The 1,153,433-nt window shown below is 43.8% G+C and overlaps 5 protein-coding genes and 2 long non-coding RNA genes across 11 annotated transcripts in view; 2 read left to right on the forward strand and 5 right to left on the reverse strand.

Annotated features, from left to right (window-relative positions):
• The window catches only part of ABI2 (abl interactor 2), a 304,672-nt gene extending 260,453 nt beyond the window's left edge, over positions 1-44,219 (reverse strand). For all 4 annotated transcript variants that reach the window (XR_003942794.1, XM_030209247.1, XM_030209246.1 and 1 more), the window contains exon 1: positions 44,059-44,219. Coding sequence is in view for 3 of the 4 variants with exons in the window: in XM_030209247.1 (XP_030065107.1) it covers positions 44,059-44,175 (117 nt within the window). In the remaining variant the exon portion in view is untranslated. The remainder of the gene's footprint in view (positions 1-44,058) is intronic.
• Positions 44,220-180,450: 136,231 nt separating this feature from the next.
• LOC115474674 (cytochrome P450 20A1) lies at positions 180,451-271,096 on the reverse strand. The gene is made up of 14 exons (XM_030210272.1): positions 271,055-271,096; positions 270,820-271,024; positions 260,728-260,777; positions 260,468-260,634; positions 258,648-258,793; positions 251,297-251,464; positions 242,483-242,561; positions 241,683-241,798; positions 235,960-236,014; positions 223,496-223,616; positions 208,864-208,975; positions 206,203-206,267; positions 188,328-188,417; positions 180,451-180,786 (listed from the first exon to the last, which is right to left on the reverse strand). Exons 2-14 carry the CDS (start codon positions 270,889-270,891, stop codon positions 180,636-180,638), a joined length of 1,392 nt encoding a protein of 463 aa, XP_030066132.1. The 5' UTR covers positions 270,892-271,024; positions 271,055-271,096; the 3' UTR covers positions 180,451-180,635.
• Positions 271,097-271,836: 740 nt separating this feature from the next.
• On the forward strand, positions 271,837-366,597 carry LOC115474553 (alpha-aspartyl dipeptidase-like). 2 transcript variants are annotated; one of them, XM_030210062.1, is made up of 8 exons: positions 271,842-272,342; positions 292,084-292,172; positions 300,885-300,959; positions 311,476-311,555; positions 336,255-336,428; positions 350,407-350,466; positions 365,895-365,977; positions 366,421-366,597. In XM_030210062.1, exons 1-8 carry the CDS (start codon positions 272,242-272,244, stop codon positions 366,482-366,484), a joined length of 726 nt encoding a protein of 241 aa, XP_030065922.1. In that variant the 5' UTR covers positions 271,842-272,241; the 3' UTR covers positions 366,485-366,597. The 2 variants fall into 2 exon arrangements, with proteins under 2 accessions (XP_030065923.1, XP_030065922.1); XM_030210063.1 differs by lacking the exons at positions 365,895-365,977; positions 366,421-366,597 and adding an exon at positions 358,525-358,603 and having other exon boundaries at positions 271,837-272,342.
• An 8,645-nt stretch (positions 366,598-375,242) lies between these two features.
• On the forward strand, positions 375,243-391,955 carry LOC115473774. The gene is made up of 3 exons (XR_003942746.1): positions 375,243-375,324; positions 390,078-390,083; positions 391,945-391,955. It is a non-coding gene; the product is annotated as an uncharacterized LOC115473774 (long non-coding RNA).
• On the reverse strand, positions 375,321-878,148 carry NBEAL1 (neurobeachin like 1). The gene is given in 57 exon segments (XM_030208867.1): positions 375,321-376,295; positions 399,634-399,769; positions 403,676-403,824; positions 422,868-423,029; positions 429,809-429,925; positions 430,776-430,870; positions 436,578-436,750; positions 440,478-440,587; positions 442,503-442,592; positions 443,239-443,349; positions 450,865-450,962; positions 451,463-451,580; positions 460,677-460,786; positions 478,055-478,185; positions 497,411-497,545; positions 516,666-516,790; positions 529,580-529,675; positions 549,373-549,474; positions 560,248-560,381; positions 564,556-564,612; positions 564,615-564,703; positions 570,588-570,714; positions 576,873-576,997; positions 579,523-579,680; positions 588,450-588,494; positions 588,497-588,604; positions 588,915-589,220; positions 593,422-593,550; positions 612,151-612,304; positions 614,259-614,434; positions 630,041-630,625; positions 631,931-632,019; positions 637,727-637,886; positions 646,808-646,966; positions 653,035-653,188; positions 658,650-658,752; positions 659,588-659,747; positions 666,358-666,491; positions 667,091-667,259; positions 685,076-685,165; positions 692,524-692,609; positions 699,513-699,816; positions 707,321-707,440; positions 729,574-729,706; positions 736,489-737,069; positions 737,392-737,490; positions 737,784-737,867; positions 749,930-750,036; positions 755,070-755,376; positions 756,902-756,987; positions 760,594-760,676; positions 785,074-785,201; positions 794,062-794,143; positions 813,160-813,321; positions 816,694-816,785; positions 877,277-877,728; positions 877,916-878,148. Coding segments are annotated over 56 exon segments (8,064 nt in total). The 5' UTR covers positions 877,328-877,728; positions 877,916-878,148; the 3' UTR covers positions 375,321-376,205.
• A 149,082-nt stretch (positions 878,149-1,027,230) lies between these two features.
• Positions 1,027,231-1,060,954, reverse strand: LOC115475092 (cyclic nucleotide-binding domain-containing protein 2-like). The gene is made up of 6 exons (XM_030210831.1): positions 1,060,757-1,060,954; positions 1,059,032-1,059,129; positions 1,054,629-1,054,704; positions 1,050,124-1,050,287; positions 1,032,277-1,032,433; positions 1,027,231-1,027,386 (listed from the first exon to the last, which is right to left on the reverse strand). Exons 1-6 carry the CDS (start codon positions 1,060,952-1,060,954, stop codon positions 1,027,231-1,027,233), a joined length of 849 nt encoding a protein of 282 aa, XP_030066691.1.
• Positions 1,060,955-1,135,899: 74,945 nt separating this feature from the next.
• The window catches only part of LOC115473978, a 19,820-nt gene continuing 2,286 nt past the window's right edge, over positions 1,135,900-1,153,433 (reverse strand). The window contains exons 2-3 of the long non-coding RNA XR_003942791.1: positions 1,147,052-1,147,058; positions 1,135,900-1,135,909 (exon numbers count right to left, since the gene is read on the reverse strand). This is a non-coding gene — a long non-coding RNA (uncharacterized LOC115473978). The remainder of the gene's footprint in view (positions 1,135,910-1,147,051; positions 1,147,059-1,153,433) is intronic.

Genomic DNA, 1,153,433 nt, shown 5'->3' on the forward strand with positions numbered 1-1,153,433 from the left:
CAAGCTGATCAATCCATAGACTGGTGGGATGTACCGAAGCAGTACTCACCCAGGGCGGGACATAGAAATCCCCGAACTCAACACTGAAGCTCCACACCGGGCCTCCGCCCGTGCCGCCACAGTCAAGCGGTAATGCTTGGAGAATGTATGGGCCGATGCCCAAGTTGCCGCCTTGCATATCTCTTCCAAGGAGACGGACCCGGCCTCTGCCATCGAGGCCGCCTGAGCTCTAGTGGAGTGAGCCTTCAGCTGGATAGGCGGCACCTTCCCCGCGGCCACATAAGCCGCGGCAATGACTTCCTTGACCCATCTTGCCACTGGAGGCTTAGCAGCCTGCAGACCCTTACGAGGACCTGCCAACAGGACAAACAGATGATCCGATTTCCGGAAATCATTGGTCACTTCCAAGTATCTGATGATGACTCGTCTCACATCCAGATATTTAAGAGCAGAGTACTCCTCTGGGTAGTCCTCCCTACGAAAGGAAGGGAGACAGAGCTGCTGATTCACATGGAAGCGAGAAACAATCTTGGGCAGGAAGGAAGGCACTGTGCGAATAGTCACTCCTGCCTCAGTGAACTGCAGAAAAGACTCTCGACATGAGAGTGCCTGGAGCTCGGAAACTCTTCTGGCTGAAGGATAGCCACCAAAAAGACTGCTTTCAACGTCAGGTCTTTCAGAGATGCCCTCAACAAGGGTTCAAAAGGCGGCTTCTGTAATGCTCTGAGCACCAGGTTAAAATTCCACGCAGGCACCATTGAGTGCAGAGGAGGGCGCAGGTGCTTAACTCCCTTGAGAAAACGCACCACATCTGGCTATGAAGCCAGGGAAGCACCCTTCAGGCGGTCCCTGAAGCAAGCCAGGGCCGCTACCTGGACTTAAAGGGAACTGAGCGACAGGCCTTTCTCCAGACCTTCTTGCGGGAATGCCAACACTGAAGAAATTGGAGCAGTGAATGAAGAAAATGAGCCTGCTTCGCCACGCTGCAAAGGTACGCCAAACCCTGGCGTAAGCAGTAAAAGTAGAGCGCTTCCTCGCTCTCAGCATAGTGGCGATGACCTTGTCTGAGAAGTCCTTCTTCCTCAGACGCTGCCGCTCAATAGCCAGGCCGTAAGCCCAAAGGGGGAGGGATCCTCCATCACCACGGGACCCTGATGTAACAGACCCTGCTCCACTGGCAGCCCCACCAGGATTATCCAGCCCGGATGCTTTGCCAATCGGTCTAGCACCCTGCCCAACATGGGCCAGGGCGGGAACACATAGAGAAGCTCTTGTGTTGGCCACTGTTAGAGGAGAGCATCGACTCCCAGAGATCGAGGGTCCCGTCCTCTGCTGAAAAAACGCGGCACTTGGCAACTGGCCGATGACGCCAATAGATCTAGGCTCGGCTGGCCCCAGCGCTTCGTGATATCCAAGAACGCCTGAGCCGATAACTGCCACTCTCCGGGATCCAAGGTATGGCAACTGAGAAAGTCCGCCTTGACATTCATGACTCCGGCAATGTGGGCTGCTGACAGCTGCTCCAGGCTTGCTACCGCCCACTGGCATAGATTCACGGCTGCCTTGGCTAGAGGGGCGCTCTTGGTACCTCCCTGGCGGTTGACATAGACCACAGCCGTGGCATTGTCCAAAAGGACCCGTACTGGCTTCAACGCCAGTACCGGGATGAACTCCAAAAACGCCAACCGAATGGCTCTGAGTTCCAGGAGGTTGATAGACCACTTTGCCTCTGCAGGAGACCAGAGCCCCTGCGCTGTCCTTCCCAAGAAGAGGGCTCCCCAGCCCGACAAAGAGGCGTCCGTCGTGACGACAATCAACTCCGGGGTCACCAGAGGCATTCCTGCAGACAACTTGTCTGTCTGCGTCCACCAGCTCAGCGCCTTGCGCACTGCTGGGTCCAAGGGAAGGCGCACAGCATAATCCTCCGACATCGGAGTCCAGCGCAGCAGCAGAGATTGTCGAAGTGGTCTCATATGAGCCCTGGCCCAGGGCACTACATCCATCGTGGCCGACATAGAGCCCAACAGCTGCACATAGTCCCAAGTCCGAATAGGAGAGGCTACTAGGAACTAGTCCACCTGAGCCTGAAGCTTGACAATCCAATTGTCTGGCAGGAACACTCTGCCCACTTGGGTGTCGAATCGAACTCCCAGATGCTCCAGGGACTGAGTCGGGCGCAGCTGGCTTTTCTCCCAGTTGATGATCCACCTCAGGGAGCTCGAAAGAGCAACCACCCGGTTCACAGCTTTGCCGCACTCTGCATAAGAGGGGCTTGGATCAACCAGTCGTCCAGATAAGAATGGACTTGAACTCCTTCCTTCCACAGGAAGGCCGCGATGACCACCATTACTTTGGAGAAGGTCCGCGGAGCAGTAGCCAACCCGAACGGGAGGGCTCTGAACTGGAAGTGTCGACCAGTACTGCAAAACGCAAAAAGCGTTGATGAGGAGGCCAGATGGGAATATGCAAGTACGCGTCCTTGAAGTCCAAGGATGCCAGGAACTCTCCTGCCTTCACTGCCGCTATAACAGAGCGGAGGGTCTCCATGCGAAAGTGCCGAACTTTCAAGGCCCAATGGACCCCTTGAGGTCGAGGATAGGCCGTACAGAACCTCCTTTCTTTGGAATCACAAAGAAAAAGGAGTAACGTCCCTTGCCAGGCTGATTCTCTGGCACCGGAACGACCGCCCCCAGGCGGAACAGATTGTCCAAGGTCTGCTGCACTGCCACAGCTTTGACCGGAGACTTGCAGGGAGAGAGTACAAACCCGTCTTTTAAGGGTCGGCAGAACTCTAGCTTGTAGCCGTCTCTGATGACTTCCAGCACTCAAGCGTCTGAAGTTATTGTGGTCCACTCGCCCATAAACGAGGACAGCCATCCTCCAATCTGCACTGAGGCGTGGACCAAGGCCCCGTCATTGGGTACGAGACCCTGGGGGAGGACCGGAGGGAGCACCTCCGGGACGGCGGTCTCTGCGAAAGGAATGCTGCTTGGGGGAGAAGTTCCTCTTGAAGGAAGAGAGGGCAGAGGAGCCCGACCTGCCCGGGCGGTACCGATGGGCTTCCTGAGCCCGTCCTCTGGAGGTACCAGGGCGAGTACTAGCCCGAGCCCTGACCTCTGGTAACTTCTTGCCCTTAGACGTGCCGAGATCGGTCACGATTTTGTCCAGCTCGACCCCAAAGAGCAGCTTGCCTTTAAAAGGCAATCTAGCCAGGCGGGATTTAGAGGCATGGTCAGCAGACCAATGTTTCAGCCAAAGCCACCGCCGCGCAGAGATTGTCTGAGCCATGCCTTTAGCTGAGGCTCTCAAGACATCATACAGCAAGTCTGCCAAATAGGCTAAGCCCGATTCCAGGGCCGGCCAAACAGCCCTCAAGGAATGATCCGAGGGGGAAGCCCGCTGCACCATAGTCAGGCACGCCCTGGCCACATAGGAGCCGCAAACTGAGGCCTGCAAACTTAAAGCAGCCGCCTCAAAGGACGACCTTAAGGCCGCCTCCAATCCTCTGTCTTGGGCGTCCTTTAGGGCCGTGCCACCTTCCACTGGTAACGCCGTTTTCTTAGTCACCGCAGTGATTAAAGAATCCACGGTAGGCCACAGAAAGGCCTCACGTTCACCTTCAGGCAAAGGATAGCGGCGGGACATAGCCCTAGCCACTTTAAGGCTCGCTTCCGGGACATCCCATTGAGCCGAAATTAAGGAGTGCATGGCATCATGCATGTGGAAGGTTCTAGGCGGGCGCTTCGTCCCCAGCATAATGGCAGAGCCAACAGGGGCTGAGGGAGAGACGTCCTCCGGAGAGGAAATCTTCAAAATGCCCATGGCCTGCACTAACAGGTTGGGCAAACCTCTGAGCTAAAGAGCCGCTGCAGAGGGGTCATCCGCTCCATCCGAGCGGGGATCCGTCTCCTCCAAGGAATCCGCAAAGGACCGTTGGGAGACCTCAGACACGCTGCCCTCATCTACATCGGAGGAGACAAAGTCCTCCAAGGCCTGGGAATCAACCCGAGGGCGTTTACCTCTGGGAACCTCAACCTCTTTACCAGACGAGGGAGCAGGGGCAGCGTTTTGCATGAGGAAAGCCTGATGCAGCAGCAAAACAAACACGGGGGAGAAACCCCCCAGACTGTGCACTTCCGCAGCCTGGGCAACAGCCCTAGACGCACCCTCAACCGGCGCTCGCAAGAGCGGGGGAGAGACATGCTGCGCATCCAAAATGGCGTCCGGCGCGACACTCCGCGAAGGAGCCGCGCGGGAAGAACGGCGCTTAACTTTAGCCGCTTTGTGCCGTCGCCCAAATTAAGGGCGTTCATGGCATTAATGTCTCCAACCTCAAGGGCGGCCCACGAAGAAGCCGTCCGAGCCGCGTGGCCGGCCAAGATGGCGGAGGCGAGAAGCGGGGGATGGGCGTTTATGGCGGGAAAAACCGCCACGCCGGAGGAAGGACCGGGACATTCATCGGTCACGAAACTGTCACCCAACAAGGGCGAATCAGGCTGTAAGACCCCCGCATCCCCTCTAGAAGCGCTCAAGCGATCCGGGGAGCGACCCGCCCTCGCCCTCCGACGCCATATGCCACGAGGAGAAGAATCGGGGAACCCCCTGCCCGCTATAAAAAGGTAAAAATTACCTGCTGTCCGCTCCGAGCTGTAACGACCTGGTGTCCCAGTGAGTAGCTGCAATGAACGTTTAAATAAACGTCGAAGTAAACGCCTTTAAGGACGTTTAAAAATTTTTTTTTTTTTTTTTTTTAAACGGAGCCAGCGGGAGGGGGGAGAAAAGGAGGGACCTGGCACCACCAGGTTTGCACTTGCTCAAAAGAGCCCTCAACCCCAGGCACTCAACAAAACCTAAAAATTAGGCTTGGAGGCCTAGCCAGAGCTGCTGCTGTGTGTGACCACCACCTGCTGAGATAGAGAACATACTGAGGAGTTTCCGGCAGCACATGACCACATATAGGGAGGCAAAAGTTTGCTCTCTATCTCCACCTGCTGGTAGATGGACACAACCCACCAGTCTATGGATTGATCAGCTTGATGATATGGAAACATTGTTTCATATGTTCTTGGGTTGACTATCAGATCTAACCACCCAGTTAAGCATGATCTACAAAAGATTCTTTGTACCTCTCATCATCTCTCTACAATGCAGAGAAATGGAATTAAATGAATTATGACTCCACTGACATGCATAAAACTGCATTCTCATTATTTTAATAAGGCTGTATTTCTGAAGTAGGCTGTGAAAACTAAAGCTGTTTATTGCTGTTCTGCATGTTTTAGATTCTTTAATTTGTAGTTTATCAATTTGTATTTCTTATCTTTTTATTCTTTAATTTAGGGCTGCATGTTGCTTAAAATTTGTAATCACAATTAATTGTGTAATTAAAAAGTATGTTATTTCATTTTTTTTCCCTACTGCAGCTCCTTCTGACTGAACAATGGAGGGTTATGGAGCTGCAGTGGGGGGGGGGGGGGGGGGGGGCAAACAAACATACCTTCAATTAAAATTAAAGTTTTAATCGAAAAGCAGCTCTACATTTATATTTTTATATGTATGTGTTGGTCCAAAACACAATTTGCACTTTTTGGGATATGCGGAGCAGTATTTAACGGGGATGTCCAATTCAGTACATCACAAATGGGCATCCATTTCTCATGTATTTTAGAACAGGATACAGCCTGTCCTAAAATATATGTGAAATGAACATCCAGCATGAACATCCATTTTACAAACCGAAAAGTCCAAAATAATGGATGTGGGATAACAAGGGACATAGAACTCTGAGTGGCAGCATAGAACATCCATCTTATAAAATGGCCACACAGACATCTATGCAAAGCAGGAGGTAGCCTAATGATTAAAGCAGTGAACTTAATGTACACCACTTCAATAGCCTTTAGGCTTGCAGGTGTCAAATACTCAGGTACGGTAATTTTTCATCCCTGGAGGGCTCGCAATTTAAAAAAAATAAAAAAGCTGAAGTGGTATTTGAACCTGGGTCCTTTGGTTCTCAGTTTACTGTACTAACCATTTGACTACTCCTCATGCTGCTCAATTAAGAATGTTCATAGTACCTGAAGCTGTCATACAGCCTGGTATCCCTTGCCAGTTTCACAATGGGTGAGAGGAAGGAGGACAGCAAACACTGGGGATTTAAAGAAGTGCCCATGCCTTAATCCCTCCAGTGGACAGCTGCTCAATCAGACCACTTCTCTGTAACCTGGACATGTCAAGTTCCCCATCTAAATATGGATGCCAATCTATTTAGACATGGATATCCCTTCCCCTTCTGTGATCGGAGTTGGATGTCCATATTTTGTCCACTCCCTAGCCCCACCAAAACACGTCCAAACCATGTCCCCTTGCCATTTGTTTGCAGAATTTGGTTATCATGGATGAATCATAAGGCTATTTTTAGGCTGAAAGGGACACAGAAAGTTACTGTTATATATCGATTGCTTATATGTTGTGTACTTATAACAATACAAATGTTTGAAATTAAAAAAACAAAACAAAATAACCAGTAGAAGTTTACTCGCATTATCTGAAGGTTGATCCATTTACATTACCACCATTTTCTGTCCGAGTTTGTTTCTTTGTTGTTGGATTATAAAGTTAATACTTGTTCAACAACACTGGAATATCAGGAGGGCTGTTAGATGATACAGAGATACTATATGTCAGAGGTTAAACAAGCAAAGTGAGCTTGTTAGGATGACTGTTCAACACAGAAACCCTTTTTGATCATTATGTAAGAGGACCTCTCAAAATGGGTCTTCAGTTCCCTCTGTCAATGACCTTGCTACACTTTTGTGGAAAAGATTGAGCAATTTACAGTCCCTGCAGACATATTCAGGATCTTGTGATGTGGTGATTGTTAGAGGAACGAGGAAGGGACTTGATATGCTGCTCTTCTGTGGTACTATCAAAAGAGATTACATATTATATACAGATATATTTTCTAGGGGGCTCACAATCTAAGATGGGGGGAAGGGGGTTGTTTGTTTGTACCTGGGGTAATGGAGGGTTAAATGACTTGCCCAGGGTCACAAGGAGCTGAAGTGGGAAATGAACCCTGTTCCTCTGGTTCTCAGGGCACTGCACTAACCATTAGGCCCCTCTTCTTCTCTGCCTCCTTCTCACCTACTCTCCAAAGGTCCAGCATCGTGTGTGGGTCAGCATATCTGACCGACTCTCTGCTTTTCTCCCTCCATCACACTCTCAGCAGGTCTGGCATGTCTACACCCCCCCCCCCCCTTCCAGTCCTGTAAACCTGCTTGCCTTCACTGGTAATTAATGCAGATGGACTTAAGCCAACCCAGGGGCTTTTCCTGTGTGTCATCTCCCACCTCCTCCAATGGCAACTTTCTGTGAGCAGGCCATAGTGAAAGGAAGGCCTCAGAGCTAGAAGGCTGAGTGCGTTAATTGCCAGTGAAGACCAGCGGGGAAGAGAAAAATTCCAGACCCACAGAAAGTTTGTGGGTGGGAGGGAATGAAAAGGGTGGAGACATAAATATGGATCTGTAGATTTTTTTTTTGGGGGGGGGGAGTTGGGCTACAATAGATGCCAGGCTTGAACTGGAGGAAAACATTTATGGGGGGGGGGGGGTTAGGGGAGACTGTGTGAGATGCTGGCTCCAGGGTGGCACAGACATGGAAAAGAGATGATAGAAATGGATCCCCTGGGACCAGTAAGCATTGGATTCATCACAGAAGGCACATACGGGTTTGACATCTCCATGATGACGGGAGCACAATGGCACCAGGAGAAGCGCTCTCCCTACGTTGAAGAGGTGCTGGTGCTCAAGTCTCCCGGCAGCTTCGCAGGCTGCCACTCTTCTAGCTTAATCAAACTCAGATATAAAGTATCACATACTATGTGAAATGAGTTTATCTTGTTGGGCAGACTGGATGGACCATACAGGACTTTTTTTTTTTAATGTTGCACAAAAGAACAGAGCTGAAATAATATATATATATATATATATACACACACACTTTAAAAACAGAAAAAGGGAAGAAAATAGTGGAATATTAAATAAGAATAGGAGAGTGAAGGGCTCAAAAGCTTCCACCTGCTGGAGACTGAGAATACTGATCTTATTATAGCTAGCCATGGCTCTTTTCTCACAAGAGTCAGAATTCTCAGTCTCCTCCTGCTGGAAGGAGTGCACAACCTATCAGAATCTTCTTGGGCCTGTCCATATTTAGTTATGCTGCTGTAATCCACCTCGAACCTTTAAGGTATGGGTAGAATATAAGTATTTGTACTTTTGTCTACATTATTTCTATGTTTAGTTTGTAGTTACTTATTCTGAACTTGGTGAACATCTGTGCTCTGTGTGCATGAAAGAGACCAGGTTGTTAGCACTGAATGTATATAGGATCAATCTGTACTAATCCAGTTTGTTTGGTTTTTCAATAGGTGTATTGCTGTTCTTGTCCACTGCAATGGAGCTTCCTTTTCCTAGGTACGCACTAATGTAACTCCTGGAAGTTAGTGCTATTTGGTAAGGAGAATTGCTCTATAGGTCCTGTTTTGTATTGCATCACAATGGGAAAATTAGGTTCTTACCGTGATAATTTTCTTTCCTTTAGTCATAGCAGATGCAGCCATTACAGATGGGTTGTGTCCATCAACCAGCAGAGAGAGATAGAGAGCACACTTTTTTCAGTGCCTCATACCAGCTTGCTCCACTGCCTCTCTTCAGTATTTGAAGCTTCCAAAGCAGTATGGCAAACCGCAATGGGAATAACATGAGCTTTCCTCACAGCGAACGATGGATGTCCCTACAACAAAGGGCATTAACTCAGAATGGAGGGAATGAAACATCCTCCCGGAGGGCATAAACTCATCCTCCACTGAGACATAACTGGAGAGAATAAACTCATCCTCCCGGAGGGAATCATGAAACTGGAGGGAATTAAGTCATCCTCCTTTAATTGAACAAGAATCCTGAAGACTGTTTTCCGACTTTCTCCCAAGGACGGAACCTCCAGGAAACATGAACAGAACCTGAAATAGATTTACAGCAGATAGCATCAGACAGGGAGGAATCATGGCTGCATCTGCTATGACTAAAGGAAAGAAAATTATCACGGTAAGAACCTAATTTTCCCTTCCTTGTCATCAAGCAAATGCAGCCATTACAGATGGGATGTATCAAAGCAATCCATAGATAGGGTGGGAACAAGCCACACCAAGCGCCAGCACTTGCACTCCAAAATGTGCGTCCCTCCTGGCAGCCACATCCAGCCTGCAATGTCGGGCAAAAGAGAGCTTAGAAGCCCATGTTGCTGCACTACAAATCTCTTGAAGAAAGAGTGCTCCAGTTTCAACCCAAGAAGAGGAAATTCCTCTAGTGGAATGCGCCTTAAAGGCATCAGGCGGAGGCCGGCCGGCAAGCAAATAAGCTGAAAAGACAGATTCTTTAAGCCAGCGGGCAATAGTGGCTTTAGACGCTGGAGACCCTCTGCGAGGACCTGATAGCAAAACAAACAGATGATCAGAGGTCCTGAAAGAGTTAGTAACTCACAGATACCGCAGCAGAGTCCTGCGCACGTCCAACAGGTGCAATTGCCCAAAAGATTCTGGAAACTCCTCCTCGACAAAGGAGGGCAAGAAAATAGGTTGGTTTAGGTGAAACGCTGAAACCACCTTAGGCAAGAAGAAAGGCACGGTCCGAACCGTGACCCCGGACTCTGAAAACTGCAGAAAAGGGTCTCTACAGGACAGCGCCTGGAGCTCTGACACCCGTCTCGCCGAAGTAATGGCCACTAAAAAGATGGCCTTCAGTGTCAAATGTTTCTCTGAAGCACGCCGAAGCGGTTCAAAGGGAGCACCCTGAAGGGCCTTCAGCACTAGCCCCAGGTTCCAAGCTGGACAAGGTGCACACACGGGAGGACGGAGCCAAAGCACCCCTCTACGAAACCGTGCCACATCCGGATGAGTAGCTAAAGACACGCCTTCAACCTTGCCACGCAGGGAGGCCAACGCTGCCACTTGCACCCGCAGGGAATTATAGGCCAAGCCTTTTTGTACACCATCCTGCAAAAAGTCCAGAATCGGCGAGACAGGAAACCGCAGGGGTGTGATCTCTCTGGAAGCACACCAGACTTCAAACTGGCTCCAAATCCTGGCATAAGCCACGGAAGTGGAACGCATGCGGGCTTGCAGGAGAGTGGTAATTACTTTATTGGAATAGCCTCTCTCAATTGCGCCCTCTCAATCGCCAGGCCATAAGACCAAATCGGCCGGCGTCCTCCATGGTCACCAGACCCTGTGACAACAGGTTGGGAACCAGAGGTAAATGAAGGGGATCCTCTATGAGCATCTGTCGGAGGTCCGCATAACAAGGCCTCCTGGGCCAATCCGGGGCGACGAGAACCACTTCTCCTGGATGCAGCCGAATCCGCAGGAGCACTCGCCCTATCAAGGGCGACGGAGGGAACACATACAGTAGGCCCGGAGGCCAGGGTTGAGCCAAGGCATCCAACCCCGCCGAGCGAGGATCTCTCCATCTGCTGAAGAAGCACGGGACTTTGGCATTGGTGCTTGTCGCCATCAGATCCATCACGGGCTTGCCCCACTTGGCACATATCTGCAGGAATACTTCGTCTGCAAGTTCCCACTCCGCTGGATCGATCTGATGCCTGCTTAGATAATCGGCTTGCACGTTGCTCTGACCTGCAATGTGAGCTGCTGACAGAAACTGTAGATGCAGCTCGGCCCAGTGGCAAATTTGTTCGGCCTGCGTGGCTAGAGCTCTGCACCGAGTGCCGCCTTGTCGATTTATGTAGGCCACTGCTGTCGTGTTGTCCGACATCACTCTGACAGCCAATCCTTCCAGGGTCACTTGAAAGGCCAGAAGCGCCTGAAACACCGCTTTCAACTCTAGGCGGTTGATGGACCTCTCCGACTCCTCGGGTGTCCATAGACCCTGGGCACCCCTTGCAATGTGCGCCCCAGCCTTTCAGGCTGGCATCTGTCACTACTAGGCACCAATCAGGGAGCGCCAGCGGCATTCCTCGCCGCAGCATGCTGTCTGAGAGCCACCACTCCATGCTGATTCGGGCCGCAGGGAGCCAAGAGAGTCTGCATTGATAATCCTGAGATACTGGAGACCATCTTTGGAGTAGAGCATACTGTAGAGGTCTCAGGTGCGCTCTCGCCCAGGGCACCAGTTCCATGGTGGCCGTCATCGATCCAAGCAGCTGGACAATGTCCCAAGCTCGCGGGCGGGGCATCCTCAGGAGCAGACGGACCTGATTCTGAAGCTTGCACCGCCTTTGCTCGGGTAGGTACACATACCCCGAGGCTGTGTCGAACCTGGCCCCCAAATATTCTAGAGACTGCGAGGGGTCAGGTGACTTTTGGCCAAATTGACGACCCAGCCCAGAGACTGAAGTACTGAGACCACTCTGGCTGTTACATGCTGACTCTCTGCAGCAGAGTTTGCTCGAATGAGCCAGTCGTCCAGGTACGGGTGAACCCGAATACCCTCTCGCCTTAGAAAGGCAGCTACTACCACCATAACCTTCGAAAAGGTGCGGGGAGCTGTGGCGAGGCCAAAAGGCAAGGCCCGGAACTGGAAATGCTTTCCCATCACTGTAAACCTCAAAAACTTCTGGTGCGGGGGCCAACTTGGTATGTGCAAGTAAGCTTCTTTCAGGTCCAGAGACGTGAGAAACTCTCCTGGCTGTACCGCCGCAATGACGGAGCGCAGGGTTTCCATGTGAAAACGCCGCACTCTCAGGGACTTGTTTAATTCTTTTAAGTACAGAATAGGGCGAAAAGCCCCTCCTTTTCGCGGCACCACAAAGTAGATGGAGTAGCAGCCGCAGCCGTATTCAGCGGGAGGTACCGGGGACACGGCCCCTATCTGAATCAGACCTTGCAAAGTCTCCTCTACCGCCGCCCGTTTGGCGGCAGAACCACATCAGGACTCCACAAACACGTCTCTTACAGGGGCGTCGAATTCTATTCTGTAACCGTCTCTGATCAGGTCCCAGACCCACTGATCTGAGGAAATGTTGGCCCACTCCTCGGCAAAGAGGGAAAGACGTCCTCCGATGACAGGACTCGAGGAGAGGGCCGGTGCACCATCATTGAGAGGGTCGCCCCTGAACTCCAGGCCTTGAGCCAGTGGCTGTGGAACGTTTGTCCGAGCGAAAGGAGTTCCTCTGCTGAAAACAGGCACTAGAAGTGAACCCAGCAGAACGCACCGGGCAGTACCTTTGAGCTTCACGGAAGCGAGGTCTGTAAGAGGAGTGGACCGCCGCAACCTTAGAGGAAGGCCGAGGCCTATCTTCGGGCAAGTGCTGGGGTTTAGCCTCTCCAAGGCCCTTCACAATATTCTCCAACTCCTCACCAAACAGGAGAAGGCCTTGAAAGGGCAACTTCACCAACCTTTGCTTAGAGGCCATGTCCGCCGCCCAATGCCGTAGCCAAAGAAGACGGCGAGCCGCCACTGCTACTGCCATGTGTTTAGCCGAAGCTCTGACAATATCATAAAGGGCGTCAGCAAGAAAGGACAAGGCCGACTCCATCCGCGGAGCCACATCTGAAAAGGGCTCCACTCCATCACCGGGCTGTTCCACTGCCTGTTGCAACCAAGCCAGGCAGGCTCTAGCAGCATAACAACTGCATGCAGACGCCCGAATAGTGAGACCTGCAATTTCAAATGACCGTTTAAGTGCTGATTCCAGTCTACGGTCTTGAATATCCTTCAGGGCAACACCTCCTTCAACAGGGAGGGTAGTTCTCTTTGTCACAGCTGTGACTAGGGCATCCACTTTAGGCATAGCAAAGCGAGCCATATGCTCCTCACTCAGAGGGTATAATTGCCCCATAGCCCTGGAATCTTCAAAGGTCCCTCGACGTCAGCCCACTGAGCTGAAATAAGCTCTTGGATGGAGTCATGCAAAGGAAAGGCTCGAGCAGGCTTTTTGGTACTAGCCATCCTAGGATTCACAGAGGAGGCTGTGCCACTGGCAGGGTCCTCAATAGAGAGAGCCTGCAGGGCATCAGAAATAAGCGCTGGCAGCTCATCACGGTGGATAATTCTCACCGCGGAGGGATCATCCAGATCCTGAGTCACTTCTGCACCAGACTCTGGCTCCTCAGACCATGAAGGCCTGCCAGAGTCCTCCGAATCCTCGCAGCCCGAGCACGGGGGGGGGGGGGGGGGGGATGGAGGTGCAGCACTCTCTGAAGGGGAATGAGCCCTTCTGCGCTTCATATTCTGCCAATTATCAGGGAATAACGCCTCAGAGGGCATACCCAGGCTAGAATCCACCGGGGGGGGGGGGGGCATTAGAAGAGGCCCCTGCAGGGCTTTGTGGGAGAGCTCTTTTAAACATGTATGCTTTATGCATTAATAAGACAAAATCAGGGGAGAAAAACTCACCCTGGGCACCTGGATCTCTGCCGGGGCTAGTAGCTCTCATATCAGCCTCACTCCGAGGCCTCCCCCCGGGCTCAGGACTCTCCGTCTCAGCGGAGGTCGCGCCATGTGGTAAATTCAAAATGGCACCCGCTGCCAGCTCAGAGCGCGAAGAATCGTCGCTCGCCATGCTCGGGCCGGCTCTAACGTCTGTACAGCACGATTTACAGAGCCTCGCTGCTGATCTGCGCTTGCCACACTTGGAACAGCGCTTTACTGTCTCCGCAGCCATCGCCGAAATCAGCGGTAAAATTCAAAATGGCGGTTCGCACCAAAATCGCCCCGATCGCGGGCCCACCCCGGAGGAGTCAGAAAACACTCTTACCTCACTGCTCCAGTCCCACAGAAAAAGGCAAGGAAAAACCTCTGTTCCAGCGTCTAAGCGCCAAAGCACAATGCAACTTTTTTTTTTTTTTTTTTTTTTTTAACGCTGTGAGGAAAGCAGAGGTAAATAGAACTCCGGAGGCTCAGGTGAGTGGGAAAGGCAGGGAAAGGGCGAACCTATGTGCCTGCATCCACTGTTGGTGGGGAAGGACAGGGAAAGCTAAGCAATGTGTCCACATCCACGGAGGTATGGGTAAGGCAGGGAAAGGGCGAACCTATGTGCCTTTAAAGTGAAGCTGCTATAGCCTCCAACACCCCTGCTAACAACTGGCAAAAGCACAGGAGCAACCTCCAGGCAGATTTTAGATGGAGCTCGAAGAAGCTGAAGCCACTCTGCTAGGGGAGATAGAGAATACTGAAGAGAGGCAGTGAAGCAAGCTGGTATGAGGCACTGAAAAAAGTGTGCTCTCTATCTCCCTCTGCTGGTTGATGGACACAACCCATCTGTAATGGCTGCATCTGCTTGATGACAAGGAAATGTGGGATACTGGATTTTGGATTTTAATTTAGATCAGTCCTTTCTCATCAGTAGCACAAGGCAAGTTACATTCAGGTACCGTTGTTATTGTTGTGTCTCAGGAAGGCATACAAACTAAAGGGCCCTTTTACTAAAAGCACAGCATGTGCTAACAGGCATTAGCACACACTGAATGCTGCGTATCCTACTTTATACCTACGGGTCATCTGGCACTTACATACAGATGATCAGAAGCAAACGCCGGCACTAGAGGCTATTAGCGCCATACTAGCACCTGTGTTTGCTACCGCCCCATGATCAGAGTCCCCGAGCATGTGAAACAACGCACTTGTGGGCTCGGAACGCAACTAGTATGCAAATACATGCAAAACAGAGCTCTTAGCGCAAATAGCATGCAAATGCATGCTAAAATTATTCATCTCTAATGATCAGCGATCAGCACACCAAATATTGGCTTGCTGACCGCGGCAAACCCTATGCCAGCTCCGAGCTGACGTTAGGGTTTGCAGACCACTGGGGAGGAATGGTGAGCCCTGTCCAGTATGCATTTGCATGCTAGCAGGTCCCCATTCCCCCCCAATGAAGCAACCTCCCCAACCCCTGTGTTAGACAGGTCTGGGCTTTTGACAGCCTAGACCTGTCAAACAAGTGCGGGAGGGTTGTGCCTGAGCGCATGTTCAGGCACAATCCTCCCGAACCTTTACCCCATGATTAGAGATAATTGCGTGCTTAAATTTGTATGTCATTATCTCTGATCATAACACTCCACGCTGTTCCAGCGCTGTTTTTAGAGCGCTGTTTGGAACAGTGCGGGGCTTTTGATCATCTGCTTGTTAGCGAACATTAATGTACTCTAGTGCACACCAAGCTTTAGTACATAGAAAAATGTAGGCAGATAAAGGCCATACGGCCTATACAGTTTGCCCATCCATGGCATCTAAGATTGTACCCGAGACAGTGGAGGGTTCTGACTTGCACAAGATCTCAAGGAATGGAAGTGGGATTTGAACCCCCACTTCCCTGGTTCTCAGCCTGCTGCTCTAAACATTAAGTACAACTAACAGAGATAATTCATAACAGTAAACCAAAGGCCAGCAGATTGAAAGCCTAGGATGGGCCATCTGACAACCTAGCAAAAAAACTGATAAAGCAAATGTGACATGCTGAACAAAAAGGTACCAAAAGTGGGGGTCCAAGAAACAGAGATAAAGGCTACAAAAATTTGAAAGAGCAACTTTCATTTTTTAACGTTTTGTGTACTATTTATTTATTACATTTGTACCCTGCGCTTTCCCACTCAAAGCAGGTTCAATGTGGCTTACATAGTAATTGGGATTACAAAGTACTGGTGGAGAGAAATAAGTTGAGTATTATCGGAGTAATAAAAGAAATAAGAATGAAGAAATGCAGGGATGAAGGGAGTAGGAGAAGTATGAGCAAGGGTAAGTGAGCAATTGGAGGAGTAGATGAGGCGGAGGGGGATGGACAAGAGTGAAGGGAGTAGGAGAGGTGTGAGTAAGGGTAGGTGAGCATTTGGGGAGGGGTCGATGAGGCGAAAGGGGATAGAACAAGGGATAAGCAGGGGAAAATGTAGTGGGAGATGCAGTCTAGGTCATTGTCATTGTCTCCTGGATATGTGATGAATAGATGGGTTTGTGGGAATTAATCTGGATCGTTTGGGTAGGCTTGCCTGAACAGATGGGTTTTTAGTGATTTCCGAAAGGGCAGATGGTCACTAAGTGATCGGATTGGTTTGGGGAGGGCATTCCAGAGTTGGCTGCCTAAGGAGGATAACTTGGATCCATAATAGGTTTTGAACTTGAGTCCTTTGCAATTGGGGTAGTGTAGGTTGAGGTAAGTTCGTGAGGTTGTAGACATGTTCCTGGTGGGGAGGTCGATCAGGTTGAGCATATAGCCTGGAGATTCACCGTGGATAATCTTGTGGATTAGTGTGTGGACTTTGAAATTGATTCGTTCTTTGATAGGGAGCCAATTAAGTTTTTTTCGAAGAGGTGTTGCACTTTCAAATCGTGGTTTGCCAAAAATGAGTCTAGCTACTGTATTTTGGGCAGTCTGAAGTTTTTTCAGGATGTGGTTCTTGCAGCCTAAGAAAATACTGTTGCAGTAGTCGGCGTGGGTAAGTACTGTGGATTGCACCAAGTTCCGGAATGTTTTCAGGGGGAAATATGGTTTTACGCGTTTCAGTATCCACATCATGTTGAACATTTTCTTTGTAGTGGATTTTGCGTGATCTTCGAGCGGGAGATGGTTACTATACTATAGGTTCAATAGAATGGGACTGTGCAATTTCTTTCACAGCTTTAATGAATCTCATGTTCTACAGCCTAAAAACTGCAGGTTCCTAAAGTGGGTTTAATTACTTTATTAATAAACATTTTCCATTTTTTAAGATGTAATTTGTCCAGACTTGAGGGTGAAATGTTACAGAATTCTGCAATTGATATCCTTCTATCATAAGAATAGCCATACTGAGTCAGACCAATGGTCCATCTAGCCCAGAAACCTGCTTTTAACAGTGGCCAATCCAGGTCACAAGTACCTAGCAGATACCCAAATAGTAGCAACATTCTATGCTATCAACCCCAAGGCAAACAGTGGCTTCCCCCCACATCTCTCTCAATAACAGACTATAGAGTTTTCCTAGAAGAACTTGTCCGAACCTTTTTTAAACCCAGATATACTAACTGCTGTTACTACATCCTCTGCCAGTGAGTTCCACAGCTTAGTTATTTTTTGAGTGAAAAAAGATTTCCTCCTATTTGATTTAAAAGTATTTCCATTTAAATTTATTGAGTGTCCCTGGTCTTTGTAATTTTGAAATAATGACAAATCGAATCACTTTTACCTGTTCTACAGCACTCAGGATTTTGTAGATCTCAATCATTTCCCCCCTCAGCTGTCTCTTTTCTGAGCTGAAGAGCCCTAACCTCTTTAGCCTTTCCTCATTTGAGAGGCATTCCATCCCCTTTATCATTTTGGTCTTCTTTGAACCTTTTCTAATTCTGCTATATCTTTTTTGAGATACAGTGACCAGAATTGAATGCAATATTCAAGGTGAGGTCGCACCATGGAGCGATACAGAGGCATTATAATATTCTTGGTCTTATTTACCATCCCTTACCTAATATCTTGTGGTATAAATAAATCACATACACCACTTCTGGTACCTTTTCGCTCAGCGGGTCACAAATCATTCTATGGTAACCACAGGACTTCTGTTACAGTGTGCTAACTACCAGTGTTCACATGGCCAATTGGAAGATACTGGACCAGGGAGCAAGGACTGACTGGCAGCCAAGTATTAAAGTACCTGCATATATTTCTAGAAAACTAAAAAGACTCTTCCATTTAATATGCTGCATTATTTTGGTGTGAATTATTTTGATTTTGGCACATTTCCCTGGAATGCATTCAGTGTGCATATTACCATGAGAAACAGAGGTACCAGAGACACAGTGAATCAAAGATACTTACCTGAAGCAGGTATTCTAGGTCAGTTCCCACTTACCAATTCCCATCTGGACAATTCCCACCTAGGACAACTCTACTGAACAAATTCCCAACATACAGGAAATACAATTCTCACCCATAACCAAAAAAAATAAAATACAAAACACACTAGGATAAATAATCTCCCTCCATTTCCTTTTCCACATCACAGCCTTGCAAATTTCTTCAGTGGAGGCCGACCTCAAGTGGGCTACCAACGCAACCATGACTCTATGAGCCATGACATGACCCTCCAAGGTCAGCCCAGCCTGGGCATAAGTGAAGGAAGTGCAATCTGCCAGCCAAATTGAAATGGTGTGTTTCCCAATGACGACCTCTATCCTGTTGGGATCAAAAGAAACAAAAAGCTGGGTGGACTGTCTATGGGACTTTATCCGCTCCATGTAGTAGGCCAGTACTCTCTTGCAATCCAAGGTGTGCAAGCTGCTCTCCCCAGGATAGGCATAGCGTTGAGGAAAGAATGTTGGCAAGACAATTAACTGGTTCAGATGGAACTCTGACACCACCTTTGGCATGAAAACGAAGAGCCGGCAGGCGCGCGGCACCCCCCCTCCCCCAGCGGCGTGCACCCCGAGGAGGAGGTTCTTTCACCGAGGGGGGGCGTCGCGCTGTTCCGGGGGGCGCTGCACCCGGGGGGCGGGGCACATCGGCGATCCGCCCTGGGTGTCAGCCCCCCTAGGAACGCCACTGCTGTATCCAACCCGCAGAAAAAAACTGGGGTTGACCAACAAGGTGAAACAGTGCCCAACAGGCAAAGGTGAAAATATGCTCCATAGTCAGAGACTGAACTGTGCTCAAGGGACAGAAAAGAAGCTGCGCTCATCAGGCAGAATAGGATCCGTGCTCAACGAGAACAAATGGATTTGCACTCAAAACACACAAACTGAGCCACACACCACGGGCAGAGAAAGAGTTGCACACCTCTGGCAAAGATAGAAATGCACTGAACAAGCAGCGTAACAGACAGAGGATGAGCAGTGCCCCACTGAAAGTGCTGGATGTTAGAGGTACCTGCAGAACTGAAGCTGCGGTAGCGATGGAATTGTGTATATAACGCAGACAAGGAGCTGCTTTCCACAAGCAAACAAGGAGCTGCGCTCCTGACGCCAGCAAGGAGCAGCGCTCCACACGTCGACAAGGAGCTACGCTTCCTACGCAAACAAGAAGCTGTGTAGCACCTGCAGTCACAGAGCTGTGCTCCACTTCACCCAATTTGCAGAGAAGAGCTGCGTTCCACAGGCAGACACAGAGCTGTGTTCTACATGCAAATACAGGACTGTGCTCCACGCTGAGACCTGCAGAGAAAGAACTACACTCAACATGATCGAATGGAGCTGCATTCAACATGCAGAGATGAAAGGTTGCAGAATAAGTAGCGAACTTCACTTCACTCAACATGCCATGATAGAGCTGTCCTCAACATACAGCGATGGAGCTAAAGCCAACCTGGAACTGTGGAACTGTGCCCAAAATGCAGCAATGGAGCCGTGCCCAACATGGAACAGAGGAACTGCATGGAATAATGAAGCTGCGCTCAACATGCAGCGATGGAGCTGTGCTCAGCAAGCAAAATGCATAGATGGAGTCCTGGGGAACAGCCAGAGAAGAAGGTGCTGCCAGGAGGCCAACAGAAAAGGAGCACAACTTGTGGAAATGCAGACCTGGCACTGCACTCCCCTGGCCTAGAGGGACTAAAACTACAAGAAGAAAAAGCCCCATGCCCCAAGAGACACTCTCGGCCCTGAAGTGGTCTCTGAGCCACAATGACCGCCCTCCTAGGCAACCGATATGGAGCAGCAGTCAACGTAGAGAAAGAACTCCCGCCAAGAGGGAGGTAAGCATCATGGAGCTGGAATTCTCAGACCATAGGGAGCAAAATGCAGCCGTAAGGCAGTGAGGAAGAAACAACTCTTGCTAGGCCAGCAACAAAGAGGAAGCTGGCCACTAACACCAAAGTGAAGAAAAACCAGCTAAGGGAGATTCAAACTCCAGACCTAGAACAGATCCACTTCCCTGCAGAAAAGTAGAGAAAGCGCACAGCTAAGAGGTGATAATCCAGATGCACAGCAATAGATCTGCTCAGCAGGAAAGAACTGCATCCCTTACAGAAAAAGGAAGGAGTGCCAAATGTGCCAGGAGAGAGGCGCCTGAAACTAGAAAAGGCAAAATCCACCTGTGTGCCAGGCTAAAACTCCCGCCTGAAAGCAAGGGAAGCAAGGAAGAGCTGTGGCAAACTAGTCCTAAAAAGGCACACTCCCGTAAAGAGACACTGAACTGAGTCCAAGCAAAAGACTGGCAAGAATGGCGCTCCCGAGGGTACTCAAAAGAGGGATTTGAGCTAGCAGTTGCACAACAAGGGCAACTCGGACCCCCACCAGAAGGAAAGTACCATGCAGACAAACCAGAGCACACAGGAGGGATCCACGGGGCAGAGAGAACCAGAACCTCCCTACAGAAAGGAGGAAAAACTGCTTCCAAAACAAGAATCAAATAACAGGGGCGTCTCAAGCAAGATGCCAGAAGCAGCAGAGACCAGACGGTCTGGAAAAGAACTGACCAACAGCCGCATAAGGATAACAGGAATGAAAAAAATAGCCCTGGACTAAAAAGACTTAGCCTGCAGCCAAATGTAGCCAGCGAGAGACTTCCCCCACTTTGGAAATGGCAGACTAAGACCTCCGAAACGCAAAGGTACAAGTTCCAGCAACAGGGCCGCCCTCTGAACCACAGCCATCTAGGACCATGAAGAGGAAACAAAACAACAACTGAGTTTTGTGATCCGCTGGTAGATGGACACAACCCATTAGTCTGAACCGGTCTGGTATAGATGGCAAGCAATAACACATTACAAACTAATCAGGCATAAACCTTTTAAGACAAGCATCTACTTTGTTAGATGCCTTGTGTAGGTCAAGAGGTGGGTAAATATACACAAGATGTAGTAAATGTGGTCATTTTGAACTACTGAAAAGAAAAGGCATGAGCTAAATCCAAAAATTCCCTTGAGAATTACATTTTCCAAGACAACAAATATTCAGTCTGGGCACAGCCAAAATTCTTCTTTAGGAATGACAGCATTAAGCCTTTGGCAGAATGACATTACCTTTCCGAAGTAAATGTCATCTTAATAGCCTTTAGCACAGAAGACCTAGCAGAAACTTCTTCTTGAACTTAAATATTCTTTTTATAAACAAATAAAAATCAGTGTAAAATGGTAAGAAATGTACAAGTCACACCACAGATTAATACTTCAGCAAGTTTTTCAGTAATCTTGAAGGTGAACTGAAATTAGCATACTAAAGGCTCAAAAAAACATTTTCATACTTTTAAGAACAAGTCACGAGTGAATATTTATATTATAAAAAGAAAGGAGCAATCTCAAACTTACTAACAAAAATAAAACGAATGCTACATACCTGTAGAAGGTATTCTCCGAGGACAGCAGGCTGATTGTTCTCACTGATGGGTGACGTCCGCGGCAGCCCCTCCAATCGGAATCTTCACTAGCAAAAGCCTTTGCTAGCCCTCGCGCGCCGATGCGCACCGCGCATGCGCGGCCGTCTTCCCGCCCGAAACCGGCTTGAGCCGGCCAGTCTCATGTGTAGCAAGACAAAGACAAGGGAAGACTCAACTCCAAAGGGGAGGCGGGCGGGTTTGTGAGAACAATCAGCCTGCTGTCCTCGGAGAATACCTTCTACAGGTATGTAGCATTCGCTTTCTCCGAGGACAAGCAGGCTGCTTGTTCTCACTGATGGGGTATCCCTAGCCCCCAGGCTCACTCAAAACAACAAACATGGTCAATTGGGCCTCGCAACGGCGAGGACATAACTGAGATTGACCTAAAAAATTTACCAACTAACTGAGAGTAGAGCCTGGAACAGAACAAACAGGGCCCTCGGGGGGTGGAGTTGGATCCTAAAGCCCAAACAGGTTCTGAAGAACTGACTGCCCGAACCGACTGTCGCGTCGGGTATCCTGCTGCAGGCAGTAATGAGATGTGAATGTGTGGACAGATGACCACGTCGCAGCTTTGCAAATTTCTTCAATAGAGGCTGCCTTCAGGTGGGCTACCGACGCAGCCATGGCTCTAACATTATGAGCCGTGACATGACCCTCAAGAGCCAGCCCCGCCTGGGCGTAAGTGAAGGAAATGCAATCTGCTAGCCAATTGGATATGGTGCGTTTCCCTACAGCCACTCCCCTCCTGTTGGGATCAAAAGAAACAAACAATTGGGCGGACTGTCTGTTGGGCTGTGTCCGCTCCAGATAGAAGGCCAATGCTCTCTTGCAGTCCAATGTGTGCAGCTGACGTTCAGCAGGGCAGGAATGAGGACGGGGAAAGAATGTTGGCAAGACAATTGACTGGTTCAGATGGTACTCCGACACAACCTTTGGCAGGAACTTAGGGTGAGTGCGGAGGACTACTCTGTTATGATGAAATTTGGTGTAAGGAGCCTGGGCTACCAGGGCCTGAAGCTCACTGACTCTACGAGCTGAAGTAACTGCCACCAAGAAAATGACCTTCCAGGTCAAGTACTTCAGATGGCAGGAGTTCAGTGGCTCAAAAGGAGGTTTCATCAGCTGGGTGAGAACGACATTGAGATCCCATGACACTGTAGGAGGCTTGACAGGGGGCTTTGACAAAAGCAAACCTCTCATGAAGCGAACAACTAAAGGCTGTCCTGAGATCGGCTTACCTTCCACATGGTAATGGTATGCACTGATTGCACTAAGATGAACTCTTACAGAGTTGGTCTTGAGACCAGACTCAGACAAGTGCAGAAGGTATTCAAGCAGGGTCTGTGTAGGACAAGAGCGAGGATCTAGGGCCTTGCTGTCACACCAGACGGCAAACCTCCGCCATAGAAAGAAGTAACTCCTCTTAGTGGAATCTTTCCTGGAAGCAAGCAAGATGCGGGAGACACCCTCTGACAGACCCAAAGAGGCAAAGTCTACGCTCTCAACATCCAGGCCGTGAGAGCCAGGGACCGGAGGTTGGGATGCAGAAGCGCCCCTTCGTCCTGCGTGATGAGGGTCGGAAAACACTCCAATCTCCAGGGTTCTTCGGAGGACAACTCCAGAAGAAGAGGGAACCAGATCTGACGCGGCCAAAAAGGAGCAATCAGAATCATGGTGCCTCGGTCTTGCTTGAGTTTCAACAAAGTCTTCCCCACCAGAGGAATGGGAGGATAAGCATACAGCAGACCCTCCCCCCAATCCAGGAGGAAGGCATCCGATGCCAGTCTGCCGAGGGCCTGAAGCCTGGAACAGAACTGAGGGACTTTGTGGTTGGCTCGAGATGCGAAAAGATCCACCAAGGGGGTGCCCCACGCTTGGAAGATCTGGCGCACCACTCAGGGAGTTGAGCGACCACTCGTGAGGTTGCATAATCCTGCTCAGTCTGTCGGCCAGACTGTTGTTTACGCCTGCCAGATATGTGGCTTGGAGCACCATGCAGTGCCGGCGAGCCCAGAGCCACATGCTGACGGCTTCCTGACACAGGGGGCGAGATCCGGTGCCCCCCTGCTTGTTGACGTAGTACATGGCAACCTGGTTGTCTGTCTGAATTTGGATAATTTGGTGGGACAGCCGATCTCTGAAAGCCTTCAGAGCGTTCCAGATCGCTCGTAACTCCAGAAGATTGATCTGTAGATCGCGTTCCTGGAGGGACCAGCTTCCTTGGGTGTGAAGCCCATCGACATGAGCTCCCCATCCCAGGAGAGACGCATCCGTGGTCAGCACTTTTTGTGGCAGAGGAATTTGGAAGGGACGTCCCAGAGTCAAATTGGACCAAATCGTCCACCAATACAGGGATTCGAGAAAACTCGTGGACAGGTGGATCACGTCTTCTAGATCCCCAGCAGCCTGAAACCACTGGGAAGCTAGGGTCCATTGAGCAGATCTCATGTGAAGGCGGGCCATGGGAGTCACATGAACTGTGGAGGCCATGTGGCCCAGCAATCTCAACATCTGCCGAGCTGTGATCTGCTGGGACGCTCGCACCCGCGAGACGAGGGACAACAAGTTGTTGGCTCTCGCCTCTGGGAGATAGGCGCGAGCCGTCCGAGAATCCAGCAGAGCTCCTATGAATTCGAGTCTCTGCGTCGGGAGAAGATGGGACTTTGGGTAATTTATCACAAACCCCAGTAGCTCCAGGAGGCGAATAGTCATCTGCATGGACTGCAGGGCTCCTGCCTCGGACGTGTTCTTCACCAGCCAATCGTCGAGATATGGGAACACGTGCACCCACAGCCTGCGAAGTGCTGCTGCTACTACAGCCAAGCACTTTGTGAACACCCTGGGCGCAGAGGCGAGCCCAAAGGGTAGCACACAGTACTGGAAGTGACGTGTGACCAGCTGAAATCGCAGATACTGTCTGTGAGCTGGCAGTATCGGGATGTGTGTGTAGGCATCCTTCAAGTCCAGAGAGCATAGCCAGTCGTTTTCCTGAATCATGGGAAGTAGGGTGCCCAGGGAAAGCATCCTGAACTTTTCTTTGACCAGATATTTGTTCAGGGCCCTTAGGTCTAGGATGGGACGCATCCCCCCTGTTTTCTTTTCCACAAGGAAGTACCTGGAATAGAATCCCAGCCCTTCTTGCCCTGATGGCACGGGCTCGACCGCATTGGCGCTGAGAAGGGCGGAGAGTTCCTCTGCAAGTACCTGCTTGTGCTGGAAGCTGTAAGACTGAGCTCCCGGTGGACAATTTGGAGGTTTCGAGGTCAAATTGAGGGTGTATCCTTGCCGGACTATTTGGAGAACCCACTGATCGGAGGTTATGAGAGGCCACCTTTGGTGAAAAGCTTTCAACCTCCCTCCGACTGGCAGGTCGCCCGGCACTGACACTTGGATGTCGGCTATGCTCTGCTGGAGCCAGTCAAAAGCTCGTCCCTTGCTTTTGCTGGGGAGCCGAGGGGCCTTGCTGAGGCGCACGCTGCTGACGAGAGCGAGCGCGCTGGGGCTTAGCCTGGGCCGCAGGCTGTCAAGAAGGAGGATTGTACCTACGCTTGCCAGAAGAGTAGGGAACAGTCTTCCTTCCCCCAAAAAATCTTCTACCTGTAGAGGTAGAGGCTGAAGGCTGCCGGCGGGAGAACTTGTCGAATGCGGTGTCCCGCTGGTGGAGCTGCTCTACCACCTGTTCGACTTTCTCTCCAAAAATGTTATCCGCACGGCAAGGCGAGTCCGCAATCCGCTGCTGGATTCTATTCTCCAGGTCGGAGGCACGCAGCCATGAGAGCCTGCGCATCACCACACCTTGAGCAGCGGCCCTGGACGCAACATCAAAGGTGTCATACACCCCTCTGGCCAGGAATTTTCTGCACGCCTTCAGCTGCCTGACCACCTCCTGAAATGGCTTGGCTTGCTCAGGGGGGAGCGCATCAACCAAGCCCGCCAACTGCCGTACATTGTTCCGCATGTGTATGCTCGTGTAGAGCTGGTAAGACTGAATTTTGGCCACGAGCATAGAAGAATGGTAGGCCTTCCTCTCAAAGGAGTCTAAGGTTCTAGAGTCCTTGCCCGGGGGCGCCGAAGCATGCTCCCTAGAACTCTTAGCCTTCTTTAGGGCCAGATCCACAACTCCAGAATCATGAGGCAACTGGGTGCGCATCAGATCTGGGTCCCCATGGATCCGGTACTGGGACTCGATCTTCTTGGGGATGTGGGGATTAGTTAAAGGCTTGGTCCAGTTCCCAAGCAATGTCTTTTTTAGGACATGGTGCAAGGGAACAGTGGACGCTTCCTTAGGTGGAGAAGGATAGTCCAGGAGCTCAAACATTTCAGCCCTGGGCTCGTCCTCCACAACCACCGGGAAGAGGATGGCCGTAGACATCTCCCGGACAAAGGAAGCGAAAGACAGACTCTCGGGAGGAGAAAGCTGTCTTTCAGGAGAGGGAGTGGGATCGGAAGGAAGACCCTCAGACTCCTCGTCAGAGAAATATCTGGGGTCCTCTTCCTCTTCCCACGAGGCCTCACCCTCGGTGTCAGACACAAGTTCACGGACCTGTGTCTGCAACCGTGCCCGACTCGACTCCGTGGAGCCACGTCCATGATGGGGGCGTCGAGAGGTAGACTCCCTCGCCCGCATCGGCGAAGCTCCCTCCGCCGACGTAGTCGGGGAGCCTTCCTGGGAGGCGACAGCAGCCGGCACCGCACGCGGCACCGACGCCGGAGACCTCACCTCGGGCGATGGGCCAGCCGGCACCACGCTCGACGGTACCGGTGGCGCAAGCACCGCCGGTACCGGAGGGGTAGGGCGCAACAGCTCTCCCAGAATCTCTGGGAGGACGGCCCGGAGGCTCTCGTTCAGAGCGGCTGCAGAGAAAGGCATGGAGGTCGATGCAGGCGTCGACGTCAGAACCTGTTCCGGGCGTGGAGGCTGTTCCGGGCTGTCCAGAGTGGAGCGCATCGACACCTCCTGAACAGAGGGTGAGCGGTCCTCTCGGCGCCGATGCCTGCTGGGTGCCTACTCCTTCGGCGACCCAGAGCTCTCGGTACCGACATGGGAAGGGGACCGGTGACGATGCTTCTTCAACTTCTTGGGACGAAGCATGTCACCGGAGCTTCCCGGTACCGACGAGGAGGACGTAGAATCCAGCCGTCGCTTCCTCGGGGCCGAGACCGAAGAGGGTCGGTCTCGGGGGGGCTGTACCGCAGGAGCCCTCAGGGTAGGGGGAGACCCACCCGAAGGCTCACCGCCACCAGCAGGGGAATGGACAGCCCTCACCTGCACTCCAGACGAAGCACCACCGTCCGACGACATCAGCAGACGAGGTCCCGGTACCACCGACGTCGATGCAGCTATCCGATGTCTCGGCGCCGATGCAGAGGGCCGATGCCTCGATGCACTGGCCGCCGAGATTGAAGGTCTGGACGCTGAAGACGTCGATGCACTCGATACCCCCGGTGCCGATGCCGACGAAGAGCCCGAGAACAAAATGTTCCACTGGGCTAACCTCGCTACCTGAGTCCATCTTTGCAAAAGGGAACACAGACTACAGGCCTGAGGGCGGTGCCCAGCCCCCAGACACTGAAGACACGACGCGTGCCTGTCAGTGAGCGAGATTACCCGGGCGCACTGGGTGCACTTCTTGAAGCCGCTGGAAGGCTTCGATGTCATGGGCGGAAAAATCACGCCGGCGAAATCGAAAGACGAAATGACGAAATTTGGCACAGAAAAAAGGGAAATTTCGACCGGGGCCTAAGTAAGGCCTACCCCGACGACGAAAGAAAACTTAACGGGGCGAAAAAACTCGAAGTAGAGGAAGGAAAAACCGAAAGTGGCTAGTCCAAATGATTTCTGGATTTCTCACAGAAAAATGTCGAAAAACGACGCGCGAGGTCGACTTTCCGGGGCACGAACGGTAAAACACAACCGTACCGAGCGCGAAGAAAAGAAGACTGGCCGGCTCAAGCCGGTTTCGGGCGGGAAGACGGCCGCGCATGCGCGGTGCACATCGGCGCGCGAGGGCTAGCAAAGGCTTTTGCTAGTGAAGATTCCGATTGGAGGGGCTGCCGCGGACGTCACCCATCAGTGAGAACAAGCAGCCTGCTTGTCCTCGGAGAAAAATATTTTACGTGTCATGATGCTTCATTTCACAAAACAAAGTTGTATATATATAACCAATTAGAAACAGAGGAACATGCAGTTCCCAAGAACAAACTTCCAGATACACTGGAAATGACTGTACTCTACAGAGAGCTGAAGGAGACATCCATCAAGATAGGGTACATGAAGTGTGTACAGCTCTGGTACAGACTTGATATAGAAAAGTTTAATACCTTAAACAAGATAAACGACATTGGATTGAGCAAGGAGACAACATGCAGCCATGAAATAGTATGAATAGTGCAACAATCCTCCAAAACTTGCCAACCTATTCATGAGAACTCATATATAAAGAATTTGTAGTCAAAACAGGAGTTCTATCAGATTAACTGATATTGTGAAAAACTTGAGATATTGGTGTTGGGTAACTGTTTATGTCTCTCCACAATCAATATTTCTCGTACACAGTAGTATCAAAGAATAAATTACAAAAAAAAAAGGGTTCTAACTACAAGGATATACAAAAATTGATAAAAAGTAGGAAAATACCATAGAACTGAGGGGGAAAAGTTACTTCTGAATGTAAAGCTCATTTTATACATGGAAACCACATGGAAAAGGGAAAATTAGGTTCTTACCTTGGTAATTTTCTTTCCTTTAGTCATAGCAGATGAAGCCATTACGTAGGGGTTATGTCCATCAACCAGCAGGGGAGATAGAGAGCACTCAAACTTTCACAGTGCCCTCTTGGCCAGCTAGCTCCACTGCCTCTTCAGTATTTGAAGCTTCCAAAGCAGTATGGCAAACCGCAATGGGAATCACAAGAGCTTTCCTCACAGCGAACGATGGCCCATCACAAGGGCATGAACTCATAAAGGAGGGAATGCACATCCTCCTGGAGGGAATAAACTCATCCTCCTTATTGTATAAGTGGAGGGGAACACACCCGCCTCCTGGAGGGAATCACACATCCTCCCAACACACTGGAGGGAATGAACTCATCCTCCTATTTATAGAACTGGAGGGGAACACACGCGCCTCCTGGAGAGAATCAACTCATCCTCCTATTTATAGAACTGGAGGGGAACACACGCGCCTCCTGGAGAGAATCAACACATCCTCCAAAAAAAACATGCTGGAGGGAATGAACACATCCTCCTAAATTTAAACTGAACATGAATCCTGAAGATTGTTTTCCAACTTTCTCCCAAGGAAGGAACTTCAGGAAATTAGAACAGAACCTGAAAAACAGATTCACAGCATACAGACAATCATACAGGGAGGGCTCATGGCTTCATCTGCTATGACTAAAGGAAAGAAAATTACCAAGCTAAGAACCTAATTTTCCCTTCCTTGTCATCAAGCAGATGAAGCCATTACGTATGGGATGTAACAAAGCAATCCCTAGATAGGGTGGGAACAAGCCACACCACGCGCTAGCACTTGTGCACCAAAACGCGCATCCCTCCTGGCAGCCACATCCAGCCTGTAATGTCGGGCAAAGGAGAGCTTAGAAGCCCATGTTGCTGCACTGCATATCTCTTGAAGAGAGAGTGCTCCAGTTTCAGCCCAAGAGGAAGAAATCGCTCTAGTAGAATGCGCCTTAAAGGCTACAGGCGGAACCCTGCCGGCCAGCAGATAAGCTGAAAAGATAGTTTCTTTGAGCCAGCGGGCAATAGTGGCTTTAGACGCTGGAGACCCTCTGCGAGAACCAGATAGCAAAACAAACAGATGATCAGAAGTCCTGAAAGAGTTAGTAACTCGCAGATACTGCAGCAGAGTCCAAAAGGTGCAGCTGCCCAAAAGATTCTAGAAACTCTTCCTCTGAAAAAGAGGGCAAGAAAATAGGCTGGTTTAAGTGAAAGGCTGAAACCACCTTAGGCATAAAGGAAGGCACGGTCCGAACCGTGACTCCGGACTCTGAAAATTGCAGAAATGGGTCTCTACAGGACAGCGCCTGGAGCTCTGACACCCGTCTCGCCGAGGTAATGGCCACCAGAAAAACGGCCTTCAGTGTCAAGTCTTTCTCCGATGCTCGCCGAAGCGGCTCAAAAGGAGATGCCTGCAGGGTTTTCAAAACTAGCCCCAGGTTCCAAGCTGGACAGGGTGCTCGCACTGGAGGTCGGAGCCGAAGCACCCCTCTAAGAAACTGTGCCACATCTGGGTGAGCAGCCAAAGACATGCCTTCCACCTTACCACGAAGGGAGGCCAACGCTGCCACCTGCACCCGCAGGGAATTATAGGCCAAGCCTTTTTGTACACCTTCCTGCAAAAAGTCCAGAATCGGCGAGACAGGAGCCCGCATTGGAACAATGGCTCTGGAAGCACACCAAGACTCAAACAGGCACCAAATCCTGGCATAAGCCACGGAAGTGGACCGCTTGCAGGCTTGCAGGAGAGTGGAAATAACTTTATTGGAATAACCTTTATCCCTCAATTGCGCCCTCTCAATAGCCATGCCGTAAGACCAAAGCGGCCGGCGTCCTCCATGGCTACCGGTCCCTGAGTCAACAGGTTCGGTACCAGAGGTAACGGCAGAGGAGCCTCCAGGAGCATCTGTCGGAGGTCTGCATACCAAGGTCTCCTTGGCCAATCCGGGGCGATGAGGACCACTTCTCCTGGGTGCAGCCGAATCCGCAAGAGCAGGCGCCCTATCAAGGGCCATGGGGGAAACACATAAAGTAGACCTGGAGGCCAGGGTTGAGCCAAGGCATCCAACCCCGCCGAGCGAGGATCTCTCCGTCTGCTGAAGAAGCACGGGACTTTGGTATTGGCACTTGTCGCCATTAGATCCATCACGGGCTTGCCCCATTTGGCACAGATCTGCAGGAATACTTCGTCTGCCAGATTCCATTCTGCTGGATCGATCTGATGCCTGCTCAGATAATCGGCCTGCACATTGCTCTGACCTGCAATATGAGCTGCCGACAGACACTGAAGATGCAGCTCGGCCCAGTGGCAAATCAGTTCGGCCTGCGCGGCTAGTGCTCTGCACCTTGTTCCGCCTTGTCGATTTATATAGGCCACCGTTGTCGTGTTGTCAGACATCACTCTGACAGCCAATCCTTCCAGGGTCACTTGAAAGGCTAGAAGCACCTGAAACACCGCTTTCAACTCTAGGCGGTTGATGGACCACTCCGACTCCTCGGGTGTCCATAGACCCTGGGCATGCTTCCCCTTGCAGTGTGCGCCCCAGCCCTTCAGGCTGGCATCTGTTACCACTAGGCACCAAATGGAGAGCGTCAGCGGCATTCCTCGCCGCAGCATGCTGTCCGAGAGCCACCACTCCATGCTGAGACGGGCCGCAGGGAGCCAAGTAAGTCTGCATTGGTAATCCTAAGAAATAGGAGACCATCTCTGGAGTAGGGAATGCTGTAGAGGTCTCAGGTGCGCTCTCGCCCAGGGTACCACTTCCATCGTGGCTGTCATCGATCCCAGCAGCTGGACAATGTCCCAAGCTCGCGGGCGGGGCATCCTCAGGAGCAGACGGACCTGATTCTGAAGCTTGCACCGCCTTAGCTCGGGTAGGAACACATAGCCCGAGACTGTGTCGAACCTGGCCCCCAAAAACTCTAGAGATTGTGAAGGGGACAGGTGACTTTTGGCCATATTGACGACCCAGCCTAGAGATTGCAGTACTGAGACCACTCTGGCTGTAGCTTGTAAGCTCACTGTTGCAGAGTCTGCTCTGATGAGCCAGTCGTCTAGGTACGGGTGAACCCTGATACCTTCTCGCCTGAGAAAAGCAGCTACTACCACCATTACCTTCGAAAAGGTTCGGGGAGCTGTGGCGAGGCCAAAAGGCAAGGCCCTGAACTGGAAATGTTTTCCCAACACCGCAAACCTCAGAAACTTCTGGTGCGGGGGCCAAATCGGTATGTGCAAGTAAGCTTCTTTCAGGTCTAGAGACGTGAGAAACTCTCCTGGCTGAACCGCCACAATGACGGAGCGCAGGGATTCCATGTGGAAATGCCGCACTCTCAGGGACTTGTTCACTTCTTTTAAGTCCAGAATAGGGCGAAAAGACCCACCTTTTCGCGGCACCACAAAGTAGATGGAGTATCGGCCACAGCCTTGCTCGGCGGGAGGCACCGGGGTCACTGCCCCTAACTGAATCAGACCTCCACCGCCGCCCGTTTGACGGCAGAACCGCATCGGGACTCCACAAACACGTCTCTTACTGGGGCATTGAATTCTATTCTGTATCCATCTCTGATCAGGTCCAGAACCCACTGATCTGAGGAAATCTTGGCCCACTCCTCGACAAAGAGGGAAAGCCGTCCTCCGATGACAGGCATCGAGGAGAGGGCCAGCGCACCATCATTGAGAGGGTCGCCCCTGAACTCCTGGTCTTGAGCCACCAGCTGCGGAACGCTTGTCCGAGCGAAAGGAGTTCCTCTGCTGACCACGGGCACGTGAAGTGAACCCAGCAGAACGCCCCGGGCGGTACCTTCTAGCTTCACGGAAGCGAGGTCTGTACGAGGAGTGGACCGCCTGGCCCTTAGAGGGAGGCCTCTGCCTATCTTCGGGCAAGCGCTGGGTTTTGGATCACCCAGGCCTTTCACAATTTTCTCTAACTCCTCACCAAATAGGAGAAGTCCTTGAAAAGGCAACTTCACCAACCTTTGCTTAGAGGCCATGTCCGCTGCCCAGTGTCGTAGCCACAGACGACGGTGAGCCGCCACTGCTACTGCCATTTGTTTAGCCGAAGCTCTGACAAGGTCATAAAGGGCATCAGCCAGAAAGGACAAGGCCACCTCCATCCGCGGAGCCACATCCAAGAAGGGCTCCGCTCCATCTCCGGGCTGAGCCACTGCCTGTTGCAGCCAAGCTAGGCAGGCTCTCACAGCATAACAGCTGCATGCAGACGCCCGAACAGTGAGGCCTGCAATTTCAAAGGACCGTTTCAACGCTGTTTCCAGCCTACGGTCTTGAACATCCTTCAGGGCAACACCTCCTTCAACAGGGAGGGTAGTTCTCTTTGTCACCGCAGTGACTAGGGCATCCACTGTAGGCATTTGAAAACGAGCCATATGTCCCTCACGCAGAGGGTATAACTGCCCCATAGCCCTGGAAACTCTCAAAGGTCCCTCGGGGTCAGCCCACTGAGCCGAAATAAGCTCTAGGATGGAGTCATGCAAAGGGAAGGCCCGAGCAGCTTTCTTGGTACTAGCCATCCTGGGATTACCCGAGGAGGCCATGCCACTGTCAGGATCTTCAATCGAGAGGGCCTGCAGGGTATCTGAAATAAGCGCTGGCAGCTCACCACGGTGGAAAATCCTCACCGCGGAGGGATCATCCAGATCCTGTGGTAAATCCGCACCTGACTCTGGTTCCTCAGACCAAGAACGTCTGTCAGAGTTCTCCGAATCCTCACACCCCGACCACGGGGGGGGGAAAAGGTGCACCACAATCTGAAGGGGAATTAACCCTTCTGCGCTTATCTTTAGGCCAAGCATCCGGGAAAAAAGCCTCACTGGGCAGTCCCAGGCCAGAATCCATCGGGGGGGGGGGGGGGGGCAATCAGAGGAGCCTCAGGCGACCCTTGAGGAAGGGCTCTTTTCATCATGTATGCTTTATGCAGCAAAAGCACAAAATCCGGGGAGAAAATCTCACCCTGGGCACCCAAATCCTGTCCGGTGCTAGTCACTCCTGAAATAACCTCATCTCGAGGTGCCCCACCCGGCTCAGGTCTCTCCGTGTCCACGGAGGCCGCGCCATGCGGTGTAAGCAAAATGGCGCCCGCTGCCAGCTCAGAGCGGGAAGAAACATCGCTCGCCATGCTCGGACCGGCTCCTACTCCAATACAGCACGATTTACAGAGCCCTGCTGCTGATTTGTGCTTGCCACAAGTGGAACAGCGCTTTACATTGTCCGCAGCCATCGCCGAAAAACGGCGGTAAAATCCAAAATGGCGGTTTCGCACCAAAATCGCCCCGATCGCGGGCCCACCCCGGAGGAGTTGGAAAACACTCTTACCTCAAAGGATCTAGTGTACAACTACGATCCTGCTGAAAATCAGGTCAAAAACCTCTGTTCCAGCGTCTCTGTGTTTAAAAACACGACGCGACTTTTTTTTTATTTTTTTTTTAAGCTGTGAGGAAAGCAGAGGTATTGAAGACTCCGGAGGCTCAGATAAGTGGGAAAGGCAGGGAAAGGGCGAACCTATATGCCTGCATCCACTGTTGGTGGGTAAGGACAGGGAAAACAAGGCAATATGTCCACATCCACAGAGGTATGGGTAAGGCAGGGAAAGGGCTAACCTATGTGCCTTTAAAGTGAAGCTGCTATAGCCTCCAACACCCCGGTTAACAACTGGCAAGCCAGGAACCACCTCCCGGCAGATTTTTCTGGAGCTCGAACAAGCTGCAGCCACCCTGCTAAGGGAGATAGAGAATACTGAAGAGGCAGTGGAGCTAGCTGGCCAAGAGGGCACTGTGAAAGTTTGAGTGCTCTCTATCTCCCCTGCTGGTTGATGGACATAACCCATACGTAATGGCTTCATCTGCTTGATGACAAGGAAATAATGTTTTAATTGAAAATATTCAAACACGTGCCCCTGTGGGATGTCATATAGTTTTTGTAGTTTCTCGTATGTGTGCATTTTACCCTCCACTGTGACTACATGAGCTATGTATACCATTCCTTTCTTTGCCCAGTTGCTAAAAATGCTCTGTCCCTGTCCTGAGGGAAACCCTGGGTTGTTACATATGGAAAGCCAAGGAGAGATGGCTGCGGAAAAGTGATGTTTTTTTGCATATCCAGCGCCAGGAGGCCCGGAGAGATTGCAATAACGGATGTCTCCCGGAAGGCCTGTGACAGTAGCTTGCCTCCGGAATGTAAAAGATGACTAAAGTGGACGTCTGGGAAGATAATCGTTTCTATTGCCGTTAGAGAAAAATCTGAAGAACCCCGGTACCAATCGTTTATATGGCGCATTGCGCATGCTATTGTGAGGGATCTAATATTTAGTAAGCCCATTCCTCCTCCATCTCGGGGAGACGCTACAATATCCAAAGGTAGTCTTGGCTTTTTGCCCCGCCATAGGTATGTCTGTAGGAGTTTCGCTAAGATCTTTTCTTCTCTACCTTTTAAATATAGGGGGAGTTGTTGAAACACATATAGCCACTTTGGGGCAAGAATCATGTTAAATAGGGCTATCCGTCCCCAAATCGTCAATGGGAGATCCCCCCCACAGCGCTAGCTTACTTCTTGTCAATTCCAAAAGCAGGGTGACATTGACCTTATACAATGATACTAAGTCTTTAGTTAGATAAATCACTAAATATTTTATTTCCGATTCCACCCATCGTAAGGGAAATGACCCTTTCCATAGGGGTTTTATTTTGTCGTCCAGTGCCATGGCACAAGACTTGTGAAACAGTGTATTTATTTAGTTTTAGTGTAGAAAAATGAGCACAAAATACAGTTTAAAATTGCTGTTTTAACAGCTATAATAATTTTTTAAGCTGTTTAAGTGATAGTCAATTGTTATTTCATGATATTTATATCTACATATGGGAAGCTTTCGAAACAAATTAAAAAGCTGTCCAATAAGTTAAAACAAAAATCTTTTGTCCTCCGCCTTTTAAGGCACTGCCTATCCAACTGAAATAGCTTTAAGACTTGTTACAGATGGACCAAGAATAAAGAACGACAATGTGGATGTAGCAGCTCATAAGTTTGCTTGGTTTGAGTGTACTAGAGATGACGGCTGCGCAGGGGAGTGGAAACAGAGAGAGATTAACCAAATTGGCTTCCTTGCTTACTGTGGACTAGAGAGGCTCACTTCCACTCCTGTCTATTAAATCTCCTTGGACACTCCAAGTAATCCTAAAGTAATTCAGCCACTATGGCTTCCACTATTTTTGTTACTGTTGTCAAATTGGCAAACTGGCAGTAGTTACTACACTCATGTCTAAGTTAGAATTCTTTAGCAGTGGGGCCAAATTAAGTTTCCCCCTCTATTCTGAAAAGGTTCCTGTTTATAATTATTGATTCACTAGTAAAAAAAGCCCCGTTTCTGATGCAAATGAAACGGGGGCTAGCAATGTTTTCTTCTGTGTGCATGTGGGAGTGTGTGTGTCCCTGCCCTCTGGCCTCTCTCTCCTCCCCACCTCTGAGTCCTTCACTGTTACAGAGCCAGCGATTTGATTTTGTGCTCTGCTGTTTTCCTTCACTGACTGTGTTACAGAGAGGGCGGGGCAGACACTCATAGGGAAACCGGATATCTCGCCCCCTTCACACTTCCGGCTGGAGGCTTCATAGAACATTGGTGTTGCCTTTTATATAGAGAGATCATATGAGTTAACCATCTAACCAAAGAATCAGGCAGGTCTTTAAATAACCATGCTGAACGTGCATCAAGTAGAAAATTGCCCCTGCCAAATCTTTTTATATATTCTTGCATTTGAAGATTAGTAACTGGAAGAAAAGAATCCCAATAATGATCACCAGGGACACCTTCAACTTCTACTCCTTGTTTAAAAATTAATTCATCAATCTCGTGCTGCTGGATCACAGGAATTTTATCTATAATCTTTGAAATTTTACCCTGGAAAACGATGCAAAATCTTGAGCTCTAACATCTATATCTGGTTGTTTAAACGGCAAAGTTGTCAAATATTTAACCAATCTAAAACAATTCTTTAGAGGATTGTGAAGCTTCAGCAATCCTAGCTGTATAGTACTTCCTCTCAGCTGATTCCAATTGTTCTTTATAATATCTCATGACTCTCCACTCCTCTAATATCTGCACTTTTAACCACTTTCTCTCCAGCTGTCTACAATTCCTTAGAACTTACTGCACTTTAGTAAAAGGGCCTAGAGCCCTGCTTTAAGCAGAAATGGAAAGCAAAACTGCCCCAACAGCCCCTACTCCCCGGCCAAAAAGAGCATGCTCACGGACCCATCCTGGGCCTACCTTGTAGTTGGTGTGTAGTGGACTCAGGAGTGTTCTCACTAACCCCTGTGAATGGAGGCCTCCAAGTCAAAATGGCTTGCGAGATTGCCGCCAGAGGTCCCTGAAGCCATTTGACTTGGAGGCAGTCACGCGGATGGGGACAATCCTGCATCCACTACTCACCGACGACAAGGTAGGCCCAAGAGTAGGCTGCTGCCAGGTGGGTGGGCAGCCTCAAGAAGGGCTCTTTTTGGTCAGGGGCAGGATGAGTCAGGATGAAGTGGGGGCTGCACACAGTTTCAGTTCCAGCTGAAAAAGGAATTTGGACCTGTTTCGGCACCAAAATGGACTTAAGATTTTAATAAACTCTTCCAATCTCCCACACCTACAGAACAACCTTTAAAAAATGGGGGTAGCTATTTTAATAGCATCTGATTGAGTAATGCTATATTGTTGGCTGTGGCAGTTAGATTCTCTGACCAACTCCGGGCTATATTATTGTGGCGAAATAATCCTTGCACTGTTTCCTGATTCGTGGCCTATGTGGTCTAACTGAGAGCTATAATTCTTTTCCTAGTATTCTTTTTTTTTTTTTTGGATAAATGTTCATAGGGCTGTATTTCCAATATCCATGTGTTTATCTGAACGGAATGTATAAATTTCTAATGAAAAAAGGAAGACATAGTAGAACACAACTAGCTACCGAACAGAATGCTATCGGAAGCACACAGCATTTCACACACAAAGCTCAAAATAAAGGATTTGAGTCTCTTTAATCATGGGGCATATCCAACAGTGCAAGGTTCTATAGCAACCTATGTTATATAAAACCATCCATTTGTTTAATGGACAATAGAAGAAAGTGATGGGGGTTCTCCGGTTCTCCCTCCTCCTCTGTGCATGCATATTTGCTTATGATTAACAGTGGATCATACCAGAGAACACTTCCCTTTGATGAAAACTATCTTCCTGTACCATGCTTCTCTGCTCCAGCATTTAACCAGAGGCAACCCTGTGTAACTTCTGAGATTTCAAGGTTCCAGCAAACCCAACTGCCCTACATTCTGATTAGAGGGCATGACTACAGAATACATACAAACATACAACACTGAATAAGGGACAATCTACTTGACAAGAGCTCTTGTTAGTCACCACAAAAATAGCACCACATGCCTTAAAGATTACTCATCTGTGGTACATATTAAACAAAAATGCTGGGCAAATAAACTAATATACAGTAAAATTAGATAAAACTCACTGCACTGAATCATACTCATCAAGAACACTATGACACCCCAGAGTAGTGGACAACAGATTAGAATGGTCTAATGTTTGGCAGTTAAAATGTAATGCAAAATAAGTGAAGAATGATGCATATGGAGTGTAGAAACCCAAAAAAGGGTCATATTTGCAAGGGGCTGAGAGGCTGATAAGCAAAGAAAGGGAGAAGAACCTTAAGGTGATAGTGTCAGAGGACAATGTGACAAGGTGGTGGCTATAGCCAAAAGGATGCTAGGCACATAGAGAGGCATATCCAGAAGATGAAAAGCCTTTGTACAAGTCATTGGTGAGCCTCATCTGGAGTATTGTGATCAATTTTGGAGGCTGTATCTCGCCAAGGACATCAAGAAACTTGAGGCAGTTCAGAAGATGGCGATAAAAATGATAAGGGGCTCATGCCAAAAGACATATGACAAGAGACTTGAAAACCTCAATATGTATACACTAAAGGAAAGAAGATGGTATTAATATGCAACCTTATCTTTTTCAGAGTCAAGGAAGTGGTAGAACTAGAGGCCATGAGTTGAGGTTATAAGTTGGAAGACTTAGAAGCAATGTCAGGAAATACTTTTTCCACAGAAAGAGTGGCAGATGCCTGGAATGCCCTCCCAGGGGAAGTTGTTGAAGACAAAAAACTGTGATGGCACACAGAGGAACACTACATAGAAAAAAAGATGGAATCCAATTAAAGTAAAACTTAAATGACCTCAAAACTGGAGTGAGCTTTGATGGCAGATTTAGAGGTTGGGAAATAGGACCAGTGCCAGGCAATCTATAGTCTGTGCCCCAAAATTGACAGGGAGAGATAGATATGGAGGGGCATTTTCGATATGATGGCTTAGTCCAACTTTGGACACTTTGCTCAAAACGTCCAAAAAGCGAATATAGCGATTTTCAAAACAGCAAAACATCTATCTTTTTTCAAAAATGGATACTTGCTAGATGTTTTTGTGCTCTGTGCTTTAGTCTTTTTGATCCATTTAAAAAATAAAAAAAAAAAGTCAAAGTGAAAAACACACAAAATCAAGCCATTGGGAAGTAGAAGGAGCCAGTATTCTTAGTAGACTGGCAACACAAACATCCCAGCAGAGCAGGGGGCACCCTAAGGGGCACTGCAGTGGGCTTCACATAAAAGCTCCCATGTACACATCTCACCGTTACCCCCTTATATTGTATGGGGAGCCTTCCAAAACCCTACTGAACCCAACTATACACCACTATAATAGCCCTTGTGGCTGCAGATGTTAACCTATATGTAGGTACAGTAGGTTTTTGATGCGTTTCGGGGAGCTGACACTTTCCACCACAAGAGTAAGAGTGGATTATGGGCCTGGGTCCCTTTATCCACAGTGCACTGCATTGAGCACTAGGCTACTCCAGGGACCTCCTTACTACTCTAATACAACTGGCCATAACATCTAAAGCTGTCAGAGGCTGGTATGTACTGTTTCTTTCATATCTCTGGGGGGTGGGAGGGGTTCAGTGACCACTGGAGGAGTAAGGGGGGGGTCATTCCTTTATTCCTCCAGTGGTCATCTGGTCATTTAGGGCAATTTTTTTATGGCTTAGCTATTAAAACAGGTCTAGCTCAAAACGTCTGAGTTTTAGTCCTGGTCATTTTTGTATTGTTCCTTTATAACAGAAAAATGTCCAAGTGTTAGGAACGTCCTAATCCCGCCCCCAACATGCCCCCTTGTGATATGAGCACACTGCAAACAAAATGCAGATAAGTGTCTCCAAAATAGGTTTTAAAAATAGCGATTTGTATGTTTTGGCAAGCAAAATGTCCAAATGCTGCTTTATGCCACTTTTTAAACATTTTTCTTTTTCGTAAATGAGTCCCTAAGTATACCCGTGTTAAATCATGAAGAAGTGGAACCTGTGCAGAATGCCATACTCAACTCTAGCCACTTTGTTGGACAGACTGGATGGACCGTGTAGATCTATCTGCAGACATTTACTATGTTAGTATGTCTAAGATTTAAGACTACTGTTAGGATCAATTTTGAGGGTAATTAATTCTATATTACAAGAGCTAAAAACCTGCTTGCAGATTTGTCCCCAAACCTTTAATAAAGATGTATTCCATGTTTACAATTAGATTTTTAAACCAAATTAAGCAGATTCTAGGTCTGATCTGGTGGCTCAGTACCAGGATTGATTCTCAGGCCAGCTGAGACTAGTAATCTAACAGTGCAGAAACAGCCTTCAGTGTCTTGGAGGGAAGGGGCATGGAATAAAAAGGGGGGGGGGGCAGGTAAAGAAAAGGAATTTCAGCCATTACTTTTTGGCAATATCCACTGGCCGCTGTTACACAGAGCAATAAGACATGGACTATATCAAGACCCACTACTTCAAAAGCTGGGATCAAACAGAGAAAAATCAGGAGCAAAAACTCTCAATGTTCATCCTACCTCACTTGGATTACTGTAACATTCTATTTCTTGGTAATATGTGTCAATATCAGAAAAAAACTGCAAATCATACAGAATACAGCTGCAAGACCAATATACAGAATGAATAGATATACCTAGTGTTTCAATCTAAACAAACTGTACTAGATTCCACAGCAGAAAGACCCAGGTTCAAAGCTGCTTGTTTAGGGGGTCTTTTACTAAAGATTAGCTCGAGTTATCTGCAGCAGGGCCCACTGGAATAAAATGGGGGCCTGCTGCAAATAACTCGAGCTAATCTTTAGTAAAAAACCCCTTAGTTTTTCAAATCTTACAGGGCTTCACCTCTGAACTGCTAAGACTACTTTGCTATATCTGGTCCAGTCTAACAGACTGAAAGCATCACCATTTCAAAAGACAATTCGAAATCAGAAGATTTTCAGCTCTCTATTCCCCATACTTGGAGTCAAAACATGGAACTTTCTACCTATTCTCATCAGAACAGAAAACAGCTACCTCAACTTCAGGAAGAGGCTAAAGACCTTTCTCTTACCAAAGACTGCTATATAATAATCCAACAGGACTTCTACTTCCTAGTATCATCTATTATCTTTTCCTTTAATGTTTTTAGTCTCATGCATTACACCAATGGTCTCTAATGTTTCTCATACCTCACACTAACACTACCTGCTTTTGTCTCACCTAGAATAAAAACCGAACTGAACCCTGCAAAGGGGATATTAGTGGTATACAAGAATTGAATTGAAAAGTAGTTGTATACTGAAGATTTGTGGAGCCACAGCCAAACAGAGGATAGTTCAGACTAAGCTGGAGGAAACCACTGGACCAAACACACTAATTTCTTGTTCTTACTCAAGGTACCTTCACAAGAAACCTTTAAGGTGGGACCCTCATATGAACTATCTAAGCAGCCAGCAAATATTTGCAAAACTATATACAATGTGTAAACAATAGCAAATGGTATGAAATATTAGTCCAACGTAATCTTTATGGTTTTAAACATATATGCATTTTCAACAAGGAGAATTTCAAGTTAACCCTTAGCATCATACCCTAAATTCATCAATGCAGGGAGAAGAAAAAGGGCAAATAAGCAAGATACATTGCCTCGCCTTCCTTTCCCATGTCAATATGGTTATGTTCCTCACTCCTTGTTTCTTTCAAAAATCATTCTTTAATGAATTAAAAATAACCTTCACTACATATTGTGAAACATTTGCTCGAAACCTCACCAATTATGTAGGTCATTCAGTTTAATCTCAGGGGGGTTTTTTTGTATTATTTTTATTAACATTAAAATCCAATAACCATTCCAACTGCTATATAATGAGGATTGTTTTAATACAATAATCCCCCCTGCCCAAAGATAAAACAGACTCTGGACTCGGTGGGGGTTCCTTACACCAAATCCGGATACCACAACAGTCTCACCACATTACAGTGGCAAAAACAAAGTAGTTTATCACTCAACTTCTGGCTCTATGTGGCATCGCCAACAAAACTGGTTCCCACACTTTCTGATATTTAAGCCTCTTGGTGGATGGGACCATTCCACCCTGTGATGTTCCAATACCATCATTTCCTACAAAAGAGTCCAACACTGTGTGGATGAAGGTAACAACAAAGGGGTCCTTTTACTAACGGACATTAGTGTACACTAAGTGCCACATGGCCATAGGTTATAAACTAGGACACGCGACATTTAGCATGCGCTAATATCCATTAGCTCTAAGCTTTGGTAAAAGGGCCCCTTACTTTCTTCTCCAAAAGAAACACATGACATTTGTTTTTCCAAAATTGTCCAATCAGCAAATAGAAAAAGTTGCAGGAGAGATGGAGTCTAATTTTCAAAAAGCACTGAATATGATGCCCTACCCCCTTCTGGATGAGGAAATAAGCACACAACAAAGATCCTGCAGGTGGCTTGATAAGACCATGCAAGAATTATACTGTGATCGGCACTCCAAAGCCCCTATGCAACAGTTATACTTTGATCTCTTCTCCAAAGCCCCTAGTCCACCCCTCTGCCCATTTCCTTAAATCTGAGGGAGATAAATCTGCCCCCAAAATCTTAAAAGCCCTAAACACTTTGTAACCCTGATTCCTGCATCACTAAAAGAAAAACCTCTTCCATCTAGTTCATTGCCTTAATCTGAGGGTTTAAAATATTTAAAAAAAAAAAAAAGTTACTACAATTAACCTAATTACATACAGCGAACAGAGCAGATGAAAACTGTACAGCTTTACTAAATAATTTCTCAAATTCTTTTACCTTACTATAAAAATAAAACACAAGCACATATAATACATCTTTCAATCCCTGTTAAAGGATGTATTTATCCCAGAACCTATTCCCATAGGTGCCTAGAATTTGTCACCTAAAGTTAAGAAAAGCAAACAAATAATGGAAACAAAAAACACCCACCATGCAATTAAAATAAGCAAAACAAAAGGGGGAAAAAAAGTCTCTGGATCCTGAATGTTTGACTGGAACTTTTTTCTAAACATATTTTCATCCCTGTGCTATATAACAAAGATGCTTATGCTTCATAACACCAAACAATCTTGATCTACAAAAAGCACAATTTTGAAAGCTAATATTTATTTTAAGCACTTATATACTCTTTTCCGTGATTGGATTTGCTTGTCATATTTTTAGAAAGGCCTCACTTAAGTTTTTTCTGATGCCGCCTTAATATTGTTCAATTGTGAATCAATGGTCTTTTCTCTCTCTCATTACCAAATATCTGATGGACTTTAAAGAGAAAAACAACTTAAAAGCAGCGCAAGTGTGATTAGCATAAGAACTTCTGAACACTGCTTGTAGTGTGTTATCACCACTGCATGATTCTTTCCATATATATTGCTGGAATTTCATTTAGGTACAATGATTCTGCTCCAAGAGCAAAGCACACACATTTCACAAAAATCTCATGCCTGCAAGCACAGTAATGGATTGCCTGCACTGAAAGCCTTCAGAATCACCCACCTACAATAATCATCATCTCACAGTTTAGTAAAACCACCTCATTCTACATGATTTGGCTGCTCTCACCCCCTTATCCTTCCAGATTTCAATCAAAAAATTGGATCTCGAAACTATCAGCACTCTCACAAGCCATCCAAATGCAATAACAGAAAGAACATACAAAAAGAACAATTATATTGATAGTACAAACCTAATTCAATATTCAACCAAAATTTCACGGGAGCATTCTGCGTTGACCTGTTTTTCCTCTAAGGCAAAGGAGTAGCAGCAGGGTGTCCCAAGTCCCACTGCAAAATTTAACAAAGTCACAAGGAAAGTGGTATAATAGAACTCAAATGTGCGATAATTCATGGACACATCCCTCAGCAATCTGAGCAGTATTTAATTGATTAATTAAACCAAGGAGGAAAAACAGCATTCCAAACTCAAACCATGCATATCTGTGCATATCTAGCTGGACCAATATTTCACGAACTTCACATTTGAAGTTTTTTTAAAGCATTAAAATCTGTTTTTACAGAAATCGATAAATACACTATTACGTCTGACAAATGCTTTACAAACCATACCGTATTCACCTGCTACCGAATTTTAAAAGTCCACATGCCACTAATTCATGCAATAAGAAATCTACGCTGGCTTTCCCCCTTCCTTACCATACACAAAAAGAAGCTGTTTTTCAACTCCGAACACCGTTTAGTATTAGAAATCCTTCACTTCACGCAGCGAGAAAATAACCAAGGAATAACCTATACCATGTGCAAAACAGTTCCAGAATTATTAATAACAGACTCTTCACCTCATTTGATTCAGCAGAATAGAACAGAAAGGGGGAAAGCCCATCTCGTCCGGTGAGCGAAGCATGGATTCGCGGATTATATTTGTTACTTGCAAACTTATGAGCATTACATATTCCAACACCCCCGTGAATCACATCTTGCCCCATTCCCTTGCACAGCCTGGCTCGGCTCGCACCCGAGCGGATACCCGCTCCCTTTCCATCCTCTCCAAGCAGCGCTCGCATCTCTACACCGGGGGGGAGGGGGGGCTTGCAAGGGGCCCAAAGGCCGCAACCTCTTCCCACCTGGATGTAGTTGTTCTCGCAGTAGTCGGCCACCCTCTCTAGGTTCGTGAAGCTGTCGAGCAAGGCCCGCCGCCCGCCCGGAATCTCCTCCTCTAGCAGCATCTGCAGCTCCGCCATCTTCACATCCTTAAACCGCTACTGCGGCGCGAGCGAGGGCGAGAGCGCCGAGCGAAGGGAATGAGGAGGAGGCGGGACCGGGAAAGCGCGCGGGGACGCGATTGCCGAGTGAAGGGAAAGAGAGGAGGAGGCGGGGCCGGGAAAGCACACAGGGGCACGAGCGCTGAGGCGGAGGAGAACGCGCAGGTGGGCGTCACGGAGAGAGCCAATCAGAACGCCAAAGCTGAGACGAGACAACCAACGCAGGAGCGCGCGTGCGCGCGCTTTATTGAGAAAGCCTTACAAAAAAATAAATAAATAAAAGTCCGCTCTCTTCCGGCGTAACTAAGCAACAGGAGGCAGAGGCGGAACCTCTGGATGTGTGAAGTAATGAGTCCGAGCTCTTCTCTTTGGAACTCTGCAGCTATGGTCCCTGTAAATCACGAGAGACAGGCGGCAGCGGCGGCTTAGCATCATTATCATGCGTGACCTGTTTCATAGCCGGCAGCCCGACTCTGCATTGCTGAGTTCGGGAAGGGGGGAGGAGTCAAATAAATAAATAAAATTGCAAGAATCGGGTTCTCCCTCTTCTAAAATAATGTGATCTGAAAACCATTTGGTGCATTTCAGCTAGTCGGGAGTTGTCGAACAGTAGCAGCGTATACATTTTAGAAAGTGTACGATTAATATATTAATATTGTCAAAAGTTTGATACTCAGATAGCTAAATTGAACATCTATTTTTTATTGCCATTTGCCAAAATAATTTTTCCCATATATTGTTCTTTGGATGACTGCTTTTTTAAGTCTCTTCTCATTCCTTTTCTTGGCTTGTTCTCCTATCAGCTGTCTTTCTCCCCCTTTCCTTGTCTCCGAATTACTGTTCTTTCTTTCATCTCATTTCTGTCGTTTTTGAGCGTGTTCAAGTCAAGCAATAGTGACTGTTAGGGAGGCTCCATCTGTGTCAATTTATCTGTCCATATAGGCACAAAGACACATCAAAACACTCACAAATGCATATGGGTTTACAGATACATTAATAACAGGAAAGGAAATGGAAATGCAACATGTCACAGTATATGTGCACGTTCAACTTTTCTACCCATGAAGCCACCCCTCCTACTTACAGTATTTAACAGCCAACCCCTTTCCAGGGCTCTAGGGAGGGGCATGAAATCTCCTCTAGAAGGTGGGGAGGAGGCAGACAGAGATAGAAAGTAAGGCCATCCTGGGGGAGAGGATGACTAGAATTTGACACCTAAAGTTCAGAAAAGCAAACAAATAACGGAAACAAAAAAAAAACACCTAATGCAATTCAAATAAGCAAAATATAACAAAAAGAACAAAAAAGGTCTCTGGATCATGAGGCAAAGATAGTTTAGGAGAGCGAATGGAATAGAGAGAAGGGGAGTCTTGGACAGGAGGCATCCAAGGCAAGGACTGAGGGAGTCCAAGGGAAGAAAAAAAAAAAGACACATTGGAGGGGGGAGGAGGGGATAAGGAGAGAGTATGGGGCAAAAAGAGAGGAAGGAATAATAAAACAGTAAGGCAGTGGTGAGACACTCACAGGGAAGAATGTGGATTGGCTTTTGATTTGATTACCTGCCTTTCAGAGTTTAAGCTCAAGGCAAGTTTTGTAACAAGTTTAATTTATTTATTTTGATTTAGCTTACACATTTTTTTTCAGTGGTACCTCAAGTTGAATTGCATTCAGGTGCACTAGATATTTCCCTGTTCCCAGAGGTCTTGACATTCAATTTTTGTACCTGGGCAATATAGAGTTGCCCAACATTACAGGGAGCAGCAGGGGAACTTAAACTGGGATTCCTCCTGTGTAGCCTGGTACTCTAATCACTAGGTTACTCCTCCACTCCACAGTAGTTAATTCCCTGTCCCAAAGGGCTTACAATCTAAGGGACCTGCTTAATATGCTTTTTTCCCTTCCTCTTCCTTACAATTGAAGGTTTGAAAATATTTTTTGAAGATCAATATTTACCAGAGGTTGGCATCTTCAGAAATACTGTGTCCAAAGCAATACCCCAGTTGCTCCACACTAGGTCTGACCTGATTTTTAGTGCATGATTGTACTTTTGCATATTTCCTGAGTTGGTGATTTTGTTTTCTTGCTTTTTTGTATTGTGTATTTGTTTTAAGGTTATTGTGTTTTATGTATTTATTATGTCAATATTATCTTTGTCATTTGGCATGACATTCATATTTTAAGTAAATTAAATAATGATGTGACATTGAAGAGAGAGAATATATCTAACATAGGCAAAAGACAGCAAGCGAGAGAGAGAAGAAAAGAACAACAAGGAATAGACAAGTTGAAAGCAAAGGAAATAGTATAAAAATACACATGCTGAGGGGAAAGAGACAGCAGTAGAAAACAACTATTTTGAAATTGAAATATTATATTACATGATGTTTTGAAAGATTCATTTATATAGAGCAGTGTTTTTCAACCAGTGTGTCCCCAAGATGTGGGAGTTGTGTCACAAAAAAATTAGTATAGACAGCAAGCCTGTGCTTTCCTTAATAGCCATCTGTGTCTGCAAGCTGGGGAGAGCAGAGATCCTGAGAGTCAGGTTCCTGAATTCCCTATAAATAGTCCCTTATTTCTGCTTCCTGACTACCCTCAATAATAACTGGAAATATTGCAGATCTGTTGTCCACAAGCTTTGCTTGCTGCATAGTTTCCGAGTTGCGTATTTGCAGGATTATATTGCTTCACGTTAACTATCAGTAGACAAATTTTGTGTTACTGAGGTGAAACCAGAATTTGAATATTTATTAGGATTTATTTACTACCTTTTTGAAGGAATTTACTCAAGGTGGTGTACATTAGGAATAAATCAAACATAAACAATAGACAATTACAGCAGTAAAAATATTCAAATAGCAATACTAAGTATGGCATGGAGGGGCATAATCGAACGGGGCACCCAAGTTTTCCTGAGGACGTCCTCGCAGGACGTCCCCGCATAGGGGCGTGGAAACCCATATTATCGAAACAAGATGGGCATCCATCTTTCATTTCGATAATACGGTCGGAGATGCCCAAATCTCAACATTTAGTTCGACCTTAGAGATGGTCGTCCTTAGAAATGGTCGTCCCCGATTTTCTGCCATAATGGAAACTAAGGGCGCCCATCTCAGAAACGACCAAATCCAAGCCATTCGGTCATGGGAGGAGCCAGGATTCCTAGTGCACTGGTCCCCCTGACATGCCAGGACACCAACTGGGCACCCTAGGGGGCACTGCAGTGGACTTCAGAAATTGCTCCCAGGTGCATAGCTCCCTTACCTTGTATGCTGAGCCCCCCAACCCTCCCCCAAAACCCACTCCCCACAACTGTACACCACTACCAAAGCCCTAAGGGGTGAAGAGGGCACCTACATGTGGGTACAGTGGGTTTCTGGTGGGTTTTGAAGGGCTCACATTTACCACCACAAGTGTAACAGGTAGGGAAGGGGATGGGCCTGGGTCTGCCTGCCTAAGATGCACTGCAGTACCCACTAAAACTGCTCCAGGTACCTGCATACTGCTGTCATGGAGCTGGGTAGGACATTTGAGGCTGGCAGAGAGGCTGGCAAAAAAATATTTTAAAAGTTGTTTTTTAGGGTGGGAGGGGGTTGGTGACCACTGGGGAGTAAGGGGAGGTCATCCCTGATTCCCTACGGTGGTCATCTGGTCAGTTTGGGCACCTTTTTGAGGCTTGGTCGTAACAAAAAATGGACCAAGTAAAGTCGCCCAAAGGCTCGTCAGGGATGCCCTTCTTTTTTCCATTATCGGTCGAGGATGCCCATGTGTTAGGCATGACCCAGTCCCGCCTTTGCTATGCTTCCGACACGCCCCTGTGAACTTTGGTCGTCCCCGTGATGAAAGCAGTTGAGGACGCCCAAAATCAGCTTTTGATTATGCCAATTTGGGTGACCCTGGGAGAAGGACCCCCATCTCCCGATTTGTGTCGAAAGATGGGTGCCCTTCTCTTTCGAAAATAAGCCTGTTACTGAACTCTGATATGGAGCTACCACCGGCCCAATGCAGGTGCTGGCGGTAGTTCCGGCCCTAGCAAGTGCCATTTCCCACGCTAGGAAAATAGGACACTATTTTCTAGCGCAGCAGTTACCCAGCATTAATTGGACAGCACTGTGTGCTACCCAGGGGCGTAGCCAGCCTTCCGTGGGGGAGGGGTCCAGAGCCCGGGGGGAGGGGGCACATTTTAGCCCTCCCCCCGGCACCGCCCCCCCGGCGCCGACATTGCCGCCCCCCCTCCCGCCGCAAACCCGCTGCCGCTGCAGCCTACCTTTACTTTTGCTGGCGGGGGATCCCACTCCCCGCCAACCGACTTCTTCTTCTCAGTCGCTTCCTGCTCTTCAATTTGTTTGCTGACGTCCTGCACGTACAATTACGTGCAGGACGTCAGCAAACAAATTGAAGAGCAGGAAGGACTGAGAAGACGTCGGCTGGCGGGGAGTGGGATCCCCCGCCAGCAAAAGTAAAGGTAGGCGGCGGCGGGGGCGGGTTCGCCGGGAGGGGGGTCCTGGGGTGAATCTGCGGGGGCCCCGGCCCCCTCAGGCCCCACGTAGCTACGCCACTGGTGCTACCCAGTTACCGCTAGGTTAGTGCAGGAGAGCAATCTTACTGCATGGTCATGGCTATTTTCAGCCTTTTTTACCTGCTGCAGTAAAAAGAGCAGCAGTGTGCAGCAAAAACAGCCCCTGACACTAGCGCAGGGCGGGTCCTTTTTACCGCAGCATATTAAAAGGATACAATAATGTCCGATTATGCATTTTTTCAGGATCATTTTTGGAGAGTTAGTGTGGGATAGTCATGATCGTCGAGTTTAATTATTACATACCTAGGGGAACCTAAGGTCTGAAAGATTATTGAGGGAGGCATAAGGTTTGCCTAGGGCGCCTAATTCCCTTATACCAGCCCTGGCTGCCACAACTTCAATATCAATCCAATGTATTTAATTCCCTACATTATTCCCCCATGCAGGGAAATTATTTTTTACTGATAGTATGGCAAATTTTTAAGGACACACAAAAAATTCAAGTAGTGGATCGATCAACACTTCAAACAAACTCCAGGATATGGAATGTAACATAGTAAATCCACACACATTACATTTATTATATCTTTTTACTTAATATTTAAAAAAAAAAAAAGGTGGAAAAAGACCTCAGTTAACTGTGACTGTCTTTCCTAAATAAAGAGCAAACAAACCTGCAATTAGGTAGACATTTGTGATTTATACAGAGCCCACAGTTTTCTATCATTGGTCTTAAAAAATCTCCACAATTTTTAATTCAAAATATAAACATAAATTCTTCTCAAAGCTTCTCAACAAGGATGAATATATACAGTACATGGGAAAAGTCACTTAACTTGACAGCATGAATGGTCCCAACAGGGACCCGTTTCACCTCGTAGGCTTCCTCAGGGAAATTAACTCTCTGCCAGCAATTTGTACTACAAAAAAACAAAATATACTTAATAAACTTAAACTGAAGTAAAAAATAAAATGAAAAGCAAAAAACATGGTGCTTACAGGACACTTTTCAAAGCAATATAATATACATATTGGATCCAAGTAAACTTACATGATATCCACCTGCTGTCACCTACGGGCAGATTATAACGTGCTATGGGCCCTGTTTACTAAGCCGCACTGTAGGCATGCAAACCTTTTAGTGCATGCTAAAAATTAGCTCACACTAATGATAGAGACACCCATAGGAATATAATGGGTGTCTCTATCGTTAACCCGCACTAAAATGTTTGTGTGCCTACAGCATGGCTTAGTTAACAGGGCCCTAAGAATAAAATGGCGCTTTGAAGCTTTTACGTTTAAAAGGACACCAGCGCTTGCGCAAAGATGTTCTCTGCTGTCACAAAACCAAAAAAAAGGCTTCATAATTTTTAATGATTTTTAAGGACAGCATTTTTTTTACAATCACACATTCAACATAATGTGAAACTATGCAAAAATACCACACAGCTACAAGCCATCTTACCTCTACTTTCCAGATTATTTTTCTTTTACATCAAGCATCTTCCCTGTAGACCTGTTTTATCATTTATTGTTTATTAAAATTTACTATAACACTTTTGTTGCATACAAATTAAAGTGGTTTACAAATAAAATAATAATGAAAACAAGAAATCAGAAAAGAACGCCATTTTAAAAATAAGAAAGACCAAGGGCCCTGTTTACTGAGCTGCACTGTAGGCACGCAACGACAGAGACACCTATTATATTTCTATGGGTGTCTCTAGCATTAGCACATGCTAATTTTTAGTGTGCGCTAAAAAGTTTGTTCGCCTACAGCACAGCCTCTTGTCGGCAGCTCATATTGCAGGTCAGAGCAATGTGCAGGCCGATTATCTGAGCAGGCATCAGATCGATCCAGCAGAATGGAATCTGGCAGACGAAGTATTCCTGCAGATCTGTGCCAAATGGGGCAAGCCCGTGATGGATCTAATGGCGACAAGTGCCAATACCAAAGTCCCGTGCTTCTTCAGCAGACGGAGAGATCCTCGCTCGGCGGGGTTGGATGCCTTGGCTCAACCCTGGCCTCCAGGTCTACTTTATGTGTTTCCCCCATGGCCCTTGATAGAGCGCCTGCTCTTGCGGATTCGGCTGCACCCAGGAGAAGTGGTCCTCATCGCCCCGGATTGGCCAAGGAGACCTTGGTATGCAGACCTCCGACAGATGCTCCTGGAGGCTCCTCTGCCGTTACCTCTGGTACCGAACCTGTTGACTCAGGGACCGGTAGCCATGGAGGACGCCGGCCGCTTTGGTCTTACGGCATGGCTATTGAGAGGGCGCAATTGAGGGATAAAGGTTATTCCAATAAAGTTATTTCCACTCTCCTGCAAGCCCGCAAGCGGTCCACTTCCGTGGCTTATGCCAGGATTTGGTGCCTGTTTGAGTCTTGGTGTGCTTCCAGAGCCATTGTTCCAATGCGGGCTCCTGTCTCGCCGATTCTGGACTTTTTGCAGGAAGGTGTACAAAAAGGCTTGGCCTATAATTCCCTGCGGGTGCAGGTGGCAGCTTTGGCCTCCCTTCGTGGTAAGGTGGAAGGCATGTCTTTGGCTGCTCACCCAGATGTGGCACAGTTTCTTAGAGGGGTGCTTCGGCTCCGACCTCCAGTGCGAGCACCCTGTCCAGCTTGGAACCTGGGGCTAGTTTTGAAAACCCTGCAGGCATCTCCTTTTGAGCCGCTTCGGCGAGCATCGGAGAAAGACTTGACACTGAAGGCCGTTTTTCTGGTGGCCATTACCTCGGCGAGACGGGTGTCAGAGCTCCAGGCGCTGTCCTGTAGAGACCCATTTCTGCAATTTTCAGAGTCCGGAGTCACGGTTCGGACCGTGCCTTCCTTTATGCCTAAGGTGGTTTCAGCCTTTCACTTAAACCAGCCTATTTTCTTGCCCTCTTTTTCAGAGGAAGAGTTTCTAGAATCTTTTGGGCAGCTGCACCTTTGGACTCTGCTGCAGTATCTGCGAGTTACTAACTCTTTCAGGACTTCTGATCATCTGTTTGTTTTGCTATCTGGTTCTCGCAGAGGGTCTCCAGCGTCTAAAGCCACTATTGCCCGCTGGCTCAAAGAAACTATCTTTTCAGCTTATCTGCTGGCCGGCAGGGTTCCGCCTGTAGCCTTTAAGGCGCATTCTACTAGAGCGATTTCTTCCTCTTGGGCTGAAACTGGAGCACTCTCTCTTCAAGAGATATGCAGTGCAGCAACATGGGCTTCTAAGCTCTCCTTTGCCCGACATTACAGGCTGGATGTGGCTGCCAGGAGGGATGCGCGTTTTGGTGCACAAGTGCTAGCGCGTGGTGTGGCTTGTTCCCACCCTATCTAGGGATTGCTTTGTTACATCCCATACGTAATGGCTTCATCTGCTTGATGACAAGGAAGGGAAAATTAGGTTCTTAGCTTGGTAATTTTCTTTCCTTTAGTCATAGCAGATGAAGCCATGAGCCCTCCCTGTATGATTGTCTGTATGCTGTGAATCTGTTTTTCAGGTTCTGTTCTAATTTCCTGAAGTTCCTTCCTTGGGAGAAAGTTGGAAAACAATCTTCAGGATTCATGTTCAGTTTAAATTTAGGAGGATGTGTTCATTCCCTCCAGCATGTTTTTTTTGGAGGATGTGTTGATTCTCTCCAGGAGGCGCGTGTGTTCCCCTCCAGTTCTATAAATAGGAGGATGAGTTGATTCTCTCCAGGAGGCGCGTGTGTTCCCCTCCAGTTCTATAAATAGGAGGATGAGTTCATTCCCTCCAGTGTGTTGGGAGGATGTGTGATTCCCTCCAGGAGGCGGGTGTGTTCCCCTCCACTTATACAATAAGGAGGATGAGTTTATTCCCTCCAGGAGGATGTGCATTCCCTCCTTTATGAGTTCATGCCCTTGTGATGGGCCATCGTTCGCTGTGAGGAAAGCTCTTGTGATTCCCATTGCGGTTTGCCATACTGCTTTGGAAGCTTCAAATACTGAAGAGGCAGTGGAGCTAGCTGGCCAAGAGGGCACTGTGAAAGTTTGAGTGCTCTCTATCTCCCCTGCTGGTTGATGGACATAACCCCTACGTAATGGCTTCATCTGCTATGACTAAAGGAAAGAAAATTACCAAGGTAAGAACCTAATTTTCCCTTTTCCATGTGGTTTCCATGTATAAAATGAGCTTTACATTCAGAAGTAACTTTTCCCCCTCAGTTCTATGGTATTTTCCTACTTTTTATCAATTTTTGTATATCCTTGTAGTTAGAACCCTTTTTTTTTTGTAATTTATTCTTTGATACTACTGTGTACGAGAAATATTGATTGTGGAGAGACATAAACAGTTACCCAACACCAATATCTCAAGTTTTTCACAATATCAGTTAATCTGATAGAACTCCTGTTTTGACTACAAATTCTTTATATATGAGTTCTCATGAATAGGTTGGCAAGTTTTGGAGGATTGTTGCACTATTCATACTATTTCATGGCTGCAGGTGAATTTTCTGCTCCTTAGTGCCCAAGGGAATGCCCGCAATGGTGGCAGTTGCCCACAGCTTAATGGCAAAGGGCTCCAACATAAGGACAGAAAGAAGTGGAGACAACTGGCATCCCTGTTGGGTGCCCCTATGTAGGGGAAATAGATCAGTAAGCGCCCCATTCAATAGAAGTTGGGCTTCAGAAGCCTTGTTCAAAACTCTGAGCCTCTGTAGAAAATCCCCTCCAATCCCGTACTGACCCAACACACAATGTATATATTCCCAGTTTACCAGGTCAAATGGGGTTTTTTGGCATCCAGGCTGACCAGTGCCAACTGCACCCTAACACCGGTCAAAAGCCAAAGTACCTAGAGAGCCTGACTATGTTAGTGGACGCATAAAGTCCCAGGAACAAGGCCGGTCTGGTCCTCATGCGCTACCCAAGGGAGAACCAAGTTCAGCCTGGACGCCAAAACTGAGGTGAGGAGTTTAAGCATAGGCGGTCGGTGGCCCAACTGTTTGGGGAGGCTAAAGGGGGCGGGGTTAGGGATGGAGCCAGGGGCGGAGCTTATATCCACAATTCACAACACACAGAAAAAAAATAAGTAAAAATAAAATAGTCACAATTAATACCTTTTATTAAATTTAGATATTAGATATGTATCATATGTCAAAGAATAAAGTGGTTGCTCAAAGCATATACTAACCACAATCGCTCAACTGTAAAACACTATGCACAAATTTGTGCAAAAACACACTCAGAACCTTACTGTACCATTACACTAGGCAGACCCTAATACACCAATATACCACCCATACGGAAAATGCAGACCGTCAACAATATGAAACAAGGGATCATAATATTATAATTCTCATGTAGAGCCACAAAACATCCTTTTAGGGTGGATAGTGTTCACAATGAGCTCCTTTTATTAACGACTATATGTAGATCCTTCAAGAGGTAGTGTGTCATGATTTAGGCTCTAAAACCCCATCTGATGTTTTGGTGCCACCTCAGTAAGGCCAACACACAATTTCTCCACTGCAAAACACTATACACAAACTTGTGCAAAAACACACTCATAACCTTACCAAACCATAAGAGCACTAATTCCAAGGACAGGACAAGCTACAACCTTATGTGTGGAAAGGCAGCACTGTAATTACACCGGGCTCTAAAAAAACAGTACACAACCTAGTGAAAGAAACAACAAAAAAAAGGGCTGCAAATACTACACACTAGCAGAATACTGCACCTTGATTACACATGAAAAAACACAGGACACAACAGATATGAAGGCAAAACTGGAAAGTTACCTCAAGAAGTCAGACTCAGCATGCAGCAATACTAGAAAAATTGAAACACATGCAAAATATCACAGATGCACATTTCCATTCCAGTTAATAAATTCTGAATAAAATACTTTTTTCTACCTTTGTCATCTGATCATTTAGTTTTTCTATTCGCTTTGGTCCCAGTGTCTTCTTTCCATTTGATATTTTTTCTCTCAACATGTCCACCATCCTCCTGTGTCCTTATGCGTCCTGACTACCATCTGTAGCCCTGTCCCTATCCTTTATCCAGTTTCAGCATCTGCCCTCAAAGTGTTCTGATCCAGCCCTTAAATTCAGCAATTTCCCCTCCATCCATATTCAGCATTTCTCCCTCCACTCCATCCATGTGCTTGTACTTCCTGTCTTCCCTCCCCTCCATCCATGCCCAGCATTTCTGCTCTCTCCCTTCCACTCCATCCGTGTGCATCTCCTTCCTTTGTCTTTCCTTCCCTCCATCCTTGTCCAACATTTCTTCTCTCTTCCCTGCCCTCCACTTCATCCATGTCCAGATTTCTCCTCTCTTCCCTCCCCTCCATCCATCCATGTCCAGCACCTTCGCTCTTTCTCTCCTACCCTTCCATCCAGTGTCATCCCTCTTTCTCTCTCCATCCTTCTACCCATTACCCTCTTCCAATCCTTCCGTCCATTGTCTCCCTCTATCTCCCCTTCCTTTTAAACAGTTCTCTCTCACGACCCTTTTCCATTCAGCATGTCCTCTCTCTCCCCATCCTTGCAGTGTCTTTCCTCTTTCCCTCCCTACCCTTCCGTCCAGTGTCTTCCCTTTTTCTGCTCCCTCCTTCCAGCATTTTCCCTCTTTCTTTCTCCCTCCTTTCATTCAGCATTTCTCCGTCTGACAGCTAGGGTCTCCCCCAGTTTCTCCCCAGCAGCTCTTCTCTCTCTCTCTCTCTCTCTCTCTTGCCCATGTCCCCTCTTTCTCTCCCCATCTTTCCACTCATCCGTCTCTCTCTGTACCCCTTTGAGATAGATTGCTATATCAAAATGCCATTATCTAAATATGCACAGAAAGACAAATTCCTTTGAAATCACCAAAGGTCAGGTCCCCTCTTTAGTTGTTACTGGGATTTAAATATATTCAGCACGACAGCACCTCAGTATGAAGCATTCGCAAGCGGGTTGAATAGCGGAGCACAGGAAGGAGCATCGTGTCTTGCCATCCTCTGTACTAGTTTAGCTCTGTAGTAACTTAAGCCAGGGCTCACGGATACAGGGAAGACCAAAAAACAATTTTTTTTTCCTTCTCAGCACACTTGGTTAGGGCTCATTTTTGTGTGGTCACCTCTGTTTGCACTTCACCTCCAGGCCTCTTTACAGTCAAGAACAAAGAAGCGCGGGGCCGCAGCAGCCTTCAGGCATGCGCTGTCGGCTCTGCCGGTCCTCTGCTCCCGACGGGAAATTGACGTCATTGGGGCAGAGGACGGCAGAGTCGACAGCGCATGCCTGAAGGCTGCTGCGGCGCTGCTCCGCACTTCTTTTTGTTCACAGAACAGGTGGTTGTTCACAGAAGCGGCGGCAGCCGCCGCTGCTCAACAGAAGCAGCGGCAGAATCCAGCAGGACGGGTCCGGGAGTCTTTGCTTATCGCCGGTGGAAGACAGAGGCAGGCGGGGAAGGTCACAGCTGGGCTGGGGAGGCTTAGCCTCCCCAAGCCTCTTATACGGGGCACCTATGAGTTTAAGGTCATGGTTAATCAAAGAAATAAGGTGGTAGGAACTCACCAACTTCGAATCCCTGCAAGGCTTGGAGAGGAGAACCACATGGGCCCTATTCTGATACCACCCCATTTCCCCCCAAGCAAGGAATTATGTACACAAGATGCAGAGGGAGTCCGCTACTAAATCAGCCATGCGTTTATAAAATTCACTACCAAAGTCATCTGGTCCCAGTGCGTAGCTGGCTTCAAGCATTTGATGGCCTGTTGAATTGGGATTGATATTCAAAGCAATGTAACCAGCCAGAAACGGCTCCTGACCAATTAAATTGCTTGTTCAGGCACTAAAAATGTCCAGTCAGTGCCCAACATGAAATCAACTATTTTGGGGGTGTTCCGGGTGTGGCGTCAGCACTTGGCCAGTTAAGTGCCGATATTCAGCACTTAATCAACCAAGGTGACTGCATAAAGAGGACCCATTAAAAGTCAGTTCTATTTTTGTTGAGTTTACCATAACCAGTTAAGGGGCCCTAAAGGGTTGTCACACGACAAATCGTTAACTACCGCCAGCCTAAAGCTGCCGCTGGTGGAAGTTCCGCCCCCAGCATGCGGCATTTCCGGTGTGACTGGAAATGTTTGTTAATTTTTACCACCAGGTTAGCGCAGGAACCCTTACCACCACCTCAATGGGTAGTGGTAAGGGCTCCCCCTGAAATGGCCACGTGGCAAGTACGTACTTACCACGCAACCATTTAATTTTTCTTTACTTTTACCCGCTGTGGTAAAATGGGCTTCAGTGCGTGACAAAACCAGGTGCTACCACAGGGCCCCTTTTACCACAGCTTAGTAAAGAGACCCCTAAATACGTAATACTGTTTTCGATGGCTCCATATACTTGGAAATTCAATGCAGGAGCCTGGATATGACCTGGCATTGAATTTCAGGGGATAATGCTGGCAAAACACTGACTACTGGATTCTATATATCGCACATAGCATTCCGCGCCAATTCTATAACAACACACGTAACTTAATTGGCTTAACAAACCAATCAGCGTTGTTAATAGCACTTAACAAGCAATAATGAGCACTAATTGTCAATAATAAGAATTCCTGTGCATAAATCGCTAAGCATATGCTGTAACTCACTGCGCCTACATTCTAATGCGCATATCCAAAAAGGGGTGTAGTTATAGGTGGGGAAATGGGAGTTTAGTGGACTTTCCCAAATTTACACACGTTGTTATAGAATATAGCCCAGTCCACATAAATCTAAGCACAAGGATTTAAGCCACATTTTCGTTGGTGTAAATGAATGTGCGTAGTTTTAGGTGCTGGGAAATCAAGTAAGCGTATTCTATATACCATGCCTAAATCTTATAAAATACGCTTAGGCAAAAATGATCTCTGCACGGATTTTCCAGACGCCATATATAGAATCTCCTCCTGACTGCCATCAGCCGAATACTGGGCCCTACATTTTCAGACTTGGTGACAATGCTTTGCCCCTTTAATTCCTTCATCAGAGCAATGTTTGCTAATTAATACTGTTGATTTGATATATTAACAGATGTGCATTTCTCCATGGCTATACTACTACGAACATGACCACTAATGATGCCTGGCTCCATAATGATATTGTATCACTATAAATATCTCATTAGTGTGACTTCCCAGTTAACTAGGAAAAAATGGTGTTTTTATTAATGCCATCATCTCACAATTATATTATGTATGTAGTACTTATTATTTCTGATCAAACTCTGTATTATGTGCACATATTCATTTTTCCATGGCTTTGTGCTGAAATGATTTCTACTATTGTTATGAACATTAATAAAAGCATAGGCTGTATCCATGACAAAATTGTTATTAATAGTTACATGATGAGGCTATCCTGCCAAAACTGATTCCTAAGGGAATGCAGGCCCAGGACAAATCAGTCAATGCAAGATCCCTCCTCTCTACTCATGGATTTCTCTTCTATCCCTCTTTTCTCCAGCATGACTCTATCCCACTGATCTCACCTCCCTCCGCCCTGTAATCCTTACCCATATCTGCCTCCAGCTTTGCCAGCTTCAATTTAGAGTCTGAATGTTCGGATCCAGCAGGGCCTATTAAACTACAGGATCCCATGCATTTAGATGTCAGATTACAAACAGAAAAGGAGAAAGCAGACACTGTTAAGAAGTACAGCTCTCCTCCTGTTGTTGAGGCAGGATTTTGCTGAGTGGGGGAAAGTGAGAGGAGTTAGGGAGATGGTCCTAAAGGATAGTATTGCATGGGTCCTGAGCAGTGGCGTAGCTACGTGGGGCCTGAGGGGGCCTGGGCCCCCATAGATTTGGCCCTGGCCCCCCTACCGATGCTCCCCTTGAACTCCCCCTCCCGCCACCAACCCTCCCCCGCCATCGCTGCCCGCCCCGCCGCTGCATCAGATATCTTGTTTGCTGGCGGGGGTCCCCAAACCCCGCCAGCCAAAGAGAGTCTTCTTCAGCGCCGGGGTAGCGCCTCTGTTCAACGAAGTTCCTGGTGCGATCAGCTGTTTCTGACGCCTTACGTCCTGCACCGTGCATCTGCCCCGTGCAGGACATAAGGCGTCAGAAACAGCTGATCGCACCAGGAACTTCGTTGAATGAAGGCGCTACTCCAGCACTGAAGAAGACTCTCTTCAGTTGGCAGGGTTTGGGGACCCCTGCCAGCAAACAAGGTATCTGATGCGGCGGCGGGGCGGGCGGCGACGGCGGGGGAGGGTTGGTGGCGGGAGGGGGGTTCAAGGGGATTGTCGGCAGGCCGGCAGGAGGGTCCAATGTGGCAGCGGCGGCGGTTCTGGGGGGGCGGCGGCTAAACAGTGCTCCCCACCTCGGGCTCTGGCCCCCCCTCCCGGCGAGGTCTGGCTACGCCCCTCCTGAGACAATCACCCTAATTCACCCTACCCTACAGACAGCCCTGCATAGTGTTATTAACATTGGTACTGATAATGAATATGTATTAATAGGCATATTCTACTACCATGAAAATCAGCATCAATGTGATCGTTTTGCTACTCAATTTTTATGTCTCAGTGCTGATATCACATTATTATGAACATCAGCATTTTTATTGGTTTTCCTCCGTGGCAATACCTCACTAATGTGACAATGACATATTTAGTAATTATCTTCATGGCGGTATTCTGTCACTAAGGACATGAACATCAACATGTTGACAGTCTGTTAATAGAAACACAGAAAAACGATGACAGATAAGACCCACTGTGTCTTGCCAGTTTACTTGTTTTTGCAATGCTATAGGCTTCTTAGTTGATTGTTTTTCTTACACTTCACAATACAGCATCCTCTGTGCTTAACTTCTATATGTTCCTTCCCTTCTTCCTTAATTTTAATAATGCCACAGTTGTACTTCCTCCTGTCACAATCTAAAGAAAAGTGTTCCCCTCCCCACTCTCACTTTACCATATTAGTCATTTTTTCTTCAGATGCACGAAAATCTCCAGAAACATCTGTCTTCGTTAAGATCCTTGATAAAAGTTACAGAGCTGAAAATAGTGAGGGGAATTGCATGCAAATGAGCTGCTCACAAAAACAGCGAGCAGCTCGTGGGGGGTGGGTGGAAGTCATTTGGTAAGCTGCGCATACACAGAACAGCCAATTGCTAAGCATGACTGCTGTACGCATGCTCAGAACAGTGTGTGCTACCATGGCCTTCATACACGCACACAAGCTGCGTGTATGAAAGATGTGGATAGCTATTTTTTTTCCAAACTTTTTAGATGCAAAGCCGCCACAAATGGGGCCAGAGGGAAAGGGATTATTTTTAATTTTTAAGCATTTTTCCAGTGTGAAGTTGGCCAAGGGTGGCTGGGGAGTGCTTGCGCTGCACACAGCCCCAAGCTGCTGTCTTTCACTGTTGGGAGGATGTGGAAGCTTGGCCGGTCCTGTCCCAAAGTATGGCTAAGGTCTCCTGTGGCCCTCTGCAAGGTCTGCCAGCAGCCCTGCCCAGGACAGCTAAGAGGATCCTGGCTCCCAAGATGTGTTATCCCACCACCTGCATGAAGAACTGCCTGCTATGGCTGCTGTAGACCACCCGTATCATTTTCCCAGCTAAATGTAGGTGGGCCTTTCTGTGCATTGCATTTATGAGCAATGCACAGTACAGGAGTGTGGTAGCCATGTTAGTCCACTCTTAAGGTTATCAATAGAAATCAAACAAAATAAAACATGGAAAAGAAAAGAACGTAAGACCTTTGAAGTCAGAATGATTGAATATTTTAACACCCAACAGAAAGGACTTAACAAGGATCTGGGGTTCCTAGCCCATTATAAACCATAAAGCTGTATGTCTCTGTTGATCACCCTCCCCTCACCTATCCACACCCATCCTGTTAGAATATCAATGATATGCTTTGATGTCCCCATGCATACTTCCTACCCACCCCCCTCCTCCCACCCTGTCAGACTGTCATAGTAATGCTTGAATGTTTTCACTTATATACACTGTCAGCTAGCACATTTGCTTATTTCCGATCTGAGGAAGAAGGGCAACCTTCGAAAGCTAATCAAGAAATGTATTAAGTTATGTCCAATAAAAAGGTATCATCTTATTTTCTTTTCCATGTTTTATTTTGTTTGATTTCTATTGATAACCTTAAGAGTGGACTAACACGGCTACCACACTCCTCTACTGTGCATTGCTCATAAATGGCTGTACATCACTCGGAATGTACATTTGAATACTGATCAGCTCATTAGCATTTTTTAGCTTGCAATTTTCGTTGGCTGCCACCACAAATGGTAAAAAGCCTGCAGAGCTCCTTTGTGCATTGCCCGCTGAATACCGAGCTCGCTGAACTGGCTGGAACTGGTTAAAAGAAGCACGTTGCTGGCCTGGTAAGTTTTGTGCATCTCCCCTTCAATGCCTGGATAAGACAATGGTGCAGGGCAGAGGAGTTGAGATTTGATAGGACCTGGGCAATGTTTGGTAACAGACAATTCGGAGATAACACAAAAGTAAACAAAAAATACACTGCAAACTTATAAGTGTGAATGTCTAGTTTGAGCTTTCATTTTGAATTATTTGTAAATCGATTGCAATTATATAATTATACAAACAACAAACAAATTCCCAATATATTTTACTGTTTTTGGGTCCTATATCCTAAAATGCAAGGCAACTTCACCAAAGTGTAATTGTGCATGAAAAATTTTATTTATTTTATTTATTTGTTACATTTGTACCCCACATTTTCCCACCTATTTGCCACTATGTGGCTTACATAGTACCGTAAAGGCGTTCACAAATGCCTGGAAATGGGAGTGCGGATCAAGATGGCAGCACATTAGACTCGCCAAGAGCTCTCTCTGAGACCTGCTGTGTATTTCGCGTTTTTCCTCTGCTTTACTAAACAAGACATGCCCCATACAAAGCGGAAAGGCACTGTGAAGGTCGTTACTCCGTCGACCAGAACGTCATCGCCGACACAGCAGAGTATCGAAAGGTTCACGACGAGGAACCTCACCCCATTGAACGTCGGAGTGATTCCCGCGGTTGTCCCGGTGTTAGGAGAAGCCGAGACCTTGGGATTAGACATAACAGTCTCACCTCCGTCTCTCAATCCACCGCCGTGCCCTGCTGACCTCGATACACTAGCAAGTTCTTCCATTCCTGGAGAGGAAGCAGGAAGTTCTTTGAATCGGGGTCTAGTGGACGAGGAGTCAGCAGGAGGTCGGAGAACTTTGGATTTTCTGGCTGGGCGTGAAATGCCAAAGATTGATTCCACGATGGTGACGCTGGAAGCTATTTGGAGCACACTCCAGCGTTTGGATCGGACTGTGACAGATTCTGCTAATCAAACAACAACTCTAGTGAGTACTATAAGAGACTTTTCTACAGCCTTTTCTACTATGAAGAAGTTAAAAATATAAAAGAAAGCTCAATCTCTCTGATCAAAGACAATGTAATTTTACATCGGAAAATGGAACAATTTGAAAATTATAATCGAAGGTTAAACCTCAGATTACTGAACTTTCCTCGATTGCCTGTATACACTCCACAGGAAGTATTTAAGCGTTACTTAATTGAAAATTGAAAATTTTCCCTGGAGTCTATTCCTCCTTTAAATAAAATTTATTACTTACCTAGTAAGAAAAAAGAAGAGAAATTACAGGCTCAACTTCCTCAAAAACAGGGAGAACTGAATGTCTCAGAATTATTGGAGATGTCTTTGACCACAACATCTGCGAGACAAACTTTGTTGGTTTCTTTCATATTTGAGCAGGACATGGAAGCGGTGAGAAGAGCGGCTCTTAGGAATCTACAAACACTTTTCTATGGAGAGAAAATTTGGGTATTCCCAGATGTGACTAAGCAAACCCAGGAAAGGAGGAAAGCCTTCCTGGCATTAAGAAAAGAAACAATAGCCTTAGGAGCATCATTTAATTTAAATTACCCCTGTCCTGGTAGCTGCCATGGACCATGGCCTTTTATAGTTCCAGTGGAGAAAATATCTACCAGTGCTGCTGAGAGAGGGGTGGGGGGACAACATTTCAAGGGGGCCCAGTGCCGGGGTCTGTCTCTCTCCTGCTCCTGGGTATGGGACCCGGGGAGCTTTTACTAAGCTGCAGTAAAAAGTGGCCTATGCTAGTGTGGGCATGTGAAATTTGTGTGAGCTGGGCCATTTTTTACCACAGCAGGTAAAAAGGTCTTTTATTAAATAGGGCAGTAAACGACCGTGCGCTAATATTAAAAGCGTGCAGCTATTTACTGCCTGAGCCCTCACCTCCACCTATTTACTTGGTAGTAAGGGCTCATGCGTTACTCATGCAGTAATCAGGCAGTGTGCAGCAATGTGGCCACGCTGCCGATTACATCCGGAAATGCCCCCTTGGTAGAAAATAGACAATTATTTTCTACCACAAGAAATTGCATTCACCAACTTCTGAATGACTGCCAGGCGCCTGTGCTACCCTGGCGATAGGGTTAGTTTGGCATGTGCTACCCACGCAGTAGCCCTACCATGGCTTAGTAAAAGGGCACCTGAGGATTTTTCCTCCATTTGTGGCTTGCACTGTTTCCACAGCTATATTATATTTTATTAGTGAGGTGTTTTTGATTTCTTGGAAAGTACATGTGCACTGCTGCAGGTATTGTGTAGTGTCAGCAGATCCTGTTCTAAAATACCACCAACTGAGCATTTCTCGACCTGGACATCTCAGTTCCAATTTCTGCATTTGGTATAAAACTGGGCTCCATATATTCCAAATAATGGAATGGCAACCTTTATTGTTGTGCCATTAAATAAAATGGTGCACCAGATGGTAGCAGTATCCTCCCAGATAAGTTAGTATTATGTTTACTAAATGGAAATTTTCTATAATTTCAATTTAAATTATACAGGAATACACAGACACAAACAATGGGGCATTTATTTAGGGGTTCTTTTAAAATGTTGGGGTAGAAAGCAGGGGCATAGGTATGTGGGGCCACGGGGGCATGGGCCCCTGTAGATTTAGCCCTGGCACCCCCTCCCACCGCCAACCCTCCCCTGCCGCCGTCGGGTACCTTTGCTGGTGGGGGTCCCCAACCCCTGCCAGCTGAAGTCTTGTTCTCCAGCGCCGCCACATTGCTGATCTGCAAGGGCAGGCTTCTGTTTCTGTGAGTCTGATGTCCTGTGCAGACAATTCGGAGATAACACAAAAGTAAACAAAAAATACACTGCAAACTTATAAGTGTGAATGTCTAGTTTGAGCTTTCATTTTGAATTATTTGTAAATCGATTGCAATTATATAATTATACAAACAACAAACAAATTCCCAATATATTTTACTGTTTTTGGGTCCTATATCCTAAAATGCAAGGCAACTTCACCAAAGTGTAATTGTGCATGAAAAATTTTATTTATTTTATTTATTTGTTACATTTGTACCCCACATTTTCCCACCTATTTGCCACTATGTGGCTTACATAGTACCGTAAAGGCGTTCACAAATGCCTGGAAATGGGAGTGCGGATCAAGATGGCAGCACATTAGACTCGCCAAGAGCTCTCTCTGAGACCTGCTGTGTATTTCGCGTTTTTCCTCTGCTTTACTAAACAAGACATGCCCCATACAAAGCGGAAAGGCACTGTGAAGGTCGTTACTCCGTCGACCAGAACGTCATCGCCGACACAGCAGAGTATCGAAAGGTTCACGACGAGGAACCTCACCCCATTGAACGTCGGAGTGATTCCCGCGGTTGTCCCGGTGTTAGGAGAAGCCGAGACCTTGGGATTAGACATAACAGTCTCACCTCCGTCTCTCAATCCACCGCCGTGCCCTGCTGACCTCGATACACTAGCAAGTTCTTCCATTCCTGGAGAGGAAGCAGGAAGTTCTTTGAATCGGGGTCTAGTGGACGAGGAGTCAGCAGGAGGTCGGAGAACTTTGGATTTTCTGGCTGGGCGTGAAATGCCAAAGATTGATTCCACGATGGTGACGCTGGAAGCTATTTGGAGCACACTCCAGCGTTTGGATCGGACTGTGACAGATTCTGCTAATCAAACAACAACTCTAGTGAGTACTATAAGAGACTTTTCTACAGCCTTTTCTACTATGAAGAAGTTAAAAATATAAAAGAAAGCTCAATCTCTCTGATCAAAGACAATGTAATTTTACATCGGAAAATGGAACAATTTGAAAATTATAATCGAAGGTTAAACCTCAGATTACTGAACTTTCCTCGATTGCCTGTATACACTCCACAGGAAGTATTTAAGCGTTACTTAATTGAAAATTGAAAATTTTCCCTGGAGTCTATTCCTCCTTTAAATAAAATTTATTACTTACCTAGTAAGAAAAAAGAAGAGAAATTACAGGCTCAACTTCCTCAAAAACAGGGAGAACTGAATGTCTCAGAATTATTGGAGATGTCTTTGACCACAACATCTGCGAGACAAACTTTGTTGGTTTCTTTCATATTTGAGCAGGACATGGAAGCGGTGAGAAGAGCGGCTCTTAGGAATCTACAAACACTTTTCTATGGAGAGAAAATTTGGGTATTCCCAGATGTGACTAAGCAAACCCAGGAAAGGAGGAAAGCCTTCCTGGCATTAAGAAAAGAAACAATAGCCTTAGGAGCATCATTTAATTTAAATTACCCCTGTCCTGGTAGCTGCCATGGACCATGGCCTTTTATAGTTCCAGTGGAGAAAATATCTACCAGTGCTGCTGAGAGAGGGGTGGGGGGACAACATTTCAAGGGGGCCCAGTGCCGGGGTCTGTCTCTCTCCTGCTCCTGGGTATGGGACCCGGGGAGCTTTTACTAAGCTGCAGTAAAAAGTGGCCTATGCTAGTGTGGGCATGTGAAATTTGTGTGAGCTGGGCCATTTTTTACCACAGCAGGTAAAAAGGTCTTTTATTAAATAGGGCAGTAAACGACCGTGCGCTAATATTAAAAGCGTGCAGCTATTTACTGCCTGAGCCCTCACCTCCACCTATTTACTTGGTAGTAAGGGCTCATGCGTTACTCATGCAGTAATCAGGCAGTGTGCAGCAATGTGGCCACGCTGCCGATTACATCCGGAAATGCCCCCTTGGTAGAAAATAGACAATTATTTTCTACCACAAGAAATTGCATTCACCAACTTCTGAATGACTGCCAGGCGCCTGTGCTACCCTGGCGATAGGGTTAGTTTGGCATGTGCTACCCACGCAGTAGCCCTACCATGGCTTAGTAAAAGGGCACCTGAGGATTTTTCCTCCATTTGTGGCTTGCACTGTTTCCACAGCTATATTATATTTTATTAGTGAGGTGTTTTTGATTTCTTGGAAAGTACATGTGCACTGCTGCAGGTATTGTGTAGTGTCAGCAGATCCTGTTCTAAAATACCACCAACTGAGCATTTCTCGACCTGGACATCTCAGTTCCAATTTCTGCATTTGGTATAAAACTGGGCTCCATATATTCCAAATAATGGAATGGCAACCTTTATTGTTGTGCCATTAAATAAAATGGTGCACCAGATGGTAGCAGTATCCTCCCAGATAAGTTAGTATTATGTTTACTAAATGGAAATTTTCTATAATTTCAATTTAAATTATACAGGAATACACAGACACAAACAATGGGGCATTTATTTAGGGGTTCTTTTAAAATGTTGGGGTAGAAAGCAGGGGCATAGGTATGTGGGGCCACGGGGGCATGGGCCCCTGTAGATTTAGCCCTGGCACCCCCTCCCACCGCCAACCCTCCCCTGCCGCCGTCGGGTACCTTTGCTGGTGGGGGTCCCCAACCCCTGCCAGCTGAAGTCTTGTTCTCCAGCGCCGCCACATTGCTGATCTGCAAGGGCAGGCTTCTGTTTCTGTGAGTCTGATGTCCTGTGCAGGACGTCAGACTCACAGAAACAGAAGCCTGCCCTTGCAGATCAGCAACTCGGCCGCGCCAGAGAAGAGGACTTCGGCTGGTGGGAGTTGGGGACTCCTGCTAGCAAAGGTACTCGGCGGTGGGGGAGGGTTGGCGGCAGCGGGAAGGGGGGGCGAAAGGGTTGGCGCCGGGAGGGGTCAAAGGTGGTGGTGGCAGCGGGGGAGGGTAAAAAATGGCGGGGGGCTCGGTGGCGCTGGGCAGGGGGCTAAAATGTGCCCTCACCTCGGGCTCTGGACCCCCCTCCCGCCGAAGTTTGGCTACGGCCCTGGTAGAAAGTGGCCTTTGTGTGTCCCTACTTGGGTCTTTCCTGCACGCTAAGACCATTTTTACCACTGCTGGAAAAAGGCTGATTTCCCATTTTCTGAATTAATGGCCAAGTGCTAATGTTGCTATTAGCATGTGGCTATTACCAAAAATTTGTGTGTGAGCCCTTACTGCCACCTATTTTATAATTAGTAAGGGCTCAGATGCTAATCCTGCACCAATCAGATAGCATGGGGCAAAATAGATGAGCTAACTAGCACGGAAACACCCACTCTCTGACCCCAGACATGCCCCTTCCTATATGAAATGTAAAAAAAAAAATTTTAGCGCATGTTTTCATGTGCATATTCGGAATCCTTTTATTTAAGGGTTGGTGTGCACCAATCCGGAACTACCGCAGGAGCCCGGCAGTAGTTCCCACCCCCAGCGTGCGCCAATTTTGATTTTTGTAGCGCCAGAACTTAACCAGCAGTAATTGGGCAGTGCCATGCACTGCCTGGTTACAGCCAGGTTAGCACAGGAGCCCTTTCCACCACCTGAATGGGTGGCGGTAAGGGCTCCCCCTGAAATGGCCATGCAGTAAGTGGGTCACCTACTGCACTGCTATTTCTTTTTATTTTTTTAAAGACAGCCTTTTACCCGCTGCGGTACAAGGGGGTCTCAGTGCGATTTAACGACTTTGAATGACACAAAGTTATTCAAAGTCGTTAAATCGAGGAAGGATTGTGAAAAATTACAAGAGGACCTTACGAGACTGGAAGACTGGGCGTCTAAATGGCAGATGACGTTTAATGTGAGCAAGTGAAAAGTGATGCATGTGGGAAAGAGGAACCCGAATTATAGCCACGTCATGCAAGGTTCCACATTAGGAGTCACGGACCAAGAAAGGGATCTGGGTGTCGTCGTTGATGATACATTGAAACCTTCTGCTCAGTGTACTGCTGCGGCTAAGAAAGCAAATAGAATGTTAGGTATTATTAGGAAAGAAATGGAAAACAAAAATGAGGATGTTATAATGCCTTTGTATCGCTCCATGGTGCGACTGCACCTCAAATATTGTGTTCAATTCTGGTCGCCGCATCTCAAAAAAGATATAGTGGAATTAGAAAAGGTGCAGAGAAGGGCAATGAAAATGATAAAGGGGATTGGATGACTTCCCTATGAGGAAAAGCTAAAGCGGCTAGGGCTCTTCAGCTTGGAGAAAAGGCGGCTAAGGGGAGTTATGATAGAGGTCTATAAAATAATGAGTGGAGTTGAACGGGTAGATGTGAAGTGTCTGTTCACGCTTTCCAAAAATACTAGGACTAGGGGGCATGCGATGAAGCTACAATGTAGTATATTTAAAACGAATCGGAGAAACTTTTTCTTCACTCAACGTGTAATTAAACTCTGGAATTCATTGCCAGAGAATGTGGTAAAGGCAGTTAGCTTAGTGGAGTTTAAAAAAGGATTGGACGGCTTCCTAAAGGAATAGTCCATAGACCATTATTAAATGGGGAAAATCCATTATTTCTGGGCTAAGCAGTATAAAATGTTTTGTACATTTTTCGGATCTTGCCAGGTATTTGTGACCTGGATTGGCCACTGTTGGAAACAGACTGGCTCAATTTGTCCTCTTTTTACTGGAGTCATATGGTAACCCTACAGCAGGCCCCCTTTTACCTCAGCTTAGTAAAAGGACCCCTCACTGCAGGAGGCCTCAGTGCATCCTGTGGTAAGCTCTTTTAAGCTGTGGTAAACACCCGCTAGTGCTTACAGCACTTTAGTAGAAGGATCCCTTAATGAGGTGGGAATACAATCTTTTTACTCCCCCCATTTAGGATATATTTTTATCTCAAATATTACACAGAATTAATTTTCATTGACTATAATTCTGAAACACAAGAGCAAACCTTGGTCTTTTGCTATAGCAAGGAGTGCACTTCACTCAGCAGAAGGAGCAGCAGCAGTGAAACAAAACACCATGTGAGTCTCCTCCTCCACATTCTCCCCAGGACTCAGCATTATTTATTATGGAGCGCCATTAACTCTTTTTATTGTCTACTGCATGCCTCCTACATGAACAGCTAAATGAGTCACTTTGCCTCTTTTTTTTTTTTTTTTTTTGTATTTTTATGGTGAGTACGCTCAGTTGACAGTTCACCTGACAATATGAAAATCTGAGATCTGGTTTCAATAATGGGAGAAAGAAAAACAAAAAAACACATTACTCTCCAGAAATTGTTTTCACTCCAAAAAATGGATCTTAAAGACAAATTGTTCCTTTTTGAAGTAGGCATGTACTTGCCTCCGCTTTTCACTTTATTGTGAAAGAATTCCAGTCTATACAAATGCTGAATCATCATGTTATTTCTTTGTACTCTGAACCTGAAATCCTAAAGAAAGGTAGTTGGTAGTTCTTTCTTAAATAGGTTAGCATTGTTAAGAACGTGTTGCAGTGTACTTTTCAGGCTACTGAGCCTTGGTTAGAATGATTGGGGACACACACTGCCAAGTTATCATCTGGCTAATCGGGGCAGAAACTTAACTCAAAAAGACTTCCACCGGAGCCTCTAGATCACGTGATAAGATGGCGGCACGTTAGATCGTGGCTTGTAAACTCCCGAACTTTGTTTGTCAAAAAGAAAACTCTTACCTCGCTGAAATGCCTCACACTAAATGGAAAGGGTTGGTCAGGGGTGTTGCCTCGACGCCCAGACCCCCCGTTGGGCAACGAACAATGGAGAGATACGCCACAATCTCATCTACTCCGATATCCGGGGGCACTCCCGCTGCTTCTCTGGGAGGAGACCAAGAGAGCCTGGGACTTGATGTTACTCTATCTCCCCCGGAACTTGAGCCACCACCCCAGCCCGAAGGACGCTGCTTTCAAAGGGGTTCCCTGGGACCGGAATTGGTTGAGTAAGGGCCCTTGAATCGAGGCGTGGAAGCGGTGAAGACCGACGGAGAGAAGAGAGTTCTCTCTCCTCTTGATCCGAGAGTTCAGGGTATCAAACCTGGGGAGGTGACGCTGGAGAGTATTTGGGAAACTCTCCAGCGTTTGGACCTATCAGTAGCCAATTCCACAAAAGAAGTTTCAACTCTTGTAAGTAAAATGGATGTACTAACTAGTAGCGTGGAAAATATAAAACAAGATTTCCAACAGCAAGTAGCGGAGTTAAAACAAGAAGTGAAAACTTTGCAAGAATTCAAGTTAACAACAGTTAAAGATAGGTTATTTACCCACCGAAAAATAGAACAGATTGAAAATTTTCACCGTAGATTAACATTGCGTTTCTTAAATTTCCCAAAGTCCGCGGAGGTTAGTCCACTTGACGCATTCAAGAAATATTTATCTGAAATTTTGCATTATACTCCAGAAATGTTTCCTCCAATAGCCAAGATTTACTATATACAGCCAAAGAAATCAGACAATTTACAATCTGATTCTGAGATAACTACATTACCAACTCAAAACAAAGATATTCTTAATTTGACTGATCTTCTAGAGACCTCTATGACTGCAGATTCGGAAAGATGGACTTTATTAGTATTCTTTGTGTTTGAGCAGGACTTGGAAGTGCTTAAACGATTATATTTCAGAAATGCAAATGTACTTTTCCTAGGTAAGAAGGTATGGATGTTCCCAGACGTAACTAAATCTACACAGGAGAGAATGAAAGCTTTTCTTTCTCTTAGGGCTGAAACTTAACCTTGGGGGCATTCTTTTACCTTAATTATCCTTGTAAATGTGTGGTTAAGTACCTAGGGATAAAATATGTATTTTTCCAACCTGAACATCTTAGTGAATTTGTTAAAATTAAGAAATTGACTGCTGGTTAGCACCAATGCTGAGATAATATTTAGAATGGATTGATGTGTGCTAAGCTATATAGTGCTTTGTTTTGTTTTTCCTTTTAAAGACTTCTCCTGTTAAATTTCCTTTTTCACGTGATCTTAGTTATTGTGGTCTAACAAGGATAATATAATTATTTTGAAGTTACTTTATTGTATAAAAATATGGTTCCGAATTACCTGTGCAAGTTTGTATATGGCTTGTAAATAATTCTAAAAGCATAATAAAGAAAAAAAAAAGATTTCCACCGAATAAAAATGTCTTATGCACAAATGTAGTTCTGCATAAGGCAAGGGACAAACTTAATGCATTCCCCTATCATTCTGGAAGGGGCAGAAAGATATAAGGGGATGGATTCAGTAAATGCCGCTCAAAGGGGCCTTTTTACTAAGCTGCAGTAGGGCTGACCTGTGCTAAATCATTCCTAATGCTGAGGTAGCACTGGCACGCGGCAGTAGTTCCAAAGTTGGCGTAAACTGTTTCCCACGGTAGAAAATAATTTTCCATTTTCTACCGCAGGGGTCTCCAGGTGGTAATCGGCAGTATGATCACATTGCCGTGTGCTGCCTGATTACCGCATGAGTAGTGTGTGAGCCCTTACTGCCAAGTAAATAGGTGGTGGTAAGGGCTCAGGCAGTAAATAGCCGCACGCTACTTTTAATATTAGAGTATGGCCATTTATTGCTCCATTTAAAAAATGTCTTTTTTTTACCCGCCGCAGTAACAAATGGCCCAGCGTGCTCCAATTTCACGCATCCAAACTAGTGCAGGCCACTTAGTAAAAGGGCCCCAAAATTCTGCACAAAAAATTGGAGCTGAATGGTATTCTACAACAGGCATTCCGGGATGGGTGTCCTTTATAGGATAGTGCAGTGGTTCCCAACATAGCCGCCGAGAGGGGGGGGGGGGCAGGGGGGACAAAATTCTCCGGGCCCGGCGCCGCAGTCCCACCCGCTCTCCGTTGTCGACCGTCTGCCACTGGGCTGGGCCCTCTGCATTGAAATCACAGCGCCTCTCACTGCCGTGTGAAAGCGCTGCAGGCAGCAGGGCAGCAGATTGCCTCCCTTCGTGCCTCCTTCCCGCCCTGTGTCCAGCCCTCGTCTGACTTAACTTCCGCGAGGGCGGGACACAAGGAGGGAAGGAGGGCCAAAGAGAGGCGATCTGCTGCCCTGCTGCCTGCAGCGCTTTCACACGGAGGTGAGAGGCGTTGTGATTTCAATGCAGGGGGCCCGGCCCGGTGGCGGATGGAGGGGGCGGACGGAGGGGGGAGCAGCGACAGCAACCTCGGGGGGGGGGGGGGTAGGGGGGGACCCCAGGGGCGGCCATGCTCGGGGCCCGGTCCTGGTTCCCAAACTGTGAGCTGCAGCGCCCTGGTGCGCCGCAGTGAACTCTCAGGGGTGCCACGGCACATCGCTCAATATTTTCCCCTCCTGCAGGTCCGGCATCTGCTGCTTCCTGCTTTTTCGCCCGCTACCACTGCAGTGCTTGCAGGTTACATTTTCAGGCCGTCTGCGATTCATAGAGGCACTGCAGGGACTTCCCTCTGCGGCGTCCGGCCCTCACAACAGGAAGTTGCATTAGACTGGTAAGGCCCCGGAGTGCATGTGTGAATCGCGGATGGCCTGAAAATGTAAGCTGCAAGCACTGCAGCGGCGGCGGGGGAAAGAGAAGGAAGCAGCAGCAATCCAGGACCTGCAGGAAGGAAGGTAGTGATTGATGTGGGATTTGAGGAAGGCAGAGGACTGCAGGGAAAGAGAGACCTATGGGGGGGCGGGGTGCCACGGAGACCCATGTGGCCGGGGGGTGCCACGGAGACCCATGTGGCCGGGGGGGGGGGGGGCCGCAAACTGAAAAAGTTTGGGAACTCTTGGAATAGTGCTCAACTTTGGGAGTTGTATCAACTGAAACCAGGTATACATTCCGGCATGCATTTTGAGTGCGGAGCCACACTATTCTATAACACTGCATGTATCTGATGGGAATGACCCTGACCCACTCATGTCCCTCCTCTCGTTACACCAATTTGTAGATCAATGTAGAAAAATTTAGGGGCCGATAATCAAAACTCCAGTGCTATTCTGAATAGCATCATAAAAAATATCACTGGAACAGCGCAGAACAAACAACGCCCTAATGCTCAAAACTATGAGATGCAAATATAGACGCACTCATAGCTTTGAACATTAGGGATTTCAGTGGGAGGATTTTGCTTGGCGTGTGCACAGAAGAGTTCAGTGGTAAGCTCAGCTCCTGTGCGTTTGCGCGTGGTAAAACCCAAATGTGAAGCGCACATTGGCGCCTGTTTTCTGCAGCCTAAATATAAGTGTTTTTCATTTTTTTTCTGGATGCTTATATTTAGATGCAAGTAACAGATGCCAATGGGTGCTTTGGCTTTTTTTTTTTTTAAGCGTGGCCGCTTTATATTTAAACGCAGGACAAGAATGCCAAGGTGTGCTTCATGTTTGGGTCTGCTCTTTCTCACAACCAGTGCTCAAGGGCTTGCACTGGCTTCCTTCTGCTTCCAAAAGCAATCAAAACTGATAGATTTTGCAGAAAGAAGCATGAGAAACATGGGAAATCCTCTCTTCCAACACCCTAATGCCTGCTCAGATTGGGCGCTCTTTTTGGATCATTGGGGAGGAATATAAAATGACCTCATTTAAATGAGCTTGGCTACATTTGCATGCTATCTGTGCTAAGGCCTGGCCTGCTGTTGCTTGCTGTGCTAGACCCCTCTGATCATTCTGCACTGGTAAATGCAGGTGCTAGAACGGTACTAATGGCCTCTAGTGCCCATGTTTATGTTTGATCATCAGGGCTTTAGGCGTTTTCATACAGATTTGCCATTTCTGCCTCATTTTGGCGCATTGCATCCATCAGAACACTTTTCCGTGCTGAGTTATGCTAGGCACCATCTAGTCGATATTCAGCCTGCGGGAGGCAGGCTGGCTAAGTCCCGTGATCTGTACTGAGCCAGCATATTGAATGCCGGGCCATTTCCAGTGACCGACATTGAATATCCATTTTCTTTTTCATAGGTCAGCTTAAACTTAACTGTCCAAGTTAATATTCAGCACTGGCCGGTTAAGCTTATAGTAGCAAAAGATAGGATGCTATTTAGGCAGTCTGATTTTGCTAAACTTAGCCGGTGAAGCACAATATTCACAGCTAGCCGGTTACATCACTCAAAATAGCTGGTTAGCTGCTATGCTCTAAGCGTTAATATTCAGCAGTGGTGTAGCCAAGGGTGGGCCCAGGCCCACTCACTTTGGGCTCAGACCTACCCAGTAGCAGCACACCTATGATGTAGCCGGCAGGGATCCCCAAGCCCCAACAACCAAAAACACCCAACAACTGTCCCTCCTGCATACCTTGTAAATAGCAGATCTTTGCCTGCAGTGAGCAGTGACTGATACATACTGCTCATACCGGCCCCACAGTCTTCCCTCTGATGTATTCCTGTCTATGCAGAAACAGGAAGTTGCATCAGAGGGAAGGCTGTGGGGCCAACATGAGCAGTATGTATTAGTTGCTGCTTGCTGCCGGTGAAAATCTGCTATTTAAAAGGTATGCGGGGGAGGGGGGATGTTTGAGAGACCATATGGCATGCAAGCAAGAGAGGGAGAGACCAAATCACTTGTGGGACAGGGCAGAGTTCTTGTGCCCACCTATCTTGGGCCCAGGCCCACCCAAAATTGGGTGTCTGGCTATGCCCCTGATATTCAGCAGAGATAACCAGCTGTCTCACACTGAATATTTGTACTTAGCTGGCTAAGTGCTATTTAACCGGCCAGGAGCCGTTCCTGGCTGGTTAAATAGTCCTGAATATTGACCAGTATGACTTTTCATGGGGTTTTTTTTAAATGCTGTTAATAGTTCACACTCTTTCAAAAGACTGTGTGCTATGTTCAAAAAGGGCACACTTTTTCACCAATAGTGCGTCCATTCAAACCATTGTATAGGCACAAACGATTGTGCATGGGTGAGTCACTGCACATACTTGGATAGTGCATACAAGTTGGCACTGGTGTGCCTAAATGTGGGCATAAACAGTTATGCCATGTCTATGGCAGGTGTAACTGTTGGTGCCTATATGTGGCATGTAATTTGCACTATTCTTTAAGTTATATGTGTAACTGGGAGACTTACTCATGGTCCACCTATGTGTACGTCCTCACAAACCTGCAGGCTAAACAACTTGTGTGCATAAGTTATAGAATAGCACCTAGCACTTACACACATAAGTGTGCAATGGGGTGAATTGTATATATGGCACCAAAAAAACCCTATTCTATAAGCCTCGCTTAAAGCTAGGCGCGGTTTATAGAATAGCGCTTATGCCCGGGAATTGCGCCTAACTTTAGACATGGCCATTTGCACCACCTAAAACATTGTATAAATGTATGAGTGCACTCCACCTTTATTCTATAACAACACGTGTAAATGTTAGGAACATCCCCGTTCCACCCATGATCTTCCCATGTCTGCGCCCCCTTTTTCCAACTCACGCGTAAAATGTAGGTGCAGATCCCACGCCTAAATTTATATGTACAGATGTCAATTAAATTTAATTAGTACCCATAATTAGTTGTTAACAAGCTAATTATCGGAGTTAAATTGCATGTGCAAATTGGGGGCATGTCCTCATTTGTTTGCGCAACTTTTAGGGACTTTTATAGAATTAGGGGGATTATACACACATATGTGCTAGTATTCTATAACTTACATATGCAATCAATGCTCAACTTTAGATGCCAAGTTATAGAATGAAGGGGTATATGTTTATTTAATATTCTGCTTTTCTTCAGGTAGAACCATGTCAATGTAAAAAGCAAAACGTCATAATATAAAATAAAGGAGAAGTGGAGAGGACTATTATGCTCCCTAGTGGCTTACCCACCACATATCCTTGAGAGAAGAGGTGCATTTTCAGAATGGCTTTAAATTTTACTTAAGTTGGCTTGAGATGGAGGTAGGTCAGAAGAGCATCTTAGGATGCATACCATGTGGTCCAGGCGATTTACTTCTCTTTAATTTGTCTCAGTACGTCTTCCAGATTCACTGAGATTTCTCTCAGTTCCTCCACATCATCACCCTTGAAAACCATTTCTGGTACAGGTAGATCTCTTACATCATCTTCCGTAAAGACCGAAGAAAAGAATTAATTCAATCTCTCCGCAATGGCCTTGACCTGCCTGAGTACCCCTTTTGCTTCTTCATGATCTAATGGTCCCATGGATCATTAAATAAAAATAAATCTAAATAAAAAATTCCCTTACAGGTTTTCTGCTTCTGACGTGCTTGCAAAAGTAGTTAGTGTGAATTTTTGCCTCTGCAGCAAGTTTCTCTTCATATTCTCTTTTAACCTTCTTTATCAATGCTTTGCATCTAACTTGCCCGCTCTTATGTTACTTCTTATGCATAAGGATTCCATGCTGCTATCTGTTTCATGTAGAATGTTTATTTTGTTGGACTCAATTCCCTCTTTAACATATAGTACATCCCAGTGGCGTAGCTACAGGTGGGCCTGGGTGGGCCAGGGCCCACCCACTTTGGACTCAGGCCCACCCAAAATTGTGACACTTGTTGTGGCTGGTGGGGATCCCCAAACCTTGCCAGCTGAAAGTTTTCTCTCCTTGGGGAGCCAGCGCTCTTCCAAATGTCAGCCAGCAGCACTTGCCTTGAGCTGACACAGACTGGCCCTTCTGCACATGCAAAAGCACTGAGCATGCACGGCCTGCCAGCAGCAGCATCAATTCGAGGCAAGTGCTGCCGGCTGGCCGTTTGGAAGAGTACTGGCTGCTTGAGGAGGAGGAGGAAATCTTCAGCTGACAGGGTTTGGGGATCCCCGCCAGCTGAAGTATTTAATATTTGGGGTTTTTGGGCAGGGAGGGGTGGAGAGAGGAGCAAATCAGAGGGGGACCGGGGGGAGGGGGTGAATTCCATGCCCGCCCACCTTGGGCTCTGGCCCACCCAAAATTGGTCATCTAGCTACACCCCTGGTGCAACCCCTCCTCCAATTTGATCCACTCTATTATTGTGCATAAGAACCAGTGTACTTTTTCTAGCGAAAAAGATTCTGGTACTCAAATGACAGGCCAGCCTTCAGGGGTGGGGTGATCACTGAGGGACCTACCCCACAATAGCCAGGCCCCCTGCAACTAGTCACAGAATCTATGACAAGGCAGAATTGGTGTGTAGGGCCTGAGCTCTTTCATTAAAACTTGGGGACCATGGGTCAATTTTAGAAGACAATGGAAAAGGTGCTGGTACTCAGTACCCCCAAGTACCCCCTCAAAAAAAGCCCTGATTTTTATTTTTATTTAAGGACACCTGATCTACTACGGTCTCTTTTGCAACCTCACTATCAGGATACCCTATCTTCCCTGTTTTGGTGATATGTTTGAAAGATACCTTATCCCGAACCATGCACTTTTGAACGACTGTCGGCCTCCCCCCCCCCCCCCCCCCCCGTTTCTAGTTTAAAAGTTGCTTTATCTCCTTTTTAAATGCCGATGCCAGCAGCCTGGTCCCACCCTGGTTAAGGTGGAGCCCATCCTTTCAGAATAGGCATCCCCTTCCCCAGAATGTTGTCCAGTTCCTAACAAATCTAAAACCCTCCTCCCTGCACCATCGTCTCATCCACGCATTGAGACTCCGGAGCTCTGCCTGTCTCTTGGGCCCTGCGCGTGGAACGGGTAGCATTTCAGAAAATGCTACCCTAGAGGTTCTGGATTTCAGCTTTCTACCTAAGAGCTTTAATTTGGCTTCCAGAACCTCTCTCCCTAAATTAGATCCTGCAGTGCCTGCTAGAGTCTATCTGTTAATGCTGTGGTACAAAGTTTATAAAACTAAGGGGAAAAGACTATGGAGATTAGTTGATAAATGTGCTTTTTTAAATTTTTATTTTGCCTATCACTAACCTACAATTCCTCCTTTAAACCCCAAAATTTAAGCTCCCAAAGCACAAAGCAAAATAGTGTTCACTTACCAGAGAAATGTCCTCTTCTGTCAGAACTTCTCAGAATTGTGATATAATTTGTACCCTGTTATCACAGTGTCCCATTCATTTTTCTCTTTTCATCAGGTCTCTGAGGCCTATTATATCTATCTCTTCATGTAATACTATCCAGCTTATTTTCGAAAGAGAAAAACGCCCATATTTCGACCCAAATCAGGAGATGGGCGTCTTTCTCCCATGTGCGATCAAATCGGTATAATCGAAAGCCGATTTTGGTCGTCTTCAACTGCACTCTGTCGCAGGAACAAACAAAGTTGACGGGGGCATGTCGGAGGCCTGGTGAAGGCGGGATTGGGGCGTGGTTATCAGCCGAGGAGAGATGGGCGTCTTTAGCTGATAATCGAAACAAGAAGGGCGTTTTGGACGAGAATTTGGTCCGCTTTATTTGGACCCTTTTTTTTCAGGTCCAAGTCCCAAAAAAGTGCCCCAACTGACCAGATGACCACCGGAGGGAATCAGGGATCACCTCCCCTGACTCCCCCAGTGGTCACTAACCCCCTCCCACCAAAAAAAAAACCCCACTTTAAAAACTTTTTTTTTCCAGCCTCTATGCCAGCCTCAAAAGCCGTACCCACCTCCATGACAGCAGAATGTGTTCTATCCTGTGACAGCCTTTCCCTGGTTCTGATGTGGCTCTCGGGTGAATGTGACACCCTATTATGCGCACTGCAGCGTCACATCAGCAATGCATTGTGGTGGGTGTAGGGTATTGGGCTCCGTGATTCTAGTAGCTTGTGTTAAATACTCACGATGTTGGTAGTTGGTAGGCTCTACTCCCATGGTGCTTTTCCCCCTGCTTACTGGGTCAGAGTGTGCCCTGTTTTGTTTCCGGTAGTCCATGAGGTAGTGGCCATTTTTGTCAGCCAGTTTTAGATCCCTTTCGTGTGTTAGCCATGTTACAGAACTTAGTTCTTCCCTTGGATGTTGCTGTAAGAGGGCATTGTACAGCATTCTGCCAGCTCTGACCTACTGCTAATCTCAGTACCAGGAAGACTCTTTGCCAGTGGGGCACAACCTGTGATCTGCAGTTAACTGTGAGTAAACGTGCTTATTCAAATAAAGGACTTTTTCAAAGAGATTAATCTTCAGGTGTCAACTGGTGTGCCAAGGATATACAGCAGCAGCAAGAAGTCCTAGAGGCCTGCGTGTATGCAGGTCCCTGGAGCACATTTAGTGGGTACCGCAGTGCACTTCAGGCAGGCGGACCCAGGCCCATCCCCCCTACCTGTAACACTTGTGCTGGTAAATGGGAGGCCTCCAAAACCCACTGTACCCACATGTAGGTGCCCCATTCACCCCTAAGAGCTATGGTAGTGTTGTACATTTGTGGGTAGTGGGTTTTGGGGGAGGGGGGTTGGGGGCTCAGCACGCGTGGTAAAGGAGCTATGCATGTGGGAGCGTTTTCTGAAGTCCACCGCACTGACCTCTAGGGTGTCCAGTTGGTGTCCTGGCATGTCAGGGGGGCGAGTGTACTACGAATCCTGGCCCCTCCCACGACCAAATGGCTTGGATTAGGACTTTTCTGAGCTGGGCGTTTTTATTTTCCATTATCGCTAAAAAAAACAAACGCCCAGCTCACAAACGACTAAATCCATGGCATTTTGGTCTGTACAAACCGTATTTTCGAAACGAAAGATGGACGCCCATTTTTTTCGAAAATACAGTCTGTCCCACTCTTTCACGTACCCGTTCTCGAACATAGACACCCATGGAGATGGGCGTTTGCGTTCGATTATGCCCCTCCACGTACTCCAACTCTCCCATCTTATTTTTTAAGGGGCCTCTTTACTACGCTGCATAAGGGCCTACGCGCATACAGCACACACCAAATCGGCACTACCGCCGAAGCTGGTGCGTGCCGAGTCCTGCGGTAGAAAATGCCCGGCGGTAAAGAGCAGTTGGCGTGCGTTACATGCTTACCGCGCGGGTAGCGTGTGAGACCTTACAGCTAGGTCAATAGGTGGCGGTAATGTCTCAGGCCAAAAATGGATGTACACTGGTTTCAATTTTAGCGCACGTCCATTTTCCAGCCCCTTAAAAAAGGGCCCTTTTCCCTAAATGCAGGAAAAAATGGCCCAGCGCGCACCCAAAAATCACACTCACACTACTGCAGTCCACGTTTTACTGTGGCTTCGTAAAGGGACTCCTAAGCTTCTAACATTTGTATACAGACACTTCATATTGTGTTTTTCCCTTGCAAATGCAAGCTGCTTAGACGTTAACAGGGATAATGTGCATCTTTTACTGTGCTCTCCCCTTAAACACTCCTGGCATTTTTTCACCATTGTTCAAACCTCATTATTGGAATTCCCTATATGTCCTATTTCAATAGTATCATTCAAAGATACTCCACAATGAACCATGCGCTCCTGGGCGACAGTCAGCTTCCCCCCCCCCCCCCCATTTTAGTTTAAAATTTGCCCTATCAATTGAGGATCAAGATGGCGTCCGTGTGAGGGAGCGTAGCTTGCAGTCTCCCGAACACCAGACTCTGCTCCAGAAGCGTTAGCTTTCCTTCACTCAAAATATGGTGAAAAGAAAGGGGAAAGTCGGGGCAAAAGCCGCTGCTAGCCCTGGCGGTTCTTTAACGCTCCGGCAGCCGACCCTGGAAAGTTTTGGCCTCCAAGCTTCAGGGGCCCAGGTCCCTGCCCTGGTTGGATCCCCGGACCAGCTAGGGGATCTTAGCACGGAGGCGGCGTCTTTAAGTCCGCCATACCAGACTGCCCCGCCGAGACCAAGCGGAGAATCGGGAGCGATGGGAGAACCCCAAGCGGAGGGTTTGGAGGTTAGCGGCGGCCCTGTCGAGCACTCGACCCCGGAAGGAATGACATCAGGTCGTAGGGCGGGACGTACTGATCCTTCGCCCTCCCCTATCCAGGAGGCTCCGCAGATTGGACTCGACGGGAGGCCTAGACCGGCAGTCGTTGCTCTTGAGACCCTCTGGGATGCAATCTAGACCCTTAATTCGTCGCTACTTCAGACAACCAATTCCTTCAAATCTGAATTAAAGGATTTAAAAACATCTTATCAAACCCTGGAAGCGAAAGTCAAGCAGCAGGAGGAAAAATGTGAGTTGAACTTGCTTGAAATTAGAAAGCTACAGACAGTTGTAAGTAATATAGTAACAGAAAAAGAACTGACTCAAAGGAAACTTGAATTTATGGACAATCAACTCAGGCGTAATAACCTGAGATTTTTGAATTTTCCGAAGTCTCCTTTGATATCACCTTTGGAGATGTTGAGAAAATATTTCCTCGAAATACTTCAAATTCCTAAAGAAGCTTTACCTCCAATTATAAAGGCTTACTATATTACAGGAATTAAAACTACTCAAGTCGCAGCTTCTGACTTAAACTTGACACAATTTTTGGAATCTTCCTTAGAAACAATTACGGAACGCACAACTCTTCTTGCTTCCTTTGCTTTTGAATCCGATAGAAACCATATTTTCAGACTATACTTTAAATTTATCTTAGCCCAATTTCTGGGTTCGAAGATACAAATTTTTCCAGATCTTAGTAAATCTACTCAAAGAAGGAGAAGAGAATTTCTGGGACTTCGGTCCCGGGTTCTCTCTCTGGGCGGTACATACAAGTTGAAATTTGCCTGTAGATGTATTATTTCCTTGGAAAATGTATATTTTGTATTCTTTGAACCAGAAAAATTGAGACAATTTATAATTTCCAGAGAAAGTGGTGGTGAATTGGTTATGGATGCCCCGGTAGGAAGCTGAAACCGCAGGCAGGGAATGGACTCTACCCTCAACAATTGTTTGTTTAAAAGATTTTCCGCAAAAAATTGCCTTGTGTCTTGATCAAAATAATGTGGACTAAGTAACAATATCATTACATATTTGTTTTTTCTTTTAATGGACAAGGATTTGTCATATATAATTTCCTGTATTTCCTACATTTATTATATGTAAATGTATATTTTGAAAATTGATAAATAAATAAATAAATAAAAAAAATTGCCCTATCTCCTTTTTCAATGTTAGTGCCAGCAGAATCTTCAAAAGCGTAGCTGATGATGAGTTACATGGCTTTCTTTAAACATGGATTCCTGTGGAAATGAAGCTGACAAGATAGGTCAGAAGCATTCAGGCACGAAATGGCCTAGAGTTGTGCTTGTTATATTCTTAAACTTTGTTAATAAAGAGGTTTGGCAAGCAGCACATAGGAAATCCCAATACACAGGGCAGAAAGGTGCTGTTTTTCCAGGATTGCTCTGCTAGAGTTGTATTGCTTTACGATTTTCACTGCTCTTCCCAGCTTGGCTGAGGGTTTTGCATAATGGAGTAGCTGAACAATTGGCACTGGCCACTGAAGGGTGGGAGCTTCTGAATCATTTGGAGGCCTGTAGTGGAAGCGAGCAATGAGCAAGTTAATACAGACTAAGCCAGACATATTTTTCACAGTTGTTTCTGATTATCTATGTGCTGATGTGTTTGGTATATTTGGGGCCTTACTGCATCATGCTGTCCCTTTCTAGTGCTTGGTGTGGAGGAGACCTACATGGAAGGGGTAAATTCAAGAAAGAACGCCTAAAGTTAGGTGCCCCGATAGAACGCACTAAGGATGAATTCTATAACAGCAATTACTGTAATGCGTAATTGTCATTTTACTAGCATAAGTGTCCATTTACACACATCACATTAGGCGCAAGCACTTACACCAGTTCAATGGCTGGCATAAGTGCACACACCTAACTGATGCCAGTTATGTGTCAGTGATAGTATTCTAGAATCCGTGTGTGCTCACTCTGTGCATGCTCCTGACCTGCCCATGCCCCTCCCATATCCACCCCCCCTAGAAATGGCACCTGACAGAGTTTGTGCATGCATGTAACCACTAATTGTGCCAATTAGCATGAATTAAGGCCATTTATGGACTATTATTACTCATTAACATCAATCAACTCATATGTGCATAAGTATTGCCACACTGGGACAGACCAAAGGTCCATCAAGCCCAGCATCCTGTTTCCACCATGGCCAATCCAGGTCACAAATACTTGGCAAGATCCCCAAACAGTTCAATTTTTATGCCGCTTATCCCAGAAATAAGCAGTGGATAATGGTCTATGGACTTGTCCTTTAGGAAGCCATCCAGACCTTTTTTAAACCCAGCTAAGCTAACCGCCTTTACTACATTCTAGTGGCAACGAATTCCAGAGTTTAATTACACGTTGAGTGAAGAAACATTTTCTCCAATTCATATTAAATTTACTACTTTGTAGCTTCATCGCATGTCCCCTAGTCCTAGTATTTTTGGAAAGAGTAAACAAATGATTCATGTCTACCACTCATTATTTTATAGACCACTATCATATCTCCCCTCAGCCGTCTTTTCTTCAAGCTGAAGTGCCCTAGATGTTTCAGCCTTTCCTCATAGGGAAGTCATCCCATCCCCTTTATCATTTTCGTCGCCCTTCTCTGTACCTTTTCTAATTCCACTATATCTTTTTTGAGGTGTGGTGACCAGAATTGAACACAATATTCGAGGTGCAGTCACACCATGGACCGATACAAAGGCATTATAATGTCCTCACTTTTGTTTTCCACTTCTTTCCTAATAATACCTAATGTTCTATTTGCTTTCTTAGCCACCACAGCACACTGAGCAGAGGGTTTCAACGTATCATCAACAACAACGCCAAGATCCCTTTCTTGGTTGGTGACTCCTAATGTGAAACCTTCCATTACATAGCTATAGTTTGGGTTCCTCTTTCCCACATGCATCACTTTGCACTTGCTCACATTAAACGTCATCTGCCATTTGGATGCTCAGTCTCCCAGTCTTGTAAGGTCCTCTTGCAATTTTTTACAATCTTCTCACGATTTAACAACTTTGAATAACTTTGTGTCGTCAGCAAATTTAATTACCTCACTAGATACTCCCATCTCTCGATCATTTATAAATATGTTAAAATGCAGCGGTCCTAGCACAGACCCCTGGGGAACCCCACTATCTACCCTTCTCCTCATTATTAAATTAATTGTACAAATGCAGGACACTTTAAGAAGCTGTAAAAGACTCAAGGCGGGTCCTCTTACAAAGGCACAGTAGTGTTTTTAGCATGCACTAAACGCTAGAGACACTCATAGGAATAGGGTGTTTCTAACGTTTAGCGCATGTATTTTTAGCATGCACTAAAAACGCTAGCGCACCTTTGTAAAAGGCCCACTCACTTTTTCATTCAGGCTTTTTAAGATGATGTAGTCAGAGTCCAGCAGCTAATCTTTGAGGGGTTGTGTAAGACAGTGAAGTAATTGTCATCTGTATGCTTGTTTTTTTTATTATGTATGTTATGTTGTTAGCTGCTTAGGTTTAAGTGGGGTATAAGTTTTATAAATAAATAAATATAAAAATGCAAGTAGCCAGGCAACTGATGTTGCTGCTCCCCAAATTTTGACGCTGTAGGTGGATACCTAGTCCACCTAGTGGCAGGGCTGGCCCTCTAACTTTATACAGATAAGTTATCCATAGAAAGTTATAAGGGCACTGTCCTGCTGAAACATTACCTCAGTATATTCTACCATATGCAGCCCCTATACTCACAATTAATTTTATCAAACACAATCTCTGTCTGATTCTACTTAACACAATTGTATACATAAACCCCTTTTGTAAACTTTATATACTCACATGTGTGAGCTGTGTTCTGTCCCGATACAAATTTTCAACACAAGATTTGATCTATGCTGGAGAATACAAGCATTTGTCTTAATCTTTGTTAATGAGAATTTTGCAGGGTATAACAGGTTGAAAATAATTCCACTACAGTAGGAGTCACTTCTCTTCTTGATATAATCTGTACTGAAAATTTGCAAAAGAGGAAAGGCCTACTCTCATTACATTCCACAATTTGTGTAACTGAAAAACACTGTAGTGCAATATGAACATCCACACAGCTTTCTTTAATAATGTTATATTAAAAGATAAATTAGACTTCAGATCCCCGGTTCTGTTATAGCTTTTTTTTAAGCTATAACAGAACCGGGGATCTGAAGTCTAATTTATCTTTTAATATAACATTATTAAAGAAAGCTGTGTGGACGTTCATATTGCACTACAGTGTCATTAAAGTATTAAATTGAAGAGAATGTGCACAAAACAAGGTGTAACTGAAAAACAGCAAAAACAGACACCTTGGTTAAGGATCTTTGCAATTACTGATCTTGCATTATTCATATTCTCTTTCAAGTCTTCCAGTCTGTGAACGTTCTCAAACTTAATCAGCAATGATTCTGTAGGGCGAAGCCACTTTATCAGGAAAGTCATAGTTCACAGAGACAAATCAGCTCCAATCTCTCACTGTCTCTGATTACCCAAAAATGTAGATGTTATTGTGGTGGTGTCTCTTGGTGGACTGTTGCATGGGTATTTCCAGTAAGTACAGATTGTAAAGGTGGAGACTTCTTACCTTCTGTTGGTTGCCTGGGGGGGGGGGGGGGGGGGGGGGGGGGGGGGGGGGGGGGGGGGGGGGGGGGGGGGGGGGGGGGGTGGGGGGGGGGGAGGGGTTGCGTGCTTCAAAGCCCCACTTCTTTGCATGTATTGCAACAGGTTGTCGAGAATCTAGTATTAAGTTCTAATTTTGTAGGCACTCACCCCAAAAGATACACTGAATGTCCACTCCAGCTGGTTATATAGGTACATAAGAACATAAGTATTGCCACACTGTGACAAGACCAAAGGCCCATCAAACACCAGCAGCCTGTTTGCCAACGGTGGCCAATCCAGGTCACAAATACCTGGCAAGATCCCAAAAAAGCTCAATACATTTTATGCTGCTTATCCCAGAAATAAGCAGTGGATTTTCCCCAAGTCAATTTAATAATGTCTATGGACTTTTCCTTTAGGAAGCCATCCAGACCCTTTTTAAACCCCGCTAAACTAACTGCCCTTACCACATTCTCTGGCAACGAATTCCAGAGTTTAATTACACGTTGAGTGAAGAAAACTTTCCTCCAATTCGTACACATATACTTTACTGGGAGATCATTAATGAGTATAATTGATGCATAAGCATTGGGTTACTTCCTCTTCTTATATATGCTCCTCTAACTTTGGGACTTTTACATCTCATAACCCGTAAAATCCTTTGTAAGGACTTCTCTCCTTTTTTCACACCAAGAAGCTGCCAAGACACCTTTTCACACTACACTTTCTCTCTTCTGGGTTGGTCTCTGCATTGGCTTCCTTTCGCTACTCAGGTAAGTTTAAAAGAGGTACTTTTGTTCAAAACATTACTACTTTCACATCCTTTACTGTTGGTGATACGGCTTAAGATTTACTCTCCTATTCTGCAAGTGTGTTCGCAGGATCATCAACTATTAGAAATCCTTTCACTGCATCTTGCAAATTGACTCAAACCAGTGGTGTGCTGGAGCAGGCTCGCACGGGCTCGTGAGAGCCGTTGTTAAGTTTGAAGATTTTGGGAGCCGGTTGTTAACGTAGGCCCTCCATGGCTACTTTAACCACTGGCTCCCAAAATGTGGGCTCGGGCCCCCACCTCAATTCTCTTTTACTTTGCTGGTGGGGATGCTGAGCTTCGCCAGCCAAGTGAATAGACTGCTGCTGCTCCCTGCTCCTTATTTCCAGCTCTGAGCAGCAGGCTGGGACTTCTCCTGCATGTGCAAGAAAGTCCCAGCTTGCTGCTCAAAGCCAGAAACAAGCAGTGGGTGTGGTGCAGTCCATAGCATGCCTATATGAGTGGAGAGAGAGGGGCATGCGTTTCCCCCCAGTCCACCCATGCCCCCCCCCCAAATTGCAGGGCTGGCTATGCGCAGAGAGAGAGAGAGAGAGAGCCTGTTGTTAAAAATTTACCAGCACACCCCTGACTCAATATTGGGCCCTAGAATCTGGAACTCCACAATAGTGAAGTTAAAGACAGTTGCGAATGTGAAACACTTTCAAAGGCATCTGAGAAATTTTTCTAGCCCTTACCCCTGCCTGCTGCCAACAGTACCCCCTAATGCATACCCAAAAGGATAAGTCATAGTCCTAGTGGCCGATTACCTCAGGCAGTACTTTGGAAGCTAGAGCGGGGTAAAGCAGAGAACATGCCAGAATTTCCAGGAAAATCTGGGGATGGATTTTGTAATAAGGAGAATCACAAAGAGAGGCATAATTGAAAGGGGCACCCAAGTTTTCCTGAGGACGTCCTTGCAGGACGTCCCAGCGAAGGGGCGGGGAACCCCGTATTATTGAAACAAGATGAGTGTCCATCTTTCGTTTCGATAATACAGTTGGGGACACCCAAATCTTGACATTTAGGTCATCCCTAGAGATGGTCATCCTTAGACTTGGTTGTTTCTGATTTTCCGCGATAATGGAAACTAAGGACGACCATCTCAGAAACGACCAAATGCAAGCCCTTTGGTTGTGGGATGAGCCAGCATTTGTAGTGCACGGGTCCCCCTGACATGCCAGGACACCAACTGGGCACCCTAGGGGGCACTGCAGTGGACTTCAGAAAAAGCTCCCAGGTACATAGCTCCCTTACCTTGTGTGTTGAGCCCCCCACCCCAAAAAACACTCCCCACAACTGTACACCACTATCATAGCCCTTATGGGTGAAGGGGGGCACCTAGATGTGGGTACAGTGGGTTTGTGGTGGGTTTTGAAGGGCTCACATTTACCACCACAAGTGTATCAGGTAGGGGGGATGGGCCTGGGTCCGCCTACCTGAAGTGCACTGCACCCACTAAAACTGCTCCAGGGGACCTGCATACTGCTGTCATGGAGCTGGGCATGATATTTGAGGCTGGCATAGAGGCTGGCAATTTTTTTGAGGGTGGGAGGGGGTTAATGACCACTGGAGGAGTAAGGGGAGGTCATCCCTGATTCCCTCCAGTGGTCATCTGGTCAGTATGGGCACCTTTTTGTGGCTTGGTCATAAGAAAAAAAGGACCAGGTAAAGTTGTCCAAGACGCCCTTTTTTTTCCATTATGGGTCAAGGATGCCCATGTGTTAGGCACGCCCAAGTCCTACACTCGCTATGCCTCCAACACGCCCCTGGAAACTTTGGTCGGCCCCGTGACGGAAAGCAGTTGGGGACTCCCAAAATCGGATTTCCATTATACCGATTCGTGTGACCTTTGAGAAGAATGCCCATCTTGCGATTTGTGTCGAAAGATGGGCGTCCTTCTCTTTTGAAAATAAGCCTGAAAGTGTTACAAGATTCTCAAAGAAGACTCAGGTTAAATAAAAATGTGCAAAAAGTATTAAGTGTGAAATAGTCAATTCAGTAAAACTATTAACATTGAACAGATTGATATCTGTTGGAATATTTACAAATTGTATGTCAAATGTAAGACAGGGTGACCCTATAGTACTGGATCCAGTTTTATAGCCTTCTTAGAATCTTTAACAGTCAACCAAAAATTCTTTGCCTTTAAACCTGTTTCTGTCTCTCAAGTTCTTACAGAAACCCAATAAGGTATTACTGAGCTCAGTTTAAGTTTGTTTACTTTTTTAATTTACTTTGTTACTATGTTATGTTACTTTTGTAAAAATAAATAAATTAATTAATTGTCCATACAGGCTCTGGGATCCCAACTTGTCAATTTGTCTTCCAGCTCTCTTATCTTCTTTTGTTCATCTGTCTTGCCACAACAGCTTTTTCTTTTCTTTTCTTTTTTTTTCATTTATATTATATGCTACAAAAATAACATTACAGTAAAATTAGAACAAAATCATGAAAATTTATCACACACATCAATAAAAAGGAAGTATCGCCCAGCTACTGCAGCAGCACGGTGGTAGTTCCCATCCCCAGCATGCCGTCATATCCGTCGCTACAAAAAATATTTTAATTTTTGTAGTGCCAGTGTGTACCCAGTGGTAATTGGGCAGTGCTGCGCGCTGCCCGGTTACTGCCAGGTTAGCATAGGAGCCCTTACTGCCACCTCAATGGGTGGCAGTAAGGGCTCCCCCCCCCCCCCCCATGAAATGGCCACGCAGCAATGCTTCAGTTGCTGCACAGCCATTTCCTGAAGAAAATAAAGACCTACCTTTTACCCGCTGTGGTAAAAGGGGGCTTCAGCATGCATCAAAAACACAAGCTGACGCCAGCGCAGGCCCCCTTTTGATGGAGGTTGGTAAAAGGGGCCCTAAGATCAAGAAAAATAAAAGAATTGTTTTCTTGTGACCAGGCACTTACAAGAGAATTTAAGAAACAAGGTTCTCCCGAAGAAAAGCTCTCCTTCTGAACTGGGTAGACCTGGCCAAATCAGGAAATATAGAAATTGTTTGACCACAAAAAGGAATCGCCTTTAAAAAAAAAAAAGATTTAAGAATTATCATCTTTTGTTCAGGAGAAGCTAAGGTAATTAACAGAGAGGCCCTTTTTGAGATATTATCTTGAGAAGATTCCAAGAAGTTAGAGAGAGCCAAACTGTCCGGTGAAACTAAATTGACCACCCCCTCTTCATTATTCTGAGATCTCACCTTCCTAGACAGATAATAAAAGTTCCTCACCCGTTGTAAAACATCTTTGACATACTTTTTAAATAATTCAAGGGAGAAAGAAAATGAGTAGTAGGAAAGTTCAAGTTTCTCAAATTACATGACCTGGCACTATTTTCTGAAGTCTCCATTTGTAAAGGAATCAAACTGTCTTTAAATGTTGCTGCTAAAGCAGAATGGAATTGAGCAATCTAAGAGTTGAGCTTTTCTATACCTTTCTTCAACTTGGAAATCTCCAAATCTTGATCCATAAATTTAGAAGCAGTTTCCTCAGTGAACTTACTAAACTTAGCAAGATTATCCTGCAAATTCTTGTCCATCCTGGAAACTACTTCAAACACATCCTTTAAAGTGACCTCCGATTGTCCAACTGAGATCAATGTAGCTGACATTTTATCATAAACAAAAGGCACCGCTATGGCCACCACCTTGTCACACTGTTTTGTTGTCTTCAGATTCTCAGATACTATCACCTCAAGGTCCCGCTCCCTGTCTGTGCATATCAGCCTCTCACATCCTAGCACATATGGCTCCCTTGAATTTCTACTCGCCAAGTGAATCACTCTGCACTTCTTTACATTGAATTTTAACTGCCAAACATTAGACCATTCGTCTAACTTTTGCAGATCCTTTTTCATATTTTCCACTCCCTCTGGGATGTCCACTCTGTTACAAATGTTAGTATCATCTACAAAAAGGCAAACCCTACCTTCTAACCCTTCGGTCTTAATTTTTCTGCCTAGGATGCATTCATTCTTAACTACTACACTACTTTCCTGGCTTACTGCCTTGGTCACCATCCTAGTGCCTGCCCTATTCTCAGCCTAAACTATAACCAGCTTCTGCTTCTGTTTCTCAGATTGGGTTATGGAAAGGCTTAGCCTACTCAAGCTTCTTATACCAGTCACCTATGGGCTGTGGTTTCAAACTAGGTGTAATTTTTGCCACTTTGCTCCTAATATTTTACAAAGACTTAGAGGTGTTTAAGTGTTTTTATAAAATAGCTAATAGTTGGTGCCTTCTTATTCTCTTAACCTATGTGATCAGTTATAAAATTACCCCTAAAAGCCTAAATTGTAGAAGTGGTTTAGATGATTTTGGGGTTGTAGCCTTTCTGTTTGAAAGATCTGGTCTAGATTTTGAGGTGTTTAACTCTATCTCTTGGGTCAGTGCATATATGATTGGAATTGCTTGACTGTGTATAATGGACTTATTTGTATATGAAGGGTGGAAGCTGGAATAGTGGAGGTAGTTACATCTGTCAGTTTCCTGTATATAGATATTTGTATATAGCCATTGTTGATAGAAACTGTGGTGTCCGGAAAGTTAACTTGTTTTGGAGAGTAGTCAATTTTCTGATTGAAGGATGGAATGCATTAAAAGAATTGTGAAATTGTTCGAGAGTCTTTACTCCATTGTTTGAGAGTCTCTTCTCCCTCAGTCCATATCATAAAAATGTCATCAATATACTGGTAATATTCAAAGGATTTAATCTGATGTATATTAAAAAATATCTGTTCCAGCTCCATCATAAAGAAGTTGGCATATTGTGGTGCCATCCTGGTGCCCATAGCAGTGTCCATGAGCTGTAGATAGCTGTCATTATTGAACCTGAATTAGTAGCAGATTAGGTTAGATTTATTTACTATATATACTGCTTGGCACAACTAAGGTATTAAAACAGTTTACAATAATAACACATAGTTAAAATATTACCATAAAAATCATATTGCATATTGCCATGCACCATCCAACTGTCAACTTAACTATGGAATATGGCAGTAGTGAAACATCAACTATAACTCTGCTTAAAAATCCAAGCTTTGTAATAGCTTTTGGAGTGTATTGGTGGTCCAGTAGAAATGCCTATAGAAATCTGTCACATGCAGTTATGCTATCTGCATGGGGGAATGTTGCTGAGTAGTGACTCTACATCCACTATGACCAGGAGAGTTCCAGGTGGTAGCTGCTTGATTTTTTAAAATTTGTTCAAAGGTCTGTGGTGTCTTGCATGAAGCTATTTGTGTTGTATACTAGGGGGGGTTATGAATTCCTTCTGTAAGTCCAGATATTTCCTCAGTGAATGTGCCAGTTCCAGCAATGATCAGTCTGCCAAGCCACACGGCCAAGCCACACGATGCCATCATATATGCTGTCACCCAAGAGACAGAGATAAACACTTCAAAATCCTGACTGAATCTTTCAAACAAAAAGGCTACAACCCCAAAACAAACTCCAGAAAAATTGCCCCTTCATTTAAAACACTCAGGGAAAATCAACTGCAATACAAAGAAAATAAAACCTCAGAGATAGTCCCCTTTATACTGACATATAATCCAGAGCTGAAAGAACTGAGAAAAAATCATAAAACCACTACCCTAGGAAGATTAATTACTAAAAGATATTCCAAGCTCCACCAGTGCTGGCCTTACAACAACCACCAAATCTGAAGCAAAAAATCAGCCAAAACCAAGCTCCCAATGGAAGCTCAAAAAGAACAGAATGGCACAAATCCTTGGAATATACCAAGTTGCAGATTGTGTCAGCACATATCACAGGACCCTACAGTTACTCACATGAGAAAAATATTCAACATAAGGGGATCCTACTCATGTTCTTCCTCAAATATAGTATATTTTATTCAATGCAGAGAATGTGAAGGAGTGCTATGTTGCAAAGATGGGCTAGATGCAAAAGACAAGAATCAACTCATAGAGGCAGACCATCATACATTGGCCCCTCTGTGAATCATGGAGAGAAAGCAGATCCTCAAGTATGAAGAAATGCAGTCTGAGGCCAATAAAATATAGCAGAAAGATTTCTCATCATTTTGGGTGCCACTGGGTTGATTAACAAGAATTTCTGAGTATACTTGGATAAGTTGTTATACATATTACTTCTTATATCTTATGAACTCCAGCGGGAAGCTCTCTTTGGTACAATGCAAGTACTATGATGAATGATACCAATAAATTTGAGAAAATTAGATCATACTCTATATACCCTGGCTTAGGAACAAGATTTATTACTATCACCATCCCCCAGATTCTATATAGGCCGCCCAAATTTGAATGTGGATCCCAGATCCATATGCAAACTAATTAGTTAATAAGCCTGTGAAAGAGTCTATAGGATGCTGCCACTTCCTTAAGAACACTCCCTCCCCCTCCGAAGGGACACCACCTTGTAGTGGTGGAGGGGCTTCTGTGTTTCAACAACTCAGAGGGCTATGCTGAAGGTTTACCCATATCAGACAGGCCTCTGAGGAGAAACCAGACAAAGAGTGTCCCAAACTGGGAGAGTGGTAAGATGGTGACCTGAAGTTTGTATGCCCAGCGGCCCAACTGCCCTCTGAAGTTTTGTCTTCTTTATGTAAATTCCCTCTCTGCAATTGCACTTTTCTTAACTGAGAGGAAGGGAACAACCGGCGGAGAGGAAGGGAACAACCGGCGGTCAGCTGCTGATGGCCAGTGTTTTGTCCCCTGAACAGCAAGTGTGGGACTGCTGCGCATCGAACTGCCCACAGATGAAAGGGTTGGCGAGTCCTTTGATTAGTGCCGGCGAAGGAGCGTCGATGCTCTTGGACCTGGAAAAACAACTCCATCGCTCCCAAATTATTCAACCACCATGTCCAAAGGAGTGAAGGAGTGAGTTAGAGGCATATGCTGAAACGGAGGGCTTTTACAGCAGAACCTAAGTGGCGGAACCACTCCTAAACACCTCAAGAGAAATCATCTTGGAGTTTTTGGCTTCCGTGGAGGTTACATTGAATGCCATCTGGAAGGCGTTTCGGGCCCTGACGGCGGTAGTAAATAACTGTTTCAGATATAATCTTATTGGAGAGTTACCTAGACAGTTTGACTGAACCCTTTGAGAGTGAAAAATTTATATAATAAATGAAGTTCTACACAAGCTAGAAGTGGTTATGATCCTGAAAATGATAATGGACCAGAAACTTTGAATGATAAGGTGGATGTTATTGTGGATGATTAATATCGAGATTATTGTTTTTCCCAGAGTTCCAGGTATGACTCCTAAAGTTTTCCTCAGAAATATTTCCTTAATTATTACTTCGAAAGGAGTGAAGCCTGTGAAAACTGGGATTGCTTTAATCAGTGGAGTTTGAATTAGAGACTTAAGTATATGTATTGTTAAATAATTTCTGGTTTTTAAAAGAGAGAGAATGTAATCAGATGTATTATTTCTAACTAAAATCTGGACAATAAGTATGTTCTCAATGAAATGAATTGACTATACACCGTACTTGGTCTTGAAGAAGCCAACCAGATGATCAATGTGGAATAATGAATTAGATTAATATCTGGGGATAATCAGGTTAATACCATGTTTTCTTTTTTCTGTTTACTGTTTAATTGATCTCCTTGTCTTATCTCATTCTCCCTATTTTTCTTCACTTTGTGGTCTAAGAAAGAGAAAGATTGTATATAATCCATATATCTAGTTGGGATTGTTTTCTTCTTATCTTGTATTAATGTGCAGTCATCTCTGTATTACTGTTTGCAAGTGACCCTTGTAAAATGAAAAATTATAAATAAATGATTTAAAAAAGAACACTCCCTCACTCCCAGAGCAGAGCTGCCAAGTCTCCTGCATTCAGCGGGAGACTTCCATTTTGGCAGGTCATCTTCCGTACTCCCGCTAAAGCGGGAAAGTCTCCCGCTGAGATGACCCTCCGCTGCCTCCGCCTCTGCCGCCTCCACCACATCTCTGTGAGCAGCCTCAGCAAAAGAAGAAAATGAAGCGCGGGGCCGCAGCAGCCTTCAGGCATGCGCTGTTGGCTCTGCCATCCTCTGCCCCCACTGACGTCAATTTCCTGTTCTGGGGGCAGAGGACCGGCAGACCGACAGCACATGCCTGAAGGCTGCTGCAACCTCGCACTTCATTTTCTTCTTTTTCTGAGGCTGCTCACAGTGGCAGCGTATAGAAGGGATGCAGCTGAGCTCCCTGGCTGATCACAGGAGTTAGCAGCCGTTTGGGTGCCTGGGGAACTAAGGTACAGGGAAACAAAAAATACTGGGGTGGAGGAGAATAGAAAAAAAGATTTTGTTTGGAAGGGGAGGAGGAAGATAGTGTGTCAGTGTGTATGTTGCATGGAGGGGGGGAGAAAAATCAAAGATGTTGGATGGGGACAGAAAAAGGGGAGACACTGGATGAAAGGAGGAAGAGAGAGGAGATGGATGAAAGGAGGGAGACACTGGACAGAATGTGGAGAGCGAGGGGAGATGTTGGATAGAAGGGAGAGAGAGAGAAAGGGGACATATTGGATGGAGGTGAGAGGGAAGAAGCTGGATAGAAAGAAAGAAGAGTGGGGATGCTAGATAGAAGAGGGGTACAAAGAGAGAGAGATGAATGGAAAGATGGTGGGAGAAAGAGGGGACATGGAAATGGGCAAGGAAGAGACAAGCTGTTGGGGAGAAGAGAGAGACCCTGGTTATTCAGATGGAGAGAGAAAGAGGAGAAATGCTGGATGAAAGGAGGGAGAGAAAGAGGAAAAATGCTAGAAATAGGGGACAGAAAGAGGGAAGACGTTGGATGGAAGAGTAGGAGAGAATGAGGGAACGTGCTGGATGGAAGGATAGGGAGAGAGATGCTGGATAGAAGGATGCAGAGAGAAAGAGGTGGGGAGACACTAGAAGGATGGGAAGAGAAACAGGGGAGATGCTGGATGGAAAGGGGTAGAGGATAGAGTTAGTGAAAGACTGGAGAATAATTGTAAGGGGCATGGGGAGAACAAAAGTGAAGAAAAGATGAAAAGCCATAGATAAAGTAAAAAGAGGGAAATTAAAGAATGGATAGTACAAATTAATTAAATCTGGAGAGAGAGAGAGAGGCAGAAAAATAAATTGAAGAAAACATAGAAAAAGGAGAGAAAAATGACAAATGGACAGGGAACCCTGGCAAGACAGTTAAGAGAAGACGAAGGAAAGCAGAATCAAGAGACTGGGACCAACACAATTAGAACAAATAAATGGCCAGACAACAAAGGAACAGAAAATAATCTTATTTTTAATTTAGGATAAAGTAATGTGGTAGTTGTGTTAGTTAAGGTTAATAAATGCAAATAAAACATAAAATAGAAAATAAGGTGATACCTTCACTGATTTAAAAAAAGTTTTGATTAGCCTTTAGAGACCAGCACTTCCTTCCTCAGGTCAGGAGATGATACCATAACAGCATTCTACTGTCCTGACCTGACCTGAGGCAGGAGGTTTTGGCCTCTGATAACTAATTGAAAAGGGTATTAGGCTATTAAATAAAATATTTTCTGAAATGCTGTGGGATTGAGGTGTGCTAGGGGTGGAGTCATATTTAGTGGGTGGAGCCAAGGCAGTGGGGTGGGGCTGGTCATGTACTAAAATCTCCCTCTCAAAAATTGGGACCCCTTGGCAGCTCTGCCAGAGCCAACTTAAAACTAACAGCCCTGCCAAGGGGGGAAGTTTTCACAGGACAAGTAGAGTCAGGAGAGAATGGTCCAGGACGTATAAAAGCTAGCAGCACAGCCAGGTTAAGGAGGCCGAGAGGGAAGCAGCAAAGGCACACTGCATATTCATCCACCACATATCTGAACTGCAACCGCTAGGTAGGCAAAGTTCAATTTGAAACCTAGAAGAACTGTATGCTAGAATGTTTTTGACTAGGGATAGTAGTGTATGCCATGACTTGCAGGAGCAGGACCAAGGAAGGACTTTGTTTACATCTAAGGACTAGTTTATGTTATGTTATGTTCTCCCTGGTCTATGAAGTTAACAGGACCCCTCCCCCCAATACCTAGAACTTTTAATAAAGTATTATTTTTGACTGGGCTTTGGGCCTGCCCTTGCCCTCATTCACTTTACCACACAGCCATTATCAATAATTAGTGTTAATTGGCACTCATTTGGATTTATGTGCAGATCTGCCCCATGCCCTATTCTATAAAATGTGCACCTAAATTTTATAGCATGCAACTCAAAAGGGGGTGTGGCCATGGGAGGGGCATGGGCAGGTCAGGGGCATTCCCATAAATTAGCCACAATGATATAGAATAGGGTTATTTATACACCCAATTGCCATTAGTTGTGCACCATTTACACCAGGTTTCAGCAGGTGTAAGTGCAGTGCCCACAGTTAGGTGTGAGATCCATGCTAAGCTAGGATTCTGTAAAAGAGGCTTCATGCAGAGCCCCTTTTGCAGAATACTAGTTTAATGAGGATCTTCTCAGTGCCATGCTTTGAGTACCATTTTTAGAATTCCCCCATAAAACTACTCCATTTGGAGACATTGTCTTTGAGACAAACCAGGGGGGGTGGAGGGGGGGAAATCTTCCCAGGCAACAGTTTAATGGGACAGTCATAGGCCCGGTGAGGCGGAAGGATGTCTGCCTGTTTAGAGAAAACATCTGCATACTCCTGATAGGCCCAAGATAGGGTCTTCCCAGCTTCCAGCTTATTAACGATCATTGACATGGGGAGCGTAATGGAGCTCAAGCACCATTTGCGATAGGGCTGACCCCATGCTGCTATCTGACCCTGATCCCAGTCAATCTGGGGGTTGTGCTGTTGTAACCACGAGAGGCCCAGAATGATGGAGTTTATGGCTATCTGTAGAACATACAGCTTTATAGCCTCCCTATGTAACACTTCAATTCGGAGACTGAGTGGGAATGTTTTAGTCTTGATGATCCCCTGAATGTACCTATAGACCGAGGACATAGGGATGGGTCGAGGCAGGATTTGTTTAGGAATGTGATAATGACGGACCAGGGCCTCATCAATGAAGTCGCTTCCTGCTGCGGAATCTATGAACGCTTGTCAGGTTCTCAGGTTCAGAGCCCGCGGGGCCGGGCTCTGGAGCAAACGTGAGCCCTTGGGCTGCTGCCGAGGAGTGACAGCAGCAGGCAAAACCCACCAACCAACACTGGGCAAGCACACCGGCAGGGACTGCAGGCACTGCCCAGCGAACCGGAACACACGGACTGGAATTCCCCGGACTGGAGGACACAGGATTGGAACACTGGACTGCAATCCCCCGGACTGGAGGACACAGGACTGGAACACACACCGGACCAGAACACACTGGACTGGAGCACACAGGACTGGTCCGTACAGCTTCACCTGCGCTTGGCCACTACCCCCCCCCCCCCCCCAAGGGTTGAGCCCTTGGGTTCGAGTGGCCGGCAGGACTTACCGGATACCGGATGACACAGGGAACAGGACTGGAAACAGAAGAGACAGCAGTGCTCCAAGGAACTGGACTAACCAGGGCACTCCTAGGCATAAACTAACAAAAGGACTTCCTAAGCCCTATACTAACAAGCTAAACACAAAACTAACAAGCTTCCTAAGCACTACTCTAGCAAGCTAGATACAAAACTAACAAGGTGCTTCCTAAGCACTACCCTAGCAAGCTAGACACAAAACTAACAAGGTGCTTCCTAAGCCCTACTCTAGCAAGCTAGATACAAAACTAACAAGGTGCTTCCTAAGCCCTACTCTAGCAAGCTAGACACAAACTATCAAGGTGTTTCCAAAACCAAGAGGGAAAAGCAGGGGAACCACAAGGGAAAAGCAGGAAAGCTAAACACAACTCAAAGTACACACTGCACAACCACTAACCTGGACCTTTAGCAAAAGCAAGCAGGGAACCTAGACACAAAGTCAGAAGTGCACACTGCACCACCCTACCTAAAGCCAACGCCACCGTTGCAAAAGGCCCTGAAGGAAAGAACAGCCCTCCCAGATGATGTCACACTCCCTAGACCTAGGCATACAGCACACTGAAACCCAGAGAGGCCCAGCCCACACCAATGCAGCACCGTGAAGCACTTGAAGCCAGTACACCCAAAGAGAGGTAGAGCTAACTCAGTCCACACACACAGCTATAGTAAAGTGAAACAATTAGAGTCATGCTGCTGGAAGCTGCCGGCACAGAGAGAGAGAGCCAGCTCAGAAAGGACAGACAAAAGAAACAGAAGCCAGCTAAGCTGACCACCAGGAAAAAGGTAAGTTTGAGAGGGGTTATGACCACAATCATAACAACGCTTTAGTGAAGAACTTGGGTTCCAGATCAGTTGTGTCTGGAACCAATAACTGGGTATGGGGAGTTCATTGAGAAGGTTCTAGTCCTGCCTCCTGCATTCCTGCCTTTGCCTCAGAGACAGGGTTTGCCTTCTGTAGATCTCCTGGCCTTGAGTACATTTTTACTCCCCAGGCATAATTCCAGGCAAGAAAAACTCTGGCTACTAAATAAGTATTAGACATAATAAATGTTTATTCAAATTGTCAAAGAAGCCAATCAGTAATTATTGAAATAGTAACAAATAAACTCCCAATACAGTATATTTGTAGCAAATAAAAACAGAGTTTTCCCTGGGAGCTGTCAATATGTCCACCTCCTAGTGGACATACTGAGGCTCTCCATCCTCAGTTCTGTTTCCTCTTAAATACTTTTTGCTTCCTTTCTTCATTATCTTAATTATAATTACCCTTCCTACCTAATGAATATGCATCTTTCCAGAATATTCTGTTTCATGTTATGAGTCATCCATCAAATTCTATCATTTATTCTCTTATTATATTGGCAGTTAGGGCCTCTCATGCATATAAACATAAGTTTTCATTTGATATGAGGTGACCTATGTCCTTGGTATGCACAGTCATCATACTAGCCCCTTCCACCCCCCCCCTGTTCAGCTTACAGTTTTACCCATACCCACTTACTTCTCCTTCTGATTGTTTATCTGGATACAGAAGGTGTCCTTAGTCATAGGAGTCTCTGGCTCAGTTGCTGACCAGCAACTTATCACAAGTTAGCATAGGTCAAATGTCAAAGCACAAATTTCTACAACCTTAGAAAAGTAGTTACCAGAAAAAATGCTGTTTTGCAATTCTAGATCTGCTCCCAGCTCAAGAAAAGCAAACTAGCAATATTAGAAATATGTATGGTTTGCACCTTTTCATGGCCTTTATGATATACACTCCCCAGCCAGAACTAGACTTGTGGGTTTCCTGGCTTCTTAAGGCAGTGGTGGGCATAGTGCCCTTTCTTACTGCAGTACAAGCACAAATCCTGTTCCCGTCGCCGCTGTTTCTCTTGGTCTAATAGCCCCAGCCGATCTACCTGCATAGGTTCCCCATTGCTGGCAGGAGAAGCAGACTGCGAAGGGGGAAGTGCAAGTTTATTCTGGAATGCAGAAGCCAACCAAAAAGGCCTGTGACCAGCCTGGCACTCTACGGCTTGCTCACAAAAGTGGGTATCCACTTGTGTGCATAGCAGAATTAGATCAAGATTCGAAGGGAGCTCACACCTGGCCAGTTTGTCCTTAATCTGGGACCATTCTACCTCAGCTAGGGTCCAGAACCAAATGGCGTGATTTGGATGTCCAAGTTGTGATTTGGATGTCCTTGCAAAATGGCGAAATCCAGGGGTGGGAAAACCCGTACTTTCGAAACAAGATAGACTTCCATCTTTCATTTCGAAAATACCGTCAGGGACGTCCAAATCCTTAAATTTGGACATCCCTAGAGTTGGTCGTCCCTAGACATGGACATTTCTGACTTTTGGCGATTTTCGAAACCAAAGACGTCCTTGTCAAAAACGGCCAAATGCAAGTCATTTGGTTGTGGGAGGAGCCAGCATTTCTAGTGCACTGGTGCCCCTGACATGCCAGGATAGCAACCGGGCACCCTAGGGGGCACTGCAGTGGACTTCATAAATTGCTCCCAAGAACATAGCTCCCTTACCTTGTGTGCTGAGCCCCCCAAAACCCAATACCCACAACTGTACACCACTACCATAGCCCTTACGGGTGAAGGGGGGCACCTATATATGGGTACAGTGGGTTTGTGGTGGGTTTTGGAGAGCTCGCTGTTTCCTCCACAAATGTAATAGGTAGGGGGTTATGGGCCTGGGTCCGCCTGTCTGAAGTGCACTGCAGTACCCACTAAAACTGCTCCAGGGACCTGCATGCGCTGTCATGGATCTGAGTATGACATCTGAGGCTCACATACAGGCTGGCACGACATATTAAAGATGTTTTTGAGGGTGGGAGGGGGTTAGTGACCACTGGGGGAGTAACGGGAGGTCATCCCTGATTCTCTCCAGTGGTCATCTGATCATTTCAGGCACCTTTTTGTGCCTTAGTCGTAAGAAAAACAGGTTTGGGTGAAAACGTCCCAAGTGTTCGTCAGGAACGTCCTTGTTTTTTTCGATTATGGGTCAAGGACGTCCAAGTGTTAGGCACGCCCAAGTCCCGCCTTTACTATGCCTCCGACACGCCCCCTTGAACTTTGGCCGTCCTTGCAACGGAGTGCAGTTGGAGAAGTCCTAAATAAGGTTTTGATTATACCGATTTGGACGTCCCTGGCCCTGCCCCTATTGACAAGAGTTTTTACATTTTTTTTTTTTTTTTTTTACAAAATTTTATTTATGAAAACATTTCTCAACCACTCGCCTCCACCTACCCTCCTCTCCTCCTTCCTGTACACATTAATTGATTTGATTTGCTTACTTTATTTCTTGTCTATTAGATTGTAAGCTCTTTGAGCAGGGGCTGTCTTTCTTCTATGTTTGTGCAGCGCTGCGTACGCCTTGTAGCGCTATAGAAATGCTAAATATTTATATCGAAAGATGGATGTCCTTCTCTTTTGAAAATGAGCCCAATAGTCACCTAGGGGCTAGGACCCCTGTCATAAATTCAGTAGCTCTATGGCTGTGGAGGTAGCTTTGCCAGGTTCCTTGAAAATTCTACGAAACTGGACAAGAAACTTGGCCAGGTTGTTTAGTATAGGCTCATTCCTCTCCCAAATAGGGGAGATCCAGGCGAGAGCAGGGCCAGTAAGGAAGGAAATGAGATAGGGCATTTTGGCCTTATCAGAAATGAAATCTCTTGCTTGTAATTCGAATATGATTTGACATTGGTGCAAGAACTCCCAGCAGGTCTTTGGATTCCCATCGAAGCAAGGAGGTGAGGTGACATAGATCCGCACACCACTGGAACAACAGTTTTGTGACAGGAGGTGAGGCTGCAGCTAAAGCTTGGATGTTGTCTATCTGATAAGTCAACGTTTGCATGGTCCCGGATAGTTGTAGCTAGAGTGCAAGCTGCTGCAGAAGCTGCAGAGCAGGTGACTGTCAAGCTCATGGCCTTCACAAGCTGTTGTGATCCTGGGTGGTAAGCCCTAGGACTGTAGCCAGATAGGTCACCTCTGGAGTTAAAGGAAAAGAGGCAAGACACGAGCATGGTCCAGCAGGAAGCTAGGAGACAAGGCTGAAGCTTGGCAAGGCAGGGATCAGGAGACAAGCATGCTTGGCAAGCAGGAACCAGGAGACAAGCATATTTGGCAAGCAGGAACCAGTTGCAAAGGCAATCAAGGTGAAGCTGGGCTTGCATAAAAGCGCTCATACCCATGATATCACTTGGCCGTCTCCTCGCCACTAGCCCTATAATAATTGGGCTGCGGCGTGTGTGCATGTGTATGCATGGCTGTGGTCATAGAAGGACACTGTCCCAGAAGCCGCTCCAAAAGTAAGTGTGACAGGGTTGGGACTGGCGTCACAGCAGCATCATGACAAGTGGATAAAAGACATATATCCCACTGTAATGCAGTGGAGAAACCAAATGCATGAGCTTCTTACTATGGAAAGACTTTTTGTGGAGTCTCAATGCCTGAGGGAAAAAACCTCTTAAGATATGTACACTGTATTTGCACACTTTAGCTGTTTGAGTGTGTCATGAAATGCCTAGCCACCCACCTGCCACTTAGAGGGTCTGTCTCCAGCACAGCTCAGGTCCAACTGTACCTGCTGCTTGTGTTCTACACTAGCACCCTCCTCCTACCGAATGGGTCTCAACCACCTCTGGGCGAGTCTCCTGCTCTTAAGATGTTCCCCAGTGATTTCTAGGTGGTCCCACAGTTCCCAGAAAGCACTCATAGACCCAACACACAAACCACCAGGATTCTTAGTCAGTCCAGACAAGCAGAGGCAATAAACTAAAAAAGTTTATTGTCATGAAAAATATTGAACAGTGAACCATAAAAACAGATGGAACGAGAGGAAGTGACGTCACGGAGACAAATGGCCGCCTAGAAGATTAGCTCCGACACTCACCTACCTCAAATCAGCTTTAGTCGTGCTCATAACACTCTGAACTCGGCAGCGATACAGTGTAATCGCGGGGCAAACCACACGGATCAAAATGAGCAAACTCCCTTCGTCGCAGCTGCGAGGGAACGAGGGTACGGCGAAGAGACGGACGGCGAGGAGTCTCTCGCGCCCCGTTTCCCCGACGATGTCCGACTCTGATTCGGCTGCCTCCCACGTGGCATCGCGCCGTCCCGCGCCAAAAAATAGCCCGTCTAAAGAACTAACTCGCTGTTTAGAAGCACTCCGAGAGGAAATAAAAGCGTCCAAGGTGGAAATATTGGAGCATGTGGATGCCATCAGTTTGGACCTAAAGGAGTTAGGAGGGCGAGTCGAAACTTTAGAAGAACGCGTGGACGAGCAGGAGGAACAACATGGCGCACTGGGAATGCAGATTTCTCAGCTGCAGGAACAAGTGGAGGACTACAAGTATAAACTTGACGATTTGGAAAACAGGGGAAGAAGGCACAATTTGAGATTCCGTGGGGTCCCAGAAGAAGAAGGTAATGCGGAAAATGTCCAAGTTATGGTGCGTGCCTTATGTGAAAAGATAATGGGGGAGATCTGGGACCCAGCAGAGGCGACCATGGATCGAGCACACAGAGTGCAGGGTACCCGAGCGGACAATAAACCAAGAGATATCCTGGTTCGCTTTTCATCCTATGCATATAAAGAAATGATTCTGCAGAAAGCAAGGCGGCTTCCAGCCCTGGTTTTTAAGGATGCACAGATTGCGGTTTTTCAGGATCTCTCACTATTTACCTTGACACAGAGGCGTGCGATGAAGCCGGTGATTGAGATCCTGAACAAGGAAAAGATTGCCTACAGATGGGCCTTTCCATTTGCCATTTGCTATGAAATTAAGGGAAAGCAATGGAGAAGCCGGAAAGTGGCAGATGCCTGGAGGAATCTATACGAGATGGGCCTGACTGCAGTCGAGGCGGTACCTACAGTGGTGGCTCCTATGACCAAGGCACGTCTACAGAAGTGGAAGAGGGTCCCGCAGAAAAAGAAAACATCAAGTACCAAGATGTGACTGTATAAATAAGACTGTGTTGCTGGATTTCATATTTTTCTCTTTCATTGCAGGGTTGCAAGTATTGACTTGGAAATACTAAGCAGATTATACTTTAACGAAGAGATGGGGGCGACTGGTAAATGTGAAATAGAGAGGGAGGGTTATGTGTTGAAAAAGTGGGGAGAAGTCTGGGGGGTATTTGTTTTGGGGGTTGCGTTTCTCTAATATCCCAAGAGGTGCTTAAGGGTGCTACTTGGTGGACGAGAATGAGGGAGGCAGAGAGGGAGGGAAGGGAGGGGGTGGGGAATCAATCAATAAGAGCGGGGTTATTACAATTCCTACACACCTTCTCGCGAATATATGGTCCAATTTGTGAATCCTAAATGACAGATTATAAATTCTTAAGTTATAATATAAAGGGGCTAAATTCTCCATACAAAAGACATGCCCTACTGCGGGAGTTGAGCCTAGTAAAACCACATGTTGTTTTTCTCCAAGAAACTCATCTTTTACGGAGACATGAGGGGTTACTGGTCTCTAAGCAATACCCAACGGTGGCTTGTGCCTCTGATACCACAGGGGTTAAAAAAAGAGGGGTAGCTATTTTGTTTCATAAGGAAGTCAATGTACAAATATTACATCAGAGAAGGGATAAGGAGGGGAGATTTTTATTCGTGCATGTAATGTTGGAGCGGGAGGAGTTTACATTGGTGTGTGTATATGCACCCAATGAGAAGCAGGAGCGCTTTTTCATCCGGCTTCAAAGGGAGCTGCAGACTTTTGTCAGGGGTAGAGTGCTGGTGGCGGGAGATTTCAACGCTACCATGCAACCTGGTCTTGACAGGTCATCTCCTCCTGCTCCGACAGACTGCAAGCTCTCTCAGGCTTTAAAAAACTTTGTGCAGGAGGTGGGTCTGTATGATATGTGGAGGTTGGATAACCCAGGAGCAAGAGACTACACCTACTACTCTCAGGTGCATCTTACGTACTCCAGATTAGATTATATTTTCCTTGATAGATCATTGTCGGAGGGAGGGGGGGGCTCCTCCATAGGGAGTATAACCATCTCAGACCATGCTCCGGTCTGGGGGGTTGTCCCCTCTCTGAGGGAAGAGGCTGGAGAAAAGAGATGGACTTTTAATAACAATTTATTACAGGACCCAGAGGTTCGGGCTAGCTTCCTTCCAGTCTTACACGAATATTTTACACTCAATTGGGACTCTGGACCGCCGGTTGCCATAGTGTGGGATGCCTTTAAGGCGGTTTCAAGAGGGCATTTTATAAAGCATGCAAGTATAAAAGCCCGAGTCCACAAAACACGCTTAAAGCAATGTACGGAGCAAGTGGGTGTTTTGGAGCTCAGATACAGGACATCTGGATCTGTGTCTGACTACCGAAAGCTACAGGCCAAGAGATTGGAAATCGCAGCTATGCATGAGGCCAGTCTTAAATTTGTGCACGCACGGTTGAATCAGACTTACTATGAGTGTAGCAACAAGCCTGGAAGGTTGTTGGCCTCCAAATTAAGAAAATTAAGAGTTGACCGACACATACTGAGAATCAGGGATGCCAAGGGACACATGGTTCACAAATCAACACAGATCAGAGACCGTTTTGCTAAATACTATGAGTTGTTATACAGGGAGGATGCTGCTGTACAGACTGGGCAAATCGAGGACTATTTGGCGAATAGGAATATGCCGAAACTGTCCGACTTAAAACGGGAAGAATTAGAAGCTCCGGTGAGGGTAGACGAGGTAATTAGGGTGATTAAAGCTCTACCGACGGGTAAGGTGCCAGGTTTGGACGGTTTCACAAATGAGTTTTATAAGACATTCGTTTTTGAATTGGCTCCCTATTTGACGAAAATTATTAACTCAGTTAGAGAGGGAGCTCCTTTCCCAAAGTCTATGATGGAGGCATGGGTGGCAGTAATACCAAAGCCTGGTAAAGACAATACGGAATGTGCTTCTTATAGACCCATATCTATACTCAATACAGATATTAAGATACTGGCGAAGGTGCTGGCAAACCGCTTGGGCCTAATGCTTCCTGGCTTGGTTCATCCAGACCAGGTGGGCTTCGTAGCAAAGAGGCAGGCAATGGATAATATACGCCGCACGATAGACTTGGTGTATGCAGCTCAGACAAAACACCAGCCTTTAGTGTTGTTGGGGTTGGACGCGGAAAAGGCATTCGATCGGGTGCACTGGGGATACCTAGATAAGGTTCTGCACAGGATGGGGATAGGTCAGATTTTCAGAACATGGATCCAGGCACTATATTCCTCGCCCCGGGCGTGTGTAAGAGTGAACGGGGGAACCTCAAACTCTTTCGTCCTTGGACGAGGAACTAGACAGGGATGCCCGCTGTCCCCCCTATTATTTGATCTAGCTATGGAGCCCTTGGCGGTAGCTATTAGGGAAAATGATGACATCTCGGGGGTGAGGGTGGGATCTCATGAATACAAAATTGCCTTGTTTGCGGACGATGTGCTTCTGTCACTCACAAAGCCTTTGATTTCCCTTCCAAATTTACTGAAGGAGATAGAGGACTATACCAGGATCTCAGGCTATAAACTGAATGTTGGTAAGTCTGTGGGACTAGCGATGGATCTCTCTCAAGAAGTGAGGGACTCCCTACAAGAGACCTTTACTTTTAAGTGGACAACCAGTGCCTTAAGTTACCTCGGGGTGAAGATTCCAGGGCAATTGTCTGAGCTGTTTGCAGTTAATTATCCTGCCCTTAAGAGAGAAATACAAAGAGATTTGGACAGATGGCAGACAATGAGTTTATCCTGGTTTGGGCGCATTGCCGCGATCAAAATGAATATTTTACCACGTTTCTTATACCTGTTTCAAGTCCTCCCATTGCGACTGCCCAGGTCCTTTCTGTCGGGACTTCAGGATGTGCTCATTAGATTTGTCTGGAATCAGAGAAGACCAAGGCTGCCCCGAGCTTTTCTGTATAGGTCCAAAAGGCAGGGAGGGTTAGGAGTGCCAAACCTGTTCTGGTACTACACTGCAGCACAGGCGAGAGCGGCGGTAGATTGGTTTAGAAAAGAGGATTTCAAATTGTGGGTTACTTTAGAACAAGAACTGACGGGTTCCAGGTCCCTTGGCCATTTGATGTGGATGTTAAACAAACATAGAGGTCGGGTAGATAGGTTCCCACCAACGGTTCAGACCACATTTTATTACTGGGACTTAATGTTCCCAGAACGGCAGCCCCCAGTATCTGGCTTGGCCCCAATAGTGGACAATCCCTTGTTCGAACCCGGTATTGGCAATAACACTTTTTGCAGATGGGCAGAGGCGGGATTGGACATGATGGGACAGGTACATACAGGAGAAAATCTTACAACCTTTGACACATTGAGGGATGATTTTGGGCTTAGGCCTAGTGATCATTTTGCTTACTTACAGTTGGCTCATTTTTTGAAAGGAGCAACGTATAGAGCTTCTATGCGACGCGAGGTACACCCGCTGGAGGAGGCATGTGTAGCTCTGAAGGGCACGCGTGGACTGATTTCCTACCTCTATAGGTACCAGGGGGCGAGTGCCAAACCTTCGGTTTTACATAGGAGAAGATGGGAACAGGAGCTACAGTTCACCCTATCAGATACAAATTGGCAGTTTCTAGAAAAAAAGACACTGGGATCTTCTTTAGCAGTGACAATACAAGAAAACGCTGTCAAGGTGTTTTACCGATGGTATCTGACACCGGTACGGTTACACCACATGTATACTAACGTGTCGGGGGAGTGCTGGAGGAATTGTGGGGTGCAGGGAACTATGGGTCACATTTGGTGGTCATGCCGAAAGGCACAGGCATACTGGAGAGGGGTACAAAACCGCTTGCAAGTCTGGGTGGGGCGAGCTGTGCAGTGGCATCCCCTTGTTTTTGTATTAGGACAGAGGCCGGAGGGCTGTACACAGGATCAGTGGCTATTGATTAGAGATTCACTGCATGCGGCTCGCTTGAACCTAGCATACCACTGGAAGTCCCCAAAAGTCCCCTCACTGGTACGATGGATAACAAAATTGCATTATATATGTGAGATGGAGAGATTGACTGCAGAAAAGCGAAAAACTAAGACTAAATGGGCAAGGATTTGGGAACCATTCTTGAAAGGAAATTTGCGATGAAGGGTGTGTATAAGTGTTAGAAGGAGGGGGGGGGAGGGGGGGAGGGAAGAGTTATTAGAAGGGAAGAAAAGCTCTTGGGGGGGGTTCATTATATGTAAAAATTGGAAAAAGTTTGAAGTGGAAATAGTTTTGAATTAAGCACTTTTGTTTGCCGATGTCTAGATATGTTCAGACTTATGGAAGTGATTTGATACAAAGTTCACAAAAGTTTCATGATGATTGTACTGGTTAACAAAATTCAATAAACACTTCTATAAATTAAAAAAAAAAAAAACAGATGGAACAAAAACAGCACATAACAACAGGATAACATAACAATATGGATCAATTATAAAACTATCTAAACATTTGTTTACTATCTAAATAGTACCTGGGAAGTTCAGGACATATAGCTGCTCACAGGTTATCAAATATAACTGTTCACAGGGCCTCAACAAAGAGATCTTTCTCTCTTTTCTCCCTGGTTAAGACTAGGGCAAAAGCCAGTACATCCTAGATGAATTGAGCTTCTGGACCAGAGTCCAGAACAACAAGTTTTAAAAGTAGCTGGCCGTATTACTGCAGGTTACCTTTTAACCAGGGGCATATCTGGACTTCGCCGGTAGGGGGGTCTAGAGCCGAGGTGAGGGGGTACATTTTAGCCCCCCCATAACATCTGCTAGTCCCTTCATAGCATTCCAACCGCCTGCAACCCCAAGCCATAAAATACAGAGATGTAGGAAAGAATGAACCCACAAAGATGCCAAAAGGGGCATACTCCTTTACTATCCACTTTCACAATGCACTGTTACCAGGGGCGTATCTGGACTCTGGCGGTAGGGGGGGCCAGAGCCAGAGAGAGGGGGCAGACTCTGAACTGGATTGAACAGTCAACTACAGCACGGCCACGGAGGCCGAAGAAGAACTTTAAAGACGTCGGGTCTGCTGGCGGGGGTTGGGGTCCCCCGCCAGCTGAAGAAATATCTTTAAAGGTGGCAAGCGGACCTCGGCTGGCGGGGGGTTGGGGTCCCCCGCCAGCAAAGGTAAACAACAGCAGCGGGGAAGGTTGACGGCGGTAGGGGGGGTCCAGGGCAAAATCTGCGGGGGCCCAGGCCCCTGTGGCCCCACGCAGATACGCCCCTGACTGTTACAGATCTCACCAAATGAAAAATAAGTGTTGTTGAGGGCTGGTGTCACTATATCACCATCTAGTTGGTAGAACTTTCCCATAGCCTAGCTCACCTAGGAAGTAAATAGAGTCCAAGCTAATTCCTAACAAGTTTTACATATGCAAACAGGTCCCCCTCCCTTTCCCTCCCCCCTCCCCACACATAGTACCTGGGTCACATTATTATGCTCAATCCTATTCTCTTGGACTTCAATTCATTCCTCCAAAACTGAGCTCTTTCTTAGGGTTCTTATTTGCACCCACCAGTTCTCAACAGTTTTCCTTTCTGCATTCACTCTGTTTTATACTTTTGTGATTCCTGCATGACCAGCCAACAAATCATTAAATTCCTCTAGAACGGACTATATTTTTGATAATGTGTTCTGTTGCTGTGGTAACAGATTTCAACATTTCTTTGGCCACTTCTTCAGGCATAATTAAACCTGACTGCTCCGAATGATTGACCATATTAAGCTTGCATGTTATTTTTATCTGTAATAACTTGGTAAGGTTTAGCACACATCTCCAGTGGCACCTTCACCAAAAACATATCAACATAGGAAGACTTCTCCCAGCACTTGGGAGTCGGGACCATTATCAGCAACCAAAAAATGAATAAATAAAAATCAGTAAACTGAGTTAGTTCAAGAGATCTATCAAAGCTCTTCTATAGTGAATCTGTTCTCATCAGGATCACCATAGGACTCTTTTGGTGCACCATTTCTAATTGAATAGCAGGACTTTATCCTCTTCTGCTATGCCCAGACAAGGCTGAATTTAGAAGGACACGTCAAGGTCCATACAAGAGGTAAGTTGAGCAAAACTGATAATATCTCTCTGACTGATGTCTGTGAGATAAACCTGAACAGGAAGGTGTATAAAAATATCTGGGAGTGGAGGAATGAACAACTATCAAGCAGAAATTGCTGAGAGAAAAAAAACATCTGTGAAGAATATTACGGGAGACTAAAACGGATATTGAAGAGTGTATTAACATCACAGAATAAGATACAGGCTATTAATCAACTAGCACTTCCTGCACTGTCATGTAGCTTTTGTATTGTAGACTGGCCTGTTAAAGTCCTTGAAAAACTAGATGTGTGAACAAGAGAAAACTTTCATGCTCACAAGACCATCTATAAGAATCAGTGTATGCCTAGACCAGGGGTGTCCAACCTCAGCCCTCATCAGGTCAGGTTTTCAGGATTTACCCAATGAATATGTATGAGATCTATTTGTAGTAGACTGATACACATATATAAAAACAAAGACATAATTTATTCAAACCAAGATAAAAGCAATACCCGACTGTTGCCTTTTTTGTTTTTCTTGAGATCTATTTGTATACAATGGAGACATCTTATGCATATTTATTGTTAATACCAAACACAGGGTAAATTCTCAATAATTAGTCACATGTATCAAAGTATCAATACTGCTTGACTAATACATTATATTTTTTTCCTTTCCTTAAATACACTACAAAAACATTACTGTGTGCATTAAAATTTACAATCCTTATTCTGAAATCAATCTAATCTATCGATAAAACACTCTCTGTCAGATGCTCTCACAATATCCTCTCCACATGACACATTTTTACAAATGCCCTTCTTCAGTGCTAATAATCAAAACAGCTGTAGCGCAATCATCAGATGTTCCAAATTAATCAAAACAGCTGTAGCGCAATCATCAGATGTTCCAAATTGGTGGCCCGTTTCACCATGCAGTTTCCAATGTTCTCCTTCCCTCAAATCAGGGACATTACATGTTGTTAAGCAATATGTTTCTTTTAACTTGCTTTTAAATTATTAGTAGTTTCTGAAGAGGACCCATTAATCCTTGAAGAAAAAACTGTGGAATATTTGGCATCTGTTCCATCAAATCATGTTAAATATCTCCTGGTTCCATAAACTATTTTGGTCCCTGTGGTATATTTGGCATCTGTTCCATCAAATCATGTTAAATATCTTCTGGTCCCATGGGACCAGAAGATATTTAACATGATTTGAAAGAACAGATGCCAAATATTCCACAGTTTTTTCTTCAAGGATTAATGGGTCCTCTTCAGAAACTACTAATAATTTAAAAGCAAGTTAAAAGAAACATATTGTTTAACAACACGTAATGTCCATGATTTGAGGGAAGGAGAACATTGGGGAAATGGGTCAGCTGTTTTGATTATTAGCACTGAACAAGGGCATCTGTAAAATGTGTCACGTGGAGAAGATATTGTGAGAGCATCTGACAGAGAGTGTTTTATTGTTAGATTAGATTGACTTCAGAATAAGGATTGTACATTTTAATGCACACAGTAATGTGGTTGTAGTACATTTAAGGAAAAGAAAAAAAATATAACATATTAGTCAAGCAGTATTGATGCATATTTATTGGGGAGATTCTGAAACCCCAACTGGATTGCGGCCTTCGAGGACCAAAGTTGGCCAACCCTGACCTACACTATGCATTCCTAGATCTGAAGGAGGAATGGGTTCTATAGAAATTGATTACACCTATCAATCTGCTATCATGTGCCTCCAGGCTTACCTAATGCTATGTTCCTGCCCCTGAAGAGGCCACTAGGCCACTAGACCATCAGGGCTTTCTAAAGTAGGCCTGGGGAGGGCCTAAGGGTCAGATGGGGAGGAAAGAGTGATCACAGGGGGTGGGAAGTGATCATGGTGGGGGAATGAGTTTTGGGTTTCAGTCTAAAATGCACAGGCACTTTCAGTCAAAACCCAAACTCAGAGTTCGGTCTGGTTTTGGTGCAGAATCTGAAAGAACTAGAAAAAGTTACTCATCTCATGGCTGACTGCAAAGTGCTGATGGCAGAAAATTTTTATATAGAAGGCACAACAAGGTGGCACATCTAATTCATTGAAAATTCTGTAAATAATTTAACATCAGTGTACAAGGAAAGCATTGGGATCATGACCCTAAGAGAATTGTGGAGAATGAAGAGGTTATTGTCACGTCTGTGGTCGTGACCACCCTCAGACTTACCTTATTTCTGGGGGTCAGCATCTATTCTGGCTTATGTCTGTTTCTGTGTTAGTCTTGTCTCTGTGTGCTGATTGCTTCACTAGACCTCACCTGTGTGGGCTATGCCTCTCTGAGGACCTAGCATCTAAGATGGCTCCCGCTTGTTTTGTGCCAGCTTCCAAGATGGCTCCTGCCTGTTCTTCCTATGTGTTCCAAGCCTCTCCTTGGTGTGAGTGTGTTCCCTGTTCCTGTCCTGCAGTAGGTGACATCATCAGTGAGAACCTTCATAAGGAAGTGCTGTGCTTGCATTCAGGGCCTTTGCATAGTAAGTAAGAGTGTTATGCCAATAGGCCATGAGGTTAGTGAGAGCACTGTTGCGCTGCTACTTAGCCTTTCTCTGGGGCTCTTGCCCATCTGCTATTTGTGTCTGTGGACTGCTAGTCCTTCCTTTGCCTTGCTCTGCATTTGGAGTCTGAAGCTTCAGCCATTTTCTCTCTGTCTGTGTTTGGAGCTGCTGAAGCTTCAGCCCTCACCTGTTATCCCTGGTTTATTCCTCTGCCTGCTGCCTGCCCAGAGACTCTGTTAGCTCCTGGTTTTTTCCTCTGCCTGCTGCCTGCCCAAAGACTCTGTTTGCTCCTGGTTTATTCTATTATCTGCTGCCTGCCCAAAGACTCTGCTAGTTCCTGGTTCTTCTTCTGTCTGCTCTGCCTAGCTTGCTTGTATATCCCGAGTCCTGTTTCTGCCAAGCTTGCTTGTATATCCTGAGTCCTGTTTCTGCCTAGCTTGCTTGTGTATCCTGAGTCCTGCTTCTGCCTAGCTAGTGTGTATATCCTGAGTGTATATCCTGAATCCTGTCTCTGCCTAGCCCTTGTGTACGTCTTGTCCCCTTGGTCTCTCTTGTGTTTCTGGTTTAGTGGCTGCATGCAGCTTTCAGTCCAAGTCTAGTATTTAGCCTACTCTCCCTCGTGTACCCCGGATCCAGGGTGGGTCCTTTGGATCTTCAGTTCCTGCCTTATCCTGCAAGTCCTGCCGGCCACCCGCACTCCAGAGCTCAACTCCGGAGAAACGGTGGTCAAGCGCAGGTGAAGTTATTCCTGTTCTGCCTTTTCTAGTTGCCTGCCTCAGTACTACTCCAGTCCAGAGTTCCAGTCCTGCTCTTCTATGTATCCAGTTCCAGGGTGGTCTTGCCTGCCGCTTCCGCTCCTCGGCAGTGGCCCAAGGGCTCACGTATTCCGGTTCTGCCTCGAGAACCTGACAGTTATGATCACCTGAGACATCCTCATTCTGAGTGACAGCTGGATGCCAGAAAACTGAATATAGTAGTAAAAGAGAAAAACATCAGAATGGCATTGATTATAGAGGTGTCGGTCCCAAGCGATAAGTGATTACTCGGTGAACCGCGTGGAGAGAGGGAAGATCCTCAAGTACCAACAAATGCAGTCTGAAACCAGTGCTGTTTAAAGTACTAGGTCAAAGTACTTAAGTAAAAGTAAAAATAAGTAATGTAAAAGTACATTGAAGAACACATTAATACATTTACTTAAGCGAAAGTTACAAAGTTATTGCCTAATATACTTTTTTTTTTAAAATTTATTCATTTCAATTAAATATCAAGCAAAGCTTGTACAGAAAAGAAAGTTATTACAATATATGTACATAGGAAAACAAATTTAAGGCGAAAAGAAAAATTAGTAATATCTTACTCAAGTCCACAATTGCGAATTCAAGATTACCAAGTGGATACTGTTATGCGAAATATTACAGGAAATAATAAACCTGATCAGACTAGTACTAACAAGGGTTTACATTATTAAGGATATATTAATCAAAAGATTGACATTGATGTTTTATTGATCTACCGCTTCAGATCTCCTAGAAACTAAAAATTCAGTAAGTTGCAATGGCTCATAAAATACATATTTCATAGATTGGTACCGAACTGTGCATTTACAAGGATAGCGAAGGAAAAAGATAGCTCCCAGCTGAAGTACCCCTGGTTTACTTAGTAGGAACTGTCTTCTACGTTTTTGGGTCTCTCTTGACACATCAGGGAAGATCCTAATTTTTAATCCCCAAAATTCTTTATCTTTATTTTTGAAGAACAGTTTCAACAGCCATATTTTGTCTGGAGATAAAACCACCGAGGCTATCAAAGTCGCAGAATTAATTATTTCAGAATCCGAAGACTCTAAAATTACAGAAACATCTAAAGGTAAATCTGAATGAAGAGGTACTTCGAGGCCTCCGGTTGGTTTCATCGGTATGTAATAAACATAGGAAAATGGAGGCATAGATTCTTCTGGAATTTCTAAGATTTCTTTTAAGTATCTTTTTAACATTTCTTTAGGGGAAACTAATTTCATCTTAGGAAAATTTAGAAAACGTAAATTATTGCTTCTCTGGCTATTTTCCAGTGATTCTATCTTCCTTCGCATGTTCATATTATCTTTAACCAATACTGTTTGTGTTTCTTGTATTTTTTCCTCTGTTTTCTTTCGTATTTCCACTTTTTCAGAAAGTTTTTTAAAGTCCGTATTAAGAGTAATCAAATTTTCTTTCAAAGTCTGTGTCTGTCCTTCCAGTGCTTGTATCTGCGGACATAGGGCCTTTCCCAGATTAGCAATCAAAGCCCATAAAGAGTCTAAGGTAACCTCCGGTGGTTTCTCCTGTAGAAAGGTGAAAGCATGCATAGTCTGTACCTTTTGAGTCTCTAAGGATTGTATTACCGACCGTAACCAGGAGGTCGCCCGAAGATGTATTCACAGAACCACAGGGGTCCGAATCCAGCGGACTCCTCGAGTCGTCGAAATGTTGTTCCTGTGCCTCTCGTTCAGCCGTCTCAGGGCGAAACACTGCCTGGGGCGGAAAAAAACGCCGTCAGTGGAGAACTCGTGGTCTGTGGTTGCGGGGGCGGTGCCCTATGGTCGGGGCTCAATGAGACTTCCAGCACTTGCACTGCCTCCGTGCTTCCACTTGCAGGGTGCAGCGACTGCATGCCGCCTTCTGACCTATTAACCCCTTCTACTCTCTGTACGAACATGTCCAAGGGTCCGGTTGTCGGGACGGGGAGCCGACCAGAGGCCATAGCAGAAGACGACTTCCCCCTTTGCTTCGGCATTGCTAAGCCGAGGACAGGATAACAGAGGTCTAGCCTGCGTCAGGTTCAAACCGCCATCTTGAATTATCGCTGCCTAATATACTTTTTGAGGAAAAAAGTAAAAGTACTGCAACTACTATGAATGCAACTATTGTAGGTTTTTTTTTAGCCCAACAGCTTTATAGCTGTACAATTCAGTCCACTTTGCTTGTAGTAAAACTAAATTTTGAAAATGACTGTCACTTACACGAGTGTGCTTATGAGTCATTAATTCAGCATAGCTAAAAAAGTGTTCAATAATTGTACTGGCAGGAAGTGGAATGTTCAGTCTGATAAAAAGTGTCTTCAAATCAGGCCAGGCTGCAATATTACTGATGTCTTCAGACTGGGTCTGCAGGTTATGATCAAGGGAATCTCTGAAACACTTGACTTCCGTATAACAAAGAATACTTTATCATCATTACTGTTATCATCTGCATTAGAACTACAGCTGTCTAATTCAGTACTTGCATCTTCATCTTTATCTTCATTATCAACATCATGCTATCCAATTACAGAGAAGGCTTTCACAAAGTTGGAATCATTGTCTGTTGCTCTAGCAATTTTTTTTTCTGGTGGCAAACTGAATATCTTCGAGAACTGATACAAGAACGTCAAATGTAAGAGAACCCTTAAGGCCAGTCAAGCAGGCTTCCTCTCTACAGACTGTGGTAGTCACCCCAATGTAAAATTTTCCATGGAATATCCAGCAGTCTGTTGTGATAGATACATGTCTTTTCACCAAGAATTCCAACCAGTTTCAGCTTCATCTCTACTTCAAAGTGACACAACTCAGTGTTCTGTTTGACTGGAGTTCAGTAACTAATTCAACAACCACAGACAACTCCACTGTTCTTATAGGCTGTATTCACTGGACAGTAACATTTAAGATGAGGTGATCCACTATTTGCATAATGAAGTCTGAAATAGCAAAATCCTGTTCCTGGTTTTGCTGTTTCATTTGCTTTACTGACGAATCATCATTTACATCTTGCTTCCACTTTTACTTGTTATGATTGTGGTCATAACCCCTCTCAAACTTACCTTTTTCCTGGTGGTATGCTTGGCTGGCTTCTGTTTCTTTTGTCTGTCCTTTCTGAGCTGGCTCTCTCTCTCTGTGCTGGCAGCTTCCAGCAGCATGGGGCTAATTGTCTCACTTTACTGCAGCTGTGGGTGTTGCCTGAATTGCTCTACCTCTCTTTGGGTGTACTGGCTTCAAGTGCTTCACGGTGCTGCATTGGTGTGGGTTGGGCCTCTATGGGTTTCAGTGTGCTCTCTGTGTTTCAGTGTGCTACCTGGGTCTAGGGAGTGTGACATCATCAGGGAGGGCCTTGATAAGGAAGTGGTGTTCTTTCCTTCAGAGCCTTTGCAACGGTGGTGTTTGCTTTAGGTCGGGAGGTGCAGTGTGCACTTCTGACTTTGTGTCTAGTTTCCCTGCTTGCTTTTGCTAAGGTCCAGGTTAGTGTTAGTGCAGTGTGCACTGGTGTCTGTGTGTTTAGCTTTCCTGCTTTTCCCTTGTGGTTCCCCTGCTTTTCCCTCTTGGTTTTGGAAGCACCTTGATAGTTTTGTGTCTAGCTTGCTAGGGTGGTGCTTAGGAAGCACCTTGTTAGTTTTGTGTTTGGCTTGTTAGTAGTGCTTAGGAAGCACCTTGTTAGCTTTGTATCTAGCTTGCCAGAGTAGTGCTTAGGAAGCACTTTGTTAGTTTTGTGTTTGGCTTGTTAGTAGTGCTTAGGAAGCACCTTGTTAGGTTGTATCTAGCTTGCCAGAGTAGTACTTAGGAAGCACCTTGCTAGTTTTGTGTCTAGCTTGCTAGGGTAGTGCTTAGGAAGCACCTTGTTATTTTTGAATCTAGCATGCTAGAGTAGTGCTTAGGAAGCTTGTTAGTTTTGTGTTTAGCTTGTTAGTATAGGGCTTAGGAAGTCCTTTTGTTAGTGTAGGCCTAGGAGTGCCCTGGTTAGTCCAGTTCCTTGGAGCACTGCTGTCTCTTCTGTTTCCAGTCCTGGTCCCTGTGTCATCCAGTATCCGGTAAGTCCTGCCGGCCACTCGAACCCAAGGGCTCAACCCTTGGGGGGGGGGGGGGTAGTGGCCAAGTGCAGGTGAAGCTGTACGGACCAGTCCAGTGTGCTCCAGTCCAGTGTTCCGGTCTGGTGTGTGTTCTAGTCTGGTGCGCTCCATTCCAGTGTGTTCTGGTCCGGTGTGTGTCCAGTCTGGTGCGCTCCAGTCCAGTGTGTTCCGGTTCAGTGTGTGTTCCAGTCCTGTGTCCTCCAGTCCGGGGGATTGCAGTCCAGTGTTCCAATCCTGTGTCCTCCAGTCCGGGGGATTCCAGTCCATGTGTTCCGGTTCACTGGGCAGTGCCTGCAGTCCCTGCTAGTGTGCTTGCCCAGTGTTGGTTGATGGGTTTTGCCTGCTGCTGTCGCTCCTCGGCAGCAGCCCAAGGGCTCATGTTTGCTCCAGAGCCCGGCCCCGCGGGTTCTGAACCTGAGAACCTGACATTACTTTTCACTTTTAACTACAACCATCAGATTTAACTGAGTAAAAGTAGTAAAATTGGTGAAATTATTACTTCAATAAAAGTAAAAATAACAAATGTTATCCTGTACTTCTTCATAAGTAAAAGTGAAAAAACATTTACTTAAGTATAGTAATTAGTTACATTTACTTAGTTACTATGCAACACTGTCTGAAACTAGGAAAATTTGGTAGAAAGATACAGAAATATTTCTCATCATTTTAGGTGCCAAAGGCTTGATTAAAAAGAACTTCCAAGTGCACCTGGATAAGTTGCTTGTACATATTACATCTTATGAACTCCAGAAAGAAGCTCTCTTTGGCACAATGCAAGTACTACAGCAAGCATTAGTAGTAAATTTGAGAGACTGAGATCATACTCCACATACCCCGGTTCAGGATTTTGTAGACCTCAATCATATCACCCCTCATCAGTATCTTTTCCAAGCTGAAGAGCCCTAACTTATTTAGCCTTTCCTCATATAAGAGGAGTTCCAACCCCTTTATCATTTTGGTCACTCTTCTTTGAAACGTCTAATTCTGCTATGTATATATTTTTAAATACAGCGACCAGAACTGAATGTAATATTCAAGGTGAGGTCGCACTATGGAGTGGTACAAATGCATTATAGTATTTTTGGTCGTATTTACCATCCATGATGTGGGTGCTGGAACGAATAAAACCATATCTCCCCCTAAAACCTTTCTGCAATTTGGTACAATCCACTGTACTTACCCACGCTGACTACTGCAACAGCATTTTCATTGGCTGTAAGGCCCAAATCCTGAAAAAACTCCAGACCGCCCAGAACACGGCAGCCAGACTCATTTTTGGTAAATCACGATTTGAAAGCTCAACACCTCTTCGTCAAAAACTCAATTGGCTCCCTGTCAATGAACGAATAAACTTCAAAGTCCAATCACTGATTCACAAGATTATCTACGGAGAATCTCCAAGCTACATGACCAACCTAATTGACCTACCAGCTAGAAAAGGATCAAAATCCTCTCGAACATATCTCAATCTACACCTTCCCAACTGCAAAGGTCTGAAGTACAAAACGTACTACGCATCCAACTTCTCCGTTATAGGCAGCCAACTCTGGAATGCCTTACCAAGACCCATTCGAACAGTTAGCGACCATCTACCCTTCCGGAAGTTGCTAAAAACTTACCTCTTCAAACAAGCCTACCCAAATGACCAGACAACCTAAGAACCCACTCTACACCACTTCTACCTCTCTTACCCCTACATCCCCTGCCCATTTCACCTATCTCAACCTATTTCCTAACAACCACATCATACCTCTACTATTGCTACACCTGTGCTCTTTCTGTGATACTATGTAATTCCATACTATGTAAGCCGCACTGAGCCTGCTACCGAGCGGGAAAGAACGGGGTATAAATACAACAAATAAATAAATAAATCCCTTTCCTAATAATTCCTACCATCCTGTTTGCTTTTTTGGCCACAGTCACACACTGGACAGAAGATTTCAGCATATTATCTACAATGAGACCTAGATCTTTTTCTTGGGTGCTGACCCCGAAGGTGGACCCTAGCATCAGGTAATGATGATTTGGATTAGTTTTCCGAATGTGCATCATTTTGCGTTTGTCTACATTAAATTTTGTGTGCCATTTGGATGCCCATATCCCACTAACTGGTATACTTGTGGTGGAAAGTGTGAGCCCTCCAAAACCCACCAAAAACCTACTGTACCCATTTAACCCTCCATTGCCCCAGGTACAACAGTAGTACAATGTGCTACTTAGATTGTGAGTCCACTAGGGATAGACATAGTACCTGTAAAATGTAACTGTATAGGTCTAAGCGGTATATAAATACCAAAAATAATAAACAAGTAAATATATATAGGTGACACCTGCAGGCATAAAGGTTATTGTAGTGTTGTTGGGTACAGTAGGTTTTGGTGGGTTTTGGAGGGCTCCCCATACAATATAAGGGGGGTAATGGTGAGATGTGTACCTTGGACCTTTTATGCGATGTCCACTGCAGCGCCCCCTAGGGTGCTCCACTGCTCTGCTGGGATCTCTTTGTGGCCAGTCTACTAAGAATGCTCCTCCTACATCCCAATGACTTAATTTTGGGCATTTTCCCCTTGGATATTTTTTTTCAAAAGTGATCACAAAAGAAAAATGCACTGAGCACAAAACGTCTAAAAACATCTAGAAAATGCCCATTTTCAAAACAAAAAAATGTTTTTCAGGTTCTAAAGTGGCCATGTTCACCACTTGATTTATGGGCGTTTTCAGCAAAACATCCAAGATGTCTATATTGAAAATGCTCCTCCACGTCACTTAGGCATGCCCTTAAAGAGAGCACTTAGGAAGAATACCGACATGTGCACACTTGCGCACATCAAAGTCGGTATTCTGTACATTTATGTGCATAACACACAAGTGAAGCTAAATGCCCCATTATAGAATTGCCTCCATAATGCTAGAGTCATGATGATGTCGACCACTCTTCTAAAGTCTACTTCCAGATTTGAAAGGCTCCTAGGGTTCATTTTTAAAATTTTGAGTTACTCTTAAAATAACATTTCTGCTCATTGGGGACGGTCTTAAGGTAGGGACAACAGGGGCGACCACATAGGGCCTTGTGCTCACAGAGGCCCTGCAGCTGGTCACGTTCCCAGCATGAATTATGCACAAGTTTATATACACTGATCTGCGTGGTACCGCAGGGATCGATACTGTCACCTATTCTGCTCAATATCTACCTCAAGCCACTAGCTGAGCTGATTCAGTCAATGGACATTTAGTTCTATACCTATGTGGATGATGTGCAGCTACTCATACCCATTGAACCTGACTTACCTACAGCCTTGAATAAACTGATTACCTGTCTAACATCAATTCAAGAATGGGCTAAATACAACAAACTTTGCCTGAACCCAAGTAAAACCAAGCTTCTCTGGGTCCCTAACACAAGTGGATACATACTTGACATCAAAATCCCTTTTGGGACATACGAACTCCCCCTCAAATCACAAGTCAGGAACCTTGGAATGCAGTTAGATTCATAAGTACATAGTATTGCCACACTGAGACAGACCAAAGGTCCATCAAGCCCAGCATCCTGTTTCTAACAGTGGCCAATCCAGGTCACAAATACCTGGAAAGATCCTGAAAAAGTTCAATACATTTTATGCTGCTTATCCCAGAAATAGCAGTGGATTTTCCCCAAGTCAATTTAATAATGATCTATGGACTTTTCCTTAGGAAGCCATCCAGACCTTTTTTAAACCTGCTAAGCTAACCGCCTTTACCACATTCTCTGACAACAAATTCCAGAGTTTAATTACACGTTGAGTGAAGAAACGTTTTCTCTGATTCATATTAAATTTACTACTTTGTAGCTTCATTGCATGCCCCCTAGTCCTAGTATTTTTGGAAAGAGTAAACAAATGATTCACGTCTACCCGTTCCACTCCACTTATTATTTTATAGACCTCTATCATATCTCCCCTCAGCTGTCTTTTCTCCAAGTTGAAGAGCCCTAGACACTTCAGCCCTTCCTCAAAGGGAATTCATCCCATCTCCTTTATCATTTTTGTCGCCCTTCTCTGTACCCTTTCTAATTCCACTATATCTTACTCTGATTCCCCAAATCCAAGCAACTTTCAAGAGCTGCTTCTACTATCTGTGACAGCTATGCTGCCTCTCTCCTTACATCAAGAAGGTAAATCTTATCCCTGTTGTGCATGCCATGAGAACATCAAGACTGGATTATTGCAATGCACTATATAGTGATCTGACTACAAAGAGCCTGCACTATCTCCAGTTGATTCAGAATGCAGCATCAAGACTCATAGGAGGTTGCAAGCAATGTGACCACATCACACCATTTTTGCAAAAACTTCATTGGCTACCAATAGAATACATGGTTAAATTTAAAACTCTATGTCTGATCTTCAAGACCCTGAAAGGAAATGGCCCTGTGTACCTGAAGAATAGGATGATCCTCCACACACTGCCAAGGACACTAAGGTCCTCTCAAGTACTATCACTAACCACACCCTCTCCAAAAGACATTACATGATATGATACCCGCAAGCAAGCCTTCTCCGGAGTAGCCCCACACTCTGGAATGCACTGCCTGAAAGGCTCTGCTTAACACAAGACTATCTCTACATCAGGAAGCAGGTGAAAGCTTGACTCTTCAACCAGGCCTTTAATGGAAGAAGTAACTAACTTGTTAGTCGCACTCACACACACAAGGAGTGACTTGGGCTGCACATACTGCAACAGAACATGTTTATCCACTCCTACCCTAGCTGAGATAATATTTAACCATCTCTCTGACCTCATGTGCAAATTTCTTTAAATCAGTCACCTTACTTTCTAACTCTTCTTACTCTCTTACCTATCTATATGTTACATCTTTGCTTTACCCCTCACTATCAATTAAAATGTTCTATTACGTATTGTGTTGACATTGTAAGTAGTATACTGTGCCATACTTTGTATTGTTATTTGAATATTTTTACTGCTGTAATAGCCTATTTCTTATGTTTGATCTATTCTTACTGTACAACGCCTTGAGTGAATTCCTTCGAAAAGGCAGTAAATAAATCCTAATAAATAAATAAGTTGCATTGCAATTGCGAACCCCTGCCCCCACCTCTCCCCACTCCTGACGCAATGTCTGCATACCTGCCGGGTTCCTCGCATCACACCCCGGCTGTAATACATGGGATTGAAGGTCAGCTGGGGATGGAATGAGTGGAATGTTTTGGCTGTAATTATGTGTTGATATTCTCTGTTATGGGAAACAGGCTGGTTGTTTAAGGGATGCCAGCACCTCTGGGAAAGGCACCTTCAGCTTGTGCAGGTCTGGGAAAGGCACCTCTGTTTCACACTATAAAAGAGGCGAGAGCACCGGACTTGCTTTAGAAGCTTGCCTGAACGTAAGGGACGCCTGGTTCAGTGATGTCCCTGCAATCTCTGAGGAAGAGCTAGTGCTTCCCTGGTGGTCTTCCCAGATGCTGACTGAATTGCAGGTGCTGTAAGTATCTTGGTGTATGTGTTCACATATGTATCACCAATAAAAGCGATATACCGCATATTGTGTCTGGTGGCTTTTGTGTTGTCATAAGCACAGCGCCCCCTAGTGTTACAATTTGGCGTAGTCGGCAGGATATCGCATTGTTGTTACGGTGATTACATTTGTGAATATATACTTGTTTTATTGTTTTATTGTTTTGTGAATATGTTGAAGAAAGGGAAGAAGAGCAAATCTCATCAGGAGGCTGTGCAGGCACAGCTTCCGCAGCTGTTTGCAATTCCTGGATGGGATAAATACCCATATCAGGCATTGGCAACAGAATGGGTGACAGATATGGGGTTGAGTGAGAATTGGGAGGTATGTTTAGGAGAGGGAATGTGTGAGGATGTGTTGAAATGTTTACAAAATGCCCCTGTGGTTAAAGGGAAAGAGTTAAGAACGGTGGGTCGGAGAGGGTGGATTTTGTTGTCGGCATATCGCCTGATGCACCAGCAGAATCTGTTATTACAACAGAAGCTGTTGGAATCACAGGCTGAGATTCTGACATTGAAAAGCGACTTGGTAATATCACAGTGTCAGGGCAAATTGATGATGGATAAGTGTACGGGGTACCAGCAAATTGCTGAGCGGGCGGCGGTGCGAGTAGCGCAGTATAAGTATCGGAAAAGGAGAGGGCGTGTGAGTAAGGTAAAGGTTGCAAAGGTGATGGCTGCTGCCACACAGAATCCTAACGGATGGGATCCTGAGACGTGGGATGGGGATATCTGGTCTTCCACACCCGAGAGTGAGTCAGGGGGTGAGGAAAGTGCTGCTCCAGAAATGAAGCCGATAATTCGGCGACGAGCACAGTTGGGTGGGGCAGCACCAGTGCGCATGGATTTAGCAGAAGACTATACGCAACAAGAAATTCTCAATATCATGCAGCAATTCCAGCAGCGTCCAAATGAATCCCTTATTGCTTGGTGTGTAAGGCTGCATGATACTGGGGCAATGGGGATACGGATGGACAATGAGGACTGTTTGAAATTTATACCTTTATCTCGAGATGCTATAATTCAAAGTGCATTTCGGGAACATAGTTTAGCAATGCCTGATGGGAATGGGTCAGAGGCTACTACTCTGATTGAGTTAGTGGGAACAGGGTGTCGTAGAAAGTACCCTTTAGAATCAGATTGGCCTGGGGATGACAAGCCTTGGTATACTTTGAAAGATTGTATCCAGCAATTAAAGGAAGAGGCAATGAAAGTGTGTATTGTCACAGGACAGATGGATACACTTACCCAAGTGCCTATGTCAGCGGCAATTAGAAACAAAGTAATTAAAGGGTCTCCTCCAATGTATAAACAAGTTATTTTGACTCTGTTGATGAATGAAACAGATAACCCGTTGGAGGGCATTATGGATAAAAATCGAGCAATTAGGAGATTTGGGGGATTGGAGTCTGAAGCTGACAGATAGGAAAAATAATGAGGGGCAGAGAATTGGGGAAGGGCCGAAGGGGCAAGGTTCAGAGGTAGAGCGAGTATCTCGTAAGGATATGTTTGCCGCTCTACTACAAGCGGGGGTGGCTCGGGAGAAAATAGATGGAATTCCCACTGGAGAGTTATGGCAGCAATATAAAAAATTAGGATTGGATAAGAGAGGGATGAAACCAGTTCGGAAAACCCGGACAGTGGGAAAAGAAAAACTTCCTTCAGCCCCACCTGTGGAGGGTCTGGACTATTCAGATTTGTATCATGAGGTCCGTACTCTCCTGCAGAGAATGACACTTCCATCTACTACTACTCTGCCCCCATCTAAAGCAGAAACCAATCCGTTTAGAGAGGATTGACTAGTACGGGGATGCAATGTAAAAATTGATCCGCGTCCCTATATTGATGTTGTAATACAATGGAGTCCGGGAAATTTTCAACAAGTACGAGCTTTGATAGATACTGGAGCAGAAGCAATGATTATAGCTGGTAACACTTCTAAATTTAAAGGACCAAAGTGTAATATTGTAGGACTAGGGGGGAAGAGTATTCCTGCAGTGGAAACACAATTGGCTATGCAAATTGGGGATTTACAGCTCCAAAAGTATGCTGTAATGATTACGCCAGTGCCAGAATATATAATTGGTATGGATATTCTGAGAGGTTTAAAACTTACTATTGATGGGGGAAGTTGGCAATTTGGAACGTCTCCCGCAGTTCCCCGGCGTTTGAAGTATATTTCCACTTATAATATTCACGCAGTATTAGTGGGAAAAATTGTTGATGAGCCTTTCACCATACCAGCCGCCACTCAATTAGTTTTTTTTTTTTTGTTACATTTGTACCCCGCGCTATCCCACTCATGGCAGGCTCAATGCGGCTTACACGGGGCAATGGAGGGTTAAGTGACTTGCCCAGAGTCACAAGGAGCTGCCTGTGCCGGGAATTGAACTCAGTTCCTCAGTTCCCCAGGACCAAAGTCCACCACCCTAACCACTAGGCCACTCCTCCACTCAAAAGCAATATCGGATTCCTGGTGGTATTGCAGAAATTACGCGAACAATACAGGAATTACAAGAGGTAGGGGTTATTGTCCCAGTTACTACCAAATGGAATAATCCAGTATGGCCAGTGAAGAAATCTGATGGATCCTGGCGGATGACAGTAGATTACCGTCAATTGAATAAGGTTACACCCCCGTTGCATGCTGCAGTCCCCGACATTGTAACTTTAATTGAGAATATACAAAATAGAAAAGGAAAATGGTATGCAGTGATAGATTTAGCAAATGCCTTCTTTACAATAGCCTTAAAAGAGGAATTTTGGGAGCAATTTGCATTTACATGGCAGGGAAGGCAGTACACTTTTACACGGTTGCCACAGGGATGGTTGAACAACCTGGTTACCTACATGGAAACAGAATGATTGGTATATTCATACTAAACTGGTTTGGGGATCACAGTTATGGCAAGAAATTAGTGAATTTTTGCAATCTACTTCTGCCTATGTCTATCATGTTGATGCACATGTTTCCCCTATAACCTCTGATCATATTTTTAATCAGACAGCAGATTCCTTAGCTACCATTCACACGAATGTCATCACTGGAACAGATGATTCTACTATTCATCGGGGTGAAGAAGAGACCAGTATTGCAAGCTGGGCACATTAAAAATGTGGACATCTCGGAGAGCAAGCCACCTATCACTGGGCGCGGCAGCGTGGGTTAGCATTGTCTCTTTCTACCATTAAAAATGTTATTGCTCACTGTCCTGTTTGTCAACATTTGACTAAACGCCCTATACCACACCCAGTCAAAGGTACACTTGCTTGAGGTAAGTTACCTGGCCAAATTTGGCAACTAGATTATATTGGCCCTTTACCAATTTCGCAGGGATGTCAATATGTCTGTGTTGCCGTGGATACTTATTCCGGATTTTTGCTAGTCCATCCTTGTCGTAGAGCTTCAGCTCAGCAGACTATTGTTCTTTTGGAATCCATATGTAGACATTATGGCGTTCCACTGCAAATTCAAAGTGATAATGGCTCTCATTTCAAAAATCATCCTGTTACTGCCTTTTGCGCCCAATTTAACATTGAATGGGTTTTCCATATTCCCTATTATCCACAAGCTGCTGGTCTTGTGGAACGTATGAACGGTCTGTTGAAAACACAGATCCGGAAATTAACTCCTACTCACACTCTTGCGCAATGGCGCAAATATTTGTACCCAGCAGTTACTATCCTCAATAATCGTCCAATAGGGGAGAGTGAAACACCATTGATGCGTATGTTGACTCCCCATCTTCAAGTCTTGCCCAGTACACATGTCACCCTGGGAGTTAAGCTCTTACATCCGAAAGCTGTTATACCGCTCCTTCATACGGTTGACGCTGTTGGTTTTGATCTTGTAGCCCTCTTTGACACTCTTTGTGCGTCCCGAGTGGTGACAAAATTTCCAACTGGGTTTGCTTTATCTCTCCCAGCTGGCCATTATGCTCAGATTGTGGCCCGTTCCAGTTGGGCTCTTCATGGCTTACTTCCTGTGGGAGGTGTCATTGACAGAGATTATCAGGGGGGAGGTCATAGTCCTTCTGATGAATCACACTGAGGAGGAGGTAATGGTGCAGGCTGGGGATAGGATGGCACAATTGTTGATAATTCCTGTCAATTCCTCCTCTTTTACTCAAATTTCTGATTTTGTGGGAGTCACTGAGCGAGGTACACAGGGGTTTGGGTCTACTGGGAGGGGTGTGGGTGGTCGAGTATGGTATCAGGACCCTGCACACCCAGGTCCTCCTCAACCTGCTGAAATTATAGCCCGAGGGGAGGACAATACTGTTACAGTAGTTCAGCCAGGACAACAGAGTTGAACGAATGTTCCTGCTGATCATTGTTATTTAAGGGAATAGGATTTATATGTGTTTCTTCATTTCTTTTTGTTTCAGGGCATACTGTTTCTCTGTTTGGGTTGGGAACTCGATGCCCGTACTCCCGGCGAGCGGGTGCTGGGAGTGACCTCGCGTGTCCACTATTGGTGGAGCAACAAAAATAACTTGACCTTACAGCAAGATAATTATACATGTCATACTGCATGTCCGGTATTGAACATAACTGCTTCCCAAGCTGTGTTTCATAAAACTGAACAGTGCTTTGTAGTTGTTTCATCCAGTTTTGTGAATGTGACTATCCATAATGCTACGTCCTGGGTTATGTGCATCCAGCCTATGGGATTCCGGGTCCAGATATGGAGACTATGGAATCGGACACGCAAAATGTAGTTCCTCCAAACTTGTAACAGCTCTATAGTAAATATTACTTTGAATCGAACTGCTGAATGGATTTTCACTAATGCTACACCAATTGCAAACCGTTTTACACCCTGGATGGACTTCTTGCATGTGTTGCTTGCTGTTAGTAATATGACTAATCCTGCTCCACTGTCACGCATTCCCACTACATGCAAAAACATGTCTATGCAGTACAGAAAGACTGTATTAACTTACAATGTTACATTTCCACACTTGCCTCGCTGTACTAGGGTACGGCGAGCATGGTATGATACTATTTTGGGGGGTGCGGGAACTGGACTGGGAATTCTGAATACGGTAGATACAGATACTCTGTTTAGTAAACTACACTATCTAGGTAAGGACTTGCATACTGAACTGAATATTTTAGCCAATTGGTTACCTGCCATTCCAGGAACAGGACAATTAATGGTGCCTGCGATAGCAGACATTAATAATTTATTAGCCCAAACTTTTAAGTTTGAAAATTATACTGACACTACTTTGACAAAAGCATTGAATTATACTTGGTGTTCATTACAGACGTTGTACGCTTTGCATCAGCGGGACAGAGTCCAGATGGCTCTACAATTGGGGATGCATACCCAGTTGCAGACCCTTTTCGCTGGATATATTCCGGTTGATGAGTGGTTGTTCCCACATTCAGAGAGTACAGTCTGTACTGATCGATTCTGTACAGGGGTTTTATCTTCATATAAGATTTTCCATACTCATATAGTATGTAAGTATTATATATCTCCAGTATTAGTGAATGTTTCTGGTATTGTAACCTTTTGGGCCCCGCATATGAATGGGGAGTATATAACTGTATATAATGAGACATATAAATTGGATATCAGCATTTTGGTGGAAAGGACAAAAGTATGTATTATATCCGGATTTATTTAATTCTGCTTTCATACAGTACAATTATACCTTCTTTAAGGAGCCAATTTTAGCTGTAAATTATAGTAAATTGACCCACATGTTGCATATATCCTCTCTTATTAATGAGTATATTCAAGGTGTGAATCACACCTTAAGAGTCATGCAAGTAGATGCTCAATTTGACAATCACACTGTTCGTATAGTGGCAGAAAATATTCGAAGTAAATTACATCATAATTGGTGGGATCCATTATTGGGACATTCTCCTAGTGCAGATGCTTTCCTAAAATGGATCACTCATCCTTTACGTGTAGTACTATTAGTTAGCATCCTGCTAGTGATTTGGAATTGTATTTTGACTTGTAAAATTTGGAAACGACCTACGGTGGTCCATAATACTATGTATACTTCTGTCTCCTCATAAGCAGAGAATATCAAGGGGTGGAATGTAATACATGGGATTGAAGGTCAGCTGGGGATGGAATGAGTGGAATGTTTTGGCTGTAATTATGTGTTGATATTCTCTGTCATGGGAAACAGGCTGGTTGTTTAAGGGATGCCAGCACCTCTGGGAAAGGCACCTTCAGCTTGTGCAGGTCTGGGAAAGGCACCTCTGTTTCACACTATAAAAGAGGCGAGAGCACCGGACTTGCTTTAGAAGCTTGCCTGAACGTAAGGGACGCCTGGTTCAGTGATGTCCCTGCAATCTCTGAGGAAGAGCTAGTGCTTCCCTGGTGGTCTTCCCAGATGCTGACTGAATTGCAGGTGCTGTAAGTATCTTGGTGTATGTGTTCACATATGTATCACCAATAAAAGCGATATACCGCATATTGTGTCTGGTGGCTTTTGTGTTGTCATAAGCACAGCGCCCCCTAGTGTTACACCGGCACAGTCACTTAAGGCTATGATGCCTGCCTGATCCTCTGATGCTGGAACTTCTGTCTGCCCTGACCCACCTTCTTCTGACGTAACGGCGGAGGGAAGTTCCAGGCAGCATCACTGTCAGCAGAACAGGCCTGAGAACGAAGAGTATGTGTGCTGCAAATTAGTGACTGCTTGGCTTGGTTCTCCTTCTGGGCTGGCCTTCTTACTGCGACTCAGTTGCAGGCAGCACAGCACAGCACAGCACAGCACAGGTTGGTGATCATGTCTCGTGTGGGTTCTAGAGTACCTGCAGCATTTGAAGGTGTAAACTCCCCACAGGAGTGCTAACTTGTCACCATGGGGCAGAGCACACATTTTGTGGACAACACACTAACCTGTGGGGGGAGGTAATATCTAAAAGGGAATTTATGTAGGCAAATACCCAGTTACACATAGAAATCCTTTTTAAATTTGCCACCTAAGAATCCAAGCAGGGATCTTTCTTTACACAAGAATTACTTTTTTTTTCACTTCCAAGAGCTGCAGGAAATTTAATGGTTGGTTACTACTACTACTACTACTACTACTATTTAGCATTTCTATAGCGCTACAAGGCATATGCAGCGCTGCACAAACATAGAAGAAAGACAGTCCCTGCTCAAAGAGCTTACAATCTAATAGACAAGAAATAAAGTAAGCAAATCAAATCAATTAATGTGTACAGGAAGGAGGAGAGGAGGGTAGGTGGAGGCGAGTGGTTGAGAAATGTTTTCATAAATAAAATTTTGTAAAAAAAAAAAAAAATGTAAAAACTCTTGTCAATACGGGCAGGGCTAGGGTTGGGGCCCCACCAAACCGGTCTGCACAGGGCCCTGAACTGCCCTGCTAAGACCGGCCCCGACTCTTGTAGCGACGCTTTCTATTGAAAAACAATCATTAGGATTTCATCTGTAACGCCCTAATGGTTAGTGCAGTGGCCTGAGAACCAGTGGAACTGGGTTTGATTCCAACTGCAGCTCCTTGTGACTCTGGGCAAGTTGCTAACTCTCCATTGCCCCAGGTACTACATAAGTACCTGTATATAATATGTAATCCGCTTTGATTGTAACCATAGAAAGGCTGTGTATCAAATGCTATCCTGTTTCCCTTATGACAACAAAGTGACCTGCTTATCTCCAGAGAACAGGAAGACAGCAGCTCACCAGTCAAACAAACCTTTTCTTCTCCCCTTCCAAATTGTTCTTCATCAGTTAAAGCTTTTATATATGGAACTGAATGCAGCCACAGCGCTGCAGTGCAGAAACTACCATGAGCGGGCAATGAAAAACTTTTATCCTTTCTGGAAATCTGACGTGGAGGTGTTTATTATCTGTGTGCCACTGAACATGTAACTAGTGAACTGCTACTTTCAGAACATCTGTCACAAGTCTGCATTTTCACTTTCTTGCACCTTGAACTATACGGATTACAGTGCTAGTCTATTGCTGTGCTATTTCTTAAGTATGGACTATCTCTGTAACAAATATGATACATGTGCTATTTGTAACCAACTAAATTCAAGCACAAGCAAACTCTTTCTGTATCAAAAGAATGCAAATTATATATTTATGATATATTTATGATTTTTGTTTTCTTAATTTTCATTGCTTTTTTTATATACTTCTTTTGAGAAAAACACATTGATCAGGCCTTATCACTGAATTAGCTGGCACGCATGACTCATGATTAACATGAAAAATGCCATTAAAAAGTGCTGCTCCTTATAAAAAAAAGAGTGTTGTCAAGGCAACTGCTGTTTAAGATGCGTATCTTTAAATCGCTGTCAATTTTAGCATTCAGAACTAATTTGCATTTCCTTAAAGACCTTTTGGATTAAATAGATTATTTTTCTAGGTTCAATTGGGTTGACTTAGAATTTTATTGTTTTCCAACATTTTTGCATCTCTGTCATGATTAATCCACTGTCTACTCTATTTGATATGTCTTCTCCATCTGTTCAAATAATTTCCATATTACTTTGTTCTCTTTTTAAACTTTCCCTATTTCCTGCCTTTTACTCAATCAGTTTCTTCACCTTCCATTTTCTGTTTTGACCATCTATGTGCCTATCATCATGTCTCTATACCTTTAGACTGTTTCTAGCTCCACTTATCTTTTCTGCTTTCTTCTGTCACACACAATATAACCCTCCACCTTTCTTCTCTTGCCTCATCAAGTCTGTTCTTCCTCTTCCCATCCCCCACTCCTCCTGCCTGACTTCTTTCTCTCCTAGTCTGGCCAGTTTCTCCCTGTTCTTTTCCACTGACCAACATTTTCTTGTGTTCATCACACTGCAGCTCTAGGCACCACATGGCTCAGCTGAGTCAAGCTGCACACTGTTGGCAATTTACTTTGTCACATGCTGGCTAAGTGTCCTAGGAAGATTAGCATGATACAGGAAACTGGGAGAGAGCATGGTAGAAATGGAAGGAAAAGAGTGAGGGGCTTGGAAAAGGGATTCTGAAGCCAAGCAGGACAGCATGTTCTCACAGATGGGTGATGTCTTCTGAGGAAGCTCAGTGTGGGAACTTCTCCACTACTTTCCTGTATCATTTAAAAGGCCACACTGCAGATGCATGTGTGACTTTCTGCCTGCCACCACTACGTGGGACTAGACAGTCTTTCTTGGTGGCTTGAGGTCTTCATTCCACTGTAGTTGGCATTACTTTTGTTTTCTTTTGGTGCCTTTGGGGGAACAGGAAGTAATTTGACGTTATTCTTCTTCCTGCCTTGCTCTGTGATCTTAGGAGGCTGATGCCAGTCTCTTTTCTTGTGCTGTGTACCTTTCCTAATCCACCTCCAAGAGGAACAGATGAGTGTTTCTCAGGCATTTCACTCACGGAGGGATTCATGTGCAGTTGTCAAAGATCTGCACTTACTGGAAATTCCTCACTCATGGGAAATAATTGCTATCCCTAATCTCTATTAGGAATGGGGATCAGCAGATTAACCAAACATGTAAGAAAAAGAGTAGACACATGCTTGTTCTATGGTTATTTTGAATTTGTATCAAATTATTTTATTGTTTTTGAAACATAGCAACTGCATGACTTTCTATGTCATCCCACTGGGTTGAATAGAAATAACCTTTGGTTCTATGAAGGAAATTCTCAAAGTTTCATATTTCTGTGCCAGTGGTTTCTTTCAACTGTCAGTCTTCATTTGGAGCCTTGGGGTGTTCATGCCATCATTAGTGCTGCTTTCACCACTGCAGGTGCTTTTAGGTCATCCCACCACTGTTGGTGCTGCTCTGCCTCTTTTTTTGGTGCCATAGGCTGTTTCTGCCACTCTTGGTGTCTTGAGATTCTGTTGATACCACTTCTGATACTGTCACGATTGTGACTGTATTCCATGCCTACACTCACCTCGCCTCCGGGTGGCCAGGCCCTATGGCTGCTGTGGACTGTCTTCTTCCTGTTTCCCAGACATGTTCCAGAGTTCATTCCAGTCCTGATGTTCCAGCACTCTAGACTTGCCCTGGTGTTTCTGCTGCCAAGCCTCACCTGTGACCTCATCTGCAATTGCCTTTATTAAGTACCTGGGAACTTTCAGACTTGCCTTTGCAACAGAGATCTTCAGATGAGCTTTCGTCTGCGAGTGCTTGTTGCAGTTCTAGCCTTGTTTGTCTGTAGCTTCAGTTTCCCTCCTGCTTGTATCTACCCTGGTTGTCTGTAGCTTCAGTTCCCCTCCTGCTTGTTATCTACCCTGGTTGTCTTTAGCTTCTGTTCCCCTCCTGCTTGTATCTACCCTGGTTGTCTTTAGCTTCAGTTCCCCTCCTGCTTGTATTTACCCTGGTTTGTCTTTAGCTTCAGTTCGCTTCCTTCTTGTGGCTGCCCTGTTTGTTTCCAGCTCTCAGTCCCACCTAGCCTGTTTCAGTATCCTGAATCCTGTTCTAGTATCTTGAATCTTGTTCCAGTATCCTGAGTCCTTTCCAGCATCCGGCTCCAGCCAAGCCAAGCCAAGTCCGTTCCAGCATCTGGCTCCATCATCTGGTTCCAGCCAAGCCAAGTCCGTTCCAGCATCTGGGTCCATCTAAGCCAAGCCTGTTCCTGCATCCACTTCCAGCCTAGCCAAGCCAAGTCTGTTCCAGCATCTGGCTCCAGCCAAGCCGTTCCAGCCAAGTCAAGTCCGTTCCAGCATCCGCTTCCAGCCTAGCCAAGCCAAGTCTGTTCCAGCATCTGGCTCCAGCTAAGCCAAGTCCGTTCCAGCATCCGGCTCAAGCCAAACCGTTCCTACATCCGGGTCCAGCCAAGTCAAGTCCATTCCAGAATTCTGTCCAGCCAAGCCTGTTTGAGAGTCCTGAATCTTGTACCAGCCTCTCTATGTTTAGTTGCTTCCTGTTGGGTGGTTCACCTGCTGCTGGTCCCCTGCAGCGGCCCAAGCGCTCACTACTCCGAATCATTCCTCACAGTTGTGACAGATACCTATCGGCAAGTTTCATAATATGGAATGGAAAACTCTACTGTTCCAGTCCTGCTTCCCCTATTGATTGGAGAGGAGGAGGAGCCTTCTGGTTAGAGATCACTCTCTGGCCAACTTTCCACAAATAACCCATTGCCTCCTTTCCAATACTCTCTTGCTTCTACCATCCCCTCACTCATAGTCCCATTTTGTGGCTCTGATCATAGCAGTGGTAGTGGCAGGAGCAGAAAAAGGAGGGATACCCCATTAAAGGCAGAATTTTGTTTAAGAGAATTCTTTGTTTCATGGGTTGCTAATATAAATTAAAGTAGGAGTATATGATAGAGATATCTAGGCTTTTATTAGAAGAGAAGTTTGAATTAATGCTAAGAAAGTTCAGTCTACTGGTAGCTCATCAACTAATGAGCTTTCACAATCAAGCCATGAGAAAACAAAAACATAAATTACTAAGGAAATATGTGTGAAGTAAAAATAGAGATGAACTTTAGCAGTGCTCCAAAGAGGAGGATACAATATTGTTTTTATATGAAGAGGAATTGCAAGGCTAAAAAGCACAGATTATGCATAGGAGGTGGCAGAAAAGGCAGGTTTTTTAAATCCCTCCTTCCCACCCTGTACTGGCCCATCTAGGCTTGTTATAAGGAAAAAGAGAAAAACAGTGGCCATGCAGTACCTTGAGCCATATGCTCCTCCTCTTCCACCCAGGGCTTTGAGTCATGCTGTGAACTGCACAGCACTACAGTGTCCCACACAGGTTAAAGTGCAACACAGAGGGTCTGGACAGCAGAGGAGAACGATCTAACATAATAACATGGAGCATAGCGGCAGATAAAGATCTGCATGGTTCCATCCAGTCAGTCCATCAGCCTGCCAGAGCTGTACCTGCCACTCTGTGCAGGTTATATTCCTTCATGATTGTCACAAAACACCTAGCCACCTGCCTGGGGCTAACCCTGAGGCCACTTAGAGGGTCTATCCCCAGCACAGCTCAGGTTCGCCTGCACCTGGGCATGTGCTCTACACTAGCACCCTTCTCCCACCAACTGTGTCCCAACTGTGTCTGGGTGAGTTTCCCGCTCTCAAGTTATCCCCTGTGATGGGTCCACACTCCCAGTGGTCCCACAGTTCCTAGAAAGCACTCACAGACCCAACACACAAACCACCAGGATTCTTAGTCAGTCCAGACAAACAGAATCAATAAACTAAAAAAGGTTTATTGTAAAAAAAATATATAAAACAGTAAACTATAAAAACAAATGGAAAATAACAGGCGAATAACAGGTAACTGAATATGGATCAACCTATTTAAACATTTTATCACTACCTGGATAGTGCCTGGGAAGTACAGGAAATATAACTGCTCACAGGGTCTCAGTAAAGAGGTCTTTCTCTCTCTACTTCTGAACTGAGGCTGGAGAAAAATCCAGTATTTCCAGATGAATTTGAGCTCTTGGGCCAATCAGAGCCCAGAACAACATTTTTTTAAAGTAACTGGCCACATCAATGCAGGTTGCTTCCTCTCTGTTTTAAACTAAAGAAGGAACAGTCATTTCTCTGTAACAGCTTTAAACATAAAACATGCACCACCTGCTGGCCAAACTAGAGAAATACACTTCATTAAATATTCTTATAATTCAAATGCTTGAAAACCCACTATTTCGCCACAGTGATTAAACTCTGGCATCTCAAACAGGGCAGTCAGCAATTCACTACAATGCCAACCACATAAAGACAGTTTATATGATGCAATCTTGAAAGAGTGCTTTTGTAGTTTGTCCACAGCATTGTCATATACATTGTCAATTCATGATTAAGCCAACAATCCAACAATGTTGCTATCAATTTTTTAGTTGTTAATTTTAATTTAAGCTTATGTTATGAATACGATTATAAAATACACATACTTGATCCTGATTCGCCCAAGATGCTGAACTGCTACTGTCCTTCTCCTTCTCCATCTAAGAAGACAAGATGGGCTGCTACAGGGTGGGAAGGAGGAAAAGAGATGCTGTTTCTGCCACTGCCCCTCCTCCATAATCAGTGGCGTAGCTAGGACTGAATTGGTCCTGGGTGAAAGAATCAAGATGAGGCTCACCTATAATACCATCACTCCCAAGGTGGTAGGGACCGAGGAGGGGAGGATGCATATTTCCTAAAGTATACGAAAAAAAATTTTTTTAACTCAGAATGTCACATATCCCACAAATAATATAATACTGGAAAATATTTATAAAATTATAATTGTGTGCTCATAAGAATTGACCAACAAGGTCAACTAAACATCCACAAGATATAATCATTACACACAAAAGATTACATAATGTGACAAATAATATTCAATGAAAAACATGCTCAAAAGCAAAAACATTTTGAAAAAATAGAAATAACGTATCTCAAATAAGACTCAAGGGTCTCGACACGGACCATGTTTCACATGACGCTGTCTCAAGGAACCAATTGTAAAGTTGTAATATATTGTGCCAGTCCCTCACTGATCAACTTCTCAAAAATAGGAGGAACACTAAGGTTTACTGGAAGTGAACATTTCCTAAATCTGACATATTACAATTAATAATTCAGAAAAAAATTCTTTTTTGTTTCTACCTTTGTGCATTGCTTTAGTCCTAGTGCCTCTCCTCTGTTTTTTTCTTAACTCTCTCCAGGATCTTCTGTTCTTTTGACATTTCTTCTCTATGTCCACCATCCATTTTTCTTATGTGTCTCTATCCGTCCTATCCAGTGTCTCCCTTCTGTGTCTGTGTCCCTGTCCCTATGCTCCCTCCAGAGCCAGCATCTATTTTGTGTTTCTGTTCCTCCTCATGTCCGGCTTCTTTACTCTCTCTTCCCTTTCTCCTGCACCACCCTGACCCCCCCACCCTGTCCCCAACCTTCTATAGTCTGATCTTTCTCTCTATCTCTATCTCCCTCCAGTTGAGCCAGTATTTCTCCCCCAGTCCAGTCTCTGCCTCTCTCTCTCTCTCTCTCTCTCTCTCTCTCTTTCTCTCTCTTTTTCCCTTTGCTCCCCCAATCCAACATCTGCTCCTCTCTTCCCTCTCTCCTATACTCTAGGTCTCTTTCTCTTCCCTCAGCCCCCCACCCAACCCCATATCCAGCATCTATCTCCCTCTCCTCCCCTTTGATGCAGGTCTCTCTCTCTCTCTTCCATCAGCCCCCCCCCCCACCCTAGGGTTACCATATTTGTAGAGACACAAAAAAGAGGACACAAAAATAAAATGCTGGTTCACCTCCAGCCCCACCCCCACCGCACAACGTCTTGCCACAGCCTGCCACACAGTCACCATGTCCCCCCCCCCCCCCGTGGGAAAGGTTAGGGATGGGAGAAGAGAGTACGGGTTTTCAGGGGGAGGGGGAAACCATGGAGATTTTGTTGTGAAGTTATGACACTGTATAGTTTGTTTTGGAGGTTCTTGCTTTATAAGATGGCAATTTGCACTTGGAGTCAAACTGCTAAACTGTTCTGCATTGACTTGTTTGAAAATTTAATAAACAATTTCAATATAGAATTATAGGTACGTACAATGAACGTGGTCCTCTGGAGTCACAGGATAGCACAACCGCTGGTGTGAGGCCAGACTTAGTGAGTGTCTTCAGTCACAGAGGTTCATGAGGTGTGATCCATTTTACCGATGCACCCCAGCTAAATAGTGCAACAGGATCCCAAACAATGTGCTTTGCCACATGTCCTCTTGAGAGCTGAGTTCAAATCAACTAGCTGTTTCATTCCTGTCAATCAAAGCAGGGCTATGGTATCTATCTTACTCCTTTGTTCTCCATGCTGTCTCCTCCCTTAACTCAGCTACTTTGTTGGAAATAGCCTTATGTTGCAGGATATTTAGAAGGGAAGGCACTTGAAAAGGCAGACCATTTGCTCTAGGGCTGTGATCCTGATGACCTTCTCTCCCCCCACCTGTTGTGAGCCAAACACATAAGCACACAGCCACCAGCCTGCTTGTAAAACAAGGGCTGGTCCAACCATGAGGCAAGACTAAGCAGTTGACTGGGGCAGCAACATCTTGGGAGCAGCAAACAGCAGCTGCTATCTAAGCAAAACAATAGGTCCTGACAGCCAAGTAAATGCAAAGACTGATCAGCACATACTTTAACCTGCAGTTTTATAGGATCTCTGTATCTCGCTTAAATTATTGTAACTTGCCTCTCACAGGTCTCCCACTTAGCCATCTCTCTCCTCTTCAATCTGTTCAAAGTTCTGCTGCATGACTTATATTCTGCCAGTGTCACTATGCTCATATTAGCCTTCTCCTCAAATCACTTCATTGGCTCCTTATCCTTTTCCGCAAACAGTTCAAACTCCTCTTATTGACTTACAAGTGCATTCACTCTGCAGCTCCTCAGTACCTCTCCACTCTTATCTCTCCCTACACTTCTCCCCAGGAACTCTGTTCACTGAGTAAATCTCTCTTATCTGTACTGGCAACTCCAGACTCTGTTCCTTTTATCGTGCTGTACCATACACTTGCAATAGACTTCCTGAGTCAGTACGTCAAGCTCCAGCTCTGGCCATCTTCAAATCTAGGCTAAAAGCCCACCTTTTTAAGGATGCTTTTAACTCCTAACTCCTATTCACTTGTTCAGTACCCATGCCTGTTTTATCATTCCTACCTTAGTAATTCCTTTATCCCTTATTTGTCCTTTGGCTTGTTTAGATCGTAAGCTTTGTAATTGTACTGGACAACACGCAATCTTCATCCATTCCGACCCTCCATTTATATGATCACTTTACAACCTTGTCTCTGTTATTAACCGACTGGGCAAGTGCCTTTGACTGTACTATGTAAGCCACATTGAACCTGCAAATAGGTGGGAAAATGTGGGATACAAATGCAATAAATAAATAAATAATGATCATGATTGTTGAGCTTAATTATCTAAATCTTGGGAGGAGGAGGAGTCTGCAGGCTGCAGGAGGGTCTGAAAGTTAATTGAAGGGTGAATGTTTGTCTAGGGCAGGGGTAGGCAAGTCCGGTCCTCGAGAGCCGCAGGCAGGTCAGGTTTTCAGGATATCCACAATGAATATGCAGGAGATAGATTTGCATACCATGGAGGCAGTGCACTCTTACAGTGTGGCACAATGGCGTGTTTCCTTCTTCTTTCAATTGCAGACTCAAGCATAGGAACCAGCTCTGTGGGTGCTTTGTGTGCTCGAGCACCCTCAATATTAAACAAACTCCTTGACTGTGTCCAGGTATGGGTAATTTCCATTGGGTTTAGCACCTAGCAAACATTTTGAAAAGTTGGCTTCTATGAACTCAAGAAAAAGGAGGTGATAGTGCCTCTGTATAAGTCTCTGGTGAGACCTAATTTAGAGAACTGTGCACAATTCTGGAAACCGCACCTTCAAAACGATTATTGGGTTCAGATTTGGAGTGTGTTCAGTTTTGGAGGCTGTAACTTGTTAAGGACGTAAAAAGACTTGAAGTGGTTCAGAGAAAAGTGATGTTGTATTGGGCATGTGCCATAAAACATACGAGGAGAGACTTGATGGCCTGAAGATGTATACCCTGGAGGAAAGGAGAGACGGGGGTGATATGATACAGACATTCAAATATTTGAAAGGTATTAATCTACAAACAAACCTTTTCCAGAAATGGGAAGGCAGTAGAACTAGAGGACATTAATTTAGGTTGCAGGGGGGCCGACTCAGGAATAACGTCAGGAAGTACTTTTTCATGGAGAGGGTGGTAGATACCTGGAATACCCTCCTGCGGGAGGTGGTGGATATGAAAACAGTAATGGAATTCAAAGATGCACAGGATAAACACAAAGAAATCCTGTATGGAAAGAGAATGGAAACTAACAAACTTAGTAATGCTTAGATGGCAACTCTAGTAATTGGGAAGCAAAGCCAGTGTCAGGAAGATTTCTGCCATCTGTGCCCTGATCGTGGCTGGACAGATTTAGATGGGCTGGAGTTGGGCTTCGATGACAGCTTCAATAGTTGGAGACCAGGGCCAGTGCTGGGCAGACTTTTACAGTCTGTGCCCTGAAAATGGCAAGGACAAATCAAAATCAATTATACCCCCCTTTTCGAATCTGCACCCAAAAAGTCTCGGAGTGCCATTGAAAGAATAGTGCTTATATGGCACCTGGAAAAAATGACGTCTAGGCGTATTCTTTAAAGTATGCCTAAACTTTATAGAATAAATTTCCATGCGGTACACAGAAAATGCCGAGTGGCTGTGTTTTACTTGAAGTAAATCCTGACGCCTAGATTAGCTCCAGATCGAGTGTATTGTATAATATCGCACATAGATTTGTAGAAACTGGCCACACCCCTTTTTAACTATGTGACTTAGAATTTAGGCCACTATAGGGCCCTTTTGCTAAAAAAATAAAAAAGTACATGTTTCAGAAAAATTCGTTTGAAAAATTTGCAAACTTAGTGGATGCTTGGAATGCCCTCCCGCGGGAGGTGGTGGAAATGAAAATGGTAACGGAATTCAAACATTCGTGGGATAAGCATAAAGGAATCCTGTGCCGAAGGAATGGATCCTCAGGAGCTTAGTCAAGATCGGGAGGCGGGGCTGGTGGTTGGGAGGCGGGGATAGTGCTGGGCAGACTTGTACAGTCTGTGCCAGAGCCGGTGGTTGGGAGGCGAGGATAGAGCTGGGCAGACTTATACGGTCTGTGCCAGAGCCAGTGATTGGGAGGCGGGGCTGGTGGTTGGGAGGCGGAGATAGTGCTGGGCAGACTTATACAGTCTGTGCCCTGAAGAGCACAGGTACAAATCAAAGTAGGGTATACACAAAAAGAAGCACATATGAGTTATCTTGTTGGGCAGACTGGATGGATCGTGCAGGTCTTTTTCTGCCGTCATCTACTATGTTACTATGTATACATATGTAGCATCGCATCACACCTTATGCTATAAGTTTATCATGTTGGACTGACTGGATGACCATACAGGCCTTTATCTGCTGTTATGTACTATGTTACTAAATTACATTTCTGCTCCTTTTTCTCCATATTCTTACTCTGCCCCATGTTCTCTTATCCTTTCATATTTTCTTGTTTCCTTTCCCGCCCTCACTGATGTGCCAAAATGTATGAATTTCCAAGCTGTCATTTTCAGCACAAGTTGCTCATGTGTTCAGATGTTCAGAATATTACTTTCTTCAACGTCTCTCTCCCCCCCCCCCCTCACATTAGTAGCAAATTTTAAAAGAAGACACCTAAAATAAAACTGGGCCACTCTGGTCATTTAGCTTGAAAGGAACTGGGAGTGCCTCAGAAACAGCAATCACAGACATTACTAGAAGAAGAAGAGAGCTTCAGCTATTGACCAGCACAGATACAGTGGTGGAAATAAGTATTTGATCCCTTGCTGATTTTGTAAGTTTGCCCACTGACAAAGACATGAGCAGCCCATAATTGAAGGGTAGGTTATTGGTAACAGTGAGAGATAGCACATCACAAATTAAATCCGGAAAATCACATTGTGGAAAGTATATGAATTTATTTGCATTCTGCAGAGGGAAATAAGTATTTGATCCCCCACCAACCAGTAAGAGATCTGGCCCCTACAGACCAGGTAGATGCTCCAAATCAACTCGTTACCTGCATGACAGACAGCTGTCGGCAATGGTCACCTGTATGAAAGACACCTGTCCACAGACTCAGTGAATCAGTCAGACTCTAACCTCTACAAAATGGCCAAGAGCAAGGAGCTGTCTAAGGATGTCAGGGACAAGATCATACATCTGCACAAGGCTGGAATGGGCTACAAAACCATCAGTAAGACGCTGGGCGAGAAGGAGACAACTGTTGGTGCCATAGTAAGAAAATGGAAGAAGTACAAAATGACTGTCAATCGACAAAGATCTGGGGCTCCACGCAAAATCTCACCTCATGGGGTATCCTTGATCATGAGGAAGGTTAGAAATCAGCCTACAACTACAAGGGGGGAACTTGTCAATGATCTCAAGGCAGCTGGGACCACTGTCACCACGAAAACCATTGGTAACACATTACGACATAACGGATTGCAATCCTGCAGTGCCCGCAAGGTCCCCCTGCTCCGGAAGGCACATGTGACGGCCCGTCTGAAGTTTGCCAGTGAACACCTGGATGATGCCGAGAGTGATTGGGAGAAGGTGCTGTGGTCAGATGAGACAAAAATTGAGCTCTTTGACATGAACTCAACTCGCCGTGTTTGGAGGAAGAGAAATGCTGCCTATGACCCAAAGAACACCGTCCCCACTGTCAAGCATGGAGGTGGAAATGTTATGTTTTGGGGGTGTTTCTCTGCTAAGGGCACAGGACTACTTCACCGCATCAATGGGAGAATGGATGGGGCCATGTACCGTACAATTCTGAGTGACAACCTCCTTCCCTCCGCCAGGGCCTTAAAAATGGGTCGTGGCTGGGTCTTCCAGCATGACAATGACCCAAAACATACAGCCAAGGCAACAAAGGAGTGGCTCAGGAAGAAGCACATTAGGGTCATGGAGTGGCCTAGCCAGTCACCAGACCTTAATCCCATTGAAAACTTATGGAGGGAGCTGAAGCTGCGAGTTGCCAAGCGACAGCCCAGAACTCTTAATGATTTAGAGATGATCTGCAAAGAGGAGTGGACCAAAATTCCTCCTGACATGTGTGCAAACCTCATCATCAACTACAGAAGACGTCTGACCGCTGTGCTTGCCAACAAGGGTTTTGCCACCAAGTATTAGGTCTTGTTTGCCAGAGGGATTAAATACTTATTTCCCTCTGCAGAATGCAAATAAATTCATATACTTTCCACAATGTGATTTTCCGGATTTAATTTGTGATGTGCTATCTCTCACTGTTACCAATAACCTACCCTTCAATTATGGGCTGCTCATGTCTTTGTCAGTGGGCAAACTTACAAAATCAGCAAGGGATCAAATACTTATTTCCACCACTGTAAGTATGGGTAGAACATTCAAGGGTCCGTTTACTAAGGCACCTACGCATGTCAATTTGGAGCTACTGTCCGGTTACCGCATGCCCCAGGCAGTAACTCCATTTTTGATGTGCGTACAAAACACGCAGTAGACATTTTCTACCACAAGGCACTAACCAGGTGGAAGCGGCAGTGTACACGCGCTGACGCTTACTACCCAGTTAGCATGTGAGACCTTACTGCCAAGTCAGCGGGTGGTGGTAAGGTCCCAGGCCAACAATGGACGCGCACTGGTTTTAATTTTGCTGCACATCCATTTTTGGCCAATGCCTTTTTTTCAGGTACGCTGAAAAATGGACCTGCGCACGTCCAAAACACGTGCCTACACCAGCGCAGGCCATTTTTCAGCGCTCCTTAGTAAAAGGCTCCCTTTCAGCAGACACACAGACTGAGCAGAAATATTCTCTCTGTTTTTCTTATTTCTGTCTTTCATATCCACATTTGCTGATGGTCCAATTCTCCTCAGATATCTGTAGCACATTGGGAAGGCAGAAAGAAGGTTTGCATAGCCAAACGGCTTCCATGCTGTCTGTGATGCTATCACACTAAGAGAACTGCAGCCAAATACTTCAAAAGAAAAAACCCCAAATTGCTAAATATACCTGCTGAGAGGACATTATGAGTCGCATGAAATGCTGAGGATCTAACTGCAGGTTTCTCGGGAAACATTTAATGAGCCAGAATCCCTGCCTTAATGAGAAACTAGACAGATAAAGGCAGGGCGATATTTATACATGTAATTTGCTCTGCTTAAGGTTCTGAAGGAGGAATTAAATTAATAGTCTGTAAGGAAGTGGACGGATAACCCTAATAAAGGCTGAATTTTTTAAAGGGAATTCTTATTTTTCATGGGTTGCAAATATAAATTACAGTAGGAGTATATGATTGAGGTATCTAGGCTTTTATTAGAAGGGAAGTTTGAACGAGTGCTAAGAAAGTTCAAACTATTGGCAGCTCATCATCTAATGAGCTTTCACAATCAAGTCATGAGAAGACAGAAGCATGAATTACCATGGAAGTATGTGACGAGTAAAAAATAGTCATGAACTTTAGCATTGCTTCAAAGAGGATGACAAAAAAAATGTTTTAATGTGAAGAGGGACTGTAAAGGGATTCGTCCCAGACTATGCACAGGAGACATTCAAGCAATAATTTGGTAAAGAATCTCTCTTTGGCACAATGCAAGTACAACAGCGAGCATTAGCAGTAAATATGAGAGATTAAAATCATACTCAACATACCCCTGGCTTTGGAGTGAGAGTCATTACTGTCATGGAATGCACAAAACAAACCTATTTAGTAACATCACCCTTCAGAGAATATAAAAAATCAGACAAAACAGGATTTTCTCTTCCTTGGAGACAAATTCTATGTGTGAGAGTTCTCTCATCTATCTGTGGGGAAATTCATTAGTCTTATGCTGCTCCAAGATGAAAATGAGAGCTTAAACCTTGCTTCCTCTTCATTTTATCAAGGGGAAAAGTTCACAAGGCCTACCTCCTCTGGGCAGCTAGCCACCTCCAAGACATATACATATCGACCACTCTCTATTCTCCTGACTACAGAGGAAAGAGAAAATGTCTCACTACCTTTTTCTGACTGAGCTTTCTAGAACATTTGAGGGGGTCTTTCCACAGTCCATTCTGGCATTTCCTATGCGAGTGAAGTTTACTCATGGAGTGTACCATTCATCTCCACATATATCTATCCTGAATTAAAGAAGGAGACAAACCTGTCTAAGCTTCATACTGCCTCAAATCTCTTCTGCAGGGAGCAGCTGCAAGCAAGAAGTTAATATTTCAGTCAATATTAAAAGCGATTTAAGTGGAAAGGAGAGTCTCCTGCCCACCTAAATTGAACTCTGCAGGCTGGTTGCAGACATTCGGTGAATCTCTTTATAAAGGCAGTTAATAAATCCCAACAAATAAATAAAATTCAGCGGCACATAACCCGGCAGTGTCAAAGGATATCCGTTCGGACCATCCATTTTTGCAGTGGGCCAGGGAGGAGCGTTCCAAGGATGAGTCAGGAAGGAGCCAGCAATATTTAGTGCGGTGCTTAGCTATGCAGGTGCTGGCACTGAATATCAGCTGGCACTTGCATAGCTTCCAGTTAGTATTTGAAGTTCCTTGATGTGCTTCCCTCTTTCTCGCCCCCTCCCCTTGTGATCAGACCCCCCAAACCCCTACCACCTTCATTTCCCCCCTCTTAAATCCTTTCCTCTCAAGATGGAACCCCCTCCCTCCCCCCAGACGTAACATCTAAATAGGCGGGGCCTGAAGGTTTTAAAACAAGAACTCCAGCGCCATTTTGACCGGCTTTGTATCGGTATCAGATGCTGTTGAAGTGAGACCAGTTGCCGTTTATATATAAGGTATGCAGAAATCAAGAGTATTTTTGTGTTAATGTTTTGTTCTCCGTGTTTCATAGACATATGCCCTTGAGAAAGCAGTTGACCGCGAAACAGGGTCCTGTCGGGCTGACAACGATACCGGAGACTTAATTAATGTCTAATAAGCTGAACTCTGGAAATGCATGAGGCCTACGAAGATTAGAACATGGCTTGCAAGTTCCAGAGACATTAAGATAAGTTGATTTTTTGCAGTATAATTAAATTTATTCCAACAGTGCCTTAATTTTTGAACAGTAGTGCACATTAAAAAAAAAAAAATATCACAGTAAGGACACGGTTATATGGACACCGATGTTTTCACTATTGGCAGATAGTGTGAACTACTGGTTGGCTGGAGGTGGTCTATGATTATACAAAGTCACAAGTACACAAGCTTGAAAGAAGTATGACATAAATATGTCTTTGTGACAGTATGAGATGCCTTCAATAATAAATATATCTCTGTTGTAGTAAATTGCTTTGCCTTTCAAACGTTGTGTATCCTAGAAATAAGCAGTGGATTTTACACAAGTCCATTTTAATAATGGGCTATGGACTTTTCCCTTAGGAAGCCATCCAAACCTTTTTTAAACCCCACTAAGCTAACTGCCTTTACCACATTCTCTGGCAAGGAATTCCAGAGTTTAATCACACGTTGAGTGAAGAAACCTTTTCTCTGATTCGTTTTAAATTTACTACTTTGTAGCTTCATTGCATGCCCCCTAGTCCTAGTATTTTTGGAAAGAGTAAACAAGCGAGTCACGTCTACCCGTTCCACCCATTATTTTATAGACCTCTATCATATCTCTCCTCAGCTTTCTTTTCTTCAAGCTGAAGAGCCCTAGTCGCTTCAGCCTTTCCCCATAGGAAAATTTTCCCGTCCCCTTTATCATTTTTGTTGCCTTTCTCTGTACATTTGCTAATTCCACTATATTTTTTTGAGATGCGGTCGCATCATGGAGCGATACAAAGGCATTATAATGTCCTCATTTTTGTTTTTCATTCCTTTCCTAATAATACCTAGCATTCTATTTGCTTTCTTAGCCACCACTGCACACTTCTTTTGCCAGCGTCTTGATTTTAATATACCTAAAAAAAATTTGACTCATGTGTTTTTGCCTCCAACGCAATCTTTTTTTCACAGTCCCTCTTTGCCTTCCTTATCAGCACTTTGCATTTGACTTGCCATTCCTTATGCTGTTTCTTATTATTTTCAGTTGGTTCCTTCTTCCATTTTCTGAAGGATTTTCTTTTAGCTCTAATAGCTTCCTTCACCTCACCTTTTAACCATGCCAGCTGTCGTTTGGTCTTGCTTCCTCCTTTCTTAATACATGAAATATTTTTGGCCTGGGCTTCCAGGATGGTATTTTGGTACAGCATCCACGCCTGATGTAAATTTTTGACCTTTGCAGCTACTCCTCTAAGTTTTTTTCCACCGTTCTTCTCATTTTATCATAGTCTCCTTTTTGAAAATTAAACGCTAATGTATTGGATTTCCTGTGTGTACTTACTCCAAAGCTAATATCAAATCCGATCATATTATGATCACTGTTATCAAGTGGCCCCAGCACCATTACCTCCCGTACCAGATCATGCGCTCCACTAAGGACTAGGTCTAGAATTTTTCCTTCTCTTGTCGGCTCCTGTACCAGCTGCTTCATAAAGCAGTCCTTGATTTCGTCAAAGAATTTTACTTCCCTAGCATGCCCTGATGTTACATTTACCCAGTCAATATCTGGATAATTGAAATCACTCATTATTATTGTGTTGCCCAGTTTGTTAGCCTCCCTAATTTATGATAACATTTCTTCATCCGTCTGTTCATCCTGACCAGGTGGACAGTAGTACACTCTTATCACTAGCCTTTTCCCCTTTACACATGGAATTTCAATTCATAGGATTCCAAGATGTGTTTGTTTTCTGCAGAATTTTCAATCTATTTGATTCAAGGCCCTCCTTAACATACAATGCTACCCCTCCACCAGTTCGATCCATCCTATCACTACGATATAATTTGTACCCCGTTATGACAGTGTCCCACTGGTTATCCTCCTTCCACCAGGTCTCAGAGATGCCTATTATATCTAATGTTTCATTCAGTGCAATATATTCTAACTCTCCCATCTTATTTCTTAGGCTTCTGCAGTGACGTTCCTAGCCTGGCTGACACCCGGGGCGGATCGCCGATGCCCCCCCCCCGGTGCAGCGCGGCCCCCCCCCTGGTGAAACTACACCCCCCTCCCGGGTGCAGCGCCCGGGTGCATTTTTACCTGCTGGGGGGGGGGGGTGCCGCGTGCCTGTTAGCTCTGAGTCCACTCGTTCCCTCCCTGTTGCTCCCTCTGCCCCAGTAACCTGTTCCGCGCAGAGAGAACAGCAGGGAGGGAACGAGTGGACTCGGAGCCAACAGGCACGTGGCACCCCCCCGGCGGCGTGCACCCGGGGTGGACCGCCCCCCCTTGGTACGCCACTGGGCTTCCGGCATTCGCGTATAGACATTTCAAACTATGTTTGTTGTTCCTATTTACATCTTGCTCAGTAGTTGACAGTGTTAATTTGCAATCTTTTGTCTGACTTTTATTTAAGGACACCTGATCTACTTTGATCTCTTTTGCAACCTCGCTATTGGGATACCCTATCTTCCCTGTTTTGGTGATATCTTTAGTAGAGAGGTGTGGTAGCCGTGTTAGTCCACTTTTAAAGGTAATCAATAGAAATAAAACAAAATAAAACATGGAAAAGAAAATAAGATGATACCTTTTTTATTGGACATAACTTAATACATTTCTTGATTAGCTTTCGAAGGTTGCCCTTCTTCGTCAGGTCGGAAATAAGAAAATGTTGGCAGATGACAGTATATATAAGTGACGTTTTATAAGGCAATTTCTTTAAATATATTTTTATAGAAACCTAGATCTTCAAGTCTTCAACAATAGCAGGTCCGAGATATTCCTTAAACTCTCCCTCTTACTCTTCAAGGTTTATACAACATTTATATGTGTTTTTCAACTTTTAGCCTCAGCGGTGCCCATTACCAAAAATATTTTCCACGGCAATCAAAATAGCACCCACCTCCTCATTGGCTTTACTCTTAATATTTATTTATTTTCATTTAAATTTGAATTTTATTGAAGCACTTATCTTTTCAATAGTTTTAACGTTTAACTGAACATAAATCAAGGATTACCACCAAGAATATTCAGGCCCCCTTAGTAAAGCATTGGATAGAAAAAAGCCATAACATAGAGGACATAAAATGGAGGGTCTGGAACACATACATCAGGGCAGTGAGGGCGGTTCATTAAATAGGCTGTTAAACTATAGGGAACAATGGTACATATATACTCTTAAAACAGTGACACCAAATGGTCTGAATGCTGAACTAGAATGGGGGTCACTTATGTAAATGTGATGTCCTGCCATCCAATGAGAACCAAGGGGAGGGAAAGAGATGTCATAATTGAGAGTATTTAAATGAAACTATTAGGACGCCGCCGCCATCTTTGCAAGGGTTAATCCCAAGAGTAAATAGCAAGGCTGGCGCTGAAGACGGCTGAGGGTAACTTTAAGATTTGTTCTGAGTTGAAAACTATAGTATTTGTCATTCTGTTTGAGGAGAAGAATGCGACTCATGCACAATGAACTGAGACAGTTTTCTTTTTAACTTATAGGGGAAGTCCTTGACACAGCCTAGTGTGTAGGCGAAACATACATGTCGGACAAGTTAAACCTCCAGTCTGACTATTGAAAAGATAAGTGCTTCAATAAAATTCAAATTTAAATGAAAGTCCTATATAATAATTCTCACCTCCAACAGGATGTGCCTGGGACCGTGCCTGCCGGAAGTGGTCTGCTAGGCAGGCATGCACTGACGTCAGTGACAGACAATTTGGCAAAGCAAAACAATCTGAGTGCTGGCCATTAGGACACAGGGTTGATAGGAGAGTTTTAAATGACTGAAGGAACTGAAAGTGTTAAACTGGAGAAGGGGGGGGGGGGAGTTGTGAACGACTGAAAGACATGCAAATTTGGGACAGGAAAACAATCTCAATGCTGGCCATTAGCACACAGGGTACATAGCAGAGTTTTAAAAGACTGAAGGAACCGAAAGTGTTGTGGGGGGGGGGGGGGGGGGGCAAGTTCTGAATGAAAGAAAGAAATGAAAATTTATGAGAGGAACACAATCTGAATGCCGGGCATTTGGACACAGGGTAGATAGGACACTTAAAAAAAAAAAATGAAGGACGTGAAAGTGTTACATCTTGGGGGAGGGGTGAGAAGGAAAGCGTGGGGTATCCGGATACTGGGCGTTAGGGCTACGGGGGTACATAGACTTTTGAAAGCCTTAAGGAACCCAAAGTGTGGGAAGGAGGAGGAAAAGGAGGGGAGGGAACGGGGTAAGGGGCATTAGGAACAGGGGAGGGGGCCCTGCCACACACTCTCATTCTCACACACACACTGTCACACAGACAGTCTCACTCTGTCACACACCCGCACATTCACTCTGGCTCTCTCTCTCTCAAACATACACACTCCCAGGAAAACCTTGCTAGCGCCCGTTTCATTCGTTCCAGAAACGGGCCTTTTTTACTAGTAAATAAATAAGAGTAAAGCCGATAAAGAGGTGAGTGCCATTTTCATTGCCATGGAAAAAAATTTTGGTAATGGGCACCGCTGAGGCTAAAAGTTGAAAAACACATATAAATGTTGTATAAACCTTGAAGAGTAAGAGGGAGAGTTTAAGGAGATATCTAGGACCTGCTATTGTTGAAGTATATATAAGTGAAATATCAAAGCACTCCAGTGACAGTCTAACAGGATAGGGGTGGATAGGTGAGAGACAGGAAGAGGGACAGGTGAGATATGCATGGAGACAGGAGGGTGACAAAGCAGTACAATTTTCAAAGCAGTACAATTTTATGGGTTATAATGGGCTAGAAAACCCAGATCTTTTTAAGTCCTGTCTGGTGGGTGTCAAAATATTTAATCATTCTGACTTCAAAGGTCTTACGTTCCTGTATTGTTTTAAAGTTCCCTTTTAGGATTCTTACCATGAAATCACTGGTACAGTGTTCTGGTTTTGTAAAGTGCTGTCCCACAGGCGTGACATCTTTATTAGTACTGGCATTTTTCATATGGTGTCTATGTAAATTAAATCTCTTCTTTAGCATCTGACTGGTTTCTCCAATGTAGCAGCCTTTGTTGCATTTTTTACACTGGAAGATGAGCACGTGAAAGATTCCTTAATATTGAATGTTTTTCCTTTGTGAATGACGGTGGGGTCCTGTGAAATGTTTTGGCATAGTTTGCAGCTGGATATATTGCAAGGATGTGTGCCATTCTTTTCTTTTTGAGACTGTGTTGGGAGCTTACTTCTAATTAGCTTGTGTTTTAAGTTGGGTGGCTGTCGGAAGGCCAGCACTGGTGGGGATGGGAATATCTCTTTCAGTAATCCATCCTCCTGGAGTAGAGGCTGCAGATCTTTTATGATTTTTCTTAATTTTTCCAGCTCTGGGTTGTATGTCACTATAAGGGTGATTCTGTCTGTGGCTTTTTTTTCTTTGTACTGTAGCAGATTTTCCCTGGGTGTTTTGAGGGAGGAGGCAATATTCTTGGAGATTATTTTGGGGTTCTAGCCTTGTTCCGAAACACGCATTTTTGAACGACTGTTGGCCTTCCACCAGGTTCTAGTTTAAAAGCTGCTCTATCTCCTTTTTAAATGCCGATGCCAGCAGCCTGGTTCCATCCTTCTGGAATAGGCTCCCCCTTGCCCAGAATGTTGCCTAGTTCCTTACCAGTCTAAAACCTTCCTCCCCGCACCATCGCCTCATCCACGCATTGAAACTCTGGAGCTCTACCTGTCTCTTGGACCCTGCGCATGGAACGAGTAGCACTTCAGAAAATGCTACCTTATAGGTTCTGGATTAGAGCTTTCTACCTAAAAGCTTAAGTTTGGCTTCCAGAACCTCTCTTCCACTGGATTGGGCCCTTCTGTTAATGCTGTGGCAGAAAATTCAAGTTTTAAAACTATGGGGAACTTTATTTTAGGACAGTTTAAGCCTTGCTACTATCCTTTTTATACTCTTGGCTATTTCTACCTTTAAAGAAAGTTTCAGTTTAAAACTATAGGGAAAAGGGATTTTATGCTATGGAAACTAGTTAATAATTTATTTATTTATTTATTTATTGCATTTGTATCCCACATTTTCCCACCTCTTTGCAGGCTCAATGTGGCTTACAATACATCATGAATAGTGGAAATATATTAGAAAATAGACATTTAGTGTTACAGAAGGATCATTGGGCAACATGATAATGAAGAAACATGATAGTAGTATAACAAGCAGATATCATAAGACAGTGCTGAATATATGTGGAGGAGTTGTGTAAGTTCACATTGGTTGATCTTTGTGGTATGCCTTGTTAAAGAGATAGGTCTTCAGCAGTTTGCGGAAGTTAATTAGTTCATCAATTGTTTTTAAGTTGTGCGGTATTGCATTCCGTAACTGTGTGCTCAAGTAGGTAAAGTTTGACGCGTGCATTAGTTTGTATTTTAGATCTTTGCAGTTAGGGAAGTGCAGATTGAGGAATGTGCGGGATGATCTTTTGGCATTCCTGGGTGGTAGGTCTATCAGGTCTGACATGTACGCTGGTGCTTCTCCGTGAATGATTTTGTGGACTAGGTAGCATATTTTGAACGTGATGCGTTCTTTAAATGGGAGCCAATGCAGTTTTTCTCATAGAGGTTTAGCACTTTCATATTTTGTTTTACCAAATATGAGTCTAGCTGCAGTGTTCTGGGCTGTTTGAAGTTTCTTGATTATTTGCTCTTTGCAGCCGGCGTAAAGTGCGTTGCAGTAGTCTTCTCTCTCTTTTATTTATTATTATTTTTCTAAGACTGAACTGGGCCCTACTGTGCCTTCTAGAGACTATCTGTTAATGGTGTGGCAGAAAATTCAAGGTTTTAAAGTATGGAGAAAAGGGTAAGGGTATGGAGACTAGCTAATAAAGTTTGCTTTCTCTTTTTTTTTTTTTATTCTAACTATGTTTATCAATATCCTACAATTTCTCTTTTAAACCCTAATCTTTAAGTTACCAAGCTCAGAATAAAATAATGTCACTTACCTACAGAGATATTCTCTTCTCTCAGAACTTCTCAGAAAGGAGCACATTCAACTAAAGAGACATGCATAAAGGGCTGATCACACATCTATTCACAACTAAACAGCAGGTAATATCTGGGTTGATTTCTACTCCAGAAGCAACGTGAGATTGAAAAACAAAAGATAAAATCAGAAGAACAATGGATAGAGATATGAGACACTGAGGGACCCTTTTACAGATGGGAGGTAAGCCCAACGCAGGCTAACTGCTCTCTCTTCTGGGACTACTGCCGGCCCAATGCGGCTGCCGGCGGAAGCCAGTGTTAAAGTCTTACAGTTCTGCCGCGATGACGATGACGACCCCAGTGTACACTCTAACAACATTCTTTCGCTTATTCTGCCTGTAGCAGCTAAAGGGGCAGTAAATTTGAAATCTTGTTGGTTGTCATGTGCCAATTGGCTTCCATATTCCGTGTGCGCGCTTTTGCAGAGTCTTCCCTGCAGAGGAGCGGTCTTAAATCATACGTGTAAGTGAATCTTGCACTTATCAGTGGTGCGCTAAACCGAAGTTTGTCCCTATAGAAATTGATGGCACCAAAAACGGGACCGAAGTACGACATGCAGTTAAACAGAGCATGCACTTATCCGACGTGCACTTAAATGGAGTGTACTGTATATATATATAAATTTTTACACATCCTTTAAAATTCGTTACCTCTTCTGAAGATGTATGCTGAAACATGGCCATGTTGGGGGAGGGGGGATTCTATATATGACGCCTAAAAAAATTGGCACTGAAATCAGTGCCCACTAAGCGTATTCTATATTCGGTGCCTAGATTTAGGTACTGATTATAGAATACACGTAGTTGATATTTCAGCGCCTAAATCTATGTGCATCCATTTATACCAATGAAAACATGGCGTAAATCCCAGTGCGTAGATTTAGGCGTACTGGGCCATATTCTATGAATGGGTGCATAAATTTTCATAACGCCCATAAAATGCCCATCTCCCCACCTACAGCCATGCACCTTTTTGCCTGCGCACGTTAGAAGTTCGGGGCACATCTTTACAGAATACGTTTAGCAACTTGTGTGCCTAAATTCTAATCCATGCCAATTATTTATTTATTTGTGACATTTATATCCCACATTATCCCAAACAAGTTTAGTGCTTGTTAAGAGCTGTTATCAGCACTCAGTAGTTTGTTAAGCTTGTTAAGTTACGTGCATTGTTTTAGAATCGGCGCAGATCTCTAGACACGCTATATAGAAACTAGGGGGTTGTGTTTTATTGTAATGAATTAGTTTATTTGTGGTTTTATAATACATTTGTATGTGAAATAATGAATACTCGTTATTCTTTACTAATTATTCAGTATTTTTCCCTTCCTGATGGGGTTCACTTTGCTGATCCCATCTTTCTGGAAAATGACCCAGCTCAGAATATGGCACATTATGGGGGTGAATATACCCTGGGATCTGGACATTTCCTACTGAATTTGAAGGTGGGTGTGCTTAAGAAGTCACAACAGATCCTGGTTAGGTACTTCTCGAACACAAGAAAACTGATGGTGGATGCATCCTGGAAGGACATGTGGGCTCCATCTAGGCTTCGCTGGTCGACCAAACTTTGGGACATAAGAAATATGGAATTTCTCACAGCTATAAGGAGAAAACAAAACTGTTTTGTAATGTGTAGGAGACTTTTCATAGAGCAGGCTAGACACTGAAAGCCAACTTATAACATAGGCTGCTAAGTAAGGGGAGGGGGAGCTAGGGCTGCAGAAGAGTGGTATTTTTTCTTGCTTCTTAAGGGGAATTTGGGTGGCGGTTGAATGGTGGAGGGGGGAAACAAGAGGAGGAAAACCTTAAAAAGTGAAGTTGAAAGTGAGAGGAACAGGGGATAAATTATGTTTATTTTGTATTGATGTGTAATGAAACACTTTATTCTAACATGTATATGTATTTCCTAAGACTTTAAGTAGAGAGGTGTGGTAGCCGTGTTAGTCCACTCTTAAAGGTTATCAATAGAAATCAAACAAAATAAAACATGGAAAAGAAAATAAGATGATACCTTTTTTATTGGACATAACTTAATACATTTCTTGATTAGCTTTCGAAGGTTGCCCTTCTTCGTCAGATTGGAAATAAGCAAATGTGTTAGCAGATAGTATATATAAGAGAAACATCAAAGCATTACTTTGACAGTCTGACAGAGTGGGAGGGTGGGGGTATGCATGGGGACATCAAAGCATTTCATTGATATTCTAACAGGATGGGTGTTGGTAGGTGAGAGGAGGGTAATAAACAGAGAAATAAACAGAGAAATACAGCTTTATGGTTTATAATGGGTTAGAAAACCCAGATCCTTATTAAGTCCTGTTTGTTGGGTCTCAAAATAGTCAATCATTCTTATTTCAAAGGTCTTACGTTCCTGTATTGTTTTAAAATTACCTTTCAGTATTCTTACTGTGAAATCACTGGTGCAGTGTTCTGGTCTTGTAAAGTGTTGGCCCACAGGGGTGGGGGCTTGATTGGCACCGGCTATTTTCATGTGATGTCTGTGCATATTGAATCTTGTCTTAAGCATCTGGCCTGTTTCTTCAATATAGCATCCTTCGTTACATTTTGCTATATAATAATAATCTTTATAACAATCTTTTAAAAATAGTGTTTCAGTTTCTGTTTCAGTACATACTTAAACATACCGATCTGTGTTTGACAAGGATAATATCTATATGCTTCTTCACCTACTGTATCTGAATGTAACTTGCCTTGAGCTACTACTGAAAATATCACCTTCTGTGACAGCCAAAACCCCTGTTAACAGATTAATATATCAGATAAAGAGCTGTGGTTTCTCCTCTCTTCCACTGCAATTCTCAATGTTCCTGTCTTTTAAGATATTTTTTTCAGATTCTTAAAACACCAGGGAAAGAAGCAGATATAAATCCAGTGATAATGCCAGATTACTAGTTACTATGGGGTCTTTCTAACAAGCCACGCTAAAAAGTGTCCGGTGCTGGTGTCAGTGCATGGGTTTTCTGCGTGCTGCGACCACTTTTAGTGCAGCAGTAAAATGGCCGCCTTGTCATATTTTTTGTAGTGGCCATGCGCCACGCCATATCTCAAAAAAATATAGTAGAATTAGAAAAGGTTCAAAGAAGAGCGACCAAAATGATAAAGTGGATGGAACTCCTCTTATATGAGGAAAGGCTACAGAGATTAGGGCTGTTCAGGTTACAAAAGAGATGGATGAGAGGAGATATGATTGAGGTCTACAAAATCCTGAGTGGTGTAGAACGAGTAGAAGTAAATCGATTTTTTACTTGTTCTTAAAAGTACAAAGACTAGGGGACACTCGAGGATGTTACATGGAAAATACTTTTAAAACAAATAGGAGGAAAAAAATGTTTCACTCAATGAATAGTTAAGTTCTGGAACTCTTTGCCAGAGGATGTGGTAACAGCGGTTAGCATATCTGGTTAGAAAAGGTTTGGATGAATTCCCGGAGGAAAAGTCCATAGTCTGCTATTGAGACAGACGTGGGAAGCAACTGCTTGCCTTGGGATTTGTAGTATGGAGTGTTGCCACAATTTTAGTTTCTGCCAGGTACTTGTGACCTGGCTTGGCTACTGTTTGGAAAACAGGATACTGGGCAAGATCTACTCCTACCCTAGCTGAGATAATATTTACTACTACTTAGCATTTCTATAGCGCTGCCAGGGTTACGCAGCGCTGTACAAGTTTAACATGGGGAAGGACCATCCCTGCTCAAAAGAGCTTACAATCTAAAGGTTACAAACTATGTAGTCAGTGTAGGTATCATGAGTGGGGAAGGTGGTTATGCGCCAAAAGCAAGGGAGAAGAGATGGTCTTTGAGTAAGGACTTGAAGATGGGCAGGGAGGGCGCATGACGTATGGGCTCGGGAAGGCTGTTCCAGGCGTATGGTGATGCGAGGCAGAAGGGGTGGAGTCTGGAGTTAGCGGTGGTGGAGAAGGGTACAGATAGGAGTGATTTGTCCTGAGAGCGGAGGTTACGGGTGGGAACATACAGGGAGAGGAGTGTAGAGAGGTACTGGGGGGCTGCAGATTGAGTGCATTTGAAGGTTAAAAGGAGAAGCTTGAACTGTATACGGTAGCGGATCGGGAGCCAGTGAAGTGACTTGAGGAGAGGGGTGATATGAGAGTATCGGTTCACGCGGTAGATAAGACGTGCGGCAGAATTTTGGACAGATTGAAGGGGGGATAGATGGTTAAGCGGGAGGCCAGTGAGAAGAAGGTTGCAATAGTCAAGATGAGAGGTGACGAGCGAGTGGACGAGGGTTCGGGTGGTCTGTTCAGAGAGGAATGGGCAAATTTTGCTAATATTATAGAGGAAGAAGCGACAGGTCTTAGCTGTCTGCTGGATATGGGCAGAGAAGGAGAGGGAGGAGTCGAACCATCTCTCTGACCACACGTGCAACTTTCTTCAATTCAATCACCTTACTTTTTAATTCTTCCTACTCTCTTACTCATCTATATGTTACAACTTTGCCTTACCCTTCTCTACCAATTATAATGTTCTAGTACATATTGTGTTGTCATTGCAAGTAGTATACCATGCCATACTTTGTATTGTTGTTCGAATATTTTTACTGCTCTAATTGCCTCCTGCTCATGTTTGATCTAGTCTTACGGGACACTGCCTTGAGTGAATTCCTTCAAAAAGGCGGTAAATAAATCCTAATAAATAAATAAGATGGACCATTGGTCTAACCCAGTAAGGCTACTCTTAAGTTCTTATGTAATTTCTCCTTTTAGCGTGTGGCCATTATCACAGGAGCCCTTACTGCCACCTATTTAGAAGGTGGTAAGAACTTCCATGCTACTCTGACGCTAATCGGGTAGTGTGCGGTAATTTGCCCACGCTACCCAATTAGCACAGACACACCTACTTTCTACCCATGGGCACACCTCCCATGCTGGAAAAAAATTTCTACTGGGATTAGCACACACAATGAGAAACTAGCATGGGTGACTCAGCACATCCTGCGGTACTGCCCTTTTACCACATGGTAGACTTGCATTAGGCCTACCACCCCTTTAAAAGAGCCCCTATATTCTATCAGTGAATTTTAAATTTTACAACTGCAACTATTTTTTTTTTGTTTTAGGATCTTTATATCCTTCCTGATGGGCTTCTCAGATCTGGTAAACTGAAGTGTGGGCATAGACAAGAATTCTTGTTGCTTTTGATTTAAGAGGACTAAGACTTGTATTATTTTTCAGTATTCATTTCTTACTTGTATTATTTTTCAGTATTCAGTTTTTTAATTACTACACTTTGGGACTCTTCCCAGGATATGATGATCAGGGCTGAAAAAATATTTTTAAAGACTTGGACACTAGTCAAAAATTTTAATAGCCATAACAATATTTTTCCTTAACTTTTTTTTGTCTGCTTTGCTTACTTTCATGGTTTGTATTTTGAAATGTTTGCTATTTTCAATATATCTGTGCATCCCTTGCTCCGGTTTCCTTTCCTGAAGGCGAGGAGTAGCCTAGTGGTTAGTGTAGTGGACCATGATCTTGGGGAATTGGGTTTGATTCCCACTGCAGCGTCCTGTGACTCTGGGCAAGTCACTTAACCCTCCATTGCCCCAGGTACAAATAAGTGCCTGCATATAATATGTAAACTGCTTTGAATGTAGTTGCAAAAACCACAGAAAGGCGGTATATCATTTCCCTTTCTTTTCTTCCTCTGTCCAGTTGCTCTTCCCACCCCCACATGGCTTGTTTCATCGAGGCAGTGGTTCCTCTCGGGTCAATGACTCCAGGGCTATTCTGAATAGCGCCATAAAAATACCACTGGAACAACGCTCTAATGCTCAAAGCTAATGAGATGCAAATAAAGGCGCGCTCATAGCATTGAGCATTAGGGAGTTCGGCAGGAGGTGTGTGTTTGGTGCATGCGCATAGTTTAGTGGAGCTCTTGTACGCATGCACCTGGCAAAACGTGAAGGTAAGGTGAAACACACATTGGCGTCTGTTTTCTGCAGTCTAAATATAAGCGTTTAAACTTTTTTTTCTGGATGTTTATATTTAGATGCAAGTAACAGATGCCAATGTGTGCTTTGGGGTTTGTTTTAAGCATGGCCGCTTTAAATTTAGACGCAGGACAAGAACGCCAATGTGTGCTTCACGTTCGGGTCTGCTGTTTCTCACAACCAGCGCTCAAGGGGTTGCATGGGCTTCCTTATGCTTTCAAAAGTAATCAAAACCAGTAGATTTTGCAGAAAGAATTATAAGAGAAGCATGAGAAATCCACTCTTCCAACATCCTAATGCCTGCTTGGACCTGGTGTTATTTTTAATAGCGATAAGGCACCTTTGTTTCAGGAGCTCTTTTCTGATCATTGGGGAGGAATACAAAATGACCTAATTTAAATGAGCTTGACTACATTTGCATGCTATCTGCGCTAAGGCAGGGAACTCTCCTTCTTTGTTGCACTAGACCTCTCTGATCATTCTGCGCTGGTAAATGTGGGCGCTAATACCATGTTTACTTTTGATCATCGGCACTCCTGAGTCTAAAACTGGGCCTGCTCTCCCTTCTCTGCTCTTAGCCTCTTCCTTCCTTTCAGCCACACTGCACTCCTCAACCCAGAGGCATCACCCGCTTCCAGCCACTGTTGTTTTTTGCATGGCCCAGTGACAGTCCCAGACCACAGGAGATCCACATGGTCCCAGGCCCTCTGCCATAGCAGTGGCCTTTCTTTCTCCAGGTCTATCCCCTCTCCCATGGCAGTAGCTGCCTGTTTTTCCAAGCCTAGTTAGTGCTGAGCATTGATTTTTAGATGCCTGGAATTTGTCCAGCCCTGATGATTATCATTATGAACTGATATTTGAATTAAATGTGCTACATTTCTATAATTGTTTGATATAATAACACACATGAAGAAAAACTGCTTTAGTACCAACTTGACAGACTAATTAAAATCTAATATTCTCAGTTTAGATATGGAGTATTTCAGAGATCTCTCCAATTTTGCAACTGGACAGGATGAGACGAGATAAAATAAAAATGCATGGCAACAATAAAGAGGCTCTTTGTTTAACAGACTCATGGGGTTAATTTAGAAGCATCTCCAGCAGTAAATAGCAGCTTTTACATATATAGATTGGCTACACATGCAAATAGTGATTTCTGAAAGCCATTATTTTACATGTGGGGATTCACATTAGATGTAGATTTTAAGTGAGTGGTGTGGGTATGGATAGGATGTGATTTCAACAGGCTGATAATCTACACTTCTATTTTACATTTCAAAAGGAGAATACACATGCAGACCTTAAAATCTGCCTTTACATCTGTCCTGCCCTCAAGGCACACATAAGTGCCAGCCTGAAGGGGCAGGTTCACAGCCTGATGGAACCTTCCAGACAGCATTAGCTTTGGTCTCTCCTCCCCCAAACCCCCAACAGCATTTATATGAACACCCTGACCCCTCTCCCATGAAGTCCACTTCCTGGCCCTCCTTCATATCCCTGGTGTCTAATAAAGGCAGCTTGACTCCCTAGCAGTACTTTTGCAAGACTACTGCTAGGGGTCAACTGCTGCCATTTTGAACTTGGTACCACTAGACACCAGAGAGATCCCTGGTAGGACCTGAAGGCAGGTCAGGATAGGGTCTTCATCAGGGGGCTGCCCATGTCTGGGGGTGGTTCAGAGTGCTGCAGGGTGAAGAAATTTTAAAAGGCTGCACATGTGGAGATTTGAGGAGAGCAGGAAGCTTTCTCCACATGCAGCTTGTTAAAATTGCTGTCCCGCTGGACATGCCAGCAGATACATGTGCACTTCTGCATGTCATTATAGAATTCAATGTTTGGCAGAGCCTTTTATAAAACCGCAGGGGATTTGTGAGTGTCCTGATCTGGATGTTTCAATTGCCATCTCAAGCTTTTATGTAAAATTGAGCTTTAAGGGAGTCTTTTACAAAGGCACGATAGCGTTTTTAGCACGCGCTAAAACCTAGAGATGTCCGTAGGAATATATGGGCGTCTCTAGAGTTTAGCACATGCTTATTTTTAGTGTGTGCTAAAAATGCTAGTGTGTGTCCTATAATTTTAGCTATAAGCTATACAGTTTTACTGCAGGTATACTGCACTATTTCCCATCCCCCATCTCTCTTTTCCTCTCAGCCACATGAAGGAATTTCTGGCTGGTCACATGCTCTGATGGTGAAAATGTTGCTAAGGCAACTCAGATACCTGATATATCCTGTTACAATATGGAGAAAAGGTATGGCAAGAACCAATTGCAAGCTTCCAGCACATATGAAAGTCCCAATTACAAGTTTCCAGCCCATATGCAGCACCTATGATTGGTCCAGGGCAGCTGCGTAGCTACCTGGGGCCATGGGGGCCTGGGCCCCGGGCCCCCATAGATTTGGTCCTGGACCCCCTGCTGACGACCCTCTCGACCCCCCTCCTGCCGCCAACCCTCCCCCGCCGTCGCCATGGCCTACCTTTGCTGGTGGGGGACCCCAACCCCCGCCAGCCAAGGTCCGCTTGCTTCCTGCAGAAGGCTTTGTTCTGTTTCTGACGTCCTGCACGTTGTATGTGCAGGACGTCAGACTCACAGAAACAGAACGAAGCCTTGCGTGGGAAGCAAGAGGACCTCGGCTGGCAGGGATTGGGGTCCCTTGCCATCAAAAGTAGGCTGTTGCAGGAATTACCACTATTGTTAGCAGAATCTGTGGTACTTCAGGAGTCAAACAGCACACACCAGAATGAGAGAGAAATCTTCTTTATTTGCCAGCAAACAAAGTAGAACATCAGCACTAAGTCTCTTCTTCTCTTTCTCAGCTCTCTGGATCTTATGGCTTCTGTCTCAGCTCCTTCTCTTCTTCTTAGCTCTCTCCTTCTCTCTTCTTATGTAAGCTGCTTCTGCTCTCAGTTATATACTATTCCTAAACCCCTCTAGCCCCCCTTACTTTCCAGATGGTAAAGAATAGATGATTACCCTGCCTTGAACTAATCACCTCTACACATATTTACTCCAACATATCAGTTACATAGGTTCGATATTTCCTAACTGACCTATGACCTGGGCCTCTCAGACTAGACATTGTGTCACCTATCTCTGTATTATTCACATAATCCCAGTCATAGCTTCATACTAACTACTAACTGGACTCTGGCATTCATTAAGGGGTCAAGAGACCAATCTTTGCTTAATGGCATACAGATATGGTTTGTTATTACTTTCAGGACCATTCCTACACTTAGCTATTCATCAAGAAACAAAGTTGACTTTTCCTGACCTTTTTCACCTAGCTAGGACTGTGGATAATTCAACCCAGATGATCTATTTAAACTTGCAGAGATATCACTTGAAAGGTCAGACAAAGTTGAATTGAAAAGATATTCTACATAGAAATAGAACTTATTAATTACACAGAATAAAACATATTCTAAAATAAACAGAAATCAAAATTCCTTATAAGACAAAATCTAACTCATCTAGAATTATTTAAAATCTACTCTATTTTCTTCTAACCAACATTAGCCTAATCTTTTTAGAACTATCTTCTAACACTGTTTGCTTGTTGATCCCTCGAGATTATCCACTATGCCCAATAGCCTCCAGATGTGGTAAATAATTACTTCTCTCTGACCTTTCTAACCTCTTAGTCTAACAAAAGCTAGACATTCTTGAGCAATTAAACCCAGATAACATTCCTCACTTGCAGGGTGAAAGGTTAAAATAGAATTAACAATTTCTCTTTGCCCAAGCTGCCTCAGGCAATGACGGCGGCAGCGGGGGAGGGTTGGCGGCGGGAGGGGGGGCAAAGTTGGTGGTGGTTGCGGCGGTGGGGGGTCAGCCAGCAATGGCAGGGGGGGGGTCGGCGATGCTAAAATGTGCCCCCTCACCTGGGCTCTGGACCCCCCTCCCACCGAAGTCTGGCTACGCCCCTGGTCCAGGGTAGAGAAGAGAACAGCCTATAAAACCATGCTGCAGACAAAGGAACTCTGAAAAACTAGGCTTGAAGAGAGAGTTTCAGATCCATCCAATGGCCTATGCTTTTCCTCAAGGGGTCTGCTTCTCCCCCCCTTGTACCTGGTAGAATCTAATTCTCTATAGCTATGAATCTTTCCTTCTTTCATTTATTCTTTCTTTTTCTGCTTTCTCTCTGTTCTGTGACCTTTGTATGAGGAACAAACTTTCTTCCTCCTTTCTCTCTTCTTTATCTAATTAGTCTAATTACTTATAATTACCAGAGGTACTGATGTTAGATTTTGTAAGTTTGTTATAACTTGAAACTGATGCTGTGATGGTGGGTGAGTCATTAAAGACAATTAATTATCTCTAATTCCTGTACAATTTTTTATATAATATTTGATAGAATTCGTAAGTGTTTTAGCGAATAGCAAACCAAATTACGCAGCCTGGTACACGTGCCTCTGTAAAAGGACCCCTAAGTGTTTGTTATATAGGTGTTGGATGGAAAGAAGGCAAAAGGAATGCAGACAAGCCAGAGAAAATGATTTGGATAAGGGCGGGTTATAAGTAATAATTCCAATCCAATCCAATCCAATCCTGGAGCAAAGGCTGCATGGGAGGCCAGATCAGGCGCAAATAGGCACTTAATGAGACACTCTGCACCTGTCCTACTTCACGTTGTACAGTGCGTTTGCAGACTAAGGAACTGATGCAGCACACTTGCTTTAGAGCTGCACACTGATGGGTTACCTCACAGTTTCCTAATGAAAGTGTAATGCCAAATTTCTGCTTGCCGATGCACAGGGACATAGCTAGGTGGGGCCACGGGGGCATGGGCCCCCACAGATTTAGCTCTGGCCCCCTCTACTTTTGACCCCCACCCCGCCGCCGACCCTCCCTGCCACTTTCGACCCCCCTCCCACTGCCACCAACCTTCCCCCACCGTTGCCGCCAGGTACCTTTGCTGGCGGGGGTCCCCAACCTCCGCCAGCCAAAGTCTTCTTCAGCGCCGGTCTCCGGCACGTTCGCTGATCTGTTTCTGTGAGTCTTGCAGGATGTCAGGACTTACAGAAACAGATCAGCGAACATGCCGGAGACCGGCGCTGAAGAAGACTTAGGCTGGCGGGGGTTGGGGATCCCCGCCAGCAAAGGTACCTGGCAGCAGCGGTGGGGAAAAATCAGCGGCAGCAGGAGGGGGGTCGAAAGTGGCAGGAAGGGTCGGTGGCTGGGGGGTCGAAAGTGGCAGGGGGTTGACGGTGGGCTAAACTGTGCCCCCCACCTCGGGCTCTGGACCTCCCTCCCACCGAGGTCTGCTACGCCCCTGCCAATGCAGTAAACACATTATATGCAAACAGGACCAGCGTTAAACTTGTGCGCCAACCTGGGACAGCACACTAGACGCGTGTGAACACATTTCTGCAGCAAGGGCTGCACATATCTGTGCAGAAAAATATATATCGGCACATATCTGCGCAGGTGCTGGAATGCTATTCTGCGCACAGTGCCAATATCAATATACAGAATAACATTCTAGCAGATGCATAGATATGTGCTGATATAATTTTTTTTTCTGCTCAGACCTGTGCCCAGCTCTGGTTGCCCATAGCGCACAGCCATAAGTTCTCAACAGACCAGCTCTTCCAACACATCTTCCCCCTGCTAAACAAGGCCCTTGTTGGCTGAAGGGACCTCGCAAACTTGACATTAAGTCTACTCACTTGAAGTCCTGCTTGAAGAAGCCACTACTTTGGGCAAGATATGTTTCTAAAAAAAAATTTTGAGCGTTATGTGGACATACGATAGTTTTGACACATTATTCTGATAAAATGCACAGATTTGTCACAAAGGTTTTTTGCCAATGACTGAAATTAGGGAAGCACAAGTGAGTACTCCATTAAGCTACTGAGGCTTTTTCCTCTGTTTGACAATGAGTATTTTGCTTAGCCTTTGCATGTATAATTATTAGTGGGGTGATATATTTAAATATGTTTTTTTTTATAATCTTAAATATAGCAAAGTAAGATCTGCTTTAGTAGATCTTCTTCTCCTACTCTTTCTCCCTCTATTCAAGGAATACCTCTTACACTCTGATGTGTCTGTTCTTTGGGCTTTCTCATTTCTAGCTTTCATACCTGAAGGCCCCAAATTGCCATAGTAGGTAGATCTTCCATGTTGGCTCCCTGCAGAATTAGATCTTTTAGTCATTGGTTATTAATTTCAGATTTTAAAACATTGTGTTCCCTGATTATCTCAAAACTTGACTAGTGCAATGCACTTTACTATGGTCTTACCCAGCTTGCTCTGAAGCATCTTCAACTTACCCAGAGCATGACAATCTAATTATTGTGAGGAGCAAAGAAAATTTACCATATTTCTCCATTACTTGATTCAGAACACTGGCTGCTGGACTAAGTTTAAGATGCTTTCACTAACCCATTGAGTCTATCTACTGAGCAATCCGCTTCTCTATCATATGGGCTCATACCATATCTTCCTTCATGCAGTATTTGCCCTTCTCAATTGTTATGTCTCAATATTCCTTTCGTTCATATTTCACGGTCTTAGCCCTTTTACTTTGGAATGTGCTTCCTCTGTAAGATATGAACCACATTTTTTGAAATTTAAAAAATGTAAGACCTTGTTTTTCAGCAGGTTTCTGAAGCATGATTGGAGTTTGTGTTGGTTCTATGTGATTGTGATGTTTGTTATTGTGCTTGTTTTAGATGTGTATATTGCATACACAGCTAAATCCCAATTTTAGAATGCTGGGATATGCAAATGGCAAGGGTGTGTTTGGGGGCAGGGCCAGAAAATAAACATGTGATTCCCAGTTCAGAAGGGGAATGCACACCTATGTCCAAAAAGATGCATCAGGATACACCTGCTTCACAGGCATCTAGGTTTCAGATATAATAAATGCTTGTTTGGTGTAGCACTGCACTGGAGGGATTCTGGAAGTTGCCCCTTTAAACGCTTAGTGTTTCTTGTCCCTTCCACCCCCACACAAAAGCGATACAGGCCAAGGATAATGGGCTATGTGACAGCATCATAAAACATAGGTATGTATGTTTCTAAAATAGCTAACATATACCGGCACGTACATGTTTAGGTTACTGTGTTGTACTCATTGATATTTAATGAAACTGCTGAGTCTGAGATCCCTGTGAGCTTTACCATTCATTAACTATGGCTGAAATACCTCAAGTTCACAGTACACCTCTGAGCTCAGAGACATTTAAACTAACCTTGTCTCCAAAGTTCTAACCCAGTGGCGTAGCTACGTGGGGCCAGGGGGGCCTGGACCCCCGTAGATTTGGCCCTGGACCCCCCTGCCGATGACCCTCTCGACCCCCCCCCCTCCCGCCACCAACCCACCATCGCCATTGCCTGCCTTTGCTGGCGGGGGACCCCAACCCCCGCCAGCTGAGGTCCTCTTCTTCTCGCAAAAGGCTTCCTTCTGTTTCTGACGTCCTGCACGTACAACATGCAGGACATCAGAAACAGAAGGAAGCCTTTTGCGAGAAGAAGAGGACCTTGGCTGGCGGGGGTTGGGGTCCCCCGCCAGCAAAGGTAGGCGACGGCGGGTTGGTGGTGGGAGAGGGGGTCAAGAGGGTCGTCGGCAGGGGGGGCAAAGTTGGGGGTGGTGGTGGGGTCGGCAATGGCAGGGGGGGGGGCTAAAATGTGCCCCCTCACCTCAGGCTCTGGACCCCCCTCCCACCGAAGACTGGCTATGCCCCTGTTATAACCTAAAGAAAGAGATGGAAACAAAGGATTTTGAGACCCAGTAACTAGACAGATGGTAAAGTATAAGTTGTTTTGTTTATTTAAATCCAATTTGGGGTATAGAAAATGAGTTAAAGCTAACAAAATTGATTCTTTTGTTGCATAAACTGACATTCAAATATTTCTTCTGGTAGAACAATTTAACTAACAATTCAAATCTCTTTAACAGGCACAGCAATACTGTTCTGAAACAACATGACTCATCAGATAAGTATTAACCAAGTGGTCTCATTTCCTTTCTTTTACTCTATAACTCTCTTTTGTAGTGTATATATTAAGAATTGATTCTTTGAGATCTGTTTTATGTTTTCCAGGTGCAGACACCCAGAATCAATCTCTAGAAAAGGTAAGTTTGACTAAACTCAGTGACTTCTCAATGTAGAGATACAGACTTATCTTTACTTTGGTCTCTCTTTGTTCTTATTTTCTTCACCTTGCTTGACCATTGGAGCTCAATTGTTTTCTTCCAGCTTTAGAACCTATTGCCTCACACTTTAAAACAAATCAATAAAAAGACTTTCTTTCTATCATCAAGAACAGCCCTAGCCAGTGGGACTTCCTAAATGAGAAAATAAATGTTAATTTTGCAACCCTAAATAATTATCTTATTTTCACTGTATACCCTAACTAAAGAACGGCACTCTTCTTTGAACACTGCAGTCACACTGCCCAACACAACTCAGTCTCCCAAAAAGGATGCAAACTGTTACACTAGCAAACCATGCATAACATACAAGCTGTTTTACTTCAGGCCCAACCTTAAGCCTTGTAGACCAGTTTCCCTTGGGACTTAACTGGGGCTAATCCACTTACTACTACTACTACTATTTAGCATTTCTATAGCGCTACAAGGCATACGCAGCGCTGCACAAACATAGAAGAAAGACAGTCCCTGCTCAAAGAGCTTACAATCTAATAGACAAAAAATAAAGTAAGCTTAAATAAACCTGTTTCACACAGTCACACAGTTGGATTCATGCCCTCAGTCTTAATTACAAAACTTTCAAACAACAAGTAATAAGAAATCAGTTTTCAGATTTTTCTTGAACAAATCCCACACCTTTCACTTCCAGCTCACTTTACCTTTACTGTGTACTTAAGCACTTGGAAAAAAACTAACTTTCAAACACTTTCTGGCTCAGAAACTGTCACATAGTCAGGGCTCTCTCACACTTGTCCTCACTCTTCGGTGCCTTCAGCCCCACTCCACACTGCCAGGCAAGCTGTTGCCAGGGCCGGTCTTAGCAAGTGCGGGGCCCTGTGCAGACCAATTTGGTGGGGCCCCATTCTAGCCCCGCCCCTGCCCTAGCCCTGCCCCCACCCCAGCTCTACCCCATTGATAAGATTATTCAATTTTTAGAAAATTTTTTATTTATGAAATTTCAAATAAAGACAAATGAGGCTAAACGTACAGAAAAACTGATTGAAATAATAAGCATAATGCTATCATGAACCCCCCCCCCCCCCGAAATTATTCAGTTCAAGTCCACTACAATTAGTAGTTCCAATTCTCATAACCCCGTGAGGTCAGAGGTGCGGACACACAATCTCTCCACTGCAAAACACTATGCACAAACTTGTGCAAAAACACACTCATAACCTTACCAAACCATAAGCACTAATTCCAAGGACAGGACGAGCTATAACCTTATGCGTGGAAAGGCAGAACTGTAATTACACCAGGCTCTAAAACAGCAATACATTACCTCGTGAAAAAAACCCCAAAAAGGGCTGCAAATACTACACGCTAGCAGGATACTGCACCTTGATCACATATGAAAAACACATGACACAACAGATATGAAGGCAAAATACTGAACTGGAAAGTTACCTCAAGAAGTCAGACTCAGCATGCAGCAATACTAGAAAAATTGAAACTTACATGCAAAATACCACAGATGCACATTTCTTAAAGCTGACATATTCCAATTAATAAATTCTGAATAAAATACTTTTTTTCTACCTTTGTTGTCTGATCATTTAGTTTTTCTATTCGCTTTGGTCCCAGTGTCTTCTGTTTATGCAGTGTCTTCTTTCCATTTGATATTTTGTCTCTCACCATGTCCACCATCCTCCTGTGTCCTTATGTGTCCTGTCTACCATCTGTAGCCCTGTTCCTATCCTTTCTCCAGTTTCAGCATCTGCCTTCAAAGTGTTCCGATCCAGCCCTTAAATTCAACAATTTTCCCTCCATCCATATCCAGCATTTTTCCTCACTCCCCTCCATCCATGTGCATCTACTTTCCTCCCCTCCCCTACATCCATGTCCAGCATTTCTCCTCTCTCCCTTCCCCTCCATCCATGTGCACCTCCTTCCTTTGTTTGTCTTTCCTTCCCTCCATTCCTGCCCAACATTTCTCCTCTCTCCCCTGCCCTCCCCTCCATGTCCAACAATTTCTCTCTCTCCCTGAGCCCTGCCCTCCCATCCATGTCCATCCTTGTCCATTGATGCTCCTCTCTCCCCTTCCCTCCTCCATCCATCCATATCCAGCAATTCTCCTCTCTCCCCTGCCCTCCCCTCCATGCCCAGCAATTTCTCCTCTCTCCCTGGGCCCTGCCCTCTATCCATGTCCATCGATGCTCATCTCTCCCCTGCCCCCCTCCATCTATCCATATCCAGCAATTCTCCTCCCTCCCCTCCATGTCCAGCAATTAATCCTCTCTCCCTGGGCCCTGTCCTCCCATCCATGTCCATCCTTGTCAATGCTCCTCTTTCCCCATTCCTCCCGCTCCCATGTCCACCTGCCCGCCCTCTTCTCTCTTCTAGTTCAACTATTTAAATTTACCTCGCTCCGCCTCCAACGTCTGCGCAGCGTCAGTGAAAGTGCTGCCTGTCTGACGTCTCTCCACCAGCCTTCCCTTCGCTCGTTCGTTCCCTCAGTGCTCTGCCTTCTTCTGACGTCATTTCCTCGAGGGCGGGACACAGAGGGAACGAACAAGCGAAGGGAAGGCTGGTGTAGAGACGTCAGACAGGCAGCACTTTCACTGATGCTGCGCAGATGTCGGAGGCAGAGCGAGGTAAATTTAAAGCGCCAGGGATGGAACTGAGGAGGCTCAGGCTGACTGAGGCGCGCCGCGCGGGGCCCCCTTAAGCACGAGGCCCTATGCGGCCGCCTCGGTCACCTCGGCCTAAGACCGGCCCTGGCTGTTGCTGAGGGAGATGGTGATTCTGATCACATCAACAGCCTCCGCTAGCCAATCAGGTCTCAGATCACAGAATGTTTTGAAACATGGACCCACTGAACTTTCCACAATCTCCATTCTGAAAGAGAAATTCTCCATAGAGAATAGAAAAGTTGAATTTTAATAAAAATACCATAAAAATTACTAAGAAATTTGTTCAAAATGTCCTACAACCTCTAATGCTGTCAAACCACACATACTGTACTTTTTTTTGTACATTTTAACACAGATTTAAAGATGCTCACACATTTTTCTTATAAATTACTCTCAAAACCCCCATAAACCAGAGACATCCACTGTAATAAAATTCTGCATCACCCCATGCACATCACCAAGCGATACTTGCTAAAAAAAAAAAAAAAAATGTAAAGCTCGGAACTGCCCGAAACCAAAACCTTCTAGTTTCACCCCCAAAATAATTTTTGCAAAAAGTTTCAAAGCACTAGCACACCTAAAGAGGTTCTCAGGAACCCACAACTACCATCAGATTCCTCCAAAAATTAACCCTTAAAACACCAGCCCATGAAAACCAAAAAACACATTTTAAAACCAAACTAAATAAAATCTTGGGCTACCAGACTCCTTATCTGGTTCACCACAGGGTCCTCACTTGACCTCTACCACCAGTCCAGGTCCTGGAGGACCCTCCGTGGTAGTAAGTAAACACAGCGATTTACTGGGTTGCCCATGGAGCCTTGCCGGGGCGCCTCTCAAATTTAGGACCTGGCTTCACTTTGGGCCTATTGCTGGCCCAGGAGTGCTACTGCGTATGTGCAAAAAATCATGCATGCTCAAAGCCCCCTCTTGCAGGCTGCCCATTCTCTCAGTGCTCCCAGCCCAGAGACAGCATAAAATGGCCAGGCAGCGCTGCGGCAGGCAGCAGGGACTTGTGGCTTCCCCCAGAGACTCCCAACTGGCACTGGAGCCACCACAGGAGACAGCACTGGCCACCAATGCCTTCTGGAAGCCGAGCCCTCCCCTCAAGAAAACCCCGGACCCCAGGCAAAAATATATTTTTAACCCACTGTTTACATTAAGACAGTTATATTTCTGAAAGGGATGACCCTGCTGCACATAACTGGTGCATAAATATCTAGTTCACCATGAGTGGCATTTTCGATATGATGTAAGTCCGACTTTGCAAAACATCCAAAATCTAAATAGGAAAGAAGGTCATTTTCGAAAAAGAAAAACATCTATCTTTTTTTTTTTTAAATACTGTTTTGTGAATTGGACATTTTTTGGTCCATTTTCGAAAAAAAAAAAAAAAAAAAAAAAGTCCAAGTGCAAAAACCCACAAAATCAAGCCATTGGGCTGTAGAAGGAGCCAGCATTTTTAGTACACTGGTCTCCCTGACATCCCAAGACAGCAATAGGGCACACTAGATGGCACTGCAGTGGTCTTCATAAAATGCTCCCAGGTACACATCTCACCATTGCTCCCTTACCTTGTCTGCTGAGCCCCCCAACCCAATATCCCCAACTGTACACCACTACCATAGCCCTTGTGGGTGAAGTGGGCAACTATATGTGGTTACAATGGGTTTCTGGTGAGTTTTGGAGAGTTCACAGTTTCCTCCACAAGTATCCTCCACAAGTATAACAGGTAGGGGGAGGTAGGAGCCTGGGTCCACCTGTCTGCAATGCACTGCACCACTATTAGACTACTCCAGAGACATGCATGCTATTCTAATGGACCTGAATATAACATCTGAGGTTGGCATAGAGGCTGGCAAGTAATATTTTTGGGGGTGGGAGGGGGTATTTTGGGGGTTAGTGACCACTGGGGGAATAAGGGGAGGTCATCTGGTTATTTAGAGCACCTTTTTGTGCCTTATTCGTTATAAAAACAGGTCTAGCTCAAAACGTCTTCGTTTTAGTCCTGGACGTTTTTGTTTTGTTCCATTATGACTGAAAAACGTCTTAGGAATGCAAATCCTGCCCTGAACACACCCCTGAAACACCCCCTTAAGATTTGGACGTACTTCTGACAGATTTCATAGAAAAACGTCTAAAAATAGGTTTTGAAAATACTAATTTGGACTTTTTGTGAGAAAAACGTCCAAATGCTGCTTTATGCCACTTTTTAGATGTATTTCTCATTTGAAAATGAGCCCACATGTATCTTAGAACAGGTTGTATATCAGCAGAACTTGCTCTAAAATACTAGCAGAACTTGAGACATCTTGACCTAGACAACTGAATTCCAATTTCTACATCCCCATGCATACCCCACCCTCCCACTCTGTCAGACTGTCAAAGTAATGCTTTGATGTTTCTCTTATATTATACTATCTGCTACCACATTTGCTTATTTCCGATCTGACGAAGAAAGGCAACCTTCGAAAGCTAATCAAGAAATGTATTAAGTTATGTCCAATAAAAAAGGTATCATCTTATTTTCTTTTCCATGTTTTATTTTGTTTGATTTCTATTGATAACCTTTAAGAGTGGACCAACACGGCTACCACACCTCTCTACATCCTTTCTAAAATGCTGCACCACATTTTTATACTCTCTTTTGTAAACTGCCCTGAACTGTAGTTGTGAAGGGTGGTCATGCATTTTTAATATATACATAAAATAATTTCTAGGAAAAAAGAAACCAGCTCACAACTTCCATCTTCATATCACCTCACTAGCATACTCTCTGACACATTTATTTGCCCTGACTCCATAAGAATCAATGTGGAAACTGAAGCAATGATATACACACATACACACAAAGCAAACAAAAAATAACTAGTCAGGAAACAAAGCACCAAACTGCAGGGAATAAGAAACAGCTAGTACATAAAACCAACATGTGTCCAAATGTTTATATATACAATTATAAATGCAGAGAAGAATTTTCAGTGAGGCTCCCCCCCCCCCCCCCCCAATTAAATTTGTTTTATTCAATATTCAACACTACAATATCATCACATATATAAACTCCAGAATGTAGAAATACGCAACAAAGTAATACAATGTGTAAGGCCCTCTGCCTGAAATACACACAACACCAAAACAGCTCAAATATTTCAGAAGCAAGCTTCCCCTCACCCCTACAGAGCTCAACTACACAAGCAGGATGCTTAGACGTTGAAAAGGTATTCAGCACACAAAGAACAATATGTATCCTATGGAGCCCATGCTCTCCGAAACTTTGTAACACAACCTCTTCTAACTGCTGTTACTTCATTTTAAGGTCAGCGGCTCTGCCCCATTTGTTGCAGAAGACCGAAGCTAAGCTATTTGATGTGCTTCTTTGGTTGGCCATTCAACACATTTTGTCTGAATGCAAAAACAGTTCTGCATTATCATTGCATACGTGGTGACAGCGGTGGACTGACAGTGATCTGGGCCCCTGGGCAGTAAAGGTCATTGGGCCCCCTCTGGCTGCTGCCCGCCATCCCTCCTACCGCTGCAGCTGTCTACCCCTTCCCGCACACTACAGTTCCCTGAACCTCAGTAGACCCTTTCTAGACCTACCTTGATGAGCCCTGGTGGTCTAGCGGCTTCTTTAGGGGCAGGGAAGAACCCCTCTCTTTCCTGCCCAGTAGCGCTATTCTGCCTGATGCCACTGTGTTCTTAAAATGTGTGCCAAGACTTCCCACAGTAGTCTCACAGGTCTCGACAGTCTCGTGAGACTGCTGCAGGGAGTCTCAGCAGCCATTTTTAAAACACGGAGGAGTGGCCTAGTGGTTAGGGTGGTGGACTTTGGTCCTGAGGAACTGAGTTCGATTCCCACTTCAGGCACAGGCAGCTCCTTGTGACTCTGGGCAAGTCACTTAACCCTCCATTGCCCCATGTAAGCCACATTGAGCCTGCCATGAGCGGGAAAGCGCAGGGTACAAATGTAACAAAAATAAAATAAAATGGCACTGGACTGAATAGTGGCAGGGGGCAGGAAAGAGTATTGTTCTTTCCTGCCCCCGCAGAGGCCACTGGGGAGAGCCCACTGAGGCTCGGGGGGGGGGGGGGGGCTGTAGTGTGTGGCAGCGGTGGGGGGAGGAGAGCTTCTGGGCCCCCTAGAGCCTTTAGGCCCTTGGGCACTGCCCGGTTGTCCGAATGGTCAGTCTGCCCTTTTGTGGTGGGCTTGAGTTTGTCTGGTGCCCAAGTATGAAGAAGTAGCAACTGTTAAAAGACGTTGTGTTCAGTTAGGCTTCTTAAATAAATAGAAGGGTTTAAAAATTACCCTCGATATAAATAAGCTGTGATTACCAGCCACTCCCGCTCCTGCATAGGATAATCTAGAACTAGAACTGATGGGAAGGACTGACATGGTTTTGACCAAATAAGGAAAGCCACACTGAGTCCAACAAAGGTCCATCATGGCTAGTATCGTGTCTCTGACAGTGGCTCAGCCTGGGTGCCGTCATATACTATGTTACAAGTACTTGACAGATCCTAAAAGTAGATCAAATGTCTGATAGCTCATATTCAGGGATAAGTGAGGTCATTCCTAAGTCTACCTGGCTAATAATTTTTTTATAGGCTCTTCCTCCAGGAACTTCTTCAAGCCTATTTTGAATCCCATTATGCTAGTCCACTGCACAGATTCCATTGCTCTCTATGACTAGTTTTCAATCTACTGGCTGTTAGCTTCATGGAGTGCCTTTTTTTTTTTAATTGTTGTTTCACTGGTTAAAGTTAAACAATTATTCCCTATTTAAAAATTCCATCCACTCATAGTTTTATAAACTTCTATCATATCCATTTTCAGTTATTTTCTTTTAAAGCTAAAAGGTCCTAACCTATTTAGCCTTATATCATAGGAACGATGTTCCATCCCATTCATTTTTGTCACTGTTGTGGTTCTGTATACCCTCTTTGAGATGGGGTGATCAGACCTGCACCCAGTACTACAGAACATGGATCTACATAGAGCAGAGGTTCTCAATCCAGTCCTTGGGACACACCTAGCCAGTCAGGTTTTCAGGATACCCACAATGAATATGAATGAGATAAATGTGCATACCATGGAGGTAGGGCATGCAAATCTGTCTCATGCATATTCATTGTGGGCATCCTGAAAACCTGACTGGCTATGTGCTCCAAGGACTGGGCTAAGAACCCCTAATATAAAGGCATAATTTTGCTTTCCATCCCTTTTAAATTAATCCCTAATACTCTATTTGTTGTTTTGCTTTTGTTTTTTTTGTAGAAACTGCAACACACTAGGCTGAAAATTTCAACAGGTAACTTACCACAATGACTCCAAGATTTTTTTCTTGAATGGTGATTTTGTATCTGTAATTGGAATTATTTTTCCTTATGTACATCACTTGGCACTGGTCCATATTAAGTGGCTTTTATAGTAAAGCGTGGTAATGTATTGCACTTACTACATGATAATTAATGTACTTACCATGTAGTAAGGGCAGAGCCTGTGTATTACGTGTTGGGGGTGTTATCAGCATGTTCTCATACAGCCATTGCACAGTAAGTGTACTGGCAGTGCAGATGCACTTGTGGTGAGAAAATATTTTTCACCCTTTGGCAAGTCAGGGTAGCACATTATTCAGATCAAATCTCTCAACTGACTCTACTATATGCTTTGGTGGTATCACAATTAGATTATTGCAATGTCACTTACTCTGGTATTCCCTCTTACCGAACCAAGCATGTGAAAGTTCAAAATACTGCTGTTAGGATTCTCTGTCAAACCAAAAAATATGATCATGTTTACATCACTACTAATCCAACATCACTACTACTACTACTTAACACTTCTAAAGCGCTACAAGGGTTACGCAGCGCTGTACAGTTTAACAAAGAAGGACAGTTCCTGCTCAACGGAGCTTACAATCTAATGGACAAAATGTGCAGTCAAACAAATTGGGGCAGTCTAGATTTCCTGAATAGAGGTATAATGGTTAGGTGCCGAAGGCGACATTGAAGAGGTGGGCTTTGAGCAAGGATTTGAAGATGGGCATGGAGGGGCTGTTCTATATAAGTCCAGTTTAAAATGCGTACACGATGTCTCCAGACAAACCCAGCGGAGACATCAAGTTTTTTTGAAATTATGTCAATGTGTTTTGCAGCTAGGAGGTATATTTTGGCTTAATTTTCCATGCAAATATGTGATTAAAATTCAGTCAGTTAAATGTTTATTTTTTTGATCCTGCACATTTAGGGCCCCGTTTACTATGATGCGTGTTTTTAGTGCACCTACACTTAGCGCGCACTAACCATGTAAGCACCTATAGGGATATTGTACATGGTTAACGTGCGTTAAAAATGTTAACGCGCCAATAACGCTGCTTAGTAAACAGGGCCCTTAGTGACTTTTTTGCACTCTAATCTGATTGTTACTCCTCCTTCCCCTCTCCTCGCTTTGGTACTTACTACATCTACTCCATAAAGTATAATTAGCTTGGATTGGGCTTTCTAATTGTTTTTTCTTTTTTTTTGGTAACAATATTTCTTTGAATTGTGCCTTGCATGCCATTAATTGTGGACTTTAGATATCATTCTCTTTTTTTGTATATTTCTTTACTTCTTTGTGAGATATGAGTAGGATTAGTTGGATTTGCATTAATTATGTACTTTGGTTTTTTTGCTTTCTTTTTCATGAGAACTTTTACTCCTTATTCATATCTTTCCTGTTCAAGAGTCTCCTTGTAAAATTTGAAAATTACTTATAAATAAAAAAATAAAGTGCTTACACGATTGTCCTTCACTCCTCAGCCAGCCTTCTGTGCTTTTGCATGATTATCACCTGTTTATCCCACCAGTCTCTCAGGCTCACTTAGGGGTCCTTTTACTAAGCCACAGTAAAAAGTGGCCTGTGGCAGTGTAGGCACATGTATTGGGTGCATGTCAGGCCACTTTTTACCGCATGTGGAAAAAAGGTTTTTTTTTTAATGGGACAGGAAAAGGGAATGCGGTAAAACTGAAACTGGCACGCGTCTAAAACTGGCCTGAGCCCTTAACACCACCCATTGATCTAGTGGTATGGGCTCATGTATTATACACGCAGCGACCAGTTGGTGCACGCCAACTGCCGATTACCGCCGGAAATGACACGCATGGGAGGAAATAAATAATCCAGGCATTATGAGCGTGTACCAAATCTAAAATTACTGCCTGGGGACGCGGTAGTCTCATATAGGCGTGTGCTGCACATGCGTAGCGCCTAACACGCCTTTGTAAAAGGGCCCCTTAGATTCTACTCGGCAATCTGCTTTTTTATTTTATTGCATCTTCCCTATGGAACACACTTTATTTTTAGGCCTCTTGTACCCCTCCCAAATTAGCATATACCAGCCATCCACAATTTGGGAGGATAAAAGAAACCAAGGCTACGTGCAGATGAGAAAGTATTTTTATTTGCTTACCAAGTACAGATACAATTAATAGTTTCTCATGAGAGATCAGTACAGTTACCTAAAGAGATATTCACTGTCTGCATCTCTGAAATACTGCTCTAATTCTGCTGCTTATATCGTTTGTTTCAGACAATGATTTACAAGACTTTTTCTGCAAATCATCCTTCTCACAGATATTATCTGGTTCCCAGCATCTGCTTTCCTAAACCTGTTTAGACCACATTCTCCCTTTTTGTTTACACTAGTTTCTTTCCCAAGGCCTGCCTTGCCCGTAAGGGTATCATAATAGACCATAAATTCCAGAGTCCTGCAGGCTCGTCAATCTCTGATAGATTCCAGAGTCATACAGACTTATCAATCTTTGGCCTTTTAACCCATTCCATAGTGCATGACTGTGCTCATAATTCTACAACTTCCACTGACCCTGCGACAAGCCCTCTTTTATCAAATTTAAAACTACACTCAAAACCTATCTTTTTCTTCAACTGTAGTCAGTAGTGAGCACCATACTGTGGCATGATACTTTGAGCTCTCTTTCTCAAATTTAAAACTACACTTTAAAAAATGTATGCTTTTCTTTAGACTTAGCCTACCACAGCTGAGTAGCAGATCACAGCATGATATCTTAGTCTATTTCTTTGTCTCTACTTTTCAAACTCTCCTTTCCTATTGTTTCATCTCTGGATGTTTGTAATGTAAACTGCTTTGCTATGTGCAACAAGAAAGGTAATATATCAAGTTTAATAAACCATAAACTATAAGTGCATCTTTGCTATTTGCAACACTTAGAGCACACTATAAGTGACCCATAACCCATTCATTTCTCGTGTCATAACAGGCTGTACAGTTAGCATGTCAATTAGCGCACACGGTCATGCCAGCATGGCAACAGTTACCCTATGCTAATTCACTCGCTCACTGCTTAGCACACTTTAATAAGAGACCTTAAATTTCAAGTAATTTAAATGCCCAGTTTTCTCACACGATCCTTGCACAATTTTTCACAATCCTCTACTATCTTAATGACTTTTGAATAATTTTGTGTCATCTACAAATTTGACTATCTCATTTGTTGTTCCTTTCTCCAGATCATTTATAAATATAGTAAACAGCACTGTTGTTAGGGGGACACTTTTGCTTGTTTTGTTTACAACCCAAAACATAGCATAGTGATTTGTATATAATACTAAAATTAAGTATAAAAACAAGAGGATAAGAGAACACACAAAAAAAGTTTTAATAACAATTTAAGAATGGACAGAGAACAGGTAAGAAAAAAAGAAAGAAAAATGGTCAACTCAATTATGTCAAAATCTGTCATACTGAACCCTCTCTTTGAATGCCTAATTAAACCACCAAACCTTCCAGACAGTTTTGAAATGGGAGTAGGGGGCTCTCAGGCAACAATAATGAAAGAAGCGAGTTCTACAAAAATTGGCTACAAAAAGCACTATAAGTTACTAGCAGACTGATTCTATTTGGAGATAAAAGACACTCTTGTTTCCTGTTCTTCAGCCATTTTCTAACCCACAATAAGGTACTATCCCTTATCCCAAGAGTTTTTCATTTCCTAAGGAGTCTCTCATGAAAGACTCTGCCAAGTGCTGTTTGAAAATCCAAATACACTATGAGGGACATTTTTGATATGACATCGCAATCCAATTTTGGACATTTGGCTGAATATGCTCAAAAATCAAGTGGCGAATATAGACATTTTTGTGATTTGAAAATAGCTATCTTTTTGTTTTGAAAATGGTCGTTTGCTAGATATTTTTGTGCTCATACTGCTAATTATTGTTTAAAGCACTACTAGACATGTGCAGTGCTGTACACTTTATATGCAGGTACTTTCACTGTCCCTAGAGGGCTCACAATGTATGTTTTTGTATCTGGGGCAATGGAGGGTTTGGCAACTGGCCCAAGGGCATAAGGAGCTGCAGTGGGAATTGAACCCAGGTTACCAGGCTCAGTGTGTTTATCTTTTTGGATCATTTTCAAACAAACAAAAAAAAGAATCAAAGGGAAAAACGCACAAAAACAAACCACTGGGATGTATGGGTGTGTGTGTGGGGGGGGGGGGGGGCAGTATTCTTAGTAGACTGGCCACACAGACATCCCAGCAGAGCAGTGGGGCACTCTAGGAGGTACTGCAGTAGACTTTATATGAAAGATCCCAGGTACACATTTCATCGTTACCCCCTTATATTGTATGGTGAACCCTCCAAAAACCTATTGTACATCACTACTAGCCCTTATAGCTACAGATGTCTCCTATGAGAGCTCACACTTTCCACCACAAGTGTAACAGATCCAGTTGGATATGGGCCTGGGTCCTGTTCTCTACAGTGCACTGCACCAACCACTAGGCTACTCCAGGGACCTGCTTGCTGCTCTAATAGGCGTGGCTATAGCATCTGAAGCTATCATAGTGACTGGTATGTATTGTTTCTTTCACATCTTTGGGGGTGGGGTGATCAGTAACCAATGGAGGAGTAAGGTGGGGGGGGGGGGGGGTCAGGCCTCAATACCTCCAGTGATTATTTGGTCATCTAGGGCACCTTTTTGTGAATCAGTTGTGATCAAAACAGGTCTAGACAAAAAGGTCTTTTAGCCCTGAAGGTTTTTACTTTGTTCCATTATTGCAGAAAAATGTCCAAGTTTTGGGAATGCTCAAATCCCACCCCCTTGTGAGTTGGATACACCGCAGAGAAAAATGTCTTAAAAATGGGCTTCAAAAATACCAATTTCGACTTTTTGGCAAAAAAATAAATAAATAAAAAAATCTATGTGCTGCTTTTTGGACATTTTTCTGTTTCGAAAATGAGCCCCTATAATCAGTCAGTTCACCTTCACCCACCTGTTTGTTTACACTTTCACAAAAATTGTAAAAAATTGGTAAGGCTACTATAGTCAGTCTGGTTTGTGAACTGAGACATTTTAAAGACTGTTTTTTTTTTTAAATTTAATACAATCCTCAGTGTTCCTGGCTTGGAAAATGTGGCCTTTTTAGCTTGGGAAAATGTGAGGGTTACTCTACTGGAACATATCATTACGAGAGACAGGTCCCTATTATCCCTCGAAGCTCTTCAATTGTGCATATGAGCCTGGTAGGGAAATACCTTTCATGTCTGCTCAAACATTTTATCTTCTCTTTACATTGGCAATTTCTCAGTCTAAGAATTGGGGCCAAACTGCGAGCTTTTATTTTTTACTGATATTTCAGAGGATGAGGTCTAAATTTCAGGTCTACATAAAGTGCTTGCTAAGTTGGATGCTGTCAAAGATATAGAAGTCAGATGTAGGTGGGAACAGGATATTGGGCAGAGCCTGGAGGACTGGGAAATGTTTAATAGGTCTTCCAGGGCTTACCTCTAACGCAGATCTCAGAGAATGCTATTTTCGCACACTACACAGGGCATATTTTACCTAAGTACAGCTATATAAATTTGATCAGACACAATCCCCTATATCTGGTAAATACTTTGAGTTCCGATAAGAATTTCTTCCACTCCTTTTGGGCTTGTCCTAAGGTTGGAGAATTTTGGACTCTATTGTCCAATACATGTCTATTCTTACTGGCAGGACTCATTTGTACTCACCTGTGACTTTGCTTTTAGATAAGGCAGGAGCTCTCAGAGGGAACTCTAGGGGTGAGACACTACTGATTCGTAAACTTTGCTTAGTGGCTTGTAAATGCATTTTGCAGTCCTGGACAATAGATGAACCGCCGGCTTATAGGCGGTGGAGGAATCAAGTCCATCAACTGCTTGTATGGAAAGTTTGGGAGGCATGCAGTTCTTTTGGATGCAAAAACAAAACAAAATGCTTCATGATGATTTTGGATAAATACATTCAGTGCATGACACCATGAGGGAGGAGCCTTATTTTGAATACTTTATAATGGCATGGCACATAATTGATGAACATGTATCTTAGGGGAGGGGATTGTTTTTTTTTTTATTTTGTTGTTGTTATTGTTCTTGAATTGTGCTATGTTTGCAATTTTTTTTTTGTTGTTTCTTAAACCTCTTTCCCTTAATTTATTTATTTTTGTTACATTTGTACCCCGCGCTTTCCCACTCATGGCAGGCTCAATGAGGCGGGCAATGGAGGGTTAAGTGACTTGCCCAGAATCACAAGGAGCTGCCTGTGCCGGGAATCAAACTCAGTTCCTCAGTTCCCCAGGACCAAAGTCCACCACCCTAACCACTAGGCTACTCCTCCACTCACAGGAGGTCATCAGAAACCAAGCTGAAGGTGGTCACTGTGATTAGCTGGGGGTTGGAGAGGGCGGGGGATTTGTGTTTCAAAATGGTGAACTTGATCTGAGGTTTTGGGTATGTTTGGCTGTATAGAGCACTGTGTTTCATGATGTACTTGAAACCTCTGTAATTTGTTCTGTTTACTGTTTGTTCCCCAATAAAAATTGCTTTTAATTTAACTAGAAGCACAGAGACTCAGGTTCACTAAGTAAACAGAACTTTCTCACTCATAAGAGAAAATTCATTTTAATATAACAAATGTAGCTCAAAGGAAAAAAAAAGAAAGTAGGTGCTATATGCACTAATTTGTAAAGAAACGCAGTCTTGTCAGGCTGTGCAATCAGTTCTGTATTAATCTGATGTTTTTTTCACAATCCATAATCTCAATGCTTTTCTGTATCTAGATTTGCTCAGGCCTCAGCTTCTCTTCGATACAGTGATCCACGCCTCCTCTTTGGGAGATGTTACAAGCTCATATCTTGTTTCCATGACTTGTCCCTCGACAGGATGGAGATGCAATTTTCTTACCAGTACACTAAGCAGAATTGTAGCTGTGGTGTATGCAAATCTGGCAAGAAAGCAGAGGAAAATTAATGTAAACAAAAGGCCGTTTTTAAGACTCGAGAACCTTTATAGTTCAGCAGCTCAATGGCACTGGGTTCCCAAAGTATCCATCTGGCGATTTACTGTTTGTCATGTCTCATAACAGACCAAGAAATAATGTAAAATGGTGATTACTCCACCAGCAAAATAAAAGCAGAATACATTTTAAAGATTTTTACCGGCATCACTACATTTCATGCTGTGAAAATCACCAGGCTTTATATGCATTTTTAAGGCATCTAATTTTCTTGCAGCTTGAAAATGGGTCCCAATAGCAAAACTGGGGAAGCACAAGTTTATAGGACTGGTAGTTCAGTTTTCTGTCTACTTAGATCGATGCTTCTCAACCAGTGTGTCAGAACACAGTTCTTTTGAAGTGCCTGGGTAGCAGCAGCTCTGGACTGAAGCTGTGGAAAAACCTGACCACTAAGCTCATGCACCACATGAATAGGCATACTGCTGTACATTTTGAACTCACTTGATGATCATAAATGGGTCAGGTAGTGATTCTGCCTGCAAGAGGCTCACTCACTGTTCACCAAGAGTTTCTGTGGCCTGTAATCCTGCCACTGTGTAAAGAATCGTGACCCTAAAGCCATGACTCTGGCATTTAACAATGTTACCTGAGTTGGTTGGTGGTCACGTGGCAGGTAGTTCCCCTTTTTTCCCCTCCCTATTTCTCTCTCCTCCCTTTTTTTTTCTCTTTACTATATGTAAATTGTAGTTCACTTTTGTATTGTTTGTTTTATGATATTTTGTAAACTGCTTCTGATTCCTGTTTTGAAAGGCAGTATATCAAGCTTTTTAACAAACATGAACATAAGTGAAGCAGGCTGTGTGACCCTGTAGCCACTTTCAAAGTATGACTCCACAACTGTTAACAGCTGAGCAAGCGAGGTAGGTAATGTGACTTCAAGGCTGCCAAAAACTAAATAAGGCAATGTGGACCCTGGTCAGTGCAACCCCATGACTCCTGACATGCAAAAGGAGCCAGTGTGGCCTCAGGTGGTGCAGAGTGAATGGAAGCTGGAGGAAGAAAAATGGGGTATGAGAGTAGGTCTGGGAAAAAAAAAAAAAAAAAAACCAGAGGAAGCTGGATGGGAGAAGCCTCAGGAGATCTTTTACTAAAGCTTAGCTTATCTGCAGCAGGGCCCATAGGAATAAAATGGGCCCTGCTGCAGATAACTTGAGCTAAGCTTTAGTAAAAGACCCCTCAGAGAGGGCACTGGAATGGAAAACACAATTTTAGTGATGAGTTTCTAATTACTATATTCTACAGGTGGATCAATGATAATTATTGTTACATTAGCTGTCATTTGTAATACTCGTACTGGTACTTTTTTGTAGAGCTAATTTTTCAAAAGGACATTGTTTTTGATGTGTTAAGATGGGTAGGAGTTGAGGTACAGCCAGTACCAGGCAGACTTTTATGGTCTGTGTCCAGTAAATAGCAAAGAAAGATCAGGATGAGCTGGAGTGGGTTTCGATGGCAACTGCACTTGTTGGGAAGTTAGGCCAATACCGGGCAGACGTCTGTGTCCTGAAAATGGCAAAGTTTCCAAGTTTATTCATGGCTTATAGCACGCCCATCAAATTAATATCTAGGTGGCTTACAATCAAATATAAAGAGGGAGGGAGAATGAACATACACGTAGGAGAGGGAGGAGACAGGAAATAACAGAAGAAAAGGAGTGGATGAACTACAATAAGTGATAGGAAAACAGGGGTGGGAGAGCACAAGAGGAAAGGAACATGTAATTCAGGCTGGCCGACAGTGAACCTGAAGCGGGACTGAGGTTAGCCACAGGCCTCAGAGAAAAGAAAAGTCTTTAGCTCAGATTTAAATTGCTGAAGGGAGGAGCATAGTTAAGGTGATGGGGCAGATTATTCCAAGGTTTTGGGCCCTGAACTGAAAAAACAGAACGCAGAATGGTAGGCGTGACTGAGAGTGTGAAAGGAAGGAACAATGCGAAAATTCTGTTGTGAGGACCTAAGCAATCTGGAGGGACAATAAGGAGCCAAGGATTCCAAGAGAAATAGGGGTTCGCCAGAAGCCTACAGCTTGTCGACTAAGAGCAATACTTTAAAGGGGATAAGGTGAGATAGGAGTAGATCTGAGGAGTGGGGTAACATGGTCAAATTTCCTGTGACTTGTAATGATTTTTATGGCTGTATTTTGAATAAATTGTAAACGGTGGAGCCCTAAGGCCTATATAGAGAGTGTTACAGTAATCCAGGCAACTGAGGACAAGTGAGTGAGTCATGGTGGCCAGGGCAGAGGAACTGAGGAGTTTTTGCATGGAATGAATCATGTATAATTTAAAAAATGAGGGGAAAGGGAAATGGGACTTGATATACCGCCTTTCTGAGGTTTTTGCAACTAAATTCAAAGCGGTTTACATATATTCGGGTACTTATTTTGTACCAGGGGCAATGGAGGGTTAAGTGACTTGCCCAGTGTCACAAGGAGCTGCGGTGGGAATTGAACTCAGTTCCCCAGGATCAAAGTCCACTGCACTAACCACTAGGCTACTCTTCCACTCCACTTAACCAATGCAGAAACTTGTGCAGAAAAAGTGAGGGAGGTGTCGATAATGACACCCAATCCCAGCGCAAGCAGTGGCTTCCCCCATGTCCATCTCAATAACAGACTATGGACTCTTCCTCCAGGAACTTGTCCAAACCTTTTTTTAAACCCAGATACAATAACCGTTGTTATCACATCCTCTGGCAATGAGTTCCAGAGTTGAATTATTCTTTGAATGAAGAAATATTGCCTCCTATTTGTTTTAAAAGTATTTGTATGTAATTTCATTGAGTGTACCCTGGTCTTTGTACTTTTTCAGAGTGAAAAATTGATTCACTTTTACCAGTTCTACTCCACTCAGGATTCTGTAGACCTCAATCATACCCCCCCCCCCCCCCTTAGCCATCTCTTTTTCTTTAGCCTTTCTTCATAAGGGAGGAGTTCCATACCCTTTATCATTTTGGTTGTACTTCTTTGAACCTTTTCTATTTCCACTATATCTTTTTTGAGACACGGCAACCAGAATTGAACGCAATACTGAAGGTGAGGTCGCACCATGGAGCAATACAGAGGCATTATAATATTCTTGGTCTTATCTTTGCATCCCTCTCCTAATAATTCCTAGCATCCTGTTTGATTTTATGGCCACCCGTCGCAGACTAGGCAGAAGATTTCAGAATATTGTCTACAATGACACCTAGATCTTTTTCTTGAGTGCTGACTCCTAAGGTGGACCCCAGCATCGGATAAGTATGATTTGGATTATTCTTCCCAGTGTGCATCAAATTTGATCTGCCATTTGGATGCCCAGTCTTCCAGTTTCTTAAGGTCTTCATGCAATTTTTCTCAATGCGCATGTGTTTTGACAACTGAATAGTTTTGTGTCATCTGCAAATGTAATCACCTCACTTATTCCGATTTCCAGATCATTTGTACTTATGTTAAATAGCACTGGTCCCAATATAGATCCCCGAGGCACTCCACTATTCACCCTCCTCCATTAAGAAAAATGGCCATTTAACCCTACCCTCTGTTTTCTGTTCAATAACCAATTCCTAAACCATAGAAGGACATTGCCGCCTATTCCATGAACTTCTTAAATTTTCTCAAAAGTCTCTCATGAGAAACTTTGTCAAAAGCTTTCTGAAAATCTAGATAAACTACATCAACTGGCTCACCTTTATCCACATGTTTATTCATGCTTTCAAAGAAATGAAGCAAATTGGTGAGGCAAGACTTCCCTTGGCTGAACCTATGCTGACTCTGTCCCATTAAAATCATGTTTGTCTATGTGTTCCATAATTTTATTCTTTATAATAGCCACTATTTTGCCCGGCACTGAAGTCAGGCTTACCAGTGAGTAATTTCTCTGACCACCCCTGGAACCCTTTTTAAAAATCTGCATTAGGTTGGCCACCCTTCAATCTTCAGGCACTACGGACAATTTTAATAACAGATTCCAGACCACTAACAGCAGATCAGCAATTTCATGTTTCAGTTCTTTCAGTACCCTGAGGTGTATGCTATCCGGTCCAGGTGATTTATCACTCTTCAACTTGTTGAGCTGGCTCAGTCATCTTCCAGGCTCACCGAGATTTCTTTCATTTCCTTTCCATCTTCAACCTTGAAAACCATTTCTGGTACATCTTCCTCCATAAAGACCGAAGCAAAGAATTCATTCAATCTCTCCATGATGGCTTTGTCCTCCTTGAGTGCCCCCTTAGTTCCTTCATGATCTAATGGTCCCACGGATTCCCTCACAAGTTTTCTTCTTCTAATGTACCTGAAAAAGGTGTTATGAGTTTTTGTCTCTGCGGCAAGGTTTTCTTCATATTAATCTTTAGCCTTCTTTATCAATGTTTTACATCTAGCCTTACAGTGCTTATGTTACTTTTATTTTCTTCATTTAGTTCCTTTTTCCATTCTTTGAAGGATGTTCTTTTGGGCTCCAATAGCCTCTTTCACTTCACCTTTTAACCATGGTGGCTGTCTTTTGTTTTTCATTTGCTTTTGATATTGAATTTATAGAACTAGCATTTTTAGAAAAATTGGTTGTAGCCTCTTAAAATTGTAATCCGCCTTCAACTGATAAGGTATTGGCGGAATATAAAACGAATGTAATGCAATGCAATTTGGAATTATGCGAGTCTTGTAGGTTTTAAATTACACAGTGCACATACAATTCAAAAAGGTTAACACAACATAACTGCAATAGTTGATATGTAGCATTTCTCTCTTCTTCTAAGTTCTATTACCTATATTATTTACAATTCTTTGTAGCCCATACAAACAAGCTATTTATAAGCCTTTGAAACCATACAACTCCCTTCTTCAGTTCTAATATCGCTGGCTAACTCTTGAATCAATTCAGCTTTCTCTGGGACCAATAGGAGTGGAGGAATAGCCCAGTTGTTAGTGCAGCAGACTTTGATCCTGGGGAACTGGGGTTCAATTCCCACTGCAGCTCCTTGTGACTCTGGGCAAGTCACTTAACCCTCCAGTACCTGTATATACTATGTAAACCGCTTTGAATGTAGCTGCAAAAACCACAGAAAGGCGGTATATCAAGTCCCATTCCCTTTCCCCTATTAAGTAGAGTATGCAAACGGTAGAGCGTGAAGAGAACTTTCAACCCCCTTTGTTCGAAAGATTCATGGTTGCAAAACTATTATCCTAGTCGATAAATTATTTCAAATTTTTCTGGTCTGTTGTGTTGTGTTTCTACAGGCCATAGCACTCTCAGTTTGAGAAACATGTACCGATATAGGAAAACCTGATGGAATAAATCAGGAGTGTGTATCCTTTATAGACAGAGGGCCGCACCAGGCTGCAACATTATGTAATATCAGAATCAGAAATGCAGACAGTGCCACAGATCTCATGTGACAAATAAGTAAAACTTTAACTAAAAATGATCAACACATATTGCTAAGTGGTTATTCTGAAAACATTTGCAAAATACGATATTTAAAAATCGTCAAAACTCTGGTTAATGATATTTTCTATGGATATTTCCTATCATATGGCAGGCTGCATAAAATTCATTGGCAGGCCAAATTGGGCGGCCACATTGGGCCCACAGGTTGACCACTCCTAGTCTTAATCCATTCATGCACCTTTGGCTCTTCTCACTTCTCCAGAATAAATCTGTTCATGTTTCATTTTGCTGTACAAAAAGGGAGGAGGAGACTGCAACATAGGATGATAGTAATGCTGGCACTGTACAGGTCAGTGTCAGTAATCAGAACTGTACACCTGAGTGAAGAGACTAGCTGCAAGGTGCGAGGGGAGAGAAAGGTGACCTGTTGCAAGAGGATGGTCATATGACAGAAGTTAGATTCTGCACTGCTTGAAATAACAGTGGAAGGAGAATATACTAGGTTTGGTTATACTTTTCTGCTTACACTACGAAATGTGAGTTCTTTTTTTTTTTTTTGTATTTACTGAGGTATCCTTATTAAAATATGGCATCACTTCATATCTGCCAAAACAATAAGTATAAAATTGCAAAGATCTCTGTCAGTTCAAAAAGCATTAACGATTATAAAGTGGTAAAAACTGGTCATAAACCAATCTCTGGACTCATGAGTCAGATGCAGCCCACAGGTCACTCTGATCCATTTTGTGGAAAGACAAAAACAGAAAAAATATCCAGTCTGCCCATCCATCCCATCTATTACCCCCTCCTGTCCCACTCTTTTTTTTTTTGTTTGTTTGTATCAATAAATTTTTAAAGAATTCCAGTATATGAAGATATATTACAAATCAAAAGAAACAAAGATAATGGGAGAGATAAAGAAGAGGAATAAAATGATATGGAAAAAAAGGGGCATTCCTAACAAGGTAAAATTGTCAGACTCATGTTTTTAGGGGTCAAATGAAGGATCAAACAGTAATAATTCTGTAGACATTTTGGCATTGGGTCCACATTTTAAAGCATTTAAGCTCTCTTGTTTTGGCACTGCGTAGTCAGAGTCTCCGTAATATAAATTTGTCTTAAGCATGTGACTCATTTATTCATTTAGGATGAGATACAATCTTTCCAGGACAAGGCAAGCGTTAGCCTAGCAGTGCTCTGACGGTGTTTAATCAGCCTTTTCTGATCTTGAGTAGTCTTGTACCGGAGTTCTGTTTAATAATTTAGAGGGTTTACAGGGATACTGCCAGTCTACTGACAAACCACCCTCCTCCCCCCAAAAAAGATTAGCAAAGCATCCCCAGAGCCAAATCTGTCTGTGTAGGAAAAGAACTAGCATAAATTCTGAGGAAAGAAACACAGTACAGACTTTAGGGGTCAATGAAGGCATTTGCTTAACTTCTTTTGGATGTCTGTATACCACTGCTGCTTTAAAACAGCAGCAATACACCGAGAGAATGTATACCTGGTTGATACAGAATGCAATTACATCAAAAGTGAGGAGGTTAAACAGGTGGTATTAAACTAAGGCTTTTTTTTCTGGTCCACTTCTTTAAAACACTAATTGGTAATTTAAAAACCAAGTTCTAGTCGGTGAATTAACTGGGCTCTCACAGAATGCTGACCAAGAGACACAGCATCACCTGCTCCCACCTCTCAACCCCCTTCATTAGGCTCAGCTGCCAAAGAGGTGCTGCTTCAACGTGTCCTAACTGCTGGCACAGCAGCAGTCAGAGAGGAAACCCTGATGTACTGTGAACTGCCACCTGGCATTTTCTCAGAGTTCAATTAATTAATTAACTAGAGCCCTGCTTTTAACTTTACCAGTCACTTTGTAAAATAGGTCTGTCATGAGGCTGCAGCAGAAAAGACTTGTGCATGCCTGGCAGAGATTTTGGAGGTAGACGCTGTCTCAGCCTGCTTAATTAGAATGGGCCATTAGAGAGCCACTGTAATAAAAGCCATTCCAGCTTCACATCAGGCTTAGCAAAAGCAAATCACATTGGATATGCTGAGAGTTCCCCAGCCTAGTTTATATACGTATCCTTGACTCTCTCCTCACCTCAGTTCAGGGCACTCCTGACTTCCTGAGAAGCCCAATATGGACAAACTTTTATAGGCCACATCATCACTGAATCTGTCTGGATCAAACCTAGAACAAATAAGGAAACAACAGATTGATCAATTTTTGTTATGATAAAAAGACTGCCCGATATTCAGCGCTATTTATCTGGCCAGGAATGGCTCCTGGACGATTAAATAACCTTAAGCCGGCTAGGCACTAATATTCAGTGCGAGATAGCTGAACATTAGCACTTGTGGCTAGCCAGTTAGTGCCAATATTCATCAGTTGACCGGCTAAGTTTAGTGACCAGATAGACCCGCATAAATAGCTGGTCTATCTTTGGCCACTATAACTTAGTTGGTTAGCAGATGAATATCAGTTTAAGCAGCTATGTTCATAGTGGTCAAACTCCCCCCCCCCCCTTAGAAATTCAATCCCTGTCGCTGGATAAGGCCTGGCATTGAATTTCTGGGTTCACTGTTGACCATGGTCTCAATATCGGCTCCTGTGTGTTCAGGGATGTAATATCTACTGAAATATATACCCTAGCCCATATCCTGAAACTGGAGCATACAGTTCTAATAGTCTTGTAATACCAGATGAAATTCACATCTTATTTTAGAAAAAGGTCTGGTAACCTCTGGTCCCATGAGCCAGATGCAGCCCACAGGTCACTCTGATCTATACCATCTACTACCCCCTCCTCTCCCTTAAGAGATTCTACGTGCGTGTCCCACTTTTTTATTTGTATCAATACATTTCTATTGCAAAACAGTATATAAGAATGCTATAAACACTTTACAACCATAGAAAACCACAGATTATAACACCACCCCGAGCTACCCTCAATCCCCGCAAAGCCCAACATGACAACCAGCTGCAGTACTGAAAGGAACTCTGCCCCTTGCAGGCCTTAATGTCTAAGGTGTACCCAGTGGTATGCTGGTAAATTTTTAACAACAGGCTCTCTCCCCAGTCCACCTCGGCACCTCCCACCCTCCCCCCCCCCCCGTCCACCACTGCGCCCCCCGTCCACCTCGGCGCCCCCCCAAAATAGCAGAGCTGGCTATAGCCGGGGGGGGGGGGGGGGGGGGGGCAATGCATTACTCTCTCCAGGAAAATAATTTAAATGATCCCAGGTTCCAATCTAATTCACGTTTAATGTGGGATAAAATGCCATAAATAAGTAAATAAATATAAACTTTTAATGTTGAGCACCTGATTCTCAAAGTGAACATATTCCAAACACTATAATGAAAATAAAATGATTTTTTTTTCTACCTTTGTTGTCTGGTGACTGTTTTTCTGATCATGCTGGCCCAGTATCCAATTCTGCTGCTATCTGTCCTCTTAACTCCATTTCCAGGGCTTCCTTTCCATTTATTTCTTTCCTCCTTTCTTCTTCATTTCTGGTCCTCAGCTTCTGCCTATTTTCTTCATCCATGTGCAGTTTTTCTCCTCTCTTCCTTTTCCCTCATCTCATCTCCTTCCTCACTCTTCTCTCCCCTCCATCCATGTCCAGCATTTCTTCTCTCTCCCCTCCTCTTCCCTGCCCTGCATGCACCCATACCCAGCGACCCTCCTCTGCCCTGCCCTGCATGCATCCAGATGTCCAGCAATGACCCTTCTCTCCCCTGCATGCACCCATGTCCAGCAGTGACCCTCCTCTCCCCTGCATGCACCCATGTCCAGCAGTGACCCTCCTTTCCCCTGCCCTGCATGCACCCAGATGTCCAGCAGTGACCCTTCTCTCCCCTGCATGCACCCATGTCCAGCAGTGACCCTCCTTTCCCCTGCCCTGCATGCACCCATACCCAGCGACCCTCCTTTGCCCTGCCCTGCATGCACCCAGATGTCCAGCAGTAACCCTTCTCTCCCCTGCATGCACCCATGTCCAGCAGTGACCCTCCTTTCCCCTGCCCTGCATGCACCCAGATGTCCAGCAGTGACCCTCCTCTCCCCTGCATGCACACATGTCCAGCAGTGTACCCTCCTCTCCCCTGCCCTGCATGCACCCATACCCAGGAACCCCCTCCATCCACCCATGCCCAGCAGCAACTCCCTTTTCCCCCCTGCCACCCCCTCCCGAGTTGTTTCGTGAATTCTTCTCCTCCCTCCCACCCTCCCTCCCGATCCGGTCCCTCACCGCCCGCTTGTTTTTTGAATTCTTCGGGGCAGGCAGTCTTGCCTGCCCGCTTCCAGCGCCAACTGTCCTCCCTTGCCGACTCGCGCTTCAAAATGGCCGCCGAGACTTCAGCCGAAGTCTCGGCGGCCATTTTTAAAGGGCGAATCGGCAAGGGAGGACAGTCAGCGCTGGAAGCAGGCAGGCAAGACTGCCTGCCCCGAAGAATTCACGAAACAAGCGGGCGGTGAGGCGGATCCGGAGGGAGGGAGGAGGGAGGGAGGAGAGCCAGAGCCGGCTCGCTATTTTCAACAACCGGCTCGCAAGCCGGAACAAAATTTAACAACCGGCTCTTGCGAGCCGGTGCGAGCTGGCTCCAGCACACCACTGGGTGTACCTCCTCTTTCTTTAAGAAAAAAAGGCTGCCTAGCTCATTCTGAGGATCTCATTCTGATCCTTTCGTTACTAACATCAAAAACTGCTTTTCATTGTGTAGATCTGGCTTTCTCTCTTCACTATATTTATGAGTGTTTCAAACACATTTCAAAAAGGAAGCTTGCTTAACATGCGTGTCAAAAACCACTGGGATCCATAAGGAGTGAACAGAATGTAGAAGCTAACCAGATACAAAGCACCTTTACTGTTCAACAAGTTCAAAGAATGCTTTTTATTATACCATGGAGATATTGCAAGTGTGCCTCTGACTGGATGCTAAGGAATACATTAACATCTGTTACATTATTTCTGTCAGGGGCAATATATCCAAATGGGTTGGTTTTGCACATTCAAATTACTACTGTAGTTAGGGATCTATAATTTTTCAAACTTCCCTCTGTAAAACCATATCAATATAAAAAGAAAATTTCAAATTACAATAAAAACATTGTTTTTATTAAAAGTCAAATTGGTGAAGGTGCTTAGAATCTACTACTCATTTCAACCACTGGTTGATATTCCAAGATCTCATTCATCACACCAGTCCAGAAACTCAGTTCAATAATTCAGTCCTTAAGCATAAGCAAGCTCAAACTTGATCAAAAACAGAGCTATGTATTTCACATGAGCACTCAGCACTTGGATGGATAGAGAACATAGTTTCAACTTTTATACCTTGTAACTAGAAGGAGGTTCACCAGATCCAGTTCTCAAGATAAGTGATCTTCCCATGCACTTTTTGATCAAGCTTGAGCTTATTTATACTTAAGGACTGAGGGGTCCTTTTACAAAGCTGCGGTAAAAAGTGGCCTGTGGTAGTGTGGGCGCATCTTTTCGGCATGCGCTGGAACATTTTTTTTTGTGGCTGGGAAAAGGCTATTTTTTAATGGGACGGGAAATGGGCCTGTGCTAATAATAAAACTAGCCTATTTATTGCCTGAGCCCTTACCACTAACCATTGACCTAGCAGTATTTATTTATTTATTTATTTAGATTTTGCTCACACCTTTTTCAGTAGTAGCTCAAGGTGAGTTACATTCAGGTACACTGGATATTTCTCTGTCCCAGGAGGGCTCACAATCTAAGTTTGTACCTGAGGGTTAAGTGACTTGCCCAAGATCACAAGGAGCAGCAGTGGGATTTGAACCGGCCACCTCTGGATTGCAAGACTGGTGGCTCTAACCACTAGGCCACTCCTCCAATAAGGCTCACGCGCTGCCAGTTACTGCTGGGAACACCTACAGCAGTAGAAAATAATTTTCTACCGTGGAATTCGGTGTGCGTCAAAATCGGAATTACCGCTGGGTGCACTCGCTATCCCAGCGGTAGTGCCGATTGGGCGGGCGCTACCCACGCATTAGCCCTCCCGCACCTTTGTAAAAGAGCCTCTGAATTATTGACCTGAATTTCTGGATTGGTGTGATGATTGTTAATGTTTATGGCACTCCTGGACAAGGGGGGGGGGGGGGGGGGAGGAACCAACAATTCTAAGAAATCATGTAACTTTAATCATTAAGATATAATCTGTAAGTTTCTTAGTCACATATTTGTATAGATATCTTTACAAGAAAATAAAAATTTGTATTAAAAAAAAAAAGATATGCCACCTTGTGACTTTCTATATAAATTTTCTGCCATCAGCATTTCACAATCAGCTACACGATTAGTAACTATTTCCAGCTTCTTTTTTTTTTTTAAACACAAAAACTACTGATGCCAGCTTTTTCTATACTTGCTGTGAACCATCTTGTATATAATCCACTGTCCCGGGCTACAACTATCGATCTGTCATTCTTAGATTTCAGTTCTCCTTTCCTTGACCATTCATGTGTCCAGGCTTGATCCATGTAAGGTTCTACTTTATATTTCCCAATATATTTGTGCATTTGCCATGTGTTTTTCCTTATTTGCTGCTCTACTTCTTCAAAGAGCATTTCTCCTGCTTTGCATATTCTCTTGGTTCCATTCTTCTACCTATAGGTGGATTCTTATTCATCCTTTCTGCTTGTTGAAATTAGGCTTGCTTTTCTGAAGTAGGCTATGAAAACTGTAAGGCTGTTTATAGCTATTCTGCATGCTGTTTTAAATTCTTGAATTTGTAGTTTTTCAATGTGTATGCTGTATTTCTTTTTTTTTTTTTTTTTACTTTAAATGTTTATTTTTATTGACAAACGCAAGTGTATGCTGTATTTATTATCTTTAAGTTTTTTAGAATTACATTTTGATTACAATTTATAATCGTGTGATTAAAGGCATGTTATTTATTTATTTTCCCACTGCAGCTCCTTGTGACTCTGGGCAATGGAGGGTTACGTCACTTGGCCAGGGTCACATGCAGTTGCAGTGGGAGCACGGACCACAGAACATACTTTTTAATCGCAAGATTAAAATTTCAATTGAAATGCAGCCCTAGCTGAAATGCCTGTCCAAGTTTAATGATGGAACTACACTTGCTTTCATGCTTCAACACTTTTTGTGTACTTCTATCTGTTGATGCTGTTAAACAGGCCAAGAGGCCTATAATGGTAGATCTATATATGTATAATCTGTTTCTATTAGGCCCATTCCTCCTTCAGCTCTAGGAATGTAGTCTCAACATTTATGTCTCAGAACATAAATTCATTACTGTATCTACATCAGATATGTCCCTCAATGAATAGGAGTATCAGAATGGTGTTAAGGCACATCAGGAAGTACAAGTAGCTTCAAAACTCAAGACAAAAATTTCTATCAAAAAAGGTACTTCCCAATTCAAGTAAATACGTCTGATTACATCCTGTATCTGCAAAATAGAAAGACAGCAGCTAAAAGCCACCCTGCATCACACAAGATTATTGGCCCCATTACAATGTGCATGAAATCCAATAACTTTTTTTTATTTTTATAGTTTGTAAACTATAGCTTTTTATTTTTAGATAGGCAATGTCTCGTCTCATTGCTGACATCACTGCCATCTGGAATAGGGTGGAAGCAGAATACATAACATGCTTATGGTGTGACGTCACTAAAATCTAAGAGCAAAAAGTCAAAAATGCATGCCCACAATTCAACCACTGCTCAGCCTCGGATAGGTTCTGAAACCCTTAGGTGGTGCTACTCCACAGGGCACAATTAGGAAAGCACGGTATAATGAAGACACTATAAGGTACAGCAGTACCAAAATATCAGTAGAAAAATAAGATGGGAGAAGGGGAAAAGCATCTGAAAATGATTAATTAAATGATCATCTGAAACACAGGGGCTCATTTTCAAAACACTTAGAGACTTACAGAATTCTATAGGTTACTATGAGGCGTATTTACAAAGCACTTAGAGAGTTACAGAGTTCCATATGTTACTATGAGACGTATTTACAAAGCACTGACAGTTACAGAGTTCCACATATTACTATGAGGCATATTTACAAAGCACTTAAGAGACTTACTTAGGTTACTATGAGGTGTATTTACAAAGTACTTAGACTATCAGCATTCCATAGCTTACTATGGAACTTTGTAAGTCTAAGTGCTTTGAAAATGAGCCCCTTAGTAATTCTGTAAGTCTAAGTGCTTTGAAAATACACCTAACAGTGTTATAAGGATGCAGGGAACTGATGAGAAAAGACATAACTATTAAGCTCTGGTTCTCAGGTCTTCACCACTGCATTAGGATCACACGGAAGAATTAAAGATCTTTCAGCACTATGGAAACACCAGGCCAAACCAAAGATACCAAAAACCTCTACTTTTAGGGAGACAGATCAACTTGCAGGGACATCAATCTCTCAAGAATGGACTGTTGCTTTCAGTAATTAGGAACTAATTAAACCCTTATTGGAATTACAGTATTGAGGTGGCTTTCAGGATTTTTACAACACTGAACTTCACAAGTTGTTTGGAATATGTCTGTTTTAAAGCTGTGGCATATGGCATGAGGAGCGAGTACTGAAAGGCTCTCTGCTCTCCTCCTTTCTTTTTAATGTACATTTAAGTGGACTGCAAAAAGTGCATAGTACTTTTAAGATTGTCTACTGTGGAAAAGGACCTTCAGGATACTATCACTCCGATGACTAGGGTGCTTGATAAAATCTCCCAGTGGATGCTTTTCAATAATATAAAAATGAATCCCGACAAAACAAATATCTTATGAATGGGAGGTAAAGATGTGCAGGTACTGCAGTTTAAAATTAGACTAGCTACTGTTGAAATCTCACTTCAGACTAATATTAAAATCTTAGGAGTGATCTTAGACTCTACTTTGAGTATGGAAAATCATACTAATGAAAAAGTCAGAAAAGCTTTTGTTTTTACACCAAATCAAACTGTTTCTGGATCATTCTCAATTAAAGAACTGTATTGCAAGCAATAATCATGAATCAAATAGATTACTGCAATATTGTCTTGTTAGGAATGCCAGATTTGCAACGCCGACGAATACAAACTGTTAAAAATGCAGCAGCTAAATTGATCTTGGGGGGGCGGGGGGGGGGGGGGGGGGAAGAAGATCTACTGATCATGCCTCCCTGTTTTTGATAAGGTTATACTGACTGCTGGTAAAGGCAAGAACTGAATTTACATTACTGATGTTCATTTTTAAAATATTGCATGGATCAACCCCACATTATCTTCAAAATAAGATCTCCCCCTACTCAGCTACTAGACCGCTACATTCATCTCAAGAAGTTAAAGATACCTCCAGTTTCCACTTGAAAAAAAAAACCACTACTAGCAGATCTTTGGTAGGTAGCGGTCCTGATCTATGAAACAAATTACCACATGATATTCGAGAAATCACCTGCTACCATACATTTAGGAGAGTAGTCAAATCTTACTTATTTGCACAATATCTCACAGGTATTTAAATTAGAGATTTTATGCTATTCTTAATTCTATTGTAATCAAATGGGATCCATTCCCATTTTTATTTTAGCTGTGATCCACCTTGAGCCGTTTTCTGGTTAAGTGGAATAGAAACCATATTAGATCAGATCAGATTAGACCTTTAGGGATCAGGGGAACCCTGAAATTAAAAAAAAAAGAAAAAAAAGAGCCAAGTTGTGAAAGCCCAACGTTCATACAAACTGTCAGACTTGTGAGTTCTTGTACCAAGTAGAGCACTGCTGAGCCAGGTACTCGAGCCAGGTTCTGCTTGGCAGCTGGACAACCCCAGGCTTCACCTGCACTGACCGCCGTTCCCCAGAGGTTGAGCCCCTAGGTGCAGGCGGCCTGCAGGACGTACGGGACGGAGCTGGAAGCGGGGTGATGAATGTATCGGCCAGGCAGGCAGCATGTCAAGAGAGTAATCCAGGTACAAGCGAAAGTCAGTAGATAGGCGAGAGAGTAACTCAGGTACGGGCGAAAGTCAGTAGGCAGGCGGCAGGCAAGAGAGTAATCCAGATGTAGGCGAAAGTCAGTAGACAGGAGGCATGCAAGAGAGTAATCCAGGTACAGGCGAAAGTCAGTAGGCAGGCGGCAGGCAAGACAGTAATCCAGATGCAGGCGAAAGTCAGTAGGCAGGCGGCAGGCAGAAGGGTAATCCAGGTACAGGCAAAGTCAGCAACGAGGGACCAGTAGATAAGAAGCAGACTACAGAGTTAGAAACACCTACCAAAGTAGAAGCCAAAGCATGGAGTCCAGGGAGACCTCAGCTGATAAAGTGCTGGCGTCTGACATCAGCAGGGAGAAGGGGCACAGCCACAGGACAAGAGCAGAGGAAGGAGGAATCGAGAGACCAATAAGAGAGAAGCAAGAGAAGCCAGGCAGAGGAAGAGCAGACCCAGGTGGGTGGAAGCAAAGCAATCAAGGAGCCTGGAAGCCAGGCAGAGAGAGAACAGAAACAGGTGCATGGAAGCAAAGCAATTAAGGAGCCTGCAACCACCGCTCTCTGAACAAACCCAGAGAGGACTACACACACATGGCTCAGGCAGTGCCAGTCAAGTGTGTGTGCTGATGGGACCCCGCGCAGCCCGAGGACGCCGCTTGCGTTGAGGTAGGGGACATGACACAAACAAAGCAGAAATTAGTAGTAACCTTACATTTCTCACGGTATTGTGGGAAGAACTCCAAAGATCACTGACTATATTACCAAACACCAGATCTGAAGTTACGCTCAGACTGTTGTTAATCTTAAAGTGGCATTCAGAGCTGGAGAATACACCTGTAAGTAAAGGCCAACTGAAACTGCTACTGAAACTTATTGCCTGATTTCGGCCGAAACTGAAAACTAAAGTTTGGCTGTATGAATGTGAACTGATGAGGTCCACTGGGGATTGTCAGAGCTTGCAATTGGCAGCCCTCTGCTAATCCCACAGGAAATTGTTACTCTTCAGTCCCAGGAACTGCAAGTACAGGCTGACAACCGGGAAGGTCATTTTGAAAAAAGACTTCTCAACCAGTCTGGCACATTTAGGTTCCCAAGTCATTACAGATGTAGTTAGATATCCTCTGAGACAGTACCTTTGTGAGAACGTTAAAAAAAAATCATGATTACTGGCTTTTTATGCTTACCCAAACCGTGCACAAGTAGCAAGAAATAGTACCCTTGAGATGTTTCCCATTTTAGTTAAAGGCCAAGCATGATATAGATTCTTATAAAATAGAGTAATGGAGTCCAGACAGTTGTTTAAACACTGCGAACATAGGGTGGTGGACTTTGGTCCTGGGGAACTGAGGAACTGAGGAACTGAGTTCGATTCCCACTTCAGGCACAGGCAGCTCCTTGTGACTCTGGGCAAGTCACTTAACCCTCCATTGCCCCATGTAAGCCGCATTGAGCCTGCTATGAGTGGGAAAGCGCGGGGTACAAATGTAACAAAAAAACAAACAAAAAAAACAATTTTTTTTTTTAAAAAAGCACATTAATGTCACTGAACACAAAGACTATATGCTCTGAAACATTACAATAAAGAGCAATACATTTCTTAAATTATTTTCTAATTTATCAACTTCATTATAATATTTCCCTACTAACAGTATAAGCTTGAAGACAATCACTGAAAATTCCTCTCATAGAATCTAGCTTCTGCACAACACATTTCATTAAAACACTGTATCTTTATCATACCCAACAGAGCCTAGAAATTCTTTAGAAACACCCAAATAATATCCAAGCTAGAATATATATATAATAATTTAAATAATTAAAGACCATATTTTAACTCTAAGTAAAACAGTCTCTGCACACATGAACATCAGCTAATGAAAACTGAAACCGCCAAAGTGCTTTTACAAAGGCTGTCTTTGCACTCTATTTGGAGTGACAGCTGATGTTATATCTCCAGAGAGAGGCTAATTCCTAAGGAGTTTATCATCCTAAATTTACAAACATAAATTCCTGTTAAACTTTTGTATCGAAAGCATGTATTTGGAGCACTCCATTTATAATATAAACTACAGTATACATACACAAAAAAACAAAAAGAATGCAAAGAGTAGCCCCCCCCACCCCACCTTACAATCTCTTGTGGCATAGTCAGAGCAGGAGTGATCCCCAGTTGCTCTTGTCCATGACAGCTCTACTCTCAAAATGGCTGCTGTAACCTAAGTACATAAGCATTGCCATGCCAGGACAGACCAAGGGTCCATCAATCCCAGCACCCTGCCTCTGACAGCGGCCAAAAGAACAAACAATTTGTCCCGCCCATCCTAGAAATAGTGGATTATTCCCACGTCCATTCAATAACATTCTATGGCCTTTTCCTCCAGGAAGCCGTCCAACTCTTTTTAAAAGTCCGCTAAGTCAACCGCCATAACCACTTTTTCCGGCAACGAATTCCAGAGTCTAACTACGCGCTGAGTGAAGAAAAATGTCCTCCGATTCGTTTTAAATTTACTACACTGCAGCTTCATCGCATGCCCCCTTGTCCTAGTATTTTTGAAAAGCGTAAACAGACGCTCCACATCGACCCGTTCCATTCCACTCATTATCTTATAGACCTCTATCATATCTCCCGTCAGCCACCTTTTCTCCAAGATGAAGAGCCCCAGCCTCTTCAGCCTTTCCTCATAAGGAAGTCGTCCCATCCCCTGTATCAACTTTGTTGCCCTTCTCTGCACCTTTACTAATTCCACTATATGTTTTTTGAAGTGCGGCGACCAGAATTGAACACAATACTCAAGGTGCGGTCGCACCATGGAGCGATACAACAGCAGAATAATATCCTCATTTTTGTTTTCCATCCCTTTCCTAATAATATCCAACATTCTATTTGCTTTCCTAGCTGCAGCAGCACATTGAGCAGAAGGTTTCAAAGTATCCTCAATGATGACACCTAGATCCCTTTATTGGTCTGTGACTCCTAATGCTGAACCCTGCATGACGTAGTTATAGTTTGGGTTCCTCTTTCCCACATGCATCACTTTGCACTTGTTCACATTAAATGTCATCTGCCATTTAGACGCCCAGTCTCCCAGTCTCATAAGGTCCTCTTGTAATTTTTCACAATCTTCCCGCGATTTGACAACTTTGAATAACTTTGTGTCATCAGCAAATTTGATTACCTCACTAGTTACCCCCATCTCTAGGTCACTTATGTTAAAAAGCAGCAGCAGTCTCCAAGATTGCCACTAGAGGTCATGACAGCTATTTTGAGAGCAGAACCCTACACTCCTAGAATGCCAGGGATTGTAAGATAGGCCTGAGGGGGGTCCCTAACAATGGGCAGAGAGGAAAGGCAACTCTTGTTCAGAAAGGAGGGGGAGGCAGGGAGATAAACAGGACAAAGCACAACTTTTTGGCTTCCATCAAAAACACATAGTCAGTTTTGGCCAAAACCAAGGCTGTAGCCATTTGGCTGAAACTAAAGCCAGGCAGAAAAAGGATTTTGGGCCAGTTTCGACATTGTAACCGAAACCTTACATATAGAAGTTGGCCTCTATATGTAAGGCTGCCAGTCATGCCAAAGGCACAGGGGGATAGGAGCCTTCCTGAAACAACTCATGCTTCTAGAGAAGGTGTGTGCTCAGAACACCAACAATGTGGAAACCATCTATTTATTTATTTATTGTTCAATTATATTCCACATTTTCCCACTCATGCAGGCACAATGTGGCTTACAAAAGTTAGACAAATATACAACCAAGCAGAAACACAGTGCAGAGGAGACAGAGGATAGACGGTGGGAAAAAATAACTAGCAACAGAAAGCTGAGCAGGGTGGGGAGCAGGAGGGGGTTATCAATTTGCGGAGTAACTAGGGGTGTAGCTTTTGGTAAAGAAGTGGGTTTTCAGCAGCTTTTTGAAAAGGCTGTGGTCCATTTGTGCTTTAAGGTGCTGCGGGAGAGCGTTCCAGGATTTAGGGCACCAGTAGCAGAAGGAAGAGGTGAAAATCCTTTTGTACTTGACACCCTTACAATTTGGGAAGTGTAGATGGAGATATGTCCGTGCAGCAGGCGTGGCATTCCTGGGTGGAAGGTCGATCAATGGGAGCCAACCCATAGATGATTTTGTGGGTTAAGGAGCAGAGCTTAAAAGTGATGCGCTCCTTTACAAGTAGCCAGTGGAGCCTGAAGCGCAGAGGCTCGGCATGAGCATAACGGCGTTCTCCTAGAATCAGTCTCGCAGCAGTGTTCTGGACTGTCTGGAACTCTTTCAGTAAGGAGATCTTGCAGCCCGCATAAATTGGGAGAGAACCAGCCAGTGCACAAGGGCACGGAATAGGGCTCTGGTAAGGAGGCATCGTATGCGTCTTAGCCTCCACATAGCATGAAACATTCGTTTGGAGACCAAATGCACGTGATTATCCAACTGGAGGTGCTGGTCCAGGTGCACTCCTAAGAGTCGCAGACTGTTGGAAATTGGGAGAGAGTAGCCCTTTAGTGGCAGCATTGTGTCGGTAATCTGGGCATAGGTGGACGAGAGAACGAGACATTTAGTTTTTTCCTTGTTTAATTTAAAGCAAAAGACCTGAGCCCAATGCGAAATGGTGGAGAGGCAAGAGTCGATGCGATCAGCGATTTCCGATATGGTGGTATGGAAGGGGATGTAGATAGTAATATCGTCCGCATAGGGGTTGGAAGCTGACAAGTCAATATTATCCTGCTATACTAGAGCGTTCATCAACACTTGTATATCAATCATTTAGCTACAACACAATATGCCTACAGGTAAAGATGCAAAGACACATGTTTGATAGAGAAATACTGCTTACCGTAAATACTATGAGCTGCAGAAGGGTGGATTTTTTAAATAAAAGAGATGCAAGACAATCTTAGAAATTAGGAAAATGGATTTCTGAGCACCTCTGGCATTACTATTTCCTCTCTTGAAACTTAACTCATACTTAAATATTCTGTAAATAAGGCAGACAGCCATGTCCAAAATATGCTACCTGGAGACCACAGGAATACAATGTTCCTTTTAGCCAGCATGCAAGCTCCCAGACAACAGCTTCTCAGCATGAAAAAGAATCTGAAATGAACAATGGTGCTGGAAGTACTAGTTCAAGACTGCTTTTTCATGCACTTTCACAGTGACATGCACATACAGTCTCCACAGGGAAGCAAGAACCAAGTATTGCTATATAACAAAGCCTGCTATCCTGCAAAGGGCAGCACTAAAGGGAGATACACAAGGGATTTCCATGATGCAGAAAGAGGCTACTGGGGGAAGAGGGCAGGAGGTTGTAGGGACTTGTCAGTATTCTCTTTCATGTAAGATAAAAAGGTTAAAAAAAATCAACATTTTATAAAATACAATCCATCTATCAATGGTTAAAACTACACAAGGAGAACATGCTTTCTTTGAGAAAGGAATTAGTTATCAATCAATCAGAGACTATATCAAAGAAAGGAGACTCTGCTAAGTATTGCTGAATTACAGCTTGATAAAATAGCTCAAGTGTTTATTTCCAGCAGTTCTTAATCTTTCTTGGTTTCCGTACCCCTTTAACTGATGAATGGATCCCTCACCCCCCCCTTCCTAAATCACGTGTCCCCTAGTGACTACAGACAGCTACATATGTTTCAAAGGCTAGCCACTAACAGTGCTATCTGCCAACATGTCGCTAAAATTACAATAGTAGACAGTTTATTTATTTTTACTTCTAGCCCATTTACAACCTAAGCTGCTACCACAAAAACATACATATTAAAAACTAATACACAAACGTCAGACAGGAAGTACTGCCATATACATTCTCTATCACCATAACTCACCATCAAAATACTGCCATATACAACTCTCCATTAGTACAGTTTCTCTCAAGTAAAAAAGGCCTGAACAAAAAGCTGCGGTTTTAACATCTTCTTCAATTGGAAAATACTAGCCCTCAAGCGCAAGTAACGCATTCCACATAAGTGGTCCCGCTACTGAAAATACCGAAGCTGTTGTCACAGCATAGTGTCGCTGTGTACGTCTAGTAGCGCTTTAGAAATGATAAGTAGTAGTAGTAGTAATAACTAAATCAAAAGCTAATCGTTTAGTCAAATCAGATCTTAACACCATAAAAGGTGTAAAGCCTCGCCCAGCGCATCCCAGAATGCACTGGGCAGGGCTGGGTGCCGCCATTTTCAACGCAATGGAAGAGGAGGGAGTGTACTACCTCTCTCCTCCAACAAAGGTACGAAGGGGGGGGGGGGGGGTCAGGGAAGAAGGCTGTTAGACCACCAGGCTAGGGGGGCTTGATCTGCAGCCCACTGGGACACCAGGGCTTTTTTGGGGGGATGCAAATGGGGGGGGGGGGATAGGGGGCTGGAGATCCACCAGATCTCCAGCACCCCATGAACTTGCATTGGGGGGGGGGGGGGGGCAAAAGGACTGGAGGCCCACTAGACCTCCAGCCCCCGTGTCACTGGCTTGGCGTGGGGGGTTTGGTGGTGGCACTAGGCCACCAGGGCATTGCTGTTTGAGGTCTGGCGGTCCCATGGACCTCCAGCCCCTGTGTTTGACTGGTCTGTGAGTTTGACAGCCCGGACCTGTCAAACACTTTACCTTATGATCAGATATAATAGCGTGCATAAATTTGCATGCTATTATCTCTGATCATAGGGGCGGTAAAGACCTATACTGTTCCAGTGCTATTTTTAGAGCACTGTTTGGAACAGAATGGGGCTTTTGATCATCTGGGCATAAAGGACATGAAAGTTTGGGTGGGCCTGAGCCCAAATTGGGTGGGCCCCAGTCCACCCGTGGCTACGCCACAGACGTGAGCCCTTTCTGCCTACAAAACGGGTGGCGGTAAGTGCTCAAGCAGTCATTTTACATAATGAAACATTAGTGTATGCTCATTAATGCAAAAAAAAAAAAAGACATTTTTATGGCTGTAGTAAAATGGCCTTTAGCATGTTGAAAAGACTCATATAAGGGTGCACACTAAGGCCATTTTTTACAGCATCTTAATAAAAGGACCCTTTAGATAGTAAGCCCACCGGAGATGGGGAAATGCCTACTGTACCTGAATGTAACGTACCTTGAGCCACATCCAAATAAGCCTCAATAACAACTGCCAAAGCATTATCAAATCACATACAAAAAAAAAAAAATGGATGCGGACTGTGCAAGCTGGAGTCATTTCAACTCGAAGAGTGGAAAGAGAACTACCATGTGATTTAGATGTACTGCACAATTGATATTGTCATACTATTGCAGTTGATTTGCTTTATTTAGTGTTATGATCTTCTTCATGATTACTGCAGTAAGTGGAATATCAAATGTGATAAAAAAATAATTGATATCCCAAGTATAATAACCACAACTCCTTCTCGAGGCATGTTTCACCAGTTACTGCAGCTCTAGTACCAATAAATACATTTTACGTAAGTCAGTGTGCACTTAAACTATACAACAAAATCATTGGTCCTGTTCCCTTCCTGATCTGTATTTCATCCCTGCAGAGAGATCCGTGTTTGAAGCTTCTGAAAGCTCCTTCTGTACAGCGAATACACTCCAGCATTATGACTCTAAATGAATCAGGGAACCACTGTGCTGACGCCCCCTCAGAACATCATGCCAACAGGATTAGAGTGGTACAGATGAAGTGTGAATATAGTAGGAAAGGGAAATCAATTATGGAGACTTGTTAGGTTGACCACAGCCCATCATAAAAGGTACATATTGCGTTCCACAAGTGAACATATAAATAATATGCAAGATGTGCTTCCAAGCAGCACTTCACAGTAGCTGATGCAACTGATAAATACCTCCTCTTGGAAGCACACAGTGCATATGTGCAGACCTGCGTTTTACTCTGCTGCTTTAGTCTAGATGCAAAGCAACCAGCAGCCTTTAAAGCTTCCCCCACCCTCGGCTGTCAGTGGAACGTCAGAACACTATTGAGAATGGAAGAATTCTCTCAGTTCATGCCAACCTGCAAAACCACAGGGTACTTTTGAGAGCATCTAGCACTACTATTTTAGTAATATACACTTGTCATGGCAGATGATAATATAAATCTGTACGACTCTGAAACCAAAAAAATTTGCAGAACATGCAATAAAGACTTATAGAAATAAAAAGGGAGGAGCTGGCACGCTGTCATTATCAAGACCATGTTATATAACATATTGCAGCTTGAATTTCTCTCTGCCTATAAATGCACACTAGAACAGATCAATGCCACAATCTGCGACGCCACCTCTATGCACCATGTAAGCTAAGCCAGTCCCCAATGTCCATAAACATGTCTTTAATCATAATGTGTTGAGCACATCTCCAATGTAAATTGCTGTAAAGCTACATAGTAAATTGTGCAATGGGAAAACATGAAAAATATCAAGAAGCCACAAGCATTACCATATTCTGCTTCAGGGACCTGCACCGGAACTTCACAGAACAACAATGTCAGGCAGCAAATGTCTTTAAAAAAAGCGGTAGAAGAACCAGTACTGAAGCCTGCTGTATATAATTCTGAAAGAGTAGTGCTTCTACCGTGGTTTTTATTTTTTAAAGTCTGCTGCCTGTAACGTGCTTATGCTAATCTTGAAGCAGAGTCAATAAATGGGGAACCTCAATGGACTGGTGCTGGTCTCATCTTTGCATATGGAGCAAGTCATGGAGATAAGCGACAGCATTACACTTGTAATAATTTATGTGGCTTCTTGATATTTATACAATTTTGATATATCAAACAATTCACCTCTGAAGCATCGCGGTAATTTAAGCTGGAGATTTAAAGGCTCATTTTCAAAGCACATAGACTTACAAAGTTCCATAGGTTACAATGTAACTTTGAAAAGGAGCACCATGACATGACACCTTAATTGTGCTCAACATACTATGGGCTAGATTCTCTATAAGGTGCCGAAAAAATCCGTGTAGTTAAGGTTTCCCCCTGTGCATATTCTATAAGCAGCACCTAGATTTAGGCACGGTATGCAAAATATGCTTAGGCAAAAATTCTAGTGCCTAAAACAATGCGCGTCCACTTAGGCCAACAAAAATGTGGCCTAAATCCCCACGCGTAGATTTACGTGCACTGGGTCATATTCTGGAGTGCCCACGAAACGCCCATTTCCCAGCCCATAGCGATGCCCCTTTTGAACTGAACGCATTAGAATTTAGGCGCAGTTCATTACAGAATATGCTTATAGAGTTGTGTGTGTAAATTCTAATTATTGCCAATTAGTACTCATTATTGCTTGTTAAGTGGTGTTATCAACACTGATTAGCTTGTTAAGCCAATTAAGTTACATGCATTGTTGTAGAATATGCGTAGATTTCGGCGTTGATCTCTAGGCACGCTATATAGAATCCGGGGGTATGAGTAAAGACGTGTTTGTGGACATCGGGGATTGGCTAAGTTAAGCTATGATGTGGATTTAATGGTGCAAAGCGCTGGAGCTGCAAATTGTGGCACTAATCTGTTTTAGTGCAAATTTACAGACTGAAAGGGAAGTTCATTAGTTAGGTGCAACATAGTCTTGACACCAACCTCTTACCAGCAACCCTCTTTTTAAAATTATTGCGAGCCTTCATTGTGTTCTGCGTATTTAGGGTTTTTTTTTTTTTTTTTGGGGGGGGGGGAGTACAGATTTATATTATTGCAAATATTTGTCTTCTCTATTTGGGTCAGTTTATTTCTGAGATGGTGGAATGGATGGCATTTTAATATGGTCCACTTTTGAACACCTCTAGCTAGGCCCCAGATATTGTAAAATCAGATTTTCAATATCAAAAGAATGTTAGTCTTGTACTACCACACCAAAGTCCCTACTAAGTGCTGCCAGTCTGAATAAATGAAAGCTGCTACATATATGTTGACGTTACCAGATATGGACCAGTTTGTTCCGATACTGTAAAAGAATCCACAGAACCACAGCAAAGCACCAGCAGCAATAGTAGATGCACAAAGCAAATGGGCTTGACACATAATCTACTGTACCAAGGTCCAGATGTCGAGTACCTGTAGGCCGATGGCCAGGCTGTGCTATCCTGGAGAACTACACCAAGAGCGTAGAGCACCAGAGTCTGAAATGAAACAGTTCAATCAAACATCAGTGAGAATCAGTGAAACTACCATGAGAGAAAACAGCTTTTATCTACAGCCGTTATATCTAGAGGTTAAATAGAGAGCAGACAGAGACATGTCAACTGCACTGTATATATGAGTAATCAACCAGCATGACTGCCATCATTTTTCATACAAAGAATACTTCTGAGAAAATGGCAGATAAGCATACGAGAAAAGAAGACTGCCCTGAAAGCACAACAAAAGAACAAAGAAAAACAACTGGCAGAGACCAATGTAATTCCAACCAGGAGAAACAATTTATTGATAATACTAAAAATACATAAGATACAAAGGCTGGTAAGTCCAAAATATCAAGAAGACTAAATAGACTCGACGCAGTCCTGTATTTCGGTGTGGCGAGTGCCTGCCTCAGGAGTCAGAGATATTCCAGTCTAGTTGGCAACGGAAAATTGTTAGCCAGTGAATGGCAGTGCAGGAATATCAGCCAATAAGGCACACCATAACAAAGCTATAACACCGTCAAAATGATGAAACAACAAAGTGCAGAAATCAGATCGTTCATGTGTCAAGAAAGACCATTTATGTGTCAGAAAAGATAGCATAAGAGCTCTTATTCTGACTTCTTTGACACATAAACAATCTCATTTCTACACTTTGTTTCATCATTTTGACAGTGTTACAACTTTTATAGTTTCAGCCTTATTGGCTGAAATCCCTGTACTGCCATTCACTGGCTAACAATTTTCCATTGTCAACTAGACTAGAATATCTGACTCCTGAGGCAAGCGCTTGCCATGCTGAAACGCAGGACTGCGTAGAGTCCATTCAGTCTTCTTGATATTCTGGACTTACCAGCCTTTGTATCTTACATATTTTTAGTATTATCAATAAATTGTTTCCCCTGGTTGGAATTACATTGGTCTACCCTAATTGTTTTTCTTTGTTCTTGAGATAAGCATATGACCCATCAAACGTACCAAAGTAAACCGAGGACAAAAAAATATAGTTAAAAGTATTCAGAATGAAAACAAATTTTATACGTAAAATAAATGAGAAAAAGCTAAATAAAAGAAATCTGCTTCTACAAACCCTGTTACTCAACCAAAACCGAGAGAATGTTTTCAAATATTTAGTATCCTTTCTCCCTTCCCTCCCCCCCAATCAGCACCAAAATTCAAAATGGCACCCGAAGACTACCTAAAGGACCTCTGAAGGGATAGACTGGGTTGTGGGGGATCCAGAGCACACTGAGCAAGATGTTTTGGAAGGGACAGGAAACTAGTTTGAGGGGTTCTGTGCATTAACTTGGGCATCAGACTACGGGAGCCTAATCTTAATTTAGAAAGTTATGTCGGGGTGGGGGGGGGGGGGGGAGATCAGAGTTCTCACTGACGTTTTTATCAGCTGCTCGAGCCCAACATTACAACTTAATTCATTTTCCATATAGTTAAGTTTAGTGTTAGCTGATGAAATAATGCAAATCACTTTACTAACTGTAATTTTTGGTAACCCACTTTAATGTCAAATGGGTTGCTTTGCATGAATTTCCTGTTCTATTTTTTTGTCTTTTTTGATCTGCTTTTTTTCTTTTGATTTGCCATTTCTGTGGCAGATCTTTGCCTTTTTTTTGTTTCTGTTTGCATGAATTTGCATGCAACAAAGTTCACTAGCACCTTTTTCACATCTGTTCATATTAACGTGGCCTGATGCATTAAACTGCGCTAAGTAATGCTAGCACTCACACACATTATAGCAGTCACACAATTTTTAGCATTTGTTAATGCTCACATCGGTATTAATAAACTTTGGTAAACAGAACCTTACTGTTGTCTTGGATTACTGGACATTTCACTCATGTACAAAGGTACTCTTATTTCAAATGCCTTTATAAAACAATTCTCAAAGATTACTATAAATACTGAAAAAATAAAAAAGTGGTTTTCTAGCCAAAAGAATATGCTTTTGATTAAATAAGTTTGTATCATGATTACGTCATGATTTCACTTAAAATATCTAAAGTGAAAAATGGCCCTGAAGCAGGACGACGTTGATTGTGTTCTGAGTAAGAGAAGCAGGCCTCTTCTGTGGAAATCAGAACAGTAGAACTGGCAAAACTCATTTCAGATGAGCCAAATAAATAACAGCAAGCCAGCTTGGTGTGACTTTCTACTAAGCCAGACATATTTCTGCTAAAGGAAAAAAAAACACATTGCCAATAATCAGATATACAATCCAGGGCCTCTTTCTTTTGCTTTTTGCACTGGTAAGAACATAAATGTGACCATCTCTGGGAAAAGGTGACTAAAATCACCAGAAACAAAACATGAGGTTGTGAGGAATTCTGTTAAGAGCAAACAATTTGTAATACAAACCCTATACTCTTCCCCGAAAAAAAAAAAAAGAAGTTAGCACGTTACATTTTCAGACTGCTTATGAACTTCCTGGCATAAAAAACTGGCCATTCTCAACATTTTGGAACTACTTCTTCCATCACTTTTTCCCCCAGAGATGGTCATAAATATCTAATTTGCTACTCCTACTCGACTACCCTCTGCTGAGAGCAAAGACTTCATGCTATCTGTCATTCCTTACCTCTTTGGGGATAACATGCTGATCGATTCTACCCTCCAGCTCCTGAAGCCGGGCCGCAATCGGTGTCAGCTTTGCTGTCCGTACTGTTTCACACAACACCTGCCGACAATATCTGTAATGAACAGGTTTGTGCTTTGAAATAAAGCATCAACCAACATCAGCCTGTTGATCCTATGTTCATCTTCCACTGTTGTATCTGAAGCATGTCTTCATATGTGCATAGAAACAGTGAGGCCAATATTCAGACCGTAGGAGTTAGACTGGATAACAGATGTAGTCGGTGCTGAGCTCGGATATTCAATGCCGGGCCATTTCCAGTGACTGGCATTGAACATCTTGTTTATTTTTGGCTGGTTAAAAAATATCCCACATTTTCATGCGACCAAATATAGTTGTTAAACCAGCTTTAAAAATTGGCAGATAGCCAGTTGTATCGGGTGATATAACCAGCTATCTGCTAGCCGCTAACCGGGGATATTCAGCAGGGGACTACCGGTTATCCCCCTGCTGAATATCGGTGGATAGCTGGTTAAGCGCTATTTAACCGGTCAGCAGTTGGTCTGGCCAGTTAAACAGCGCTGACTATTGGGGGGAATGTTTATATGAGTCTACGGTGGTAGAATACCCTCCTCTCATGTGCTTAGAGGAGAGTTTCGTTGGCTGTTTAGAGGGAGAGAAGGTGTGTGCGTTTGTAATTTCAGTTCAATTCTCTTTACTGAAATATCAACTCATATAAAACCACCATTATATGGGACTGGGTGGTGTTATTGTGAGATGTTAATATTCTATTTTATTTGTGTAGTTTATTTTATTGTAAACCATTTGGGGGCAATTCTATAACTGGGTGTCACAAACTTAGCACCTAGATACAATGCACTGAGCACTAATTCTACAATGGCATCTGGGCACCCAGATTCTGTTCTTTTTTTCTTTCCATTTTTTTAATTAGTATTTGCAAAATTAACAATGAACAGCCAGATCAGAATATAGGTGTTCCTTCTACACGCTGATCATATGAAAAAATAGTACTAAAAAATGTATGTTGTGACAGAATGAACAAATAACTATGAAGTTCCGTCCCAAAACAATCCAAACCCACCCAAACTATCGAATCAAACAAACAAGTGCTCACATGGTAGTTGCTCAATAGGACACCACATTACAAATGACATTTAAGAGAGTATCAGAAACTGCTCATTAAGTATGTGCAACTTTCTTTATTTTTGTCACCTTACTTTCTAACTCCTCTTACTCACTTACCTATATATAAGTTCCATCTTTGTTTATACCCTAAACTGTCAATTAAAATGTTCTATTACATGTTGTGTTGACATTATAAGTAGTATAGCATGCCATACTTTGTATTGTTATTTGAACATTTTTACTGCTGTAACAGTCTATTGCTCATGTTTGATTTATTCTTTTTTTTTTTTAATGTTTGAATATTTTATTGAGCATCATTACAATACAACAATGTAAACGTATTCATTTTTCCCCCACATTTCCCCCCCTCCCCCCTCCCAGCTCTATTTCAACTGTCCTTATTGGGTTATGTTTGATTTATTCTTACTGTACACCGCCTTGAGTGAATTCCTTCAAAAAGGTGGTAAATAAATCCTAATAAATATATAAATAAAGATACGTGTTCTAGAGGAGAATATAGACCAATATGGTTCAATATAAGCTTAAGTCAGCATTCACAAGCCTACATTTAGGAATGCGCACGTATGCCATGTCAATAGTAGGCATAAAGGGCTAGATTCCATATATGGTGTTTGAAAAATCTGTGCAGAATAAATTTCCACCTAAGCGTCTTCTATAAGAAGCACCTAGATTTAAGTGCGGTATATAGAATATTTAGTTGATATTCCAGCGTCTAGAATTACGCGCAACTATTGACACCAAGGAAAACGTGGCATAAATAACGGCACGTAGATTTAGGCACAGAGGGCCATATTCTATAATAGTGCATGCAAATTTTGGAACACCCATGAAATGCCCATTTCCCCGCCCTTTTGGTTCCGCGAATTAGAATTTAGGTGCTGTGAATTACAGAACACGCTTAGCAAGTTGTGCACGTAAATTCTAATTATTGCCAATTAGTGCTCATTATTTCTTTGACCCTGTCTGCCCTCCCTATTCCCTTCTACTTTCTCCTCCCTTCCATCAGCAATAACTAGGATTTTTGTTCTGTTGTGTGTTAACTACTGTTAATATATGGCCTGGCTTTAAGGCTACCACTGGAATAGTGATGGCCAAAGCTATGCAGCCTAAAACAACTGAAAAAGTACTGACTAGGCAAAACAACAAGTAAATTTGACAATCTGCAAAAAGCAGGTCTGAACAATGAGTCCTGCCACAAATTGGTACAATTTTTAAATCAAATACAGCACCTGTAATGAAAGAATGATGGATCAGATGAATAAAATGGGGCTTATTAATTTTGTATAAAATGATACAGAGGTCATACAGAGTTCTTAAGATGGTGTGAAAAGTATTGCAACAGGGAGATGTGAAACTGTTATCTCAACGCTTCCCAAAACATGCTGATAAGACCGCGTGGGAAAGTATCATCTCAGAAAGTGAGAAAGATTAGGAGCAAGGTTTCTCACCATTCACTTCTATGGAGAGGTTTGTGTATAAAAGAGGGGAGATTTTGCCTTAGTTTTGTTCTCCTCCCCAACGCTTCTCTCAGACGGCAGGGCGCTGTGCAGATAAACCCAGAATCTGATGTCTGTATTTGTATCAACTTAAAGACTTGTCTTTGGGTAAGGAATAAAATGTACCTATCTATTTAAACCTATCTCTGTCTCTATTTTTATGGATTCTATCTTCTCTTTACCTAACATTTAGCCTAAGGTAGATCACATACAAGTGACACTCAGTTTTGGACAGAAAGCAGTAGTTATGGGAATTAGTTTTCAATTACGGCTCCTAATGCCACCCCCTTGTGATTGGGTGACAATGGAGGTTAGAGAAACTATACAGAACCTGATATATGAAATAAGTACCTTTAGTCCCCCGTGTGACGGAGTCAGAAAGAGGTCTATAAGAGGGGGGATTTAAACAGTGGTGAGCCCCGAACGCTGACAGTACTCGCTGACCTTCTTTATCTTCTTTTGAACGCAAGAGGGGATACTTATTTTGTGCGTTCAAATGTTCTATATTATTTTTCTATCACTTTTTTTTCTCTTTTTTCTCTCATCTTTCCACCCTGTGTTCTGTCTTAATCCCTCCTTTTCAAATCCCTGTCCCCTTGTTCTCACTATGTATTCTGTTCTTTCTTCTTCGGTCGACCTTACTTTCTTCCCCAATCCCTTTTCCTGTTCTCCTTCATCCTAACTTCTTCTGCCTACCTCTTCCTATTAGTCCCCTGGGTCTATTCCTGCTCTTTTCTTTTCTGTACAGTTTCTTTGATGTTCCCGTATCGAGGGAATTTCCTTTACTCTAGGAGAACAGCACGCTTTAAGATTGCTCTCCCTTAAAATCCTTCTGGTTTCTCTGTTCTTATAATCACTCTTCAAACCTGACAGCCCCCACCTTTTCACATCTGCTATTGCCTTCACTCTGTGTGTGCGACACATACTTTTGATCTTGTGCTGATTCCTCCTCATTCTTTCTGTTGGACTTCCTATAACTTTCTTTCCTATTCAGCTGAAAACAGTAATTACGGTGTTCAGCTTTGTAGCTGCTTACCGTCGTCCAACTGCTGTTTTCCCCTTATCTCTCTAAGTATAATCAGTTCCTTCAGTCCTCTGAACTATGCTTTCTCTCTAACCAATCAGCCCACAGCCCCCCTTCCTGTCCACACTTTTCTCGGCTCTTTTTCATAGTGCTGCATTACAACCTCTGATTTCCGCTTCTCCTTATGCCTGTGGAAAACTGTACCGGGTATACTTATGTGACAGATGTATAGTTTCTATCTTATGATTCTGTGCTATCTTTTCAGCTGTTACACACATTTCCTGGTCTTGTATGAATAACTGCGTTGTATGTCTGTGGTCCGTGTAAAATTTATAAGGGTGTGGCCCGCACGGTACCAACTGGGGTAACTTAATACCTTACATACACCTTTTTGGCTTCCTGTGCAAACCAGAAATCATTTTTTTTTATTTTTTGATTTCCTAGAAAACTTTTCTTTTTCCTTCTCAGTCCCATGTGGTGTCAGTTTTGATTCTCTTTCCGGAACAAAGCTTATTACATTACTAGTAACTGTCATATTTGATATATATACTCCTTCTTGGGCTTCGAATCTGCCTTTGTAAATCTATTTAAACTTGCCCGAAGAGGTGTAAGTTCTAAACCCCTTTTTCTCACATTTTTTGATATCCTTATCCTTATCCAGGCTCCCGAAACTGCCATTTTTTTCTGTAGCTTTTAAAGGTTTTCCCTAACAAGTGCTGTAGTTCACTATCTCAAGGACATGAGAATCTGGGAAGCTTGCCCACTTTAGCTGCCTTATCAGTCCAGCACTGCTTTGGCAGAGGAGGCTCTACAGTTCACTTTTGAAAGCTCAAAAAAGTGATTTTTTTTTTCTTTCCCCTTTTCCGTTCGTTTTTTGTCCCTGTTCTATGCTGAAGTGGTACAAGTTAAACAGTCATTTACACAGGTATTCTTTTTAACCCTCTGTCAACTGTATTGTTCCTAAAATCCGTCTAACTAACTCTCTCTCATGTCTTTCAACTCCGGTTTCCCCTCATAATTGTAAAATGACTTATCTTTTCATGCCTCATGCTGCCAAGTCCGTTATACGTGCACCTCTGAGCATGTAAGATTGTACGGATGTATTTCTGCTTTCACTTTTAAAATTATGGCACTGCATTTTAGTCTTACTCTGCATTCTCCTTTTATCAGGGCATACTTTTTTCTCCTCTTTTGTGTCATTTTATTAGGACGTTGTCCCCCACTTTCCAAAATTTTCTGCTCATATTGCTTTGACTTTTGAGCGTTTCTTTCTCTTTTATCTCATTTCCCTTAAACAATAGACCGTCTGAGACTCTAATGCTTTCTCATTCTGTCTCTGAGCCGTGATTTTAGCCCCGAGACAGGTTTTTCTTTCTTTTTGTGCTGCAAGTGACAGTTTGATAGACCACACCATGTGGTTACAAAGTTTTAAAAGGGTATCTTTCCTTCAAACATACATTACTTGACTTTCCCCTTTAAAAACCAGCTTTCTCCTTCTTTGTCCTAGTATGGTTTCCTGTGATTACATTACAATGCTTCTTAGCACATAAATCCTGTCGTAATCGTCCAGGAAGCCTTAGTCCGGAAACTAAAAATTAACCCTTACTTAGCAGAATCAAGCAATATGCTGGTAGTAATGAAATTTAGATTGCCGTTATTTTAAAGACATAGTAGAAGACATTAGAAATTTTTGCCTTAAAGGAGCTGTCGTATTAAGTGTAGAATTGACAGTTTCAGCTTTCATATGAACACATAATGATTACGGCGGTCTATCTGAGCAATTAAAGTAGCAATGTAGTTAGAATTGTTATACTTCTTCAAACATCAACTCCCTGGTTCCTTAACTCCAATATGTTTGATTAGATATATCCTGATTATTTATACCAGCATAAACTTTTTATATGAAAAATTAAACTTACGGTGTGCTGTATAGTCCTATTTTCAATAGCCGTTATGTCCAATGCTTGCAGTGAGCAGTAAACTCAAATTAACCACAAGAAGCACTCTTCCCTTCTGGTTTTTATTTTCCTTTTCCTATAACACCTACATCAACATTAAATCCTTATAATAATTTTCTGTATATATCCTTGATTTTTGGAATATGTTTTGGTTTTTCTCAAAGTCTTTACAATATTATTGCTAAATTATATTAAAAGCTGTAGTTTCCAGACGCAGATTGTACTGACTTCCTGTACTAGCCATGCTGAAACGGAATCTTTTTCACAGTACTGCCTTTGAATAAAACGATAACTTTTCACCCCCCCCTCAACTGCTGAGCCTGTGCTGTTTGTAATCATTAAGCATTGTCTCCTTGGACTGCTTGATTCAATATGTTATATACTGTAAACTTGAGGCTATATAGATTATATCCTGCTCCCGTTATAAGCTAGGGGTTATGCTATCCCCGCCCATCAACTTCTATTGTTTGCACTATCTATTTTACTGTTTGTGTTATACTGCGCTAGATGTGAGGAGATCTTAGTTTAATACAAGCCTGCTTATCTTCAGGAAACATTGATTTTTGAACAGTATTATAGATTGTCAGAATTATAAATTGTCCTCATATTTAAGTCCCATTTTAAGGACTATATTATAACGTTATCTACAAGAAATACTACACTTCCTCGCTTGCATTGTGATTTTCGTCCTGGCTTATTTTAAACACTTGTAATAATGAGCTATGTTATAACATTTCCTGATGAATATTTCCACGTCCTGAGAATGACAATCACTTTTAAATAATATGGTTCTATAATGAATTAAATTGTGTAAGTCTTTATAACAAATTTTCTATTTTTACTCGACAGCATTGTAAACCGGGATCCAACACAGACAGTTGCTAGAAATTACAGTGGTTTATTGTTACATTAAGAGCTAAAGAAGCATTTCTTTGCTTTTACCTTAATAGATATGCATATAAAATATGTTTTATCTTTCCGATTGAGAAGATAATGGCTGCGTGCCATGATAATACAGCGTTGCTTCACATCTCAAGTTATTTCCTGTTGTTTCTTTATAACCCACCCCACCTTCTCTTTCCTTCTAATGCTGCAGCTGTTCTGTTTGTCATCATTTAGACATACCATTTCAGTCACTGACTAGTATGTATGTTTTATGCCGTATCATTGGAAGTTCTTGGTGTAAGAATCACATGTTTTAATTTATTTTTTTTTTCCCTTTTACCTGTTTATCCACAAAAGCTTCCTCCTTTTCTGAGTGTATGGGTATTAATTTGTCATATTTATGGGTATTAACTTGTCATATTTACACCACGATTCTAGTGTCCTGTTTCAAAATTTATTGAATTATATGCTTCTCTTATATTTTCCTGTTTAGATGCTACTTCCAACCTATCCAGTACCCACCCCAAAAGCATTTAATATGTATTTAACTTTATTTCATTTATTCTAGGGCTATAACTCCCGACTACACATGTTATAATGTCTTTGTTAAAATACATTTTCTTGCCTTTTGTTGAAATCGGTGTTTCCTTTCACTGGCTTGTTGGCTGGAAAATATTTCGTTTTTCTCTCTATTTTTACTATCACTTCTATAGTAATTTTCAGGGGCTTTTCCCTGGGACATACTATACTTTTCTTATATACCAGTGTCACGCTATAACTATTGGGTTTGATATCGATGCCTGGGGCTTACACCCATTGGAGGTGATCCTTCAATGGATGACGGTATCGCAATTATTAGATTTTAAGCAGACTTCCATTCCATTTTCGGAGTGGCCTGCGGTTTCGGCAGTATTGCCCACCTATGAGTTACTTGTATAGATGACCGCGGGGTTAATAAAGAGACGTCTAACGACTTTCGTTGCGATTGTGTACAGGTTGACTCGGGTATTTAAAATGTTTAGAAATGGTTAGTTGTATACGCGGGAGAGCGTAACCTATAAAATTTTTATTTTACTGCGTTGTAGCGCTACGGGTTTGTAGATCATTTAAGGTTCATTGGGGTGATTATGTTGTAGCTAATCAGCGGAAACCCATTGGACCGCTGCTCCTCGACTCAGAGGACCTTATTCGCAGGTTTTTTGGGTTCTTTTTGGGAGTGTTTGCAATGTCCCTTTTTGAGGGCTCTATCATGGCGTTGGAGCCCATGGCCAATAATTACCAGTGTAGTTTTTGGCAGGCAAGTTGTAGCTGTCTTTAGAAGCACACTCTGGGGAGTAGTATTCATTAATTTGGGATAGAGTAGTATAAATATATAATAGCTGACACTACGTATTTATTTACTTTTGTACTGTCTCTCTAGGCATATTTCTGTTCACAGTTTTTGTCTTGCTTTCTCCTAATGTCACTTGCGATTAAAGCGTTGAGCTTTTCGCCAATTGGTAATTTTTATTTTGGGTCCCTATGTTGGAGTATGAATGTGTTATGTCTCTGCATGTTCTACTATCAGGATAATCATCGCATGTTTTTGTAACCTGTTAGCACATTATCATTTCTAGGTCTCCTTGTTATCCCTGAAGCGGCTTTTTGAACCACTGACCTTGTACCAGGTTCTAGATCTGGTCAATATATATTATTATTAATCTAGTTCATTTTTTTTTCCTATAGCATGTTACAGGTCTGGAGCTTATTTTTAGACCACTTGCTTACCAGGTTCCGTCATTATATTCATTATATATATTGGGTGATGTATTATAGTATATAGAAGTATCATGTCTTGTTTACTATCTATATTTTGTTTCCATACACAGCTCCCAACATAACTTTACAGTTTATTTTCTGCCTTACATTACCAATTAGGTAGGCCCAGTTTTTACTATATAATATGTACACTTTATTTTTATTTCGCAGCTGGATCCTTAAAGCCTTCAGAATCGGCTGCCGCCCTTGAGGTGCCATACAGTCCGTCCCTCATATACGTACATATACAGACTTGATGCCAAGCTCTGCTGTTCCAGGCTGGAGATTATTGCCAGGTCCTTGTTTACATTTTGTAATTTAAAATTGGGAAATTTTTACTCCAATTCCCTATACTCTATACCTTTTATATTTCTATATCTTGCAATACGTTAGAACAATTGACAATTACTGGTACTAGCTGGAATTGCGGTAAAACACCCCATATTGGGACTAATATCTGCCATAGGCAGGTTAACCGTGGTTGGGGTGACAGTAACTAAAAATATAGATTTTGGAATATACACCTGTTTTAAGGTGTCCTCTAGTGAGGTGTTTGATTTTGCGTAACTGGTATATCTGGCCCCCTTGGATATACTTATAGTAACAGATAGTAGTGATATAAGTGTTTTATAAGACTAAATTTGCCAATATTATTTGACACAACCCAGATATCGGTGTTCTATCATACCAGAGTTCTGGTACCCAATTCATTATGCTGCCTCTTGAAAGAGTGATAAATCACTTCCCAGGAGACCGCATAAACCTTATAAAGTTTTGCCAAATATGGCATTCCTGGAATAAGTTTCAGCCTGGACTCTCGTGGCCCCGTAAGGGCACCTTTAATACCAAAACTCTGCAAAGGTTATTAAACTTTATTTACACATACACACCCGATTCCACCCGTCATCTCCACTATCAGATCCTCAGTAGATGGCTATCGACTATTACTGATCACGTGATCCCAGACACTGTCGATCTGACATCGTTATTGATACCTGGTGAGGTGAATCTTAATCCACGACCTAGTAGACGGCCCCCTGCAAGAGGCGATTCACCCATTCCACATAAATTCAATGCTCCTAGAGCTAACAATCAGTGCCGGGACTGTCGCTCTCAGCCTACTCCCAGCCACCTTTGTTTCCAATTGGGACATTGCGCTATGGAATGTCCATGCTGGCACTTTGCTCATAGACAAAACCGTCAACCTCCTTCAGACTCCCCATCGCTACATGTCTCACAGAGAGACCGCAGACGACCGAATGACCTCCCCTCATTAGATAACCCACATCGCCAAGACTGTAGGAATGATTACCCTAATAATCGTGGCCGCCGGTCTCAACTTGAAAAAGGCCCACCCGGCACAAATAGACGACCTAGAAACTACCATTCTGGCTTTAGTCCTGATCGCTATCCAGATGTCCAATGTTATCACTGTTACCAATATGGACATTACGCACGTAAATGTCCACAACCACCACGGAACAGACCTAGAAATCAATTTCGCCAAAATCCTCCGGATCGCCGGTCGTTCCCTTTGTGGAACCCGGATCAACGCCGTCCGCAGTGACCTCTGATCTAAGGATCAATATTACCCACCCCATAATGACTAGGCGTTACCCCGAACCCGATTTGATTTTGTTGCTCTCAGTTACTTATACTACTCAGCTCCTCATTTAGTATCCAGAAACCATTTCTCTGTATATGTATTGGTGTGATGTTTCTGTTTCTATTACAGGTGACATGTTTTTATTTTATATTTTTCTTGGTTTCATTGCATTTGTATAATTATACCATACAAATGACCTAACTAAGTCAGCAAGTTAATTATTTGCTTTTATGCATACCTTCCCTGGGGAGTTCTTATCAACTGCAGGGATGAGCGATCCCCAGAGGATATTCATTTTATGTCTATTTTTATATATATATGTCTGAACTGACTTATTTATGCCATTTTACTTTATACGAGATCCCTTTTAAATAAAAGCTGTGTATTGCTCATTGTTAAAATGTTTTCTGCTTTAACTATTAGGCTGTATAAATTGATGTGACATTCACTTCTTTAATTTTTTTTATTAATATAAAGCCTTCATTTTTGAAATCTCTCTATGATATATGTGACATCTGAAAGCTTTTCATTATTTCCTTGTCTAAGAAAGAAGAAATATTTAATATATGGAATGAATGCGAGAAATGTTCCCTTGAACTGGCCATTTGGGGGAGCATTTTGCGCTGATCATAGATTTTATAGTATTCTTGGACTGAGAATTGGTGAAGCTTTCAGACATAAATTGGGAAAATTATACACTCCACTTTCTGATTCCTTTCTATTTAAAACAGGTTATCGCAATATGGCAACTATTACTCTTTTTATTTGTGTGCAGCGGTCCTGGAATTTATGCTTTGTGTATTTAACTAACACCTTGCTTCAACTAACTCTTGCCGCGTGGTGGATTTGTCTTGAAGCGATATGCTTCTTCCTACTTCTTTGTCTGATTGAAAAGGGTTACTTAAACTCTATGTGAAGGTCAATCACTGGTGTCTGCACTTTTGAATGTTTTTTTCAAGGAACCTTTTTCTGGCATTGCCTTCTGAATATGCCTTGCTGCAATTCAGATGTATCATATTTTGTTTTTTTATTATTAAGCCTATTTTTATCTTACACCCTTCAGGGTGCTTTTTTAATTTTTTTAATTTTTTCCATTCTCGATGCTTTGTTTCTTACCAAGCCTCTTTCCTGGCCCCCATTTATACCCACGACCCTCCTCCTAGCATTCTGACTTCTTTCAATAACTTAACCACATAAATTGCACTACTGGTCTGTTTAAGTTTTGCCTTTCCCCAGATGGAGGAGACGACTGCTAGCAAAGAAGAGCTACCCGATAATGTATCTGATCTGAAGGCTATGTTGCAGCAAAGAATCGCTAAATTAAAAGACAGATGCACAGACCCCAACATTACCTGGTGTGAGAAACGAGACATTATTCAGCGTGAGTTTCGACAGATGCATCAATTGGTCCATGAGCAAAAGAGATAGGCTCTCCACTTGCTGGAGTTACACAAAGCTTTGGCCTCTACCCTTCCTTCTGAATCATCTAGCTCGTAAGTCCTGCTGGCCTCCTGCAGCTGAGGGCTCAACCCTTGGTGAATGGTAGTCATCGTAGGTGAAGATTCCATACCATCATCTCTAAATTCTAATTGTTTTTTTAATCTTCTCTTTTGTTCCATATACTTTACCATTGTTATTTGATCATGCCTTTGTAATAATTACCAATCTGTCTTGCTATTTATGTAAATTGGCTTTTCATTATTGAACCCTTCTGGGTTCCCTTTTGCTTTTGCACCTAATTAACACTGTTTTCTCCATGTTGACATTGTCTTTCATGTCTATTCAATTCACACTACATTATGCCCACTAAGATATAGCAATGTATCATTCAAGCATACAGTTATTTTGCTTATTCCTTTGCCAGCCTCTGGCTCTTGATGGACTAATTATGATGGTGTATGCCTAGAATAAAGACATGGAAAGATCCCAGTTTGTACACCACAAGTACGTCTTCAAGATCTATCCAGGCCCAAATGATGTTAGATCCCCCAAGTTTATGGCAATAATCGTTACACCTTGCAAACTACTGGACCACAAGTCTTGGGTCCATGTGAAAGATATACGTGTTTACTCAGCCGCAGAACCAGATGTTACGAGCCTAACCATCTCAAGACCGGCAACTTCCTTCAGCAAGCCAGCCTGAAAACCCAGCCCTGTTAGATCTTCCAGATCTCCGTCCAGATTCTTCAGCGCTTCCACCGCCTCAACCATGATCGATGAAAGAGAATTTAGAACTGATACTTAATTTGAGAATTACTGTTGCTGTTTATGGACATTATAGATTCATATTATGTTTTATTTTCAATTTAGCAGTAATCCTGTCTAGATAGTGAAAAGGTTTTATTTCCTTTATTGTTCTAAATGTTTTTCCAAGAGTTTCCCCGTTATTTCCGTTTATGTAATTTAAATTGAAGTCGATATTGCTCAGATACAAGGGTAACATCAAACCCTAATACTGGCTCTGATATCATAATGTAGGTGTAAACTCTGTTAGTATCAACCTGTTATGCAATTGTTTGACTTTGGTGTAGGCTTACTTAAGCTGCATGTCTTTCTGTAGGTTTGACTAAGCTCCAAGAGGGGTAACGGATATATACAATGCTTCCCATACTTCCAGGTCATTATGCATATGTCAAGATCCATGCATGACCTTGGTTAATATAAATTTTCCTAGGATTGACCATTTTTGCTGTATGAGGCAACCTCATACTTGCTATCCACTTATTAGTGCTCATGATTGGATGCCAATGATGAGTACTAGTAAGGTCCAGGAATCCCGACCTGTTTAAGGATTCTGAATACCTACAACCTTAAACAGCCTATTAGTATGATCCACCTGAAATTGCTATTACCCACATACCTATATTTCATGGGATTTTGTAAATGAGCTCATGGATTAGTCCCATTCATAAAAACATTTCTCGCTACAGGTTTGAGTAAGTCTCAACCGAAAACTAAACAAATTGTACCAGTTGATCTTAAGACTCAGATAATTTGATGGCCTCATAGAATACCTTCTGGAACGGATGGTACCAAGGTACGTTAACCCTGGTGTCACCCTATGGGATAGGGTGAAGAGGGGAATGTTAATATATGGCCTGGCTTTAAGGCTACCACTGGAATAGTGATGGCCAAAGCTATGCAGCCTAAAACAACTGAAAAAGTACTGACTAGGCAAAACAACAAGTAAATTTGACAATCTGCAAAAAGCAGGTCTGAACAATGAGTCCTGCCACAAATTGGTACAATTTTTAAATCAAATACAGCACCTGTAATGAAAGAATGATGGATCAGATGAATAAAATGGGGCTTATTAATTTTGTATAAAATGATACAGAGGTCATACAGAGTTCTTAAGATGGTGTGAAAAGTATTGCAACAGGGAGATGTGAAACTGTTATCTCAACGCTTCCCAAAACATGCTGATAAGACCGCGTGGGAAAGTATCATCTCAGAAAGTGAGAAAGATTAGGAGCAAGGTTTCTCACCATTCACTTCTATGGAGAGGTTTGTGTATAAAAGAGGGGAGATTTTGCCTTAGTTTTGTTCTCCTCCCCAACGCTTCTCTCAGACGGCAGGGCGCTGTGCAGATAAACCCAGAATCTGATGTCTGTATTTGTATCAACTTAAAGACTTGTCTTTGGGTAAGGAATAAAATGTACCTATCTATTTAAACCTATCTCTGTCTCTATTTTTATGGATTCTATCTTCTCTTTACCTAACATTTAGCCTAAGGTAGATCACATACAAGTGACACTCAGTTTTGGACAGAAAGCAGTAGTTATGGGAATTAGTTTTCAATTACGGCTCCTAATGCCACCCCCTTGTGATTGGGTGACAATGGAGGTTAGAGAAACTATACAGAACCTGATATATGAAATAAGTACCTTTAGTCCCCCGTGTGACGGAGTCAGAAAGAGGTCTATAAGAGGGGGGATTTAAACACTACTTAGTAGCCTAGCTACAATCAATTTGTGGTATATCAAGTGTACAAGTAAATAAATACAACATATAACTTTAACAATCATGCATGTTAAGTGTAAGGATTCTATAACTTACGCGCACTCAGTGTGTAAATGTAGTCACTCATAAGATCACTCAGAGACAAAGCTGGACCCAGGGCAAACAATCTTCAGGGTCTCCCACCCCTGCCCCCCCCCCCCCCCCACCTGTAGCACTGAAGGCAAGAGATTGCTTTGCCGGCCACGGGTCCTTCTTCCTGTAGTCTCTCCTCATATGAAGTAACTTCCTATTTCCGCATAGGCAGCAAGTGATAGGAAGAAAGACCCATGGCTGGCAGAGCAGTCTTTTGATTGCTGGCACTAGGCCCTCCTTGGAGGCCTGGGAAATCTTGCCCCCCCCCCCCCCCCCCCACCTCAGCAGCCCAGGGCAAGTTCTATGAGATGTGCTGATATTACAGTGGAGGTTTGTTTACGTTTATTAAAATGTCATTGTCCCCCCTAAGTCCAAGAACGTTAAACACACAAATACAAAGTAAAACAAACTGAAATTCATAACTAAAATCAACATAAGATAATCCATCAGAAAAAGTCACAATCTGAACTCCATTAGCGTAATGAGATAACTCAAAGACCATTTGTTTATCAGAAGGCAGCATAGCCATCACAGCAAACTACAACCACAGAGAGTATGGGGAAATTGTGAAAATCAAATATTTGGCATCAGCACAAAATGCTCCCACCTGAGTTGCTCTATTTTCTCCACTGTAATTGGGCCTTTTCCCAGGACTTCATTCATTTCCTTGAAGAGTTTCTCTTGAACCTGCTCTGATGTAGTCAAGAAATACAATACCCATGTGCATACTGAAAAATAAATCAAAAGAGAAGCCCACTCAACAGAATGCCTTGCTTTCTCAGAAGAAACCATCTGTACAACTATTTTTGTAGGGAAAAAAATAAATCTAAACAGATGGAAGAATCTTGGATACTCAAGCAAGCAGGACTGGCTTAACCATTGGACCAGGTGAGGCTCTGGCAACATAACAGGCTGTGTTTGGCCAGCCCCTGATCTTCACTCTGCCATGTCCTGCCTCCTCTCATACAATTTACTGTGGGCAAGACACAGCAGAGGTTAGACCCAGAGGCTGGCTGAATGCAGCCCGTCATGCACTTTTCAGGACAACAGGGGAGTGAGAGAAGTGAGGGAGAAGTGTCAGACCAACAGGGAAAGGGACAGAGGAGGGAGAAACATAGACTGGATGGGGGGGGGGGGGGGGGGGAGAAATGCCACATCTGCGGGGGAGGGGGGGGAGGGGTGCCTCTAAGCAAGATGGCACAGGGTGCCACTATCCCTTGAGCCAGCTCTGCAAGAAAGGTCATTATTCGACACATGATGTGCTTGTACGGTGCAGCCTACTGGCACTATTTTAATTGTACAGTGCTAAGATATATTCCACCACAGCAAAAAATAAACAGGACTACCCACTTTAGCAGAGAATGTGCTTTCTTCTGTTAGTTGCTTATATATCATACCCCAATTACTCTGCAGGGCAGCGCCCAGTATTACTACAACAGGTTGTGCCCAGTTGACATTGTCCCCTTTATTCTATATATATGGCGCTGAAAAATGTGCGCAGATTGAAGATACGTGTGCACATTAATTAGCTCATGAGCCATTAACTTGCAATAAGCTGATGTTAACAATCAGTTATTGTAGTTAATTGGCAGTAATTGAAATTTACATGCACATCTTTTTGCACACAATTCTGTAACACTGGGCACTCAAATCCACAAGTGTGCAACTCAAAAGGGGGCAGGGTTGGGGTGTTCCAAAAAACTGCACACATTGTCATAGAATAGCACCATTCCCTCACCCAAATACCAAGAGTTGGACGCCAGCATTTACACTACGTTTCAGCAGACATAAATACCAGCACCCAACTTTGGGGTGTAGGAATCAGCTGTAAGTGTTATTCTATAAACGGTGCTCAACTCAGAATGCTTTATATAGAACAGTGCTCCATGTGGACTTTTCAGAGCAGTTTATAGAATTTATCCCTTTACCCATTCTGATTTTCTGACAAGAACAGCAACAATGGAGTTAGTAAAAAGGCTATTGGGAAGGGGAAATTCAAATGTGCTAAATGAGCCGCTACAAAAAGATAACAGGCTTGCCATTAAGGTAAGTAATCATGCTTTCTACTTCCTTGTTTGTAAATTCTTGCATGCCTTGGTTTGGATGGCAATAGGTGGTAGATGGGCTAAGGCTCCTAGAGGTCAGATAGGTAGATGCCAATAGAAAATAAAATGTCAGAACCTCTAAGAGTGATTTGTTAAAGTTCTGAAATGGAAGCGAACTGGTCTCAACATTGACCCTTGAGGCAATCCACTCCTTACCTAGCTTTCCTCAGTGTGATGGTAAATGGCGTTCACGCTCAAGAAAAAGATGATGAGTGAAGCTTTTCAGAAATTGGTTCTGGGACTGATTCTGTTCAATATTTGTGGGCAATACTTCGGAGGGGTTAGTACAGTAAAGTCTTGATTATCCGATGTAAATGGGACCAATCCGTTGTCAGATAAGTGAAAAGTTGGTTGATAAGGAAAACACTGCATAAACCCCTCAAACAATGCATAAACAAAGGCATAGAATTCCTGATTTTCAAAAATTGTTCTAAAACAAACATTTTTAATAGAAATAAATTCAATGACAACACCAGGGTGTCTGTCGGATATGCTGGATGGTCGGATTAGCGAAGGTCGGATAATCGAGACTACACTGTAATAATATTAGGCCTGTATTTAATATTCGTATTCGATTCAGCCCCGAATACATTATTTGTAGAAAGTGGTTTAAATACAAATAATCTGGGGCTCTACTGTGCTGTGTTCAGAAAAGTTGCCGCGTTGTTACAGAATAATGGGTCAGCGTGCCCAACTTGGGTCCCAGCATTTTCACCATGTTTCAACAGTCGTAAATCTGGCATTCAAATTTAGGATGTGGAAATCGGAGCTAAGAGCAATTCTATAAAGGGCGTGCACCCTTTATAGAATCACGCTTAGCACCAATCTTTTTCAGCACCCAATTTTGAGCATCATTTATAGAATCCGGTTCTCGATGTGCTAAGCATGTTTCGCATACACACAAATGGGGTAATTCTGTGAAGTAGTACATGTCAATATTCCACCTAAAATCTCTTCCACAACTATGCACACATCTTCAATAGCAAGTAACATAGTAAATGACAGCAGATAAAGACCTATATGGTCCATCCAGTCTACCCAAGGAAATAAACTCATTACATAAGGTATGAGGCGATACATTTGCATACCTGATCTTGATTTGTCCATGCCATTTTTAGGGCATAGACCGTAGAAGTCTGTCCGGCACTGTCCTTGTTCTAAAACTTCTGAAGTTATCATAGAAGCCCTTGAAAAGCTTCATTCCAGCCCATCCAAATTTATCCAGCCATGACAGAGTCTGGGTGGGCGCGCAATTACATGTGTAACTTATTATGTGCCTGTCTCCAGTACACAGGCACACACACCTATGCCAGTTCTATGGCTGGTGTAAAGCTAGTATTCTATAAAGGAAAACAGGCACCTATGTTCCCTTATAGAATAAGCTCCTACTAGGTGCCCATTTATAGAATCACCCCCAGAAGGAAACAAAACAATGTTTTGTTAAATAGACCCAAAGAGAATTCCTAGCATCGCTCAAAGAGGAACAATGAAAGTTGAATGAACAGCACCACTTGCAGAAAAATCAACACAGAATGTCCAGGGACAATATGGAGACATGGCAGTTATCCCTCTCAACCACTGATGAACTAAGTACTGACAGTTCTTTTTACCTCTAAGTCCTTAGTTTCCCAAACCTGTTTTGGGAACTATACAGCTGCTGGATTTCCAGGCTACCTACAATGACTGTGCTCGAGAAGTTTGCATACACTGGAAATTCTCTATGCTAATTTATCTCAAACATATTCATTGCTAAACACAACCAGGTCACTGAGAATTTACAATGATCAAATATCACTATCCCACATAATGAAATCATTGAAATTACATCTTAAAATAGTTTTTATATTAAACATTTTTATTCTATATTTAGAAAATCCTTTTAAAACATATTTGAACTTTACTAGATGTGGGTAGTTATCTTGACTGCTTTTACCACCTACAGCAATCTAATAATTAAGTCTAACATTGCAAAGTCCAATCTTTTCCTTCTGAATGAAAGACAAATATATATGTCTCTGATAAACCAGGAGTGAAGAAATAAAGAATTAAATAAACAATTTTGTTCTTGCTTGCTTTCATCATTCATATATCTTTGCGTTCCTCTTGACACTTCAATTCCCCAATTGCTAATGTTGAGCAGGCAAGAACCTTAACTGCACAGGTAGTAAGATTCCCAAATCATCATGTGGGTTCACAATCTAAGTTTTGTACTTGGGGCAGTGGAGGGTTAAATTAACCCTTTGCCTAGATGATTTGGGAACCCTACTACCTCTGCAGTTAAGGTTCTTACCTGCTCACCATCAGCAAGTGAGGAACTGAAGCGTCAAGAGCAACACAAAGATATGTGAATGATAAGAGCAAGGAAGAACAAAATTGTTTATTTAATTCTTTATTTCTTTGCTTCTGGTTTATCAGAGACATATATATTTATCTTTCATTCAGAAGGAAAAGATTGGACTTTGCAATGTTAGACATTATTGTTAGATTGCTTTAGGTGGTAATAGCAGTCAGGATGACGCCCACATTTGGTAAGGTTCAAATATGTTATAAACTGATTTTCTAAATATAGAATAAAATGTTTAATATAAAAACTATTTTAAGATGTAATTTCAATGATTTCATGATGTGGGATAAGCATATTCATTGGGAATATCCTCAAACCCCACCTGGCTGTGCAGTCCTCAAACAGAAAACTAGGAATAGGTCTGATAAGCTTAAGTAGGCACAGAGAGAGGGCTTTACTATTATCTCTACCTCGGAAATTCTCTCTCTGATGTCTTTGGCACCTTCTAAGAATAGCACATGCTAACGCTCCTTCAAGTGAAGTCCAAATTACAGTGGGTAAAATGTAGGATTATCTGAAAACTAGCCAGACAATTCATCTTCACTACTCAAGAAAGTCTGTAAGGAGCTGTCTTTGAAAGCTGACACTAAAATACATTAGGAGTGGAGGAGTAGCCTAGTGGTTAGTGCACCGGCGTGAGAACCTGTGGAACTGGATTTGATCCCTACTGCAGCTCCTTGTGAACCTGGGCAAGTCACCTCCATTGTCCCCAATATGCAAACCGCTTTGATTGCAACAACAGGAAGGTAGTATATCAAGTCCCATCTCCTTTCCCTTTCCCATTACCAGTCTCACTGGTGCCAACAGAAGAGGTACCAACTTCAGGACCACAACTGGGTCTCCTACTTTTGCTTACTGTAGTTTATTCTGCTAAAAGGTTTTGCTACCACTGAAGGAAAAGTTATTTCACGTTCCCGGAGAGTCAAAGATTGCTCAGTAAGCCACACTGAGCCTGCAAATAGGTGGGAAAATGTGGGATACAAATGCAACAAATAAATAAATAAAAGGAAATTACTGTTCCTACAATAGATCTAATAAGCCATTGGATGCAAATGATTAAGACAAATTGGACAGCTTCGGATCTAGAATACCTCTGCACTATAGGAGAGCCAATAGTTTATTTTACAGCCATATATGATGCCTCGTTGGCTTTAAAAATTAAACAAAAATTACATATGTTGATGCAATAAATTGATTCATAGTGTGTTTGGTTAGTAAGCAATTTGATATTATTGCCACATAGTGTGCACTCCTGTACCTTTTGTGGTGTGATAGTAATGGCAGGTGGGGAAATTGGAGGGGAGGCAGAGAGCAGAGAGGTTCAGGGAGGGGGGGTCCTCCTTTATTTTCTGACCTGGTCTCTAGCACAGCTAACATTGGTCCTTACTCTTGCTGTATATAGTGGGTGGGGAACCCTAGGTATCCCCAGTTGTGGAATTCATTCAAAGACAGCCACTCCCTTCTCCCAAGCTCTGCTGTTGACAGCATCCTTGAGCCACCAACAACTAAACATGCGTGGGGTGCCAGCATCAGTGGTTTAGGGATGTTGCTGCTGCCTGCCAAGTTTGGTAAAAGGGAATTCTGGCCACCTTCAGAGACAGTGTAATTTATATTGTGAGGAGGGAATAGGGCGTGACAGAGAAACTTTTGTGCCCACCCAAAACTGGCTGTCTGGCTACTTTACTGTGAATATCCCCACCCCACATGTTTATATGCAGAGGGATTTGAATGAATTCCATGGGCTCTACTGTGCTAAATCCTACTGAAATAAAAACACTCGATCTCCGAGTTCATGTTGCTTTATGTTAAAGATCAATACCCCATTATTTGTATTCGGTATTCATATTGGGCTGAATAATATTTTTCATGATTCGTATTTGGCTGAATAAAAAAATATGCTATTTGGTACAGCTCTAGTCTCTAGTGGGCTCACAATCTAAGTTTTGTACCTGGGGCAATGGAGGGTTAAATGACTTGCCCAGGGTCACAATGAGCTGAAGTGGGAATCAAGTAGAAATTAAGTCCTACATGATAATTTTCTTTCCATTATTCCTTCCCACTATTCCAGAACCTGTGAGGCTAGTTGTGTCCATCAACCAACATGTGGAGATAGGGAACTGAAAACTGAACTGAAGAATATCTCTCTTGGATTCCAGTCCAGCTCCTCAGTATTTACGTTGACAAGCAATAAGGAGAAACTCGGAATAAACTCAACAACCTTAGACAACTAGGTAACCTAACACTAACCAGATGAGTAAACATGTGTGGGTCTCTCTCATCTCTGGACAACTTGTAGAGAACAAGAGATATGAAGGAAGCACCGTGCAAGCTGACAGTATTTATTTGACCCATTACTTGGCACCAACTAAACATCTCAGAAACCTTGGGTGGACTTCTGGAATAGAAAGAAAATTATGAGGTAAGACCTAATTTCTCTTTCTATTACGTAGCTTCCCACTATTCCAGAATCCATGGGATGTTCAAAAGCAATCCCTAGAGTGGGTGGGATCCTGGCACCATTGTCCTAAGGGCTGAAGCCCCAATCCTGGCTTCCGAGCGTGCTGAAACATCCACTCTGTAGTGCTTAGCAAAGGTATGAAGTGTTGACCTTGCAAATATCTGCCAAAGACAATAAGGTAGTCTCCGCCAACGATGTTGCTATATGCCTCATAGAATGAGCCCCCAAGGCCTGAGATGCCTGCTTCCCTGCAAGCAAATAAGCTAAAGCGATATTCTTCTTCAGCTATCTAGCAATTGTGGGCTTAGAAACCATGAAGCCAAGCCTCTGTTTAACAAAAAGTACAAACAGTCTGTCTGAAACTTATTTGTGACTTCCAGATATCTAATGAGAACTTTACGCACATCGAGAAGCTTCAAGGAAGAATACTGAGCCTCTTCATTCTTTCTGTGAAAACACTGAAGCTCCACAGATTGGTTGAGATGAAATGCAGATACCAATTTTGGAAGAAAGGAAGAAACCATGTGCAGGGAGACTCCAGTCTCTGAAAAGTGAAGAAAGGGATAAGAGCCCGAAGCTCTGAAACTCTACATGCCGATGCAATAGCCACCAAGAATGCTGTCTTTAGCTTAAGATCTTTCAAGGAGGCTTCTAAAGAGCCTGAAGGACTAAATTAAGGTTTCAACCCTCCCCACAAGAATTGAACAATATCGGGGTGAGCCACAAGAGACATCTTCTGAAGTCGGCAACTGAAACAGGCCAAAGCTGCAACCTGAACATTTAGAGAACCCAATGCCAATCCTTTCTGAAGATCTGCCTGGAAAAATGCTAGGGTGTGCACCATCTGAGCAGAGAAAGGAGAAAGTTTGTGCTCAGAACACCAGCCCTTGAACGACCTCCACAACTTTGCATACACCATGGATATACAGCATTTCCAAGCCTGAAGCAAGGTAGCAATGACCGAATCAGAATAACCTTTTTGTCTCAACCAAGCCCTTTCAATGGCCAAGCCATAAGACCAAAGGGGCATGGATTTACCATGGGCACCGGAGATTGCTTTAGTAGAATGTGTACCCGTGGAAGACAAAGAAGACCCTGGTTCAGCAGTCGAATCAGGTCTGTGTACCATGGCCTCTGCAGCCAGTCTGGGGCTATGAGAATTATTCAATCCCGGTTCAATGTGATCCTTTTCGACATGTGGTCTACCATGGACCAAGGAGGATACAGTAGAAGTGTGTCTGGCCAGGGCTGCAGCAGGACATCAATCCCATTGAGCCTTTGGTATTCCTTTTCGTCATCATCAAGTCCAGGTGAAGAACCCCCATTGGGCCACTATCTGCTGAAAATCCTGGCTGGATAATTCCCATTCTCCCAGGTCTAAAGAGTACCTGCTAAGAAAGTCTGCCTCCACATTCAAGGGCCCTGTGATGTCAGCTGCCGACAAGCAGAGAGTTTTTTCCTCCGCCCAACTCATGATGGAGGCCTTGCTTGTTGATATAAGCCAACACTGTCGCATTGTCTGAGAAAAATCGGACTGGGGGCCCCCGCCACAAAGAGGCGTATTTTCAAAGCACTTAGACTTACAAAGTTCCACAGGTTACAATGTAACTTTGTAAGTCTAAGTGCTTTGAAAATGAGCCCCAAAGGGAGTGAAGTTTCATAAGGCATTCTGCACAGCCCTAAGCTCCAAGAGATTTATTGTCTACTGAGACTCCTGATCCATCCAGGTGCCCTGTGCCAGTTGGAACTTGTAATGACCTCCCTAACCCGACTTGCTGGCATCCATTGTTACCATCTCCCATTGTGTTATTGGAAAGGAAGCTCTGACGGTCAAATTCCTGGGTGACAACCACTTCATAACTCTGTCTGGCAACCAGCATTCAAGGAAGATGAAGGTCGTACTTCTGTGACACCAGAAACCAGTGGCTGAGAAGAGACTCCTGTAATAGCCGCATATGAACCCTTGACCATGGCACCACTTCCATCACTACTGTCATAGAACCCAGAACCTGGACGTAATCCCAGACCCTGTGGCCTGCCTTGACTGAGAAGACAAATTTGTTGAACCATCTTTCACCGCCTGCGCTTCGTGAGGAAGATCTTCTCCCGTGCTATGTCAAATAAAACGCCCAGACATTCCAGTGGCTGTGATAGATTTAGTCTGTTGTTCTAGAAATTGATTACCCAACCCAATGACTGCAGAAGATGGTCAACTTTGTCTGGTGCTGCCACACAATAGGATGATGCACGAATGAGCCAGCATCAAGATACGGATGATCTCTATTTCCCTGTTGTCGAAGGAAGGACACTGCCACCACTACCACTATAATCTTGGCAAACGTTCTTGAAGCAGTGGCGAGACTGAAAGACAAAGCCCTGAAACGGAAGTGACGGCCCAGCACCGCAAAAAGTAGACACCTCTGATGTGGCGATAAAATGGATACATGCAATTATGCCTATGAGATCTCCTGCTTGAACCGAGGCTATGACTGTTCTTAGTGTCTCCATGTAAAAGCGGGACACTCGAAGGTGGTAGTTTAGACCTTTGAGATCTAAGACTGGAGGAAAGGTGCCTTCCTTCTTTGGGACAATGAAGTAGATGGAATATCTACCTTGTCCCTGTTTGACCTAGGAAATGAACGATGGCCCAGAGCGCTAGCAAGGAATCTACGGTGGCCTGAATTTCGACCATCTTGGTTCCCTTTTGCTAAGGAGACTGCAAGAAAAGAGGAGTGGCCGGATGGGAGAACTTCTGACTTCTGTAAGCATATCCAGAAACCACTGGTCTGATGTGATTTTGGCCCACTCCTCCTGAAACTCCTGAAAATGTCTTCCCACCTGAGGAAAAGAAGAGTGAACCAGCCTCACATCACTGCGAAGGAGGCATTGGGTGTTCTAGCTGACAGGAGTACTTCCTGTCCACATGAAAGGAAGATTGGCGTGCCTGAAAGTGGAACTTCTGACCATATTACTGACAAGATTGAGAGCCCCTTTAAGACGGATGACCAGAGACGTACGGCTTATTCTTCGACAACCACCTGGTTTAGCTTCCTCCAGTTCTTTCGCCAAATTACTGAGATATTTTCCGAACAGCCACTTACTCCAAAAGGGCAGTTTAATTAGATGTGACTTTGACGCTGCATCCGCTGTCAATGCCACAACCAGAGATGAAGACACGCTGTGACAGTCAAAGACATACTACAGGCCGTAATCCGTAACATGTCATAAATAACATCTGCCAAATAGGCCAACCCCGCTTTCAGCTGGGCATTATGGCGCCCATCTTGTTTTGCCGACTGCTGATGCCACTTCAGGCATGTTCTTGCCATGAATGAGCTGCACACTGTTGCTTGAAGGTCCAAAGAGACCACTTCAAATTCATGCTTCAGCAAGCCTTCTAGCTTCCTGTCCTTTAGGTCTTTTAGGCCAATGCCCCCTTCCACTGATAAGGTGGCCTTCTTAGTCACCACTATAACCAGAGAACCCACCCTGGGATGCTGCGATTTATCTTTCTCCTCTGGAAATCATGGGTAGAGGCAAGCCATGGCTCTTCCCACTCTCAGTCCTATATCCGGTGACACTCATTCTGCTGTAATCAGGTCCTGAATGTCTGGATGCATCAGGAAGGCCTTATACGGACCTCTAAGCCCACTCATGATCGATGAAGATGGAACTCTTGATGCTGAACCAGAAAGCTCCTCAATGGAAAGAACTGCCAGTGCCTTAGAAATAAGAGTACTGAGCTCCTCTTTTTGAAACAACCTTGGTACTTTTGGATCATCCCCCTCCTCAGGAGGGAGCTCTCCCTCATCTAATGGCTCGTTCAGTGATGGCTTGTCTGAATAGACTGATGCCACATCAAATAAGGAGGGAGAAGCAGAGATAGCTCTGTTTGTCAGGGGGAGAGGTGAAGGGAGGAAATTAGTAAATTTGTAGGTCATCAGAAACAGGGATCTGAAGACCTCCTGATATGACTCTGCAGACTCAAGCCACACGCAAAGCTCAACTGGGACCAGCTGACCAACTGGGGACCAGGAGAAAGCATTCAACCAGAGGCAGAAAAGTGTGTCCATCAACCTGCTGGAGATGGAAGCTGGACTGGATGCCGAGAGATATGTCTCAGCTCAATTTTCAGTTTTCTATCTTCACCTGCTGGTTGATGGACACAACTAACCCCCACAGGTTCTGGAATAGTGGGAAGCTACGTAATGGAAACCCAGTTTCCCAGCTCACTGCATTAACCCATTAGGCCACCCCTCTCCTCTAAGTTTGAATTCCAGATGTCAACTTGCTCTGACCCTTTAATCATTTTTTTTCATCCATATGGTGGTAAAACAAGGCCAGAAAAGACAAAAACGGGAGAGTTCAAGAAAACCAGGCTCAAAAATAGATGAAAAGCCAAATTTATTGCACGAGACCCTACAAGGTCCGTGTTTCGGCCAACCAGGCCTTCCTCAGGGGTCTATAGATTGGCTTATATAGATATTCATATATACATCCAAAGGATTCGTTCAAATTCAGACAAATCTGCTGATGCTATCCAGGCTCATGCATCAGCCGAAAATCGAGGACAACCATCTCTAAGGTCGCCCACCTCAACATTTAGGTTAACTATCTCTAAGGTCGACCTAAATGTTGAGATTTGGGCATCCCTGACCGTATTATCGAAACGAAAGATGGACGCCCATCTTGTTTCGATAATACGGGTTTCCCCGCCCCTTTGCGGGGTCATCCTGCGAGGACGCCCTCAGGAAAACTTGGGCGCCCCATTTGATTATGCCCCTCCATATGTCCCTTTTCATGGGTTGGAGAACTGATCATCTTAGAGCTGTGATCCTATCAAGGAAAGCATCAGTGGTGATGTAGTTCAGTCAGTGGGACTCCCCTGCTTTCATCTATCCAGGTCTCTGTTATTCCCAAGATGTTGAGATGGAATTCATTGATAACATCATGAATCCTAGAAAATTTCTTGTTGGTCGACCTGGTATCCACTAGGCCTGTTTCCAAATAGTAGCCTGGTAACGATGGGGTTAACTAGGTGGTGGTAGGAAGGCAGGCAGTTCTTGAGTTTATCTGTGCCCTTCTTCTCCATCGTTAATTCCAGACTCTTGAGATGGAAAGAATGTTGTGCCAATACGCCTGGAACAGATTTCCTGGCTTGGTGAGTCATACTCCATCTCTGGTATTATTCAAATCCAGAATCCTTTTGAGGCTGCTTTTAAGTCTAAACAAACATGGCTATGAACAGGAAAATAAGAGGTTTCTATAATAATAAAAAAATCTTCCTAATTCTCTTTCTAGTCCTGTTTGCCTTGAACAGACTAAAAGCTCTACACAGCAGGGACTGTCTCTGTATGTATAGAATGCAGTATATGTTTAGAGTATTATAGAAATGTTAAGTAGTAACAGTAGTAGTAGCAAACACAAGAGAGATTGGCAGGAGGTACAGCATGTAAACAACTGCATTTTCAAATGTATGTGAAGTGTTTCATGCATTTTCCATCACTTGCAGAATTAGCATGTGCAAAATACATGCGTACCTTTATTGAATTTTGAGTACACAATTCATTTAAAGATATGTGTGTACTCAAGTGTAAGCAAGCTGGGTGGATTAGTGAAAATTACACCAATAGCAACAATACACTGCAGAGTAAGAAATATCATTGGATATTGCCACTTCTTGGATGCATAAGGCAAAGCGCATGTGATTCATTTAAGGAGTTATGGTATGGCATAACTTTATCACAGCTTTATTTAATGGAGAAATAGATCTGTGCCTTCCTAGGAGTACATGATTTTGACTGCAGTGTTAATATGTGACATTGGACTATGTCAGCATAACATAGAAGAATTCAGGAAGAAAACATAACGGCTCATTTAGATCTGGTTAAGTCTATAGAAACTGGACCCCAACATATATCTTAAGAACATATGAAGCCCATCATCCATTTAGATTAGATCATGAAAACATTTTAATGCCAGGGCATTCTCTCATCATTTTTAAAAGAGAGCGAGCTACAGCAGGGACAGAATTTATTACAACTACCCCACTGCAATCAATGGAAGGAGGAATGCAGCTCTAGCCACCACTTCTCCCTGTAAAGTTACTAAATAAACCTTCAGTTTATTTTTGTAGTTTTAGCATTTAATAGTCCTTTACTTACAATTTGCAGTTATGACACATCCTGCCAGGGAGAAGATCATACTGTCTTCCAGGATCTAGGAAACAAAATCTGGTTCAGGGGATGGGGCCAGAGAAACAGAAATTTAAACACATCTTTAGCCCTAGTGATGTCTGAGAATTTTCCCTTACCCTGAAACAATACAATTAGTATTTACAAGTGCTGATTTTTAACAAGGCAGATGGTTAAACCCAGCCATATCCAATTAAAATGGAATTTCTTACAGAGAATGTTTAAGCTTCTTTCAAAGAAATAATGTTCCAGTATCAGGAGCTTCATTACAAAATGAGGAATTTTGCTCCTGCTCCCCTCCCTTTAACCCCCTACCATGGCCTATATGTAATACTGGTAGTGGTCAGCTGGGGCCCATGATCTGGTGAATGATCATAGGCTCTGTCCTCTCCTTCTGCTGAGCTTCCTGTTGGACTGGAAATCCATGCAAAGTCCATGATGGCTCACAAGCCCTGGACTGACTGCTGCTGCCTACCAGCTTTGTATGAATGTAGGAGCAGGTGGGTGAGGGAGGGGAGGGAGACTGGAGGTCTATTTTGTTTCCATCATCATCTGGAGCCACGTGAATTTTCAAGCAGTAAAATGGGTCATACTGAATAAAGGTTTGGGAAGCACTCTACGCTATCTGAAGAAAAGACCACACAAGTGCATTTATTCTTTCACTTTCCTATGATGTAACTATGCATTCAGCTGTTCATTTAAATAACTTGCTACTGCACAGTGACTTTCCATGTGACCAGGCTGTCCTTCACTGTGACTAAAGATTTTGCTCCAAGACATGCCAGATATTACCAGGCTGCCATGCGTTCACTGTAGCAGCAAATGGTCACCATGTTGGCAAATGCATTATAATGGAGGGCATAACATATCATTTTTTGTATGCGGAACATAAAAACAAGACACTACAGTAAATAAAAATCTAAAGGGATGACAATTAGGTCTTTTAAGATTTAAATATGTCATGTCCAACTTGGAGCTGAGAACATGGACATACATGTCATTAAAAAGCACCCTACTTCTGGATTAGAGAATAAACAACAGACGAGGGTGAAGGAGGTCCAATATCCAATGCATATTTTCTCACAATCTCATTCATTCATTTAATAAGCAGATTTTTAAAATGTATTTAATGGACCTGCCTTAAATAAAAATCCCCTAGTGGTTCTTCATATTTACCATTGTAGGACTGTTCATTTACTCTTGGTACAAGTAGGAAGCATAGCTGCTTTAATTATAACTAGGGCTTCTATTCTTGCATGTAATATCAAGACAAGTTCTGGGGGTTCCACTGTGTGACCTTTTCAACACTTTAGAGTAGACAGTGATCCTGTAGGATTGGAGATGAGTGGATATGGCTCCTCTCCACCACAGCAGAAGTAAAGAGGTAGCTGGGAACCACAGACCGGTTAGTCTGACCTTAAAAGGTGAATAAATTAATGGAAATACTGCTAAAACAGAGGACTGTGCAGTTTCTGGAATCCAATACATTACAGGATGTAAGGCAGCATGGTTTTACTAGCGGTAGCTCTTCTCTGATGAATCTGATCGCTTTTTTGGACTGGGTGACCAGACAGCTGGATCTGGGGACAGTGTTGGGTATGCTGTACTTAGATCGCAGTCAGCCTTACAGATACCTCAGAAACAAACTAAGAGCTCCTGGCATGGGAACTAAAATGGCTAGGTCAGAAATGAGTTGAGTAAGAGGTGACAAGGTGGTGGTAAATGGCATTTACTTCAAGGATAGGGGTGAATGTGATGCAGTGATTGGTACTTGGTCCAGTTCTTTTCAACATTTTTTGTAAGCAGCATTGCAGAAGACTGTTAGGTAAAGTCAGGGCCGCCAAGAGACTGGGCTGGGCCCGGGGCCCCTCCCCTCCCCCCAAGGTCGCCACCGCGGCGCCTCCCTCTACTCCCCCGAGGTCGCCGCTCCTCCCTGCACCCCCCCAAGGTCGCCGTAGCTCCCCCCCTCCACTTGCCCTCCTCCGTCCACCACCGGGCCGGGCCCCCTGCATTGAAATCACACCACCTCTCACCTCCGTGTGAAAGCGCTGCAGGCAGCGGATCGCCTCCCTTCGGCCCTCCTTCCCTCCTTGTCTCACCCTTGCGGAAGTTACATCGGACAAGGGCGGGACACAGGGAGGGAAGGAGGCCCGAAGGGAGGCAATCTGCTGCCCTGCTGCCTGAAGCGCTTTTACACGGAGGTGAGAGGCGCTGTGATTTCAATGCAGGGGGCCCAGCCCGGTGGCAGACGGTCGACGATGGAGGGCAGGTGGGACTGCGGCGCCGGGCCCCTCTTGGAAGCGCGGGGAATTTTGTCCCCCCCTGCCCCCCTTCTCAGCGGCTATGGGTAAAGTTTGCCTCTTTGTGGATGATACCAAACTCTGCAACAGGGTAGACACTGTGGAAGGTGCACATAACATGAGGATAATTCTAGCAAAGCTTGATTATGGTCTGGCATATATTAACTAAGATTTAATGCTAAAGAATACAGGATCAGGAATCTGGCCTGCAAAACCCCAACGAAGCGGTACTGTCTAGGGGGTTAAGTATTTCTGTGCATGAAAGAGGAGGAGGATCTGGAGATAACCATATCAGATGATCTTAAGGTGGCCAAACTGGTAGAAAAGGTGACAACAAAAACCAGGATGCATGGGTGCTTAGAGAAAGAAAGGCCATAGGAAAAAGGAGGTGAAAATGCTTTTGTATAAGGCTCTGGTGAGACCTCATGTGGAATACTATAGGTAATTTTGGAGACTGCACCTTCAAAAGAGTCTAAACAGGATGGAGTCAGTTCAGAGGGCGCTAATAAAATGGTTAAAGTGGTCTTCAACATAAAACAGATGGGATCAGACTTAAAGATCTTAATACTTTGGAAGAAGTGCAGGAGACGGGAGATATGATAGAGATATTTAAATACTTCCATGGTATATATGAACAGGAGGTGGGCCTCTTTCAATTAAAAAATGATCTGGAACAAGGGGGCAAAGGATGAGAGTGAAAACAGACTCAGAAGTAATCTAAAGAAATGGAGTGGAAGAGTAGCCTAATGATTAATGCAGCCTGTAAACCAGGAGAACTGGGTTTGATTCCCACTGCAGCTCTTTGTGACTCTTGGCAAGTCGCTTAAACGCTCCATTGCCCCAGGTACAAAATAAGTACCTGTATATAATGTGTAAAACCTTTTTGATTGTAACCACAGAAGGGCGGAAGATCCTCTTTCTAAAGAAACATTTCTTCACGGAGAGAGTTGCAGATGAACTGAACAGCCTCCCAGTGGAGATAAGGACAATATCTGAATTCAAGAAAGCACGAGACAAAGAGGATTTCTTTGGGAGGCTGTAGAGTTTAATAGTTGGTGTGGATGGACAGACTGGATAGGCCAAATGGTCTTTTTCTTCTGCCTTTTTTCTGTGTTTCTAAATGTGGGCATTTTATTTTCCAGTTAATTAAGAGCTCTTTGCTTATATTAAAAATATTTGTGTTTACTATTGTTTTTGCTGGGTGCCATTTCCAGTGAAATCAAAAGTGTGCATCTGTGTCACTTAGGAGTTATCGGTGCAGAGGCGGCACACTAAGTGGAGGCTACAAGGCAAGCTGGAGGAAGAATGAGGGAGCACTAGAAGTGATGTTTTTCAGTTTTTATTCAATGAACATCTATTTTAGGGGCCCTTTTACTAAGGTGCATAAGCATGTAACGCATGAATTAGCACACATTAGCTGCTACCGCAGTTACCATGGTTGTTACCAAGGTGCATTTGCAGTTTGCATGTGCAAATTCATGGATTACGGCCTAGATTCTATATATCACACCTTTAAAAAAAAGGCTTAGAAAAAATATGCCTAAATTGACTCTTACTTCAAAACGTATTTGTCTACCCCCACCGGACTTGGCGATTGCCTTTACGGAAATATGTAAGCCACATTGAGCCTGCTAGTGGGTGGGAAAATGTGGAATACAAATGTTACAAATAAATAAAAATAAATAAATAGAATACACCTAAATTTTGGCGTGGTTTATAGAATACGCTCAGCATCCTTCTGCATGACTAAATTTAGTCACGGGCAGTTGCTGGGTGTAACTGCCAATGCCTAAATTAGGAACAGACTGGGTGTATTCTATAACAACACTTATAGATTATAGGAACACCCACGACCCATCCATTCCACGCCCCCTTTTCAACTATGCGACTGAATTTATGCGCATCATGTTACAGAATACGCTTAGACAGTTTTGCGTGTAAATTCTAATTAATGCCAATTATTGTCAATAATTGCTTAATTGGTAATTATTGGCACTGATAAACTAATTAAGTTGCATGTGCAAATCCAGAATACGACCGGATTTGCGCACGCCAACTTAGGTTGCACTATACAGAATCCAGGTGTAAGTGCTTTTTCTGTTGGGACGGAAACTAGTTGGGAAATGGGCAGAGAATGTGCGTGGATAGCATACAGAAGTTAGCGCAGGGTATCTACCCCATGCTGTCGGTTGCGCAATTACCCCGGATTCTATATACTGCATCCAAAGCTGTACACTCAAGATGCACGCGTAACTTTTGTTCTACCAAAGTCCTGGAATGTTCTACCAAGGTATCTAAAGGAGACTGACGATCACCAGCTATTCAAGAAATCTTTAAAAACATTTTTCTTCGAGAAAGCTTATCCTACCAATTTACGTTTAATCCCCGCCTACCTCAATTTGTCTATACCCATTTACTACTCCAACCTATTCAAGCATCCTTGTATACTCCTCCTGTACTTTCCCGTCTTTCTGACTTGTCATGTCATTACCCTCATTGCATTGTAACCTTTTGTAACATTGTAAGCCACATTGTGCTTGCTCTAGTGGGAAAATGTGGGGTATAAATGTACCACAAATAAATAAATAAACTTAATAGATCAACAAACCCTTAACTATCAATAATTGGGAGCTAACAGCCAATCATTTCAGTTAATTGGCTTTGATTAGAAGTTACACACGCATCTGGCTGTACGCTATTCTGTAAGGATCAGCACTCAACTTTTCTAGTGCGTATCTGAAAAGAGAGTGTGGCCAGGGGCATTCCAAAAAGTTGCATGCGGAATTACAGAATTTGGCTTAAGCATGCCTAACTTGGATGCCAGCCTTTACACCTGGTTTCAGCAAATCTAAGTCCAGCGCTCAAAATTCAGGCACGGGATCTGCACCTAAGCGTCATTTATAAAATCCTCTCCTCAGCGCCTCCTCAACAGGAAGAGCTAATTGCGGCCAGGTTCTACGTGAGCCAAAGCACATGTCCATGTGTTAATTGTACAGAATATGCTGGGCACATCCCCTACAATTAGCACACAGCCTTTGTGTGCAATGCACATCGATTTTTACTGTAAGGACACATTAAGTGAAAAACTTAAAGCACTTTAGTAAAAGACCACCTTAATGTTTTAGCATTGGAGCTGTTTCTATCAACGTTTTATTGGTTAAAACCTAAATTCAGAAGCCCCAGTTATAATTAAATTGCATGGAATAATGTAATTATCCTTTTTTGAGAGCAGACAGATGCCACTGCTCCAGAGAGCTGCCGAAGTTGAAATACGGTGCCTTCAGCTGTTTACTGGTCATAGCTGATCCATTTCATGCTCATTTGTCCTCTCTTTTGTCACAGTGAAATTGGATTTAAATTACTCATCTTTCCAGGGCTCTCCCAGAAATTTACCTGCTTGTCACTCAGGCTGCCCTTCAGCAGGGAGTCTATGAAGACATGTTGGTTGAAATTTCTTCCCCTCCGTTCTTTTGTGATTTTCTTTAAGACAGTTTCCATCTGCATGAGAGCTTGAAATATAAAACCAAATAAATATAAAAGCAGTCTCACAAAGAAGTCAGCTAACCAATGGCAAAAGGAATCCTCTCTACGAAATGTATAGAATCTTTTCCTCTTTGGCATTTAAGAACCAAAAAGACAGGCAGCTGGTGGATACTGCATCGTAAAATCCTTACCAGACCTGCTTAAGAGTTCAGTGACAAAGAGCATGCCTGCATGACATATAGACTCAACACTGCTCTGTGCTCGACTCCTCAGGTGGCAACCCTAGAAAACTAACAGAGGGCGGAGTGCAAGGAGGAGGAGAGGTTAATGCTCCAAGTTTTGCTCTAATGGGTAAAGAAGCAGCGGCTTACATACAGCCTGACTCCTGCAAATGAAAGAAGATTCAAATACACAGACACTTATCTTTACTGACATATGTTCGATAGTCATACTAGAAAGAGAAGCCACAGGTTTTAGAAAACAGTGTTATGATGCAGAAATACATGCTCTGTTTTCGCATTTTGTTTTGTGAAGAGGTTGGGGGGGGGGGTGAAGGGAAGAAAGACAAAAGGTAGCTGGCATAGGCTGTGGTTAAAAAAAAGTGTGGGTGTACATGTGTGCCTTTTTCCTTTCCCTCCATTCAGTGGTTTCAATGATGACACGATGTATGCACAAATATTTCATCTGCACACCACTCAAAACACACTTACCATCTTGATAAAGTTTCTTCCTGGTCACACTTTTCTCAAGTGATCCATCTAAGAAACCCTTTCCAATTTCTGACCAAATCTGTGAGGATAGATAGAAACTCCATTTACTCCTCCTAGACTTGGAAAGCAGAAACTTTGGTTATGCTGTCCACCGAGACCTATTTACAAAGCAGTATACAAAACCTGTTCTAGGGAGTCAGGGAGCAATGCTGCCATTCAGATGACAGGGGTTCAATTCCCAGGCCAGGCCTCTGTTTCCTAGGTCACCCTGGGCTAGAGATACGGTACATTCACAGTCTCCAGGGAGAAAGCCTTAGAAATGAATCATTATTCACAATTTCATTTGCACTGTTTTATCGCAAATCTTTTTTTAGGTGGAGGCATGAACAGCAGTGACTTCCTTCAAAGCTACTTGTTCTTTTTGTTCGGTTGCTCAGTACTGCTGTAACAGCAGTGTAGGTCTCTCAACACTGCCACAACCCTGGAAGCTGAGTAGTTACTCACATTTTAGAACAAACCAGCTTAGAAAGCAGGAACCAGAGCCGTGAGTCTTATTCAGATCTCTAGGATTGGCAGCACAGGGCCTGCATAACTAGACCAATACAAACATTTTCAAAGATTTGGCACTGCAAAAACACATTCATAATTTTCAACTTTAAGAGGGGAATTATGAGTTAATGGGCTTGTTGAGATACAGCAATCCAACTGGTGCAGGGCTGAGTGCACCTTTACATCTTCCCAGTCACATCACTTGGTCCTTTGGCATTCTGTAGCATGTAGGAGTGCCTTCCCCATAGCAGTAAAGATCAAGGAAGTACAACACCATAATTAAAAGTATTGACAAAGTGCTGCCATGGAGAGGCCCAGGGTTCAGAGGTTGTGTATAAAAGCTTATGGTATCAGATCCCAGTCCTATTTCCAGTTGAGCTGGCAGTATCTAGGAGGAGGATGAAATTATTGGGCAAATTCCCTCCAAGCTTTAGAGCTGTGCAGAGTTAATGGCTTACATGGCTATTTTAAGAGTACCTTTCCATTTCAACTGCATTCTTTTCACATCTCAGCAGAGCGTTGAGAGAACACGCGGGCTGATATTCAGCAAGGCAGCTGCTGGTTAAAGATACTTGGATAAATTATCCAGATATCTAAGCATATTTTCAGCCACGTTACCAGTTTACTCTGGACTGCTTCATATGCGGTCCTAAATGTAAACAGATAATTTATCCTTTTACGTTAGCAGAGCCATCTGAGAGGTCCTATTAAATAAATAAGAAGTTACCTAAATAGCTCTAAATATTGGTGCTAATTGCTTAACTTCTAGCCCCCTTCCTCCACACAAAATGGCTCCTGGCTCGCCTCCTTTTTCTAAACGCATAACTCTTGGCAGAACATGAAAATGTCCAACCAAAAGCAATGCAGTGGGCACTCCCGAAATGCAATTAATGTCAAAATTAACTGTATAAATTGTTCTGAATATTGACCTCTGTCACCAGCTCAAAGTCAGAGATGCACAGAGAGGCAATGATCTGCAAACAATCAACGCAGTAAACAACACAAAAGCAGACCAGCAAGTGTAGAAGTGTGCAATTTATTATAACCAAATACCCAACGTGGCGTTTCGCCTTAAAAGTCTGCGTCAGGGGCAGAGTTGTCAATATATATACAAATTAAAAATCACATACATAAAAAATAAACTAAATTTAAAATTAAGAAACTATACAGTCAAGAACTGCATAGATATATGTTCAGATACAAAGATGAATGAAAACCAGGAACAAATAAAAGGTTTGTTGAATAAAAATAGAAGTAGAGCAAAATTCTTTAACAGAAAATAACAAATAGTGTAACATGCAGAGAAGTTCTGAACAGCATGCATATATATGTTGTTGTTACATTTGTACCCCGCGCTTTCCCACTCATGGCAGGCTCAATGCGGCTTACATGGGGCAATGGAGGGTTAAGTGACTTGCCCAGAGTCACAAGGAGCTGCCTGTGCCTGAAGTGGGAATCGAACTCAGTTCCTCAGTTCCCCAGGACCAAAGTCCACCACCCTAACCACTAGGCCACTCCTCCAGTGATACAAAGAACTAGAATTGACATTCAAAAGGACACTTACCTAAAGGGGAATAAAAGCACACCTTCTCCAAAAGAAAAAAAATCTATCATCCAACCTAAAGATGATAAAAAACAAAAATAAGGGGGTACAAATTTAGGGCCCTGTTTACTAAGTCACGCTGTAGGTGCGCAAACCTTTTAGCGCACATTAATGCTAGAAATACCCATAGAAATATAGTGGGTGTCTCTATCGTTAGAGCGCGCGCTAAAAGGTTAGTGCACCTACAGCGCAGTGCGGCTTAGTAAACAGGGCCCTTAGAATGTTCGGTCTCATCACATTCAATCGCATTCAACCTGTGATTTAGAGGCACAAGTAAAAAAAAAAAAAAAACAACAACTTTAAATACTCAATCTTGCACTTTGTGTATTGAGCAGTAGCACTTCTCCTCCACAAACAGGGTTTGTAGAATCTGTCATGCAGTTCTTAGTGCTAGCTTATATACCTCTAGCAGAGGTCAAAGGTTGTGCTCAGTAAAACCTTTAAATTGTGTTTAAATTCTAAATGTAACAATGAAAATTGTAGAGCAAATGTAGATAAAACGTCAACCCCCCCCCCCCCCAACTATCTTATATACTCAAAAAAAGTCCCTTTTAAAATGGTATTAACTCAAATGGGATTGATTTTCAAAAATTTGTAACTTGCAAAACCAAATGTGGAATTCAACAAAGCAGTGTCTGCCCACCCAGAATCACTACTTTCTTACTGAAAAATGCCATCCAGAACACTGTAAAAATGCTAAAAAAAAAAATGCTAACAATTTTTATGTGTTCCAGCAGCCTTATTGGTTGCATTCCAGTGATGCTGATGATGTCATCGGACATAGAAAGCCAAGAAGCAAAACGCAGCTAATGCATTTCAATTAAAATCATCTTTAAACACCATAAAATCTTAACTGCATAAATGTCAGAACACATCCAAAAAAGCTAAAAGATTACCTTAAAATGAAATAAAACTTACAATAAAAGCATATGTTAATACATACAAATGAATCTATATATGCATATAAATTAAATCATAATAAAAAAATATCAAAACCCACAAAAAAGCACCAGAAAAGCTAAAAGATGACCTTATAATTAAAAAATAGACTCATAATATAATATGTTAATACAAATAAATAAATCTGTGCATATCCAAGTTTATTAAGAATTTACTATCCTGCCCAATATACAGAGACATCTAAACAGCTTACAATCTAAACAGAGAAAAGAAATAAGGCGAGTATGGTTAGGTTAAACATGACAAATGGGATAAAGGGGATGAACTACAATTCTGACAGGATAGCATAGGACAGCACATAAGGGGGAGGGGGATAAAAATCGTTCAGCTCTTCTTGGCACCAGCATAGTACTCAGGTGGCAGAGCTGTAAGAATCTGCAAACAAAGGTTTTAAGCTCCGCTTTACAATTTTCTAATGATGTCTGGTGGCGAAAAGATTGAGGCAGTTCATTCCAGTGAGCTCATAATATAAATGAGCTCATAATAAAAACACAGGTTCAGGGCTCATGATTTGCCAAAATACATGCTTATTTAGAGAGGGCAATTCTATTACAGGGTGCCTATAATTAAGTACCCAGAGGGCACTTGGTAGGAGCCTACTTTCCTTTACAGACTACTAGCCTAATCAGATATTTACGCATTTAAAAGTTAAGTGTGGCATTTACACCGGCTCTTGGTGTAACTGCTGAGATATGCGTGTATACTGACAGAATTTTATAAGCCAAAAACAAACCCTCAAGGGGAAAACAATAAATGCATTAAAGAAATATTTCCCCCAAAGCAAAAAGGGAGAGCTCTATTATAAATGTGGAAACTGGGGAATATCAGCGTGAATACACCGAGGTGAGCATTATTAATGAAATTAACCCACAATTTGGTTAATTCATGATTCACTTGGGTTAATCCAGCTTGGTTTGCAGGAGTGGCAATGGATTGCTATGCGCTTTTGAATCACAGGTCCTGAAGTGCCGCTTGAAACAGGGACTCTTTTGAACCAGAGAGTATCAACAGCGCACAGATAAGTGGGTCTATTAAGAACAGCGTTCTTGTTGCCTCCTCTGAATATTATTGCAAACTAGTAAAAAAGGCCCGTTTCTCACACAAATGAAATGGGCGCTAGCAAGGTTATCATGTAATGGCGATTATGTTTTTAAGGGAACCGTTAGGAAAAATGTTCTGTCATGATAAGTAATAATTGGGAAGGGTGTATAATGAGTAATATGCTCCAGGGGTATGAGGTACAGATTGTTTTATCTATGTTTGTTTTTGTTTTAATCTTTTTTTGTGATTTTTATTTATAATATTTTTTAAAAGATAAAGAGTACGCAGACTCCATCCATGTCCAGCATTTCTCCTCTCTTCCCTCCCCTCCATCCATGGGCATCTCCTTCCTGACTTCCTTCCCCTCCATCCATCCATGTCCAGCAACTCTTCATTCTCTCCTGCCCTCTCCTCCATCCACCCATATCCAGCAAATTTCCTCTCTCCCATGCCCTCATTCATCCATCCATGTCCAGCAATTCTCTCTCCTGCCCTCCCCTCCATCCATCCATGTCCAGCAACTCTCCATTCTCCCCTGCCCTCTCCTCCATCCATATCCAGCAAATTTGCTCTCTCCCCTGCCCCCTCCATCCATCCATGTCCAGCAATTCTCCTCTCTTCCCTGCCCTCCTCTCCTGTCCAGCGATCTCTTCTCCCCCTGCCCTCCTCTCCAATTCCAGCCATCTCTTCTCTCCCCCTGTCCTCCCATCCATGTCCGGCGATTCTCCCTGTCCTCCCTCAGCTCCCTGACAGCCCTCATTTCCGTTCCTTCCCTCCCCACCACGCGTTTAACCCTTTTACTTTCAGGTGCAGCGACGGCAGTAAAGAGGATGACACAGCTTCTCCCTTCCCTCACGTGGAGGGGCATAATCGAACGCAAACGCCTATCTCCATAGGCGTTTATCTCCGAGAACGGGTCCGTGAAGGGGCGGGCCGAACCGTATTTTTGAAAAAATGGACGTTTTTGAGCTGGGCGCTTGTTTTTTTTAGCGATAATGGAAACTAAAAATGCCCAGCTAAAAAAACGTCCTAATCCGAGCCATTTGGTTGTGGGAGGGGCCACGATTCGTAGTACACTGGCCCCTCTGATATGCCAGGACACCAACTGGGCACCCTAGGTCAGTGCGGTGAACTTCAGAAAAAGCTCCCACATGCATAGCTCCCTTACCACGGGTGCTGAGCTCCCAACCCTCCTCCCCCAAAACCCACTACCCACAAATGTACAACACTACCATAGCTCTTAGGGGTGAAGGGGGCACCTACATGTGGGTAGAGTGGGTTTTGGAGGCCTCCCATTTACCAGCACAAGTGTTACAGGTGGGGGGAGGGGGGGGGGATTGGCCTGGGGCCACCTGGCTGAAGTGCACTGCGGTACCCACTAAAAGTGCTCCAGGGACCTGCATACACGCAGGCCTCTAGGACTTGTTGCTGCTGTATAACATTGGCACACCAGTTGACACCTGAAGATTAATCTCTCCGAAAACGTCCTTTATTGGAATAACTGCGTTTACTCACAGTTAACTGCAGATCAGAGGTTGTGCCCCACTGGCAACGAGTCTCCCTGGTACTGAGATTAGCAGTAGATCAGAGCTGGCAGAATGCTGTACAAAGCCCTCTTTCAGCCACATTCAAGGTAAGAACTAAGTTCTCTAACGTGGCTAACACAGGAAAGGGAACTAAAACTGGCTTACAAAAATGGCCACTACCGCATGGACTACAACAGGAAACACAACAGGGCACACTCTGACCCAGTAGGCAGGGGGAAAAGCACCATGGGAGAAGAGCCTACCAACTACCAACATCGTGAGACTAACACAAGCTAATGAAATCACGGAGCCCAATACCCTACACCCACCACAATGCAATGCTGATGTGACCCTGTACTGCACCCGAGAGCCACATCTGACCCAGGGAAATGCTGTGACAGGATCGAACACATTCTGCTGTCATGGAGGCGGGTACGGCATTTGAGGCTGGCATACAGGCTGGAAAAAAAGTTTTAAAGTGGGGTTTTTTTCGGTGGGAGGGGGTTAGTGACCACTGGGGGAGTCCGGGGAGGTCATCCCCGATTCCCTCCAGTGGTCATCTGGGCAGTTGGGGCACTTTTTTAGGACTTGTTCGTGAGAAAAAAGGGTCCAAAAAAAGTGACCCAAAATCGCGGTCAAAACGCCTTTTTTTCCGATTATCAGTCCCGCCTCCACCACGCCCCCATCAACTTTATTCGTTTCCGCAACGGAGTGCAGTTGGAAACGCCCAAAATCGGCTTTCGATTATACCGATTTGGGCGCCTTTGCGAGAAAAACGCCCATCTCCCGATTTGGGTCGAAATATAGGCGTTTTGCTTTTTCAATTATAAGCAGGATAGTGTCCCGCCCTCGCGGAAACAGGAAATGCATCATCGCAGAAGGCGGGACACTGTGTGAGAACCTGGAGGTGAGCATGCTGTGTTGTCCTCTTCACTGCCGTTGCTGCGCCTGAAAGTAAAAGGGTTAAACACCCGCAAGGGGGGGGAGGGACGGAGAGGAGGGCTGTCAATCGGGGAGCTGAGGGCGGGAAGGAGTGGAGGGACAGTCCGAGAGCTGCCTGGCTGCAGTGCTGCTGCGCCAGGCAGCCCTGCGTTTGGGGGGGGGGGGGGGGGGCAGCAGCCAGGGGAAGGCCACGGTTAAGCCTCCCCAAGCCTCTTATACGGGGCGCTTATGACTGTCCTCCCATCCATGTCCATCAATTCTCCTCTGCCCTGCCCTTCCCTTCCTCCCTCCCCTCAATGTCCCGTGATTCTCTCCTCCTGACATCATCTCGCCTCCAGCATTCCCTTCCCCCTCATTGTTCCACCCTCTGACGTCATTACGTTTTGACGCGAGGGCGGGGCAATGAGTGGGAATAGACCCAGGCATCCAGACGTAGAATGTTGGAGAAGCAAATTATTATATAGGATTGTGTTAAAAGATTTTTTTGTGGACCACAAATGAATGAATTATATGTGCACACTATTATTATTCATTATTGATTATTTGATGAATCATTTTGATTTTGGACATTAATGTTGGTGCACTATTGTGTGGTTTTTCTGGGTCATATATGATGCTTTTAAAAGCACATGAATGATATTCAGGTTGTGGGTTAATTGTATTAATAAAGTTCATCTCAGTGTCTTCATACTGATATGCCCCAGTTTCCACATTTATAATACAGCTCCCTCTTATACATTCTATGCTTACGGGAAAATTTTTCTTTAAAGTATTTCCTTTCAAAGTTGTATCTTTGATGTTAACATGAAATGTATAATAAAAAATAATAATTAAAAAAAACTATTCTATAAGCTACTCGTGTTAAGTTTGAGCCCTGTCCATGCTTTGCATAGGCCCCCTTACAAACAGACATTATGGGACCCATGCAGGAAGCCAGGTGGTAGAGCCACTGACTCCATGGCTTCTATCGCAAGCTTTCCAGAAAAAGCTGGCTGTGGCATGCAGTATTCAATGAGCATGCAAATTACTGCTGTTAGAATTGCAGCAGTTAACACAGCTCATTGAAAAAAATGTCAGTGTGTGAACAGTGATTGCCTCACACACTTGAAAGTAGGGTGACATTTGAAACAAGCAAACTGCTGGGGAAAAACAACAACAACAAAAAAACAGCCCTCCCCCCCCAACTTGACCTCAATTAAATAAAGTAGTCCCAGGTGTCTAGTGGGGACCCCCTGCACTCCTTACCAAAAAGCCCCGGTAGCCTAGTGGGCCCCCCACCCCCCAACATTACACATCTCTGGTAGTCTAGTGGCCCCCTCCCTGATTTAGAGAAAAGAAATACCTGGTGTCTAGAGGCACCCCTGATTCCTCCCCAAGACTTCCACTGAGGTTCTTCCAGACCCTTGTACCTCAAAAGGGGCAGAAGCAATGCTCACCTACTCCTGCCTTCGTTGCCATCATCTCCAAAATGGTGGCGTCCTTCACCGTGTTAGGCCAGTCTACCATTTAAGGAAAACTACCAGGGATGTGTAATGTTGGGGCTGGAGAACACAACACTAGATTACTGGAGCTGTTTGTTTGTATTTGTGGGGAGGGGCAGGAAGGGATTGGATCAGTTCAGGAGTACGAGGGAGGGGTGCTAGACTACCAGGGAACAATGTAGAAAGCTACGGGGGGGGGCAAGGGGTTAGTTCAGAGGCTCCTCCTAACCTTTTGTACACTGCCTCAGATCTAGTGGTAAATTTCTTGTGCTGTAGACAGCAGTGCATAGGCTATTAATTTCTCTGCATTGCTGTGGATTCGCTAATAGCCTATATACTATGCATTTAAATATGCTGCGTGCTAATGTCTCCTGCATAAGTAAATATTGGCGCTAAACGTCTTTATGCAACTTGCGGCCCATAATGAGTGTGCAGATTGCTCATTAACCACCTGCTGCAGCCTGCGGTAGCTTTCTGCATGGCTATGTGGGTATTTGCAGAATAGCAGTAGGAGAATTCTGGCAGTTATGTATGGATGCATACACATACACATGTGAACACCATTATTCTAAACATTTAGTTGTCTAATAAGAATGTGAATGTCAGTACCCTTATTACAGGGCGTGCTGCCATCAACACCCACAGCTTAGATATTTGTTTCTGAGTGAGATAATGTGAATATGGAGGATGCAGCACTAAGAGAGAAACTTACCGCATCATGATTCTTGCGGAACCTGAGTACTTCCTGGTCATCCTCAAAGCTGCTGCCCATTGCGGATTGTGTGACAGACTTCATGGCAAAGCCCAGCATGTGCTGGCAGAGGGGCACATGCTGGGACTCTGGGTACGAGAGCCATTTGGAAAGCAATTCTTCTGACAGCTATGAAATGTGACGGCAGAACATCATTAATCTTGGTTTCTCTCTCTAATAATTAGTGATTAAACTTTGTAGTCAGGGCACATGAAAAATAGGCAGTATTGCTTAGCAAAGCCTGGAGTTAGTTTTAATTCTCTCTCTTTTTTTTTTTTTTTAAATTATACACCAAAACCAATAATCATACAAACATTCAACATGTAAACCAGTCCCATTGATACATTTAAAACTGCCAGCCTATTCCCCTCCACCCCCCCCCCCCAATTTCCATAAACCCTACTTTTAACTTTAGTGAAAACAATTTTATTGTGCACCAAATGCAATACAATATAAGATCAGCAATGTTAACATTTAAGTTCAATATTTTTCTCCAGTATAATTAAGAGTAGCCTAATGGTTAGTGCAGTGAGCTGAGATCCTGGGGAACAGGGTTCAATTCCCACTGCAGCTCCTTGTGACCCTATGGTAAGTCACTTAACCCTCCACTGCCCCAGGTACAAAACAGATTGTGACCCCACAAGGGACAGAGAAAGTAGCTGCATATAATTTGTGTAGTGCTGCGTACATCTAGTAGTGCTATAGTAATAAGTAGTAGTACTAGTAGTAGTGTTTCGTTTACAGCACTGCGTATGTCTAGTAGCGCTATAGAAATAAGTAGTAGAAGTATTTAGTGTACAGCACTGTATATATGTAGTGGCGCTATAGAAATAAGTAGTAGTAGTATTTAGTGTACAGCACTACGTACATCTAGTAGCACTATAAAAATGATAAGCAGTAGTAGTGATTAGAGTACAGCGCTGCATACATATAGAAATAAGTACTAGTAGTGTTTAGTGTACAGCACTGCGAACATCTACTAGCACTACACAAATAAGTAGTAGTGTTTAGTATATAGTGCTGCATACATCTAGTAGCGCTATAAAAATGATAAGTAGTAGTACTAGTAGTGTTTAGTGTGCAGCATTTAGTAGCACTATAGAAATAAGTAGTAGTAGGTGTTTAGTATACTGCACTGTGTACGTCTAGTAGTGCTATAGATATAAGTAGTAGTAGTAGTGTTTAGTGTACAGCGCTGCATACGTCTGAGTAATGCTATAGAAATAAGTAGCAGTAGTAGTGTTTAGTGTACAGCACTGTGTACGTCTAGTAATGCTAGATGATAAATAGTAGTAGTGTTTAGTGTACAACGCTGCGTATGTCTACTAGCGCTATAAAAATGATACGTAGTAGTAGTTGTGTTTAGTGTACAGTGCTGCATACGTCTAGTAACATTATGGAAATGAAAAGTAGTAGTAGTGTTTAATGTACACGTATTTGTTCTTTAAATGTGGGATACAAATGTAACAAATAAATAAAAACGGTAATGGAATTCAAAAATGCATGGGATAAACATAAAGGAATCCTGTTCAGAAGGAATGGATCCTCAGAAGCTTAGCGGAAATTGGATGGCAGCACCGGTGGTTGGGAGGCGGTGCAAGTACTGGGCAGACTTCTACGGTCTATGCCCCGAAAATGGCAAGGATAAATCAAGGTCAGGTATACATATAAAGTAGCACATATGAGTTTATCTTGTTGGGCAGACTGGATGGACTGTTTTTATATGCCATCATCTACTATGTTACTATGAGTATGTCTAGTAACGCTACAGAAAAAAGTAGAAGTAGTGTTTAGTGTACAGCGCTGAGTACGTCTAATAATGCTACAGAAATAAGTAGTAGCAGTGTTTAGTGTACAGAACTGCGTACGTCTAGTAACACTTTAGCAATAAGTAGTAGTAGTAGTGTACAGCACTGCGTACATCTAGTAGCACTATAGAAATGATAAGTAGTAGTAATAGTAGTATTTAGTGTACAGCGCTGCATACATCCAGAAACGCAATAGAAATAAGTAGTAGTGGTAGTGTTCAGTCTACAGCACTGCGTATGTCCAGAAATTCTGCAGAAATAAGTAGTAGTAGAAGTGTTTACTGTACAGCACTGCTTACGTGTAGCAACACTATAGAAATGATAAGTAGTACTAGTAGTAGTGTTTAGTGTACAGCGCTGCGTACGTGTAGTAGCGCTAGAGAAATGATAAGTAGTAGTAGTGTTTAGTGTACAGCGCTGCAAATGTCTAGTAGCACTATAAAAATGATAAGTAGTAGTGTTTAGTGTACTGTGCTGCATACGTGTAGCAACACTATAGAAATGATAAGTAGTACTAGTAGTAGTGTTTAGTGTACAGCGCTGCGTACGTGTAGTAGCGCTAGAGAAATGATAAGTAGTAGTAGTGTTTAGTGTACAGCGCTGCAAACGTCTAGTAGCACTATAAAAATAAGTAGTAGTGTTTAGTGTACTGTGCTGCATACGTGTAGCAACACTATAGAAATGATAATATTAGTAGTAGTGTTTAGTATTCAGCATTGTGTATGTGTAGTAAGGCTATAGAAATGATAAGTAGTAGTAGTGTTTAGTGTACAGCGCTGCATACGTCTAGTAGCGCTATAAAAATGATAAGTAGTAGTGTTTAGTGTACAGCGCTGCATACATCTAGTAATGCTATAGAAATGATAAATAGCAGTAGTAGTGTACAATGCTGCGTATGTCTAATAATGCTATAGAAATGATAAATAGTAGTAGTAGTGTCTATGTACTGCAAAAACAGATTTATTGAGCTGTTATAGATTAGAGATTCTTACTCACCCCCCTACAAAAATCTCTATTGTTGGTACAGACATCATAATAAAGAACTTCAAAAAGATCAACATGCAAATATCTACTCTTACAAATACAGCTGTGCATCTTAAAACAACATACACCGATACATATATTGTTTTATTTATAACATCAAACTTCCCGTACCGCCAACTATTTCTTTGTTCGGATGAAACTTTTTAGTGGTCTGACACTAACCCAAACATTTAAAACAGTCATAAAAAAGGACAATTTCGGCAGTACACACAATAGACATAGAATTCCTAACCCCTCCCCGATCCCCCTTGACCAACCTCTACCTTCCTCCCCCAAACTCCCTAAACAATGAAGAGCTTTGACTCTGATAGCCCTCCACAATAAACCCTGCTTTTAACTTCAATAAATCTTATTTATAGGAAAGGTACTGAAATGCTCAAGTGACCATTAGAATTGTTTTTCTTTTCCCATCTCTGTGGTGATTAGCAATCACAACAGGGAAGCTAAGACAGGAAACATTCTAGTCAAAATCTGCAGAGGACACTAGCTGAAGCTCTGAACTGTGCAAAATTGTTAGATTCCACTCAAGGGCTTAGGAATGAAGTTCATTACCGTCATAGAACGGATAAAACTAACCTACTTGGAGACAAAATGCTAAGGACACTCATAAGTAGGCTAGAATTTCCCATACAAGGGACTAGAATTCCAGCTCTGTATTCTGAGGTCTGAGCCAGAGCCGGATTAAGGCATAGGCAAAGTAGGCAAGTGCCTAGGGCCCAAATGTTTAGAGGAGGGGGCCTGTCAGATGCGGTCAGGATTGTCTGGATTTTTTTTTCAAGAATCAGTAGATTTATAAATTAACTGTGCAGAAGCCAGAAGGCTGGATAACGTGTGTAGACAATTTTTCAGAGTTTACTTCTCTATAAACACACCAATGCTTCCCCCTTCCAGTACAGAGACTTGTGGTAGAATCCAGCCAATGAGAAGGCTGCTTTGTCACAGGATGGAGGGGCTGAACTGCAAGGGCTATGGGGGGGGGGGGGGGGGGAAATAAAGCACTTCATAGAGCCTTGGAGAGTAGAACTAAGTGAGTGTTCAGGGGTAGGAATGTAAGGGGCATGGGGGAAATGGGTGAGGGGGATGCTGCATGCAGAGAAAGAGCTTTACATGATGATGGGATTGGGATACTAGCTGAATGAGCACATGAAGAGAAAACAGTACCAGAGCACAAGAAGAGGGTTTGTGTGTGTATATTCATGCGAATGTTTATATATTTGAAAAAGGACAGTGTGCATATGTGTGTATATATCTGAAGAGTAAGTGTGTGTCTAAATGAGAGAATGTGTGTGTGCACGTGCATGCACATACGACTACTCAGCAAGAGTGCATGTGTGTCTCTGGCAAAGCAAGTCTCATATAAATACATTTTCCTTTTGAGATTTTGGACTGAAACGCAGGATGTCCACTGGTATAAATGTACTTGTGTGCGGACTGAGTGCTGGGAAATTTTATGCCTGAGGAATTTACCCAGCTATTAAGTTACCTGGGTAAATCCCTTTGAAAACTGTCCTAATATTGCCTGCACTCCGTTTATATCCTTTTCAGAAGCCTCAAAGAACAGTAAATTAGGGGCTCATTTTCAAAGCACTTAGACTTACAAAGTTTGCCTAAACACATTTTCTTTTGCTTCTTCCATTTTGTGAAGCTTTTATCACATGTGACATTTATAAATTTAATCTCTCAGACACATCACCTACAAATTTCACACCTTGGAGCAGTCCACCCTTGGCATCTCTAGTTTGTCCTAGAGGAAACAGAGGGCAAAAATGACCGGTTGCAGTGGCGTTCCTAGGGGGGCTGACACCTGGGGCGGATCGCCAATGCGCCCCGCCCCCTGGGTGCAGCGCGACCCCCCCCCCCCGGGTGCACGCCACTGGGGGGGGGGTGACGTGCGCCTGTCCGCTTCGTTCGTTTCCGTGCTCCCTCTGCCCCAGAACAGGAAGTAACCTGTTCTGGAGCACAGGGAGCACAGAACGAACATAGCGGACAGGTGCGCGACACCCCCCCCAGCGGCGTGCACCCGGGGAGGACCGCCCCCACCGCCCCCCCCCTTGGTACGCCACTGACCGGTTGTACTTCCCCGGTTCTTTGCTCACTGCTGCAAAGCTGCCAAGTTCTAGGAAGGAGACATTTTAGCCAGTCCTGCTTTTGAATTTACATCCTAATTCGGAGTGTTGTCTGCAGTCCCTGATTATACTCATTGGAATCAGTGCTGCAGGATCCATAACACATCAGGATAGGGCTGTCAGAAATTCAGGACTCATCAATTAAAGAAGGGGGAACAATAATGAAAAATATGCTAATGTTCCTCAGAAATCATCTGCTATCAGAAAAGGGAACAAAAAAAAAACTGTGATGTGGACTTTTATTCTTTCTTTTTTTATCGTTTAAAAAAAGAGGAAAAAAAGGGGAAACAATGGGCCGGTGGCATCAGATATTAATTAACCAGTGGCCAGGCTATTAGGACTCTGATAGCGCTCAGCTATTTCAAACCCTTGAGCCTACTGTGTGACATCAATCACTTGCCAAACCGGAACCAAAATTGCTATAGATATACAAATTTTATTGTTTATTGTAGATAATTTTATTAAGACAATTTTTACATTCAATCAAAAACCCCTGTACATGTGCTCTAAGTTAACTATAGAAAAACAAAGAAATAAAAATGACATTCTCAAGGTTTGGATTGATGCCAAACCGTGAAACTGGCAACCCATAATAGAACAAGTGAATGGCGAAGTTCCGGACTGGCTAAAATCTCCTTCCTGGAACTGGGCAATTTGGCAGCTTTCCAGCTCTAACCATTAAGTCACTCCAATTGAAGCATGTAGTTGCTTAGTCCTCATGATCACTCACAAACTAATACTGTCAATACACTCACAGCTAGGCTCTGCACATTTTCCAGAGAAGCCAAATTACCCAGTTCTGGGCTGAAGATTTTGGGACAGTCCTGGATTTCTGACCACCCCATCCAGGTGCATTATGGGACACACAGCACTGATTTTATTGGGCAGGATCAAGCACTACAAATCCCACACTGCTTTGGGATGTAAGTTCCAAACCAGGACTGTCCTAAAATCTCCAGTCTAGAAATGGGTAACTTTGCATCTCTGCTACTGCTGGAGAGGTGAAATGAGAGTGGGCGAAGGCTATGAATGAAGATCTGGGATGGAGAGGAGGCAGTCAGGGAAAGTGAACTGGGTAGGGGGGGCCCACAAATGTATGTTTGCCTAGGGCCTAATACAGTATTAATCTAGCCCTGATATAAACCGCTGTTGCTGCTAAGCTGTATATCACATTTATCCACCCCTTAAGAAACCCAGAGGTCTAATTTTTACAGAGTAACCTTTAATAATGTAGAGGTACTTTTAAATTCCTTACCATCCCAGGCATGAAGCTGGCAGTTTTCCATATATCTTACTCAGGCTTCTTTTTGTGGCCCCCGGCTTCTCATAAACTTGGCCTTTTACAGTTAAATCCATTTTTACTGCCTTGCATTATTCTCTCTTCGGCACTTACTGCTCTCCCTTTCCACTCTACAGCAACAGGCTATGGGGCTCGACATGCTGGATCTAGCTAACATGGAGCAATATATATGCTGCTCCAGCAACATGAGAAGGAAGATGAAAAGCTGATGGAAGAAGGAGGGATAATGGAAATGAGGAGAGAGAGAGAGAATACAACTCACTTCAGAAGCTGGTAACAGTTCATTCATGTGAAGAGAGATGGGATAATTTCATGTTGCTAGCGAGTTGTCTTGAAGAAAGTAAATAGCCTAGGACAGATAGGAAAAATAAAAGACCCCTTCTCTCTATGACTGCAAGCAAACAGGATCTAGATTTAATTCTTCTCTGAGGATAAGCAGGACAGCACTTACCACATTAGACACAGGCCCTATTACAAGAGATGGAAATATCTTGGCTTGGTGCGACGCCAAGGCACCAAGGGTGTTTGTGTCGACTATGGTATTGTCCCAACCAAACCTGAAGGCCCATGCCTTAACTGTTTATCGATGCCGGGTGTTGCACTGAGCCAAGATACATTCCAACTCCTCCTGTAACAAGGTCTGGAGCCAACTATGGTCATGTGTGTTCTGCTATCCTCAGAGAACACCTGCTACAAGCGAGAAATGCCGCTTTTTCCTAAGACAGGTAAAATTCCCCAGATTCTAGGGTGCAAACGTAAAGAAACACTGGGCATAGACTGGTACTCTTTACAATTTCTTACACTTTTATCCACCTAAACCTTGGCAAAAGCAACCCTAACAGGGCTCTTTGCCCCCTCTATGTATAAGCCGAGGTTACTGCCAAGACTGGTTTAATGATCTCCTTCCTTTCTCACACTACATTATCCCTTCTAAAAGTATTTAACTTCGGCAGAAAACACCTTAACTGCATCTCATATATTCAAGTAATATGCCATATTTCCTCTCATGCTGTAAAATCTCCTATGAACTGTACCTTCAGAATGATGGCAAAGTTGCTCTGCAGAGCCTTATTCACTCCAGCTTCATACAGTTTTTTCCTGAGGAGGCTCTCGCTGGCATCCCCAATGGCTCCTGACTGGTATCCTAACAGTGATTTCAGCATCATTTCAAATGGATCCGCTGAAATAGGAGAGACAGGTTAACCAAGAAGGGGTGCCTACAGCTTAAAAAGGTCCTTTTGGGCTTGATGTTATAACGAGACACCAAAAGCAGGCAGACTTGCAAAGTTCCACTGGTTACTATGGGGCTCATTTTTGAAAGAGAAAAGCGTCTAAAAAGTGGCATAAAGCAGCATTTGGACAATTTCTCTCACAAAAACATCCAAGTCAGTATTTTCAAAACCAAATTTTCAGACGTTTTTCTATAGTGTTCGTCTGCAGTGTGTCCAAATCTCAATGGGGTGTGTCGGGGGCCTGTTAAGGGCGGTCCTCAGATGTTTTTCAGCCAAAATGGAACAAAACTATGACATTTTGAGCTAGAACTGTTTTTATAATGAATAAGGCACAAAAATGTGCCTTCAATGACCAGATGACTACTGGACTGACTTGGGAAACACTGTTATAAACTATACAGGTAAATCATAACTGTTCCTCCTCTGCCCAACTACACCTCTAGGAATGCCTACATGCTGCCTTGGCACATATACACCAAATTTATAGACGGCCTTTTCTATATGTACAACAGGCTTTGTACAGAGAATATCCTTTACATAACTACTGTCATTCTGTACAGTATCCCCCTCATTCTATAACAGGTCTCCTAAAGGTAGGTGCCAATTGCATACATGTTCTATAATACAGTGAAGATACTTACCTGTAGCAGGTATTCTCCGAGGACAGCAGGCCATTCATTCTCAGATTTGGGTGCCATCATCCATGTTGTCCAGTGTAGAGCTTAAACAAACTACTAGAGCTTTAACAACATGAGGTGTCCCCTCCTTACATGCGTGCCTTCCTGCTCGCCCCAAGAGCGCAAGATGATCAACACAATACTAGATCATACTACAAAAAAAAAAAAAAAGACAACTCCATGGGGAGTTGTCTCCTTTTTGTAGTATTCTATAGTATTGTAGTGATGGTCCCGCGCTGCACATGCTCTTAAAACTCTAGTAGCTTATTTAAGCTCTGCACCGAACGACGTGGATGATGTCACCCAAATCTGAGAATGAATGGCCTGCTGTCCTCAAAAAATACCTGCTACAGGTATCTTCGTTTTCTCCGAGGACAAGCAGGCCATATTCTCAAATATGGGAATCCCTAGCTATCAGGCATACTGAAAAAAAACCCACCATAGCTCAATTGGGCTTCACAATGCTGAGGACAAAATAGTAGTTAACCTGAAACTATATACAACTGGGTAAGAATGCAGCCTAGAACAGAACAGGAATTTGAACAACAGAAAGTGCTTCATAAATATTGTTGAGAAATGTATGGTCAATATACGTAGTTGCGAGTGAGTGTGGGTATGAGTAAGGAAAATTACATTGTACCAAGTATTAAAATTGTTTTGAATTGAAGTTGTGATAATAAAAATTGCAATAATATTATAGTGACTACAGTGAAATTAATGAACATGCATGAGACAGATTTGAATGCCTGTCACCCCCATATTATGCAAATCTCTTATGTATATTTATTAGGGAAATTCTGAATACCCGACTGGCTGATGATCCCCCAGGTTTGAGAAGCAATGCCCTAGGGCACCTAATAGCTTGCACCAGCCCTTGTACTACCAATTTCAAATTTCAGTTCAGCTGAATAAAAATAGCAAAACACAGAACAAAATAAAACCTACAAGTCCGGTTCGGATTAATATGCTGTTTCAGCAGCTCAACAGAACCCAAGCTGACCACGAGTCGCTGTCCAAACCAGAAAGACGCAATTGGCCCAAACCTCTCGTGCAAATTCACAAGGAACTCATGTAGGCTGCCACTGTTCACAATATCCTGAAGGTTTCCATCCCTGTGGAAAAGCAGATACATATATTTTTAAGCAGCTTATGAAACAGTACAATGAAAAACTAATTTTGTATATGGAAGTAACTTAACTACTTACCTCTCCTCCGTTGGGGTCAAGCCTGGGATGCCTGAAGCCTGTCTAGAAGCCTACAACATGAAAAAAAAATAAATGTTCTATGAAATCTGATGAGTCACACTTAAGGAGCTGGCAGTGCAGCACAGATATTAAACAACACAATTACAAACCGTTCATGGGGGGAGGGCGGAATGTCAGTTTAGCTCATGCCTTTTCAGTAGTAGCATTTACAGTAGGTATTCCCCTATCCCTAGAGGGCTTACAATATAAGGGGTCCTTTTACTAAGGTATGTTAATGGATTTAGCATGTGCTAGATGATAAGACGCCCATTATATTCCTATAGGTGCCTTATCATTTAGTGCACCTTAGTAATGATACCTAAGTTTGTACCCGGGGCAATGGAGGATTAAGGGGCCTTTTTACAAAGCTGTGGTAAAAAGTGCCCTTAGTGCAGCCTACGCAGGTCTTTCCTGTGCACCAAGGCTATTTTTACTGCTGCAGTAAGATGGCTGATTTTCCTATTTCTTCTATTAATGGCTACAAACTAATTTTTTCATTACCATGTGGTCATTAAGGATTAGCGCATGAGCCCTTACTGCCATCTATTTTGTAGGCGTGAAGGGCTCACGTGTTAATCAGCATGCTGCAATCTCTCTGCCCCACCCCCAATTTTTTTAGCATTCTGGTATAGCGCGCATATGTCAAGATTGCCACATGATGCCTGACTGCACTCCACGGTATGCCATTTTAAGCTGCAGTAAGCACCCATTAGTGCTTACTGCAGCTTTGTAAAAGGACCACTAAGTAACTTGTCCAAGATCACATGGAGCAGAAGAACACTGGCTTCCTTGATTCTGAGACTGCTGCTCTAAACATTGGGCTGTCCTTCCACTTCCTGGGCAAATCCCATGGGGGGAAGGGGGAGACGGATAGAACTACAGGAGGGGGCTGCTGGACCTGCGAGAGTGGGGAGGGGGGCTGAAAATGTGGGAGAGGTTGTGGGACACATGGGGGGCTGGAGGGAAGGGAGAGAGGTGCTGACTGGCAGGAGGGAGGGAAGGGAGAGAGGCGCTGTACCCATTGGGGGTGGGATTAGAAGGGAGTAAGGCGCTGGACCCATGGGGTGACTGGAGGGAAGGGAGTGAGGTGCTAGACCATGGGGGGGCTGGATAGAAGGGAAAAAGGCGCTGGACAAATGGAGGGGGGCTAGAGAGGATGAAGGAAGAGGGCATGAAATACTGAACACACAACGGAGGGAGGGAGGGAGGGGAGATGTTGGACACAGGGAGGTATACAGAAACAGAGGGGGAGTTGATGGACATGGAGGGGAGAATAGGGACAGGAATACAAAGCGGAGATGCTGCATGCAGATAGTATATGGACAACAGTGGCAATGCCAGACATAGGCGGGGGTATATGGGCACAGAGGGAAGATGCCAGACATGGGGGATAATAGGAACACAGAAGGGAGTTGCTGGACCGGGGGGGGGGGGGGGGGGGATAGGGACACAGAGGAGTTATGCTAGACACAGGTGGAGGGGACAGGGACAGAGTGGTGATGAATGCGGGGAGATGAAACAGAGGAGATGATGTACAGAGAAATATAGGGGACACAGAGAAGACAGATGCTGAACATGGGGAAAGATAGGTACACAGAGGTGGAAATTCTCATCAGAACCAAACCTCACACTTACAGATACAAAATGGACAGCTACACCATGGTCCGATCACTACAAAGCAAACCTCTCCCTCCACTGGAGAACAAAAAAAGACAACAAAAACAAGGAAAAAAAACCTACACTACGAGAGGCAAAATAGACCCACTAACATTCTGGCAACTATTCTATACTGACAAATGGACAACACCTACAGACTCACCCAATTTCTCCAAGAATGGGACAACAGATGCAGAACAACACTAGACAACATAGCACCACTTCAAACCAGAACCTCACATAGAAAAAAATCATCACCATGGTTTAACGAAGAATTGAAAGAACTAAAAACTCAAGTTAGAAGATCAGAAAGAGCATGGAATAAGCAAAAAGACAAACACACACTCAAAGACTGGAAACAATTACAAATAAAATACAAATACACTATCAGACAAACTAAAAGAGCGTACTACAAAACCATAATAGGACCAAATTACAAAGACACACACAAACTCTTCTCACTCGTAAACAAACTCCTAAACACTACATCGGTTACCTCTAATAATACGGACACCCCATCCGCAAACACCATTGCGAACTACTTCAATGAAAAAATTAAAAAGCTCAGACTCATGATACCTACCAACACCACTGAGTGCACAAGCATCCTTGAATGTCTAGACCCAAAACCTGGAGAATGCCCAGCAGATCGATCATGGACCAACTTCGACACAATAACGTCAGAAGAAACCTCACATTGGCTCAGTAAATACGCCAAGTCACAAAGCAAATTAGACATTTGCCCTAACAGCCTAATAAGACCTGCCCCTAAACAATTCAAAAAAGAACTCACGAATCATGTAAACCACAGACTTCAAAATGGTCTCTTTCCCATGGATAAAGGAAATATCTTACTGACTCCGCTACCAAAAGATGCTAAGAAAAGCACAATGGACCTAACCAATTATCACCCAGTAGCTTCCATTCCACTTATAACGAAAATCATGGAAGGCATAGTGACGAAACAATTTACTGAATACCTAAATAAACATTCAATCCTGCATGAGTCTCAATCAGCATTTCGATCAAATCACAGCACTGAAACAGTTCTAGTGTCCGCAATGAACTCATTTAAACAAACAATTGCAACTGGAAACAACATACTCCTCCTACAATTCGACATGTCCAGTGCCTTTGACATGTTAACCATGAAATACTATTACATATACTAGAATACTTCGGAATAGGAGGCACAGTTCTCAAATGGTTCAAAGGATTCCTGACCACAAGATCATACCAAGTAACAACCAACGCGGACAGATCACCCCCATGGTTACTTGAATTTGGAGTCCCCCAAGGATCCCCCCTCTCGCCAACCTTATTCAACCTGATGATGATACCTTTAGCCAAACTGCTAGCCAATCAAAACCTCAACCCTTACATATATGCAGATGACGTCACAATGTCGATCCGTTCGGACATGATCTAAATGAAATCACCAACGAGATCAACCAAAGCCTCCAAACAATGCACACCTGGGCAGATGCATTCCAACTAAAACTTAACGCAGAAAAAACACAATGTCTTGTACTTACCTCACAACATAACACAAAACACTTCTCCGCCATAATCACACCATATTGTTCTCTCCCTATCTCACAAAATCTGAAAATTCTTGGAATCACCATTGACCGAAACCTCACTCTGGATGCCCATGTGAAAAACACGACAAAAAAGATGTTCTACTCCATGTGGAAACTTAAAAGAGTAAAACCTTTCTTCCTGAGATACATCTTCCGCACCCTGGTACAGTCAATGGTAATAAGTCATCTGGACTACTGCAACGCACTATACGCGGGTTGCAAAGAGCAGACTATCAAAAAACTCCAGACCGCCCAGAACACTGCTGCCAGACTCATATTTGGAAAAACTAAATATGAAAGCACAAAACCCTTAAGAGAGAAGCTCCACTGGCTCCCACTTAGGGAGCGCATTCCGTTCAAGATCTGCATGATTGTACACAAAATCATTCACGCGGACACCCCAATCTACATGATAAACCTCGTGGACCTACCTCCAAGAAACGCTACAAGATCATCCCGCAAATTTCTTAACCTACACTTCCCCAGCTGTAAAGGACTAAAATACAAGCAGATGCACGCCACCACCTTCTCTTACATAAGAACACAATTGTGGAATGTATTGCCTACAGACCTAAGAACAATTGACAAAACAACTGTTTTCCGCAAATCTCTGAAGACTTATCTCTTCAACAAGGCCTACAATGAGAACCGATAGCCACACTAGTCCACCCCACCAACCCACTCAGTTAAGATAACCCACCTCCAATAATTACCCTACTTACCCCCTTCCTTCTCCTCTCTTCCCTCACTTAATTTCTACGCAACACTAAATATATCTGCTATCCTGTAATGACAATGTTTACAAAACTATGTAAGCCACATTGAGCCTGCAAATAGGTGGGATAATGTGGGATACAAATGCAATAAATAAATAAATAAAGATGGATGGTGAGCATGGCGAAAGAAGAAATGTCAAATGGGCAGGAGACCCTGCTGAGTGAGTTAAGAGAAGACAGAGGGAAACAGAAACCAGAGCCTGGGACCAACTTGATTTGTAAACTAAAATGACTAGACAACAACAGGTAGAAAAAAATAATTTGATTTTCTATTTTGTGATTAGAATGTCATATTTAAAATGTGTATCCTGCCAGAGATGGTGTTAGACATGGCTGGGGCCCCTACCAGGCCGTGTCACCTTCAGCTTCCAGCAGGCTTAGGGTTCTCATTGGCCAGGGGGCAGTTGCCCTAGTTTAACTCCCTTAACATCATCCCTGGCATGTGTCATCTTTTTATTTTGCATAGTATAGGAGGAAATGCATCTCTTTCTGTTTCTTTGGTGTTGTGCTACAACCAATGTGTGGCTTCTTGAGATTTTGGTTTAAATTTATGTTTATCATTTTTGGTCAGCTATTTGTGTTTTGTGTGTGTGACCACGGTGTTCTGTTAGCATGAATTTTCTATGTAGCATTCTGTAGTAGAGAGCTGCGAAACAGCACTAATAAAGGTTGTGTTTTGTGCTCATTTTTCTACACTGTTCTATACAATACAGTAATACATGGCCAAATTTCAGTGAGGCTATCCTATTTACTAATGGGTTCATCTTAACTGTTGTAATCTGCCTTGAGAAGCCTGGTGTTATAAAGACTGGAAGTAAAATTAAACTCTCCTTTCATTGCGGCACATGGAATCATATCTTCACTTCTTCTCTTTTGTACAAATAGATTATTCTGTTTGAGCATGTTTCAGGGACAAGTGGTTTTCATAAGTCAAAACAATAATAAATAATTCCTGCAGATCTCTTTCTTGATGGGGGGGGGGGGGGGGGAAGAGAGCAAGGTGGGGCCAAGGGCTAGGATGGAGGAGATTACTTGTGGTGGGGACGGGATGGATTTCTGTCCCCATGCAACTCTCTATTCTGTAGTAATTTGACATTCAATTTTCCGGATAATGGCGGGGATATTTGTGAGGGGGAAGGGGAGACAGGGGTAGTGTTGATCCTTGTAGTTTGTGATTTATAAAACCACAGTTGTAAAGAATTTTGTTTCTTTTTATACTTTAATAAAATCATAACTGTTCAAGGCTTGTGTGGATGGGATCAGACAGAGCTCACAGGGACGGAGCGGGAACAGCACTCATGGTGATGGGGACAAACTTTGTCCCCATATCATTCTCTAGTTTGCACAGGCTTCCTCCCACTTTCAAAACAAATGAAAACCGGCAGATTTTAAAGAGAAAATCACCAGAAATCCTCCCTTCAAACACCCCAATGCCAGCTCCGAGCTGGCATTATTTTTCCAGCATGAACTACTACTAAACATTTCTAGAGCGCTACTAGGGTTACGCAGCGCTGCACAATTTAACAAAGAGAGACAGTCCCTGCTCAAAGAGCTTACAATCTAATAGACAAGTGAACGGTCGGTCCGATAGGGGCAGTCAAATTGGGGCAGTCTGGATTCACTGAACGGTAAGGGTTAGGTGCCGAACGCAGCATTGAAGAGGTGGGCTTTAAGCAAAGACTTGAAGACGGGCAGGGAGGGGGCTTGGCGTAAGGGCTCAGGAAGGTTGTTCCAAGCATAGGGTGAACAGCAGGGTTTGCTTGTGAACTGTTCTTTGAGCATTGGGAGGGAATAACAAGTGACTCATTTACACCCATTTGACTACATTTAAATACAATTTGCAGCCATCTCTGGCACACATCCTGTTTCCTGCGCTAGAGTCCATTCAGCGATTAGTGATGGTGCTAGTCCAGCACTATTAAGCTCTAACGCCAGCATTAGGTTTTGAGCATCAGGCCCAAGGTTTGTACCTTGAGGCAATGGAAGATTACGGTGCTCATTTTCAAATGAGCCTCTAAGTGACTTGCCCAAAATCATACTGAGCATCAGTGGGATTTAAATCCTGGCTTCCCCAATTTTCAGTCCATTGCACTAGCCATTAGGGTACTCCACCACCTCATCTTTTGTGAGATGTCCTAAGCAGACACAACCACAAGCAAGGATGTTACATCTAGGGCTTGATTCACCCTGACATTCTTTTTTCCCAGTGTCCCTTGAATTTCATTATATTGTTTTCTATTCAGTTATTTATGCGAGGTACTCCCTTCACTAAATGTTCATTTGTTAACTAACTGGCAGTGTCAGCAAGTTCCAAGGACTGAACTGGCAAAGAGATCAACATTCTCCTGCAGAAGTGACCCCTTCAGAGAAAGGCCGACATCCTCTGGTAAGGTGGCGTGTAAGGAGGAAATCAAACTGCTGCCTTCTGCTGAATTCTGTGGAAACACTGTGGGCTGCTCAAGTTGAGGAGGCATAAAAGTCACTATTTTAGATTGACAGAAAAGCCGAGAAAAGATGTAGCAGTGGGTTATACCAACGAGGTGCTACCATCATTTACATAACTCAAAAAAGTCTGGCAGAAGAATATATTAGAATCAGTTTAACTCCTAACCCCTATTCACTTGTTCAGTACCCATGTCTGTTTTATCATTCCCACCTTAGTAATTCCCTTATCTCATTTCTCCTGTTTGTCTGTCCTAATTAGATTGCAAGTTCTGTCGAGCAGGGACGGTCTCTTTATGTTCAAGTGTACTGCGCTGCGTACATCTAGTTGCGCTACAGAAATGCTTAGTAGTAGTAGTAGAGGCCAACTCATCACCTCTGGTCCAACTTAATTCACTGTTTTCCCACTGCTTCCTCCTGGGGCTGGCCACATGGTTTTATTTTGGACAGGATATGCTACTGTTTTTGATTTACAAAAAGGAGGTTTTGCTTTCCTTACCCTACAAAATACTCAAGGGATGGAATATTACGCCTCAGGGAAGTCATTGTGAATACACATGCAACTCACACCGTTACTCTCCAACTATTTGCTCTCCTCTCCCCCCCCCCCCCCCCCCAAACAGGCACATATATTCTCCTCTGTGGCAATCCCCCAGCTTGCCTCCTGCTCAACTTTTTCATCCTCTCCAACCCCTTGGCACCCCTTAATCACATGTACACCCCCCACCCTAGCCTGGTGCTGAGCATCATAAGCAGAGTTGGAGAACTGTGGTGAATCGGGCTGTATCCTCTTCCTTTGCTGGCTGGTGCTGATTGCAGAATTTGAACCATAGGACTCTACAGTGCCCCACAGCGTTCAGATCTGACACAGTGCCAAAACAGCAGAGTAGTATGTGCCTTGATGCGCAGCTGCTCTCCTTCTCCTCCACTTGTGATTATCAGCATCAGGCAGAAGTAAAATAGGCCATGTGCACCCACAGAAGTTTGTGTGCAGCAGGAGGGGAGAGAGATGGGTATATATGAATGTGCCCAGAGGGGCAGGGTGGAAGGAGAGAGAGCTTGGAAAGCATGTGCAGGTGAGCAGGAAAGAAAAAAACTAGGGAGATGTTCAAGAGGGATTCAGATAAAGGGGGGGGGGGGGGGTGTATATCACAGAGTGGGTGTTTTGGGGGAGGTCATTAAGGGAGAGCTATGGTGGTGGGGGGGGGGGGTATGAGGATGGTGGTGATGGACAGAGAGCTACAGTGTGCCCAGAGGGGGAGGGGTTGGCAATTGAGAGAGCAAGCCAGGGTCCACATTAGGGGAGGGGCCAAACAGAGCAGTTGCTCTGGATCCCTATGCTACAGGGGGACCCAAGCCTGACTGAAGCTCAAGAACATAGTCTACTGGTAAGCTTTGGGGTCCCTTTCCAAATTTCTGTCCTGGACCCCAGCATGTTTAACACAAGCCCTGGAGAGAGCTATGGTGGAGTAACAGGTGGTAGTGGTGGGTGTTTAAGAGAACAATGAATATTGGGTGGGGGGAAGAGATCTGAGAGAGAACTATCGATATGTGTGTAGGGGAAGAGTAATTTCATAAAGAGAGCTGTGGAGATGTGTACTGGGAGGAAGAGAACTTTTAGAAAGAGAGTTATGGGGGCATGTGTGCTAGGGGGAAGTGTGAGAAAGAGAGCTATGGGTGTCTGATGGCGGAGAGGTTGAGAGTTATGGGGATGAGTGTCACCTGTGCTTAAGACAGAGAATGTTCAAAGTTTTTGCACAGTTTTTTTTAGTTCAAATCTTTTTTATTATTTTAAAGTAACATAATTTTAATGGTGTGTGTGTAGAATTCTCCCTAAAATAGTAATAAGAATGAGAGCCAGAGTAGACTGAAGAGCCTCCAATCCTTCTCACCATGTTGCTTCCTATACCATACTCTCATCTATCTGTATGCCTCCTTAACTCCTTATACTTTATCCCATCCCCTCTGTTTCCCTGCAACTCCCCTCCTCACTACTTCTCTATAAAACATAACCCCACTCCCTCCTTCTTCCCCTTCTCTTCCTCTCTGGTGTCAGACAGCTGCCAGCTCTGGGATGGCTTAAGAACTCCTCAATTCAGGGCCAGCCCAACCATTAGGCAAATTAAGTTGTCTGGTGTCTGGGGGCATCAACAAAGCTGCCAAGTTACCCAGTTCTGGTTTTTAAATATATATCCTAAAAGTTGTGTGGTATTTGTCCTTGATCCCACCCATTGAAATCCATGATGCAGGCCCCATTATGCATCAGCATAACGCTGCCTGAAATCTAGGGCAGTCCTAAAACCTTCATCTTAGAACAGGGTAACTTGGCAGCTCTGAATCAAGGGGCAGCTGCTGTCAAAGAAAACAATAAAGATTGTTTAAAAGTATGATGTCCAAATATATGTTTTTATAGGATTCTTCTGGGAGCCTGGGTGTTGGGATGATCAAGTTTAATTATCAAAATCTGCAGAAATGCCAATGGATACAGTTAGGTTGAAGATTTTCGGACAGCCCTGGCTTTTTGACCACCCATCCTTTTGCATTATGTGGCTTGCAGCACGGATTTCAATGGGCAGGATCAGGCACTATGAATCCCACTGCTTTAGGATGTAAGTTCAAAACTAGGACTGGTCACAGTCTTTAGCCTGGAACTGGGTAACTTGGCTTCTCTGAATATGGGAGGTGTGTGGGGGTGGGAGTGTTCTTCTAGGAGTTTAAAGTTAATTGAGGGGGCGCAACAGTGTTGCCAGGTGGGCGGTTTTTGCCCGCGGCGGGTTGCGGTTTTTTGGTTGCGGTTTTTGGGCTTCAGGGCGGTTTTTTTCGGCCGCGGGGGGCGGGGCTAGTGACGTTTTTTGGGCGGGGTTAGTGACGTTTTGGGCGGGGCTAGTGACGTGGGAGGCGGGGCCGATGACGTGGGAGGCGGGGCCGGTGACGGCGGGGGCGGGGCCGATGACGTGGGAGGCGGGGCCGGTGACGGCAGGGTTGATGACGGCGGGGGCGGGGGTGATGACGCGGGGGTGGGGGTGTCAGGGGCGGGGTTTGTGTTTGGGCGGGTTTTGGGCTGTTTTTTGGGCTGGATTGGGCTGGAAAAAAAATTTCCACCTGGCAACCCTGGGGCGCAAGGCTGAGGTTTCCCCTAGGGGTGGCTCATACTCTTGCAGTCAGTGTTGCCAGGTGGGCGGTTTTCCGCGACCCGCCGCGGGAAATTTTTGCCCGCGGCGGGTTGCGGTTTTTTGGGCTGGTTTTTGGGCTTCAGGGCGGGGTTTTTTTCGGCCGCGGGGGGCGGGGTTAGTGACGTTTTGGGCAGGGCCGATGACGTGGGAGGCGGGGCCGGTGACGGAGGGGTTGATGACGGCGGGGGTGATGACGCGGGGGTGGGGGTGTCAGGGGCGGGGTTTGTGTTTGGGCGGGTTTTGGGCTGTTTCTTGTGCGGGATTGGGTGGGAAAAAAATTTTCCACCTGGCAACCCTGCTTGCAGTGGCTCTCTGCATCAACATCAAGCAACTTTTTCACTGGGTTAACAGTGAGTTATATAACGTGGGTTGCCTTTTGCACCCCCTGTTATTTTGAGGAGTTAGCTCCCGGCACTCACTCACCGGATACAGGTACAACACGGCTCCGATCAGCAACAAGAAGAAAGTGATGGCGAAAATTACGAAGTCCAACATGTTTCCACCCTGATCTCCACCTATTTTTATCCGCTTTTCTGCGGGGAAAGTGTCACTTCTGCAATCGCATACTGGGGAAGCATGAACAGACACAGCGCACTCGCCCCTCGGCGTCCGTGTGTCAGTCTGCTCGCACACTGCCCAGCCAGCGTCGACTCGCAACCAGCCGTAGAGACCAGGGCTCCACGTCCTCTGGCGATCAACCACTCAGACAGCGATTGGTCAGCCTGCTAGCGGAGGCGTGAGTCCATGTTACAACCCAATAAGCGTGGGCACGCGCTGACGCTATGTGCCAGTCACAGGCCATAGCCGTAGAAAACCGAACTCTCCCGCGTGGGTGGCTATCCTGGAGCGGGTTACGCGATTTGATCCTGCGCGGCACCCGTGGATACAGGCCGAGCAGCGCTTTGAAAGCGTGGCAGGGAAGGAGTTTCTCGCGGCTGCGTTAAGAAAAAGAGGGGTTCTTGTTTTCCCGCCGGCATTTTGAACTGAGCCTTTCCACCTTGTGTTCTCTACTAGTTTTCCTAATTTGATATTGAATTGTGTCGCAGAAAGACTAACTGAAGAAGAGAGACAATGAAGATTAGTTATATTTTTGGTCGTGAAAAAAAAAAAGAACATTCTCTTTGCTAAATAGGAAAACAAGCCCGCTTTGACCCGTATGCCTCATGCCCCTTACTTATATCTAAGAGACTAAACTGTTTTCTCCTTCCCTGGGTTAATTGCGTGTTTATAGACCGTTCACTTGTCTATTAGATTGTAAGCTCTTTGAGCAGGGACTGTCTCTCTTTGTTAAATTGTACAGCGCTGCGTAACCCTTAGCGCTCTAGAAATGTTAAGTAGTAGTTTATACTAGCTTGAATCGTTCTCCTAAGCCAGCATGTTAGATACATAGTGTATAATTTTAGGGTGTATCTATTCTTCCCAGCTCTGTGGCATCAACTTGTCAAAATGATTGGGGTGCTGAACACAAAACACTTTACTTCTCCCTTGATCAAAATGAAGGCACTTGATTTGCTGAACATTAGGATCGGGTTGCTCACTGCCCAGAGCTGGCTGGCACCTACTATGAGCTCAGATCTCATCTGAGACTTTATCTGTTCCGGCACTCTGATTCCTTTACTCCTCCTCTTCCCAAGAGCAGCAGCTGTAAAGTACAGTGGCAGGTCCGTAGTTTGGTAGCATCGTGAAGAGGAACTTTGGTCCTCTGCGCGTTGTCAAATCTGCAAATCTCAGCACTTCTGCCACTTCTTCAGGAAAGGCTGAAGTGATTTATCTCTAGTGCTCGGTGCCTAGCCGTACTCACGTGCTCAGTTTGATTCTGGGGTTTTGAGAGAGGAGGTCACGAACATGGGGGTAAAGAGGCAGCTGCTGCTGGTTTCCAACTCTACCCTATACGAAGGGGGGTATCTGGAGCACTGTCAGGAGCAGATTCAAACGTTTTTTGGACAGTAAGTGGAGTGACTAGTTGGTATCAATCTTGGGGGGGGGGGGGGAATAATATGTGGTGCATCTGTTTTTGGCTGTATTGAAGTAACGTTTTAAAAACCACCTTTTTGAGGTTGCTTTAAAATCCCTACTTTCTGTCTTCCAGATCTTACCCTTCTCGCCTTAAGTATGTTTCTGGACAAGTTAAATGATTCCCACAGATTTAGTTGTTTTGGCTATGTGTTTTGACTGGATTTATAAGTTCAATGGGTGGGGGAAGAGGTGTACACCTGGTAGGGTTCTGGAAATATTAGTAAGGAGAACAAAAGAATCTTGCTACTTCCAATTTTCTGAGTCTCTCAAGAGGAAGAATATAATTTTTATTCAGATAACATAGTATATCATGGATGCATAAATGGAATAATTCCTGCTATAAATGAAGGCAGTAGCATTTCAGCCAACTGAGGAGAATGCTGTAAGAATCTTAACCATTATAAATGTCAGTTGAATCAGACCATGCACAAGCTGTTTCTGTCTCATTTGGAAAGTACTAATCTTGGCAAGCATGTACTACTGACGCAGTAATTGATCTGTGTATGGAGTGATATCTTATTTGAGAGCAATCCAAAGCAGAATACCCAGGTAAATTAGCTGTCTAAAATTGCCTTGGTCTTATATGCTCTCAGCTTGACGCCAAGGAAGTATTCCCAGCTGTGTATTTTTTTTTTATTTACCAATACTTGTTATCTTGCCTCACAATCCATAATATCAAGGGAGTTACAATTACAAATCAGACAAAACAATGTAGAATAATAAAAAAACATTTATTTTTCAATATAACTAACATCTTTGTAACTGTCCTTGAAAACCTCTTTCTCAGCGTTTGGGTCAGGGTTGGAATATTATGGGATCCTTTTACTAAGATTCACTACATGATAAGATGCCCATTATATTGTTATGGGCGTCTTTATCATTTAATGTGTGTTAATCATTAGCACACGCTAAATGTTAGCACACCTTCGTAAAAGGACCCCTATGTGCATAGATTGAACTTTCAGATCAACATCCTTTATTTTTCAGCAAGGTTTCGCACACACAAAGAAACAATTGTAAGGTCCCTGTAGACAGTTTTCAAAGGGATAGTAGGCGTGCACTTTCCCTTTTGAAATTTAAGGGCCCTGCTTACTAAGCCATGTTATGGCACGTTAACGTCTTTTAATGTGCATTAACTGTGTACGTGCCTACAATATGCCTGTAAGCGCCTACATGGTTAGCTTGCGCTAATTGTAGGCATATTAAAAACGCTAACATGCCTTACTAAAAACAAAGCCCTAAGCGCAGTGTGCCCATGGACTTTGCACCTAGGTAATGAGTCAGTGGAAAGGGGGTTACTGGAAATCATATTTCAGAGAAGCTGTGATCCAAGAGAGGGAAAAAGTTGATGTAACTTTAAAAAAGAGTACTTTGGGAGGTGTATGTTACGTCCCTCACCTGAGTCACGGTCTGCGCAGCCGATTCGCCGTCGAGTCTCGTCCTGCCGGCAATATCCGGCCATGCGGACTGTCGACGGCAGTCTTCTATGGTCCAGTTCCGATGGCCGGCTATGTTGCTCCGGCCGTGGGCATTGGTCCAGCTGATTGTTTGGACGGCCATCGTGCGTTGGCCAGCCAGGCCGGCCATGCGGTCTGGCGGCGTTCCAGAAGCCACACCAGTTTCCGGTGCGGGTAGCTTGCATGGCCTGGTTGCACGGGATTGGGCGCCTTTCTTGAGGATCCACCCTTTCCCTTGCAGGCACCAATCTGGAGCATTCGCAGCAGCTGTCCGTGGTTACTGCTGATGCGAGGACTGCTTAAGGCCGGCAGTTCCTTGCATACCTTGCTTCGGCTTCTATGCTTATAGAGGTTTGGTGCTCATCTCGTGTGCTCCATTGCTTGACTTGCCTATCGTTACCTGACCCTTGGACTGGACCTGATACTTCTTGCTTTGCTGCCTGCCTTGACCCTTGGACTGAACCTGGTACTTCTTGCATTGCTGCCTGCCTTGACCCTTGGACTGAACCTGGTACTTGTTGCTTGCTGCCTGCCCTGATCCCTGGACTGTATCGGCTCTCCTTGTGAGTTTTCACCCGCCTTCTAGCCTGGTCTGGGCGGCCCAACCCTGTCCAGTTCCCGAAGTCCTGGTGGCCACCTGTACCTGGGGGCTCAACACCTGTGGAACGGTGGCCGCTTCCCAGGTGAAGCTAGGGGTTGTCCGGCTGCCTGACCGAGCGCGGCGCGACTCTTGTGCCCCGACTGAGCATGGTGTGTAGAGCTCACTGCCCAAGTCACAACAGGATCATAACAGTGTAGTCCCAAAAATGCTCAGCCAGAGACCCAATTCCCTGCCCTCAACTTGCAGCCTAGGGGTTGTTATCTTATGTGTGTAATATTATATACTTTAAAATTTAGGAAATGAAATAAACCTCTCCGACTACAAAAGAAGCTTATTTCACATAGCTGGCATTGCAGAAGTACTAGTTATATTTTTCAAAATATGTTGATTTTATTTTTACTATCATTTTTGTAGTCCTGCACAGATAACACCGAAGAGACAGCCCATGCTCCTTGGAGCATACAATTTAGTCAAGAGAGACAGACAAGATAAAGAAGATGCTTCCTTACTGTATTTGGGTCTTATCGCTCTAATGTTCTAAAATGTTTTATTTCTGTATTTTGGCAACAAAAGTTGTACATATTGTTCTAGGCCATACTATGGCTTTAAACATTTTCTATGAACTCTGTTCATTTGTATCACTCTGATGCCTGCCTGGGATACTGGCGAAAAATGACATCCTGCCTTGAGTTAATTAGAGTCACAATGAGACAGTAAGGACGGGTAAGCTATCAAAAACTTCTCTGTCTGCTCAAGAATGACACAAAAATCCATACAATCTATTTTTGTTACACTGCTGTTGGTGTTTTTTTTCATTAATAATGGAATAGTAGTTTCCCACATCTTTAGCACAGGTTTCTTATCTCTTATGGATTTGGTGATTTCTTTAAATCTTATCTAAGTTTAAACTGTCTTGCTCAGCACATACAACTGCAGTGTAGGCCTTCTGCCTTTATATTATTTAAATAACCCTTAGATTATTAAGGGCTCCTTTTACTAAGCCGGGGCAAAGAGCAGCCTGTGGTAGTATGGGCACGTGTTTTTTGGCGCACACCTGGCCAGATGTTACCACGTCTGGGGAAAAAGGAAAAGGGCCTGCGGTAAAATTGAAACCTGTGTGCGCCTATTTACAGCCTGAGCCCTTAATGCTACCCACTGATCTAGCGGTAAGGTCTCACACGTGGTGACCGGTCAGCACTCGCCAACTGCCGATTAATGCCGGAAACACCTTGCGCAGTAGGAAATTAAAAATTAATTTGTTCTGACGGTATGGGCGTATGCCAAATCTGAAATTACCGTCAGGGTGTACACTAGCCTGGTTGTAGTCTCATTTTGGTGCACGCGCGTAGAGCCTACTGTGCCTTTGTAAAAGGACCTCTAAGTACTTTATGGTATCTTTTATCATTGATTGGCCAAAAATAATTAAATCAGATCAAGGTTATGAAGGATGTTATACCTACTAAAACATATGTAGAGCAATGATAAATCTTTTATTTATTAAAATTTATATTCAGTTTACATTACTCAGCACTTGAAGGGGATCCCCAAACTGATCAGTGGAGCACAATACAGGGAATGTGCGTATAGGGTGATACACCGTGCATATATGGCCCAAACGCAGTTAGCAAAACTTGGGGGGGGGGGGGTGGCATCACCGACATGCAAACGCTGCGGAAGAACAGATAATACATTCTATCATGCTTTTTGGGGGTGCAGGATAATTAGGCAATTTTGGTGGAAAACCACTAATTATATGTCGAACTTATTGGGGTGAGATGTAACAGGAACAGCAGTGCAACTACTGCTAGATAAACCTGAGTCATTTAGAGGGACAACGCTGGAAGAAACCATGCTGTTTCATAAACTTAATTTACTAACAAAGAAATGTATATTGAAATATTGGACGGCTGATACTGGGCCGGAATATTGGCACTGGTGAAATCTTGTTCATCAACTGATGATGTGGGAGGTGAAGGAAGTTAATAGATCGCTTAAAAAGAAAAACAAATTTCTTAAGACCTGGGGAGTATACATAGATACACTGTCGTAGAGGGCGAAGAGCTTGGTACTTAATTTGTTGTAGTGGACAGACGAATACATAGTGATAGTAATATCAGAACACGGCAATAAGGGGAAAAGGGGGGAGGAGGGGAGGGAGGAAGGAACAGAGAAGGAGAAGATGTAAAGAAGTAACGGAAGAAGTTGATGTATTAAAGACTGGTTGAAGTCGGTTGCTGCTGAGAAGCAGATGTTAAACTGTTGAAATGTTGGAACATTGTATTGGGGGGGGGAGGAGGGGTTATTAAAAACATGAAAAGATTGATAACTGTTGTAGTTAAACGACTCACTGGTAGCTTTAATAAGACTGAACTGATGTGTATTAAGAAAATGTACAGTGAATTATGTGTGGCAATGTCATCAATAAAAAGTTAAAACATAAAATTTATATTCAGTTTTCATATCAAACAATGCCCTAAACAGGTAAACAAATTAATATACATATTTATTATACAGATTAAACTTCAAAAAAATAAATGAAGAACAATGTAAAACCAAATTTCACTTGTACATTATTTATTTCATCACATTTATATACCAGTTTCCTGCAACACCCAAAGCAACTCATAATACCTACCCACCTGTTAATCCCACTCTCAAACAAATCTGTTTCATACAGTTTAAAATTTTTAAGTGTCTTTCTTTACCAGATCAATGCTGAACCTGCGGGTTATGTCTGTCAACAAGCAGATGGAAAGGGAGGCTAAAGACGTGGAGGGGCATAATCGAACGGCGCCGGCAAACAGCGGTCCCGAACCGTATTATCGAAAAAGATGGCCGGCCATCTTTTGTTTCGATAATACGGTTGGGGCCGGCCAAATGTCAGAGATGGCTGGGTTTGAGATGGCCGGCATCGGTTTTCGCTGATAATGGAAACCGAGGCCGGCGATCTCAAACCCGGCCAAATCCAAGGCATTTGGTCGTGGGAGGGGCCAGCATTTGTAGTGCACTGGTCCCCGTCACATACCAGGACACCAACCAGGCACCCTAGGGGGCACTGCATTGGACTTAAAAAATTGCTCCCAGATGCATACCTCCCTTACCTTGGGTGCTGAGCTCCCCCAAAACGCACTCCCCACAATTGTACACCATTACCATAGCCCTTAGGAGTGAAGGGGGCACCTACATGTGAGTTTTGGGGGGTTTTGGAGGGCTTAATATTTACCACCACAAGTGTAACAGGTAGGAGGGGGATGGGCCTGGGTCCACCTGCCTGAAGTGCACTGCACCCACTAAATACTGCTCCAGGGACCTGCATACTGCTGTCAGGGAGCTAGGTATGACATTTCAGGCTGGCAAAAAAATATATTTTTTAAAATTTTTGGGGGGTGGGAGTGGGTTGGTGACCACTGGGGGAGGAAGGGGAGGTCATCCCCGATTCCCTCCAGTGGTCATTTGTTCAGTTGGGTACCTTTTTGAAGCTTGGTCCTGAAAAAAAAAAGGACCAAGTAAAGCCGGTGAAATACTCGTCAAGGCCGGCTTTCTTTTTTCCATTTTTTGCGAAGCCAGCCATCTCAAAGCACGCCCCCGTCCCACCTTCGCTACCCTACCGAAATGCCCCCTTGAAGTTTGGCCGGCTCTGCGAAGGAAAGCAGTTGGCGCTGGCCAAAATCGGCTTTCAATTATACCGATTTGGCTGGCTTCTGTAGATCGCTGGCCATCTCCCGATTTGTGTAGTAAGATGGCTAGCGATCTCCTTCGAAAATAAGCTGGTTTTTGTGCTTTGCCCTGTGAGGGCACCATGCAGCCTTAGGTCTTCAGTAGTTCTCTATCTACAGCAGATAGTGATGGGCAGACTGGGCAGCTCCTGAACTGGTTCTGGAGGAAAGCTTGTGGGCAAATTTGAGGGTGCCCCTTTACCCCCAGATGTGTGCTTAGATTTAAGTGCCAAAATCGGGGCGGATTCTAAAACACCGCATGTAACTTAATTGGCTTAAGCTAATGAGCACTGATAACAGCACTTAAGCAATAATGAGCACTGATTAGAATTTAGGCGCACAACTTGCTAAGCATATTCTGTAATGATGTGTGCTGAACTAATGTGTGGAGGCAAAAAGGGGTGTGGTTATAGGCGGGGAAATGGGCGTTTTCATGGTTCCAAAATTTAGGCACCTAGTTATAGAATGTGGCCCAGTGTGCCTAAATCTACACGTTGCTATTTACACCATGTTTTCATTGGCATAAATGGATGCACGCAGATATCGGCAATGAACTATCAACTAACTATATATATAAAAGGCACCACCAACGTTCTAATGAAGCCTCACTTCCGTTTTGCATGGTGGTGTAGATATCCGGTTTCACGAATCACATCCACACTAGAGGGGCAGGAGTAAAGTTTCCCTACTCCTCCCCCAGCCTACAAAGCAACTCTCACTGCCCCCCCAAACGAAACACCCCAAACCCAAGCCCCTACCCCCCCTTCGCCCCCTCACACAACCCCCTACCCCAAATACCCCCCTCGCAGCATCACACAAGCCCCTCCTCCTGCCACATCAACAAACCCCCTAGGAGTGCCTCCAGAGACGACAGTCCCCCCTACACTCCCTCTCCCTCCGCCCAGCAACTTTCCCTCCAGTCCCGCCCACACATCCACCCAACAGACCTGCCGTGCCGCTCCCATCTCTGCCCGAAGCTGCAGTACCGGACCAACAAAAACAACATCAGCTCCGAACTGCTCCACTCCTGCTGACTCTGCTGCCCGGGTTCCTCCCCTCCCCCCGCTGTATCGTCAGGGCATGGCTGAGGATCTGAAAGCACAGAACACCCTTCCTCTCTGTTGCATTGCCGGACAAAGTGAGTGCAGAGAGACTCAACCGCTTCCTCCCCTTCTTCTCTCCCTCCCCTTACATTTAAAACAACACCAGGGGCTTGTAACTCTGCCTCTCTCTGCTTATTCTCTCCCTCCGCCGGAGAACTAGCATTAAACTGACCTTTTGAGTGGAAATTGGACTCACTCAAACATAGCCAGCAAGCTCCAGTCTGCTACTCTGCTGCTGACTCTGTTGCCCGGCCTGCTCCCCTCCCCCCGCTGTCTCGCCAGAGCATGGCTGAGGATCTCAGAGCACTGAACCCCCTTCCTCTCTGTTGCAGTGTCAGAGAAAATCAGTGCAGGGAAGGTCAACCGCTCCCTCCCTCCCTTTACATTTAAAGCAACACCAGGGACTTGCATCTCTGCCTCTCTCTGCTTATTCTCTACCTTCCCCGGAGAACTAGCATTAAATAGCCCTTGCGAGTGGAAATCGTAAAACTGGTGTACAGAGAAATGGGAGTTACTTGAGGCTTTTCTTGACAACAGACCTCTTCTGTATGCCCTATTTTCTAGACTGCTGCTGCTGCTGCCAGTTAGATATAAAGCGCAGGACTCAGACAGGCTTGCCACTTTCAGAAGCCAACAACACTCTTTCTACACATTCACTCTGCAGGGGAGAGGAGAATCGATGGATGGCAAAAGGAGGGGCAGGGGATAGAGGAGAATCACTGGGTAGCTGGAGGGGGGCGCAGGGGAGACAGGAGAATAGCTGGGTGGATGGAGGGGGGGCAGGGGAGAGATAACAATCACACACATTCACTCTCACAGACACACTCGCACCCAGACTCAATCTCTCACACACACGCATGCATGGTGCTGCCAACCACGCAGGGGGGGGGGGGGAGAGGCAGGGGGTCCTGAGACCACAAGGGAGGGGAGGGGAACGCAGAGGGGGAGGGGGGTCCTGAGACCTGAGAGGGGGGAGGGGGTCCTGAGGGGACAGGTATCTCTGTCACACACACACTCTCACACTATGTCTCACACTGTATCACATTCACTCTCTATGTGTCACACAGTCACACACACACTCGGTCTCACAGAGAGTCTGTGTATCGCACACATACTCTCTCACACTCTGTCTCACACACACACACAGTGCATCTGTGTGAAACACACTCTCACACTCACTGTCTCACATACTCATTCAAACAAACACACTGTCATCCTCACACACATACTCTCTCACAGACACACTCGCACCCAGACTCACTCTGTCACACACACACACTCGCACATTCACTCGCTCTCTCTCACACAGTCACTCCCACACACACTCTCACAAACATACACACTCCGAGATCAATCTTGTGCCCGTTTCATTTGTGTCAGAAACGGGCCTTATTTACTAGTATTCTATAATTGGCGCCTAAATCTATAGACCAATTATACGCTTGATTTTTTTTTAGGTGCCGTATATAGAATCTCCTCCTTAGTGGCTTCTGCTCCTATTAAAAAAAAAAGAGAGAAAAACTTTGATTGGAGCTGAAGAGACGTTTCAGAGGACTGTCTCTCTCTCCCACCCCCCTCCCCCTTCCCCAGCCTCGCCTCTCTTTCATTGCAAATTTGAAAACAAGTACATTTTTAAACGTGAGAAGGATTCTTTTCCTCCTGTCGAGTGTCAGTTTTCAGCTTTTAATAGTAAGTAGTCTCAGGGAGGGGGTTCTCTGTGCACTTGGGGGAAAAGGTTTCCCTCAGTTGGTCAACCTCAAGTGAGCTTTGGTACAACTATGTTTCTGTGAGAGCTGCTTTTGATTCCATGGTAGGCTGCATTACTGGGCTAGACTTTAGTTGTGGCTGACACACTTGAGAAGACTCTTGGATTCTAAGGCCTATGTTAGCTCCTACAGAGTGGCCCAGCACTACTCCCACTGTGGGTGCTGCTAGAGTGCTGTAGGTGAATGTGCTTCATGTCCCAGTGGGTCCTTTACTGTTCTGGCTCACGAGGAGAGCCTTGTGAGGAACAAAAAAATAATCTATTTTGTGGCAAAATGGAGATGAGTTGTTACGTGCCATTCAGAATTGTGGTTTGAAAACTGAAACCATGGGAAGGTCAGCCATGTTATCTTACTCCTTCTCTGAGGCATCCCAGAGTCAGGGAGTGGGCTCTCTGAATGTGGATTTAGGACATCAAGGAAGGTCTTTCGAGGCTGTGGAGGTCTCTGCAGATATTTTGGAGCCTCTGAGGATCAGTGGTGCCATTTGCTCTAGAGTTTCTTTGCTTCTTCATAAAGCTCTTGTTTTAAAAGATGAAGCACCAGAGATTTCCCCTTACTTCCTGGAGGAGCACTTGGGTCCTCGGTGCTGAAACAAAGGTGCTTGAGAGTGCTAGACGATTGGGACTCCTATTCTGTTATCTCAGTGAATCTCTTAGACCAGGATGGTTCTCGGGGCACTAGAACTGGCTCTGTGGTGGAGCAGCTGGAAGAAGGGAAAATTCCTGTGGAAGAGAGAGATTATCGTTCAGTACACAGAAGGAGGGCAAAGATGTGACAGACGAGATCCTTCTCCTGCAGAGTTTAGATTGGATAGCCAACCACTGCAAGAGCAATCTAGTTCCATCTCAGGATCTGGAGTATTTGGGAGTGAGATTAAGTATCAGATTTGGGATAGCTTTTCTTCCAAAACAGACGTTATTGAAGCTGTAGCCCCAAATCAATTGCTTCTGAGTCAAGTTGTGCTCTTTAACTTTAAACTTGCCATTCATTTTCCTAGATATTAGAATCTAATTTGGGTGCTTTGCACTGAAAATCAGTGAGACCAGGAGCATACATTTAGGCACCTGGCCCGAGTAGCTTTTCAAAGAAACCAATTTGGCCTGTCTCTGCAAGTTAGGAAGCTAACCCTTATTTTAATCTAGAATAGACATGGGGGGAGGAGGAGGTAACAACACGAATTACCATTAAGACAGGTTATTTTACCACAAGTTGTGCTATTTTGGCACAGTGTCTCATTGCATGTAATGGGACCCTGTGTTAAAACTGCATGACGTTTGGTAAAATAATCCATCTTAATGGTAGCCCATGTTGATAATTTTACCCCTTAGAAGCTAGTATTCAATCAAAATAGAAAATTCCTGGATGTTGGTAAGGAGGGCCTTTGTTCTATAGATGAGATAGAGAAGGCCCAAAGTACAAGGAGGGCATTTGTTCTATAGATGAGATAGAGAAGGCCCAAAGTACAAGAAACCTGCCTGAAACAAAGCACACAGAAAAAGATTTATTTGAGAGGAGCAAAGATACAGAGAGAAGACTAGAAAAAAGTAAAATTAGGCAAATAACAGAGCAGAAAGTTTGATGTTTTTCTTGACTGTAAGCTACATTGAACTTGAGCTTGTTCGGGTTAAAAATGTCATAAATAAATGATCTTGAATTGGAGCTGGAATTTAATTGAAGACCAATACATATTAATGAGAGGAGATGGGGAATGAAGATAGTAGGGATGCTGATTAAAACTGCAGTTCACAATTGTAAAGAACCTGGAGTACACAGAGGGCAGAATCAGGAAGGCAAACCAGAAAACTTTAGTAGCTGACCTTAGGGTGAGAAAGAGTTTGGAAGCATAAGAGGCAAATATCGAAAGTTTGACAGGTGTGGATTATATGTATGTACTACAACTGGAGTGAAGTGAGGAATAATGTTAAAAAATATGACAATAGAATAGTATGATTGTTCTGTTATTCCACTTGGGTGTGTAGAAGTAAAGATTAACAAAGAAGCTGAGAGTTATTTTTATTAGGCTTAATATCTTTCTGACAAGCCGTTGAGAGCTATGCTCCCTTCATCAGGTCAAAGCAAAATGAGAAGGTTAACACAAAACTAATAGAAATAGAACTAGCTCTGTGACAAGTGCTGCACATTGCCATTTGGAGGACCTGGATTTGCTTCCTAAGCCAGCTGGCAGTGTTCAAAGTGAGGAGGGAGAGAATATCAGCCATTGCTGAATGCTGACCACATGTGGGATCCCTGTTTGCTAGATTCTGCAGGGAGCTGTGGTTTGTGGCCCCTGTTCAAATACAATTTGGCTGGACCGAGTCAGAAGAGGAACATAAAAATGGAGGTGAGGGAGGTAGAAATGAGCAAGAAATATGAGAACAGAATAATAGCAAATTAATTCTGAGTCATAATTTTTATTTAAATTCATTCCTCCAGGGGATATTGAAAAGCATGGCACATTAATACATAAAGAATATTCTTCACTCTATTAACAAACTAAGGGGTCCTTTTACAAAGCTGTGGCAAAAGGGGGCCTATGCTGGCATTAGTGTGTGTTTCTGATGCGCGCTGAGGCCAACCTTTACCGCAGCAGGTAAAAGGCAGGTCTTTGTTTTTTTCAAGATATGGCCGTGAAGCAACTTGCTGCATGGCCATTTTGTGGGGGCAGCACTTACCATCACCAATTGAGGTTTGACATTCTGCTGGGCAATGTAACCTGATATGGGTCCAGCACCTTTATGTAACCGCAATTACGAAGTGCGCCCGTCTTGCAACTATATAGGTAGCATCCATTATGCTTTGCTTGTTTTGTAAGCTCAAATCAGCTATCTTGTTAAGACTCATAAGGAGCACAGCACCTCGAATAGTAGGCTAAGTTCCAGAACATGGCACAGCTTCATTATCAGACAAGGAATGCCATAATACAACTTGTTAATCTGTCTTTCAGAATATTATCTCACATTTAAAATGGTGATGCAAACAAATTAACCCCCCTGTTTACTAAAGCTTAGCTTGAGTTATCTGCTGGGCCCTGCTGCAGATAATTCGAGCTAAGCTTTAGTAAACAACCACCTAAATGAAATGAAAAATATTTCATTCTTTTTTTCTTTTATTTTGTTCCAAAAACAAAATGAAATAGGAAATATTAACATTTCTTATTTCATTACAAATAACAGAACTAGAAGTTTACAGTAGTTTGGTAGAAGACGTACTTTTATTAGATTAACGAGCATTTTTAAAAGATATTCATTTGAGACTACTTAGGTCAGAGAGCATATGGGTGTAAATAACTTGGGTGGTTAGTTTAGAAGCTGTATTCATGTTTTGGACATCTGAAAACCGGCATTTAGAAGTCCATATCCCCATTTTATAAAGCCAGGTGTATCCATATGGCAAGAGGGTGTGGTATGAGTGTGTTCTGGGCAGGACTAGCGAGGGGCCAAACGATGGACATCAGTCCGTATTTAGACCTGGTGCTTGACATGTCCAGGTTATGGAAAAGTGCTCTGATTGAGCAGTTCTCCATTGGAGAGAGTAACGGAAGTCACAGTAAGTATTTTTCGTGTCCCTGGAGGGCTCACAATTTATAAAAAATAAAAGGGAAAATAAACTTACAAAGGCTGCAGTGGAATTTGAACCAGTTCTCTGCCAGCTGCTCTAGGTTTTAACAATTTTTATTGATGATTTAACAATGTTTACATAACCAATAATATGACCAGGTAAGAAAACATCACATTTGGTTACATTCATCCATCCCTTTTATCATCAATGATTTTATCCTTTTGTCCCTCCCCCCTTTTCCCCAACCATAGCATTATATCCAATGTGTTTGCTTGCACTATGTAATATGAATATCAAGAAAGATTACATTTAAATCTGTTAATTGTACTGCACATGCAATACTTATGCTGACTTCTCCTAAATCCCCTCTCTTCCCCTCTCCCTCCCCCCTGCCAGCTGCTCTAAACATTAGCCTACTCCACAGGGAGGTCTGTGTGGCCATTTGTAATATGGACATTCCTATGCTGCTATGAAAAGATGTCCTAAGTTCATGCTGGATGTAGCCAGTACTTGGACATCATTATGTATTTTAGAACATACTGTATTCTGTATCCATGCAGATCCTGTTCTAACATACATGAAAAATAGACATCCTTTCTAAATTCTGCCTCAACATGTCATGCTGCAGAAACCTCAGAGAAAATAATTGATAGATGTTTTTATAGCCCTCTTGTGATCTTACTCCCTTATACTCTCCTTCAGTATTTTGTAACCACAGTTAACCATTTGCTTCTGTTTGTGCCTGTATATTGTGTTTTAATTATTATCTATTTGTGTGTATATTGATTTTCTTCCCCCATTATATATAAAACTTTTTGTTTACTTAGGGACCCTTTTAATAAGGCTTTTCACATGCTAAATGTTAAGCCGTAGGTTTAAAATGGCCTTTAGTAAAAGGGCCCCTTAGATTTTAACTATATGGGCAGTATATTCAAATAAAATTGAACTTGAACTTATAAGGGTGTCTAGCACTGTATTTTTTTTTTTTTTTTTGAAATTTTTTTATCTTTTATTTATCAATTTCAAAATACAATATAAGATTAGCTCCTAATCGAGAAACACAGAAAGCAACAATTTTGAGAATCAAACAGAATACTTCAACATTTAACCTGTTGCAAACTTCTAATACAAATAATCATCTCCTTATGCTTCCTTCCCTTCCCCCCTCCCTTCCTCACCCCATCCCTGTGGTGGCTAGTCCAAGTCTTTTGACTGTTCATAGAGTGTCCAAATTTTTGTGAAGGCCATCATAGAGCCTCTCCGCAATGCCGTGAGCTTCGACATTTGATATAGATACTCCACCTTTCGTAGCACCATACCAATCCCCGGTATTTCCACTTGTTTCCAGGCCCGGGCCAAAACCAGCTTTGCTGCTACAAAATATTGAATGGCCAACCTGTGTTGCCAGCTAGGTATTATTGGAGGCTTGAAGTGGAGGAGGCAGCTTTCCGCTTCACAAGTATAGGTCTTTTGAGTCACTTTATTAACCTCCTCTATCACTTTTGCCCAATAAGCTTTTACTTTTTCACAGTCCCACCAGACATGTAAAAATGTGCCCGCTTGGCCACACTCCCGCCAGCATTGCCCCGATATCCCTGGATACATTTTCTGCAGCCTGATGGGAGTGTAGTACCACCAGTATAACATTTTAAATCCATTTTCGCTCGCAGATTGTGCTGGGGATGGCTTGAGTAAGTATTTATAATTTCGTTTCCACATTGTCTGGGGATATGTGCGCTGCAATGCCGTTTCCCATCTTGCCTGGTAGAACACCTGAGGATCAGTGCGTCCCAGCAGAGCTAAATATATATGTGTTATACTACCCTTACCTCCCCCTTTACGCATCGCTATTTCCAGTGCTGTTTCCTCCAGCTCCAGTTCATCCTGCGCTCGCCTCTTAATGAAATTGCGAAGACCACAATAGTATACCAAGTCCCTCTCTACCAACCCGTATTCTGCTTGAAGCTCCTCAAAGCCCACCACTTCTCCCTCTCCCCATAATTGACCTAGAGTGCGTAGTCCCGCCTGTGCCCAAATTTGGAAGGCCTTTTCAGATTTACCTGAAGGAAATCCTCTCGCCCACCTAATTGCTGTTTGCCTATAATAATTGCGTTCCGGGAACATCGTCCTCCTAATCTGATACCAGGTCGATAAGATATGTTTCACTCCCAATGGAACCCTCCTAATTATTGGCGTCAACTCTTCCCCTGGGATCCATAGGATGTCCTCTATTTCTTTCCGACCCAACCATGCCCGTTCCCAATGCAACCATTTCTTTGTTACCCCTGGGACCCAATCTGCTAAAATTCTTAACTGTGCTGCTTGATAATATAAGTAAAAGTTGGGGACTCCCATACCTCCCTTCTCATGAGGTTGATACATCATAGTCCGTTTTACACGCGGAGGGCGTTTCTTCCAGATATATGTAAAAACTTTTCGCCTGAGTTTAACAAAAAAAGTGTTAGGAATTGGGACAGGAAGCGCCATAAAGAGATATAGTAGCTTGGGAAGTATCATCATCTTAACCGCAGAAATACGTCCCTTCCATGAGATATTAAGCCCTTCCCATCTATCGAGTTCCCTAAAAAGTTCATCTATTTTTAAGGGGAAATTAGTATGAAAGAGATCCTCTATTCTTGGTGTTATCTGTACTCCCAAATATCTGATCGAACTCTTGGCCCACACAAATGGAAATGCTGCCTGAAGGTCCGGTAGGTCGCTAGGGGGTACTGTTAGATTTAAGAAAACTGATTTTGTCAAGTTAGGCTTGAATCCTGATAGCTGCCCATAGTGCGTCAAATGTTCTATTATCCGGTTCACTGACTGTTCCGGCTGGGTAAGAGTGAGTAATATGTCATCTGCAAATAACATAATTTTATGTTCCCTCATGCCCCTCACTATCCCCTTTACTATTGTATCCCTTCTAATCTTACAGGCCAGTGGCTCCAAAGATAGAGCAAACAGGAGGGGGGATAGTGCACATCCCTGTCTAGTGCCCCGCCACAGATTAAACGTTCTCGTGTAAGACCCATTGATTTTTATTGTAGCTAATGGGGCCTGGTATAGTAACCGTAACCATTTGAGATATCTCCCTTTTATCCCTACTCGCCTGAACACTGCGAACATGAAGGTCCAATCCACCCGATCAAATGCCTTCTCGGCATCTATCGAAAGCAATACTGCGGGCGTTGGTTCATCCTCCACTTGCTGTATAATGTGTAATAAGCAACGGATATTATCGAATGTCTGGCGACCTGTTATAAATCCCGCCTGATCCCCATGTATCACACCAGGCAATTTTTCTTGTAATCTGCGAGCCAAAATTTTTGTAAATATCTTATAATCTACATTCAGTAGAGAAATTGGCCTATAGGAGCCACAAAGCTGAGGATCTTTCCCTGGTTTTAATAACAGGGTAATCGCGGCTAGTCTCCACGAGTAAGGCAGCTCACGCGCATCTTCTAGGGAGTTAAATAATTTCAACAATAGTGGCGCCAGATGTTTGATAAATAGCTTATAAAATCTTACAGTAAACCCATCTGGGCCTGGGGCCTTGCCATTTGCCATGTCCCCTATCGCCCATTTGATGTCTTCCAGCGTTATAGGAGACTCTCCTTCTTGCAGCTGGGGGACATCAATCTGTCCCAGATATTGCTCGCTTGCGGCGTCCTCAGCTGAGTGTTCCGGCTCATACAATGTAGTATAATAATTTAAGAAAGTCTCCTGTACCTCTTCTGTTTGCGTGACAAGTTCCCCAGTTGGGGTTTGAATACCCCCAATATAATTGCGTTGAACCAATTTTTTAAGTTTACATGCCAACAGCCTACTCGCCTTGTCCCCAAATTCAAAGTGTTCTTGCTGTGCACATTGCAGTTGGGCCGCTATATCTGCAATTTGGAGTTCATTAAGTTTTAATCTCAACTGCTGCATCTTTTCTAGTTCAGCTACCTCCGTAGGGTTTTCTTTATGTTTGCGCTCTAAGTTGAGGAGTTCAGTTCTAATGCCATTCTCCTCTTCTGCGCGGGTTTTGTTTATATGTGTCTTCAGTGCAATCAATTTCCCTCTGATCACTACTTTAAGCCCCTCCCATACGCTGGCTGGGTGTACCTCCCCTGTATCATTAAATTCAATGTATTCTGAAATGTATTGTTCTATTGTTGGGATATTCTTCATCTCATGTAGGAGCATCTCATCCAGCCGCCAGTATCGTGTGCCCACTCGTTTAACTCCTAATCTCACTGTCATGGTCACCGGGGAGTGGTCGGACCACGTGCGGGGTTCAATGTCTATCTCCTGAACTTTATTAGCTACTGTCACCTCCCCCAGCCAGGTATCTATTCTTGAGTAAGATTTATATTGGGAGGAGTAATATGTATAATCTTTTTCGGAGCCATGGTGTGACCGCCAGAGGTCCACCAGTCCCCACCTGGCCATAAAACCTTTGAATAATTTCCTATCGGCTTTTGCATAAGTTGCCTGTCCCGTGGAGTTATCCAGGGGAGGGTGAATAGTGAGGTTCAGGTCACCCCCTATTAATAGGTGCCCCTGCTGATAATCTTGTAGTAGTCGCTCTAAACGCTCAAGGAATGGGCCTTGTCCTTGATTGGGTGCATATACATTAAGAATAGTATATTGGATATTATATAGGGAGGCCACTATCAGGAGGAATCTACCCTCCTTATCAGGGACAGTTTTGCGGATCTGCCACGGGTGCCTGCCTGAGAACGCTGTTAGGACCCCCCTCTTTTTGGAATTCCCACTACAGGAGGAAAACAATATCATGGGATAACGTTTATGACAAACTAACTTTTCATAACTTTTTTTAAGATGTGTCTCTTGGAGCAAGACCAGGTCTGCTTGTAGGCGCAACATTTCTTTAAAGGTTAACTTACGCTTCATGGGGGAGTTGAGGCCCCTCACATTTAATGTTACACATTTGAACACCCTATCAGCCATTCATTCAGGTTATATGGCCACCACCTTATACCCTCCCTCTTCCCTCCCTCCCTTATCCCCCCTCCCCCCTTCCCCACAAACCATATGTGACATGTCCCTGTCCCCGACTGGGACATGACTTTTAGAGAAGTGACTTAGCTTCCCGATTCCAGCCTCAGCTCTCTAAATGAGTCTGTTTCTTGTTTTGCTGTCAGCATTACCACCATCAAACTTTCTTGTTTTATGACCTCCTGTGGCAAAGATATACAGCTTGTAATCCAGCATGTATTGGTTGTTCATGATTTCTTATTTGTTGTAGCCGTGAGCCCCGACGTCTGCCGTCTCAGGCGCCCTCGTCCTTGAGACACCCGCTGCCATTTCGACTTAGGTCTCTGAGGGGCCTCGGCCGGTGCTCGTGCCTGTGTCGGATCGCTTGTTGTATCTTGTCCCAGATAATCTTGGGCATCTTCTAATGTCACCACTCGACGCTGTTTTCCCGCCTGAGAGAAGACTAACGCAAAAGGATATTGCCATTTATATTTAACACCTTCTGCTCGGAGTCGCTCAGTCAGTGGCCGCAGTGCACCTCTTCGTTTCAAGGTTGTAGCTGATAGGTCTTGAAAAATCTCTATGGGAAACGTTTCCCAGGTTATCAGGCTGCTCAATCTCGCCTTATGCATGATGTCTTCTTTCATTTTAAACTCGGAGAAACACGCCACTATGTCTTTGGGTACATTGGCCCTTCGCTGACCCGTAGCCCTGTGTGCTCACTCCAGCCTGATGGTATTAGGCGCGATTGTATGTTCTGGTGTAGATAGGAGGTGGGCGGCTATTTTTTGTACTACCAGTTCGCAGTTGACAAATTCCGGCATCTCAGGCAGGCCCCGAATCCTTATGTTGGAGCGCCGACTCTTGTTCTCAAGGTCTTCCACCTTATCGGTAAGGAATCTTAGCTCAGTTTGTTGCTCGGATAAACGGTTCTCCACCACATTAAGGGAGTCTGCCTGCTCTTCTAGACCTGCTTCAGCTTCGCTAACTCTGGTGCCCAGTTCTGAGATCTCTCCACGGAGATCTGCACCTAGCTGTGCGAAGTCGCGACGCATCTCCTTAATTTCCGATTTAATATCTTGAAACCAGATTTGGAGTTGTTCCCACTTGTCTGGTGGCATCTCATTTCCCCCCTTATCTCCATTGACCTCTGGGTTCACCGGCACACGCGGCCGCGTAGCGTCTTCACCAGCATTCTGTTCTCCGGCCTGTGTGTTTTTTGCCGCCTCCCGCTGACGATACGAGAAAGCAGTCAAATCTGTAGTTTTCGGACCCGGAGTTGACATTATTGGGGTCGCGTTCGGCTCTCGCTTCACTATCGCTGGTTTAGATACGCTACCAGAACAGCTTGCTCTCCTAATATGCTCTTTGTGCGGCTGAGGTTCGGGAGCTTCTGTTTTTTTAGTCCGCCATTGCAGAGCGTGACGTCACTTCCCTCGTCTAGCACTGTATTAACTAATGTAGAGCCTAGAGGAGCATTTAAAGTTTGTGATTTTTTTTTTTTTTTTGTGGTTGTTGACTATAAAAAAGATTGAACTTAAAAGGGTGAATCTGAAATGCCTACTCAAGGTGTTCCATATCTTGTCTGTTGTGCTGTCATTATGCTTGTTTGTTATGAGGGTAACATTAAATAGCTTGACTTAGAGCCTACAGGTACCAAAGGGTGCCTTGGTGAATGGTGCCTGAAGACCATTTCTGCAATGATCAGATTTGGGAATGTGCAAAAAAACAACCCCAAGTAGTTGTGAGTGAAGTCACATGGTGCCAAGATTTATTTATTTATTTGTTGCATTTGTATCCCACATTTTCCCACCTATTTGCAGGCTCAATGTGGCTTACAATGTTCCGTCATGGCATTCGCCATTCCAGATTAAAAGATACAATTGGTATTGCATAAAGAACATGGATAACATAATAGAATTAAGCAATCAGTTATAGAAAGAAAACATTCAGAATAACAGGAAAGTGGAGATGCGATACAGATCTTATTGTGGATCATTGTGGTATGCCTTGTTGAAGAGATAAGTCTTCAGTGATTTACGAAAGTTGATTAGGTTGTAAATTGTTTTCAGGTTAAGTGGCAATGCATTCCCAGTGCTCATTCCAAATGATCTGGTAAAATAGGTGTAGGGGCTACCACGCCCTTCCCAAAATGTGATAATGTAGGGCCAATGTACAAAAACATTTGTGAACATCTCTGGGAAGACAAAGTAATGAATGCAAAATGTTGAGAATGGCCGATTTTCACATCATGGATTCAAGAGCAGTCACAGGTTTGACGTTCTATAACTTATTAAAAATGTTTTCACTAAAACCTCATTTTTTGTTTCTGGTGACTTTAGTCATGTTGTCCCAGAGATGGTCACATTTATGCCATTATAAATTATATTTTAAAAAAGCTAAAAAGAACCAAGAAGAAACAATAGTTTATAAATATTGGCTAATAAAACTGCTTTTTAATCATTTTTGTTTTGCTTTTGTTTTCAGACGAGTGAAAAAAGTTCTGTTTGTTCCCTATGCCCTTCATGACAGAGATGCTTATGCTCAGAAGGCAAGGACAAAATTTGAATCTCTGGGTAAGAGTAACAATGTTAGGAATTATATTTATTTATCTACATTATTTGCTGCCCTTCCTGTTCATGTCAAAGCGAATAACAATTAAAACACATAAAATCAAATGCAGATACTTGAATTCCTATGAATGAGGAGGGAGATTTTTGGTTTAGTTTTTATTTGCTTGAGGAAATAAAGAAAAAAAATTCTCCATTTGTATGTTGCATAGCTGACGAAAGGCCTGATTCACTAAGAAGCCAGTATTAAAAAAAAAAAAGGCTGAGTTTTTCTTGCAAAAACGTCCAAATCACTATTTTCAAAACACATTTAAGACGTTTTTCTATGCAGTGCATCCAAATCACAAGGGGGCATGTTGGGGGCAGGATTTAGGCATTCCCACAACTTGGACATTTTTCTGCCATAATGGAAAAAAGCAAAGATGTTCAGGGCTTAAAGATGGACAACTAAAGACAACACTAGACATCATTACATACAAATTCTCATCAGAACCAAATATCGCACTAACAGATATAAAATGGACAACTATACCATGGTCCGATCACTAGAAAGCTAACCTCACCCTTCACTGGTGAACAAGACAGTCACAACATAAACAAGAACAACGAACCTACACCACGAGAGGTAAAATAGACCCGCTGTCATGGTTGTGTCCCGGTTCCTGGCTTGCAGTCACCTCGGGCCCCGGGGGTTAGACCTGGGGAATGCTGCGAATTGATGGTTTACCGTTTACCGTGTTCCAGAAGATATGCTGGTCCGGTCCGGATCTTCCAGACCTCCAGATTGTTTTGGGAGTTTTTTGGAACTAAGTAGTACCCGTACCGGGTGAACTCCCTTGTGGGCTGCCTTTATTAACCACCTGGAAAGGTTTCTAGTTGCCTTGCAACAGAGGTACTCAGAGGAGTTTCCTTTGGTGGAAGTCGTTTGCAGTGCTGCTGAGTTTTTCCTGTTTTAGGTTTTGATCCTGCTTGTTTGCTGACTTATTCTTCTGACTGCTGCCTGCCCAGACCCGGCTTGTCTCCTGGCTTATTCTGCTGCCGGCTGCCTGCCCTGCTCCAGCCGGGTTCCTGGTTCCTTTAGCCTGCTGGTCCCTGCAGCTCTGCTTTCCTGCCCTGTCCGGTAAGTCCTGCCAACCGCCCGCACTCTGGGGCTCTACCCTTGAGGAACGGTGGTTAAGTACAGGTGAAGTTTGGGCTCTTCCCGGTCCAGTTGGTGTCAGCCTGAGCTGCCTGGGCGGCAGCCTTTGTCGGAGAGTTCCGGCCGAGGGTACCGGGAAGTCTGTTCTGCCTGTCCTGTGTTTGGGTGATTCTCCTGCCGCTGCCGCTCCTCGGTAGTGGCCCAAGGGCTCACTAACCTAGAAGTACTGTTAGAAGTGTGACACCCGCTAACATTTTGGCAACAATTCTATAACAATGAATGGACAGCACCAACAGACTCACCACAATTTCTTCACGAATGGGACAACAGATGCAGAATCATATTAGACAACATAGCACTACTTCAACCCAGAACCTCACATAGAAAAAAACTCAATACCATGGTTTAATGAAGAACTAAAAGAATTAAAAACACAAGTCAGAAGATTAGAACGAGCATGGAATAAGACAAAAAACGACTCTGTACTCAATGACTGGAAGCAACTACAAAGAAAATACAAATATACCATCAGACAAACTAAAAGATCATATTATAAAACTAAAATCGGACCAGACTATAAGGATACACATAAACCTTTCCAACTCGTTAAACTACTAAATACCACACTAGTCACTTCTAAAAACATAGACACCCCATCAGCAAACAATCTTGCGAATTACTTCAAAGAGAAAATCATAAAGCTACGACGCATAATACCTACCAACACAACCGATTATACAAACCTCCTCGAGTGTTTAGATCCAATACCTGGGGAATATCCAGCAGACCAATCATGGACCAACTTTGACACGCTCTCGATCGATAACATCTCACAATCGCTTGAAAGATACGCCAAGTCACAATGCAAATTAGACATCTGCCCTAGCAACCTTATAAGATCTGCCCCTCAACAACTCAAGTCAGACCTCACGAGGCATTTGAACTTCATGCTACAAAATGGTGTCTTCCCAAAGGATAAAGGAAACATTCTACTTACTCCTTTACCTAAAGACGCAAAGAAAAGTACAAATGACTTAACCAACTATCGTCCAGTAGCATCTATCCTGCTGATAACCAAACTTATGGAAGGCGTAGTGACGAAACAACTCACTACCTAAATAAATACTCAATTCTTCAGGAGTCTCAATCAGGATTTCGGTCGAATCACAGCACTGAAACAGTACTAGTGACTTTAATGAATAAATTTAAACAAACAATTGCAACTGGCAACAACATACTTCTCTTACAATTTGACATGTCCAGTGCGTTCGACATGGTTAACCACGGAATACTACTACATATCCTAGAATACTTCGGAGTTGGAGGTAACGTTCTTAATTGGTTTAGAGGATTCAGGACCACAAGATCATACCAAGTAACAGCTAACGCGGCTATAGCAGCCCCATGGACACCTGAATGTGGAGTGCCCCAAGGATCCCCCCTCTCACTAACCCTCTTCAACCTAATGATGATACCCCTAGCCAAGCTACTAGCCAATCAAAACCTTAATCCATATATATATGCAGATGATGTCACGATCTACATCCCGTTCAAACATGATCTAAAGGAAATCACCAACGATATCAACCAAAGCTTCCAAATCATTCACTCCTGGGCAGATGCATTTCAGCTGAAACTTAATGCAGAAAAAACACAATGCCTTATACTCACCTCACAACATAACACAAATAAATTCACCACCATAACCACACCACACTTTTCCCTTCCCGTATCAAACACGCTGAAAATTCTTGGAGTTACCGTTGATCGAAACCTCACACTCGAAAACCACGTGAAGAACACAACTAAGAAGATGTTCCACTCCATGTGGAAACTCAAAAGAGTAAAACCTTTCTTCCCAAGGACTGTTTTTCACAACCTGGTACAGTCAATGGTACTAAGTCACCTGGACTATTGCAACGCACTCTACGCTGGCTGTAAAGAACAGACTATCAAGAAACTTCAAACAGCCCAGAATACCGCAGCCAGACTCATATTCGGAAAAACAAAATATGAAAGTGCAAAACCCCTAAGAGAGAAACTACACTGGCTCCCACTTAAAGAACGTATCGCGTTCAAGATCTCCACGATTGTTCATAAAATCATTTACGGAGATTGCCACCCAGAAATGCTAAAAGATCTGCCTGCACATTTCTGAATCTACACTTCCCCAGCTGTAAAGGATTAAAATACAGACTAACACATGTGACCTACTTCTCCTACATGAGCACGCAGATGTGGAATACACTACCAACTAACTTGAAAACAATTAATGAATTAACTAACTTTCACAAATCTCTGAAAACCTACCTCTTCAACAAGGCCTATCATGAGAATCCATAACTTAATCACAACCCATCACCACTTCATAGTAACATAGTAGATGACTGCATAAAAAGACCTGCACGGTCCATCCAGTCTGCCCAACAAGATAAACTCATATGTGCTACTTTTTGTGTATACCTTACCTTGATTTGTACCTGTCCTTTTCAGGGCACAGTCCGTATAAGTCTGCCCAGCACTATCCCTGCCTCCCAACCACCAGCCCTGCCTCCCACCACCGGTTCTGGCACAGACCGTATAAGTCTGCCCAGCACCATCCCCGCCTCCCGCCACCGGCTCTGCCACCCAATCTCGGCTAAGCTCCTTAGGATCCATTCCTTCTGAAAAGGATTCCTTTATGTTTATCCCACGCATGTTTGAATTCCGTTACCGTTTTCATTTCCACCACCTCCCGCGGGAGGGCATTCCAAGCATCCACTACTCTCTCTGTGAAAAAATACTTCCTGACATTTTTCTTGAGTCTTCACCCTTATTCTGAATGTCTTATTTCTATAACTGTTTGCTTAATTCTTTTTGTCATCCTGATCATCATTGTAACACAAATTGTATCTTTTGCCCTGGAATGGCAATGCCAAAACAGGTCTTTGTAAACCACATTGAGCCTGCAAATAGGTGGGAAAATGTGGGATACAAGTGCAATAAATAAAAAAAATAAAAAACACAAGGAAGAGCAGTCCTCAGCACTTAACAAAAGAACACCAAAACAGCGAAGGTGCAGATTTTATTAATTGGCAAGTCGAGACTCAACACAAAGTGTGTTTCAGCTGCTAGGCCTTCATCAGGAATCTGAATCAAACCAACTGCCTACGGATAGCGCCTTCCAGGTAAATTGAAAAAAACTTATTAGTATTAATCACAAAAGCATATAGAAATAAGCCATATGCAAAAAAAAAAAGTTTGTTTGTTTGATCTGGATGTGTCCAGTAGTCCTCAGAGTGCTGTGATCTTGGTGAGTTTGTTTTCTCTTTTTTTAGATGATGTACCGTTTCAGTTGGCGTCGCATTCCCAATGCTGTTTTATAGCTTTGAGCTATTGTGATGTTTTTTTAATAAACGCTGACGTGGAGTTTGCATACAGCTTACTTCTATACGCTTTTTATGCTGCATTGGAAGTGTGATTAATACTAGTTTTTGTTGAATTGACCTGGAAGGCGCTATCCATAGTCAGTTGGTTTGATTCAGACTTCAAATGCTAAGTGCCAGAAAGGTGCCCTGTCATGAAACGCCTAGTCACTCATTTGGGGCTAACCTTGCGGCCACTTAGAGGGTCTATCCCCAGCACAGCTCAGGTCTGCCTGCACTAGGGCATGTGCTCTACACTAGCACCCTCATCCCACCGACTGGGTCCCAACCATCTCTGGACAAGTCTCCCACTCTCAAGTTATCCCCAGTGATTTCTAGGTTACTGTGGCCACACTCCCAGTGGTCCCACAATTCCTAGAAAGCACTCACAGACCCAACACGCAAACCACCAGGATTCTTAGTCCAGACAAACAGAGTCAATAAACTAAAAAAGGTTTATGGTCATAAATTATTGAGCAGTGAATTCTAAAAACAGATGGGAAATAACAGACAAATAACAGGTAACTGAATAAGGATCTATAATTATAAAACTATCTAAAGATTTTATCACTAGTTGGATAGTGCCTGGGAAGTACAGAAAATATAACTGCTCACAAGGTCTCAGTAAAACCCAGTATTTTCTGTGTCACAACTTTAAACACAAACATACACCACCTGCGGCCAAACTAGAGAAATACACATCATGAAATATTCTTATAATTCACATGCTGGAAAATTTACCATTTTGCCACATGCCCAAACTAACCAGATGACCACTAGAGAGATAAAGGTAAGAACCCCCCCCCCCCCCCCATAATCCCCCAGTTGTCATTGACCCCCTCCTAGGCCCCTAAGAGATGAAAGTGACTGTACAAACCAGGTTCTTTGATAGCTACAGATATAATGGCCATTCCTCATAGAGTAGCAAGCAGATCCCTGGAGTGGCCTAGTGGTCTCTGCAGTGGACTGTAGAGAAGGGGACCCAGGCTCATAGCCCACATTAACTGGTATACTTGTGGTGGAAAGTGTGAGTGTCCCAAAACCCACAAAATACCTACTGAACCCACATATAGGTGACACCTGCAGGCATAAGGGCTCTTGTAGTGGTGTACAGTTGGGTACACTACATTTTTTGCTATTCCTGGAGGGCTCACAATACACTATAATGGGGTACGATATGATATATACCTGGGATCCTTTATGTGAAGTTCTCTGCAGTGCTCCCTAGGCTGTCCCACAGCTCTGCTGGGATGTCTGTGTGACCAGTCTAATAAGACTGCTGGCCCCAGACATCCCAATGGCTTGTTTTCGTGCATTTTTCCCTTGGATGTTTTTTTGTTTGAAAATGGTCTTTAAAGAAAGACACACTAGCACAAAAATGTCTAAAATAGGGTAATTTTCAAACCAAAAGGATAGATGTTTTTCTGGTTCGAAAGTGAGCATGTTCGACACTGGAGTTTTTGAGTTCTTTGTTTTTTTTTTCAAAACATCCAGAATTGAATTTGGACATCATATTGAAAATGCCCCTCCACATCTTCTACCCTGCTTATTCAAAGTTTCCAGCTTCCTCTGGATAGCCAGCTCATCTTCTGTTAACACAGTACCTTTGAAAACCCGTACCTTTGAAAACTTGCTCTTGTTGATGTCCTGGTTTCTTGTACATGGGCCACCCACAATGTTCGGTATACAACCAATTGAAAAATGGCTGGAGAGGAGAAGAATACCATGATCGTAGCTGCTGTAAATGAGCAATTATTTTGTCAAATTTATTAAAATTTTAATATATCAGGAAAATACAGTAGATTGTACGTGTGTAGGAAAAAAAAGAATAGACATTTGGAATGTTAAAGACAGGAAAATAAGTAGAACCGTGAAGTAGACATATCAAGGGACATATCTAAGTTACTGAAAAGTGAAAGAATATCAGTCTCCCTGATACTGAGCCCACAGTAGTCTGGCAAAAAAAAATTTGGATATCCAGCAGCAGTGTCCAGATAGTGGCTGCTGCTGAATATCTGGACAGAGCGGTGATATAGCTTAGCCTCTTAGAACAGGTTTTTTGCTGTCCAAAAGGCTATCTGGTAATTGGTGACACTGGAAAGGTTTTATATCTGATGCTATGCTATCCCCTCAGAAAATGGAGTTTCTACTTTATCAGACTGTACATGGTGGTATAGCAAACCCCAATAAACCAAAAACTGTAACTTGCATCTCTGCTCTGTGTCTGCCATTGAACTGGCACAGCACTGTTGAATATTGCCAAGGTGGTTTCTAAAGCTATGATAGTGCCACTGAATATCTCAGCCACATTTATCTAGGTAGCCTGCACGGTTCTTCTGGTTTACAATGTTAAGGATATATCCCAGTTGCTAGCTGCCATAGAGTCTTGACATTTTGTAGAGTATTGCTCTTTATCCAGGTTTGTTTTGATTGTCTTCCTCTTTGAATCTCTACTATCCTGGGTAGATGGGTATAAGTTCCTGTACTAAATCCAAAATCCAGGCCCTTTCACCTATGGTCTTGCCACCACGATTTGTAGTGATTCTAAGTAACTACCAAAACTAGTGAGGTGGTTGCCTTAACATGTGGCCATGAGCTAGCTATGTCATTTATTTTGAAATCCGTTTATTAAATTTCAATATGTGAAAATATACATTCTAACTAATACAATCACATTGCTCATAGTACAGAAGGCTTGGTGTCATCCACTAACATATATATCATGAAGAGCCTTGGCTCTTATAGCTCTTCATTATAGTCCCCGCCTCAGAAAGTTACTGGAACCTAATTATTACCAGAGTTAAGTACTAATTAACAGAACTTCAACACTCATATAATTCTAAGATACACTTGATTGGCTACCTATGTTCTGTGGTGTTACTAAGGTCAAGACTGAAAGCAATCCTATGTCACAAACCCAAATCTGAACCTAGGCAAAGGCCATGTATCTCTCAATTCTTAGGCATGCTAAACGTGCCCAACTCCTAACATTCCTAAAGATAACTCCCCGCTGAGCTAGCTATGTCATAAGAACATAAGAATAGCCACACTGGGTCAGACCAGTGATCCATCTAACCCAGTATCCTGCTTCCAGCAGTGGCCAATCCAGGTCACAAATACCTGGCAGAAACCAAATTAGTAGCACCATTCCATGTTACCAACCTCAGGGCAAGCAGTGGCTTCCCCATGTCTGTCTCAATAACAGACTATGGACTTTTCCTCCAGGAACTTGTCCAAACCTTTTTTAAACCCAGATGTGCTAACCATGGGCGTATCTGAAAGTCGGCGGTAGCGGGGGCCGAAGCCAGAGTGAGGGGGCACATTATAGCCCCCCCTGCCGCCGCCGCCATTTCTGACCCCCCCCCTGCCGCCGTCGTTACCTTTGCTGGTGGGGGACCCCAACCCCCACCAGCTGAGGTCCACTTCCTCCTGCCGCTGCGAGGTTTTTTAAGTTCTTCATCGGGATTCGTCCTCCGTCACTCTGTGCTGCTGTTCAAAGAAGCTGCTAGCTGAATGCAGTCTCGGACTGAGTCTGACGTCGCTGCTGCACGTTGTACGTGCAGGACGTCAGACTCATGTACAACGTGCAGCAGCGACGTCAGACTCAGTCTGAAACTGCATTCAGCTAGCAGCTTCTTTGAACAGCAGCACAGAGTGACGGAGGACGAATCCCGATGAAGAACTTAAAAAACCTCGCAGCGGCAGGAGGAAGCGGACCTCGGCTGGTGGGGGTTGGGGTCCCCCACCAGCAAAGGTACCCAAGGCGGCAGTAGGGGGGTCCAGGGTGAAATCTGCGGGGGCCCAGGCCCCTGTGGCCCCACGCAGATACGCCCCTGGTGCTAACCACCATGACCACATCCTCCAGTAACGATTTCCAGAGATTAACTATTCTTTGAGTGAAAAAATATTTCCTGCTATTTGTGTTGTTTTTCCATGCAATTTCATTGAGTGTCCCCTGATCTTTGTACTTTTTGAATGAGTGAAAAATTGATTCATCTCCACCCACTCCACACTACTGTGCCCTTATGGCATAGTGGGAACCAGCATTAAATTGTTGGCATCAACTGGTTGGTTTCTGGGATATTGTAGCCTACTGATTACCACTTGGCTATCCATAGCCAGCAGCGCCTTTAGCTCCTGTGTTCCTCATTACTTGTTTTCTCCTGACTTTTTTAGGTTATGGGCTGGACAGTATCCATGAAGTCTCTGATCCAGTGGAAGCTGTAAGAAGATCTGAAGCAATATTTATAGGTAATGGTCTATCAGGTTGTTTTGGGGGCAGTTTTATAACCGGGTACCACATTTAGGCATCAAATATTAGAGGGCAGTGCACCTATTCTATAATGATACCTGCACGTAGAATAACTGTTATAGAATACTAGCATAAGTTGGCATCCATGTGCCTATGTATAGACATGCCAGTCTATGGCTGGCATAAATATTAGCTGGTGGGGAGCCGTATATGGGGAGGAGGGCATAGGATTAGCCATGTGTGCACGTTGCATCTCTCTATGTACAAGGGCCTGACTGCAGCCAGTTGGGCTGATGGTTTTGCTAAAGGAGAGGTAGAGAAAGATCCTGGATTCCCTGTAAGTTTGTTGATGGCTAGGGAAAAAGGGGATGGGGTTCACGCTGGAGGATGCAGACAGGTACAGCTCACGGGCTTCTGCCTGTAAAAGGAGGCTACAGACAGAGAATAAGGTGGGAGTCGATGGGAGATGCAGAGAGTGTGAGGTTTGCTTATCTGTAAAACTTGTATGTCTCGAAAACAGGAGAGAGGGGGTTAGAGGAAGGGGAATAGGGGGGAGGCTACTGCTTAAGTATACAGTATTTGGAAGGGGTAGTGCCGGTATTCCCTATGCTAGGGGAAAAGGGAGGGAGATGCAGGTGGAGGCTACAGACCCCCCCCCCCCCCCCCCCCCCACTGATCTCACACAGAGAACAGCGTGTTTCCTGGAAAAAAGCAAATAGATTCATGTATTTAGTTTGCTTTTGCTGAAAATAAACTGTGAGAAACCAGGGAGGCTGAGCTTCTTTTTTGAAGGGGCAGAGCTGAGATCAGTGTTGCCAGGTGGAAAATTTTTTTCCCACCCAATCCAGCGTAAAAACAGCCCAAAACCCGCCCAAACTCAAACCCCACCCCTGACACCCCCACCCCCGCCCCCGCCGTCATCAACCCCGCCCCCGCCCCCGCCGGCCCCGCCTCCCCTGTCATCGGCCCCGCCTCCCACGTCATCGGCCCGCCTCCCCCATCATCGGCCCCGCCCAAAATGTCACTAACCCCGCCCCCCACGGCCGAAAAAACCGCCCGAAAAACTGCGGAAAAGAAAAAAAAGAAGCCCAAAAAACCGCGACCCGCCGCGGGCAAAAATTTCCCGCGGCGGGTCGCGGAAAACCGCCCAATTGGGCGGGAAAACCGCCCACCTGGCAACACTGGCTGAGATTCATGTGACTGTATTATAAACAGGTTTGCTAGGGGAAAGGGGGAGGAGGCTACAGACAGAGAAAAAGGTGGGGGTTGGGGGGATGCAGAGAGTGAGAGTGAGAGATTTTTTTTTTCCTTTTGAACTGTCTCCAAGGGAGCAAAACAATACCTATAGAAAAGTATTTATTTTGCGAGTCCACTTGTTTCATTTAAGTGGCTACAAAGAAAACCAGCTCGGCTCTTACATAAGCAATCCCCTGGTATTTTTCTGTACAACTTCAGCTGTTTAGGGCATGATCTCACACAGTTGTCTCTTGAAAACAGGAGGGGGGCTAGCTCTTGCATTCTTATGTAAACTAAAAGCAAAGAGGAGAAGGAGGAGGAGGGTCCGTCTACTCTTTTTGTTTTAAAACCCAAAATGGCTGTCATTCAGTAAAAACTGTTTTAAAAGTAAGCACAAGATATTCTTTTGAAAGAATGCAAATGCCTATTTTCTTTCCTGTGAGAAAAAAAGTGAAGAAACAGCTTTAAAAGTAAGCACAAGGTATCCTTTTGAAAGAAAAAAAAATTATAAGAAAAAGAAAACAAAAATGTCTGTTTTCTTTCCTGTGAGAAAAAAAAAGTTAAGGTGTGCATTCGCAACTAAATTCCGCCGAGGCTGTAGGGGGCAGGTTTTCGACATCACTTCCCATCATCACATGACCCCATCCAAGATGGTGGCTAGTAGAAACAGGAGGTGATGTAATTCATACAGTAGTGGCTGCCATCTTGAAAAGGGGGCATGGCTATGATGTCACTTCCTATGACACTATCAAAAGGGGGGTTGGGGGTGGTGCTATGCAAAAGGGGGTTAGGTTTGGGGTAGGGCCACTCAAATAAGGCAGGGTAAAGTGCGTGGTTACACAAAAGTGGTGGGGCTTGGGCGGGGTCAAATATCCAGTTACATCATCCAAAGAGGCGGGCAGTGGGCATGGCCAGGGTGTGGCTTGGGCATGTCCTCATTCCTGAATGGCTGAAAACTCAGAAGTGGGCGTGTCACCTGTCAAAATCAATTAATTTTGACAAAAGCCTGTGAGATACAGTATTGCCATATAAACTTATTAATTTTATAAATTTGATATTCCAATACGTACCTTCCCCACTATTCCAGAACCTGTGGTATAGAGAACTGAAAACTGCGCTGAGAAATCTCTCCTGGCATCCAGTCTAGCTGCTCAGGATTTTCTATCACCAGCAGTTGGATGGACACACTTTTCAGCCTCCGGTTCCTAGTGATTTGCTTCTGGTCCAGTTGAGTCTGCAGAGTCATATTTGGACCTGTCTCTGGTGCCCCACAAATTTATTTCTTCCCTCTCTTCACTTCACCCGTTTCCTATGGTATTCTCCTTTTCAAGCACAGCAACCTAAAAAAAAAAAGAAAGGAGAAGGAAAGAGGTTTACTGGAGAGCATGGGACAGAGTATCAGTCCTGATTCTTTCATATCTGGGGTAAGACTTGTGGAGCTTTGGAGCTTCGGAGTAGCAGCTGGCAGTGGTAAATCTGACTAACGTTTGACTCAGAACCGCTTGGAAAGCTAAAAGTTCTACTTAGTACAGGGGAAGGATCCTGACTCACCCTTTGGGACTGTGTTGTGCTGCAATTGTGCCAGTCAGGGTGAATGACAACTCCCGTGGAGCAGTGTTCCCACTGTGGCTGGCGTTGGGGCATTGCAGTGCGTGCAAGCTGGGAATCCTGCAGGACATGGGGGAAATAGCCAGCTCACCCAGACATCATTCGAATCTTGCGGGGAGCGGTCTGCATGCAGCTTTCCTTTCTTGCACCATACCCAGAGTGGAACCTTAATTTAGTCCTTCGGGCTCTTCAGAAGCTTTCTTTTGAGCCACCTCAGAAGGCCTCCTTGAAAAACAGCGTTCTTGGTGGCTGTTTCATCGGCATGTAGGTTTTTGGAGCTTCGGTCTCTCCCTTTCTGCGCTTTTCGGAGGCAGGTGTCTCCCTGCAGATGGTTCCTTCCTTTCTTCTGAAAGCAGTATCAGCATTTCATCTCAACCAATCTGTGGCGCTTCCGTTCTTTCTCAGAGAGAACAAAGAGGCTCAGTATTCTTCCATGAAACTTCTCGATGTGTGTAGAGTCCTCATTAGATATCTGGAAGACACGAATGAGTTTTGCAAATTGGATAGACTGTTTGTGCTTTTTGGTAAGGAAAGACTTGGCCTCATGGCTTCCAATCCCACAATTGCTAGATGGCTGAAGGAGACTATCACATCAGCTTATTTGCTTGTAGGGAAGCAGGCTCCTTAGGCTTTGCGGGCTCATTCTATGAGGCGTAAAGCGACATCCTGGGCAGAGACTACCTTACTGTCTTCAGCAGATATTTCCAAGGCAGCAATATGGTCATAAGTACATAAGTAATGCCAAACTGGGAAAAGACCAAGGGTCCATCGAGCCCAGCATCCTGTCCACGACAGTGGCCAATCCAGGCCAAGGGCACCTGGCAAGCTTCCCAAACGTACAAACAATTCTATACATGTTATTCCTGGAATTGTGGATTTTTCCCGTCCATTTAGTAGTGGTTTATGGACTTGTCCTTTAGGAAACCGTCTAACCCCTTTTTAAACTCTGCTAAGCTAACCGCCTTCACCATGTTCTCCGGCAACGAATTCCAGAGTTTAATTACGCGTTGGGTGAAGAAAAATTTTCTCCGATTTGTTTTAAATTTACTACACTGTAGTTTCATCGCATGCCCCCTAGTCCTAGTATTTTTGGAAAGCGTGAACAGACGCTTCACATCCACCTGTTCCACTCCACTCATTATTTTATATACCTCTATCATGTCTCCCCTCAGCCGTCTCTTCAAACTGAAAAGCCCTAGCCTCCTTAGTCGACACTGCATACTTTTGCCAAGCAGTACAGGGTGGACATTGTTTCATGCTCAGATGCCAGTTTTAAGGTTTGGGGCTTCAGTCTTCAGGGTGATGCTGCCGCCGCCAAGATCTCACCTACTCTAGGGATTGCTTTTAAACATCCCACGGGTTCTGGAATAGTGGGAAGCTTTGTAATGGAAGGAGAAATTAGGTTTTACCTGATAATTTTCTTTCCATTAGTCCTTCCCACTATTCCAGAGGCCCGTCCAAGATTTCTGAGATGTTTAGTTGGTGCAAAGTAGTGGTCCAATAACGACTGTCACCTTGTATGATACTTCCTGCATATCTCTTGTTCTCTACAAATTGTTCAGAAATGAGAGAGTTCCACACATGTTTGTTTGTCTGGTTAGTGTTAGGTTAGCGACTTGTTAATGGTTGTGTTTATTCTGAGTTTTTCCTTACTGCTTGTCTACATAAACACCGAGGAGCTGGACTGAATATCAAGAGTGATATGTCTCAGTTCAGTTTTCAGTCCTCTATCTCCGCCTGCTAGTTGATGGACACAACTATCCCACAGTTTGTGGAATAGTGGGAAGGACTAATGGAAAGAAAATTATCAGGTAAGATCTAATTTCTCCATACTGTCATGTTTTGTTTAATTTCTTAATTTTGTTTTAACTGTACAACACTTTGGGATTCTTTGTGTATAAAGAATAATCTGGTATCCTGTTGCTGAAGGGCAACATGAGCTCCTAACACTTGTGTTTTCATACTACTGTAATCCTTTGTTCATCATGGATGATAACGCCAATCAATCAGCTTCCATTCATTACCCTCCTCCTATCACCTGTCAACTTGTGATCCACATTTCTTTCTTAAGATCCATTTTGCTGTTTTATGATGTTTAGTAAAATGTTTAACTTTTGATATAAGCACAATGTGTATGATATCTCTTTATATGTGGAAAACCTAATAAAAATACTTATTAAAAAAAGATCCATTTTGCTGTCATGGAAAGATATGGGCATCGCCACAACAGCATAGCTTTCTAAAAAAAAATGATTAATGGCTTGGCCTGTCTAGATATCTACATCCCTCTTTCTTGAAGTTTTTTTTCTACAGCATTCGCTTTATGAAATTGTTTTATGGGTTACCAGAGCCTGTGTTCAGTGCGTCCTTAATTAGCAGTTGGAAACTCAATTATAAATGTTTCTGTGTAAAATTCTTGGCTGGACACCCTGGTTAATACTTCAGATTTTATGAGCATTTTGCCAAATTGCTGAAACACAGTGCTTAGTAGTTTTATAGTTCTGCTAATAAGGTTCTTCTCAATGAAATATTCTTATAGCTCCAGGTAAGGTGAGAAAAGATTTCTGCAAAATGCACTGAGAACAAGTTAGAAACCATATTCTAATGATACTCATCCTGTTTCATTACCGAGCAATAAACTAAGCTCCCAGGAGCCATATTTAAGGTGTTACCTTCCTATCATCCATAAAGAGGATAATTTTATAACAGCTCAACTAGGTTGGAAGATCAAGTAGGCATCTATTTCAAAGCATAAATGTTAATGTATACACATAGGAGTGTATTTTATAAATTCTGCACGTACTTCAGATGAAGGTGCTGGAAGGGCCGGTCTTAGCAATTGCGGGGCCCTGTGCAGACCAGTTCAGTGGGGCCCCGCGCCTGCACCCCCCCCCCCCCTCCTGCACCCGCCACCATAAGCCATAATTTATCAGAGTTTAAAAGGAGGTTTAGAGCTCTTGGAACCCCACCACACCCCGTACCTTGATGTGCATCCACCATGTCTCAGTACAGAGATGTGGTAGCCGTGTTAGTCCACTTCTAAAAGCAGTCAATAGAAATAGAATAAAATAAAACATATATCCAACAATCTGAAAGTCCTTAGAGTTACATTGGATAAATACTTATCCCTTGAAGACCATGCAACATCTTGTATTGTTTTAAAGTTTCCCTTAAGTATTCTCACCATAAAGGAAACTTTAAAACAATACAGGAATGCAAGACCTTTGAAGTCAAAATGATTAAATATTTTGACACCCACCAGACAGGCCTTAAAGATCTGGGTTTTCTAGCCCATTATAACCATGAAATTTCACTGCTTTGCCACCCTCTGATCACCATGCATATCTCCCTGTCCCTCATCCTCTCAGCCCTCTCTGTTTCTCACCTAGCCTACCCCTCCCTCATCCTTTCAGACTGTCACTGAAATACTTTGATGTTTCACTTATATATGCTGTTACTTATCAAAATTTACTTATTTCTGATTTGACGAAGGGCTACCTTCAAAAGCTAATCAAAAATGTATTAAGTTAGTCCAATAAAAAAAATATCATCTTATTTTCTTTTCTATGTTTTATTTTATTCTATTTCTATTGACCATGTTTCAGTAGAGAGCGGCAGACAGCGGCATCTACTACTACTACTACTACTAACTAGCATTTCTAAAGCGCTACTAGGGTTACGCAGCGCTGTACAATTTAAACATAGGACAGTCCCTGCTCAAAGAGCTTACAATCTAAAAGACAAGAAAACAATCTAAAGACAAGTCGATTTTCATATCCTGTCAGGTGCCAAGCCCAGATCCTCCTTGCTGCTGCATACCGTCATTGCGAAAGCAGGAAGTGACATCAAAAGGGGGTGGGACGCAGCAGCGAGGAGGCTGTAGTCTCAGCAGCTGATGGGATATGGAAATCGCTGCCGCAGCCTGATGCTGTCTACTGAAATGTGGATGCACATTAAGGTACGGAGCAGGGAGGTGTTCTGAGACAGGAGGACAGACATGCCAGAGATGTGGGGCCCTTAGGAGCGCGGGGCCCTGTGCGACCGCCCCTGTCATCCATGCCTAAGACCGGCCCATCATGCTGGGGAGTCAATGTTCAACAAAATTAGTTGTCCAAAAATGAAATAACATAAACAATTACAAATCACTTGATCAAAATTAAAACATGAAAAAAGTGTCCAAAGCACCTGAGTTTAAATTTTTAATAAGTGAAATGAGAACCTTCAGTTTCAATAAACGTTATGGCACATCTAGTGTTTCCGAATGTTTCGAAGTATAGCGATTGTAGAACCTGTGAGGGTCCAACCCACAGAAGCATTTAAACTTCTTAAAATGTCATTTAACTTGTAAACTCAGGTGCTTTGGTCACTTTTTTATGTTTCAGTTTGATTAAGTGATTTGTAGTGTTTGTTAATTCATTTTTGGAGACCTAATTTTGTTGATATTTGTATGTTCTTCTGTGGATTTATAATGTTCACATCTTCCAGACTGAGAGGGAGTAATTATCAGTCAAGACATGCTGCCGAGATGTGCACACAAATTAATTGGTTAATGAGCCCTTAGCCATCAATAATTGTGTGCCAACAACCAATTATTGATGCTAATCTGTACTCATTAAAATTTGCACATGTATATAGCTGCACACTATTTTATAAGGCATGGCGTCTAACTCTACTAGCACATAACTCAAAAGGGGTGTAGCCATGGATGTATCGGGGCATTGTGAAAAGTTGTGCACATAGTTATAGGATACTGCCTCGGGGCCCTTTTACAAAGGCGCATAAGTGCTTACGTGCATCCAATGTGCACCAAATCGGCATTACCGCCCGGCTACCTCACGCCCCTGGCGGTAATTCTAAATTTGGCACACACCGAAAACATGTGGTAAATGGCAGTGGATGCACGCTTAATGTTTACCGCCCGGGTAGCACATGATACCTTACCGCTAAGTCAATGGCTGGCGGTAAGGTCTCGGGCTGAAAATGGAAGCTCGCTGGTTTTTATTTTGCCGCATGTCCATTTCTGGACCCTTAAAAAAAGGGTCCTTTTTCCAGGATGCAGTAGAAACTGGCCCGGTGCACGCCCAGAAGAGGTGCTCGCACTTCCACAGGCCACTATTTGCCACGGCTTGGTAAATGGGCCCCTCAGTGCACCTAACGTGGGCACCAGCATTTATATCGGCGTTCAACAGATTTAAGTCTGGCACCTAAAGTTAGGCATGGGAATTGGTGCTATGCGTAACTATATAAAGGGCATGCACCCTTTATAGAAAAATGCTTAGATCTAGATTCTATATATGGCGCCTGAAAAATACACAGAGAAAAAAATTTGGCCTAGGCGTATTCTCTAAAGCACACCTATATTTTATAGAATAGGTTTAAATTTCCGCATGGTATATAGAATATGCTGAGCGCCTCTCCAAGCGACCAAATGTAGTCATGGCCATTTACACCATGTTTTACTTGGTGTAAATCCCAACGCCTAAATTAGGTGCAGAGCGGATGTATTCTATAATAATGTGCATAGATTTTAGAAACGCCCATGCCCCGCCTATGGCTGCACCCTCTTTTCAATTATTAAACTTAGAAATTAGGCACACCAGGAGACGACAAGATGGCCGAATTGAGCAGATGTGTGTGTTTGAGCTCCCGACTCACCAGACTGTGAAACGAGAAGTTGGATACGTACCCTGAGCTGGTCATGGGGAAACGGAAGGGAAAACCCAAGGAGTCAGCCTCCTCGGTACCTGGGTATGTCCGCCCTCCTCGCCAAGCAATCTTGGAGCAGTTAGGGATTCAACCGTTGGCTATGCAGGCGCCTGCCTCAGAGCTTTCCGCGATGACATCAGCGGAAACAGCACGGAGGCGATCTCATTGAATCCGCCGGGGAGTACCATTCCTCCACGACCCGGAAGCAGTATGACCTCGACGGAGAAGACGGATGGAACGCCCAGAGTGGAGAAGATTCTACCGCCTTCAGGAGGCCTAGTTGGTGGTCTTTCCCCAATTGGTATTGAACAACAGGGGTTTTTGTCCACTTCTACCCTCACTCCAATGGGAGCTGCACCGGTGTTTCGGGAGGTGAAGAGACCTCATGTGGTAACATTAGACTCTATATGGGATGTTATCCAGGGTATGAACTCTCTACTCTCTCAGGTAACCAATTCCTTTACTCAAGAATTTGATAATGTGAAACAAGTTCAGAAACAGTTTACAGAGAAAATGCAAATCCAAGAAGGTCAAATGGAATCTTTAAAGATTGAACTCTCTGCTCTTCAGAATTTTGCAGGGACGGTGGTTAAAGATAGAGAGGTTCTAGTTAGGAAACTAGAATCTCTCGAAAATCAAGGGAGGAAGAACAATTTGCGGTTTATCAATTTTCTCAAATCGCCCCTAATTCCAGCTATGGAGATGATACGTAAATATTATACAGAAATACTTGGATTTTCACTAGAGGGATTTCCCGCTATCGTTCGGCTTCAATACATAACTGGAAGAAAGTCTAATCCTTTGAATCCTTCACCACAACAACCTGAGATGAACTTAACAGAGTTTTTAGAAAACTCTTTAGAACTGGTAACAGAGAGAACTACTCTTATAGTTTCCTTTGCACATGAAATGGATAAGATGAATACCTTTAAATTATATTTTCGTCATTTGAATGATAAATTTCTTGGGGAAACTGTGCGTAGATTTCCTGATTTAACCAGGGAGACTCAAGCCCGTCGGTGAGAGTTTTTGACTTTAAAAGCTAGAACCCTTGCTATAGGGGGCTCGTTTAAGTTAATATTTCCATGTCATTGTATAATATCCCTGGATTCAGCTAATTATATATTTATGGAACCCAAGAAATTGAGAGAATTTTTAATTGCCAAAGAAAGTAGTGATAGATTAACCCAGGACGCCCAACAGAGAGTGAAAGTGCTGAGTTCTCTGGCTGTGGGTGTTCCTCATGCCTCTGCCCTGTGGTTTGCTTTTTTTTTCCCTTGTGAATTTATTCAGAAATCTTTACCTTGTATCTTGTCCTTAAGTTGTGGTCTAAAAGATGTAAATTTACCTATTTATAATTGATATCATTTTTTTTCTTTTTTTTTTTTTTAATTAACATTTTATGTTATTCTCGACGATTAAATGGAAAAAGAATTAGGCGCACCATGTTATAGAATACACAGTGAGTTGTGTGCGTAAATCCTAATTAATGCCAATTAGTGCTGATAATTGCTTGTTAACATCCAATTAACAGCACTGATTAGCTAGTTAACAAATTAAGTTATGCACATTATTATGGAATACGCTTCGATTTCCACGTGGAAATTAAGGCATGATATATAGAATCCGGCAGTTTGCACATATTTTATAAAACACATGGGTGTATATGTAGAGGACTTCACACATGTTCTTTCCAAACCATGCCCCCAAGCATGCCTACACCATGAATCGTGTAAAAGTACCTACCTTTGTGTTATCATGTGTACTTTGAAACACATACCCCATGAGATAATTTTATAAAACATGTGCAAACATCTTTTATAAAATTACCCCAAAAATGTAATTTTAGTTATTGTAGTACATTGTAAAAAAAAAAAAGCTACTCTAAAGATTCTGCCAACCATCAGTAACATACTGTATATGATAAAGGGAGGGATGCAAATTCTTATCCTTTAATTCTTGCAGGCGGTGGCAACACTTTTCGACTGCTGAAAGCTCTGTATGATAATGGTCTGATTACTGAGATCAGGAAGAGAGTCTTTCAGGTAATCTACATGAAATGTTCTATTCAGATCATTTTTGTTATCCTTTAGCATAGTGGCATAGCTATGGAGGAGGGCCTGGGCCCCCAAAGTCTGCTGGTTTGGCTAGCGGGGGTCCTAGGCTCTGTCAGCAGAAGCTTGCCTGCAGTGATATTCACCACTGTGCTGCCTGCTCTGCTTCCCCCTCCCCTGTGCACATGCACAGTATATAAAAAAAAAAAGAATATATATATATATAGTTTTACCTGGTGTGTTTGGACGCTGGTCCCAAGTTGAGGGCGGACCCGATCTGGGATCGCGTTTCTGACGCAATGTGCAGGGTTCTGGGTCACTTTGAAGGTGAAGAAGGCTGGTTGGGGCTGTCGGGAAGATCCCTGGAGAAGTTGAGACCTGTAGGGCACTGGGGGTAGCTGTGCACACATGTCACCAGGGGAACATTGCACCACCAATTTAAATTAGAATTATAGTGGGAAGCATTTGCTTTACTCAGTAAGGGTCTTAAATTAAGTTGGGAATATTTTATCTTGAACTTCGAAACTGCACATGTGCAGATTCGAGCATGAATGACACATTTTTAATTAATCTTGGCCCAAAGCTTGCTGGGAAGAGAGGGGCGCTCTGGTGCAAAAGATCATGCATGTGCAGTGAGGTAACTGTAGACTTGCGCTGACACTTGCAGCTTAAATTAAATAATTTTATGTTTTTAAAAATGTTTGCAAAGTTAGGAAATTAGGATTTCAGGTCTAGAGAGCTTGCAGATGTGTACCATAAGTTCACTTGTGTCCCATTTGTATGCAAAACACTGCAGTTTTAAAGTGTTTTAATTGGGGATTTTTGGGGTCTTAAAAAAATGCTAATTTTTACATAGTTTTGATTAGGGCATTGCTCTAATCTGAGATATATAATTAAAATCAAAACTGTGTTTTTTTTCTTAATTTGTAAAGGTTATTGCTTAATATAAAACAGGGCAATGGAATGTTAGTATGGGTCTAGTGCTTGAGAGGAGTTTTCTGATTTGTTGTACTGCTCAAGAAAGGAACCTTTTAAGAAACAATTGATGGGAGAGCAAGGGACACCTTTGAAGAAACCAGAAGTGTTGCTGATGGTGTCTGAGAGCTTGTGGTGTGTAAGGGATTTTAAGGCCCTGTTTACTAAGGCGCATTAGTGTTTTTAACACGCCTACAATTAGCGCACGTGCTATCTGTGTAAGCACCTATAAGGATATTGTAGGCGCGTACACAGTTAACACATGTACATGGTTAACGCACGTTAAAAACACTAACACGCCTATAATGCAGCTTAGTAAACAGGGCCCTTAGTGAGTGAGAGCTGATGGTGAGATGTTTGAAATTCACAGAAATTTTGAGCTCTGTGGAGAGTTTAATCTTATCAGTCATATCTGATAAATTATTTCAAAGTAAGTTCAATATTGAGATAAAAGATATTATTGGGAAAAATATTTATTCGAAATTGTCTCATATAGAAAGAATTTCTGGCCAGAGGTTTTAAAAGTTTGCTCTTTATTGAACAGTATTCTGAATTCATCTCTGGCAAATGTATCAAACAAAAACCAAAATAAGGGAAATACCTCTGATTTAAAATAAGTTTGAATAAGTTTGTCTTCAAAATAAACTGAGGACATTGAGTTATTCTCAGGTGATTTATGTGAAAATTCCTGAGATCTTGGATATTAAATTTCACAACAGTTTTTCAAAGTGAACATTTTTATTAGAAGTGTGATTGAGCTGTGACTGAGTGATGTTCCACTGATGAAACTCAAGAGAAGCTGAAGAAATATCTCTTCTTTTAGTTAATGTAGTAGAAAGAGTATAATTAGTTTGAAAAAAAACTGTCAGACAGAAACATTTTTCCTTAAAGGGGAACTTTATTTTTTTTTAGCAAGTATTTCTCAGTTCAGGCATCTTGTAACAGGCAGGCATATATAGAAAGACATTCATTGCAGGGAGGCAGATTATCTCCTATTACTTTTATTTGAAGAAGAGGTTTAAGGAGAAGATCAAGGTAAAATCATCCAAGACATATGAAGCAAAGAAATCAAGAGAGCCTGAAAATAAAGATAAGTAAAGAAGAAAGCAGTCACTAAGGACTCTAGGACTTAAAAGAATAAGCACATTCACACTTACATATATGCTTACCTATACTTACCTCTGGGAAAAAATTATCAGAATTTAATTCTGATTTGAAGACAACTTGTGAAAAATATACTTACATGTTTATTACACTCTGTAAGAGAAAGGGAAAGAATTTATTTAGTAGTGAATTTTCTTGATTTGTTACCTTAAAATATTCAAAATTCTTCTTGTACTATATTCACCTAAACATTGAGTGTGGGAATATATCTGTAAAAGGAGAAAAAGAAAATTATAATTGTAACACCTGGATCCAGTAATCAGGTTTAAAGAAATTTTAATTGTCATGTACTTTTAATATTTTAACTAGTTTAAACATTTTAAAATATTTATATTTGAATAGCAAGTGCAATAAAATTACTGTTTGCACTTTATTGAAGTATCTGTTCATTCTTACCTGAGTGAAATAGTTAGTCATTGATTCTCTAAATAACTTATCACTCAATATAAATGTAAATATAAATATATCTATATAGATATGGATAGATATAGATATAAATATATATGCACAGAACATCCCAGAATAACATCCAAAAAATTTCAGGCCTCTCTAGCCTCAGCTAAGGTCAGTGTTTGACTCCAGAATAAGAAAGAGACTGGGCAAAAATGGGATTCATCAGAGAGTAGCAAGGCAGAAACCACTGATATCCAAGAGGAACATCAGTGCTTATTGCACATGTGCAAAAACACGTGATGATCCCCAAGCCTTTTGGGATAATGTTCTATGGACAGATAAGTCAAAAATGGAATTCTTTGAACAATTCAGGTTCCCTTATGTCTAGTGTAAAGCAAATACAGCATTCCACAGTCAGAGCATCATACCAACAATCAAACATGGTGCTGGTAGTATGCTTTAATTTATTTATTGCATTTGTATCCCACATTTTCCCACCTCTTTGCAGGCTCAATGTGTCTTACAATACATCATGAATAGTGGAAGTATATAAGAGAATATACATTTAGTATTACATAGGATCTTGGTTAACATGATAATGATGAAACATGATAGTAGTGTGACAAGCAAATATTATAAGACAGTTCTGGATATATGATTTTTGTAGGATGACTTTTGTATGATATATGATTTTTGTAGGATATACTTGTATGATGAATAGGTATGGAAAAACTTGTCATTATTGAAGAAACCATGAATTCTGCACTGTAACAGAAAATTTTTAAGGAGAGTGTCCAGTTATCTGTCCATGAGCTAGAACTGAAGCGTGAATAGGTTATGCAGCAAGACAATGATCCAAAGCACAAAAGCAAGTCTATATTTGAATGACTGAGGAGAAACAAAATTAAAGTTTTGAATTGACCTAGTCAAAATCCTGTTTTGAACCCAATAGAGATGCTGTGACAGGTCCTGAAATGGGCATGCACAACATCTATGAATGTGTCTGTATTAAATCAGTTCTACAAATGAGATTGGGCTAAGATTCCTCAACAGCAATGTGAAAGACTGATATCAAATTAGAGGAAGCATTTGGTTTCTGCTAAAGGTGGTACAGCCAGTTAAGTTTAGGGACAGTTACTTTTTCACGTAAAAAAAAACCTGTGCTACGTGTTAACTCAGGCTCTCTCCATCTAATATTACATTATGTTTAAAGATCAGAAACCATTCAGTGTGACACCCATGCAATAACAGAAGAAATCAGTAGGGGTTAAATACTTTTTCACATCATTGTAAATTTTTTTTTTTTTTTTAATTGACTTTAATCATTTATACAAGTTGCCAAAAAAATCATACTTGTTGAAACACAGAGAGAAATTAACATAAAGCAATCTTGAACCTAATTCGGCTCCAAAAGGTAACAATAGCACTCTTTCTTAGACCACAATATATATACAGGGAAGTGGGGGAGTGATTAGAAATAAAGAAACAAAAAGAAAATCCTCAAACAAAGGACAAAAATGTCCATTATAGTGGCTTAACATCTGATATTACCTTGTTATATCTTTATACCATTATTCCTTATTTAAGCTTTTCCTATCAACAAAAATCTGCAATTGATTAAGATCATAGAAAATATACTTATTACCCATATATTTTACCACACATTTACAGGGATAGGCTAAAAGAAATGTTGCACCCATCTCTCTCACTTTGTCCCTCAACAACAAAAACTGCCTTCTCCTCTCCTGCGTAGCTCTAGTAACATCAGGGTAGATCCATATTTTTTTACCATAGAATGGTTTCATTGAGTTCTTAAAATAGAGTCTCATCAAGGAGCTAAGATCTTGGTCAAATGTTAAGGAAACAATTAATGTTCCGCGTGTCTCCACCTCAATAATCGATTCTTCTAGAATTGCTGTTAAATTTTGAAGATCTATTTCATTTCCCACTTGTCCAGGAACCACTTTTTTTTTAGGTAACGGCAGGTAATAAACTTTATTGCAAGGAGGAATAGCTTGTGGAGATATACCTAAATTCTCCATTAGGTATTTTTTAAATAAATCTGTTGCTGTTATTCCTGGAACTATTGGGAAATTCAGTAGCCTCAAAGTGAGTCTTCTATTGTAATTTTCTAAATTTTCTATTTTTTTATGAATCAGCAGTTTATCTTTTACCAAAGAGTCCGTTGCATTTTTTACCAATTTAATCTCCTCCTGATTCAATGAAATTTTTTCCAAAGTCTCAGAGCGTACCTTTTCCAGGGAATCCGTTAATAAAGTCATCTGATTAACTATTGAAGTGGTCTCTTGTGGGGATTTATCAACAGTAGATTTTAAATCTTGAAGGACCTTCCATATTGAAACCAAAGTTATTTCCTTAGGAAAAGCTTCTTCCACGTTTTTCTCCTTACCAAAGTCAAGGGATGCACTGCCAGGCTGAGGGTTTCCCTTGGCGCCTTCAGTCTCGTCTAACCCTCCTTGCTCTCCCCTTGATTTGGCAGGGCATGGAGGTGGAATAACACCCGGGGGCGACAGCGTGATATCTAGACCCTGAATCGCCAATACTTCCGCATCAGCGTCCAATACGGGTCCCGCTCCTCCGGTCGCACAAGGTTGAGTCACCACGTAGCGCTCTAATGTTTGCTGCACTGGAGAGGAGGTTCTGGCCGCCGGCAGTTGACCTTTCGTTACCCCCTTTCTTTTCGTGTGTGGCATCTCAGGAAACAATGATTTCAGCAACCAAGCATCCAAAAGCAGTACGAGCGTTAACGTGCATGTTAGATCGCCATCTTGTCACGCCCCTCCCTCTGCAGCCCTCATCATCATTGTAAATTTGACTACAGTCAAATATTATACATGTCTCTGAGTAAGAGTGATATAAAATTCTATTTACAACTGATGCATAGCTCATGGGATTTTAAACCTCATACTTGAGTGACCACAAAACCCTTTCTCAAATATATAATTCTATCAATATTGAAATCTTTAGATGATGACTTTTATAGTTTTTATTTTAAATGGCCCCATATGTGAGACAGTTTTGGCATTTAAATGCCCTGTAATAAATGAAAGGCCTGCGTTTCTACTCAGAAGCATGTGCTCTGGGAAAACCATATGGAGTCTCACAAAGTCAGTACCTGCCAGCCATCTAAAACAATAAAGGATTAAGCAGTTGATTGATTTAGTAATTCCTCATCCATCTATGGATGACTACCCACTCACTGAAGGCAAGAAGGAAGTGATAAATCAAATTCACTGGAAGGTTAGAATTCTGGATAGTTAATAAGAAAAAAAAAAACATTTACAATAGAATAGAAGGTAGGGAAGATGTCTGGAAAGAAGAAAGGAAATGTGCAGAACAGTTCTAAGGATAAGAGATTTTAGCTTATTCAGCATCGATCCTAGGGGAAGAAATAAGTATATGTGAGCACATTTATGGTTTGATTAAATGACTTACATAGATATTCTCTAAGGTTAGTGGAACAACTGACAGTTATTTTGGAATGTATCGGTATAAAGATGGGAAGACAGATGGTTGGGTGGGTAGAAAGATTAGCTGTCTAACTCATAATGCATGAATGATCGAGAAAAATTATAGTGGAACAAAGTAGAATAGATAGAAAGGTGGACTGTGTTATTTCCCTCTCTCAAAATCAGCAGGTTACCTGAATACAAATAAGTAAAGAAATGAAAAAAGGAATTGTCTGGTAGATTACTTTTAAGTAAGTAACAAAGAGCATCTGTTTTATTCATTCTTGAGCAGGGATTTCCTAGTGTCAGTTGTAGTTATAAATCTGATTTTACATGTGCTCATATATTTTTCTGGTTTATTTAGTGGGGGTAGTTATTAAGGTGCAGTAAAAGTTGGGCTTTTACTGCACTTTAATTTACCATGGGAGTGACTAACCTGTGGTAGCTCAGTACTGAAGGTTAGTCACTCCTGTGCATATGAATAACGCTGCTTGCAATCAACATTGCAACCAGTGTTATGTACACTGTTCAGGAGCTAATTTGGCTGCTAATGTGTGGCCCAATGCTCCTATACCATTTCTTGAGCTGACCAAACTGCTGATGATCTACCCCTCCCCCCTCATCAATTATCCCCCGTCCAATGACTCTCCAATCATAACTTCCCCACCCGGACGACCCTCCCCCCCAATCAATTATCCCTGTGCCCCAAAGCCCCTTCCTTTCTCCCAAAGCCCACCCATCTTCCTGAAGGCCCTATCTGTGCTGACTTTGTAAAATCACTGGTGTCTAGTGGGGTTGGGACATGGGCAATAGAGGATCAAGCTGCAGTTTAAGGGCCTTTTGCTTAAAGGGCTGGTTGTAGTTGTGGAATTCTCCATCCCATCTTCTCTGGACCCCTGGATTGGGTGTTGCTGACCACCAATGTGAGTCTTTGGGCTCAGGGCCCACTGTCTGGTACATTATACAGGGGTGATGTTCCCCTTGTGAGGCATCTTGGAACATCAATTGACTGGAAGCAAGGGTCATTCGTTTAGCTCTTCGGCATTTCCACCTACTGCTATAGGGAAAGCCAATGTGAGTGCTGTTTGACAATTCAATGATGGTGGCGTATGTCAACAAGCAGGGCAGGACCAGGAATGTAGGTGTGGTACAGGAGGTCAGCTGGATTTGCAAGTGGGCAGAGTTCCATCTGACAGTGATCTCAGTGGCCCATATTGCAGTAAACAATGTACTGGTGGACTATGAGTAGGCATGCTCTGAATCTCAGTTGAGCCCCTCAGCTTTTCAACTTCTGGTGGATCAGTGGAGATCTTCTCTCTTCGATCTGATGGCATTCATGCCAGAATGCGAAGTATCAGTTATTCTTCTGCTGCAGGAATGAAAGGGGCTTGGCAAGGATCAATGCCCTGCCTCAGCCCTGACCGTAGTGGGAACCCTTGTATTTGTTTCCACCCTGGCCCTCAATTGGCCAGGTTCTTGGGAAGGTGGTGAAGCATTCCTTCCTGGTTGTTCTGGACTGACCTCGTCCATGGTAAGCAGATTTGATTCACTTGTCCTGTGTACTGCTGCAGCCTGTTTATGAAGACTGCTTGGAGAGTGAGTGGCTAGAGGGTGTGGCAGGAGAGTTTGTAGTGGGTCAGAGAGTGCTTGCAGTGTGGCTGTGCTGTGTGTGACCGCATTGTTTTTCAGTGGTGGGAGAGTGAGTGTCAACTTTTGTTTGTTGCTGCTGTGTTTCACCAAGTTGGTAGGGAGAAGTGAGCACTGGTATCACTGCATTGCACCTGTAGTGTGGGGAAATGGAGACACTAAATGCACAGGTGGCTTACATGTTGGAGGAAGAGGGGAGGCACTGCAGGAGGTACTCACGCCCCAGAGTTTTCAGGTCCCGTAGCAGTTTCCTAGACCTCACTGACCTGCAGTGTCTCACTAGGTACCACTTTGATAGGGCTGCCATTCAGCACCTTTGTGACCAGTTCCAACCATTCCTGCAGCCCAGGACCCATAAGAACAACCCCATCCCTGTGCACCTAAAGATCACTGCTTCTCTATCTTTTCTGGCCACTGGGAGTTTCCAGTCTGTCCTAGCTGTGAACACGGGTCTCACCCAGCCTTCCATTTCTAACTGCCTCACCCAGTTCCTTGATGCCTTCCTTACCCACACCTCTGAGTACATCACCTTCCCCACCCCCCCACCCCCCCAGGCCCTGCAGAACAACATGGCTGACTTCTACACCTTAGCTCGCTTCCCCTCGGTCATAGGCGCCACCAACTGCACACATGTCGCACTCAGACCCCCCCCCCCCCCCCCCCCCCGGGCATGAGAGGCCATTTATAGGAACAGGAAAGCATTCCACTCACTCAATATGCAGGTTGTGTGTGACGCCTAGGGGGAGATTCTAGACATGTGTACCCGATACCTAGGTTCCACCCATGACGCCTATATATTGCAGCACTCAGGAATCTTCTGCAGGTTTGACAGAGGGGAGATCACCGGCGGATGGCTCCTAGGTAAGTGCCTGATATATTGGGCAGTTATCGTCTGTGCATCTTACTAGGAACCCTAGATATAAGGCCACTTCCAACTTACTCGGCCCTATATTTGACCATATATTTGACCAGAAGAGTTTCTGAGCTACAGGCCCTCTCTTGTAGAGGTTCCATGTATCCTTTTCAGCTGACAGCTTCCATTCACATGGTGCTTCTAGTATTCAGGGAGACAGCGAAGTCAGGTTCCACCTGAAGGCTTTATATGTTGGATGCTCACAGTATGCACTATTGAAAGTGTTGAATTCCTTCTGGAAGTCTGACAAACTCTTTGTTTTGGTCCATAGGATGTGCAAGAGTGAGGCAGCCTCCTCTATTTGCATTGCATTAAGGCAACTATAGAAGTAACTTATATTCTCAGCTGCAGAGAGGTTTCAGTTGGGTTGTGGGCTCATTTGACTAGGACCCTAGCAACTTTGTGAGCGCAGGCATAAACAGTCTAGGACAGTGATGTGGTAGTCATTACATTCTTATGTGAAACGGTAAAAGATTGATGTTTAGGCCAGAGAAGGTAGTGCCTTTAGCAGAGAAGTGTTAAGAATGCCTTGTTTTTTTCTTGCCCTGAGGGATAAAGCTTTGGTACATCCCATCAGTCCTGACTGGTCTAGTGGGATGAAAAGGAAAGTTAAATTTGGCCTTGCCTGATAATTTCCTTTCCTTGAGTTTTGCTAGACCAGTCCAGGATCCACCCAGGAAGATGATGGAGGTCTTGGGAAGTTCAGAGTGAAGCTTCTTCCTCTTAGTTAATCTCTAAAGGTCTAGATCTAATCTTTTTTTTTTTTTTTTGTAGTCTGTAGAGGGTTTCACTGTTGGGATTTGGTTCCTCTTGTATATAAATTGCCCTTGTGGTTTATTGTCTTTGGCATTTGCATGCTGAAAGGTTCCAGGCTGCAGCACTCCCTGAAACAGTTCAGATTCTCTGCCGCCATCTGCTGGTTGGTCTGGACTGATCTACAGGACTCAAAAAAGGAAATGATCAGCTATGACCAAATTTCATCTTTTAAACAATTAACATTTTTTCCACCACCTGTGTGTACCTATGAGCAAAAGGGGCACCAGTCCTGGGCTCTGCAGAACTGGGAGTCTATAAGCAAAAGTAGCTTCAATGCATTAGATTGGGCCTACGATCCAGGAATTCTGAGTTGCTGTGGTTAATTATAGTCTGTCCCATCATCCACTCCCACGGCTTGCAGCAGGAGATGCATTTAAATGCACATTATCCTCTGCTGCTGCAGAGCCAGCCTTGCAAAAATTCATGAGATTTGATGGCTCATCCCATGAGATTTGTCCCACAGTAGCAGGAGATCATGTGAAGCGTGTTTCCTGCTGCCTACTGGTTGGGGTATTCTAGCTCTGGTTGGTGGCTAGAAGAGCCTGGGGTGGGAGCTTTCTGTAAAGAAGATAAGAGGAGAGGAGAGGAAAGAAAATGAGAAGAGGTCCACATTAAAGGAGAGGAGGGAGACAGAGTGGAGGGAAGGAACGGTCAAGAAGGGGGAGTCAGCATAGTTGGAGAGAGGGAAGGAAGAGGGAAGGTCATCACAGAAAGTTGAGGGAACAAGGTGGTCAGCATAGAGGGAGAGGATGAGAAAGAGGGAAGGAAGACTGGAAGTGAGTCATGGGCAAGAGAGGAGGGAGGAAGGGATAGAGAGATGAAGTCAGGGATCCGGAGGGACTGGAAAAGGGCTAAGAGGCAATGCAAAGAGACAGAAGACAGTGAAAGGGTAAGAGGCAAATGAAAGGGATAAGTCTGTGAAGGAGGTGAGATAATATAGAAATGGGACTGGGAAATAAAAGAAAGAAGCTGAGTAGGGGGTAAGAGATTGGGTGACGGGAGGGGTAGAGTGACAAATAAATGTGCAGATGATCAGAAGCCCCGTTCTGTTCCAAACAGCGCTTTAAAAATAGCGCTGCAACAGCTCGGGGCTATAACGCCCCTATGATCAAAGCTAATAGCATGCAAATTTAGGCACGCTATTAGTTGTGATCATAGGGGTGAAGAACGGGAGGATTGTGCCTGAGCATGTCATCTCATTCATCTCAGAGGAGGTTAGTTGGACGTTACAGCCACACTCATGGGAGGGTAGCTGCAATCTCAGGCCTTGATCTGGGACAGAGGTGTTATGACTTACTATTTGCCTATTAGCCACATGGAAACATTGGTACAGGTGATGTCATTGAGGTGGACATGAGGACAGAGAGTACCATTTGCGTGCAGTATTGCTTTCTAGTACATAGATTCTGTTAATGAATGTGCATGTGCACATATCACTGATAACCCTTGAATGCGGACTACAGTTAGCGCTTACATTGCTGAGGGAGCTATTACATGTTGTGCTACAGGAGGGGGGCCTGATAGCTCAGAAACAGTGGGGGGGGGGGGGGGGGGAAGCAGTTACCTTTCCAGGCTCTGTCTTATCTGTGTCAATGTTCTAATAGACACAGTCCTGGGGGGCAGGTTGTGGTGGTACATAAAAAGCCTGCGCCGGTGCCTCAGGAAGAGCTGTACTAGAAGCAGACTCTCAACCATGCTAAAGTTTGGCTCGCGTCTGAGAGCCATGTTTCTCAGTGAATAACCGTTGGAAAACGTGCATCGCCTTAAATGGACGCTCATGCGTGATGGATGTCCTTACATGCACAGTTCCATATATGGACGACCATCCCATATATGGACGGGTCAACACATGGTTGTCCTCCCCATATATGATGGGTTGGCACGTGGACGACCATGACGCATGGACGTCCATGATGTGCATGGACTGTCGTCACGAGTGCGGGGCCTTATTTGGATTAGTACTTGTTCACATTTGTGGAGCCTTCCTTATATGGATCATTATGAAAGTTGTGAACCTCTTCATATATACACAATAAAATATGTGTGTTCCTTATATTTCTCATAGTTGCATGTTCCACAAGTACAGTGCATGTAGTTGCGGACATCCAGGTATGGGAAATATAAGGAAAATTCATAGTGATAAATACAGTAACAAGGACGTGTTTCTCACAGAACTACCGGGAAATATAAGGAACATTCATAAAAGTACAGTAACAAGGACGTATTTCTCACAGAACTGCCGAAGGACGTCCCTCTTACAGGCCTGCCTTCCTTCGGCGGGCCTAATAAGATGGACATCCTTCGGCAGTTCTGTGAGAAACACGTCCTTGTTACTGTACTTTACACTTATGAATGTACCTGGATGTCCGCAACTACATGCACTTATGTACCTGGATGTCCGCAACTACATGCACTGTACTTGTGGAACAACCAGGTACATCAGAGAAGTCCAAAGTATAGTAATAAGGACGTCTTTCTCATAGAACCGGCGAAGGACGTTGATATGACAAATTGGCAAGTACAGTGCATGTTTTAGGGACGTCCTTTCGCGGTTCTGGAAGAGGGGCATCCTTTTTACTATACTTTGGCCGTCCCTGATTTGGGCATTTCGCACTGCGATAATGGAATGTCTAAGGACGTCCATACTATTTTTTCAATTATACCTACCTGATTTTGGCCGACTTCGCAAGGGCGTCCTAATTCATACTTGGACGACCTTTCAAAAATGCCCCTCCGCGTGATCTACATTAGGCTTCTTACCGCTCCCCAGTTCCTCTGTTTTTTTATACATAGCGCACAGAAGCTTAGCCAATAAATCCCCTATAAGCTTAGAATATTCTGGACCAACCCCATCGGGTCCAGGAGCTTTAGCCAATTTCAGATGCTTAAGGCCTAGTCTAATTTCCTCCTCACTAAAAGGTTTGTCTAAGGTTTCCAACTGGTCTGGGGTAAGCCTAGGTGTATCCAGCCCTTGGAAGAACTGATCCTGAGTCTCCACATCAAAAACTCATTACTTGCCAGAGCCCAAGAAACAACAAGGCAACTGATCCGCAAACTCCAACGTGGAAAACAAAACAGCAGATCAGTAATAGATATTTGAAAACTTTATTAGTAGTACCATGTACCAGAGTATTGCCTGACACAGGCCGTGTTACGCCCAGAACGGCTGCGTCAGAGGCTATTGTGCAAACTGTATTATGGAATGCTTGTACAGTGGTTGATGCTATTTGTTTTTCCAGCATTATAGAAACAGCGATACATGTGTGCCGGTGGACAACGGTCAGTCCTTTTTTGCTGTTTTTTTCAAGATTTATATGTTTTCCAAGATTGATGCGAACAAATAGCATCAACTGCTGTACAAGCATTCTGTAATATAGTTTGCACAATAGCCCCTGACGCAGCCCTTCTGGGCGAAACACGGCCTGTGTCGGGCAATACTCTGGTATATGGTACTACTAATAAAGTTTTCAAATATCTATTACCGATCTGCTGTTTTGTTTTCCACTACTTGCCAGAGCTCCATAACTGGTCCATTCTACTGACAGTCGAATGTGTGGTGTGCAAGCTAAGCATGGCCCACACTGGGAATGGAGCCAGGGCTGCCCCCTGGGGCAAGCCCCCAACATATCCAAGGCATTTAGGCCATCCAAGAATTGCTAGCTGCCTCCTTGCCAAAGAGGGTGAGTGCCTGTCCATTATGCCAAACTCTCAGTTTTGCAGGGTAAGCCAGGGCAAACTGCACTCCATGGTGGTACAAAGTAGAGCAAATAGGCGCTAGCTGTTTCCTTTGAAGTGCAATCTGGCCACTGTTGGAAACAGGATGCTGGGCTTGATGGATCTTTGGTCTTTTCCAGTATGGCAATACTAATGAGTAGTCGTTGAACAGGAGAAGCTTATGATTTTCTTAATCCAAATGGTCTGCTTTTCGGTAGACCCGCAAAATAGCCTCCTTCTGGGCCCAGTTGAGGAAGCATGCAATGGCCATGCGGGGCCTGGTGTCCATGACTCTGCACGCACCAATCCTGTGGGCCCTCTTATAGCTGACAGAAGATGCAGAGCAATCCAGGTCCAGATGCAAGGGGAGCAATGTTCTAAAGAACTTGTACAGTTCAAGATCATATACTGTCTCCAGTAGCCATACTACCCACAGGTTCTTCCTGCATGCTCTGTTTTCCTGCTCTTCCAGCCATTATGCAGCTCTGTCATCTCCTGCAAGGCTCCCAGCTAGCCTGACACACAGCCTCCGATACCCTGCACACCACCTGTGCGAGCCTGTGGGCGTGAGAATCAAATTATTTGTTCATTTCATCGACTGCCGATTGCAATTTGTTTAGGTGGCCCTCTAGCTCCGTTACAGTCCGGAAAAGTTTTTGGGCCCACTTCCTTGCCAGCATGATGCCCTCTGCCATTTTAGAACCTTTTAGCAGCACTTTACTTTGAGAGGTTTTGTGGAATTTCACGGGCATACTGCGTTCCAGCCACTCTATATGCTTTCTGCCTCCTTCCAGAGTACTTCAGTCACATCTCCTGTGGTGTTTCATATATTTAAAAAAATCCCTTTATGATAAGTTTATTTAGCAGATCATAGCAGGTCTTCTATGGAGCTCAAGCTTTCCACTGCTTGGTAGGTGGCAGGCATCACTTCACCCCTCCTCCTCCACTCGGCAATCCTGCTTTTTTATAGGCTTTGTGGTCAGTTACAGGATGAGGCTGTGTGGGGCAGGACTACATGGAACCCCTGCACTCTGTACATTGTATTGACTATAACGACAGCAACTAGAGAACTTGAGGATAGGGCTAAAGAATTGGTGGGGGGGGGGGGGGGGGGTGGTGGTTTGACCCTCCAATCAAAGGTGTTCTGTTGTCCCTGATACTGGCACTTTTTTCCCTAGAAAAAAGCACTGGCCACAATGAATATTGTGGTTGTACATTCAGCATATACTTTGTTCATTTGGGCATCTAAAATACCCAATGTACTTGAATGTAACTCACCTTGAGCTACTACTGAAAAAGGTGTGAGCAAAAGCCAAATAAATAATAATAAAACATTTTTGTGCATTCAAATTGCTTGTGCGTACACATACCTACAAATTAATGCATGTACAATTGATCTGAGCCTGCAAAAAGGTTTTAGTGTACATACAAGGCATGAATGTAAAGCAAACGTGTGGAAAACATGATGTAAACCACACAAAATTGGGAAAATGCAGAAAAAATTAAATGCCAACAAAACACCATTGGGTTGTGTATATCCCTCATGAATATACATGAACACAAATGGCATGCATTGCTGCCATTGCATGCAGATACAGCGCATGCATATTCAGTGCAGATATCTTGAAAACCAGAGTGTCTAGGGGTTCTTCTAGGACCAGATTGGAGACCCCTGCACTAGAGGGTGGAAGCTAGTCTACAATCCCACATAAAGGGGGTTTATTTGGCTTCCCTGAGATCATAGGGCCTGTTTTTAGCCTTTTTCAAACATAATTTAAAAGTATTACTTTAGTAAGTTGGTTTCATGAATAAATCCAGTTCTAGTGGGAATTGGTATACAGACTGGTAGCTTAATGGCAAATATGTGTACAGCATAGATGTTTTGCAAAAGTGCTGAAAGTACTGAAATTAGATTTTTCAGTCTGGCCATTGATTTTGACGCAATATACATACACTTAAATCTTTTACATGGTAACAGTTTTTATGAGAAGATAGATACCTTTTTCTTGTACTGCACATTATTCAGAGCCACAAAGAGCTAAATTATTTCCCTTCTGGGGAAAGACGTACTGTAATGTGCAATAAATGACCCGGTTACATAGACAGAGGGATTACAAATTTAATTAAGGAAAATCTATGAGTCTCTTTCCTCATGTAGTAAGTGTGCATTCATTTCACATTCTTAGCAACATTTATTTTAAATGTATTCTTGCACCAAGTTAGCAGGAAGCATCTAATCAGGACCTATGGAGAAGCTATTTCCTGATTTCCTATAACACTTTATGTTTAAATGGAGAAAGAAACACTTTAAATAAAACTGGGATTCTAGCCAAAAGTGTCTTGCTTGATGTACTGAATACCACTGGGAAGATTACTGACTGTAATAACAGAGGCAGTTAAACTAGCAAAATGTACAAGCGATAGAATGTGCCAGTGGTGCAGAGACCGGGCTGTATATAACAGTACTAGGGTGTCCCTTTAACCAGCCCCTCTAAATGACACGTTGATTACGATTTATAACAAATTACTATTCTACCTATAAAAGTTATTCTGTTATTATACTTCCTCTGTGTACAATCTGTATGCACAAGCTGGCATGTTTGAAAATCCAAGTGAGATTAAATGAAAATTCCACCAACAATAAGGAAAGACAACGTGGATGCAGTAGCTCATAGGTTTGCTTGCTTGTTTTGCGTGCACAGGGATCCGGCTGCGCGAGGAAGGGGAAACAGACATTACCTTTTTTTTTTTTTTTTTTTTTACAGTACCCTCCCTCTCACCCGCATACATATTCCAGACCTTCTCCATGCTCCCCCCCCCCCCCCCCCCCCCCCGAGCAGCAGGATGCCCTCCCGGCATATACCTGAAGCCACCCTGGTGGTCTAGTGGATTCTTCGGGGCAGGAAAGATCCCCAGTCTTTCCTGCCTGCTGCTGTTGACCCTCTTGCTGCTGCATCTTCTTTAAAATGGTTGCCGAGACTTCCAATAGCAGTCTTGCAAGACTTCAGTGGAAGTCTCATCAGGCCACCGCTGGAAGTCTCGGCAGCCATTTTTAAAAAGTAATGTGGCAGCAAGAGGGCCAGCGACAGCAGGCAGGAAAGACTGGGGAGGGGCAGCACTCTTCTGTTTCTTCAGTGTGAGGACGTCTTAAGGAGTTTCGGAAGTAGAGGTCCAAAACCAGATCAGAGCAGTAGGTTCTGGAAATTCTTACAGAAGGTTAAAGTTAGAGTTCTCCCGGTCGCTTCTCTCTTCTTGCAGTCTCCTTGTCAAAAGGGAACCAAAGTGATTAAGGTTCAGGCTATCGTAGATTCCTTGCTGGCGTTCCTGGCCATTGTTCTAGTTCCCCAGGCTGACCAGGGACATGGCAAATACTATCGGGCTCATTTTCAAAAGAGAAGGGCGTCCAAAAAGTGACACAAAAGGCACATGGGCATCCCCGTGAAAGAAGATCGCCCAAATCCAATAATCGAAACAGGGCCATAAGGGCGTCCTCAAGCGCAAGGACGCCCATCTATGGTCGTCCCCACAGGGGGCATGTTAGGGGCATGTTATGGGCAGCGTTACGAGATGAGCGCCCCCAGCATATAACGGCTAGTGAAATGGTTTTGCATGAGTGGGAACATGGGCGTCCTTAGTTAGATCTGAAATAAAAGCGACCAGGGTAAAGGGGAAGTCGTCTTTAGACCCATTAGCGATTTTGTGCAGTTGGAGAGTGGCGAGAGCATTGTTGGGAGAGAAAGCTGAATCGTTGTTTGGAGAGAAAGCTGAGAGTTTGTTGAGTACCTGTTACCTTTGTCTGTGTGCCGTAGTTGGAACGTTTTCACCCTCACCTGCCTCATTTGTGTTTTACTTTTATAGCTTTCCCTACCCCTTCTAGCCCCCAAACCCACACAGCACTACTCCTTCCTCTATCTCCCCCATCCTCTCTCCCTATCCCTCTCCATTCACTGTCCCCAAGTTCATATTTCATTCCCTTACCTGTTTGTAGTCTCTGTTTGTCTCTTTGTCCTGTGTACTGCTGCAGCCTGTTTGTGAAGACTGTCGTTTGCTGCTTGGAGAGTGAGTGGCTAGAGGGTGTGGCAGGAGAGTTTGTAGTGGGTCAGAGAGTGCTTGCAGTGTGGCTCTGCTGTGTGTGACCACATTGTCGGTGGTGGGAGAGTGAGTGTCAGCTTCTGTTTGTTGCTGCTGTGTTTCACCAAGTTGGTAGGGAGAGGTGAGCACTGGTGTCACTGCATTTCCTGGGGAAATGGAGACACTAAATGCACAGGTGGCTTAAATGTTAGAGGAAGAGGGGAGGCACCGCAGGAGGTACTCACACCCCAGAGTTTTCAGGTCCCGTAGCAGTTTCCTAGACCTCACTGACCTGCAGTGTCTCACTTGGAACCGTTTTGATAGGGCTGCCATTCAGCACCTTTGTGACCAGCTCCAACCCCTCCTGCAGCCCAGGACCCATAGGAACAACCCCATCCCTGTGCACCTAAAGATCACTGCTTCTCTAGCTTTTCTGGCCACTGGGAGTTTCCAGTGTGTCCTATCTGTGAACACAGGTCTCACCCAGGCTTCCATTTCTAACTGCCTCACCCAGTTCCTTGATGCCTTCCTTACCCACACCTCTGAGTACATCACCTTCCCCACCACCTCCAGGCCCTGCAGAACAACATGGCTGACTTCTACACCTTAGCTCGCTTCCCCTCGGTCATAGGCGCCATTGACTGCACACATTTCGCACTCAAACCCCCCCCCCCCCCCCGGGCACGAGAGGCCACTTATACGAACCGAAAGCATTCCACTCCATGAATGTGCAAGTTGTGTGTAATGCCCAGGGGGAGATTCTAGACGTGTGTGCCCGATACCCAGGTTCCACCCATGATGCCTATATATTGCAGCACTCAGGAATCTTCCGCAGGTTTGAGTGAGGTGAGATCACCGGTGGATGGCTCCTAGGTAAGTGCAGCATGGATCTGCCCAAACTATACCTCCTCCAACAGGCAGCCCTCAGCACTGTCTCCCTCCAGTTCACTCCACAACCCACTATTCCCCCCCACCTCCACAAGGTACCCACTCCAAACAATACACACTCATCTTTCTCATCCTGCTTCTCTCCAAAGGTGACAGAGGTTACCCACAGCGGAGTTGCCTCATGACCCCCATAGTGCACCCACAAAGAAGGTCAGAGGAGAACTACAACAGTAGACATTGGACCACCCGTGGCATCATCGAGCACACCTTCGGACTACTTAAGAATAGGTTCCGATGTCTGGACCGTTCTGGAGGGGAGCTCCTGTACAGCCCCAAAAAGATGTCAAAGATATTCCTGGCCTGCTGCATGCTACATAATTTGGCAATGCGCAGAGGACAGGCCCTCCCAGAAGAACCACAACCACCACAGCAGCAGGCCCCAGAAGAACAGGATGAGGAGCCCCCTCCACCTCCCGCCCACAGAGCAGAGCAGAGCGCACACCAGCTGGGGGTCAGAGCCAGGCAAAGACAGATCGAGACAAGTTTTGTGTGAGAGTAAGTTGACATTTATTTCTATGACATAGTATTTACACACGGTATTTACTTCCTCTCTAATCTCCGCAACAATTTCTTCTGAGGTCTCAATTCATCTGGAGTCAGCAGAATTTGGAGACAGCCTTAGCAATGTTTTCAAGCACAGCAAAGCAGTTTTAAAGTCTGGTGAAATTCCTGAAGAAGACATTTCTGTGGAACTGGATCATGCACAACAAGCCATAGGCCTAGCCTGCGGTAACCTCCCCAGGGACATTATAGTATGTTTTCACATCTTTTGAATCAAAGACAAAGGGGTTGCCAGAGTTAAATTTATGAGGCCTTTCATATGGGAGTCCTTCCACTGTATGGTCAGCAGGAGTCAACACTGAAGTGAGGACACATCTGGAACTGGATTGCGGAAGGACTGTCTGGTAAGGCCTTTTTGCAGATGATACCAATATCTGAAAGAGGGTAGACATCCCAGAAGGTGTAGATAACATCTTATGAAGCTTGAATAATGGTTTATAATTTTGGTAGCTAAGATTTAATTCTAAAAAATGCAGGGTCATTTATTTGGGTTGCAAAAACCCAAGGGAGCAATACAGTATAGAAGGATAAAGCAGTTCTGTGCTCAAAAGAAGAGCGGGACTTGGGGGTGATTATCTGATTATCTTAAGTTGGCCAAATGGGCAGAAAAGGTAACAGTAAAAGCCAAAAGGATGTTTGGGTGCATAGGGAGAGGAATGGTCAGCAGGAAAAAGGAAGTGATAGTGCCTCTGTGTAAGTCTAAAATGGTCAGTGGTCTTCATCATAGTGTATAGGGACAGATTTAAAAGATGACACTATCAGGCTTATTTTCTAAAGAGAAGGGTGCCCATCTTCCAACACAAATTGGGAGATGGGCGTCCTCTCGGGTCGCCCAAATAGGCATAATCGAAAGCCGATTTTGGGGGTCCTCAACTGCTTCCCGTCATGGGGCAAACAAAGTTCACGGGGACGTGTCGGCACCGTAGCGAAGGCGGGACTGGGGCGTGATTAAGAGATGGGCATCCTCAGCCGATAATGGAAAAAAGAAGGGCGTCCCTGACGAGCACTTGGCCGACTTTACATTTTTTCTTGCGACCAAGCCGTGAAAAGGTGCCCGAACTGACCACATGACCACCGGAGGGAATCGGGGATCATCTCCCCTTACTCCCCCAGTGGTCACCAACCCCCTCCCACCCTAAAAAAAAAAACTTTAAAAACCTTTTTTGCCAGCCTCAAATGTCATCCACAGCTCCATGACAGCAGTATGCAGGTCCCTGGAGCAGTTTTAGTGGGTGCAGTGCACTTCAGCCAGGCGGACTCAGGCCCATCCCTTCCTTACCTGTTACACTTGTGGTGGTAAATGTGAGCCCTCCAAAACCCACCCGAAACCCACTGTACCCACATGTAGGTGCCTCCCTTCACCCCTTAGGGCTATGGTAGTGGTGTACAGTTGTGGGGAGTGGGTTTTGGGGGGGCTCAGCACCCAAGGTAAGGGAGCTATGCACCTGGGAGCAATTTGTGAAGTCCACTGCAGTGCCCCCTAGGGTGCCCGGTTGGTGTCCTGGCATGTCAGGGAGACCAGTGCACTACGAATTCTGGCTCCTCCCACGACCAAAGGGCTTGGATTTGGTCGTTTTTGAGATGGGTGTCCTCGGTTTCCATTAGGGTCAACCATCTCTAAGGTCTACCTAAATGTTGAGATTTGGGCGTCTCCCACTGTATTATCGAAACGAAAGATGGACATCCATCTTGTTTCGACAATATGGGTTTCCCCACCCCTTCGCGGGGCAGTCCTGCGAGGATGCCCTCATGAAAACTTCGGCGCCCCGTTCGATTATGTCCCTCCACGTATACTTTGGAAGAAAGGCAAAAGAGGGGAGATATGATAGAGACATTTCAATACCTCCATGGCATAAATGCACAGGTGGTGAGTCTTTTTCAAACTGAAAGGAAGCTCTGGAATAAGGGGGCATATGATGAGAGTGAAAGGGGATTGACTCATGAGCAATCAAAGGAAATACTTCTTTATTGAAAGGGAGTCTTGTCGGTGGCCCTACCATGCGTGGAAAGGCTTGGAATAGGGATTGGGCTCAGGGGGAGGACTGGAATAGGGAGTAGAGGGTTTGTGAGATTAGGAGGAGGGATCAGAACTGAGGAGTTGTTATTCCATTTTTATTGATATTTATTAACCACCTTTATGTAGAGATTCACCCAAGGCAATGATGGCTGAGGAGGTGGGGGGGGGGGGATCAAACGGATCAGGAGAATGCACTGGGGGAAGATGTCAAACCAGTGGCGTAGCCAAGGGTGGGCTTGGGTGGGCCCAGGCCCACCCACTTTGAGCTCAGGCCCACCAGTAGCAGCACACCTATGATATGGCCGGCAGAGATCCCAAGCTGAAAACTCCCAACAACTGTCCCTCCTGCATACCTTATAAATAGCAGATCTTCCACCTATGCCGAAACAGGAAGCTGTATCAGTGGGAAGGCTGTGGGGCCTACATGAGTAGTGTGTATTAGTTGCTTCTCACTGAAAATCTGAAATTTAAAAGGTGTGCAGGGAAGGAGAGATATTTGAGAGATCATATGGCATGCAGGCGAGAGGAGAGACCAAATCACCTATTGGATGGGGTGGGGTTCTTCTGCCCACCCATCTTGGGCCCAGGCCCACCCAAAATTGGGTGTCTGGCTATGCCTCTGTGTCAAACTGACAGATCCCCTTATGCAGGTGTCAGCTAATATTCAGCCGGTACCTGGATAAATGTCTTATACTGTTCTTGGTCACCGCATCTCAGAAAAGATATAGTGAAATTAGAAAAGGTACAGAGAAGGGCGACAAAAATGATAAAGGGAATGGGAAAGGCTAAGCGGCTAGGGCTCTTCAGCTTGGAGAAAAGATGGCTAAGAAGAGATATGATAGAGGTTTATAAAATAATGAGTGGAGTGGAATGGGTAGACGTGAATCGTTTGTTTACTCTTTCCAAAAATACTAGGACTAGGGGGCATGTGATGAAGCTACAAAATAGTAAATTTAAAATGAATCGGAGAAAATGTTTCTTCACTCAATGTGTAACTAAACTCTGGAATTTATTGCCAGAGAATGTAGTAAAAGCAGTTAGCTTAGCGGCATTTAAAAAAAACTGGATGGCTTCCTAAAGGAAAAGTCCACAGACAATTATTAAAATGGACTTGGGGAAAATCCACTGCTTATTTCTAGGATAAGCAGCATAAAATGCATTGTACTTTTTTGGAATCTTGCCAGGTTGGGCCGCTGGACGAAAATGGTGTTAAAGGGGCGATCAAGGAGGACAAAGCCGTAGCGGAGAAATTAAATGAATTCTTTGCTTCGGTCTTCACCGAGGAGGATTTGGGGGGGACACCGGTGCCGGAAAGAATATTTGAAGCGGGGGAGTCGGAGAAACTAAACAAATTCTCTGTAACCTTGGAGGATGTAATGGGTCAGTTCAGCAAGCTGAAGAGTAGTAAATCACCGGGACCTGATGGTATTCATCCCAGAGTATTAATAGAACTAAAAAATGAACTTGCGGAGCTACTGTTAGAAATATGCAATCTGTCCCTAAAATCGAGTGTAATACCGGAAGACTGGAGGGTAGCCAATGTTACTCCGATTTTTAAGAAAGGTTCCAGAGGAGATCCGGGAAATTATAGACCGGTGAGTCTGACGTCGGTGCCGGGCAAGATGGTGGAGGCTATTATTAAGAATAAATTGCAGAGCATATACAAAAACATGGACTGATGAGACAAAGTCAGCACGGATTTAGTGAAGGGAAGTCTTGCCTCACCAATCTAATGCATTTTTTTGAGGGGGTAAGCAAACATGTGGACAATGGGGAGCCGGTTGATATTGTATATCTGGATTTTCAGAAGGCGTTTGACAAAGTGCCGCACGAAAGACTCCTGAAGAAATTGCAGAGTCATGGAATCGGAGGTAGGGTATTATTATGGATTAAGAACTGGTTGAAAGATAGGAAGCAGAGAGTAGGATTGCGTGGCCAGTATTCTCAGTGGAGGAGGGTAGTTAGTGGGGTCCCGCAGGGGTCTGTGCTGGGTCCGTTGCTTTTTAATGTATTTATAAATGACCTAGAGATGGGAATAACTAGTGAGGTAATTAAATTCGCCGATGACACAAAATTATTCAGGGTCGTCAAGTCGCAGGAGGAATGTGAACGATTACAGGAGGACCTTGCGAGACTGGGAGAATGGGCGTGCAAGTGGCAGATGAAGTTCAATGTTGACAAGTGCAAAGTGATGCATGTGGGTAAGAGGAACCCGAATTATAGCTACGTCTTGCAAGGTTCCACGTTAGGAGTTACGGATCAAGAAAGGGATCTGGGTGTCGTCGTCGATGATACGCTGAAACCTTCTGCTCAGTGTGCTGCTGCGGCTAGGAAAGCGAATAGAATGTTGGGTGTTATTAGGAAGGGTATGGAGTCCAGGTGTGCGGATGTTATAATGCCGTTGTATCGCTCCATGGTGCGACCGCACCTGGAGTATTGTGTTCAGTACTGGTCTCCGTATCTCAAAAAAGATATAGTAGAATTGGAAAAGGTACAGCGAAGGGCGACGAAAATGATAGTGGGGATGGGACGACTTTCCTATGAAGAGAGGCTGAGAAGGCTAGGGCTTTTCAGCTTGGAGAAGAGACGGCTGAGGGGAGATATGATAGAAGTGTATAAAATAATGAGTGGAATGGATCGGGTGGATGTGAAGCGACTGTTCACGCTATCCAAAAATACTAGGACTAGAGGGCATGAGTTGAAGCTACAGTGTGGTAAATTTAAAACGAATCCGAGAAAATTTTTCTTCACCCAACGTGTAATTAGACTCTGGAATTCATTGCCGGAGAACGTGGTACGGGCGGTTAGCTTGACGGAGTTTAAAAAGGGGTTAGATAGATTCCTAAAGGACAAGTCCATAGACCGCTATTAAATGGACTTGGAAAAATTCCGCATTTTTAGGTATAACTTGTCTGGAATGTTTTTACGTTTGGGGAGCGTGCCAGGTGCCCTTGACCTGGATTGGCCACTGTCGGTGACAGGATGCTGGGCTAGATGGACCTTTGGTCTTTCCCAGTATGGCACTACTTATGTACTTATGTACTTATGTACTTATGACCTGGATTGGCCACTATTAGAAACAGGATGCTGGGCTTGATGGACCTTCGGTCTGTCCCGGTATAGCAATACTTATGTACTTATATGACCCAGATAAGTGGTAGCGACTAGCTGCTTTGGATGGTCATGCCTCCACAGGTTTGGAGTAGTGGGAAACTAAGCAGTGGAAGGAGAAATTAGTTCTTACCTGATAATTTTCTTTCCATTAGACTTCTCACTATTCCAGAGGGCTACTCAAGGTTTCTGAGATGTTTACTTGGTGCAAAGTAATAGCCCAAATAACAACTGTCACTTTGCATGGTGCTTCCTGCATATTTCTTGTTCTCTACAAGTTATCCAGAGATGAGAGAAGTCCACACGTTTGCTCGTCTGGTTAGTGTTAGGTTAGTGAGTTGTTTTGTTTATTTTGAGTAGTATTCTTACTGCTTGTCTATGTAAATACTAAGGACCTGGACTGGATTCCAAGAGAGATATGTCTCAGCTCAGTTTTCAGTTCTCTATCTCCAACTGCTGGTTGATGGACACAACAATACCACAGGTTCTGGAATAGTGGAAAGGTGTACTGGAAAGATAATTATCAGGTAAGACCTAATTTCTCCATCATTAGTAGTTTGTGACTGACATAACTCTTCTGTTAGACGATTCTCTAATGTGGCTGTGCCACATGAACTTTATCTTATCGCAACATCACTTTGTATTTGTTCTCACCGAAGTCTGCAAACACCTCTCCGGAACTATGTAAGCCACATTGAGCCTACAAATAGGTGGGAAAACGTGTGATACAAATGTAACAAATAAATAAATAATCCAGTATAGTGGACTCACAAAATCTCTGAAGTGGCAAGAATGCAGGGTTCTCTTTGAAGCTGAGATTTAATCATGTTGGCAGCTAATATCACATTTTAATGTATATTACAGTGTAGCATTTTCTTTTTTTAAATCAGGATGGAATTCCTTACATGGGATCCAGTGCTGGAACTAATGTGGCTACTGTCAGCATCAACACAACCAATGACATGCCAATTGTTTACCCACCATCTCTGGAGGCTCTTGGACTAGTCCCTTTTAACATCAATCCTCACTACTTGGATCCAGATGTTAACAGCAAGCACATGGGGGTAAGTCTGAAATAACAGACTCAATGAATGTCACTGATGAAATGATTTGGAGCCAGCCTAATAATTCAGATCTTCATGCTGCACTTGTCCACACAGGAAACCCAGATTTGAAAAGGATCTTTGGGTTCTTGGTCTTTGGAGTTGCTGGGTAGAAAGCCATTACAGAGACCTTTCAAGCCTAAACCATATGGATTAAGAAGGATTGCTTTGCTATTTATTTATTTACAAAACCACATGGTGGCAGTGTCCCATGTCAAAAGGTATTGCTGTGATTCCAGTACATGGTTGAATCTCTAGATGTCGTTGTACATTGCAGCCACGAGGAATTCTGTACAGTTAAGTCATTAGGTTTCGCAGTAAAATTTACGATGAAGAAAATGAAATGCACATCTAAATCCGAAGGGATATGGATATGTTAATAGTGAGTGAGGGAAGGTTGTAGAATATACGTTGTGGAATTATTTCCAGTCCATCTGTCTGTATGTCTTTGTCTTGTTGATCTTAAGATATGCTTTTGTGTGTATGTGTGTGTGAAATCAAGAGAGAGGCTGGTTGTAAGGAGCAGTTCCCTAACTTCTATGTTTCAGTGTATCAGTGTTTGTAGGCTGTAGAAGTGTGAATTGCTTCTTCCATAGAATTGCACTGGGCCATTATTTTTTCTTTTTTCGGGGGCGGGGGGGGGGGGGGGGGGGGGGGCGGGGACAATTTCTCTGGAACCCCCTTTTTGATCTGACCCATTTTATGCCCTTTTCACTGTTTTCCCCCCAGGCCGTATTTGGTCTCATGCCATCAAATTTTCAGAGGTATTTTGTTCCTAAGCATCCTCAAACCCTTATATATAATTTCTTTACAACGATGGAAAGAATTAAAAGGGTCACAAGAAAAAGCTTCTTTGTGGGTGCAAAATAATGTTAATTATCAGCTTATACTGATAGTGTTTTGCCTGGCTGGGCTATTTTTCTAGCTGTATTGTTAACTGGCTGGTATTGCAGACGCTGTGTGAGGTTGGGTTAATTGTGGCAGAACCAGTGGGGGATGAGAGGAGGAATGGGTAAATGAAAGGAAACTTTAAGATTTCCTGTAATGTCTGCAAAGGGTTAATTTTGCAGACGTCATGACGAGAATGAACCTCACTCTTATATCAGGATATGTTGGTGATTCTCTCTCTCTTAGATTCACTGCTAGTACTTGTCTGTACTCTTGCATTGTTCCAAGAGAGCCTTCTGGAGTTCATAAGGCATAATATGCATAAGCAACATATCAAGATGCACTTGGAAATTATTTTCGATCTGGCTTATGGTGTCCAATACAATTGGAACAATTTCTGTAAATTTCTGCCAAATTTTCTTGCTCTCTTTTTGCATTTGTTGGTTATTGAAGATCTTCTTTTTCCACATGCAGTACAGAGTAGTCACATGATATATAACTTCTTTTTTTATTATTTTAAGATTTTCATGTACATACCAAAAATAACAAATAAAATATGTGCCCACAGGCTCAGTACAGCATTATAAACAGCCTCCCCTCTCCCGGCAGCATGGCAATCCAAATGTAAAACACCCATCTAGATAGTTGGCCTCACATGTGTGAGCAGGTATCCTGAACTCCAATACCTATCTTTCACATGAGCGAGCAAGCAAGCAAGTTCAATTTTCATTTTGCCGCACATAAATTTTCGGCAAAAATTTTAAAAAATGCCTTTTTTACAGGTGCGCTGAAAAATGATTCTGCGTGTGCCCAAAACCCACGCCTACACTGCCGCAGGCCATTTTTCAGCACACCTTAGTAAAAGGACCTCTCAGTGCTTTGAATGTTGTGACTTACAGAGTTTAGAAACTTAGAAATAAGGAAGTATAAGATTGTACTCACCAGGTATAAGCTAAAGGTTAGCTAAAATGACGCTCTGAGGAAACTGGAGAGTCATGGGATCGGAGGTAGGGTATTACTATGGATTAAGAGCTGGTTGAAAGATAGGAAGCAAAGAGTAGGGTTGATTGGTCAGTATTCTCAGTGGAGAAGGGTAGTTAGTGGGGTCCCGCAGGGTCTGTGTTGGGACCGCTGCTTTTTAACATATTTATAAATGACCTAGAGATGGGAATAACTAGTGAGGTAATTAAATTCGCAGATGACACAAAATTATTCAAGGTTGTCAAGTCACAGGAGGAGTGTGAAAGATTACAGGAGGACCTCGTGAGACTGGGGGATTGGGCGTGCAAGTGGCAGATGAAGTTCGGTGTTGACAAGTGCAAAGTGATGCATGTGGGTAAGAGGAACCCGAATTACAGCGTTGTCATGCAAGGTTCCGCGTTAGGAGTTACGGACCTAGAAAGGGATCTGGGAGTAATCGTTGATAAGACGTTAAAAACATCTGCCCAGTTTGCTGCGGCGGCTAGGAAAGCGCACAGAATGTTGAGTATTATTAGGAAAGGGATGGAAAACAAACACGAGGATGTTATAATGCCGTTGTATTGCTCCATGGTGCGACCGCACCTCGAGTGTTGTGTCCAATTCTGGTCGTCGCATCTCAAAAAAGATATAAAGGAATTAGAAAAGGTGCAGAGAAGGGCAACGAAAATGATAAAGGGAATGGAACGACTTCCCTATAAGGAAAGGCTGAGAAGGTTAGGGCTCTTTAGCTTGGAGAAAAGGCGGCTGAGGGGTGATATGATAGAAGTCTACAAGATAATGAGTGGAGTAGAGCGGACAGATGTGAAGTGAATGTTTACACTTTCAAACAACAACAAAACCAGGGGACACAAGATGAAGCTAGAATATGGTAGATTTAAAACAAACAGGAGAAAGTTTTTCTTTAGTCAGCGTGTAGTTAGACTCTGGAACTCGATGCCGGAGAATGTAGTGACAGCAGCTGGCCTTATGGAATTTAAAGGGGGTTTGGACAGATTTCTGAGGTAAAAGTCCATTGAAAATTATTAATTTTTTTTTTTTTTTTTTGGGGGGGGGGGGGGGGGGGGGGGGGGTTGCCGGGTTTTTGAAGCCTGGATTGACCACTGTCAGAGACAGGATGCTGGGCCTGATGGACCCTTGGTCTTTCCCAGTATGGCGGTGCTTATGTACTTTAAGAGTACTCTGTCTGAAGTACTGAATACATGTTAAAGAGTCCTAGTATAGCAGGGGTATAGAGATGGCTCTTCCAACACAAACCAAGGAGACAGGAATCTTGTCACACAGTGTTTATTGTCATAAATACATCTTGAAGACCCAGCACTGAGCTGTGTTTTGGCATACCTGCCTGCCTCAGGAGTCTAAATAATACCTGCAAAATTAAAAGGTAAAAAGGAATGGATACAAATTTATAAATGTAAAAAATACAATATATAAAGCATGAAGATTAAGAAGACAAATTTATCAAGAACACGATGTATAAAACAAGAGGATAAAAAAAAAGATAAAATATAATAGAACCATAAGTGAATATATGAGTGAGTGTCAAATCTGAATATATTTTTATTTATCAGGATTTATTTACCACCTTTTTGAAGGAATTCACTCAAGGCAGTGTACAGTAAGAATAGATCAAACATGATCAATGGAAGACTCTTACCTAGAGCCACAAACAGATAATATCAATTGTAATGCCTGTAAAATAGTGTATATTAGATAGTGCCAATGGTTAAATAATAAAAATAGATGATAAATAATGTGCAGTAGAAGTGAGAACAAAATGTATCCACTTAAAAATATATACAAGTTTGTGTACAAATCAGAAGTACAAGATATATAGCCAAAGGATAGAGAATACAAATTATTAATGATTAGTTTATACCAAGGGCAGAAAAAAAGTGCTCACTTGAACAATAGTGATTAGTAGATTATTAATTAAGAAAGGTAGACCAAATAAATGAATAAAAAATCTTGTAAAAGTACTGACCTGTAGATGTATGAATGTCTGTGACAAGTCTTCAAGATGTATTTATGACAAGATTCCTGACTCCCCGGTTTGTGTTGGAAGAACCATCCCTATACCCCCTACTCCATTAGGACTTTTTCTCTACGTTTCTGTTCCTCCACTCTGGTGGTTTCTTTACCTGAATATATATTAACCATATTAATAAAATTGTATTCTAAATGTGCAGCCTCAAGGGCACAAAGTACTGTACAATTCATATCACTGTCACTGAATGCATGAACACAAATGCAGGTAAACAATTATGGCTTCAGTCATACATCATTTTTGTCCCGTTCTGATTAAGCAGGCTTTGGACTGATTTAGTCATAATCAGTCAAGTATAAGACAATTGGAACTCACCTATCTAATAACAGAACAGCAAGCAACTATCACTGTTTTAATCACCAAGTCTTCTGCAGGTGCTTGAATGGAATTAAATGCCATGGGATTCTAAAATATGTCCTGTTGTTTATTTATTTGAGACTTGATCTACCGCCTTTGACTGCCAGGCAGAGCAAGGCTGTTTACAAAAATAAGAACAAAAAACATAAGGCAAAGAAAAGAACTACAATATTGTGACAGGAAAGATAAGCAAGCAAACAAGCAGGGATAAGTATTTCATTAAAAGTAGACATAAGATTTCTCTCTCTCGAGCAACAATACCTTGCAAACCATCCCAATCAACCAGAATAGGCTTGCTGAAATAACCAGATCTTTAGCATGGCCTTAAATTTCTTTATACTTAGTTCACTACATAAAGGTAAAGGCATAGAATTCCAAAGAGAAGGGCATGCAAAAAAGAATGCACAGCAATGAGTTGTCTCCAGTTGTGCAAAACGGGGCCCTTGTAAAGTCATACCTTGATCATTTATAGAGCGTAACATTTGAGGTGATGAATGTGGGATAGTCAAAGAGGCCAGGCATAAAGGTGTACTTTGTCTGAAAGCCTTGAAACCTAATAATAGAGCTTCAAACTAGATATGATACTGAATAAGCAGCCAATAATGTTCTTGTAAAGGAGGCATAATATGATCAAATTTACGTAAGTGGCAAAGTAAACGGATAGCTGTGTTTTGAAGTAAGCAGAAGTTTAGTAATCCTTAAGTAGATGATGTTACAATAATCCATGAAAGTCATAAAAAGGGACAAAATAAGTGAATGGAATGTATTATGATCTCAGTTGACGCAGCAGAAAGAATTGGGATTTGCACAGAGCAGCAACCTATGGTTCGAAGGAGAGAGCAGAGTCTTCAAGGACCCCTAAGTACCCGAAACTAGGAACTAGAGAAATATGGGTACCAAATAGTAGAATTGGACCAATAGGGGGCAGTATAATGGCCAGTTAGCCAGCAGACAACTGTTTTGTTGCTATTTAGTACAAGGCATGGTTACCATATGACTCCAGAAAAAGGAGGACAGATTGAGCCAGTCTGGGTTTTACTTCCATTGCTTTCAATGGAAGCAAAACCCAGACTGGATCAATATGTCCTCCTTTCTCTGGAGCCATATGGTAACCCTAGTACAAGGCCATTGTTCAACAGCATGTAAGCTTTGTTGAAGAGGTAACAAATTCATGGGGCAGGGGCGTATCTGAGGTTCAGCAGTAGGGGGGGCAAGGGCTAGAGTGAGGGGGCACATTATAGCCCCCCACCGGCCGCCGCCGCCCCCCACCGCCGTCAACCCTCCCCCACCTACCGCCGTCAACCCTCCCCCGCCTACTGCGGGCGCCGTCACCTACCCCCGCCGAGGTCCGCTTCCTCCTGCCGGTGCCTTTAAAAATATTACTTCAGCTGGCGGGGGACCCCAACCCCTGCCAGCCCAGCCGCGGTCTTGTTTTAAGTTCTTCCTCGTGCTGTTGAAAGCTGCCGCCTGCATCCCTTCCAGTTTCGGATGGAGTCTGACATCGCAGCACGTTGACGTCCTGCACGTACAACGTGCTGCGACGTCAGACTCCGTCCGAAACTGGAAGGGATGCAAGCTGCAGCTTTCAACAGCACGAGGAAGAAGAACTTAAACAAGACCTCGGCTGGGCTGGTGGGAGTTGGGGTCCCCCGCCAGCTGAAGTAATATTTTTAAAGGCACCGGCAGGAGGAAGCGGACCTCGACGGCGGTAGGGGGTCCAGGGCGAAATCTGCGGGGGCCCAGGCCCCTGTGGCCCCATGCAGATACACCCCTGGGTTGTAGGGTCAACTTTAAACAGTAAAAGAATATCATATGCATAGAAATGAAAGGAGATACATGATTCTTGAAAAAGTGTTGCAAGTGGGCTGACAAAAATATTAAAATTAAGGGGTGAAAGAATGGACCCTTGTGGGACACCGCATGCTAGAGATTTAACCGAAGAGGTGGACTGATTGCTAGTGACATGAAAAGAACGACCTGTGAAGAAAGACTGGAACCACTGAAAAACGGAGCCAGAGATCCCTAGTGATGAAAGATGTGAGAACAATAAAGAATAATCCACTAGGTCGAAAGCCACAGAAAGGTCAAGAGAGACAGCTAAAGTGAAATAATGATTATCAAGGTTAGACCGTGCTTCACTTAGAACACATGCTAGAATTGTTTCTGTATTGCAGGCAATCCTAAGGCCCGATTGATGGGGATGCAATACTAAGGTCTTTTCAACAAACTGACTTAGTTGCAGAAATACAACCTTCTTAACTATCTTGAAAAGAAAGCAGAGGTTGGAAACTAGTCTATAATTAGCAGGTAAAGAGGGGTCCAAACTGGGCTTTTTCAAAATGGGTCTTACTGATGCTATTTTCCAGTCAGAAGAACCTACACCATGTGTTAGACTAGAATTTACAATAGATAACAGACGAGAAAAAAAAGACACAAATTTGGCAATTTTATACAAGCTCAGGGACATGGGTCCAGTGAGCAGGAGGTGGTTCTCATAGAAGTTAATACTTTACCCAAAGAAAATTGTGTTTGTAATTGAAATGTGTCTCACTGTAATCTTAAACCAGGGATTTACCATTGTTCGCTAAAGTTAGTTTGCATTTGATGTCAGGCAGAAGGAGGAGCAGGCAAAGTGTCACGAAGTTGTTGAATCTTATCATTAAAGAAATCAGACTATGAATTTGAAGAGGGAAGGTTAACATAGTTTTGGGTAGCCGAGTCTTTATTTTATTTGTTACATTTGTATCCCACATTTTCCCACCTATTTGCAGGCTCGATGTGGCTTACATAGTATCGTGAAGGTGTTCGCCAACTCCGGTTGAGAAATAAATACATAGTGATGTTATAGTCTAATAGGTTCATAGTTACAGACGCAATTAGGAATAGTAGAGAAAGAGAGATACATATGTTCGTTAAGAGGTTTGGTTATGTTGTGTTGCAGGGTTTCAGGCTCTTAAGTTGGGTCAGAGGGGTATGCCTTTTCGAACAGGTAGGTCTTTAGTGATTTCCGGAAATTAAGATGGTCATATGTTGTTTTCACAGCTTTTGGTAGTGCATTCCACAATTGTGTACTTATGTAGGAGAAGCTGGATGCATAGCTTGATTTATATTTGAGTCCTTTGCAATTTGGGTAGTGGAGATTTAAGTATGTTCATGTAGATCTGACTGCATTTCTGGTTGGGAGGTCTATGAGGTTTGTCATGTATCCCAGGGCTTCGCCATAGATAATTTTATGGACCAAGGTACAGATTTTGAAAGCTATGTGTTCTTTGACTGAGAGCCAGTGTAGTTTTTCTCGGAGGGGTTTGGCGCTTTCGAATCGTGTTTTTCCAAATACGAGTCTGGCTGCTGTGTTTTGAGCGGTCTGAAGTTTCTTTAATAGTTGCTCTTTGCATCCCACATAGATTCCGTTGCAGTAGTCAACGTGGCTTAGTACCATTGATTGTATCAGGTTGCGGAAAGTACCCCTTGGGAAGAATTGTTTCAGGCGTTTGAGTTTCCACATTGAGTGGAACATTTTCTTTGTTGTAGAGTTCATTGGCTCTCGAGTGTGAGGTTACGGTCGATTGTGACCCCGAGAATTTTCAGGCTGTCTGATATAGGGAGGGTGTGATCTGGGGTGTTTTAAGTTTGTGGGTTTGTTCATGTTGTGTTGGGGTGAGAGGATGAGGTAGTGTGTTTTTTCTGTGTTGAGTTTTAATTGGAAAGCATTTGCCCAAGAATTCATAGTGTTTAGGCCGAGCGTGATTTCTTTGGTGATTTCTGTCAGGTCATGTTTGAAAGGGATGAATATAGTGACGTCGTCTGCATAGATGAATGGGTTGAGGCCTTGGGTGGCTAAGGATTTTGCTAGTGGGGTCATCATAAGGTTGAAGAGGATAGTGGTGATCCTTGCGATACTCCGCAGTCTGCTTTCCATGGAGATGATATGTTAGAGTTTGATTTCACTTGGTATGTTCTGGTAGTTAGGAAACCTTTGATCCAGTTACATATATTTCCATCAATCTCGAAGTAGTCTAGGAGCCTTAATAGTATATTATGGTTTACAATGTCGAATGCACTAGACATGTCGAATTGGAGAAGTATGCTTTTGCCTGTTGCTATTTCCAGCTTGAATTTGGCTAGGAGAGTGGTAAGTACTGTTTCGGTGCTATGGAGGGGGCGAAATCCAGATTGTGATTCATGTAATATTGAGAATTTATTTATGTAATACGTGAGTTGTTTGGTTACCATACTTTCCATCAGTTTGACTGCTAGTGGGATGGATGCTACTGGGCGGTAGTTGGTAAGTTCATTTATACTTTTCTTGGTATCTTTTGGTATAGGGGTGAGTAGGATGTTGCCATTTTCCTCGGGGAAGAGACCTTGTTGGAACATGAAATTTAGGTGAGATGTGAGGTCTGTTATGAAGCGGTCGGGTGCGGATTTTATTAGGTATCTGGGGCAGGTGTTCAATTTGCAGTGAGTATTGGAGAACCTGCAGATCGCATGGGTAATTGTTTCAGCCGAGAGGAGGGCGAAGTTAGACCAGGTTTGGTCTGCTGAATATTCTCCTGGGGTTGGGTCAAGGCCATTGATGAAGTTTTCAATATTGGTAGTGTTATGAGGAGTGAGTTGCGTAGTTTTACGATTTTTTCATTGAAGTATTTGGCAAGACTGTCTGCCGTTGGGATGTCTGTATTGGTTGTAGTGACTAAGGTAGTGTCTAGTAATTTGTGTACGAGTTGGTATAGTTTTTCGAGTCTTTGTAATCTGGTCCTATTTTAATTTTAAAATAGGACCTTTTGGTCTGTCTTATTGTGTACTAGTAAAAAAGGCCCGTTTCTGTGTTTTGTTTTTAACCATACAGAGTGTGTCTGTGTGTGTGTGATAGAGACTGTGTGTTTGTGTGACAGAGAGATACAGAGACTGTGTGTGTGTGGAAGTGATGTCCATGACCCCCTCCTTCCCTTGCTCTCCTTATGTCTGTGTTGCAGGCCCCGCCCGCTCTGTCCCTCTTCAGTCCTACTTGAAGACAGGGATTATTGTATTTAGCGATGGTGCCCTCCCTGCTTACCTTTCTTCGGTGTTTGTGTGCGTTGGCCAGCACAGCGTTAACTGTGGAGGGAGGGTGTTCATCGCGTGTGGGTTTTTTCTTGTATTTTTGTCGCGAATGCCAGCTGAATTGAGAAGGGAGTGTGTTCAGCACTTCACTGACGGCAGGGAGGCTTTTCAGCGCTTCACTGGCAGTACCGGTGTTCCAAGGGGGGGGGGTGTTTTCAGCGCTTCACCTGCCGGCACCGGTGTTCCGAGGGGGGAGGGTGTTTTCAGCGCTTCACCTGCCGGCACCAGTGTTCCGGGGGGGGGGGGGGGGGGGGGTGTTTTCAGCGCTTCACCTGCCGGCACCGGTGTTCCGAGGGGAGGGGGGTGTTTTCAGCGCTTCACTCACTGCTTCTTTTTTCCGCTTTTGTTTTGTTTTCTTGTCGTCCGTGGGAAGGTGAGCTGAGCGGTTTGCAGTTTGAGCTGGAGGGGGGAGGGGGTTGGGTGATGCGCTTTGGGGGGGTAGGGGCTTGGGTGATGCGCCGAGGGGGGGTGGCAGTGAGAGCTGGTTCATAGGCAGGGGGAGGAGTAAGGAAATACTCTTCCCCCTGCAGTGACATCAGCTGAGGCTTCTCCTACTCCTCCCCCTGCAGTGACGTCAGCTGAGGCTTCGGAGACCCAAGTTACGGACACAGGCAGCCAGGTTTTAGAACGTTGGAGATGAGAATTATTATATAGGATTTGTATTTCCTTTGCATTTGTTTCCAGGTGTTGAGTGTGTGATCTTCTTTTATTTTTGTCCATGCTTGTTCGAGCTTCCTGGTTAGTGTTTTTAGCTTTTTCAGTTCGTCGTTGAACCATGGTATTGAGTTATGTCTTCATGATGTTCTTGTTTGTAGGGGTGCAATTTCGTCTAGTATGCTATTGCATCTTTTGGCCCATTCTTTGAGGTAGTTTGTGGAGTCCTTCTATGCTGACCATTGGTTATTATATAACTGTTGCCAGAATGTTTTGGTGTCTATTTGGCCTCTTGTGTGCTCTTTTTCTGCCAGTTTAGGGATAGGTTTAGTTTGTAGTGATCAGTCCAAGGTGTTTCTGACCATTTGATGCCTGTTATTATTAGGTTCTGGTCTGTGGACCATTTGTGTGCGATGAGGTTGAGTGTGTGCCCTTTGACGTGGGCTGCTTGCATGTGTGGCCATTTGAGGTCACATAGGTAGAGGAATTCCTTGCATTCACGTGCATTGATAGTGTTTGAATCTTCTAGGTCAAGGTTGATGTCTCCTAGTACTAGTATATTGGAATGGGCAACACAAGTATTTGAGATGAAGTCCATTAAGTTTGATTGGTTTTCGTTCCAGTTACCTGGTGGTCTGTAGAACAAGACACAGTTCAGATGATCAAGTAGGGATTTGTTGTGGATTCTTATTGAGGCGATTTCAAGTTGGTTTGTTATTGACTCAGCAATGGATTCGGTGGTAAAATGTGATCAGTAGATTAAAGCTATGCCTCCGCCTCTCTTTTCCTTTCTAGTCTAGTGTGTGATTTTGTATCCTGGGGGGCAAAGGTCAAGGATTATGGGGTCCTTTTGATCATGGATCCAGGTTTCGGTGATGAAAATAAGATCAAGGTTTTCAGACGTGATCCAATCTGTTGTTGTTTTGTTTACAAAGGATCTGGCGTTGATGTAGCCTAGTTGGACTTTTTGGTGTGTGGCTTCTAGGTTTGGTGTTGTGTGGATTTTTTTTAGTTGTCGATTCTTAGTGAGCGTGTGGTTGTTTTGACCTTTCTTTGTGTTTTAGCCGCATTGAGCCTGCCATGAGTGAGAAAGTGCGGGGTACAAATAAAACAAAACATTTTGTTAATGTTGACCACCAGTTGGTGTTCTTCCTTTGTTTTGGTTATTGTTTGCCTGCTGCTGCTGTTCATTGACAGCAGCCCAAGAGCTCACATTGTCCCTGAGTCCATGACAGTTTGCTAAGACCCTGACACCGTGACAGTGGGAGCCCACCCATTGATCTGTGAACACAAGCCATGTGTCCAATTCTGGTCACCGCATCTCAAAAAAGATATAAAGGAATTAGAGAAGGTGCAGAGAAGGGCGACGAAAATGATAAAGGGAATGGAACAACTTCCCTATGAGGAAAGGCTGAGAAGGTTGGGGCTCTTCAGCTTGGAGAAAAGGCGGCTGAGGGGTGATATGATAGAAGTCTACAAGATAATGAGGGGATTAGAGCAGACAGATGTGAAGCATTTGTTTACACTTTCAGACAACAACAAAACCAGGGGACACAAGATGAAGCTAGAATATGGTAGATTTAAAACAAATAGGAGAAAGTTTTTCTTTACTCAGCGTGTAGTTAAGACTCTGGAACTTGTTGCCAGAGAATGTAGTGACAGCAGCTAGCCTTACGGAATTTAAAGGGGGTTTGGACAGATTCCTGAGGGAAAAGTCCATTGAACATTATTAAAAATTTTTTTTTTTTTTTTGGGGGGGGGGGGGGGGGGGTTTGCTGGGTTCTTGAAGCCTGGATTGGCTGGTGTTGGAGATGATGGACCCTTGGTCTTTTCCCAGTATGGCGGTGCTTATGTACTTATGCTCAGCGTATTTGCCTCATTCATATTATAAAATAGTTGACACCTGAAAATCATCTGCAGTCAAGTGTTTTTGTACTCATATACCCATTGCCTCTGCCTCTTTCTCTCTCATGACCCCCATCTTCTCTTCCATCAATCTTACTCATATGGATTTCCATGGTATGGTGTGCATGCTCACTGATAAACATGCACATCTATGCCAGTTTTTGCTGCCACAATAATCCTAGCCAAGGTCTGCCCCTCTCTGACACAATTTTCTGTTTGCACCTGGGCAGCTCACAGGAAAAGAGCAGAGAGCAGGAAAGCTTCAGGGCAGCTGGAGGCAGCTTGTGAGGATGGGCTGCTGTGCCGGGGCCCCTCTGAGAAGGGAAATAATTTTTTAAAGAAGACTGCAAGGTGAAGTGAGGGGAAGGGAGGGAGATGGACCATGATGGGGAGAAGGGTAAGAGATCGCGTAGCAATGCAGGTAGGGAGATTGAGGGGAGAGGGTGAGGAGAGGGGATCATCAGAGGCCGCTTCAATTTCTGACCTGGGCCCCACCATGTCTAAAACTGGCCCTGGTCCTAGCTAAATGTGTGTGGGAATAGAAGTTTGACTTCATTGGGCCGTATATGCACACCCCACAATCCTTGCTGCTAGCTGCACCTCACGCCTGGAATAGACTTCCCGAACCTGTGCGTCTGGCCCCATCTTTGCCCGTTTTCAAATCCAGGCTAAAAGCTTACCTCTTTAACGTTGCTTTTGACTCCTAATCACTGCTCACTGCCTGTACCTTTTATCCCCACCTCTTTAATTCCCTTACCTCTTAATTGTTCTGTATGTTTGTCTACCCTATTTAGATTGTGAGCTCTTTGAGCAGGGACTGTCTTTTCATGTATGGTGTACAGCGCTGCGTATGCCTTGTAGCGCTATAGAAGTGTTAAGTAGTAGTAGTAGTACAAGGAGTCCCAGCCATTTTTCTGCAGTTGAAACAGGTCTTCTTTTAGGTGGGTCATATGCACCTTGACTACTGCTGACAGTTAAACATCATTTAAGCACATTATCCCCTGGATTCTATATATGGTGCCCAAATTTGGACATGCTGCCAAGATGGGAGAGTAGGAATATGATCCTTGTCAGGAAGGGTGGGGGTCGGGATAACAATTTGAAACATGAGATAAATCTGCTTAGAAGGGATGAGGAATTGGGTGAGTCTAGCTTGCAGGAGAGGGGATCTGACCAAGGTAGGTGAGATGGAACCTATAGGAGGGAGGAATTAGTAAGTGGGGGGGGGGGGGGCAATGCTGGTCAGACCAGGAGAAAGTAGGGAATGGAGTAGGTAAGAAGTAGGGGAAGTTAAGCACCCTACCCCCAAAAAAAAATCAAACCATGTATTGGGAGAAAGAAATGAGGGAAAAGTATAAGATGAGGGGAGAAAGAAGACATTAAGCAGGGAGGAGTAGAAAAAGAAGTGGGTGTGGTCCGGGAGAAAAGAAAGAGTATGTTGTGCACAGGTTTGGTGGAGAAGAGGGACTATTGAGGACTGGCTGGGAGGGGGAGAGTGTAGGTTGTATAGATGGGCCAGGGTAGACTGGAAGGCATAGCTTGAGTGCACTGTAGATGGATTGGGAGGAGGGTGATAAGCTGGTGATAAGTTGGGGATGGAGAGGAAGAGAGACTGGCGGGACTTGTAGTACTTCCCTTAGCATTTCTTTTGTCCAGAAGCCCTCCTTGTGTGTGCACCGCCTGCTGTGCTCGACATGTAAGGACATCCTTGGCCAGTTGTATCTACAACCCATTATGCTTTAGTTTCTTTTTTATGGACTTGGTAAGTTGTGCCGAGTTGAGCACCCCTAATCCTTTTGAAAAGTTGCATCCTATGGTCTAGTTTTATTAGATTTTGTATTTTGAGGACCACTTTGAAGCATCTTTGGATTCATATGGCAGTATAGGAAACACTTTAAAATAAATACATTTCTATCCTCTGAAGTTTAATTTGTCTATTTATGAAAAAGGGTTTTTACATATAAGGATCTGATTTGTAATAACTTTTTTTGCATTCTTCAATACTAGGAGACACGTGAGCAACGAATTATTCAGTACCATGAAGAACCAGACACACCTCCGGTGCTGGTGAGTACTCCTTGCCAGTCACTATTGATCAAGACAGTAAAATAAGTATCTAGACCAGCCCTGATTTGTGGTTGAAAAGATGCTTTATTTTCAAGTGCAGCCCTATATGGGTTGCTTTGAAATCACTCAGTAGTATACATATTAACAGTTCATATGTACTAGCTATACAATACAGTTCTCTTACTTCCTGTTCTGTAATGATATTTACTGATAAATCCCAACTGTAAAGCCAAAATCAAGTGTGTTTCATACAGTGGGGGTAAAACATCAAATATATAGCAAAAATACCCAGTGCTGACCAATCTTCTTAAACAAATCATATGGCAGTAATCATCATATAATTGTATTTAACATTGTGTATATATAAATAGGATCTCAGCAATGGCGGTTCCTTTGACAAGAGCCAGCTTACTCGTGCTTTGCTCAATTCTTTCATTGGGCCAACAATTCCGTAATGAAAACTCTATTGTTTTAATTTTGCTTTTTCGTAAAATACTACCTCAAGGAAAAACTTTTGATGAGGTGTACTTAAATATGATAGCTTGTAGACTGTTTGCAGACATGCGGCATGTTTCACATAAAGCTGTGTCGGGGTTCGGTCCACTAACCACGTCTACAAGCTGTTATATTTAAGTTAAGTATACTTCATCAAATGTTGAGGTAGTATTTTAAGAAAAAGCAAAATTAAAACAATAGAGTTTTCATTAAAGAATTGTTGGACCAATGAAGCAAGAGTAGTAAGCTGGCTCTTGTCAAAGGAACTGCCATTGCTACATAAGTGCATAAGTACTGCCATACTGGGACAGACCAAAGGTCCATCAAGCCCAGCATACTGTTTCCAACAGTGGCCAATCCAGGTCACAAATACCTGGCAAGATCCCCAAAAAAGTACAAAACATTTTATGCTGCTTATTCCAGAAATAGTGGATTTTCTCCAAGTCCAATTTAATAACGGTCTGTGGACTTTTCCTTTAGGAAGCCGTCCAAACCTTTTTAAAACTCTGCTAAGCTAACCGCCTTTACCACATTTTCTGGCAACAAATTCAAGAGTTTAATTACACGTTGAGTAAAAGTTTCTCCGATTCGTTTTAAATTTACTACTTTGTAGCTTCATCGCATGCTCCCTAGTCCTAGTATTTTTGGAAAGCGTAAACAGAGGCTTCACGTCAACCTGTTCCACTCCACTCATTATTTATTTATTTTTTTTGAAAATATCTTTATTAAGGGATGGTACAGAACACTCAATAACTTGACCTTAAACAGACTCACATGATGAAGTACAAAACAGTGCTCACCCCATCAATATCAACCTATAACCAAAAGGAACAGAAAAAGAAAGGGTGCCCTACTTCATCTTGCGTACAGTATCATTACCATGTTCCATTCCCCATTTTTCCCCCCCCCCTTTTTTTTTTTCCCCTTTCCCTCCCCTCCTCCCTTCCCTGAGTGCACCCCTGCCTCTATCCAGCTTTCTTTACTGTGGCCTCAGGAGAGAACCCTCCCCTTCATACAGCTGCATATAGGTTTGCCAAAGTCCCCAATATGCCTTATGTCTGCTTGTTGGCACTAGTCCATGCTGCAACTCTACCCACGCAGCCATGTCTTTCATTAGAAAATGCCAGGCCCGGTTCGGCGGTGGCTGCGGCTTTGCCCAGAATTGCAATATGCACTTTTTGACCAGTAGAGATGCCAAGAGGACGAACCTTCCCTGCGCCTCTGACAATCCTTCCTCCCGCAGGCGCTTCATCTCTCCTAATAACAAAACCCCGAAGGACCACTCAAACGGTTTCCCTATTACTTTCTCCATTGCCTCCAAAGACTGGGTCCACAGCTCTGCCAGAGATGGGCACTCCATAAAAGCATGGACAAATGTGTCCTTTTCCCCATGGCACCTCATGCACTCTTCTTCTTCCCACAACCCCATTTCTTTCCCTCGCTGTCGCGTAATATATACCCTATGTAATATGCGGTATTGTATGTCTTGCAGTGCTGCATTGGGGGTAATCTTAGAGAGATTCTCAAATCCTCCCCAAGTCTCTCCGGAGTTATACTTTCGCCTAGTAGCATACTCCACCCTTCTGCTAATTTGGCCAATGCTGGAGCTTTTCTCTGTTCCATTATATGTTGGTACCATTGAGATAACCCATTCTGGTTCCCCGGCATTAGCAAAAACACCTGATCCAGGGTTGTAAACCGTATCTTGGATCCCGCTACTCTTGTCAACTTGTAATAGTAATCTCTCACCTGTAAAAACTGAAAAAATTGCTTATGCCCTACATTCCACGTATTCCGCACTTGTTCAAAAGTAGGGAATGTCTGACCCCCCAACTCTGTCAGCTGCCCTATATATTTGCACCCCCCATCTGTCCATATTTCAAATTGACTCCTCCCCATTCACGCTGGGAATGCTGGATTGTCTTCTAGTGAGAAAAAGGGGTACCCCCTCCCAGCCTCCCCTATTACCACCCTCCACCATTTCCACGCCTTCCCTAAAGCAGCTATAAAAGGATTCTTCCTAATACATGCCCCCCACTTCCCCTTACATCCCCCTAGTAGGGAGAACACATCTACCGGAGCGCACCAGCTCTGCCAGAACTCCGGCAACGCGTACTTAGCCAACCCCGTGTGGCACTCGTGAAGCCATCGCATTAGCGCTGCCACGTTATACAGCCTAAGGTCTGGAAGTCGTACCCCTCCCCCTTCCTACCCCGTACCAATTTTGCAAATGCTATTCTAGGGCGCTTATGATTCCAGATAAACGTTGAAATAATGCTACGGTACAGCTCCTCTTCCCTCTTTGCCACCCAAAATGGTACCATCTGCAAAGGATAAAGTAGTTTCGGAAGCACCACCATCTTAATCAGAGCTATGCGCCCTCTGAAACCCACAGGAAGGTTCTTCCAGTGGGCGCATATCTTGCGCACTGTTCCACCTTCTCTATTACATTTTTCTGTACATCCACTCATAATCTTGGCTCAGATACACCCCCAAATATCTAATCCCCATATTTGCCCATATCAAGGGGAAATTCTCCAATTGCCTACTATAACATATGCCAGACACTGCAAGAGCCTCCGATTTCTTGAAATTTATCCTAAGTCCCGCAAACATCCCAAAAGCTCTTATTAATCCCATCACTGCTGGTAACGACTCCCTCGCATTATCCAACATTAACAACATGTCATCCGCAAACAGATTGACACGGAATTCGTCGCCCCCCATGCTTATACCCTTTATGCGCCCATCCTGTCATATCTTAGCAGCTAGTGGCTCTAGTGTCAGGACAAATAGCAGGGGTGACAACGGACACCCCTGCCGTGTCCCCCTTTCAGCGTAATATTATCCGTGAGGCTCCATTAATTATCAGTTGAGCTGTCGGGTTGGCTATATAAAACACGTACCCAATCCAGGAACGCCCCCCTGACCCCATACCATTGTAAAACCCAAAAAAGATATGACCACACCACTTTATCAAACGCTTTTTCAGCGTCTAAACTGGCTATATGGCATCCCCTCGTCTACCGCCTGCCCTCTCTTAATATGCGGCAAACCTTCAGAATATTGCAGACACAAACCTACCTTTTACAACCCGACTTGGTCAGCATGTACTAACTGGGGCAAGCAGTCCCCCCAACCTATTAGCAAGCACACTAGCCCAATATCTTGAGGTCCTGATTTATCAATGAGATAGGTCTGTAAGAGCCCACTAGTTCGACATCTTCCCTGGCTTCGGCAATATAGTGATATAAGTGTGATTTAGGGTAAGGCCCCATTGTTTGAGACTCTCGGAGCTCTGCAAATAGTTTCTACTAGTGCAGGAATACAATAGTTTTGCATATCTATAGAACTCTGGCCCTAATCCGTCTGGGCCTGGTGCTTTAGCTGACTTTAGGTGTTTAATCACCCCTTGAATTCCTTCCCTGTGATGGGAGCACTCAATCTGCGCAGCTGAGTGATATCTAACCGTGGGAGCTGCAAGTTTTGAAAAAAATTCCTCACACCCTTTATCTGAAAAGGTTCCTCTATCATATAACTCCTCATAGAAGCGTGTGAACGCTCCTTTTATCTCTGCCTGTGTGGTAATATTCTCCCCCTGCGTCCCTCTTAATTTGGCAATGTATGTTTTCCCCGAGCGCTGTTTAACCAGGGATGCTAGTAATTTCCCTGTTTTATTCCCCCCACCTATGCATCCCATACTTGTACATTTTAATACTATATAGCGCTCTCTCAGTAAGCAGGCGTTGCATCTCTCTCCTGCTTTCTAAATAAGCTCGCCTGTTCCCCTCCATCGGCCGGGCAATATATCTCCGACGGGCCTCCCCCAACCTCCTGCCCATAGTAACTAGAGCCTGCTCCCTCTTCTTACGCATTGTTATTCCGTAAGCTATTATCTTCCCCTGATAACTGCTTTTTGCTGCTTCCCAGTAGATTCTAGGGCTACATCCTCCACCCTATTTTCCCTCCAGTACTCCTGCCACACCTTTACCAAATGTTCTTGAACTCTATGTTCTGGTATAGGGCTGGGTTCATACGCCATCTACCAGGCCTACTAGGAATATTCCACTCAATATCTAACCGGTTGGGGCATGGTTGAGATGTCCGCTTACTCCAATTTCCGCCCTTGCGTCCTACCCCACAGTACCCCGGTCACCAGTATATAATCTAATCTGGCATGCGCCTTATGCGGGCATGAGAAAACGTTATAATCTCTCTCTTCCTCGTGCAGTAGACGCCAGGCATCTACTAATGCTAATTCTTCACATAGGTAATTTACTCCCTTCTCTCCATGATTTTTCAACGGTTGCCTCGGTGGTTGACAATCTATGGACGGGTCACTAGTAAATTGAAGTCCCCTCCTACTAATAAGGTAATCATCTATCATCGTTAATTTTGTTTTGAAGCTGGATGAAAAAAATGGTTGGGAATATGTGTTTGGGGCATACAAGCTACAAGCGCTATTTTCTGTCCTTGCAAACTCCAGTCACTATCACCCATCTACCCTCTGGGTCTTGTTTCACCTCCTGTAAAGTAAATGCCACTGCCTTGTTTATTAACACAGCAAATCCCTCTCTGTCGGTCATTGTAAGATGCAAAATATACTTCTCCCACCCCAATCCCTGCGCAATTTAGCATGTTCTATACTGCTTAGATGGGTCTCCTGAAGCAGGGCTACATCAGCTTTTAATCTTTTTAGGTATTGCAGGATCTTCGTTCTCTTTACTGGCGAATTAATTCCTGCCACATTTAAGGTCACTATTCTTAGAGCCGCTCCCGCCATAACAGGCCCATCTTACTCTCTCCCGCAGCCAAAATCTTACCACTTATCGGGGGAGTCTCCCAGCTAAACCCCCCCGATTCTTCTTTAGCATTCCACCTATTTCCGGTCCTCATTCCAATGGTGCACCCAAATCCCTTAACGACCCTCCCCCCCTCCCTTTCCATTCCATATTCCCCCCTCCCTCCTCCCTCCTTCCCCAGTTAGCGCTGATACCCACCAGCCCTTCTTCCATGCCCTCCCCTTCTCTTTCCCCTCCCCACCCCGCTCCCGCCTTCCCTTTCCCCCTTCCCCCCCCATATATCTCTTCAAACAGACATCAAAGAAGGAGTAGAAGGAGATCTCTCCCCTTCCTTACCAGTAACCCTCCGCTCTGTGCGTCCTACCCCCCCATCAATACTTTGATATTCCATACCCTCACACATTCAACTTTCACTCCTTAAATATTTCCCCACCACTTCCATAAATTCAACTTCAACTTTTAAACAGATAAACATTGTAACATTAGAGTCCTTAACTATTTTCTTCTGCAGCTTGTCCATGAACACGATCACCTCATCTGCGCTGTAACAGCTAGCTTCTTCGCCTTTTCAGTGTTCTCTCCTTCTGCGCAACTCAATTTGGTATGGCCACTACTAAGCAGGATAATCTGCAGCTCCACATTTTGCCTCCGGTTGCAGGCTCTTTCCCATGTGCACTTTGCGCCTGCCTCTGAACATTGTCCCTGCATTCCTTCAATAGCATGTATATCCTCCTGGCAGCCGTTCTTCTTGCCCTCCTGGTGCAATTTATACTCCACTGCAGCTAGCATTGTACTTCACTCATGTTCACTGCTTGCCATTAATGTCTTTGGTTTCCTACTTACACATTGTCCATTTTTCCTGTCTTTGCTTTCTCATCCGCTTATGTTATCAAAAGGACTTTCTAAAGTTTTTCCACAAAGTTTTAAGCTCGTGATGATCCGCAAAGAACAGTGTTTATTATCATGGGTGATTCGAACCCTCGCGGGGTACAGCAGTGCAAATCGAATTCCCCTTATCAAAGAGTACCTTGCACTGCTGCCCCATCCTTCTTCTCTGTTTGGAGACCTTTGCCGAATAATCTTGGAATAGTAAGACTCTTGTACCTTCATAATCCGCCGCCCGGAGCCCTTTCTATATGCTTGCATTATTTGTTCTTTCTCAGATTAATCCAGTATTTTGCTAACACTGGCCTCGGGCGGCGGTCCGCTTCCTTTACCGCGCCTACGCGGTGCATTCGCTCCACACGAACTTGGCCTTGCAGATGTTCCAATTTAAGGTGCCCTGGGAGCCATCTAATAACAAAGTCTCTTAGATCCTGGTCTTTAACTGTCTCCGGCAGACCAATGATTCGTATATTGCTGCGTCTGCTGCGGTTCTCCAGATCATCCGTTTGTTGGGAGAGATTTTTCGCCAACTCCTCCACCTCAGCCAGTCTCCGATCAAGCGTGTCCGATCGGTCTTCTTGCCTGCCAATCCGCTCCTCTGCTTGCTGCAACTGCGTTGCTTGCCTTTCCAGACTTTCATTTATATTATCCACTGACGCCTGCAGCTTGGAAAGTCTATTGTCCAGCACTGCTGTCAGCTGTTTGGTCAGTTCCCGTATAGCTTCGTCTTGCAGTGTGACTACGGTTGCCATCGCTGCTGGGACGGATGTGGCCGAAGTGGATGCGGTCGCCATCTTAGGTGGAGAGACCTGCGTGCGTTCTCTTTGGGGCCGTGGCGTTTTCGCCGGCATAGCCCTTCACGGCCCTTCTTTTTGGCCTCAAACTCCTTCCTTCGATGCTGCCCTTCTTTCTCCGTATAGCGATCCACCTTTCACCTTAATGGGGTCGGGAATCGGGCTTTTTAAGTAGATAATTTAAGCTTCGCCGACGGAGCGAGGTGCCCGAGCGTCCTCTCAGCCCCGAAGCATCATGGGACCCCCCCCACTCATTATTTTATAGACCTCTATCATATTTCCCCTCAGCCGCCTTTTCTCCAAGCTGAAGAGCCCCAGCCGCTTTAACCTTCCCTCAAAGGGAAGTCGGTCCCATCCCCTTTATCATATTTGTCGCCCTTCTCTGCATCTTTTCTAATTCCACTATATCTTTTTTGAGATGCAGCAACCAGAATTGAACACAATATTTGAGGTGCGGTCACACTATGGAGCGATACAAAGGCATTATAACATCCTCATTTTTGTTTTCCATTCCTTTCCTAATAATACCTAACATTCTATTTGCTTTCTTAGCCACCACAGCACGCTGAGCAGAAGGTTTCAACGTATCAACAACAACACCTAGATCCCTTTCTTGGTCCGTGACTCCTAACGTGGAACCTTGCATGACGTAGCTATAATTTCTTTACTGCATGCATCACTTTGCACTTGCTCACATTAAACGTCATCTGCCATTTAGACGCCCAGTCCCCCAGTCTCGTAAGGTCCTCTTGTAATTTTTCACAATCTTCCTGCGAGTTAACTGAGGTCCTATATGTACATATAAATGCAATATTAAGTACATTTATATAATAATTACTGCCATATGATTGAATTAAGAAGATTGCGCTGGGTATTTTTTCTATATATTTGATGATGTTTACTGAGGCATATCTACAGAAGTACTTTTAATTATATCCTTAGCGCACTATGATTTAATGAGATATCTTTTATTTTAAATAATTTCCCTATCAAGTTAGAGGTGCTGCCCTTGTTACTTTCATTGCATGGGCCTGGTGCCCTCAAGAGTATATTGTATCACTCTTCCTGCATTTCATCTTCAGTTAGAACAGTCCCAGGATGACCTGATCTTTTTCACATGACTATCAACACTAGAACAATTAAAAAAAAAAGCTGCAAAGGTTAGTAGACTTAGTATTGATCAGATCATTTTTATTACTGTACTGTCTGTCTATATATCAGTGTGATTAAACCCATGGCTTCAGCTACACTGAGAATAGAAGTAGTAATTCACTTCAAGGAAGGTAATGTACAGTAATTGTGACTTTTAGCAACTCAGCTCCCTGCTAAAGTGGTTCATGGAATGAGTAAGGGTGAATATCATTATTATACTATACATCCCCCCTCTGCTTTTGACAGATTGTGATGTATGAGCCAAACAGTGCTGAATAAAATGGTGTCACTAGAGTCAGAAAGCACTGAATATTTGTACAGTCCTGTATTTATGCCATGCTTAAGCCAAACATATTTAATCAGAAACTGCCAGATAATTCAACCATAAATACAGTGTCAATGAAGAAAATCTTTCAGGGAAAGAGAGAGAAGAGAGAGAGACACACATTTTTAACTTGTCAGATAGTTACAGAATGGAGTTGAAAGTAGCAGTACTACACCTTTCATTGAATCTTAACAAGGTTTACTTATATATACCAAAGTAAACCCATTAATTTTTTTCACTCATATAATCTATAGAAACATTTTTGGCCATTCTTTCAGAAAGCAAGAAAGATTTTTGTGAAGAGTCAATTCACACCATGGATATGTTGTGAAGATAGAGGTGGTATATAAGGAATTAAACAAATAAAATATAGAGGAACACAAGAGCAGGAGCTGCAGGTAGGCCAAGATCCACTCCCTAAAGAATAGAGGAGCTAGCAGTGGAAGAAGCAGCAGGATGGTGAGGAGGCTGGGATTGACACCTGAAGAATGGAAGGGCCTGCAGTGCACTGAAGTCAGGAGTTTGGCAAGTTTCCCGCTAGTGAAGATATGGCAAACTGACCCGAAGAATGAGAAAGGAGGGACCCAGAGGCAGCCTGTGAGGGATGCATGGTCATGTGCAAAGACTCATTGTGGGGCTAAAAAGCAGGGCCTTTATGATACCCTTGGCCAAATTATTATCTAACCAAAACCTTAATCCACACATATACGCAGATGATGTAACGATCTACATTGTGTTTAAACAAGATTTAAAGGAAATTACCAACGACATTAACCAAAGTTTCCATATCATGCATTTATGGGCGGATGCTTTTCAATTGAAACTCAATGCAGAAAAAACACAATGCCTTATACTTACCTCACAACACAACACGAACAAATTTACCACCATAAACACTCCAAACCTATCCCTTCCCGTCTCAGACACCCTGAAAATTCTTGGAGTTACCATTGATCGACACCTTACACTTGAAAATCACGTGAAAAATACAACCAAGAAGATGTTCCATTTAATGTGGAAATTAAAAAGAGTAAGACCTTTCTTCCCAAGGACCATTTTTTGCAACCTAGTACAGTCAATAGTGCTTAGTCACCTAGATTACTGCAATGCACTATACGCTGGCTGTAAACAGCAAATCATCAAGAAACTTCAAACCGCTCAGAACACCACAGCCAGACTCGTATTCGGAAAAACAAAATATGAAAGCGCAAAACCCCTAAGGGAAAAGTTACACTGGCTTCCACTTAAAGAACGTATCGCGTTCAAGATTTGTACCTTAGTTCATAAAATCATTCACGGAGATGCCCCAGCCTACATGTCCGACCTGGTAGACTTACCACCCAGGAACGCTAAAAGATCATCCCGCACGTTCCTTAATCTTCACTTCCCCAGTTGCAAAGGTCTAAAATACAAACTAATGCATGTGTCAAACTTTTCTTACCTGAGTACAGAGTTAAGGAAAGCATTACCACGCAATTTAAAAACTATCTATGAACTAACTTTCGTAAATCTCTGAAGACCCACCTCTTCAATAAGGCATACTACAAAGATCAACAAGTGTAATTGTAACGCATCTCCATCCTGCCTACAATCAGAACTACTTTTTCATATATCTGCTTGCTTAATTTTCTGTTATGTTATTCACGGTCTCTATGTAACACTAACTGTCTATTTTCTAATCTATTATCCACCAAGAACAATACATTGTAAGCCACATTGAGCCTGCAAAAAGGTGGGAAAATGTGGGATACAAATGCAATAAATAAATAAAAACATGGCTGTAAATATCGCCGTTCTTAGCCTCCTAAGTGCTGTGAAAATATCGGGAAGGAGAGTAGATGCAGCCTAGAAAAAGTTTAGAGAAGTTCCGCTTTTCGGCACGCAAGCAGGAGAAAGCGGGAGCTGGTTCTGTAGGCGAGGCGGAGGAGAGCAGGAACATGGCAGCGGTGCAATCGGAGTCAGAGGAAGAAAGCGCGGGCGTGCAGGAACGTGCGCTGGGTGAGCTGGGCACGCGAGTAGCGACAGTGAAGGAATCGGTGGAGGAGATCCGTGAGGAGTTGTCTTCAGTGAAAGGAACCGGTGCTAAGCAGGCAGAGGCTCTGCAGGAGGTAAATGATCAGCTGGAAGAGCTTGAGAACCGGTCTAGGAGGAATAACCTCCGATTTAAAGGTATTCCTGAGACTGCAGAGTTTCGTGACTGTGTTAAAGTGGTGGAGGACTTTAGTAATTTTGTGATGGGGCCTGGTGGTGAGAATGAGTCCACCACGTGGCAGATACAGCCGGCTCATCGGAGTCTGGGCCCTATGAGAGAGGGCACTGCGAGATATATATATATATATATATATATATATATATATATATATATATACACACACACACACACATTTGCTCTCCCTCTTATTCTTTTCAGACTTAATTACCATTTGTACATTTCTCTAGCTTTTGCCTCAGCGGTGCTCATTGCCAAAAGATATTTTTCAATGGCAATGCTATTAGCACCCACCTCTTCATCGGCTTTTTATGAAGCTATATTCTTACTTACTATTCTTTTTCAGTATGCTTTAATCTCTTAAGTACTTATCTTTATAGGTAGTCAGACTGGGGGTTTAAACTTGTCTGACATGCATGTTTCCCCTATTCAATAGGCTGTGTCAAAGACTTCCCCTAAGAATTAAAAAGAAAAATCGTCTCAATTCATTGTGTATGAGTCGTGTTAACTCCCCGTACAGCATGACAAACATTTTGTCCTTCTATTCTTAATAAATTTTACAGTTACCCTCAGCTGTCTTCAGCGCCAGCCTTGCTATATTACTCTCGGGATTACTCCTGCAAAGATGGTGACGGCATTCTAATAAATTCATTTAAACGGTTCCTGTCATGACGTCTCTTTTCCTCCCCTTGGCTCTCATTGGATGGTAGGAGATCTCATTTACATTAATGACGCCCATTCTAATTCGGCATTTAAACCCGTTGGTACAACTGTTCTAAAAGTATATATATACCATTGCTCCCTAAAATTTAACAATTTATTTAATGAACCACCTTCACTGCCTTGTTGTATATGTTCCAACACCCTCCATCTTATATCTTCTACATTATGATTTTTCTCAATCCAATGTTCTACTAGAGGGGCCTGAGTATTCTTCGTGGTGATCCTAGATTTAATGTTCAGTTAGTCGTATCTTAATTGGTCGACTACTTCTCCCTATATATACTAAATTGCATGGACATTGTATTGCATATATAGTATTTCTGGTCTCGCAATTTGTAATCTCTCTGGCTTTCAAAATGTTTTCAATGCCTGGTACCACCCACTGGGATCCCATAATGGTAAACCTACACCACTGACATCTGTCACACATCTGGTGCTCCCCCTTGTTTTCTTTATTTCTGGGTAATGTGAACTTGTTCCCTGCCAATCTTTCTCCTATCGTTTTATTATTTATTTATTTATTTATTTATTATTATTTATTGCATTTGTATCCCACATTTTCCCACCTATTTGCAGGCTCAATGTTGCTTACAGAGTGTGGTTATGACATAATCATTTCATGATAACAGGTACAGTGCTTAATGTTTAAAGATTAGGTAAGGGAAGAAACACAGAATCATTTCATGATAACAGTTACAATTATTGATGTTTGAAGGTTAGGTAAGGGAGGATAGACGGAAGGTGTTAGGTAGGATAGAGGTGAAATTTAATAACTATGTGGATTGTTGAGGTAGTTTTGTAGGCTATGTGTTTTCTCTAGTATAGGATATCATTGGAAATTCTTGAAAGCACAGATATAGCTGAACTATATGCCAATGCATCATTATTCGTACTATCTTCTGGCTAACCTCCGTATAAGGGAGAACACATGTGAGACCCTCATATCTCTCTTTCTTACAATCATTTAACAGGAGTGGACGCTAGGCAAAACGTGCCCTTAAATAAGCTTTTTTAATAGCAGATTTTGGATACCCCCTTGCTTCAAACCTCTGTCCAAGCTCTTTGGCTCTACTTTTAAAATCACTCAGAGACGAACATACTCTTCTTATTCGTAGGAATTGACTTACTGGGAGGCTATATTTTAATTGAAATGGGTGAAATCTTCCAAACTGAAGGAGGGTATTTCGACTCACTGGCTTCCTATATAATGAAGTACTCAGATCAGTGCCCTCTTTATAAACGACCATGTCCAGAAACTCAATTGCTTCTCTACTTGCTGATTTAGTACATTTTATATTGGTATCTAAGGTGTTTAACCATTCAATAAAATCATCCAGTTCTTGTTCTGATCGTGTCCATCTTTGCAGGGGTAATCCTGAGAGTAATATAGCAAGGCTGGTGCTGAAGACAGCTGAGGGTAACTGTTTATGCAGATGATATTCAGACCCTTACCACTTTCAACCCAAATTCTCCTCACATCCCATGGTCGTCTTTTAAACATAAAACTTATTTTGTTTCCAGATTGGCTCTCCACTAACTTGATGAAATTAAATCCAGATAAATCAAGAACCTTGTTGTTTTTGAGGAAAGAGCACTTAGCTTCTACTAATCTTGCACTTACAGATGGAACACCAGTACCTTTTGTGTCTTCATTGAAAGTTTTAGGTGTGATACTTGACAACGACCCGACCTTTAAATCACATATCTTCCATCTAACAAAAAAAATGCTTTTTCGTTAATGCAAATTTGTTAGTGAAACATTTATTCAATAAAGATGTATTACAGTTATTAGTTCATTCTCTTGTACATGGTAATTTTAATTATTCCAGGGAATACACCCTACTGAGAATAGATGACCTCAATTTATCCAGAATACAGTAGTTAAACTTGTTTCTGGAGCAAGAAAGTATCACATAACCCCATTTCTTCAGGACAAATGTTGGCTAATCCCACCCAGGATTATGTTTAAAATATTACCATTAGTTCATGTGGCAGAACAGTGCGTTTTAAACCTGTGATAATTATTTTGATATTTTCCTACAATGTATTTCTCTAGTTTGGCCAGCAGGTGGTGCATGTTATGCTTAAAGCTGTTACAGAAAGCAGACCTTTCCCTCCTTAGTTAACACAGAGAAAGGGGAAGTGCCTGCAGTGATGTAACCAGTTATTTTCAAATGTTGTTGTTCTGGCTCTGATTGGCCTGGACTTTGAAGTTACCCAGGAGTTACTGGCTTTTGCTCCAGTCTTAGCCATGAAGAAAAGAGAGTAGGATCTCTTTGTTGAGGTTCTGTGTGAACAGTTATATGTCCTGATCTTCCCAGGTACTACTTACTTAGTATACAAACGTTTAGTGTTATAATTGATCAATAATTCAGTTACCTGTTATTGTTCTGCTGATTGCACTTTTTCTGTTTTACTGTTCAATTTTTCAGACAATAAACATTTTAGTTTATTGCCTCTGCTTGTCTGGATTAAGAATCCTGGTGGTTTGTGTATTGGGTCTGTGAGTGCTTCCTGGGAACTGTGGCTTCCAGTAATCTAGAAATCACTGGGGATAATTTGAGAGCGGGAGACTCACCCAGAGGCAGTTGCGACCCAGTCAGTGGGAGGAGGGTGCTAGTGTAGAGCACAAGCGGCAGGTGCAGGTGGACCTGAGCTGTGCTGAGGATAGACCCTCTAAGTAGTCACGGGTTGCCCCAGGCAGGTGGCTAGGCGTTTTATGACTGTTCACAAAACACATTACAAAGTTTTGCCATTTTTTGTCTTGATTGAAAATCCACTGTTCTTTTAGGGAGTTTTGGTCCTCTCAGCAAAATAGTCTCATATTCCCTTCTTTCGGATGTATTAGTCTCTACACAGTTCACAGCTCCATTTCTAATGTGGTGGGCCCAAACCTTTGGAATAATTTGTCCAATTATTTACAATTAGAAATGCCATTTCAAGCATTTAAAAACCCACTATTTTTCTCAAGAGATGTAGGGTAATTTGGGAGGATGGAGCCTACTAGGTTTGGAATAGACAGATATGACTTTCCAGTCTCTTTCTACTACTGTTATTTATTTTACTAACTTTCTATAACTACACTTACTTTGTTGTTATATTGTTTCAATAAATAGTAGTTTTTTTCTATTATATGTTGTATCTAATGGAAACTGCTGAGATGGTTGTCTCGATTGGCAGTATAGTATATCAAGTCTTAATACTTGAAACATAGGGCTGGCCCCTAAGAGAGGCTGATTCCCACCATTCCTGCACACTCCCACTCTAAACACCTATCCCATCGTATTACTATCTATGCAATCCCATATTCATACGCATTCGTAAGCCACTTTGAGCCTACTAATAAGTGGGAAAAGGTGGGATACAAATGTAACAAACAAATAAATAAATTTACCCCATGCACCCAACTCAGTAAAATGTGCCTTTGTGCAATGCTCAGAACACTTTTCAACTTGTTTGACTATTACACATCACTTCTGTACAATGTCTTGGACAAGCAGAAAAATTGGGATTCACATTAAACATTTTATATAAAGGGTGATGGATAAAAGGAATCGAGAGCAAAAACTGTTTCTGAATTCAAAAAATGCATGGGATATGGAAAATTCTTATTTGCAAGGAAGTGAGGATAAGGCCAGAAGAAATGTGGTTTCTCAGGTACTTCAGCAGGAAAATAAATAGGTAGACAAGATAAGCCTTCTGGTCTCTATCCATTGTGATATTTTCTGTTATAATATATGCAGCTTAAGTGTATGCTTTGAACTGTCATGCTCTATAGCCGGGCTCCTCCATTTTTAAGAAACAAAGTTTCCATGTATTACAAAATGGAAGAAAAGGGGATCTGCATGACACTGGAGGTGCAATTGGCAGAAACTGGGAAAGCTTGGTATTCCTACAGTAATGCAGAAAGACATTATGAAAATATTAAAAAGAATCCCCACAAACTAGATATGTTTGAAGTTTTTGCGAGCTTCAAGTATTACTGCTTTAATAAAATGTTTATTTTTCTTGCTGAATGAGTAATGCAGACTTTATTTTTTAAGGCTTTACGTGAAGGGTCAATGCTTCTAGTAGAAGACGACCAATCAACCTTGGTAGGATCAACAGGAGCCCGTTTGTTTTTGAGGTAGAGTATTGCAGTTAAATATGATGTTCTCAACTCTTCTGGAAAACATTGAATGATATTAGTAGCAGGTAGCTTCTGTATAACAGATTTTGTGCTACAGCGGGTGAGAGGCCCCAGATGAAGTGGAGCTGGAGGTAGTTGTTTGATGTCAACTTGCTCTAACAGTGGGGAGATTCATGTTATACACACACAAGCATTTGGTGTCCTCTGAAATTGATTAAACTTCTCCCCTACTCCCCAAAGACAGGGTGAGAATAGCAGCAGAACTCAGCTTAGATGGCTTGGCAAAATCATTTTGGGCCTTGAGCCTAGAAATAAGATAGTACCTTCAGATACTCGCATGCAATTCCAATAGCAAAAACAAAAAAAACTTACAGCTCCCCACTCCCATTTAAATTCTCTTCTTTCTAAGAGCTGTTTTGTGCTTCCTTCCCTTTATTTAGGGGTAAAACACCGATCGAATATGAGCCTGGATCAGATCTGAGTTTTCTTCTAAGTACGGCTTAAGGTTCATAATGCCTTTCAAATTGAACAGCAGTGGAATCAACTGTTAACAAACACATTAGTTGATGATGAAGAATAAAGAGTTCTCAGAAATAAATGAGATTTTCTTGTATTAATTTCTAGTCTATCTCAAATGCACATTGATTTAACCTTTGCTTGGAATACTCCACAGCTGCCCAAACAGACAAAGACACCTTACAGTATCTTATTATTTATTTATTTTTTTTATTAAGACAGGTCTGATGTTTCTTAGTCATTACACTGTCAGATGAAGATGGAGCTAGAACTAGTGGTTATAAGGAAAACCCAGTCAAAACAGGTACTAGATGTTTTACAGAGCTCTGGCACTGGGAACAGCAGCATGGATATTGAGGTGTCTAGGCATATCTGTGGTCAGTTTGTTTAATAAAACGTGGAAGGCTGCATATGTGGAATTTGCACAGTTCTTGTGGCTTTGTCTGTAAAGAAATGATCTACCATACTTAATTTTAATGGAATGATTTTATGTGATTACTAGGTCATTTGTGGATAATTTTTGTTGTTTTATGTTTGTTTTGTTATGTTTTAGAGGCCTTTTTATTAATCTTTACTTCATGTTATCTGCAGCACAGCCCACAGAAATAAAATCTATACAGAACTGTTACAGATATAAAAAGACGCTGTTCACACTATGAGGAAAAAGCAAGATATTTCATTTTATTTCAAATTTTTGATTTATTTGCAGATTTGCTTGTTTATATACAAAGCAAATAATTTTGTACAAAATAAGTGTGCATTTTGAACTGTCAGTTTACAAATCTGCAGCGCCTATGAAAGTGCAAAACAATTTTTGAAGAGTCAATTATGCTGTACAGAAACAAAACCAAACAGCAGATATACATATACTTAAACTTATAGATAAGAATTCAACAATTATTAAACCATACTTTTTTTTTTTAACCTTGGAAGCACCATTAAAGAAAAGATTTATTGCACAAAGGGCTAACTGCAACTCCATTATATCAGCTGATTTGAAAGATAAATAGTTAAATTAGAGAGAGTCACACTCATCACACCTAGGATTTCCTCAAATTCAGAAGGCATTTTTGGTATAAAAATCATTTTTTAAATCACATAATTGCACACATTATATAAATTAGAGTTCTAAGAAAAGGGTAGTTATCCGTATAAATAATGTTTAATACTATAGCTTCAGTTTATTAAATTTAGCACATACTGGCAACACATGATAGTGAATCTGCTGGTTTTGCGAGTAGAAATAACAGTTGCTAAGAAAGTTTGTGAAACCATTACAAACATTGTTAAGTTACAGTAACTTGTACTGACTGATATAGCTGCACAATTCATTGATTACAGCCCAGGATTACTCGTACCTAAAATAAATATTCTACTATACTTGATTTTATTTTACAATCAACTTTTCCATATACCCAATGAAATATGGAATCCCAATTCTAAAAATCACTGTTCACCCCAATTTAAAAGTGATCTTCCCATTTCATAATCCATTGCATATATAAGTTAAGGGAATTATACATATGTCTGGTAGCCATTGTTAAAGGCAACAAAACTGACCGCTGGTATTTCTTTAAACTGCAACAGTACAGTAAACAGAAATGGAACATGTACTTTATAAGTGTCCTCAGTGGAACTGGCATTAACTGTTAGGTCCCCTAAAAGGTATTCTTAAAATTTATGAAAAAAAGAAATGACAGCAAGAATCAAGTAATTACTGAATCACAAGAGATTTTCATCATTAATGCTAACACACACAGCAACTATGAACAAGATATGACATGTAATGGCAAATGTGTCAGGCACGCAACTCAAAATTGTTTATAAATTAAAACAGATTATTATTTTAATATAAAACCATATGAGGTGATTTAAAAAAGCACTAAGAACTTCCATACTTGCCTTTCATCAGTCAAACAAGTCCCACTTCCCATTACATGTTAGAAGTTAAATTATCCTATCAAGTCCTTGTATGGCTAATATGGCTGCCATGCTGATCCCTACAGCTCTAGATATATGATTTCTGCATCATGGGGCAGATGATCAAAACTCCGGTGCTATTCTGAATAGCGCCATAAAAATAGCGCCAGAGCAGCGCAGAAGAACACCCCCTAATGCTCAAAGCTAATGAGATGCAAATATAGGTGCACTCATAGCTTTGAGCATTAGGGAGTTTGGCAGTAAGCTCAGCTCCTGTGCGTGTGCATCTGGTAAAACCCGAACATGAAGCACACATTAGCATCTGTTTTCTGCAGCCTAAATATAAGTGTTAAAATGTTTTTTTCTGGATGCTTATATTTAGATTTAATGTATACTTTGTTTTTGTAAGCATGGCCGCTTTTAAATTTAGACGCAGGACAAGAATGCCAGTGTGCTTCACGTTTTGGTCTGCTGTTTCTCACAACCAGCACTCAAGGGCTTGCACCGGCTTCCTTCTGCTTCCAAAAGCAATCAAAGCTGGTAGATTCTGCAGAAAGACTCATGAGAGAAGCATGAGAATCGTGGGAAATCCTCTCTTCCAATACCCTAACGCCTGCTTGGACCTGGCGTTATTTTTATAGTGGTAAGGCACCTTTGTTTTGGGTGCTCTTTTCTGATCATTGGGGAGGAATACAAAATGACCTCATTTAGATGAGCTTGACTACATTTGCATGATATCTCTGCTAAGGCCTGGCACGCTCGTTGTTTGCTGTGCTAGATCCCTGTAATCATTCTGCGCTGGAAAATGCGGGCGCCAATGGCCTCTAGCACCCGCATTTACTTTTGATCATTGGCACCTATATTTGTACCATTTTCTATCTAGAATACTTTCTTTACATGTCTCTGATCAGAAAACTGATAAGGCGGCCATGGAAATATATTTACAACATTAGCAGCACATAGTCAATATGCATTGCATATCTTAAAATATGTGTAAGTTAAACAAGTCTAGACAAGGACCGTTACAAAGCCTGATTTTTCTTGGAAGAACTAATGATATAGAAGTATGACAGAAAATATGCACTTGTTCTTTCTATAACTGTAAGACAGGTAGGAAATTATGCGAGAGAATGGAGATTTAAAATTAGTAAGCTACTAGACCATGGGAAGCTTCTCTGAAAAATGGGGAAAAAAATGGTAGCATTTCCATTTTTTTCTTAAACTGGAAAATTGCAGCTTGTTTATCTCATGGTGATTTCTGTGTTTTAATATTGCTCCTAGCAGCTTGCATAATCAGACAACCGTCCTTGCTCTATCATTACTTGCCCTTGGTTCTAATACCTGCTGCTTGGGGCACTTTTCTTCAGTAGTCACACAGCTGAGCAAAATAAGAAAGTTCAATTTGTGTCAAAAACAAAATGGCCCCCTATTTCATTTTGCACATATTTATTTATATATCATCTTGTTTTAGAGATTAAAATAATTGGTAAAAAAGAAATGAATTGACATAAAGTTCTATAAGGAGACTGGAGAATATTCCTGAATATGCACATAACTTTGAAGTCTTTCTTCAGTAAGTTTATTGTTGAAAAGAGATGGGTCTTATTTTTTGATAGAGGTTAAATTATGCTCCAGAAAGTCAGATCCAACTCAGGCAAGATCTTCCTGTGAGGATTTACATTATACACACCATGAATGCATGGTGCAACATCTGTTTGAAAGACCACACATCAGTGGCGTAGCCACAGGTGGGCCTGGGTGGGCCGGGGCCCACCCACTTAGGGCTCAGGCCCACCCAACAGTAGCACATGTTTAGCAGTAGCTGATGGGGATTCCAAGCTCTACCAGCTGAAGACTTCCCCTGATGGTAATGAAAATGGTGTGCTCTACGTTACTGGCACCTGTGAATGCTCAGTTTTCAGCGCATGCCTGCTGCAGGCTGCCAAGGTGGAGAGAAACATTTTCCCACCAGCTTACATATTTTTTTTTGGGGGGGGAGGGGGAGAACACTTGGTGCTCACCCACTTCTCGCCTAGGCCCACCCAAAATCTGCTGTCTGGCTACGCCCCTGCCACACATGCTTCCCTCCATGGAAGTAAACTTGTGTTATAAAGATAATTTGAAGGATTTTTTTTTATAGTACTGTTCACTGTAGTAAAACTGGGGTGCTATTAATCCCATTGCAGAGAAAATGGAATGTCAGACGAGAAGGGAAAATGTCCCTCATGCATTTAGTTTTTCTAACAGGACTGGATCATTGCTCTGGTTTAGACAGGAACTGAGCAGGTTAGTGTCACAAGGAATGAACATCAAGGATTTACAATGTTCTTTCCCCTTTCATGATTGTCCAACAAACTAAGTCATGCACCAATAAAGAATGTCCTAGGCTTTTCAGATGAGTTTTTCTATCGTTTCTCCTTTATAGCCACAGCTGTTTCATAGCTGACTACTATGAACCCCACTGATCACATCTGCTTGATGTCTGTTTGCGTTGTCAACAGAACTAATGAAAGTAAAAGTCCTTTTGTATTAACAAACAGGTTTACTCTTGGGATTTTTTTTTTAGAATGATATAAAAATTTTAATAAAACTGCAAAACTATATTCACTAACCAGCGCAACATACTAAATGAAAATAAATATACCGCCCAATATTCAACCTGGGCAGTAAGCAGTTTCTAAACCTCTTACAGTCATGATCTGAATTAAGCCTGGATATCTGGGGTTGTGCCGAAACTTGGAAGTTATCCAGGCACCAGCTAATATTAATATGGTGCCCAGGTAGCTTGGCAGATCAAGTTAGGCCATCCTTTTTTGCTGTCCTAACTTTATCTACTTAACCAGTTAATACATGGCCCGATGATCAAAGGTAAATGCGGGTGCTAGAGGCTACTAGCGCTGAACTAGCACCTGCATTTATCTCCCCCCCCCCAATCAGCAGGCTGACAGCGCTCGAGTAAAGCAATAAACGCAGAGCTCATTTAAATTAGATTTAAATGAGCTCTGCTTGTATTCCACCACCCCTATGATCAGAGAACAGTGCTCTGCTTGTAGTGCCTTAACCCTAAGCTGTTCTCTAAAAATAAGGGCGGAATACAAGCAGATCTCATTTAAATCTAATTTAAATGAGCTCTGCGTTATTGCTTCGCTTGGGCACTGTCAGCCTGTTGATCATGGGGGGGGGGGGGGGGGTGCACTAGGCCACCAGGGCCTCTTTGGAGGGGGGTCCGGAGGTCCCACGGACCTCCAGCCCGTTTGACAAGTCAGGCTTTTGACAACTCATACCTGTCAAACAAGTGCGCTCAGGCATAATCCTCCTGCACTTTTACCCCATGATCTGAGATAATAGCGTGCTTAAATTTGCATGCTATTATCTCTGATCATAGGGGCGGGTACAGCCTCATGCTGTTCTAGCATTATTTTTAGAGCGTTGTATGGGACAGTGTGGGGCTTCTGATCATCTGCCTGACACTGAATATCACTGCTAACTGGTTAAGTGCCATCTCTACCCCAGAACTAACTGGACAGCACCACAGCAGTCAGAGGAGATATTCAGTGAGAATGCCCGCTTCAAGCCGCAGAATACCCCCTCCAAACCCACTCAGAGTGGTTTAACTGGGTAGGACCTTCCTTACCTGGCTACACCTTTTGAATGTTAGGCCTATAGTTCTTAATTTGGATTGTAAAACAAGCCCATTTTTACAAGCATAGTACAAATATACGGGTCCTTTTACTAAGCAGTGGTAAAAAGTGGCCTGCAGTAGTGCGGGCGCGTCTTTTTGGTGCTCACTGGGCCAATTTTTACTGCATCTAGGAAAAAGGGCTTTTTTTTCAATGGGCCGGGAAAAGGGCCTGCGGTAAAATTGAAACCAGCGTGTGACCATTTATGGCCTGACACCTTAACGCCACCCACTGATCTAGCAGTAAGGGCTCACGTGCTACATGTGGGGTGACAGCGTACGCCAACTGCTGATTAATGCTGAAAATGCCGTGCGCGGTAGGAAATAAAAAATTTGTCCCAGTGGTGTGGGCGCGTACCAAATCCAAAATTACCATCAGGGGGGCATGAAAGCCTGGCAGTAATTTCATTTTGATGCATGCTGCGTAGAGCCTACTGTAAAAGGGCCCCACTGTGTTACATACTATTAGAGAAAGCAAATTTGTCTAATATTACCATTTGTACTTACAACTATTACAAAGACACCAAAAAAACCCCTCCTGTTCAGTTTCAACTACTTGCCTCCTTTAAGGAAGCCTCATACTGCAATAATCCTCAAACCCCACAACAAACACACATACACAAAAAAACTAAATACCTTAATAACAACTCAAACAATCTCTTGTCCCCAAAATATACATATCACTTATATGTACACAGTATAAAAACAGAGCTCTACATTTTATACACAGTTTCTTTTCCTATTTTGAGTTTGGCCGAAATTCACATTTTCAACTCGTCTACTGGCTCTCACAGATTCATACAATAAAAATTGGTTGTCCAACATTTAAAAAAATATGCATGTTAAAAAGCAAAATGAACAATAAAACTAAAGTTAACCTAAAACTGTACTTTTAGACCATGCAAGTCAGATTTGCTAAAAAGAATTCCACTTTCCTGACAAGTTACCCGCGGAGCGAGCTTCTGTGGCAATATTGCAATGGGCTTTCCTTTTTTCCGTGAATCTGGAACATTCCTAGATTCACCCTTCCCCATCAGCAGTGTCAGTGCTTTGGCTTATATGATGTATCTGGATGTAGCAAATTAAATTCAGTACACTAAGTTCTGGCCTCTCACCAGGTAAAAATAAGTAAGCTTTTTTCATGAACATGCCACCACATCCCACTTCCAAAATCCTAGCCAACTGAGCTATCCATTCTCATCCCCAACAAAACATCAAACCAGCTTCACACATTCACAGCCTTTATTCTCGGAACTTCACGGTGCCTATCCAAGGATCAATGACAAAAGTCTCCCATACAACTCCCCTTCTCCTCCCAACCACTAGATCTTTTCATTTCAGCTTGCTGCTTAGTCACTACCAATCTCTCTGCAGGGACCTTTTGGGACAAGTTATCTCTTTTTCACAATTTTCCTGCCAACTTAACTCCCTGTAAAGTTAGTTAATAACACCATACTGTACTTGATACCATAATACTATCTAATCTTATTTTACTGGGTGAAGTATCCAGACCAGTGTAAGATATCGATTCACTTTCAATGTTCAGAAGGAAAAAAGGTGGCCTATGTGATGCATGTTCCCCCTCCTCCCTGCAGTGTGGAAGATCTAGTTTTAGTTAAAACTAGAATAGCAACTCTTATACCAAACGAAGAGAAGGAAAATGCTCTTCAGTGCGTATATGCTTATTCTGAGCCAAAGAATTCCTGCTCCATGAAAATCATGTCAGTCACATTTAAAAATGATACCCATTTCTAGAGAAACAAGGTAACTTCTAGTTAAGAAAAGTTACTGAAAGAGGCAAGCATAATCTGACAATATCATAGGACCACCCTTAAGTATCCGTAATTAAATTACGTACGTGAACTAGATGATACCCAGAAAACATTGCCATGAATTCCTCCTCCCACGCCCATCAGACCCTAACACTCACTGCTGCTGTCTCTCCTCTAGCACACTGGAACGATTTAGCCATCAATGCTGTTTGCTGGAATCGCTGATTTGCCGCTGTCTTTATTAGCCCACACTGGAGGCCAATACAGGAGTCTCTTTTCATCCCATAAGCCTCAGGAGCCAGACTTGTGCACACCTTGACAAGCTGCGCATATGTGCTGGCACACCCTACTGGTCCCAGCCAGACCCCCCCCCCCCCCCTGCAATTCTAAACATACTAAGCTCATTATTCAGTAGCACAGCTTTTCACTCAGTTTTAAACGTGTAACATTTATACGTGTAACAAAAAAGTATATACATTCAGCAGTAAAATTCAGTCACTAAATACAGTGATACATTTGAGTGCCAATGGGAAGATAGTAACTCTAAATGTAAACATCTAGCCTAAATGCTTAAAATTAAATGTGGATTTTCAAAACTGACATTTATATGGATAGTGCTGCTGAAAAGATGTATAACTTCAGATATTTATCTAAAGTTATACATCTTTTCAGCAGCACTATCCATATAAATGTCAGTTTTGAAAATCCACATTTAATTTTAAGCATTTAGGCTAGATGTTTACATTTAGAGTTACTATCTTCCCGTTGGCACTCAAATGTATCACTGTATTTAGTGACTGAATTTTACTGCTGAATGTATATACTTTTTTGTCCTTCCCTTGCCCCCCCCCCACATATTACATAATTTAGATATAAATTAGAGTACTACAAAGGTATTCTGCATTTTTGATAGTTAACGAGGCATCCTATGATTCCAGTGCAGTCCAAGCATCCTAATTTATACATATTTACTTATAATCTTCTCTGAAGTATAACATATTCAGAGAAACCAGGTGTCTCATATATTTATATTTGCTACTAGCTAAATGTTATATTTATGAAAACAAGTGCATAGAGAAAACCCAGGTTGATCTGCCTGCACAGGTAGCCCAAGATATTGCTATAATTAATATAACACATTATTTTAAAGGCCTTATCAATTTAGATAGTTTCAATCTAATTCCTCTTTCTCCTCATGAACTGAGTACCCCAATGGAACCAGGCGTAGCAATACAATTTAACTTAGTGTATAAAGCACTGGCCCTATCAGCCAGCCTTATCAATCCATTGAACAAACAAGAAGATGGGTAGCAGCAGGCTGAGAACCAGGGTAGCCAGAGTTCAACTCTTGCTTCTTCCACTAATGCTTTTTGTGACCTTGGCCAAGTTATTTCACCCTCAATTGTTTCAGGTACAAACGTAAATTGAAGCCCACTTAGGCAGGGAAATACTCACTTGTGGGTTACTGCCTTCCTGGCTGGAAATCTTAGAGTCCTATGATTAATCAAGTGAACACCATATAAATCTAGTGAGAAGCTGCACTGAAAAATACTGCACCCAGTTCAAACCAAAATGACTGGTATTCAGCCTAGTCTGTTTCCAATAAATTAGGCAGAATGCTTCAAAGAACATTAGAAAAAAAAGGAATTAAATGCTAATTTAACCTATAAATGGAATATAGTTTACAGGAAAGCAATTGGATTAGTGTGGCAAACAGACCACACATCACTAGCTACACTAGGCCTCTTTAGAACAAGACATGCTGTGAAATCACAGGTAATCTTAGACCAGGCATGCTACACATGTAAATTGTTAAGAAACCTTGGAATAAGCTTTACAAATATGAAGTTTCTCAGGGACAGTGAATGTATGTTTCTACTGAAAGTCAGGTAGTGCAACAAAAATGTTCCCTGTGCAATACATCAAGTACTTCATCATGAAAAGGCATTAATATAGCTATTAACTGAGCAATTAGTAACCAGCATGTTTACCTTGATAGCTTTTTAAAATCTCCCAAACTGCTTTTTGTTTTCTCATTCAGAGTTCGAAAAGCATTAAGCTGTTCTTTGATGTTTAAAAGCCACTCCTCAGGCTGTCTGGCGGAGTTTTGCTGCCGTTCTAGGTTCATTAGGCACACCTGAAACCCCTCACACCAACTGTGCTTTATATTTTGGCATATACAGTGTCCTACAGGGTATGTGATGTTGAGAAGCTACATTGTTTCCTGAAATGTACACCAGACAGGCAGCAGTCTTGCTGAAAAGGGTATTTCAAATTACACTGTTGGAATCAATAGCCCTGGGTGAGACGTAACAACAACAGTCAATCACTGGGGCTCCTAAGTGTTGTATTCAGTTTCTCCTGAAGAGATCTGGCTCAGACGCTTGCTAGATCCCCACAATTTCCAAGAAAGCTGACTGGGTCGCACCTGTACAGAGGAATTCGGGTGGAGGAGAAAGAGGAAAAATAGGAAATCACTAAAGGTATCCAACACATGACTATCAAAGAGTAATACATATACAATTCAAAAACAAGTCTGTAGAATACTGATAAACAAGGGTCACTACACTGCACTGAATTATAAATTGAGGTTTTTCATTTCATGAATTATTTCATGCACTTTGCCTAGAAATTTCAGCAAATCATGGCACAAAACTAGCTTCACTTCAGTTTCCCCCCCCCCCCCCCCCCCCTTGGTAGTTCTATCCTGCTCCTTTGGGCTTCCAGCTTAGAACCAGCTTCCACTGGGCTATGGCACCATTAGCTTTTATTCATCAATATCAGTTTTTTTCCCCTCCAACTTCTCATTAGTCCAGCCTTTCTAGCACCAATTCTTGACAGGGGACCAGATATCAAGCCTCTCTCCTAATCTGTATTTGTGTGACCTAAGTCTAATTATTAGGTATTGCTGCTGAGTGATAGCTTGGACTCCTCCTCAGCAGCATCCCCAGGCTTTGCTAGACAAGGGAAAAAAAGACATCACTCAGAATCAACCATAGGTCTTGCAGTAGCTCTGCTTCTGGGATCAATTGTCATACTACCTACAAAGCCACAAAAATACTTGGGTATTCTCTGAACCTGTTTTGAAATTATGGATGTATTTTTACTTTAAAAAGTGTTGAAGAAAACAGGGGCGTAGCCAGATAACAGATTTTGGATGGGCCTAGGCAAGAAGTGGGTGGGAACCAAGTATTCTCCCTCCACTACCACCAAAAAAATATCTCAGCTGGTGGGAAAAATGCTTCTTTCCACCTTGGCAGTCTGCAGCAGGCATGTGATGAAAACTGAGCATGTGCAGGTGCCGGTATCATGGAGAATAGCCTTTTCGTTACCATCAAGGGGAAGTCTTCAGTTGGTGGAGCTTGGGATCCCCACCAGCTACCACTAAATGCGTGCTACTGTTGAGTGGACCTTAGCACTAAGTGGGTGCACCCTGGCCCACCTGTGGCTACGCCAATGGAAGAAAAAGGCACCCACAGACACTTTCTGACCAAAACAATGCACATACTTTTGAAATTACATAAGTAAGTCTTAATTCTACCTCTGGAAATGCATCTGCTAAATGCAAGTAAAAATAGGGTTACTATTTTTTGTCCTTAAAAAAAAAGAGGACACTTGCCCCGCCCATACCCCACCCCATTTCACGCCCTCACCCCTTTCATGCCCTCGCCCCGCCCCTTTCCACACCTCACCCCGCCCCCTGTCACATTTTCCACTCCCCCTGGTCACCCCCTCATCTCACCTCCCTTCCCCCCGGCCCCGTCACCACCTCTCCCCTTACTCACGATCTTCCCTGGTGGTCTAGTGACTTCAGGGCAAGAAAAAGCCCCCTCTTTCCTGCCCGGTGCGCTGCTCTGCATCCTGTATGCTGCCTGTGACGGTCTCAGCGAGATTAAAAATTGCCGCCGAGAATTGACGCAGCCTCGCGAGACTTCAATTCTCGGCGGCCATTTTGAATCTCGCCGACACCATAACAGGCAGCATACAGGATGCAGAGCAGCGCGCCGGGCAGGAAAGAGGGGGCTCTTTCCTGCCCCAAAGTCACTAGACCACCAGGGAAGATCATGAGTAAGGGGAGGGGAGGTCCACCGCACGTCAGCGTCAGCCCACCCATTTGTCCAGAAATCTGGACAAATGTAAGCATTTACAGGATGAATAACTCTGCTGGGCAAAGCTACCCAATGAGCAATTCCCAGGTTCCGTTTACAGGAGTCTGGCTAAACCAACTTCCTAGCTCTGTCCAGGGGTTATATATTATAAAGGAACCTGGCTGTTCTGGGCCTACACCAGAACTTTTCTTCTGTTAGAGAGAACTGGAATAAAAGTAAAGTCACTGCTGTGAAATATATCTGGACAAATGGGCAGGCTGGCCAAAACCCATCCGGACGCCCGGACATGTCCTCAAAAAGAGGGCATGTCCGGGTAAATCCGGACGTATGGTAACCCTAGATAAAAAGTATGTGTGTTTTACCTACACATAGGATGGACAGTTTTCAATCTTTTGTTCACTGCCTAGGGTGAATCCCTTCATTATCCAAGCTGTCAGAAACTTTTATATAAGTTAGTTTATCCTGCAGGATTTTCTTACTGGGGTGCCAGATGGTGGAACTCACTACCTAAAAACCTAAGATGCATGAACTACTATTTAGGGTTCAAACATGTAAAAGCTTTTCTCTTCAGGAAAATTTACTCTGAGGACAGTAATTGAAGCTGAGGGCCCTGTTCACTATATATTCCTATGGGTGTCTCTAGCATTAGCGTGCGCTAAAAACACTAGCACTCCTATAGTGTGGCTTAGTAAACAGGGCCCTGAATGCTGTTAGCTCTGTTCCTCCTCTCTTTCAAAATATCTTGATGTAATGTTTCTATTTTAAATTTGTAAGCCACACTAAACCAAAAGCATTTTGGAAAATTGTGGGATATAAATGTTGTTGTCAATAAATGCCCATAAATAAATAGCCCAATCTGCATGCAAAACACTGTTTACTTAAGGGACTGTCTCTGGATATTATCCTCCTTTTGTCACATTATTGAATTGATTGTATTTTGTTTGACACATTATATTTAGTCTAGTTTAGTTGATCTGGAACTTACTCGGTTTTGATGTTGAAGTTACACATTTATCTGAGAAAAAAGTTCTTTTCTAAAAATAAAATAACTTAAAACTTGAACTACTAATCTGCAATAGACCATGACAAGAAGGAGCATTCACTTAAGCCTTGGTCACTGTGAATTATTTTTTGGTAATTGTAATAACTGCATAAAATTAGTATTTACTGAAAACAGTAGCTACTTGAGATGTGTATCACCTGACATCATTGTCCAGTTAGGTATAACAGTTTACCCATCTGCAGTGTTTTTTAATCATCTGGATAATATGTTTTTATATATAAGGTCTTTCAAAATCCTAGTCTAGTACCTGTATGACTTTTGTAGTGGTACAGAATTTGCTTATGAATACAAAGCATAATGATAGTGTATTACTGAAGCACTTAACACAAAGGGCACTTCCTTAGTGTCCAACCCAGACCAGTCCAGAACCTGTGAGTTATGGATGGAAAGAGAAAAACAAAGGAGTTCTGTGTGATTCACTGTGCAGCCTGGAATGCTCAGTATTTCTCTGTCCCCAGCAGAAGGACACTGGTTTAATCCTGCAGTTCTGAATGAGTTCTGGAAAAGGGCTCCTGGGCCAGTTGGAGAACTTGCACCCAGATGAGAAATGGGAAGCTTCAAAAATCATCTTTTACACACAAACACACAAAATGAAGCCAAATTTGGGGGCATCTTAGAGGAGGCTGAGAATCCTCCCCACCCATTTCTCCTTTGTTACTAATTCTCTTATTCCTGAGAAGAAAGGAGTCTTGTTACACTTGTCAGCTAGACACTGAAAGTAAGGGAATAGTTTTTATTTCCTCCATTCAGTTTCTTCTAAATTAAGTCTGGGGAGTTATTTGGGTAGCTGTTGGGCTCAATCTCTCATCACTTACGAATTCCCAAGATAGCCTGCGTATTCAGCTAAATACACTCAACTTTACAGAGACTTGGCGTTAAGAGTTCCATGCTAGGTTGTAGCATTGACAATAGTATACCTAGGTTAGCTGCCAACCGGGGCGAGTCACTGCTATGCCCCCCGGTGCTATGCCCTCTTGGTGCATCACTCCCGCTTCTCCTAGAAGAGCATCACCCACCTCCCCCTCCTCTGAAGTACATCATCCTCACCACCTGGGGGTGCAAGGAGCAGTCGCATATCTATCGCTGGTCCCCTGCCCCAGAACAGGAAGTAACATCAGAGGGGGCAGAAAATCGGCAGAGCTGACAGCCATGTGACTACTCCATGCACCCCACCCTTGGCACACTACTGAGTATCGGCCTCAGTTTATCCAACCAACATGCCTGAAGTAACATCTGGAAAACTCTTGCTTGTCGGTCCCTGCAGGACAGGCACACAGCTGTGAGAGAGTGGTGTTCTTGTTCTGGTTTCTCTGCAGCATCTGATCAAGGGGAGAGCTCTGCAATGGGGGGGGGGGGGGGTGGAGTGGGGGGGGAGGGGTACCTATTTAGATGTCACTTTCTTAGTCATGTATAAAAAAAAGCGGGGGGGAGTCTGAAGTCTCTTCCCCTCCTCTCCAACTTGTCTCCTGCTGTTTCAACAAGTCTTTAAGCTGATATAATTTCTGAGAGTTTTCCTGTGCTTCAACTGGGGTTTCATTAGTGCATGGGAGGGACCTTCCCTTGGTTTTCCACCTGCTGTCAGGGAAGCTCAGACAGTGGATGTTAAGCCACAGCACCGGAGACCCATTCCAACTAGGCTGCAGCACTGGCCTCCATTTATTTTCTAGCAAGTGCACCTGAAGTATCTGGTAGCTTCAGCAGCAAGGCAGAGCCTAGCAGATTGCTGCTACCAGTGTAGAGGCAGGCAGAGCCAGCAAGGGAGTGTATTTCGTATAGTACTATACCATCTCCACAGAATGTGGAATCAGCCCTGCAGAAAAACAGTGTGGACAAAATGGGGGTTTTCTTCTCTGCATTAATCAGACCCACAAAACGCAGGAAGACCTGCATTTTTTTCACAGAGCATATCTGGTGTTTTTCCAGTCTTGGGTTCGGTTGATGAAATTACCAGGCCAGAGGAGAATTTTCATAGTTCATCTCCAGCTGCTACTCATCTGCTCACAGCTCCAACAGGTACCTGGAAGCAGTTGAAACTCTTTTTCATAATTGGTCCTTTTTGTTTAATTTCTACAGTTCACAATGAGCAATCCTCTACTTATCAAAGTAGGTGTCTTCATGTTCTGGATGGTGAGGACTTCTTTAAGAAGATTGATGGCTGTATTTCACAGTGAAGTTCCTTTGTGATCTAGATCTGCTTCCTATCCAGAACAACTGGAAGAAGGTAACCTCCCCTACAGGAGAGATGATTTAATGGCAATCTGCAATGTCACAGTGAGGATCTTCCAACTTATCTCCAAAACACTAGATGTTTGAGTATTACAGTCACCCTGGCTCAGGACTCACTGGAATCAGTAGACCGCATTTTAGTTAATAGAAATGGTTCCTAAGCATTTTCAGATCTTTCAACTGAATATGATGCAAGACCATATTGAAGTTTTGTCTTCTACTCCCTTAGGAAAGACAGAAGCTAGAACTACAACTGGGTGCCTTGTTGATTGCTGTCTCTGAAGAGTGCAATTCCTGTGGAAGGAGGCTCGGACTTAAAGGATATGCAACATCAGATATAAGCATCTTGCTAAGGATATAAAAAGACTAGAAGCAATCCAGAAGAAGGTGACAAAAATGATATGGGGCTTGCGCCAAAAGCCGTATGAGTAAAGACTGGAAGACCTGAATATGCATAGCTCAGAGGAAGGAAGGGACAGAGGAGATATGATACAGATGCTTAAATACTAGAAAGGCATAAATATAGAAACAAATCTTTTCCAGATAAGGGGAAACAGTAAAGCTAGAGGACATGAGCTGAGGTTGCGGGGTGGTAGACTTTAGAGTAATGTCAGGAAATTCTTTTTCATGGCGAGGATGGTTAATGCCTGGAATGCCCTTGGTAGACATAAAATCAGTGACGGAATTCAAAAAGGCTTGGAATGAACATAGAAGATCTGTAATTAGAAAATGGATGGTAGTAAACACCCCCCCCCCCCCCCCCCCCCCGGCTGCCTCTGTGTGGATATGTGAGTATGCTTAGATAGCGACTTTGGCTGTGAAGAACTAAGGCCAGTGCCAGGAAGGCTTTGTAGGTCTGTGTTCTGTATATGGCAATCTAGTTTAGGATGGGCTGGAAAGGGCTTCAACAGCAACTTCAGTAGCTGGAACCGAGAACAGTGCTGGGCAGACTTTCATAGTCTGGGTCCCTTAAATGACAAGATGGATTTGGATAGGCTGGAGTGTGTTTTGACAAAACTCCAGTAGTTGGAACACAAGGACAGAGCCGGGCAGACTTCTATGGTCTATGGCCTAGAAACACCAAAGCAAGACAATGATCAAGTATATAACATCAAGTTCATTGTTGATTTAATCATGAATTGATAATGAGTGTGACTGTTGGGCAGACTGGATGGACCGTTCAGGTCATTATCTGTCATCACTTATTTCTCCATTAAGTTTTAAGTACTTTGCAGTGCTTTGATTCTAAAATTTGTAACTTTTAAGTAATTTGCAGTGCTTCTTTAATAGCTACTATAAGGCTGTGGAATACTTCTAGAAGATGAGTTGCAGGAATCTGTGGATGATTCGCTTATTCAGAAGTGTATAATGTGCATTGCAGATACCCTCTACGATTTGTTCAATGTTTCTGCAAGGACTTTCACTGTACCAGTTTCTGGGAGGAGTCCAGTGAGGCTCTGTTATGGCAAATGTTATGATTTCATTAGAGCTTCTACAATGGCCTTGCTGTACTAGGTTTAGCATGGAGCCTAGTTAGAGGACATCTACAAATACAGAGCCTATGATTCATCAGAGTTTTTGTAAGGGTTATGGCTTCACCAGCTTTTGCAAGGAGTTTAGGTAGGCTCTGTAATTGGTCAGCCATTTGCGCGCGCCTCTAAAACTCATCTTACTGGGCTGTCCTTCAAGATAAGATCCCCCATTTTCTGAACTAAGGTTTCCATGATAACACTCAAAAGCAAATTATCTTAAGATCCCCCATTTTCTGAACTAAGGTTTCCATGATAACACTCAAAAGCAAATTAAGCCACAAAAGTTAATTCAAGCAAGTATTTTAATTGAGGCTAGACAAGTTTCAATACTGTTTCAGGAGTCTCTGGGCTGAATTCTTGACCTTCAAAGAGCAATTTGATCCCTTTCAGGAGTCGGAATTTTGAAAACAACTTTATTGTCAAGTTAGGAATGGAGTTTCTTTCAATTTAGAGGCTTCACAGATGTCAAACTCAAATTAGATCCTACCTAAACCAGTCAGCATCTTCTGCCTGTAGTTATTTGCAAGTCCTGGGTTCTATTGTAGCGACCTTAGTCCTGTTCCATAGGCTTGGACTCCCATGACAATTAAAAAAAAATTAAAATCTTTCCTCAGTTATTGGTCAGCATCACCGTGAAGTCTTGAAGTGGACCTGGACCATCCCATATCCGTGTGCAATGATGTCTTCAATTTTGGAGTCTGTTGTGTAGACTCAGTCTGCACAGTGGAAACAACAGATATGAGTCTACATGGCTGGGTGTCTCACTGTCAAGATCAAGTGCCTCAAAGTACATGGTCCTTGATAGTACTGTCTTATTATTCTTCTAGAACTCAAAGAAGTTCAACTGTGCTTTGCTCTTTTTTCCCCAATAACATAGTAGCAGTTGCATACATCAATAAGCGGGTAGGCACCAAGACGGTAGTCACAGCTCAAGAAACTAATCTTTGATGACCTGGGCAGAACGTCATGTTTCCTGTGATGGGTTGCACTTGATGGGAACTAGCTTATGAGACCTTGCTCTGGTTATCGCCTGACAAAGCATTCCAGATCTAGCTCTCATGACTAGATAGAAAAGCACTAAAGTTACTCATTTTCAGACAGACTCACTAGGTCAGTCCTCGGGGAAGGCATTTCTTTCCCACTTAGGAGCAGGTTATGGAACTAGGCTGGTGAAGCCCATTACACAGGGTCCAGAGGTGTTAAAGGTTGTGGTACTGAGCCCCTCCCTCTGCACCCTCCCCTTGTCCTTGTTGAGATCTGTGCCTGCAGTTTTAAAGAAAATATTTCCTTTACTGTAAGCCTCCTCCTAGACAGCTATAATACTGTATTGGACTGGTACTGATATCCATTAAGTATAGAAAAGGGGACTGATATGCTGCAAGTTAGTTCTAGTGTGTTTTCTGCAGTCTCATTTGCCTTAACATCAGAGCATCCTTTATAAACACACCCTATATAATATGAAAGGAATGCGTAAAGGACTCTTGAAAAATAGTTGTGAAAATATGGAAGGGTTTCATTGAAGGCCCACAAGCAACTGATATGAAGTGCCCACTCTTTCAAAGTGCTATACATAAATGCTCTTTTCACATCATATAACCTTCCATATAATATCAAAATAAACATAATGTGCAAAACTTAGTGCTTAAATAAGTCCAAAACTCAGTCCCACATATACACATTTGCAAATCATCGAAAATGAATGGAAGAATGCCCATATGTTATTTAGAAACCCTTTGATATTTTCATAACTATTTTTCAGGAGTCCGTTACTCATTCCTTTCATATTTTATAGGGTGGGTTTACATAGGATTTATTAGATTTGTGATTATTGGTCATTCTTAACCTCCAAGCAGGTAGGCAATTAGGCATCAATTAGGTAAATACAAGTTCCTTTACCTCTTCTTGCTTCCAATGTGACTGGAGAAACAAAAATAGTTGGCACTTGGTGGGGAAGCTGTGCCAGTTTTCTGTGTTACCTGGTACATTTGGCCTAGTCCGAGACTACTCAGGGAAGAAGGTAGTATGCTCCCTCTTGCCAGTGTTTCTGGGAAGTATTATAGGTCATATGATGCAATTCAGGTTGGACTTCAGAAACTTAGCTGGTGCATTTTTCCATCACTCCTAGACCCACGAGTCTGGCATTCCCTGGGACTTCCTGAGCTTTCTATTTAAGGTTGGGCTTTTCTGCAGCATTCTGCACTGGCGTACCAGCTCCAAGATCCTATTTACCTTTGCAGTTGTTTAGAATAGTTTGAGGCACTGGAGCTGAGGTATATTAGGAACAAGTTGACAGCACATCAGTTGGTGGAGTTTTCTGGTAAGAAAATTTGGGATTTAAAGGCAAGGCTATCACAGATAAGGGTAACACAGTAGGATTCTTGGCTTGGTGGCTGAGGGTGGACTAAATTAGTGTGTACATATTACAGTGGAAAGGGTTACATTTCTGACCACTTCCTTGAACATGTTGGGAATGTCTTTGGACCCAATGCTTCCTTATTTGTTTCAAGGATACAAATTTTGAATACCTCCTTGAGAAAGGGGAGGACGCCATGGGTGTTCAGGCATTGAAAGAAGCAGTAGTTGCCCTTATACTGAAAGAGCAAGATCTGCGGGGAGAGGTTTGCGCAGATTACAGGCAGATTTCTAATCTGTCTATGACGGCAAAATTGTTGGACCAGTTAGTGGCTACACAAATCGCAGATTTATAGCTCAAAATTTCTTAGCTAGGTTTTTATGTAATGTGCCCCGGAGGAACGGAGTGGCTCCTTTGCTTTGGTTACCAATGTGGGAAAGATGTGTTTTTAAATTGCTTTCAATGACATTTAAGGTTATGGTTTTTTTTGTTGTTTTTGTTACATTTGTACCCCGCGCTTTCCAACTCATGGTAGGCTCAATGCGGCAGGCAATGGAGGGTTAAGTGACTTCCCCAGAGTGGTAATCGGCCACAGTTGCTGGTATCTTGATTAGCACAGTATGTGCCTATGCTTCCTTTTTAGTCCTCCTCCAGAGGTCTTTTGGTGTTTCGTAATGCAGCTGTTATGAGAAAAGAGGTATGGAGAGAAAGAGGGCATTTAGGATAAGGGCTGTGTTAGAGTGGGACAAGATGATTGATGAACTTAGGGGGGAGGATTCGGGTTTGTGGTTTAGGAAAGCAGTGAAAGTGCTGCCGTTTCCTCAGTGTTAGGATGATTGTACACCATCTTGATTAGCATTTGGGATTCCAAGGAGAGGGTATATACATTTTTATAAATAAATACATAAATTTGGTTAGTGTCTTCAGATTCTATTATGTTGACCATGGATCAGGTGACACAAGGGACTTGGTTTAGGCCCATAGTATTCTGATCCATTCTCTCTAGAATTTTTTATGGTTCGCTGAATGCTTTAGGCCTCTACCTTGTTCTTCATGAAAATAAAATGAGGATATTTTCTTCCAATGACCTTACTGCAGTGCCTTAGGTCATCAGAGAAAGACATATGAAGAGTATCTTCTTCTTATTCCGTCTGTAGCGCTCAATGCAAGATTATGAAATATTCAAGCAGATTTCTAATTTTGCAATTGCCTTCTACTTCTTTCCATGTTTTTTTGGATTTTTGAATTTCTTCTCAGCTTCTACGAAGGATCCTATCCATCTACATTATATAATCGCCTACTAATCTTGGTTTTTGGAGATGTTTGTAATGACACCCTTTATTTTGATCTTCCATTTAAGCTCTGGGTTGTTGTTTATCATTTGCAATTTACTTTCATTCTCAATCTTTTACTGAATACACATAGGTATAGGAAGCCAATGTTCCTGTCTTAAGGAGGAGTAACATGATCTTATTTTCTTCCACCAGTGTTCAATGTAACCACTATATTCTGCAAAACCCTGAAGGCAGTATATTTCCAGCTGATGTAGTCCAATAAATAAAGCATTACAATAGTCGATAGTTAAGAGGACTAGAGCACGTGTGAGAATACGAGAGCACCGGTTTTTAGAAAAGGGCAAAGGGTATGAATCTGATGAAGGCGGTAGAATCCTTTAGCAACTATTGTTGAGACATGGGCTGACAACGTAAGACCTGTATCAGTGGTAATAACTAAGATCTTGAGAGAATCTGAAACTGGTATAACGGTATCAAGAAGATGCACTTGATTCAGAGTAGGAGAGACTGGAATATGAGAGAATATCATAATCTTCGTTTTCCCTAAATTCAAGTTCATCCTATTAGACTGTATCCAGTGAAGGATCTGATGAAGTTTAGGAGCTAAAGTAGAGAGAGACAATGAGACTAAAGGATCAAAAGATATTAAGATTTGTACATCATCAGCATAAATATTCAGTATGCTTCTATATTAAAATTCCTTTACATTATCTCATTGGATTTTCAGGTAACTCCTGATCCATTTGGGAAACTGTCAGTAGAATATACTAGCTCCTGATCCAGTTGGAGAACTGTGTGCCAGTTTAGCACAGTAGCTCCTGATACAGTTGGAGAACTGTGTGTGAGCAGAGTATAATAATGCCTTCTTGGTATGGGTAATGAATGAAAGTGCCATTTGATCTGAAGGGCAAAAATGAGCTCCAGTGCTTGGTCATTTAAAATACTGGGCATTCTGAGGTTGCGCGGTGCCCTTATGGGATGAATTACACAGATCTACTTTATTTCTCTGTCTCCATCCACTGGTTGACATACATAATACACAGGTACTGGCCTGATCTGAAAGGACTAAAAGTTCAAGAAAATTATAGGTAAGACATAATTTTTCTATTTTGAGTATCAGAATTCAAATTCGTGTCCAATTATAGTTCTTAAACTTATACAGTTGATGGATGTAATATTTTAAAATTCAGCTGGAAGTAAAATGGGCAAAGTCTTGGTCCATCTAACCAAGACCTGGACTTCAAACAAGTTCATTCCCACGATTCTGGCTCCAGATGGATCCCAGGTTCATCACCCCACAGATACAGCTCGGGCTTTATGACTACTTTTCCCAAATGTACACTGCAGCTCCAATCACCCTGGCCCCTTGGCTCGCAACTATTTGGAGGACTCTGGTCTCCCCCTCCTCTTGCCTGAGGCAGAAGCCCAACTCAGTGCATCTCTCTGAGCTGTGGAGGTCCAAAAGCGATAAAAGCGCTGGCTAAAGGAACTACTCCTGGTCCTGATGGTTTTTCCAAGGAATATTATAAATTGTTTTCTCATCATCTTTGTGCACCTCTCACCACTTCTATGAGTATGCAATCTCCCAGGGTGGCCTCCCCCTATACGATAATGAGGCCTTGATTACTTTAATTCTGAAACCTGGTAAGTCTTCTGGTGAACCGGAGTTTTATCAACCCATTTCTCTATTAAAAGTAGACACTAAAATCTTAGTGCATATATTGGCTGATAGACTGGCCGCACATATCCCAGTTTTGGTGGGAGACTATCAGGTGGGATTTGTCTGGGGCCGACATTAGGGTTGAATATTCGTAACATACTCCTCTCCATAGCGCAGCCTCTGCTGCTTGATAGCCTAGACACCAAAAAGGCATCAGGTTTACTGGCCTTATTTGTTTCAGGTCCTCGGGTTTGGAGGGGTGGTTTTTGCAGGCCACACAGACGGAAGCCCTGATGGTCAATGGAGCTTGCAGGTCCTCTTTTGCGATGCAAAAAGGCACATGTCACGGTTGCTCCTTCTCCCCTTATTGTTTTTATTACACCTGAAGCCTTTGTTATACACATTCCATCTTGATCATGGGGTCTCTGGTATTACAATGCTGGGCCAGAGTGTCAAGGTGCTAGCTTTTGCGGATGATCTACACCTTACTCTCGCAATTCCTCAAGCTTCTCTGCCCAAGTTACTGAGTGCCTTGGATGAATAGTTTTATTTTTTTAAGGTTTCATTTAAATCTGCAGACATCCATGGCGCTGCTGATATAGTCCTCTATTAGGGAGGAATGAATGGGTGACTTTCCCTTTCAGTGGGCACCAGATAAACTTAAGTATTTGGGGATATCTCTCCCCCCAGATTTATGTCGCCTATATGCGCTCAACATGGGGACTTTGAGGCTCACCACGCAATGAGTCTTGCAGGGTTGGAGGGCATTGTCCATATCCTTAATTGGTAGACATGCACTTTACAATATGATCCTTGTTCCTAAATGAAATTATGTATTTCAGATACTACCACTTTTCTTACAGTACAAGGATGAACAGTTTTTGTGGAGGTCTTTATCCCTTTATTTATTTGTTGCATTTGTATCCCACGTTTTCCCACCTCTTTGCAGGCTCATGGCTTACAATACATCATAAGTAACAGAAATACATGAAAGTATACATTTAGTGATAACTGAAGGATTTTGGGTAGCATGATAATGATAAAACATGATAGTGTATTAACAAACAAACATAATAAGAAGTAATTTAAGAAATATATAAGAGTTGTATAAAAAAGTATACATTTAGTAGTAGTTGCAGGATCTTGGGTATCATGATAGTGAAAAAGCATGGTAGTGTTTTGGCAAGTAGATATTGTAGAGGTATTTATGGAGGGGCAAGCGTGTTCACCTGCCAATCTGTCAGCTCATGCTTCCACACAAGCAGGAAGCTTGGGCCTTTTCAATATTAAATTATTTGCTGTAGCCAGTTATATGCACCATCTCACTGATTGGTTCAGAGGTGCTTGTTTCTTTTCCTGTACTAGCACAGATTCACATGCTGTGATTACACCATTTTAACTATTGGCTTCAGGCACCAGTGGGTAAGGCAAGGACACCCCCATATTTTGCACCGCTATTTTCATCCCTTTGCAGGGTAGTGGTGTCTCTGCAAATTTCATGGCCTATCTGGGAAAGTGTTACCTTTGTTGCCCATAGTCGGAAATGCAGCCTTCCCTGTGGGAGAGATTTCGTCTGCTTTCTGGCGGTGGCCGACTGGAGGTATTCACTATCTCTACCATGTATTGCAGGACATGGGCCGTCTTAAGCCCCTTGAAGACTTGTGAATCCCTCAGGGTCCGTCTTTTCAGGATTGTTTTGCTAATATTCAACTGCAGCATTATCTTAGAACCTGAGGTATGGGATCATTATAATGAAATGCTTGGTTTGGATGCTCAACTTTCTATCCTCCTAAATTATTACCAAGGCTACCTGCAAGATAAATTCCTGGACAATTACTTTCTCTTGGTTAACAGATGGTCAGAGGAACTTCCCAGGGTACCACACAGTACAAAGTTAGTTTGTTTCTCCAGTGTCTACAGTCTCACTGAGAGCACCACCTTGTGGGAATTACAATATAAATTTTTATTGCAGCTGTACGTTTCTCCTCACAGGGTGTATCGAAGGACTTTGAGACCAGATGACAAGTGTCCCAAGTGCTCGACAAGTGGGGCTCACTTAGGCTATATCTTTTGGTCTTGTCCACCTATTTATGCCTTTTGGACCCAGTTGGTAGGTCATGTTTCTCAGTTCTGGAAGTGTAAATGGACTCCTTCTTCGCTTCATCTATTTGATGTTTTTTTCTGTCCAGGGACATGGCCTTCAGGTTTACGGGCTTTCTTGAAACGTTCTGTGTTGCTGGCAAAGACAACAATCTTGCAACTATGGCTCTCCCCGGAAACCCCGATGGTACCACACTGGAGTTCAGCCATGATTCTACACAGTGCCTTGGAGCGTAAGGGGATATCAGACTTATCCTCCTTGAGGGGAGACAGGTTTCTAAAAACATGGGCATCTTTTTGGAACACGTAGTCTGATTTTGAATGAGTAGGGAGAAACACATTTGCATTTGTTGGGGGAAAGGTAGTTCATATTGTTGCAATTATTCTGGCATTGTATTAGAATGATTGGTGTTTGGGTTTGTATTTGTTGCCAATAAAATAATATTTGAGAAAAAAACAATTCTGCTGGAAGTAAACAAACCTCATAAGGAAGTTTGGTGAAAAGTGTTTCATAGGATATTGGAAGTATGTAAAAAAAAATGAAAATACTTGACACTTCCCTGGGTTTGGCAAGTTGAGTGGTTTCTGGTGGGATAAATAAAATTTAGATATAATTAAGTCTTCAGCACTGTTTCCTTGATTGTCAGTCTCCTGCTGTTTTTAGGCATTTCAATATGTGCAGACAGCAGTAGAACAGTTAATAATATTGATTCCTACCCATATGAGACAGATAAACACACTCTCTTTTATCTTTGAAGAAAGAACTGATACTGCATCCCTGCTGCTATGAAATACACACAGCAACAGAGCCTTGAATTCAGTTTGAGTGGTAAGAACTCACCGAGACCCAAGATATGTCCAATCAGACAGATGCACAGGTAATTTTCACTTGGTCAGGAAATAAACTGCCTTCTCATTTTACCCAAAGGGATGTCCTTTTAATAAGGACAAAACCTTTGCTGAAAAGATACACACCCATGTATCACATTCATATTTATAAATGTGATATGTGAAAAGTAATTTATAAAGGCATGTCAAAACTGGCTGCTGAAGGGCATTTGTCACCTGAAGGCTGAGAGAGTTCCTCTGAATAATCTTCTTTTTACTTTATTCAAACAAAAATGATTGCTATCTGAATAATGTGTTTCAGTTCATCTGAAGAAAAGAAAACTGTGTAGGCATTGTGTGCTTAAGTTCTTGTCAATGATGTATTTCAAGGTAAAATTATGTATCATACCTGATAATTTTCTTTCCATTAATCATAGCTGATCAATCCATAGACTGGTGGGTTGTGTCCATCTACCAGCAGGTGGAGATAGAGAGCAAACTTTTGCCTCCCTATATGTGGTCATGTGCTGCCGGAAACTCCTCGGTATGTCGATATCAAAGCTCCATCCGCAGGACTCAGCACTTAGAGAATTACACCCACAAAGGGACACTCTGCCCAGCTCACCACCGCCGAAACGGGGGAGGGGAATTAACCCAGCTCATCCCCAGACAAGTGGGGGAGGGGAATCCGTCCAGCTCATCCCCGCGGAGCGGAGGGACACCACCCTGCCGATGCGGGGGGATCTGGCTTATCCTGCAACCGCAACCGCGGGAGGAGCTGACTGACCCTAACACCGCCGAAGCGGGAGGGGTACAAAGCTGCCCTACAGCCGCACGAAGCGGGAGGGAGTGCCGGCAGAATTTAAGTCTCAATCCAGCCCCGTAAAACGGAGGGGAGAGGAATGCAGCAGCTCACTGTAACACAAACTCGTCTCAACTCTTGAAGAATCCAAGTGAAAAACTTGAACACGAAGTCCTCCTGAAGTAACTGAAGACTAAACTTGAACCTAAAATTCAACCAGAATATAAACAGTACAGATATCTGGGAGGGGCTATGGATTGATCAGCTATGATTAATGGAAAGAAAATTATCAGGTATGATACATAATTTTACCTTCCATATCATCATGCTGATCAATCCATAGACTGGTGGGATGTACCGAAGCAGTACTCACCCAGGGCGGGACATTGAAATCCCTGACCTCAACACTGAAGCTCCAAACCGGGCCTCCGCCCGAGCAGCCACAGTCAAGCGGTAATGCTTGGAGAATGTATGGGCCGATGCCCAAGTTGCCGCCTTGCATATCTCTGCCAAGGAGACAGACCCGGCCTCTGCCATCGAGGCCGCCTGACCTCTAGTGGAGTGAGCCTTCAGCTGGATAGGCGGCACCTTCCCCGCGGCCACATAAGCCGCTGCAATGGCTTCCTTGACCCATCTTGCCACTGTAGGCTTAGCAGCCTGCAGACCCTTACGAGGACCTGCAAACAGGACAAACAGATGATCCGATTTCCGGAAATCATTGGTCACTTCCAAATATCTGATGATAACTCGTCTCACATCCAGATATTTGAGAGCAGAGAATTCCTCTGGGTAGTCCTCCCTACGAAAGGAAGGGAGACAGAGCTGCTGATTCACATGGAAGCGAGAAACAATCTTGGGCAGGAAGGAAGGCACTGTGCGAATAGTCACTCCTGCCTCAGTGAACTGCAGAAAAGGCTCTCGACATGAGAGTGCCTGGAGCTCGGAAACTCTTCTGGCTGAAGTGATAGCCACCAAAAAGACTGCTTTCAACGTCAGGTCTTTCAGAGATGCCCTAGACAAGGGTTCAAAAGGCGGCTTCTGCAAGGCTCTTAGCACCAGGTTGAGATTCCACGCAGGCACCACTGAGTGCAGAGGAGGGCGCAGGTGATTAACTCCCTTGAGAAAGCGCACCACATCTGGCTGCGAAGCCAAGGAAGCACCCTTCAGGCGGCCTCTGAAGCAAGCCAGAGCCGCTACCTGGACTTTAAGGGAACTGAGCGACAGGCCTTTCTCCAGACCTTCTTGCAGGAATGCCAACACTGAAGAAATTGGAGCAGTGAAGGGAGAAAGTGAGCCTGCTTCACACCACGCTGCAAAGGTACGCCAAACCCTGGCGTAAGCAGTAGAAGTAGAGCGCTTCCTCGCTCTCAGCATAGTGGCGATGACCTTGTCTGAGAAGCCCTTCTTTCTCAGACGCTGCCGCTCAATAGCCTGGCCGTAAGACCAAAGGGGGAGGGATCCTCCATCACCACGGGACCCTGATGTAACAGGCCCTGCTCCACTGTCAGCCGCAGAGGATTGTCGACAGAGAGCCTGATCAAGTCCGCATACCAGGGACGTCTGGGCCAGTCCGGACCCACCAGGATTATCCGGCCCGGATGCTTTGCCACCCGGTCTAGCACCCTGCCCAACATGGGCCAGGGCGGGGACACATAGAGAAGCTCTTGTGTCGGCCACTGTTGGAGAAGAGCATCTACTCCCAGGGATCGAGGGTCCTGTCCTCTGCTGAAAAAGCGCGGCACTTGGCAATTGGCCGATGACGCCATAAGATCTAGGCTCGGCTGGCCCCAGCGCTTCGTGATGTCCAAGAACGCCTGAGCAGATAGCTGCCACTCTCCGGGCTCCAAGGTATAGCGACTGAGAAAGTCCGCCTTGACATTCATGACTCCGGCAATGTGGGCCGCTGACAGCTGTTCCAGGTTCGCTTCCGCCCACTGGCATAGATTCATGGCCTCCTTGGCTAGAGGGGCGCTCTTGGTACCTCCCTGGCGGTTGACATAGGCCACAGCCGTGGCATTGTCCGACAGGACCCGTACTGGCTTCAACGCCAGTACCGGGATGAACTCCAAAAGCGCCAACCGAATGGCTCTGAGTTCCAGGAGGTTGATAGACCACTTTGCCTCTGCAGGAGACCAGAGCCCCTGCGCTGTCCTTCCCAAGCAGTGGGCTCCCCAGCCCGACAAAGAGGCGTGCGTCGTGACAACAATCCACTCCGGGGTCACCAGAGGCATTCCTGCAGACAACTTGTCTGTCTGCGTCCACCAGCTCAGCGCCTTGCGCACTGCTGGGTCCAAGGGAAGGCGCACAGCATAATCCTCCGACATCGGAGTCCAGCGCTGCAGCAGAGAGTGTTGTAGTGGTCTCATATGAGCCCTGGCCCAGGGCACTACTTCCATCGTGGCCGTCATAGAGCCCAACAGCTGCACATAGTCCCAAGCCCGAAGAGGAGAGGCTAGAAGGAACTGGTCCACCTGAGCCTGAAGCTTGACAATCCGATTGTCTGGCAGGAACACTCTGCCCACTTGGGTGTCGAATCGAAACTCCCAGATACTCCAGGGACTGAGTTGGGCGCAGCTGGCTTTTCTCCCAGTTGATGATCCACCCCAGGGAGCTCAAAAGAGCAACCACCCGGTTCACAGCTTTGCCGCACTCTGCATAAGAGGGGGCTCGGATCAACCAGTCGTCCAGATAAGGATGGACTTGTACTCCTTCCTTCTTCAGGAAGGCCGCGATGACCACCATTACTTTGGAGAAGGTCCGCGGAGCAGTAGCCAACCCGAACGGGAGGGCTCTGAACTGGAAGTGTCGGCCCAGGACTGCAAAACGCAGGAAGCGTTGATGAGGCGGCCAGATGTCCAAGGATGCCATGTACTCCCCTGCCTTCACTGCCGCTATAACAGAGCGGAGAGTCTCCATTCGAAAGTGCCGAACTTTCAAGGCCCGATTGACCCCTTTGAGGTCGAGGATAGGCCGTACAGAACCTCCTTTCTTTGGTACCACAAAGTAAATGGAGTAACGCCCCTTGCCAAGCTGATTTTCTGGCACCGGAACGACCGCACCCAGGCGGATCAGATTGTCCAAGGTCTGCTGCACTGCCACAGCTTTGACCGGAGACTTGCAGGGAGAGAGTACAAACCCGTCTCTGATGACTTCCAGCACCCAAGCGTCTGAAGTTATTGTGGTCCACTCGCCCAGAAACGAGGACAGCCGTCCTCCAATCTGCACTGGGGCGTGGACCAAGGCCCCATCATTGGGTACGAGACCCTGGGGGAGGACCGGAGGGAGCACCTCCGGGACGGCGGTCTCTGCAAAAGGAATGCTGCTTGGGGGAGAAGTTCCTCTTGAAGAAAGAGGGGGCAGAGGAGCCCGACCTGCCCGGGCGGTACCGACGGGCTTCCTGAAACCGTCCTCTGGAGGTACCGGGGCGAGTACTAGCCCGAGCCCTGACCTCTGGTAACTTCTTGCCCTTAGACGTGCCGAGATCGGTCACGATTTTGTCCAGCTCGACCCCAAAGAGCAGCTTGCCTTTAAAAGGCAACCTAGCCAGGCGGGATTTAGAGGCGTGGTCAGCAGACCAATGCTTCAGCCAAAGCCACCGCCGCGCAGAGATTGTCTGAGCCATGCCTTTAGCTGAGGCCCTCAAGACATCATACAGCAAGTCTGCCAAATAGGCTAAGCCCGATTCCAGGGCTGGCCAATCAGCCCTCAAGGAATGAACCGAGGGGGAAGCCCGCTGCACCATAGTCAGGCACGCCCTGGCCACATAGGAGCCGCAAACTGAGGCCTGCAAACTTAAAGCAGCCGCCTCAAAGGACGACCTTAAGGCCGCCTCCAATCTTCTGTCTTGGGCGTCCTTTAGGGCCGTGCCACCTTCCACCGGCAACGCCGTTTTCTTAGTCACCGCAGTGATTAAAGAATCCACGGTAGGCCACAGATAGGCCTCACGTTCACTTTCAGGCAAAGGATAGAGGCGGGACATAGCCCTAGCCACTTTAAGGCTCGCTTCCGGGACATCCCATTGAGCCGAAATTAAGGTGTGCATGGCATCATGCACGTGGAAGGTTCTAGGCGGGCGCTTCGTCCCCAGCATAATGGCAGAGCCAACAGGGGATGAGGGAGAGACGTCCTCCGGAGAGGAAATCTTCAAAATGCCCATGGCCTGCACTAACAGGTTGGGCAAATCCTCTGAGCTAAAGAGCCGCGCTGCAGAGGGGTCATCCGCTCCATCCGAGCGGGGATCCGTCTCCTCCAAGGAATCCGCAAAGGACCGTTGGGAGAACTCAGATACGCTGCCCTCATCTACATCGGAGGAGACAAAGTCCTCCAAGACCTGGGAATCAACCCGAGGGCGTTTACCTCCGGGGGCCTCAACCTCTTTACCAGACGAGGGAGCAGGGGCAGCGTTTTGCATAAGGAAGGCCTGATGCAGCAGCAAAACAAACTCGGGGGAGAAACCCCCCAGACTGTGCACTTCCGCCGCCTGGGCTCCAGCCCTAGACGCACCCTCAACCGGCGCTCGCAAGAGCGGGGGAGAGACATGCTGCGCATCCAAGATGACGTCCGGTGCGACACTCCGCGAAGGTGCCGCGCGGGAAGAACGGCGCTTAACTTTAGCCGCTTTTGTGCCGTCGCCCAAATTAAGGGCGTTCATGGCATCAATGTCTCCTACCTCAAGGGCGGTCCAAGAAGAAGCCGTCCGAGCCGCGTGGCCGGCCAAGATGGCGGAGGCGAGCAGCGGGGGATGGGCGTTTATGGCGGGAAAAACCGCCACACCGGAGGAAGGACCGGGACACTCATCGGTCACGAAACTGTCACCCAACAAGGGCGAATCAGACTTTAAGACCCCCGCATCCCCTCTAGAAGCGCCCAAGCGATCCGGGGAGCGACTCTTTGCGCCCTCGCCCTCCGACGCCATAGGCCATGTGGAGATCAATCGGGGAACCCCCTGCCCGCTATAAAAAGGTAAAAATTACCTGCTTTCCGCTCCGAGCTGTAACGACCTGGTGTCCCAGTGAGTAGCTGCAATAAACGTTTAAATAAACGTCGAAATAAACGCCTTTAAGGACATTCAAAATTTTATTTTTTTTTTTTAACGGAGCCAGCGGGAGGGGGGAGAAAAGGAGGGACCTGGCGCCACCAGGTTTGCACTTGCTCAAGAAGAGCCCTCAACCCCAGGCACTCAACAAAACCTAAAAATTAGGCTTGGAGGCCTAGCCAGAGCTGCTGCTGTGTGTGACCACCACCTGCTGAGATAGAGAACATACTGAGGAGTTTCCGGCAGCACATGACCACATATAGGGAGGCAAAAGTTTGCTCTCTATCTCCACCTGCTGGTAGATGGACACAACCCACCAGTCTATGGATTGATCAGCATGATGATATGGAAATGTAGACTTGTGTTTTACTCTCCATACAGCAAAGTTAAGAACATAAGAGTAGCCATATATTAGGTCAGACCAATGGTCCATCTAGCCCAGTATCCTGTTTTCAAAACAGTGGCCAAGCCAGGTCACAAGTACCTGGCAGAAACCCAAATCGTGGCAACACTCCATACTACAAATCCCAGGGCAAGCAGTTGCTTCCCATATCTATCTCAATAGCACACTATGGACTTTTCCTCAAGGAATTTGTCCAAACCTTTTTAAAGCCCAGATACACTAACTACTGTTACCACATCCTCCGGCAAAGTGTTCCAGAGCTTAACTATTCGTTGAGTGAAAACATATTTCCTCCTGTTTATTTTAAAAGTATTTCCATGTAACTTCGAGTGTCCCCTAGTCTTTGTACTTTTGGAAAGAGTAAAAAAATTGATTTATTTTTACTCGTTCTACACCACTCAGGATTTTGTAGACCTCAATCATATCTCCCCTCATCCATCTCTTGTCCAAGCTGAACAGCCCTAACCTCTTTAGCCTTTCCTCATATGAGAGGAGTTTCATCCCCTTTATCATTTTGGTCGCTCTTCTTTGAACCTTTTCTAATTCTGCTATATCTTCTTTGAGATATGGCAACCAGAACTGAATGCAATACTAAAGTGCAGACGCACCATGGAGTGATACAAAGGCATTATAGTATTTTCGGTCTTATTCATCATTATTATTTCCTAATAATTCCTAGCATCCTGTTTGTTTTTTTGGCTGCTGCCACACACTGAACAGAAGATTTCAGCATATTTTCTACAACACCACCCAGATCTTTTTCATGAGCACTGACCCCCAAGGTGGACCCTAGCATCAGGTAATTATCATTCAGATTATTCTTTCCAATGTGCATCACTTTGCATTTGTCCATATTAAATTTCATCTGAAATTTGGATGCCCAGTTTTCCAATTTCCTAAGGTCTTCCTGCAATATTTCACAGTCCACATGTGTTTTAACAAACTTAAATAGTTTTATATCATCTGCAAATTGTTGTTCCAATTTCCGTATCATTTATAAATATGTTAAACAGTACCAGTCCAGATCCCTGCGGCATTTCACTGTTCACACTCCTCCATTGAGAGAAATAACCACTTAAACCTACCCCCTGTTTTCTGTCCAATAACCAATTCCTAATCCACACCAGAACCTTGCCTCCTACCCATGACTCTTTAATTTTCTCAGGAGTCTCTCATGAGGAACTTTATTAAAAGCTTTCTGAAAATCTAGATACACTACATCAACTGGCTCACCTTCATCCACATGTTTATTCACACCTTCAAAGAAATGAAGCAAATTGGTGAGGCACGATTTCCTTCGGCCGAACCCTTGCTGACTCTGTCCCATTAAACCACGTTTGTCTAGGTGTTCTGTAATTTTATTCTTTATAATAGTTTCCACTATTTTGCCCGGCATCAACGTCAGGCTTACCGTCACTAAAGTTTTATTTTCCTGTGAATCTTGCCAGTTTCAAGATTATGAAAATGTATTTGGTGTGCTATGTTTAAAATAACTTAGGGCCATTACAATTATGTTGTACCGAAAAAGAAAAACTCTTCCCTTTGTTAGTGAACCCCTCAGTAGCTCTCTGTGTCATCAGAGTTTTCCATGCAACAATAACTGACCGTGTTCCTACCCTATGCCAAGCATATTATCTCTGTGTTGTGCCATACACTACTGGACAAGAAACTCCACATGGGATCTTACCAGGTTCATGGCCACTGTTAAAAACTGATACTGTGCTTCATGGACTTTTGTTATGACCCAGCAGGGCAAATGTTATGTTCTTAACCTGTTCTATGATACATACAAGTCATAGAGAGTACCTAGACAGCATTAAAAAAAAAAAAAAAATCTTGTTTCAGAAATAGTTGAGGTAGCAGCCATATTCTATTAACTGTTCCTTGTTACCTGTTTCTGGTAACTGATTTGTTACTTTTAGAAAAAAATTGTTAAATCCAGATTTTCCCTCTGTTATCTAATCTTTCTCTTACCCTTCTAGTAGCATGTCTGGTTGATATACATGCACTGTTGAAAGTCAGAATAAAAGGAGGGAATAATTTTTTGAGACTTATACTGCATGTCATTTCCTTTCAATGGCAGAGGTCATCATAGCAGAAGCAGTCATATTCCGTCCCTCCATTCCGTATACAAAACTTTATCTACCAAAATAACTGGGCACTGGTCTGAATATCGCCCAGTGCCCAGTTAACTTCCAAGTTGCCATGCTAAATCAGATATAACCCTGGCACTGAATATCCAGGGTTAATTCAGTCCATGGCTATGAGCGGCTTTAAGCCACTTACCACCACGGGCTAAATACCAGGCTCTAAATTTCTCCATCATTTCTATGCTCAAAGTTCTGGAAAGTGTGTTTTACCTCAGATGGTCTGCCAACACCAACGATAATTAATTTGCCATCTTGTAGTCCAACCAGAATATGGCTGCTTTCTTTGGTCACAGAAACACAATAGATTGGTGCTCGCATGGCTACAGTGGAAACACTGAGACTCAGGCTAGAAGAGAAAAGTTTGAAAGAAGATATGCTTAACAGTACTTCCATTTTGATATCATCCTTCTTGTGATACTATCATTACTTTTCTGTGTAAGGTAATGGATGTGGTTACAATCTCCCTTCTCTGGCATGCATGAGGGGGACAATGCTCACTTAGGGGTCCTTTTACTAAGCTGCAGTAAAAGGGGGCCTACGCTAGCTTCAGCATGTGTTTTTGACGCACACTGAGGCCCCCTTTTACCTCAGTGGGTAAAAGGCTATCTTTTTTCACAAAAAGAAATGGCCATGTGGTAACTGAACCACTTGCCAAGCAGCCATTTTTTTTTTGGTGGGGGAAGCACTTACCCCCACCCATTGAGGTGGCAGTAAGGGCTCCCACGCTAACCCGGCAGTAACACGCTGCCTGATTACTGCTGGATAAGCAACAGTGCTACAAAATTAGAAAATAGTTTTGTAGCGCGGTGATAGTTCTGGATTGGTGCACGGCAAGCCTGCTGAAGCGTGCCAACCCTTTAGTAAAATGGCCTCTTTGTATTCTCTCAAATCCCTCACCCATCAGATCTTCTCACTTTAATTTAGTAGTAGTTACCAGGCATCCATACCTTTAAAAATGTTTAAAAAGTATAAGTAAATAGAGAAATACAAGTAAGAACAAACTAATTTCACAGTGGAGTATGAGTGTGACAACATGCCCCCACACCATTCTAGTCTCCTCTGGTGTACAGTTGACCCTGAGCTATGGTTCCAGCACTGTCATATTATCTATGTTGAAACTAAGACCTGTATTTGTTACATGCACAGATGTGATTTATAGCCTCCATGCCATATATTTCTGTTGAAAGTGTTTTGCTAAACACAGTTATGTATTTCTCAACCTAATTAATCCATGATGAAGGGATCTCCTCCATATTTGCTTTTTTGGTGTCTTTCAAAAATTAGAAAGAATTGTGTTAGTTACATATAATATATTTTTATGATATGCAACTCATATATTAGCAGTGCAGAAGTTTGTTTCACTGCACTGAACAGACTATATCATATTGGTTATGTATTTATTTATTTATTAGGATTTATTTACCACCTTTTTTGAAGGAATTCACTCAAGGCGGTGTCCAGTAAGAACAGATCAACATGAGCAATAAGCAATTACAGCAGTAAAAATATTTAAAAAAACAATACAAAGTATGGCATAGTATACTACCTACAATGTAAACACAATACGTAATAGAACATTATAATTGATAGTGAAGGGTAAAGCAAAGATGTAACATACAGATAGGTAAGAAAGTAGGAAGAGTTAGAAAGTAAGGTGATTGATTTAAAGAAAGTTGCACATGTATGCAATTCTACAAAAAGCTGGCATTGAATACATAATTTACCAAGAAAATGGAGAGTCGACATAAAAAACAACGTTGTATGCAGAAGAAAATCAAAACCTGAAAATAAAAATGTCTCCCTAAAATGACTAGACGAGGTGAACACGTGAAAAATACACAAATAACCAATAGCATATATATTTAACCATCTACACATGTACGTAGGACTAAAAGGGCTGCCATGGTTCGTTAATGCTCAAAAACAAACTCCCTCACTGTGCTGGTTCACACTGTACCTGTTCTTGTTTACTAACTTCCTACTTTGTGATTAAATGTGTTTTTATTTGTTGTTGTAGTGTCTTCCTCCTCTCTTCTAATTAACTCACCAAGGTTATGGGCTCAGAGGAAAGATTGTTGAATTACCTAAAGATTTGTATAAACAAAGCTGAAAAATGCAGAAAGAATAAATCAACCTAGTTAAGAAAAAGCAGACAAAGTATAGAAGCAAGTACTATATTAGAGAATGACTAAGCAACAACTAAATACAGACTTCACAGCTCAAAGTGGAGTGGAGGAGTGGCCTAGTGGTTAAGGTGGTGGACTTTGGTCCTGGGGAACTGAGTTCGATTCCCACTTCAGGCACAGGCAGCTCCTTGTGACTCTGGGCAAGTCACTTAACCCTCCATTGCCCCATGTAAGCCGCATTGAGCCTGCCATGAGTGGGAAAGCGCGGGGTACAAATGTAAAAAAAAAAGTCAATCAGCATAAGGCAAAACAAATGGAATTCCACATCTAAATTCAAATAACTATATTAACTGAAAGTTCTGCATCAAAATAGCACTTGCTCTGCAGGAACTGCTGCCATATTTAACAGTGGAAAGGAAATGCAACCATCTCAGACAGCTACAAGCAGCAGAGAAAAAGCCACATAATTGTTTCTTAAAACAGAAAACTGAAACAATGCATATTTTATCACGTACCATGGAAAATATGGAATTGAGTTAATTAGTACAGTTTACCAGGGCTAGTGCTAGGTTTTCTGGTGCCCCCCTGCAATCTATAAATAAATCTATAAATAAACCAGTTCTCTCTCTCTACCTTTTTCCATTCAGCTTGTCCTCTCTTCCCCCCCCCCAATCCTTCCAGTGTCTCCCTCTTTCTCTCTGCATCCTTCTATCCAGTGTCTTCCCAGTTTCTCTCCCTGCCCTTCCATCCAACATCTACCCTCTCTCCCAATCTTTCCATCCAGTGTCTCTCTCTCTACCCTTTTCCATTCAGCATGTCCCCTCTCCCTCCCATCCTTCCAGTGTCTTTTGTGAGCCTTACTAGGCCTTGCCAAAAACAGGTCAAGAATTAACAGTTTCTCTCTGTACCCTTCTATCTAGCGTCTTCCTTCTTTCTGTCCCCTCCTTCCAGCATTTCCCCTCTTTCTCTCCCTCCTTTCATCCAGCATTTGATTTCTCCTCTTTCTCTCTCCGTCTGACCTGCCAGGGTTTCCCCCTTTCTCCTCATTCTTCTCCCCAGCAGCTGCTCTGCCCTTTTCCATGTCCCCTCTTTCTCTCCCCATCTTTCCACTCATCTCTCTCTGTACCCTTGTTCCATCCTGCCTCCCCACTCTTCTTTCATTTTCTCTCCATTTAGTACCTCCTGCCTCCCTCTCCACTCCTTTTCCATCTTCCTGATGAGCAGCAGCAGCAATGGTGAAAAAGAAGAAAGCAAGCGTGGGGCCATTCAAGCATGCGCTGTCGGCTCTCCCATCTTCTGCCCTCGCTGACGTCGACTTCCCGTTCCGGGGGCAGAGGACCGCAGAGATGACAGCGCATATGCCTGAAGGCTGTGCGACTCCGCTCTTGCTTTTCTTCTTTTTGCTGTGGCTTCTCATCAAGAGCAGAGGCGGTGGCAGCGGTGACAGCAGAGGCAGTGAATTCCATGGCGCATCTGCCTCAGCAGGAGACTTTCCCGCTTAGGCGGGAGATGACCCGCCAAAGCGGGAGTCTCCTGCTGAATGCAGGAGACTTGGCAGGTCTGCTATTGGACAATTTTACTAGTGTTATTTTTAGAAATGTGAAATAAAGATTTACATACTTATGCTTGTGTGTATGAGTCACAGCTTTTATGGACCTCGTATTTCCTCTATAAGTCTACCAATGTAGGAAGCATAATTCACTGAGTGTTTTAGCACAGCAGTTTGGTCCAAACAGTTGGAGCCATTTCTGATTTACTTATTTCCTTTTCTTGATTAAATATGTCACTCACTGCTGCTGTGTCTCAACTATGCCCTCTGATTAGCCCATCAAAACCAAATACAAATGGAACTTAACAAGACTGCCCTCAGAGCTCATCTTCTCAAACATTGTTACCTCAGCTTCAATCCACAGTAAAACTCTACTTTCGAGCTTATAACTTTTACACTTCCAAACTGCTCTGAACAATTGCATGATTCATGTTTACTGGAGAATAGCTGTGTTAAAGACCTCTTCTTAAATATTAGGCTGGGATATAATTATCATCTAATAAGTTACATGTACACTTAGATTATATCTGTAACTGCTGACTATTAATAGGGATTCCTTGGTAATAGAGCATATTACCTGTAAAGATCACGTATAGACAGAAATCCTTGCAGGCTGCCCATCACAATATGCTCACCATACACACACATGTCCGATATTTGTTCTTTTAGGTTCTCCGAAACCAAGTACTTCCCATTCACCGAGTATAGATGCAATGCATTCTTATTCTGTAGAGAGATTTCAGCCATGGAAAAGTACAATTTCAAAGACTAGTATTTTCAAAATATACACAATAAAAGATTAAAGTTATGTCAGCTGATATTTTCTAACTTAGTGCCAGTCTTCAGTGTAAAAACATTGAAATTTGGTCTTACCTACTCATTTCCTTTTCTTGTTTCCTGCTAGACCAGTCTAGACAAAAGGCTGTGCTCCCCAACTAGCAGGAAGAGGCATTGAATACTAACTTTCAGTGACATCATAACTAGCATAAGGATTGATAGTCCTGGAATTTGCCAGTATACTTTTGACAAAAGCAGAATTAAAGAATAAACTATTCACACATAAATCCAAAGAGAACACCCTTAAGGTGTGTGTGTGTGTGTGGGGGGGGGGGGGGGGGGGTGCGGAGGCACAATTTTGCAAGATATCTCCCCCTCCCCCCCCAATAATATTCTGGTAATCTAATCAATGAAGAACATATCACAGCAGACCATAGTCTTCTGCAGTGAGACCTGGACTGGTCTAGCATGACACAAGGAAAGGAAATTAACAGGTAAGACTACATCTCACTTTCCTTAATATCCTGCTAAACAAGTCTAGATAAGAGGGATGTACCCTAACTTTACTGCGCCAGATGAGAAGACATGGCTTCCTTCAGACTTGCTCAGCCCAAGGTGAAGTCTTCCCCAAACCAGAATATCCAATCTGTAATGCTTAATTAACAAATGCAATGAAAACAAAGTGGCCATTTTGCCTGGTGCAGACAGTTGAACTTAAGTAAGAGGCCATAGCCTGTATCACAAGAAGCCAGGCCCAACAACAATCCTGCTGCACCAATCCAGAGCTTAACCATCTACTGGAGGAAAGGAATACCAGTAAGTTCCAGGACGGCACCATACTTATAGAAGTGATGATGTCACTGAACATCTATGTTCTCTGCCTCCATCTGTTGGTTGTGGAATACAACCCACCTGTTTAAACTGGTCTAGCAGGATGGTGAGGAGCAGGATATTTGTACAGACCTGCTATTGCTAAAAATGTTATATCTTTTAGCAAGGATTCTATGCTATGTCACTACATGTGTTTAGATTCATCCAAATTGTGGATCGTATATCAATGTAACATGAAATAAATCTCACTGAACAACCTGCCAAGCCAGGGAAGAGATAACTGTAGAGATTACCTTATGATTAAGGCTTGACAGTTTAACCAGTGTGGTCTGACAATAGCAGCAGAAACTTACACAAAATCAGGAGTGGAACAAATGGAATGTTAAGACACCAAGACAGAAATGGGAAGATGGGAAGAGTGTAGTCAAGTTAAATAACAAAAATATATACACTTCAGAACTGTACTGTTAAATGATTTAGATAGTGCCAACAGCCACTAGTAACTATACAACTAAATAGGTTACGGATATCTTGCTAAGGATGTAAAAAGAATTGAAGTGGTGCAAAGAAAAGCTACGAGAATGGTATGGGATTTGCGTTACAAGACGTATGAGAGACTTGCTGACCTGAACATGTATAGCCTGGAGGAAAGGAGAAACAGGGGTGATATGATACAGACGTTCAAATATTTGAAAGGTATTAATCCGCAAATGAACCTTTTCCGGAGATGGGAAGGTGGTAGAACAAGAGGACATGAAATGAGATTGAAGGGGGCAGACTCAAGAAAAATGTCAGGAAGTATTTTTTCACGGAGAGAGTGGTGGATACTTGGAATGCCCTCCCGCGGGAGGTGGTGGAGATGAAAACAGTAACGGAATTCAAACATGCGTGGGATAAACATAAAGGAATCCTATTCAGAAGGAATGCAGGTCTGTTTCTGCAGTCATCTACTATGTTACCATATGTTACTATGTTTTTGAAAAACTTTATATTGTACAAAATAAATGGCACAAAACTTACTGGGATCAGATAAGATTGAATGTTAATCTGAATAATTATATTTCTGGATTATAAATGAAGTTTACTTCTGAGGAGTAAATTAAGCTTATGGTTTGGGTATAATTTTCTGAACTTTTTTTCCATAGACAAATGTTGTTCTACCCAAGGAAAAGGGCTTTTATAAAATTACTACAGGAATTATATGCAAATAAAGCAGGTGCAAAGAAAGTAAGAAGTTCATGCCTACTTTTGCGTGACCTGAAGTAGGCATATTCAGGGGAGGAGTCTGGGAGGAGCACAGGCAAAGTATGTGTACGTTTTAAAAAAAATGCACACACACTTCATAAGTGTATTTATTTATTTATTTGTTACATTTGTATCCCACATTTTCCCACCTATTTGCAGGCTCAATGTGGCTTACATAGTATCGGAAAGGCGTTCGCCAACTCCGGTATGAACAAATACAAAGTATATTTACAAACATTCCTAGACAGGTGTAAATGTATGTGGGTGCACTTACCCATGATTGCTGCAGAATTTGTGAGACTAGTTTTATAAACACACCTAGGTACCTATGTATTTTTATAACAGAGTCTCACAAAATCTACAAAGAAATATAGGGGCTATTTTATAGAGACTCAGGCACATAAATAGATGCTGTCACGGAAAACCTAGCCACCCACTTGGGGCTACCCCGCGACCACTTAGAGGGTCTATCCCCAGTACAGCTCAGGTCTGCCTGCACCTGCCATTCATGCTCTACACTAGCACCCTTCTCCCACTGACCAGATCACAACCACCTTTGGGCGAGTCTCCCGCTCTCAAATTATCCCCAGTGATTTCTAGGTTACTGGAAGCCACACTCTCAGTGGTCCCACAGTTTCCAGAAAGCACTCACAGACCCTACACACAAACCATCAGGATTCTTTATCAGCCCAGACAAGCAGGGCGAACAAACAAATATGTTTACTCTCAGAACTTGGACAGCACCTTTGACATGGTTAATCATGAAATACTTTTACATATACTAGAATACTTCGGAGTAGGAGGCACAGTTCTCAAATGGCTCAAAGGATTCCTGACCACAAGATCATACCAAGTAACAACGAACGCAGACAGATCACTCCCATGGACACCTGAATGTGGAGTATCCCAAGGATCCCCCCTCTCACCATCTCTATTCAACCTAATGATGACACCTCTAGCCAAACTCCTAGCCAATCAAAACCTCAACCCTTACATATATGCAGATGACATCACAATTTCCATCCCGTTCAAACATGATCTAAATGAAATCACCAACGAGATCAACCAAAGCCTCCAAATAATGCACACCTGGGCAGATGCATTCCAACTAAAACTTAACGCAGAAAAAAACACAATGTCTTGTACTTACCTCACAATATAACACAAAATGCTTCTCCACCATAATCACACCATACTGTTCTCTTCCTGTCTCACAAAACCTGAAAATTCTTGGAGTCACCATTGATCGAAACCTCACTCTTGATGCCCACGTGAAAAACACTACGAAAAAGATGTTCTACACCATGTGGAAACTCAAAAGAGTAAAACCTTTCTTCCCGAGATACATCTTCCGTACCTTGGTACAGTCAATGGTAATAAGTCATCTGGACTACTGCAACGCACTGTACGCTGGCTGCAAAGAACAGACTATTAAAAAATTCCAGACTGCCCAGAATACGGCCGCCAGACTCATATATGGAAAAACTAAATATGAAAGTGCAAAACCCTTAAGAGAGAAACTTCACTGGCTCCCACTTAAGGAACGCATTGCATTCAAGATCTGCACGATTGTACACAAAATCATTCACACAGACGCCCCAACCTATATGCTAAAACTCGTGGACCTACCTCCCAGAAACGCCACAAGATCTCGTAAATTTCTCAACCTACACTTCCCCAGCTGTAAAGGACTAAAATACAAGCTGATGCACGCCACCACCTTCTCTTACATGAGCACGCAGTTATGGAATGCATTACCCGCAGAACTGAAAACAATCGACGAAACAACTACCTTTCGCAAATCTCTGAAGACATATTTCTTCAACCAAGCCTACAATGAGAACCTACAGCCCCACTAACCCACTTCACCAACCATTCAGTTATGAAAGCCACCTTCTATAAATACCCTAATAAATCCCTTCCTTCTCTTTCGTCCCTTAATTCATCTCTACACAATACTAACAATACTTGATACACTGGAAAAACCATGTTAATAATACTATGTAAGCCACTTTGAGCTTGCAAATAGGTGGGATAAGGTGGGATACAAATGCAATAAAATAAATAAATAAATAAAGGTAAAATTATGTATCATACCTGATAATTTTCTTTCCATTAATCATAGCTGATCAATCCATAGACTGGTGGTTGTGTCCATCTACCAGCAGGTGGAGATAGAGAGCAATCCTTTTGCCTCCCTACAGGTGGTCATGTGCTGCCGGAAACTCCTCAGTATGTCGATATCAAAGCTCCATCCGCAGGACTCAGCACTTAGAGAATTATACCCACAAAGGGACACTCTGCCCAGTTCACCACCGCCGAAACGGGGAAGGGGAATCAACCCAGCTCATCCCCACACAAGTGGGGGAGGGGAATCCGTCCAGCTCATCCCCGCGGAGCGAGGGAGGGACACCACACCCGCCGATGCGGGGGGGGGGGGGGGATCTGGCTTATCCTGCAACCGCGGGAGGAGCTGACTGACCCTAACACCGCCGAAGCGGGAGGGGTACAAAGCTGCCCTACAGCCGCATGAAGCGGGAGGGAGCGCCGGCAGAATTTAGGTCTCAATCCAGCCCCGTAAAACGGAGGGGAGAGGAATGCAGCAGCTCACTGTAACACAAAATCGTCTCAACTCCTGAAGAATCCAATTGAAAAAACTTGAACACGAAGTCCTCTTGAACAGGAACTGAAGACTAAACTTGAACCTGAAATGCAACCAGAATATAAACAGTACAGATATCTGGGAGGGGCTATGGATTGATCAGCTATGATTAATGGAAAGAAAATTATCAGGTATGATACATAATTTTACCTTCCATATCATCATGCTGATCAATCCATAGACTAGTGGGATGTACCGAAGCACTACTCACCCAGGGCGGGACACAGAAATCCCTGACCGCAACACTGAAGCTCCAAACCGGGCCTCCGCCCGAGCAGCCACAGTCAAGCGGTAATGTCTGGAGAAGGTATGAGCCGATGCCCAAGTTGCCGCCCTACAAATCTCTTCCAAGAAGACGGACCCGGCCTCTGCCATCAAGGCCGCCTGTGCTCTAGTGGAGTGAGCCTTCAGCTGGATAGGCGGCACTTTCCCTGCAGCCACATAAGCCGCTGCAATGGGTTCCTTGACCCATCGTGCCACTGTAGGCTTGACAGCCTGCAGACCCTTACGAGGACCTGCGAACAGCACAAACAGATGATCCGACTTCTGGAATCATTGGTCACTTCCAAGTATCTGATGATGACCCGTCTCACATCTAGATATTTGAGAGCAGAGTACTCCTCTGGGTAGTCCTCCCTACGAAAGGAGGGTAGACAGAGCTGCTGATTCACATGGAAGCGAGGACCAATCTTGGGCAGGAAGGAGGCACTGTGCGAATAGACACTCCTGCCTCAGAGAACTGCAGAAAGGGCTCTCGACATGATAGCGCCTGGAGCTCGGAAACTCTTCTGGCTGAAGTGATAGCCACCAAAAGACTGCTTTCAACGTCAATTCTTTCAGAGATGCCCTCGACAAGGGTTCACAAGGCGGCTTCTGCAAGGCTCTTAGCACCAGATTGAGATTCCACGCAGGTACCACTGGTATTCCTTTCTCTTGAGAAAGCGCACCACATCTGGCTGCGGTGCCAGGGAAACACCCTTCAGGTGACCCCTGAAGCAAGCAAGAGCCGCTACCTGGACCTTAAGGGAACTGAGCAACAGGCCTTTTTCCAGACCTTCTTGCGGGAACGCCAACCCTGATGAAATTGGAGCAGTGAAGGGAGAAAGTGAGCCTGCCTCACACCACGATGCAAAGGTACGTCAAACCCTGGCGTAATCAGTAGAAGTAGAGCGCTTCCTCGCTCTCAGCATAGTGGCGATGACCTTGTCTGAGAAGCTCTGCTTGCTCTGACGCTGCCGCTCAATAGCCAGGCCGTAAGACCAAAGGAGGAGGGATCCTCCAACACCACGGGACCCTGATGCAACAGGCCCCGCTCCGCTGGCATCTGCAGAGGTCCGTCCACTGAGAGTCTGATCAAGTCTGCATACCAGGGACGTCTGGGCCAATCCGGACTTACCAGGATTATCCGGCCCGGATGCTTTGCCACCCGGCCTAGCACCCTGCCCAACATGGGCCAAGACGGGAACACAAAGAGGAGCTCCTGTGTCGGCCACTGTGGGAGAAGAGCATCTACTCCCAGAGATTGAGGGTCCCGTCCTCTGCTGAAAAAGCGCGGCACTTGGCAATTGGCTGATGACGCCATCAGATCTAGGCTCGGCTGGCCCCAGCGCTTCGTGATGTCCAAGAACGTCAGAGCAATATTCATGACTCTCGCAATGTGGGCCGCCAACAGCTGTTCCAGGTTTGCTTCCGCCCACAGGCACAGCTTCATGGCCTTCTTGGTTAGAGGGGCGCTCTTGGTACCTCCCCGGCGATTGACATAGGCCACAGCCATGGCATTGTCCGACAGAACCCGTACTGGCTTCAGCGCCAGGCCCGGGAGAAACTCCAAAGGCGCCAACCGAATGGCTCTGAGTTCCGGGAGGTTGATAGACCATTCTGCCTCTGCAGGGGACCAGAGCCCCTGCGCTGTCCTTCCCAAGCAGTGGGCTCCCCAGCCCCACAAGAGGCGTCCGCCGTGACGAAAACCCACTCCGAGGCTCTCAAGACATCATACAGCCAGCCTGCCAAGTAGGCCAAGCCCGATTCCAGGGCTGGCCAATCAGCCCTCAAGGAAGGATCCGAGGGGGAAGCCCGCTGCGCAAGCGTCAGGCACACCCTGGCCACATAGGAGCCACAAATTGAGGCCTGTAAACTTAAAGCAGCTGCCTCGAAGGACGCCTTTAAAGCCGCCTCCAAACTCCTGTCTTGGGCGTCCTTTAGGGCCGTGCCACCTTCCACCGGCAACGCCGTTTTCTTAGTCACCGCAGGGATTAAAGAATCCATGGTAGGCCCAAGAAAGGCCTCCCGTTCACCTTCAGGCAGAGGATAGAGGCGGGACATAGCCCTAGCCACTTTAAGGCTCGCTTCTGGGAAATACCATTGAGCCGAAATCAAGGTGTGCATTCATGCACGTGGAAGGTTCTAGGCGGGCGTTTAGTCCCCCGCATAATGGCAGAGCCAACAGAGGCTGAGGGAGAGACGTCCTCTGGAGAGGAACTCTTCAGAATGCTCATGGCCTGCACTAACAGGTTGGGCAAATCCTCTGAGCGAAAGATCCGTGCTGCAGAGGGGTCATCCGCTCCATCCGAGCGGGAATCCGTCTCCTCCAAGGAATCCCCAAAGGACCGTTGGGAGAACTCAGATACGCTGCCCTCATCTACATCAGAGGAGACCGAGTCCTCTAGGGCCTGGAAGTCCACCCGAGGGCGTTTACTTCCGGAGGCCTCAGCCCCTTGATCAGAGGGGGGAGCCGGGGCAGCGTTTATCATAAGAAAAGCCTGATGCAGCAGCAAAATGAACTCAGGGGAGAAACTCCCTAGACTGTGCACTTCTGCCTCCTGGGCCACGGCCCTAGATGCACCCTCAACCGGCACTCGCAAGAGCGGGGGAGAAACATGCTGCGCATCCAAAATGGCGTCCGGCGCGAAACTCCGAGAAGTAGCCACATGGGAAGAACGGCGCTTAACAGTGGCCGCTTTCTTGCCGTCGCCCGAATCAAGGGCGACCATATCATTAACGTCTCCCAGCTCGAGGGCGGCCCAAGAAGAAGCCGTCTGAGCAAAGTGGCCGGCCAACATGGAGTGGGCGAGCAGCGGGGGATGGGCGCTTATGGCGAGAAAAACCGCTGCATCGGAGGAAGAACCGGGACACTGACCGGACTCCAAACTGATGCCCAACAAAGGCGATTCAGGCTTTGAAAACCCCCGCATCCCCGCTAGATGCACACACGCGGTCCGGGGAGCAAATCTTCGCGCCCTCGCCCTCCGACGCCATAAGCCACGTGGGGACCGAACGGGGAACCCCCTGCCTGCTATAAAAAGGTAAAATTACCTGCTTCTCGCTCCGAGCTGTAATGAACTGGTGTCCCAGTGAGCAGCTGCAATAACTGCTGATATAAACGTTGAAATAAACGCCCTTAAAGGACGTCCAAAAAAAAAATTTTTTTTTTCTTTAACGGAGTCAGTGGGAGGGGGGAGAAAAGGAGGCACCTGGCACCACCAGGTTTGCACTTGCTCAAGAAGAGCCCTCAACCCCAGGTACTCAACAAAACCTAAGAATTAGGCTTGGAGACCTAGCCAGAGCTGCTGCTGTGTGTGATCACCACCTACTGAGATAGAGAACATACAGAGGAGTTTCCGGCAGCACATGACCACATATAGGGAGGCAAAAGGATTGCTCTCTATCTCCACCTGCTGGTAGATGGACACAACCACCAGTCTATGGATTGATCAGCATGATGATATGGAAATGTGCAATCAGCAAACAGTAACACGTAACTGAAAAAAAATGGATCAATTAGAAAACTAACTAAACATTTGTATACTGTTTTAAACAGTACCTGGGAAGATCAGGACATATAACTGTTTGTTTACTGAGCCTCGGCAAAGATAACCTGCTCTCTTTTCTTCCTGGTAAGACTGGAGGCAAGATGGCTGATATTGGGCAAGATGGCGTCTGAATAGGACATGTGTGAAACAGCTCCTCACTCAACTCCCTCTTGCTGTTTTTTTTCCCTTAAAAAAATACATTTCCATGCCCAAGAGACGGGGCAAACAGAGGGCTTACCCTGCTCCCTCTGCAAGACAGGAATTGGGACCGATGGACCGTTTCACTGTTCCCAGAGTAGAATTGACTGGGCAACAACCCTTGCTGCAGGAGGGATCGATGAGAGGAGAACCGACCTACCTGCCTGAGGGAGAGACCACTCTGAGCCCAGAGGAACGGAGTCCTCCTTCGATTCCGGCAATGCTGGCAGACCAGAGCCCTGGATTGACTAGACCCGATGAGGAGATGTCTGATCTGGGAGCAGGGGCAGACTCTGCTAGCAGAACGCCGAGTGCAGCAGTGCTGGTGGTTACTGCTAAGAATACCGAAGGAGTAGGAGTTGAATCACAGAAGAGCAAGACTGGCTCTGAGAAAGGAGCTCAGGAAGAGGTAACATTGAAATTATTTCCTAAAAAACCGAAGAAAATAACCCTAGAAAAAATTTGGGATGCTTTGGAATGTTTAGAAGATTCTTTAACCCAGAAACTATCTCCAATAGTTAAAGTTACTCAATCAAATCAAGCTAAAATAGCAGACTTGGAAAAACAGTTGGAACAATCTAAACATTTGAACAAACAATTATACTTGAAACAAATCAAATTAAAGAGAGCCAAATAACTTTAATAAAAGAAAATGTATACTTACAGAGGAAAATAGAAACTTTAGAAAATTTACAAAGGATGAAAACATTGAGACTTATAAATTTTCCTAAAGTTCCAGCAGTGGCTCCTTTAATAACATTCAAAAGATATCTTTCTGAAGTATTAAAAATTACTGAACAATTATTTCCACCTGTAGCAAGGATTTATTATTTGGCTCCCTATGTTAAGAAACCAAGTGAGCGCATAATACCATCTATGGAAACCCCATTTGAGGAGCTAAATTTGAATTTATCACAAACAATTGAAGATGAACTATGTGGAGTATAACCTGCTACATTAATTATAGACTTTGTTCTACAGCTGGATCGGGACTGGATCTTGAAAACTTTCTTTAAACATAGACATGAAGTCTTTCTGAATTGCAAAGTATTTCCTGATATTGCTAGACAAACTCAGAAAAGACGTCAGTCTTTTTTGAAATTTCGTGATCGTGTATTGTCACAGGGGGGAATTTTCTGGCTTAATTTTCCTTGCAAATGTGTTGTTAAATTTCAATCAATTAAATATGTTTTCTTTGAGAGTGATCAGTTAGCAAAATTCCTGGACTCCAGACAAGAACCAGCCGTAAACTCTCTGTGCTTCCTCCATTAGTATCTACTCCGTGATAGGATAAGTGGGAACATGTTCTATTCATTTTTTCCTATGTTAACCAATTTTTGAATTGTGCCTTGCCTATAATTGTGGACTTTAGCAGTAATTATCATTTAATAGATTTTCTTTATAAAATATTTTCTTGTATGGTATGATAATACTCCTTTTCTGTACAAGTGTATCTTGTAAAATTCATTAAAATTACAAATAAATCAAAAAAAAAAAAAAAAAAAAAAGACTGGAGGCAAAACCAATGCGCTCTAAAGGAAATGAACTCCTGGGCCAATCAGAACCCAGAACAACAAAATTTCAAAAATATACTGCTTCTTGCTTCCTATTTGTGTTAAACTAAAGATAGAACATTTATTTTTTTTTCCTGTAACAGCTCACCACCTGCTGGCCAAATAGGAGAAATACATTTCAAGACATAATGCAAGAATATATCAAACACATTTTACTGGCTTAAAACATACTGTTTCTTCACAGATGCCTAATTGGATTTCCCTCCTAGGCAACCTCTTATATAAACACACACATATATACAGTTATCTTACATAAGTTAATTTACATCTTTGTACATTTTCATATTCTGCTAAAAAATACAATTCAAAATGCATTAAAAAATAAGAGTTTACTTAACATTGATCTATACAGTTTCAGTATGAAAAAACATTACAGAAATATTTTTAAAAAATGAATAAGAAACCAAAAAGTCTTTATTGCATAAATCTGCACATTGCCAGACTCGAGGGAGTAGAAGTTCCTTTTGCAGCAACAACAGCCATGTGTCCTTTTAGGATAAGTATCTACTATGTTTGGACAATGATATGGTGCATTTTCCCCCACTCTCTTGGCAGAGTAGCTTAAGCTCTTTCTGGTTGGCTGGGGATTATTTGAGAACTGCAGTCCCTAAGGTCTGGGCTTTGACTTGACCAATTGATGACATTCATTTTGTTGCTTCTGCTTTGTGCTTAGGATCACCACCCTGCTGAAAGGTGAATTTCTTCCCACATCTATGACAGAATGGAACTACGCCTCCTCTAGGATCTGCTTGTCCTTTGCACCATCCATCTTTCTCTTGATCTTCACAAGCCTCCTCCCCCCTCCACCCCAACAACACAATGCTGCCACCATACTTTAGTATAGTGATGGTTTTAGTAGGGTGGGATACTGATTAGAATATAAGCCATATCTGTGGAGTAAAGTCAATATCTTTCCCGTCCTCAGCCAGAAATCTCTGCAGTTCTTACACAGTAATAAGAGGCGTCATGGTGACTTTCCTCAGAGATTTCCTTAACCCACAGTTACTGACTTTGGAGGGATGGCCTGACTGAGATAGTATTTTGCTAGTGCCGGATTGTTTCCATTTTATAGTGATGCACCTGACAGTGCTCCAAAGGATATTCAAACACATTGAAATTTTCTACAGCCTCTTCCCCAGTCTGTATTTTGAATAAATTCATCCTGTTCTTTTAGCAGCTCTTTTTGCATAACAGAAACAGCTTGATTCTTCATCCAGGAATATATGAATTACCAATTATGACTGGACACAGGGAGGGCTCTACTGCCAACTCCAGACTTCACGCCTTCTGTCTCGCTGCACTCTACGCCTGGAATAAACTTCCTGAGCCCCTACGTCTTGCCCCATCCTTGGCCACCTTTAAATCTAGACTGAAAGCCCACCTCTTTAACATTGCTTTTGACTCGTAACCACTTGTAACCACTCGTCTCCACCTACCCTCCTCTCCTCCTTCCTGTACACATTAATTGATTTGATTTGCTTACTTTATTTTTGTCTATTAGAGTATAAGCTCTTTGAGCAGGGACTGTCTTTCTTCTATGTTTGTGCAGCGCTGCGTACGCCTTGTAGCGCTATAGAAATGCTAAATAGTAGTAGTACTCTAGTTATAACTTATTACTGGCCTAGTTAAAAACATTTTTGGAAAAAGGGCTCATTTGGGCTTGCTATGACAAAGGGTGTGAAGCCTTATGCAATTAAGACTTTTTGAATATTTGTATAATCTTTCTTTAATAGTGAAAGTGTAGAGCACGTTGAGTATAGATCAGTGAAACGAACTTCAACTTTAAGTGCCTTTTTAATTGCATTTTTTTTTAGATAGTAGAATATAAAAAATGTACAAAAGCATAAAGACTTAAGGGTGTAGTTATCAACGTGAGCTACTGTTAAGACATGTTATTTTACTATGAACCCAGTTATTAGTGACTAGGTCTCACTGCATAAAATGGGACCCATGGTAATGGTAAAGTGTAAGTGTGTGTGTGTAAGTGTGTCCCAGTCAGTCAGGTTTTTAGGATATCCACAATGAAAATTCGTGACAGAGATCTGCATGCAGTGGAGGCTCAAAATTTGGTGCAAAAAAAAAAAAAAAAATTAGCGTCCTTTATAGAATAGGGTGTAGCGCTAGGATCTGTGCTCAACTTTGAGCAAGGGTATGATACATACCTGTAGCAGTTGTTCTCCGAGGACAGCAGGCTGATTGTTCTCACGACTGGGTGACGTCCGCGGCAGCCCCCACCAACCGGAAAGAAGCTTCGCGGGACGGTCTGCACGCAGGGCACGCCCACCGCGCATGCGCGGCCGTCTTCCCGCCCGTGCGCGACCGCTCCCGCCAGTTGAATGACTAGCAAAAAAGATGAAACACACAACTCCAAAGGGGAGGAGGGAGGGTAGGTGAGAACAATCAGCCTGCTGTCCTCGGAGAACAACTGCTACAGGTATGTATCATACCCTTTCTCCGAGGACAAGCAGGCTGCTTGTTCTCACGACTGGGGTATCCCTAGCTCTCAGGCTCACTCAAAACAAGAACCCAGGTCAATTGAACCTCGCAACGGCGAGGGTACAACAGAAATTGACCTACGAAGAACAACTAACTGAGAGTGCAGCCTGACCAGAATAAATTCGGGTCCTGGAGGGTGGAGTTGGATTTACACCCCAAACAGATTCTGCAGCACCGACTGCCCGAACCGACTGTCGCGTCGGGTATCCTGCTGGAGGCAGTAATGAGATGTGAATGTGTGGACAGATGACCACGTCGCAGCCTTGCAGATCTCTTCAATAGTGGCTGACTTCAAGTGGGCCACCGACGCTGCCATGGCTCTGACACTATGAGCCGTGACATGACCCTCAAGAGTCAGCCCAGCCTGGGCGTAAGTGAAGGAAATGCAATCTGCTAGCCAATTGGAGATGGTGCGTTTCCCGACAGCGACCCCTAGCCTGTTAGGGTCGAAAGAAATAAACAATTGGGCGGACTGTCTATTGGGCTGTGTCCGCTCCAAGTAGAAGGCCAATGCTCTCTTGCAGTCCAATGTGTGCAACTGACGTTCAGCAGGGCGGGTATGCGGCCTGGGGAAGAATGTTGGCAAGACAATTGACTGGTTAAGATGGAACTCCGACACCACCTTCGGCAGGAACTTTGGGTGGGTGCGGAGCACTACTCTGTTGTGATGAAATTTGGTATATGGAGCATGAGCTACTAGGGCTTGAAGCTCACTGACCCTACGAGCTGAAGTAACTGCCACCAAGAAAATGACCTTCCAGGTCAAGTACTTCAGATGGCAGGTATTCAGTGGCTCAAAAGGAGGTTTCATCAGCTGGGTGAGGACGACGTTGAGATCCCATGACACAGTAGGAGGCTTGATAGGGGGCTTTGACAAAAGCAAGCCTCTCATGAATCGAACGACTAAAGGCTCTCCAGAGATGGCTTTACCTTCCACACGATAATGGTAAGCACTAATCGCACTAAGGTGATTCCTTACTGAGTTGGTCTTGAGGCCAGACTCTGATAAGTGCAGAAGGTATTCAAGCAGGTTCTGTGCAGGGCAAGAACGAGGTTCTAGGGCCCTGCTCTCACACCACACGACAAACCTCCTCCACTTGAAAAAGTAACTCTTTTTAGTGGAATCCTTCCTAGAGGCAAGCAAGACCCGGGAGACACCCTCAGACAGACCCAACGCAGTGAAGTCTACGCCCTCAACATCCAGGCCGTGAGAGCCAGGGACTGAAGGTTGGGGTGCAGCAACGCTCCGTCGTTCTGCGAGATGAGAGTCGGAAAACACTCCAATCTCCACGGTTCCTCGGAGGACAACTCCAGAAGAAGAGGGAACCAGATCTGACGGGGCCAAAAAGGCGCTATCAGAATCATGGTGCCGCGGTCTTGCTTGAGCTTCAGTAAGGTCTTCCCCACCAAAGGTATGGGAGGATAAGCATACAGGAGGCCGGTCCCCCAATGGAGGAGAAAGGCATCCGACGCTAGCCTGCCGTGTGCCTGAAGTCTGGAACAGAACAGAGGCAGCTTGTGGTTGGTCTGAGAGGCGAAAAGGTCCACCGAGGGGGTGCCCCACACTCGGAAGATCTTGCGTACCACTCTGGCATGGAGCGACCACTCGTGCGGTTGCATGACTCTGCTCAGTCTGTCGGCCAGACTGTTGTTTACGCCTGCCAGGTACGTGGCTTGGAGGAGCATGCCGAACCGACACGCCCAACGCCACATCCCGACGGCCTCCTGGCACAGGGGGCGAGATCCGGTGCCCCCCTGCTTGTTGACGTAATACATTGCAACCTGATTGTCTGTCCGAATTTGGATAATTTGGCAGGACAGCCGATCTCTGAAAGCCTTCAGTGCGTTCCAGATCGCTCGGAGCTCCAGGAGGTTGATCTGCAGACCCTTTTCCTGGAGGGACCACAGACCCTGGGTGTGAAGCCCATCGACATGGGCTCCCCACCCCAGGCGAGATGCATCCGTCGTCAGCACTTTCGTGGGCTGCGGAATTTGGAATGGACGTCCCAGGGTCAAATTGGTCCGTATGGTCCACCAGAGCAGTGAAGTGCGGCAACTGGTGGAGAGGCGGATGACATCTTCTAGATTCCCGGTGGCTTGGAACCACTGGGAAGCTAGGGTCCATTGAGCAGATCTCATGTGAAGACGAGCCATGGGAGTCACATGAACTGTGGAGGCCATATGACCCAGAAGTCTCAACATCTGCCGAGCTGTGATCTGCTGAGACGCTCTGGTCTGCGAAGCCAGGGCCAAGAGATTGGTGGCCCTCGCTTCGGGAAGGTAGGCCTGAGCCGTCTGGGAATTCAGCAGCGCTCCTATGAATTCCAGAGACTGAGTTGGCTGGAGATGGGACTTTGGGTAATTTATCACAAACCCCAGCAGCTCCAGAAGTTGAATAGTGCACTGCATGGACCGGAGGGCTCCTGCCTCCGAGGTGTTCTTGACCAGCCAATCGTCGAGGTATGGGAACACGTGCACTCCCAGCTTGCGTAGGTAGGCCGCTACCACCATGAGGCATTTGGTAAACACTCGTGGGGCAGAGGCGAGCCCAAATGGCAGCACACAATACTGAAAGTGGCGTGCGCCCAGGCGGAATCTGAGATACTGTCTGTGAGCTGGCAGTATCGGTATGTGAGTATATGCGTCCTTTAAATCCAGGGAACATAGCCAATCGTTTTTCTGAATCATTGGCAGAAGGGTGCCCAAGGAAAGCATCCTGAACCTTTCTTTGACCAGGAATTTGTTCAGGCCTCTCAGGTCTAGGATGGGACGCATCCCCCCTGTTTTCTTTTCCACAAGGAAGTACCTGGAATAGAATCCCTGCCCTTCCTGCCCGGGTGGTACGGGCTCGACCGCATTGGCGCTGAGAAGGGCGGAGAGTTCCTCTGCAAGTACCTGCTTGTGATGGGAGCTGAAAGACTGAGCTCCCGGAGGACAATTTGGAGGCAGGGAGGCCAAATTCAGGGCGTATCCGCACCGCACTATTTGGAGAACCCACTGGTCGGAGGTTATGAGAGGCCACCTTGGTGAAAAAATTTTAACCTCCCCCCGACCGGCAGATCGTCCGGTACGGACACTTGTAGGGCGGCTATGTTCCCGTGGATCCAGTCAAAAGCCCGTCCCCGGCTTTTGCTGTGGAGGCGCAGGGGGCTGCTTAGGCGCACGCTGTTGACGAGAACGAGCGCGCTGGGGCTGTCCCTGTGCCTGACGAGGCCTTCGGGCCGGCTGGTTGTACCTACGCTTTGCAAAAGAATAGGGTGCAGCCTGCCGTGCCCGGGAAAAACGCCCACCCGTGGGGGCGGATGCTGAAGGCGCCCGGTGGGAGAGCTTGTCGAGAGCGGTTTCCCGCTGATGCAGTTGGTCCACCATCTGCTCGACCTTCTCACCGAAAATGTTATCCCCCCGGCAAGGGACGTCGGCCAGTCTCTGCTGGGTGCGGTTGTCCAGGTCAGAGGCGCGCAGCCATGAGAGCCTGCGCATCACTATACCTTGGGCCGCAGCACGAGATGCCACGTCACAGGTGTCAAAAATACCCCTGGACAGGAACTTTCTGCATGCCTTCAGCTGCCTGACCACCTCCTGATAAGGCCTGGACTGCTCCGGCGGGAGCTTCTCGACCAGGTCCGCCAGCTGTTGCACATTGGTCCGCATGTGGATGCTCATATAGAGCAGGTATGACTGGATGCGGGTCACGAGCATGGAGGATTGGTAGGCCTTCCTCCCAAACGAGTCCAGAGTGCGAGACTCCCGCCCCGGGGGCGCCGAGGCGGTATCCCTCGAACTCCGTGCCCTCTTGAGAGCAGAATCCACGACCGCTGAGTCATGGGGAAATTGGGGCCGCATGAGCTCTGGGTCGGAGTGGATCCTGTACTGGGACTCTGCTTTCTTGGGAATGGTGGGGTTAGTTAATGGTCGCACCCAGTTCCGAAGCAGTGTCTCCTTCAGGACATTGTGCAGCGGCACCGTGGAGGACTCTCTAGGTGGTGATGGATAGTCGAGGACCTCGAGCATCTCGGCCCTCGGCTCTTCCACAGAGACCACGGGGAAGGGAATGCTGATAGACATATCCCGCACAAAAGAGGCAAAGGAGAGACTCTCAGGAGGTGAGAGCTTCCTCTCCGGTGAAGGCGTGGGGTCCGAGGGAAGGCCCGTAGACTCCTCTGAGGAGAAATATCTAGGGTCCTCCTCTTCCCCCCACGAGTCCTCATCCTCGGTATCGGACATTAGCTCATGTAGCTGAGTCCTGTACCGGGCCCGGCTCGACGTCGAGGCACCGAGGTTCTCGGTGTCGTCGAGCGGTGGGACTCCCGCGCCGGCGGGGACGGAGCTCCCTCCATCGACGTCGACGGGGACTCCACCTGCGTGGCAGTCGAGACCGGCACCGCAAGCGGCGGCGGTGTCGACAGCCCCGGCGCCGGGCTAGAGCTCGCCGGCGCCACAGTCATCGGCGCCGAGGGCGCAAGCACCCCCGGCGCCGGCACAGCCTGGCGCATCAGCCCTTCCAGGATCCCCGGAAGGATGGCTCTGAGGCACTCGTCCAGGCCCGCTGCCGGGAAAGGCGGTGGGGCCGGTAAGGGTGTCGGTGCCGGAAGCTGCTGGGAGCCAGGAGACGGCACCGAGGTGCCGGAACCACCGACGCGTCGGTACCTCCACAACCGACGGAGACCTCTCCTCTCGACGATGACGCTTCGGCGTCGACTCCTCTTCGGGATGCACCGAGGGCGTCCGGTGACGACGCTTCTTATCCTTTTTTCGATGCACGTCACCGGCGCCGGAGGGCATGGAGGAGGAGGAGGTCGATCCCCCTCGGTCTCGAGGCACCGGGTCAGACAGGGGTCGGTCCCGTGGCTCACGAGCTGAGGGAGTGACCGGGGCCGACTGCCCACGCGGCCTCTCAACCCCACTCTCACCGGCGGACCGGCGGGCCAACGGGACCTGTTCTCCTGGGGTCGCTGCCATCGGTGCCGATGTCTCGGGCATCGATACCGGTACCGAAGAACCGGCCTTCGATACCGATGCCGTCGAGGTCGACGTCGAGGGGCCGGCGCAAGTTCCAAAAAGACGGTCCCGCAGAACTTGCCTCGCAACCTGAGTCCGTTTCCGGAGACCGAGACACAAAGCACACGACTTGAGATTGTGCTCCGGCCCGAGGCACTGGAGGCACCAAGCGTGGGTGTCGGTCTGCGAGATCGGCCGGCCGCAGCGACCACACTTTTTAAATCCACTCGGGACCTTCGAGGACATCGACGGAAAAATCGCGTCGGCGAAGTCAAAGTCGTCAATGGTGGCTAAAATCACACCACGAAAAGATAAACGACCGAGCGACCACTAGGCCGCAACGTGGCGTCCCCGCTGGAAGCGAGGGAAAAGGGGAGCGCGTGCTCCACACGCGCAGAGTTTTTCTTTTTTTTTTTTTTAACAAACAAGAAAAAGGAAAACCGAACGGTAATCCGAGCGAAGCGACGATCCGCGTAAACGCGGTCGAAAAATCCGGCGGCTGAAACAGAGAGAGTGGCAGAAGCACAACTCTCTCCAGTCGCGGAAAAAAAGGAACTGGCGGGAGCGGTCGCGCACGGGCGGGAAGACGGCCGCGCATGCGCGGTGGGCGTGCCCTGCGTGCAGACCGTCCCGCGAAGCTTCTTTCCGGTTGGTGGGGGCTGCCGCGGACGTCACCCAGTCGTGAGAACAAGCAGCCTGCTTGTCCTCGGAGAATGAGGAGTTACACCAACTGAAACCAGGTGTAAATCCTGGCGCACAAGTTGGGTGCAGATCTGCACTATTTTATAACAATGCATACATTATAAGGGAATGCACCTGTCCCTCCCATGGTCATGCCCCCTTTGGCAATCCACATAGAAACACTTAGGTGCTATTCTATAAACAGGAGCATGTGTTTTTGCATGAATCTGCCGTTTCTGCCTTGTTTTGGTGCCCTGCATCCATTACAATGCTTTCCATGCTGACAACTATATAGAATTCCCCTGTAAGTGGGCATGCCTACATTCAGGTTTGTTGTTACCAATTCACGCTAGTATTCCACACTCGAATTTACAAGCATAAATGCCATTATACAATTGGCAAACCCCCATTTATTTTTGGTGCCCAGTTATAGAACTGCTTCCATACAGATCCTCTATAGTACACAGATTCTATACTACTAAGATTTTTGACTAATACCTTGAGTGTGTTCTTTCCTTCAATACAAGTGTGGACAACAATGTGTCCATCCCCGGATACAGCCAGGTTGGGAATGGTCAGCACAAGGGAGCTTTCACAAGGGGGTCGCAAAGTTCTCATGTACTGACCCCTGCGAATTGTATGAATGATCACAGTGCCATCCTGAAAGCAATAATAAGGAAAACAAGAAGTAAGAAATGTTATCAACAGCATAATTTACATCTTTAGATAAAGTGCATAATAAGTGGGAAATCAAGGGTTAAGAATTCAGCAACATTTTCCAGATCAATTTAGTACCTCATTTCAAATACTTTTGACACTTGGTTGCTTTTGTGATGACAGGTTTAGAATAGAGCACTTTTTGAGCATTGTCCACTGCAGTCCCCGTGCAGTACAGACGCACATACCACTTTGCAAGTGTATGCACGTGTGGCATGGCATGTTGTGAGTGTCATATAAAAATAAAGGAATGGCAAGTTTTATGTTAGAAAACAGATCTTGAAATGCAATTTTAGGCCTCACTGAAAATGCGAGTAAAACATGAAAGATGTGGGGCAGAGAGAAGAAATTCTGTACCTGCAAACTAAAGCATAAAAGCTTCTCATAAAACTGCCTATAATCAGAGAGGCTGGATGCAATTTTAGCAGCATTATGCACCATTTTCATGTGTATAAAGTGTGTAAGTAGCAATTTGAGTACACACAGATTTTAAAATGGTGTGTTCTGGGCTTGGATTGGGTGGTCCCTCAAAGTATGTGTGCTTTGCATGCTTTAGAATGGCAATGCATGTACATCCCAGAAAATTTCTTCATCAGTATTTGCACATGCTTCAGGTCATGTATAACAAATCACCTCCAACATCAAAAGGTTTGGGATGATGGCACTTGGATTAAAAAATAAAAAAAGATGATAAAGTTCCCCTAGCACAAAATGTTCAAGTAAGGAGAAAAAGATAGGTGAGGACCAATACAAAACCAACACCAGAATCTTAAACTGAAGGCTATTCTTGCTTGAAAAGTTTGTCATCTAAAACATCTGACAAAGCTGAACACAGCTCAGATCTAGTAACCGGTGGTTGCCAGACCTTAAAACATCTGACAATGCTGAATGCAGCACAATGCTGAACACAGCACAGATCTAGTAAACAGTGGTTGCTAGACCTTAATACATCTGACAACGCTGATCTAATAACCAGTGGTTGCTAGACCTTAAAACATCTGACAATGCTGAACACGGCACAGGTCTAGTAGCCGGTGGTTGCTAGACTTTAAAACATCTGACAACGCTGAACACAGTGGTTGCTAGACCTTAAAACATCTGACAACCTTAAAACATCTGACAACACTGAGCGCAGCACAGGTCTAGTAACCGGTGGTTGCTAGACTTTAAAACATCTGACAACACTGAATGCAGCACAGGTCTAGCAACCTTACAGGCAAAAATTGCCTGTGTTTTGAAATTCTTGTATTGGTTTTGGATTGGTGCTGCCCTATCTTTTTCTCTGTGAGTCCTACAGATCTGCAGATTTCCAGAATCCATTACCTACGTGCCACTTACATGTTTAAATAGCAAAACCAGCATGTATTACTGTTCACTAATGTAAATCCCCTGGTGCTACTGCTCTGTTTTTTAAAATTAAACTATTCTACCTGTTGTGCATTGCACCAAATTTACGTTTCTTTTGCAGTACTATTTGTGGTGTATGACCTAGGTGAGTTATGCAAAGTTATCTTAATTGGGCCTGATATTCAAAGGCATTTACAGCGGGTATTACAATTGACCTCTACTGTCACTCATTTCACACTACGGTATCACCTAGAGATTCACTGTAATCGCCATCGGTATAACCCCACAAGTTAATTATTCTAGAAACGTTTTATATTTATGTGACCCCATCTTCAAGAGTGAATAATGTACCTTACTATACCCTATTTAATACCTCAGGTAAACTTTCACCAGAACAAAGATAAAGGCACAAATATTGAAACTAACCTCTCTGTCCTATTTCTAAAATAGGTGGGGAAAATGTCTAAAGTAAATAACTAAACAATCAAGTGTTTTATTTTTAAGATAAAATAAATTTATTACTTCTTTCTTTCTAACATCAAAATGTAATTATCTTTAACAATGTTATTTACTTGTCTTTTAGATTACCATTACACCGTTTCTGTGAGCTCTCACAGTAATTTCTATTAGATAAGTATAATATAATATACATGGTCCATGTTTCGAGACCTCCTTCAGGGTCTGGTCCTATAGAAAAATACTACAAATTAACTATTTGAAAAACTTAAAATACACATCATTTAATAATTTCCCGCTAGCTACTGCTTACCAATGCTGCCTCAGCGTTTAGTTCTAGTTATGTTTCTACTCCAAAATGAGGATTCGGACGCCAGTTAAATAACGTCATACCACCTGCCAGAAACTCTGCCCATAACAGAAGCAGACTACACCCCTCATCTGCTTAAAGTAATGATTACCAGCCTATCTCTAAATGTAATCCACTAGGATAAATAGTTTCTAACTGGCATATCCACCATTGTTCTTTTATGTTTAACAAACCTTCCATGTCACCACCCTCCCATTCCTATTCTATTTTATCTATAACTCTCCATCTTAATTCAGAGAATCAATGCAATGAGCCACAAGTGGAGCTGTCAAAACCTTACAATTTATACAAGGCTTATGCTCATTTAAGCGATTTTTCACTGCTCTACTAGTTCTACCTATATAAAGGAGATTGCAAGGACATGATATCGCACAAATGACATATTTAAAGTCACAGGTAGATCTAGTATGGGACACTAATGTTTTCTGATATTTTGTCAAAAGCCAACGTGGACCTTCAAATGTGGACTTGCACCATTGACATGTACCACATTTGTAGTGTCCTACCTCTTCATTCATCATGTCATAATCTATGCATTTATAAGAAAAACTTTCTCCTATTGTTTTACCCTTTTGATAAGCAATGAGAGGACGTTTATGAAAACACGAGTGTAACGTTAATATCTCCCAATTTATAAAGAGCAGAGATACTATCAAATGAATATGGGACATGAAGGTTGCCATTTTGGAGTAGAAACATAAGTAGAACTAAACGCTGAGGCCACATTGGTAAGCAATAGCTAGCAGGAAATTGTTAAATGATGTGTATTTTAAGATTATTAAATAGTTAATTTGTAGTATTTTTCTATAGGACCAGACCCTGAAGCAGGTCTCGAAACATGGACCATGTCGGTGTGGGTCCATCAGCATCTAACAGAACTGTTTGAGAAAGTTAATTAACGCTTTTCTAACATATGAAAAGGTAACATAAAATATTAAAAGTTTCTAGAATAATGAACTTGTTGGGTAAGACCGATGACAATTACAGTGAATCACTAGGTGACATCCTAGTGTGAAACAAGTCACTGCTGAGGACAATTGTTATAACTGCTATATGTGAGAACTGTTGGTGCAGGGCTAAGAACTGTCTGTTGTGGATTATATTGCCCCCACTTGGGGCCACTGTTAGGGAGTGGCAAACAGGGTAATTGCTCTGGGCCCCCATACCAGAGAGGGCCTCAGACCTCCCTCAAACTAAAGAAGGCACAGGCTGAAGGCCAGCTTTTGGGCCTCCTCTCTGGTTTCTGTACTGGGTCCCTGAATGTCTAACACTAGCCCTGCCCCTATCTTATGAAAACAGACTATACAACTTGATTCAAAAGCATTCATGCGTGCGCTGGCAGCTGACAAACATTTGTAAAAGTTATATGAATAGTATCAGGCTATTTAAATCCCTAAGAGCCTGAAAAGCTGTGTCAGTGGTGGGGCACTACTACTCGCTCTCTAGATAGTGATGCTGAATATCTGTAAATTAAACACTGCGGCTGGCATTTAAAAGAATGCTGACTGCTGTGTATAAATATTAGGTACTGTGTATTTTTTTTAATTATTTTTGAATAGTTATTTATAGACCACTTATTATGGATGTAATTATTTGTATATATGAAAGGCATTTTTAAATCTACAATGCAGTAGGCATCGCAAACATTAAGAACAAAATGGGGGCAATTCTATAACTTGGTGCCTTCAGTTAGGGGCGCTGATGAGTGCCAATTCTATAATGACATGTGTGTGCTAAAACGCTGCTACAGAATACTAGCATAAAACTGAACTGGCACACCTAAATTTAGGCACGATGCGGCCATTTATGCCAGGTTAATAGTAGGCGTAAATGGACAGGCCTAAGTGTGCAACTTATAGTATACGTTGCACGCACATGCTGAAGACATGCCATGCCTGTTCAATGTTCCACTCATGCAGTGCACACATGCACATAAGTAGCATTTTTTTCTATGCACTTATGTGCCTTCATAACCATCACAGTATTTTTGAATATTCAGTGGAGTAATGAAGAGTGTTTCATCCAATGTGTTTTGCAAAAATGGTATTCCTTAGAGGAATTCACGTAGCTGCTGCCTCTGGGAACTATTAAAATTTAGATTTACATTCTGATTCTATTAATGTTTATATTTATGTTTATTAGTTCTTGATATACCACTATTACTGAAAACAGGCCTAAGCGGTTTAAAATCAAATATAAGCTAATAATACAGAAGGACCTTACGAGACTGGGAGACTGGGTGGCTAAATGGCAGATGAATTTTAATGTGAGCAAGTGCAAGGTGATGCATGTGGGGAAAAAAGAACCCGAATTATAGCTTTGTCATGCAAGGTTCCACGTTAGGAGTTACGGACCAAGAAAGGGATCTGGGGGTCGTCGTCGATAATACACTGAAACCTTCTGCTCAGTGTGCTGCTGTGGCTCGGAAAGCGAATAGAATGTTGGGTATTATTAGGAAAGGTATGGAAAACAGGTGTGAGGATGTTATAATGCCGTTATATCGCTCCATGGTGCGACCGCACCTTGAGTATTGTGTTCAATTCTGGTCGCCGCATTTCAAGAAAGATATAGTGGAATTGAAAAAGGTGCAGCAAAGGGTGACTAAAATGATAGTGGGGATGGGACGACTTCCCTATGAAGAAAGACTAAGGAGGCTAGGGCTTTTCAGCTTGGAGAAGAGACGGCTGAGGGGAGACATGATAGAGGTATATAAAATAATGAGTGGAGTGGAACAGGTGGATGTGAAGCGTCTGTTCACGCTTTCCAAAATGTCTAGGACTAGGGGGCATGCGATGAAACTACAGTGTAGTAAATTTAAAACAAATTGGAGAAAACTTTTCTTCACCCAACAGGTAATTAAACTCTGGAATTCGTTGCCAGAGAATGTGGTGAAGGCGGTTAGCTTGGCAGAGTTTTAAAAAGGGTTAGACGGTTTCCTAAAGGACAAGTCCATAAACCGCTACTAAATGGACTTGGGAAAAATCCACAATTCCGGGAATAACATGTATAGAATGTTTGTACGTTTGGGAAGCTTGCCAGGTGCCCTTGGCCTGGATTGGCCACTGTCGTGGACAGGATGCTGGGCTCGATGGACCCTTGGTCTTTTCCCAGTAGGGCATTACTTATGTACTTATGTAACGCCATTTAAAACTGGAAAGGAATCATTTGCTCAGAGGCAGTAAACAATCCAACATACTAACTCATACAACGTAACACTGTTCCTAAATCAAGGACCCAAAGGTCAATTTGAAAAAATAAATTTTATTAAGGACTTAAATGTTGGAAATAACAATTCAGACCTTATAGGCGGGGGTAAATCATTCCAAAGCTTTGAGGCAAGAAAAAAGAAAGCCGAGTATCGCAGATTCAGAGTGCTTTTTTTGGGGAAGGGGACAGTAGATGACAAGAGTCCAAGGTGTGGAGAGAACGGCTGTATAAGGAATGGTTAATGAAAACAGGTAAGAACCTGTGTAAAGAGTTTTATGAACAATACAATTTAGCATGTCATTGTTTGAAAAAAAGTCAATTGAACTTTTCAGGTCTCCACTTAGCGTGCATGTAACACTAATTAAACATAGGCTTACCTTCATAATAGGTTACCATAGGAGTAAAACTGTTTTTCACCTGTAACAGGTATATTCATAGACAGCAGGACTATCAGGCCCATGAGTTAGTGGGCAATGTTGTCGAATGATGTGGGGATAGGACAGTTCCCCACCATGGCATGACTTCTGGACACAGTTCAAATCAGTCACTGCTTCCCCAGCATGGCATGACTTCTGGACACAGTTTAAATCACTCACTGCCTCCCCAGCATGACATGACTTCTGGACATAGTTCAAATCACTCACTGCTTCCCCAGCATGGCCAGGTTCCTGTACTATTTTACAGGCATCAATATCTATACCAGCTCTCAACCTAGATAAGCTAATTTACCCATGTACTTGAATAATCTACACATCAGTGAAGTCTGCCTGTGCTCTGCTCAAACTGCACCCCTGTACACACCTGCCAGCAAAGAATGTGCTACATATACCGGTCAGATTTTATAAGAGATCATTTGTGTGTGTATGAGGTCACATACATATGAAAATGAATTTATAAAATTATTCCTTTAGAATGAGCATGAAAGTTCTGGATCTTCTACACTGACTGTCTTAGAAATTTTGACCAAAATAAAATAAAAGAAGTTAGAAGAGAGAAGGCATCAGGAAAAACATGCTCATTTTCACGTCCATTTGGCAGAGCAGAAAAAACAAAACAGATACTGAGGAGACTATTGTGTGCAGGAAAGGTACCTGATGCTCAGAACTTTAAAATAGTTCTGAGCTCTGAGAGAGCTGTTCTGTTCTGGTATCACTAGATGATGTTGCCCACTCACTTGTATGCCCGATTTAGGTTTGCTTATTGATGGAAAAAAGTAATGTGCAACTTACAATTCCACCAGTCCAATATTTGGATCTGGAAAAGAGGAGAAATGAGGAAAGAAACCGGCAACACTTTTGAGGATTAATTCCAAATCATTCTTTAAGAACAAGCAGAAGCTTACCCTAGCTCCTGAAACTGCCATGTCTAGTTCCGTGCTGATGCTAACGCTGGATATCTCATCAGTATGCCCATATAGAATCTGCATAGGTTTAGATGCCATGCCCACAAATGCTCCACCCTGGTGTTTCCATGAAAGACAAAAAAAAAGATAAAATTAAAATTTAGATCCAGTATCATGCTACAATTAGTATGATTCACTCAATCTAAAAGGCACAACAGACCGATAGCAAATGTTTCCCAAGGCCTGGTGGCTTGGCAGAAACACTTCCCACCATCACTGAAACAAAAGATTCAGACTTCAGATTAGATCTCTCAATAGTGCCAAGTGGCGTCCCTGAAGATTGGTGTCATTAGGCACATGGATCTAGGCCAGAGATTTTCAATGCCATCCTTGGGACACTCCAAGCCAATCAGGTTTTTAGGATATCCACAATGAACATGCACAAAATCAGCAAACAGTGGTGGCAGTGCATGCAAATGAATTAATGTTTATTCATTGTGGATATCTTAAAAACCAGGCTGGCTTGGTGTGTGTCCCAAGGACTGGGTTGGGAATCCCTGATGTAGGTAGAGCATAAAGTGATTCTGGACCCTAGTGAAAGCAGGTGATTGACAGTTGAAACTTCCGTAGTCTGTTTCAGAGAAGCTCTCTATCCCATCCATCCTCCCAAAAAGGGTTCTACAGTCTTTAGGAAAAGGGTAAAAAAAAATAGAAGTAGGTGGTAATCTTTGGATGATTGGAGAGATCCCTAGATGAAACTGGAACCAAATCTGAAAAAGAGAGGTCAAAAAAATGTGGCCAAGGCTACAGGATATGTATCTTCTTTCTTTTGGAAAACACAGCATAAGAGACAAAGCAGATATAGCCATTCTAAAGTTATAGTAATAAATGTGCATGAAGAGCAGCACACTATATTAAACTATGTAACCGCAGCAAAATTATACAAAAATATTGCACATTAACTTACTTGCTGTACTATCTGCCAAATCATACACGTGGTATCCCTGGAGCCAGAAATTAAATGGATTCCACAGTAATCTGTGGCTAGGCAGGTCACAATGTCTATATGAAAAAAGAGAATGTTTTTCTGGTTATGACAGCATATACATACCATGGCATTTAAAGGTTACCCTCAGTTGACCCAACTATAATTGGGTAACAATGGTAGCAGTAGACCAGGTGGCACTAATCTAACGATCTGCTTTGTGCATTTTCCATCTTGGAGCTTGCAGACCGTCTGCCTTTGTGCTTTCTTGGACTAATCTATATAGGCAATAGTTGAATATCAGTGCTATCCATTATAGCTGGGCAAAACAACTTTGCTCCACCGCTGCAATAGCCAGATCGTGCTGGAATATTTAGGGGAAATTTTCAGCAGCACTACTGTGGAAATTCTATAAGTGTGTGACTCCTTTTAGGTGCCCTGATGCTGCGTGGTGACAGCCTGTTTTATAATGGCAACTGACTGCTCAGAGTCTGTTATAGAATACTAGCATAATCCAGAATGGTGCATCTTTCATTTAGGCGCATGCAGTTACACCAGCCATAGAAGTATTTGGGCACACCTAAATGCGGCAAGGGCACACATAACTTATAGTATTCTGTAAGTGATGCATGTAACTGGGAGGCATATGCATGTTGTGGATGCCCCCCCCCCCCCCATTGCATTTGTGCACTCTGCTACTTATGCATACCCTTAAAAAATAGCGCTTATGGCATTTATGTGCATAAGTGCTAATTTTTTGTGCATTTACATGTTGAGCACCTTGTTATAGAATTGCCCTTCACCTGTATAGTGTTGCTGAAAATTCATGGTTAGGGGACTTGTATATTTAGTGGCTGCTGCTAAACAAATAGCCAGTTAGTTTTAGACAGAAGTTGAAGACATGTCTGTTCCAACTGGAGTAAAATAGCAAGATATTTAGTTACAGGGGAGTGGATAGAGGTTGCACCCTTAAGATTGGAGATGGTAGGAATAACGTTTTGACCAATTCCTCTTTGATTCGTCAGCGTTTTCAGACCTTCTATCAATCTTTATACTCGGCTGATTCCACGATTCATCCAGAAGCAATTGAGGCTTTCTTATCATCCCAAGCACTTCCTTCCTTAACAGAAGCGCAATGTTGTGCTTTGGAATGCCCGGTTCATGTGGATGAAGTCACTAAAATCATTAAGGATCTTCCAACTGGGAAAGCCCCTGGACTAGGTGGTCTACCAAATGATTTTTATAAGATGTTTTGGGGGTGGGGGGCGCTTGCTCCTATAATAGTTGAGATTATTAATGAAGTTCAGAGTGGGCAGGATCTGCCTCCCTCAATGATGAAAGCTTGGATTGCGGTGATCCCAAAACCAGGTAAAGACAGGACAAAGTGTTCTTCCTATCACCCCATTTCCATTCTTAATTCTGATGTTAAAATAATAGCCAAGGTTCTACCTAATCGACTAGCAAAAGTTCTACCTGATTTAATCCACCCTGATCAGGTTGGTTTTGTTCCTCAAAGGCAGGCCAAAGATAATGTTTGTCGTATGATTAATTTGCTACGTGTAGCTAGAAAGCTCAAGATTCCCAAGTGTCTTCTTGGATTAGATGCTGAGAAGGCATTTGATCATGTTCATTGGCCTTTCATGCTTAGTGTCACGGAGCGATTTGGTCTTGGGCCGGGATTCCGGAGCTGGACTAAAGCACTCTACAAATCTCCTCGAGCCTGTGTGCGTGTTAACGGTGGAAACTCTCCTACTTTTCTCTTGTCTAGAGGTACACGTCAAGGATGCCCTCTCTTGCCAATGTTATTTGCTTTGGTTATGGAACCTCTTGCTATTGCTATACGTTCTAATCCTAATGTCTCGGGTATTATGGTGGGTGGTCGTGAATATAAACTGGCGATGTTTGTGGATGATATCCTTCTCTCTCTAACCAAACCACTACTTTTCTTGCCTAATCTAGTAAAGCTTTTAGCCGAATATTCCTCCATTTCGGGTTTTAAACTCAATACCCGACTGACCCAAATTAAATGCCTCAACCCTGCAACACTTCACTATCAAAGATCGTATTGGACATTAACAAACCCTTCTACCTCTAACCCAACTTGACTGAATCTTATCTTTCCTATCCCACTATAACATCTTTTGTACTTATCCCCTACCGGACTTGGCGAATGCCTTTACGGTATTATGTAAGCCACATTGAGCCTGCAAATATGTGGGAAAATGTGGGACACAAATGTAACAAATAAATAAATAAATAAATATGACTAAATCAAAAGTCATGGCTCTTGGGATTTCTCGTCCGGTTTTACAATCTCTACAACAAGCCTTTTCCTTTCGCTGGGTGACCCGAAGCATTAAGTACTTGGGGAATCATCTAATTAAGAACTTTTCAGATTTATTTTCAGCTAATTACCCTCCCCTTTTTCGGGAATTATATAAAGACCTGGAGGCCTGGAGCACCTTTGAATTATCATGATTTGGCAGGATAGCCACACTGAAAATGAACGTGTTGCCACGTTTGATGTATCTATTCCAGGTTTTTCCTCTTCGTTTACCTCGTAAGTTTCTCTCGGGATTGCAGAATCATCTCCTCCATTTTATATGGTCTAACAAACGGCATCGACTCCCTAGATCACTACTTTATCGGGATCGAAAAAAGGGTGGACTGGGCGTTCACAATGTTTACTGGTACTATAAGGGTGCTCAGGTTCGGGCTGCTCTTGAATGGTTCCATGCTAGCCCTCAAAAGCCGTGGATAGGTTTGGAATAGGTTTCGGTCGGTTCTTGCCCTTTGTGTTCATTAATGAGGCTTCCACGTAGATACCATCCATTGAGCAAAGATGCGTGTCCCTCGATTCTGACAACCTTTTACTAATGGGATGGTTTATTTGCCAAGCCTGACTCAGTTTTATCCAAACTTACACCAATAACATATAATCTACTCTTTCCACCTGGCCTAAAACCAGGGACTTTTTTCCGTTGGTGCTCCCTGGGCCTTGAGACTTGTGGTCAACTTTTTGATGATGAGGCCTTCATCCCATTCGACACCTTGGCTGAAACCTATGCAATTTTTCAGAATGAGATTTTTGCTTATACTCAATTGAAACACTTCCTCTCTGCCGCTGAAATAAAGGCCAAGGTGATTCAAGAGGATTCCTTTCTTGAAGATTTGTGTGAAGACTCTAAGGGGACGAGGGGTCTTGTATCTTGTTTGTACAATTACCAACATAAGCAAATGCAGCCCCACATGCAGCATCGATTGCACTGGCATCAGGAATTGGGCGTGACGTTGGGAGATGAGGATTGGACCTTGCTCGAAAATGCCTTACAAAGGATCTCTATTTTCATTCCTTTTAAAGAAAATGCTGTAAAAGTTTTATATAGGTGGTATCTTACTCCAGCCCGTCTTCACCACATGTTCCCTATGGTATCACCGTTGTGCTGGCGGGAATGTGGGCAGAAGGGTACCATGGGCCATTTTTGGTGGTCCCGTGTGAAGGCTCGGGCTTTCTGAAAGGCAATTCAATATAGACGTCAGTGTTGGTTCTCTAAGCCCATAAAGTGGTCCCCTGAATATTACCTTTTCCCTAAGAAACCTCCAGATCTTACTAAATCACAGGCCTTATTGGTTCGTTATGCTATGTCGGATGCTAGGGTTACTCTGGCTGCTCAATGGAAATCTCCTTCTGTTCCGTCTTTGGTTAAATGGTTAAATAAGCTGTGGTACATATGTGAAATGAAGAGAGACTGGGCCATTCGTTGCCATACTCTGTCCAAGTGGGAAGCTATCTGGAATCCTTTCCTGAAACACTGTTCTTGTTGAAAGCTCGAGGTTGGGAAGGGGAGGGGGTGGGGGTGCTGTGGGTGTTTTTTTTTTTTGGGGGGTGGGGGGGGCTAATTATAAAATCCTGAGAGAAATCTTAGAAGTACATAAACATTTGTTACGCTAGGTTTGAGAGTTGAATGCATATTGTTCATGTTCTCTCTGGTTATTGGAGATTGTGTTCCTCCAGTATTGTACTGTACTTGATTAAGTAGCCGGTTGTGGCCTGTTTGCCTTTTGCTATGTCTCTCAATATTTAATAAAGACTTCTATAAAAAAAAAAAAAAAAAAAAGAAACAGTAGGTGTAGCAAGGGGCATAGGGCGGGGCAGGTGTCGGGTTTTTCTCTAAGAAGTTGGCAACCCTAGATAAGAATGACTCATAGATAAAAGGACCCTGGTTTACTGATGAGATTTTGAAGTCTGGACTTATAGACAGTATGATAGCCTGAACATAATGTAGACTTTTAGACATAGCAAATTTATCAATGATTTTGAAAACTGATTCACATCAAATTATATAGTAATTCATCCTGCAGTTCATTTTTGCTCCTAAAATTTGCCAATAATCCCATAATTTAGGCCATTTCATTTTCAAGTTTTGCCTGAACATTCTCAGGCTTGTGTTTTTTCCTCTAACTTTTATTCAAAACATTTCAAAATAATCCATCAACCTACAGCCTTGCTGGTAATTTACTGCTTGGTTTTACTGATTTCCCATCCTGATTCTAAACCTAGATACCAAAAACACAATCTCAAATAGATATGGTCAGATGACAGAATCTATCAGGCCCGTTATACAAAATTAGCTAAAATAAATCCAACAAAGTAGTTGCCTACTGATGATACTGTCAAATATTCTTTAACATTATACGGGTACCATCTCTGCTCAATTACCTTGATGAATCCTCCTTTTCTATATTCTTATATTTTTTATATTTTGCACACACTGTGACAGATTCCTACAGCACTGTCCATGTTAACTTTCTGTAACTTTTCTGCATTTAACTTTCACCAAAGAACTAACAAACATGCTTAGTTTGCTCAATATCACTGACACAGGGAAAGAAATGGCCAGCAGGAAAAAAGTGCCCTTCTATAAGCCTCTGGTGAGGCCCCATTTATAATACTGTGTGCAATTCTGGAGCCTGCATCTTCAAAAAGATATAAACAGGATGGAGTCGGTCAGGAGGGGTGGCTATAAAACTAGATAGTGGTCTCTGTCATAAAGCATATGGGGACAGACATATAGACTTCAATACATATACTCTGGAAGAAAGGCGGGAGAATGGATATGATAGAGACATATCTCCACGGCATTAATGTACAGGAGGTGAGCCTTTTTCAAATGAAGGAAAACTCTGGAATTAGAAGGCATAGGATGTAGTTAAGAGGCTATAGGCTCAGGAGTAATCTAAGGAAATACTTTTTCATGGAAAGGGTGGGGGACTCAAGGAATAGCCTCCCAGTGGAGGCAGTGAAGACAAAGACTGTGTCAATTTATGAAAGCATGAGACAGGCATGTGGTATCTCTCAGAGAGAGGCGGTGGTAGTGGATGCCGAGGATGGGCCATTTGGCCCTTATCTGCTGTCATGTTTCTATGCTTACTAGGATTTTAAATAAAGACTAATAAGTTTCTCAGAAATGAAGAGTCCTGATAACAGTAAGACCAAGAAGTACTGATTTCAACAGGGTATCCATACCCCATATTGTATATACAGTTACAAAGCATCTTAATTTCTAGTAGTCATATTGGTCCTGGCAAAAGTTGATCTTCTTAGAAGACTGTATATACGCTTTTTAAGATTGCTTACATTTCCTCCTTAGATACTATAATTTTAAAAGCATGTGCATATCAACTTTCAATAATTCTTATATTTGTCCAATTAAGCCCCTCCACCCTCGATACAGGAAAGCAGCCTGTGCTTGCTTCCTCTTGCCATTTTGTTCAATTCCTTACCCATGTGACTGATATGCTGTCCAATCAATTTGCCTTTTGGGAGAGATGTCACTCTGATACTGTTGTCCCAATGTCCTGCGCTGAACAGCAACTTTCCATCATGTGACACGACAAACAACTTTGTAGTGATATCCAAACCTGGTGTGAATGGGCCACTTACAGTACGCTGGGTTCTGCAGACAAAATTTACAGTGAATTTGGCTATATTAAAAAGATTAAAAACTTGCATCAACGATCAATTACTTTTAAATGAAGAAAACATCATCATATTTTAATCTATTGTGTCCTGCTTTTGGTCTCTTGATAGATGACCCTTGACCCCCCCCCCTTGTATACGTGAAAAAAACATGCAGATGTGTGGATTTTGTAGCACTATTCAATTTTTCACTGAGTAGGTTAAATTGTAGGACCATAACAACCTGGCCTCCACACAAAGTATGTTTCATCTAATATTCAAAAAGTAATATATTCAAAGCTGGCCAGTGAACATACAATTTCAATACCTGTATATTTTAAAAAAAACCAAAAAAATGATATGGATAGTACCAAGTTTAAAAATCTAGCTGAATGGCTCAATACTATCCATATACTGTAATATCGGGCTATGCTTGGAGAGAGCAGGTTTGAAAATTATCTGGACAGCAGCAATATTTAGTGGCAATCTGGATAAATTATCTTTTAGTTTAAGCCTGCTAAACAGCAGGTCTAAACCAAATGGATGGTGCCAGTGGTGACTGCATTATATGTGTATTCAGCATTGCTGATTATTAGGGCAGTTTTATAAATCGAGTGTCCACATTTATGCAACCCGTGCGGACATAAAAGTACAGAATACTATCACTTATGCAAGTAAGCGTACACTTCAGTGAAAGTGACAGGAGGGCAACTATTTACTGTTCTGGCACAGCACATAGATGCAAGAGGGGGTTCACATGGATGAAACATGGGTGAGAGTTACACCTATGCATGTAAGCAAAGTTACTCACCTGTAGCAAGTGTTCTCAGAGGACAGCAGAATGCTTATTCTGATGGAACTTCGTACAGTAACCATTCCCCAGCATCTTTCTAAAAGCATCTGAGAGCAACATGTGCATCTTCCTGCCTACCACCGTCATGTGGGATCAGGTCAGTCTATTTCTATAGCTTATAGAACACATTTCCAAGAGGTGGGCGGGACAGTCACAATAAGCATCCGCAGTTCTTGGTGAACCCTGCTACAGAAGAATAACTCTGCTTTCTCCAAGGACAGGCAAGATGTCATTATTCTGTCTGATGAGACTCCCTAGATATCTGGCTGTCCAAAATAGAAAGGGAAAAAAAAAGGCCAGGCAAGGCCTATTGGGGGGGAGGTAGAGTTGGATTTTGGACCCTAAATAAGTTCTGAAGAACTGTTTGACCACAATGGCTGTCAATTTGGAAGCCCTGTTCCAAACAGTAGTAAGATGTGAAATAATGGATTGCAAACCTTCTCAATGGATGCTGAACACAGGTGGGCTACTGATGCAGCCATGGACCTGACATTATGAGCCATGACATGACCTTCCAGAGACAGAATAGTAGATGCAGTTTGTAAACTAATTTGAAAGGGTGCTTTTACCGATGGCAGCCCCTACTCTATTGGGGTCAAATGAAACAAAAAACTGGCTGGACTTTCTATGGGTTTTAGACTGCTCCAGATAGAAGGCCAAAGTTATTTTACAGTCCAGAGTGTACAGTGTGCTTTTTACCTTGTTGGGCCTCAGGTTTGGGGGAAAATGTTGGTACATCAATTGATTGGTTAAGGTGGAACTCCAACACTATGTTAGGAAGGAACTTCGGATGCATGCACAAAACCACTCTGTTATGATGAAATTTTGTGTAAGATGGATTGGCTAATAAGGCCTACAGAGCTCACTGACTCTGTGGGTGAAATTGATGGACACCACAAATAAGACCTTTCAAGTCAGGTGCCTTAGGTAATAGGTGTCAAGTAGCTCAAAAGGAGCTTTCATCAGCTCGGTAAGGATAACATTCAGATCCCATGACATGATGGGGGGGGGGGGGGGGGGGGGCTTGATGGGAGGTTTTAACAAAAGCAAACCTCACATGATGTGAACAGCTACGGTATGGTGATAAGCACCAACTGCATTGAGGTGAACCTTTCCCCCCTCCTCTACCCCTGGGTTCAGAATCTCTCCCTTGCTTTTCCCTCTTTCCCTTCCCCTCCCCCTCCTCCACCCTGAGTCTAGAATCTGTCTCTTTCGTTTCCTTCTTTCCCCATTCTGTGCTTCTATCTCTTTTCCAAGCTGAAGAGCTCTTTAGCCTTTCCTCATACAGGAGGAATTCCATCCCCTCTATCATTTTGGTCGCTCTTCTTTGAACCTTTTCTAATTCTGCTATATCTTTTTTGAGATACAGCGAACAGAACTGAACGCAATACTTAAGGTGATGTTGCATCATAGAGCAATTCAGAGGCATTATAATACTTTTGGTCTTATTTTGCATCCCTTTCCTAATAATTCCTAGCATCCTGTTTGATTTTTGGCCAACTGGGCAGAAGATTTCAGTGTATTGTCTACAATGACATCTAGATCTTTTTCTTGAGTGCTGACTTCTAAGATGGACTTTAGCATCAAGTAACTATGATTAGGATTTTCTTCTCAATGTGCATCACTTTGCATTTGTCCACATTAAATTTCAGCTGCCATTTGGATGCCCAGTCTCCCAGTTTCCTAAGGTCTTCATGCAATTTTTCACAATCCACATGCATGTTGACAACTTTGAATAGTTTTGTGACATCTGCAAATTTAATCACCTCACTCATCATTCTGATTTCCTATTCCTATGCCTAGGGGAAACTAAGAAATAAACCTAATCTCTAGTACAGAAGAAACCTTTTAAAGTTCTCCCAAAGCAAATAAGATTGTCTTAAAATAGCAATGATTTTCTTGGGTGAAGGAATTTATGGTCTGTAATGCCCTGTTCAAAGAGAATAACTGCCAATAAGAAACCAAATTAAAAAAAAAAGATATAAAATATTTGGGTAACGAAATGGATAAATCTGTTCAAACACAGGTCTCCACCTGTTGTGCAACGCAACTGTATTTCATGTGTAAAGCTAAGTACTGTGGGGGCAATTCTATATGTGGGCGTCTTCATTTAGGCATCTCAATACCACACAGTGAAAGGCCATAGGCCTGGTGTAACTGCAGTCATGTAAATGTGGCAGGGACTTGCAAAACTTACAGTAGTCTGTAAGTTACATGTATAAGTGGGAGTTCCACCCACTGCCTGTCCTTGTGTATGCCACCCTTACATTTTACATGCTATGTCACTTACACCTGCCATTACTGAATAGTGCGTAGGCACCCTGCTGGTACTTTCACAGGAAAGTGTACCCTTATGCACCCAAATGCTAGTATTTTATACATTTACATGTGCAAAGGGCACATAAATGCAGATAGTCAGTTATAGATCTGTTCCTTGTATGTGCAGACTTTAAATGAGTTAGGGAAAGACGTGGCTGTTTAGATTCAGTCCCTGTTCCACAAATTGGAAATTAAACTATCAAAAGCAAAGGTTTATAAAAAGAATTACTAATAGTCCCATATTATGATTGTACTGTTATACTCTTTCAATATGGCAAAATTAAAACATGCTCTCTAGAATGGAAGAATAAACACAAACTAATTGCCTTTTTTATTCTAGCACCTTAGTTGTATATATTTTTTTAGATATTGTTAGTAAAGCCCACCTTTCTTTCTATTTGCCCTATGCACTAAACGAAAGGTATCAGGATGGACAATGTCTAATGCTGAGTGCGGATATATACCTGTGTGTAGTTTTTGTTCAAACCCAAACAAAAAAGCCTCATCAAACTAAGGGCCTGATAAACAACTGCATCTTTCCAGGTCTACTTACTTTGAATTTGTCAGAGTTTGGTCTTTAAGGAATGTAAAATAGTTGGAGATATTTTTGTCATACGGTAGCCAGCCATGGATTCCAATTATGCAGTTCTGATTTATTGTTATCTAGCAAGGACAGAAAAAGTAGCAATACTGAAGGTCAGGTTGGCAAATGACATTGCTAACTTTAGAAGAGCCAGGTGACATATGAAAGATCATTTTCGTTTGTGGACATGCATTACACACATTTTCTTTTATCATCAAAATTGGAGCAAATTTGGTGCTTCTGAAAACTAGTAATAGATTTGCAGAGCAAGGCAGTGATTTCTCAGCTCTGCAATTGCAGGTCAGTTCTGACAGCTCCTGACAACACAGTATAAGGTCTCACTTTAAAAGACACTGATAATCATGCTGGTATGACAGAGAATCATGGTGGTATGATAAAGAAATGCACATTAGTGTATGAATTATACTGTTGTATACTTATCATCCAAGTTGGATCCATAAAGAAAAGACTAATACAATGAGCTACAGTTTATCTTTCATATGCTTAATATGTAGGAATATAATAATAAGGGTGCCATACTTCGGGATAGATTTCTCAAAAGACTGATTTCATCAGTTCGTCAAGCCCATTACAATTCTACAAGGAACACAGCCTTTTTTTGTGTAGCCCCCTCTACCTGGAATTCCTTGCCTCAAAAAGTTAGACTTGAATCTGCTAATCCAAAATTCAGATCCCTATTGAAAACATACATTTTTGAGAAATCTTTCAATGTGCAGTTGGCTGCAGATGAAGCTATAGGGGTTTATTAGTGCTGCAATCTCCCTCCCTTTACATAGATTAATGTTATTTTCTCCCTTTAGGGACCCCCCCTTCCCCCCACCCACCTTGTCTGCCTAATCTCCTACTCTTTCCTTTAAACACTGGAGTTCCTTTCCTAATCACTGAGTTTTTATTGCTTTTTTTTTTTTTTTTAATTCTTACATAAGAACATAGGAACAGCCATACTGGGCCAGACCAATAGTCCATCTAGCCCAGTATCCTGTTTCCAGCAGTGGCCAATCCAGGCACAAGTACCTGGTAGAAACCCAAATAGTAGCAATATTCCATGCTACCAATCCCAGGGAAAGTAGTGGTTTTCCCCATGTCCATTTCAATAACAGACTATGGACGTTTCCTTCAGGAACTTGTCCAAACCTTTTTTTTAAACCCAGAAACGCTAACCGCCATTACTACATCCTCCAGCAACGAGATCCAGAGCTTAACTATTCATTGAGTGAAAAATATTTCCTCCAAGTATTTCCATGTAATTTAAATTGACTGACCCCTGGTCTTTGTATTTTTTAAATGAGTGAACCGTTTTGATATTATCAAAGGAAAGGTGGTATATCAAATAAAGTAAGTCATAAACTATATTAAAAAGATTAGCACATCTTAGCTCTTAAAATGAAAAGAATATTAATGTATCAAAATATGAAAATAGATTCTTATTAGAAGTAATTCCAGACATTCCAACCACTTGCCTCTGAGAAACTGCTGTGGGGTAGTTAATGAAACTGGTGGAATGTGGAATAGATAGGGAAAGATTGTGGCTGGGATGCTGGGTTGGGAGTGGGCAGGTTGGGGTGGAGGTGGGTGACAATGGGGATAGAAGATTAGAGAGGAGTTGGGTTACAATATGGGGAGGATAGGGGGTGGTGTGTGGGGTTAGGGTGGAGAGTTGATTTTGTGGGGGTGGGTTGTTTTCACTTGTGTTATTTTTTTTAATTGTGGGATTTAAATTTCAATTGTATCTTGTTTCAAGCATGTAGCGAAATGGAACTAAAAAATGTACAGAGCTTGTTAAGGCCACAGCAAAAAAAAGGAGGTAAAAACCGTCACGGAACCGTGAGATATAGAACAAAAAAAGTGAGGAGGACGAATGAGGATTGTTAAGGACCATCTTAAAAAGTAAACAAGGTGTCCTCAAAGATTACTTTTGGCTACATATATAACTTAAGATGTCAAACTTTCAAAAGAAAGGTAAGTCAAACTCACCAGTGTCTCTGGACTTCCCTGTGATATGAAAGAGCGGGACTGGTTCTTGGGGACAATTGCCTTGACGATGGGTATTTTGTCACTGATTCCCTAATTGAAAAGAGGGAGAGAAGATCTATAGTAGCAGTAACATAAAATAGTCAAATAGTCATACCCAATGATGCATTGTATTAACCATCTAATTCCATTTTCCTACAACTGATAACATTTAAAAGATAAATAGCTGCAGTTAAGCAAGGATAAGATGGCCAGTTTGGATTATTTAATATTTATTATTTGCTTTACCTGAAAAAATGCAGATGGATATCCCTCTTACCCTGTGGGGCTCATTTTCAAAGCACTTAGGCTTACAAAGTTCCATAGGTTAATATGTAAGTCTAAGTGCTTTGAAAATGCACCTCCACATCTTATTCTCTACATATTACCTCCCATATATCTGAATTGAGAGAAAGAATACCTAGCCTAATACCTCCTTCTTGTGCCTACTCCTCTCCATCAACAAATAAATACAATTTAGTCTACAGATTCTAGAAATCAATTGAATGAGAGTTTAAAACAAATGAACAAACAAACAAACAAACAAACAAACAAACAAACAAACAGTTTAAGCTATATCTGATGACCTGGGCAATACAGCAACTTTACAAGCATACTATCATTATAACTTATTATTCAATAAACTATATTTTATACCAGGCTTAAAGGTTATATAGGACTAAATATGTGCAGGTGTTACCTCTATGAAGAAGCTCTTGAGCTCAAGGAGATGCAGAAAAAGATTTGAGATGTCCGTTTTGGCTTGCCTCTGCATGATTTCATCTACAGACAACCTTACAGGATGAGGTTCCTATGTCACAGGTTTTAAAAAGACCCCCCCCCCCCCCAACAAACAAGTGTTACAAATTTTACATATGAACTGCAAATCAACAAAATACAATTCATTGACTTCACATTTTCATTCAATGCTTAAACCCACACATGCTCAATACACATTATAATCCATAACTGATAGAGGATCAAAATTGTCTTGCCCTACTTAATTTTGAAAATTCAGGTGAATTTTAGCTAGCCTCAAAAATACCTTTCATTACAAGAAGAACTATGTCTACTTTGGAACAAGTGGGGAAAGCATGTAAAGTAAGGCTCTGTTTTTTTTCTAATCCCTCTACAAATGCGCATGTATACGTATGTGTATCTGTGTTGTCTCTTACCAGGAGGGGAGAAGAGAGGGATGGTTTCAATGGATGATAACCTAAACAGTTCATTTGTTTGGAAAGAACAGTATTATAAACCTAACAGAGGTCGCTGTCAACACACTGAAGGACAGAGTTCACAGTTTAACAGAGTGTCACCAAACAAAGGCAACAGGTATTGCTGTGCTTCTCTATCAGTAGGTGGCAGTACACATATCAACCAATACCAAGCTACTCTGTTCACTGCCTAGGTGTCACTACAGCAATCATTCATACTACAGTTTAGTTACTAGGTTTCACAACAGACTTTACAACAAAGAAAATAAAATACGCATCTGATTCATTAAGATCCACTCCACCATGCATATCGGTAGTCGGCAGTTAGAGATAGAGGAGGCGGCGGCTTGATTGGGAAAGCTTGCAGATATTGTTTCATGGAATTATTTCCAACTTTTCTGTGTGTGTGTGTGTGTGTGTGGTGTGTGTATATATAAGTATATTATAGAATACCAAGATAGCTAACCAAATACAGACAGGACAGGTTCTTTTACTGTTCTGTGTCCAGTTATCCAGTTAGTGGAATAAATATCACTGCTCACCAGATAACGTCTGACTCCACCTTTGCTCTGCCCTGTACCATCCTGTCTCTATCTAGATAGCACTGGGGCGGACTAATGATAAATGTGTGTGTGTGTATTTACGCGCATTAAAAACGCTAATGCACCCATTGCACCGCTTAGTAAATATAGGCATAAGAGTCAATCAATTTTTAGGGGGTCTTTTACCAAGGTGTGCTAATATTTAATATATTCCTATGAGTGTCTCAGTGTTTGGTGGCAGCTGATTTTTAGAACAAGCTAAAAATACTAGCGCACTTTAGTAAAAGACCCCCTTAGTGCATTATTAATGACTTAAAAGTAGTAATGAAACAATTGGAAAGATGCCAAACTTTACCATGTCAAATTCACTTTTTCTATTATATTCAATTAATAAGCAAATAATAATTTTTAATTGAATTTAATTTAGAAAAACATTCATATTATGTTTGTACCTCCAAAGAAGTTTAAGTAAATTACAATATGTCACACACAAACATACTAACATAGTAGATGATGGCAGAGAAAGACCTGTACGGTCAATCCAGTCTGCCCAACAAGATTAACTCATATGTGCTACTTTATGTGTATACCTGACCTTGATTTGTATCTGCCATTTTCAGGGCACAGACCGTAGAAGTCTGCCCAGCACTAGCCCCGCCTCCCACCACCAGTGCTGCCACCCAATCTCGGCTAAGCTTCTGAGGATCCATTCCTTCTGAACAAGATTCCTTTATGTTTATCCCACGCATTTTTGAATTCCGTTACTGTTTTCATCTCCACCACCTCCCGCGGGAGAGCATTCCAAGTATCTACCACTCTCTCCGTGAAAAAATACTTCCTGACATTTTTCTTGAGTCTGCCCCCCTTCAATCTCATTTCAAGTCCTACTACCTTCCCATCTCCGGAAAAAAGGTTAATTTGCAGATTAATACCTTTCAAATATTTGAACGTCTGTATCATATCACCCCTGTTTCTCCTTTCCTCCAGGTTATACATGTTCAGGTCAGCAAGTCTCTCCTCAAACGTCTTGTAACGCAAATCCCATACCATTTTTGTAGCTTTTCTTTGCACCGCTTCAATTCTTTTTACATCCTTAGCAAGATACGACCTCCAAAACTGAACACAATACTCCAGGTGGGGCCTCACCAACGTCTTGTACAGGTGTATCAGCACCTCCTTTCTTCTGCTGGTCACACCTCTCTCTATACAGCCTAGCCATCTTCTGGCTACGGCCACCGCCTTGTCACACTGTTTCTTCGCCTTCAGATCCTCAGATACTATCACCCAAAGATCCCTCTCCACGTCTGTACATATCAGCCTCTCACCGCCTAACACTACTACTACTTAACATTTCTAAAGCGCTACTAGGGTTACGCAGCGCTGTACAATTTAACATAGAGGGACAGTCCCTGCTCAAGGAGCTTACAATCTAAGAGACAAGTGAACGGACAGTCCCGACAGGGGTGGTCAAATTGGGGCAGTCTGGATTTAGTGAATGGTAAGAGTTAGTTGCCGAATGCAGCATTGAAGAGGTGGGTTTTAAGCAAAGACTTGAAGATGGGCAGGGAGGGGGCTTGGTGTAAGGGCTCAGGAAGGTTGTTCCAAGCATAGGGTGAGGCGAGGCAGAATGAGCGGAGCCTGGAGTTGGCGGTGTTGGAGAAGGGTACAGAGAGGAGGGATTTGTCCTGTGAACGGAGGTTACGGGCAGGAACATAGGGGGAGATGAGGGAGGAGAGGTAGTGAGGGGCAGCAGACTGAATGCATTTGTAGGTAAGAAGGAGAAGCTTGAATTGAATGAGGTATCTGATTGGAAGCCAGTGAAGTGACCTGAGGACAGGGGTGATATGAGTAAATCGGTTTTGGCGGAATATGAGACGTGCCGCAGAGTTATGAACAGATTGAAGGGGGGATAGATGGCTACGTGGGAGGCCAGTGAGGAGTAAGTTGCAGTAGTCAAGGCGAGAGGTAATGAGAGCATGGATGAGAGTTCGGGTGGTGTGTTCAGAGAGGAAAGGGCGAATTTTGCTGATGTTAAACAGGAAGAAGCGTGAGGTCTTGGCAGTCTGCTGGATATGCGCAGAGAAGGAGAGGGAGGAGTCAAAGATGACTCCGAGGTTGCGGGCAGATGAGACGGGGAGGATGAGAGTGTTATCAACTGAGATAGAAAGTGGAGGAAGAGGAGACGTGGGTTTTGGTGGAAAGATGATGAGCTCGGTCTTGGACATGTTCAGTTTCAGGTGGTGGTTGGACATCCAGGCAGCAATGTCGGATAGGCAGGCTGATACCTTTGCCTGGGTCTCTGCGGTGATGTCTGGTGTGGACAGATATAGCTGGGTATCATCAGCATAGAGATGATACTGAAAACCATGAGATGAGATCAGGGCGCCCAGGGACGTCTCCCGTGGATTTCTACTCCCTAAGTGCATCACTTTGCATTTCTTCACATTGAATTTTAATTGCCAAACCTTAGACCATTCTTTTAGCTTCTGCAGGTCCTTTTTCATGTTTTCCACTCACTCCGGGGTGTCCACTCTGTTACAAATCTTTGTATCATCCGCAAAAAGGCAAACTTTACCTTCTAACCCTTCGGTAATGTCACTCACAAATATATTGAACAGAATCGGCCCTAGCACCGATCCCTGAGGCACTCCACTACTCACCTTTCCCTCATCCGAGTGAATTCTATTAACCACCACCCTCTGGCGTCTGTCCATCAACCAGTTCACCACGTCGGGTCCTATCTTCAGCCTGTCAAGTTTATTCAAGAGCCTTCTGTGGGGAACCGTGTCAAAAGCTTTGCTGAAATCTAAATAGATTACGTCTATAGCACATCCATGATTTAATTCTCCGATCACCCAGTCAAAGAATTCAATGAGATTCGTTTGGCATGATTTACCTTTGGTAAAACCATGTTGTCTCAGATCTTGCAACTTATTGGCTTCCAGGAAATTCACTATCCTTTCCTTCAGCATCGCTTCAATACTTTTCCAATAACCGAAGTGAGGCTTACCGGCGTGTAGTTTCCAGCTTCTTCCCTATCACCACTTTTGTGAAGAGGGACCACATCTGCTCTTCTCCAATCCCACGGAACCTCTCCCGCAATATCCTGGCGTGGATCCCGTCCGGTCCCATAGCTTTGTCCACCTTTAGATTTTCAAGTTGTTCATACACACTGTCTTCTGTGAACGGTGCTGTATCCACTCCATTCTCATATGTACTTTTGCCAGTCAATCGGGATCCTTCTCCAGGATTTTCTTCTGTGAAAACAGAACAAAAGTATCTGTTTAGCAAATTTGCTTTTTCTTCATCATTATCTACATAGCGGTTCGCAGCATCTTTCAGTCTCACAATTCCCTTTTTAGTCTTCCTCCTTTCACTAATATACTTGAAGAAATTTTTGTCGCCCCTCCTTACATTTCTAGCCATTTGTTCTTCCGTTTTCGCCAGACGTAGTATCTCTCTCTTGGCTTCTTTCAGTTTCATCTGGTATTTCTCTCTGTGTTCCTCTTCTTGAGTTCTTCTGTATTTCATGAACGCCAACTCTTTAGCCTTTATTTTCTCAGCCACTTGCTTGGAGAACCATATCGGTTTCCTTTTCTCTTGCTTTTATTTACTCTCCTTATATAAAGGTTTGTGGCCATAGTTATAGCTTCTTTCAGCCTGGATCACTGTCCTTCCACTTCTTGTATGTCCTCTCAGCCCATCAGCTCCTTCCTCAGGTATTCCCCATTTTACTAAAGTCAGCATGCGTGACTTTGAGTTTTGAGTGGCTGCCCTCCACTTCAGCTGTTATATCAAATCAAACTGTTTGAGGGTCACTGCTGCCCAGGTGGGCACCCACTCAGATATTTGACACACTATCCCCATTTGTGAGCACCAGATCCAGCGTCGCTCCCTCCATCGTGGGTTCCATCACCATTTGTCTGAGCAGAGCACTTTGAAAAGCATCCACGATCTCTCTACTTCTTTCCGATTTCACAGATGGAACCTTCCAATCTACATCCGGCAGATTGAAATCTCCCAGCAATAGCACCTCTCTCTTCTTTCCCAACTTTTGAATATCTGTGATCAGATCCTTATCTAGTTCCTTCGATTGTGTTGGAGGTCTGCAGACAACACCCACATGGACAGAAGTTCTATCATCTCTTTTTAAGGTGATCCATATCACTTCTTCCTTTCCCCAGGCCCCTGTCATTTCAGTCGCTGCAATATAGCAAAGATACATACCTGCAGCAGGTATTCTCCGAGGACAGTAGGCTGATTGTTCTCACATGTGGTTCGATGTCTGTGTCGGCCCAGGAATCGGCATTTTGCAAGCAAAATATTTAAAAAGTTTTGCGAGAGTCTTCTGGCGCGCATGCAGCGCGCAAGTGCAGACCAATTTCCCGCCTGTCGCGAATGCGTTCCTCAGTTAAATCAAAAGCGTAAAAAGAAACAAATCAACTCCAAAGGGGAGGTGGCAGGGTTTGTGAGAACAATCAGCCTGCTGTCCTCGGAGAATACCTGCTACAGGTATGTATCTTCGCTTTCTCCGAGGTCAAGCAGGCTGCTTGTTCTCACATGTGGGGTATCCCTAGCAACCAGGCTCACTCAAAACAATGAACATTGGTCAATTGGGCCTCGCAACGGCGAGGACATAACATAGATTGACCTGAAACCATAAACAACTAACTGAGACAGCAGCCTGGAACAGAACAAAAATGGGTCTTGGGGGGTGGAGTTGGATTCTAAAACCTGAACAGATTCTGCAGCACCGACTGCTGCATCGGGTATCCTGCTGAAGGCAGTAGTGAGATGTGAATGTGTGGACTGATGACCACGTTGCAGCTTTGCAAATCTCCTCAATGGAGGCTGACTTTAAGTGAGCCACTGATGTCACCATAGCTCTAACATTGTGAGCCGTAACATGGCTCTCCGGATCAGCCCAGCTTGGGTGTAAGTGAAGGAAATGCAATCTGCTAGCCTACTGGAGATTGTGCGTTTTCCGATGGGGTCCTGTTGGGATCAAAAGAAACAAACAACTGGGCGGACTGTCTAAAGGGCTTTGTCCGCTCCACGTAAAAGGCCAATGCACTCTTGCAGTCCAAGGTGTGCAAACTGCTTTCGCCAGGGCGGGTATGAGGACGGGGAAAGAATGTTGGCAAGACAATTGACTGGTTCAGATGGAACTCTGACACCACCTTTGGCAGGAACTTAGGGTGCGTGCGGAGGACTACTCTGTTGTGATGAAATTTGATATAAGGTGCATGTACTACTAAGGCCTGAAGCTCACTGACCCTATGAGCTGAAGTAACAGCCACCAAGAAAACGACCTTCCAGGTCAAGTACCTCAGATGGCAGGAATTCAGTGGCTCAAAAGGAGCTTTCATCAGCTGGGTGAGGACGACGTTGAGATCCCATGACACTGGTGGAGGTTTGACAGGGGGCTTCAACAAAAGGAAACCTCTCATGAAGTGAACAACTAAAGGCTGTCCAGAGATAGGCTTACCCTCTACACGGCGATGACAGGCACTAATCACACTAAGATGAACCTTTACTGAGTTGGGTTTGAGGCCAGACTGATAAGTGTAGAAAGTATTCAAGCAGGGTCCGTGTAGGACAAGAAAAAGGATCTAGGGCCTTGCTGTCACACCAGATGGAAAATCTCCTCCATTTGAAAGAATAACACTTCTTCGTGGAATCTTTTCTGGAAGCAAGCAAGACTCGGGGAGACACCCTCTGAAAGACCCAAGGAGGGTGTCCCAGTGAGTCAGCCAAGTGCTGTATCAAAAAAAGTTCTCTAGGTATGACCAGAGCAGATACAGTCTGATCAAACAATTTTCAGTTGATTTAACTCTCAAATTCCACAAACAAAACAGTTCTTACAAAGCAGATAAAGCTAATTGACTTCTTGTAAAATTAACAGAAAAATATCATAAAATCTCCTTTTCTCATCATTAAAAACTATTCCATCTGAATCAAACACTGAAGAAAAATATACTTAACTCTTAACCATGCAGAGGTGTCAGCCTTTGTTTACTTAAGTGCGCTTTTACAAAACTGTACTAAGGCTATTGTGGCAATGGCGTACAGCAAATCGGCCCTACCGCTGGGCTACTGCAGGAGCCCGGTGGTAGGGCAGATTTGCCGCATGCCATTTCCAGCACTGAAATTTTTTTTTAATTTTTTTAGCATTGGGGGCTTACATGGCAGTAATCAGGCAGGAATGTGCGATGCCTGGTTACCAAAAGGTTAGCGTGGGAGCCCTTACTACCTCCTAAATAGGAGGCGGTAAGAACTACCCCAGGAAATGGCTATGCAGCAAGTGCTTAACTTACTGAACGGTCATTTCCATTTAAACCCCCCCCCATCTTTTTACCTGCTGCAGTAAAAGGGGCCTCAGTGTGCGGCAAGCCTGCACACAGACACCACCACAGGGGTCCTTTTACCGCAGCTTTGTTAAAGAACCCCTTAGGGATCTGTTCAAACACACAATCTGACCAGGATTCTTAAACTTTTGCATACAGCTTGTATATCAAGACATTTTAGACTGCTTTAGGCAGTATCTTTAATACAATAAAGTAAGCATACCGTCAGCAGCTGGCATGGAGTTTGCCCAAAATTGTTTATTATCCCCTCCAGTGCTTTCCTTTCTTTCTCATCAGCTATGGAGTCTAGATCTACACGTCCTAAAATAAATAATGGAAGGAGGAAAAAAAAAGTCAGAACAGCATCAGAGGAAATGTATAAATTGCCATGTGTATATTCAGTATATGAAAATTACAATAAACTAGCAAAACAGTCTTTTTTTTTTTAACAAATGCTGGGATGAACTGATGGAAAGCATAATGAGGACAATCTCCTGAGCAACCGAATATCTTATTTAAAAAGATGTATATTTTTAATAAAGTTGCACTCTTGTCTATATCAGTGATTTCACACAGTCTAACTCCACACTCCTCGTACTGCAGTTCATGTGTTACAAATTCTTCTGGCATTATCAAACATGCAAATAATACCTGCAGTACGTTTCAGGTGAAATTACTAGCAAGAAAATCCTTCAGTCTGAAAATACCCATAGTCTTTTTTTCATTACATTAATGTTCTAGGTATTTCTGTTTGAGCTCCTGCAGTTTCTTTCTGCTTTGCATTATCTGCTGTTATGGCATGGTAGCCCAATGAATTGTACCTTCATAGCTGCAGTAATAGAACACGTTGAGAGCCTCCTCTGCAGCTGGTCCACTCTGCTTGTAGCCAAAAATCAGATCAATCCATTCATGGAGATGAGTGGACACATATTCAGACTCCTGGACAGATAACAAAAGCTTCTATCAGCAAGTGATAAACTATTATTGATAGGTGCCTGGTGGGAAGCAAGCTCCTTTCAGAATAAAATAATTACATATTATTCACCTGTCCCATAACGACTTTCTTATTTTAGATGCAAATTCATACCTGATGCTACCCATTTTAATACTGCAATGCCAATTAAAAATAAAAATCAATATATAAAAAAATGTCATAATAGGACACACACAAAAAACACAAAGAAGTGATCCAACCCAGCCAGCAATGTAGCTACACATACATCAACCGAAATGCTTGTATAATATGACACAAAATATTGTAAAACCACAATAAAAATATCAAAGACAAACCTTAACACTGTTTATTTACAAAACTCTGACATGGTTATATTGTGGCAGATCAGCCTACACTAGGGTATAATTTGGTGGTGGGTGACAGACAGCATAAGAAATAAAACAATAAAGAATATAGGGCCCTGTTTACTAAGCCGCATTATAGGTGCGTTAGCGTCTTTAATGTGCGTTAAGCATGTATGTGCATTAACCATGTAGGCACCTACAATATCCCTATAGAAGCCTACATGGTTAACGTGTGCTAATTGTAGGCACATTAAAAATGCTAATGCGCCTTAGAAAACAGGGCCCTTAGTACTTTAAAAAGGTCTTAAGAGTGGAAGAAGATCCATCTTTATAACATCACATGAGAATGAAGTGAATTTTTCCTGGATTGACACGGAAATTTAGACCAAATTTTATATACTCTTTGGACTCTACATTTTTACGTTTTGAGCATTTACTGCTGAACTTTGTTTTAAGTGTTCTATTTGTTCTCTTATTTGTATTTCTACTTATTTCTAAAATGATGAGTGACTGCAGGGAATAATTCCTCCTTAGAGTTAGGTGGTCCAGCATTAAGCCTGGCTCACAGAGCTCCAAAATCTAGATAGTCTTATCTAAGGATTATAGGGTATAGAAGTTGCTTCAAGGCTGCACTGTTCCGTTGCTGTTTTGAGAGAGACCTGGGCAGCTGGGTACTGTCACTGATTCCCACAGATACAGGCCAAAGTCACCTTGTGTTCACAGTAAATCTTCTCTCTTTTTTTTTTTTTTTTTAACTGACTGACTAAGAATCAGGATTTGACATTTCCAGAGTCTACCAGTAATGGAGGACCCATCCAATTCCACTGTGATCACAAAATTATCTGCTTCAGGTTACACAGCATCAAAGTTACAGCTGTGGGATGTCATCAGGTCTATGGCTTCTTCTTCAACCTCTGGGTACCACCCTGGTGAAACAGCCTCTTTCCCCACAACTAAAGGAGTCTGAGAAGCATCTAAAACTTTTAATAAATACAATTAACTGGGGTGGATCATAAGGCATTTAACAGAGCAGTATTCAGAAGATGTTTACAAGGATATTTAAAAAGAAAACAGTCACCCAGTTGGAGTACCCTAAAAAGAGAAGAAATTCTCTTCTTTTCTGAGTCTCCATGATATATCAGGAAATAGATCCCCAACATAGTTCATAAAAGGGGTCTCACGGTGCTAAAAACAGAACAGCCATTCCTAATCAGAACTAAACTCTAATGTCAGTAATAAAGATGCAGGAATCACAGAGGCCATATCTGATTTCTCCCATAAAGACATAATATCCAAGAGACTCATAGCTTGATCAGCACCCTACTGTAGCTCTTGATATTTTCTGCTTGAAGTGGACAGATAATATATTCTGGAGAAACATGCAGTAGCATTTTTTCAAACCTCTTATAAACATTTTCTCAGAGGAGACCAATGGAGCTTTATGAAAATTAATAACCCGAGGATTACAGTCCATAACCACAATTTCCAGTGCCTCAATATTGTCCTTTATAACCATATTATTGTCAACCAAAGATTTAAAGCCTGGACACTCTGAAGTTTCATTTCCAAATCCAATGCACTAGATTTTTTCTGGACTATTTTTTCTGCGTTATGTTGCATTTTCACCATGTTTCCCTGAAATTTAGAGTTTAAGTCTTAAATCTGAGTGCCTTTCATGATCCAAAATCATTAGAATCTCAACAGTGAAAGTCTTAGGCCAGACTAATGAAAACTTTTGAGGATTCCTGTGGTTCTCAACTACCGGGCAAGCTTGATTATCACTGTTGTTTCAGCACTTGCAGCCACTCTAACAGCCTGAGGCTGCCCACTCTGCATCCTCGAGCTTCTGGCTTACAGCCACCGGGACTGCCCCAAGTTGTTCTTGTGAGGTATCTCACACAGTAGTTCTTGGTCTGAACCCCACCCCTCAGGCTTCCAACACACTTGCGTCCTCCTCATGCTGTATTGTGGCCAAAGCATATGGCGGACTTCCCATCCATGATGGTGGAGGCAGATGCCCCTGCTCAAGACTGAGCAATGTCTCCATCCTAAAAAATGGCATGGACTACCTGCTCCAGTGTCAAAGCAGCCAGGATTGCCCAATTTGCTTTCGTGGATACTGGATGATGAACAGAACAGTCCATGGGACTCACATCCTGTGTTTTCTTTTAACTATTTAAAACAGCAGAGGTAAGATGCTGTTGTGGAAAGTGCTGCTGATGCCATCTCCATCATGCTTACCCACATTTTCCAGTGGGAAAACATACCCACAGAAAATGAAATGTAGATGTGTGTGGGTGCTCTTCCTCTTAGGCAATTTTCAAAGTGAGAGTATAAGCACACTTTAATTTTGGAAGCTGATGCAAAGTGCATGACTAAAAACTCCCCACAGACTTTACCTATGTGGAGGCAGCTTGAAAATTGTCCTGTATATAAGATATTTAATTAATTCCCACTACTGTTCTTGCAGTTCTGTTTCCTGTGGTGGCATCTACTTCTGTTTTTGTCCATATTCATTTTATTACTCAATTATTCTTATGTAATGTTGATTCAAGAAACATGGTCTGCAAAAGAATGTTTAAAGAAACCACTCCTGCAAATTTCCAAGTCAATCATTATAATTTCTTTAAGACTAGCATTCCAGATTGAGCAGGGATGAGAAAGTTACAAACTAAGTTGATGCCAAAGTATAACACTATGGGAATGAGAATGTAACATTGGACAAAGATGCCTATGCTAGTTTCCAAGGGACAATCTTCAGAAAGCTATTGTGTTTACTGAACTTGAAGACTGAATTTCTGGAAACTGCAAAAACAGTTGAACAAGTTGAGGAAGTGACGTCACCGTCGGGGATGGAAGCCTGAATCCAGAGCTCCGTCGGGGCAGTGAAGAAATAAGCGCTATTTCCTGGTTCCCTAACCCCCGAGATTGGTGGTTTTGAGGTGAAAGATATAGAGAAGTAATGGCGACACGAAAGCGGCTGGAAAAATTCAAGTTCGCCGCGGCACAGAAAAACGAGGCGGCGAACACGAGCCGCTCCCAGCAGAAAGCTCACAACAAAATGGCCGCCGCGGATTCTGGCTCCGAAACGGAGGATCCAACAGATCAGCTAGAAAGTGATACCGAGCTGACTAAACAAGAGGTAGCGAGGTGGTTTAAAGCCTTAAAGGCTGAAATGTCGGCGGTTCGGAAAACTATCCGGGAGGCGGTCACAGATATCCAAAAAGAGGTGAGAGAGATTGGATGACGGGTGGAGCAGGTGGAAGAAGGGCTGGAGCACGTGGAGGGAGAAATGGAGGGCCTGCGTACTGCTCTCACGATCGTGCAAGCTGAAAAAGCAAAATTGCAATTAGAGGTGGAAGATCTGGAAAATCGCTCCAGAAGGAATAATTTGAGATTCAAAGGGGTTCCGGAAACGGACCAGAATAAAGACTGTGCACAGGTGATTCGTGAAATTTGTGCTAGAATATTGGACATAAATAATGAGGGGCAGACTAATATGGAGGAGTCTGAAATAAGATTTGATCGGGTACATCGAAGTCTGGGGCCCAGGAGAGACCAGCAACCCAGGGACATTGTTGTATGCTTTAAAGACTATACTATCAAAGACAAGATCTGGAAGAAAGCCAGATCCCAGGGGGAGTTACTCTGGGAAAATAAAAAAATTCTGGTGTTTCAAGACTTAGCGCTGGGCACTCTTCAGAGGCGTAGAGAATTTAAAGACTTAACCACATATCTCCAGCAGTCTAATTTCAGATATAGATGGATCTTCCCTTTTGGCCTCCAGTTTACAGCGGAAGGTATCACCAGACGAGTGGTTACGCTGGGAGAGGCTTGGAAGGTACTTACAGAGCTGGGATATACAAATCTGCCTCCGGCAGCTTTGGAGGGGAGATCAAGTATAACAGCAAAGATAAAAAAAGAGTCATCCTGGCATAAAGTGCGCCCACGAAGAGAGAATACTTCACAGCTATCAACAGAGGAGAAAGTACCCTGAATGGACACGAGAGATACTCAGGATTTCAGTTACCTCAAAGGTTTCATGGGGTTTTGTTAAGAAAAAGATGATATGCAGTTGGGGGGATTGTTCTGGAGTTGTTACAGGATGTCTATTTATTGTTTGAAAGGGTTCTGGGAACTCAGTAAAATCTGTGAAATATGGGGGGAGGGGACCGGGAAATGTTGTTGGGGGGAAGAGGGCGATGAGCTCCGGCGGGGAGTGATTTCCTCATTACTAGCGGCTGGCGGCTAATGGCTCAGCCCAGCAGGGGGGGAGAGGGGGGGGAGGGAAGGGGATCAAGGGTCTTCACATTGGGTCATGGAATGTTAATGGTATGAACTCTCCACAGAAGAGAAATTTGATACATAGAGAATTGCAGAAACTTAAGTGGGATATTATATTATTGCAGGAAACACACATTCAGAAGAGGGATTTACACCTACTTAAACATAGGGGGTACAGCGACTGTATCTCACACTGTGATGCTAGAGGGGGCAAGGTGGGAGGATTAGTGATTTACATCCGTAGACACATCCCACTGGTCATAGAAGAAACATATAGGGATACTTTGGGAAGGTGCCTGGCGATTAGGGGTCAGCTGTATGGCAAGGAGGTGACCATAGTAAATATATACGCCCCCAACTCAGGACAAGGAGAATTTTTTTACACGGATTCATAAGGAGCTCTCCCAGTTCCAGAAAGGGGGGATGGTCCTGGGTGGGGACTTTAACACTAGCATGACATTAATGGATCATTCAAAGGGGCTGATTGATAAGTCCTCAGCACACTGTACACAGTTAAAATCACTTGTCTCTGACTTAGACTTAGTGGATGTATGGAGGCTGAGACACCCAGGCCAGCGGTCCTATACCTTCTTTTCTCATTCTCAGAATACTTACACAAGAATCGATATGGTATGGTGTAGCCGCCAGTTGTGGGATCAGGTGGTTGATTCACATGTTGGGTCCATTTCCACCTCTGACCATGCCCCCGTGGAGCTTGAGCTCAAAGGTTTGACTGAGGAAAGGCGCCAACTCTTTTGGAGATTAAACGAATTGATTCTTGGGGATAGTGGGGTACGGGATGACATTCGCCAGGTCATTCAGAATTATATGTTGGTGAATGACACTGGCGAGGTTTTGGATGGCACATTGTGGGATGCCTAAAGGCAGGTGGTGAGGGGTCACTTCATCAAATGGGGAGCCCGGAAAAAGAGGCTACGAGAGAAGAGGGAGTTGGACCTCCGGGCACGATTAGCGAAATTAGAATGTTGTCACCAAGAGGGAGGCTCTGGGATAGTCCTGAAAGAATTAAGACAGTGTAGAGCAGAATTAGAGAAATTGCAGGTGGAACACGTGGAGTTTTTACATACAAGACTCCAACAGAAGTTTTATGAATTTGGAAACAAATCTGGACGGATGTTGGCTCATCTTTTGAGGCAGAGACAAAGGAGCCACACAATAACAAAAATAAAAGGGGCGGGCGATAAGATGTACTATAGAGATGGAGAAATCAGGGATCAGTTTGAAAAATTTTATCAGAAGTTATACAGCAGTGAGAGGGGGGCAGGGGGGGAAGAAATCAGGAGGGGTTTAGGAAAGCTGCATCTCCCAAGGTTATCAAGTTTGGAACGCAATCAGTTAGAGGCCCCATTTCGTCTTGAAGAGATTCAAAGGGTGATTAAGGGTCTCCAAGGAGGGAAGGCGCCCGGCCTGGATGGGTATTCTGCTAGGTTTTATAAGACTTTTGTAGGGGAGGTGGGGCCCATGTTGTTGAGGGTTGGGAATGCATGCCTGGCTGGCCAACCATTGCCGGGGAGTATGCATGAAGCGGGGATCTCCGTGCTTTTGAAACCAGGTAGAGACCCGGCGGTATGTGCCTCCTATCGCCCCATATCACTAATAAATCTAGATATTAAGATTTTATCTAAAGTAGTTGCTGATCGGTTAGGAAAGGTCCTGCCTTCATTGATTCATACTGATCAATCAGGGTTTGTCATGGGGCGGCAGGTAGCGGATAATATTAGACGCACCTTACATGTTATGTGGGTAGCCCAACAGAGGGGGATTCCAGTGGCCCTTTTGAGTACGGACGCAGATAAAGCGTTTGACAGGGTGGACTGGCCTTATTTATGGGAAGTTCTAGAACATCTAGGGTTTGGTCAGGGTTTGATAGGATGGATACAACGACTATATGAGAAACCAGTGGCAAGAATCAAAGTAAATGGGGGGTATACATCTGTTTTCCAGATTGAACGGGGTACCAGACAGGGGTGTCCACTGTCACCGTTACTGTTCGCACTCTCGATTGAGCCCTTAGCACAGAGGGTGCGTGAATCGGTTGACATTCCAGGAATAATGATAGGTGGCTCTGAACACAAATTGGCATTATTTGCTGATGATGTCTTATTTTTTGTAAATAACCCGGGGCTGCATCTTCCTATATTGATGGCAGAACTGAAGGAGTTTGGTAGGCTCTCGGGTTTTCAGATAAACTATGATAAATCTGACATGATTGGGGTATCCATAGCACAACCTAGGATGGAGGAGCTCTCTCGAAACTTTCCTTTTAAATTAAGGAGGGATAAAATTAAATATTTAGGAGTCCAAATACCAGCTCAGATTTCTCAGATATATCAGCTAAATTATATACCGTTATTCCGGCAAATACGCAAAGACATGGAGGGTTGGACGGGAAAGTGGTTGTCATGGTGGGGCAGGATAGCATCGATTAGGATGAATGTATTGCCCAGACTTTTGTTCTTGTTTCAAACATTACCGGTAGCAATCCCTGGGAGGGAACTGAGAACCCTACAACAGGCTATAGTGAAGTTTGTTTGGGGAGGCAAGGCCCCCAGGCTTAGCAGGAAGCTGCTCTGGCGTTCGACAGAGTTGGGTGGGAGAGGGGTTCCAAACCTCGAATGGTATTACTGGGCAGCACAAATGAAACTTATATCCCTGTGGGGTCAGGAGAAATGGTCAGTGGTGGCACACATGGATCAGGAGATGGTGGAGCAGCATAGCCTGCAGTCAGTAATATGGGCACCTTCTGCTTATCCTACTATTGGCAGGCTTACTACCAATCCGTTTGTTGGGCACTTGTTGGCACTATGGGGTTCCCTTAGGACACGCTTCTGGAAAACTAGAAAAACATCTACATACGCGTATATTCAAGGGGAACCTACTTTTAGAGTGGGGTTGGGAAATCCGGTAGCAAAGAGGTGGGCTGAGAGGGGCATATTGAGGTTTCGAGATTTATTGGAAGATGGGAAAATGAGATTGTTCACAGAACTCAAGGAAGACTATGGGGTTATGGACAGGGACAGATTCTTCTACTTACAGGTCCAACATTACATTTACACACAAGGATGGTTGAGAAACGATCCAGAGGACTATGAAGTCTTAGAAAACATGTGGGGCTCACTGGGAACAATGAAGGGAGTTATATCCCGGTTATATAAATTTATAAGGGGAGGGAGTTTTGAAAAATGTTTATATATGACTAAATGGGAAAGAGATTTGGAAAAGGAATTGACAGTTCATGAATGGAAGGCCATTATCTCGGAGGTCAATAAAGCATCAACATGCGTGTTATTGAAAGAAAACGCCTTCAAGGTACTCTCGAGATGGTATTTTACCCCATATAGACTACATATGATGTTTCCAGGGGCCTCCCAGTATTGTTGGAGATGTTTAACAGATGTGGGAACTTTTTTGCATATCTGGTGGTCCTGTGGGAAATTACAAATGTATTGGCAATCTATAACGGCAAAGATAACTGCCCATACAGGCAAAAACTTTTTGTGTGAGCCTCAATGGTGCCTGCTGTGCCTGGGGAACAGACGAGGAGTCAAATGGCAAAGACGTTTGAAGAGGATGTGCTTGACAGCTGCAAAGAGTGTCATTGCTCGGTTGTGGAAACAGCAAGCGGCACCAACAGAGCAAGACTGGACTCTAAAACTTTCTCTAATTGAGGAGATGGAGAAATTAACTGATAAACGGTTGGGAATTTATAACAGGCAAGATGAACTCTGGACACATATTAGAGCAATGACCCAAGTGAGTTAGTAATAGGCGTTTGATGGGGGGGTGGGGGGGGAGGGGTAGGGGTGGGGGGGGGGGGGGAAATGAAAAATTAAAGTTTGTCAATGTTCAATTACAGATTTACAGTTGATGGACAAAAGAGAAGGTGTAAAGTGAGAGAAGTATAGAATTGTATATCAAAGAAGAAATAGTCAAATGTCTACTGTGAATTAAGGAAGTAATGTTTATTCTGTTGTTTAACAATAAAAATTATTGAAACAAAAAAAAAAAAAAAAAAAAACAGTTGAACAATTAAATTTAAAAGCCAAATCCATATATAAATTTGCTGCTCTAAGAAAATGTAACCTCTCACAAAAGTAAGGATCCCACAGAGATAAAACCCAAGAACTGGCTTGCTCACCGTGAAACAACACTCTCTTCTCCACCCCAGTTCCTATCTAATTTTAGTATTATAGGAGGTAAAGACTAACCTCTATCCTATTTTAACAGGCTACAGTATGCATCATAGATCTAAAATGAGTGAATGCAAAAGCTAAAGAGCTAGAGGCGAAAAAAAATCTTACCCAACTTTTGTATTTGATTGTGGTTGAATTTCCTTGCTAGTGAATGTGGTCTGACATAAATCATGGAAGTGAATACACCATGCATTTGTTTTCTGCTGGCAAAAGCAAGAACAAAATTCTCAGGTCTTACCAATGCTTTCCTGTGCTTATAGATGAAATCTTCAGGAGACTTAGCCCATTTGGGGAGAATAACATCATCAACTACTTCTTTGGATATCTGTAAACGTCCCAAGTCAAATTCTGTGAAATTAAATCAAGTAATAGAATTTTCAATGTTTGGTTATCAGAAACAGAAAGGGAGAATATTTCTTTTTACATTAACAGAAAAGAAAAATCAGCAAGCAATATTTAGGGCACTTTTCTAAGGGACTTCCACAGGTAAATGAAGTTCTATACGAGCAAAAAAAAAAAAAAAAGCGCCTTTTAAAAATTATCCTGGGACCTTAGTGGGGGGAAATATGTGCACTGCTGACACCATACATACTTACCCCCATGGTGAAAGAAGTGAGACTTGGGACAAAGGGGATGTTATTTTCAACATCCCATACCTACTTTTCACTCTTAACCTGCATACTTTTCACCTGAAAATGCAGCCAAATGCTTCAGTTAATGTTTTATAAATTCTTACAAACAAAACGTGAAGCTTCTAGGATTAACCTCTTGGCAGATTGGCCCTTTTACTAAGCTGCGGTAAAAAGTGGCCTGAGAAAGTATGACATGTGAAATTGGCATGCACCCTGGCCATTTGTTACTGCAGCTGGGGAAAAGGGCTTTTTTTTTTTTTAATGGGGCAGTAAATGGTTGTGTACTAAAATTAAAAGTAGCATGTAGCTATTTACTACCTGAGCCCTTACCGCCATCGACTGACCTAGCAGTAAGGGCTCATGTGTTACTCATGTGGCCGCACTGCAGATTACTGCTAGGAACACCCCCCGTGGTAGAAAATAGAAAATTATTTTCTACCACGGGAAACAGCACGTGCCAACTTCATAATTACTACCAGGTGCCTGCAATACCACTACTACTTAACATTTCTAGAGCGCTACTAGGGTTACGCAGCGCTGTACAACATAAACAAAGAAGGACGGTCCCTGCTCAAAGGAGCTTACAATCTAAAGAACGAAATGTCAAGTTGTGCAGTCTAGATTTCCTGGGTAGAGGTGTAGAGGCTAGGTGCCGAAGGCGACATTGAAGAGGTGGGCTTTAAGCAGAGATTTGAAGATGGGGAGGGAGGGGGCCTGACGTATGGGCTCGGGGAGTTTGTTCCACGCGTGGGGTGAGGCGAGGCAGAAAGGGCAGAGCCTGGAGTTGGCGGTGGTGGAGAAGGGTACTAAAAGGAGGGATTTGTCTTGAGAGCGAAGGTTATGGGTAGGAACGTAAGGGGAGATGAGGGTTGAGAGGTAAGGAGGGGCTGCAGATCGAGTACATTTGTAGGTTAGTAGCAGAAGCTTGAATTGAATGCGGTACCTGATCGGAAGCCAATGAAGTGACTTGAGGAGAGGGGTGATGTGAGTGTATCGGTTCAGGCAGAAGATAAGACGTGCAGCAGAGTTCTGAACGGACTGAAGGGGGGATAGGTGGCTAAGTGGGAGACCAGTGAGGAGTAGGTTGCAGTAGTCAAGGCGAGAGGTAACGAGAGAGTGGATGAGAGTTCGGGTGGTGTGCTCAGAGAGGAAAGGGTGGATTTTGCTAATGTTATAGAGGAAGAAGCGACAGGTCTTGGCTAACTGCTGGATGTGCGCAGAGAAGGAGAGGGAGGAGTCGAAGATGACACAGAGGTTGCGGGCAGATGAGACGGGGACGATGAGGGTGTTATCAACTGAGATAGAGAGTGGAGGTAGAGGAGAAGTGGGTTTGGGTGGGAAGACAAGAAGTTCGGTCTTGGCCATGTTCAGTTTCAGGTGGCGGTTGGACATCCAGCCAGCAATGTCGGATAAGCAGGCCGATACTTTGGCCTGGGTTTCCGCAGTGATGTCAGGTGTGGAGAGATAAAGCTGGGTGCGTCGGCATAAAGATGATACTGGAAGCCATGAGACGAGATCAGGGAGCCCAGGGAAGAGGTGTAGATAGAGAAAGAAGGGGTCCAAGGATAGAACCCTGAGGGACTCCAACAGAGAGGGGATAGGGGTGGAGGAAGAGCCATGAGAGTGTACTCTGAAGGTACGATGGGAGAGATAAGAGGAGAACCAGGAGAGGACAGCGCCCTGGAACCCAAAAGAGGACCAGTGTGTCAAGAAGTAAGTTGTGATTGACAGTGTCAAAAGCGGCGGATAGGTCTGAGGAGAATGAGGATGGAGTAATGACCTTTGGATTTGGTGAGAAACAGGTCCTTACAGACTTTGGATAATGCCGTTTCTGTCGAGTGAAGTGGGCGAAAGCCAGATTGAAGCGGCTCAAGGATGGTATATGGTATGAGAGGCCGAGGAAAATCAATGCAACGGCTGTGAACGGTGCGTTCAAGTATTTTGGAGAGGAAGGGTAGGAGGGAGATGGGGCGGTAGTTGGAGGGACACGTAGGGTCAAGTGAAGGTTTTTTGAGGAGAGGTGTGACAACAGTATGCTTGAAGGTGTCAGGGACAGTCTCGGTGGAGAGAGAGAGGTTGAGGATATGACAGATGGGAGGGGTGATAGTAGAAGAGATGGTGATAAGTAAGTTGGTGGGGATGGGGTCTGAGGAACAGGTGGTAGATTTCGAGGAGGAGAGAAGATGGGCGGTTTCCTCTTCAGTGATATCAGGAAAGGAGGAGAAGGAGGCCTGGATTGATTGGTTGAGGGAGTGGGTGATAGGAAGAAGAGGAGAAGAAGGTTTAGTGGTGAATTCGAGGTTGATCTTCTGGACCTTGTCGCGGAAGTAGTCAGCTAGTGATTGAGGAGAGAGTGAGGGGGGGGGGGGTGGGAGCGGAGGGCACTTTGAGGAGGGAGTTGAGGGTGGCGAAGAGACGACGAGGGTTAGAGCTGAGGGAGTTAGTCAAGTGAGTGTAGTAGTCCTGTTTGGCAAGGAATAGGGAGGACTGGAAGGAGGATAGCATGAATTTGTAGTGAATGAAGTCAGTATGGGTGCGAGATTTCCTCCATAGGCGTTCAGCCGATCAGGAGCAGGAGCGAAGGTAACGGGTGCAAGGGTTAAGCCAGGGCTGGGGATTAGTGCGCCTTGTGGGACGGGAAACAGATGGTGCAAGGGTGTCTAGGGTGGAGGAGAGAGTGGCATTGTACTTGGAAACAGCCTTGTCGACGAACTCGGAGGACGTGATGGACGGGAGGAGATCGGAGATACTAGCGGATAAGGTGGGGGGGGGGGGGGGGGGGGGGTTAACAGCCTGGAGATTCCTGGAGGTCGTGGTTAGTGTTGGGCGGGACTGATGGGGAGGGTGATGAAGTGTGAATGTGATCAGGTGATGGTCAGAAATGGGAAGAGTAGAGACGCAGAGATTAGAGGGCGAGCAGGTAGAGGAGAGGACGAGATCAAGACAGTGTCCAGATTTGTGAGTAGGGGTGGTGGAGCTCAGTTGGAGGTTGAAGGAGGAAGTTAGGGTGAGGAATTGAGAAGCGTATGAGTAGGTTGGGTTATCGGTGTGTATGTTGAAGTCACCAAGAATGAGGGATGGGGATGAGGGCTCCAGAAAAACGGAGAGCCAGGCATCGAAATCAGTAAGGAAGGAAGGGAGGGACTTATCAGGGGGGCGGTAGATGACTGCAACTCGGAGATGGTGCCAATTTGGTATGCTACCCACGCGTTAGCCCTACCACACTGCTTGGTAAATGGGCCCCAGAGATAGTAGTGGTTTCTCAGATGTTACAGAAAACTGTTTTAGAAGAAAGGTCCCAAATATCTGAAAGCACTACTCCTTGTAGAGGAAAAACAAATCGAGGACAAGGGAGGAAGATAAAACAATTGGGATTATACTGGATGAACTGACTTACTTATGTTTGTTTATGTTTATTAAAACATTTGCTATACCATCTTTTGAAAAGCATCAAAACCAGATAATTGATAATCTCCTTTACCAAGTCTTAAATATTTGAGAAAGAATGCTGAACTTTGACCTGAATTCTAAAAGGAAGTCATTTTGAGATTGGAACCAGTACAGGCAGGAGCGACTGAGGATTGCTCCTACCTATGCCGGATCCAATCTCAAAACGGCTGCCACTGAAAGTCCCAGAAGTCATTTTGAAAAGGTAGCCAGCCGTGCACAGGAGCAAGTGAGGATTGCCTACACCCACTAATGAAAAGGTAGGCCCATGAGGGGACTGCTATCAGGGGGTAGGGTGGGGGCTCTTTTCGGTTGGATGGGGGAGAGGGCGTGGCAGCTGTTCAGAGGAGGGGCCAGTTTTGTTTTCGGATTCGGTTGAAACCTAGCAGCCAATTTTGGTCGCAGATTTGGTTTTGGCTGAAACCAAAGATCTTGTTTTGATCAGGTTCCAAGAGCAATCTTTCTTTCCTCTGATCCAGGTCCACACTCCTCCCTTTTGTCCCTAAATAGGAATGGAGATGCAGAATAATAAGTATGATATGTCCGGGTGTCTGGGCAGTTTTCCTAAATCGGGAGGAGGGGGGGGGGGGGGGGATTGTAACCATTTGTTCGGGTTTTTAAAAAAAATATCGCTCCCAACAGTGGCATAGCCACAGGCCCACCCACTTTGGGCTCAGCAATATCCACCTACCCTCCTCCCTGGTGCAGGAGAAAGAGAAGAGAGGGAGCTATGAGGAGGGACACACAGGGGTGATAGGGACAAAGTGAAGAAACTGAACATGGAGGAGGGATAGGGACAGGACACAGAGGGAATGATGGTGGACACGGACAGAGAAGAAATGTGAAATGTCTTATTTCAAACTGCGTTTAGTGACTAAGGTGTGGCCTCTATTGCCAAGAATAGATTTTATGAAGGTACTACAAGTGATGATTCTAAGTGTTTCAGATTATTGGATGCACCCAATCGCTTCAGATAGTGATTCTGCAGTGCAGTAGTTGTACTGCATATCAAGGTTTGAAAATATCACCGCTTACTTGAAGAGATTGCAATGGCTGCCAGTGGCATATTGTGTTAAATTTAAATGGTTATTGTTGATACATTGTGTGCTTTATCAATCTTCTTCTACTTATCTACAAAGAGTGGTACATCGCAGCCATTATGGTCTGCGATGGCTTGTGATCTTTTTTTTTTTTTTTTTTTTACTTTAAATATTTGATTTTCAAATATATATCAAGAAAATAATCTTGAAATGCGGATTGTTTAGTATTTGTTGCCTGCATCCTTGCTGGATTCATTTTCTGCGCCAGAGCAAACAAACACGGAACATGCACTAAGGTGCTTTCAGATGTTTCTTGCTTGATTTTATTTGCAATGTTGTTTAAAGAACATTATTATACTCATTGTGTTTCTTTCAAGAGTACTCCTTCACACTGACCCCTGAGGCAGGCGCAGAAATGCCAAAACACAGCCCGTATCAGGTCAATTTAATAAAGGATTCTCGATTGTTCGAGGAAGACCCACTTGTGCTCTTTTTCTTATTTGCTGTCTTTGCTTATGTACTTTTGGAAACCTCTCTTCTGCTACCTTATGTTTCACAGTTTTGTTTTCATATCATTTATATGTATTTTATGTAAGTTTTATTATTCTCCATTCTGGATAAGGGAGGATTATAAATAAATAATTAAAATAAATCAAATGGAGCAGAAACCCTGGAAAGAGCAGAAGATGAATGGGACTCAAGGGTGTGCGTGTGTGCGGGGGGGGAGGGGGTGTTAAAGGAACAGAGCAGAAATTGACTGGGAGAATGTTAGGGGGAGGGGAAGTGGCAGAACAGGAATTATGGATGGGAGAGATGAAGAGGAAGTTCTGAGAGAATAGTGAGGACCTGGCAGTTGGTAAGTATGAGTGGGGATGTGTGGTTGGGTTGGGAGACTGAGTGAGGGTGTGAAATGAGGAGTAAGAGAAAGCGAATGAAGAGTGGAGAAAGGGTGAAATAAGGGGAAGGGGTTGCGTGAGGGTAGAAATGGGGTTAGAATAGAAGAATGGATTAGAGGAAAGGGAAGGAAGGAGAGACAGGGATTGCTAGAGATGGTGAAGGGATGAGAAGGTGAGTACAGAGGATGGAAATGAAAGACTAGGGAGTGGGTGAACGATGGGGGAGATAGGAGACTGGGGAAAAAGAGACAGAAGGAGCAATGAGAGAACTGGAGAGGGGACAAGAGGGAGGTGGGAAAAACTAGTAGGTAGATGAGAGGTGAAAAGGAGGAGACTAAGAAGAGGGTGTGGGGGATACCTACAGCAGGAGCGGAGGCTTCCTGTTCGGCTCCTCAGACTCCCCACCAAATTTGTCACCTAATCTGACTTACTTTTTTTGCAAGAGACAATTCTTAAAGTTTAATTATTCTCTGCTGTGCTGGTTGGCTTGAAGAAGGGATGGTTTTGAGTTGTTTTGACTTTGTATGGTGTTGAGATTGACCCACAGGGCTCTGGAGAAATCACGGGAAGTGGAAGCTAAGATGGCAGCTTTATCGACCCTGCCGAGTCCATTGGTCAGTTCCGCATGGATTAAGGAGATTGTGTGGGAGGTGCGGGCAGTGGTGGAAGCTGCGCTGGATACTAAACTGCTGCAATTACAGACAGAACTGAAGATGCTCACGATCATTTCAATAGAATGGCTCTAGTTTGATGCACAGCAGCAACATCAAGTGCGTGCGCTGGAGGATGGGGCTCAGAACACACAGAAGGAAATGGATCAGAGCTTCACCTCAGTTTTTAGCAGATGGAGCGCAAAGTGGATGATTTGGAGGGCAGAACCCGGCACCAAAATTTGCGTTTGGTGGCTCCTTGAAGAATGACGTTTTGGTGAAGACTTTAGAGAGACTTGATTCCACTACATTTGACCTCTTTTGATGTTCCATTTAAAATAGAATGGGCTCATCAGACAGGCTCTGCAACTGGCGTACTTGTGCGGCCTAGGGTGGTTGTATTTCATGTGGAGCACTTAGCACATAAGTTATAATGCAAGCCTTGCGTGGTGGACAACATTTGGAGTTTGAAAATAGGAAAGTTTTACGTTTTCAGGACTACACTGCTAAAGTGCGCAGTGCTCAGAAAGCTTTTGCTCCCCAGTGTTCTGAACTATATCTTTGAAAGATTCTGTGAGCTTTGCTTTATACAGTTCGACTTCAGATTAAGTATGATGGCAAGGCTCATTTTTTTTTACTACTGTGGAGGCAGTGCAAACTTTTCTGCAATCTGCCCCACCCAGAATGGGCACTGGAGATGCTACTTCTGTGAGCTTTAAACTTGCTAGTAGTTATACTTGTTTGGTCCCTTCTTTTTGTGCTCACTTTATTTTGTATATTTTTTCAGGGCACAGCAGAATGTGTTCTATGATCTTTTTGTCTCTTATATAGGCCTATCTTAGTTCGATCGAGATGGGTGGCTTATTATGTTATCTGGGAGGTGTGGGCTGGTTATGACAGGTGGGGGTGGGGGGGGGAATATTTTTTTGCAACTACATTCAAAGCGGTTTACAAATATTCAGGTACTTATTTTGTACCAGGGGCAATGGAGGGTTAAGTGACTTGCCCAGAGTCACAAGGAGCTGTCCAGTCCCATATTTTGGGATAGTACTAAAATTGGGGTTGGGGGAGGAGTGGAATGATGGGATAGGTTGGGGGAAGTTAGGGAGATAGGAGGATGGGGAGAAAATTGAAAATCTGTGACAGCATTCTTTGTTTTTATTTGATTGTTTTCTGGCAGTATTTGTAATTGCTGTCAATAAAATAGATTTACAACAAACATTACTCCTGTTCTATATAAATTACAAAATCTTTATTAGTGAAAACAAACCAGTGCATTAAAATAATTACCAAACAGTATCCCTGTAACTCACTCTCACTGCCATCCACACCAGACTTATACCCTGATCACATATGTAAATCCCACAAAGAACATTGAACATAAACCCTAAATTGCAGTTTCTTCAGTCTCTGTGTATCATCAGAGCACAATCTCAATAAAGATCAGTCAGTGAGCCCTAAAAAAACACAAGGGCACACAAAACCCAGTTCTTAATAATTGTAGCAGATATTGAACATTGCTGATCTTTGTATCCAACAAGTTCCCAAGTGACGGAAGAAAAAAAACTCCACTGCAATATAAAGCCACTGTTCTTATCCCTGTGATAAAAAAACCACAGAGAAACACTGGGAATTGCAGTCACACAAATCTTCTGTGATCCTCCTGCACACAGTCAAACCTTTGAATTAAAGGCAGCCAAAGAATGCTTCAGGTAAGTGGGAGGCTTCCAGGGATAGGTAAATTAAACCCACATAGTTGGCATACTCCAAAATTCCCCAATGTGAGACCGCATTTTGTAGCTCTTCCTCAGGGGGAACCACCTCTTATCACCAACGGGACTAACGTCTAGGCAGGGAATCCCAGCCCCCCCTCCAAGCTTCCAGCTTTTTTAAGGCACCGAGAAGCTGCTGGAGATGTGGCTGTGCCAGCAAGGAGAGAGTAAGGGATCCTGGGATCTCCACGCTATCCTGAAGTTTGAGTGTGAGAGTAGGATTACCATATTTGGTCCCCCCCCCCCAAAAAAAAGAGGACATATGCCCCCACCCCACCCTGTCACATATCACCCCATCCCTTTCACCCCCCCGTCACACCCACTAAGGGTGTCCTCCCCTCCCCTTACTCTACTGCCCTGGTGGTCTAGTGACCTCTTTGGGGCAGGAAAGAGCCCCCTCTTTCTTGCTTCGAGCGATGCCCTGCATCCTGTTCCCCTTGCAATGAAGTCTCACGAGGCCGCTTCAACTCTTGATGGCCATTTTGAATCGGCGCCAGGACCATCAGCACTCAGCATTGCAAGGGGTACAGGATGCAGGCCAGCGCTCCGGGCAGGAAAGAGGGGTCTCTTCCCTGCCCCGAAGAGGTCACTAGACCACCAGGGCAGTAGAGTAAGTAAGGGGAGGGGAGGATGGGATAGGACACCATTAGGCCCGCCCACCAGCCTGCCCGTTCGTCCGGAAATCCGGAAAAACGGGCAGGCTGGCAAACCCGCCCGGTTATGTCCTCAAAAAGAGGACCGAACATATGGTAACCCTAAGTGTGATTTCCCGCCCGTCGCGCGAGTGCATTCCTCAGTTAAATCAAAAGCGTAAAAAGAAACAAATCAACTCCAAAGGGGAGGTGGGCAGGTTTGTGAGAACAATTAGCCTGCTGTCCTCGGAGAATACCTGCTACAGGTATGTATCTTCGCTTTCTCCGAGGACAAGCAGGCTGCTTGTTCTCACATATGGGGTATCCCTAGCAACCAGGCTCACTCAAAACAATGAACATTGGTCAATTGGGCCTCGCAACGGCGAGGACATAACATAGATTGACCTGAAACCATAAACAACTAACTGAGACAGCAGTCTGGAACAGAACAAAAATGGGTCTTGGGGGGTGGAGTTGGATTCTAAAACCTGAACAGATTCTGCAGTACCGACTGCTGCATCGGGTATCCTGCTGAAGGCAGTAGTGAGATGTGACTGTGTGGAATGAAGACCACGATGCAGCCTTGCAAATCTCCTCAATGGAGGCTAAGTGAGCCACTGACGCCGCCATGACTCTAACATTGTGAGGCGTGACATGGCCCTCCAGAGACAGCCCAGCTTGGGCATAAGTGAAGGAAATGCAATCTGCTAGCCAACTGGCGACTCCCCTGCTGTTGGGATCAAAAGAAACAAACAACTGGGCGGACTGTCTAAAGGGCTTTGTCCGCTCCATGTAAAAGGCCAATGCTCTCTTGCAGTCCAAGATGTGTGCAAACTGCTTTCGCCAGGGCGGGTATGAGGACGGGGAAAGAATGTTGGCAAGACAATTGACAGGTTCAGATGGAACTTCGACACCACCTTTGGCAGGAACTTAGGGTGAGTGCAGAGGACAACTCTGTTGTGATGAAATTTGATATAAGGTGCATGTACTACTAAGGCCTGAAGCTCACTGACCCTACGAGCTGAAGTAACAGCCACCAAGAAAACGACCTTCCAGGTCAAGTACTTCAGATGGCAGGAATTCAGTGGTTCAAAAGGAGCTTTCATCAGTTGAGTGAGAGCGACGATGAGATCCCATGACACTGGTGGAGGTTTGACAGGGAGCTTTGACAAAAGCAAACCTCTCATGAAGCGAACAACTAAAGGCTGTCCAGAGATAGGCTTACCCTCTACACGGCGATAGGCAGGCACTAATCACACTAAGATGAACCCTTACTGAGTTGGGTTTGAGGCCAGACTCTGATAAGTGTAGAAGGTATTCAAGCAGGGTCCGTGTAGGACAAGAAAGAGGATCTAGGGCCTTGCTGTCACACCAGACGGCAAATCTCCTCCATTTGAAAGAATAACACTTCTTCGTGGAATCTTTTCTGGAAGCAAGCAAGAATCGGGAGACACCCTCTGAAAGACCCAAGGAGGCAAATTCTATGCTCTCAACATCCAGGCCGTGAGAGCCAGAGACTGGAGGTTGGGATGTAGAAGCAACCCGTCGTTCTGAGTGATGAGGGTTGGGAAACAGTCCAATCTCCATGGTTCTTCGGAGGACAACCCCAGAAGAAGAGAGAACCAAATCTGACGTGGCCAGAAGGGTGCAATCAGGATCATGGTTCCGCAGTCTTGCTTGAGTTTCAGCAAAGTCTTCCCCACTAGAGGCATGGGAGGAGACGCATACAGAAGGCCTGTCCCCCAATGTAGGAGAAAGGCATCTGACGCTAGTCCATCATGGGCCTGAAGTCTGGAACAGAACTGAGGGATGTTGTGATTGATCTGACTGGCAAAAAGATCCACCGAGGGGGTGCCCCATGCTCGGAAGACCTTGCGGACTATGCCCATGTTCAGTGACCACTCATGAGGTTGCATAATCCTGCTCAACCTGTCGACCAGACTGTTGTTTATGCCTGCCAGATAAGTGGCTTGGAGAAACATGCTGTGACGGCGAGCCCAAAGCCACATCTGGATGGCTTCCTGACACAGAGGGTGAGATCCGGTGCCCCCCTGCTTGTTGGTATAAAACATGGCAACCTGATTGTCTGTCTGAATTAAGATTACTTGTTTGGACAGCTGATCTCTGAAAGCCTTTAGAGCGTTCCAGATCACTCTTAATTCCAGGAGGTTGATCTGCAGACCTCTTTCCTGAAAGGACCAGGTTCCCTTGAGTGTGGAGCCCATCTACATGAGCACCCCACCCCAGGAGAGATGCATCCGTCGTCATCACTTTTCGTGGCTGAGGAACTTGGAATGGTCAAATTGGATCGAATCGTCCACCACTGAAGAGAATTTCTCTAGATCCCCCGCAGCTTGAAACCACTGGGAAGCTAGAGTCCACTGAGCTGATCTCATATGTAGATGTGCCATGGGCGTGACATGAACTGTGGAGGCCATGTGCCCCAGAAGTCTCAACATCTGCCAAGCCGTGACCCGCTGAGACGCTCGAGCCATGGACACCAGGGAAAGAAGGTTGTCCGCCCTTGCCGCGGGAAGATAAGCTCGAGCTGCCTGAGTGTTCAATAGCGCTCCAATTTTTGGACTGGGGTGAGATGGGCCTTGGGATAATTTATGATGAACCCCAGTAGCCCTAGCACCTGAATAGTCATTCGCATGGACTCCAGCGCACTCTCCTTCGAGGTGCTCTTCACCAGCCAATAGTCGAGATAAGGAAACACATGCACTCCCAGTCTGCTTAGTGATGCTGTGACTACAGCTAGGCATTTGGTAAACACTCTGGGCGCAGACGCCAGGCCAAAAGGTAGTACATTGTACTGAAAGTGTTGTGTTCCCAGCCGAAACAGAAGATATTTAATGTGAGCTGGAAGTATCAAGATGTGTGTGTAAGCATCCTTTAAGTCCAGAGAGCATAAGCAATCGTTTTCCTAAATCATGGGAAGAAGGGTGCCCAGGAAAACCATCCTGAACTTTTCTCGGACAAGAAATTTGTTCAGGGCCCTTAGGTCTAGGATGGGACGCTTCCCCCCTGTTTTCTTTTGCACCTTTCTACCCCTGATATCTCACCTTGCATCCAAACCAAAGTTTCAGCGTGCTTGTCTGACATTGCTGTCTGGATGTCTCAACGCCACCTGAAATTAAATATGACCAAAACCGAGCTTCTCATTTTCCCCCCCAAACCCACCTCCCCGCTCCTCCCGTTTTCTATTTCTGTTGATGGCTCTCTCATTCTCCCTGTCTCCTCAGCTCGAAACCTTGGGGGTCATCTTTGACTCTTCTCTCTCCTTCTCTGCTCATATTCAGCAGATTGCCAAGACCTGTCGTTTCTTTCTTTACAACATCCGTAAAATCCGCCCCTTTCTTTCCGAGCACTCTACCAAAACCCTCATCCATACCCTTGTCACCTCTCGTTTAGACTACTGCAATCTGCTTTTTGCTGGCCTCCCACTTAGTCACCTCTCCCCTCTCCAGTCGGTTCAAAACTCTGCTGCCCATCTCATCTTCCGCCAGGGTCGCTTTACTCATACTACCCCTCTCCTCAAGACCCTTCACTGGCTCCCTATCCGTTTTCGCATCCTGTTCAAACTTCTTCTACTAACCTATAAATGTACTCACTCTGCTGCTCCCCAGTATCTCTCCACACTCGTCCTTCCCTAAACCCCTTCCCGTGCACTCCGCTCTATGGATAAATCCTTCTTATCTGTTCCCTTCTCCACTACTGCCAACTCCAGACTTCGCGCCTTCTGTCTCGCTGCACCCTACGCCTGGAATAAACTTCCTGAGCCCCTACGTCTTGCCCCATCCTTGGCCACCTTTAAATCTAGACTGAAAGCCCACCTCTTTAACATTGCTTTTGACTCGTAACCACTTGTAACCACTCGCCTCCACCTACCCTCCTGTCTTCCTTCCCGTTCACATTAATTGATTTGATTTGCTACTTTATTTATTTTTTGTCTATTAGATTGTAAGCTCTTTGAGCAGGGACTGTCTTTCTTCTATGTTTGTGCAGCGTTGCGTATGCCTTGTAGCGCTATAGAAATGCTAAATAGTAGTAGTAGTAGAAGTACCTGGAATAGAATCCCAGCCCTTCTTCCTCTGGTGGAACGGGTTCGACCGCTTGGGCCTGTAGAAGGGCGGAGAGTTCCTCTGCAAGTACCTGCTTGTGCTGGGAGCTGTAGGACTGAGCTCCCGATGGGCAATTTGGAGGCTTGGAGTCCAGATTGAGGGTGTATCCTAACCGGATAATTTGAAGAACCCACCGGTCGGAGGTTATAAGCGGCCACACCTTTGGTGAAAAAAACATTAATCTGCCCCCAACCGGCAAGTCGTCCAGTATGGACACGTTTACTGAGGCTATGCTGAACTGAAGCCAGTCAAAAGCCCGTCCCTTGCTTTTGCTGGGGAGCCGCAGTGGCCTTTGGCGCACACTGTTGACGAGAACAAGCATGCTGGGACTGAGCCTGGGCAGGCTGCCGAGAAGCAGAAGTGTACCTACACCTAGCATAGGAATAGGGAGCACTCCTCTTCCCTCCAAAAAACCTCCTAGATGAGGAGGCAGTAGAAGAAGACACCCGGCGTGAGAGAGAATCCAAAGCATCAATGTGCTTCTTGAGCTGGTCAAGATCTACTTTCTCACCAAAAAGGTTATCCCCCCGGCAAGGAACATCCGCCATCCGCTGCTAGACCGAATCATCCAGGTCAGACACACGCAGCCATGAGAGTCTGCACATCACTACACCTTGGGCAGCGATCCTGGATGCTACATCAAAAGCATCGAACGTACCCCTGGCCAGGAATTTTCGACACACCTTCTGCTGCCTGACCACCTGGCGAAAAGGCTCGGCCTGCTCCGGAGGGAGTGCATCAACCAAGCTAGACAGTTGCCTCACCGAGTTCCAAAAGTGGATGCTCGTGAAGAGCTGTTATGTCTGGATTTTGGCAGCAAGCATAGCGGCCTGATACGCCTTCCTCCCAAAGAGTCCAAGGTTCTAGATTCTCTGCCTGGGAGCGCCAAGGCATAGTCCCTAGTGCTCTTGGCTCATTTGAGAGCAGAGTCCACCACCATGGAACTGTGAGGTAGCTGAGAACTCATCAATCCAGGTTCCCCGTGGATCCGATATTGGGATTCAGTCTTTTTCGAGATCATGGGATTAGACAGAGGGAATGATCAGTTTCGCATAAGGATTTCCTTCAGTACATTATGCAAAGGAGCCGTTGCAGCCTCTCTAGGCGGAGAAGGATAGTCCAGGACCTCGAGCATCTCAGCCCTGGGATCATCCTCAACCTCCATAGGGAAGGGAATAGCCGCAGCCATTTCCCGGACAAAGGAGGTAAAGGATAGACTCTTCGGTGGAGAAAGTCTCCTTTCTAGTAAAGGGGAAGGTTCAGAGGGAATCCCATAGGAATCGTCAGAAGAAAAGTACCTGGGATCCTCCTCCTCCTCCCACGGACGCTCATCTTCAGTATCGGACAAGACATCCCTCAGAGCAGTCTGAAACTGAGCCTGCCTTGATGCCGAGGAACGATGTCCTCGATGGAGGTGCCGAGAAGTCGACGCCTGCCTGGACTCCAGCGAAGCTTCCTCCACCAACGTCGAAGGGGAGTCGACCTGGGTGACAGGCGGCACCAAGGTCGGGGACTTCACCACAGGCAAAGGGCCAGATGCCGCTGCAGCAGATGGTATGGAAGGTGCAAGCACCGCCAACACCGAAGCAGACTGGCACAGCAATCCTTCCAGAAGCTCTGGAAGCAGGGCCCTGATGTGCTCATCGAGAGCTGCCGTTGGATAAGGCTGCGGGGTCGGTAGAGGAGCCGGTGGAAGAATTTGTCGAGGCTCGGGAGCAGGTACCGGGCTGCCAGAAGACCAACACATCGGCACCTCCTGAATAGAGGGGGAGCGATCCTCTCAGTGCCGACGCTTCTCGGGTGCTGATTCCCTCAACGCCCCGGAGCTCCCGGCACTGTGTGTCGAAGGAGAACAATGACGGGGCTTCTTTGCCTTTGCTCGACACCCATCATCGAGACTCCTTGGTACCGATGAGGAGGATGTGGAATCCTCACGCCTCCTCGGGGTCGGGTCCGACGGGGCCTGCATAACAGGAGGCCTCGAGGCAGGTGGAGATCCACTCGAAGCCTCACTGCTCCCAGCGTGAATAGGTCTTTCAGCAGCCATTACCTCTGCACCCGACGTCGATGCTTTCCACAAAGTCGATGTCAACGCTGCCGACCTCAGTACCAATGTTGAAGGACTGGACTGAGCCCCAAAAAGCTTTTCTCGTTGGGCTTTTCGAGATGCTTTGGTCCATTTCTTCATACGAAGACACAGACTACAAGTGGCTGGGCTATGGTCGGGTCCAAGGAACTGGATACACCAGACGTGGGTATCGGTACCTGAGATGGTCCGGCTGCACCGAGTACAACTTTTGAAACCACTGGGTGTCTTTGACATGGAAGGAAAAACGGTTCAGCGAAATCAAAAGACGCAATTGTGCCTGTTAGAAGAAAAACGGGCACAAAAACAAAGGAAACTTTAAAAGGGCAAAAATAAAGAAACAACGGGAAGTATTTTTTTTAAACTGTAGAATTTGTAAAAAAAGAAAAGATGGGAAAAAGCCACTAAACGAATGAAGACTCTTTCCCGGGCCTGAGAGAAGCGTCAGAAAAAACTCTACCACACCTCAACGCGGAGAAAAGAAAACTGAGGAACGCGTTTGTGCGATGGGCATGAAATCGGTGCTCACTGCACGTGCGCCAGAAGACTGGCAAAACTTTTTTTTATATTTTGCTTGCAAAATGCCGATTCCTGGGCCAACGTGGATGTTGACTCACATGCGAGAACAAGAAGCCTGCTTGTCCTCTGAGAAAATGGTGTTACTACAATGATGTCACTCACGTAAGACATCTTTATATCAATTTGGTTTCTATGGGAAGTAGACTTTAAACTACTTTACTTGCTTTGGTCTGAAGGTTATCTTCCATAGATTTAATTTTCTTCAGCATTTTCTATCTGGCTTGTTGCCACTCCACTTGAATTTTGACTCATTTTCCATTGCCTAGTAAGCACAAGGAAAACATCAGAAGCAGACAGGCAGTCCTTCAGAACAGGTGATCTGCTATATTCAAATCATACCCTTAGAAATATGAAAATCATTGTTAACATGAGCAGCCATGTAGAGCAGGTGTTGATCAAGTTTGAAGCAGGCAATGCTACTTATGGTACGGCATGTGTGGTGTGGCTGAGCAGTCTCAGCTCATGGCATGCATGTGAAAATCCTCCATCTGACTCCCTCATGCACTAAATGCAGCCCAGCCAGCAGTTGCAAGGACCCAGTAGGTCAGGAGGAGCCATCTCTCACTTGAGGTCATTTTGTTTTTTTTTCAGATCAGGACTCAATCTACGCCACGGCTGCGCATACTTCTGCTGCTGTGCTGCTCTCTCTGGCTGCCGCATGGAGGGAGGGGGCTGTAAATAAGATGGAGTGTGGGTGCAGGGAGGGGGGGCTGGATAAAAGATTTGTGATGGGGACGTACACGGAGGGGGACAGAAAAAGAAGAAATACAGCACATGGATAGAAGAGGATGGAGAGAAGAGGAGAGGGGGACATGCTGCTCATAGATGGGAGGGAAAGGAAAGGGTGACATACTGCTCATAGATTTTTTTTTTTTTTGGAAATGTACATCTTTCCTAATTGTGTATTTAGCAGAATATGGAAGAAAATGCATTTCTGTTACTCTTACCAGTATTAACACTGCTTATAGATTCTAGATTTCTTGGGGGGGGGGGGGGGTGTGGGGGGTCAAGATAACCGTGAAGCAGGGTGCAGTGTGCTGTGGTGTGGCACAGCATTTTATTTTTTGTGTCCTCTTGTCTCACAAATATGGTAACCCCAGATTTACAACTGCAAGAAAACAAATCTTCAGCAAATGCAGGCCTACACAGCTCCATGATTTCTGTTTCAGTGTCACCTCCTTTCTCCCCCACTTTGGTCTCAGATGAATCCAGAGCTCTGAGATCAAAGAAAGCTGCAGGCTGTGTGATCCATTCCAGCCTCCCCTCTCTTGTTTTTGCACCACATGTTGCCTGCTGACATGGGGGGCAGGAGGGAGCTTGTAGCTGAGCAGGAAACAATTACTCTGATTCCTTCCCCAGCCACTCTCTTCCTATTCCCTGAATGCTGTCTGGAGGGGAGCATGTTTTCTGCTGTTTGACATTTGAGGTGCTGACCAACAGAATCAGAACTGGGCCAGTAGTCTCGTGTCTCCATGCCTAGTGACGACGCCAGAAAAGGGTTAATTATTTGAAACCAAGATGGGACAAAAAGTACTAGTAAATTTTCAGTATGCTCAGCCATTGAACATTTCAAAATTTTTTGATATACTTTTATCACTGGATGTTTAACATACTTTCATTGTTGGATTTCTCTATCAACATGTTACAAGATCTGGATTATCAGCTTACTTCCTTACTACCAAGCACTCCTAGGGATGTATTTCTTCAATCTAAAAAGGGCAATGACTATTCACCAAGGTTCAGGAAAAAGTAACTTACTATTTTGGTTTTCTAAGAATTCAGGGAAATAAAAGAACTCTGGAATCAGCTCCTTCACATCATTAGGGTTATCCATGAGAGCTTGCCACGTGGCAGCAATGGAATGGAACTGTCGATCAGCACAGTCAAACCTAAACAATTAGAAAAAAAACATCATAGTAAAAATCAGATTCTTGTAACAGACATCAGAACACATCTTCAGAAAGCATAGGAATGGCACTTGCCTAGTACAGACACTTTCAAATAGCAATGCCATTTTTGTGTTTTGGTCCTTTTATCACTATGGCTGGCTTTTTTGTTTCAAGCTTTTTATTGGTTGGAATCATTGGAGCCGGCTCTGTGGGTGCTTGAGCACCCCCAATATTGGAGAGAATTCCTTGTATGTGTTCATGGAGGGGTTATTTCCATTGGGCTTAGCACCCCCAATAATTGTGAAAAGTTGGCTCCTATGGTTGGAATGGGAATGTTCTAGATGACCACAGCTACTTCATTCTTCACAATTCTGTCAACGTTGTGATTCAAGTGTGTGTGTGTGTGTGTGTATGTATATATAAATGTGTGTGGTTTGCCTCCCCAGATGGGATGTGTCCCAAGTGCTATGCTGAAGGAGCGACTCTGGGACATATGTATTGGACCTGCCCAAAGGTACGGCGATTCTGGGCAACCTTACTTCAACAGGTTTCAGCTCTGTGGAGAACTAGGTGGTCTTGTTCACCGCTCCTGCTGTTTGGGAAGCCCTGCCTACGAGCTCCAAGGCCAAAAGGTCTTATAAACTATGTACGGCGAGCTACTTTAATTGCAAAAAAGTCTATTTTAGCAGATTGGCTATCATCAGAAGGCCCATCACTCCAAAGTTGGCGAGTGCGGATGGTACAGCTGTTGTGAACTGAGAGAATGATGGTAAAAGAAGGAAATCCGCATGAGTTTGACAAATTTTGCTTGAGATGGGGCCCGTTTTTGGACTCTTTGCCCCCAAGAGCTAAAAGCTCTCTTTTGAACATATGACTGATAGAACGGCCCAGGACGTTGTCCCAATGACCAATACTTAGAGCTTTGGAAGGGGAGGTGGGGGTGGGGACCGATGATAATGTGTCGACCTGGGGGGGATCTTGGAGGGCCATCAGAGTTCGGGCCCTTTGGGGTCCGCTCTCTCGGTTGAAGTTTAGTGACATAACTGTAAAAGGGGGGGGGGGGGGGAGGGTGGGGTACAAAATGATAAAAGAATTGATGATAATGGTTGGAGGATCAAAATGTGGAAATATTTTTGTTTCTTGTGATTTGAATTTGAATGTTTCCTAAATATTCGTACTGGTTAATTTTTCAGTCATCAATAAAAATTATTGAAACGTAAATGTGTGTGGTTTTTGGGTTTTTTTTTTTAAAAGTACAGTGATGATATAGTGCAGTGGTTCCCAAACCTGTCCTAGAGGACTATCAACCATTTAGGGTTTCAGGGCATCCGTAACAAATATGTATGACACAAGTTTTCATGCAGTGGAGGCAGTGCATTTAAATCTATCTGAACCATATTCATTGAAAATATCCCGAAATCCCAAATGGCTAGATGCCCCAACCCCCAGGGCAGGGCTGAGAACCCTTATTATAATGTTTACAGTTTTTAATAGATGAATACTACCTTATCATACCTTTCTGTAGACAGGCCTTCAATAACTACATTGTCAAACCCAGCGATGAGATACATAACCATTTCCGGTTCAGTGATACAGAAACTATATTTGCCTGGTTTACTCTTTTGTGCCACGCTGGCTGTCAGCCAGCCAGCCATCTTCTCTGTAGTCCAATATCCTGTGCTGCAATTTTCAAACTCTGATCTTTAGATTTAAGTTCACCTCTTCGTAACCTTTCTTGTGTCATCTCTTGATTCCCTTGCAATTACTGAAGCAACTCTGTATTCTCTGTTGTATTTTTGCTTTAGGCAATTGTTTTTTTGTGAAGAAACAGTGTGCTTTAAGCATGTAAAATGTATTGGATTTCATATATTATGCTCTGAAGTGTATTTCTTCTGTTTTCTGACTGTTGCTTCAGTCTTTGCCAGGAAGAAAAAGAGACAGATCTCTTTGCTGAGGCTGGTGAATTATATGCCCTGATCTTCCCACGGTACTGTTTAGCCAGTATGCAAATGTTTAGTTTGTGTTATAATTGATCCATATTTCAGTTACCTGTTATTGTATGCTAATTGCACATTTTTTTGTTCATAATAAACACAATTGTTGTTCGTTCTGCCTGTCTGGACTAATAAGAATCCTGGTGGTTTGTCTGTGAGTGCTTTCAGGGAACTGAGGGACCACTGGGAGTGTGGGCCTCCAGTTAACCTAGAAATCACTGGGGATAATTTGGGAGCAGGAGACTCACTCAGAGGCGGTTGTGACCCAGTTGATGGGAGGAGGGTGCTAGTGTAGAGCACAAGCAGCAAGTGCAGGCGGACCTGAGCTGTGCTGGGGATAGACCCTCTGAGTGGTCACAGGATGACCCCAGGCAGGTGGCTAGCATTTTGTGACATTTTTTCTTCTTGTTACTCTAAGTTCTTTAAAGAGCTTTTGCTGTTGTCTAGCAAACTTTGTTGCTTCTTCGTGTGTCCTATTGAATTTTCATTAATTTCTATGATTTGTCAGAATACTTTTCCAAGTTTAAGGACTGTATGACGCCGACCAAATTTCGGTTTTCAGCACCAAAACGAGACCGAAATCCTGGTTCAGATTTCAACCAAAAAATGTCTGTGGTATTTTGGCTGAACACAAAACTCTCCGCCCACCCCCCAAAGAAAATGAGTTCCCTGCAGCCTTGCTGTCTAGTGTCCTCTTCAGGGGCAGGAAAACAATCACACTCTATCCTGCCCCACCGTCACTGCTGCTTAAATGGTTAATGAGACTTTCCACGGCAGTCCACCGGGCTGCCGTGGGAAGTCTCAGCAATCGCTTAAAGTAGCAGTGGCACTGGGGAAGAAATGAGCATAGTTCTTTCCTGCTCCTGAAGAGACCACTAGAATGCCAGGGTTTGTTAAAGTAGGGTCCACTGATGCTGGGGGGTGAGGCCATAAGGCATCAGGCGTGTGTCTTCTAATGGGGGGTGGGGCAGGCACATTTTGGTTTCAGCTTCAGTTAAGCTGAAACCAAGCCACAATTTTGGCTGCGAATTCAGTTTTGGTTGGAACCAAAACTATCGGTTTCAGTCGGCCTCTAAATAAGTACATAAGTAGTGCCATACTGGGAAAGACCAAAGGTCCATCTAGCCCAGCATCCTGTCACCGACAGTGGCCAATCCAGGTCAAGGGCACCTGGCACGCTCCCCAAACGTAAAAACATTCCAGACAAGTTATACCTAAAATGCGGAATTTTTCCAAGTCCATTTAATAGCGGTCTATGGACTTGTCCTTTAGGAATCTATCTAACCCCTTTTTAAACTCCGTCAAGCTAACCGCCCGTACCACGTTCTCCGGCAACGAATTCCAGAGTCTAATTACACGTTGGGGTGAAGAAAAATTTTCTTCCGATTCGTTTTAAATTTACCACACTGTAGCTTCAACTCAAGCCCTCTAGTCCTAGTATTTTTGGATAGCGTGAACAGTCGCTTCACATCCACCCGATCCATTCCACTCATTATTTTATACACTTCTATCATATCTCCCCTCAGCCGTCTCTTCTCCAAGCTAAAAAGCCCTAGCCTCTCAGCCTCTCTTCATAGGAAAGTCGTCCCATCCCCACTATCATTTTCGTCGCCCTTCGCTGTACCTTTTCCAATTTCTACTATATCTTTTTTGAGATACGGGAGACCAGTACTGAACACAATACTCCAGGTGCGGTCGCACCATGGAGCGATACAACGGCATTATAACATCCGCACACCTGGACTCCATACCCTTCCTAATAACACCCAACATTCTATTCGCTTTCCTAGCCGCAGCAGCACACTGAGCAGAAGGTTTCAGCGTATCATCGACGACGACACCCAGATCCCTTTCTTGATCCGTAACTCCTAACGCGGAACCCTTGCAAGACGTAGCTATAATTCGGGTTCCTCTTACCCACATGCATCACTTTGCACTTGTCAACATTGAACTTCATCTGCCACTTGCACGCCCATTCTCCCAGTCTCGCAAGGTCCTCCTGTAATCGTTCACATTCCTCCTGCGACTTGACGACCCTGAATAATTTTGTGTCATCGGCGAATTTAATTACCTCACTAGTTATTCCCATCTCTAGGTCATTTATAAATACATTAAAAAGCAACGGACCCAGCACAGACCCCTGCGGGACCCCACTAACTACCCTCCTCCACTGAGAATACTGGCCACGCAATCCTACTCTCTGCTTCCTATCTTTCAACCAGTTCTTAATCCATAATGACAGAGACCAGTTGTGTACAATTACTTTAGTACTTCAACAGAACCAAATACTGAAAAAGTGCTGATGTTAAATAGGAACAGAAGCCTATAACAGTAGCTGTATGTGTATAATCTCTCTATATATGATCTTATACTGTCTTCAGCTCTTGGGATGCACAGTCTCAACAGATGTTGGCTCTCATATATGGAGAAGAAGTTTTCTTGTTCTTGCATCCAATTTTTTTAAATCTCTATGAAGCCAGTCTTTTTCCAAGACTCTTTTTGAGAATATGGGGAATTGAAGCCAAATGGGCTGTCAAATCACTTCTCACTATCAGTTTCAGTCTTCTGTAGTAATTTTTGCTGTCTTTTCTCTCATGATTTATGCTGGATTGTTGCACTCTCTTCTACTCCTAAGTATTTTTTTTCCATATCATTTTATTGATAACATGAACATAGCACATCAAATAATGCAAACAGTACATACAATAATGTCATCAACTTTTTTTTTTTTATATTCCCTCCCCCCTCCCCCCCCCCCCTCTCCCACCCTCAACTATTCCGCTACAAGTTCTGTTAACAATTCAATATCCTACTTTCACAACGGGTTGTCAAGGTATCCCAAAACGGGAGCCAGGTTTTACAGAACTGGTCTCCCTTCCTTGAGGCTAAGTCTCCCACTTTTTTTTTTTCCAACATACAACATTGCATCATAGCACCACGCCATTGTGGTGCTTCGGGTGGGTCTGGTTGTAACCATAGTGTAATATGGTACGTTTGCCCATCAGAATTACTCTTTTCAAAAACTCTTTGAGTCTCTCTGGTGACTTGCCACCAATTTTAAAGACATCAAATAATTGTCCTGGTGTTGGCTGCCAGTGTATGTCCACATTTGTGATACTTGATGTCCAAGTTCTATCCAGAAGGGCTTTACCCTTGGGCAGTGTCCAGAACAATATGTCCCAGAGATGCCCCCCTCGTTCCACATTTTGGGCAGTCGTCTGTTGCTCTCAAAGTCGCCTTGTAGGCCCGGTGTGGTGATATATACATTCTCATGATAAATTTATAATGCATCTCCTGCCAGGTTACATTCTCCGTCACACTGTACACATTCTTTAAGCTCAGTTTTATCTGCTCTGGATCCAGTTTCCATCGGAGCTCCTGATGCCATTGCTGTGACACCTGCGTGTAGTCAGGTGTTTCCTGTAAGTCTCTTAAGTGATGATGAAAGTATTTTAGTGGTACTTTTAATTGTGCTTCTAGGCCCATCATCTCGCTCATTGATTCCCATATTTGTTGGGTGAGAGCCATGGCCGGCAACGTGCATATGTAATGTTTAAGTTGCAATATTGAAAATAGTCTTTTGTCCAAGTCCAAATTCTGTACACAGGGCCTGAAATGTTTTAATAATCCCTGTCTCCGACACCACTTGGAATAGATATTTAATGCCACATATTTCCTATTTCCTAAATAGCATAGATTGTCCTCCCTCCGGGAATGCTGAGTTACCTTTAATAGGTAATAATGGGGACACCCCACTATTCCATTTGTGTTTTTTACTCAACCATTTCCATGTTTTCCGCAAAGGGTTCAATAGAAATCCATATGAGCCCAGGTTTGGGAGTTCCCCTGGAGGGGCTTGCAGCAATAAGCAAATCCCATTGGGGCCATCAGCTGGGTTTCCACTTTCGTACAGGAGAAAAACTCTCTGGAACGAAACCAATCTGATAAGTGTCTCAGGTTGCAAGCAATTGAAATAAGTTTTAGGTCAAGCAGCCCCAGCCCTCCCTTTAGGCACGGTCTCATAAGTTTATGTAAGCCAATACGTGCGCGCTTTCCTTGCCACAAAAAGGTTGTAAGGGTTTTTTTTAGCCACCTCTCCTCCTTATATCCCAGTACAGCAGGAATCATCTGGAAGGTATATGTCCATTTGGGAAATATAAACATGTTATACATAGTGATTCTTCCCCTTAAAGACAAAGGTAAGCCCTGCCACCCCTGCAGAGCCTCCCCTGTATGTCTCATTAAGGGATCCATATTTTCCTTATATAGCTTTGTTAGATCTCTCGGTACCTTGACCCCTAGGTACTTAAGTGAGCCCTGCGCCCATTGAAAGGGAAAAGGACCCTCCCACTCCTCCTGCACCGCGTCCTGTACTGAAAGGGCCAGTGATTTTTGCAGGTTTAATTGCAATCCTGAGTAGAACCCAAATTCGTCTATGACTTCTAATAGACGTTGAACTGAGGTTTTTGGTTGAGTGAGTGTGAGAAGCATATCATCGGCAAAAGCCAGGGTCTTAATTTGTGTCCCATGAAGCGTAACTCCCTGTATGTCTGGGTCCAAAAGCATGGTACGCAACAGCGGTTCTAAATATATGAGAAATAGTAAAGGGGAAAGCGGGCATCCCTGTCTAGTACCACGTTCTACTCCGAATGGCCTAGACCTGGTACCATTTATTAGTAGTTGTGCTGTAGTGTTTTTGTACAGTGTTTTTGTAGCTTTTAAAAACCAGCCATCCAAGCCTGTATATTCAAGTACTTGGAACATATAGTCCCAATTAACTTTGTCAAATGCTTTGGCTGCATCTAGGCTAACCAATATGAGAGGGTCCCCTGTAACTTGCCCATATGCCACTGCCAATAGTGCTTTCCGTACCTGCTGAACTGCTTGACGGCCTTTTACAAACCCCACCTGGTGTTCTCCAATTAATACTGGTAAGTAACGCATCAATCTATTTGCCAGGATTCGGGATAGAATCTTTACATCGACGTTAATGAGGGAAATAGGCCTATAAGATTCTACTTGATCTTTAGGTTTGCCTGGTTTAGGTATTAGGGTGATCAACGCCTCATTTTCTCTGGGTGAAAAGGCTCCCCTGGCAATCACTGCTTCTAGGTAGTCAGTTAGTGCTCCACATAGTTGTGGCGTTAGCATTTTATAGTACTCATGAGAGAAGCCGTCCAATCCTGGCGCCGACCCTATTTGTAAATTTTTTATTACTTTGAATACTTCTTGTGTTTGCAAAGGTTTAGATAGTATTTGACTGGCTTCCTCTGGCAATCGTGGCATTTTGCATCCTCTAAGTAATCTTTAGTTAGGGGGCCTTGGACCCTATTTTGTGAGGTATACATCTGTGAAAAGTGCTCATGGAATGCATTTATTATGTCCTGTAGCTGATTGAACTTGTCTCCCCTGGCATTTTCAATCGAGGGGATAAATCGCTGGGTGGTAGTTGCCCTGGCCACTCTTGTCAATAATTTCCCAGACTTGTTCCCAAATCTTTGAAAATTCAAACGTCGCGCTATTAATTGTTTCTTTGTTTGCTCATGTATCAGGGAATTCAATGCTACTAAGGCTGCCGACATTAGGTCTCTATTAAGTATTGTGGGATTACTTAAGTATTTTCTCTTGGCCTTTATATAAGCTGATTCTAATTGTAGTATGCCGGCTGCCAGGCGTTTTTTTCCTAGCACACTGAAATGCTATTATTTCTCCCCGCATGACCGCCTTAGAGGCTTCCCAGTATATTGTAGGAGAATCACATGATAATAAGTTTGTATCTTCATACAATTGCCATTTTTCTTGCATGTGTTCTAATAATTGCTTATCTCGGTATAAGTATGCAGGAAATCTCCATTTGTTGCTTCCTCCACTACCTCCACCCATATTGATCTCCACCCATATCATGTTATGGTCCGATATTTCCATCGGGCCAATAATGGCTTGCTGGACTTTGAAGAACCAGTGTTGTGATATTAGTATGTAGTCAATTCTGGACCAGGAGGAATGTACTTTAGACTGATGTGTGTAGTCTTTTGTTGTGGGATGAAGGGTGCGCCATGGATCAATTAGTTGGAGGTGTTTGCAGAGCATTGATATCCCCTTTCCTTTACCTAACCCGGGAATGGCGGTTGACGAGGATCTATCTAGATTCGGGTCTAGCACTTGATTAAAATCTCCCGCCCATATCCAGGGAGCGTCGCTGTGTTGTAGTCCTAGTGCCATAAGGGACTGGAAAAAAGCTGAGCTATATGTGTTTGGGGCATATATTGCACAAACGTAAAACTTTTGCCCTTGGTAGTTTATTTGTAGAAGTACAAGTCGTCCCTCATTGTCTTTATGGATTAGCTTTACTGTGCAGGGTAATCCCTTACGAATAAGTATTGCTACCCCCGCTCCTCCTATTACCCGAAGAGGAGAAGTGGCTTTCCCCCCACCCAGCGCTGACATAATTTTTTGTGTTCTGAGTCAGATAACTTTGTTTCCTGTAAACATGCAATGTCTATACCTTGTCTCTTTATCTGTGTCAGAATTTTGTATCGTTTTACAGGTGATGTGACTCCTGAGACATTCCATGACAAAATCTTAAGACTAGTTCGACTGATCTTTTCTGCATTTCATTGAACTATTTTAAACATCATCAAATTATTCCTCCAGGGGCCCAGCCTCCCCCAGAGGGTATATTCAGAATGTGGGAGATTTTCCATTGTCCCAAATACTCCATTTGTGAGAACAAACATTATTAAGAACTTCTTCGCTATTTTATAACATGGCTCCACTGCTATCTCTGCCCTCCCGTCCTTGCCCACCCCCCTCCCTCCCTCCCTCCCTGTGTCTAACCCCCTTATTCCCCCCCTTTGCTCCAAGATTGGCCCCAAGATGGATAACCCCATCTAGGCAGAATCACAACGTGCCGGTTCCCCACTCACCCCCAGGCCCATCAATGCAATAATAAAACACATAAACTATGACCTCTATGTATCAAGTCTTTACAGTGCTGTTTGTCCCATCAAGACAGTTCAATCAACTGCAGAATGTGCTCCACCACCATGTGCTCAGAACTGGTTCAAGCCGGCGCTCCTGGCTTTTCAGCTCTTGATTAATATGTTGTCGTGCTAAGTGTTCTGATGTAAATGATATCCACTTCCCATTTTCCATGATTTTTAGAGTGGCAGGGTTAAAGCAACATAAACCTGGTATTTTGTTCGATCAAAGTTGTACACACCGGGGTGAAATTTCCTTCTCCTTTCTTGTATACTGGCTGAGTAATCTTGAAATATGCGAATCTTGGCACCTGCGTAGTTAAGCGAATCTCTTTTCTGGCGGAATCCCTGTAGGATTTCTTCTTTGTGGATATAGTGTGAATTTTTATAATTACCACTCTAGGTTTAGCTCCATTTAGGCGTGGTTTCCCCAGCCTATGTGCTCTTTCAATGCATAGTGGGCCTCTGCTGTCTGAGATAGCAAATTCTTTAGACATCCAACTTTCAAGCAGGGTGCCCAGATTTTTATCCGGAATTGTTTCAGGCAGTCCCACCAGCCTAAGGTTGCATCGTCTGGCTCTGTTTTCTAGCTCATCCAGCTTATCCTCTTGGGCGGCCAGGCGTTTTTTTTAGGTTGGAAAGTTCTGGTTCTTGTTGTTGCCAAGTTTCTTCGATTTCAGATACTCTCCTTTCCACCTCCGCGGTTCTACTATTGATTTCTCCCAATCGGCCTGTCCAGTTTTTCCAGCTTCCCCTCTAATGTGAGGAATCGAGGCTCTAACGCTGTGCCCACCGCCGCTACTAGCTGCGAGAGCTGTCTGGCGGTAAATTCCGCCTCGCCTCGCGGCGACGCGGCCGCCATCTTGGATTCGCCGCTCATTATCAGGATCTTTTCTTTTTCGTTTTTGGAGCTCTTCCTCGTGCTTCCAAGCGGCATGGGTACGAGAAATGGGTCCATGCACCTTCCACCACACTTTGATGGGACGAGGTTAGTATAGTTTGAGGTCAATCAATTTGTAGGGCGCCGGGAGCGAGCGGGGTCCGCGGAGCAGCAGCAAAACGTTGCTATCGCTCCAACTGCATCACGTGACTCTACTCCTAAGTATTTATTAACACTTTCCTGTTAAATTTCTTTTACATTACAGTCTCCTATAAGAAAGACATTTTCAGTTTTCCAGTGAGATAGGTTGTCTTAGCATATTTGTCCAGGCTAAACGTCATCTTGATATCATCTAAGAAACTCTTCACTGTTCAAGAGTTAAGTTAAATAATCACTGAAGTTGTACAGCTTCAGATCACTGCATATAATAGATGCAATGCTATCTGGGGGTAATTAACACCTCTGAGAATAAAAATAAATCTACAGCTTAATGAGTTGGTAAAAATAATCAGTGAATTTGTTGCAAGACAAAACAAGAGTGGTGACAGGGAATGACTCTGAAATGTTCCTTGCTGGATCTTAATGTTTGGAATGACAAATTGTACACCTTCATAATTCAGATGAGGTGCAGACTGCCATATTTTCATAGTGAACTTGATATAAATTAAAGCAATTTATTATCCAAAAGTATAGGACGCTATTGAAAGCTTTCTTATAGTCAATCCATGCTATACTAAAGTGTCAATTTTTCTTATAGCTTATCATGATGGCTTTATTGAAGATGTGAATAAACATGTAGATAAAGGTGAGGCAACTAATCTAGTATATCTGGATTTCCAGAAAGAATTTGATAAAGTAGAGAGAGACTCCTGAAGAAATGTAAAAGTTATGGGATACAAGGCAATGTCCCACTGTGGATTGGGAACCGGTTAAAAGACAGAAAACTGAGAAGGGCTATATGGTCAAATCATGAAATTTAGGTCGACCTTAGAGATGATCGTTCCGGTTTTCGGCGATAATGGAAACCAAGGACGCCCATCTCAAAAAGACCAAATCCAAGCCATTTGGTCGTGGGAGGAGCCAGCTTTTGTAGTGTACTGGTCCCCATCACATGCCAGGCCACCAACCGGGCACCCTAGGGGGCACTGCAGTGGACTTCAGAAAAAGGTTCCAGGTGCATAGCTCCCTTACCTTGGGTGCTGAGCCCCCCAAAACTCCAAACCCACAACTGTACACCACTACCATAACCCTTAGGGATGAAGGGGGGCACCTACATGTGGGTACAGTGGGTTTGTGGTGGGTTTTGGAGAGCTCACATTTACCACCACAACTGTAACAGGTAGGGGGGATGGGTCTGGGTCCGCCTGCCTGAAGTACACTGCTCCCACTACAACTGCTCCAGGTACCTGCAAACTGCTGCGATAGACCTGAGTATGGCATTTGAGGCTGGCAAAAAAGTATGTTTAAAGATTTTTTTGAGGGTGGGAGGGGGTTAGTGACCACTGGGGGAGTAAGGGGAGGTGATCCCCGATTCCCTCCGGTGGTCATCTGGTCAGTTCGGGCACCTTTTTGATGCTTGGTCATGAAAAAAAATGGACCAAATAAAGTCGCCCAAGTGTTCGTCAGGGACGCCCTTCTTTTTTTCATTATTGGCCAAGGACGCCCATCTCCTAAGCATGCCCCAGTCCTGCCTTCGCTACACTGCTGACACACCCCCGTGACCTTTGGTTGTCCCTGCAACGGAAAGCAGTTGAGGACGCCCAAAATCGGCTTTCGGTTATGCCAATTTGGGCAACCTTGTGAGAAGGATGCCCATCTCCCAATTTGTGTCGGAAGATGGGCGCCCTTGTCTTTCGAAAATTCACCTGATAGTTACACAATGCAAGGTTCCCAAGAAAAAGATCTAGGTGTCATAAATAATAAATTGAAATCCACCGCTCAGTGGATTTGGCTGCAGACAAGAAAGCATACAGAATGCTGATTTATAAGGAAAGAAATGGAGACTAAAGCAAAGAATATCATAATGCTTCTGTAATGCTCCATGAGCATGGTGTGTAATTCTGGTTACCACATCTCAAGAAAAGATAGAGCAGAATTAGAAAAGGTACAGAGACGGTTAAAGAAAATTATAGCAGTACTAGAACAATTTCCCAGTGAGGCTAAAGTGGTTGTAGTTCTTCAATTTGAAGAGACAGCAGAGAAGAAAATATTTTTTCACATAATGCATAATTAAGCTCTGAAATTTGTTACTGGAAGATGTGCCAAAAGCTGCTCACATAGTTGGGTTTTAAAAAGGTTTTCCTCCAGGAGCTTGTGCAAAGTCCATACACCATTTAATGGTGGACTTCGGGAAATCCACTGCTTATTCTTGGGACAAGAAGCATGGAATCCATCTACTTTTTGTGATCCTGCCAGGTACTTGTGATCTGGATTGGCCACTATTAGAAACAAGATACTGGGCTTTGATGGTCCTTTGCTCTGATTTAGTACGGTAAATCTTATATTCGTATTTAACATCAAATGAACTTTGGTGCCATATGCACATCTTTTGTTGCCCTTCTGTTCTATTGCTATGATATTATTAGAGTCTATGATCATACATTTTATTTGCACCTACTGCAGGGAACAGTTTATAAGCCCGATGGTAAACAAGTTATTAGTCCACTGTTTTTGGGATGTTACTCAGACCTGACTTTGAAGGAAGTATTCCTCTTATTATTATCATTTTAGTGTATATTCTGGCTGTATGAACAATTGCCTGTTTCTGATTATCTTCAAAGTATGTTGTCAGAATGCATTCCACCTGATATGTCTGTTACTTTGCTGAATCAAAGAATTCCGGGATTGGAAGGGCCCAAAGATAAATTGTTACTTTTGATGATAGCTAAGGCTCGGATGGTGACAGCATGGGGAAAAAGGGAGGCACCTACTCTTCAGAAGGTTAAAGAGAAAGTAGGATACCTTTGTATGACTGGTTCCAGACTTGCAGCCCTAAGCCTTAATATGTGGAGCTTATATAAGCAATATGGGTTTCCTATATGGAATCTCCCTAAGTGAAGGGGTGAGAGATAATAGGTTGGGGGGGAGGGGAGTGGAGGGGAGGAGGTTATGTACTACATTGTATTAAATAGTTATTACTAATTACAAATAGTTTTACAAAGTTTAGGTCAGCAGGGAATAGTTGATGATGTAGTTGGTGGGAAGGGGGAGGGCGGGACCTAGAATCTGTTGTTAGCCTAAGAAAGTGTGACAAGTCTTGTTAAGTGGGCACTGAAGAACCACACTGCTTCATGAGTTGTATCAAAGTTGTTTCAAAATAAAAAGTTATTTAAAAGAAAACCCTAAAACACTGTGGTGCCATGCTGTTATGAACATTAAAAATAGTCATGTTAAACTTTTACCTGGCAGAACTTAAATCGCTTACGGCTGCCTATCCACTGATATTCAGTGGCACTTAACCAGATACTGCTGCTGAATATCAGCATTAACTGCCCCTACACTGTCCGGTTAGTGCAGGGCAGTCTATGGGCGGAGCTTAGGTAGAGCCAGTACTTAACCAGTTAGTGGTGATATTCAGACTGCTAACCAGTTAAATAAGTAGATAAGGTTAGGACAGCAAAAAGGCTGTCCTAACTTTAGCTATAGCGCAAATCAGACACTGGTCTGAGTACTGGCTGGTACCCGGTTAACTTCCAGGTAGTGGCATCTGGGCTTTTGGTGCCCCCCCCCTCCCCCGAAGACAATTACAGTCTCAGCCTGAGCTCCCGTCCCCCCTCAACCACAACAGGCCTCCCCTTGGCCTACCTCGTATATCCCTGCTGGTCTAAAGGGTGCTATGGCAGGAGCGATGCCCACTTGCTCATCCCTGTTGCAGCTCCAGCCTCAAAATGTCCATGACCCTTACAGGCAATCTTGCTAACTGCCAATAGCTGAATACTGACCAGGAAGTCCTTTACTAGTGTGTATTGCACATTATCTGTGTCAGATAACATGTGATAATGGCGATACAGTCTGATAACTGTCAGCAAATGACTCCCTTACTAAATATGCCCCTTATTATTAAATGATCTGTTTCTTGCTGTAATGGATCCATGGATAGATCCACAAAGATCTATAGATGCATCAGGAATGTTGTCTTTTCTTGGGAGCAATCTCTCCAAACAGGTTAGTTTTGCATATAGCATGACAGTTATGAACCTCACTCCTATCTCAATCTCTCAATTATATTGATAGTGCTCAACATAGCACTTGCATCGTGCCAAAGAGAGCTTTCTTCTGAATTTCACAGGATGTAAAATGTATGGGCAACTTATCAAGGTGCTCTTGGAAGCTGCTTTTAATCAAGCCTATGGCACCCAGTAAGGTAAAATTATGTATCATACCTGATAATTTTCTTTCCATTAATCATAGCTGATCAATCCATAGACTGGTGGGTTGTGTCCATCTACCAGCAGGTGGAGATAGAGAGCAATCCTTTGCCTCCCTATATGTGGTCATGTGCTGCCGGAAACTCCTCAGTATGTCGATATCAAAGCTCCATCCGCAGGACTCAGCACTTAGAGAATTATACCCACAAAGGGACACTCTGCCCAGCTCACCACCGCCGAAACAGGGAAGGGGAATCAACCCAGCTCATCCCCACACAAGTGGGGGAGGGGAATCTGTCCAGCTCATCCCCGCGGAGCGGGGGAGGGACACCACACCCACCTCTGCGGGGGGATCTGGCTTATCCTGCGACCGCAACCGCGGGAGGAGCTGGCTGACCCTAACACCGCCGAAGCGGGAGGGATATAAGGCTGCCCTACTGCCGCACGAAGCGGGAGGGAGCGCCGGCAGAATTTAGGTCTCAATCCAGCCCCGTAAAACGGAGGGGAGAGGAGTGCAGCAGCTCACTGTAACACAAAATCGTCTCAACTCCAGAAGAATTCAATCGAAAAAACTTGACACAAAGACCTCCTGAACAGGAACTGAAGACAAAACTTGAACCTGAAATGCAACCAGAATATAAACAGTACAGATATCTGGGAGGGGCTATGGATTGATCAGCTATGATTAATGGAAAGAAAATTATCAGGTATGATACATAATTTTACCTTCCATATCATCATGCTGATCAATCCATAGACTGGTGGGATGTACCGAAGCAGTACTCACCCAGGGCGGGACACAGAAATCCCTGACCGCAACACTGAAGCTCCAAACCGGGCCTCCGCCCGAGCAGCCACAGTCTTACTTAGCGGTAATGACTGGAGAAGGTATGAGCCGATGCCCAAGTTGCCGCCTTACAAATCTCTTCCAAGGAGACGGACCCGGCCTCTGCCATCGAGGCCACCTGTGCTCTAGTGGAGTGAGCCTTCAGCTGGATAGGCGGCACCTTCCCCGCGGCCACATAAGCCGCTGCAATGGTTTCCTTGACCCATCGTGCCACCGTAGGCTTGGATACCTGCAGACCCTTACGAGGACCTGCGAACAGCACTAACAGATGATCCGACTTCCGGAAATCATTGGTCACTTCCAAGTATCTGATGACTCGTCTCACATCTAGATATTTGAGAGCAGAGTACTCCTCTGGGTAGTCCTCCCTACGAAAGGAGGGAAGACAGAGCTACTGATTCACATGGAAAAGAGAAACAATCTTGGGCAGGAAGGAAGGCACGGTGCGAATAGACACTCCTGCCTCCGTGAACTGCAGGAAGGGCTCTCGACATGATAGCGCCTGGAGCTCGGAAACTCGTCTGGCTGAAGTGATAGCCACCAAAAAGACTGCTTTCAACGTCAGGTCTTTCAGAGATGCCCTCGACAAGGGTTCAAAAGGCAGCTTCTGCAAGGCTCTTAGCACTAGATTGAGATTCCACGCAAGCACCAGCGAGCGCAGAGGAGGGCGTAGGTGATTAACTCCCTTGAGAAAGCGCACCACATCAGGCTGCGAGGCCAGGGAAGCACCCTTCAGGCGACCCCTGAGGCAAGCCAGAGCCGCTACCTGGACTTTAAGGGAACTGAGCGACAGGCCTTTCTCCAGACCTTCTTGCAGGAACGCCAACACTGAAGAAATTGGAGCAGTGAAGGGAGAAAGAGAGTCTGCCTCACACCACGATGCAAAGGTACGCCAAACCCTGGCGTAAGCAGTAGAAGTAGAGCGCTTCCTCGCTCTCAGCATAGTGGCGATGACCTTGTCTGAGAAGCCCTTCTTCCTCAGACGCTTCCGCTCAATAGCCAGGCCGTAAGACCAAAGGGAGAGGGATCCTCCATCACCACAGGACCTTGATGCAACAGGCCCCGCTCCGCTGGCAGCCGCAGAGGGACGTCCACTGAGAGCCTGATCAAGTCCGCATACCAGGGACGTCTGGGCCAGTCCGAACCCACCAGGATTATCCGGCCCGGATGCTTTGCCACCCGGCCTAGCACCCTGCCCAACATGGGCCAGGGCGGGAACATATAGAGGAGCTCCTGTGTCGGTCACTGTTGGAGAAGAGCATCTACTCCCAGAGATTGAGGGTCCCGTCCTCTGCTGAAAAAGTGCGGCACTTGGCAATTGGCCGATGACGCCATCAGATATAGGCTCGGCTGGCCCCAGCGCTTCGTGATGTCGAAGAACGCCTGCGCAGATAGCTGCCACTCTCCGGGATCCAAGGTATGGCGACTGAGAAAGTCCGCCTTGACATTAATGACTCCCGCAATGTGGGCCGCCGACAGCTATTCCAGGTTCGCTTCCGCCCACTGGCATAGATTCATGGCCTCCTTGGCTAGAGGGGCGCTCTTGGTACCTCCCTGGCGATTGACATAGGCCACAGCCGTGACATTGTCCGACAGGACCCATACTGGCTTCGCCGCCAGTACCGGGAGAAACTCCAAAAGCACCAACCGAATGGCTCTGAGTTCCAGGAGGTTGATAGGCCACTTTGCCTCTGCAGGGGACCAGAGCCCCTGCGCTGTCCTTCCCAAGCAGTGGGCTCCCCAGCCCGTCAAAGAGGCGTCCGTCGTGACGACAACCCACTCCGGGGTCAAAAGAGGCATTCCTGCAGACAGCTTGTCTGGCCTCAGCCACCAGCTCAGCGCCTTGCGCACCGTTGGATCCAAGGGAAGGCACACAGTGTAATCCTCCGACACTGGAGTCCATCGCTGCAGCAGAGAGTGCTGTAGAGGTCTCATATGGGCGCGGAAGGTTCTAGGCGGGCGCTTCGTCCCCAGCATAATGGCAGAGCCAGCAGAGGCTGAGAGAGAGACGTCCTCCGGAGAGGAAATCTTCAAAATGCTCATGGCCTGCACTAACAGGTTGGGCAAATCATCTGAGCGAAAGATCCACGCTGCAGAGGGGTCATCCGCTCCATCCGAGCGGGAATCCGTCTCCTCCAAGGAATCCCCAAAGGACCGTTGGGAGAACTCCGATACGCTGCCCTCATCTACATCAGAGGAGACAGAGTCCTCTAGGGCCTGGAAATCCACCCGAGGGCGTTTGCTTCCGGAGGTCTCAACCCCTTTATCAGACAGGGGAGCAGGGGCAGCGTTTTGCATAAGAAAAGCCTGATGCAGCAGCAAAATGAACTCAGGGGAGAAACCCCCCAGACTGTGCACTTCTGCAGCCTGGGCCACGGCCCTAGACGCACCCTCAACCGGCGCTCGCAAGAGCCGGGGAGAAACATGCTGCGCATCCAAAATGGCGTCCGGCGCGAAAGTCCGAGGAGCCGCGCGGGAAGAACAGCGCTTAACTTTTGCCGCTTTCTTGCCGTCGCCCGAATCAAGGGCGACCATAGCATTAACGTCTCCCACCTCGAGGGCGGCCCAAGAAGATGCTGTCCGAGCAGAGGGGCCGGCCAAAATAGGGGGGGGGGGGGAGGGCGAGCAGCGGGGGATGGGCGCTTATGGCGGGAAAAACCGCCGCACCGGAGGAAGAACCGGAACACTGACCGAACTCCAAACTGACGCCCAAAAAAGGCGATTCAGGCTTTGAAACCCCCGCATCCCTGCTAGACGCGCACACGCGGTCCGGGGAGCGATTCTTCGCGCCCTCGCCCTCCGACGCCATAAGCCACATGGAGACCGATCGGGGAACCCCCTGCCCGCTACAAAAAGGTAAAAATTACCTGCTTCTCGCTCCGAGCTGTAACGAACTGGTGTCCCAGTGAGCAGCTGCAATAAACGCTGATATAAACGTTGAAATAAACGCCCTTAAAGGACGTTCAAATTTTTTTTTTTTTTTTTTAACGGAGCCAGCAGGAAGGGGGAGAAAAGGAGGGACCTGGCACCACCAGGTTTGCACTTGCTCAAGAAGAGACCTCAACCCCAGGTACTCAACAAAACCTAAGAATTAGGCTTGGAGACCTAGCCAGAGCCGCTGCTGTGTGTGACCACCACCTGCTGAGATACAGAACATACTGAGGAGTTTCCAGCAGCACATGACCACATATAGGGAGGCAAAGGATTGCTCTCTATCTCCACCTGCTGGTAGATGGACACAACCCACCAGTCTATGGATTGATCAGCATGATGATATGGAAGATGAGAAATGTATTTTTCTGCCACACTGTCTTGGTTCTTGATGATCTTCTCACTTAGGGTTACCATATGGCTCCAGAAAAAGGGTGTTGTTTTATATGTGGATTGACTAATAAAGTGTGGATACACCTATCACTGATCTGCTCTTTTTTTCTTTTGTCCAGAAAATGGAGGACAAATTAAGCCAGTCTGGGTCTTACTTCCATTGCTTTCAATGGAAGTAAAATCTGGACTAGCTCAATCTATCCTTTTTTTCTGGAGCCATATGGTAACCCTAGTCTCACTCACTACAGCATTCACTGAACAATCACTTCGCACTGACATCTCTATTATCAATGCCACTCATATTTTTCTCCTTCACCACTTTGTCCGGTTTTCTTGCTTCAAGTTTTATAATGGTTTGAATGGGAATGACAGCCTCTTTATTACCCATAATTTTCATAGGGTCATGATCTCAATGCTTTTCCAGTACAGCAATGCTATAGTGTTTACAAAGTTTCCAGTGTTTGAGAAGTACCACTTTATTGTGCATTTCTATAAAGAGATTTCATCCCATTAGGGAAAAGGGGAAAGGGAAGAACTTCACTGACAGCTATTTTACAAGATAAGTAACCGTTTTGATCTCTTTCTTACAGAACACGCAGATGTGTTTTATGTTATTTTGTATAGTTCATATGAACCCCATCTGAGCTATAACCTACTGCCCCCATCTGTTTTGTTTTCATTGAAATATGGTTCCTGTAGTAATACTTTGTATTTTCCACTCTGTTGATACATTTGCCACTTGCTTTTTCTCATTTGCAGATTCTGTTGGATGTAATCTTTTTTTTTAAAGCATGCAAGCAATATTCATTATTTATCACTCAGTCATACCATACCTTCCACTTTGAAGCTGGATATGTAGTGAGGTAAAAGGTTCTACACGCATAAGATAATGCATCACTCCAGCAGCATTCGAGTAGTGTGTACCATAATGAAACTTGTCAATGATTGGGTCTTCGAAATTCTCAAACCTAATAAAAACAACAAACCTATAAAACATCTGAAATCATTAAGTTTTACAACTACTGGAAAAGTCAACTTCCTACACAGGGCAATTTGCAAAGCCATTTCTGCAGATACAATGGCAATTTACTTACAAAAATGGGCTCTTTGAAAATTGCCCACTCCATATGTAGGTAAAAGCACGTGTGGATGTTTAACCTCATTTAGCAAAACGTTCTGGAGGGCAGAGACTGCAAACTACACATGAAATGTTTGTGTTTTCCAAAATATATGCATAGCTTTGAGCAGAAAAAGTACCAGCAGAAAAAAAAGTAGACTCACAGGTCTGCTAGTACTTTTTCTGTATGAAATTTTCAAAGTGACAGGTACACACATACAGTACTTTCGGGGGCAGCGGATTGCCAAGCTCTACCCCAACCCTACCCAAGTTCCAGCCCCAGCATATCCCCTTCCCTACCATCCCATAGTCATTCTCCTCCCAATGGTGTCCAGCATCTTTCCCTACTGCTGAAGCCCTGATCATAGTGGGCAACATTTCTCTACTCCTCTTCTTCTCACCCCCCCCCCCCCCCCCACCCAATGGTGTCCAGCATGTCTTTCCTTCTCTCTCAAATTTCTCTCATCCCTTGTGATTTCTACAATCTCTCTTCTCTCCTCCTCTCCCCCTTAGTCTCCAGCACTTCTCTTCTTTCCTACCTCTCCCTCCCCCCAGGCTGAGAACAAGGGAAGAACAAATCCCACTGCTGCTTTTTTAAACAATTAGATTTTAGAAAACATTATATACAAAGAAATTAAATCTTTGGATGAAAAGTACATCAATCTCCAAAAGAGAAAAAGGAAATGAATCTTAAGAAAAAAAATATATTATCAACGTTCTTTTTTTTTTCCTGTTCAAGATTATTTAAATTTTCAGTACAATAAATTGAAGCAAATAAACAACACAACAAATTGATGCTTATATAGAGGAAAAGTTCATATAATACAATGAAACAAGGAGGAGGAGTTATGCCCTTGATAAAGTCTCATAATTTGATGAGCAAGGATTACCAATGTTCCATGTTTGCCCACAAATGTGAGAACAAGAATAGGTAATTCTACAAGAAGATAGAAAAAAATAAAAAGGGGGTGAGGGACGCTAGCAGGCTCCACAGCAGATGGTTGCCTGAAATCGATGTATCAATTATTATTGTCTTTCCCTTAGTGAAAAGTTAATTTTTAAATTTAGAAGCATACTGGGACTATGGTGCCAAACTGATTCTGTTTCTATGCAAAAATCCTTGTTGGGAAGATCTGAGGACTAGTTCTCTTAGATCATTCTCAATGAGTTGAGTGGCCTATGTGATTTGCTAGCCAACACTAAGCAGGATACCTTCGAAATTCGAGCTGAGTTGGGTTCTCTCAAAGAAGACTTCAATCAATTTAAACAGCGTCAAATTAAATCAGTCCAATAACTGATCAAGGAGTAATAATATTCTCATACTTGGCATACATACCCCAGAGTTGTGAGGGAAACGACCCAATAAAATTCTTTTGAGACTTTTTTTTACCCTCTATGCTGGGAATAAAATTCCAAAGAGACTTGGAGATTGACCAAGCACATTGGGTCCCTTCACACAACTCCACATGACAAGAACCGGCGACTGGATATAATAAAAATATGAAGATATAATCAAGTCCTGGAAATCATGCAAAAAGCTAAAGTAAGTGCATCTATTAAACATGAAGGAAGCAATATTTTATTTATTCCTGAAACGGCAAAATCATGCAAATAACTACTGCCTTATAGGCTGCAATTAAAAGACCTAGGGGCCAAATATAGCATGTTTTACCCTGCTCGATTATGTGTAACTTTAAACAATTGCACCAAAGATTTTACTAATCCTGTAATCTCACAGATTTTATCAAAGGCTTTAATCCAACTAGCATTGACAAAGGGTCTTGTACCATATCCTACTTTCTAGTTCTATGATGATTTAATTTACCTAGGTTGGAATGTTTACTAAGCCGTGCTAGTGGCTAATGTGCGGCAATGCTGACATAGCCTATTCAAAGTGAATGGGCTGTGTCAGCATTAGTGCACGGCTTAGTAAACAGGGGGTACAAAATTATACTGCTTTCATCTGCTCATTATATTTAAGGTTAAAATAACATATGTTACACTACAACTCTACTGGCCTAGATTTTGGGTTCCTACTGCAGTCTTGTTTACCCGTAGGTTTTCTTTTAAATCTCGTGATATCATACTAGTATTATTATGTTTGTGGCTACACCCTGTTTCTAATAATGTGCTTCCTCTCTACTCAGTGACTGTCAAATGCTCATTCTTACTCTTAAGGTTATACTATTGTGTGCATGCATCTCTAAAACAACCAATACATTTATGAATGGTTTTGTCCTGCCTCTCCCCTAATGTAAAAGGGATGTATTTATTTTATTTATTTATTTATTTGTGTGTCACATTTGTATCCCACATTTTCCCACCTATTTGCAGGCTCAATGTGGCTTACATAGTACCGGAGGTGCATTTATAGTCTCCGGTGTGAACAAATACAAAGTGATGCTGTGGTAATAAGAAGTTCATGTGAACAATGGAATGGTTGTGTTATGGCCACTACGTGCTTTGCTTTAGTTGTGTTGCCGAGGTCATTTAGGTTGGGTCGGTAGGATATGCCTTCTCAAACAGGTTAGTTTTTAATAATTTACGGAAGTTTAGGTGGTCGTACGTTGTTTTCACGGCTGTTGGTAATGCGTTCCACAGTTGTGTGCTGGATGTGTAAGTGGATTTGTATTTAAGACCTTTGTAGCTTGGGTAATGCAGATTTAGATATGTTCGTGTTGATTTAGATATGTTTCTGGTTGGTGGTCAATAAGGTCTGTCATGTGTCCCGGGGCGTCACCGTAAATAATTTTGTGGACCACTGCAGATTTTGAAGGCAATACATTCTTTGATTGGGAACCAATGTAGTTTTTCTCGGAGAGGTTTAGCGCTTTCAAATCGTGTTTTTCCAAATATAAGTTTGGCTGCTGTGTTTTGGGCTGTCTGAAGCTTCTTTAGGATTTGTTCTTTGCATCAATTCCACTACAGTAGTCTAAGTGGCTTACTACCATTGATTGTGTCAGATTACGAAATGTTTCCCTCGGGAAGAATGGTTTCATGTGTTTGAGTTTCCACATTGAGTGGAACATTTTCTTTGTTGTGGATTTCACTGATTTGTTGTTCATGCAAGGGACCCATTTATCAGATGAATCCACCAAATTATCCACAAGCTAGTCACATCCAGTGTTCTTTGGGAAAAAGAATGGTGTGGCATTGCTTACAAAAAAAAAAAAAAGACCAAAAATATTATTTTACATATCAACAATACACAAGGTCATGGGTCAAAGTAAAGATTAATGTTAATGGTCAAATTATAGTTGTTCTTAACATATATGATCCTAATATTGATGATGCAGAATTTTATTAGGACATAGCTATCACTAAGTTCTGATAGGTCATTTCCAGTTGTAGTAAGTGGTGATTTTAACCTCATTTTAAATCCTGATTTGGACAGAAAATCTCCTGTACCTTACAGAAAAAACCCAAAGCATGGAATCAGTTGCAAGAAATCATTAGTCAGTTAAAATTGTTGGACCCGTGCAGGCTGGGATGCACCAAAATGAAAAGGACTACATTTCTTTTCTCCTCTGCACTCTTCTTACTCAAGGTTGGATTTTTTTCCCTTATAAAAGCCATTCCCTGGTCAAGATTGTTGATTCAGCGGAAATTCATAGCATAATTGTGTCAGATCATGCGGCAATAACGATAAATCTCAAACAACTGGGCAAACAACAGAAAACCTGCTCCTGGTGATTAAATAACATATTGCTAACTGAATCAAATTTTATAAAACAGATGGACACCTCAATAACTGATTTCTTGCTTTAAATAAACCAGAAGATAAATCATGGCCCTGTTTATGGGATTCTTTTAAAGCACTTATTAGAAGTGTTATTATTTCATATTCTGCAAAAAAGGAATAAACTATTAAGAAAAGACCTACTTGAAATGGAATTATGCTTCATACTACGCTAATAAAAGTGGTCATCAACTTGCAGAATATTTAAAAATCAAAAACAAAAAGCTAATATTCCTGCTATCAAAGACTACTGAAAACTATTAACTGAAATATCACAACAATTCCAGGGGTCCTCTTACCAAGCTGCAGTAAAAGGGAACCTGTGCTAGCATTAACGTGTGTTCTTGACATGCACTGAGACCCCCTTTTACCGCAGTGGGTAAAAGGTGTCTTTTGTGCTAGAAAAGAAATGGCTATGCAGTAAGTGAACCACTTGCCATGCAGCCATTTTGGGGGCTGCACTTACCGCCACCCAGTGAGGTGGCAGTAAGGGCTCCCACACTAACCCGGTGGTAATTGGGCAGTGATTACTGCCAGATAAACAAGCACTGGTACTACAAAACTAGAAATATTTTTGTAGTGCCGGAAATGGCGTGCGCTGTGGGTGGGAACTACCACCGGACACCTGCGGTAGCCTGGTGGTAGTTCCAGATTGATGTGGGCAAGCTTTTTGCTGTGCACAAACCATTTAGTAAAAGGGCCCCCAAACCTTTTATAGTAAGCTTTATACATCAGAGCTAACTGACTTTTTTTTTTGTTACATTTGTACCCCGTGCTTTCCCATGGCAGGCTCAATGCGGCTTACATGGAGCAATGGAGGGTTAAATGACTTGCCCAGTCACAAGGAGCTGCCTGTGCCTGAAGTGGGAATTGAACTCAGTTCCCCAGGACCAAAGTCCACCACCCTAACCACTAGGCCACTCCTCCACTCCACCTTTATGGGTGATTTGCCTCAGCTAATTCTAACAGATATGGATAATGCATCCTTAACTCAATCTATAGTAAAGTAGGAGCTGGAAGCTGCAGTACAAGACAAGGCTTTAAAAAAAAAAAAAAAAGATCCCTGGCCTGGACATCATTTCCACTGAATTCTATACTCTGCCTTTAAGAAAACATTATTGCCATATCTGTTGAAATTTTATGAATATTTATTGGAAACAGGTAATGTTTCATGTTCTTTTACTGAAGCTACCATTATAGTGCTGCTCAACCCCAATAAATATCCACTAAACGTACAGAATTACGGGACTCTGTCACTGACTAATGAGGATGCAAAACGTTTTCTAAAAATTCGGACTGGTCACCTACAAAAAGTTTTACCACAAATAATTCACCTAGATCAGTCGGGCTTTATGCATGAGAGACTATCTTGTGACAATACAAGATTATTCACAAACGTTATCATACTACTACTTAGCATTTCTATAGCGCTGCTAGGGTTACGCAGCGCTGTACAAGTTTAACATGGGGAAGGACAGTCCCTGCTCAAGACAGCTTACAATCTAAAGGTTACAAACTATGTAGTCAGTGTAGGTATCATGAATGGGGAAGGTGGTTATGCTCCAAAAGCAAGGGAGAAGAGATGGGCCAACAATCCAACACAGCTAGCCTTGGCCATGGCCATGGACCTTGACACAGAAAAGGCCTTTGACTGTGTTGAGTGGCCTCTGTTTTCAAAGCTTTAAAATGGTTTGGATTTCATTCTACCTTCATCAACATGATTAAAGTATTGTCTTCGGCATTCACTCTGCAGCTACTCAGTACCTGTCCACTCTCATCTCTCCCTACATTCCTCCCCGGGAACTCCGTTCACTGGGTAAATCTTTCTTATCTGCACCCTTCTCCTCCACTGCTAACTCCAGACTCCGTTCCTTTTATCTTGTGTTTATTTACACCTTGTATAAGTGCAAACAAAGAAACTGACACCCATTATAAAGAAGAATAATCAATAATTTTTATTTTTTCAACTGTCCTCCCTTGAACAGAGGCAGTATGAGAACATCATACTGGAAGCAAAGTATACTCACAATATATGATCAGCAGTAATACAGAGATATTTTGCACTTATATAAGGTGTAAATAAACACTTGCTGCACCATTTGCCTGGAATGGACTTCCTGAGCCGGTACATCAAGCTCCATCTCTGGCCATCTTCAAATCTAGGATAAAGGCCCACCTTTTTGATGCTGCTTTTAACTCCTAACCCTTATTCACTTGTTCAGAACCCTTATTTTATCATCCTCACTTTAATATTCCCTTATCTCTTGTTTGTCCTGTTTGTCTGTCCTAATTAGATTGTAAGCTCTGTTGAGCAGGGACTGTCTCTTCATGTTCAAGTGTACAGCGCTGCGTACGTCTAGTAGCGCTTTAGAAATGATAAGTAGTAATAGTAGTAGGCTCTCACTACAAGAGTTCATATTAACAATTTATGATCCACACCTTTTCATCCAACTAGAGGCACTAGACAGGGCTGCCCTTTATTGCTTCTATTGTTTAACGTTGCTTAGGAGCCTTTATTATTAGTGATAAGAAACAATTAACATATCAAGGAAGTTACATGTGGAGAAGTGGAAGCTAAAGTTTCAGCATACACCGATGACATTTTACTATGTACTACTCCTGAATCTATACCCATTATATTAGAAGTCATCAACCAGTCATCAACCAATATGCTCTAACCTCTGGGTACAAATTAAATGAATCAAAAACTAAAATCATGCCACTTAACTCTTACATTTTTGGTGAAGCTGTCAAAAAATATAACTCTCATTAGTCGCCATCTAAGTATTTGGGCATTTGTTTTGGTCCGTCAATTGAAGAAACTTTAGAATATAATACCTCTTATATCCAGACACTGTGAAATGACTGATTGAGAGAGTTAGTCCCCTCTAAAATTATCATGGTGGGGAAGATTTGAATCAATCAAAGTGATGATTGTTTCCAAAATAAACTACACCTTAAGTCTGTTGCTTTGCTTGTTACACTCACAAACGCATCAGAAGATAGATTCTATGATGTCCAGATATCTATGGAACAACAAAATACTGTGAACTGCTCTTAAAAAATTAAAGTCTACAAAGCTGAATGGAGAAGTCAACTTTCCAAGTCTGTATGGATATCATGCGGCATTTTTGCTTAGGCAAGGCACTAGATGGATTGCAAATGATTCTTCTAACAATATACAACTTTGGCTTCTTTTTAAACAGCAATGTTATAAAAGCATCCAAACTAGATTTATTCCTTTTATGCCCAATTTCAAAATACCAGATCAAGATAAAATAGCAATTTCAATCAAAATTGTCTTCTCTGAGAGCTGGACTCTATTGTTAAAATAAAATGGTCCAAGTCAACTTTCGCTCCAATTTGGAACAATCCAAACATTAAAATTCAAGGCAGGGATAGTGCTGGGCAGACTTATACGATCTGTGCCCTGAAAATGACAGATACAAATGAAGGTAAGGTATACACAAAAAGTAGCACATATGAGTTTATCTTGTTGGGCAGACTGGATGGACCGTGCAGGTCTTTTTCTGCCGTCATCTACTATGTTACTATCCTGCTTATAATCGAACGAGACAAACGCCCAAGTTCCGACCTAAATCGGGAGATGGACGTTAATCTCACAAAAACGAGTAAATCCATATAATTGAAAGCAATGTTTCAGTGCGCCCGTGTCGCTCGTACGTGGACGTAAAAACGTCCAAATAAGAGGCGTGTCGGGGGCGTGTTAGGGGCGGTGATACGACGTGGACGGGTACAACGTATAACGAATAGCGAAAGGGCTCTGGTTGAGCGGGAAGATGGGCGTAATATGATGGACCCGAAATAAAAGCGACCAGAGCAAGGGGGAAATCGTCTTTAGACCCATTAGCGATTGTGTGTAGTTGGAGAGTGGCGATATTGTTGGTGGAAGAGCGGAAGTGGTGGTTGCAGAGAGAAAGCCGAGCGTGTTGAGTACCTGTGACCGTCGTCTGTGTGCCCTGCCTCTTTTTGTGTCTTACCCTTTGACCGTTCCTTACTCCTACTCCTTTGCTCCATCGCCCCCTTCCCCTCCCCCTATCCCTCCCCATTCACACTTCCCACGTGTGTACTCTATTCCCTGACCTCCGTTTGTCTCTGTGTTCCTGTACTGTTTGGCGAGTGAGTGGCCAGAGGGCGTGGTGGCTGGAAGTGAAAGATCTGTGTGTGTTGCTGTTTGTTTGACTACTAGTCCTAATACTTGCACTGGTGGTGGGGATATGGATGCACTTAATGCACTTGTGGCATGCATGCTACACGAAGAGGCCACCCACCGCAGGAGGTATTCACGGCCCCGAGTGTTTAGGCCCCGCACCACCTTCCTACAACTCACTGACCAGCAGTGTCTAACAAGGTTCAGGTTTGATAGGGCCACTACTCGTCAGCTGTGCGAGCAGCTGACACCCCTCCTTCAGCCCCAGACACGTAGGAATAACCCCATCCCTGCTCACCTCAAAATCACTTCCGCTCTCTCTGTCCTGGCCACTGGCAGTTTTCAATCCGTATTAGCTGCTAACACAGGCCTCACCCAGGCTTCTATTTCACACTGTCTCACCCAGTTCCTGGATGCCTTCATAACTCACACCTCACACTACATCATTTTCCCCACCACCCCCCAGGCCCTGCACAACAACATGGCCGCCTTCTATGCTGTTGCTAGATTCCCCTCGGTCATCGGTGTGATAGACTGCACACACGTAGCCCTCAGACCCCCCCGGGCACACGAAGCCACCTACAGAAATAGGAAGGCATTTCATTCTATGAACATGCAAGTTGTATGTGATGCCCAGGGGGAGATATTAGACGTGTGTGCCAGGTACCCCGGCTCCAGCCACGATGCCTACATCCTACAGCACTCGGGCATCTTCTGCAGGTTCGAGCGAGGGGAGTTCATTGGTGGATGGCTACTAGGTAAGTGCAACATGCATGTACCACCCATACTAGACCTCCTCCACTGGGCAACCCTCCGCCCTGGCTTCCTCCACCACAACCCACTATCCAAATCCCCCCGCCCCCCCTGTACCTGCTCCAAGCGATACACACTCATCTATCTCATTCTGCTTTTCTGCAAAGGTGACCGAGGCTACCCGCAGAGGACATGGCTTATGACCCCCCTGATCCACCCACAACCAGGGCCAGAAGAAACCTACAACAGGAAACATCGCAGCACCCGGGGGATCATTGAGCGCACCTTTGGTTTATTGAAAAACCGCTTCCGCTGTCTGGACCGGTCTGGAGGAGAGCTGCTCTACAGTCCAGAAAAGGTGGCCAAGATCTTTGTGGCGTGCTGCATGTTACACAATTTGGCCCAGCGCAGAGGACAGCCTCTCCCAGAGGAGCCACAGCCACCACCAGAAGAGGCCCCAGATGAGCTGGAAGAGGAGCCCCCTCCACCCCCAGCCCACAGAGCAGAGCTCAATGCCTACCAGCTTGGCGTAAGAGCAAGACAAAGACTCATTGAAACAAGTTTTAGGTGAAAGTAAGTGAACATTTATTTGTGACATTCAGTGCATATGTGTGTGTTCAACCCCACCACCACCACCACCACCCCCCTCCCACACCCACCCCCCTCCCACCAACCCTCACCCTACAGCATGTCCCATCATTTTCCCCTTCCCTTCCCCCGTCCCCTCCTACCCCTCCCACGCCCTTCCTTTGCAGCTGGTGCTGCATGGGAAGTCTCTTCACCCTCTTCTGAGCTGCTGCTCCCAGTGTCCTGCTCCCTATCCCCACGGCAGCCTGCGGCTTCGGCTGCACCGTGGAAATCGGGCCACCTTCTTGGTTCTAGAGGTCTGGCCACAGGACCCAGAATGGGAGCAGATTTGGTGGGTGCTGCAGGAGTGGGTGCGGAGGCTGAGGATCGCAATGCCCACCTCTTAGCTGGTGGTTGCTGGTGGTCAGTAGAGGAGGATGTTGATGGCAGGGGCTGCTCCAGCAGCACGGGGGCTGGAGTAGGCGCGGTGCCCTGAGGGCGCAGGTGTTGGATGCTCTGCTCCAGCCGTCTCAGTTGCTGGAGCACCTCCTGGTGGCCTTCACGTTGCGCCTGGAGGAGTTCCTGGTGTGCTCGCTGCTGTGCCTCCAGTGCTTGGCGCTGCAGCTCCAGTTTCTGCTGGCGGTACTCCTCCAAGCGCACGTTGTGGCGGAGTAGTTCGGTGGCCAGCCGCAGGAGTTGCCTCCTTTGGCCGGATGGCCTCTGGCGGGGAGCTGGGCCCTCCTCCTCCTCAACAAAGTCCTCCGGTGCTGGAGGTGCGGCCTCTGCTGGTGCAGGTGGTGGTGGTGGTGGTGGCAGAGGCTGGACAGCTGGTGCAGGTGGTGGTGGTGGCTGGACAGCTGGTGCAGGTGGTGGTGGTGGCTGGACAGCTGGTGCAGGTGGTGGTGGCAGAGGCTGGACAGCTGGTGCAGGTGGTGGTGGTGGTGGCAGAGGCTGGACAGCTGGTGCAGGTGGTGGTGGACGCAGAGGATGCATAGCTGGTGCAGGTGGTGGAGGCTGGACTGCTGGTGCTGCAGGCTGTGGAGGTTGAGGCTGGACAGATGGTGTAGGGCGTTGGCCTTGCAGGCCACTAGGGCCGGCCTCCTCCGAGTCTTCACCTGTATAGCACAAGAGTGAGGAATAGGTGCAAATAACCCACTTTTGTCTTTCAGCATTCATATACATTGGTATGTCCCCCAACCTGATGACCCAGCAAAGAGATGGTGAGGAGGAATGGAATTGACACGGGTACGAAAGAGAGAGCCCCGCAGGCAGCTGGGTAGAGGTGGTGGATGAGCAGCCAAGAGAAGGACACCACTCACAACGTTGTGCTCAAGCTGTTAGTTGTATAAATGTTAAAGTGAACAACATTGCAGCATGTGTTGTGTTACTACTGACTTGCTAAACTGCATAGAACTGCTTTATGACCCCCATTACAGGCTCCTTCAGTTGAATGCATGTGGCCCACACTCAGTAGAGCACAGAGGTCACAGGAGGAACTACGCACAGTTTGGTAATGGGAAAATAGAGGAGTAGTAGGGAAGGACGGCCCCCAAAGTTCTGCCACAGTAGTAACCTACACACACCCATAGGAGCCAACTGGAAAGTAGTATTGGGGTGCTAAGCCCAGTGACCAACCCTCCTCCCTGCACAGCTACATGATCTTTCCTCAATATTGGGGGTGCTCACACACACACACAGCACCCACCCTGTCTGCTTGCTCCTATAACACACATGGACCACTACCACTACTCAAATAGAGCTTACAATTAATTCAATAAATATGGGCACACAGGACAGGTAAGAGGAAACCCAATGACAACGGTAGGGATAGGGAGTAAGGGTAGAGAGCTAGGGAGTAGGGGTTACCAGGTCACAACAGCATCATAAAGGTGGCCTGTTAATATACATAAAGACAGCCAGAGATACTCCCCCCCCCCACCTACCTCCCTCCTCCTGCCCCCCACTCCTCACCTCCCTCCCCCTGACCCCAACACAAGTGTAGTGCAGCACAACAGATACCCCAACTGCATAATGAAACACCTACCTGAGTCCTCAGCCTGGCCCGAGGTGTCCAGGGAGCCAATCCCGTGGATGCCCTCCTGGGGTAGGAGGGAGTACACCATCAGCTCCATGGGTGTAAGGTTGGCAGTGTCATTGCCTGGGGGATTGGCCCCCGCCTTCCTGCGAACATCCCTCCTCAGCTTCCGCCACTTCCTCTTGCAGTCCTCCACGTCTCTCCCAGCATGGAAGACAGCATTCAGGCTGTCCCGTACTGCCTCCCATTCGCGCTGCTTTACTGTTGCTGCCAGCCTCTGCCCTGTGGGAGCAAACAGACTCCGGTGGCGCTGTACAATTTCTTGGACCAGGAGCTCCACCTCTGCCTCGACAAAATTACCCTTCCGGGTCGGCGGCATGCGTGGTGGCATTGTACCAATGGGGTTTTCGAAAATACGGAGTGGGCGTTTATATAGGCGCCAAGAACGCCCATTGAGACGGGGGAATAGGCGTTTCTGATATGGGCGTTTCTTTTTCAATTATACACATAATTCCTAAGCGTGCCCAGCTCAGATAGCGATTAGGAACACATGGTTTCGATTATGAGTAGATAAGTATGGGCGTCTCCACCTGCCTTCCCTTTCTTCATTGCCATTTTACCTGCCATTTCCTGCACTTAGACCTTGCCCGTTGTTCGTAATAATCATTTACAGGGTTTTACCCTCACTTATATGAAGGTATGTGTTTAGCTAAGTATGCTTGGGTACACCTGTGTATTTAGGGGGGGAGGAATACTTGTTGGCCCTCAGCCACCACGCCTTCCGTTTCCTGTCTTCCACATCCCCTGATGCTCCCTTCCTTTCTCCCATTCTCTCTGCCTGGTTGTAGCAGGCAGTGTGTGGGGGCCAAGAATTTAGTACAGTCGGCCCACATCAAGCACCCCTCGGTAAGGGTCATTTCAATCAAGGAGATGTGCAGCTAATGTTCCAGAAGATAAAAGGCGCACTACACAGTCTTGAAACAGACGTTCATGGTAAGCTCTCATTTGTCTGCCACCTCTTCTCTTTGTGCTCATAGTCAAGGAGTGTGCATTCACTGTATGTATGTAGTCTGGAGTCAGATGTTAGGTAGCTCTCGTTTCACCAGGTTCCTGTGCACTGTACTGTGGGGTTGGCAGGCTCTCAGTGGTGTGGGCCAGCTGTTGGAGGTGCTGTATTGGTTCCCGGTAGCTTCCATCTTCCTTGTTTATGTGGTGTACCCCAGTCCCCATTTATGAAGTGGCCACCCATTCTCAAGGTCCATAGGCGGGGGAAGGGAGAATGATTAATGCAATGGATGTGTATAGCACATTATGGAACACCTTCCTAAATTGCTCCATAGGTAGTAGGGTAGGGAACATGCACATTACATTGTTTTTAATCGGTAGCCTGGACAAAATGATCGAGGTGGCTACAGGTAGTCCCACTGAGGCCTATGACGTGGTGGTGAGGGAGAGGGGTGTGTGTACAGGTACCAACCCAAAGTAACTGGTGGTGGCTAAAGCCTGGTGGCTGCTGTGGTCTAGTGGTTAGAGCACCAGCCTTATAATCATAAGGTTGCTGGTTCAAATCCCACCTAAGGCAAGTCACTTCAGGGACAAAGTTTGACACAAACCCAGAATACTTGAATGTAACACACCTTGATCGACTACTGGAGAAAGTGTCATCACCCACACCTGCAAATAATGAGCACCATTTTTATTTGTGCCCTTCCCTAACACAAGTATTACATTGCACCTGTGATGAAGTAACCATCCATCTATTGGGTTTCCCATTGTTTCCCTTTTGCTCCTCAGCATTATATACCATAGCTGATGTATTCAATGTGAACATATGAGCCAGCTGTTTGTAGGTCCTTCTTGGGCCCCCCCCCCCTCACCCCACCAATGTGGCTTGTGGGTAAGGATATGTGTCCATCAGACAGCAAACACTGTGTATGTGGTACCTGGAGTTATGTGGAAGTGTGTACCTGGCAGATCACACGTGGTACACTATTAATCTCTTATTGATGGCACTCTGTATTGTGGGTCAGTATGGTGGAGGGGAGGGAGGAAGGGAGAGAGAGATGCTGGCTGGCCATTTTTATTCATGAACACAAATATCCATCCAGCCTCCCCGGCCCAACCCCCCTGCACATATGGCCATGCAGGTTGGAATGAACAGGTGGCGTTCTGTATGGCCAACATTCTCAGACATACATCACCTTCTCATTCACACAGCACATTTAATGCTATGCATATTGCTGCCTCCTTCCTCTCAACTCAACAGCACCATTTGGTGATATGTAATGCACAAGGGAGACAAACACACACACACACACTGATAGTTATATTGTAACAAAACATTTATTTCCCCCCACCCCCACCCCTACAAAATAAGCCCCAACAATGCCCTCTTCCACCCCCCACAGAACCCCCAACATTTCCCTCCCCCCACACACACAACCCCAACAATTCCCTCCCCCACCCACTCCCCACACCCCCAACAGGCCCCCCCTATTTAAATTAAGGGCGGCCACGCCCTCTTAGTAAGGCCCTCTGTAGCAGGGCAATGAGCAGCCCCAGCAGTACCCTTAGTGGGCCCTGGAGCTGCTCATTGCCCTGCCGTAGGGCTGTCACCTCCTGCAGCAGCTGTTGCTGGCCAACTATAAGCTGGTGCTGGCCATCTACCAGCTGCTGCAGGAGGCGCACTACAGTAGCCGGGCCAAAGGCTGGAGGTGGGCCAGGGGACACGGAAGATGGCCCAGGGGATGGAGGTGGGCCAGGGGACACAGAAGCTGGCCCAGGGGATGGAGGTGGGCCAGGGGACACAGAAGCTGGCCCAGGGGATGGAGGTGGGCCAGGCGATGGCGCTGCATGTGGGGAGGGAGAGGCCTGATACGGAGCTGCAGGTGGGGAGGGGTCCTCATGAATGTCCAGATCCTCATCTATGATGAGGACTCCCTCCTCCGAGTCCTCCTCCTCCTCTTCTTCCTGGTGGCCCGCCTCCTGGCCTGGCTGCTGCTCCTCCTCCTCCTCCATGTGCCCCTTCTCCTGCTCCTCCTGCTCCTCCTGCTCCTCCTCCTGGAGGTGGTGGCCCTCCTCATCGTGCCGCTCAGCTTCCTGCTGGTGGAGCCCTGTGTATGTAAAAGGAGTGTGATTGAGATCAGTGCATACACCATGGCTTGCATAGTGCAGTAGCTAGGTGGCGTGAGGCAGGGGATGGGGCAGGGTGTGGTAAGGCGTAGCCTATGCCCATGGGGAATGAGCTGCATCAGATGACATGAAACAGAACCCTGGACCCTCCTCTGACACACACCACACAGGACATGTGGCCATACCAAATTCATTGCTGACCAGCATGTTTGCATTGTGAGATGCAACGAGGGGTTGATGGGCAGTTGTTGTAGGAGTTATTGGGGGGGGGGGGGGGTGGCAGTGGGAAGGGTGTTGAGCACAATTCTTTTATGTGATTTAGGCCATAACATGCAGTAAAAGTAGGGCCTCAGGCAGCTGTACCAGGACACAGTAATCAGCCACCACAATAAGGGGAATAGTAAAGTGTGGCATATCATCTCATTCATCTCGGGGGGATGGTCGGACGTTGCAAGCACGCTCATGGGAGAACCCCTGCAACCTGCATCCTTGATCTGGGACAGATATGGTATTACTAGGTGGCTATTAGGCACATGGGAAGTGATATTGTACAACACATTTGCTTTATTCATGAATGTATGTAGTAATGTGTACAGGTGTCCTGTTTTTGAATACTTACGGCGAGCCCTGAGGTGCCTTCGCACCGCCCGGATGAGGTCGGGCCTCTCCCGCCTCACCCGGCGGAACCGCCTCCTTAGGGACTCGAGGTCCCGGTGGACTCCAAAGCGTCTGTAAGATATAAGTTTGTAGAGCAGGGGTCAGGGGTGTTGGTCCTTTTTGTCCTCTGCACACATTCATTTGCTATTCACATACCAGAGAGAGAGGGTCTACAGTGTTGGGGGGGGGCACCTCCATTGGTAGTGAATCATAGGAGCCACCTTTTTACCATTTTGGGGGGTGGAACCCCCAGTGGAGATGACCCCTCCCTCCATACATATTTGATATTGGGGGTGGGGTGGTCAAGCACCCACAGCAGCCACCGAGTTGGTTCCTATGCAGATGATGCCAGAGAGGTGGGCATGAGGCCAGACAGTACCGTTTGTATACATTACAATGTATGCTTGTTAAACTACTTTATATGTGTTATCATGACCATGTTATAAAGTATGGTATAGGTTTCATTGGTCTCATGCTTCCACTATTCGGAGGCGTTGTAACCCACTGGCTGCAAAGAGGGGTTGGAAAATGTGGCCTTCACATAACTAACGAAATTTTCACATAACACTAATAGCATAGTCACGATACTAACCTAACGAAATACATTCTTGTAGGGATGTGGGAATGGTGGTCGTTTAAATAACATACAAATTATTAGTGATTGTGCATGTTCCTATATTACTCATGATCCTTGCATGGACACTCCAGTTACTGCTGGTAACATTGATGACGGAGCTGTTATATGTGTAGGTACAGGAGGGGAGGGGGGTTGGGCCATAACCTTACCTTTGTAACCTTTCCCGGATGCGGGACCAGGCTCGCATGGCCTGCAGCCTGGGGGGCAGGTGGTGGTGCTGTATGAAGAGGTTGTGCCGGTGCCTTAGGCACAGCCTGACGAGCAGCAAACTCTCCTCCGCTCCAAAATTCGGCTCTCGCCGTTGTGCCATTTTTCCACGTGTTGGAAAAGAAGTGCCTTATATAGACGACCTTGCGTGAGGGACATCGTTTCATGCACAGCTCCATATATGGATGACCATTCCATATATGGCCCCTATCAGCACGTGGACGCCCTCGTAAGCATAGACGTCTTTGACGTGCACATGCCTGCAGGAGTGTGAAACGTGCCTTATATAGATGAGTATGACGCACCCCACCCGACCCTTTTCACATATACACAATATGCATTTACTGCATGTTCAGTAGGTGTACAGTGCATGCAGATCCGGACATTCAGATGGGCACATATGATGAAAGTATGGGTGGAGCAGCATGATATGTCTGTAGTTGACACATATATGCGTTCCTCATATATTTCCGCACCCGGATGGCATGAACAACATGTACTGTACTTGCGATACACCTTTGTACATTATTTTACACACCACGTGATTTGGTCGTTTGCACCTGCAATAATCGACCATCTTAGGGCGCCCAATTTAGTCACGCTTATGCGCTCGTCATTTGATTGTTTTCTTACAGGGATAATCGATTATCGAAAAACGCCCACACTATTTTTCCATTATACAGGTCTATTTTTGGACGTTTTCGTAAGAACGTCCTAATTCGTACTTGGACGATCTTTCCATTTTGCCCCTCCATGTATATAATAAAATTTGGGAAAAAAATAATTAGTCTAATATAAAGATATCACCTCATTTCCATTTTCTATTTATGAGGTCTTTTTACTAAGCTGTGGTAAGCGCTAGTGCATGTTTAGCATGGGACACGGTACTGTAATAAGTTCCAAATCTGCATGCTACTTACGAACTTAAAAAAATGGGGGGGGGGGGGGGGGGGGGGGGGAGGCATGTCTGGGGGAAGGAGAGTAGGCATTCCTGCATTAATCAGTTACTATGTTGTCCGCATTATTACATGCTAACTGGTTAGAATGAACCTTTACCACCTATAAAATAGGTGTTGGTAAGTGCTCCTTCGGTAATTCTTTTTAATGGCCACACACTAATGGTAATATTAGTACATGACCATTAATGAAAAAAAAAATCTGTCATTTGCTGGTTGTGGTAAAAATGGCCTTAGTGCAAAGAAAATACCAGTGTAAGGGCATGCTAAGTATATTTTTTAACTCAGCTTCATAAAAAGACCCTTATATTTATTTATTAATGTTTATTAACACAGCTACCCATTACTCTATCCTAAACAAACAAACAAAATTATTTTTCTACCTTTGTAGTCTGGTCATTTACTTTTTCTAATTTTGTTAGTCCCACTATCTGGTATCTGCTTTCCTCATCTTCTCCTTAACTCTCTTGCCAGGATTTCCTGTCCATTTGTCATTTTCCTCTCCTTCTTTTCTCTCAGCTTTGTTCAATGTATTTTTTCTGCCCAGATTTAATTCTTTCTTACTATACATTCTTCAGTTGCCCTTTTTTTTTTTTTTTTTTTTACTGTGTCTACCTACAGCTTGTCATCTTTTTCCCTTACTCTGGCTATCCTATTTCACTTCCTCTATTCCCCAGTCTCTTGATAACTCTTATCCTCTTTCTCCCCCCATCGCGCATCTGCCCTCTTTTGTCCCCTACTCCATCCAACCACTGTCCCTCCTCCCATCTTCCATCCACGTGTCCTCTCTCTCCCCCCGTCCATCCAGTGTCTGGTCCCTCTCATCCTCATCCTTCTAGTGTCTGCCCGCTCTCTCCCCCTCCATCCAGCACCTGCCCTTCCCAAATTCCATCAATCTGCCCTCTCTCTCCCCCTTTCATCCAGCATCTGTCCACTCTCCTACCTCTTCATCCATCAAGCATCTGCCCACCTCTCCCCCTTTCATCTGGTGCCTGTCCTCTTTCTCTGCCCCTTCTCCATTCCCTTCCATCCAATGGCTGACCCCCTTTTCTTCCCTCCTCCCACATCCAATGTCAGAGCCCTCTCTTCCCCCTGATACAGTGTCAGACTCCTCTCTTCCCCCTTCCTCCACCATATCCAGCATCTGACCCCTCTCTTCTCCCCCCACATCTGTCTGACCCCTCTCTTCTCTCACCCTTCCACTGGTACTACTGCTGCTTCTCCAAGGCAGCAGAAGGAAAACAAAAGCAAAATGATCACAGGGCCGCTCTGTTAACACTCACGGCTGCTGGCTCTGTCATGGAAAAGGAAGTGATGTGGGAGGGGACAGAACCAATGGCCACAAGTGTTTTGCTGTTGCTGCTGGTCTGGAAAAGCAGCAGCAGTGGGGATGGAAGCAGGGAGTGGGGTAGGCCCCCCTCGTTCTGACACCTATAAGTATTTTCACAAGTCCGTGGGTAATAAGTACTCATGCACTTTGAAACTACATGGGCAGTATGAAAATTGTATGTGGCACTTTCATAACAGGATGTCTAAAAACATTTTTAAAAAAGCACCTATTTCATGATGACAAATTAGGTGCTTACATGTCTTTATAAAATAGGCTCTCAGAACTCTGCCAAATATTATTATACAAATTTGCACCTGCTCTAAGGCAGGTGTAAATGTGTGCATTTAGTTTGTGTTTACACAGCAGTTTTATAAAGCATATGCAAACATTGAAACTCTGCTTCAGCTCCACCTAGACTATGACCCTGGGAATGCCTACATGCAGATCACAAAAAAGTAGGCACCATCTTCTCATGACTACTTTTTATAAATACATGCCTCTATGCAATTTTATAATAGCCATTTTGAGTGTGTAAAATGTGCTTTAACCAATGCTTATAAAACTACTCCCATAATGGGCAAGAATCAACTTTCTAAACCACAGTTTATCAAATTCAACATATTTTTCTTTTATTCTAATGGGCAGAAGCTTTAGAAAACATGGTTTAACAGCTTGAGAGCACGTCTATCTGTAAAGATAAAGCTCCTTTTGAATAAGGAGTGAACAAAAATAACACTTGTCTGAAACTCTAACTAGAAAGCAGATACAACTTATTAGAAAGTCATACTTTTCTTTTACAGCACTAGCATTCTTCTCATTTACCACACCAATGGGTTTAGAAAGATCTCTGAACACGGCCGGATTATTCAAGTCCAATTCTTCTGAGGTGTAATCCTGTAGAACCCAAGGAAACTGGAAAATCAAAGGTCAAAATCAGAAATGGCATTTACGTTTTTTTTTCCAAGCATAAAAATTGGATGAGGTGGCTAATGGGCTCATTTTCAAAGCACGTTGGCTTACAAAGTTCCATAAGTTACTAACCCATCTTTTTGAAAAGAAATTACAGAAAGAGCCAAAACACATAAAGTCCACACTTACTGTTCATTAATGCACCATACATCCACTTCTGAACTCTCATCCCCCGTAATCTCACATCACTCATACCTTTACTCACAGAAACATGTATACCATATGTCTTTATGCCTTAGTATTGCCCTTTAAGCTCCCATTGTCTCCTTCTAATGTTCAATGTTTGTGTTCCATTGTTGCACTCCTTAAAGACACTTCGATTGTCTCGCATAATTCTGCACAATGTAATCCATAACCAATTTGTAACAAATTGTACTTCCATCATTCATTTCTTATTGTAAGCCACACTGAACCCGCAAAAAGTTGGGAAAATGTGGGATACAAATGCAATAAATAAATAAATAAATAAGCAACTTTGTAAGTCTAAGTGCTTTGAAAATACTCCTCCAAATGACTGAAAATGTAATGCCAAAAAGGTGACAGAAGAGGGACCTCTTTCAGTTTAATTTACAGGCTTGATATTATCCAGTGTGGCTTTCATAGGCCAAGGTCTTATGTTAGTTGAATACTGAATTATAAGAAGTACCTTTTTTTTTTCTAATTGTACTTTTCTAAATTTAAAATCTGCTCCAACATCTGCTATTTTTAGAAACACCATATGTTTTCAACATTAAAAAAATGTAATTTAAAGAATCTTTATTCTGATAAGACACTGGTTAAACATGAGGCCTGCAAGCTGCCCATGTTTCACTTCCAGTTCATATCTGCTTTATTGTTTAATTAAAATAACTAAATTGGAAATCGGGTCTTTCAGAGACAAAGTGGAATAGGAGGCTCAAAATGTATTCTTCCTGTAATGGAGAAACAAATCCTCATCCAGTGCTGTAGGTTGTTTAACATCAGCTCACAGAAAATATAGTCTGAGTTTTATTGTATATTTTGACTATGTAAAATCTGTGTATGTAATCTTAGTGACCAGCAATCTCAGCAGAAAATACACAGTTACTTACCTGAAGCAGGTGTTCTAGGAGGACAGCAGGATACAAATCCTCACACCATGAGTGATGACATCTGATGGAGTCCAGGGTGGGAAATTTTCTCCAGAACAGAACTGGACTACACTAGTCATTCCAAGTTTAAGAAGAATATACCTCCTTGGGGAGATGGGAGGGTATGTGAGGATTTGTGCCCCGCTGTCTTCAGAGAACACCTGCTACAAAGTAATTCTGTTTTCCCTGAGGACAAGCAAGATATACTAATCCTCATAACATAGGACTTCCTCACTACAGGCTGCCTTTAATAGAAAAAAGGAGAGTAACACTAGTCAAAAATGGTAAAATCAGTTAGCTTAGCGGGTTTTTAAAAAGGTTTGGATAGCATCCTAAAAGAAAAGTCCATAAGCTATTATTAAAATGGACTTGGGGAAAATCCACTGCTTATTTCTAGGATAAGCAGCATAAAATGTATTGTACTGTTTTGGGATCTTGCCAGGTACTTGTAACAATGAGTATGCATGAGATAAATTTGCATACAATTGAGGCAGTGCATGCACATTTATGTCATACATGTTCATTGTGGATATTTCAAAAACCAGACTGGCTTGGAGTGTCCTGAGGACCAGGTTCAGAACCCCTGACTTAGGGTAAAGATGAATACTATAGACTGGAGCTTACTTACTCTGTGAGCTGAAGTAACCACAACCAAAAACAAAACTTTCCATTTGAGGTACTTAAGATGGGAGGCATTAAATGGCTCAAATAGAGCTTTCATCGGCAGGTTTAGAACACTACTGAGGAATCCTGTGCCGAAGGAATGGATCCTCAGGAGCTTAGTCAAGATCGGGAGGCGGGGCTGGTGGTTGGGAGGCGGGGATAGGGCTGGGCAGACTTATACGGTCTGTGCCAGAGCCGGTGGTGGGAAGCGGGACTGGTGGTTGGGAGGCGGGGATAGTGCTGGACAGACTTGTACGGTCTGTGCCAGAGCCGGTGGTTGGGAGGCAGGGCTGGTGGTGGGGAGGTGAGGATAGTGCTGGGCAGACTTATACTGTCTGTGCCTGTGCCAGAGCCTGTGGTTGGGAGGTGGGGCTGGTGGTTGGGAGGCGGGGATAGTGCGGGGCAGACTTATACGGTCTGTGCCCTGAAGAGCACAGGTACAAATCAAAGTAGGGTATACACAAAAAGCAGCAAATATGAGTTATCTTGTTGGGCAGACTGGATGGACTGTGCAGGTCTTTTTCTGCCGTCATCTACTATGTTACTATGAGGTCCCATGACACTGTAGGTGGCTTGTGGGAGACGTCACCAAAAGCAAGCCCTGCATCATGATTTTAGGGGGGGGGGGGGAGTGGAGGGCTACCTTCAAAAAGCTGCTGCTTTTGAATCCAGGAGCCTTTTGGACTCTATACAAATAGTTGACCTTTTTGTTAACAGGAGAAACAGGAAGTGAGGGTCTCCTTTCTGTGATTAGGCACTGACACAGCTTCTTTCTTTGGGTGGGTTAAGAAATTGGATTATATTTATTGTTTCTGCCCTGGGCTCCTCCTTCCTCTCTAATTTAAATAGGATGGCCTGAGCCATCTCCCCAACAAACTTGATGAACAAGTGTTCTTCCAGTGGGGACTTAAGTCTCATGTGAGATGGGGAGAGAACGGAAGAAGCCCTGAAGACCCTTCTTCAGGGAAGATCTTTGATTCATCTTCTGATTCTCGGAGTGCTCTAAATTAGACTCATAAAAATACTCCAATGGAGAAGTCTGAGTCACTGCCTATTGTGACCTTTAAGTCAAGCCTTGGGTGATGAAATAAAGACACTGAGGACCCCCAATGTGCACTGAAGCTTCCTCCTCCAATGCACTAGAGATTGACACTTGTGCAGAAAATACTAACTTAGGGCTCCCTTCATGTCCCCGGTGTCACTTCTGGTCTCAACATCAATAAGGTTGAAGAATATCACATCAAGCAAAGATGTTTTCCATCCTTTTTTCAAATATCTTCAATAAGCTACTCTTTGAAGGCTGTCATCAACAAAGCTTGGGCATCACAGTGGGGATGGCCATGCCTTCCTGAGTTTCTTGGGGTGTATCTAAATTTGGCGAACATCTAGCCAAATGTGTGATGTTTAGAGCAGACTCTAAGAGCCTTGAGAGACCGCAACTGGTACCTGGAAGCTCTGACGCAGTACTGAGTCAAATAGCAAAGGAGAGAGCTTTAGAGTAATTGAAGAGAACTGCTGAAGAACCAAGTGGCTCACTGGCAGGCAGGCAAAGATCAGTTTCTTGCTGTAATCCCTTCAATTCAATTTGCTCCTTATCAGCCTGAACAATTCACTTTAGAATAAATTTAGCAAATTATTATGGAGTTGGGATAAGCTGCGGTCCCTCTAATGAACCCTTTGATATCTAAAATTACTGAGCAGAAGACTAAGTTGCAGCTTTGTTGTTTAGATATTGTGACTTTAAAGCAATCCCCGAAGACTGTACTGTTAAAATATCCACTATTCAGATCTGGATATTTCTTTGGTTAAAGATAATAAGGGGCTCATTTTCAAAGCACTTAGACTTACAAAGTTCCATAGGTTACTATTGGGCTCATTTTCAAAAGAGAAAAACGTCCAAAAAGTGGCATAAGTCTGCATTTGGATGTGGATTCTCTGGTGGACTGGTCTAGCAATGAGCCTTTGAATCCATTCAGAAGTTAAAACAGTTGCATATAGAAAGTGTGGTAAAAGCATCATTGAGGACAGCCTCACAGTCCACCAGAGAATTCATGTTGCATTGAAACAATATATATGCCCTGAATGTGGTAAAGGCTTTAGGCAGAAGGCAGACCTCACAATACACAAGAAAATCCACAACAGAATGAAACCATTTACATGTTCTGAGTGTGGTAAAAGTTTTGGTTGGAAAAAAAGCCTCACACGGCATCAGAGAATCCACACAGGGATGAAACCATTTACATGCGCTGAGGAGGTAAAAGCTTCAGTTGCATTGGGACAGGTAATTAGGGAATGTACACTCTTGGAAAAATAGCACTCTGTTATTTAGATACCAGATGGATTTGGACGTTTTTTGTTCGAAAATGGACTGAAAAACAAAACGTCCAAATCAAAAAACATTTTTCAAAACAGTATTTTCGAAAGAAGATGGTCATTTTCAACAAAAAAAGTCTTTCTTGTTCAGAATTTGGACGTTTTGTGTAAAACGTCCAGATTTAGATGTCGTATCGAAAATGCCCCTCCAAGTAACTTTGTTAGTCTAAGTGCTTTGAATACGCTTCTAAGACTCTTACAAATAAAGTGGAGGCTCTTGAAAACGAAGACCATTCAACCAATCTGATATTGATGAATTAGGATTTGTGATATAGTATGTGATAACTCAGGTGTATGTGAAAAGATTTTTCTATTTTGAATTGTTTAGTTTCCCCATTCTTTTACTATTAGTCAGTTTAAGAAGAAACCTAATCATGATTGTGTCTTAGCTGAAATGGATGCTGCTATACCTGAAGAGTTGAATATATCGGACATTCTGGAATATTCTGGTATTGACCTAGTGACTTCTATAATGATGATCATTTCCCTTATACTAAGGTTCGATAGAGATTGGCCCTTAGGCTTATTCTTTAAGCATAGGAAAGAGTTGTTTTTAAATTGTAAGATCAGCTTTATAGCGATCCAGGCGAGCGGAGTGGACCTGATCTAGTAGATTATTTAGAAGATTCAGGTATCCCCCAATTAACGGCGGAGGTGAGGGATCGGTTGAACTCTCCTCTGAGTGCTAAAGAAATTCAGAAAGTGGTCAAAGCGTTAAAAAGGGGTTCGGCTCCGGGCCCCGATGGGTACACGGCAGAATATTATCAGTGCATGTTGCCGCAGTTGTGTGGATCCCTGGTATCCTTTTTTGAAGCCTCGGTGGAGGGAGGAGGGGTTCCACGGAACTCCAATGAGGCGTGGATTACTTTGATACCAAAACCGGGGAAGGACCCAGAACGCCCGGAATCGTACAGACCGATTTCTCTCATTAATGTAGATCTTAAAATTTTAGCTAGGGTGTTGGCGGAGAGGCTCAGTCCACACATGGCCACATTGGTAGGAGAGGGGCAGGTGGGATTTGTGAAGGGTAGGCACTCTTCTATTAATGTCCGCAAAGTTTGTATGGCTGTAGCTTATAGTCACATGTCACAAGAACCATTGCTTTTGGTGAGTCTTGACGCCGAGAAGGCGTTCGATAAAGTACGTTGGGATTACCTGTTTGGAGTTTTAGATTATGTGGGCTTGAGGGGCTGGTTTGCACGTGCGATTGCTGCGTTGTATTTTTACCCCCAGGCTGCTATACTGGTAAATGGGACCCGTTTAGCCAAGTTTCAGATATTGAGGGGAACGAGGCAGGGGTGCCCTCTTTCTCCGTTGTTGTTCCTGCTCTACCTGGAACCTTTGCTGCGCACGATTCAAAGGGACCCAGGGGTTGCGGGAGTTGAGATGCCCTCCCTCTCAGTAAAAACCTTGGCATTCGCAGACGATATCCTGCTGACTTTGACAAACCCCTATAGGTCGTTACCGGGCCTCCTGGATATTATTGGAGAATTTAGCTTCTTTTTGGGGTTTACCCTTAACTTACAGAAATCAGTGGCATTCCCAGTACAGAGCTCGATCAGAGAGAGGTGGGAAGGAGAATTCCCCCTTACTTGGTCCAAGGGGCCCTTAAAGTATCTGGGAGTACTAATCCCCGCGGATTTATCGGATTTGTATCAGGTGAATGTGGAGCCGCTTCGGCGCAGTACACAGCACACACTGCAGAGCTGGCACTCGCTCCCGTTGTCCCTCATGGGGAGAATTGCATTATACAACATGATATTGGTGCCAAAGTGGACCTATGTGCTCCAAATGGTGCCGGTGTGTCTGTCACAAAGGGATGACCAGTGGGTAACACGGCTGGTAGCAAAATTTATATGGCAGGGTAAGAAGTCGCGTATGCGAGCCACCCAGCTCTTTTTACCAAGAACGGGGGGGGGGGGGGGGGGGGGGGGGGCTGGGGCTGCTGAGTATCAGACTTTTCTCAATTGCTAGTAACATGCGTCATCTCACGGATTGGTTCCGGGGATCATCTTATTTTTCATGTACGGGAGCCGAGACGAAGTTGTTTGCCCCAGACCATTTTAGTGCCTGGTTGCATGCGAAGCAGGGGAGTCTTCGGACCCCGCCGGCTTTTGCACCAATAGTGATGCCCCTGAGGAAAGCTTGGAGGTGGGTCTGTAGGTTTTACGGTATGTCTGCAGAGTCTTCTCTGTTACTGCCAATCCAGGGTAATAGAGACTTCATGCCGGGCATCAGCTCAGAGGAATTTATTAGGTGGGGGAAAAAAAACTTACAATATTTATATCAGTTATACGATCCGGAGGGCACTCTGAGGTCTTCTGCAGAATTGCAGTTGGAGTATGGAGTTGGGGGACTAAATTTCTTTTCTATGTTCCAGTTGCGTCATTATCTGAGATCCCTGCCGGCTTCCTCTTTGACAACGCAGGCGTGGGAGCAATTGGTTACCATATTGGGATTAGATGCACAATTAAGGGTTCCACTCAAATACTATCATGCCTCATTGCGGGAACATTTGGGAGAGGTGGAATATGGTAAATTGACCACTTGCTGGAATACGGAGCTAGCGATAAACCTACCGATGGAAACGGTAAAGGTCTGTCTTTTGGGTACCAAACGACTGACGGAGAATGTGACGTTGCAAGAAACACATTATAAATTTGTACTGAGGATGTATATTTCACCCCATAGAGCACATAGGGCAGCGATGGGGACGGAGGATAGATGTAAGAAGTGCGCACAGTCCCAGCTGATCTAGGACACATGTTCTGGAGATGTCCGAGGATCCTGGGGTTTTGGCGTCAGATTAGTCAGCATGTGTCTGGGTTATGGGGGGTAGTTTGGAGACCAACCCCAGCGCAACTGTTTGAGGTGTTCAGAGTGTCACCAGTTGCTCCTCGGGGCCTTAAATGCTTCTTGAAAAAAACAGTTCTGGTCGGAAAGAAATCGATTCTTCAACGGTGGATAACCGGGGATCCGCCTACACTGCAACAGTGGAGATCTAACATGATACACCTCTGCGCATTGGAGCGTAGGGGTATAGAAGACCTATCCTCGCCACCAGGAGATAGACTTTGCCAAGTCTGGTCCCCTTTCTGGGACTCACTGACTGCAGTGGCGCGTAGTAGGATTTTGAATTCTTGAGTGCGATATAAAGTAGAGGAGTCTGGGGGGGGGGGGGGTGGGGGGAGTTGAGCTGTTCAAGAGGAAGGAAGGGAGGGGGGGGTAAGACGGGGGGGGGGGGGGGGGGAAGAAAAGAAAGAAAACTGTATTTGCACTGTTTTGTATTTGATCTTAATGAGAAGACTTCAGTGATGTATGGAGTATTCCTCCAAGGGCAGTATTGTGTTTGTTTCTCATTGCACTAATAAACATATTTAAACATAAAAAAAAAAAAATTGTAAGATCAGAATGTTTCCTGATGTTACTAAGAGACAGAAGCCATGGAGAAAGTTATTATTACCTGGTGTTCATCAGCTAGAAGCCCTTTTCTTCTTAACATTTCCCTGTAAATGCATAATTAAATGTAGATCAAAAAGTACATTTTCTTTGAATATACCCATTTAACTTTCTTTCTGGGTGCGAATTGTCAAGTGGCTCCTCTGGGTGCTGTTTGAGATGTCTGTATTAAGATTTAACCTGAGGTTAGCATGAATGCTTGCCTGTAGTTTTCTTTTTTAAGATTTAAACATTTTTTGCTAGCTAATTATCTGTGTGCTCCTTTTCTCCCTATTATTGTGAACTTTGATGCAACGAAAATTTTTCTTCATGGGATTTTCTTTAGTTTTGTTCTCATCACTGCACTTTTCTGTACAAACTGATTTGGTTATTGTTCTATATATAGTTACACACTACTATCAAAAAACATATGAATGAATGATATGCTCTACAAATACACTTTTTTTCACTATTTTAAAACTTTAAAAAAGGGAAGAAAAGACCTCAGAACCTGTCTTTTGACTCTTATGGTTATAGTCTCATCAGACGTTCACATAATCATTGGCCAAAAACCTCCATTCACCTTCCTCACTACTTTATCTAATTATTTTCTCTTTATCATGCTCTTTTTAACTTCTTTATATATCGTTTTTGCTGAAAAGCATTAATCTCAAATTAATTGGAGCATAAAGCAGTTATCTTTACAAATCCCAAGTACTTACCTTAGCAAATCCTTACGGGGTTCTCATTTCACCCTAAGGCTTCTTCAGGGAAGTTTATACTGGACTAATATTTTTCTGGCTCAATCTGCCATTGTGAAGCAGATCAAGTATAAGCACATAAATGCCCCTGAAAAAGCCTTAGGGTGAAATGGGAATCCCGTAGGGATATACAAAGATAAGTGCTTGGTGCTTTATGCTCCAATGGACATTCAATTTTGAGACATTCTTATCAGCAAAGAATATAAAGAAGTTAAAAAGAGTATGATAAAAAGAAAATGATTTAATAAAGTAGTGAGAAAAGTGAATGAAGGTTTTTGGCTAATAATTATATGAACGTCTGTTGAGACTATAACCACTTGTTATAGATAAGAGTCCAAAGACAGGTTCTGAGGTCTTGTCCTCATTTTTTAATTTTTAAAATACTGAAAAAGAAGTGTATTTGTAGAGCCTATCATTCATTCATATATTTTTTTGATGGTAGTGTGTAACTAAATATATTGATGCCCGTTTTTTTGTGATTTTGTATTCTATACTATTGTTCTATATAAACATGTCAAAAAAATACTCCAAAGGAGAGTTTCGAGGCTCTGCTTGTCTTGTTCTACTGACCCATGCTTTAGGCCTTGGAGGAGGACATCAAGACATTGAGGAGCCCCAATGCACCAAGTGAAGAGTCCTTTCCCAACCCAATGCACTGGAAATTTACACTGGTTTGGCAGACACCGACTTGGAGCCCCTTTGCGGCCTCAGTAACAAAATGTCTTCTGCAGGCAGTACAAAGGTCTTGGTGATTGGTTCAGTCACCTCCAATCTTGATATCAATGATGCTTGATATCAAAGAAGTGCTCCATCTACAATATCAATGCACAAACAAATTCTGCTCTTTGTCACATTTTACCCTTCTAACCCATGTTTGTTCATCTTAAATTACCATGACGTTTCAAGTCCCAATAGTTTATAGTGTCCTATTATTTTTTTTCAGTAAGGAAGTTCTTACCATTGTGCTCTTGGTCATCTTTTTAGCTCTTAAATTATCATGATGCTTCTTATCCAAATATTAATGTTTTGTTTATGTATTTATTGTATCCTACTTATTTCATATTTATTATGACTTTGCTGTGTGTTTATTCTGTGAGGAGTGGCCTAGTGGTTAGGGTGGTGGACTTTGGTCCTGGGGAACTGAGGAACTGAGTTTGATTCCCGGCACAGGCAGCTCCTTGTGACTCTGGGCAAGTCACTTAACCCTCCATTGTCTGCCGCATTGAGCGGGAAAGCACGGGGTACAAAATGTAAAAAAAAAAAAAAAAAAGAAGTAATTTTTTATATGTATTTATATATTTGTATTTTTATTATAGTATCACCATACAGTGGGGGAAATAAGTATTTGATCCCTTGCTGATTTTGTAAGTTTGCCCACTGACAAAGACATGAGCAGCCCATAATTGAAGGGTAGGTTATTGGTAACAGTGAGAGATAGCACATCACAAATTAAATCCGGAAAATCACATTGTGGAAAGTATATGAATTTATTGCATTCTGCAGAGGGAAATAAGTATTTAATCTCTCTGGCAAACAAGACCTAATACTTGGTGGCAAAACCCTTGTTGGCAAGCACAGCGGTCAGACGTCTTCTGTAGTTGATGATGAGGTTTGCACACATGTCAGGAGGAATTTTGGTCCACTCCTCTTTGCAGATCATCTCTAAATCATTAAGAGTTCTGGGCTGTCGCTTGGCAACTCGCATCTTCAGCTCCCTCCATAAGTTTTCAATGGGATTAAGGTCTGGTGACTGGCTAGGCCACTCCATGACCCTAATGTGCTTCTTCCTGAGCCACTCCTTTGTTGCCTTGGCTGTATGTTTTGGGTCATTGTCATGCTGGAAGACCCAGCCACGACCCATTTTTAAGGCCCTGGCGGAGGGAAGGAGGTTGTCACTCAGAATTGTACGGTACATGGCCCCATCCATTCTCCCATTGATGCGGTGAAGTAGTCCTGTGCCCTTAGCAGAGAAACACCCCCAAAACATAACATTTCCACCTCCATGCTTGACAGTGGGGACGGTGTTCTTTGGGTCATAGGCAGCATTTCTCTTCCTCCAAACACGGCGAGTTGAGTTCATGCCAAAGAGCTCAATTTTTGTCTCATCTGACCACAGCACCTTCTCCCAATCACTCTCGGCATCATCCAGGTGTTCACTGGCAAACTTCAGACGGGCCGTCACATGTGCCTTCCGGAGCAGGGGGACCTTGCGGGCACTGCAGGATTGCAATCCGTTATGTCGTAATGTGTTACCAATGGTTTTCGTGGTGACAGTGGTCCCAGCTGCCTTGAGATCATTGACAAGTTCCCCCCTTGTAGTTGTAGGCTGATTTCTAACCTTCCTCATGATCAAGGATACCCACGAGGTGAGATTTTGCGTGGAGCCCCAGATCTTTGTCGATTGACAGTCATTTTGTACTTCTTCCATTTTCTTACTATGGCACCAACAGTTGTCTCCTTCTCGCCCAGCGTCTTACTGATGGTTTTGTAGCCCATTCCAGCCTTGTGCAGGTGTATGATCTTGTCCCTGACATCCTTAGACAGCTCCTTGCTCTTGGCCATTTTGTAGAGGTTAGAGTCTGACTGATTCACTGAGTCTGTGGACAGGTGTCTTTCATACAGGTGACCATTGCCGACAGCTGTCTGTCATGCAGGTAACGAGTTGATTTGGAGCATCTACCTGGTCTGTAGGGGCCAGATCTCTTACTGGTTGGTGGGGGATCAAATACTTATTTCCCTCTGCAGAATGCAAATAAATTCATATACTTTCCACAATGTGATTTTCCGGATTTAATTTGTGATGTGCTATCTCTCACTGTTACCAATAACCTACCCTTCAATTATGGGCTGCTCATGTCTTTGTCAGTGGGCAAACTTACAAAATCAGCAAGGGATCAAATACTTATTTCCCCCACTGTAAGTATGCAGTGATCAATTTTCACAACTCTCCAAACAATGTATTTGTCAACTTATATGGTTTTATAGTGCACTTTGGGGGTCTTTTACTAAGGCGCATTAGTATCAATAAAGGAAGTTCTTCTTTGCTTGGGCATCCCATGGTTTGTTTTTGAAGAACCATTTTCCATTTCTCACTCCGTCTTCCTCTTGTGCATCTTGTGGGATTCTTATGTTCATCAACTCCTGTGGATTTTGTGCCATCCTTTTCCCAAACATATTCATAAATTGCTCTTCGAAGGCTGCCATTGACAAAGGCATGGGCACCACACTAGAAGTGGCCATGACCTCCTGAGTTACTTGGGGTGTATCCAAAGTGGGATCTCGGGTCCATGGAGGCTGGTTCATCCTCTCCAATGCCACGGAGGATGAATGGTTCTCATGTTGAGGGCATTTAGGGGACATCAGCAATCTCAGTGCTCTTGATGCTGAGCTTCAAAGAGGCACAATGTGATGCATTACAGCCTCCCCTTGATGACCAGCATTTTGATCTTTAAGCACTGATGAAAATGAGGATGAATCTTTTCTCTTCTTTGAGCTGGAATTGGATGAGGATCAACCCTGATGGCTTCATTTGACATTCAGTGTTGAGGATGATCAAGATACACCCAATGACAATGCATCCCCAGCAACAGTTGCAGCTCTGGAACACATGGAGACTAATGCTTCCAATGCAAGTGTCAATGGACCAGTTTTATCTATGCCAAAAATCTTCTTACATTGCTTTCCATGGACATAAATCCCTTTCTTTGACATTTGTGAACACAAAATACAATGAGGTAATAGGTTGAGTCCCAGGTATTATAGGCACCAATTGTGTGTATCTATAATGGATATAGTCCTGTTGCACTGGGGCACTTCTTGAAGCTGCTGGGGGCTCGCTTTTGGGACATTTCATTTGGAAAAATAGCCGCAGGTAAATCCAACGACTTAGTGATGAAAAAGTCCTTGAAAGGAAGCTTGAGATCTAAAGAAGACTACATTGAGCAGATACAAAAGAAACAACAGAAACGTCAGAACAACTGATAAACCTAACTAGGGAAGTGACCATGAAGAAATACCACATTACAGTGACAGAAGCTTACACAATTTGACTGAAAAAAAATCAAAGATAAAGGTATTGAGCTGACTGCAACTAAAAAATGTCTCTTGTCTCTTAACAGTACCATGAAAAAACATAAGACTAATGTGGTCCTGTGTAGGCGGGAGATGGTGTGCATGTGCGGCTGAACTGTTCTAGAGAAAAGTTCCTGTGTGGGGCTCCACTGAGTGACATCAGCCATGTAATGAGGATTAGTGTTATCCCCTGTCCTCCGAGAAAAGCTGAAAATCCCAGGAGCAGTCACACAGAAAACACAAGAATCATTTATATATAGATATCTGAAAGCTACTCACTAAAATGTGTCCCAGATAAAATGAGACACTTCACTTACCACAGGATATTGGGCAAGGTCATTGTACGTTCTCGCAGCTATTGTGTTCAGCTGGATGAGGTAGTCAAAGTTAGAAATCTCTCTGTTTACCCATTTCTGTTGAGAAGAAAAAAAACAACTAATAACAATGGAATAGAAGAGAATGTTTTTTTGGAAAGCGTGTCTGATTTTCTAATGAAACAGGAAGGATAGGCCAGTGAAAACTGGCAACACAGTGAACTTGCAGCCCCCTAAGTTGAAAAGCGTTTTGCCTGTCTTAGGCATAAACTACTTGGCTGCCATTACACTGAATTAACAAAGGAATCTAATAATAGAAGTGTATCTGCTTTGGAGGCAATGGGAAATGCTCACATTTTCCCAGTTTCCATTATTTTCCCAATTTTAATTTCTACCTATCAATAATATTGAACCACCCCATCCCAGTCTCTTAATAAGAACCCATATCACATACCATTGAAATCATTTGTTTCAGGAATATGAAAACCAATGCAGAAAAATAACAAACTTGGCAACTCTATATTAGAATACAATAGCATAGGAATAGAACATAAAAAAGGGTTTGTAAGAAAGAAAAAAAAACTGTCTGGACAGAGAAAGGGCAACAGGAACAAATGAATGAATGCCACTGAGACCAAGAAAGGAAGACAGAAATAGGGGACAAAACCAGAAGATAATCAGTATACAAAGGAAAAAACAAACAAACAAACAATACAGTAAGAAGCTGAAACACTAATGGCAAATTCTAATGTACTATAAAGATTAATCAAAGGCTGCTCAGGGAATGATAACAGGATTTTGATGTAGTACTTTAAGGCAGGCAAACATTATAGTGCTTTATGGAAACTTATTTACACATTCTATCTATTTTGGACAGTACAATGTGTCAGAAATGCATATAGTAAACGGTAGAATTTATGTCTCTAAATTGAGTTACAAAAACAGTAGATGAGGTTACAGAAATGGACCAACTTCTCCCTCCTTCTGAATGTCTACTATGAACTACACTCAGTAGCAGTAGTCAACATGACCTGTGAACTTTTACAGGTCCCTCTCGCCTTTGCAATCTTAACTTCCCATTAAACAGGCTACTTATGCAGAAGGTTGGGGCCTGTAAGTATGAATTGACTGAATAAGGAGGGGAAGACAAAGGGAATAAGGGGGGTAGAAGAGATCTGTTATTTTGGTATGATCATCGTTCTGGTATCCTGTAAATTTTCAAAAGTTAAACACAGTTATAAAGGTTGAGGAGCACAGCTCCAAGCTGCTCTGTTGTAGTTGCTGCCACTGCTGAGAGTGGCTATGTTTGGAAAGCAAGTTATTCAAAGTACATTTTCACTTGAATTGTCAATTTAGAAAAATCACATTTCTCTATGAACTTGTTATTCCATTTATATTTAAATTTCCTAAGAAAACTCAAGAGTTTACTGTTACAACACCCAGCCCATTCAGACTTAAACAAGATACGGGTAAATGTAAGATGTGGAGTTGGCCTGCTGCTGGATGACCACCTGCATCCCAGGATTGAATAGTTTATTCACAGCATTACTACTACTACTATTTAACATTTCTAAAGCACTACCAGGGTTGCGCAGCGCTGTACAATTAACAAAGAAGGACAGTCCCTGCTCAAAGGAGCTTACAATCTAAAGGACAAAAGTGCAGTCAATCAAGATGAGGCAGTCTAGATTTCCTGGATAGAGGTACAATGGTTAGTACCGAAAGCGACATTGAAGAGGTGGGCTTTGAGCAAGGATTTGAAGATGGGTAGGGAGAGGGCTTGGCGTATGGGCTCAGGGAGTTTATTCCAAGCATAGGGTGAGGCGAGGCAGAAAGGGTGGAGTCTGGAGTTGGCGGTGGTGGAGAAGGGTACTGAGAGGAGGGATTTGTCCTGTGAGCGAAGGTTACGGGTAGGAGCGTAAGGGGAGATGAGGGTAGAGAGGTAGTGAGGGGCTGCAGATTGACTGCATTTGTAGGTTAGTAGGAGAAGCTTGAACTGTATGCGGTATCTGATCGGAAGCCAGTGAAGTGACTTGAGGAGAGAGGGGTGATATGAGCATATCGGTCCAGGCGGAAGATAAGATGCGCAGCAGAGTTCTGAACGGATTGAAGGGGGGATAGATTGTTAAGTGGGAGGCCAGTGAGGAGTAGGTTGCAGTAGTCAAGGCGAGAGGTAATGAGAGAGTAGATGAGAGTTTGGGTGGTGTGCTCAGAGAGGAAAGGGCGAATTTTGCTGATGTTATAGAGAAAGAAGCGACAGGTCTTGGCTGTCTGCTGGATATGGGCAGAGAAGGAGAGGGAGGAGTCGAAGATGAATCTATACTCACTCAGCTTTCTTACTGCTATAAAGCGTAAAGCAAAGTTAGTCACCTGTAGCAGGTGTTCTCTGGGGGCAGGAAGCCAAATATTCTCACAGCTGGGTGACGTCATTTGACGGAGCCTGGTGTGGCACTGACTATCAAGATTAATGTAGAATTTTCAAGCAGCAATCCACTGTGCATGTGCAGATGCCTTCCTACTTGATGCACGAGTGCTGGTCCCTCAATCATGGGAATGTGAGAATACTTGGACTTCTGTCCTTGAGAACACTTAAGTACATAAGTATTGCAACACTGGGACAGACCAAAGGTGCACCAACCCCAGTATCCTGTTTCCAACAGTGGCCAATCCAGGTCAAAAATACCTGGCAAGATCCCAGAAAAGCTGAATACATTTTATGATGCTTACCCCAGAAATACGGAGAGCAAATTGACACAGCAGAAATATACTATGTATATATATGTATATATGGGACGTCTCATACAGTCACATAGACACTTGTGTGTGTCTGGCTTTTGTTGAGCCAATATAGTCGTGACATGTATAATCATTGACTGCCCCCAACCACCTATGGTGCACAAGATTTGCTTTCTGTGAAATTCCTTGTGTTCAGTTCTATATATATGTGCCTTAATATCTCATTGTGATCATATCTCTTTTTTTTAATAATTATTTTGTGTGCACTCATAGAGTTCTGAGTCTTTAAAAAACTTTTTACATTGTTTTACATTGTTGTAATCAATCAAAGCAATGTAAGTAGGACAAGTATGTATGTAACTTATCTCAATCTTCTTTGTAAGCTGCGGGTTACTATGTTGCTTTAAATCAACCATTGGTGTATCCCTCGCGCTTCACTTGTAGAGTCTTGATCAGATCTCCGAAATCAATGCCCACCCGACAGGAGCCGGTTTCGCAGTTGTTTGCTTTGTCAAGGGCGATAGGCATATATCTATTTAAAATACGGAGAACATTTGCTTAATATACAAAACTATTGCTTTTTACTGAATGTTTTACATACCGTACAAGTCTATGGCGTCTGGTCTCACTTTAGTAGTGCTTAGTATAGGCAGGATCTGATAAGAAATGGCGCTGGCGTTCAGCTTTTTGAACGTAAAAACTCCGCCTCCCAATTATGACGTGTGAGACAGCTGTGTACGCTAATTCTTAAAGGAAACAGTTCCAATGTAGAGAAGTATTGAGTCCTTGAGGTTCTAATGTGTTGAGGCGGTATATCCATCGTGTCTCTCTTTGTAAAAGTAACCTATCGATGTTTCCGCCTCGGGTATTAGGAATGATATGATCAATGAACCTACATTTTAAAGATTCACTTGAGTGTTGATTGCTGATACAGTGTTGTACTAGTGGAGCACCCAAGATGTTAGCTGCTATGCGTGATCTATGTTCTACCATTCGTGCATTTAAAGATCTTTTAGATTTGCCAATGTATATCTTTTCACAAGGACATATAATATAATATATGATGTGTGTTGTACGGCACGTAGTTAGATGTTGCAATTGGTATGATATACCGTTGTGACAAAACTGGGTGGACTCAATAGTTAAAGGGCAAGTTTTGCAGCCTTTTTGTTACATTTGGTATGGCTGCCTTGCTGTCTATTGAATACCGAACCCGTTGTGGGCAAATCTGCTGGGCTTAATATTTCACTTAGGTTACGAGACCGTGAAAAAGCTGTCTCATCCGATAGTTTACAAAAACAGGATGAGCACGCATAATATCCCAGTGCTGTTTGATGATACTGGATGCTATTTCTCCACCTTGCACATATCTCATTACAAATGTCATGACTTGATCTTCTTGAGAATCTTGTTTTGTATCTTGAAGTAATAGGTTTCTGTTGACATATTTCGCCCTAGTGTAGGCTCGCTTAAGGACCTTTTTAGGGTATCTTCTACATAGTAATTTTGAACTAAAGATATGAGTCTGTTGTCTGAAATCAGCATCTTCCGTGCATATGCGTTTAAACCGTAAGAATTGTGAAAAAGGCAGACTGTCACGAAGTGTTCTTGGGTGACAACTGCCATATTCCAAAATGGTGTTCCTGTCTGTAGATTTAGTATATACTCTGGTCTGAAAGGTACATTGGTTTAAACATACTTCTACATCTAAAAAATGTATGGTTTTATCTGATGAAGTAGCAGTAAATTTTATGCGTGGATGACAATCATTCAGCCATAATTGGAACTCACTAAGCTCTGTATTGGTGCCTGTCCATAACACAAAAATATCGTCAATATATCTGCGCCATGTAAGGATGTTATGTTTGAACGGAGAAAACAGATAACCATTTCTTTTCAAACGCATCCATGAATAGGTTCGCCATCGTAGGGGCGAAAGTAGCGCCCATCGCTACTTCCCGATGTTTGCATGTAGAATCTTGTCTCCGAATTTAAAAAAATTCTTACATAGGGCTAGCTTAAGTAAAGATAAAAGAAATCCAGTTGGTACTGCATGTGGTCTTTGTCTTTCATCTAGTACTGCACCCACTATTTCTAGAAGTTCATCTTGCGGAATCATCGTGTATAAAGACTTAATGTCTAGTGTTAACATAATACAACTGGATTGTGGTAGTTGAATATCTCGTAAAATCTGGAGAAAATGATTTGTATCTTTGATATATGAGGGGCATTGTTGTACCTTGTCTTTTAAGAAAGTATCCAGATAGATCGATAGAGGTTCTAGAAGAGAACCTCTTGAAGACATGATAGGCCTGCCCGGAGTGTTTTTGAGTTCTTATGAATTTTCGGTAATAGATACATGACAGGTATCACTGGAGTTTATTGTTTAAGAACTGATGTTCTTTAAGTGTGAGGAAGCCGTGTTCTAGGCCTTCTTGTATAATATCTTGAATGATTTGTTGTAATTGGAAGGTACAGTCATGATGTAATTCTATATAGGACATTGTGTCAGACAATTGAAGTTCTGCTTCTGTTATGTACTGAGATTTATTTTGTACTACAACAGCTCCGCCCTTATCGGCTCTCTTGATGACAATCGAGGAGTTATTCTTCAACTGTTTGAGAGCTTGGTGTTCATCTTTCGTTAAGTTGTCATGAGTATTGTAAACTCGTTTATCATAAAACTTATGTATGTCACGTAGAGCTAATTGTTTGAAAGCAGTCACTATAGGGTCTGGAGGAATTGGAGGAGACCATTGTGATTTATTGTAGACTCTAGAATGTGGGTCTTGCGAGGCGGAACCCGAAAAATAGATTTTCAATTGTAAACTCCTAATAAATTTTTCGAGGTCTACCCGAAATTGGAACGCGTCAAAGGTATTAGTTGGTACAAAGGATAAACCTCTTGCCAGCAGAGACGTCTGAGCCTCTGTTAGGGAGTTATCAGATAGATTGATAACATTGTCATCTGCTAGAATTGAGAACGAGTCCGGGGTCTGGATCTGGACTGACCTCGATATCCCCCTCGACGACCTCTTCTTCTTCCAGTTTTGTCACAACGGTATATCATACCAATTGCAACATCTAACTACGTGCCGTACAACACACATCATATATTATATTATATGTCCTTGTGAAAAGATATACATTGGCAAATCTAAAAGATCTTTAAATGCACGAATGGTAGAACATAGATCACGCATAGCAGCTAACATCTTGGGTGCTCCACTAGTACAACACTGTATCAGCAATCAACACTCAAGTGAATCTTTAAATGTATGGTCATTGATCATATCATTCCTAATACCCGAGGCGGAAACATCGATAGGTTACTTTTACAAAGAGAGACACGATGGATATACCGCCTCAACACATTAGAACCTCAAGGACTCAATACTTCTCTACATTGGAACTGTTTCCTTTAAGAATTAGCGTACACAGCTGTCTCACACATCATAATTGGGAGGCGGAGTTTTTACGTTCAAAAAGCTGAACGCCAGCGCCATTTCTTATCAGATCCTGCCTATACTAAGCACTACTAAAGTGAGACCAGACGCCATAGACTTGTACGGTATGTAAAACATTCAGTAAAAAGCAATAGTTTTGTATATTAAGCATATGTTCTCCGTATTTTAAATAGATATATGCCTATCGCCCTTGACAAAGCAAACAACTGCGAAACAGGCTCCTGTCGGGTGGGCATTGATTTCGGAGATCTGATCAAGACTCTACAAGTGAAGCGCGAGGGATACACCAATGGTTGATTTAAAGCAACATAGTAACCCGCAGCTTCCAAAGAAGATTGAGATAAGTTACATACATACTTGTCCTACTTACATTGCTTTGATTGACTACAACAATGTAAAAACAATGTAAAAAGTTTTTTAAAGACTCAGAACCCTATGAGTGCACACAAAATAATTATTAAAAAAAAGAGATATGATCACAATGAGATATTAAGGCACATATATATAGAACTGAACACAAGGAATTTCACAGAAAGCAAATCTTGTGCACCATAGGTGGCTGGGGGCAGTCAATGATTATACATTGTCACGACTATATTGGCTCAACAAAAGCCAGACACACACAAGTGTCTATGTGACTGTATGAGACGTCCCATATATACATATATGTACATAGTATATTTCTGCTGTGTCAATTTGCTCTCCTTTTTTCAATTTGTGTATGCTACAATAATATTGAGGTAGAGCTTAGCCATTTTTTCCTTTTTTGTACCCCAGAAATAAGCAGTGGATTTTCCCAAGTCAATCTAATAATGGTCTATGGACTTTCTTTAGGAAGCCGTCCAGACCCTTTTTAAACCCCGCTAAGTTAACTACCTTTACCATAATCTCTGTCAAAGAATTCTGTATATTCCTTCCTATACTAGGCCTGTAATATGGCCCTGCTAGCCCTCAGTTTTCCTAGCCTTGCTGTTCTCAGCATATTTTTAGTTTTTTCCTGCAGCTGCATGTAAGTTATTGTGCTTTGTCAGGAAATGGAAAATACATGTTACATGTCAAGGTGACACTTGGAAGGATCTGAGGCTATGCGGCCCATATATGGTAGATACAATTGAATATAACCTTGGTGGTGAAGAGAGACTGAGGACCCTCCAAAGAAGGAGTTGTTCCTGTCAGATAGGACACCAGGTGTTTTATAATATCTATTTGCTTACTACATGGTTATTTGCATGCTGTGAGAACGTTGTACTGTTAAGGAATTAGCCAACTGCCACAAAGTGTGCATGTGTATACAAGAGGAGAGGATGATACAATGTAGGAAATTGTCATATATGTATACATATAACCACTCTTAGAGAAAAGAGTCACAATTGAAAAAAGGGCGACTACAACAAAGGTTCAGCTCCTTATGAAGCGAACACGAAACAGGGGCTCGCTGTAGAGCGAACCCACGAAGAGAGCCCGTACTACAAAATAAGCGCTAAAAGTGTACTTCAAGGTAAGTGCTATAAGCAGTAATGTTATAAGTTAATTTGCTATAAGCAGTAATGTTATAAGTTAATTATTAGCCACTAAGCAACAAGAGAGGATTTTTTAGACTAATGAGGATGCCCGCTAGTAACCGCATTGGAAAACTAAAAAACCAGCGGCAAAGCGGAGCGGTAATATCTAAAACTGAGAGATCTACACCGGGAATCTGAAGTCTGTCTACCTCTTTACAATAAATAGATAGTGGGTGTTTAGTCACAGCTTGCATTTAGATACTTGATTTTGAATTCAGGTTGCAAACATAGGATATATTGAATTACATATATGTATACATACAAAAACTAACAGAATATTACAGGAAGATTCATATATAATCACAAGTTAGTTTAGGAGAAATCACATGATTTAGGAGAAATGAAACTTACAACAGTATATGTGATGGCTAAGAAAGTTTTTGCTGAGCAGTTTTGTTATTCTGTCTGTGCGTCTGGCTACTGGGTGACAACCTGCTCCAGAGAGAACAATTATTTTGTATTGGCTTAGTGTAATACAATAAAGATTCTACTGGTTGCGCCTATATCTAAGTCTGATTGCCTCTCTTATTCCAGCCTCTAGGGCTGAAGTGTTTTCCCCTCCCCAGGGGCAAGGGACAGGATTACACAATTTCAGAGTTTAATTACACGTTGAGTGAAGAAAAATTTCTCCGATTCGTATTAAATTTACTACTTTGTAGCTTCATTGCATGCCCCCTAGTCCTAGTATTTTTGGAAAGAGTAAACAAACTATTCACATCTACCCGTTCCACTCCACTCATTATTTTATAGACCTCTATCATATCTCTCCTCAGCCATCTCTTCTCCAAGCGGAAGAGCCCTAGACGCTTCAGCCTTTCCTCATAGGGAAGTCGTCCCATCCCTTTATCATTTTCGTCGCCTTTCTCTGCACCTTTTCTAATTGCACAATATCTTTTTTGAGATGCGGTGACCAGAATTGAACACAATATTCGAGGTGCAGTTGCACCATGGACCGATACAAAGGCATTATAATGTCCTCACTTTTGTTTTCCATTCCTTTCCTAATAATACCTAACATTCTATTTGCTTTCTTAGCCGCTGCAGCACACTGAGCAGAGCATATCAACATATCATCAACAACGATGCCGAGATCCCTTTCTTGGTTGGTGACTCCTAACTGGAACCTTGCATTACGTTGCTATAGTTCGGGTTCCTCTTTCCCACATGCATCACTTTGCACTTGCAAACATTAAACGTCATCTGCCATTTAGATGCCCAATCTCCCAGTCTCGTAAACTCCTTTTGTAATTTTTCACAATCCTCTCGCAATTTAGCAACTTTGAATAACTTTGTGTCCTCAGCAAATTTAATTACCTCACTAGTTACTCCCATCTCTAAATAATTTATAAATATGTTAAACAGCAGCGGTCCCCAGCACAGACCCCTGAGAAACCCCACTACCTACCCTTCTCCATTGAGAATACTGACCATTTAACCCTACTCTCTGTTTTCTATCTTTTAACCAGTTTTTAATCCACAATAAGACACTACCTCCTATCCCACAACTCTCCAATTTCCTCTGGAGTCTTTCATGAGGTATTTTGTCAAACGCCTTTTGAAAATCTAGATACACAATAACAACTGGCTCACCTTTATCTACATGTTTGTTCACCCCTTCAAAGAAATGTAGTAGATTGGAGAGGCAAGATTTCCCTTCACTAAATCCATGCTGGCTTTGTCTCATTAATCCATGCTTTCGAATATGCTCTGTAATTTTGTTCTTTATAACAGTCGCTACCATTTTGCCCAGCACCGACGTCAGGCTCACCGGTCTATAATTTCCCGGATCCCCTCTGGAACATTTTAAAAATATTGGCGTTACAAGGGCTACCCTCCAATCTTCCGGTACCACATTCGATTTTTTTTCCAATTATTTTTATTGAAGTTTTAAATTCAAATAATCATCACACAGCATACAATTATGGCAAAAACTAAATATCAACAAATGACCTCAAGAACCTCCCTCACCCTCCCTCCACCCTTCCCCGTTAGCAGTTCTTGTAATCCAACTGATGATCATCGGTCATGGGTCCATAAGTATTTCAGTCACATCAGTGGAACTATCAGCCTGGGGGCGTCTAGTTCAATTCTGGCTTGGGATCTCCATGTGACATATTCGAGCCGGTCCCATTTTTATAGAATTGTGTAATGTGTCCGGCTCGAATAGCAGTCATTTTTGACATTTGATATAAATAGTCCATTTTATATGTGACTTTTATCACTGGTGGCGGAAGGGGGCTCCTCCAGGCTGATGCCAACATGATTTTCCCCGCCACTAGCCACACCGAAGCCAAGCAGTGCACTGTCGGCTGGACTCCAACAGGACGAAAGTGCAAAAGGCAAGTCTACGCTTTGATGGGATAACGCACTCCCATGATTTAAGTTAGTATATCTAGTAATTCTGACCAGTAACCTGTATCTTGGGACAAGTCCACCATATATTAAACATATCACCCTTCTCTTTCTCAATTTATGTGCTAGAAGCCTCGAACCTTTATTCCCGAACTCAAAATATGTCTGTCTAACCCGCTGTAAATGTTCGGCTATCTCTGCCAGTTGCAGGTCCCGAAGCTCTAACTGAAGTGTGTGTATACGATGCCGAATGTGGGGTGAGCCTGGCTGCTGATTGGCCTGCTCAGTAAGAATTGATAGTTCAGCATGTATCTTCTGAGTTCGAGCCCTCACTTGCCGTCAAGTGTGTATCTGTAGTGCTATTACTTTCCCTCTAATAACTGCTTTAAGGCCTTCCTAAAATATCCCTGAGGACACCTCCCCATTGTCATTGATATTTATATATTCTTTAATGTCTGCCTCTAAGCGAGAGACCACCAAGGGGCCCGCCAGTAGCCCATCATTGAAACGCCACTGGGGAGTCGGTGGGGATAGCACATCAAGTTCCATCTCTAACGTGACGGGTGTATGATCTGACCATGTTCTGGGGTGTATTTGTATGTCCCCAATACTGGGTAATATGTTAGGGGGCCCCATTCAGAGGTCTATTCGTGATTGGGAATCATGGACATTCGAATAATAAGTATATCCCCGGGTCTGTGGGTTCATGTGTCTCCATAGATCTAATATTTGCCATTTTCCCCATAAATTTGTGTAATTGGGTCCGATCTGATTGAGAGTACCGTACCCCCCTCCCCCCCGGCCGAGTTGTCGAGCTGGGGTTGCAGAGTAAGGTTAAAATCCCCTCCCACCAACAGGGTGTCCTCTATTTGTCCGAAGAGGAGTGCTGACAGCTCTGTAAAAAAAAGCGCCCTGGTGTTCATTGGGAGCATATATATTTAATAGGGGCATCACCTCTGCCCCCACCTGCACCACCAGTAGCAGGTAGCGACCCTCCCGATCCCTTACCAAATGTTTTATCTGCCAATGGTACTTGTGGGACAGAGCGATCAAGACTCCCTTCTTTTTTTTAATCAGTGTGACTAGATGCAAAATAAATTTGTGGGAGCTTATTATAATGACAGATGCTCACTGGTAGGGAGAAGGTGCGTTTCTTGTATGAAGGATATATCCGCCTTTAGGCGTTGCATCTCTCTAAACATAAGCTAGTGTTTCGCCGGGGAGTTTAGCCCCTTTACATTAAGGGTCAGACAATTTAACGTATTCATCTTAAATGAAAAATAGGGTTCCCCACCCCTACATCCACCTCATGACCCTGGCATAAAGTCCCAAATGAACTCCCACTTCCAGTCATCATTCCTATCCCATCACTATTTCTTCTACCCCCTCCCAGTCCTTAAATCCCCCCCACCCCTTCCCAACCATTCGGCACACCTGCAAGAACAACATAGCCCTAAGAGGAAATGACCCCATCCCATTTATAGAAATGCAGTATTAACTGATATACCACCTGTACTAAGAAACATTAAGATGAGCTGATACATGAACATGCAAACATACTAGGTACATTACTGTTAAGCTCAACGCTAACAATTCCAAAGCTTAGTCACCTTTTTTTTTTTTAGAAATAGAGATCCTCCAGGCTGACTCTACGCTACTTTACTTCTTGGCTGTATCATCAGGTCTCTTTAGACGAGAGTCAGAGTGCTGGTGCTGAAGGCGACCCTTGCCTGAGATAGCCCTTTGCCAGCATGGTTTAGCCATTTTGTTGTCGCAGTTTGCCGTGTTGAGCTACCTTCTTTGGTAGTGCCCCCTTTTGGAAAGATCTCTGCCACCTCCCGGATTTGAAGTAGTTTGCCCTCCTTGTAAAATCACAACACAAAGGGGTGTCCCCATCTGTAGCGGATTCCCTCGGCGTGTAAAAATTGCGTAAAGGGTTTGAGTTCAGCTCTTCTCTTTAAAGTGGCCACTGCCAAGTCTTGGTAGCATTCTATATTATTATTATTTGTTACATTTGTATCCCACATTTTCCCACCTTTTGCAGACTCAATGTGGCTTACATATAATCGTTAACTGTGTTAGCCGATTACGGTCTGAACAAATACATGGTATGAATGAATACAAAGTGATATTGTAGTAGAATGAGGTACATGTAAGGTAGTTACATGTATGGTTGGTGCATTGGGGGGAAGTTAGAGAGGGAAGGGGGGAAGAAGAGTCAGATAATGTCTGTTATGGTCTTTGGTTACATTGTGTCGCATGTGGCTAGGTATTTTTATGTTGGGTTGGTGGGGTATGCTCTTCTGAACAGGACAGTCTTTAGTGCTGTCCGAAAATTTAGGTGGTCGAGCGTAGTTTTTACTGCTTTTGGTAATTCTTCCATAGTTGCGTGCTTAGGTAGGAAAAGCTGGTTGCATAGGTGGATTTGTATTTGAGCCTTCTGCTGCTTGGGTAGTGGAGGTTTAGGTATGATCGTGCAGATTTTGTGGTGTTTCTGGTTGGCAGGTCGATGAGGTCTGTCATGTATCCTGGTCCCTCGCTGTAAATAATTTTATAAACATCGTGCAGATTTTGAATGTGATACGGTCTTTGATTGGTAGCCAGTGCAATTTTTCTCTGAGTGGTTTGGCGCTGTCAAAACGTGTTTTTCCAAATATAAGCCTGACTGCTGTGTTTTGGGCGGTCTGAAATTTCTTTATGATTTGAGCCTTGCATCCCGCATAGATTCCATTACAGTAACCTATGTGGCTTAGTACCATGGACTGTACCAGGTTATGAAATATTCTCTTGGGAAGAATGGTTTTATGCGTTTGAGTTTCCACATTGAGAAAAACATTTTCTTTATGGTGATTTCGCTTGGGTCTCTAGTGATAGATTACGGTCGATTGTTACTCCGAGAATTTTCAGGTTGTCTGAGACAGGGAGTGTGTATCCTGGGGTGATTATGTATGTGGGTTTGTATGTATTGTATTGGGATGAGATGATGAGACAGTGTGTTTTTTCTGTATTGAGTTTTAGTTGGAATGCATTTGCCCATAAGTTCATGATGTTTAAGCTTAGTTTGATTTCGTTGGTGATTTCCGCCAGATCATGTTTGTAAGGGATGTAAAGTGTAACGTCATCAGCGTAGATGAATGGGTTAAGGCCTTGGGTGGATAGGGTCTTGGCTAGTGGAGTCATCCTGAGGTTGAAAAGGATTGGTGATAGTGATGATCCTTGTGGTACTCTGCAGCCTGGTTTCCACGGTGATGAAATGTTTGTTTTTGATTTCACTTGATATGTTCTTGTGGTTAGAAAACCCCTAATCCAGTTGAGAGTGTCACCACTGATTCCGAAGTAGTCAAGGAGTTTTAGCAGTATGTTATGGTTACCATGTCGAATGCACTTGACATGTCAAATTGGAGGAGGATACGAGTCCCACTTAAGTCTGGTATTACCAGAAAGGTATGCATTATTTTCTCTTTCAGTTTAAAAATCATTGAAGCAGGCTTTTAGGTCCCGCAGTCTATTTGCCCTCAGGGCTCCCAGGGATCGATGAGCTTGCACCAACTGAATCTCAGCGGGTTCTTTATTAATCTGTATTTCTGTGAGCAAGGCACATGCAATTTTCTGTACTACCAGCTCGCAGTCTGCATATAGGGGTGAATCTGGGAGACCGCGGAACCGCATGTTGCACCGCCGACTCCTATTTTCCAAATCCTCTACTTTGTCCCATAACTGCTGGGTTTCCTGCCGGGCCTCCTTGGCCTGTATGGCTAGAATTTGTATGGTTCAGCCTGGTCCTCTAGACGCTCTTCCGCCTCCGCTACGCGGTTGCCCAGTGCACCGATCTCTCCCCTAAAGTCCGCTCCCAGCACTGCTTTTATTTCCATCATCCACAGCGGATTTCTTGCGCGGTGTCTCTTCCTGTGCCAGGCCATCTCCCGACTCAAACAAGGGTGGTGAGGGCTGCGAAGGGCGTATTGGCTGAGGGTCGGGTAGTCGGGCCTCCGGGGTGTCGGTGCGCGAGCACATGGCTGGGCTCGAGTAGGCAAATGCTACCAGATCTATCGCGGAGGCTCGAGAGCTCATTCAAAAGTAACCCAATGCCAGAATTGCTTAATTTATTTCCAACAGATATCTCTGATTACCCCGGTTGATTGCGGTGGGTTCCCTGATTGCTCTGGGATGGTCGGAGCTCATAGCTCAAGCAGCCATCTCGGTTGGTGATGTCACTTCCTCACCACATTCGATTTTAAAGATAATTTACATATTACTAACAATAGTTCCAGTTCATTTTTCAATTCTATCAGTACTCTGGGATGAATACCTTCTGGTCCAGGAGATTTGCTACTCTTCAGTTTGTCAAATTGCCCCATTACATCCTCTAGGTTTATAGAGATTTCATTCAGTTTCTCCGACTTGTCAGCTTCAAATACCATTTCTGGCACCAGTATCACTCCCAAATCTTCCTCGGTGAAGACCGAAGCAAAGAATTCATTTAATCTCTCCACTACGGCTTTGCCTTCCCTGATCGCCCCTTTTACCCCTCGGTCATCTAGCAGTCCAACCGATTCTTTTGCCGGCTTTTTGCTTTTAATATACCGGAAAAAAAAATTCTTAATATGTGTTTTTGACTCCAATGCAATCTTTTTTTCAAATACCCTCTTTGCCTTCCTTATCAGCGTTTTGTATTTGACTTGACATTCCTTATGCTGTTCCTTATTATTTTCATTTGATTCCTTCTTCCAATTTCTGAAGGATTTTCTTTTAGCTCTAATAGCTTCCTTCACTTCACTTTTAACCATGCCAGCTGTCGTTTGCTCTTCTTCCCTCCTTTTTTAATGCACAAAATATATTTGGCCTGGGCTTCTAGGATGGTATTTTTGAACAGCATCCACGCTTGATGTAAATTTTTGACCCTCGCAGCCGCTCCTCTAAGTTTTTTTTTCACCGTTCTTCTCATTTATCATAGTCTCCTTTTTGAAAGTTAAATGCTAACGTATTGGATATCCTGTGTATACTTACTCTAAAGCTAATATCAAATCTGATCATATTATGATCACTGTTATCAAGCGGCCCCAGCACCATTACCTCCCGCACCAGATCATGCGATCCACTAAGGATTAGGTCTAGAATTTTTCCTTCTCTTGTCGGCTCCTGTACCAGCTGCTCTATAAAGCAATCCTTGATTTCGGCGAGGAATTTTACCTCCCTTGCATGCCCCGATGTTACATTTAACCAGTCAATATCGGGGTAATTGAAATCACCCATTATCGCGTTGCCCAGTTTGTTAGCCTCCCTAATTTCCAATAACATTTCTACATCCGTCTGTTCATCGTGGCCAGGCAGACAGTAGTACACTCCTATCACCATCCTTTTCCTCTTTACACATGGAATTTCAATCCATAGATATTCCAAGATGTGTTTTGTTTCCTGTAGAATTTTCAATCTATTTGATTCAAGGCCTTCCTTAACATACAATCCTACCCCTCCACGAATTCGATCCACCATATCACTACGATATAATTTGTACCCCCGGTATGACAGTGTCCCACTGGTTATCCTCCCTTCCACCAGGTCTCAGAGATTCCTATTATATTTAATTTTTCATTTAGTGCAATATATTCTAACTCTCCCATCTTATATCTTAGGCTTCTGGCATTTGCATATAGACATTTTGAACTATGTTTGTTGTTCCTATTTACATCATGCTCAGTACTTGACTGTATTAAATTGCAATCTTTTGTCTGATTTTTATTTTTATTTGACACCTGATCTACTACAGTCTCTTTTGCAACTTCACTATTGGGATACCCTATCTTCCCTGTTTGGTGATATCTTTAAAAGATATCTTATTCCAAACCATGCACTTTTGAGTGACTGTTGGCCTTCCCTCAGTCCCCCAGACTTGTTACAGGTGATTATCTTTGCTTTCTCTGAGGACAAGTAGGCCAGTTGAATTCTCCTAGCTGGGAATCCCTATCCATCAGGCTCACCAAAAACAACACTAGGATAAGAGAGACTCAAAATATCAAGGCCTCAAAGTTAATTGTTTTATTTATTTATTTATTGCATTTGTATCCTACATTATCCCACCTATTTGCAGGCTCAATGTGGCTTACATAGTTTTGTTATGACATTGTCATTCCAGAATATCAGATACAGTTAGTAGTGTACAGAGATTAAGTAGGGAAGAAAGGAAGGAAGTGATTAGGCGGGTAATTGTAGAAGTGGATTTTCATAGCTGGTTGGGTTTGGAAAGTGGATCAGTGAAGCTATTGGTTCTCGTTGTAGGCCTTGTTGAAGAAGTATGTCTTCAGAGATTTGTGAAAGTTATTTGTTTCGACAACTGATTTAAAGTCTGTGGGTAGAGCATTCCATATCTGCGTGCTCGTGTAAGAGAAGGTAGTGGCATGCATCAGCTTGTATTTTAGTCCTTTACAACTGGGGAAGTGCAAATTGAGAAATTTGCAGGATGTTCTTGTGGCGTTTCTGGGAGGTAAGTCCACTAGGTTCAGCATGTAGATCAGGGCGTCTGTGTGAATGATTTTGTGTACCATCGTACATATCTTGAACGCGATGCGTTCCTTAAGTGGGAGCCAGTGCAGTTTCTCTCTTAGGGGTTTTGCACTTTCATATTTAGTTTTTCCAAATACGAGTCTGGCGGCAGTATTCTGGGCTGTTTGGAGTTTTTTGATAGTCTGTTCTTTGCAGCCTGCATATAATGCGTTGCAGTAATCCAGATGGCTTAGATTGGGAGGCGGGGCTGATGTTTGGGTGGTGGGGCTAGTTCTGGGCAAGACTTCTACAGTCTGTGTCCTGAAAATGGCAGATACAAATCAAGGTAAGGTATACACAAGAAGTAGCACATATGAGTTTATCTTGTTGGGCAGACTAGATGGACCGTGCAGGTCTTTTTCTGCCGTCATCTACTATGTTACTATGTATATGTATGGCTTATTACCATTGACTGTACCAGGGTGTGGAAGATGTATCTCGGGAAGTATGGTTTTATTCTTTTGAGTTTCCACATGGTGTGGAACATCTTTTTCGTCGTGTTCTTCACGTGGGTGTCGAGGGTGAGGTTTCGATCAATAGTAACTCCGAGAATTTTCAGGTTTTGTGAGACTGGAAGAGAACAGTATGGTGTGATTATGGTAGAGAAGTTTTTTGTGTTATGCTGGGAGGTGAGTACAAGACATTGTGTTTTTTCTGCGTTAAGTTTTAGTTGGAATGCATCCGCCCAGGTGTGCATGATTTGGAGGCTTTGGTTGATCTCGTTGGTGATTTCATTTAGATTATGTTTGAACGAATTAACCTGAAGCTATTTAAATACTAGCTATGAAGGTGCAACCTGGAACCAAAGAAAACTAGGTCGGGTGGAGGGGTTAGAGATGGATTCTAGACACCAAACAAATTCTTAATGATTGCCTGTCCAAACTGGATGTCATGTCGGGTATCCTGCAGTAATGAGATGTGAATGTCTGGACAGATGCAAATCTCTTCTATGGAGGCTGCCCTCAAGTGGGCTATCGACATTGCCATGCCTCTGACATTATGAGCCTTCACATGACCCTTACAAGTCAGCCCAGCCTGGGCAAAAGTGAAGGAGATGCAATTTGCTAGCCAATATATATAGTGGAATTAGAAAAGGTACAGAGAAGGGCATTGAAAATCATAAAGGGCAATGAAAATCAAAGCATATGGGATGACTTCCCTATGAAGAAAGGCTAAAGTAGCTAGGGCTCTTCAGCTTGTAGAACAGATAGCTGAGGGGAGTTATGATAGAGATCAATAGAATACTGAGTGGAGTGGAATGGGTAGATGTGAATCACTGATTTATTCTTTCCAAAAATACTAGGACTAGGAGGCATGCAATGAAGCTACTATGCAAGGTCGAAAGGTTCTATGGCCTGGGGAATTCGAACAGTCATGTACCCGAAAATGATCGATGCTTCTCAGCAAAAAGAAGGGCACAGAGGCCCCAAAGGCCAAAAAATGAAAAATACTTTAAGAAATTAATAAATTGAACAAAACAAATATAGAAAATGAAGACTATGAAGAAAGATATCTTAAAAAAGAAAAGGCACCAAAAGCAAACGTTTGACATACTGAGAAAAGATTAGAAAACCAACCTCTCTGCCCCACGGAAAACGAGACTGCTGATCCTGCACTCGAGTGTCAGGAGGGAAAGAACCTGTGTACGAGTGGTGGGGGCACTGTCTCAAAGTTTTAAAGTGACAGTGCACTATGACAGTTTCTGCACTGGGCTCCATGGTTAGCACCAACCACACGTGAGAATATTATGCCTGCTTTTCTTTGGAGAACTGAACCTTTTGTTTTGTTTTGTCTTGGGAAGACTTGATCTGTGTGTCCAGTTCTGGCTGGTCATGCCCAGCCTTACCATAGTATTCTTAACTTTCCAATAACTACTGAGCATGGGCATTGAAAGGGGTGGATTTTAGGGTATATTACTGAGTAATATCGCTGGAGTCACTGTTTAGAAATCTTTTGGATGATGTTAAACCCTGTTTATCTTACACTGTAAAATTTTAATAAACATTAAAATAAAAAAATGTAACTGCAAAATAAAATTAAGATCATAAATGAACCTGATAATCAGTCAATGTGGGAGATTGTAATTTTGGAAACATCATTGGTTTTATATTTTTCACTATGATGCTTTTAATGGATTCCATCAATAGATCAAAACTGGAAACTGAGCTTCTGAGGACACTGCAGAATGTAGACTGATAGTATCACTGCAACATTTACATGCACATATTAACACCAAAAGACCCATTCCCTTACTGCTATTATAGCTGCCTATTAAAAATATAATAAGACAACCTCTTAAAAAGCAGATGCTGTTCTCAAAATTGCAGTCTCCTATGTTAAGCGATTACTATATTCATTTACAATAACATTTTCAAAACCATCATCACGCATTCCTTCCTTTGAAGCTCTTTAAACAGTTCTGTTATGTCCACAGAGCATTCATGATAGCAGGAGAACTGCTCATCACAATGTATGCTGGATGTAATTATTTAAATCAAAGTAATTGTGGAATACACCACAAAAATCCGTAAAAAACGGATCTCACCAAAGGAGATGCAAGCTGTAAAAGACTACAAGGTTGTGAGAGAACTGTAGGTGAGAAGCTTAAATACAATAAAACCCGACAAAACTAATTTCTATGTCATAAAGGATATTACTTCTTGCATAGATGCTTTAAAATTTTACAGTAACATCTTTAAGCCATCAGAATAGGGATTATTAAACTGAGTGTTTCTGTACCAAGACTTAAAGCAATAAGATAAGTAGCTAAAGATTAGAACTGTGGGCTAAGAACCAGAAAACCTGGGTTGAAATCCTGCTTCTCTGACTGATGCTCCTTGTGATCTTAAGCAAGTCACTTCATCCTCTATTGTGTCACATACATATTAGATTGTAAATCCTCATCTAAAGGGAAATGACTTGTGTACTTGTTGTAATTCACATTGAGCTTGGATTTTGAAAAGGCAAGCAATTAAATCTCAAGTCAAAAAAAATCCCCAAATAAGTATTTTTTATACCACTTAAGAAGAATAACATTGAAGTTCTTCACCCAAATACCATTCTGTTCTTTATAGACAGGGATAATTTTTAACATATACTTTTCACAACATGTTCTCAAACTAGCTAACCTGCTTCCTACCTGTGTCAGACCCGATGCTGTCAACAGCTCCTGTGGTGATCTGGCCCCGTACAGACATTGAGGGCACAGAGATAATAATCGAGCATACACGCTGTTTTTCACCTGTAACAAAAAAAATTGAAGACTTTACTAAAGAAAATCTTAGTATTAAAGATGAAGCAGCTAAGGATCTTCCTTGATTCAAATCTTACCCTAAGACGACACAGTTCGACTCATTTCTGACTGGCTGAGTGTTTGAAGAAACACAGCATTAATAACTGAAGCTTTGTTGTCCCTGGCAACTTCAGATTACATGTTTTTAGACTTCCGATTTACAGTTGATACTAAGCATGTGTTTATACATTTTTTGTTTGTCTTATTTGGCTTGCTCTGGCATGGAAATAGTTAACAGAACATGCCTATCTTACTTATTAGATGGCTTTTCTATAGAAGTTAAGGAAATGAAACAAATGTATTCAAAATCTAAAGTTGGTATGATGTAAATGAGTTGCTCCTGGATATGCTGGGTGCAAAGTGGAGGAGTGGCCTAGTGGTTAGGGTGGTGGACTTTCGTCCTGGAGAACTGAGGACAGAGGTAGCTCCTTGTGACTGGGCAAGTCACTTAACCCTCCATTGCCCCATGTAAGCCGCATTGAACCTGCCATGAGTGGGAAAGTGCGGGGTACAAATGTAACAAAAAAAAATGGCTGCTGGGACCTCCCAAGGAAGTCGCAAGGCTGCCACAGGAAGTCCCAGTAGCCATCTTGATTTATCAGTGGCAGCAGGCGGGAGCAAGTGGGCTCCGTTCCCGCCCCTGAAGAGGCCACTAGACCACCAGAGTTTGTTTAAGGTGGCATTTTTGTCAGAAACTCGAACACAGATTTCGGGTCAGTTTTGGTGCTGAATCCAAGATCAATCTTTGGTTGTCCTCTATTTAGCTTTACCTATGAGCAGAGTATCCAATTTCCCCTTGGCCCCCTTTTTCTTTTGAGAAAATCCAAGTATTAGGGGTGGACCAAAAAATCTTCACAGCCAGGTGTAAATTATAATGATCTTTATTCAGCACCACTTGTGTACCTGACCCGACATGGGGCCATGTTTTGACAGGACCCACCCGTCTGCTTCAGGGGTCTTACACTACACATAAATAAAAATACCAATTATTAATACCATATTCAGGTAAAATAAAAGAAAACATAAGACCTATACGTTACAAAAATATGGGTACCAAAAAACGAATTGGTACAATCCAAGCAAAACAAGTGGGGAAAATACGTTAACTGTGGCTACCACTGTAGATGTATAAATTATTACAAAAAGTTGGGGAAAAGACCTAAGACACCTGTGCTTCTTTTACGCTGTTGTATGATACAGCAATTACAACACAGTGCTGGCTTTGATAATGGGTCAAAAACACTCAACTTCCCTCCCTGTGTCCCGCCCTTGCGCAAGTTATGTCAGACGAGGGCGGGACACAGGGAGGGAAGGCCCGAAGGGAGGCGATCTGCAGACTGCCACTGCTGCACTTCTTTCACAAGGAGCGAAGTCGAGGTGAGACGCTATGATTTGAATTCAGGGGGGCCCGGCCCGGTAGTGGACAATGACCTGGGGGAGGGGGCTGTGGCGGCGGGGTCCCGGGGCAGCCCTGCCCCGGGCCCAGTCTCTGGGCGGCCTTGGTAGTCAGTGGAGTTTAAAGAATAGTGGGGTTACTGGTCCAATGCTTGGCTCTGAAGAACATGCGGATTGCTGAGTTTTGCAGGGTTTGGAGACGACGCAAATGAAATTGAGGAAGACCAGCATAAACAGTATTACAGTTATCCAGGCAGGAAATGATGAACGCATGAATAAGTGTGTGTAGTGAGGAAAAGTCAAGAGAGTTTCTGACAGAGCGAAGCCAACGTAGCCAGAAGTAACCGAAGAGTAGTAGGTTTGCTGAGTGGCTCTGTAATCTAACAAGCAGTTGTTTTCGAGGGATTGAGAGCTAACTTGGCCTAGTGGTTAGGGTGGTGGACTTTGGTCCTGGGGAACTGAGTTCGATTCCCACTTCAGGCACAGGCAGCTCCTTGTGACTGGGCAAGTCATTTAACCCTCCATTGCCCCATGTAAGCTGCATTGAGCCTGCCATGAGTGGGAAAGCGCAGGGTACAAATGTAACAAAAAAAAAAAACAACTTATAGGATAAGAGCCAACCAGAGAGCGATGATAAAGCAAATTGGAGAGGAGCTAGATTCACTGAAGAAGGCGATGTAGGGTACATTAAAAGGATATCATCCCTTGCCTCAATACACCTGGGTCTTTTTTTTTTTTTACTTCTAACTTCCAGGTGCTGGGACTGAACCAAGCTCCTGCAAAAAGGACAGGTTTATTCTGACCCCTAAACCCCATACTTCTCAAATTGAATGGCGTTAGGTGCTGGGACTGAACCAAGCTCCTGCAAAAAGGACAGGTTTATTCTGACCCCTAAATCCCATACTTCTCAAATTGACTGGCGTTAGGTGCTGGGACTGAACCAAGCTCCTGCAAAAAGGACAGGTTTATTCTGACCCCTAAATCCCATACTTCTCAAATTGACTGGCGTTAGGTGAGAAACCTACCTGATATTGTCTTAAATTTTTAAGGCTTGTTGCTTAATCAATTTAATTAGCACTGGGAAACCTCTCTTTCTGTCTTTTTTTCTTTCTGTTCCTGCCAAACTCTGATAGAGGGGAGGGGCATTTTACATAGCTGACACTGCTATAATTATTGGCAATATCTAGATTTATTTAAAAGGAAAGTTATTAATATCTAGGGCAGTTTTAAAAAGTAAAATAAATTGTAAAGTCCTGGATCAGACACTACCATTTTGGTCCATTCAGCTAGAGAATTCCCTTGATAGCAGCACTTAGCTGACCCATTGGGACTTATAATCCCATCCACCCCAGGGTTGTCCACTCATTTATAGACAAACCAAACCTCATTAACTTTACTCCACAGTCATACACAGGCAGTCTTGCAGGCTGATACTCCAACATAGTACACCTGTTCATACCCATTTCAACCAATCAGGATGACTTTTATTCTCTGCAATAATTGTGCTGCTTTAGTTTCAAGGCCAATCATCTGGAAACTTAAAGCTTGTCCTATCTGTCTTCAGCTATCTACTTTAAAACAAGAGCTCTATAAAGTAATGCAAGAATTAGATGCAATTAAAGCAACTTATAGGACTGTGCAGAATCATAACTTCTCACCACTGCCTCAGAGAATAAAACCACAAAGGATCAGATGGTTCACAGTAGGCTCAGGCAGAATTCGTCATGTGACACAGAAGCATCCGCCCACACAAGTGTTGCCACTACAAAATTCTTTTGCTCCACTACAGCACTGTGATGTTCCTGAAACTAAAATTGAAGCAGAAGAAAAAGAAAAAGCAAGGAAGAGGGAACAAAAAGAGGAGAAGGTACCCAAAGAGAAAAGACACTCACAAATCACTAAACCCAAAACACATACTAGGAAATGTAGTTGGAAAGCAATGACCACAATGCTCACAGTCTAAGCAATAAATTCATGACCTTCAAGCCCTGATGTTGGAGACTGACTTGGACATAGTTGCAGTCACAGAGACATGGCTCAATGGTTCCCATGAATGGGATGTAAACATACCAGGCTAATCTTTTTAGGAAGGATAGAGAGGGACGTAAAGGTGGAGGAGTAGCTCTGTATGTGAGAAATGATATCGCAGCAACTGAAATGACAGGGAAGTGGGGAAAGGAAGAAGCGATATGGATCACCTTAACAAGAGAGGATAGAACCTTGGTCCACGTGGGTGTTGTCTACAGACCCCCGACACAATTGGAGGAACTGGATAAAGATCTGATCGCTGATATTCAAAAGTTGGGGAAGAAAAGAGAGGTGCTGTTGTTGGGAGATTTTAATCTGCCTGATGTAGATTGGAAGGTTCCTTCTGCGAAATCGGAAAGAAGTAGAGAGATTGTGGATGCTTTCCAAAGTGCTCTGCTCAGACAAATGGTGACAGAACCCACAAGGGAGGGAGCGACGCTGGATCTGGTGCTCACGAATGGAGATAGTGTGTCAAATGTCCGAGTGGCTGCGCACCTGGGAAGCAGTGACCATCAAACGGTTGTTTTGATATAACGGCTCATGTGGTTAGCGGCCACTCTAAACTCAAAGTCCTGGACTTCAAGCGAACTGACTAACAAAATGGGGGAATACCTGAGGAAGGAGCTGATGGGCTGCGAGAACGCACAACATGTGGAAGGACAGTGGTCCAAGCTGAAAGAAGTAATAAACAGGGCCACAGACCTTTATGTAAGGAGAGTAAATAAAAGCAAGAGAAAAAGGAAACCAATATGGTTTTCAAAGCAAGTGGCTGAGAAAATAAAGGCTAAAGAGTTAGCATTCCAGAAATACAAAAAATCTCAAGTAGAGGAACACGGGGAGGAATACCGGATGAAACTGAAAGAAGCCAAGAGAGAGGTACGTCTGGTGAAGGTGCAAGCGGAAGAACAAACGGCTAGAAATGTACGGAGGGGAGACAAAAACTTCTTCAGGTATATTAGTGAAAGGAGAAAGACTAAAAAGGGGATTGTGAGACTAAAAGATACAGCAAAACGCTATGTAGAAAATGATGAAGAAAAAGCCAATTTGCTAAATAGATACTTTTGTTCTGTTTTCACTGAAGAAAATCCTGGGGAAGGACCGAGAGGGACTGGCAAAAGTACACCTAAGAATGAAGTGGATAGAGCACCGTTCACGGAAGAGAGTGTATATGAACAACTTGGAAAGCTAAAGGTGGACAAAGCCATGGGGCCGGACGGGATCCACCCCAGAATACTGAGGGAGCTCAGAGAGGTTCTGGCGGGTCCTCTTAAAGGTTTGTTTAATAAATCCTTGGAGACGGGAGAGGTTCCGAGGGATTGGAGAACGGCGGAGGTGGTCCCTCTTCACAAAAGTGGTGATAGGGAAGAAGCTGGAAACTACAGGCCGGTAAACCTCACTTCGGTTATTGGAAAAGTAATGGAAACCATGCTGAAGGAAAGGACAGTGAATTTCCTGGAAGCCAATAAGTTGCAAGATCCGAGACAACATGGTTTCACCAAAGGGAAATCGTGCCAAACGAATCTCATTGAATTCTTTGACTGGGTGACAGGAGAATTAAATCAAGGACATGCTATGGACGTCATCTACTTAGATTTCAGCAAGGCTTTTGACACGGTTCCCCACAGGAGACTCTTGAATAAACTAGAAGGGCTGAAGATAGGACCCGAAGTGGTGAACTGGATTGGGAACTGGTTGATGGGCAGACGCCAGAGGGTGGTGGTAAATGGAGTTCACTCGGAGGAGGGAAAGGTGAGTAGTGGAGTGCCTCAGGGATCGGTGCTGGGGCCCATTCTGTTCAATATATTTGTGAGTGACATTGCCGAAGGGTTACAAGGTAAAGTTTGCCTTTTTGCGGATGACACCAAGATTTGCAACAGAGTGGACACCCCGGAGGGAGTGGAAAACATGAAAAAAGATCTGAAGAAGCTGGAAGAATGGTCTAACAGTTGGCAAGTAAAATTCAATGCGAAGAAATGCAAAGTGATGCACTTAGGGAGTAGAAATCCAAGGGAGGCGTATGTGTTAGGTGGGGAGAGCCTGATAGACACGGACGGGGAGAGGGATCTTGGGGTAATAGTATCTGAGGACCTGAAGGCGATGAAACAGTGCGACAAGGCAGTGGATGTAGCGAGAAGGTTGCTAGGCTGTATAGAGAGAGGTGTGACCAGCAGAAAAAAGGAGGTTTAATGCCCCTGTATAAGACGTTGGTGAGGCCCCACCTGGAGTATTGTGTTCAGTTTTGGAGGCCGTATCTTGCGAAGGATGTTAAAAAAATGGAAGCGGTACAAAGAAAAGCTACGAGGATGGTATGGGAGTTGCGTTCCAAGACGTATGAAGAGAGACTTGCTGACCTGAACATGTATACTTCTGGAGGAAAGGAGGAACAGGGGTGATATGATACAGACGTTCAAATATTTGAAAGGTATTAATCCGCAAACGAATCTTTTAACGGAGATGGGAAGGCGGTAGAACGAGAGGACATGAAATGAGATTGAAGGGGGGCAGACTCAGGAAAGATGTCAGGAAGTATTTCTTCACGGAGAGGGTGGTGAACGCTTGGATGCCCTCCTGCGGGAGGTGGTGGACATGAAAACGGTACGGAATTCAAACATGCGTGGGATAGGCATAAAGGAATCCTGTGCAGAAGGAATGGATCCACAGAAGCTTAGCTGAAATTGGGTGGCGGGGGGAAGAGGGGTTGGTGGTTGAGAAGCTAGGATAGGGAGGGCAGACTTATACGGGGTCTGTGCCAGAGCCGGTGATGGGAGGCGGGACTGGTGGTTGGGAGGCGGGAAATACTGCTGGACAGACTTATACGGTCTGTGCCCTGAAAAAGACAGGTACAAATCAAGGTAAGGTATACACAAATGAGTTTATCGTGGGCAGACTAGATGGACCGTGCAGGTCTTTTTCTGCCGTCATCTACTATGTTACTATGTTTTAATGAGCTACTATTATCCTACACAGATGGCATCCTGCTTCTCTTACTAGTGACAGCATCAAACAAAGATACAACTCAGTCTGTAGCGAATGGCATGACTGCTGTTAGCACCTGGGCTCTGACCAATAAACTGAAATTGAATGCGCAAAAAAAACAAGGTCCTGTGGTTCTGAAATCATGGAATCGAGGTCCCATCATCAATATCTTTGTCCAATGGTCAAAACTTTACAGTCGAATCTGAAACCAGAGTACTAGGGGTGTTGCTTGATTTTTCACTCACCCTCTCTTCCCATATTAACCAGCTATGGAAGAAAACACTATTCAAAATGAGACAGCTACATCTAGTCAGATCATTCTTCAACTAAAAAGCCTTTGCACTAGTCCAAATGTTAGTCCTACCTCACTTGGATTACTGTAATGCTCTATTTCTTGGTACTGTCAATATCAGAAAAAAACTGCAAATCATACATAATATAGCTCCCAGACTAATATACAGATTGAATAGATATACTAGTGTTTCAACTCATCTTAACAAACTGAACTGGCTTCCCATAGCAGAATGACTCGGGGTTAAAGCTGCTTATTTAGTTTTTCAAATCTTACAGGATTTCACCCCTGAACTGCTAAGACCACTTCACTACATGGTCCACTCTTGAAAGAACAATTGATGCTAATATCACCATTTCAAAAGACAATTCAAAATCAGAAGATTTTCAGCTCTCTATTCCCTGTACTTGGAGTTAAAATATGGAACTCTCTATCTATTGCTATCAGAACAGAAAACAGCTACGTAGCTTCAGAAAGAGGCTAAAAACATTTCTCTTCCCAAAGACTGCTTTATAACAATCCATTGACTTCTACCTCCTAGTATCATCCATTTTCCTTTCCTATAATGTTTTTGGTCTCATGCATTACACCAATGGTCTCTAATTGATCTTATAACTTACACTATCAGCTTTTTTCTCACCAAGATTGTAAACTGCATTGAACCCTGGAAAGGGGTATCACAAAACGCCTAGCCACCCACCTGGGGTTACCCTGCGACCACTTAGAGGGTCTATCCCCAAGGTCCACCTGCATCTGCCACTTGTGTTCTACACTAGTACCCTCCTCCCACCGACTGGGTACAACCACCTCTGGGACAGTCTCCCACTCTCAAATTATCTCCAGTGATTTCTAGTTACTGAGTCCACACTCCCAGTGGTCCCACAGTTCCCAGAAAGCACTCACAGAACGAACACATAAACCACCAAGATTCTTTATCAGTCCAGACAGGCAGAGGCAATAAACAACTGTTTATTGTCTTAAAAATATATTGAACAATGAACAAAAATGTGCAATCAGCAAACAATAATAGGTAACTGAAATATGGATCAATTATAACACTAACTAAATATTTGTTTACTTTCTAAAAAGTACTTGGGGCGATCAGGACATATAGCTGCTCACCAGTTATCAAATATAACTGTTTTTTTTTTTTTTACAGGGCTTAAGCAAACAGCTTTCTCTCTTCTCCCCGGTTGAAACTGGGAAAAAAGTATTAAAAAAAAAAAAAGCTCCTGGGCCAATCAGAGCCCAGAACAGTCACATTTCACAAACAACCTGCTTACATCACTACAGGCATTTTCCTTTATTGGTGTGCTAGATAACAGAAACAGGTCAGTCCTCTGTAACAGTTTTAAGCATAAACTTGCACTACTTGCTGGCCAAACTAGAGAAATACACTTCTGAATTAATTTAGGCAGTTTACAGGCTTAAAACACACTGTTCTGGTCACAAGGGGATATTAGAGGTATACAAAAATTGATTTGATTTGATAAATGAAGAATCAAATGTTGAGGTTTTAGGTAAGAGTTGCAAGGTTTCTGAGGAAATATTAAACAGTGGGGGGGAGGAGGGGAGAACAGATCCTTGTGGGACGCCACAAGATAAGGAGAAATCTGAGGACTGGCCAGAGGAGGTAGACACAGAAAACTTGATTTGAAAGGAAAGATTTAAACTAAGAAAGAGTATGACTGCTTAGACCAATGGACTGAAGACGTGCGAGCAGAAGAGAGTGATCCATGAGATCAAAAGTGCATGATAAATCCAAGGAAATGTGGAGGGCAAATCTCACCTCTTTCCTGGATTGTGTACTCTAAAATCTGTTTGTCGAGGGTGCTGGACATTAACGTGCTCCACATGAGAAAGAAGTTGATCAAAAACTATTTTCTCTGTGATTTTTAAAATGATGCATAAATTAGATAGGACGGTAGTTAGTGGCGTTAAGAGGATCCAGCATGGGATTTTTTTAAAATTGGCTTGAAGACAGCCTTTTCCACAGCTGAGGAATAGCACCAGTTGAAAGACTTAGAGTGAGCAAATGAAGAAGAGGTGAAAGACCATGATGTGGGATTTTTAGCCAACTTGAAGGAATGGGATCTATTGAAGTCGTAAGAAGGGTATGTTTAATAGTGTTCCCAAGGAAAATTAGGGAAGGGATATTGAAGGAACTCCAGGAAAAGAGTGTATTGATATGTCCTGAGTCGGTAGGATAGAGCTGGGGAAAGTGATAGTACTGTGGGGCAACGACTGTTGCAACTTAGAGATTTTAGTTGAAAGTGAGTGGCCAAGGAATCGGCTGAGGGCAAGGTCCGAATGTAGTGTGTAGATCTGTAATGTGTCAAATCTGCAACTATTGAATATAGTTTCTTTGTGGGGTTAGATGCGTTATTGATAGATTTAGTGTACAAATTATTTTTGCAAGCTTAACTTAAGTGTTGTAAAGATATACAAGATTTTTGAAGGCAAGTCATGCAGCGATGATATCCTAGCTTTACAGTATAGATGTTCCAACTGGCTTAATTGGCGTCTAGTAACAGACGGTCATGACGAAACCAAGGAGATTTCCTGGTTGGAATTGGCTAGTTGCAGAGACAGTAGAGGCGGGCGAACAAGTATTGGATTAAAATTGAGAAGTAGGGTATACAGAGAGCATCTGTTTATGTAGCTGGATGCTGGACGGGAATTGGAGAGAAGAAAGTATTAACAGATGGTCTGTCCACAAGAAGGGTAGTTTAAGTACATGTGCAACTGACAGGGCGCTGGAGAATCAGCTTGCAAGAGAACAAGATCTAATGTGTGTCCTCCTGAGTTGGTGGGAACTGTTACTAGCTGAAGGAGATGGATATCGTTCAGGAAGAGAAATAAAGAGGACCTGGAGAATTGACATTGTTGACATGAATATTAAAGTCACCAACAATAGCAAGGTTTCTGTACAGAGTAAAGGCATTGGCTAATGTTTGCAGGAATGCTTGTATGGCATACATCAGAATTAAAAGAATTACTATTAGTTTGTAGTTCTCTCTTTACCAAGTGCCAAATTGTTGGTCACCTGCTCAACTGTGCTTTCTACAGTAGGACCATGACTCAGACTTGTTACCTGAATATGAAAGAGCTGAGATTAATTTGGAGAAATTGAGATGCCAACTGAAACCAATATTATTCATTGTTTATATTATTATTAGATTCTTGATATATAGCCTTTCTGTGGTACTACCAAAGCACTTTATTTTCTCTGGCCCTAGTGGTTTTTTTAGTAGAAAAAATATGCTTTTATTATGCAGGAGAGGGCACTTTATAATGTTCAATAATATGATGCTGACTTACCCTCCTTCTACAAAGCCACACTAGTAGCTGCTGTGGGGTAATGATGACACAGCCCATTGCTGTGTCGGCATTACTGTGCGGCTTTGTAAGGGGGGCATTAGTATGTTACATACTGTTGAATATTCATATTTTTATTAATCATAAAGTATGCATGTCGTATTTTATGTTAAGGATTTTCACCAAGAGCCATGAAAGATGGCTTTTAACCAATTTCATGGGGTAAAAATATTTTTTTTTTAAGTTTTTACTAAAGTCAGGAAAACCCACTTCCACCTTCCATATTCTTAGGTGAAAAAAAAAAAAGAACACTAATGTAAACTTTTGGTGTTGAAACTGCACACTTTGCAGCTAAGAAATTCTGACACTGAGTCAGTAAAAGTATGTCATTAAAATGTAAGGTGTAGGAACAAAAAAAAGAAATTCAACAACAACAAGAAAAAAAAAACTAGAGAAAATAACTGATGTTCTTCTCCAGTCAGTGATTTCTCTAAGAAACACCAAGGAACAAAGCGATGTTGTGCAAATTGATGAAAGAAAATATAATTGGATGACTTCATCATAAGCTGTCACCAAGAAAATGTTGTTTCTTTCCCACTGCATAACTAATTAACAACTGAGTTTCTTAGTAGTAGTAATCACAGTTGCAACCAGTGAATAATTTTACAGTTTATGCTGTGAACCAAGAGGAGACACTTAAGTGGACATCTTACCTCCTTCTTAAAATTCAAAAAGTAATTAGTCTGGTCAATGAGGAAGATCTCCAGAGCTGATCTCCGCAAATTGTATCGCCGCAGGTGGACCTCTCGGATTTGAGATAGAGGCCATTTGAAATCAAATCCCACTCCTAAGGAACAAAAGTAGTAATGCTACTAATGAAGTGCAATGCAAATGAAAGTAAGCCCATTATACAAACCCTCATATAATCAACATTTTGACACCTGAAAGCAAAAGTGTTGTGTTGTGCGCTTGATGCGAAACAAAGAAAATCAATATAACAAATATTATTTTTTTTTTTAACAGTGATGTAGTAAATTTGGCATGCAAGATGATCTTACAGCAGTGTACTAAAATATATGTTTCTCTCTTTTCATGTAAAAATTGGAAGTATAACACTTTTGCTTTTGGGGGATGATTTACTTATGGGGAGGATGCATGTACCTATGTAAGATTTCCAAAAAAGCACCTATTTTATACAGATATCATGGATGTTCATGTGCCTTTATATCTAAAAAAAAGGCACCTGGAATTAGCTCTAGTATTGCACAAATTGTCATACACACATTACATCTCCACCAAAAGTGGTATAAATATGTGCATATATTCTTTGTTCTATGCCTGGACACATGTATTTTATAAATTATGTATACACATCACAACGCTACTGATCATATTACATCCCCCATGAATACTTACATACTATCTCCTAATTAGCCATAAAATTTTATGAGTCATTTTCCATATATAAACAAAAGTTACATGCAGAAAGGAGGCAATTCATAATAAGAATATAAAAATAGCCATTCACAGTCAAACCAATGGTCTATCTAGCCCAATCTAGGTCACAAGTGCCTGGCAGAAACCCAAATAGTAGCAACATTCCATGCTACCAATCCCAAGGCAAGTAATGGGCTTCCCCCATGTCTATCTCAATAGCAGACTACAATAGGACACCTAGAATTAGGTGTTCAGAAGGTGCACCTCGACTAGTATAACCAGGTATCACAGTACCTAACATTTAGGCATGATCACTTATGCCAGCGGGGGCCCATGCAACTTACAGTGTTATATTAATACAGGGCAAGCCTTAGCAACTGCAGGGCCTTGTGTGGACCAGTTTGGTTATCCCCCTCCCCCACCCAAGGCTTAAGATTTCAAATAAGATGTAAGACCTGCCCAAGTGCAGTGGGAGGAACACAGAGCATCAGTGCTGAGAAGCAGAATTACTAAGGGGGAAGGAGAGAGGAAATGATGGAGAGGGAGATGGAGATGAAAAGGGAAACAAAGCCTTAACTTTTGGTCAGCAGCCAGTTGCATAGCTGTCTCAGGTTAATGCAGGACCCTATGTGGCTGCTCCTGTTGCCCCTGCTTAAGGCAGGCCCTGCATTCATAAGTAGGAAACCTGCCCACCCTATGTATGCAACCCCTTGCAAATATGCACCAAGTGGGTATTTGCAGAACAGCACTTAGGCAGCAAACTAGCATTTATGCATGTAATGCATACATAATGTTAGCATCTAGGTTATAGAATTGCCCTGAAAATATTTTATCAATTACTCGCCCCCTTCCCATGTCCTAAATACATAGGGGCTGATTTCAAAGGTCTGTATAGTTTCATCACCTATATGGATAGTGATTATTATCCATGTAATTGTGGGCTGGCTTAGGGGCAGGGCAGAGACAACTCTAAAAATTATCCAGATGGCAGTGATATGCAACCACTTTCCAGATAAGTTATCCATTTAGTCTAGGACTATTTAGCAGCAGGGAAGGCTCAATGATATCGAATGCTCTAAGCCAGTGCTTATTAATTTTTGGGCTGTGACCACATGATCACTGCCAAATAAATACAGCGTGACCCCTCCCCAGCAGTGCAGAATAACGATTGCACCTATGGGGAGCCCACCTAGGTCACAAACTCAAACACAGGTTTTGTGACCCCCATTTGGGGTCCCCAATCCACAGTATGGGAAGAGCTGTTCTAAGTGATTCTTTGGCTGTATCACTCCCCCCCCCAACCAACTGGCACAGCTTCTCATCTTATCTCCCCTCTCCCTTCTCAATGCCACTCTCTACCTCTTCCCAGGCCAGCCTGAAGATTAAAAGAAGGAAGTCTAACTCAGAGGGGATAGGCAAAGTGGTGTTTCAGCACAGGTCTGTACTTACTGGGCCTGCACAGTGCTGATGGCTGTTTAATTTTCAGGCTGGAGGGGTGAGGGCGAAGCAACAAGAAAGAAGCAGGCCTAGCGGAGAGAAGTGGGAGAAGGCTCTTCCTGCTGTTGCCCAAATTCTGACACCCTAGGGCGGATGCCTAGCTCATTTAGTGGCTTTTGGGGGGGGGGCCCTATTCTGCAGACATCAACTAAACAAATGAAAGGTTGAAAGTATGTACTAACAAGTCATTGTACTGAATATGTACACAGCACATTAGCACAGCAGCCACATAGGTGCATATATGCTAAAATTTCAACTTAGTGCTATTTTGTAAATACGCTCATATCTTAGAGGTAGGCAAAGACATAAGTGGAGTCTAGGTGCAGCATAAGTAGAGTCACACCTTAACATTTGTAACTTATAGAATACTACGAGTTATGTGCATATCACTGGACATAGGCACCCACACTTATGCCAGCTCTATGACCACACACAAATTGTAGATGCATATCTTCACTGTTATTTCTTAGACAAGGTTACCAGGCGCTCAGCTATACCCCTATAGTGATGATATGGTCACCACACTATACATACATACAGTGCTGTTACTCACATATATAATAGTGCTGAATATACAAATTAAGTTGAAATACAACATTTAACTTAATCTGGGGGTTGTGCTGGCTGAATATCAATGCTAGATTTTGAATAATTTATTGTAAAGAAAGGTATAGACTGGTTGTCAGAGCATCAGGCATATATGCTTAACCTCCCTACTGAATAATCTTAGAAACAGATTGTGAACATATAATATGGAAACTGCTTGGTTGTACCACAGAAAGGTGGTATATCAAGTCCTTGACCCTTTACCATTTCGAGACAGCAAGTAAGGTGATGGTTAAAAGCATTGGAGCAGTCATGAGTTAACCGGGGAAAGGGGGGGCTATGGCCCCTCCAGTTTGTAGTGAGGATCACCCAGTCAGTAGCACTGACCCAGGACAGCAACAGGAAAACTTGAAGCGGTTGTCAATATTTCACAATACCTTCTACCCACTCATGTTAACCTTGGGCCCACCAAAAAAACCACGTTCTGATGTCAGTGGGTAAACAGGCTCTATAATTGAGGCATCTTTTATGGCTCTGTATAGGCTATGTATAATGTAATCTATCTTAGGCTCGTTACAGAATATCAAGTTTTTATAATAAATATATATAAAATCCTCCAATATCTTGTTTCTTTTTGGCTAAATATATTTACATTTTTATTTTTCATTTACATTTTTATATTTCTAGCACTGCCTTAACACTGGAAGGTTTTCCAAGAGGACAGACAGTACGTGGCACATGTGTTTCTGGATATTGCTGGAGGTAAGCAGCACTCCCTGTGTTCCAACAGCATGAGGTTCCTTTCCCATGCTTGCAGGTTTAGCTATAAACATCCCTTACTCCATCAAGAGAATGATGAGTCAAAGATTATCACTTACCTATTTAGCAACATAATGAAAAGCTTGAACACCTAGCACTCAAATTAGACAGTAAATGAGGCACAGCACATTAACATTAACCTGTATCAGTCTCATACAAATTTTGGTTTGATTTACTAAGGAACACGAGGAAAGCTTCATTGCTAGTAGCAAGGAAAAAACAAAAGGATAATTTCTGAAAAAACAGCTAATCTCACTTTCTGTTTATTGCCACAGTGCACATTCAGTACCCATTTACAAAGCAAGATTATCACGTATCTCAGTTCCTTTCGTATTATAAGTTCAGCACAGATTGCCACATCTGACAGGTTTTAATCCCTTTTTGTTTCAAATTCTTTTTTATTTTCCTTTCCTCACATCTTTTAATGTGAATTCAAAGCATACAATAATATTCTTTTACCAGAACTCAACTGATGCTCTAAGAAATTACATTTGAAATAAGACACTGACTGCTGAACTAGAGCCACCCCAAGTCGGAATCATGTCCTGTGCAACAGATTCCCTAGCATTGCTGCCCCATCCACTGTGCTGCAGTCACTGCAGGGGAGTCAATGGATGGGGAACAATTTTTGCTCTCTTATCACCCTTGTGCCTCTGTGATCACAGTACTAGTTGCAGAGCCATTGGGACTGACCTGACAGGGGAGTATGAAAGATGGCTCACCTTCTTCTTTTTCAATGCTACCATCATAGAAGTAGATATGCTGAGTGGTGATCTCAGCTTCCCAGAGATTACATCCATTATGGTGATGAGTTCACAGTCTACAGAGAGTAACAATTTTTCCTTCTGACTTGGCTCCTCCTTTTCATTCCTGTAAACCAAAATACCCATAATCCCACAGGTTTTAGATACAAGCTTCAAGAGGATTAGGCATTAAGGAATGTTTTTGTGTGTTTCAATATAAAACACAAAAAAAATGATATCTAGCATACAAAGTCCTTACAGATCTGGTGACTATAACTGGCTACTGATTTTACTTAATACCTAGCTAGATTTTGTAGTAGCTGGTCTCAAAAAACCATGCCCTGCTTGGTCCCACATAGTGATAAAAAACTGGATAAATTTAATTTTATACTTGCTCCTGGTTATGTGGCTAGATGTAGGCTGCCACTCTGTTGATAGGGCCATATATCCAGTGGTTACTACATAACATGGGTCATTAGTATGTTTCATCTTTGACCCAAAATTGATCATAGAGGAAATGCATAAAAATGCATTTTACGCTTATTCAGCATGGAAATATTGAATACCGTATATGCTTTACAGTACCTGAGGATAATTTTGTAAACTATGTTTGCATTTATATGGCCTCTTATAAAATACAGATCAGCATAAAAAGTAAGTGCATTAGAAGGTGGCACATACTGATAGGCATGTACTGGATCGGAGTTTGGATGGAGCATGGGCAGTGTTTGCAGGTACACCTACTATAATAAACACACCTCCAACGTTCTGAAGCTGACTCCGTGGGCTTCGGTGAAGGTTCATAACATCGTAACATTCAATGAAGGGTTCGTAACACTGTAACATTTCGTAAGTCTGTCACATCTCTCTATGCTCCGCCCTCACGTCAAAACGTGATGACGTCGAGGGTGGAACAGTGAGAGTGAAGGCACCGGTGCACAGTTACGACGTCAAGGGAAAGTAGCACATGGAACTGTATGGGAAGAAGGGAGGAGAGTCAGAAGAAGGGGTCATTTTCAGTGAGTGAAGGCAACGGTGCCACAGTGACAGGCAACGGTACGCGACGTCAACAACCTATCAGAGGGACTGTATGGGACGAAGGAGAGCCTCAGGCAACAGTACGCAACGTCAGGGACCAATCCAAAAGGGACGTGTATGGGAAGAAGGGAGGAGCATCAGGAGAAGGGGTCATTTTCAGTGATTGAAGGCAACGGTGCACAGTTGCCAGGCAATGGTTACGCGACGTCGATGGATCTATCAGAGGAACTGTATGAGAAGGAGGAGCCTCAGGCAATGGTACGCGACACCCAGGGGACAATTCAGAGAGACGTGTATAGGAAGAAGGGAGGAGAGTAAGAAGAAGGGGTCATTTTCAGTGATTGAAGGCAACAGTGCACAGTTGCCAGGCACGGTATGCGACGTCGATGGACCTATCAAGAGGGAACTGTATGGGAAGAAGGGAGGAGCCTCAGGCAATGGTACGCGACGTCCAGGGACCAATCAGTGGGACGTATATGGGAAGAAGGGAGGAGCATCAGGAGAAGGGGTCATGTTCTCTGAGTGAAGTCAACGGTTGCAAAGCACATTTATCTTAACACTTCCATTTAAAACATTAATGGCAGAAAGTCATCACCTTGCTAGCGTCCGTTTCATTTCTTTGAGAAACAGGCCTTTTTTTACTAGTCTTTAATAGAAGGCAATCGAAACTGGGGTTTTCACAGTTTTGGCTGAAACCAAATGTGCAGCTGAAATCCACAGCACCCTAATTTTAGCCATAACCAAAGCTGAAACTGGGAGGCACATCCTCTCCCCCACCACCAAAAGTGGGCTGCTTATTTATATTTATAAAAAGCACCTAAGTGGGTATCTACTTACCCTCCTAATTGGGCACCCTCCTAAGAAATTACCCTCTTGAGGATAGGAGTTTCCTTCCTCTGGAATAAGGTCAAGAAAGAGGATTTTGAGAAGGGAAATGAAGGGGACAATGGCTTAGTTAGCCAGATGGGGGGTGGGAAAATACTAATATTATAATTTTTTTACTTTTATAAAACACTAGTAAAGAAGGCCCGTTTATGGAGCAAATGAAACGAGCACTAGCAAGGTTTTCCTCCCAACGCCCCCCTTCTCCCTCCCCCTTCGCCATTCTGACGCCATTACTCCGCCCCTCAGTGTGTGACGCCATTGCTCCGCCCTTGACGTCATCACGTTTGACGCGAGGGCGGGGCCCCGAGAGACTTGACGATTTTGGTGGCTTCACCACTACAAACCCTTCGAACCCCGTCTTGAAGGAAGTGACACTGACGTCAGTGTCTTCAGAACGTTGAGGGTTGTAGTTTTTATTATATAAGATTTTTTACCAAGTAATGGACTAAATATACATCATCTCTCTGGAAGGATCAGTAATGACTCAGATTCTGTTGATTATAGAAAGCACAGATATTAAAAAGCAATTAAGTGGCAATATCAACTAATTAATTTAGAAGTTTACTTTGTCCAGCATGAACAAGTTTGGCTAACTGGCTAAAAGCTGCCAATAAGAATAATCAGTTAACAGCAAACTTAGTGCTCTTAGCCATGTGAAGCTGTATTTAGGAAGACAAATCTAACCAGTTAGAGATGAATTCTGTGCAAACAGGCTAAATTTGAAATCTCGCCATGGCGCACTCTCCAATCCCTTTTTCTGCCCAGCTAAATCTATGTATAAAGTGATTTTGTATAGTCAGAGATAAGCCGCCAAGGAAGGGTGAAAGGAATTTTTTATTAGTTAAAATATGTTGTAAAAGCTGAATGCAACCAGGTAAATCTTTTGAATATTGATCTCTAACAGTCCTTTTATCAAGCTCTTTTCCCACAGACACACATAGATAAGCACCTATGTTGGGTATTATTAGGAAAGGTATAGAAAACAGGTGTGAGGATGTTATAGCCGTTATATCGCTCCATGGTGCGACCGCACCTTGAGTATTGTGTTCAATTCTGGTCGCCGCATCTTAAGAAAGATATAGTGGAATTGGAAAAGGTGCAGCGAAGGGCGACTAAAATGATAGCGGGGATGGGACAACTTCCCTATGAAGAAAGACTAAGGAGGCTAGGGCTTTTCAGCTTGGAGAAGAGACGGGTGAGGGGAGACATGATAGAGGTATATAAAATAATGAGTGGAGTGGAACAGGTGGATGCGAAGCGTCTGTTCACGCTTTCCAAAAATACTAGGACTAGGGGGCATGCGATGAAACTACAGTGTAGTAAATTTAAAACAAATCGGAAAAAATGTTTCTTCACCCAACGCATAATTAAACTCTGGAATTCGTTGCCGGAGAACGTGGTGAAGGCGGTTAGCTTGGCAGAGTTTAAAAAGAAGTTAGACAGTTTCCTAAAAGACAAGTCCATAAACTGCTACTAAATGGAAAAATCCACAATTCCGGGAATAACATGTATAGAATGTTTGTACGTTTGGGAAGCTTGCCAGGTGCCCTTGGCCTGGATTGGCCGCTGTCGTGGATAGGATGCTGGGCTCATAAGTACATAAGTAATGCCATACTGGGAAAAGACCAAGAGTCCATCGAGCCCAGCATCTTGTCCACGACAGCGGCCAATCCAGGCCAAGGGCACCTGGCAAGCTTCCCAAACGTACAAACATTCTATACATGTTATTCCTGGGATTTTGGATTTTTCCAAGTCCGTTTAGTAGCGGTTTATGGACTTTTTCGTAATCCCGCTTGGCCTTCTTTATCTGTGCCTTGCATTTGCTTTGACACTCCTTATGCTGCTTTTTGTTATTTTCAGACGGTCCTTCTTCCATTTTCTGAAGGCGTTTCTTTTAGCCCTAATAGCTTCCTTCACCTCACTTTTCAACCAGGCCGGCTGTCTTTTGGAGTTCCGTCTTTCTTTTCTAATTCGCGGAATATGTATGGCCTGGGCCTCCAGGATGGTATTTTAAACAGCGTCCACGCCTGTTGTACAGTTTTTACTCTCTCAGTTGCCCCCCCTAAGTTTTTTTTTACCGTTCTTCTCATTTTGTCATAGTCTCCTTTTTTTAAAGTTAAACGCTAACGTATTTGACTTTCTGTGTACAGTTACTTCAAGGTCGATATCAAAACTGATCATATTATGGTCACTGTTATCAAGCGGCCCCAGTACCATAACGTCCCTCACCAGATCACGCGCTCCACTAAGGACCAAGTCTAGAATTTTTCCTTCTCTCATTGGCTCCTGCACCAGTTGCTCCATAAAGCTGTCTTTGATTTCATCAAGGAATTGTATCTCTGTAGCGTGTCCCGATGTTACATTTACCCAGTCTATATTTGGATAATTGAAGTCACCCATTATTATCACATTGCCCATTTTGTTCGCGTCTCTGATTTCTTTTATCATTTCTGTGTCTACCTGCTCATCCTGGCGAGGCGGACGGTAGTACACTCCTATCACCGTTTTTTTTCCCTTTTATACATGGAATTTCAACCCACAATGATTCAAAGGTGTGATTTGTGTCCTGCTGAATTTGTAATCTATCTGAGTCAAGGCTCTCGTTAATATACAATGCAACCCCTCCACCAGTCCGGTCCACCCTATCACTACGATATACTTTGTACCCCGGTATGACAGTGTCCCACTGGTTATCCTCCTTCCACCAGGTCTCAGTAATGCCTATTATATCCAATTTTCGTTTAGTGCAATATATTCCAACTCTCCCATCTTATTTCTTAGACTCCTAGCATTTGCATATAGACATTTCAGAGTATGTTTGTTGTTCTTATTTGCATGATGCTTAGTACCTGACACTATTGATTTGACATCTTTTGTCTGATCTTTAGTTGTATTTAAGGGCACCTGGTCTACCATGGTCTGTTGTGCAACCTCACTATCCAGAAATCCTATCTTCCCTGTTTGTGAGGTATCTTTGCAAGATACCTTTTCCCGAACCATGTGCTTTTGAGCGACTGTTGGCCTTCCCCCCATTTCTAGTTTAAAAGCTGCTCTATCTCCTTTTTAAATGCCGATGCCAGCAGCCTGGTCCCACCCTGGTTAAGGTGGAGCCCATCCTTTCGGAATAGGCTCCCCCTTCCCCAGAATGTTGCCCAGTTCCTAACAAATCTAAAACCCTCCTCCCTGCACCATCGTCTCATCCACGCATTGAGACTCTGGAGCTCTGCCTGTCTCTTGGGCCCTGCACGTGGAACAGGTAGCATTTTCTGAAATGCTACCCTAGAGGATCTGGATTTGAGCTTTCTACCTAAGAGCCTAAATTTGGCTTCCAGAACCTCTCTCCCACATTTTCCTATGTCATTGGTACCTACATGTATCAAGACAGCGAACTCCTCCCCAGCACTATCTAAAATCCTATCTAGGTGACGCGTGAGGTCCGTCACCTTCGCACCAGGCAGGCAAGTCACCAGGCGATCCTCACATCCACCAGCCACCCAGCTATCTATATGCCTAATGATCGAATCACCAACTACAACAGCTGTCCTAACCTTTCCCTCCCGGGCAGCACTTGGAGACATATCCTCGGTGCGAGAGGATAGTACATCCCCTGGTGGGCAGGTCCTGGCTACAGGAGTACTTCCTACTTCACCAGGGTGATGCTCTCCTTCTAGGAGACCTCCCTCCTCCAAGGTAGCACAAGGGCTACTAGACTGGAGGTGGGACTTCTCTACAACATCCCTGTAGGTCTCCTCTATGTACCTCTCTGTCTCCCTCAGCTCCACCAAGTCTGCTACTCTAGCCTCAAGAGAACGGACCCTTGGTCTTTTCCCAGTGTGGCATTACTTATGTACCTTAATGAATCAAGCCCTAAAGTTAGGCTCAGGGTTTAATTTTTTTTAGCCATGGTTAGGAGGATAATGTGGATACATTTTGGTGAAAATTCTGAATCTTTATTTCTTGCCCTATGGGATTTTTTTCAACAAAGACTCCACACAAGTTGTTTTTCGGCTTGTCACAAAAGAGAGTTTTTTTTTAAATTCTCATTCTCACTAGGGTAAATGACCTCGTTTTCCATTTATCTTACATACATGCTTGCAGCAGATGCTGGTTCCTCTTCTGGCAGTTCAAATGCATCATCTTCCATGTCACTAATCTTCACCTGCTTTGTCACCTCTAGAAGTAGTGATTCACTTGATGGATCTGAATGTTGTATCCCTGTAAAGATTTTTTTTTTTAATTATGATTCCTTACAATGTTGCACAAACACAGTATGGTGGCTGTGTTTTGATAGTTTGTGGCATATATGTTCCCCGCTCCCTAGCACAATGATTACAGAGCTGATCACCCACACACTTTTGAATTTGGTTAGTTTTCTAGAACAAGGATCTCAGTAATATCAGCCACCAAATGTATTTGGAGTAGGTAGAAAAATGCACCACTTAAAGTGGAGTAAGTCTCTTAAAAATATAGTTTAATAATGAAGTCTACTCATTTTTAACAGTAAATATAAAATGGTTGAGGAAGATCAAAACAGATTCTAACAAGATGTCAAAAAGAAGCCCTAAATCAAGTTATTACTGCAGTAAGCAATTTTGTGAAAGAATATCTTACCTCTACATGTTTATACTGACATAACTAGAGCCTCATTTTCAAAGCACTTAGACTTACAAAGTTCCACAGGTTACTATGTAACTTTATAAGTCTAAGTGCTTTGACACTAAGCTACAAAGTAATAAATTTAAAACAAATCCGAGAAAATATTTCTTTACTCAATGTGTAATTAAACTCTAGAATTCATTGCCAGAGAATGTGGTAAAAGCAGTGAGCTTAACAGGGTTTTAAAAAAGGTTTGGCTAGCTTCCTAAAAGAAAAGTTCATAAGCCATTATTAATATGGCTCTACACTAGCACCCTCCTCCTACCGATTGGGTCACAACCACCTCTAGGCTAGTCTCCCGCTCTCAAATTATCCCCAGTGATTTCTAGGTTACTGGAGGCCACACTCCCAGTGGTCCCACAGTTCCCAGAAAGCACCCACAGACCCATCACACAAACCACCAGGAGTCTTTATCAGTATAGACAAGCAGAGTCAACAAACTGAAAATGTTTATTGTCAGAACTTGAACTGTGGACAAAAAATGTGCAATCAGCAAACAATAACAGGTAACTGAAATATGGATAAATTATAACACTAACTAAACATTTGTTTACCTTCTATAAAGTTCCTGGGAAGATCGGGATATATAACTGTTCATTAAGCATCAGTAAAGTGATCCGTCTCTCTTTTCTCCCTGGCTAAGACTGAACTCAAAGCCAGTAACTGCTAGTTAGGTTCAAACTCCAGGCCAATCAGAGCCCAGAATACATTTCAAAAATATACTACATCCTGCATCCTGTTTGTGTTAAACTAAAGAAAAGAGCATTTATTTCTCTGTAACAGCTTTACAGCATAGAAACATCACCTGCTGGCCAAATAGGAGAAATACACTTCAGGATATAATTAAAGTAGGAAAATATCCAATACATTTTACATGCATAAAACACACTATTTCTTCACATTGCTCCTTTATTGGAAGCCTGATTCCCTAGTCGTATGCCTTTAGGCTACCATTAGGAAGCTGAGGCAGACAATTTGAAACAGGGAGCCACTGGAGAAGGAGTGACTGGCTATCGCTATCTCCCCCACCCCTACTTTCCACTGGCAAAACCCACATTGAGAAAGAGAGCCTGGAAGGTGGAGAGCAAGCTTGTTGCCATCATGGACTGGCCCTTGCTGTAACAGTGAAAAAAAGAGTTTACTATGGGATCTAACTTTCATGAACTGACAGCTGCATATTCTGGTCCAAACAATAGCATTGACATCATTGTGGTTTACATTACTGACTGTAACATAACACAACAGTTTAAAGTGGGTAATGGTAACATCAAGAGCCAGAACAATCCTCTGGGAGGACAGTTAAAAAAGAGTAACAATTAAAATTATGGTTAAAAATCTAGATACAGCAAAGGTTGAGGAAGAGATAAAAATAAGACACAAGTAAAGGGAAGAACAAGCTTTTGCACAAGTCAAACAGAAGCAACAACAGCAAAGGAGACAACAAAGTCCCAAATCAAGCGGTGTGGTACAGAAATTTATTGGTGGACAACAAAGACTCAACACAAGTTGTTTTTCGGCCACAAAGCCTGAATCAGGAGTCTGTACCAACACTTTTAAATTGATTAAAAGCGATATAGAGATTAATGTCAAACTGCACAGAAAATACAGTGGAAATATTCTTCCAGATCATGCACTGAACGTGTGAATTTCTGCCATTTGTGTAGTGTTGTAAGGCAGCTCCAATGAACTGGCAGTGCATAGTTTGGACTGAGCAGAGGCAGAATTGGAATGTATGCATAGTATTTTACAAAATACATGTGTACATGCATATAGAACACATACACAAATACATTTACACCTTCTGAGGAGCCAGTGTAAATTTGTTTGAAAGAATTTCTGTGTTGCTGGGAGTCACTGTAGGAGCCTATTTTATAACGGCACATTGGTACCCTTGTTGCTAGAACAAAGTTAGGTTAAAAATAGCTTGTGCTGTTTCATTGGTAGGTCAAGGTGTTACATTCAAGAACAGCTGGTATTTCACTGTGCCCAAAGCTTACAATCTAAGAGCTTTATTTATTAACCTACACTCAGGGCCAGTGTTAGACATGCCCCCTCTCCCAATCGCCATCCATCATTACTACCACACATAAATGAATTCTTCACACATAAAACACAGACACAACTTTATCAAATAAAGAAAAAAGGATCACAAATTAGAAATATGAACACCACAACTGAACTGGGAACCCCAAAAAATTAAACTGCAACACTGGAGAAATAAAAACAGAAATGCAATTCATTTGTACTGAACACAATCAGTAGCATAACCATAAAATGGGGGGGGGGGGGGGGGGGGGTATGGGCTTAGGCCCCCAAAATTAACATCTCCCTCGCTGTGGCTGGTGGGGATCCCCAAACCTCATCAGCTGATGGCCACCTCCTCCCCTCCTTAGGTCCAGTGACCAGAACTCTTCAAGCTCTGCAGCCAGCAGAAGTATTTCAGAGCTGCTATCATCCTCCTCTTCCTCCACCCCCCCCACCCAACGGGCACCTGCTTGGCTTTCACACATACATGAAAACCGAACATGCGTGGGGGTGGTGGGAGGTGGCAGCGGGAACAAGGAGATACTGCCACCAGATGCAGAACTTGTAGATTTCTGGCTGCTGGACTGGAGGAAGTCTTTAGTTGGTGGGGCTTGGGAATTCCTGCCAGCTCAAACCCCTTCCCCTGCCAGCTCAAACCCCCTCCCTTCCCCCCAAATCAGCCATCTGGCTATACCACTGAATGCAATACAAAAACCAACTGTGATGCACATATCCTAAAGCTAACATATTCCAGTTAATAAATTCAACATAAAAACACTTTTGTCTACCTTTGTTGTCTGGATATTTTGCTTTTACATCATCTTGGTCCCAGTTTCTCTTTTCTGCTTTCTTGTCTGTCTTCTGCTAATTCTCTTTCCAGTGTCTGATGTCCATTTTTATTTTTTCCTCTCTTCTATTGTTCCATTCTCTCACTACACCTGTCTCTAACATATTGATTTTTCCCCTTTCATCTATTTCCTCATTTTTTTTTCTTTTCTGCCTCTGTCCACTCAAATTTCACCCTCTCACGCCCTCTCCTTCTAATTTTCAGTTACCTATTAATTTTTCATCTCTTCTCAATCCCTAGCTCTCCCATTTCCCATCTCACTCCTTTCACAGCCTCCTATTTCCTTCCATCTACTGCCCATTACCACGTCTCTACCTTTGTACTTATTATTCCTCTCTCAATCATCGTCTTGCCACCCCCCTTTTGAACCCTCCCACATCTTTCCACCATTTCTAGAATTTCTTCTCCCTCTTTCCACTCTTGTTGCCCAACCCCTGTCTTAATGCTGTGTCCCTTTCTCTTCACCCCTTAGTTTTTTCCTGTCCCACCTCTCTTCCATCCTGTCCCCCCATGGGTCCATCTCTCCTCCTCTATCCTCACCCCCATGGTCCACCATTATGCCCTCTCTTTCCTGTTCATCTTCTTCCCTCCCCCCTTGATGTGGCATCTCTTTCCTCCTTCAACTGTTCAGCAACTCTCCCTCCCTTCCACCTCAGACCCATTTCTCCCTCTCTCTTCCCTCCCACCCATCCCCAGGTCCAACTTCATTCTCTTTCTTCCAGACTGCCCTCCTATCCAGAATCTACTCCTTCCTCCCTACCACCTCTAGGTCTACCATCTCTCCTTTTTATTTTATTTTTATTTTTGTTACATTTGTACCCCGCGCTTTTTCCCACTCATGGCAGGCTCAATGCGGCAGGCAATGGAGGGTTAAGTGACTTGCCCAGAGTCACAAGGAGCTGCCTGTGCCAGGAATTGAACTCAGTTCCTCAGTTCCCCAGGACCAAAGTCCACCACCCTAACCACTAGGCCACTCCTCCACTTTTCTGTTCCTAACTGCGCTCCCATCCAATGTATCTCTGTCCCTCCCTTGGCACCACCCCCAGGGCCACCATTTCTCCCTTTCCCTTCCATCCAGTATCTCTACCCCCCCAGGTCCAACTTCTCTCCATTTCTCTTCCCTTCCTCCCATTGTCCACCATCTGCCTCCCTCTTTTCTGTTTCTGGGCCCATCATTTCTATCCTTTTACCTCCCACCCTTGGTCCAGCATTTCCCTCTCTCTTTGAAAACCCTCCCCACCTGGTATACTTCACAAATAGCTGCTACAGGAGGCCCTCCCGTGAGTTGTTATGTCTTCCTTTTCTCTTCACCCCTGTCCAGTTTCTCCCTCACCTTCCTGGTCTAACTTTAAAATGCATTTTGCATGGCGAGCCACATGGACTAGATTTGTGAACACTCTAAATCCGGCGTTGCAGAAGACACTACTTAAAAAGCACTAAATAGTTTATAATTTGGAGAGTTGTAATGATTGTATGAAGGGAGGGGGAGGGTATATACAGGATATTAGAATTGTACTGTTGATACTTATAGCATAAACCCATGTTTAATACAAGATGTGCCTTATGGAGATATTGCCAAAGGGGGGGAGGGGTAGAAGGGGGGGAGGGGATAGCATAGGTTTTTTTTTTTTTTTCGTACACATACAGTGTTTTTTGAACTGGTTCTCATATTATAGCTAAAGCAAAGTTAATGTTAAGGAATGCAATAGTCATATAGCGCATAGGCGGTTATAGACATAGGATAGGTTGGGAGGTGGAGGGGCAACTCCCTGAGAAGGAAAATGCATTTTAAAGTTAGACCGGGAAGGTAAAGGAGATGCCAGACAGGGGTGGAAAGAAGACATGCCAGCTCGTAGCTGATTAACCCTGTTTGCCCTCTCCCTCGTCTACACTAATGTATTGGTATGTATGATTATGATTAATGTGAGTTATATTAAATAACACAGCTTAAATTGCAATAACACATTCTAATGCTTTAACACAGGTTGGTAATTCTAGTTCTAAGTTTGTACCTAAGTCAATGGAGGGTAAAGTCATAAGGAGCATCAGCAGGATTTGAATCCTGACTTCCCTGGATCTCAGCTTGCAGCCTTCACTGCTCAGCTGCTTGTCTACTGTAAGAGGCTATGGTTTAATTTTTTTTATTTGGATTTAAGCTCAAACCTGTTTCGGTAGTAGCTCAAGGTGAGTTACGTTCAGGTACACTAGGTATTTCCCTGTCCAAGTTTGTAGCTGAAGCAATGGAGGGTTAAGTGACTTGCTCAATCACAAGGAGCTGCCGTGGGATTTCAACAAGGCAACCTTGGTTGTCAGCCCAGTGCTCTCTCTACACTCCAACTGTATGTATGGATGTGTGAAAGCATTTACGCATTCGAACTAAAAACACCAGGAGGCAATAGGCTTCATGATCTAGGACAGGAGGAAAACGGAGCAGGAGATAATATTTGGGGAAGGTAGTAGATAGATGATAAACTATACTAACAAAATAGGAAATACATACTGTAATAAATACAGCACCCATGGCTCTATTTTGTATTATTCTACTCCTAATAGTTGTCTTATGATACTGAATTAAAATGTCCAGTGAAAACATATTAGCCAAAACAGCCTAAGTCAATTAAAGAAGCCTTAACTTTGGTTTTAAAAAGCAAGAACTGCATGAACAGTTTTACAGATAAATTCATCACATAGCTCATTTGATTAAAATAACACATTTCAGCACTCAACACATCAGGGTTTGCAAGGCATTAGCACCCCTCATACTGCATTAGCATCTCCTTAGATAAAGATTATGATCTTTACATTTAGGAATAAACACTAATACTGAAGTAGCTTTAACACTTACCTAAATTATCCCTCAATGCACTAGCATCCATATGGGAGTCAAAGTTGTAATTCTGCACTAGTTTAAGCCTCATTCGAGAATAGTTTTCAACACTGGAAAGTTTCCAATGATTGGCGTTTTCTTTCCTAAAAAGGGCCAAGAAAGAAAAGTAATATCAAAAAAAGAAAAAGGTAACTAAATCTAAATAACTAATAACTACAACTGAATTCAGAGCTTTATACGCCGAGATCATCTTAGCTACACTTTGAACAAGCTAAAAAAGTAAAATGGATTTTAAAAAATACTTACATGAAAACTATTGACCAATGTGGATAAAACAGATATCCGTGATCAGCAAAGCATAAAAATTTAGTATATTTTATTTTGCTCAAACATGCAGAACGAATGCAAAAATAAGTTGCTCTGACAATTACTGGACAAAACAGTGCTCTGGGTAAGGATTACTGTTACTGGCCCCCATCTTCCATGTAAGGCTTGCAGAATCACAAACCAATTTAGAATAGTTATGTGAGGTCCACTTGCCTTGGTACCCAGAGCAACTGGTTTTCTTGTCTATCCCTTACAATGATCCTGACCCTGATCATCTTAAATTATGCTCCCACGTGAATTAAAGCTATAATATAAGAACTTTAAACTAGATCAGCACTTCCCAAACCTGTCCTGGAGGACCACCAGCCAGTGAAACTTTCAGGATATTCTATATAATAATTTGCACCACCAACATTCTACGTCTGGATGCCTGGGTTCGTAACATCCATTCCCATTCATTGCCCCGCCCTCGCATCAAAACGTAATGACGTCAGAGGATGAAACAATGAGGGGGAAGGGAATGCTGGAGGCGAGATGATGTCAGGAGGAGAGAATCGCAGGACATCGAGGGGAGGGAGGAAGGGGAGGGCAGGGCAGAGGAGAATTGATGGATATGGTTGGGATGGGAGAACAGTCATAGGCACCCCGTATAAGAGGCTTGGGGAGGCTTAGCCCAACCATGACCTTCCCCCGGCTGCTGCCCCCACCCCCCAAACGCAGGGCTGCCTGGTGCAGCAGCGCTGCAGCCAGGCAGCTCTCAGACGGTCCCTCTGCTCCTTCCCGCCCTCAGCTCCCCGATCGACAGCCCTCCTCTCCGTTTCTCCCCCCCTTGCGCGTGTTTAACCCTTTTACTTTCAGGCACAGTGACGGCAGTGAAGAGGACAACACAACGGGCTCCCCTCCAGCTTCTCCCTTCCCTCACACAGTGTCCCGCCTTCTGCGATGATGCATTTCCTGTTTCTGCGAGGGCAGGACACTGTGTGAGGGAAGAGAGAAGCTGTGTTGTCCTCTTCACTGCCGTCGCTGCGCCTGAAAGTAAAAGGGTTAAACGTGCGGGGGGGGGAGGGGGGAAGGAACAGAGAGGAGGGCTTTCAGGGAGCTGAGGGAGGGCAGGGAGAATCGCTGGACAAGGGTGGGAGGGCAGGGGGAGAGAACAGATGGCTAGAATTGGAGAGGAGGGCAGGGCAGGGGGAGAACAGATCGCTGGACATGGATGGATGGAGGGCAGGGGAGAGAGAAGAATTGCTGGACATGGATGGATGGAAGGAGCAGGGAAGAGCAAATTTGCTGGATATGGATGGATGGAGGGGGCAGGGGAGAGAGAAAATTTGCTGGATATGGGTGGATGGAGGAGAGGGCAGGGGAGAGATTTCCTGGATATGGATGGAGGGCAGGGGAGAGAGGAGAATTACTAAACATGGATGGATGAATGGAGGGGGAAGGGGAGAGAGGAAATTTGCTGGATATGGGTGGATGGAGGAGAGGGCAGGGGAGAATGGAGAGTTGCTGGACGTGGATGGGAGGGAAGTCAGGAAGGAGATACACATGGATGGAGGGGAGGGAAGAGAGGAAAATGCTGGACATGGATTGAGGGGAGGGAAGAGAGGAAAAATGCTGGACAAGGATGGAGTCTGCATACTCTTTATCTTTTAAAAAATACTATAAATAAAAATCACAAAAAAAAGGAAGATTAAAAAAAAAAAAGATAAAACAATCCGTACCTCATACCCCTGGAGTACATTACTCATACACCCTTCTCAATTATTACTTATCATGACAGAATATTTCTCCTAACGGTTCCCTTAAAAACATAATCGCCATTACATGATAACCTTGCTAGCGCCCGTTTCATTTGTGTGAGAAGCGGGCCTTTTTTTACTAGTATGTAATAAATATGCATGAGATAGAGTTGCAAGCACATCAAGATATTTTTCATTTACATTCATGGTTGTCAACCTGAAAATGTGATTGACTGGGTGTCCTCCAGGATAGGTTTGGGAGCTATATATTAGACTTGAATATTAACATTCTGATACCTTACAAGCAATCCATTTGCAATCTATCAATCAATTTGTGATCAATTAGATTTTTGAGGTGTAACAGATATTTAAATAATATTCTGTCCAGCATTCAGAATGATACCTGGTTAATTCGTCTTTCATTAGCACAGATGCCTAGTCACACCAATTGTAAATCAGTCTCACTGCATATGTAGAAACTGACCAATTCAACTGAACTAAAGTTGTTTATTCACATGAAAAATAAATTAGTACTTTAAACAGGTAGAACTAAACTACAGAACTGAGTTATCTGATTATTAGTTTAATGTAATGCTTATAACCTGTTAGCCCAGGGACCTCGTTCACAAGTCAGGTAGCGCTGGGCTGCTTTCCACTGCCTGAGAGTTGCTGTGTTCTGGCTGTTCAGCTGCTTTAGCATGCTATTGTAACGAAGGTTCTCTTGGCGTGCTCTTTGCTTAAATGGATCCACAAAGAACTCCTAAAATAAAATCACAAAAACTATTAAGGGATTTTGTTTGTTCTAGATGTTTACAAATAAACTATATCACTGGCTCGACAGTAAATAATCACAGATTGAAATACAAAATTGAAATTTCCTTAATCAGCACCATTAGTCCATAAATCATGGGAGAATCCAAATCAAAGAAAAATTTAATTACAAACCTGAAAAAATGTGGTGGTATACAATATTGCAGTAAATAACTACACTCCTAAGTTGGTAAAAGAGAACTAAGGGCCTCTTATCAAGCCACGCTAGTGGTTCCTGCGCAACAATGCCAACGGAGCCCATTCAAAAGTGAATGGGCTTTGTTGGAATTGTCGCACCGAGGACCTCTAGTGCAGCTTGATAAAGAGGCCCTAAATGCAGCAGCAGTAGGAAGCGGAACTTGAACCTCAGATAGCCATGTCTTAATAAATGTTGAGGAAACAAAAATTGACATATCTAACCCCTTAATACTAACATTTATAGGGGAAATATTTTTACTGTATTTATTTAATGAATTTATTAACTGACTTTATGAAGGGATTCACCCAAGGCGGTGTACAGTAGGCACAGTTTAACATAAAACTTACAATTTTGTTAACAGCATAACAATAGTAAAAAATGAACACATATAAACATAAGTCAATAAACTTGAAAACAGCAAATTAAAATCTAGTAACGGGATTTCCAAATATGAAAACTACTCTATCTGCAAGACACCCAGTTTCAAGTTGAGGAACTGCATTCTCCTTGTCCTTTTAACAACATCTGGGAAGATCTGAACTTGTAAGCTCATAAACAGAGATTCCTTCACCCTAAAAAAACCATTCATATAAACTAGTCTCTATCAGGGTCCAAGGCAGAACTTATTAACAAAATAGATGTGGAGACTTGTCCAGAGTTTGTCCCCTCCAAGAATGCAGTCAATTCAAGCTACTCAGAGCCAACTGAGCTGGTTGCCCCAAATCCTTCAGTTCCTTCCTCTTAGCCTAAAACAAAGGTTAAATTAGGTCTTACCTGCTAATTTATTTTCCTGGAGACCCTCCAGATGCTTGGGTTCTCTCTCGCCAACAGGTGAAGACTGAAAATTAACTATGTAGCCCTCTGACTAACCAGTATTTCACATAACAATGCAGCAAGAATGACTACCACTCCGTAAGAACTAAACTATCTACAGATAAAATGATCAAATACAGGCATCATCGACGTTTTTTTTTGGCCTTTGTTTATAGAAACTTCTGTCTCTTATATCTAAGCTCATCAACAGCTGAAATAATTACAGTACATAGACAGAGAAATTAGAAGGTTACAACCTAATTTAACCTTCCTTATAATAAGACCATAAGATATACCATACTGGGTCGACCAATGGTCCATCTAGCCTAGTGTCCTGCTTCCAGAAGTGGCCAATCCAGGTCACAAGTACCTGGCAGAAATACAATTAGTAGCACCATTCCATACTACCAATCCCAGGGCGAACAGTGGCTTCCCCCATGTCCATCTCAATAACAGACTATGGACTTTTCCTCTAGGAACCTGTCCAAACCTTTTTTAAACCCAGATACTCTAACTGCCATTACCACATCCTCTGGCAACAAGTTCCAGAGCTTAACTAATTTTTGAGTGAAAAAATATTTCCTCCTATTTGTTTTTAAAATATTTCCATGCAATTTTATTGAGTGTCCCCTGGTCTTTGCACACTTGGAATGAGTGAAAAATTGATTCACCTCACTCAGGAATTTGTAGACCTCAATCATAATCTCCCCTCAGCCGTCTCTTTTCCAAGCTGAAGAGCCCTAAACTATTTAGCCTTTCCTCATATAGGAGGAGTTCCATCCCCTTTATCATTTTGGTCACTCTTCTTTGTACCTTTTCTAATTCTGCTATATCTTTTTTTGAGATACGGTTACCAGAATTGAACACAATACTCAAGGTGGGGTCACACCATGGAGCAATTCAGAAGCATTATAATATTTTTGGTCTTATTCTGCATCCCTCTCCTAATAATTCCTAGCATCCTGTTGATTTTTTTTGGCTGCTGCTAGACACCTTTAGCTCTGATTGCCTAGGTTGCATACTGGGCAGAAGATTTTAGCATATTGTCTACAATAGCACCTAGGTCTTTTTCTTGAGTGCTGAATCCTAAAGTAGACTCTAGCAACCATGAATCGGATTATTCTTCCCAGTGTGCATCACTCTGTATTTGTCTATATTAAATTTCATCTGCCATTTGGATGCCCAGTCTTCCAGTTTCCTAAGGTCTTCCTGCAAAGTTTCAAAATCCACATGAATTCTGACAACTTTGAAGAGTTTCATTTCATCTGCAAATTAGGGTTGCTCACTGTTTAAAAACTTTTATCGCATGATCTAATCGAATAAAGTGTCCCCCTCACATTTTCACCTGTATAGTGCAAAAATAGACTGCAGATGTAAATTATTTACTAAACTGAAAATAAAATCATTTCTCTTACCTTTGATGTCCAGTGTTTTATTTTTCTAATCATCTTATTCCCTGTCTCTGGTTTCTGTTCCTGTCTGTGCTCTGAACTTTATTTTCAGAGCCTCCTCTCTGCTCACTATTTCTTTGGCTCTCCTCCTCTCTTCTTCCCCTATAACATTTTTCACACTTAACTTTCTGCCTTTTTTCTTCCTACTTATGTCTTGTTTCTAACCCTTCCCTTTCCTTCATCCATGGGTACCATCTCCTCCTCTCCTTTTGTCTCTCCTCCCCTCCGTGGGCACCATCTCCTCTGGTATCTCCACCCCTCCTACCCGTGGGCACCATCTCCTCTCTTCCCCTTCCTCTCTAGGGGCACCATCTCATCCATCTCTCTTCCCTTTCTCTCTATGGGCACCATCTCTCTTCTCTCCTCTTCCCCCTTCATGGGCAGCACCTGATCTAATTTCTTCCCTTCCTCTCCTCGGGAGCTCCTGCAGATTGTTTTCTCCAGCTGCCCTGCATTCTCTCCTAAGCCCCCCCCCCCTCCAGACAGCTTTTCCTTTTCTTTCCTACCATCCCGTGACTCTCCTCAGACTCTTCCTCCCTCCTGCATATTTTTCTCTTCTACCACTGTCCTCCTCACCCCAATGCTCCTGCAACGTGTTTTCTCCTGTCTGCCCGCCCATCCGTCCGCCGCACACCAGCAGCCTTTTCTCTGCTGCCACCATGCTCTCTGGCATCTCATCCCATCCTCACCCCTTCTGCACGTGGCACTCCAAACTTACCTTGTACACATGGCGGAAATTAACCACATGCTGCTCCGCTCCTCTCTGGTAACCGGAGCCCTCCCTCTCTAGCATCTGATTCCTGCGGCAGGAAACAGGAAGTTTCATCAGAGAAGAGAGGGACGCTGGAGAGGGAGGGCTCCAGTTACACAAAGGAGTACAGCAGTGTGTGCTTAATGCTGCCGTGTGTACAAGGCAAGTTTGGAGGGTGGCGGTCAGGCGGGATGAGATACCAGAGAGCAGGGTGGCAAGAGAGAAGAGGCTGCCGGTGTACATAGCTCCCTTACCTTGTGTGCTGAGCCCCCCAAATCCCCCCCAAAACCCACTACCCACAACTGTACACCACTACCATAGCCCTAAGGGTGAAGGGGGGGCACCTAGATGTGGGTACAGTAAGTTTGTGGTGGGTTTGGAGGGCTTACATTTACCACAAGTGTAGGGGGGGGGGTGGGCTTGGGTCCGCCTGCCTGAACTGCTCTGCACCCACTAAAACTGCTCCAGGGACCTGCATACTGCTGTGATGGACCTGAGTATGACATTTGAGGCTGGCAAAAAATATTTTTAAAAGATGTTTTTTTAGCGTGGGAGAGGGTTAGTGACCACTGGGTGGAGTGACCGAAAACAGAATGTATGTGAACTTGGGAGGAAAAACGAAGTGAGTGAAAAACTCGTCTATTTTGGTCACTCTTTTGTCAGCAAGTTTTGTTCTCACATATTAGCCTTTAGCATTGCACATCGCTGCCAGAGATACACTTTTCTAGTTTTTTTGCCAATAGATTCATCATTCCTCCCAAGTTCACATACATTATGTTTTCGGTCACTCTTTCATCAGCAAGTTTGTCCTCACATAGATAGCCTTTAGCATTGCACATTGCTGCCAGAGATAAATTTTTCTCGTTTTTTTGCGAATAAATTCATCATTTCATGTACCAGAGATGCCATTATGTCACCTTTTGTTGTTTTCCCCATTTCGTTTCCCTAGGTCCACTAACGTCACATTCTATTTAATTTTTTATTATCTATTTTTATAATTTTCTATTTATTGTCTGCAAATACTTCATTTCCATCACCGAGATGCTTATATTTTGTTCCAGACCATTATTTCTACCCTTTTCAACAAAATATTGGACAACTATATACAAACAGATAATCCTGCACCTTATAACATCAGCATATCATACGGTTTCTGTTCATACAGGTTAGTGGTTGTTTAAGCAATTTACATGGCAATATTATTCGCAAGTGCTTAAAATGTCCTACATATACAGCATCCCCATGTTTTCAATATACATTATGGCTTTGTTACCTTGGTGCTCACCTCCGTTTTCTTTCTTTACTTTTTGCACATATTATGCTTGCCTATACTTTCTGTAGAATTCACTAACACTTACTCACAGCAAGACAATCAAAAGCCCTTTGTTTCAATGCTATTCCATACATCATGTCTATGCACCGTCATCAAATTGTTCCATATTTGACGACTAAGATAGGTGCAACTATCAATGTCCCTTTCCTTTTTCCTTTCCTTTTTGTTTATTCTTTTTTCTTCCCTTATATGTATATTATGTCAGTCATATTACATTTTCCTTAATAGATACATATATTTTTATTATTCATCGAATTTTTAATTATGGTGTATTTAAATGTTGCGCTGATGTATACTCTATATTTATTGATAATTTTTGCTCTGCCATTATTCCATTTTTGACATTTCCCTTGTTTATCTATATACTGGTTGGAGTACATATATGCCCTTCATATATATGTATACGTATAAATGTGTTTTCTTGGTTTATACATTAGCATGCATACCTTTATATCATTTACCATACCACAACCATTAGCTAATTTGTTATTGATGACATCCCACACCTTTTGTTTATGTACCCTTATCACATTATTTTATATTTTACACCTAAGATAGACGCAACTCTCCAATTTTTTTTTTAAAAAACATTTTTTTTAATTATTTTTGAAAATTTTTTAAATTAATTCTTTAAATTAATTTAATTATTCATTAATTCTAAATAGTGTATCTAAATACTTTTATTTGATAAAAGTGGTAGGAGGCGGGGCTGGTGGTTGGGAGGCAGGGATAGTGCTGGGCAGACTTGTACGGTCTGTGCCCTGAGAAGACAGGTACAAATCACGCTAAGGTATACACAAAAAAGTGGCACATTTCTTGGGCAGACTGGATGGACCGTGCGGGTCTTTTCTGCCGTCATCTACTATGTTACTATGATTGTTATATCCTTTATCTATATACGGGTTATATTTGGGTATATACATTTCCTTCATATATATGTATACTAGATAAAGATTTTTGTTCTGTTTTATTTGTCAACATATCAGTATGCGTTCCAATTATTGTCATTCACTAAACCATCTTCATTACTGTAGGCCATATGATGAGATCATGTATATTGCTACGATGTATTTTTTTGTATCTTTGTTTGCCTTTACTAATCTTTTACTATACTTATTTGCTATCATTCCTGCATACATTGCCAATTTTGTTTTTAATTTTTTCCGTTCATTGTAAATTTTATGTTCTCATATGTGTATATATATTTTATTGTAGACTCCTGATGCAGGCCTAGTGGCTGAAACACAACGTTTGTGCCAAATCTTTTTACCAAATAAACATTTGTTTTAAAGTATATATCTCTCCAGTCTTTGGCATCCGTGGTCAACTTCCCACTTTTTCCTACAAACCATCTAAGCCCAGTATCCTGTTTTCCAAACAATGGTCAAGCCAGGTCACAAGTACCTGGCAGAAACCCAAATTGTGGCAACAATCCATACAGGAGAGGTATCCAGCTAAGACTCTGTCTCATGTTGGCTGGGTCTGTTTTGTCAAACAAAAGCTCTCACTCCATGACTTATGGTAGCTAACTTGATTTATATGTAGTTGCTGCTTAGTCCTACAGCTGGACTCTCTCCTTAGTTGTTTCTTCTCCAAGCTGAAGAGACCTAGTCACTTTAGCTTTCCTTATAGGGAAGTCGTCCCATACCCTTTATCATTTTCGTCACCCTTCTCTGTACCTTTACTAATTCCACAATATCTTTTTGAAATGCAGTGACCAGAACTGCACATAGTATTTGAGATGCAGTCACACCAAGGAGCAATACAAAGGCATTATAACATTCTCATTTTTGCTTTCAATTCTTTTCCTACTAATAACTAACATTCTATTTGCTACTTAGCCACTGCTGCACACTGAGTAAAGAGTTTCAAAGTATTATCAACGATGACACATAGATCCTTTTCCCGATCAGTGACTCCTAATGTGGAACCTTGCATCATGCAGCTATAGATTGAGTTCCTCTTTTCCACATGCATCACTGTGCACTTGCTCACATTAAATGTCATCTGACATTTGGATGCCCAGTCTCCCAGTCTCGTAAGGTCCTCTAGCAATTTTTCACAATCCTCTTACAATTTAACAACTTTGAATAACTTTGTGACATCAGTATATTTAATTACTTCACTAGTTATTCCCATCTCTTGATCATTTATAAATATGTTAAAAAGCAGCGGTCCCAGCACAGACCCCTGCGGAACCCCACTATCTACCCTTCTCCGTTGAGAATACTGACCACTTAACTCTACTCTCTATTTTCTATCTTGTAACCAGTTTCTAATCCACAATAGGACATTACCTCCTACCCCATGACTCTCCAATTTCCTCTGCAGTCTTTCATGACGTACTTTGTCAAACACCTTTTGAAAAACCAGATACACAATATCAACCTGCTCATCTTTATCCAGATAAACTGGATATCTGAAAATTGCTCTCACTCAATCCAGCAAAGTGTACATATGGGGCTCCATAATGCATATACTTTAGCTGGATTGAGGGGTCTGGGGGCACATTTATGGAGGCACTGGTAGAATGGATTTCCAAATTCATGTGTAGTGCTTTCCACCAAAAATCTGTCCACAAAAAAGCTAGTATAATGTCCACAGATCCTATGTAACCATAGCTTCCTTCTGAAATTGCCTATGTCCATAGTTTGTACCTAAGGGTATTTGTTGTTACTATCTATGTTTATGTGCTGAGTGGAATGAGTTTATCTTTAAAACCAGAGAAGTTACAGACTCTTTAGTGTGACTACTCAGTGATCTTCACATGTTTAAAAATGTTTGCACTGTAAAACTACCATTATTTGAAAAAAAAAAAAAAAAAGAGTAAGCACTAGCTTACTGTTAATGATGTTTCAGTCAGGTAGACATTTGTAAATAATGATTTGAATAATTTGTATTGATAATATGATAATTTACACATAGTTTCTTTAAAGCATTTCATTTCAGAACGGCAATCATGGGCAAAGTGTCAGTAACGGACAAAATGAGAATCCAGACACTGTGTGAACAAGGTTTCGGATCAAAAGCTGTTGAGAACTTTCCAAAGCAACTGAAGGCGGGTGGACACTTTGAGCATTCATAATGTCTGCAAAATTCTGACACAATCTGTTTGGGGGGGTCAAAAATGTGCCTCCTCACCTCGGGCTCTGGACCCCACTCCCACCGAAGTCTGGCTATGTGCCTGTTTTAAATGCTCCCAGGTTTCAACATAATTCATGTTGATGTGGGATATAAATGTCATAAATAAATAAATAGAAACTCTATAAATGTTGAGCACCTGATTTTTATAACAACAATATTGTCTGTTTTAGTGGTGCTTTACCAGGAGAAAAAAAATGTCTGCATGAATACAACACGTACTAGGGAGTCCCTATAATCAGTCCCTCCAAATGACACACTGACTATGATTTATAACAAATTATTACTCTACCTATGAAAATTTATTCCATTATTATACTTCCTCTGTGTACATCCGTATGCTGCACAAGCTGGCATGTTTGAAAATATAAGTGATCTTAAAAAAAATGCTAAAACAATAAAGAACGACAATGTGGATGCAGCAGCTCATAGGTTTGTTTGCTTTGTTTTGAGTGTACGCAGAACGATGACTGCACAGGGAAGAGGAAACACAGACTAATCTAAGTGGCTTCAATTTTTTTTACGTCATGCTGCCTCCTGCTCTCAATCAAACCTCCTTGGCAGCAGCATATCCTAATCTCTGCATCAGACAGTTCAGATGGGAGGGGCACAGTGAGTGGCCTGTGAAACGAAGCACAGTGGGTACACATGTGCATCTTGCCTTTGCAGACACCCAGACCCCTTCTGCTATTACACATACAGAAAGATTATTATTGTTGTTTTAAATTTTTTTTTTTTTGGGGGGGGGGGGGGGGGAGATTATCATGTAATCCAGGAACCAGAAAAGTACTACTACAACAATCACCCAATAGAGGCAACTTCACACATGCTACTGAAATACTATCACTTTAAATCACACTAAAATCTTGCTGAAAGGTGCTGCTTAAATATGAATCATATGGGAAACAGAATAAGAGTCAGCCTTTACAGAACATGCACAATCAACATCTGGTCAGAGTTGATGATGTTCATTATTGCATCTGAAACCGCCTCTAAACAAGAAATGCTGCATCAGTATCTTTAGATTTTACCTGGAATTTTGACTTGCTTTTTCCTCTCTCTCTCTCTTTCTCTTGCTTTGCATGTTTGCCATTAATGCCTCATGACACTCCTTCCAATAACGTGCCATGCGTTCATGGCTACTGCTGAATGTAATGACTTCATACTGCTTCATATACTGAACAATCTGTAGAGAAACAGACACAAAAATTTCATTTCAAGGAAATGATTCATTGTGTAGAGGGTAGATAATCAACAGAACATACAACCTTATGAGACAATCTTGGTCAGTTTGGTACACAGATTTCAAGTTAAATTGGTATAGAGCTCACTCCTACAGCCATTTCTAAGTATTCGGTCATTATAAACAAATAATAAAATTTAATAAAACTTCAGCAACACAGTATCTTCTGCCAACTAAATCAGCCACAAATTTGCTAAAACCTTCTATTTCCATGTAGAAGACAAAGAAAATAACCAAAGATAACACAGCTTACATATTTGTCAATATAAATTCGCCATTCGTCAGTACTGCAATACTCCTGGAAATCTTCAAAGAAAGATGGGCTGCCATTGGTGGAAGGCAGAGAGGGTAAGTGCAGGTTCATAAACAGAAGGTAGTAAATCTTTGATAACAAAGTTCGCACAATAGGAATTAGAAAGGAGTAGGTTTCTGTTTGTTCCTTGATGGATGTGCTAAGGATCCCTTCCAGTTTTCCCAAAAGGTAACATGCCTCTTCCTGGTCCTCTATCACCTTGGTCTGAAGAAGTGTGTTCAACTTAGCTGCAGCCATGGCACAAACCTAGGCAGAGAATATTAAAATCACAACAGATCTCGTACAAAAGTTAATTAAAATCAAGAATTAATGAGGAATATAAACATCTGCTGATTGCATTCTGATGTAACAGAGTAGCTCATACTAGTGTATATAAAGCACTGAAACTGCTCAATGTATTTTGTAATGGTTGTTGAAATGGCTGTTCCAAATGATCCCGATTGAGAGAAAGTTTTGGGCATGCCAGGTATGAAAATGCACTTAAACCTTGACAGGGATGGATTAATAATATACTGGTCCTTAGACAAACATATTTGAAGGCTTCTATCATGGGCCTCTATTTACTTCATTCCCCCTGAAGATCGACATTAATACTTTCCCTGCCTCCTCTGTACATGACTTGTTAGCTAATTTTTGGTTTGAATGCGGGAGCGTGTTCAGGTATGAATAAGAACATAAGAGCCACCAATGGTGCATCTAGCCAAGTATCCTGTATTTGAGCAAGCGTACCCCAAAGATCCAGTCCAGCCTCACTAACCTCAGGACGCTGCCATTACGGTCTGACGCTACTATTATGGACTGACATTTCTTTATCCTTACCTCTCTGCCCTGCTTATCCCTTTCCATTTATTGCACCCTGTCTATTTGTTGTTAGCAACATTGAGCCTGCCAGAAGTGGGAAATTGTGGGATATAAGCGCTGTAAAATAAATAAATAAATAAGTACCTGGCAGAAACCAGATATTTTTAACCGATTAAAAATGGAGTTCCTTTCTTTTCCTTTTAAATGTTTTGTACTATTTGTAAACAGTTCTAACATGTCTATTGAGAATGATATATCATATACCAATAAGCCATAACTGGAAACATAGATACTCATGGAGCAAGGTCTGTCTGGAGGGCAAAAGGGGGGGGGGGGACCAAAAAGCACGCTATTTATATTATTATTGAATTTCTTTATTAAGTTTCAAAATTTACAAGATAATACTTATAAATCGGAAATACAGCAAAGTAATTAGAGAAGAAGCATCATTCATCCATATCCAAAAAGGAAAAAATGTTAATCTCCACAACTATTATGCTTTCTCTAAAAAGGCAAAATAAACAAAAAAGAAGAGATAAATCGCTTTCTTAGACCACAATTGTATAGGGAGAGGAGACATCTAGTTAAAGGAGAAACGTGAAAGTAATACATTAACGTAAATGGCCTGGCTCGTATACCCCCAGCTTTATATACTATTTCTTAATACTCATCAATCACTATCTGGACAGTTTCTTACTATCTATAAACGTTTTAAGCTGACCTGGTTCAAAAAAGATGTACTTATTTCCCAGGTATTAATACAGCATTTGCATGGATAAGCCAATACAAAGGAAGCTCCCAATGCTTTAACCTCCTCTCTGTAGGCAAGAAATGCTTTTCTACAATCTTGTGTGGATCTAACCACATCTGGAAAGATCCAGATTTTATGACCACAAAATTCTTTATTTGAGTTCTTAAAGTAAAGTCTTAATAAGGCATTCATATCCTGCTCAAAGACGAATGATACCAAAAGCGTCCTTCGCATTGATACTTCTGATATAGATTCCTCTAGCAATGCTGATAAATCTTGTAAATTCAGTTCAGGTGTCTGTATCTTTTCTGTTGGATTCGCCTTAGATTGTTTAGATTCAGGTAAATAATAAATGTTATTTATCGGCGGAATTGCAGATTGAGGATAAGCCAAAACTTCCATCAAATATTTTTTCAAGAAATCAATCGGGGCAATTCCAGGTGAAACAGGAAAATTTAAAATCCGTAGATTCAGACGTCTATTATAGTTTTCAAGAGTTTCTAATTTTAAGGAAACCTTAATTTTATCTTTTATCAGAGTATCTGTTACTGCTTTCAGAGATGAGATTTCAGTTTTTTGATTAGACAAATCTATTTTAACATCCTCATGAGCTAACGTTAAAGCATCTATTTTATTTACCAGCAAAGTCATATCCTGAGAAGTTTTTGTAGCTAGAGTCATTAGTTGTTGAATGGCTGACCAAATGGATTGTAGAGTTACCACTTGTGGAACCGCTTGTTCCATGGTTGTAACGTCTGCTTCCTGGGGCAGAGTACCACCGTCTGAGGGCCTTCGGTCACCGACTTCCGGTTCCTTCGCGTCCTCAATACTCGACCGCTGGATTGCAGGACAAAGCGGTGGGTTAAAGTCCGGTAGGGATAGCGATGTCTCTACCCCTAATAGAGATGTCGCTCCTTCCACAAATCCAAATGCGGGGTCCCTCTCACCGGTTCTCGCTGGGGTGCTGGAGACATAACGCAGAAGCGTTTGCTGACCGGGGGCAGGTAATAGGGCTGACGGTAGTAAACCCTTTACCACCCCCTTCCTCTTAGTATGCGGCATATAGAGAAACGAAATAAGGCTGAACGAACAGAGTTTCAGCTCATGCTGACCGCGGGGTCTCCAGCTCGAGCCGCCATCTTGACTCCTCCCCCCTATGCTCACACGCTATTTATATAATTATAAAACTTTATGTTTATTGAGAAGCTTTGTATACCGCTACTTCTATAACAAGGTCACAGCGGTTTACAAAATAAAAACAAAAATCAGAAAACAGAAAAGACATCCAAATTCAAAACAGGAAAGACACTGTCAATCAGCATTCACAGCAATACTATGGAGCTAAGCACAAACAAAAGTCTCTGCAAACAGGGGGACCCGATGCTGGACTTTAACTAGACAAGGGAGGAACACCAAATGCAATAGTAAAGAAGTGTGTTTTGAGCAGTTTTGAAATGTGAAAAGGACAACTTAGATCTTAATAGCTGGACATGGATCTTATGGCTGGACATGGAAAAATAAGGGTGCTAAGTGCAAACTACGTAATGCAAAGTACGAATGAGAAAAACAAAAAATGTCCCAAAGAAGGAGAGAGAAGCACAACTGCGATATATATTTTTCTGTTTTTCCAATTTCTAGCCTGTTAACTCCAGCATATTATGCAAAGCAGATTTCAACAATATACTCAGTAGATAACAAAAGTTAAGTACCACATAAAAACAACTGTGATTTAAAACCAAGATCCTAATCAACAGTATGCCCTTGATACTGAGCAGTTTGGATGACAATATGGAGTAGACTGGATTAAAAATATGTCTCTGCAGGAATAACTGAGCACACTGGATGAACCAACGGTATTTTTCTGTTGTCATATACTGCATTGCTATATTAAACTGTCTGTTTTAAATTTTCTAAAATGTATAAGCATTAAGCAATGGGATTCTACAAACCTGGATTATGCCTGTTTCATACTATACATCAACCATAAAAAGCACCACTATTTTTATTACAGATCTCCAAGGTGTAGCTTGATTCACTTCTAAAATAAACCGTAATTAAACCAAAACCCACAAATCATATTTTTAAGGCTACTTAATGATCCTTTCATAAGAAAGCAAAGTACAGTCTTATGAAGATCTTCATTTTCTTTTTCAGGACCATTATATATAAAAACTGTAATGGATTTATAATATTGGTAGCACATATTTTGTAACAGACTATGAAGCAAAGTTCAGAAGCTGTTTCATTGGTGCTGGTAAGCTACTATAGAAACATAATTTCAGAGAATAAAAAGCACAAGGAATCTGACACTCCTAGTTCAGTAGTACAATTACAGATCCTGTCTCGTTTCTACATATGTTTTCTGGAATAATCTATCACATAAATGACCTATATGATCAACAGAACACAAATCAATTATGCAAATTTTGTTTCTAAATAAGAATCCAGATAATACAGAGACTTATAAGCAGACTAACAACATACAAAGCTTTTCTATATGGAAGGTTACATATGGAAGGTTACATTACAGAGGATCCAGTAGTCTCAGCAGCTCCTCAATGGCACCAAACATGGGCAAAAAGTACAAAAGAAAAATCAATACATCCAAGAAATGGGGAAAAAAATTTTAAAAAATTATTATTTACTGAAGCTTTTATCTTATTTTAGGGTGGTTACTAAAACCTTCATGAATTCTGTTCATTTTGACTGGCATTTGTCTTGACCAGTAACACTGTTTCAGTACTAGATGCATAGAAAGGATGGCAACACTAAAGATCTGAACTGTCATGTCGAGTCAGAAAGTGTAGTCAAGAGGATTAATTTGAGTAATCAAATCAAATCATTTCACCATATTACACATTCAGCATAAACAGATGCAACACACATGCAACAAACCTGTAAGTTGTTCTGTCCTATGAATCCAAGAAGTAGTCTGACCTCAACCTGCGAGAGCTGCTCCCACTCTGGACCAGCAGAGTACCACACAGACAGACTATCCATGAGGATTACTACCTCTTCTAAAAGCTATTGTAAAAGAAAAGGAGAAAGAAAAACAAAATGACAGAAATGTTATTTAAGAACTATGGGGACCTTTTACAAAAGTGCGCTGAAAAATGGCCTGTGGTAGTGCAGACGCGTGTTTTGGGTGAGCGCAGAATCATTTTTCAGTACACCTGTAAAAAATGCCTTTTTAAAATTTTTGTCAAAAATGATTGTGCGGCAAAATGAAAATTGCTGGGTGTCCTTTTTGGATCCGAGACCTTACCGCCAGCCATCGATGCGTAGTGGATGTGCATAAAAAATGAAATTACTGCAAGGGCCACGCAGTAGCCGGGCGGTAACTCAAAACTGACACACGGCGCCTACGCGGCTTAGTAAAAGGGTCCCTATATATATAAAATCTAAGGTAAAATTATGTGTCATACCTGATAATTTTCTTTCCATTAATCATAGCTGATCAATCCATAGACTGGTGGGTTGTGTCCATCTACCAGCAGGTGGAGATAGAGAGCAAACTTTTGCCTCCCTATATGTGGTCATGTGCTGCCGGAAACTCCTCAGTATGTCGATATCAAAGCTCCATCCGCAGGACTCAGCACTTAGAGAATTACACCCACGAAGGGACACTCTGCCCAGCTCACCACCGCCGAAACGGGGGAGGGGAATTAACCCAGCTCATCCCCACACAAGTGGGGGAGGGGAATCCGTCCAGCTCATCCCCGCGAAGCGGGGGAGGGACACCACACCCGCCGATGCGGGGGGATCTGGCTTATCCTGCAACCGCAACCGCGGGAGGAGCTGACTGACCCTAACACCGCCGAAGCGGGAGGGGTACAAAGCTGCCCTACAGCCGCACGAAGCGGGAGGGAGTGCCGGCAGAATTTAAATCTCAATCCAGCCCCGTAAAACGGAGGGGAGAGGAATGCAGCAGCTCACTGTAACACAAACTCGTCTCAACTCTTGAAGAATCCAAGTGAAAGAAGAACTTGAACACGAAGTCCTCCTGAAGTAACTAAAGGCTAAACTTGAACCTAAAATTCAACCAGAATATAAACAGTACAGATATCTGGGAGGGGCTATGGATTGATCAGCTATGATTAATGGAAAGAAAATTATCAGGTATGATACATAATTTTACCTTCCATATCATCAAGCTGATCAATCCATAGACTGGTGGAATGTACCGAAGCAGTACTCACCCACGGCGGGACATAGAAATCCCTGACCGCAACACTGAAGCTCCAAACCGGGCCTCCGCCCGAGCAGCCACAGTCAAGCGGTAATGCCTGTCAAAGGTATGGGCCTTCCCCGCGGCCACCTAAGCCGCTGCAATGGCTTCCTTGCCCATCTTGCCACTGTAGGCTTAGAAGCCTGCAGACCCTTACGAGGACCTGGAAACAGGACAAACAGATGATCCGATTTCCGGAAATCATTGGTCACTTCCAAGTATCTGATGATGACTCGTCTCACATCCAGAAATTGAGAGCAGAGTATTCCTCTGGGTAGACCTCCCTACGAAAGGAAGGGAGACAGAGCTGCTGAATCACATGGAAGCGAAAAACAATCTTGGGCAGGAAGGAAGGCACTGTGCGAATAGTCACTCCTGCCTCAGTGAACTGCAGAAAAAGCTCTCGACATGAGAGTGCCTGGAGCTCGGAAAATCTTCTGGCTGAAGTGATAGCCACCAAAAAGACTGCTTTCAACGTCAGGTCTTTCAGAGATGCCCTCGACAAGGGTTCAAAAGGCGGCTTCTGCAATGCTCTTAGCACCAGGTTGAGATTCCACGCAGGCACCACTGAGTGCAGAGGAGGGCGCAGGTGATTAACTCCCTTGAGAAAGCGCACCACATCTGGCTGCGAAGCCAGGGAAGCACCCTTCAGGCGGCCCCTGAAGCAAGCCAGAGCCGCTACCTGAACTTTCAGGGAACTGAGCGACAGGCCTTTGTCCAGACCTTCTTGCAGGAACGCCAACACTGAAGAAATTGGAGCAGTGAAGGGAGAAAGTGAGCCTGCTTCACACCACGCTGCAAAGATACGCCAAACTCTGGCGTAAGCAGTAGAAGTAGAGCGCTTCCTCGCTCTCAGCATAGTGGCGATAACCTTGTCTGAGAAGCCCTTCTTTCTCAGACGCTGCCGCTCAATAGCCAGGCCGTAAGACCAAAGGGGGAGGGATCCTCCATCACCACGGGACCCTGATGAAACAGGCCCTGCTCCACTAGCAGCCACAGAGGATCGCCGACTGAGAGCCTGATCAAGTCCGCATACCAGGGACGTCTGGGCCAATCCGGACCCACCAGGATTACCCTGCCGGGATGCTTTGCCACCCGGTCTAGCACCCTGCCCAACATGGGCCAGGGCGGGAACACATAGAGAAGCTCTTGTGTCGGCCACTGTTGGAGAAGAGCATCTACTCCCAGGGATCGAGGGTCCCGTCCTCTGCTGAAAAAGCGCGGCACTTGACAATTGGCCGATGACGCCATCAGATCTAGGCTCGGCTGGCCCCAGCGCTTCGTGATGCCCAAGAACGCCTGAGCAGATAGCTGCCACTCTCCGGGCTCCAAGGTATGGCGACTGAGAAAGTACGCCTTGACATTCATGACTCCGGCAATGTGGGCTGCTGACAGCTGTTCCAGGTTCGCTTCCGCCCACTGGCATAGATTCATGGCCTCCTTGGCTAGAGGGGCGCTCTTGGTACCTCCCTGGCGGTTGACATAGGCCACAGCCGTGGCATTGTCCGACAGGACCCGTACAGGCTTCAACACCAGTACCGGGATGAACTCCAACAACACCAACCGAATGGCTCTGAGTTCCAGGAGGTTGATAGACCACTTTGCCTCTGCAGGAGACCAGAGCCCCTGCGCTGTCCTTCCCAAGCAGTGGGCTCCCCAGCCCATCAAAGAGGCGTCTGTCGTGACGACAATCCACTCCGGGGTCACCAGAGGCATTCCTGCAGACAACTTGTCTGTCTGCGTCCACCAGCTCAGCGCCTTGCGCACTGCTGGGTCCAAGGGAAGGCGCACAGCATAATCCTCCGACATCGGAGTCCAGCGCAGCAGCAGAGATTGTTGTAGTGGTCTCATATGAGCCCTGGCCCAGGGCACTACTTCCATCGTGGCCGTCATAGAGCCCAACAGCTGCACGTAGTCCCAAGCCCGAAGAGGAGAGGCTACTAGGAACTAGTCCACCTGAGCCTGAAACTTGACAATCCGATTGTCTGGCAGGAACACTCTGCCCACTTGGGTGTCGAATCGAACTCCCAGATACTCCAGGGACTGAGTCGGGCGCAGCTGGCTTTACTCCCAGTTGATGATCCACCCCAGGGAGCTCAAAAGAGCAACCACCCGGTTCACAGCTTTGCCGCACTCTGCATAAGAGGGGGCTTGGATCAACCAGTCGTCCAGATAAGGATGGACTTGAACTCCTTCCTTCCTCAGGAAGGCCGCGATGACCACCATTACTTTGGAGAAGGTCCGCGGAGCAGTAGCCAACCCGAACGGGAGGGCTCTGAACTGGAAGTGTCGGCCCAGTACTGCAAAACGCAGAAAGCGTTGATGAGGAGGCCAGATGGGAATATGCAAGTACGCTTCCTTGATGTCCAAGGATGCCAGGAACTCTCCTGCCTTCACTGCCGCTATAACAGAGCGGAGGGTCTCCATGCGAAAGTGCCGAACTTTCAAGGCCCAATTGACCCCTTTGAGGTCGAGGATAGGCCGTATAGAACCTCCTTTCTTTGGTATCACAAAGAAAAAGGAGTAACATCCCTTGCCAAGCTGATTTTCTGGCACCGGAACGACCGCCCCCAGGCGGATCAGATTGTTCAAGGTCTGCTGCACTACCACAGCTTGACCGGAGACTTGCAGGGAGAGAGTACAAACCCGTCTTTTAAGGGTCGGCAGAACTCTAGCTTGTAGCCGTCTCTGATGACTTCCAGCACCCAAGCGTCTGAAGTTATTGTGGTCCACTCGCCCATAAACGAGGACAGCCGTCCTCCAATCTGCACTGGGGCGTGGACCAAGGCCCCGGTCATTGGGTATGAGACCCTGGGGGAGGACCGGAGGGAGCACCTCCGGGACGGCGGTCTCTGCGAAAGGAATGCTGCTTGGGGGAGAAGTTCCTCTTGAAGGAAGAGGGGGCAGAGGAGCCCGACCTGCCCGGGCGGTACCGACGGGCTTCCTGAAACCGTCTTCTGGAGGTACCAGGGCGAGTACTAGCCCGAACCCTGACCTCTGGTAACTTCTTGCCCTTAGACGTGCCGAGATCGGTCACGATTTTGTCCAGCTCGACCCCAAAGAGCAGCTTGCCTTTAAAAGGCAATCTAGCCAGGCGGGATTTAGAGGCATGGTCAGCAGACCAATGTTTCAGCCAAAGCCACCGCCACGCAGAGATTGTCTGAGCCATGCCTTTCGCTGAGGCCCTCAAGACTTCATACAGCAAGTCTGCCAAATACGCTAAGCCCGATTCCAGGGCCGGCCAATCAGCCCTCAAGGAAAGATCCGAGGGGAAAGCCCGCTGCACCATAGTCAGGCACGCCCTGGCCACATAGGAGCCGCAAATTGAGGCCTGCAAACTTAAAGCAGCTGCCTCAAAGAACGACCTTAAGGCCGCCTCCAATCTTCAGTCTTGGGCGTCCTTTAGGGCCGTGCCACCTTCCACCGGCAACGCCGTTTTCTTAGTCACCGCAGTGATTAAAGAATCCACGGTAGGCCACAGATAGGCCTCACGTTCACTTTCAGTCAAAGGATAGAGGCGGGACATAGCCCTAGCCACTTTAAGGCTCGCTTCCGGGACATCCCATTGAGCCGCAATTAAGGTGTGCATGGCATCATGCACGTGGAAGGTTCTAGGCGGGCGCTTCGTCCCCAGCATAATGGCAGAGCCAACAGGGGCTGAGGGAGAGACGTCCTCCGGAGAGGAAATCTTCAAAGTGTCCATGGCCTGTACCAACAGGTTGGACAAATCCTCTGAGCTAAAAAGCCGCGCTGCAGAGGGGTCATCCGCTCCATCCGAGCGGGGATCCGTCTCCTCCAAGGAATCCGCAAAGGACCGTTGGGAGACCTCAGGTACGCTGCCCTCATCTACATTGGAGGAGACAAAGTCCTCCAAGGCCTGGGAATCAACCTGAGGGCGTTTACCTCTGGGAACCTCAACCTCTTTACCAGACGAGGGAGCAGGGGCAGCGTTTTGCATAAGGAAGGCCTGATGCAGCAGCAAAACAAACTCGGGGGAGAAACCCCCCAGACTGTGTACTTCCGCAGCCTGGGCAACAGCCCTAGATGCACCCTCAACCGGCGCTCGCAAGAGCGGGGGAGAGACATGTTGCGCATCCAAAATGGCGTCCGGCGCGACACTCCGCGAAGGAGCCACGCGGGAAGAACGGCGCTTAACTTTAGCCGGTTTTGTGCCGTCGCCCAAATTAAGGGCGTTCATGGCATTAATGTCTCCAACCTCAAGGGCGGCCCAAGAAGAAGCCGTCCGAGCCGCGTGGCCGGCCAAGATGGCGGAGGCGAGGAGCGGGGGATGGGCGTTTATGGCGGGAAAAATCGCCACACCGGAGGAAGGACCGGGACATTCATCGGCCACGAAACTGTCACCCAACAAGGGCGAATCAGGCTTTAAGACCTCCGCATCCCCTCTAGAAGCGCCCAAGCGATCCGGGGAGCGACTCTTTACGCCCTCGCCCTCCGACGCCATATGCCACGTGGAGATAAATCGGGGAACCCCCTGCCCGCTATAAAAAGGTAAAAATTACCTGCTTTCCGCTCCGAGCTGTAACGACCTGGTGTCCCAGTGAGTATCTGCAATAAACGTTTACATAAACGTCGAAATAAACGCCTTTAAGGACGTTCAAAATTTTTTTTTTTTTTTTTTTTACGGAGCCAGCGGGAGGGGGGAGAAAAGGAGGGACCTGGCAACCACCAGGTTTGCACTTGCTCAAAAGAGCCCTCAACCCCAGGCACTCAACAAAACCTAAAAATTAGGCTTGGAGGCCTAGCCAGAGCTGCTGCTGTGTGTGACCACCACCTGCTGAGACAGAGAACATACTGAGGAGTTTCCGGCAGCACATGACCACATATAGGGAGGCAAAAGTTTGCTCTCTATCTCCACCTGCTGGTAGATGGACACAACCCACCAGTCTATGGATTGATCAGCTTGATGATATGGAAGACATTATTTACTTGCTCATTACAAATAATTATGTAGATTAAAAGGAAAATCCCCCTAACTTTATGCATATTCTAATTTCCACTAAATCAGTGAACTGCTTGACTGAATACTCAATACTGAGCAAGAAGTCTCAAATGTTTTTTAACGGAGTAAAAACTACATAATGAGGCATTTTTTAAATAAACAAGTTAGTTTTCAACTCAAAGACAAAGATAATAAAATGTTTTATGCATTTGAATAGATTTCTTTCTTAGGGCCCTGTTTACTAAGTTGCACTGTAAGTGCACTAACTTTTTAGCTTGTGCTAATGCTAGAGACACCCATATATTCCTATGGGCTTCCTGTTCCGGGGTAGAGGGAGCTGTAGCGAACGAGCAAAGAAGTTTAGCGAATTCAGAGCAGGCGCGTGCCGCGGCACCCCCCCCCCCCCCCAGCGGCGTGCACCCGGGGGGGGGGGGTGTCATTTCGCCGGAGGGGGGGAAGGTGTAATTTAGTGGAGGGGGGGGGCGCGCTGCACCAGGGGGGGGGGGGGTGCATCGGCGCTCCGCCCCGGGTGCCATCCAGGCAAGGAACACCACTGATGATAAATGATCTATTGTTAGCTTCCAGATGTGTTATAGCCAGGGCATGGAGATGTTCTTCCTTGCCATCTATTTCAGAATGGCTCAATAAATGTGGATGATTTACAAAAGGAAAAAAATAACATCTGAACTGAAAAATTATAAGATAAAATTTGATGAGGACTAGAATCTCTTTCTACTTAGGACAACAAGTGTGTAACTCTTGTTTTGGATTTGATTTGTGCCTTCATTTCTTTTATGTATAATCTCATTTTCAGTTGTATTTACTGCTGTAAAGTTCTTGACTTCTGAGAGTTGTACCTGTTAAAAACGGAATTAAAAAAAAAAAAGATTGGGAAGCAAAAGAAAGTCTACACCTGAATGGCTGATGAGAAATAAAATTAAAGTTTTGGGTTGGCCTAGTCAAAGCCCTGACTCGAATCGAGCAGTTCATTCATGAAAACCTATGCATGTGTGTGAATTAAAGCAGTTCTGCAAAGAAGAGTGGGTAAGATTTCTCAACAGAGATGTGAAAGACTTATCAAATTATAGGAAGCATTTGGCTGAAATTATTGATGCTAAAAGGTGGAAAAATGTTATTAAGTTTAGGGGGCAGTTACTTTTTCAATGGGTGATATGGGTATTGGGTAACTTTGGTCCTTAAATAAATGAAGTAACCTAAAAACTGTTATGTTTATTCACTTTTCCTTTGTCTAATATAGTACTACATTTTGTTTAAAGATCAGAAACCATTCCGTGTAACATATATTCAACAGGAAATCAGGAGGAAAGAAAGCGAATGCTACATACCTGTAGAAGGTATTCTCCGAGGACAGCAGGCTGATTGTTTTCACTGATGGGTGACGTCCACGGCAGCCCCCTCCAATCAGAATCTTCACTAGCAAAGGCCTTTGCTAGCCCTCGCGCGCCCATGCGCACCGCGCATGCGCGACCGTCTTCCCGCCCGAACCGGCTCGTGTTCGTCAGTCCCGTATATAGCAAGACAAAGACAAGGGAAGACACAACTCCAAAGGGGAGACGGGCGGGTATGTGAGAACAATCAGCCTGCTGTCCTCGGAGAATACCTTCTACAGGTATGTAGCATTCGCTTTCTCCGAGGACAAGCAGGCTGCTTGTTCTCACTGATGGGGTATCCCTAGCCCCCAGGTGCACTCAAAACAACAAACATGGCCATTTGGGCCTCGCAACGGCGAGGACATAACTGAGATTGACCTAACAACTTATCCAACTAACTGACAGTGTAGCCTGGAACAGAATAAACATGGGCCTAGGGGGGTGGAGTTGGATTCTAAACCCCGAACAGATTCTGAAGCACTGACTGCCCGAACCGACTGTCGCGTCGGGTGTCCTGCTGCAGGCAGTAATGAGATGTGAATGTGTGGACAGATGACCACGTCACAGCCTTGCAAATCTCTTCAATAGTGGCTGACTTCAAGTGGGCCACTGACGCAGCCATGGCTCTAACACTATGAGCCGTGACATGACCCTCAAGAGCCAGCCCAGCCTGGGCGTAAATGAAGGAAATGCAATCTGCTAGCCAATTTGAAATGGTGTGTTTCCCCACAGCCACTCCCCTCCTGTTGGGATCAAAAGAAAAACAATTGGGCGGACTGTCTGTTGGGCTGTGTCCACTCCAGATAGAAGGCCAATGCTCTTTTGCAGTCCAATGTGTGCAGCTGACGTTCAGAAGGGCAGGAATGCGGACGGGGAAAGAATGTTGGCAAGACAATTGACCGGTTCAGATGGAACTCCAACACTACCTTCGGCAAGAACTTAGGGCGAGTGCGGAGGACTACTCTATTATGATGAAATCTGGGGTAAGGGGCCTGAGCTACCAGGGCCTGAAGCTCACTGACTCTACAAGCTGAAGTAATTGCCACCAAGAAAATGACCTTCCAGGTCAAGTACTTCAGATGGCAGGAGTTCAGTGGCTCAAAAGGAGGTTTCATCAGCTGGGTGAGAATGACATTGAGATCCCATGACACTGTAGGAAGTTTGACGGGGGGCTTTGACAAAAGCAAACCTCTCATGAAGCGAACAACTAAAGGCTGTCCTGAGATCGGCTTACCTTCCACACGGTAATGGTCTGCACTGATTGCGCTAAGGTGAACCCTTACAAAGTTGGTCTTGAGACCAGACTCAGGTGCAGAAGGTATTCAAGCAGAGTCTGTGTAGGACAGGAGCGAGGATCTAAGGCCTTGCTGTCACACCAGATGGCAAACCTCCTCCATAAAAAGAAGTAACTCCTCTTAGTGGAATCTTTTCTGGAAGCAAGCAAGACACGGGAGACACCCTCCGACAGACCCAAAGAGGCAAAGTCTACGCTCTCAACATCCAGGCCGTGAGAGCCATTGACTGGAGGTTGGGATGCAGAAGCGCCCCTTCGTCCTGTGTGATGAGGGTCGGAAAACACTCCAATCTCCACGGTTCTTCGGAGGACAACTCCAGAAGGAGAGGGAACCAGATCTGACGCGGCCAAAAAGGAGCAATCAGAATCATGGTGCCTCGGTCTTTCTGGAGTTTCAACAAAGTCTTCCCCACCAGAGGTATGGGAGGATAAGCATACAGCAGGCCTTCCCCCCCAATCCAGGAGGAAGGCATCCGATGCCAGTCGGCCATGGGCCTGAAGTTTGGAACAGAACTGAGGGACCTTGTGGTTGGCTCGAGATGCAAAGAGATCTACCAAGGGGGTGCCCCATAGTTGGAAGATCCGGCGCACTACTCTGGAGTTGAGCGACCACTCGTGAGGTTGCATAATCCTGTTCAACCTGTCGGCCAGACTGTTGTTTACGCCTGCCAGATATGTGGCTTGGAGCAACATGCCGTAACGGCGAGCCCACAGCCACATGCTGACGGCTTCCTGACACAGGGGGCGAGATCCGGTGCCCCCCTGCTTGTTGATGTAATACATGGCAACCTGGTTGTCTGTCTGAATTTGGATAATTTGGTGGGACAGCCGATCTCTGAAAGCCTTCAGAGCGTTCCAGACCGCTCGTAACTCCAGGAGATTGATCTGCAGATCGCGTTCCTGGAGGGACCAGCTTCCCTGGGTATGAAGCCCATCGACATGAGCTCCCCACCCCAGGAGAGACGCATCCGTAGTCAGCACTTTTTGTGGCTGAGGAATTTGGAAACGGCGTCCCAGAGTCAAATTGGACCAAATCGTCCACCAGTACAGGGATTTGAGAAAACTCGTGGACAGGTGGATCACGTCCTCTAGATCCCCAGCAGCCTGAAACCACTGGGAAGCTAGGGTCCATTGAGCAGATCGCATGTGAAGACAAGCCATGGGAGTCACATGAACTGTGGAGGCCATGTGGCCAAGCAATCTCAACATCTGCCGAGCTGTGATCTGCTGGGACGCTCATACCCGGGAGACGAGGGACAGCAGATTGTTGGCCCTTGTCTCCGGAAGATAGGCACGAGCCGTCTGAGAATCCAGCACTGCTCCTATGAATTCGAGTCTCTGTACTGGGAGAAGATGGGACTTTGGATAATTTATCACAAACCCCAGTAGCTCCAGGAGTCGAATAGTCATCTGCATGGACTGTAGAGCTCCTGCCTCGGATGTGTTCTTCACCAGCCAATCGTCGAGATAAGGGAACACGTGCACTCCCAGCCTGCGAAGCGCTGCTGCTACTACAGCCAGGCACTTCGTGAACACTCTGGGCGCAGAGGCGAGCCCAAAGGGTAGCACACAGTACTGGAAGTGACGTGTGCCCAGCTGAAATCGCAGATACTGCCTGAGAGCTGGCAATATCGGGGTGTGCGTGTAGGCGTCCTTCAAGTCCAGAGAGCATAGCTAATCGTTTTCCTGAATCATGGGAAGAAGGGTGCCCAGGGAAAGCATCCTGAACTTTTCCTTGACCAGATATTTGTTCAGGGTCTTAGGTCTAGGGTGGGACGCATCCCCCGTTTTCTTTTCCACAAGGAAGTACCTGGAATAGAATCCCAGCCCTTCTTGCCCGGATGGCACGGGCTTGACCGCATTGGCGCTGAGAAGGGCGGAGAGTTCCTCTGCAAGTACCTGCTTGTGCTGGAAGCTGTAGGACTGAGCTCCCGGTGGGCAATTTGGAGGCTTCGAGGCCAAATTGAGGGTGTACCCTTGCCGGACTATTTGAAGAACCCAACGGTCGGAGGTTATAAGAGGCCACCTTTGGTGAAAAGCTTTCAACCTCCCACCGACCGGTAGATCGCCCGGCACGGATACGTTGATGTCGGCTATGCTCTGCTGGAGCCAGTCAAAAGCTCGTCCCCTGCTTTTGCTGGGGAGCCGTAGGGCCTTGCTGAGGCGCACGTTGCTGACGAGAGCGCGCGCGCTGGGGCTTAGCCTGGGCCGCAGGCTGGCGAGAGGGAGGATTGTACCTACGCTTAACAGAAGAGTAGGGAACAGCCCTCCTTCCCCCATAAAAACATCTACCTGAGGAGGTAGATGCTGAAGGCTGCCGGCGGGAGAATTTGTCGAAAGCGTTATCCTGCTGGTGGAGCTGTTCTACCACCTGTTCGACTTTTTCTCCAAAAATGTTGTCCGTTCGGCAAGGGGAGTCCGCAATCCGCTGCTGGATCCTATTCTCCAGGTCGGAGGCACGCAGCCATGAGAGTCTGCGCATCACCACACCTTGAGCAGCGGCCCTGGACGCAACATCAAAGATATCATATACCCCTCTGGCCAGGAATTTTCCGCACGCCTTCAGCTGCCTGACCACCTCCTGAAATGGCTTGGCTTGCTCAGGAGGGAGCTTGTCCACCAAGCCCGCCAACTGTCGCACACTGTTCCACATATGGATGCTCGTGTAGAGCTGGTAGGACTGAATCTTGGCCACGAGCATAGAGGAATGATAGGCCTTCCTCCCAAAGGAGTCTAAGGTTCTGGAGTCTTTGCCCGGGGGCGCCGAAGCATGCTCTCTAGAACTCTTAGCCTTCTTTAGGGCCAGATCCACCACACCAGAGTCGTGAGGAAACTGAGTGCGCATCAGCTCTGGGTCCCCATGGATCCGATACTGGGATTTGATCTTCTTGGGAATGTGGGGATTAGTTAATGGCTTGGTCCAGTTCGCCAGCAATGTCTTTTTTAGGACATGATGCATGGGTACTGTGGACGCTTCCTTAGGTGGAGAAGGATAGTCTAAGAGCTCAAACATTTCAGCCCTGGGCTCATCCTCCACAAACACCGGGAAGGGGATGGCCGTAGACATCTCCCGGATAAAGGCCGCGAAAGACAGACTCTCGGGAGGAGAAAGCTGCCTTTCAGGGGAGGGAGTGGGGTCAGAAGGAAGGCCATCAGACTCCTCGTCAGAGAAATGTCTGATGTCCTCCTCCTCCTCCCACGAGGCCTCACCATCGGTATCAGACACAAGTTCACGAACCTGCGTCTGAAGCCGTGCCCAACTCGACTCCGTGGAAACACGGCCATGGTAGGAGCGTCGAGAGGTGGACTCCCTCCCCAGCACCGGCGAAGCTCCCTCCGCCGACGTCGTCGGGGAGTCTGCCTGGGAGGCGGCCGTAGCCGGTACCGCAAGTGGTACCGATACCGGAGACCTCACCTCGGGCAAGGGGCCAGCCGTCGCCTCACTCGACGGTACCGGTGGCGCAAGCACCCCCGGTACCAGAGGAGAAGGGCGCAACAGCTCTCCCAGAATCTCTGGAAGAATGGCCCGGAGACTCTTGTGCAGAGCGGCTGTGGAGAAAGACTGGGAAGCCGATGCAGGCGTCGAGGTCAGAGACTGTTCCGGGCGTGGAGGCAGTTCCGGGCTGTCCAAGGGGGAGCGCATTGACACCTCCTGAACAGAGGGTGAGCAGTCCTCCCGATGCCGATGCCTACTGGGTGCCGACTGCCTCGGCGACCCAGAGCTCTCAGTACCGAAACGGGAAGGAGACCGGTGACGATGCTTCTTTTACTTCTTCAAGCGAAGCATGTCACCGGAGCTTCCCGGTACCGACGAGGACATAGAATCCAACCGTCGCTTCCTCGGGGCCGAGGCCGAAGAAGGTCGATCTCGGGGGGGCTGTACCGCAGGAGCCCTCAGGGCAGGGGGAGACCCACCCGAAGGCTCACCGCCACCAGCAGGGGAATGGACAGCCCTCACCTGCACTCCAGACGAAGCACCACCGTCCGACGACATCAGCAATAGCGGAGGTCCCGGTACCACCGACGTCGACGCAGCCTTTCGATGTCTCGGTACCGACGATGCAGGAGGTAGAAGCCTCGATGCAGTCGATGCCGATGCCGATGCCGAGGTCGAAGACTTCGATGCTGTCGACGTCGATGCACTCGATGCGTCCCATACTGTTGTTGTCGAAGAGCCCGAGAACAACGCGTTCCACTGGGCCAATCTCGCTACCGGAGTACTCTTTTTCAAAAGAGCACAAAGACTGCAGGCCTGCGGGCGGTGCCCAGCCCCCAGACACTGAAGACACGAAGCGTGCCTATCAGTGAGCGAGATTACCCGGGAGCACTGGGTGCACTTTTTGAAGCCGCTGGAAGACTTCGATGACATGGGCGGAAAAATCACGCCGGCGAAATCAAAATTCGCGATGACGAAAGGCACCAAAAAGAAGGGAGAAAAAACCCGTACCGAGGCCAAAAAGGCCGGTCCCGAAAGCAAAAGGAAACTTACGCGGGGAAAAAGCTGGAAACACGGGAAAGGGGTAAAGACCGATCGGTCTCTTTTTTCTTTTTTTTTTTAGCGAAAATCGCGAAGACGCGCGAGGTCAACTTGAGGGGCACGAAACAGCGGCAAAACACGACCGTCCCGAGCGCGGACAAAAGAAGACTGACGAACACGAGCCGGTTCGGGCGGGAAGACGGTCGCGCATGCGCGGTGCGCATGGGCGCGCGAGGGCTAGCAAAGGCCTTTGCTAGTGAAGATTCCGATTGGAGGGGGCTGCCGTGGACGTCACCCATCAGTGAGAACAAGCAGCCTGCTTGTCCTCGGAGAAAAACTTTTTACATCACTGTATGTGGATTAAGTATCTTCTGTCAAGAGTCTTGACTACATATTTCAAACTTACATTTAAAAATACATTCAAATCCCTCAATGGGGTACATAAAAAAAGTATAAAATTCTTACCATTTGCTCCTAACTGGATTATTAAAATGTTTCTGTAAGTATTATATATCCACATTTAATAAACAACCTATTATAACTGATTATTTACCTCTGTGTGCCAATATGTAATGAAACAAATCACATTACTACTAAAATCAATTTGCATCTATATGGACCCAAAATATAGGTACTAGAAGAAAGGGAAGGGTTCCACTATTGCAGTATTCTTTATTTGGGTTTTCCCAAGAAAACCATAGCTAGCATTCAATTGCTCCAAAATATAGCTTCTATAAAACAAAATTTCATACAGCTACTCCACTAATGAAATCATTGCACTGGTTACCAATAGTAGCTAGATTAGAATTTAAATGGTTATTTTACTTTTAAAATTTTGCATGGGTATAGTCCTTACTATATAACATCTTATTTGCAACTTAATACTAGGATTTGCTCCTCCTGATTAATATTAATAAAATAAAACTTCCTTATGCTTCAGCTGTCAGACTGATACCCACTTGGACAAGATTATTAGAAGAAATTGCCTTAAATATAAGAGTTTTAAATTTAGCTCTGTTTTATAATGGTGGCTGGTGACGAAGTGGTGTGACGTGATCACATCTTTTGCAAACTTCTATCAGTCATGCTGCAACATTCTGAATCAAATGGAGCTGGTGCATACCCTTTGTACTCAGAGCAATGTAGAGTGCATTACAGTAACCCAACCATACCATCATGGCATGAACCACTGTGAGAAAACCTGCATTCTCGATGTAAGGAAAGAGACAATGTGGTTGTGGAAGAAGATTGAGGTTGCTCCTAAAGCTTGCTTTGAGGGATCATTAAGTGTTGATTCTTATAACAGGAGACATCAACCTTCACCTTGAGGATACTAACCTAACAAACGTATGTGAATGCAGGGACTTCCTCCAACTATGGGAGCTTCACTGGCCAAATATGCAACCCACCCATATTAAAGGACACACACTAGACATCATTACATACAAATTCTCATCGGAACTAAATCTCACACTAACAGATACCAAATGGACAGCTATTCCATGGTCCGATCACTACAAAGCAAACCTTTCCCTTCATTGGCGAACAAAAGACTCACAACATAAACAAGAACAACTAACCTACACCACGAGAGGCAAAATAGACCTGCTAACATTCTGACAACAATTCTACAACAATGAATGGACAGCACCAACAGACTCATCCCAATTTCTTCATGAATGGGACAACAGATGCAGAATCATATTAGACAACATAGCACCACTTCAAACCAGAATCTCACATAGAAAAAACTCAATACCATGGTTTAATGAAGAACTGAAAGAACTAAAAACACAAGTCAGAAGATTAGAACGAGCATGGAATAAGAAAAAAAGACGACTCTGCATTTAATGAATGGAAGCAACTACAAAGAAAATACAAATACACCATCAGACAGACTAAAAGATCATATTATAAAACTAAAATCGGGAAAGGGCAACAAGGATATACATAAACTCTTCCAACTCATAAATAATCTACTAAATACCACGCCGGTTACTTCTAACAACATAGATACCCCATCAGCAAACAAACTTGCAAATTATTTCAAAGAGAAAATTATAAAGCTACGAACTATGATACCCAGCAACACAATTGACTATGTAAACCTCCTTGAGTGTCTAGACCCAATACATGGGGAATATCCAGCAGACCGATCATGGACCAACTTTGACTCACTATCGATCGAAAACATCTCTCAATCACTCAAAAGATACGCCAAATCGCAATGCAAATTAGACATCTGTCCTAGTAATCTTATAAGATCTGCCCCTCAACAATTCATAACAGACCTCACGAGACACCTGAACTACATGCTACAAAATGGTCTCTTCCCAAAGGATAAAGGAAATATTCTACTCACTCTGTTACCTAAAGACGCAAAGAAAAGTACAAGTGACTTAACCAACTATCGCCCAGTAGCATCTATCCCGCTGATAACCAAACTTATGGAAGGGGTAGTGACAAAACAGCTCACTAACCACCTAAATAAATACTCAATTCTGCACGAATCTCAATCAGGATTTCGATTGAACTACAGCACAGAAACAGTACTAGTAACTTTAATGAATAAATTTAAGCAAACAATAGCAACTGGCAAGAACATACTCCTCCTACAATTTGACATGTCCAGTGCCTTCGACATGGTCAACCATGGAATATTATTACACATCCTGGAATACTTTGGAATTGGAGGTAACGTTCTTAACTGGTTTAGAGGATTCCTAACAACAACTAACGCAGTGATATCAGCCCCATGGATACCTGAATGCGGAGTTCCCCAAGGATCCCCCCTCTCACCAACCCTCTTTAACCTAATGATGATACCCCTAGCTAAGCTATTAGACAATCAAAATCTCAACCCATACATATATGCAGACAATGTCACGATTTACATCCCATTTAAACATGACCTAAAGAAAATCACCAACGAAATCAACCAAAGCTTCCAAATCATGCACTCCTGGGTGGATGCATTTCAGTTAAAACTCAACGCAAAAAACACAATGTCTTATACTCACCTCACAACAAAATACAAATAAATTCACCACCATAACCACCCCAAACTTCCCTCCCCGTCTCAAACAATCTGAAAATTCTGGGAGTTACCATTGATCGAAATCTCACACTTGAAAACCACGTGAAGAATACAACTAAGAAAATGTTCCACTCCATGTGGAAACTCAAAAGAGCAAAACCTTTCTTCCCAAGGGCCATTTTTCGGAACCTGGTACAGTCAATGGTATTAAGTCACCTGGACTATTGCAATGCACTTTATGCTGGCTACAAAGAACAGACCATCAAAAAACTTGAAACAGCCCAGAATACCGCAGCCAGACTCATAAGAAAAACAAAATATAAAAGTGCAAAACCCCTAAGAAAGAAATTACACTGGCTCCCACTCAAAGAACGTATCGCGTTCAAGATCTGCATGATGGTTCATAAAATCATTTACAGAGATGCCCCGACCTACATGCTAGACCTTGTGGACCTGCCACCCAGAAATGCTAAAAGATCTTCTTGCACCTTTCTTAATCTACACTTCCCCAGCTGTAAAGGATTAAAATACAAACTAACACATGCGACCAGCTTTTCCTACATGAGTACGCAGCTGTGGAATGCACTGCCAACTCACTTGAAAACGATCAACGAACTAAGCAACTTCCGCAAATCTCTGAAAACCTCTCTCTTTAACAAGGCCTACCACGAGAACCCATAACTAACTACAACACAACATCTATCTACCTTTATTCAGAATGTATCTTTCTATAACTGCTTGACCAAATCCTCTTGTTCTCCTTGACGTCTTTGTAACACCAATTATATTCTTTACCCTGGTATGGCGATGCCATAACAGGTCTTTGTAAGCCACATTGAGCCTGCAAATAGGTGGGAAAATGTGGGACACAAGTGCAATAAATAAATAAATGTACCCAAAGGTTTCTGACCTGCAATTTAAGGGACGTTTGTAGTTCCCAAAAGGGATTATGTCAGATATGTGACTGCTTATAGTAAGGTCTCATAGGAGATCAGTTTTACTTGGGTTCTTGCAAGGATTTTTGTTTTTAGCCCATTCTTGAATTGTTGTTAAATAGGTAGTCAGTTTATTCAGGACTGTAGGTAGATCTGGGTTCAATGGGTATGAATAGCTAAATGTAATGGTGGTGATGAGGTGCTGCCAAACAATATGGACTGTTGCCTATATAAGTGTCACTGATACCTGTTTCTGCCCTCTGTTGGCTTCCTTTCTGAGTTGTTTTTGTGCATCACTTAGTCCTTTCTGAGTTGTTTTAGTGCATCACTTAGAAATAGTCACATCTCTTTAGCAGCCACTGAATTGTGTTTTATGGAACCAGACACAGCAAATAATATTAACAAGGTATCTACTATGTTTTATGGTGCTTTATGTTATTTTAGCATGACAACATACCACTGTTTACTAAGCCACACTAGTTGCTGCCATGCGCTAATGCCGACACAGCCCATTCACTTTGAATGGGCTGTGTCAGCACTGCCGCACAGCAGCTGCTAGCGTGGCTTAGTAAAACCAAGCCATCATGCAGATCTTGAACGCGATACGTTCTTTGAGTTACCACCCGGATACCATGTGGCCCTTTCGGTAATTTCATTTTTTGATATGCATCTGCTAGGCGCACCAGTTATTTTCTGGCGCGCGGGCAGTAATCATTCTACGCGCATAGACCGTTACCGTGCGAGTCCTTACCACTAGGTCAATTGCTGGCGGTAAGGTCTCAGACCCAAATGAACTCATGGCAATTTTCATTTTGCTGCACGTCCATTTTCAGCAAAAATTTTAAAAAGGCATTTTTTACAGGTGTGTGGAAAAATGGATCTGTGTGCACCCAAAACAAGTATCTACACTACTGCAGGCCATTTTTCAGCGTGCCTTTGTAAAAGGGCCCCTTAATCAATCAGGTCGTCACATATTGTTTCCATGGATTCAGAACCAAGAAAAGACTTTTAATTATGGGAAAATAAAGTTTTGATTCTATATTACTGGAGAAACAAGCATTGGCTCAGTTGACCAGTATTTTCTCATATGACAGCAGAAGAAATAGAAGCAGGATGCCACTTGCCTGCTAAAAGTTAATTGTTAGAACTTAGCGTTATCAAATACATTAACTTACTGAAACCAAAAGGCACATCTTCTTTTCTATAACTAACTACCTTCACACACAAATGTTTAGTTAATTTCACAGCTACAGGTCATTCACACACAAACTCTCGTCTTTGGAGGCTGGTGTCACCCAGTACCTTCTCAGTCCACAAACTGGAACTGACAAATCCTTCAGCCTGCAGGAAGTCCTGCACAATGTGTAGAAGCTGGACAGCATTTTCAGCGTGGCCCAGACGACCTTTCATTTCTCTGTTATCAGTTACTGCCCATTCTGGCATCTTCTCCAGCAAACTGAATAAAAACAAATTACATTTTAATTTACATATTACAGACTTTATATGTTTTTCCTACTTCCCCACAAAGTCCTCTCTGCACCCTATTACTTTCAGATTATACCAGAATATTTAACCAGATTTATAAAGTTTTGTTTGCTGATGTCCTGAAGAGTGAGGCAGCAGTCAACAATGTGACTATGAGGGGCATAATCGAACGCGAACGCCCATCTCCATGGGCGTCTATCTCCGAGAACGGGTACGTGAAGGAGCGGGACAAACCATATTTTCGAAAAAAATGGGCGTCCATCTTTTTCCCGATAATACGGTTTGTGCCCGGCAAATGCATCGGATTTGTGCGGATTTGAGCTGGGCGGTTTCGTTTTTCAGCAATAATGGAAACCAAAGGCGCCCAGCTCAAAAATGACCAAATCCAAGGCATTGGGTCATGGGAGGGGCCAGGATTCTTAGTGCACTGGTCCCCCTCACATGCCAGGACACCAACCGGGCACCCTAGGGGGCACTTGTAACAATTAAAAAAAAAGTTAACTACCTCTGAAGTCCATAGCTCCCTTCCCTTGGGTGCTGAGACCCCCAAATCCCCCCCCCAACCCACTGCCCACAACTCTACACCATTACAATAGCACTTATGGCTGAAATGGGGCACCTAGATGTGAGTACAGTGGGTTTTGGGGGCGGTTTGGAGCGCTCCCATTTACCACCACAAGTGTGACAGGTAGGGGGGGATGGGCCTGGGTATTTTGTCAGAGTTAAGCCTGAAGTCCACTGCACCCACTAACAACTGCTCCAGGGACCTGCATACTGCTGTGATGGAGCTGGGTATGACATTTGAGGCTGGCATACAGGCAGGGCTGGAAAAAAAAAGTTTTAAAGTTGTTTTTTTTGGGTGGGAGGGGGTTAGTGACCACTGGGGGAGTCAGGGGTGGTCATCTGGTCATTTAGGGCACTTTTTTGGGACTTGTTCGTGAAAAAAAAGGGTCCAAAAAAAGTGACCCAAATTCGCGCTAAAAACGCCTTTCTTTTTTCGATTATCGGCCAAGGACGCCCATCTCTCCTCTGCTGATAAACACGCCCCAGTCCCGCCTTCACCATGCCTCTGACATGCCCCCGTCAACTTTGGCCGTTTCCATGACAGATTGCAGTTGAAGATGCCCAAAATCGGCTTTCGATTATACCGATTTGGGCGCCCACGGGAGAAAGACGCCCATCTCCCGATTTGGGTGGAAATATGGGCGTCTTTCTCTTTAGAAAATAAGTCAGTATGTGGAACAAAAAATATATCTTATGCTTAGAGGAGCTATGATTGCTACAAGACTTATTTCTAGTCTGCAGTGTCACTTTATTTACTCAGATTTTTCCTATACCTTAAGCAAGAACAGTACTGCAGGAATCTCTAAAGATAAACAATGGGCAAACTGCAGTAAAAAAAAAAAGTATCACTTAATAATGTAGGAGGACCAGAGTTTCCTGTTTCTATTCATCTTTTTGTCGTATTAACATTTTAATACATTCAATATGGATCCTTATAAGCACCACAATGAAAATGACTATTCAAGAGCAATCCCAAGGATGTGGAATGCCCTCCCTTTAGAGATAAAATATCCAGAGGACTCATACTTTTCAGCACCTTTTAAAGCCTTGATTGTTTGAAGGATATACATGAAAACATGTACATAAACCCTAGTTTTACAAGAGTACTGTAGGGGTGTGTTGTCACTGTATTCTATTTCTAAGTGATGTGTTTATTTTATTTTGATATGTCGTATTTATGATAGTGCTGTTCACTTAATTATGGTCATGTTATGCTTTGTATTATTTTATGTTTATTGCTATTTTATGTTTTATTGATTTCCTGATTTGCTTTATAAGTTTTGATGAATGAAATAGCTGAATATAACTTTTAAATTAAATTAAAATTATTGCTTTCTGGATTATTTTGTACATTTACTCACTTAAGTTTGATTCTGTCCAAGGGTCGCAGCAATTCATTGGACATCCCTAGTTTGGTCAGGGCAGAAAATACTTGTCCCCTCTCAATCCAAGTGGCATCGTCAGATTTGTCCAGCCCCTTCCACATCACACAGAGCAGTATATCTGTCAGCAACTGCACCAGCTCCTCCTCACAATCCTAAAAGGAGCAAGAAAGTTTTTTTTTAATAATCTGGAATGTCAGGGTCAATTAGAAACACTGAGGCCAATATTTCAAAGATATATCCAGGTAAATTTGGGAGTTACCTAAAGATTTGGTTTTAAAAATCCATCGATCTTTCTCCTACCAACTGGAAAACGTTTGTAGGGGCATTTTGGGCAGGCCAGGGGCACAGATTCAGTTTATCTGGATTGCACTGCATATTGGCACTATCCAGCCAAATTTATCCAAATCTGCTTTATCTTTATCCAGTTAATTTTAGCCAATTATATTCAACAGCACTCTAACCAGGTAAATATCTGGTTAACGTTTCCACAAACTATACTACTTAATATTGGTCTTCTGATGAACAAAGTGGATGGCTAAACTAAAGCCAATGATTCTCAGGTTTTTAAGTTTCAGTACAACAGCAGGCCTCAAATAACAAATTACTTTAATAATAGCCTCTGGTTGCAAACAGGAGAATAGTGTAGGAATTATGTTTATATCGATCAGTTCAGTTTAGCAATTAGAAGTCATTTTATATGAATTCAGTTATTGTGTTTGATTCTTTTTTTTTGTTTCAATATTTTTATTGGATTTCAATACAGTACAAGCGATAAGCAACAACTATGCAACAGGAACCATAAATGGTTGTATAAGGCTAATAAAAAGGAAAAGAAAAGGGAAAAAAAAACACATCACATGCAAATGCCATATACATCTAAAGAACAGTGGCTAATGATATTACCTTAATCTACACCTCTCCAACTGCAAAGGTATTAAGTACAAATCCTTTTTAGGTAGCCAGCTTTGGAATGCTCTACCAAGACCTACCCGTACCATTAACAGCCTTTGGCCCTTCAGAAAAGCACTGAAGACCCATCTTTTCAAGATAGCCTACCCTAACGACCCAATTTAACCAAACCTTGTCCACATGATTCTTATTGACAATAGTTATACATTGACCATGTTTCCCATTATCCTTTTGCCATCCCATATCCATTCCTTTCCATCTTTCTACGCCTACCTCCCAACGCTCATTTCCTTCCGAACCCAATTCCTCCTATGTTTACTTACTTATCCGTTAACCCCATTAGTTTTGCGTTTACCACAAACTGTATGTTCTTCTTACGACTTTGTAATTCTTTATATTGTTACTATGTAAGCCACATAGGCAGTAGAACAAGAGGACATGAAATGAGATTGAAGGGGGGCAGACTCAAGAAAAATGTCAGGAAGTATTTTTTCACGGAAAGAGTGGTGGATACTTGGAATGCCTTCCCGCGGGAGGTGGTGGAGAGGAAAACGGTAACAGAATTCAAACATGCATGGGATAAACGTAAAGGAATCCTCCTCAGAACGAAGGGATCCCCAGAAGCTTAGCCAGCGGTGGGAGGCAGGGCTGGTGGTTGGGAGGTGGGGATAGCGCTAGGCAGACTTATACGGTCTGTTCCAGAGCTGGTGGTGGGTGGCGGGGCGGGTGGTTGGGAGGTGGGGATAGTGCTGGGCAGACTTATACGGTCTGTGCCCTGAAAAAGACAGGTACAAATCAAGGTAAGATATACACAAAAAATGGCACATGTGAGTTTATCTTGTTGGGCAGACTGGGTGGACCGTGCAGGTCTTTTTCTGCCGTCATCTACTATGTTACTATGTTACATTGAGCCTGTCATGTGTGGGAAAGAACGGGGTACAAATGTAATAAATAAATAAATAAATAAAAGAAAATAAATAAATAAATATTAAGCACAGATTGGTACAGTTTGAAAGTAAGATTCAAGTGGAGACCATTTCTCCTCATGCAAGGCAAACTGATTTTTTTGTGAGATATGTTTCGTATTTATAGGTTTGGAACAATAAATTCCACCATTTCTGATATGTGACCTGGGCCAGGGATTTCCAGTGTAAAAAAAAAAAAATCACCTTCAGAGCCAATGAAAGCATGGTATTAACAATTGTACATTCATTAGGTTTTAAACTGTTCTGGAAGCAGCGGTCTTTAAGTATCACATATTTATAAGATATTGAACCCGAAAGGTGGAATACATCTGCCAACAGGGACCAAATATCTTTCCAGTAGTTTTGAATGCATGCACAATCAAATATGAGGTGTTTAAGATTGCCTTGCTAAGACTGACAAGACCAACAAAGGTTAGACTTTGACGGGTCAATTATATGGAGTCTAAGAGGTGTCCACAATGCCCTATGCATGGGAAAGTACATAGATTGTAACGCCGATGAAGATTTGGAACATTTAAACAAGGATCTCCAAGTCAGCTCCCTTAGACTATCTGAACTAGACTCCTGAATATCTTCTTCCCAGCATTTACGTAGACCTGCGCATCTAGAGGGGGAGCTTCCTAACATCAATTTGTATATATGAGAGGCGACATGCCCTGTGTGCTGAACCCGATAACTAATGGTGACAATTTCAGGTACTTGTAGCATTTGCTGAATGTAAAGTTTACTCTTTTTAAGCATAGAGCTAAGCTGCAGCCATCGGTAGAACTGAGAGCCTGTTAATGGAAACTCCATACTCATATCTGAAAAGGATTTCCACACTTGGCTTTTAACATCAATAAAATCTTTAAGGGCCCATATTCCTATGCATTGCCATTGGGCCCAAGAGACTTGCTTATTATCAATTTTAAACCTGGGATTGTTCCAAATGGTCGTAAGTGACGTTACTGACCATGGGGTATCTAAAGAGTTGTCAAAGGGGGAAAGCAGCCTATGGGTAGTTCTGATACTTGGGTTGGAGACAACAGCATTGGGGAGACACATATCAATTAGGTATGTGTGTGATAAGGGGTCTAGAGTAGAACGCTCAAAAAAAGCCATCTGGGTAACGAGGCCGCGTTCAAAGGAGCAATCCATTCCAATCCCTGATGTAGGACGAAAGCCTTGTGGTATAGCAAAAGGTCAGGGAATTTAACGCCACCTTGCAGTTTAGACATTTTTAATTTATATAAAGCAATTCTGGGTATTTTAGAATTCCATAGAAAATTGGATAGTAACTTTTCAAGCCGCCTATAAAAGGAGCAAGGAAAGAGGAGAGGGATCATACTCAGAACGTAGGTAATTTTGGGCACTAACATCATCTTAATATTGTCCAACCTCCCCCACCAGCTAAGCTTTAAGGGAAACCACTTTGACGTAGCAGAGTCAATTTTTGCACGTATTTTGTCAAAGTTAAGCTTGATGGTGGTTGGGAGGTCTCTATCAAAATAAACACCAAGGTATTTAATGGAGGTAGCTAACCACTTAAGGGGAACATCTTGAATAGAGAAGGAAACGCAAACATCATTCAAGGGCATTAGTTCTGTTTTGTCCCAATTTATTCTATAGCCGGAAATACTTGAGAATAGGGAGATTAGACTAATAAGGAAGGGCCTTTCGCGATGGCTGCGGATTGGTGAGGTATAACAAAATATCATCTGCTTATGCGGAGAACTTGAACTCTTCCGTACCCAGAGCGATACCAGTAATGTCTGTAGATTGGTGGATACCCGTTAGCAGGGGCTCTAGGGCCAGGTTAAATAACAACGGAGAAACAGGGCAGCCTTGCCTGGAGCCCCTATGCAAAGTAAACGGGTCAGAAAATTCGTCATTAGCAACAATACGAGCTGAGGGCGATGAGCACAGTAACTGTAACATGCGGGTGAAAAATTCCAGGAAACAGAGTTCTTATTTGTATCAAAAAATTCAGTGGATTTTTGAGAAATGTGTTGGAGGAATGATGCATCCGATAGCAGAGTGGTGTTAAGTCTCCAAAGGGCTGCTTTAGACCGGGAAAGGGACCAGTCAAGATCGCAGGATACTGCTGCATGGTCAGAAATTGCTATATCATGGATCTCAGCATGGGGATCGAATCCTTGGTGCCCAAAAAATAGTCTAGTCTGGAGTATATGCAGTGAGGAACTGAGAAGAAAGAATAATCTCTGGATGTTGGATGAAGTAATCTCCAAAGATCAGCCCAACCATTGGCGCGCATGAGGTCGTTCATCGTGGTCCTAACTTTGAGCTTAGCAGGCCGACAATTGGAAGATCTGTCTAAATAGGGATCAAGAGGGAAGTTGAAATCACCTCCAACGACGGTGTTACAGACGAGAGCATTCGGGCCAGACAGATTGACTTCATGGAAAAAGTTGGGATCGTTAAAATTAGGGGGGTATTGATTAATGTAATGGGTTTGTTTTCAAGGGTTCCTTCTAATTGGGACCATCTTCCTTCATTATCATGAGTGTGAGAAACAAGCTGGAAGGGCAGGGCTTTGAGTAGAAGAGTGATTACACCATTTTTTCCTGCCTTTTGCTGGGCTAGGATAACACTGGTCAAACCATTTACCCATGAGCTTAAGACTTTCTTGTGCATCCAGATGAGTTTCTTGTAAGAAGCAGATGTCCACCTTTTTTTTCCTCAGGTAAATTATAAGTTTCTATCTTTTAATGGGACTAGAGATTCCTTTTATGTTAAGGGAAAGTATTCGCAGTAGCATCGTGAAAGCTATTGGAGGGCGTTACAAACCATGCTGTGCTGATCCAAAAAGCGTATGCATGTAAATAAAAATGGTAAACTAAGATGAAGCTCCTCAAAAAAACAGAGCAAAACCAGACAGAAATAGCTCGCGACTGCCAAAAACAAAACAAAAATAAAAAAACAAACATGCTGCATTTGGAAAGAATGGAACAGAAGAAGGCGAAGCCATTAAGGGGCACATGAGTCCTGCACGGATTGCAAGGAGAGCCTAAGCCAGCCAAACAATAACTATGGGCTACAAAACCCTTCACATAACTGCCAGATAAGAAAAACTCTGCTGAGTACTGTCAATTTGTAGAACAAGCTTTACTGTCTAATACTTTTTGCAGGTCAGCAGGATCAGTGTAGTGCTTAGTGCTGTTCCGAAGCGTTACATGCATGATGGCCAGATACAGGAGACCATACTGAGCACCCAGAGCCTTCAACTTAGGGCGCATTTGTAGAAACAGACTGCGCCTCTTAGCAGTGGCTTTACAGAGGTCAGGGACTAGCAGGAGTTTTGCCTTGCCGTAGACCACAGGAGATTTGGCTCTTACAGCACTCAGAACTGTCATCATTTGATCATGGCATCCAAATTTGACAACTACTGGGCAGGGATAATTTTTCCTGGGTACAGGGCGCATTGTAACTCGGTGTGCCGGTTCTATGTCAACAGTGAAATCAGGAGGAAGCGCCTCAATGCTCTTAAAAAGTATTTTTAAGAATAGGATTAGATAAAAGTATTTTTAAGACTAGGATTAGATCATTACCCTCAGACTGCTCAGGGATGCCCAATATCCTGATATTGTTCCGCCTTAGGCGATTTGAAAGATGCTCAATCTCCCGCTGCATCTGATCTATCTTATTTAACTTCCGTGATGTCTCCTGTTGAAAGTTGTCGTGGGCAGTCATCCTGTCCTTTAGAAATTTGTGGTGGGCATTAAACTGTGTAAGTCGGATGGAGATTTCAGTAAGCACCGCCTTAATTTCGACGGTGGAGGTGAGGTTTTGTTTCATCAGGTCACGCAGCGCTTTAATGTCTTCAGCAACCGACGCTGTGTTCTCGCTGGGCAATGGCATCTGGAGCGCGGTACCTTCAGATTTATTCCGTTTGGAGGCTGGGTGGGAAACGGAGGAGCTGTCGCTTCTGGTGGTTTTAGCTGCCATTGGTTCCGACCTTGAAACGCCAAGCAGGGTCAAGGGGGGAAAAAAAAGTCTGAAACTGGCTGTTATGGCTTTATATTACTGTGGCTGGCGAGAGGAGCAGTTCTAAGCGTCCATGCAGGTAAGAGCGCGTGCCCCCCCCCAACAAAACCTTCTCCATTGTCTGATGTCAGCTCCTGATTGTAGCATCCTGACTCAACATTTCATTGCAGTTTATTTTTTTACATTAAACAAAAAAGTAATGAGTAAGAAATTCCTCCTTATGTACTCAATATTAATCCATGCATTTTTCAGTTCCTTACTGTCACAAAATGCCTAGAGCCCACCTGGGGGTTAACCCTATGGCCACCTAAAGGGCCTATCCCAGCACTGTTCAGGTCCACTACCACCTGTGCAAGTGCTTGTGCTGTACTCTGGCATAACCTTGCTCTCACCTGCTGGGTTACTCTTGCTTCTGGGCCAGTCTCCCACCTGTAACTTAATTCCCTAGTGGTTTCTAAGTACAATAAGACCACACTACCAGGGGTCCCACAGTTCCTAGAAAGCACCCACAGACCCAAACACAAACCACCAGGATTCTTAATCACTCCAGGACAAACAGAGCTAATAAATGAATTGATTTGTTATCATAACAAGTTAGAACAATGAATGGATGAATAGGGTGTAATTAGCAGACAATAACAGGTAAACAGAAATTAAACTTATTCACTACCTGAGCAGTACCTGGAGAATTCAGGAAAATTAACTGCTCACAGTCTTTGAACAGGGCCTCACTCCCATTCTGAGACTAAAGATTTCCAGCACATTCAATCAGAGCCCAGAGCATAAACACTGAGGGGCTTCTAATCAATAGCAGTGCAGATTACTTCTCCTCAGCTTAGGTGGGAAAAAGAAACTGTCACTTCTGTAACAACTTTAGAAACAAAGGGCAGACACCATCTGCTGGCTAAACAAGGGAAATGCATATCATAAAAAATAGCTATACAATTTACACGCAGGAAAATTCCCTGTTTCGCCACACTTACCCTTCCTAAAGCTCAATCTAGATGTCAGTGCTTTAGCTTACTGGTTATAATACAGAGGTGTGAAACTTGACAGTCACTATCATTGTGTAACTTTCAGTTTATTAATCTTCGCATGCTAAAATAAAATTTACATGTTCTTGTAAGCATGTCTTCAATACAATGCTATGTATACTGAACACTGTTACAGAATCCTTTTAAAAAACATAACTCTTAAGTGAGGTTAGGAAAAATCCTAATATTCTGACTGCCAACGGAGCAGTAAATATGCTCCATAGGCTTAGGACTGCAAAAATTATAGTGTTAAACCTGTCACATTTGCTTATCTGTGGATGAATATGTATTGATTTTAGAGTTGCATGCAATTGCATTTTATGGACATTAATTTATTCTGTTTTGGTTCAATTTTATTTTTGAATTGTTTGGGGTTTTTTTTCTTATAATGTGAAGAGTTTGTAATCCACTCTGAGCTCAAGAGGGATGTGGCAAAATATAAATGCACTTGCTTTAACTCTTTCTAAGATGATAACAAATTAAGTGACTCGCATTATTATCTTGATATCAGTGAAAGAAAAATGTTGCAGTATTTAGCCTATAAATGAGAAGACACGAGGAGGAAAAGCAGGGATACTTACCTGTAGCAGGTATTCTCCGAGGACAGTAGGCCATTCATTCTCACATGCAGGTGACATCCATATTGCCCAGTGATGAACACTTGAAATAGTGTACTACAGTTTTAAGACACACGCTAGCATCCCCACCGCACATGCATGAGTGCCTACCTACCCGCTGCGAGAGCATGGGACCAGCGGTACAACAGAATAGTTATCAGGTCAGGAGACAACTTCAAGGGGAAGTGGGAGAGTATGTGAGAATGAATGGCCTGCTGGTAAAGATTAAGTACCCCTGCTTTCTCCGAGTACAAGCAGGCCATATTATCACATATGGAAATCCCTAGCTACCAGGCTCACCGAAAACAACAGTAAGACAATAGGACCTTGCAAACGGCAAGGTGAAAAATGAATTAACCTGAAACTATACACATACTATGTGATAGTGCAGTCTGGAACAAAACAAAACATGCCAGGGTGGAAGTGGGGACGTGGAGTTGGATTCTAGACCCAAACAAATGCTGCAGAACTGTCTGTTGTGATGTATAGGATAACCTCCTGGTCTCCCTGTTGTCTTTTCATAGCTTATTGCCCTGAAAATACTAAAGGGAGAAGAATTTACCTGGATAGCTGGGTGTGTGTCCCCGGGAATGATGGTAGCAGGAGAAGTGCATGCAGAATTGCCAAGAGGGCAGATTCCCCGGGTTCTAAACTCTTCCCCAGTAGTGCTTAGTGATGTCTTTCTCAGGACAGACACAGAACCCCTGGAAGAGAGAAAACCTGGCATGGCGTCAGGAAGGGAGGTGCTCTACACCTGTAGTGCTTTCCTGGAGGGAAAGGAGTCTGCCCTTAGGGACATGCCAGGACTTAGATCCAGCCTATGCTCATGACTCAGTAAGCAGCATACCCTGGGAGATAAAGTGAGACTTGAAACAGGTGGGGCCCGTTTCAAGGCACCATGGTAAAAACCCTGCTGTTATCTGAGAAGGGAACAGGAGAAGGAGTAAGTGGGCTACCCAACCCAGGGGAAGAGGACTCTAATGTTAATGCAGTGCCTGGTCAGTGAGAGAAGGGAAAAGAATTGGTGCCCTATCCTCACCGGGGAAATGCTGTTGTGGGACAGAGACTGACCTGCCTGAAGAGAGAGAGGGGGTCAGGCTCAGCCATGTGAAGGGTGCAGAGACTATTCCTGAGCAGTCCTAGCCTGTGGCTGAGAAAAAGAACTGATGTCCATTCCTCACTGGGGAAAAGCTGTTGTGGGACAGGGACTGACCTGCCTGAAGAGAAACAGGTCAGGGTCAGTCATGTGAAGGGTGCAGAGACTGTTCCTGAGCAGTCCTAGCCTGCAGCTCTGATAAAGAACCTGGTGCCTGGTCCTTACCAGGGAAAGTTATCATGTGAAAGGGACTGACCTGCCTGAAGAGAGAGAGAAGAAATCAGGGAGCAACTGCCTTAGTGAACGAAGTTTGCTCTGAGAAGGAGGGAACAGTTGCTAGTGAGGAGAATATGGGAATTTTCCCTGTACAACCCATATCCTCAGTATCAGCCTTGTGGAGGGTGCAGAGATTGCTCTTGAGGCAGTCCTAGCCAATAGCTGTGATCCGTTTGGGAAATCACTTGGTCAGAGAGAGGTTCATTAAGGGCATAGCTCTACGCTGTGTCCTAGAAATACTGGTTCAAACTTACGAGAAACTTATAAACTACTATGGATTTAAACTGCAAGCTTGGTTAAGGAAGAAAAGTGAAACCCTTCCTGTGCTGTTTTTGCATGAATTCTTTTGGGTTTGTTTTTTTTGTTTTGAATCCTAAGGCACATTTCAGAGGGACTTGTGCTGTGTTTTGGAGACTGAACTCTGCTTATGGAATCTAATTCTTTGTGCTGAATAAAAACCCTTTATATTTTGGAACCTGGTTGTGGTGTGAGTGTCTGAGCTGCAGAACTCGAAATCCCGAACCACAGCAGGATCTGTATCAGAGGGATTTTTCCTGACTTCTTCAAAAAGAAGCGTATGAGGGAGCAGACCTGGTGATACAGACCATGCCATGCTCTGGTGTGACATTACACTGTCCAAATCGACCACTGTATCGGGTATCATGTTCTAGGTAATAATGAGATGTGAATGTATGGACTTATAGAGGCTGAACGCAAATGGGCTACCACACAGCCATGGCCCTGACATTATGAGCCTTGACACGACCCTCAAGAGTCAATTCAGCTTGGATGTAAGTAAAAGAAATGCAATGTCAGCCAATTGGAGATTGTGCATTTCCCGATGGCAACCCCCATACTGTTGGGATGAAAAGAAACAAAAAGCTAGGTAGACTGTCTATAGGGCCTAGCCTGCTCCAAGTAAAAGGCCAATGCTCTTTTTCAGTCCCAGGTGTGCAGTGCGCTCTCGCCAGGATGGACATGAGGTTTGGGGGAAAAAAGGTTGGAAGAACGATTGGCTGGTTCAGATGGAATGACACCACCTTAGGCAGGAAATTAGGGTGCGTGCAAAGGAGTATTCAGTTAAGATGAGATTTAGTGTAAGGTGGATCTGCTAGCAGGGCCTAAAGCTCACTGGCCAGTGAGTTGAAGTAACAGCCTCTAAGAAAATGACTTTTCAGGTCAAGTACTTCAGATGACATGAATCCAGCAGCTTGAAAGCAGCTTTCATCAGTGGGTTTTAAGCTTGTAAAACTGTATTAACTACTTCTTGAAGTGTATTTCTCTAGTTTGGCCAGCAGGTGATATATGTTTATGTTTAAAGCAGTTACAGAGAACTGACTGTTCCCTCTTTATTTATTAATTAATTATGATTTATTTACCACCTTTTTGAAGGAATTCACTCAAGGCGGTGTTTAGTAATTAGTTAACACAGATAAGAGGTAACCTGCAGTGATGTGGCCAGCTGTTTTTTAAAACTTGTTCTGGGCTCTGATTGGCCCAGGAGCTCAAAATTCAGCTAGGATGTACTGGCTTTTTCTCCAGTCTTAGCCAGGGAAAAAAGAGAGAAGGATCTCTTTGCTGAGGCCCGGTAACAGTTATATTTGATAACCTGTGAACAGTTATATGTCCTGATCTCCCCAGGTACTAGTTAGATAGTAGTTTTATAATTGATCCATATTTCAGTTACCTGTTATTGTTTTGCTGATTGCACCTTTTCTGTTTATTGTTCTATTTTTTCCTGACAATAAACATTTTCAGTTTATTGCCTCTGCTTGTCTGGACTGATAAAGAATCCTAGTGGTATGTGTGTTGGGTCTGTGAGTGCTTTCTGGGAACTGTGGGACCACTGGGAGTGTGGCCCCTAGTAACCTAGAAATCACTGGGGATAATCTGAGAGCAGAAGACTTGCCCAGAGGCATTTGGGACCCAATCAGTGGGAGAAGGGTGCTAGTGTAGAGCACAAGTGGCAGGTGCAGGTGGACCTGAGCTGTGCTAGGGATAGACCCTCTAAGTGGCCGGGAGGGGGTGGCAGCTCAGGTGGTGGTTAGGCGTTTCATGACAACAATGTTAAGGTCCCATGACAAAGGCGGAGGTTTGATGGGGGGGGGGGGGGCTTCAACAATTGCAAACCTCTCGACGCAAACAACTTGAGGCTGTCCAGAGATAGGTTTACCCTCTATACAGTGATAGTAAGCACTAATTGCACTGAGGTGAACCCTTACAAAATTGGTCTTACCCTCACATAAGACTGCAAACCATTTGAAAGAGTAGCACTTCTTGGTGGAACCTTTCCTGGCAGCCAAGACCTTGGAGATACCCTCTGGAAGATACAAGGTAGCAAATTCTAAGCTGTCAACATCCAGGCTGTGAGGGCCAGGGACTGGAGGTTTGGATGGGGAAGAGATCCCTTGTTCTGCATTAAGAGTTGGAAAACACTCCAATCTCCAAGGTTCTTCGGAGGATAATGCCAGAAGAAAAGGAAACCAGCTCTGCCTGGGCCAATAAGGAGTAATCAGAATCAAGGTCTTTTGGTCTTGCTCGAGTTTCAGCAAAGTCTTCCTCACAAAAGGGATGGGAGGATATGCATACAGAAGACCGTTCCCCCAATGTAGGAGGAAGGCATCACACGCTAATCTGTTGTGTGCCCTGACCCTTGAACAGTACTGAGGGACTTTGTGGTTGAACAGAGTGGCAAAGAGATCCACCAAGGGTGTGCCCCACGCTCAGAAGATCTCACGGGTAACACTTGTACTGGGTGACTACTCATCTGGCTGCATGACCCTGCTCAAGTCTGTTGACCAGGGTGTTGGATTTGCCTGCCAGATACATGGCCCTGAAAAATATCCTCTATACATCCCAGTGCCACATCAAGAACAGTCTGCTGACATAGAGGGTATGATCCAGTACCCCCCCCTGCTTGCTGGTGTAATACATTGCAACTTGATTGTCCATTTTAATGAGTACAATTTGGTTGAACTATCTCTGAAAGCCTTTAGAGCATTCCAGATTGCTCATAGCTCCAGGAAGTTGAAAATCCAACTCCTGAGCTGACCAAGTACCTTGGGTTTGAAGCCCATCCACATGAGCTCCCCACCCCAGGCGGAATGCATCCTTTGTCAGCACTTTGAGGATGAGCAATTTGGAACGGAAGTCCCACAGTCAAATTGGTTCAAATTGACCATGAGAAGAGACTGAACCAAATCCTGTGTCACTTGGATGACACCAGCTAGGTTCCCAGAAGCCTGACATCACTAGGAAGCTAGAGTTCACTGGGCTGTTCTCATGTGAAGACATGTCATGAGTGAGACATGCACTGTGGAAACCATGTGGCCTAGCAACTTCAACACTGGCCAAATTGTGACCTGCTGGCAGGCCTGAACTCAAATGGCAAGTGTGACGAGTATCTGCCTTTGGCACAGGAGGTTAGGCTCGTGACTGTGGTGTGTCTAGTAGGGCTGCAAAAACTCCAACTGCTGAACTGGGAGCAGATGGGACTTGGGGTAGTATAAAACAAACCCTAGTAGCTCTAGCACCCAAATAGTTCTCTGCATGGACTCCTGAGTACCATCCTTGGATGTACTCACCAGCCAATCACCCAGGTAGGGAAACATATGGACACCCAGTCTTCATAGCAATGCTGCGACTACTGTTAGACACTTGATGAAAAACCTGGGAGCTGACGTGAGATCAAATGGCAAAATCTGAGATACTTCCTGTGGCCTGGAAGTATCGGGATGCGAGTGTAGGCATCTTTGAAGTCCAGAGAGCATAGTCAATCTTTTTCTTGAATCACTGGGAGAAGGGTGCCCAGGAAAACACTCCTGAACTTTTCTTTTACCAGGAATTTGGTCAGAGCCCTTAGGTCTAAGATAGGACACACCACCCATTTTCTTTGGCACATGGAAGTACGTGGAATAAAATCCCTTCCCTTCTTCCCCTGGTGGAACGGGCTTGACCACAAGAACCTTTAAAAGGGAAGAGTGTTCCTCTCCAAGTACTTCCTTGTGATGACAAGAGCTGAGGTGAGACGTTCCCAGCGGGCAATTTGGTGGTCTCTGCTGCCAAGACAGACTATTTGAAGAACCAACAGATCTGAATTTACAATAGGCCACCTTTCTTGGAAAAAACTTTGCCTCCCTCCTACCAGTAGGTCGTCTGGGACAGTTAATTTTACTGTGGCTATGCTCTGCTGGAGCTAGTCAAAAACTTGTCCCCTGTTTTGACTAGGGAGCTGGCTGGGCCTTGGGTGCACGTTGTTGATGAGAATGATCATACTGGGATTGAGCCTGCTGAAGCTGGCGAGAAGGAGAGTACTTATGCCTCTATGAGTAGTAAGGACCCCTCTTGCCCAAAAATCTCCTGGACGAGGAGGAGGAGGATGCAGAGGGCGCCTGACAGGACAGAGTATCAATGCTGTCAGTATATTTCTTGATAAGGTCAGCGACCTCCTCCACGTTCTCTCCAAAAAGGTTATTTCCACCCCCCCCCCCCCCCCCCCCCCCGTGGCATCCGCAAATCTCTGCTGGACTGCAGGGTCAAAGTCAGAGACATGCAGCCATGAGAGTCTGTGCATCACTATACTTTGGGCAGAGATGCAGGATAACACATCAAAGGTGTGACCAGCTGGCGAAGAGATTTGGCCTACTCTGGTGGAAATCAGACATATTGCGCACAAAGATCCATAAGTAAAGACTTGTGTAGAGCTGGTATGATTGCATGCCGGAAATGAGAAGAGGCCCAATAAATTCTCCGCCCAAAAGAATCCAGGATTTGAGCTTCTCTGTCCGGGGGTGTGAAGCATAGTCCCTGGAACTCCTGACTCTTTTGAGCGCAAATTCCACCACAGGGGAATGAGGCAGCAACCGAGGCCTGTCAAACCCTGGGAAACTTTGGATCTGACACACGTATCAATCTTTTTTTGGCAGGACAGGGATCGACAGAAGGGACTCCCAGTCCTTCACCTGAACATCCTTCAGGATCTGGTGAAGTGGGATTGTCACAGCCTCTAAGAGGCGAGTCGTAGTCCAGGACCTCGAACATCTCAGCCCTGGGCTCGTCCTCAGTGTCCAAACGAATTGGAATGGCGGCTGCCATTTCCCTTACAAAACCTGGGAAGGAAAGGCACTCAGGTGGAGATTTACTCCTTTCCTCAGGAGGGGAGGGGTCTGATGGGATCCCATAGGATTCCTCTTCTGAGAAGTACCTATGTTCCTCATCAGATGTCCAAGAGCACTCCTCATCAGTGCTTGCAAAATACTCCTCATAGGAAGGCTGAGCACAAACCTGCCTTGAGATACAAGGATGTGGTTCCTCTCTGCAGGGGCATCAAGGTGCAGGCTCCACCCTCAACTCCAGAAGCTTCCTCTACCAAAGTCGAGGGGGTGTAAGCACGGGCAGCTGTTGATGCTGGTACCTCATGTGGCACCTGGGTTGGAAGCCTCACCACAGGCTGAGGGCCTTGCAGGGCAGCAGGCACCCCATATGCCAATGCATTCTGCTGAAGGATCCACACCAAATACTCATGGAGAATGGCTCAGATGCACTTGTCAAGGGCTGTTATCGGGAAAGGCTAGGGCATCAGTTGAGAAGCAGCCTGCTGAACTGTTGGGGTTGGTGTGGGTGCAAGGTCCTGGGCTGCATGGAGACCCACACGTCAGCACCTCCACAATGGAGGGACTCCGGTGCTGACACTTCTTGGGACCAGATCCCTCGGTGCCCGAGTGCTCCCGGCACCATGTGTCAAGGGGGATTGATGCTTCTTGGCATTCGCCCAATGTCGGTCATCGATGCTCCTCAGTGCCCATGACAGCATTAAATCCCTATGTCTCCTCGGTGTTGCGTCCGATGTTGACTGGTCTCCGGGGGCCCTGCACAGCAGTCAACGTCGAGGAAGGCAAAGACCTGTCCAATGTACAACCACTCCCAGTGTCTGATAAGAGCTTAGAAGCCATAGGGACCGATGCACCCAATGCCGGTGCAAGGTTCAACGCAGATGCTGAGGGTTCACACCGGGCTACAAAATATTTTTCTCTTTGAGCCTCTCTGGCCAGCTGAGTCCTTTTCTTCATACGAAGGCAAAGAACACAGCTGGAAGGGGTATGTTCAGGCCCTAAACACTGGAGACATCAAGAATGGGTGATCCAATTGCATCAGGCACAGTGCTTAAAATCACTGGGAACCTTTGATAACATGGAAGGGAAAACCATCATGGTGAAATCAAATGACTCAATGGTGACCTTAAAAGGGGGCAAATCACTAAGAAAAAAATTATGGACAAGAGCCCTACTGGAGCTCAGGCCTAGACTATTGAGCACAGAAAAAATAAACCAAACCCACAAGAGGTAAAAAGAAAGAAGCCCCACAAGGATAAAATGAGGGACCATAGGTAAAACTCCCACTGGGAAGGCATCAAAATAACTAAGTGCATCAGACGCAGTGAGGTAGCCATGAAATAGCGCGTCTTCTCATCACAGCGGATAAGAGATTACTGGTCACGCGCTCTTGCGGAAGATGGGAAGGCACTCATGCATATATGGTGGGGACGCTAGCGCATGTCTTAAAGCTGTAGTAGGCTAGTTCAAGCATTTCGCACCAGGTGACATGGATGACATCACCCGCATATGAAAATATGACCTTCTTGTCCTCAGAGAAAACCAGAATATGGGATGACATATACAATAGCTATCAAGCAATGGAGAAAGAAGACTGAAAACATGTACATGCTGCACATATGCTGGTGTAAGAACGGGTATTGATCTATGCTGAGCTCCATTCTCCTCGTATCAACCCACTTCAAGAAGGACTTTCTAGAAGGCGTTATGTGCACAAGTGTACAGAATTGTGTGGGATTACTCACCTCTTGGTTTTCACAGTTTTCATACAGTGAAAGTTCATCACTGAAATTTGTATCACTGATAATGTTGGACTCTCTGTCAGGCTGGCTGACACAGAATGACTTTGAGTATTCATCAGATGACGGTGTACTAGGCAAGCTGGCGGGTGTTTGGTCCCCACTGTCATCAAGTTCAGAAACTGTGCTGCAAAAATCCAATCTCAAAAAAGAAGGGTCACTGGGCCAGACATCCTCCTCTTCTAACCTGAGTAGGGTCTCGCTTACAGAGGTTTTGTCATCCGTCGCCAACATATTAAAAGACTGGGTACTGGCGTCCAGGGATTTGTTATCCTCTAAACACCATGTATCACAGGACATAGTGATGCCATCACCTTTGTCTTCATCTACATTCTTAGCATAACGCTTCCGCAGCTCCTCTGCAGAAAGTCTCTTTTCATCTTCTTTTGTGGAGTCAGCGCTGCTGCCCTTAAGGCCACTTCTGATATCTGAGTTCTCCTTCAGAAACAATCGAACCAGAGTCTCCTGCCAGCAGAGCTGCTGAGAAATCTGCTGTGCTGCATCTAGCTGTGTCTGTAAAAGCTGCAGAACCTGTACAGAGTGCAAATGACAAATTAAAGTAAAAAAAATGGTCATCTCTTACACATTCAGCACAGTATGATAGAGAACTAAGATATCATATTATAATATGCTAATGAAATGAGCGCTCTAATCCACCTTTCAATGGCTGGGTAAAGGGAAACCTGTCCTGTAACTTTATAAAATAAACACCATTTCAGCTTTCCTGGTATTTGTTGGTTTTAACTTTTTCTTAAATGTACAGATTTCCCTGTACTAATATTTAAAACATAACATAAACATAAATCCAGCAAATCTCTAAAGTTCAACTATGTCCTAAACTTCCCATAAAGTGTTTCATGTGAGAATGTGCAAGACTCTGGGGCAACGGAAAGCAGGGTGCTGAAAATCATCCCAGTTGACAAAGAAATCTACTCTAACATGACAAATAAAAGGGGATAAAAACGTATTCTTTTAGCTTCAAACACTACTCTTTCCTCAGTTTCCTACTTTGCTTCATAGTCTGTTGACTGCTGGAATACAACTTGCCCAATAAAATGGTATCATCTACTATAGTTTTTTGGTGACCTTCATTCAAGGGAACTAAAATGGTAGTGATACTATGTTATTCTTGCATAAAGTAATATTATAAGTCTATCGGCAAAAAAAATATAATCCCTGGGAAGGCAATACTGAAAGCTTCCAATTTAGCTGTGAAAATGAACGTTTTGAATATCGTCCACCCTACATGTAGGAAAATGCATATGTCAGGGGTCGGCAACCCGTGGACCATCACTGAATTTTATGCAGCCCTCGAGACCATGGAAGTATACACAGAAAACATCATTGAACAGACTTTTGGAGATTTTAATTACTGTATTTTGCAAATATTTCCAGGGTTTGTGTACATTGTTTTAAGCTAAATTTCTACTTATTTATTACAGGTGCATTTCTAGTTCTTATTTATCAATCACAGGTGCACTGATTACCCCTGCTTTGTGTCAACAATGTGTACAGTTTTGTTTCAAGATTCTGAAGGCATTTACAGGATGGGATTTGCTTAAGGGATCAAACTGAGAGAAAATTGCACGCTTAAGTACCTGCACAAAAAAAAAGCAATGATTTGACCAGGCTCTTTTTTATGGGGAAGTCAAAGAAAAAGTATATGCATATTTTGTTTTTGATTACTGCAGTAAATCATGCTAGGAAAAACTATCCATGGAGTTTGCATAACTGTGAGTACCAAAAATGTAAATGACAATTGAACTATTAGTTGAATCTATCCACTATCATCCTATCACTCTATAACTTTGTCTCTGTTATTTTATATGCACTAACCTTCCGGCATACAGCCACTCGCACCGTTAAATCTGCTTTATGGGCTAAGTGCACCACAGCTACAAGGTCTTTGTAATTCACAACAGGATCTGTGGAAAGGAACATGGATTAACAAGTATATCAATAATTGCAATTCACAAGCATAAGCTTTGAAATCATCTTTCCTGTATTAACAAATTTAAAACCAGTGGTGTAGCCAGACCTTCAAGTTTTGTGGAGGCCTGAACCTAAAGCTGGTGGGCACAAAATTTTGCCCCCACCCCATCCATGCAACCCTCAACTCACAGTGTCAACTGCCAGCATTGGGGAATTTCTGGTCACTGGTGAATCTCTGCCAGCCATAGCAATGGTGCCACAATTTTGGATTGAGGGGGGGGGGGGGTCCTGAACCCGAAGTGGGCAAGAGGGAGGCTTCCCCGAGTCTCCTCTCTGGGACTACACCACTGATTTAAATATATAAAACTGTTCATCCCTACTGATTAGAATTTCCAGCAAAATGTATTCAGTGAGTAAATAAAATATCCATATCCTATGTTTGCAAAAGACTGTCGAAAGACCCTAAGTTTCTAGGGTAAGATAAAGGGTAAGGGTCATGTATTTGATATACTGCTTCTCTGTGGTACAACCAAAGTGGTTTACATATTATATACAGGTATTTTCTCTGTCTCTAGTTGGTTCACAATCTAAGTTTTACACCTGGGACAATGGAGGTGACTTGCCCAGGGTTACAAGGAGCCACAGCTGGAATTGAACCTGGTTCTCAGCCCTCTGGTTCCAACTACTGGCTACTCGTCCATTCCAAAAATATCTCGAAGAATTTTAACAGACACTAGTTTTTAGGATGACTCCTGCTCTCCGGTGTGCATATATTGCCGGCTGTATCACAACACGCATGAGTTTGATTATCCCTTTTTGGACCTGTAAAGTCATGCTCCTGAATCACCTAAAATAGTTCAGAGAACATGCACAGAATATGCGAAATACTTAACCTCAGCACAAGCTAGAGGTGAGAAGCTAATAATGTTTGTCCATACTATCACCATCATACTATCTCATGTAAATCTATGAAATACTTACATGCCTCTTTTCCACGAAAACAGAATAAAAATCATATACAAAACTCCCACTACAGTGCTCACCAATCTTTCTGTGGCCAAATCACAAAATTGTGTGGCTGTGGAAAGCGTGCGACATGCAAGCAATGCAAAATAATGATGTCCTATGAAGTAGCTGCCCAGGTCATGAACCCAAACACAAGTTTCATGACCCTATTTAGGGTCCACACTCAGTTTGGGAAGATCTGCTCTACTGTCAGAAAAAGAGTTCTTGGGAAACTATTCAGCATAATGAAATGCAGCAATAGAAAACTAACATACTGTACAAGAGAAAACAGAAAATGGAGAACTATTCGTATGTAAATGTGGACAGGACTTGAAAAGCAAATGGGGCTTCCCTGTCTAATACCCCTCTGGTGGTTTATATCATTATTAAAAATGGAGGCCCGATAATGGCTGATGAAGCACCGCAGAGTAGGGATTCTCTCTTATATCTGGTAGCACTATATAAATGATTAACAGTAGCACTCTTCAATGTATCTTCTCCTTAATTTTTAACAAATGTCCTACCCAGAAGGGTAGAACACGCTGAGTGCTTAGATGGCAAAACACAGCTTTCTTTTATACAGAACCAGCAAAACTCTATGCCCCCAATTTTAGGTGACTTTACAACAATACTATACAAATCAATTTAATACAAGAACTGTATGAAAAGTGGGAACTGGAGATTGAAATGCCCTATACAAGGGTTCTCTGCTGCCAAGAACTGCAGCAGTAGTCTCACGAGACTAATGCTGGAGGTCCTGGTAGACATTTCGACAGCAAAGCCATCGTGAGCAGGAACAACTGGGGATCACTCCGCCCCTTACCCATTAAACCACCAGCAATATGGTAGGCCTAGGGGGTGGGCCTACAGGTCGGTCCAGCAGAGGACTCCTCCTGTCCGGGTGGTAGGGGAGGAAGGGAGTGGCAAATGCTTCAAGATTTCAGTTTCCTCTGAAAATGCATTGGCCAAATACAAATTTTGGCCCAGTTTAGGTGCTGAAATCGAAACTCAGTCAGCCTCTGTTGGTGGCCCAATGCCTCCAAAGTCCCTGACTCCCCTTTCCCAAAGATTTCTCCACTCCTCTCCATTGACCCTGAGGACTCAAGTGGACACCTCCCCCAAGGCCCATCTCAAGTGTTGGGAAAACAGGGGTGATGCCCAAAATGGCAGTGCCTGATTCTAAGAGGTGAATCCCGATGCACCGCATGGGTTAAGCCTGTGAAATAAGGAAACCATTTAGTCTGCCAAACAAAGCAATAATTTCCTTATTTGGCAGAATGACTCTGTGCAGTGTTACCACTGTTTTCCAAGAAGGTGGTATGAAGGCAGAGACAAGTGGGCATCACTCCTGTCACCTGACTCTACAGGTGGGCTTGAGAGGTTCTTTGGGGGGGGGGGGCACTTGGGCTCCTACTGTATTTGTTTTGAGGTGGGAGGTGTAAGGATTCCTAATTGGCCATCAGTAGTTGTTGAATCAGGGGGTGGGGGTCTGCTGGGGCACACAAGGGCGATCAATGATACCTTTAGTAGGGGTCAGTAGTCAGGGGGTTGGAGTCCAGTGGGGCCCACTTTGGCTACCAGGGACAGGTTTTGTTAGTTTGGGGGAGGGGGTAATCAGGAGGAATTCGGAAGTGGCTGGGATTCTGGAGCCCATTGAGCTATCAGGGAACATTTTTAAAGGGTAGGTTGTAGGGGGAAGGTCCAAGAAGTTGGCCATTTTTGTTATATTGATAAAGATAAATATATCCCTTCATATTTATTTATTTATTGCATTTGTATCCCACATTTTCCCACCTTTTTGCGGGCTCAGTGTGGCTTACAATAGGATATGAATAATAGAAATACATTTGTTACAACTTGGTTATGGATTACATTGTGGAGAGTTGTGCGAGACATTCGAATATCAATTAGGAATATGACAATGGGACATCAACATAGAAACACTGGAAGGAGACAATGGGAAGCTAAAGGGCAATGTTAGACAAAGACATATGGAGGCATATTTTCAAAGCACTTAGCCTTACAAAGTTCCATAGAAACCTATGGAACTTTGTAAGGCTAAGTGCTTTGAAAATATGCCTCATGGTGTACATAGTTCCGTGAGTAAGTGTATGGTTGACTGGATTGCAGGATGAGGGATCAGAAGTGGGTGTATATTGCATTGATGAACAGTGAGTATGGAATCTATGTGTTTTGGCTCTTTCCGTAAGTTTGTTATCAGTTCGTGAGCCAATCTATCCCTGATGCAGCAAACAGCTGAACATTACTGCAGCAGTGTGTGTACTATTTTTTCTAACAGTGCACACTTTTTAATGCTGCAGTAATTGGTAAGTTATTAGTTCACTGCATTAGGAGAAAAACGTTTGCCGTGTGTTAGAAAGCTGTACATTGGAGCTTATTGCACTGTTCTAACGCAGCACTTATTGCACTTGTGCCTCTGCACATACATACAGGATCTAGTCACATGTAGGCAGCCTTCTATTCAGAAAAGACTGGACAAAAAAGGAAAAAATTAGAGGGAGATCTGAATGACTATCATTCCAAACGAAAGCTGTAGCTTCTCAATCTTGCTATGCATTTCTTGAAAGTTTCAGTGGAAAAAAAATTTTTTTCAATACTGCTCCTCAGATATTTCAAAATTTTCTAATTCCCCACTTTGCTGTAAAGTCTACAAACTTTACAGTAAGTTTAAAATGCACAAATATACCTTCCCTCTGAAACACTCACCACAGGAACATAGAGAAGATTTGTAAGTTGGTAGATTTTGCAAGGAAAATAGCATGTAGAGACCTGAAATACAATCTACAAACAATTTTCCTATCCAGATAAAAATAAGCCCTTGGGATAACTTCTCCTAAATGTGGTTAAAAAGTATGTATGCTGTGGAACATTGCTTGTATTTTTAGCTGTGCTGAAGGAAGGCAATTTCCAGATAGCCAATTCATGAATACTCTTTATCTGTGTAAATAGCTTAGAAAATTATCCTCTTTAAATTCTTTAGGCAGCTATTACACAATTCACTCATAGCTCTGCAATCCATGGGATCAATATTTAGCCAGCGATACAATTTTTTTTTTTACCCGTAGCCAGCTTATTTCTGGATATTTAATGCCAGACCATGTCCGGGCATTAGCACTGAATATCCATGTTTTTTTCGGTTGGCTATCTATCATGCGGTTAAGTGAAATATTCAGTGACATTGCATAAAGACAGGACTGACTTTTATGTTGTCCAGTTTAACCGTTAAACTAGATTACTGTAATATTATCTATGCAAGTCTACCAGCATTTTCCCAAAAGAGTCTCCAGACTGTCCAAAATGCTGTGATACAGATTCTCTCTCATGTCTGTAAATTCAGAATCACTCCTCTCATTAAACAACACAATTGGTACCCACTGTCTTCCGCATTGAACATAAAATAGTTATATTAGCCCATAAAGACTTGCATTTAGGTGTCCCCTCCTATCTTTCTTCACTTACTACTCCCTATATTCCTTCCCGCTTATTATGTTCCTCATTTGTTCACTGCCTCACTACCCCACCTTTCTACTGTTCTAGATTAGAATCAACCCACCATTCTGCCTTTGTTTTTTTTTTTATTGCCCCATCACTCTGGAACTCCCTGTTCCAATATTTTCTCTGAATAATCTTATTCTGAATTTAGAACTATAGTGAAAATGCACCTTTTTCACCCAAGCATTCCCTGCAGACACTGGGACCCAGCTGGACTACCAGGTTCTCGGTTTCTGTCTTCTTTCCTCCTTCTGTTCTATGATTCTGTATCTTTTCTATACCTGTCCTATTGATTTTGTAGTTTTTTCCAAATTGTTTTCAAATTATTTTAATTGTATACCACTTTCATTTTGCCTGAAAGGCGCTATACCAAATTTTAAATAAACTAACATACGTAGTTAAGTGCTGAATATTGGCACTTGACCGCATAAGAGCCGAATCTGTCCCTGGACCATCCAAAAAATAGCTGGCTTTGAGATGAAATTCAGCAGAACTGGTTAAGTGCCACTGAATATCAGCGGATAGCTCCAATTAAGCGATTTAACCAGTCAGGAGCTGTTTCTGGCCGATTAAAATGCTTTGAATAGTGATCCCCCAAGTTAACAAGATTCATATACTACCCTCTAACTGGATCTAAGTGGCATACATTGACTAGAATGTTCATTGTAAATCAATGTTGGGACATTCTTTTTCTCATCAAGGTTCTAAAATTTGGAATACTACTTATATTCAAGTTAGACAAATTCAATCCTATTTAAGTTTTTGAAAGGTGTTAAAAACCTAATTTTTGGCTGTTACATCTCTTCGGTATACAGAAGATTTATTAACCTGTACTCCATCTTGATTATAAATTGCTGAATAAAATAGAGTAGAATAGAACGTCACAAATGCCATCTAGTAGATACCATTCCAGATTCAATACAGTAGGAAGAATGTTATGCTGGGGTTCAATATAACAAGGTAACCCTTTAATTAAGACAATGACGTTGACCAGAGTATGCTCACAACAGATCCACATAATTACAGACCCTAAAACCAGGGAGAAGATTTGAGATATATCTGCTCGTTCAAAATGTTTGTACTTTAGGATAAAAGTCTGGGGAAAACTGTGCCAGGAAGCCAAAAGCTAAACATTTATTTCTTCAGAGAGCCAAAAAGCTAGACATTTATTTCTTACGATACCTGCGTGCAACACTTGGTTGAGAAGATTTTTGACAAATGAAATAGTAACTGGTGCTTCATTCAGGAGGAGTCCCAGTCCTGAGTAACCAACATCCCGCAGCCTGATGCGCTCCTTACTCTTCTCATAGACCTTATTGCACTTTAGCATCTGCTCTATGATCTGCCAAGATCAATGCACACTAAGTTACATACCCACAAAAAGCTCACAGCAAAACAATAAAGATGAATGACATTTCTGCTATATTTCCAATAAATCATGCTGAAACTTTTAATATTAAAAAAGGGAAAATTAGGTTCTTACCTTGGTAATTTTCTTTCCTTTAGTCATAGCAGATGAAGCCATTACGTATGGGTTGTGTCCATCAACCAGCAGGGGGAGATAGAGAGCACTCAACTTTTCACAGTGCCTCATGGCCAGCCAGCTCCACTGCCTCTTCAGTATTTGAAGCTTCCAAAGCAGTATGGCAAACCGCAATGGGAATAACATGAACTTTCCTCACAGCGAACGATGGCCCCTTAACAAGGGAATGAACTCAAAAGGAGGGAATGAACACATCCTCCTGGAGGGAATAAACTCGTCCTCCTTATTGAATAAACTCATCCTCCAAAACATAAACTGGAGGGAATGGACTCATCCTCCTTTAAGTGAACATGAATCCTGAAGTCTGTTTTCTAACTTTCTCCCAAGGAAGGAACTTCAGGAAACAAGAACAGAACCTGAAACAGATTCACAGCATACAATCATACAGGGAGGGCTCATGGCTTCATCTGCTATGACTAAAGGAAAGAAAATTACCAAGGTAAGAACCTAATTTTCCCTTCCTTGTCATCAAGTAGATGAAGCCATTACGTATGGGATGTAACAAAGCAATCCCCATATAGGGTGGGAACAGGTCACACCACGTGCTAGCACTTGTGCTCCAAAACGCGCATCCCTCCTAGCAGCCACATCCAGCCTGTAATGTCGGGCAAAAGAGAGCTTAGAAGCCCATGTTGCTGCACTGCATATCTCTTGACGAGAGAGTGCTCCAGTTTCAGCCCAAGAGGAAGAAATCGCTCTGGTAGAATGCGCCTTAAAGGCTACAGGCGGAGACCGGCCGGCAAGCAGATAAGCTGAAAAGATAGTTTCTTTGAGCCAGCGGGCAATAGTGGCTTTAGACGCTGGAGACCCTCTGCGAGGAACTGATAGCAAAACAAACAGATGATCATGGATCCTGAAAGAGATAGTAACTCGCAGATACTGCAGCAGAGTCCTGCGCACATCCAACAGGTGCAACTGCCCAAAAGATTTTGGAAACTCCTCCTTATCAAAGGAGGGCAAGAAAATAGGCTGGTTTAGGTGAAACGCTGAAACCACCTTAGGCATGAAAGAAGGCACGGTCCAAACCGTGACCCCCGGACTCTGAGAATTGCAGAAATGGGTCTCTACAGGACAGCCCCTGGAGCTCTGACACCCTTCTCGCTGAAGTAATGGCCACAAGAAAAACGGCCTTTTGTGTCAAATCTTTCTCCGATGCTCGCTGAAGCGGCTCAAAAGGAGAAGCCTGCAGGGCCTTCAAAACTAGCCCCAGGTTCCAAGCTGGACAGGGTACTCGGACGGAAGGCCGGAGCCGAAGCACCCCACTAAGAAACCGTGCCACATCTGGATGAGCAGCTAAAGACACACCTTCAACCTTACCACGAAGGGAGGCCAACACTGCCACTTGCACCCGCAGGGAATTATAGGCCAAGCCTATTTGTACACCATCCTGCAAAAAAGTTCAGAATCGGCGAGACAGGAGCCCACATGGGTGTGATCGCTTTTGAAGCACACCAAGACTCAAACTGGCGCCAAAATCCTGGCATAAGCCACGGAAGTGGAACGCTTGCGGGCCTGCAGGAGAGTGGAAAGGTTTGAATAGCCTTTGTCCCTCAATTGCGCCCTCTCAAGCGACATGCCATAAGACCAAAGCGGCAGGCGTCCTCCATGGCTACCGGGCCCTGTGACAACAGGTTCAGTACCAGAGGTAAAGGAAAGAGAGCCTCCACTAGCATCTGCCGGAGGTCCGCATACCAAGGCCTCCTGGGCCAATCCGGGGCGATGAGGACCACTTCTCCTGGGTGCAGCCAAATCCGCAGGAGCACGCGCCCTATCAAGGGCCACAGAGGGAACATATATAGTAGGCCCAGAGGCCAGGGCTGAGTCAAGGCATCCAACCCTGCCGAGCGAGGATCTCTCCGTCTGCTGAAGAAGCACGGGACTTTGGCATTTGAACTTGTCACCATAAGATCCATTATGGGCTTGCCCCATTTGGCACATATCTGCAGGAATACTTCGTCTGCTAGTTCCCACTCCGCTGGATCGATCTGATGCCTGCTTAGATAATCGGCTTGCACGTTGCTCTGACCTGCAATGTGAGCTGCCGACAGAAACTGTAGATGCAGCTCGGCCCAGAGGCAAATCTGTTTGGCCTGCGCGGCCAGTGCTCTGTACTGAGTGCCGCCTTGTCGATTTATGTAGGCCACTGCTGTCGTGTTGTCCGACATCACTCTGACAGCCAATCCTTCAAGGGTCACTTCAAAGGCCAGAAGCGCCTGAAACACCGCTTTCAACTCCAGGCGGTTGATGGACCACTCCGACTCCTCGGGTGTCCATAGACCCTAGGCATGCTTCCCCTTGCAATGTGCGCCCCAGCCCTTCAGGCTGGCATCTGTCACTACTAGACATCAATCAGGGAGCGGCATTCCTCGCCGCAGCATGCTGTCTGAGAGCCACCACTCCATGCTGAGTCGGGCCGCAGGGAGCCAAGAAAGTCTGCATTGATAATCCTGAGAAACTGGAGACCATCTTTGAAGTAGGGGGTAGGTATACAGAGCCCGAGTCTGTGTCGAACCTGGCCCCCAAATATTCTACAGATTGCGAGGGGGGTCAGGTGACTTTTGGCCATATTGACGACCCAGCCTAGAGATTAAAGTACTGAGACCACTCTGGCTGTAGCTTGATAGCTCTCTGTTACAGAGTCTGCTCTGATGAGCCAGTCGTCTAGATACGGGTGAACCCTGATACCTTCTCGTCTGAGCAAAGCAGCTACTACCACCATTACCTTCGAAAAGGTTCGGGGAGCTGTGGCGAGGCCAAAAGGCAAGGCCCGGAACTGGAAATGTTTTCCCAACACCGCAAACCTCAGAAACTTCTGGTGCGGGGGCCAAATTGGTATGTGCAAGTAAGCTTCTTTCAGGTCTAGAGTCGTAAGAAACTCTCCTGGCTGTACCGCAGCAATGACGGAGCGCAGGGTTTCCATGTGGAAATGCCGCACTCTCAGGGACTTTTGATTAATTCTTTTAAGTCCAGAAAAGGGCGAAAAGACCCACCTTTTCGCGTCACCACAAAGTACATAGAGTATCGGCTGTAGCCGTGTTCAGCGGGAGGTACCGGGGACACAGCCCCTAACTGAATCAGACCTTGCAAAGTCTCCTCTACCGCCGCCAGTTTGGCGGCAGAACCGCATCGGGACTCCACAAACACGTCTCTTACAGGGGCGTTGAATTCTATTCTGTAGCCATCTCTGATCAGATCCAGAACCCACTGATCTGAGGAAATATTGGCTCACTCCTTGGCAAAGAGGGAAAGACGTCCTCTAATGACAGGAAGCGAGGAGAGGGCCGGCGCACCATCATTGAGAGGGTCGCCCCTGAACTCCAGGCCTAGAGCCGGTGGCTGCAGCACGCTTGTCCGAGCGAAAGGAGTTCCTCTGCTGAAAAACAGGCACGAGAAGTGAACCTAGCAGAACGCCCCGGGCAGTACCTTCTAGCTTCACGGAAGCGAGGTCTATAAGTGGAGTGGACCGCCTGGCCCTTGGAGGAAGGCCTCGGCCTATCTTCGGGCAAGTGCTGGGGTTTAGGATCTCCCAGGCCTTTAACAATTTTCTCCAACTCCTCACCAAATAGGAGAAGGCCTTGAAAGGGCAACTTCACCAACCTTTGCTTAAAGGCCATGTCTGCTGCCCAATGTCGTAGCCAAATAAGACAGCGAGCCGCCACTGCTACTGCCATTTGTTTAGCCGAAGTTTTGACAATATCATAAAGGGCATCAGTCAAAAAGGACTAGGCCGACTCCAGCCTCGGAGCCACATCCGAGAAGGGCTCCGCTCCACCTCCGGGCTGTTCCACTGCCTGTTGCAACCACGCCAGGCAGGCTCTAGCAGCATAACAACTGCATGCAGACGCCCGAACAGTAAGACCTGCAATTTCAAAGGACCGTTTAAGTGCTGCTTCCAGCCTACGGTCTTGTATATCCTTCAGGGCAACTCCTCCTTCCACAGGGAGGGTAGTTCTCTTTGTCACCGCAGTGACTAGGTCATCTACTTTAGGCATTGCAAAGCGAGCCAAATGCTCCTCACGCAGAGGGTATAATTGCCCCATAGCCCTGGAAACTTTCAAAGGTCCCTCGGGGTCAGCCCACTGAGCGGAAATAAGCTCTTGGATGGAGTCATGCAAAGGAAAGGCTCGAGCAGGCTTTTTGGTACTAGCCATCCTAGGATTCACAGAGGAGGCTGTGCCTGTCAGGCTCTTCAATAGAAAGGACCTGTAGGGCATCTGAAATAAGCGCTGGCAGCTCATCACAGTGGAAAATCCTCACAGCGGAGGGATCATCCAGATCCTGTGGTAATTCTGCACCTGACTGGCTCCTCAGACCACGAAGGCCTGCCAGAACTCTCCGAATCCTCACAGCCCGACCACGGGGGGGGGGGGGGGGGGGGGAGGGGAGGAGGTGCACCACAATCTGAAGGGGAATTAGCCCTTCTACGCTTTTCTTTATGCCAATTATCAGGGAAAATAGCCTCAGCGGGCAGTCCCAGGCCACAATCCACCGGGGGGGGGGGGGGGGGGGGGGGACAATAGAAGGGGCCTCAGACGACCCTTGAGGGAGAGCTCTTTTCAGTGTGTATGCTTTATGAAATAATAACACAAAATCAGGGGAGAAAAACTCGCCCTGGGCACCTAGATCCCGTCCGGGGCTAGCCGCTCCCTGAACAGCCTCAATTCGAGGTCCCCGTCCCCCCCCCCCCCCCCGGGCTCAGGGCTCTCCGTCTCTACGGAGGCCGCGCCATGCGGAGAATTCAAAATGGCGTCCGCTGCCAGCTCTGAGCGGGAAGAATCTTCGCTCGCCATGCTCGGGCTGGCTCTTACACCTGTACAGTACGATTTACAGAGCCCCGCTTCTGATTTGCGCTTGCCACATCGGGAACAGCGCTTTACATTCTCTGCAGCCATCGCCAAAAACGGCGGGAAAATTCAAATGGCGGTTTCGCGCCAAAAACGCCCCGATCGCAGGCCCACCCCGGAGGAGGTAGAAAACATTCTTACCTCACCGGACCGAGTATCACAGCTCCGGTACCATAGAAGAATCAAAGGAAAACCTCTGTTCCATTTTTTTTTTTAACGCTGTGAGGAAAGCAGAGGTAATAAGAACTCCGGAGGCTCAGATGAGTGGGAAAGGCAGGGAAAGGCGAACCAATGTGCCTGCATCCACTGAGTGGGAAAGGATAGGGAAAAGCAAGCTAATATGTCCACATCCACTGGGGCATGAGTAAAGCAGGGAAAGGGCTAACCTATGTGCCTTCAAAGTGAAGCTGCTATAGCCTCTAACACCCCGGCTAACAACTGGCAAGCCAGGAGCCACACCCAGGCAGAGTTCTGATAGAGCTCGAAGAAGCTGCAGCCATCCTGCTTGGGGAGATAGAGAATACTGAAGAGGCAGTGGAGCTGGCTGGCCATGAGCACTGTGAAAAGTTGAGTGCTCTCTATCTCCCCCTGCTGGTTGATGGACACAACCCATAAGTAATGGCTTCATCTGCTTGATGACAAGGAAACTGTTTTTATTTTTTCATGTGCTTTCTTGGGCTTTTTTGACGAGCTTTGGCTTTAGCATTCTGATTTTGACAAGCAATCTGTTAATTATTGTCTCATATTTAACGTAACATGGAAGACAATTAGTCACTTTTTATATTCAATAGAGTGAATAGGAGAAATCACAACCATTATTTGTCTCAAAAAGGGAAGGCATATTCCTGTTACCTCAAAAGGGGGGGGGGGGGGTGAGGTGTTCAAAAAGAAGCAAGCTCATCTGAGTTTAACTAAAAGCTAGCTGACTTGAAATACTTCCTCAAAGGTACAATGTTAAAAGGATGTACAATGCTCAGCGATTTACTAATTTTAATTTAAATTTTCTTTTATTGGTGATTATCACACAATACAGTGCACAATACAACCATAAACCTCAAACAGTGACAACTTTCCAAATTATAAAGTCCAATGTTACAATCACCAAAATTTTGCATTTTGTTCCCTCCTCCATACCTTCCACTACTCAACAGCATGAGGTACTGTGCCTCTTATAACCCCCCAAGCCTCTCTACTAGAACCTCTTGTCCCACCCTTTGTCCAACTTCCTTCCCCCCAAAAGCCTGGCGCTCCTATCTTCAAAAATGTTTCATTCCTGAATGTCTTGGGCTTTCCTACATGTATGTATCTCTTCTCCTCCCCTCCTCACTATTCCTCCCTAATATTCACAAGGCTTCACACCCTCAGGGACAAAGACTGAACATAATCCTCCCACAGCAAATAGAAGATTCCCTCCGTTTTGAGGAACCATTCACTTCTTGCTGCTCCAGTACCATTACATCATGCAATTTATTTCTACAATGCCAATTAGATGGCAGATCATATTTCTAACAGGGATTTGGATTTTCTCTCCCTGTCAGGGTGGCGTGGGCCATGGCTAGGGATGTAGCATGAAGTACTCTTGCATGACTGACGCTGGTATGTGTGCTAGTACTTTCCTATTTTGACTATGGAGTTTCTTTCCATTTATCTGATGTTTCATACTATTTTGTTGTAAACTGCTATGATCTGACACATCAGTAATGGTGGTACATCAAGTATTCAATAAACAAACATACACAACACTGAAGTAAATACTTTTTCCCACCTTAACTCACTTCCCATACAAATAACAATTTATTTCCCTTTTACCCCTGTCTCTAATTTCTCCAGCAGTAATCCCAAGGGCCATAGCTTAACTGATTAATGTGGCCTAAACATTGAACAATCCCTTTTACAATAACCCTGATTTCTTGGGCAACTCCACAATGCATTTATCAAAGTATCCTATCCTTGTTCACAGGTTTGGCATTACTCTGTATACACCTGGCACTCTGTACATGAGCTTGGGAAAAGTAGGTCCTGTGTACGATATTAGCACTTTCTCAAAACTGCAATAAAAACTAATCCCGGTATTTATTCTAGGTAGGAGAGAACATTAATGGTAGTCTACTACTACTACTACTACTATTTAGCATTTCTATAGCGCTACAAGGCATATGCAGCGCTGCACAAACATAGAAGAAAGACAGTCCCTGCTCAAAGAGCTTACAATCTAATAGACGCCCCACTATTCCAGTATCTTCACCCCATTTGTAATTTAACTTTCTCCCATTTTCCAATTGTTCTGCTGCTAAAAGGGCTTTGTGCATTTTTGAAACTGAAGTTTGCCTTGGTATCTCCTCTTTGAAAAAAATCCTCATTTTCTTCCCAAATTTAGAAGAAACATCCACCCAGTTTAAGAAGCCATGTTAGTATTGAACCAGTGCATAGTAACATAGTAGATGACGGCAGATAAAGACCTGTATGGTCTATCCAGTTTGCCTAACCTAATAAACTCACAACAAAAGGTATGATGTGATACTTCATATGTATGCCTGATCTTGATTTCTCTTGCCATTTTCAGAGCACAGACCGCAGAAGTCTGCCCGGCATGGTCCTTGTTCTCCAACTTCTGAAGTAGTCATCAAAGCTCCACTCCAGCCCATCCAAATCTGTACAACAATGATGAGGGCACAGAGCATAGAAGTCTGCCCAGCACTGGCTTTGCTTCCCAATTACTAGTAGTGTCATCTAATCACTGCTAAGCTTCTTTGGATCCATTCCTTTCTTAACAGGATTCCTTTGTGTTTATCCCATACATTTTTGAATTCCGTTACCGTTACTCTCTTACCTATCTATATGTTAACTATCTCTCTGACCTCATGTGGAGCTTTCTTTAAATTAGTCACCTTATTCTCTAACTCCTCTTACTCTCTTGCCTTTCTATATGTTCCATCTTTGCTTATACCCTACACTGCCAATTAAAATTTTCTATTACATACAGTGTTGACATTGTAAGTAGTATACTATGCCATACTATGTATTATTTGAATATTTTTACTGCTGTAATTGTCTATTGCACATGTTTGATTTATTCTTACTGTATACCACCTTGAGTGAATTCCTTCAAAAAGGTGGTAAATCCTAATAAAGAAAGTTAATTAATTAATTACTTAATGCATGCATACTGTGATGTTTTACTTTATTTTCTTTTGTATGCTATTTTATAGCTCTTTTGGGTAAGGCAATTAGTTTGGTAATAAAATGATGCCATTCTACATTAATTTATGTTTCATACAGTATAGAAGGTCAAAATTCTTCAAAGGCAGAATATAACTATGTTGAAAAGCCTACAAAATAAGGCTGTTTGGTGTTGACCCAATGGGCTATATTGCTATGTGGTTTGAACTTTGGGTCTTATGTCTCTCAGGCTTGGTTGAGGTGATGGGATCATTATAAAGGTGACACACTTGACTCCAAGAAGGGAAGGCGGCTCATACTACAGTGACAGCCATCAATCATAAAGAATGCCACTGAAAAATTGTCTTGAAATGGCCCTTCAGCCCTTTGGATGGCTGAAGTCTCCCAGTACCACTCAGATATGCATGGGGGTGGGGGGGGGGGGGATGATTAAAACAAGGCTGTTCAAATTTTATAGTTTTGGAGACACAAATCCAGCCTAATATTTTGTGTTATTAGAAGACATGTGTCTACACATAAATTCTTACTTAAGCATTTCCAACTTTTATATTACATTTGTACAAGAAATGCTAAAACAGAGTTACTAAATTTGCTTATAAATTCATGTCAATTCTTTATAAACACATTAAGAAAAACAATGTACTAATAACCTCATTAATCATTAAAGAAAGAACAAGAGATGAACAGAGCTAGTACCTTAAAAACAAGTTCTTTCAGTCGGTCAGAGTGTCTCTGGTTCAGCAGCAGGGCATAAAGTGTGTCAGCATTTCCCGGTTCAAAAAGTAGCAGGAAAAGCTGGTCTCGGGTTGTGCTAGTATGCAGCAAGTTATTCAGTACATCTAAAATCCCACAAAGCTAGAAAGATAAATAAAGATGTTACATTATCCTAATAGAGGCAAAACTTAAATAAGTCTTCTCATATGGAAGAAATCTTATCCCTTCAATCAAACTACTTAGAAACTGTTCACAAGGTTTCTAATTCATTCAATGAGGCTATATTCTGGAGTTGAAAAAGTTGCCTCTTTCTTACAACCTAAAAATAATACAAAAGCATTTGAATAACCAAAATTTCCTAATCTGTCCCAACCAGAAGGGATTTCACTAAAGCTTATTTTCTATGACTAATCAGAGTTCTTGCATTGAGTAGCAGTAATGCACACAAATGAACTTCTTATTCAATAAGTTTCATGCCTAGAGATTCACAGATTTATTTTTCATTTAAAGTAAAGCACACATCACACTTCAGTGTTTACTATTTTAAAAATAAATTTTTCACAGTTACTCTTGAGCTGTTTTTATTTCCTTCTAATTTAAAGTAGCCTTCTCTAAAAATGAACGTTCTAAGTACCATCTGGATGCCAGTTAGGGTTGTCTAACCATCAAAATACCTATGTATAATGCCTCTATAAGCATGCAAGTCAAGAGCCTAGAGACCCAACTAGGTCTCCTGTGCTGTTGTGTGCAAGTTCTACTGCCAACCAAAATGACTTAGCTGTTTATGCTGCATAGGCAGGGTTGCCAAAAAAAAAAAAAAAATTCCCACACAAAACCGTCAAAAACCCGCCCAAAAACCACACACACCCCACCCCCGCCGTCATCACCCCTGCCGTCATCAACCCCGCCCCTTCCGTCATCAACCCCGCCCCTTCCATCATCACCCCGCCCACGACGTCATCGCCCCACCCAACACGTCAGCAAACCCCGCCCAAAACGTCACAAACCCCGCCTCTGATGCCAATAGCCCCACCCCCGCCGGCCGAAAAAACACCCCAAAAACCCGCACACAAAAAACAAAACGAGCCCAAAAAAACCGCAACCCGCCGCAGGCAAAAGTTTCCCGCGGCGGGTTGCGGAAAACCGCCCAATTGGGCAGGAAAACCGCCCATCTGGCAACCGTGTGCATCAGGTAGTTTGAGTTTATCTGGATAGTGCTAGCATGGGTTTCTGATAATGACAGACTATCACTACCCAAATTTACAACTGTAAACGGGGGCAAGAGAACCTTCAGCTTTATGTCCCACAATCACCACCACGATAACCCCTATCAGATCATGTAAAAATGTATCATTGGACACAACAGAACAATTTTCAAAAAGTCATTTACATGGATACTGATTTACCTGGGTAAAAGCATCTTTTGAAAACTGACCACCCTATAAGTATGCATGATTCACAATGAAAGAACGCTTATACTTTCCCTTTGAACACCAATACAAAGCCAGAGTATCCATGAAAACTGCTCCCCATACAAATGTGCCATAGCGTCTGAAAATGTGTTACTTCCGATTATTGTTTTGGGAGGAGTGGGGGTTTAGATTACCAAATCAAGAAATACACATAATTTTATATAAATATAAAGACATTTATATCACATTGGCTAAGGAGAAAAGGCAGCTGAGGGGAGATATGATAGAGGTCTATAAAATAATGAGTGGAGTTGAAAGGGTAGATGTGAAGCGTCTGTTTATGCTTTCAAAAAATACTAGGACTAGGGGGTATGCGATGAAGCTACAAAGTAGTAAATTTAAAACGAATCGGAGAAAATCTTTCTTCACTCAACGTGTAATTAAACTCTGGAATTCGTTGCCGGAGAATGTGGTAAAAGCGGTTAGCTTAGCAGAGTTTTAAAAAGGTTTGGACGGCTTCCTAAAGGAAAAGTCCACAGACCGTTATTAAATTGGACCTGGGGAAAATCCACTATTTCTGGGATAAGCAGTATAAAATGTTTAGTACTTTTTTGGGATCTTGCCAGGTATTTGTGACCTGGATTGGCCACTGTTGGAAACAGGATGCTGGGCTTGATGGACCTTTGGTCTTTCCCAGTATGGCAATATTTATGTACTTATGTAATTATGTATTTAGTCTCTGAAATGGTTGGCATACTAAAACTTCTTAAATTCCCTTGTCACCTCTGTACCACCAATACAAACTCTCTCCATTAGAAGGCATGCTGCAAAACACGCTGCAGAAAAGTCACTCAGAACCCAACAAACCTGCCAGATCAAAATAGCACTAGCTACCAGAACTTAAACAGCAACAAACTCACCCATAAAAAGGCAACAGTGTAAATATTATACTAGGCCACAGAGAACAGTTTTTCTGCTCTGTCCCTCTGCTCTGTCCAATGTGGTACTTGATTACTGCCATTCCCTCTTGAATTGTGCTTACATATTTGATATTCAACATCTGCAAATACTCCAAAATCTGGCTGTTAAATTAATTACTAATTCATGCAAATATCAAGTTTATTGGAGTTTACTATTCTGTCATACAGACATGCCATCTATGCCGCTCACAATATTCATACTAAAAAAAGAGATAGCCTTTCCCCCCTGCTAAATACTCCTACCTTCACCACTCTGAGGGACAGGGCACAAACCACTGCTGAATGTTTTGCCTTTATTTGTCATTCAATAATTTTATAATTCTACTCTCTCTATACCTGGCTATTCCTTTCCTATCAAATGTTTGTAGTTCCTTTCCATACATAACATTAAATATTTGTTCATTGTAAACCACTCAGAAAGTTCGCTCTTGAGTGGTATATCAAGATCTAAAACTTGAAACTTAGGGGTCCTTTTACTAAGCTGTGGTAAAAATGGCCCTGCACCAGTGGTGGTGGCCTTTTTTAATGTACACCAGGGCCCCTTCTACTGCACAGGGTGAAAATAGTCAAAAATAAAATGGCCGTGTAGCCATTTCAGTGGGGGGGGGGGGGGGGGGGGAGCCCTAACCAACAACCATTGAGGTGGTGGTTAGGGCTCCTACACTAACCCAGCAGTAACCAGGCAGAATGCTCCACTGCTTGATTACCACCGGGTAACCCCCGCACATATATTTTTTCAGTATTTCTGCTAGCGTTGGAAATGGCGCGTGCTGGGGGGCAGAACTACTGACAGCACTTGAATTGGGCCTGCGGTAGTTCTGGGTTGCCACACGGCAACCCTTTAGTAAAATGGTCCCTTAGAGAAATGGGTTGAAAACCAGAGAAACCAAGGATCAAATCCCCAATGATATACCTTGTGATCTTATCAACTTTTGCCTAAGACACCCACTTAGATTGTAAAATTCTGGGGCAGGGTTTTTTTTCTCCAAATTCTAAAAATTGTGTTAGCTGCCTTGAACCCATTATTAGCAATATATCTCCCACTTAGAAAACAGAACAAACCCAACTGTTTATATATTAACACTGATAACTTGCACAGAACACAAAATCTCTCAAATTCAAAATAAATGACCACAAATTATAAACAGAACTATGAAGACAAAGACTAAACTTGCCTGATCTAGTCTCACCCCTCACTGCCTATCCCCTGCAGGACAGAGACAAAAGGGAAAATAATAGAGAGTCAGATCAGTGGCACAGCTAGAAATGAATTTTTTTTTGGGGGGGGGGAGGGGGAGCACTGAGTACCTCATTTCCTCTGCCTTTTCTTGCTTTCCCTTTCTTCTGTTCCCTCATCCCCCACAAAAATTTATTTTATTTTATTTATTTGTTACATTTGTATCCCACATTTTTCCACCTATTTGTAGGCTCACTGTGGCTTACATAGTACAGGAGAGGCATTTGCCGTCACCGGTGTGAACAAATACAAAGTGATGCTGTGGTCGGAAAAGTTCCTTAAGCCCTATCAGCTGAAGAAATCTGGTGCCTACCCCTTAGTGAGCTGTTCAATATAGAGAAGCAGCATGGCAGTCAGCAGCAGCAATGTGAGCCACTGTCACCAGTGCCATAAGCATGTTAAGTACTGGTGGGCTAGAACTGCCCAATGCTGGTCTTGTGAGATCTACATCAGGAAGTGCTCCTGCAAGAATTGAACACTGTTGTAGAGTCAGCATCAGCAGCTCAAAGTGCAGCTGCTGACTGCCCTGCCGCTTCTCTGCACTTCACAGCTGACTCAAGGTGGACTTTGGACTTCTTCAGCTGGTGGGGCTCAGGGATCCCAATCAGCTACACCCAATGGTGCATCCTGCTGCCGGAGGGTCTGAGGGACAAAGTTGAGGAGTTCACCTGTGGCTATACCCTAAGGTCAGATTTTCTTTGTTCTGCTCTCTCCACTCTAGCCTTGCCTACCTCCCCCTTCTGTTTCTTGCATGCTGCTAGGAAAGGGATGAAGCAAGAAGAAGAGGGCTACTCTCTGCTCCTTGACATCTGATACTATGCCTTTGTGCTGTCTTCAAAACTGCAGCACTCTAGACAGTTTTCAACTCTGCCTAAAAAAGAACCAACCTTGAAAGTGACTTAGGAGGCACTGTCACGTTACAGACTTATTTTCACATATTTCTTGTCTACTGAAACGAACTACTCCCAGAATTATATTAGCCCAATGAAGTTTTAGTTTTAAGGGGGGGGGGGGGGGGGGGGGGGGGGGGGGGGGTTTGCGTTTTTGTCATTTGATATGCTGCACATTTAGGAACCATCACAGCGGTAGGAAGAGGCAGTTATTTTGGTTACATATATTTTTGGTATCATTCAGACATACATATGTTATTTAAAAAAGCACAAATAAATAAATAAATAAATAAGGTTGATCAACACAGACATGGATCTCTTGGGTATTGATGCAGAACAACATTTTCCATAGACAATGTCAATGGGACACACACACATGGAAGGGGAGAAACAGTATCAGGTCAAGTCATTCCAAAAGTCACGTTCAGGTTTGGAAAATGGCTGTCTATGAGACCAGGTCCAGAAAGGCTTGATTAAACAGCCAGGTTTTAAGAGCAGTCTTGAATTTCCTAAGAGATATTTCACCACCAAAACGTAAAGGAAACTGATTCTAAAGAGTCAGTGTTAAGCAGCAAAAGGCTGCATCACAGGAAGAAGCCATGGATAATATCCTAAGAGAAGAACTGAAAGTAGGTTAACAGAGAAACACAAATTTTGTGTACAGTTATTAAGGAATAATAAGGGAAAGCGCCTCAAGACCTTTCTATTTGGCAAAGCGTATGCATCACTCCTGCCAGGCATCTCTACCTTCTTGTCTGTCTTACCCCGGTGTCACATTACTCACCGCTGCTCTTTCTCTTTTACTTTACCTCGCTTTGCCTTTTCCCCATTATACTTCTAGGACATTAATTGTTTGACCCCTGACATGCTGTGTTTTTATGTAGATTGTTGTAAGCCACATTGGGCCTGCCCATGGGTGGGAAATTGTGGGATATAAATGCTGTAAATAAATAAATAAATAAATAAAACTTTGTGAGTAATGAACAGAATTCTGTAGTGAATATGTAACCAATGTTATTTGTAAAGAAGCGGTGTAACATAATTGTATTTCTGGGCATTAGATTAGTTTTACCATTGTGTTCTCTATGAGTTGTAATCTTTTAAGCAGATAAGAGTAGGAGATTGGTCAAGAGTGTGTTACAATAGTCTCATCTCTGTAAAATGCATCAAAGTCTTCAGCACATCAGGTTCAAGAAAGGGTCTAAGTTATCTTAATCTGCATAAAATGAGAAATGATTTTTGGACCAGTCAAGAGGTGTGTGGTCTGAAAAATAGGACACTATCCAACCCTACTCTGAGAGATAGGAGCTGGTCCTTAGCTCCTATAGGCATATGAATTAATAAAAGGCATGGCGGTATACCAGAATGTTTGTGATTTACTATTGGGCCAACACCTACAAACAATATTGTTTCTACTCCTCAGTAATGAAAAGTTTATACTTAAGTGTAAAATAAAAAGTCACTATTATTTATGGCACTTGAGTCAGGCAAGAACTGACTTATGCTGGTTTACTGCACTAACCATTAGTTGGAGTATTAAGAATAGTAACAATAACAAAAAAAAGATTTCCACCCCAACATTCTAATTCACATTTGAGTTGACAGATTATCTTAATGACCGAACACGGCAGCCGTTTAAATGTTCAGTACTGAAAACAAAACATGCTTATTTAACTTAAACAATCAGAACCTGCTCCTCTTCATTAATGGTTGCTATGTATCCCATGATGCTTTGTATTTCTTCCTGGGTTACTCCTTTGCTAAGGAAATACTTGATCAGCCCATACAAGGATGTTCTTATTGTCATCAGATCTTCGAGAGACAGGTCATTCTCTTCAGTATAACTTCAAACATAAAGGGGAAAAGACAATCAACCATGCAGCAGTTTATCAAATTAATTCGATATTATGCTATATTTGTATACTGTCTTCCAACTCAAAGCAGGTTCACAAAACATAAGAATTCAATTTTTGCAATCTTGCAATATATACTCAGGTGGTTGCCAACAAATATATAAGTCCTCTATCTATGTCTTTTCAGTACCACAATATGGATAGTGCTACTGAAAACTCTCCCTAAATGAAATCTGACTAACTATACCTAGAGTGGTCATATTCAGCCACTATCTATAATAGCTAAGTGGCTTAACTTAGGCCTGTGAAAAAGTTTTCCTATATTAAATTGCTTAACTGTAGGAAGAGTGGCTGAATATAGCTGCTATGTGCAATACACAAAGAGAGGCATTTCTGAAAGGATGTTAGAGTCAGAATAGGGATGTCCAAGGCAGAATGTCCCAAATGGATGTCCATCTCGCATGTATTTTCAAACTGGATACAGCCTGTTTAAAAATACATGACATGGAATATGTGACATGGACGTCCGTGCACTGGAAACATCCAGCATGAACATCCATGTTTTGCCAGTCGAATCTGAGTTTAGAGTATTGGGTGCGATTCTCAACTCTTCTTTAACCTATGGTCCACAAATTAACTAACTATGGCGGAAAATGCTCTTTAGATTAAGACAACTGATTTTATAAGATCGTATTTTGACCAGAATGCCTTTGCCTCATTAATCCAAATGTTAATTTTGTCACATTTAGATTATTATAATGTTCTTTATTTAGGACTACAGGTTAAATATCTGAGAAGCTTCAACTTAATATTTAGAATATAGTAGTATATCTTTCTGGTACTGGCTCTCAATAAGTGAATGGATTTTAATTGCATGTTTGTTTTTTTCAAATATTATATGGTTTATCCTCTGAATTATTGATAAATATAGTTTCTGTTCCTTTGTTTCGATTTTCACCATGCTTACATAGCCAATTGACACTTTCTCTGTTTTTTCTCAGTAATGTCAGGTTTCCCAGGGTGGCTAACATTATATTCTCTGTTCTTGGGGTATCTTTCTGGAATCACCTACAAAATTATCTGATTTTCAGGAAAAACTTAAAAACTTTTCCATTCAGCAGACTATGATCATTAATTGTATGAATATGTTCTGAAATCTTGAAATCTATTTTATGATTTATATCTCGTGTGTTTGATGGGATCTCTTATTTGATTAATGTTTTAAAATTTTTTACTTTTTAAAGAGATTGATACTATTGTCATAATGCTATAACTTTTAGACTGTGTATTTTTGTACACTGTATTGGACCCTTTTAGTGGAAATAGCGGTCAATAAGAATTATATTGACTGATATCGATATTTTACAAACTGAAATGTCCAAATTTTGAATGGGGGGAAAACAAGGGACAGGAATGTCTGTATAGCAGCATTCTTAGAAAATGGCCATACAGACATCCAGAAGAGCAGAGGGTCAGCCTATTGACTAGTGCAATGGACTGTAAACCAAGGGACCTAGTTTCAAATCCCACTAATTCTTTTTGTCTTGTATTGTAAATACCTACTGTACCTGAATGTACACTACTTCAATAGCCTTTAGGCTTGCAGGTATCTCACATATTTAGGTAGATGGAGGGTTCACAATTTAAAAAAAAAAAAAAAAAGGGGGTTGACAAGGATTTGAACCTGGGTCTCTTGGTTTACAGTCCCCTGTACTAACCACTAGGCTACTCCTCAGGCCTACTTTTCCTTCTCTGTTAAGAATATCCATAATACCTGAAGCTGTCATACAGCCTGGTAACCCCTTCTGGTTTCACTTTCAGGGGAGAGGGAAGGGGACAGCAGCCACTGGGGAATTAAGGAGGTGTCATGTGGACAGCTGCTCAATCAGAGCACCTTTCTGTAACCTTTACGTACCTGAAACAGGTCTAAATAAGAACATCCTTTTTAGACATGGGTATTTCTTTCCATTCTGTCGTCGCCATTTGACGTCCAGATTTCAGGCCTTCCCTAGTCACGCCCATTACACACCCCCTTGCTATTTGGATATACTGCAGGGTTGGATGACTCTATTCTGCCTTTGCAAAATCAGGATTTGGACATTTCAAGCTCACAGACGTCCTTATGCTTTGAAAATGAGCGCCAAAGCTACTATAATACTCTAAGAAGAAAAAAAAGCATAAGCCATCTCAATAGAGGAAACTTAATTACTTCAATTAAACTATTCACAAACCACTCACAAGGTCCAAAACCCATCAAAAAATAATTAAGGCCAGTTCCAACCTTAAAATAGCTAATGAACAATACAATGCTGTTGGTTAGCTGTCCAACGACTTATGTGCATTTGATTGAGATCCGATTTTCTAAGGAATGCAGTAGTGCACCATTACTGAAAAGATAAGGATAAAAAATAACTGTGCTTCTTTAAGGTACAACTACAGAGAAAATCTCACCAAACCAGACGCTGTGCTAAAGAAGAAAAGCACAATAATAGCAATACATAAGACCATAAGAGAAGCCATATTGGGTCAGACCAATAGTCCATCTAGCCCAGTATCCTGTTTCCAAACAGTGGCCAAGCCAGGTCACAAGTACCTGGCAGAAACCCAAATTGTGGCAACACTCCAAACTACAAATCCCAGGGCAAGCAGTTGCTTCCCCTGTCTGTCTCAATAGCCGACTATGGACTTTTCCTCCAGAATTTGTCCAAACCTTTTTTAAACCCAGATACGCTAACCGATGTTACCATATCCTCCGGCAAAGAGTTCCAGAGCTTAACTATTCGTTGAGTGAAAAAATATTTCCTCCTATTTGTTTTTAAAGTATTTCCATGTAACTTCCTCACGTGTTCCCTAATCTTTGTACTTTTGGAACGAGAGAAAAATAGATTTACTTCTACTCGTTCTACACCATTCAGGATTTTGTAGACCTCAATCATATCTACCCTCACCTGTCTCTTTTCCAAGCTGAAGAGCCCTAATCTCTTTAGCCCTTCCTCATACAAGAGGGGTTCCTTGGTTGCTCATCTTTGAACCTTTTCTAATTCCGCTATATCTGTTTCTCCAGGTGCGGATGCACCATGAAACGATACAAAGGCATTATAGTATTTTTTGTCTTATTCACCATCCCTTTCCTAACAATTCCTAGTATCCTGTTTGCTTTTTTGGCTGCCACAGCACACTGAGCAGAATATTTCAGCGTATTATCTACAACACCACCCAGATCTTTTTCTTGAGTGCTGACCCCCAAGGTGGACACTAGCATCAGGTAACTATGATGTGGATTATTCTTTCCAATGTGTATCACCTTGCATTTGTCCACATTAAATTTCATCTGCCATTTGGATCCCCAATATTCCAATTTCCTAAGGTCTTCCTGCAATATTTCACAGTCCGCACATGTTTAAGAACTGTGAATAGTTTTGAATCATCTGCAAATTGATCACCTCAGTCGTCGTTCTGATTTCCATATCATTTATAAATATGTTTAATAGTACCGGTTCCAGTACAGATCCTTGCGGCACTCCACTGTTCACCCTCCTCCATTGAGAAAAATGACCATTTAACCCTACCCTCTGTTTTCTGTCCAATAACCAATTCCTAATCCACACCAGAACCTTGCCTCCTATCTCATAATTCTTTCATTTTCTCAGGAGTCTCTTATGAGGGACTTTATCAAAAGCGTTCTGAAAATCTAGATATACTACATCAACAGGCTCACCTTTATCCACATATATATTCATACCTTCAAAGAAAAGAAGCAAATTGGTGAGGTAAGACTTCCTTCGGCTGAACCCATGCCGACTCTGTCCCATTAAATCACATCTGTCTACATGTTCTGTAATTTTATGCTTTATAATATTTTCCACTATTTTGCCCAGCACCAATGTCAGGCTTACTGGTCTATAATTTCCTGTATCACCCCTAGAACCCTTTTAAAAAATCGGTGTCACATTGGCCACCCTCCAATCTTCAGGTACTATGGACAATTTTAACAGGTTATATATTACTAACAGCAGATCAGCAATTTCATGCTTGAGTTCTTTGAGTATCCTTGGATGTATGCCATCTGGTCCAGGTGATTTGCTACTCTTTCATTTGTCAATTTGGCTCAGTACATCTTCACCGATATTTCTTTCAGTTCCTCCGCATCTTCACCCTTGAAAACCATTTCCGGTCAGTAGCAAGTGATTATTCTGTACTATGGGTTTTTTTCACCAAGCTGTGGGAAAAATGGCCCTGTGCTAGCGGCGGGGGCCATTTTTGCCATGTGACAGGGTCCTTTTTACCACAGAGGGTAAAAAGACCCCAGGCACACATGGCCATGCGGTCAAAGAACTCTTACCAAATGGCCATGCGACGGGCAGCCCATATCGCCACCCACTAAGGTGGCGATAAGGGCTTCCATGTTAACCCAGCAGTAACCAGGAGCGCAAGGCAATGCCAAATTACCACTGCACAAGCCATTTCCCGGGGGGGGGGGGGGGGGGGGGGGGGGGGTCGGTGCGGGACTACCGCCGGCGGCCACATTGGGCTAGCAGTAGTCTCAGAAGAGCGAGTAGTAAGTCCGAATTGGGCTTACCACTGCTCTGTAAAAGGGCCCCTATGTGTAGAGAAAGAGAAAATCCCATGGTACTGACAAAAGCAATCACAGACTAGGAAAATATTGAAGGTATAAAAATTATCCCAATTGTACTGGGTGCCACCACCTTCCTTAAAAGAATTTCCAAGTGCATCCTGAAATGTTGCCTGTGTATCTTATAGCTTATGAACTTCAGAATGTGGCTCTCTTTGGAACAATATAATTGCTGAAGCTTCATTAGTGGTGAAACTAGAAGACAGATAATCGTCAGCAAATTAGTTAATTTTGTACATACTGTGGTCAAAATGAACTGAACTATCTGGATATATTACTCCAAGAATAGCCAAAAGTCTCAACATACAACTCAAAGCACAGAAGCAGCTTTTTTTTTTTTTAATGTACTACTGATTCAATGAGGCTTTTGAAGTATGAGTGTCATATATTGATTCAGTCCTGTAGAAAAGGTAAACTTAACTTGCCAATATGTTCTCAATATGCAGTGATATTTTCAAGAAGTTAGCTCTGCCCATTGAACTAAAGATGGTTGCAGCCATTCTCTGCTTGTACTTCTAATGCTGTTAAAGAGAGTGCTGTAGTAGCACAGCCGTTTTCAACCCAGTACTCAAGGACCACCTGGCCAGTCAGGTTTTCAAGATACCCACAATGAATATGCATGAGACAGATCTGCATAAAAAGGAGGTAGTGTATGGAAATCTATCTCATGCATATTCATTGTGGGTATCCTGAAAATCCGCCTGGCCAGGTAGTGCTCGAGGACTGGATTGAAAACCACTGCTGTAAGACACCAAGAACACCACAATTACTGCCACCCTATATTTTAAGGTTGATTTTCTCCAAAGCAAGACAACCTACCCATAATGAATTCGGAGTGTGTCTAACAGGAACTGTATGCCATACTTCTTTCTGAAAAGCTTCCTGCTGTCTTTAATAATAGTGGAGACATATTGTATGTGACCTGAAATACAATTTTTTTCTCCAATTACAATAAGCAGATTATGACAAACAATGCAATAGAATTTCTGGTGTGTGTGTGTGTGTGGAAGGTGGGGGGACAGATAAGACAGCACACTAGTATTCATCTGCGAACAAGGAACATTGATGTCACGAATAACAGTTGTAATGCAAGACATTAACAGGGCCGCCGAGAGGGGGGCAGGGGGGACAAAATTCACCGGGCCTTCAAGGGGGGCCCGGAGCCACAGTCCCCTCCACCCGTCCCCCTCCATCCACAACCGAGCCGGGCCCCCCTGAATTCAAATCATAGCGCCTCACCTCGACCTCGCTCCATGTGAAAGAAGCGCAGCAGCGGCAGTCTGCAGATCGCCTCCCTTCGGGCCTTCCCTCCCTGTGTCCCACCCTCGCGCAAGTTACGTCAGACGAGGGCGGAACACAGGGAGGGAAGGCCCGAAGGGAGGCGATCTGCAGACTGCTGCTGCGCTTCTTTCACATGGAGTGAGGTCAAGATGAGGCGCTATGATTTGAATTCAGGGGGGCCCGGCCCGGTGGTGGGTGGAGGGGGGCAGCGGCGGGAGCGGGGCCCCGGGGATGGCCTTGCCCCGGGCCCGGCCCAGTCTCTCAGCGGCCCTGGACATTACCTATTCATTCATTTAAATCATAGTAATATAATAGCATAGTACACTGACCAGCACTGAGCAGTTATATGCATGGAAATTTTTATAATATTTGCTAGTTGAGTTTTCTGCCAGATCACAGCCACAATTATTAAACTTTCATGCAAAAAGTATACATTATTTTAAATGAAAAAAAGAGGTATGGTGTTTTGGCCCTACCTATTCTGAAGGGGAAATCTCCACGGCTCCAGATGCGAAAGTCAAAAAGCAAGTACTGGTACATCTGTTGTAGAAGTTGTACATTTGCCTCTACGGACACCTGCTCTATCAGTAACTGCACAGCCATTAGCACATTTACATCCATTAAATAACTTGGCACCTATAAACCAAATGAGGTTGAAGCCACTATTAAAATGTGAAGAAAAAGGATAAACATTTTTATATGTTTAAAACATGCTAAAGTAGAACAAAAGGGATAAATGGGAAAAAAAATCAGTGCTAGTGAAAACTTTACAGGAACTTTTTTTTACTCATGGGATTAACATCACTAGTCAAAGTAAAGGTTCACACAGACTTTTGATTTACTGTCCCTTTAAAAAAATGTCTGTGCCTTTTGTTTGCTACAAGTAATTTTTCCATCAGAAATACCACACAGAGCTTTGATTATACAAAACTCAGCATGTTGTTCAATACCCTACCCTCTTTCCAACCTCAAGATCACCTCCAGAGACCGCAGGTAAAAGTACATGGATTGTGGAACACTGTACATACTTTTACCCACAGATGTCAATTAATAATCTAAAGGGCCCATTTCCCAGGTCTAACCCACATCAATGTCTTTCATTGTTGCCCTCGAAAGATGTAATGCTTCTAAGACGGGCAAATAAAAAAGGCCTAAAACAAACCACAATCTTCTGGAATCTAGGATGTTTCAGAATTCATAGCATATAACTGTAATCCCCTGTATGGCACCAATAGCAACATCTCACTTACCCCCTTGTTTACTAAGCCACGCGGCAATGTCGACACAGCCATTCAAAGTGAATGGACTGTGTTGCAGTGGCGTAGCCAGACTTGACATTTTGGGTGGACACTATGTATATGAGTAGTGTTTCTTGGGATACTACAAAATAATGCCTTAGGATGCACTTGCCAATGGATTTCTAAGCAGTCTGCGCAACAGCTGCCCTGCATCAGCATAAACCACATACATACTTAACGGAAAAACTGATATTTTTAAATCTAATTACATTATCCCATATCTTAAAATTGACCAGACATAAGTCTACCACAATGGCAAACCTCTCAACACAGAAAAACCGAGACTGAGGGACTCACGCTCGTTTATCGGTGGATGATGGTGGGACGCTGCTAGAAAGTTCTGAGTTAATATCACTAGTCAGCATTTGCACCAGGCTGCATCAGATGATGCCATCTAGCTGTGAGAAAATAAATGGTCTGCTTGTCCTCGGAGAATGAAACTCAAATTCCTTGGAATAACTGCCATTTACCCTAACATGGGCCTTAAGTAAGGTGTAGAGAGCTCTCACCCACCCGATAAATTGGGCTCCCAATGCCAAACGATGCAGTACCTGGAACAAAAACACCAATTCTACCCAAACACCTTCATGGCATCCACCATAAGTTGCATAGTGGGGACCCCCATCTGCCTTTGCTTTCCAATCAAGTTAAGCAGCTGCAAAGGGTATCACTTGCCTGCCGCTTCAAAATAAATCCAGGCTAATCCTCATGGGACAGGCTAGTGATCTCAGCTTTTGGTCTCCTCTACCAAGTCCCACTTACCCCAGAAGTTCCCTTAAAATTATCTACACTGGCTTTCAACGCCATACTGAACAACACTGCCACCCCTCCCCCCCCCCCCCCCCCCCCCCCCCCCCCCCCAACACACTCAGCAATCCAAACTGTCTTTGTTGAGTTAGATCAGCTTATGTCAGTAGATAGTTTGGGAGTCATCACAAGACTTAATTTGCTAAGAGGGGCATAATCAAACGGCGCCGGCCAAATAGATCGCCGGCGATCTATGTTGGCGGCGGCGCTACAGCTGGCCGGAACCATATTATCAAAAAAGATGGCCAGCCATCTTTTTTTTTTCGATAATACGGTTTAGCCCGGCCAAATGCCGTGGAGTTCGCCGGGTTTGAGATGGCCGGGTTTGTTTTTCAGCGATAATGGAAAGTTATGTCTGCCATTTCAAACCCCGGCCAAATTCAAGGCATTTGGCCGTGGGAGGAGCCAGCATTTTTAGTGCACTGGCCCCCCTGACATGCCAGGACACCAACCAGCCACCCTAGGGATCACTGCGGTGGACTTCAGAAAAGCTCCCACATGCATAGCTCCCTTACTTTGGGAGCTGAGCCCCCCAACCCCACTACCCACAAATGTACTGCACTCACTAAAATTGCTCCAGGGACCTGAATACAGCCTCTAGGACTTATTGCTGCTGTATAACTTTGGCACACCAGTTCACACCTGAAGACTAATCTCTCTGAAAAAGTCCTTTCTTGAAATAACCACGTTTACTCACAGCTAACTGCAGATCAGAGGTTGTGCCCCACTGGCAAAGAGTCCCCTGGTACTAAGATTAGCAGTAGGTCAGAGCTGGCACAATGGTGTACAATGGCCTCTTTCAGCACCATTCAAGGTAAGAACTACGTTCTCTAACGTGGGTAACACAGGAAAGGGAACTAAAACTGGCTTACAAAAATGGCCACTACCGCATGGACTACAACAGGAAACAAAACAGGGCACACTCTGACCCAGTTAGCAGGGGGGAAAAGCACCATGGGAGTACAGCCCAGTACCCTACACCCACCACAATGCATTGCTAATGTGACTCTGCAGGGCACCTAACAGAAAAGGTGTCACCCTCACCCGAGAGCCACATCGCAACCAGGGAAAGGCTGTCGGAGGATACAACACATTCTGCTGTCTTGGAGGTGGGTACGGCATTTGAGGCTGGCATACAGGCTGGCAAAAAAGGTTTTTAGTTTTATTTTTTTAGTTTGGAAGGGGATTGGTGACCACTGGGGGAGTATGGGGAGATCATCCCCCATTCCCTCCAGTGGTCATCTGGTCAGTTGGGGCACCTTTTTGAGGCTTGGTTGTGAAAATAAAAGGACCAAGTAAAGCCGGCGAAATACTGCTTAACGCCACTTTTTTTTTCCCATTATCAGTGAAAGCCAGCCATCTGGTAGCCACGCCCATGCCCGCCCATGCTAATCTACCGACATGCCCCCTTGAACTTTCGCTGGCGAAGCGACAGGAAAGTGGCGATGCTGTCAAAAATGCCGCTTTCGATTATACCGATTTCGCCGCTTTTAAGAAATCGCCGGCCATCTCCCGATTTGTGTCGGAAGATGCCCGGCGATCACTTTCGATTATAAGCTGGTAAGTGTACTACTTTACTGGTTAAATTTCATTCTGAAATTATATTTTTCTAAGAAAAGTGTTCCTTTTTGTGAACAACATCCTATATAATAATTTGCACCTCCAACGCTCTACGTCTGGATGCCTGGGTTTGTAACACAATTCCCATTGGTCCGCCCTCGCATCGGAATGTGATTACGTCAGAGGGCGGATCAATGAGAGGGAAGGGAAACCAGCACCAGCCATCCACAGAACGTTGGAGGTGAAGATTCAATCACGGGAGAATCACCCCCCCTCCCTCCGACCCTGTCTTCTGAGTTCCAGGCCCCCCCCCCCCTCTCCTCCGAGTTCCAGGCCTGACCCCTCCCTCTCCTTCCCTCTGAGTTCCAGGCCCCCCTCTCCTCCGAGTTCCAGAACCCCACGCCTCACTCCCTCTCCCTTCCGATTAGCAGCCCGACCTGCGTTGCCCACCCTCTTCTCCCAGTCCTCCGCCCTTCCGGAAACAGGAAATGAGGGCGGGACCAGAGGCAGAGCTGAGACAGAAGGGAAGGCAGGCTGAAGCGCCGTGCCTGCTTGCCTTTTACTGCTGCCGGCGGACCCCAAGGTAAGAACTTTTAAATTCAGGCCGGCCAAAGGACAGGGAAAGGGGGGGGGGAGCTCACTTGGACTATCAGAGTACAAGTCCAGGTGGGAATGGGAAGAGGGGGGGGGGGACAAAGGGGGGAAGGAGAAGAGTGGGGGGGAGAGAGTGGGTGGAATGCTCAGAGGGTAGGGGGAAGGGGAAGGGGGGTTGATAAGCTAAAAAAGTTTGATGATAATATGTAAAGGTTTGAGTTTATGTTCTTAGCCTGATACGAAGGTGATGCGTTATGTGAATATTCATCAATAAAATGTTGAAACATAAATTCAGGCCAGCATGCAGGAAGGCGAGGGGCAGGCGGAGGACTGGGAGAAGAGGGCGGGCAACGCAGGTTGGGCTGCCACTCAGAGGGGAGAGAGAGGGAGGGAGGCACGGGGGTCTGGAACTCGGAGAAGAGAGGGGGGCATGGAACTCGGAGGGGAGGAGAGGGAGGGGGCCTGGAACTCGGAGGGGAGGAGAGGGAGGGAGGCACGGGGGTCTGGAACTCAGAGGAGAGGGGGGCATGGAACTCGGAGGGGAGGGAAGGGGAGGAGAGGGAGAGAGGGAGGGAGGCATGGGACTCGGAGGGGAGGGGAAAGGGAGGGGACCAAGCTGGAACTCGGAGGATAACCTTGCCAGCGCCCGTTTCATTTGTGTCAGAAACAGGCATGTTTTACTAGTACCAATATATTTCCCCGACACAGCCAGACAGATTCAACTTTGTAGAAAGCCCCCAGGTGTGACGGATCTTATAAGGGGGAAACTGGGCATTTATCCATCAATGGGCTTGGATTGATTCATTTTGCATTGTGGTTAACTGGAGCTCACCGCTAAGGTGTCCGTCTAGTCAGCTTACATCTCTTTCTCCTTTAAAGGGATGTTTATAAAATTGCACGACTGTACACATATGTTAAAATGCAGGTGCACGGAAAACGTGTCCACTTTTACCTAATTTGCATGTAGGTATTACTAACGGCATGGCTCGGGCAGTGTTAAGGCAGAACTGCATGTGTGTGTGTATTTTATGAGAATGCATAGCAGGTTGAGTGTGTTTTTGTATGGGCTGAAGCATTTTGTGAAGCAGCCTCTGTCCTGATGCAGTATGATTGTGAAACATGATTGTGTTAAGGGAGGATGCCTGTTTCTAAAGTTAAGTGCTCACTTTTTGTAATATTTTGGCTATTTATTAGGTGAAAGTTTTGTAAAAAAAACAATTAAAAAAAAAAGGGTGATAAACTGGACCGATGAAGACTGGAAGCTTTATGGAGACGTTTGAAGTTATTGAAATCTGATGGTCCATAAAAATAGTTTAATCCAGTTGTGCATACATCTCCAGTGATTACTATTGGGCCTAGGCTTGGTAGTCTAGGTCATAAAGGCTTTTAGGCACCTATGTTGTCTTTATAAAATAGGTGCCATTTTGGACTTCTCACAAAGGTGTCCTGTTATAAAAATCAATTACAGTATGGGAAAAAGCGTTGGTATCTCAAACCTTTAACAGAATTAAAAATCTTAGGATGCCTATATAAATCCCATGAAAGCTTGCATGTTTCCTTTTACTAGCTTATTTCAATGGTGAGCAGAGAGAACTGGAGTTTCAAAATTGGTGGAAGATCTCAACTAGACTGGTTTTCTGTTGGACAACTCCCACAGAAGAAGGAATTAGATCTCACTCAATAAGAGACTTGAGAATCATGCATTTTTCAGTCTCTTCTGGGTTATAAGAGAGCCTAAATAAATCTGCTTTGAACTACACCTCCCTGGTGACTGGTCATTGTGTCATCCTCTACTCCTGGCTTTCTTTGTGTGGATCTTCATAGAGGGTGTCTTCCTGCTTTTGCTGTGGACATTTCTTGAATCCACTGGGAACAAAGTCCATTGGGATATCTTATCTTATACTGAGATGTGCCAAGGGAGTTACACATGTGGCTGATACCAAAAAGACTAACAAGCTTAACATCTTCCAATATTGACATCTATTGACTCTCTCTTATTTCTTCTATGATTGATTCTAGTGCGGCAATCCTTTTTCGGGGAAGAAAGGCTTTTGAACACATCTCTAGCACAGCTCAAAAATTCCAATTGAGATGTCAGGATCAAGTGATATTTCAGGCAATGTTTTTACCTTTACACAAAGTTTGCCATGATTTACAAACATTTTCAATAAAACACACCCATACCTTCCCTACCCTTCTGTGACCCCAAATGTAACAGTAGCAATCCCCCTATCTGCTAACTTAACCCCATCCAACACCTCTCATAACTGTCATATCCCAAAGGCTATCAGCCATGCTATGGCTAACATGCGTGACTACCTGCTCACAGTAATTTTCTGCATTGGCCACCATGTGTTTTTTGCACTCCTTTTCATTGTCCCTTAGTTTCCTCAGGCTGTTACATTTCTCCTGAGGAAGAAATTTGGATAGACCTTTTACTTTGTTCATAATGTTTTGCACAAACTGGCTCATAAAGAGCTGGTAACAATGCAGAAAATCTTTGTTCTTCAGATGGTTCATGGTTTATGGAAGCATCTCTCCCGGGGGCACGGAGGTTCTTACCTGCCTGGCTTCTTCAAATACAATAGCAGTACAAATTGAAGCCATACCAAAAATGAAAGCACAATTTTAAAAAAAAAAAAAACTATCTTGGGCCTAATAGGGATAAAGGGTAAAATGAAAGTAGCCTAATGCAAAAGCCAGACTATAAACGTGATACTGTAGTTGAGCAAAACCGCAATCCTTGGGGGTCTGCAGAAGAAAGAGAACTAAGGTGGCCCCTATGCAATGAAACCAGTGTGTGAGGACTTGCTCAGGTATAATTCGCTACTCAAGAAAGCTCTGAAAGGATAGAGAGCTTTATTTACATATTTCTCTGCCCTGGGTTCCACTTTATGAAATCACCCACTTTTGAGTTCTATGCATCCTGCTTTTACTTGGAGAAATAAACATAACTGAATGAAGAATTCATTCAGGTTTCCACTCACCTTCTGCAACAAGGCCCCAAGGGTGGCAACTCCATGGGAGTGAATTATGTTTTCCTGGTTAATAGGATGCCTTTGAATGAAGTGTTTAACTAGCAAAATGAAAGTGGCTACAATATTCTTCTCCAGGCGAGCCTCTGCAATAAGAAAGCATATGCTCTGTCTTAAACCTTTTATAAAATGCAGCAAAGGATTAACTTCAACTGGTGACAAACTGCAAGCTGTAAAGAATGAACAAAGGCCTCTTTATTTCAGCCTTCACATTGACAAATTATATACAACCAAGCAGCACTTACTACAGAACATTTGGGACTTATATTAAAAGTATCCAAAAATGTAAATTACTCTTCCCAGAAGGATTTCACTCCAGTAGGGACAAACACTGAGCCTATGAAGAGAGCTCTTGTCTCTCCCTCGTTCTGTGAAGACTAGGTGTTTTCACTGGAAAAGACAGACATGTAAGTCCCAAACTTATTCAACTACTGTAGCAGAAATATTTTCTCACTTAAAGGGTGTTTTCCACAGCTTAACAGTAGGACACTGTACATGGAAAAGTAAAATGAAAACAAAAAACCCCCAACAATCTATGAATTACTGCTTTGTCTCTTTTGTATTGCATTTTACTTTTCACAGAACCATGATTCGATAAACTGCACTCTTATAACCTAATCTTCATTGCTTGTTTATGCACTTCACATACAAGTTAGATTTTTTTTTTTACCTTACATTTTCCTACCTGATGCCTTTGTGGAGGATACCAGCACCCAGTCTCCTTCTGCTGGGGTCAAAATTTCAGCAGCCCCAAGATCCTCTTCTAATCTATTGTGTACCTGTTCACTCTGACAGCTGATCTGCTCCAAGAGTGGGAATAGTACATTTAATCCACCTATGCAATTAATCATATCCTATTTAAAAAAAAACAAGACAAAAAACAACCCAATAAGTAGATTTATTATGTAAGCCTCTCAGGTATTATGATAATTTTATGTTCTCAGCTAATAAATTAAAAAAAAAAACATCTTAAAGAGAAATGCTATTGGAATATCTCAGAGGAGTGATTCTCAGCTAGTGTGTTAAGAGGCATAGCCAGACCTGGCATTTTGGGTGGCCCAGAGTTAACATGGATGGACACAAGGCATACAGTTGTGAGTAGTGCTCGATATCTCTCTATATAAAAAGGCACCATCAACGTTCTAAATGAAGCCTCCAGCTGGAAGTGTGAAGTGGTGTAGATATCCGGTTTCCCCACGAGTGTCTGCCCCACCCTTGCTTTCTCTGTAACACAGCTCCTGAGTCCTGACAAATATAAACAGTGAAGGAAAACACAGCAGGAATCCTGTATAATTACCAAACACTGCTCTCCGAAACTTGGAGCCCTCTCTCTGTAACACAGCACGAATCCTGACAAATACAAACAGTGAAAAACACAGCAGGAATCCTGTATAATTACCAAACACTGCTCTCCGAAACTGGGAGGGGGGAGGAAGGGGAGAGAGGGCAGAGGGGAGGGACAGCAGAGGGGAGGGGGGAGACTCTCACTCTCTCTCTGTCACACACATACTTGCACATTCACTCTCTCTCAAACGTGCACACTCTGATAAAAACCTTGCTAGCGCCCGTTTCATTTGCATCAGAAACAGGCCTTTTTTACTAGTACCAAATAATGCCTTAAGAGTGTACTTGATAACAGATTTCTAAGTAAATAATCTGCCCAACAGCTGTTTCTACATGAACAATAAACCATATACACACTTATGGCAGCTTTGGAAACACTGATTTTTAAATATAGTCGCAATATCCCACAACTTAAACTTTGCCATTATAATAGACTTGTGTCTGGTCAACATCTCAATACACATTACCTAACCCTGCAAAATTACCACCACAATGGCACATATCCTTCAACTTTGCTTTATAACAAATTTAAATGGCTTGCTAAGCTGTATTAATAAAATAAATACCTTTGAAGTCTTTTTCCATTCCTCTGGCTCTACTTCTTTCTCTCCCTTCTGATACTTCTTCTACCTCCACCCAGCTAAATTTCCTCTCCATTTCTTAGATCCCTTCCCTACCCAATCTCCAGCTCCTTATTCAGAGCTGTAAATAGGCATTTTAGTATATCTGTACCTCCTACCCAATCCCAATCACTGCTCCTTTCTCCCTCTGGATAATTTACAGGCAACACTAGGGCTCCTTGGCATTGCTGCACAGCTCCTCCGAGTATTGGGGGCTCACATGGTGGTGCGGTAGTGGAGGTCTGAGTTAGACCAATGCGTGTGGCCGTGGGGGCAGACGTCTGGTATCATAGTGAGTCAGAGGCTAGACTAGAGCCGCAATAGTGGTAGTGGAGCAGCGAAGTGACTTGCAGGCGATTGTGGGACACAGCAGAACAGTGTGGCACTGCCCAATGGAGGCCCCACCTGAGCAGAAGCAAACGAGGCAGGTAGGAGGGCTGGTGTTTGCTTTGCTGGAGTGCTGAAGCTGGTAAGGTAAAAAAAAAAAATCCCACAAGCTGCAAAGCTACCTGCTGCATGTGGCTGATCCACTGAGCTGTTCGCTAGTGCGCAAAGTAACTAGCGATTAAAAACATGTCCCTGTTTGGCCCATCAGACTGTCAACTGGGTGGGCCTAGGCCCACCTGTAGCTATGCTACGTATGTCATAAAGAACTGAGCGGTGTGTCACCAAAGGCAGCAAGCCCCTTCTCTCATTATCAACATGAGCCTGCAGGCTGGAAAGAGTGCAAGAAAGGGAGCCAAGTATCTGAAATCCAGTAACTGCTCCCTAATTCTGTTCCCACACATTCCCAGGATCACTGCTGCCACCAGACCAAGCTGAAAATGTTGTAGGTCTACTTCACCCCTTAACGCTCCCAGAAATCAGCACCACTGCATCCTGAACCTACCTTATGCTTCCACCATAATCACTGCTGCGATCAGCCTGGCCTGGAAATGCTGCATCCCAATCCCTGCCTTATGGTCATCACCACAGGGTTCTGCTCTATAGCTGTGATCACTACCTCCAAGTCTTGCCTAGAAATATGGGTTCTTCTGACTCTCCCCCTGTGGCCATGATTATTGCCATTGCTAGCTGCAGAGAAGGAAGAGACGGCCTGAGGGAATATCCCCCCTCCCACCCCAGGACTCTCATTCTGCCAATCCTGATCACTGGGTAGAGAGGGCACGTTTTAACAAGGGAACCAACAGCAGGAAGTACGTTTGAAAGGGGAAAGGGAACGAGCACACACATAAGGATAGGGGTTAAAACCAAGAGGGCATGAGAGAGAAGGTACAAAATCCAATGCAGTGGTCTTGCTACAGGAGGAGAACACTAGAGGCCAATGATTCCCCTTCAGAAAAATGGCCTTCTGGATTGAGATTAGTGGGAACTCATGGATCAGGAGGGCCCTCAGAGAACTGGGCTAGAGTGTATAGACTTTATAGTTGAATAAGGACTTGAGGATGGCAGAAATGGGCACTGACAAACTGAACAAGGATTCACGGATAAGGCGGCAGTGAGGGCAAGGCAGCTGTATTAGATGGGCAGGGGTATTTAAGACAAGGCAAAGAAAAGTGGTCTGGATGAGGTAGAGAGATGATATGAAACTAAGGATGTGGAGTCAATGAGGAAGGGGTGAAAAAAAGGAAAAGGTAACAGGTTTGTGAAGGGATGATAGAAGATGGAAACTAGAGGAGAAGGGAAAGAGGTGAAAACAGATACAGGAAATTAAGTAGGGGACTAGAGAAGAATAAAGGGCCGGAAAGAGACTGATAACATCCCAGTTAGAAAAATAAACTGCCCACAACAGTTGGGGGGAGGGGGTGGAGAGAAGAAAAGGATTTTATTTTTTTAGTTTCTAGTGATTGGAAAAATATCAGTTTTGGCAATGTGTATCGCTTGCATCTTTGTATTTTCCTTAGTACAGGATGAAAAGTATTTATTTCTCCTGTGTTGTTAATCCAGAGTAGTCAGTCTCTGAGCAGTACATTTCTAATATCTGGGCTTCATTTTGTAACTGGTGAGGGTTGGTCTGTGTTCTCTGTGTGAGGGATCCTGCTGGCATATAGCTTGTGTGTGAAATCTATAGTAGTCTGATTTGTTTGGCTTTTCCAGTAAGTAGTGTATTGGTGTTTTGTATTTGCAGTGCTTCCTTTTTAAAAGTATAGTTCTTGAAGTTTGTATCCTCAAAGTTAGTGCTGTTATGGTATGGATTTTGAGTTATTTCACAAAGTGTGTGGCAGTGGAGGGATTATATGCTGCTGTTACTGTGTTACCAGGATTTGAATATTTTTGGGGGGCACTCTGTAAAGGGAAACACCTTAGATCTACTATGTATAGATTCCAGAACAGGTTAAAACATTCTTGATGCTGATAGTAAGTTTAGGGCCCCGTTTACTAAGCCGCGCTAGAGGCGCGTTAGTGCTTTTAGCGCGCGCTGTGTAGGCACCCACAATACTCCTATGGGTGCCTACACAGCATGTGATAGTGTTTTTAGCGCATGCACAAAATTAACGCACCTTGAATGTGTTCACCCTTCAACCACATATTGAAAAACTATATGTGTAGCTTATCAGCCCAAATTAATTTTGTGAGAAAAAAAATAGCTTTATTCAAATAACGGTTTATAAACAAATGTAAATTCTGTGAAAAATAGTTTATATGTGCCTTGTATCACTTTCAAGTATAATAAAATATCTGGGCTCTTTTATCCAGCTGTAGATTACAGTGTTCAGTGTGTCATGCACATAAATATGGTGGTCTGTCAGGTGTGTCAATAACAGAAGAAAGGTTGAAACCCATGGGTATAAACACAAGTTTGGTTGACTCAAAAGAATTATTATAGTATTACAAAACCTTTCTAGGATACAGGTTCATATCTAGTTCAGGTCAGTAGGAACTTAGAAGGGCACCCTATGGTGAAATGAGATGGTGGTCTTAGTCTAGATCCAGGGGCCCATAGCAGAAGCAATCACATAAGTACATAAGTAATGCCACACTGGGAAAAGACCAAGGGTCCATCAAGCCTAGCATCCTGTCCACGACAGCAGCCAATCCAGGCCAAGGGCACCTGGCAAGCTTCCCAAACGTACAAACATTCTATACATGTTATTCCTGGAAAGCGAATGCTACATACCTGTAGAAGGTATTCTCCGAGGACAGCAGGCTGATTGTTCTCACTGATGGGTGACGTCCACGGCAGCCCCTCCAATCGGAATCTTCACTAGCAAAGTCCTTTGCTAGCCCTCGCGCGGCCGTCTTCCCGCCCGAAACCGGCTCGAGCCGGCCAGTCTCATATGTAGCAAGACAAAGACAAAGGAAGACACAACTCCAAAGGGGAGGCGGGCGGGTTTGTGAGAACAATCAGCCTGCTGTCCTCGGAGAATACCTTCTACAGGTATGTAGCATTCGCTTTCTCCGAGGACAAGCAGGCTGCTTGTTCTCACTGATGGGGTATCCCTAGCCCCCAGGCTCACTCAAAACAACAACCATGGTCAATTGGGCCTCGCAACGGCGAGGACATAACTGAGATTGACCTAAAAAATTTACCAACTAACTGAGAGTGCAGCCTGGAACAGAACAAACAGGGCCCTCGGGGGGTGGAGTTGGATCCTAAAGCCCAAACAGGTTCTGAAGAACTGACTGCCCGAACCGACTGTCGCGTCGGGTATCCTGCTGCAGGCAGTAATGAGATGTGAATGTGTGGACAGATGACCACGTCGCAGCTTTGCAAATTTCTTCAATAGAGGCTGACTTCAAGTGGGCTACCGACGCTGCCATGGCTCTAACATTATGAGCCGTGACATGACCCTCAAGAGCCAGCCTCGCCTGGGCGTAAGTGAAGGAAATGCAATCTGCTAGCCAATTGGATATGGTGCGTTTCCCCACAGCCACTCCCCTCCTATTGGGATCAAAAGAAACAAACAATTGGGTGGACTGTCTGTTGGGCTGTGTCCGCTCCAGATAGAAGGCCAATGCTCTCTTGCAGTCCAATGTGTGCAGCTGACGTTCAGCAGGGCAGGAATGAGGACGGGGAAAGAATGTTGGCAAGACAATTGACTGGTTCAGATGGAACTCCGACACAACCTTTGGCAAGAACTTAGGGTGAGTGCGGAGGACTACTCTGTTGTGATGAAATTTGGTGTAAGGGGCCTGGGCTACCAGGGCCTGAAGCTCACTGACTCTACGAGCTGAAGTAACTGCCACCAAGAAAATGACCTTCCAGGTCAAGTACTTCAGATGGCAGGAATTCAGTGGCTCAAAAGGAGGTTTCATCAGCTGGGTGAGAACGACATTGAGATCCCATGACACTGTAGGAGGCTTGACAGGGGGCTTTGACAAAAGCAAACCTCTCATGAAGCGAACAACTAAAGGCTGTCCTGAGATCGGCTTACCTTCCACATGGTAATGGTATGCACTGATTGCACTAAGGTGAACCCTTACAGAGTTGGTCTTGAGGCCAGACTCAGACAAGTGCAGAAGGTATTCAAGCAGGGTCTGTGTAGGACAAGAGCGAGGATCTAGGGCCTTGCTGTCACACCAGACGGCAAACCTCCTCCATAGAAAGAAGTAACTCCTCTTAGTGGAATCTTTCCTGGAAGCAAGCAAGATGCGGGAGACACCCTCTGACAGACCCAAGGAGGCAAAGTCTACGCTCTCAACATCCAGGCCGTGAGAGCCAGGGACCGGAGGCTGGGATGCAGAAGAGCCCCTTCGTCCTGCGTGATGAGGGTCGGAAAACACTCCAATCTCCACGGTTCTTCGGAGGATAACTCCAGAAGAAGAGGGGAACCAGATCTGACGCGGCCAAAAAGGAGCAATCAGAATCATGGTGCCTCGGTCTTGCTTGAGTTTCAGCAAAGTCTTCCCCACCAGAGGAATGGGAGGATAAGCATACAGCAGACCCTCCCCCCAATTCAGGAGGAAGGCATCCGATGCCAGTCTGCCGTGGGTCTGAAGCCTGGAACAGAACTGAGGGACTTTGTGGTTGGCTCGAGATGCAAAGAGATCCACCAAGGGGGAACCCCACGCTTGGAAGATCTGGCGCACCACTCGGGAGTTGAGCGACCACTCGTGAGGTTGCATAATCCTGCTCAATCTGTCGGCCAGACTGTTGTTTACGCCTGCCAGATATGTGGCTTGGAGCACCATGCCGTGACGGCGAGCCCAGAGCCACATGCTGACGGCTTCCTGACACAGGGGGCGAGATCCGGTGCCCCCCTGCTTGTTGACGTAGTACATGGCAACCTGGTTGTCTGTCTGAATTTGGATAATTTGGTGGGACAGCCGATCTCTGAAAGCCTTCAGAGCGTTCCAGATCGCTCGCAACTCCAGAAGATTGATCTGTAGATCGCGTTCCTGGAGGGACCAGCTTCCTTGGGTGTGAAGCCCATCGACATGAGCTCCCCACCCCAGGAGAGACGCATCCGTGGTCAGCACTTTTTGTGGCTGAGGAATTTGGAAAGGACGTCCCAGAGTCAAATTGGACCAAATCGTCCACCAATACAGGGATTTGAGAAAACTCGTGGACAGGTGGATCACGTCCTCTAGATCCCCAGCAGCCTGAAACCACTGGGAAGCTAGGGTCCATTGAGCAGATCTCATGTGAAGGCGGGCCATGGGAGTCACATGAACTGTGGAGGCCATGTGGCCCAGCAATCTCAACATCTGCCGAGCTGTGATCTGCTGCGACGCTCGTACCCGCGAGACGAGGGACAACAAGTTGCTGGCCCTCGCCTCTGGGAGGTAGGCGCGAGCCGTCTGAGAATCCAGCAGAGCTCCTATGAACTCGAGTTTCTGCACTGGAGGAGATGGGACTTGGGTAATTTATCACAAACCCCAGTAGCTCCAGGAGGCGAATAGTCATCTGCATGAACTGCAGGGCTCCTGCCTCGGATGTGTTCTTCACCAGCCAATCGTCGAGATATGGGAACACGTGCTCCCCCAGCCTGCGAAGTGCCGCTGCTACTACAGCCAAGCACTTTGTGAACACCCTGGGCGCAGAGGTGAGTCCAAAGGGTAGCACACAGTACTGGAAGTGACGTGTGCCCAGCTGAAATCGCAGATACTGTCTGTGAGCTGGCAGTATCGGGATGTGTGTATAGGCATCCTTCAAGTCCAGAGAGCATAGCCAATCGTTTTCCTGAATCATGGGAAGGAGGGTGCCCAGGGAAAGCATCCTGAACTTTTCTTTTACGAGATATTTGTTCAGGGCCCTTAGGTCTAGGATGGGACGCATCCCCCCTGTTTTTTTTTCCACAAGGAAGTACCTGGAATAGAATCCCAGCCCCTCTTGCCCGGATGGCACGGGCTCGACCGCATTGGCGCTGAGAAGGGCGGAGAGTTCCTCTGCAAGTACCTGCTTGTGCTGGAAGCTGTAAGACTGAGCTCCCGGTGGACAATTTGGAGGTTTGGAGGCCAAATTGAGGGTGTATCCTTGCCGGACTATTTGCAGAACCCACTGATCGGAGGTTATGAGAGGCCACCTTTGGTGAAAAGCTTTCAACCTCCCCCCGACCGGCAGGTCGCCCGGCACTGACACTTGGATGTCGGCTATGCTCTGCTGGAGCCAGTCAAAAGCCCGTCCCTTGCTTTTGCTGGGGAGCCGAGGGGCCTTGCTGAGTCGCACGCTGCTGACGAGAGCGAGCGCGCTGGGGCTTAGCCTGGGCCACAGGCTGTCGAGAAGGAGGATTGTACCTACGCTTGCCAGAAGAGTAGGGACCAGTCTTCCTTCCCCCGAAAAATCTTCTACCTGTAGAGGTAGATGCTGAAGGCTGCCGGCGGGAGAACTTGTCGAATGCGGTATCCCGCTGGTGGAGATGCTCTACCACCTGCTCGACCTTCTCTCCAAAAATATTGTCCGCACGGCAAGGCGAGTCCGCAATCCGCTGCTGGAGTCTATTCTCCAGGTTGGAGGCACGCAGCCATGAGAGCCTGCGCATCACCACACCTTGAGCAGCGGCCCTGGACGCAACATCAAAGGTGTCATACACCCCTCTGGCCAGGAATTTTCTGCACGCCTTCAGCTGCCTGACCACCTCCTGAAAAGGCTTGGCTTGCTCAGGGGGGAGTGCATGAACCAAGCCCGCCAACTGCCGCACATTGTTCCGCATGTGTATGCTCGTGTAGAGCTGGTAAGACTGGATTTTGGCCACGAGCATAGAAGAATGGTAGGCCTTCCTCCCAAAGGAGTCTAAGGTTCTAGAGTCTTTGCCCGGGGGCGCCGAAGCATGCTCCCTAGAACTCTTAGCCTTCTTTAGGGCCAAATCCACAACTCCAGAGTCATGAGGCAACTGGGTGCGCATCAGCTCTGGGTCCCCATGGATCCGGTACTGGGACTCGATCTTCTTGGGAATGTGGGGATTACTTAGTGGCTTGGTCCAGTTCGCAAGCAATGTCTTTTTTAGGACATGGTGCAAGGGAACAGTGGACGCTTCCTTAGGTGGAGAAGGATAGTCCAGGAGCTCAAACATTTCAGCCCTGGGCTCGTCCTCCACAACCACCGGGAAGGGGATGGCCGTAGACATCTCCCGGACAAAGGAAGCGAAAGACAAACTCTCAGGAGGAGAAAGCTGTCTTTCAGGGGAGGGAGTGGGATCAGAAGGAAGACCCTCAGACTCCTCGTCAGAGAAATATCTGGGGTCTTCCTCTTCCTCCCACGAGGCCTCACCTTCGGTGTCAGACACAAGTTCACGAACCTGTGTCTGCAACCTCGCCCGGCTCGACTCCGTGGAGCCACGTCCACGATGGGGGCATCGAGAGGTAGACTCCCTCGCCCGCATCGGCGAAGCTCCCTCCGCCGACGTAGTCGGGGAGCCCTCCTGGGAGGTGGCCGCAGTCGGCACCGCACGCGGTACCGACGTCGGGGACCTCACCCCGGGCGATGGGCCAGCCGGCGCCACGCTCGACGGTACCGGAGGCGCAAGCACCGCCGGTACCGGAGGGGTAGGGCGCAACAGCTCTCCCAGAATCTCTGGGAGAACGGCCCGGAGGCTCTCGTTCAGAGCGGCTGCAGAGAAAGGCAGAGAGGTCGATGCAGGCGTCGACGTCAGAACCTGTTCTGGGCGTGGAGGCTGTTCCGGGCTGTCCAGAGTGGAGCGCATCGACACCTTCTGAACAGAGGGTGAGCGGTCCTCTCGGTGCCGATGCCTGCTGGGTGCCGACTCCCTCGGCGACCCAGAGCTCTCGGTGCCGACGCGGGGAGGAGACCGGTGTCGATGCTTCTTCGACTTCTTCCGAAGCATGTCACCGGAGCTCCCCGGCACCGATGAGGAGGACGTAGAATCCAGCCGTCGCTTCCTCGGGGCCGAGGCCGAAGGAGGTCGATCTCGGGGGGGCTGTACCGCAGGAGCCCTCAGGGTAGGGGGAGACCCACCCGAAGGCTCACCGCCACCAGCAGGGGAATGGACAGCCCTCACCTGCACTCCAGACGATGCACCACCGTCCGACGACATCAGCAGACGAGGTCCCGGTACCACCGACGTCGATGCAGTCGCCCGATGCCTCAGCGCCGATGCAGAGACTCGATGCCTCGATGCACCCGATACACTAGCAGCCGAGGAAGAAGGTCTGGACGCTGACGACGTCGATGCACTCGATGCCCCCGGTGCCGATGCCGACGAAGAGCCCGAGAACAATCTCGCTACCTGAGTCCGCCTTTGTAACAGGGAACACAGACTACAGTTCTGAGGACGGTGCTCGGCCCCCAGACACTGAAGACACGACGAGTGCCTATCAGTGAGCGAGATTACCCGGGCGCACTGGGTGCACTTCTTGAAGCCGCTGGAAGGCTTCGATGTCATGGGCGGAAAAATCACGCCGGCGAAATCAAAATCCGAAATGACGAAAGTGAGCACCAAAACTTTGAGGGAGAAAAATCTCGACCGAGGCCGAAAAGAGGCCTACCCCGACGACGAAAGAAAACTTACCGGGGCAAAATCTGAAAAAATACGGGAAGGGGCAAACAAAACCCGAGAGGGCTTCCGGAGCACTTCCCAAACAGTTTTTGAGGATTTTCCGAAGAAAAAACACGTCGAAAAAAGGACGCGCGAGGTCGACTTTCCGGGGCTCGACACGGCGAAAACACGACCGTACCGAGTGCGGACGAAAGAAGACTGGCCGGCTCAAGCCGGTTTCGGGCGGGAAGACGGCCGCGCATGCGCGGGCGCGCGAGGGCTAGCAAAGGACTTTGCTAGTGAAGATTCCGATTGGAGGGGCTGCCGTGGACGTCACCCATCAGTGAGAACAAGCAGCCTGCTTGTCCTCGGAGAATTGATTTTTCCCAAGTCCATTTAGTACTTGTCCTTTAGGAAACAGTCTAACCCCCTTTTAAACTCTGCCAAGCTAACCGCCTTCACCACGTTCTCCGGCAACAAATTCCAGAGTTTAATTATGCATTGGGTGAAGAAGAATTTTCTCCGATTTGTTTTAAATTTACTACACTGTAGTTTCATCGCATGCCCCCTAGTCCTAGTATTTTTGGAAAGTGTGAACAGACGCTTCACACCCACCTGTTCCACTCCACTCATTATTTTATACACCTCTATCATGTCTCCCCTCAGCCGTCTCTTCTCCAAGCTGAAAAGCCCTAGCCTCCTTAGTCTTTCTTCATAGGGAAGTCGTCCCATCCCTACTATCATTTTAGTTGCCCTTCGCTGCACCTTTTCCAATTACACTATATCTTTCTTGAGATGCGAGAATTGAACACAACACTCAAGGTGCGGTCGCACCATGGAGCGATACAACGGCATTATAACATCCACACACCTGTTTTCCATACCTTTCCTAATAATACCCAACATTCTATTCGCTTTCCGAGCCGCAGCAGCACATTGAGCAGAAGGTTTCAATGTATTATCGACGACGACCCCCAGATCCCTTTCTTGGTCCGTAACTCCTAACGTGGAACCTTGCATGACGTAGCTATAATTTGGGTTCTTTTTTCCCACATGCATCACCTTGCACTTGCTCATATTAAACGTCATCTGCCATCTAGCCACCCAGTCTCCCAATCTCGCAAGGTCCTTCTGTAATTCTTCACAATCCTGTCGCGAGTTAACGACTTTGAATCACTTTGTGTCATCAGCAAATTTAATTACCTCGCTAGTTACTCCCATCTCTAAATCATTTATAAATATATTAAAAAGCAGCGGTCCTAGCACAGACCCCTGAGGAACCCCACTAACTACCCTTCTCCATTGTGAATACTGCCCATTTAACCCCACTCTCTGTTTCCTATCCTTCAACTAGTTTTTAATCCACAATAGGACTTTTCCTCCTATCCCATGACCCTCCAATTTCCTCTGTAGCCTTTCATGAGGAACCTTGTCAAACGTCTTTTGAAAATCCAGATATACAATATCAACCGGCTCCCCTTTGTCCACATGTTTGTTTACTCGTTCAAAGAATTGAAGTAAATTGGTTAGGCAAGATTTCCCCACACAAAAGTCGTGCTGACTCGGTCTCAGCAATCCATGTCCTCGGATGTGCTCTGTAATTTTGTTTTTAATAATAGCCTCTACCATTTTCTCCGACACCGACGTCAGACTCACCGGTCCAGGATCTCCCCTGGAACCTTTTTTAAAAATGGGCGTTACATTGGCCACCCTCCAATCTTCCGGTACCACGCTCAATTTTAAGGATGAATTGCATATCACTAGCAGTAGCTCCGCCAGCTCATTTTTCAGTTCTATCAGTACTCTAGGATGAATACCATCTGGTCCAGGAGATTTGCTACTCATCATTTTGCCGAACTGCCCCATTACGTCCTCCAGGTTTACCATGAAGTCAGTAAGTTTCTCCAACTCGTCCGCTTGAAATATCATTTCCGACACCGGTATCCCACCCAAATCTTCCTCGGTGAAGACCGAAGCAAAGAATTCGTTCAATCTCTCCGCTACGTCTTTGTCTTCCTTAATCGCCCCTTTTACCCCTCGGTCATCCAGCGGCCCAACCGATTCTTTTGCCGGCTTCCTGCTTTTAATACACCAAAAACATTTTTTACTATGTTTTTTTGCCTCTAATGCTATCTTTTTTTCGTAATCTCTCTTGGCCTTCTTTATCTGCGCCTTGCATTTGCTTTGACAGTACTTATGCTGCTTCGTGTTATTTTCAGACGGTTCCTTCTTCCATTTTCTGAAGGCGTTTCTTTTAGCACTAATAGCTTCCTTCACCTCACTTTTCAACCAGGTCGGCTGTCTTTTGGAGTTCCGTCTTTCTTTTCTAATTAGTGGAATATGTTTGGCCTGTTGTACAGTTTTTACCCTCTCAGTTGTCCCCCTAAGTTTTTTTTCCACCGTTCTTCTCATTTTATCATAGTCTCCTTTTTTAAAGTTAAACGCTAACGTATTTGACTTCCTGTGTATAGTTAATTCATGGTCCATATTAAAACTTATCATATTATGATCACCGTTATCAAGCGGCCCCAGTACCATAACGTCCCTCAAGTAAGTTGAGGACATGGCCTTTTAAATGGGTAGACATTAGGGGTAGTTTTTGGAAATCCCAGAGTTGGAAGAAATCTGTGATGTCTTTGGTGTGGGCATTATCTCTTTTTCTTAAGTGGAGGTTATCATCTCCAATTAGCAAGACATTTTTACAGGTTATGCATTGGACTGAGACAAAATCTTTAAATTCAGTTTGGGCATCTGTCCAGTTGCCTGGTGGTCTGTAAAAGAGGATGCAGCAAAGCTGGCCTTGCAGGGATGTGTCATGGAGTTTGATATCAGTTATTTCTAGTTGGGGGATATTGACTTAGATATTGCTTCAACTTGAAAAAAGGACTTGTATATCAACGTTATTCCCCCTCCTTTCTTCTTTTCTCTGGTCCAGTGCATGATCTTGCATCCTGGTGGACACAGATCATTGATAATTGGGTCTTCTTTAGAATGGAGCCAGGTTTTAGTGTTAAATGTCAGTCCTAGGTGATAGTCTTTGATCCAGTGTTTTATAATCTCTGCTTTGTTAATCACTGATCTCGCACTGGTATATCCGATGGGAATGGGTTGGTATGTGTTCGCATCACTGGTTGAGTGTGATCTTTTTCAGTTGATGTTGAAGTATTCTTTTGGAGGTACAGTGTTTGTTTCGGGATTGAGGTTTTAATTGAGTTGTGTATCAGAGGTGGGGCCTATGTGTGGTCGATCGTATCCGTGATGGTTGGCTTCTATTGTTAGCGAATGGTAATGTCTTGTAGTGATAAGGGATTACTGGAATTTTGTATTCATTCGTGTAGGTTAATGTGGTTGTGCTAAATATTGATATTAAAATTATGAAAGCCATATAAAAATTCCTCTATGCAGCTGCAAATGGAAAAGATGATTAATAGTAGTAGGGCACACAAAAACAATTATTTCTATAGTGCTACTAGATATATGTGGCATTGTACACAAACACATAAGAGACAGTCCCTGCTCAACAGATGGGGCCTGACTGGATATATCCGAGGGTACTCAAGAAACTCAGAGAAGTTCTGGCAGCTCTGCATGAATATAATAGTACTAGGGTGTCCCTTTAACCAGCCCCTCCAAATGACACAGATATTACCTTGATTTGTTTTACAGTATCCTCCCCTCCCCATCCCTATAACCAGCCCCTCCAGATGACACGGATATTACCTTGATTATTTTTTGTACAGTATCCTCCCCTCCCCTCCTACCCACCCACCTATTCCAGACCTCCTCCTCATTCCCCTGCCGCAGGGTGCCCTCCCAGCATGGACCTGAAACCACCCTGGTGGCCTAGTGGAGTCTTCAGAGCAGAAAAGATTCCAAGTCTTTCCTGCCTAGTGCTGGCTTTGACCCTCTTGCTGATACATCTTCTTTAAAATGGCTGCTGAGACTTTCAGTGGAAGTCTCGTGAGGCCGCCGCTGGAAGTCTCGGGAGCCATTTTTAAAGAGCAATGCTGCAATAAGGGGGGTCAGCGCCGGGGATCTTTCCTGCCCTGAAGACTGCACTAGACCACCAGGGTGGTTCGGGTATGTGCCGGGAGGGCACCCTGCGGCTCAGAGGAGGGGAGGCAAGGAGTCAGGTTGCAGCAATGGCAGGGAGCGGGAGGGAGCGCCACAGGGCCCCTGGAGGCTTGGGGCCTTGTGCAACCACTCCTATTGCCCCTGCCTAAGAGAGGCCCTGCATATCAGAACCATTCCTATTTGTTTTTGGACCCTGCATATTTAGAAAATTTTCTTTCTACTAAAAATTCTTCAGATTTATAATGCTTTTTGTGGTTATTAAGTAAGTTTAGTTTAGGGACAAAATTTATTCTGTGCCCGTTATAAATTCTTGGATTATTTCATTTTTCTTTTTGGATCTTCTGTAGTGGGATTTTTCCCTGTATTTTGCTCCTTGATGTGGGCTAGACCATATATTTTGTTTAGAAATTTTCTTTGTTATTACATTTCTATTATGCTTCTTTGTAATAGTTGTTTAAATCTTAACAAAAAAAAATAAAAAGGAAACTGCCATGATTTACAACATACAGAGATGTAAAACCTATGGAATATAAAGTTAAAGATCCACTTCAGACATTTCCCAAGTGAAGGGAACTATAGGCATAATAACAATCTTTAGACATCTCATTACAGATTTTTGATTTTGATGAAATTTTCATTCATGAATCTTTGGTTCTTGTGTCAATCGAAATTTACTATTTCCAATAATCTGAGAGTCACAGGCACACCTCTTTAATAAATTAGTTTCCTTAATATTCTTGTACAGCTGAAATACGTTACATCCAGTATTATCTATAATATCTAGAAGCCAACCAAATTTCTGTTTCGATGCCCAAACTGGCCCAAAACCCCTTTTCTGCCCAATTTCAGTCAAAAGACTATGGCCATGGTTTCAGTTTAGACTAAAGCTGACAGTGTGTTTCCAGTGGAAGCCGAAAATTTGTGCTTTGTCCTGTTTTGTCTCCCTCCCCCCCCCCCCCCCCCCACCCACCTGTAGCCCAGTCGCTCCTGCCCTTGCTGGTTATGCTCTCAAAATGGCTGCCATGACCTCTAGTGACAATCTCGCGAGACTGCCCCAAGAGGTTATAGCAGCTATTTTGAAAATAGAGCTGACATGGGCAAGAACAATTGGGAATCACTCCTATCCTGACTATATCACTAGAGTGCATGGGATTGTAGGTAGTCTTGGAGGGGGGGGGGGGGGCTACTCTTTGCATTCTTTTTCTTTCTGTAATGCAATTACAAGTAATGCAGTTATGATCTTGCATAGTAGTTTATATGGCAAATAAAGTGCTCCAAATAAATGCTTTTGATACGAAAGTTTACCAGGAATTTCAGGGTTTTTTTTTTACAAAGACGCACAACGGTTTTAGCATGTGCTAAACGCTAGAGATGCCCATAGGAATATATGGGAGTCTCTAACATTTAGAGCATTATTATTTTTAGTGCGACCTAAAAACGCTAGTGTACCTTTGTAAAAGACCTTACCCCAGTCTATAAATTTGGGATGATAAACTCCTTAGGAATTAGCCTCTCTGTGGAAATACATCATCAGTTGTCACTCCAAATATGGTGCAAAGACAGCAATTGTAAAAGCACTGAGACTTTTAGTTTCAGTTTTCATTAGCTGAGGTCTATGTGTGCACAGGCTATTTTGCTTGGAGGTAAAATACAGTTTTTCATTATTAAACTACTAGGAAAAAAGGCCTGTTTCGGACTCAAATGAAATGGGCGCTAGCAAGGTTTTCCTTGGAGCGTGTGTGTTTTACAGAGTGTGTGTGTGATAGAGAGAGTGAATGTGTGAGTGTGTGTGACAGAGAGAGGGAAACTGTGTGCGAGAGAGTGTGTGTGTATGAGAATGAGAGTGTGTGCCAGGGGCCCCCTCCCTCCCTCCCAGTTTCAGAGTCCGCCCGCCCCCCCTCTCCAAGTTCCAGGGTCCGCGCCCCCTTCCAAGTTCCAGGGTCCGCCCTCCCTCCCACCCAGTTCCAGGGTTGTTGCCCCCCCTCTCCCCCTCCCTCCCACCCAGTTTCTGGGTCCGCCTGGCCCCCCTCCAAGTTCCTGGGTCCGCCCTCCCTCCCACCCAGTTCCAGGGTCATTGCCCCCCTCTCTCCCCCTCCCTCCCAGTTTCAGGGTCACCCCCTCCCCCTCCTCCTCCAGTTTCAGGGTCCGCCTGGCCCCCTTTCTAGTTCTATGGTCGTTGCTCCCCCTCTCTCCCTCCCTCCCAGTTCCAGGGTAGTTGCACCCCCTCTTTCCCGCCCCCCCTCCAGCCACCCTGCGATGTTTAGTTGAAAAATAATGGAGCTGTGTATTTTAACCAAACGCACCTGCTATGTTGTGAAGCTGACTCCGTGGCTTCATTGAAGTGAAGAGTTGGTAAGGATCATCGGATTCGTCAGTCTGTTACCATGTCTGTTGGCCCCGCCCTCGCACCTCTGATAGGTCTGTCGCCCGACGTCAAAACGTGATGACGTCATGGACGTCAAAACGTGATGATGTTGAGGGCAGCGGACCTATCAGAGGCGTGAGGCTGGGGCCGAGAGAGATGGTTACAGATTCACGAATCAGACGAACCTTACGAACCCTTCATCAGTGAAGCCACGGAGTCAGCTTCAGAACGTTGGAGGTGCTTTTTATTATAGTAGAGACTATACATATTCTGGCTTTGATACTATTCAGGTGATTCTAAAGAATTTCCAGGCTCTGTTGGGTATGATGAAGATGCAGCGTTTTAATCAAAGTTGTGACATGCGGAAACTAGATTCTGTTAGAAAGGCACCTGAAAACTGTTTTCAAGCACAAGTACCGGTCAGCTTATAGTGTTAGTAGGGAAATGATATTACAAGGAAAGTTTATATATTAGGATATAATTTGAGAAATGTATCGCTCTTGATTGTAATTTTTCAGAGCATATAGTCCTTGCAATCAGTAACATCAATGGGCTTTTTTTTTTATTCTGGACTGTGCATCAGGCTTACCCTATTTTAGGAAGAATCTATATTATGTTTGTGTTTCATTTTATAACTAAATACAAAACAGGAAACATGCTACTTTCGCTTTCTACTTGTGCACAGTTTTGGTAAGCATAAAAAGTTGGTGATAATTACTTTTTTTTTTTAACATGTTCTCACAAAAGTCTTGTCTCAGAGGGTATTTAACAACATCTGCATCAACTTGGTAACCTAAATATGCCAAACTTGTTGTAAAGTTCTTGTTAAAATGACTCTCCCAGTTGTCAGCCTGTGCTTGCAATTCCTGAGAATGGATGGTAATAAATGATATGGGTTTAGTAGAGGGCTGCTGACTGACAGCTCTGACAAAACCCAGTAAGTTTCATTGATGATAAATCTTGGCTGAAAGTGTTTAGACAGTTTCAGTAGCAGTTTCAGTTTCAGCCAAAACTGAAAAAAAAACAAAACAAAACCCAGTTTCGGTCAGCCTCTAATAACATCCCAATTGCCACAGACTGTGCAATATCACAAAATACATTTATTTCTTTATCTGGATTTATTTATCGTCTTTTAGAAGGAATTTAAGGAATTCACTCAAGGCAGTGTACAGTAAGAACAAATCAAACATAAGTAACAGACAATTAGAGCAGTACAAATATTCAAATAACAATGCAAAGTATAGCACAGTATACTTACTTACAATGTCAACAGAATACATAATAAGACATTTTAATAGATAGCGTAGGGAATAAGCAAAGCTGGAACTACTAACGCTACATAGGACAACTTCATTAAGGTTACAGACTGAAATTAAGCAACATGATTTTACCTTAATGTCCCAGTTAACAACTTTGTGACCAGTTAATCTTCCATGCAAACAATTGGCAGACAAGTCAAGGCAAATAGGATTTCTGCAGGCCTATGAAAAAATGGAAAAGATGTGCACCTCAACATTACATTTTTCAAAAGAAATGCCTTTCGTAGGAAAACAAAAACGAGGGTTTCTTATAAATTTAGTTTGGGCATGCCTTTTTGTTGCTAATGCCAACATTCAATGTACATTACGTATCAAAGCAAAATACATCAGTGCATAAGAAAATAATATACCATTAATCAACCTATAAATAATAAATTACAGTATAATTCAATATAACAGTTACTAAATACATTAAGCATAAAAATAAATGGATATCCTGAATAAATCAATAAGTATCCAGTTACCCCAAAAATATGCTAACCCTGTCTCTAAATCTTGATTCTCCCTCCAATAACCTAAAAGTTAAAATCAATACACAATACTCTAGCATGTTCACATCATAAAAATCCATCATACATTACTTTTTTTAAATTGTGTTAATTGCATGCCCTGTCCTCACAGAGCTCTGGGCTACTCACTCATTTCTTAACATCAATTTCTTACATCAATTTCTTACATTTGCTTATTCATTTAGTTATATCAAAATTAGATTATTGCAGCTCTCTGTTATCCGGTTTGTGTCGGTATCATGTCAGGAGATTACAATTATTGCAGAACACAGCTGGGAAATTACTACATGGAGTCAAGAAATTCACTCATGTTAACCCCACTGCTCATAGAACACTGGCTTTCCATATCCTTCAGGATCTTTTTTAAGATATTTATTCTTGAACACCAAGTATTTAATACAAGTGTTCCAGCTTCTCTCTTCAAATCACTTATTCTTTATGCTCTTGTTCGATCCCTTTAATCATCACAACAGAACTTCATAATAAGAACATAAGAGTAGCCATACTGGGTCAGACCAATGGTCCATCTAGCCCAGCATTCTGTTTTCCAAACAGTGGCCAGGCCAGGTCACAAGTACCTGGCAGAAACCAAAATAGCAGCAACATTCCATGCTACCAATCATTGGGCAAGTAGTTACTGCCCCATGTCTGTCTCAATGTCTGTCTGACTATAGACTTTTCCTCCAAGAATTTGTCCAAACCTTTTTTAAACCCAGATATGCTAACCGCTACTACCACATCCTCCAGCAAAGAGTTCCAGAGCTTAACTATTAGCTGAGTGAAACAATATTTCCTCCTATTTATTTTAAAAGTATTTCCATGTAACTTCCTCGAGTAAAAAATCAATTTACTTCTACTTGTTCCACACTACTCAGGATTTTGTAAACCTCAATCATATTTCCCCTCATCCATCTCTTTTCCAAGCTGAAGAGCCCTAACCTCTTTAGCCTTTCTTCATACAAGAGGAGTTCCATCCCCTTTATCATTATGGTCGCTCTTCTTTGAACCTTTTCCAATTCCGATATATCTTTTTTGAGATACAGCGACCAGAACTGAATGCAATACTCAAGATGCAGTCACACCATGGAGCGATACAAAGGCATTACAGTATTTTCAGTCTTATTCATCATCACTTTCCTAATAATTCCTAGCATCCTATTTGCTTTTTCAGCCGCTGCCGCACACTGAGCAGAAGATTTCAGTGTATTATCTACAGCGATACCTAGATCTTTTTCTTGAGTGCTGACCCCCAAGGTGGACCCTAGCATCAGGTAACTATGATTCGGATTTTTGTTTCCAATGTGCATCACCTCATATTTGTCCACATTAAATTTCATCTGCCACTTGGATGCCCAGTCTTCCAATTTCCTAAGGTCTTCCTGCAATGTTTCAGTTTGCACATGTTTAAACAACGTTGAATAGTTTTGTATCATCTGCAAATTTAATCACCTCACTCATCATTCTTATTTCCATATCATTTATAAATACGTTAAATAGCACTTTTCCCAATACAGATTCCTGCGGCACTCCACTGTTCACCCTTCTCCATTCAGAGAAATGATCAATTAACCCTACCCTCTGTTTTCTGTCCAATAACCAATTCCTAATCCACACCAGAACCTTGCCTCCTATCTCATGACTCTTAAAGTTCCTCATGAGAGACTCCTGAGAAAATTAATCAAAAGCTTTCCGAAAATCTAGATGTATCAAGAGGCTCACCTTTATCCACATGTTTATTCATGCCTTCAAAGAAATGAAGCAAATTGGTGAGGCAAAATTTGCCTCGGCTGAACCCAGTATGACTCTGTCCCATTAAACCCTGTTTGTCTACATGTTCTGTAATTGTATTCTTTATAATAGTTTTCACTATTTTGCTGTGCACCGACGTCAGGCAGTATCAGAATTTTAGATTACCAGAGCACTCAGAAGGGTCCGATCTACCGCGGTTCCTAAGCACATGGCTCCTGAAAATCCTGTGTCTACCACCTGAAACAGTTCTCGAGTTGCAGCGTGCTCACAGATCTCCGGGGAAGATTAAGTCTAAGACACTGCGCCCTATAATTGCAAAGCTACTTCAATACTCTCAAGCTTTACTAATATTGACAACAGTAAGATTGATTCCTTCTCTGATTTTTGAAGGTAGAAGAATCAATATTGTCCCAGATCTGTTGAAAACCACTGCAAAGAAAAGAAAGCAATTTCGGCCTATGAGAGCACAACTTAAAAGAAAAAGGAGAGAGGTTTAGATTACAATATCCTGCAAGGATGATTATCACATTAAACAACACCATCCATCCAAGTCTTTGATGACCTGGAATCTTTATAATTGTTCTTGGATAAAAGGGACATGGAAGGATTCTCTTTGCCTGCTGTTCACTTCTAATATCCTGTTACACCCATCTATTGTTTTCAAAGCTGAGCTCTTAGCTCTCTGCTCTTGTTGCATTTCTTTCCTTCTACATGAGTCCAAGCTGTACTTTTTTCTCTAATATAATTGCTGGATATAATAGAATTATGATCATGTTTATGTGTTATCCCTATCTAGGATCTACACACTGTTTGAAATGGAAAATGCTTTGTGAAAGGCTCTGCACCACTTTTAATTTTTTTTTTTTACAACTTAACATTTTCTCACCATGGCTCACACTATCAAAAATGATACTAAGTTTATTTCTTGGAATATGCATGGGCTCCAACACCCAATTAAAAAAAAAATCTGTCTAGCACTTTAAAAAAAATGAAAGCACAAATCATGTTTTTGCAAGAAATGCATCTCTCAGATATGTGTCTTTTCATCAAAAATGGTAATTGGCTAGGTGACTTCTACCAGTCCCCATCCAATGGTAAAAAAAAAAGGAGGAGTTGCTATTTGATTTGATCAGAAGTTCACAGCTAATCTTCAAAAGGAAACAAGAGATGCAGAAGGAAGATGGCTTTTGTTAAATGTAGTTTTAAATGGTTTAGAATTAAACTTGCTTAATGTTTACGCCCCAAAGATGACCCTTCTTTTTTCCATACAATAGCTGAAAAACTGGCGGAATACCCTCCAGTTCCCATTATCACAGCCGGTGATTTCAATGTGCCTCTATACATGGTTAGATAGGCAATCCAAAACAAATTACCATATACCTAAAGAACACACTGCCTTACACTGTATGATAAATACATACCACCTGATTGACCCATGGAGACAATTTCACCCAAATTCCAGAGACTACACTTTTTACTAACCCTCATCACAGTTTTACAAGAATTGATTACTTTTTAATTTCTAATAATTTACTCGAACCATTTCTTCAGATATAGTTCCACTTACAATCTCAGATCATACTGCAATCTCTATTACTCTTCAACTCAATTCTACTTCCTTTAAAAAAAAAAAACTCTTAAGGAGACTTAACAGTCTATTATTAATGGATGACTGACTACTTTTTAATTTCTAATAATTTACTTGCACCAACTATTTCTTCAGATATAGCTCCACTTACAACCTCAGATCATGCTGCGATCTCTATCACACTTCAACTCAATTCGTTTACTTCCTTAAACCTTATGGAGACTTAACAGTCTATTATTAATGGATGATAATTACAAAAATAGAGTTAAAAATGCAACGGTTGATTTCTTTGCCCATAGTCAAGATCCTAACATAAGCCAAATTACCATTTGGGAAGCTTTCAAGGCCACTATAAGAGGAGAGTTCATTACCATCTCTGCACATCAAAATAAAGAAAGATATAAACACCTCACAGAATTAGAGAACAAACTAAAATTATTGGAACAATTGCATCTCCTAATCCAAAGACTCTTCAACTCCATATATCAAACCAAGTACAAATATAATAGAATATGGAGTACTAAAGCTGGCCATAAGATCTTTATTCGCAATCAGTCCCAATATGCTGAACAGAATAAATGAAGTCATATGCTTGCCAATTATCTGAAAAGAAAAAGAATTAAAAAACAGATACCTATAATTAAAAAGAAAATCCAGATATTTCTTATACTAAAACAAAAGATATACTTGAAGTTTTCCACAAGTTTTATTCGGATCTCTATCAATCAGAAACTTCATATGACCAATCTCAACTACAAATTTTTTAAATAATAATACCTCTTTCCCTTCTTGGTCAACAAAAGAGAAACAAACTTGCTTCATTCCCCTATAAAAGAACAAAAAACTCAATCCTCCATTATCCAATTAAAGTCTAGTAAAGCTCCTGGACCAGATGGTCTTCCTAGCAAATTTTATAAATTATTTAGTAAAGAACTGACTCCCAACCTCCTCACTTTATTCGAACTGGAAAATGACTCTCCATTAAAAAAAAAAAAAACAGATTTTCTGAGGCAGTTATCACTATTCTACCAAAACCCAATAAATGTCCCACACAAGTCTCCAATTATTGACCAATATCTCTACTCAATAAAGATTATAAAATATTTGCAAAAATCCTGTTTACATTCAATCATTGGCTCTGTTATTCATCCAAATCAAGTTGGGCTTATGCCAGGGAGATTAATTATCGATCATGCCTGCTTATTTCATCAGATTTCCTTGTTTGCTAAATCCCTATATCAGCCCATTATAGCACTGGCCATCGATGCTGATAAAGCATTTGATAGAGTAGAATGGAACTTCTTATTCTCTGTCCTCCATAGATTTGGAGCTCCTGATTAATTCATTAATAAAATCAAAATACTATATACTAATCCTTCTGCATGCATTATTGCAAATAACATGTTATCAAACCAAATAATTTTGAAAAAGGTACCAGACAAGGCTGTCCACTGTCACCCCTTCTATTTAACTTAGCTCTGGAATCCCTACTTATATCTGTCATAATTCTGCTATTCATGGCATCTCCATAAACATGGGGAACTCAAAGCAGTGGCCTATGCAGATGATGTCCTACTATTTTTCACAAACCCTATATAATCTATAGAAAACTTTTTAAAACTGGTAGATACTTACTCCCAATTCTCAGGCTACAAAATTAACAAACAAAAAACTGAGGTAATGCCCCTTAATGTACATGCCACTCCAACTATTAGCTTACATTTTGATTTTGTTTGGTCATCTAGTGACTTTCGTTATCTTGGATTAGATCTCTTACCAGATCTTGAATCTACTATGACATCTAATTCAAAGAAAATTATTTCAATAATCAAAGAATTACTTCTTTCATGGAGTTGTGTGAATGGATGTTTAGACAAGAACAGAAATATACACTTACTTTCAGTATATACCTTTGCACCTGCTTCAAAGCAACCACAAATGTCGTTACAAAGCACCAATGATTGAGTGCATGAGCTGAATTTTTAAGCCCATGGCAAGTTTCAAAATTACTTGAACTATAGAAGAGTGGAACATTGTTACTCAACACACATCAAAAACATCAAAAAAACATACAGTTTCTGCTATTCCAAGTGTCCCGGTGATGTAATAGGTATAAAACATATCTAGTATTATATTTTCAAGAAGGAAAAGCTTCAGAGCAACTTGTTTGGCACAAATTCATGCTAAGTCTTCAATCATCAGGAAAAACCTTCTTTATATTTAAACTAGTAAAACAGGCCCGTTTCTGACACAAATGAAACGGGTGCTAGCAAGGTTTTCCTTGGAGTGTGCATGTTTAAGAGAGAGAGAGAGAGTGTGTGTGTGAGAGAGAAAGTGTGTGTGAGAGAGAGAGAATGAGTGAGAGACAGTGTGTGTGTGTGTTTGTGTCACAGAGAGATTGTGTGTGAAAGACAGAGTGTATGTGTGTGAGAGAGAGATACAGTGTGTGAGAGATAGAGTGTGTGAGAGAGAGTGTATGTGAGAGTCAGATAGTGAGTGTCTGTGTGTGTGGGGCTCCGAGTTCCATGACCCCCTCCTTCCCTCCCTCCCTCCCTCTCCTCCCCTCCGAGTTCCAGGCCCCCCTTCCGTCCGAGGTGCAGGCCCTCCTCCCTCCCTCTCCTCCCCCCTTGCTCTTCTTCCCTTCCAAGTTCTTGCCTCCCCCCTTCCCTCTCCTCCCCAGCGTGTTCCATGCCCCCCTTTCCTCGGAGTGTGTATGTTTGAGAGAGAGTGTGTGGGTGAGGGATGGAGTGTGTATGTGAGAGAGAGAGAGTGTGTGTGTGTGTTTGTGTCACACAGAGAGAGAGAGAGAGAGAGAGTGTGTGTGTGAGTCTGTGTGTGAGAGAGAGTGTGAGAAACAGAGAGTGAGTGTGTGTGTGAGAAAGTGAAGCCTTCAAGCCTTAAAGCATTCGTGCGCTCTGTAAGGCTCCATCTCCTCAATTGAAGACACGTAGTTCCGGAACGTTGCAGGAATGCTTCAAGGCTTGAAGGCTTCACTTTCTCAGCTTCAGAACGTTGGAGGTGCGTTTTATTATATAGGATATTTAATACTTTGAAATTTTAAAATATTTTTTAACTGTCCATACTCATGCTGCACAGATCCACCCAGTGATGGCCAGCATGCTGCAGTGAAAGTTTTACTACTGTATCAGGGAACTAAACTGGATCAGGCATTGATTCCATGCTCAACTGCACAGGGGTATTCAGTTTAGTTCCCTGATGCAGCAGTAAACATTTCACTGCAACACACTGGCCATTGTTCAGTGGACCTGTACAGCATAATTATGGACAGTTAAGCTAAAAATTATTTTAAAACTTCAGTTCATTAAATGTTTAACTATAAAGACGATTTTTGCTGATGACTGAAAACTGAGCACGAATCTATGCTAAACAAGTTGCTCTGAGGCTTTTACCTTCTTGAAAATATAATACTGGACATATGTTTTATACCAGTACTGAATCACTGAACACTTGGAATAGTGGAAACTATATATTTTTGATGTGTGTTGAGTTTCAAAATTACCCTCTCACCTACTTACAATCACAACAAATTATAACCTAAAAATAAATGTATGTTTTCATGAGAAATTATCAGTTAATAAATAAACTGATGGTGATCGACAAGAATATAGGATTTAGATGTAACCCTCATATGAATGAATGATTTTTTACAATACCTTTGGAGTGTAATGAAGAAGGATTTTACTTGGAAGATCTGCCATCTCCGATTCTAGTGTTTTCCATGGACACAAAGAATTTGGACCTGAAAAACATAGATCTTATAACTTTGTGTGTGCCTCATATCAATACAGTAGAAACTGTACTGTTTTTCTTTAATCTTTGCAGCTCTGAGGGGTCAAGATTAATGTCTGTTTAATGTTTTGATCAGCTTTTCAAAATTAACATTTATGTCAAAGAGGCAAGGTCGGGCAAGATGGCTGCCAGCAAGGATGCTGCTGACTAAGCTCCATCTTTTTTTTTTTTTTATAAGTATTAACAATTTTTCAAGAAAGAAACTCTTGATATGCAAAAATCGAAGGAGATAAGCAATACATTTTCAAGAAAAAAAAATCAATTATCCACATATTTCCCCCCACTCATCTATTTCAAGTCCACAACTATTGGGGAAGACAAGGTATAATTCCATGAAATATTTGTTCCACTAATATAAGTTTGAAAAATTAAAGAGATACATTATATGCCATATCAACTATAATTATGGAGTAGACGTAGATAATGCTGCTAGTTGTTGATTGGGAGTAACAATTACCTTCGAGTCTAGAAAAGAGTTCAAATGAATTGGATCATAAAAAATATATTTAAGTGAATTAATTTTCAACACACATTTACACGGGAAATTAAGCCAAAATAAGCCGACCATCTGTAAGACCCTGGGACGAAGCTTTAGAAATAATTGACGCCTCTTTTGTGTTGTTCTGGCAATATCAGGAAATATTCTAATTTTGTTATTCATAAAGAGTTCATCTCTAAGACAAAAAAATTGTTTCAGGATCCAATCCCGATCAGGTTCCAGAACAAAAGTCACAATCAATCAAAGTTGCTGGTGTCCCCGTTTCATCTTCTTGAATTATTTGTGTTAAATTCAGTGTATCAAATGAGATCTCCGCTCCTTGTTCAGTTTGAATATTGTCTTTTTGTTTTTCTTTTTTGAATGGTGGTAAATAGTAAATCTTTGAAACAGGCGTACATGCCCGTTCAGGAATCTTCAACATTTCTAACATATTTTTTAAACGTTATCAAAGGAGCCAATGATGATATTTAAGGAAAATTAATCAACCTAAGAGTTTTGGCTCTTAGTTGATTTTCCAAATTTTCAGTCTTAACATGTAGTAATGCACTTTCCTTAATCAAGTTAATCTGTGTTTGCTGACAGGACTTTATTGTCTCAGTATTCAACTGTGTTATTTTCTCAATATTACTTACTCTTGTTTCCAAGTTTACAATCTTTTCCAATGGTAACTTTGAAGCTTGGGTCACCAGTAACAGTTTCTGGGAAAAAGAGTTTTCTAATCCCATAAAGGCCTCCCATATTGAGTCTAAGGTTATAACTGGAGGTCTTACAGGCAAAAAAGACTTACTAGGTGTTGTTAATTCAGCAAGAATTTCCCCGAACGGTTGTACTCCTCCTGTTGCATTGGAGCATGCCAGAAGATTGGCCCTCTCCATTTTCTTCTCTCCGGCATTGATTTCCAGTGCGTCCAGGCTTCCAGCCGACCCTGCCACAGGAAACACTCCCTGGTCGATGACTCTAGGGGTTTCCTGCCCCTGCTGCAGTTTCAGTGCCGGCATTGTCTGATGCCACCATTCATCGGGGCTAAACGTGATCTCTGCTTCAAGCTGGGGGAGCAGGACACCTCCCACTGCTCCCTCCAGCAGCGAGGTACCTAGCCCCAGACTTCTTCATGGCAAAGCGGTCCATCGGTCCCGTTGATCTCGCAGGTGTAGCGGTCTAATACGCTGCTTGCCCCTCCATTTCGGCATGAAATCAGGTAAAGGGTAAAAGGGTATCAATTATGGAGGAATCGGGTGAAGAGCTGCCTTACAATGTTCCCTTCAGGATGCCATCTTGTCTCTCACCGACTAAGCGCCATCTTGTTCCTTATCTTAGTGCACTTTGGAGCGCCTTACCTTGTTTCTTCAACGCCTAAATGTAAGGGACACCTCAAGTATCCTCTAGCTCATCTTCTCCTTCTCTTCGGCAGACGGAGATTCTTCAGTTTGCGTGCTAGAATGTTGCGTTGGATGCTTTCGCTGCGCAGGGCATGAAGAAAAGCCATGCGCTGGAGAGCAATACTACACTCAGCCCGGATGGCTCGGCTAATCCTCCTGCTCCTTGATATATGGTAACCCCTGAGACGCATACAGCAGCTGGACTACCATTACCGTCTTTAGCTTCCATTGGAGGGCTGGGGTTGCCCTCTACTTCGGAATTTCTGCCACCAGGAAGCCAGATATCGGTTTCGGCTGATCAGGAGGATTTCAGGATGATTCAGAGAAACGCACTGTTGTTCATTCCCTGGTTAAATCTGCTGAGGTAACTTTGGACTCCATTTGGTCAGCTCTGAATTCTATACACAAGGCATGTGCCTCGGTGCTACCTACCGTAGGTGAAAATGCAGTCAGAATTCAAAATGTAGAAGATGCTTTAAAAATCCATGAGGGGGGACTTTAGAAGATGTGACAGGCCAAGTTCAACAGTTAAAACAGACTCAAAAAGTATTTTAACGCAAGATTGTTTATTGTTTCAAAGAAAATTGGAGAACTTTGACAATTATACAAAGCAATTGAACTTGCGCTTGTTGAATTTTCCTCAGTTAATTACAATGACACCTAAGGAAGCTTTCTACAAATATCTACAAGAGGTGTTTAAATATTCCTCCGAGGGTTTCCCCCCATTACACAGAATTCACTATATATCAATTCCAAAGACGCAATCAACACTGGTTAGAGAATAATCTATGGTAGAAGTGTCATTAGATAGTTTGGATTTGACTGGCATCTTGGAAAAATCATAGGAGGTTACCATGAGAACTACCTTGTTGGTTACATTTGTTTTCAATGAAGATAAGGAAGTTTTATTACATCCTTATTTTAAGTCTAAAGATTTAAATTGTTTTGGTAGGAAAGTTTTCATATTTCCTGATGTGGCGAAGTCCACTTAATCCAGATGCAAGCAATTCCTTTCCCTTTGACAAGTGGTTGCCAAATTTCAGTTGAGATATCCATGTAAATGTGTTATATACTTTGACAATCATCAATATATATTTTATGATGTTTCTCAATTGTGGTTTTTCTTGGAAGAAAAAGGTTCTGCTACAAATAGAGACCGATTCACCTCAATAAGTCTGAGAAGCTTGCTGTTGTTTTTATAGTATTGTTTAATTTTGAATTCCTTACTACCTCAGGAATACGGACTTTTGTCTCCTTTCATTTGTGGATTACATAGAGTTAGTTTAACTTAGTTCTGTTGCCTAGATATGATTGTTTTTCCTGCATTGTTTGTTTCTCTATATTAATCCTTTATTCTTATTCAATTTACTTTGAATGTAAATTTTAAACATAAAAAAAGAGGCAAGGCGGAATTCATATGAAGACTTATAAAGTTATCAGTAGTAGAAATAATAATAATTTATCACTTGTTGACTTGAGATCATCACAGAAAGATGCAGCTGCTATATCTGAACATTTAACTTTGAAGAAAGCCGTAAAAGAACGGGGAAGTCTTTTTGTCTGTACTGAATTACAAATTAAGATGTAATAGACTCAAGTTAAATCCTGAAAAATTGAAAGGCCTACTTTTTCTAGAATTAATGATACTGTTTTGAGTTCCCCTTTGTTAACAACAGGCTATAAAATCCCAAATCAACTAGATTTGTGGGGGTAAAAATTGATCAGAGATGAACTTTTAAGGCTCATATTACCAACACAAGTTTAAAAAAATTTCTCTCTTCTCATGATTCAATAATTACATCCTATGATCACTAAAGAATCAACAGTGATTCTGGTTCATTCACTATTTATGAACAAATTGGATTATTGCAATGCAGTTTTATCCATACTCTTGATATTAAGCATTTGCAAGTAACACAGAATAGTGCTGTGAAGCTCATCATGTCTTCTAAGAATGATTATGTTACACCTCTGTCGAAGAATGAACACTAGTGATCTATTTGTGCCAGGATTGGGCTTAAAATAGTTTTATTGACCTTTAAGATTATTCAGATGAGTCATTCTTAATATTTATCACGTGTGTTTACCAGTGGCATCGCGAGGGCAGCTGACACCCGGGGTGGGTCGCCGCTGCGCACCCCCCCCCCCCCCCCCGGGTGCAGCGCGACGCACCCTCCCCCCTCCATAGCGCAACACCCCCCCACCCCCGCCCGCGAGAACATACCTGGAAGGCGGTAGAGGGGCGGGTGGGCGGGCCAATCCGCCGAGAGCACGCCGCTGGGGGGTGTCGGCGCCTCGCTGGTTCCTTGCTCTCTCTGCCCCAGAACAGGAAGTAACCTGTTCTGGGGCAGAGAGAGCAAGGAACCAGCGAGGCGCCGACACCCCCCAGCGGCGTGCACCCGGGGCGGACCGCCCCACCGCTCCCCCTTCCTACGCCACTGGTGTTTACTCCTTATATTCCATCTCATACCCTTAAGCCAAAGCCAAAGCCAACGCCGTGTAGAGACTGTCTGAGCCATACCTTTAGCCGAGGCTCTCAAGACATCATACAGCAAGTCTGCCAAATAAGCCATGCCCGATTCCAGGGCCGGCCAATCAGCCCTCAAGAAAGGATCCGCGGGGGAAGCCCGTTGTACAATCGTCATGCACGCCCTGGCCACATAGGAGCTGCAAACTGAGGCCTGCAAACTTAAAGCAGCCGCCTCGAAGGACGACCTTAAGGCCGCCTCCAATCTTCTGTCTTGGGCGTCCTTTAGGGCCGTGCCACCTTCCACCGGCAACGCCGTTTTCTTAGTCACCGCAGTGATTAAAGAATCCACGGTAGGCCAAAGAAAGGCCTCCCGTTCACTTTCAGGCAGAGGATAGAGGCGGGACATAGCCCTAGCCACTTTGAGGCTCGCTTCCGGGACATCCCATTGAGCCGAAATCAAGGTGTGCATGGCATCATGCACGTGGAAGGTTCTAGGCAGGCGCTTCGTCCCTAGCATAATGGCAGAGCCAACAGAGGCTGAGGGAGAGACGTCCTCCGGAGAGGAAATCTTCAAAATGCTCATGGCCTGCAGGTTGGGCAAATCCTCTGAGCGAAAGATCCGCGCTGCAGAGGGGTCATCCGCTCCACCCGAGCGGGAATCCGTCTCCTCTCCAAGGAATCCCCAAAGGACCGTTGGGAGAACTCCGATACGCTGCCCTCATCTACATCAGAGGAGACAGAGTCCTCTAGGGCCTGGAAGTCCACCCGAGGGCGTTTGCTTCCGGAGGCCTCAACCCCTTTATCAGACAGGGGGGCAGGGGCAGCGTTTTGCATAAGAAAAGCCTGATGCAGCAGCAAAATGAACTCAGGGGAGAAGCCCCCCGAACTGTGCACTTCTGCAGCTTGGGCCACGGCCCTAGACGCACCCTCAACCGGCACTCGCAAGAGCGGGGGAGAAACGTGCTGCGCATCCAAAAAGGCGTCCGGCGCGAAACTCTGAGGAGCCGCGCGGGAAGAACGGCGCTTAACTTTGGCTGCTTTCTTACCGTCGCCCGAATCAAGGGCGACCATAGTATTAACGTCTCCCAGCTCGAGGGCGGCCCAAGAAGAAGCCGTCCGAGCAGAGTGGCTGGCCAACATGGGCGAGCAGCGGGGGATGGGCGCTTATGGCGGGAAAAACCGCCGCACCGGAGGATGAACCGGGACACTGACTGGACTCCAAACTGATGCTTAACAAAGGCGATTCAGGTTTTGAAATCCCCGCATCCCCTCTAGACGCACCCACGCGGTCCGGGGAGCGAATCCTCGCGCCCTCGCCCTCCGACGCCATAAGCCACGTAGAGACCGAACGGGGAACCCCCTGCCCGCTCCGAGCTGTAACGAACTGGTGTCCCAGTGAGCAGCTGCAATAAATGTTGAAATAAAGGCCCTTAAGGACGTCCAAAAATTTTTTTTTTTTCCAACGGAGCCAGCGGGAGGGGGGGAGAAAAGGAGGGACCTGGCACCACCAGGTTTGCACTTGCTCAAGAATAGCCCTCAACCCCAGGTACTCAACAAAACCTAAAAATTAGGCTTGGAGACCTAGCCAGAGCTGCTGCTGTGACCACCACCTGCTGAGATAGAGAACATACTGAGGAGTTTCCGGCAGCACATTACCACGTATAGGGAGGCAAAAGGATTGCTCTCTATCTCCACCTGCTGGTAGATGGACACAACCCACCAGTCTATGGATTGATCAGCATGATGATATGGAATTCTCTGTTTCTTTATAATCAGTTCATAATGATGGCTGTAGAAGCAATGGGTCCCTAAACTAGAATAATTCTTTACAGATGAAACACAGTGTGTTGGTTCCAAGATATTTGTCTACAACAGCTGCAATGGGAAGATCATAATGCAGAAGTCATTTTTAAGTTGCATACAAAATATAAAACTATAACTAATGCTTTCAAGAATCAAATTACCTTCATCTAGCAATGACTACTTTTTGCTGCTGTGTAAGTGCATACCATATAACAACCAAACAGAAAACTGAAGAAAGGGACTCATCATATGGCAATGCTTCTCATGCAAGCCCTAAACTGGGGTAATAATAATTTGTATATTTATTATATAAGTATTTCAAACATGCTGGATTTGGATTTTGGATTTACTTATTCAAAAACTTTCAATCTAAGTTGTACCTAAGGCAATGGAAAATGACATGACTTGCTCAATGTCACAAAGTGTGTCAGTGGGAGAAGTGGAATTTGAGCCCTAGCTCCCCTGATTCCAGCCCACTGCTCTACCTACTAGGCTATTTCTCCACTCACATAAGTGTGAGCCTGAGCACTAAGTTCTACAGCTCAATCAGATTATATTTGATTTATGTTTACAGAAATATATGCCAAAAAAATCTTTCAAGATAGATTGCCAAAAATAACTTTCATATGTACTGAATATTTCTCTGAATATATGCTTGGTCATCATCAGGATACCAAATCTCTATTATTTCAAAACACTCACCTGCAAGGTACAATGCTTTCACTTGGGGGAGCTGCATGGCTTCATGGAAGACAATAACAGACCCAAGTTGACCCTCCAGTGATGTTGGAGATCCCCACTCACTATCCTGGGTTCCTGCTGAGATCAGTTTTGTGGCAAAATCAGATTTTCCAAGCAGGCCACCCCAGGTGGGTGAAGAGAGAATGCCACCAAATGATGTTCGATTTGGGGTAGCAGGAAAGGAAAAGGGTGGATCTGGGATCTGAGACGGAGGAGGAGTGGTTGTCCTCTGACCAGCTGATCCAATGCAGCAAGAAATAAAAGGCTAAAGGGAAAAAAAAAAAACTTGTGGGTCAAAAATTTAAAAAAGAAACTTGCATACACAAACAGGAGCAAGATTAATAGGAATGGAAGGAAATCTGATTTTAAAACATTTGTATTTAATTTTAAATGGCACAATCTGCTTTTACCTCATAATATCTGGTTCTAGAAGGAGTACAGGAAAGAAAGCCAGCAGATCAAAATCACAACAAAAAGATTTTATTGAAAATACTGTGTATGAACAAATCGCCCGACACAGGCCGTGTTTCGCCCACCTAGGGCTGCGTCAGGGGCTAATTTGAAACCTTAAGGGGCAATGGACACACCATTATTGAAGCTGGAATAACTGTTGCAGGACACTTGCAACAGTTTTTCCAGCTTCAATAATGGTGTGTCCATTTCTGTACGCTAGAGACTACATTGCCCCTTTACGAAGGTTTCAAATTAGCCCTTGACGCAGCCCTAGGTGGGTGAAACACGGCCTGTGTCGGGCGATTTGTTCATACACGGTATCTTCAATAAAATCTTTTTGTTGTGATATTGATCTGCTGGCTTTCTTTCCCATATTGGATTTTGCAGATCGTTTGCCTTGTTTTTTGGGACCCTCTAGAAGGAGTACAGACAGTATAATCAAACTACAGTGATCATAAAAAGGCTGCATTAAATACATTTTATCATAACATACATCCTATAAAAAAAATCAGAATAAACTTAAAACAGCCTAAATCTTTAATCTGCACACACAAAAATATCTAATTGCAAACGGAAAGCCATGCAATCTCCATCTAATTTCAACTCCCAGGGGAATGCATTCCAATGCACTGGCTCCCTGCTTATGAGTATAGAGAATCATCACATTCCTACACCAAACATATCCTTAGGTTTACAAACTAACTTGAACAAAGTTTCAAGATAAATGGCATTGCAGAATTTGGGTACACAAATGTTGGTGGGCCTTACTCTTAAGCAGGGCTGGTGCAAGGATATTAGATGTCCAGGCAACCCTTTGGCTTTACACCCTCTCCCCCATCATCAACACAGGACCCTAACGTCCCTATCCCAGAAAATTTTGATAATTAAACTAAGGAGAAATCAGATCTTGCCTGCTAATTTTCTTTCCTTTACACTCTCCAGACTGGCCCAGAAATGACTGATGGGTTGTGCACACCTACCAGTAGAGACTGAGAACTTGATTCTTATATGAGCCTATTATAGCCATGCCCAGCCTCAGTTTGAATCAGTATGTCCCTACCAAAGCAAAAGTGGAAGAGAAGAAAGAAGAACTGTATCTGTGCTCCCAACAGGACACTCAACAGCCACACAGCAAATAAATAACATCGCTGGTGTAAAGAACCATAGGTATGGTTTCATTTGCACTTGTAACTTTAACTGCAAATTCCTTATGCTTCTTTATTTTATTTCTTTTCCCAAACATGTTCAACAGAAAAAAAATATATAATGTACAGACCAAACCTTGCAGAAAAACAAACAAACTTGTTATCTCACTGCAAAGTGCAACCAACTGAAGAACTATCCGGATAGAACCCTACTAAAGTCATGGGTGGGATCTGGGCCGGTCCGGAGGGAGTAAAAGGAAAGAAAATTAGCTGGTAAGATCTGATTTCTCCTTCCTTAGCATCCTTCTGGACCGGTCCAGAAATGACCGATGGGAAGTACCAGAGCAGTACATTAAGGGCATGATCCACAAAGTCCTGCAGTAAGAACTGCTCCCCCAAAAATACTTCCTGATGGGCTTGAGCATCCAACCGGTAATGACGAACAAAAGTGTGAAGGGACAACCAAGTTGCCATCTTAAAGATGTCCAAAGGAGGAATAAGAGATCGTTCTGCCCAAGTAGAGGCTATACCCCTTGTGGAATGAGCCCAAACACCCTGAAGAACCACTTTGCCAGAAAAAAAGATAGGCAGAAGCAATGACCTTCTTAATCCACCGCCCAATAGTAGCTTTGGATGCAGCCAGACCTTTTCGACCACCCACCAACAAAACAAAGAGATAATCTTACTGGAGTGAAACTCCTGTCCTACACAAGTACTCCTGCAACACTCTGCGCATATCCAACTTCCGCAGAATCATTGTTCAACTGAGCCAACCAAAGACCCCAAAACAGGAAAACACGATGGACTGGTTCAAGTGAAAAGACGACCAGACATTTGGCAGAAAAGAGGGAACAGGACACAAAACTATCATTTCCTTGGAAAAGACTAAGAAAGGCAGTCTCTGCACGACAGTACCTGCAACTCGAGCCGAAGACACGGCAACCAGAAAAAAACGTTTTAAGCGTCGTCCTTGAGAGAGGAAGCCATCAGCGGTTCAAACAGAGGATAATCAAAGCTGAAAGAACCAAGTTCAAATCCCAAGAAGGAAAAGGAGAACGATTCAGCAGATGCAGAATATTAACCTCTCTGAGAAATCTGACTACATTGGGAAAGGATGCCGAGGACCTGCCCCTGACTCAACCCCGAACACAAGCCAGGGCCACTATTTGAGCTTTGAGAGAAACAAGAGCTAAGCCTTTGTCAAAACTGTCCTGCAAAAAATCCAAAATTTGAGCAACTGAAGCATGTAAAGGCCATATATTACAATCAGCACGTTCGGCCTCGAAAATATGCCAAACACGCACATAAGCAAGGGAAATCAAGGTTCAGCGAGATTTCAGCATAACAACGACCTTAGCAGAATACCCCCGCTTCCTTAACTGAGCTCTCTCAAGAGCCAAGCTGTAAAATAAAAACTATCCAGATTTGGCTAGAAAATCAGCCCTTGCCTCATCAGATCCTCCGAATAAGGAAGTTTCAGCAGCAAGTCCACCAGCAGCCACATCAGGTCTGCACACCATGGTCTGTGTGGCCAATCGGGAGCAACCAGAACCACGAGCCCCTTGTGGCTCTCAATACACTGAATGACCCAGCCCAACAGAGGCCATGGGGGAAACACATAGAACAAGTCCTCTGGCCAAGGCTGGATCAGAGCATCGATCCCCTCCGACTGCCAATCCCTATTTCAACTGAAAAATCATCTCATCCTGGCGTTTTGACGTGTCGCCATCAGATCTATTACTGGGAGACCCCAACGATGAACTATGCAGCCATAAGCCTCCGAACTCAGGGTCCATTCTCCTGGGTCCAGAGTCTGAGGACTGAGAAAGTCGGCCATCACATTCTGTGAGCCAGCTACATGACCTGCGGACAGATCTAGGAGGTGACAATCAGCCCAACTAATGAAAAGAGCAGTCTCCCTTGCCAACAGATGACTTCTTGTGTCACCTTGATGACCAACGTATGCCACTGCTGTAGCATTGTCGGAAAGAACTCAAACAGCTTTCCCCACAATGACAGAGAAACACCTGGAGGGCTCCATATCGCCCTTGTCTCCAACAGATTGATGATATAGGAAATTGCTGGCATCGGTCATCACGATCAACTATTGAGGAGCATCCAACGGGTCCCCACCAATTTAGGTTTGACCGGGCTAACGCTCGCAGCGGTAACCGGTGCTCCAAAGAACCCGTCTGAGGACTCCAACACGACAGCAGAGCCCTATGAAGAGGACGCATATGAGCCTTTGCCCACTAAACTACCTCTATGGATACCGGGACAAAACAACAAAGGGAGATGTCAGATCTGATCCTGTAACTGTTGAATCCGAGGCACAGAAGAAAAATGCGGCCCGAAGAGTGATCAACGAGACCCCGAGATAGTCCAGAGACTGAGTCTGAACCAACTGACTCTTGAGGGGATTGATCACCCAACCGAGGGTTTCCAAGAATTGAACAACCTTGGCTGTTACCTATAGACTCTCCTGATATGACTTTGTTCTGATCAGCCGGGTCATCCAGATAGGGATGTACTATAATGCCCTCCTTGTGCAAGACTGCTGCAACCACTAGCATACTTGGTAAAGGTCCGAGGGGCGTGGATAACCCAAAGGGCAGGGCACAGAACTGATAATACCTACCCAATACCGCAAACCGAAGGAATCTCTGGTGCTGACGGAGAATTGAAATGTGAAGATAAGCCTCAGTCAAAATCCAACGCAGTCAAAAACTCTCCTGAATGGACCGCTACAATCATCCACCGAATAGTCTCCATATGAAAAGATTGAAAACCTTGAGAATCCGATTCAGACTTTTGAGATTCAAAATAGGATGAAAGGTTTGTCTTTCTTGGGAACTACAAAATATGGATAACGCTCCGTGCCAACTCCACTTGAGGTACAGGACACACCAGCAAGAAGACTCAAAAGCTGCGCGAGGGTAACCCTGACTGCCGCTGCCTTTACCTGAGATTGACAAGGAAACTCTAAGGAAGGCATCTGGAAGAGGATGAACAAACTCTTAAAGCGTATCCTTCGCAAATAATGTCTAGAACCTACTGATCTGAGGTTATTTGGGCCCACTTCCCATAAAACGTTCGCAATCGAGCCCCTACCAGGATGAGATGGTGGATCCAGACATCATCACTGCAAAAAACTTCCCTAACCCCGAGAGCCTTGACTACTGTCCCGGGCTCCCTGATGGGTTCCCCGAAAGGGCTGAGAATGCTGGAAGAAACAAGACCTTTGTGCTCCTGCAAACCAACCAGGCTGAAATTGCCGCAAATCACACCCAACCTTTACGGCCCACTGACCAAGGATGATCCTCTGGAAACCGAGGCACCTTAGATTCTCCCAGACTCTTGACTAACTTGTCCAGCTCCTCATCAAACAACAAGGACCCTCGAAAAGGAAACTTACTGAGCTTAGACTTGGAAGCCGCATCTGCTGACCAACAACAGAGCCAGAGTGAACGTCTGGCAACCACACTAACAGCCACAGATTTAGCTGAGAGCGAATTAAGTCATACAGCATTTACGCCAAAAAGGCAGAACCCAGCTCTATCTGAGAAGCTCTGGAATCAATCAAAGAAAGGTCATCAGAAGTTCTGTCAAGAACATGTTCTGACCAACGAAACATGCCGTGGCCACCAAACCTCTACAAATGGCAGCCTGAACTGCTAAGGCGGAAATATCAAAACAATGTTTCAACAGAGACTCCATTCTATGATCGACAGGATCTTTCAACACAGTGTCACCATCCACAGGGACCGTATTCTTTTTAGTGACAGCCGAGACTACTGCATCCACTACAGGAGGCTTCAACAATGCCTTGTCCTGGTCTGGAAGAGGATACAAACGAATCACAGACTTGGCAAAACAAACGGGAGAGTCTGGACTGTCCCATTGTGCCTGAACTATGTCTCATGTCTTGATGCATAGGAAAGGCTTTACCTGACTTATGGATTCCCTACACCAACAGATCCACTGTCCATTGTACTGGCGCCACTGGCTCTTCCTCAAAATTAAGCATAGAAGAGACTAACGTGATTATCTCCTGGAGGTCCTCTTTGTGGAAAATACGGAGTACTGAGGGGTCTTCTGCTGGTAGCAAATCTTCATGAGGGGAAAAATGGTCTGCTACACCCCCAAGGTCCATGTCCTCCAAGGTATCCTCCCCTCTTCACCATGAAGAAGCTGTTCAGAATCCAAGCCATGTTCAGGAACTGTGTTCTCCTCCTCATCATCCCAAGGGCTCTTAGACAGGGAAGATGGCAGCCTTCTGGAGGACCCCGGGGTACATCGGAAGGAGAAGATGTTTGCCTCAAAAGAAAGGCTTTATACATAGCTAACACAAATTCTGGTGGAAAACCCCCCTCGGGCATTCCTCCTTGCTCACCCTGCAGCAGCTGCTGAAGTCGGGCCCAGCCTAAAGCGTGAGCCGCAGAGGCTGCTCAGAAACCACACACACCGCGAAACCAAAATGGCGGCGGGTCCTGTCAAAACAGGAACCACCGGTCTGCTGAGATTCAAATCACTCCTGGGAGGAACGACCCCGCTGTTAGCACTAGCACATGCTGAAGCTGCAGGCATGCCAGAATCAATTTGGTCCGAACCAGTCGCCAATACCGACGCCGTGCAATACTTACAAACACCAGTGGAAGACAGTCCATGGTGCTGACAAACGGAGCACTGCTTCAACTTTTCACTTATGGCTCTGTGCGCGTCCAGACTAAGAGAAGAGACAGCTGCTCCCAGCCGGCGAAAGAGCAATACCGGCAGTAACTAGGAACCAACACCGGACTCCCCGATTGGTCTCCTTTAAAAAGGTTTTTTTTGTTGTTGTTATAGTTTGCAAACAGTAAAGTAGCTCTCTCCCCTCAGCAACAGAACACCCTTCCCTTGAAGGGGCTGTTGCTATAGATTCCAAGTTAAGTACAGCTAGCCTAAGGAGGACTGCCATAGGCTGAGGGGGTGAGAGACTCGACTACCCAAGTATGGCACCCCCGAAGCACCAGAGAACCCCCACGGGCCTCAGCCTCTGTCAACAATAGTGACCCTGACGGAGCACAAATAAAGATAACAGAAAACTCCTTGTATTTCTCAAGAGAAAGAACAATTATAAAAGATAAAGGAACTACATGAAAAAAAGACTGAAGGGCTCACCACATCTACCACCTGCAGGAGACTGAGAATACTGATTCAAACTGAGGCCGGGCATGGGTATAATAGACTCATGTAAGAACCAAGTTCTCAGTCTCCACCTGATGGTAGGCATGCACAACCTATCAGTCCGGACAGATGCTAAAGAATATATGATACCCCAATACCACCCCCACAAGAACAATCCTGTAAAAACACATAAATTGGACATCATATTTTAAATATTAAACTTTGCTATACATACATGCAAGCACATATGCATTTAATGAGGACAATTCTCGAAAGTTATTCATATGAGGTAAATGACTATTTGAAATTGCTCAACCTTGCTGTGAGTAAAAGTATGGACTGATGGACCTTTGAATTAGTGCGGCTTTCAGGACCTATTGTTTATTTTGACTGCATCTGCTCTCTGCCGCCCCCTCTTCCCCCCACCAAAAAAAAGCTGCTGTCCTAGGCAGCTATCTAGTCATGTAGTCTAATAGCCAGCCCTTCCCTTAAGGCCTTTAAACACAAGAATCAGGATCAGAGAATTGGCCCTGAGCATAAGGGGGGAGCCAGTGCACAGAAGTAAGCAATAGGATTACTCTGCCCCACTTTTTACCAGCTGTAATTCCATTAGCTGCAGTACTTTGAACCATGTGCATGTGTCTATGGATATTAAAATTGCTTCTTTACTACAGTCTGTAATACATTAACATAACGGACACACTGAGGTTAGTAAATAAACCCAAGAAAAGTTGGAAAGCAACCATCTGTTGCGATTAATCCTTCAGTACACCTTGTTTGGTTGAGGAAGATACTGAAGAATGAATACAGTTATTCATTATATTCCTATCCTTCAGACCAAATAAAATCATGTATCATATCAGAAATGAAAATATACAGAAAAATATCATTAACAGTAAAAAAATGAAAAATGACATTTTATTATGATGCTCCCATTGTATTAAAATGCCTTCATAAAATAAATGAAAAACTGAGAAGAGGAATGATGCATAGGAGGATGCTTACTTCATTCATAGAGGGAAACTTGAGAGGAACAGAAATCATCTGCTGTCCATTAACATAGATATAAACAAGGCTCTGTCCGAAAGGCCTCTTCCCCGGCACATGAACAATGGCTATATGATGCTGGTTATATGTCAAAAAAACAAACAAAAAAAGAAGAAACAGTGCATGAAATTTAAAAATGTGACAAGTAAAAAACCAAGTTGCATGCTTCTAGCAGGTGTTCTCTGTGGAGAGTAGAAGTCCTCACAAATGGAGCCCAAAGGTAGGAAATCTCTCCCTTAGCTTTATTACTGTAAGAGCTTTGAGCCTGACCAGGTCTACAAAGTTGGTATACCAAACCTTCGACTTCCGCCTCTATTTTTCTATTATCTGACTCAGACTCCTACTGATGTAGGCTTTAATTTTTTTGCTCTGGATCTAAAGTACTGGTAAATATAACTTATATTTATCAGTACTTTAGATCCAGGACAAAAGTACATATCTAACCACCCCTCCCCCTCCTTTTACAAAGCCATGCTAGTGGCTGCCGGTGCAGTAATGACGACACAGTCCATTCAAAGTGAATGGGCTGTGTCGGCATTACTACGCGGTAGCTGCTAGCTTGGCTTTGTAAAAGGTGGGGGGTAAGTATAAATCATAAAATATACTATGTAATATAATGTTGTTTCTATTTTGAAGATGAAGTTGGTAGATTTTTACCAACTCTGACTCCAATTGCTTCCGACTGACTCCAACTCCACAGCCCTGAGCTTGGCTGAGCATATGTGATAGTTTTCATACACTTTCACTGAGCCTCCTCAGTTTTTTTGCAGCTTAATATGCAATACAATCCCAAAGGGAGGTGGGAACAGGGCCAGCTTCAAGACCAAGATAGAGAGGCACTGGTTAAGGGAGCCTGCCATACAGCTCACCCCTTCACAGCAGTGGGAGCAACTTGAAGGAAAGGAAAGGGGATAGGATTTGGTATGCTGCCTTTCTGTAGTTAAAATCAAAAGTGTTTATATATTACAGGTACAGGGTATGATACATACCTGTAGCAGTTGTTCTCCGAGGACAGCAGGCTGATTGTTCTCACGACTGGGGTTGACGTCCGCGGCAGCCCCCACCAACCGGAAGAAGCTTCGCGGGACGGTCGGCACGCAGGCCACGCCCACCGCGCATGCGCGGCCGCCTTCCCGCCCGTGCGCAACCGCTCCCGCCAGTTGAATGACAAGCAATAAAATATGAAACACACAACTCCAAAGGGGAGGAGGGAGGGTAGGTGAGAACAATCAGCCTGCTGTCCTCGGAGAACAACTGCTACAGGTATGTATCATACCCTTTCTCCGAGGACAAGCAGGCTGCTTGTTCTCACGACTGGGGTATCCCTAGCTCTCAGGCTCACTCAAAACAAGAACCCAGGTCAATTGAACCTCGCAACGGCGAGGGTACAACAGAAATTGACCTACGAAGAACAACTAACTGAGAGTGCAGCCTGACCAGAATAAATTCGGGTCCTGGAGGGTGGAGTTGGATTTACACCCCAAACAGATTCTGCAACACCGACTGCCCGAACCGACTGTCGCGTCGGGTATCCTGCTGGAGGCAGTAATGTGATGTGAATGTGTGGACAGATGACCACGTCGCAGCCTTGCAGATCTCTTCAATAGTGGCTGACTTCAAGTGGGCCACCGACGCTGCCATGGCTCTGACACTATGAGCCGTGACATGACCCTCAAGAGCCAGCCCAGCCTGGGCGTAAGTGAAGGAAATGCAATCTGCTAGCCAATTGGAGATGGTGCGTTTCCCGACAGCGACCCCTAGCCTGTTAGGGTCGAAAGAAATAAACAATTGGGCGGACTGTCTGTTGGGCTGTGTCCGCTCCAAGTAGAAGGCCAATGCTCTCTTGCAGTCCAATGTGTGCAACTGACGTTCAGCAGGGCGGGTATGCGGCCTGGGGAAGAATGTTGGCAAGACAATTGACTGGTTAAGATGGAACTCCGACACCACCTTCGGCAGGAACTTTGGGTGAGTGCGGAGCACTACTCTGTTGTGATGAAATTTAGTATATGGAGCATGAGCTACTAGGGCTTGAAGCTCACTGACCCTACGAGCTGAAGTAACTGCCACCAAGAAAATGACCTTCCAGGTCAAGTACTTCAGATGGCAGGTATTCAGTGGCTCAAAAGGAGGTTTCATCAGCTGGGTGAGGACGACGTTGAGATCCCATGACACAGTAGGAGGCTTGATAGGGGGCTTTGACAAAAGCAAGCCTCTCATGAATCGAACGACTAAAGGCTCTCCAGAGATGGCTTTACCTTCCACACGATAATGGTAAGCACTAATCGCACTAAGGTGATTCCTTACTGAGTTGGTCTTGAGGCCAGACTCTGATAAGTGCAGAAGGTATTCAAGCAGGTTCTGTGCAGGGCAAGAACGAGGTTCTAGGGCCTTGCTCTCACACCAAACGACAAACCTCCTCCACTTGAAAAAGTAACTCTTTTTAGTGGAATCCTTCCTAGAGGCAAGCAAGACCCGGGAGACACCCTCAGACAGACCCAACGCAGCGAAGTCTACGCCCTCAACATCCAGGCCGTGAGAGCCAGGGATTGAAGGTTGGGGTGCAGCAACGCTCCGTCGTTCTGCGAAATGAGAGTCGGAAAACACTCCAATCTCCACGGTTCTTCGGAGGACAACTCCAGAAGAAGAGGGAACCAGATCTGACGGGGCCAAAAGGGCGCTATCAGAATCATGGTGCCGCGGTCTTGCTTGAGCTTCAGTAAGGTCTTCCCCACCAAAGGTATGGGAGGATAAGCATACAGGAGGCCGGTCCCCCAATGAAGGAGAAAGGCATCTGACGCTAGCCTGCCGTGTGTCTGAAGTCTGGAACAGAACAGAGGCAGCTTGTGGTTGGTCTGAGAGGCGAAAAGATCCATCGAGGGGGTGCCCCACTCTCGGAAGATCTTGCGTACCACTCTGGAATGGAGCGACCACTCGTGCGGTTGCATGACTCTGCTCAGTCTGTCGGCCAGACTGTTGTTTACGCCTGCCAGGTACGTGGCTTGGAGAAGCATGCCGAACCGACACGCCCAACGCCACATACCGACGGCTTCCTGACACAGGGGGCGAGATCCGGTGCCCCCCTGCTTGTTGACGTAATACATTGCAACCTGATTGTCTGTCCGAATTTGGATAATTTGGCAGGACAGCCGATCTCTGAAAGCCTTCAGTGCGTTCCAGATCGCTCGGAGCTCCAGGAGGTTGATCTGCAGATCCTTTTCCTGGAGGGACCACAGACCCTGGGTGTGAAGCCCATCGACATGGGCTCCCCACCCCAGGCGAGATGCATCCGTCGTCAGCACTTTCGTGGGCTGCGGAATTTGGAATGGACGTCCCAGGGTCAAATTGGTCCGTATGGTCCACCAGAGCAGTGAAGTGCGGCAACTGGTGGAGAGGCGGATGACATCCTCTAGATTCCCGGTGGCTTGGAACCACTGGGAAGCTAGGGTCCATTGAGCAGATCTCATGTGAAGACGAGCCATGGGAGTCACATGAACTGTGGAGGCCATATGACCCAGAAGTCTCAACATCTGCCGAGCTGTGATCTGCTGAGACGCTCTGGTCTGCGAAGCCAGGGCCAAGAGATTGGTGGCCCTCGCTTCGGGAAGGTAGGCCTGAGCCGTCTGGGAATTCAGCAGCGCTCCTATGAATTCCAGAGACTGAGTTGGCTGGAGATGGGACTTTGGGTAATTTATCACAAACCCCAGCAGCTCCAGAAGTTGAATAGTGCACTGCATGGACCGGAGGGCTCCGGCCTCCGAGGTGTTCTTGACCAGCCAATCGTCGAGATATGGGAACACGTGCACTCCCAGCTTGCGTAGGTAGGCCGCTACCACCACGAGGCACTTTGTAAACACTCGTGGGGCAGAGGCGAGCCCAAAGGGCAGCACACAATACTGAAAGTGCCGTGCGCCCAGGCGGAATCTGAGATACTGTCTGTGAGCTGGCAGTATCGGGATGTGAGTGTATGCGTCCTTTAAATCCAGGGAACATAGCCAATCGTTTTTCTGAATCATTGGCAGAAGGGTGCCCAAGGAAAGCATCCTGAACTTTTCTTTGACCAGGAATTTGTTCAGGCCTCTCAGGTCTAGGATGGGACGCATCCCCCCTGTTTTCTTTTCCACAAGGAAGTACCTGGAATAGAATCCCTGCCCTTCCTGCCCGGGTGGTACGGGCTCGACCGCATTGGCGCTGAGAAGGGCGGAGAGTTCCTCTGCAAGTACCTGCTTGTGATGGGAGCTGAAAGACTGAGCTCCCGGAGGACAATTTGGAGGCAGGGAGGCCAAATTCAGGGCGTATCCGCACCGCACTATTTGGAGAACCCACTGGTCGGAGGTTATGAGAGGCCACCTTTGGTGAAAGAATTTTAACCTCCCTCCGACCGGCAGGTCGTCCGGTACGGACACTTGTAGGGCGGCTATGTTCCCATGGATCCAGTCAAAAGCCCGTCCCCGGCTTTTGCTGTGGAGGCGCAGGGGGCTGCTTAGGCGCACGCTGTTGACGGGAACGAGCGCGCTGGGGCTGTCCCTGTGCCTGACGAGGCCTTCGGGCCGGCTGGTTGTACCTACGCTTCGCAAAAGAATAGGGTGCAGCCTGCCGAGCCCGGGAAAAACGCCCGCCCGCGGGGGCGGGTGCTGAAGGCGCCCGGTGGGAGAGCTTGTCGAGAGCGGTTTCCCGCTGATGCAGTTGGTCAACCATCTGCTCGACCTTCTCGCCAAAAATATTATCCCCCCGGCAAGGGACGTCAGCCAGTCTCTGCTGGGTGCGGTTGTCCAGGTCAGAGGCGCGCAGCCATGAGAGCCTGCGCATCACTATACCTTGGGCCGCAGCACGAGATGCCACGTCACAGGTGTCAAAAATCCCCCTGGACAGGAACTTTCTGCACGCCTTCAGCTGCCTGACCACCTCCTGATAAGGCCTGGACTGCTCCGGCGGGAGCTTATCGACCAGGTCCGCCAGCTGTTGCACATTGGTCCGCATGTGGATGCTCATATAGAGCAGGTAAGATTGGATGCGGGTCACGAGCATGGAGGATTGGTAGGCCTTCCTCCCAAATGAGTCCAGAGTGCGAGACTCCCGCCCCGGGGGCGCCGAGGCGGTATCCCTCGAACTCCGTGCCCTCTTGAGAGCAGAATCCACGACCGCTGAGTCATGGGGCAACTGGGGCCGCATGAGCTCTGGGTCAGAGTGGATCCTGTACTGGGACTCTGCTTTCTTGGGAATGGTGGGGTTAGTTAGTGGTCGCACCCAGTTCCGAAGCAGCGTCTCCTTCAGGACATTGTGCAGCGGTACCGTGGAGGACTCTCTAGGTGGTGATGGATAGTCGAGGACCTCGAGCATCTCGGCCCTCGGCTCTTCCACAGAGACCACGGGAAAGGGAATGCTTATAGACATATCCCGCACAAAGGAGGCAAAGGAGAGACTCTCAGGAGGTGAGAGCTTCCTCTCCGGTGACGGCGTGGGGTCCGAGGGAAGGCCCGTAGACTCCTCTGAGGAGAAATATCTCGGGTCCTCCTCTTCCCCCCACGAGTCCTCATCCTCGGTATCGGACATTAGCTCATGTAGCTGAGTCCGGTACCGGGCCCGGCTCGACGTCGAGGCACCAAGGTCTCGGTGTCGTCGAGCGGTGGACTCCCGCGCCGGCGGGGACGGAGCTCCCTCCATCGACGTCGACGGGGACTCCACCTGCGTGGCGGTCGAGACCGGCACCGCAAGCGGCGGCGGTGTCGACAGCCCCGGCGCCGGGCTAGAGCTCGCCGGCGCCACAGTCATCGGCGCCGGGGGCGCAAGCACCCCCGACGCCGGCACAGCCTGGCGCATCAGCCCTTCCAGGATCCCCGGAAGGATGGCTCTGAGGCACTCGTCCAGGCCCGCTGCCAGGAAAGGCGGTGGGGCCGGTAAGGGTGTCGGTGCCAGAAGCTGCTGGGGGCCAGGAGACGGCACCGAGGTGCCGGAACCCCGACGCGTCGGTACCTCCACCACCGACGGAGATCTCTCCTCTCTGCGATGACGCTTCGGCGTCGACTCCTCTTCAGGGTGCACCGAGGGCTCCCGGTGACGGCGCTTCTTATCTTTTTTCCGGTGCACGTCACCGGCGCCGGAGGGCATGGAGGAGGAGGAGGTCGATCCCCCTCGGTCTCGAGGTACCGGGTCCGACAGGGTTCGGTCCCGTGGCTCACGAGTTGAGGGAGTGACCGGGGCCGACTGCCCACGCGGCCTCTCAACCCCACTCTCACCGGCGGACCGGCGGGCCAACGGGACCTGTTCTCCTGGGGTCGCTGCCATCGGTGCCGATGTCTCGGGCATCGATACCGGTACCGAAGAACCGGCCTTCGATACCGATGCCGTCGAGGTCGACGTCGAGGGGCCGGCGCAAGTTCCAAAAAGACGGTCCCGCAGAACTTGCCTCGCAACCTGAGTCCGTTTCCGGAGACCGAGACACAAAGCGCACGACTTGAGATTGTGCTCCGGCCCGAGGCACTGGAGGCACCAAGCGTGGGTGTCGGTCTGCGAGATCGGCCGGCCGCAGCGACCACACTTCTTAAATCCACTCGGGACCTTCGAGGACATCGACGGAAAAATCGCGTCGGCGAAGTCAAAGTCGGCAATGGTGGCTAAAATCACACCACGAAAAAATCAACCGACCGAGCGGCCACTAGGCCGCAACGTGGCGTCCCCGCTAGAAAGCGAGGGAAAAAGGGGAGCGCGTGCTCCACACGCGCAAAAAATTTCTTTTTTTTTTTTTTTTTTCTTTAAAACAATACAAACAAAAACCGAGGGAACCGAACGGTCCAAGCGACGATCCGCGTAAACGCGGTCGAAAATCCGGCGGCTGAACAGAGAGAGAGGCAAACGCACCACTCTCTCAGTCGCGGAAAAAAAGTAACTGGCGGGAGCGGTCGCGCACGGGCGGGAAGGCGGCCGCGCATGCGCGGTGGGCGTGGCCTGCGTGCCGACCGTCCCGCGAAGCTTCTTCCGGTTGGTGGGGGCTGCCGCGGACGTCAACCCCAGTCGTGAGAACAAGCAGCCTGCTTGTCCTCGGAGAATTATTTTGTGCCTGGGGCAATGGATGGTTAAATGACTTACTCAGAGTCACAAAGAGCTACAGTAGTTTAATAGTTTATATCATTTAATATACAACTGTTCATACAGGCCAGAGTGGTTTACAATTTAAAGTAAATAGGAAAAGAATGTCAATAAATAAAGCAAAAACCCACATACACCAGAAGGAATTGAACCCAGTCCCACTGCACTAACCATTAGGCTATTCCTCCACTCCACTTTTAAAAGGCAAAAACAGGCACTTCTTTATAAAAATGCTGCTCTGCAGAAAAGTAATCCAGTGGGGTAAGAGAGGGAATGGGATTTGGATTTAGTTCATGTCTTTTTCAGTATAATGTTGCATTTATATCCCACATTTTCCCACCTCTTTGTAGGCTCAAGGTGAGTTACACATAGGTAAACAGGTATTTTCCTGACCCCAAAGGGCCTAAATCAAAGTTTGTACCTTAGGCAATGGAGGGTCAAGTGACTTGCCTAAGATAACAAGGAATTGCTGGCTGGCTGGAACAGATGCTGAGGTCAGGGGCTGAGAATGGTACTGGATGCTATGGAACAGAGTTGGGCTGATGCTGGCACTGGAAGGGGGCTCATGCAAGGAGGGGTCTGGAGCAGGAAAGCGGCTATTTGCAGGGTTGAGGCTGAAAGGGAACTAACGCTAACAGATGTTAGGGTCAAGGTGGAAGAAATGGACAAATATTGTGGGGAAAACAAGAACATATGTAGGAGAAGGATAAGAGGCAGGGAATATGGATGGATGCTGGGGTCAGGAGAAGAAAAGGCAGGGTTAATGACTAAAGTAGATGGGTGGGTACAGGGGAAGGGAAGCAGGAAGCCAATACTGGGGTCGTGAAGTTGCAAGAAAGCAGAGACTTACTTAGGAGGAGATTCTAAGATTGGGTAGAAGACCAGATAAAGAAAGACTCTAAGATTTGCTGAGTATGGAGAGTGCATACTCGGGGTTTGAGTGTGATTATGAGCGAGGACTCAGACTGGGTAGGATGGAAGGGTGGAAACTAAGAAACTGACCAGGAATTAGGAGAGCAATGGGAATTAGGTGATTGGATGAGGGGCATAAGGAAGGCTGTGGGACTGAGTACAGAAATATTTAGTGCTGGCCAGTGAAGTTTATAGTGGCCAAAAATAGGCATGCTATTTGGGCGGCCCAATTTGGTCACCAAACTTAGTCAGCAATGCACTGAATATTTGCAGATAGCCAGTTCTATCACGCGATGTAGCCGGTAGTCGCTATGTGCTGACCGTGAATACTGAATGGGAGACAACCGGCTATCTTCCGCTGAATATTCGCAGATAGCCAATTAAGTGCTATTAAACCAGCCAGGAGCTGTTCCTGGCCGGTTAAATAGTACTGAATATCAGGGGGGACATGTTTTCCCCAAGATCCATTTAGCTCACCTTTAGTGGCCTAGGTAAGGCTCTATCAGGGCAGTTTAAAAGTATGTCTACTCAGATTGGGAAGTTATTGGCTACCATGTCTGTCCAAGAAATTGACTTGCTTAAACAATTAAGAAAGATTAGACTCGGATAAGTGGGGGAAAGGAATTTCACGGATATATGGACACCTCAGGGGGCAGAGTTTTATGAAAATGACCTATATGGAGGCATGGGAAAAGGACTTGAATCAGGATGTTTCGGAGGCAGAATGGAGGAGGGTATGCTTGGAAGTCAAGAAAGCCTCGGTGTGTGTGCTTATTAAAGAAAATGCGTATAAAGTGCTGAGCAGATGGTATTATACACCTGATAGAATTAAAAGAATGTTCCCTGAGGCTTCTGATAGCTGTTGGAGATGTGGAAGGGAGACGGGAACTTTTTTTCATATTTGGTGGGGGTGCAGTTTGATTCAACCTTATTGGAAAGAAATAACGGATAGGTTGTCTAAAGTTCTAGAAGGTACTTTTTCCATGTAATCCTAAATGGTGCCTCCTGGGGTGGGGGAACCAGAGGGGAAAAAGATGGCAACAGAGATTCAAGAGAATGGGGTTAGCCGCCGCAAAAACCACTATTGCAATGCATTGGAAAAAGTCCGCTGGGCCAACTGTAGGTAATTGGGCTGAGAAATTTAAAACTATTATAGAGTTGGAAAAATTGACTGATAAGCGTAAGGGGAGATATAATCCAGAGGCACCTGAATGGATTCATCTAACAGATATTGAGGGGGTTTAGGGGGGTTTGGGCTGTTGGGGGAATCAGTTGTTGAGGGGTTAGTGGGGGGTGGGGGAGGGGGGAAGGGTGGGGGAATAGGGGGGATAAAAGGGTTATACGCATAATGTTAAAATAAAAATTAAATTGTTGCATTGTCATGTGCTGGAGCCAATGGCTCGTTGTTATGTTTGAGATGTTATTTCAATAAAAATTCAAAGTTAAAAAAAAGAAAGAAAGAAAGATTAGACTCTTCAGACCTGAAGGTTGAGAAAATGTCTTCAGATGAAGCCTTGTTAGTTAAAGGTAACACTGCTTTGAATAGGAAAGTGGAGAACTTGGAAAATCTAAGTAAAAAAAATCTGTCTCAAACCTTCCTAAATTTGATCTGATTTCAGCAAAGGAGATGTTCAAATGTATATGGCTGATTACTTGATACTACCTTTGGATTTTTTGCCTCCTAGTACTCAGGCTATTTTTATCTTCTTGCTTCTCCTAAAGGAGAGCTTCCTAGTCAGGACCCTAAATGGGGTCACAACTTATATAGAAACACTGAAAAATGTAGGCAGATAAAGTCCATATGGCCTATCCAGTCTGACCATCCATGTCATCTACTCTCCCTATTACTCCCTTAGAGATCCTATGTACTTGTCCCAAACTCTCTTGAATTCAGATACTGTTTTTGTCTCCATCACTTGCACCAGGAGGCCATTCACCTTCATCCTATGCCCCCTCATTCCAAAGTTTCCTTTCAACTGGGATTTGCCTCCTGTGCATTTATACTACACTAGCCGTTAAGCCCGTTAAAACAGGCGAGTATTGGTATGGGGATATAGCTAAGTGCTACTCACTATTCTGTGTGTTGTTGAATATAAAGCACATAAATAATATCTCTGCTAAAATTGTGTGCAGAACCTTGAGACTTAAAAAGTAGCCCGGGTTAGTGGAGTTTTTTTGCCCAATGATAGAACCGCTGCGTGAGTTATCTCATAAAACTCTGTATAACCACGCACTAAACCACCAGTATTATACCAATGGTTTCTGAGGGCTTTTCTCCATCTTACCCAATGAGTATTGCGACCAACAGTTAATTCTGGCTGGAGCTGTTTATTTGATATTCCAAGGCCCCCTCCCCTCACCTCTGCAAGGCCCCCTGCCCTCCCTCCTTCCCTGCCAGCTCCAAGGCCCCCCTCCGTCCCTCCCAACTCCAAGGCCCCAGTCCCTCCCCCCCAGCTCCAAGGCCCTATTCCCTCCAAGCTGCAAGGGCCCCCCTCCTGTTACGTTCCTCACCTGATTCCAAGCCTGCGCGTCTGATTTGCCGGCGAGGTGCGGTCCGGCAGAGCTAGCCGGCTTTTTGATGTTTCTCCAGGATGGGTCGGTTTCAGTTTCCCAAGTCTGGCAGCCGTCATCCAGCTTAGAGCACAGGCAGTGGCCATCTTGTATAAACGAGATCAGGAAGGAACTCCATATTTGGTCTTGGGAGGATCTCCTATGGAGGTAGCCATGTTGGCTTCACCTGAGTTTGGTTTGCTCAAATTTCTTCACTATTTAAAGCACTGCCTCCAGGCCTTCATTGCTTCAGCCTCATTTGTTCTGAGGAGTTGCTGTCGGAGTCCTGTTCACTGACTTCCTTCTGTTCCTGTTTTTCCTGTGTATCAGACCTTGGCTAGTTATCTCGGATTTCGCTTGTTTGCTGCCTGCCTTGACTCTGGACTGATTTGACTATTAATTTGCCTGTTGGAGTACTGGTTCTGGACTGTGTCTGTTTCCTGCTATCCTGGTCAGTGGCTGTGCAACCCCGCCGGTTCCTGAAGTCCTGGTGGCCGCCTGCAGCTGGGGGCTCAACTCCCGGTGAACGGTGGTCGCTTCCCAGGTGAAGCTAGGGGTTGTCTGGCTGCCTGACCGATTGCGGTGTCACTCCATCTCTGCCGTGCTCAGTCGGGGCACAGGGGCTCACCACTACCAGGTCATAACACCTCCGTCCCTTCCAGCCAGCTTGAAGGCCCCCTTCTGTCCCTCCCTCCCAGCTCCAAGGCCCCCCCTCCTACTGACCTCCCATGTCCAGCATCCTCCCTCCTTCCCTGCCAGCTGCAAGGCCCTCTGTCCCTCCCAGCTCCAAGGCCCCCCTCCATCCCTCTCTCCCAGCTCCAAGGCCCCCCTCCTTCTGATACCTCCCATGTCCAGCATTTCTCCTGTCCTCCCCTCCCTCCCCCCCCCCCCAAGGTCGCCGCCGCCCCTCGCCCCCGAGGTCGCCGCTACCGGTCCCCCCCCCCCCCCCAGAGTCACCGCCACCACCCCTCCACCCGGGCCGGGCCCTCTGTTCGCCACTGAACTTACAACGCCGAAACCGCAGCAGGCAGATCAGCTAAGCTCCCATCGGCCTTCCTTCTCTGCCTGTGTCCCGCCCTGGTGTGACGTAACGTCGGCGAGGGTGGGACACAGGCAGGGAAGGAAGGCCGACAGGAGCTCAGCTGATCTGCCTGCTGCGTTTTCGGCACTGTAAGTTCAATAGCGAAGAGAGGGCCCGGGCCAGATGGAGGGGGAGGCGGCGGTGACTCCGGGTGGGGGAAGCGGTAGCGGCGACCTCGGGGGGAGCGGTAGCGACCTCGGCGGTTCCCTCCCTCCCCTTCACGCAATTTCCCTCTCTGTCCCGCCCCCGTCATCACGTATTGACGCGGGGGCGGGACAGAGAGGGAAGTCTCTACTGTGCATTTGCGGGTAAGTACGGTCACTCGCAATTTATATGTTTGATAGGTATTTAAATGTGTCTATAATATCTCCCCTCTCCTGCCTTTCTTCCAAAGTATACATATTGAGATCTTTAAGTCTGTTCCCATATATTTTATGACAAAGAGCACTGACCAGGTGCATCACTATTCTGCACCTCGGGGGGGGGGGGGGGGGGGGGAGGGTGTCACATACAATTTTATTTCACCACTAAAATGTGGTCACAAAGGGGCGCTTTTACCAATGGGCAAAAGGGGAAGCTGTCACAGGGTCCAGCCCACAGGAGAATGTCTATCAGATCTTCAGCCCCCCCCCCTCCACCTCGCCACAGCTGTGCCTCTGAAACAGGGCCTGTGATAGCAAAGAGAAGGAACCGGGCCTAGCACCATCAGCAATTTCAGTACCAACAAGCCTTCGAGCTCATATGTTCAGGACGGCTCTCCTGGTGCCACTCCTTCTGATACTTCCGTATGCATCAGAGGAGAGAAAGAGAGAGGAAGGAGGAGAATGAAAGGAAAAAAAAAGAGGATATGCACATGGATGAAGAGGAGGGGAAGGAAAGTGGCAAAATGCTGCATGTGGATATAAGGAATAGGTAAAAGTTAGATCTTCTGGATTCAAGCTATACCTACTACAATCAGGTACACAAAAGATATGGTTTTTACTTATGTGCTACTCTGGATACTTCTGCCTTGGATGCAGGGCTCTAACTTGCCCTGCTCTACCCCAGATCCTGTGGCTGCTCAGGCCATTTCTCCATACAGCGCAAACAAGAACAAAAACCCAACAGCAGAGTAGACAAAAATGGCTGAAGATCAGTGCTTCAATATGACTCGATATGGACAGTGTTTTAGTGACAGAGCCTGTGCGTCAGGAGTCTACAACTGTGACTGTCACACAGAAAATATAGGTATAGAGACAAACTAGATCTACATCATATATATAAACCTTTCTTGGTGGAAAGATTCAAAGGCAAATATCACCAGCTGTGTATCCAGCTTATCATTAACAAGTGCATCTAGTGATACTCCCACCAAACACACATGACCTTCCCTCATAAGGCTGTAAATGCAGCCTTGTAAATTTCACAGCTCCTATTAAATCATCGAACTAACTCTATCTACTATAAATTAAATATTCGCCAAATATGGCTTTCAAAAAACAAGATAAAACTCTTAGTATAAAATGTTTCCTCTATATAGTACAGAGAAAAAACATTTTGTCTAAAGCAAGTTCTTACAATTACATGTCTGTCTATCCTTTTTCAAATCATATTAATATTGTCTAAAACTAAAATAATAATTGAAGAGGTGAAATATCAGGTTGGCCAAAAAACATCTGCAACTTTTTATGATGGCAAAACAAAACTAGGCAACTTAGGGAAAAGATTACGTCTAAAAGGACAACGCTTATGTGGAAGAGGTGTTCTCTGAAGGTAGCAGTTCACCACACATAATTGGGTATATGACCAGGCAGGGGGCTGAGAGGAATGTATGTTACAGGATTCCATAACGGCTTGAATCTTTTACTAAGTATATTTATTTTATTTATTGGATTTTATGTAGGACTCCCCTGTGCTGTGGCAATCCCATAGCTGCTTTAAAAGTTCCCAACGGTCAGGTTAACAGTAGAGAAAGAACAATTCTCAAGAGGAAAAGAGTAGTTGTGTAACTGGTGAACTATTGTCTTCAGAGAACACCTGTTGAAAGGTAAGAAATTCTACATTCTTAAATGACAAGTAGATTCACCAGCCACACAGTTAGAAGATCCTAGGCTAAGGGATGTCTTCAACACAAATAAGGGAAGAACAATCAACAGGTAAAAAAAAAAAAAGTTTTAGATGGAAGGATCCTCTTTTTTTCTTTAAGCACTAAAACACTAGGGAAGACAAAAATCATAAAAATAGGCCTGAGGAAGTAAGGAATGATGCTCTACCATTGTAAAGACTGAAGAGGGTGGACAGTTATATGAATGTGTGAACTGAACTCTATGTTGTAGGCTTGTAAATCTCTTCAGTGAAAGTAAACTTCAGACTGGCAATTAATGTCACCATGGCTCTAACTTGCAGGGCCCCGACATGCCATTCTCAGGTCAACCCTGCCCAGACATAACAGAAAGAGATACAATGCACTACCCAAAAAGAAACGGTAAGCTCAACATATTGTTAGGTCTTTAATAAAAGGTTAAAAGAAACAAACTGAATGAACTTTCTAAGGGTTTGAGTCTGCTCTAGACAGAAAGTCTTGCAAGCCAAAGCGTGGAAAACTGTTTCACTGTTACTGACATATTGTCTAGAGAAAAATGCTGGTTGGATGGAAATCCAAGACTACCTTTGACAGGAATTTGGACACATGTAAAGCACCATAATATAATGAAATTTAGTATAAGGCAGATAAGTACTGGAGCTCAATGACTATCAGGCTTATTTTCGAAAGAGAAGGACGCCCATCTTTCGACACAAATCAGAAGATGGACGTCCTTCTCACAGGGTCGTTCAAATCGGTATAATCGAAAGCCGATTTTGGACATCCCCAACTGCTTTCCGTCACAGGGACGGCCAAAGTTCAAGGGGCCGTATCGAAGGCATAGCGAAGGCGGGACTTGGGCGTGCCTAACACTTGGACGTCCTCGGCCCATAATCAAACGAAACAAGGACGTCCCTGACGAACACTTGGGCGACTTTACCTGGTCGCATTTTTCTTACGACCAAGGCACAAAAAGGTGCCCAAAATGACCAGATTTCCACCGGAGAGAATTGGGGATGACCTCCCCTTACTCCCCCAGTGGTCACTAACTCCCTCCCACCCTCAAAAAATATCTTTAAAAATATTTTTTGCCAGCCTCAGATGTCATACTCAGGTCCATCACAGCAATATGCAGGTACCTGGAGCAGTTTTAGTGGGTGCAGTGCACTTCAGGCAGGCAAACCCAGGCCCATCCCCCCCACCTGTTATGTTTGTGGAGGAAACAGCGAGTCCTCCAAAACCCACAACAAACCCACTGTACCCACATCTAGGTGCCCCCCTGGCGTACAGTTGTGGGTAGTGGGTTTTGGGGGGGGTACTAAAACTAAGATGTTTTGAGCTAGACCTGTTTTAATAACAACTAAGCCACAAAAAGTGCCCTAAATGACCAGATGACCACTGAGGAAATAAAGGAATGACCTGCCCAGTGGTCACTGACCCCCTCCCACCCCACCCCACCCCCAAAGATGTAAAAGAAACAGTACATACCAGCCTCTATGACAGTCTCAGATGTTATAGCTAATCCTATTAGAGCAGCAAGAACGTCCCTGGAGACTCGAGTAGCCTAGTGGTCGGTGCAGTGCACCATAGAAAAGGGGACCCAGACCTATAATCCACACCGTTACACTTGTGATGGAATGTGTCAGCCTTCCAAAAACCTACTGCACCCACATATAGGTGACATTTGCAGATGTAAGGCTTATTGTAGTGGTGTATAGTTGGGTACAGTAAATTTTTAGAGGGTTTTGGAAGGCTCACCATACAATATAGGGGTAAAGGTGAGATATGTACCTGGCAGTATTATGTGGAGTACACTGCAGTGCACCCTAGGTGCCCCATTGCTCTGCTAGGATGTCTGTGTGGCTAGTCTACTAAGAACGTAGGCTCCGCCTACACCCCAATGGCTTGATTTTGTGTGTTTTTCACTTGGATGTTTTTTTTTTTAATGGACCAAATAGATAAACGCACAGAGAACAAAAAGATTTAGAAAACAGCCATTTTTGAAAAAAAGAGAGATGTCTTGCTGTTCTGAAAACGGCTCTATTTCCCACTTGAATTTTGGACATTTTGAGCAGAATGTCTAAAGTCTTAGACATCATATCGAAAATGCCCCTCTGTATAACCCAGGTGGCCATTTGAGTGACAGCTGATGGTTTAAGACTGATCCTTGGCAAAGCTGTAGATGCTTCCGGTTCAGAATATACACATTTTGTCAAGTCCAAGCGCTTGGAGTTCTGCTATGCAGTGAAGACTCTGCTTTGAACTTGAAGAATGGATGCTGCAAAATCAAAAGTAGAAGAAAATACTTATCTTAAGCAGGGCTTTTTTTGAGGGGGTACTTAATACCGGCACCTTTTCCATTGTCTGCTAAAACTGACCTGTGGATCCCAAGTTTTAAAGAAAAAGTTCAGGCTCTATACACAGTGGTGTTCCTGGCTTGGATGGCACCCGGGGCGGAGCGCCAATGCGCCCCCCCCCCCCCCCCCACCGCTGCTAAATTACACCTTCCCTCCCCCTCCGGCGAAATGACACCCCCCCAGGTGCACGCCACTGGGGGGGGGGGGTGCCGCGGCGCGCGCCTGCTCAGAGTTCGCTAAACTTCGCTTCAGCTCCCTCTGCCCCGGAACAGGAAGTAACCTGTTCCGGGGCAGAGGGAGCTGCAGCGAACGAGCGACGAAGTTTAGCAAACTCGGAGCAGGTGCGCGCCGCGGCACCCCCCAGCGGCATGCACCCGGGGCGGGGCGGACGGCCCCCCCCCTTGGTACGCCACTGTCTACACACCAATTCAGTCTTGTCATAGATTCTGTAACTGGTTGCAGGGGGCTGTTATGGGGTGGGTCCCTCAGTGATCACCCCACTCCTGAAGGGTGGTCTAGTATTTCAGTACCAACTCCTTTTTTTGCTAGAAAAAACGCACTGATCTTAAGAGAAAGACATCTGTTGGAGAAAAAAACAATTGGTGGAAGAATGGAGCACAGAAACTGATGAATGGCAAAAATATCACAAAATATTGATGAAAACCAAAGGAACTATGTTGAGTAATACAAGAAAATCATTTAGCCAAATGGCTATGGGGGTGAAAAAAAACCCAGGAGGCAGCCACAGACTCTGAAGTGTACAAGCAAACTGAGCTGATAAGAAAAGAACCTCAAGACTACTGCAGAGTCTGCTACAACATGGGAAGCCCCTACATGCTCTGTAAAGACTTCAAGACTTTAAATGAGGACTGTAGGAAATGTTTTGCTCAGTTCCACATGACCCCGTAGGGTAACAAGTGAACTGCCTGTTTTGAAATATATATGAAAATGTGTATTTTGATGGAAATTTTGTAAATTTGTTGAACTATAGAAAAAAAACCATATACAATATCTACAAAAATAGTATAGCAGAAAAATCTGGAAACAGTATAGTTCGCTGTCTCCCAGTTTTATTAACTGCCTAATAAGCTCTTATATAGGTCTACAGTCAAAATTCAACACATTGGACATTACTGGACTCATTTAATGAATCAGTTTACTTAGGGATAAGAATTCTTTGCTGTTCGTAGATTCCAGAATATTAAACCACACTGGATGGTCCTTTAGAGTAACAAAATTAAGCAGTGCTTTTTTTGTAGGAAAAAAGGTACCGGTACTCAATATGGGTGGGGTCACCATCTATGGGTCAACCCCCTATGGTAGCCACACCCCTTATATCAGCCGTGGCGCATATAAGCAGTATCCTTAAAAATACTATACCAGTATAGGAGCAAAAAATAACTTGTGATTTTTTTTTCATTATAAATAATTTCTATAAGCTGTTACAGCTCTAGTATACCCAGTGCAAAATAAGACAGCAGATGTAAATTCTCAAATTAGACATCTTCCAAACACTAAATGAAAATAAGATGATTTTTTTCTACCTTTGTTGTCTGGTGACTGTTTTTCTGAACATGTTGGTCCCAGTCTCTGATTCTGAGGCTCTTTATCTGATTCCTTAACTCCGTTTCCAGGGTTTCCTTTCCATTTATTTCTTTACTTTCCTCCTTCATTTCTTGCCCTACTTCCATAGGTAAAAGCTTGGTTCTCTGCGGATTTGACTGGAAGAGGTATAGAGTGGATCCAGCTTTTGCCTATCATCCATGTGCAGATTTTCTCCTCTTTTCACTTTCCCTCACCTTATCAGTATGCATGTCCTTCCTCTCTCTATCCACATCCAGCATTTTTCCTCTCTCCCCCTCCATCCATGTCCACCATTTCTCCTCTCTCCTCTCCTCCATGTTCATCTCACTTCTTCTCTCTTCCCTCCCCTCCATCCATGTCCAGCATTTCAACTCTCTCCCCTCCCCTCCATCCATTTCCAAAATTTCTCCTCTCTCCCCTAAATCCATGTGCATCTCCTCCTCTGTCTTCTCTCCCCTCCACCCATGTCCAGCATTTCTCCTCTCTCCCTCCACTCCATCCAAGTGCATCTACGTCCTCTGTCTTCCCTCCCCTCCACCCATGTCCAGTATTTCTCCTCTCTCCCTTCCCCTCCAACCGTGTGCATCTCTTTCCTTCCCTCCAACATTTCTCCTCTCTTCCCTGCCCTCCACTCCATCCATGTCCAGCATTTCTCCTCTCTCCCCTCCATCCATGTGCATCTCCTTCCTGTCTTCCCTCCACTCCATTCATGCCCAGCAACTCTGCTCTCTTCCCTGCCCTCTCTTCCCATCCATGTCCAGATTCTCCTCTGCCCTCCCATCTGTGTCCAGAGATTCTCCTCTCTCCCCTGCCCTCCATGTCCAGCGATTTTCCTCTGCCCTCCCCTCCCATCTATGTCCAGCGATTTCTCCTCTCTTCCCTCCCCTCCATGTCCAGCGATTCTCCTTTGCCCCCTATCCTCCCCCTCCAGTAACTCGCCCAAGGCCTCCACCTGCTCCCCTTTTAAGCCCCCATCGGGTTCCAGCGCCCCAGCCCCACCTGCCCGCCCTTAGCTTCCCGACAGCCCTGCTTTCTGTTCCAACCCCCCCCCCCCCCACCTTTAAATCATTTATTTTTTTTTACGTGAAGTCGCAGCGTGTTAGTGAGAGGACCAGGCTCGCCTCCTCCTGCCTTCCCTTCGTTCCCTCTCAATGTCCCGCCCTCGCGGAAACAGGAAAGCACGTCACAGGAAGGTGGGACACTGAGAGGGAATGAAGGGAAAGCAGGAAGAGGCGAGCCTGGTCCTCTCACTAACGCCAGCACTGCAATGTCACGTTAAAAAAAAGATTAAACGCGTCGAGGGCTGCAGGAACGGAAAGCAGGGCTGGGGAGCTAAGGGCGGGCCGGTGAGCCTAGGAAAAAAAGGTGCCGGTACACTGTACCGGCACAAAAAAAGCACTGAAATTAAGTATATAAAAATGCAGGCTACAGACTGAATTTTAAAAATAAAAAATATTTCACCTTCTGGTTACCTAGAGGGCCCTGTTTACTACGCAATGTTACAGGCATGTTAGCGTCTTTAACGCGTATTAACCGTGTACGCGCCGACAATATCCCTATAGGCGAGTACACGGTTAGCATGTGCTCTAACTGTATGCGCATTAAAAATGCTAATGCGCCGTAGTAAACAGGTCCCCTAATTTTTCAATTCTCCAAATTTACAGCATACACATATGCAGTTGTGTGCAAAACTTTAGGAACCCTGGTTCAAATTGGATGTATCAATGAATCCCTAAGTGAACAAAACTAAAAAAAATAAAAATGCAGCGATGAATCAATTGGGTATGCATACTTTTGCACCTACCATATTCACATTCTGAATCCGTAAAAAGCTACAAACAGTAAGTATGCATTAAAATTTGCAGGAAGATACTGTGCTTAACTTTATACCATGTAAAGGTTGTGTCCGCTTCTTTTCACTTAGGGATTCATTGAAACATGCAATTTCATCAGGTGTGCCTAAACGTTTGCATACAATTGTACATATATACAGACATGCACGAAGAGAGGACAATAAAGACAAACTTTTATTGTTTTGATATATACTTATATTGAATTTATATATACTTATATTATATAAACAATATATACTTATATTTACTTTATTGGCTCCCCTTGCTTGTATGTATGCCTACGCTCTACAGCTCATCATCCTGCTGCACTGATATCTTCTGTATCTGTGCTTTACAGCTTATCATATTGTTGCATTATTTTCTACTTCCTACAGCATGATTGATATATATTTATCTATGAGTTAGGGTTAGGGTCCACTCATTCATCTATGTGTTCTAGATACTTACACCAACTCTAATATTATTTCCCTCTCAACTGGTTTAGCAGTCATCTTTACTGATTTGGATACACTTTCCATACTTAAGTGCTAAATAATGTAATTTAGCAGGAGAGAAAATGCAAAAATTATACAAGGATGTTTAACAAATTTTAGGGCTTCCACAACAGTTATCTGCTGCTACACATCATGTTGATTGTAACCACAGAAAGGTGGCATATCAAGTCCCATCCCCTTTCCTTTGTATATATATACTTTTTTTTGTCTTTTACAGCTGTGTAATTGATAAAGTAATTTGCTTATATAAACATGACTGGAGTAGAACTGATTATCCTCCAGACTGCTAGGAAAATTCTCATCAATTTTTGGGTTCTTCCCCACTAATTCAATATTGAATGCTACCTATTGCAGGTTTGTTTCAAAGCAGTGGTTTTCAATCCAGTCCTCAAACACATCCAGTTGGATTTTTAGACTCTCTCTGTACCCCAAAGCGGGTTACAATGTAAAAATAAATAATTCAAAAACTTACATAGCAATACAAAAACATAAAACCATTAAATTTTAAAATCTAACATTTCGCTGCTAGAGGAGCCAGGTACTAACTAGAAACAACAGAGAGCACCAGAAAACAAAGTAATCCAAAAAGGAAATTCCAAAGTTGACTGGAAGTTCACCTAAACATTCGATACAAGCAATATCCATTACTGAGGGATAGTTTCCATTAGGTGCTGATAATTTAATAATCTCTTTCATCCATCAGTTTGCGATAGCTCAATATGAACAAGTATAAGGTTGTTCAAGTTAGTTCCTCTTCTTGTATTATTTGATTACAAGACTCCTGATGCAGGCCCTCTGGCCAAAACACAGCTAGTGTCGAGTTGTTAATTAAGCACCATTCAGAGACTATTGAGGATTTTATCGCATCATTGGCTTTCCTGATTCTATAGCTACCTCAGGTGAAACATGGCCATGTTGGGCATATTTTTATAAATAAACTTTAGAACCTTTTTTGGATTATTTTCTTTCCTGCTGCTATTATTTCTAGTCATAGTGGATATCCTGAAAATCTGATTGCCTAGGAGTAAACAGATGACTGGGGTGAGAACTACTTCATTAAAGACTAGAAATCCTTGCAAACACCTAATATACCCTGCAGACAAAGCAGATAGAGGTCATACCTGAAACAAGTGGTTCAAAAAAACAGCTAAAATGACGTACTAATGATCAGCATCACTGTTGTAAAGTTCCAAATCTATGCTAATTCAACCATTTTTTTTGTATTCAGTAAAACTAGTGGAACCATGCCTGTTTCCTCAACAATGAAATGGGCCCTAGGTAGGCTGTCCTGTAAGCTTTTTTTTTTCTCTCTCCCCTGCCCTCCCCTCCATGTCCAGTGATTCTCCTCTTCCCTGCCCTCCCATCCGTGTCCTGCGATTCTCTCCTCTACTGTCCTCCCATCCCATCCATGTCCATCAATTCTCCTCTGCCCTGCCCTCCCCTTCCTTCCTCCCTCCCTCCCCTTGATGTCTTACGATTCTCTCCTCCCCTCAATTTGTACCTGAACGTTCTCTGGCTGGCTGGTACTGGCTTCTGTTCCATTTGTAACATCCCTCTTGACGTCAGCTCACCTCCAGCGTTCCCTTCCCTCTCATTGTTCCGCCCTCTGATGTCATTAAGTTTTGACGCGAGGGCAGGGCAATGAGTGGGAATGGATGTTACGAACCCAGCCATCCAGACGTAGAACGTTGGAGGTGCAAATTATTATACAGGATATGAATGCATGTTACCAGACTTAACCCCAGAAATTAAGACTATTTTCATACACTATTTTCCTTGTAGTCACACTTAATAGGGCTGCAGTTCGATTAAAATTTTAATCGCGATTAAAGGTATGTTACCCCCTCACCCCACTACACACACACATACTGCAGCTCCTTGTGATTCTTGGAAAGTCACTTAACCCTCCATTGACCAGAGTTACAAGGAGCTGCAGTGGAAAACAATACCTTTAACTAAATGCAGACTTTAAAAAAATTAAAGTAATAAAAAGATAAGAAACATAAAATACAACTTGAAAAATTACAAATTAAATAATCTAAAACGGCATGCAGAATAGCTATAAACAACTTTACAGTTTTTACAGCCTACTTCAGAAAAGCAAACCTAATACAGAGAGAAAAACGTTTAATCCATTTTGTTTTCTTTTATAATAGAGGACGTGAATATTTGTAGCTGTATGAACTTTTATACACTGTTCTCTGTGAGAGCACAGAAACTGCACAAAGGTCTTACCCAAAGGGAATCACAGAAACAATGCTCTGGCAACATAACAGCTGCATATTCTTTCTTTGTGCACACTGCCACCACTAGCATACCAGAAGATGTGATGAAGGCTTCAAACCCAGTACCATTCCCTGTAAAAAAGCTATAAAAGAACGCAACACAAGTATGTTTTAGTGTTTTATATATAAAGAAAGGTTTATCAAATGGCATTAAATGTCTGAGAAATTCAGTTGCATTTTTACATATGTCCCTCACAATAAATTCTAAACAGAATAAGTTGAATCAAAATGGCCAAGTGGATTTCTTGGCTTTCAAAGTTTGGGAGGGATTTGGTGGAGACCATAGTGGCCAATTATCTCATAGGAAATGCAAGGAGGGAGAGTGGATAGCCTGAACATTGGATTTGGTGAGGTCCTCCAGAATAGATTTGGGAATATACTATTCAACTGAGAAGTTCTGAGAGACGAGGACATTTCTCTGGTAAGTGAACACTATTTTGCTTTGTGCTTTGGGAACTTAAAGACTGGGGTTTAAAGGAGGAATTGTAAGTTAGTGATAGGCAGAATAAAAATATAAAAAAAGCAAATTTTATCAACTAATCTCCATAGTCTTTTCCCCTTAGTTTTAAAAACTTTGTACCACAGCATTAACAGATAGCCGCTAGCAGGCACTGCAGGATCTAGTTTAGTCTTCCCGCTCACCCTCCCCAGCAACTGCCCACCCCTAGGACAACTCTTCATTTATAGTCAGTTATTGTAATTAGGGTAACAAGCAAGGAGTGCTCTTACAGAGTTTTAAATACATTTCATTACCATCTAAGAAGAAAACACTAAATAAATCACACAATATACTAAATAAACTAAAATAAATTATTTTATTAGGCTAATATCCTTAATACTTTAGCAATTTTTAAATTATTGAAAAACTCAAAATACTAAGATGGAGTCAGCAGTACAGCAGTGAGAAGGGTGTTATCCAGTCTTTTGCACTGAGTGCCACCTGTATGATTATCTCCCAGTTGGTGAGATGTCAAATGTGTGTGTCCGATGCAAAGAGCTCCTAGCTATCAGAGAACATGTCCGTTCTCTAGAGGCTAAAGTAGCAGACTTTGTGGAGCTGAGGGAGACAGAGAGGTACATAGAGGAGCCCTACAGGGATATTGTAGAGAAGTCTCACTTCCAGTCTGGTAGCCCCTGTGCTACCTTGGAGGAGGAAGGTCTCCTAGAAGGAGAGCATCAACCTGGTGAAGTAGGAAGTACACCTGCAGCCAGGCCTGCCCACCAGTGGATGTACTATCCTTTTGCACCAAGGATATGTCTCCAAGTGCTACCCTGGAGGGAAGGGTTAGGACAGCTGTTGTAGTTGGTGATTCGATCATTAGGCATATAGATAGATGGGTGGATGGTGGACGTTGAGGATCGCCCGGTGACTTGCCTGCCTGGTACGAAGGTGACGGACCTCATGCGTCACCAAGATAGGATTTTTGATAGTGCTGGGCAGGAGCCGGCTGTCTTGGTACATGTGGGTACCAATGACATAGGAAAACGTAGGAGAGAGGTTCTGGAAGTCAAATTTAGGCTCTTAGGTAGAAAGCATGCATGATGTAACTATAATTTGAGTTCCTCTTTCCCACATACATCATCTTGCACTTGCTCACATTAAACATTATCTGCCATTTAGACGCCCAGTCTCCCAGTCTCGTAAGGTCCTCTTGTAATTTTTCACAATCCTCCTGCAATTTAACTACTTTGAATAACTTTGTTTTGTCAGCAAATTTCATTACCTCATTAGTTACTCCCATCTCTAGATCATTTATAAATATGTTAAAAAGCAGCGGTCCCAGCACAGACCCCTGGGGAACCCCACTAACTACCCTTCTCCATTGAGAATACTGACCATTTAACCCTACTCTCTGTTTTCTCTCTTTTAACCATTTTTTAATCCACAATAGGACACTACCTCCTATCCCATGACTCTCTAATTTCCTCTGGAGTCTTTTATGAGGTACTTTGTCAAACGCCTTCTGAAAATCCAGATACAATTTCAACCGGCTCACCTTTATTCACATGTTTATTTCACCCCTTCAAAGAAATGTAATAGATTGGTAAGGCAAGATTTCCCTTCACTAAATCCAAGTTGGCTTTATCTCATTAATCCATGCTTTTGAATATGCTCTGTAATTTTGTTCTTTATAATAGTCTCTACCATTTTGCCCCGCACCGACGTCAGGCTCACCGGTGTATAATTTCCTGGATCTCCTCTGGAACCTTTTTTTAAAAATTGGTGTTACATTGACCACCCTCCAAACTTCTGGTACCACGCTCGATTTTAAGGATAAATTATGTATTACTAATAGTTCCACAAGTTCATTTTTCAGTTTTATCAGGTCCAGGAGATTTGCTACTCTTCAATTTGTCAAATTGCCCCATTACATCCTCTAGGTCTATAGAGATTTCATTCAGTTTCTCCGACTCGTCAGCTTCGAATACCATTTCTGGCACCGGTATCTCTCCCAAATCTTTCTCAGTGAAGACCAAAGAATTAATTTAATCTCAAGGCTACGGCTTTGTCTTCCCCTGATCGCCCCTTTTACCCCTCAGTCATCTAGCGGTCCAACCGATTCTTTTGCCGGCTTCCTGCTTTTAATATACCTAAAAAAAATTTTTACTATGTGTTTTTGCCTCCAACGCAATCTTTTTTGCAAAGTCCCTCTTTGCCTTCCTTATCAGCGCTTTGCATTTGACTTGACATTCCTTATGCTGTTTCTTATTATTTTCAATCGGTTCCTTCTTCCATTTTCTTATGGATTTTCTTTTAGCTCTAATAGCTTCTTCAACTCACTTTTTAACCATGCCAGCTGCTGTTTGGTCTTCTGTCCTCCTTTTTTAATATGCAGAATATATTTGGCCTGGGCTTCCAGGATGGTGTTTTTGAACAGCATCCACGCCTGATGTAAATTTTGACCCTTGCAGATGCTCCTCTAAGTTTTATTTTTCACCGTTCTTCTCATTTTATCATAGTCTCCTTTTTTAAAGTTAAACGCTAACGTATTTGATTTCCTATGTACACTTACTTCAAAGCTAATATCAAATCTGATCATATTATGATCACTGTTATCAAGCGACCCCAGCACCATTACCTCCCGCACCAGATCATGCGCTCTACTAAGGACTGGGTCTAGAATTTTTCCTTCTCTCGTCGATTCCTGTACCAGCTGCTCCATAAAGCAGTCTTTGATTTCGTCAAGGAATTTTACTTCCCTAGCATGCCCCGATGTTACATTTACCCAGTAATTTCGGGGTAATTAAAATCACCCATTATTATTGTGTTGCCCAGTTTGTTTGCTTCCCTAATTTCCTTTAACATTTCTACATCCGTCTGTTCATCCTGGCCAGGTGGACGACAGTACACTCCTATCACTATCCTTTTCCCTTTTACACATAGAATTTCAATCCATAGGGATTCCAATATGTGTTTTGTTTCCTGCAGAATTTTTAATCTATTTGATTCAAGTTTCTTCTTAACATACAATGCTACCCCTCCACCAATTCAATCCACCCTATCACTACGATATAATTTGTACCCTGTTATGACAGTGTCCCACTGGTTATCCTCATTCCACCAGGTCTCAGAGATGCCTATTATATCTAATTTTTAATTTAGTGCAATATATTCTAACTCTCCCATCTTAATTCTCAGGCTTCTGGCATTCGCATATAGACATTTCAAACTATGTTTGTTGTTCCTATTTACATCATGCTCAGTACTTGACAGTATTAATTTGCAATCTTTTGTCTGATTTTTATTTTTATTTAAGGATACCAGATCTACTACAGTCTCTTTTGCAACCTATCGGGATACCCTATCTTCCCTGTTTTGGTGGTATCTTTGAAAGATACCTTATCCCGAGCCATGCGCTTTTCAGCTACTGTCGGCCTTCCCCAAGTTTCTAGTTTAAAAGCTGCTCTATCTCCTTTTTAAATGACAATGCCAGCAGCCTGGTCCCACCCTGGTTAAGGTGAAGCCCATCCTTTCGGAATAGACTCTCCCTTTATCAATCATGTGAAATAAATAAATATACTAACAACAACTTCTAACATACATAAAATCAAAACTCTATGTAAGATGTAGCAACACCTTCTTCTCTCCTTAAAGGTCACATAGACTTAATAAAGATAGTTCTATTCCCCAAGCTTTTATACCTTATACATGTGATACCAATTTGGATTTCTAAAATGGATGAGTCTCAATTTTGACCTATCATTCAGTGTTTCATCTGAACTCCACAGCAGCATGTATCAATTACCAAAAATTATCAAAAGCTAAAACACAAGGAGGACTGGGCCTACCTGACCTACGAATTTATAACATAGCTGCCCTTATGAGGTGGATACATGAAGCCTTCTCAAGTCAAAGGAGATACTATCCTAAGGGACTGTGTTTGCATGTTGCTGCGACCCTCTGTCGGTGCCTGCCTTTGTGCATGGATAGGGATATGAAAACATATTGCAAGAATATAAGGCTCCATTGGTGGTAATCCATTTGAGAAAGGCACAGAGATGGTTTCAAATTAGGCAGGGCAAATCACCCCAGGATTCTCCTTTTCTTATAATCACACAGAACTCTGAATGTTTACCTGGACAGGGGAACATGTTAATTAACACATAGTGGGGCAAGGAGGGTACCACATTGGGGGATCTGTTTCAAGTGGAGGCTGGATCTCTTCCCATCATTTGGGCAGATATGGGTCAAGTGGGGGATACCAGGTACACATTATCTGGCATAACTACTAGAGTTTTAGCGAATAGCATATTTTACTATTTGGCCAAATACGAATAATGAAAAATATTATTTGGCTAAATATCGAATAATGGGCATTGAACTTTAACGTAACAAATAATATAAGAAGCAAAGCAAAATCAGAGATCAAGTGTTTATTTCAGTAGTATTTAGCACAGTAGAGCCCCAGATTATTCATATTTGAATTTAATTCACTAATCGGCTGAATACAAATAATGTACTCGGGGCACTATTCAGGGCAGAATCAAATATGAATATTCAGTACAGCCCTAACAGCTACAAATACATCATTATCACAGCCTTAATACTACTTGTAAGGAAGCATGGGAATATGGAACTTTGGGCAAGGACGTTTTGCAAGTTCCCCATAGAATGAACAAACTGTCCGTTTGGTACAAAATGGGAAGAGATTCTCTTGGAGATCCTCATTTAAAGTCATTAGCCAGGGACTGGTCACTTGACCTAGAAGTAAGTGTAACTCCAAAAGATATGACAACTTTTGCAAAACATTTTTGTTAATGTTAAAAATGCCTCCCGCTACAGGAAACTCAGTTCAGATTCCTCATAGATCTTACAAATCAAGGGTCAGAGGGACGAGAAGGGGATTATGGTTTGATGACGTGTATGAAATGTATCTCACCAGGAACCTTATTACATACATTTCTAGAATGTCCAAAATTATCTGCATGGAATGATATACAGCAATAATTGAGATGGAATTTCCCAACATTGCTGCTTGGGGATATGCAGGTTTTAATCGACCAAGGTTTGCAGCAAGCAGAACACAGTTTCCTTTATCAAGCCATTCTGTTGGTGGAAGATCAAATCAAAGAACAAGGGTCTGAAATTGGTAGGTGGGGAGGCAGGGAAGAGATAGAGGACAGAGGAAAGATGTGTAGATGGAAGATGTAGGACAAGAACAAAGAAAGAGAAACGGAGGATTCCTTTTGTTAATACACCTCCCCACCTGGCACCAATCCCTCTTCTTTTTCTCTCTCTCTCACAAACACACACACACACCTAGAAATTAAATGTGAACAAGTACAAAGTGATACACACTAAAGAATACCTGAAATTATAGGTATTGGAATCTAGGTTCTACATTAGGAGTTATCGCCCAAGAAAACATGTCATTGTGGACAAGAGATTAAAATCTTCTGCTCAGTGTGTGGTGGCAGCCAAAAAAAGTAAACAGAAAGTTAAGAATTATTAGGAAAGGAATAGAGAATAAAATGTTTTAAAATATCATAAATGCCTCTGTATTTGTTCACCATATCTCAAAAAAAATATATATAGAGAGAGAGAGAAGGGTGACCACAATGATTAAGGGGACAGAATGACTTTCACATGAGATAGTCTTGGAAGGTTGGGTTCTTCAGACTGGAAATAGATGGCTGAGGGAGATAACATAAGAGGTCTATAAATTCCTGAGTGGAATGGAGGGTAAACACAAATCGTTTGTTACTTTTTCAAAAAGTAAGAAACCTAGGGAACACGCCATGAAGCTACTAAATAGTATATTTAAAACAATCTGCGAAAATATTTTCTCACTCAACACATTAAGCTTCTCACTGACAGAGAATGTGGTAAAAGCAGTTAGCACAGCTGGATTCAAAAAAGGTTTGGACAAATTCCTAGGGAAAAAAGTCCATGAATTGTTATTAAGGCACACCTAGGGAAAGGTACTAATTCTCCCTAAGAGTGAATAGTATGGAATTGTCTTACTTTTTAGGATCCTGCCCGGTACTGGTCACTGTTGGAAACAGGATGCTGGGCTAGATGGACATTTGATCTCACCCAGTATGCCTAAAAGAATTTGGCCTCCTTTGCTGTGACTACATGATAGAGATAGGGGGCATGTCAGCCAATCATGTAATCTACTCACTGATTACTATCTGGTACTTTATACTGAGTATAACAAGCCTTATGGAGGCCTAGTTTTTCCTTCATAAATTCAACAGACAAGCTAAGAGAGAAAGTGAATCTTCTGATATTGGAAGAAAGATAAGACCATTATCTATCCTACTACATCCATCTGTGCATAAACTATAAACATCATCTATAAAGCCTTCAACAAACAAGTAAGGTGCGGAAAAAACAATCACTCCAGTAACCATTCCATACCTGTATAGTTGTTTTCTTTTTCCTCCCTTACTGGAGACAGAAGGTGCGAGTTGGTCCTGGTCTAGGCAGAGCCAAGTACAGAAGCTAAATGCCGAGCCGGGCCATTTCTGTATGGTGGGAACAGCTATTCCTGCCATGCTATGGGATAAATTGAAATACTGCAGGGCACTGACCAGACCCTGCTTACGTGCCATAGAAAGTACTGCCCGTGTGACAGGAATAATGTAAGGATGACTTTTCTTGGATACATCAGTTCTCAGCAACCTCATCAATTGATGTAGCTCTTCTGAGCTCACTGACTGACTGCCCAATGAACCCAAAAGGCTAATTAAGTTCTCTGCACAAGAACAATGGAGCGATAATTGAAAGTTCAATGTTTCTATAATGCGGATAACCATATTGGCATTAACACACATTGTGCGAGTCTGTCTGTTGATGCAGCAAATTCGTTTCAACCAATCAGAGATGAAGATTTGCAAGTCATATGATTGTAGCTCTGGAAGCCACTGGATAAGTAGCGATAGGGGTTGGACATTGCTAATACCCAGAATCCCAACTGAAATGTGATCACCTTCAACAGCCTGAAATTGAAAGTTAAACATATTAAAATGATGATAATAATAAACTGGTCTTACATCCCGCTAGTAGCTCACAGTTCAAAGCAGGTAACAATCAAAAGAGACCAGAAACAATCTTCTGGGAATTATAAGCTAAACGAAATGCAGAACTTCAGACAGAAAAATAACACATGTGTAATAGCTCTGCTTACTGTAAAAATCATCAGAAAATTGTTTTTACAAAGTAATATAATAAATGACAGATAAAGACCAAAATGTTGCATCCAGTCTGCCTACTTGAAATTTGTCCACTTTAAATAAATTCACATATAAATTATTTTCTTACCATATTCATAAGTTCTTCTAGCAACTTTCGGGAGGGCTGGCCCAGAGATTTTAATATTTCAAACATATGGGTATAACCAATTCGTTCCTTAAACACTTCCTAAGTTTCAAAAACAATCAATGAAAAGGAAGCTAATCAGTATAAACCTTGACAGTCTATAGTGCTGCAATAAAATCTTATGAGTGCAATGCTATTTCTAAATTACACTCATAAGATAATCAGAATGCTAGGTAATGGAGGAAAAAAATAAACCTACACTGGAATCCAAAAGGTGCCTGCATAGCTGATTCAGCTGTAGGTGACTTTATGGATTCTACTATAAGCAAGAATAAAGTATACCGCTACTACACACAAACATTCATCTGTTTGTATACACAGTTCCATGCATTTACCTTAGCAGCTGGTGATTTGTGCTTCACTGCAGTGAGAGCTTGGATGGTGGACACTGCCAAGCAGTCCAACTGCTCCTGAAACACCTAGACGGCAAGAGTGGGAAGATCAGACAAAAAAGCATGACACTTATCTTCTGCCACATCTGTTTGAAAATGAAAACACGTAATTGTCTTAACAAGCCTCAGAAGGGCTTTCTCCGGCAGAATGGATTTCAAGATGTCACAACCTACAAAAGAGTTTACTTACAAATGATTGCCAGTGATGTATTTTGAGAAAAGAAAAGAAGAGTGGCATTCTCACACACATGCTTTTTAATGGACAGTCTCAAGAGGGAGGGCAGAATGAAACTAGTTAACTGCCTTTGCCAGACAGTTTGCTTCCAATCTGTAGCAGAAGCTGGGATTAGGTTTCAAATTTCTAGTTTTCATACACAGAAAAACTAGAGGTATGAAAATATAGCTATTCTTTGACTTCTCACTTCCCTTCTACACTATAGAATCCTTTACATTGATGTTTTATTGAATTAAACATTTTCTAGGATTCAGTAGACCAAGACAGCAGAAACCTATGAGTGAAAACTAACTACAGTGTTATTTGCATCCAAACGTCAAGAAGGCAAGTCAGGATATCTAAACTGTGTGATTTTTTTCATGTACATTTTTTGAATTTATCTCTATCATCCAGTGTGCAACATCAGAGATATGCACATGTAGGCTTCTCATTATACAGTGTCAGAATACTGTTTGCAAGTATCAACTACCCTCAATACAAGAAATGCCAAACAGCACTACTCTTCCAGCAACAGCAAAGAAATACCTACAAATTAAAAATGCTTGTCACAGTGGTAAGGGGAAGGGAGTAAAATTACCAAAATTCAAGCGGAATTTGGAATAGCCAGAGACAATCATGAAGTCTGTAGCAGCCAATGATTATTATGTGTGACTATGGAAATACTAATACTTTTACTGCCTCATCACATGCTCCTCACTACCTTTCCACTTAAGATCATTCTCTAGCATGGATAGACATATATGTTAGTCTTGAATCCAAGTTTTCCATTTCTATTGATAACTTCTCTTCCTTGGCATGTCAAGAAGAGATGCCAGTGATATAAGGAATGACTCACTCCAAGAAAGATTAACAATTCTAAATTATGAATTCTTATTAATATGTTATTGGAAAAAGAACTATAGAATATAAAAACTACCCATAATATTCCAATAATCTTCAAACTGTTCTAATTAACAACAGGTGTCAAAAATACACTTAAACAGCCTTCCAAATCTGATTAAATAGGAAAACCTTGTTTAAAAAAAGACATATACATTGCCAAATATATTTACCCAATAATCAATATTTCCTCCTCCCAGATTAAGTCTGTCCATTCAATGGTGAAAAATAAATCCTGGACCCCAAAAGCAAAGCACCATGATATTAAACACAACCACACCCAGAGCTGCAGTGATGAGACAGAAGAGCAAAAAAGAAAATAAAAGAAATCATCCAGCTGGTATGTGTTATTACTGAAGAATCCTATTTCTGTACTTTACCCACCCCAGCTCAGAATTATCAAAAAGGGTAAAATTATTAAACTCACATATATTCTTCACAATGGGATCCAAGATAAGAATTATCTTTTCGCTCTAAACTAAAAGCATGGACTTTTTGTGAGCTGATTTATAATGCAAGCTATACAGAAAACTATTTTATTCTAGAACAGCACTTAGAAAATGGTTCTAGTTGCTCCATGATCAGAACATAGCCAAGCGTAGGTAAAGTACAGGAACAGTTCCTCTACAGCATCTAGACTTCAGATTAAGCAAGATGTGGGCTGCGCACTGTTTGTACCTGGTCCTCATTCATTTCTGTCAGTAATTTGTTGGCAAGGTCTTTTTCACTCTTGTCTGCCATCTTACTGTTAGCGCTTATAAAGAGCTGTTAAACGGAGACAACAACGGAGAAAAGTGCATTACAGAATCAATAAGCTGCCAGGGGTATGAAGGCTGGGCTTATGTTTCTGGGGCTACAAACAAAACTGCAGCATAGCAGTTTGCAATTGTGTCCAATTCAATTCTTAGAATTTTGTTTACATCTCTCTCCCTTTTTTACAACCAATGCCTCCAACAGACAAAGAGAAAAACAGAAACAGTAATTACTGCAATATACCCAAAGAAAAGGGTTTGTTTGTTTTTTTTCACTCACTAGCACAAGTGGACAAACATCTAACAAAAAAAAAAGTTTCTCTTTTTATAACTGGTATGCAAACCAGGGAGACAGTCTATTCTTTTGGTTCCTGAACTATAAGATTGGCATTGAAGCCATCTTTGTTTTGTATTCTCTATTCTAGGAATTTGTGCAGGCCAAAAAAAAAAAAAAACACATTAGTTTACATTTTCTCCTGAAATTGTTTCCTCAATTTTCAGGTGTTTATCCATTTTTTTTACACATTGTTTTAATGGAGGGTTAACAGCGTACGTTAAATCGATTTAGTGTGCTTTAAATTTAAGGCACACATTGAACCAACTATATACTAATTCACATCCCTGCTGTATTCATCTCAAACTTTCACCCCTTCTCCTCTCTAATTTTTGAGACAAGAAACAATTTATGTTATTCCCAACTGCCCCAGTTTTCTTGAGAGGAAAGTAAGTAAAGAATTACACAAGATGCAACATAGTTATTGGAAGCAATTAATATTTCAGCTGATGCAGACAGCTACTAGGTAGCACAAGTGCTTGCAGTTACTGTTAAGTGATATTAATTTGGATGCACTATTCAACGTTAGCAAATTTCATGCATACAGTTTAAATGCTAAGCATACAAATTGTTCACTCCAATGTGCAACAATATAAAGGGATTTCACACATTTGAGCACAGTCAGGATTACATGTTTCTGAAGTACAAGACACAACTGCTACATCATGCTGAATTCTTTTGGTTATCATCACTCTTTACTAAACTTCCTGATCATTTAAATTTGAAAGTTGACTGCTGTAGGCTTTTTTTTTAAACAAGTGTTATCAAAGTCTTCTTCAAATAATTTAGACAATAATGAAAGACACTTAAAAAAAAAACCAAATAGAATGTTTGCAATTATTCAGAAAGGAATGGACAAAAATGTTGAATATCATAATGTCTTCTGTATCAATCCACGGTGCATCCAGGCCTTGAGTAATGTGTGCAATTCTGGTCATTCCATATCTTAAATATGTAATGGAGCTAGAAATGTAAAGAAAAGAGCAACCAAAATCATAAAGGAAAAGGAACAGCTTCCTGGTCAAGAAAAGCTAAGGTTACTGCTCTTCAGCTTGGAGAAGAGGTGACCAAGAGGTGCTATAATAGAGATTTATAAGATGGAATAGTTAAACAGGCAACAATTATTTATCTTTTTGAAAGCTTTAGGGCCAGGGGACACTCAAAGGTATTAACATGCAGCAAACTGGATAAGGAAGTTTTTTTTTTTTCTGTCAGTGCACACAAAAGCTGTGGAATTTGCAACCAAAAGGATGTGGTACAGTCATCTAGCATACAATGCTGAGAAAAAGTCTGTGAACCCACTTAGATAGTTTGCATTATATAACAATTGATGCATAAAACAGTAGATCCTAATCTAAACCTTTACAAGTAAGAAAGATAACCTCATTGACAGGAGTATAGTTAGGACTATATAGGCTCCAGGCTTCCCTCTGAGACAGGTAATTTGTTAACCATTCCTCCTCCAGCTGCAGCATACTTTGAGTCTAAATGACATTCAGCCTTTTATCAACAGTCTCCTATGCAACTTAAGATTTGAATCTAAAACTGCAGACCGCCCAAAACACAGCAGTCAGGCTGATTTTCAGCAAAACACGCTTCGAAAATGTCAAACCCCTCCGAGAAAAGTTACATTGGCTCCCAATCAAAGAACGGATCATTTTCAAAATCTGCACCTTAGTCCACAAAATCATATATGGCGTAGTCCCAGGATACATGACAGACCTTATAGACTTACCAATAAGAAACAAAGTCAGATCGTAAAGATCTTACCTAAACCTACAATACCCAAATTGCAAAGGACTGAAATACAAAACAACTTACGCAGCTGGCTTCTCCTACATAAGCACACAACTATGGAATGGGCTCCCAAAAGCTGTGAAAACAATCTACGACCACTTGAACTTCAGGTAATCACTAAAAACCAACCTCTTTAAAAAGGCCTACCCCAACGACCCCACGTAACTCTCTTCACCTACCAACACAGCATGACTATGATCGAACAGGACAACATGCAATCTTCATTCATTCCGACCCTCCACTTATACTTCATACGATCACTATACAACTTTGTATTTGTTAACCACCGACTGGGCAAATGCCTTTGACAGTACTATGTAAGCCACATGTAAGATATAAGGTAGCATCTTTCACATGTGGCATCTGGCCCTATACTGGGATCGCTCAATTCTGCCTATGCTGTGGCCCACTGAATAAATAACTCAGACAAAAAAATATATATTGTGATATATTCAGTAAGTATCCTTGTGTGATGAAGTATGTGAATCCTACATTCAGTAATCGGTGGCACTTCCTTGTGTTTCCTGTAACTGTTGATCAGTATCTCACATCATACATGAGAACTTTTGGTGTATTCCTCCACACAGAATTGTTTCCATTCTGTGAAATATAAGGGCTTCCTTGCATGAACAGCTTGCTTCAGGTCACAATATTTCAATAAGAGTTAGACCAGAACTTTGACAGTCAATCGCAAACATGAAATCTCTTCTTCATTCTATAGATTCACTTGAACGTATATAGTCATTGTCTTACTACAAGACCCACTTTCAGCTCAGCTTCAGTTCACAAATGGGTGGCCCGACATATTCTTCAGAATTCCCTGCTATAATCAAAATTCATGATTCCATCAGGAACAGCAATCCTGACAGCACAAACCTTTTGACAGCCACACACCATGATACCTGCACCATGCTTGACAGACAGGATAGGCAGTATCTGGTTTTCAACATTACATTAAAAAGATCTTATAATCCACTGTCACCATTCAGGTTCAAAGTGACTAACAATAAGAGCACCTAGACAGTAACTATGAATTACATCAAAATAAAAATTATAAATTCAGTACAATAACAATTAAAAGACACCAACTAAAATGACATCAGATACCCTAACGCGTATTAGAGGCCTAATACATATGTTCTATACAAAAAGCTTTCAATAGTTTTCGAAAGCAAAGATAATCTGTAGTTCCCCTAAGAGATAAAGGAAGAGCGTTCAAGATTAGTGCTGCACGGTAGGGTAATGAATTTTGTATCAACTGATGAGATTTTACAGATTTCAGCGATGGAAATCCCAGCAGTAGTTTCTCTCTCATATTCCTCGAGGATAAACCTGACAACAGTTAGAAATAATCTGCCATATATGAAGGCAATTCTCCACATAAAAACTTATAAGCAAAAACACAAACTTTAAAATGTAACCTAGTTTCAATTAGGAGCCAATGTAACCTTATCAATAGGGAAGTTACTGAATCATGTTTAGATGCGGAACAAATCAATCTGGCTGCTGAATGTTGAACATTACAAGAGTCCAACTGTGAAAGGACTAAGGGCTGAACAATAAGTCTAAATACTTGTAAGTTCAAAATACTTTCTAACTGCTCTCAATTTTTTTCAGGAGCATAAATGAGTTCTTAATCTTATCTACTTGATTTCTCAATGAGAAAAAAAAACTGTCCACTTCCACTCTAAGGATTCAGGAAGAACTTTCCAATTTATAATTCAAATCTGATAAACGTAAATTCGGGTACATATCCTGCAAATCTGGTTTCCTGAACCAAAGAAATTTTGTCTCAGTTTTATTCAATTTCTGGGAAGATACCCAATTCTCTATTAATTCCAGACAGTGTAATAATTTCAACTGAGTATCAACTTCAGTCTTAGGGAGTAGAAGGAAAACAGTAATGTCATCAGCATAAACAAATGACTGAATATTCTTCTTTTCTAGAACTACCCCTAAAGACTGCATCAAAATGTTGAACAGGGTGGGGGAGAGAGGTGAGCCTTGAGGGATACCACAATGAGCCCTCCAGGACTTTGACAGGTATCCTCTCAGTTTGACTGTATGAGCTCTTGTCTCTAAAAAAAAGAAAAAAAACCCTGAAACCAACTGGGAGCCCTGCCTTGAATGCAGAATATATAGCAATAATTGGTGACTGGCCAACAAACGTAACATTTGTTATTGTGACTAAAAATTTCAATTTCTGACTCAACCATCCAAAAAATATTATTCCAGAAGTCTTGTGGGTTCATCCAGATGTTCTTCAGTGAACCTGAGCTGGGCAGTGACCTTACCCAATTTTCTTTCCTTTAGTCACAGCAGATGAATCCAGAGATTTGTGGATTATGACCATCTACCATCAGGTGAATATAGAGTACAAACTGAACTCTGATGGTATGCTCTTAGGTCAGTCTTTATTTCTCAAAGTACTTTATTTAACAAAGTAGAAAGAATAATTAGGAAACCATTTCTCCCTCCTCACAGAAATGAGGCATAAACCTGACAATTAGTAGAATTATGCACAGGCAACTGCAGCAAGAAACCTAAGCAGACAGACAAACTGAACTGATAGCATCAACCTCGTGAAATTTTTCCTTCCTTGTCGTCAGCAACAGACAAAATCAAGACTTGTGGGATATAGCAAAGAAGTCTGTAAGTAGGGTGGGAACCAGACACAGTTGCGGAAAGAACCGACACCCCGAAGGATGCCTCGGACTTGGCCAAAACCATCAACCGGACAAGGTCTGGAAATCGTGTGTCACAAGGACCACATAGGGGATTTTCATTGAAGATACTGGGGGCGTGTCAAGATGGCACCGTGAGCGGTTGTGTTAGCGAGCTCCAGCTTTGTTCCCTCCAAATACCAATTTCAGCACAAAATATGCCCCATACTAAACGAAAAGGGACTGTCCACGGGGTTTACCCACCTACCGGGACGTCCACGCCGGAGAGACCTGGGCTGGAATGCTTCTTCCCCGCCATCTCACGAATAAGCGGGACAGATTCCTTAGTGGGTGGTGTCGGTGAAGAGCACCCCCCCCCCCCCCGGAAGTCGAAACATCTCTCTCTCCGCCGCCAGACTCTAAGATCCCTCCGAGCTCAGCAACTGTTGCAAGTCGAGAAGGGTTTCTATCACAACCCGGAAAGGGCGATTCTGGTGTACCTTGTGGGGACTCTGACTGAGCGGTGAGATCTGCAGCTGCGAGATTAGAATCGGAGGTGAGCATAGGCAAGATTTGGCTGAAACTCCTCGAAATGGAGAAAACCTTACGACAATTATCTGATGAGGTAAAAACTCTGAGTGTGAATGTGCAAGAAGTGAAGGACTCCATAGTTATGGTTAAACACGATTTTTCCTTGAAAATAGAGGCAATACAGAAAGAAACTAAGAAAACAGATGAATTTAAGTTGGCTGTAATAAAATACAATGTTGAAATAAGAAGAAAGATCGAACAAATGGAGAATTATAATAGGAGATTAAATCTCCAATTGTTGTATTTTCCTAAACTTTTGGGGGTATCCCCATTAGAAATGTTTACAAGATTTTTGAAAGAAAATTTAAAGTTTCCTCAAGAAATAATTCCTCCATTGAATAAGATTTACTATATACCAAGTACAATGAAAAAATCAGAAGGAGAAAAATCTACAGATTTGCAAAATATTACAGCCATATTGGAACAGTCACTGGAAGACGTTTCTGAAAGTGGGACGTTGATAGTGTCATTTGTTTTCCAGCAGGACTTAAATTCAATAATGAGACTTTACTTTAAATCAACTAACCGCATGTTTGGAGGCCAAAAAATTTGGCTTTATCATAATGTAACTAAGACCACCCAGGAAAAGAGAAAAATGTTTCTATGAGGCCTAAAATATTAGATTTAGGGGGTACCTTCCTCCTTGCATATCCCTGTAAATGTGTTATAAGGTTAAATCAAATAAAAAATGTGGTTTTTATGCCTGATCAGCTAAAGACTTTCCTGGACGCAAAACAGCATTAGAGCTTTTCAATATGTGAGAAAAGGCGCCATATTCTCTTACTTGGTTATTGTTTGAAAATAATAATGTATCTTCACCAATTCCTACCCCCCCCCCCCCCCTTCGCAGTATAGGGGTCTAATGAAGCCAACTTCGATTTGTTGGAAAGAATGTATTTCCTATAATTGTAATACTATACCTTTTGGCTGTATTTCACTTAACAGTTTTATGTCTAAGTTATATAAAATCAATAAAAATTATAAATCACTTAGAAGGTACTGCCGGAGACTGAAAACAGCTGGAGCTGCTAACAGTGAAGGAGTGCCTGTAGAAACAAAAAGATATAACCATGCCATCTGCCTAGAGGACAGAGGGCACTCGAGACAAGAGCCTGACAGTATGCAGTGGGCAGCGAGGCCAGAAAGCCTAAGTAGCTTCCAAAAGGAGGGTCCCAGAACAATGGCCATGAAGAGACCACTAAAAGGTGTCAAACTGCTTCCCACTGATCAGTAGCAAAGAAACAGAAGGTTGCAACCTGCCAGATTCCCAGGGGGCATCCCACCCAGCACCAAGCCGCAAGGCTACAGCATCCCGAAGGCCAACAGTGCAATCACTTAATAATCTGAAGGGCAATTGCCCATACTGGAATGGCCCCAAAGTGGTTAAAGGCAAAGAAAGCTGCGGGGTGGAAATACCAACATATGATGAAGTCAAAGTCCGTGAATGCAAAAGGGAGCTGAAGATTGGCAATGCCGCAAGGGACCGAGAAACAGGTCAGACCACCAGAAGTCTAAAGGCTCCTGACGTCACATGGGATTGCCACCATAGGGAGGCCATGCTAGGATGACTGACATGCCCCAAAGGTGGCCGCTGTAGCAGTGCACCAGCTGCCCCCACATCAGAGAGGAGAACAAAATGGCCATGCCTCAGGAAGGAGAAAAAATAGTCTAAGTGGCATAAAGTCACAACTACCAAAACAAGGAATCCTGCAATTCACCTGAAGTAACTACAGCATAGTGCAGCAAATGCCCCTGCAAGCGCAGGCACAAGCTGAAGGCTGCCTATATATACGGGAAAAAGTAGCCCAGGCAACCATCAGATGTTGCCCCTTAGCTTGAGGTAAGAAGGAAATGCATCCCCCCCCCCCCCCCAAAACAGGACAGCCCACGCCAGTATAGCCTCAGAAAGAGAAGTGAGCTGCAGACTGAAAATGTAGCCGGGAGGAGTAGCCTGGAGAAGGCCACCAAAGAGAAGGCTGCAAGGGCAGCCAAGAAGTCAAGAGTGACCTGGAAGCAGCAATGTCCAGGCTTCCTCTGTGCAGGAATTTGCCATGTAAGAAGGCGTTGAGACCTGAAACCACAAAGGCAGACAAAAAATCTCTGCCAATCAAGGGAGCCGGAGCCGTCTGCACCACAACAGCTTGAAAGCTGTGAAGACAGAAAAGGAGAAACAGAAATCCATTACTGCAGCCTATGACCAAAATGGATCCCACCAACTGAAGAGAGAGACTGTAAAAAAAAAAAATTATTAAATTTTTAAAAAGCATGCAAAAATCATCCCCGCGCTGGCCCAATGGTGCTGACCTGAAAATACAGGCAAACCCCCACACAGGCTGCTCTAAAAGATATAGAGGTATATTTTCAAACTACTTAGACTTACAAAGTTCCATAGTAACATATGTAACTTTGTAAGGCTAAGTGCTTTGAAAATAAGCCCCATAGTGTACCGCCACATTACAAACCCAATAGATGGGAAGAATGAAAGATCATACTCACAAATTTGCCTCAGAACCCTGATTTGGAACTCAAGATTACTACTACTACTACTATTTAACATTTCTAAAGCGCTACTAGAGTTACGCAGCGCTGTACAATTTAACACAGAAAGACAATCCCTGCTCAATGAGCTTACAATCTAAAGGACAAATACACAGTTAGTTAAGTAGGGGTCATTAAATTGGGGTAGTCTAGGTTACTTGAAGGTATAGAGGTTAAGATAAGCAGATGTGAGAAATATCACTCAATTGCAAAGCTACAGTTTGTTCAAGTACCTTGCTTATAAAAATTAAATCTGAAATGGGTATTTATCAGTAATTATTATATATCAACAAATTCAAATTATGTGAATTAAATAGATGAGCCCTAAATGCTTAGAATTTGTCTTATAATCCTGTTCAGGCAGACAACCATCTCTTTGGGGGTTTTTTTGTAGGTTCTCAGAATTTTTTTTATTTTTATTATCGTGTTATGTGCGTTTTCCACTTTATAATGATAAACCAAGCTCAAAACCCTTTGGATTTTCATAGGGTAAAAGAACAAAAAACCTACGCTGGGGTTTACTAACCTACTAGCGCAGCTGGCTGAGCACCAGTGCCGACACAGTGCGGCTTAGTAAACAGACCCCCTAGTTGCTCGGATTTACTTGTTACCCATTATTTAAGCACCTGATTCTAATTAGCCAATTCACTGTGCTAAGGAAACTAGTGTTTTACTTACTATTTCACATGCTGATTCTAGGTTTGTCTTACTGTCCCTACTTTGCACGTTACTATGCCTCAAGCAACATGGTATTGTTTAATTTATACCTTTTTATTGCATAAGAAAAAAAAAACTGATTACAACTGAATAAGAGTATCATAAGGACATGAAATTTCATTGTTATACATGGGGTTCACAAACGTCTTTCTTAGGGGGTTGTTTACTAAAGCTTAGCTTGATTTATCTGCAGCAGGGCCCATAGGACTAAATGGGCCCTGCTGCAGATAACTCAAGCTAAGCTTTAGTAAATAAGATTGGACACATTATTGAAGGAAACGCCCATAAATGATTATTACCATACTAGTAAAAAAAAAGGCCCGTTTCGAAACGCAATGAAACGGGCGCAAGGGAAATTCCCACCCATCCTCCCTCCCTGCCGAGTTCCATACCCCCGTCCCTCCCTCGCAGTTCAAGGCCCCCTTCACGCCCCTCCCACCGAGTTGAACCGCCCCCCCTTGGCGTTACTGCCTGGCCCCCCCGTGGCGTGACCCTGTGGACCCCCCTCATCTGGAAAACCTCCCCCGAAGCCTCTGCGTACTTCTGTTGACGGAGGCGAACTTCTGTTCTCGGCTGCGGGGCGTTCCTTGTTGAATGAGCATCTGTTGAAGTTTCTGTTTGTGCGTCTGATGTCAGACGCACGCACAGAGACTTGGACAGATACTCCTTCATCAAGCCACACCCCGCAGGCAAGAAGAGAAGTTAGTCTCCGTCAGCAGAGGTAGGCGAAGGCTTCGGGGGAGGTCTTTCGGAGGAAAGGGTGGTGTCCAGAGGCTCGCGGCAGGGGGTCCAGGGGGCAGTAACGCGGAGGGGTTGTGTTGCAATCGGAGGGAGGGGGAGTGTGTAACTCGTTGGTAGGGGAGCGTGTTTCCCTAATCCTGCCTTTCCGTTGCGTTCCTTTCATTCACTGAAATTGTTCCGCCCTCGACGTCATCACGGTCGACGCGAGGGCGTGACAGAGAGACATGGTCAGTGGAGAGGCTTCACCACCACGAACTAACGAACCCTTCACAGAAGTGGGTGGAGCTTTGGGGCTTCATTAGAATGTTGGGGTTGCGAATTGTGTCCGGATGGGGCGTGGCTGAGGGCGGGCGTATGAGTGAGAGTGAGAGGTGCTGACAGGCTACAACAGTACAGGGCTTCAGTGTTTCCCTGCCACACAGTGAGCTTCAGAATTGGAGGTGAGAATTATTTATATAGATGAGCTTGGGAAAATCACCCCTTATCCTTTGGAGTGAGCAACAAAAAAATATATTTATTCTTTGGGATCCTAGTGGCCTAGACTGATCAGTATGGGAGATAGGATGCTGGTATCGATCTGGTCTGATCCACCATTGTATATTTTCTTTACTTGTTAAGCAATCTCTTTTTCATTGTACGTTATTCATCTTGATGCAAAACTTTCAAGTTCTAATTTCTACATTTGTACATACCTAATAACCCCTACTTTGGTTCTATTCCACAGCATCTCTTGTCCTCTGTAACTCAAAGCCTCAATGTTTTGTCAATAAACAGTGAAAGTCAAAGTGAATACAGGTGAAGTTTGGTGAAAATAATTGAAGTATTAATAATGGAATGTTTACCTTGCAATTTTGGAGAAGTCGGATGAGATGCTCAAAGCAATTGCTGTTCAGGAAAATAGCCTGGAGAACAGGTCTATCTGGGCAGTCTAACATGGCTGTGACAGTCTCTGCCAAAGTCAAATGAAAACACATGAATAAAATCACTGCATCTGTCATTTTACACTTCCTCTAAACACTAATAAACACTAAAAATAGTACATTTGTGAATGGAGACAAATGAGCATATAGAAAAATGCTAAAGGAACCACAACTGTATAGCACAGCCAGAGATCCTAGGGTTTGCCACCAATTGTCTATCATCTACAAGAGTTTGCTATCACTCATGCCAAAACACACTAAACAATGGAAAAAATAGAACTGGTAGAAAAGGAAGATTGCTAAAAAAAAAAAAAAAAACTTTTAAGGAAATGGAAAGTATGCATTGTTTTAGCTTTCTGAATTAACACAAAGTGGTATATCTAAGCAACTTAAAATAAAATAATTGGGAAAATTATAAAAGTAATTTCTATATAAGACAGAACAAATAATCATGCTGATTGTTAGTCCTGAAATCATTTCACTACAGTTTGTTAAGAAGACTACTGATAATGACCAGTGGCATAGCCACAAGGGGGCCTTGGCTCCCCAAAATTTTCACCAACACCAAGCATGTGCGCCGGGGCAGGAAAGCAGGGCAGGCAGTGAAGCACCGAGTATCGCCACAGGAAGACGTCAGCTGGTAGGGTTTGGGGACCCCCACCAGTCCAGGTATGTGAGGATTGCGGTGGGGGCAGAGCAAAATGTACCCCCCCCCCTCCACTTGGGGCTCAGGCCCTCACCCAAAAAACATCAAGGTCTTGCTAGGCCTTTAACACTGACTAGACTTAAAACTGAACTACTGTACTGGAACACATTTTCACACTGCAGATATTTTATGTTATTGCACTTTTATATATCCAAACCAGCTGTCATCAGATGTATACTTCCTCGCTTTGGGATGGCCAGGGTTCATGGGAATATTTTTATGATGTGCACAATTAGGAGCATAGGGGTTGTCAAACTAAGTCAGACCAGAGAGTCATCTAGCCCAGCATTCTGCCTCCAACAGAGGCAAGCAGAAGGTGTTCAGAGGAAGCATAAAAGAAATAGGAGTACAAATACAATTATTCATTAAGTGGTCAGAAAGTATGGGCAGAACAGAAGCCACCCAAAAGATAGCAGGCAAAGGAAAGGTACTATTAATGGCAAACTTAATGTAGACTGACAGTTGCAGAATTAACTAAAAGTAAATGGATACTAAAATCCTTACAAGAGATATTTCTCAAGCAAAGAAAATTGGACCTTGTACTGGTATATAGACAGAATTTCATATACAGTAAGGGTCACCCTAGAGTTCAGTGATAAGTGTACTGCATTGAGCAATCGAATTACTGGATCAGGACCAAAGCATACTTGAAAAAGAACTCTAGACTTCAAAAGGGCTATAAAAAGAACTTTAACAGGACTTAAAAGAAAAGAAATGAATGACTATGTTAAAGAAGACAAGCCAGTGCTAGCACAAGTAAAAGGTAAAAAAAACTACAAACAGAAATAAAGCAAAGCTGTTTATCTGTAACTACAGTCTGAAGATAGCGGAACCATCATTCACACAGATGGGTGACATTGTCAGTATCAATCTTTTACCCAGAGTTTTCCAGAAATTTCTCAGCAATGCCTCTCAGCATGTGCAATAGTTACAGCATTTCCTCTAATGTTCCACTTCCTGCGCTTCCACACCACCAGCACAGAGTGAGAATCCATGGCCCTTCTGCCTTATCTTTAGTTCTCAACACTGGCTTAAGTTGACCCCACCGTCCTGTTTTCTTCAAGGTAAAACTATGCTCCCAGTCGTGTGGATCTGGATTTTCTTTGTTGGAACTTGGTTGACTGAGGGTGTTTGTAAATGGAATCAGATCAGAGGAAAGGCGAGTATTGGAGTGCATCAGGAATCAGTACTGGGGCCGATTCTATGTAATACATTTGTGACCAACACTGCCAAAGGGTTAGAAGGAAAAGTTTGCCTTTGTGCAGATCAAATGAAGAGTTCCAATAGAGTGGACACCCTGAAGAAAGTAGAAACATAAGAAGAGATCTATAAAAAAAAAATTAGAATGGGCTAAGTTTTGGAAGTTACAATTTAATGCAAAGTGTGGAGTGGTGCACTTATGTTGCAGAAATCCAAAGGGGATGTATGAGAAACTGATGAGCACAGTTCAGGACAGGGAACTTTGAGTGAAAGTCTGAGGATCTTAAGGCAGTGAAATAATGTAACAAGGTGATGTTCACAGCCAGAAGAATGCCAGGCTGCATAAAAAGAGACATAAGCAGAAGACAGGAGGGGTTAATACTACTGTAAAAATTGCTGGCGAGGCCCTACTTGGAGTACTGTGCACAATTTTAAAGGCTGGATCTCACTAAAGATACAAAAAGACTAGAAGCAACTCAGAGGAAAACGATGAAAATGGTATGGGGTTTGCGCCAAAAGACGTAAGAGAAGAGACTCGATGAGCTGAATATATATATATAATCCCAGTGGACAAGAGGGCTAAGAGAGATATAATACAGATGTTTAAATACTTGAGGGGTATTCATATAAAAACACATATTTTCCAGAGACAGGGAAGCAGCAGAATTAGAGGACAGGAACTGAAGTTGTGTGTGTGGGGGGTGGGGGAGGGTTAATTTAAGAGTAACATAAGAAAGCACTTTTTCTACAGAGACTGTGGTAGATGCCTGGAAGGCGGTGGATAAATAAATAGTAATACAACTCAAGAATGTGTGGGTTAAACACAAAAGAGCCCTATGTTTGGAAGAGTATGGAATCAAGACAAAATGTAACAGTGCTTAAACAGCAACTCCAGTAGTTGGGAAGTAAAGCCAGTACCGGGTAGACTTCTACAGTATATGGACCGATTATGGCAAGACAGATTTGGATGGGCTAGACTAGGCTTCGAATGCTCAAGTGCCATTATAAAATAGACACCAGGAGTCAGATCTATCATCATACAAATACAGACATCGAGGATTTGGACCTGGCCCCAAAAATCCTCTCGCATTGAGCCTCTCTGGCAACCTGAGTCCTCTTCTTCATCTGAAGACAAAGGACATGGTTGGCAGGGCTATGGTCGGGCCCTAAACAACACTGAAGACACCAAGAATTGGTGTCTTTGCCAGAGATCATCTGATTGCACTGGGAACAGTGCTTAAAGCTACTGGGAACTTTAGTGGACATGGAAGGAAAAACCTCCGAAGCCAAATCCAAAGACGCGGTGGTGCCTGAAAAAAAGGGAAAGGCACCAAGAAAAACCCGACCGGAGACTAGGCCTAAATGTGACCAAAGTCACGGAAAAAGAAAAGAAGCTTAAAAACTGTGAAGAAAGAAGCTAAGAAAATATGGGATGAGAAGGGACAAAAGCCTGAGAAGGCACAGTGAAAAATCACTAAAATAAGAGCCAAAAAGGAACAAAATGAAGCTCTTCCGAACCAGGCGTGAGCAGAAACTACAGACGCAGTCATCTCCTCACCGCAGTAGAAAAAACTGCGGTAACAGTGCCCTGGTGGCAGGCAGGAAAGCACTCGCGCATGCGCGGTGGAGTGTGGCTCATGCTCCACAAAGCTCTCTAAAGCTTGTTATAAGCTCCGGACCGGGCAATGCAGTACCATGTTATCCACTTGTGATAATAAATAGACCTGCTTGTCCTCCGAGAAAATATGTTTCAGTTTGGGAAGGGCTGCTGGGGAGCACTTTTGATAAAAAAAAAAAAAAAAGAATGGGAGGGAATTTTCTATAAACTGTTAAAGGTTTCAGTGGCTAGTAACTTGATAGAGAATGGATATAAGATGTACTAATGGCATTATACACCTGTCTGCTTGCAGTGGATATTTGGGACGGATAGTGATCAGTGTTGGCATTCATATGGGGACAGACACTTTAAAGCATATTTTATGGTCTTGCCCTAAGGCTTAAAGATTTTTGAGACACTGATTTTGATCTCATCACTGCCATATTGGGAACCCAGTGCCTATGACATATGGACTGCTTGACATTAGCCCACAGAGGCTCCCAACCGGACTCCAGAAGTTTGTGGTCAGTGTGACTACAGCTAGTCATTTGGTATTGGCATTGGCCTGGAAGAAGCCTGAAGTACCATCTATTTCCCAAGTTCTTGTAAAAATCAACTCTCTCTATTGAATGTAAAAGCTTACGGCACTGAGACAGAATAGTCCTTCAGTTTGCTAAAGTTTGGGTCCTGTATGGTAAATAGAAGGAGAGAGCAGCTTGTCCCTTGCAAATACTGGATCATAATGCCCTTGTTTGTGTATGATACATTGGGTGGACCTGACACTAATGTAGGTTTTACCTGTAGGGAACGTATGGGGGGGGGGGGGGAGTATGTTGGCATGGGAAAGGTAACCTGAGATGGTAATCACTGGTGTTATTCTCAGCAGTGTACTGAAGAGTCATTGTACGCAATCTACACGTGTACTATCTTATGTGATTGTTTCATACTTTAAAGAATAAAGGAAAACAAATCAAGTGGTTTTTGTATATGCTGTAGTCAAATGCACTACTGAACAGCTCCTCTTCTTTACTATGGCTTGTTTGGCTTGCAAGAAAATTTCAATTTGACAAGGAGGGGCATTGCTACTTTATGGCATCTCTTTCTATAAAATGAACTTCAGAAAGGCAATTGTTTGTACTGCCTGATCACAACTACACTCTGATTACTGAAACAGAGAGAAACAATTGGCCTCAGGGCTTATTTGGGCAATTCTCCCTGTGGGCACCTACAGCATCCTTACAACATGTAAAAGTTATAACATCCAGAGCTAAGGCTGGTGTAGTGACAACATTCACAACCCATGGAAAAAAGGAGTCTTACATATTCTGCCTTGCAATGGCAGAAGGAAATAAACCCATTCTGGCTGATTTGTGGGCAAAACATATTTTGCTTAGGTTTCTCTGCAATGAATTTACTGCCTTTTGCCTTATACTTTTTTTTATCACTTCCTGGGCTTTCCCTTTATTTTTTCTCTCTCTTTTTTTTTTTAAAAGCAAAAAGAGAAGGTACCATTTTGCAGAACAGAATTATTTCAGGAACTGCCTAGAAGCAGCACTTACTTAACATTTGGATCTGCAGTGCTATGAATCTGCTCTCCCAGTATCTGGACTGCTTGGAGTTGGGTAAAGCCGAGTGGTCTGAATTTAACAGCTTGAAGTAGTTCTCCAATATGGTGCTTGTTTCCACTTGCCGCTGGTCTGAGCTGCTGGTCAACAGAATATGTACCACTTCTGTCAGGCACATGAGGGTTAGCTCAGCCTTCCTGCTTACTTCCTTGGGATTCCAGTCATCCCAGATATCGGAGTCTGCCAGAACACGCATTAACACTTCCACAGTGGCCGGAGATATTGCTTGAAGAGCATTTCTCTGAAATACCCCCAATACAATTATAACTTTGAGAATATTAGGGCAGAAAGGTTCAAGTAATTTGAATATCAACTTTTTAAAATGTAGGGGGTCAATATTTAAAGGATTTATGCTCCTAACTTTGGGAGTTATGTTCCTAATTGGCCTCTTAAAAAATTTATTAAAACTGAGTGCCAAAATTAATACTCAAAATTTAATTATACTCCTAAATTTAGGAGCATAAAAAGTAGGTGGCAACAAGGGTGGATATAAGGTAAGGGGGGGGAACAGGAGCTTAGCACCAATTTTCAGAACTAGGCTCATAAATTAAACTCATAAATCTAGATAAATGATTAGAAGGACTAAATTTATAAGCATAACTTTTAAGTTCCTAAATTAAGATGAATTTGCAGCTGAGTACGGGGCACAAATTCAGAAGCATAACTTAGAAGTACAAGTTTAGGAGCTCAGTGTTTTTGTTTTATATTTAAATATTAGACCCATAATTTTTACTGGGCTCTAATATATCACAAAGCAGACATAAAACATACCAATTTACAAAATTACCCATTTTATGGGCAGAGTAACTGCTCTGTATAACAACCATGGAAATCTTTTACCTGTAGATTTTACACCAGTTTTCCACATGAAAGAATGCATGTAACTTCATTTTAAAAATTACCTCAGAGAAAATACCCATACTACAGTTTATTTTTGTGGATATTTTGCATACCTTTGAAAATTCATGTATGTATACTGCAAAACCCTCATTAACCACAACCCCTCAAGGGTACATCAAGCGATGCAAATGTATGAACTCAGAAGCACTATGCACAAACAGAAGTGGGCAATTTTGCAAAAGGCCATGGAAATGGCTTAAATAAAATACACTTTCAAAGACAATATGCAGTTTTATCAATGTACATGAATAAGAGCAATCTTTCAAAACTGTACCAAGAATTATAACTTACAGGGGAATTCAGATGATTATATAAATTAAATTGGCTAGTGAATCAAAGAAGGGGGGGGGGGTGTTCTCAGCATCAACATTTACAAGTGCATAATAGACTAGCACTATACAAGTATTTTAATATTATTAGACTCAGGTTATTTTAAACCACTGACACTGCAGGTTGCTTTTAAAGTCAAAAGCCTATCAATTAAGAAAAAGAGGAAAGGCCTGGAAAATAATTTGTAAATAACTTTATCTATCTAAGCCATTTTTCAAATTGGCTTATCTAGAATACTCCTTCTCTTGCTTAATCTGATAAAATAAACTGAAAAACCTTATCAAGAAAAAAAATGGGGGGGGGGGTCTCTCTTTAAACTAGAGAGAAACTACTAAACCAGAGGCATTAGGGAAATCTTTTCTGCTTCTTTGCCAAGCAATGTCATTTTATACACACAAACTTGTTACGACTATTAGATCACTACCATACGCCTAGAACAGGGAATTAGCCTCATTCCAACCTTTGATTCTCTAAGCAAAGATCTCCAAAAATCTACCTCGAGGTCTAACTTATTTTATTTCACGTTTGCTACTTACCTGCCCACCAGCCACAATGGCTCCAAACAGATGTAACAGACAACATTTTAGACTTTCTTTGAGGTGCTCACTTTCTTGGAAACACTCTAGGAAAACAAAAAACTAAAGATGGGCTTGTGTATTTTAGACCCCAATTTAAAATACAAATTTAAATACGTAATTGTTAAAAATGCATACACTATGAATTCAAACACATAATCCTTCCATAAAGAAAAGTACAGAAGGCAAATTCTACAGCACAGACAGGAAACACAGAAGGGAACTTTTAGTTGCAGGAATAATCTGAATGTGAAGGCACAGGTTTAAAAAAAAAAAAAAAATCAGTAAATTCCCCTCAAATTAGAGCATTTCTGAAGTAAAGTAGCTGAAAGCTGCCCTAGATTGGATTATCACCTAATTTCCACAAATACTTTATCAAATTTAATTAGAATTATGTCTTCCCATCAGTTCTTGGTTCTGTTAACTCCCAAACCAGTTTACACTATGGATTGTGTATAGAGCAGAGTATCTGTTCAATGGCTGCTTTCCTGCTGTAGTCAGGGCTGGCCCTAATGCTAAGCAGACTAGGGGGCAGAATTTGAAGCAGCAGCATGTAAAGCAGTGCTTAAATGTTGTCAGCATGGTGGCAGGCCTTTAAGCAAAGGCCTGTGCTCAAGACAGAAGAGACAGGATGCACAGTCCTTTGCTTAAAGCCCCTTGTCATGCTGAGCTTTGTTTTATTCAGCTGGAGATAGGGCAGAAGTGGCGGCAGGCCTGGGGTTGGGGGGGGAGGAAGGAAGATGCTAGACTAGACTACAGGGAATGAGGAAGGGAATGAAAGGGGACAACTGCTGGCACAGAGCAAGGTGAAGGGAAAGAAGGGGAAAGGTGCAGGACATAGGCAAGTAGGAAAGAAAAGATGCTGGACTAAGGTGGGGAACAAAGGGAGAAATGCTACACACATTGCACGGGAAAACTGAAAGGAAGGTGAGAGATGCTGGACAAGGAGAATGGGGAAGAAGAGAGATGCTGAACTATGGGGTGGGGGGGAAGTGGGGAAGAGAAAGGGAAATGTTGTATAGAGGATGGGAGAAGGAAAGCTTCTGGACACCTGGCATAAAGTGGAGAAGAAATGGAGAAATGCTGGTCATAGAGCAAGAAGGGAAGGGAAGATGCTGGACACAGAGCTGGGGGGAAAGAGATGGAAGGAAAGAGAGAGGAGGAGTAAGAGGCTGAGGTAGGAAGGAGAGAGATGGGGAATGGGAGCACTAGGTTGAGGGAGATATTTAAGGACTAAATGGTGAGGAGGGGTGAAATGAGTGGTTAAAGAAAAAAAAATAAATGGAAGAAAGATGAAAGTAAAGGTTCAATGTCAGAGAGATACGGGGCAGGAAGTGAAGACCTCAGGAAGAAAAAGATAAATGGTAAATAGAAAGGAGACCCCCCCATAACATAGCTACAAAACAAAGGGAAGAGGAAACCAGAGACTGGGAAGGAGAAAATTAGAAAATAAAATGGTCAGTCAAAAAAAGATTGAAAATAAGTTTTATGTTTCTATTTAGTGATTGGAACATGTCAGTCTTTGGAATTAACATCTGCTGTTTTATAGAATCACCATACTATGGGGAATGCATTCAATTTCTTTTGGTGTCACACTACATGAAGAGTGTAGATTCTTAGTGTTTAAATTTTGTCTGCATATTTCTATTTTTAGTAATTTATTCTGTACTTGAGGGTCTACCCATGTTCAGCATGTGACCCAGACCAGACAGTCCGTGGAGTTTTTATATATGATCTGCAGTAATCCAGCTTAAATTTTCCCTGTAGGTGCACTCATGTTCTAGGGCTCACTGCAATATTTACAGTACTATCCTTTTCTTGGTAGGCTTGTTGTTGTGTGAGTTCTGGTCCTGAGTGATTTTATAGAGTTTTGGATTACAATATGCCTAGTACTGATGAGGACGTTTATGTTGCTATTACTGAGATGAAATGAGAATCAGGCATATCTTTGTATAGTGAGTTCTCTGGGGAATATCCTAGTTCTGCTCTACACCCACTGCAGAGCGAGGAGGATTTCTGTGGATACCGACTTCATGAAGGTCAAATGTGCATAATCAGTGGGAATTTTTTTTTTTTACATTAGACTCCTAGGCTATTTAATTTAACTGCTACAATTTATGCCAAGGATACCCTGCAATTGAAAAGTTCTCATTTCTTCATTACATAGCACAGGAATGTAAGTTGCATTCTTTTATCTTGGGACAATCCTCTGGTCAGTGTTCTGAGTGAGGGGGCCCTCTCTCCTGCCTTGGTCCCTAACCAGAGCTCTGAGGGGACTTTCCCATTTGGGTGCCTTGGGGGGGGTCACCATATTATCTCGTCTTAAGCAACAGATTGGGAGAAGGCACATGGTTGAAGGTTCATCTAGGGCATTAGATACCCTGGCTACACTCTTCTGTTTTTATCAGAGTCTCACAGTGATACCTTACCATTCCAGCCTCAGTTTTTGAGTACCATGTGACATCAACACGAGCAGCCAAGGTACAGGCATTCCATATCAGCACATTTTGTCAGAAAGCACAAACTGAACACTCAAAATACAGGTACGTTATCTTGAATGTCTTTTTGGTTTTGGTTTACTTCTTCTGCGCAATCTCAGAAACATAAAGCTACTGCTGTTGTACTTTGCAAGCCTACTATGCTGTGAAGCATCATCAATCATATAAAAGTTTGGAGAATGGTGTAAAAGATGATAAAGGAACTTACAATGACTGAGACACAATTTGACATGTGAAACAATAAAGGCAAGAAACACTGTATAACAATGCTCTAATGTCATATTCCATTCTAACCCATTTGGTTTGCCTCAAAATGAAAAACCTTTGTTTTTCTTTCACAACGGATGTTTCAAACAAGGGTGCAACAGTGTGTTCCTCCTTAGTTTTGAGATATTTAATTTTGTGAAGGGGAACCAATATACCATTTTTGATTTTCATAATGAATCAAGAAACTTCAAAAACAACTGTAAAACATTTATCCAAACTTGAACTTTTCAGTTGTGGCCTGGTTAAATTTTCTGTACATACAGTTGATAAAGTAAGTGTTAATTATGGAAAGCACACCAGAGTTTACCAAAAACAGAAAAGTTCAAAAAGGACATTGTTGCAACCAACTGGCTCATATTTTTCACAATGCAACAGGGCACCCTGTGGAGAACTAAGATACTGATACAGAAAATGTTCAAGGTGTATACTCATTTTGACTTTTCTACGATGAGAAGAGCAGAATTGAAAAGTTTTATGACTCTGTTGAAGTGAAGACATGCAATCTATTACCCGATGATTTTCTCTGCTTCCACCTAATGAACGATTGGTGAGGATGAATTCTCCACAATATTGTAGATTCATTTCAACAATGAGAAAATTAGCTAATCTTTATTTTCTCTCTCAGCCACACTCTGAAATTATCCATAGACTGTACTGAACCTTTCAAGACCAATTCATTTAGCTTATCTCAGTGTACAAGTTAATGACTGGAATCTCCGGAAAACTTGAAAGATTAGAGACAAGGTATTTGAGTCCACTGTGAATACCATACTGAAGCAAATTATGGCAGACACTAATGAGAAATGAGAAATCCAGGTCAGCATAAACTGTGCATCCTGAATGCAAATTCTTAAAATTAAGAAACAGAATCTGGAAAATGGTACTTACGATAAAAGAAAGGAATAAATTCCACAGTGAGGGTGGCCGGTTTATATTTCTGTCTGCTTTTTTCCACAGCACTCAAGATTCTTCTATAGGAAACCAAATCAAAATGGACAAGTCAAAAGTGCACAAACATTTAACTACCTGGGCAGAAACGTGCTGTCATTAACTTTCCAGGTACTCATACACAACTTTCACTAGTCAAGGAAATACAAACCGCATCAGAGAATGAGATTTCAGCTTGAACCTAGGCCCCACTGCCACAACATAGTAACTTGCGTCAATTAAAAGAGCAGTGAAAAAGAAAGGGAGGGGTAGTCAGGAATAAACAACCTTCAGAGAGCTCTGCTTTTTATCTTCTTTGCTGAAGGTGATCAGTCCAGTTGGCAATTCTGCCAATATTAATTTATTCCTTTCAATGCTGAGATTAGTTAAAATAAAGCAGAGTAGGTAGTGATGATACTTTCCCTAGCTTAATTAATGACATAGGATACAAGCTTGTTTAGGAATACCAATTTTATTAGGCCATAGAGATTTTAGTGGTTTTGAAAGTTTACATCAAAAATCATATTAGCCCAGAGCTTCCCAAACCTAACTTGGGGACCCCCACCCCCACCCCGCCCCAGCCAGTCAAGCTTTCAAAATATCTACAGTAAATATGAACAAAAAATTATGTTCTTACCTGACAATTTTCTTTCTTTTAGTCACAGCAGATGAATACAGAGACTTGTGGGTTGTGACCATCTACCAGCAGGTGGAGATAGTGCAATTCAGTACTCTATCTTATAGGATGGCATGCTCCTTGGTCAGTCAGTATTTCTCGTAACCAAGCAGACGGAAACAGAAGTAACATTTCTCCTTCCCCACACGGAAAAGTGATAAACCAAAACTGCAAAAACTAACCAATGACACAGGCCATCTAAAAGGAAAAAATGTAGCCACTACCACCTAAGCAAGAGAAACCGCTGGAAGAATACAGGGTGGGACCCTGGATTCATCTGCTGCGACTAAGGAAAGAAAATTATCAAGTAAGAACATAATTTTTTGTTCCTTAGTGGCAGCAGCAGATGAATCCAGAGACTTGTGGGATGTACCAAAGCAGTTCATAAATAGGGTGGGAATCTGCAACTCCTGCGGAACACCCAAAGGAAGCCCACAAGCGAGCAGAGACATCCAAAGGAAAATGAATGGAGAAAGCAGCAAGGAAGACCAAGACACCATTCTACAGGATTCTTCCATGGAAACCCAACAGGCTTTGGTTAGGAAGACATGCCAGCCTGGGAGCAGGCTTCCCAAATCCATCTGGAAAGGGAGAAGTGCTAGTACAGATGTGGACTTAAAAAAAAGCCTCTGAAGTCCAGCAAGTCAGCATGGCATTGGAGGATGCATTACCCATGGGAAGACCCAAACAAAGCCCAAAGCAACTAACAGACCAACAAGTCTCTGGTCCCTCCCAAAAAGTTTAGATGGACAAGGCATAAGGCTAGACAGGAGGCATAAACAAAGCCCAAAAGCGCCTGAGAAAGAGAGTGCGGAAACAAGCCTACCAACCCTCCAGCCGCAGGAACGTGGAGGGACCAGACAGGACCAAACCCGGCATATCGAGACCTTGCATGAAGAGAATCTGAATCTCAGAGAACACCAGGCTACCTTGGGCGATCATACCCAGCATCAGCAAAACGATGAGCTGTCGGCCCAATACCCTGCCTACAAGGGATCCACCAGACAAGACAGCCGAGCCCCACATCTGGCAGCCCAGGAGGCGGTTGGCTGTCGGACCTCTGACAGAATCCAAACCTCTTATCTCCAGCTAAAGAATGCTCAAGCAGCAGACGAGCTACAGAGAAGAAAAAACACTGAATTGCCAGCAGAAGGCAGTACTGCACCCACCAGAACAGACCGAGATGGACTCAGATTCCCAGGGGAAGGAGCTGCACAGATGAAAAGAAATCCAACACAGGCAAGAAAGCCCAAGATCAAGGCCATGTCACCCAGAATGCACACATATTCCCAGACCTGGGCGGGAAAGCAGAACCTGAAAGATGAAAACTTGGGAGCAGGAGCATGAGTAAAAAATTCCAGCCTGAAACCTATGGCAAATTCCCCGACCAGATATTTCAAGAGTTGAGTTGTAAATAACAGACTCACGGGGAAGAGAATACCCACCAAAAGGACTGAAAAAGAAAACAACGGTTACCTTGGAGAAAACTTGTGTACCCTGTAGAGGCAGAGCCTTAAACTACCAAACAGGTGATAGGATAGAACTGGTAATCCACCCTTGTGAAGGAAGTGAACACGACAATCCTGCCCTTGGAAAACAACCATGGAAAGCAAAACAGCAGAATGCCAAGGCAATAAAGGAAGTTTCCACAAGGAATGCAAAACACAGAAATCATTGTGCGAAGTCAAAGGGGTGGGGGTAACAAATCTCACCAAAATGAGAACCAGGAGGGCAGCCATACTCCTTGCCAGAGTGAACCACTACCGACTGTCATGTGCCACTGTGCAATGTGGACTCGTAGAAGTCCAATCCTATGGGTAAGCATCCCCTGTCCTGAAATTCCAAGTAAATGGAATAATCTCCCATGCCCACACACAACTGGGAGCAAACTAACTGAGCTGAAAAGCAATAATAAATGAAAGATGCCTGCAACAACTTGAAAAGCAGAAAGATATGATGGAGCCTAGAAACATAGTCCAATAGAACACTGTGGGGGAGTGTGAGAACTCCAAGTGTAACCCTGCTAGAGGAGGTCCAAGACCCATTGGCCTGAGGCAATGGAGATACACTCCTTAAGGAACCCGAAGAGGTCTAACAGGAATCTGAGAAGGGAATTGAGCCCCCATCCCTGGGACATGCAGAAGGACATAGGAGACCTGGAAACGAAGGTCCACACGGGTGGTAGCAGGAAAGCCAGCCTGGTCAAAAGACAGCTGAAATGGGACCTGGATCCACTGGCTTACTGTCCATTGCACTGAATGCCAAGCTATTCCTCAGAGCTTGTCAAAGTGGGAGCCCAGAAAGCTAGAACACCTGGGAAACAGCCCTCGGCCACAAGATCCTTAAGTGAGACTGAGATGACTCTGCAGGCTGATCTCTAGTAATCACTGAGATCAGGAGTTCCCCAAGGATGGAACCTGAGAATTCCAGATGTCCAAGAAAACCTACCACTAATGGGATAGAACGCCAAAAAGAACCAGAGGAGGCCATGTGCAGCTGTCCAATGACAAAACCAGAACTATCCTCATGATGAGGAGAGGACCAAGAATTGTATGAGGTGGAAAGTGGCAGCTGAACCCACAAAGTTACGATAACAGACATCTACTCTCATCATTAGGCATCACCTGGTGATTCTGTGCCCCTGAGCAGGTTTACATGGCCACAAACTAGCGCTAAACAGTGAGGCTGAGAGGCCAAGTCAGAAGGAGTAATCAAAAAAGGCTGCTAGCACCTTTGATCCTAACCGATGACAAGCCGCCATGGGACTTGAATCAGCAAACTCTATATCCAGGCTCACACTCTCCGCTGTGCGATAAGCAGAAAGCTATACTGCAAGCGCTAGCTGACCCATATAAAGAACAGAAGGAAAGGCTCCAAAGCCACAGGTAGAACTACGACCTGCAGCAAGTGGTGCTGGTGACCCAGTAGCAGCTGAAGCTAAAATGCAATATATAGGGTATGATACATACCTGTAGCAGTTGTTCTCCGAGGACAGCAGGCTGATTGTTCTCACGACTGGGTGACGTCCGCGGCAGCCCCCACCAACCGGAAATAAGCTTCGCGGGACGGTCAGCATGCAGGGCACGCCCACCGCGCATGCGCGGCCGTCTTCCCGCCCGTGCGCGACCGCTCCCGCCAGTTGAATGACTAGCAAAAAATATGAAACACACAACTCCAAAGGGGAGGAGGGAGGGAAGGTGAGAACAATCAGCCTGCTGTCCTCGGAGAACAACTGCTACAGGTATGTATCATACCCTTTCTCCGAGGACAAGCAGGCTGCTTGTTCTCACGACTGGGGTATCCCTAGCTCTCAGGCTCACTCAAAACAAGAACCCAGGTCAATTGAACCTCGCAACGGCGAGGGTACAACAGAAATTGACCTACGAAGAACAACTAACTGAGAGTGCAGCCTGACCAGAATAAATTCGGGTCCTGGAGGGTGGAGTTGGATTTACACCCCAAACAGATTCTGCAGCACCGACTGCCCGAACCGACTGTCGCGTCGGGTATCCTGCTGGAGGCAGTAATGAGATGTGAATGTGTGGACAGATGACCACGTCGCAGCCTTGCAGATCTCTTCAATAGTGGCTGACTTCAAGTGGGCCACTGACGCTGCCATGGCTCTGACACTATGAGCCGTGACATGACCCTCAAGAGTCAGCCCAGCCTGGGCGTAAGTGAAGGAAATGCAATCTGCTAGCCAATTAGAGATGGTGCGTTTCCCGACAGCGACCCCTAGCCTGTTAGGGTCGAAAGAAACAAACAATTGGGCGGACTGTCTGTTGGGCTGTGTCCGCTCCAAGTAGAAGGCCAATGCTCTCTTGCAGTCCAATGTGTGCAACTGACGTTCAGCAGGGCGGGTATGCGGCCTGGGGAAGAATGTTGGCAAGACAATTGACTGGTTAAGATGGAACTCCGACACCACCTTCGGCAGGAACTTTGGGTGGGTGCGGAGCACTACTCTGTTGTGATGAAATTTGGTATATGGAGCATGAGCTACTAGGGCTTGAAGCTCACTGACCCTACGAGCTGAAGTAACTGCCACCAAGAAAATGACCTTCCAGGTCAAGTACTTCAGATGGCAGGTATTCAGTGGCTCAAAAGGAGGTTTCATCAGCTGGGTGAGGACGACGTTGAGATCCCATGACACAACAGGAGGCTTGATAGGGGGCTTTGACAAAAGCAAGCCTCTCATGAATCGAACGACTAAAGGCTCTCCAGAGATGGCTTTTCCTTCCACACGATAATGGTAAGCACTAATCGCACTAAGGTGATTCCTTACTGAGTTGGTCTTGAGGCCAGACTCTGATAAGTGCAGAAGGTATTCAAGCAGGTTCTGTGCAGGGCAAGAACGAGGTTCTAGGGCCATGCTCTCACACCACACGACAAACCTCCTCCACTTGAAAAAGTAACTCTTTTTAGTGGAATCCTTCCTAGAGGCAAGCAAGACCCGGGAGACACCCTCAGACAGACCCAACGCAGTGAAGTCTACGCCCTCAACATCCAGGCCGTGAGAGCCAGAGACTGAAGGTTGGGGTGCAGCAACGCTCCGTCGTTCTGCGAAATGAGAGTCGGAAAACACTCCAATCTCCACGGTTCTTCGGAGGACAACTCCAGAAGAAGAGGGAACCAGATCTGACGGGGCCAAAAGGGCGCGATCAGAATCATGGTGCCGCGGTCTTGCTTGAGCTTCAGTAAGGTCTTCCCCACCAAAGGTATGGGAGGATAAGCATACAGGAGGCCGGTCCCCCAATGGAGGAGAAAGGCATCCGACGCTAGCCTGCCGTGTGCCTGAAGTCTGGAACAGAACAGAGGCAGCTTGTGGTTGGTCTGAGAGGCGAAAAGGTCCACCGAGGGGGTGCCCCACGCTCGGAAGATCTTGCGTACCACTCTGGCATGGAGCGACCACTCGTGCGGTTGCATGACTCTGCTCAGTCTGTCGGCCAGACTGTTGTTTACGCCTGCCAGGTACGTGGCTTGGAGGAGCATGCCGAACCGACACGCCCAACGCCACATCCCGACGGCCTCCTGGCACAGGGGGCGAGATCCGGTGCCCCCCTGCTTGTTGACGTAATACATTGCAACCTGATTGTCTGTCCGAATTTGGATAATTTGACAGGACAGCCGATCTCTGAAAGCCTTCAGTGCGTTCCAGATCGCTCGGAGCTCCAGGAGGTTGATCTGCAGATCCTTTTCCTGGAGGGACCACAGACCCTGAGTGTGGAGCCCATCGACATGGGCTCCCCACCCCAGGCGAGATGCATCCGTCGTCAGCACTTTCGTGGGCTGCGGAATTTGGAATGGGCGTCCCAGGATCAAATTGGTCCGGATGGTCCACCAGAGCAGTGAAGTGCGGCAACTGGTGGAGAGGCGGATGACATCTTCTAGATTCCCGGTGGCCTGGAACCACTGGGAAGCTAGGGTCCATTGAGCAGATCTCATGTGAAGACGAGCCATGGGAGTCACATGAACTGTGGAGGCCATATGACCCAGAAGTCTCAACATCTGCCGAGCTGTGATCTGCTGAGACGCTCTGGTCTGCGAAGCCAGGGTCAAGAGATTGGTGGCCCTCGCTTCGGGAAGGTAGGCCTGAGCTGTCTGGGAATTCAGCAGCGCTCCTATGAATTCCAGAGACTGAGTTGGCTGGAGATGGGACTTTGGGTAATTTATCACAAACCCCAGCAGCTCCAGAAGTTGGATAGTGCACTGCATGGACCGGAGGGCTCCTGCCTCCGAGGTGTTCTTGACCAGCCAATCGTCGAGATATGGGAACACGTGCACTCCCAGCTTGCGTAGATAGGCCGCTACCACCACGAGGCACTTGGTAAACACTCGTGGGGCAGAGGCGAGCCCAAAGGGCAGCACACAATACTGAAAGTGCCGTGCGCCCAGTCGGAATCTGAGATACTGCCTGTGAGCTGGCAGTATCGGGATGTGAGTGTATGCGTCCTTTAAATCCAGGGAACATAGCCAATCGTTTTTCTGAATCATTGGCAGAAGGGTGCCCAAGGAAAGCATCCTGAACTTTTCTTTGACCAGGAATTTGTTCAGGCCTCTCAGGTCTAGGATGGGACGCATCCCCCCTGTTTTCTTTTCCACAAGGAAGTACCTGGAATAGAATCCCTGCCCTTCCTGCCCGGGTGGTACGGGCTCGACCGCATTGGCGCTGAGAAGGGCGGAGAGTTCCTCTGCAAGTACCTGCTTGTGATGGGAGCTGAAAGACTGAGCTCCCGGAGGACAATTTGGAGGCAGGGATGCCAAATTCAGGGCGTATCCGCACCGCACTATTTGGAGAACCCACTGGTCGGAGGTTATGAGAGGCCACCTTTGGTGAAAAATTTTTAACCTCCCTCCGACCGGCAGATCGTCCGGTACGGACACTTGTAGGGCGGCTATGTTCCCGTGGATCCAGTCAAAAGCCCGTCCCCGGCTTTTGCTGTGGAGGCGCAGGGGGCTGCTTAGGCGCACGCTGTTGACGAGAACGAGCGCGCTGGGGCTGTCCCTGTGCCTGACGAGGCCTTCGGGCCGGCTGGTTGTACCTACGCTTTGCAAAAGAATAGGGTGCAGCCTGCCGTGCCCGGGAAAAACGCCCACCCGTGGGGGCGGGTGCTGAAGGCGCCCGGTGGGAGAGCTTGTCGAGAGCGGTTTCCCGCTGATGCAGTTGGTCCACCATCTGCTCGACCTTCTCACCGAAAATGTTATCCCCCCGGCAAGGGACGTCAGCCAGTCTCTGCTGGGTGCGGTTGTCCAGGTCAGAGGCACGCAGCCATGAGAGCCTGCGCATCACTATACCTTGGGCCGCAGCACGAGATGCCACGTCACAGGTGTCAAAAATCCCCCTGGACAGGAACTTTCTGCACGCCTTCAGCTGCCTGACCACCTCCTGATAAGGCCTGGACTGCTCCGGCGGGAGCTTATCGACCAGGTCCGCCAGCTGTTGCACATTGGTCCGCATGTGGATGCTCATATAGAGCAGGTAAGATTGGATGCGGGTCACGAGCATGGAGGATTGGTAGGCCTTCCTCCCAAATGAGTCCAGAGTGCGAGACTCCCGCCCCGGGGGCGCCGAGGCGGTATCCCTCGAACTCCGTGCCCTCTTGAGAGCAGAATCCACGACCGCTGAGTCATGGGGCAACTGGGGCCGCATGAGCTCTGGGTCAGAGTGGATCCTGTACTGGGACCCTGCTTTCTTGGGAATGGTGGGATTAGTTAGTGGTCGCACCCAGTTCCGGAGCAGCGTCTCCTTCAGGACATTGTGCAGCGGTACCGTGGAGGACTCTCTAGGTGGTGATGGATAGTCGAGGACCTCGAGCATCTCGGCCCTCGGCTCTTCCACAGAGACCACGGGAAAGGGAATGCTTATAGACATATCCCGCACAAAGGAGGCAAAGGAGAGACTCTCAGGAGGTGAGAGCTTCCTCTCCGGTGACGGCGTGGGGTCCGAGGGAAGGCCTGTAGACTCCTCGGAGGAGAAATATCTCGGGTCCTCCTCTTCCCCCCACGAGTCCTCGTCCTCGGTATCGGACATTAGCTCATGTAGCTGAGTCCGGTACCGGGCCCGGCTCGACGTCGAGGCACCAAGGTCTCGGTGTCGTCGAGCGGTGGACTCCCGCGCCGGCGGGGACGGAGCTCCCTCCATCGACGTCGACGGGGACTCCACCTGCGTGGCTGTCGAGACCGGCACCGCAAGCGGCGGCGGTGTCGACTGCCCCGGCGCCGGGCTAGAGCTCGCCGGCGCCACAGTCATCGGCGCCGAGGGCGCAAGCACCCCCGGCGCCGGCACAGCCTGGCGCATCAGCCCTTCCAGGATCCCCGGAAGGATGGCTCTGAGGCACTCGTCCAGGCCCGCTGCCGGGAAAGGCGGTGGGGCCGGTAAGGGTGTCGGTGCCGGAAGCTGCTGGGGGCCAGGAGATGGCACCGAGGTGCCGGAACCCCGACGCGTCGGTACCTCCACCACCGACGGAGATCTCTCCTCTCTGCGATGACGCTTCGGCGTCGACTCCTCTTCAGGGTGCACCGAGGGCTCCCGGTGACGGCGCTTCTTGTCTTTTTTCCGGTGCACGTCACCGGTGCCGGAGGGCATGGAGGAGGAGGAGGTCGATCCCCCTCGGTCTCGGGGTACCGGGTCCGACAGGGTTCGGTCCCGTGGCTCACGAGTTGAGGGAGTGACCGGGGCCGACTGCCCACGCGGTCTCTCTACCCCACTCTCGCCGGCGGACCGGCGGGCCGACGGGACCTGTTCTCCTGGGGTCGCTGCCATCGGTGCCGATGTCTCGGGCATCGATACCGGTACCGAAGAACCGGTCTTCGATACCGATGCCGTCGAGGTCGACGTCGAGGGGCCGGCGCAAGTTCCAAAAAGACGGTCCCGCAGAACTTGCCTCGCAACCTGAGTCCGTTTCCGGAGACCGAGACACAAAACGCACGACTTGAGATTGTGCTCCGGCCCGAGGCACTGGAGGCACCAAGCGTGGGTGTCGGTCTGCGAGATCGGCCGGCCGCAGCGACCACACTTTTTAAATCCACTCGGGACCTTCGAGGACATCGACGGAAAAATCGCGTCGGCGAAGTCAAAGTCGGCAATGGTGGCTAAAATCACACCACGAAAATTGTAACCGACCGAGCGGCCACTAGGCCGCAACGAGGCGTCCCCGCTAGAAAGCGAGGGAAAAGAAGGAGCGCGTGCTCCACACGCGCAAAATTCTTTTTTTTTTTTTTTTTTTAAAGAGAAAGAAGAAAAAGAAGAGGCCGAACAGGCCAAAAGCGACGATCCGCGTAAACGCGGTCGAAAAAATCCGGCGGCTGAAACGAGAGAGAGGGGAAAACACAACTCTCTCAGTCGCGGAAAAAAAGTAACTGGCGGGAGCGGTCGCGCACGGGCGGGAAGACGGCCGCGCATGCGCGGTGGGCGTGCCCTGCGTGCTGACCGTCCCGCGAAGCTTATTTCCGGTTGGTGGGGGCTGCCGCGGACGTCACCCAGTCGTGAGAACAAGCAGCCTGCTTGTCCTCGGAGAAACATAAGTACATAGGTATTGCCATACTGGGAAAGACCAAATGTCCATCAAGCCAGCATCCTGTTTCTAACAGTGGCCAATCCAGGTCACACATACCTGGCAAGATCCCCAAAAAGTACAAAACATTCTATACTGCTTATACCAGAATAGTGGATTTTCCCCAAGTCAATTTAATAATGGTCTATGGACTTTTTCTTTAAGGAACCCGTCCAAGCCTTTTTTTAAACTCCGCTAAGCTAACTGCCTCCTTTACCACATTCTCTGGCACTGAATTCCTGCGACCAGAGACAGAGCTCCAAACCAGATACTAGAGCTCCTGTGGAATATCCACATAGTCAACCAACACTGCAGCACAGTGTAGCTGTCTCAGGCCCACTGGCCCCGGGACTGGTAGTGGGAAGAGGTGCTACCGAAGAGGAGTCTGCCAGGTATAGAACTGGATTGGTCACCTGGAAGCAGAATACCAGCAGGGGCGTAGCCAGACCTCGCTGGGGGTGGGGGGCAGAGCCCGAGGTGGAGGGGCACTATTTAGCCGCACCCCCTCCCCGAGCCGCCGCCACCACATTGGCCCCCTCTCCCGGCCTGCCGACAACCCCCTTGAACCTCCCCTCCCGCGCCGTCGCATCAGATACCTTGTTTGCTGGCAGGGGTCCCCGAACCCCGCCAGCCGGAGAATCTTCTTCAGCGCCAGAGTAGTGCCTTCGTTCAACGAAGTTCCTGGTGTGATCAGCTGTTTCTGACGCCTTACGTCCTGCATCGAGCTACATGCACGGTACAGGACGTAAGGCGTCGAAACAGCTGATCACACCAGGAACTTCGTTGAACAAAGGCACTACTCCGGCGCTGAAAAAGACTCTCTTCGGCTGGCGGGGTTCGGGGACCCCCGCCAGCAAACAAGGTATCTGATGCGGCGGCGGGGCGGGCAGCGACAGCGGGGCGGACGGCCACGGCGGGGGAGGGTTGGTGGTCGAAGGGGGTTCAAGGGGATCGTCGGCAGGGGGGCCAGGGCCAGGGCCAAATCTACGGGGGCCCAGGCCCCCTCAGGCCCCACGTAGCTACGCGACTGAATACCAGGCTAGATGTCCCATACGCTGCCTCTGAAGGCCAATTATGCTCCCTTACAAACACTTGAGGGCCACGGGTTTCAGTATTAGCAAAAACCAGACAAACTATATAAAGAGGGAAGGTCCCACTGAACTTTATTTCTGAGAAGTTCTGAGAGGAGAGGACATTTCTCTGGTAAGTGAACACTATTTTGTTTTGTGTTTTGGGAACTGAAAGATTGGGGTTTAAAGGAGGAATTGTAGGTTAGTGATAGGCAGAATGAAAATATTAAAAAAAACAAATGTTATCAACTAATCTCCATAGTCCTTTTCCTTTAGTTTAAAACTTGAACAGTGCCTGCTAGAGGCTTTTTTGTGAGTTGTTCTTTGCAACCCGCGTAGATTCCGTTGCAGTAATCTGCGTGACTTAGGACCATTGACTGTACTAGTTTGCGAAAGGTATCTCTTGGGAAGAAAGGTTTTTATTCATTTGAGTTTCCACATTGAGTAAAACATTTTCTTTATTACGGTTTTTACTTGGCTCTCGAGGGTGAGATTGCGGTCGATTGTGATTCCAAGTATTTTTAGGCTGTCTGAGATCGGGAGTGTTTGTCCTGGGGTGTTTAAGGTTGCGGGTTTGTAAGTGTTATGTTGAGATGAGAGGATAAGGCAGTGTGTTTTTTCAGTGTTCAGTTTCAATTGAAATGAGTTTGCCCAAGAGTCCATGATGTTCAGACCATCATTAATTTCATTGGTTATTTCAGTCAGGGTATGACTGAAGGGAATGTAGATTGTAACATCATCTGCATAGATGAATGGGTTAAGGCCTCGATTGGATAAGGATTTTGCCAGTGGGATCATCATCATGTTGAAGAGTATTGGTGATAATGGCGATCCTTGAGGTACTCCACAGGTTGCTTTCCATGGTGGTGATGTGTTTGAATTTGATTTTACTTGGTATGTTCTGGTGGTTAGAAAGTCTTTAATCCATTTAAGTACGTTTCCAACAAACCCAAAGTGATCAAGGAGTCTTAGTAGTATGTTGTGGTTTACCATATCGAATGCACTCAACATGTCAAATTGAAGGAGGAGTATGCTTTTACCTGTGGCTATTTCCTGCTTGAATTTGGCCAGGAAAGTGATTAGGACAGTTTCGGTACTATGGTGGGAATGGAATCCTGATTGTGAGTTATATAGTATTGAATACTTGTTCAGGTATTCCTTTAGCTGTTTGGTCACCAGGCTCTTCGTCAGTTTTACTATTAGAGGGATAGACGCAACAGGGCGATAATTGGTGAGGTCGTTAGTTTTTTTCTTAGTGTCTTTTGGTATTGGAGTAAGTAGGATGTTACCATGTTCCTCGGCGAAAAAACCTTGTTGTAAAGTGAAGTTTAGGTGGGCTGTGAGGTCTTCAGTGAATCGGCTGGGGGCAGATTTAAGTAGATGACTGGGACATATGTCCAGTTTACGGTGGTTGTTGGCTAATCTGTGAATCGCTTCTGTGACTGATTCGGTGGTGAGTAGATTGAATGTATGCCAAATACGGTCAGCTGAGTATCCGCCCGGGATTTGGTCTAGGTCCTCAAAGAAGTTTTCAATGTTGTTGTTGTGAAGAAGGGTGCTGCGTAATTTTGTTATTTTGTCCTTGAAGTAGGTAGCCAGTTTGTCTGCGGATGGTATGTCTGTGCTGGATGTAGTGACAGGAGTGGTGTCTAGTAACTTATTTGCAAGCTGAAATAGTTTTTTAAGGTCTTTGTTATCCGGTCCTTATTTAGTCTTGTAGTATGACCTTTTGGTTTGTCTAATTGCATATTTGTATTTTCTGTGTATTTGTTTCCAAGCATTGAATGTATGTTCGTCTTTTGTTTTTTTTCTATGCTCGTTCAAATTTTCTGGATTGTGTTTTGAGTTTTTTTAATTCATCATTGAACCACGGTATCGAGTTTTGTCTTTTTGATAGTCTGGTCGTTAAGGGTGTTATTTTGTTCAGTATGCTGTTGCATCTAGCCTCCCAGTGATTGAGACAGTATAAGGAGTTGGTTCGTGTTGTCCATTTGTTGTCATATATCTGTTGCCAGAATGTTTGTGGGTCTAATTGCCCTCTCTGGTAGTGTAAGTTGTTTGTTCTGAAGTGCGATATGAGCCCATCTTTCGACATTTTAGGGATAGGTTCAGTTTATAGTGATCGGTCCAAGGTGTTTCTGACCATTTGGTATCTGTTATTGATAGGTTGTGATCTGATGACAATTTATATGATAAGACGTCCAGTGTGTGTCCCTTGTGGTGGGTAGGTTGCATGCGAGGCCATGTGAGATCCCAGGACTGTAGGAATTCTTTGCATTCGCGTGTACTGGCTGAATTGGGGTCTTCTAGGTGAAGGTTTATGTCACCTAGTATTAGTGTATTGGAGTTGTTTACACAGGTGTTTGAGATACTAGACTTAGTCCTTAGTGGTGCTCATGATCTAGTGCAGGGGGTAACGATACGAGGGCCGCTTGATAACAGTGATCATAATATGATCGGTTTTGATATTGGCATTGAAGGAAGTGAAACTAGGAAATCAAGTACGCTAGCGTTTAACTATAGAAAAGGTGATTACGACAAAATGAGAAAAATGGTGAAAAAAAGACTGAAAGGAGCAGCTCGCAGAGTAAAAAACTTGCATCAGGCGTGGATGCTGTTTAAAAACACCATCCTGGAGGTTCAGGACAAATATATTCCACGTATTAGAAAAAAGGGAAAAAAGACTAAACATCAGCCGGCGTGGCTAAACAGTAAGATAAAGGAAATCATTAGAGCCAAAAAACAATCCTTCAGAAAGTGGAGAAGAGAACCAACTGAAAGTAACAGGATAGATCATAAGGAATGCCAAGCCAAATGCAAAGCGGAGATAAGGAGGGCAAAAAAGGACTTTGAGAAGAAATTAGCGTTGGAAGCAAAAATACATAGTAAAAATTTTTTTAGATACATTAAAAGCAGGAAACCGGCCAAAGAGTCGGTTGGGCCGCTGGACGAAAATGGTGTTAAAGGGGCGATCAAGGAGGACAAAGCCGTAGCGGAGAAATTAAATGAATTCTTTGCTTCGGTCTTCACCGAGGAGGATTTGGGGGGGACACCGGTGCCGGAAAGAATATTTGAAGCGGGGGAGTCGGAGAAACTAAACAAATTCTCTGTAACCTTGGAGGATGTAATGGGTCAGTTCAGCAAGCTGAAGAGTAGTAAATCACCGGGACCTGATGGTATTCATCCCAGAGTATTAATAGAACTAAAAAATGAACTTGCGGAGCTACTGTTAGAAATATGCAATCTGTCCCTAAAATCGAGTGTAGTACCGGAAGACTGGAGGGTAGCCAATGTTACTCCGATTTTTAAGAAGGGTTCCAGAGGAGATCCGGGAAATTATAGACCGGTGAGTCTGACGTCGGTGCCGGGCAAGATGGTGGAGGCTATTATTAAGAATAAAATTGCAGAGCATATACAAAAACATGGACTGATGAGACAAAGTCAGCACGGATTTAGTGAAGGGAAGTCTTGCCTCACCAATCTAATGCATTTTTTTGAGGGGGTAAGCAAACATGTGGACAATGGGGAGCCGGTTGATATTGTATATCTGGATTTTCAGAAGGCGTTTGACAAAGTGCCGCACGAAAGACTCCTGAAGAAATTGCAGAGTCATGGAATCGGAGGTAGGGTATTATTATGGATTAAGAACTGGTTGAAAGATAGGAAGCAGAGAGTAGGATTGCGTGGCCAGTATTCTCAGTGGAGGAGGGTAGTTAGTGGGGTCCCGCAGGGGTCTGTGCTGGGTCCGTTGCTTTTTAATGTATTTATAAATGACCTAGAGATGGGAATAACTAGTGAGGTAATTAAATTCGCCGATGACACAAAATTATTCAGGGTCGTCAAGTCGCAGGAGGAATGTGAACGATTACAGGAGGACCTTGCGAGACTGGGAGAATGGGCGTGCAAGTGGCAGATGAAGTTCAATGTTGACAAGTGCAAAGTGATGCATGTGGGTAAGAGGAACCCGAATTATAGCTACGTCTTGCAAGGTTCCGCGTTAGGAGTTACGGATCAAGAAAGGGATCTGGGTGTCGTCGTCGATGATACGCTGAAACCTTCTGCTCAGTGTGCTGCTGCGGCTAGGAAAGCGAATAGAATGTTGGGTGTTATTAGGAAGGGTATGGAGTCCAGGTGTGCGGATGTTATAATGCCGTTGTATCGCTCCATGGTGCGACCGCACCTGGAGTATTGTGTTCAGTACTGGTCTCCGTATCTCAAAAAAGATATAGTAGAATTGGAAAAGGTACAGCGAAGGGCGACGAAAATGATAGTGGGGATGGGACGACTTTCCTACGAAGAGAGGCTGAGAAGGCTAGGGCTTTTCAGCTTGGAGAAGAGACGGCTGAGGGGAGATATGATAGACGTGTATAAAATAATGAGTGGAATGGATCGGGTGGATGTGAAGCGACTGTTCACGCTATCCAAAAATACTAGGACTAGAGGGCATGAGTTGAAGCTACAGTGTGGTAAATTTAAAACGAATCGGAGAAAATGTTTCTTCACCCAACGTGTAATTAGACTCTGGAATTCGTTGCCGGAGAACGTGGTACGGGCGGTTAGCTTGACGGAGTTTAAAAAGGGGTTAGATAGATTCCTAAAGGACAAGTCCATAGACCGCTATTAAATGGACTTGGAAAAATTCCGCATTTTTAGGTATAACTTGTCTGGAATGTTTTTACGTTTGGGGAGCGTGCCAGGTGCCCTTGACCTGGATTGGCCACTGTCGGTGACAGGATGCTGGGCTAGATGGACCTTTGGTCTTTCCCAGTATGGCACTACTTATGTACTTATGTACTTATGTAGATGAAATCTGTGAAGATAGGCTGGCTTTCATTCCAGTTACCGGGCGGCCTGTAAAACAGGATGCAGGTCAGTTGGTCAATCAGGGATTTGCTTTGGATTCTAAGTGAAGCAATTTCTAGTTGGGGTGTTATGGACTCGGCAGTGGTTTCGATAATGAATTGTGCTCGGTGGATTAACGCTATGCCTCTGCCTCTCTTTTCCAATCTGGTCCAGTGAGTGATTTTGTAGCCTAGGGGGCATAGTTCGAGGATGATAGGGTTCTTTTGGTTGTGGATCCATGTTTCAGTGATGAAGATAAGATCGAGGTTTTCTGAATTAATCCAGTCTAATATTGTTGTTTTGTTAACTACAGACCTAGCATTAATGTAACCCACTTGGATATTTTGGTATTGGGCTACTGGATATGATGTTGTGTGGATTCTTATGAGTTGTTGTTCGTTGGATGGTGTCTGTTTGTTCTGCTAGTTCCTTCCATTGCGTTGGTGATGAACGTAGTTGTACAATTTTCCTTTAGTTTGGTATCAGATTGGTGGAGTGTGGAGTGTTTGATCAACCTATGGTAGTTTTGGAGGATGGGTATGGTATTGTATTCTGTGAGTGGGATGGATAGTGTTAAATGGGTCAGTGTGAGGGAGTAGGTTGCTAGGAGTATTTTGATTATATTCTTTTTGGTGTCAATGTGGGACAATTGTTTGAGAGTAATGTCCTGGTCAGTCGCTCTAGTTCTGGACACCGTTTCTGTCTGTTCCTTCCTAAATGCAGCTTAGTGCTGCAGTGTAGGTATAGGTTTATATACTCACGGTTAGATGCTCAGATTCTCAGATGTACTAGAGCTCAGGGAGGCCTCAGTCCTTAGGAGTGTGAATGATGGTTGAATTTAGGAGAGATTGTTGAGTTTCGGAGGGATAGTAGTGTATTTTAGGTGTGTTGCTCCAGGATATGGCGATTCCTCATTGAGTGGAGGTCGGAAACAACAGATGGTGATCCGGGGTCATCACTGCTGGTGTGTGCTGTGTCTGGGCTCCTTTGTCCAACGGTTGAGGCGCGTCAGCGCCCTGGGATTAAAGGTCTGGCCTTGGGTGTCTCCGCTGATCTGGACCCACACTATTGGGCCACAACAGCCGCCTAGGGCGCATGCCACGAGGTATCGGTGTTGGGCCCTGGTGTCGCTTATCACTGTTAGTCAGATTCAGTAGCGAGGCTGCCCGTAGTATGGTTGTTTCATAAGGGGTCAGAACGCCGTCCGTCATGCCACCACGCTGTGCCCCCTGTTCCAGCAGCGGAGCTGCGCACCCACACTGTTGCTCCGGCTCTGCAGTGAGGCCGCTCGCCGGTTTGTGTGGCTTGTGAGAGGTCAAAGCACTGTCTGGCGCGTTGCTGTGCCTCACGTTCAAGTAGTGAGGCTCTTCGCTGGTTAGGCGGGTTGAAGGGTCAGAGCGCCATCCGCCGCACCGTCACACTGTATCTTTCATGCGTCCAACCTTCCTGGTCTAGCCGCATCCAGCTGAGCACAATATTCCCACCTCGGACTGGATCTGGCCTTATAACGCGGGGACCGCATCGCACTCCGGTGTATCCTTACGGCCGGGCCGACCACCTCTATGTCCCTGTCTCAGACTGGGTCCGGGCTAGGAGTGCGGGGGCCCTGTCTCACTCCAGTGTGTCCCTTCAGCCGGCCCGTCCACTGCTTCATTCGCCTTCAATTAGGTCTCAGCCCGGCTGCACTCACCATGGGGGCGCCTCAATCAGTCCGTATTCGTCGCCGCTCCGCTCGACCTTGTCTGGGTAAGTGGGCACCTTCGTCCTGGTGAAGGCACCGACTGCTGCTCCGTCCGACTCAGTCTGATCTGGGATCGGGTCCGTCAGGCGCCATCTTACCCCATGATAATTTCAGCATAGATGTATAATTTTGTGTCAATTGACCAAAGTAGCTCAGCCAGAGGCTTGAGGTAGATATTAAATAAAACAGTATGGATCCCCGTGGCACCCCACTGTCCAATGCCCAAGGTGATGATGCGCTGCTGCTGAACAGAACTGTTGTGTATCTGACAAATAGGATTTGAACCAAGTAAGTACTGTGCCACTGATACCTGTTTCTGCTAGTCTTGTAAGCATGATATTATGGATCCACGGTGTTGAAGGCTGCCGAGAAATTGAGCAACACTAGTATCGAAGCAGATTCCCTGTCACGGTTTCTGTGCAGATCATCAAGAAGGGACACAAGAACTGTCTCTGTTCTGAACCCAGATCTAAAGCCATTTTGACATTGGTCTGGCTAATTGCTTTCAATTAGCCAGTCATTGAGTTGACTACAGACTGTCCATTCTACAAGTTTTGCCAGGAAAGGAATGTTAGAGACAGGTCAGTAGTTTTCGAGCTTGTCCTGGGTCCAGTGAGCTCCTTTTCAGTAGGGGGCGCACCACAGCTCTTTTTAGCGTTGTTGGCAGCTTCCCTTACATAAATGAGGAGTTAACAATTTTTGTGGCCCCTTCAGTGAGGCCTGTGCTCGCTCATTTTACAACCTTATGCTAGGCAGGGATCAAGAGGGCAGGTTGCAGGCCATACACTATTCAGGATATTTTCAAGAGCTTCCTCTGTGACCTGGATGAATGAGTCCCAAATGGCTATGCATGGCGGGGAAGAGGGCGTGTTCTCTTCATTAGCTGGTAGGAGCTTTGATGGGACTGTCTGTAGGTCCTAATGGAGGCCTTTAATTTTGTTGGCAAAATAAGTGGCAAAATCACTGCTGGTTAGTTGTGAGTGGGAAGGCTGTTCTGTTGTGGTGTTTGCAGTAGGCTGTTAGGCTGTTTACTATTTTGAATAGCTGCTTGGTTGAATTTGCAGCTTGCTCTATGTGTTGAGAAAAATATTGTTTTTTTTTGGCTGTTACGGCCTGGTGGTACATTGTCATGTGTTCCTTACAGTTGCACCTGTCTTCATCTAGATGAGATTCTCTCCATTTTCTTTCAAGTTGATGTCCTTGACGCTTAAGGATCCACAGTTCTAGGGAAAGCCACAGGGAATGTTTGTTTGTGGAGCATAGGACCTTCTTTAGAGGGACTGTTTTTTCTAATGCCATTCCTAAGCATGCATTCCAGATATCAACCTGTTCTGATACTGTTATCATTTTTCATCCACATGGAGGTAGGGCAAGGCTTATTTTGCACTGTGAATCATTTTCATGAGATTCTTGTGACAACCTGCATATATACTGTTGCACAAGGGTCAAGAGTTGACAAAATCAGACTTTGGATAAAAGCCTAAATGTATAAGCATCAAACATATTTCTGATTTTTCTAAGTTTTCTCATCATAAGAAAAGACTTCTTGTTTAGTAAATTCATATGAGACTCCAATGTTAATGACCCAGATAAGATCTTAATAGTATTCTTAAATATGAAACGCTGACCACATGATTTCAAACTATTATTCCATATATCACTAGACTGACCAAAGAGTAATAACTTAGTTTTATCCCTATTAAGCCTTAAAAATTGGGTATTAATCCAGGTTTCCAAAAGTATTATTCTTTTATTTGGACTGCCGTTAGCCCTGGTGTACCAGCAACCGGAAGCAAGATCATTATATCGGCAGCATAGCTATAACACTTTAAAACCAGCTGAATTCATTATATTACCCAATGATGACATCAAGATATTAAACAATGATGGAGATAAGGGGAACCTTGTGGAACCCCGCAGCCAGCACTCCATGGCTCAGATATGTTCTTCTTAAATTTCACATTATAGGTCCTACAGGTGAGAAAACTCTCAAACCAAGACAACACATTGCCTCCAATACCGAAGCTATTTAGTACTGAATCAGTTACAACTGGTAAAACTTTCAAAGGTCCAGTGTTCTTTTAGATTGGGTTATCTCTACTTGCAATCTGTCTATTTTACCTTTGAAATAATCTGTTAATGATTGAGGAGGAGGAAACCGTTCTAAATCCTGTTGCATTCAATCTGTTGGTTTTACATGTCACTATTTGGAACAATTTCTTCTGATTTATCAATTCTTCACCCACCAATTTTGAATAAAAGATTTTCCTCTTTTTAAATCATATATTTAAAATAACTAATTGCCCTTCCTCCACTCCTCCCTCTTACCCACAACCTTATCTTTTTGCCAGGAATGCTCTAACCTCCTACATAGTTGCTTTTGTGTATTCAATTCTGTATCATACTAGGGATCATTTCTTTGCACTCTAAATTGCTTCTTAGTTTTAGAAGCAACAGTATCTAAAACCTCTTCAGACATTAAATTCCAATTATGAATAAATAAAACTTCATTATACTGAGAGCCGTGAATTCTCTGCTCTATATTGGACCAAAAAAGATCAGGGGCTATCTTACTTCTAATAGTAACTGAGGCAGAAGGTAAAGATTTTCATTTTACCTTTCCTTCCAGGTTAAAGTAAACTGAAGTAAATAATGATCAGACCAAATTACCAGCTTCAAACCTACATTACTTACTGTCCAGGAATGTAGCTGGGAAGCCGAATAGGCCAATAAAATCAAGATGATGCCCCTTCTCATGAGAGGGATAAAATTTTGGCCAACATAGGTTTAAGGATTCCAAAAAATCTAATAAATCCTTTACATTATGATTTGAGGTATCCTCTAGATGTAGACTGATATCTCCAAGAAGGAGCAGATAATCACAGCCTATATTCTGTGACAAAATATAGAATTTGTTCCTAGCCTCAAGCCATTTTAAAGGAGGGCAAAAAAACAGAATACAATGGCAAGAACCATCTAACGTGTCATCAACAATTTCTAAAACCATCACCTCCAAACCAGGTTCACACACTGATTTTAAAACTTTTACTTTAAAAAGATTTATAAATAAAAGCCACCCCTCCCTCTTTCTTTTTGCCATCTCAAAATAATTGAACTATATTATATCCAGCCGAACATAGCAACTTTATAATTGGATCTTCAGGACCAGAAAGCCATGTTTCTGTTATCATAACAGAACCAGGTTGTTGACATTTATTTATTTATTTTATTGCTTTTGTATCCCACATTTTCCCACCTATTTGCAGGCTCAGTGTGGCTTACAATACATTGTAACGATGTTAGTACAATAAGTTATTACATGATTATGGTTACATTATGAGGAGTTGAGTTAAAACAATGTCCAGGTATCGATAAGGGGGAAAGAACAATAGTGATGAGAAAAAAGGTTGGGTGTGTAAGAATTATGGGGATAAAATCTCTAATAACATCTCTCTTCTTATTAATCGATCTGGCAATAAAGTAGAAACAGGGAATAGGCAAATAAGTTTGTGGCTCCTGATACTGTCGTTTGCAGGGAATTAAAACTCTGTCTAGATATGAGCCAGATGTACTAACTTCAAGGAAAGAGCCCTTCCCTTATGTCACTCCAGGTCTCCCTCAGCCAGTGACACCAGTGACAGCTAAACGTGCTGTGTTGGCTGAAAGAGATGTCCTCGCACGTCCCAATCCCCGATTCTCCAGCGTTTTTCAGGCACATAAGAAAAACACGTCCAAGAGAAGGACGCCCATCACAAAATCTGAAGAAAAAAAACATCCAAGTGTTCGTCGGGGACATCCTTTTCTTTTTTTTTTTTTTGAGTGAAGGACGTCCAAGTGTTAGGCACTTGAAAGGACATCCCTGACGAACACTTGGATGTTTTTTTCCTTCCGATTTTTGCGATGGCCGTCCTCCTCTGCATGGGTCTCACTCACAGCAACCCCAACAAGAGGTCCAGACCTCCCGTTAGGTTTTCCATGGTGCATGGGGTCGGAAACGGTAGTGCATCGCATCACATTCACATTATAATAGTAATTAGCATTCCATTTTCGTTAGCTGCTACCGTGACAAGAAAATGGCTCGGAGAACCCTTTTGTGCATGTCCCGATTTACTACTTGCGCTAAACTGGATAGAACCAGTTTAAAAACCACGTTGCTGGCTCGTTTAGTGCATCTGGCTCCAAGTCCCTAAAATCTGTGCTAATTTTTTAAAAACTTTTCCTTTAGTGCAGAATCAGAGCAGCAGCAGGGTCATTTGAAATGAAGTACAGCACTTCACTTCATAAGTACATACATAAGTACATAAGTATTGCCATATTGGGACAGACTGACGGTCTATCAAGCCCAGTATCCTATTTCCATCAGTGGCCAATCCAGGTTACAAGTACCAGGCAAGATCCAAAAACAGTACAATACATTTTATGCTGCTTATCCTAGAAATAAGAAGTGGATTATCCCCAAGTCCATTTTAATAATTGCTTATGGACTTTTCTTTTAGGAAGCTATCCAAACCCTTTTAAAACCCCGTTAAGCTAACTGTTTTTACTACATTTTCTGGCAACGAATTCCAGAATTTAAATACACGTGGATCAGATAGCCCTGAGGGGAAGGACAGAGAGGAATTTTTGAAGGTAGTGGCAGGGTTAGGGGTGGGTTACAGAGTCCTACAGGGTTTCTTTATCCTCTCTCTCTTTTTAAACATTTCCCTTCTTATCAGTGAGTGAGCCAATCCCTGCTCATGCACTGACAAGAGGAGAGACATTTTGCCCACAATGCTGCAACTGCTGAAGATTACAATGGCGATAATGCTGAGGTATTTAAATAACTGTTCTAATAGGTTGTCACTACGTCACAGTCACCTTCACCCCAAGCAAAGTTGTATCAGTGTGGACATAGGCGGTCAGTGGCTCATTTGTTTGGGGAGGCTAAAGTGGGTGTGGCAAGGCATGGGGTCTCAGTCTATAAATATGTATCAAATACCAAAGAATAAAGTGACAAGAAAATTAAACAGTGTAACTTTCAACATACATATACAGGTCTTGGACAACTGAATTAAAGAGGACTGAAAAAAGTGTTTGTAGAAGATGCCTAAACCTCCATAGAGGCCTACAACCAGTCTGCCTCTCTTCTCTCTTACACATCCTACTTGTCCTCAGCCAACACACCTATGGAAACAATTCAACTATATTTAAAGATCCCTCAAGAGGCAGTGTCTCATAATTTCGGCTCTAAAACCCTTTCTGATGTTATGGTGTCACCTCAGTAAGGCCAACACGCAATCTATCCACTGCAAAACACTATAAACAAACTTGTTCATAAACACACTCAGAACCTTACCAAACTATAACACAGCACTAAGTCCCAGGACAGGAAGAGCTACCACCTCATGCATGAAAAGACAGCACTGTAAATATTACATCAGGCTCTAAAACACCAATACACTACCTAGCAAAAACAACAAAGCAAAACAAATTGGACTGCAATAAGATCTATACACAAATACTACACGCTAGAAGAATACTGCACCTTGGTCACACATGAAAAATATTTGAGACAACAAATATGACACAAGGGACCAGAGTTCAATAAAAGACATGAAGGCAAAAGACTGAACTGGAAACCTCAAGAAGTCAGACTCAGCATACAGCAATACTAGAGAAATTGAAACTGAAATGCAAAATATCACAGATGCACATTTCCAAAAGCTGAAACACTTCAATTAGTGAATTCTGAATAAAACATTTTTTATACCTTTGTTGTCTGTGCATTTTGTTTTTCTTTTTTTTTTTAATTTATTTTTATTAAACTTTTTAACAAACATAATTTCACATTTATGAATGATAATGCACAATTTGGAAATGAAAAATTATATAAACAAGCAACTACTATTTAAGTTTCATATAATTATCGACCACAAGAATAAGAAATCAATCCAAGATGTAAGATTAATCATATAATCTAAAGGAAATAATCATACATTGTAAATTATATTAATGAAGCGTCACGTCCCGAGTGATTTACTCCAAGGCTGTTGAACAGTGTACATATGGGATTAAACCACTACATTAACTTCTTCCCTACTAAGTAGAAATTTCTATTTGCTTTGGTCCCAGTGTCCATTTTATGCTTTTCTTTTTTTTTTTTTTCTTGTCCTTATGCTTCCTGTCCACCATCTCCCCTCTGAGGGCCTGTCCCTATCCTTCCTTCAGTTTCAGCATTTGCCCTCAAAGTGTCCCAATCCAGCACATATCCAGCAGTTTTCCCTCTATGTCTTGCCTTGGCCTGCATTTCCCCCTCTTTGGCCCTAACCCCTCCTGTGATCAGCATTACCCCTGTGTCCTTATCCCTTTCCCTCCATACCTAAAATCTCTTCACTTCCCTTTCTCTCTCCTTGCCCTTCTCTTCTTCCCACACCCCCACCCTGGAGCCAGGATGTCTCCCTCTCTTATCCCACTCCCCTCCCCCACAATTCAGTATGTCTCCTTCCTAGGTCTCCAGGGTCTTCCCCCCTTCCCCTGGGCATTCAGTCAGTCTATCTTTCTTTTGCCCCCCCCCCCCCAATCTAAGGTGGTCCAGCATCTATCCCTATCTCTCTTCCTCTCCCGTCTCTACCCTTCCCTCTCCTTTCCATTTCAACAGAGCAGCACTTAGTTCTCCCTCCCTCGCACCTGAAAGTCTAGCGTTTCTCCCCTTTTCTCCTCCCCCCCCCCCCCATGGTTCCAGAGTCTCTCCTTCCTTGTGATCAGACAGTGCTTGCTAACCTGCCTCAATTGCTGCCAGCAGGTGCACCGAAGCAACCAAAAGGAGCTGCCTGGGTGCCTCAATCTTCCCTGTGACATGTTCTGCCTCCTCTGATGCAATTTCCTGTTCCGTATAGGCAGGAGGACACATCATAGGGAAGATCGAGGCACCCAGCCAGTTCCTTTCAATCGCTGTTATATGGGGTGCCTATGAGTGTGGCTCTGTTTTATATGGGGTGGCAGAAGAAAATTACTTTGAAAAGTGACAATAAGGAGAAATTCTGACATATCATTCAAAGATAAAACAACAAAATGTTCACTTACCCTGCAACTTTCTGTCTCCAATTTCGATAAGGATCGTAGAGACTCTCACAAAAGACCAATGCATGCCTTACAAACTCTTCAATAGGGGTCTGATCTGTAACTTCTTTCTCTTTTGTTTTGCTTTTTAACTGAGAAGGAAAATAAAGAATATTAAACAGGGTAAATCCCTCCATAAAGATTAACTCCAAATTTATCTCAAAAAAAGATATAGCAGAATTGGAAAAGGTTCAAAGAAAAGTGACCAAAATGATAAAGAGAATGGAACTCCTCTCACATATGGAAAGGCTACAGAGGTTAGGGCTCTTCAGCTTGGAAAAAAGATGGCTGAGAGGAGATATGATTGAGGTCTATAAAATCCTGAGTGGTGTAGAACGAGTAAGAAGTGAATCGATTTTTTACACTTTCAAAAAGTACAAATATTAGGGGACACTCAATGAAGTTAAATGGAAATACTTTTAAAACAAATAGGAGGAAATATTTTTCTTGCTCCTCTGTTGATGCAATACAAACAGACAGTTAAGCAGCAATGTATTAATATAATTTTGTTGGCCAAACAACCTCTGCAAACACTGCTTTCAACTTCAGTAAATTTATCTTACCAAGAATGCCAAGTGTGAAACCCATCTACATGAGCTCTCCCAGCCCAGTTTGGATACATCTGTCATTAGTGCTATTTGGATACTATGGAATTTGAAGCAGGTGCCCTTTGTCAGGTTGTAATGTACTATCCACCAGGACTGAAAGTTCCCAAGCGATTTCTGACAAATGTGATATCTTGCAGCCTGTGAGTGGCCTGCGACCATTTCATGTATAAGATCCATTGAGCTTACCTCATTTTGAGCCATGCCAGGGGCATTACATGTACTGTTGAGGACTTGTGCTTCAATATTCTCAATATGTTCCATGCTGATTTCTGCTGACTTTTCAGAATGTCTTCTATCATTATGGACACTAGAGTGGAAATCATCTATTGCAGTAGAAAGGCCTTTGCCCGAGTCTTACTTATTAGAGTTCCAATGAATTCTAATTGCAGTGACAGGTTCAATTGTGATTTGTGGTAGTTACAAATCCTAGTAACTCCAGCACCCAAATGGTTGTGCACACTGATCCTTCTGGCCCATCTCAAGATGTGCTCTTTACCAGTTAATCATCCAATTAAGGAAACATGTGCACCCCCAGTCAGCATCGATATGCTACTACAAAGGTGGCCCAGACTAGAAGAGTCTGGGTAATAACACACTGCAAACTTGGCAGCATGATCCAAAGAGTTCACTGTATCAAGGTCATTGTAAAACCGGATGTAACTATGTTTTTCCAACTGCCTGCATGAGGGGTAACACAAATTCTTGCTCTACTAAAGTTCTTAGAAATAAGGCCCATCTAACCCTGTATTTATGATGACTAAGTGAGCCAAAAGGTGGAACGTGATTACTATAAATACAGAGTTAGACATCTTATTTCTAAGAACTTTAATACAGCAAGAATTTTATTACCCTGGTTGTCAAAACATGGCTGTGTTGGGTTTTATGATGACCTTGAAAAAATAAACTCTTTTGATCATACTGCCAGGTTTGGAATGTGTTATTATTACCCACAAATTTCCAGTCTGGGGCACCTTTGCACCTGCCACTTTTGTAGTTATTTTGCCTCAGTGAGCAACTACTAGATGTGCTTCTATGACTGCAAGGCATTTTGTGAATAACCGGCAGGCTGACATGAGGCGAAAAGGCTGTACACAATACCTATAGTAGTGTTTCCACATGACATATCTGAGATACACCTACACAGAAATAATCCAAGACACAGGAGACTGGCATCCTTCAAGTCCAGAGAGGGGAAAATTAGGTTCTTACCTTGGTAATTTTCTTTCCTTTAGTCATAGCAGATGAAGCCATTACGTATGGGTTATGTCCATCAACCAGCAGGGGAGATAGAGAGCACTCAAACTTTCACAGTGCCCTCTTGGCCAGCTAGCTCCACTGCCTCTTCAGTATTTGAAGCTTCCAAAGCAGTATGGCAAACCGCAATGGGAATCACAAGAGCTTTCCTCACAGCGAACGATGGCCCATCACAAGGGCATGAACTCATAAAGGAAGGAATGCACATCCTCCTGGAGGGAATAAATTCATCCTCCTTATTGTATAAGTGGAGGGGAACACACGCGCCTCCTGGAGGGAATGAACTCATCCTCCTATTTATAGAACTGGAGGGGAACACACGCGCCTCCTGGAGAGAATCAACACATCCTCCAAAAAAAAAACATGCTGGAGGGAATGAATACATCCTCCTAAATTTAAACTGAACATGAATCCTGAAGATTGTTTTCCAACTTTCTCCCAAGGAAGGAACTTCAGGAAATTAGAACAGAACCTGAAAAACAGATTCACAGCATACAGACAATCATACAGGGAGGGCTCATGGCTTCATCTGCTATGACTAAAGGAAAGAAAATTACCAAGGTAAGAACCTAATTTTCCCTTCCTTGTCATCAAGCAGATGAAGCCATTACGTATGGGATGTAACAAAGCAATCCATTACGTATGGGATGTAACAAGCCACACCACGCGCTAGCACTTGTGCACCAAAACGCGCATCCCTCCTGGCAGCCACATCCAGCCTGTAATGTCGGGCAAAGGAGAGCTTAGAAGCCCATGTTGCTGCACTGCATATCTCTTGAAGAGAGAGTGCTCCAGTTTCAGCCCAAGAGGAAGAAATCGCTCTAGTAGAATGTGCCTTAAAGGCTACAGGCGGAACCCTGCCGGCCAGCAGATAAGCTGAAAAGATAGTTTCTTTGAGCCAGCGGGCAATAGTGGCTTTAGACGCTGGAGACCCTCTGCGAGAACCGGATAGCAAAACAAACAGATGATCAGAAGTCCTGAAAGAGTTAGTAACTCGCAGATACTGCAGCAGAGTCCTGCGCACATCCAAAAGGTGCAGCTGCCCAAAAGATTCTGGAAACTCTTCCTCTGAAAAAGAGGGCAAGAAAATAGGCTGGTTTAGGTGAAAGGCTGAAACCACCTTAGGCATAAAGGAAGGCACGGTCCGAACCGTGACTCTGGACTCTGAAAATTGAAGAAATGGGTCTCTACAGGACAGCGCCTGGAGCTCTGACACCCGTCTCGCCGAGGTAATGGCCACCAGAAAAACGGCCTTCAGTGTCAAATCTTTCTCCGATGCTTGCCGAAGCGGCTCAAAAGGAGATGCCTGCAGGGTTTTCAAACCTAGCACCAGGTTCCAAGCTGGACAGGGTGCTCGCACTGGAGGTCGGAGCCGAAGCACCCCTCTAAGAAACCGTGCCACATCTGGGTGAGCAGCCAAAGACACGCCTTCCACCTTACCACGAAGGGAGGCCAACGCTGCCACCTGCACCCGCAGGGAATTATAGGCCAAGCCTTTTTGTACACCTTCCTGCAAAAAGTCCAGAATCGGCGAGACAGGAGCCCGCATTGGAGCAATGGCTCTGGAAGCACACCAAGACTCAAACAGGCACCAAATCCTGGCATAAGCCACGGAAGTGGACCGCTTGCGGGCTTGCAGGAGAGTGGAAATAACTTTATTGGAATAACCTTTATCCCTCAATTGCGCCCTCTCAATAGCCATGCCGTAAGACCAAAGCGGCCGGCGTCCTCCATGGCTACCGGTCCCTGAGTCAACAGGTTCGGTACCAGAGGTAACGGCAGAGGAGCCTCCAGGAGCATCTGTCGGAGGTCTGCATACCAAGGTCTCCTTGGCCAATCCGGGGCGATAAGGACCACTTCTCCTGAGTGCAGCCGAATCCGCAAGAGCAGGCGCCCTATCAAGGGCCATGGGGGAAACACATAAAGAAGACCCGGAGGCCAGGGTTGAGCCAAGGCATCCAACCCCGCCAAGCGAGGATCTCTCCGTCTGCTGAAGAAGCACGGGACTTTGGTATTGGCACTCGTCGTCATTAGATCCATCACGGGCTTGCCCCATTTGGCACAGATCTGCAGGAATACTTCGTCTGCCAGATTCCATTCTGCTGGATCGATCTGATGCCTGCTCAGATAATCGGCCTGCACATTGCTCTGACCTGCAATATGAGCTGCCGACAGACACTGAAGATGCAGCTCGGCCCAGTGGCAAATCAGTTCGGCCTGCGCGGCTAGTGCTCTGCACCTTGTTCCGCCTTGTCGATTTATATAGGCCACCGTTGTCGTGTTGTCCGACATCACTCTGACAGCCAATCCTTCCAGGGTCACTTGAAAGGCCAGAAGCGCCTGAAACACCGCTTTCAACTGTAGGCGGTTGATGGACCACTCCGACTCCTCGGGTGTCCATAGACCCTGGGCATGCTTCCCCTTGCAATGTGCGCCCCAGCCCTTCAGGCTGGCATCCGTTACCACTAGGCACCAAACGGGGAGCGTCAGCGGCATTCCTCGCCGCAGCATGCTATCCAAGAGCTACCGCTCCATGCTGAGTCGGGCCGCAGGGAGCCAAGTAAGTCTGCATTGGTAATCCTGAGAAATAGGAGACCATCTCCGGAGTAGGGAATACTGTAGAGGTCTCAGGTGCGCTCTCGCCCAGGGCGCCACTTCCATCGTGGCTGTCATCGATCCTAGCAGCTGGACAATATCCCAAGCTCGCGGGCGGGCATCCTTAGGAGCAGACGGACCTGATTCTGAAGCTTGCAACGCCTTAGCTCGGGTAGGAACACATAGCCCGAGACTGTGTCGAACCTGGCCCCCAAAAATTCTAGAGATTGAGAAGGGGTCAGGTGACTTTTGGCCATATTGATGACCCAGCCTAGAGATTGCAGTATTGAGACCAATCTGGCTGTAGCTTGTAAGCTCTCTGTTGCAGAGTCTGCTCTGATGAGCCAGTCGTCTAGGTACGGGTGAACCCTGATACCTTCTCGCCTGAGAAAAGCAGCTACTACCACCATTACCTTCGAAAAGGTTCGGGGAGCTGTGGCGAGGCCAAAAGGCAAGGCCCTGAACTGGAAATGTTTTCCCAACACCGCAAACCTCAGAAACTTCTGGTGCGGGGGCCAAATCGGTATGTGCAAGTAAGCTTCTTTCAGGTCTAGAGACGTGAGAAACTCTCCTGGCTGAACCGCCGCAATGACGGAGCGCAGGGATTCCATGTGAAAATGCCGCACTCTCAGGGACTTGTTCACTTCTTTTAAGTCCAGAATAGGGCGAAAGGACCCACCTTTTCGCGTCACCACAAAGTAGATGGAGTATCGGCCACAACCTTGCTCGGCGGGAGGCAGCGGGGTTACTGCCCCTAACTGAATCAGACCTTGTAAAGTCTCCTCCACCGCCACCCGCTTGACGGCAGAACCGCATCGGGACTCCACAAACACGTCTCTTACTGGGGCGTTGAATTCTATTCTGTATCCATCTCTGATCAGGTCCAGAACCCACTGATCTGAGGAAATCTTGGCCCACTCCGACAAAGAGGGAAAGCCGTCCTCCGATGACAGGCATCGAGGAGAGGGCCGGCGCACCATCATTGAGAGGGTCGCCCCTGAACTCCTGGTCTTGAGCCACCGGCTGCGGAACGCTTGTCCGAGCGAAAGGAGTTCCTCTGCTGACCACGGGCACGTGAAGTGAACCCAGCAGAACGCCCCGGGCGGTACCTTCTAGCTTCACGGAAGCGAGGTCTGTATGAGGAGTGGACCGCCTGGCCCTTAGAGGAAGGCCTCTGCCTATCTTCGGGCAAGCGCTGGGGTTTTGGATCACCCAGGCCTTTCACAATTTTCTCCAACTCCTCACCAAATAGGAGAAGTCCTTGAAAAGGCAACTTCACCAACCTTTGCTTAGAGGCCATGTCCGCTGCCCAGTGTCGTAGCCACAGACGACGGCGAGCCGCCACTGCTACTGCCATTTGTTTAGCCGAAGCTCTGACAAGGTCATAAAGGGCATCAGCCAGAAAGGACAAGGCCACCTCCATCCGCGGAGCCACATCCAAGAAGGGCTCCGCTCCATCACCGGGCTGAGCCACTGCCTGTTGCAGCCAAGCTAGGCAGGCTCTAACAGCATAACAGCTGCATGCAGACGCCCGAACAGTGAGACCTGCAATTTCAAAGGACCGTTTCAATGCTGTTTCCAGCCTACGGTCTTGAACATCCTTCAGGGCAACACCTCCTTCAACAGGGAGGGTAGTTCTCTTTGTCACCGCAGTGACTAGGGCATCCACTGTAGGCATTTGAAAACGAGCCATATGTCCCTCACGCAGAGGGTATAACTGCCCTATAGCCCTGGAAACTCTCAAAGGTCCCTCGGGATCAGCCCACTGAGCCGAAATAAGCTCTAGGATGGAGTCATGCAAAGGGAAGGCCCGAGCAGCTTTCTTGGTACTAGCCATCCTGGGATTACCCGAGGAGGCCATGCCACTGTCAGGATCTTCAATCGAGAGGGCCTGCAGGATATCTGAAATAAGCGCTGGCAGCTCATCACGGTGGAAAATCCTCACCGCGAAGGGATCATCCAGATCCTGTGGTAAATCCGCACCTGACTCTGGTTCCTCAGACCAAGAACGTCTGTCAGAGTTCTCCGAATCCTCACACCCCGACCACCTCCCGGCAGATTTTTCTGGAGCTCGAACAAGCTGCAGCCACCCTGCTAGGGGAGATAGAGAATACTGGAGAGGCAGTGGAGCTAGCTGGCCAAGAGGGCACTGTGAAAGTTTGAGTGCTCTCTATCTCCCCTGCTGGTTGATGGACATAACCCATACGTAATGGCTTCATCTGCTTGATGACAAGGAACATAAGTCATTCTATTTTGGAGAACGGGTCCTGGGGAAACCATATTGAACGTTTCTCTTACTAAAAATTGTTCTGGGCCCTTACGTATGGGATGAAGCAGAGTCCCCCATATTTTTCATTACTAGAAAATCTTTTCCCTAGTAGAAAGGATTTGGTGGCATTTGCATTTAAAAGAGAAGACAGTTCCCTAGTAAATATTTCTTGATGCTGAGAGCTTGACCGTGATGCTCTCAATGGACAATTTGATGGTGCTTCAATAAATGCAGATGGCATTCCTGATGGATATTTGTAGAACCCACTAATCAGAAGTTATAAGGGGCCAGTAGTTTGCAAAAATAAAAAAAAAAATTAGTCTCTCTTCTACCAGTAAGTCATCCAAGGACCAGTTGAACATCTCTCTGCATCAATATCGACTGTGTCAAAGTCACAGCATCACACTGAGCAACAAAGCACTCCATTCATCTGTCAAGTCTCCTCATGAACTGCTCCTCAAAGGCTGCTATTGACAAAGGCAAAGGGGAAGCAGTAGGAGTGGCTATGTCTTCCTAGTCACTTGAGGAGCATTGGAAGCCAAGTCTTGGGTCCTTGGAGGCTGTTGCATCCCATCTGATACAGAGGAGGAGGAACAGTCCTCATGTAGGGACAATTCAAGGTTAACAATGACCTCAGTGCTCTCAGTGACTCGCTCCAATGCGGTGTGATGTCAATGTATCCTAGCCTTCACCTGGTGTTTGGCATCACAAGCCCTTGGCACTGAAGTAGAGAACAAATCTTTCTTCTTCTTTGGATGGTAATCGGATGATGATTGATCCTGATGGCCTCTATCAATGTTCAAGCGTGAATGGTGCACTCTCAATACCAATGCATCCTCAGTGTCCAGTGCAGCTCTGGGACCCATGGAGACTAAGGCCTCAGATACTGAAGTCAACAAATCAGACTTCTCATTTATGCTCTCTTCTCAATCACAAAGACTTCTCTTGGACATCTGCAATTATAATTTACGATGAGAGGGATCATGGTCAGGTCTCAGGCATTGCAGGCACCAGTTACTGGTATACGTAATGAATATGATCCTGTTGCACCAGGTGCACTTCCTAAAGCTGATGGATGCTTTGCTCCAAAAAAATAGCTGCTAGTAAATCAAATGATTTCATTTTGAACACATGTGCCCTGACCAGAAACCCTAAGTACTCACAAAGCCCTACAGTGGGCAAAAAGGTACTGCACAACAGTAACACGACACGAGATCAAGGAAAAAAAATGTCATCTTGAGGTGAACCCTAGTGATGCATGTTTGACCAGCTGTACAGAAAGAGGAAGACTGAGGCTGTCCCATGCAGCAGTGGCAGATGGGAATTGGCAAACGTGCACTGTGAAGCAACTCAAAGCTTCTAGTTCATACTAACCTGGCGAAGCTTTCCTACGTGGGTGCTGCCAATGACATCTCCCATGCTGGTACCTATCACCAGAAATAGCCATTTTTTACTTCAATAAGCTACACCAGTGTTCTTCAATGCAAGACCCATGGAGAACTCTGGGGCAGCCCCCATTGTCTTTCAGATTTTTTTTCTACTACTCAGGCACAGCACAGAAAGGGAAAAAGGATGGCCGGGGGGGGGGGGGGGGGGGGGGAGTTGCATGCTTGAAAGACAAGACATTTTCTCAACAGACAAAAGAGAATGCATTTGAGGATACCCGCCCCCCTGAAGTTTGAAGGTGGGTTGGTCAACACTGTCGTGGCTCCACTTGAAAAGATATCTGGCAGCTTTCTTACAGCTCGTTAGAATCCAAAGTGGCCCCAGCTTAAATATTAATGAAGACCACTGAACTACACCAACACATAAACAGATGCCTATGGCTTTAAACAGAATATACATAAAGGAATTAAATATGAAATAAGATGATCACATACGGTTTGCACTCATAACATAGAATGTCCTCAAACTAGATTTTTTCAGATTAAGAAGAGGACCTTATAATCTCAGACTGATATGCAAAATGAGAAGGACAGACAATATTAATATAATAGATACACATATTTTTTTTATCTATCTCCTAAATTCATACCTGTGCTATTATGTTTAGTAATACTGAAAATGCTTAATATATACAATAAATCTTAATATTTTATAGACAAACCTTCTTTCCTACCACATTGCATCTTGCAAACTGCAAATTTTACATCTTCTCATTGTGAACAGAACCCCCAAAACAATATTGGAAGTTGTAGTAGAAAGGTAAATTTTCACATCACCCACCTGCTGTATATACAGTGTAGTCATAGTAATGATATGGATAATGTAGGAACAGCTCCCAATCTCCTCCACATTGGACAAATTTCTGTAAGATGAAGAACCCCAAATCAAATCAACATATTATAAACAATTTTAAACATTCAACAGGTAGATCTTTTTTTTTAATCTTTATTTATTGATATTTTAACATTTTTTACAAGTTAAACACTTGCGAAAGTAAATACAGCTCGAATAGGAACTAAATCCAGAAGGCATAATTCAGAGATAATTAAAATAAATTAGCTTCCTTAGACCACAAATACTGAGGAGGCGCAGCAGAATTTAGGGAGTCATCTAAATATTATCAGAGCAAATCACAAAAGGAAAAGGCTTACATGTGCTTATCCTCCCCTATTATCTAATATTAATCCAACAATATTACAACTTTTTCAAATCCAAGAATGCCCGTAGTTGTTCAGATGAGTAAAACATATACTTTACATCCAAATATCTTATCATACATTTACACGGATAGGCTAGAAAGAAGATACCCCCTAGGTCCAAAACCTCTTTTTTTCATGATCAAAAAAAGTTTTTTCTTCTCTCCTGAGTTGATTTTGAAACATCGGGGTATATCCAAATCCTATTCCTCCAAAAGGGGCTTTAGAGTGCTTAAAGTAAAGTCTTAGAATTGCGTTGAGATCCTGTTCAAAAACAAACATCACCAGGAGAGTGGCTCTTTCCGAACAGTTATCTAATGATTGTTCAAGAATATCTGAAATATTTTTCACATCTATGTTCACGTCTGAGCCTCTTCTATTTTCTCCCGCAGTCACTGAGTTTTTAGGCAAATAGTAAATCCTATTTATAGGAGGAAATGCTTCCTGGGGAATTTTCAAAATATCAGCAAAGTATCTTTTAAACATATCAATCGGTGGAATCCCAAGAACTTTAGAAAAATTTAATATACAAAGGTTCAAACGTCTATTATAGTTCTCTATTTGTTCAATGTTTTTATGAAGAGCCAACTTAACTGTTGTATTTTTCAACAGGTAGATCTAAAAAACACAGTAAAGATGACATACCTATGATATCAGGAAACTTACTACTACTACTACTTAACATTTCTAAAGCGCTACTAGGGTTACGCAGCGCTGTACAATTTAACATGGAAGGACAGTCCCTGCTCGAAGAGCTTACAATCTAAAAGACAAATGTACAGATAATCTGAAAGGTCAGACAGATTGGGGCAACCTATATGTTCGAAAGGTTAGGTTCCGAATGCAGCATTGAAGAGGTGAGCTTTAAGCAAGGATTTGAAGATGGGTAGGGAGGGGGCTTAGCGTAGGGATTCAGGAAGATTGTTCAAAGCATAGGGTGAGGCAAGGCAAAATGAGCGGAGCCTGGAGTTGGCAATGGTGGAGAAGGGTACTGAGAGGAGGGATTTGTCGTGTGAGCGGAAGTTACGGGCAGGAACGTAGGGGGAGATGAGGGTAGAGAGGTAGTGAGGAGCAGCAGACCGAGTGCACTTGTAAGTAAGGAGGAGAAGCTTGAATTGGATGTGGTATCTGATCGGAAGCCAGTGAAGTGACTTGAGGAGAGGGGTGATATGAGTACATCGGTTCTGGCGGAATATAAGACGTGCGGCAGAGTTCTGAATGGATTGAAGGGGGGATAGATGGCTGAGTGGGAGGCCAGTGAGGAGCAAGTTGCAGTAGTCGAGGCGAGAGGTAATGAGAGCGTGGACAAGAGTTCGGGTGGTGTGCTCAGTGAGGAAAGGGCGAATTTTGTTGATGTTGAAAAGGAAGAAGCGACAGGTTTTGGCAGTCTGCTGGATATGCGCAGAGAAGGAGAGGGAGGAGTCGAAGATGACCCCGAGGTTGCAGGCAGATGAGACGGGGAGGATGAGGGTGCCATCAACTGTCTCTCCCTTGGGGTTTTTTGCAGTTAATAGACTTTTTTTTTTGAAGGCATGAACAAACATGGGGATATCAGAATCACAGGACAACACTCCACAGTTGATATATTGTATCCAGAATGATTTTCAGAAAGCTTTTGATAAAGTCCCTCAAGATAGATTCCTAAGGACATTAAAAAGCAATGGGATAGAAGGAAATGTCCTGCTGTGGATAGAAAACAGAGAGTAGGGTTAAATGGCCAATTCTTTCAATGGAAGGTGGCAAGTAGTGGATTATCCCAGGAATTGGTACTGGGACTAGAGCTTTTTAACATATTTATTAAATGATCTAAAATGAGTACACTAAGCAAGATTATCATATTTGCAGATAAAGCGAATGCTACATACCTGTAGAAACATCCAACTATCCAAGGAAACAATATTAAAAGAAGGGCTATTACAGGGAAACTATAATACTTTTCAGAAGGAAACTAAAAGGAGAAGTTGTGATGATCAGAAGTCTGCATACGGCATAGAAACTACTTAAATATATAAAGCTACAAAAAAGAAATAGCCCAGCAAACAATTTCACTTTAAGGCAATCCTGTGCAACCACAAAAAAACATTTTTGATAAGATAAAGGAACCTCATTTGCTTACTGCTTAAGAGTAACATCAGGTGGTATATTCAAGGTCCATGATTGTATGCCCTCCACTCACCACGGTACAATCATTTCAATGGCCACCTAGATGTGCTGGAAGCACAGGCATATAGTTTAGGACAGTAGTTCTCAACCTTTTTTCAGTTGGGACACACCTGATGAATGATGCTCACATCTGTGACACACTCTATACTTGACCCTCATGAACTTTGGTCTGATACAGTATATCAGTTCTTATATATTAGGGTTTTTGTGGATGCAAAGCACGTTTACACTTATCTCTTCCCCTCCCCCAACAGGTGCAAATCATAACTAGCGCATTTTCTCCATGGAAGGTACTATACCAAAAAAAAATAAAACAAACAAAAATCTGATTCTTGTGTCATCTCAGTAATAGTGAAATAATTCTCTCCACTACCAGGCACATTGTGAACTAACAAACACAAAACCTGAAAAACCCTAACTCAACATACATCTACCACAGAAAGGCAGAACTGATTCCTTTGATTTAAACAAAAACCTTACTTCAGGCAGCACTACAAATATCACACACAAGGCCCTGGAACACTAGGCTACTACTGGTAAAACAGAAAAAGTGAGACTGCTACAGAGTTCTAAACAGAAACTACTTGCAAACAGAAACTACTTGCAAACAGAACACACACAACTCCACACACAGAACAAAGACAAACCCACACCAAATACAGAACAAGGGATCACAAATTAGAAATAGAAATATGAAGACAAAAATTGAACTTGGAACCCCAGAAGTCAAAACTAGGCATGTAGCACAACATAGGAAAAATAAAAACAGAAATTTATTTCCTCCTGTACTAAACAAAATACAAAGACATCCATGATGCACATTTCCTAAACCTAACATATTTATTTATTAGGATCTATTTACTACTACTACTTAACATTTCTAGAGCGCTACTAGGGTTACACAGCGCTGTACAATTTAACAAAGAGAGACAGTCCCTGCTCAAAGAGCTTACAATCTAATAGACAAGTGAACGGTCGGTCCGATAGGGGCAGTCAAATTGGGGCAGTCTGGATTCACTGAACAGTAAGGGTTAGGTGCCGAACGCAGCATTGAAGAGGTGGGCTTTAAGCAAAGACTTGAAGACGGGCAGGGAGGGGGCTTGGCGTAAGGGTTCAGGAAGGTTGTTCCAAGCATAGGGTGAGGCGAGGCAGAATGAGCGGAGCCTGGAGTTGGCGGTGGTGGAGAAGGGTACTGAGAGGAGGGATTTATTCTGTGAACAGAGGTTACGGGCGGGAATGTAAGGGGAGATGAGGGTAGAAAGATAGTGAGGGGCAGCAGACTGAGTGCATTTGTAGGTAAGAAGGGGAAGCTTGAATTGAATGTGGTATCTGATTGGAAGCCAGTGAAGTGACCTGAGGAGAGGGGTGATATGAGTATATCGGTTCTGGCGGAATATGAGACGTGCAGCAGAGTTCTGAACAGACTGAAGGGGGGATAGATGGCTAAGTGGGAGGCCAGTGAGGAGTAAGTTGCAGTAGTCCAGGCGAGAGGTAATGAGAGCGTGGACGAGAGTTCGGGTGGTGTGTTCAGAGAGGAAAGGACGAATTTTGCTGATGTTAAAGAGGAAGAAGCGACAGGTCTTGGCTATCTGCTGGATATGCGCAGAGAAGGAGAGAGAGGAGTCAAAGATGACTCCGAGGTTGCGGGCAGATGAGACGTGGAGGATGAGGGTGTTATCAACTGAGATAGAAAGTGGAGGAAGAGGAGAAGTGGGTTTTGGTGGAAAGACGATAAGCTCGGTCTTGGACATGTTCAGTTTCAGGTGGCGGTTGGACATCCAGGCAGCAATGTCGAATAAGCAGGCCGATACCTTTGCCTGGGTCTCCGCGGTGATGCCTGGTGTGGAGAGATACAGTTGGGTGTCATCAGCATAGAGATGATACTGGAAACCATGAGATGAGATCAGGGAGCCCAGGGAAGAGGTGTAGATTGAGAAGAGAAGGGGTCCAAGGACCGATCCCTGGGGAACACCAACAGATAAGGGGATGGGGGTGGAGGAAGGTTCATGAGAGTGAACTTTGAAGGTGCGGTGGGAGATATAGGAGGAGAACCAGGAGAGGACAGAGCCCTGGAACCCAAATGAGGACAGTGTGGCAAGAAGTAAGTCATGATTGACAGTGTCAAAAGCGGCGGATAGATCCAGGAGGATGAGGATGGAGTAGTGGCCTCTGGATTTGGCAAGGAACAGGTCATTACAGACAAGAGTGATGTTTCTGTCGAGTGAAGAGGGCGAAAACCGGATTGAAGCGGATCGAGGATGGCATGAGAGGAGAGAAAATCAAGAGAATGTGTAAAGGGGCCATAAGTATTTACCGCCTTATTGAAGGAATTCATTCAAGGCAGTGTACAGCAAGAATAAGTCAAACATAAACAATAGACAGTTACACCACTAAAAATATTCAAATAACAATACAAAGAATAACATAGTATAATGCATAGGGTATAAGCAAAGATGGAAAATATAGATAGTTAAGATAGAGCAACAGGAGTAAGAAGATAGGGAGATTAATTTAAGAAAGCTGTACCTGAGGTCAGAAAGGTGCTTAAATGTAGGAGCAGATAAACATATCCAGCTATAGTATGTGCAGCTTGTGTACTCTTTGTGAAGATCATCTAGTAGGGATGCAAGGACTGTTTCTGTTCCAAAATTTGGTCTGAATCCAGACTGACATAGATCTAGACAGTTTTTCTCTTCTAGCCAATCTCCAATTTTCAAGCTTGCCCTAGTCAAGGTTGTTCTTCAGAAAAGGACGCGCCACCGACCTTTTTAAAACTGTTGGTAGTTGCCCGTTTAACAGAGAGGAGTTCACGATTTTTGTGGTGCCTTCTATGAGACCCTTACTTGCCTGCTGCACTATCTTTGATGGGCAGGGGTCAAGGGGGCAGCTAGTTGGCAAAGGTCTCTTAGGATTTTGTTAAGGTCTTCCCCTATTATTGGGTTAAAGTCCCATATGTCTGTGTCAGGAAGGGACAGGTTTGTGCACTCCTGGTTAGCTGATTGGAGACTGCCTGTAAATCCTGGTGGAGACCTTTAATTTTGTTGGCAAAGTATGCAGCAAAATCACTGCAGTTCTGTTTTGACTGAGAAGGCTGGTTCTGTTGTGGGGGTTGCAGTAGGCTGTTTACTATGCAGAACAGGTGCTTGGTTGAATTGGTAGCCTGTTCAATGCAAATGAGAGAAATATTGTTTTTGGTTGCTATTAAGGCTTGGCAATACTTTGTCATGTATTTCCTACAGTTTAGCCTGTCCTCATCCAGGCGCAATTTACGCTATTTCCTTTCCAGTTTCCACCAGTATTAAGTACATAAGTACTGCCATACCGGGAAAAAACCAAGGGTCCATCAAGGCCAGCATCCTGTCTCCGACAGTGGCCAATCCAGGCTTCAAGAACCCGGCAACCCCCCCCCCCCCCCAAAAAAAAAACAAAAAACTTAATTCTTAATAATGTTCAATGGATTTTTCCCTCAGGAATCTGTCCAAACCCCCCTTTAAATTCCGTAAGGCCAGCTGCTGTCATCACATTTTCCAGCAACAAGTTCCAGAGTCCAACTACACACCGAGTAAAGAAAAACTTCCTCCTATTTGTTTTAAATCTATCATATTCTAGCTTCATCTTGTGTCTCCTGGTTTTGCTGTTGTTTGAAAGTGTAAACAAATGCTTCACATCTGTCCGCTCTATTCTGTTCATTATCTTGTAGACTTCTATCATATCACCCCTCAGCCGCCTTTTTTCCAAGCTGAAGAGCCCTAACCTACTCAGCCTTTCCTCATAGGGAAGTCGTTCCATTCCCTTTATCACTTTCGTCGCCCTTCTCTGCACCTTTTCTAATTCCTTTATATCTTTTTTGAGATGCGGCGACCAGAATTGGACACAAAATTCTAGATGCGGTCGCACCATGGAGCGATACAACCGCATTATAACGTCCTTGTGTTTGTTTTCCATCAATTTCCTAATAATACTCAACATTCTGTGCGCTTTCTTAGCCGCCACAGCACACTGAGCAGAAATTTTTAACGTCTTATCAACGATGACTCCCAGATCCCTTTCTAGGTCTGTGACTCCTAACGCAAAACCTTGCATGACATAGCTGTAATTCGGGTTCCTTTTAACCACATGCATCACTTTGCACTTGTCAACACTGAACTTCATCTGCCACTTGCACGCCCAATCTCCCAGTCTCACGAGGTCCTTCTGTAATCTTTCACACTCCTCCTGCGACTTGATGACCCTGAATAATTTTGTGTCATCTGCGAATTTAATTACCTCACTAGTTACTCCCATCTCTAGGTCATTTATAAATATGTTAAAAAGCAGCGGTCCCAGCACAGACCCCTGCGGGACCCCACTAACTACCCTTCTCCACTGAGAATACTGACCATTCAGTCCTACTCTGTGCTTCCTATCTTTCAACCAGTTCTTAATCCATAGCAATACCCTACCTCCGATCCCATGACTCTCCAGTTTCCTCTGGAGTCTTTCATGAAGCACTTTGTCAAACGCCTTTTGAAAATCCAAATACACAATATCCACCGGCTCCCCATTGTCTACGTTTGTTCACCCCCTCAAAAAAATGCAGTAGATTGGTGAGGCAAGACTTCCCTTCACTAAATCCGTGCTGACTTTGTCTCATCAGCCCATGTTTTTGTATGTGCTCTGTCATTTTATTCTTAATAATAACCTCTACCATTTTGCCTGGTACCGATGTCAGACTCTCCGGTCTATAATTTCCCGGATCTCCTGTGGACCCTTTTTTAAAAATCGGTGTAACAGTGGCTACCCTCCAGTCTTCCGGTACCACACTTGATTTAAGGGGCAGATTGCATATTACTAACAGCAGCTCTATAAGTTCATTTTTCAGTTCTACTAATACTCTGAGATGAATACTCTTCAATTTGCAGAACTGACCCATTACATCCTCCAAGTTTACAGAGAATTTGTTGAGTTTCTCCGACTCGCCTGCTTCAAATACGCTTTCCGGCACCGGTGTCCCTCCCAAATCCTCCTCGGTGAAGACCGAAGCAAAGAATTCATTTAATTTCTCCGCTATGACTTTGTCTTCCCTGATCGCCCCTTTAACACAATTTTCGTCCAGCGGCCCAACCGACTCTTTTGCCGGCTTCCTGCTTTTAATGTATCTAAAAAAAGGGAAAATTAGGTTCTTACCTTGGTAATTTTCTTTCCTTTAGTCATAGCAGATGAAGCCATTACGTATGGGTTATGTCCATCAACCAGCAGGGGAGATAGAGAGCACTCAAACTTTCACAGTGCCCTCTTGGCCAGCTAGCTCCACTGCCTCTTCAGTATTTGAAGCTTCCAAAGCAGTATGGCAAACCGCAATGGGAATCACAAGAGCTTTCCTCACAGCGAACGATGGCCCATCACAAGGGCATGAACTCATAAAGGAAGGAATGCACATCCTCCTGGAGGGAATAAATTCATCCTCCTTATTGTATAAGTGGAGGGGAACACACGCGCCTCCTGGAGGGAATGAACTCATCCTCCTATTTATAGAACTGGAGGGGAACACACGCGCCTCCTGGAGAGAATCAACACATCCTCCAAAAAAAAAACATGCTGGAGGGAATGAATACATCCTCCTAAATTTAAACTGAACATGAATCCTGAAGATTGTTTTCCAACTTTCTCCCAAGGAAGGAACTTCAGGAAATTAGAACAGAACCTGAAAAACAGATTCACAGCATACAGACAATCATACAGGGAGGGCTCATGGCTTCATCTGCTATGACTAAAGGAAAGAAAATTACCAAGGTAAGAACCTAATTTTCCCTTCCTTGTCATCAAGCAGATGAAGCCATTACGTATGGGATGTAACAAAGCAATCCATTACGTATGGGATGTAACAAGCCACACCACGCGCTAGCACTTGTGCACCAAAACGCGCATCCCTCCTGGCAGCCACATCCAGCCTGTAATGTCGGGCAAAGGAGAGCTTAGAAGCCCATGTTGCTGCACTGCATATCTCTTGAAGAGAGAGTGCTCCAGTTTCAGCCCAAGAGGAAGAAATCGCTCTAGTAGAATGTGCCTTAAAGGCTACAGGCGGAACCCTGCCGGCCAGCAGATAAGCTGAAAAGATAGTTTCTTTGAGCCAGCGGGCAATAGTGGCTTTAGACGCTGGAGACCCTCTGCGAGAACCGGATAGCAAAACAAACAGATGATCAGAAGTCCTGAAAGAGTTAGTAACTCGCAGATACTGCAGCAGAGTCCTGCGCACATCCAAAAGGTGCAGCTGCCCAAAAGATTCTGGAAACTCTTCCTCTGAAAAAGAGGGCAAGAAAATAGGCTGGTTTAAGTGAAAGGCTGAAACCACCTTAGGCATAAAGGAAGGCACGGTCCGAACCGTGACTCCGGACTCTGAAAATTGCAGAAATGGGTCTCTACAGGACAGCGCCTGGAGCTCTGACACCCGTCTCGCCGAGGTAATGGCCACCAGAAAAACGGCCTTCAGTGTCAAGTCTTTCTCCGATGCTCGCCGAAGCGGCTCAAAAGGAGATGCCTGCAGGGTTTTCAAAACTAGCACCAGGTTCCAAGCTGGACAGGGTGCTCGCACTGGAGGTCGGAGCCGAAGCACCCCTCTAAGAAACCGTGCCACATCTGGGTGAGCAGCCAAAGACACGCCTTCCACCTTACCACGAAGGGAGGCCAACGCTGCCACCTGCACCCGCAGGGAATTATAGGCCAAGCCTTTTTGTACACCTTCCTGCAAAAAGTCCAGAATCGGCGAGACAGGAGCCCACATTGGAACAATGGCTCTGGAAGCACACCAAGACTCAAACAACCATAACCTTTTTCCCTCAATTGCGCCCTCTCAATAGCCATGCCGTAAGACCAAAGCGGCCGGCGTCCTCCATGGCTACCGGTCCCTGAGTCAACAGGTTCGGTACCAGAGGTAACGGCAGAGGAGCCTCCAGGAGCATCTGTCGGAGGTCTGCATACCAAGGTCTCCTTGGCCAATCCGGGGCGATAAGGACCACTTCTCCTGGGTGCAGCCGAATCCGCAAGAGCAGGCGCCCTATCAAGGGCCATGGGGGAAACACATAAAGAAGACCCGGAGGCCAGGGTTGAGCCAAGGCATCCAACCCCGCCAAGCGAGGATCTCTCCGTCTGCTGAAGAAGCACGGGACTTTGGTATTGGCACTCGTCGCCATTAGATCCATCACGGGCTTGCCCCATTTGGCACAGATCTGCAGGAATACTTCGTCTGCCAGATTCCATTCTGCTGGATCGATCTGATGCCTGCTCAGATAATCGGCCTGCACATTGCTCTGACCTGCAATATGAGCTGCCGACAGACACTGAAGATGCAGCTCGGCCCGGTGGCAAATCAGTTCGGCCTGCGCGGCTAGTGCTCTGCACCTTGTTCCGCCTTGTCGATTTATATAGGCCACCGTTGTCGTGTTGTCCGACATCACTCTGACAGCCAATCCTTCCAGGGTCACTTGAAAGGCCAGAAGCGCCTGAAACACCGCTTTCAACTCTAGGCGGTTGATGGACCACTCCGACTCCTCGGGTGTCCATAGACCCTGGGCATGCTTCCTCTTGCAGTGTGCGCCACAGCCCTTCAGGCTGGTATCTGTTACCACTAGGCACCAAACGGGGAGCGTCAGCGGCATTCCTCGCCGCAGCATGCTGTCCGAGAGCCACCACTCCATGCTGAGATGGGCCGCAGGGAGCCAAGTAAGTCTGCATAGGTAATCCTGAGAAATAGGAGACCATCTCCGGAGTAGGGAATACTGTAGAGGTCTCAGGTGCGCTCTCGCCCAGGGTACCACTTCCATCGTGGCTGTCATCGATCCCAGCAGCTGGACAATGTCCCAAGCTCGCGGGCGGGGCATCCTCAGGAGCAGACGGACCTGATTCTGAAGCTTGCACCGCCTTAGCTCGGGTAGGAACACATAGCCCGAGACTGTGTCGAACCTGGCCCCCAAAAACTCTAGAGATTGTGAAGGGGACAGGTGACTTTTGGCCATATTGACGACCCAGCCTAGAGATTGCAGTACTGAGACCACTCTGGCTGTAGCTTGTAAGCTCTCTGTTGCAGAGTTTGCTCTGATGAGCCAGTCGTCTAGGTACGGGTGAACCCTGATACCTTCTCGCCTGAGAAAAGCAGCTACTACCACCATTACCTTCGAAAAGGTTCGGGGAGCTGTGGCGAGGCCAAAAGGCAAGGCCCTGAACTGGAAATGTTTTCCCAACATCGCAAACCTCAGAAACTTCTGGTGCGGGGGCCAAATCGGTATGTGCAAGTAAGCTTCTTTCAGGTCTAGAGACGTGAGAAACTCTCCTGGCTGAACCGCCGCAATGACGGAGCGCAGGGATTCCATGTGGAAATGCCGCACTCTCAGGGACTTGTTCACTTCTTTTAAGTCCAGAATAGGGCGAAAAGACCCATCCTTTTCGCGGCACCACAAAATAGATGGAGTATCGGCCGCAGCGCTGCTCGGCGGGAGGCACCGGGGTCACTGCCCCTAACTGAATCAGACCTTGTAAAGTCTCCTCCACCGCCACCTGTTTGACGGCAGAACCACATCGGGACTCCACAAACACGTCTCTTACTGGGGCGTTGAATTCTATTCTGTATCCATCTCTGATCAGGTCCAGAACCCACTGATCTGAGGAAATCTTGGCCCACTCCTCGACAAAGAGGGAAAGCCGTCCTCCGATGACAGGCATCGAGGAGAGGGCCGGCGCACCATCATTGAAAGGGTCACCCCTGAACTCCTGGTCTTGAGCCACCGGCTGCGGAATGCTTGTCCGAGCGAAAAGAGTTCCTCTGCTGACCACGGGCACGTGAAGTGAACCCAGCAGAACGCCCCGGGCGGTACCTTCTAGCTTCACGGAAGCGAGGTCTGTATGAGGAGTGGACCGCCTGGCCCTTAGAGGAAGGCCTCTGCCTATCTTCGGGCAAGCGCTGGGGTTTTGGATCACCCAGGCCTTTCACAATTTTCTCCAACTCCTCACCAAATAGGAGAAGTCCTTGAAAAGGCAACTTCACCAACCTTTGCTTAGAGGCCATGTCCGCTGCCCAGTGTCGTAGCCACAGACGACGGCGAGCCGCCACTGCTACTGCCATTTGTTTAGCCGAAGCTCTGACAAGGTCATAAAGGGCATCAGCCAGAAAGGACAAGGCCACCTCCATCCGCGGAGCCACATACAAGAAGGGCTCCGCTCCATCTCCGGGCTGAGCCACTGCCTGTTGCAGCCAAGCTAGGCAGGCTCTCACAGCATAACAGCTGCATGCAGACGCCCGAACAGTGAGACCTGCAATTTCAAAGGACCGTTTCAACGCTGTTTCCAGCCTACGGTCTTGAACATTCTTCAGGGCAACACCTCCTTCAACAGGGAGGGTAGTTCTCTTTGTCACCGCAGTGACTAGGGCATCCACTGTAGGCATTTGAAAACGAGCCATATGTCCCTCACGCAGAGGGTATAACTGCCCCATAGCCCTGGAAACTCTCAAAGGTCCCTCGGGGTCAGCCCACTGAGCCGAAACAAGCTCTAGGATGGAGTCATGCAAAGGGAAGGCCCGAGCAGCTTTCTTGGTACTAGCTATCCTGGGATTACCCGAGGAGGCCATGCCACTGTCAGGATCTTCAATCGAGAGGGCCTGCAGGGTATCTGAAATAAGCGCTGGCAGCTCATCACGGTGGAAAATCCTCACCGCGGAGGGATCATCCAGATCCTGTGGTAAATCCGCACCTGACTCTGGTTCCTCAGACCAAGAACGTCTGTCAGAGTTCTCCGAATCCTCACACCCCGACCACGGGGGGGGGGGGGGGGGGGGGGGGGGGGGGGGGGAAGGTGCACCACAATCTGAAGGGGAATTAACCCTTCTGCACTTATCTTTAGGCCAAGCATCCGGGAAAAAAGCCTCACTGGGCAGTCCCAGGCCAGAATCCATCTGGGGGGGGGGGGGGGGCAATCAGGGGAGCCTCAGGCGACCCTTGAGGAAGGGCTCTTTTCATCATGTATGCTTTATGCAGCAAAAGCACAAAATCCGGAGAGAAAATCTCACCCTGGGCACCCAAATCCTGTCCGGTGCTAGCCACTCCTGAAATAACCTCATCTCGAGGTGCCCCACCCGGCTCAGGTCTCTCCGTGTCCACGGAGGCCGCGCCATACGGTATAAGCAAAATGGCGCCCGCTGCCAGCTCAGAGTGGGAAGAAACATCGCTCGCCATGCTCGGGCCGGCTCCTACGCCAATACAGCACAATTTACAGAGCCCTGCTGCTGATTTGCGCTTGCCACAAGTGGAACAGCGCTTTACATTGTCCGCAGCCATCGCCGAAAAACGGTGGTAAAATCCAAAATGGCGGTTTCGCGCCAAAATCGCCCCGATCGCGGGCCCACCCCGGAGGAGTTGGAAAACACTCTTACCTCAATGGATCTAGTGTACAACTACGATCCTGCTGAAAATCAGGTCAAAAACCTCTGTTCCAGCGTCTCTGCGTTTAAAAACGCGACGCGACTTTTTTTTTTTTTTAAGCTGTGAGGAAAGCAGAGGTATTGAAGACTCCGGAGGCTCAGATGAGTGGGAAAGGCAGAGAAAGGGCGAACCTATATGCCTGCATCCACTGTTGGTGGGTAAGGACAGGGAAAGCAAGGCAATATGTCCACATCCACAGAGGTATGGGTAAGGCAGGGAAAGGGCTAACCTATGTGCCTTTAAAGTGAGGCTGCTATAGCCTCCAACACCCCGGTTAACAACTGGCAAGCCAGGAACCACCTCCCGGCAGAATTTTCTGGAGCTCGAACAAGCTGCAGCCACCCTGCTAAGGGAGATAGAGAATACTGAAGAGGCAGTGGAGCTAGCTGGCCAAGAGGGCATTGTGAAAGTTTGAGTGCTCTCTATCTCCCCTGCTGGTTGATGGACATAACCCATACGTAATGGCTTCATCTGCTTGATGACAAGGAATGTTTACTATGTATTTTCGTTTCTAATGCTAACTTTTTTTCAAAGTCCTTTTTGCCCTCCTTATCTCCGCTTTGCATTTGGCTTGGCATTCCTTATTGTTTGATCTTGTTACTTTCAGTTGGTTCTTTTCTCCACTTTCTGAAGGATTGTTTTTTGGCTCTAATGACTTCCTTTACCTTACTGTTTAGACACGCCGGCTGACGTTTGGTCTTTTTTCCCCTTTTTCTAATACGTGAAATATATTTGTCCTGGTGTTTTTAAACAGCATCCACGCCTGATGCAAGTTTTTTACCCTGTGAGCTGCTCCTTTCAGTCTTTTTTTTCACCAAACATATTCACAATAAAACACTTTTCTACCTTTGTTGTCCAGGTACTTTTTCCAAACATGTTGGTCCCCATTTCTTCTTTTCTGCTTTCCTGTTTTCTGAACTCTTTCCAGTGGGTATGGCCCATATGTCCTTTCTCCACTTTCCTCCAATCTTCTTCATATTCTCTCACTATATCTGTCATTTATATATTTCCTCTTTTCTGTCTCCCCTCCTCAAATTTCGCCTTCTCACTCTTCAGTCCTCCACCTATATTTCACCTATCAGTACCTATCAACTTTCCAGCACCTCCTCTCATACACTACCTCTCCCATCTCACACTCCTTTCCTGGCCTCTTATTCCCTTCTCTTTCACCCACTCCCCCATCCTCCTCTCGTTCATCTCCTTGAGAACTTACATGGCCTTTCCACATGGTTCCACCATGACAAGTTTCTCTCCTCCCTTTCCCTTTTTATATCCTTGTAGCTCAGCAACATCCTGTCCCCTCTCCCTTCCCCTCCACCCCTATTGTCCAGCAGCATCTCTATGGTCCAGCAGCTCCCTTCCCCACCACCCAAAAAGCGCAGCTTCAATGTTCAGCAGGGCAATGGCTTAGGAAACCCAACCTGTTGCCAAGAGACACAGCTACACTCAATTCTGTGTGCCTTCCCGGGCCGTGTGGTTTACCACCTACACAACACTGGAAGGAGCACGGCATCATGGCTTGTGTAGCTGCATCTCCTGTGATCCAGTATTCCTCCTCTTCTTTTATCCACTCTCTCCCTCCCCCAGCCCCCCCCCCCCCCCATGGTCCATCTCCCCCTCTGCCCAGCATCCCCCCCAATGGTCCGCCATCTTCCTCCTTGCTCCCCAGATTTCTCACCCATAATCTGGCATCTCTCCCCCTCCTCCTGCAGGTCCAGCACATTTTTGCCCTCCCCTATGGGAAGTCCAGGATCTCTCCCTTTTCTTTCCTAAACCCCCCCATCCAAAACTTCTCCCTCTTCTTCTCTCAGCCCCCCCCCTGTGAGTCCAGTAACACTCCCTCTTCCTCCCTCAAACTCCTCCATGACCATTACTACTCCTTCTGTTTTCCTCACCCCTCCCCAAGTCTAGCACTGTTCCCTCTTCTTCTCTCAACCCCCCCCCCCCCAGCAAGTCCAACACTGCTCCCTCTCCTTCCTTCAACCCCTCCCAGTCCAGCATTGCTCTCTTCTTCCCCCAACCCCTAACTGCAATGCTGCTCCCTCTCCTTCCCTCAACCCCCCCCCCCACATACAATCCAACACAGCTTCCTCTCCTTCCCTCACCACCACCTCCCCCCCCCCCAGTCCAACACAGCTTCCTCTCCTTCCCTCACCACCACCACTACCCCCCCCCCCCGAGTCCAACACTGGCGGGAAAGGGGAAATATGATAGAGACATTTAAATACCTCTGTGGCATAAAGGCACAGGAGGCAAGTCTCTGTGAATTGTAAGGAAGCTCTGGCATGAGGGGGCATCAAATGAAGGTGGAATCAGACCAACTCAGGAGTGATCTAAGGAAATACTTCTTCACAGAAAGGGTGGTGAACTAACAGACTCTCAGTGGAGATGGGGGAGACAAAGACTATCTGAATTCAAGAAACCTTGAGACCAGTACATAGGATCTCTAATGAAAATGAAAAGATTGTAGCTGGCATGGATGGGCAGACTGGATAGGACATATGTTTTTTACCTGCCTTTATTTTTCTCTGTTTCTATTCAAGGCTGTCCTTTACTGCTGCTTTTAGAATTGTTTTCAGATTAGCAAGAATGTGCCCATTAAACCAAAGCCAACATATTTAAGTAAATTCCATGAATATTCATGGTAGCCATATTAAAAGAAAAAAAATCAGACCTGCTGGCAGATCTCAAGTGATAACAAGCAACTTAAGAAAGGATTACATTGTAAAATGAAAGCTGAGCAGAACTGAGGTTGGGAGATTAATTCAATAGATACTGAAACAGGGTTGAACTACCTTTCCAAACCAACCCAGGAAACAAATCCTGCTAGACTACTGTCTTGGTTTCCTCCTCATGGCTGCCTGCTGCAACCACTCCCCTCGTTTCAGTTTCTTTGGGCCTCCCTTGTCAGTTTCACTCTTGTTGGAACCTCTCTCTCCTCCACTCAATTGCTTTCTGCCTCACCACTTTTTCCCAGGCCCTTCTGCCACTGGCCACTTCAATATCCCTCTCTTATTCCATAGCATCACTCCATCTAGCTCATCCTGTTTGGCTCTGTGCCAGGGAATGAAGCAAATAAATCTCAATGTAGCTGACTGTACATCAAGTGGCCAGTATTGTAGGAACACTGTTAATATCAAACTTCCTGTGACTGCAAACCCATTTTAGAAACCACAGACAAGTACATGAGGCCCAAGTCCTACCTCGCTATCTTATGCTGCTCCTGGTTCTTTTATAGCATCAGCTGAAATGCTGTCATCCAACACTTTTCATGGAACCCATAAAGACCTTGTTATAGCACAGGCTCAATGGGAGGCCTGAGCGGATAAGTTGTGGGGGGGGGGGGGGGGGGGGGGTTTGCCCAGCCTGGTCATGACCTCAGATGTGGATTTTGCTACCTAACTGGGGTCCCAATCCACACTATGAGAGTGCTGCTACAGACCATGTAATTCTAGTCCCTACAGTTGTTCCATCTCTCCGCAGCAGATGCTACCCATTCATCAAAGGAAACATAGCCTGGGGGGGGGGGGGGGGGGTTGGAGGAGGAAGATGATGGCTAGAACAGCTATTTAACCACCACTCACTTCTTGTTGCTCTGACCTCTGCATCCCAGACCACACTGTCTAATAAAGAACTGGCCCACTGGGAAAATTCCTAATGAGTCAGTCCAACTACTCACTGGTTTGAGTGCCTATGGACAGCACTTTGCTTGCTACATTTGCATGTACTATTTTGCCCTCGTGTTTGCTTTGACTTTTGTCTATATTCAAAATCTGTGTGATTTTTTAAATGTATTTCAACACGTTTACAAGTGTCATTCTTTCACACCTTAATCACTGCTCTATAAAAGCGATGTATTTTATGACATCCACACATTAACTTGAATTTACTACTGATACATACATAAGCATGTACTCAGCAAAGTGAAGCATTCACTCAAAAAAACAAAACAAGAGGATGACTATATTTCATATAGTTTAACATAAATACAGTAAATTACTCATTCATTTTAAGGAAGTAATTATCAATAGAAATCAAACAAAATAAAACATGGAAAAGAAAATAAGATGATACCTTTTTTTATTGGACATAACTTAATACATTTCTTGATTAGCTTTCGAAGGTTGCCCTTCTTCCTCAGTTCGGAAATAAGCAAATGTGCTAGCTGACAGTGTATATAAGTGAAAACATTCAAGCATTACTATGACAGTCTGACAGGGTGGGAGGAGGGGGGTGGGTAGGAAGTATGCATGGGGACATCAAAGCATATCATTGATATTCTAACAGGGTGGGTGTGGATAGGTGAGGGGAGGGTGATCAACAGAGACATACAGCTTTATGGTTTATAATGGGCTAGGAATCCCAGATTCTTGTTAAGTCCTTTCTGTTGGGTGTTAAAATAGTCAATCATTCTGACTTCAAAGGTCTTACGTTCTTGTATGGTTTTAAAGTTACCTTTCAGGATTCTCACTGTGAAGTCACTGGTACAGTGTCCTGGTCCTGTAAAATGTTGACCAACAGGCGTGGGAACCCTGCTGGCACCAGTATTGTTCATATGATGTCTATGTAAATTGAATCTTGTCTTAAGCATCTGGCCTATTTCTCCAATATAGCATCCTTCGTTACATTTTTTACACTGAATGATATATACCACATTGGAAGATGAGCAAGTGAAAGAACCCTTTATGTTGAATATCTTTCCTTTGTGGATGACTTTGGGGTCCTGTGAAATATTTTGGCATAGTTTGCAACTGGATAAATTACAGGGAAGTGTGCCCTTCTGTTCCTTTTCAGTCTGTGAAGGAAGTTTACTTCTGATTAGCTTGTGTTTTAAATTGGGTGGCTGTCGGAAGGCCAGTACTGGTGGGGATGGGAATATCTCTTTCAGTAATTCATCCTCCTGGAGTATAGGTTGTAGATCTCTTATGATTTTCCTCAGTTTTTCCAGCTCTGGATTGTATGTCACTACAAGCGGGATTCTGTCTGTGGATTTTTTCTTTTTGTACTGTAGCAGATTCTCCCTGGGTGTTTTGAGGGAGGAGGCAATATTCTTGGAGATTATTTTGGGGTAGTAGCCCTTCTGTTTGAAGGATTCAGTCAGGGTTTTAAGGTGTCTGTCTCTGTCCCCTGGGTCAGAGCAGATACGGTGGTATCTTGTGGCTTGGCTGTAAATGATGGATCTTTTTGTATGTGAAGGATGGAAGCTGGAGTTGTGGAGGTAGCTACATCTGTCTGTGGGTTTCTTGTATATAGATGTTTGTATACAGCCATCACTGATTGAGACCGTGGTGTCCAAAAAATTGACTTTTTCTGGGGAGTAGTCAATTTTGAATCTGATTGTAGGATGGTATGTATTGAATGCAGAATAAAATTGTTTCAGAGTTTCTTCATCCTCTGTCCAAATCATAAAAATGTCATCGATGTACCGGTAGTATTTTAGAGGTTTGGTCTGGTGTGTATTCAGAAATGTCTCTTCCAGCTCAGCCATAAAAAGGTTGGCATATTGGGGTGCTGTCCTGGTGCCCATCGCAGTGCCCATTATTTGCAGATAGATATCATTGTATCATGTAATCCTAGCCCATTATAAACCATAAAGCTGTATGTCTCTGTTGATCACCCTCCCCTCACCTATCCACACCCACCCTGTTAGAATATCAATGATATGCTTTGATATCCCCATGCATACTTCCTACCCACCCCCTCCTCCCACCCTGTCAGACTGTCATAGTAATGCTTGAATGTTTTCACTTATATACACTGTCAGCTAGCACATTTGCTTATTTCCGATCTGAGGAAGAAGGGCAACCTTCGAAAGCTAATCAAGAAATGTATTAAGTTATGTCCAATAAAAAAAGGTATCATCTTATTTTCTTTTCCATGTTTTATTTTGTTTGATTTCTATTGATAACCTTAAGAGTGGACTAACGCGGCTACCACACTCCTCTACTTAAGGAAGTAATTAGAAATTTCTGAACTGTTAATTAATAACACAGAATAAGAAAGGGAACAGGACTATCAAAATGAGAAACAAAAAAAAACAAATTGTTGAGTGCTGCAAAAATGGAAGGCACCTGCAAAGGATAATGAAGAATTTGACAAGTAGAAGTGATAGGGCCTGCTGTTCCTCTTCCAGTCCATATGCTGTTTTTTGCACACATTGTAGCAGCTGGAGCCTTAGAACCTGCAGAATGTTATCGGGAAGAAGCGATAACTCAGGAGGCATATTATCCACCCTAAGCAAAAAACAAAATACAATAGTGAAAACAGTATAAGACCTCACATGAATAACACAAAGTAGAAACTGTTTATTATTCAATATTTACATAGATTCCGATTTTGTCACAGATCTCTGCTGGTGGTCTTTAGGAAATGGGAGACATTTTACATACACAGTATCTGATGCCCCAGCAAACCTTCAGCTACTTACCCCCTTCTCTAACCCCTTCTCCCTGCTAGATGTTCAGCATCTCTCCCTTCTCAGCCTATCCCTCCTCACTCCAGATCCAGCATCTCATATCCCCTTCCTTACCCTTCCCACAACTGTGTCCAGCACCCAGAATCTCCCACCTTTCTCCTCCCCCTGCCATGCTTATGCCATTGCCACAGCCATCACCCCAACTCTTCCCATGCTGAAGCTTCAAGAGGACACAGCACTGACACCGAGTCTTTCAAGATATCAGCACTCAAGTACTGCTGCATCCTATTGCGCCCCCCCCCCCCCCCCCCACCTACAATACATGGCTTCTGTCAGAGGGGCAGCGGGACACAGCAGCAAATGAGCATAGGCCTCTGCTTAAAGGCTCTGTGCTGACATTGTGTCCTCTTACCGCTTCAGACTGGTAAGGCGGCAGCAGTGATGGCAGGAAAAGGGAGGAATATGCCTGGACATGTGACAGAGGTAGGAAAGAGGACATGCTGCACTCCTGCTGCGCCATTGTCTCCGAAAAGCTGCCACTCTAGACAGACGCCTAGTTCATCTAATGGCAGGGCTGACACAGTTTCATATCTTTTTGTTCAATATTTCCCATCTACACATCAAAACTCACCTCTCTTTTTCTCCGCTAATGGCCAGCTTCAGCGTAAAGCTGTTTCCCCATCCTTTCCAGAGACACACACCAATCTGATTTTTAGAATATCCATAATAAATAAACATTCGATATGCTTGAACACCTTTGAAAACCCAGTGTATGCAAAATCTATTTCAAGGAAATTTACCATGCTACTGCTGAAAACTAGACTGGATAGGTCCTCCAGAAAAGGAAAATATGCCTCCAGAAAAGAACAGGGAAACACTAGTCTAGAGCAAGGGTCCTCAAATGAGTACTCACAGCACACCATGCCAGTCTGGTTTTCAAGATACAGTGGTGGAAATAAGTATTTGATCCCTTGCTGATTTTGTAAGTTTGCCCACTGACAAAGACATGAGCAGCCCATAATTGAAGGGTAGGTTATTGGTAACAGTGAGAGATAGCACATCACAAATTAAATCCGGAAAATCACATTGTGGAAAGTATATGAATTTATTTGCATTCTGCAGAGGGAAATAAGTATTTGATCCCCCACCAACCAGTAAGAGATCTGGCCCCTACAGACCAGGTAGATGCTCCAAATCAACTCGTTACCTGCATGACAGACAGCTGTCGGCAATGGTCACCTGTATGAAAGACACCTGTCCACAGACTCAGTGAATCAGTCAGACTCTAACCTCTACAAAATGGCCAAGAGCAAGGAGCTGTCTAAGGATGTCAGGGACAAGATCATACACCTGCACAAGGCTGGAATGGGCTACAAAACCATCAGTAAGACGCTGGGCGAGAAGGAGACAACTGTTGGTGCCATAGTAAGAAAATGGAAGAAGTACAAAATGACTGTCAATCGACAAAGATCTGGGGCTCCACGCAAAATCTCACCTCGTGGGGTATCCTTGATCATGAGGAAGGTTAGAAATCAGCCTACAACTACAAGGGGGGAACTTGTCAATGATCTCAAGGCAGCTGGGACCACTGTCACCACGAAAACCATTGGTAACACATTACGACATAACGGATTGCAATCCTGCAGTGCCCGCAAGGTCCCCCTGCTCCGGAAGGCACATGTGACGGCCCGTCTGAAGTTTGCCAGTGAACACCTGGATGATGCCGAGTGATTGGGAGAAGGTGCTGTGGTCAGATGAGACAAAAATTGAGCTCTTTGGCATGAACTCAACTCGCCGTGTTTGGAGGAAGAGAAATGCTGCCTATGACCCAAAGAACACCGTCCCCACTGTCAAGCATGGAGGTGGAAATGTTATGTTTTGGGGGTGTTTCTCTGCTAAGGGCACAGGACTACTTCACCGCATCAATGGGAGAATGGATGGGGCCATGTACCGTACAATTCTGAGTGACAACCTCCTTCCCTCCGCCAGGGCCTTAAAAATGGGTCGTGGCTGGGTCTTCCAGCACGACAATGACCCAAAACATACAGCCAAGGCAACAAAGGAGTGGCTCAGGAAGAAGCACATTAGGGTCATGGAGTGGCCTAGCCAGTCACCAGACCTTAATCCCATTGAAAACTTATGGAGGGAGCTGAAGCTGCGAGTTGCCAAGCGACAGCCCAGAACTCTTAATGATTTAGAGATGATCTGCAAGAGGAGTGGACCAAAATTCCTCCTGACATGTGTGCAAACCTCATCATCAACTACAGAAGACGTCTGACCGCTGTGCTTGCCAACAAGGGTTTTGCCACCAAGTATTAGGTCTTGTTTGCCAGAGGGATTAAATACTTATTTCCCTCTGCAGAATGCAAATAAATTCATATACTTTCCACAATGTGATTTTCCGGATTTAATTTGTGATGTGCTATCTCTCACTGTTACCAATAACCTACCCTTCAATTATGGGCTGCTCATGTCTTTGTCAGTGGGCAAACTTACAAAATCAGCAAGGGATCAAATACTTATTTCCACCACTGTATACACAATGTATATGCATGGGATAAATTTGCATGTACTACCTCTATTGTATGCAAATCTATCTTAGGCATACTCGCTGTGGGTTGTCTGAAAACTTGACCAGCTGGGTGAGATCCAAGGACTAGGTTGAAAACCCCTGGCCTAGACAACTGAACTGCTGTGCCAGAAGGTCTCACAAGACTACCAGGCACTGTGCACATCAAATTTCCCTAGCAGAGGGAACAGATACAGTTATGAAACACTGCTCTCCTCTTATTGCTAGAAGAGCAGCACATGCCTTGGAATTGCAGTGCATAATGCCTGGAGACTGCAGAAGAGGAAGAAGAACTGCACCTGAGTAGCTTTTCATTCTTTGGTGTGGTTTTCAGAACCATAATAAAATCAGATCCCTGAATGCAAAAAATGCAATCAGCAAGTGACATGATCAGGACCCAAAAAATGGCCTAGAGGAAGAACTTGCTAAAATATTATATATTGGATTATTTATTTAAATTTCAATTAACAAATTATTCTGTTCTGGTAATATAAGCACTGGCTACAGTAGCCTGCAGCCTAATGTTGAAATGCTCTATTTACAATCAAATCTATTTTACTCTTTTGTCCTCCAATATTAAACTCCTTTCCATCAAACTTGAAAAACACACCATATCCTTACCTAGTGGGCATCTTCTCAAAGTCCACATCCAAAAATTGTTCATAACTGGAAACAAATCCATCCAACCACAATTTCAAGTAGTCTGGGTCCTTCTAAAGCAGAAAAAAAAAAGAACATAGAATCAGTTTACAATCTATATAATAGATCCCAAACGTTATGCTATGGGGGACGGGGCAAGATGAGTGTGCCATACGGAGGGTGGGAAGGGGAGGCAAAGCAAGATGAGATTGTGCCACTGGTGAGGAGATGAAAAAAAAATCAAGCTTGAGGGAGTGACATAGGGAGAGACAGAATGATAGCTAAGGAGAGGAGGAGAAAGAATAAGTGGGGGATGAGTGCCGGGGGGGGGGGGGGAGGGAGAACGAGAGGTGGGGTAACTGCTTATGGAAAAAGACTTTGGGGTAGAATTAGGGGTCTTATTGGAAGTTAAAGGGAGAGATGGAACCAGGGAGTGTGGAGCCTGAGAAGGGAAAAGACAGGAGGACTTTCAGGCCTGAAGATGGGGAAATTCTGTGCAAAAACACAGAATACAGAATTTTACAGAAGTTTAAAATACTGTGCACAAAATTTTCAAACATTTTGCGAAGAATTCACCTGGGAATAGTTTTTGTCAAGACTTTAGACACCAGGGCCAACTGTTACCATCTAAAAAGAAGAAAAATAATGCAACAAACATTTTCTTTTAGTGTGTTATTTGGGATTATTTTACACCAAAGCATCTAAGAGCTTTCCTGGATTTGAAGATGATCTCCAGCAGAACTGTGACATCAAGTAGCTAGCTGGTATTATAGTAATATGCGAGTTGTATATCAGGCTAGGTCTTTTCGACATATTTAATTTTCTTCTTTTATTGATCACCTCATCTTAATGTTTGCATTCCCCCAATTTTTTAGTAGTCTAATGAAGAGTAGAAGATTTTCCATTTTAAGTAACTCCTTATCTCTGTGTTTTCTTAGTAAATGTTTACTTGTAACAATTGTTTCAAAATAAAGAAGTAAAAAGAAATGGAAACTGTCACAAATCAGTCAAAATATATTTATTATTTTAAAAATATATATTCTACACAATCCAAAGTTCTAAGCGGATAACAAAATTAACACACACAATGCATTAAGGGCTTCTTTTACAAAGCTGAGGTAGTGATTCCTGTGTGGTGAGTAAGAGGAAGCCCATTCAACTTGGGCTTTCTCTCATTTGCTGTGCAGGAATCGCTAGCACGGCTTTGTACAAAAGCTGTAAAACACATTAAAAACAAACAACAAAATTTAAGAATGTACCATGGCCCATACATATATATGTAAGTCAGCTTACATATTCATCCCGATTCTATATAGGTTACCAAATTTTGTCCGCCAAACTGTAAGCATGATTTTGAGATGCATTCACATGATTAGATAATGTGCCAATTAACACCAATTACTGGCATTCACTGGCAATTATTTGGATTTGTCTGCACTTCTGTTCTATAAAAGTTGAGAGACAAAATTGTCATGTGCAACTGAAAAGGGGGTATGGTCATGGGAGGGGCATTCCCATAATTTAGTTGCAATGTTATAGAATTCTGGGATTGCACGACAGGAGTCCACACGGGGCACAGGAATCCATGATAAGTGCTCTTATAGAATAGTGCTTAGCGCAGATTTTTCCTGGCGCCTACTTTTCAGTGTCATCTCTCAGAGCTATACATTTCACCAAAAGCCTTACAAAATAAATACGTTTTCAATTGTTTTCTAAACGGCAAGTGTGAATCAATTTTCTATAACTCCAAGGATCAAGTATTCCATAACTTAAGGCCACCTAGAAAATAGAAGAACAGCAACCCAAAATAAGTGTTTATACTGAGGAAGGATAACCAAGAGATAGAAGATATTTCTATGATGGCTAGAACACCTAAGCAGACCTAAAAGAAGGATTTGGGATTTCTGAAAATGATCTATGACCCTCATCTGCCCCAAGATCACCAATCTTTAAAAATCGTGAAGGCCTAATGGAGGATGCACAACTTGTATTTAATGACAATCCTGGAGACAATCCAAACTGTAACTGTACAATGTTTCCAAGTACCTGCAAGTCTTACTGGTACCTGCTCATAAAATCTAAGATACACTGACCATGAATATGATCAGATTCCTGAATAACATCTCCATTACCAGGAAAGAGAAGAAGGAATGGTATATACATGGACAAAGCAGAGAACTGTTCATGTAGCTTCAATCTAAGCTAGACCTTTCTAAGAACTCAGCATTGACCACAACGACTAAGCATATTCAGATGCACCTGCATACTCTTACTGGCAAGAACCAGTTGCTTAATGACACTGTTGTTCAATAGTCTTGCCAATCCCCTACATAAACAACTTATTCTTGAGATCATATTTGAACAGCGCTAACCAAAATTTTCAACTTCATAAGGTCTTTTTGCAACTTCCTCACCATCCACTCTTAATTTAATAACTTTTAACAGGTTTTGTGTCATCTGCACTTAAGTCATTGCTCATTTTCCAGATCCCTGCTACAAAACCAACTTCCAATCCATAATATCCCAACAACATTTTCATTTCCTCTGGAAAATCCAGATACACTATGACAAATCAGTTCACCATATCCACACATTTATTAACACCTTGAAAAAATCTAATAGGTTGGTACAGCAAGACTACTCTTTGCTACATTTATGTTGACCATGAGGCATATTTTCAAAGCACTTAGCCTTCCAAAGTTCCATAGGTTTCTATGGAACTTTGGAAGGCTAAGTGCTTTGAAAATATGCCTCATCATGTCTATCAATATGACCAATAGTTTTATTTTAGGCTCTTCCCATTTTTCCCAGCACATCTATTAGGCTCTTTGGTCTGTAGTTGCCCAGACCACCTTGGAGTCTTTTTTTTTTTTTTTTTTTTTTTTTTTAATAAAAGTGTTATACTGGTCATCCGCCAATCCCCAGGGTACAGTAGCTGATTTTAATGACAGGTTACAGATTACAAGTAATATGTCTGCAATTTCATTCAGTCCTGGGAATTTGCTAAGCTTTAGTTTGTCAGTTTGCTCTGTTGCTTCTTTCCGGTTCCCCGTGACTTGCTTCAGTTGTTCTGAAACATCACCATCAAAGATGGTTTCTGGCATGTGTTATCTCACTATCAAAGGTTTCTGAGCAGAGGAGTAGCCAAGTTTTAACATCAGGGGGAGCAGGTTTTTATAAAATATGCGCCAGTTGGTATCATCTAGACAACAGTGCCTGTGGCTGTGACAGGGAATGATTAATACAGGCTCTCTCTGTTATGTCCTGCCTACAAGGAAACAGGAAGTTACATCAGGAGACAGGATGCAGAAGAGGTCCCCGTGCTGGCCAGAGCAGGCAACCTGTCTTCTTAACTACAAGTAAAAATATTCAAATTGCGACCATCACCTCAGGAACATCACACGCACTCCTTCCACTGCTAGACACTTTGTTTAAATCAGATGGACTATTGTTTATGTGGTGACTCTACAGGATGTGGAGACCACTAGTCCTGAGCATTTTTATTTTGGTTGACAAAGGCCACCAAAGGCAGCCCTTGCCCCAGAGCCTACTTTCAAATAGGGCTAGATGCTTTGTGAAATAATACAGAACCCTGCAAAATGACATCCAAAACCTATACTGAAAACTTACAACACCATAACAGCCCTAACCCACCTATGAAAAGACAGTGCTACAAATATTACACTGAGCCCCAGAGCAGTTTTTCCCTAGGTGGTCCTGGAGTAGCCCCTTGCCATTCAGGTTTTCAGGCTATCCACAATGAATTTGCATGTAATGGAGGCAGCATATGGAAATCAATTTCATGCATATTTATTGTGGATACCCTTAAAGCCTGACTAAAGGGGGTACTCCAGGACCAACTTGGGAAACACTGCCCTAGAACACCAAACTTACCACACCTTAACAGTCTGAACCCACCTATGAAAAGACAGTGCTATCCTATATAATAATTCTCACCTCCAACGTTCCATGCTTGGGACCGTGGGTCCCTGGCTGAAAGTGGTCTGCGAGGCAGACACGCAGGACGTCACTGACGTCAACACAGCTGATTGCAAGGCAAGGGGAGGAGTAGGGAAACACGCGCAGCGTGTTTCCCTACTCCTCCTACTGCCTCGGAATCAGCTGTCACCCCCCCCCCCGCGCTATGGCCCCCTCGAAACCCACCCCCTCCCGCGAACCTGTCGATCCCCCCCCCGCCGGAACGCCGAAAACTGCCGCCGCCATTGTTGTGCTACCTTCCCTTCCCTTCCCGTAGGTTGTTCAATCATCTTCTTAGAAAGTTTAACTCCGTGCGTCTGACGTCAGACGCACGGAGTTAAACTTTCTAAGATGATTGAACAACCTACGGGAAGGGAAGGGAAGGGAAGGTAGCACAACAACGGCGGTGGCGGCAGTTTTCGGCGTTCCGGGGTGGGGGATTGCCTGCCTAAGGCCTGTTTCCTTGCCTACAGAAACGGGCCTTTTTTACTAGTATATATTACACTGGGCTCTACAGCACCAATATACCTACTATTGGGAAACTGGAGCAAGCTGCACTGTTACACATTCCTACACAGACACTGCTAGCAAAATCCTTCATCTCAGTTGCACATGTAGAACATGGACAGACCCTCATCTAATACAGAATAGCGAGCCACAAAAAAAAAAAAAAACACAGACAAAAGTTGAAATAGAGACCCCCCTCCACACTGCCCAATAAAGCCAGACCCAGTGCAATACTGGTTAAAGAGAAACAGAAATGCATTTTCTTCTGTACTTTGCAAAATAAAAACAGAAAAAAAGAAAAAATGTATATTTTACAAAGCAGGTACATCTCAGTCCTTACAAAGTATTATATAAAAATAATTTTTTGTCTTTTCTACCTTTGTCCTCTGGGAATTTAATTTTCTAATTGGGTAGATCCCAGTCTTTTTTTTTTTTTTTTTTGCAGATTCCAAGAGTTCCAAATTCTTTACCAGGTTGTCCTTTCCATTTCTTCTATCTCCTCTTTTCTTCTTCCTTTCTCTACATCTGTCTGGCATCGATCTTTCATTTTTTTTCTCCACTATCAAATAGATGTGTACTTCTGTATTCTTTTTTCCTGAACAGCTGACTTAGAACATAACAGTAGCCATACTGGGTCAGACCAATGGTCCTTCTAGGCCAGTATCCTGTTTCCAACAGTGGCCAAAGCCAAGTCACAAGTACCTGCAGAAACCCAAATCATGGCAACATTCCATGCTACAAATCCCAGGGCAAGCAGTTCCTGCCACACAAATGGATTATTCTGTTTTGAGACATGTTTCAAGGACAAGTGGTTTTATAAGTCAAAATAAAAATAAATATTTTGTTTCATGCAGATTTCTTCTGTTTGAACATAACTAAACGGGCTATAAGCCCCTAATGCAGTCCATTGGTTTTCTTATATTTTGTTCTTGTGATGACTTATATATTGTGCCAAAACTGAAAACTCTTCTCTCTATCTAGTCAATAATAAAAGGAGCTCATTGTGAATACTATCCACCCTAAAAGGTTGTTTTGTGGCTGTACATGAGGAATTGTAATGTTGAATAAATAAGTGTGTGTTTGTATCCCTAGTTATGCATTCAAAGTTTATATAATTCTTTCAAGAAAGTCAGTTAATCGTTTAACTTATTAGTGAAACCTAACCACAGAGGCATAGTATGGTCGCATTTCTAATAGGGTAATACTAGGGCAGGTTATTTTGAGTTAGTCTTCAATAGATCAAACTTGCTTTCCTTCTGCCATCACCATAGAATTCAGTTATATCATGGGAGAAAGTACATAGACATGTCTGAAACATTTGACAAAGTTGAGATTAGCATATATACCAACTGGGATTTAAAAGTCTGTCCTTCAGTGATGTTGCATGTTCAGAAATCGTATCCATAAGTATAGATAGTTATTCAAATATTATCACATGCACACACCAGAACAGGCATCCATGTACACAGTGAACAACAACAACTTCTACAGAGTACATCCAAAACTTATTTTTTATTTTCTCATTTCCATCTTCCAAAATTTTAGACAGCAGGTGTAAAGATCAGCAGAACCCAAAGCACTCCAAAACAAGTCAGAAACAACGGTTTATACCTAATTGTTCAACCGCCCTCAGGAGTCACCTTTGGGTTTAAGAAGCAAAACCATGTGCATGTAAGGATTGAATGAACAATTTACCACAAAGTTTAAAGCAAATGTCCTTAATATGTAATACTTAGTAGCAATAATGAAACAATGATGGATTTTCAGTAGTAAGCAGCCTGAGCCAACAGATTTATTTCCACTCAACAGAATTAACTTTGTATAAACTTGGTGACTAATACTGTGCTGAACTAGACAATGTTGGCACATTTAGACTGACTGACTGGACAGAACTTCTGCATAAAGGACACCCTCCCCCCATTATTCCATACCTCTCTGTGATAGTAATAAAAAAAGGCATGTGCATTTTTATAATATACCACTGCAATCCACAAAACAAAAGAGCAAATTCCCACATGCCCTCTTTTTCTTTTAATGTAGGCACAGGAAAAAAAAAAAAGATTAAATGCTCCCAGGTTTCAACCTAATTAATGTTTTTCTTTTTTAATTATACTTTTAAATAGTAAGTCTGATTGTCAAGTACCTGAAAACATTTCTGCATACATGATTAGCTCTCTGCTTGCTGGAGAGAACCAAGGGGGAGCCCACTGTATCTGAAATCCGCCCAAGTTGCCATTTAAAAGGAACCAAAAATATTTACAGAAATAAAAACAAAAAAAAGCATAAACCAAACCCCCATGCCAGCAATTGGAAAGCCAGTGGGTGGTGGTGGTTCTGTGCTCCTATCTGCTTCCCTACTCCCTGTCTTTCTCCTGCCTGCAGATCTGCAAGCAACACGGGGGGGGGGGGGGGGGGGGGAGACCAGTGCCATGGAGGCGGAACCCGTTACCCGTTCCAATCCAACTCCATCCCCCCCCCCCCACACACACACACACATACACGAGCCAGCCAGAAGAGACGGTCCCTTACCCCACTACAACCAGCAGTCAGAGAAGAAAAACAGCTCACACAGCCGAGGCCAAGCGCTGAACAGCCTGCACCACATACCGCGCCTGAGCTGAGGAGGATCCTGGGTCCCGGCCCCCACAATGCTGCCTGCACTACTTGAAGCCAGGAGAAGAACGTTGTCGAGAGAGCTCAGCCGCAGCAGTCACTGCTGTAAGTTACCACAACGGCCGCTGCAGCTGAGCTCTCTCGACGACTTTCTCCTCCTGGCTTCAAGCAGTGAAGGCAGCACTGTGGGGGCGGGAAACGGGAGTGTATGGGCGTTGGCCAGCAGCAATAGTCTATTCACTTCTTCGTGCGCTGTTAGGGCAAGCACGGCAGGCAACAGCGACGATCCGATAGTTCTGCTACCATATGCAAGCAGGAAGGTGGTGGCGCATGCCCATAGGTGCCATTTTTTTTACAAATCTATTTGGGGGAGCAACAGCCACTGTTTCTGAGGGGTGTTATCTCTTTGACATTCTCTTTAATCAAGATTGAAGAAAAGAACTTTTTATTTTCTGCTATACTCTTGTCCTACTTGAGTGTCCCCTTTGCCTTTTAGTCATCTAGTGGCCCAATCAACTACCTTACAGGCTTTTTATTTCAAATATAGTTGAAAAGGTTTTTCTATGAGTTTATGCATCTATGACAAGTTTCCTTTCAAATTCTCCTTTGGCCTGAATTGTCACTGCATTACAACTCATGTACCAATACTTATGCTTTTATTGTCTTCATTTAGATCCACTTTACATATTTTGGAAAGATATCTTCTCGGCTTTAATAGCCTTTTTTACTTCATCATTTAAGCATGCAGGCAGATGTCTGCTATTCAGTCACTAACAGAAATAAAATGAATTTAACAAAAACATTTCTAATTAGCACCTGGTCACTCTTTAGGAGGAAGGATGACATTGTTTTTAGAACAGCGCTTTATGTTTAAATCTGTTATTATAAAATAGAAAAATAGTTACATTATTAGAACTTAAATAGAGCAAAGAGGAGATCTCACATAAGACATAATAATAACATGCATATTATAAGACAAAGGGCAAGCGACATAACCAAACCAATTACCAGTGTACAACAGTCCTTTAATTAAAATGGCTAATGAATGTTGTGAGACGTAGAAGTTTAAATGAGCAAGACTAACGCAACACCTTGTCTTGTCTTAACCATCATCAGTTGTGCTCATAATTACATTGCTCAAAATTGCAATTTCCCAGATTACAGGCACCTTTATAAATAGACATTATGTAATATTGCTTCTTGAACGTTTTCCTAGATATTATGCAGAAGAAAAATTAAATTAAATTAGTATTTGGAATATAAGTCAAACCTGGCAGTTCCCAGTTTGATGTTTCTCTTTGGCACATGTATTCTGATCTCAGTAATGTATGCAAGAACAAAACTACTAAGTATTGCACCTCAACAAAATATAGAATTACTGATCTAATCATTTTTGGTTGCTAGTTGCTAGAATCTTTTAAATTACAAGAAGTTTCCTTCTAAGGTTGTGTAAGTATAAACATCTGAGCATTAAGTAAAATGTGGTCAACAAGACAACAAGATAAATTCTTTAAAAATGCTTTAACGCTGTGATCTGCCTTAAATGGACTTTACACCCAAACAGGCAGAACAGAAAAGCTACATTAAAATAAAAAGGGTCCACGTGGGTAGGTACTAGGAGACAGAAATAGCAGTTTTTTGCCTTTTGCTATAAACCAATGAAAATAAACATCAAACATAATTAGAAAGATGTGAATGTAGACATTTGTCAGACTGAGAAGATATGAAATGTATACGGATTTCTGCATTAGTCACCAGGACCTTGCAATCTGAATACATTACTCCTATGAGGGACTGAACTGGTGCGCTGTTGAATGTCCTACTCTTATCTGTATCATCAAATGAATGTCAGTTGTTTCTGTAGCAAAGTATAATACTTTGTTTAGTGCAGAGTCTACATAAACAAGTGAAAGTGAAGTCCCGTATCAGCACTGAGTCAACAGAATGTTAGGAAGATGAAGGAGAGCAGTTAGTCCAATGGGGATGAAAAGAGCTAGGAAGAGCTAGGAAGAGGTGGCAAATAACTATTGACCAATTGGGATAGAGCAAGCAGAGATAAAAGAAGTGTGAGGAGCATGAGTGAAGTCAAGCTTGTGTTGCCCAATGGAGATAGTGTGGGCAGAGCTGAAGGCAAAAATAGGAGCATGAAGAGCTGTGAGCTTGTGTTCTTCATTTGGGAAGATATGGACAGTACATAACTGGGGAAAGCAACTGTACACAACACAGGACCAGAACAAACAAGGAGGACACAAATAACTATTTTGTTTTTATGTTACTACTACTACTACTATTTAGCATTTCTATAGCTCTACAAGGCATACGCAGTGCTGCACAAACAGAGAAGAAAGACAGTCCCTGCTCAAAGAGCTTACAATCTAATAGGATACTTCTTTTAATCTTCCTTGAAGAAAATGCAGCATGCTGCAACTTGCTGGCACAACTTAAGGAGGCCAACTCTCCAGTTTTTGACTGGACAGTCTCTTGTTTTGCCTTGTTTTACAGCATTTGATCACAAACTGCAACAAGCCACTGTAATATTCAGTCAAGCGTGACTTGCACATGTTTAGTCTAAAATTTATTTAAAAATTTATAGACCACCTAAATCTAGGTGGTTTCCAAGAATACATTCACAATCCAATACACATTATAGAACAAAAACAGAATATATTAGAATATATTACAACAAATTCTTCGGAATATCAACAAAGTGTTCAGAAAAACGCAGCCACAAATACCTAGTCTTCAATAATTGTTTAAACTGCACCGCACTATCACAAAGGAGAAGCTGTCCAGGAAAACCATTCCATAATAAAGTATCTGGTATTTAGTATAGGCAGCTGGTATAGATGTAGAAGAAGAAAACCTATGCAGGAGATGCTGCTTCCATCTTCTTTCTGCAAAGGTATTTTAAATTGTAAACTGCTTTAAATTTTGTGTTAAGCAGTATATCAAGTCAATAAATTAAATCAAATCAATCTACTCATTTGCTTCACGCTTCCTTTGGCTACAATTATCAATAATTTCTAGCACAGGTTGAGGGGTGACAGACTCATTTTTTATGTGGATCTGCTGCTGTACAGAATCAAGTGGTGTCTACTGTCAAGCTGCGGCCTTCCACAGTGACAATTTGAGTTAATGAGTGATAAGCCCTTGAATATCAGCAGCAACATTTAAATGGCTAGTACCAAATCTTAAATGGAAAGTACTCTAGCCCTCACTCCCCCACCTACAGAAAAGGTGGGGGAAGGGGGAGCAGGGCAATGATTAAGGGTGGAGCACTGTCAGTCAGGAAAGAGAAGCCTACCTTGTTTCCCTCTGGATCCTCACTGAGATCCAAGAACCTTCCCTTTCCTGAAGTTTCTCCTCCCAACCACAATATGGTGAAATTATGTCTTACCTGATCATTTCCTTTAATCAGATGCAACATTCTGAACATGTAGCTCGACTTGTGGGTGGTGGAACTCATCCCTCTGGCAGAGCAAGGTCTAGGCCATTGCTCCATTTATTTGCAGTCTCACCTGAGGCACCACCTCCAAAGCAGCAGACATAGAACCCAAAAATCACAAGCAGCCCCAAATCTTGGGAGTCACAAGCTCACAGAGTCTGCATTCCAGAAGTTTTGCTGCTCGCGCCTCCAGGAGGAAAACCTTCCCCCGTGCTGTGCAAACCAAACTCCGAAATACTCAAACTTGGGTCGGGAGCAAGTAACTCTTCAGACTATCACCACCCAGCCCAGCTTCTCCAGGACAGCAATGACCTGAAAAGTGGCCTTTCTGGATGCCAGCTCCGGATCAACCAATCATCTAGGTAGGGATGGATCCTGATACCCTGGCACCTCAAGCTGGTCGCCATTATCTTGGAAAAGGTGTGCGGCACCATATCCAGCCCAAAAGGCAAAGCCTGAAACTAGAAATGGCTGCCAAGCACTCAAAAGTGGAGACACCACTTGTGATGCTCCACAATGGGAATGTGCAAATAGGCCTCCATAAGGTCCAGGGACATCAAAAACTCCCTGGGATGAACCAAGGCGATCACTGACTGGAGGGTCTCCAAAAGTACTGCACACAAAGGCAAGCATTCACTCCCTTTAAGTCCAAAATGGACCGGAAGAAGGAGCCGCCCTTCTTCAGGACCATGAAATAAATGGAGTAACGACCCAGACCTTGCTCTGCCAAAAGGACCTGGTTCCATTGCCCCCCACCCCCAAGTCAAGCCACATGTTCAGAAAAGGGCAGCCTTAGATGACGAGAAATCCCTCCTTTTCTTCCCCATCCTCCCTCTTTTTTCCTCCCTTCTCTCATTTCCAGTTCTTTCTTATATAGTCTGTGTTTCCCTCTCTCTCCACTGCCTCATCGATACATAAAACGGTGCAGTGCACTTCAGGCAGTTGGACCCAGGCCGATCCCCCCCTACCTGTTATGTTTGTGGAGGAAACAGCAAGCCCTCCAAAACCCACTGTACCCACATGTAGGTGCCCCCCTTCACCCATAAGGGCTATGGTAATGGAGTAAAGTTGTGGGTAGTGGGTTTTGGGGGGCTCAGCACACAAGGTACGGGAGCTATGTACCTGGGAGCAATTTATGAAGTCCACTGCAGTGTCCCCTAGGGGGCCCGGTTGGTGTCCTGGCATGTCAGGGGGACCAGTGCAGTACAAATGCTGGCTCCTCCCATGACCAAATGGCTTGCATTCCGTCGTTTCTGAGATGGACGTCCTTGGTTTCCATTATCACCAAAAATCAGAAACGACCAAGTATAGGGACGACCATCCCTAAGGATGACCAAATTTCAGGATTTGGGCATCCCTGACCTTATTATCGAAATGAAAGATGGACATCCATCTTGTTTCGAAAATACGGGTTTCCCCGCACCTGGATGGGGCCATTTTGCGAGGACATCCTCATCAAAATGTGGACGTCCCTTTCGAAAATGCCCCTCTTTGTGGGCATTTAGAAAGAAAGGGATGAATTTTGGAGATGTTAAAGAGAAAAACAGGTTTTAGCAGTCTGTGGGACGTATGAACCTAAAGAGAGAGGCGTCAAAGATGACCCCCAAGGTTATGAGCAGAAAAGGAGGGATGACCACGCTATCCACAGAAACAGAGAATGGGGAAAGAGGAGAAGTGAGTTTAGGTGGAAAGGTAAGAAGCTCAGTCTCAACCATGTTCAGTTTCAGATAGCAGTGGAACATCCTGACATCAATGTCAGACAAGCAGGCCAAGATTTATGCCTGGTGAAATTTCTGGTATAGAGAGGCAAATCTGGGAATTATCAGATTAAAGATGGTACTGAAAACTATGGGAGGAGATCAGAGCACCCAGAGAACTAGTATAGAGAAAGAAGAGGTCCCAAGACACAGCCCTGGGGTATACCAACTGATAGTGGGATAGCAGTGGAAGAGGATCCAACCAACCTTACACTAAAACTACTATAAGAGAGATCAGAAGAAAACAAAGGTAGAACTGAGCCCTAAAATCCAAGTGAGGGCAGCGTTTCAAAGAGCAGATGATGATCAACACTGTTGAAAGCAGCAGATAAGTCAAGGAGGAGGAAGATTAAGTAAGGCCCTTGGATCTCACCAGGAACATGTCACTGGAGACTTTGGCAAGGTTTGTCTCTGTAGAATGTAGAGGGGAAAAGCCAAACTGTAGTGGATCAAAAACAGAGCAAGATGAAAAAAAGACAAGACAGCGGCGATGAACAGCACATTCAAGTAGCTCGGATATAAAAGGAGCTGGAAGTAGCATAGGGAAGTAGGAGCAAAGGCTTGAGTGGAACTTGGGGGCCACTCTGGATGATGCTGGGAGGAATATGCAAATGAATTGCAAAAACGCCTAAGCACCTGGCAGGCGGATGAAAGGAATACAGGGTGTCAAGACCAGAGCCCCGAGAGGGTCAGGGAGAATCCAGGAGTCTTTGTGGAGGATAATGAGAGGAATATGCAAATGGCAGTCAAGTTTAAGAAGTAAATCAAACTGGGAATTAATTAATAAACCTAATTTGTTAACAGAAGGATGATCAAATATGAGATCACATACAAAAGATGGCCACGGTCATTGGCTACTGCTCTGCAGAAACTGTAGAACTGCAACACCAGTTAAAAAAAAAAGGAGGCTTCTGCAAAAGACAATATACTAGTAAGGTCTGTTCATTAACATGCATGTGTTTCGGTAGCGCATCTTGTAGAAAATGAACCTAACTATGAACATTGGTTCAGGCCTAAAATGATTATAAAAACTGACAGGCCAGAGTTTGTATGACACTGGCCTGAACTCCAGTGTGGCTCAACTCATGATCTGTTGAGACACCCTGGTGCAAGCAAAAATGAGGAAGGGGCGAGGATGGAAAACAGAGTAACATGGTGCAGCAACATGGTAGTTACAGATGTTCTGCAGTTGCAGAGCCAGGTAACTCCAGAGGAAGGCGACTTTGAGGCATATTTTCAAAGCACTTAGACTTACAAAGTTCCATAGTAACCTATGGAACTTTGTAAGTCTAAGTGCTTTGAAAATGAGCACCTTTGTATTCTTAGAAGAACCAGCATTATTATTAGCATTTCTAGGCAAGGATTAGTATTAGCCTTTCTGAGTACTAACCAACTAATTATAATATACACAATCAGTGTTAACTATAATATTATCATATATCCAACAAGTGTGATTATTGTCAGATTACCTATGTATGACCTGTTATGTTAATGAACGTATATAAGTGATTGTATTTCCTACTTCTTCGGAGACAGTCACAGCCAGTACCTTTGTGCAAGCAGGGCTCCTCTCCTATGAGAAACTAATCAATTGTATCTGCATTGGCAAGTAATAATAAAAGAATTGTTTTTTATAAGGAATAAATCCAATTGCTTTCTCATACATAGCCTTGGGTCTTTCATCTCTGCAAATTGACTTTGGCTGTGCTCCCATGAGAAATTACTATTTGTTATCTATGCTTGGTAAGTAATAAACAATTGCATTTCTCATACCTACGTAGCCTTGGTTTATTTATTCCACCTATTAGGGGGTGGCTGGTCCATACTACTCTAGTAAGGGATAAATAAACCTAAATAATTCAACCTTTAAAAAGATTAGGGTGTGCTAAATTACATTAAATTGGATTAGCCCACATTAAAATGTTCTAATGAATGTTAAAAAAAATTTATGAAAATGTGGAAAACAAACTGAAAATGAACCAAATATTTTTGCTCTGTCCACATCCCTATAATGCACCAACTCCTACCCTTTAAACAATAAATACTACTATCTGCTCCCCTGTCTTCAGCATTTTATAGTTTGTTCTTTATATTTAAACAGAGAATTAATTTAATGGCCAATAACTTTTTTCAGGAAGATAAATCAATTTTTTGGTCTACTTCTAATACCTGAATAGCAAAAAAAAGTTTCAATAAATACCACTGAATCTGAACAAGAACAGAAAAGTCTGGTACATGTTCCCCATTTAACTGGTTCCAACTAGTATAAGAGCAGAAGCAACCTGAGGCTATTTAAAGATTCATATTTCAAATACTTAGTCTGTTCCAGAGGAAAAATTATCTAATTATTATAATTCTGACAGAATGCTAAACATATCTGACAAGTGATAATGCCCTGAAGTGCTGCTGCAAAACTTCTAACAATATGAGATTCCTATTAAATATAATCATGCTGTCATAATAATTTAAAAGACAGATTCCAGCAGTGGACCTAATGGTTTAGAGCAGGGGTTCTCAACCCAGTCCTCGGGACACACTTAGCCAGTTGGATTTTCAGGACACCCACAATGAATATGCGTGAGATAAATTTGCATACAATGGAGATAGGGCATGTGAATTTATCTCTTGAGTATTCATTGTTGGTATCCTGAAAACTTGCCTGGCTAGGTGTGTCCCGAGGACTGACTGCAAACCCCTGGATTAGAGCATAGGTTCCCAAAACAGAGTGACATCAGCAGGGGATACGCAAAACCCAGCAAGACAGAAAACCGACCAAAGTGCATGACAGTTTTCTGCCTCTGCTGGTCACTCCCAATTTGTTCCTTGCTCCTCCCTCCCACAGTTTATCATAGATACCCCATAAAAAAAGGTTTGAGGAGGCTAAACCTCCCCTGCCTGAACTATGAAACTTTCCCTATCTCCCACTGACACTGCTGTCTTCCCAGGTTTGTGGCAGAAACATCGTGAAGAGCGTGGGACCATTACCCTGAGCACACCACTGCTAGCTTTGCCAGTTATGCCCCCTCTGATGTTAACTTTCTGTGTCAATGACTGTCAGAGATGGTAGCAACACATGCAGGGAAATGGTCTCATGTCTTTTCACACAGAGGTTTTCCACAGATACAGCTGCCAGCCTGCTGCTGACCTAGGAAGGCTGCAAGATGATGAGCGGGAAGGAGGGGGAAGAAAGAGAGAGACAGGCTGATGCTAGATGGGATGTGTATGTGTGGGGGAGGGGACAGGCTGATGCTAGATGGAGAGAGACAGCGTGTCACATGTATGATTATCTCCCAGTTGGCCAGAGTTATATATGCATGCTGGGTGCAAAGAGTTCAGCTCTCACAGAACAAATCCAATCTCTCGAGGCTAGTATAGCAGACTTAGAAAAGCTGAGGAGACCTACAGGGACATAGTAGAGAAGTCCAACCTCCAGTTTGGCAGTCCCTCTGCTACCCTGGAGGCAGGAAGTCAACTAAAAGAGAGCATCACCCTGGTGAAGCAAGAATTGATTGTACAGTCAGGATCTGCCCACCAGGAGATGCTGGATTATGCAGGGGAAAGATGCTGGACCATGTTGGAGAAGAAAGAAAAAGAGAGGGGAGAAGCTGGAAACAGAGAGGGATACGGATATAAGGGGAGATACTGGGCATGGGAGGTGCATAGTGACACAGAGAAGAAATATGAAAATGGAAAGGGACATAGAGAAATGAGATAGATGATGGACATGTAGAGAGAATAAATATCAAATGGACAGGAGACCCTGGGAAGAGAGCTAAGAGAAGACAGAGGAAAGCAAAAACCAGATACTGGAACCAGCATGATCAGAAACATAAAATGAATAGATAAAGAAGAACAAAAAGTACTGAAAATGTTGCAGACTTTTCTGTTATGCTCGGTGGTTGGATCATGTTACTCCTCTGCTCCAGAGGCATCATTGGCTCCCAGTTGAACAATGGGTTAAGATTCTGCTCCTGACTTTTAAAGCATTTAGATTGAAGTTCCGCGATATCTCAATGTCCTGACTATTCTCTATGTCACAGATTCAGATGTAGAGAGCCCTTTTGCTGCTCCAAGAGCAGATGTAAGACCTCTGTTCCAGGAGAAGCAGTCAGCAAAAACCCGGATCTTCACCTGGGATGACCTCCGTTCCCCAGCGGTTGAGCCACTGGATGTAGGCTGCCAACAGGACTTGGAAAACCGGGGCACGAGACTGGAACAGGCCGGACTAGGCAGGTAAAGGAATCAGGAACAGACTTGGCTTAGCAGGAGGGCATCAGGTCCGAGCCTCAGGTCAAGGAAGGCAGGTAGGCAAAGTCCGGTCCAGGCTTCTGGTCAAGGAAGGCGACTAGCAGGCAGGCAACATCAGGTCCGGGCTTCTGGTCAAGCCAGGCAGCTAGCAGGCGGGCAGTGTCAGGTCCGGGCTTCTGGTTGTCAGGCGGCTAGCAAGCAGGCGACGTCAGGTCCGGCCTTCTGGTCAAGGCAGGCAGCTTGCAATGTCAGGTTCGGGCTTCTGGTCAAGGCAGGCGGCTTGCAACGTCAGGTCTTGGCTTCTAGTCAAGGAAGGCGGCTAGCAGACAAAGGAGAAAAAGCACCACAGAAATGCACCTGCCGCTACAGAAGGAGTAGCTGAGGCACAGAACCCTAGTCTGGCTCCTCCTTAAAAGGTGAGGGCTTCTGACGTCAGCATGGCGCCTCCACCCTGGGAGAATGAGACAGAGGAGGAGCCGGACTAGTTAAAAGCCACCGCGGCTGTCTGCGCCACCACATAGGACACTGGGAGTGAGGCTGTTGCCACAGGAGCTAAGGGGCTGAGCAATGCCCAGACTGCCACGTAGAACCCGAGGCAGAACGCCAAGGCGGCCGTCCACGCTGCCGAAGAGAAAAAGGAGGTGGAGCAGAGGACATGGCGGCCGCCCCGACCACCGTACAGGACACAAGGCCAGGCGCCGCAGTGGTCATCCACGCTACCGAAATGGTGAGTTGTGACACCCTATACCTCTACTTGTATTCTCAGATCTTTAAAATGACCACCATTTAGTTCTCGCGGGGCCTAGAGCAATTCAACACGAATCCACTAGAAATAGTGCATGCATTCCATTTCTTAGCCCCCACCTGAGTTGTCTGGAAAGAATTTCAAAACTGCATTAAAAGCATGGCTTTTTCATCAGGCTTACGCTCCCTAATTTATGGTACTTGTTTTTGTTTTTCTGTCTAAGTTTGAATGAAGATCCTTCCTATTTGGAGTTCTTTTTTCTTTCATGTTTTAGCCTGTAAACCACATAGTTCTGCTAAGTAAGATGAAGCAGTAAATTCTAAATAAATACATTTTATTGATTAGGTCAGTTTTTGGAATGTACATCTCTGCTAGTGCAGATCAAAGTTTGGGGGTATTCATCTGAATTTTGTTTGAATTAAGGGTACTTGGATTGAAGAAGTTGAGAAAATCTATTTTACAGCACAGTTCTCTACTCTTACAACACTATCCATATGCAACAAGTATGATTTCATATTACTAAACATTGCCAAAGCACTACTTGGCATATGCAACACTTTAAAGATACACTCATGAGACTGTAAACTACACAGCTTACAATCTAGCTGAGACACATACAAAATTTTCACATATTATTTAAAAATCACAATAACCATTTTGGAGCTGCAGGAGAGGGTCAGTTTCTAACGCTGCAAAATCTTCACATTAGCGGTCACTGCATTTTGGTATTTCTATAATCAGAAAAATAAAACAGCAGAGCTGCATATGTAACCAGGTTCTTTTTAATCCAGTATGTTCAAAGCCCAATTGTTACGGATATAGAACTATTCAGACTTAAAAAGTTGCAAGTCTCTATTGAGGGAAAGAAGCAAGGGAGAAGCACCTAAAGTCAATGGGAACCACCACCACTTGCTCCTGAGTCACATATTGAAAAACACTGGGTTATATAAAATGAAAACCGTGGCCGGAATGACACACAGCTATCAGAACTTTTGTCATAAAGTTCATTTAGAAAAAAAGGTAGGGTCTGCAGGTTAGTATGTTGAACTGTAGGTCAGGAGAACGCCTGTGTAATAAAGATTCACCCCTATCATTGATTTTTTGTTTGATCCCAGACAAGTCACTTTATAATATCAATAACCCTTGATTCTTCTCTCTTTGGCAGGATACATGCAGACCAGGCATATAAGCCCTCAATTAATAACTTCAATACAAATTAACACATATTAACGCTTTAAGAGTATGGAGATCATTTTGGCCTCTTATCAAACCACATTGGCAGTCCTCGGTGTGGTAATGCCGACAAAACCCATTCACTTTGAATGGGCTTCGCCGGCATTGCTGCTCTGGAACTGCTAGCACATCTTGATAAAGAGGCCTTTTATAATAGATCACCTAGGTTGAGGGCAAGAAGGAACATTTACAAGCCTATTTTACAAAGTCACAAAAATCTGTGTGTCTTTATAAAATTGCCCAGAAAAGCTACAGAAATAGTGCCTGCTTGGAGCAGGTGTAAATGTTCACATTTCATGCCTACACACAGGTCACGTAAAAAGTACAAGCTTTCTGGTAATCGTATGCATCTTTTGAGAATGCCCCTGACCCACCCATGCCCCTCCTATGTCCACACCCACTTTCAGCTTGTGCACCATGGGATTTGCACGCCCAGGCTTATAGAATAGCTCTCAGCCAGATGCAGCTACAACCCCTAATTGGTGACAATTAATGTTGGGTGCCATTTTTAGAATCCAGGGGATTATGCCTGCCCAAGAACAGGTGTAAGTATTAGCACATATTTTATGCACACACTGCCAGATTCTATAGAGTGTGCCTAGTGTTCTACGCCTAAATCTAAGAATATTCCATAAGACTGAATGTAACTTAATTGGCTTAACAAGCCAATCAGCGTTAACACTTAACAAGCAATAATGAGCACTAATTCACAATAAATAGAATTTATGCGCATAACTCGCTAAACATATGCTGTCATGCACTGTGGCTAAATTCTAAAGCGCGTAGTTCAAAAGGGGCATGGCTATGGGCGCAGAAATGGGTGTTTCGTGGGCATTCCCAAATTTGTGTGTGATAGAATATGGCCCAGTCTGCATAAATCTACGCTCAGGGATTTATGCCGCATTTTCACTAGTGTAAATAGATGCATGTAGTTTTAGGCGCTAATCTACGCTCAGGGATTTATGCCGCATTTTCACTGGTGTAAATAGATGCATGTAGTTTTAGGCGCTAATCTACGCTCAGGGATTTATGCCGCATTTTCACTAGTGTAAATAGATGCATGTAGTTTTAGGCGCTAATCTACGCTCAGGGATTTATGCCGCATTTTCACTGGTGTAAATAGATGCATGTAGTTTTAGGCGCTGGGATATCAACTAAGCATATTCTATATACCTCGCTTAAATGCTTAGGCAAAAATTATTTCTGCACTATATATAGAATCTCCTCCATACATATAAATCATACTCTGTCCATGCTTCACCCTAATTCCTCCACTGACCACACCTACTACAAAAGTACTTATCAACTTGTACCAGTGTACTTTTGGGCATAACCTAATTTTATGAGAGCTTATTTACACAGCACACACAGGGGCTGTTTTACCAAGCGGCAGTAAAAGATGGTGTTGGCATGTGAGATTGCCACATGCTGAGACCACCTTTTACTGCAGCAGGTAAAAGGGTTGTTTTTTTCAAAAGAGGAGTATATGGCCGTGCACTACTTAGAAAATTGGTGTGCAGCCATTTACTGCGGGAGCCCTTTCCTGCCCACCAGAACTAGAAAATAAAACCTATTTTCTAGTGCCAGAACAGTCCACGGCAGACCCAGAACCACCGCCAGGCTCTTGGGCAAGCCTGGTGGTAGGGCTGATTTGCAGCATGCTACCCCAACAGCAGCCCTACCACTGGTTATTAAAAGGGCCTCAGTGTTTTAGGAATGAAAGTTGTCTATAAAATGATCCCTTATGTGTAGATGTTGCCGGGGAAAAGACAGAATTGAGGCAGAGTTGCAAGATATACGTGTATCTGCCTAAACCTATGTGGATAAGCTTCCCTTGTCTTGGATTAGGCATAACATCATGCAGAAGCTTTCACAGAGTCAGTTTTATACAAGCGCATAAGTGCCTTCACAACCTAACAGCTCTGTTATAAAATTAACCTCTTAATGCTCGATAGCAAAGTTCTGCATCAAAAATTGTGAACAAACACATAATTTCCTCACCTCACCTAACCCACCCCACCCTCTTCCTGTGAGACTGTCATTGGAATGATTTTGAGCTTCACTTATATATTCCTTTATTTGTCAACTTTTATTCATTTCTGATTTGAACAAGGGTTACCTTCAAAAACTAATCAAAAAATGTATTACGTTAGTCCAATTAAAAAGGTATCACCTTATTTTCTTTTCTGTGTTTTGTTTTATTTCTATACATCACAGGTAGGAATGACAGATGTTATTTTGTCAGGCTCTTCTACACATTTATGCCTGTAGCTATCGATAGGACACCTTGCTTATAAAATCAGTGGTGGTGTCTGATGAGAGACTCAATATTATGTTTCATTTTCCCCAAAACATGGGGAAAGCTTTCTTGGGCATAATTTTCTCTCTTGACTTAACTGACCAGAGAAATACAAGTATGTAATAAAATGTTTTCTTGCTTTGAAACCAAGGGTTACTGTATTTTTCCTAAAATATCCATGCCAATATAAGGTGATATACTGACAGAATACTTGCCTTCTTTTTAAATCCATAATGATATCTGGAGAACCACCAGTAAGTGTTAAAAAGAGAAATATTACTTATTGCTATCCCTGAGGACTGATTTTCATTTTTTTTTTCTTTCTTTCTAGTGTGGCCTTTCACCAAACATACTGCTCCATCTTTTTTTTATTCTTTCCAAGCCAATGGAATGGTGCAAAGCAAACTGTCTGTCTCGGTGCAAAACAATTCTCCAAAAACTCAACAGAAAGGGACCAAATTCAATATGAGAGAAAAAGAAGAAAGAGACACATGATAGGCCTAGTGATTCCAGAGAAGCAGAGACCCAAAAAAAGAATAGCCTAATGCATTTCTGCATGAGAAGGAATTCAAGCACTTGCAGAGAACTACAACTGTCCCTTTCTTCTCTTACCCTCTTACAATCATTGATACCCCACCCCACCCCCAAAGATACTTACACCAGAGACAAAAATATAGACATGCAGACAGGTTGGAAATAATTCCATGAGGCATGCCCTGCATGCCGTCCTTATCCCCTCACCCTCACTGCCACAACCCTATCTCTAATGGGCTGATTCTTAACCATTCAGTTGTGTTTCTCATTCTCTTTGTTGTGCAGTCTACTGTGAAATCTTCCAATTGATCCATATATCTTTCTTAATGATTATGTTCAGTAGCACCTAGTGACTGAACCACACAGTTTGGTACTGGTTTCTATGAGTATAGCCTGTTAGTGGTGCGGAAGTACGGGAATGCCTGTTGCCTAGGTTCAGTGGCACCCTGTGATTTAAATGTGCAATGCATTCTTTGAAATCTGTTAAAAGTAACATCTAACAGTAAAGATATATGTGTACTTCTCTATTCACACCATTCCTTCCTTCTCACCTCCAAGCAGAGACCTATCATACAGAGATGCACACATGCTGGTCACACCAATACAAACACAGACATGCACACGTACACTGATAAAAATGCAGAGGAATCAGAAGGAATTCCATGAGTCCTGCTCCACATGCTTTCTGTACTTGTTTTTAATTTCTGCTTTGATTAGTTATCTAGCTCTTACCTATGGACCTCCCCACCTTCATGTCTTTGTTTCAGATGACTTTTGGCTATCATAGAACAGTTAACAAAAACAGTGTGGAAAGGCCCAGGGCCTTAACATTTAGTATTAACATTCAACAAATTAGGAATCTGCCTCTAAGCAATTGGGGATTTTTTAACTCAGGCATTTCACTTACAAAAACCCCACACAGAAGTAGTACACAGCTTGTAAATGGACAATTAATATACCTGCAGGATGTTGCACAACCTCTTACTCAAGTATCTAGTCCAAACAAAAGAACTGTGTTTGCTTTTACCAAGTAAAAAAAACATTTAAGTATATTAAAAAAAAATCTTGCCACATTGAAAACAAGATAGCTGAATAAACTTGCTGAACCAGTCATCTTTAACTTTCACAAACACATAATCAAACCCTATTCTTAGAGTAAAACCTTGCCTAAATTAACACCTAAGAAAATGATGAACCTGTTGAACAACCATCTCCTTATGCTGAAACTAAAACAGACACTTGTTAAATAATTAGTCAGCTTAAATAAAACAAACTTACACCTAGTTGCACTCCAGTTACAACAAAAGGCACTGCTGATAAAGAGGTTCTCTGGTAATTTTCCTGACATTCTAAACAATATTATGGGGGTGGGGGTGTTAAAGTATATTAACAAAGAAGTATGAAGGTCTTGTTAGGACTAGCTGGAGTGACATTTACCCATCTAAATGTTGGGTTTACGTATAAACAGTGCAATGTATCTAAGCAGTAATTGTAGAAAAGTCACTATTTATATGTGCATGTCCACAGCAAACAGTTTTTCAGAATGCATGTATTTCCTTTTAGCAAAGGAAATACATTTGTACTTCAGAAAGTCTAGATATCAGCATTTATACTTGCTACAGTATATGGGTAAATCTCAGTTAAATTCTCATTTTGACAACTAATAGGAGGACAAATTATGTTTATGTCTGTCATTAAAAGCCATCTCAAAAATGCAAAACTTAAAGAGACTTATAGCTTCACTCCTTAACTGGTTCCCCTTGAATGTCTAGTTTTAGAAACTCCTGCACTTACACATTCAAAGCTCCAACTGATACCACTCCATTTTACAAAACAAAATCTTGTAAAAAAAAAAAGGCTTTTCTTGCCAGACATGTGGCAAAACACCTGCTTTTTTTCAGGCAGTGTTAGACATATTTGACGAAAAGATCTGCAAATTGTGAACATCCAGACTTGGATCAGGGGCGTAGCCAGACAACAAATTTTTAGGTGGGCCTAGGCAAGAAGTGGGTGGGCACCAAGTGTTCTCCCCCCTCCCAACCACCACCAAAAAAAATATTTCAGCTAGCGGGAAAATGCTTCTTTCCACCTTGGCAGTATGCAGCAGGCATGCGCTGAAAACTGAGTGTGTGCAGGTGCCAATATCTTGGACAGTAGCGTTTTTGTTACCCCTGCGAGTAGGGTTAAATGGTCAGTACTGAGTAGGGTTAAATGGTCAGTATTCTCAATGGAGAAGGGTTGTTTGTGGGGTTCCCCAGGGGTCTGTGCTCGGACTGCTGCTTTTTAACATATTTATAAATGACCTAGAGATGGGAGTAACTAGTGAGGTAATTAAATTTGCTGATGACACAAACTTATTCAAAGTCGTTAAATTGCGGAATGATTGTAAAAAATTACAAGAGGACCTTACGAGACTGGGAGACTGGGCATCTAAATGGCAGATGACATTTAATGTGAGCAAGTGCAAAGTGATACATGTGGGAAAGAGGAACCCGAATTATCGCTACATCATGCAAGGTTCCACGTTAGGAGTCACGGACCAAGAAAGGGATCTACATGTCGTCGTTGATGATACGTTGAAACCTTCTGCTCAGTGTGCTGCTGTGGCTAAGAAAGCAAATAGAATGTTAGGTATTATTAGGAAAGGAATGGAAAACAAAAATGAGGATGTTATAAATGCCTTTGTATCGCTCCATGGTGCAACTGCACCTCAAACATTGTGTTCAATTCTGGTCACCGCATCTCAAAAAAGATATAGTGTAATTAGAAAAGGTGCAGAGAAACTTGACAAGATTAGGTGGATCACTGCGAGTTTTGTTGTCTTTTGTCGACTCCAGTCTCTGTGATTGATGTCAATGTGCAGACTTTGTCCTTTGGAGATGTGGTGATTGTATCCACCCAGCTTGTTCTATTGTTACAAGGTATCAGTGGCCTTCAGGGGGCTAGGGCCAGTTTCTGCTATTGCTCAAGTTGCCTTATATTTAAATTTCCTTGTCATCTATACCAGACCAGTCCGGACTAATGAGTTGTGTCAATCTACCAGCAGAAGGAGACAGAGAAAATAGTTCCAAGTGAACTGCCCCTTAAGGGTATCGTGCAGCCTGGAATGTTCAGTATTTTCTCTGTCTCCTAGCGGATGGTGGACAAATCGTGCAGCTGCTCTGGATTGCTGGCTGGTAGATCCTGTCCCTGATTCTTCTGGTGACAGTGGAGCCAGTGGTGTGCTGGTAGCCCTATTGGGGCTAGTACTCAATGGTCCTGAGTTCCTCATCTGCCAGTTAGGGTGATATTCCCCTCCCCTACCTCCTCTGGCTGTCTTTCTAGCAGGGTGATGGTTGATTGTGACATGGAGTAACTTGTCTCCCCTGTGGGGATTCTTCTCTTCTGTGTTGATAGGTATATCTGAATTTCTGCCTCTGAGGTAAGCCTTTATTTATTCCTGTCACTAGTGAAGAAGGTTGTTTAAAAAAAAAAAAAAAAAAAAACAACTTTGTTTTTCCTTCTCTCTCTTGCCTGTTACCTGATTTATTTTCCCACCTTTGGCAATGTATTCTAGGGGGCTGCTTATCATTGTTGTAGAGCACAAGTTTCTCTTTCAGATGATACTGTTCACAAGCTGATTTAGGCAGACTCTTTTTAAATAATTGGCTTTGAACTTTGGTACATTTTACCATTTGTGCTGACAGTGCCAACTTTGAAGAGATCCTGCAGGGTGGTTATAGATGCTGGTTAGTTGCAAATCTGCCAGTATTATGTCTAGCACAAGCATAATGCTTGTTCAAAATTTCAAATCCGTATCTTTGTTTGCATGGAAGTTGTTGCGGTCTGAATATTGGTCCAAATATGTTCCGATGAGTCGCAACCAATTTTGATGCACACTTTGAGTCAACTTGTTTGACTGGATTTTGCATCCATAATGTTAAAATGTATTTCATCGGAATTAGCATCAAAAACTGTACAGGATTTGAAGTTTTTAGCCATTCTTATAAATGTGTTTGGATTTTATTAGACCCCCAAAATGGCATTTTGGTAAATGTCGCGCGCTCATGGACTGACAACCTTTCAGAAAAGGGGGTCTAGATCTGCAACTATTGCAGTTAAAGACCTCAAATTTTGGGAAACTTCGTTTAACACCTGACTCGTGTAACAGATAAAATTTGAACAAAATTGGAGAACATGATGGTGGGAACTTTTTTTAATTTTAGACCACCTGGCATGGAATGACCCTGCTGCTTCTTTTGCTACTCTTGGGGTACGTAGTTTTTCTTTTGCTCAGGACGTTTGTTTTACGTCCTACATCTTCCGTTCCTTTTCTAGTGTCTATCTCTGTTCTATTTTGGTAGCCTGGTGGTTCGGATATTCGAATCCTTTTTTGCTGATCAGTTTTTGCTGTGTGTATAGCTTTGTTGATTATTCAACCTTCTGCATTCTTCTTTTCTCCCCCCCCACCCCCCCTTTGGGAAACTGCTTTGCTTCAACCCAATAGTCTGGACTGGTCTGGTATAGATGACAAGGAAGGAAAAATTATGTTCTTACATGATAATTTTCTTTCCTTTAATTGGGTTTCTGCCAGGTATTTGTGACCTGGATTGGCAACTGCTGGAAGCAGGATACTTGCCTGGATGGACCACTGGTCTGACTTAATATGGCTGTTCTTATGTAGTGATCATGGAACTTCAGTGGTCAGACTAGAATCCATTTAAACTAATAGTCTCATAGGGCTTGGAAAACAGAATAGATTAGTTAGGGCCTCTTTTACAAAGCTGTGTTAGTGATTCCCTTACGGCAAATGAGAGGAAGCCCATAGGAATTGAATGGGCTTCGTCTCATTTGCCACGCTGAGAATTGGCAGTGTGGCTTTGTAAAAGTGGCCCTTAATGTCTTCCCTAGGAAAATTATTACTTGGGTTTGTTAATGTGTGGAACACGAGACTGTATGCAACATTTAAAGCCTGACTTCAGATAGGTTGTGTTGGCTAGAATCTGTCTAAAGCAAACGTTCCCAGCACGGTAAGCTTAGTGTGCATTGGGGCCTCAATTTGCTTCCAAACACCATAAAAATTCTTTATAATGCCATACAGTTATCTTAACAACTTATACTCCAGAAGAGGAGCTGTAAGAGGACTTCCAGCTGGGAAATTGTTTTTAAATTTGGGGAAAGATAGACTTAGAATTAAATAAAATAAAGTCCCTGACGTTACCTAAGTTACTCTGCTCACTTAGCAAAGAGTTTAAGGAACAGATTTTCTTAGCAGAGAGACATTTTTGAAATGATATCTTAAGTCAGACTTTGGACATTTTGACCAATGTCCAAAATCCGAATAGGAAATATGGTCATTTTTGAAACAGCAAAATGTCTCGCTTTTTTTTTTTTTTTTTTCAAAAATGGTCACATGCAAGATGTTTTTATGCTATGTGCATTTATCTTTTTGGGCCACTTTAAGAAAAAAAAAAAACAGTCCATATGAACAACGTAGAAAATCAAGCCATTGGAATAGAGAAGAAGCCAACATTCTTAGTAGATTAGTCACACAGATATCCTAGAAGAGCAATGGGGAACCCTAGGAGACATTGCAGTGGACTACATATAAATGCTCCCAGGTACACATCTCACCATTAACCCCTTATACTGTATGCTGAGCCCTTGAAAACCCACCAAAACTTACTTGTACCCAATTGTACACCCACTACAAAAGCCCTTATATGGGTACAGTAGGTTTGGGGGGAGGGCTCACAATTTTCCATCACAAGTTAACAGGTAGAGTGTGATATTGGTCTGGGTCCTTATCTCAATAGTGTACTCCACTGACCTGATTGCTACTTTAATAGACCTGGCTATAATATCTAACATAGTAGATGACGACAGATAAGACCTGTACAATCCATCCAGCCTGCCCGACAAGACAAACTCATTACATATGGTATGTGATACTTTATATGTATATCTGGTCTTGATTTATCCTTGCCTTTTTCAGGGCACAGAGCACAGAAGTCCCGGCGTTGTCCTTGATCTAAAATTTCTGAAGTGAACGTCTGAAGATGTCATAGAGGCTGTTAAGTAATATTTTAGTCACATATTTGGGGGTGGGATGGGGATCACCCCTGATTCCCTCCAGTGGTTGTCTGATCATTTAGAGGCACCTTTTTGTACCTTATTCATTCTAAAACAGGACTAGACCACAAATTGACGTTTTCAACCCTAGATGTTTTCATTTTGTTACATTATGGCTGTAAAATGGCCAAGTGTTAGGAATGCCCTAAGCCCACCCCTGATGTACCTGCTTGTGATATGGACACCACTGCAGACGAATTGCATAGATAAATATCTGCAAAATAGGTTTTGAAAATACTGATTTGGAGTTTTGAGAAGAAATTCATCAAATGCTATTTTTATTACACTTTTTGGATGTTTTTGCCTTGCAAAAATGAGCCCCAAAGTCTCTGTTACAGTTCCATAGCCGAGCATTTAAGGGGGCTATATTATATTTACTATAGGATCAGTATAAAGAACAACTAATAGGCACAGGAAGTCTTGGTTTAGACTTTAATTGGGGTGAATGTAACATCAGGGCAGGCTAGGGAGGTAAAATTCCATGACAAAATCAAGGACTGCTTTATAGAGCAGTTGCTTCCTAACGTGATCAGATTTGATATAATCTCTGGAGTAAGTACACAAAGGAAATACAACACATTAATATTTAACTTTCAAAAAGGAGACTATGATAAAAAGAGGAGAATGGTTAAAAAAAAAAGGAAAAAAGAAAAGAAGCTTAGAGAAGCAACTGCAAAAATCAAAAATACCATCCAGGAAGTCCACACCAGATATATTCCACGTATGAAAAAGGAGGAAGGACAAGCCAGCATGGTTAAAAGTGATGAGGGGGAATCTATTACAACTAAAAGAAAATCCTTCAGAAAACGGAAGGAGACGACTGAAAATAATAGGAAGCATAAGGAATGGCAAGTCAAGTACAAAGTGCTGATAAGAAAGACAAACAGACTTTGAAAAGAAGATAGCATTGAAGGCAAACACACACAGTAAAAACATTTTTAGGTATATTAGAAACAAGAAGCCAGTAAAAGAATCAGTTGGACCGCCAGATGATCGAGGGATAAAAGGGGCCCTCAGGGAAGACAAACCCATAGTGGAGAGATTAAATTAATTCTTTGCTTCGATCTTCACTGAGAAAGATGTGGGAGAGATACCAGTGCCAGAAATGGTATTCAGTGCTGATGAGTCAGAGAAACTGAAACAAATCTCTGTAAACCTGGAAGATGTAATGGGGTAATTTGACAAATTGAAGAGTAGCAGATCACTGGGACCAGATGGTATACATCCCAGAGTACTTGTAGAATTAGAACATAAGAGTAGCCATACTGGGTCAGATCAATGGTCCACCTAGCCCAGTATCCTGTTTTTCAAACAGTGGCCAGGCCAGGTCACAAGTACCTGGCAGAAACTCAAATTGTTGCAACACTCCATACTACAAATCCCAGGGTAAGAAGTTGCTTCCCATGTCTGTCTCAATAGCAGACTATGGACCTTTCCTCCAGGAATTTGTCCAAACCTTCTTAAACCCAAATACGCTAACCACTGTTGCCAACTCCTCCAGCAAAGAGTTCCAGAGCATAACTATTCGTTGAGTGAAAAAATATTTCCTCCTATTTGTTTTAAAAGTATTTCCATGTAATGTCCTCGAGTGTCCCCTAGTCTTTGTACTTTTGGAACGAGTTAAAAAAAATCGATTTACTTCTACTCGTTCTATACCACTCAGGATTTTGTAAACCTCAATTATATCTCCCCTCATCCATCTCTTTTCCAAGCTGAAGAGCCCTAACCTCTTTAGCCTTTCCTCATACAAGAGGAGTTCCATCCTCTTTTATCATTTTAGTTGCTCTTCTTTGAACCTTTTCTATTTCCACTATATCTTTTTTGAGAATGAACTTGCAGAGATATTGTTAGTAGTATGTAAATTATCTTTAAAATCAAGAACGGTACCGAAGATTGGAGGTTGGTCAACGTAACAATTTTTACAAAGGGTTCCTGAGGTGATCCGGGAAATTATAGCTTGGTGAACCTGATGTTGGTACTGGGCAAAATGGTAGAGGACTATTACAATGAACAAAATTACAGAGCATATATATACGCATGGATTATTTAATGAGACAAAGCCAAAATGGGTTTAGTCAAGGGAAGTCTTGCCTCACCAATCTATTACATTTCTTTGAAGTGGTGAATAAACATGTGGGTAAAGGTGAGTCGGTCGATAATGTCTATCTGGATTTTCAAAACGCATTTGAGAAAGTACCTCATTGAAGACTCCTGAGGAAATTAGAAAGTCATGGGACAGGAGGTAATTCCAATTGTGGATTAAAAACTAGTTTAAAAGATAGAAAACTGACAGTAGGATTAAATGGTCAATACTCTCAATGAAAAAGGGTAGATAGGGGGTTCCCCAGGGGTCTGTGCTGGAACCGCTGCTTTTTAAACATTATAAATGATCTAGAGATGGGAATAACTAGTGAGGTAATTAAATTTGCTGATGGAACAAAGTTATTCAAAGTTGTTAAATGGCAGGAGAATACAAGAGCACCTTATGGTATCGGCATCCAAATGGCACATGACATTTAACATGAGCAATTGCAAAGTGACACATGTGGGAAAGAGGAACTCAAACTACAGCTATGTGATGTAAGATTCCACATTAGCAGTTACTGCCGAGGAAAAGGATCTAGGTGTCATCATTGATGATACGCTGAAACCCTCTGCTCAGTGTGCAGTGGCAGGAAAGAAAGCAAATAGATGTTGAAATTATTAGGAAAGGAATGGAAAACAAAAATGAGAATGTTATAATGCCTTTGTATCGTTCCACAGTGCGAACAAACCTCAAATACTGTGTGCAATACTGGTCACTGCATCTCAAAACAGATATAGCGGAATTAGAAAAGGTAGAGAGAAACGCGATGAAAATGATAAAGGGGATAGGATGACTTCCCTATGAGGAAAGGCTAAAGCAGCTAGGGCTCTTCAGCTTGAAGAAGAGATGACTGAGGAGAGATAACCAACCCCTTTGACTGTACCACATATAATAATTTTACTACTGACGTGTTGTACCCCTTAGAATTTACGCTTTGGGTACTGGGTGTACTAATTGACAGTCACCTCACGCTCGAGCTTCAGGTTTCTTCGGTAGTGCAAAAATCCTTCATGTCTCTTTGGAAGCTGAGGAGAACCAGATCATATTTCTAGCCAGACATATTTAGACTGCTAGTTCAATTCTTGGTTTTAACTCAGTTTGATTACTGCAATTCCATCTATGTTGGGTGTAAGGAGGGTGTCATAAAAAGGGTACAAATGGCCCAAAATACTGCAGCTAGGCTTGTCCTCAAGGTATCACGTTTTGATAAAGCTACTCCATTATTATGCAAGCTGCACTGGTTGCCCATTAAAGCCAGGATTATTTTTAAAATATGTGTTTTTGTCTTTCAAATATTATATGGCATGACACCAGATTATATGCATCCCTTAATAACTATTCCCCTATGCAATATAACTTCTGGTTCTAGGGACTAAAATTAGACTTCATCTTCCAGATTGCAACAGAGTGTGTTATAAGTCAGTTCACTCTGCTGACTTTAGATACCAGGTTGCTAAAGTGGTAGAATTCACTGCCAATGGCAATCAATGATGTAAGCAAGTGCCTCCAGATGCAGCCAAGGATAGAACAATCTCCTCCAGCCACAGGCTCCTGGTACAGTCAAAAAATAAATGTCCACCCGCAACTTCAATCTCAAGGACTTTATTCCATGCAGGTTTCTGGTAGACCTGATACACAGTTCCAACAGCAGCATTCACCTTCAATCTTATGCACATGTAAGCCACCTGAAAGTGTGTGGCACATAGTCCCCTTTAAGCAGCAGGCTATCAGCACATACCAGGATTCAATACAGGCTCATAGTCAGCTCCAGTCTGGGCTCTTTATCCAACAGTAGTTCAATTCCAAATAGAAGCAGGTCATTCAGTTCATCACAGTTAAACCACAAAGCAGCAGTTTCTATCCTCTACTCTCTTTACCTTCATAATGAGTTCCATACTTTAGGGACTTCTCATACCCAAGGGATTCCACCTTGCATCTGCTTCACTGGTAGATTCAATACTTTAGGGACCTCTCTTACCCAAGGCTTTTTAGCCTGCACAACTTTACGGACTTCTCTTACCTAAGGATTTTCAGCCTGTATCTGCTTCTCTCCCTTGAGACTCCTTCCCACCTGCCTAATCAATCCCTGACTTCTGCTACCACAAACAATCATTCTCCTTCCATTAGCTTCCCCCACACCCATACCAGCTGAGTTAAGCATTAGACTAATGATGAGCTCCTGCACACAGGGTTTCCTATCTCTCTTTCCCCCTAGTGGCAGCCAATCTACACGTCCTGCCAGCTTACACCCATGTCTTCCCCTATTGCAGCTAGGAGACCAGTCCAGGTTCTTCATCTCACCCCCTGGCTCCTTGCCTGCATGCCTTCTGGGACTTGTATTTCAGACTGAAACTGCCTTAACCCAACTATCCTGGATGTGACTTTATCACAATGGTCAGCCTGATTACTTGGTATTTCATAAAAGACCGAAAACTCTCCTCTTTGAGACGTTTCTATCCATTGACGAAGTATCTTACATTGCAACTGGCATCAATGGTCTACATTTGATATTTTGTTTATGGCTTTGTAAACCTTGTCTGCTTATTTACTGAACTCGAGTATGTTCGGGATAATGTGAGGTATAAATTTCAAATTAAATAAATAAATAGATATGATATTTATTTATTTATTGTTCACTTATATCCCACATTTTCCCACTCATGCAGGCACAATGTGGCTTACAAACATTAAATAAAATACAGAATAGGAAAACTTAGAAGAATATACAAGGAGTATGCAGGGGAAGAAGCATCTAACAGGGTGAACTAGCAGGGTAGGAGCCAGGGAGGGTGCATCAAGCAGCGGTATAAAGTGAGGAGTAGGTCTTGGCAAAGAAGTAGGTCTTCAACAACTTCTTGAAGAGGGCGTGGTCCGCTTGAGTTTTAAGGTGTTGCGGGAGAGAATTCCAGTGCTTAGGACTCCAATAGCGGAAAGACGAGGCGAAGATCCTCTTGTACTTGACACCCTTACAGTTTGGGAAGTGAAGGTGGAGGAAGGAACGAGCAGCAGGGTTGGCATTCCTGGGCGGGAGGTCGATCAAGGGGTGCATATACTCTGGGGCAAACCCATAGATAATTTTATGGGTCAAGGAGCAGAGTTTAAAGGCAATGCGCTCCTGAACAGGCAGCCAGTGTAATTTGAACCATAAGGGTTCGGCATGTGCAAAGCGTTGCTCTCTCAGGATGAGTCTCGCAGCAGTGTTCTGAACTGTTTGGAACTTTTTCAACAGAGAGGCCTGGCAGCCCGCGTAAATTCCGCTGCAATAGTCCAAGTGAGAGAGGACAAGCCAGTGGACAAGTGTACGGAACAAATCTCTAGGAAGGAAGTATCTGATAGGTCGATGCCTCCACATGGCGTGAAACATTTTTTTGGTGACCAAGTGCACATGATTGTCCAGCTGGAGGTGTGTGTCCAGTTGCACTCCTAAAAGCCGCAGACTTGTGGCAATCGGAAGGACAGAGCCCAATACTGGGAGCACCGTGTCAGTTACTGGACTGTGGATGGACGAGAGGATGAGACACTGTGTTTTGTCCTTGTTTAATTTGAAACGGAAGACCTGAGCCCAATGTTCTAAGGTGGAGAAGCAGGCATCAATGAGGTGAACAATTTCTGACACGGTGGTGCGAAAGGGAATGTAGACTGTAATATCGTCGGCATAGATGAAAGGGTTAAGGTCCAGTTTTGCGAGAGCAGCAGCTTAAGGCATCAACATAATATTGAATAAGGCTGCTGAAAGTGGGGAGCCCTGCGGAACCCCACAGGCGGCCTTCCACGGATCAGAAGTAACCGAGTTCACTGAGACCTGGTAAGTTCTTGTGGTTAAAAAGCCCTGAACCAGTGTAAGACAGGACCTCCTATACCAAAAAAGTCCAGCAGATGAAGCAAGATTTCATGGTCCACCATATTGAAGGCACTAGACTTGTCAAATTGAAGCAGTAAAACCTTCCGACCAATGGATACCTCTTGCTTAAAGTTAGATAAGAGGGTGACCAGGACAGTCTTGGTGCTATATTGAGCTCGGAAACCAGACTGAGAGGGGTGTAGGATATCGAAGGCAGTCAGGAAGTCGTTGAGCTGGACGTTGACTATACTCTCCATTAACTTGGTAACAAGGGGAATCGAAGCCACTGGGCGATAGTTAGAGACGACGTCTGGTTTAATCTTTAGATTCTTCAGAACAGGGGTGAGAAGGATATTACCATGGCCTGGCGGGAAAGATCCAGCACTTAATATGAAGTTGAGGTAAGTAGTCAGATGTCTATAAAATACTGAGTGAAGTGGAATGGGTAGACAAGCGAGAGATTGGGTAAGGGAAAGAGCAACCTATTACAATTTATACCTAGAACAAGTCATAAAACATTGCAATGTATACCTAGAACATGTCATAAAACCAATATATTAGTCTATTAGCCTAATTGTAGAAGCCTAACTAAAATTAAAAATAATATGCTTGTCCCATTTCTGAGGTGGGCATGGAAAATGGGAAAGAAAAGATGCAGTACTTAGGCAATTGGTCTCCACATATACCATTAATTGGTTATCAATAGAAATCAAACAAAATAAAACATGGAAAATAAGATGATACCTTTTTTATTGGACATAACTTAATACATTTCTTGATTAGCTTTCGAAGGTTGCCCTTCTTCGTCAGATCGGAAATAAGCAAATGTGTTAGTTGATATATATATAAGTGAAGCATCAAAGCATTTCAATGACAGTCTAGCAAGGTGGGGGTGGGTAGGAGGTATGCATGGGTACATCAAAGCATTTCATTTCATTGATAGTCTAACAGGATGGGTGTGGGTAAGTGAGAGGAGAGTGATAAACAGAGAAATACAACTTTATGGTTTATAATGGGCTAGAAAACCCAGATCCTTGTTAAGTCCTGTCTGATGGGTGTCAAAATATTCAATCATTCTGACTTCAAAGGTCTTACGTTCCTGTATTGTTTTAAAGTTGCCCTTCAGGATTCTTACTGTGAAATCACTGGTGCAGTGTCCTGGTCCTGTAAAGTGTTGGCCCACAGGGGTGGGAATCTGACTGGCACCAGCTTTCATCATGTTGACACTCAACAGACAGGACTTAACAAGGATCTGGGTTTTCTAGCCCATTATAACCATAAAGTTGTATTTCTCTGTTTATCACTCTCCTCTCACTTACCCACACCTATCCTGTTAGACTATCAATGAAATGAAATGCTTTGATGTACCCATGCATACCTCCTACCCACCCCCACCTTGCTAGACTGTCATTGAAATGCTTTGATGCTTCACTTATATATACTATCAACTAACACATTTGCTTATTTCCGATCTGACGAAGAAGGGCAACCTTCAAAAGCTAATCAAGAAATGTATTAAGTTATGTCCAATAAAAAAAAGGTATCATCTTATTTTCTTTTCCATGTCTTATTTTGTTTGATTTCTATTGATAACCTTTAAGAGTGGACTAACATGGCTACCACACCTCTCTACCATTAATTGGGAATGGCAATTTCACCCCAAGGATGAAGGGAATGGGATTTAGAATTTGGCGAGAAAAGGGATAAGAATGCTACAACAATTCAAGAATACAAAAAGAGAAGTCCAAATCTTCCGTGAAGACAAAACAAAACACAAAAAAAAGGCGGAAGACAACCCAAAACAGACCAAAAACAAGGGAGTTAGAGCGCTCTAACTCCCTTGTTTTTGGTCTGTTTTGGGTTGTCTTCCGCCTTTTTTTGTGTGTTTTGTTTTGACAACAATTCAAGAAACAGGGGATACCAATTAATAAGCTATGAGGAATTACAGATAAAATATGATTTGGGTGGAAGGGGACAGACATTGATATCTTTAAATGAAACAATATGTAAAATCAGCTCAACGCAATACCCACAGCCAAGGAGAATATACATTTCAATCAACTGTGGCCCGAGGAAGATAGACTTTTTCTGCAATAATGAAACAAAACGAAAACATCTAGACCCAAAATTAAGACTTTTGGCTAGACCTATTTCAATCACAAATAAGTGACCAAAAGGTGCCCTAAATGACCAAATCACTGCTGGAGGAATTAAGGTATAAGCCCCCCCCCTTACTCCCCCAGTGGTCACACACCCCCTCCCACCCCTCTAAGATGCAACAGTGACAGTACATACCAGGCTCTAAGACAGCCTCAGATATGATGGCCACTCTTGCTAGAGCAGCAAGCAGGTCCCAGGAGTGGAGGAGTGGTCTAGTGGTTAGAGCACTGGTCTTGCAATCCAGAGGTGGCCGGTTCAAATCCCACTGCTGCTCCTTGTAATTTTGGGCAAGTCACTTAACTCTCCATTGCCTCAGGTACAAACTTAACTTGTGAGCCCTCCTTCGACAGAGAAATATCCAGAGTACCTGAATGTAACTCACCTTGAGCTACTACTGAAAAAGGTGTGAGCAAAATCTAAATAAATAAAATAAATAAACCTAGTGGACTGTAGAGAAGGGGACCCAGACCCATACCCAACTGTTACACTTGTGGTGGAACGGGTGAGCCCTCAATAAAACACTAAATACCTACTGAACCTACACATAGGTGGCATCTGCAAGCTTGACAGCTATTGTAGTGGTGTACAATGAGGTACAGTAGGTTTTTCCCTGTTCCTGGAGGGCTCAACATAAAATATAAGGGTGTTATGATGATATGTGTACATGGGACCATTTATATTAAGTCAACTGCAGTGCCCCCTAGACTACCCCACTGCTCTGCTGGGATGTCTGTGTGGCCAGCCTACTATGAATGATGCCCCCCCCCCCCCCCCCCAAGACATCCCAACAGCTGGTTTTGGGGTGTTTTCCTCTTGTACATTTTTTCCCCAAAATGTTCCTAAAAGATAAACGCACCAACCACAAATGTCTAGAAAAAGACAAATTTTCAAATCAAAAAGATAAATGCTTTTCAGGTTCAAAAATTGTCACTCAATTTTTGGATGTTTTTAGCTAAACGTCCAAAATGAGAATTAGACGTTTTATCAAAAATGCCCTTCCACATGTCAACAGAATGTACTGAAATGTGTTATATTGAGTTAATGTAGGGGAATGAATGGGAGGGACAGAAGAGAACTTTCAGGAGCAAAAGAAATGTGTTACTAGAAGTGTGCACTTTATAATGCAACACAGATAATTTTGAAATGTTTGCAAGGTTAAAAAGCAGTTTAATAAAGATGATATTCTATAAAATTTCCACATAATTAACAAAAACGCTGCTAAATGCCAAGTCTCAGATATACTGTATCTGGGCTGGCAATGTTGGCATTTCATCTTATGCAAATCAAAACATTGTTTAGGAATCAAGAATCTCAAATATGCTCTATGAATATCAATAGAAAAAGAAAAAGTCTAAACCATAATGTTTATATACAAACTACAAACTGTGTACATCACACTTTTGTACCTCCATTACCAACACACAGTTCAGCTGGCTGTCAAAATATTTGTCTGAAAATATCTTTGCCATGACTAACATCATTAGCCCTCACATACCAACAATCATGCAGGGCTTTTATTCACAGTGCCCACCTGCTTGGAATTGTTGCTGTAGAAACAGTGTGGAAGCTCAATAAGCCTAAAATGAAATCTTTTTTCAATCATTGTCTAGCCCTGCTAACAAATGTGCTCCGAGGCAACAGGAGAAAACTGTTTTTAGAAGATAGCATATTTTTTTAGAAGAAATATGCTAATCTTCATGGCTATGAACAAGAAATTTGCATGGAAACACAAGGCTAAATAAAAACAAACTATATAGACAGTGTTACCATTTTATTGGACCTAGAGAATAAACAAAAGATGGTAATATACAAGAAAATGTGTGAATCATGAAAGGTATTCCAATGACAATGTGAAGGGATAGGAGAGGTGATGGATAATCAAATGCAACCGGCAGTAGAAAATTATGGCTCATAATAAGTAAAGAAACCCTGAAATAAATGGTACTGAAAACTGTGCCAACATCTTAAACAGGACCCTACAGTCACCCGAACAGGAAAGACATTCAGCATAATGGGATCAAACTTGTGCTCCTCCTCATAGGCGCCCCATATAAGAGGCTTGGGGAAGATGCAATAACCTCTAGAAATTAAAAAAAAAAAAAAACCTGCATCAGCCCTTGCATGCAATAGAGCCAACCCAGCAACCAACAACCTCCTCTCTCTGCAGTGATTAGTGGATCTTTCCATCCCCCAGACTCTGCCTTTCACACTGTGCACTATCCTGGCTGTCTCTGGGTCACTCCAAGTGCAGGTGTCCCTCCTTCTCCCTCCCCCTTCACGCGGTCGATCGCCACCGGTAGCAGCACTGCAGAGGTTAAAGTAGGGCTTGTCCTGTCCTCTTGGAAACAGGAAGTTACATCAGAGAACGGCAGGCTACATACCAGGAAAGACCGAGGCACCGAGTCAGCCCTGCTTTAATCACTGCGATATCGCTACTGGCGGCGATCAATGCAAGGTAGAAGGACCGCAGGGAGGAGAGACATCTGCTCCTGCAGGAGAGAGGGGGATGCTGGACCCAGGGAGTGAGAAATGTACTCTACTGGACAGGGAAAGGGGTGGGGGGAGAGAGAATTAGAAATATGCTGGACCTAGGAACGAGAAATGCAACTCTGCTGGATGGGAGGGAGGGAGGGATAGCCAGGAAGAGATTTTGGACCAATGGGGGAAGGGAAGGAAAGAGAACCTGCACTGAGGAAGGGAGGGGAAGAGAGAGGGAAAGATACTGGACCCAGACATGAGAGATATTAAACTGTGAAGGGGGGTGGGAAGAAAGCGGAAGAGATATTGGCCCCAAGGTGGGGGTGTGGAGTGTGGGAGGAAGGAAAGAGGGGGGGACAAGGAGAGAGATGCTGGATATAAAGGGAACATAGGGACAGAGATACATGGGTCCATGTTGGATGGAGACGGACACACAGGGGCAATGCTGTCCATGGTAGTAGGGATGACACAGACAGGAGAAAAGCTGATCACAGGAGGGACAAAGGACACGGTGGGGGGGAGGGAATGCAGGACAGGGAAAAACAGGGACACAGAGGGCAGATGCTGAATGGGGAGAGAGGATGGGGACAGGAACACCAGATGGTATTCATCTCAGAGTGCTGATAGAATTGAAAAATGAGCTTGCAGAACTACTGTTAGTAGTACGTAATTGATCTTTAAAATCAAGCATGGTACCGGAAGATTGGAGGGTGGCCAATGTAATGCCAGTTTTTTTAAAAAGGTTCCAGAGGTGAGCCAGGAAATTATAGACTGGTGAGCCTGATGTCGGTGCTGGGCAAAATGGTAGAAACTATTATAAAGAACAAAATTACAAAGCATATTCAAAAGCATGGATTAATGAGACAAAGCCATGGATTTTATGAAAGGAAATTTTGCCTCACCAATCTACTACATCTCTTTCAAGGGGTGAACAAACATAAGGATAAAGGTGTGAGGGTTGATATTGTGTATAAGAATTTTCAAAAGGCATTTGAGAAAGTACCTCATGAAAGATTCCAGAGAAAATTGGAGAGTCATGGGATAGGAGGTAGTGTTCATTGTGGATTAAAAACTGGTTAAAAGAGAGAAAACAGAGAGTAGGGTTAAATGGTCAGTATTCTCAGTGGAGAATGGAGTAGGGTTCCCCAGGGGTCTGTGCTGGGACCACTAATTTTTAACATATTTATAAATGTTCTACAGATGGAACTAACTAGTGAGGTAATTAAATATGCTGACGACACAGTTATTCAAAGCTGTTAAATCGCAAGAGGACTGTGAAAAATTACAAGAGGACCTTACGAGACTGGGAGATTGGGCATCTAAATGGCAGATGACGTTTAATGTGAGCAACTGCAAAGTGATGCATGTGGGAAAGAAGAAACTGAATTATAGCTATGTAATGCAAGGTTCCATATTAGGAGTCACCAACTGGGAAAGTGATCTAGGCGTCATCGTTGATGATACGTTGAAACCCTCCGATCGGTGTGCAGCAGTGGCTAAGAACGAAATAGAACGTTAGGTATTATTAAGAAAGGAATGGAATGGAAAACAAAAATGAGGATGTTATAATGCCTTTGTATCGCTCCATGATGCGACCACACCTTGAATACCGTGTTCAATTCTGGTCATCGCATCTCAAAAAAGATATAGTGGAATTAGAAGAGGTACCGAGAAGGGCGACGAAAATGATAAAGGGGATGGGACGACTTCCCTATGAGGAAAAGCTAAAGCGGCTAGGGCTCTTCAGCTTGGAAAAAAGAAAGCTGAGGGGAGATATGATAGAGGTCTATAAAATAATGAGTGGAGTGGAACGGGTAGACGTGAATCGCTTGTTTACTCTTTCCAAAAATACTAGGACTAGGGGGCACGCAATGAAGCTACAAAGTAGTAAATTTAAAACAAATTGGAGAAAATATTCCTTCACTCAATGTGTAATTAAACTCTGGAATTCATTGCCAGAGAATGTGGTAAAAGCAGTTAGCTTAGCAGGGTTTAAAAAAGGTTTGGATAGCTTCCTAAAAGAAAAGTCCATAAGCCATTATTAAGATGGACTTGGAGTAAAATGCACTGCTTATTTCTAAGATAAGCAGCATAAAATGTTTTGGGATTTTGCCAGGTACTTGTAACCTGGATTGGCCACTGTTGGAGACAGGATTCTGGGCTTGATGGGCCTTCAGTCTGTCCCAGTATAGAAACACTTAAGTACTTATGACATGCTGTACAGGATGATAGAGACGCAGAGGGAAAACGGATGGTGGACATGGAAAGAGGAGAAATGTCAAATGGAAAAGAGACCCTGCAAAACCAGAGAAGAGCAGAAAAGACAATGGGACCAAAGTGAATAGTAAAATAAAATACTCACACAACACAAGGTAGAAAAATGATTTTATTCTGAATTTAATAATTGGAATATTTCAGCTTTTGGAAATGCACATTTCTGATACTTTGCTTTTCAGTTTCTATTTCTCTAACATTGCTGTATATGCAGATTCTGACTTCTTGAGATTTCCAGTTCAGTATTTAGCCTTCACATCTCTATCAGTGAACTGTGGTCCTTTTTTGTTGAGTGTCTGTGTTTTTGTGTGTGACCAAGGTGTGATATTCTGCTAACATGTAGTGTCTGTGTAGGTTCTTGTTGTAGTTCCAGTGCTTTCTTTTTATGGAAAATAATTATGGCTGGGGTCACCACATATGGCTCTGCCCCTATGATAGCCACACAAACATTAACCACACCCCTTATACCAGCCATGGCGCATATAAACAGGCATCAATGGAAATATTATAGTATAGGAGAAAATAATAACGTGATTTTCATTATAAATAATTTCTGTAAGCTGTTACAGCTCCACTATACCCAGTGCAAAATAAGACAGCAGATGTAAATTCTCGAATTGGACATACTCCAAACACTAAAATGAAAATAAACTGATTTTTTCTATCTTTGTTGTCTGCTAATTTTGTTTTTCTGATCATGTTGGTCCCAGTCTCTGATTCTGCTGCTCTCTATCTGTTTCCTTAACTCCGTTTCCAGGGCTTCCTTTCCATTTATTTCTTTACTTTCCTTCTTTCTTCTTCATTTCTTGCCCTACATCCATAAGTAAAAGCTGGGTCCTCCATGGAACTGACTGGAGGAGGTACAACATGGATCCAGCTTTTGCCTATTTTCTCCATCCATGTGCAGTTTTTCTCCTCTCTTCCCTTTCCCTCATCTCCATCCATGTGCATCTTCTTTTCTCTTTCCTTCCATCCATCCATGTCCAGCATTTCTCCTCTCTCTTCTCTCCCCTGTATCCATATCCAGCAGTAATTCTCTCTCCCCTCTCCTCCATCCAAGTCCAGCATTTCTCCTCTCTCCCCTGCCCTCCTCTCCAACCATCCATGTCCAGCAATTCTCCTCTCTCTCCTGCTCTCCTCTCCATCCATTTCCACAATTTCCCCTCTCTTCCATGCCCTCCCCTCCCATCCATACCCAGTGATTCTCTCTTCCCCCTGCCCTCCCTTGCCATCCATGTCCAGCGATTCTCCTCTCCCCTGCCCTCCCCTCCATGTCCAGCGATTCTCCTCTCTCCCATGCCCTCCCCTCCCATGGCCAGCGATTCTCTCTTCCCTGCCCTCCCCTCCCATCCATGTCCAACAATTCTCCTCTCTCCCCTGCCCTCCCCTCCAAGCCCAGCGATTCTCCTCTCTTCCCTGCCCTCCCCTCTAATCCATGTCCAGCGATTCTCCTCTCTTCCTTGCCCTCCCCTCCCATCCATGTCCAGCGATTCTCCTCTCTCCCCTGCCCTCCATTCTCATCCATGTCCAGCGATTCTCCTCTCTCCCCTGCCCTCCACTCCCATCCATGTCCAACGATTCTCCTACTACTTACTACTTAACATTTCTAGAGCGCTACTAGGGTTACACAGTGCTGTACAGTTTAACAAAGAAGGCCAGTCCCTGCTCAAAGGAGCTTACAATCTAAAGGACGAAATGTCAAGTTGGGGCAGTCTAGATTTCCTGAATAGAGGTATGGTGGTTAGGTGCTACTACTACTACTACTACTACTTAACATTTCTAAAGCGCTACTAGGGTTACGCAGCGCTGTACAATTTAACATAAAAGGACAGGCCCTGCTCAAAGAGCTTACAATCTAAAGGACAAGTGAGTAGTCAATTCGATAGGGGCAGTCAAATTGGGGCAGTCTGGATATCCTGAAGGTAAGAGTTAGGTGCCGAAGGCAGCATTGAAGAGGTGGGCTTTGAGCAAGGATTTGAAGATGGGCAGGGAGGGGGACTGGCGAATGGGCTCAGGGAATTTATTCCAAGCATGGGGTGAGGCGAGGCAGAAAGGGCGGAGCCTGGAGTTGGCGGTGGTGGAGAAAGGTACTGAAAGGAGGTATATTTGTCTTGAGAGCGGAGGTTACAGGTAGGAATGTAGGGGGAGATGAGGGTAGAGAGGTAGGGAGGGGCTGCAGATCGAGTGCATTTGTAGGTTAGTAGGAGAAGCTTGAACTGTATGCGGTACCTAATCGGAAGCCAGTGCAGTGACTTGAGGAGAGGGGTGATATGAGTATATCGGTCCAGGCGGAAGATAAGACGTGCAGCAGAGTTCTGAACGGACTGAAGGGGGGATAGATGGCTAAGTAGAAGGCCAGTGAGGAGTAGGTTGCAGTAGTCAAGGCGAGAGGTAATGAGAGAGTGGATGAGAGTTCGGGTGGTGTGCTCAGAGAGGAAAGGGCGAATTTTGCTAATGTTATAGAGGAAGAAGAAACAGGTCTTGGCTATCTGCTGGATATGCGCAGAGAAGAAGAGGGAGGAGTCGAAGATGATTCCGAGGTTGCGGGCAGATGAGAAGGGGAGGATGAGGGTGTTATCAACTGAGATAGAGAGTGGAGAGAGAGGAGAAGTGGGTTTGGGTGGGAAGACAATAAGCTCGGTCTTGGCCATGTTCAGTTTCAGGTGGCGGTTGGCCATCCAGGCAGCAATGTCGGATAAGCAGGCCGATACCTTGGCCTGGGTTTCCGCAGTGATGTCTGGTGTGGAGAGATAAAGCTGGGTGTCGTCGGCATAAAGATGATATTGGAAACCGTGAGATGAGATCAGGGAGCCCAGGGAAGAGATGTAGATTGAAAAAAGAAGGGGACCAAGGACAGATCCCTGAGGAACTCCAACAGAGAGCGAGATGGGGGTGGAGGAAGAACCATGAGAATGTACTCTAAAAGTATGGTGGGAGAGATAAGAGGAGAACCAGGAGAGGACAGAGCCCTGGAACCCAAATGAGGACACTGTGGCAAGAAGTAAATTGTGATTGACAGTGTCAAAAGCGGCGGATAGGTCGAGGAGGATGAGGATGGAGTAGTGGCTTTGGATTTGGCAAGGAACAGGTCCCCTGGCCTCCACTCCCATCCATGTCCAGCGATTCTCCTCTCTTCCCTGCCCTCCCCCTCCATGCCCAGCGGTTCTCCTCTCTCCCCTGGCCTCCCCTCCATGCCCAGCGATTCTCCTCCCATCCATGTCCAGCGATTCTCCTCTCTTCCCTGCCCTCCCCTCCCATCCATGTCCAGTGATTCTCCTCTCTCCCCTGCCCTCCACTCCCATGTCCAGTGATTCTCCTCTCTCCCCTGCCCAGCAATTTTCTCTTCCCGGCCCTCCCCTCCCATGTCCAGTGATTCTCTCTTCCCTGCCCTCCCCTCCATGTCCAGTTATTCTCCTCTCTTCCCTGCCCTCCCCCTCCATGCCCAGCGGTTCTCCTCTCTCCCCTGGCCTCCCCTCCATGCCCAGCGATTCTCCTCCCATCCATGTCCAGCGATTCTCCTCTCTTCCCTGCCCTCCCCTCCCATCCATGTCCAGTGATTCTCCTCTCTCCCCTGCCCTCCACTCCCATGTCCAGTGATTCTCCTCTCTCCCCTGCCCAGCAATTTTCTCTTCCCGGCCCTCCCCTCCCATGTCCAGCGATTCTCTCTTCCCTGCCCTCCCCTCCATGTCCAGCGATTCTCTCTTCCCTGCCCTCCCCTCCATGTCCAGTTATTCTCCTCTCTCCCCTGCCCTCCCCTCTCATCCATGTCCAGTGATTCCCCTTCCATCCATGTTCAGCAATTCTTTTCTCCCCCCCTGTCCTCCCCTGCTATCCATGTCTAGTGATTCTTCCTCCCCCACCCATCCTCCTTCTCCCGCTGCCTGCCTACGAGCCCGGACCCCAGCATCAGCCAGTGCAGCGATTAAAAGAGGCTGCTGGCATAGGGGCCTTCCCTCTGCGAGTCCCGCCTACTTTGTTTCAACTTCCTGTTTCAGCATAGGCAGGACTTGCAGAGGGAAGGCCCCGACACCGGCAGCCTCTCTTAATCGCTGCTGAGTCGCTAAAGGAGGGACGCGGGGAAGAGGGAAGCAAGAGGTAGGGTGCAGGCCAGCTGGAGGGGAAAAAAAGGTGCTAGTATGCCTTACCGGTGCTTACCGGCACAAAAAAAGCCCTGTCTAGTCCTGTTTATTTTGCTTTTTCACTAGGTGGTGTTTTGGTGTTTTAGAACAGAGTGTAATATTTATAGTGTTGCCTTTCAATGCATAAGGTTGCTGATCTTTGAGTCCTAAGAGTTAGTGCTGTTATTCTATGGTAAATTTCTGAACAAGTTTAGTGTTTTGCATTGGAGGGATTATATGTTGGCCTTACTGAAGTGATATTAAAACTTTAATTTTGGCTTGTCTTAACATCAGTTTTAGAAAATTTGCATGATCTGATATGTATTGAGGTGGCTGGTTTTTGTATGTGATCAGGTTTAAAATATAGAACACCGTCTCTTGAAGGAGGAAAGGGAATGAGGGGAAGGAGAGAGAGGGGAACGGACTAGTGGAGGGAGAGGTAGTGAGGTAGAGAAAGCAAGGTTTATCTTTTGAACCTTGTTGTGAAAGAATTCAGCAAGGGTCTGAGGAGATAATGAAGGGGGAGTTGGGGGAGGGGGCACCTTGAGGAGAGAGTTCAATGTGGTGAAGAGAAGTTGAGGATTAGAGCCAAGAGAGTTGGTCAATTGGATATAATAATCCTGTTTGGCACGTAAAAGAGCAGATTGGAAGAAGGTCAGCATGAACTTAAAGTGTAAGAAATCAGCAAAGGCCCAAGATTTCCGCCAGAGGCGTTCAGCGGAGCGGGTACAGGAACGTAGGTAGCGGATATTAGAAGTCAGCCAAGGTTGGGGTATTTGTACGCCTTACAGGGCGGGTCATCAAAGGTGCAAGAGTGTCTAAGGCAGAGGATAGAGTATTGTTGTAAGAAGAAACAGCCTCGTTGACAGACGTGGATGGTGCCACAGTAGAGAGGAGGTTTGAAACATGGGAGGATAGAGATGAAGGGTCAATATCGTGAAGATTCCTAGATAAATTAGATAAGATAGGACGGGACTGGGAGGGAGGAGATTTAAGTGTGAAAGTTATCAGATGGTGATCAGAGGAGGGAAGATCAGAGGCAAGGAAACTAGAGGGTGAACAGTTGGAGGAGAAGATGAGATCAAGACAGTGACCATTTTGATGAGTGGGGGAGGTGGAGCATAGTTGGAGATTAAAGGAGAACGTTAAAGCGAGTAACTTGGAAATATAAGAGTTGGAAGGATCATTAGCAGGAATATTAAAGTCACCAAGGATGAGAAAGGGGGAGGAAGGATCATGGAAGAAGGCAAGCCAGGCGTCAAAGTCACTGAGAAAGGATGAAAGGGACTTATCAGGGGGACGATAAATGACCGCTATTCGAAGAGGCAGAGGAGAGAAAAGGCGGATAGAGTGGACTTCAAAGGAGGAAAAACAGTGAGATTGAGGTGGAAGAAGGGGTTGAAATCTGGAGGAGGGAGAGAGAAGTAGTCCAACACCGCCCCCACGGCCAGCAGGGCGAGGAGTATGTGAAAATAGATAACCGCCATGGCACAGGGCTGCGACTGAAGCAGAGTCATCAGGGCAGAGCCAGGTTTCTGTTATGGCGAGCAGATGGAGGTGACATGAGATAAAGAGGTCCTGGATATAGGCGAGTTTGTTACAGATAGAGTGGGCATTCCATAGGGCGCAAGAGAAGGGCAGAGAAGAGGAGGGGAGTAGAGAAATAGAGATGAGGTTAGAGAGGTCGCGGTGAGATCTGTAGAGTTGGGATAATAGTTGGTGAGGGGGGCCAGGATTGGGATTGATGTCACCAGCTGAGAGTAAGAGAGAGAGTAAAAGAGAGCGGAGGAGAGTAGGAGAGGTGTGGCCACGAAGGCGTCGAAGGCGAGAGGTATTTAGGTGGAATGGGGAAGGCAAAATGGACGGAAGAAAGAGGCGGAGATTAAAAGCCAAGAGGGAGGAAGAGGGTAGGAGAGAAGGTGAGGTGATGAAGTCGATGGATGGGCAATGAGTTCCTGTAGCGGAGAGAGGTAGGGGGTGAGGGAAAAGATTAGGAAGGGACAGGGCTAGGAAGAGAATGTGACTAGGGGCCATAAATGACTGAGGTACTTTAGCAACTGGGAAGAAGATTAGATGTAAAGAGAAAATGCCCCACCAAGAGCGGAGGCCCTGAGTGGATCGGAGTGGACCTGGGTGTCACCCCGGAGAAGGCTGTAAGGATATGCAGATGAGCTGCAAGTCCTCCACAGCACCTGAAAGGCAGCCGGTGGTAGAGCTGGGCACCTCTCAGCTGAGGAAAGGCTTATCAGGGGTTAGGCCGAAGCCAGCATTCCTCCCCCCTGAGGGTTGCCTGATCCTAGCCAAAAAGCACCTGGAAACTCTGTGCACTTGGAGCGAGGGCCCTGGGAAGATCGGGGTGGAACTGGAGTCACCCCGGATACAGCTGTGAGGAAATGCAGAAGGGCTGCAAGTCCTCCACAGCACCTGGTGAGAGCGCTGGGCACCTAGAGCGGAGGCCCTGAGTGGATCGGAGTGGACCTGGGTGTCACCCCGGAGAAACCTGTAAGGATATGCAGATGAGCTGCAAGTCCTCCACAGCACCTGAAAGGCAGCCGGTGGTAGAGCTGGGCACCTCTCAGCTGAGGAAAGGCTTACCAGGGGTTAGGCCGAAGCCAGCATTCCTCCCCCTGAGGGTCGCCTGATCCTAGCCAAAAAGCATCTCCTTTATGCACCTTGACTCATTTTCAAAACACTCAGACTTACAAAGTTACATAGGTTACTATGTAACTGTGTAAGTCTAAGTGCTTTGAAAACACACCTTAAGTCCTCCCAAGCAATATCAGTAACCACACTCTCTCCAAAGGAAAATGACTTGCCAACACTTCTTTGGAGTACCCTTCACACTCCCAGAAAGTCTTACATGGTAAAGATGGACAGCTGTTTCTTCTTTTGAAGCTAAGTGCTCTTTTTTTGTTGCATTTTATTTGCTATATGGGAATTTTTGTTATATGTTAACTTTTGTACAAATGTTTTGTAAAAATAAATTTAATAGTTTAGTTGTGCCAGATGTGAAGGATAAGGTAAAATTATGTATCATACCTGATAATTTTCTTTCCATTAATCATAGCTGATCAATCCATAGACTGGTGGGTTGTGTCCATCTACCAGCAGGTGGAGATAGAGAGCAAACTTTGCCTCCCTATATGTGGTCATGTGCTGCCGGAAACTCCTCAGTATGTCGATATCAAAGCTCCATCCGCAGGACTCAGCACTTAGAGAATTACACCCACAAAGGGACACTCTGCCCAGCTCACCACCGCCGAAACGGGGGAGGGGAATTAACCCAGCTCATCCCCACACAAGTGGGGGAGGGGAATCCGTCCAGCTCATCCCCGCGGAGCGGGGGAGGGACACCACCCCGCCGATGCGGGGGGATCTGGCTTATCCTGCAACCGCAACCGCGGGAGGAGCTGACTGACCCTAACACCGCCGAAGCGGGAGGGGTACAAAGCTGCCCTACAGCCGCACAAAGCGGGAGGGAGTGCCGGCAGAATTTAAGTCTCAATCCAGCCCCGTAAAACGGAGGGGAGAGGAATGCAGCAGCTCACTGTAACACAAACTCGTCTCAACTCGAAGAATCCAAGTGAAAAAACTTGAACACGAAGTCCTCCTGAAGTAACTGAAGACTAAACTTGAACCTAAAATTCAACCAGAATATAAACAGTACAGATATCTGGGAGGGGCTATGGATTGATCAGCTATGATTAATGGAAAGAAAATTATCAGGTATGATACATAATTTTACCTTCCATATCATCATGCTGATCAATCCATAGACTGGTGGGATGTACCGAAGCAGTACTCACCCATGGCGGGACATTGAAATCCCTGAACTCAACACTGAAGCTCCAAACCGGGCCTCCGCCCGAGCAGCCACAGTCAAGCGGTAATGTCTGGAGAAGGTATGGGCCGACGCCCAAGTTGCCGCCTTGCAAATCTCTTCCAAGGAGACGGACCCGGCCTCTGCCATCGAGGCCGCCTGAGCTCTAGTGGAGTGGGCCTTCAACTGAATAGGCGGCACCTTCCCCGCGGCCACATAAGCCGCTGCAATGGCTTCCTTGACCCATCTTGCCACTGTAGGCTTAGCAGCCTGCAGACCCTTATGAGGACCTGCAAACAGGACAAACAGATGATCCGATTTCCGGAAATCATTGGTCACTTCCAAGTATCTGATGATGACCCGTCTCACATCCAGATATTTGAGAGCAGAATACTCTTCTGGGTAGTCCTCCCTACGAAAGGAAGGGAGACAGAGCTGCTGACTCACATGGAAGCGAGAAACAATCTTGGGTAGAAAGGAAGGCACTGTGCGAATAGTCACTCCTGCCTCAGTGAACTGCAGAAAAAGCTCTCGACAAGAGAGTGCCTGGAGCTCGGAAACTCTTCTGGCTGAAATGATAGCCACCAAAAAGACTGCTTTCAACGTCAGGTCTTTCAGAGATGCCCTCGACAAGGGTTCAAAAGGCGGCTTTGTAAGGCTCTTAGCACCAGGTTGAGATTCCACGCAGGCACCACTGAGTGCAGAGGAGGGCGTAGGTGATTAACTCCCTTGAGGAAACGCACCACATCTGGCTGCGAAGCCAGGGAAGCACCCTTCAGGCGGCCCCTGAAGCAAGCCAGGGCCGCTACCTGGACTTTAAGGGAACTGAGCGACAGGCCTTTCTCCAGACCTTCTTGCAGGAACGCCAGCACTGAAGAAATTGGAGCAGTAAATGGAGAAAGTGAACCTGCTTCACACCACGCTGCAAAGGTACGCCAAACCCTGGCGTAAGCAGTAGAAGTAGAGCGCTTCCTCGCTCTCAGCAGAGTGGCGATGACCTTGTCTGAGAAGCCCTTCTTCCTCAGACTCTGCCGCTCAATAGCCAGGCCGTAAGACCAAAGGGGGAGGGATCCTCCATCACCACGGGACCCTGATGTAACAGGCCCTGCTCCACTGGCAGTCGCAGAGGTTCGTCCACTGAGAGCCTGATCAAGTTTGCATACCAGGGACGTCTGGGCCAATCCGGACCCACCAGGATTATCCGGCCCGGATGCTTTGCCACCCGGTCTAGCACCCTGCCCAACATGGGCCAGGGCGGGAACACATAGAGAAGCTCTTGTGTTGGCCACTGTTGGAGAAGAGCATCTACTCCCAGGGATCGAGGGTCCCGTCCTCTGCTGAAAAAGCGCGGCACTTGGCAATTGGCCGATGACGCCATCAGATCTAGGCTCGGCCGGCCCCAGCGCTTCGTGATGTCCAAGAACGCCTGAGCAGATAGCTGCCACTCTCCGGGCTCCAAGGTATGGCGACTGAGAAAGTCCGCCTTGACATTCATGACTCCGGCAATGTGGGCCGCTGACAGCTGTTCCAGGTTCGCTTCCGCCCACTGGCATAGATTCATGGCCTCCTTGGCTAGAGGGGTGCTCTTGGTACCTCCCTGGCGGTTAACATAGGCCACAGCCGTGGCATTGTCCGACAGGACCCGTACAGGCTTCAACGCCAGTACCGGGATGAACTCCAAAAGCGCCAACCGAATGGCTCTGAGTTCCAGGAGGTTGATAGACCACTTTACCTCTGCAGGAGACCAGAGCCCCTGCGCTGTCCTTCCCAAGCAGTGGGCTCCCCAGCCCGACAAAGAGGCGTCCGTCGTGACGACAATCCACTCCGGGGTCACCAGAGGCATTCCTGCAGACAACTTGTCTGTCTGCGTCCACCAGCTCAGCGCCTTGCGCACTGCTGGGTCCAAGGGAAGGCGCACAGCATAATCCTCCGACATCGGAGTCCAGTGCTGCAGCAGAGAGTGTTGTAGTGGTCTCATATGAGCCCTGGCCCAGGGCACTACTTCCATCGTGGCCGTCATAGAGCCCAACAGCTGCACATAGTCCCAAGCCCGAAGAGGAGAGGCTACTAGGAACTGGTCCATCTGAGCCTGAAGCTTGACAATCCGATTGTCTGGCAGGAACACTCTGCCCACTTGGGTGTCGAATCGAACTCCCAGATACTCCAGGGACTGAGTTGGGCGCAGCTGGCTTTCCTCCCAGTTGATGATCCACCCCAGGGAGCTCAAAAGAGCAACCACCCGGTTCACAGCTTTGCCGCACTCTGCATAAGAGGGGGCTCGGATCAACCAGTCGTCCAGATAAGGATGGACTTGTACTCCTTCCTTCCTCAGGAAGGCCGCGATGACCACCATTACTTTGGAGAAGGTCCGCGGAGCAGTAGCCAACCCGAATGGGAGGGCTCTGAACTGGAAGTGTCGGCCCAGTACTGCAAAACGCAGAAAGCGTTGATGAGGAGGCCAGATGGGAATATGCAAGTACGCTTCCTTGATGTCCAAGGATGCCAGGAACTCTCCTGCCTTCACTGCCGCTATAACAGAGCGGAGGGTCTCCATGCGAAAGTGCCTGATTGACCCCTTTGAGGTCGAGGATAGGCCGTACAGAACCTCCTTTCTTTGGTACCACAAAGTAAATGGAGTAACGTCCCTTGCCAAGCTGATTTTCTGGCACCGGAACGACCGCACCCAGGCGTATCAGATTGTCCAAGGTCTGCTGCACTGCCACAGCTTTGACCGGAGACTTGCAGGGAGAGAGTACAAACCCGTCTCTTAAGGGTCGGCAGAACTCTAGCTTGTAGCCGTCTCTGATGACTTCCAGCACCCAAGCGTCTGAAGTTATTGTGGTCCACTCGCCCAGAAACGAGGACAGCCGTCCTCCAATCTGCACTGGGGCGTGGACCAAGGCCCCGTCATTAGGTACGAGACCCTAGGGGAGGACCGGAGGGAGCACCTCCGGGACGGCGGTCTCTGCGAAAGGAATGCTGCTTGGGGGAGAAGTTCCTCTTGAAGGAAGAGGGGGCAGAGGAGCCCGACCTGCCCGGGCGGTACCGACGGGCTTCCTGAAACCGTCCTCTGGAGGTACCGGGGCGAGCACTGGCCCGAGCCCTGACCTCTGGTAACTTCTTGCCCTTAGACGTGCCGAGATCGGTCACGATTTTGTCCAGCTCGACCCCAAAGAGCAGCTTGCCTTTAAAAGGCAATCTAGCCAGGCGGGATTTAGAGGCGTGGTCAGCAGACCTATGCTTCAGCCAAAGCCACCGCCGCGCAGAGATTGTCTGAGCCATGCCTTTAGCTGAGGCCCTCAAGACATCATACAGCAAGTCTGCCAAATAGGCTAAGCCCAATTCCAGGGCCGGCCAATCAGCCCTCAAGGAATGATCCAAGGGGGAAGCCCGCTGCACCATAGTCAGGCACGCCCTGGCCACATAGGAGCCGCAAACTGAGGCCTGCAAACTTAAAGCAGCCGCCTCAAAGGACGACCTTAAGGCCACCTCCAATCTTCTGTCTTGGGCGTCCTATAGGGCCGTGCCACCTTCCACCGGCAACGCCGTTTTCTTAGTCACCGCAGTGATTAAAGAAACCACGGTAGGCCACAGATAGGCCTCACGTTCACTTTCAGGCAAAGGATAGAGGCGGGACATAGCCCTAACCACTTTAAGGCTCGCTTCCGGGACATCCCATTGAGCCGAAATTAAGGTGTGCATGGCATCATGCACGTGGAAGGTTCTATGCGGGCGCTTCGTCCCCAGCATAATGGCAGAGCCAACAGGGGCTGAGGGAGAGACGTCCTCCGGAGAGGAAATCTTCAAAATGCCCATGGCCTGCATTAACAGGTTGGGCAAATCCTCTGAGCTAAAGAGCCGCGCTGCAGAGGGGTCATCCGCTCCATCCGAGCGGGGATCCGTCTCCTCCAAGGAATCCGCAAAGGACCGTTGGGAGAACTCAGATACGCTGCCCTCATCTACATCGGAGGAGACAAAGTCCTCCAAGGCCTGGGAATCAACCCGAGGGCGTTTACCTCCGGGGGCCTCAACCTCTTTACCAGACGAGGGAGCAGGGGCAGCGTTTTGCATAAGGAAGGCCTGATGCAGCAGCAAAACAAACTCGGGGGAGAAACCCCGCATATTGTGCACTTCCGCAGCCTGGGCTACAGCCCTAGACGCACCCTCAACCGGCGCTCGCAAGAGCGGGGGAGAGACATGCTGCGCATCCAAGATGGCGTCCGGTGCGACACTCCGCGAAGGAGCCGCGCGGGAAGAACGGCGCTCAACTGTAGCCGCTTTTGTGCCGTCGCCCAAATTAAGGGCGTTCATGGCATCAATGTCTCCCACCTCAAGGGCGGCCCAAGAAGAAGCCGTCCGAGCCGCGTGGCCGGCCAATATGGCGGAGGCGAGCCGCGGGGGATGGGCGTTTATGGCGGGAAAAACCGCCACACCGGAGGAAGGACCGGGACACTCATCGGTCACGAAACTGTCACCCAACAAGGGCGAATCAGACTTTAAGACTCCCGCATCCCCTCTAGAAGCGCACACGCGATCCGGGGAGCGACTCTTTGCGCCCTCGCCCTCCGACACCATAGGCCACGTGGAGACCAATCGGGGAACCCCCTGCCCGCTATAAAAGGTAAAAATTACCTGCTTTCCGCTCCGAGCTGTAACGACCTGGTGTCCCAGTGAGTAGCTGCAACAAACGTTTAAATAAACGTCGAAATAAACGCCTTTAAGGACGTTCAAAATTTTTTTTTTTTTTTTAAACGGAGCCAGCGGGAGGGGGAGAAAAGGAGGGACCTGGCGCCACCAGGTTTGCACTTGCTCAAGAAGAGCCCTCAACCCCAGGCACTCAACAAAACCTAAAAATTAGGCTTGGAGGCCTAGCCAGAGCTGCTGCTGTGTGTGACCACCACCTGCTGAGATAGAGAACATACTGAGGAGTTTCCGGCAGCACATGACCACATATAGGGAGGCAAAAGTTTGCTCTCTATCTCCACCTGCTGGTAGATGGACACAACCCACCAGTCTATGGATTGATCAGCATGATGATATGGAAATGATTGATGACAGTGGGCTTGTGGTTGTGGTCTGAAATGGGATGACTCATAAGAGGCCTCATAACCTGTAACGAAGCCTTTAAGCATAAAACTGATATTCTTCTCATTTAGGTGTTGTTAATGGTTTAGTTTATGTGCTTTGGAATACTTCTCTTTGTTCCAATATTTTATAATTTTTTTTTTGTTTAGCACATTCTCTGGCAATGACGATGAGTGAAGAAATATTTTCTTCAATTTGTTTTAAATTTACTACTTAATAATTTCATTGTGTGCCCCTAATCCTAGTATTTTTGGAAAGAGTAAACAAGCAATTCACATCCACCCATTCCACTTATTATTTTATAGACCTCTATTATATCTCCCCTCAGACGTCTCTTCTCCAAGCTGAAGAGCCTTAGCCACTTTAGCCTTTCCTCACAGGGAAATCGTCCCATCCCTTTTATCATTTTTGGCACCCTTCTCTGTACCTTTTCTAATTCCACTATATCTTTTTTGAGATGCGGTGACACAGTATTCAAAATGCGGTCACACCACGGAGCGATACAATGGCATTATAATGTCCTCACTTTTGTTTTCTATTCCTTTCCTAATAATACCTAACATTCTATTTGCTTTGTTAGCCGCCGCCACACACTGAGCAGAGGGTTTCAACGTATCATCAATGATGACACCTAGATCCCTTTCTCAGCCAGTGACTCCTAATGTGGAACCTTGTATTACATAGCTATAGTTTGGGTTCCTCTTTCCCACATGCATAACTTTGGACTGGCTCACATTAAATGTCATCTCCTTTTTGGATGCCCAGTCTCCCAGTCTCATAAGGTCCTCTTGCAATTTTTCACAATCAACTTGAAATTTCGCAACTTTGAATAACTTTGTGTTGTCAGCAATTTTAATTATCTCACTAGTTATTCCCATCTCTAGATCATTTATAAATATGTTAAAAAGCAGCAGTCCCGGCACAGACCCCTGTGTAACCCCACTATCTATCCTTCTCCATTGAGAATACTGACCATGTCACCCTACTATCTGTTTTCTATCTTTTAACTAGTTTTTAATCCACAATAGGCCATTACATCCTTCCCCATCACTTTCTAATTTCCTCAGGAGTCTTTCATGAGGTGCTTTGTCAAATGCAGTTTGAAAATCCAAATACACATATCACCTGCTCACCTTTATCCACATGTTTGTTCACCCCTTCAAAGAAATGCAGTAGATTTGTGAGGCAAGATTTCCTTTCACTAAATCCATGCTGGCTTTGTCTCATTAATCCATGCTTATGTATATGCTCTTGAAATTCTGTTCTTTATACGAGTCTCTACCATTTTGCCCGGCACCAACGTCAGGCTCACCAGTCTATAATTTCCCGAATTACCTCTGGAATCCTTTTTAAAAACTGATGTTACGCTGGCCATCCTCCAATCTTCTGGTACCATGCTTAATTTTAAAGATAATTTACATATTACTAATAATATCTCCAAGTTCATTTTCTAATTCTGTCAATACACTGGGACGTATACCATCTGGTGCCAGTGATTTGCTAATCTTCAATTTTATGCACAATATCATGTGCATTTTTTTCCTAAAAATGGATGTTTATGCTGCATGTACCTAGCTCATAAACATCCACTGCTACTCCCTTTTAAAATATGCTCTACAGTGACAGATTCTGTTCTAAAATACTGGTTAAACTTGAGATGCAATGACCTGCATGTTTCAATTCCTACTTCTATGAATTGTATAAAATGGGGTTGCTCACAAACTGTCTACATGGTATAAGCAAGGACAGGTGCTCCTAGAAGTGGAATATTTAACTATTCTGTCAGAAAGGCAGGGCATGGGATTGATATACTGCCATTCTGTGCTTACAATCAAAGCAGTTTATATATTATATACACTTGATTCTCAGTATTCGCAGGGGATAGATTCCTAGAAAATTCCACAGATACTGAAAATGCGAATACAGAACCATTGATCCTATGGGGGGAAAAAAGGAATAGGCTCCCAGCAGACCTGCTCACAATACACTTTTGCTACCTATCAACATAAAAACACATCATTTTGTGTATCCTTCTTGTAAAAAAAAAAGTTTACTCGTTTTATTCTGTATTGTATAGATGTTTTACGCACTATTTTATTTGCAATAGGACAGAATGTAGCGTCTTCTGTTGAAAACAAACACTGATAACACTTGCCACAAAATTTAAAATGTATCATATAAATGCAATTGTATAAAGTGTATTGGATGCTTGTATGCCATTATTAATTTAAAAATAATCAAAAATAAAACTACAAAAACGTGGATTAAAAGATGCTTCACAAACATGTCTTATCACAGCGATATACACGAGAACAAGGCACCGTCGCCTTGATGAACCCCATTACCAATGCTGCATGTGAAGAGTCTCCAAAATTTTTACCTGCCACAAATAGCTGAGAGGTGCCCATGAATAGCAAAAAATGGGTTACTCTATTTTGCGCGAATAAGCAAATCCGCTAATGTAGAACACGCGACTACCGAGAACTGACTGTAGAGGTACTTATTTTGTACCTAGGGCAATGGAGTGTTGCAACTTGCCTACAGTCACAGGAGCTGCAGTGGAAATCAAACCCAGTTCCCCAGGTTCTCAGGCCACTGCACTAACCATTAGGCTACTCCTCCAATCTAAAACTTAACGCATAGTTTTATATATATTCATGGATTATAAATCCTGAGCTGCACAGGTAATTTGTGGATTGTAAGAAATGAGATGTAATGTAATGTGGAACAAAACTAAAAAAAGACAGATTACAATCTTTATTATTACTATTATTTTTGCAGGGGCCCCCCATTCCCCAGCAAATAAAGTATCAGGTCCAACTTCAAATCCCACTTAAAAGTGATTTGAAATTTCTATCTGGATCAGTTCCCAGGACCCAAGAGTTAATTTACTTGAAGGTATCCAAACATTCACAGTACTCAGTCTATTAACTACTGCCTTCCTAATGCCATCCAAGGGGAAATGCATTTGAATATCATAAGCAAAATAAAATCCCTAATCACTTCAGCTAATTGACCCACATATGTAAGTTAAACAGCAGCAACAAAATCAGAGAGCCCTAGAGCATTCCACATACCATCCTCCTATATAATAATTCTCACCTCCAACGTTCTGTGCTTGGGACCGTGGCTCCCTGGCTGGAGGTGGTCTGCGAGGCAGACACGCACGGACGTCACTGACGTCAAGACAGATGATTCCAAGGCAAGGGGAGGAGTAGGGAAACATGCGCAGCGTGTTTCCCTACTCCTCCTACTGCCTCGGAATCATCTGTCACCCCCCGCACTATGGCCCCCTCGACCCCTCCCTTCCACGAACCTGTCAATCCCCCCTCCGGACCGCCGAAAACCACCCCCTGCCGCCGTTGTGCACTACCTGTGCTGACAGCCCAAGTGTTGTTCTGCCATTCACGTAGGTTACTCAATCATCTTCACTGAAAGTTTATCTGCATGCGTCTGACGTCAGACGCACGCAGAGGAACTTCCAGAGATGATTGAGGAAACTACGCGAAGAGCAGAACACTTCGCCTGTAAGCACAGGTAGCACAACAACGGCGGCGGCGGGGGGGGCGGTTTTTGCCGGCACGGGGGGGGGATCAACAGGTTCGCAGAAGGGGGGGTTCGAGGGGGCCATAGCACGGAGGGGGGGGGGGGGGAATTTGCCTGCCTAAGGCACGTTTCCTTGCCTACAGAAATGGGCCTTTTTTTTACTAGTTTTATTATAATAATTATGAAATCAAGAAAAAGCTTCACTCAAACTATATATACAAATCGCCTGGGGTTAGTAAAATAAAAGCTGGTTGGGCCTATACAGTATGGCAGTCCAATGTCATAGACATTCAGTACAGTCCTGCTAGATGATGGAAAAAGATTATTAATAATAATGAATCTTGCTTGTTTGCTTGCTTATTGATTAGGATTAACTGCCTTTATGAAGCAATATGTCTCCTTCAAGAAACTATTCTAAAGAATAAAATTACTGAACATACATACAGATGGACATAGTTTAAGGGTGCAAAGTCAACATGGATTTAGGCAAGGGAAGTCTTGCCTCACCAATCTGCTACATTTTTTTAGAAAGTGTGAACAAACATGTTGATAAAGGCGAGCCACTTGACATGGTGTATCTGGATTTTCAGGAGGCATTACTCAAAGTACCTTGTGAAAGACTCCCAATTAAATTTTAAACAACAGGTATTGGGAACTGGCTAAAAGACAAAAAAAAGGTTAAATGGCCAATTTTCTCAACAAAGAAAGGTAAATAGCAGAGAACCCAAATGATTTGTACTGGGACCAGTGCTTCTCAACAATGAGTGGGGGTCAACAAACTTGCCAATGACAAAATTATTCAAACTGTTAAATCACATATAGATCATGACAAATTGCAAGAGGACCTTGGGAGACTGCGCATCCAAAAAGCAGATGAAATTTAATGTGGACAATTGAAAAGCAACGTACATAGGGAAAAATAATCTAAATAAAAGCTACATGATGCTAAATTCCACATTAGGGATCATCACTCAAGAAAAGAATCTACACACACACACAAGGACAATACATTCAAACTTTCTGCTCTGTGTGGCAGCAGCCAAAAAAGCAAACAAGGTTGGGGGAGGGGGAAGAGACATCCCCTCCAAGGTCTACTGCAGCTCCTTTACAGCCTGATTTACTCCTAATACACCACTAGAAACAACCAGCAGAAGCACAACCAGCAGCCTCAAAACTTCTTCTTTACGCAGTGTCACTTTCTCTCATTCCCCCACCAGGCCATCACCTGATCGCCCTTCTCTCCCAGTCAGTCACCCACTTCAGCTCACCATTTAGGAAGGCAGTCCATTACCCTCAAGCCCCTACTTGCCCCCATAAAGCCAACTATAGGAAGCCAATCAGCCAACCCCCAGACTCTACCCACTCAAGTGGCTAGCTAAATCTTTCCTTAACTATTTGCTCTTAGCATACAGACACCCCTTCCCCCTTTAGCCACTTCCACCAGGAACAGGAGCATCCTATGCTCTGCACCGTGCAGCCCTCTGGGAGTATAAGCCACATGTGCAAGAATTCCAGTGCCAAGTCTTGCAAGACTAGCACTGGAGTTCTTGCACAGTGTAGCTCAGAGGGCTGCACGGTGCACAGAGCAGGAAGCTCCTGTTCCTGGTAGCAGCTGGGGTATACACATTTATATATAGGGCATGAAAGTCCTGGTCACCAGAAGGTAATTTCTAGTTGTCATAGCAACCTGGGGGCTGAGATTTGTGAGGCCCTGATACGAGAAAAAACAATTTTTTCATTCAAAGCATAGGTAAACACTGAAATTCATTGATGAAGGATGTGGTAAAAGCAGTTAGAATGCCTGAGCTTTAAAAAAAAAAAAATCTGGACAAATTCCTAGAGAAAAAGTCAAAAGACTTATTAGGGGAGACCTGGGGAAAGTTGTTGCTTCTGGGGTTAAGTAACATGGAATCTTGCTACTATTTTTAGGATCTCTACCAGGTACGAGACCTGGGTTGACCACTGCTGGAAACAGGCCACTGTGCTTGATGAATCCTTGGTCTTACCCAGTTTGGCGATTCTCATGTTCTCATGTCCAAAAGTGCTACAAAGAAATATTGTTTAATATTTGTTTGAAAGCTGGGACCGATCCTTCCACTGTTAGGATATTGTTGGTATACCAAATAAAATTTGCAGAAATAAGAAATTGGTCAAGTATTATAGGTGGATGCAGGGGGAGGGTACAATGTCCAGTATTCCCTCTAAGCTGTGCATGTGTACATGTGCACACAGGTCAGAAAAGGAGTGCACAATGTCCAGTATTCCCTCTAAGCTGTGCATGTGTACATGTGCACACAGGTCAGAAAAGGAGTGCACAAGCCTAGCAATTGTGCAAAAAAAAAAAATTTTGCAGACTTTTTAAATTGTGAACGTAGGTTATACAGCACACATCAAGCCGAGGCGGAAAACTTGTGCACTGAGGGGGTCTTTTACAAAGATACCATGCCTTTGTAAAAGACCCCCTCAGTGCACAAGTTTTCAGCCTCGACTTGATGTGTGCAGTATAACCTATGTTCACCAGCACAAAACCTTTGCACATAGTTGCTAGGCTTCTGCACTTTTTATGACCTGTGTGCACATACACACACGCACAGCTTAGAGGGAATACTGAACATTGTACCTTCCCCCTGCATCCACCTGTAACACTTTGCCACTTTGCAAAAGGACCCTCAAATTTTTTTTCATGCGCACATGGGTCAGCGAATAGTAGAGAGAACATTGACAGTGTCGCCAAGTTAAGTAGACTGCTGGACAACTGTTTGATTTGTCACAAAATTTAACCAAGTAGATACAAACAACTGAACTCTTATTGGCTTTATTTGGAAAAAAAAAGTCTTGCCTTCCTTGTAGCACTGTCCGCCATTTTCGGTGGGTTAAGCATGGCTCTCAAAGGCAGTCTAGGAATATCTAAACTATTATAAGCTACTGTATTTGACAACAGGTTGTCAATCAGCATTGCACCAAGGGACTCATTTTCAAAGAACTTAGACTTAAAATGTCCCACAGGTTACTATGGAACTTTGTAAGTCTAAGTGCTTTGAAAAAACGCCTCAAATCTCTCATTTAGAGGTTGTCCATACACAACCCATTTTCCTCCCAAGTCCTATACAGATTCATTTCTACAGCCCAAATGTTAAATTCTGCACATCCTTTAATCTGGAAAGGATGTCTGATGGGAATGGTAAAAATAACTTTGTACTATCTGCACCCCTTATCTTACCATAACAATTAACTTCAAAGAGTCTTATCTAAATCTGCAGTGTGATTCCGACAGTATTCTCTCATTTGCTTCCAAACTGAAGGAAGCAAAAGAGAGAAAAACCAGACAGTGAATCAATGCTGCAGTAAGATAAAGACGTCTATAACAATGCTTGTACTGTTCTGACAAAAAAAAAGGGCAAATTAAAACAAAACCAGAATTAACACAGACACAGATTAAATAAGGTATCTAGCCAGTGCCAACTCCAGAATATGAAAGTAAACCCCAAAGAACGTCACATCATTGATCATTCAAAGCTTCTCACCCTAGTCAAGCCAATATAACAGGAACATATTTTTCTCCTTCATCACTCATCAACAACAAATTATATAAGTTATGAGATTGCTTATTATGAACTTGGATAAACCAAAATTTGATTACGAAGTCTCCTGATTACAAAGTCTCCTATACTTCAAAACATCATTTACCTTATTGCAGTAAAGCATCCAGAGCTCGTACAATCTCTCCTTCGATGCCATTCCTTCACCTTTTAAGACCTTAAGATTTTCATAATGTTCTCTTTCATGCCACCCCAAGACCAGTGACGATCTATAAAATATTCACTTCCACTTCTCAACGAAAAGAACTGTATAATCCAGCATTTAGAGAATTACCGAGATTTCTTCCGCCCAAGGCACGCAGGTGGAAGATATGCTATTAATATTAGAAACTGGGGGGGGAAGAGGGCTTCCTTAAATCAACGGAAGGGCTTTAAGTCTCATCAGGTCACTCAAATTCCTCAACTGCTGTAGCTCACTTGATCCAGGAGAAAACTTTGCTTCTCGTTTAAACAGAATGTATGAAGTCTAACCGTGCTTTCACATAACCAGTCCGGGTAACGAAGCGAGCGCTACCCAGGAGATCCGCACCCCTGATTCACCTATGGAGAGAGAACAGAGAGAGAAGTGACTCCCACCAGGAAACAGGTGATAGATAGAAAACCCACAACACTTCCTCCTGCAGTGCTGCTGGTACACAGTGCGCTGCCCATCCCCTTCTACGCAGAAACACAGGAGCGTCTTAGCACAGTTCTGGGACAAGTGACAGTGGCTACAAGCACAACATACCAACGCCACTCTCCGCCTCCGGATACCAGCGTCACTCCTCCTCTTGGACGCTGAACCCACAACCGCCAAAGGGTCCCTGGACCCCCGGGCTTACCGCCACTTTGCAGACCGGGGTTACAAGCAAGAGGCGGCCTGGGTGTGAGAAGCAGCAAGGGCCTCGCTCCTCCTTCCTTCAACACCACTCCCCGTCCACATTCCAGTACTGCTTCTCTCACTCAGTCTCAGGTGACCTCAGCCACCACCGAAACTACCGGCCAGGGAGTGGACGGGTGACGACGTGACGTCAGCGCGCGACGTCGACGCCATGCGCCGCTCCGCCTGTCAACCCGGTTCGAGAAGCGGGACGTGGCGGTTGGACTGTGGAAGAACTGTGGGCGGAGCTGTGGTCTCTTAGGTAGGGAGTGGTTTCGAGGGGAGGTTGTGTGTTGTGGGTTTGTTTAATTTTTTTTTTTTTTTAAAGAGCCGTTTAAAATGGGTCAATTCAGTTATTTGGCACATAAAATGATGAGCTGGAGGAGGAAAGGCAGGAATAGTAGCCAGTTATTTATAAAACATAGAAGGTGGTAGTTCCTAAGGCTTGTGTTTCCTGCTTCCAACTTCATATTTCGGGCGTTGGAGCCCGAAACCAGCAATTCTTCAGTTTATTGGCTTTAAAGCTTTTATTATTTAGATTGTAAGCTCGTTGAGCAGGGACTGTCTTTATATGTATGGTGTACAGCGCTGCGTATGCCTTGTAGCGCTATAGAAGCGATTAATAGTAGTAGTATTTTTGCTTGTGGAAGACGAGGAGGCGACTGGTCTTAGTTGGAGGAATAGATGTGTGCTTAGGAGCTAGCTGTGCAGAGCTGGAACTGCATATTTTGGCACTTGGCGCAATCCACATGGAATGTGTATCTGAATGTAGACACTGGGTTAGGCGGTGTCTCTAGACAGAAAACTTTGGGGACACATCAGGATTACAGATTTGGTGTGGGGAGGGGCAAGTTAAAATGACTTTTCCAGGCATTATACCCACCCATAGTGTACAGCTCACCCTTAAATTGGCTATAGAAAGTACTACAAGAAAAAGGAGGGTTGTCTGCAGGAAAAAGAATTCTCAGGCCAGTTTCATCCATGCTGCAAAGCTATTATTAAACTTTGATAATAGGTGAAGTGGATAAATGATTCTCGGAGAAGTCTGATGAAGTCTGTGTAGATGGGATAGAATTTCAGTTTATTACTTTTTATTATCTTTATTTATAATTTTGAATTAGAAAACGCAAACATAATAAAACAAAGGAAAAAACAAATGACAGTGGGTTAACATTGAATTTAACAGACAACATATTTAAACAAGTAATTTATAATGTAAACAAATAAAACAAGCAGGTATTAGCCCGTTAAACTTGCATATTTGTCTAGCAATGACCAAGCTTTACGAAAGGACAAAGTGTGACCGGTTCTCAAAGCAGCTATTTCTTCATATCGCCTATATGAACAAAGCCAATTCCACCACTCATGATAGGAGACATGTTGATTATTCTTCCAGTGTAGAACTATCCGATGGAGTGCAATCAAGATCATTAAATCAAACAATTTAGCATGTTTCAATGGAATTAATAGGCCAGGAGTAGATGCTTTAAGAATTAGTACCTTAAAGGTTAACACATCTGAATTATCAAATATTGCCTGAAGGGATCTCCAGATCAATTTCCAATACAGCTGCAGATTAATGCAGGAATAGAGCATGTGTTCTAGGGACCCTACTGCAGATTGACAAGACCAGCATAAGTTGGATACAGAAGATCTTACTTTAGAAAGTTTTTCAGGTGTCCAATAGGATTTGTGTACAATATAATATGCTGATTGCAGCAGATAATGAGGAACGCATGGTCTTTGTACAAAAAAACTTCCCATTCTTTGATTGTAAGTGAAACTCTCAAATCTTTTTCCCAGGCAGAAGTAATATTTGAACATATATTTGGCTTTGACATTTGCAAGAGCTTATGCAGAGTTGATGCAGACTTGGGAGCCATATGGAAGCGAAATAAGCTGTCGAAGCTAGGAATTTGAGGCCGATAGTCTTGCTTCGTAGAAGAAATTTGGAGAATACGCTGAGTCAAGATGTTCCAGAAAGCTTTGTGTGTATGAGGAATATTATAGCATACACTAAAATCCTGAAAAGGAATAATGTTAGATCCTGATTGCAGTTGTTCTGGAGACCAAATATTAGCAGCACACCATATCGCACGTAGATGGGGAGACATCTTAATTGGGAAATCAGAATTGTACCAAATAGAAACAGTTCTAGAACTTGACCACTTAAAGTTTAGCATGGTACAGATAAGGTTTACTGAACGTGAGGAGGATTTTAAGATCAAACATTTATTAGGATATCGAAATTTGTTCATAGTTGGTAACAAATTAAGTGGTATTGGAAAAATTGCTTCTTTCTCAAAGATCACCCATCTAGGAGTGTCTTGTGAAAAAGTTGCAGAATACCATTTTTTAACCTGTGAAATCAAAAAGGCCAGGTGATATAGCTTAAAGTCGGGCACGTTTAGGCCCCCTTGATGTTTTGGCATTTGAAGCTGTTTAAGAGAGAGACGTGGCACCGAAGATTTCCAAAGGAATTTAGACATTAAACTATTGATTTTTTTATAAAGAGAGTCCTTAAAGAGAATAGGTACCATGCTAAAAATATAATTGAGTTTGGGTGCCAGTACCATTTTTATAGCTTCAATCTTGCCCCACCAAGATAGAAAAAGCTTAGGCCATGAATTTAATAGGTTCGTAGTAATTTGCAAAACTTTTGTTTAAATCCTGCAGATGTAGTTCTGTCACGGGTTCTATCTCTATTAAAATTATGGCAACAACGGAAGCAAAACAATCTAGGATGTTTCCCTTTACAACTAAATATACAAAAATATATTCAAATTAGTATTATTTGATTTATTTATATACCACCTTTCTGTGATATAATCAAAGCAGTTCACATTTCCACAGCCATTTCCTTTTCTTTATGAAAATATCTGCTGCAGTAAAAGAGGCCTCAGCGTGCAGCAAATCCATGCGCCATCTCTACCACAGGGCCCCTTTTACTGCATCATGGTAAAAGGACCCCTAAATGACTCGTCCACAGGGCCGTGCCAACACGGTAAGTGAGGTAAGCATGGCAGAAGGGCATCATCCTCTGGGGGGGGCGCCCCGCCGCACCATGCTTACCTCGCCTTCTTCTCCCCAGATCCTTTTCCTTTTTTTTTCGTTTAAATTTACCTCTGTCCGGCGGCAGCGTAGCGTTTGTGAGTAGGCGGCGCTCCCCAGCCCTGATGTGTCAGTCTTCCCTTCGCTCAGTTCCGCCTTCTTCTGACATCAGAAATGACATCAGAAGAAGGCGGGGCACTGAGCGAAGGGAAGACTGACACGTCGGGGCGGGGGAGCGCTGCCTCCTCACTAACGCTACGCTGCCGCCGGACAGAGGTAAATTTAAACAAAAAAAAAAGGAAAAGGATCTGGGGAGAAGAGGGCGGGTAGTGTAGCGATCGTTTTCGGGGGGCCGGGCCGGGCCAACTGCAGGGGGGCACCGGAGACCCTAGGCACGGCCCTGCTTGTCCAGGTTACAAGGAGCTGCAGTGGGAATTGAACGCTCTCAGCCCACTGTACTAACCATTAGGCTATTCCCAAATTCTCATCTCACCTCAGTAAAAATAACACTATGGGACTCATTTTCAAAGCACTTAGACTTACAAAGTTCCATAGGTTACTAATGGGCTCATTTTCGAAAGAGGACGTCCATCTTTCGACATAAATCGTAGGATGGACGTCCTTCTCCCAGAGACGTCCAAATCGGTATAATCGAAACCCGATTTTGGACATCTCCAACTGCAGTCCGTCGCAAGGACATCCAAATTTCAAGGGGATGTGTCGGAGGCGCAGTGAAGGCGAGACTTGGGTGTGCCTAACGCGTCTGACCCATAATTGAAAAAAACAAGGATGGCCCTGACAGTGGCATAGCAAGGGCGGGGCGGTCTGCCCCGGGTGATAGCTGCTGGAGGGTCCAGAGAGCAGCCACGCGCCTGTCGGCTCCGCTGGTTTTCTGCGCCCTCTGCCCCGGAACAGGTTACTTCCTGTTCCGGGGCAGAGGGAGCAGGGAGCCAGTGGAGCCGACAGACACGCAGCTGCTCTCTGCACCCTCCAGCAGCCAAGTATGCACCTTGGGGGGGGGGGGGGGGGGGCTTGATGCGCCGTGGAAGGGGGTGTCATTGTGCCGGGGAGGGTGTCGTGCTGCACCCTGGGGGGATGGACGCTGCTGCACCCGGGGGGGGGGGGGTGCGCAGCGGCGATCCGCCCCGGATGGCAGCTGACCTAGGATCCCCACTGGGCCCTGATGAACACTTGGACATTTTCGCCCAGCTGTGTTTTTATTATGAATAAAGTACAAAAAGGTGCCCAAAATGACCAGATGACCACCGGAGGGAATCGGGGATGACCTCCCGTTACTCCCCCAGTGGTCACTAACCCCCTCCCACCCTCAAAAAACATCTTTAAAAACATTTCGTGTCAGCCTCAGATGTCATACTCAGGTCCATGACAGTGCATGCAGGTCCCAGGAGCAGTTTTAGTGGGTACTGCAGTGCACTTCAGACAGGCGGACCCAGGCCCATACCCACCTACCTGTTACATTTGTGGAGGAAACAGCAAGCCCTCTAAAACCCACCGTACCCACATCTAGGTGCCCCCCTTCACCCATAAGGGCTTTGGTAGCGGTGTATAGTTGTGGGTAGTGGATTTTTTTTTTTGGGGGGGGGGGTTTGAGGGGCTCAGCACACAAGGTAAGGGAGCTATGTTCCTGGGAGCATTTTATGAAATCCACTGCAGTGCCCCCTAGGGTGCCTGGTTGGTGTCCTGGCATGTCAGGGAGACCAGTGCACTACAAATGCTGGCTCTTCCCACATCCAAATGGCTTGCATTAGGACGTTTTTGACATGGACGTCTTTGGTTTCGAAAATCACCGAAAGTCAGAGACATCCATGTCTAGGGACGTCCAAATTTAAGGATTTGGACATCTCTGACGGTATTTTCGAAATGAAAGATGGACATCCATCTTTTTTCGAAAATACAGGTTTCCCCACCCCTGGATTCTGTCATTTTGCAAGGATGTCCAAATCGCAACTTGGACGTTTCTTTCGAAAATGCCCCTCCATGTAACTTTGTTAGTCTAAGGGGGTCTTTTACTAAGCCGTGGTAGTGTTTTTAGCTCACAGTAGAAATCAACTGGTGGTAAACACAGAGACACCCATTATATTCCTATGGGTGTCTCAGCGTGTACCGCTAGCTGATTTCTACCACAATCTAAAAATGCTACCATAGCATTGTAAAAGACCCCCTAAGTGCTTTGAAAATACACCTCTGTGTCCCTTTTTTAAACAGGATTTTGTGTTGTGAAGTAACAAAATCCTGTTTAAAAAAAATGACACAGAAGCAAAAATAGCAAACCTGTCATACAGAAACAGCATTAATTCCCAGGATTCAAGCTTCAACAATGCTGTCTAGGAAAAGGCAACACTACATCGGACCCCAGAAATAAGACAAACTTCTACAGATCCCTATACAACAGTGCCTCCCAGTGTTTTTTGTGCCTGTGACCCCATGATTGCAACTAAATAAAATTGTGTGACCACCCCCTGGAGATGCAGAATAATGATGTACCTATAGAGATTCCCATCTAGGTCATGATCCCAAAAGCAGGTTTTATGATCCCATTTTGGGTCCCAACCCATAGTTTGGGAAGCTCTGCTATACAAAATCTACATCCTTCATCACTGTCACATGTAGAAAACAGGCTGATCCTTACCTAACAGAATAAGAGACTGCAAATCAGATTCATGGAAAAAAAATGAAATGGACTGCATGTAGGCTTCTCGAGGTCTCCATCACCAGAAACAGAAAAACAGAAGTGCATTTCCTCCTATATTAATTAAAATGCAAAGATACAATAAATGCACATTCTCAAAGCGTACATTAAAAGCTGAAAATAAAATGTTTTTTTCCCCTACGTTTAGGCTTTTTGTTTTCTAGTTAGAGGTCCGGTTTTGTTTTGTTTTTTATCACTCTCTTTTTATTGGTCTTCTAAGTCCTTTATTAAGGTCTCTTCTCCATTTTCTATTTCTTCTCTCTTCTGACTTTTGATCTTTTTCCTCAATTTCCCTTCACTGCTTGTTTATTAATAGCTACTTTCAGTCCTCAGTCTCCTATTCTTCTCATTTACCTACTAGCTCACCAGCTCTTTTTACTCTCTCCTCATCCCTTCCCAGTGTTGCATTCCCCCTGTTCCCTTTATTTATTAACCCCTTCTTCCCAGCCATCAGCTATCTTTCTCTGTTCTCATCCTCTCACTAACCCCAGGTCTTCCCTGTCATCCAGTTCCTTCTGTCTCTTAACCATTACCCAGCTTTCCATTCATCTTTCACCACCTCCATTATTCCCCCACTTTCTCACAGACCTCTCTCTTTCTTCTGGCTTTCATTTTCTCCACTGCCTCTTGTCCCTTTCCATTGCCTCTCAATCCTTCCACCCCCACCTTTCTACATTCTATCTCACACATCCCTGCTCATATCCACCCACAAAATCTCCCAGTCCCCCCATTCCTGAATTCGCACATAGTCCCCTTTCCACTTTCCCATCCATTTCCTTCTCATCTCTCTTTCCACTTCCAGGGAACCAAGGAAAGAGGTTTTGGGTGCACATTGATGGTACGAGGGGCCTGGGATGGTAGTGCAGTGGGGATGCTGTGAAGGAGAGGTGTCCCAGATCTACAGGGAAAAATTGAGAGGTGCCATGGATGGTTGGGGGAGAACTCCACTTCTTGTTCCAATGGGGCAAATAAAATATTTTCTAAGCCTGGAAAGAGGCACACACTGAACTTATCTCTAGTTGTGCTGCTACACTGCCTCCTGATGAAACTTCAAATTTTCCTCATGGAGCTTGGCAGCACTACACTTCAGGCTGCCACAAGGCTGAAGTCTTGCTTTGGCTTCATGGCAGCTTGAGATGTAGCACTTAAGTGATTTATCGTCTGCCTGGCAGCTCAACTAGAGGTAAGAGCACTGTATGCTGTGCTTGCCTCATTCTTCACCACCGCTGCTATCTCATCAGCAGGCAGCCCACAGCATTTGCCGGGCTCGCTCAATGGTAGCAGCCTAAAGAACTGCATACAAGTAGTCCAAATGAGGTTTTGCTAGAGGTACTTGTTGCCTCCTTTTTCCTACTAGCCATTCCTTTCCTTATGCACCCAAGTATCCTTCTGATTTTTACCATCACCTTTCCTTTCTGAATGGCCACCTTAAGTTTATCAGATACTATTAGTCCCCCTCCTCCCCCAGATCCTGCTCTTCTTTCATACACATGATTATTTCACCCCCTATATTGTACCACTCCCATGGGCTTTTGTAGCTCAAAATGCATAATCTTGCCATTTTAGCATTAGATCTTAGCTCCCATTACCTTAGACCAGGGTTCTTAACTCAGTGCTCGGGACACACCAAACCAGGTTTTCTGGATACCCATAATGAATATACCTAAGAGAGATTTGCATGCAGTGCATGCAGCTTTATCTCATGAATATTCATTGTAGATATCCTGAAAACCAGACTAGCTTGGTGTATCCCGAGGACTGAACTGAGAACCCCTGCTCTAGAAAAGTGGTTTTCAGCCCAGTCCTCAGGGACCACCTCTCATGCATATTCATTGTAGGTATCCTAAGAATCCAACTGACCAGGTGGTCCCCGAGGACTGGATTGAAAACCACTGTTCTAGAGCAGGGGTTCTGAACCCAGTTTTTGGGACACACCAAGCCAGTCAGGTATTCAGGATACCCATAATGAATATGCATGAGATAAATTTGCATGCACTGCCTCCATTGTATACAAATCTCTCATGCATTTTCATTATGGATAGCTTAAAAATCAGACTGACTTGGTGTGTCTTGAGGTGTGTCCTGAAAACCAATAGGACTAGGTGTGCCCTGAGGACTGGGTTGGGAATGGCTGTTCTAGAGTGTCTATCCTGTTGCAGAATTGCTATCATCCACAAAGACCAAACCTCTCTCAACATAAAATGTTGAACTGGACCAAGCCTTGATCCCTGCAACACACATCACTGGTAACATCCCTATCCTCAGGGTAAACTCCATTTACCAGTATCTTTTGTCACTTCCCACTCAACCCAGTAAGTCAATTTAGGACCCACATCAAAGGCTTTCAGTTCTTTGGGACACACCAAGCTAGTCTGGTTTTCAAGATATGCACAATGAATGTGTATGAGATAAATTTACATGCACTGCTACCACTGTATGCAAATCTCTCTCATGCATATTCATTGTGGATATCCTGAAAACCTGACTGGTTGGGTGTGTCCTGAGGACTGGATTGAGAACCCTAGTCTTAATGCCTTGCTGAAATTTAAGTACACCACATCCAGTGTCCTCTGATCCAACTCTCTGGTCACCCAAAGAAATTGACCAGATTTGTCTTACAAGGCCCATCTCTAGTAAAGCAAAACACAAAAGCAAAGTCCTCCACAGAAAATCAAAGAAAAACTAAGACAGTGGAGACAACAAAGTGCAAAAAATCTTGTATTGAGAATCTTCACTAGTAGACATGGACCATGTTTTAGCTACAACACCTGCATCAGGAGTCTGAGTAGAGCTTATTCAGGTTGCACTTCATGCCTCTGCTGTAGACGTGTAAGCTGCAGAAACACAGACTCCTAATGCAGTTGTTGTAGCTGAAACACTGCCTGCGTCGAGTCAAATCAAGTGAAGATTCTCAATAAAAGATTTTTTTCTTTGTCATCTCCACTATCTTTGTTTTTCTTCCATCTCTAGTAAAACCATGCTGCTTCAGATTCTGTAACCTATTTAGTTACATTACTTTACTCACCCCTCAGGTCAGATTGACTAGCCTATAATTCCCAGCCTCCTCTTCCACTTTTGTGGAAAGGAATCACATCTGCCCATCTCCAGTCCTTTGGGCCACTGCTTTTCTACTTTCCCAGATATTCCAATCCAGCCAAAGAAGCCTTGATGTATTCCCCTATTCATGAAGTTTAAGAGCCTTGATTTTGAGTGAACCATCTCCACCTATGTCCCAATAATGGACCATATTGAGACCACTGGATGAATACCTACTACAACATCACAAACACTGTACTCATTCATGAACAATAGATCCAGTATTATCCCCTCCTGCATGGATTTCTTTACTGATTGCTGGAATAGTTCTCCCTGTAGAGAATTCAAGATCTCCCTACTTCTAGACAACACAACAGCAAGGATATCCCAATCAAGATTTAGCAAATTGAAATCACCTATCAATAGCACTTCCCTTCATAGCCAACAGTCGTTCAAAAGTGCATGGTTCAGAACAAGGTATCTTTCAAAGATATCACCAAAATAAGGAAGGTACGGTATCCCGATAGCGAGGCTGCAATAGAGACCATAGTAAACCAGACAAAAGATTGCAAATTATCACTGCCAACTGCTGAGCAAGATGTAAATAGGAACAACAAACATTGTTTGAAATGTCTATATGCGAATGCCAGAAGCCTAAGAAATAAGATGGGAGAGTTAGAATATATTGCACTAAATGAAAAATTAGATATAATAGGCATCTCTGAGACCTGGTAGAAGGAAGATAACCAGTGAGACACTGACATACAAGGGTACAAATTATATCATAGTGATAGGGTGGGTCGAATTGGTGGAGGGTAGCATTGTATGTTAAGGAGGTCCTTGAATCAAATAGTTTGAAAATTCTGCAGGACACAAAACACATCTTGGAATCCCTATGGATTAAAATTCCATGTGTAAAGGGAAAAAGGATAGTGATAGGAGTGTACTACCGTCCACCTGGCCAGGATAGCACATGATCTGGTGCAGGAGGTAATGTTGCTGGGGCTGCTTGATAACAGTAATCATAATATGATCAGATTTGATATCGGTTCTGGAGTAAGTACATACAAATCCAATACGTTAACATTTAACTTTCAAAAAGGAGACTATGATAAAATGAGAAGAACAGTGAAAATAAAACTTAGAGGAGCAGCTGCGAAGGTCAAAAATTTACATCAGGCGTGGCTGCTGTATAAAAATACCATCCTGGAAGCCAAGGCTAGTTATATTCCATCTATTAAAAAGGAGGAAAGAAGGCCAAGCGACAGCCGGCGTGGTTAAAAAGTGAGGTGAAGGAAGCTATTAGAGCTAAAAGAAAATCCTTCAGAAAATGGAAGAAGGATCCAACTGAAAGTAATAAGAAACATAAGGAATAGCAAGTCAAATGCAAAGCGCTGATAAGGAAGGCAAAGAGGGACTTTGAAAAAAAATTGCGTTGGAAGCAAAAACACACAGTAAAAACTTTTTTAGGTATATTAAAACCAAGAAGCTGGCAAAAGAATCAGTTGGACCGCTAGATGACCGAGGGGTAAAAGGGGCACTCAGGGAAGACAAAGCCATAGTGGAGAGATTAAATGAATTCTTTGCTTTGGTCTTCACCAAGGAAGATTTGGGAGAGATACTGGTGCCAGAATGGTATTCAATGCTGACGAATCAGAGAAACTGAATGAAATCTCTATAAACCTGGAAGATGTAATGGTGCAATTAGACAAATTGAAGAGTAGCAAATCACCTGGACTGGATAGTATTCATCCCAGAGTACTGATAGAATTGAAAAATGAACTTGCAGAACTATTGTTAGTAATATGCAATTTATCTTTAAAATCAAGCATGGTATTGGAAGATTGGAGGATGGCCAATGTAACGCCAATTTTTAAAAAAGGTTCCAGAGCTGATCTGGGAAATTATAGACTGGTGAGCCTGACATCAGTGCCGGGCAATATGGTAGAGACTATTATAAAGAACAAAATTACAAAGCATATTCAAAAGCATGGATTAATGAAACAAAGTCAACATGGATTTAGTGAAAGGAAATCTTGCCTCACCAATCTACTACATTTTTTTGAAGGGGTGAACAAACATAAAGGTGAGCTGGTTGATACTGTTTATCTGGATTTTCAAAAGGTATTTGACAAAGTAACTCATGAAAGACTCCAGAGGAAATTGCAGAGTCATGGATAGCAGGTAGTGTTCTATTGTGGATTTAAAACTGGTTAAAAGAAGACAGAGTGTAGGGTTAAATGGTCAGTATTATCCATGTAGAAGGGTAGATAGTGGGTTTCCCAGGGATCTGTGTTGGGACCGCTGCTTTCTAACATATTTATAAATTATCTAGAGGTGGGAGTAATTGCTGACGGCACAAAGTTATTCAAAGTTGTTAAATCGCAAGAGGGTTGTGAAAAATCACAAGAGGACCTTACGAGACTGGGAGACTGGACATCCAAATGGCAGATGACGTTTAATGTAAGCAAGTGCAAAGTGATACACATGGGAAAGAGGAACCCGAACTATAGTTACGTGATACAAGGTTCCACGTTAGGAGTCATCAACCAGGAAAGGCATCTAGGTGTCGTTGATGAGAAACCCTTTGCTCAGTGTGTGGCAGCAGCTAAGAAAGCGAATAGAATGTTAGGTATTATTTTGAAAGGAATGAAAAACAAAAATGAGGGCGTTGTAATGCCTTTGTATCACTCCATGGTGTAACCACACCTTGAATACTGTGTGCAATTCTGGTCACTGCATCTCAAAAAAGATATAGTGGAATTAGAAAAGGGTGAGGAAAATGATAAAGGGGATGGGATGACTTCCCTAAGAGGAAAGGCTAAGGCAGCTAAGGCTCTTCAGCTTGGAGAAAAGACAGTTGAGGGGAGAGATGATAGAGGTCTATAAAATAATGAGTGGAGTGGAATAGGTGGATGTGAATCGCTTGTTTACGCTTTCCAAAAATAATAGGACCAGGGGGCATGCAATGAAGCTACAAAGTAGTAAATTTAAAACAAATTGGAGAAAATATTTCTTCACTCAACGTGTAAATAAACTCTGGAATTCATTGCCAGAGAATGTGGTAAAAGCAGTTAGCTTAGCAGGGTTTAGAAGAGGTTTGGATAGCTTCCTAAAAGAAAAGTCCATAAGTCATTATTAAGATAGACTTGGGGAAAATGTACTGCTTATTTCTAGGATAAGCAGCATAAAATGTTTTGTACTGTTTTGGGATTTTGCCAGGTACTTGTAACCTAGACTGGTCACTGTTGGAAACAGGATGCTGGGCTTAACGGACCTTTGGTCTATCCCAGTATGGCAACACTTATGTACTTATGTAAATCTCTATCTATTTCTTCTGCCTATGAAGGGGATCTGTATATTATTCCAGTATAAATTAGGGGTGGGTAACGATTAAAAATTGTAATTGCGTGATTGAAGCAGCATGCATTTTGGATCATAAATGTAATTCTAACAAAATGTAAGACTGAAACTGAAAATCAGTATGGTACTGTAACCTAAACATTATTCCTTTTAAAATGCTATTCACAGTTCAACCAGTTCAAACATAACAACTCTGGTCTAGGAAGTTTATTATTTGATGGGACAGAGAATGGGGACTGGGGCTGTACCTCTCTCTCCCAGTACAGCCCCTGCCCCCATCCTCTCTCCAATCACATTCCCAGCCCTCTCCCTCTATCACTGCACTGCTCCAGCACTCTTTCCTCTCCCTTTCTCCAAGCAAAGCTCCAGCATCCTCCCTCACTTCCCAAACAGTTCTAGCAGTCTCTCTCCTTCCCAGCACAGCTTCATTTTCCCTGCTAGGATGACCTTTTGCTTTGCTTCCTGTCCTCTTCCCCCCCCCCCCCAAATCCCACCTAAACAGGCAAAGTACAAGGAGGTGAACTGAAGCACAATAATAATTTAGGACATATATTTTCAAACTGATTAAATAGCCTTACCGCAGAAGGATGTGAACAGGCTACTAAAATTGTGTCTAGATGCTTCCTTCAACCACCTGCTCTTCTCCTGCGCTATGACCACATACTGACCTCGCTGCCTCCTCTCCAGTGCTGGTGCTCACACTGTTCAGCTCAAAACTCGCTGACTCTTCCTTCAGTGTTGCCACTGCTAACACTGCCACCTCCTCTCCAGCGCTGCTGACCACACGCTGAAGTCCCAACATTAATGCTGCTTCCTCCTGTCCAGCGCTGCACCATGTGCTCATGTCCCAGATGCTAACATTGCTGCCTCCTCCTCTCCGGCACTGCTGACCATGAGCTCAAGTCCCCGATGCTGATGCTACCTCCTCCCTATGTGCTGCTCTCTCTACCTGACTCACCTCAGTCAGTGATGTCAGCTCATTCAAACCTTCTCCTTTTGGAGCCCCTGAAGCCTGGAATTAATAAGAGATGTTATTGGAGCCCCAGAATGAGGCTTGAAATGCAGAGATAGAGCCAGTACCGCTGCCGAGACTGGAGATGAGGTAAATGTGTGTGTGTGGGGGGGGGGGGGGGGTGAGAGACAGGGCAGCATTAAAAAATATATTTTCTGCGTTAAAATTTTTGTGCATTAATTGCATTAAAAATGCATTAATTGCCCACCCCTAGTATAAATAGATGATAAACCAAAGGAAAAAGCAGTGACAATCCAGAGAACAGAGAGGCAGGTCAAAAGTTCAAGTTGAATGACTAATGTATTATCTAGATATATGCGTAATTGGCTCAGCACTTGCAGTGACCCATCACAGCCTTGTTTCAGCAACGTCTGCGTACATCAGTAGTCCATGACTCTTAAGATATGGCTTTTGCCCCCTTCATTCAACTGAAACAGCGCTTGCTAAAGTCTCCAATGATCTGTACCTGGCCAGATCCAAAGGTCTCTATTCTATCCTCATCCTTCTTGATCTATCTGCTGCTTTTGACACTGTTGATCACAGCCTACTCCTTGATACGCTGTCCTCACTTGGATTTCAGGGCTCTGTTCTTTCCTGGTTTTCTTCTTATCTCTCCCAGCATACCTTTAGTGTATACTCTAGTGGATCCTCCTCTACTTCTACCCCACTGTCAGTTGGTGTACCTCAGGGATCTGTCCTGGGACCTCTTCTTTTCTCCATCTATACTTCTTCCCTTGGTACTCTGATCTCATCCCATGGTTTTCAGTATCATCTTTACGCTGATGACTCCCAGATCTACCTCTCCACACCAGAAATCTCAGCCGAAATCAAGGCCAAAGTATCAGCCTGCCTGTCTGACATTGCTGCCTGGATGTCTCAGCGCCATCTGAAACTAAACATGACCAAGACTGAGCTTCTTATCTTTCCCCCTAAACCAACCTATCCTCCGCCCCCATTCTCTATTTCTGTGGATAACACTCTCATCCTTCCTGTCTCATCAGCTTGTAACCTTGGGGTCATCTTCGACTCCTCCCTCTCCTTCTCTGCACATATTCAGCAGACTGCTAAAACCTGTCGTTTCTTTCTCTATAATATCACCAAAATTCGCCCTTATCTTTCTGAGCACAATACCAGTACCCTCATCCACACTCTTATCACCTCTCGCTTAGACTATTGCAACTTGCTCCTCACAGGTCTCCCACTTAGCCATCTCTCTCCTCTTCAATCTGTTCAAAATTCTGCTGCACGACTAATATTCCACCAGTGTTGTCATGCTCATATTAGCCCTCTCCTCAAGTCACTTCACTGGCTTCCTATCCATTTCTGCATTCAGTTCGCACTCCTCTTATTGACTTATAAGTGCATTCACTCTGCAGCTCCTCAGTACCTCTCCACTCTCATCTCTCCCTACATTCCTCCCCGGGAACTCTGTTCACTGGGTAAATCTCTCTTATCTGCACCCTTCTCCTCCACCGCTAACTCCAGACTCCATTCCTTTTATCTTGCTGCACCATATGCCTGGAATAGACTTCCTAAGCCGGTACGTCAAGCTCCATCTCTGGCCGTCTTCAAATCTAAGCTAAAAGCCCACCTTTTTGATGCTGCTTTTAACTCCTAACCCTTATTCACTTGTTCAGAACCCTTATTTTATCATCCCTACTTTAATATTCCCTTATCTCTTGTTTGTCCTGTTTATCCTAATTAGATTGTAAGCTCTGTCGAGCAGGGACTTTCTCTTCATGTTCAGGTGTACAGCGCTGCATACATTTAGTAGCGCTATAGAAATGATGAGTAGTACGATATATAAATATAAAATAGTAAAAACTCACAACATATAAAAAAATATCATCAAGGAGGAGGCCTACTTAATTAGGGAACCTATATTAGAAAGCTGTGTACTTCCCCTTAATCCTTTTTGCATTACTTCAGCTGGAGAATTTCCTCCTTTCAAATAGGAAAGAATTCCTGCAAGAGTTAACACTCCTGGAATGGCGTGTTTTGAAACCTAAATCTCCAAAAGGTGTTATTGCTACCTTTTATAAAGCCATCATGGAGGGTGGTGGTAATTCCTGGCTTGCCTTAAATGGAAATTATAAATCCAACAGCAGTGGTCCTTGGAAACATGGGAGTTAGTAAACCAAAATTATAGGTTTATTACTACCTGTACCTCTCATTGCTGCTTTTTCCTTTGGTTTTCTATGAGGACCGTTTCTCTTTGGATTTTGCCTAATGTAAATAGATGTTCTATTCCCTTTTACTAGATTAACCCACCGCACCTCCTCCTTACCTCATAAACCCCACTTTTCTGTTGCCATAATATATATATATTTTTTACATATAGTGCTGCTCTTCCTCCCTATTTTCCTACCCTTTCCTTCTTAGGATTTCTGATCTATCCACTGTCCTATTGAATTTTATAGTTCCTTTCATTTTCTAACGAAACTTTGTTATATTGTATTGTAAACCACCGAGAGCTGCCAGTCAGTCAGTATAGCAAATCTAAATAAACCATATCCATAACAGCCTTGGATAACTATATCCCAGTCATAGTTCTCCATATACCATATCTTTGTGACCCTCCCCCTTAAATCCAGTCAACTTCTTTTACTACAGTATCTATATATGAACTTTATTTCCCATTCTATGGGTATTATACACAGTTTTCCAGATGTTGCCTTTTTTTCTCCATTTCTCTACAAATGTTGGATGGATGGTGTAAAATACTAACAGATCTTGGAGGAAACCCTGTTTCAGTCTGCCATACTTGGAACTAAGGAGAAGATTCACCTTTCAGCAAGACAATGATCCTAAGTACATAGCAAAAGCACTAATGGAGTGTCTCAGCAAGAAAAATGTGAATGTTCTGGAGTACATTTAGAAGGTATAAATTAGTATCTATTTTTCATGCACAATTAAGCTGTGGAATTTGTTGTGATGCAACTAATATAGTGGGGTTCATTAGAGGTTTGGACATGTTCCTAAAGGAAAAGTCCATATAACATTATTAGCTAGTTAGACTTTGGAAAGCCATTGCTTATCCCTGGAAATGAACTATAAAAATAGGTCTACTTTTTGGTATCTGTGGAGTACTTGTGACTCAGATTAGCCACTGTCATGGAAAGGATGTTGGCCTCCATTGACTTTGGTCTGATTCTTAAAGAATTAGAAATATGAAGTAAAGTTGTTAAAGCTTGAAGAGGCAATACACAAATAAGTACAGCATAGCCTGGTAAGGCAGGATACATATGCTAGAATAGTCACCTTTTAGCTTTAATTTTCTTTCTTGTTATGCAGAATCTACTTGCTTGATGGGACCTTTGCCTCAGTGGGAACAGGTTCCAACCAGGGCTATAATACCGCAAGTCGTTTATTTGCAATGAACTTTCTCCTCCTCTCATAAAGCCCACTCATTAGGGCCAGAGAACATGTCTCCCTTACACAAAGTATGCATGCACCCTGAGTCCAGCCGTTAGTTGTCATAAGGGCTTCGGTTATTGTTGACCCATGTGTGGAGCAGAAAAACTATATTGTTGCTGAGCCAACAAGTCATCACAAGGACGACACCATGGGAAAGCCAGCATAACCCAAAATGTTATGTTTATGTTTACCAGATTTTGATATACCATCATTCACTGTGGGTAACAGGACAGTTTACAAGCAAAACATCTTCAGGAAAGGAATTCCATTATACAACAGGAAACTAGAAACGTGAGAGATAGGGAATCAAGAGGGGTAAAGGAGAAAAAGGTATTGGGATTGGGAAGCAGAGAGACCCTATATCAATGGAGGGAGTAGAAGATTAGGCCTTTCCTACTATCTCTTGCCCGCTTTTGCTCAGTGTATTTCCAATTTGATAAAGTATATATAGCAATATTCTTGCTTCTCCAATAAGGGTTCCTGTAAATGCTTTGGTCCTTTAATCCTAACTTCACCCCTGATGCAGTGCTTATTTCAAAGGTTCAGTAAACTGAGATGTTTTACTCTAAGATTTTATGTATAAAAAGAACAGGATCTATGTACTTTTCTCTACAGCAATCACTTATATAAATATGCAGACTAAAATGTTTTTAAATAGTAGAGAAAGGGTATGTTTTTGGCTATAGTGTGGGTATCTATTTCTGGTTTCATGCCATTCTTCTGTGGTGATATCATGCTTTTAGTATGCTGAGTGCATTTCCTCTGCTTCTCACTCTTATGTGCATGATGAAATCCGGAATGTGGGGGTGGCAGAAAGATGTCCATCTAAAGAGGAAGGGACAGAATGAAATGAGACTGAAAATCTATTTCATACCTACTAGCAGAAGCCATCCCAAAAGGTGTATAAAGGGCATTTATGATAAAAGTTCCAAGATAAGCAGTTCTTCCTTTTCTTCCTCATCAGCCTTTATTGAGTATGATACACATATTTGCTCAAACAATATACATCTTTCATGTGATACAATGCTTTGCAAAAATGTTCACATCCTTGAACATTTTTCACATTCTATGTAAAAAATACAATTCAAATGTATTAAAGTAGGAGGTTTTTTCTTTTTTTTTTCAGTCAGCAAAGTTACAAATCAATATATATCATTCTACAGTAAAAGAGCATTTTTAACACATTATCCAAAAATAAGTATAAACCAGAGTAGGCAAGTTGTAAACCCCTCCAACGAACCATCATATATCAGATCCAAACTATTATGGTATAGATCCCTAGTGGGACTCTTATCCATGAAGTTATGTGTACCAATATGAAGACTTTGGTGTTCTTAATTTCTATATTTAATGCTCCCACATATTCCCCGAGCCTCCCCTCCCCATTGCCCCCTGATTAGCACATCTAATACTCCACAAGGAATACCCCAATGGGGAATCTTGCACTTCAATACTACCCGACCTAATTATAGGTTACACAGTTTCCAGATCCAAATCCCCAGCAGGGTACTGTGCAAACTGCTGGAGGAACTTTAGCCATACATTTGTATAAGTGCTTTACCAAAGCTTGGTGCTAGTCTTATAGGTTCTGAGCTCAGAATGAACCAATTGGACCATCCAGCTCAGGCAAAATTGATATTGAGGGGCGACTTCCTAAACCCATTCCGTAAGTATTAATTTTTTCACTGGGAGACATCCCTGAAGGGTAAACTACACTTTCAACGTGAAAAATCAGTTATAGAATTTTTAATTTTAAAACTTGGATTTTAACTCATACCTTTTTAGTAGTAGCTCAAGGTGAGTTACATTCAACAGGCTGTCTCCCCAGTCCACCTCTACGCCCCCCCCCCCCCAAATTGCAGAGCTGGCTATACCCGGGGAGAGAGCCTGGGGGGGGGGGGCAATGCATTACTCTCTCCAGGAAAAAAACATTTTAATGCTCCCAGGTTCCCATCTAATTCATGTTTAATGTTGGATAAAATGCCATAAATAAGTAAAAAAAAAATAGATAGAAACTCTGAACGTTGAGCATCTGATTCTTATAACATGATATCTGTTTTAGAAGCCCTTTACCAGGAGAAAAAAAATCTCTGCACCAATATAACAGGGTTAGGGTGTCCCAATAACCAGCCCCTCCAAATGACACACCAATTACGATTTATAACAAATTACTATTCTACCTACCTACAAAAAGTTATTCCCTTATTATACTTCCTCTGTGTACATCCGTATGCTGCAGAAGCTGGCATGTTTGAAAATACAACTTTTTTTTAACAGTATCCTCCCCATGGTCCGGTCCTCACCCACCCGACCTATTCCAGACTTACTCCCCGCTCCCCCGAGCCGCAGGGTCCCAGCACATACCTCAAAGGCAGCCACCCTGGTAGTCTAGTGGATTCTTCAGGGCAGGAAAGATCCCTAGTCTTTCCTGCCCACTGCCGGCACTGACTCTCCCGCTGCTGCATTGCTTTTTAAAATGGCTGCTGAGACTTACAAGGGCAGCCTTCAAGACTTCAGCGGAAGTCTCAGCGGCCATTTTTAAAGAGTGATCTGGCAGCGGGAGGGTCAGCGCCAGCAGCGGACAGGAAAGTCTGGGGATCTTTCCTGCCCCAAAGAATCCACTGAACCACCAGGATGGTTGCCTTCTTCAGGTATGTACTGGAGCCTGGGACCCTGTAGCTCGGGGGAGGAGAGCAGGCTTGCCCTGCCAGAACAACCGGCTCGCAAAAAGTTAAAAAATTTAACAACCGGCTCTTGTGAGCTGGCTCCAGCACACCACTGGTTACATTCAGGTACACTAAATATTTCCCTGTCCCTGGAGGGCTCACAATATAATTCGTATCTGAGGTAATGGAGGATTAAGTGACTTGCCCAAGATCACAAGGAACAGTAGCACGATTTGAACTTGGCACCCCTGGCTGACAAGTCTGGTACGCTAACCACTAGGCTATTCCTCCATAAGAAACCATAAACTCTTTATTGTATAATTCTTCATACCCCTTGACTCCATACTTGGTGAAAACCCCTTCTGCAGCAATAACAGTCATGAGTTGTTTAAAATAAGTATCTACCAACATTGCATAGTAGGATAGTGCAATTTTTGCTCATTCTTCTTGACAAAATAGCTCCAGCTCTTTGGCTGGGGAGCATTAGTGGACTGTAGTGTTCAAGTCTTGCAACAGATTTTAGAATTTAGGTCTAGACTTTAACTGGGCCACTCCACAGCATTCACAAAAATAGATAATACTGCATATAATATATGTAAATTGCTTTTTTGTACCACAGAAAGACAGTATATTAAATCTATGACCCCTTTCCTTTCCTTTTATCTATCATTATTAATATAATCCCTGTTCTTGGAACAAAAGTTCAACCCATTCCCACTGGGAAAACCTATTGAAGATTTTACAATCTAAAATATGTTATAGGTGATTCTTCTTTTTATTGGACTAATTTAATGCATTTTTGCCTAGTTTTCAAGGTCTGTGCATCGATCACGGGTCTGAAGGAGGAGGCACAGACCTCAGAAGACAGGTGCAAATGCATATATTAAGTTAGTCCAATAAAAGAACCTCACCTACAGCTTATTTATAAACCTTTAATGTTTCACACACAAACTTTGCAACGTAAGAACATAAGCGTTGCCATACTGGGACAGACCGAAGGTCCATCAAGCTCAGTATCCTGTTTCCAACAGTGGCCAATCCAAGTTACAAGTACCTGGCAAGATCCCAAAACAGTAAAACAGATTTTATGCTGCTTATCCTAGAAATAAGCAGTGTGTTTCCCAAGTGCATCTTAATAATGGCTTATGGACTTTTCTTTTAGGAAATTGTCCAAATCTTTATTAAATCCTACTAAGCTAACTGCTTTTACCAGATTCTCTGGCAACAAATTCCAGATCACCTAATAAAACCACTGACCATAAAAGTATACTTCATAATTTAAGGTAAAATATTCACTACTCCTCTTTTCTGACAAAATAGACTAAGATCCTAACTTGTATAGTCCCATACCACAATATAAAAGGAAGATGGAAAAATAGGAGATAAGTTATGACTCAAAATATAAAAAAGAAGTCTTTCCCATTTAGTATAAAAGCATTGAATGTGATTTGGTATGATGGAGGATGTAATCTATTATGCCTCTAATAAGATGACACAAAGTTATTCAAAGTCGTTAAATCGTGGGAGGATTGTGAAAAATTACAAGAGGAGAGTCATGGGATAGGAGGTACTGTCCTATTGTGCATTAAAAACTGGTTAAAAGATAGAAAACAGAGAGTAGGGTTAAATGGTCAGTATTCTCAATGGAGAAGGTTAGTTTGTGGGGTTCCCCAGGGGTCTGTGCTGGGACCATGGCTTTTAAACATATTTATAAATGACCTAGAGATGGGAGTAACTAGTGAGGTAATTCAATTTGCTGACGACACAAAGTTATTCAAAGTCATTAAATCGCGGGAGGATTGTGAAAAATTACAAGAGGACCTTACGAGACTGGGAGTCTAAATGGCAGATCACGTTTAATGTGAGCAAGTGCAAAGTGATGCATGTGGGAAAGAGGAACTTGAATTATAGCTACCTCATGCAAGGTTCCACGTTAGGAATCACAGACCAGGAAAGGGAATCTAGGTGTCATCGTTGATGATACATTGAAACCTTCTGCTCAGTGTGCTGCTACGGCTAAGAAAGCAAATAGAATGTTAGGTATTATCAGGAAAGGAATGGAAAACAAAAATGAGGATGTTATAATGCCTTTGTATCACTCCATGGTGCGACCGCACCTTGAATATTGTGTTAAATTCTGGTCGCCGCATCTCAAAAGAGATGTGGAGGGGCATAATCGAACGAAAACGTCTATCTCCATGGGCGTTTATCTCCGAGAACGGGTCCGTGAAGGGGTGGACCGAACCGTATTTTCGAAAAAAAAAAAAAAATAGACGTCCATATTTTATTCGACAATTTGTGAGCTGGGCGTTTTTGTTTTTCAGCGATAATGGAAAATGAAAGCGCCCAGCTCAAAAACGAATAAATCCAAGGCATTTGTTCATGGGAGGGGCCAGGATTCATAGTGCACTGGTCCCCCTCACATGCCAGGACACCAACCGGGCACCCTAGGGGGCACTTTTACAAAAACAAAAAAAAAGGTAAAAGAGCTCCCAGGTGCATAGCACCCTTCCCTTGTGTGTTGAGCCCCCCAAATCCCCCTCAAAATCCACTGCCCACAAGTCTACACCATTACTATAGCCCTAAGGGGTGAAGGGGGGCACCAACATGTGGGTACAGTGGGTTTGGGGGGGTTGGATGACTAAGCATTAAGCAGCACAATTGTAACAGGTAGGGGGGGGATGGGCCTGGGTCCACCTGCCTGAAGTCCACTGCACCCCCTAACAAGTGCTCCAGGGACCTGCATACTGCTGCCAGGGAGGTGGGTATGACATTTGAGGGTGAAAATAAAAAGTTGTGAAACATCATTTTTTTGTGGTGGGAGGGGGTTAGTGACTACTGGGGGAGTCAGGGGAGGTCATCCCTGATTCCCTCTGGGGGTAATCTGGTCATTTAGGGCACTTTTTGGGGCCTTATTCGTGAAAAAACAGGGTCCAGGAAAAGTGCCCTAAATTCTAGCTACAAACGCATATTTGTTTTCCATTATCGACGAAAGGCGCCCATCTCTGTTCGGGTGATAACCATGCCCCAGTCCCGCCTTCACCAAGCCTCCGACATGCCCCCGTCAACTTTGTACGCTTCTGCGATGGAGTGCAGTTGAAAACGTCCAAGTTCGGCTTTCGATTATACCGCGTCATTCGTTTTTGTGAGATAAACGTCCATCTCCCGATTTAGGTCGGATCTTGGGCGTTTTTCTCGTTCGATTATAAGCAGGATAGTGGAATTAGAAAAGGTGCAGAGAAGGGCAACAAAAATGATAAAGGGGATGGGACGACTTCCCTGTGAGGAAAGGCAAGTGGCTGGGGCTCTTCATCTTGGAGAAGAGACAGCTGAGGGGAGATATGATAGAGGTCTATAAAATAATGGAGTTGAACGGGTAGATGTGAAGTGTCTGTTTATGCTTTCCAAAAATACTAGGACTAGGGGGCATGCGATGAAGCTACAAAGTAGTAAATGTAAAACGAATCAGAGAAAAATTTTCTTCACTCAACGTGTAATTAAACTCTGGAATTCGTTGCCGGAGAATGTGCAGTTAGCTTAGCAGAGTTTTAAAAAGATTTGGACGGCTTCCTAAAGGAAAAGTCCATAGACCATTATTAAATTGGACTTGGGGGAAAATCCACTATTTTTGGGATAAGCAGTATAAAATGTTTTGTACTTTTTGGGGATCTTGCTAGGTATTTGTGACTGGATTGGCCACTGTTGGAAACAGGATGCTGGTCTCGATGGACCTTTGCTCTGTCCCAGTATGGCAATACTTATGTACTTATGTACATATGGAAACAGAGAATAACAATGTCATTTGGGTCCCTAGTTGACCACATGAGGAATGTATAGACAAGAAACAAATTCTGCCAGGTGAACTGTAGGAGTGGTGTAAATAGGACTACAGGTGAAGTTTTATCTAGTCAAACAATTTAAGAATGGAAGTTGAGATCAAGCAAAATCTAGTGAGGTGCATTCTTTCAAATAGGTCTTCCAGATATGGTTTGGCTCTAAATACTCTTTTTTGCTCCATGTCTTGCTTTCAAGGTGATTATTAAATTTTAAATCAGAAAAAATACATAAGGGGTAGCAAACTTTCCAAATATCCCAAAAAGAGCATGAAATATGCAGCCTGCTAACAAAATGGCTACTCCAGACTGTGGAGAGCTATAAAAAAAATCTCACAATTTAAACAAATGAGGCCTTAAAGAGCAATGGTCTGACTAAACATGTCAATCTTTCCCAAAGGGATTCCCAGAAATTATCATTGGCCCCACTAAATTATCTGTCTCTAGAAAAAAGCGAGCAACAAAAAAACTCCAAAAGCATGTTTCATGCTATTTTTGGGATTAACTTTCAAAGCCATGGAGATGTCATCAAATGGTGCATCCTCGCAAAGAATGGAAAGAATTAATCTGCTTTGCTCTTGTGCAGTTCCTATAGCTTGCTCTTAATTGTAATTCATAACTGAGTAATAACAATCTTTAGACAAAGACCCTTGAAGGTTATCACCTCTTCCATCATTTGGTCACATATAGGTACTCAGTTCATCCTTCAGTACAAAAAGGGATAATTTTATAAAGCTTATTTTTAACATGTAGAGCAATGGCATAACCATGGGTGGGCAGGGGCTCACCCAGCAGTGGCACACATCCTCAGTGTAGCTGGCAGGGATCCCCAAACCCCACCAGCTGAAGATGTCCTCTGCTGGAAGCCCCAAGTCATCAGATATGAGCATGTGTAAATGTGTGATTCAGCATTTGCATACTACAGGGGCTATTCTGGGTGCCTATCTTAGAAAAACACATAGGTGCCCATGTTGCTTAGTTATTTATTTATTTATTTTAGATTAGTATATTCCAAATATTACCTAGGCAGATTACAAAAACACACACAGTTTAAAATCAAACAAAATAAATAATTTAAAACAGAATCACTGGTCATGCTTAGGCCCTAGAATTTCCATTATCAAACTGCACAAACTAAAACATCTAAACATTAAAAAAAAAAATGCCTGCACAAACCAAATGTCTTAAAAAGTTTCTTACACAACAATTAAACCCCTGGTAGTGCATGCTGGACCCAAACAATGGAGAATACCCTGCCGACCGCATATGGCTAAACTTCGATCCACTCACTGTCTACACAGTAGCACGGGCTCTCAGCAGGTTCTCCAACACCCACTGTAAACTAGATACCTGCCCCAATTATCTACTGAAATTCGCCCCTAACCGCTTCATAATAGATCTAACAGCCCACCTAAACTATATGCTTCAGCAAGGTCTCTTCCCAAAAGAAAAAGGCAATATTCTACTCGCACCGATACCAAAAAACACTAAGAAAAAAAGCAAACAAAATCACCAACTACAGACCAGTTGCATCCATCCCGTTGTCAGTCAAACTGATGGAAAGCATGGTAGCCAAACAATTCACAGAATACTTAAACAAATTCTCAATATTACACAAGTCTCAGTCAGGCTTCCGCCCTCTACACAGCACAGAAACAGTATTACTCACTCTAATAGCAAAATTCAAACAAGAAATAGCAATAAGCAACAACATCCTCCTCCTCCAATTCGACATGTCTAGCGCATTCGACATGGTAAACCATAAAATCTTAATAAGACTACTCGAAGAATTTGGAATTAGTGGCAACACACTCAACTGGATCAAGGGTTTCCTAACCACAAGAACATACCAAGTAAAATCCAAATCAAACATATCATCACCGTGGAAAGCAGATTGTGGAGTACCTCAAGGATCACCACTATCGCCAATCCTTTTCAACCTAATGATGACCCCATTAGCCAAGACCCTTTTATCTATGCAGATGATGTCACCATATACTGTACATCCCTTTTTTTTCCAGCCCTTGTTAGCAGACTATTTATCCTTTATCTGGCTTCACGCAGGATATGCTATTTTGAGCTGCTCATGCTGGTTTTTTATGAAGCAAATTCCTTGTATCCTTGTCCTGTTATATTATTTGATACCGCTCTTATTTGAGTAAGATACAGACTAGCCCCTGACGCAGCCCTATCGTTGGGCGAAACATGGCCTGTGTCGGGCATTTGTCTTATACACGGTATCTTCAATAAAGTTTTTTTGGATATTATACTGATCTGCTTGTTTGTTTTCCACGTTGGATTTTGCAGATCGGTTGCCTTGCTGTTTTCTGGGACCATATACATCCCTTAAAGAGCAGACCTGGATGAAATCGCTAACATAACCCCAAAACCATCAACATCCCAGGTCAATCCCTCCCCGACTCAGACAGCCTGAAAATACTCGGCATCACATTGGACCGCAATCTTATGCTAGAGAGCCAAGTAAAATCAACAACAAAGAAAATGTTCTACTCAATGTGGAAACTCAAACGTGTAAAACAATTCTTCCCGAGGGCAACCTTTTGCAACCTGATACAATCAATGGTATAAGCCACTTAGACTATTGCAACGGAATCTATGCAGGCTGCAAAGAACAAACCTTAAAGAAACTTCAGACCACGTAAAACACGACAGCAAGACTCATCTTCGGAAAGACACGATTCGAAAGTGCAAAACCCCTCCGCGAAAAACTTCATTGGCTTCCAATCAAAGAACACATTGCCTTCAAAATATGCACTATGATTCACAAAATTATCTATGGTGAAGCACCGGGATACATGACAGAATTAATTGACCTTCCATCCAGAAATAAAGTGCACGCAATGCAACGGACTCAAATATAAATCAACCTATGCATCAAGTTTCTCTTACATCAGCGCACAACTATGGAACGCACTGTCAAAAGCCCTGAAAACTACTTACAACCACCTACAATTCAGAAAAACGCTAAAAACTCACTTATTTAAAAAAGCTTATCCTACCAACCCAACATAACCAACAGATTTCCCACGACACAACATCAATAAAGAACATAATGGACATAACACACTTCTTCCGTTGGACGATCCCCTAATGTGGCAGTGCCACATGAACTTTATCTTTATTCTACCACAACATCACTTTGTATTTGTTTAACCCGGAGCTTGTAAACACCTCTCTGGCGCTATGTAAGCCACATTGAGCCTGCAAATAGGTGGGAAAATGTGGGATACAAATGTAACAAATAAATAAATAAAAATAAATAAAATGCCATAAAAGTGGCCCAGTCATTGAAAAGGTTTCCTTTTGGACTTCTCATATGGGTCTCTTATAAAATGAGATTCAAAAATCCTCACTGACTAACTGTGGTGGAAAAAGGACAGACACCAGCAGCAGTGGTCTAGGAAGATATTCTCACAATTCTAGAAACTGCCCACCGAGGAAAAATGTATTTTTCTTCTGTTAGTCCATTTTACAGGAAGTCCCTTTTTGTGAGTATAGCATCTTGTTCCTGTTTTGGTAGGCCCCTATGTAACAGTGATACAAAGGTGAGCTGTTCCAAAGAGTGAGATTTATCTCCCTAAAAAGTGAGATTTTTCAGAATCATCTGCGTCCAGAATATAAATCTAGAAAGATTTAAGTCTAGTATTGATTTGCAAATGAAAAAAGTAGTATAAATTATATTTTGAGGCTCTGAAAGGATGCAGACAGAGAGGAGGTAATATGGATAAGTTCTCTGGGCTGAAAATTGTTCCTCATTCACCTCCGGATTATATATAGCATGTCTAGAGAGCCGCGCCAATTCTATAACAATGCGCGTAACTTAAAAAGCTTAACAAGCTAATGAGTGCTGATAATAGCACTTAAAAATCAATAATGAGCACTAATTGGCACTGATTAGAATTTAGGCATACAAGTTGCTAAGCGTATTCTGTAACGATGTGCACTGAACTTCTAATATGTGCAGGCAAGAAGGGTCGTGGTTATGGGCAGGGAAATGGGCATTTCGTGGGTGTTCTAAAAATTATGTGCCTAGTTATAGAATATGGCCTAGTGCGCCAAATCTACGTGCTGAGATTTACATCACATTTTTGTTGGTGTAAATAGATGCGTGTAGAATTAGGTGCTGAAATATCAACTAAACATATTCTATAATTGGCACCTAAATTTAGGCACCAATTATAGAATACGCCGCACTGATTTTTTAGGCACCATATACAGAATCTCCTCCTCAGTGGCTAAATGTATACTATCAGTTTCAGAATGCTGCAGAGAATAGGGATGGGACAGGGGAAGGCAGGACAGAGGAAGGAGTACTCAGATTTCTTCCTACTGGTTGGGCCACTTGGTTTTTAAGCTTACCTGTCATGAAAGCAATGATTAGCATACATGTCCTGGCACTAAGAAAAGGGTCTTAAAGAGTATGAGAATGTGAAAACTTTCAAATGAGAGTCACACATTCCTAATGAGTGAGCTTGGCATCTATAGGGGGTTATAGCACCATGAACTTTAATTTGTAACTAAGCAGGGATTTCTCCTCTTTATAAAGCAGCTTACATGAAATGAAGCTATTGCAGTAGCAGTTCCTACGACTGAGAACTCCAGCTAGGCAGCAAATGTCACTGTTCTTTGATGGCAGTGATTTCCTATCCTCCCTTTTACACAGGACTGTGAATACTGTCTTTGTAGCATCTTCAGTCTAATAAAGAGCATCAAATATAAGTTTGGAAATCAGCCCTTGTCTTCTCAGGCGTGTGTAATACTGCCACTGAGTCATAGGCTGGCCTAGTAAGCCTCAGGACGTTGTGTTTCATCCTTGTAATTACATTTTTTTTACAATTATGTTTCAGGAATTGTGGAATAACTCTGAAACATTTTGACATATCACAGTCTCATACTAAAGTATGGAACACAAGTATATTGGGCTCATGGAGGTGTATTTTCAAAGCACTTAGACTTACAAAGTTCCATAGTAACTGAAGGAGAGTGTCTTTTTGCTAGAGCATCTCTCTACTTGATTGTGTGCGAAGGGACAACACATCGTTGCAGCATATTGCTTCCAACAATCTTGTTGAGCTAAACACATCACCGCATGCGTCCTGCTATGCTTTGTGACCCCTGACGCAGGCGCTAAGCGCCGAAACACGGCCTGTGTCGGGTCTATCCAAGCATTGTTTTACCCAGGGCTGGTCTTAGCAAGTGCGGGGCCCTATGCAGACCAATTTGATGGGGCCCCACCCTAGCCCTGCCCCCATTGTAACCGCCCCCACCTAGCTCCACCCTATCTTAGCTCCACCCCCACCCTAGCTCCAGGGCCGGCCACCCCTCCATCCGAGCTCCCGGGCCGCTCCCTCCGAGCTCCAAGGCCCCCAGCTCCAGGGCTTCCCCCCCTAGGGCTCCCAGCTCCAAGGCCCCCCTCCCTCCCGGTCATTTTTTAACACCCCCCTCCAAAATCCAGTACTAGGTATGCCGAGAATACAAAACACTCAGGACCTATAGAGCAATTCTACCACACCATAAGCAGTCATTTCTACGAATCACACAAAGAAAAGGAAAACATCTTAAAACACTACAGTGAGCACTAGGACCAATTCACCTGTTGTAAAATGAAACCAGACAGAATAGTACAGATCGTCAATCCTGCACAGTCAATGCCAACTGAAAGCCATGTCTTTTTCACAAACACAGATACACCCTAATCCACTATAGAATAAGTAGTAATATTTAAACCAGTGGCGTACCAAGGGGGCGGTCCGCCCCGGGTGCACGCCGCTGGGGGGGTGCCGCGCGCCTGTCGGCTCTTCGTTTTCATGTTCCCTTTGCCCTGGAATAGGTTACTTCCTGTTCCGGTGCAGAGGGAGCATGAAAACGAAGAGCCGGCAGGCGCGCGGCACCCCCCCCCAGCGGCGTGCACCCGGGGGGGGTTCTTTCGCCAGGGGGGGCGTCGTGCTGTTTCGGGGGGGGCGCTGCACCCAGGGGGCGGGGCGCATCGGTGATCCACCCCGGCTGTCAGCCCCCCTATGAACGCCACTGATTTAAACTTTCTATTTAGACAAAAATTAAACTGAACCCCCAAGATGTCAGATGCTGCATACAATGCAACACCACAGAAACAGAAAATGTCCCCTAGTACTGTGCAAAATATAAAGACAGCAGATGTAAATTTGAAAAAAAATCTAACAAATACCAATCACCACTTTACAAATTAACAAATAGAAATAAAACAAATATAGAACATAAAATAATACCATTTTATTGGACTAATAGATTTAGTTTTCAGAGGCCAAAACATCCTTCCTCTGGTCAATATAGTATAGTACTATTACAGTATCCTATCCTGACCTGAGGAAGGGGGGTTTGTTCTCCGAAAGTTAGCCAAAATGTATTAAAATTAGTCCAATAAAAAGATTACCTTGTTTACATGTTCTGTTATAAACATTTATTAACACATCTACAATACTACTTTATCCAAGAGCAAAAAAATAAAAATATATATTTTATTTACAGTTTGTTGTCTCTGGTTTCTGCTTTCCTCGTCTTCTTTTCACTGTCTTCCTTCCATCCAGCATCTGTCTTCGGTCTCTCTCTGCCATCCAGTGTCTGCCCCTCTCTGCTGTTCCCTCCATCTGCCCCTGTCTGCCCTCTCTCTCTCCCCCATCCATTCACTGTCTGCCCTTTCTATCCCTTCCAACCACTGTCTGCCCTTTCTCTCTGCCCCTTCAATCAACAATTTGCACTCCCTCTCCCATCCATCCAGGGTTTGCCCTCCCTCTCGCTCCCCCATCCAGGATCTGCCCCTCTCTCCGCCCCTTTTTTTCAGCCCCCAGTTCCAGCCCCACTATTCCACCAGTCCCCCATTTCAGCCCCAGCCCTTTTCTCCCACCATTCCCGAGCTTCAGCCCCCCAGCCACTTCTCCCTGTCCCCTTTTCAGCCCCCAGTCCCCAGTTTCAGCCCCTGCCCCTTTTCAGCCTCCAGTCCCAGTACTAGCCCACTTATCCCACCTACCCTCCTTTTCAGCCCCCAGTTCCAGCCCCCTTCATCCACATGCCTTGTATTAGGGCCCCCCTTTTCAGAACCATTCTCCCACCTGACCCACGCATGCCCCATTTTCCCACCAGCCCCAGGCATGGCCCCCATTTTCCCATAGGGCCCCTTCTCAGACCCCAGTGCCAGTCCCCTTCTCCCATCCGAGAACCCCCTCCCCAGTCCCCTTCTCCCATCCAAGAACCCCAGTCCCCTCCCCACCCGTCCCCTTCAACCATCCAAGAACCCCCTCCCCACCCCCTTCTCCCATTTGTGAACCCCCTCCCCACCTCAGTCCCCTTCTCCCATCCAAGAACCCCAGTCCCCTCCCCACGGACCCCACCCGTCCCCTTCTCCCATCCGAGAACCCTCTCCCCAGTCCCCTTCTCCCATCCAAGAGCCCCAGTCCCCTCCCCACCTGTCCCCTTCAACCATCCAAGAACCCCCTCCCCACACCTTCTTCCATCCGTGAACCCCCTCCCCACCTCAGTCTCCTTCCATGGGAACCCCCTCCCCACCCTTCTCCCATCTGAATCCCTCCCCCCCGGCCTACCTACCTACCAGCTCCGTTCTCTTGCCACTGACCCACCACCCTCACTGCATTCTGAAAAAAACAATTTGGAAGCGCCGGAGTGACAGGCAGCGCCTCGCGTCTGCCCTGCTACTAAAAATCTCTTTGACGTCGTTCGGCCTTCCCACATTGAGTCCCGTCCTCCTCTGAGGTAACTTCCAATTACCGCGAGGGCAGGCGGGACTCAATGTGGGAAGGCCCGAACGACGTCGAAGAGATTTTTAGTAGCAGGGCAGACGCGAGACGCTGCCTGTCACGCCGGCGCTTCCAAATTGTTTTTTTCAAGGCAGGACAGGGTGGGAGCAGTGGGAACGGACTTGGAGCACCCCCCACCCACTGACATCTGGGGCGGACCGCCCCCACCACGCTGCTGTCGCGCACCGTTGGGAGAGAGGGAGGACTGGAGCTCGGGCGGGCGGGATGACCTGAGGCGCGCCGCGCGGGGCCCCCCTGAGCGCAAGGCCCTATGCGGCTGCCTCGGTCACCTCGCCTTAAGACCAGCCCTGGTTTTACCAACATGTATGATTAAAGGATTTATGTCCCTATTTTGAAGGCAACAAAAAAGAAAAAAGTGGAAAAACACAACTTCAAGAGATCAATCCGAGACAAGGGGTGAGATGCTCCAGGAAAGCTTTATTAGGGACCCTACACGGTCCGTGTTTCGGCTTTTAAAAAAGCCTTCATCAGGGGTCGATCAGTGGATGCACAAAATATATACTGATAGACAATGGAGCTCATAAAATGTCGTCTCTGAATAAAATAAAGTGTACTGCCTCGTACCAACAGATTCAATTTGAAATAGTATTGAAAAAAGAACTTTTGTGGAAACTTCGAACCCCTTTTGTTTCTGCGCCTATTTTGAAGGCTCCTGGTACTTTTTCTTTAGCTTTTTGGACTTTTGTCTATACTTTGCTCCCTCTCTCTGTTGTATTTAGGACGTAGATCCACCATAGCCATTCTATAAAGGTTTTCTGTGTCAACCAAAGTGACTCACAAAGTGTTATTCACCCTACACTTATATGATTTTCAATTGCCACCTTTAATCCCAAGAGCCAAATATATTTACTGCTGCATAGGGATGGAATTTCTTTGGAAAAACCCTTGCTATCGCCACACAGCTCCCATTATAGAACATGGCAGCAATGTTCTCATTTTTATTTTCCTGCCATGGTCAAACCCACAAACCCAGTCCAGACAAGCTGTGCACTTTTACTAGATTGCATGTCTTAAGAAATAAAGGCAACAAAACCTTCTGGTCTGGGAAACAAAAAACAACAACACACAAGCTGCATTTCGTTAAGGGTAAATCTAGTTTTAAAGAGAAACAATTCCACTTTTTTCTCTGCAGTTCACAGAAATTATCTAATTATAATTATTTTGCCAGAGATTGCCTCCAATCAGGGCAGGATTAAGCACAAGCCTAAGGTCCAAAGTCCAGAATGGAACCACAGACCAGGTACATTTCTGACAAATGTGGGAAATGAGGAGCAAGGGTAAGGTTGCAAGGCATCAGCTTTAATTAAGAGAGGCCATTGGCTAGTAAAGTCTTTGAATAGGCAATATAATTCCCCATAATCTTCTGACAGTGTACATCCCATGCACTATTCCCCTCTATATGCCTCCAATTCTTCAACAGGTCACTTGATTCATATCTTCCCTCACTGCCTGCCTCTCCTTCCCTTTTTCACAAATCTTCACTCCTTCTTAGCTCCTAGAGTTCATCTCTCTCAAGTAGACTAGGGAATCTACAGGGGCTGATCCTGAGTATGACAGCAGTTTGTGAGCGAGTGCATTGCAGGGTTGATATTCAATGCAATTTAACCAGCCAGAAACGGCTCCTGACCGGTTAAATAACCCATTCGGGGCTAACCGGTCATTTTCAGTGGCACTTAACCACATAGTGCCACTGAAAAAAACTGGTTAGCGCCAAACTCAAAATCTGCTATTTTGGGGGTGTTCTAGGGACAGAATGAGCACTTGGCCAGTTAAGTGCTGATATTCAGAACTTCACTGACCAGGTTAACCACATAAATAGGACAGCATAAAAGTCAGTCCTATCTTTATGTGTTAACCCATAGCTGGTTAAGTGCTGAATATTGCATGTAACCAGTTATTTGCTAGCTGTATCCACAAACCCAGAAATTCAATGTTGATGCCCGGACATGGCTCGGCTTTGAATTTCCAGGGTTAGCGATGGCAGTATTAGCAAAACATTGATTTGCTGCAGGCTGAATATTGGGCCCTGCATTTTCTAAGTCAGTGTACGGTCACAGGTTGCACAGTGACCCCTTCTGCTGAGGTAGGGGCTATGAGCATGCTCTTGACAGGTACAAATCAAGGTAAGGTATACACAAAAAGGAGCACATATGAGTTTATCTTGTTGGGCAGACTGGATGGACCTTGCAGGTCTTTTTCTGCCGTCATCTACTATGTTACTATCCAGCTTATAATCGAAAGTGATCGCCGGTTATCTTCCAACACAAATCGGGAGATGGCCGGCGATTTCTTAAAAGCGGCAAAATCGGTATAATCGAAAGCGGCATTTTAGACAGTATTGCCGCTTTCCCGTTGCTTCGCCGGCGAAAGTTCAAGGGGGCGTGTCGGCAGATTAGCGAAGGCGGGACATGGGCGGGCATGGGCGTGGCTACCAGATGGCCGGCTTTTGCCGATAATGAAAAAAAAAAAGCGGCGTTAAGCAGTATTTCGCCAGCTTTACTTGGTCCTTTTATTTTCACAACCAAGCCTCCAAAAGGTGCCCCAACTGACCAGATGACCACTGGAGGGAATGGGGGATGACCTCCCCATACTCCCCCAGTGGTCACCAATCCCCTTCCATACTAAAAAAATAAAACTAAAAACCTTTTTTGCCAGCCTGTATGCCAGCCTCAAATGCCGTACCCACCTCCATGACAGCAGAATGTGTTCTATCCTCCGACAGCCTTTCCATGGTTGCGATGTGGCTCTCGGGTGAGTGTGACACCTTTTCTGTTAGGTGCCCTGCAGAGTCACATTAGCAATGCATTGTGGTGGGTGTAGGGTACTGGGCTCTACTCCCATGGTGCTTTCCCCTCTGCTAACTGGGTCAGAGTGTGCCCTGTTTTGTTTCCTGTTGTAGTCCATGCGGTAGTGGCCATTTTTGTAAGCCAGTTTTAGTTCCCTTTCCTGTGTTACCCACGTTAGAGAACGTAGTTCTTACCTTGAATGGTGCTGAAAGAGGGCATTGTACACCATTGTGCCAGCTCTGACCTAGTACTAATCTTAGTACCAGGGGACTCTTTGCCAGTGGGGCACAACCTCTGATCTGCAGTTAACTGTGAGTAAACGTGGTTATTTCAAGAAAGGACTTTTTCAGAGAGATTAGTCTTCAGGTGTGAACTGGTGTGCCAAAGTTATACAGCAGCAATAAGTCCTAGAGGCTGTATGCAGGTCTCTGGAGCAATTTTAGTGGGTGCAGTACATTTGTGGGTAGTGGGTTTGGGGGGCTCAGCTCTCAAAGTAAGGGATCTATGCACGTGGGAGCTTTTCTGAAGTCCATCGCAGTGACCCCTAGGGTGGCTGGTTGGTGTCCTGGCATGTCAGGGGGGCCAGTGCACTAAAAATGCTGGCTCCTCCCACGGCCAAATGCCTTGAATTTGGCCAGGGTTTGAGATAGCCGACATAACTTTCCATTATCACTGAAAAACAAACCCGGCCATCTCAAACCCGGCGAACTCCAAGGCATTTGGCCAGGCTAAACCGTATTATCGAAAAAAAGATGGCCGGCCATCTTTTTCGATAATACGGTTCCGGCCAGCTGTAGCGCCGCCGCCAACATAGATCGCTGGCGATCTATTTGGCCGGCGATGTTCGATTATGCCCCTCTATGTTACTATGTTGCTCGGTCCCTACTCTCTCATAACCTGCTGTTGCCACTACCACCAGAGCACGTCCTTGCAGTTTACCCCAAGTAACTTTGGGAGGGAGAGGGCAGCCTGGGGAGGGAAGGGAATAAGACCATCTGTGTTTTGGGGGGGGAAGGAAGCATGAGGCATAAAAAGTGAACAAGGACCCAAAACTTTCTATCTACTTAGGACCCAATGTGGTGTTAACCTAGCCCTGCCTCCAGCAGAACTTGTTTACCATTTTCATTTCACACACATGTACCTCCTTTTTAAGCTTACTTCATCCTCTAATTATTTTTCACACTACCTAACCACTGCCGCACGTTTTGTGCCACTGAGGGCCTTGATAAAAAAGAAATTAAAAAACGAAAGAAATAAACACAAAAAGACAAAGAGATACTAAGATACTTGTGGGATACATTGTTATTCTGAAATGCTACACTGAAAACAGCTAGATTGAAGATGTGTGAGGCACAAGGCTCTTGTTCTTTTGTTAGATGGTATTAAATTTCCTCCGCCCAGTGAAATATAATATAGTTGACCCTTCTAATTTGGATTTATCCTGAAAACCTGACAGGTGGGGTCCAACCTCACAGATTTAAGAACCAGTAATGTAGGATTCCTTGCACTAGCCCTGCCCATAATGCAAGTCCTTTGACACAGGTCTTGTGCCAGACCCCACAGGTTCAAAGAAGAAACGTTCCTCACACTGCATTTGCATGTGTCCATGTAAACTGAAAGAAGGTAGAAGTGTATGTGCTGGCCCATGTAAGCAAGAAGAAGGTGGAAGTGGGCTTACATTGGCCCACGTGGGCAAGATATTGGAGGACAAAGTAAGATGGGGCCACTACTTGACAAGGGGTGGGTAGGAGACAGAGAAAAAGAATGATATTGGACAGCGAGTGGAGGGGAAAATAAGGGGATGCCAGGCAAAGAGTGAGGACCTAGTCCTTAGTGGAACACATGATCTGGTGCGGGAGGTAATGGTAATGGGGCCGCTTGATAACAGTGATCATAATATGATCGGATTTGATATTAGCTTTCAAGTAAGTATACATAGGAAATCAAATATGTTAGCATTTAACTTTAAAAAAGGAGACTATGATAAAATGAGACAAAAAAACAAACTTAGAGGAGCGGCTGCGAGGGTCAAAAATTTACATCAGGCGTGGATGCTGTTCAAAAACACCATCCTGGAAGCCCAAGCCAAATATATTCCGCGTATTAAAAAAGGAGGACGGAAGACCAAATGACAGCCAGCATGGTTAAAAAGTGAGGTGAAGGAAGCTATTAGAGCTAACAGAAAATCCTTCAGACTATGGAAGAAGAAACTGACTGAAAATAATAAGAAACAGCATAAGGAATGTCAAGTCAAATGCAAAGCGCTGATAAGGAAGGCTAAGAGGGACTTCGAAAAAAAGATTGCATTGGAGGCAAAAACACATAGTAATTTTTTTTGAATGTATATTAAAAGCAGGAAACCGGCAGAAGAATCGGTTGGACCGCTAGATAACTGAGGAGTAAAAGGGGCGATCAGGGTAGACAAAGCCATAGCGGAGAGATTAAATGAATTCTTTGCTTCGGTCTTCACCAAGGAAGATTTGGGTGGGATACCGGTGCCAGAAATGGTATTCGAAGCTGACGAGTCGGAGAAACTTAATGAATTCTCTGTAAACCTGAAGAGTAGCAAATCTCCTGGACCGGATGGTATTCATCCCAGAGTACTGATAGAACTGAAAAATGAGCTTGCGGAGCTTTTGTTAGCAATATGTAATTTATCCTTAAAATCGAGCATGGTGCCAGAAGATTGGAGGGTGGCCAATGTAACGTCGATTTTTTAAAAAGGTTCCAGAGGAGATCCGGGAAATTATAGACCGGTGAGTCTGATGTTGGTGCCAGGCAAAATGGTAGAGACTATTAATAAGAACAAAATTACAGAGCATATTCAAAAGCATGGATTAATGAGACAAAGTCAACATGGATTTGGTGAAAGGAAATCTTGCCTCACCAACCTACTGCATTTCTTTGAAGGGGTGAACAAACATGTGGATAAAGCGGAGCCAGTTGATATTGTGTATCTGGATGTTCAGAAGGCGTTTGACAAAGTACCTCATGAAAGACTCCAGAGGAAATAGGAGAGTCATGGGATAGGAGGTAGTGTTCTATTGTGGATTAAAAACTGGTTAAAAGATAGAAAACAGAGAGTAGGGTTAAATGGTCAGTATTCTCAATGGAGAAGGGTAATTAGTGGGGTTCCCCAGGGGTCTGTGCTGGGACTGCGGCTTTTTAACATTTTTATAAATGACCTAGAGAAGGGAGTAGCTAGTGAGGTAATTAAATTTGCTGATGACACAAAGTTATTCAAAGTCATTAAATCACGGGAGGATTGTGAAAAATTACAAGAGGACCTTACGAGACTGGGAGACTGGGCGTCTAAATGGCAGATGACGTTTAATGTGAGCAAGTGCAAAGTGATGCATGTGGGAAAGAGGAACCCGAATTATAGCTACGTCATGCAAGGTTCCATGTTAGGAGTCACGGACCAAGAAAGGGATCTGGTTGTCGTCGTTGATGATACATTGAAACCTTCTGCTCAGTGTGCTGCTGCGGCTAAGAAAGCAAATAGAATGTTAGGTATTATTAGGAAAGGAATGGAAAACAACAATGGGGATGTTATAATGCCTTTGCATTGCTCCATAGTGCAACTGCATCTCGAATATTGTGTTCAATTCTGGTCGCCGCATCTCAAAAAAGATATTGTGGAATTAGAAAAGGTTCAGAGAAGGGCGACGAAAATGATAAAGGGGATGGGACGACTTCCCTATGAGGAAAGGCTAAAGCGATTAGGGCTCTCCAGCTTGGAGAAAAGGCAGCTGAGGGGAGATATGATAGAGGTCTATAAAATAATGAGTGGAGTTGAATGGGTAGATGTGAAGCGTCTGTTTACGCTTTCCAAAAATACTAGGACTAGGGGGCATGTGATGAAGCTACAATGTAGGTAAAGTTAAAACGAGTCGGAGAAAAGGTTTCTTCACTCAACCTGTAATTAAACTCTGGAATTTGTTGCCAGAGAATGTGGTAAAGGCATTTAGCTTAGCGGAGTTTTAAAAAGGTTTGAATGGCTTCCTAAAGGAAACGTCCATAGACCATTATTAAATGGGGAAAATCCACTATTTCTGGGATAAGCAGTATAAAATGTTTTGTACTTTTTTGGATCTTGCCAGGTATTTGTGACCTGGATTGGCCACTGTTGGAAGCAGGATACTGGGATTGATGGACCTTTGGTCTTTCCCAGTATGGCAATACTTATGTACTTATGACAGAAAGTGTGATGCAAAGCAAGGGGATGTTAAGCAAGGGGATGTTAGGCAAGGAATGGGGGGCGGGGGGAGAGAGGAAAAGAAGGATGTGTGTGTGAGGGAAGGGAAGTGGATGGTGTTTTGCTAGAGCCACTCAGTGGCGTAGCTAGGTGAGGTGCCAGGGGAGCGGCCGCTCCCCTAAACAGAGTTCTGCTGGTGCCTATTTTTTTCGTCATGTAGCATTGAAAATGTGTGCTGGTGGAAGTCTGCTCTCGCTCCTCCTGCGCCGTCAAACTGGCTGAACCTGGCTACGCTTCTGGAGTCACTACCATTTGAATGACAGCTGTGCAGGAGCAGCTACAGGCCTGTGTAGGGAGTGAGGATGTAGGCTCTCCATATCTGTTCCAGGTACAGAAAGTGCTGGTTCCAGAACCGGGGAAGAGTTAACTAGAGGGAAGAGGAGGAAGAAAGGCTAGAGGAGTGAAGGGGAAAAAGAAGAGAGTTAAAAATGTTTTCATTTGATTTCATATACATACACACCTTTAAAAATGTTAAAAGAGAAAAAAGGAAAAATTATTTTTCCATGACTCCTAAATTATTTTGCTGGTACCCAAGCTTTCTAAATAATTTTTTCTAAGAACCTAGTATTTGTTTTCTCACTTTCTCTGGCACAAATAGATACATCTCCCCTAATAACTGCGTTTGATGTATCCCATTGCAATGTGAAGTTGTCTTTTACTTGGGCTGCATTGTTAATTGCCTAATGTTCCCCACCATCACTTCAAAAACTGAGTTAACCTTTCTTGTTTATTATTCATTTATTTTTAGTCCACTTATCTACAGTTCTAAATGGAGTACAATAAAAACACAAGAAATAAAAACACAAATGAAAAATGGCATAAACCTCAATTTAAAAGCTTTTTCATCCTTATATGGTGACTGCAAGTTAAATACTACTGGGGCATGATCCAAGATGCCTGCTAATCCAATGTACTATTTGATCCAATAATAAGAAATAATACAATCTTGACATTATTTCATAAGATTAGATATAAGTGTAAAATTGTGCAGATTGGGATTATCACAGTTTAACCATTTGTGGGGATCTCTCAAAAATGAAATTAAAACTAATACAAGATATTCTATTAATTTCAAAATATAGGACGGGTGCATATTAAACTTGAAATATAGCCTAGTGGTTAATGCAGCAGACTTTGATTTGGGGAAGTGGGTTCAATTCCCACTGCAGCTCTTTGTGACTCTGGACAAGCCACTTAACCCTCCCTTGCCCCACAAATAAGTACCTGTATATACTATGTAAACTGCTTTGAATGTAGTTGTAAAAACCACAGAAAAGCAGTATATCGAGTACCCTTTCCCTTCCCTTTATTTAACACCATCTCTTAACAGAACATTTCAACTTCTTGTCTCTCTCACAGTTGTTGTCTCATGAATGGGACCCTGTGCTAAAATAACCTGACCTAACAGTAGCCCATGATAACTTCTCCCCTAAATTGTGTTATTCAATTTACATAATAATGAAGTGTTTTTCTTCTCATCATTACGTAGTTTGTATTGCAGTAAACTAATGTGTGTTAAGAGCGAAGAACAAAGGATTTTGCCAATTAACATATTTGAAATGGCGAAAGTCCTGTATTATCCCCTTAAGGCACATTAGTAACTATTTTTCCTAGTGCTCCCTAGAAAAAAAGAAACATTGATCCACTCGTTCTCCCTTCAGTTTAGAATGTCTTTGTCTTCTAAATGCATATCATGTAGAAAAGCAATGTATGCATTTAATGTTTCTTTTGAAGATAATTTTTTCCCTTTTATTGGAAGTGTTCCAGCTGCATTAAGCATTAATAAAGTTAACTGAAGACATAATATTCTCACAATGGTAGCACTGCCATGTTGCCCTTTGAAATGATAGTACACCATTACTCATGCCCCACAGCCTGGGTGGAGATGTAGAGTTAAGTTGCCACTGCCAAGAACATGACTCAGGCAGGATTTTACTGCCTAGGCAAGTCTACTATAAAATGCAGTTTCAGATTTGGGCTCCATAAGTGAACTGAAACTAAAGATTTTCCTCTCTAGATCTGTATTCATTTTCAACTGTGTCAGTTTCATCCAGCAAGTGATTGCGGTGATGAAGATGACTTCTGTTTTCACAATGTTGATGGCAGTGACAGAAGTGATGTTGATGTTGAATAGGACCTATTTCTAAATGACGATTCTCATGAAGCAATAAGTGTATTACAGTTTCCCTGTATCAAGGCACTCTTTTTGAAGTATAATGTGGGATTGTATTCAAGTGCTCCTGTTGAAAGGCTTTTCAGCATGGGTGGACAAATTATGACTCCAACAAGATGCAGAATGTCAGACAAACATTTTGAAATGCAATTGGCGCCATCATTGTAATAGGAACTGTTTTAGTTAAAGCAGATGTTTTACTTCAAAAGACAGTGCTTTGATACAAAGAAACTGTCATTGAACCTGTTTCTAAATGACACCTCAAAAACTGGAACCCTATGATCAACTACTCTGATTGAACAAGTTTTTGCTGGCATTGACGTGAGAAGGCGACTCTGCCTGCTGATGCCACATCAAGAACTGCTGAATATAGATAATATTTGCTTGATTTCTGCATTGCTCACGTGCTAGCTATTTTCATGTTTTTCCCCCTTATTTGATTTTGATCTCTCTCTAATTGTAATGGATCCCTATATTTGAGGACTCGAGCATTTTCTGTTTAGATGTTTTCTTTGATAATGGATGGATTTCCAGTTGCTAGAATTCATCTCTCTATATAAAAGGCAACACCAACGTTCTATGAAGCCTCCAGCCGGAAGTGTGAAGGGGGTGAGATATCCGAGAGTGTCTGCCCCGCCCTCTCTGTAACACAGTCAGTGAAGGAAAACAGCAGAGCACGAAATCAAATCGCTGGCTCTGTAACAGTGAAGGACTCAGAGGGGGGAGGGGAGAGAGGCCAGAGGGCAGGGACACACACACTCCCACATGCACACAGAAGAAAACATTGCTAGCCCCCGTTTCATTTGCATCAGAAATGGGTTTTTTTTACTAGTTTTATATAATGTCAAAACAAATGTTTGTATCCAAGAATTTAAAAAGTAACTAAAAGTAACATATTACTTTCACGGTAACATAATATATTACTTTCATTAGACTTGTAACTGTAATTTATTTATTTATTTATTACATTTGTACCCCGCGCTTTCCCACACATGGCAGGCTCAATGCGGCTTACATAGTAACAATATAAAAAAAATTACAAGTCATAAGAAGAATATACAATTTGTGGTAAACGTAATATTAATGGGGTTAATGGATAAGTAAATTGAACAAAGGAGGAATTAGGTAATATATTACTTTGTCCTTGCTAGTAACTTTAATATATTATTTTTACAAAGTAACTTGCCCAACACTGTTTATAGGAATGTATTATATAAAAGATTCTTAGTTATGCTTCAAGGAATGTAATATCTCAGCTGTTGAGACACACCTAGCTAGTCAGGTTTTTAAGATAACCCACAGTAAATATGCATGAGATAGATAGTGCATGCAAATGTTTCTCATGCAAATTCATTTTGGATATTCTGAAAATGTGTCCTGAGGACTGGGTTGAGATCCCCTGCTATATAATTTGAGTCTTCCTTGTTCACACTAACACCTGAGTTGGGTTTTTCCTGGGGTGAAAAGAGGGAAATCCCAACTACTAATACCCTTCTCATTTGGAGGCATCAGACATCAAGCATTCAGGGACCAATGGAGCCTACTTAATTGGCTCTGGACCTGTGGAGGTGGGGGCTACATAAAAAGACCTAACATGGCCATGCATTGGCTAATCACCTGTGGCAGAGGTACAATAAATCTCACCTAAAATTCTCCTATGCCAGCTATGTAAATAATATATGGTCATAGTGAAGTCTAGCTTGATCTACACTCAGTCCTGCATAGTAGGGATGTGCATTCTTTACTGTTCATTAGCTTCATTAAGGTGCTTCATGAGGGGTGGATGCCAGTGTAGCATGATTTTGTGTCTAAAGAGCTGAATGGTTTGAAGCTTTATTATAATACTATCTGGTAAATAAGACCAAGAATATTATAATACCTTTCAGAGGTGTAGCTAGGTTTTAAGGCCAGGGGGAGAAGACTTTTGTAAAATAGGTGCCAGCAGCGACTACACAAGTGGACTATGGAAGTCAAGTTAGAAACCACAGGGAATCATACAAACATATATATACTCCCTGGTAGTGGAGAAAGGCATTACACATTATACAAAAATGTATGTTATTTTTTTGTTACTCTTAGATAATAATAATCACAGTGGCAGTTTCCATCTAAGCATATAGGCTCAGTAACATAATGTTATGAATTACCATAACATTTTTCACTGAATTTTTCCTGAACTATGAAGCAAATTATTTGCAGTCAATTACCATTCACACTCTTTAACTTAGAGCCTTCTCACCCCACGTTGGCTCTTTAGCACATAGCTGCAATTCATACTCTGTCAATTCATACTGTGTTTCTGCTGCTAGAGTTGTCAGGATCATGAACCTCTGGATGAAATGTTCTTTTTCACTAGTATCTCCACACTTTTTAAGTCATTGGTAGTTGTGGTCATGGATTGGTGTTTATGTTTGTTTTATGTATTTCTATATTGATACTTACTTCAGGTACCAACAACCAGTATTGAACACAGGCTTGCATATTTCTTCAGTGAATTTATTTAAGCTTGTTCTTTGGTTTTAAGTATATTCCCTTATGATACAAAGGGTTTGTAGTTTAGCTTGGGGGGGGGGGGGGGGGTAGCTGGATGAGCCTTTGAGTACACTGTTCAGATTGTGAGTTCTCCAGGGAGAGAAAAACACCCACTATACCTGAATGTACACTGCTTCAATAGTCATCAGACCTGCAAGCAGTATATAAGAAAATAGCAATTTAAAAATATATTTATTCACCAGAGTTCCTACATTTTATTGTACCGTTGGTACCTATGGCTTTTGCAGAGATGCCAAGTTACCCAGGTCTAGGCTGGAGCTTTAGGAAGTCTTGGATTTCTGACCATTCTATCCTGTGAAGGGACCACAGTGCTTCAGTGAGGACACTGGAGAAAAAGTGAGAGTGAGAGCAAAAGGAATATGATTCAGGAGTTGAAACCAGATAGAAAAGGAAAGGCTAAAGTGCAAACAGTAGTATATTATCCAGTAAATAAGGGAAGAGAATAAAAACATTCAGTTATTTTATTTATTAAGCTCGACTCAGGATAGAGACCTTGGGGTGTTGGTGTCTGAGGATCTAAAGGTGAAGAAACAATGCGACAAGGTGACGGCCATGGCCAGAAGGATGCTAGGTTGCATAGAGAGGGGTATAACCAGAAGAAAGGAGGTGTTGATGCCCCTCTACAAGTCGTTGGTGAGTCCCCACTTGGAGTATTGTGTTCAGTTTTGGAGGCCGTATTTTGCTAAAGATATAAAAAGACTGGAAGCAGTGCAAAGAAAAGCTATAAAAATGGTATGGGATTTGCGTTGCAAACCGTAAGAGGAGAGACTTGCCGACCTCAACATGTATACCTTGGAGGAAAGGAGAAACAGGGGTGATATGATACAGACATTCAAATATTTGAAAGGTGTTAATCCGCAAACAAACTTTTTTCGGAGACTGGAAGGCGGTAGAACTAGAGGACATGAATTGAGGTTGAGGGGGGGGGGGGGCAGACTCAGGACTAATGTCAGGAAGTATTTTTTTACAGAGAGGGTGGTGGATATGTGGAATGCCTTCCCACAGGAGGTGGTGGGGATGAAAAAGGGTAATGGAATTCAAACGTGTGTGGGATAAACACAAAGAAATCTTGTTTAGAAGGAATGGATCCATGGAATCTTAGCAGAGACACCAGTAATTGGGAAGCAAAACCAGTGCTGGGCAGACTTCTACAGTCTACGCCCTGATCGTGACTGAATAGATAAGGATAGGCTGGAGTGTAAATTTTAAGGGGTTTTGACGTTAGCTTCAGAACTTAGTACAAGAACAGCACTGGGCAGACTTCTACACTCTGTGTCCTGAGAATGGCATGAACAAATCAAACTTGGGTTTAAAGTATCACAATGTTATTTATTAGGATGTATTTACCACCTTTTTGAAGGAATTCACTCAAGGTGGTGTACAGTAAGAATAAATCAAACATGAGCAATAGACAATTACAGTAGTAAAAATATTCAAATAACAATACAAAGTATGGCCTAGTATACTACTTACAATGTCAACACAATACCAAATATAACATTTTAATTGACAGTGTAGGGTATAAGCAAAGGTGGAATATATAGATAGGTAAGAAGAGCTAGAAAATATGGTGACTAATTTAAAGAAAGTTGCACATGAGATCAGAGAGATGGTTAAATATTATCTCAGCTAGGGTAAGAGTTATTTAAATGGAAAAGGAATCCAAACACAAAGAATAAGTGTAGAGGATCATAAGCAGCTCTCTTGAGAAATTTCTGTCCTTTGATGTTCAGACTGGAAGGTGATGGTGATGGACCAAAAACAAGGACATAAATGTTGGTGAAGTGAGCACTTTGCTATTTACTAAGGGGCCCTTTTAATAAGCTGCAGTAAAAGGGGCCCTGTGCTAGTGGCAGCAGCCGTTTTTGCCGTGCACCAGGCCCCCTTTTACTGAATTGAGTGAAAAGACCAAAACATAAAATGGCTGTGTGGTGAGCTCGCACTTGCTGCATGGCCATTTCGGGGGGGAGCATTTACCACCACCTATTAAAGAGGTGGTAAGGGCTCCCATGCTAACCTAGTGGTAACCCCTGCGCTAGAAAATCAGGCCTGATTTTCAATAGTGCCAGAAATGGCACACGCTGGGGGTGGAGCTACTGCCGGCACCCATAGTGGTAGTTCCGGGATGCAGTGTGGCAATCCTTTAGTAAAAGGGCCCCTAAGGCAACAATTCTTAACATCTCGGTGCAACTGAAAACAAGGAGACCTTATAGTTTTGAAATCCTTCACTGGGATTTACCCTAGGAGATGCAGTCAGCAAATCTTCATTGAACCTGTTGAAACAGAAGTACCTAACAGAAGGAGAAGTAGGTGCTGTGCCACTCCTCAAGTATGGGAACAAAGAGTGATAATGAAAGTCCTAGTGAAGGATTAAATCCTTTAGTACCTTCATGATAGTGGGTTTCATGATGATAAGCATTATTTCAGCAAGAGAAAATCATTCCAAACGAGATACAAGCTATTTGATGGGACTAAGTTGTGGATCAGGGAGATAAATCCAGAGAGGCCACATCTACTAAAAGAAAAGCCTCAGAAAAGGGTCCACACAGAGGACTTGTGAACAATTTAGCCAGGCTAAGAACTAAGGAAAAATTGTAAACCGGATAAAAAAAAATTGCTTGATTGACTGACTAATGTGGCAGTTAAGCAATGGGATCTATACTGGTCAGGGGGAAGTGATCACTTGGCTACCCCCAGAGATTGCTGCTGGGACCAGTCCTCTTCATTGTTTTTATAAGAAGAATTGGAGAAAGGTCAAAAGGGAAAGTACAAATTATTAGATAGGAATATATTAATGGTAAAGTGTGGATTTGTAGTCTATGGATTGTGACTGAAATTATGCATTGCTGACAGATAGCTACACCTGAATGTAACTTGCCTTGAACTAAAACTAGAAAAGGTGTGAGGAAAATCACCCCCCCCCCCAAAAAAAAAAAATAACAGGGAGATATGAAAGATGCTAAAGACATGAAATACAATTAATATTATATAATGTAATATAATGATTACGTTTCATGTGTATGTATATTTTAAGACTAGAAAGAAAGAAAGAATGACAGAACAAATGAATGAAAAAGAATGAACAAAAAAATGAAAGAAAAATGTGTCATGCCATGATATGATATCCTATGTTATGATATGATATGAAACCCTATGTCATAACACATGGTAGCATATCATGTTATGATATCCTATATCATGACACATGGTGCATGTCATGATATGATATACCATATCATATTACAAGATGGCACGTCATGATATGATATCCAATGTCATGATATCCCATTTCATGATACAAGGTATCATGTAATGATCTGATACCCCATGTCATGATATGATATCCCCTATCAAAACACAAGGTAGTATGTCATGATAAAACATCCCATGCCATGATGTATTATACATTATATTACATCCCATGTCATGATATGATACACTATATCATGACACAAGGTAATCAGGATATAATACCCCATGTCATAACATAAGATATCCCATATCATGACAGAAGGTAGCATGACATATTATACCTATCCTATATAATAAAACGCATCTCCAACATTCTGAAGCTGAGAAAGTGAAGCCTTGAAGCATTCGTGCTCTCTCTAAAGCTGTATCCATCTCCTGAAGTGATGTCAGCATACTTCTGGGCACGTCACACGCGGCACTGACCAACCACAGGTGGGAGGGCGGGCGCACAGCAGCGATTGGCTCTACCGTTTAGTTGGCATGCACGCTGAGTTGTACACGGCAGCGGAGGTTGGCGGAGGGGCAGAGATTTGGGCGGTGTGGTGCTGTAAGGGGAAGAAGAATCGCTGGGTGGCTAGAGGGGGGGCAGGGGAGATAGGACAATCGCTGGGTGGCTGGAGGGGGGGCAAGGGAAAAAGGAGAATCGCTGGGTGGCTGGAGGGGGGGCAGGGGAGATAGGACAATCACTGGGTGGCTGGAGGTGGGGAGGGGAGAGAGGAGAATCACTGGGTGGCTGGAGGGGGAGCAGGGGACAGAGGAGACTCGCTGGGTGGCTGGAGGGGGGACAGAGGAGACACACTCGCACCCAGCAGTCTCACTCTCTCTGACATACACACACATGCGCACATTCACTCTCTCTCTCACACACACAATCTCACACATACTCTCTCAAATGTACACACTCCGAAGAAAACCTTGCTAGCGCCCGTTTCATTTGTGTCAGAAACGGGCCTGTTTTACTAGTGTCATGATAAAACATCCCATATCATGACACAAGGTAGTATCTCATGATATGATACCCCATGTCATGTAACAGAATCCTAAATTATGATATATGCCATGTCATGGTATATTATCCCATGTCATGATATGATATCTCATGTCATGACACGAGGTAGCATGCCATGATATGATTCAAAGAAAAAATGAGAGAAAAAATAAAAATAAAAAAGAACACAAAATAAAGAAAAAAAGAAAGAATGAGAGAATGAAAGAAAAAAGAAAGAACAATAAAGAAAGAATAAAAGAACAAAATGAATGAAAAAGAACAAAAGAAAGAAAGAACAAAAGAAGGAATGTACAAAAAAAGAAAGAAAGAATGAACAAAAAATAAAAAAGAAAGAACGAGAGATTGATAAAAGAAAAAAGAGCAAAAAATAAATACCTATGTTTACCAAGGTGCGCTATAGGTGCATTAGTGTGGTTAACATGTTTAATGGCTAATGCGCGTTAAACACTAACGCCCATAGAAATGTATAGGTGCATTAGCGTTTAATGCGCCTTAACTTTAAAGATGCGTTAAAAACGCCTACACACCTTAGTAAACATACCCCAAAGAAAGAATCAAAAAAAAAGAAAGAATGAGTGAACAAAAGCATAAAAAAAGAAAGAACAAGTGAATGAAAGAACAAACATGAAAGAGTAAAAGAATGAAAAAGAAAGAACAAAAGGAAAGAACAAAGAGAAAAAGAATGAAGAATAAAAAAAGAAAGATAAAGAAAAATAAAAAAGAAAGAAAGAGAAAAAGAATGACAGAATGAAAGAACATAAAAGAAAGAAAGAACAATAGAATGAAAAAGTTATTTTTCTTCAGTTCCTTTGTACTATCATTGCTTCGGTCGTTCTTTCATTCTGTCATTCTTTTTCTTTCTATTTTTGTCTCTTGGTATTTCTTTCTCTATTGTTCTTTCATAAATTCTTTCCTTTTTTCATTCTTTTTCATAATTTCATTCATTCTTTTTTTGTTCCCTTCTCTCTTTCTTTTTATTTCCTTCTTTCTTTCTTTTTTGTTCCTTGGTTCTTTCTTTCTTTCTTTCCTTCTTCTATCATTCTTTTAATCTTTTGTGTGTTTATTTGTTCTTCCTTTCTTTTTTCGTTCTTTTCCTTCTTTAATTTAATTCTTTCATTTTTTAATTCTTTCATTCTTTCTTTTTTGCTCTTTCATTCTTTCATTTATCCCTTCTAATATTGTTCTTTTTTTGTTCTTTCTTTCTTTTCTGTTTTTTCTTTCTTTTTCGCTCTTTCGATCTTTCTTTTTTCCTTTCCTTTTCTTTCTTTTCTTAACTCTTTTGTTTTTGTTATTCTTCATTATTTTTTCTTTTTTTGTTCTTTCATTCTTTCTTTTCTTCTTTTGCTGTTTTTCATTCTTTCTGTCCATTTTCTTTGTTTCCTTCCTTCTTTTTCATGCTTTCATTATGTCTTTCTTTTTTGTTCTTTTATTTTCATTCTTTTATTTGTTCTTTCATTCTTTCTTTCTTTCTGTTTTCATTTTTCATTATTTCTTTTGTTCTCTCATTCTACCTTTTGTTTGTTCATTCACTCTTTTTCTTGTTATTTTGGGCCCTGTTTACTAAGCTGTGCTAGAGGCGCATTAGTGCTTTTAGCGCACACTAACCATTAGAGCGCGCTAACTGTGTAGGTGCCCATAATATTCTATGGGCACCTACACAGTCAGTGCACGCTAATTTTATGTATGCGCTAAAAACGCTAGCGCACCTTAGTAAGCAGGGCCCTTTGTTCTTTAATTTTTATATTTTTGTATTCATTTTTTCTTTCATGCTTTCATTCTTTTGTTCCTTCATTTTTATGTTTTTCATTTTTTTATTCATCATTCATTTTTTCATTAATGTTTTTTTTCATTCTTTCATTTTTTGTTCATGCTTTCTTTTGTTCTTTCATTCTTTTATTCTTTCTTATAATTTTATATTTTTTCATTTTTCCATTTGATCTTTCTTTTGTTCACTTTCATTTTTTGTTTTTTGATTCTTTTATTTTTGATTCTTTTGTTCTTTCATTCTTTCATTATTTTATTCTTTTGTTCATTCTTTCTTTTTGTTTCATTTTTTCATTTGTTTTTCATTTTTTTGTTCTTTCATTTTTTTCTTTCTTTTATGCTTTCATTTTTTCATTCTCTTTCGTTCATTCTTTTTTGCCTTTGTTCTTTTGTTTTTTTAGTTCTTTCATTATTTCATTCTTTTGTTCTTTTTATCTTTCTTTCTTTTGTTCTTTCTTTCATTCTATCTTTTATTTCTTTTATTCCTTTCATTCATTTTCATTCTTTCATTTTATTTTTCTATTGTTTTGCTCTTTCATTCATTTCTTTGTTTTTTTTGTTCTTTCATTTTTTGTTTTTTAGTTTTTTCATTTGTTCTTTCTATCCTTCATTCTTTGTCTTTCATTCTTATTCTTTTGTTGTTGTTCTTCTTTCTTTCTTTTTCTTTCTTCTATTTTGTTCTCTTTCATTCTTTCTTTTGTTCTTTTTTAATTTTTTCTTTCATTCTTCTGTTCTTCCATTCATTCTTTCTTTCTTCTTTCTTTTGTTCTTTTATTCTTTTTTTGTTCTTTCTTTTGTTCATGCTCTATTCTTTTGATCTTTCTTTCATTCTTTTGTTCTTATGTTCGCTCATTCTTCCATTCTTTCGATTGATCTTTTGTTCTTTTTTTGTTCTGTTCATTTTTGTTCTTTGGTTCATTTGATCTTTCATTCCTTCATTTTTTCATTCTTTCATTTTTTGTTCTTTCCTTCATTTTTTTGTTCTTTCTTTCCTTCATTCTTTTGTTTTTTGTTCTTTAATTTTTTCATTTTTTAGTTCTTTCTTTCGTTCTAACTTTAGGTGCCAACTTATAGAATTGCCATTTTTGGATTTTGCTCTTTTTTTTATTTTTAGTTCTTTCTTTCTTGCTGATCTCAACTGTTATCTGGCAACCTATTCCATAGTTTTTTTTTTAATCCAACCTTATTGTTTTCCAAAAGTTAAGATAATATCTACTCAAGGCAAGTTAGATAAAGAAAAATTGGGGGCAGAAATTAATGATACTTTGGGGCTCATTTTCAAAAGTGAAAATCATCCAAAAAGTGGCATATAGCTGCATTTGGACTTTTTTCTCACAAAAAAATCCAAATTGGTATTTTCAAAACCACATTTTAGACATTTTTCTCTTTTGAAAACACCCTAATCGTGCCATAAAAAGTGCGTTCGAATCACAAGGGGGAATGTCAGGGGCATTTTGAAGGCGGGATTAGGGCATGCCTAACATTTGGACATTTTACAGCCATAATGGAACAAAACAAAAACATCCAGGACTAAAATCAAGACATTTTGGTCGAGACCTGTTTTCAGAATGAATAAGGCACAAAAAGGTGCCCTAAATGACCAGCAGGCTTATTTTCCAAAGGGATCACCGGCGGTCTTCCGACACGAATCGGGAGATTGCCGGCGATCTCTCAATCCTGGCCAAATCGGTATTATCGAAAGCCGATTTTGGCTGGGCCCAATTGCTTTATTGTTGCGGCGCCGGCCAACCTTCAAGGGGGCGTGTTGGTAGGGTAGAGAAGGAGGGAAGGGGGCAGGGCGGGGTTACGAGATGGCCAACTTCACCTTATTATGAAAAAAAAAAAGGCCGGCTCGAACAAGCATTTCGCCAGCCGGACTTGGTCTATGTATTTTTAGGCCCAAGTCCCAAAAAAGAGCCCCAACTGACCAGATGACCACCAGAGGGAAGCGAGGATCACCTCCCCTTACTCCCCCAGTGGTCACCAACCCCCTCCCACAGAAAAAAAAACCAATGAAAACATTTTTTGCCAGCCTGTATGCCAGCCTCAAATGTCATACCCAGCTCCCTGACAGCAGTATGCAGGTCCCTGGAGCAGTTTTTAGTGGGTGCACTGCACTTCAGGCAGGTGGACCCAGGCCCATCCCCCCCACCTGTTACACTTGTGGTGGTTAATGTTGAGCCCTCCAAAAATACCCCAAAACCCACTGTATCCACATGTAGGTGCCCCCCTTCACCCCTTAGGGCTATGGTAATGGTGTAGACTTGCGGGCAGTGGGTTTTGGGGGGGATTTGGGGGCTCAGCACACAAGGGAAGGGTGCTATGCACCTGGAAGCTAATTTTATTTTATTTTTTAAGATTTTATAAGTGCCCCCTAGGGTGCCCAGTTGGTGTACTGGCATGTCAGGGGGGCCAGTGCACTACAAATGCTGGCCCCTCTCACGACCAAATGCCTTGCATTTCGCCGGGTTTGAGATGGCCGGGTCCGGTTTCCATTATGGCTGAAAATTTGACAGTTACTTTCGACGTGTGTGTGAGCTTAACATTGCCTCACATACGGAGGAACATATTTATAGACATCTTTGCAAGTCAACAGATGCACTGAATTTGTCTGTATAAGCCTCCTTGTCATTGGTGTGACCCCTGACGCAGGTGCGGTGGCACCGAAACACGGCCCGTGTTGGGTCTCCCTTCAATCAAATTTGGATTATTAAACATTTTTTATATAAGCACTGTGTCCCTTTTGTTTTTAAAGGCCCTTTGTGCTGTTTTTTTTGCTTGAAAATCGGAGCCGGCCATCTCATCTAAACCCGGCGATCCACCAGCAATCCTGTTCCAAACCCGGCGAGCGATTTGGCTGGTACCAAGCGTATTTCGAAAATATGCTTGGCTCCGTCCACTCACGGAACCAGCCCTGAAGATGGCCGGCCATCGATTTGGCTGGCGCCGTTCGATTATGCCCCTCCAGGTGACCACTGGAGTGAATCATTGGGAAGTACTTTCATTCCATTCCATTCAATTCTCCATGAGTCTCAATCAGGATTTTGGTCTAACCATAGTACCGAAACAGTATTAACCACTGTTCTCAATAAATTTAAACGATCTATAACAACTAGCAATAACATACTCCTCCTTCAATTTGACATGTCCAGTGCATTCGACATGATAAGCCACAAAATTTTATTAAATATTCTGGATTACTTCGGAATTGGAGGAAACGTTCTCAATTGGTTTAGAGGTTTTTTAACTACAAGATTTTACCAAGTAAAATTTAACTCTAATACGTCAGCTCTATGGAAACCGGAATGCAGAGTTCCCCAGGGATCTCCACTCTCCTCGACCCTCTTTAACCTAATCATGACGCTCCTAGCCAAGATATTATCCAGTCAAGGCCTCAATCTGTACATATATGCAGATGATGTAACAATCTATATCCCGTTCAAACATAATCTACTGGAAATTATGGATGATATCAACCACAGCTTCCAAATTATGCATTCATGGGCGAATGCTTTTCAATTAAAACTTAATGCTGAAAAAACACAGTGTCTTATACTTACATCACAATATAACACAAACAAATTCACCTCCATAACCACTCCAAACTTTTCCCTTCCTGTTTCAGACACTTTGAAGATTCTTGGAGTAACCATTGATCGTAATCTCACACTTGAATGCCATGTTAAGAATGCAACTAGGAAGATATTTCAGTCAATGTGGAAACTCAGAAGACTAAAACCTTTCTTCCCAAGATGCATTTTTCGCAACCTGGTACAATCAATGGTGTTGAGTCATCTAGATTATTGCAATGCACTATATATTGGCTGTAAAGAGCATATCATCAAGAAACTTCAGACAGCCCAGAACACTGCAGCTAGACTCATTTTTGGAAAGTCAAAATATGAAAGTGCAAAACCCCTAAGAGAGAAGCTCCATTGGCTCCCAGTTAAGCAATGTTCTGTGTTCAAAGTTTGCACACTGGTTCATAAAATCATTCATGGAAATGCTCCGGCATACATGTCAGACCTTATTGATTTACCTCCCAGGAATGCTAAAAAATCAGAACATACATTCCACTTCCTTAGTTGTAAAGGTTTAAAATACAAACTAGTTCACGCGTCCTGCTTTTCTTACATTGACACGCAGCTGTGGAATACATTACCACTTGACGAAAAAAATATTCATGACCTTATCAACTTTAGAAAATCACTAAATACCTACCTCTTAACATGCAAAAGTGTGTTGATTGTAACTGGCACATATATGCATATAGTTGTCATGTCCCCTACCTCAATGCAAGGGGTGTCCTCAGGCTGCGCAGGGTCCCGTCGACACGCACACTTGACTGGCACAGCCCTGAGCCATGTGTGTGTAGTTCTTCTCTGGCTGCAGGCTCCTTGATTGCTTTGCTTCCATGCACCTGGCTCTGCTCTCTCTCTACCTGGCTTCCCTTGCTTCTCTCTTTTGGTCTTCCGGTTCCTCCTTCCCCTGCTCTTGTCCTACGGCTGTGCCCCTTCTCCCTGCTGATGTCAGACGCCAGCACTTTATCAGCTGAGCTCTCCCTAGACTCCTTGCTTCGGCTTCTACTTTGGTAGGTGTTATTTGCTCAGTAGTGTGCTTCTCCTCTACTTTGTTCTTCGTTGCTGACTTAGCCTGGATCTGGATTACTCTTGTGTCTGTTGCCTGCCTACTGACTCTGCCTGTACCTGGATTACTCTCTTGTCTGCTGCCTGCCTACTAACTCTGCCTGTACCTGGATTATTCTTGTGTCTGCTGCTTGCCTCCTGACTCTGCCTGTACCTGGATTACTCTTGTGTCTGCTGCCTGCCTCCTAACCTTGCCTGTACCTGGATTACTCTTATGTCTGCTGGCTGCCTGCCTACTGACTCTGCCTGTACCTGGATCACTCTCTTGCCTGCTGCCTGTCTGGCCGTCACATTCATCACCCTGCTTCCTGCTCCATCTCGTAAGCCCTGCAGGCCGCCCGCTCCTAGGGGCTCAACCTCTGGGGAAAGGCCACCAAGCAGAACCTGGTCCGAGTACCGGGCTCGGCAGCGCTCTACTTGGTAAAAGAACTCACAGGTCTGGCAATAGTTACACCTGCCTCTGAGAGCAGGTATAAATGCTTGTGCCTACTTTCTCATAGGGTAATTAATGTAAGAATGTCTTCATCATTATTACTGAATATTAACAAAATTCTCACTCATAAAGGCTCTGAAGGTTAATAGATATGAGACAGATAAAATGTTTCAGACTGGGTAGTATTAAAATAGAGCTCAATACACAGTCAGAAGGAAAAAGTAACGTTTAATTTACAACAAACCAAGAGAGAGTAGAGGTTGACAAAATGTCGAGTTATTTGCTATCATATCTGGGAAAAGGTGCCTAAAGTCACCAGAAAAAAGAAAATGATGTTTTTTTGAATTCTGTTAGAGAAAACAATTTATTATACAACTGCCCAAACCCCATCCTTTTATGTGAAAAAATAAAAATAAAAGTTACAGAAGTTCAAACATGTAACTTTTTCAGACTGCTTATGGACCCATGATATGAAACATCAGCCATTTTCAATATTTTGAATCTACTACTTTAGTTACCTTTTCCCATAGATTGTCATATTTTTCACAATCATTTTGGTCTTTCTTACAGAACTTGTACACACAACTGTCTTTACAAATTCATATGGAACCTATCTAGAAACCACCACAAGAATGACTAAAGTACCTCAGTGGCTGTGCAAGGTTTGGAGGTAAAACACTTTGGGCCAAATTCTATAAGTAGTGCCTACAATTTGGCACTGAAAATTTAGGGGCCCTTTTACTAAGCCGCATAAGCATCTATGCATGCCCAACGCGCGCCAAAATGGAGTTACTGCACGGCTACCACGTGGCCCTTATGGTAATTTCATTTTTGGCATGTGTCTGCTGTACGCACCTGAAAAAATATTTTTTATTTTCTGGTGTACGTCAGCTATGTGCGCCAAGTGGCATTTGACATGTGTAGGTCATTACTGCCCGGTTACCGCGTGAGTCTTTACTGCTAGGTCAATGGCTGGCAGTAAAGTCTCAGACCTAAAATGGACGTGCGTCAATTTTCATTTTGCCACACGTCCATTTTCAGCAAAACTTTTTAAAAAGGTATTTTTTGCAGATGCACTGAAAAATGATTTTGCGCGTGCCCAATACCGCAGGCCATTTTTCAGCTTATCTTTGTATAAGGACCCCTTAATGTGTTTAATATGATTCTGTAAGGGGTATATGTCCTTTATAGGTTTGCGCTTAGCACATAACTGTGTCTAACTGTAGGCGCATGTAATTAGACCTGCTACGAGCAAGCTTAGTTGTAAGCGCCTACAGTTAGACACGATTATATATGTATATGCATAAAATTTAGGAATGCCCCCAGAACTCCCCAAAAATGCCCATAGCCTTGCCTCCAAATTGTTATGCGCTTTAGGATTTGCACGCAGATCGTTAGAATTCAATATGTGCATAAATTCTAATTAGGGCCAACTAATGCTGATAATTCGATGTTATCACCAATTATAAGTTATGCATGTTAAATAGGGCGTATGTCCAATTTAATGCACATAACTCTAGGAGCCATATATAGAATCTGGCCATTTATACACATCAACTCTTGTATTCTGTGGAATAGACGGAATGGTAGAACTTGGGAAGTACTTTGAGCAAGTGAAAGAAGCCATATTTGAAAGCCAACACAATTTCAATGGCTTGACTTATTGCTAGCAAAATAATATGATGTATAACAGAGCTTAGCAATTTTGAGTTAAGGCTCAGGTTATTCCCACAGTAGGATTTACTATCCTTCAGAAGCAATCTTTATGTGTTAACACAATGTAGGAGATGTCTGTTGTAATGGCATCCCATTACAGATGCCTCATTGGACCATAAAGCTTGTGCAGCAGAATTTGTGTCATTTTAAACGGCACTCATATAACTGTTGACATTTCATGTAAAGTACACCCTTTTCTTCTGTTGCTTTATGCTTGCAATAATTCATTGTAAATGTTTTTCAAGGCACAGCTAAGTATGCAATGTTTTATTCACTATCACCATCCCATGACCCTACTGGACAGCTAGCCTAAGAAGATCTGCACCACAGTTATATCTACTGGAATGCCCCAATTACAATATGATGTAAGGTCATAAAGAGAAGAAAAGAGTAGGGGTGGACAATGATCCTTCACAAATAAAACTGGATGCCAAGAGGTGTAGTTCATTCAAAATTTTAATAACAAAAGCACCACATGTATTCTTAGAAGACCCAACATGGGTCAGTGTTTCGGCGGAATAGCCGCCTGCCTCAGGGGACATAATCTCTGTTGATATGCTCTAGCTTAGAGCATATCAGCATTGCTTGCTGCCTGTTGCCTAGATTTCACTTGTCTTAAGGCATTTTTTTCAGCAGGCTTTTCTGTGTCTTTAAATAAATAAGTTTGTTCATTTTGTGCACAATTTTTTCCATATATTATCAGTACTAATGTATTTTGTAATCATTTTAGGTCAATTCAGTATGTACAGCACTAAAGGGTCCTTTTACGAAACTGCAGCAAAAGGGGGCCTGCACTGGCATTGGCATGTATTTTTGATACACGACGCGGCCCCCTTTAACCACAACGGGTAAAAAGCAGGTCTTTCTTTTTTTTTTTCAGGAAATAGCCACACAGCTATTTCGGGGGTGGGGGGGGGGCACTTACTGCCGCCCATTGAGGTGGTAGTAAGGGCTCTCATGCTAACCTGACTGTAACCAGGCAGCATGCAGCACTGCCGATTACCGTCAGGTACACACCAGCACTACAAAAAAAAAATATTTTTGTTGAGCCGGATATGATGTGTGCTGGGGGTGGGAACCAGTGGTACTTTCCTTTTGGTGATTGGTAAGCACACGTTAGCTTACCGCTGCTTTATAAAAGGACCCCTTAGTCCCATGAAGAAGCTTGAGTAAAAGTGAAATGGAGAGCCCCACTGAGTGTGAAAGTCAAAAGCTAAGTGCTTTTAATATATTATTTAATGTTTGAACACATCACGATAAAGAAGTTTTAAGTGCACAATACATAAAGCAAATTATAATAAAAAGTTTTGGAAAGGAGGATTTTTAGACTGATGAGAAGACTGGAGTCCATTGAATGCTGGCACTAAGAATTTATCACTTACTGCCAAGTTGGGACATTTGAGATCTTTTTCCTCCTTTTTTAAGTAATTAGATTGGAAATTAAACATTAAATATAAGATCTACAAACATCAGTTCCAAAGACTGTTTTAGATTCAACCACAAGCCTAATAAAACTATAATTTTTCTGTTTATCATATTGTATCGTGCCTTGAGCATTCACTGGAGAAAATGCATTATAAATATAGGACCCCTTTTACTAAACCGCGCTTCTGATTCCCAGCACAGCAAATGCAACGCAGCCCATTCAATCTCAATGGGCTTCTTCACATTTGCCACGCAGGAATCACTAGCGCGGTTTAGTAAAAGGGACCCATAATTTCTATTGCTAACAATTATGTTTAACACAGAAGAAAGCGGACCTCCGCAATGGAAAATCCAAGAGAAGGGCACAGCGAAGGCGACAAGATAGATGATGCCAATCAAACTTCTACTGGACTCGAGAAAAGTTCACAGCAAAAGTTTATTAATCAAAAAAATGGACTCGACACAAATCATGTTTCGTCCACTCTGGCCTGCCTCAGGAGTCCCTATATGGCACAGTGCTGTCGATCCTTTAGGAAAAGTCCTCTCCAAGTGTTGGGGGTTTGCTAACAAGACCTGTATGGCACAGTGCTGTTGATCCTTTAGGAAAAGTCTTCTCCAAGTGTTGGGGTTTGCTAACAAGACCTGGAAAAATGTTGAGTCAAAGAAACATTTCAGCTCCTATAAACCAATACGAAAAAGTGCTTTTTGAGCAGTGCCGTTCATATTGGTTTATAGGAGCTGAAAAGTTTCTTTGACTCAACATTTTCCAGGTTTTGTTCGCAAACCCCAACACTTGGAGAAGACTTTTCCTAAAGGATCAACAGCACTGTGCCATACAGGGACTCCTGAGGCAGGCCAGAGTGGCCGAAACACGATTCATGTCGAGTCCATTTTTTTGATTAATAAACTCTTACTGTGAACTTTTCTCGAGTCCAGTAGAAGTTTGATTGGCATCATCTATCTTGTCGCCTTCGCTGTGCCCTTCTCTAACAATTATGTTTACCTTATTTTAATTCAAAGCAGCTGCCAGTTTGATTGAATTATATCCAACTCTAGCTCACTTTTGTAGATGAAGACTCCTTAAACATAGATGATACGATGGAACTAGGAAAAGTATAACTTTAGACTATAACTTGAATAATTGAACTTGCAGATTAGACCAAAACTGCATTAAAAAGATTTTCCCATTGGTTTCAAATCATGTATTGCACACCTTTCTAATGTTCTGATTCAAGTTATGAAGCAGTGTTTATACTATCGGTGCTTTAGCAGATCTAGCCCAAACAATCTTATCCCCTCAGGCTGGAATTACGTATTCAACGTGAAGCTACAATAAGCAAAGCAGAGATAAGCAAACATTTTGCAAGCATGTGATTGTAATCTAAAATCCCCCCCCTTGATATAGGTATTACCACTCAGACATGATTTTATTGATCATTAACATGTGGATTATATTAAGGATTTTCGAGAATTTTCTGAAATTTAGTGGGATCATTTGTTTTGCGATGCACGATTGCAATCAAGAATATACTTCAGTCCAAACAGTAATATCTGGACAAGGTTCTTGCATCATAGTCACAGATCACAATATGTTTTCACCATCTCTACTTTTCCCATACCAACTATTTAGCTCTTAGGCTGGTTCCAAGAAGGATCACTTTACAATGTATCAACTTATTTTTTGTTAAGGCACTATTTTTCTCTAAATATGAAAAACTAATTAAAGTTCATATAAAATAAATTAGTGGAGTTGCTTGCACTGCAGATCACAATACTTGAGAACAAATACCTTGAATAAGCAATCCTGTTTTCCTGCAATTCAAATTATTTTAAAAAGTGGTGTGACTTGCTTGCTCACTGTAGTAATATTTTCAGACTGGGTCTATGTACAGAAATACTGTGGATTAGCCTGGGTTCAATATATGGCAACTCTGTACCAGCCTGTTTTTTCTTTTTGCTGACAGGCACAATCTTCATTTCCGGTTTTGAAGTCTCCAGCAGATGGTATTTGGTGGACAGGTCTAGGACACCTGCTTTATTCAGGCTCTGCGATGTTTGAGTGAATGTCTTGGGTATTCTAGTCAACTTCTTGGCATAAGGATCCACTATTAGGTTTACCAGATCTGTTTTGAATAATTTCCAGCGGTTTTCATCTAGGAAGATCTGACACAGCTGGTCATCACTGAAAACAGTAAAGTAAAATCCCAATGTGATTAGAAAAGCTAAGGAATAAGTCCGTTCAGCTTTTAAGGAGATTCACATTTTGTCATTTTTTAATTTTTGTATGCTTTTACAATTTCTTCCCCTCAATCTCGTACAACCACCAATAATTCCTAGTCAGTGTTTCCCCTTCAGCCCTCTTTCTCTCAGATCAGAAACTGCAACCTCAGACTTCAAGACTTAACAGTCCCAAAGTAACAGAGGGGCATTTTCGAAAGGATGTCCAAGTCAGAATTGGGACATCCTGCATATAGGACCAGATTCTATATATGGTGCTTAAAAAATCTGCATGGAAAACATTTCCACCTAAGCGTATTCTATAAGCGACGCCTAGATTTAGGCACAGTATATAAAATATGTTTCGTCAATATCCTAGTGCCTAAAACTACACGCATCCAGTTACACCAATGAAAATGTGGCATAAATCCCGGCGTGTAGATTTAGGCGCAGAAGGCCATATTCTATAACTGTGCATGTGAATTTTAGAATGTTCATGAAACACCCATTTCCCCACCCATCACCATGTCCCTTTTTGCCTGCGCACATTAAAATTTAGGAGCAGTGCGTTAAGAATACACTTAGGAAGTTGTGCGCGTAAATTCTAATTATTGTCAATTAGTGCTCATGAATGCTTGTTAAGTTCTGTTAATAATGCTGATTGGCTTGTTAAGCCAATTAAGTTATGAGTGTTATTATAGAATATGCTTGGATTTCAGTGCGGAACGCTAGGCGTGCTATACAGAATCCAGGGGATGATGTCCAAAAAACCCTATCCATCTCATAGCCATTTGTGAGCAAGAAATATATCTGGGTTTCCTGTTCAAAAATGCATGAGAACATTCAAAATGATCAGCCATTTTACAAACTGAAACATCCAAATTATGAATGCCAAAAATCCAGGGACAAGGATATCTGTCTGGCAGCATTTTTACAGATGTCCTTGCAGTGCAAAGAGGCAGCCTAGTGGCCAGTGCAGTGGACTGTAAACTATGGCACCCAGGTTCATCTTCCCCTACAACTCTTTTATTTTAAATGCTGAGCCCTCCAAGGACAGGGAAATACCTACTGTACCCGACTGTACACCAACTTAATAGCCTTCAGGCTTGAAGGGGTCATAAATATTTAGGTACAGTAGGTATATGTCTGATTCTGGAGGGCTCACAATTTAAAGGAAACAAAAAGAGAGCTGAAGTGGGAATTGAACCTAGATTCCCTTGTCTACAGTCCAGTGCACTGAGCACTAGGCTACTCCTCAGACCTGCGTTCTACTTTGCTCAGAATGTTCATAATATCTGATGCTGTCATAAAGCCTGGTATTCCTTTCTGGTTTTACTTTCAAGAGAGGGGGGGGCAGCATCCACTGCTTTAATCCCTCCAGTGGTCAGCTGCTCAGAGCACCTTTTTGTACCCTGAATGTGACTGAAACAGGTCTAAATAAAAACATCACTGTTTTTAGATTCGGATGTTTCTTCCCACTCGATTATTGCTGTTGGATGTCCTAATTTTGGGCCCTTCCCAGTCCCACCCAAAACACGCCCCGTTGCTATTTGGATGAACTGCAGTTTAGGGTGTCCAAATTCTGCCATTCCAAAATTGCAATTCGGATGTTTTTGGCAGATGGATGGTATTTTTGCTATTTTGAGATGTCCATGAGCTTTAAAAGTAAGCCCCATAGATCCAGGCTGTTCACTGATCACAATGAATCATTTAAAGATATATTACATTAATCAAGATAAGCCAAGAGCATTAATAAATCACTGCTTTCACTCACCTTGGGTATTTTTTCTCTAATTTCTGTAATTTGCTTAATGATACGCCATCTGCTGATTCAATAAACTTGTCCTTTTCAACTCGAATGACTTCAGATCCATTACTAACTAAAACCATACTGCGATTGTCCTTCAGATGTTCTGGTACAAGATGGTGGGTCACACTCTGAGAGAAAACACAAAGTTTATTTTCTGCATAAGCATTTATTTCTCTACAAATCAATAACAAATTGGACTACAGTGAACTCACAACAAACCCATTGCAATTTCTTTCTGATTTTTATTTAATTCCTAGTTTGTTTGGTGTGGGGAGGGGTGTGGAGGGAGGTTGCAAGTTGTGATATCTTTCATTGGTGAACAAGAATTTATTTATAATGTATTTATAAACTGAGTGCCCTCGGTATGGGTCCTAAAGTGACTGGGTTAAAAACTGGTTAAGTGGAAAGAGAAAGAGGGTAGTGGTAAATGGAGTTTGCTCTGAGAAAAAGGATGTTATTAGTGGTGTACCACAGGGATCGGTCCTTGCACCGGCTCTTTTTAATATCTTTGTGAGTGATATTGCAGAAGGACTGTCTGGTAAGGTTTGTCTCTTTGAGGACAATACCAAACTCTGTAATAGGGTGGACAACCCTGAGGGTGTGGATGGCATGAGGAAGGATCTAGCGAAGCTTGAAGAATGGTCTAAAAATTGGCAACTAAGATTTAATGCTAAGAAGTGCAAGGTCATGCACTTGGGTTACAAGAATCCTCCGAAAACACCTGCAGAGCAAAACAACTCCCAAGTGGAGAAAAAAGATCTGCAGTAAAAAACGGAGGGGTATAAATGTGACAACTATATTTTCAAAGTGCATAAGCAAAAACCCAAAGTTTTTTGCAAACCTAAAACTTATTATCGTTGGAAGAAAATTTTCAAAAATGAGTCATACATAGATGGTAACCAAAGGGGAAAAGTACTTAGCTTCATCAGGAGAGTAACGGCAAACGCTGTCCCGGAGCTCTTTATCAATTTGTTATAGAACCCCTATCCATGTAGTCTCGTCTCATATCAGTAGTAATTTACATCAAACTTAAATCCAAAGGTCTTTCACAAAAATATTCTCATTCTCGACAGATAAAGAATTCCTTCTGTTTCGCTACTTCATCAGGAGAGGATATAAATAGACCTATCTTTTTTCATACTACATACACACGGTGCCAAAATGGCAACTGTCTATACAGACGCCTTCACAGATTGCTCCTCCTTATTATGACCTCATTTCCTTCATACGACCAGATGTCAATAGAATGCTTCCCATTCCAATGGGCCATTAAGTCCCTTGGGGAATATCACCTGAAATCGGTATATCCATCTTTGTTCTTTTTGGTGTAAACAATGTGAAATATCACCTCTTCTACCACTATCATTTAATTGTTCAATCACAGTAGAGCGAAGTTGGTTAAATGTATGACTATTGTTGACGCGATGTTTTAATAGAGGCATATACAATTTCTCTTTTTGGATCCCGTGCTTGTGTTCTACCAAGTGGGTTTTCAACATCCGTTTGATTTGTCCAATGTATCTTAAACCGCAAGAGCAAGTGATCATATAGATCACTGCCCTAGAGGTATAATTTGTTGCACATTTTTTACTGAAAATCTTTTTACTCCACTTGGGAGTTATTTTGCTCTGCAGGTGTTTTCAGAGGAGGTTGGGGCCAATGATGAAAGCCATTTCAGGTTGTGCCCAAATTAATGGTACCCTGGGCTTATAAGGCTTGTTTATTTAAATCATAAGAAGTGACATTTAATATAAGTGCATAACCAATCCTGTTTTAGGGCAAACAATATATTAGTTTATAACATAAATATTGCCATACTGGAACAGGCCGAAGGTCCATCAAGCCCACATCCTGTTTCCAACAGTGGCTAATCCAGGTTGCAAGTACCTGGCAAGATCCCAAAACAGTATAATACATTTTATGCTGTTTATCCTAGAAATAAGCAGTGGGTCTTCCCCAAGTCCATTATAATGATGGCTTATGGACTTTTCTTTTAAGAAGCTAGCCATACCTTTTTTAAACCCCGCTAAGCTAACTGCTTTTACTACATTCTCTGGCAAAGAATTCCAGAGTTTAATTACACATTGCGTGAAGAAATATTTTCTGCAATTAGTTTTAAATTTATTACTTTGTAGCTAGTGAACTTTAGTAATGCTTGCATAAATGTATAAGATTCCGTAGTTTTCCATATATAAAAACTGGAAGTTCAAATAGTTATAAAATGTTTTATATCAATTGCTGATTAAGAGGCCAGGCCAGTTTTACAGGATCAGTATTAGATTGGGTAATGATCTCTCTCTCTCTCTTTAATTGCGTGATTAATCGTGATTACATAGTTTTTTTAATGCAGCCCTACAAAAATTTTCACAGCCTACTTCAGAAAAGCAAGCCTAATACATATATATATATTTTTTGTGGTGGGTCCAGGTCAGGATCAGTAATCACTTGGGGGGGGGGGGGGCAGGATGTTGACAAAAATAATCCCACATTCCACTGGGTAGACTTAAAATGGAGTCTTTAAGCAATAACAGTGGTACAGGCAGAGGCAGAAAGCAACAATTATAGGGGCCCTTTTACTAATTCATGCTAAAAAGTAGCCTGCACTATTTTTAGCATGTGGGTTTCCCACATGCTGAGGCCACTTTTAGTGTGGCAGTAAAATGGCTGCAATTTATATTTCTCCATTAATACTAACCCAGGGACGTAGCCAGACCTCGAGATGGGAGGGGGCCAGAGCCCAAGGTGGGGGGGGGGCACATTTTAGTCACCACCTCGCCGCCGCCCCCCTCCGCTGCCACCCCCTCCTCCGCCCACTGCTGCTGCTGTACATCTTGGCTGGTGGGGGTCTCCAGCCCCAGCCAGCTGAAGCACCGCCGCCGCAAATACTTTGGCTGTGGGGAGTCTCCAAACCCCACCAGCCGAAGACCCCATACTAGGTTACTATACAGTATAGACAAATTGTTTAAATATTATTTGTCTAAACACTTACCCCCTGATTACAAGGCAGCACTAGCAGCTGCCGGATCGATAATGCCTACCCAGCCTATTCACTTTGAATGGGCTGTGTCGGCATTGCTTTATGGCAGCCGCCAGCGTGGCTTTGTAAACAGGGGGGTTAGATATTTTGCTTGTGAGTTTGTGTCATTTGTTCCTTTTTTTGAAGTGTCTTTATCTTTATTAAAATTCTTCAATACCACTTTATGAATGAATATAAGATCTAAGCAGTTCACATAAAATCACAACCATACAAGCAATATATAAAAATTACTAAAATAGATACATTCATCTTCAACTTATATATACTGCTGTCATGTCCCATCTCTGATAAGTTATGAAAAGTTCAGAAAATATTTCCATGCCAGATAGCAGCCATAAACACATGCAGGGTACTTTTCCTAGGATAATTTTCAAAGAGAAAATATGTGCATACTTTTATTTTGAAAATTTGGCTAAATTTTGTGGGCAGTTATACAATTATCACCTTACTTGTAATGTACAGCAAACATTATGGGAGGAATTTTGCAGAACTCATGCAGTGCAAGTTCTAGAGGTATTTTTGTACCTGCGGACCTTGCAGCTAAATGTAGAGTGAAGGTATGCAAGTAGTTTCTCTTAGAAATTTAGCAACAAGGCCTACAGATACAAAATGCCAGCAAACCTGGCACTTGCTCACTGAATTAAGAAAGGTTGAGAACTATTTGCTTAAGGCTTATTTTTTTTTCTCTCAGGTTAATTGTTGAAGTCAGCTGACTGGGAACTATTTTTTACTTCTTTGTTTTTAGTAACTGTTTTTGTAAGGAACACATTGTTTTTGTTTATGTATATTATGCATGTTACCTTTGTAAACTGCCTAGGATAGAGCAGTGGCGTAGCCAAGGGTGGGCTTGGGTGGGCCCATGCCCACCCACTTTGGGTTCAAGCCCACCCAGTAGCAGCATACCTATGATGTGGCTGGCAGGGATCCCCAAGCCCCACCAGCCGAAAACTCCCAACAAGTGTCCCTCTTGCATACTTTGTAAGTAGCAGATCTTCACCTGCAGTGAGCAGTGACATATATGCTGCTCGCACCGGCCCTACAGCCTTCCCTCTGATGTATATCTGCCTAGGCGGAAACAGGAAGTTGCATCAGAGGGAAGGGTGTGTGGCTAACATGAGCAGTGTGTATTAGTTGCTGCTCGCTGCTGGTGAAAATCTGCTATTTAAAAGGTATATGGGAGAGGGGGGATGTTTGAGAGACCATATGGCATGCAGGTGAGAGAAGGAGAGATGAAATCACGTGTGGGACGGGGCGAAGTTCTTCTGCCCACCCATCTTGGGCCCAGGCCCACCCAAAATTGGGTGTCTGGCTACACCCCTGGGATAGAGTGGTCTATAAACTGTGTTATAAATAAATCTTTGGGTCAGCTATGCATTTGAAAATGTACACGTAGATTTGAAAAACCATTCTAGGTGCATATTATCCCTTCTCTGATCTAACCCCATATTCTAAAACCCCTTTTCTCTACAAGTAATCACCTTAAGATAAGAAAACATAAGCATTATCCATCTAGTCCTGTTTTATTCCTGGGTTTGAGCCCTTCATTCCTAGTGGAACACTACGATAGACCAACCTCTGGCAAGCAGTAAAATGTGGCTGGAACCAGGCAGGGTCTTACATCTAGTAACAATACTGGCAGCCTAGGCAGGAATGAAGCAGTGCCTCAATAGCCCAGGAACTGGGTGGCCAGAAGCCATGTGTGCACAGAGGCTGAAAGTGTATTCAGAACCCACTCACACACAGAAGCTGGCGGCTTCTCGGGAACCCACTCACACACACAGAAGCTGGCGGCTTCTCAGGAACCCACTCACACACAGAAGCTGGAATCTTCTCAGGAACCCACACAGACAGAGCAGACAGCGTAACAGGAACCTACTCACACATAGAAGCTGGACTGCTGGAGGCATGTCAGAGATCTGTCCAGTGCAGGCAGGAAGTTAGAGGAGTCTCAGCATTTGAGCCGACTCTGTGGGTGCTTGAGCACCCCCAATATTGAGAAAATTCATTGTATCTGTCCAGGGAGGGGCCCACAGAAAGCAAGACTGTATCTAGGGCAGTTAACGACGCATAAGTGCCAAAGCCCGAGTCCAGCGGGGTTAAATGTCGTGCCACTACAGTGTTTGGCCTGGTGTCTGATGTCACTACAGGGTTGGCCATGCTGGTGACTTGCCTGCACAGAGCTTTACTATACATTGCATGAAAAAATATTTTCTCCTATTTGTTTTTAAATGTGCCACTGTGTAACTTCATGGAGTATCCCGTGGTGTTTGTACTTTCTGAAAGAATAAACAATCAATTCACGTTTACCATTCCTCTCTATTCAGGATTTTATAGGCTTCTGTCATATCTCTTCTCAGACTCAGTCATTTTTTCTGAAGAGCCCTAACCTTGTTAGCCTTTCCTCATGTGAGAGCCATTCTTTCTCCTTAATCATTTTGGTTGCCCTTCTTTGAACCTTTTCTAGTTCCATTACTTTTGAGATGCAGTGACTAGAATCACATGAATTATATGTGAAATGTGGGGTAATTGTATAAGGAGCCACATAGATGTAGGCAGCATATATGTGTGCGAATGCTGGCATTCTATTCATGTATGCACGTATAGAATAATATAAGTTAGTAACTAGAATATTCTGAAAACTGACCTCTGCAATATTTCTATTAATACATTGAGAATATACTTAACATGTTGGGATCCCATACAAGGTTGCCATCCCTACAAGATGATGTCAGCTATGCAATGTTCAGCTATGGCTTTCTCCTGGCTGTAAGTTGGGCTGTGATGGGAGCATCCCCTCTAGCATCTTGGGAGTGTTACCAGATCCTGTCAAACTTTGACTTTCAGAGTTTTGATTTATACCTAGAGTGTGTATCATGCTCATAGGTTTAGGAGTAGTAAGGATAGGGTTATCATATTTGTGGAGACAACAAAAGAGGACAAAACAAAATAAAATACTGCCCCACCCCCAGCCTCATCCTTCCCCCAGACCCGCCATGCCACACCCTGCTGTAGTCACCTTGACCTCCACAAGAGCAGCATGTCCCGCTCTCCTTTCCGTTCCCTTCCATCTATGAGCAGCATGTCCCTCTCTCCTCTCCATCCCCTTCTATCCATGTGCTGTATTTCTCGCTTTTACATCCCCATCTTTACCAATATCTTTTCCAGTTCCCCCTCCTTACACCCACATAGCTCCATCCATCCATCCACCCACCCACCTCCCCTCCTGCCCTGAGTCAAGCCAAGGTGCCCTCTCTAAATCTACCGTAATGCGTCCTGGTGGTCTAGTGGTCTCTTCGGGGCAAGAAAGAACCCCACTCTTCCTCAACTCCGACCGCATATGTACATAAGTATTGCCATACTGGGAAAGACCAAAGGTCCATCAAGCCCAGCATCCTGTTTCCAACAGTGGCCAATCCAGGTCACAAATACCTGGCAAGATCCCAAAAATGTACAATTTATACTGCTTATCCCAGAAATAGTGGATTTTCCCCAGTCCATTTAATAACGGTCTATGGACTTTTCCTTTAGGAAGCCGTCCAAACCTTTTTTAAACTCCACTAAGCTAACCGCCTTTTCCACATTCTCTGGCAACGAATTCCAGAGTTTAATTACATGTTGAGTGAAGAAACATTTTCTCCGATTCATTTTAAATTTACTACATTGTAGCTTCATCGCATGCCCCCCTAGTCCTAGTATTTTTGGAAAGCATGAACAGATGCTTCACATCTACCCGTTCAACTCCACTCATTATTTTATAGACCTCTATCATATCTCCCCTCAGCCGCCTTTTCTCCAAGCTGAAGAGCCCAAGCCGCTTTAGCCTCTCCTCATAGGGAAGTTGTCCCATCCTCTTTATCATTTTCGTCGCCCTTCTCTGCACCTTTTCTAATTCCACTATATCTTTTTTGAGATGTGGCGACAATTTTCTCTCAATCTCTCTCTCACCCCCCTTTCCCCCAGCAGTCACTCTCTCAATCCTCATTCCCTGTGGTGGTCTCCTTTTGCCCCAGCAGTCATTTTCTCTCTCTCTCTCTCCCTCAGCCTTCTATGGTCACTTTATCTCAATCTCCCATTTCTAGTACTCTCTCCCCCCTCCTATCCCTAGTAGTCACTGCTATCTTTCTTAATCGCCTCCTTAGCATTAGCACTCTTAAAACTTCACTCACCTGAATCCCAAGTTTCTTGTTATCTTCTCTCCAGCCTGGGACGTGCCCTTCACATCACAAGCCAAAGACAGCACTGTCTCCTCCTGAGTCCTACAGGGCCAAAGATAAGCTTGCTTCTTCTGCTCATGCAGCTAAAGACAATGCCTCTCCCCCATGAACAATCCTCCTTCTGGGGTCCATATGTGATAAAACAGCACATGAGTAGGGACTGTCAGTTAGTTCATCAGAAATGGGGATCCCTTCCTGTATGTTCGCTGCTGACAAATTCCTACCACCACAAGACAGAGAACCGGGCTCAAGGCTATAGCAAAAGCTTGCTTATTGAAAAGCCATATTTTGTCAACAGGCAAAGCATTCACAGGCAAAGGCAAACTAAAAACAGGCAATGGTCAGAAACAAAAGAAGCCTAAAAACTGAAGGCGAAGAGGAACACAAGGCAGACAAGGCCAGGAACAGAGATCCAAAAGAACAGATAACAAACAGCAAACAGAAATACCCCAGTTAACCTGTGCTGGCTCTGTCAGAGCAGAGGAAGACACAAACACATGATAGTGGACACAAACAGCAAAATGTTGACTGAATAGCAAACCTTAGGAGGCCTAATAGCTCCTTCTGGGAAATCAAGCCCCAGAACCCTCAGGACACCGATTCAAACACAAACAACCCATGTCTCACTGTGCCCAAGCACAAGCTGGAGGAGGGAAATGGTAAACTTTACTAAGACCTGAAGATCCAGGCTGCAACTTTATTAGCATGAGGAAAATTGCTAAGGCTAAATTATAGGTCATGTATGAGGATATTTATAGAAAGTTATGCAGTTCCCACGGGTGTATCCAAATTGTGAGAATGTCTGAAGTCAGTTAATGGCAGAACAGGCAGCATTCTGAACAATGTCTTGTTGGCTAACCCATGGCCCTTCTGTAGAATAGAGAGACTGTGTTTGGGCAATGATTTCTAAGAGTTTGAAAGAAAGAGGGGTTTATGTTATCCTCGGTGACATGGTCTTAAGAACTACAAATCCCAGAGTGCCTTGCACATATAGATTGACAGTACTATATAAGTAGGGAGGGCACTTTTATTTTGTTAACTGAATACTCTCATGGTTAACCTGCGTGTTCTCTCCCTTAATGTAAAGGGAATTTCCAGTCCCAGGAAAAGGATAAAGTTATTGGTATACCTGAAGAATAAAAAAGCGGATATTTGTTTTTTGCAGGAGACTCATCTGGATGCAAAGGAAAGCTCTAAGCTTTTGGGTAAATGGTTTGACAAGGGTTTCTTTAGTCCTGCGACCGGGCAGAGGAATGGTGTCATTACTCTGCTTGCAAAGTCCTTGCGTTTTCAACTCACTTCTCATGTCTCAGATGGGGATGGCAGATGGTCCCGCTTGGAAGGCACTTTAGGAGGTAGTCCCATTGTCTTGATAAATGTCTATGCTCCTAACGCTGATGACCCCAAATTTTTCCATGCAGTTAACGTGTCAGGGCAAGGAGCGCTTACCTGTCACACCATTATAGAAGGTGATTTTAATTTTCCCATTGATCCTTTTTTGGATAGATCATCTACCTGCAGGCCTGCCAAACTTAAGATTCGGGGTGCAATTCAGAGCCTCATGCAAGCTAATGGTTGGGCTGATTTGTGGAGGCTGTTGTACCCCCAGTCCAGAGACTATACCTTTTTTTCAGCACCCCATTGTACTTACTCCAGAATAGACTACTTACTGGGGTCTAGGGACCTGATTCCTATGCTGATGGCGGCGAAAATACATGAAATCTCATTTTCTGATCATGCAGCTGTAACTTGTGATCTCACTTGGTCTGTCAGTAGACCTAATTCATCTCCCTGGAGATTCAATGTCACCTTGCTATCAGACACTGCCTTTTTACAGCATATCACCGCACGGATGGCTGAATTGTTTTGAGGACAATGTGGGCTCTGTGCCCTCTTTTATGGTAGTTTGGGAGGCATTTAAGTCCTGGCTTAGAGGGGAAATAATTAGCTATACAACCAATGTTCGCAAAGTCAATAGGACTAAGCTTGCTGATTTGGAAGAGGAAATTCATCAGACTGAAGCGTTGCTTTATACCTCATCGACTAAGTCTTCTTTGCAGCAGCTGCAGTCGCTCAAGCTGCAGTACAACACCCTGCTGTCCGACATATCTAACGTGGTATTTTTTAAACAGAGCGCTGTGTACTACTCGGACGCAAATAAAGCTGGTAGACTACTTGCCACTTACTTGAAGGGCAGAAAGACAAGTCAGAGAATTGCAATGGTTAATTCTCCTGCAGGGCTCCCACTAACCTCCTCTTCTCAAATTCTGGAGGCTTTTGAAACCTTCTACAAGGCCCTTTACGCTTCAGATTCTGTAGCTCAGGATACGGATGTTCACCACTTTCTAGCAGCGCTACAGTTACCACAGGTGTCGGACAGTCACATCAGGCATCTTTGCAAGCCTATATCTCTTGCTGAAGTTCTTGCTGTAATCAATAAGCTACCCTTGGGCAAGGCACCAGGCCCTGACGGTATACCTGCAGAATTTTATAAGGCCTTCTCTTCCACCATCTCACTTCATTTGTTGACTTATTTTCAGGCGCTGCTGCAATCTACTGCTCCTGGTCGCTTTTTGGATGCTAACATAGTAGTGCTGCCCAGGGGCGTAGCGAAACACCCAATTTTGGGTGGGCCTGGGCCCAAGATGGGTGGGCAGAAGAACCTCGCCCCGTCCCACAGGTGATTTGGTCTCTCCTTGTCTCACCTGCATGCCATATGGTCTCTCAAACATCCTCCCTCTCCCATATACGTTTTAAATAGCAGATTTTCACCAGCAGTGAGCAGCAACTGATACACACTGCTCACGTTGGCCCCACACTCTTCCCTCTGATGCAACTTCCTATTTCTGCCTAGGTAGAAATACATCAGAGGGAAGGCTGTGGGGCCGGTGCGAGCAGTATGTATGTCACTGCTCACTGCAGGCGAAGATCTGCTACCTACAAGGTTTGCAGGAGGGACACTTGTTGTGAGTTTTCGGCTGGTGGGGCTTCGGGATCCCTGCCAGCCACATCATAGGTATGCTGCTACTGGGTGGGCCTGAACCCAAAGTGGGTGGGCCTGGGCCCACCCAAGCCCACCCTTGGCTACGCCACTGGTGCTGCCTAAGCCCGGCAGAGACGCCACCCTGGTGCAGAATTATAGGCCTATCTCATTGTTAAATACTGACTATAAAATTTATGCTAAAATTTTGTGCTGTAGAATTGAGTGTCTTATCCCGTCTCTTATACACAGGGATCAGGCTGGTTTTGTTCAGTCCCGGAGTAGTGCTGACCACACCAGATTGCTCTGTCATGTAATACATTTTTCTCGGTCACAGGATTATCCCATACTGTCTGTTTCCCTAGATGCGGAAAAGGCCTTTGACCGAGTAAACTGGAAATATCTATTTATAGTGCTTAAGCAATTTGGTTTCCCTGATACTTATGTGCATATGGTACAGCTACTCTGTGCTCACCCTTTGGCTCGTATAGTGGCTAATGGTGACATCTCTGATTCTTTTGTTCTGCATAGAGGTACTAGGCAGGGTTGCCCCATCTCCTCTTTGCTATTTAATTTGGCCCTTGAGCCTCTCCTAGTGGCCATCTGGCAGTCAGTTGATGTTGCTGGTATTCATCTCGGCTCGGAGGAGTTCAAGCTTTCCGCTTATGCGGATGACATTCTGTTATATCTCACCAACCCTCAGTCACCCCCCTGAAAGCCGTTTTTGCTCTCATATCTAGCTTCTCGGAGGTTTGGCTCAGCTTTGATTGCTTCCAGTTCTTGGAGGAAGTCTCCTAACTCTTGAAGCTTGTGGTTATCATTGATTGAGATCTTTGGAAAGTTCTTTATTCTTCCCATTAGCGAATTCTGAATAGCTTCTGGGCTGTCATAATATTGTTCAAGTCTTTCCCACATCTCTTTTTCAATCCTCTAGAGGGGTCTTGCAAATATGTATGTTTTAATCCCTTCACATGTTCAGCTGATTCATTTCACAGCCATTTCCTCTTCAGATTCATCTCTTACTTTGCGGTAAGCTTCATTTCTGATATGGCATCCTTGAAGCCAGCTTTCCATCCCCTGTAGCTCTCAGGATGGTCATTGAACTGGGTAAGCCCCAAAATCACCAGGTCTCTGTGAGTCATATATCTTGCTAGATCTTTCCTTTCTGAAGTTTCAAGTTGAATGGCAGAAAGCATTTGTGACTGGCTGTTGTGAGATCTGCTCTTTAACTGGCTATTTGATTTGTTTTCTTCAAACAGTGGTATGGAGTGTGGCTGCTCAGGTGCTTCCTGATTGAGGAAAGGGTGTTTAGCTGATGCCCTCCCTAAGAGCAACTTCTCAACTCTTTCTTGCACCCAATCTTTGTAGAGCATGGGAATCTGTGGCTGAAGTGAAGCATTTTTCTTGGTGCGCATACCTGGAGCAGGAGCCAGTGATAGTATATCCATATGCATGTGAGCATGTGGATCACTGTTGTGGCAGTTGGCTTCCATGGCATGCTGTACCTTAGGCTTTCTTGTTTCAGGTGAGGCAGCCGCTGGTGAAGAAGAACATATTTCTTCAGCATCTGAAGATTCCTCTGGGTCAGATTGTGCTTGTGTGCTAGTATGTGCTGAGGCATGAGCCAGCACACAGTGGTTCACTGTGCAGAATCTGTGGAAGTAATGTGACTAAGCTGGCTCTCCCTGCCATCCTGCTTTGTACCTGCTTCAAGAGCCTTGACTTGGGCCTCAACAGCAGCTGCTTCCTTTTCTTGCTACAGCATTTCAATAGCAACATCCAATTCAGCTTTTCTGCGTGCAGAAGGCGCAGCAGCCGCTTTCTGCGCCTCTTCTTCCACTGTAAGCTTCTCTAGCTTCAGGGCTGTTTCTTGTTAGATATAAGGAGCATGTGATTTAGTGGTCTCTGCTTCCGTTTGCAATCTGATAGCAATTGAACTTGTGGTGTACCAGCTTGAGTTTATGTAACCTTGAGGATCTGGAAATATGACTGCTGGCGTTAGAGTATTGTGATGTATTGTCTCTTATAAGCTCATTATCATGCTCTGGCATGTCAAATCTGTAGCTTGTTGAGTATTTCTTTGGGCTAGGTTTTCTTTGGTATTAATTCTGATTAAGAATTGGCAATACTCTTCTGACTTCTGCTGGTATTGCTTATAACTTAACTGCAATTGTAATGTATAGAGACTGCCAGTTTTACCTTTTCTCAAAACATGAAATATATCTTGCTCCACCAGTGCTTATCCAAAAGAAAAAGGTGTCTAATTCTGCTTCATAATTTTCTTTTGCTTTTATGGTGAATTTATGAGGCCTGCTAGACCCTCCTACTCTCAGGGTTTTCATGTGCTGCATTTGAAATGTCATTTGGATCTGCATGATCATTTTACTCAGTCATATCAATTATTTCACTTTGACACCCAGCTTTATCTCTCCACACCTAACATCACTGCAGACACCCAGGCCAAAGTATCGGCCTGCTTATCCGACATTGCTGCCTGGATGTCCAACCGCCACCTGAAACTGAACATGGCCAAGACCGAACTCCTTGTCTTCCCACCCAAACCCACTTCTCCTCTACCTCCACTCTCTATTTTGGTTGATAACACCCTCATCGTCCCCGTCTCTTCTGCCCGCAACCTCGGTGTCATCTTCGACTCCTCCCTCTCCTTCTCTGCGCATATCCAGCAGATAGCCAAGACCTGTCGCTTCTTCCTCTATAACATTAGCAAAATCCGCCCTTTCCTCTCTGAGCACACCACCCGAACTCTCATCCACTCTCTCGTTACCTCTCGCCTTGACTACTGCAACCTACTCCTCACTGGTCTCCCACTTAGCCACCTATCCCCCCTTCAGTTTGTTCAGAACTCTGCTGCACGTCTTATCTTCCGCCTGAACCGATATACTCATATCACCCCTCTCCTCAAGTCACTTCATTGGCTTCCGATCAGTTACCGCATTCAATTCAAGCTTCTGCTACTAACCTACAAATGTACTCGATCTGCAGCCCCTCCTTACCTCTCAACCCTCATCTCCCCTTACGTTCCTACCCGTAACCTCCGCTCTCAAGACAAATCCCTCCTTTCAGTACCCTTCTCCACCACCGCCAACTCCAGGCTCCGCCCTTTCTGCCTCGCCTCACCCCACGCATGGAACAAACTCCCCAAGCCCATACGCCAGGCCCCCTCCCTGCCCATCTTCAAATCTCTGCTTAAAGCCCACCTCTTCAAGGTCGCCTTCGGCACCTAACCTCTACACCTCTGCCCAAGAAATCTAGACTGCCCCAACTTGACATTTCGTTCTTTTGATTGTAAGCTCCTTTGAGCAGGGACCGTCCTTTTTTGTTTATTTTGTACAGCGCTGCGTAACCCTAGTAGCGCTCTAGAAATGTTAAGTAGTAGTAGTAGTAGTACTTTTGTATTAAACTGTACCATGGCTTTGCAATTACACTAGTAGAAATAAAGACTTCTCTTTGGTCACCCTTTGAGAGGTTAATATGTGAACCTTGGTCCTGTGCCAGAATTTTTTTCAGACCCTGCAGTGTTGGGACAGGAGCTGGAGATTGCAGGAAGCTCTTTATAATGATATTTCCTTTGTTGTGAGCAAACTGCAGCTGGCTCTAAGTTAATTATGTTTGTATCCCTAAGCTAAAGCACTCACTATGAACCAGCAGGCAGATGATCAGGAGCCTCGCACTGTTCCAAACAGCGCTCTAAAGTTAGCACTGGAACAACGCAGGGCTATACTGCCCCTATGATCAGAGCTAATAGCATGCAAATATAGGCATGCTATTAGCTCTGATCATAGGAGTACTTCTGCGGGAGGACTGTGTCTGGGCATGTGCCCAAGGCACAATCCTACCACAGAAGTTGTTTGACAGATCTGGGCTGTCAAAAAAAAAGCCTGGACCTGTCAAATATTCTAAGGGGCTAGAGGTTGTGTGGACCTCTAGAGCTCTCCCCCCCTAACAGAGCAGACCTGCCCAGCCCAGCCAGACCCACCCCTACCCAATGATCCCCCCAACAGAAGATGAGCAGACAACCCCCTCCCCAGCCTCCCATGACAGAAATGACGTCCTTGGTGGTCTAGCACCACCCTTACCACAACACGGCCCCCTCCCCTGATAGAAGAAAAGGGCTGGAGGCATAGGTGGTCGGTGGCCCAACTGTTTGGGGAGGCTAAAGGGGCAGGGTTAGGGGTGGGGCCAGGGGTGGAGCTTAAATCCATAATCATCTGATAACACACAGAAAAAAATAAATAAATAAAAATAAAAGTCACAATTAATACCTTTTATTAAATTTAGATATTAGATATGTATCATATGTCAAAGAATAAAGTGGTTGCTCAAAGCATATACTAACCACAATCGCTCAACTGCAAAACACTATGCACAACTTTGTGCAAAAACCCACTCAGAACCTTACTGTACCATAAATATTACACTGGGCAGAACCTAATACACCAATATACCACCCATACAGAAAATGCAGACCGTCAACAATATGAAACAAGGGATCATAATATCACAGTTCTCATGTACAGCCACAAAACACCCTAATTCATGTTTAATGTGGGATAAAATGCCATAAATAAGTAAATAAATAAATATAAACTTTTAACGTTGAGCACCTGATTCTCAAAGTGGACATATTCCAAACACTATAATGAAAATAAAATGATCTTTTCTACCTTTGTTGTCTGGTGACTTTGTTTTTCTGATCATGCTGGCCCAGAATCCAATTCTGCTGTTATCTGTCCTCTTAACTCCGTTTCCAGGGCTTCCTTTCCATTTATTTCTTTACTTTTCGCCTTTCTTCTTCATTTCTTGTCCTACATCCGTAAGTAAAAGCTGGGTCCTCCACAGACTTGACTGTCCAGTGGATCCAGCTTCTGCCTATTTATTTTTGTTTTTTTGTTACATTTGTACCCCGCGCTTTCCCACTCATGGCAGGCTCAATGCCCATCCATGTGCAGTTTTTCTCCTCTCTTCCTTTTCCCTCATCTCATCTCCTTCCTCTCTCTTCCCTCCCCTCCCCTCTATGTCCAGCAATTTCTCCTCTCTCCCTGGGCCCAGCCCTCCCATCCATGCTCCTCTCTCCCCTGCCCCCTCCATTCATCCATATCCAGCAATTCCCCTCTCTCCCTAGGCCCTGCCCTCCCATCCATGTCCATCCAAGCTCCTCTCTCCCCTGCCCCCTCCATTCATCCATATCCAGCAATTCCCCTCTCTCCCTGAGCCCTGTCCTCCCATCCGTGTCCATCCATGCTCCTCTGTCCCCTGCCCCCCTCCATTCACCCATATCCAGCAATTCCCCTCTCTCCTTGAGCCCTGTCCTCCCATCCATGTCCATCCATGCTCCTCGCTCCCCTGCCCCCCTCCATTCTTCCATATCCAGCAATTCCCCTCTCTCCCTGAGCCCTGCCATCCCATCCATGTTCCTCTCTCCCCTGCCCCAACTGCCCACCCTCTTCTCCCCCCCAAGTTCCCTTTCCTTTTTTTTTTCTTTTAAATTTACCTCCGAGTCCGGCAGCGCAACATCAGTGAAAGCGCTCCCAGTGAAAGCGCTTCCCTTCGCTCAGTGTCCTGCCTTCTTCTGACTTCATGACATCAGAAGAAGGCGGGACACTGAGCAAAGGGAAGCGCTTTCACTGGGAGCACTTTCACTGACGTTGTGCTGCCGGGCTCGGAGGTAAATTTAAAAGAAAAAAAAAAGGAAAGGGATCTTGGGGGGGGAGAAGAGGGCGGGCAGTTGGGACATGGGAGTGGGAGGGTGAGGTAAGCATGGCGTGGCGGTGTGTTGGGCCGGCCTTGGGTGCAAGACTCGCGCGGGAGGACGGAGGCAGAGACTGGTCACAAAGATCTGTTTGGGGGACCGCTCCCCCTGCGCCCCACCTAGCAGCCAAGGGAAGTCCATGATTGGGCTGGCTGGGGAGGCTTAGCCTCCCCAAGCCTCTTATACGGGGCGCCTATGGCTGGAGGTCCAGAAGTCTAGCGGCCCCCTCACCCCCTCCCTGTACTTTTGATGATGAAGAGGAAGTAGCATTCTCTCCTCATTCCAGCGCTGCCTCCAAAATGGTAGTGCAGTGGTCTTGTCTACTTATCTTTAAAGCTTTGCATCACATGAGACTGAAATAGTTGGATGAAACTACATTTAACGGAACATGCATGTGTACAAAAACAAAGTATGTTAACCTCTGTTACTAGTATAAGATCATACAGAATAGCTAATGTGCTCCACCACCACCATATTATTCACATATAAGAATGAACAATTTTTGATAAACGCACAACTTCACCCCCCCCCCCCCCCCCCCCCCCACCATCCAAGAGACATTCCAAATAGTCAGAGTTTCAAAATAAACATATTCTTAATTGGAATGTACCATTTAGTGCAAGATGGTTGATTAACTCAGTGTTGCTAAAAGGGACCCATCGCATTGAATAATAAAAGTTTCCACATATATCTGGCTGATTCCAGTGCTTATCCATATACCACCCAAGTGTGGGATGTAAGGTCATAAACAGTACATGCAACATTTTTAAAGCATGCCCCATCGCCATGGTTGTTAGGAATCTTACTGAGTAGGTGATGTACCACACTCAAGTATGTCTAGGTACCCCAATCTATCACCTTTTATGCTGTGCACATGTATGACATCATCACTCATGGCCATGGGATACTAAAGTTCACCTCAGGGGTCAGACCTAAACATCCTTCCCCATACCACTGTATGGGCTTTGCCAAACCGGGATGATCTGTGCCACAAAAAATGAGCTTATGTGAGAAATTCTGCCAAACCAACAACTCACCAGTGCTGCTGCTGAGCCATAGTCAGCATAAATCCATAGTGAACAGAATGCCTGAGAACAACACCCAGAACACTGTAGTAGCACTTATTCAGAGCAGCATTATGATCAATGTACAAGGAGGAATTCTTCAGGGTAGGTCCTAAGGAGAGGACAAGGTCTCATCAATGCTCCTTATATGGACTTACTTTGCTACAGCCTCTACTTTTCTTCCACTCAGAGAGTGTCAGCAAAATTGATACTAGGAATTACCCTTCAATCCTGGGAAGCATGCTTCATTAAAACGAGCATAGATAAACATGGGTGAAATTAATATTTGGCCATGTGGTTTGCATAGACCCACACCAAGCAGCAGCTGACCTGCCCAACATTTATATTGGTGTTTTCTTCAACAATACTGTCATTGACAATGCCACAGGCAATGTTTGCACAGTGCAGCGGTCATTCTAGGCAGGGGCATGCTTTGCATACTAAACCAAACTTTATCACAGGTCTGTTCATGCAAATGTTCCTGCAGAGACAACAGACATGCAGCATCCAGCTGAGGAGGGTAGGAGGAAGGAGGATGAGGCCACTCCAGCACAGCAGGAGTCTGCAGATGAGAGGGACTACCAGGAGGGCTGCCTTGGACACTGAAGCCCCACCAGCCAGAGAGAGAGCTAGAGAAGACCTCAAACATCAGAAGGAGCAGGAGGAGGGCAAGGCAGAGATGGAGGATGAAGAAGAGCATAGTGGTCAGCCTCCGGGGAAGATGGTATGTCATCGGGAGGAGGATGGCAAATAGCGTCCAGACAACATCGTCCACCCTGAGCTGCAAGAAAAGGAGGACATATTCAGATTTATTGTGTGCAACATCTGTTCCTAATATGATAAAGTCAGGGAAGAGATAGTTGGACTCTAACAGCAGGAGTCTGAGAGCCAGAGAGGAGGAAGGTGTGGCCACCCTGAAGCAAATTGTCAGTCAGCTGGACACTCTTAACTCCACTCTGACCTCCAGTGTCCTCAGCTGCTGGCATATATGTATACCCCCCCCAGCTCTATACCTGCTGTTAATATGTGTCCCAGCTTGAGACCCATCCACTGGAATAGTGGTGGGCCAGGTTACATAGCTTAAACTGCTGAAAAGCACTGACTAGGCCTGAAAATCAGATGATGGCCTTATAGCTGAGAGCCTGCAAGAGCAGGACTGCTTGGCGAGTCTTATTGAAACCTGGTACAACTTTCAAATTCAGTGTAAGAGTTAAGATGAAGGAATTAATGGCAGAAATGGTAAAATGTTTGGTTCATAAGATGGAGTCTGTCCTTATAAGATGGCACCCAGATCACAAGATGATATGAGACTGATTTGTCCATATTTGGATATCTTCATATAAGGAGTTGTTGACAAAAAAAGGAAATTACACAATAATTTGCAATAACTAAACGGAAAGGAGAGGTGGGCACCTGACCTGCGGTTAAGCATGAATCAGAAATAGGAAAAAAAAGTATCTCTCCATAGAACTGTATTGGGGAGATTTGCTATATAAGGGTTGCAAATCTGGACAGGCGTCGGAGTCATTCCCCAATGCCTGTCACTGTCAGCGAAGCTACGGTCGGTTGAACTGAGAATTTGACTGATGTCTGTAACAGATTGAAACCTCATTCAGTAAGAATAAAGACTTATTCTATCTGTATCTATTTCAGTCTTTGAATCAATTCTTTGCATCTTACATCTATTTCCCTCAATGCACCTACACACTCACAATAGAAACTAACACCTGTTCTCAAACATATTAGGGTTGACAATATGTGGCCAAAGATACACATAGATCCTAGAAGACAGAAAGTGGAGGTCATGGGAGTTAGATTTGAATTGTGCCTTCTGTCACCCCCTCTACACCTCCGTGGCCGAAGGAATTCCTTTGGTCCCCTGTTCACCTCACCGTGGAAAGGGATTCCACGTAGGTCTAGAGAGGGGTAGATAAAACAACTCTTAGAAAAACACTGCCCCGTCCCTGCCACATTCTCCACCCATCTATTCCTCACCTCGGCCCAGGCTGGTTTTTCCTGATTTTTCCCAGCAGTCTGCACCCCCATCAGAGGTGGCTAGGGATCAGCCTCTCTCTTCAGTTTGTCCCCTCCCCCCAGCCAGGTGGCAGTGTGCAGCAGTGAAGGTGGGGGGAGGTCACAAATGGTTAGGATATCCATTTTTAGTATGTTGAGGGTCATGTTACTTCTGGAAAACTTGCACTGTCTTTTGGACTCTTTTTTGGTGGGCTTTGACAGGCAGATCCCTTCTTGTTTTTTTAAGTACTCCACCTAATGCTTTTGGTGGTATTGATCATTGAGGCATTGGCAGATATGACACATAAGCACCATCCTTTGATTGGTAATTACTCTGGAGCCTACAGCCTCATACAGAGATTTGCATCACAGTGGTTCTGCAGGGGAAGGGAAAAATCATGGGGCACTGTTTTATGTTATCAGATTTATTTTTCACTATTTTGCTTTATATCAAATATCACTGTCACAATTATGCACAATGGGGATGAAGGGCGTGATGGGGAGGGAGTACTGTTCTCTCAAAGCTGAGGGGGAGTCCTCTAACTGCATGGCTGCCAGAGGGGGGTGCTTCAAAACTGTGTCTTCAATTGTTAGGGACAGGCAGGATCCCTGGAATCGCAGAAATTTCCTGTCTCTCACTATTAAAAATATGATAGTGAAACAGCACTTCCCACTGGCAGGACTGTAGACAGAGGACTCCCACTCAACTTAGAGGGCATGGGAGTGGGATCGAGGAAAAATATATATGTGCACTTTAACAATAAATAGCTCACCTTCTCACAAGAAATGCTGCTGGATCAATTCATTTCTTGCAGCTAGTGTTTGCTGATATGTCCGTGGAGCTGGCAGATCTTGAGGGTGCACACCTTCACCCACCTCATCACTGTCATTGTGCTCTGTCAAACCTCCTTCTGCCTCAGGCGTATGGTGGGCAATGGCCAGGTTGTGAAGCATGCAGCAGGCTATGAATATGTCACATTCTTTAAATGAGGTCTACAGAGGTTCACCCTACCCCCCCCCCCCCAAACCAGTCCAAACTATGGAATCTGGACATTAGGGTGCCAAAGGTCCGTTTATTTACAGCCCTTGTTTTCTGCTGTGCCTCATTGTATCTCTTCTCAGGAACCTTCTGGGGGTAGACAATAGGGATCATTAACCATATCCTGAGTGGAAAGTTCATTTTTTAATAAGTAATGAGTATTGAGAAGGCTCCAAGCTATACTTTTTCCTTTATATAATAACCACATGTATGTGTAATAGCGATTGAAGTGCCTTGATATATATACCTTTGCTTCAGGCAGAAATTTAGAAAAATCTCCTCATCTACTTAACATCAGCAGGGGCGTGGTCTGGGCGGAGTGCAGATGCAATGTAAAAAAGACAGGATTGGTTTTATGATGGAGCCTGAGGTTAACTTGGAGAGAAACTAAGTAATGCTGTTGCAAGTACTGGCAAGCTATTTTTTCCTTGTGTTGACAAGTGTGATGGGTTACTGGTAGCAGGTATCATCCAGAAAGGCCATGAGGTCCTAGAAGGCCAAATGTTTGGGCAACAGTCGTGTTTATATTGGTAGCTATGTAGGGCCTGATATTTGGTCAGTGAGCTTCAAGGTGCTGATTGTCACAGGCAGAATTTGACCCAAATTTTCAATACCTAATACGGGCACCAGCCCTGGATATTTCATTCTTGCCTGACCAACAGAATTTATTCAGGTGCTAGCCAATATTCAGACTGGCATCCAGATAGCAGCACAGATAAAGTTAGGACATAAGAATATAACATATGAACATATAAGAATAGCCACACTGGGCCAGACCATTAATCCATCTAGACCAGTATCCTGCTTCCAACAGTGGCCAATTCAGGTCACAAATACTTGGCAGAAATTCAATTAGTAGCACCATTCCATACTACCAATCCCAGGGCAAGCAGTGGTTTCCCCTATGTCCATCTCATAGTAACATAGTAACATATTTATTTATTTATTGCATTTGTAGCCCACCTATTTGTAGGCTCAAAGTGGCTTACAGAGTGTGGTTATGACATAATCATTTCGTGTTAACAGGTACATTTCTTATAGTTTGAATGTTGGTAAGAGAAGATAAGCATAGTCGTTTCATGATGACAGGTACAATGACGGCAGAAAAAGACCTGCCCGGTCCATCCAGTCTGCCCAACAAGATAACTCATATGTGCTACTTTTTGTGTATACTCCACTTTGATTTGTACCTGTGCTCTTCAGGGCACAGACCGTATAAGTCTGCCCAGCACTATCCCCGCCTCCCAACCACCAGCCCTGCCCCCCACCACCAGCTCTGGCACAGACCGTATAAGTCTGCCCAGCACTATCCCCGCCTCCCAACCACCAGCCCCGCCTCCCAATCTCGACTAAGCTCCTGAGGATCCATTCCTTCTGCACAGGATTCCTTTATGCTTATCCCACGCATGTTTGAATTCCGTTACTGTTTTCATTTCCACCATCTCCCGCGGGAGGGCATTCCAAGCATCCACTACTCTCTCCGTGAAAAAATACTTCCTGACATTTTTCTTGAGTCTGCCTCCCTTCAATCTCATTTCATGTCCTCTCGTTCTACCTCCTTCGCATCTCCGGAAAAGGTTCGTTTGTGGATTAATACCTTTCAAATATTTGAACGTCTGTATCATATCACCCCTGTTTCTCCTTTCCTCCAGAGTATACATGTTTAGTTCAGCAAGTCTCTCCTCATACGTCTTGTAACGCAAATCCCATACCATTCTCGTAGCTTTTCTTTGCACCGCTTCAATTCTTTTTACATCCTTAGCAAGATACGGCCTCCAAAACTGAACACAATACTCCAGGTGGGGCCTCACCAACGACTTATACAGGGGCATCAACACCCCCTTTCTTCTGCTGGTCACACCTCTCTCTATACAGCCTAACAACCTTCTAGCTATGGCCACCGCCTTGTCACACTGTTTTGTCGCCTTCAAATCCTCAGATACTATCACCCTAAGATCCCTCTCCCCGTCCGTACTTATCAGACTCTCCCCGCCTAACACATACGTCTCCAGTGGATTTCTATTCCCTAAGTGCATCACTTTGCATTTCTTCGCATTGAATTTTAATTGCCAAACCTTAGACCATTCTTCTAGCTTCCTCAGATCCTTTTTCATGTTTTCCACTCCCTCCCGGGTGTTCACTCAATAAAAGACTATGGACTTTTCCTCCAGGAACTTTTCCAAACCTTTTTTAACCTAGAAATACTAACCGTCGTTACCACATCATCTGGCAACGACTTCCAGAGCTTAACTATTCTTTAAGTGAATAAATATTTCCTCTTATTTGTGTTAAAAGTATTTCCATGTAATTTCATTGAGCGTCCCCTGGTCGTTGTACTAATGGTTAGTGTAGCAGGTTGGGGACCTGGGTTCAATTCCTGCTGCTGCATGATGGTCAGCAGTGGGTTGAGATCCTGGGGAACCAGGTCCAATTCCCTCTGCATCTCTGTGTGACCCCGGGAAGTCACCTAATCCTCCATTGCCCCAGGTACAACAATATACTACTTAGATTGCGAGCCCACTAGGGACAGTACCTGTAAAATAAAACTGTAAACCACTTAGATTTAAGTGGTTTATAAATACTTAAATGAATTTTGTAGACCTCAATCATATCCTCCCTCAGCCTTTCTTTTCCAAGCTGAAGAGTCCTAACCTCTTTAGCCTGTCCTCATATGGATGCTCTTCTGTGAACCTTTTCTAATTTCGTATATCTTTTTTGAAATACAGCAACCAGAATTGAATGCAATACTCAAGGTGAGGTCATACTATGGACACTCTGTTTGCTGTCCTAACTTTATTTAGGTATCTACCCAGTTAGCAAATTCAAAATTGTCTTTACCAGATAAATTATAGCTCTGCCCAGACTCCATTCCTGGACTGCCCTGGCATTAACGAGCCACTGAAAATCTGGGGATCACCCAGTCAGCACTACTTAATTAGGCAGGAGCCTTTCCTACCCAATTAAATCGTTTTAAATATCAGGCCGTTAGATCATGGAAAAGGAAAGTTGCTGAGATTTTGCATGCTCATCTACCCATAAGGGCAGAGTGCAAAGAATGAAGACAACAAAACATGTATTGGTTAAGCAGTGATATCCTACAAGCAATTGGAATATACTCATGACAATGTGAACTGGAGTAATTGAGTAGACTGAACAGATCAATTTATCTTTTTTTGCAATTACATATTATGTTGCTATGTAGCTATATATATATATATATATATATATATATATATATATATATATATATATATATATATATATATATATATATATATATACAGTGGGGGAAATAAGTATTTGATCCCTTGCTGATTTTGTAAGTTTGCCCACTGACAAAGACATGAGCAGCCCATAATTGAAGGGTAGGTTATTGGTAACAGTGAGAGATAGCACATCACAAATTAAATCCGGAAAATCACATTGTGGAAAGTATATGAATTTATTTGCATTCTGCAGAGGGAAATAAGTATTTGATCCCCCACCAACCAGTAAGAGATCTGGCCCCTACAGACCAGGTAGATGCTCCAAATCAACTCGTTACCTGCATGACAGACAGCTGTCGGCAATGGTCACCTGTATGAAAGACACCTGTCCACAGACTCAGTGAATCAGTCAGACTCTAACCTCTACAAAATGGCCAAGAGCAAGGAGCTGTCTAAGGATGTCAGGGACAAGATCATACACCTGCACAAGGCTGGAATGGGCTACAAAACCATCAGTAAGACGCTGGGCGAGAAGGAGACAACTGTTGGTGCCATAGTAAGAAAATGGAAGAAGTACAAAATGACTGTCAATCGACAAAGATCTGGGGCTCCACGCAAAATCTCACCTCGTGGGGTATCCTTGATCATGAGGAAGGTTAAAAATCAGCCTACAACTACAAGGGGGGAACTTGTCAATGATCTCAAGGCAGCTGGGACCACTGTCACCACGAAAACCATTGGTAACACATTACGACATAACGGATTGCAATCCTGCAGTGCCCGCAAGGTCCCCCTGCTCCGGAAGGCACATGTGACGGCCCGTCTGAAGTTTGCCAGTGAACACCTGGATGATGCCGAGAGTGATTGAGAGAAGGTGCTGTGGTCAGATGAGACAAAAATTGAGCTCTTTGGCATGAACTCAACTCGCCGTGTTTGGAGGAAGAGAAATGCTGCCTATGACCCAAAGAACACCGTCCCCACTGTCAAGCATGGAGGTGGAAATGTTATGTTTTGGGGGTGTTTCTCTGCTAAGGGCACAGGACTACTTCACCGCATCAATGGGAGAATGGATGGGGCCATGTACCGTACAATTCTGAGTGACAACCTCCTTCCCTCCGCCAGGGCCTTAAAAATGGGTCGTGGCTGGGTCTTCCAGCACGACAATGACCCAAAACATACAGCCAAGGCAACAAAGGAGTGGCTCAGGAAGAAGCACATTAGGGTCATGGAGTGGCCTAGCCAGTCACCAGACCTTAATCCCATTGAAAACTTATGGAGGGAGCTGAAGCTGCGAGTTGCCAAGCGACAGCCCAGAACTCTTAATGATTTAGAGATGATCTGCAAAGAGGAGTGGACCAAAATTCCTCCTGACATGTGTGCAAACCTCATCATCAACTACAGAAGACGTCTGACCGCTGTGCTTGCCAACAAGGGTTTTGCCACCAAGTATTAGGTCTTGTTTGCCAGAGGGATTAAATACTTATTTCCCTCTGCAGAATGCAAATAAATTCATATACTTTCCACAATGTGATTTTCCGGATTTAATTTGTGATGTGCTATCTCTCACTGTTACCAATAACCTACCCTTCAATTATGGGCTGCTCATGTCTTTGTCAGTGGGCAAACTTACAAAATCAGCAAGGGATCAAATACTTATTTCCCCCACTGTATATATATATATATATATATATATAAAGCAACACCAACGTTCTATGACGCCTCCAGCCGGAAGTGTGAAGGGGGCGAGATATCCGGTTTCCCTATGAGTGTCTGCCCCACCCTCTCTGTAACACAGTCAGTGAAGGAAAACAGCAGAGCACGAAATCAAATTGCTGGCTCTGTAACAGTGAAGGACTCAGAGGGGGGAGGGGAGAGAGGCCAGAGGGCAGGGACACACACACTCCCACATGCACACAGAAGAAAACATTGCTAGCCCCCGTTTCATTTGCATCAGAAACGGGGCTTTTTTACTAGTATATATATATATATATATATATATATATATTAACTTTATGATCATATTTTATCCTTAAAATCAGCAGATAAGGAAGACTCAGCAGCCCCCTCCACCCACTGTTCTCTCTAAGCTGAGCAGGGTTCCTCCAACTGCATTGCTGCCAATGCAGGGTGGTGCTTCAAAATTGTGTTCATCGTTAGGTACAGGCAGGTTCCCTGGAACCTTACAGAGCTTTTCTGTCCCTTACTACTGAAAATGTGACTGTGAAACAGCACCTCACACTGGCAGGATTGTAGAAGGAGGAGTCCTGCTCAGCTTAGAGGCAACAGTGCCTCCACCCCCCCCACCCCCCACCCCATCTAGAAGTTTGCTTTACGAATGACTCCAGATCATCTTAAACAGGCTGTGTCATTCCTGGTTTTGCTCAAGCATGGACCTGGGGTTATAATTTTTATAAGAAAAGTAAGATTCCAACTCTGTGGGGTAAAACTAAGATAATGTAGTCCATGGTAAAGAATATTTACAAATCTTAAGATGCTGTATAAATCAGTGCTAAATATGTGGCATTGCACATTCCTGCATTTTAGCTACGACTGTCTGTCTTATTTGCAAGACTCTTCCTTTCTTTCCCTAAAATTCTCTAGATTCTTCAAAATCGAGGTGGTCATCATCTATATATACGAGTTCTTTAGTTACACTCACCAAGCAGTCGCCAGCATGCAGTGCATTAATTCTGAGATAAACTGCAGCAGATAATTGACTAGGAATCTCTCCGAAGCATGTGGAAATAATTTGTTTTCTAGAGTCATTTCTACCACCAGTAGCAATTCCAATGCTGCAAATAAAGAGCAAAAGTTACACAATAATTCATTTCTTAATCTCAGTTTGTTGGCGTTATTGACTCAGCATAATTATAAATTAATATAATTTTTTCGTGAAACTCAATGAACAAGTTCCATGCTACAAGAAAGAAAAGGTTTCTAATCCAATCAGGTGGAAATGGCTGCCGGCAGTCAGAAAATTTTGTGTATTTGAAAAACAACAGCAATATCAACAAAACAGGCCAGTCCTGGTCTTAATGCATTCTGATATTCAAAAAACAGCTGAGTTCGTTCCTAAATTTAGGACTCCTTTTACAAAACTGCGATAGCAATTCCAGTGTGGCAAATGTGTCGAACCCCACAGGAATTGAATGGGCTTTGTTGCGTTTGCCGCACTGAATCACTAGCACGGCTTTGTAAAAGGAGCCCTTAGATTCCTAAATTAATTGCCTGTTTTCGCCACATTTAATCCTAAACTATAAGCTGAAAATTCTCCTAAATTTAGGGAAGCTATTCATTTGTATAGGTTTAGAATCATAAATTAGGTATCTAGTGCTGAAAAGCAGTCCTAAGTATCAAGCATTTTCCCCACCCTAACCCCATCCCTTTAGCTAGCTATCCCCTTCTTAAGTACCTAAATTTAGAAGCCAAGTAGAAGTAGGAGTCTAAATTTAGGCACTGAGGGCGTTAGTTTTCAAAGGGTTAAATTTGGGCTCCTGATTCCAAAGGAGGATGTCTATGTGCGAAGACAAAAAGGTACCAATTTTACACCTTTGTAAATCTATGTGCTTTGAAAATGAGCCTCATCGATGCCTATGTGTCTTTATAAAATACTAGGAGTAAACCAGCAAAAATCTAAACAGTCACCAGTTAGTAAGATATTACAGCAATGACGACTTAGATAGGTAGGGCACCTACAAAGAATGGATGTACAATGTAGAACACGGCAAGCCATGAACTAGAAACCAGAGGGGAAAAGAACTCCAGAAAGGGACAGGCATAGCAACAAACAGTTGAAAGAGGCCTCACTGAGCTGGATACCAATTGATCAAAAGCTGTTGATGAAACACAAAACCGAAAAGGGTGGAAGACGCGTCTGGTCTCCCCCCCCCCCCCCCCCCCAGCAAACAGCCTCCCCCTGCCATAGGGAGGCCAGGGGCTGAAGTCAGCCCTCATCATCCAATACATGTTCCAGCACTCGCAGGCCCTCCAGATCCCAGGAAATTAAACAAAGCCCTGGGGGAAATGCTAAATTACCCTGCAATGATAATTGATCCATGACTGAAGGCTCACTCCCAGACCACGCATCAACACTCACCATACATCTCGTAAAGGGCGCAAGAGCACGCTCCCCTGGAAGCGAATAGGGACCCACCCCAGAACCGCATGAAGGATAGTAAATTATAAGGGGCAAAATAGGCTCTCTCCAAGGCCAAGGGTATAAAGAATTGATGAGCATACAACCAATCTCTGTCATGATGCAACAAACAAGCAATATTATAGAGATGCAGGTCGGGGAGCCCCAGTCCACCCTGAGACCAGTTGCCAAGGAGAAATTGAAATAGCACTTCGGGCTTCTTTGTAGCCCAACAAAAATGAGAAATTTTAAGCAAGTAAAATGCCAAACATCCTTCTGAAGCAAGCAGATAGGCAAGCTCTGCAACATGTAGATCCACCGGGGGAAAATGACCATATGAACGAGGCTAATGTGACTCACCAAGGATAAGGGCAACAACACCTGCCAACTGTCCATTTGCTGTTGAGTTTGAGCAAGCATCCGGTTAACATTCAAACGATACAAATCAAACACAGAGGGAGCTAAGAGAACCCCCAAGTACTTAAAATATGCAGTCACCCATTGCAAAGGGAAGTGCCCCAGCCAGGCACATCGCACATCCCCCACAGTAACTAGGGTCTCAGATTTTGTAAGATTGAGATGGAAGCCCCAAAGTCCCCATACTCCTGAAAGGTCTCCAAGGGGACTTCCAGAGAGATCCAGGGATTAATAATGTTTTGAGTTTGGGGCCCTGTTTAATGGCTATCAAGCAGGCCAGCAACCCACCACTCTTATTTCTATGTTTGAAAAGCTGGTATTTATAAAACATATGAGATTTAAGAGCTCACTCATGGAGGAGCGCATTCAAAGCTGTCTGAATGCTCAATAATCAGTGTCTATGTGAATCACTATGAGTAGCTCCAAAGCGCTTGTACGAGGTCTGTATATATTTCTCCAAATGCCGTATCTCCGTGTCTCGGGCTTTTTTGACATGACTAGAATAGCTGATAATTTCTCCCCATAAAATAGCCTAAGCTGCCTCCCAATACAGAATGGCATTTAACTCGTGCGCCATATTGGTTTGTTTGTACAGTTTCCAACAAGCTAGCAACTGTTCTTGGAAGCGTACAGCTTTAAATAAACAACACAGAAAAGCCCAGTGCCTGTGCAACCCCCCCACCCCCGAAACGAGAAGTCTGTCACTCCAACCACTCCAGGGCATAATCAGATATTGCATAAGGTCCTATCTGGGTCCCTGTAATATCTGTAAGCACAGATCTAGAGGCCAATAAATAATCTATATGTGATTGTGTTGAACGTGCCTGCTACAAGTAGGTAAAATCCCTCTCCAGAGGATGCAATACCCACACTACAATAAGATCTAAATTAGTGCAGAGATTAGGAAGGCCTCTATGACTCTGAGCCCACGAAGATGAGGCAGGGTGAGACTTATCCAAGACTGAGTCCCAGGCCATATTAAAATCACCCCCCAAATCAGAGGAGCAGGTGGACAATTAAGTAGGAATTCCATAAGTTTTTTTTAAATAAAAGCCAGGTCCAATTGATTAGGAGCATAGATATTCCCCCAAATCACCATCTGTTGAGCCACAAGAGCATGGCAGAGGATGAAGTGACCCACAGAGTCCTTAACAATATCCTGAATCTGGGCAACCATTCCTTTATGAAACAGGATCGCCACAACCCCCAATCTACCCATAGCCGGCGAAACTACACAGTCCCCCACCCACCAGCGTGCGAGTTTAGTGTGTTCTATATCTGACAGGTGAATTTCATGGAAAAAGGCTATATCAGCTTTTTGACACTGAAGTTGTTGTAACATCTTAGAACGCTTGATCGGGGAGTGAATGCCCCCCACATTCCAAGTAATGACATTTACAGAAAAAGAAGGCTAAAGCACAACTAGTCTAAATATGTGTAAAGGAGGAAAACAGTCCCAGCCTGCAGCTTCCCCCCACTTGGAGCAAAGGTTATGACATTGTGATGACCAACCATGATGCACCCACTAAGCTGTTCCCTCCCCCCAAGAACCCCAGTCCCCAAAACAAACAGCACACCTTCTAATCCCACCCACCCACCACAACTGTCCCCATCTCCAATCCCCCCCCAAACCATCCCCAAACAGAAGTTCATTCCAAAAATGAATGGGTCACAAACAATGCCCCCCTCCTCAAACTCGTAATACACAGCATAACGCAATCTACCCTCCATGAAAGTTACAGAAGCAAACCCCAGCTATGAATAAACAAGTGTCCTCCCCTAGCACCCCAAACCCTCTTGAGGTACAGTGAAACAGTACCCTGTTGACAGAGAAAATAAAAGAGCAACCCTACCTGGCTAATAGAGCCAGGCAGAGAAACCGGACCTCCACGTAGCACACTAGGAAAATAATTATAAGGGATCTTCACTCATACACACAGCAAGTTCACCACATGCAGGACCGCTACAAAGAGGTCCCAAAGCAGTTCAGGAAAAGCTTTAAAAAAAATGAAAGGGAAAGCAAACACATTGACACAGCTACTGGTAGCAAGAATGCCAAACTCACACATAAAAACCAAGCACAGCCCTCCGCAAGTCCAGCTGCAGCAAGAAGAAACAGTGGTAGCCCTCGGCAGAGCACACCAACAGAAAGACTACATGCTGCTGAAGCACTGTCATCCTGTGTTGTACAAGCACAAACTACAGCCAGAGCCTTGAAAGGGCCCACGTAAAAAAAAAAGGTCTACCACAGTATAAACACTCTCACTCACAAACATACAAAATCAATCCACACAGTGTAAATATAGGGGAAACCCCCCCCCCCCCCCCAGCAACTGCAAATGAGTCCCAGGATGCAGACCCCCAGAGAATGGGAATAGTAGTCCGGAGAAGTCCAATGCATAGCACTAGCAGATAAAAACAGCTGGCTTCATGTTTCCCAGCGATCATGACACTGCGAAGGTGAGGTCTCTCTGTGGAAATCGAACTCCAGGAGTAAAACACTGCAGACTAAGCTGCCCCGGAACCCAGGACAAGAAAAAGAAGCCAAACAGAATGAGCAGTGAATGACATCACAAGAACATATGGAGGAGATGCATGTCCCAGGAAATACATGTGGCCCGGAAAGGCCACAGGATATTCTCAATGTTCTGGACTCTTCCCACGCGACTCTGTGGACTGGAAGCGCTGCAGGAAGGTGTGGGCCACAGACACAGTCTTAAAAGTTTGAGTTACTACCTGAAATGTGACCTGCAGCTTAGAAAGATAAAGCAGCAAAAAGCAAATCTTATGGGCCACTAACAGAGCAGATAGGAGCAAAGTTTCGCCACATGGCAGCTACCTTGGGTGAATAGTCCTGGAAACAAAGGATTATGTAATTGTCATGGGTAAGTTCCTTACCTCTGCAGAGAGCTTGCAAAATAGCTGTCTTATGAGAGAAATTTAAGAGACGGCAGATCACCACCCGAAATCTGGTGGTCTAAGGTTGCTTGAGTCCCACCCAGTGAGCCTGCTCGAGTCTCAGGGTGCCCAAGCTGACAGGAAACTGCAGCAATTGACGCAGCCATTGTTCCAAAAAGTCTTTCAGGTCTGTGTCCCCCAATTCTTCTGAGGCTTCCAGAAGCAGTCTCTTGACACTGCCGCCGAAGACTCGGCAACCATTTTACTACTACTACTACTACTACTTAACATTTCTAGAGCGCTACTAGGGTTACGCAGCGCTGTACAGTTTAACAAAAAGGACAGTCCCTGCTCAAAGGAGCTTACAATCTAAAGGACAAAATGTCAAGTTGGGGCAGACTAGATTTCCTGAATAGAGGTATGGTGGTTAGGTGCCGAAGGCGACATTGAAGAGGTGGGTTTTGAGCAAGGCTTTGAAGATGGGCAGGGAGGGGGCCTGGCGTATGGGCCCAGGGAGTTTATTCCATGCATGGGGTGAGGCGAGGCAGAAAGGGCGGAGCCTGGAGTTGGCGGTGGTGGAGAAGGGTACAGAAAGGAGGGATTTGTCTTGAGAGCGGAGGTTACGGGTAGGAATGTAAGGGGAGATGAGGGTAGAGAGGTAAGGAGGGGCTGCAGATCGAGTGCATTTGTAGGTTAATAGGAGAAGCTTAAACTGTATGCAGCTTTGAAAACCTGGTGGCACCACCACCGCAGCACAGAAAGCAAAGGGAGACAGAGGAGATGGCAGAGGGAAGGAAAGAGTGGGGTTTTTTCATGACCCCGCAGTCGCTGAGGCCACTACATCACCAGGGCAGCCTTTAAGGATCAAAGTAGGTCTTCTTGGGAGGGTTGTAGTGTATGGGAGGGGGGGTTTGTAGCATGCGGAAGGGGGATGGTGGTGTGGCGGAAGGGACAGCTTTTGGCACAATATAAGTCATCACAAGGACAAAATATAAGAAAACCAATGGACTGCATTAGGGGCTTATAACCCATTTAGTTACATTTAAGCAAATGAGAGATCTGCATGAAAGCAAATATTTTTATTACTTTGACTTGCTCAAAACAGAATAATCCATTTGTACAAAAGAGATGAGGTGAAGATGTGATTCCATGTGCTTCAATGAAAGGAGAGTTTAATTTTACTTCCAACCTTTGTAACACTAGGCTTCCCAAGGCAGATTACAACAACAGTTAAGATGAACCCATCAGTAAACAGGGTATCCTCACTGAAATTTGGCCATATATTACTGTATTGCATAGAACAGTGTAGAAAAAGGGAGCACAAAATACAGCCTTTATTAGTGCTGCTTCCACCAGCTACAGTAATTTTTAAGCAGTTTTAGTGATATTCAATTTTATTTCATGATATATCTACATATGCCGTCGGGTGACCCTATTTCAATTTCCCTGTTGTACAAACGACTGATAGTGGCTCGGCCACAGAGAGATTTGGGAAAAGTGGCAGCCAAGTGGACCGTGGACATGCAGATGGGGGTTTCGTCTCAGGAGCTTTTGAGGGATGGGGAAATGGACTCAGAGTGTAGAGCTTCGGGAATGCCAGGCCAGAGTGATCTACCGAGCATACACATCTCAATCACGCCTCTGTAGTATGGGGTACTTAGAATCGTCTCAGTGTAAGCGCTATGGTGCAAACCAAAATGATTTCTATCATGCCTTTTGGCAGTGCTCGGCTATTAAGGCATTCTGGAGTAGGGTAACTACCGTATTTTTCGGACTATAAGACGCACCGGACCATAAGACGCACCTAGGTTTTAGAGGAGGGAAATAGGAAAAAATTTTTTTTTCCTTTTTCCCTCCTCTAAAACCTAGGTGCTCCGGTGCGTCTTGTCCGAGTTCGGGATCGCCCTCCCCTACTCACGTCACGCGATGTTCCCTGGTGGTCTAGTGACGTCGGGGCAGGAAAGAGCCCCCTCTTTCCTGCCCAGCGCTCTGCTCTCCGTCCTTCTGTATGCTGCCTGACGGTCTCGGCGAGATTCAAAATGGCCGCCGAGACTTCAATTCTCGGTGGCCATTTTGAATCTCACCGAGACCGTCAGGCAGCATTCAGGAGGGCGGAGAGCAGCGCGCTGGGCAGGAAAGAGGGGGCTCTTTCCTGTCCCGACGTCACTAGACCACCAGGGAACATCGCGTGACGTGAGTAGGGGAGGGCGATCCCGAACTCGGGGGGAGGGCGATCCCGAAATCGGACCTCGCTACCTTCGGACTATAAGACGCACCCCCCATTTTCCTCCCAAATTTGGGGGGAAAAAAGTGCGTCTTATAGTCCGAAAAATACGGTAGGTTTTTGGGAAGGCTTGGGGGGTATCGGGTCAGACAATTGCCAAAATGTATTCTATTGGGATGTCAAACCCCGGTAGAGGGAGGAACAGTTCATCAGAGTGCACTTGCTCATAAGGCATATCTGGTTGGTATGAAATGCATCCTGGTAAATTGGACTCTGGAGCGGGCCCCCTCTTTTTGGCAATGGCATAATCGCTTTCATGCCTTACTTCTGATGGAACTCCAGGATTCTTTGCTCAATTTCAAAACACAAAACAACTTTTATTTAACATGGATAGGATATCTTAATGTAATGTCTCCTAAAGCTAGAAGTTATATTCTCAATAAACTTACTGCATTGGCTAGTTCTACTCCAGCAACTCATGCTAAATAAATGAGATCGATGTTCCTTGAATTTGGTAGTTGGAGGTTACTCAGGCAAAATGGGTGAGGGAGGGGGGTTGGGAGGCAGTTTCTCCGTGTCATCGGGAGAGGCACCTCACGGGGGCTGGGGAGAGGGCCAACAGATTATAGGCCTTCTGTTCTAACTCAGGGGGGTGCATAGGGTAACATAAAATGTAAGTTTCCGGTCACAGTTTGTGACGGAATGTTGAAATTTAACATTCGCATGTTGCCTGCTCCTGGCCGAGGGGCACAGAACTTGGTTTCAGATGACAGGGAAGAAATGATATTTGTAGTATGCACTAGGTACATGTTATTAATATATTGAGTTTGATACGTTAAAATGGTTATAGATGGAGGGTGAGGGGGGAATCAAAGATGGAAGGAATACAAAAATATTGAACACAGTCTGTGTATTGATTTTGGCATGCATCTCTCTGTATGTGATATGTTCAATAAAAAATAGTTTCAACTTAAAAAAAAAAAGCTGTCGAGTAAAAAAAGAAAAGCTTTTGTTCTTCACCTTTTAAGGCACTAGGCTGAAAAAGGGGGCAGGGTGATAGTTTGCAGGGTGGCAACAGAGGCTCTAGCACTGGCCCTGGTAAGGTCAGTAAATTGACATTAGCTGCTGGCAAATTTGCAGAAATTTTTTTCACTATGGATTTCAATCTGCTTTATTCTGTGGTGGTGCTTGAAATTTCGAAGCCATCCAGTGCTGGCTTTGAAGTCTGAACCTCCCTGAAGCTGCTTTTTGAAAGAGCAAGGCTGCTTCCTCTGCCGCCTCCTTGCAAGCTGAAAGAGCAAGGCTGTTTTCTCTGCTGTGTCCAGGCTGAAAGGGCTTTTTTTTCTGCTGTGTGTGAGTCAGAAAAGGGATGGAAAAGGAAAGGGCAGGGCTCTTCTCTGTTGCATCCCCGCTCCCGTTCACATCATTTCCTGCAGCAGACTGCGCGGGCTGTGAGGATTGACTGGGAAGGTATAATTACTATCGGGCGAATAATTGGACATCCAGATGATCGGTATTGAGATAATCGGCGCTCTACTGTATTTAATAATGTCAAGGCTATACTGAAAAATTATCCCATTGATTTTAACTCTGTGTTCTATAATAAATCACAGAGCAAAAATTGAAGTAGGGGTGTGCCAATGCAATTTCAACTCAAGGGTGAAAAGCAATTTTATTAGTTGGATTTGACAGAGATCTGCATTTTGGCGCAGAGGTGCCTGCCTCGGGAGTCAACAAATCAGTGTCCTTGGTAATGCAAATACCAGTAGAGTAAAATATTGGGTGCTGCAACTAAATTGCAGGCTTCAAAAAACATAGTCATAAGGAACAGCAATGCTGAAAAAACAGACAAGGCATCTGACTGTCTGTTTTAAAGCACAAGGAAATCATTTGCAGCAGCTGGAAGTGAGCGCCAAGCCACTGGATGAATTTCTGTTTCCTCAAGTATCTTATTTGCCTTGTCTGTGTGTCTTGACTAGTTTCTAAGCTCCACAGAGCAGGGCCTGTCTTTTACACGTATCTGTACAGTGCTGTGTACTGTGTAGAAATGATAGTATCAATAGTTGGGGAGACAGGGAGTAAAGACAGCAGAGAGAAAGAACTGGGGATTGTGTGGTCTTGACTACTGCTCCTCCTGATGCCTGTAGCCCCCTCAAAATTAAGAGTATGAAGAGCTACAGAGGCAGGCAGACAGAAAGCTTTTCTCATTTTATTGTTGCCTCTGCCTTCTCTTAGAGTTCATTGATCAGGCCTTTGCTTTGACAGCAAGGACTCAGGAGGAGGCAACAACAACAGATGCATAGGAGAAGTATGTCCTGCCTGCCCTAGGGGTGCTAAGAAGTCAGAATTATCCTGACCCAGACAGCTGTTAAAATCTAACTCTTGACATCTCAACATCCTTAAAAAGAAGATATATGCAGGAAATTATTACATCTGGTAATTCTAGCCTGTCAGTGTCCAGTTGCTCATTTTGAATCTCCCTGAACTAGGATTACAGCTATCTGCAACTTTCCCCCATTCATATTCCTTCACCTGCCTCCCTCTGTAACCAAGCCATCCCAAAAGCAGATACTAGCAGGTGTTCTCAGACCATATTTCTCTTCAGAACTTGGTAAAAATGAAACTTGAAACCCACCCAAAGATGTTTGTTGTGCAGCGGCTACAATTTCCACACTACCAGGAACTTTGCATATTGCCTCTGCAACCTTCCTGGGTTCTGCTGTCTCAATGAGGGTGATTGTATAAGAGGCTGCAGTGTATAGAACAACATTTAACTTGTATAAATAGCTCTTATAACTATAGATACTGTTATGGGGTGGCAAATACCACCCCCCCCCCAAAAAAAAAACCCCTGCGTGCCACTTCAGTTTCAGTCTATCTATCTATCTATCTATAAACATACACACACACACACTTTGGAGGGAAAGGATCAAAACAAGGTGCCTCACTCCTTGTCAAATATCCCTCAGAATCCCCCCTTCCCATGCAGTCTCGCATCTCTCTCTCTTTCTCTCTCTTCCCTCCTCTCCCCACCATGCTGAAGTCCTCCAGCCTTCCCATGGGTCACTAGCAGCATCAGGGATGAAAGAAATCTGCCTCCAGCCAGCCAGAGAAACCTTCTTTCTGCTGCATCCTTTCAATGCGAGAATAGGAAGTTGCGGCAGGGAGAAGGCTCCCAGGGCCAGCCAGAAACAGCTTGCTTTCAGTGCTGATGCTGCCAACCACACACACAGAAAGGTTGGAGGACTTCAGTGCAGGGGGGAGGGAGATGGAAGGGAAAGAGATATCAGATTGCATGGGAGGGGGGGGGAGTGAGAGAGATGCTGCAACTGCAGGTGGGAGGAGAAAGGGAAAAAGATGCCAGATTGAAGGGGAGGGAGAGAATGCCAGATGGAGGGGGTAGGGAAGAGAGTAGGAGAGATACTGGACCCATGGAGGGAGGGAGAGAGATGCTGGGATGGGGGTTTGAGCAGAGAGAAAAAGATAGATGACAATGGGGGAAAATTGAAATACTTGATGCATGGAGGGAGAAAGAGAGAAATATTGTACTAGAGAGAGAGAGGGGCAGGGAAGAGAGAGGGAAAGATGCTAGCCATGGGGTGGTGGGAGGTGCAAGAAAAAGGGGGGAGAAGCTTGACATGGGGAGGGACAGGGACACAGAGAGGTGATGATGGACAGGCCAGATAGTGACACAGAGGGAATGACGGTGGACTTGGAGAGAGAAGAATGTTAATTGGACAGGAGACTCCAGAAAGAGCAGAAAATTTATGGGACTCAGGGGGATGGAAGGGAACAAAGTAGAAGATGAAGGGAATTAGAAGGTGGAGGGGGAGAAGGGAATCAGCAGCTAATGACTAGGACTTGGGGAAGGGGATGGACAAACAGAGTTGATGATTGGGACTTGGTGACCAATTAGGAAAGTGCTGGGGAGCAGAGATGGAAATTATGGATGGGAGAGATATAGTGGGATTTCATGAGGATAGTGAGTATTTGGCAATTGGTAGGTATGAGTGGTGATATGTTGATGGGTTGAGGGGAGTAACAAAGCTGCCATAAATGAAGAGTGTGTGAAACTATGTGGACCTTAAAACTTGTAAAAAAAAAAAAAAAGGTATAAAAATGCACCTGTAACACATTTGTACCATTATTCAAATTTCATACAAATCTATATACACATAATACAAGTCCAAACTAATTATATCTGTATAATGAAATTGATGTTGTAACCACCATGCCACTCTTACATCATTGCAAAGCCGCCAAGAGAGGAGGCGGGGAGGGGGGGGGGCAAAATTCCCCGGGCCCAGGCCTCCGGGGGGGGGGGGGGGGGCTCGGCACAGGGGTCTCTCTCTCCTGACAGGACCCAGGTGATCGCATCCCGACAGGAGCAGGAGAGAGAAAACTTCGGCGCCGGGCTCCCCTTGCATTGCCTGCCTAGCAGCTGCTAGGCTCTCAGGCTGTGCATGCTAAGTTTTGAGACTAAGCATGTGCAACCTGAGGAAAGAAGCTGCACGGGCAGGCAATGTTGGGCAGAGGAAGGAGCCGCACTTCCTGCAGTTGGAGGGTGCCAGCCAAGGTACTTCGGGCCAGAGGGAGGGGGGTGGCGGTGGTGGCAATGATGATTTGGGGTGGCGGCGATGACGATTCTGCCCCGGGCCCGGCTCAGTCTCTCAGCGGTCCTGCATCATTGCATATATCCAAAGTGTACCAGCATCTTTTTTTGAAAACTGTAATTGTGGTATGACAGTTGCAGATTCAGATTATCTAGTACATACATTTTTACAATATGAACCATGCTGCTTATACATAGTAACATAGTAACATAGTAGATGACGGCAGAAAAAGACCTGCATGGTCCATCCAGTCTGCCCAAGACAAACTCATATGTGTAAACCTTACCTTGAATTGAATTTGTACCTGTCCTTTTCAGGGCACAGACCATATAAGTCTGCCCAGCAGTATTTCCCGCCTCCCAACCACCAGTCCCGCCTCCCATCACCGGCTCTGGTACAGACCGTATAAGTCTGCCCTCCCCTATCCTTGCTTCCCAACCACCACCCCCTCTTCCCCCCACCTGCTCCGCCACCCAATTTCAGCTAAGCTTCTGAGGATCCATTCCTTCTGCACAGGATTCCTCTATGCATATCCCACGCATGTTTGAACTCTGTTACCGTTTTCATCTCCACCACCTCCCGCGGGAGGGCATTCCAAGCGTTCACCACCCTCTCCGTGAAAAAATACTTCCTGACATCTTTCCTGAGTCTGCCCCCCTTCAATCTCATTTCATGTCCTCTCGTTCTACCGCCTTCCCATCTCCGGAAAAGATTCGTTTGCGGATTAATACCATTCAAATATTTGAACGTCTGTATCATATCACCCCTGTTCCTCCTTTCCTCCAGGGTGTACATGTTCAGGTCAGCAAGCCTCTCTTCATACGTCTTGGAACGTAAATCCCATACCATCCTCGTAGCTTTTCTTTGCACCGCTTCCATTTTTTTAACATCCTTCGCAAGATACGGCCTCCAAAACTGAACACAATACTCCAGGTGGGGCCTCACCAACGTCTTATACAGGGGCATTAAAACCTCCTTTCTTCTGCTGGTCACTTCTCTCTCTATACCAGGGGCGTATCTGGACTCCGGCGGTAGGGGGGGCCAGAGCCAGAGGGAGGGGGCACATTTTAGCGCCCCCCCCGCCCCCCCCGCCGCCGCCGCCGCCGCCGCCGCCGAGCCCCCACCGCCACCAATAACTTAGTCTCTCCACCCCCCTCCCGCCGCCAACCCTCCCCCGCTGCCGTTCTTACTTTTGCTGGCGGGGGACCCCAACCCCCGCCAGCCGAGGTCTGCTTCCACCTGCCGCTGCCTTCAAAACTTCTTCTTCAGCCGGCGGGGGACCCCAAACCCCCGCCAGCCGCCCCGCGCTGTTTAAAATTCATCTTCGGCCTCCGTGGCCGTGCTGCTGGGATAGGCGGCGCTGTTGAAATCCACTTCGGAGTCTGACGTCGTTGTACGTTGTACGTGCTGCGACGTCAGACTCCGAAGTGGATTTCAACAGCGCCGCCTATCCCAGCAGCACGGCCACGGAGGCCGAAGATGAATTTTAAACAGCGCGGGGCGGCTGGCGGGGGTTTGGGGTCCCCCGCCGGCTGAAGAAGAAGTTTTGAAGGCAGCGGCAGGTGGAAGCAGACCTCGGCTGGCGGGGGTTGGGGTCCCCCGCCAGCAAAAGTAAGAACGGCAGCGGGGGAGGGTTGATGGCGGTAGGGGGGGCCAGGGCAAAATCTGCGGGGGCCCAGGCCCCTGAGGCCCCACGCAGATACGCCCCTGCTCTATACAGCCTAGCAATCTTCTAGCTACGGCCACCGCCTTGTCGCACTGTTTCGTCGCCTTCAGGTCCTCAGATACTATCACCCCAAGATCCCTCTCCCCGTCCGTGCCTATCAGACTCTCCCCGCCTAACACATACGTCTCCCTTGGATTTCTACTCCCTAAGTGCATCACTTTGCATTTCTTCGCATTGAATTTTAATTGCCAAACGTTAGACCATTCTTCTAGCTTCTTCAGATCTTTTTTCATGTTTTCCACTCCCTCCAGGGTGTCCACTCTGTTGCAAATCTTGGTGTCATCCGCAAAAAGGCAAACTTTACCTTGTAACCCTTCGGCAATGTCACTCACAAATATATTGAACAGAATCGGCCCCAGCACCAATCTCTGAGGCACTCCACTACTCACCTTTCCCTCCTCCGAGCGAACTCCATTCACCACCACCCTCTGGCGTCTGTCCGTCAACCAGTTCCTAATCCAGTTCACCACTTCGGGTCCTATCTTCAGGCCTTCTAGTTTATTTAAGAGCCTCCTGTGGGGAACCGTGTCAAAAGCCTTGCTGAAATCTAAGTAGATGATGTCCATAGCACGTCCTTGATTTAATTCTCCTGTCACCCAGTCAAAGAATTCAATGAGATTCGTTTGGCACGATTTCCCTTTGGTGAAACCATGTTGTCTCGGATCTTGCAACTTATTGGCTTCCAGGAAATTCACTATCCTTTCCTTCAGCATGGCTTCCATTACTTTTCCAATAACCGAAGTGAGGCTTACCGGCCTGTAGTTTCCAGCTTCTTCCCTATCCCCACTTTTGTGAAGAGGGACCACCTCCGCCGTTCTCCAATCCCTCGGAACCTCTCCCGTCTCCAAGGATTTATTAAACAAGTCTTTAAGAGGACCCGCCAGAACCTCTCTGAGCTCCCTCAGTATTCTGGGGTGGATCCCGTCCGGCCCCATGGCTTTGTCCACCTTTAGCTTTCCAAGTTGTTTATACACACTTTCTTCTGTGAACGGCGCTCTATCCACCTCATTCTCAGGTGTACTTTTGCCAGTCCCTCTCGGTCCTTCCCCAGGGTTTTCTTCAGTGAAAACAGAACAAAAGTATCTATTTAGCAAATTGGCTTTTTCTTCATCATTTTCTACATAGCGTTCTATAAAGAATACAGGGTCCACAGGGCCCTGTTTACTAAGGTGTGCTAGCGTTTTTAGTTCATATTAAACTCTAGAGACACCCTATGAGTGTCTCTAGTGTTTAGCACACACTAATTTTAGCGCACGATAAAAACACTAGTGCACCTATAGCATGGCTTAGTATACAACCCACAGTTTGGTCCTCCAGTATGTCATTTGGTATGATATTAATATACCTTTTACAATGACACTGATATTTTGCATAGTTTCTTTGGTTGGAAATTGTTATTATTATTATTATTATTGTATCTGTTTTTTAGATTTTCGGTTTTCTGTCTACATCCTCCCTTACATTATTCATAGCTGATTTTATTATGTTTTATAATTTTTGGAGTTATGCTTCTATTATTTATTTTATTCATCTATTGAGGTTTTTTTTAATCTTTGGAAGCGATGTTATTACTGTATTTATGTTTATTATATTTATCAGTTTTTATATGCAGGCTAAGTAGCTGAAACAGAGGCCCGTGTCGTCTTGAGATTACTTTTGGGCTCATTTTCGAAAAAGGAGGACGTCCATCTTTTGACATAAATCGGAAGATGGACGTCCTTCTCCCAGAGACGTCCAAATCGTTATAATTGAAACCCGATTTTAGACGTCTACAACTGCAGTCTGTTGCAAGGACATCCAAAGTTCAATGGGGCGTGTCGGAGGCATAGCGAAGGCGGGACTTGGGCGTGCTAATGTCTCTGAGATGAATGATTACTTGTGAAAACAAGAATTCATAAAAGAAAATAGAAAAAGAAAAAAGAACAATGAAAGCTCTTTTAAGCTAAGTACGTAAGATGTTATAAGATTGAATATTGAATATTGCAGTTGAAAGTTAAAATGTTGAAAAACATGGATCAATGACGAATACATGCCCACTATAAAGAAATACCTGGCTTAAGTATATAGCCTGAATGGAGACATGATTATCTGATGGATCCAATACTCAGGACCCTTAGTGTGTTATATAAAAGACACTGATAGGATTGATTGGAGTTGGGTATTGATAAGGATTAGTTAATGATAACCCCCTCCATTAAGGCTGAAAAGATGCTGATTAAATTGAACAATTCATATACATTTCTATGGGCACATTAGTGTTTAACGCGTGTACAACATTTACGCGTGTTAAAAATGCTAACGCGCACATAGAGCTGCTTAGTAAACATAGGTGTTAATGTGAGCAAGTGCAAAGTGATGCTTGTAGGAAAGAGGAACCCGAACTATAGCTTCCGTGATGTGAGGTTCCACATTAGGAGTCAACGACCAGGAAAAGGATCTAAGTGCCATCATGGATGATAACTGAAACCCTCTGCTCAGTGTGCTGCTGCAGCTAAGAAAGCAAATAGAATGTTAGGTATTATTAGGAAAGGAATGGAAAACAAAAATGAAGATGTTATAATGCCTTTGTATTGCTCCATGGTGTGACCGTAGTGGCGATCGCCATTTCCGGACTGAGAAATACAAAGTGGTAATGCATTAAGGTCATAAATGGTAGAGCAAATTATAAATTAGATAATCAGTTCATTTCTGGTGTGAGAAATAAGATGGTAGTGCATTAACGTTCGTTAGTAACAGAGTGATTGAAGCAGTCAGGTATAGGGAGTTCGGTTTTGTCTAGTTATGGAGGAGTTTTGTTGTCTGGTGTTTAGGATGGATCATTGTGGTATGCCTTTTTGAACAGATTGTTTTTTAGTAATTCTCGGAAGATTGTTAGGTTGTGCGTCGTTTTATGGCATTTGGTAGTGCGTTCCATAGTTACGTGCTAATGTAGGAGAAACTGGAGGCATATCTTGATTTATATTTAAGTCCTTTGCAACTGGGGTAGTGGAGATTCAGGAATGTGTGTGCTGATCTTTTTGTGTTCCTGGTTGGTAAGTCTATGAGGTCTGACATATATGCCGGGGCCTCACCGTGAATGATTTTATGGACCAGGGTACAGATTTTGAATGCAATTCGTTCTTTTTTGTTTTTTTAATATTTTTATTGTAAGCATGAAAGGCTTATGACATAACAGACAAATTTTCATACAGTGCAGCAAACATAGCAGATCAGCAAATTCCCTCTATTAACACTAGAGCAAGGACAGCTCGTATATCATATATGATAAGCAGCTTCAGACTTCAGACAAATTCGCAGCTTGGAGATATATGGGAACTGCAGTTACCAATACACAGGAACAAGTGTCACATCAGCTATTAACACACAACCTTCCACCTCATTTTTTATTTTCTCCCCCCCCCCCCCCCATCCCTCACCCCCTATCCGCCTCCCCCCCACTCCTGAGACCTGAGACCCAAGATACCACTGCTCAAAGAGTTGCCATAAATATCCATATCCCCGTCCACTCTGACCCAAGGACTTATAACGCTCCTATTCCCAGCAAGCCATCTGCTTCATTCTGGCTAGCCAAAGATTGACAACCGGGGGTTCTTTATGCGTCCAGTGTGCCAATATTGTTTTACGTGCCACCATGAGGGCTACACCCACAAACCGAACCTGACAATATTGCAGGCCCTGTTCACTTAATTGAGTCTCATCTCCCAGCAACAGTGTCTTGTAAGACCACTCCATGGGAACCCCTAGTGTGCTCTCCAGCATTTCCAGTACTTTCTTCCAAAACTGGGCTAACTTCGTGCACTCCAGAAAAGTGTGTATTAATGTGCCTTCTCTATGTTTACACCTTGTACATGTACTATCCTCCCATAACCCCATACGCTTACCCTTTTCCCGTGTTATGAAAGCCCCATGCAGTAACTTGAATTGCATCTCTTGCAAATTCGCACTGGGAGTTGATTTAAAGGCCCATGTAAAGTAGTTAGAAAGCATATCCACTGTAACCTCTTCTCCCAGCTGCGCCCCCCACCAACTTGCCAAGCCAGCAAAAAAAAAAACCAGCTTCCTTCTGCTCCTTCCCCAGGGCATACCACACTGCCAGTTTATTTGCTGACTCCGGCACCTGACAGAACAGCAGATCTAATTGGGTAAAGGTAGGCCCCCGGGATATCGCAGGAATCAATGTGGCACAATAGTGCCTCCACTGTAGAAATGGTAAAAAGTCTGCCCTCCCTAAATTCCACTTAACCTGCGCCTGCTCAAACGAGGGGAAGGACCCCTCCTCAGATGTAATAAAATGTCCCACATACCGACAACCATTTTTTACCCATATCTTAAACCTCGCCAACCCTTGTCCCGCTGGGAAATCAGGATTGTCTACTGCAGCCAGGAATGGAGATGCTCCTGTAGCCTTCCCCAGCCTTCCTCTCCACCATTCCCAAGCCCTCTGCAATGGCTGTAGCAAAAACTGCAGTTCCCCCTTCCTACTCACCCTCCTCTGTATCAGGTTAAATGCAGAATGAGGAAGAAGCTCGTCCTGCCAGATGGATTTCGGTGCATATCTAGCTGTTCCCTCATGCAATTCATAAATCCATCTGAGTATGGCTGCCACGTTATACAGGCGGAGGTCTGGAAAATTTAATCCACCCTTAGTTCTGGGCAATGTTAGCTTAGCAAAGCTGATTCTAGCCCTACGCCCGGCCCAAATAAACATGCCTATAAAGCCTTTGTAGTACAGCTCATCCTTTCTTGTGATCCAAAGTGGCAACATTTGCAAAGAATACAGAATTTTTGGCAACATGACCATTTTAACGAGGGCTACTCTGCCCAGCAGAGAAAGCAGCAAATCCTTCCAGCGCTGACACAATGCCTTAAGGCTATCCAACTTATCCTGTACATTCCGCCTGTAAATCACTTGCATGTCTCTATGTAGATACACTCCCAGATATTTTAGCGTGCCCCCAGACCATGCCGAAAGAAAATTAGGCAGCTGCCTACATGCACACGGGGAGGACACCGGCAAAGCCTCCGACTTATCAAAATTTATCTGCAAGCCTGGAAACGATCCGAACTGCACTAGCAACTCTACCAGGTTATGGACACTCGCTATCTAGATAAATGAGCATTTCATCAGCGAACAAATTAATTTTGACTTCCTGGGACCCCAATCTAATACCTTCTACTATACTAGTCTGGTGAATTTTAATAGCAAAGTGCTCTAGAGACAGTACAAATAGCATGGGCGAGAGCGGACAACCCTGCCGCGTGCCCCTTTCCAACGAGAAAGCCTGAGATAATGCCCCATTGATTAGTATCTGGGCTGTAGGATGGCTATATAGAGCTCGAATTCCACCCCAAAATTCTCCCATTATGCCAAATTGAGGCAGGACCCAGAACAAATAATCCCATAAGATCTTATCAAAAGCTTTCTCAGCATCTAAGCTTATAATTATTGCATCCCCGGGGTCCCTTCCCTTTCTTTGCATAACTGTCAGTGCTCTCATAATGTTAGAAGAGGCATACCTCCCTGGCACGAACCCTGCTTGATCCGTATGTATTAACTCAGGCAGGACCCTTCCCAGCCTATTCGCCATAATATTCGCGAAAAGTTTAATATCCTGATTGAGGAGTGAGATCGGTCTATAAGAGCCCAACTTCTTGTCCCTGCCGGGTTTTGGAAGCACTACTATATGGGCATTTGTGAGACCTCCTCCTGCCCTTCCGGTGTTACATAGATGATGGCAAAGCTCTTGAAAAGGGGGGCAGATTTTATTTCCCAGAATCTTATAAAATTCAGGCCCTAGCCCGTCTGGACCTGGCGCTTTGGCTAGTTTTAAACGCTTAATCGCCTGACTAACCTCTTCGCCCACTACCGGCTCATTCAGTTGATCTCTCTCTGCTCATTAGATAGCTGTGGTAGAGAAATATCTTTGAAAAATGCCTCCCTTTGCATCCTGTCCACCTCTCCTTTATTATACAATTCTTTGTAAAATCTCACAAACACCTCCTGTATGCCCTCATTCGTTGACACTACCTCCCCTACTGGCGACTTTAACTTTGTTATGATCTTCCTTGCCCCTCTGCTTTTCACCAGGGATGACATCAGCTTCCCTGCTTTATTCCCCCAATGAAACAAATTGTATTTATACATGTTTATATCCTGGGCCGCTCTGTCATTCAGGACGTCATTAATGCATCTCCGAATCTCCCAATACTCTTTTTTTGTCTCCTCATCCCTCTGACGGGCACATCTCCCCCTTAGCTGTTGCAGTTGGTTTGACAGGGTAACCAATCGCTCATTTCTCTCCCTATTCTTTTTTGCTGTGTACGCCAAAATGTGTCCCCTGAGTACAGCCTTCCCCGCTTCCCAATATACAATAAGGTCCAATGTCTCCGGATCATTTTCCTTTAAATAATTATCCCACTTTTGCAATAAAAAAGTGCGAAATTCCAAATCCAGATACAAAGTAGGGTTCATCTGCCACATCTGCGTCTCGCTGCCCTGCCTCCATTGTATATCCACCCATACCAAACAATGGTCGGATACTGCCCCATCCACAATTTCCGCCGCATGTGTCTGCGAGAGAAGGGAGGAATCTACCAGTAAATAATCCAGCCTCGCATATACCCCATGCACCTGGGAAAAAAAAGTATAATCGTAAGACACTGGGTGCATCACTCACCACATATCCAACAACCCCAGCTCCTTCATCAAAAAATTTACCCCTTTATCCCTCCACACCGGGGGACGTGGTTTTGCTGGCTTGCAGTCTATTAGGGGGTCTGCAGTAATATTAAAATCTCCCCCAACTACCAATTTGTACCCACTAATTGACACCAACTTTGCCAGGACTTCCGAAAAAAAAGAATGGGAATATATATTGGGTGCATATATAGAACAAAGAGCAACTCTCTGACCTGCTACCTCCCCCAACCAGATAACATACCGACCTTCCTGATCTTGAACTGTCTTATGTGTAGTAACAGAATGACAACCCCCCATTGCCTGTTATTGAAGGACGAGGATAATAATTCTCCCACCCAGCCTCGTTGTAGTTTTTTGTGCTCCTGTTGCGAGAGATGCGTCTCCTGCATAAACAGTACATCAATTTTCATCCTGGCACAATATGACAAAATCTTAGAGCGTTTAACAGGTGAGTGGATTCCATCCACATTTAGAGACCCAAATCTCAAATTACCCATGTGGTGGCTGCATGGACCTAGTAAGCCTGCTGTCAACCCAAGATCCAGAGGTGGTGTCCCAGCTCACCACCTCCCACAACAGAAAGGGCTTTGCCCTTTTTCTACTCCGTCCTTCACAACTAGCCATGGTCCCTCGCCCTCCAGGAGCACCTCTCCCTCCCTCCCCTGTCCTACTGCCCAACTCCCTGCCCATCTCCCCCCTTCCCTCCTCCCCTTCCCATCCCCCACATCCACATCCTTTATGCCATTCACGCCCCACATCCGTAGCCCTTACTCTCCCCCCACTCATACTCCTCCTCTCACATACCTTCCCTTGCGCTTCCTCCCCCCTCCCCGTCCCTGCCCTTCTTCCTATAACACCCAGTGTTACAACCCCTTTTTAAGGAAGGTGCTCCCCTCTCGTTTCCCCTCCCCCCGATCTCCCCTCTACCACGTACACTATATTTGCATTAAACACTACTCTCTGACTGCTCCTCCACTCTCTAAACAAGTGTAACAATAGCAATCCCAGCACAATAGCTGAAGGATCAACCCCCCCCCCCCCCCCCCCCACCGCCACTCACAAAGACAACCACCCCTGCCTAAAGAAAACATACCAGTATAAATGCAACATTAGAATACAGAAAACAAAGAGAAGGAAAATAAAAGAGGAGAGGGGCAAAACAAGTCTATATTTTTAGATTTTTTTTGTTTGTTTGTTTTTAATAAGCCCCCAAGCATCAGAGCAATACTGTCCCAAATTTCTCACACATAACTCTTCACCCCTGCTTCTCCCGACAGACTTCTTACACTCCAGATAAAGCAGTCTTCCACTCCGGTGTTAGCCTCTCCTGCTCCTCAAGGCAACTTATCCACAAAGGCTCCCAGTTCTTTTGGATCCGTAAAGAATAATGTTTTGTTATCATGAGTGAGTCTCACCTTGGCAGGATAAAGGAGGGCAAACCGCTTTCCCTTATCATACAAACGCTTACAATGGAGGCCCATTTTCTTCTTTTGGTCGGATACCAACGCAGAATAGTCCTGAAACAGAAAAATCTTATGACCTCCACACTCCACTGTCTTTTTTCCCCGAAATGCCTGCAGGACCTTTGTCCTTATCCGCGTAGTTGAGGATTCGAGCCAGAACAGGCCGCGGGCGCTGGTCCCCCTCGCGGGGCACTCCCACACGATGCACTCTTTCAACACGCAGTATTTTCTCTGATAGTATATTCAGCTGCCCTGGGATCCCCTTCTCTACAAACTCCCACAGCTCTGCATCCTTTACTGTTTCTGGCAGCCCGATAATGCGGATGTTATTGCGCATGCTGCGGTTCTCATGATCATCGACCTGCTGAGCAAGCTGCTTACACTGGCCCTCCAGCGCAGCTAACCTCGCCTCCGTTGTCTCCGCTCTGTCTTCTTACCTTGAAACGTGTTCTTTGGCTAATTGCAGCCTCACATTCTGTCCCTCCAGTGCCTCCGTGATGTGATCCATCGCTGCCTGGAGTCTGGTCAGTTTCTCATCCAACGCTGCAGCAGTGGCATAGCTAGGGTAGTTGACACCTGGGGCCGGTCATTTTTTAACACCCCCCCAAATCCAGTACTAGGCATACCGAGAATACAACAGGACCTATAGAGCAATTCTACCATACCATAAGCAGTAATTTGTACGAGTCACACAAGGAAAAGGAAAGCATCTTAAACACTACAGTGAGCACTAGAACATCAATTCACCTATTGTAAAACGAAAACAGACAGATTAGTACAGATCGTGGATCCTGCACAGTCAATGCCAACCGAAAGCCACGTCTTTTTCACAAACACAGATACACCCTAATCCACTATAGAATAAGTAATCATAAACATTCTATTTAGACAAAAATTAAACTGAACCCCCGATGCCAGACTCTGCATACAATGCAACACCACAGAAACAGAAAATGTCCCCTAGTACTATGCAAAATATAAAGACAGCAGATGTAAATTTGAAAAAACAAACAAATACCAATCACCACTTTACAAATTAACAAATAGAAATAAAACAGATACAGAAAATAAAATAATACCATTTTATTGGACTAATACATTTAGCTTCCAGAGGCCAAAATCTCCTTCCTCAGGTCAATACAGTATAGTGCTGTTACAGTATCCTATCCTGACCTGAGGAAGGGGGTTTTGTTCTCTAAAAGTTAAGTCAAAATGTATTAAAATTAGTCCAATAAAAAGATTACCTTATTTACATGTTCTATTTATAAACATGTATTAACACAACTACAATACTATATCCTAAAGCAAAAAAATAAAAATATATATTTTATTTACAGCTTGTTGTCTCTGGTTTCTGCTTTCCTCATCTTCTTTTCACTGTCTTCCTTCAATCCAGCATCTGTCTTCACTCTCTCTCTGCCATCCAGTGTCTGCCCTCTCTAATGTCCCTTCCATCCACTGCCTGCCCTCTCTCTTTGCCCCTTCCATCTACTGTCTGCCCTCTCTCTCCCTTCCATTCACATCTGCCCTCTATTTCTGCCTCTTCCATCCACCATCTGCCCCAGTCTGCCATCAATCTCTCCCCCTTCCATCAACATCTGCCCTCTCTCTCTTCCTTCCATCCACATCTGCCCTCTATCTCTGCCCCTTCCATCCACCATTGCCCCAGTCTGCCCTCTTTCTCTCTTCCCCTTCCACCCACCATCTGCCCTTTCTCTCTGCCCCTTCAATCCGTCTGCCCTCCCTCTCCCATCCATCCAAGGTTTGCCCTCCCTCACGCTCCCCCTTCCATCCAGGGTCTGTCCCCTCTCTCTCTGCCCCCTCTTTCCAGCCCCCAGTTCCAGCCCCCTTATTCCACCTGCCCCTAGTTCCCGCCCCAGCCCACATCTCCCACCTGCCCCCCTTTTCAGCCCCACTATCCCACCAGTCCCCAACCCTTTTCTCCCATTAGTCCCAAGCTTCAGCCCCCAGCGACTTCTCCCTGTCCCCTTTAAAGCCCCCCAGTCCCCACAGTTTCAGCCCCTGCCCCTTTTCAGCCCCCAGTTCCAGTACTAGCCCCCTTATCCCAACTACCCTCCTTTTCAGCCCCCAGTTCCAGCCCCCTTCGTCCACCACATGCCTTGCATCCCCTCTTTTCAGCCCCAGACCCATTTTCCCACCTGCCCCAGGCATGGACCCATTTTCCCTCCTGCCCCCTTGTCAGACCCCAGTTCCAGCTTCAGATCCCTTCTCCCCTCTGAGCACCCCTCTGAGCTCCCCAATCCCCTTCTCCCCTCTGAGCACCCCTCTGAGCTCCCCCACCCCTCCCCAATCCCCTTCTCCCCTCTGAGCTCCCTGACCCGGTCCCGTCCCCCCTCCGTCGAGAGCCTTCTTCTCCTGCCACCACCCTGCCTTTTTGAAAAAAATCCATGCAGCGACGCAGGCAGCGCCTCGCATCTGCCCTGCGTGTGCTGTGAAAGGGAAAATCGCCTCGCTAGCGTCGGGCCTTCCCTCGCTGTGTTCTGCCCTCGAGGAAATAGGAAGTTACCTCAGAAGAGGGCGGGACACAGCGAGGGAAGGCCACTTTTTGCCACAGCTTAGTAAAAGGGCCCCTAAGTGCATTAAAAATAAAAGTTATAGTTTTGGTTAAAGATATAACTATTTCACTTTCTCTCAATGGCTTTTTCCTGAGAAGATGGTAGGTATTTGCCAAGGGGGAATTAAAACTATAACAGACCTTGACATAAACCCTGACTTCCCAAATATGTACATACATGCACATATTTTCACTTGCCTCTGTATGTACATATTTTCACTTGCCTCTCAGAGCAGGTGTAAAAACATATGCGCCTACTTCTGGTGGGGTAACTTTATGAAGGTACATAAATAAATACATTGCCATTATACAAATAGGTACAACATATGCACCTATGTGCCTTCTTAGCCTACATGACTTATTTTAAAATTACCTTCCATTTGCTGATGATTGGTCTAGGAAGAGATTCCAAGGTTCCCTACATGGTTCCAGTTATCAAAGATACAATAGGCTTAAACCAGGACTACCTTAGGTTGTCAAATGACATGGATTCCATTCGAATCTTATATCATCAACATGAAAGTGTCGAAAAAAATCTGGACCCCCACATCAGAAAGCTTTCTTTTTGTGTTTGTTCTGCTTTTCCTACTGTACTACTTTTACCTCTGTCTGGAACATCATTACCATGATAAGAGACTTCCTTATTCTTAATGAAACTGCTGCTAGCCTTCTCAACCTACCTTGAATCCTTTTTACCATGTTGTTGACGAAAGTAGGCATTCTTTTGAACAATTTTCTCTAGTGAGTGGAAATTCAGCATAACACCTTCAAATCTCTTTCTGTTGATGGGATCTGTAAAAAAAAAAAAAAAAAGCATCTCAGAGTCCTTGATGCTCTGTTTAAAATGCTGATGTGAAAATGAAAATGTTAAAAAAAAAAAAAACAGTAAATGAATACAAGTAAAGGGAGGCAGCATGAAAATAACAAGAACCAAAAGACCTGAAGGACTCAGTAAAATATCACTTCTGTTAAAGAAGTAAAAAAAAAAGTGAGGGATTAGCAGTAGGTTGGGGGATCTCTTCTGTTACATTTTAGTTGTAAAAAATTCAAATAGGCAGAGATTAGTTGGCCAGCTTTTTGGATTACAAAAATTAAGAACCAGAAGACATGGTTGGTTTTAAGCAATTTTACAAAATAATGAATTGGTTCATCTTAAAATAAGTTGGAATTCAGATAATGACTGTTAATATCCATATTCTTCCCTTCCCCACCTCTAAAGACTTGTGTTGGCTCAGAAGAGCCAGGATGAGGTCAAATGACAAGAAAAATGCCAACAGTTATTATACTCTCTCTGCCAGTTCAATGGTCTCAGTCATGAGATTATACTCTACAAAGCACAAAGGGTTCCTTATGCATTTGTACAAGAAATGGTATCCAACCTTGAAGGTCATGAACTTTATTTCTTCTTCATACTGGTGATTTTTAAATAAATATTCAGCAGCAAGATGCCTTGAAAAGTAGATTAAATGAGTAAGCAGGCCAACAGTTTGAGGTCTTTTCTGGCCAGTCACTATGGTCTTTGTTTTAGAAACATAAGTATGGCAATACTTATCTACTTATGTAACATCTCCATGTGTACATTTTGGTTTCTAAACATGTAAGTCACTTGCTTATGCTAATACCGATTTTAGAAAACTGATCCACACCATGTAGAGAATTCAAGGAGGCATGGTTGGGCTACGAGTGGTTTGGGTAGGTCTAAAATATCTTAGAAGGGGAACACTCATGGATATATACAATATTGGAAATGTTGGCCTTTACACCTGCCCAGAGGCATAAGTGCCAGCTTACAGGGGCAGATACAAAGGCTGATACCACCACCCTCTGACATTCCCTTGACCATCCAGCTCTCCCCCTGACACCTCTGTGAACATGAAAAACCCCTTCTAATGATGATCCCAAATATGAAGATCCCCTCCTTTGATGGTGCTCCTGAACATTAACCCCCCCCCCCCCACTGGGGGTGTCCTAACTGGATATGAACACCCCTACCTGAGGGTCCCCTATCAGATTCCCCCCCCCAACCGATCTCAGCCCCAGCTCCAGTCAGGAGTCCTCAGTGGTATGGTGGGAGCATGAGCCTTCCTGTCAGTACTTGAGCCAATCACCACTTAGGCGCTGATAGGAAAGGTGACATTTATCAATGAGCTGCCCATTACTGCCGTGATTTTAATGTGGCAGTAATTTGTATGTTCACTGATTATTGCATGCTATGTTTTTTTTTTTTTGTAGTATTTTGTGGTAGAGCTGCAGCTTTACTGTGATGCTTGCTGAATCTGCCTCTAAGGGACTGGAAGATCCAAATGGAAGATTGGACAGGGAACCCTCACCATGGCAGTATACAACACTGTGGCAGCCCAAGAAAGAGCTTGTCTTAAGATTGTATTATACTCACTGGGTTTCAGGGTTTGAGAAGAGATGGGAATATCTGCCTGCTGACTGAGCCACTTGTGGTATGATGGGCAAGTAGTGAGATCAACCAATCGTAAAAGTTCACAACTTCCCTGTGAGCAAAACCAATGAAATGCTCTATCAGTAATTAACTAGCAAATCCATGAGGGAGATGCATTCTTTTAAAACAAAAAAGACATTTGTATTGTTTTCTTTTTCTAAATGAAATGAAGGAAACAGAAATGAAATTTTGTTCATTGTTTGTTTTGTTTTGTTTACAACCCCCTCCCTAACTAAACATACCTTCAAAGTTTAAGACAACCCCCTCTCCCCTCACAGGCTTACCCCACTGCTCACATCCTACCTCATTTGTGGGGACCAAAGAATGCAAAAGCAATCCCCAGTTCCTCCTGCCTCACCACTGTGGTGCTCCGAAATGCCACCATTTTTCCACATTTCCCCTTCATAAACAGAGCTGCCCAGATGTGCCTCAATCAGGAGAACAGTTTCTTATTTTAGTTAAAATATTGATCAGTTTTATGCTCTTTCTGTTAATAAATTCCAACATTCCAATGCACTCATGACAGAAGATTAAAGGAAAGATTTAAAATTCATCATAATCTTTCTATCCCATTTCCTCATCATCAAATCTCCTTTATTTTCTGACTTTAAAGTAGACCTTAAGAAGGTAATTTTATAAGGGGGTGCCTAGTTAGGTGCCGTAGAAGAAGTTTTATGTTAAGGCTATTATAGAAAGACAAGGCACCTACATGTCTTTATAAAATACTAGTGTATTTTCAAATATGCACATAAATTAGCATATTTTATAAGCTATGGGTGTACTTGCACACTCTACCCCAAATCCACCCCTGCGCAAGCCCAACAGGAGAGTATGCACCGCCATTTTAAAGCATGTATTGTTGTGCTGGTCGGTGGCTACACCAGCGTGTAAATGACTAAAATAGCCCCTTGTGGATGCATACTTTACCACTTAAAGGTGTGCCCTCATAAATTTACTCTCTATGGTAGGGGTTCCCAACCCAGTCCTTGGGACACACTCAGCCAGTTGGGTTTTCAGGATATGTGCAATGAATAGATTCAAAACTTTTGTTTTCCCACCAGATCTCAGGGAAGGCTATGTAAATCAGGCTTTTTCATTCTGCAACAGTTCGCTCAGTCTGAAGATTTTTTGACCATGATACCTTTCATTCTTTGATTCTTTCTCTTCTTGTCACTAGAATAGATTATTGTAACATTGCTTACCATAAGTGTTCTCACTCACATTTTAGGAGACTACAGACACTTCAAAACACTGCTATTAAACTGCTATACCATGCTCGGAAATATGACAATGTTTCTCCTCTCTTCATCAAGTCTCATTGGCTCCCAGTTGATAAATGGATTATCTTTAAAACTCTCACACTTACCTTTATAGCATTTCGATTAGGACACAATCTCTACTTATCCAGTCTTATTAGTCCCTACTCTCCAACACTTCTTCTGCGCTCAATAAATGATCACCATTTGTATCGTCCTAGTCCCCGAGCCGCACAATTAGAGTTCACTCGGCATCAAGCTTTCTTTTTTGAACCCCTACTCTTTGGAACTCTATGCCACTCCACCTCCGTGATGAGTTGTCTTATAAAAAATTCAAGGCTGCTCTAAAAACCTGGCTGTTTTGTCAAGCACTTGATACTAAGTGAAGACTTTTCCATCTCTTCCCATTGGTCCTGCAGCTTCTTCTATGTCCCTGTTTTTCCTCTCCTCTCACTTCCTGCCTCTGTACTTACATTTTCTACTATGGTTGAATGATTATGCATCCATACAAAGGCCACCAAATGCCTTTCTACCTGCTTATAAAAAGCAGGCAAAAAAGCTGTAGGTACCATGCTCAAAATATAGTTAATTTTAGGAGTTATGACCATTTTAATGGCCTATTGATGCCCACACCAGGACAAAAACAGCGGCAACCAGAATTTAAGATTTTGTACGTATGATTTTGTTTTCATTCTGCCACAGTGTATCTTCTATTGTGTATAACCAAAGAGTACCCCTAGATACAGAATACCCTCTGGAGCCCAATTCAAGCCACATTCATGGACCTCCCACCCAACATCCAGACAATTCTGTAGCAGAAGCTCAGTGTTGCTCTTATTGATTTTATTTCCAGACACCTCGGAGAAGTCCACCAATGTGGCCAGTACCTGAGGAATAGATGATACAGTTGTGTATAGAAAAAGATCATCTGCACATGTAATTATTTTATACATATATGATCCATCTGTAATCCCTATTATCCGTATGGCTCGTACAGCCACAATCAAAGACTCTATAGCCAGACTGAACATAAGAGGGGATAAAGGGCAGCCTTGCCAAGTTCTGGTTAAAGAAAAAACATCTGAGAAAAGGTCATTGATAGTAACATGAGTAGAAGGAACTGTATAAAGTATTCTAATCATTTGCATAAATACACATCCAAACCCAAACCACTGCCTAACTTGAAATAGATTTGCCCACGTTATTCTGTCAAAGGTCTTCTCTGTATCCAGTGAAATGGCCACCATGGGAGTCCCAGAAGCATGGACAATGTGTTACAGAACACTCTACCATTGTCTGTCTTGTTGCATTTAGCCATAAACCTAGTCTGATCTTTGGAAATAACACGACCTAAGAAGCCTTGCAACCTAGTCGCAAGTAATTTAGCATATATTTTGGCATCCTCATTTATGAGAGAAATGGGTCTATAGTTCTGTACATATTGTGGATCCTTACCAGGTTTCTCAAGTATTACAAAAGTAGCCCAGTGAAAGATCCCTCCACCCTCCCTAATGACTGTAAGCCTAGGTAGAACTCTAACAACTTGGGAGAAAGGAAGGAATTGAAGGTCCTATAAAACGCAATAGAAACCCCACCTGGGCCAGGCGTCTTTCATAAAGCCAGACCCAGGATAGCTTTTGAAATTTCCTGAGAAGTAAAGGGTCAATCCAAATATTTCTTATCCACCTGGGACATATGCCAGCTTCTAATCAATCTAGATATTTTATTATTGCATTAGTCAGACTCATTGAATCCACTGTATAAAGATTCTGATAAAAATGAAGGCATTCCTTAGCAGTATCAACATCTGTTGTTATGGAGGAACCATCTGGATGTAGTATTAAAGAGACTCTAGTTTTATTCCTCTTATTTTTCTAGATATTGAGCTAGAAGATGCTCACTTTTATTAGAATCTGAATAACACCTAGCCTTTTGCATGAAAAGAGAGTTACTTGCTTGGGCACTAACACCCCCCCCCCCTACAAAACTGCACTAGCAGCTGCCACTCGGTAATGCCAACACAGCCCATTCACTTTGAATGGGCTGTGTCAGCGCTAGCGCAGCTTTATAAAAGGGGGGGGGGGAAGAAGCTTATTGCGTCATATTTTAGCTGTTGAATTTCCATTAGGGTAGCATAATTCCTTGTCTATGTTGCCTCGCAAGAACTGCAATATGCAATCCCATGTTATTTATCCAAGATCTTATAGTCTTGGCCATCTTACTGGCATATGACATTATCACCCCCCCCCCCCCCCCAGGGGTATGCCTTAAAGGTATAAAAACAAACAAACAAATACAAAGTGGGAATGACCAAGCAACAAAGGAAATCCAGCACAAAAAATGTTCCTTATTTGATCAATCACATAAATCTCTGATGATGGATGATAACTCACATAACAAGGGTGAGGCCAAAAAAAAAAAAAAATTAACCCCCTACAGTTTTTTTTGCAGTTTTCTCAGCAACCACTTTTAATTTCTACAACAAATTTTGAGTACTTATTTAGTCATCATACTTATACACTACTATTAAACAATATTTAATTATTTTAATCTATGTTGATGTTTCTGACATTTTAGCTTTACTACCTAGCGATTTGTATGCATTAAAAATGTTCAAGCTAAAACATAGTAAAATAACATCAATCAAATGATACTATTAGAAATGTGCCAGAATTTTGTAGTCACACCAACAAATTTTCTTCAGTGCTGACCTTCCAGTTGTTGAGATGATACACAGGCACTATTGTCTTTGCTCTGAATTCTCATTTTGGGGGTCTTTTACTAAAGCTTAGCTCAAGTTATCTGCAGCAGGGCCCATTTTATTCCTATGGGCCCTGCTGCAGATAACTCGAGCTAAGCTTTAATAAAAGACCCCCTTTGTCTGCTACTGACACCTTGCCCATGATTGTCATTCCGATGGTTTTACAGAAATAATCTGTAGATTATCAAATTATCAAATGCAAATTATTTAAATTCAAATTATTGTTTACAAAAGTCTATGTCACTGTGACATCATTAACAGTAAACTGGTATCCTGGTTTTTTTTTTTCCAAATAATGGCAGTTTTACAGTGCAAACATTTTTGGGAATGCATGAAAATTGCTGGGTGGTCACATTAAAAAGTCTGTAACTTCACTGTGTTTAAAGATAATTGCATTCCACTCAGCAAATAAATGTAGATAGTAACAACAAATAAAGCTGTACAATTTCACCTTGATATTCCAAGCAGCTACTGAGAAAACAGCAAAAACAAACCTCAAGAGGGTTACTTTATTTATTTGCCTCACCCTGTATGTATTCGATTACCATCCATCATCAGCGATTTATGTGACTGATCACAATAAAGGGCATTTTTGTGCTGGATCACTTTTTATTGCTTGGTCAACCCCACTTTCTTTTGCTTAGGGTATTTTTTTGTTTGTTTTTGCTTCTGCGATTTGAGGGATCTTTTTGGTTCTTCTGGGGTTTTTTGTTTGTTTGCCTTAAAGGAGTCCCATTTAATATATATTTGGTATATGAAGTATTATCTGCCTTGTTAAAACTAAAATAATCAGTCATCTGATGTTCCAAATAATTTTTAAAATCTTGGTCCTCTAATAATTGAAGATTCAACTGCCATCTACTACTGTGTGTCTTCTCTAGTAGATGCTGTATGTCTAGGGTGATTATGGCATAATCTGATAACGAGATTATCTCTCAATGCCACAACTGTGCATGCTAAATTAAACTGTGAAAAATGTCTGGGGCATCACTGGTGGGGACATAAATATTACATAAACATACATAAAACTACACTGGCTACCAGTAACTTACAGGGTTAAATTTAAAACTCTATATTTGATTTTCAAGGTCCTCAAACAAAATGACCCAGAGTACCTTAAATAATAAATTAGGCCTTTACACACCTTTGAGGCCTCTAAGGTCCTCTCAAGGAGCATCACTGTCTGTACCCTCATCAAAAGACATTGTATGGTGTGATACCCGACAGTGAGCCTTCTCAGGAGTAGCCCCCACGCTCTGGTTTTACTCCCAGAGGGGCCGCATATAACTTGAGACTACCTCTACTTCAGGAAGCAAGTAAAAGCCTGGTTCTTCTCCCAAGCTTTTAATACATAGGGTGACTGACTATACACCAATCTGCACCTGGACCAGCTTGTTACAAACACTGGGGGGCCAATATTCAGACAGCGGGAGGTAGCTGAGCTGCCTCCAACGGTCAGCGCTGAGCTGGGATATTCAATGGCGGGCTGTTTCTGGTGACTGTCATTGAATATCTGTTTTATTTTTGGCCAGCTTCAACTTAATCAGCCAAGGCAATATTCAGCGCTGGTCGTTAAGTTGAAACTGACCAAAGATATTCCAGGTATTCACGCAGCTACAGAATGCTGAATATTCCTGGCTATATTGCGCAATATAACCGGCTAGCTGCTATCCGCTGACTAGGGATATTCAGCAGGATACAGTCGACTATCTCCTGCTGAATATCGCCGGATAACCAGCTAAGGGCCATTTAACAGGTCAGGAGCTGTTCCTGCATAGTTAAATGGTTTTAAATACTGGGGGAGACTGTAACTTCGACCAGTTCTGTATATCTTGTTTAAGTGTACAAAGAACTTGCCTTGAGTTTAGGCGTATATCTCACCAGTCACAGTTATGTGCAATTACAAAAATTTATGAATATTATTGTTGTCACATACACAAAAAATTGCCCTCACTACTTCCATATAACTACTCAAACATGCGCCATTCTCACCATTCATACATCACTGATCAATCTTACATGAATTTAACATCAAGTGTATTCAACAAATGCTGTAACATCATTTAAAATACATCATCCCATTGGAGACTCTACTGGCTGAAAACTACAAAAACCTTGTGTTATAGTAAAGCAATCTGTCCAACAGCGCTCACTCAAACAGGAAATAGTTCACTGGAATGTATGCACTGTTTTCAAAGCTTATTGCTTCCTTTTTGTATGTCTGTATTCTTATAAACAGCCAAGCAATTTTGAAGAATTCCACTGTCGGTGTCACAAACTGCATACACTGTATCCCTCTCATGGGACTACACCGATTCACCTCCTACCTTGATATTAAATTCATGTAATGTATGAATGGTGAGAATGGCGCATGTTTGAGTAGTTGTATGGAAGTAGTGAGGACACTTTTTTGTGTATGTGACAACAATAATATTAATACATTTTTGTAATTGCACATAGCTGTGACTGGTGAGATATATAGTTAATATTACAGCTATATTGGAATAGTTTTACCCAGCAATTTTGGTTCTTGAGTTTAGCCACCCATCTATTTATCCCAACTGACTGTAAAAACCTTCTCTCCCCATCTATATATCTGCATTTGGCCCCTCAGCTACATGGTAAGCTCTATTGTAGAAAGGCATTAGCATCATATCCATGTTATTTGAATGTTCGAACGCGTGCTTATTATTTCATTAGTATTATGCTAACATCACATTATATCTCTGCTGTTTGAATTTCAGTTCTGTTAAATGTGTATATTTTTGATTCTGTTTCATGGTAGACCTATTATTAGGTATCAATCTGCTGTTTTCAAGTTTTGTACACTTTAACTGTAGCCTTGGGTGAATCTCTTCATAAAGGCAGTTAATAAGTCCCAATAAATAAATAACTAAATCACGCTGAATATTATTGTGCTTAAAATGTGTAAAAAAACCATCTTCCATCTGTACCAGACTGTCATATATCACTAGATTAGCTACTCCATTCCTTTTATGCACAGCAGCTGAAAAAACGATATCTGAAACTCAAATATCTTTGAGTTTACAAGATTTTTTGTAAGACAGATGCATCTCCTGTAATCAGCATGGAGACCTTTAACATATGAAAGAATCTTTCTCCTTTGAATGGGAGAGTTCAATCCTTTCATACTGAGGAACCATAAATCTTATTATTGCCATCCTTAATGTGCCAGACTGGTTTATATGAATTATAAAAAAAATCACCCACCACCCACATTGTAGTCAAGACCTCTTCATATACAACACACACTACTTTTATCTATGCACATCACAAACAACAACCAAACCAACAGGCATCCACTAACATACTCATGGGCTGGTAATGCATTCAGTGGGGTGATAGTATCTGAGGATCTGAAGGCGACGAAACAGTGTGACAAGGCAGTGGCCGTAGCTAGAAGGTTGTTAGGCTGTATAGAGAGAGGTGTGACAAGCAGAAGAAAGGGGGTGTTGATGCCCCTGTACAAGTCATTGGTGAGGCCCCACCTGGAGTATTGTGTTCAGTTTTGGAGGCCGTACCTTGCGAAGGATGTAAAAAGAATTGAAGCGGTGCAAAGAAAAGCTACGAGAATGGTAAGGGATTTGCGTTACAAGATGTATGAGGAGAGACTTGCTGACCTGAACATGTATACTCTGGAATAAAGGAGAAACAGGGATGATATGATACAGACGTTCAAATATTTGAAAAGTATTAATCCGCAAACGAACCTTTTCCGGAGATTCGAAGGAGGTAGAACGAGAGGACATGAAATGAGATTGAAGGGGGGCAGACTCAAGAAAAATGTCAGGAAGTATTTTTTCACGGAGAGAGTAGTGGATGCTTGAAATGCCCTCCCGCGGGAGGTGGTGGAAATGAAAACAGTAACAGAATTCAAGCATGCGTGGGATAAACATAAAGGAATCCTGTTCAGAAGGAATAGATCCTAAGGAGCTTAGCCGAGATTGGGTGGCACAGCCAGTGGCGGGAGGCGAGGACAGTGCTGGGCAGATTTATACGGTTAGTGCCAGAGCCGGTGGTGGGAGGCGGGGCTGGTGGTTGGGAGGCGGGGATAGTGCTGCGCAAACTTACACGGTCTGTGCCCTGAAAAGGACAGGTACAAATCAAGGTAAGGTATACACAAAAAGTAGCACATATGAGTTTATCTTGTTGGGCAGACTGGATGGACCATGCAGGTCTTTTTCTGCCGTCATCTACTATGTTACTATGTAGTGGCAGATCCTGGAGACAGTCTTCAAAGACTGTTAAACATTCTACTCATCAGCTATATACCTATAAAATATTTAAAAAAAACACAAAAAAACCAATATAAGACTCACAGCCCTCAAATAGTACTCATAACATGCATCCTTAAAGTGCAGGAAAGCAATTAACAATAAAGAATGCATAATCTCTGTTCCCTCTAATTTGAGCAGGAGTCCTCCAACTGCATTGCTGCTTCAATATTGGGTTTTCAGTCACTACGGACAGTCAGGTTCCCTGGAGTCCAAGGAGGTTGGATTAACAGGAGACGGCATGATGTCAAAATGTTGAAGCCAGTTCCCCCAGCATCCGCCATTATAATGTGCAGCATACGGATCTACATGGAGGAATTATTGTGTAGGTGTCTGGGTAATCTGAATAGCATTGTGGTATGTCAGCTAATCCAAGGAAGTGTTGCAGGAAGAATGTTATGTTTACTCTTGTGAATATTTATGTGGACTTAAATATTTTAAAGTTTTGCGGGCTGGTGTTGGCCCTGCCAGGGGAGGATATATGAAAGAAGTACAAGCAGCTGCCCATGCCGCCGCTGTCACTGAGCCAGACTGGGCTGCAGTGGAATGCAGGCACACCGGGGGGGGGGGGGGGGGGGGGGGGAAGGAGTCCGAGCTGCTGCTGTTAAAGCCCGAGGCTATTTTTTGTTTTAAGAAGAAATATCTTTGTTGACATCATATGCAAAACTAAAGGCATATAGCGCAGCACTGAAATCTATAATACAGCACTGCAAATAACAAAGCAAGCTCTGAAGTACTGACAAACACATCTTGAATATAACCCTCCCTCTTCAGAGAACCCTCGAAAGTGCCCCAAATTCCACCCCAACTCCCCTTACATCCCCCAACCCCTCCTAACAAAAAGAATACAAAACAAAACCTAATTGTATAAACTGCACAAGTTTGCTATTGTTTTCAATAGCATTTGCAAATGTTTTGGACAAAACAATATGGCTGCAAGCTCCGCCACTGACTTCAGCCCATATGATGAGCCAGATAGGCTTTGGAGCACCACCTTCACTGCATCCCAGAATAAAAACGGGTCTTCCGCATGTTCCTTATTCAAAGCCTCATAATAATAATAATTATTATTATTTATAACACTTATACCCCTCGCTTTCTCACTCGCTAGCAGGTTCAATGCAGCTTACAAAGTACAACAAGTTTACAACGTAACATAGAATGGATATAGCTGTAATATAATTAATGGTTGTCGATTTGATGTGGGTAGGTAAGTTGGGCAAGGGGGAGGATGGTAGAGGTGGGGGTGTGGGAGGAAGGTGTGTATTGGGATTAGTGAGTTGTTTAGTATGAGAGAATGTATAGGGAGGGGTTGGAAAAAGGATGTGCTTAGAAAGGATTAAGTAGGGGAGCATATTCCAGGTTCTGTCAACATAGTCTGATCCGAGTAGCACATAGTTTAAGTCAGGTCATTTGTGTAGGCTTGTTTGAAGAGGTAGGTTTTTAGCTGCTTCCGGAAGGGCAGAAGGTCATTGACTATTCGAATGGATCATGGTAAGGCATTCCAGAGTTGGCTGCCTATAACGGAAAAGTTGGATGCGTAATATATTTTGTACTTAAGACCTTTGCAGTGCGGAAGATGTAAGTTGAGATAAGTTCGAGAAGATTTAGAGCCGTTCCTGGCTGGAAGATCAATCAGATTATACATGTAGCCAGGGGCTTCTCTGTAGATAATCTTGTCAATCAGCATGTGGATTTTGAAGTATATTCGTTCAGTAATAGGGAGCCAGTGGAGCTTTTCATGGAGAGGTGTTGCATAATCCTTCCAGCGCTCCTTTAACCTTTCTCTAAAAACCCCATCTCCAAACAGTTCTATGGGGAACTGCCAGGAATTATACTTGGGTTTCCTTTGTCCTAAATCCCATTCCAAGTATACCCACGCATGATCCAAAATCGTGTATGGCCCTATATTCACTACTGCTACCTTCCCAAACATGTCCCTTGAAGTGAGTAGATAATCTATTCTGGCCTGCAACGAGTGTGCGTGTGAATGGTGAGTATAGTCTTGCTCTTCGGGATGAAGTACCCGCAAGATATCTACTAAATCCAGCAATCGCCCCACTCGTTTCAGGCCCCTGTTGGACGCCACAACATCACTTCTCTGGCCTTGTGAACTATCTACCAATGGATCCCATACTGTGTTAAAATCTCCACCCACTACTATTTGTGTCCCAGAATACTTGATCAAATGACCTAACACCAGATTGTAAAACTGTTTATCGTATTGGTTAGGGGCATACACATTGCAGACTAGTATCTTTTGACCCAGCAGTTCCATCTCCACTAAGACATATCTTCCCCCAGGATCTATTGAAATAGGTCTAATAGCCATGGCCACCCCTTTACGGATTAACACAGCCACCCCTCCTTTCTCTGTCATTGTTGCAGGATTTTAGTCCTTTTTATCGGTGAGTTAATCTCTCCCACATTCTATGTGTAAACTAATCGAAGTCATCAGTTCCACAATATTACCATCAATCCTCAGAGAGGCATCCCAGCCTGTGCCCCCCCCCCCCCCGAGCAAACCATATACATCCTCTCAGTCTTCCTCTCGTTTCTAATGTCACTCCTTTCCGTATACTCTTCTGATCCTCCGCCTTTTTCCTTAATACTCCCAGTGCAATAGTTGGCTCCCCCTCAACCCTCCTCTAACCACACCCTCCCGTCCCCCTCTCATTCCCATCCCTCCCTCTCCCTCTGCGCCCCCCTCTCCCACCTCCATCCCCTTACCACAATCTCCATTGTTCCCTAATAGAGAACTATCACGTTTAACGCCCCCCATCCTCTCCTCTCCCTAACAAACAATACGACCGTTGTAAAACATCTTTCCCTTCAGTTGAGATCTAAAACATAGTATGGTAAGAAAAAGCACCTCTATAACAAAAACCCACCAACCATTCAAGGACCCCATATCACAAATCCCCCCCCTCCATTCCCAGAAACCAATCCCTACATAACATTCCCTCTCGAGGCAACAGTATCTCTATACTGCTAATGATAATGTCCAGCACAGTAATGTTTCCACACTGTCCATTGTTCCCTTGTTCTGAGCTCTCTTTATTCAAACTCTTCGCTGCCTGGGCTGTCAGAACTTATATAGCTAGCTTTCACCTTTACTCGTTGAGCGAGGATGCAATAAGAATAAAACTCCCCACCAGCTCATGTCGGTGTGTCTCTGCTAGCTCCGGCTGCGATTTCCTCCTCCAGTTGGGTCACAAATCCTTTCGCCTTCTCCATCGAATCAAACGAGCGTGTTGTCCCATTGTGCATTATTTTCAGCAGCGCCGGGTACATCAGTGTGAATCATATTTTCATGTTAAATAATTTAGTGCAAATCAGCGAAAAGGCGCGTCGTTTCCCAGCCACTCCCGCTGAGTAATCTTGGAAGCATAGGATCCTTCTCTGCTCAAAAACTCTGCTAAGCTAACCGCCTTTACCACATTCTCTGGCAACGAATTCCAGAGTTTAACTATACTTTGAGTGAAGAAACATTTTCTCCGATTTGTTTTAAATTTACTACTTTGTAGTTTCATCGCATGCCCCCTAGTCCTAGTATATTTGGAAAGTGTAAACAGATGCTTCATGTTTACCCATTCAACTCCACTCATCATTTTATAGACCTCTATCATATCTCCCCTTAGTCGCCTTTTCTCCAAGCTGAAGAGCCCTAGCCACTTTAGCCTTTCCTCATAGGGAAGTCGTTCCATCCATTTTATCATTCTCGTCGCCCTTCTCTGCACCTTTTTCTAATTCCACTATATCTTTTTTGAGATGCGGCGACCAGAATTGAACACAATATTCAAGGTGTGGTCGCACCATGGAATGATACAAAGGCATTATAATATCCTCATTTTTGTTTTCCATTCCATTCCTAATAATACATAACATTCTATTTGTTTTCTTAGCCACAGCAGCACACTCAGCGGAAGGTTTCAATGTATCATCAACGACGACACTGAGATCCCTTTCTTGGTCAGTGACTCCTAATGTGGAACCTTGCCTTATGTAGCTATAATTCAGGTTCCTCTTTCCCACATGCATCACTTTGCACTTGCTCACATTAAACGTCATCTGCCATTTAGATGCCCAGTCTCCCAGTCTCGTAAGGTCCTCTTGTAATTTTTCACAATCCTCCCGTGATTTAACTACTTTGAATAACTTTGTGTCATCAGCAAATTTAATTACCTCACTTTTTACTCCCATCTCTAGGTCATTTATAAACATGTTAAAAAGCAGCGGTCCCAGCACAGACCCCTGGGGAACCCCACTAACTACCCTTCTCCATTGAGAATACTGACCATTTAACCCTACTCTATGTTTTCTCTCTTTTAACCAGTTTTTAATCCACACCAGAACACTACCTCCTATCCCATGACTCTCCAATTTACTCTGGAGTCTTTCATGAGGTACTTTGTTAAATGCCTTCTGAAAATCCAGATACACAATATCAACCGGCTCACCTTTATCCATGCTTGTTCACCCGTTCGAGGAAATGTAATAGATTGATGAGGCAAGATTTCCCTTCACTAAATCCATGTTGGCTTTATCTCATTAATCCATGCTTTTGAATATGCTATGTAATTTTGTTCTTTATAATAGTCTCTATCATTTTGCTCGACACCGACGTCAGACTCACTGGTCTATAATTTCCCGGATCTCCTCTGGAACCTTTTAAAAAAATCGGCATTACATTGGCCACCCTCCAATCTTCCGGTACCACGCTCGATTTTAAGGATAAATTACATATTACTAACAATAGCTCCGCAAGTTCATTTTTCAGTTCTATCGGTACTCTGGGATGAATACCATCCGGTCCAGGAGATCTGCTACTCTTCAATTTGTAGAACTGCCTCATTACATCCTCCAGGTTTACAGAGAATTCATTCAGTTTCTCCGACTCGTCAGCTTTGAATACCATTTCTGGCACTGGTATCTCTCCCAAATCATCCTCAGTGAAGACTGAAGCAAAGAATTAATTTAATCTCTCTGCTATGGCTTTGTCTTCCCTGATCGCCCCTTTTACCCCTTGGTCATCTAGCGGTCCAACCAATTCCTTTGCCAGCTTCCTGCTTTTAATATACCTAAAAAAAATTTTACTATGTGTTTTTGTCTCCAACACAATCTTTTTTTCGAAGTCCCTCTTAGCCTTCCTTATCAGCGCTTTGCATTTGACTTGACATTCCTTGTGTGTTTCTTATTATTTTCAGTCGGTTCCTTCTTCCATTCTCTGAAGGATTTTCTTTTAGCTCTAACAGCTTCTTTCACCTCGCTTTTTAAGTGGAGGAGTCCCGCTCAGCTTAGAACAGTGGTTCCCAAATCTGGTCCTGGATACACCCCAGTTAGTCAGATTTTCAGGATATCCACAGTGAATGTTCATGAGAGGAGTGCATGCAAATATCTCTCATGAATATTCATTGTGGATATCCTTAAAACCTACGGTTATCATGTTCCGGTTTTACTCGGACATGTCCTCTTTTTTAGAACACCGTGGGACATCTGGGTGGCTTTTTCCAGCCTGTCTGTTTGTCCGGGTTTGTGGGCAAGTGGGCAGACTGGCTGGCACTGGAGCTGGTGGGCTTTAGGGTGTCCTCCCCTCCCCTACCTTATTGTGCTTTGGTGGTCTAGTGGCCTCTTGAGGGCACGAAAGGACCCCACTGTTTCCTGCTTGGCGATGCAGCTCCTGCTCGCTGCCGGCACTGCTTCAAAATGGCTGCCGAGACTTCTGCAGAAGTCTTGCGAGATCACACCACTTGAAGTCTCAGCAGCCATTTTGAAGCAGCGTTGGCAGTGAGCGGGCAGTGGCATCGCCGAGCAGGAAAGAGTGGGGTCCTTTCCTGCCCTGAAGAGGCCACTAGATCACCAGGGCATGATAAGGTAGGGGAGGTGAGGTGGATTATGAATGGAATGTGGGTAGGGGGTAGGGGGTAGGGGAGGCTTTCTTTGGGGGGGGATCAAGGTGACTGTGTGGCATGGGGTGGGGGGCATGTCAGAGGATGTGGTGGAGTGGGGAGGGGCATGACAGGTTGAGCAGGGGGTGTGGCTATTGGTGTCCTCTTTCTTGTCAAGGCAAATATGGTAATCCTATGAAAACCTGACCAGGACCAGGTATAGGAACCACTGAGGGAACAGTGCTCAGAACTTTGTCAATAATGGAGATCACAACAGCAACCAGAACACTGCACCTAGCATCCAGACAGTTGAAGCTAAATGTTCCAGAGAAATGAAATAAATGTGTTTTCATTCTAGATGCTTCCTTGTCCGAGAATGAAACCAGTGCAGCTGGGTCTTCAATGTCCTGTGTTTTATTATGCATTGTCACTCTCAAGCTAACAGGATAGAATAAGCCATATTTGGCCTGCACTGTCTTAAGCAGATCATGAAGTACCAAGAATTGTTTACAGTGCTACATTGTGTTCTTATGTAAATCATGAACAACACAACAGCTATTTTTTGCCCATCCCAAATCAATGGAGCCAATTGCCTTCAATTATCCAGAATCTGTACAACCTGAGATATTGCAGAGCTTTCACCATGATGGGCCTGGGATATTTAGTACCTTGAATTATTCAACCTGGCACCCAATGTGCCCTTTCAATTTTAAAAGGTTCAGCAAATTGTAGATTCAGAATTCTAGGCACAAACAACTCTATAAAGGCAATGATGATATCTGCCCCTTCAGAGCCCTCTGGTACACCCAGTAATCAGATGTTATTTTGAGTCTGAATATTTAAATCTTTAAATCTTTCCAACGCATCCACAACATATAATTTGCATTTAGTACAGCCTAACTCACTTTCCACTCCAGTAGTTTACTCCATTAAAGCTGTAACATGAGCATTAGTCTGAACACAGCATGCTCCACCTAAATTTTACTGGTGACATCCCAAGTATCCTTTCAAGGAGAATATCTATGTCATAATCATTGCCAAAATGTGTTTATCCTGTTGCTCTCTGGGCGCCAGTTTAGGTGAGGATGTTGACTCCAGTTTTGAGTGTTTAGCCAAATGATTCACTTAAGCATCATTGGATAATAAGAGCCGAGGTATATAAATATCACGATCCATAACATAGCAAGTATCAAAACTGACAGCTGAGGAAAGAACTCTCTGCACAGAACAACATCCATCTTGAAAGAACTCACCAGCTAATTCTCTTTCTAACTCACAAGATCTTCTACTCAGGTGAGTCTTCTTTTTTATTTCAATATATCTTTCTATATGCCTCAACTTGAACGCTCAGATCTAGTCAAGAAAACCTTCTGGAAATTCCTTCCTTCTTTCTGTATTATTTGTGTGAATACAGTCCAGCATGCTATTTTTGCAGTTACAGTCATTTCTAAAATGTAAAAGTGGGCTGAAAATCTATTATTTTTCAAAGGCTTGTAACTTACCCGTCACGAAATGCCTAGCACCCACCTGGAGGGCCTGCCCTCAGCAATGCTCAGGCCTAACTGCACCTGGACATGGACTCTATACTAGCACTCTCCAGCCCACCGACTGGGTCCCATTTGCATCTGGGTGAGTCTCCCACTCTCAAGTTATTCCCCAGTGATTTCTAGGTTACTGGTGCCACGCTCCCAGGGGTCCCATAGTTCCTGGAATGCACCCACAGACCAAACAAACAAACCACCCACCAGGATTCTTAGTCATTCCAGGACAACAGAGCCAATAAATGAATAAGTTTTATTGTCACAGATTTAGAACAGTGAACCTTATAAAACAGATGGAAAAGTAACAGGCAATTAAAGGTAACTGAATAAGGATCAATATTAAAACTGTCTAAACACTTTGTCACTACCTAGGTAGCGCCTGGGGAGTTTCAGGATAATAGCTGCTCAGAATCCTTGAACAGGATCTCAGGACAGAGATGTTTACCTCTGTGCTCCCATACTGAGACTAAAAATTACCTCACAGCTGTTAGGTTTTCAAGCTGGAAACTGGGTTTGTGAGCCCTTGCACCACTGCCAAGGAGCGGCAGGCAAAACCACCCCACACCAGAGGCAAGGCAGAACTCTGACAAATAGTGAGACTTCACCTACACTTGGCCGCTTTTCACCGGGAGTTGAGCTCCCGGCTGCAGGCGGCCGGCAGGACTTACTGGACAGGGCCGGGACTGGATATCAACTAGGCAGCACAGGAACTGAGGGTCAGAGGGGAATTGAATGAACATGGGCAAAAGGCAGGAAACTGGGCTAGGACTCACAGACAGACAATACAACACAAGGCAGGGAGAGGACAAGCTAGGGGACAGAGACTGAAAGCTGCAAGCAGCCACTAAAACAGGAAACAAACACGGACAGACAAGGGACAGAACTAGAAGCTGCAAGCAGCCACTGAAGCCAGACAACACAGATAACCTAAGAACTACACAAAGAACTGCAAACCAGGAACAAGACTAAGAAACAAACAATAGCCCTAAACTAAACTACACATAGACTAACTAGAAATCAAACAAGAGTCAAGACAGAAACCAGATGAGGCAGACGTGCACACAGCACACCGACAAACCTCAGGGCCTTAGGCGATGCAAAGGCAGAGAGTCTCCAACTGACTAATAAGCTCAGCAGCAGCTGAGGCTCAGATGCAGCAATCACCAGGCAACTACGGGAGCTGTGCAGGTTCAATCCAAGCAAGCATGTCTGGCAGCCCGGAAGATCCGGACCGGACTGCGCTGAAATCTGGAACGGGTGACAATAACCAGACAGTCCATTGCAGCCACCAGGTCTGGCCACCAGGTGGAGAGAGGAAGGAAATCACGAAACATGGGCACAACCGTGACAACAGCTTAGGTGGGAAAAAACAGTCCCTTGTGTAACAACTTTCCAAAAAAAGACAGTCACCATCTGCTGGCTAACAAGGGAAATGAACTGGGGAACAAATATGTCATACATTCACATAAGAGAAGTCCCCTGTTTCGTCACACTGCCCTTTTTACAAAGCTGCACAGTAATGCCGACACAGCCCATTCACTTTGAATGGGCTGTGTTGGCATTACCGCACCGACAGCCGTTAGTGTGGCTTTGTAAAATGAGGTGTTAAGACCCTTTTCTACCTCACGGGCAGAGGGGAGGGGGGCTACAGTCTGATGACACAGTAATCCCAAGGTGACTTTTGACTAACATACGTTTTATTTTATTTTACTGTTAATGCACATGTAACTAATTCTTTTCATTTCTCCACTGTGGTTTTTATTTTTATTTTAATTGTAAAATATTTATACTTATCTTGTGTTTCTGAATTCTATAGTATTAATTTTGTAAACCACTCAGATGTTATACCAATAAACAGTATATCAAATGGCAATAAACAAGCTTGAACGTGAAACTTAAAGATGATGATTCTACGTTTCTGAGGAACAGGCTTTACACAGCCAAGTTATTTTGTACAAATGAAACATGAAATGTAAGCTAAAAATACATTAGGATTTGATTAGGGTTTTCCAGATCCCTTTACTTTCCTGAAATCATGTACATCAACATTTATTCTTCTTCTGTTGTGCTTGCATCATCATTTGAAACATACTGGAGTCAATATTCAGACCCCGTGGTGAAAGTGTTTTAATTTTTTTTAAATATCCAGTGCAGGATTTATAAGAATATGTTTATTCAGCACTGGGTAGATGGTGGTGGTGCATTTTTACAAGCCTAAAACCACTTAACTAAATGGTTAGTGATGGATATCACCACTGTATATATAGTTGAGTGGAATATCCTGCCCTATCTCTGCCCTGGCACTATAGTCCCAGACATTTAGAGGAATTATTCAGCAACACAAACTGTATAGTGCTGCTAAAAATCAATGGATAGGGGGGACTTTTAGGTTCAGCAGCAGTCACTAAACATATAAATCCCTTTGAATATTGAACCAACTGCTTTTTTTTTGTTTGTTTCAAACATGGTGTCAGTTTCTGCTGTACCTCAAACTGAAGAAGAATTTATTTATTTATTGCATTTGTATCCCACATTTTCCCACCTTTTTGCAGGCTCAATGTGGCTTACATTACGCTGTAATGGCGATCGCCATTTCCGGATTGAGAAATACAAAATAGTGTTACATTAAAGTACATAAATGTTGAAGTAAATCATAAAGTAACATAGTAACATAGTAGATGACGGCAGAAAAAGACCTGCACGGTCCATCCAGTCTGCCCAACAAGATAACTCACATGTGCCACATTTTGTGTATACCTTACCTTGATTTGTACCTGTCTTTTGATGCTGTTAAATAAAAGGGTATTTGGTGTCCACAGTTAATGGGTTTTAACACTGGCATGATACGCTATTGAATACGCTTGATATAATTGTTCCTGTGAACACAATAAATAAGCAAAAATCTAATTATGCTCCTTGGTTCTCTGTTTTTCTCTGATGTTATTAGACAGGCTAGGCAAGAATTAAGAAAGAAGAAATAATTGTGGAGAAATGATAGCACTGATTGTAGGTTGCATGAATATTGCTCATTCTCGCTAAGTATAAGGAACTTAATCTGTCAGCAAACAAGATAAGTTATTTCTTCTGCTCCATCTTGTCCGATTGAACAACACTACCTGATGGTTAACTTCTGAACAGCAAAAAGCTCAAAGTACTAGTTCAAAGTACTTAAGTATCTTAGATTGTAAGCCCTTTGAGCAGGGACTGTCCCTCTATGTTAAATTTTACAGCGCTGCGTAACTCTAGTACCGCTTTAGAAATGTTAAGTAGTAGTAAGTAGTATTTTCATACTTAAACAAAAGTGAAAAACTGAAGTGAAGGTAAAATTATGTCTTATCTGATAATTTTCTTTCCATTAGTCCCTCAGATCAATCCAGAGACTTGTGGGCTATGTCCCTCCACTTGCAGGCTAGATAGAGAGAACACCAAAGTTCGCCCACAAGAGGGCATGTGCAGCCAGCTTAACTTCAGTATACGATACCAAAGCAGTAAGAAATCATTTGAACAATAGTTCACTCTCCTGCCTCTCGAAAAGAGCAAATAATCTGAAGGAAAACCCTCCAGCTGCTTCACAGTAACAACTGTTTTCCAAGAACTTGTTTAATCCAAACTTCCAGACCAACAGAAGAACGCGAACCTAAACAACATTAACTATATCAAAACTCTGCCATATATATATCATACAGAATCAGCTAATGCGAATCCCAGAGAAGGCCTCTGGATTGATCTGAGGGACTAATGGATAGGCAGTTCATTTCAGGCATATAAATAAGGGGGTGATGCGTTAATGTTCATTGGTGAAAACTGATTGAAGCAGTCAGGAGTAGAGAATTCGGTTTTATCTGGTTTGGTAGAGTTATGGTGTTAGGTCATTTATAATGGCTCATTATGATATATCCTTTTGAACAGGTTGGTCTTTAGTAATTTCCTGTGCAGCACCCATAACTTCATACTTCCTTCATTGTTTCTCATACAGTTTGACAGGCCAACATTGTGAAACATGATTGACCCAGGTATTCTAGGAAGTCTAAGATAATGCTACTGTCTGGGTCCCATGATACTGTAGAATGGCAAGCTGCAGCTTTACTGAGTGCCCACTGTTCTTTAATACAGTCTCCCTTTTCTGCTGCTTAATTACATTACTGGAATTTTAAAATGTTATAGGAAATGGTTAGTGGACCAATTGGACTTCCAAGCCAAACAGGACCAACAAAACAGCTAATTTGGAAAAGTTCTGGGAGAGAGAGAGTGAAGCAGATAGTTGCGCAGATAGTAAAGTCTGAGACAGAGAGGCTCGCATCCTGGAGATGAATGCATGGCTGCACGGATGTCATCGAGAGCGTTTCGGCTTCCTGGACATGGGATGTTTTCCCAGTTCTGCTGAACAGAGATGGTGTACATCAATCAAAGAATGAATGAAATGTATTCTGCAGCAAACTAGCTAACCTATTGTGGACGGGTGAACAAAGCTCCCAGGTAAGTAAAAGCTGTCAAGTAAGTAAAACATTGAATACTTCTACAGGACTGGGGAAAGGGGGCAATATCTTGAAAGCTGTGTATTCTAATGTCCGTAGTATGGGAAATAAGTTTTTGGATCTAAAGACTGTGTGATGGAAAAAGCTGACTTGGATTTATTGGCACTCAAGGAGATGTGGTTCACAGAGAACTATGCCTGGGATATAGTTATCTGTGAAAATCTGCCTGGGCAGAGCATTGAGATCCCATGAAATAGAAACAGAAAAAGTCAAGGACTGGGAAATAGACCTAGCAGTCCAGAGATAAACGAGGAAACTTTGGATGTTTATACACTGTTTGACCTGTGTTTCGGCCACAGGCCTGCCTCATGAGGCTCTGCAAATGGTCTTCCATATAATAATTTCCAAAACATGAAACTAGTATCATAGGAAATTTGGCTCCACATTATTCATTCTACCTCACACAAACTCCACTGAGCGGACCTAATACCCTAACAGTCTTTTTCAAGACCCATTTGTATTCTAATTTCCTATGATACTAGTTTCATGCAACAAGTCTTCTGTCAATAAACAGTGTATAAACATCTGAAGTGTCCTCGTTTATCTCTGGACTGCTAGGTCTATTTCCTACTCCTTGACTTTTCTTGGGATATAGTTATATCAGGCTATGTCTATTCAGAAAAAAAGATTGGGTAGGATAAAAGGGAGAAGGAGTGACACTATCAGGCTTGTTTTCGAAAGAGAAGGACGCACATCTTTCGACACAAATCGGGAGATGGGCATCCTTCTCTCAGGGTCACCCAAATCGGCATAATCGAAAGCCGATTTTGGACGAACCCCCAACTGCTTCCCGTTGCGGGGACGACCAAAGTTTCCGGGGTCATGTTGGAAGCATAGCAAAGGCGGGACTGGGGCGTGCCTAATAGATGGGCGTCCTCAAGCGATAATGGAAAAAAGAAGGGCGTCCCTGACAAACACTTGGTCGACTTTACTTGGCCCTTTTCTTTAAGACCAAGCCACAAAAATGTGCCCTAAATGACCAGATGACCACCGGAGGGAATCGGGTATGACCTCCCCTGACTCCCCCAGTGGTCACTAACCACCTCCCACCCTGAAAAAAACAACTTTAAATACTTTTGTCTTTTTTTTTTTTTTAGAGTATGGAGGACCTCCTTCGCTATGCCTCCGTCCCTGCGACGGCAGTTGAGGACGTCCTTCGCTATTTATTTATTTAGATTTTGCTCACACCTTTTTCAGTAGTGGCTCAAGGTGAGTTACATTCAGGTACACTGGATATTTCTATGCCTCCGTCCCTGCAACGGCAGTTGAGGACGTCCTTTGATATGCCTCTGTCTGTGCGACGGCAGTTGAAGATGTCCAAAATGTGGATGTTTGTGAGAAGGACATCCATGCTTGGATGTTTCTGTGAGAAGGATGTCTATGCCTCTGACACCCTCTTTATTTATTTGGTTTTTGGATTACAAGTAGCAGCAGTGGGATTTGAACCAGTCACCTCTGGATTGCAAGACCAGTGCTCTAACCACTAGGCCACTCCTCCACTCCACTCCACTCCCTTCATATGTAGCCATTCCTGGGGGGGGGGGGGGCAGTATGCAGGTCCCTGGGGGGGGGGGAGGTATGTGTGTGTCAGCGGAGGCATAACGAGGGCATGAACGTCCTTCTTTCAAACATTTTGGATGTCCTCAACTGCCCCCCCCCCCCCCACAGGGATGGCCAAATTTCAAGGGAGTGGAGTGGAGGAGTGGGGGTTGTTTGTTTGTTTTTTCATTGTACTCCCGATTAACCTGTTGTCTGCAGTGTTCCCTGCCTTGAGTTACTGTCTGTATGCTGAGCGTGGTTTAACTCTTTGTCTGCAGAGCTTCTCTGCTTCTGGCAGTTCTGTTTACTGCAGTTCCCTTGTGACTGGTTCAATCCTTTCTTTGCTGTATTACCTCCTGTATTACAGAGCCCTGTCCCTTTCTGTGCTGGTGTGTGTGTTAGGCTCTGCACTCTGTTTTGCAGACTTTTCCCTTCCCTGTTTGCTATCACAGACAAAAAAAAATGTACATCACGTAACACTGTCCATCTCACGCCCACAACCTTCCCCCCTAAACGTTTTTCTTTTGGTGAATATTTCTAAATGTTTTTTTCATTATATGGTTTAAACGTTTTCATGTGAGAAACATATCCATCTGCCCCTTGTGCCATTTTTTTGCACTTTTTTTCTTTTGAAAATGAGCCCTTTAATCTATTAGAACTGATTGTATAGGGTGCTAGGTGGAACGTTGAAACCAGTTAATAAAATAGATCAGATGGTCTCTTTAATAACAAGTGATTTTAGATTTAGGATTTATAGGAATATATGCAAATGTAGACAATTTGATATGCTCAATACTAGAAAATTGCTCACGTACATCAAACATATATGTGATTCTATGACTAGTCTCATCCCCAAGTGGATTCCAACAATTCACACCTGACACACACCTGATTCAAGTCTGGCTGTGAATCTTCCAGATTTCATCCAAACAGGTTTGTGGCCTGGTTTGGTTCCTAGAGGATTAATCAATAAATCATGAATGTTCTAGTCATAATTTAACTGACTCAATCATCCCTAGTTTTATAGTAAAATAAAATAACACCATATAAAAGTCAGGAAAGAATTTAACATAGGTAGTTCTGAAGCAAAAATTAAAAAAAAAACAGTTTTAATGTCAGGTTCTCAGGTTCACAGCCTGCGGGGACCGGCTCTGGAGCAAACTTGAGCCCTTGGGCTGCTGACAAAACCCAACACCCAACACTGGGCTAAGCACACCAGCACGGGCAAGGACTGCAGGCACCGCCCAGCGAGCTGGAACACATGGACCAGAACCCCCTGGACTGGAGGACACCGGACTGGTCCACACTGGACTGGACCACACCGAACTGGAACACACTGGACCGGAACACACTGGACTGGAGCACCCCGGACTGGTCCGCATAGCTTCACCTGCACTTAGCCACTGACCCCCCAGGAGTTGAGCCCCTGGGTTCGATTGGCCGGCAGGACTTACCGAATACAGGATAACACCGGGACCAGGATACTAGAACAAGCTTGAAACAGGAGTACTCCTAGGTACTGAACTAACAGAAGTGATTCTAACAATAACCCAACAGAAGTGCTCCTAACAGAAACCAACAAAAGTGCTCCTAAGCACTAAACTAACAAAAGACTTCCTAAGCCCTATACTAACAGAAGTGCTTCTAATAGCACCACTAGGGTAAGCAGGGAAGCCACAGGGAAAGAGCAGGGAACCTAAACACATAGACTAACACAGGTGCTACTAAGCACCAGGCTACAGCAGTGCTCCACAGCACTAAACTAACCAAGATGCTCCTAAGCACCAAACTACAGAAGTGTTTCCAAAGCACCAGACACAGAAGTGCTTCCAAAGCACCAGACACAGAAGTGCTTCCAAAGCAACACAGAAATGCTTCCAAAGCACCAAACACAGAAGTGCTTCCAAGGCACCAGACACAGAAGTGCTTCTAAAGCACCAAAAGGGAAAGCAGGGGAGCCACAAGGGAAAAGCAGGAAAGCTAAACACAAGTCAAAAGTGCACACTGCACTAACACTAACCTGGACCTAAAGCAAATGCAAGCAGGGAAGCTAGACACAAAGTCAGAAGTGCACACTGCACCACCCCTACCTAAAGCAAACGCAAACGTTGCAAAGGCCCTAAAGGGAAGAACACCACTTCCTTATCAAGGCCCTGTCTGATGATGTTACAACTACCACACCAGGCAGCCAGCATGCTGAAACACAGAGATGCTTAACCCACACAGCTGCAGTATAGTGAAGCAATTAGAGTCATGCTGCTGGAAGCAGCCAGCACAGAGAGACAGAGCTAGCTCAGAAAGGACAGACAGAAGAAACAGACGCCAGCTAAGAAGCTGACCACCAGAAATAAGGTACGTCTGGGAGGGGTCACGGCCACAATCGTGACATTTAAGCATTCTGTCTGAAGAGTGAACAGTATCCTAAGATTCTCCCTGTACTGGGATTGGTCTGCAATGATCTTACCTTGCTAACAAATGTTATGCTGTTTGTCTCACTTGTATCCCAAATGATCACCTGACCATGGTGGACCTTTTCCGCTTTACATCTCTCTGAAAGCCTCTCAATTAGTGAATCATCCCAGGATGCGAAGAGATCTAGTTCCCTAGAGGGGAGGGGAAACAATTGGAAATGTAACTTTTAAATATTCCTATTCACAAGGTAGTTAACAGAATAGTGTAGATTCCGCTCATATTTTTTCATTACACATTTGTCTGCTCTACAACTAACAATGTTGAGTGATGTAGATAATTCAATTTGTTGTAAAAAGGAAATCCTGGCAATCACAGCCACCTTTTGCACAACTTTTAATAAGCTCGACACGTTGGAAGGCGTGGAGGGGCATAATCGAACGGAGCGCCCAAGTTTTCCTGAGGACATCCTTGCAGGACGTCCCAGTGAAGGGGCAGGGAAACCCGTATTATCAAAACAAGCTGGGCAGCCAACTTTCGTTTCGATAATACGGTCGGGGATGCCCAAATCTCAACATTTAGGTCCACCTTAGAGATGGTCGTCCCTAGAGATGGTTGTCTCCAATTTTTGGCTACAATGGAAACCGAGGACGCCCATCTCAGAAACGACCAAATCCAAGCCATTTGGTCGTAGGAGGAGCCAGCCACGAACTGGGCACCCTAGGGGGCACTGCAGTGGACTTCAGAAAAAGCTCCCAGGTGCATAGCTCCCTTACCTTGGGTGCTGAGCCCCCCCCCCCCCGTCAAAACCCACTACCCACAACTGTACACCACTACCATAGCACTTAGGGATGAAGGGGGGCACCTAGATGTGGGTACAGTGGGATTGTGGTGGTTTTTGGAGGGCTCACATTTACCACCACAAGTATAACAGGTAGGGGAGGGATAGGCCTGGGTCCGCCTGCCTGCAGTGCACTGCAGTACCCACTAAAACTGCTCCAGGAACCTGCATACTGCTGTCATGGAGCTGGGTATGATATTTGAGGCGGGCATAGAGGCTGGAAAAAATATTTAAAATTTTTGTTTTTAGGGTGGGAGGGGGTTAGTGACCACTGGGGGAGTAAGGGGAAGTCATCCCCGATTCCCTCCGGTGGTCATCTGGTCAGTTTGGGCACCTTTTTGAGGCTTGGTCATAAGAAAAAACGGATCAAGTAAAGTCACCCAAGTGCTTGTCAGGGACACCCTTCTTTTTTCCATTATCAGTCAAGGACGCCCATGTGTTAGGCATGCCTCAGTCCCGCCTTCACTACACTTCCGACACGTCCCCGTGAACTTTGGTTGTCCCCGCATCGGAAAGCAGTGGAGGACGCCCAAAATCGGCTTTCGTGTGAATAGGAATGATCTAAAACTTTAAGTGCACAAATGGCACTTAAATTTAGATGACCTGTTATAGAAAGAGGGATTCAGGGTGCCTAGGTGTCCTGCTTTAGACAGGTCTTCCCTGTTTTTAAAGGGATCATTCTGTGTCCCATTTAAGCAAACACAGGATGCACCATTGTCTTGTTTTTCAGTCTGGCCCTATATGAGAAAAGAAACTTGAATTTCATGACTGATGCACATAAGTAGGTCTAGGGCAAGGCTTCTCAACCAAGTTCTTGGTGTACACCAAGGAGGTTTGATTGACAGGAAATGACATCACGTGACAAGGCTGAAGCCACTACACCCAAGGAACTTTAATTGCTTCCCTATGCAGCCGCCCTCTTGATACATCCAAAAAACATTACTTTGTATGGTGGCCAGCTCTACCTACTGGTTTCAGGCCAGATATGGCCTTCCGGAGGTCATTGAAAACTAAATTATTTAACAAGACCTACAATATGAATCCTTCATAAAAGATTTTCCATCACATCTGCATCAGAACTAATTCAATATTGAACTCCTTAATTTGATTACTTTAATCATATTGTTATTATTTACACTATACTTTGTATTACATTATGCATATCTGATACGTTCTATTTCTTTACTCCCAATTCCCTTGACAACTAATGTACCTTAATTGTAACAATACTCTATTATTCTCTTACCGTTAATGACAGCTGTCATTGCGCCATAATGTAAGCCACATTGAGCCTGCAAAGAGGTGGGAAAATGTGGGATACAAATGCAGCAAATAAAATAAATATGGGCCAAGCATGCTCCTGCCATCTCTGTCAATTAAACCTCCTTGGGGCACACTAAGTCCCATTGGGTTTTCAAGATACTCACAAATGAATATACATGAGATAGATTGGCATGCACTTCCACCTTGGAAAATGGGAACTCCTAGTGTTGAATTTCTAGATATACTACTACTACTACTACTTAACATTTCTAGAGCGCTACTAGGGTTACGCAGCGCTGTACAATTTAACAAAGAGAGACAGTCCCTGCTCAAAGAGCTTACAATCTAAAGGACAAGTGAACAGTCGGTCCGATCGGGGCAGTCAAATTGGGGCAGTCTGGATTTACTGAACGGTAAGAGTTAGGTGCCGAACGCAGCATTGAAGAGGTGGGCTTTAAGCAAAGACTTGAAGATGGGCAGGGAGGGGGCTTGGCGTAAGGGTTCAGGAAGGTTGTTCCAAGCATAGGGTGAGGCGAGGCAGAATGAGCGGAGCCTGGAGTTGGCGGTGGTGGAGAAGGGTACTGAGAGGAGGGATTTATCCTGTGAACGGAGGTTACGGGCGGGAACGTAAGGGGAGATGAGGGTAGAGAGGTAGTGAGGGGCAGCAGACTGAGTGCATTTGTAGGTAAGAAGGAGAAGCTTGAATTGAATGCGGTATCTGATCGGAAGCCAGTGAAGTGACCTGAGGAGAGGGGTGATATGAGTATATCGGTTCTGGCGGAATATGAGACGTGCAGCAGAGTTCTGAACAGACTGAAGGGGGGATAGAAGGCTAAGTGGGAGGCCGGTGAGGAGTAAGTTGCAGTAGTCCAGGCGAGAGGTAATGAGAGCGTGGACGAGAGTTCGGGTGGTGTGTTCAGAGAGGAAAGGGCGAATTTTGCTGATGTTAAAGAGGAAGAAGCGACAGGTCTTGGCTATCTGCTGGATATGCGCAGAGAAGGAAAGAGAGGAGTCAAAGATGACTCCGAGGTTGCGGGCAGATGAGACGGGGAGGATGAGGGTGTTATCAACTGAGATAGAAAGTGGAGGAAGAGGAGAAGTGGGTTTTGGTGGAAAGACGATAAGCTCGGTCTTGGATATGTTCATATTACTCCAGCTATGATAGGGTTTGGAACCCAGGTGTATAGAAAACAGATGGATAGGAATGCTATCCTACATTCTAGGAGCTTCCATCCACAAAAATTAAGGGACAGCATACTTGGTGGCCAATTCTTGAGGATTAAACGACTATGTTCAGACCAATATACTTTTCTGAAACATGCTAGACAAATGTCAGCCCGTTTTCAACAAAGAGGATACCCTAACCGAGTAACTAAAAAAGCATTTAAAAGAGCCTATAATGTTGAACGACAGTGGCGCCTGCAAACGGGTTCAAAAAACAAGGAAAAGCACATTCCTTGCATTTCACCTTACTTTGCACAAGTACAATGAGTACAGCAAATTCTTATGAAACACTGGGCTATATTATTTTTACATCCAGATTTGACAACAGTCTTTGGTTTGCATATACAAGACGGAAGAACCTGGGTGAAATGATGAAAAGCCCTGTTCGGGGCAATACAACTAATATTGAAGTGGGGCATTCAGCTTGTGGCCATTGCGTATACTGCCCGTTCACAATTACTCTGCAAACAAGTAGCTATTCCACATAGAGGGGCATTTTTGAAAGGGACGTCCAAGTTTTGATTTGGACGTCCTCTCAAAACATCCTGATCCAGGGGCGGGGAAACCCGTATTTTCAAAACAAAATGGACGTCCATCTTTTGTTTTGAAAATACCATCAGGGACGTCCAAATCCTTAAATTTAGTCATCCCTAGACATGGACGTTTCTGATTTTTTGCGATAATGGAAACCAAGGACGTCCATCTCAGAAACAACCAAATGCAAGCCATTTGGTCATGGGAGGAGCCAGCATTTCTAGTACACTGGTCCCCCTGACACAGTGGTGTGCTGGAGCTGGCTTGCACCGGCTCGCAAGAGCCGGTTGTTAACTTTTCTCGGCTCTTGCGAGCCGGCTCTCCTCCCTCCCTCCCTCCCTCTGGATCTAGTCCCTCACGTCACCAACCTGACTCTTAGAATTCTTCGGGGCAGGCAGTCTTGCCTGCCCGCTGCAAGCGCTGACTCTTCCCCACTGGCGCTGCTGGTTTGCGCTTTAAAAATGGCTGCTGAGACTTCCAGAGGCGGCCTCGCGAGACTTCTGCTGAAGGAGGCCGCCCTTGTAAGTCTCGGCAGCCATTTTGAAGCGCGAACCGGCAGCGCCAGCGGGGGAGAGTCAGCGCTTGCAGCAGGCAGGCAAAACTGCCTGCCCCAAGGAATTCGAAGAGTCAGATCGGTGACGTGAGGGACCGGATCCGGAGGGAGGGAGGAGAATTCGCCGAACAACTCAGGAAGGGGTGGCAGGGGAGAGAAGGGAGTCACTGGGCATTTGTGGATGGAGGAGAGAGAAGGGTCGCTGGGTATGGGTGCATGCAGGGCAGGGGAGAGGAGGGTACCTGCTGGACATGGGTGGATGGAGGGCAGGGGAAAGGAGGGTCACTGGGTATGGGTGCATGCAGGGCAGGGGAGAGGAGGGTCACTGGGTGAATGCAGGGCAGGGGGAGAGAAGGGTCACTGGACATGGGTGGATGGAGGGCAGGGGGAGAGAAGGGTCGCTGGACATGGGTGGATGGAGGGTAAGGGAGAGGAGGGGAGAGAGAAATGCTGGACATGGATGGAGGGGAGGGAAGAGTGAGGAAGGAGATGAGATGAGGGAAAAGGAAGAGAAAATTGCACATGGATGAAGAAAATAGGCTGAAGCTGAGGACCAGAAATGAAGAAGAAAGGAGGAAAGGAAAGAAATAAATGGAAAGGAAGCCCTGGAAATGGAGTTAAGAGGACAGATAGCAGCAGAATCGGATACTGGGCCAGCATGATCAGAAAAACAGTCACCAGACAACAATGGTAGAAAAAAAAATAATTTTATTTTCATTATAGTGTTTGGAATATGTTCACTTTGAGAATCAGGTGCTCAACATTAAAAGTTTATATTTATTTACTTATTTATGGCATTTTATCGCACATTAAACATGAATTAGATTAGAACCTGGGATCATTTAATTTTTTTTCCTGGAGTAATGCATTGCCACCCCCCCCCCCCCCAGGCTCTCTCCCCGGCTATAGCCAGCTCTGCAATTTGGGGGGGGGGAGCGCAGAGAGGGACAGGGGGCACAGAGGGGGCACAGACAGGGATCGGGGAGAGAGCCTGTTGTTAAACATTTACCAGCACACCACTGCCCTGACATGCCAGGACAACAACCGCGCACCTTAGGGGGCACTGCAGTGGACTTCATAAATTGCTCCCAGGTACATAGCTCCCTTACCTTGTGTGCTGAGCCCCCCAAAACCCAGTACTACCCACAACTGTACACCACTACCATAGCCCTTATGGGTGAAGGGGGCACCTAGATGTGGGTACAGTGGGTTTTGGAAAGCTCGCTGTTTCCTCCACAAACATAACAGGTAGGAGGGGGATGGGGCTGGGGCTGGGTCCGCCTTTCTGAAGTGCACGGCACCCACTAAAACTGCTCCAGGGACCTGCATAATGCTGCCACGGACCTGAGTATGACATCTGAGGCAGGCACAACATATAGAAACATGAAACATGATGGCAGATAAAGGCCATATGACCCATCTAGTCTGCCCATCCTCTGTAACCCCTAATTCTTCCTGTTCCTAAGCAATCCCACATGCTTATCCCATGCCTTTTTAAATTCTGGAACAGTCCTCGACTCCACCACCTCCACCGGGAGGCCATTCCACGCCTCCACCACTCTTTCTGTGAAATAATACTTCCTTAGGTTACTCCTAAGCCTATTCCCTCTTATCTTTGTCATATGCCCCCCTCATTCCAGAACTCTCCTTCATTTGAAAGATGTTTTCTGAGGGTGGGAGGGGGTTAGTGACCACTGGGGGAGTAACGGGAGGTCATCCCCGATTCTCTCCGGTGGTCATCTGATCATTTAGGGCACCTTTTTGTGCCTTAGTCGTAAGAAAAACAGGTCCAGGTGAAAACGTCCAAGTGCTCGTCAGGGACGTCCTTCTTTTTTTCAATTATGGGTCAAGGACTTCCAAGTGTTAGGCATGCCCAAGTCTCGCCTTCGCTACGCCTCCGACACACCCCCTTGAACTTTGGCCATCCCTCCAACAGAGTGCAGTTGGGGACATCCAAAATCGGCTTTCAATTATACCGATTTGGACGACCCTGGGAGGACGTCCATCTTCTAATTTGTGTCAAAAGATGGGCGTCCTCTTTCGAAAATGAGCCCAATAGTAAAAAAAAATGTTATTTGACAAGTTCCTCTGAAAGGGTTATTTATGGTATCATATGCCCATGTGGGATGGTATCTGGGCCAGACTTAGAAACCAGTCAAGCAAAGCTTTGCACAGCATTTAAGTAATTTGAGACTGAACAAAAGTGATGTCCCACTAATAGATCATTAGAGAGATTTGGGGCATTCCTTTGAAGATTTACATTTTGTAGTTCTGCAGCAGGTAACTTTAACCAGAGGCGGGGATGTCTCGGCTATTTTGTTTAAAAGGGAGCAGTGCGTGATTTTTGAGTGGAAAACGGTGGAACCTTTGGGTCTCAAAAAGGAGGTAGAACGGGCAGCTGTGTAATTTGGGGTTCAAGCACTTTAGGAGAGAGACTCGTCTCCAGATGGTTCAGCTTCCGGGTGAGAGCTTCCATTGCAGGGAGGTTCCTCAGGTTGAATTCTCACACTGAAGTGATCATGAATGAAGTTTTACTAACTGTTAATACTAGAATTAAAATGTGTTTTGTTAACATGTTGATAAGGTATAAGATTGGATATTGGTGTTTGTTGTAGGTTTAGTCTCCTGATGATGCATTTTTTGTGAAACACACAGTCGTGTAGAGGCTAATGGAATTTGAACTATAGCATTCACAGAGCCAACTAAAACCAAGTAAGAGGGATTTAACTAAAGATAAGGACACTATAGTTGGAGATTCAGAGAGGTTAAGGTTGATTTAAAGGGAAAATGCATTATATTGGGCAAATTTGTACTCTGCTCAAGGATCTGGTGGACTTGTTTTAAATATACGTCTTTTGCAAGATTTTCTATTAAACTTAATAAAGGTATTTTTGTGAATAATTTATAACTGAAGTATAATGATTTAAGAAGAAAACACCGTAGAGATTAATCATGGTTAATAGGTAGAGATCCTATAGTTAGAATTGATGCATATTCATTGTGGATATCTAGAAAATCCAATGGGACTTGGTGTACCCTGAGGACTGGGTTGAGATGGCCTGGTCTAAGAAGAGGGAGAAAAGACCTAAGAAGAGGATGACAGAAAGAAAGAGAAGATCTAAGAAGGATATGTGTGAAGATCAGGAATGGAAGGGGATCTAGGTACAAGCATTTACACTAGCAAGAGGACTGGTGCAAGCGATTGTACCTTAATGTATATGCATTTTTGGACATTTGAGCTAGTATTCTATAAACAAAAGTAATTTTCTTTATACAGTAGAATAAGCTTAAAATAGAAGCTATAATAAGTGCCTATAGTGGATCCCTGTTGGTGCTTAAATGCAGCATTCTGTAAGTTACACCCATAACTGGGAGAGCCGCCCATAGTGGCGCCGAACATTAGGTGCTACTTCTGTGCCAAATTTTCAGAACAGAAAAGTGTTCTAACAGATGCAAGGCACCAAAATGGGGCAGATCTGCATGAAAACACACTTATGTGCCCAATTATAGAATAGAGCCTAAGAGGGGCATTTTCGAAAAGTCATCTAAGTCAGAATTAGGACATCCTACTCATAACATCCAAAAAAAGGTCTATCTCACAGCCAATTTCAAAAGGTAAAACATCCAGATTTTCTGTTTGAAAATGGCTATGAGAAACTTGAATTTCATGACTGATGTACATAAGTAGATCTAGGGCAGGGCTTCTCATCCCAGTTCTCGGTGCACACCTTGTAGGGCCAAGAAGGACTCGGAAGGAGCAGCGTCTGGCCTGCAGAGGAGAAGAAAACACTCACCAGCAGGCACAGGGGCCACCCCGCAGCTACAGGAAGCAAAGAACCTGCAACTCTTACTGGGGGAATTGACAGAGCGCCATACAGGGAAGGTGAACTGATGCAGAAGACAGAGCCAAATCAGCAAAAAAGAACAGCAAAAAATTCACGCGCAGCACCAGCGGCATCTCCAAGGGATTGCAACTCTGGTCGCTAACCTACAAGGCTGGAAACCAATGGGCTGCAAGACCAAGATGACCCCATACCCCCCAAAGGTGGAACAGGAAGGCCAGAACTCCCAGAAGGTGGGCAAAACCCATGCGGTCAGGCTCAGACAAAGGAATCTCACAAAGAAGGCAAAACAGTACCAGAGTAACATTGGAGGCTCGAACTGGATCCAGAGGCACAAAACAAATGCCTGCACCAAAAGCACAGCCGAGGAGAACTAAGCATTGGGGCAAGCAACTGCAATCCCCTCCATTCAGACTGGCATCCAAGAAGAAACAAGCTGCAAGCAAGACGGCCCATGTGGGAACTCCCAGGAGGGCGCGAGAAGAAGGGCACTCTGAGAAAGAAGTGCACCATGAACAAAAGGAATATGCTGGCCCAGACAGCATGAACGTGGAGCGCACCAGAAGCGCAGACAGTGAAAAGTAGGCCTGACACTGATGTACTCAAACGCCCACCAAAAAGAAGATTTTTTTTTTTAATGCCACCGCCTAATCTACCAAAAACACTGTAATGCCAGCAACTGACAACAAAAAAAATACTAGCGTCTTGAGCTACCTAGATGAGCCTCAGTTGTTTGTTTGTTTTTTTGTTTTTTACCAGGATGCTCCAGAAAGGAAAAAAAATATGTATATTTACTTTCCCAGGAGAAGCAAATACAAGCCTGCCACCATGCCACATCCAAGCCCCAGGCAGGGAGGGGAGGGGAGGGACCCAGTACCACTAGGTATCCCCCTAGCTGGCAGATAGGGGACCCAGTAGCACTGAGTATCATCATAACCAAATCCAAACTCAGGTACCAGCACACCCCTTGCTCAACCGTCACTCAGCAGAGCTGGGACAGGAGCTAGCCAGCAAGCACCAAGAGGAGCTGCACATCCATCCACCATCTGCTAGGAGACAGAGAAAATACTGAGCATCCAGGCTGCACGATACCCTTAAGGAATGAAGTTCTTGGAACTATTTTCTCTGTCTCTTTTTCTGATGGATGGACATAACATTAGTCTGGACTGGTCTGGTACTGATGACAAGGAAGAGTATTCTGTAACGTGATGCACCTAAATTGTAAGTCGCATAGTTGAAAGGGTTATAGACGTGGAATGGGAGTGCCGTGGTTGTTTTCAAAATCTATACACATTATTATAGAATACACCCACTCTGCGCTTAATTTAGGCATCTGAATTTACAACAAGTAAGACATGGCTTAAATGGATGTGACCAAATTTGGTCATACGGAGAGGCACTCGATGTATTCTATATATCGTGCAGAAATTTAAGCTGATTCTATAAAATTTAGGTGCATTTTACAGAATACGCCTAGGCGGGTTTTTTTTACCATGTAGATTTTTCAGGTGCCATATATAGAATCTAGCCCTCAATGCCTAACTTTAAGCGCTAAGTTATAGAATGAGGGGGGAAGGCTTTACTCATAGAAATGCCATTGAAAGTTGCCCTCTGTAAGAGCAGTTAAGAACTGGAACAAGTTACCTAAAAATATGGTTGTACCTCTCTCACTCAAGATTGTAGGAACGGATTAGGCAAACATTGATCAACTATCTGGGATAGTTAAGTGCAGTCGGTGGTGTACTGGTAAATGTTTAACAGGCTATCTCTTTTAAAAAAAATCCTGGCACACCCAGAGCCTCACTGCTCTTCCCTTACCATGCTCAGCAGGAAGGAAACCCCTGAAACCCCTCCTATGGCACATTCATCCGTTTTCTCTGTCCCCAACCCCCCCCCCCCCCCCACCACCACCACCACATGGCATACTCACCCATTTTGTCTGCCCCAAACCTCCTCCTCATGGAACACTTACCCTTTGTATGCCACTAACCCCCCATTGCACACTGACCCCTTTTGTCTGCCATGGCACACACCCCTTTTGTCTTCCCCCCAACCCCCCAATGGCACACTCACTCCTTTTGTCTGCCCCCAAAACCCCATGGCACACTTACCCGTTTACTCTGCCCCAACGCACACTCACCATTTTACTCTACCCCCAACCCCTCCAGCACACTGTCCCTGTCCCTCGCCTTTCTCCCACATTTTGTGCAGCATCCCCCACCCTGGTACCAATATTTCTCCTTCTCTCTTCCCACCCCCTCACAGTCCAGTATTTCTCCCTCCCGAGTCCAGTGACCCTCCCCCCTTTTCCATCCAGCATCTTTCCCCCTTGTCTTCTCCCTCAATCCAGTTTCTCTATCCCCCTCCCCTCTCCCGTGCAGCACCGCTTCCTGTCTGTCCTTGCCCAGCCCAGCAGAGGAGCTTGTCTCACTCCCCAGGTTCTGCAAACCACTCTCTGACCCCTCCGCTCACCCGCCCGCAGGTACCAGTGTCTCTCCTTCTCCCTGCGGTCCTTCTCCATCCTTGATCACCTGCTGGTAGCTGCACTGCAGCAAATAAAGCAGGGTTGCCTCGGCCTTCTAGGTCACATTCCAGTCTCGCTCTTCTTTGATATAACTTTCTATTTCCACGAGGGTGGGACACATACCAGAGAAGGCCAAGGCTCCAAGGCAGCCCTACTTTATTTGCTGCACTGCAGCTACCAGCAGGCGATCAAGGACGGAGAAGGACCACAGGGTGAAGGAGAGATGCTGTTACCTGCGAGCGGGTGGGGGGAGAGAGTGGGTTTCTGGACCTGGAGAGTGAAACCTGCTCCTCTGCTGGGCCAGAGAGGGACAGACAAGAAGAAGAGAAATGCTGGCATCTGGAGCAGCTCTGATACAGCCTGGACACTGCCTAGAGTTGCCTGTGTGCAGGAGCTGGTTGGAGGGTTCAACAACTGGCTCGCAAAATTCGTGAAAATTTTAGAGCCGGCTCCAGCACAACACTAAATGCAGTGGAGCCAGTCTTGAGGCAAGGAGGTGAACAAGACAACTTTTAGCTATGTAATTGTAAAATAAAATCATATTTTATCTCCCATTGTATAAAGTTATATAATAGCATCATATGTCAGTGCTATGTTGAAATGCTACTTTGGCCTGCAGTATGATATGCTTTATACCTGACATAGTTTCTATATACTATTAAGAAACATTATTGTGGTATAATGAAAATAAATTTACTTTAAGAAGTTGTAGCGATATTGGCATTCTTTTTGAAGCTCCAGATCTAACTGATTGGCAAAAAAGTCTTCTTTATCCACCACAAGCAGTTCTGTTTCCTCCATACAGACAATGGTAGCATTTCTGTTCAGGCCTTTCAGCAGGGCTATTTCCTGTCATCATAGGAAGAGGAAAATACATAAATATGATGATGATAATACTCTGAATTCTCATTTTTCTGTGAGAAGAACAGACACTGGTAAATATCTCCAACTTGTCAGGCACTTGATGCCACCTAGATGTAGCAACAAGAATGGGTGTGAATGCCAGTATTCTAGTCATTTCCAGGCATGTGAACACATGCCCCTTAATTCTATATATGCTGCTAAAAATTATGCAAGGAAATTTGGGTGCACAATTTAATTGCGTAATGAGCCAATTAGTGCTGAAAATCGGGTGCTAACATTCATCAGTGCTAATTGGCAATGCTTTGAATTTATATGTGCAACTTTATAGTTGCTGTTCTATAAAGATGCATGTGTCAATTTTTATGAGTTGATGCGTGACCATGGGAAGGGCATAGGCAGGTCAGGGATGCTCCTGGAATTTGCATGCAGTGTTACAGAATTAGGTAGATCAGCGCCCAATTTAAGCATGAAGATTTACACCAGGTTTCAGTTGATGTATATCCTCATGCCCAAAATGCTGTTCTATAAATGGCGCCCAACTCAGAGTAATTAAAAATCAACACATGAAGAGTCTAGTGTAAGTGCTTAATCAAATAGTCAACACAATGTATTTAAATTTTTCAATCTTTCCTTTATTTTCAAGTATTCTCTTCTTTTTGTATATAATAAAAAGTTGTTGAGCACTTGACTATGGCTCGACAGTGGCCAAACCCGTTTCACTTTACATGCTTCATCAGGAGCAGTGCATCAACTTTCATATAATATCAAACAAGATGGTATCACATATTCTTGTGATCACATTGCATCTTATCTAACCCCAGTTCTTCCATGCAGCGTTCTTAGCTGAAAGAACTGGGGTTAGATAAGATGTAATGTGATCACAAGAATATGTGTTTAAAAAGGGGTTGGACGGTTTCCTAAAGGACAAGTCCATAAACTGCTACTAAACGGACTTGGAAAAATCCAAAATTCCAGGAATAACATGTATAGAATGTTTGTACGTTTGGGAAGCTTGCCAGGTGCCCTTGGCCTGGATTGGCTGCTGTCGTGGACAAGATGCTGGGCTCAATGGACCCTTGGTCTTTTCCCAATATGGCATTACTTATGTACTTATGTACTTCAATATGATATCTCAGCTGCTTTTGATTCAGTGGATCATGGATTATTGATAACTAGATTGAGTGAGCTGGGTCGATCTGGCTCAATGTTAAAATGGTTTATGTATTTTTTTGAAGAACCAGTCTTATTCTGTTTGTAAAGGGGGTGTAATGTTGAAAAGTTGGGTGTCCACATGCGAGGACACCCAACTTTTCAATTTTTCTTTTTTTTTTTAAAATTCAACTCGAGCTCGCAACAGCCTTCTATTAAAATTTCCAGTTATAAAGAATATACAATTCGAACATCAGCTTGGTTCTCTGTTTCCTTTTCAAGCTATTTCAGAGTGGAACAATTTACCTGGTTTAATTCATTTAGAATTATGTGTTTGTGTAAGAAGCTGAAAACTTTTTTATTTGATACATTTTATGGATAAGTTTATGTTTCTATTTTAGTTTATGTATTTTGTTATTCCTCACTTTGTGTGAGTTCTTGCATTGTAATCCACCCGGAACCTTCTGTTGGGATTAGTGTGGTATATAAGCTGTGAATTAGATTAGATCTAAGATTTGTGCTTATATACAGCCAATTTGTGCCAATAATTGAGTGCTAGCTGGCACTAATCGGCACCAATTTGGAACAGGGTGCACCTGAATCCTAAAGTGTACAACCCAAAAGGGAGTGTAGCTATGGGAGGTACACGGGCAAGTCAGGGCATTCCTAAAATTTGCTCACTGTGTTATAGAATACCAGGGATGTGTGTGCCCAAATTGGGTGCTGGGATTACACTTGGTTTCAGCAGGCGCAAGTCCTGGTGTCAAAATCGGCACTCAATACTATTCTATATTGGGAGCTCATGTTTGAGTGCTCATTAGAAAACAGCATTGAGAGCTGATGTTTTTCGGCACCGATTGTTGAGCACCATTTACCAAATGTAGCCTAAAAAGGGAAGTTCTATATACAGAATACTGATGTTTTTGTGCCTATTCATTTATTAATTTCAAATTTGCTATAGCTGAGAACAGACCTAAGCAGTTTACAGACTAATAAAAAGGTCAGGAAAGAACTACAATATAAAATAGGAAAACAACAGCTTCAGTAAGCAAAAATATAAGCTAACAAAATTAGGTATGGGAGAGGAGGGTCAAAAACAGGGAAAGGATGATAGAAAAGAGAAAAGGAAGGGATGGAGGGCCACCGGTGGTCAGATACGCTAGTCACTGAAGGCTTTTTGAAAAACAATCTTAGAAGCTGAGGATTACACAGTATTTGTGCATCTTATATTATATATATTATTGATGTTGTATCTCTCATTCATAAAATCACAAAAGGAGGAAAAAAAGACCCCAAATGTCTCAGCATGGCAGCAAGCTATAAAATCTTTATGCCAGCATATTTCGGACTCCAGTCATATCATTGGTCTAAAAAAATCTCCTTGCAAAATATCTTATCATCAATTTTTGTATGAATGTTTTCACTTTCTGTTATATATCGTGCACTCAATCTTTTTGCAATCTTCTTGCAACATATCATAATCATGTTCTATTTAGGATATACCTCTGTAACTTTCAATTTGATATCACTTAATTCCTTATCTAGCAATTTATCAGTTTTCAATTTCTGTGTACTTTTCTCTATAATGAGTAGCATTAAATCTAACTAACATTTATTGAGAATCATATTCCATTTAGATATAAAATCGGAATCATCTTGGAATATCTGTGGAGCTTTATAAATCTTCATACCTCATGGATTGTGTTCAATTTTACAATATTCAATCAGTGCAGCACAATTTAACATATTCTTTACATTTTACAGATAATGTTTCCTAATCTGAGCATTCTTTACTAGCCATCCCACTTTCAAATTCAGTTTTCCAGTTCAATAGTTGCATCTGTGGCAAAACTAAAGCCTGATTGCCACACATTAGTAGCCTTATTTCACATTCCTGATTTCACTTGAACAAGTGATATCAAACTGAAAGATACAGAGGTGTATCCTAAATAGAACATGATAAAGGTATATTGCAAAAAGATTGTAAAAAGATTGAGTGGACAATATATAACAGAAAGTGAAAACAATCATACAAAAATTGATAATAAGATATTTTGCAAGGAGATTTTTTTAGACCAATGATATGACTGGAGTCCGCAATATGCTGGCATAAAGATTTTATAGCTTGCTGCCATGCTGGGACATTTGAGGTCTTTTTTCCTCCTTTTGTGATTTTATGGATGAGAGATACAACAACAATAATATATAGAATACTAGTAAAAAAAGGCTCGTTTCTGACACAAATGAAACGGGCTCTAGCAAGGTTTTCCTCGGCTCCCCTGCAGCCACCCATGTCCAGCGACCCTCCTCTCCCCCTGCAGCCACCCATGTCCAGTGACCCTCCTCTTCCCCTGCGCCCACTGCAGCCACCCATGTCCAGCAAACCTCCTCTCTCCCCTGCCCCCCTCCTGCCACCCATGTCCAGCGACCCTCCTCTCTCCCCTGACCCCCTCCAGCCACCCATGTCCAGTGACCCTCCTCACTCCCCTGCTTCCCCTCCAGCCACCCATCTCCAGCAACCCTCCTCTAGACATGGATCAGCTGTGAGGCATGTTTTTTTCCCCCAGGCTCTGAAGTTGACATCATAATGGCTATGGTGATGTCAGCCTGATCTACGGAGCCTAGCAGACCAACTCGGAATGAGCCACGGTCCCAGGCAAGTCAGAACGTTGGAGGTGAGAATTATTATATAGGATAAGATGTACAAATATTGTGAAATCTTCAGTTTCTAAGATTGTTTACACATTTTTATTTTTTGCTGAACTGTTTCTACCTAGATATTTGTTTGGCTTTTTGAAAAAGCCAGGTCTTTATTGCTGTTTTAAATTTTGATAAGGAAGATTCTGCACAGATGTCAGAGGGGAGATTGTTCTATTACATTGGTGCCAAGAAATAAAAGGCACTATTTCTTGTTCTTTCGTGTTAGGCTAACCATGGGCCAGTCACAACCATAAGGTGATCATTAAGAGAACGTAAAACTCCAGCAGGAGAGTAAGGAATAGTGAGAGAAGCTAAATATGAAGGGGAATACGAAAAGCCTTGAAATTGAGCAGCAATGTCTTATATTGAAAGCAAAAAAAAAGACAGGTAACCAATAATGTTCTTTAAGAAGGGGAGATAAACAGTCATATTTACTAGCATGACAGAGTAGCCTAATAGCAGTGTTTTGTACAGAATGAAGTTCCTTAATAACGATCGGAGTGACTTACTTATAAAAATGCCAGTAGAGCACCTAACCTGGTATTCTACAAATGTGTGGTCAAATGGTATAGCAATTATTTATAAAGGGGGTAGTCACATAAGAGGGCCATAAGGCTGACATTTAGGCAGGCAACTTACAGAATACTGTAAGTGGCCTGCAAACCTGCTACATTTAGGAGCCTCCATTTAGGTTATTTCTATGGCAGGTGTAAATGGGGGGGGGGGGGGGGGCACCTCAATGTAGATGCACCAATACTGGGTTTATGTTAGTATTCTATAAGGACACTTGGATGCCCATGTCCATACAGAATAAGCTCTCACCCTATGTTACTGGGCATGTAAATGGAGGTGCCCAGTTATGGAATTGCTAAGTTAATCCAATAAAAAAAGGAATTATCATATTTTTCTTTGTTTTATTTCTATTTATTACCTTTATATTGGACTAACCCAGCAACCAAGCTACTTCATCCAAGCAAGAACAAGGAAATGGTACAACCTGAGCAGAAAAGGAAAGAATTTACTCACTCCAAAACCAGAACCGCCATGGAGTAACACTGGCTCGTCATCCACAAAGGCACTGCTACCGTCTTCATCCATGGTGACAGCAACACAGCCCGAGTAAAGGAAATAGAAGCTGTTGCCGGGTTGCCCCTTCTTTACAACCACTCTGCTGCGTCCAAAGCTGATAAAGAAGAGGAGAGCAGAGCTTTATCCTCACTTGCCAATCTGCTTCAGAATCCTTTTCTATGCCAGAAGGTTGCACCCATGGTAACCAGAGAAGCAAATAAATGTTTAAACTACAGAGGCAGTACAAGTTGGACCAATAGTTTGGTTATTTTCCCACTTCCTCTTTCTAAAAAGTCTCACCTACTTCATGCAGTTAATTAGAGATTGATACCTTTGTTTTTCTCCACCTAAATTTTATAGTTTGTAAATGTTAGTGTGCATCCAGCTGAAGAATCACACTCAGGTCTCCATTTACTACTGCTGCCAGTTGCCATCTTCAACATGTGTCATTCTGTATAAATGTCCACATGTAAATGCTTTTAAGAGGGAGATTTTGGGAGAGAACGAGAGATGCCTTAATCTAGTGCTTCAAAACCCCTGGAGACACCTGACCGGTTCAGTAGAAAAGTAATTTTACACTTCAAGTATGTGTGTCAATAGTAGATATGATTATACTTACTTTACAGTTGTTGTTCTAAAAAAAATAAAAAAAATAAATAAAGAGGAGAGATGAATGTGCATTTAACAGGACCTGGATGCAGGATAGCATGGAACACTGGAGTGGACTCTGATCCAAGGGCTTTGATAATGATACAAACTGTTGCCAGCCTAAGTACAAATGTCTTGCTCTCAACTGCAAACACCCAGTTGTGGCAGCCTGTGAAGGGGGGAGGGGAGAGGCCGTGGAGAAGATGGATCAGTGCACCATCTTCTCCACTGGTCTCAAGGTCAAGGGCTCCTCATCTTGTATCTATTATCAAGATTTACAACTCACATCTATCTTCACCAGCTTCACAGGTATCCACATCCGGTGGCTTTGTTCTTTATGTGTCTCCCCATTAGGCACTATCCCTGCCTCCCAACCTCCAGTCCCGCCTTCCACCACTGGCTCTGGCACAGACCGTATAAGTCTGCCCCCTATCCCCGCCTCCCAACCTCCAGCCCCGCCTCCCACTACCGGCTCTGCTATCCAATCTCGGTTAAGCTCCTGAGGATCCATTCCTTCAGTAGATAACAACAGATAAAGACCTGTACAGTCCATCCAGTCTGCCCAACAAGATAAAACTCATTACATTTGGTATGTGATGAGTTTTATCTTGCCTCAGTACCTCTCCACTCTCATCTCTCCCTACATTCCTCCTCGGGAACTCCGTTCACTGGGTAAATCTCTCTTATCTGCACCCTTCTCCTCCGCTGCTAACTCCAGACTCCATTCTTTTTATCTTGCTGCACCATATGCCTGGAATAGACTTCCTGAGCCGGTACGTCAAGCTCCATCTCTGGCAGTCCTCAAATCTAAGCTAAAAGCCCACCTTTTGGATGCTGCTTTTAACTCCTAACACTTATTCACTTGTTCAGAACCCTTATTTTATCATCCTCACTTTAATATTCCCTTATTTCTTGTTTGTCCTATTTGTCCTAATTAGATTGTAAGCTCTGTCGAGCAGGGACTGTCTCTTCATGTTCAAGTGTACAGTGCTGTGTACGTCTAGTAGCGCTATAGAAATGATGAGTAGTAGTAGTATGTGATGCTTCATATGTATATCTGTTCTTGATTTGTTCTTACCAAGCAGCAGAAGAGAGGGTCCAAAAGTACACAAATCCAAAAAAACAAAACAAAGCACAAAAGGGCCTCCAATTTTGGAACAATGATACAAACTTTAATAGAAGGGTCCCATTGTTCCAACCTTGGAGGCCCTTTTGTGCTTTGTTTCGTTTTCTTGATTTGTTCTTGCCATTTTCAGGGCATAGACCGTAGAAGTCTGCCCAGCACTGTCCTTGTTCTCCAACTTCTGAAAAGGAAGCTGAATTTGTCCAGCTATGATCAGAGCACAGACCACAAACGTTTGCCCAGTACTAACTTTGCTTCCCAGTTATTTGTGTTGCTCCTTATCTGTGCTAAGCTTCTTTGGATCCATGCCTTCTAAACAAGATTCCTTTGTGTTTATCCCACGCATTTTTGAATTTCGTTACTATTTTCATCTCCACCATTTCCCATGGGAGGGCATTCCAAGTATCTACCACTCTTTCCGTGAAAAAATACTTCCTGACATTATTCCTGAGTCTGCCCCCTTTCAACCTCAATTCATGTCCTCTAGTTATAGCACCTTCCTGTCTCTGGAAAAGGTTTGTTGGCAAATTAATACCTTTCAAATATTTTAACATCTGTATCATATCACCCCTGTTTCTCCTTTCCTCTAGGATATACATGTTCAGGTCAGTAAGTCTCTCCTCATATGTCTTGCAATGCAAATCCCATACCATTTTTGTCGCTTTTCTTTGAACCGCTTCAAGTCTTTTTACATCCTTAGTAAGAAATGGCCTCCAAAACTGAACACAATACTCCAAACGGGGCCTCACCAACGACTTGTAGAGGGACATCAACACCTCCTTTCTTCTACTGGTTATACCCCTCTATATGCAGCCTAGCATCCTTCTGGCAATGGCCACTGCCTGGTCACACTGTTTCATCACCTTCAAGATCCTCAGATACCATTCACCCTAAGGTCCCTCTCCTGAGTCAAGCTTACCAATCTCACCCCTCCTATATGGTACATCTCTTGGATTTCTGTACCCCAAGTGCATCACTATTGGCATTAAATTTTAACTCCCAAATTTAACACAGGAAACTTAAGTGTAGAATATTCAAAGCATATATAATTCAAATACAATACAAATAAGAAACAAAAACAAAAAAAGGGTTTGGAGAAACATGGATGTCATGCAGTTATTTATTATAAAATTCAAAATCACCTACAATCTCCCATATTCATTCATATCATATATCAGAAGCAGGAGTAATGTCCCTAATATGTCCGATGTAGAAGTTCAGACAGCATCCAATGATGCTGACAACCTACAAATATGGAGCACTCAAGCTGTTGTTCCTGCTCATTGAAACAGGTTATTGTTATCCTTGATAATAAAATTTCCTAAGTGTCTTACAAATATAGGAAAAGAGTCTCAAAGTGCTCAATCAAATCCTGCTTCCATGATGACCAAATCATTGAGGTATCCAAAGCTTCAAACAAATTCCAAAAGAAACTTTCTTGCTTCAAGTTCAAATTAGAATTCAATGCATCACCTTGACTCTGGTCGAGTTTCGCTTCAACCTTTATGAAAAGAGGACTCTAAAAAAACATATACATGACATCATATTGATCCCCAATACACCTATCTAACCATAAATACATACCACCAATCTGTATGGAAATGCCTTAATGTTTCACATGTATATCTTGAATCTTCACATTGAACAAATCAATCTGGCAACTGCTAGTCCCTTACGGGAAACCAGCCCATAATACATCACACAAGTGTAGAGGCTACACGGGCGGGGACAATTTAATGCCTTAATTAGGTACACCTGATGTCAAGCAGTCAATAGCCTGTTTCAATGAGCAGAAACAACAGCTTGAGTGCTCCATACTTGTAGGTTGTCAGCATCATCGGATGCTGTTTGAACTTCTACTTCGGATATATTAGGAACATTACTCCTGCTTCTGATATATATGAAATGAATGAATGTGGGGGATTGTAGGTGATTTTGTATTTTATAATACATAACTGCATGACATCCGTGTGTTTCTCCAAACCCTTTTTCTTTTTTTGTTTCTTATTTATATTATATTTGAACTATATATGCTTTGAATATTCTATACTTGAGTTTCCTGTGTTAAATTTGGGAGATTATTATGTGCCCAGGTTTTATATATATATATATATATAATTTTTTTGTAATTAAATTTTAACTGCCAGACCCTTGACCATTCTAATGTTTGGAGATCCCTTCTCATGGTTTCTAGGATATCCACTCTATTGGCTATCTTTGTGTCATCGGCAAAAAGGCAAACTTTTCTTCCAATCCTTCAGTAATGTCTCTCACAAACATATTAAACATAATCAGCCCCAACACTGACCCTTAAGGCTCTCCACTACTCACCTTCCTTTCCTCCAAGCGGATTCCATTTACCACCACCCTCTGCCGCCAGTTGGTCAACCAGTTTCCTATACAGTTCACCACTTTGAGACATAAGTTCAGCCATCTCAGCTTATTCATGAGTTTTCTATGAGGGACGATATCAAAGGCTTTGCTGAAATCCAAGAAGATTACATCTAGCAGATGTCCTTCATCCAGTTCTTTGGTCACCTAGTCGAAGAAGCCAATAAGATTCATTTGAAAGGATTGTCCTTTGGTAAAGCCATGTTGCCTCAGATCCTGTAACCCATTGGCTTCTAGAAAGTTAACTATCCTTTCCTTCAGGAGCGACTCCATTATTTTTCCTACCAATGACGTGAGGCTTACCATCCTGTAGTTTCCCACTTCTTCCCTGTCTCTGCTTTTGTGAAGAGGGGCCACATCAGCTCGTCTCTAGTCCCAAAGAACTTCTCCCATCTCTAGAGATCTATTAAATAAATCCTTAAGAGGTCCTACCAGGACTTCTCTGAGCTCCCTCAGTATCCTGGGATGTATCCCACCTGGCCTCATAGCTTTGTCCACTTTCAGATTCTCAAACTGTTTATAAACGCTTTCTTCCATGAACTCACAATATCCATGCCATTCCTAGAAACTCCTTCAGCAACTGGCTGCGGTCCTTCTCCAGGATTTTCTTCCATGAACATTGTAACCAGGGTCCTCCTTCCACATGGGGGCCAGGGCTAGCCCTGCTTAGCTTAGCTGTCTCCCTCCAAGGTATGGGATCCAAACCACCTCTCCTCTGTCTGGTAATTGTCCCAGTCTGGCCACTCTCCAGCTGGCCTGAGCCTTTTTCCTGCTCACAGCAGGGTCACACAAAAACTTAGCATTTTCATAGTTTCTTGAAAACACAGGTTGTTATTTTCTCAGAACCTTTTCCTTCAATACAGCCTTAGTCTTCACTTAGTTTCATCACCAACAATGAAAGATTCAGTTCAGGTTTTCACATTCACCTTCTCAACACAGTTCAATCTTAATTCAGAATACCACAAAGCAGTAAATCCTTGCCTTGTTCCCAATTATAGCATAACCCTCACAGGCACTATATTCTATCCTCAGATAGTTAATGGGTTAGCTTTCTCCACCAGCTCCTTCCCCACTGTATTATTTTCTCTTCTCCAACTGTCCACAGTTTTGGCCATACTGACATCACAAAACCATTTACCTTTCCTGCTGGAGTCTGAGCAAGACCTGAGACCTCCATGCACTCCTCCTTCCCTTCTTCCCCTACTTCCTCTATCACATTCCATGTCTTCCTCCGCCCTGGGTTCCCCCAGCTGCTGCTCATTCCCTTGATCAGAACTCATTTCCAAATCATTCGCTCCTCCCTCCATTTCCTGAGAGTCCTGCTGGTGTCCCAGTGGTTTCTGGGGATGGTAGTTTCTTCCCCTAACTAGTGGTTTCACTGGTGCTTTAGCCACTAGAGGGCGAATTTTTGGCTAGAAGGAATTAGTGAAGGAGAGTCATTAAATCTAAAGGGAAAACTTCTACCCCGTCCCTGTTTTGGCACTACCGGAACTAGACTCCTTTCAGACCCCTCAAAACATTGAAGAGAAGTATTCTGCCTCGCCTCACCCTATGCCTGGAATAAATTTCCTGAGCCCTTACGCCAAGCCCCCTCCCTACCCATCTTCAAATCCTTGCTCAAAGCCCACCTCTTCAATGTTGCCTTTGGCACCTAACCTTTATACCTTTCAGGAAATCTAGACTGCCCCAATGTGACTGCCCCTTCTTGATTGACTGTACACTTGTCCTTTAGATTGTAAGCTCTTTGAGCAGGGACTGTCCTTCTATGTTAAACTGTACAGCGCTGCGTAACCCTAGTAGCGCTTTAGAAATGTTAAATAGTAGTAGTAGTAAGTATTTGTTTAGCACATTCGCTTTATCCTCATCACTCTCCACATAGCCATTCTGAGCATCTTTCACTCTACCAATTCCATTCCTATCTTTTCTTTTTTTCCCAATATATTTGAAAAAGGTCTTTTCACATCTCTTAACATCTTTAGCCATTTTTCTTCCACCTTTGCTTTTGCTAGCTGTATTTCACTCTTTGCTTCTTTGACTTTAATCCAATAATGATTTCATCCAATAATCATTTTCATGATTCTTTTATTGCATTCTTCTGTATTTCTTGAACAAAGCCTCTTTTGCCCATATTTTTTAGCCACTTGTTTGGAGAACCATATGTCTTCCTGGTTCTCTTGTTTTTGTTTACTTTCCTTTGGTAAAGATCAGTTGCCATATTTATAGCAGCTTTCAGCTTGGACCATGCCATCATTTCCTTCTTCAGGTATTCCCCCATTTTACCAAAATCAGAATGTCCGAAATCCAGTACATTGAGTTTTGAACGTCCACACTCCGCTTTTGCTCTTATATCAAACCATATCGTCTGATGATCACTATTACATAGGTGGGCACTCACATGGACATTTGTGAGCACTAGATGCACTAGATCCAGCATCGACCCTTCCCTCGTGGGTTCTGTCACCATTTGTCTGAGCAAGGAGCTTTGACAGGCATCCACGATCTCTCTACTTCTTTCCGATTCTGCCAACGGGGCATTCCAATCCACATCAGGCAAGTTGAAACCTCCAACAATAGCACCTCCCCTTTCATACCATGGTTTTGAATATCTTCTATCAGATCCTTGTCCAGCTTCTCCGTTTGTGCCAGAGGCATATCTGCTGATTAGTACAAGGCAGGTCACTAGTGCGAGACAACATACCTTTATTTTGGGCTCTATGCTGTGTGTGCAAAGGGTGCGGGTATGCAGGGTCAGGGGGTTAATGGGGCTGATCTATTGATCAAGCTGTAAGGAACAGACAGGAAAATGCTTCGAGTAGGCTAATTGTGATTCTAATCGGTACATGTGGCCTTCTACGTGGCCACAGCAGCACACCTATATACAGTGGTGTTCTGGGAAATTTATAACAACAGGCTCTCTCTCCAACTACTTTAACAACCAGCTCCCACAATTCTTAAACAACTAACAAACGGCTCTTGCGAGCTGGTGTGAGCCACCTTCAGCACACTACTGCCTATATACCTAGGTTGTTTGCCAGAGGACATCTGTGAGGCCACCCAGATTGCAGTCTCCAGCATGGAGCTGGACTTGGGGACCCACATGGCAGGTGACCTCCAAAGCTTCTGTCGCAGACCCTGCAGCCCCATCCACCCTAGTATTTGCTGACACCACATATAGGTTAGGTATTGTAGCAAAGGTAGATGCCCCCACCACAGGACACAGACAGCTATAGAGTTCTATGGTGAGGTAGGTGGTCAGACTGCCCCATACTGTGACCTGCTTTGTATTGTTATGTCCAGGTCACTGTAACAACAGTAAAAGCTCATATCCTTTAAAACTTCAACATTACAGATCTTCCTCATATCCCCAGGGTGACACTGCCTTAGCTGATGGGTATAGGCTATCTGGCGGTACAGCACCTCCCCAGCAGAGTAAAGAAGTCAGCTATTGACTTGCTGGTCCCCCTATTTGTGATGAGCTGGGCCAGGGATCTTTCTGGAGGCACATGTACATGCAGCGACCACATTTCCTGCACATGTCTTGCCCAGCTCCTAGCCAATGGAGGGTTGGCCCCACCCCAGAACCTGGCAGGCCAATATCTGGCCTACAGATTCTGCTCTGTAAAGGCCCTACTCCGTGATGGCCTACAGCCACATCCTTATCCTTGCACAAAGGAATGTTAAGAGACTGCAGGTGTGTATGTGCGTCCCCCCGCCCCCCACACTCCCGGGCTGTGCAGTATCCCTTTTCCCAGGTTTGTGTTGGCACCACAGCACCCATCAGCCTTGCATATCAGGGTATCCACATATATTGGACAAAGTGGAGACACAGGCCTTTGTATGTGAAAAAATATTAAACTTTTATATTCCTTCTTTTTTTTAACCAAACAACACATTATTGCGGCATTGGCAAAAGTTAAGAACAATAGTCCCAGATGCAGCAGTTTTTGGTTGCTTATTGTGGTGGCCTATGCTCCTCAGTCTGCTTCTGGAGCAGAGCCAACATTTGCACCAGGATCAGGTGCTGGACCTGCAGTTCCTGCAGCACAACATTCTGTGTATCAACAACTTGCTGCAGAAGCTGCAGTGTGTCCACATGAGTGGGGCCAGCAGCTGGAGCCCTGACCTCCTCAGCTGGGCCTTCATGCAGACAGAGGGTGAGCTGCCCCTAGGTCCTCTTCCTGGGTGGGTGGGGGGGGGGGTGGCACCTCCCATGCCCTTGCCTGTACCGCCACTGGCTCCCACTGCTGGTGGTCCCTAGCTGCCTCCTCCTCCTCGGCCAGCTAGACCCTGGCTGGAGGATGTCCTGTGTGTGGAAACAGTTGTCAGGTAAGATCACAACATCCTACATGACTTGCCTAGTGATGCAGCTGAGATGACATAGCAGGGAACCTTGGAAGCACTGTGATCAAAGGGCTACTCCAAATGCAGGTTTGTGGGTTCAACTCCCACAGTGGGTGTTTGTACTAACTGTTTTATTCGCCCTGTTGTTGCGGCTGCATTGTGCTAAGTAGGTTTTTGTGTGTACCATACCAAACCCTTTGTTATTGATGGATGGTGGATGATGAGCAAAGGGTTCCACCCCCCCCCCCCCCCCCCCCCTCTTCCTTGCTATGTCATCTCATAGGTTATGGGTTGGGTGCAACACATGTTGGGTTTGTAGGCTCACTCTAAGGAGGGTAGCTGCATCCTCAGTCCTTGATTCGGTACAGAGGTGTTATAGGGGTACTCTGGCTGTGGTACTCATTTTGGCGCTGGATTAGGGCAGGGTTTTTGCACCATATGTGCCAGTACCAACGCCAGAGTAATTCAATTTCCCGGTGCACTCCAAATCTCCTACAATACTTAAGTTGGTACAGACAGGATTCAGAAGACAGCCCTTCATGCCTTCTCCTACATTATTGTGTTTATATACCAGTTGAGCACTATTCATCTCATAGGCAGTGACAGATGGCAACAGGCAGATGGGGAGTGTGGGACCCAGGGGGGGGGGGGGGAGGAGACATCATACAGGCAAAGGTAGTATGTCAACTGAGGTGGCCATGGGGACAGGGGTTTGCCTGTTGGCCTTTCTGTGCAGCATGTGCCAGGATGTGGAGATAGGCATAGGGGTAAAGTTTAGGGAGCTGTTGCCAACAGTTCAAGCACTATGAAGGCAAGGGCCAGGTTAAGGGGGAGAAGGAGTGTAGGTCTGTGCAGTCCCTCATTATGGCTTGGCATGGTTAGGGGAGGGCATTGTTTATGGACTTGGGATGTGGCATATATTCAGATTTCAGCACTGCCTTTTTTCCTCTCTTCCTTATTTCTCTGATGTCACATTTTTAACGATGTCACATGAGTCATGCTAAATGGGAGATACTGCAACACATTGCATTGTTGATACAGTACATGAATGCTGCTGTATTCTAGGGGGGCAATGCTGGACACTTACCTTGCCAGGGATGTCTCTTATCTGTCTCCATGTTTACTTGGAGACATTTCTTGGAGGTAGGCAGGTGGTGGTGGTATTTGAAGAGCAGCCTCCTGTGGCTCAGGCACAGGCGCAAAAGGAACTGTGTTTCTGGGACAGAGTAACTGGGCCTTCTCCTGAGGGACATGTTTACTCTTTGTGGGGTGTTCTTCCATATGCAGAGCTACCTATGGACAAGTGCATGTTGCGGGAAAGTGTACACGCTACCGCAGTAACATCTCACTAACATTTTCATTTGGACATTTTACATGTTGTATTTTCAAACCATGGAGACATTTTTTTGCCTCTCTTACAGTATGTATTAGTTGTAGATGTTTATTCATTATATTTTCGATTTTCTAAAACCGTTTATGTATTTTTTTTTTATATTACACCTTTTATTTTGGACATTTCTCGATAAATGTCTCTGATGGCATTTGGGTGTTATATCAAAAATGCCCCTCTAAATCTAAATCTGATTTTGGACATCTTGTGAAAAACATCTAAAAATCCCACAGCAAACATGGTCATTTTCAAAGCAGAAAAACGTTCACCTAGACATTTTTGTGCTCAGTGCATCTATCTTTTAGGACCATTAAAAAAAAAGTCTAAAGGAAAAATGCACAAAAACAAGCCACTGGGCTATATGAAGGGGCAGCATTCTTAGTAAACTGGCCACACAGACATCCCAGCACAGCAGTGGGGCACTGAAGGGGTGAACTGCAGTGGACTTCACATAAAAGGTCCCAGGTGCACATTTATTTATTTATTTGTTGCATTTGTATCCCACGTTTTCCCACCTCTTTGCAGGCTCAATGTGGCTTACAATACATTATGGATATTGGAAATGAGAAGAGAATCTACATTTGGTTTTACAGAAGGATTTTGGGTTACATGGTAGTGAAATACAAGATAGTGGTATAGCTAAGACATTATAAGACATTTGAAATACAAGATAGTGGTATACAAGAAGACATTATAAGACATTAGGCGCTATAAGACATTTCTGGGTATATTAGGAGATTTTTACATGTGTTGATCTTTGTGGTAAATCGTGTCAAAGAGATGAGTCTTAAGTAGTTTACAGAAGTTGGTCAGTTCATAGGTCGCTTTCAGATTGCGTGGTAATGCGTTCCAGAGTTGCGTACTCATAAAGGAGAAGGTAGATGCGTGCATTAGTTTGTATTTTAGACCTTTGCAGTTTGGAAAATGAAGATTAAGGAATGTACGAGAAGATTTTTTTGCATTCCTGGGTGGCAGGTCTATTAGGTCTGACATGTAGGCTGGGGCAACACCATGGATGGTTTTATGAACTAGGGTACATACTTTGAACGTGATTCGTTCTTTAAGTGGGAGCCAGTGTAGTTTCTCTCGTAGGGGCTTCGCACTTTCATATTTTGGTTTTCCGAATATTAGTCTGGCTGCTGTGTTCTGGGCTGTTTGGAGTTTTTTGAGTATTTGTTCTTTGCAGCCGGCGTAGAGTGAGTTGCAATAATCCAGATGACTGAGTACTAATGATTGTACCAGATTGTGGAAGACGGTCCTTGGAAAAAATGGTTTTACTCTTTTTAATTTCCACATTGAGTGAAAACATCTTTTTGGTTATGTTTTTCGCATGATTCTCAAGTGTTAGGTGCCGATCAATGGTGACTCCAATAATTTTTAGGGTGTCCGAAATTGGTAAATTTTGTTTTGGTGTGTTGATGGTGGTGAATTTGTTTGTGTTGTGTTGCGAGGTGAGTACTAGGCATTGGGGTTTTTTCTGCATTAAGTTTCAACTGGAATGCATCTGCCCAAGAATGCATGATATGTAGGCTTTGGTTGATTTGTTGGAAATCTCACTTACCATTACCACCTTATATTGTAGAGGGAGCCCAACAAAACCCATTAAAAACCTATTGTACCCAACTATACACTACTACAATAGTCCTTATGGCTGCAGATGTCACCTATATAGATACAGTAGATTTTTGGTAGGTTTTGGAGGGGTCACACTTTCCACCACAAGTGTACCGGTTAGAATAGGATATGAGTCTGGGTCCCCTTCTCTACAGTTCACTGCACCAACCACTAGGCTACTCCAGGGACCTCCTTGCTGTTCTAATAGGATTGGCCATAACATCTGAAGATATCATAGAGGTTGGTATGTACTGTTTCTTTCACATCTTTGGGGGTGGGAGGGGGGGAGTAAGAGGGATCATGGCTTAATCCCTTCAGTGGTCATCTGGTCATTTAGGGCACCTTTTTGTATCTTAGTTTTGATTGAAACAGGACTAAAACATCTAACTTTTAGCCTTGGACTTTTTTACTTTGTTCCATTATGGCATAAAAACATTCAAGTTTTGGGAACTCCCAAAACCCACCTCCAACACACCTCCAACAAACCCCCTTGTGATATGGATGCACTACATAGAAAAACGTCTGAATTTTGAAAATAGCAAATGGGACGTTTTTCAGAGAAAACATCCAAAAGCCACTTTGTGCTGTTTTTGAGATGTTTTTCTCTTTTGAAAATGAGCCCCAAAATGTTTTTAGGTCTACTAACTCTCTACAGAACTATTATTTTCTGGATTCATGCTGAACCTTTCCTGTTGTCATTTTGAAATGCATCAGTATTGCACAGTGATCAGATCATGGAAGAGATAAAACTTCTTCTACCCTAGCAAAATTAACAAACAAACTTTTGTCAATAAAAATCATGTCCAGAATATGTACACCTACATGCATAGAACATCAATAATTTATCTCCAGCCTAGGGAATCAATAACTTGCAGAAAGTTAAAAACTCTATAATACTCATCCAGTTAATTAACACGATCATGGAAAGGTACTATTTTATTTTAACACTCACATTGCATGCATGCTCTACGACCAGATTCTATAATGCCACAAAACAAATATCTTTATACTCACTTGCAATGTATCATAATCACAGGCTTTTGAGCTGTAATTTATATTCTATTCTATAAGCCTGAGTACATAGTCTTAACATGTTAACTTGTTATTATGTCATAAGTGCCTATTTACATTGTCACTTTGCGACAAAACAAACAAACTATATTATTAGTGGTTTTAAACACTGGCAATGCTGAAATATCACATAATATACCTTTTTAGTGTGTTCAATTTGAAAAATAGGCTTTTTATTTCAAAGATTCTTAAAAGTGATCTTTTGACCTGAGCCCAGCATTACAAGCTTGATGACTCCAAACTAGGTTGATTTCATGAGAAAGGTAGAGTACTGCTGTAAGTAACTTGCATTTCTTTTTTTTTTTTTTTTTAATATTATGTTTATTGTCTCATGGAGTCAAATACAGGCAACAAAAACAACATCAATGCAGCAGAAACACACAATATCCACATCTCTCAATCTCTTAAAATCTCCATTTGAAAAAATTGCTTCCTAGGGCACCTCATTGATTTAAAATATTTTGTTGTATATATTAATTTAGATTTGCCATTATTACTGTTAACTCTTGAGGAAAGTGCATTTCAATTATTCCTTCTAGGTAAGTGTCATATCTGATTCTTTTCATTTATCATCTCACCACTAAAACATTCTGCTTTGCATTGAAAACAATTTTAGCTCACTAACATAATTTCAATCTCAGTGTTTTATTTGCTACCATAACTGTTTGAAAGGTTGGTGTGCACATATGCATGTTTATTTGAATCTTTTTTATGAATGTGCCCTTAAAATATCAGTTTGGCTGTTTTAAATTTGTTTTATGTATGGATAAACTTTATTCCAGTTTTTACATATTATTTACTGATTATGTTCAATATTTTTAAAAAGGTTTTATGATTTGGTTTTTAATATTATTTATGTCTGTTCAATAGTTATTTCCCTCTGATGCAGCCTATAAAGGCTAAACATGGCCATGTTGGGTGCTGTCATTTGATGTTTTCCACTTCAAATAATTGTATATTACCCTATTTTCTAGTTTGTGTGGTCTGCTGTATACATTTGCTGCCTGAGCATTTGCAGATCCCTCCCATTGCTCTGCTAGTAATGAGCCATGAGACAGGCTTTTGGTGCTCTTAAGCTTGGGCACCCTGAGCCAGTGCTTCACTGGCCCACCTCTTAAGCCAACCCTGAACCTACCTACCCTAAATGCTTTTACATATCCTCCTGCAATGAGCTCCATATTTTCAGCAATATGTTTTTAATGTACTGCTTAGTAACTTCATGGTATGTTCCCTTGTCTTGGTTCTTTTTGAAACGAAGGCTGGCAAGAAATTTTCCATGGTTCACCAAGAACTTCAGATAGTAATGACTTTTATTCACCACTAACCTAAACAGCTTTGTACTAGTGAGCTGGAGATGAAATGTTCTGTATCACATAGTTAACGAATGATGGCACATAAAGACTAGTATCTACCCCTCCGAGGGACACCACGTTGCAGTGGTGGAGGGGCTTCTGTGTTTCAATGACTCAGAGGGCTATGCTGAAGGGTTACCCATATCAGACAGGCCTCTGAGGAGAAACCAAAGAGTGTCCCAAACTAGGGAAAGTGGAAAGATGGCGACCTGAAGCTCGTACGCTCAATGGCCCAGCTGTCCTCTGAAGTTTTGTCTTTGTTTACTTGAAATTTCCTCTCTACAACTGCAGTTACCTTAACTAAGAGAAAGGGGACAATCGGGGGTCAGCCGCCGATGGCCAGAGTTTTGTCCCCTGTGCAGCAAGTGTGGGACTGCTGTGCTACGAGCTACCCACAGATGATTGGGTTGGTGAGTCCTTTGATTAGCGCCGGTGAAAGAGCGTCGACGCTCTTGGACCTGGAAACAACTTCATCGCTCCCGAATCATTTAACTACCATGTCCAAAGGAGTGGAGGAGTAAGTTAGGAGTCCATGTTGAAACGGAAGTCGTTTACAGCTGAACCTGAGTCGGCGATGCCACTCCTAAACATGTAAGAGCTATCAGCTTGGAGTTTTTGGCTCCCGTGGAGGTTACATTGACTATCATCTGGAAGGCGCTCCATGACCTAACGGTGATAGTAAATAACTTTGCTTCAGATATAATCTTATTAGTGAGCTACATGGATAACCTAATCAAACCCTTTGAGCATAGGCGTAGTTTGACTGTTTCATTTGGGGGGGGGGGGGGGGGCAAAGAATGGGCGGAGCATATTAGCATATCATTTGCATATATGCATATGCAAATGAATATGCTAATGTGGAGGAAGGAATTGAATTTACAGGCAAAATATCACAGATGCACATTTCAAAAAGCTGACACATTTCAATTAATAATTATGAATAAAATACTTTTATCTACCTTTGTTGTCTGATCATTTAGTTTTTCTATTCGCTTTGGTCCCAGTGTCTTCTGTTGTATTCAGTGTCTTCTTTCCAGTAGGCTTCCCTCTGCTCCCCACCCCTCGCAGTCCCATCCATCTCTTGCTCCTTCCCTCTGCTTCCCACCCCACCCAGTCCCATCCATCTCCTGCTCCTTCCCTCTGCTTCCCACCCCTCCCAGTCCCATCCATCTCCTGCTCCTTCCCTCTGCTTCCCACCCCTCCCAGTCCCATCCATCTCTTGCTCCTTCCCTCTGCTTCCCACCCCTCCCAGTCCCATTCATCTCCTGCTCCTTCCCTCTGCTTCCCACCCCTCCCAGTCCCATTCATCTCCTGCTCCTTCCCTCTGCTTCCCACCCCTCCCAGTCCCATTCATCTCCTGCTCCTTCCCTCTGCTCCCCTCCTCTCCCAGTCCCATCCATCTCCTGCTCCTTCCCTCTGCTTCCCACCCCTCCCAGTCCCATCCATCTCTTGCTCCTTCCCTCTGCTTCCCACCCCTCCCAGTCCCATTCATCTCCTGCTCCTTCCCGCTGCTTCCCACCCCTCCCAGTCCCATTCATCTCCTGCTCCTTCCCTCTGCTTCCCACCCCTCCCAGTCCCATTCATCTCCTGCTCCTTCCCTCTGCTTCCCACCCCTCCCAGTCCCATTCATCTCCTGCTCCTTCCCTCTGCTCCCCTCCTCTTCCAGTCCCATCCATCTCCTGCTCCTTCCCTCTGCTCCCCTCCTCTCCCAGTCCCATCCATCTCCTGCTCCTTCCCTCTGCTTCCCACCCCTCCCAGTCCCATTCATCTCCTGCTCCTTCCCTCTGCTTCCCACCCCTCCCAGTCTCATCCATCTCTTGCTCCTTCCCTCTGCTTCCCACCCCTCCCAGTCCCATTCATCTCCTGCTCCTTCCCTCTGCTTCACACCCCTCCCAGTCCCATTCATCTCCTGCTCCTTCCCTCTGCTCCCCACCCCTCCCAGTCCCATCCATCTTCCCTCTGCCCCCCCCCCCCCCGGCGAGGTCCAAGATGGTGACTCCGTTTACCCCCTCTCTTCCTCCCTCCCTCCGCCGCAGGCAACAGTCTTCAGCTTTTTCAGCGTTCCTGGCAGCGGTAGCGATGTACACGCTGCCTTCGGTCTGCCCCGGAAGCCTTCTCTTCAAGTTCCTGTCCCCACCTATGCGGGAACAGGAACTTGAAGAGAAGGCTTCAGGGCAGAGCCAAAGGCAGCGTGTACATCGCTACCGCTGCCAGGAACACTGGAAAAGACTGCTGCCTGCGGCGGAGGGAGGGAGGGAGGGAGGAAGAGAGAGGGGTAGACGGACACGCTCCTCTCCGTCCGCTACTCCGCTTGGCTTCCCTGCCCTCTCTGTCTGCGTCCCGCCTTCCTCTGACGTCAGAGGAAGGCGGGACGCAGACAGAGAGAGCAGGAAAGCCAAGCGGATGGAGAGGAGCGCGTGCGTGCATGTGTTTTGTTTTTTTTAACTAATGGCGCGGCGGCGCCTCATCGTCGTTTGGGGGGGCATTGCCCCCCCTCGCCCCCCCCAGTCTACGCCTATGCCTTTGAGAAAGAAAAATTGATAAGGCAAATGAAGTTCTACAGGAGTAGGAAATGGTTAAGATTTTGAAAATAATAATAGACCAGAAATTTGAACAAAATGAATATTATTACAGATGATTAATATTGAGATTGTTGTTTTCCCAGAGTTCCGGGTATGACTCCTAAAGATTTCCTCAGAAATATTTCCTGAAAATGTTGTCATTTTCCTGTGTAATGATTCCTCTTAGTAATATAAATTATTACTTAGCAATATTAATTCAAAAGGACTGAAGCTTGTGAAACTGGGATTACCTTAATCAGTGGGAATTGAATTAGAGACTCAAGTGTTCGCATTGTTAAATAATTTCTGGTTTTAAAAGAGAAAAAAATGAAATTAGGTGTATTATTTCTACTAATATTGGACAATAAGTATGTTTCCAACGAAAATAAATTGAATATACACCGTTTTGGGTTTGAAGAAGCCAACCAGACGATCAATGTGGAATAATGATTCAGATAAATAATAACCGACGTTAATCAGGTTAATACGTTTTTTCTGTTTACTGTTGTTTAATTGATCTCCTTGTCTCTCCCTATTTTGTGGTCTAAGGAAGACTATAGAATTACCTGATTGAAATAATTCTTGTGTATTACTTTCTCTGTATTTCTGACAAGTTATTTTATTGCTTGTAAATTTAAATTCTTATAAATAAAAAAAATAAAAAAAAGACTAGCATCTAGTCTGTCTAGTAAGGTGGCTGAAGCTGTACCTGCCATTCCATGTCAGGTACATCCCTCTGGGGGGTCTTTTACTAAAGCTTAGCTCGAGTTATCTGCAGCAAGGCCTATAGGAATAAAATGGGCCCTGCTGCAGATAACTCGAGCTAAGCTTTAGTAAAGACCAACCTTTATGCAATGTTTAAAGCAAGAAGCTCATTTAAGATTTTCTTTGATTCCATCGTCTCCCTATATAAGGAACCTATGCATTTATCCTAAGAGGTTTTGAATTCCATCACTGTTTTGTCCCCATCACCTCCACTGTTCCAATCCACCAAACCACTCAGCCCCCTGGTATCTATGTTGCTGAATTCAAATGGAAGAAACATGTCTTTTAAAAAAAAAAAAAACCACAGTTAACTGGGCTGGAAATTCAAATACCAGGAACAGGTAAAAAGGGCTTTTGAAAGAAAATAGGTCATTTGGCAGTTCTACAAAATAATGCCCAGCCTTCAAGAGTAATATTCACACTCACAATATCAAGAAACACGTATGGGAAATGCTACTGAATTAAAATCTGTTAGTTATCAACTTTAAATTTAAGCTGCTTTGAGTATAGAAAAGGACGTCATCTTTTGGGAAAGTCAGAAGCTTTTACCTTTCATAACGAATCACCTTGGCTAGCAGGAGCTGCAGGTGAGTACTATAATGGTGGTAGCTGGGAAGAACCTGCAAAAAGCTGCGAAGTAACTTCATGTCCTCTTCAGTTCTCCAGTCTGGTCTTTTCATGGTAACCAGCATTGCTTTGCCAGGAAAGCGATCCTGAGGGAATGTCAACCAAGAAATTATGTTAGGGTAGGCACGGTGAAGAAGATTAGTATCTCTACTCAAACAGAATGAGGATAAAACTAATCCCTTCAAGTACCTATTAATTCTTGTGTAGAAAGGAAAAACAAGACAGTGATTTACCCCCAGTAAATGTTTCTCTGGTGACAGCAATACAAGAGCCACATGTGCAATCACATGATTCCATCTCATATCAACATGGATCACTAGGCATTTTTTAGGAAGCTTTTCAGGTATGTGCATTTCCTGCATGCCATTGGGCTTACAGTCACTTAGTTATTAGTTAACTAAATTTGCATGGGAAAGGAGGAAGAAAGAACGCCTAAAGGGAAGCAGGGTAGGCTAGAATACAAAATCAAACACCCTTTTCATATTGAAACTTATTATTAAGACCTGAGGTATGATATTGAAGACAATACTGGGTCCCAGGATGTAAGAAGTGTGCAGACATTGCTTACTGCATGGCGATTCCTCACAAACCATACTTGATCAGTATCAATAAGCCTAGGCAAAAATTTCCCTCAAATGTAGCAGCAAAACTTTGCCTCGCAGAAAGTAGAGACAGAAACAAAAAAAGGCAAAGATCTGCCACAGAAATAGCAAACCAAAAGAAAAAAAGCAGATCAAAAAAGACAAAAGAATGGAACAGGAGGGTAACAGAAGAGGTGGTTTATTACAAGGCGCATGTAGGTGACATACCTCCAAATTCTATGTATTGCGCATTGATTTCCATGCAGAAATGGAAGCATAGTCTTTAACATTGGTCAACTAGGTAATCAGCGCTGTTAATTGGATGCTACCAAGCAATTATCAGCACTAATTGGCATTAATTGAGATTTACAATCACAACTCGCTAAGTGTATTCTATAATGTAGTGCGCCTAAATTCTAAGTCGCATAGTTGAAAAGGGAGCACGGCCATAGGCGGGGCAGGGGCACAATCTATGCACATTATTATAGAATACACCCACTCTGCGCCTAATTTAAGCACCAGGATTTACGTCAACTAAAACATTGCCCATATTTTGTCACGTGGAGAGGTGCTCAGCATAATTCTATCTACCACACGGAAATTTAAGCAGATTCTATAAAATTTAGGCGTACTTTAGAGAATTAGATTGTAAGCTCTGTCGAGCAGGGACTGCCTCTTTATGTTCAACTGTACAGCGCTGCATACGTCTAGTAGCGCTATAGAAATGATAAGTAGTAGTAGTAATATGCCTAGGCATATTTTTTTCTGTGCAGATTTTTCAGGCACCATATATAGAATCTAGCCCATAATGCATAAATGCAAGGGAACATATATAGGGGCAGAGTACGGGTGGGACATAGGGGGGATTCCCAATTATGTCCAAAACTTACAGAATATGTGCATTCCTTTCAAGTTTACATGCCTGCAGTAACCAAGATTTATCGCTGGTGTAACTATGTTAGGTGCACCAATACTAGGTTATATTAGTATTCTATAAAGGTGCCCAGTGCTGTTATGGAATAGGCTTTTACTGTGCAATCTAATGGTGCCCAAATGGAGGCATTTAGTTGTAGAATTGCCCCCTAAATAGCTACTTACTTGAGTAATAGAGCTATCTGAATATCGCTCATCCTGAATGCAACACACATGGTTTTACATTTTCCAACTATGGGGTCCTTTTACAAAGGCGCACTAGCATTTTTAGTACATGTTAAAAATAAGCGCAGGCTAAATGCTAGACACACCCATAGGAATCTATGCACTGGGCCCAATATTCCAAAGGGTTTAACCGGGCAGGAGAGGCTCCGGCCTGGTTAAACCTTGCTGAGCTGAGTGACATTTAACCAGATAGTGGTACTCAATATCCCCTCTTATTGCCTAAGTACTAGGGGTGGGGTCTTTTACAAAGGTGCGCTAAGATTTAGCATGTGCTAAACACCAGAGACACCCATATATTCCTATGGGTGTCTCTAGCATTTAGTGCATGCTTATTTTTAGTGCGCGCTTTGGAATAGGAGGTAAAGTTCTCAAATGGTTCAGAGGATTCCTGACCACAAGATCATACCAAGTAACAACGAACAGGGACACATCAGCCCCATGGATACCTGAATGTGGAGTCCCCCATGGATCCCCCCTCTCACCAACCCTCTTCAACCTAATGATAACACCTTTAGCTAAAACTACTAGCAAATCAAAACCTCAATCCTTACATATATGTAGACAACGTCACGATCTATATCCTGTTTAAACACAATCTAAATGAAATCACTAATGAGATCAACCAAAGCCTCCAAATCATGCACTCCTGGGCGGATGCATTCCAACTAAAACTCAACGTAGAAAAAACACAATGCCTTGTACTCACCTTACAATATAACACAAATAAATTCACCACCATTACCACACCATACTGTTCTCTTCCTATGTCACAAAATCTGAAAATTCTCGGAATCATCATTGACCGAAACCTCACACTCAATGCCCATGTGAAGGAATACAACGAAAAGATGTTCCACTCCATGTGGAACTCAAAGAATAAACCTTTCTTCCTGAGATACATCTTCCGAACCCTGGTACAGTCAATGGCACTAAGTCACCTGGACTACTGCAACGCACTGTACGCTGGATGCAAAGAACAGTCTATCAAAAAATTCCAAACAGCCCAAAATACCGCTGCCAGACTCATATTTGGAAAACCTTAATACGAAAGTGCAAAACCCTTAAGAGAGAAACTTCCACTTAAGGAACGCATCGCGTTCAAGATCTGCACGATTGTTCACAAAATCATCCACGCTGACGCCCCAACCTATATGCTAAACCTCGTAGACCTGCCTCCCAGAAATGCCAAAAGATCATCCTGCAATTTTCTCAATCTACACCTCCCCAGTTGCAAAGGACTAAAATACAAGCAGATGCATGCAACTACCTTCTCGTATATGAGCACAAAGATGTAGAATGAATTACCCACTACCTTGAAAACTACTGGCGAAATAACCACTTTCGTAAATCTCTGAAGACACATCTCTTCAATAAGGCCTACAAAAAGAACCATAATCTCACTAAATCACCTCGCCAGATAGGATAGTCTACTTTCTATACCTATCCGCCTAAACCTACACGTCTTTCCTTTACCTAATATTTTCTATACCACTTGCCTAAGCCTTTTCTTCCCTTCCTTACTTAATAATTTTCACATCACTAATTGTATCTGATACCCTGGAATGACAATGTCATAACAGAACTCTGTAAGCCATGTCATAACAGAACTCTGTAAGCCACATTGAGCCTGCAAATAGGTGGGAAAATGTGGGATACAAATGCAATAAATAATAATAATATAAGTGAGTGGATACAGTTAGGACAGCAGAAAAGCTATCCTAACTTTATCCGCGAAGCTAACTATACACGAGTCTGAATGTCGGCTGGTACGCGGTTAACTTCTGAGAGGCTGCTCTAACCTGGATATTTCATGAAAATACAGGGTTAAACTCAGCCTGCAGGTGGTGAGCAGCTTACAAGCCATTTATCATTGCAGGCTGAATATCAACCCATTGATTTTGATGGATAAAATATCCATAGAAAAAGCAAATACTTTATCCATGGATAATTTTCAGAGAAAAATTATCCACATATTTTCCCTTGAAAACTGGTGCAAAATCCACATTAAGAAGAACCCATGGACTTTGCACCTTCCTATACAATTTTGAAAATTGCCAAATATAATGAATAGGCAACATATCAAATGTGTACTTAGAAGTTTTAGTCAAGCTGGTGGCAGCCAATATAATTGTGATTATTACTATTCCTTTCTGCCATAATTTCTTGGTCTCTGATTACATCTCTTATTTCATGATGAAACAGAGGTTGGTTACTTGATATACTGCCTTTCTGTGGTATTTTGCAACTACACTTATTTTGTACCTGGGGCAATGAGAGTTAAGCGATTTGCCCACAGTCACAAGGAGCTGCAGTGGGAATTGAACCCCATTCCCCAGGATCAAAGTCCACTGCACTAACCACTAGGCTACTCCTCCACTAAAAGAAAGCCCCTGTATGTAAGTACTAAGTTGTGAATGGATTATAGGGGGCTTGCATGACAGTTTCTTGGAAGACTTTCAGTGGGTTTGTCATTGCCTTCTGCAACCATCTTTACTCCTCCCTCCTCCTTCCCAGCTAAGGCCAGCTACTCATTTACTAATTGAAAATGGATAGATGGAGTTGGTCAGAAGTTGGCTACCTGACTGAAATCCCAAATTAGAATGGGATTCAAACTCAGGTCATGGATGCAGTAGGCAAAAAAAAAAAACCTATCAATTAAGCTTGGCACAATGATTTGTGTCAAATTACCTTGTTCATGTTACTCAATTCATTGGAAAACTCATTCAAATGCCTGACAATCATCCTATCTTTGAAGAAAAAGAATCTAAAAAGAAAGATCAAAAATCTGAAGAGGGCCTCTAATGGGAGAGAGAAAGTTGAAAAAAAGAGAAAATTTTACAGAATCCAGGTGCTGAAGCAACATTGATTTTAGAATGTCTGAGGACTGTCTTCTTCCAACAGCAGAAAAAGCAAAAAACAGAGCAACTGAGACCAGCAGCACACTGAAAGGCTTTTTGAGAAATTTCAGTTGAAAAACATATGGCCCATGGGCCATTTCCCACCTGACAATTTCCTTTATGACAGTGGCATAGCTAAGGAAGGGTGGGCCTGGGTCAGCAGCCCACGAGACCCCCAAAACTCTTCAGTGGCGGTGCCTTACTACTCTCTCTCCCTCTTCTCCACTCGTGGCCTGGCATCTGCCCATCTCTCTCTGGAACCTCCCTCCCAGTCTACCTCAAAGCTACTGCTGGCAGCAATTCCTATAGGCATCCTGCACCGGCCCTGCAGGCTTCTCTCTATCATGTCCTACCCCTCAATGATGTCACTTCTTGCTTTTTTGGCAGGGATGTGGTAGAGAGAAGCCTGCAGGGCCGGCGCAGGTTGCCTATAGAATTGCGATGTGCAACGGCTCTGAGGTAGGAGTGGTGGAGGGGGTTCAGGGAGAAACAAGCAGACGTCAGGTCGTTTAAAAAAAAACCACTATATTGTATGTATGTACAGGGGTAGGGGTGGGGTGAGAAGGGCCCACCCAAAATAGCAGGTCTGCCTATGCCCCTGCTTTATGAAGCCCATACTCCTGTTACCTGATGCTTCACCCCAATATAGCTTTGCAATTGTACACTGCAGCTGTGGCATGGAAGTGGCAACTTGCTTTGATGTCACATTGCATCAGGACAGGACTCTTTCCCCTCTCCCCTTTTCTGCAGTGTCTTACTGTTGCCACAAAACTCTCCTCATCCTCCATCCCTGCACAGATGATCTCTTTGCCAAGCTAAACTCTTCTTTCCCCTCTGGTACTTGCCTCTACGGCTGCTGCTACTGGTACAAACGTGTCAGATATATTACAGGGACATATACCCTCACTAATCATCAATGAAAAATCTGAGTAAAAGGGGAAAGGATGAGAAGAGGAGGAGACCAACAAGATTGATGGGAAGTTGGAAGAGAGAGACATCTTACACTTGCTGCTTGGTTGACTGCAAAATTTGCAGGGGAATGATTCTTCCTCCTCTCACTGATAGCTGCAACATCTGAAGGTAAAGAGAACCCCTATTTGTTGCAACACCATCCAAAGTGGATCATCAACCCGGTTTGGCCCACTTTAATATATTTTTCTCCAATTTAGCCAAACATTAAAATGAGCTGACATTTTTGCCATAAGCATTCATGCAGATACAAGACATACATGTGGTTCCAGTGTAATGGTGTCATCAGAAAATAATTACTACCCTCTCAATTCTTGTGTAAAGTGACTGCTAAAGAGGGAAAAATCAAAGCAAACTATATGAAAATTATAGAAACATTAATTAGGATATTTTTTTAAAAAACTAACATTAGGTTTTATTTAATACTAGATTCTTAGAGCAAAAAAAGTGTCTTCTTGAACGACGGAGCAAAACATTGAACCATGAATACACATACCTACATGCATCACATCTTGAATCTAGGGGGAGTACTTATATGGGAGAATCAATTGATGATCAACAGGTTCCATAAAACATCAAAAATATTTGCACCACATAAGCTAGAAAAATTAACCTGTTTTCTTGCTACAGTAAGGCAAGTCATAGGAGTAAATAACACTGGGAGAAGTCTATTCTTTAGGCTCCTAGTAAGCAATTCCAAAATTAGAAATATACCCCCAGATCTCTATATTGCGACTAAAGTTGCGTGGACAAATCTGGATGTATTCTGATTTACACATGCACTTTAATGGTTAATAAGCCAATCAATGCCAATAATGGATGTTAACAAGACAATTATCGGTACTAATTGGAACTAATTTGGATTTATGAACATAGCTCGCTAAGCATATTCTATAAAGCAATGCACATTAATCAGACCACACAGATCTCAAAAAGGGGCATGGCCATGGGAGGGGCATGGCGGATCTTGGGTATTCCTAAAATTTACACACCGTTATAGAATATGCCCAATCCGTGCCTAAATTCATCAATCACTTTTACACCAGGTTTTAGTTGGTGTAAATGGCCATGACTAAATTTAGTCACAGGAATGGGTGCTGCACGTATTCTATAAACCGCACCTAACTTTAGGCGAGGTTTATAGAATAGCGCTAAGCGCAGTTTTTTCGGCTCTAGTCCATAGGGGTTAATATTCAGCCCATGGTGGTTAGCATTTTTTAAATGCTGAGCACCGCAAGCTGTGTTAGACCCAGATATTCAGTGTGGGCCCAATCTGGCTACCAGCACTGAATAACCAGAACTTTTGTGGCTGCCAAAAGTTATCTGACTGATATTTAGTCCTGGTACCCAGGTAACTAACCAGGCACAGTTGGGACTGTGTTTTATACAGTCCTACTTGCCCAGTTAGTTATCCAGGCCTTGGCACTGAATATCAACAGTGCCTGGATAACTTCCAGATCTGCCCTAACTCCACCCTGGACTGCCGTGCCACTAACTGAAGAGTACCATGGCAGTTGGAGCTAATAACTGGAGAGTGCTGGTGAGTATTATCATTTGGCTGTGCAGATTGCTTTAAGCAGGTGCCTCTCTTGCCCTGGGAGCTAGAAAGGCGCAGAGGAGTAAGCAGTGGGAAGGGGGGTGGATGGACAGGCAGCCAGCAGCAGGGCTTCCCATGGACTGGGAAGGTAACCCTAAGGGAAGAAATGCCTAGCTCCTGAGAAGCAGCCAGCTGAAGGACTTCCCGTTGAGTGGAAGGTAACCCTGAGGAGGAAATGCTTAGCCTCAGAAGGAGGAAGGGAATCTCCTGTCGTTGCTCTTTAGTTTGGAAGGATTGCTGGAGCTTTATACACCCTTGGGGTGGATTTCTCTATTACGGAGAGATCCGTAAGAGAGATGGATGTGGTCTCCTGTTCCACACAGTTGTTTGTTAAACGCTGTGAAGTAAGCTGAAACTTTCCCTACCTCAAACTGTTTGCCTGAGTTTTGAGTCAACAGATGGTATGGAACTGATGGAACTTTTTGCTTCAAATTACATTTTGAGAAGTTATAATTGTTATAATTGCAGGGCTGTGCTGGACTTATTGTTATATTGTTAATATAACAATTATAATTGTTATAATTGCAGAGCTGTGCTGGACTTATTTTCTTTTCATTTACTTTAAAAGCTCTGCCTGCACTGCCCACTTCATTGTGGAGCTTTGGCTGAAGAAATTAACCTGATTGCCAAAGTGGGCAGAGTATTTTCCTGGACTGGAACCCCTGGAAGTATTTTAGGGAAAAGACTGATTTTCATTTGGCTACACCTGGTTAGCTTGATGGCAGATGCCTGCTTATCTCTTGTGTTGGCTCTGAGTGTCTGAACGTATAAAGTGTGCACTACAAAAGACTGCACTGTTAAACATTCTGCTGACTCCCAGATTGTGTTTTATTGGAGTTTTGCCCTACTATCTAGTCCATTCCTCTCCTGTTTTGACATGCACAATGCCCATGGGTTGCAATATATACACTGATTTCTTTCAATATGACTGCTTTCCATGTAGGTGCTATGATATGATAATTGCATACAACTTCCCTTATCCCCCTTGGTAGAACATAGAAAATGATGGCAAGTAAAGATCATATTAGCTATCCATACTACCCCCCCCCCACCCCAATAGTGAGCTCTACAATCCTTTCTTCTCCCTCAGAAATCTGCTCTGCTTGTCACACACTGTCTTTCATCTCTACCACCTCCACTGGGAGGTTGTTTCAGGTGTCCACCACTTTTCTATAAAGAAATATTTCCATATATTACTCCTGAATCTACCTACTTTCACCCTCATCCTATGACCCCTAATTCCAGAGCTTTCTTTCCTTGAAAAGCGACCCGCCTCCTGTGCTTTCATATGCTGGAAGCATAGGAGCCAACTTTTCAAAATTATTGGGGGTGCTAAGCCCAATGGAAATAACCCCTCCCTGGACACATACAAGGAATTTTCTCAATATTGGGGGTGCTCAAGCACCCAGCACCCACAGAGTCAGCTCCAATGGCTGGAAGTTTCTAAATGTCTGTATCATATTTCCCCTCTCCTGCTTGTCTTCCAAAGTACACATATTTAGATCTTTAAGTCATTCTCCATATACTCTAGGTTGAAGACCATCAGTATTTTAGTAGGTGTGCTCTGGACTGACTTCATCCACGTGAATATAAGTGACTAATCTTATGTTGGTGTATCAATGGCATACTGATGATGAAGAGTTATAAAGCTAGACAGGATGAACAGATAAACCTTTCTGATCTTGAAGACACTGTGGTCAAAGGTCAGTTTTTCTTGTGAGGGATCCTGCAAAAAAAGAAGAAATGGAGGTGCTAAATCCTGCAACATACAATGAAATCTTTTAATTAATACTGTGCCCTATATCACTGTCTCCTTAGCATTCAGTTAAGGGACATGCAAAAGAACTAGAAATTATTGGACTACAACTATTTTGATGTAAATGGTAAATTTTTAATGTAAAATTAACAATGGCAAATACTTGTTTATACATACACACATATACATTTTATTGACAGTTTTAAAAATAGCAGGATAAGACCATGTACTACATCACACATTTATAAACATGTTGTTCTACAAAGCTCTGTTCTATTGAATACAAGAAATACATATGGCAAAACATTAATATAAATACACAAATATTTGGTTCTTCCAACGTTCATTTTTTCTTGATATTACTCCAGTTAGAAGATGTTGAACAGGATTGATCTAGTTGAGTTTACCCGCTAGACCTTCTTGATCATTGCTAGAAGTTTTTAAGGGGCCTTTTTAATAAAGTGTTGTAAATTTGTCGGGTACCACATAGTAATTGCCCAGATCATTCTGCGGTAACTGCAAAACCTCTGTGTTAACTGTTGGGAGCATTCCCAGCATCTGCCATTGCAGATAACAGAAAATATCCTTGCCGCACATTAAGTGCATGATAGATAACGTGTTTAAGTGCTAGTATTATAAACATTTACTCATGTAAACACCTAGGTTACAGAATTGCCATTCACAAGATTTGTACTATCTGCTGCCATAATAGTTGATGCACATAATTCAAGTGTTAGTTGATTAACCCACTTTAGCAAAAGGCCCCCTAGATATCATGAAATTTGTGATCAGTATCTTAATTCTCTAATGTAATTTGCTTTAACAGAAACAATATTTCATACTTTGCTGAGCCAAATTTGGGCAACAGGTATTCTTGCATATTGCTGCAGCCAAATTCTAGCATCCACCAGCAAGTATGTGATTAAAATTGTCTTTGAATGCGTAAACTCCCTTCACTGGTAGTTCCAGTAACTTTGATCCTAGAGTTACTGGAAGATCCTCGAAGTAATCTGCTTAATCAAAAGTTTAATTTTTTTTCTTCCAAGATTCTCATAACATAGGTCAACCACCATATATGGATATACATGCATTCTTGTTCACAATTTCTCCATCAAATACATAACACCACATGCGAGCTGATTCAGTAAGGCTTTTCCAAAATACACACGTACAAGTACATGCGCCAAGACTGTGCATACTTCTACACGCATTGTGCCGAGTCGAGTGTCCTTTGCGGAATACTATCTTAGCACAGATCATTCCAGCGCCTAACTTTGGGTTCCATTTACTGAATTCGGCCCCAAGTGTACATTTGTGTGCAGGACTAATGCACACTGAACCACTTACCACCTCCTCAATAGGAAGTACTAAGTGCTTCTGTGCTAATTCCAAACAGCACACTGTGTGTTAATAGAACTTTTAATATGGAACCTGTAAAGACAAATGCTGAGAATGCCCTGAATGGTTGCCGCTTTATCTGCAAAACCTCCGGAAAGTGGTGGGGATAAAGTACCAAGATGATGACGAATATTGATTGCTGTATTTTCACAATCCCAGATGCACTTTGATACTCAAAACAGGCCGTGTTTCGGCTTACCCAGCCTTCATCAGGAGTAAGAACAATATTGGGGAAACCTGAATCATCAACAACAACCACAGTTAGGAGAAGCTGAAAGTTTGAAACTCCTTTTCCTTCACATAAAAGCGAAAACGCTATGATAGCAAAACTTTCAGCTTCTCCTAATTGTGGTTGTTGTTGATTTGGATTCCCAATATTGTTCTTATTCCAGTCCATAGTTGCAGTTTACTCCTGATGAAGACTGAGTAAGCCAAAACATAGCCTGTGTTGAGTATCAAAGTGCACCTGAGACTGTGAAAATTCAGCAGTAAAAATATTATTTTCATCATTTTGGATCAACTTGGTACTTTATCCCCACCACTTCCCTGAGGTTTTGCTTTTTGCATTTAAGTGGGAGGGCTGGTTTTCTCCTGTTTTGGACTGCCTTTTAGATGTGCAACTACCGCACATAAGAACCATGTTAAACTGTGGTAACTGCACATTTTAGCACAGTTATGATAAAGGGCCCCTATATTATGCTGAAATAAACTAAGGGGGTCTTTTACTAAAGCTTAACTCGACTTATCTGCAGCAGGGCCCATTTTATTCCTATGGGCTCTGCTGCAGATAACGTAAGCTAAGCTTTAGTAAAAGACCCCCTAAATGTTTTTGTTTGTTCATGGTCCATATACAGTAGTTATACTATGAAGATTTAAGAGGGAGTTGTATTATTAATGTTGGATATTTGAGGTTATTACATGCATAAAATAGGCTCCTTCTTGAACATTTCACATGGGCATCCTGCTATGAAATTATCCCCTATGTGTCTACAGGAAAATACCTTGATGAATCAGGCTCATGTTTCAGATTAAGGGCCCTGTTTACTAAGCCGCACTGTAAGCGCACAATCTTTTTAGTGTGTACTAAAAATTAGCACACGCTAACACTAGAGACACCCATAGGAATACAATGGTTGTCTCTATCGTTAGTGCACGTGCTAAAAAGTTAGTATGCCTACAGTGTGGCTTAGTAAATAGGGCCCTTTAACAGTTATCAGATACTAGTACATTAGTTATTCTTTAAGCTCAAGTATTTTACAGAGATCATATCAGTACATAATTATTGTATATGCATTTTATATCATTAATAGAGGTGACATACACTCTTGCTTTTTTCATATTTGGGATCATTAGTCCATTTTCACCATTATATTTTAAATCTTTTCCTCAATTTAAACAATAATGAAGTACAGAAATGTATCTATCCAATAATTGTCAAGCCTAACCAGACATTTCCAGCTACTGAAATTTTCTGCCAATATTTCAAAAGGAAATAGTTGTATTAGCACCAACAATGATGATTTTTCAATGCATATCCCCTTTCTTAAATGTAAATACCAGACGTTTAATGTCAGGACCACCTGGGGATTATTGTTCATTGGGGTGATGTCCATTTATTAATATGCGTTCATTCTGATGTGTGTTAAATAGAGCATACATTTTTTTATTAAAATAAATTTGTGAAATAAAGCAAACATAGAGAAATAGGATTAAAGTCTAAAAATGATCCTAGAAATTTTTATGCGCACATCCCTACAAGACATCTCCATGTCCCTATGTTGCTGAAGTGGCACTTAGTTTCTCCCAACTTCCTATGACAGTTACTTAATTGTTCAAATTGTACCCATGTTTTTCAGTATGGGATTAGGAACCATTTATGGACAGGTATCAACTGACCCACATAATCATTCTACACATTTGGTACTGCTAAGTCTCCTCTCAACTTTTCCTTGTTTAACATCTTGAATGTTAAAATTCCACATTGTTGCAGCCTTTTCTTTTTTTAATTCCTAGATATTTCCACATACATGTTTCAAGAAAAACATCTTGACAGAAATCAAGTCACAACCAATTATCTCATTGCCAAATATAGAATAAGAAAGTACAATTAAGAAATGACCAAATGTCATCTCTGAAAGATGTAACACAAAAACCATGGCATTTTCCAACCTGTATATCTAAGATATGCTGTATTTGGCCAATATTTCAGGTCTATTTTTTATATTTTCAATAAGTTCTGAAAAATTAACCTCATAGGCTAAATTACTCACTACATTAACTCCATTAGAAAATGGGACTGGATAGCTAATTCCATCTCTTTTGAGGGGTCCTTTTACCAAGCTGTGGTAAAAAGGGCCCTGTGGTAGCAGCAGCAGCCATTTTGCTGCACACCTGGGCTCTTTTTACCGCAGCAGGTAAAAAAGGCTGATAATCGGCTTGGCCATGTGGTAAAATTTCATTTACTGTGTGGCCATGTGGGAGGGTGGGGACACTTACCGCCACACATTGAGGTGGCATTAAGGGCTTCCGCGGTAACCTGGCATAGCGCGGCACTGCCTGATAACTACCAGGTTAGTGCCACGCTAATAATTACAGAAAAATTTCTATAGTGCCAAAAGTGACACATGCTCAAGGTGGAACTACCTCCAATAGTCGTGCTGGGCCGGCGGTAGTTCCGTGTTGTCGCACAGCAACCCTTTAGTATAAGGCCTCTATGAGATAAGTTAAGACCTTCAGATTTGTTATAATCAATTTAAACCTTCAGATTTGTTATAATCAATTTTAAATCCAAATGCGAAAAATCCTTCAGTTCTTAAGTGCCAACCAAATGTCATTTGCAAACATTGCTAGCTTAATTTCAAACTCCCCCTCTTCACTCATCTCTTGTTTTCCACCCACATCTGTCTTTCTAAGTATGTAAATTAGCCCAAAAGCTTCATGATTAAAGGAAATATTAGGGCAAAAGTGGGCTTCCTGTCTAAAGGGGGAAATTATCAAGGTACAGTTAAAAGTGAGCTTTTACTAAGCCTTAATTTACTATGGATTCACCAACTTGCAATATCTCTGTACCTCAGGTTTCTGACTCCTGTAGTAAAGGACTAACACTGTCTGAAAGCCTTTGCATTTGCATGCGCGTTAATCCATTGGTCCGGGAGCATCAGGCCTCCAAGCTGCAGCCTAACACTCCCATGTTTCATCTTAAAGGGCTGCAATGCTCTTCCCACACCTCTGAGCAGCACCTGCATCTACATCCTTCCCCAATCACAACCCCTCATCACAAACCCCACCCCCTCCCCTGGGGGCCTACCAGCCCGCCGTACCTGGTGGTATCATGGGTCCCTGAGCAAGAGCAATCCTCAGTCATTCCTACACTTAACAATGCAACTCTCAAAATGGCACCCCTAGTGATAGTCTCATGGTAATACTGCAGGGGTCATGTTTCCTTATACAGAAAACATGGCCCCTAGTGGTAGTACCATGAAACTACTGCTAAGGACGCCATTTTGAGAGGTGACTGACAAGGGCAGGAGCAACTGGGGATCGCTCCTGCCCAGGGACCTACTATACCACCAGGTATGGGCAGTAGGCCTCTGGGGGTGGGAGAGGGTGTGTAATCAGGAGATTTGTGATTGAGGGAGGGTGTGGATAGTGCTTGAGGGAGGGGTGAAAGGACAGCACTCTAGCCCCTTTAAGATATGGTCCAGGAGCATCAGGCCCTGCTTTGTGGACTGCTGCTCCTGGGATGGTAAAATAACTCCAGTTTTTGCTCGGGTTGTTTTTTCAGCTCTAATGCAAATCACATTATAGAATTTACATAGTAATGAGCTGTTTTACATACATTTACTTGCTTTGCGTCTCATTACTGTGTAACTCGTGCACGGAGACTTAAAGTTATCACTATGTTACGATAATTTAAACCACATTAGTGCCCTTTAACTTGTGTTAAGGGGCAAACAACACAACAAAGAATCCTAACACAGCTTGATAACTTCCCCTAAATTCCCTTAAATACATCAGACTTTTCTGAATATTCAACATTGTCTTTAATCTTGGTATGAAACTATGCTAATGTGGGTTTAGTCATTTATAAAAGTTAAAGCCCAGACCAGCTTCTAGGAATACAAATTTCACAAGTGACCAGTTAACTCTGTTGGATGTTCTCTCAGTTGCATGCTCTTTCTCCCCCTCTCCCTCTCTTCCCAATGATTTGACATTGATGATAAGTGAAATGATGGCTTTCCTCTCGGCCACTGTACACTGCTTTGTCCATATCCAAAAATGGTCTACATTCATTCAATCTCTGCTTGCATTATCCAGATCCAGCCGCCTCAGGTTTATATACAGTGTGGTCGGGTACTTCTGCACCATGCTCATGCTGGCCTGCCAATGTCCTAATGGATCTGTTGCACTCTGCACCCATCATAGACCTTCCCAACTACAGTAAATCCATTCCACAGCTTGCCAAGATAAACAATTATGCACCACAGTTCTATTAGATCCTCAGCAATTTTCTTTGACATGTGCAGCTCTCCAGCCAATACTGCAAGTTTGCTCCTCAGACCTTGTCTTATGGTAACATTTTTACAACTGGGTCTTGTAATCATTCTTCTGCATAGGAGAAATCAGTCTGGCAGATACTTAATAAACCATTTCTCCATTTGTGCCTAGCTTTTCTCATATTTTAATGGATCTCATTTGACTTTTGGAGAAAAATGTGGCCATCTTGCCTACTGGCTCAGTACCACTCTTAAGGGGGAAGTTTTCATGTGGGCTACAATTAGCACATGTTATTTTACCTCTAACTTGTGCTATTTTAGCATATATCCCAAATAGCTTACATGCTTGTCCGGCTTTCATCTGATATTCTCTGTGGTCTGACATAAATGTACAAGGTACTTATGTACTTCCTACATCCTGTCTGATTTTTATTCTGAGTGATAACATGGTTTATGGTATACTCTGAATTTTATTGTGTAATCTGGATTAGAATCAAGGTGGGTTCCTCCTGACCCCCTAGGTTGGGACCATCCTGACATTACAGGGCTGAGTGAATTTGAACGCCTACTCTAATACATTCCTAACTTAAAGGATGGTCTTTCAAACTCATTATAAGAAAAGAAAGGGGATGGGATTTGATGTACCACCTTTCTGTGGTTGCAATCAAAGTGGTTTACTTATTATATAGAGGTACTTATTTTGTACCTGGGGCAACAGAGTTAAGCGACTTGCCAAGAGTCACAAGGAGCTGCAGGGGGAAATGAACTGGGCTCCCCTGGTTCTCGGGCCACTGCACTAACCATTAGGCTTAAAGGGCTGTGCCAACTGCTTCTCATAAAATTTCTAATTCATAATGAAACTAAAACTAAAATTAATGAAAAAAATTTAATTTTAAATAAAGGCATCCTGAAGGAATGCTTCCAATGGCTCAGGTCTACAGAAGCATCTCTATTCACTGGGGCACACTATCTCCTGGATTCTATATAGTGAACCAGAGATCTGTGCCAAATCCAAGTGGAGTCTATAACAATGCAAGTAACTTAATTGGCTTAACGAGCAATCATGAGCAATAATTGGCAATAATTAGAATGTATGCGCTAAGCGTATTCTGTAACGCACTGCGCCCCTTCTAACATGCGCAGGCAAAAAGGGGTGTGGTTATGGGGGAAATGAGTGTTTTGTGGGCATTCTGAAATTTATGTGTATAGTTATAGAATATGGCCCTCTGCGCCTAAATCTACACTCTGGGATTTACGCCATGTTTTGATTGGTGTAAATGGACATGCATAGTTTTAAATGCTAGGATATCAACTAAGCGTATTCTATGCCACACCTAATCGAGGCACCACTTACTGAATACGCTTAGGCGGAAATGTTTTCCACACAGATTTGTAGGCGCTTTATTTAGAATCTGGACCTATGGGGGTAAATCTATAACTGGGGCGCTCACAGTTACATGCACATAACACATACAGTGGGGGAAATAAGTATTGATCCCTTGCTGATTTTGTAAGTTTGCCCACTGACAAAGACATGAGCAGCCCATAATTGAAGGGTAGGTTATTGGTAACAGTGAGAGATAGCACATCACAAATTAAATCCGGAAAACACATTGTGGAAAGTATATGAATTTATTTGCATTCTGCAGAGGGAAATAAGTATTTAATCCCTCTGGCAAACAAACCTAATACTTGGTGGCAAAACCCTTGTTGGCAAGCACAGCGGTCAGACGTCTTCTGTAGTTGATGATGAGGTTTGCACACATGTCAGGAGGAATTTTGGTCCACTCCTCTTTGCAGATCATCTCTAAATCATTAAGAGTTCTGGGCTGTCGCTTGGCAACTCGCAGCTTCAGCTCCCTCCATAAGTTTTCAATGGGATTAAGGTCTGGTGACTGGCTAGGCCACTCCATGACCCTAATGTGCTTCTTCCTGAGCCACTCCTTTGTTGCCTTGGCTGTATGTTTGGGTCATTGTCGTGCTGGAAGACCCAGCCACGACCCATTTTTAAGGCCCTGGCGGAGGGAAGGAGGTTGTCACTCAGAATTGTACGGTACATGGCCCCATCCATCTCCCATTGATGCGGTGAAGTAGTCCTGTGCCCTTAGCAGAGAAACACCCCCAAAACATAACCATTTCCACCTCCATGCTTGACGTGGGACGGTGTTCTTTGGGTCATAGGCAGCATTTCTCTTCCTCCAAACACGGCGAGTGAGTTCATGCCAAAAGAGCTCAATTTTTGTCTCATCTGACCACAGCACCTTCTCCCAATCACTCTCGGCATCATCAGGTGTTCACTGGCAAACGTTCAGACGGGCCGTCACATGTGCCTTCCGGAGCAGGGGGACCTTGCGGGCACTGCAGGATTGCAATCCGTTATGTCGTAATGTGTTACCAATGGGTTTTCGTGGTGACAGTGGTCCAGCTGCCTTGAGATCATGACAAGTTCCCCCCTTGTAGTTGTAGGCTGATTTCTAACCTTCCTCATGATAAGGAACCCCACGAGGTGAGATTTTGCGTGGAGCCCAGATCTTTGTCGATTGACAGTCATTTTGTACTTCTTCATTTTCTTACTATGGCACCAACAGTTGTCTCCTTCTCGCCCAACGTCTTACTGATGGTTTTGTAGCCCATTCCAGCCTTGTGCAGGTGTATGATCTTGTCCCTGACATCCTTAGACAGCTCCTTGCTCTTGGCCATTTTGTAGAGGTTAGAGTCTGACTGATTCACTGAGTCTGTGGACAGGTGTCTTTCATACAGTGACCATTGCCGACAGCTGTATGTCATGCAGGTAAAGAGTTGATTTGGAGCATCTACCTGGTCTGTAGGGGCCAGATCTCTTACTGGTGGTGGGGGATCAAATACTTATTTCCCTCTGCAGAATGCAAATAAATTCATTACTTTCCACAATGTGATTTTCCGGATTTTAATTTGTGATGTGCTATCTCTCACTGTTACAATAACCTACCCTTCAATTATGGGCTGCTCATGTCTTTGTCAGTGGGCAAACTTACAAAATCAGCAAGGGATTCAAATACTTATTTCCCCACTGTAAGATGTCTAGCATACTATCATTATACCTACATTATGTGGGCACACACACACATATTTGAGAGCATGCTGCCCCACTATTTTACGGATCTCCACTTACTTACATAGCACATATTTGCCAGAGGTCATATACAAGGGCAGAGTATGGGCCGGATATAGGTGGGGCTCCCACATACATGCATAGCTCACACAATACTACAAGTGATGTGGATAGGTAACACATTTAGGTGCTCACACTTCACAGCTGTATGGTTGGCATATGTGCGCATGCCTAAATATTAGGTGTGTCAAAACTGGTTTATGCTAGTATTCTATAATAGGAACCTAGGTGCCTAGGTTCTCTATAAAACTTTAACGATTACAAACTGAAATCACCCCTAAGGTAATGCTTATACCTTATGGGGAAATTTTGAGAAAGGTCATGGAGATTACAGGTCTGTGGGTACCTGCAAGTGAATTTTTAAAATGTGAGCATACAAGTGTAACCCATGGTTTGTTTAAGAGTGAGTCCCAGGTGGCAGGTCACTGGGGAAGTGGCTGGAGGACCCAGGAGGAGCTCAGATAGTATATAAGGGAAGCCCTGGGAAAAGGATCCGGTCTCTGATTCTGCCTCTAGATAAAATAACCAGCTCAGGGTTTGGGAGTTTGGTGTTACTGTTGGTTCCCCTGGCAGATGACCCATTGCAAGAGAAGAGGAAGTCCTGTAGCATTGTAACAAGTGCATAGATTACCTGGACAGTAAGCTCAGTGGATTGGGGAGTCTGGCTGTAACCGGGGCTCAGATGGAATTGCAGTCTACCCTGGTTGATAGCGAGACCTTCAGGGTGGCAGCCCAAAGGGAGTATGCAGTTATTATGACTGGAGAGATGTGAGCCCTTGTGCCCCCGACTGAGCATGGCTAGGATGGAGTGACACCAGCACTCAGTCAGGCAGCCGACAACCCCTAGCTTCACCTGGGGAGCGACCACGTTCCCTGGGAGTTGAGCCCCCAGGTTCGGGCAGCCACCAGGACTTCTGGAACAGGCAGGGTTGCACGACCACTGACCAGACAGGCAGGCAAACAGACACAGTCCAAAAGCCAGGTAATCGTAGGGCAAGAGTAGTCAAAAACAGACCCAAGGTCAAGGCAGGCAGCAAAACAAGCGAGGTCCGAGAACACAAGCCGAGGTCTGTGAACACTGGAAACTGAAAGCAAGGAGCACCGGCGTGGACCTCAAACACAATTGATGCCGAAGCAACAAAGGACTGAAGGCAGGGCCTTAAGTAGTGGAGGAATTAGGCTCAAGCATGTGCAGCTGATTCAAGATGGCTGCCCCCATCAGCAGAGGTGCTTACGTCCAAATATGGGCTTCCTTCCTGACCTTGTTACTCCAAGATGGCTGCCCCCTCCTGAGCTAGCCAAGATGGCTGCTGTCCTTGATCCAACCAAGATGACGGCTGCCAGAAACAGGAAACAGAAACAGACCCATCCTGGAGAAACCACATCCAAAATAGCTGGCTATCTCAGCCGGACCGCACCTCGCCGGCGAATCGGCCACGCAGGCCTAGAATCAGGTGAGGAACGTAACAGCAGTTACTGGAAGCCTGGCCCAGATGGTATTGAAGTACATCAGGAGTGTGAAATCCGCTCTGGGTTCTGACTGAGCTGGAGGACAGGCATGAGGGTTAAGCGTGAGTATTAGCCCAGATTTCTGTTATTAAGGGTTAATAAATGTTCCAGTTATTTTAATCTTTGAGTGTCGTGTGGTTCCTGAGTGAATGAGCTGACAGGATCAGAGTGAGTTAAGTGCTAAAAACCTGCAGTGCCTCTCGACCCCCTTCTAACCTGGGATAGCAGGACTGGGTTACATCCAATTTTGGTGCCCGATGTGGGGTGTACGAGAGGCTGAAGGAAAGGAACTGTGATCTGATGATGAAGTAACCTCTGCCTATGGATTACAATTATCAGAGGCCATTTTGCAGACCTGGGATTTACAAATTTGTTCCCGGAGAGATAGAAGATATCTGCTGGTGGAAATTCAAATGTTCCTGCCTGTGTGGAGCCTTGCTAACGAACAGAGAAAAGAGCACCAACAGTAAGTACCTGGGAGAAGGGCGGGAGAAATTTGCTGAGTCATAGTGGTAGTGATTCCTATGCTGGCCAGAAAAGGAGGAGGGCGGCACTATCTGGAAGTGCTACACGGCAGAGAGCCTAAGCACTAGCTGCCATTGGACGTTGAACTGAGTGATGTCACAAGCTCATTTTGCCAAATTGTGGGACTGGTGCGTGGAGTGAACATGGATACCTGCTTTATAAAAGAGCAGGAGTGGCCTAGTAGGGTGCGGTGTTGGCGAATGAGCACCAACTAAGCGATTATGGCGCATCGACTACAGCAACAGCAGAGGAGTAGCATGATCAACAAGATGCTTCCAAAAAGCCAAGGAGATGTAGGGTGGAAAAATATTCTTTAATTGTACATAAGATAGGACTTGACACAGCACCGAGTTTCGACAAAAAAAATGCCTGCCTCAGGAATCTGTGTATGATGATAACTTGAAGGTGAAATCGAAGGATTATGTGAGGAAGAACATACCAAATCAAGTCTCTAAGTCGATGGAGGGTAAGTGGACACCAAACTGGATATCGCTGTGACAGCATCAACTACAGGCCATGATGGAGTTGACCGTGGAGGACAGCATGGCGGTGGGACGATTATCTGTTCCAGATGTCCATACTGGAGTGGGTTGCGCCGGTGAAATTGTGCTACCTGGATGTGAATTGGGGTTCTACAAGTGAGACAGAGGCAGTGTGGCTTTCAGCAGTACCAGTCCTGAGCGGTAATCAAGGAGAAAGAGAAAATCTGTTGGCTGTGGAGATTCCAGATTGGAACTTGTGAAGGATGGAATGTCTTCCATGAGAGGCCGCAGTGAAATGTGGGACTGAATCTGACAATGGTCAGTGAGCCGCCCTGATTCAGGCATCTTTTCAGGGAAAAATAATTGACAAGAACAGAAGAATCTCGCAATAAGGCAAACTGCAGGCAAAACACTGCAAAGGTGACAAAGATGATGCACAAAGAAAGTCCAATGGACTCAAAGAGTTCACATTGGTAGCTTTATTCAATATAAAATGGACTCTACATGAATCGTGTTTCGGCCCATAAGGCCTGTGTCAGGAGTCCCTGTACAGTGTATGCCTGTGTCTTTACAGTGCTCAGCTGATATCAAAGATAAAAACCTAGTCACAATAGAACAACAGTAAAAGTGCCTGTATCTGAGATTTCAATGAATGTACAGTGAAATGTGGGACTGAATCCGACAATGGTCGGTGAACCGCCCTGATTGGGACTAGAGCAAAGTTGGTACTGTGAGGAAAAGTTGAGGTGTCCGTGCGTCCAGAAGAGTTTCTGCAGCCTAGGAAGGCCAGTACAATGTAGACTGTGCCCAGGGACTAGGAGACGAGTCTTTCAATGCCCATCACGATGTTGGATTATATATGTTTAGCCACTGGGGAGTTGAATATGGAGATTCCCGTGAACCTGACTAGCCCAGAAGTGGACCGACTTCTTCGGACCTTACACATTCCTGGAGAGGGATATAAATGACATAAAAAATGTGAAGACTTCCTTAATACAGGACAAACCTGATTTACATTACAAAATAAAACATGAATAGCCCAGCCTGGGCCATGTCCCGCCACTATGATGTAATTTCTTGTGAGCAGAGGCAGACTGTTTCAATCGCTGTCTCTGCTGGCAACCCATGTGTGCTTTAAGGACCGAGGGAGGAGTAAGAGAGATACCAGGCCACACAGGATGGGAGGCAGGGGGGTTGGAAAGATGTTGGACCTGTGGATGGGAAGGGGGGTGGCAGTTGGCTAAGAAAGAGAGGGATGCAAGATTTGTGGGTAAGGAAGGAGGATTCACCACCGCAGGTGACCCCCCCTACCATTGAGCGGCCCTGGGCATTTTGCCAGGCTCACTCAATGGTAGCTATGCTTCTAGGTGTAATCTTTGAATTGAATAGAAAAAACTGGGGTATAAATGTTCAAAATTAAATAAATAAATAAATCTACCTCAACGTAAGATAAATGTCCAGTTAACCACAAGCAGTGGTTTTTTTTCAGGATTAAGGATCAGTCAGTGAGTCTTCAACCAGAAAGCAATTGCATTTAAACATAACTGCGATGAGAAGTCTATAGCATTGGAGTCCACAGAATACAAAAGTGGTATATCATCTGTATAGACATAGGCCATCAGTCCATGATCTTGAATACGTAATTCCAAGGGACTTTAAAAATATATTAAATAGATCTTTATGGCACTTCATAATTCAATGTTTGACAATTAGAAACTTTAACATCCATTAAACAATAAATGAATGGTTCCTCAAAAAAGAATGAAACCAGGCCAATATCAAGCCTTCAAGCCCTATTTTTCTCAGTCTAACCAACAAAAGTTTATGATCAATAAGATCAAATGCTGCAGTTAGATTCAAAGATACTACTAATGTCACTAATCCTCTTTCTCATCTGACATGGACCACACTCAATGATGCTAATATGACCTCAGTACTATGATTAGACCAAAAACCAGACTATTGTGGATGAAGTATCAAAGATTGATCAACATAATTAGATAATTGATTATAAACAATTTTTTCTGTTAACTTTGACAAAAAAACACAAGTTAGAGACTGAGCAATAATGGGAAGGAATAGCAGGATCCAACATTGGTTTCTTTAAAGTTGGCCTAACTACTGCTGTTTTCCAAAGTTGAGGAATACTTCCAGTTTTTAAACTATTCTACACCACAAGAAAAGCCAAAGAAAGGAAGCCATGATGGATTCAGCCTCAAGGGGGGCGGAGTCAAGATGACAGCACCTTGATCACGATCGTTCCAGCATCTTCTGAATTCTCCTTGATTAATTTATCTCTTGCCTCTGAAAAAGAAGGGGAAGCCGGTTGTCTGCACCCCTATAGCTTCTCTTCTTTGTCCCAGCTAATGCTTGAAGCCTTCGCGACGCAGCACACTGGAGTAAGCAGGGAACCAGTTTCTCCTACTGTGGCTCTTTCGGGGGGAGGTTTGAGCTACCTGGGAGACAAGAATCTTCTCAGCCCCCACTCTTAGCTTCTAGTTGCAAATTGGTTTGCAAGGCAGTTACTTGGATCAGGGGGGGGGGGGGGGGGGGAAACCCGCGTTGGAGGTCGGTGATGAAGCTCGGGTGAGGCCGATTGCACCTAAGGAGCAAGAGAGTGGTTCCAGAAGTGTTGCTTCAGCCTTAGAGGGAACCCGACCCCTAACTGGAGGAGCCCAAATGACGCCGATGACATATACCATCAGTAGACTCTCTTACCCCCCTGCAAAGATCAACAGTCGTCACCTTGTATTCTTTGTGAAATGTGTTGGTAAGACTTGATTCTTCTGTTGCTGCTTGTTCTACTAACATAAAAACACTCACAAAAGAACTGCACAGTCTATTGCAGTCTAAGCAATAAAGTTCATGACCTTCAAGCCCTGATGTTGCAGCCAGACTTAGACGTTGTTGTGGTCACAGAGACATGGCTCAATGGTTCCCATGAATGGGATGCAAACGTACCAGGCTATAATTTATTTAGGAAGGATAGAGATGGTCGAAAAGGTGGAGGAGTAGCTGTGTATGTGAGAAATGATATCGCAGCAACTGAAATGACAGGGGCCTGGGGAAAGGAAGAAGTGACATGGATCACCTTATAAAGAGATGCTAGAACCTCTGTCCACATAGGTGTTGTCTACAGACCTCCGACACAATCGGAGGAACTAGATAAAGATCTGATCACAGATATTCAAAAGTTGGGAAAGAAGAGAGAGGTGCTGTTGCTGGTAGATTTCAGTCTGCTGGATGTAGATTGGAAGGTTCCATCTGTGGAATCGGAAAGAAGTAGAGAGATCGTGGATGCTTTTCTAAGTGCTCTGCTCAGACAAATGGTGATGGAACCCACGAGGGAGGGAGCAACGCTGGATCTGGTGCTCACAAATGGGGATAGTGTGTCAAATGTCCGAGTGGGTGCCCACCTGGGCAGCAGTGACCATCAGTGATATAACAGCTGAAGTGGAGGGCGGCCACTCAAAACTCAAAGTCCTGGATTTCAAGCATGCTGACTTTAGTAAAATGGGGAAATACCTGAGGAAGGAGCTGATGGGATGGGATGGGAGGACGTACGAGAAGTGGAAGGACAGCAATACATCTCCCATTGATTTTGAGTTTTGGATTGTTCCAGAGATGAATCATGGTGGTTGAATGTATTGGTGCTTTAACACATAAATGCAGTGAATTGAAAAGATGTTTGAGATGCAGAGATGATGGGATTAATTTCTGATTGTTTGTAGATGATCAGGGTAATAAATTTGTTGGGATATCTTTAAATAACTTTGCTTCCCATTTTAACCATAGTGGTTCTGAATGATCTTCTTTAGAGATAATCCATAAAGAGCTTTGTCTGAGTATAAAAGCTTTGTGGTAATCCTTAAAGTTTGGAAAATTAACTCCACCATGTTGTTTAGTGGACTTGAGATATTTTAAGGCTATTCGAGGTGGTTTATTAGACCATAAAAATTTAGATAGGATTTGTTCTACATTTTTGTATGTATTATCATTAAGCATAATCGGTAACATACTTAATACATAGTTTACCTTTGGAGTAATCATTATTTGTATGATATCTAATCTACCCCACCAAGATAATTTGAGTGGTGACCATTTATTAGTCATATCAGTAACACAATTCAGTAAATGTGTAGCATTGAGGTTAATTGTATCGTTAATATTAGATCCAAACAATACCCCCAGATATTTCAAACTAATGGGTGACCATTTGAATGGTGACTGTGTAGATTGATATGATCTTGCTGACATATTCATAGGTAGCATTTCTGTTTTAGTAGGATTTAGTTTGTATCCAGAGATCAGTGAATAATTATTGATTACTTCTAAGATATAAGGAATGGATGAAGGGGTGGTATATAACAGTACGTCATCAGCATATGCAGAAAATTTAGCTGATATATTGTCCATTTCTATTCCTTTAATATGGTCAGATTGTAATACTGTTAAGAGTAGAGCTTCTAAGGCTATATTAAATAGTAATGGGGATAAAGGGCAACCTTATCTTGTACCTCTAGATGGTCTGAAAGGGGGTGAGAAATGTCCATTGATGAATAATTTATTAGATGGGCAAGTATATAGTACTTTTATCATGTTTAAAGCGTTTTGTGTAAATCCAAACCACTGTAAAGTATGAAACAGATATTTCCATTCAACACAGTCGAAAGCCCTTTTCGGCATCGAGACCAATGGCCACATAGGGCGTTAGAAGTTTGTGTCTGTATGAGTAGATTAGTGAATAGTCTAGTATTGTTATATGAGTGTCTGCCATGCATGAAACCTGTCTGATTAGGGTTTATGATTTCGTTAAAATACTTGTAGTCTTTCCGCTATGATTTTTGCATATATTTTGCATCAAGTTTATTAGTGATAAAGGTCGGTAATTTTGTATTCTTTGGGATCTTTCCCTGTTTAGGAAGGATGATAGTAGTGGCTTCTGTGAAGGATCCTGAAAACTTCTCCAGATGTATTAAATATATAAAAAAGGAACTTAATATTGGGGCAAGTATATCTTGAAAAGTGAGATAAAATTCCAAAGTGAAGCCATCAGGACCAGGCGCTTTTTTTTTTGCCATAGCCTTTATAGCTGATAATACTTCCTGATCTGTTATAGGAGTTGAAAATGACATATTATCTTCTTGGTCGGCGGTGTTGTATTTTATATTGTTTAAAAAGGATGTATCCATATTATCAGTTTTAGTTTAGATTATAAAGATCATCATAAAACTTTAGAAAAGATGTTAATATTTGTTGGTTATCTGTTTGAATGACATCATTAGAGTCTCTAATATAAAAGATATCATTTTTTTCAGCTCTTGTTTAAGATAGCTGGCAAACATATGTCCGGATTTGTTATTACTAGAATAATATTGAGCTGACTTCATAAAAATCTCTTTATTTGCAGTGTTAGCTAATATGACGTATTTATATCTGGCTTTCTGTAGTCTACTTAGAATGTCCATATTAGAAGGTGATGTTTGGTGAATTTTTTCAAGATGGGCTATTGATTTTTCTAGATTTGTGATTTCTAACATTTGTTGTTTTTCTTCCTTTGCTGCAAATCTAATAATTGATCCACGAATAAATGCTTTGAAAGCATCCCATCTTGTTATCCAATTAGTATCATTAAGTGTGTTAAACTTAAAGTATTCTAATATACATTGCTTTAATTCATCATTAATTCAGGAATATGATAGTAAACTAGCATTAAATCGCCAGGATTTTGTTTGAGCTTTGGGTGAGAAATCTGATTATTTTATTGAAATATGTGCATGATCAGATAGTCTAATAGTATCAATATGCGCTGTCAATTACCTTACTCAATAATGATTCAGATATTAGGAAATAATCTATACGGGAAGTAGGAATTATGTGGTAAAGAGTGAAAGGTATAATCTCTTTCATTGTTATTGTAAAGTTCTCCAGACATCACATAACTTAAGTTGTTGTATAGATCTTTCAAACACTCCATTCTTTAGTTTTCTTAAATGTAAAGCATGATTTTCTATCTAACTCAGAGTTTTATGAATTTCAACAATTTTGAAAAACTTTAGATCCATCCAAACTGCTAGCACCGTTTTTTTGTTGACTAGCAGGCTTATTTTCGAAAGAGAAGGGTGCCCATCTTTCGACATAAATCGGGAGATGGGCGTCCTTCTCCCAGGGACGCCCAAATCAGCATAATCGAAAGCCGATTTTGGGTGCCCTCAACTGCTTTGTCTCAGGGACGACCAAAGTTCCCGGGGGCGTGTCGGAAACATAGCGAAGTTGGGACTGGGGCGTGCTTAACACATGGGCGTCCTCGGCCGATAATGGAAAAAAGAAGGGCGTCCCTGATGAACACTTGGCCGACTTTACTTGGTCCTTTTTTTTTTTACGACCAAGCCACAAAAAAGTGCCCTAAATGACCAGATGACCACCGGAGGGAATCGGGGATGATCTCCCCTTACTCCCCCAGTGATCACTAACCTCCTCCCACCCTAAAAAAAAAAAATTAAAATATTTTTCCAGCCTTTATGCCAGCCTCAAATATCATACCCAGCTCCATGACAGCAGTATGCAGGTCCCTGGAGCAGTTTTAGTGGGTACTGCAGTGCACTTCAAGCAGGCGAACCCAGGCCCATCCCTCTCTACCTGTTATACTTGTGGTGGTAAATGTGAGCCCTCCAAAACCCACAACAAACCCACTGTACCCACATATAGGTGCCCCCCATCATCCCTAAGTGCTATGGTAGTGGTGTACAGTTGTGAAGAGTGAGTTGTGGGGGGGGGTGGTTTGGGGGGCTCAGCACACAAAGTAAGGGATCTATGCACCTGGGAGCTTTTTCTGAAGTCCACAGCAGTGCCCCCTAGGGTGCCCGGTTGGTGTCCTGGCATGTCAGGGGGACCAGGGCACTACGAATGCTGGCTCCTCCCATGACCAAAGGGCCTGGATTTGGTCGTTTCCGAGATGGGCATCCTTGGTTTCCATTATCGCCGAAAATCGGGGACGACCATCTCTAAGGTCAACCTTAATGTTGAGATTTGGGCATCCCCGACCGTATTATTGAAATGAAAGATGGCCCGCTCATCTTGTTTCGATAATACGGATTTCCCCGCCCCTTCGCGGGGACGTCCTGCGAAGATGCCCTCAGGAAAACTTGGGTGCCCCGTTCGATTATGCCCCCTCCATGGTGTTCCTTCAGTGACCTTTTTGTACCTACGCTGTTGTTCTCAGCCTCTCTGACAATGCACATGATACAATTTGTGTTCAACCTCAGAAGCTGCATTATTGTGACTTCCTAGGAGCATCAGCCTGCTGATGCACAATCTGATGCTCCTAGGGCCATCTTAAAGGGCTGATGATTTTCAAGTACTTGCATCCATCACTAATTCCTTGCCAACAAAGACCCCCTGCTCAGATCTCCCCAGTAGATATCCTAGTGTCCTTCTCCCCTCTGAAAAGATCTCCTTTGCTCTATACCCACCCCTCAGACCTACAGGGTCTATCTCTGGTGTCTAGCGAGAAGCACAGGAGTGATCCACAGTTTCTTCTGATCTCTAGACTGCCAGCTTCAAAATGATGCATGCCAACCCCTAATGATAGTTACGTGGTAGTACCTTAGGGATCAAGTTGCCAAATAAGGGCATGCACACCTTCATTTTGGGGTTTGAAATCATTTTATAGTCCAGACCAGTGTTCCAGTAGCAATACTGTTCACTCCTTGTACAGATGATGCCCAGTTTGATGCCTAAGTTGGATTTCCCATTCCTCAGGTTGCTGGAGTTTGAGATGTTGTAAAGGCATTGTTTACAGGTGCTAGGTAGGAAGGTCTCATGGTCATCATTCAAAATTGTCACCCTGTGGCTAGATTCAGGGTCCATAACTGCAGTGTTCTAGGAGTCCTGGTATATGATCCCCAGGCCATGTTGGTTACCACAACAACCAGAATAAGTACATCGGGGAAGAGGAAGATAAAAAAAGGAAAATAATTTTTGACTGGGAGGTGAAATCGAAGAATCATGATGCCAATACACGCCATAGTTCTGTCAGGTTCTCAGGTTCAGAGCCCGCGGGGCCGGGCTCTGGAGCAAACTTGAGCCCTTGGGCTGCTGCTGAGGAGCGGCAGCAGCAGGCAAAACCTCCCAACCAACACTGGGCAAGCACACCGGCACCGGCAAGGACTGCAGGCACCGCCCAGCGAGCCGGAACACAAGGACTGGAATCCCCCAGACTGGAGGACACAGGACTGGAACACTGGACTGGAGCACACCGGACTGGAACAAACACCGGACCGGAACACACCGAACTGGAGCACACTGGACTGGAACACACACCGGACCAGAACACACTGGACTGGAGCACACCGGACTGGAGCACGCACCAGACCGGAACACACTGGACTGGTCTGTACAGCTTCACCTGCACAGCCACTGCCCCCCAAGGGTTGAACCCTTGGGTTTGAGTGGCCGGCAGGACTTACCGGATACCTGGCGACACAGGGACCAGGACTAGAACAAGCTGGTAACAGAAGTACTCCTAAACCTAAACTGACCTAAGTGCTCCCAAGCCCTAAACCAACAGAAGTGTTCCTAACAGTAAACTAAGAAAGATCTTCCTAAGCCCTATACTAAAAGAAGTGCCCCTAGGCACTAAGCTAACAAGAGTGCCCCTAGGCACTAAACTAACAGGAGTGCCCCTCACAGCACCAAAAGGGAAAGCAGGAGAGCCACAAGGAAAAAGCAGGAAGCTAAACACATAAGCTAATAAAGGTGCTTCCAAAACACCAAGCTACAGCAGCTCTACAACTCTAAACTAAGGTGCCCCCACGCACCAAACAACCAGAAGAGCTCCTAGCACTAAAGGGAAGACAGGGGAGCCACAAGGGAAAAAACAGCGAAGCTAAACATGTAAGCCAAAAGTGCTTCCAAAGCACCAAATACAAACAGCAAAGACTGCAATGCTCCTAATAGCACAAACACCAGAAGTACTTCTAACAGCAAAATCTGCAGTGTTCTAACAACACCAAACCCTGAAGTACTTCTATCAGCAATAGAGCTTCCAAAGCCCTACACACAGCAATGCTTCCAAAGCACCAAGAGGGAAAAGCAGGGGAACCACAAGGGAAAAGCGGGAAAGCTAAACACATAGTCACTGCACTAACACTAACCTGGACCTAAGCAAGTAGCCAAAAGCAAACGTTGCAAAGGCCCTGAAGGGAAGAACACAACTTCCTTATCAAGGCCCTTCCTGATGATGTCACACTCCTAGACCCAGGCAGACAGCATACTGAAACCCGAAAGGCCCAACCCACACCAATGCAGCACCGTGAAGCACTTGAAGCCAGTACACCCAAAGAGAGTAGAGCTAACTCAGTCCACACACACAGCTGTAGTAAGTGAAACAATTAGAGTCATGCTGCTGGAAGCTGCCAGCATAGAGAGAGAGAGAGCTAGCTCAGAAAGGACAGACAAAAGAAACAGTAGCCAGCTAAGAAGCTGACCCCCAGGAAAAAGGTAAGTTTGAGAGGGGTTCTGACCACAATCATAACAAGTTCTAACTGATCTGGAAGTATAAAGGACAGAAAAAAAACCCTCCAGATTAAAATAAAAAAGTCTAAGACAAGAAAGATTCATTTTCACATCAAATCATCTCGTTCCTCATCAAAAACAGATTTTGTAATGTCATCTTTCCTATGAGCTTTTTGGCTGAATAAGTAGATACATAAGTACATAACTATTGCCATACTGGGAAAGACCAAAGGCCCATCAAGCCAGCATCCTGTTTCCAACAGTGGCCAATCAAGGTCATAAGTACATAAGTACATAAGTACATAAGTACATAAGTAGTGCCATACTGGGAAAGACCAAAGGTCCATCTAGCCCAGCATCCTGTCACCGACAGTGGCCAATCCAGGTCAAGAGCACCTGGCACGCTCCCCAAACGTAAAAACATTCCAGACAAGTTATACCTAAAAATGCGGAATTTTTCCAAGTCCATTTAATAGCGGTCTATGGACTTGTCCTTTAGGAATCTATCTAAACCCCTTTTTTAAACTCCGTCAAGCTAACCGCCCGTACCACGTTCTCCGGCAACGAATTTCCAAAGTCTAATTACACGTTGGGTGAAGAAAATTTTCTCCGATTCGTTTAAATTACCACACTGTAGCTTCAACTCATGCCCTCTAGTCCTAGTATTTTTGGATAGCGTGAACAGTCGCTTCACATCCACCCGATCCATTCCACTCATTATTTTATACACTTCTATCATATCTCCCCTCAGCCGTCTCTTCTCCAAGCTGAAAAGCCCTAGCCTTCTCAGCCTCTCTTCATAGGAAAGTCGTCCCATCTCCACTATCATTTTCGTCGCCCTTCGCTGTACCTTTTCCAATTCTACTATATCTTTTTTGAGATACGGAGACCAGTACTGAACACAATACTCAGGTGCGGCATTATAACATCCGCACACCGTGGACTCCATACCCTTCCTAATAACACCCAACATTCTATTCGCTTTCCTAGCCGCAGCAGCACACTGAGCAGAAGGTTTCAGCGTATCATCGACGACGACACCCAGATCCCTTTCTTGATCCGTAACTCCTAACGCGGAACCTTGCAAGACGTAGCTATAATTCGGGTTCCTCTTACCCACATGCATCACTTTGCACTTGTCAACATTGAACTTCATCTGCCACTTGCACGCCCATTCTCCAGTCTCGCAAGGTCCTCCTGTAATCGTTCACATTACTCCCTGCGACTGGACGACCCTGAATAATTTTGTGTCATCGGCGAATTTAATTACCTCACTAGTTATTCCCATCTCTAGGTCATTTATAAATACATTAAAAGCAACGGACCCAGCACAGACCCCTGCGGGACCCCACTAACTACCCTCCTCCACTGAGAATACTGGCCACGCAATCCTACTCTCTGCTTCCTATCTTTCAACCAGTTCTTAATCCATAATAATACCCTACCTCCGATTCCATGGCTCTGCAATTTCTTCAGGAGTCTTTCGTGCGGCACTTTGTCAACGCCTTCTGAAAATCCAGATATACAATATCAACCGGCTCCCCATTGTCCACATGTTTGCTTACCCCCTCAAAAAATGCATTAGATTGGTGAGGCAAGACTTCCCTTCACTAAATCCGTGCTGACTTTGTCTCATCAGTCCATGTTTTTGTATATGCTCTGCAATTTTATCTTAATAATAGCCTCCACCATCTTGCCCGGCACCGACGTCAGACTCACCGGTCTATAATTTCCCGGATCTCCTCTGGAACCCTTCTTAAAAATCGGAGTAACATTGGCTACCCTCCAGTCTTCCGGTACTACACTCGATTTTAGGGACAGATTGCATATTTCTAACAGTAGCTCCGCAAGTTCATTTTTTAGTTCTATTAATTACCTGCTATGGACTTTTCCTTTAGGAAGCCGTCCAACCTTTTTTAAACTCTGCTAAGCTAACCACCTTTACCACATTCTCTGGCAATGAATTCCAGAGTTTAATTACACACATCTATAAGCAAATGAAACATCACTTACCCCTTGCACGCGGAACACCTGTTTGTCACTTGTAATACCGCGGGCTCTCACGATGGCTATTCCCTGAAGCCTTTAATCCAAGCCGGAACATTTTGCACACTCTGCACATGATCAGGATATCCTTCATTAACCTTCTCAGATTCTGTAAGGGATGAAAACAAAGGCTGGAGCTCTTATTAAATATGGCGTAGCCATAAAATGTTTCTGGTAGATTACTGTGGACCTGGCCAGATCCTACATTGACTTTTGTTGTTTTGAGGTTCATATTTCTTGAGTCTGTAGATCCAAGCCTATTATAATATTCAATTATATTACGTGGTAAATTTTCCACTTGTAAGATTTGTTTTTTGCTGTTTCCATGGAGAAGTGGTTCCCTAACCAGTCCTGGGGAACCCCCAAGCAGCCAGGTTTCTAGGATATTCACAATGAATATGCATGAGATAGATTTGTATACAATAGAGGCAATGCATGCAAATCTATCTATGAATCGCCTATTGCAGTATCCTGAAAACTCAACTGGTTGGGGGTCCTCCAGGATAGGTGTGGGAACCACAACCCATAAGATAAAGACTCTCAACTCAGTCCTGAGACATATTCAGCCAGTCAGGTTTTCAGGATACCCACACTGAAAATGTATGAGATAAACTGCATGCACTGCCTCATTGTATGCAAATCTATCTCATACATATTCATTGTGGATATCTTGAAAACCATAGGCATATTTTCAAAGCACTTAGCCTCCCAAAGTTCCATAGATTTCTATGGAACTTTGGAAGGCTAAGTGCTTTGAAAATATGTTCGTGTGTCCTGAGGACTGTGTTAAGAATCCCTGTCTTACAACTTCTTTTACCTACTGACAGCCCTATTTTAAATAGAATATAGAAATCAGAATGAGACGTCCAGGATGGGATGTGCTCACTTCTGCTGATATCTTAGAAGTATTTGTCAACACACCATTTATTGCTGTCCAAATCCAGGGTGCTTTGAGACTGGGAGCTGGAATAGAGTGCGGAAGCACAGGGACCGGGAGTAGATTTGGACAGAAATAAATGGTGTCACTGTTTAACTGGAAATAGAAACGATAAGCCTTGTGGTGCAAAGTATCTTGCATCTGTGTTATAATAGTGGTGTGTGTTCATAGACACAGCTATGTATGTAATGGATCTATAGAGGACCCCTGATGAAGGCCATTGTGCCGAAACACGGCCAGTGTTGGGTTTTTGCCTGTATGTACCACTGACAAATAAATAATTTGGAACATTAAAGTTGTACATCCTTGGAATCTGGTATCTTTGGACTTGTGGCTGTGGTGACTTCCACTTCTCGTTTGGCTTATGATTTCACAACTCCAACAGGTAAGTGGTGCCCAGTGTGTGTTTTCTAGCAAAAAAGGTGTCGGTACTCAAATGCCAGGCTATCCTTCAGGGGTGGGGTGATCACTGAGGGACCCACCCACAATAGCCAGGCCCCCTGCAACCAGTCACAGAATCTATGACAAGGCAGAATTGGTGTGTAGAGCCTGAGCTCTTTCATTAAAACTTGGGGTCCATGGGTCAATTTTTGCAGACAATGGAAAAGGTGCCGGGTTACTCAGTACCCCCTCAAAAAAAGCCCTGGTGGTGCCACTTCCATGTGTAGCTGCCATATTTTACAACCCTACATGTGTAAGTGCCACCAATTAAGTAGTGAGGCTGCGCTTTTAACTGGTTTACCCTGGCTCAAACAAACACTTTTTTAAACCTATGTATGCCAAAATCGAGCACACTACAAAAACCATGATTGCTGGACATACTTCATTCTGTGGCAGATTCTGAACAGAGTGTTTGGAAACACGGCTGCCATTGTCGTTGCAGCCATCACTGGAGTAGGAAGTTTGCAAATCAAAAGAACCCATCAAGTGGGCTCCTCATCAATTAGGGGATGCTTGACCATGACTAGTACTGGCAAAATTTCTTAATTTCATTCTAAAGGTAATAAATAGAAATGAAACAAAATACAGAAAATAAAATAAGATGATACCTTATTTATTGGACTAACTTAATACATTTTTTGATTAGCTTTCAAAGGTAACCCACCTTCAGATCAGAAAATTTCATTAGAAAGAATCAGTCCTTTAGGCAGCATGACAGCAGTGCAGTGGCGTTCCGACCCTAGCTGACACCCGGGACATATCGCTGATGCGCTCCCCCCCCCCCGGGTGCAGCGCAACCCCCCCCTGCGGTGAAATGACACCTCTTTCCCCCCCCCCCCCCGGCGAAATGACACCCCCCCCCCAGGTGCACGCCGCTGGGGGGGGGTGCTGCGGCGCGCACCTGTTGCCCTGTCTCAGTCCGAGAAAGTTCGCAATTCGCATGTGTTCACTGCTCCTCTGTCTGCCCTGGATCAGGAAGTAACCTGTTCCAGGGCAGACTCAGAGGGAGCACTGAACACATGCGAATTGCGAACTTTCTTGCTCTGTTCCAGTGAATCCTGCTTCCAAGCCTTGAAGTCCTGAGAGCTCTGTTCCAGTGAAGCCTGCTTCCAAGCCTTGGAGTCCTGAGAGCTTCTTGCCTTCAGCTGAATCCCCAGCTGTCCACAGTGAGTCCCTGGTCACTGGCTGTAGTGAGTAGGCCCTGTACTGTGTTTGGACTGAGTGTGCTGGGATGAGAAGTATCTCTGGACGAGGTGGCTGTGCTTGGAGCGTGGAGGAATTTGCGTGGGCTGGTTTTGGTTCCTGTTTGCTGCGCTGTGCCTGTGTGTCTTTTGCCGTGGGAGCTTTCGGCTCAGGCATTTCAGAGACTGTTACTGACTTGCTGGCCTTGGGAGCATTCAGCTCAGGCGTTTCAGAGACTGTTTTCTTCTACAACAGACTATTTTGAGTTCCTTTGCTTTGCTGCTGCTCATCTCCTGCTTCTGAGAGAGCTTGCCGCGGAGGATCCGCTTACGTGACAGTCCTGACAGAATGAACCTTTATCTGACTGCCAGCGGTCTCACCGCTTCCAACTAAGTGCTACTGCTTTCTGTTGCCCACCAGGGCAGGCCTTTTGCTTAGACTCTTGTGCTCTTGTGTTTGCTTTTCTTCTACAGCTAGGCTGTCTTACTATTTGCCAATATTGTATGCTTAACATTTTGTTTTGCTTTAGCTAGTGTTAGGATGTGCAGCTAGGCTGCTTATTGTCCTCTCTTCCCTTACATTATTGCTGAGCCGTTTGCCTTTTGCCTTGTGTTCTTTTGCTGCCATTAAAGCTACCTTAATTCACGTCCACTTGCAATCCAGTTCAGTTCTTTGGGATACTCTTGGAACTCCGTCTACCCAGAGGTGGTTGAGTGATCCTCATGCAGCCGCCTCTGGGCCAAGGGTCACAAACGTCACAGCAAGTAAGAGGAGGGAGTTTGCACAGACCTGTGCTAAGCTCATGGAATGGAAGGTATGCTTTATGTTGCAGTAAGCCACATGACTCTGAGACTACTTTAAGGGAATCACCCAGAACGTCATGTCACTGAGGGAGGCTTAACATTTCACTATCGTGCAGCTGTAGACAGTGACATGGAATATGCAGACTGAAGCACGATGACCTTTGAAGTCAGAATGATTGAATATTTTAACACCAACAGAAAGGACTTAACAAGGATCTGGGGTTCCTAGCCCATTATAAACCATAAAGCTGTATGTCTCTGTTGATCACCCCACCCCTCACCTATCCACACCCATCCTGTTAGATATCAATGATATGCTTTGATGTCCCCATGCATACCTCCTACCACCCCCATCCTCTCACCCTGTCAGACTGTCATAGTAATGCTTGAATGTTTTCACTTATATACACTGTCAGCTAGCACATTTGCTTATTTCCGATCTGACGAAGAAGGGCAACCTTCGAAAGCTAATCAAGAAATGTATTAAGTTATGTCCAATAAAAAGGTATCATCTTATTTTCTTTTCCATGTTTTATTTTGTTTGATTCTATTGATAACCTTAGGAGTGGACTAACACTGGCTACCACACTCCTCTACTATTCAATTTCTTCCAAATCATTTCGAGATTAATCCCCGTCTCTTTCTTAGAGACTTCTGCCTCTGCTCCAGGCGTCTTCCGCGGTGCTACCTGTCCCTCACTGGAAGCAGCAGTCAAAACACTTCCGGGTAGACTGATGCTGTCCATCCAGGCACGCCGAAGACACCGGCACGGGGGGTTCAGCGTTGATGGAGGTGAAAGGGAGACTTCCTCTCCCAGCAGGGTCTCCACTTCTCTCGGCTGCCCCGCAATGGGATCCGCTCCTCCACTAGCATGGGAAATTGGCACGAAGAAGCGCTCAAGCCCTGAATGCAGTGGCGAAGACGTCGAGGTAGGTGGGGGAACTAACCTCGTCATCCCCTTTCTTTTAGTATGGGGCATTTTGAAGATAGGAAATACAAAGCTTCAAATGGGACCTCGGAGCTGCCTCTCAGCGCAACCTACTATGCCGCCATCTTAGTTCCGACCCCCTAAGCGCTATTCTGTAAACAGTGCCCCAACTCAGAGTTCCATTTATAGAATAGTGATCAATGCTCATCTTTTTTGTGCCCAATTAGTCCTAAGTGCAAGCTAATGCATTAACCTTATCATGACTAAGTTAGCATGGGTCAGTTCACATGCAAAGGGAACAATTTTACACCTGGGCTCCTCCCTTTAGGTGTCCCGAGAACATGCAGTGGGAGCCTATTCTATAACAAGTTTAAGTTTACTATCAAGTTTCAAGTTTAATATAACTTAATATACCGCCAATGAGACAGCTTTCAGTTATATGTTTTATTCTTTGTGCTGCACTGTACTAACCAATTGGATCTGGGGCCCCTGTTTGACTAGTGGGGGTCCCCAACCCCCACCATTGCCTGCCCTGCTTCCTCTCATGTCGCGTGCATGCTCAGTTTAATGATATACATCACAATTCCATTTCTGCTCCATCCAACTATGACCCCAAAAATATTTATGTGTGGTCTGAATATAAGTATAAATGCTTTTGTTGGCACATGCACTTTGCACACATGTGGTCACCTGCACAATTTTATAATTGCCATTTTTGTGAGCTCCATGGTGGTTGAAGAAAACAGCTGTTCAGTAGCACCACAAACAAGACTCCAAAGAAAGTGTAGGGGGAGATTAATATCTGAAGAGGGAGAGAGAACCAGCTTGAAGGGCCTAGAGGTGCAGACAAGATGATGGAGGTTGACAGGGTGTCTGCAATTTTGTCTGATAATAGTCTTGGCTCTCACACAAAAATTTCTTTTGACAAATTGGGCTACCGTTAAGATGTGTTTGCCGTTAACCCCAGTTATTAGCAACTAAGTCTCATTACATAAAATGGGACCTATGCTGAAATAGCATGAGTTAGGGGGGGAGTTAAGTCAGTTTATTTTGTAACAAGTCAGTTTATTTTACCACAGAGTCCCTTTTATGTTATTCAAATTCTTGTAGTAAAATAACCTGACATGTGGTGAAATAACCCAACTTAACAGTAGCCCACATTGATAACTTCCCCCTTAGTGGTAAAATAACATGGCTTAATAATAGCCTTCATTGGTAACTATGCCCCTCTGTGTACAAAACATGTGTTGTATGTGGAAAATACTTTATAAAATTACCCTCTTGATGCTTTCCTATTTAAGTGGTGGCTCCTGTAAAACCAGGAATATAAACAAATATAGTAGAGAGCAGAACGTACCAGTGCTGGTTTGTAGCTTGATGAATCTTGGGTGTGTTTTTGGGAACCTATGAATGAACAATAACATGAAATAAATTACATTATATCTTCCAAATCTCACTATCTTATCTCAAGGTGCTAGGTTTATAACTAGGAAAGACATATTAGCAATGTTTGTGAGCTGATACAGTTGTTCCCTTTGATTGGAGTTAACATACAATGACTTCAATAACAGGAATCTGACAGTTTCTTTAATGCCCCCATCAATACAGTGTGCAGATATGTAAAGTTGCTAGATTATACCTTGCCTGCAGAAAACTATGAAAGCACCACATATAAGCCATGGCTAATACTTGTTTTTACATTCTGACTAGAGGGGGGTGGGGGGTCGCAGCTAATACAAGGGTGAGGTTTACACATGTTCCTGTTTACATAAGCGTGGCTCTTGTGCGCATGCCCAGACAAAAACAGAAGTGTCACATCAGCCTGTTCTTCTGTGCCTTAATATGTGTGCTTTCACTTTTCAGTTTCAGGGCCAGCGCAACCTGTTAAGAATGGGAAGTGATGACCTCTGGGGGGTGCCACAAGCAGTGCTTACCTGTTGCTCCTGCCACTGGGCTATTGTCTTTCTTTCCTCCCCTGTGGGTTGGGCATTGCTGAACCCACTGCCCTTTTATTTTTTATTTATTTGTTGCGTTTGTATCCCACATTATCCCACCTCTTTGCAGGCTCAATGTGGCTTACAATACGTCATGAGTACTGACAATGCATGAGGAAAGTATACATTTAGTAATAACAGAAGGATTTTGGGTAACATTAATAATGAAATAACATGATAGTATTTTTCAGCTAGCATAGTAAGAGAAATATAAGAAATATATAAGAATTATATAAGAAATATATATTTAGTAATAGCAAAAGGATCTTGGGTAGCGTGATGATGAGGAAAACATGTTAATATTTTGGCAGGTAGATATAGTGGGGGTAGTTCTGGATATGTGTACAAGAGTTCATATTTGTTGATCATTGTTGTATGCCTTGTTGAAGAGATGAGTCTTCAGCAGAATTCGGAAGTTAGCTAGTTCATAAATCGTTTTTAAATTGCACGGCAGCACATTCCAGAATTGTGTGCTCAGGTAGGAAAAGGTTGACGCATGCGTTAGTTTGTATTTGAGACCTTTACAGTTTGGGAAGTGAAGATTAAGGAATGTGCGGGATGATTTTTTAGCATTCCTGGGTGGTAGGTCTATCAGGTCTGACATGTAGGCTGGTGCGTCTCCGTGAATATTTTATGAACTAGGGTGCATATTTAGAACGTAATACGTTCTTTGAGTGGGAGCCAGTGCATCTTTTTTTCGTAGGGGGTTTGGCGCTTTCATATTTTGTTTTACTGAATATGAGCCTAGCTGCAGTGTTCTGAGCTGTCTGAAGTTTCTTGATTATTTGCTCTTTGCAGCCAGCGTAGAGTGCATTGCAGTAATCTAGGTGGCTGAGTTCCATTGATTGTACAGGTTGTGGAAGACGGTTCTTGGGAAGAAAGGTCCTTACTCTTTTTAATTTCCACATTGAATGGAACATCTTCTTGGTCGTGTTTTTCGCGTGACTCTCAGTGTTAAGTGTCTATCGATGGTAACTCCAAGAATTTTAGGGTGTCTGAAATTGGAAGATTCAGTTTTGGTGTGTCAATAGTCGTGAATTTGTTCGTATTGTGTTGTGAGGTGAGTACCAGGCATTGGGTTTTTTCTGCATTAAGCTTCAGCTTGAATGTGTCCGCCCATGTGTGCATGATATGTAGGCTTTGGTTGATGTCATTAGAAATTTCCTTTAGGTCTTGTTTAAATGGAATGTAGATGATACGTCGTCTGCATATATGTATGGGTTAAGGTTCTGGTTTGATAGTAGTTTCACCAAGGGTATCATCATTAGGTTGAATAGAGTCGGTGAGAGGGGGGATCCCTGTGGAACTCCGCATTCAGGTAACCATGTAGTCAAATTAGATGTCACTTGGTATGATCATGTGGTTAGGAATCCTTGAACCAGTTGAAAACATTTCCTCCAATTCCGAAGTATTCAAGGATATGTAGTAGTATCATGATCAACCATATCGAAGGCGCTAGACATGTCAAATTGTAGCAATAGTATATTCTTGCCAGTTGCAATCGTTTGTTTAAATGTATTCATGAGAGTAACTAGTATGTTCGTGCTGTGGTTAGACTGAAATCCTGACTGGGAGTCGTGTAGTATTGAGAATTTGTTTAAGTAGTTTGTGAGTGTTTGGTTACCATCCCTTCCGTTAGTTTGGTTATTAAGGGTATGGATGCTACTGGTCTGTAGTTGGTTAATTCGCTGGTACTCTTCTTTGTGTCTTTGGGTATTGGAGTGAGTAGAATGTTTCCTTTTTCCTTCGGGAAGAGTCCAGTTTGTAGCATATAGTTTATGTGATTCGTGAGGTCTATTATGAATTGATGAGGGGCGGATATCATAAGGTTGTTTGGGCATATCTAGTTTGCAATGAGATTTGGCAAATCTTTTGAGCGTTTGGGAGATAAGATCCTCCGATAATATCTCGAAATTGGTCCAGGTTCTGTCTGCTGGGTATACACCTGGATCTGGATCTAGACAGTCTAGGAGTGCAGCGTAGTCGGTGGTGCTGACTGGTATTTTAAGTCGCAGTTGTATGATTTTCTCATTGAAGTATTTCGCAAGGTTGTCTGCTCCTGGTGTGTCTTTGTTGTTGGTTGTGATTGGTTGGAAGAGTTTGTGTGTGTCCTTGTAATTCAGTCCGATTTCATTTTTATAAAATAGTCTTTTAGTTTGCCTTATAGTGTATTATATTTCCTTTGAAGTTGTTTCCAGGTGTTTAGTGTGGGTCATCTTTCTTTTTATTCCACGCACGTTCTAACCTTCTAACTTGTGTTTTGAGTTTTTTCAGTTCTTCAGTGAACCATGGTGTTGATTTCTTCCTGTGTGAGGTTCTGGTTTGAATTGGGGCAATGTTGTCTAGTATTGTTCTGCATCTATCGTCCCATTCTTGGAGGAATTGGTTTGTATCTGCTTTATTTGTCCATTCATTTTGGTAGATCTGTTGCCAGAATATTACCGGGTCTATTTTTCCTCTCATGGTGTAAGTTTTTTGTTCTTGTTTATAATTGTGTCTTTCATTCTCCATTGGAGGGAGATGTATGCTTTATAGTGGTCTGACCACGGTACGGGTGTCCATCTTATATCTATTAGTAGAAGGTTGAGTTTGGATCAAATTTGTGTGTGATAATGTCTAGTGTGTGTCCTTTCTATGTGTCAGTTGTGTATTTGGTGCATGAGATCCCAAAGTTGTAGGAACTCTTTGCATTCTTGGGCGTTTGTTAAGGTAGGATCTTCAAGGTGCAGGTTGATATCTCCTATTATGATAAGGTTTGAGGTAGAGATACAAGTGTTCAAGATGAAGTCCATAAGGTGTGTTTGGGAGTCTTGCCAGTTGCCTGGCGGTGTGTAGAGTAGTCTGGCATCACATTCTACCTCTTCTGCTCTTCTGACATCCTCCCCCCCCCCCCCCCCCGGTGCATCCAGCATCTTTTTCCATTCCCTTCTCTCCCTCCAGCAATCCTAAATCTGACCCTGAGTCACAGGTGGCATCAGCAAAGGAACCAGGCCGCATCAGACCTTCCCTCAGCCAGGTCCCACTCTGGAGGAAACAGGAAATTGCATCAGAGGAGGGTGGAAACTAGCTGAAACTAGCTGAGGGAAGGCCCGAGGCAGCCTGGTTCCCTTGCCAATGCTGCCAGTGACTGAGGGAAATGATTTTAAAATGTAGGTTATGCAGGGTAGGTAGGGGAAGGGCTCTAAAGAAAGGGAAAGGGGCAGATGTGAGAAGGGGGCTGAAAAGAGAGGACAGGTGGGGGTTGGGGCTGAAAAGGGAGGGCAGGTGAGTGAAAGGGTCTAGAGCTGGAACTGAGACTCAAAGAGAGGGCAGGTGTAAGAATGGGGCTGGAACTGGGAAATCAAAAGAAGGGGGCAGGTGGGAGAAGGGGGCTGTGGTTGGAACTGGAAGACATGAATGGGTTTGGAGCTTGGCAATGGCCCTGATTTATGGACTAGTAGAAGATGGCTGGAGATACCAAATGGAGGATGATGCTGGCAGATAGTAGGGGTGACAGAAATGGTCTGATGCTGGCAGCAGGTGCAAGAAAGGGCTGAGGCTAGGGCTGGGGCAGAGAGAAGGGAAGCTCAGAGCTATCAAACTAAGGGTGTGAAAAGTGATCTGATGAAAGGACAGATAGGCAGATAGTGTGTGGAGAAGAACAGATGCATGGGCATATGTAGGGATAAGTGAAAATGAAGTGGCAGAGTGATGGGTACTGGAGTTAAGGTGGAGGAAAGATACAGTAAATAAATATTGGAGAAGGAGGTAGGCGGATGGGTGCTGGAAAAGGGGAGAGGAAAGTATGGGAGAAGAGGAGGGGCAAAGGATGATAGGGAAAGGAGACCAAGATAGGGGTAACATGACTGCGAAGAGGGTGAGGGACAAAGGAAGAGGACAGATCTTTGAAGGAGGTGAAAAAGTGTGGAAATAGGAAGGTAAAAAGGGAAATGGGAGCCTGAATAATGCCCTTGAGTTGGCTGATTTGGGATATTGTCTTTATTGTTCATATTTATCTGGATGAAATCCAGTTGGTACTGTCTACAGTTGATGATTTGACTGACTCACTATTTTAAATAAAGGTTGATCAAAATTGCTACATGAATTTTAAATAACAATCTTGAACTAAATAGTGATAAAACTCAGACCCTGAGAGTAGGCATCACTACTGGCCGTCTCTTGTCAATTGTATCAATGGTGAAGTGTATGGTCATCATTTTACCATGGATGGGTCAGGTTCATAGCTTAGGGATAAGTTTGGATGCCATCTGGTTTCTGGAACAGCACATTTCAGTAGGCGCAAAACTTTCTATCTTGTTTAGTTGAAATTACATATGGTGAAGAAGCTGTGGCATTGTTTTGGAGCCAGCACCTTTTAAATCAGTGTGGTTCTCTATTTGATGATTGTGCATTTGGACTATTTTATGTGGGGCTTCAAGGCTTATTGCCAGATTTAACAGGTACAAAACTAGGGTGCTTTTAGGTAGGACAACAAGGGAATGAGATTCTTTTTAGATGTGGGAGTCACACTGACTTCCTATTGTGTTTGGACCCAAGTACAAAATTCCCAACTTTCTTATTTTGAGGAAATAGTCATGAGTTTTTATTTAGAATGCTTTGATGTTAGATGGCCTATGTGGAAATTGAGATCTAGTCAGCAGTCCATTTCAAGGTCTAGTTGGTGTGAGATATTTACTTAGTTAAACACACCAACAGGATTTTTTCAGTAGTAGATCCAAAACTTTGAAACAGCCTTCCACTGAATATTTGATAGTAAGCAAACTACTTGAGGTTTCAAAGAAAGTTAAAACATGGTTATTTCTAGATAGTTACAAGTGGTCTCTTTATCAACATCAGTGATTGTGAGTGACATGGTTTACTTATTTGTTAGGATTTATTTACCAGCTTTTGATGAAATTCACCCAAGGCGCTCTACAGCACAAATAAATCGGATATAGGCAACAGACAATTACCACATTAAAATATTCAAACAGCAATATACATTATGGCATAATATGTTATTTACAATTGCAACACAATTCATATTAACAAATCTTAATAGACATCAAATGGTTCTTCATTACAAGACTCTGGGGCCAATGATGGCCCCCATTGACCCTTTTTCTCAGACTTTCTGCTAGGATACCTCCATAATAGTTAATCTGTTTACTATCTTACCATGGAGCTCTCTCTGAGTTTGAGCTGTGTGCTGCCCACAATCCCACTCTGTTCTCACAAGACTGAGAGAGAACCATGCGGTTCAAACTTAGGGTCCTGTTTACTAAGGCGCGTTAGCGTTTTTAACATGCCTACAATTAGTACACGCACTAACCGTGTAGGTGCCTATAGGGATATTGTAGGCATGTACACAGTTAATGCACGTACATGGTTAACGTGCGTTATAGACGCTAACGCGTCTATAACACAGCTTAGTAAACAGGGTCCTTAGTGTGAGCTCCATGGTGGTTGAAGAGAACAGCTGTTCAGTAGCACCACAAACAAGACTCCAAAGAAAGTGTAGGGGGAGATTAATATCTGAAGAGGGAGAGAGAACCAGCTTGAAGGGCCTAGAGGTGCAGACAAGATGATGGAGGTTGACAGGGCGTCTGCAATTTTGTCTGATAATAGTCTTGGCTCTCACACAAAAATTTCTTTTGACAAATTGGTCTTCAACTGAAAAAGAGTGAAGATTTCTGGCATAGGAAGTAAGCAGAGGTGGAACATATAGGTGGATATGATAGAGCAATAGATGTTAGATAGAATATAAGGATGACAAACTTAAGGAAAAATTGTACATGGAGTCAAAGCAGGTGCATGAAAATGATCTCAGCTAGAGGCACTTCTGGCGGGCTGGCTTACGGAAGTTTTGTTTTGGGTCTTTTGTTATGTTGAATTTTAAATTGTCTTTTTTATTGTTTTAATATACCCTGCATTAAACAATCCCCTGAACGCGACTCTCTGTCAACAAGCAAGGGAGATGCCTTCATACTTCATGGTGACATCATCCTGACAGGTATTGATTAGGACTTTTAAAGGGCAAGTCTATAACTGGGCACTCCCCTTCAAGTGTTAATATACAAAATAATAGCATTTATGCATGTTAAGTGTATGCTTATGCACAAAAGTGCCAGTAGGACACCTAAGAGCTATTCCTATAAGGATGCGTGTAAGTGGCATAGCACGTAAATGCAAGGGGGTATGCAAATGGTCTTAACATGGGTGGAGCTCCCACTTATGCACATACCCTTTATTCTATATATCGTGCCTAGCATTCCACATCGAAATCCAAACGTATTCAATAACAATACGCATAACTTAATTGGCTTAACAAGCCAATCAGTGTTGATAACAGCACTTAACAAGTAATTATGAGCACTAATTGGCAATAATTAGAATTTACAGGTATAACTCGTTAAGCGTATTCTGTAGTGCACTGCGCTTAAATTCTAATGCGCGCATACAAAAAAGGGCATGGCTATGGACGGGGAAATGGGCATGTCATGGGTGTTCCGACAAACTATGTGCATGGTTGCAGGAAGTGTTGATGCCCCTGTACAAGTCGTTGGTGAGGCCCCACCTGGAGTATTGTGTTCAGTTTTGGAGGCCGTACCTTGCGAAGGATGTTAAAAAATGGAAGCGGTGCAAAGAAAAGTTACAAGAATGGTATGGGATTTGCGTTCCAAGACATTTGAGCAGAGACTTGCTGACCTGAACATGTATACCCTGGAGGAAAGGAGGAACAGGGGTGATATGATACAGACGTTCAAATACTTGAAAGGTATTAATCCGCAAAAAAATCTTTTCCGGAGATGGGAAGGCGGTAGAACGAGAGGACATGAAATGAGATTGAAGGGGGCAGACTCAAAAAAGATGTCAGAAAGTATTTTTTTCATGGAGAGGGTGGTGGATGCTTGGAATGCCCTCCCACGGGAGGTGGTGGAGATGAAAACGGTAACGGAATTCAAACATGCGTGGGATGTGCATAAAGGAATCCTGTGCAGTAGGAATGGATCCTCAGAAGCTTAGCCAAAATTGGGTGGCGGAGCAGGTGGGGAAAGAGAGGTTGGTAGTTGGGAGGCGAGGATAGTGGAGGGCAGACTTATACGGTCTGTGCCAGAGCCGGAGATGGGAGGCGGGACTGGTGGTTGGGAGGCGGGAAATACTGCTGGGCAGACTTGTACGGTCTGTGCCCTGAAAAAGGCAGGTACAAATCAAGGTAAGGTATACACATATGAGTTTATCTTGTTGGGCAGACTGGATGGACCATGCAGGTCTTTTCTGCCGTCATCTACTATGTTACTATGTTACTATGTTACACCTACATGGTATTCTTTATACCATGTATAATTCTAAATGGAGTTTATAGAATACGCCTATATTCTGTGTGGATTTTTCAGACACCATATATAGAATCTAGTCCATAAATTATAAATACTGTAAGTTACATGCATTCCTGTTACATTCACACAACTGCAGTTATGCCAGCTGTATTGCTGGTCTAATGGCAGGCATGTAAATATAAGGCACACTGATACTGGGTTACTTTAGCATTCTATAATGGAATTGGAGTGCCCATATGCCATTGTAGAATAAGCTTTCAACATGTGGCATCAGGTCACCTAAAGAAAATTGCCCCCTTATTCTCCTAAAGCACAAGAAAACCTTGAAAAGCTTTTCCTGAGCATGTGTGGGAGTTCATGTGCCAGTAATGACTCTCCTGTCTCCTCGGTCTTTTCAGCTTGGAAACGCAGGATATTTCGTAAATCTTCCCTTAAAAAAAACAAAACAAGTGGGGAACGCATGCAGAGTATACATAGTAACATAGAGGGGCATTATCGAAAAGCCGGCGAACTCAGAATTAGGCCGGCTTCCTATAGGCGGCCGCAAACAGGCAGGAATAATCAAAAAATAATATGGCCGGCCATAAATATACCATTATCGGGATCGAATCCGGCTAAATGATAGCCGGCGAAAGCATAGTAAACACGCCGCCATTAAACATTCGATGCTCGTGGTCCAACCCAGCCAAATCAGGGCCGGCTAAAGTATACTAAGAATACGGTACTTGAGAAATACGTTATTGTACTTGATCATTTTCACTGTGCCTTAAATTGTCCCTGTATCTGGATGTCCCAACTGCACTGTAGTTGCGGAACATGCAGCTACGGGAAATATATTGTGTATGAAGTTCGCATATGTGATAATGATCCATATATGAAAATTTCCATATAAGGGAAACTCCGCACGTAGGCCCCGCACGCATGACGACAATGCGTCAAAGACGGCCATGCATCATAGCCGGCCATGTGTGGAGCCATTGTACATGGCAAGACGTGCACGTATTGATGTATCCATATATGGAATCGCGAACCATATATGGAGCTTTGCGTGTAAGGGCGGCCATCACGCATGGCCGGCCATATAAGGCGAGGCACATTTTTCTATTTTCACTTAAAAATATGTCTATGAGAAGGAAGCCCAACTTCTCTGTGGCAGGGAACCTCCTTCTGGTATACCTGTGTGTCAAGCACAGGCATGCTCTCTTCCCATACCACCACCATCTGCCCCCCAGGGCTATTTGTATCAGAACCCGGACTGAGATCAGGGACAGGTTACAGAGGTAAGTGTTTCAGCGCCCCAACCCTCCTGTAGCTACATGCATATTCATTAATATAATCTAGGTAGTAGAAAATACAAACCTTGCCACATCCCTACAATACTGCACACAAACGGTTCTCTCTGTCCTCACATCCCCTCCCCCCCCCCAGTGTTGTGAATCTCTTCTAGTTGAGTTACAAAGGAATTTGTGTGCTGAAAGCAAGAAGGCCCATCCCCTGACTCCTGGTGTAAAAAATTATATCTTGTAGAAGATTTGGCATCAGGAGGGACTTAGAGTCCCTCCGTTGGAGGTACCCGCCGCGTCCAGCTAGAGAGGCCTCAGATGGTCAGGGCGGCGAGACGGCGCCTCAGAGATCAACGTAAGGATTATAAACAGGGCACCTGTACTCCTTTGTAAATGTATTTCATATTGCAGATGTCCTGTACAATATCAGTTTCCATGTGACTAATAAGCAACTAGTTAAGTCATAACACCTCTATCCCAGATCAAGGCCTGAGGTATGGCTGCAACTTCCAACTAGCCTCCTGTGAGATGAATGAGATGGCATGCCTCATTTCTGTATCCCCCTTTCTGGGTGGATACTCTTTCATGGTATTCCTGCCTGAGGTCTTACTCTTAGTGGATGTCATTGCCTCATATTAAACTTGTGTCCCCCCCCCCCCCCAAAAAAAAAAAAAAAAAAACATTATTAAACAGAAACCCTAAATAGTCAGCCAACCATAGTCACAAATCATCATGCAAAGATGCTGCTGAGCAATGACTGTGGTCTGCCTGCGTACTCAGAGTCACACCAGCTTTCATGGTTCCCTGTCATCTCATCTCATGCATCTCACACCCCATCAGGCCAGCCAGCTCCTGCACTATGTAAGCTATGTTGGATGTGCTGATCTCAAACACAATCCTGTTACATACACAGAGCACCAGCAGCAGGAGGAGGAGGAGGAGGAGGATGAGGAGGAGGAGGAGATGGACCAGGAGGAGGAGGAGCAGGCAGCCCAGGAGGAGGAGGCGGCAGCCCAGGAGGAGGAGGAGGCGGCAGCCCAGGAGGAGGAGAAGGCGGCAGCCCAGGAGGAGGAGGAGGATCAGCCAGCCCAGGAGGAGGAGGCGGCAGCCCAGGAGGAGGAGGAGGAGCAGCCAGCCCAGGAGGAGGAGGCAGTGGCCAAGGAGGAGGCGGTGGTGGGCCAGGAGGAGGAGGCCCATCAGGAGGAGGCCTGGGCAGATATGCCTCCCCTTGAGGGGATGATGAAGGGCCCACACCCCCTGCCCTCTCCACTCCATCCCCACCCCCATCCCTAGCCACACCCCCATCACCATCCCCAACCCCATCCCTAGCTGCAGCCCCATCCCCACCCCCACCCCTAGCCGCACCCCAACCCCCATCACCACCCCCATCTCCTGCCCCAGCACTGCACCTCCTGCAGCAACTGGTGGATGGGGTAAACCAGTTGCTGCAGGAGGTGACAGCAATGAGGCAGCAGATGGGGGCAATGTCGCAGGCTAATGAGCAGCACCATAGGGCAGTGACGCTGCTCCTGGTGCTGCTCATTAGCCTGCTGTACAGGGCCATGCAGGCAGGAGGACGTGGCCACCATTAAAGGACATTTGGGGGGGAGGGGGGAACTTGTAAATACGTTATTTATTGGTTACCAAAATTTGAATATAAGTTTTATTTTGTTCATATACCAGGGTGTGTGTCTCTCTTTCTTCACTACATATTATCAAATGCTGGGGTTCATGTGAGAGGAGCCAGCAATAAGCATTGCATGACAGGTGAACTGTGACAGAGAAACTTTGGTACATATGTGTGATGTGTGGCCATACAGAAGGCCACCTGTTCCATCCAAACTGCATGGCTGTATGGTAAGGGGGGAGGCTGGGTATTTGTGGTGAGGAACATAAATGCCCATCCAGGCTCTTCTCCCGCCCCCCCCCCCCCCCCTTTACCATAGAGCTGCACAGCACAGAGTTGTGTAGCACTAGTGACCTGCCAAGTAGAAACTTGGAGATATCTATAGGTAGCCCCTAGATAAGGTTTGCTCTTTGCTCACCAGACACCCTCACCCACAATCAAACCACATTGGTGGGGGCCACAAAGATGTTACAAGCAGCTGGGCCATCTTTTGACATAGAGCAATGCTATATAGTGCTCAACAGAAAAGGGAAACCAATGTTAAAAGCATTAGATGGATGTTTGAATCTTCACAATTGCAATACAGTACCACAGGTACAGAAAGGCCTAGGCTAGGGGATATAAATGTATATTGTTGTAGTGACTTTGTTCAGAGCTTCTTGGGTCCCGGGATGGTTTACACTTTGCAACTGAGGCAATGGAGGGTTAAGTGACTTGGCCAAGCCCACAAGGAGCAGCACTGGGATTTGAACTGGCAACCTCTGTATTACAAGACTGGTGCTCTAAACACTAGGCCACTCCAACCACCAGGCTGTGGCCACCTGCACGTAATTTGCAGTAGGAATTGTAAAAACCCTTGCTCACAGCATGACTTAAGGGCTTAGTAGCCACGTACCCGTGGCCATCTTGAAAATAGTTTGCAGGCTGGAATGTAGAAATGTTGTGGTTCCATTATTATGGATTATTGTAGGACTGTGTTTACTAATGTGGAAAACACATTCAGGGATTATTAATAGAATTTTTTATTCAATTAAAGCATTTTTATCCCACATGTTCCCACTCGATACAGGTTCAATGTGGCTTACAAGAGCTACATCAAGAATACGGTATTACTTGAATACTCAAACAATGCAAGCAGTAAATTAACTTAGCAATAATATACAGCAGTGGCATAGTAAAGAACATACATGGTAACTGATTTATATATATATTATAAATTGTTATGTATGTATGCATTCTCCTCTCCCCCCCCCCCCCCAACAACCCTGAGAATGAGTGGGCACTTCATAACAGGGGACTGGGGTTCACCACAAAAAAAAGGATAGAACCTTGCGGGGAGACACATGAGGGGCAAAGCGGGACACAAACTACCAGCTGTGGATACCTGTGAACCTGGTGAAAATAGAGGTAGGATTTGAGTGCAGTGAAGACAGAGAGAGAATGGGGAACCCTTAACCATGAGGGTTGTACACATCCGTTCTCAGGGCCTCTTCCCCTCCCTCCCTCACCCCACCCCACCCCACCCCACCCCACCCCACAGCCAGCCACAACTCAGTGTGTCCAATAGAGAACAAGACATCTGTACAATGAATTGGGTTGAACAAATCATGGCTTTCAGAGTTCTGTATTACACTCTACTGCTATCTCTTGCAATCCTCTTGACCAGCTGTCCTGCAAGATGCAAAAAGTGTTTGTTGAGCAACTAGGTAGCAGAAAGGGAAGAGGTGGCTGAGAGGTATGAGCTTACCTTGAACTTCTGGTGCAGGAATCTGTTGACTCCAAGGGACAGAGGCTGGCAGCTTCAACAAAGGAGAGAGCGAGCACATCACACACAGCAAGGAGCTCCTGGAGGGTACTGAATGGAGAGTTGGCCCCATGTAGAAAATGCAGAGTATATGCAAGGCTACCACCTACCACCCAGTGTGAAATAAAGTGCACACATCAGTTGTCTTCCAAAATGTGCCCAACCCCCCCCCCTTTCAAACACTGCCAAATAACTCACCCCCCCCCCCACCCCCCCTGAAGAACCCAAAACAACAAACAGGTATAGAAAACTATACAGTGCCAAAAAGAAGGTGTAATTGAACAGACGCACAAACGCTTTGACATACCAGCTCATACTATAAACGGAAACCTCTAAAGTGCAGCACAGAGAAAGGCAGTTTCCAAAACACAGTGCAGGTGAAAACACCGTAGTTCCCTACAAATAATCAAAATTACGCCGGCTATCTGATTTGCCAATTAGGCCGGCCATCTGCGAAAACAGCTGAGGCCGGCTAGCATTTTCCGCGATAATGGAAATTACGCCAGCTATGTGAGACCCGCCCAAATCATTCTCACGCGGCCGGCCATAACAGCGTATTTAAGCGGCGTTCTCGGTATTTTCAAACCTTTTGCATTGCAGTGGTACAATGGGACCCAAGCTACCACCAACCCGCAAGGGTAATTTCTCAGATGCTGAAGTGCAAATGCTGGTGGAAGAAATAGACAGGAGGCACATGCATCTGTTCGCTCCCACTGGCCAGAGGCTAGCTGCTAGCACAAAGCAGCGGGAGTGGGAAGCAGTCAGGGACAGGCTGAATGCAGTCTTCCACTGTGGCCGGGATGTGGAGGACTGCAAGAGAAAGTGGCGCCGGCTGAGGCAAGATGTCCGCAGGAAAGCTGGTGCCAACCCCCAGCACAAGACACTGCTAACCTCACTCCCATTGAACGTATCATCCATGGGCTCTTACCCCAGGAGGGGATCCATGGCATTGGGTCCCTGGACACATCAGCACAGGCTGAGGGCTCAGGTAGGTTCACCATTAGGGAGCTGGGGGATGTGTTCTGCTGTACTAAACTCTGTTTCACACAAGTGGAGTACACTGCATTCCTTGTCTCCAGCTCTGTACCATGCACAATGACATCTGTGGCTTGCCTGCCAATCCCATTCCTCACCACCTCTTTGCTGGGTTTTTGCCGGTGGGGCTATGTGTATGAATGCTGAAAAACAAATGCAGATTATTTTGACCAACACACTTTTTCCCCTTTTGCTACGCAGGTGATGACAGCCAGTGGGAGGAAGAAGCTGGCCCTAGTGGCTACCAGCCCCACCACACACAGCTGCAAACCAGTGGGCCTGCACAACCCACACAGGACCATGGGTTGGAAGCACACGACCCAACAGCAGCAGCACCGGCTATCCCTCCAGCACCTGCTGCACCGGCTAGCCCTCCACCACCCACAGACTGTGCTGATGGTGGCAGCGAAGATGAAACAGAGGATGCAAAAGGGGGGGCACCTGCTCAGCACAGGCCAGGCAGCCAGAGGAGGCAGCTACTGCGCCTCGCCACACAATTGTTGGCCCACAATGTGCAGATGGAAGAGTACCGGCGGCAGAAATTGGAGCTGCACCGGGAAGCGCTCCAGGTGCACCGGGAAGCGCTCCAGGTGCAAGGGGAAGCGGTAGAGGCCCAACATGCTGTGACCCAGCAGCTCCAACGGCTGGAGCACAGCATTGAGGGCCTCCACCGTGACTTCAGAGCACCTACTCCAGCTGTGCAGCATGTTGGAATGTAATTGTATTTTACATGCATTGCCTGTCACCTATTATTTCTCTGTGATTACTCTGTGACCTCTGATGTGAATTACTTAGAGAGGTCACACAGCTATGCAACTTCCTGTGGGGGTTAGATGCAGCACATGCAGCACATGGAGCACATGGAGCTCATGATCTCTCCTAACCTGAGAGGATCTATGGTGGTGTGAGCATCCATTACCATCTAAGCACATGGAAGGAGCTGATAATACAAATGTATAGTAATATGTATATATAAGCCTGTCTGATTATAATCTAACTGCAAACTGTGAGTAAACAGATGTTTTGTTACTTCAACTTTAAAGTGACTCAGCAGTGAATTATTCTGGGGTGAATGAGAGAGAGATGAAGAAAGAAATTAACATTTCTAAAGCTGAAGCTGTGTGTACTAAAATCTGCTAATTATTTACTACAAATAATCCAACAAAAGGGTTATGGGCCCAGGGGCCAGGAATTGAAAAAGAAGAGAAATATTACCAGGCAGAAAAAAGGCCACATTTTTCTCTTAAGTTTTAAAGGAAAGATTCAGTCTGTCTCTCTCTCCCCCCACACAGCAGACAGAAGGCTAAGAAAATGGCTGAGGGAAGAAATTCACCATTGTTCTATTCTCTCAAGGTGCCTAGATTAACTGAGTTTAATTATCAGCAGTGGGAATTAAGATTCATATGTTTCCTTCGAGCAAAAAGATTAGATATATGCTTAGACCAAGACAGAACAGCTGAAAATATGGCTGAATGGGACAATGCAAACTATTATGTGAAGTGCATGCTTTTGGAAGCTCTCTCAGAGAAACAAGCCATATTAGTGGAGGGAAAAGATACACCAAAGGACATTTTATATAAACTGAGAACTATGTATGCAACTACATATGCAAAGCAGCAACCAATTTGGCTGGCAGAGTTGAATGAAACCAAATTAAGGGATAAAAGTAAATGTAATGATCACATTATGCATCTTATGTCTTCATTTCAAAAGTTAGAACTTTCTGGAATTCCCATGTGTGATGCATTGAAAAGAGCATTTCTTTTTACCTCACTATCAAAGAAGTTTGATGTTTTTAGGTCTGTAAATGAGGCCATTGAAGGGCAATCTTTTGAACAGACAACATCAAAACTAAGGCAGGAATGCATAATAAATGATTCTGAGGAGATGTGTTCTCAAAGTCAGTCAGAGAGAAATGAAACAAATTTCTTGGCAAAGAACAGAGGAAGGCGGAGCTATGGGAAAACTCCACCCAAGGGCAAGCTGATTTGCTACTCATGTGGAAAGGAGGGACATGTATCTAAATGGTGTAAGGAAACACAAAACACTCCCTCTAGCTCACCTAAGCCAATGGAACTAAAGAATTTTCAAACCAGGAAATGTATGAAGGACAAAGATAAACACAAGGGCTTTCTAATGGCAGAAAAATCTTTGACTATGGTAAATAATAATTCAAATGAAAGTACTTGGATTTTGGATTCAGGGAGCACATGCCATTTAACCAATTGTAAGGATTTCTTTCAGGAAATGTGTCCAGAGGAAGGTATTCTTAAAACTGCAAACGCAGGGACTGCTAAGATCCAAGCAAAAGGTATTGGATTCTTAAAATGCAAAGTGTCTAATGAAGTTAAAGAAATTCCTGTAAGTGATGTCTTGTATATTCCCCAAGCAGTTTGCAATATGCTTAGTGTATCTACATTAGATAAGAAGGGATTTGTGATTCATTTTGAAAACAGTAAGTGCACAATCTCTAAAAATGATGAAGTGTATGCTGAAGCTTTTATGCATAATGATGTTTATAAGCTGAACATTTCAGGTGAAGCCTCACATCTGGCGCAAGTAAGGAAGAATGATGGTAAATGTAGTCTGGAAATCTGGCACCGCCGCCTGGGACATCGTGATTCTAAGGTGATCCAGGATCTTTACAGTAAGCAACTGGCCACCGGCATTCAGATAAGTGCAGATGCTGGTAAATGGAGAAATGCATAGACTGTGTTACTCAAAAAGGTATGAGACCCTCATTTCCTGCATACACAGGAAATAGGAGTAATAAAGTGCTGGACTTAATACACAGTGACTTATGTGGACCGTTTAATATCCCATCATTGGGAAATAACAGATTTGTGCTAATATTCTTGGATGATTTCTCTAGATATTGTGTGGCCTATTTGCTGAAAGAGAAAAGTCAAGTCACAGACATGCTGAAGAAATACGTAGCCATGGTGAACAATAAATTTGAAAGGAAACCAAAGGTTCTTCAGACCGACAATGGTGGTGAGTTCACTTCACAAAGCATGCGCACATTTCTAGAACAAGAAGGCATTCAGCATATCACAACAGTAGCTTATACACCAGAGCAAAATTCTGTTGCAGAGAGAAAATTTAGGTCACTTGTGGAAATGACCAGATGTATGCTGTCAGATAGCAATCTCCCTAAAAGACTATGGGGGGAAGCCATTCTCACAGCAGTGTACCTACAAAACAGAATGCCAACTAAAGGCGCTGAGCGCACACCACATGAGACATGGCATGGTAGGAAGCCAAACCTGTCACACATAAGAACATTTGGAAGTACAGCATATGCTCATGTACCAAAGCAAAGAAGGCATAAGCTGGATTCCACAACAGAAAGGGGCATTTTAGTTGGCTATGCTCCAGGACACAAAGGATATAGAATTTTGAATCTGAAAACTGGCATTGTTGGCATAAGACATGTTACATATTTTGATGAAAACAAAAGGGTTGATAAAGGCTGGATTATCCCAGATGAGCCTTATCATCCAGAATATGAAACTAGAACCATAATAGACATGCCAGTGTATATAAATGCCATACCAAGGCAGATGTCTGAAAGCAACTCACCTGTATCTAACGAGGAACAGGCAGAGGAAGCAGACACAGAAAGGATCATTGAAGAAGACAGTACAGTTGGAGAAGGGGAATCAATTGGAGAAGAACTCTCAGATTTAGAGGATGCGGAAAGGTCAGACCAACCTGTTGTCAGACGCTCATCCAGGGAAAACAAAGGTGTTCCACCCCCAAGACTGTCTTACCTAACAAAGTCAGCAGAAGCTCAAGAGCCCTTAACATGGGATGAGATTGAGAAAATGCCAGCAGAAGAAGCTGCTGAATGGCATAAAGCTGCACAAGAAGAAATTGATGCATTGGATAAAAATAATACTTGGATTCTTACAAAATTACCTCCTGGCAAGAAAGCTATAGGATGCAAATGGGTATTCAAGTTAAAAAGGAATGCACAAGGAAAAGTGGAAAGGTATAAAGCCAGATTAGTGGCAAAGGGATATCTTCAAAAATATGGAGAAGATTTTGATGAAGTGTTTGCACCTGTAGTGAAACACACGACAATTAGAACACTTCTGAGCATTGCAGTCTCAAAAGGCATGCAAGTCAACCACATTGATGTGAAAACAGCGTTTCTTCACGGAGATATAACTGAAGACTTGTACATGGAACAACCAACAGGTTTCATAAATACAAAACAAAGACAGCTAGTGTGTAAATTAAACAAAGGTCTTTATGGATTAAAGCAAAGTGGAAAATGTTGGAATGATAAATTGCATGAAATATTGACAAATTTAGGATTTAAGCAAGGTGAAGCAGATAAATGCTTGTACACTAGGTGCACAAATGGACAATATGCATACATTTTAGCTTTTGTTGATGATCTGCTCATTGCAAGCAAAAGTGAGCAAGAGTACAAGGACATTGTAAAATGTTTAAACCTCAATGTTGAGATAAAAGAACTTGGTAATGTGTCATACTATCTTGGTATAGAAATTGAGAAACAAAATGATGGTTCTTATTTTCTAAGCCAGAAGCAGAAAATAAATGAGCTTATTGAAAGTTTAGGTATGCAAGATGCCCAAGTTGTAAGCACTCCCATGATCACTGATTTTCTGAAGGATGAAACAGTAAGAGAACCTTTACCAGATAACATCCAATATAGATCAGCCATAGGTAAGCTTTTATATCTAGCTACCACATACAGGGCTGATATAGCAAATGCAGTAGGAATTTTGAGCAGAAGGGTCAGCTCACCTACCAAATCAGATTGGACTGCAGTTAAAAGGATGGTAAGGTATTTAAAGGGTACCATTGATTGTAAATTAAAGATTTCAGCCAATAGTAATCCAAAACTAATATGTTACTGTGATTCAGATTGGGCAGGGGATCATTCTGATTATAAATCCACAAGTGGATATGTGTTTATGTATGGAAATGTACAAATTTCATGGGCCAGTCATAAACAAAGTATTGTGAGTTTGTCTTCTACAGAAGCTGAATACGTGGCCGTATCGGAAGCGTGCAGAGAACTGATGTGGATTGAAAAACTTATGCTGGATTTTGGTATAGCTGAAAAGAGACCAATCCAGATAATGGAAGATAATCAGAGCTGCATCCGACTGTCACAGAATGACAAGGTTCAGTCACGCACCAAGCACATCGCAACGAAATACCACAATGTGCGAGAGTTGGCGAAAGAAGGGGTCATCAGTCTACAATATTGTCACACCAGTGAGATGACAGCTGACATCATGACCAAACCGTTACCCAGAGAACATTTTGTGAATCTGCGTATAAAGCTTGGACTTTGTATGAATAAATAATTGCATGACAGTTATGCATGAGAAGGGGTTTGTTGGAATGTAATTGTATTTTACATGCATTGCCTGTCACCTATTATTTCTCTGTGATTACTCTGTGACCTCTGATGTGAATTACTTAGAGAGGTCACACAGCTATGCAACTTCCTGTGGGGGTTAGATGCAGCACATGCAGCACATGGAGCACATGGAGCTCATGATCTCTCCTAACCTGAGAGGATCTATGGTGGTGTGAGCATCCATTACCATCTAAGCACATGGAAGGAGCTGATAATACAAATGTATAGTAATATGTATATATAAGCCTGTCTGATTATAATCTAACTGCAAACTGTGAGTAAACAGATGTTTTGTTACTTCAACTTTAAAGTGACTCAGCAGTGAATTATTCTGGGGTGAATGAGAGAGAGATGAAGAAAGAAATTAACATTTCTAAAGCTGAAGCTGTGTGTACTAAAATCTGCTAATTATTTACTACAAATAATCCAACACAGCAGCCACCACCACAACAACTGCCGTCTACCTCTTCCACTGCGCATGAACCACCTGCTAAGAAGAGGAGCTTGCGATCCTCACATTCCCCAGCCAGTGGTCCAGCAGCCACCACACCACCAGCTTCCATTCTGGGTCCTGTGCCCAGATCGCAGGACAAGGCCCACAGCACAAAGTGGCCAGACTTCCACAGGGCAGCTGAGGCAGCAGGCTGCCTTGTGGACACAGAGGAGGAGAGTGGGAGCTCATCAGAGGACTCTCAGCAGAGTTCCCATGCAGCACCAGCTGCAAAGGAACATGGTGGGAGGGTTAGGAGGGGACGGGGTAGGGGCGTGGAAAGTGATTGGACATGCTGGCGGGGGGTGAGGGGTGCAGGGAGGGGAATATGCACTGAGCGGGTGATGGTGGTGGGAGGGGGGGGGTGGTGTTGGTGTGTACATACCATGTGATATCAATAAAGGTCCACTTAGTTCACTGAAAACTTGTGTCAATGAGTCTTTGCCTGGCTCTGACCCCCAGCTGGTATGCACTCTGCTCTGCTCTGTGGGCGGGAGGTGGAGGGGCTCCTCATCCTGATCCTCTGGGGCCTGCTGCTCTGGTGGCTGTACCTCTTCTGGGAGGGCCTGTCCTCAGCGCTTTGCCAAATTATGTAGCATGCAGCAGGCCAGGAATATCTTTGCCACCTTTTGGGGACTGTAGAGGAGCTCCCCTCCAGAACGGTCCAGGCATCGGAACCTGTTCTTTAGTAGTCCGAAGGTCCGCTCTATGATGCCACAGGTGGTCCGATGCCTACTGTTGTAGTTCTCCTCTGACCTTCTTTGTGGGTGCACTATGGGGGTCATGAGCCACGTCCTCTGTGGGTAGCCTCTGTCACCTTTGGGAAGAAGCAGAATGAGAAAGATGAGTGTGTGTTGTTTGGAGCAGGTACCTTGTGGTAGTGGTGGTGGTGGGGGGGGGGTTATAGTGGGTTGAGCAGGAGGTATAGTTTGGCCAGAGCTGCACTTACCTAGTAGCCATCCACCAGTGAACTCCCCTCGCTCAAACCTCTGGAAAATGTCCGAGTGCTGCAGGATATACGCATCGTGAGTGGACCCTGGGTATCGGGCACACACATCTATGATCTCCCCCTGGCCATCACACACCACTTGCATGTTCATGGAGTGAAATGCTTTGCGGTTTCTGTAGGTGGCCTCTCGTGCCCGGGGGGGTCTCAGTGTGACATGTGTGCAGTCTATCACACCTATGATTGAGGGGAAGTGAGCTACAGCGTAGAAGGCAGCCATGTTGTTGTGCAGGGCCTGGGGGGTGGTGGGGAAGGTGATGTATTCAGAGGTGTGGGTAAGGAAGGCATCAAGGAACTGGGTGAGACAGTTAGAAATGGAAGGCTGGGTGAGACCTGTGTTGACAGCTAGGACAGACTGGAAACTCCCAGTGGCCAGAAAAGAGAGAGAAGCAGTGATCTTTAGGTGCACAGGGATGGGGTTGTTCCTACGGGTCCTGGCCTGGAGGAGGGGTTGGAGCTGGTCACAAAGGTACTGAATGGCAGCTCTATCAAACCGGAACCTAGTGAGGCACTGCAGGTCAGTGAGGTCTAGGAAAGTGCTACGGGGCATGAACACTCTGGGGCGTGCGTACCTCCTGCGGTGCCTCCCCTCTTCCTCCAACATGCAAGCCACCTGTGCATTTAGTGCCTCCATTTCCCCACACTACAGGTGCAATACACCAGTGAAACACAGCAGGAACAACCAGAAGCTGCCACTCACTCTCACACCAGCCACAAACACCCACTACAATCTCTCCTGCCACACCCTCTAGCCACTCACTCTCAGAAGCAGCAAACACTCTTCACACACAGCTGCAGGAGTAGGCAGGACAAAGACAGAAACAGAGACTACAAACAGGTAAGGGAATGAATTATGAACATGGAGACACTGACAGGAGAGGGAGAGGGGATGGGGGAGATAGAGGTGTCTGGGTTTGGGGGGGTAAAAGGGGTAAAGCTGAAAAGGTAAACCACAAATGAGGAAGGTGAGGGTGAAAACGTTGGGACAGACACAGGTAACAGGTACTCAACAAACTCTCAGCTTTCTCTGCAAACAGCTCTCCCAACAACGATTCCACTCTCCAAATCCACACAATCCTTAATGGGTCTAAAGACAATTTCCCACTTACTCTGGTCGCTTTTATTTGTGCTCTAACTAGTGCTGCCCCTATTACCAGCCATGTGAAACTCATTTGCAATCCGTTATACGTTGCGGCCGGCCATCTCATTACACCGCCCCTAACACGCCCTGTATTTTGCCGGCCATAGCTCGACGGCTTTACGTTTACGCCGGCGTCTCGACCCGCGATTGATTATTCGGATTGGCCGGCATTCTCTAACGAAGCCGGCTATGTCCCTTTTGTGCTGCTTTTTCGCCGGCGATTACTTTCGATAATAAGCTGGATAGTAACATAGTAGATGACGGCAGAAAAAGACCTGCACGGTCCATCCAGTCTGCCCAACAAGATAACTCGTATTTGCTGCTTTTTGTGTATACCCTACTTTGATTTGTACCTGTGCTCTTCAGGGCACAGACCGTATAAGTCTGCCCAGCACTATCCCCGCCTCCCAACCACCAGCCCTGCCTCCCAACCACCGGCTCTGGCACAGACCGTACAAGTCTGTCCAGCACTATCCCTGCCTCCCAACCACCAGTCCCGCTTCCCACCACCGCTCTGGCACAGACCGTATAAGTCTGCCCAGCACTATCCCCGCCTCCCAACCACCAGCCCCGCCTCCCGATCTTGACTAAGCTCCTGAGGATCCATTCCTTCGGCACAGGATTCCTATATGCTTATCCCACGCATGTTTGAATTCCGTTACCGTTTTCATTTCCACCACCTCCCACGGGAGGGCATTTCAAGCATCCACTACTCTCTCCGTGAAAAAATACTTCCTGACGTTTTTCTTGAGTCTGCCCCCCTTCAATCTCATTTCATGTCCTCTCGTTCTACCATCTTCCCATCTCCGGAAAAGGTTCGTTTGCGGATTAATACCTTTCAAATATTTGAACGTCTGTATCATATCACCCCTGTTTCTCCTTTCCTCCAGAGTATACATGTTTAGTTCAGCAAGTCTCTCCTCATACATCTTGTAACGCAAATTCCATACCATTCTCGTAGCTTTTCTTTGCACCGCTTCAATTCTTTTTACATCCTTAACAAGATACGGCCTCCAAAACTGAACACAATACTCCAGGTGGGGCCTCACCAACGACTTATACAGGGGCATCAACACCCCCTTTCTTCTGCTGGTCACACCTCTCTCTATACAGCCTAACAACCTTCTAGCTACGGCAACCGCCTTGTCACACTGTTTTGTCGCCTTCAAATCCTCAGATACTATCACCCCAAGATCCCTCTCTCCGCCCGTACCTATCAGACTCTCCCCGCCTAACACATACGTCTCCCGTGGATTTCTATTCCCTAAGTGCATCACTTTGCATTTCTTTGCATTGAATTTTAATTGCCAAACCTTAGACCATTCTTCTAGCTTCCTCAGATCCTTTTTCATGTTTTCCACTCCCTCCCGGGTGTCCACTCTGTTACAGATCTTAGTATCATCCGCAAATAGGCAAACTTTACCTTCTAACCCTTCGGCAATGTCACTCACAAATATTTTTAACAGAATCGGCCCCAGCACCGATCCCTGAGGCACTCCACTACTCACGTTTCCCTCCTCCGAGCGAATTCCGTTCACCACCACCCTCTGGTGTCTGTCCGTCAACCAGTTCCTAATCCAGTTCACCACTTCAGGTCCTATCTTCAGCCCCTCCAGTTTATTTAAAAGCCTCCTGTGGGGAACCGTGTCAAAAGCTTTGCTGAAATCTAAGTAGATTACGTCCATAGCTCATCCCTGATTCAATTCTCCTGTCACCCAATCAAAGAACTCAATGAGATTCGTTTGGCACGATTTCCCTTTCGTAAAACCATGTTGTCTCGGATCTTGCAACTTATTGGCTTCCAGGAAATTCACTATCCTTTCCTTCAGCATCGCTTCTATTACTTTTCCAATAACCGAAGTGAGGCTTACCGGTCTGTAGTTTCCAGCTTCTTCCCTATCACCACTTTTGTGAAGAGGGACCACCTCTGCCGTTCTCCAATCCCTCGGAACCTTTCCCGTCTGCAAGGATATATTAAACAAATCTTTAAGAGGACCCACCAAAACCTCTCTGAGCTCCCTCAATATCCTGGGGTGGATCCCGTCCGGTCCCATGGCTTTGTCCACCTTTAGCTTTTCAAGTTGTTGATACACACTCATGGAATTCTTTCTAACCCCTCTACATGTGTGTATTTTTGTGATCTGTGCTTATTCATATGTATGTGCTTGTATTTCTGTGTCTGTATATACCTATATGTGTATGCTTGTCTTGGTATTTGTATATTTACAACTGTGTTGGTTCTCCATGTATCCATGATCTGGATAGGAGATGAGAGGGAAGGTGCAATTCTGAAATTACTATATTACTTGTACAACTGCTCCAGAAACTCTTGCAGACCAACGTGTAACTCTTAAGGTAATTCCTGCACCAAAGGTCTTCAAGGACACATGACCTCTCAGGGTATGCTGGACTCACTGAACCCCTAATACAGCCTTATCTCTAGGGGTCCCCAGCCCACAGAGGAGAAAGATGGGATTCTGTAGAATATGAATCCTCCTCCTCAAACATGGATATGCTGAATCGATACATACCCAGTTAGAAAACGCTGCCATTATTGCCTTCAGATGCCATTTATCCTCTGGATCCTATCAATGATTCTCAGTGCAAGGGTAATTCTCACCCCAAATTCCTTGGACTCAGAGCAGAAAATAGGGATAGGACACCAAAGCCCATTGGCAGGCTGTACCTTCTTTAGCTTCAGGCAGGCTTGGAGCCTTCTGTGGCATGGAGGCCCAGGGAAAGTGCATTGTTTGTAGCCTCCTAATGCCAGCTCTGCCAACTCCCAAAGAGTGCTAGCATGTTTGCATATGTAGGCTGAGACCTTCCTGTAAATGCAAACCTCAAGAGATGGCCTGAGAGCCTGCCCCCATAGGATAGCAGTGCAGTGCTCCGGTGAAACAAAGTTCTGGATGAACTATATAGAATCCAGGAGTGAATGCTTAAAGAATCAAAATAGAAGTCATAATACATACCAAAACATACAGAAACTCAGTTTCATCCACATATGTATACAATGAAGCAATAGTTCATTAGCACTTGGAATTTATGCAAGCAACACAGAACACACACCAGTGAGAGTGATTATGCACCTATTAAAAGTGCCACAAAACACAGCTCTTCTCCTCAAATGATCAGTAAAACAAATGTCTAAAAGAAATTTAGATCAATCAATAAACGCTGAAGTATCAGAGAAAGCTAGAAGATAAAAAGTTCAATTCTGGTCGCCGCATCTCAAGAAAGCTATAGTAGAATTGGAAAAGGTGCAGTGAAGGGCGACTAAAATGATAGCGGGGATGGGACGACTTCCCTATGAAGAAAGACTAAGGAGGCTAGGGCTTTTCAGCTTGGAGGGGAGACATGATAGAGGTATATAAAATATTGAGTGGAGTGGAACAGGTGGATGTGAAGCGTCTGTTCACGCTTTCCAAAAATACTAGGACTAGGGGGCATGCGATGAAACTACAGTGTAGTAAATTTAAAACAAATCGGAGAAACGTTTTCTTCACCCAATGCATAATTAAACTCTGGAATTCGTTGTCGGAGAACATGGTGAAGGTGGTTAGCTTAGCAGAGTTTTAAAAGGGGTTAGACGGTTTCCTAAAGGACAAGTCCATAAACCACTAATAAATGTACTTGGGAAAAATCCACAATTCCAGGAATAACATGTATAGAATGTTTGTACGTTTGGGAAGCTCGCCAGGTGCCCTTGGCCTGGATTGGCCGCTGTCATGGACAGGATGCTGGGCTCGATGGACCTTTGATCTTTTCCCAGTGTGGCATTACTTATGTTCTCATATGGTTACAAGTATGATGAGTAACCCACCAGCAGCAAACGCTTTCTGTTGGTGCAGGAAGCAAGAAGTGAGTAGCTGATTCATTTCTTTTTAAGAAGCCAGTTCAGGATAGGCTCCAAGGAAAGCTAACTTACAACCATTACCAGAAGTGAGCCAAAGTCCCACAACCTCACAGCCCCAGTGCCTCAATGAATAAGGCACTGGCTTCCCAAGCCAGGGACCATAGGTTTAAGTCCTATCTGGGGTGTCTTTTACAGGTCATCAGACACAGTACCATTATAGATTCCATGTGAATCACTGAAAAAATGCCACTAAATTCATACATTCCAGCTTGGAAGGTATTAAGGGGCCCTTTTACGAAGCAGCAGTAAGTCCAACGTGGACTTACCGCACACTAATTTGTAACTACAGCCGGTCCAACGCAGGTGCCAGTGGTAGTTCCAGCCCCAGCACACGCCATTTGCTGCGCTAGGGAAAACAGCTGGCTATTTTCTAGTGCGGCACTAACCCAGCAGTAATCAGACGCTGCCCGCTTCTCGCTAGGTTAGCGCGGGAGCCCTTATCATCACCTCAGTGGGTGGTGGTAAGTGCTCCCCCTCACATGGCCACATGGTAAGAGCAATCTTACCATATGGCCATGGCTATTTTCAGGCATTTTGCCCGCTGCGGTAAAAAGGGCCGTAGCACACAGCAAAAATGGCCCCCGCCGCTAGCACAGGGTCCTTTTTACCGCAGGTTAGTAAAAGGACCCCTAAACTAGCAAAGCAGCTGCAAACTGAATGATAATAAAAATAACTCTAAAACCTCTAAAAACACTCATTCTCAATCATAAATAACTTGATTTTAAAAAAGAAATAATAATAAAAAAGAAAGTGGATCTTCAATGATAAAAATCAATACATGTTATCAAATAAATATAGGGTCTGAGTTATTCAAGCATTTCCCCGTTACTTGCAAATAAGCAGTGTGTGTATTGTGTGGAAGAAGAACACCAAAGCAAATGGATATATTTATCACTTATACATCATACATTAAGCATAAATTCTTCTGAAACCATATTTATAACCAGTTTGTTAAAGAAATACTGTAAAATCCATTTCTTGGTTTATATACGAAGACATAATCGAACAGGGCGCCCAAGTTTTCATGAGAGCATCCTCACAGGATGGCCCCGCGAAGGGGCGGGGAAACCCGTATTATCGAAACAAGATGGGCGACCATCTGTCATTTCGATAATACGGTCAGGGATGCCCAAATCTCAAAATGTAGGTCGATCTTAGAGATGGTCGTCCCCGGTTTTCAGCCATAATGGAAACTGAGGACGCCCATCTCAAAAACAACCAAATCCAAGCCCTTTGGTCGTGGGAGGAGCCAGAATTCATAGTGCACTGGTCCCCCTCAAATGCCAGGACACCAACCAGGCAACATTTCCTCCCCTCCATTATATATTTGGTCTGCTAAGAATCAGAAATCTATAATCTTCAAAACTGTGGTTCTTAAGAACCAAATGTTCAACCAGGGATTTCTCAATAATTTTTCTTTTAATTGCACTCCTGTGCTGTCTTTTATTAAAGCTTCTCTTTATTTTCCCATTATAAATTAATCTCCATGGACATATAAGTAGGTAAATCATAGTTTCAGTCTTGCATTTTGAAAGATGAGTGACATATATGCCATATCTTTGGGTTTCTGAGGTCTTTTTCCTCCATTTATATTAATACATCTAAAACTTGACAATTTAGCCACCAAACTTGTAGTAATTTGTGGTTCACAATATAAGAGAGCCTTGCAGTCAGATTCTCTGTTTTGAGTGATGAACATGTCTCCACACAGACACAAGCTCTTTTACCAAATGCAGGCGAGCAACTCTTTCCAGGGCCACCTTGGGTTGACTCTAGAGATGGCAATTTCCAGGCATTGGTGCAGAGCTGCCAAGTCTCCCACATTCAGCAGGAAACTCCTGCTTTTAAAGGCCATCTCCTGCACTCTCACTGGGAAAGAAAAGCTCCCATTCAGCAGCATCAAGACAGGAAGCCATTTGTACTCTCTCTCTTCCTCCTCACACAATCCGGTGTTCCTGACTCCTTCTGCTCTGCTCTACCCCCCCCCCCCCCCACCCACGGGGTCCAGCCATCCGTCACTCCCTCTGACCTCCAAGCTTGTGTTAGATTGCCGGCGGTGAAAGCGCTCCACCTGTGCAGTCTCTGTCCAGCCTGCTGGGCCTTTCCTCTATCAGGTCCCACCCTCCGAAAACAGGAATTCGTGTCAAAGGGGCAGGACTTGGCAGAGGGAAAGCCCCACAGGACAGCCAGAAACAACACTGGTCGAATGCTGCTATTGCTGGTGATCTAATGCAAGCTTGGAGGTTGGAGGGAATAACAAATAGCTGGACTGGGGGGGGGGGGGTGGAATGATGCTGGACCTGCAGAGTACATACTGGATCTGCAGAGGGTGGGGAGGTGGGAACAGGAGAATGAGAAGAGGTTGGATTCTCGGGGAAGAAAGAAGGAAGGAAGGAAGGAAGGGAGGAGAGACAGATATTAAACCCAGAGTGGGGTCTGGAGGGAAGGAAGAGAGAAGAAGACATGCTGGTCCCAATATTGGGGAGAGGGAGACATGAAGGAAGGAAGAGAGTGGAAGACATGCTTTTATTGCAAGACCCCTAGGGGTATCCTTCCCCTTCCTGTTTTGCCTCTCCCCCCTACTTTGGAATATATATTTTATTTTTCTATTATATTATTATTTTGTTTTTTTTGTACATAGTTTTAAGATTTTCAACAATATTTTTATCATTTTATTTTACAAAATGTTATATAAAATGTGACTCAAAATTATAAAATAATAAATACGTAATAACCAATTTATCAGAGGTGTCATGTGTCATGTCAGAGATGAATGTCTTGCTGGATCATATTTCCATGCACTTGTAGCCCCTGCTTCAGTTTTAGACTTCACCTAGACAGTCACCTAGTGTGCGCTCCAGAGCATCAGAGCTGACAGAGTACACAATATTTATTTATTTGGATGCAGGCTGGGACTGGAGATTATCAAGGCGGCCAAAGGCTCTGTCTACATTTAAGTCTTTACTGAAACTTAATAAATCACTTCGAAATCGAAATCTTCCCCTCTATTTCTCTCTTTAACTTGTTCCTTCTTTACAGAAATAACAGCAGCACTTTACTTTAAATAGAACACACTTACAGTTCTGATGATCTCTATTTATTTGAAATATTTATAAACCGCACTATCCTACAATTCTACAACAATGTACTGTGATGCTGCTGCCTGGTTAATACCTGCTGTACTCTGGAAGGATCCTATGCTAGGGCTGTGGTGACCTTCACGTGCACTGGCAGAGCTTGTCCCCTTCTGGCAGGGGCATAGCCAGACACCCAATTTTGGGTGGGCCTGGGCCCAAGATGGTTGGACAGAAGAACTCTTCCCTGTCCCACAAGTGCTTTGGTCTCTCCCTCTCTTGCTTGCATGCCATATGGTCTCTCAGGCATCCCCCTCCTCCGCATACCTTTTAAATAGCAGATTTTCACCGGCGGCGAGTAGCAACTAATACATGCTGCTCATGTGCTCATGTTGGCCCCTCAGCCTTCCCTCTGATGCAACTTCCTGTTTCTGCATAGGCGGGATTCGGGAATACATCAGAGGGAAGGCTGGTATGCAGGAGGGACAGTTGTTGGGAGTTTTTGTCTGGTGGGGCTTGGGGATCCCTGCTAGCCACATCATAAATGTGCTTCTACTGGGTGGGCCTCAGCCCAAAGTGGGTGGGCCTGGGCTTACCCTTGGCTACGCCATTGCCTTCTGGGCTCAAAATTTTCCTCCAGTTGGTTGCAGAAATGTACAATGGTTTCCTTATTGAACCCAAACCTGCGCACACATTGGTCTTCAATCAGCTCTGTGTTCTGGGAATGTACACTTTCTACACAAGGCCTCTCCTTCTCCACTGTTGTCTGTCTCCTACGCACTAATACCCACAGCAGTAACAATTCACTACCAATCATGGTTCTGTGTGTGAGCAACTCCACCCCCCCCCCCCCCCCCCCCCCCCCACTGGTAGTAGCAGCCAGTAGCCTTCACTAATTACGTCACAGAAGCATACACACACAGTCAAACAGATACAGAACACATAGACAGGCACAGAGACACACATCACAAGCAACAGTAGCTTGAGAGAGAGAGACACACACACACACACACACACACACACACACACACACATACTTGTAGCACAAAGGGAACAGTTAGGTGGTCTAAGAGAGGACCGAGGAGGTGGGAGAGGGTCAGGTGTTGAAGGAGGAAATAATGGTGTAAGGAGAAGTAAGGCTACATGGGTAGTTGAGGGCAGAAAGGTGAGGATATGTAAGGTCGAACATGCACCTAAACTCCAATCAGGAGCCACCATTCACCAACAAACCCTCCAGGTCACAAAAAAACAAGTTTTCAGCTAATTAGTCATCATTTGTAGTAGGCATATACTTGGGCGCAGCAGTTGAGTGTTATCAGCCTGTATGTGATTTCTAGAATACATGCTGCATGCACTGCTGGGTACAGCCTAATGGTTAGTGGAGGAGGCTTTGATCCTGGCAACCTGGGTTCGATTCCCAGTGCAGCTCCTTTTGATCTTAGTCACTTACCCCTCCATTGCCCCAGGTACAAAAACTTAGATTGTGTGCCCTCTAGGGACAGAGAAAGTACTTGCATTATAGAAATGATTAGTAGTAGTAATGGCCTCCATCCATCACACCCCCTTTTTTTTTTGGCATATAACCATACACCATAGCATGCAGATGTGCGCCAACCTGTTGACATACAGAATGGAGCTTAGCACAGTTCTGCATTTCTACAGTGTAAGTCATGCCTGTGTGCTCACCCATCTTTTCTAAATTTAGGGTTATTAGTTCCATTCATAATTAGTCTTTGGAAATTGTTGTTGTGCTATGCATTTCCTTTTCCTTGTGTGTCTGGTGATGTATTCATTTGTTGAAATACTGTATTTACTAATGCAATTAATTGTCACAGTAATACAAATAGCTTGATAATTGATTTTGAAAGGCAGTATAACAAAGTGAAATAAATAAATGGCTGGATTGACAGCTGTCAGGATGACAACAGCATGAAATGTGCCTACACTCCTTTGCTATCTACAGAGAACCCACATTATAGACAAGCAACTTTTTGGTGTCAGGTTTAAGTATGTTTAAATAAATATTTATTTATTTCTCAGCAATTGACTACATGCCCTTTTTCATTGAAGCAACGTAAGTCTAATGTCTATGTATGAGTGCAGTGCTTCTTTTCCAGGAAAAAAGGTGCCGGAGTTCACATGCAGGGCTATCCTTAAGGGGTGAGGTGACAACCTAGGAACACTTCCCCACAACACACACATCCTCTTCCACTGCAAATAGGCAGAGTCTATGAAAAAGCAGCACTGAAAATATTATACCGACTCCCCAGAATATATCTCTTTTTGGATTAAGCCAGATTGCTACAAATTCCTATACAAAAACTTAATGCTTGCAAAATACCTCATCCTGGTCACATATGCAAAACACAGATAGAGTCTCACTGAATACAATACCACAGAAACTGTATGGTGGAAAATACAAATATCACAGATGCTGCACATCTGAATTCTCAAAGCTGGCAAATTCAAATCACTACACCAAAACTAAAAACAAGTTTTTATACCTTTAATGTCTGTGTCACTTGGCTTCAGTAGTCTGTGTCTCTCATATCTTGTTACCACTGAGGTTGTCTGCGCTGCCAGGATCGTGCGCCTCCACAGTCTCCTGAAAGCTTCAGATCCATAGTCTTGTTTCACAGGCTTCCTGCGTTTGTATGAAGACATTGCTTCTCCTGTCTGTTTGGGGACTACCAGTCAGTTCTAGCAGGCAATAGAAAAGGTGCCAATATTCAGTACTATTGAGTACCCCCTAAAAAAAAATGCCTGTATGAGTGTATAGAAAGGATATACTGCAGGTATAGGCTGTGTATGTGAGGATGACAGCCCTGAAAACATGTGAGTACGAGGTACGCATGGAAAAGGATGGGCATATGAGATTTTTTGAGTGTGTTGGCCTGGAAATGTATTAGGAAGAGTCAGGTAAGCAGCTTTTGAAACAGACAAGTACTACAATCACTGGTGAGGTAATGGTTCCAAAATGGAACTATTTAAGATTTAATTCCGGACAGTTTTTTTTTCACATTCCATTCTAATGAACTATGACAGCTCAAAAGAAAACAAGGTGGCAAAGCACAGCTGACACAAATCTCTGTGGGGAAAAAAGGGAAATTAAAATGAAAAACTTCCTAAAGGCACTCCTCCACTGAGTAGATATATTGAGGACAGAGGCCTCCCAGAGGCAATTAAAAACTTTATAAGTGTAGAGATGATTAATCCACAATAGACTGTGGGAGGGGCAAAAAAAATGATTTTAATGGAACATTTATGGTGGTTCTGCATTTTTGTACACCCTGAATTTTTTTCTTCCCTTCCCGAATAATAATTCACTCACCTCAAATAACCCCAGATATCTCTCAAACCCTTCTATGATAGTTATCTCTCAATTAAATCCTTCTATGATTCAAATTTTTAGTCCCTATGAGGGTAATTCTCTAAAGAATGTGCTAGCATTTACCTGGCAAATATGTGTATAAAAAACTAGAATGCTCACATTTGTGTGTGTATGTGTATACATGGATAAGTACGCTATTCTATAAAGATGTGAATATTTCCCATAGCTTATATTTTACAGGTGCGAGCGAGTACACATGGATGGAGTCTGAATTCTAAGTTACACGCATATCTTTAATATTTAGGCAGGAGGAGCATTTACACCAACTCTTCGGCTGAGGTAAGTATAAGTGTGTAACCACTGTGACTCATTAGCTGGATCAAATCTCCCAGGGAAAGACAGATTAAAAATTCTGTCTTCAAGTAAACCCCAAGTGGCAAAGAGGAAAAGAGAAGAAAATGCTGAGAATTCTTACTTGAGACCTATTCTATCCAGTTCTAGCAAAAACCTCCATAGCAAGAAAAGACAGGAGACTTGGAGGAGGAGGAGCTGGAAACCAGTGGCATAGCCAAGGGGCGGCCTTGGGAGCCTGGGACCTCCCCCCCCCCCTCCTCCATACTTGCACTGCATGCCTCATCAGCCAAAGTAATTCCCTGCTGAGTCGCTCCCCTCCTCCTCCTCGCACTGCTGCACTAACCAGGAAGTTGGTGGGGTGTCTCCAGCTACCCATGCCTAACTACACCCCTATCTGTCAGGGATTGTAAAATAGGCACGAGGGGAGCACCTACAGGCAGAGGAAAAAAGCAACTCCTGTTTGGAGGGGAGGGGGATGACACATAGGACAAAGCACAAATTTCTGGCTTCCACCGAAAACATATGGTCAGTTTTGGCCAAAACTGGGCAGAAAAAGGATTTGGGGCCAGTTTCGGCACCAAAACTGAAACCAAAATTTGGTTGGCCTCTAAAGCAAACACACTGAAACTGGGGGCCCTGAGTGAAGAATGATTGGGCCTGGGCCTCCGAACCCCCCTGAGGCTGCCCCCATACTCAGAACACTGATGTAGGGGTTGGCATCTTCCACAAGTGGTGGCTATAGCAATTTCCAACCAGATCCTTCCACTCTGAGGGACTAACCTATGGAAAGAAAGAAAAAGTTGGTTAATGAGAGTAAAAGTATGGGTGGCTCAGTAGAGCTCACTTAACAGCCATCACCTGGTTATTTGGCCGCTGTAGAAATAGTCGTGGATACCAGATTGGGACAGGATGTATGCATCATGGCAGGAGCCAGGATAACACGCACAGATATTGTTATCACATTTCTAGCATTTGCAGATGACCTGCATGTTCATAGCGTGATAGGACTTCCTATTCCTATAGGTGGCCTCACTCCCTGCAAGCAGTCTCAGTGTTATATGGGTGCAGTTAATAGCCCCAAGCACAGAGGGGAAGTCTACCCAGCTGAAAGAAGGCAGTCATTGTTGGATGTTGCTCTGCCTCACACCTGGGGAATTTAATATACCATGTTTCTCTGCGCAGAGAGCTCCGAAGAAACTGCACAATGCATGGGATGCTGTTGGCTAATGCCTGCTGTGACTCCAAGGAAGGGTCAGGAAGGATCCTGTGGCCAGGAAAACTAGGGCTGTTGTGACCATGTGAACTGGCAGAGCTTGTCCCCTCCAGGCAGTGAGCTCAAAATTTTCCTCCAGCTGGTTGCAGAGATGTACAGTGGTTTCCTTGTAACTCGAACCTGCCCATGCATTAGTCCTCAGTCAGGTTCATAAACAGTGTTCTGGGCCTATACAGCCTCTGCACACGGCCTGTCCTTCTCCTCTGTTGTCTCTGTCTCCTACGGGCTATCATCCACAGCAGCAACAGTTCATTAGCAATCATGGTTCTGTGTGTGTGAACAATTGCTCCCACCATACACTGGGAGTGGCAGCCGGTACCCCCACCAACTACGTCACAGGAGTACACACACAGCCACACAGATACAGTAACAAATAGACAGGCATAGAGACACACATCACAGGCAACAGTAGCTGGGGAGACATATATACACTGTAGCAATGATGGAGAGGACAGGGGATCAAAGAGAGGACTGAGGAGGTGAGTGGGGGTCAGGTGTTGAGGGAGGGAAAATGGTGTAAGGAGATTTAAGGGCTACTGGGGTAGCTGAGGGAAGAAAGGTTTGGAATATGAGGATATATATGCACCTAAAAACAAAAAAACAGCCACCACTCACCAATGAACACTCCAGGTCACACATGACAAGTTTGCAGGTACTGTAAACATTTGGGTGCAGCAGTTGTGTGTCATAAACCTGTGTGCTTTCTGAAGTATGTCCTGCACCCACCCATACCCCACCTTTCACACCGTCATTTTGGAGCCCTTTTACAAAAGCGCACTGAAAAATGGCCTGTGATAGTGTAGACGCGTGTTTTGGACACGCGCAGAATCATTTTTCAGCGCACCTGTAAAAAATGCCTTTTTTAATTTTTTTTCCAAAAATGGACAGGTAGCAAAATGAAAATTGCCGCACGTCGATTTTGGGTTTGAGACCTTATCGCCAGCCATTGACCTAGCGGTAAAGTCTCACGCAGTAACCGGGCGGTAATGACCTATACATGTCAAATGCCACTTGGCGGGTCCAATACACCGCGTCTGAAAATAAAAATTATTTTTTTGGAAGTGCGCCAAAAATGAAATTACCACAAGAGCCATGCGGTAGCCAGGTGGTAACTCCATTTTGGTGCGCGTTGGGCGCACACAGATGCTTACACGGCTTAGTAAAAGGGCCCCTTATTGAGCATAACTGTGTGCGACAGTCTGCAGATGTGCGCCAACCTGTTGGCATACAGAATGGCGCTTAGTGCAGCTCTGCATTTCCAGCACATGTAACTTCCTCGCTCAACCTTTCTAAATATAGGGGTATGTGTTCCATTCCTAATTAGTCTTTTGGGAATTATTGCTGTGCTACGCATTTCGTTTTCCTTGTGACTTGTGAATTTGTTGAAATTTTGTATTTACTACTGTTTTTAATTGTCTCAGTTATGCAATTATCTTTTGAACTGTGCTTTGATACTGATTTTGAAAGGTGGTATTCAAAACAAAATAAAGACAGACAGCTGTCAGGATGACAACACTGTGAAATGTGCCTACATTCCTCTGCTGTCTACAGAGAATCCACATTATAGACAAGCAACTATGCTATATCAGGTTTAAGTATGTTTAAATAAATAATTATCTGCAATACCTACAATATTTATGTATTTCTCAGCAATCGACTACACACCTTTTTCATCAAAGCAAAGTAAGTCTATTTGCTTTGTACGAGTGCAGTGTTTCTTTTCCAGAAAAAAAAAGATGCCAGCATTCACATGCAGTGCTGTCCTTAAGGTGTGGGCGACAACCCAGGAGCACATTCTGACAATACACACCACCCCCACCCACCACAAACAGGCATTGAGTCTATGAAAAAGCAGCACTGCAAATATTACACTGATTCCCAGAACACATCTCTTATTGGGTTAAGCTAAATTGCTATAAATTCCCATATAGAAATTCATACCCACAGAATACCTCATAATGGTCACATATGCAAAACAGAGTTTCACCAAATATAGAACTAATTAAAAATGGAAATGTACAGGCAACAACTGAAATGGAAACTCTGAGAAGCTAGACTCTACATGCAACTCAATATTAGAAAAACTGTATGGTGAAAAATACAAATATAATCAGAGATGTCTCACATCTGAATTACCAAAGCTGGCAAATTCAGGGGGTCTTTTACAAAGTGGCTAAAATGGAAGTACAACCGGACTACCGCAGCAGCCCGGAGGTAGTTTCCACCCCCAGAAAAGAAAAATAGTTTTGAAGCGCCAGTGTATACCCGGTGGTAATCGGGCAGTGCCGCGTGCTGTCTGGTTACCGCCGGGTTAGCACAGAAGCCCTTACTGCCGCCTCAATGGTTGGCAGTAAGTGCTCCCCCCAAAAATGGACATGCGGCAAGTGCTTTATTTGCCGCATGACCATTTCTTTAAAAAAAGAAAGAAAGATCTTCCTTTTACCCACTGCAGTAAAAGGGGGCCTCGATGCGCATCAAAAACACTACTGACTCCAGCGCAGGGACCCTTTTGCTGCAGCTTCATAAAAGGACCCCTCAAATTACTAAACCAAAACTTAAAAAAGGTTTTATACCTATTCTGCTTGACTTCGGTAGTCTTTCTCTCCTATATTTTCGGAAGGCTGAGGATGTCTGTGCTGCCAGCATCATTTTCCTCCACAGTTTCATGGCAGTTGCAGATGTACGGGCTTCTACCAGGGATCTGGCTGAAGGTATTGCATCTTCCACTCTTTGTAACTCTGTTTGGGAACCATCAGTGAATTCTAGAAGGCAACAGAAAAGGTGCCAGTATTCAGTATCGTTGAGCGTAAAGATAGGTCCCAAGAAGCAAGCAACATGTCCTTGTTTTGCCCTTGTTTGTTTTTTTCTGTGCATTTATTAACAGTCCTTTTAGGCCCCTGATGCCAGACAAAACATGACCATGTCAGGCTTTTGGTATTTTAATTATGTTGTGGTAAGTAAATCTTAATTTGGTCTGCTGGTGTGTGTGTGTTTTTTTTTTTTGTGCACATATAGGCTGTGTATGTGAGGATAACAGTTGTGAAAGCAAATGAGTATGAGGTATGCATGAAAAGGATGGGTGTGCTGAGACTTGCTGAGAATCAAACACTAAACACATCACACAAAGGCTCTTTACATTAGTCTAATATCCCTGTAAGCTCCTTGAGCAGGGACTGTCCTTCTTTGTTAAACTGTACAGCGCTGCATAACCCTGGTAGCGCTTTAGAAATGTTAAATAGTAGTAGTAATACCTTTACAATGGTTAATTAATTGAACTCCTCACCAATACTAAGATGCAGACGGCAGCAAGAGGGGTGCTATCCGGTCTTTTTCACTGGAGTGTCACATATATGATTAATTCCCAATTGGTATGAGGTTAAATCTATACCTAGCTCTTAGAAAACAGGTCTCGTCTCTTGAGGTTAGAGTGGCAGACTTGGAAGAGCTGAGTCAGGCAGAGAGGTTTATCAAGGAGAACTACAATGACATAGTAGAGAAGTCCTACCTCCAGTCTGGCAGCCTCTGTGCTGTCTTGAAGGAGAGAGGTCATGTAAAATGGGAGCATGACCTTGGTGAAAGTAGGAAGTATGTTTCTCCAGGGTCTTCTGCCCAGGAGGGAAGGAATAGGTCAGCCATCGTAGTTGGTGATTTGATTATTAGGCATATAAATAGTTAGGTGGCTGGGGGACATGAGGAACATTTGGTTATCTGCCTGCCAGGTGCGAAGATGGCAGACCTCACGCATCACTGAAATAGGAGTTTAGACAGACAATAATAAAAAATAAGAAAAAAATATATATACAATAATAAAAAATAATAACAAAAATGAGCGTATGCAATGTTTTGTGAATTATAAATAAACTGGTTGGAATTTAAAAACAAACATGTAAAGTAATAAAATTCTTGTGGTACTTCTGATATTGCAGTATAGTACTCTACAAGAAGGAAATTTAATGCAAGAATGGCAGTCAAAATCCTTCGTTTATCTATATTGAATATAAATAAATAAATGCATATATTTGTCATTACATTGAAGTAAAAAAATATTGCAAAAAACAGGATGTTTTGATTGTTCAAGTGCGACGGAACTGGAGAGTTTTTAAACATGGTTGTAAAGTGAAAGTGTACAGCTGATTCAATGACGTTGGTGAGTTCTAAAAATAAAAAAAGTTGGTGAATTCTAAAAATAAAAGAAATTGAAGACTATTTAAAACAAGATAGTGATTTAAAATGATTAATGATGATTAGGATCTATATGTTTTTGAAAAATAAAAATATATTAAAATATATGCATTTTTTTACTTACGAGATATTGATTGCATTTCAGCACTGTACTGTGATTGGTTAGAGAGATGCTTTCTTCAAATTTTGATTTTTAAAAAGGTGCCAAAACAACGGTGTTTCTAAAAGTGTCAAACTGTCATTGCAAATGTAAGGCAGAATGTGGCAACCAAAAGCATTATAATAATAAAGGATACAAAATTATATTGCGAGTATAGAAGATAAAATTAAAATAAAAACAAATGTATATTGCAGTTGCAAAAAAATGGGGGAAGGGGGACAAAATAATGGCGACGAAAAGTGAAAAGTTAATGAAAAACTGGTCGGTGCTAGTGACTGGTGCTATTAAATAAAGAAAATGGGTATGTGTACTAGCGTATCAAAATCAATGACACTTACCCTCTGTCTTTTAAATCTGCTGAATGAAAGTTGCCGTGTTGTTAGCTGATGTGAATGATGCAAAACAGTAGTATCGGAAACGTGTCAGTTAAATAAGCAGGATGAAATGACGTGACATATGTCTAACGAATATTGATGAAATGACTTGACATTTGTTTGCTAATGCTTGGGTGACATACTTTATGAGTAATTGTTGTGTATACTGGGTTGTCAACAAGTGCAAAGTATATTCTAAGTGGATGGATGATGTTTGAAGTTAAATTGCAATTGAATAATGTGAGGGGGAAAGTGAAATGCATAAACATTGAAAAGGGATACTCGTATATCTTGAATGATGCGTTGACATTTGAGGGCTATGCTATGACTAGTGTACGAATTTCATACACCATGAGGGGCATAATCGAACGGGGCGCCCAAGTTTTCCTGAGGACGTCCTCGCAGGATGTCCTGCGAAGGGGCGGGGAAACCCGTATTATCGAAACAAGATGGGCGGCCATAGGTTGTCAACAAGTGCAAAGTGTATTCTAAGTGGATGGATGATGTTTGAAGTTAAATTGTAATTGAATAATGTGATGGGGAAAGCGAAATGCATAAACATTGAAAAGGGATACTCGTATATCTTGAATGATGTGTCGACATTTGAGGGCTATGCTATGACTAGTGTATGAATTTCATACACCATGAGGGGCATAATCGAACGGAGCGCCCAAGTTTTCCTGAGGACGTCCTCGCAGGACGTCCCGCAAAAGGGCGGGGAAACCTGTATCGAAACAAGATGGGCGGCCATCTTTCGTTTCGATAATAGGGTCGGGGAAGTCCAAATCTCAACATTTAGGTCAACCTTAGAGATGGTTGTCCCCGGTTTTCGGCGATAATGGAAACCGAGGACACCCATCTCAGAAATGACCAAATCCAAGCCATTTGGTCATGGAGGAGCCAGCATTTGTTAGTGCACTGGTCCCCCTCACATGCCAGGACACCAACCAGACACCCTAGGGGGCGCTGCAGTGGACTTCAGAAATTGCTCCTGGGACCTGCATACTGCTGTCATAGAGCTGGGTATGATACTTGAGGCTGGCATAAAGGCTGGAAAAAATATTAAAACATTTTTTTAGGGTGGGAGGGGGTTAGTGACCACTGGGGGAGTAAGGGGAGGTCATCCCAGATTCCCTCCGGTGGTCATCTGATCAGTTCGGGCACCTTTTTGAGGCTTGGTCGTAAGAAAAAAATGGACCAAGTAAAGTCACCCAAGTGCTCATCAGGGACGCCCTTCTTTTTTCCATTATCGGTCAAGGACGCCCATGTGTTAGGCACGTCTCAGTCCCGCCTTCGCTACGCTTCCAACATGCCCCCGTGAACTTTGGTTGTCCCTGCGATGGAAAGCAGTTGAGGACGCCCAAAATTGGCTTTCGATTATGCTGATTTGGGCGAACCTGGGAGAAGGACACCCATCTCCCGATTTGTGTCGAAAGATGGGCACCCTTCTCTTTCGAAAATAAGCCTGCATATGTCTATAAAGTAAAAACACCCCCCAAAAAAACTGTCGCAGTCAGTAAATGTTACTAAAAATTATGAAATGTGGCATATGAATAACATTGTTGTTTTATGGCGACTGTGTCAAAAAATAATAAAATCGACATTAAAAAATAAAGTTGCTAATGAAAATGTTATTTTTTATTATTGTATATTATTTTTCTTTTTTTAATATCGACTTTTATTCATGAATCAAATTACAAGTTTATGCTTTTTTTCATGCCTTTATATATATATACCATTATATTTGTCATCATAACTTTTAATTTCACATCATATGTTTGTATGTATGTATGTATATATATATATATATACAATATATATATATATACATAAATGTAAATTTATATGACCTAAACGTTTTATCAAATACATAATTTTATTATCTCATATACCTAATATTTTTTATACATTCATTATGTCTTCATTTACAATTATGAACCTGTATGTCACATCATGAGTTTTTATATGTTTACGACTTAAAGTTTTTTATACATTTCATAATTTCATATATTTTATTCATCTATTTATGTAATTATTTCAGATAATACACAATATATGTTCATATTTGCTTTTTATGTAGATTTACCTTTATCTTTAATGGGCAGGATAAATCTCTTTAAAATGAATATTTTTCCTCGCTGACTCTGTTTTACAAGTTTTACCATTGCATCTTTTGCAGAAAGATCTACAGCTGTTAAACAGGATGTGCAAGAAATATTTGTGGGGTGGGGGGGTGGGGAAGGAAATCAAAAATGCATCTAGAATATCTTTATGATTCCTGGCCGCAAGGAGGTTTAGGTTTACCTTGCCTTAAGCACTATAATCAGGCTTGTCTTCTGCAGCACCTTAGGGATTGGTTGTTTGGTACTGAGCAGTTTATTCCTATGCAATGGGAAAGGGAATTGTTTACAGCTTGGCATTTGAATTTTCTTTTGCCTGCCCAGACAAATAATTTTCCTCGCTCTTGTCGTAGGAATATTTAGCTGTAGCCACTGAGAGGCATTTGGCGGGCTCTTATGAATTTTTGTATGTATTGGTAATGCTGATTTTCTACCAGGGCTGGAGTCCAGACTGTTTAAGAGATGGTCAGATATGGGCATTGTTTTGATCGAGCATTTTCTCAATGAGGAAGGTGTTTTCTATTATTTTCAGGATTTACAGCAGAGGCTGTCCCTCACTCACATAGATTATTTTGCTTATCAGCAGCTGCACCACTATTATACTAGCTTAGACCATGGGGCTGTGCATACGAGGCTAGGTCAGAAACTTCAAGATTTTTTACAAGGAGATGTTTTTAGTCAGGTTTCTCTATCAGGATTACATAGAGCTTTGGTTTCTCTTCTCCCTCCCTGGGAGTATGATTCTCTTATCATACTTTTCTTCCTTTTCTGAAATCACTGAAGAGGAAACTACACATCTTATTTCCTCCTCGAAACTAACTACCTGTTCCTCTGATCCTATTCCCACCAATCTTCTTAACACTATCGCTCCTACTGTCATCCCTTTTATCTATCATATCCTCAATCTTTCACTGTCCACTGCGACTGTTCCTGATGCCTTCAAACATGCCGTAATCACACCACTCCTTAAAAAACCTTCATTGGACCCTACCTGTCCTTCCAACTATCGCCCCATCTCCCTTTCCTATCCAAGATACTTTAACGTGCTGTTCACCGCCGTTGCCTTGACTTTCTTTCATCTCAAGCTATTCTTGATCCACTTCAATCTGGCTTTCGCCCCCTTCATTCAACTGAAACAGCACTTGCTAAAGTCTCCAATGATCTGTTCCTGGTCAGATCCAAAGGTCTCTATTCTATCCTCATCCTTCTGGATCTATCTGCTGCTTTTGACACTGTTGATCACAGCCTACTCCTTGGTACGCTGTCCTCACTTGGATTTCAGGGCTCTGTTCTTTCCTGGTTTTCTTCTTATCTCTCCCAGCATACCTTTAGTGTATACTCTAGTGGATCCTCCTCTACTTCTATCCCACTGTCAGTTGGTGTACCTCAGGGATCTGTCCTGGGACCTCTTCTTTTCTCCATCTATACTTCTTCCCTTGGTACTCTGATCTCATCCCATGGTTTTCAGTATCATCTTTACGCTGATGATTCCCAGATCTACCTCTCCACACCAGAAATCTCAGCCAAAATCTAGGCCAAAGTATCAGCCTGCCTGTCTGACATTGCTGCCTGGATGTCTCAGTGCCATCTGAAACTAAGCATGACCAAGACTGAGCTTCTCATCTTTCCCCCTAAACCAACCTCTCCTCCTCCCCCATTCTCTATTTCTGTGGATAACACCCTCATCCTTCCTGTCTCATCAGCTTGTAACCCTGGGGTCATCTTCGACTCCTCCCTCTCCTTCTCTGCACATATTCAACAGACTGCTAAAACCTGTCGTTTCTTTCTCTATAATATCAGCAAAATTCGCCCTTTCCTTTCTGAGCACACTACCAGAACCCTCATCCATGCTCTTATCACCTCTCGCTTAGACTATTGCAAATTGCTTCTCACAGGTCTCCCCCTTAGCCATCTCTCTCCTCTTCAATCTGTTCAAAATTCTGCTGCATGACTAATATTCCGTCAGTGTCGTTATGCTCCTATTAGCCCTCTCATCAAGTCACTTCATTGGCTTCCTATCCGTTTCCGCATACAGTTCAAACTCCTCTTATTGACCTATAAGTGCATTCACTCTGCAGCTCCTCAGTACCTCGCCACTCTCATCTCTCCCTACATTCCTCCCCGGGAACTCCGTTCACTGGGTAAATCTCTCTTATCTGCACCCTTCTCCAATGCTAACTCCAGACTCCGTTCCTTTTATCTTGCTGTACCATATGCCTGGAATAGACTTCCTGAGCCGGTACGTCAAGCTCCATCTCTGGCAGTCTTCAAACCTAAGCTAAAAGCCCACCTTTTTGATGCTACATTTAACTCCTAACCCTTATTCACTTGTTCAGAACCCTTATTTTATCATCCTCCCTAATATTCCCTTATCTCTTGTTTGTCCTGTTTGTCTGTCCTAATTAGATTGTAAGCTCTGCCGAGCAGGGACTGTCTCTTCATGTTCAAATGTACAGCGCTGCGTACGTCTAGTAGCACTTTAGAAATGATAAGTAGTAGTAGTAGTAAGGAGGCTTGGAGTAAATGATAAATAGTAGTAGTAGTAGTATTAAGGAGGCTTGGAGTAAAGACCTTTGGCATGAACTGAAAGGGGTGGATTTTTAAAAATTGATTAAAGCTATTCCAAAAGCAGGTTGGAAATGCCAAACTTCAGGAGAGTCAATACCGACTATTCCACAGGGCATATGTATGACAATATGAGGCTGCTAGAGCAAGTTGGGTGCCTGTTGGTCAATGTCCCAAATGTCAGCGGGGGGGGGGGGGACAACAATACCTTTTTTCATGCTTTTTGGCATTCAAGCATTTTGGAGGTTGCATCGTCGATACTTAGGGATTCCTTTTGGTCACCATGTAGTCTTTTCTTGGAAGGGAGTCTTGCTGAATAAATGGGAGGCATATGGGATCTTGGACAAAAGTAAAGCTTATGCATCGGGAAAGAAGAGCATACTTAAGCATTGGATGCAAAAGGAGCCTCCCTCATTTTGGTACTGGAGAAACAGATTGCATGCCTTCATGTTATGGGAGGCAAAGGCTGCTAGGAATTCCCCAAAGGGAAGAAGGACTTTCATGTCTATCTGGAACTGTTATTTGCAAACTATCTCCCATAAAGCAAGAAATGCTGTATTGAATAGGTTTCAGAGTGTTTCCTAAGTTGGTACTTTTATATTAGGGGTTGTTTGGGAGTTCTCTGCTTGGGTAGGGGAGGGTGGATTAGGAACAATGGACGTTATCCTTTCAAAGATGGCCTGGTGTCATAAGAGTCCAGATGCCAGGTCATATCAGTTGTCTAAGATATGGGTTAAGGAAGGGTTGGGGGGGAGGGGAGTGATCTTGAATACAACTGTTAAACTTGAATGGAAACTAGTGTTGTGAGGTGGGAAGGTAGCGTGAGGTTTCTCACAAAACAAAAAAAGGATCAAGTGTTACCCAGTTTTTTGCTATGATGTTTTTGCTTATTATTCTGTTATGCTTGCTCACTGTCATGTAACCGCTTGATGTCTTTGTCTAGACTCATTGTTTTATTGTTAGATATTAGGTTTTTTTGATCCTGAATAAAAACCGTTAAACCTTAAGATAACTAGAGATGGATATTAACAATGTTCTTTCTCTGGTTGCAGGGGATTGCCTTGATACAGCTTGCTGGAGCGAAACATAGCCTATGTCGGATGAAAATTCCCCTGGGTCAAAACCCTTTATTCTTTATCTCAAAGATAAGTATATTTAAACATGCTATATATTAATAATTGATGTGATAATAAATGTGAAGGAGTTTAGCGATTGAGAGAATATAACAAACTTCAATGTATACCGTATGACCGATGACGAGGTGGGGGCATAAGACTTGCCAAAATGAAAAATGCATATTGTTGGAAAGCTGTAGCACTGAGGTCTACGGTTAAGTTCTACATAGGAAAAACATCTTGGTTAAGATAGAGTCTTCAAACTCAAAACATATCCAATGCCAAACGGACGTGCATTCTAGTGTCTCCTGAACACTAGTTAGATTCCTGGATTGTGGTGCCTTCCCTACGAACCCCGTGAGTTGGTTATGGGGAAAAGGAAAGCAAAAGTTAACATGCTCACCTCCACGAGCCGTTCCGAGTCCTCCACCATGAGACAGGCAACTCTAGACGAGATGGTGACCCGAACGCCGGGGGCCTCAACGAGTGCTACGGTAAACCAGGAAGAACAATGGGAACTTAGTACTGAGGGAGTTACATTAAGTCCTCCCTCGATTACAGCCCCCCCCCCCCCCGCGACCCAGAGAAGAGTTTGCTTCGGTGGAGCAACAGTTTGGTGCACCCGAGAGTGGAGGACTCCCAGCTGCTGCAAGAGGAGGCCCTGTAGCGACTTCTTCACCTATGGGAACAGCGCGAGGACAGGATGTAAATTCCCTTTCTTCTCAGGCACAGGAGAATCTCTCTGGAGCTCTCTGTGGACAAAGACCAGCTGTAGTGACCCTTGATATTTTATGGGACGCAATACAGGGTCTGAATGCAACTCTTCAGCAGATTTCCAATGCTACTCGTGAAGAAACGGCTGAAATTAAGCAAATTCAGGATTCTTTCTCTGCCCAGCTCGAGACTCACACAACTAAAATAGAGGTACTTGAGAATGATATGCAAACTTTTAAAAACTTCTCTTCCTCTGTGTCTAAAGATAAAAATATTCAAACCCGGAAGATTGAATACCTCGAAAATCAGATAAGGAGAAACAACTTAAGACTTTTAAATTATCCCAAATCTCCATTGATACCTGCGTTAGAAATGTTTAGAAGATATCTTAAGGATGTTTTGTATATTCCTCCGGAGAATATTCCGCCTATTACTAGGATTCAGTATATTTCTGGTACACGAAATCTAGAAAATTCTGTTTTACCAAATTTAAATTTAACTGAATTCCTTGAGACGTCACTGGAGGTTATTACAGAAAGGACCACTATGATAGTGACATTTGCGCTTGAACTGGATCAAAATAATATACTTAAATTGTTTTTCAGCCACATCAAAGATAGTTTTCTAGGAGCAAGAATTCAAATGTTTCCAGACCTATCTAGGGATACACAAAAGAGAAGGAAGGAATTTTTACAATTGAAATAAAGATTGCTAAACATAGGTGGAACCTTTCTTCTCATGTACCCCTGTAGATGTGTCGTTTTGTTAAATTCCTCTAATTATATGTTTTCTGAACCTAGTAAACTATTAGAACTTATCTTGTCTAAGGAGTAGAATAAGACTTTCTATTTTGAAGTACTATGTATCAGCTGCACCTTTTGAGGAAACCCTTCCGTTTCTTTTTTCTTTTTCCTTTCTTTAAATGTATTTGAAGTTAATTTACTTAGAGCTTGGATCTAATTGTGGACAAAATTAATATGGTTTTTCTTATGATAGAATTAGTTTTGATATTTCTGAATTCCTCTATGTTTATGTTATTACATGAATGTAATTTAAAATTCATAAATAAAAAAAAACATATCCAATGCCAAGAGTGGACAAATTAATTGAGAGAATGGGAGAAGCCCAGTTTATTTCAAGCAAAGACTATTGGCAAGGTGCCCCTTATTCCAGCTGCCAAGGAGAAAATAGCATTCTCAGCATCTAAGGGGTTGATCCACTTCACAGTGCTGCCTTTCAGACTATGTACGGCTCTAGCTATATTCCAGTACCTGGTCAACTGCCTTCTGAGACCGCATGGCAGTTATGCAGCTGCAAATCTAGATGACACTGTATAATCTACAGTAAAGACTCAATGGAAGACTCATTTGATTCAGATAGAGCAGCTGGGTTAATCGCAAACTCAGGACTGAGGTGGGTGAGGGGTCAGGTGTCGAGGAAGGGGAAAATGGCATAAGCAGAGGTAAAGACCGTCACATAACACCTAAGCAATATCCCTAGTGCCCACCTGGGGCTAACCCTGTGGCCACTTAGAGGGTCTATTTCAATACTGCTCAGGCCCATCTGTACCTGTGCAAATGCTCCTACACTGGCATACCCTCCACCCACTGCACTGGGTTCCGCTTGCCTCTGGGTGAGTCTCCCACCCACAAGTTAGTTCTCCAGTGGTTTCTAAGGACACTGGGGCCACAATCCCAGGGGTCCCACAGTTCCTAGAAAACACCCACAGACCAAGAACACAAACCACCAGGATTCTTAGTCAGTCCAGGACAACAGAGCTAATAAGCTAATAGGTTTATTATCAGAAAAAATTAGAACAATGAATGGCAAGAAGGTGTAAACAGCGAACAATAACAGGCAAAAAAAAAAAAAAATCAGGAATCAACATTAAAACTAAACACTTTCTTACTACTTAAGTAATACCTGGAAAGTTCAGAAAAAAAAACTGCTCATAGGATTTGAACAGGGTCTCAGTGGAGAGGTCTTCACTCTCCACACTCCCCCCCCCCCCTCTGAGACTAGGGAATTTGAGCATATTCTGGCTGATCTTGCACTTCAGGGCTAATCAGGGCCCACAGCATTAACACTGAGGGGTTTCTGGCCAATGGCAATACAGGTTACTCTTCCCCAGAGGTTTCCTCTTTCTCTCAAGGAAGGTAAGGCTAAGAAGTAAGCAGATCTCTGCTACTGTGATCATGCAGAGGTCAGACACTACCTGCTAGTCAAACAAGGGAAATAAACTGAAAGAGAAAATGTCCTCAAGGACTACAGGTGTAGTTGAGGGCAAAAAGGTTTGGAATGTGAAGATATGTATGTACTTAAACTCCATACAACAGCACTACTCACCAACACTCCAGGTCATGAAAGACAAGTTTGCAGCCTATTAGTTATCATTTATAGCAGCTGTACACTTGGGTGCAGCAGTTGTGTATCATCAACCTTTCTATAAAATGTTCTACACTCACCGATACTAGGAATGCCCTACTTCCACTCATACTCCACCCCTTTCACACCCTCTTTTTGTGTGCATAACGTTATGCAACAGCCTGCAGATGTGCACCAACCTGTTGACATACTGAATGGTGTTTACTACAGTTCTGCCTTTACAGCATGTAAGTGACATCTGTACGCTGTAAAGCTCCCAGCCACTGGGTGCTTCGGAAATGCAGCCCTCTGCTGGCCGGATTCTCACTTTCAGTGTCCTCGGAGTTCCCTTGGCTCTCAAGCGAAGCTACATATTTCAATTGGCCAGGCAAACTGCTCAGCCACAGGCAGTTCCAACCAAAGCAGTTCAAACCAACCAGTGGTAAATCCCTGGTAACTCCAGCAAGAACAACACAGAAACAAACAGTTCAAAACAAAGTGGTTTCCTTTATAACCCCCTCAGGGTATTCTTAAACTAAGCCCTCTTGAGGCTCTCTAGCACTTGGCTTTGGGACAGTTTGTAAAGACACGTGCCCTTCCTGCTCTCCACCCAGTCTCACTGGCCCCAGTCTCCTGAGCAGGACTCCAGCTGGTCTTCTCCCAGTGATTGGTAAGCACCCACCTCTATATCCTGAGCTCCTCCCTTACTCAGGGTGACTGCTCCGACATGCCCTCCTCCTGCTGGATATCCTTCCCTGTTAGATCCAGTGCGCCCCGATCACTCCTCTGGTTCCCGGACAATGACCCACCGCACTTTCCCTGGGACTATAACTCGGATTCTCCAGCCTTCCTCAATATGCAAATTAGGCAGTCAACAAATGCAAATTCAATTTATTAGTACTTGGATTCAGTCTTGTGGGGGAACAACTTCTTTCCCATTATCATTCACTTGCAAATACCCTGAGCCCCTTTACTTTGGGAGACAGGGGTCTCAGGGTAAAACAGCCACTACCCCTGGATAGGACCTTCTTCACTCTCATTAACCTTACGGTCCTATCCTCCACCCCACGGCTCTTAGTTCATTTTAAATAAGTCACAAGTCCATCAACAACATGGCCTGGGTCACAAGTCCATCCACCACATGGCCTGGTAGGTACCTTCATTTCTAGGGTCTCCTTCTCGCTGCCTCTTCCAGGTACTCCTCCTCCAGCAGGCTCACCAGGCTCCCCTCCCCTCTCTTCTCTCCTGCTCCTCAGGAGGTACTGTTTATATAGGGCTTCTAATAGCCCACCACACCCCTTCTGGGCACCTCCTCCCAGTTCCGGAAGAGTCCAGAGCCTTCTGGGTGCCCTTCTCTTAACAGGGAACCTCTACTACAGATACTCTCTGGTCTCCATGTTCAGGCCTTAGCTGGAGCTCCCTCTGCTGGCCCCTTTGGGTCATTACCCGGATGTCCCAATTGGAGCTCTCCCTAGGGACCATATCCTGGCATTTTCCCTATTTCTTGTATGAGAGTGCCCCCTAGCGGCCTCCTCAGGGTAGGGCAACCACTGTGTTTATCACGACGTGCAACCTTTCTAGATTTAGGGGTATTTGTTCCATTCATAATTAGTCTTTTGAGAATTATTGCTGTGCTATATGCATTTCCTTTTCCTTGTGTGTCTTGTGATGTATTAATTTGTTGAAATTTTGTATTTACTAATACTATTGTCTCAGTTATACAAACATATTCTGTATACTGCTTGATATTGATTTTTAAAGGTGATATAACAAAGTGAAATAAATAAATAAATGGATGGATCGACAACTGTCAGGATGACACCACCATAAAATGTGCCTACACTCCTCTGCTATCTACAGAGAATCCACACTATAGACAAGCAACATTGCTATGTCAGGTACAAGTATGCTATGCTTTTAAATAAATAACTATCTGTAATACATGCTATATTTATTTCTTAGGAATTGACTACCTACGCTTTTTTCTTTAAAGCAAGGTAAGTTTATTTACTTTGTATGAGTTCAGTGCTTCTTTTCCAGAAAAAAAGGTGCCGGAGTTCACATGTAGGGCTGTCCTTAAGGGGTGGAGTAACAACTGAGGAACACACCCCCAAAATACACACCACCCCCACCCACCACAAACAGGCACAGAGTCTATGAAAAAGCAGCACTACAAATATTACACCAATCTGCAGAACACATTTCTTATTGGTGTAACCCTGGTCCCGCTCAAGACAGTCTTGGATGCCAGCTACAGTCTTTGGGTTAGTCACCCGGACCAGGGCGTACAAAAAGTAATGTCTCTATTGAGCTGTGTGTAGGCCGGGGCTGGGTTAAAACCCAGTATGCCAAGAGACTTTTGCCACCACCTTTGTCACTTGAACACCTACAAAAGAATCCACTCTCACTCCAAAGGTTGCTTTTAATAAACAGTGAACTTTACTAACAGTAAACTTAAACAGGAACTTTTTGTATCAAGTCAGGTTAACGGTCATCCATTCTCATTCCCTCAGAGGGGCACTGATCAGATGAAAATTGCTTAGTCTCATTAAATGTCCACTTGGCTCTTAACTTTCAAGCCCATCCTACCCAAAAGGACAACCAAGAGTTGCAGCTTATCTGCTCACTTGCCAGACAGGCGTCCCACTGGGCTTTTCCCCAGCTACCGGACTGCATCCAGGACTGGACCTCCCTGTTTGTACTTCTTCCCTGGAGGTGCGATTCCTCTCACCCAGTGGCATAGCCAAGGGAGACTTTGGGGGCTTGGGGCCCCCAAGGTTTGTTGGTTTGGCTGACAGGGGTCCCAAGCCCCCGCCAGCAGAAGCCTTCCTCCAGCACTGTTCTCTGCTGCATTACCTGTCCTGCCTCCTCACACACACTCCCCACGTCAAGCATGCTCAATTTCATTAAAACCAAGCATGTATGATGAGGGGGGGGACATAGAGGAGCGGGGAGGCAGGGCAAAATGTGCCCCCCCTTTGGGCTCTGGCCCCCCAAACATTGAAGTCTGTTCTCACCCACCTCTGGCCCAAACAGGCCTCTCACTGTTCCACTCACAGGGTGAGGAAGCCTCTCCTTCGACCCCTTCTTCCTCAGACGAGATCAATCAGTCACAGCAGCCCCTGCTTATGATGCTGGGCAGGATACCCCCTCAACTTCACAGGCCCTGGCAGGGGTTGAGGCAGCCAAAAACCTCATGCTTAAAACGGCAGACACGTTGCCCCTCCCCCCTCATTACAATTCCCCATCAGTCATTCCTACACAAACACCACATATGAATCAGCTGGGTATACACCTCCCTCCAGCCAGCAACCAATCCCATCACTCCTCCCAACCACTGATTAGGAGCCAACTATGATCTAGTAATGCCCTGGGGGAAACTCACCCAGACTTAACTTCATTACCAGTTTCCCCAGAGGGTTACATTGGGGTAAATCAGATTGTTACAAATTCCTATACCGAAACTTCATGCTTGCAAAATACCTCATCCTGGTCACATAAGTAACACACAGTCTCACCAAATATAAAGCAAATTAGAATTGGAAATATACAAGCAAAAACTGAATTGTCAACTCTAAGAAGCTAGACTCTACATGCAACACAATAGTATAGAAACTGTATGGTGAAAAACATAGAAATATATAAGAAATGTCTTGTATCTGAATTCCCAAAACTGGCAAAATTCAAATTACTACACCAAAGCTATAAATAGTTTTGTACCTGCAATGTCTGCACTGCTTGGCTTCTGTAATCTTTGTCTCCCATATCTTGAAAATACTGAGGTCGTCTGCAGCAGCATTTTGCTCCACAGTTTATTGGCATCTGCAGATCCATAGTCTTCTCCCACGGGCTCACTGGGTTCAGCTGAAGGCATTGCTTCTCCTGTGAGGGGCGCTTTGTGTGTCTCTTTTTTGGTACCATCGGTCAGTTCTAAAAGGCAACAGAAAATATTCCGGTATTCAGCACCATTGAGTACCTCCTGAGAAAAAGTCCTGATGAGTGCATTAATATGATATACTGCAGATATAGGCTGTGTGTGTGAGGAGGACAGCCCTGAAAACATGTGAGCATGAGTTATGCATGAAAAGGATGGGTGTGTGTTACTTTTGAGAGTGTTGGACTAGAAGGGTTAGGGTAAGTGGTTTTTGAAAAAGACAAGTACTGCAGTCACTGGTGAGAAAATGGTTTCAAAATGGACTTATTTAAGATTTAATTCCTAATTGAAAACACACTCCGTCATAATGAAATATGAGAGACCAAAAGAAAATAAGATGGCAAAGCACAGCTGCCAGAAATGTCAGTGGAAAAATGGAAACTAAAATGAAAAATGCTTTCCCTAACCACCCTCCCCCCCAACACACACACACACACAAAGTTGCTATTATCAGGATGATATTGGCTACACCATAGATGAAGCACAATGGCTATTTCATGCCTTCACTCTGACTTCTACAGGAGAGATAGAAGGATATATTGGAGATTTTTAGACCATTTTTGTTATAGATTCTGGAGGAACTTCTTCTGTTGAATCAAAAAAAAAAACTTACCACCTTCACTTGCAGTTTTTGTACGTACAGCGCCTGTTATCCAATGCAAAGGAATCACAGGAATCCGATCCTCACCAAAAGCCATGTCAAGTACCTGTGACCACTGGAGAAAAGGTATATGATCTGGACATGCTGATGAGTGATAACCTACCTGTCAATATTTTGGGACGTGATTTCTTGCAACAAGTCCATGATGTACTGTCTTGTCATGACCCTGGTGCTCCAAGCTGCACTTTCTTTCCTCTGATGGAACATAAACCATAAGTGGATGACCCCTCATGCAGGCGCTTTGTCACCGAAACATAGACCGTGTTGGGTCCACCTAATAAAGAACTTCTTTTGTGCTGTTCCTGAAGGTCCACTTGCTTTGTTTTGGTTTTTGACTGTACTCAAAACCCTCTCTTTTCTGCTTTCTTTACACATTCCTATACAGACAATACATTCCAGCAGAATCCTTCACCTCAGTTGCACATGTATAACATGGACAGACCCTCAAGTGATACAAAATAGGGGCCCACAAAAACTAAAATAGAGATCCCCTCGAGAAATCCAGACTATGTAAGCAGTGCAAATACTGGTAAAAGAGAAACAAAAATGTATTTTTTCCTGCATTCTGCAAAATGCAAAAATAGAAAAAAATGTACACTTCACAAAACAGGCACATCTTAGTCCTTAAAAAGCATTAAATAAAAATGTTTTCTTTTTCTACCTTTGTTGTCTGATCATTTTATTTTTCTAATTGGGCTGGTTCTAGCTTGTTTTCCTCTTTCCATGTGTCAGTCATCTCCTAAATTCTTTTCCAGGTTGGCTTTTCCATTTCTTCTCTCTCCTCTTGTCTTCTTCCTTTCCTTCTCTACACATCTTTCATTTAATGTTTTTCCCCCCACTTTTCTTTCACCCTTTAGTCATTAGTCTTCATTTCACTTCTCATCTACCTACTGGCTTTTGCCATCTCCCTCTCATTCACTCTCCAGAACTCCCATTGCCCCTTTTGTCTCTCCCTTGCCCAGTCTCCTAAACCCGTTCCCCATCTTTCACCTACTTCCTTAGTCCCCCCTAGTCCCATCCTCTGTATTCACCTTCTTAGCCCTCATCTTCCCTCCACTGCATCTCATCACCCTATCAGTCGCAGCTCCATCCCTGTCTCTCCTTCCTTCCTTTGCCTCCAAGGCCATTCGTCTGTCTGTTACCCTATTCCCCATGCCCAATAGCCTCTCTTTTACCATCTTTTTAATCCCATTTCCACTCTCACTCAGCCCTCTTCAGAGACCCATCCTCTTCTCCCATACTCCTTCCCCAGTACCCCATCTCTTTTCAATGCCTCTCATCTTCTCTCCATCTTCCAGGTCATTGACATTATGTCTCAACCTTTCATCACATCATCCCCTTTTCTTGCCTCTCTTCTTATATCCCTCATTTCAACATCCTCACTCATTCTCCCAACCCATCAATACACGACTCCACTCATATCACTGCCTTGAGTGAATTCCTTCAAAAAGGAGGTAAATAAATCCTAATAAATAAATATCTAAAACTGCCAAGTATTCACTATCTCCTCAAATTCCAACTTCATCTCTCTGATCCATAATTCCCTGCTCTGTTCCTCTTCTTCTCCCCTTCACCCATACCTCTAGTCCTATCCATCTCCTGCTCCTTCCCCCCCTCCACACCCCTAGCCTTATCCATCTTCTGCTTCTTCCCCCTCACACCCCTAACCCCATCTGTTCCCCTTCCCCCTCCCCTGACCTCTGCCCATACCCTCTAGCCCCATCCACCTCCTGCTCCTTCCCTCCGTCTCCACCCTTCCCTGTCCCATCCATCTTCTGCTCCTTCCCTCTTCACCCCCACTCCTCCCAGTCCCATCCATCTTTTGCTCCTTCCTTCCACAACAGTCTCAGCAATCTTCTGCTTTCTACTATTTGACTTTTTTCTTTCTCCATGTCCACCATCATTCCCTCTGTGTCCCTATCTGTCCTGTCCAGCACTTCCCTTCTGTGTCTCTGGCCTATTCCCATGTTCAGTATCTGCTCCCTGTGTCCCCATCCCCCCCATCTTGCTTCTGCCCCTGCACTCCCACCCCAAGGCCAGCATCTCTCCTTCTTCTATCCCCTGCCCCCTCCCCAAGGTACTGCAACTCTTCTTCTCCGCCTTTCCCCTCCATGAGTACATCTTTCCCAATCAGTCCCCCCTGCGCATCCCATCTTTCTCTCCCCCATCCCATGATGTTTCTCACCTCCCTACCGTGGGTCCAGTTTTTCTCCCTCCTCTTCCCTAACACCTCATCCAAGCTCTTGATTCCTCTCCCTCTTACTCATGGTCTGGCATTTCTCTAATCTGGCATCTTTTTTTCTCCCCCCTCCCCCCCAAGGTCTGGCACTGCAGTCTTTAGACCGTCCAAGCTACCGGCAGCATTAGCGATGTAAGCACGTGACCTTTGGCCTGACCGGAAGCCTTCTCACTGCAGCAATTTCCTGTTCACACGTAGGTGGGATGCTGCACAGAGAAGGCTTCTGGGGCAGGCTGAAGGCAGCGTGCTTACATTGCCAACGCTGCTGGTGGCCCTGAACAACCTCCTTGGATCTGAACTGGACACCTTTAAGACTGCAGCACCGGAGGAGGCGTAGGGGTAGGGGAGGAAAGGAGAGGACGGGATGGGAGGGGGAGTGCGATACTGGAACCTGCAGGGAAGGGGGTGGAAGGAGAGAGGCAGATGCTGCACCACTCAGGGCAGGAGGTGGCAAGCCGTTTGGGGGGTTCAATGTCCCCTCTTGCCCCCCCCAAACTATGCTCATAACTAAAAGTGCTAATGCTCTGGGGGTTCTTTAGGATTTTGACATGTGGGCCCAGTGAGGATTTTTTACTTCTGCCAATAAACCAACTAAGCACTTAGCATATATCCATCATTTGCAGGCTGCTCTATTACCTGTGGCTGTTGCAGTCCTCAAGGCAAATAGCCACTTTTCCTAGAACTTTATCCAAGCCCAAGGAAATGCCTATGCAAATACCATGGCTATGAAGGCTGCCCTGGGCTGGGCCCACAAATGGCTCTAACCTTGTTGTTATCTACTACACCTGCCCAATCTCCACAGTCCCTCACTCTCCAGAACCTAATTGACTTTTATTCACCGGCCTCCTTGCAGTGCATGGGGTGCTGTCCCGTCTTCTGAGGGACTGTGGAAAGTTGGTCACTGCTACATTTGTCCTCCATCTCTACTTTACCCTATTGTTGCAGACTCTCTGTGTACTGTGTTTAATTCAATATGGTTTCACCTGGAATTTTGAGGCTTTCACCTGTCATCATTATTGGACTGCTGGCCATCATGGTCGGCCCCTGTGGCCTCCTCTGCATGCTCTGCCCAAAGGGTCAATTTATTTACTTACAGCTTGATTATACTGAACTCCCAATTGCGAAAGGGGGATGTGATATTTATTGGTTGTCACTTATCCGTTTTCTGGATGGATACCAGTGTAACTGTCTACTTCAAAAACATACATAGTAACATAGATGACGGCAGAAAAAGACCTACACGGTCCATCTAGTCTGCCCAACAAGATAAATTCATATGTGCTACTTTTTGTGTATACCTTACCTTGATTTGTATTTGTCATTTTCAGGGCACAGACTGTATAAGTCTGCCCAGCACTATCCCTGCCTCCCAACCACTGGCTCTGGCACAGACCGTATAAGTCTGCCCAGCATTATCCCCGCCTCCCACCACCCAATCTCAGCTAAGCTTCTGAGGATCCATTCCCTCGGAACAGGATTCCTCTATGTTTATCCCATGCATGTTTGAATTCCGTTACCGTTTTCCTCTCCACCACCTCCCACGGGAGAGCATTCCAAGCATCCACTACTCTCTCCGTGAAAAAATACTTCCTGACATTTTTCTTGAGTCTGCCCCCCTTCAATCTAATTTCATGCCCTCTAGTTCTACTGTCTTCCCATCTCCGGAAAAGATTCGTTTGCGGATTAATACCTTTCAAATATTTAAACGTCTGTATCATATCACCCCTGTTTCTCCTTTCCTCCAGGGTATACATGTTCAGGTCCACAAGTCTCTCCTCATAAGTCTTGTAACGCAAATCCCATACCATTCTTGTAGCTTTTCTTTGCACCGCTTCAATTCTTTTTACATCCTTAGCGAGATACAGCCTCCAGAATTGAACACCATACTCCAGGTGGGGCCTCACCAACGACTTATACAGGGGCATTAAAACCTCTTTTCTTCTGCTGGTCACTCCCCTCTCTATACAGCCTAGCAACCTTCTACTTACGGTCACCGCCTTGTCACACTGTTTTGCCGCCTTCAGATCCTCAGATACTATCACCCCAAGATCCCTCTCCCCGTCGGTACCTATCAGACTCTCACTGCCTAACACATACTTCTCCCGTGGATTTATACTCCCTAAGTGCATCACTTTGCATTTCTTTGCATTGAATTTTAATTGCCAAACCTTAGACTATTCTTCTAGCTTCCGCAGATCCTTTTTCATGTTTTCCACTCCCTCCTGGGTGTCCACTCTGTTACAAATCTTAGTATCATCCAGTGGTGTAGCAAGGGGGGGGGGGCGGGAGGGGCGGTCCGCCCCGGGTGCCAGCTCATGGGGGGGGGGTGCTCCCTGCCAGCTCCCCCCCTCGGCGAATCGACACCCCCCCTGACCAGCTCCCGCACCCTACCTTTAAAAAGAATATCGGGAGGTGAGGCGCAGCGCCTCGCGCCTGCCCTGCACGTAAAAGAAATGTGGACCGTGGGGCCTTCTCTCGCTCTGTCTGTCCCGCCCTTGCAGAAATAGGAAGTTGCGTCAGCGGAGGGTGGGACAGATAGAGAGAGAGGGAAGACCTGACGGTCCACATTTCTTTTATGTGCAGGGCAGGCGCGAGGCGCTGTGCCTCGCCTCCCGATATTCTTTTTAAAGGTAGGCTGCGGGAGCTGGGAGGGGGGTGTCATTGTGCTGCACCTGGGGGGGGGTGCAACGGCGAACCGCCTTGCCCCGGGTGGCAGCCCCCACTGCTACGCCACTGGTATCATCTGCAAAAAGACAAACTTTACCTTCTAACCCTTCAGCAATGTCACTCACAAATATATTGAACAGAATCGGTCCAAGCACCGATCCCTGAGGCACTCCACTACTCACCTTTCCCTCCTCCGAGCGAATTCCATTCACCACCACCCTCTGGCGCAGGGGCGTAGCTATGGGTGGGCCTGGGTGGGCACAGACCCACCCAATTTCAGCTCTGGCCCACCTACCCAGTGAACAGACACTGCCCGCCCACTTTTCCTCCAAGCCCGCGCCAGCACCAGCTCCCATTGCCGGACACTGCTGCTTTTCCTATTGAGCAGCAGGGCCGGTGCTACAAAAAGAAGAAGCACTCAGCTGACTGAGCTGAGCGCTAATGACAAAAAAAGTTGAAAAAAAAAGCGCGGCACCTTCGCAGGCAGCCTTGAGGCATTGGCTGCCGGCTCTGCAGGCTCCTCCCGTCTCTTACATCACCGCCCCTGTGTCGCTCCAGGGGCAGTTACGTAAGAGATGGGAGGATTAGAGAAAAAGCAGATGGAAGGATGGGGAGAGAATGAGGGAAAAAGCAGATGGAAGGATGGGGAGAGAAAGAGGGAAAAAGCAGATGGAAGGATGGGGAGAGAAAGAGGGAAAAAACAGATGGAAGGATGGGGAGAGAAAGAGGGAAAACGGATGGATGGGGAGAGAGACACTGGATGGAAGGATGGGGAGAGAAAGAGGGGAGATGGATGAAAGGATGCAAAGAGAAAGGGGAGAGACTAGAAGGATGTGGAGAGAGAAGGGACACTGAACAGAAAAGGGTAGAGAGATAGACACTGGTTAGAAGGAGGTAGAGAGAGACATTAGATGGAAGGATCAGGAGAGAGGGTAGATGGATGGAAGGATGGGGATAGAAAGAAGGAGACGCTGGATGGAAGGGTAGGGAGAAAGAGGGAAGATGCTGAATGGAAGGGTAGGGAGAAAGAGGTGACGTTGGATGGAAGAATGCAGAAAGAAGAGGGGAAACTACTGGAAGGATGGGGAGAGAGAGGGGAGACACTGGAAGGATGGGGAGAGAAAGAAGAGAGCTGCAGGATGGAAAAGGAGAGTAGTGAAAGACTGGAGAATAAGAGGAAGGGGCATGGGGAGAACAAGGGTGAGAACAAGATGAAAAGCCATAAGTAGATGAAGGAAATTAAAGAATGGATAGTAAGAATGAATTAAATCTGGACAGAGGCAGAAAAATATTGAAGAAAGCAAAGAAAAAGGAGAGAAAAATGAGAAATGGCCAGGAAACCGTGGCAGAAGAGTTAAGCAAATACGAAGGAAAGAAGAATCTAGAGACTGGGAGCAACACAATGAGAAAAAGTAAATGGCCATATAACAAAGGTAAAGAAAATAAATTTATTTTTAATTTAGGATAAAGTAATATGGTACCTTTGTTAATAAAGTTTCAGAGACCAATACTTCCTTCCTTAAGTCAGGAGAGGATACCGTAACAGCATTATACTGACCTTAGGCAGGAGGTTTTGGCCTCTGAAAGCTCATTGAAAAGGGTGTTAGGCTATTAAATAAATTGTCTGAAATCTGATGCACTGAAAAGCAGCACTTTACCCTGTGTGACAAATGCATCTGATTAGTGTGACTAAATTTTGCTGGGGGAGGGGGGTAAAGAGAAAATTTTGTGCCCACCCACTTTGGGTTCAGGCCCACCCAAAATTGGCAGTCTGGCTACGCCACTGCTCTGGCGTCTGTCTGTCAACCAGTTCCTAATCCAGTTCACCACTTCAGGTCCTATCTTCAGCCCGTCCAGTTTGATCAAGAGCCTCCTGTGGGGAACCGTATCAAAAGCTTTGCTGAAATCTAGGTAGATTACATCTATAGCACATCCCTGATTTAATTCTCCAGTCACCCAGTCAAAGAATTCAATGAGATTCGTTTGGCACGATTTACCTTTGGTAAAACCATGTTGTCTCGGATCTTGCAACTTATTGTCTTCCAGGAAATTCACTATTCTTTCCTTCAGCATTGCTTCCACTACTTTTCCAATAATTGAAGTGAGGCTTACCGGCCTGTAGTTTCCTGCTTCTTCCCTATCACAGCTTTTGTGAAGAGGGACCACCTCCGCTGTTCTCCAATCCCACGGAACCTCTCCCATTTCCAATGATTTATTAAACAAATCTTTAAGAGGACCCGCCAGGACCTCTCTGAGCTCCCTCAATATCCTGGGGTGGATCCCGTCCGGTCCCATGGCTTTGTCCACCTTTAGTTTTTCAAGTTGTTTATACACACTGTCTTCCGTGAACGGTGCTATATCTACTCCATTTTCATTTGTACTTTTGCCAGTCCATCGCGGTCCTTCTCCAGGATTTTCTTCTGTGAAAACAGAACAAAAGTATCTATTTAGCAAATTTGCTTTTTCTTCATCATTATCTACATAGCGGTTCGCAGCATCTTTCAGTCTCACAATTCCTTTATTTGTCTTCCTCCTTTCACCAATATACCTGAAGAAATTTTTGTCACCCCTCCTTACATTTCTAGCCATTTTTTCTTCCGCTTGCGCTTTCGCCAGACGTATCTCTCTCTTGGCTTCTTTCAGTTTCCTCCAGTATTCCTCTCCATGTTCAACTTCTTCAGTTTTTCTGTATTTCAGGAACGCCAACTCTTTAGCCTTTATTTTCTCGGCCACTTGCTTGTTTCCTTTTTCTCTTGCTTTTATTTACTTTCCTTACAAAAATGCTTGTGGCTCTATTTATAGCTTCTTTTAGCCTGGACCACTGTCCTTCCACTTCTTGTTCGTTCTCCCAGCCCATCAGCTCCTTCCTCAGGTATTCCCCCATTTTACTAAAATCAGCACACTATTGCTATTATCAAGATTCTGGTATCCACATTTATTCCAGCATGGTGCATGCTGCTGGTCCTCTCCTCAGACCAAGGACCAGGCTTTGTTTCTGAGCCCTAACCTTCGATTGGGCCTTTGATTGGCTAACTGCACTGCCCTTTACCCTTATGTCAATTCGCAACTCGCCTCAAAGAACTGGAGGAGGTCTTACATTGTATGAAATTATTACCGGATATCCCATGACAGAACCCTTATATCATATGGTACCACCAGACCCTCAATTACTGCAAAGCGACATTTTAAGATATTGCAAACATCTACACTCCATATTGTCTTCTGCTCCTTTATTTCAGGTTCCTAAAAGTATTGTACAGAAGACTGGGTCTATGTCAAGAACCATTGGCTTGCTACAGCACTCACCCCAAAGTTTACGGGACCCTACCAAGTACTGCTCATAGGATATTCTGCATGCAAGCTTCAAGATCTGTCATCGTGGATTCATCTTACCCATTGTCAGAAAGCACCAACTCCATTGCCTACATCAGAGCAATTATTGTCTAACTCTCCTGAGTCATGAATAAGTGCAAAGGTTTTGAGCTAAGTACGATGCCATCCTGTTATTTCTGTGGGAACCCAGAAGTGACTTCTCATACTACAGTTACATCTGATCTGCTTAATGGACATTTTAGATTCTTGCTTACTTTTTGTGTAATCCTTGTAGCTATTGTGATTCTAGTTCTTGGACACTGATGCTCTTAACCACTTTTAATAATTCTGAACTTTTAGCTCATTTACGGATAAGCATATCCTTTTTAGTGATAACCATTTGCTGATGATACTTCATGGCACAGAGGCAGATGGAAACAATTATGCTCTCAGCAAGGCACAGGTTGGTTAAAAGGTATGTGAAAGAAAATCTTTCAAAAAATTTGAAAATGGATCTGAATGCAGAAAATAGGAAACAGAGAAAGCACTGGCAAATTAAATGCAAAGCATTGATAAGGCAGACAAAAAGAGAATTTGAAAACAGGCTTGCTGCAGAAACAAAAGCTTAAAAAAATTTTTTTTAGGTACATTCAAAACAAGAAACCTGTGAGGGAGAGGAGTCAATTAGATCATTAGATGATTGAGGTATAAAAGGGAAACTCAGAGAGGACAAGCCCATAAAGGAGAGACTAAGGGGAGAAGGAATCAATGTGGGTTGCTGTTAATTTAGTGTTTTATTTTTTGTTTTTGTACTGTTAACCTGGGTTATTATTGGCTTAGTCTTGTTGCATTAAAATGAAATCTGTCCTGAAATAGAATCAGTTGTGGTATAATAACCTGTCTTAGTGGTAGCCCAAGTTAACTTTCCCCCTTAATGAATTATTCCTTTCAGACTTTACTGAGGAAGATGTAAGGAAGATACTTATGCAAGAAATTGTATTTACAGTGATGATTCAGAGGAACTAAAGCAAATCTGAATGAACCTCGAAGATATAATAGGAAAAATTGACAACTAAATAGCAAATTACCTGGACCGGATGATAATACCTCCCAGAGTATTCAAAAACTGCAGTTTGAAAAATGAATTTGCAGACCTACATTAGTAATTTGAAAACTATCATTATAATCTATGGTACCTGCTGTTGACATTGTTGATCACAGCCTACTCCTTGATACACTGTCCTCACTTGGATTTCAGGGCTCTGTTCTTTCCTGGTTTTCTTCTTATCTCTCCCAGCGTACCTTTAGTGTACACTCTAGTGGATCCTCCTCTACTTCTATCCCCTTTTAAGAAGGGTTCCAGAGGAGATCCGGGAAATTATAGACCGGTGAGTCTGACGTCGGTGCCGGGCAAGATGGTGGAGGCTATTATTAAGAATAAAATTGCAGAGCATATACAAAAACATGGACTGATGAGACAAAGTCAGCACGGATTTAGTGAAGGGAAGTCTTGCCTCACCAATCGAATGCATTTTTTTGAGGGGGTAAGCAAACATGTGGACAATGGGGAGCCGGTTGATATTGTATATCTGGATTTTCAGAAGGCGTTTGACAAAGTGCCGCACGAAAGACTCCTGAAGAAATTGCAGAGTCATGGAATCGGAGGTAGGGTATTATTATGGATTAAGAACTGGTTGAAAGATAGGAAGCAGAGAGTAGGATTGCGTGGCCAGTATTCTCAGTGGAGGAGGGTAGTTAGTGGGGTCCCGCAGGGGTCTGTGCTGGGTCCGTTGCTTTTAATGTATTTATAAATGACCTAGAGATGGGAATAACTAGTGAGGTAATTAAATTCGCCGATGACACAAAATTATTCAGGGTCGTCAAGTCGCAGGAGGAATGTGAACGATTACAGGAGGACCTTGCGAGACTGGGAGAATGGGCGTGCAAGTGGCAGATGAAGTTCAATGTTGACAAGTGCAAAGTGATGCATGTGGGTAAGAGGAACCCGAATTATAGCTACGTCTTGCAAGGTTCCGCGTTAGGAGTTACGGATCAAGAAAGGGATCTGGGTGTCGTCGTCGATGATACGCTGAAACCTTCTGCTCAGTGTGCTGCTGCGGCTAGGAAAGCGAATAGAATGTTGGGTGTTATTAGGAAGGGTATGGAGTCCAGGTGTGCGGATGTTATAATGCCGTTGTATCGCTCCATGGTGCGACCGCACCTGGAGTATTGTGTTCAGTACTGGTCTCCGTATCTCAAAAAAGATATAGTAGAATTGGAAAAGGTACAGCGAAGGGCGACGAAAATGATAGTGGGGATGGGACGACTTTCCTATGAAGAGAGGCTGAGAAGGCTAGGGCTTTTCAGCTTGGAGAAGAGACGGCTGAGGGGAGATATGATAGAAGTGTATAAAATAATGAGTGGAATGGATCGGGTGGATGTGAAGCGACTGTTCACGCTATCCAAAAATACTAGGACTAGAGGGCATGAGTTGAAGCTACAGTGTGGTAAATTTAAAACGAATCGGAGAAAATTTTTCTTCACCCAACGTGTAATTAGACTCTGGAATTCGTTGCCGGAGAACGTGGTACGGGCGGTTAGCTTGACGGAGTTTAAAAAGGGGTTAGATAGATTCCTAAAGGACAAGTCCATAGACCGCTATTAAATGGACTTGGAAAAATTCCGCATTTTTAGGTATACCTTGTCTGGAATGTTTTTACGTTTGGGGAGCGTGCCAGGTGCCCTTGACCTGGATTGGCCACTGTCGGTGACAGGATGCTGGGCTAGATGGACCTTTGGTCTTTCCCAGTATGGCACTACTTATGTACTTATGTACTTATGTACTGTCAGTTGGTGTACCTCAGGGATCTGTCCTGGGACCAGGGGCGTATCTGCGTGGGGCCACAGGGGCCTGGGCCCCCGCAGATTTCGCCCTGGCCCCCCTCCCCGCCGTCAACCCTCCCCCGCTGCTTACTTTTGCTGGCGCCGAGGTCCGACCCGCAATCTCCGTTTTTCGTCTTCCTCCGTGGCCATGCTTCCAGGAAGTAACGCTGCAGTGCTGATTCGTTGAATCCAGTTCGGCGTCTGACGTCAGACGTCGAACTGGGGTCAACGAATCAGCACTGCAGCGTTACTTCCTGGAAGCATAGCCACGGAGGAAGACGAAAAACGGAGACTGCGGGTCGGGACCTCGGCGCCAGCAAAAGTAAGCAGCGGGGGAGGGTTGACGGCGGGGAGGGGGTGGAGAGAGGCGGCGGCGGCGGCGGCGGCGGGGGGGGGAGGGAGGCAAAAATGTGCCCCCCCTCTCTGGCTCTGGCCCCCCCTACCGCCGGATTCCAGATACGCCCCTGCCTGGGACCTCTTCTTTTCTCCATCTATACTTCTTCCCTTGGTACTCTGATCTCATCCCATAGTTTTCAGTATCATCTTTACGCTGATGACTCCCAGATCTACCTCTCCACACCAGAAATCTCAGCCGAAATCTAGGCCAAAGTATCAGCCTGCCTGTCTGACATTGCTGCCTGGATGTCTCAGCGCCATCTGAAACTAAACATGACCAAGACTGAGCTTCTTATCTTTCCCCCCAAACCAACCTCGCCTCCTCCCCCATTCTCTATTTCTGTGGATAACACTCTCATCCTTCCTGTCTCATCAGCTTGTAATCTTAGGGTCATCTTTGACTCCTCCCTCTCCTCTGCACATTGGAAACCCCCAGGGGGGGGTGCTCATGTGTGCTGAGGCCCTCTAGTGGCTCCTGTCCAGGCTCATAGGCTCTCTATCCTGCCTCACTGGTCCTCCACCTCTGAGCAGCTTGTACAGACGCATGCCCTTCCTGCTCTCCGCCCATCCTCACTGAGCCCTGGGCTCCTGAGCAGGACTCTGACTTCTCCTCTCTCAGTCATTAGCAAGCACCAACCTCTATATCCTGGGCTCCTTCCTTACTCAGGATGACTGCTCTGCCATGCCTTCCTCCAGCTGGAACCCTTCCCTGTTATGTCCAGTGTGCCCCGGTCACTCCTCTGGCTCACGGGCAGTGACCCCCTGCACTTTTCCTGGGACTCTAACTCTGATTCTCCAGACTTCACAAATATGCAAATTAGGCAGTCAACAAATGCAAATTCACTTTATTAGTTCTTGGCTTTAGTCTTGGGGGAACAACTTCTTTACAAGTATTACTCCCGTACAAGTCTCTTCTTTACTGAGCCCACTCCCTTGGGAAGACCTGGGTCTCAGTTTAAACAGCCACCTTAGTGTATAAGCCACCAAACACAAAGTCTCTGCCCCATGTCCTGAAGGGCTGCAATAGTCTTTTGAAAATCTTAACCTTTTCAAGTCAGTAGCAAAATCAGTACTTGCCTCTCAGCAGGATTTTCTCCCCCTCTCCAAACAAGTCTTTCAAATTCCACAGAGTTTTCCCAACATAATCAGGGTAAGCTTTTGTGGAACCAGGTTTGTAATTCTTCCAGCAACCTCCCCCAACAGTCAGGGTTTCCCCACATCAAACAGGTCTAACCAACAGAAAACAGGCTTCTCTCTTTAAGCAGGTTTAAATCAAAGTAACTTTCAAAACAATATGGATTTTCAAACCTTCAGGGAATGCTCTTCTCAGGCTCTCAAGCTCCCATTCCATTCTGGTTTCTTCTCCCTGCTCAGCCTGATTAACCCCCTCTTCCATACCATCCATCCAATCCTCCTCCTGCTGCTTCTCACCCCACCCCTCCCTATTACAGGTGGGCAGCATAACATACTGATTGCGGGTCCAGGGGAACTGGGCTCCTTCATTCTCCCTCCGTCTTGTGGTCAGAGACGGTATATGGCCAGCTTGCCTATCCCCTGGGCTCTCACAGCTGGGACTGGAAATGCATTGTGGGAGATGTAGTTTAGGGTTTTGCTGCTTCATTCTATACATCTTGGATGTAGCCTTGTCACAACATATTCAGCAGACTGCTAAAACCTGTTGTTGTTTTCTCTATAATATCACCGAAATTCGCCCTTTCCTTTCTGAGCATACTACCAGAACCCTCATCCACACTCTTATCACCTCTCGCTTAGACTATTGCAACTTGCTTCTCACAGGTCTCCCACTTAGCCATCTCTCTCCTCTTCAATCTGTTCAAAATTCTGCTGCACAACTAATATTCCACCGGTGTCATTATGCTCATCTTAGCCCTCTCCTCAAGTCACTTCATTGGCTTCCTATCCGTTTCCGCATATAGTTCAAACTCCTCTTATTGACCTATAAGTGCATTCACTCTGCAGCTCCTCAGTACCTCTCCACTCTCATCTCTCCCTATATTCCTCCCCAGGAACTCCATTCACTGGGTAAATCTCTCTTATCTGCACCCTTCTCCTCCACTGCTAACTCCAGACTCTGTTCCTTTTATCTTGCTGCACCATATGCC

Source organism: Microcaecilia unicolor, chromosome 7, assembly GCF_901765095.1.
Source record: "Microcaecilia unicolor chromosome 7, aMicUni1.1, whole genome shotgun sequence".
Classification (NCBI taxonomy): domain Eukaryota; kingdom Metazoa; phylum Chordata; class Amphibia; order Gymnophiona; family Siphonopidae; genus Microcaecilia; species Microcaecilia unicolor.

Excerpts from the sequence above, each read along its gene's own strand:
- LOC115474553 (XM_030210062.1), top strand. The coding sequence starts at position 272,242 with ATGGGGGTAAAGAGGCAGCTGCTGCTGGTTTCCAACTCTACCCTATAC. Across the intron at positions 311,556-336,254 it reads TCAGGAAGAGAGTCTTTCAG|GATGGAATTCCTTACATGGG; the intron begins GTAATCTACATG and ends TTTTTAAATCAG. Across the intron at positions 350,467-365,894 it reads CAGACACACCTCCGGTGCTG|GCTTTACGTGAAGGGTCAAT; the intron begins GTGAGTACTCCT and ends TTATTTTTTAAG.
- LOC115475092 (XM_030210831.1), bottom strand. The coding sequence starts at position 1,060,954 with ATGGACTGGAATAAGAACAATATTGGGAATCCAAATCAACAACAACCA. Across the intron at positions 1,059,130-1,060,756 it reads TTACTCCTGATGAAGGCTGG|GATCCCTCACAAGAAAAACT; the intron begins GTAAGCCGAAAC and ends CTTTTTTTGCAG. Across the intron at positions 1,054,705-1,059,031 it reads TTTATAACTCTTCATCATCA|ATTCTTTTTCTTCAAAGATA; the intron begins GTATGCCATTGA and ends CTTTCTTTTTAG.
- LOC115474674 (XM_030210272.1), bottom strand. The coding sequence starts at position 270,891 with ATGTTGGACTTCGTAATTTTCGCCATCACTTTCTTCTTGTTGCTGATC. Across the intron at positions 251,465-258,647 it reads ACTTTGCCATCATTCTGAAG|CTGTCAGAAGAATTGCTTTC; the intron begins GTACAGTTCATA and ends CACATTTCATAG. Across the intron at positions 206,268-208,863 it reads AGCATGTTATCCCCAAAGAG|ACTCTGGTGCTCTACGCTCT; the intron begins GTAAGGAATGAC and ends GTTTCATTTCAG.